At 42.4% G+C, this 1,153,433-nt stretch overlaps 1 protein-coding gene and 1 pseudogene across 1 annotated transcript; both read right to left on the bottom strand.

Annotated features, from left to right (window-relative positions):
• Nucleotides 1–439,899: 439,899 nt before the first annotated feature.
• On the bottom strand, nucleotides 439,900–440,017 carry LOC126195898 (5S ribosomal RNA; annotated as a pseudogene).
• An 85,791-nt stretch (nucleotides 440,018–525,808) lies between these two features.
• Nucleotides 525,809–1,116,417, bottom strand: LOC126195687 (uncharacterized). The gene is made up of 4 exons (XM_049934315.1): nucleotides 1,116,238–1,116,417; nucleotides 704,325–704,524; nucleotides 585,434–585,569; nucleotides 525,809–525,963 (listed from the first exon to the last, which is right to left on the bottom strand). The coding sequence occupies exons 1-4, from the start codon at nucleotides 1,116,320–1,116,322 to the stop codon at nucleotides 525,809–525,811; spliced, it is 576 nt and encodes a 191-aa protein (XP_049790272.1). The 5' UTR covers nucleotides 1,116,323–1,116,417.
• Between the last annotated feature and the right edge of the window lie 37,016 nt (nucleotides 1,116,418–1,153,433).

Genomic DNA, 1,153,433 nt, shown 5'->3' with positions numbered 1-1,153,433 from the left:
GCATTGAGAGACGCTCCGCTTTAAAGTCTTTACTAACAAGGAAACCTCCCCATCGCAGCCCCCTCAGATTTAGTTATAAGTTGGCACAGTGGATTAGCCTTGAAAAACTGACACAGATCAATCGAGAAAACAGGAAGAAGTTGTGTGGAACTATGAAAAAAATTAGTAAAATATACAAACTGAGTAGTCCATACGCAACATAGGCCACATCTAGGAGAAGGCGAGCTCAGGAGCGCTGTGGTCCCGTGGTTAGCGCGAGTAGCTGCGGAACGAGAGTTCCTTGGTTCAAGTCTTCTCTCGACTAAAATTTTACTTTCTTTATTTTCGCAAAGTTATGATCTGTCCGTTCGTTCACTGACGTCTCTGTTCACTGTAATAAGTTTAGTGTCTGTGTTTTGCGACCGCACCGCAAAACCGTGCTATTAGCAGACGAAAGGACGTGCCTCTCCAATTGGAACCGAAAACATTTGATCGCAAGGTCATAGGTCAACCGATTCCTCCACAGGAAAACACGTCTGATATATTCTATACGACACTGGTGACGGCATGTGCGTCACATGACAGCAATATGTTGACGGCCCACCTAACTTGTATACTTAGCGGATGGGTAAAAAGATTCTTCTACCTTTCCCGATTTAGGTTTTCTTGTGGATGTGATAATCACTCCCAAAAAGTGATGAAAACATAAGAGTTTCTCACATAAATTGAAACTAAAAACTTAAACTTTTCACTCGAGGGAAGACTTGAACCTAGGACCTCTCGTTCCATAGCTGCTCTCGCTAACCACGGGACCACGGCGCTCCTTGACTTCCATCTTCCTTGATGTTCCTCTCGTTCCATAGCTGCTCTCGCTAACCACGGGACCACGGCGCTCCTTGACTCCCATCTTCCTTGATGTTGCCTATATTATCATAGACTACTCAGTTTGTATATTTTACTAATTATTTTCATAGTTCCACACAACTTCTTCCTGTTTTATCGACTGAGCTGTGTTCAGTTTTTCAAGGCCTATCCACTGTGCCAACTTATAACTAAATCTGAGGGGGGTGCGATGGGGAGGTTCTCTTGTAAGTTATATTTCCTGCCGAAGGGGTAGCCTAGTGGCAGGCGTTGGCGCCTTAATTTCGACATCTGTAGCGTCGTTGAATGACGTTTTTGGAATCAGGTTCCTATCCTCAATTTGTTCTACAAGGTACCCTCTACGACCCCTCGAAGTTTTTGGTATCGTTTTGTAACATCTTGCATATGTTGTAGTGGCAAGGGGGCTGACATTCGTACATCATTAGCAGAGACTAACAAATGAGTCATTGCTCTCTCTTGTTAGAGCTGAATGTCATGGAGGATGGTGGGTTGTATATCAACAATGCTTTTGTAACTTGAGGTGAATAAAACCTTTGTGATGGAATGAAATAAAGTATATCTTTGAACTTGGAGTCAATTTAATATTACACCAGAGGTATATATGTTAATCCAAGTTTGCATATTTAGCTGTTAGTCATTAGCCATTAGCCATTACCCATTAGGTATCAGCCACTAACCATTAGCTGTTAAATATTAGCCATTAAGTATTAGGCATTAGGGGGTAGGCATTGTAGATGTGTGTAATAGTATGTGTGTGACTGAGAGACAGACAGGGAAATGATTACTAGAGATCATGGTATTTGACGAACTAAATACAGAGGTGTATGTATGTATGTGTGTAAGTATGTGTGTGTGTGTGTGTGTGTGTGTGTGTGTTTAGTGCATATATTTGATCTTGGAGTAGAGGTATGTATGTGTAGGTAAATAATGGATAAGTTTGATCTTGGCTTCACTTTACTATTGAGTTAGAGGTATGTGACTTTCATAGAAGCAGTGAATATATTTAACTTCAAACTGAAAGTTATGTGGTTTTTCACTGCATATCTGGTGTACCATTTTAATATTACTACATTCTGAATGATTGGAGATAGGGAGGAGAGAGAGGGGAAACTGCAAGTTGGAGAAATGTAATTTGACACCATTTTTTTTACACATTATTTAAACACTATGCTCTTATTCCTTGGAGATAAGGGATGTGAGGTGTGAAGCACAATTGGTCTATTTCCGTCAACTTGGATTTTTATTACTGTTCTGTGATTGGTTGGAAATATAGGAGGAGGGGAGAGAGGGTCTTTCAGTATCCCATTAACGCAATTGATTGATTGACTGATTGGTTGAAGATAGGAATGTGGGGTGTGGGATTTAAAGCACATCTGTTTCCATCATATTGAATGTTTTGATTGGCTGGAGATAAAGAGGGGAGAGGGTTTTTAATTTTCCACTAACCCAGATGGGCTATTGTGCAATATTATATTCTGATTGATGGGAAACAGGAGAGGGCTGATATATGATGTGTAGAGTTCAACTGATTTTTAATATTGCAGTATGACTGGCTGGAAATTAGGAAGGGAAAGGAGGGAATCAGTGTGACTTGATGTGTGCATCGTAAATAATGTAATTCAGACCACTTTTACACATCATTTAATAATGTGCTGTGATTGGTTGGGTTTTAAATTTACCACTAACACTATTGGGCTATTTATATTAGATTTGTAATACTGTACTCGTTATGATTGTCTGGATATAAGGAGGACGAAAGGGAGAAAGGTTTTTCAACTTTCCCTTAACATAATTCGGATATTTTCTAATACTATGTTCTGATTGGTTCTAAAGAGGAGAGGGGGGATATAATGTACGCAATTGGTCTATTTCCATCAACTTTGTTTTTTAATCTTGCGCTATGATTGGCTGGAGATGAGGAGTTAGTAGAGTGGAGGAAACGGTGCTTCTAATTTTCCTGTAATGCAGTTGGATAAGTTCCACCATCTTTGGTTTTTAATACTGGACTATGATGACTGGAAATAACGGGGGAGAAATATTTCTTATTTTCCAATTATGTATTGATATTTTGATCAATGTTATTGACTGATGATGTCATGAGCTCAAGCTCATTTATGACGTCACACAGGACGATGACGTTACTGGTGACGGCACTTTTCTTGGTTGGAGGAGAGGGAACAAGTGCAAAGTGCACCGAAGTCGGCACAGTGTTACTGCCATTCACTCTATCCTATAATACACCCTTGGAATACACCCGAAGCTCCTTTAATGTCTGAAGATTTCACTCCATTAGGAATGATGTACTGTATTGTCTTTAAGAAAAATGATAAAGTTTTATTGCCATCTTATGAGGGATCATATCACAGTGTCAATACGCAAAATATTGTCAAGCGATGTGGGGGTGAAAGCTAGTGTAGCAGCAGCTGTTTCCACCTCTTCCGGTTCCGTTGCTGCCCTAGGGAGGCCGGCTGCTGCTGTGTGCGGATGCACCGCGGCTGGGTCCTGGTTCCCTGGGTCGCGGGCCGCGCGGTTGGTCTTCCGCTCACGCCGCGACCAGGGAAATCAGCGGCTGCGCTTCCCCCAGGTCGGCCGCTCGCGTACCTCGGCGCTTCTTCCTCCTCTACTTTGTCGCTATCGATCTGCCCGCCGAGGTCGAAACAAATCGCGAGTGCGGCCCGCAGCGCTGCCTGCCTGCCCCGGTGGGCAAGGGGTTCCCCGCCCGGGCAGAGGGGCGGGAATGGTGGAGGGGGCAGGGGTGGAAGAGGGGGAGAACAAGTGGCTGCGGCCTCCTAAGCTATTCTCTCTCCCTCCCTTTGCGCCGCCGGAGGAGAATAGTGGCCGATAAATATTCGTGAGGGGGAAGTTTGTGCGGGAGAATTGCACGGAGGGCAGGAGGTTCTGGTCGGTAAACAAATAAGTGGCTACAAGTAGAGTTGCGAAGATGTGCCGGGCGGCGGCAGCCTCCTAAATAAATTGTGAATCGCATGGTTCTCAAGTCGTACCACTGTTCACCACCTTGAGGCGGGCTGCAATGAATAACCATGTCTAGCCCTCTGGACCCAATATTCCTTCTGGGCGCTTCACTAGGCTGCCTTATTAAATTTACACATTATTATTCCATTCTACATCGACACAATAAAGTAACTAGGGTAGCTGGTACCTAAGCCAACCAGATTAGAGATTAGATTAGATGAGATTAATTATTCATTCCATAGATCCATAAAAGAGGGAATCCTCCTGGGTGTGGAACATGTCAGATGAACACATTACAATAATGTAATTAGAAAAACTTGAGTTTCATTAATTTTAATGATCCTCAGTCAATAAACAGTAAAATTACGTACATGAATTAAATTTAAACGTCTAATATTTACAGGTTTAATACTTACATCTGCTTTCATTAAATCCATCATTCAGACATTTGCTAGTTTCTTGGCATTCCCCCATCCCCTTTCCTCCCCACAGATATCACACATTTTCTGTTTAATCCAATTTGCAGATTCGCCTGTTTGTTTGTTGAGAACAACAAAACTTTACAGTGAAGTGAAACTTCCTGGCAGATTAAAACTGTGTGCCCGACCGAGACTCGAACTCGGGACCTTTGCCTTTCGCGGGCAAGTGCTCTACCAACTGAGCTACCGAAGCACGACTCAGGCCCGGTCCTCACAGCTTTACTTCTGCCAGTATCTCGTCTCCTACCTTCCAAACTTTACAGAAGCTCTCCTGCGAACCATGCAGAACTAGCACTCCTGAAAGAAAGGATATTGCGGAGACATGGCTTACAGTGAAGTGATAAGGCACACGTTTCATCGGTTTGTATGGTAAAGTTTAAAACATGCGACAAGCTACAGTCCAGAATCTGATTGTTTGCTATAATGACGACATTGTTTTATACAACATGGCGAGTGGGGTGTGGGTAGAATAATGACCGTGTTTGTCAGGGGGGACTGAAAGTCATAAATTCAAAGAAAATGTCAGTATTTATTGGGGCTTAGGTTCACACTGGGACTTTCCAGGATGAATGTGCTCATCACTGCGACCTTCCAGGTGGATGTACTTATACCAAATGCCAGTCACGAGGGGGCCAGAGAGAGGACGGCGAGACGGTTAAAATGTTTTATTAATATTTCAAGGGTTCATACTGAATAACACAGGGAAGTGCAGATACAAGTTGCAAGAGAGGCAATGGCAGGTGCGAGAGCGAAAAAACAGCTAAAACACAAGAACTAAAACAAAAAAAAAAACCATAGAGAGAGAGAGAGAGAGAGAGAGAGAGAGAGAGAGACAGCTGAAAGCTGTCTGCCCTGGAGCAGGAGCAGTACACAAGAGAGGGAAGCCATGTGTCTCCCAACAGAAAGACGTCGGTGGAAGCCACGCCTTCTGGTTGATTATTAAGAGAGTGCTGTGTTATGCTGCGTCTTTGTGCGCGTTCTGAACTGCCATAGACTTTGGTCCATCCATTCAGCGATCTGTAGCTGATTAGGACGACGGGCGAAGATCTTAAGGCAGTTCATTTGTATGGGTCCATGTGACTACAGACAACCGGGAGTAAGAACTGCAATTCTTCTCTTAAAACTAAGACCTTAGAATTTTAACTAAAAACAACAGCAAGTAATAATTGTGATAAATATGATTCCCGGCGTTTACAATGTTCAAGTAACACGACGGAGTGAGGACGGGTAAATTCGAATAGGTGTAGAAATGAATAGGTTAAAGGGGAGGGGAGATTGGCGAATCTACCTCGCCTAATTGCCGCAAGTTATTCGAACTCGAGCAACAGAAGCGTTGAAGCAGCAGCTGGAGAAGAATGGCTGCTAATGTGAGAGAGTAGTCCCCTCACGATGTTTGCAGCATGGCGTCAAGAAGTTGTTATTTCACGTTCCTTACAGGGCCTTTATGAGGAAGCGTAACTGTCTACCGAGGCGATAGAAGAAGAAATGGAATCAAGTGTTATGGTCAGATTTTGACGGAACTTACGAAGATTGCGATCAAATAAGGTGGAAGCCATAGATAAATTCCTTCGGAATTACTAGAATCGTTAAGGCACTGGCAATCAAAAACTGATGTGTCGAATCAATGAAAAAAGTGAGACATCCCATGACACTTTCCGAAAAATATCATTCACACAATTCCGAAGATATCAAGAGCAGATAAATGCGACGTTCATAGCATAGTCAGCCTAACACCTCATACATGCAAGTTGATGACATAATACCCGGAATAAAGAAAAATAAAATATGGGATCTATTGCATGACTGTTGGTTTGGCTTTAGAAGAGGCTAAAGTATTGTAGAGATAATTCTGACGCAGCCCTCGATAGTGAAAGCAAAACTGAAGAGAAATCAATACACTATCTTAGGATTTGTCAATTTAGAAAAGGCGTTTGACAATGTAAAATAATACAACATGTTCGAAATTTAGAAATATGGGTATAAGCTATAGAGAAAGACGGGTAATATAGAATTTTTTTAAGAATCAAGCAGGAACAGTCGAATGGATGAGTGAAGTGTTGGGATTAAAAATGATGTAACACATCGATGCAGTGTTTCTCCCCTACTGTTTGCTCTGTACATCGAAGAAGCTGTTACAGGAATACAAGATACGTCCAGGAAAGGGATTAAAATGCAGGGTGAAAAAATATAAATTATAAAATCCGCTGATCACTTTGCTATCTTCATTGAAAGTGAGGGAGAGTTGCAGGACATGCAGAATGGAATGAACAGTCTACTGAGCGCAGGGTGTCGACTGAGAGTGAACCAAACAAAGACGCTCTACCTTAGACCAGTCAACTTTTTCTCCAAATTGATTGCTTCTGCACTGTCGTCATGCATTTCTGTTGCATGTCAGCACTTACACTGGCAAAAATAAAATGTGGAAATTGCTTAATATTAATAAGACTGACATTTATTAAATTCTATGTGATCATCATTATTATACATATTAAAATTTTAATTGTTGCAGCAATTTTATTACTATAATCATTATTATTTGTGTAATCTTCATTATAATTCATGCATTGAAAACCCTAAGGGCCCAACGCACAGACACAAAGTTAAGAGAAAAATAGATATTTGTCGAAATCGAATGTGTAAGAAACTTCGGGTCATTGTTTCTCATTTTTTTTTTTTACCAGATCTCAGCACACTATATTCCCTATGAAAACATAATTTGCCCACTGTATATTATGAAATTTTTGATAATATTTAGGTTTATTATTATTAATGTTGTGTCACAGGAATTTGATATATTGGCTACTGACTGTAGTGTCTTTCTGACAGCTGTAAAGTACGCAGTCAATGTGAAACTAGAATCAGAACATAAAGAACAGGTGCTAAAAGCTCCACTCTCTCTCTCTTTCTCTCTCTCTCTCACACACAAAAACACACACACACACATACACACACACACACACACACACACACACACACACACACAAACGCGCGCACTCGCGCGCGCGCGCGCGCAACACAAGATTCTGACGAAGTCCAACACTTCGTGGTCGCCGTTATCATCATTGTCATTAAGCGTATTCTACGCTTGAGGTTCAGATAAAACTAGCTGTCCAACCTAGTGGTCTGCCAGCCTTTGTATTCCAAGATTGATATTTGCCTTTCACCTACGTTTTTGGGGACTAGATTTTGCAAACAATCTACAAACTCTGGGGGAAAGGCAAATTGTGGCCCATTATAGGCGTCTTTTAGAGTACAATGGAGAATATATTACTTTAAACAACAGTTTATCTGGGCTCAAGGCTCTCATTGCAAACCCGTTGAAAACTGCATCATTGTGACGTTTCTACAATATACATTATTACCATGTACATCAAATTTTGGTCTCTTGGTGAGGTCGTTAACACCCTAAATGGTTCATACAATTGCGTAGTCTTCCACGGCCAGAGTCAGTTGACTCGGAAGAACAGCACTGTAACCGTGGTCGAGACGCTGGTGTCGCCAGTATAGTTTTTTACATTATAGCGCGGTACCATATTCAGAAAACTTTCATTTCGGCCTGAAGGGTTCTTAAATCCTCAGATTCCATTTTACAGCCCGAAACGCTGAAATGATGTAACATGCTGTTATTGTGCGGGGTTTCTCCAAGAGCTTCCAGTTCTGCAGCCAACGAGTGTCCCTAAAGCAATTAAAATATGTGCATATGGAAGTAAGAAATCGGTGAGAAAGCTTTTCGTGAATGTTCGTATATGCAGTGTGAGCCTTGAGCCCAGATAAAACTGGTTCACCATAAGATCAGCAGATATCAGGAGCATGCACACACGATAAAATCTCAGTATTAATGACAGAGTGCTTCAGGCTCTTATGGTTCTCAGGACCTCAGTTACATATTTTTCATGCAGTTTAGAAACTATAATGTCTCGTCACTGAAGAAATCCGATTGGATGTAAGGAGGGCCTGAAATCCCTAATCGTCACAGGTGAAACAAATTCATAAAGAAATAAAAACCCTCCCTTGGTGTATATCCGATTACACTTTTATTCCCGAATAAAATACTGTGGATTATTCGCTAGGAGTTGTTCAGTTCAGTCAGAAAGCAGTCTAATATTCCATACGATCAATACCGGGTGATAAAAAAGTCAGTATAAATTTGAAAACTGAATAAATCACGGAATAATGCAGGTAGAGAGGTACAAATTAACACACACGCTTGGAATGACATGGGATTTTATTAGAACCAAAAAAATACAAAAGTTTACAAAATGTCCGACAGATGGCGCTTCATCTGATCAGAATAGCAATATTAGCATAACAAAGTAAGACAAAGCAAAGATGATGTTCTTTACAGGAAATGCTCAATATGTCCACCATCATTCCTCAACAATAGCTGCAGTCGAGGAATAATCTTGTGAACAGCACTATAAAGCATGTCCGGAGTTATGGTGAGGCAATGGCGTCGGATGTTGTCTTTCAGCATCCCTAGAGATGTCGGTCGATCACGATACACTTGGGACTTCAGGTAACCCCAAAGCCAATAATCGCACGGACTGAGGTCTGGGGACCTGGGAGGCCAAGCATGACGAAAGTGGCGGCTAGTACACGATCATCACCAAACGACGATCACAAGAGATATTTCACGCGTCTAGCAATTTTTTTTATTCTAATACAACCTCATGTCATTCCAAGCACGTGTGTCAATTTTTACCTCTCTATCTACATTATTCCGTGGTTTATTAAGTTTTCAAATTTATACTGAGTTTTCGATCACCCGGTATTTTGTACACCAGACGTCAGTGCAGAAACTGTTTGGGACTCCTGGAAGTGAAGGAGAACAACATAATCCGGGACGCCTTCTGGGTCTCGTGCACAAATAGGCGAGATGGGTTGCATGTGATCATTATTGTTTGAATGCATGCTGATTTCCACAGGGGAGATTTTTCTCCTGCGGAAGAGTCTTGGTTCAAATGGCTCTGAGCACTATGAGACTTAACTTCTGAGGTCATCAGTCTCCTAGAACTTAGAACTACTTAAACCTAACTAACCTAAGGACATCACACACATCCATCCCCGAGGCAGGATTCGAACCTGCGACTGTAGCGGTCGCGCGGTTCCAGACTGTAGCGCCTAGAACCGCTCGGCCACTCCGGCCGGCGAAGAGTCTTAATACACTAGCATAAAATGTGGTCGACTAATTCGAGACCAGCGAAAGATATGTCTTCTCTCCTTCTCTCATTTTATTTTATTATTTTTTTTTTTTAAAGAAAACGACTCTTCATTCTACACTGACCAGCACCAGCTAGCTAGCATCTACATGCCTGACGGGTCGCTTTGACAGAGAAATGAAAAGTGGATAGGAAAAGTGTTTGTGTGTGTGTGTGTGTGTGTGTGCGAGAGAGAGAGAGAGAGAGAGAGAGAGAGAGAGCAGATTGCGAGTTATGGAGGGTAGAAGGTTGAGAGGGAGGAGTGAAGGGAGGAAGCCAGCCTGCATGACTGAGGCTCTCCAGCAGCTGTAAGGACAGCACTGCGGATCTGCTTTGAGCTGAGGCAGCCTCTAAAGGCCCTCGGTGGAGTGGGCGCGTGCCGGCACGCAGAAAGCGCAGCAGCGGGACGTTCAGTGAAGAACGGCGATGTTCGGTTGAGAAACACGTGGGCGTGGGCGAGTCCCGCCAGGCTGGCTGTGGCGCGGTTGTCCCCCAGTCTCCAGTGACGGTCTTACTTTGTAAAAATATTGGCAAGGCGCACACACAGTCTGTAGGGCAGCGGTGCGCATTGATGATTGGGGACCTCTGCGATTGATCTTGCTGCTTCTCCGTGGCCCGCAATCAGTCAAGCGCAGGTCGTTTAAATCACACACTAGCTGCTTAACTAATAAAGTAATTTCCCGTACATCATACGCCATGAAACTTTGTAAGAGTGCTTAGGCTGCCCCTACCGATAGATTTTATGCGACTTGCAACGCCTTAAAAAACTGCTCGTGAGATTATAGTTTTCTCACTTTACGGGCAAACTATTAATTCTACAGAAAATTTAACTGGGACTTTTTGTAGGAAATTTATTGTGGACGAACTTTGTGCTGGGATTCGTTTTCGCTAGAGGTAGTAGGTTTCAAATTGTTCAAGAAAAATGTGCAAAAGTACCCTTCACACGCGTTTGTCTTGAATAACTCGAAAACTGTGGCCTCCAGCGAGAATGTAATCCAGTACGAAATTTAATGACATAACATTTCCTAGAATAGGGCCCTTTTCACTTTTTCTGTAGAACTAACGGTTTGCACGTAGCGAGCGAGAGAAACTGAAAATTCGCGCTTGTGATTTTTGAAGGCACTGCAGATTGCATAAAAGCCCATATGTAGGAGCAGCTGACTCACCATGTATGGTGTATGAGAATAACAATATTTTGTTTTTCAGTTTTATACTTCAGATTTTTTCTAGAGGTATTTAAAATTACCTAAGAACCACACATTACAGTTTCCCTTTATAAGCAATCGCCTGAGACGTTAATATGCTTTTGCGTATACACCAAAGGATGACTTAAAATAAACGTTTTGTCGATAAACAGTTAATTCTAAAGAGATTCATTCTGAAGAAAAAAAGGACAATTGTAGAATATGGCCCCAGTGTCATTATATTTTCATTTATCTACATCTACATCATATTCCGCAAGGCACCTAATGGTGTGTGGTGGAGGGTACTTTCGGTACCATTAGAATAATGCGTGGGAATAACGATTGACCTCTGTATTGCTCTAATTTCTCGAACTTTCTCCTCGTGGTCAATACGCGAGGTGTATGGGGGGGGGGGGGGGAGGGGAAGTAATATGTTGTCCGACTCCTCCTGAAAAGTGCTGTCCCAAAATTTCAATACTAAATCTCCCCGTGATGCACAACGCCTCTCTTGTAGCGTCTGCCGTGGAGTTAGTTTATCATCTCTGTAACGCTCTCTCGCCAGCTAAATGATTCCGTGAAAAAACGCGCTGCTCTTCGTTGGATCTTCTCTATCAGTCCTACCTGACAGGGATTCCAGATAGATGAACAATACTCAACAATCGGGCGAACAAGCGCCTTATAAGCCACTTCTTTCGTGGATGAGTTACATTTCCTTTTGGTTCTTTCGATGAATCAGAGTCTGGTATCTACTTTTCGCACTATCAGTTTTATGTACTCATTCCACTTAAGGTCCCTCTGGATAGTTACGCCTAGATACTCTACGGCAGAGGCTGTCTGCAGCTGCCGGCCGCTGTGCCCGATCAGTTCGAGGCGCTTCAGTCCGGAACCGCGCTGCTGATACGGTCGCAGGTTCGAATGGTGTAAGTAGGCTGTTTATGTTTTCTTATTAGCAATGTTACGTAGCGCTCTATATGAAAATCACTGGCTGTGCTGTGTGCAGTCTGTGGCCAGTTTGCATTGTTGTCTGCCATTGTAGTGTTGGGCAGCGGCAGCTGGATGTGAACAGCGCGTAGCGTTGCGCAGTTGGAGGTGAGCCGCCAGCAGTGGTGGATGTGGGGAGAGAGATGGCGGAGTTCTGAAATTTGTAACACTGGTTGTCATGAACTGCTGTATATATTATGACCTTTGAATACTAGTAAGGTAAATACATTGTTTGTTCTCTATCTAAATCTTTCATTTGCTAACTATGCATATCAGTAGTTAGTGCCTTCCGTAGTTTGAATCTTTTATTTAGCTGGCAGTAGTGGCGCTCGCTGTACTGCAGTAGTTCGAGTAACGAAGATTTTTGTGAGGTAAGTGATATGTGAAAGGTATAGGTTAATGTTAGTCAGGGCCATTCTTTTGTAGGGATTTTTTTCAGTGAGATTGCGTTGCGCTGAAAATATTGTGTGTCAGTTTAAGCACAGTCATGTATAATTGTTCAAAGGGGACGTTTCATATGTCGACCCTTAGCCGAGGATACCTCACTGGAATCTTCTGATTTTTTCTTGTAGTTTGGGTAATTAGTGTAGCTTTTGTTTATTGCTAGCGCGTAATTATAGAGAGAATTTCCATTGTAGTTGTAGTTTTTCATTGTTGTACAGTAAAACAGTTGTGGCATGCATGTAGATTTGCACCAAGTATTTCGCAGCTGCACTTGCAATTAAGTAGACATTATCTCCATTGCTATGTTATTTTATTTTGCTCTTCAAATTGTGCTTTTCTGTGTTATCGTGTGAAATATTGTGACAATTATGGCGTGTGAAAAACGTAATACTAGGCTCCAAAGTAAACTGAGAAATGACAGTGAAGACGAAAGCAGTGTGTTAGCGCCGCAGAGTAATGAATTAACTAATGTTCAAAGTAGTAATTTGGTAATTGCACATAGTGAAATGGAGCGGGTTGCAAATAATGGTGTACACAGTGAAATAATTAGTAAACAGGGAAGCATTATCGATCGATCGGTCGGCAACAGCTCGCCTCAGGAATCAGAAATGACAGGAAACAATCTCGCAAATACTGTAGATTCAGGTTTTGGGTCCTCACCGTTTCTCAGATGAGTCAAGACACATTTTCTGCTTGTCAAAATGTGAATGTTGCCGGTGGAAATGCACTGCCAAAAAGCATAGAGAAACAGATTCCAGACACTAATACATTATTATTGCAACTAATGCAACAAATGGAACAAAATCAGAGACAAATGGGACAAAGGCTTCAAAAGTTAGACACAATGGAACAACACCAGAGACAAACACAGCAACAGTTAGACACAGTGGAACAAAATCTTAAAAAGTTAGACACAGTGGAACAAAATTTTAAAAAGTTAGACACAGTGGAACAAAATCTTAAAAAGTTTACCGAGCGAGGTGGCGCAGTGGTTAGCACACTGGACTCGCATTCGGGAGGACGACGGTTCAATCCCGTCTCCGGCCATCCTGATTTAGGTTTTCCGTGATTTCCCTAAATCGCTTCAGGCAAATGCCGGGATGGTTCCTTTGAAAGGGCACGGCCGATTTCCTTCCCCATCCTTCCCTCACCCGAGCTTGCGCTCCGTCTCTAATGACCTCGTTGTCGACGGGACGTTAAACACTAATTTCCTCCTCCTCCTCTTAAAAAGTTAGACACAATGGAACAAAATCTTCACACCACGCTTGAACAAACACGTGAAGATTTAACTACTGAGTTACATAAAATAGAATCGAAATGTCAAAAAGTCTGTAATGACGTAAAAACACAAATTTGTGAGCATTTCGAACCTATTTTTTCGCGTCATGAAAATGCATTACAGAATCACGAAGCAGCCATAAAAGAACTGCAAACTATTGTTCATGAAAATCATGAGACCCTGCAAGCTAAAATTGACTCAGTTGCATCTACCGATTCGGTTACGCAACTTGTAAAAACTCAGGAAAACTTAAAGGACACAGTAGATACTCTGAAAATTGGTTCAGAAAGACACATGGAGGAAATTACTTCATTATCAGAGAAAGTAGTTGAACTTTCGGATCAGCTAAATAATTTATCAACGAAGGTAGATGATAATCTGAATGACACAAAACCGGTAGTCTTTAATGACACAGAAGAGTGCGAACAAATTAGGAAATTCAAACAAAATCAGAATCAAATTAATACGCAACACCAAAGAGAAATCCGCGAAGTACAAGATCAGCTGACACAGGTAATACAAGAATTACGTATTTCAGAGGACACTCGCGCCCCAATACGGGAAGAGGGACATAGAAATACGGAACAGCCACAAAATAATAACACAGCGCATTTCGGAAATTATGAAAGAAATTGGCAAGGTGCACCGAATTTTGAAATGGAACCGCCGAAACGACGTAACAATGACCGATATCCGACTCGCCGACATGATGACTTTGACAATAAGCTGTTCATTACTACACGTAAATTCAAAACATTTAAGAATTCTGGCAACGACATTCATCCACAAGCATGGCTCCATCGATTCTCTCATTGTTTTCCTCCCAACTGGTCGTTAGAACACAGATTAGAATTTATGTGTGGCTATTTAGAGAATGAACCAGCTGTAAGAATGCGATCGGTCATTCACGATTGTCACAGTGAAGGAGAATTTTACCATGCCTTCCTCTCAGCATATTGGTCTCAAGCTACACAAGACCGAGTAAAACATAGCATCATAATGATGAAACATTTCGAACAATCCGAATTTTCCAGTCTTGTGAAATATTTTGAAGACATGTTGCACAAGAATCAGTACCTGTCAAACCCATACAGCCCCTCAGAACTCATCCGCATTTGCTTAGTCAAACTGCCTGAACATTTACGACATATTATTTTAGCAGGACGTTGCAAAGACGACATTGAAGCTTTTCAGGGACTGTTACAAGGACTGGAAATTGACACTGACAATCGCGGAACGCGAAAACAGGAGCACAACAATTACAGATCACATCCGTCACAATTCCGCGATGACAGAAATAATACACGACAAGACTATTCTTTCAACGTAAATCGTGACCATAGCAGACAACACCCGTATGACAACCGTTGGCAGAGTAGTGATAATTACAGGGAAAGATCACCTCTCCGCGGTAGTGACTATCACAGAGACAATCAGAGAAACAGACAATTTGGGAACCAAAATAATTATTATCAAGGGAGACAGAATAACTTTAGACGCAACGGTCCAGCGCGCAGGTACGATTCAGGGAGAAATTCTCCACCACGTGACCGACAAGAAAGAAACTATGGAATCTACCGACATGACGACAGACGATATGATCGTAACGACAGACCTGAATTGCATCAGAACTGGCGGGATTCAAACAGAGCAGGGCCCTCTTGACAAGGTGAATTTGTAGAAATTAGGTCTCCAAATCCCAATAACGACGCGCGCCAACAAAGAGACAATAGGCAATGACTCATACCGCTGGCAGCCACAAAACATACGTATGAAACTAACGACACAGCTGCCGTAGCTAGTAATTACGTAAAAATGGAAGACATTAGGGACATCTTACTCCAAGAACACGACGTAAAACATAACAACATTGCATATCCTGTGATTCACATTACTGTAAATGACGTAAAATTTACGGCAGTACTTGACCCTGGCAGTCCCATTTCAGTAATCAGTGAAACAGCTTTTAGCAAATGCAACAAATCGAACGATTGCCCCACACTTCCGTTACGTAAGATTAAATTACAAGGTGCAATCATTGGAAAAAGTGTAGATGTACGCCAACAAACCAACTTAGAATTCTTTTGTCAAAGCCACAGCTTCTCTATGAACCTTCTTATTGTTCCATTATTGTCAACGGAAATTATACTGGGAGTAGACTTTTTGAATGAATACAAAGCAGTCTTAAACTTTCACGATGCTGAAATAAGTTTAGAGAAAGAAGGTAAGTCAATAGCTTTGAAATTTGAAGATTGGCTCTCAAACCATGACGAAGAAATTAATCGGCTTTACGTCCTGTTAGACAACAGTTCGGAATTTTCGACGGAACTTGACACTAACAATCACTCTGCAAGTACTGACAGGGGTGATATCGACGGCGCATTTGATACTAATGAGTTAATTCAGAATAAAATTCAAACAATTGAGAACTGTAATGACAATGATAGGCAAGACCTTTTTGAGATTTTACAAGCACATTCCACAGTTTTTACTCACAAAACAGGAACAATCAAGGGATTTCAATAACAATTTCGTGTTCGTGAGCATACTAAATTTTGTGTTAGACCATACGTAATTCCGGCGCATTATAGGGACCGTGTTAGAACAGAAGTACAATCTATGCTTGACGAGGGCATTATTGAGCCTGCAGTAAGCTCATACAACAATCCATTGCATGTTGTTGAGAAGAAAAATGGATCGATCAGGCTTGTCTTAGATTCGAGACAAATCAATACTATCATCATTCCTGAAACAGACAGGCCGCAAACGTTGGAAGAACTTCTTCAAAATTTTAATGGTGTAAAAGTGTTGTCTTCCATTGATCTCAGATCCAGCTTTTATCAGATCGAACTTCATCCAGAATGTAGAAAATACACAGCTTTCCTTTGTTTCGGCGTTTGTTATCAGTTTCGGAAACTTCCTTTTGGTTTGAACATTTCTTCGGCAGCATTCATTCGCGGGCTAAATTCCATATTACCTGAGTTCTTAAAACGTCACATCACCTTATATGTGGACGATATTCTAATAGCAGAAGCTTCATGGGAACAACATAATCGCATCCTCAATAGTTTGTTACGTATTTTTGCAGAATCTGGAATTACAGTTAACTTGGAAAAATCTGAATTCGGTAGGTCAAAGGTGAGGTTTTTGGGACATACTATTTCTTCTGAAGGCATTCAGCCGGATCCTGAAAGAAGCAATCAGAGCCATTCCAGTTCCATCCACAAAAAAACAAGTCCGCAGTTTTCTAGGTCTCGTAAATTTTTACCGTCGTTTTCTGAATATGCAAATTCTTGTTACACCAAAACTTTGTTCTCTCATTGGAAAAAATACTATTTGGAACTGGGACGAACAAGCACAGTTGGAATCCAATTCTTTGAAAAAATCGCTACTTAACGCGCCAATACTAGCTCATCCAGATCTGTCACAAGATTTCTGCCTTAGCACGGATTCTTCTAAAGTCGGTCTTGGTGCCCATTTATTTCAAGAAGCCACAGAAAATGACACTACTGTTCAGAAAACCATTGCTTTTGCTAGCCGAGTGCTAACAAAATCTGAAAAAAATTATTCCGTTACTGAATTAGAAGCTTTATCTATCGTTTTGGCATTTAACAAATTCCGTTTCTTTCTTTCTGGTAAGCACGTAAAAGTATACAGTGATCATCGTGCATTACAATTTCTTATGTCTTCAAAATTAAATCATGACAGGTTAAAACGTTGGGCATTGTTTCTGCAAGAATTCCACTTCACAATAGTCTACATTCCCGGCAAGGAGAACATTGTTGCGGACGCACTGTCACGCGCACCGGCTGAGCTTGAGAAAAGTAACACAGAAGGCAACCTCGAGAAAAATTTCAGTATTCTTTACATTCAGAAAGTCGCCTTTGAAAACTTCATCACCACATCTTTAAAGGACATTGCTCATGAACAAGATAAAGATCCGATTTGGAAAGACATCAAGAGCAAATGGCATGAAAAGACACACACACAGATTCGGCATTATTACCTGGTTAGAAACAACATACTGTTCAAACGCTGCACTGTTGATGACAAGCTATGGGTACTTTGCATTCCTGACGATTTTGTTAATAAGCTCATTTGGTACATTCATTTCAGCCATGCACATTTTGACCCACGAAAATGTTATCATATTCTTCGAACGACTTGTTATTTTAACTATATGGAAAAGAGAATTCGAAGAGTCTTGTCTATTTGTAAACTTTGTCAAAAGGCGAAACCATCTACTGTCTCACATCGTGCTCCGTTGTTTCCTATTATTCCTTCTAAATTAAAAGAATTTGCTGCTGTTGATCTCTTGGGACCGCTTGTCAGAACATCTAATGGATTTTCGTACGTTCTAGTCGCTGTTGAACTTACTTCAAAATTTGTTTCTTTCACTCCGTTACGTAAAGCCACTGGACGGTCTGTATCCAACGCCTTTGTTAAAAATTTCTTACGTGAAGTTGGACACGTTAGTAAAGTCATTTCAGATAACGGACCGCAATTCAGATCTGCTGTTTGGTCACGCATGCTTCGGAATCATAAAATCAAACCTGTTTTTATTTCATTGTACTCACCACATTGTAACCCGTCTGAACGGATTATGAAAGAAATCAATAAGCTTTGCAGACTTTATTGTCACAGAAAGCATCAGCATTGGGACAGATATTTACACTTATTTCAAAACGTGCTGAATGAAATGCCTCATGACTCCACTGCTTTACCACCTACTCTTGTACTGAGGAATGAAGAACCACCGAACAGAATCAGAGAGCTTGTACCTTTCCCAAATACACGTAATCTTCGACACAAAGACATAATTGATTTGGCTATTATAAATATAAAATCTGCAGCAGACAAAAGGAGAAAACTACACGGTAAAGCAAATGCAAAGAAATTATATATTGGTCAGAAAGTTCTCATTAAAGCTCATTCATTGTCACATAAGAAGAAACACTTGAGTTACAAATTCTTTCTAGTTTACAATGGACCTTACAGAATCCGACATATACCACATGATAATTGCGTTGAAGTTGAAACTCTGCATACGAGGAAGAGTAAAGGTTTACACCAAACTTCACATGTAAAACCGTTTATTGAAAGATAATCTGCTTTTTAACTTTGTCTTTGCCATAAAACTTTTCACTTCACATTTCTAGTATGCTTTGTCAGACTTAAGAAACTGTTAATATGCAACAATGTTTGAAGTTAAATATCCAATCTAGAATCTAGGGAACATTTTTAAACAGAAATTACGAATGCATTGTTATAGTGAACAGACGACACAGTGTTGTATTTGTACATTCTTGCTTGTTAGTTGCACGATTACGTAACGACTATCAGGCTTACATACGTAGGACACATACTGGTACTACTAATGAGATTCTAATGCAACATTTTGGTTTACTTGAAAATACATTCTGGATTTAAAGTACTTTCAGTGAGATACCAGATGACATAGTGGTTAGTTTATGTGACAGCTACACGATTTTATCACGACGCTACTAATGAGTGACAATTTACAATGTTGCTTTTGCAGTGTTTCTGTTTTATATCTGCAGAGTTTTCTGTTTTATTCTGGAAAGTAAAACATGTTTTAGTAGTAACTTTTGTGGTATAGCAGCAATGAGACAGCCTTTTTCGTGGCACAACAATATGTTACTGTACAGTACTTTCTTCATCACGCCAATAAGCATAATAACTACGATATCTATACGCAAAGCATTTCACTTTTGTTTATCATGAGGTATGTACATTGACTTCTGCAGAACTTAGCTTTCGGAGGACGATAACTACGACACTTCCACAGAGATTATGTTGCGACAAGACGCACAGTTTAGCGCTACAGTACACGTATTTGAGTGATTAATCTTATACTTAAAAAACATTTATTTTTAAAGATTTTTGAATTACAAAGAAAGTTTTCCGTGATACATTTCATTCCATTGCTGTAATTTGTAACACCTGAGGGTATAATTACATTAATCCTCAGGGGGGTACACACTTACTTTGTGTATCATGTGTTTGGCAAGCACAAGGAGCCCTAGCTAATATGGTATTTGCTTATACAACTTTACACATCGGTACCATATTTCTGTAACACACAAATTACACAGCTATCTAATCATTTAATTGAGAGAGAAACTTTTTTTTTTACTACATCAGTGACACATGTTTACGTAATTTCACAGTTGGGTAACTTCACACTTATGAAATTGTATTTTGTCTGAACTGTTCATATTTTTTCGGAACCATTGTGATACTATGAGAGCTTTGAATGATGTATTTGGTAAGGGAGCATGATTTTAAAGTACGTTTGAGGTAGATGACACTATTGAAATGAGCAGAGAATTTTTGTTAGGTTTTGACATTATTGCAGAAAGCTACGACGATTTTGAGATTTGACTGAGGTGTTATGATGATATTTTTACGACGACGATGTGTATTATGCTGTTGAGGTATGTTTATGATCAATAAGATGATGCTACCGTATATGAGGAATTTGATTATGCTACGTATTTTTTATGATGAAATATTGAAGAAGTGTCGACGAATACGTATATGAATAATGAGTAGTGGTTAGGGACTCTGATTTGTGGAAAAGGATGTTGGAAACCAAGAATCGTACTTTAAGAGTTATGAAATGTGTGTAAATGCAATGCCGACGAAAATTTTTTTGGACACTGTTATATCAATAAGATTTTGTTTCTACAGATTTGTAACGCAAATTCTTGACCTGCGAAATTTTTTATATGAGACTGCCACTGTAGCGGAAACTGCTGTCGTAAATATTTCGTTAAGAAAGGTAAGTGACCTTGATGTAATGCGTTTTTGGCGCCCAGCTGAGAGGTAGTCGTCTGACAAAAGAAAGCCATTAGATGGAGAAAAAAAAAGAGGCCATTATCCTTGCCATTGACATTCCTTTAGAGAAAGCATCGCAAATACGACACGCTCATTACTTGGAAAGATACATCTGCACACCTGATTATGACAAGCATCTTTATACGAGAGTTGAGAGAATTTCTACTAACTTATGAAATGTCGCATGACTATTGAATGATATTTTTATGCTTTGCTTTTCATAGTTGCGTATTTCATTTGATATCTAGTTTCCAGCTGTGTTGCAGCATTGATTTTATAAAATAAAATGCATTTACTAATGTGAACACTTTCTGTCAACAGATCTATTAAATAATAATTTTGTAATCCACATTCTTAAAAAAAAGGAGCACTTGGAAAGGAAAGAACAATAAGAAGGGACTAGTAACAGTAACTGCACACATAATTTTCTTTTCATGTACATGGTAATATTTTTTTTACAATAAGTTGTTGTGGTGCACCACTTTAATGACATAGATATTAAGATTTCCCTTATCTGCGTTGTTGACTTTAGTGTAATATTTTTCTGCTTGAGCTTTGTCATGTTTAGGTATAAATTATTTCATTTGCTGCAGCTGTTTGCCAGGCATAGTGCTACTGAATTTTAATTTGTGTTACTCTGCTAAGCCAGATTTATTTTTCTTGTTTGCTGCACATTACCTTATATTAGTTGTAATATTGCAATTGCTTTGCTAATTTCTATAATGCTGCTTCCTTTGCAAATCTGCATTTTTTGTCATTGGTGTTTGTGTTAATTTGTTATGTGCTGCTGCATTGCCTTGTCCCTTAGTTTAGCATCTGAGCTCAGTATATTTAAGTTAGCTTAAGAGGAGGTAGACTATATAAGAAACTAACTATGATGAATTGGAAGAAATGCATTGAGAACGTATATGAAAACGATTTGGGCCAAAATGAGTATTGTACAATGATCCATAATTATTTTGAAAGAAATATGGTTAGAATACAGAAAAGACGTATAGATTGAACCTTTTGGGAATAATGATGAACGAAGGGAGATCTCCAAGAAAAAAAAGGAGGTTTTGTTCGCAAAATACTGCAGTACCAAATGTTACACTGAAAACGAACCCTGTCCTTTCCATTGTGTTATCCCCCTATGTGTTTGTGTACCCTTGTATATTTGTTTTCTTCCTGTCTCTGTGCACTGTTTCATAGAATTTTTGTCTCTTCTAATACTAAGCTACAGTCACTATGATGAGGACACTGTTATCCTCAAATATAATTGGCATTAATAATATGTTATTTACTTTGTAAAGATGTTTAGACATTATTTATTCTGTTTTGTTTTTATGCTCACGTGTGAAGTTGATGTTTCAAAAGTTACTGTGATCTTTTATGTATGAACTTATGTCATAATTCCTGTAACACTGATGTATATGTTATTTCGATTCTTTTGTAAAGCTTGTACTACAAATGTTATCTGATTGTTATGTTCTTTAATGATGTATTCTGTACCTTTGTAATTGTATTCTTATGTTCTAAAATTGTAATTGACACCAGTTCATCAAATTAAGTAACTTGTAAGTTACATTTCATTGCACACATTTCTGTTGGTCATAGTATATGGACAATATGTGAGAAGTGGAGACTGATAGTGTTTGCACATGTGTTAATAATTCAGCAAGGGACTAGATAACAGCATTGCTGGTTCTAAGGACATTTCAAAAAAATTTTTCTGTGCGTGCACAAGTGGTGGTTTATGGACTTGCTATATTCTCTGCAAGGCTCTTCGATGGTGATTGTGCACCTGCACAGTCGCAACGGATGGCTGCTAGCCGTCTCTACAAGGGCTGTATCTTTGATGGCCCACCAATACCATTATCTCTACAAGGAATACAGTGGGTCTGCACCTCTGGTGGCCCACCAGTACCGTAGTCTCTACCAGGACTACAGTGGGTCTGCTGTGTGATGACCTACCTACTACCAATCTTCTTCAAAACGTCGAATGACTCTGCTGTGGGTTTGCTCTGTTGTGGCCCATTACCTGTCAGCATGTCAAGAGTCAGCACTGTCTTTCCGTTGGAAGGACAACACTACTTCTTCAAGACTGCATGGAAATCCACTACTTCCGTGTGCATTGTCTTTTACTGCTCAGACTTTGAGAAAAGAAACGGCAGTTTTACTGTGATGAATGATCAGGACTGTCTTTATGGACCATGAGAAAATTTTAGCTTTTGATCAACATTGTATTAATAAGTGTGTGCATTTGATTTCTTTGTTATTGTAATTATGAAACATTTTTTCAAATCATTATTGGCCACTGCCCAAAACAATTTGTAAAATTTTTTGTGCGGAGCATGGGGGCTATGTAAGTAGGCTGTTTATGTTTTCTTATTAGCAATGTTACGTAGCGCTCTATATGAAAATCACTGGCTGTGCTGTGTGCAGTCTGTGGCCAGTTTGCATTGTTGTCTGCCATTGTAGTGTTGGGCAGCGGCAGCTGGATGTGAACAGCGCGTAGCGTTGCGCAGTTGGAGGTGAGCCGCCAGCGGTGGTGGATGTGGGGAGAGAGATGGCGGAGTTCTGAAATTTGTAACACTGGTTGTCATGAACTGCTGTATATATTATGACCTTTGAACACTAGTAAGGTAAATACATTGTTTGTTCTCTATCTAAATCTTTCATTTGCTAACTATGCATATCAGTAGTTAGTGCCTTCCGTAGTTTGAATCTTTTATTTAGCTGGCAGTAGTGGCGCTCGCTGTACTGCAGTAGTTCGAGTAACGAAGATTTTTGTGAGGTAAGTGATTTGTGAAAGGTATAGGTTAATGTTAGTCAGGGCCATTCTTTTGTAGGGATTTTTTTCAGTGAGATTGCGTTGCGCTGAAAATATTGTGTGTCAGTTTAAGCACAGTCATGTATAATTGTTCAAAGGGGACGTTTCAATGGTACCTCGGGCATAGATGTGTGTGATGTCCTGAGGTTAGTTAGGTGTAAGTAGTTCTAAGTCTACGGGACTGATGACCTCAGATGTTAAGTCCCATAGTGCTTAGAGCCATTTGTACCATTTGTCTCCAGCTGTTTGTAATCAGAAGTGTAGCTGTACAGTAGTGGATTTCTTTTCCTACAAATGCGAAATACCATCCGTAATATATAAAATATTGTATCAAGAAACTGACAGAAGGTCAATTAACGTAAATAGTGTTTCATTTGTAGCAATAAAAGTTATGTCATGTTTCAGTTTTCAAAGAGTAACTACAATTTTCAGTGGTTCAAGATTATTATTTTTGTTTGTTATGCTGTCAAATAGAGTGTTGGATGAATGGAACATGCATGTGAAGTATGACTCACAAAAGCTGTTAGTAATTAACTAACCATCTGCCCCAGCTGGGCAAGGGTGATATTAAGTATCTATTGCTGGACGCTCGAGTGGCGTAGTGGTAATAAATTATACACACAAACCTTACTCGTGCATGACTATCCAAGGGAGAAAACCGTATCAGAATCATTTTAGTACTATCTCAGATTAGCCCGAACGCACAAACATACATCGCAGAGGGTGAATTTAATTTTCATTAGTACGAAACAAGATATAAATACATTGGTCGTCATTAAAAGAGTTGCACTCACAAGGACCCAACCTATCCATCGCAAACTGGGTGGGGTGTTGCTCATCATCAGCTACGCAGCTGATTGCTTTTGCACTCTCGGTCACACACTCGGGCTATGTGGGTGAGAGGGTGAAGTCATGCTCATTGGTTGATAAAAGGGTGCCCCAAACAGCCACGCCACCTGTAGGACAGCAGGTAGTGTGCACTATACCAAGGCAACACGTTTGACAGCAGATGACCCGGATAGGTGAGTTTGAAATGGACTGCATCGTGAGGCTCTACGAGACAAGTTGGTCCTAACATCTTACTGCGCACCGCATCGGCATACAGACACCAAAATTTTCTGTTGTTGGTAGCAGTGAATACAGGGTGGCATGCATGCACCACATGCAGTATCTGGACGTCTGTCATGCACGCAAGGAGGGGCGACCGACAGTTGTGTACCACATGCAAACAGATTTAACGGCAATGGTAGGGTACATACAGTGGGGTGTACTGCCACCTATGCAACATCTCATAAGTGCTAAAACCATTGTCAGGTGGTTGCATGACGTAGGGTTTGCCACACGAAAATCATTATAAAGTCTGTGAGTGAACATTCGCCTGGTGTTGGGAACAAAGGACATGGGCTCTGCAGTCTGGCAGCGGGTCATCTTCAGTGACGAGTCCCATTTCTGCCTTGGGGGCGACGACCATCAGTTCTGCGTCTGGAGATGCAATGAGGAGCATACGGGGTACAAGTATTTTACTTCGAGAAGGACTTTGCGTTTCTTTCCAAATATTCACCTGCTCTGTGTTACCACAGATTACGTGTCAGTGTTCCCATCTGAACGGAGAGTGCAGTACAAGCGAGGTGTCTAGTTGCTTTCGCTGCTCTGTGTGAAATGCTTGGGTTTCTGATGAAGTTCGCCAACCTACAGAGTGCTATAGATATTCCTTGCACAAAAAAAAAAAAAAAAAAAACATAGATACATTGTCTTGATGCAGTAATGAACTGTTAGCGACGAATTGATACTACTTAAACGATCGATTCTTTCGGTTTTTTCTGATGGCACAGATGTTCATTGCAGCAGCACACGAGAAACTGCGAATTAGAATCTTTATCCACCGTCTGTTTAACAATTCACATGTCGTTAATAATTTCAAAAATTCTCTTTCTAAACACCGGTAATTGCTCACACATCTACTTATTCTTTTGACTGTTCTAGACTTCACATTTCTTTATAGAACTGAAATACACCTACAGCATCAAAAACAGCCTAATTGTTTCGTTTGCCTTTTCGTTTAACTTCTCTTCTTAGTTTTTCTTATTATAATTACTTCTGAAATAAATGGGCGAAAGCCTGCATTTAAAGATGCCTATACTTGAATGTCAAGGAAATTTAATTCATAGTTTTTATACGGTGATACTCATAGCAGAAAATCAGCTTTTTGGCTTGCTGCCTCGGAACTCTTCAGCGAATCACACTGATGGGGTACAATTTGGACGGTCTTTCCCACAAAAGAGATAGTGGTCATATCATCTGTTACTGGTACCTCAGACTGCTTATTACGAACCCGCTTAATTCTACAATCTCAGCTGCTCTAAGGAGAGGATCTTGGAGCTAAATATGTTGGCTGCTAAAGCCAGAAATATTACACATCCCCTTCCTTCTGAGATTCCCTAAATCTGGGATGTTCTCTCAGATATACTCAGTTAGGAAATAAGTAAACTCAATCAATTTTGAATGAATTTAAAAGCGATCATTTATCAACAGCCATACTGCCCCACTACTCACATATTTCCATACTAGTTTTTCAATGATAAATTTGTTTTACGTACGTTCATTTTAATATTATTAGGAATTCTCAATAGTGCTTTGTTCATCTTGAATGATAAATTACTACACTAATTATCTTACAATAAGAAAACTCTGTCTTACTCTCAATATATACCCATAGCATTATATTGATTACATCTTAGTCACCTCTCCTAACATTAATAACACCATATTATTTGAATCTCATAAACTAATTAATAAAAGTTGAACAATCAGAATAATTCTTTTGTTAGCTGCCATCTGATTAAAGTATTTGTAATTCCTGGAAGAAATGTGCATTAGCAGTTGATTGTATACCTTTTAAAAACATTAGAAATTTTATGAATATCGGCGGACTGCCGTCCTCTGAACTGTAATTAAAGAAGAAAAAATTGCATCAGTCGGACGTCTTTACACACTTATCACAACTCTTCTCGGCACAGTGATTTTCTTTGGACTTCTTTACCCCTTTCTGCGTCATACAGACGTTCACTTAATAAAGAAAAAAAGCGCTATTACACTACTTAATACGGACGTTGGCGCTCACGCAGCAACAGGAAACAGTTGCAGGCGGATCACGACGGCAACACATAGGCGTGATTCCATTGTCTGAGGTGTGACCTTGCATTACATGACTTGATTCTCCCGACCGATGCTTGGTTCAGTAAATAGGCTAATACTAGGCTATAAACAATTCCTTCTCTACTCGAGTGAAACTGATGTTCTTACAACGACTGCTAGTGGAACTATATTCATGTATATTTTGTGTACATTTCTGGCAACATTTTTAGAACGTTATAAATCCAACTGCGATATCTTAGTATCGTACAAACCTTGCAATATTCTGGCGCTGATTGCATTGCTTATAGTCAGACCTTTATTTTGTGTTCCTATTATTTTAGCCAAGTACATAACGTTACTACGTGCACTTCACTTAACGTGGCCTCGTATTTAAATCTTGTATGTACTTTTTTTACGTCACTTGTGAGATCTTCATATCTTATTGTCGCTCCGCGCATAGGTCACTGCATCACATTGCATAAATAATTGACGGAAACCAGTTGGACTTTAAACAAAATTTCTCGTATAATTGGTCGACTTACAAGTTTCCTTACACATCTCCTTCATCACCCTTCGTATTGGACGAAGTACCTTTTGTTTATAATTACCATTCATTCACTACAAACCTCATTGGCAGGACCATCACTTCCCTATCAGCGTATAATAATTTATTGCACCGAAAACCACATCGCCTTCTCAATTTGTTTCATAAAAGCGTAATTTATATATCTGTCTAGTTTGACAGACCTTTCACTTACTTCTTATCTTGAGGCGACGTACAAGCCGTAACTTTGTTTCGCCACCTAATCGTGTATTCTATCATAATTCGTCACGATCTTCTGCTGCTGCTCGCCTATATTACTCTACAACTTATTTTATTCCTTATATTTCATTATAATAGCTCTCATCTTATTTTCTGTGTCTGCTATGTTGCTTAAAATGTGTTTAAAATGATTATAGACTTGAGGTTACACCTTATTCATGATTTCTGTTCCTCCCATAATAACCTCCTCTGTTTATATCCCTCTGAAAAGCGCCTCTCCTTCCACGGAACGCACTGCAGCTACGTGATGATGGTCTGTTTTCCTCCCAACCATGACGTGCATCTTTCCCACCCAAACCACTGCTTCGGCTTGGCTCGCTGTTATTACGGCGGTCTGTCCACTACTTGTTCTTTGTCCACCCCTCCTGTCCTTACCCACTGGCAGACAGTGAAGTAACTGTTCAGGGACTTTCATTACGTCATTGACGTCATATTTATGTGAACTGATAAGCCTCTATTGTACTGACTCTGGAAATTTAAGTATAATTATCGCTGTAAGGACTGACTCTTTTAATGGGTCCTTTAAGTACGAATTCTTTTCCCAGTGGGTTTGGAAAAATTCTTTATAGTAATGAGTGCTGTCGAAGTGTATCTCTAATTCCATAATTCTAGGTTTCATTAGGAATTTTGACACAGTTCCTCACACATGTGTTGTAATCATGTTGCACACCTATAGAGTATCATCTGAGTCGCGCGACTGGATTCGCGATTTCCTGTCAGAAAGATCATAGTTCGTAGTAACTGACGGAAAGTCAACGAGTAAAATAGAAGTGATATCTGGCTTTCGCCAACGATGTGTTGCCGGCCCTCTGCTGTTCCTAATCTATATAAACGATTTAAGATGTAATCTGAGCAGATGATTTAGATTTTTTGCAAATGTAGCTGTCATTATCGTCTTGTAAAGTCAACAGAAAATCAAAAGTAATTGCAAAATAATGCAGACAAGGTATCTTGTAACCTCCCTGTTAAATTGTTAGAAATTTATTCAGCCGGTGACGTAATTTTGAAATGAGAGTTAGTGTGAATGTCGCGCAGTAAATATTTCACGTGAAGCGCCGTTGCGACACAGGCAAAGGTCAATTACGGAAACTAAGCCACTGACTATTAAAAGTAACTGTATTAAAGAATACACCCTACAGACTACACAAAATGAGAGGGCACGTACATTCGCGAGTGAGTGGTTCAAAATAAGAATTAATACTGTAAGGAAAATGGTTCATAAGTATTGTTACGTCGGTACACACTCAGCTGTATGCGAACGTACGGTCGGGATAGAGGCACGTACGTTCTACGTACTATCATTCAACGCGGCCTGGGTAAAAAGAATTGTGGTTAAATTGCATCCATATATCTACGAAAGAAAATAATCGGACATTGTAATTAAATGAAAAGAAATATTGCAGGTTCTGAATGTCGCTGCAAATATGACATAAATATTGAAAATGATATTGGCGGCCACGAAGGGAAAGAGATGAACACATTCACGTACCTCTATTGTTGAGCAGCGCCGTCGTGAAGGTCGTCGCCTCCATCTAAATTCTCCATACAAAAGCAAAATAATAATAATCTTCCAGAGTTACGGGAACTGGGATCCATGTTATCGTAAATGAGAAAATCGTATTGTTTCATACGTTGCTTTCATTAATTAACACAATTTCACTAGTAATTACACAGCACGTCTTATCACCAGGACATGAGAACAACTAAAACTAATAAGCAAAGAGTGTAAATGTTCTTTTGTCCATAAGTGTCAAATACTTTTCAAATGGATATTTCGTATTAGAGTTAGAATAATTATCTATACATTTATCAATAAGAAAAAAAGGATTTAGTTAAATTTCGGTTACACGGTAACCTACACAACTCTAAAGACTGTAAATTCAACCAAGTACCTAAGGATTACAATTACGACCATCTTAAATTGGAACGATGACATGGGAAATGTTGTGGGGAAGACGAATCAAGAATTGCGTTTGATGGAAGTGTGCTTAGAAAATGCAGTAGATCTACTACAGAGACTGCCTACACTACTCTAGTCCGTCCTCTTCTGAACTATTGTTGGGCCATATGGGAACCTTAACAAGTGGGACTGACAGAGGACATCGATAAAGTTAAGAAAGGGGTGACTCTTTTAGTATTATTGCGAACTTTTCCAGAAGTAAGCGCAACCAGTCGCCTTTTGTAATAATGGAATTGTTATGTATCGTAACCGGTTTCGAACTGCCTAGAGATTCATCATCAGATGGGGCACACACATAACGAATGTTAGGGCACTGTTCGTGTAGCTGCGACGATGGAAAAATGAAACAAATAAGCACCTAGTCTGGCGAGAATTATTTACAATGTTAGATAGATTTGAAGAATGATTTTAAGTCCATCTAATAACGTAAATAACACTCGCCACATTCAGTACTCACTGGTACTCTTTTTCTGTCTTGCCACAGCTACAGGGCTCCCAAAATTCTCTAAACATTCGTTAAAAGTGCGTGCCACATAATGATGAGTCGAAATAAAAATTGAAACATATCATAAAGGTGAATGGTTACAGCTATTTCCGGAAGCGTTTATTCATTGTAATCACGATGTTCCACATCCATAATGGATGAAAGTTGCGTAGGGGTGAGAGCGTACCGAAACAATGCTCGAGGTTGCAGTCACGAAAGCAAAGGCGTTTTTTTTTTGCGGCGAGACTTTCTTCAAGAAATTTCAACCACCAGATTTCTCCACTGAATGTGAAAATATTCTACTGACGCCTGTCTACTTAAAGAGAAACGATCGCCGTAATAAAATGAGAAAAACCAGAGCTCGTACGGAAAGACTAAAATGTTCGTTTTCCCGCGCGCTGTTCGGTAGTGGAACGGTAGAGGAATAGTAAGAAGGTGGTCCTATGAACGCCCTGCCAGGCATTTAACCCTGCAAAGGTCGCGTGGATCACATACACTAAGATGACAAAAGTTGTGGTACCTCGGATCTCCTTTTGGCTAACGTAGAGCAGCAACTCGACGTGGCATGAATCTCAAAAAGTCGTTGGAAGTACCCTGTAGAAATATCGAGACATACTGCCTTTATGTTGTTGTTGTTGTTGTGGATTTCAGTCCTGAGACTGGTATGACACAGCTCTCCATGCTACTCTATCCTGTGCCAGGTTCTTCATCTCCCAGTACCTACTGCAACCTACATCCTTCTGAATCTGCTTAGTGTATTCATCTCTTGGTCTCCCTCTACGATTTTTACCCTCGACGCTGCCCTCCAATACTAAAATGGGGATCCCTTGATGCCTCATAATATGTCCTACCAACTGATCCCTTCTTCTAGTCAAGTTGTGCCACAAACTTCTCTTCTCCCCAATCCTACTCAATACCTCCTCATTAGTTACGTGATCTACCCACCTAATCTTCAACATTCTTCAGTAGCACCACATTTCGAAAGCTTCTATTCTCTTCTTGTCCAACTATTATCGTCCATGTTTCAATTCCATACATGGCTAGACTCCATACAAATACGTTCAGAAACGACTTCCTGACACTTAAATCTATACTCGATGTTAACAAATTTCTCTTCTTCAGAAACGCTTTCCTTGCCATTGCCAGTCTACATTTTATATCCTCTCTACTTCTACCATCATCACTTATTTTGCTCCCCAAATAGCAAAACTCCTTTACTACTTTAAGTGCCTCATTTCCTAATGTAATTCCCTGAGCATCATCTGACTTAATTCGACTACATTCCATTCTCCTCGTTTGGCTTTTCTTGATGTTCATCTTATATCCTCCTTTCAAGACACTGTCCATTCCGTTCAACTGCTCTTCCAAGTCCTTTGCTGTCTCTGACAGAATTACAATGTCATCGGCGAACCTCAAAGTTTTTATTTCTTCTCCGTGGATTTTAATACCTACTCTGAACTTTTTCTTTTGTTTCCTTCACTGCTTGCTCAATATACAGATTGAATAACATCGGGGAGAGGCTACAACCCTGCCTCACTCCCTTCCCAACCACTGCTTCCCTATGATGTTCCTCAACTCTTATAACTGCCATCTGGTTTCTGTAAAAATTGTAAACAAACTTTCGCTCCCTGTTTTTATCCCTGCCACCTTTAGAATTTAAAAGAGAGTATTCCAATCAACATTGTCAAAAGATTTCTCTAATTCTACAAATGCAAGCAACGTAGATTTGCCTTTTCTTAATCTTTCTTCTAAGATAAGTCGTAGGGTTAGTATTGCCTCAAGTGTTCCAATATTTCTACGGAATCCAAACTGATCTTCCCCGAGGTCGCCTTCTACCAGTTTTTCCATTCGTCTGTAAAGAATACGCGTTAGTATTTTGCAGCTGTGACTTATTACACTGATAGCTCGGTAATTTTCGCTTCTGTCAATACCTGGTTTCTTTGGGATTGGAATTATTATATTCTTCTTGAAGTCTGAGGGTATTCCGCCTGTCTCATACATCTTGCTCACCAGATGGTAGAGGTTTGTCAGGACTGGCTCTCCCAAGGCTGTCAGTAGTTCTAATGGAATGTTGTCTACTCCCGGGGCCTTGTTTCGACTTATGCTTTTCAGTGCTCTGTCAAACCCTTCACGCAGTATCATATCTCCCATTTCATCTTCATCTACATCCTTTTCCATTTCCATAATATTGTCGTCAAGTAAATCGCCCTTGTATAGACCCGCTATATACTCCTTGCGTTCGCAGTACCAGCACAGCAAGGCCGTTTTGGTTAATGTTACAATGCCAGATCAGTCAATCATCCAGACTGTTGCCCCTGCAACTACTGTGAAGGCTGCTGCCCCTCTTCAGGAACTATACATTTGTCTGGCCTCTCAACAGATACCCCTCCGTTGTGGTTGCACCTACGGTACGGCTATCTGTATCGCTGAGGCACGCAAGCCTCCCCACCAACGGCAAGGTCCGTGGTTCATGGGGGGACTGCCTCTATAGCCGACCATAATTGAAAAGTGTTGACGGTGCAGGACTTTTTGAGCGAACTGACAACTGACCTCTCGATTATGTCCCATAAATGTTCTATGGGATTCATTTGGGGCGATATGGGTGGTCAAGTCACTCGCTCGAACTGTTCAGAATATTCAAAAAACCAATTGCGAACAACTGTGCCCCAGTGAGATGGTGCATTGTCATTCATAAAAATTCTATCGTTGTTTTGGAGCATGAAGTTCATGAATGGATGCAGATGATACCCAAGTAGCCAAACACAACCATTTCCATTTAACGATCGGTTCAGTTTGACCTAAGGTTGCAGTTCATTCCATGTACACACAGCCCACACCATTATGCAGCCACCTACCAACTGAAATCGTGAGGCCACGGATTTCCAGTCGTCTAGGATCCAACCGATATGTTCACGAGCCCAAGAGAGGCACACCAGGTGATGTCATTGTGTTAGCAAAGGCACTCGCGCCGCTCGTTTGCTGCCAGAGCCCTTTAACGCCAAATGTCCCCGCACTGTCGCACAGTGATTTCTGCTGTTATTTCACGCGGCCTACTCTGCAAGCTTAAATTTTACGGCACCACGACGATTGTCTGTAAGGATTGGTGGCAATAACACCCTGGCTGGAATCCTGAAAGTCACGACTCTTTCACACCAGAGTGGAGTTAAATGCTGTTTTCTTATTTCTGAGTCCTGGCCACGTCCGTGTTATATGAAATCGCACCTATTAACGCGCCTGCAAGTGATTGGGTGTATCATCATCGATCAATGTTGCTAATCGCAATTTGTTTTCGAGGCCAAGTTATAAGTTCCATGAAAGCAGAAGCTGATATTTCCGCTTCTGAGTAAAAGTAATTTTAAGGAGTTTTAAAGTTGTAACCTTTATCGGTGGCCCCTTGAGCCATTAGTTCACATTTTCTAGTCCTTAGGCATCCTTGTGTGTAGCCTTATTTGCGCAGATTACTGTTCCCTTTTCTTGGCAGGGTAACTTCGGCGGCACATGACGCGTTCCTGTCCCGTGGGCCTAGAGCAGAGGCGTGTCAGCTGTTTGCCGCAGCGGCACTTCCACCGTCGCAAGGCCTCAGGGGTTGGCCGGCAGTCTGGTACCCCTATCAGTCGCGTCGTGATTGCTCAACTTAAGTAAAGTTGATCGTTTGATGCGCGCCACGACGGAGTGTCGCAGATTAATCGAAGCTCAGAAGGTTTAAGGCGTGTTTGCCTAGCTCGAGGTTCCCCCCGATTATACCTCTCTAACTACTCATTTAAACCTTGCACTCTTTTACTACATCTCAGCACGTTAAATTTAAGAGCTGTTACTTATCAATATAATCTGTTGAACCTTACCATGGTACACAGTCATCAGCTAACTCAACTTATAGTAAAACGTGGCTGCTCGTTCCCTATTGGCTGTGATAGCTGTCAGCTTAGTTCTCAGCTCATCTCGAATTTTGGAAAATTGCATATTTATTAAAGGTTATTTTCAACATATCTGCTGGATTGTGCCATTTGGAAGTACATTTCAGTTTCATGTGCACCCAACGTATCTCGAATTTTGAACAACTGTATATTCGTTAAAGGTTATCGTCAACGTTTCTGCTGGTTATACCAGTTGGAAGTGTCATTTCATATCCATGCATTCTCAACTTGTTTTGTGTTTTGGACAATTGTATATTTATTTAAGGATAATTTTCAATGTTTGGTTGGTGTGTACCAGTTGGGATTTACATTTAAATTGTATACGTCTGTTTGAGGGATTGTGTGTTTAATTGCTTAAGGCATTTTTTTTTAAAATTAAGGCTTTTACATTGTTAAGCGGCTTTCCAACAGCCACAAGCAGTGGCGTGACTTGTGATCCATTCTGTATTTTGGATGGGTGTTGTCCACCTGTGTAACGGCTACCTAAGCCTGGAAATGGTTAGTACATTTAGTGGATCTCATTGTAATTCATTTGCTGATAAAATTGTTTCTTGAACCTGCCTCCATTCAAGCATAGTTGGCGTGATATTTTCTTGCTTTTGGGAAGTGTATACTTCCGGTTTCAAGCCTTGCTCTTCATGGTATAAATTGTTAAATTTTGTATTTAATGAATTGAACATGTTCAAGTTTTGATTGGCTGAGAGATTCTTTTAATAAGGCTTTTTAAAATTTTAATGACAGTATTGTTGTTAAGGAATAAAGCGTATTACATGAAACAATGAACGACGAAATATGTGGGTCCACCTTCCATGTATTTTCCTTAAAGCTGTCCAAACATTAGTTGTGCCTTCCCCAGTGTATGTAATCCACTTGTGGACATCGAAGAGAGTCTGAAAGGCGGGTAGCTACAATATTTTGAGCCTCTATGCAATTTAAGATGTATTGTTGTCGGACCCTTCGAATTTTGTGTTAGCGCCGGTCACGTGAGGTTGCATCACAGAAGTTGCGCGCAGTCGGCGATCTACAATTATAATCCGCGCCACCAATTACGTAAGTATTTTTGAAACAGAGTTTCTTTTCCTAGTGTTTATTTTCGCTTTAACTGTTAAAATACGTTTATTATATTAAATAATTACTGTTGCAGAATGTGTAAACAAGTGAAATAATTGCGTGATTTCATTAATCTTCACCAACACCATGGAACAATGTAAGAAGCGGGAATTATATAGTGACTAGGGGAGACTGAGAACGAGGAGCATTCCTGACTTGAGTTCTAGCTAAGTAGATGATCGTTTTTTTGAGTCATCAGTCTTATGACAGGTTTGATACGGCCTGTCACGAATTCCTATCCCGTACCAATCTTTTCATCTAAGAGTAGCACTTCCCATTATTTGTTACATACAGGGTGGTCCATCTGAAGTTTCGGATGAGATCATCTCGAAAACCATACATCAGGTAAAAATAGTGGGTAAGACAAGTTCTGAAGCTCAAAAGGGGACATCAAATGATACTACACGTGAACTCCAGCCCCCGCCCCCTTAGGTGTGGCAGAGGGAAACTTTTAAATCTTTAATGGAAACACCCATTTTTATTGCAGGTTATGATTCTTCATAAAAAAGTAATCAAGTTTTGTCTGAAACATTTTTTAAACCATTGACTGATGGCGCTGAAATCGAGAAAAAAGTGAAATTGGGGAAGAGCTCTAATTTATTTAGAATTATCCGAGAAAGTCGTATCAAATCGATAAAAAAATGTCCACCAATTCTTTCGTCACTCCAAATTAAGCTATTTTTGTACAAAATGTACTGTATCCTACTTTTAGCGTTACCCAGGAACAACGACATGGACGTAGTAGAATGATGTTCCCATGGGGTGCTTCATTAGTGTGAGTCCCCTTGCCTCTCACATGTTGGTGTGCTTCATTAGTGTGAGTCCCCTTGCCTCTCACAATTTGGGATGCTTAATTAACGAAATTAGCCACGAAGAAATTGTTCAAAATAATCCCCATGTTCTTCAATGCATGAAGTCAATCGTCTGCTAGAGTTATCCACAGTTTTGAGCAGAACATCCCGTGGGATGGCTGGACACGCTCTTCGAATGCGTTGCTCCATATAGTTTCTGGTTGTGGGCTGTCTTTCATTAACAATATTTTTTAAATAACCTCACAAGAAAAAAGTCAGGAGATGTTAAGTCTGGTGAACGTGGAGGCCACGGAATTTGTCCTCAGCTTTCTATTCACCGACCAGGGTACCGTAAATTTAAAACGTTCCGCACGTTTTTAGCATAATGGGGAGATGCTCCGTCCTGCTGGAACCACATTCGTTGCCTAGTTTCTAAATCAATATCTTCCATTAGCTCCAACAAATCATTGCGGAGAAGTTGTAAATAAGATTCCCTAGTAACATTTCGGTCAACAAAATACGATCCTATCAACTAACCGTTTAAAATTCCACACCAGACCATTCACGACCGTTTGTGTTGACTGTCAACGGGTCTGTGCCAGTGTGGATTGACAGGGAAGCAATAATGACAATCATGACGATTTAATTCGCCATTGTTTTTGAATGTGGCTTCATCGGTGAACATAACGAATCTAAAGAAATCATTGTCACCTCTTACCATTTCCAAGGCCCACTGGCAGAAATGCACGCGTATTTGCATATCATTCGGCTTTAATGCCTGTGTCAGTGTGATATGATACGCATGATATTTATGTGCCTTCAAAATCCTCAAAACAGTTGATTTCGGTATTCCAGTTTGTCTCTGAATCACACGACTACTAATTTCGGGATCCAGTTGAACACAGGCGAGAACGGTAAGGGTACGAGCGTCATTTTCATTGTATTTGCGATGACGAGGCGGGCGGTGAATGTATCCATTTCGAGCTCGTTGAGTGGAATTTCGAATAATATTTTCTCCTGGATGTCGTCTGTTTGGGAAACGATCCGTATACAACTGCGCAGCTGCAGTGTAATTGTTATGGCATTCACCTAAAATTAACATCATATCAACAATCTCTGTAGGAGGATAGTGAGCCATGTTTCGCTAAAGAATAATTTACTTTCGTCAATTGATGTTTACGGTTCACATCTGAAAGTGAAGTGACGTCTGATCGCATTGCACCGACCTTAATACTGAGCCATAGTTCGCAGTTTGGCCACGGCAGCGCCACAGTCGGGTGGGTAATGCAATTGTGAAGAGTTCCCTAATGAGATTTTATCACCATTCTGCGTCACTCCATCAAAAACTAAGGCGGGTAGGATACATTTTGTAAAAAAAAGATAGCTTAATTTGGCTTAACGAAAGTATTGGTGCACATTTTTTATCGATTTGATGCGTCTTTCTCGTATAATTCTAAATCAATCAGAGTTCTTCCCCAATTTTAATTTTTCTCGATTTCAGCGCCATCTGTCAGTGATTTAAAAATCAAGACTTGATTACTTTGTTATGGAGAATCCGAACCTGCAATAAAAAATGGGGGTTTCCAGTTAAGATTTATAAGTTGCCCCCCACCCTACCTAATGGGGCATGGGCTGGGGGTCACGTTTAGTATGATTTGATGTCCCCCTTTGAGCTTACGAACTTGCCTTACCCACCATCTGTACCCGATGTATAGTTTTCGAGATAATCTCATCCGAAACTTCAGATGGACCACCCGGTATATTTCAATCTCTATCTTCCTGTACTGTTTTTACCCTTTACAGCACTCTCTAGTACCATGAAGTTTATTCCCTGATGTCTTAACACGTATTTTACCATCCAGTCTCTCCTTATCAGTGTTTTCCACCTGTTCCTTTCTTCGCCGATTCTCCGGAGAACCTCCTCATTTATTACCTTACCAGTCCACCTAACTGTCAACATTCCTCTGTAGAGCGACCTCTCAAACTCTTTGTTTCTCTTGTTTCGCTTATCCCAAGGTCCATGATTCGCTGCCAGACAATGCAGTGTTCCAAGCGTACATTTTCAGAAATTTATGGGTTATGGAAAAGGGAAAGTCAGCCATAAACTTCGGGAATGACACAGAGAAGTTCTGCGGGTCGCTGCTATTGCCACAGAAGAACCCGAAAGGGAAGAGTCGGGAAGTGGATAATGCGTGTGATAAATTTATTTTCTCCCGTCATTACAAAATCATCTGCATGTCTTGTTCCGGAAACCACGAGAGATGAGTACTTACCAGAATATGGTTTTCTAAATTTAGTCACAACTACATGTTCTTTTTTTCAACGGGGAGGAAAAGTGTTTACTTTTTGTTAATAATTTTTAATAAACATTAAAATGAGCAACACAAAGAAATATCAATTTTTCTGAAAACTCAATAGCTTCTTTTTCTAGTTGCGACAGCGGGCACCTATGCGAGTGTGCGACCACTTAATGTTTGTTTTTACAGTGCGAGCATTGCAGGGTTAAGTGTGAATTGGAGAGTAGACATGTTGATGTGGATGGAGGTAATACTGATCCTTACACATAAAATGGCTTGTTAATTTCTAATTAATGCGGTCCTGATGTGGTGATGTAGTTTGCCAGCCCCTGATAGGGTGGCATCACACCAGCAAGTTTGGCGACAGACGCCACAGAGCTGTACAGCTGTCCCTCTCGCTGTGGGAGTAACCAAGGACACTGTTGCTGGAGCCTCAGCCTTGCCGGAATTTCCGAGTCTCAATTCCTACTCCCTCCCCCCCCCCCCCCCTCCCTCCGCATCCTTTCCTCATCTCCCTCAACCACTGTCGGCTGTCCTCCGCCTTGGGAGGGTCTCAGCCGTGGGCCCGCGCAGAATGCGCAACAGGGTGCGCGGCCTCTGGGCGCTGCTCCCCCCCCCCCCCCCCCCATCTACCCTGCACTCCCAGCCGCAGGCCTTGCCCCGTATTTCAGCCACTGGCTTTACGGCCGCCTTGAGTTATGTGCCACTGCCGGGTGGTTGGAAGCCCGCCCCTCCCCTCGTAACGTGTTGCGTATCAGATGTAGCTGCAGAGTCTCGACCTGCTACTGATCACAGCAATCGGGCTAGTTTTGCTGGCCGTGTTGTTTGCGACGTTAGAGGTATAATGTTCATGTAATTTTGCATCGCTGCGCACACAACTTTTATGTCTCCGTATGCTCATCCTGGCCTTGAGAAGGCTTTTTATAGAGTTTGTAACCGTCCCTTAGGGAGTGGTTATACAGAAACGAGTATTAGATTAAATTCTGTAATACGAAATGACCTAAGAGCCAAAAACCAGTAGTAGTATTTCGAAGTAGTAGTTAGTTAAAATTTTACAAAGAGTAGATATTCGAAATAGAGTAGCGCAAAGTAGTACAAAGGGAATCCAAGGTAGACATAACAGAGCTGCGTTTTGTTTTGAATGTAACCAATGCGCAGATAGCTCTCTTGAATTTTTGTTTCCAGAGGTGGCGAGTGTATTCGCATTTATCCCGTGGTAGTCGTAATTTTTGGATTAGATGTCTAATTACATTGCATTCTTAGAACTGGATTAGACGGTTCAAATGGCTCTGAGCACTATGGGACTTAACAGCTATGGTCATCAGTCCCCTAGAACTTAGAACTACTTAAACCTAACTAACCTAAGGACAGCACACAACACCCAGCCATCACGAGGCAGAGAAAATCCCTGACCCCGCCGGGAATCGAACCCGGGAACCCGGGCGTGGGAAGCGAGAACGCTACCGCACGACCACGAGATGCGGGCTGGATTAGACATTGGGGTGGTGGAGAATAGATTATTTTGGGATAAATTGAGAGACGGAGTTAATTAGAGGTGATTGGGTGTACGAACATTGATATTCAAGTGAATGTGATTGTACGTATTAAACGAAACGCTGCGATCGTAAATTTACGATTGTGAAGAGCTTTATTGACAATACGGAAACTTTTATGTTGAATTAGGACTTAATTCGCTGTATGTGAATTATTATAGAGTATTTGGACCGAAAACAGTTTGGACTTTATCACACTAGTATCTTTGTCGCTCGTTGTCAAGGTGATTCCGCTAATAAAAGAGAATTGAAAAATAGAGCCCGTTAAAAGATTAAACTTGTGCTGAACAGACACTGAAAGGATTCGAACCCATAATTAATATCGTGTCGTGAGAACTGAGAAGCTTAGACATTGTAAGGCCCAGAGACATATTTATAATTTGTCGGACATTAATGGCAAAGGATAGTTTCATGGAAAAGCATATCTTTGGTGATAAGTGCACGAAGGAATGCAGTACTGGCTGACTATTATCATACCGAAACAATAAACACTAGGATCAACTCTCCTTTCATTGATCCCCCGGTGCCATCTCTCATTAATTTAAGAACTTAATTTTGTCAATAAAACGGAAATATACGAGACATTCCCAGTGTTTACAACATTCCATAATCAGCTAGTACATAGACAATAATATCTGTGAATATGCAAGGCTTATTGAAGGAAGCTGATAAACCTTTTTACAAACAGGTTTAATAGGATTCAACGAATCCATACATACTGCGAAAGTAACTAAATCAAATTACTCAGGGAAAAAATTAGTGTAAATTGACTTGAACTCAATTGATATCTTACTCCAGAGTATTAAAAAAACTATCTTTGGATGAAATATCTCCGGAAACACGACTAGATTCAAAACGTGATTCAGAGATGTTTTACGCCCGACCCACACGGCAGGGAATGGTTCTTAACTAGTTAACTAGCCGGGACTATATATACACAAACCTTTGAGATCAGCTCCGCTTCCGGAATGGGGGGCGGGGGAGAGAATGGCGAAGCGATATCTGTGCAGTCGCGACGACGGTGGGTGTGCGGGCATAAGTCCCATATCAGATGATGCGGTAACCGGGTTTGATACTTCGCTGACTGACAACATTCTGGTGACAGTTGCGGTTCAACATTCAGGTCTATCTTTGCAGCCCTTTGTTACCTTAACGCACTGGGCAGATAAAATATACGATACAGTATGCAGTACGACGAGCCATATGATATGCAAAAAGACAGTATGAATGACGTTTCAGTTTCAGCTGCAAGCACCAGCTCTTCTGAAGAGGACGTTACAGCTCAAAAAATTGGAAAGGAAAAGAAAGTACTGTTTTATCTTTATTTGTCATTGTTTCCTGACTGGTTTAATGCGGCCCGCTACGTATTCCTCTCCTGTGCGTCAGCCTCTTTATCTCAGAGTAGCACCTGCAGTCTACGTCCTCAGCTATTTGCTGGATATATTCAAATCTCCGTTTTCTTCTGCAGTTTTTAGTCTCTAAAGCTCCATCTAGTACCATTGCAGTTTCTCTGTGATGTCTTAACAGATGTCCTACCATCCTGTCCCATCTTCTTGTCAGAGTTTTTCATGAATTTCTTTCCTCGCCGTTTCACTGGAGAACCTCCTCATTCCCTAACTTATCAGTTCACCCAATGTTCGACATTTGTCTGTAGGACCTCATCTGAAATGTTTCGATTCTTTTCTGTTCCGGGTTTCCTACGGTGTATGTTCCATAACCAAAACTTGTACAATGTTATAAATATCAAACATAGTTCAGTTGTACAATGCTATTAATATCAAACATAGTTCAGCTGTCCTCCACCCATGAGCCAAAGGACCTTGCCGTTGGTGGGGAGGCTTGCGTGCCTCAGCGATACAGATAGCCGTACTGAGGGTGCAACCACAACGGAGGGGTATCTGTAGAGAGGACAGACAAACGTGTGGTTCCTCAAGAGGGGCAGCAGGCTTTTCAGTGGTTGCAGGGGCAACTGTCTGGGTGACTGACTGATCTGGCCTTGTAACACGAAAAAAAAAAAAAAAAAACGGCCTTGCTGTGCTGGTACTGCGAACGGTTGAAAGCAAGGGGAAACTACAGCTGTAACTTTTCCCGAGGGCATACAGCTTTACTGTATGGTTAAATGATGATGGCGGTCTCTTGGGTAAAATATTCCGGAGGTAAAATAGTCCCCCATTCGGATCTCCAGGCGGGGACTACTGAGGAGGACGTTATTATCAGGAGAAAGAAAACTGGCGTTCTACGGATCGGAGCGTGGAATGTCAGATCCCTTAATCGGGCAGGTAGGTTAGAAAATTTAAAAAGGGAAATGGATAGGTTAAAGTTAGATATAGTGGGAATTAGTGAAGTTCGGTGGCAAGAGGAACAAGACTTCTGGTCAGGTGACTAAAGGGTTATAAACACAAAATCAAATAGGGGTATGCTGGAATAGGTTTAATAATGAATAGGAAAATAAGAATTCGGGTAAGCTACTACAAACAGCATAGTGAACGCATTGTTGTGGCCAAGATAGACACGAAGCCCACACCCACCACGGTAGTACAAGTTTATATGCCAACTAGCTCCGCAGATGACTAAGAGATTGATGAAATGTATGATGAGATAAAAAAAAATTATTCAGATAGTGAAGGGAGACGAAAATTTGATTGTCATGGGTGACTGGAATTCGATATTAGGAAAAGGAAGAGAAGGAAACGTAGTAGATGAATATTGAATGGGATTAAGAAATGAAAGTGGAAGATGCCTGGTAGAAGTTTGCACAGAGCATAACTTAATCATTGCTAACACTTGGTTCAAGAATCATAAAAGAAGGTTGTACACATGGAAGAAGCCTGGAGATACTGGAAGGTCTCAGATTGGATTATATAATGGTAAGACAGATATTCAGGAACCAGGTTTTAAATTGTAAGACATTTCCAGGGGCAGATGTGGACTCTGACCACAATCTATTGGTTATGAACTTTAGATTAAAACTGAAGAAACTGCAAAAAGTTGGGAATTTGAGGAGATGGGGCTTGGATAAACTGAAAGAACCTGAGGTTGTAGAGAGCTTTAGGGAGAGCATTAGGGAACGACTGCCAAGAATCGGAAAAGAAATACAATAGAAGAAGAATGGGTAGCTTTCAGAGATGAAATTGTGAAGAAAGCAGAGGATCAAGTAACTGAAAAGATGAGGGCTAATAGAAATTCTTGGGTAACGGAAGAGATATGGAATTTAACAGATGAAAGGAGAAAATATAAAACTGCAGTAAATCAAGCAGCCGAAAAGAAATACAAACGGCTCAAAAACGAGATCGACAGGAAGTGCAAAATGGCTAAGCAGGGATGGCTACAGGACAAATGTAAGGATGTAGAGCCGCATATCACTACAGGAAAATTAAAGAGATCTTTGGAGAAAAGAGAACTACTTACATGAATATCAAGAGCTCAGATGGAAACCCAGTTCTAAGAAAAGAAGGGAACGCAAAAAGGAGGAAGGAGTATATAGAGGGTCTATACAAGGGCGATGTTCTTGAGGACAATATTATAGAAATGGAAGAGGATGTAGATGAAATAAGAGATATGATACTGCGTGAAGAGTTTGACAGAGCACTGAAAGACCTAAGTCGAAACAAGGCCCTGGGAGTAGACAACATCCCATTAGAACTACTGGCAGACTTGAGAGAATCAAGCCTAACAAAAATGTACCATCTAGTGAGCAAGACGTATGAGACAGGCGAAATACCCTCAGACTTCAAGAGGAATATAATAACTGCAATCCCAAAAGAAGTAGGTGTTGAAAGATGTGAAAATTACCGAACTATCAGTGTAATAAGCCACGGCAGTTTGGATTCCGTAGAAATGTTGGAACACATGAGGCAGTACTGACCCTACGACTTATCTTAGAAAATAGATTAAGGAAAGGCAAACCTACGTTTCTAGCATTTGTAGACTTAGAGAAAGCTTTTGACAATGTTGAGTGGAATACTCTCTTTCAGTTTATGAAGGTCCCAGGGGTAAAATACAGGGAGTGAAAGGCTATTTACAATTTATACAGAAACCAAATGGCAGTTAAAGAGTCGGGGGACATGAAAGGGAGGCAGTGGTGGGTAAGGGAGTGAGACAGGGTTGTAGCCTATCCCCGATGTTATTCAGTCTGTATATTGAGCAAGCAGTAAAGGAAACAAAAGAAAAATTCTGAGTAGGTATTAAAATCCATGGAGAAGAAATAAAAACTTTGAGGTTCGCCGATGTCATTGTAATTCTGTCAGAGGCAGTAAAGGACCTGGAAGAGCAGTTGAACGGAATGGACAGTGTCTTGAAAGGAGGATATAAGTTGAACATCAACAGAAGCAAAACGAGGATAATGGAATGTAGTCGAATTAAATCGGGGGATGCTGAGGGAATTAGATTAGGAAATGGGAGGCCTAAAGTAGTAAATGTGTTTTGCTATTTGGAGAGCAAAATAGCTAATGATGATCGAAGTAGAGAGGTTCTAAAATGTAGACTGGCAGTGGCAAGGAAAGCGTTTCTGAAGAAGAGAAATTTGTTAACACCGAGTATAGATTTAAGTGCCAGGAAGTCGTTTCTGAAAGTATTTATATGTAGTGTAGCCATGTATGGAAGTGAAACGTGGACGATGAATAGTTTAGACAAGAAGAGAATAGAAGCTTTCGAAACGTGGTGCTACAGAAGAATGTTGAAGATTAGATGGGTAGATCACATAACTAATGCGGAGGTATTGAATAGAATTGGAGAGAAGAGAAATTTGTGGGACAACTTGACTAGAAGAAGGCATCGGTTGGTAGTGCATATTCTGAGGCATCAAGGGATCACCAATTTAGTGTTGGAGCACAGCGTGCCATGCTGTACGCCGGTGACACCCCCTTCCTTGTCCTCGCTCCTACCCTTCAACAGTCCCACCACCTTCTCCAGAATCGCCTTGACCTTTTTGCCACTGGTTAGTGGCTCCTAAAACGCAATCCTTCCAAGACCCACGCAGTCACTGTAGGTCGTACCACTAACTCCTTCCTGCTCTTTGATTTTTTCATTACCATCTGCTCCTGTCCTGTCTACTTTTCCCCCACCCTCACCTACCTTGGACTCACCACTGACTGTCACCTCATAAGGATCCCTCATCTCTGCTCTATCCAATCCAAAGCCCACGACCAGCTCCTTCACATTAAACTACTCTCTGGCCGGACATGGTGGTTGAACCCCTCTGACATCCTCCATACCTACAAATCCTTGATCTGTCCCATCCTCTGTTATACTAGTCCTGCCTGGATATCCGCTCCCCCTCAAATTCTATAAGTCCCTCCATATCCTTGAGTGCCATGCACTCTGATTCACCTTCCATAAATACCTCCCGTCCCCTATGCGGATCCTCTTTAACCTGATTCCTTTCCCCCATCCGATCCTTTTCCTCCAATATATCCAATTCCTCTACACCTCCCACTGCCTTGACCTGCCCCCCGCCCCCCCCAAATCCCCTGTTGCTTCTCTCCTCTCCAAACCTTGCCCACTGCTGCACCTTCACTGTTGTATCCCCCCTACCCTCCACCTCTACACCCTTCTTCTTCTTTCCCAAGATGGCTTCTGTCAACTCCTCCTCCCAGATCATGCCCTCTCTCCCTCCATTTATCCCTCCTATCAACTCTGATCCTTACCTCACCCTCCCTACCACTGTCCTTTTCCAAGGTTACCTCTTCCGCCCTTCCATCCTTTTTTCCTCTGCCTACCCTCTCTTTGACTCCATTCTCTCCCCCAGAGTACTTTTGCTTTCCTGTCCTCTGCCTTCCCCACCCCTTCTATCGTCTGTCCTGCCCCTGCCCCTCATTTTATGTATTCTCTCCCTCATCGGCTCCCCCTTTTTGCTTTTCCCTCTCCTTCAGCCTTGTTTTCCTCTCATCTGTCCAGGTCTCTCCCCCCCCCCCCATCTGCCTTAGGCTGTGGTCTGTCATCTTGATGTCTATAGTGCAGTGTTTAAGTGAGTGTTCAGTTTTGTGCAACCCCTTTTTAAAGTGTTGTGAACAGAAACCATACTGTCACTAGGTGTGACTTTTTATCTCTTACGAATGGAAACCAGACTGTCGTCGTGTTTTTTAATTGTTTGTGTACTATTGTGCCTGTCTACTTACTGTGTGTCTTGATTAGCTTCACAACAGTTTGTTTTTATATTTTAACTTCCACGACTTTCCGCCATTTTACAGTTTTGAAAAGTCTCCGTTTTTATCTCCTCTTTTTATGGTTTGTTATCATCTTATTATGTTTTTAACTCTTCTGTAGGCTGAAGAGCGGCATAGTAAGCTGCTGCCAGCCCACCCCCCTCTAGGGGGAATCGAAACTCAATAAAGGAAAAAAAAAAAGTATATCACAGTTGCCTCGGCGCCGGTCCTGGTACCGCCATTTTTGCCGTGCATGATATTTCTTAATCACGGCGGTATTCGAACAGTTTACAAAGTTAACTGTTTCGGAAATGCTCCATCTTGGCCCGAAAGCCAGTGATCATGGCGCTTTGGATGTCAGATACATCGCTTCGTTTGCGCATTTCGACCACGTCTGCACTCTTTCCAGCCCCCGGAGCGTTAGAGTTCTTGGTGTTTTAGTACAATAAAAGGGTGTAGTGGCAAAAAGCGTAACCGAGACGGAGAGGCGATAAAGTCCCGATCGAATACGAACGGCGGTTTAAAAACCATTGGGCTACTATACTGGCTAGTATGAATTTTGTTTTGGGGTTGTTTTCCACGCTCGTTTTGGCGAAACTTGAGCTAGCCGCAAACTCCGCCACAGATAATGCGATACACATAAAGCTCAGATACTGTAAAGCACGCAACAGGGTTTTCAAAATTCACAGGCAGGCGGCAAGCACGAGTTCTCTCCCTTACGTTAACTGACTGTGCAACAAAGTTAAAAGTGAACAAATATACCGACTCATGAGAACAAGGGGCCTCCTGCAGCAAGACTGACGCTGGTGTGTGTATGTGTGTGTGTATGTGTGTGTGTGTGTGTGTGTGTGTGAGAGAGAGAGAGAGAGAGAGAGAGAGAGAGAATGAATGAAACTCGACTCAGTTTGAAAAATGATTGTGGCCGGATGTTTGAATGGATCGAAAACAGTGGATGGTTTGAGTCGGAGGTCAAGGAGCAGGCGAAAGACTTCTGGTGTCGAGAAACATCAAATTTGATGGAAAGCTCGACTCGTTCTCTCGTAATCAGATGACTATCATCAACGCTTGGAGATGTATAAACAAGTAATTTCTTGTGCAGCCTATTGTCGCACTAATTTTACTGATTGAGTTCATAACTGAGCACCTTCAAATTTTAACTAAATTGGAATCCATTGGATACCGGTGGTGCACAGCGACCGTTGAATATTCAAACGTAAAGAAGGAGAGCAGTCAATCGCAGAAACCGTAATATATAGCAGATCTAAATTGCGACTGTAACACAGTCATCGTCAGTACATTACGATACATCTAGGTTTGCATAAAAGTACATGTTCTGCTACTGACTGCTTCTTTATATTTGGATTTTCAAAGTTGTTAAGGTAAAACAAAGCACATGCTAAATTTGTTTCCAACTTAACTAATCGAAAAGACACATATGATAAATAAAACTGTTCACAATAAACATTGTAGTTATTAGAGCAACCAGTCGGTTTCACGTCCTTTGCTGAGATTTCTTTGCGCTGTAATGTAGGTAATGATTTTTTTCTTTTTTGATTATTTCATTCCCTCTATATGGGGCGCTGGCTACTCTTCAGCCAAACAGTGATAAATTATATACATGTAGCTTTTTTACCGATAAGATATTAAAACAATAGTACTAAAATACAATTGGAATGATTTCTTTTGTTGCTTTACTGTAAAACATAAATGGCAATGGTGTGGCTGTTGCCAAGAGGATGATAATGACGACGATGATAAAGACTCGTTCGGCAAGTTCCACGAGTTCAGGTCACAGAAAATGCTGGTTGAGTAGGAAGTGAACAAGTGTGGGGGGTTGAGAGGATATTACAAATAACGCTCACTATGTCTGTGTGTGTGGGGGGGGGGGGATGATGTTCGTCTGGGAAGGAAATACAAGTGGAGGATGGAACAGAAAAAAGCGAGAATTGGTCAGGAAGAACTAAGAAAAGTCACGAAGTTGTGGGAGTAAGGATAGGTCTCAGAGCGGATTTATGGCTCAGGAAGGGGGAACATGTTGAAGTTGCTCTGGCAGAGGATATGGAAATGCCGTTGTGGCTAGGGCCTCCTAGTGTCGTTGCAAAGGGAGCCTAGGATTGGAGAAAGTTCGAGTTTGCAGGACATACTGGATTTGCGGATGTGTTAGAACAATTTGAAGAGAAGAGGTAATTTTATTATCTGGTAGGAAAAAAATATGGATGCAGAAGGAGAAGGATACGACTGGAATTTCTTTGGGAGAGAATGTGATGAGTGTGTAGACGCAGGGTTGGTGGAATGTGTCGATGCAGGCATTCCAGCGTATTGGAGACGAAAATTGGAAGGTAAGCTATTGTAATCAAGTATATGGATGGTGTAAGTTGTTCGAAGGTGTTCAGTGTGAGTAAGGAGAGATAGGAATTTGATGATAAATGGTAAAAGATCCATGTAGTGGGATGTAAATGGATATGGGAAGGCAGACACATTGCATGGCGTTCAAGAGTTTGGAGAGACTTATAGGACTTAGGCAGAGCGGTTATCCACGCAAGATTTGCATAGGAGAGGAAGGGTTGGATTAAGGTTTTGAAGGTATGGAGAATAGTAGAAGCATGTAATCTCCAAGTTAAGCCAGTTAGTAGTTTTAATCTATTGTGGGCTTTCTGGTAGATGGGTAGGAAGTAGATGACGTTTCCATGTTAGTTGCCAGTGAGGGTTTGTCTGAGATATTTTGGAGTATTATTTAACGGCAAAGGCGGTCGTAAATGGTGAGGTAGAAGTCATGGAGGCGGAAAACAGCAGGTAGCTCTTCCTATAAATATTGCCTGGTTACGGAAGGGGTGATGCTGAGAGGCCATTAGTTACACCAGGAAGAAAGCTAACTGAGGTGGATTTGGGGGGATTGTTGGGATTTCTGTAGGGTAGAGAGCTAGAAAAGCGCGGTAATCAGCATATTGAATGAGGTGCACAGGTGGTAGTAGTTTGGGCATATTGGCAGTATAGCGGAGGTAAGGAAGAGGATAGAGGAAGGAACCTTGGGGCTTGCAAGCAGCGGGATGGCAGGTATGGGAGCTGCTGTTGTTAACAGTGGCAAAAGACGGGTAATTGGATTCATTTTAAAACAAGTGCTGTGATATGAGACGAAGAAATGATTTATATACGTAAAAAGTATTTCTATCTGCGCTACTATCAAGTGCAGAAAAGCTCCTTAGCTATTTTTGTGTCTTGCGAAAATTTTGGTGTCACCTCATCTTACTTTGTGAGAAAGTCCTTTTTTTTCTTATGGTCAAAAGAGAGTGGACACTATCACTGATTAATTTTCTGACGAATAATGACATGATACTGGTTTAATTTGCTCCGGCGGATACGCAAATAGATTTTCAGTCTGGGTACTTAAAGAACTTGCAGACAGTGATGCCAGCATGCAACATTCAGAGCCACGACGATATCATTCTGTTTATGTTTTAGCGCCTACCGCAGTGTACGTCGGTCAGCAAACGTACACACACCGGCCTGTGTTTACCGCAACACTTGTCGCGGGCCACGACCTGGTCGGAGACGTCTGTCGTTGGCGGCAGCCGGCAATGGCCATAGGCGATAGCTGCTGTATGGTGAGCAAACTATCGAACGTAAATTGCCTGGGCTTGATGCAGCCACAAACTGTTCTCGAAAATGTTTCTGGAAGCTGTTGCTGTTATAGACAGATTTTGTTTGACGCTTCAAACTTTAGCAGTATACGATATGCGATTTAAAGAAACTAGAGAATGGTGAGGACCCGAACGAATGACTTTATGATTACAGAGAACTATAGCATGAGTAGATACGGTTCAATAACAGCTCGAGATGACTGACAGATCCTCCTCCACACAATTCCGCATCCTACTGTGTTGTCGGACCGTACATATGGCCAGACTTAGAATTCCTGGGCAGCCCGGAATGTTGCCCACCATAATTGAACGATTCGGACTTCGTCTCTGCGGCGGCCGGCTAGCAGCCAGGTTTTATGTCTAATACTGTACTGTCCTGTCATCTTGATGAAATATTCCGAAAGACTAACATTTGAGATGTGGCAATGAGCAGGTAAAATTCATTGTTTGAACCCAGATCTGACGTTTGGCACTTAAGCTACAATTGCTCTCTAGTATCACGTTCCGTGTGATGTACATTAGGAAACACTGATGTAATGAAAAAAGGTATACCGCAGCAGTGTCATATTGACTCAAAAGTAACTGTGACTCGAGCAGAAGGTTTAATTCCATTACATCAAATTTCATCGTAAGATAGATGTGATAAGCGTATAATTCAGTTGCACTGTCTGATACATTTAAACCATGGTTATAGACTATATGCTTTAAAGGTTGTCAAGCCATTTTCGGTACGGGATATAATATACAGTCTCAAGCCACTTCTGAACAAGCAGTGCCACATGAGTAACTTTACCACCATTGTGTCGAAATTTTATGACACTTACGTTAGCAGCTAAAAAGTTCTCACACTCACACATACATCTCAAAAATAAGTAGATCTGATAAAACCCAGCAGAATACCTACTATATCACTTTCAATTGACTTGCATTCTTTATAATTCCACTCATGGAATTCAAAGCCAGATGGACTCTGCATTTCCGCCGAAGATGCACTGCGCAACTTTCAATTGGTATATTAATTCCTTTTCATGGAAAGGGTGTGACATGACACACCGTATCATACCATTTCGTAAGGGTACCATCCTGTCACTTCCATGAATGTTTATTCATGGTAAGAGTTGTTCGGTTTGGAGAACAAGGAGGATTACTAAGTATTCATAGTTTTATTCATAAACATATAACTGAGGATGGAGTGGACTCAAACTCACGGCTTTACGTCTACACCACTGGTACTGCATCTATTTTTCTCATTAAGTATTGTATTTATGCCTGTCATTAAAAGAAAATCATATCTCCTTTGTGCATTCGTCGGTATTGGTGTCCTGCCTGAATGTAGATAAAGAGAATACAAATGAATACGATGCTTTTTCTCGATGCAAAGAAGCTAAATACTGTCAATTTGATGCCTTCATCAGCATTGACGTTATGTGCCACGTGAAAAAAAGAATAGTTTCATGTTTGTTCCAGTCTTTTTGATTAATGGTCGATTAATAATTGAAAATCAAGAGTGTATTGAACGACTATAAAGAGCGAAATTGACAGCCAGTTTTTGTGTATAGGATCTTCTTTATTCTTTTTTAAGAGAGATAACGCAAACGGATTGTTCTCTTTTTCGGGGAAAACAAAATGTTCACTTGTCAACAACAAAATTTTCTCCGTAACAACACAGTAATTAAGTTCCGTATCAAATTTGTGTCCGCCTCCACAACTGCATTTAGCCGGCGGGGACTAGAGGGAACGTGTTTCCTGTTACATCTGTTATTCTGTGACAATTCTTCCCACGCATCATGAGTTGCTTCGCACAGCGCTGGCTTGGTTGTCGGTGCTAGTCTTCTACGCCTAATAATTTTTTCCATCTCTGCCCATACGTGCTCTATGCGGCTGAGGTCAGCATCTCTGGGAGGTCAGTCCAAGAGCTCAGTGTCTCCTTTCATTTGAAACCAGTATTTTACACAGTTGTTTGTGGTGACAGGAGGACAGTCTTGTTGGAAGATTATTCCTCCTCACGATAATCTATCACGAACAGAAGAAACATTACGTTTTCCAGTATTTCTCATTAGTAATGACTAGAAAACAGACTGTCCAATTGCTACAGAATGCCGTACACACTTTTTGATATACTGTACATCCTCAAACTCTGACAGCAGTTCGGCCATACCTTTGCCGCTGATGGACATATCTGCCGTCGAATCTCAGTCCACTTGGTCGATATACATGGACTGAAGTATTTAGTTCAGCAGAAAACACGCCTCTCTTCCTTCCAGTACGAAATCTGTTCCCTCCTGTAGGCCAGTGTTAATTTTAATCTATCAGCCTTATGTTACTATTTTAACATTTCCTTAACCGTCGATTTTCGTCCATACCTTCCTTTCTCGTTGCGACAACAACGACGAATGGTCGACGTGTCCACTCTTAGCTGGAGGATGTTCCTAATTTCTGTGCTACTCCTGAAAGGGCCCTCATCACTGCAGTCGTGTGTGCTATTGTCTTGATCCTCCGTGGTAGTCCGTGGACGTCCAGGCCTTCCTCCGCGCTCTATCTTAGGGCAACATAAATGGCGCTGATACAGTACGTATGCATGTTCATCAAGCGCTGGAATGCTACCTGTCTCAAATTCCTTGGACTGTGGCATTTCGTTAGTAAGAACCTACTGACGAAGCAACAGGAAACGAAGTGCGATATAAGGTACAGAACACTTTCTTCGCCTCAGAAGTCAAATTCATTCCCGATTATATGCTTTGCAAAAATATTTAATAAAGTATCTCCTTGTGAGTATTGTTTAGAGTATCTTGTGAATGTATTTTGTCTCTAAACTTGATACGTAGTAATAATAATGACACCGTTTTCGGATATTGAAGGTAAAATTTAGATTATTATTGTGATGCACGTCATGTTGCTGCGGCTAACGTATTTTAGTCAACTGTGTGACCTCACATATTACACCACAAAAGTCCGTAACAGCGCTTAATACAAGTGACAGGATAACGTAGTAGGTAAACCGCTGAGTTGTAATCTTTTGTTATTGCGTTGGGGAATGGTGCCACTTCTACAAATTTTAATGCATTCTAAGCAAAGAATTGTTGATTTAGGAGGACAACGTCAATTGTCACGTTTAAAGTACCCGTAGTACTGTTAACACTTGTGTGTGTGGCTTCCAATGCTCGTTGGAGGAAGGCAAGGACGAACAGTCTACCCCGGTTTCGCTATTATAAATATATCTCAATTTGAGGGTGAACTCAGCCTACGGTCGTTAACCGTATTGTATTTTTAAGAGTCCCATACATTTCGATGTTAAATTCAGTTTCAGCTAATGAGTTCCACAGCTACAGGCACCCTACGTGTGATACTTCTTAGGCAAAATATAACGCAGTGCTACCAGATGAAAAAAACTACATGGCCTAAACTATGCAGACTTTGCATTTAAAACTTTTCCTTCCTGGACAATAGGCTTTGCGAATGTTACAGCTTAAGATGTTTAATATTAATCTAAATTCCTTCAAATACGACAATTTTAAAAGAAATCTTCTGAACACCACTAAATAGCGGTTCGTGAAGCGATTACTGGCCGTAATTTGCCGCATTTCGCTGGTTATAAGGGAAAAAGTGTACTGGCCAGAAAACTAATCTGTCAGAAGGAAAAGGAGGAACGAAATGAAACCTTTCATGTCGAGAGGTCATGTGACTTTTGTCTCAAAGACTACGAGATCAGGTGAAATGAATAATGAAGTTAGCAGTACTGAAACTGGTGTTCCACAGAGTTAGAATTTCTGGTTGGTGACTATGTGTAAGGCCTCTGAGTCGAACGTCAGGTCTGTAACGTTGAAATATTTTCTACATCGTTGAAGTGGATATTACATTAGAGCAATTCCGCGAAAATGTGAACTTTGATCACGTAGAACGAGTTTAATGCAACAGAAAACAGTTGATCTTTTGCAATATGTTCTTCCTTGTGCTACTTGAAATAGATGATTCGATCAAGCCATCTGGAGGGAATGATGGTGATATTTAACAGAAGATGCTAACATCCTCTGGCTTTAAAAGCGGCGTTTACCGCCAGCTTTAGTATTTTACAAGCGTCACCGCTAAGCGCTGGTAAATCAAGTAATAAAACGCAGTTTCTGTTATGAAGTAACGACATCATCGATTAATTTACTTTTAATGTAATCTACGAATAATTGATTGGAGATGTCCGATATTAACTAAAAGTATTCCCCAGACATGGAAAGAACTAAATAGCTACTTGTTTCGGTCCAGTTGTCATAGATTGTCGAAAACATTTGCTGTGAACTAAAGACTTGCTTGTTTCTGGGCAGCTGCTTTAAAAAATGAGCAAGAAGCGTTAAATGCTTCCTTCAAGCACACTTGTGGCAGCAGTCGAATTAAGAAGTTAGTACCGGTAATGGCAGTAATAATCGAAATATTTAACTCCTTACTCTCAGAAGTATATCTGTATCTAAGAAATTTCTTGAAATAGTGAAAATTTCAAAATTGGTACGAATTGAGGGTATGATGGCTAAAAGCGTCTTTACATGTCGCTGACCTGAGACTATCATGGTTTACATGCGAGAAGCCTGTTAACAAAGAACTGAATTTGTTTCACCGTGTCTAATTTGTAAGCTACGAGCATCTTACGTCACGACACAGGATTATATTAACTGTCGGCTTCAGTGTTGATTTCCGCAGCGCGCCTGTCGGTCGAGTGTACGACATAGCAGAACAGTCATTGTGAGTACAGTGATTGATACGACCGTGGAACACAATATTCGCAAATGCCACTTGAAATTTGCATTCCCATACGGTTTTGAACATCAGAAAGTATCCGAATTAGACGATTTCACGACAGTGTTTGTTTGGGTAACGCTGAAATGCTAGGTTTACAGTACGATTTCGTAGCAAACTCCATGTTTGTTAAAATACACGATGATGAAACTTGTGCTAGAATTATGAATAGTACCCAAGGAACAGTGGACTTTATGCATACAGACGGAGAGATCAACAAGGTGTCCATCACTTATGCAGGTCTTGGATTAAGACAGTTGGAATTTTCATAGTTCCATTTGAAGTAACGCTGGATCAATTTCGGAGGACACTTGCCTGTTACGGAATCGCTCTACAAATAACGTCTGAAAAATGGGCCGAAAATAGGTATTTCAACTAGACAACGGGGTAAAGGGTGTTAAAACTGACTAACAGAAACATACCCAGTCACACGTATTCATTCAGGGAGTTAAAGCCTTAGTATTATATGACGGACAACCACGCAACTGTTACAGTTGCTAATTCATCGTCCATTTAAGATCAGCATATCCAAAAGTTAACAAACTGCGTAGAAACATCCGCGCACATCCAGACATGGAACGGGGAAAGTTGCGTAACAGTTCAACGTATGCAAGCGTATTGAGGAGTCCGGGAACTCCGGAACAACAGAGAGTACTTTTACCGGTAGTCCCGGCACAAGCAAGTACCTTAACAACGAGTGCTGAGACGCTTCTGTCCGACCAGGTAACTGAAATTTCTCTACGCCCATTGGGCACCTTAATACATGCGTCAGTGCACCCCCCCCCCCCCCCCCCCGTCCCCCACACACACCAGCCTGTATTTACCAAAGATGTTCCGGAGGAACCCGAAAAGAAAAAAAAAATCTGTCAGACTGCTTAGCGATACGCCTCACGAGCTTTACATACAATTAGCAACAAAGCCGAGTACCGAGTACCGTGGCAACATCAAAAGATCCCACACCAATATATGAGACCATAAACATTACCGATGAGGAAGCCAAACAACACACCACACATCTGACAGACCGAAACGGCATGCGCGCTACCAGACGTTCGAAGTGTTACAAGCCTTAGATAATAAATAACAACGGACCCCTAAAATGTTGAAAAAAGGAGTGGAAAGTCAGACGGATTCAAGGACGTGAGTCAGGACCAAAATCCAATACGGACGATGAGATCGAAACTATGAACGTCGACGAGCAGGAGAATTATTGAGAAAATTACGACCGACTCCAACGTCTTACACTCTACCCTGAACTGGTCTGTGGACATAGAGGATTAAGCAGTTTCACTAAGTAGCTGCTTTGACATCATGCAGAGTTATAAAATTGTGACGGTAAATATTAATAGAATCAAGTAGTGTGTTAAAATTAAAGCATTAACAAATTACCTATATGCTGCGGATTTGAATGTAATATTTGTCCAGGAAGTAGTGAGCAGAAAATCACCGATAGCGTAAGGTACGATGTGGTTTTAAATATAAGAACTGTAAGCGCGCAGCTGTTTTATTCAAACAAGGCATATAACCCAAGCACAAGTAATTTTACCTTCAGACAGAAATATCTCAATGGTTTTTCAGGAAATTTTCTTAATGAACTTTCATACACCCTCGGGAAGCATTAGATGAAGATATAGAAACACATTCTGCTAAGACGAAATAGTGAGTTTGTTTATAAGACCTTACACTGCCATAATGACTGGGGGAGATTTTTAACTGTTTTGAATAAATTGGACCAAATCTCCAATTTTAATTTTTGCAATTAGTTACTACTATTTGGCGAAAGCCTTCAACTAAAAGATTCTTGGATACATTTCCGTCCCAACAGACCCAGTTTTTACGTATGCCAGCCATGAATCTGCAAGCAGACTCAACAGGTCCTATGTTCATAAGGCAAGTTAGCATTTGCGAAATATGGCCAATTAGTTTCTCCGACTACAGTGTCTATCTCATATCTCTGAAACACGCCTTACAAAATATTTTATGGGAAGGGTAGTGTGGCAGACAAATGTCTCCCTATTAACAGATGCTTCTCTGTCTTCGACAGTCAAAGAAACTTGGAATAAATGTATCCGACGGTTACCAGCATATACCGAACACGTAGTGTGGTGGACAAAGCCAACAAAACCAAGCCTACTATAACGCACAAAGAACTTTCCGCAGGAGAAAACGTACTTTAGACGATATACACGAGGGTGTTATTTTGTAGTATTACGAGGCCTGTACACGGACGAAACAAATATAACTTAAAATACGAGTATATAAAGGATTAAGCCTACAAAAACCCAATTAAATGAGCTCGCTAGACAGTCGTTGGATGGCATCCAAATTAGGGCACGAGATCTAAATGGTGTTCCTAGTGAGCCGACCTCCATATATTACTTTATCCGCGAAATTGCTCTGCCACTGTTCAAATGGTTCAAATGGCACTGAGCACTATGGGACAACATCTTAGGTCATCAGTCCCCTAGAACTTAGACCTACTTAAACCTAACTAACCTAAGGATAGCACACACATCCATGCCCGAGGCAGGATTCGAACCTGCGACCGTAGCAGTCCTGCGGTTCCGGACTGCAGCGCCAGAACCGCACGCCCACCGCGGCCGGCGCTCTGCTACTGTAATAATGACCATGATGACATACCTTACCCAATTTATTACACTTTTTGTTTGGCAATGAAGCTGAAAAAAACACTGGAGTGCCGCTTTTGGAAAATTTCACAGTGTTCTAAAGTTTCTGGTACCTGTATCTTGAACGGAAAAACTGAAGTGGCTTGTCTATTATATGCAATGACCTTCTTTATCTGTGCAAAATGGACCAGAGAGTACTAGACAGATGTCCATTTTTAATTTGAAAAACACTTTGAAGAAATTAGATATTTCAGCTTTGCGGGACGTAAAAAATGTTATAAAAGACATATTTACGCCAGTGACTGTAAAACTTTCTTTATTTCACGATTGAAGTTTCGGCTTTAGGCCATTATCAAGTGAAGATGTTGTGGCTATTAGACCATGTCAACCTGAAATGACCTAAAACATTTATAAGGAATGATTTTTCCTTGAATTGAATAAACATGTTTCAAACAATCCTCCCATTTACAATCATATTCATCAACTGAAGAAAAGCTGTACTCATTGATTACTGTAAAATAAGGGTACATCATGAAGTGAGACTCGACAATGTGATGCTACACCATGCTCTGATTCCACACAAAAATAGTTAATTGTTTAAAAACCAGTAATATTGTCATTGTTTTGAAAATAGAATATGTCGTGGCACCTACAGCTGCAGAAGTCAAGTCATCTACAGCTGAACTGTAGTTTTTGTAGTTTTTGTATTTGTTTGTGTGAAATTAAATAACGAATTTGAGAGCTGTTATGTAAACTTTCTCTGTATTTTTCTTAAACACTGTTGTTGAAAATGAGAAATTAAAGCCTTACATTTGTTTCAGTGTGTAATTCAGAATATGTTTCCAAATTTCTATACCTTAAAACTGTGTTATCATCTTAATTTTTAAGATGACGCAACTATTTTTTTCTTCTTCCCCTTATACAGTGTTTATACTGCAGCAAAAATTTGATTAAATACGGTTGATTCTGAAACGTCAGTGTTAAGTGACTCAGTAATAAATTTCTACAGTATGTGTACATACATTTTGCACAAATGCTGTTTTTCTATAGCACCTATATTCATAAATTAAGTGCTTATATTATTATCAATAGTTCTTTCATTTCTCTGTTGTATTCATTGCTGTCCTGAGGAATCTGTTGAAGTTTTTGGCGCCAGGCCAGAAGAGTAAAGTTTCAGCATCAGAAACCATTTGTCCCTGACAACTTACCACAAAAAACAGAATCTATAGCCTCTAACACATACCAGTAGCCTATTGCAGATCTTAAAGAATACAACGCATTTCTATGAAATGGATAATGATCCTGTTAAACAGAGGCTGTTTACCTAATAAAGAATTATCGTCTGAGGCAGGGTACTTAAAATGAATAAATTTGTTCACCATTACTGAACAGCAAGATTATTGTGTAAAGCAGATAACCATAAACTGTGCGGAATGCCTATTAGGACCCTTGGACCTCTTCACATACTCTCCAATACATATATGCCTTAATGGGTTTTCTTACAGCAAAAGAAACAAGCTTCAGGTGTACAGCGATGCACACAGTCACAAGACGAGGTATACAAACTAATCTTCATGTACACTTTGGTGTTTTGCCCTGTGTTCATGGTGGAGCTATGCATGGTGAATTCCTAACAATTTAAACGAAAAAATCATTTAATTAACCACTCTTTCTAGAAATTATCTGAAAATCTAGATAAAAGGATTACAATTTTCTGTGAGTTACGTGGCAGGTAAGATTATTCATTGAAAGCTATATGTCAGTATGTCAGAGAGTAATTTACAAATGGAAGCAAATATTTTGTTTGGTAAAAACTGGGGTTAACAAGTAAATATCAAACTAGCAGTAGGAGATAATGAGCAAGTATTTACTATGATTTTGAGGCAGCATCTTCTTTCAAAGTAGCAACTTCATTTTAATTTTCTTAGTTAAATTTAGCTAATGTAGGCATGAATAATACTAATCACTACAACGATACGTAGATTAATGTTAATATTGGTACAGATTAAGGTCTACAGTTTGCTTGTCTTTTGTTGACATAAACTTTGACTCATTCTAAATTCTTGAAGTGTCTCCTTTTTCATGAGATTTTGTCTCAGATCAGATATTGTGCTTTGTACTAGAAACAGAAGAGACGACGTGGATGTATACTCAAAGAAGTATTGTTTTGCAGTCTACAGATTAGGCAAACTGACCAAAATGTCAGTTGTGAAAGTTAACTATTTTACAATCCTTGTAGAGATATCTTCATGAGTCTAAAGTCAGGATGTGTGTGAGTCCTTAGAAGTTAAACTCGATGATTTTAATATGACAAAACGTTAATATCCAATTAACTACTATGGTTTTCTCTATAATAAACATTTTGTAAAATATTACAATATAGATTGTTTTGATGTACGATTCCTTTGGCTAAAAATAGACATTATGGATATGAAAGGAATTCATTTCTTAAAAAAGGATAAAGAATCATTTCACATGTATTTTTGAGCAGTCGCCATTTTGTTTTTTAGTCTTGTGGAAAAAGATTGAATAATCAACGAAAGGATAATGTTCTATGAGTCGAGTCGTGGAATGTCAGAAGCTTGAACGTGGTAGGGAAACTAGAAAATCTGAAAAGGGAAATGCAAAGGCTCAATCTAGATATAGTAGGGGTCAGTGAGGTGAAGTGAAAGGAAGACAAGGATTTATGGTCAGATGAGTATCAGGTAATATCAACAGCAGCAGAAAATGGTATAACAGGTGTAGGATTCGTTATGAATAGGAAGGTAGGGCAGAGGGTGTGTTACTGTGAACAGTTCAGTGACCGGGTTGTTCTAATCAGAATCGACAGCAGACAAACACCGACAACGATAGTTCAGGTATACATGCCAACGTCACAAGCTGAAGATGAACAGATAGAGAAAGTGTATGAGGATATTGAAAGGGTAATGCAGTATGTAAAGGGGGACGAAAATCTAATAGTCATGGGCCACCGGAATGCAGTTGTAGGGGAAGGAGTAGAAGAAAAGGTTACAGGAGAATATGGGCTTGGGACAAGGAATGAAAGAGGAGAAAGACTAATTGAGTTCTGTAACAAGTTTCAGCTAGTAATAGCGAATACCCTGTTCAAGAATCACAAGAGGAGGAGGTATACTTGGAAAAGGCCAGGATATACAGGAAGATTTCAATTAGATTGCATCATGGTCAGACAGAGATTCCGAAATCAGATACTGGATTGTAAGGCGTACCCTGGAGCAGATATAGACTCAGAGCACAATATAGTAGTGATGAAGAGTAGGCTGAAGTTCGAGACATTAGTCAGGAAGAATCAATACGCAAAGAAGTGGGATACGGAAGTACTAAGAAATGACGAGATACATTTGAAGTTCTCTAACGTTATAGATACAGCAATAAGGTATAGCGCAGTGGGCAGTACAGTTGAAGAGGAATGGACATATCTAAAAAGGGCCATCAGAGAAGTTGGGAAGGAAAACATAGGTTCAAAGAAGGTACCTGCAAAGAAACCATGGGTAACAGAAGAAATACTTCAGTTGATTGATGAAAGGAGGAAGTACAAACATGTTCCGGGAAAATCAGGAATACAGAAATACAAGTCGCTGAGGAATGAAATAAATAGGAAGTGCAGGGAAGCTAAGACGAAATGGCTACAGGAAAAATGTGAAGACATCGAAAAAGATATGATTGTCGGAAGGACAGACTCAGCATACAGCAAAGTCAAAACAACCTTTGGTGACATTAAAAGCAATGGTGATAACATTAAGAGTGCAACGGGAATTCCACTGCTAAATGCAGAGGAGAGAGCAGATAGGTGGAAAGGATACATTGAAAGCCTCTATGAGGGTGAAGATTTGTCTGATGTGATAGAAGAAGAAACAGGAGTCGATTTAGAAGAGATCGGGGATCCAGTATTAGATTCGGAATTTAAAAGAGCTTTGGAGGACTTACGGTCAAATAAGGCAGAAGGGATAGATAACATTCCATCAGAATTTCTAAAATCATTTGGGGAAGTGGCAACAAAACGACTATTCACGTTGGTGTGTAGAATATATGAGTCTGGCGATATACCATCTCACTTTTGGCAAAGCATCATCCACACAATTCCGAAGACGGCAAGAGCTGACAAGTGCGAGAATTATCGCACAATCAGCTTAACAACTCATGCATCGAAGCGGCTTACAAGAATAATATACAGAAGAATGGAAAAGAAAATTGAGAATGCGCTAGGTGACGATCAGTTTGGCTTTAGGAAAAGTAAAGGGACGAAAGAGGCAATTCTGACGTTACGGCTAATAATGGAAGCAAGGCTAAAGAAAAATCAAGACACGTTCATAGGATTTGTCGACCTGGAAAAAGCGTTCGACAATATAAAATGGTGCAAGCTGTTCGAGATTCTGAAAAAAGTAGGGGTAAGCTATAGGGAGAGACGGGTCATATACAATATGTACAACAACCAAGAGGGAATAATAAGAGTGGACGATCAAGAACGAAGTGCTTGTATTAAGAAGAGTGTAAGACAAGGCTGTAGCCTTTCGCCCCTACTCTTCAATCTGTACATCGAGGAAGCAATGATGGAAATAAAAGAAAGGTTCAGGAGTGGAATTAAAATACAAGGTTAAAGGATATCAATGATACGATTCGCTGATGACATTGCTATCCTGAGTGAAAGTGAAGAAGAATTAAATGATCTGCAGAACGGAATGAACAGTCTAATGGATACACAGTATGGTTTGAGAGTAAATCGGAGAAAGACGAAGGTAATGAGAAGTAGTAGAAATGAGAACAGCGAGAAACTTAACACCAGGATTGATGGTCATGAAGTCAATGAAGTTAAGGAATTCTGCTACCTAGGCAGTAAAATAACCAATGACGGACGGAGCAGGGAGGACATCAAAAGCAGACTCGCTATGGCAAAAAAGGCATTTCTGGCCAAGAGAAGTCAACTAATATCAAATACCGGCCTTAATTTGAGGAAGAAATTTCTGAGGATGTACGTCTGGAGTACAGCATTGTATGGTAGTGAAACATGGACTGTGTGAAAACCGGAACAGAAGAGAATCGAAGCATTTGAGATGTGGTGCTATAGACGAATGTTGAAAATTAGGTGGACTGATAAGGTAACTAACGAGGAGGTTCTACGCAGAATCGGAGAGGAAAGGAATATGTGGAAAACACTGATAAGGAGAAGGGACAGGATGATAGGACATCTGCTAAGACGTGAGGGAATGACTTCCATGGTATTAGAGGGAGCTGTGGAGGGCAAAAACTGTAGAGGAAGACAGAGATTGGAATACGTCAAGCAAATAATTGAGGACGTAGGTTGCACGTGCTACCCTGAGATGAAGAGGTTAGCACAGGAAAGGAATTCGTGGCGGGCCGCATCAAACCAGTCAGTAGACTGATGACAAAAAAAAAAAATCTTGTGGAGGCAGTGAACTATAAAAGTCACATTGCAACGAAAACTGGTATTCACTGAAGAGCTGTAGTTCTGTTGCTTGGAAACAGAGCTGTCAGTATTTTTCACCTTGCCACGTGTAAAGACAATAACCATTGCATTAATATTAGGAATTTGGGGGAAGTTAGGTTAACTGCACTACTATATGTGCTACAGCAATAAGGTACGTTGTTTTATTGTTAAATCAAATCTTCGTTTCAGTTACATATCAGTAACACCGTTACTGCCAACTCCACTTCATATAGCTCATGAAGATGGAAACTCGGCTTCCTGCCTTGGTTATTTATTGTCCATGCTTTCATGGATTGCCTCTAGGCAGCATCTTTGACTTAGATATGACGTCAGTGCTCAAAGCTGACGAGTGGAATCGGACACTAGAATTTATCTTTTATTTAGTTTTCTAGTGAATTCTGCCATAGGGTAATCGAATAATAACGGATTTTTCCACATAGTTGTAGAATCCAGATTGTAATCCCCCTTCCAATGAGATCCTTTACTTTATAAATTCGATGCAAACGTCTCTACAGAATGAAAAGCAGTAGATTAAAGTTCAACAAGCAACCACTGTTTCATGCATGACATATTCAGAAGAATACTCACAGCAAAATAGTGAGTTAACATGACTGTTACATTTAAATTCAGCCTCGATCTTTCGAAATTTCTTCTACATCTCGACATATATTCGTTGGAAGTTCTCGAAGTTGGAATCTTTGTTAACATCATGTAATTTTAGCAAATACTGCACCTGCAAAATTCGCCAATAACACATAACGATTGTGAAAATCTTATAGAGCATTTTCGCTGTAAAGGCAACTGACTCATCCTTAATGTAAAGCAGTTGTGTATGAAATCAGACGTTTCTAAGTCATGAATACTCTCAGCAAAACAAGACACTGAAAACAAATTAAGATATGAAAACAAAAGAATGTACATCAGAGATTTAATATATGTGTGAAACGAAAACATCCAGAGGAAACTTTTAACATCCACAGCTATAGTCTGTGACATTAACAAAATAACATCACACATTAAGTTATTGCTCAAAACTGACGGTTGGAATCAGACACTAGAACTGACCCAAAATAAGGGTAAAATACGTAGGGACAACCACACGAAGGGACCTAAACTAGAATGATGACACGAATGTAATGGTAGGAAAAGCAGTCGCAAGGCTGAGGTTCACTGGAAGAGTCCAAAGGAAGTGTAATTCATCTACGAAACAAAAGACTACAAAAATGTTATTTGTCCGATTCATGAGTGTTACTGATCAGTGTGAGGCCTTTGTGAGATTCGAGTAATAGAAGAAATTTGACGAAGATTGTTACACTGTGATTTCTGCGTCTTTGTTACTTCATGAGAACCATATGGAGGTAAGTAATAGCGCGACTTTCACCAGAACGTATCTCTCGGAATTTGAACAGTATCCATTTCACAAAGCACAGCTCCTACTGTGCCTCAGCCACTGGAGCTTGTTCAGCAACTACATAATGTTCTCTCACATAGTCAACGATTCCTATACAGATTTGAAATCAATGATAAACTAATTAGATACAAGTGATTATCCAAAAGATAATGTTTATGTACTTCCACAAGTTAATAAAAAACTTTTAGCAAAAATGAAAAATGAAAATAGTGGAAAAATTATGGTGGAGCACTTTAGTTTAAGAGCAAAAATGTATGCTTGTAAAGTAGAAGATAAAGAATATAAGAAATGTAAAGGAATTACAAAATCAGTTGTGAAAGTTAAAATTACTTTCAATGATGATAAAAAATGATTGGATGACAAAATAAAGCAATACAGAAAATGATCACATCATTTAAACATTTATTATATACAGATGAATTTAATAAAATTGTTTTACATTATGATGATGGTGAACATGTTGTATTATAAGATGGGATTAATACGTTACCTAATGGACTTTTTAAATTAAATTCAAATAAGATAAAGAGTGATAAAAATGATTTCTTAAAAGAATTAAACAATTTCACAGATGATAAAAATGAATACTTAAAAGTATTAAACAGTGGTATAGATTAAATAAGAAACTAAATCAAATGTAAAAAATTATCAGTTTTTTGATATTTTTCTTGATATGGCTCTTTTTTATGTCTTGGTAAATAAAATTTAGAAACACACTTTCCACAAAAACATTTAGCTATTCCAAAACCATTTTTTATCTTTTTGATATTTTAAAGCTAATTTTCACATTTGAATGATCACAGCTGAGGATATATTTACAAGAATTTGTAACTTCCTTTCCACTTTCTCACAAATAAATCCTTTAATATGCCAATTACGAAGAAGTTCTTTGCAAATCTAAGAAAACCTGATTTTGAAGGCAATTTATATCTTCTTATTTTAATTTCTTTACGAATTTCTTTTCCTTCATTGCCCAATGGACAAATCATTTTATTTTCACTTCATTAATAAGGAAATAATTTATTGAAATTCCAAAAAAGCGTTAATATTTTTATATGTAAATGGAGTCGCTTGTGGATCTAAAAAGTGATAAACTCATTTATAATAATAAATATGTTTAATAATTATTGTTGAAAGTAATAATACACAGTTTAAACAAAATATGTGGCTTATGTTTTAGAATGTAAAGATACTAATGATGCAATTAAAAAAAAACATGTTGATGAAATATTTTGCTTTAGCAAAACATACAGAAATTTTTAGAGTTGGTGGTTTGATGGGTCTTCATTGTAATGAGAAAAGAACAATATTCATTATGAATCTGGGCTTTATTCTTTAATTTTAAAAAATAAAACCAAAGAAGGTAAACAATTTAAAAATGGGTTACTCATGATGTTTTAGCGTTCATTACAAAACTTGGTGAGTCTATACTGAAAGAAAAAATAACTTGGAAAATTTCAGTAAAATCAAAGTCAAAAGAAGATTTCAGGAAAGTAATTCGGGATGCAGATGAATTAAAAGATAAGACTAATGAAAAAATTCCTCAATTAAATGATGAAAATTTAAGAACTAATTTTGTTATTTTAAGACTGAGTGATAATGATTTTAATTATGTTATTTCAACTGAATGAAAAATGAAAAAACAAATAGATATTTTCAGATATTGGCATTCAATTTGTGGAGAATTCTGAAGAATTAATCACTACCAAATTCAGTAAATTTGTATAACATAATGGAAGAAAACTTATTAATTTATTCTTATGAAATTATTTCAATATTTTTGATAATCATTCATGAGGACAATTTAAATAGGATATAAAGAAACTGACAAACATTTCTTACAACATAAATGTATACTTACAAGAACTTTTTCTTAGTTAAATTCCATATAACATTCACAATTATTTTGAAAACCTATTGTTAAACAAAAACCATAAATTTCATTGTTTGATCTAGTAATTCAAATTACCATCCTCAAATAATTTTGACATTCAGTCGCTTTTGTTAACCATTATTTGAATGTCAAAATAAACTCAATCTTCTTTGATGAACCATGAAAAATTATATTCTGTATAAAAAAAATCTAGATTTTCAATAGTGTACTCAATTTATATATAATATTTTACTAACATCTAAATAAATTACTTTTGTTTTCTTTTACACAATTTCATGAATCATCTAAACCTAACTACTTAATATAAACTTTATTACCTTTGTTTGATAAAACATTCTCAACAATGTAAAAATCTGGAAAATTTGTTTTCAATAAATCTTGTTTAAAAAAGTTTCCATTTATTTTTTCACCCTTTCATTCTTTCAGTTTGTGTGTCTGGATTCGTTGATTAACATCTTCAATATGGAAAATTTGTATTGACCATTTTACCATATAACCTTTTTAAAAAAGTCCTTTAACTTCACTAAGTCTTACTTTATCACCAAGTTTATATTTAGGTTTAGTCTGTAACTAATTCATTATGTAAATAGTTTATAACAAGATTTTTTCACTTTATTTGTTTATGTTCTTTGGGGGCATTCTTACATTTCAAAGTATTGTGTTATCATGTTCATTTACTAATTTCAAAACTAAGTCAACCAACTTATGATTGACTTGAAAATCAAATTTCTTCCACATTGTTTCTTTTAATGTTATATTACATCGTTCAACAACAAAGCTTTTAATTCACTATAAGTTGAAAATGTAATAAATGTAAATTTTTTCATTAATTCTTGAAAATCTAAGTTATAAAATTCGTTTCCATTATCTATTTGCAAATTTTGTTGTTTTCTTGGCTCAAATATTTTTTCAAAAAAGTCAACTACATTTTCAACTGTTTTATCTTTAACTGGAATTGCCCAAGCAAATTAAGATAAAATATCAGAAACAGTTACCTAATATTTATATGCTTTATTAATTTTCGAAATTCCTTTCAACTTTCCGAATACGTTTTGACTAACTGAGCTTGTCATAATCATCAATCCAAAAGCAATTTCATTATTTCTTTTAAAAATCTTTCTACTTGCTTTATGTAACTCTTTAAATTTTTTTACGGGTATTTAGGCCTTTACCTACAAAATTTTATTATTCAACAAAGAATTCAATTCTTTGTTTTCCATTTTAAGTTGCCAATCTATGAGGACAGTAAACATTTTACACTTCTATCAGTAAATGTAATTATGTTCTCAATTTATATGGAATGATTAAGTTGTTTTGACAAACACAATTATCTTTACATCAACTGGTACAGTTATAACAAAACCCTTTAATGTAACAGTTAGAATATTTGATTTGTGAACTGTTTTTATTCCCAGAACGTAAGGAGTTGTTTTATAAAGTTTTTTCTTCAACACTTATCGTAATATCAAAATCGTCAAATATTTGTATGATTTGGCGAACAAGAACTTTTTTTAACTATAAAACCAAATTAATTAAATTTTTGGTTTTTTGCCACCATTCAAAAAAATTAAATTCAATAATTTGTTTAATATAATCTTTATAGTTGAGTTTATATAACCCATTTTCCATTGCTGAAAAATCTTTAATTGCCTTCTTCATAAAGTACTTACTTACTGTTTATTAATATAATTATTCAACTGTGTTAAATTCTTGAACATCTAGATTTTGTAACAAGCTTTGATAATTCATTCTGTAAATAACGTTTGCTGACTTCGTCAATTGCATCAGTTGGATGATTTATATTTGGAAGTCTTCTACATATAAAACCAACATAACATTTAGTTACATTGAAAGTAGCATTTAATTCTTTTTGGAACTAGGTGAATAAACCATTTATTTGTGTAGGTATTGAAGGTTGAGAATCTTTGAATTTTGATTGAAAGTCATTAAGTTATGCAGACTTTAAATCTTTTTTTAATCATCATTGCGTTTATTTCCGAAAAGGTCCATTTATTACATTTAAAATTGCATTAAACTTATAATTCATATGTAATAGTATTAAAATTAATAAACCCAAATGACCACAAATTACTTAATCAAAATTTTTAATTTTCTTGATATAATAGTATACATTATTTTTTCCCCAATAATTAACTAGTCTTGGACTATTTCCTCCATATGTTTCAAAACAAATTTTATATCTTTTTTGTCATGATTACAAATCCAGTGAGTTTCATAATGATCATTTTGCATAGTATATTTATTGCTTCATTAGATAATTCATCATAAAAATATCACCAAAACGATTTATTTTTAATTGTCTAACTAACTCCTTTGTGTCAAAATCAGATAAAGGGATTTTAAATTTTTCGATTTTTTCTATGAAATTTTCGCATATCTTTCCCTTTCTTTTCATTTCCAAATTACGTATTTTTTGTTCCTCTAATACTCATCACCTATTTTCTTATTTATAACTGCATTTGCAGTTGTTCAGTTCCACCAACAAGTAAATCAATTGTTGCAAAATCAGGTAATGGAGCTAATATTAATGGAATAAATCTACCTTCGCATTTTTTTAGTCCAGAACTTTCTTACTTTTTGTTATATATTCAATAATATTTTTGACTTCACGATAGTTAATGAAATAAGTAAATTTCCACCAATTTTTTCTATTTCTTACTTTTTTGAACAACACTTCAATGGGTCTATAAAGTTTAATTTTTCATTAATGATTTGAAGTTTAATTTTTTGGTTTAGTTTTTCCATATAGAAGCAAAGTATAATCAATCGAAAAGTTATTCATTTATGTAGATCAAGAAATAATAAAAGAATTTTTACATACCCCAATCATTTTTATCAAGTCATAGGCTAAAGCCTGCATCTCCTGGTGCAGCTTCTAAGTCCTTTCCTAATTTTCGTTCTCCATATGTAATTCCTGTAACAACAGTTGAAGCTGGTTTTTATCCTAAAGAAGCATCTTTTCCATTTATTCTTTGTTTTGCAAATAACTGAAGTTCTTTGTGGGCTTCATGTATTTTTTCTAAATCTTTATTATCTCCATAAGAAATATCATGTTCTCTACATTTTAATCTAAAGGATAAAGTCCTTGAAACCCTCCAGTTAATCTTTCTACTAATTTGCTTTCTGGGCAAAATCTGTAGGCTGCAAGATGTGTTTCGAATGGTAAATTATTAATTAAGATATTAACTAATGTTTTCCCCTATTTTTCACTTTTCCAAAACGTATGTGGTAAATTATTCAAAAATGAAGAATTCTTTTGGGATTATTATTAATAAAATCACTAAATTTGTTTGTTAACATTTGAGTTATTCCTTCTTTTTCATTGTGATAATTTTTATTTCTTGCTTATTGTTCCCCATGAATTACTGTTTTGTCTATCGATTAAATCAGAAAGATGGCGAACAGTGCAGTGTATCGTATTGAGAACGCTCTTATGATGATCGGAAAAGTGGCAGAAGAAGGAGGATATATGAAGAAGGAAATGAAGAACAACTTACTAGAGGCGGTGAGTGAAATAAGAAAATGTTTAGAATCTTTGAAAAACGAAAGAAACGCAAATAAGGTGGAGAATAGGAATCCTACAAGAGAGGTTAGGAACATCCAACAAGAGACGAGCGCGGGAGAAGACAGCTGCACTGGTGGACAACTAGCGACATCTATTGGAGAAGCTCAGGAAACAGCACATACTGTACAGTAGCCTACTGGGCACGTAGCGACATCTATTGGCGAAACGCAGGAAACAGCACATAGCAGACAGTGGACTGCTAGTCACCTAGCGACATCTATTGGCGAAACGCAGGAAACAGTACATAGCAGACAGAGACAGACGGAAGAGACACCTACGGGATCTGAGAAGAACTTCAACAGAGACATCGGTGTGGGTAGCTTTCTGGAAAAAGCAAAAAAAGACGGAAATAAGACGGAAATGGGAGAACTGAGGCATAAAGTGGAGGAGATAACTGATTTCCTAAAAAACCAACTAGGGATATTAATACAAGAGCAAATAAAGAAAACTCTAGAAAAGGAAAGCCACCTAGACGCAGAGAAAACCAAAACTGATGGAAACAACATACAAACTAAATACAACAACAAAGTTAAACCAGAGGGAACGACAATATACAGAAATCCTCTGCTCCAGCAACAAAATCAGTTACAAGTCCAAATCAATGCACATGAGCAACATAATAAAACCCGAAATCAGGTTAATGAACTAGAGGAACCGACTTGGAGTACTGTGGCAGGGAGGAGCTGGTACAGAAGAAACAAGAGTAATTATAAAACCATAATGGGTATTAAAAAAGACGAAGAAATGCAAGCAGCAGAAACGACAGCGTGGCTATACATCGGTAACTTAAAGAGAACCACCACAACTGCTACAGTAGTGAAATACCTTAACAAGAACGGAATACTGGGACAACTAGAATGTGAAGAACTGCGCACACTGGGCGACAAAAAAGCTTTCAAAGTAGGCATTCCGTTTGAAAAGCTACAAATCACACAAGAACCAGAATTCTGGCCAGAAAACATAAAAGTACGTCGATTTCGTTTCCCAAGACGATCAATGGAAGAGGGAGCAGAGCTCAACTAAACTAAGAAGAAAACCAGAAGAGCAAGAAATAAAAGCAGTCTTGTGGAATACAGAGGGAGTAAAAAGTGCTCTTAACCTAGCACCAACAGACATTCCGCAAAACTCGGACCTTGCAATTCTAACAGAAACCTTCCTGATAGACAGCTGGCAACATAAAGATTTCTATAATTATCACCTAATGGCAAAGAAGGGAGAAAGAGGACGACCCATGGGAGGAATATCTATCCTACTGAAACCCTGGATGACGCCCACCAAAAAAATCATAAAACAAGAAAATAGTATGCTAATAGAAGCGGCAAACATAAATATAATTGCAGCCTATTTTAAACCGCACACAAATGCTGTAGAAATAATTGACGAAATAGTCACACTCATCAAAAAATGCGACAGCAAACCCACCATTATTGCAGGCGATCTCAACTGCAGAATAGACACAGAAAACTATAAAACAAAACTAGTCGTTGAAACCCTAGAAGAAGATGGTTTCACCCTACTTAACGATAGACAGATACCTACATACATATGCCACAATGGGAAGAGCACCATTGATATCGCATTAACAAGAGGAGACATAGAAGGAAGTATTCAACCAATATGGCATGACTCCATTACTCCTATACGAAAGCATATTCCAATGAAGATAAAAATAAATATCGTCACGTCACCGCCAGCAAGAAAGATCCACCAAATCACACAAAGAAAAATTGATATAGAAAAATTAACAAACGAGCAAGAACAATTAACAGAAATAGAAACTTTCATAGAGGAAGGAGACCGCGAAAAAGCAACAGACCAAATAGAAGACGTCCTAAAAAATTCAGTGATACAAACAACCCCCAAAACAAGGGTGGCCAAAAGATGGTTCGATGCTGAATGCTACAGCAAAAGGAACGCTGTTCTAAGAATCCTCCACAGACTAAGAAACCAGCATGACGAGGACACATACAAACTGTACGCAGAAGAGAGGAGAATCTACAAAAAAACTAATAGAAGAGGAGAAAAAAGAATACATAAAAAGTGAGGTAAAAAGAGAAGCAGATGAAGCAGAGAAAGACCCATACATAGCAGCAAGACCAAGAAAAATGGCTCATACACCAAATATAGACCTGAAGGAATGGGAAGACCACTTCAGTAAGATACTGAACAAACGAGGACTCAAAACACCCCCAAAGAAAGAGAAACAACATCAAACTAAGGAAAAAGACAATACACGGAATCCCCTAAATGAAGATGATGTGAAAGAAGTAATAAAAGCACTGAAGAATAAGAAAGCAGCAGGACCTGATAATATATATAATGAACATATAAAAGATGCAAAAGAGGCCCTCCAACACATATGGACCAAATTGTTTAACAAATGCCTGGAACTTGGAAGAATTCTGACACAATGGAGACACTCGACAATAAAAGTTCTCTACAAAGGTAGAGGAGACCCAATGGACCCAAACAAGTACAGAGGCATAGCCCTGGAAAATACTCAATTCAAGATGTTTTCAAAAATAATAACACAAAAAATCCAAGCCTCTGTGGACAGCCGTCTCCCAGAACGACAAATGGGTTTCAGATCTGGAAGATCAACACTTACGGCAGTCAGGCTTCTTCTAAACAACATCGATGATGCACTACAAAAGAAACAAATGTTCTACACAGTGTTCATAGACTTTACCAAAGCCTTTGACCTATTGGAAAGAGAGCTCATAGTCCGAAAACTGGAAAACACAATGGGAGAAGATAGCGTATGGGCAAGAATAATCAAATCAATCCTCGAATACAACTTAATTACAATATCAGACAACCTCTCTTTTTCGAACCCCATTCTGCAATCGAACGGAGTCTTACAGGGTGACCCAATGAGCCCTTTGCTGTACATTCTTGCCACTGAAGAAGTACTCCGAATTGGAGAAAATGAAGAAGATGTGTATGTATATGCATACGCTGACGACATAGCCGTAGGTTCAACAGATATACAGAAGCTGCAGAGAATCATTGAGAAAATAGACTGATGGTGCAGTGAACACAAACTACACATAAACATAACGAAGACAGAAATGGTAATTTTCAGAAAAGGAGGCAAAACACCCAAGAATGTGGAAATCAGTATCAGAGGACAAAAAATAAAAATCTCATCAGACATAAAATACCTAGGAGTGACATTGCAACCAACAGCCAAATGCTTCACAAAACATACAACAGAACGTGCAGCCCAAGCAATAATAGCAATACAGGACATCAAAAACATCCGCCTACTCAGTCTAGAAACAGCCATGAAATTATTCAACACGAAAATCTTGCCAATCCTGGCCTATGGGATGGAGGTTATATGGGACCACCTGACAGAAAAATATCTAGAAACACTAGAAAAGGTAAAATCGACCTATCTAAAAAGAGCACTAGGTCTCTCAAAGACAACTAGATCTAGACTAGTGTACCTGCTAGCGAGAGAGACATTCCTAATTGAAGACATCAGACTTCGATATATGATGCCACACACCAGGGCTTCCAGAAAGCAACTGAAGATCATGGAGGAAAAACGAGAAAAAATATGGCCGGAGTTTTATGGCACCGAAGCAATGACGAACCACTCATGGACAGCACCAAACTTCGAACAGCGACATGTCGTAACTAGACTTTCTATTCACGGCTTTCATCATCTAATCTGCAAGAACAAAACTTATCATGACCCAACCGCAATATGTGTATGTGAACTGTGTAACGAAGCCTGTGAACGATATCACACAGAACTGTGCAGTAAAAGAGTGAAATCGATAAATGAATATGCAAAAATGTAAAATGTAAATGTAAAATATTAAGCAAAGTAACTGTATATGGCTATTTGGCTGCAATTTTATTAAATAAATCTGTAATATCATTCATCCAGATATAGTCAACTTGTTTTTTCTGAATATTTTTTTGCTAAAACTTCACCAACTTTTTCTAATGAATCGTTAGAATTTCTTTTTGAAAGTATTTCTTTCCTCAACAATTGTTTTAATCAAATGATTTTATTTACTTCCTCCACTTGATGTTATTTTATTAGGATTACTGTCATTATATACAGCATTTGAGTTGAATAAAATTCTTGCATAATTCTGTAGACCAACAGAATCAAATTCTGTTCCTAAATCATCCATAATTATTTGTCTTTTACTTAACCATTTCATTAATGCATCTGTTCCTTCATAGTCTTTCCCACCAATTTTATCACCATTCAATTATAGTGGTAATTTGCCAATATAGTTTTAGGGGTCAACAAGTTTTAATCCAGAAATAGGATCTTCATGTTTCATAAATTCCTAAATCTTTCACTTATACTAATTTATTTAACATCCTTACGTTTTTCTTTTAATTTTCTTTCTTTCCCATAATTCTCTAATAAACTATTTATTTATGACTCACTTAATGCCTTTTCATATTCAGCAGGATTATCATCAACCTATTCAAATAGGTTGATGATAGGTGAAATATCATTAAATTCACTTGAACGATATGAATTATAAAGGACCATTTCTTTTACAAATTCTCTGTTTTCTTCAGTTGGCTTTAAAACCTTCTCTCGTAATCCTTCAATTATTTGGTTTACTGTTTCAACTGTATCGATAACTAGTTGACGTTCTAACTTAAACTTTCATATTCTGTTCTTCATTAATTTAACATTTTTTAAACTGTTATTTTAATTCTTGTTTTACTTTTAGATCTCATTTGCTTTTGTAACAATTTCTGGATCATATTTGTGAACTTTTATTAAGAACAAGCTTATGTAAATAGTTTGCTGAATTATATATTTACTGATAACTTTCAATGTGTTTATTTTCAATGTTTATTTTTATTATTTATGTTCAATGTTTATGTTGTATATTTAAGTTTATGCTTTAGGTTTATGTTCAATGTTAAAAAATTCTTAATCTATTCTCTATATTTATCTTCATTTTTATTTCTTGTCTTATCTATTGTTATAAAACCAAGTTTATCTTTCTTCCGATATTTACAACCTAATTTCTTAAATTCAATCAATTTTACATCGCCAGCAACAAATTTATGATAAACATGACTTAAATTTGTATCATGTTGTCTAAAAATATTTTTAAAACTTTAATCATGTCTAAGTAAATTTTTAAGAGTTTTGGAATACGTTTGACTTACATAAAACAATCTATCCCTTTATGTGTTCCTTTACTAAAATATCGTGTAACTTTGAGTGAAAACATCAGAAACTACAGCTGAGTTTTCTTCACATTCATCTAATACAATAACTGCTTCATTGTTTTCAGTAAAATTAACAGTTCTTTCTTATACTTGATCCTCAACTTACATATTTTTATATATTCTTGATCCTTTTGCAATAAGTATATAGAAATGACTAGCTTTTTGGAATTAATTTTGTTTGGTTTTATTACTATTAAAAAGGAAATAATATTTAATGTAGAATCAAACATCCTTTTATTTCTTCTTCAACTCAGATTCATTTGTCTTCATGTTCAAACGAATTAAATACAGAAGGACATATTCTTAGTAATGGAAAAATTAAAACTAAACAAAATTATGTTCTGGACTAAAGATAATGATAATTCTACTTTTCTAGAAATTGTTGTTAAGTGTATGGAATTTGTGTTCATGTTGTTAAATATGAATCAGAATATTCACTTGAAATAGAACAAGAAAGGCTTAAAAATCTAAAAATACCAATTTCTTTCTTTGAACTTCAAATGACAAAATTTGCAGGTTTACAGGTAAAAGAAGTTTTGAAGTAGATATTACTAGTTATTATAATCCTACTGAATTTAACATTCCTTACTTTATTTTCGTTGTTTTCCAAACTAATCGAAATTTGATTCTTCTTTGTTTGATCATGTTACATTACAAAATATCTATGGAAGAAATGAAATTTTTTCACAACAATTATGGAATTTTGATTCACAATATAACTTCTGAAGAGATTATAATTCTTATAGAGAATTTAAAACAAAAAATTAATTAAATAAGATATAAATGTAAGTCCTTTCAGTTTTATTCAAATTTATCAAATTTATTTAGTTAATATAACTTGAAGAATGAATGTATTAATTACTCAAAAACTACAATGTAATTATGTGCATTCTTTAACAAGAATATTCCAAATGATACTATCGTTTATGTTATTATGTATGGAAAAAGTATTTAACCTAAGATTTTCAATGTAGAATGCTTACTGAAAATTTTTTGATTAAATAAATGAATTAAATATTAGAAAAAATGAAAGATATTTTAATTTCTTGTTTTCATTTTCTTTTGAAATATTTCTATGACATTAGAATAGATAAAAACTGCAAACCTTAGGTCTTCAAAAGTTAAGATGGTTAAAGTATTGAATCATTAATCTCTTCAAACGTTTTAATTATTTTATTCTTTAATTATTTTCTTTTTTATAAAATTTCCATGAATGGTAGCACTGAAAATCTGTTAAGTGAATTAATTTCGAAGCGTGAAATTTTACCTATGAAATCTGGAGTTAACATTTAGTTACTTTTAGAGTGATAAATATAATTTTAGTAATCTAGATCTATATAGTAGACCCTTTCAAAATATTGATGAAAAATTAGATAACCTTCTATATCTATATATTGTTTTTTGCGGTTAATAAGTAAATAAAGACCGACCTTTTCATGTTATTGAATGTGAATAAATTTTAACTTCTAGAAATTATTTAGTTTACAAAATAATGATCTGTTATATTTTTAACTTCATATTTAGAAAAAATGCTAATTTTGTATTTAATGATCTCAATACTTACCTTCGTTTTTGCATTTGGAGAATTCTAGAGTTTCATTCACCTGTTAGTATGGTTTGTATGCTGTGCAAAATTCATCTAAGCATCTCTCTTACTTTTGAAGACAAGTGTACTTATAGCAATAAATGCAGCCAATAGTAAGTGAAAAAATGATGAAATTTCATATGTAAAATAAGTTTATTTTGTTATGGTTTTGAACTTCCACTGCTATGAGTATGAACCCTGAATCCTTTCTGGTCATGCAAGAAAAGTTTTATGAATTTATTTGTAAAAGTATAGACAGTGGAAATTGAAATATTCTGTGGTACCTAAACTGCTGAAAATCAGCCCGTTTGATGTCCTACGCCCTGTTGAGCTATGTATAGAAGTTGTGTTTCATGTACGTGAGATTGGAACCTTGATCCTGGGTTGCACTTTCTGTATCAATATCGTTGCATAATTGATCTTAAATGACGTTTAGTAGAAGTTGATGGGAGGACATTCGAAAATCGCTGCATCTGGTTTTTCAGAAATTCATAAGCCAGCAGTTGATGATGAAATTATAGAAGAGTGTAACAATTGCTGGTGGACAGGAACTGTGATCATGCCAAAGAACTTTGTTTATGACTTGAAGAAGAATCGACTTTGTCACGATTACTGACATTTGGATAGTAAGAGTAAGACAGATATTACCCAACTTTGAACGTCACTGAGATGATAGATAACTTAGGGTAAAGCCAGTACTTCCCAACGATGACACTATGGAGTGGAAAATGTCAGTTAGGAGATGCTCCTGAAGATAGAAAATGGTGTTTTCAGCATCTCTGGGAAACTATCAATATACAAAGATGTCCTTTGAGTTGAAATATGTACAGGAGACATTCGAACAGTTGCTGGACACGGTGCTGAAACAACTAAATGGGATGAGTGTCTCATATATCTTAATGGTATAACCTTATTTTGAAGGGATATAAAAGAGCATAAACAATGTCTGAGGGGAATGTGCAGTTGATTATGAGCAGCCCATTTGACAGTCTTTATGGAAAAAAGTCGCTTTGTGCTCGAAAAGTTTAATTTGCTAGGTCATATTATTAGTAGGGATGGTGTAAGGACTGATATGAGGTTAATAAAGACAGTGCAAAGGTTTCTGGTACCAAGGAATTACAATCTTTTCTCGGTCTCGCCAGTTATAGAAAGTTCAAAAAGAGGTTTGCGATGGATATTGCTTGGCCACTTACACAGTTACTAATGAAGTAGAAATTTTTTTTATTTTCAGAAGTATACCAAAAACCATATGTCGAGCTGAAGGGAGCATTAACGTGGAGTCCCGTGCTGGTGTTCCCATACTTTCAGAAGGAGTTCAAATTGCTATGTCAGAGAATGTTAAGGGGTAGGAAGTTACACATTTTCATTGAAACTCATTTGCATTGCTGCAAGCAATATCAGGTTAGGCCACAGACAGGCTGGAGCAGTATGTCGCTAGTGAGTCAGGCCTTGTAGAAAATGTGACACCGTCATCTGTGTGAGATACACACATTCAGCAGGAAGAGGACTATGGCAGTAAACCAAGAGAAGAAAGTGAAGCATATTCGTTAGCTCATAAGACATGGTGCAAGAAACTGTCTCACATAAGAACATGTAACAGGGACCTGATACAGCAGTGAATATCGTTTACATGAATATAGTAGAATAAGGAGGCCACATGGGGACACATGTGGCTATTTCGGACAAAGCTTTATCTCATAGCTTTGCGCTAGCTTCCTTTAAATATTTCTAGTTTCCAGTTCTCATGACCTGATCGTTGGGATCAATGGCATTTGCAAAAATAGCACAGGATTCTATTATTACAATACTATAATGAAGCTATGTCCTAGATGCTCCAGCACAGTCTATGAAATAGCCGCAGATGTACTCTAGATGATAGTCTTCACGTGATGAACTTCACACTGCTTGCTGCCTGCCCTCTACTGATGCAGAAACTGTCTGCCTTCTGACAGTACCATATCACAGAATGCTGCCAGCACTCAACTCAGTGCCTCCTGGGCTGCAAGTTCCTATTCAGTACCCATATGCCCCAGCTGCTGAAACCTACTAGGCCAGTAGGGAGTCGATCAACCAACCACATGACTACCAACACCAGGTACATCGCAGATGGATCATAGAGGGTCATCGTAGAAGTCGGAGTTGGACCGAGGACACTCCAACAGCCAGTGCAAGATATGGCAGCCGCCTGCCAGTTGGCAGGCAGCTGTAGCAGTGAGGTCGTTAACACCACCGCCTGGGCATGAAGACTCCGAGCTGAATAAACAGGCGTTCGATAGAAACCAACGTACAGATGGGCGAAGCATTATCTGAGACTGGTGCGGGAGACCAACGACTTGTAAACAAGGTGAATAAATGATTGAACTTTAATTATGTTTTATTAGTGTTGAAGACACTTCACAGGTTCACAACAATCTTCCTGGCCTCACATAGGTGTGTCTCCACTCGCACCCTCCCCCCCCCCCCTCCAGGAAATTTGTGATGTGAAGCATCGAATCACGCTCTGGTGTGGGTTTTGAGCCAGGTAGTAGTCGGGCACGAAAACCAAGACAGATGAACATGGTGGAAAAGAATTATTCGACAACAGGAAGGAAAATGCTTACCTTGATTTATAGTGACGTACTTCTCTGTTACCTGTATGGAAGCAAGTTCAAAAAAATGTCTAATTATGTTGCTTTGAGGAGGTTACTTGGTTTGAAGGACCAATGCAGTAGATTGACGAGGCAGGCACTGATATTCAGTGAATCTGAGTACGAAGGAATGCACAAATTAAGAAAGAAACACAAATTCAAGCAGACTAGGCAGAAAAATAGCACTGGGTTATGACCTTGGGGAATGACAAGCAACGCAGAGCACTCATGAAGTGTGTAAGCAGTATGGCAAGCAAAAGTGGGTTAGTAAACACACTGGATTATTACGTAGCCCAGCTGCAACTAGGAGTGCTACGTCAAATGCATTATCACATTTTATCGGCCAATGGGGGATGTTGGGCAAGGAATCGTAGAAGACAAGTGTTGGTGGAAGGGATGGAAAGACGACGTCGATCGAAACTTTAGGAATTGAGTGGACTGTGCACCGCTAGCTGATTTGCGTCGGAAGCAGTACTGTTACAGAAGCTGCCAGAAGCAACTGAACCGTTCAGTTTCATTGGGGTGGACGTGGCAGGCCCATTCAGCCGAACACCAGCATATAATTGGTTTTGTGCTGACCATAATAGATTGTTTTCTCGTTACATCGAGATGGTGTCAATGCTAGACCAGCAGGCGGTCACAGTCGCAGAAGCATTGGTGAGTAGGTGGGTATAGAAGTTAGAGGTGCCAGAGATGAACTAACGCCATTCAGTAGGAATAAATATCCATCCTTCGCTGTGAGTGCATTAAATTCCAAAGTACGCACTAGTGCAGAGTTGTCGCCATTCGAGGTGGTTTATCGGAAGAAGGTGCCTTCATCATTTGATATGGTTCAATAGAAAGGTCTATGACTATTGAAGACTACACACGAGATAATTCCATGAAAGTTAGGTGAAAGCGAGGAGAGAGATGACACGGAAGAAGCCGAAAGATAAGCGACAGTAGAGAGAGGTCCAGAAACCCCAGCCTCGGTATATATTAAGGCCAAAAAATTAGTTGATGTGTTGTGTGACCTTTGCGGTTACTGAAAATTTTTCTTTTGTGTATAGTCTAGGGTACTGACGTCGTTTTGTACAAAGTTATATATTTATATAGGGTTTTTATCGCAAGTGTATTGAGACATGCTGTTCAGAGACAGAAAGCATCTTGGGGCAGGGAAGGTGATATTAGTCCCTATCCTCAGGTTAACATATGGGAGAAAGGCGGAAGAAGAGGGATGTTACTTTTGATCGTTTTGTACTTCCTCTCCGGAGGAGGAGTGAGGGCGTTGCAGGATCATCACTAGGATGCAGCAGCTAACCAGACGTGGTATTATCGACTCAAAATTTGTCATTGGGTTTACTGTTAAACGTGCGGGAGTCGCAGAACGTAATTAAGAAGTTGGAAGAAACGTTTACTCTGATACAGCAGTTAGCAGTTAATATAAGGAGGTTGACAGAGGTCTCGAAGGAGCATAGAAATTTGGTTAAGGCATATGAACAATTAAAGCAGTAGATTCAGGAGGATAGCAGTGGTTCTGAACGAATTCAGGAGAGTAGATGCTGGGAGTAGAATATTAACGACAATCTTAGGAACAGCAGACAAGACCGACGTAATCAAGTTCAATGAGACAGCAGTAACTGCAGGGTGGTTAGTGGAGGCTAATAAAGCAACTGTAGAGTGGCATCGTATGCGGATCACGAACTTGGATGGCGGCGTTCTAAACACACGCATGTTCTAGAAACAGACTAAGGAACTTGTGGATTACGCCAAGGCCTTGGCTAGTTCTCTGAACGAGATTTAGGAGCATTACAAGCATGAATTTAGGTACTCGATGCAAGACTGACGTTAACGAGGCTATTGCAGTCCCAGGGGATAGCCTCTCGAACGTCTGGGTGGAAGTAACAAGTCCGGAAGAAGCCATCCATCAAGCGCTAGATGGACAGTGAAGTCCTGTCTTGTTAATATCTGAACGGTATTTGAGAGGACATAGGAAGGTGCAAGGAAAGCTTTAGCTGAAATTTCAGCTGCAGTTGAACCGAACAGGCAGAACTTGCCGTTCTACTTCCATGGTGCAACAGTTGGCGTAAAAACGGATAGATAGGGACCGATGACCTATGCAGTTTGGTCCCTTAGGAAATCACACACATTTGAACATCTGAACAACGGATAGCGCATCACTAGCCGTATCGGTGAAGGTACCGATAGTGGGCAAGCACGTGTTGTTCAGGTGTCACACAGTGCACACTTATCCAGCGATGTTAGCAGAAGTTGGGAAATTTGTGCAAGTAAGAGAGGATGGGGTGCTGTTTTTGGCGGAAGATGGGGATCAACACGTGATGATGACAGAGGGTGAGCTCCAGCAATGCCAGTGCAGGGATGTCACCTGATGCTCAAATGATGACAAGGAAGAATATATCCATGATGCAAATCTTTAAACTACGTTGAATTTCCTACAAACAAGTTTTGTTCATTTTTTCCGTAGGACTATTAATTTATAAGTGGAGAGCGAGAGACTATGAAAATCTCGCGCTTGATTTCTGACGGCAGGATGTAACACTGCGGATTGCGTAAAACAACACCGCTAAGGACAGATGAATCACCTCGTATATTTCGCATTTCAGTTCCATTCAATTTCATTTCTTCCAAATGGTTGAGTTTTCTTTCCAATACATAGATTACCTATAGCAATCACACACGCTACTGTATAGTGTTACACTTCAGACATTCTCTGCATGCAAACTCTCGTCGAGCAGTCACTGCGACTGAATTACGCACAGGTGAAGACATTCACCTCATGTACTGCCCAGAGTGGCAGAATTCAATAGAACTCACGCAGGCTGCCTTATGAGATCAACTGCAGCTCTTCATCCGCCACCAAGGAGTCTTCCATACCACTCACAGCTCTTGTCAGTAAATGTGCGGACTCCCAGTTGATTTCTTGAACGACTTAATGAAGGAATACCCAATACGGCCTAGCACATGTAGCCGCTATGGCAACATTTTGGTTTTTGGAGGCAACAGGTCATCTTTTTCGTTCCTTTTCTGCCAAGGGTATCCAGATTCTATCCTTGATAAACAGGAAAGCGTTGTTCGTGCCTTTTGTGGTATTATTGTTGGAAATGACGCGTTTCAGTAAGAACCATTTTCAGGTTACACACAAAAATGGAAATAATATAGAATAATCCAACAACACAAAACAATGAATTCACAAAATTCTTTAATAGTAGATGTCTCAAATAGATTTATCCGATTTCTTCATGAATGACGATAAAACTTTCGGTAAATTGTTTAAGTCATCAGTCTTCTGACTGGTCTGATGCGAATGAATTCCTCTCGTATGCCAGCCTTTTCATCTCAGCATAGCACTTGCAACCAACATTCTACATTATTTGCTTGATATATTCCAATCTCTGTCTTCCTCTACAATTATTGCTCTCTACAGTTCTACAGCTCCCTCTAGCACCATGGAAGTTATTCTCTGATGTCTTAAAAGATGTCCTATCATCCTTTCCCTACTTCTTTTCAGTGTTTTCCAGCTATTCCATTCCTCGCAGATGCTGCGGGAAACGTCCTTATTCCTTACCTTAGCAGGGCACCTAATTGTAAACATTCTTCTGTAGCACCACATCTGAAGTTCAGCGATTTTCTCCTCTTCAGGTTTTTCCGCGGTCCATGTTACACTATAATACGTTGATGTGTTCCAAACGTACATTCGCAGAAATTTTTTCTTTAAATTTAGGCTTATGATTGACACTAGTAGGCTTCTCTTGGTCATGAATGCCCTTTTTGCCACTTCTAGTCTGCTTTTTATGTCCTCGTTCCGTCCATATGGGGGTAGGATGTTTCTCAGGTAGCAGAAGTCCTTAACTTCATCTACTTCGTGACAACCAATTGCGTTGTTAAATTTCTCCCTGATATCAGTTTTGCTACTTCTCATTACTTCCGTCTTCTTTCGATTTACTTCAGTCCGTATTCTGTACTCATTAGACTGTTCATTCCATTCAAACCATCCTGTAATTCTTCTTCACTTTAACTGAGCATAGCAAGGTCATCAGCGAACCACGACTTTGATATCCTTTGAATTTTAATCCCACTGTTGAGTCTTTCTTTTATTTCTGTCATTACTTTTTCGATGTACAGACATAACACTGTGGGCGATAGAGTACGCCCTTGTCTTACACCATTTTTATTCCGAGCACTTCGTTTTAGGTCTTCCAGTCTTATTGTTCCCCCTAAGGTTCTTTTACATATTGTACACTACTGGCCATTAAAATTGCTGCACCACAAAGATGACGTGCTACAGACGCGAAATTTAACCGACAGGAAGAAGATGCTGTGACATGCAAATGATTAGCTTTTCAGAGCATTCACAAAAGGTTGGCGCCGGTGGCAACACATACAACGTGCTGACGTGAGGAAAGTTTCCAACCGATTTCTCATACACAAACAGCAGTGGACCGGCGTTGTCGGGTGAAATATTGTTGTGATGCCTCGTGTAAGGAGGAGAAATGCGTACCATCACGTTTCCGACTTCGATAGAGGTCGGATTGTAGCCTATCGTGATTGCGGTTTAGCGTATCGCGACATTACTGCTCGCGTTGGTCGAGATCCAATGACTGTTAGCAGAATATGGAATAGACAGGATCAGGAGGGTAATGCGGAGCGCCGTGCTGGATCCCAACGACCTCGTATCACTAGCAGTCGAGATGGAAGGCATCTTATCCGCATGGTTGGAACTGATTGTGCAGCCACGTCTCGATCCCTGAGTCAACAGATGGGGACGTTTGAAAGACAACAACCATCTCCACGAACAGTTCGACGACGTTTGCAGCAGCATGGACTATCAGCTCGGAGACCATGGCTGCGGTTACCCTTGACGCTGCATCACAGACAGGAGCGCCTGCGATGGCGTACTCAACAGCGAACCTGGGTGCACGAATGGCAAAACGTCATTTTTTCGGATGAATCCAGGTTCTGTTTACAGCAACGTGATGGTCGCATCCGTATTTGGCGACATCGCGGTGAACGGACATTGGAAGCGTGTATTCGTCATCGTCATACTGGAGAATCACCCTGCTTGATAGTATGGGGTGCCATTGGTTACACGTCTCAGTCACCTCTTGTTCTCATTGACGGCACTTTGAACAGTGGACGTTACATTTCAGATGTGTTACGACCAGTGGCTCTACCCTTCATTCGATCCCTGCGAAGCTCTACATTTCAGCTGGATAATGCTCGACCGCATGTTGTAGGTCTTGTGCAGGCCTTTCTGGATACAGAAAATGTTCGACTGCTGACCTGGCCAGCACATTCTCCAGATCTCTCACCAATTGAAAACGCGTGGTCAATGGTGGCCGAGCAACTGGCTCGTCACAATATACCAGTCACTACTCTTGATGAACTGTGGTATCGTGTTGAAACTGCATGGGCAGCTGTACCTGTACTCGCCACCCAAGTTCTGTTTGACTCAATGCCCAGGCGTATCATGGCCGTTATTACGGACAGAGGTGGTTGTTCTGGGTACCGATTTCTCAGGATCTATGCACCCAAATTGCGTGGAAATGTAATTATATGTCAGTTCTAGTACAATACATTTGTCAATGAATACCCGTTTATCATCTGCATTTCTTCTTGGTGTAGCAATTTCCATGGCCAGTAGTGTATATTACTCATCAATCCCGATTTTACTCAGCATTTCGAACATCTTGCACTATTTTACATTGTCGATTGCTTTTCCCGGGTTGACAAATCTTATGAACATGTCTCGATTTTTCTTCAGTATTGGTTACATTAATAACCACAACGGCAGAACTGCCTCTCTGGTACCTTTAACGTTCCAAAAGTCAGACGGTTCGTCGTGTAACAGATTCTCAATCTTCCATTGAATTTTTCTGTGAAATATATGTGCCAGAAACTTGGATGCATGAGCTGGTAAGCTGACTGATGATGATTTTGGTGTGTGGGGCGCTCAGCAGCTTTGTTATCAGTGCCCGTAAAAATTCTCAACCTTTTCATGGTCCAGTCTCGCCATTCTCCCGAATGACTATGAAATGATGAGGACAACACAAACATCTAGTCCCTGCGTGGAGAAAATCCCCGACCCGGCCGGGAATTGAACGCGGATCCCCGTGATCCAGAGGGAGCAACGCTAACCACTAAGCAACGAGCTGCGGTCGTTAAGGTGATTGTGCAATATTCTCGCACTTGTCGGATCTTGCTATTTTCACAATTGTGTGGAAGATGTTTTTCCGAAAATCAGTTGGTCTATCGGCCGTCTCATAAATTCCACACATCAACGTGAATAGTCGTTTTCTTATCACTTCCCTCAATGATTTTAGAAATTTCGATGGAATGATACGCATCGCTTCTGCCTTATTTGATGTTAAGTGTTCCAAAGCTCCTTTAAATTCTGGTTCTAATACTGACTCCTCTGTTTCTTCTCTCTCAGCTCCTATTTCTTCCTCTATTGTGTCATCAGACAATTCTTCCCTCTCTTAGAGGCATTCAACGTACTCTTTCCACTTATCCGCTCTCTGCTCTGCATTTAATATTCACCGAAGTTTATTCTGACTTCGCTATATACTGAGTCAGTCCTTCCGACAATCGCCGGCCGCGGTGGCCGTCCAGTTCTAGGCGCTTCAGTCCGGAACCGCGCGACTGCTACTCGCAGGTTCGAATCCTGCCTCGGGAATGTGTGTGATGTCCAGTTAAGTTTAAGCAGTTATAAGTTCTAGTGGACTGATGACCTCAGATGTTAAGTCCCATAGTGCTCAGAGCCATTTGAACCTTCCGCCAATCATTTCTTTTCGATTTCTTCACATTTTTCGTGTAGTCATTTCGCCTTAGTTTTCCTGCACTTCCTTCTTATTTCTTTCCTATTTGACTTGTACTTTTGTATTCTTAAATTTCTCTGAAAACTTTTGTATTTCATTCTTTCGTCGATTAATTGAAGTATTCTTCTGTTGTCCTTTTTTTCGTCGCAGCTACTTTCCTTATACCTCTGTTTTTCTTTCCAACTTCCGTGATTGTTCTTTTCAGTGATGCCCATTCCTCTTCAACTGAACTGCCCACTGAGCTATTCGTTATCGCAGTATCTATAGCCTCTTCATTCCTTAGTATTTCCGTATTCCACATCTTTGAGCATTGATTCTTCTTGATTAGTTCCTTAAACTTCGTCCTACTGGTCAGTATTTCTGAATAAAGTTTAACTTAAGCATCGAAAGTAAAAGTGTCTCTTGTTGCCAATTATTAATTGGTAGATGTCGTCCTGGTTCAGCTAGCTCGCTCACTCACTCGGCAGTTACCCAGGGTGAATCGAGTCGAAACGGAGAGAAGAAAGCCACAAAAGAGTTTCGCGTTTCTCCATTTCAGCAGGTACAGCTTGGTTACAACTGCGAGGCGAGATTATAGCACTGCTCCTCTTGGATCGTAAAGAGTGTAGGCATCTCGCATTCCGCCATTCTCCTACCAGATTGACTGATCTCAAGAGTATGAGATTTTATTTGTACGGTTCTGTGAAAGACTCCGCTACTTACCTCCCTTCCCAACAAACTTGAACTGCGGCGTCGCATAGCAGCAGGAATGAATGGATTAAATCCACCCAGCCCGCGAGTACCGACTTGATGTGGACTCTTGCCATCCCCCCTCCACACTGTCTGAGCACTGTAGCTAGCGACCAATAAGGAGCCACCAGACGACTTCCAATGGAAAAGTGCTGCGCATCAAAAAAAAAAAAAAAAAAAAAAAAAGGCTCTGAGCACTATGGGACTCAACTGCTGAGGTCATAAGTCCCCTAATACTTAGAACTACTTAAACGTAACTAACCTAAGGACGACACACACATCCATGCCCGAGGCAGGATTCGAACCTGCGACCGTAGCGGTCGCGCGGTTCCAGACTGTAGTGCCAGAACCGCTCGGCCACCAGCGGCCGGCTGCTGCGCATCAGGTGCGCGCGAATTCTGTGTTGACACTACTCAGTACTCACTATTCTGTTTGTATGTTATGTGTGTCCTGGGTCAACGTGTCCTCGTACTGTATTTTCGAAATGATTTCGTTCGAAGATAGTGTTGTGGACGAGCGAAACGCTGAAGTATTTGTACGTACCATATTTAGTATGAATTTTTTGCGCTTAATGTTTATTTTTAAGCGTTAAAATTCATTGCTTTCAGTGATAATGCTGTCGGCGAACGAAAGGAAGAGTGAAATAGTTAATACTATTTCTCAAGTGGGAGTATTCTCTGTTTGCTTTTTGAAGCTATTAATCCAGACTGTTCACTTGCCAGCTGTTATTGGCAACTTGGTAATGTCGGCTACTTAAGATTATAGAATTACGGGGATCAAATAAAACATGAAAGATAGGGTATTGGTAGGGCAAAAATAATATGAGCAGGATCGGGTAAAAATAGCAATTATTGAAGTAAATTATGGAAGGAAATAAGGTGAAGGTACAGCCAACTTGTTTACCTGATCAAAAATCCCCATTTAAAAATCTTGCTGTGGACTCCAGTAATTTAAATGGTGTGATAGTAAGCAGGAGATTTAATAACTGTATGAAACAGCGTGCGCAAATCGTAATATGAAACAGCGGTATACCTATTTTGATAGCTATTTTCATTTCTCAGTACTGGAAAATTACCATTTAATACATGTTTCTGTACGAATTTGGTTTTCATGTTTCTTGTTAGCAATATAGACTTTTAATGATTCTTTAAAATAAAGCTTTTTTCGTAGGCCATTTTTTCCTTATGTTTAACATATATGTGAATCATGTATATGTGTATAAAATTTCAGAATCAGCTAAAACTTATTAAAATTTTGTACTGGGATTATAAAACACATTTGTATGCTAAACTGTGAGTTGTTTCTTCCATTGTTTGGAAAGGTGGAGGAAAAGTGGAGTAAACAGAAGACAATCATACCTTGAGCAGCTGACTGCGTCTTAAGTTCAGATTAATCACAAATAGTGTTTGCTTTTTTTAAAATAATTAGTAACTAGTTTGTTGACTCTCTGTATTTCAATTTGGAAATCATTACACTATCAGTAGTGTTGAATGCCTAGAAATTACATCAAACTGCAACCTTAAAGAGAAAGAGACAGAGTATGCTGTGGTGGTTTAAAATTAATGCCAGGTGTAAATAAAAGCTCTTACTCAACTGTAATTTAAACGTACCACTGGTATCTGAGAATAATGCTAAAAAGTTCTGAAAACACAAAGATCTGTTCTCAGTAAAGATGAGTATACTTGCTTGGCTACATGGGCCTTCCCGTAACTTCATTCAAGGTAATACAAATTGTTGCTGAGTTTGTTCAGCTCAGTACTAAAGAAAGCATATTTACCAGTGAAAAGAAGTTTTGCCAGTAAGGACTGGTTTTCAGATTTTACCAAACACCCAACTCTAATCACCCAGAAACTTCAGAAATTTTAAATAATCTGTAGGAGCACACCAACATGCCCATCTGTCTTTCCCTTAAAAACATTTCCCTTAAGATTTGGAATTGGAACTTTCAGACTGAAGTGTCTAGAAAAATTTGTTAAGGCCAAAACTATTAGTTTAAATACTGTCTGTAACATTAATGGACATAGTTAATATTTCCTCTGTATAAAAATCTACCCTTTTCCTCAAAATTTATATTACCTTAATTTGTTTGACATAGAATTGTCTAATAGACCATTATATGAATTCTTTTTATCTTGCCTCACCTGTGTAGGTACTTTCTTCAATTTAGTCAATAGCTCATTTTTTGTGCCCCCAAGTATTTTTTTCTTTTTTCAGTGAAATGTTTGTGTGAATAGGAAACATTTTTAACCATATTCTGATGAGTACAAAAGTTTTTCACCCAAAATTTCGAAAGTTTAAATATTGTTTTGTGTTTACCTCTCCCTACCCAAGGTAAAATGTGTACTTATTGGTGGTTTTTATGAAATTGTGGTGTGGTCTACCATGTGTCTACATACCTGCTGCACTTCTTATATCAGATGTATGTTACTGTAGGGAGGAAAATTCTGAAATAATTTAAATGAAGCCAAGTAAAGAAGTGATAGTAATACATGTTCTTCTCTCTTAACAGGAAATTCTCCCGCAGTGGGAAACACGTGTGTTGGAGTTGCACAGAAATGAATGTAATGTGCAAGAAATTAAATCTTTAAACATCCTTGTTGATGTTAAAACAAGGGAGGAGTTTGGACAGTGGTTGGCACTGTTTGAAAACATAACAAAAACAACTTATACAATAAGGTGCACTGAACCTGCATCAGGAAAGATATTGTTTTCAAACAAAGGCTGGTCTGTCACCACAATACTCACAGTGTAAAAGTTCGTGGTTCAGTGCAAAGGGCAACAAAAAACACTAACTGTCCATCAAATCACAGTGACAATTCACGCTGTGCGTGATAGATACAGAGGTATGTTTGTAGAGAAAGCCGTGCTCTATAAGGAAATGCCATGTGAGGTTAACTTGGTGTTGGGTCATAACCACAGTGTTGAGAGTGCTGCTGCTTTTAGATTTAGGCAACCATCAAGTGATGTCAAAGAAAAATAAATCTCCCTGTTTGAAAGAGGTCATTCACCAGCCACTGCTCTTGAGCCAATAAAGGTTGAAATTCAGCTGAATTGTTCAGATTACCCTTTAGTCCTTGCACACAGAAGCAGGTGTCCTGATTACAACTTTTGCCACTATTTGTTCAATAAAGTTTTTAAGAAGAAGTATAGGCCAACAGACTTCAACAGAGAAGGAAAGCAGCTGTTGCAACAGAGTTTAGAGGAATACAACAGTGAAGTTGGAGCTGTGTGTGCCAAGATGATTCACAAAGATGATGATTATATAGTATGGTAAGAGTATATTTACAAATTTGTAGTCTGATGAAAACTTTATGCTTACACATTTAGCTACTATTAATATTTGTATAACTGTTTTTCAGCATTTGCTCACCACTGATGCAAAAAGTCCATACTCATGTAAAAGCTGCTTCCAAACTTGTATTTATGGATTCCATTGGTTCTCTGGATCATGATAGCAGCAGAGTGTTCGTTTTACTTACTCACAGTGAGTGTGGAGGTTTACCACTAGGAGTTCTGATTATGTCTTCAGAAAGCTGTGGAGTTATAGAAATGGGACTAGAGTTGCTGAAAGAGATAGTGGGGGAAAATATTTTTGGGGGAAACATCAATGGCCCAAGTGTGTTTCTGACTGACGACAGCCAGTCAGAACAAAATGCAATTAGAAGGTGCTTCCCAAACACAAAAACTTTGTTGTGTATATTCCATGTCCTGCAGGCAGTGTGGCGCTGGCTTCTCAAAGCAAAAAATGCTATACCACAGCAAAAACAGTGCGAGTTCTTCCAGAATTTCAAAAAAATAATGTTTGCGCCAACAAAAAATGAAGCAGGGGTAAACTATAATGTAACAAGAGCGAACATCGGTGAAAATCATCAAAATTTATTGAAATACTTGGAAGGGTATTGGGATAGGAGAGAACTGTGGACCCTTTCACATCGGCAAGGTATGCTTATAGAAGGGCACAACACAAATAATATAAGTGAGGCCTTCATGAGAATTTTAAAGAACAGGATTTTTGAGAGGGTGTGTGCCTTCAATGTGGTTCAGATGGTGGACTTTTTTCTCACAAAGGTGAATTTGTATTTTCAGAGGAGACTTCCTGATGCTGCTAATGGAGCAAGTCCTTTCTGTAGGCCTATAAAGACTCCTTCACAGGAGATTCCAGCAAAAATCAGGCAAGTCAATGAGGATGTTCTGCTCATTCCCAGTGAAGAAAGGGAGAATCATTATTACATTGTTAATATGGCTGTTCGTGTTTGCACTTGTTGCCAAGGCAATACAGGGAAGATCTGCAAACATATAGACTGGGGCAGTACTGTTTTACCACCAGGATACTACAGGGAGGTGACGGATAGTGACAGTATATGTAGACTGTATTATTTTATTGCTACAAATGAGGACCCTCCTGAAGGGTGGCTAGAGCCTCTGTATTGCTCTCAGAATGCAGGGGCTTCAAATCCTTCAGAACGTTTGGAGCAAACGGACACAGGATTGCCCTGTGAAAGGCAAGAAGAGATGCCAGAGACACTTCACATGGAGACAGTTCCAGGCAAAAGAAATAATGATTTAATAGACGACATAAAAGCTTGTCTCATAGATTTTTCAAATAAATCTCCTGAGGAAATGAGGAAAGGCCTTGAAGTCATGTGCGAAAAATTGAGAAAGCTTCAAACGCCATCTGCATGTGCATCTTATTTGGCAAATTTTGGTGAAAGTAAGTAAAACATACTTTTATATAAATGTTACGGAAAGTAATTCAATACTGTATGAATTCTAATTTTATGTTACAAGAAAATCTAGAAAAAATCGTGGCAACTATATTCCTGTTCAGCCCACTGCAATAAGCAGAAGAAAAAACAAGTTGCCAGGTCGCAGATGTCATCCAGGGGGAAGACAAAGACCACACTCTAAGCAAATCAAGGAATTTGTAAAGACAGTAGAAATTTTTGAAATGGTAAGTATTACATCTCTAAAGTCAAGTATGGCATTTTGAAATTTATCTAGCAACTTTCCTTTCCCCAAAGGGCATAATAAGGAATAAAGTAATTATTATTTATTTAACATTTTTAAGTTTGAGGGAGCACTTCTAGCACTGCTGGACATACAGTGCTATTGGCTAACTTGCATAAATTTTATACTGTGTGCTAATGGCGGTGTAAAGACCGAAACAATCCACAAAAGAAATAAGAAATTGCAACTGAAAACTGCCTCCAGACTGACCTCACATCCAGTTTTGATAAAGGCTATGGCATGCAATTTTCTGGCACCATTTTTAAAATAATTCTTATTTTATCTGAAGGCAGCTCTCTTAGTATCATTAAAGAAAAAGAAGATTCTTAATTATGATTTGATGTGACTGTCACGTGGAATAATTTGTAGACGTTGCTACTGAAAAAACTGAAGTCACTCTACACCTTGAGCTTGGTGTGGATAATTCCGAAACACATTCAGATTCATTCGAAAAAAAAATCGATATGTGTACAGGATGTTCACTTCCGTGCAAGCAGCATTGCATATGTCCATTGGCTTGTGGCTTTCTTATGCAAATGTGAATGTTCACACATAGTTCACAACACGTCATGTTCCAAAGCAGTGGCATTAGTACATTATGGAATAATTGCTGATGGGTAAAAGTGCTCATATCTTGTGTTAACACAACTTCCTGACTGGCAGTTGCCTCAAGTTCCCCATTAGCTTAAAATCTCAGTCCTGACTATAACACCATCTAGGCAGAAAAACTACATCTGGTATTGATTATCACCCATATTAATATACTCACGTTTAAACTGTTTGCTAATCTTGTTTAGATGTTAGGTTATTAACATCATGGCATTTCGTTTCCTTGGTCCAGTATGTCTTGCATGTACAGTAAAATTCCCATTATATGACATCTAAATTTTAACAATTAACTAGGCCTATATTTTTTAAATATTAGTTATCTAAGTGTTTTTTTAAAGGTGTGGCATATAAATATTATGACTTTAAGTAGCTAATTACTATATAAAGATATAAATACACACAAATGTGGAGCCACTTTGAGTTTCATTTCGTTATTATTGATTGCTAAGCACTACTGCAGTGTTCTTTCATGGCAAAGACTGGTTTTAGTGCATGTGTAAAACTTGTCTTCTAGGTGTTATAATGAACATTTTTAATCAGAACAGAACAACAAAATTCATACCAGAAAAATTGAATATTTCGATGCAGAAATGGATAAGAAAAGCCATGTTACATAAACATTTTTCCCCAGCATTAACCCAGTATTAGTGCAGCAAACTTAGTAATCCATAATTTAGAAATAAAGGTTTTCAGTAATGTCAATGTGTATTTTAATTTATTTTCAGGCTACCTTTCCATCACCAGCTATGCAGACATCCCAGTCAGCTTTGGACTTTTGAAGGTGCACGACAGTTTACTGCAGCATAGTGTGTAGGATTTTCTTAATCTGAGATCCAACCTAATGAAAATATTAAGGGAATGATTTGTAATAATTAAGTTTTTTCTTAAAGCTCAGGCCTAGCCTGACTGCTGAAATATATAAGTTTTTTTCTTGTAGCTCGGGTCTAACCCGATTATTGAAATAAGTTTTTTCTTAAAGCTCAGACCAAATTTACTATTGAAATAATGAAGTTTTTCTTTAAATTGGGATATCCCAACAATGTTGATACTTATTGTGTATGTTGCAGAAGTTTCTGGGAAATGTGAATTATCTGTTCTTAAAATGTAAACTACATTTTATATTCTGCAGTATGACTTTTTTTATTTACATCTGTTCCTTCAGGTTACATGTAGCTTATTTAATTTGTCATATTATATTTGCATTCTGAAGTAAGTTCTGTCAGCTGATAATGAAAAATGTTTCCTGCATTTTAATATATATTGGCAATAATAAACTGTAATACTGGCAGGAACAAACTATTATTATCTTATTAATTGGTATTAAAACTTTATTTTAGAAGATTAAGTGAAGATATTTTACAATGTTAATATAAGAATCACATTTAAATAGGAATTATGAACAGATTGCCCCCATTTACACCAAGGTTGGCATAAAGGAATTGCTTATGATGATAGCTTCCTCTGGCATGTAGAGTCTAAACAAAAATTTTCCATCTCAAATTAACTAAAAAGGAAGTCAATAATTCTTTTGCTGGGAGAACACGCTTTCAGGCCACCATCCCAAGCTAAACAAAAAACGCATTAATGTTGTAAAAAACTTAAGTTTTTTATTAAATGCCAAGCCAACTGGTCAGGTTGCATGTCTTCATATCACAGTTTGTGACTTTAACATTCTGAAAATGAAAGGACAATGAATCTCTTTAAACTTTTATTTGAATAGCAGATAGAAAGCTGAAGCAGGTAAGTGTACTCACCATGAATGTTTATATCCAGCTTTTGGTGATGCAATGTTCTGCTTCTGGTAAGTGAAGACAAAGGGGAAAAGCAAAGGAGTGTGGAAAAATTGTGAAATATGTTAGAAAGTAATAAGACAGAATCAGGGTACAGAGAGACTTATGCTTGTGTGGTAAACAACCTACAGACAAGGGTTGGCATGGGTAGGTGGATGAAAGCCAGATTCTCGTAATTTAACTGTGCGTTTCAAATCACTGTGGTTGCTTAATCTACAGAGAGCTATTAACTGGAGAGGAGAGAGTAATCATTTGTTTAATTTGGTATATGTATTAATGTCACACTCCATGCATCAATGACAAAGAATAAGAATACAAATATAGCACTGGCACACATTTACTAAATTCAAGAAACCAATTTAAGACAGGTATTGACTATAATGATTACAATTTGTACACAACTGCCACAAAACCACACTGACAGTAAAACACAATTTGGGAATATTCACATTACAGCATTTTTAAAAAATGATACTGTATTGCTGTACAGAATGTTTATGAAACGTCCCCTTTGAACAATTATTACAGGACTGTGCTTAAACTGACACACAATATTTTTTTTAGCGCAACGCAATCTGACTTTAAATAATCTCTACAAGAGAATGGCCCTGACTAACATTAACCTGTACTTTCACAAATCACTTACCTCACAAAAATCTTGGTTACTCCCACTACTGCAATACAGCGAGCGCCACTACTGCCAGCTAAATAAAAGATTCAAACTATGGAAGGCACTAACTACTGATAGGGATAGTTAGCAAATGAAAGATATTAATAGAGAACAAACGTTGTATTTACCTTAATAGTCATCATATATATATACGAGGGCCGTTCAGAAAGTAACCTCCGGTTGATTTAAAAAAATACACCAAGTTAAATAAAAATATTTTAATATATACATCTTACAACTACATCTTTGCACTATTTTTCTACATAGTCTCCATAGCGATTGAGGCACTTATCGTATCTCTTCACAAGCTTTGAAATTCCTTCTGCATAAAAATTACCCGCTTGTGCCTGGAGCCAGCCTGTGACCGCATCTTTGAGCTCTTCGTCGTCATCAAACCGCTGTGACCCGAGCCATTTCTTCAAATGCATGAAGAGGTGATAATCACTTGGCGCCAGGTCTGGGCTGTAAGGTGTATGGTTGATAACGTCCCACTTGAAGGACTCAAGAAGGGCCGTTGTTCTGCGAGCAGAGTGAGGACGGGCGTTATCGAGCAAAGAAACGATACCTGAAGCCAGCATACCACGGCGTTTGTTCTGTATAGCCCGTCGTAACTTTTTTATTGTTTCACAGTACACGTCTTGATTAATGGTCATACCACGTTCCATGAATTCAACCAACAACACCCCTTTGGCATCCCAAAACACCGTTGCCATCAGTTTCCTGGCAGAAAAATCTTGGGAGGCTTTTCTTGGTTTGGTAGGCGAATTTGAATGTGCCCACATCTTTGATTGTTCTTTTGTCTCAGGGTTCACGTACTTAATCCAGGTTTCGTCACCGGTCACGATTCTGTTTAACAATGGTTCTCCTTCGTCCTCATAACGTGACAGAAAGTCTAATGCAGAGGCCATTCTTTGAGTTTTGTGTTGGTCGGTAAGAATTTTGGGCACCCATCGTGCACAGAACTTACGGTAACCCAATCTTGCTGTCACTATCTCGTACAAGAGAGTCTTCTAAATCTGTGGAAAACCAGTAGACAACTCCGACATTGAGAAACGTCGATTTTCACGAATTTTTGCATCAACTGTCTGAACGAGTTCGTCAGTCACCAATGATGGTCTACCACTCCTCTCTTCATCATGAACGTTTTCTCGTCCACTTTTAAATAAACGTACCCATTCACGGACAACTCTTTCACTCATAACTCTTGGTCTGTACACGGCACAAAGCTCATGATGAATAGCTGCTGCAGAATATCCTTTGGCTGTAAAAAACCTTATGACAGCACGCACTTCATATTTGGCGGGGTTTTCTATTGCAGCACACATTTCAAACTGCCACAAAAACTAAACTAGCGCAGGTACGACGTTCACTCGACCACGGCTTGATGCCGACTGACCTGTTGAGTGCGTGAACGCACAGATGGCGTCGCTACTCCCCCCACAACCAGCACTGTGACCAATCGGAGGTTACTTTTTGAACCGCCCTCGTATATATATATATATATATATATATATATATATATATATATATATATATATATATATATATATATAGCAGTTCATGACAAATTTCAAAACTCCGCCATCTCTGTCCCCACATCCACCACTGCTGGCGGCTCACCTCCAACTGCGCAACGCTACGCGCTGTTCACAGCCAGCTGCCTAACACTACAATGGCGAGTATTACAACAATGCAAAGCAGCCACAGACTGCACACAGCACAGCCAGTGATTTTCATACAGAGGTGGCGTTACCAATAAAAAAACCTAAACAGCCTACTTACATAGCCCCCATGCTCCCCACAAAAAATTTTACAAATTGGCTTGGGCAGTGGCCAATACAGATTTGAAAATATTTTTCATAATTACAATAACAAAGAAATCAAATGCACACACTTATTGATACAATGTTGGTCAAAAGCTAAAATTTTCTCACAGTCCATAAAGACAGTCCTGATCATTCATCACATTGCAGTGTTTTTCTCAAAGTCTGAGCAGTAAAAGAAAATGCACACGGAAGTAGTGGATTTCCATGCAGTCTTGAAGAAGTAGCGTTGTCCTTCCAACGGAAAGACAGTGCTGACTCTTGACATGCTGACAGGTAATGGGCCACAACAGAGCAAACCCACAGCGGAGTCAGTCGAAGTTTTGAAGAGTATTGGTGGGTAGGTCATCACAGAGCAGACCCACTGTAGTCCTGGTAGAGATTACGGTATTGGTGGGCCACCAGAGGTGCAGACCCACTGCAGTCCTTGTAGAAATAATGGTACTGGTGAGTCAGCAAAGACGCAGACCCACTGTAGTCCTTGTAGAGATAAGGGTACTGGTGAGTCAGCAAAGACGCAGACCCACTGTAGTCCTTGTAGAGATGGCCAGCAGCCATCTGTTGTGACTGTGCAGGTACACAATCACCATCGAAGAGTCTTGCGGAGAATAGAGCAAGTCCATAAACCACCACTTGTGCACTCACAAAGGTTTTGGAATTGTCCTTAGAACCAGCAATGCTGTTAACCAGTCCCTTGCTGAATTATTAACACACGTGCAAACACTAACAGTCCCTACTTCTCACATAATGTCCATATACTATGACCAACAGAAATGTGTGCAGTGAAATGGAACTTACAAGCTACTTAATTTGATGACCTGATGTCAATTACAATTTTATAACATAAGAATACAATTACAAAGGTACAAAATACATCATTAAAGAACATAACAATACAGATAACATTTGTAGTACAGGCTTTACAAAAGAATCAAAATAACATATACGTCAGTGTTACAGGAATTATGACATGAGTACATACATAAAAGATCAGAATAAATTTTGAAACATCAACTTCACACATGAGCATTAAAACAAAACAGAATAAATAATGTCTAAGCATATTTACAAGTTAAATAAAATATTATTAATACCAATTATATTTGAGGATAACAGTATTCCTCATCATAGTGAATAGTATTAGAAAAAAAATACTATGAAACTACACAGAGACAGGAAGAAAACAAATACACAAGGGTTCACAAATACATAGGGGGATAACACAATGGAAAGGACAGGGTTCGTTTTCAGTGTAACTTTTGGTACTGCAGTCCAACCCAAAACTTCATTCCATAGATCTTTCGTCTTATTTCAACCTTTGCTTCCACCAAAAAAATCCTATCCAAGCATGCTTTCTGTATTTATTTCACATATTTCTCACCTCATTATTTATTTCCAAGAAAATCCTACCTATACCTGCTTTCTGTACTTTTTTCGTATGACTTCTCAATGCATTTCTTCCAATTCATCGCAACGCAGTCTCTTATATAGTCTACCCCCTCTTAAGCTAACTTAAATCTACTGAGCTCAGATACTAAACTAAGGAACGAGGCAATGCAGCAGCACAAATCAAGTAACACAAACATCAATGACAAAAATTTCAAGCTGGCAAAGCAAGCTACAGTAAATCTAAATTACGAAGCAATTCACATTGCAACTAATATGAGGCAATGCGCAGCAAACAAGAAAAATAAATCTGGCTTAGCAGAGTAACACAAATTCAAATTCAACAACACTATGCCTGGCAAACAGCAGCAGAAAATGAAATACCTAAACATGACATAGCTCAAGCAGAAAAAATAGTACACTAAAGATAACAGTGCAGACAAGGGAAATGTATATTCACATCTTAATGTCTATGTAATTTAAGTGGTGCACCACAAAAACTAATTCTACAAAAGATTACTAAGTACTAGAAAAGAAAATTATGTATGCAGTTCCTGTGAAGGTAAATGTCTTTTTGTGCTCCCTCATTTTTTTTAATTATTATTTACTCGATCTGTAGACAGAAAATATTTACATTAATACATCTATAAAATTTTATTTTTATCAATGCTGCAGTGCAGCTAGAAACTAGATATTAAATGAAATAAGCAATTACGCAAACCAAAGCATAAAAATATCATTCAATAGTCATGTGACATTTCATAAGTTAGTAGAAATTCTCTCAACTGTGGTAGAAAGACGCTTGTCAGAATCAGGTGTGCAGATGTAAAAATGTTTCCAAGTTATTATTAGCGTGTCGTATTTACGATGCTTTCTACAAAGGAACGTCAATAGCGAGGATAATGGCCTCCCTTTTGTTTTCTACCTGTGCCGCTGAAAAGGGCTCGCAATAATGGCTTTTTCTCAAGGCGGCTGGCACACCTGGCCGCTCACAACGAATTACGTCACGGTCACTTACCTTTCATACCGAAATATTTACGACAGCAGTTTTAGCTACAGTGACAGTCTCATATAAAAAAAATTCACAGGTTGAGAATTTGGTTACAAATGTGTAGAAACAAAATCTTATGAATATAACAGTGTCCAAAAAATTTTCGCCGGCATTGTGATACATTCACGCATTTACACACATTTCATAATTCTAAAATACGATTCTTGGTTTCCAACATCCTTTTCCACAAAGCAGAGTCCCTAATTCATTACTCCTTACCTTATTACACATATACATATTCATCGACACTTCTTCAATATTTCCTCATAACAGACATGTAGCATAATCAAATTCCTCATATAGCATCAGCTTGTTGACCATAAACATACCTCAGCAGCATAATACACACCGTCGTCGTAAAAATAACATCATAACACCTCAGTCAACTCTCAAAATCGTCGTAGCTTCCTCCAATAATTTCAAAACCTAAAAAAAATTCTCTGCTCATGTCAAAAGTGTCATCTACCTCAAATGTACTTTAAAATCATGCTCCCTTACCAAATACATCATTCAAAGCTCTCATAGTATCATAATGGTTCCGAAAAAATATGAGCAGTTCACAAAGTACAGACAAAATGCAATTTCATAAGTGTGAAGTTATTCAACTGTGTAATTACGTAAACATCTGTCACTAATGCAGTAAAAAAAAATGTTTATCTCTCAGTTAAATGATCAGATAGCTGTGTAATTTGTGTGTTAGAGAAATATGGTACCGATGTGTAAAGTTGTATAAGCAAATACCATATTAGCTAGGGCTCCTTGTGCTTGCCAAACACATGGTACACAAAGTAGGCGTGTACCCCCCTGAGGATTAATGTATAATACCCTCAGGTGATACAGATTACAGCAATGGAATGAAATGTATGACGGAAAACCCTTGTATCATTGCACTTCAAAAATCTTTAAAAATAAATATTTTAAGTAAAAAATCAATCACTCAAATACGTGTCCTGTAGCGCTAAATGTGCGTCTTGTTGCAACATAATCTCTGTGGAAGTCTCGTAGTTATCGTCCTCCGAAAGCTAAGTTCTGCAGAAGTCAATGTACTTACCTCATGATAAACAAAAGTGAAATGCTTTGTGTATAGATATCGTAGTTATTACGCTTATTGTTGTGATGAAGAAAGTACCGTACTGTAACGTATTGTTGTGCCACGAAAAAGGCTGTCTCATTGTTGTTATACCACAAAAGTTACTACTAAAACATGTTTTTCTTTCCAGAAGAATTCAGAAAACTGTGCAGATATAAAACAGATACACCGCAAAAGCAACATTGTAAATTGTCACTCATTAGTAGCGTCGTGATAAAATCGTGTAGCTGTCACATAAACTAACCTCTGTGTCATCTGGTATCTCTCAGAAAGCACTTTAAATCCAGAATGTATTTTCAAATAAACCAAAATGTTGCATTAAAATCTCATTAACAGTACTGGTAAATGTTCTAAGTATGTGAGCCTTATAGTCGTTACGTAATCGTGCAACTAACAAGCAAGAATGTACAAATACAACACTGTGTCGTCTGTTCACTATAACAATACATTCGTAATTTCTGTTTAAATAAGTTCTCTTGGTTCTTGATTGGATATTTAACTTCAAACATTGTTGTATGTTAACAGATTGTAAGTCTGACAAAGCTTACTAGCAATGTAAAGTGAAAGATATATGGCAAAGACAAAGTTAAAAAGCAGATCATCTCTCAATAAACGGTTTTACGTGTGAAATGTGGTGCAGAATGCGGTATAAGTCGGTAAAGAATACTGGAATTTTTCTCAAGGTTAGCGTCTTATGTTATTTTTCTCTGAGCCAGCGGGCGCACGCGGCTGCCTGCTGTGCGAGTCATTGTCTGTCTCTTTGTTGGCGCGCGCCGTTATTGGGATTTGGAGACCAAACTTCTACAAATTCACCTCCTCGAGAGGGCCCTGCTCTGTTTGAATCCCGCCAGTTCTGATGCAATTCAGGTCTGTCGTTACGACCATATCATCTGTCGTCATGTCGGTAGATGCCATAGTTTCTTTCTTGTCGGTTAAGTGGTGGAGAATTTCTCCCTGAATCGTAACTGCGCGCTGAACTGTTGCGTCTGAAGTTATTCTGTCTCCCTTGATAATAATTATTTTGGTTCCCATATTGTCTGTTTCTCTGGTAGTCTCTGTGATAGTCATTACTATGGAAATGCGATCTTTCTCTGTAATTATTTTTACTCTGCCAACGGTTGTCATACGGGTGGTGTCTGTTTCGGTCACGATTTACGTTGAAAGAATAGCCTTGTCGCATCCAGTTATTATTTCTTTCATCGCGGAATTGCGACGGATGTGATCTGTAATTGTTGTGCTCCTGCGTTCCGCGATTGTCAGTGTCAATTTCCAGTTCTTGTAACAGTCCCTGAAAAGCTTCAATGTCGTCTTTGCAACGTCCTGCTAAAATAATATGTCGTAAATGTTCAGGTAATTTGATTAAGCAAATGCGGATGAGTTCTGAGGGGCTGTATGGGTTTGACAGGTACTGATTTTTGTGCAACATGTCTTCAAAATATTTCACAAGACTGGAGAATTCAGATTGTTCGAAATGTTTCATCATTATGATGCCATGTTTTACTCGGTCTTGTGTGGCTTGAGACCAATATGCTGAGAGGAGGGCATGGTAAAATTCTCCTTCACTGTGGCAATCGTGAATGACCGATCACATTCTTACAGCTGGTTCATTCTCTAAGTAGCCACACATAAATTCTAATCTGTGTTCTAACGACCAGTTGGGAGGAAAACAATGAGGGAATTGATGGAGCCATGCTTGTGGATGAATGTCGTTGGCAGAATTCTTAAATGTTTTAAATTTACGTGTAGTTATGAACAGCTTATAGTCAAAATCATCATGTCGGCGAGTCGCATAGCGGTTATTATTTTGTGGTTGTTCCGTATTTCTATGTCCCTCTTCCCGTGTTGGGGCGCGAGTGTCCTCTGAAATACGTAATTCTTGTATTACCTGTGTCAGTTGATCTTGTACTTCGCGGATTTCTCTTTGGTGTTGCGTATTAATTTGATTCAGATTTTGTTTCAGTTTCCTAATTTGTTCGCTCTCTTCTGTGTCATTAAAGACTACCGGTTTTGTGTCATTCAGATTATCATCTACCTTCGTAGATAAGTTAGTGAACTGATCCGAAAGTTCGGCTACTTTCTCCGATAGTGAACACATTTCCTCAGTGTGTTTTTCTGAACCAAGTTTCAGAGTATCTACTGTGTCCTTTAAGTTTTCCTGAGTTTTTGCAAGTTGCGTAACCGAATCGGTAGATGCAACTGAGTCAAATTTAGCTTGCAAGGTCTCATGATTTTCGTGAACAGTAGTTTGCAGTTCTTTTATGGCTGCTTCGTGATTCTGTAGTGCATTTTCATGCCGCGAAAATATAGGTTGGAAATGCCCACAAATTTGTGTTTTTACGTCATTACAGACTTTTTGACATTTCGATTCGATGTTATGTAACTCAGTAGTTAAATCTTCACGTGTTTGTTCAACCGTGGAGTCTAACTTTTGAAGATTTTGTTCCATTGTGTCTAACTTTTGAAGCATTTGCTGTGTTTGTCTCTGATTTTGTTCCATTGTGTCTAACTGTTGCTGTGTTTGTCTCTGATTTTGTTCCATTGTGTCTAACTTTTGAAGCTTTTGTTGTGTTTGTCCCATTTGTTGTATTAATTGTAATAACAATACACTGGTGTCTGGAACATGTTCCTCAGTGCTTTTCGGCAGTGAATTTGCACCGGAAACATTCACATTTTGACAAGCAGAAAATGTGTCTTGACTTATTTGAGAAAACGGTGAGGATCCAAAACCTGAATCTACAGTATTTGCGAGATCGTGTCGTGTCATTTCGGATTCCTGAGGCGAGCTATTGCCGACCGATCGATCGATAATACTTCCCTGTTCACCAATTGTTTCACTGCCTACGCCATTGTTTGCCTCCCGCTCCATTTCCCTATGCACAATTACCAAGTTACTATGTTGAACATTAGTTAATTCATTACACAGTGGCGCTAACACACTGCTTTCGTCTTCGCTGTCATTTCTCAGTTTACTTTGGAGCCTAGTGTTACGTTTTTCACACGCCATTATTGTCACAATATTTCACACGACAACACAGAAAAACACAATTTGAAGAGCAAAAATAAGAAAACACATTAACATGACACTGAAAATAATATCTAGTTAATTGCAGCTGCGAAATACTTGGTGCAAATCTACATGCATGCCACAACTGTTTTACTGTACAACAATGAAAGACTGCAACTACACAGGAGATTTTCTCTACAATTACGCGCTAGCAATAAACAAAATCTACACTAATTACACAAACTACAAGAAAAAAATCAGAAGATTCCAGTGAGGTATCCTCGGCTAAGGGTCGACATATGAAACGTCCCCTTTGAACAATTATTACAGGACTGTGCTTAAACTGACACACAATATTTTTTTTAGCGCAACGCAATCTGACTTTAAATAATCTCTACAAGAGAATGGCCCCGACTAACATTAACCTGTACTTTTCACAAATCACTTACCTCACAAAAATCTTGGTTACTCCCACTACTGCAATACAGCAAGCGCCACTACTGCCAGCTAAATAAAAGATTCAAACTATGGAAGGCACTAACTACTGATAGGGATAGTTAGCAAATGAAAGATATTAATAGAGAACAAACGTTGTATTTACCTTAATAGTCATCATATATATATATATATATATATATATATATATATATATATATATATATATATATATATAGCAGTTCATGAAAAATTTCAAAACTCCGCCATCTCTCTCCCCACATCCACCACTGCTGGCGGCTCACCTCCAACTGCGCAACGCTACGCGCTGTTCACAGCCAGCTGCCTAACACTACAATGGCGAGTATTACAACAATGCAAAGCAGCCACAGACTGCACACAGCACAGCCAGTGATTTTCATACAGAGGTGGCGTTACCAATAAAAAAACCTAAACAGCCTACTTACATGTTGTGTTATTTAAACTAATTGGAATTTCGTATAATGTACTGTAGTGATTCTGTCCTAACCCATACCAAGCTCACTTAGACCCAGATGTCTGGTGCTCTTAAAACCCCACTCAGTGCTGCCTTCGAATTGCCAGCAAGCTTATACATACATCTCTCACTGCCATTTGACTACTGCAGTTATGTTCAACTTTAGTGATATTACCATCAACAAAAACGCAAAATTAAAAATGTTCAGAATGCAGTCATATGTCCAAATTAATTTGTGATGGGAATGTATAATGACTCGTTGCAGATCACTACAATCTATAATGCAGAGTGATCCCTGGAACATATTACAAACGAACTGACAGGCTATTTAATTCACAAAATAGTCCTTTAGGACTTCAGCATAGTAAAATTTTGTTTTAATTGCTCTTTTCATCATGAATGCCTATTAATGACTAAAAACTGAACCATGTGATGTTTAAGTAACTTTGATTTTCTGATTTTGCTATTAGACACATACACATACACATACACACACACACACACATACACACACACACACACACACACACCACACATTTACAGATTGCATGCTGTTTGTGTGATCCATATCTGAGGAGGGGGTCATGCGTATCCACCACTGCCAGATATCTACCTTCAGGTAAGTGATGCACTGTATTTCCTTTATGTATATACATATACAATCTTCAATCAGTATCTTGTGACATTAAGGTGTACAGGAAACAACAGTATGTACCAGTAAAGGAACTGGAATGAGTTATAACAGGGCAGGTATACCAGCTTGCCCAGGAAAATGCATTAAACATAACTAATATTATATCAGCTTCACTTTTAAGACTTATGCCTTACAACATTAAGTCTCGGTCATTGTCTTCCTAATGACACTCCTCCATCACACTTGTCAAACAGGGTGCTTCAAGTTGTTGAGATATCTCACTTCAAAAAAACTTAGTAAAACATTTATCATAACCTAAATAGGTGTGTGTCACTCAGGGGTCCACGTTATACACAGTCTTTTTCTTCATGAATGTTTCCCACAAACTATCATGCATGGAGGATAGATTCCATTCACGAACGATGGTACTTAGTAATCCCGAATAAAAACCCAAGCCAGCTGATAGAGAAATCAAATAAATGTCTCAAAGATGGTTAAAATTCATCACCTAAAGACAAAGCGGCTTTAAACATAAAGAAAACTAACTGTATGAACTTCCATATGAATAAAAACCATAGTGAGGTTTGACTAATAGTTAACAAAGATCGATTAAAACGTGTGACAGAGTAAATTTGTGGGCATTAATGTGTTGCCAGCTGGAACAAGGAGAACATGTGAACATTTTAGCAGAGCACATGTTTCAAACATCAGTTATGTGATGATATTTTAGAATACCAGTGCTTGGAATGTGTAGATTGTCTTCAAGGCATACATAAACAGAAAAAATCACAGAAAAATCTTTAACTATGGACTAATACTAGACAAATTCACAAATTTTTCCAGATAGATGTAATTTTTAAATCTGAGACAATATGTGGAACAAGCAACTGAAAGTATATTTCCACATTTTCTGTTGTTCTTTAAATTATATGTAGTATAATACAGTTAAAACAAATATCAGGGCCCATTTTTAGATTCAAAGTTCAGGTAAAAATAGAAAGTGGAAGACAAAAAACCCCCATATCATTCAACAGCAATGGGGTGTAAAACAAACTGACAGCCGACACCTTAATCTGTACTGTGCACTCAGTCTGGCATATTTATTTTTAAATCTGAAAGTTGTTACCATTTGAAAAGTCCTATCCTATTTTGTTTTGCTAAGATCCAAGGTAACTGGTGTTATCATAACACATTTCTTTACACTTAAACTAATTTAGTAAAATTCTTTAATTAGTATAAAAATAACACAAGCAAGATTTCTGGGCCTGTATGAATGTAGTTTTATGAGCTTAGCCAGAACTATTACATGAGCACATGCTATTTTCTTTAGACTAAAAAATGTATTGAAGGTAAGCACATTCTATGCTTCTTTATAATGATTCCACCACAACATGCCTATAGTAAGCATATTTTACTGTGCCTTAAAAGCCTTTGAGGTCTGGTACTGACAATTTCCCTAATGTATCATGGCTGACTGTGCTACATTCAACTTCTATTGGGGCAAACATAGATATATTAACACACTGGAAGATTAATACATTTGCTAATGTGTCCATGTTTTATCCTATGTGCAAGAAAATAATGTACAGTCCTATAAACAATTAAAGAGGAGAGTCAGTTAAATAGTAACATTTAATACTGTAAAAAGGTCATGAAAGAGCAATACACTAATTAGACTGGTTTGGCTTTCTTAATCTACATAAACTTAAGGCTGCTGCATTGGAATTATTTTTTAGCAAAATTGGGATAAAATGTATTATATTATATACTACTCGTTTTTATCCAGGACAATGCCCAAAAATCCCCATAGGTACTGTTGCATACTTACATATGTTGACCTCTCATACATATGTTGTGTGTGCTTTGGAAAAAAAAGGTTTTTTTTTGTGTAATCGAGTTTTTACTCAAGTTTGAGAAAGAAAATCAAGTATATAAATGTATGAGTAATACACCAAAATACTGGCCAGCAGCTGTGAAACTCTAGGTTTGGTTTTATTGAGCCTTGGTCAGTCTTTTCTGAAGAGATTACTTTTTCACAGTAAAAAGTTAAGTCATAAGACCAAAATATCTGCAATATAAAATCAACTTTGAAAAATACTTTTTTAAATAGGCACCTAAAAAAAACGAAAGTAAATTTAAGAAAACTTTGATCATATTTCATAAATGTCTGACAATAGAATGATGTTCTTATAGATCCAGATGTCTTAGTTTTCTCATAATAAACCAGCTCATAACTCTGTGCCATAATGATGTGTCACACCACAACACCCTTACGTTGCGAGTCAAGGCGCACAGGTGGAATCGGACGCTTCCATTGACCGCTAGTTTCTAACTGTTTTCAATTTTCTCTAATTAGGCTGACATTCCTGATTATGGCACATGTTGTTACATAGTACTGATGGTGGTTGTCCACAGGTATTACAAATACTCATTTACAGTGCAGTAAATGTTAGTTAATAAATTTGTTGTGTATCTTTGACCAAATGTGTGGGAATCATTTACACCAATAATGTTATGTGGCATCCTTTGCACTCATATAGACTCGAAACTAGTAATCTATGTGTAATTTTAAAAATAAACACGTACCATTAAATGAATATTTCTCTGTGGATACATAAATTTTAAAAATTAATAAAAATACCACAATAATTTGATTTTATGCGTTAGAAATGGCTTGTGAAAGCCAGCAACGACTGTGGAAACAATGAGTTTGTTTATAAATAACACGATTTTTACTTTTATTTATATTTTTCACTACGCGTTTCGAGAAATGATTCTCATTTTGAAGTGCATTGTTCTGTATACTATGACATTTTTTCCGTGGTGTTTGTGTGGGGTTCTGTTTGTTCTGTTGTCCTTAAATTCTTCTGTGGTCCAGTTTTCTGAGCACAATACAGGCATACATAAAAAAAGCACATTAATAGTTACAAGCGAAAACACCACGAAAAAATGGCACAGGATGGTGAACAATGCACTTGAAAATGGTTGTTATTTAGCGCAACGCTTCGTGCAAAATATAGAGAACAGAAAAAATTGTGACTGGTAGCTCAGTTATTTATAAACAAACCCTTTGCGCAACAAAATTTTTGATTTTTCACGTTTTCTTAAGCTGACATTTTTATTGTTCCATAGTAGAATGATTATTATATTTCACCGTGTTAACAAAAAATCATCAGTACATGACATTCAAGGTTTATAGTAACAACCACACCAAAAGCTTAACGTTCTACGCGATAAATCCACAGTTCTCCGATTTTACCGCGGCTAATCATCACTAAGGCACAACATATTCGTACTTGTTGTAATCTTAGCACACTATTCATAAAGAAGCAAGTATAATTTACGCGAAGAAATACAACTTTCACAGAAAAAACAACAAGTTTTCACAACAGGCCTTTGTGCGTATGCGTACTTTCCTACTAGGCTGCTACAAACATCAGCTGTTCCCAGCCCAGCAATACAGCGTTTATAAGGCACTATCTGATTGGATACTCGGTTTCGCCCACTTCTGACCACTCATTGGTCGCTAGCTTGGAGCTCAGACGGAATGGACGGGGTATGGCTAGACCCCGGGTCAAGTCAGGAGTTGCCACCCAACCCTTGTGGGGCCAACTGAGGAGCTACTTGACTGAGGAGTAGCGGCTCTAGTCACGAAAGCTCACAACAGCTGGGAGAGTGGCGTGCTGATCACATGCCTCTCCATATCCGCATGAAGTGACGCCTATCGGCTGAGGATAGCTCTTCTGTCGGTCGGTACCGTTGGACCTCCGGTGGCGTGTTCGGACGGATAGAAAGTTAATCAGTTAAGATGTTACCTTTAGTTTACGTGTGTTGCATGCCTGTCGCCCATTACTTCAATTCGATCACTTGGTTTCCATATGAGACCAGTGTCTTACTATGTTCCTCTAGAAATCGGAATCGGTGAACCATCTAGAAACTGAGAGGGTGTGTAAAGGGCAGCGTAACATACAGAAAAATCTTGTTCTGTAAAGTTATACGCCTGCCTGTTACTCAACAATAAACATTATTTATAACAAAATTGAAACTGTCATTGTTTTATTAATATTTTATTTGAAAATTGTTGATTTGTAACGTGAAACAAAGGTATTTTGCAATAAAAAAATTATAATAAAGATTTATCCTATAGCGCTAAAAACGCAGTTTCCTCAAAAAAAAAAAGTGAACTTAAAAAAATCGCAAAACAAAATCATATGAAGCGTTAATTCAGTATTTAGACGAATTTCTATAAAAAGGTTTTCTGCTTAATAAATCGAAATTCAGGCCTTTGATCAGGATGAAGAACACACTATTCAGTACAAAATAACAGTAACTACACGGATTTTTTAAGTTTCTGATGTTTCTGCATGTTAACTGTTCTATCATCAAAAGTAATTGTAATTTTATCTAGAAGTGGAGAAATTAAGAAAATAACTAATTTTTATTACTTATAAAATGCAATTTATATTTTGCAAGGATATAAAATTCATCTTAACGATGTTTGGTTCTAATTATGTGCAAAACAAACGAACATAAAAAAAAGCGAAGTCATCGGCTCCCAGTTTCTCTGTCACACATTCGTTTATATTTCTTTCCCTACCAATGGAACCAGTACTACTGGTAAACCTACCATTTACTACTTCATGTACTGCACCAAAACTACCGGATCGTAGTTTTGGTAGGCTACAACTCTATTCCAGACCTATACATGGAAGCATGGAACGAGCTGGACCATCTCCTGTAGGTCTGTCGGCGGGTCGTTAGCGAACATATTATGAAAGCTAAGTGAAAACTTTCAGCTGAAACGTAATTGTAAAAATTAGTGATGGTTGTACCTGTGCACACATAAAAGATGTACCCTCATAAATACGAGAGGTTGTTGTGAAAATAAAACTTTGTAGATCTACGGGCAAATTAAATTACCTTCAATTCTCTATCTTCATTCATATAAAAGGTATAGTCTTCTGATATCGGCACTCGGTCACATGTACTCACCTACTGAAGTGATTGTTTTGAGCTGTTAAAATTTTTGTATTTATTCTTTTTTATGGGTAATATGAATATGATGGTTGTTGGAGCGGGTTGTGTCGAAGGAAAATAAAGTAAAAGTTGAGATCCAAACTTTCCAGTTTGTCATTCAGTTCTGAAGAAAAGATGGTTCTCATACATGGAAAATTCATCATGTGTCCTGTTTGTTATATGCCAAATGTCTTGTGGATCGACTTTATGTTGTTATATAAACATTTAGAATCACTGCTCATAAAATACGTCCTAAATTATGGACAATTTCCAGATGTTAGTATATTTAGAACCGGAGAAATAGCCGCAGTGAAGACGTCCAAAAGTCGCTTAACAAGCAATATTGTACCGTTTGAAATTCTCACCACAAACCGTCGTTGCTGGCGCGGTCAGAGAGCCAGGCGTCGTTTCGGTGTCAAAGTACGCTTCCGCTTTCGGCAGCCCACAGACGCGGCCGCTATTGGGTTAGCCCTGCGGACTCGCCTAATGGCTACGAGGCGCCGGGCGGTAACACCGTTACCGGCTACTGACGACGTAACAGGCTTGATGTTGGAAACGTTACGCGAACGCGGAACAGGCTATAGCTTCGCTCTGAACACGTTTACACGTCCCAACAGATTACTTACGTAAGTTTGTGCGTACGAGCACAGAGTATTTCTGGGGGAAACAGATTAAGGTCGATACTTTCCTACGCTCCTAGCACATTGCGAAGTAGTGAAGCAACTCGAATTGAAGCATCTAATCGCCGCCATTCGTGAGGATGAATATATATAGGTTGTTTCAACACCTCACCGAGGAACTTCAAGCAATGATAGGTCACTCAAAGTAGTTAATTTTTTAACTTAACGAGTGTATAGTCTTAAATGCGTAACTAATGTTATACTAATGAATAACTGCAGTTACGCAAACATTACCGCTTATTATTATTAGAAATGTTCTAACGGTAATTTATACTGTACCTGAGTATGTGTTGCTCGCCTTCCTATCACTGCCCGCCCAACTCAGGAAAGTACGTCAGGATTCTGTTGGATCAGGTGGAAAGCATCAGGATTTGGGGCTATCAGCTCAGTTCCGGTAGTAGTTTTAATATCGTAAACCACACTCTTGACATGTCCCCAAAGAAAGTAATCAAGGGGCGTTAAGTTAGTCGAACGCACAGGTCACGCAACAGGTCCTCCTCGTTCTGTACAATGTTCCCCAAACTCGACGGTTAGCTGTGCTCGCACAACAACACTGCAGTCTGCTGGGGCTCCATCATGCTGAAACCAGAGACCTCTACGCACTGCAAGCGGTAAATTTTCCAGCACATCAAGAAGTGTGGTTTGCAGGAACTGTTTCAGTAAGTTGCTTCACTGAACGTAGGTGGCAGGAATAGAGGAACAGAAGGTTCTCATCCACAGTTTCCGCCAACATACTTATGGGCAACCTCCGCTGGTGTGATCTAACAGCAACTACATGTCGTTACTCATAGTCCCTGCTAGTAGAATACCCATCAGATGCAAACAAGGACTCGTCCATAAATAAAACATGTGTGTGGAGGGCAATATGATACCCTCTTTGGTGTACGAACCACTGGAGACTGCATACGATGTGCGTAATTAGCTGTTTCTAAAACCTGCTCTCTTTCAAGGTGGTACATACGTAGATGATACTCCTGCAATATTCTCCAGACACACACTTTATCTGTTTCCACAACAAAGGCTATAGTATGTGTGCTGTTCGAGGGGTCATTGTCACTCTACGGATCACTTCACCCTCAAAATCTGGTCACGCCTACAACCACCAACATGCCGAGGACGCAGACTCCTTGTTTCTCGTAAGCGTCTATGAACTGAGGCAAAGTACCGTGGTGGTCTTCTGTTAAGAAACCGATCTTCGTAGGTACGAAGGGCTACTCTTTCATTTCTCCCCACCTCACTGTGTAACCCATACAGTGTGTTTTAGGACGTCACTGACAAACTTTGGGAGATGATAGAGCACACAAAAACGATCATTTTTGTTTCGCGGTTTATGGATTTTGCTCGTAGTCATGATGCTCACCGCCATTAGTGACCTGTTCCGTAGCTGTCGGTAAGGTTATTTTGTAGAGTCGTACGAGTCCAGTCACGCAGCTTGTGTTTTTGTGAAACTGTATCTTCAGTGGCGTGCATCGTACAAGTGCTGAATTCAGTTTGTGTTGTTGTAGCTATTTATCTTCACTGTCGGGCCTCTTACTACTCCTGAATTCAGGTTTTCTTGCTTTTAGTACTCAATGAAACATGGAGCATGGATATGATGAACTGACTGATTTGATTAAAAGTTACGGTGAGGCGAGGGGATATTGTAGAGCAACTCTACGTACTTACGACAATCGGTTCCCTAACAGAAGACACCCACAATACATTTGCTGCAACTCATGGAAGCTTACGAGAAACAGAGAGTTTGAGTCGACAGCATGTTGGTGCTGGTGACGTGAGAACATCAGATGTTAAGGGTGAACTGATCTGTAGATTTAGCAATGAACCTTCAGGCATCATGTGCAATATAGCCGGTTCTATCGATGTAGGTATCTGTTTGGACAGTGCTGCAGGAGTAGAGCTCACATTCGAGCAATCTAAAAAGGGAGCAGATTTTAGGACCATCTGATTACCCACATTGTATGCAGTTTGTACAATGGTTTGTACACCATTGAGTGAATGATGCTGCCTTCAGCACTCATGTTTTACTTATATATGGGAACTTCTTTACACAATATGAGTATTTATCAGAAGGAACAGCCGCATCTGGGGTATGAGAACCGGCATGCAGTTGCTATTAGGTCGAACCAATGAAGGTTCTCTGTGGGCGGGAATTGTGATTGATCATGTTTTAGGACTTGTAATACTGGCACCTAGGTTAACTGGAGCAGCTCACTTACAGTTCCTACAAACCACAATTCCGAAACTGTTGATATCTCACAACAAGGATTGGGATAGTTTTAAGGGAAAACACATTTAAGGTGGACCCACATATTTCGTCATTTCATGGAGTATGCTTTATTGCTTAACAACAATTATTATGAGTAATAAATTAAAAACCTTGTCAAAAATGAATAATAATGCTCACAATAATTTAGAGAACTTGAACAGGATCGATTCATTAACAAAAAACTTTAACAATATACATGAAACATCTGACTTAGGCAAAGTCAGGATTTGGTATGGATGGGGCCTTACTCAGTTACCGTTGATTGCTCAGTTTTTCTTTTTTTTCTTTAAAAAATCACGTACACTTTATTTAGAACCAATTGCAAATGAGGTTGACAATAAAGAACAATTATCAAATTTGGCTATTAAGGCACAACATCTAATAAAACATTCTTAAGCAAGTTGCATTCACGGCTGAAGGCCTTATTGATAATACGAATTACTTGTCGGCTGAAGGCCCCAATAGTAATAACTCAAAATCAAAATAATTAAAAAAACAGTCATCACAATCTGATCAAGCCAAGAGAGAAGTGGGCCTCAAACAGTGCTCCAAGGATCAGCCTGGGAAAGTCGCTCAACTTCGTAACCGATGAGACCGGCAGCCAAGAGTTGTATTCACTTAATCGGATAGCAACTCAAACTAGTGACAGTTTAAATGCAGACTAACACTCTTGCAAAATCTACCTAACGTCTGATAACCAATACAACGATGGAATCACTCAGGCAAGCTGGAACAGGCGGACAGTACTGTCTTCAGAATCTGGTGTTTAGAACATCCAGAAGCAGAAGGAACCACTACGACCAAAGTAGTCCAAAAGAAACAACATACCCGGACCACAATGAAGGAGGTTGTCGAACTACACACCTTACTGGACAGCAGTGGCAAGGCGAGGAAAAGTACACTCCACGAAAATATGCTAACCTCCAGGGAAGGTAACTGGGGCGCTAGCGGCCACTAGGCAGAAAAATATCGATGGTTGAACTTCACCAATAACCACAAGGAATTCAATGATTAATAGTAAGAAGTGGAAGACAGCTAACTAATCTCGCCAAGTCCAAACACTCCACTCGTTGCTCTTCATCTCAGTGACCCTGCAAGCAGCAACACTTGAACAAATGGCGTGATCTCAAAATAGTGAAGGTTTCACTACTGGGTTAATATTCACTCAACTCAAACGTCCTGGGTCCTGTGGAAAACGAGGTTGTGGTACTCGCAACTGCAGCCTCTCGATATGGCAGTCCCTGCGTGCCACCAACAGTCCCGGCATGTCTCCGCGCTGCCAGACCTCACTGCTGCTCCGTCCTAACCGAACTCCACGACACACTCCCATCCAGAAAACACTTGACGTCCTTCCAAAGATAGTACTATGGTACTAGATATCGATAACTGCTGCTGCCACTCGTGGACAGACAACGTTAGCAAACATAGTGGCACCAGTAAACATAAGAAGAAAACGAGACGCCACTATCCCTATTACACGATACCAACCTACCAACGGCACCAACGCAAGCCGCAACACGGCTCAATATACCATGAAGAACAGGGTTTAAAACGAGGAATATACACAGGTTCCAAAATACAACTAACAAGTCACACCAGCTAGGAGGCGACAGCAAGCTAGTTCAACAAACTGAGTTTTACCACTAAAATGAATTGCAAATGACTGCCACTAAAAGTTCTAATAGTTCCTAAGCATGGATAAAACTTTAAACAAATAGACAACACCCATCCAAAATACAGGAAGGATAACAAGCAACGCCACTGATGTTGCTGTTGGGAAGCTTCAACAATTTACGAACCTTAATAAAATCCCTTAAACAATAAAATACACAATTCCCTAAAATGCAAGAGAAGCATGGAAGGCATACAATTTAAATATGACTTCCAACTGGTACACACCAGCAGAAACATTAATAATGACTCTTAAATAAATATATAATACCTAAAAATGCAAGGAAAGCGACAGGTTACAGCAACCAGCTATCACAGCAAACTAGCAGCAACCGATGAAGTTTTACAATGAATGGAGTTAGCTAATGATTCTGGATATTAAAAACTCAACAAGTTCATACCCATAAGTAAAAGCCTTTAAAACTTAACACGCTACAGAATTAGCAAATAGAGCCTGCAAGATTTAAACAAGTTGTTAAAGGGCAAATATAGTCACAAGGAGCTTCGGACTTTCTGAACACACCTTAAGGCTTGTGTGATATGCACAACTCTCAATATTTGGATAGATCATGGGTTCCGAAATTAACTGGGCAACACTGCGGAGTGGCACATACGAAAACAATAACTTATTGCGGGAATGGCTACACATAAAAGTCATTAGCCTGACTCTCCTTAATATTACATGAAAACTGACGACGTGAACTTCAAACACCTGCAGATCCAAATACCAGAGAACAGCCTCTTTTAACAGTGCACTGTCTTCGACACATGAAAACTGACGACGTGAACTTCAAACACCTGCAGATCCAAATACCAGAGAACAGCCCCTTTTAACAGTGCACTGTCTTCGACACAGACTGTATTGCAGTCCCAATTACATCAACTCAGTTTACAACAAAGCGTATTCATACTCTGGCAATGAATATAATGTAGGACAAACAAATTAAAATCAGTTACACTGACCGGTGACCACCCTAACAGTCACTGGGAGGCGTAATGAACATGACGAGTCTCATTCAACATTAACAGAGACGTGGCCTTTCGATAACAAGTACCAATGAAAGATCAACACTTAGCTCCGCTCAGGTGTGAAGAAGCCTTAACTTTCAGGATTTCAAGCAAGGGTGTTACTGCCTGCAGTCCGTGCAGGAGATCTACAGGTGCTGTAGTGTTTCAGCTTCCAGAGTTGACCCAGTGGTTGTTGGCCAGATTGTACGTGGGATCAGCTGCCTTTCCGCAAGTCGCCGTTATCAATACTTAATCCAGCCGGAAAACTTTGGCTCCAACCAACTTAACAACTCGCGGCTTCATGGGCTCCACGTCCGGGCAGCAGGACTACCACAAAACCAACTTGCCAGGCATATGGCCTCCCGCTCACTGCACGTACTACGGGCAGCCAAACCCAACAATACACTCCTCGACAAAAGACTCTAGCCCCGGCTCATGACCAGGATAGATATCAGATGTCCAAGTAGTTAGTGGTGCCAGAGGAGTGGCATGTCCGCCAAAACTAAATCCGCTCAACTTTGGACAATCAACCGCATGCTGTGCGCAGAGATCTCTGGTTCAGACATGACGGAGCCCCAAAACACTTCAGTGTTGCTGCGTGAGCGCAGCTTATTGTCAATTTTGGGGACATGTGAAGAGTATGAGTCACGACGCTCCAATTACGGCTAGAGTTCAGCTATCCGTTAGAATCACCAAAATCCGACGGAATCTTGACGTGCTCTTCAGAGCTGGACGGGCACTGATGCGAAGGTATGAGGCAGGTATTGAGCTGTAAGGAGGATTGTTTGAACCATTCATTAAAATTATCGTCAATGCATGCTTAATAATAGTAAATGGTTATTTCTTTGGTATTGTAGTTATCCATTATTACGAGTGTGAGTCAAATCAAAGCCTTAAATTTGGAATAACAAATCGAAATTTCACGCAGTTATCCTGTAAGTTGGTAAGCGTGCTATAAACACCGTGCAGAATGGTCTGTAGGTGGCAGCATAGTGCAGATGCACACATACCGTCGCAGTATCAGTATAAAGATGGCCTCCCCCACTTGCGACTTGCAGCAGGGAAGAACAGAGTTCTGTTATTCGATTTTTGCGTTTTGAAGGTGTGAAACCTATTGAAATTAAACGACGAATGGAGGTTCAGTACGGTGCTGCATGTTTGTCGCAGCAGTAAGTCTACGAATGGAGTAGGAAGTTCGCAAATGGTGTGACTTCAGGTCAGTCACAACGAGTTGTGACTCCATAGAACATTGCAGTAGTTGGAGCCATAGTGAAAGAAAACCGCCGAGTGACAATGAATGACATTGCAGCGTGTTTACAGATTAGTCATGGGTCAGCGCACCACATTGTGCTACATGTGCTCCAGTTTCACAAAGTACCTGCAAGATGGGTGCCACGGCAGCTGACTCCTGAAATGAGAGAACGACGTGTTGATTCTTGTGAAGAACTTCTTCGGCGCTTTGAACGAGAAGTTGATAGCTTCCTTGCAAGAATCGTTACTGGGGACGAAACCTGGGTTCACTTCCACCAACTGGAAACGAAGAGAGCGAGCAAGAAATGGCGCCATTCCTCATCACCAAAACCAAAGAAGTTTCGACAAAACCATCAGCTAGGAAGGTTATGCTGACTCTCTTTTGCGACGAAAAAGGCGTCATTTTGGACCATTACATGCCTAGAGGGACCACTGTCACCAGTGCATCATACACAGATCTCCTAAAAAATCATCTGCGGCCTGCAATCAAATCAAAGCGACGTGGATTGCTGTCAGCAAGTGGCCTTTTGCAACATGACAATGCAAGGCCCCACACTGCCCGTACAACAGTTGTAACAATCACAGAACTGCATTCTGAGTGTCTTCCTCATCCACCACACTCACCAGACCGTGCCCCAAGTGATTTCCATATGTTTGGACCAATCAAAGACGCAATGGGAGGAAAGAAGTTCCGTTCTGATGAAGAGGTACGCCACTCGGTGCATGAGTGGCTGAGCGGACTACCAAAAGAATTTTTCTCTAAAGGAATTTATGCACTTTGTAAGCCCTGGAGGACTTGCATTGAGCTTGGGGGAGATTATGCTGAAAAGTGATGCAGGTTTGTACCACTTCTGCACAATAAATAATATTTAACGATAATATTTAAGGTTTTCATTTGACTCACCCTCGTATAATATCAAGGATGTGTTTAAGACTATATGTACTTTAATAAAATATGATCCTCCTTTTGTGATCTATTATTGCTCAGGTCTTTAAATACCCTGCATAGGTTGTTAGAGACTCAAGACAGTTGCGATAAAATACCGGAGAGTGAGATTATTTTACGTTTTGCGTTTAATTTATCCTAACCAACACATGTCTCGGCGTCTGTCTTGAGCACTTAGTTTTCACAGCCCTTAACGTCTTCTTTATTATACAATTGTGTCTGCCTTCCTTTACACAGTTTTATCATATTTTTCCTTCATCTCTCTTCAACTTGTTGGAAATGAATAACTGTGCTCTCCAATATATCTTGGGCCAGGAATTTTATTCTCAAACACAGTCTGAAAGGTCTCAGCTTCATTTCTCGGCTCCCGTGGTTTCTTTCACTAGTAACCCGGCAATGATACAAGTAGGCCATATTAATAATTTCCTTCTACAGGATGTACCACGTGGAATGGTCGATATCCAGGGATATGACATTAACGATCATTCAGTAAACATGAGCTTTAAAATGCATACCTTAAGAGCTACGAGCACTCGTTCAGCAGGAAAGTTTCACACTAGCGAAGATGAAGTGCTGATAGCTCTTAGTGTATGCACTTTAGATGGTTCAAATGGCTCTGAGCACTATGGGACTCAACTACTGAGGTAATTAGTCCCCTAGAACTTAGAACTAGTTAAACCTAACTAACCTAAGGACATCACAAACATCCATGCCCGAGGCAGGATTCGAACCTGCGACCGTAGCGGTCTTGCGGTTCCAGACTGCAGCGCCTTTAACCGCACGGCCACTTCGGCCGGCTATGCACTTTAGATTTAGATTCTGTGTTCAATAGACTTATTTTGCTTCGACTATGTCATATTCCAGAAAACTGACCTTTCCTCCAGGGACATATTATGGTATTACCCAATTCCCTAGATCTGTATTTCATTTGTACGAGAAGCGTAACGGTTTCCGAACTATACATTCACCTCTGTGTCCTATTGCACAGCAGATGCACTTAACGTTCCGCATATAGCAAGTGAACAACATCAGGATGAATTAATTAAACACTAAGGTTGTTACCGCACACCAACCAGGAAAGAAGCAAGGCAAAGTAATGATAAGGCTAGATTCAATAATATGATCATTCCCCATTTACAACATAGTGATGAAATGCTTTCACGAAGCCCAAGTTAAATTCCACATTAATCCCTTACATCAAAATAGCTACACCGCGAACTGGTCCTTGAGGAGACACCAAGCCAATTCGAGCAAGGTATGGAGATACAACAGCTCACCAATATTGTACATTACTACACTTAAATCTTTCGATGGCCAAGTCTGGCGTAGCCGCTGCTCATGAGGGTGCAGGAAGAACTGTTGTTTTCTGATCTCTCGTTGCTAGACATGTTTGCATAACACTGTGTCAACCAATCAGGAGCCGCCATCTCCCTCCATGCTACTTTAGCGTTCAATGTTATTTTTGTGTAGCCTGCGGTATTGTAAGAGTAGATCCAAACACATTATTCGCTGAAAGATAGACCATCTTTGACTATACAAGGTGGTTCAGCTGCTCCTTTCTATGGATTTTGTGCAACCCACAGCGCCTTCACATATCATATGTAGGATTCTATATTCTCTCGCTCGCTACACACAAACAGTTAGTCCTGCAGGCAAGATGAACAGCATCTTTCTGTAGTAAATTTAATGTATTTCAATCCTGAACTGGAGGATGTTTTCCCTAGATAATGTAATTTTCGAATTATCCAAGAAAAAATGTACAAAAGTGACTTTTAGACGCTGTTTTCTTGAATAACTCGAAAGCTGTGGCCTCCATAGAAAAGTCGTCTCAGTACAAAATTCAACTACATTGAAGTTCCTACAAAACGTCCTCTTCATTTTTTGTGTAGAGTTATTAGTTTGCGTATAGCGAGCGAGAAAATATGAAAATCTTGCGAGTGGTTTTTTTGAAAGCGTTGCAGGTTGCATAAAACCCGCAGGCAGATGCAGCTGAAACGCCCTGTATGTACTGAATGTAATAATTATAATTTTCAGTAAACAGGAGATACAAAAATCAGATGAAGGGTGTGATTCCTCAATTTCACATTCCATCTGTTTCCAGCTTTATGGGCGGGCAAGGTAGAACTGCTGGTGGCCTGCAATCATGGTGGGCGCCACGCGGTTTCGTTTGGGCGCTGGTGTCTCTCCTAGATGCCTGCCTTCCGCAGATTAACAACGGGTTGCTGTGACCCCACACCCACGTCAGCTGGGCAGGCTGTCATCTACCGTCCTCCTTCCTCTGACCGATCTGAACACTACTCAGCACCTGGCCGTCTCCACTTTACTTGCTTTATTACACTACAATATCTATTCACATAATTACGTAGCACCTCTCTACAAAATGAGGAGAGCATAGAAAATAATTTCCTGTTGTCTGAAAATCCTTTCTGCCGGTCACAGGCAACAGTTCTGATAAGTGAATAATTAGAAGGAACCTAAAAGAACACATGCGTACACATCAGCTGGCTGAGGTAGAACGTTAGTTCTCGGAGAGTATATTACGCAAATGTGTTATTAGAAAGTAAGAAATAGCGAGAAATAGGTAACCTGCGAAATGTAATACTCTTTCCATCTTTGTTTCTGCTTCGTTATTTCCTATTGCAATTCGCAGTGCAAACCAGAACAGAAATGAACCACATTTACACAGTATTGCTACAGAAATGGCGGCTTCCTTCCTTTTCAGTATGTGAGTGCTACACTAGCACTTTTATTTCCAGTACGTCTACGCCCTGTCGCTCTAGCGAGTCGAGAGCTCACAAAAACGTGAGAGCGTCGATAAGGGGCCAGAAGATGATATTGTTAGTGATCGTTTTTGACAACAAAGGAACGTGTCAAATTCGTTTCTTTTCGCTCTTATTTTGTATGTACGGAGCAGTCAGATGAAACCATTAAAAGTGGAACTTTACTAACAGTGTCATGTTTTACTTGTGCATACCTGCCAAGCAACTTAATAGTATTGGGACAACGTCGGTACCATTCCAAAATACCGTCACCAACCCCCGCCCGCCCCCGCCCGCCCCCCCCCCGCACCCACCCGCACCCCCCCCCACCCCGCCCCCGCCCGCCCCCGCCCGCCCCCCGTCCCTCCCGCCTACGTATACGCGCTAGACATGAAATGTTTTCATAACACCGTCACCTTTCCAAAGCATCGTTAGTCGACAAGGTCGCACGCAATGTATCCGGCACGTGGTGCCTCTCTAATCGTTATTACCGTAGCGGGTTGTGACATAGAGAGAGTCCATTCCAAAGCATCGTTAGTAGACAACAACAAGATCGCACGCAGTGTATCCGGCAAGTGGTGACTCTCTAGTCGTTATTACCGGCGCGGGGTTGTGACATAGAGAGAGAAACCCTTTCTGGAACTCGAACCCTGCTCCTCCTGGGTGGAAAGGCCAAGTGCTCCCACCTAACACAATTAAACCACCAGACACACATGGAATTGATGGGAAATTAAAAAATGCCGGAGCCCTTTCTGGGACTCGAACCCTGGTGCTCCTGGACGGAATGCTCAAGTGCACCTCCAACACATGAAACCTGTCTAGATGCGGGAGAGGAAGGTTAGGTTAGTGTACTTTATTTATTTTGGTTGAGAAACTGACGCAAAGATCGATCCTAATTGCGTAATTAATCACAAAGATAAGCTCTAATTACACAACTATATGCAAAGCACTACAGAAGGACGGCATAAAATCGCAATACGCCGCGAAAACTGACGATACCATACAACTGGTGTTATCCTGCCAAGAAAAAAATTCGCAGAACCACTCGAAACCAGCGACAGAAACATCGAAACTCTACCCTACACCTACAAGCTGCCAGAGTTGATATTAGCTAACTTTGAGAAGGGTGTATTTCCTGCTTTTCATGTATGCGTGTTTCTACTGCATTACAGAGAAGTTATTATCAGAGTTTTTTTTCTTTGTATACGTCTACGGCATTGCATGTTTCGAATTCTTTAAGTTCAATGGGCTCCATGTACAATTAATCTTAAATAGAGTGATGGTAGAAATGCTGTCTGGATGCTTCCATATGAGGTCTACTTTTTTCGTATTTGGTCTTCGTGGCCCTTATGCGCAATTAATGTTAGCTGCAGTAGAGTCGTTTGGTAGTTACCTTGAAATGAGGGTCTCTAAATTTTGTGTTTACAGTTCCTAGGAAAGAACACCGTCCTCCAAGGACTTCTGTTTGAGTTCTGAAAGCAGCTCCATGGCACTTACAGGTAACAAATCTAGAAGCCATTCGCCGAAATTCTTCAACATGACCTGGAACGGATCAATCCCACCAGTGAAGTAAGCAGGACGATAGTAATACACCTGAAAGTTACTGGTTTATTATTCCTACTCATCAGCATTAACTTGCATTTTTTCCGCATTTAAGGCTAGAGACCATTCATCACACCAAATGGAAATTTTGTCTAAATCGTCTTGTGTCCTCCTACAGTCACTCAGCTTTGATGACTTATCGTAGACCGCTGCATCGTCGGCAGACTACTGACCCGCCAAATCATTTAAGTATAAAGAGAACAGCAGCTATCCAATTGCACTGGGCTGCATGTTGGATATAGCCACTCTCGTATCTCTGAGCCTGTTACATATGCTCGTGCCCTCGTTAACGGGCTGCGATGGGAGATCGTGTCATGTACCTTCCAGAAATCTAGAATATGTAATCCACCTGTTACCTTCCTTTATAGTTCTAGATATATCATGTGAAATAAAGGCATGCCGAGTTTTGAACGAATGATGCTTTCTAAAATCAGACTGTTTCATCAACATAAACAGCTTAGCCTCAAGAATGTTTATTATATTCGAACTGAGAATACGTACAAAGATTTGGGAGCAATCCGAAGTTAGGGATATTGGTCTGTAATTTTGCGGTCTGTTCCTTCATCTTTCTTGTATACTGGAGTGACCCGCGCTTTCTTTCGTTCCTTTATACCATTCGTTTCGATCTTCGTATTGGACGAGAAAGAAAGAGAGAGAGAGAGGCGGGGTGATGGACCAATTCCCTGGAGTACTCCTTCTAAAATCTAACAGGAATGCCATCCGGACCAGATGATTTGTCTGTTTTTCAAATCTTGACGGTGCTTCATTATGTCAGTTATACATCTTCCATACGGGGGTCCGTCCGAAGGTCAAGAGACTGCATGTTTGTACGGTTTTCATGCTTGAACGATGTCTTAAACGTGAAATTTTAAACTTAGGTTTGGCTTTTGATATCTTCAACTGCCGCACCAGACTGGTCAACAAGGAACTGACTGGAATCCTTAGACTCGCTTACCGATTTTACACACGGCCTGAAAGTTCTCGGCTCCCTGCCAAATCTTTTGCTAAGTTGTGACGGTGGCAGTTACGTGCTTCACCCATTAATATTTCGGCAGCCGGCTAATGGCTTACGAGACCTCGATTCAGTCTATTAAACGTGCTTGATTCGATTATTCTATTCCCTACAGCTTACAGCCATGAAATATCGATCAAATTATACATCATCTTCGTTTTCCATTAATGTCGATGGTACTTCATTCCTAAATATACGGCTTACAAGTAGTATTGTTTAGTGCTCGTCGCAGTTATGAGTACCGGTAACTACAAGCGAGGTTCATTACAAAAGCGAATCATTACAAAAGCTATACTATCTGACTCGAAATAGCAAGGTATCTATGACAGGGTATGCTAATACACAGAAAATTCGGTGCATAACTGATTCTTTGTCTATGTGATGCACAAAACTAATTTCATTTTGTTTTGAGGTTATTTATTTATTTATTGATATTAGTTTCAGAAGCTATCCCCGATAGCCCCGCATCGCCATCACTGTCAAGATGGTACTTACTTCCGGAGGAGGGGTATGGAAAAGATGATAATGATGACGATGATGATGATGTAATATTTCTCTGTGAAATAATAAATATCGAGTAAAAGCACTACATATTTTGGAACACAACCTACGAGCAGCTTAGAGACAGAAGTGATGACACTTTCTGCGGGACCTGACCATCATTTTGCAGAACAATGCTCAAGCACGTAGAGTGCAAACTGTTACTGATTTGTTTGACTGATGGGATTGCTGAGTGCTGTACCACCTACTGCGGTCCCCTGACGTAAGTCCTCGTTAGTTCAACTCGATTTCTGACTGAAGGAAACACTTCAAAGCAATTGCTTGACGACTGCTGCAACTCATCGATTAACAGACCGCGCCACTCGAACTGTTGACACATGTGACACTGCTAAGAGCATCACTGGCAAGGGTTATACACTATGCTGGAGACTACTTTGAAGGTCAATAAAACTTTGAAAGACATATTTATTTTGTACGAGCTGTAAATAAATAGGGTCCACTGTTAAATGTCCAATCCTCGTATATAAACTCTCTCCTAGTATCCACCATCTTCTACAAGACGAGGCCCTTACAACAGAGTATACCACAGAGGTGCATGTGTGTTTGATGCTTTAGAAATACGCAGTGTGTTGCCTCTACAGTTGCTAAATTCATCGTATCATCCACAGTGATTAAATGATACACTGTCACTGATGCGGCCAAAGATGCCAATACAGAGATAGAATGTATTGTACTTAAACTGCCAACAGCCTCGATTTTTACATCAGTCTATCGCACACCCTTGTTCAGTCTATTTCAGTAATGTCCAGCCTTGTACCAATCCATATATCCTCAATTTACACTATAACTTTGATGCCACTGACTGATCTCCATGACAGCAGCAATATCTCCCTCCCTGTAATACTATTACTTGGAGTGCAATAAGACTCTCTTCACCAACTGTTCGGTGTTGTAATCAAGGAAGAAATTAACCGCATATTTACCTTCTCAGAGGAACCGAAAGTATAAGACCACTCGGATTACGTTTCGCAGACTCATCCATCATTCAATTTGATTTCGTTTGGCTCCCTTACAACTCAGCTGATGATGCCATTCTTACGTGCTCTCCGTCCCACACAGCAACTTGTGTGATGAAGACGCTCGATCTGCTCACCACACAACGAATTCAACCACTGGTGGTGTTAAAGATTAATATGTTTTAGAACAGTTAGTCTAATTCTGAAGACGACGCTAGTTTGACTGATTATGGCATTGGTCTTCCGCTCCTAGTCTGCTTCTGTCTGTAACGGTAGGCTCAATTCAACGTCATGCTTATCTGTTGAACAAAACAAGAGTTAGTTTTACACTTTACAACAAGTAAAAATCAGTGATAGTGGTCAAGGTTCATGGCTGGACTTGAGAGCATCTATCTTTTGTGGTGACCTTCATTATCATCCTTTAAACTGACTGGCGTGTTGTTTTAGCGTCTCTGCTTAACTCAAATAGTTAAGCCCAGACTCGGCTAGCGTCTCTTACAACACTCCTACGGCCCAAATCATCAATAAGCTCTGTCGATCACGCTATTGCGTGCGACCAGCCACATGATTTACGTCTTTCTATGACGGTTCAAAACTCGCCTTTTCACACAACATCCTCATCGAGCCGATTACGAATTATCCATGTTTGATGCGTCCCTATCGCCTAATTTCGATTGACTGGCCACCGGATAGTCGTTTTGATCACCGGACTCACACTATCAACACCTGTTGTCTCGAACACTACTGCGTCGGACAGACCACCTCATAATTATCACCCGAAACACCCACAATCGCCATACGCCGATAACGCAACGGGTGGGTCCTGAACACTACCGCGTCGGACGTCATACCAGGCACTCGGCTCAAGAAACGCAACACATTCGGTGGGACGCAATATCCACCTACCACATCACAACACGCTCAACACACCCCAAATCCATCCACCACAGAGCCAGATTTTATCCTGAAAGCTCTCCGGTCCAATAGCCTTGCCATAAAATTTTGTGTAGGAAGTTATCTACATAAGATAACCCCTTCTATAATTAATCTAATACTTCTAAATATTGGTCGTGTCATAGCTGAAGCAAATTTTCTATACTAAGCGACCCAGTGGTCCCCATACAACAAAATTTAACATCAAACACATAATATACACACAATCCATACCAAAATAAGACAAGCACATGAAAATAGGAAAATAAATACACACATCATAAAACAAATAATCACAAAACACAAATAAAACACTGCCTATACTAATACAAATAAACATCGCCAACAAATCACAAAAATCTAATCTAATTATACACTACTTTGTTCCCGGCCGCGTTCTTCCGCAGCCGAGTGTGCAGCCCTAGTCATTCTTGTCTGTTTTGCGCAGTTTGCGTACGGCCAGGGTTCGCCGGACGTATTTTGATTATTTGTGTAGGTTCTGGATTGCGGTCTTCACTCGCTCTCCAGTTCTGCACTGGTTGACCCCTTGCATTTTTATTGGTTGGTTTCCAGTTATTATTACCCTGGTTCCACCTACGTTCCTGTGGCGGATAATGTTTGTTCTCTATTATCGCGTCACTGTGGATTGTTTCTTCAAGTTGCATGCTTTGTGAGCTGTACCGCGGAACTTACCCGTAAGATGACAGTTGTCTCTACGAGGAGTCTCAGCTTTTCTATCTAAGACCAGCCCGCAAATATGACAATTAACAGCCTTTTCATACAAGTCATCATTTTCCTTTGATTTGGTCATGGGAATATTGATGCTGTAGAGCTTGTGAACTTGCCATCAAAGTTTTCCAAGCTCAGTGAGAAGCCAAACCGCTGGATCGCCCCCCTACATAAGACTGATAGCTATTAAGTTTACAATCATATGCGCATACAACTTGGAACGCAGCCGCATAAGGCTCAGTGAGAAGCCAAACCGCTGGATCGCCCCCCCTACATAAGACTGATAGCTATTAAGTTTACAATCATATGCGCATACAACTTGGAACGCAGCCACATAAGGTACATGTTTTTGTGTGAAGGTTGTGTGTGAGGCTAAGGGGTTCCCTTCACAACGAGTAATAGGAGCCAGCAAGCATCAAAATCGGCGTACACAACAAAAGGACAACGCTGCTGGTGGTGAGTATTTTTAAATTTAATGAAGTTATTTTCCTCAGTGGGCATAACAACACGTACCGGGTCCTTGCATGCACAATCTAATAGATGTGTCGCTAATAACTCTTGAGATGAAAAATAATTCAAACACCTTATACAAATATGTTGTTTATGTTCATTTTTACTTAACTGGGAGGAAATGAGTCGGGACATGTCTTTGATCCAGACGTAGTGGTAATTATCACGTTCGGAGAAGAGCAGCATGTTGACATGCAACTCTCGTTCACATGCAAATTTTGAGAAATGGAGGGGGCCTACTACTGTATGCTTGTTCTGCTCATCTGACTTGCTTTTCTTCTCCAGGCCACAAACGTGGACCGATATTGCGGTATTCTGAGCTTAAAACTTAGGTATGTCCTGGATTCTTAAAGGGAACTCTATTCCGTCAAAGTTGTACTGTCTCTAAATATCTTTGACTTTGTAACTGCTGGGACGCTCGGGATGATGTTTGTAATTGTAATTTCTCTCGCAAGCCAGGACTGACCATGCAAAACACGCATTATCATAGTTATTTTGAACATTAACGCACGCATGCTTTTTCTCAATATCTATAGGGAGTTTAATATAACTGGACCCTCCATTCACTGAATCATAGACATGTATATGGATGTCGAGGTGTGGTATACTGCTGAGCGCTTTAGCGGATCCACGTACTTCCATCTCGGAAAATCGGTCCATAATGGCGCTCAAGGTGGATTCTCGGTACAACTCAGCAATCGATGTGCTCCGAGAAATAACACCATTTTCACCCCATATATAATGCAGAGTAGCCGTCTCCGCGTCACCTTGATATTTAGGGGGGTGACTCAGTTCACTGCATAATACCGCACTGCATTTATTGGCGTTAAATTCCGGATCTTCTAAGAGTTTGAGGAGCTCGGTCTCCAAGACGGGGAGGCACGCCTCGAAAAACCTTACAGGATCGCGATACCTCCCGCCTGGATTCTCAATTCTGGTGAAAGAGATTCGCCCCTCAAACGCTCTAGCAACTGCTGAGTATTCTAAGGGAGTCATTACGCCGTTATTCTGATCGATTTCGTTATCGATAGAACGGGGGAGAGAACTACCGCTAGCCATAAGGAAATTACTATTATTACAGTTGCTACAACTAGGAGTCCACCCGATAGATGTAGTATTGGGACAACGTCGGTACCATTCCAAAATACCGTCACCAACCCCCACCCGCCCCCGCCCGCCCCCGCCCGCCCCCTCCCCGCCCCCCCCCCCGTCCCCGCCCCCGCCCGCCCCCGCCCCTCCCTCCCGCCTACGTATACGCGCTAGACATGAAATGTTTTCATAACACCGTCACCCTTCCAAACCATCGTTAGTCGAAGGTCGCACGCAATGTATCCGGCACGTGGTGCCTCTCTAATCGTTATTACCGTAGCGGGTTGTGACATAGAGAGAGAGTTAGCGCCATCTCACCCCAGCGCTGTCGCATCCATTTGGTTGCGCAGCCCAGCCCGTCCGCCGTCGCCACAGCCTAGCCCTTCAAACCGGCTGTCACCCCCTCCTCCTCTAGAAGCAACAGCTCGCTGCCGCCGCCGCCCACGCAAGGTGTGCGTTCAGAGACGTATACCTCTCCCCGCAAATGATGATGATTACGATCACCCATCACCAGTCCATTCATCTATCGGGTGGACTCCTAGTTGTAGCAACTGTAATAATAGTAATTTCCTTATGGCTAGCGGTAGTTCTCTCCCCCGTTCTATCGATAACGAAATCGATCAGAATAACGGCGTAATGACTCCCTTAGAATACTCAGCAGTTGCTAGAGCGTTTGAGGGGCGAATCTCTTTCACCAGAATTGAGAATCCATGCGGGAGGTATCGCGATCCTGTAAGGTTTTTGGAGGCGTGCTTCCCCGTCTTGGAGACCGAGCTCCTCAAACTCTTAGAAGATCCGGAATTTAACGCCATTAAATGCAGTGCGGTATTATGCATTGAACTGAGTCACCCCCCTAAACATCAAGGTGACGCGGAGACGGCTACTCTGCATTATATATGGGGTGAAAATGGTGTTATTTCTCGGAGCACATCGATTGCTGAGTTGTACCGAGAATCCACCTTGAGCGCCATTATGGACCGATTTTCCGAGATGGAAGTACGTGGATCCGCTAAAGCGCTCAGCAGTATACCACACCTCGACATCCATATACATGTCTATGATTCAATGAATGGAGGGTCCAGTTATATTAAACTCCCTATAGATATTGAGAAAAAGCAGGCGTGCATTAATGTTCAAAATAACTATGATAATGCGTGTTTTGCATGGTCAGTCCTGGCTTGCGAGAGAAATTACAATTACAAACATCATCCCGAGCGTCCCAGCAGTTACAAAGTCAAAGATATTTAGAGACAGTACAACTTTGACGGAATAGAGTTCCCTTTAAGAATCCAGGACATACCTAAGTTTTAAGCTCAGAATACCGCAATATCGGTCCACGTTTGTGGCCTGGAGAAGAAAAGCAAGTCAGATGAGCAGAACAAGCATACAGTAGTAGGCCCCCTCCATTTCTCAAAATTTGCATGTGAGCGAGAGTTGCATGTCAACATGCTGCTCTTCTCCGAACGTGATAATTACCACTACGTCTGGATCAAAGACATGTCCCGACTCATTTCCTCCCAGTTAAGTAAAAATGAACATAAACAACATATTTGTATAAGGTGTTTGAATTATTTTTCATCTCAAGAGTTATTAGCGACACATCTATTAGATTGTGCATGCAAGGACCCGGTACGTGTTGTTATGCCCACTGAGGAAAATAACTTCATTAAATTTAAAAATGCTCACCACCAGCAGCGTTGTCCTTTTGTTGTGTACGCCGATTTTGATGCTTGCTGGCTCCTATTACTCGTTGTATAGGTGCGCACCTGACACAATTAAACCACCAGTCACACATGGAATTGATGGGAAATTAAAAAATGCCGGAGCCCTTTCTGGGACTCGAACCCTGGTGCTCCTGGACGGAATGCTCAAGTGCACCCCCAACACGTGAAACCTGTCTAGATGCGGGAGAGGAAGGTTAGGTTAGTGTACTTTATTTATTTTGGTCGAGAAACTGACGCAAAGATCGATCCTAATTGCGTAATTAATCACAAAGATAGGCCCTAATTACACAACTATATGCAAAGCACTACAGAAGGACGGCATAAAATCGCAATACGCCGCGAAAACTGACGATACCATACAACTGGTGTTATCCTGCCAAGAAAAAAAATTCGCAGAACCACTCGAAACCAGCGACAGAAACATCGAAACTCTACCCTACACCTACAAGCTGCCAGAGTTGATATTAGCTAACTTTGAGAAGGGTGTATTTCCTGCTTTTCATGTATGCGTGTTTCTACTGCATTACAGAGAAGTTATTATCAGAGTTTTTTTTTTCTTTGTATACGTCTACGGCATTGCATGTTTCGAATTCTTTAAGTTCAATGGGCTCCATGTACAATTAATCATAAATAGAGTGATGGTAGAAATGCTGTCTGGACGCTTCCATATGAGGTCTACTTTTTTCGTATTTGGTCTTCGTGGTCCTTATGCGCAATTAATGTTAGCTGCAGTAGAGTCGTTTGGTAGTTACCTTGAAATGAGGGTCTCTAAATTTGTGTTTACAGTTCCTAGGAAAGAACACCGTCCTCCAAGGACTTCTGTTTGAGTTCTGAAAGCAGCTCCATGGCACTTACAGGTAACAAATCTAGAAGCCATTCGCCGAAATTCTTCAACATGACCTGGAACGGATCAATCCCACCAGTGAAGTAAGCAGGATGATAGTAATACTTCACCTGAAAGTTACTGGTTTATTATTCCTACTCATCAGCATTAACTTGCATTTTTTCCGCATTTAAGGCTTGCGACCATTCATCACACCAAATGGAAATTTTGTCTAAATCGTCTTGTGTCCTCCTACAGTCACTCAGCTTTGATGACTTATCGTAGACCGCTGCATCGTCGGCAGACTACTGACCCGCCAAATCATTTAAGTATAAAGAGAACAGCAGCTATCCAATTGCACTGGGCTGCATATGCTCGTGCCCTCGTTAACGGGCTGCGATGGGAGATCGTGTCATATACCTTCCAGAAATCTAGAATATGTAATCCACCTGTTACCTTCCTTTATAGTTCTAGATATATCATGTGAAATAAAGGCATGCCGAGTTTTGAACGAATGATGCTTTCTAAAATCAGGCTGATTCATCAACATAAACAGCTTAGCCTCAAGAATGTTTCTTATATTCGAACTGAGAATACGTACAAAGATTCGGGAGCAGTCCGAAGTTAGGGATATTGGTCTGTAATTTTGCGGTCTGTTCCTTCATCTTTCTTGTATACTGGAGTGACCCGCGCTTTCTTTCGTTCCTTTATACCATTCGTTTCGATCTTCGTATTGGACGAGAAAGAAAGAGAGAGAGAGGCGGGGTGATGGACCAATTCCCTGGAGTACTCCTTCTAAAATCTAACAGGAATGCCATCCGGACCAGATGATTTGTCTGTTTTTCAAATCTTGACGATGCTTCCTTATGTCAGTTATACATCTTCCATACGGGGGTCCGTCCGAAGGTCAAGAGACTGCATGTTTGTACGGTTTTCATGCTTGAACGATGTCTTAAACGTGAAATTTTAAACTTAGGTTTGGCTTTTGATATCTTCAACTCCCGCACCAGACTGGTCAACAAGGAACTGACTGGAATCCTTAGACTCGCTTACCGATTTTACACACGGCCTGAAAGTTCTCGGCTCCCTGCCAAATCTTTTGCTAAGTTGTGACGGTAGCAGTTACGTGCTTCACGCATTAATATTTCGGCAGCAGGCTAATGGCTTACGAGACCTCGATTCAGTCTATTAAACGTGCTTGATTCGATTATTCTATTCCCTACAGCTTACAGCCATGAAATATCGATCAAATTATACATCATCTTCGTTTTCCATTAATGTCGATGGTACTTCATTCCTAAATATACGGCTTACAAGTAGTATTGTTTAGTGCTCGTCGCAGTTATGAGTACCGGTAACTACAAGCGAGGTTCATTACAAAAGCGATACTATCTGACTCGAAATAGCAAGGTATCTATGACAGGGTATGCTAATACACAGAAAATTCGGTGCATAAATGATTCTTTGTCTATGTGATGCACAAAACTAATTTAATTTTGTTTTGAGGTTATTTATTTATTGATTTTAGTTTCAGAAGCTATCCCCGATAGCCCCGCATCGCCATCACTGTCAATATGGTACTTACTTCCGGAGGATGGGTATGGAAAAGATGATAATGATGACGATGATGATGATGTAATATTTCTCTGTGAAATAATAAATATCGAGTAAAAGCACTACATATTTTGGAACACAACCTACGAGCAGCTTAGAGACAGAAGTGATGACACTTTCTGCGGGACCTGACCATCATTTTGCAGAACAATGCTCAAGCACGTAGAGTGCAAACTGTTACTGATTTGTTTGACTGATGGGATTGCTGAGTGCTGTACCACCTACTGCGGTCCCCTGACGTAAGTCCTCGTGAGTTCAACTCTATTTCTGACTGAAGGAAACACTTCAAAGCAATTGCTTGACGACTGCTGCAACTCATCGATTAACAGACCGCGCCACTCGAACTGTCGACACATGTGACACTGCTAAGAGCATCACTGGCAAGGGTTATACACTATGCTGGAGAGTACTTTGAAGGTCAATAAAACTTTGAAAGACATATTTATTTTGTACGAGCTGTAAATAAATAGGGTCCACTGTTAAATGTCCAATCCTCGTATATAAACTCTCTCCTAGTATCAACCATCTTCTACAAGACGAGTCCCTTACAACAGAGTATACCACAGAGGTGCATGTGTGGTTGATGCTTTAGAAATACGCAGTGTGTTGCCTCTACAGGTGCTAAATTCATCGTAGCATCCACAGTGAGTAAATGATACACTGTCACTGCTGCGGCCAAAGATGCCAATACAGAGATAGAATGTATTGTACTTAAACTGCCAACAGCCTCGATTTTTACATCAGTCTATCGCACACCCTTGTTCAGTCTATTTCAGTAATGTCCAGCCTCGTACCTATCCATATATCCTCAATTTACACTATAACTTTGATGCCACTGACTGATCTCCATGACAGCAGCAATATCTCCTTCCCTGTAATACTATTACTTGGAGTGCAATAAGACTCTCTTCACCAACTGTTCGGTGTTGTAATCAAGGAAGAAATTAACCGCATATTTACCTTCTCAGAGGAACCGAAAGTATAGGACCACTCGGATTACGTTTCGCAGACTCATCCATCATTCAATTTGATTTCGTTTGGCTCCCATACAACTCAGCTGATGACGCCATTCTTACGTGCTCTCCGTCCCACACAGCAACTTGTGTGATGAAGACGCTCGATCTGCTCACCACACAACGAATTCAACCACTGGTGGTGTTAAAGATTAATATGTTTTAGAACAGTTAGTCTAATTCTGAAGACGACGCTAGTTTGACTGATTATGGCATTGGTCTTCCGCTCCTAGTCTGCTTCTGTCTGTAACGGCAGGCTCAATTCAACGTCATGCTTATCTGTTGAACAAGTACAACAAGTTACAACAAGTAAAAATCAGTGATAGTGGTCAAGGTTCATGGCTGGACTTGAGAGCATCTATCTTTTGTTGTGACCTTCATTATCATCCTTTAAACTGACTGGTGTGTTGATTTAGCGTCTCTGCTTAACTCAAATAGTTAAGCCCAGACTCGGCTAGCGTGTCTACAACACTCCTACGGCCCAAATCATCAATAAGCTCTGTCGATCACGCTATTGCGTGCGACCAGCCACCTGATTTACGTCTATCTATGACGGCTCAAAACTCGTCTTTTCACACAACATCCTCATCGCGCCGATTACGAATTATCCATGTTTGATGCGTCCCTATCGCCTAATTTCGATTGACTGGCCACCGGATAGTCGTTTTGATCACCGGACTCACACTATCAACACCTGTTGTCTCGAACACTACTGCGTCGGACAGACCACCTCATAATTATCACCCGAAACACCCACAATCGCCATACGCCGATAACGCAACGGGTGGGTCCTGAACACTACCGCGTCGGACGTCATACCAGGCACTCGGCTCAAGAAACGCAACACATTCGGTGGGACGCAATATCCACCTACCACATCACAACACGCTCAACACACCCCAAATCCATCCACCACAGAGCCAGATTTTATCCTGAAAGCTCTCCGGTCCAATAGCCTTGCCATAAAATTTTGTGTAGGAAGTTATCTACATAAGATAACCCCTTCTATAATTAATCTAATACTTCTAAATATTGGTCGTGTCATAGCTGAAGCAAATTTTCTATACTAAGCGACCCAGTGGTCCCCATACAACAAAATTTAACATCAAACACATAATATACACACAATCCATACCAAAATAAGACAAGCACATGAAAATAGGAAAATAAATACACACAACATAAAACAAATAATCACAAAACACAAATAAAACACTGCCTATACTAATACAAATAAACATCGCCAACAAATCACAAAAATCTAATCTAATTATACACTACTTTGTTCCCGACCGCGTTCTTCCGCTGCCGAGTGTGCCGCCCTAGTCATTCTTGTCTGTTTTGCGCAGTTTGCGTACGGCCAGGGTTCGCCGGACGTATTTTGATTATTTGTGTAGGTTCTGGATTGCGGTATTCACTCGCTCTCCAGTTCTGCACTGGTTGATCCCTTCCATTTTTATTGGTTGGATTCCAGTTATTATTACCCTGGTTCCACCTACGTTCCTGTGGCGGATAATGTTTGTCCTCTATTATCGCGTCACTGTGGATTGTTTCTTCAAGTTGCATGCTTTGTGAGATGTACCGCGGAACTTACCCGTAAGATGACAGTTGTCTCTACGAGGAGTCTCAGCTTTTCTATCTAAGACCAGCCCGCAAATATGACAATTAACAGCCTTTTCATACAAGTCATCATTTTCCTTTGATTTGGTCATGGGAATATTGATGCTGTAGAGCTTGTGAACTTGCCATCAAAGTTTTCCAAGCTCAGTGAGAAGCCAAACCGCTGGATCACCCCCCTACATAAGACTGATAGCTATTAAGTTTACAATCATATGCGCATACAACTTGGAACGCAGCCGCATAAGGTACATGTTTTTGTGTGAAGGTTGTGTGTGAGGCTAAGGGGTTCCCTTCACAACGAGTAATAGGAGCCAGCAAGCATCAAAATCGGCGTACACAACAAACGGACAACGCTGCTGGTGGTGAGCATTTTTAAATTTAATGAAGTTATTTTCCTCAGTGGGCATAACAACACGTACCGGGTCCTTGCATGCACAATCTAATAGATGTGTCGCTAATAACTCTTGAGATGAAAAATAATTCAAACACCTTATACAAATATGTTGTTTATGTTCATTTTTACTTAACTGGGAGGAAATAAGTCGGGACATGTCTTTGATCCAGACGTAGTGGTAATTATCACGTTCGGAGAAGAGCAGCATGTTGACATGCAACTCTCGCTCACATGCAAATTTTGAGAAATGGAGGGGGCCTACTACTGTATGCTTGTTCTGCTCATCTGACTTGCTTTTCTTCTCCAGGCCACAAACGTGGACCGATATTGCGGTATTCTGAGCTTAAAACTTAGGTATGTCCTGGATTCTTAAAGGGAACTCTATTCCGTCAAAGTTGTACTGTCTCTAAATATCTTTGACTTTGTAACTGCTGGGACGCTCGGGATGATGTTTGTAATTGTAATTTCTCTCGCAAGCCAGGACTGACCATGCAAAACACGCATTATCATAGTTATTTTGAACATTAATGCACGCCTGCTTTTTCTCAATATCTATAGGGAGTTTAATATAACTGGACCCTCCATTCATTGAATCATAGACATGTATATGGATGTCGAGGTGTGGTATACTGCTGAGCGCTTTAGCGGATCCACGTACTTCCATCTCGGAAAATCGGTCCATAATGGCGCTCAAGGTGGATTCTCGGTACAACTCAGCAATCGATGTGCTCCGAGAAATAACACCATTTTCACCCCATATATAATGCAGAGTAGCCGTCTCCGCGTCACCTTGATGTTTAGGGGGGTGACTCAGTTCAATGCATAATACCGCACTGCATTTAATGGCGTTAAATTCCGGATCTTCTAAGAGTTTGAGGAGCTCGGTCTCCAAGACGGGGAAGCACGCCTCCAAAAACCTTACAGGATCGCGATACCTCCCGCATGGATTCTCAATTCTGGTGAAAGAGATTCGCCCCTCAAACGCTCTAGCAACTGCTGAGTATTCTAAGGGAGTCATTACGCCGTTATTCTGATCGATTTCGTTATCGATAGAACGGGGGAGAGAACTACCGCTAGCCATAAGGAAATTACTATTATTACAGTTGCTACAACTAGGAGTCCACCCGATAGATGAATGGACTGGTGATGGGTGATCGTAATCATCATCATTTGCGGGGAGAGGTATACGTCTCTGAACGCACACCTTGCGTGGGCGGCGGCGGCAGCGAGCTGTTGCTTCTAGAGGAGGAGGGGGTGACAGCCGGTTTGAAGGGCTAGGCTGTGGCGACGGCGGACGGGCTGGGCTGCGCAACCAAATGGATGCGACAGCGCTGGGGTGAGATGGCGCTAACTCTCTCTCTATGTCACAACCCGCTACGGTAATAACGATTAGAGAGGCACCACGTGCCGGATACATTGCGTGCGACCTTCGACTAACGATGGTTTGGAAGGGTGACGGTGTTATGAAAACATTTCATGTCTAGCGCGTATACGTAGGCGGGAGGGAGGGGCGGGGGCGGGGCGGGGGCGGGGACGGGGGGGGGGGGGCGGGGAGGGGGCGGGCGGGGGCGGGCGGGGGCGGGTGGGGGTTGGTGACGGTATTTTGGAATGGTACCGACGTTGTCCCAATACTCTTAATGCCCTGAGTGGCTGGGATGGTAGGCAGCAAATACCACTGTGAGTCATGTCGTGGAGATGCTCTAAGTATTTCTGGATACTGGTCGGCCGATTAACGTGTGAGTTAAGAGTCTCGCCTATAGGCTAAGGGAAGAGGAATGTTAGCGATGGTGGAGCAGATTTACGTTTTCAGAGACCGCTGAGAGAACCCACCAGACGCATGAAGCCCACTTACAACAGGCAGCTACGTAACACCAAATATAGAGCTTTTGCCTCTTTGAAAACGATGCTGTCTCTTCGCTTCCAATCGGCAGCTCCAGTGCTCTGCATCCCTATCAGTGCTCAAGAACAATTGAGTTAGTAAACACACGTTGGACCCTACGACACAGAGGAAGCATCCTTACAGGCTCATTCACAGTCCGCACCTTAAGGAAGTTGGTAAAAGCTGAGTCAAAGCCCAACATATGCTAAACATATTTGCTATTTGGTGAGCACAGAGGCCACAAAACCATCACTGAAGTGTTTAGAAAAACCATTCTGTAGGGATGAGACAGTGGATTATCTTCTACATCTACATCTACATATATGATTACTCTGCAATTCACACTTAAATGCCTGGCAGAGGGTTCACCGAACCATTTTCATACTGCTTCCCTACCATTACACTCTCGAAAGGCGCGTGGGAAAAAGGAACACCTAAATCTTACCGTTAGAGCACTGATTTCTATTATTTTATTATGATGATCATTTCTCCCTACGTAGGTGGGTGTCAACAAAATATTTTCGCATTCTGAAGAGAAAGTTGGTGATTGAAATTTCGTAAATAGATCTCAACGCAAAATCATATCAGTTACACTCTCATCCCTATTGCGCGATAACACGAAACGAGCTGCCCTTCTTTGCAACTTTTTCGATGTCCTCCGTCAATCCTACCTGGTAAGGATCCCACACCACGCTGCAATATTGCAGCAGAGGACGGACAAGTATAATGTAGGCTGTCACTTTAGTGGGTTGGTCGCATCTTCTAAGTGTTCTGCCAACAAAGCGCAGTCTTTGTTTCCCCTTCCCCACAAAATTATCTGTGTGGTCTTTCCAATTACAGATGCTCGTAATTGTAATTCCGAGGAATTTAGTCGAATTGACTGCCCTTAGATGGTTGTACAGTAGTAGTACAAGTTTATATGGCAACTAGCTCTGCAGATGACGAAGAAACTGATGAAATGTATGATGAGATAAAATAAATCATTCAGATAGTGAAGGGAGATAAGAATTTAATAGTCATGGGTGACTGGAATTCGACAGTAGGAAAAGGGAGAGAAGGAAACGTAGTAAGTGAATATGGATTGGGGGTAAGAAATGAAAGAGGAAGCCGCCTGGTAGAATTTTGCACAGAGCATAACTTAATCATAGCTAACACTTGGTTCAAGAATCATGAAAGAAGGTTGTATACATGGAAGAACCCTGGAGATATTAGAAGATATCAGATAGATTATATAATGGTAAGACAGAGATTTAGGAACCAGGTTTTAAATTGTAAGACATTTCCAGGGGCAAATGTGGACTCTGACCACAATCTATTGATTATGAACTGTAGATTAAAACTGAAGAAACTGCAAAAAGGTGGGAATTTAAGGAGATGGGACCTGGATAAACGGACTAAACCAAAGGTTGTACAGGGTTTCAGGGAGAGCATAAGGGAACGACTGACAGGAATGGGGGAAAGAAATACAGTAGAAGAAGAATGGGTAGCTTGGAGGGATGAAATAGTGAAGGCAGCAGAGGATCAAGTAGGTAAAAAAACGAGGGCTAGTAAAAATCCTTGGGTAACAGAAGAAATATTGAATTTAATTGATGAAAGAAGAAAATACAAAAATGCAGTAAATGAAGCAGGGAAAAAGGAATACCAAAAATGAGATCGACAGGAAGTGCAAAATGGCCAAGCAGGGATGGCTTGAGGACAAATGTAAGGATATAGAGGCTTATCTCACTAGGAGTAGATAGATACTGCCTACAGGAAAATTAAAGAGACCCTTGGAGGAAAGAGAACCACTTGTATGAATATCAAGGTCTCAGATGGAAACCCAGTTCTAAGCAAAGAAGGGAAAGCAGAAGGGTGGAAATAGTATATAGAGGGCCTATACGAGGATGTAGATGAAGATGAAATGGGAGATACGATACTGCGTGAAGAGTTTGACAGAGCATTAAGATAACTGAGTCGAATCAAGGCCCCGGGAGCAGACAACATTCCATTAGAATTACTGACAGCCTTGGGAGAGCCAGTTCTGACAAGGATCTACCATCTGGAGAGGAAGATGTATGAGACAGGCGAAACACCCTCAGACTTCAAGAAGAATATAATAATTCCAATCCCAAAGAAAGCAGGTGTTGACAGATGTGAAAATTACCGAACTATCAGTTTAATAAGTCACAGCTGCAAAATACTAACACGAATTCTTTACAGACGAATGGAAAAACTGGTAGAAGCCGACCTCGGGGAAGATCAGTTTGGATTCCGCAGAAATATTGGAACACGTGAGGCAATACTGACTCTACGACTTATCTTAGAGGATAGATTAACGAAAGGCAAACCTACGTTTCTAGCATTTGTAGACTTAGAGAAAGCTTTTGACAATGTTGACTGGAATACTCTCTTTCAAATTCGGAAGGTGGCAGGGGTAAAATACAGGGAGCGAAAGGGTATTTAAAATTTTTACAGAAACCAGATGGCAGTTATAAGAGTCGAGGTGCATGAAAGGGAAGCAGTGGTTGGGAAGGGAGTGTGACAGGGTTGTAGCCTCTCCCCCCCCCCCCCCCCCCCCCATGGTATTGAATCTGTATATTGACCAAGCAGTAAAGGAAACAAAAGAAAAGTTCGGAGTAGGTATTAAAATCCATGGAGAAGAAATAAAAACTTTGAGGTTCGCCGATGACATTGTAATTCTGTCAGAGACAGCAAAGGACTTGGAAGAGCAGTTGAACGGAATGGACAGTGTTTTGAAAGGAGGATACAAGACGAACACCAAAGTAAAGGAGACACTTATAGTAGTAGATGAGTTTTCCTATTTGGGGAGCAAAATAACTGATAATGGTCGAAGTAGAGAGGATATAAAATGTAGACTGGCAATGGCAAGGAAAGCGTTTCTGAAGAAGAGAAATTTGTTAACATTGAGTATAGATTTAAGTGTCAGGAAGTCGTTTCTGAAAGTATTTGTATGGAGTGTAGCCATGTATGGAAGTGAAACATGGACGATAAATATTTTAGACCAGAAGAGAATAGAAGGTTTCGTGCTACAGAATACTGCTGAAGATTAGATGGGTAGATCACATAATTAATGAAGTATTGAATAGACATGGGGAGGAGTTTGTGGCACAACTTGACTAGAAGAAGGGATCGGTTGGTAGGACATGTTCTGAGGCATCAAGGGATCACCAGTTTAGTATTGGAGGGCAGCCTGGAGGGTAAAAATCGTTGAGGGAGACCAAGAGGTGAGTACACTAAGCAGATTTAGAAGGATGTAGGTTGCAGTAGGTACTGGGAGATGAAGCTTGCACAGGATAGAGTAGCATGAAGAGCTACATCAAAACAAAGACTACAACAACAGATTTGTGCGATTTATCGTATACCGGAAATTTTTTCGGATTTCTTTTAGTACCCATGTGGATGACCTTACACTTTTCTTTGTTTAGTGCGAATTGCCACTTTTCGCAACATAAAGAAATTCTCTCTAGATCATTTTGTAATTGGAATTCATCGTCTGATGATTTTAATAGACGGTAAATTGCAGCGTCATCTACAAACAATCTAAGGGGGCTGCTCAGATTATTACCTAGATCAATTATGTAAATCAGGAACAGCAGAGGGCCTCTGACACTACCTTGCGGAACGTCAGATATGACTTCCGTTCTACTCGATGATTTACCGTTTATCACTACGAACTGTGACCTCTCTGAGAGGAAATCACGAATCCAGTCACACAGCTGGGCCGATACTCCATATGCACGCAATTTGATTAATAGTCGTTTGTGAGGAATGGTATCAAAAGCGTTCTGGAAATCTAAGAATATGGAATCGATCTGTGCTCCCTTGTCGACAACACTCATTACTTCATGGGAATAAAGAGCTAGCTGTGTTGCGCAAGAACGATGTTTTCTGAATCCGTGTTGGTTATGTATCAATAAGTCATTTTCTTCAAGGTGATTCATAATGTTCGAATACAGTATATGCTCCAAAATCCTACTGCAAATTGAGGTCAGTGATATGGGTCTGTAATTCAATGGGTTACTACTATTTCCTTTCTTGGATATTGGTGTGACCTGAGTTACTTTCCAGTCTTTACGAGCAGAACTTTCGTCAAGTGAGCCGTTTTGTACGATTGCCAAGAAAGTCGCTATTGTGTCTGCATACTCTGAAAGAACCTGATTGGTATACCAGCTGGACCGGAAGACTTGCCTTTCTTAAGTGATTTGAGTTGTTTCGCAACACCTGAGATACCTACTTTTATGTCACTCATGCTAACAGTTGTTCTGGTTTCGAATTCCGGAATATTTACTTCGTCCTCTTTCGTGAAGGTACGAGGGTAATCCCAAAAGTAAAGTCTCCTATTTTTTTTTATAAGTACAGAACTCTGTTTGTGTGGAAGTTGTTCCCACTGCTATGAAGGGTGCTTCACGTGTTGTGTGTAAACAAGCCCACGTCACGCTGAAGCGCTGTCTTAGCTTGGAAGCCTTTGAGAATGGAGCTCCGTTGGATGTTACCGCCAAGTGCGAATTACGCGCAGTTATTCGGTTTTCTGAACGGAAAGGGCACCTCGCCGATTGAAATCCATAGCCAATTGACTAAAGTGTATGGTTTGTCGTGCATGGATGTCAAAAATGTTTGTAAGTGATGTAGAGAGTTTGCAGCTGGTCGGACCGAAATTCACGACGAACAAAGGAGCGGGAGACCGTCAGTTTCTGAGGAGACAGTGTTGAATGTTGAGCAAAGCAAGCGTGAAGATCGGCGGATCACCCTGTATGATCTATGCACGTTGGTTCCTAAGCTTTCCCGTAGCACCGCTAACAGAATTTTAATGGAAACATTGAACTACCGGAAGGTGGGCGCAAGATGGGTGCCACGCATGCTGACTGAGGACCACATGCGGCAATGAGCTGATGCTTCCCGTGCATTTCTTCACCGCCTTGCAGTCGAACAGGACAACTTTCTGGACTCAACTGCCACGGGTGACGAAACCTGGGCATACCACTTTACACCTGAGACCAAGCAACTTTCTGAACAGCATGGCGGCGTGCTGGTAGGACATGGGCATACAATAACTGTCACAGCGTCTACAAAAAATGCATCGACAGAAATGGTGATTATGTTGAAAAATATCTAAATGTTCAAGCTGTAAACTGATGTAAACCATTGTAGAAATAAACAGGTCTATGTACTTATAAAAAAATAAGAGGCCTTTTTGGATTATCCACGTATTACGGAAAACAGTATTAAGTAACTCTGCTTTAGTGGCACCATCATCGGTAACATTTCCATCGCTATCGCGCAGTGACGATATTGACTGTTTTTTGCCACTGGTGTTCTTTACATACGACCAGAATCTCTTTGTGTTTTCTACTATATTTTGAGACAATGTTTTATTGTGGAAACTATTAAAAGCATCTCTCATTGATCTCTGCACTAAATTTCGAGCGTCAGTGAAACTTAGCCAGTCTTGGGGATTTTGCGCTCTTCTGAGTTTGGCATGCTTTTTTCGTTGCTTCTGCAACAGTGTTCTGACGTGTTTTGTGTGCCAAGGTGGATCATTCACGTCTCTTATTAACTTATGCGGTATGAATCGATCTATTGCTGTCGATATTGTATCTTTGAATTTGAGCCATATCTGGTCTACACTTGCATAATTAGCCTGGAAGGAATGGAAACTCTCTCTTAGGAAGGCATCTGTTTTAAATAGATATATTTTGCCTTTATTTGTAGTGGTTTTGGCTGCTATGGTTTTGAGCCTCGCTACAGTGACCTTGTGTTCACTAATCCCTGTATCCGTCATGATGCTCTCTATTAGATCAGGATTATTTGTGGCTAAGAGGTCAATTCGTGTGGGCTCATGAACTAATTGTTCAAAGTAAATGAACAATTGCCCCAACCGTTACGTGTCAGCCCACACTCTGTCACTGCAGACAGGTAGGATCCACCGTCAGTCACCGGTGTCCACACTCAGTCGCAGGGATTAGCGAACGGGTCACCTTGCACAGATTGTTGTTTGACTTCACCCTTCTTAATAAGCATATGTTCGTCGAATCTAGTTTCGAACGTTCTGCCTGTCTCTCCCAAGTAGGCCTTTCTGTATTCATAATCTTCAAGTCGTGCAACAATTCAAATGCACGGCTGTGATTCGTTGTTTTTGACAGATCCTGTTATGTTTTAGGCAGACAAGGCCATCTAAAATGCCCATTCACGCTGTAGCTCTCAGTATCTGAATCGTACCGTCCTTGCCCTGCAGGTTAACGTAAGTTCTGTAGTAAATCTTTTAATTTCCAATATAGATCTGCAGGATATGATCATACACAGACGCATGCTATTTTCTGTTTCTCTTTCTTATAGATTTCCTGATGAGCCCAGAAGGGCGAAATTTGTCAATAAAAGCATTGTTTCACCTGCAACCAAGATTGTTTTTTTTTTCTTCTTCTCGAAGGAAATACTTCTCTTCTTTACATTTCACTTCAGTGACCCACACTACATCTAGATCAAGCCTTCTCTTCCCTAGAACGTTCAAACTTCTTGCATTCGACACTCCGACTCCTAGAATGTTACCCGTTTTTCGTTGTTGGTTACTGTATCTTTCTCTCATGGTCTCCCCCTTCACAGCCCCTCCCAGAGATATGCGTAGGTGACTAATCCGGACTCTTTTACCAATGGAGAGATCATCACAACACTTCTTTAATTACAGGTCACATGTGTTGTGGATACACATTACCGGCCGTTGTGGCCCAGCGGTTCTAGGCGCTTCAATCCGGAACCGCGCTTCTGATCCGATCGCAGGTTCGGATCCTGCCTCGGTCATGGATGTGTGTGATGTCCTTAGATTAGTTAGGTTTAAGTAGTTCTAAGTCATTAGGTTTAAGTAGTTCTAAGTCACTGTAAACAGCTTGTTTGGAATGTTGTTGTAACCAGGAAGTATGGACTGCTGGCGTCATATTGTGCTCAGCTATTAATCGTAGTTCTGCGTTATTCCGATTGACCATCGTCAGCGAATATGGCGGCGACCTCTAGAGAGATCTCATTCTTCCAATGTTTGGCAGAGGGTCAAATGGTTCAAATGGCTCTGAGCACTATGGGAGTTAACATCTGAGGTCATCAGTCCCCTAGAACTTAGAACTACTTAAACCTAACTAACCTAAGGACATCACACATATCCATGCCCGAGGCAAGATTCGAACCTGCGACCGTAGCATTCGCGGGGTTCCAGACTGAAGCGCCTAGAACCACTCGGCCACATCGGCCGGCGTTTGGCAGAGGAACAACAGTGTTAGTGATGTGCGTGGGTACACACAACAGCGATGGTTTCAGCGCCATTATAAATATTAAAAGAAACGAATGTGGATAAAGGGGCTATAAATGTTGTCACGCAGTGAGGAATAAACCTACAGAATGACACTGACTCTCACGCACTTCAATCGCGTTGGTCCATACAATCACACCATCTCACATGTCCTTAAACGAAAGGGTGAAAGGTACAATACCCAGGATGAAAACAAAGAAAACGACAGAGAAGTGAAATGATAGCACAGAGAAATGCGACTGGCTGAGCACTTACAAAAACCACTGGTGAGCCAGAACATTTCCCTAAAAGAGAACTGTACATCACAAGCACCACACATTGTGCGCTCGTCTCGCCGCAGAAAGAAGCTATTCGTCATAGGGCTGTGGCGTTAGCGAAGACAAGTAAGGAGGGCCTCATCCCGCCTGACTGCGTAGAAAGAGGTACGCCACGGCCACGCATTGGACTTAGCTGGACACTACTCATTGTCTGTCACTTTCAGCCGCTCTTCTTCCCATCGATGCATGACTCTGTGCCTCAATGGAGTAGTGGTAGCATTTAGGGAAATGCCAAACTGAACTAACTGAGGACCACGACACGCCTCCTTTGTTGTTACATGTACCTTTTCGTTCCCCGTAATACCCGTCACCCAGCAGAAAGACACCTCCTTCCTCAGCGTTTGTAAAAGGAGAAGGGCGCCCTGGATGTCCTGGGCTACTTTATCAGCGGGATACAAGCGTTACAGAGACTAGAGGGCAGTCAGAGTGTCGGAACAGACGAGGCACCGCACGTCTCATGTGCTCCAGCGTCCTCAAGATCGCAGATAATTTGGCCTCGAAGACAGTGGAGTCTGGAGGCAACAAAATCTTGAGGACACAATTAGGGAAAACAACAGGGCTCTATTTAGACCCATCCATGAATAAAGTTACATTTAAAATGTCAGAAGACATCATGCTGAAACATAAACAGGACTGCAATCTCTCCTGCACTGCACTATGTTACTCCTGGCTTCGTGGTGTGGACAGCAATCTGGTGTGAAGTCAAATGACGGCACGTAGTGTTTGAGGGAGCTACAACGCAAACATTACTTCACGGACATCCTACGTTATCGTGTCTTACCTTACATGGGAATCTATGGTGAGCAATTTTACAGCAGGACATTTGTCGCCTCCTGCTGGGTTCAAAATGGTTCAAATCGCTATGAGCACTATGGGACTTAACGGCTGAGGTCATCAGTCCCCTAGAACTTAGAACTACTTAAACCTAACTAACCTGTGACACACAGCCATGCCCGAGGCAGGTTTCGAACCTGCGACCGTAGCGGTCGCGCGGTTCCAGACTGTAGCGCCTACAACCGCTCGGCCACCCCGGCCGGCTCCTGATGGGTGCTTCGCAGTTTTTGTCAAGCAGTGTATATCTCATTAGCGACAGCGACAGCACCTCACTATCGCCAGCACTAAAAATATCACGTATTCGATTGCTAGTGACTAAATTCTGGTTTCAACCGCTCAAAACTTTGATTTCTTGCTTATGACTTGTATAATTTGACAGTTATGTGATCTGAGACCTCTTTATGAGTCGAACAAAGGAAATCGCCAAGTACAGCCACTTGTGCAATTCAGGTAAAAAAAAAAAAGACCTGTTCGATTGGAGACGGATCTGGTGATCAATAAGGCCAAGGCATGTCGACACTCTGTAGAACCCATTGGTTTATAACAGCGGTATGTGGACAAGCGTTATCCTTTTAGAAAATGCACTCCAGAATGCTGTTCATGAATAGAAGAACAACAGGCCGAATCGCCCGATCGAGGTACAAGTTTGCAATCAGGGTGCTTGGGATAGCCACGAGAGTACTCCTGCTGTCATACGAAAATGCACCCCACACCATAACTCCAGTGTGTCTAGCATGCAGAGAAGTTGGTTGCAGTCCCCCAACTAGCCCCCTTCTAACCAACACATAGTCATCACTGGCACCGAGGCAGAACCAGATTCCAATAGGAAACACAGCACACCTTCGCCATGCCCTCCAATGAGTCCAATGAGCTCTCGCTTGACATCACTGAATTTGCGAACGGCGGTGGCTTGGGGTCAGTGCAGTGCACAGAGCTATCCTTGAAGTAATCGTAAGAGTCTGTTGCGTCACTGTGGTGACAACTGCTGGTGCTGCTGCAGATGCAGTAGAATGCGCCAGAGCCATACGCCGAATACCCTCTCGGTAGTGACACGTGGCCGTCCGGACCCCGGTCCTCTTGCGACAGTATATTCTCGAGACCACGGTTGCCAGCAGTCATGTACAGTGGATACATTCCTGCCAAGTTTTTCTGCAATATCGCAGAAGGAACATACAGTTACTCCTAGCGCTATATACGACCTCCTTCAAACTCAGTGAGGGCCGGCCGGAGTGGCCGAGCGGTTCTAGGCGCTACAGTCTGGAGCCGCGCGACCGCTACGGTCGCAGTTTCGAATCCTGTCTCGGGCATGGATATGTGTGATGCCCTTAGGTTAGTTAGGTTTAAGTAGTTCTGAGTTCTAGGGGACTGATGACCTCGGAAATTAAGTCCCATAGTGCTCAGAGCCATTTGAACCATTTTGAACTCAGTGAGGTGCTTATAATGGCGTCTTTCTCTCGCCTTGAAAGCTTTCTCGACTAACATCAACTTACCACGTCCATTCTCAAAAGGTAACTAACGCTCAGACTGTTACAGTGCGTATTTAAAGGAAACCCGATCTGCATCCACTCTTACGTGAGTGGGGCGAAATTTGACTAGCCGTTACCTTACGGATATAGAAACACATCTACAAAGTTTGGTTTATGTTGCATAACTCCTTTTTGATGTTACAATTCTTTTCGTCAGTATATAAATCGTGGCTCATAGGTACCACAAGGAGAAAAAAGTGGGAGATTTGTATTGATTCAGACAGTGCGGAATCGTCCTCACAGAATCAATTTGGTGTCTAGGTGTCTACTTCTACATCTACATTCATACTCCGCAAGCCACCTGACGGTGTGTGGCGGAGGTTTACCAAATGGCAAAGCCAGACACTGTAAAATATGGGACATAAGGAGCATCAAACAGCCTGACTTGCCTGGAAGTACAAGTGGTACACTTCATTTGCTAGCAATTGTTGGGAAAGTGTTATATAGTGAAACTGTTTAAAGTTCCATATTTTGGCACTTAAAACTGAAAGTACATTTTTCATCAGTATTTTAAACTGTAGCAGTATCACTGGTACATCACTTACATTAACAACCATATATTATGTTAGTTTCAATAATTTTATTTATGCAAGCATGGTCTAAGTGCTAACAACATTGTCAGCCACTTTATCAGTACTCTCCACTGCTACTTTAAACTTCTCACTAGTGTTCTCAGTCTTTTCTGTACTCTCACCATTTTCAACATAGCTATTAACATTCTTTTTCCCTTCCTTTAATTCATTTTCAGCTTATTTTACATTATCTGCAACATTCTGACCTTCAGCCTCACTTATTTTATTTTCATTATTTGATGATTCAGCCTTAGTTTCAAGTATATCATCTTTTGCAGTTGACACTGAATCAAGCTTCCCTGTTCCGGCAGGGTCATTTTCCTCCTTAACAGCTATATCTTTGTTCACAGAGTTACAGTTACCATTGTCAACCACAGGGTGTCCAATACGAAAATAACAGTACATGCAACCCATCACGGTGGAGCGCGAAGAAGGCGGTTAAGGGAACACTAGGAGTGGAACTTCGATCTTTAGTCTGGTTTCTCTACATATATGACTACAGAATTTGTCTGATGACTGAGGATCATCGTAGAGGGGTGTGGATACGGCCACGTGCCAATTCACTTCCGAGGCATGCAGTACTGCAGTTTCATCTGGTAGGTGCTTCAGCAATGTTCTGGGCAGGTGTCATATGCGGAGGTGGGACGTCTTTCATAGCTATCGAGGAAAATCTGAATGTAAAATTGTGTAGATCACAAAACATAGAATCGTATTATCCTATGAGTGCAATATCATTGAGTCAGAATTGGTATCGATCAGCTATTGCGAGCATCTGGGTGAAACAATGTGTGGCGATATGAGTCGGATCGGTCACTAAATTTATTAGTAGGACGCTAACAGAATAAGTGTAAAAGGGAATTGCTTGCAAACCGCACTTGCAATACATTATAGTGTACTGCTCAAGAATGTTGGGCCCTGAGTCTATGAAATAGAAATAACAGAGGATATTGAAAGTAAAGAAAACTTGGGGACTCTTGAATAAATTAATGTGACCACAGTCAAAGGTCTGAAAACAATCTTTTGCAGCGCGGACGGCTACGAGACGTGCAGGGAGGGGATCAATGAGTATCTGGAAGGTACCGAGAAGATTTTTAGCCATGCGGAATCCAGTGCCGTGGTCAGCTGCGCTACGTTTCTTGGTTGAGGATCCTCCGCGCGGATACCTCGAGCGAGGTGGTCCCATACATTCTCCGTTGGGTTTAATTCCGAAGAGCTCAACAGTTGCACATCTATTCGCCTGTACACGTCTCAGTAGCCGTCGTTCACCCTTACCACTTTCGAAGCAACGCAGTTGCCTCGGCGTTTTGGATAGCGCCAACTTGCCGTACACTGTATTGTTTAACCAAGCGGAACGCGAACACTTTACAAAGTATCTTATTTCGGAAATGATTCCAACCTTGGCCAGAAAGCCAATGATCATGCCCTTTTGGACAGCAGACAAATCGTCCCGTTTGCCCATTACGATACCCCCCCCCCCCCCCCCCCCCCACGATACTCTTTATACTGTCTCCGCTCCTAGCACTGCTACCTGGGGTCTGTGAGTCGTTATTGCACGTTGACGTTGAATTTGGGCGATGGTCATATTAATGTGACTGGTCCGTGTATATTGGTATTGAATTTAAATAGTTGGATCTATTTTGGCGCCGAAAAAGAATGGTTCAAATGGCTCTGAGCACTATGGGACTCAACTGCTGAGGTCATTAGTCCCCTAGAACTTAGAACTAGTTAAACCTAACTAACCTAAGGACATCACAAACATCCATGCCCGAGGCAGGATTCGAACCTGCGACCGTAGCGGTCTTGCGGTTCCAGACTGCAGCGCCTTTAACCGCACGGCCACTTCGGCCGGCTTGGCGCCGAAAACCAAGAACAAACAAACTGCGCTACTGACCGATATTAAGTCATTTTTACTGTTAACAGCCATAACTGTCATTTAACTCTTTATAGGTATTGGGACTGTGTTTTAAAAGAATCCATAGAAAAGGGTTACCTTTTTAAGTAATATCTTGGAACCCGGTGTTATCAGTCATTAAAAAACAACAGTCTGTGTTTCGATCGTCGGAATAATTTTTAATTTTTGATAGCGATATCTCAATTTCGCCTGTTTCCACCACTGGGGCGGCCGGCCGTATGTTTAGAGGGCAGTTACGGCACCTTCTCGCGCACGCGTTGTAGGCCTTCTGCGGCCTATATAGGGGCCGCCGCTTGCGCTGAGAAGTTAGTTCCGGCGAGATCGTGTACCAGCACTCTCACCTGAAGATGGCGGCCAGGTGGACCGCTGAAATATTGTGTCAACATTACGTTATGATCCGACTGTACACCTGAGAAGAATATCATCAATTATTACGCCGGGGAAGCCTTAGTAGTCACAGGAAGCCACAATTTTATTCGTTTTTAACCAACGGATTGTTATTAATAATTTAGATTCTCGACATCAGCTGTTAATATACAGAGCTAGTAACGATTGCACACAGTTGCGTCAAACACGTTTGACACTTTGGCGAACACTGACATGAATACAGTACTTTTGTAACACCACGTATTATGAATCCTAAAAAGAGTGCCACGTTCGAAGACCGAAATGGAAAGGTGAGTTGAGTAGCAATTAATAAATCAAGGGATGGATTCATCAAACTTAGATGACGAACAACCTGCCAGTGTTTTAATTTACATATCAAGATTATTTCAAGGCACTTAAAAATTCAATCGCGAATTAAACTAGTAAAGAAATTTCCGGGACGAAGTAAGTTTAATAGTAATAGTTCCATACAAGCTGATGAACCGAAACCTGGAAACAGGTAGCACAGGATCACGATAGAAACCGTCTTAAAAATTCTTAAAACTAGTAACAAACTGTAACAAACATTAACAATACAAGAAAGCTATCATATCCAAAAATCAGTAGCCCAAAGAAAGAAAGTACTAAATGAATACATATCAATGTGCAATAAACCCCTCTTTATTACAATAGATGAACTAAATATATAACACCTACCTCGACACTGCATACGTAACCCTCCAAAATTAAAGTACCCTCTACTCATACTGCACGCCATTCACTCTGCTAACCTATCCACAATTCCCTCACTGCCTCTCTCCCTCCCCCTCCCTCTTTCTACACTCCTCTCTCTCTATCTGTCTCTCTCTCCCTCTCGCTGTCTTTGAAACACAAACACAGACACACACACACACACACACACACACACACACACACACACACACACCGGAACTGAACACCAGAAACGACAACAACACTTCAAATCTGCGCGCCACATCCCAGACAAACATGCCACGAAACAAATGGACACTACATGGCCACAACAACCCGTAATAGCGGCGAGTAAGCTGTACTTGGCGAACTCAAATCATAGAAAAGTCATGCGTAACAAAAAAGTGAAAGAACGAAGCGTTTTACCTTGGCACAAACAAAGGAAAGAACACCACAACATCAAAAACTGTATGTAAAACACTGAATAACACAATACAGGTTGATTCTCGTTTGGAAATGCATAATAAAGAAAAAGAAATAACGTTTTGCTGTTTGCAGGAGACAAACTGTAGACTGCGTAGCAGACCCAAAGTTACAAACATAAACATCCATTATCTGCCTCGTGATGACTGGGTGTTGTGTGCTGTCCTTAGGTTAGTTAGGTTTAAGTACACTCCTGGAAATTGAAATAAGAACACCGTGAATTCATTGTCCCAGGAAGGGGAAACTTTATTGACACATTCCCGGGGTCAGATACATCACATGATCACACTGACAGAACCACAGGCACATAGACACAGGCAACAGAGCATGCACAATGTCGGCACCAGTACAGTGTATATCCACCTTTCGCAGCAATGCAGGCTGCTATTCTCCCATGGAGACGATCGTAGAGATGCTGGATGTAGTCCTGTGGAACGGCTTGCCATGCCATTTCCACCTGGCGCCTCAGTTGGACGAGCGTTCGTGCTGGACGTGCAGACCGCGTGAGACGACGCTTCATCCAGTCCCAAACATGCTCAATGGGGGACAGATCCGGAGATCTTGCTGGCCAGGGTAGTTGACTTACACCTTCTAGAGCACGTTGGGTGGCACGGGATACATGCGGACGTGCATTGTCCTGTTGGAACAGCAAGTTCCCTTGCCGGTCTAGGAATGGTAGAACGATGGGTTCGATGACGGTTTGGATGTACCGTGCACTATTCAGTGTCCCCTCGACGATCACCAGTGGTGTACGGCCAGTGTAGGAGATCGCTCCCCACACCATGATGCCGGGTGTTGGCCCTGTGTGCCTCGGTCGTATGCAGTCCTGATTGTGGCGCTCACCTGCACGGCGCCAAACACGCATACGACCATCATTGGCACCACGGCAGAAGCGACTCTCATCGCTGAAGACGACACGTCTCCATTCGTCCCTCCATTCACGCCTGTCGCGACACCACTGGAGGCGGGCTGCACGATGTTGGGGCGTGAGCGGAAGACGGCCTAACGGTGTGCGGGACCGTAGCCCAGCTTCATGGAGACGGTTGCGAATGGTCCTCGCCGATACCCCAGGAGCAACAGTGTCCCTAATTTGCTGGGAAGTGGCGGTGCGGTCCCCTACGGCAGTGCGTAGGATCCTACGGTCTTGGCGTGCATCCGTGCGTCGCTGCGGTCCGGTCCCAGGTCGACGGGCACGTGCACCTTCCGCCGACCACTGGCGACAACATCGATGTACTGTGGAGACCTCACGCCCCACGTGTTGAGCAATTCGGCGGTACGTCCACCCGGCCTCCCGCATGCCCACTATACGCCCTCGCTCAAAGTCCGTCAACTGCACATACGGTTCACGTCCACGCTGTCGCGGCATGCTACCAGTGTTAAAGACTGCGATGGAGCTCCGTATGCCACGGCAAACTGGCTGACACTGACGGCGGCGGTGCACAAATGCTGCGCAGCTAGCGCCATTCGACGGCCAACACCGCGGTTCCTGGTGTGTCCGCTGTGCCGTGCGTGTGATCATTGCTTGTACAGCCCTCTCGCAGTGTCCGGAGCAAGTATGGTGGGTCTGACACACCGGTGTCAATGTGTTCTTTTTTCCATTTCCAGGAGTGTAGTTCTAAGTTCTAGGGGACTGATGACCATAGATGCTAAGTCCCATAGTGCTCAGAGCCATTTTGAAACATCCCATAGCTTTATGCGAGGCATGTGAACACCCACTTTATTTCAAAACAGACAGTAAGAGTAGAACCTTCAGACATACCGTAAATGAACAACAAGGAATTTCTGAACTCAGTGATATATTTCTCAACTTTGTACTACTTGCAAACCAGTGTAAAATATTTGACATTAATCTCTCATTTTACAAATGTAAATATTTTGTACCAAATATTTCTCTGGAGGTTAACGTCTAACAACAATTTTACAAAAGGAAAATAAGCAGATAAACCCACAGATTGCACAAAAACTTCTGAAACATGTATGGCTGAAAACAAAACTACAAATATTTCAAGCATAAGGCAGAATTCCTATCCAGTTTTCGAAACAGCCGGACGCTGTGGTGGAGCGGTTCTAGGTGCTTCAGTCCGGAACCGCGCTGCTCCTGCGGTCGCAGGTTCGGATCCTGTCTCGGGCATGGATGTGAATAATGTCCTTAGGTTAGTTAGGTTTAAGTAGTTCCTTAGAACTAGAGGACTGATGACCACAGATGTCAAATCCCATAGTGCTTAGAGGCATTTGAACCATCTCGAAACAGATTTCTGCTGCCGTCATTTTAATAACTTCAAGTTTGAAAGAATCGTCTTCTTTTTCGTGAACGCATATATCTACATAAAAACCCGCCATTCCCATGGTTAAGACTGTTCCAGGGTAGGGAACATCTAGGACAAAAAGGCAGTGGATAGTTTCTATGTTCCAGCAGATGAGATCCAGCCGTACTTCATCCCACAAGGTTGGAACCGTCGATATTTACTGAAATGTCATGGTTAACCCGTGTGGCGCCAGTCAGCCTACAAAGGGTCTGAAGGGAGCCTCTAACTGCTGAACTATGGGATCGCGTTGATGGAACGAGAAATCTAGGGATACCAGTTACTAAATGCTGGCTCCTTTTTCCTCTGTACATCAGGTTGGATTCCTCCTACACGTTAGTCAGGCTGAATGAAGATGGTGTAGAAAACGCCGAAACTGGTCGCATAAATGAATTACATTCAAAATATAGACGATGGAAGTTGTTTTTCATTTTACATTTAATGTTGTACAGCCGAAGTCTCCGAACCGTCATGTGCAAAGATGGACTTACAAAACATACGAAATATGTAGCCGATGCCATGTCGGTGTCCATCCTGTTAGATCTTCAGAGACCAATCAACGGCTGCCACCTCTTCACCATCAGTGGACCTAGCGAGGTGGCGCAGTGGTTAGCATACTGGACTCGCATTCGGGAGGACGACGGTTCAATCCCGCGTCCGGCCATCCTGATTTAGGTTTTCCGTGATTTCCCTAAATCGCTCCAGGCAAATGCCGGGATGGTTCCTTTGAAAGGGCACGGCCGACTTCCTTCCCCGTCCTTCCGCAATCCGATGAGACCGATGACCTCGCTGTTTGGTCTTTTCCCCCAAACAACCCAACAAACCAGCCATCAGTGACTGCAACTTGCTAAAGGCATTCACCGTCGTGTTCTAGTACAGCTAAGGGTTCGCTGCTTTGAACAGAGCTTAGCAGTGTCTCTCGATTTTGATCGCTATTTCGTTTGTGATTACTCTGCTATTCACAATAAACGATCACGAGCATGTCACGATATGACGGCAGAGCAACAGTGCCAACCATGTGGTAAGATTCATCGAAGACTCTCCCCCCCCCCCCCTCTCCCACCACCCTTCGCCACTTAGATCTGCTTCCCACGGTTGAGCAGTGTCTCTCCGCTTTGTTCTTCAGTGTGTGCGTGTGTGTCGTTGGGCTATGGATTACTGGTTGTTTCCTGTGTATTTTTCTGATTGTGTAACACCAGTGAAGTTTGCCCTCGTTTTTATGGTACCGTATTCCACTGTGCTTTCGGAATATATCTCCGTTTTCATTACTTCTAAATGTTTGTGTTATTAGAATTGTGAATTCCTACCACGTTTCCCCAGTGTCCAAACAAATCACGGGCGCCCTTCTGGAAGGGAGCTAGCTGGCGCCTTACACATCCAGCATTGTGCTTGATATTAACCTTGTATCTTCGGGACCTGCTACAACACTGTGCGCGAAACGTAAGAACGAAAGTGATGAGTCGCTGGTAATTAACGTAGTTCGATGAGACTTGGACCATACGTAGAAAGAACGCCTGCATTATAGTACAGATGATGCCTGAAAGATATGCGCAGTCAGACGAACAGGAATGATAATATTATTCGAAGGCAATTACTATACTGCAGTCATCGCGATTTATGATGGTCCATTGGCCGCTACAAAAGGCGGAACGTGGTTCTTAATGGGGTGTGTGATATCCACGGATTGCAATGCGTGCTCTGCAACATGCTCCCACGCTGGCCACAATGTTGGCTATAAATTCTTGTAAGAGAGCGTGAGCCATGGCTGGCTCATGCTATGCGCTGGATTAAACTTTCGTTGCGATTCTGTGTTTAGTCTCCCGTGGTTATCGCGATTATGCTGTTATCCTCTCCTTCCGCGGGTGGTAGCAACAGTGTGTATCGATATTCGCACCTTGGACTATCTTCGACCTGGCGCTTATAATTTCCAGATGGGCGCTGTGCGAACAGTCGGTCGGTTGGCGTGGAGCAGCGAGGAATTATCCGCGGGACGTAGTTTGACTGGGGCCGCTGGCGGTCTCTATGCTGTGTCGCAGTGTGTAGGGCTGTTCCCACTGCTACGAGATCCGTGGCTCACTGACCCTGGACACGAAAGTTGAGTTTTGATTTTATCTACCGGCAAGTCAAGACTGTTCACATTGTGTCGTTTGGAGTTCGTTCTCGGCTGTTGGGATATTCCCGCGAGCAACGACGTGGTTTTCGAGTTGGAAAATTCTAGCCACCTTCCGGTGGAGTTTCACTGTATTTTGTTATTTGAACTGAAGTGCACCAGTGTAATCTTCTGCCTTGTGGCCGTTAACGTTCCGGTTACCTGCCCTGGCAGTTGACGTAAATTTCAGGCAATGTAGTTCCCTCATCGTGTTGTTGCTGTCCAGCATGGTGTGTAGTTTGACAGCTCCATGTATGATTGTTTGTTCTGTTGAACTCCCTGTTGTGGCCTGGTTGGGTGAAGTGGAAGTTATCTTGTCGGTGGGTCCGTTGACTGTCGGTCGATTGTGTTGTCGTTGGATTGTGGATGGTTGGGCCCAACTGCCTGACTCACCTAAGCGAGCGTTAGTGTTTCAGTTCCAGGCCGACCCTCGAACATCTAAGCGCTCTTTGGTGTACTGCCTTTTTTTATTTGTTCTTGTTGTTTGTGCTTGTATGGCTATTAGCCGATTTTGCCCTTAAGGCGTAAGATTCTTTAGGTCTTCAGCCTAATTTAAAGAACTGTTTCACGTAAGACCTTTGGCATTTTAAATGTTTTAATGTTGTTGAATTTTAAGTGTTGAGCGTTCAGCGGATTTTGAGTTTGAGTTGTTTTGCTCTTCAAGCCTTCAGCCTAAATTAAAGAACTGTTTCATGTAAGGCCTTTGGTATTTAAAAAAATTAATGTTATGGAGTTTTAAGTGTTAAGCCTTCAGCTGATTTGAACTTAACTTGTTTGCTCTTGATTCTTTGGGCCTTCAGCCTAACTATAGAACTCTTTATATATAAGGCTTGCCTTTTAAATTTCTGATTATACTTGCCTTCAGCCGTTTTTTAAAGAAAGTGGCTTTCAGCCGAAAATTAAGTCCTAAAGATTAAAGCTGTGTGTTTAAAAAAAATTGTGCTGTTATAATGTTTGATCCAATAATAAAGTCGTATGTTCGAGTGTAACTGACAGCCCCTTATTTTGGCCCCTTTCCACAATTTAAACTACCTGTCCTGTCTTGTGGGTTTAGCAGGGCATCTCAGAGCGTACCGTTCCGTTAGAAGCACCGTTGGCGACAGCTGGACGGTCGTCCATGCCTGTGAACGTGTTTTAAAACGTCTCTCCTCCACACCACACACGTGCACAGTGGGAATTAACACGGGGTAACGGGCAGGTCAGTCCATTCGCCGAATATCCTCTCGTCCCAAGAGCTCACCCACCTGCGCTGTTCAGTGCGCTAGCGCGTTCTATCAATAACAATGAATCAAGGGCCAAATGTACCCCTGAAAAGACGCACGTAGGGAAGGAATGCAATGCCATAATAACGCTGAACGGTTGCTGTACCGCGTTCAAAGATCTGGGGAACAGTACGCCCATGCAAACGTTATGTCTCCCCAGACCGTAACACCAGCACCACCGAAACCATCATGATCGACGACGTTCCTGGGAGCATTACGTGTTCCCCCTTCCTCTCGCCATATGAGAGTACGCCCAGAGTTATTACTCAGGCTGATTCTGGTTTTTCCTCGTTGGTTCAGTCCCTAACATTACCGCCGATGTGGTGCGTGACAATGGATACTGGAACAGTACGTAAGTCAAATGGTTCAAATGGCTCTGAGCACTATGGGACTCAACTGCTGTGGTCATCAGTCCCCTAGAACTTAGAACTACTTAAACCTAACTAACCTAAGGACATCACACACATCCATGCCCGAGGCAGGCTTCGAACCTGCGACCGTAGCAATCGCACGGTTCCGGACTGCGCGCCTAGAACCGCGAGACCACCGCGGCCGGCAAGTACGTAAGTCGTCAGGCAAAGAAAGCACCACCATACATGAGCCGTGCATGGCTCGCCGTCCCACCATTTGGTATTTTACACGCTGTTTTAACGTATGTCCATCTCACCACGTTGATTTAAATTACTGGCGTTACTGAATTGCTGTTTTGCCCGACCGTCATCGGCGCTAGTAGCGCGTATCGATATATCCCCTCTGATAGGATCTTTGCTTGGCTGCTATTACTTCCTGGTTGTCATCTGTCGTGGGGTGAGTAGCAACGTGCGAGGAGGAGAGTTCACGGCGGCAGTTGGGGTCGTAAGTTGGGCCCTCCAGTCAGTTGCAACGCGTCTGGAGAGCAGCCCGGTCCAGCCAGTCGCCGGCGTGCAGCAGCAGTGAGCCCTGCGTGGACATCGCCCGCCCGACCGTTGCCGCCATGCATCACTTAAACCGGGCCTGACTTTAGTGGATTGTTGGTCGGTCGGGTCGTCCATCTCCTTGCGGCTAGTCGACTGGGCCGCTGACGGTCTCTGCGCAGTATCGGAGTCTGTCTGGAGCTGTCCGATCGGTACGAGCATCGTCGCTCGCCGACCCAGGACGTGAAGGTTGAGTGGTTTTGAGCATTACGTTGTTGGTTCCGGCGTTGCTGTTGTAGAGGTTTTCCTGTGAGCAACAACGAGTGAAGTGTTCGAGACAGCAGCCGTCAGGTGGAATTGATCAAATTAGTTTATCCATAGTCAAGAGCACCAGTAGAATTTTTGGCCTTGTGGCCGTTAGTGTTCTGGTCACCTGCCCTGGCCGGTAACGTAAATTCAGGCAGTGTTCATTTTGGGTGAAGTTAACGATATTATATTGTTTCGTAGTTAAGTGAACCAGTGGAATTTTCTGCCTTGTGGTCGTTAGTGATCTTGTTGCTGCCCAAAATGGTGTGTAGTTTTGGCAGCCCAGTTCATATACTCGTTTGTTTGGGGATATTGATACTTGATTTTTTTTTTTTTTTGTGGGGGCCTTGAATTCTCGTGTACTCCGTCGTGGCAAGCAAGCTGTTGGTCGGTCGGTCCGTGACCGTCCCTTTGTTGGGTTCGCACGTATTAAGTGCAGTTGGACTCACCATCTCGCTCGCCCAAGTGAACGAGGGCAGACCGAGCCACTGGAGACTCCTGAATGCCGTTCTCTTAATTATCTTTTTGGCAGTGTTAATGTTGTTGTGATTTTACTGTATTTTATATTTTTAATTTAGCAAGGTTAGGTGTGGGCCTTCAGGCCTGGAAACATGTTCTCAGAGTTTCCTTCAAGTCCAAACATTATCGCTTTCTGCTCTTGAAAGGTTATTGTAATTTTGTCTGAAATATTTTACAAGTTATTCTGGGCCTTCCGCCTTTGGTGTTGCAAAAAGAAAAATTTTAAAACTTAATATATTGTTTTACCGATTGTTGCAATATATATTTCCTTAATTTGTAGAATTAACTTTGCGGCCTTCAGCTATCTTATTGCGTTTGTTCATCTCCTTCTGTGCACCACGTGGGCCATCAGCCCTGTTAGCATCTTAAAACATTGTCGCCTTCAGTAACCATCATAGTATATTTGGAATTTTGAAGATTTAATCCGGCAGCCTTCAGCTGCTCCGCATGCTGATCTCATACATGTATACGATTTATCTTATTCGTAAAATCAACTGTGTGTCATGTCTTTTTAAAATTGAACTTATTCTAAAGCATCTGTTTGGAGGTCTTCAGCCACGAGGCAAATTTAACTCTTTCTAAAGTGAATTTGTGAACTAAATGTGAATAAATTAAATTTGTGAAATGAATCAGACCGCAAATCCCTTGGCCCTTTCCACAATCCTAATTACCTGTTAGCCCTGCGTGATTTAGCGGGCGTTCCAATACAATCGCCGTGCCGATGTGGAGCACGAGACTACGTGTACTGCAGTTCTGTTAAATATGGCTGCAATGACAGCTGCTGTTAGAGCTGGGTCCCTTCTCAAGTGCTGCTATACTTGACCGTCGTTGACCACTTCCTCTCCTTCGAGCAAAGCGTCTGTGGTTCGGAACACACCCTAAGCACTTGAAACAGTGCTGTGAACAATACCAAACTCTTGGGCAACAATGATCACACTTTGGCCGTCTTCAGATTTCCCGATGCTAATACCCCGTGTGAAGTAATCTCAGTGTTGTCTATGTTGTCCCAGAGTCAAGTTGTAATGAAGAACACCATCACAATGCCTCTCCGATTGACACACACTGTTTTTTCCAGCTTTTTTTGTGAGTTTGTGTTACAGCGCCAGCACCATTTGGCGCTCTAGTCTTGACGACCTCTCGCCAATGAGACGTCCAAGTTTCTGTGCATGACTGGGAGACCGCTGATAACACTCATCCAGTTCCACCAAGTATTTAATGTGGTGTCACCGCCAGACAGCACACTTGCTAGGTGGTAGCTTAAATCGGCCGCGGTCCATTAGTACACGTCGGACCCGCGTGTCGCCACTGTCAGGATTGCAGACCGAGCGCCACCACAAGGCAGGTCTCGAGAGACGTACTAGCACTCGCCCCAGTTGTACGACGACTTTGCTAGCGACTAGACTGACGAAGCCTTTCTCTCATTTGCCGAGAGACAGTTAGAATAGCCTTCAGCTAAGTTAATGGCTACGACCTAGCAAGGCGCCATTAACCATTTGTAACGTTGCATGTACCTCAAGATAGAGTCTCACTTGTATCATCCAGAATGCTGTATACCAAAGGACAATATAAAAGTTAAGTGTTCTAGTAGCTACGTTCTTTTCTTTATCACATTCATTACGAATCCTGTTCCGGACTTAACGCCAGACGGCGTGCGTTGACGCGTGCCCTTTCGGCTACTTCTCTGTGGACTGGCTGCCTTAACAGTCCACTACATTTAATATGTTGTGTTACTTTATCTATCGCGTCCTTAAGTTTTCCACAGCGGTGCGTGGATCTCGCCTGCAAATCTAAGGCAAGTTCCCGTTTCATTTACTTTGCCTGCGCCTCCGAGTCAAGATGTAATAGCACATTCACGTTGCCTATTATTAACCCATGACGCTCGTTCCTTTCTTAGATCCTGAACATGAATTTTAGACCATTAAATTTTGTTGTTTCGTGCACGCGTTTCTGATCCTGACCACACGCTATTCTGTCTTTAGTTCCTGTGTGACAACCCACCCCTACTGATTTTGAACTTAGGAAAATCACGCTGGCGTCACTTTAGCAAAGAGTCTCCACTTACTGTGATCACGTGAATGCCAAGAAGTAGTTCAAAGTAGGAACATGCGTTTCTCACGTGGTAGTCTGACGAGCACAATATATTTCTGAAAAAATTCATTTTCCCACGATACTTTTATATCCAAGGAACGACATCAAAGGGACACTGAGTCCAGAAGCAAATACGGCTTTTATTTCACATATTAATAATATGATGTGATATGTGAGGTGTCCGAGCTTATGGTACTTAACACTCTGACAAAGAAAACGTTTAAAGTTAATCTGTAAGTGAAACAAGATAGAAAGATATGCACTGACATCAGGGTGGCTGTTTTATTAAAACCGTTTTTCCGTGGTGTTCATCTACATCTACATCTACATACATACTCCGCAGGCGACTGTATAGTGTGTGGCATTGGGTATCCTGTACCACTACCAGTCATTTCCTTTTCTGTTCCATTCGCAAATTGAGCGAGGGAGAAACGACTTCTGTATGCCTCTCCGTATGAACCCTAATCTCTCTAATGATGACTTTAAGGTCGTTATGCGAAATGTACGTTGGCGGCAGTAGAGTCAGTCTCAAATGACGGTTCCCTAAATTTTCGCAGTAGTGCTCCTCTAAAAGAACGTCGCTTTCCCTTCAGTGATTCCCATTTTTGTTTCCGAAGTATCTCCGTAGTACTTGCGTGTTTTTCGAATCTGCCAGTAACAAATCTAGCAGCCCGTCTCTGAATTGCTTCGATGTCTTCCTTTAATCCGATCTGATGCGGATCCTAGACACTCGAACTGTACTGACAATAGACTAATGTCCCGCATGCGATCTTCTTTATAGATGAACCACACTTTTCTAAATTTCACCCAATGAACCGAAGTCGACCATTTGCCTTTCCCACTACAATCCTTACATGTTCATTCAATTTCACAGCTTTGCAACGTTACGCTTAGGTATCTAATCGACATGAGTGTGTCAGGAAGCACACTACTAGTTCTGTACTGGAAAGTTATGAGTTTGTTTCGCTACTCATCTGCATTAATGTACATGTCTCTATATTTTTAGCTAGCTGCCATTCATCAGGCCAACTAGAAATTTCGTGTGAGTCTTTTTGTGTCCTCCTCTGACACTCAACGGCGATACCTTCCTATACACCACAGCATCATCAGCAAACAGTCGCATTATGCTGCTTACCTTATCTACCCCCCCCCCCCCCCCCCCCAATGAACCATGGACCTTGCCGTTGGTTGGGAGGCTTGTGTGCCTCAGCGATACAGATAGCCGTACCATAGGTGCAACCACAACGGAGGGGTATCTGTTGAGAGGCCAGACAAACGTGTGGTTCCTGAAGAGGGGCAGCAGCCTTTTCAGTAAATGCAAGGGCAACAGTCTGGATGATTGACTGATTTGGCCTTGTAACGATAACCAAAACGGCCTAGCTGAGCTGGTACTGCGAACGGCTGAAAGCAAGGGGAAACTACGGCCATAATTTTTCCCGAGGGCATGCAGCTTTACTGTATGATTAAATGATGATGGCGTCCTCTTGGGTAAAATATTCCGGAGGTAAAATAGTCCCCCATTCGGATCTCCGGGTGGAGACTACTCAAGAGGATGTCGTTATCAGGAGAAAGAAAACTGGCGTTCTACGATTCGGAGCGTGGAATGTCAGATCACTTAATCGGGCAGGTAGGTTGGAAAATTTAAAAAGGGAAATGGATAGGTTAAAGTTAGATATAGTGGGAATTAGTGAAGTTCGGTGGCAGGAGGAACAAGACGTCTGGTCAGGTGACTAAAGGGTTATAAACACAAAATCAAATAGGGGTAATGCAGGAGTAGGTTTAATAATGAATAGGAAAATAGGAACGCGGGTAAGCTACTACAAACAGCATAGTGAACGCATTATTGTGGCCAAGATAGATACGAAGCCAACACCTACTACAGTAGTACAAGTTTATATGCCAACTAGCTCTGCAGATGACGAAGAAATTGAAGAAATGTATGATGAAATAAAAGAAATTATTCAGATAGTGAAGGGTGACGAAAATTTAATAGTCATGGGTGACTAGGAAAAGGGAGAGAAGGAAACGTAGTAGGTGAGTATCGATTGGGGTTAAGAAATGAAAGAGGAAGCCGCCTGGTAGAATTTTGCACAGAGCACAGCTTAATCATAGCTAACACTTGGTTTAAGAATCATGAAAGAAGGTTGTATACATGGAAGAACCCTGGAGATAGTAAAAGGTATCAGATAGATTTAGGAACCACGTTTTAAATTGTAAGACATTTCCAGGGGCAGATGTGGACTCTGACCACAATCTATTGGTTATGACCTGTAGATTAAAACTGAAGAAACTGCAAAAAGGTGGGAACTTAAGGAGATGGGACCTGGATAAACTGAAAGAACCAGAGGTTGTACAGAGTTTCAGGGAGAGCATAAGGGAACAATTGACAGGAATGGGGGAAAGAAATACAGTAGAAGAAGAATGAGTAGCTTTGAGGGATGAAGTAGTGAAGGCAGCAGAGGATCAAGTAGGTAAAAAGACGAGGGCTAGTAGAAATCCTTGGGTAACACAAGAAATATTGAATTTAACTGATGAAATGAGAAAATATAAAAATGCAGTAAATGAAGCAGGCAAAAAGGAATACAGACGTCTCAAAAATGAGATCGACAGGAAGTGCAAAATGGCTAAGCAGGGATGGCTGGAGGACAAATGTAAAGATGTAGAGGCTTATCTCACTAGGGGTAAGATAGATACTGCCTACAGAAAAATTAAAGAGACCTTTGGAGATAAGAGAACCACTTGTATGAACATCAAGAGCTCAGATGGAAACTCAGTTCTAAGCAAAGAAGGGAAAGCAGAAAGGCGGAAGGAGTGTATAGAGGGTCTATACAACGGCGATGTACTTGAGGACAATATTATGGAAATGGAAGAGGATGTAGATGAAGATGAAATGGGAGATACGATACTGCGTGAAGAGTTTGACAGAGCACTGAAAGACCTGAGTCGAAACAAGGCCCCCGGAGTAGACAACATTCCATTGGAACTACTGACGGCCTTGGGAGAGCCAGTCCTGACAAAACTCTACCATCTTGTGAGCAAGATGTATGAAACAGGCGAAATACCCTCAGACTTCATGAAGAATATAATTCCAATCCCAAAGAAAGCAGGTGTTGACAAATGTGAAAATTACCGAACAGTCAGTTTAATAAGCCACAGCTGCAAAATACTAACACGAATTCTTTACAGACGAATGGAAAAACTGGTAGAAGCCGACCTCGGGGAAGATCAGTTTGGATTCCGTAGAAATACTTGAACACGTGAGGCAATACTGACCTTACGACTTATCTTAGAAGAAAGATTAAGGAAAGGCAAACCTACGTTTCTAGCATTTGTTTGACTTAGAGAAAGCTTTTGACTATGTTGACTGGAATACTCTCTTTCAAATTCTGAAGGTGGTAGGGGTAAAATACAGGGAGCGAAAGGCTATTTACAATTTGTACAGAAACCAGATGGCAGTTATAAGAGTCGAGGGGCACGAAAGGGAAGCAGTTGTTGGGAAGGGAGTAAGACGGGGTTGTAGCCTCTCCCCGATGTTATTAAATCTGTATATTGAGCAAGCAGTAAAGGAAACAAAAGAAAAATTCGGAGTAGGTATTAAAATCCATGGAGAAGAAATAAAAACTTTGAGGTTCGCCGATGACATTGTAATTCTGTCAGAGACAGCAAAGGACTTGGAAGAGCAGTTGAATGGAATGGATAGCGTCTTGAAAGGAGGATATAAGATGAACATCAACAAAAGCAAAACGAGGATAATGGAATGTAGTCGAATTAAGTCGGGTGATGCTGAGGGAATTAGATTAGGAAATGAGACACTTAAAGTAGTAAAGGAGTTTTGCTATTTGGGGAGCAAAATAACTGATGATGGTCGAAGTAGAGAGGATATAAAATGTAGATTGGCAATGGCAAGGAAAGCGTTTCTGAAGAAGAGAAATTTGTTAACATCGAGTACAGATTTAAGTGTCAGGAAGTCATTTCTGAAAATATTTGTATGGAGTGGAGCCATGTATGGAAGTGAAACATGGACGATAAATAGTTTGGACAAGAAGAGAATAGAAGCTTTCGAAATGTGGTGCTACAGAAGAATGCTGAAGATTAGATGGGTAGATCACATAACTAATGAGGAAGTATTGAATAGGATTGGGGAGAAGAGAAGTTTGTGGCACAGCTTGACCAGAAGAAGGGATCGGTTGGTAGGACATGTTCTGAGGCATCGAGGGATCACCAATTTAGTACTGGAGGGCAGTGTGGAGGGTAAAAATCGTAGAGGGAGACCAAGAGATGAATACACTAAGCAGATTCAGAAGGATGTAGGCTGCAGTAGGTACTGGGAGATGAAGAAGCTTGCAGAGGATAGAGTAGCATGGAGAGCTGCATCAAACCAGTCTCAGGACTGAAGACCACAACAACAACACCTTATCTACCAGATCGTTTTATGTATAAGACAGAAATCTGTGATCATGTCGGACTCCCAGTAATTGACACCAGTATGAAGAGGCGTCCCCTACTGAAGTTCTCAGTTGCTTTATTTCGTCTCGTTGCACAGCTTTTCCCTTTACAGTGTGCCGAGACAACACAGCGTCTAAGATTTGCTGAGAGTTCCAACAAACGACTCAATTCATTTCGAAAAGCGTCTGCCCCTGAGACGCCTGGAGAGGCTCAGCAGGCAGATCGGGAGGAGACGTGATCTTCTCGATGGGAGGGTTGGGGTCCAGGGCGCTGGTTTCTTTACCAGCTCTGAGGCTGGGGGTGGGTGGGCAGTCAGTGGGGCAGACGGGAGGGGGGGGGGAGGAGGGGTTGGTGGAGGTCCTCTGGGGTCGCGGCCGGTAATCGAAGAGAGCAAACGCGCCTGCGGGAGACGCCGCCGCCTAATTTCATTTCCTTCTGCTGCCGCGGAACATCTCCCGCAGGAGGGCCGGAGACACAGGAGGAGAGAATCCAATTTCTGCGCGTTACCTCTGGCGCCGGCCGCCCGGCTGCAGATTACGCCGCAAAAGCCTGCTTCGGCAAATAATGAACGAGGCCCGGCCGCGTTTCGCACGCTCTGCCCCTTTTCGCAGCCCTCGTTTCTCTTGCTTTCCCCTCTTTCCTACACGCTGCACGGCAGCGGTGTTTGTGAAACATTAATAAGAGCTTTAAAATCCTACCTCGGCACGGACAAGAAGTAAAAAGTCTTGCGAAAGAAAAGAACGACGTTGTCGTTTTTCAGATCTTTTCGAACGTTTTCACTCTTACGCTTCCATCAGGCTATGGAACTGACAACAGCTCTAGATAAATATCGTAAGGATTTCTCTGAAACAGTGCTGAATGTATCAATGGGACCCCCCCCCCCCCCCGTCTCCCCCCCTCCGCGACTTTCTTCATACTGACAGCATTTTAAATTCAGTGCGTGGACATAAATTTATTGCAGCTGTATGACGCAGTTCTCAAAATCACCCGAAAAAATCGCGTTTGGCTATTACGAGTCGCGCTTTTTAAGTGAGTACCGTTTCAAAACAAAAATAAAACGAGTTCAATTTTCTTAGCACTTTTGTTTTTACGTGAAAGCCTGTATTTTGATCTAATTTTCTATATAATTCCCAACGATCTTAAGGCACTTATCGTATCGTAAAACCAGCTTTTGAATAACATCTTCGTAGAAATCTGTCGCCCTAGCATAACCTTCGCCAACTTAAATGTTCTAGAACAACTCCGTAGAGCACACTTCTTGACACTTCAGGAAATACAGGGTGGCGCACGAAATGTGTTACCATTTTGTTTTTGGAAATAAACTTTATTGTCAATACAATCTGGAAGGAACATATACTACAATGAAGAGCCGTCCATGGAGATTTGTTCTAACTCAGCACATGCTCAATATGTCCACCATTTCGTTTCCCCTGACTTCCTTCAAACGAACACTGAAGTTAGTGACTACCCTACTGCACATGTGTTCCGTAATTTCACTGTAAGCTTGAAGAATAAGTCTTCTGAGCTAAATTAAATGACGTGGATGTTTCGGGAAAATTTTTTTCTTTAGGTACCCCCAAAGAAAAAAGTCACACGCATTGAGGTCTGGACTACTAGGGGGCCAATTTTGTCCGTCATTGAAGCGACCTGGAAACCAGAGTGAAATGATCCGCATGTCGAAATGCTCGAGTAAAAATTCCAACACAGTGTTTGCAGTATGTGGCCTTGCTCCATCTTGCATGAACCACTGCGTGTTGAAGGGCAAGGCAGTAGCAACAAGCTGTGGAATGAAGCTATTGCGTAGCATGCTCAAATAACGCTCGCTGTTCACAGTTTCCTCAAAGAAAAAGGGTACAATAAGTCCGTGGCTGGGAATTGCTGCTCACGCTGTAATCCTCGGAGCATAATGTTGTCCTTCATGAAGCACTTGTGGGTTTTCAGTGACCCAAAAGCGTACAATTTGTTTGTTAACCACACCGTCTAAATGAAAATGCGCCTCGTCTGAAAACCAAACGTTGTTGAGAGTTTCTCCCCCATCCTCCGCCCACTGCGCAAACAGTAGTCTCCGCTTCTTGTGTTCTTCAGTGAGCTTCCGTGCACAGGTCATCTTGTATGGGTAAATATGGAGGTCACTTTTAAGAATGCGTTGAACGGAGCGTCTGGATATTCCCAATTACACTGCTGCCTTTCTACACTATTTCCCGGGACTTCTCTGTACAGCAACTCGTACCGCTTCAATATTCTCCGGCGAACAAACAGGCGTAGGCCGAGGTCGCTTCGCTTCCAATATTGTTCCTTCCTGTACAAATTTATCGTACAACCTGTGGATGGTCTTCTTGCAAGGGACCCATCGTGTGTTAAACTGTTGTCGAAAACGCCTCTGAGTCACAACAAGGCTTTTCGTTTCATGAAAAAGTAACGCAATTGCCGATCGTTGCTGTGTCGTCAGTCTTCCATTGTCAGCCACTGCTGCTTACTAGGCTCCTAGCGGCAGTATCGTGAATTACACGTCATTTCGTAACTCATTTGTTTTTCCAAGCTCTGCTGGTACTGTTGTAGAGATCCCAGCGGGATGTCTAATGTGCGTCGTAAATTGTGAAAGAGACAATTGGTAACACATTTAGTGCGCCACCCTGTACGTCACATAACGACGGAGTCGTAAATCCTTTAAAGGTGGCCGTACGAATGTGCATGATGAGGAACAAAGTGTGCGACTTCCTGTCAGTAGTCACGGTTTGGTGCAGAAGTTCGAAAAAGTGAGAAAAGACAGACTACGATTTGGACTTTAAGTGAGTTTTCTCAAGTATCAAGAAGTGTGCTTTATGCAATTCTTACAGAACGTTTAAATTATAGGAAGTTATGCTTAAGCGTCACATTTCTTCGAGAATGGTATTCAAAAGCTGGTTTTACGATACTATAAGTGCCTTAATATTCGTGGGAATTGTACACTCCTGGAAATTGAAATAAGAACACCGTGAATTCATTGTCCCAGGAAGGGGAAACTTTATTAACACATTCCTGGGGTCAGATACATCACATGATCACACTGACAGAACCACAGGCACATAGACACAGGCAACAGAGCATGCACAATGTCGGCACTAGTACAGTGTATATCCACCTTTCGCAGCAATGCAGGCTGCTATTCTCCCATGGAGACGATCGTAGAGACGCTGGATGTAGTCCTGTGGAACGGCTTGCCATGCCATTTCCACCTGGCGCCTCAGTTGGACCAGCGTTCGTGCTGGACGTGCAGACCGCGTGAGACGACGCTTCATCCAGTCCCAAACATGCTCAATGGGGGACATATCCGGAGATCTTGCTGGCCAGGGTAGTTGACTTACACCTTCTAGAGCACGTTGGGTGGCACGGGATACATGCGGACGTGCATTGTCCTGTTGGAACAGCAAGTTCCCTTGCCGGTCTAGGAATGGTAGAACGATGGGTTCGATGACGGTTTGGATGTACCGTGCACTATTCAGTGTCCCCTCGACGATCAACAGCGGTGTACGGCCAGTGTAGGAGATAGCTCCCCACACCATGATGCCGGGTGTTGGCCCTGTGTGCCTCGGTCGTATGCAGTCCTGATTGTGGCGCTCACCTGCACGGCGCCAAACACGCATACGACCATCATTGGCACCAAGGCAGAAGCGACTCTCATCGCTGAAGACGACACGTCTCCATTCGTCCCTCCATTCACGCCTGTCGCGACACCACTGGAGGCGGGCTGCACGATGTTGGGGCGTGAGCGGAAGACGGCCTAACGGTGTGCGGGACCGTAGCCCAGCTTCATGGAGACGGTTGCGAATGGTCCTCGCCGATACCCCAGGAGCAACAGCGTCCCTAATTTGCTGGGAAGTGGCGGTGCGGTCCCCTACGGCACTGCGTAGGATCCTACGGTCTTGGCGTGCATCCGTTCGTCGCTGCGGTCCGGTCCCAGGTCGACGGGCACGTGCACCTTCCGCCGACCACTGGCGACAACATCGATGTACTGTGGAGACCTCACGCCCCACGTGTTGAGCAATTCGGCGGTACGTCCACCCGGCCTCCCGCATGCCCACTATACGCCCTCGCTCAAAGCCCGTCAACTGCACATACGGTTCACGTCCACGCTGTCGCGGCATGCTACCAGTGTTAAAGACTGCGATGGAGCTCCGTATGCCACGGCAAACTGACACTGACGGCGGCGGTGCACAAATGCTGCGCAGCTAGCGCCATTCGACGGCCAACACCGCGGTTCCTGGTGTGTCCGCTGTGCCGTGCGTGTGATCATTGCTTGTACAGCCCTCTCGCAGTGTCCGGAGCAAGTATGGTGGGTCTGACACACCGGTGTCAATGTGTTCTTTTTTCCATTTCCAGGAGTGTATTTAAAAGTAAGGCAAGCACAGGCTTTCATAGAATAATAAAATTGCTAATAAATGTCTGGTTTTTTTAATTTAAAAACGGTACTTTCTTAAAAAGCACGCCTTGTACATTTGTGGTCACTGTTTAAAAAAAATAACCTTTTTATTATGTTAACATATATAACGTGGCTGCATGACCAGAAGTGGCAGGAGTTTCTGTAATACTTGTCGCAGGCAGCTTCATTCCTCACTGCATGTGTGGAGGCTGGGGCTGCTGATAAGTTATCGATATCTTTTCCTTAAAATATCGGTATATGTCGGCGATATCATATGCATATGTCTATGTACCGAAGGCCAATATATCGGAAGGCCACTATCGAGTGCTGTTATTTTTGTTTATATTATTATTATTGTTATTATTATTATTTGCAATTCTCGGTGAAAGCTTATGACAATGTTGACTGGAATACTCCCTTTTAAATTCTAAAGGTGACAGGGGTAAAATACAGGAAGCGAAAGGCTATTTACAATTTGTACAGAAACCAGATGGCAGTTATAAGAGTCGAGGGGCACGAAAGGGAAGCAGTTGTTGGGAAGGGAGTGAGACAGGGTTGTAGCCTCTCCCCGATGTTATTCAATCTGTATACTGAGCAAGCAGTAAAGGAAACAAAAGAAACATTCGGAGTAGGTATTAAAATCCAGGGAAAAGGAATAAATTCTTTGAGGTTCGCCGATGACATGACAGCAAAGGACTTGGAAGAGCAGTTGAATGGAATGGATAGCGTCTTGAAAGGAGGATATAAGATGAACATCAACAAAAGCAAAACGAGGATAATGGAATGTAGTCGAATTAAGTCGGGTGATGCTGAGGGAATTAGATTAGGAAAGGAGTTTTGCTATTTGGGGAGCAAAATAACTGATGATGGTCGAAGTAGAGAGGATATAAAATGTAGATTGCCAATGGCAAGGAAAGCGTTTCTGAAGAAGAGAAATTTGTTAACATCGAGTATAGATTTAAGTGTCAGGAAGTCATTTCTGAAAATATTTGTATGGAGTGTAGCCATGTATGGAAGTGAAACATGGACGATAAATAGTTTGGACAAGAAGAGAATAGAAGCTTTTGAAATGTGGTGCTACAGAAGAATGCTGAAGATTAGATGGGTAGATCACGTAACTAATGATGAGGTATTGAATAGAATTGTGGAGAAGAGGAGTTTGTGGCACAACTTGACAAGAAGAAGGGACTGGTTGGTAGGACATGTTCTGAGGCATTAAGGGATCACAAATTTAGCATTGGAGGGCAGCGTGTAGGGTACGAATCGCAGAGGGAGACCAAGAGATGAATACACTAAGCAGATTGAGAAGGATGTAGGTTGCAGTAAGTACTGGGAGATGAAGGAGCTTGCACAGGATAGGAGCTGCATCAAACCAGTCTCAGGACTGAAGACCACAACAACAACAACAACAACGGTGTATATTGAAACTGTTCTTATGAAATTGTAGTGGAACATAGTTCTACTTTCACTGTGTCAGTGTCAAGGAGTCTTACTACTTTTTGAGCTTTCATCACATCCAGTCTCTCTCTCTCTTTGAATGTGTGATGGCACAAAGAAGAAGTCTGATTGCACTGAGGGGGCTAACGGCGTGAATGGAATAACAAGATTCTCGATGAGAAGAAATAACACGCCAGTTGCGTTAAAAACAATTTGACACTACAACAGCTAGGTAGTGGCGTTTGCAGAAATGAAAAAAACAGGAAGTCAACATGAAGTGTGATGAAACCGAAAGACGGACCCATTGGACACCTTTTATTGTGCCGCTTACGTGCAGTTACCATTGTTAGCAATGTGGTTATCGCCAAGTATGAAAGTGAGTCGTTTTCCTTTCAATTTTTACTTTAAGAAGGATAAGCAAACTGTTAGCTTGTTGATGTGCAAAATACCTAATAAGGAATCAACACTCAAATGTATTGCTCTAAAATCGGCAGTATATTTACGATGTGCAGCCATAATTTTTATAGACCAGTACGTCGATATTTTCCATGGGCATACCGATAACGATTCATACTTTCGATGCATCGAGAACCTACATTTTCGTAAATATCGATATATCAGATTGCCGATATTTTAAAAAATATCAACAGTCCTAGTAAAGGCAATCTTTGTCCCACCAGAGTTAATATTGTTGCTTGTGTGTCTTTTATCTAGCCAGCACGTGCTTTATCTTGGTTTACACTGTTAGCGATTGTGTGGAATTTTTTACTTTAGGGATCATGCTCTATTCATCTCGGGAGACGTTGAACGAAGTAATATCCTGCAATGCGTCTGCGTTTGCTGCGATTGCAAATATTTGAGTATTCTGGCAACGGTAGGTTTTCATTTCGCGAGTTATAATGTAGAAATTCGATTCCTGATGAAGAGAGCATTGTCTGGGCTGCTACGTAATTACTATTGTACATTTATTCAGGAAAAAATTACACCACTCTACTCCTTTTAAAAGCAATAATTAAGGCACTATAGTTAATTAAAATTGTTCAAATTACAAACACCATTTTATATTCCCAACCTTATGTCAATCCGATTGTTATTTCCACAATGATTAACACAGACACGTTCAAATTGTGGGACACCAAATATTTATTCTTCAGTGCTTCCCCAGTTAAAATATAGGAACTAAACTGAAATAAGCTTTTGATTTAACTAAGCCTGGACCTTTGTACTCGTATTTCCGTTCGATGACGGATAACTTGCTGAGTACTGACATTCTCTCATTGACTGCATTCTTACGTATTTGTCACATGATACACTGCGTGATTTACATAAGCGTTTTAGCAATATCAGCGTTTTAGCAATATCAGCGTTATTTCTTTGAAGGAATCGTGCAGCAGAAAGTTGCATTACAGAGCAAAGCTTCTTTGTCGATGTTGCGCAGGTACGAATTAACGAGGCCATGACGATAATAGGGAACAGTAACCATTCGCAATCGCTATTCAGTCTCAGATTAGTAGCAGTAAATATACATGTTTTTTTTTCTTTTTTTTCTATACGTCAGTTAATATCAGAATCTTAAATGCTGAAATGTTACCAGTCGACATTTTAGTTCACACTTCATACTGCATATTGGAATATTTCCTTTAGAGAATTTTTGTAGCATTCTATATGCATAGTGTTGCACAGTAGCGTCTCTTCGATGGATGTCAGAATCGCAATGATCAGCGTTGAAATCATGAGATTTTCGTATGGCTGGCTGAGAAAAACATTTCAGACACACCACCGCTTAGATTCGACACGAAAAGGTCTCAGAGAGTAGCATAAAGCTGTCCATGAAACTCTTCTCTTTGGGCTTCGTTTCACACGCTTTCGCGGTCGAAAACGACAGTCCACAGTGCGATGAGCAAACAGGAAGACACTGTTGACAACCCTTGAACGGGTGACAATCCCCCCCCCTCCCCCCCCCCCCCCCGCAGACAATTCGATTCTTCTACAACGACACGGTGGGCCTGCAACACAACTGAACGAGACTTAACCACTTTGGATAGCAGAGCGACCTGAATATTTGGTCACGTGATCTGAAGCAGCAAAAGATGCTTATGATTTTTCAACATTCCTGTTTTGCGCCCTGCTGTTACATAATCACTGGGCGGGTGGGGTGCCGTGGGAGGGGGTTGGGGTGGAATGCGACATTGATAATTGCGTGAATAAAACGGCGTACAGTTCATTTACGGCGACTTGGTTTGACAACTCCCTGAGTCCCACCCATCCACCTTTATCGATCACTTTAAAAATGTTTGCTGATATCGTCACTGTGGTGACGGAGCCACGACCTCACCTCTGCTTCACCTTTATGAAAGTGAAGTCATCAAAAGTGTTCTTGAAGTTTTGGAAATAGGAGAAAATCGGATGGAGCCAATGTTGGTGATCAATCACAAGAGCCCAATGTGTCGGATTGTTGCAGATGTCATGCTCAAGGAGAGGGTGCTCCATTTATGGACGAAGTCTTCGAATTCGTGCTTTCAGTTTTCTGAGCTGTTTCTCACACACCGATATAATTACGTCACACACCGCCATGTTACTCGCTATGATTCGGAGCCCTCTAGCGGCAGAAGGTTGCCACTAGCGTCAGCTAAGCGTGAAAGTCGATCGAGTAATATGCACGACATCAACCGATATCGAAAACAGAATTAAGTATTCGCAGGCATTGCTTTTCAGCTCACACTCGTACCACTTCAACACTTCTGCATTGTGCCCGTTATTATTGTTAGCTACGATGCACCGAATGACTAACCATCAATCCGGTGAGTTGGCGTACAAGACATCCCTAGAAATGCCGAAGTTAAGTACAAAAACAATTTATGAGAGTCAGTGTTGATTTCTGCACATCCAGCATCACTAGGAAAGTCAATTTAAGAATTATAACGCCGAATGGCCCCACAGCCTTAATGTAATTATTGAATGCAATCATTCCGCATACGGCCTTAAAAAAATATTTATTGCGACTGCAATTCCGTCTTATGTTCTTGTCAAGCCGTCTCAAACCAGACAGTCCTCTGGAGTTAAAAAATTAATGGAACTTTTCGACTGAAAACATAAGGCTACTTAGGTGAGATGTTATAGCCTTCAAATTAATTTAGCAGTAAGTACCTATTTCATGTGATATATTTTATGGCTTAAACCGTATAGTCTTATGTGTTTCTCTCTCTAATTTCCTGAATGCACGAAGGCGAAAAGACAGCTTTGAAGATATTCGCTGAAGTATGCATTCTTGATTGCAGACGTACACTACTGGCCATTAAAATTGCTGCACGATGAAGACGACGTGCTACAGATGCGAAATTTAACAGACAGGAAGAAGATGCTGTGATATGCAAATTATTAGCTTTTCAGAGCATTCACACAAGGTTGGCGCCGGTGGCGACACCTACAACGCGCTGACATGAGGACAGTTTCCAACCGATTTCTCATACACAAACAGCAGTCGACCGGCGTTGCCTGGTGAAACGTTGTTGTGATGCCTCGTGTAAGGAGGAGAAATGCGCACCATCTCGTTTCCGTCTTTGATAAAGGCCGGATTGTAGCCTATCGCGATTGCAGTTTATCGTACCGCGACATTGCTGCTCGCGTTGGTCGAGATCCAATGACTGTTAGCAGAATATGGAATCGGTGGGTTCAGGAGGGTAATAAGGAACGCCGTGCTGGGTCCCAACGGCCTCGTATCACTAGCAGTCGAGATGACAGGCATCTTATCCGCATGGCTGCAAAGGATCGTGCAGCCACGTCTCGATCCCTGAGCCAACAGCTGCGGACGTTTGTAAGACAACAACCATCTGCACGAACAGTTCGCGGCGTTTGCAGCAGCATGGACTATGAGCTCGGAAGCCATGGCTGCGGTTACCCTTGACGCTGCATCACAGACAGGAGCGCCAGCGATGGTGTACTCAACGACGAACCTGGGTGCACGAATGGCAAAACATTTTTTCGGATGAATCCAGGTTCTGTTTACAGCATCATGATAGTCGCATACGTGTTTGGCGACATCGCGGTGAACGTACATTGGAAGCGTGTATTCGTCATCGCCATACTGGCGTATCATCCGGCGTGATGGTATGGGGTGCCATTGGTTACACGTCTCGGTCACCTCTTGTTCCCATTGACTGCACTTTGAACAGTGGACGTTACATTTCAGATGTGTTACGACCCGTGGCTCTACCCTTCATTCGATCCCTGCGAAACCATACATTTCAGCAGGATAATGCACGACCGCATGTTGCAGGTCCTGTACGGGCCTTTCTGGATACAGAAAGTGTTCGACTGCTGCCCTGGCCAGCACATTCTCCAGATGTCTCACCAATTGAAAACGTCTGGTCAATGGTGGCCGAACAACTGGCTCGTCACAACACGCCAGTCACTACTCTTGATGAACTGTGGTATCGTGTTGAAGCTGCATGGGCAGCTGTACCTGTACACGCCATCCAAACTCTGTTTGACTCAATGCCCAGGCGTATCAAGACCGTTATTACGGCCAGAGGTGGTTGTTCTGGATACTGACTTCTCAGGATCTGTGCTCCCAAATTGCGTGAAAATGTAATCACATGTCAGTTCTAGTATAATATATTTGTCCTATGAATACCCGTTTATCATCTGCATTTCTTCTTGGTGTAGCAATTTTAATGGCCAGTAGCGTAGTAACATCAGGGAATTTGACATTAGCGTTAGTCGTAAATAGATGCCCCTCCTCTGCAGCACCCGACACTAAATCACAGCTTTTATTGACAAAAGTTTTTCGTCGTCTCATCCAGCCTACAGGCTTAAGAAGTACATCCCATTATCGCTCGCTTTTTTTCTTTGACAATAAGTGGTCTGGTAACAGGCTTCGCTGGAGCAAACTTAGATTGCTTTCGAAGCAATTTTTTTTGACGGTGAGAGTTCCACGCGGAGTAATTTAGTAGGTGAAGTTTTTATGTGAACATTTTACTTCCGCGACTCTAACTGCCTTTGATAATGTCACAACAGGGCTTCCGCAGTATCAGCCAATTTGTAGTGAAAGAGAGATGTCACGCACCAGAAAATGAGCAATGTTGACTGAAATTGCTTGAGAACAAGAAAGGACGCTCTTGTTTTCTGTGACAAAGTACTTATACAGGACACTGGTGTGACCAGGATTGCTTGTTCTCTCTAACGTTTTTGCATAGATATACTGTGAATATTTAGTTGTATTCTGTGTTTACAGTATTTCATTTGTTCCACGGGAACTGGGCTGATTAAATGTCCTATAATGTTGAATAATGTACTGCAACATATCCATGCTCGCAGGAAAAATCACACATAGGAAACGCTTAAGGGATGTGGAGTAGTACTTTTGTTCAAGACGCTCTTCGAGAAATGACAACATGACGTTGTAAGACCTTCGGAACTGTCTTGATCACTAAGCTCTGTGTGTATTACCTAAAGCATTTAGGGACGCCGGAATTATACTGACATTTATGTAGGTTTGATTGTTCATACACTCAGTTTCAGTACGTTGTTGACACTGATACCTGTGTCGTATCAACACATTTTATAACTATGTTTGTATGTATGTGCGTGTGTGAGTGTGTGTGTGTGTGTTTCATATCTCCTCCTAAACCACTTAACGTTTCATCCCTGAATTAATATATGTGATTTAAAAAATACGAAATGATTTTCAGGAATTTGATAAAATAATTTATTTTTAAGAATTGATTACAAATAGAAGATATGCTTGTGACACAAGGAAGACTATCAATGCAACAAGGAGAATATACCTTTATATGGATGACATAACCATTTCTAAGTTTTTCTTATACAACATAACATAAACATGCTGTCAAGGTAAGTTACAAAAATGGTTCAAATGGCTCTACGCACTATGGAACTTAACATCTGAGGTCATCAGTCCCCTAGAACTACTTAAAGCTGACTAACCTAAGGACATCACACACATCCATTCCCGAGGCAGGAATCGAACCTGCGACCGTAGCAGCAGCGCGGTTCCAGACTGAAGCACCTAGAACTGCTCGACCACAGCGGCCGGCGGTAAGTTACAGAAAACTTCATTAATTACTTGGTGTGGAAAGACATAAAGCAATTTTTTCACTTGTTAGACATAGGAACACTTTATATTTTATGCACTAGACTCTGCTGAATCGTTTAGGGCATAGCTTGCAGCCGCCTTTCTAGTGGGACGTATGTGGCCAGTGACCAACTTCATCATATCTGACATCTGCAATAGGCCTAGAGGCTACCAACCTCTTCTTCGGAGCTTGTATATCTACTGTAGATGGTCTTCCTCTTTTGCGATGAACAACATTTCCTCCATAGTAAGACCAGAAGTAATATGATTGTGAAAATCCAGAAAAGAAAGATGAGATGTTACGGCTCGCTGATTCAAGTAACGTCTGCAAAGCAATCACGAATTTACATCTGCAACATTGAAGCACCAATAAACTATTTGCATATACCACTTTTTGGAACGGACATTTATCCTATAAAGTTCTTTGAGCATATCTGCTAAATCCACTCCTCCTATGTGTTCATTATATTCCTTCACATTCAGTGGTCGATTTACCTGAATTGACTGATTATCCTTTTTACTCCACCTCTTGCATTTATCCTGTGGATTTATACCTGCATATGTGGAAAACAGTTGCACAGCTTTATTATCATACCACCTTACTACTATGGTGCTGGATGATTCATCAATGCTTTAATCCAGGGCCCCTCTTCCTTCCTTTTTCAGCTCCTTTTCTTCTGCTATGGGGCTGAGTGACATTCTGTCTGAACGAATAGTCGCAACACATAAAATACCTTTCTGTTTGAGAACGTCTGAAATTTCTAAAGAGCTGGACCAATTATCAAAAAATATCTTGTAGTTCTTGCCCTCTGGTAAATCTTCACACAGCGTCAGAACTATATCTCCTGAAACTCCTAAACCGTGCTCATCACATGTGCCTTTACCCACATAAATTGCAAAGTCATATATTACGCCTGATACTCCAGCTCGAGTAAACACTATATATCCTCATTTATGCGGTCTGTTTTTGCGATACTGAATTAAAGAACTTCTTCCCTTGAAAGGGATCATCATCAATGCTCTGTTTATCTTCTGGAGGGAGTTGCAACATCTTGTTCCTTAAAGACTGTATTAGGGGCCACACTTTGAATAACTTGTCATGCCTGGGATCACCTTTTGGTTTCTGGTTGTTGTTATTATTTAGATGGAAATATGACCTTAGAGATTCAAATCTATTCCTACTCATAACATCTGCAATTGGAGGAAAGCGACACTGTTGTGACCAGTACATTTTATATTGTGGCATTGGACTTGCACCCATAAATAGTAAAATACAAATATATTGTTTTATTTCATTGCAAGAAACATCAATGACAACCCCATATTTGGTGTATGATTTCTTCAAGGACAATGGATTCGCATATTTCATCATCAATGAACATCTGAAAATAAATCATTGGAGTCAGGTCTTCATCAGATGGTGGTTGAGGTATGTTGTCTTTCCATGTGGTATCTGGCGGAACGTAATCACCTTTCTTCCATGAACAGTTTTTCTTCTTCTGTTTTGCGGGTTTGAGCTGCTTCCTGTAGCATAATGTATGCATAAACAATCAATTACGTACATTTTGAGGTAACACTACGCAACAATTTTCCGCGCTGAAAAGATGTAATACTTACCTTACTGGTGGAAGGTTGTACACCATTACTTTCTATGTTTGTTGCTTGCGGTTTAGAGATGGCCTCATGTTCAATACTGTAATCCTTCCCTAGCGTGTGTATTTCAATATGATTACTCTGTGGATATTCTAGGACACTGTCGGAGTCTTGTTGGATAAAGCCAGACTCACTATTTTCGTCATCTGACGAAAAGCCTAAACTATGAAATGTCGTCTTCTGGAATCTGCAGCAGTTTTAATATTTCCTTATCAGCTAGACTTTTCTGGGAGAAATGCCATTCTCAGAAAACTGTGAAACAGGAAGCAGTTTCTGAGGTTATGTAAACGCAAGACATGAATTCCCATAGTTGCCAAATGGCAACAGTCACATTTCAGTAAGTGTTCTGAGTATAAATCGTTACTAATTAGTTATTATTTTACGGTTAATGATACACTGCAGTTTTAACAATATAATGCAAAACTTACTTTATAAATATTCGTGCAGAGAGGATACAAAAGCGAAACAGCTAGTAGCACACAGCCCGCCCGGTTGGCCGTACGGTCTAACGCACGACTTTCCGGGCGGGAAGGAGCGCCTGGTCCCCAGCACGAATCCGCCCGGCGGATTTGTGTCGAGGTCCGGTGAACCAGCCAGTCTGTGGATGGTTTTTAGGCGGTTTTCCATCTGCCTCGGCGAATGCGGGCTGGTTCCCCTTATTCCGCCTCAGTTACACTAAGTAGGCGATTGCTGCGCAAACAAGTTCTCGACGTACGCGTACACCACCATTACTCTACCACGCAAACATAGGGGTTACACTTGCCTAGTGTGAGACGTTCCCTGGGGGGTCCTCCGGGGGCCGAACCACACAATAACCCTGGGTTCGGTGTGGGGCGGCGGAGGGGTGAAATGGTCGGCGGTAGTCGTCTTGGGGTTGCAGACCACTGTAGCTGCGGCGGGGACGGAGCCTCTCCGTCGTTTCTAGGTCCCCGGTTAACATACAATACAATACAGTACAATAGCACACAACAGCTGATCGTAACATCAGAGCCGGCGGCAGTCGCCGAGCGGTTCTAGGTGCTCAGTCCGGAACCGCGTGACTGCTACGGTCGCAGGTTCGAAACCTGCCTCGGGCATGGATGTGTGTGATGTCCTTAGGTTAGGTAGGTTTAAGTAGTTGTAAGTTCTAGGGGACTGATGACCACAGATGTTAAGTCCCGTAGTGCTCAGAGCCATTTGCACCATTTTTTGATTTGAAACATCAGAATGGCAGCTCATACCAAACATTACTTTTAAGACCCAAAGGTGAGCATTCTGTTGCTGATTTCTCAAAACCCATATGTGTTGCCATATGGCACCTACAGGATAAAGATTTGAGATGGAAACATCCAGGAATGGCCCATAAGAAAGTAGTGTTGCCACATGGCTACACTTGGGATGAAAAGGTTAACCGATATTAACCAAACTTGGCACACAAATACCTTACTGTCAGGCAACAATCTCTATGGCGCAAGAATGATTTACCCATCACATTTGAGGAGATATGACGTCATAAACAATAAGCTGCTTAAAAACTTCTGCATTATGCATGGACTTTAAATTTATTACTTCTGTGCTACTAGCTCTACTCACAATAAATTTCGCAGACAGCATCCACACATGAGGATAAGTTTACCTTCGTATTTACACCACGGCACTACACATCGTTCAGATACGGCATCATAAACACTGAGATGCGTGAAAAACTGCCGCATTATGCGTGAAGTTTAAATTTATTACTTGTTTTTGTTGTTGTTGTGGTCTTCAGTCCTGAGACTGGTTTGATGCAGCTCTCCACGCTACTCTATCCTGTGCAAGCTTCTTCATCTCCCAGTACCTACTGCAACCTACATCCTTCTGAATCTGCTTAGTGTATTCATCTCTTGGTCTCCCTCTACGATTTTTACCCTCCACGCTGCCCTCCAATACTAAATTGGTGATCCCTTGATGCCTCAGAACATGTCCTACCAACCGATCCCTTCTTCTAGTCAAGTTGTGTCACAAACTCCTCTTCTCCCCAATCTTATTCAGTACCTCCTCATTCGTTATGTGATATACCCATCTAATCTTCAGCATTCTTCTGTAGCACCACATTTCGAAAGCTTCTATTCTTTTCTTGTCCAAACTATTTATCGTCCATGTTTCACTACCATACATGGCTACACTCCATACATATACTTTCAGAAACGACTTCCTGACGCTTAAATCTATACTCTATGTTAACAAATTTCTCTTCTTCAGAAACGCTTTCCTTGCCATTGCCAATTTACATTTTATATCCTCTCTACTTCGACCATCATCAGTTACTTTGCTCCCCAAATAGCAAAACTCCTTTACTGCTTTAAGTGTCTCATTTCCTAATCTAATTCCCTCAGCATCACCCGACTTAATTAGACTACATTCCATTACTCTCGTTTTGCTTTTGTTGATGTTCATGACAAGACAATGTCCATTCCGTTCAACTGCTCTTCCAAGTCGTTTGCTGTCTCTGACAGAATTACAATGTCTTCGGCGAACCTCAAAGTTTTTATTTCTTCTCCATGGATTTGAATACCTACTACGAATTTTTCTTTTGTTTCCTTTACTGCTTGCTCAATATACAGATTGAATAACATCGGGGACAGGCTACAACCCTGTCTCACTCCCTTCCCAACCACTGCTTCCCTTTCATGCCCCTCGACTCTTATAACTAAATCTAGTCGTAACATATTTTGAAGACAGTATTCACATATGTCGCTGAAAGTACCTACAAAATTATATGACTGTATGGCACATAGATCAGGAGACATAACGTCATAAACACTGAGATCCTGGAAAAAAATCGGCATCATGCATGAGCTTTTATTCATTTATTCTTTACTACTGAAACACTCCTATATTCGAGTCAACTTAAGGAAGTCACTGACACCTGGCAGGAGTTTTGACAGCTTTCAACTGTGAAGCGCAAACGGCTGTAGGCGAAAACAATAGCCTCTATAGAGTTATGAAGAGGAGTAGCCATACGTCGTTTACGAAAACGCTTTGTAGACTTCAGAAGCAGGTACGCCCAGCGTACAGAAAATGTTCATAATTTCAGTGGTAAGAACGAAGTCTTTCGCGACGTTACTGCTGTATAAAACCTTCTCCGAGTTCTTTGCTCGTCAACTCGGGGTGACACATTAAAGCTTTCGACGATTGTTACATCGTCTTCATCAGGACAAACTGACTGTCAAAACTGCTGCTATTTTGAACTTACACAAAGAGTGACAAAATTCATGAGATACCTCCTTATATAGTGTCAAACTTCCTTTTACCCAGAGTAGTGCATCAGTTCGATGTGGCATGGACTCAACAAGTCGTTGGAAGTCCCCTGCAAAAATATTGAACCATGCTGACTCTATAGCCGTCCAAAATTGCGAAAATGTTGCCGGTGCAGGATTTTGTACAGGAACTGACCTCTGGATTATGTTCCATAAATATTCAATGGGATTCATGTAGCACGATCTGGACAGCCAAACCATTCGCTCGAGTTGTCCAGAATGTTCTTGAAACCAATCAAGAACAATTGTGGTTCGGTGACATAGCGCATTGTCATACACAAAATTTCCATAGTTGTTTGGAAAAATGAAACCCATGATTGGCTGCAAATGATCTCCAAGTTGCTGAACATACCCACTGCCAGTCAATGATCGGTTCAGCAGAGCTAGAGAACCCAATTTATTCCATGTAAACGCAGCCCACAACGTTATAGAACCACCACTAAGTTTCACAATGCCTTGCAGACAACCTGGATCCATGGCTTCTTGGGGACTCAACCACCCTCGAACCCTACCATCAGCTCTTACCAAATGTAATCGGGTCTCTTCCGACCAGGCAATGGTCTTCCAGTCGTGTAGGGTCCAACCCCTATGGTCACGAGCCAAGGAGAGGCGCTGCAGGCGATGTCGTGCTGTTAGCGAAGGCACTCGCGTCGGTCGTCTGCTGTCTCTGGCAGTTAACGCCAAATTACGCCGCACTGTCCTAATTGATACGTTCGTCGTACGTCTCACTGACAACTCTAAGCAAATGCCCCTGCTCTCGGTCGTTACCCGTGGTGAGAGGTAATGCCTGATATTTGGTATTCTCGGCACATTCCTCACACTGTGGGTCTCGGAATACTGAATTCCCTAACGGCATCCGAAACGGAATATCCCATGCGTGTAACCCCAACCACCATTCTGCGTTCAGTATCTTTTAATTCTCGTCGTGTGGCCATAATCACGTCGGTAACATTTCCACATGAATCACCTGAGTACAAATGACAGCTCCGGTTTTTTTTTTCTTTAATGTTATTTTAAACCCGTACAACAGGCAGGCTGTCAGCAGCATTCTACACTGCTCTTCAGCCATAGGATACACAATTAGAAGAAACACTGAGAAGACACAGATGTGACATAACGGTGGGCAATAAAACAGTAGACACATAAAGACAAACACGGAGCCGTTCACACTCGACGATAATCCACACTGCAAACTGTTTATACGACGCACAAACACTGAAGAAGACGATGGCACTGGTGAACGATGGGGTGTGACGGTGAACACTAAACACTAAACATGACGGCACACACGAAACACTGATGGCGGTGATCTCCGGCGCGCGAATGTCCACTTAGCGTGTGCGAGTCCGGGGACCTGCCAAGAGGAGGTTAGGTGGGGGAGAGGGGAGAACTAGGATGCCAATGGCTGAGGAGACGGGGGCAGTAGGAGAGGGACAGGGGAGGGGAAGCCCGGGGGAGGAGGGGGGAGAAAGGGAGGAGGGAGGGAAAAGGGAGAGAAGGGAGGGAGGGTGCCCAGAGGAGCAAGCACAGAAGGAGGGTGGGAGGATCAAAGTTGGTAGGAGGGGTAGATGGAGGGGAGGAGGGCATCTTCAGGGAGAGGGAGCTGGCGGAAGCCACCTTGGGAGAGGGTAAGGAGGGTGGAGAGATGGAGACCGGGTGGGACGTGGGAATACAGGTGCGGCAGCGGGCGGGGGTGGGAGAGGATCGGGGAGACGAGCGGGTGAGGAGGATCGAGTTTACGGGAGGTGGATAGGATCCGCATCTTTCAAGGAAAAGGAGGAGGTGGGGGAAGGGGATGAGATCGTACAGGATCCGCGTGGGGGAGGGGAGACGGATGTGATAGGCGAGGCGGAGAGCATGACGTTCAAGGATTTGGAGGGATTTATAAAAGGTAGGGGGGGCGGAGATCCAAGCCGGATGGGCATAACAAAGGATAGGGCGGATGAGGGATTTATAGGTGTGGAGGATGGTGGAGGGGTCCAGACCACACGTACGGCCGGAGAGGAACAGCTCCGGCAATGCACTGCCCTTTTATATCTCGTGTACCCGATACTACCGCCATCTGTGTGCGTGCATTTTGCTATCTCATGAGTTTTGTCACCTCACTGTACAGGCTACAGAGGGCTCCTTATTGGTCGGTAATTATTTAACGCTACCTCAGATGGTGTCGACGTCCGCACTGGTGGCGCCACCCCTCTCGTAGTAGAGTAGACATTGCGACAAATGTCCCTGCCTCTTCTCTGCCTCGACAGATTGCTTCCATGCAACCCTTAAAGATTATATCCGCTGTCACTGCTGAAGTTCTTCTTGCGCACTTTTAATTCTACAGCCTCTTTAATTGCAGAATCGCAGCATGTAGAAGCCTGGGACAAAAATTTCTTTTGTCAGATAGTGTTTTTCATTTCTTTCTGAGCTTGTGCTCAGCAACTGCAGATTTCTCCATATGTCGATTTTCAATATGCTGTTGATGTTCTGCACAGCCGTCGGCTTCGGTGCGGGCGTGCTGAGAGGTGTAATTCCTTTCACTCTCATAAGGTTCAAATGGCTCTGAGCACTATGGGACTCAACTGCTGTGGTCATCAGTCCCCTAGAACTTAGAACTACTTAAACCTAACTAACCTAAGGACATCACACACATCCATGCCCGAGGCAGGATTCGAACCTGCGACCGTAGCAGTCGCAGGGTTCCGGACTGCGCGCCTAGAACAGCGAGACCACCGCGGCCGGCCTCTCATAAGGAATGTGATAAACCCCAGGTATCTTGAGACCGAGACTATCCTTACCTTCTTAGGAAACCAAATAATAGGTCTTATACCTCGTATTCCCAGGATTCTGCCGCCCGGCGTTGCCGAGCGGTTCTAGGCGCTATTGTCTGGAACCGCCCGACCGCTGCGGTCGCAGGTTCGAATCCTGCCTCGGGCATGGATGTGTGTGATGTCTTTAGGTTAGTTAGGTTTAAGTAGTTCTAAGTTCTTGGGGACTGATGACCTCAGAAGTTAAGTCACATAGTGCTCAGAGCCATTTGAACCATTTGAACCCAGGGTTCTGCCCATTTTAACGAATGCAGGAAGGAAGGGACATAGTCGGTGACTCATCACAGGAACGTTCAATATTCTCATGTTTCCTTTTCTTGGAGAACGCTGACTTCATATCAAGTGAACCATAACCGTTCTTTCGGTACACGTGTTTCATATGATCGTTTCGGAATCCAAGTGGTACTCGTCAGAAACAGTACCAATGTATTTGAAACTGTTCTCCTCTCAACTGGATGATGGAAACTCTGGGCGTTAGGATATAGATCAGTGTGCGTCGGCTAGCGGTACAGTGAGTGGTCGAGACGTCCATCCGACTTTCGCCGTACCAAAATATCTAAAAATGGCAGGCAGCTTTCCTTCTTTCTCTGTTTCGACAGTGAACTAAATGTTTTTCTTGTTTTTGTACATTTTGGTCAGATGTTCAAGCAAGTGGTCAAGAGTTTCTACGTTGTGCGGCAAGACAGTAAACATGTCGTCAAAATAACGACAAAATAAAGATGGACGGAGCGTAATGATGACGTTTGATTTGTGAGGCGCTCAACTGCGCGGTCATCAGCGCCCGTACAAATTCCCAATCTGTACACAGTCCAATCTAGCCACTTATACGAATGATGATGGAATGATAAGAACAACACAAGCACCCAGTCTCCGGGCAGAGAAAATCCACAACCCGGCCGGGAATCGAACGGGGGACCCCGTGATGCTTAGGTAGCAACGCTAGCCAGTAGACCACGAGCTGCGGACGGTGGACGCATGGGAGCCAAATTCAATGTACGTTCCTCAAAATGTTCCATAAAAAAAGTTGGCCACAGCTGTGGACGACGGTAAACCCATAGCCATTTCTTCTGTCATTTCATGAACTTGATCGCTACACAAGAAGTAGGTAGTCGCGCTAATATGTGGGAAAAACTGACTCAAACAACACTTTAGTTAACCTGGATGTGGTCTCACCATTTACATAACTTCTTATGGAGGCCACATTGGACTATTGGCAGAGCATTTGCTCCTGAAACGACGAAGTTGTTCAAACATGTTTTGACGACCACCTACTTCTTGTATGACGGTAAATTTTACGATATAACGGACGGAATTACAATAAACTTGTATCATACTATTTGCAGCATGATGTGATCTCAATTAATAAATAACCAGAACAGAAGAATGGAAAACAATCCACAGGGTACCCCTCTATTTAGTAGGACACTTACACATGCATCCTAAACCACAACATCAAATTACAACATTTATGTAACACAAGTTTATGGAAAGGGAAAACTGATCACCATGGCTTAAATAACTACACTGGGGTCCAAAATTAGAGCAAGAAACTGCTATTTCTAATTCACGATATAATCACACAAACTGTCAACAGATGTCGTTACCATCGTTTTCTGCACGGAAGATGGCATTCCGATCGACGGACAACGACACCAGTAATGACATCAGGGCACTTATCAAGCGGGGTAGTGTTTACAGGATAATCCCACATCCACAACCGCTCTGTACACAGTCACAGAACTGTGCCGTATGGAGCAGAGAAGACGCCTACAGACTCTCTGCTGAGGAGGGCTATAGGAAGGATGGAAGTATGAAACTCGCAAACTGATGTGGCCCGATGGCTTAATGTGAATCGTTCTGTTGTTTCTATGATGAGGCGACAGTTTATAGAGACAGAAACTGATTCGAGGAGAGGAGGACAGGACCGACCACGTATGACATGAGAAAGAGTGGACCTTCATTTGGCTGTAAGGGCCTTAGTACTGCACTGAAACTGTCATCTGACTTCGCAGCATTCCGTGGACGTGTTATATCGAGGTAAACTGTGTACAGAAGGCTTCAGCAGTGTGGCCTTTATTGTTGGGGACCTGTTGTTTGTTTACCTCTGGCGTGTCTTCACACACAGAGTAGAGCCGTCAACATGCCACGTGGACGATCGAAGAGTGGGCCAATATTCTTTTCACAGAAGAGTCCCGATTTGGTCTGGAGACGGATTCTCACCTGGAGAGCACGTGGAACACGATTTCGGTACCCAGACATTGTGGAAAGAGACCGATATCGAGGAAGATACCTAGTGGTGTGGGCAGGGATTATGTAGACCACTCAAACATCTCTTCAGGAAATTGCACGGGTGAGTCAGCAAGATTTAACTCCTGTCAGTCAGGTACCGTGACGAGATCTTGGGATCTCATGCGCGGTTGTTGCGAGGGCCGTGGGCCCATACTTCGTACTGATGGATGATTATGCTCTACCTCATAGAGCACAGGTGTTTAATTTTTTTTTGGAAATGGAAGATATTTCACGCCTGGCGTCGTCTGCTCGCTCTCCCCATTTTAATCCCATAGGGCATATCTGGGAGGCACTAGGGACACGGGTTGCATCACGTTAGCATCCGCCAACCAATCTCCAAGACTTCCGAGCAGTTCTGCAGGAAGAAAGGGCGTTATTGACTCAACGTGAGATTGAGGACATCATTCTCAGCATTTCCCGTCGTTGTCACGCCTGTATATTGCGCCAGAGGTGGTCACACCCCGTACTGAGCACATTAACCATTTGTCAGAATGTGTGTGCAAATCCGTTAAGTTGGAAAAAGAACTTTTTTGTCTACCGTTATGCATGTTGCAGTTGATTACGTTCTATATTCTTTACATTGTTTATATTTTACTATCACATGTTTGTATTGTTTTGTGACAAAATAAACGCGACCTTGCAAAATTTTCGTTTATTGCTTTAATTCTGGACATCAGTGTATTACGTGTGCGCCTTATTAGTGCACATATCATTTTCTTGTGGTCTTCAGTACGGAAATCGGTTTGATGCAGCTCTCCATGCTTCTCTATCCTATGCAAGTCTCTTCATCTCCGAATAACTGCTGCAACCTACATCCTTCTGCATCTGCTTACGGTATTCATCTCTTGGTCTACTTCTAAATTTTTCACCTGCCACTCTTTCTTCTAGTACTAAACTGGTGATCCCTTCATATCTCAGAATGTGTTCGATCAACCGATCCCTTCTTGTGGTGAAGTTGTGGCACAAATTTCTTGTCTCCCCAATTCTACTCAGTACCTCCTCAATAGTTACGAGATCTACCCATCTTATCTTCATCATTATTCTGTAACACCACATTCTAAAAGCTTCTGTTCTCTTCTTGTCTAAACCGTTTATCGTTCAGTTTCACGTCTGAAAAAGGTTACACTCCAAATACTTTCGAAAAGACTTTTTAACACTTAAATCTATATTCGAAGTTAACAAACCCCTCTTCTTCAAAAACGCTTTTCTTGCCATTGCCAATCTACGTTCTATATCTTCTCTATTTTGTACATCATCAGTTATTTTGCTACCTAAATAAGAAAACTCACCTACTACTTGTAAGCGTTTCGTTTCCTAGTCTAGTTCTTCCTGTATCGCTTAATTCGACTACATTCCATTATCCTTGTTTTGCTTCCGACGATGTTCATATCCTCCTATCAAGACAATACCCATTCCATTCCACTGCTCTTGCAGGTCCTTTGCTGTCTTGGATAGAACTGATAATGTCATCGGCAAGCCTCTGCTTCTCCCTGAACTTTAATTCCTACTCCAGATTTTTCCTTGGTTTCTTTTACTGCTTGCTCAATTTACAGGCTGAGTAACATAGGCCTACAACCCTGTCTCACTCTCTTCTCAACCGCTGCTTCCCCGAGGTCGAATTCCGCCACTTTTTCCATTCTTCCGTAAATAAATCGTGTTAGTATTTTGCAATCAGGACTTATGAAACTGATAATTCCATAACATTCACATCTGACAACACCTGCTTTCTTTGAAACTGGAATTATTACATTCTTCTTTAAGACTGATAGTATTTCACCTGTCTCATACACATTTCACATCAGTTGGAATAGTTTTGTCATGACTGGCTCTCTCAAGGCTGTCAGTAGTTCTGCCGGAATGTCATCTACTCCCATGGCCTTGTTTCGAATAACGCCTTTCAGTGCTCTGTCAAATTCTTCTCACAGTGTCACATTTCCCATTTCATCTTCATCCACGTCCTCTCCCCTTTCTGTTATATTGCCTGTACGTTCATCTCCCTTGCATTTACCCTCTATATACACCTTCCATCTCCTTCTTTGCTAAGGACTGGTTTTCATCTGAGCTCTTGATATTCATACAGCTGCTTCTGATTTCTCCAAAGGCCTATCTAATTTTTACTATAGGTAGTATCTGCTTTTCCCCTGTCTAAGTATGCAGCTAAATCTTTACATTTGTCCTCTGGCCAATCCTGCTTAGTCATTTTGCACTACCTGTCAATCGTGCCGGCCGAAGTGGCCGTGCGGTTAAAGGCGCTGCAGTCTGGAACCGCCAGACCGCTACGGTCGCAGGTTCGAATCCTGCCTCGTGCATGGATGTTTGTGATGTCCTTAGGTTAGTTAGGTTTAACTAGTTCTAAGTTCTAGGGGACTAATGACCTCAGCAGTTGAGTCCCATAGTGCTCAGAGCCATTTTTTGTCAATCGTATTTTTTTAGACGTTTTTATTCTATTTCGCCTGATTCATTTGCTGTATTTTTTATATTTTCTTCTTTCAACTGTTAAATTCAATATATGACGTGATATAAAAGGATTTCTTCTCGATCTTGTCTTTTCGTCCATCTGATCCTCTGCTGTCTTCATTATTTCACCTTTCAAGACTACCAATTCGTTTTCTATTGTATTCCTTGCGCCATTCTAGTCAGTCGTTATGCAGATTACGAAACTCTCAACAACCTCTTGTTCTTTGAACTTATTCAGGCCTCATTCCTTAATTTCCTACCTTTTGAAATTTCTTTAGTTTCAGTCCTCAGCTCATAACCAAACTTTCCGGTTTCATCACGTCTCTTTATTATTCTTACAGTTTTAGCGATGATTGAATTAGGTTCTATGCTAAAGCCGAATAGGTGGCTACCTCTCCCATTCCTTTCCCACGCTCTGCTTTCGCCAACAATTTTTATCTTTTCTTCCTTAAACTGTAGAATTCCAGTCCCCCACATTTTCGTCTGCCTTAACTATCTCAATAATTTCTTGTGTCTCATCATTCATTTCTTCAATTTCTTCGCCATCTGTGGAGCTGGTAGGAATATAAACATGTACTACAGTTGTGGGTAAGGGCTTAGTATCGATCGTGGCTACGATGATGCGTTCACCATGCTGTTCGTAGTAGCTTACCCATATTCCTATTTTCTTATACATTATTAAACCTATGTACTCCAGCATACCCCCCATTTGATTTTGTAGTTATGATCCTGCGTCACCTATCCAAATATTCTATTCCTAAGGAAACGATCTAACCAAATATCACTAATCCTCATAGTATCTAACTTCAACGCATTTATTTCATTTTTCAGTTCTTTAACCTACCTGCCCGATCAAAGGATCTAAGATTCTACACTTTGAGTCTTGGAAGGCCAGATCTGTTTCTCCTAATTACGACATTCTCCTGGGTTGTCCCAGCCCGGATATGGGAATGGAGGACTATTTTACTTCCAGAATATTTTACCCAAGAGGATGCCGTACTGCTGCATGGCGTCGGAAAAATTTACAGCTGTATGTTCCCTCGATTTCAGCCATTCGCAGTACCAGCGTAGGAAGACCAGTTTGGTTGATGTTACGAGAACAAACCATTGAATCATGCAGACTGTTACCCATGCAGCTACTGCCACTCTCAGGAACCACACGTTTGTTTGGCCTCTCAGCAAATACACATCTGTTGTGGTTACATATATGGCACGGCTGTCTGTATCGCCGAGGCATGCAAGACCACCCACCAATGGCAAAGTCTACGGTTAATGGGGGGTACAAATATCGTAGTTACAGATTTGGTCATTCATGCACATAATCTTAATCGTAGTTTAAACTACCTTACTACTGTTCAAGTGTAATACCTTGCTGTCATACCTCAGGAGAAACTTTATACCGTAAACTTACTGTTAAATATTGACTAAAATAATATACCGAAGAGAATGTTCTCTTCTTGAAATAGCTTTCAAAGTGCTCATGGATAAAAAGAGTGGAGAAAAATATCTGTCATCAAGGCTGCAATCAAATACATATGAAACTACTTCACATCTACCTCCACTGCATGTGCCAGAAAAACCTATCCATTCATTACTCTAATTGTGTCTCAAAGGAACAGTCCCTTACTCATTTAGATATCCATAATATTTTCTTTAATTACTAACGAATAATACTTATCTCCAAGCTTCGACATACTTTGCGCCCTTTATCCCTGTCAGTATCCTTCCACACAACATTATCATACCTTATGCAGCTTGTCATACGCTCATTACTCTGCTTCAGTTCATAATACGTACCTCATAACACTCTTACTTTTATGACTGCAATCAAGAGTTCTGTAACATTTCTCGTCAGTATATATTTCTATCCCCCTTCTCACATCTATCCATAAATGCGAAATAATACTCTTACCTCGTTGTAACTCTGCTGAATAAAAGAAATTTGTCCTTTCTACTGTACTGATCATCTTTCTTTCTTGTGTCTTATTCAGGTATCATCAGAGTACAGCCAAAATTAAAATTTCAGTGTTCTTATCATTGTCACAACAGATGGAGCTTGAATCGTGTTAGTACTGTGTATGTACTGCATAGACAGCTTTCTCTTCTGAAAGAGTATACAACTGTTTAACACAAATTCCTAACACAAATATCATTGATAATTAGTCGGGGAATTTACATCATGTACTGTCATACAGAATTAAGATTAATCCAAAACCTAGCAACTGCAAAAGTTTCACATACGTAGTAAATAATCTGACGGGAAAATATATTGCGAGTCACTCAACAGCAAAAAAATACTCACCACCACTAAGTCTTTCTGTACGAAGTAAGTTTTATTTCTTTACAGAATGGTAGTATTATTTGCTGAGCTTTACCTCATGTACGTATTCCTAGACACTGTACTCTTAAGAAGTTTATATTACTTATTGATTGTAAGCTACTATTTTTCCTAGTTAAATCTGAAAATTCCCTGAGACTACGCATAGGAAAGAAGAAGAGGAGAGGGATGGAACTTTAAATAAGAAGTAAAATTCCACTCAGCTGGGAGCGTACCATACGTCAAACATACTCGTAAATTTTCAAAATCTGCATCAAGCATTACAACGAGAGAGCTGTAGGATCCCTATGAAATACTGTGCAATATTTATTAGCACAAGCTCAGTCGTCACTCATGTACACCATAGTTTGCTTTCTCACTTGTGTGTGCCTATTTACTATTCCTACACACAAATTTTTACAACGTGCATCATGCATTAGAACAAAAGAGCTGTTGGTTCCCTATTCGGATGGTGATGTGGATGTCAAGAAATTTTCATTTTGTTGAAACCTCACGCGTTTCCAGTAATCTCTAATTCCCAATTTAATAAACACAAACTGTCGTTGCTGAACACAATAACCTGCCATCATTCCTGTACACCGTAGTTCGCTTACTAACTTTGTGTATGCCTGTATTACTACTTCTGCAAACAAATTTTCACAATGTGCATCATGCATTACAAGTAATGAAGTTATAACAACCAATATTTATAAAGCTTATAGTCATTATTTTTTGAGAATTGTTAAACTGTTGTACCAAGATGGTGACTAGCTTAAATTCTTCTGTAGCTTTACTCAACTGCTCTTTATTAATTGCTGTTGGTTGTTAGAATGGCCCTCAAGAAATTGTGTTCGACATCTTAATTTCAGGATTACTGAATCTAGCTGAACTTCCTGCGCAAATGGTAACACTTAATTTGTTTCCACAAAGCTCCCTTCTTTACCTATTTCTTTTATATGTACAACATCCATGAAAGTTTCTTCCACTACTCTTTCTCCATGTGTGAATATTGTGAATGGCCTAACTGGTACTACTTACATGTTTCCAGATCTGTTCTTTACACTACTTGTAGCCAGTTTCCAACTATATACGTAGCTCTTGACAAATTACTGGTTTGTCGTCATTACCTAACTATTGTTCTCACTGCTCTCATTGTGTACCACATTCTGGTCCATCACTGTATCAAGCTTTTCGGTTAACTACTGGAGAATTTTCAGATATGTTTGTGTTCATTATATATTACATCTTGGTCTATCAGTGTCTGAAACTTTTCAATCTCTATGGGAGTGACTCCTGTTTTATTTACGTTTGCTACCTGACAACTATACTTGGGGTTCTCAGAGCTTGGTTGGTCACTGGGCTTCGTTTTACTACTCTCAAGACTATGCATATTCCCTAGCTTCTCGTTAGAGTCAATAATATTTCCTGTTATCTCTACCTCTTACTTGATATTCTCATCTTGCCTATCACAATTATCACATGCTATTTCCCTAATCTCTTCATTATACACTTCAATCCAATTAATAACAATGATACTATCATCTTCGAAATTATAAATCTCATCTTCTGATCCCCTATTCTCTTAATTACATTCTTCAATCTCATTAACACAAACACTCTCCTCCTGCCTACTAATAATATTATCTCCTTGTCCTTTATTACTCTCATCTTCATTCTGATCACTCTGATTAATATGCCTTTTACCAGTAAGTAGCATAGAGGTTTTTGTAATAAGCCACCTATACAAATCGTCTCGGCTCTGTTTCATTTCTTCGTTAATACCTCCATCTGATAGAGCTACTACACCGATATCCTTAAATAATACGCTAATCATCCACATCAACCTGGTAATGTCTTTGTTTATCCGGTGTGTAGTCCTCACATCTTTTGTCTCACTTCTAATCTTATTTCAACTCCAATGAACTTTGAATTCATGTCTTATTTCGTCGCTAGCCCGTTAAATGAGTACATTCCTGAAACATATTCACAGGCTGAGTGCCTTTTATCTGTGACTCACAAATCTCAACCATGGTAACAAGACAAAAAAAAATAAACAAATAAAATGCTAATGAACGCAGAAACTAAAAATTACCCAAGAAATCCCCACACTAATTTCACAATAAATTCAGGAATCAACAAAAGCACAGAAAATGTCAATAATATCTCTGCCTCAAAACTTAAATTTCCAGGAAAAACGTAAATGTTTTCTAGAGAGTGGTAGCAGCAAAAGATTGAATATGTACTGTAACGTCCACTACAGGCCACTGCCTAACTATGTCACACTACAGGAAAAAGTTAATGTTCAATGGATAAAAACAAAGCTTAAAAGTCAACATATCCTCGGAAACATGAAGTAAACTGAAAACCTTTCATACTTTGTTATTCAACAAAATTTTCTTTCTCATTTGCAAACGCTTATCTTATTAATAAGACATTATTTTCAAGCAAAAAGATCAAAGTGCAGCAAAATTCTTAAATTGTAAATGCAGTTGAAGAGCAGAGCATTTAATCTAACTACAGAAGCATCAACGGCCAATATGACAGTATCCTGGAAGGATCGCCATGTGGAACTTTCAATGCTCCAACTTGGTGATTCGAAACGGTGTGTGCCAAACCCTCTCACTAGCAACTGAAAGCAAGTAGTTTTAAATTCCGATTACAGTGTCACCAATGAACTTTGACCTGGAATAGATTAGCTACCCTAGTTTTAAACATGAACATTAAGTATGTAAATAACTTTCAGTATGTGGGATATAAATTAATCCAAACTGAATGCGACTATTTGTAACTGGAATTAAATACAAAGAATGGTTATCAATAATGCACAGAATGATTTCCTCATCAAACTATAACACACAATGACTAACTGTGGAATGTTAAAACTGCACGATGTAAGAAAATGCATCTACTGCATTTTTGTGAAAATGTTATTACTAAAAAAAATTCCTAATTTCATATCAAAAAGTTCGTTTAGGCCCGGGAACTGTTTCTTACCTGCCCAATCGAGAACTCAGCTGTTCTCTGTCTACTTCATATTCCTGTAGTATATGAAATAGTGAACTACAGGATCCTGATATAAATCACTTGTCCTATTTTATTTTAGGCTGCTTTGGCGAATGAGAATTTTGCTGTCTTTCCAAAAATGCTGCCACCTGTCCACGTAACAGTGCAAAGCGTGACAGCTTGGTAATGCTGCTATTTGTATTCAAACTGCGAGGATGAACTTTAGTGTAATGTTTGCAAATGAACAAGAGGATATTTTGAAATTATATCGAAATCCCTAGTACTGTCATATACCATAGAAAATAAACAATGTTTAAATTTTGTAAAATTTAGTCTTTGCTTTTGTAGTGAAATGCCTTTAACTGAAGGTGGAGGATGAAGCATAATAATTAAGATTCGCTCTGGATACCAATATATAAACACTGTAGTAACAAAACGTAAGATTTCTTAAACACAAGGTAATCTTTGCTATACGGTAATTACTCGACTAGTGCTTGTAGCAAATAAAAACGCAAGGCTTATTACCTTTTCCCAAAAGTGTCGTCTCTGTATAAAACAGTTCCCAAAATTGATCTTGTATACTGAATCACATAAAGGAGCATCTCAAATGAAATATTAAATTCATCCTCAAGGTTTCTCACTCAGTGACTACTCAACTATCTCTCTCTCTCTCTTTCCTCTCTTTCTATTTTCCTCGCTTCTTTGCAGCTCACTCACTCACTTGATAGTGCTCTGCTAATAACACAGCCTCTAGCAGTCGAATGCGTACCGCTCATGTGTTAGGCATCCAAAGACGTTCATGATGGCAAACGTTTCAAACAAACAGCCATTTGTAATGTCATATACACCTTTCAACGTCGTGTCAATATGTTAGAGACATTTATAGCTCCAATTCCCCACACATTTTCAAATCACTACATTGGGCACGATTGGTTAAAATAAGGTGGAATCACTTCGCAGTCGACAAGACAAACTGTGGCAGAAGTAAAACGTTTGCCTGCGGATCGCGTAATTTCAAGTAACACTAACATGGCTTCGCCTTCTCGCTCTCCATACCTTTCACGCTGCTACTTACTTTTATTAGACATCTCAAATGCGCCGTGTACCAAGAAGCATAGCTCAACTCAAGAAACAGATTGGAGGGGAAATTACCAACAAACAAGCGACACGTTGCGCCATGTATAACCTACAGCGATGACTTACTGAATGCAACAACATGAACATTTGACTAATGAGACTTTCTAAAAGATGTGATCAATTTACAGCCGTGTACAATAAATTTTAAACATCAAGTAACGTTCTGCAGAGTTCTTTGGTCTTTGCGACTACTGTGCTATAAAAAAACGTGAAACACCCAGAAGGGGGGGAGTAAACTGGAGCATTACAAGTTAGAAAGGGTGTGTGATGCTATTTCATTGATTACAAAATTGCGTGAATTTTGGGAATGACTTGGCAGTATCAGCTCACTTATTAGTATAACATTGCACAGCGCCTGGCTTCAATTCATGAACTTTTTTTATGGGTGTCACAAGGTCGGTCTAACCTCTCCCGGGGCAAGCTGGCCCAAAACTATTGTATCTGCTCCTTGATATTATGAATACCAGCACTGGGTGGAGTTGACATCTCTCTTGGTTCCACACATGCTGTATATGGGACGGATCTGGGGATCTTGGTGGTCAGAAGAGTACCTCAACATCAGTTACGTAGTTCACAGAGACACTTACCATTTGTGGACGAGCACTGTCCTGTTGAAAATTGGATACACAAATCTGTCGCATGAGAGGGAACACTTGAGGATGGAGATGCCCGTCAGGGTTTCTTAATTCGCTACCAACAGTGACACAACGCTGTCTGCCTCTCCAAAACATTTGAAGAATGGGACTTCTTGCCTTGTCGATGTCATACTCACCGACGATGCTCATCGACGGTGTGAAGAACCGCTATTCATCGCTGAAGACAGTGAGATGACATTCTTCAGTTGTCCATACTTCCCAGTCACAATCCTACACCAAAGGTTGCCGTTTCTGTTGTGGTGATAATGGCGGCCTATGCATGGACCGGTGTTAACAAAATCACCTCGTAATAGTGCCATAGAAGCTATGGTGATATGAATGCTTCCATTGTTCTGCATGAAATGGCCATAAGTCTATGCGTTAATTGTTATTTCTCTGAAAAATACGTTTTATTACCTGTCACAAGTAATGTTTTGGTGAAAAACGTTCGCTTCAGTAATGCATGTTGCAATAAATGTACAGTCGTGGACAAAACGAGCGAGACCCCTCGCCTTTTCGTTATGCTGATCCGCACAGCTTTGAAGTCTATTACACAGCATAAAAGGCAAGGCGACGAAGTGCTACCAACATACTATGCAAAAGCGTGAAATTGAAAAACTATCCGAACTTTGGCAGACTGTTTTCAGTCATGTGTAAGACTATATTAACGCTGATTAGTGTGTTAAACACAGCACGTAAATATAAAATATAAATGAAAGAAGAAACGCTAATTAGTATGAACTGTACTAATAAAAATGAATTCCAAATTATCGAGATAATATAACAGTTTTAGTAAGACAAAGTACCCCATATCGCTAGGAATTAGCAAAATATTACGCGCATTCGGCCACTAAACGGTCTGTGTCATCGTTCAGACCACTCAGAGTGCTGAACTACGTAAAAGTGTGCAAATTTAGCAATGCGTGAAGATTCATAACTAAATTCTGTTAATGGTGAAAAGGGTTTCAGCTGGTGCGGTGGCCGAGCGGTTCTAGGCGCTTCAGTCACGAACAGCGTGGCTGCTTCAGTCACAGGTTGGAATCCTACCTCGGGCATGAATGTGTGTGAGGCCCTTAGCTTAGGTAGGTTTAAGTAGTTCTAGGTCTAGGAGACTGATGACCTAATCAGTTTGGTCGCATAGTTCTTAGAGCAATTTTTTGACCTTCCGCGTAAATTTTTTTACATAAACTACCGTATCTTTAGATTGCGTTGTCATAGCTCACTTTTTTACACCATCAAGAGACCGTATACTTCAGGAAGTGCGACACATTTCCGCTTATTATGTCTGCCCGTACTCGAAGTAAACGAGTTTCAAGGTTTGGGTAGACAGATAGACGGCCAAGAAAGTGAGACTAGTAGGGTTCCATTTTTACCGATTTAGGTGACGAAATCCTAACAACGAAAATAGCTACGACAGTTACTGTAGATGAGGGCCGCATAAATAATTCACCCTACTCTTTATTCGAAATGTTATAGCTGCAGTCGATACATCAGCATATTAATCGTAGCTACGTTTTCGATCCAAATCACCTTTACAGGAATGCAAATAAAATCCATTTGCCTATACACGTGGTAATTCAGATCCACCGCGTTTTAGAAGTGAGAGTGTAACCTCCCCACAGAAAATAATAATGAAAAATGGACCATGAACCACACAATAATATTAATTAAATAATGAACCATGAACCATGAACCAAGTGTAAACTCCCCACAAAATTAATAACTAAATGAATTTGTTAATAATATTGTAACCTCAGAACAAAATTGTCTTGCATTTATAATCTGTGTGCAAAAATACATTCACATTTAATGTAACCTCAAAATTCAATTCGTAAATCCGGAAATAATAATAAAAAATTAGTAACCTGATAAATTTTATAAGGACAGCAGCGCTGCCCTTCGACCCTGTATTCTGAATAAAAAAAAGGAAAAATTCTTACCTCAATAAAAACTGCAAACATTTCTGCTCTTATGTAGATATTTTTTGACACAGCTTCGTGCAATGCTGGCGTATATTTTTTTTATTCTTGGAAGGAATGCATAGGAAATATTCTTTAAATTGAAATGAATGTTTTTCTTTAAAAAATTACTTTATATTGTAAAAATTATTATTGGGGCATTTTTTTGAACAAATTAAATGACAATTAAGGTACATTATTAGATATGCGCAAGGCTGCTTCTTTACCTTCTACAACAATACCCATCCTGCAGAGTCCTGACCAGAGTCCCGAGCAGAGCGGACACCCGACACGCGCCGACTCCCGCCCACTCATGCAGACTACACAAGACTAATGTCGACTCGCTACTAAAGCCGACGGACTACTGAAGCCGACTGACTACTGTCGACACGCGCAGGCAAGCGCAGACTCGCGACAAGCAACAACTAACGACATACTACTCTCTGGTCAGAGACTCTGTCATGCCTCGCCCATCGCCGGCAAAGCATACGTCTTACAAGAGTATTCCCATTGCTAGCTAGCTTAAGAAAAATTTCAGCTAATGAACGTTTTCTGGCTGTGGTGAGTCTAATGGAGAATTCGAAACATTGTAGAATATGTTTGGCAGCTATGTCGCCGTTTATTTCCTGCGGTGGTGCAGAATTATCCTACTACATTTACGCGCTAATAACAGTATTTTGTTATTTCAATAAACATCCCGAATGATCGTCACATAAGCGGTGACATAAAGGTAGAGATTTCATTTTCTTTAGTCCAGAAAGCTCTATGCAACAGAAACTGCAGATCATTTTGCCATTTTCATTGCGAAATTGCCGGCTTATTCATGTCTGGGGTAATAATAGAGGGCTGTTTGCCTGGGTTGTTTGCTAGTGTTGTGAAAGGTATGTGCTACTGCAAGGGAGGTCTGGTTTGTTTTCAGTAAAACTATCAGTAAAACCATTTTAAGAAATTCTCGCGCCCCCAATGCGTTTTATTGCTACCTTTATTGTGAACCAGCGCCTTGTGGATGTCAGTGTGAAACTCCACAGAATTTCATACTTGTTACTGCCTACTTTGACTTAAGTGTGGCAACGAATGATTTTTAACAGAATTTCGTTATGAATCTTCACGCTTTGCTAAATTTGCACACTTTCATGGTAGTTCAACAACGGTAATCCAGTGTGACTGGTCTGAACGATGACACAGACTGTTTAGTGGTCGAATACGCGTAATATTTTGCTAATTCGTAACGATGTGGGGTACTTTGTCTTACTAAAACAGTTATGTTATCTCGATAAGCTGGAATTCATTTTTATTAGTACAGTCCATACTAATTAGCGTTTCTTCTTTCATTTATATTTTATATTTACGTGTTGTGTTTAACGCACTAATCAGCGTTAATATAGTCTTACACATGATTGAAAACAGTTTGACAAAGTTCGGAAATTTTTACAATTTCACTCCTGTGCATAGTATGTTGGTAGCACTTCGTCGCCTTGACTGTTATGCTGTGTAGCAGATTTCAAAGCTGTGCGGATCAGCATAACGAAAAGGCGAGGGGTCTCGCTCGTTTTGTCCACGACTGTACATTGAACACCGGTTTTCACAAGATGCAGAGGCTACTGATATAACTCTTGAGGAGTTTCAAAATTCCAGTCTATTGTTCTGCGAATTCACATAAGCCGATAAATACTGTCAAGCTTTATAGGATAAAATAGCATTTGAGAATAAACTTCTCTGTCATACGCAGATCGTAACAGCTGAATTGGTCAGTCCGTGTACTACAGTTAACTGTGTCAGGTTTTAGTTTGAACCACAGCTGTATTGATAGGTGCTGCTGTCACACTCGCCTCAAGTGCTGAATGTTAGTGTTAGTACCAGTTTTACAGAGATGACTCACAGAGAACGTGTTTTTGTGGATCTTTCGAAGCTAAGAAAGGGTAATACAACTACCTTTTAGTGGGGACATAGTTTTCATACTACCACAGCATATTCGCTGGTCTTATCAGGCCGTTGGGAAAAAGTTCTGCGTTTACTTCTCATTCCTTTTCAAATCGAAACGTATAAGTTTTCCGAGAAATAGTAACAGTAGTTACTGGACGTCTCACCTCAAAGAGAATCGTAATCGTCCACAAGGCAAGAATGACATCGTTGATCACAGGCGTAGAACAAAAGATTATGGAAGTAGAAAGATATTTCTTCAGCCAATCCCCACCACTTTTGTTAGAGTCGTGAGTCTCCTGACTGGTATAATGCGGGTCGCCACGTATATCTGTCATCATCTGAGAGTAGCTCTTGCAACCTACCTTCTCAATTAAATGCTGGATATACTCGAATCTTTGTCTTCCTCTTCAGTTTTTACCCTCTACAGTTCCCCCTAGTGCCATAGAAGTTATTCACCATGTCTTAACACATGTCCTATCAACCTGTCCCGTCGCCTTGTCAGTGCTCTCTGTACATTCCTTTCCTTGCCGATTTTGCAAAGGACCTTCTCTTCCCTTACATTATCAGGCCACTTAATTTTCAATATTCTTTCGTAGCACCACGTCTCAAATGCTTCGATTCTATTCTGTTCTGGTTTTTCCAGAGTCCACGTTTCAGTACCATACAACGTTATGCTCCAAACGTACTTTCTCAGAAATTTTGAAACCCGGTAACAGATTCAGGATAGTAAAGGATCAAACACCAACACGCCGAAGGGAGACCCATCAGATAGTTCGTCGTTTTCACCAAATTAACATTTATTTAAGAAAAACATGCTGATTAACTGAATTCCAGATTAATAACAACATGAAAAACATCAGAATTATGGTGACTTATAACGTGACGAACTGCTGAAATTTACCAGTATAAGGAAAATGAAACAGTATTCAATAAACACACAGCATCTGAGCTTATGAACAGTAAGAATGAAATTTTAATTCACAGAAGTTCATGAGTTAATCCCGATAAACTCCACAGCCTACAGCGCTGGTGGTAGTCGCTCAACACAGGTGTAGCTCCAAGGAACAAGACTACTCAACTTTTGCTAGGAATGACAGACGACGCGGAAAAGCACTGCCGCGGCAGTAACTTAGACCTCCGGCGTTGGGCAGGGTGCCGCCAAGGTAGCGGCCAAGAAATCACGGCTGCTAACGCGTGTTTCGCAATCAACCTGAACATAAATCACACGCGAGGCAGCACCCACAAACAATAACAGAATATACGATACAAATGAGATTTTAAATACAACTCGTAACCTTAGATAAAACAAATAGTTAAGGCCAAACTTAAATAAATAAACAATCAGACCAGGGGAAACACGCTAACACTGACACAGATAATTAGAATGGACTTTGTCGCACACAGTAAATACATACGACTCTGTCTAGGTATTTTGATAAGCGAGTACATGTATCTGACAAGGTGCAGGTACAAACACAACAGTTGTTGTTAAACCCCCTGAGGCATGAATAAGTATTGCTAAAAATTCTTAAGAAACACTAGTTAAGGTGAGTTTAAAGCAGAAAATTTCACTCAGTAGTAGCCCTACGTAATTCAGTTATGACTAAAGCACATCAACGTAGGTTAGAATAAATACACTTTGCTAAATCACAATTAGATTTCAAATTCATACCCAGCACCTGATGGAGTACCTTGGCATTACCACTGGTTGCAGTGCCACTCCCCGGTGTTACCACTTCAGTTCATAACATCGCACGCCAAGCGGGTGAACACAAGCGTTTACCAGTTAACAGAATCACGGGGCTTCAAAGAAGATACACTAACAACTATTGGCAACTCTGAAGCCAAGGCACACTGCAGAACAAACAAATACATATTATTCACTCAACAAGACACAATAATATTGCGCCAGTTTTCCTTTAAAAAATAACCACAGGGCCAGTAACTTACGGTTCACTCTCCCCACCATCAGTTATGCTTTTAACTTCTTTTCAAATAACAGAAGAGGGCCCCCGTCAGCAGAGCTTCTGAGCACGACCTTCGTCACCTTCTTTACCGGCTGCCCAACATTCGACAAGTCGTTCGGCGATCCGGCTGGGTGCACGCGTTGTCCATCCTAAACCAGCCCAACCAAACCCCGCCGCCAGGCACTGCGCTCCAGCCCTCCTCCTTCCGTCACGTGCCGTTGACAATTGATTCCGTCGCGCCGATTCTCCACCTCAACCAAGAAAACCAAAGATAAGTCACAAGGGAGGTGATTATCGATAACGGTGCCAGAGGTAGTTAGGCCAGCAAACCGAGCCGCCACGGCCCAAATTTGTTCTACATCTACATCTACATACATACTCCAGAATCCACCAACGGTGCGTGGCGGAGGGTACCTCGTACCACAACTAGCGTCTTCTCTCTCTGTTACACTCCCAAACAGAACGAGGGAAAAATGACTGCCTATATGCCTCTGTACGAGCCCTAATCTCTCTTATCATATCTTTGTGGTCTTTCCGCGAAATGTAAGCTGGCGGCAGTAAAATTGTACTGCAGTCAGCCTCAAATGCTGGTTCTCTAAATTTCCTCAGTAGCGATTCACGAAAAGAACGCCTCCTTTCCTCTAAGAGACTCCCACCCGAGTTCCTGAAGCATTTCCGTGACACTCGCTTGATGATCAAACCTACCAGTAAGAAATCTAGCAGATTGCCTCTGAATTGCTTCTATGTACTCCCTCAATCCGACCTGATAGGGATCCCAACGCTCGAGTAGTGCTCAAGAATAGGTCGTATTAGTGTTTTATAAGCGGTTTCATTTACAGGTGAACCACATCTTCCCAAAATTCTACCAGTCAACCGAAGACGACTATCCGCCATCCCCACAACTGCCATTACATGCTTGTCCAACTTCATATCGCTCTGCAATGTTACGTCCAAATATTTAATCGACGTGACTGTTTCAAGCGCTACACTACTAATGGAGTATTCAAACATTACGGGATTCTTTTTCCTATTCACCTGCATTAATTTACATTTATCTATATTTAGAGTTAGCTGCCATTCTGTACACCAATCACAAATCCTGTCCAAGTCATCTTGTATCCTCCTACAGTCACTCAACGACGACACCTTCCCGTACACCACAGCATAATCAGCAAACAGCCGCACATTGCTATCCACCCTATCCAAAAGGTCATTTATGTAGATAGAAAACAGCAGCGGACCTACCACATTTCCCTGGGGCACTCCAGATGATAGCCTCACCTCCGATGAACACTCACCATCGAGGAAAAATTAATACAGATTGGTACCACTAGACTTCTCTTGGCCAGTAATACCATTTTTCCTAGTGCCACTCTGCTTTTTAAGCCCTCCTTGCTCCGTTCATCATGGGCTGTTTTACTGTCTAAGTAGAAGAATTTCTTAATTTCGTCTACTTCGTGAACCTCAGTTCTGATGCTAAGTTTCGCGATTTTCTCATACTGATACTTCAAAAGATCTTTTATTCCTTCTTCACTCTCACTGGAAATAGCAATGTTATCAGTGAATCTGATCACTGATTTCATTTCACCTTGAATTTTAATCCCACTCTTGAACCTTTCTCTAACTGTCATTTTTGCTTCTTCGCTGTATAGGTTGAACAGTAGCGGCGAAAAACTATCGTTGCCTGATACACTTTTTTACAAAAGCGTCATGGCATATCGCCAGTTTCACACATTCTACACAACAATGTACATAGTCATTTGTTTCCATTTCCTTCGACGACTTTAGAAATTCGGATGGCGTGTTATCAATCCCTTATGGCTTATTTGATCTTAAGTAGCCCGTAGTTCTTTTAAAATCTGATTCTCTTACATGTTCCCCTAGCTCTTCCCTGACGATTATTGTTCTGTCACGTCATTCGACACGTCCTTCCCCTCATAGAGGCCTTCAGTTTACCCTTTCCACCTTTCCACTCTCTCCTCTGCATTTAACAGAATAATTCTCATTGCACGGTGAATACCGCCGCCATTGCTGTCAATTTCATTGAATGTTGTTTTGATTTTTCTACATGCTGAGTCATTTCTTCCGACAATCATTTCTTTTTCGATTTCTTCACATTTTTGATGCAGCCATTTCGACTTAGCTTCCGTGCAATTCCTCAGTTTCTATGAACATTTTTGTGCTTCTTTCTTTCGACGATCAATGGAATTGTTACTTCTGTTACCAACGGTTTCTTCACAGTGACCTTCCTGGGAACTATGTTTTTTTTTCAACTTCTATGACTGCCCTATCTAGAGATGTCCATTCCTTTTCAACTGAACTGCCTACTGAACTATTAATTATCGCCTCAGAGTGAACTTTAACTTACACTTCGTCATTACTAAAATTTCTGAGCGTCAGTCTGATTAACAAGACAATAAAAAAATTACTGGAACGCAGTAGGCTTAAATATGCAAATCTGGGAAAGAGCGTCTGGAAGTTCTTAGGCAGAAATTCAGCCAGTTAGTGTCCACGCTCTCATTGATGATGCAGGAACTTACACTGAGTGTAGAAAAACAGAAGCAGAAATACTGAGCTCAGAAACATTGATCTCCGTTTCAAATGTTTCTTTAGTAAGAAAGATGCAAACGAGCTGCCCAAGTCTACTTATTCACCAGTGCACAGATACTTAATACGGATGGGTAATACGTAATGGGTTGAGAAACAGGTATAAGGCTAAAATTGGAATAGGCTTCAGGACCCAATGGGATCTCTGTCAGCTTTTACACATGATTTTTGCAGCTGAGTTAGCTCCCATTTTAACCATATCGCCGTAGATCTATCGACCGAAAAACTGTGCCCAGAGCCTGGGAAAGAGCACAGATCACACCCATCTACAACAAGAGTAACAGATGCGGTCCACAAAACTGCTGTTCTATCTCACTGACTTTCATCTGTTGCAGGATCCTAAAACATATTCTGAGCACAAATACAATCAGTTATCTCGAGCAGAATGACCTCCTCCATATCAACCTGCACTGACTCCGAAATCATCGCTCATGTTAAATCCAACTCGCGCTTTTCTCACATGGCGCCCTGAGATCCAAGGATCAATTCAAGCAGGTGGCTGCAATATTTCTTGACTTCCGACATGTATTTGACTTAGTACCACAGTAACATAAGTATAGTTATATGGGATAGGAATCGAAACTTGAATCAGTTGAGAGCCATCGACATACTAGTAACTAAGTAACTTCAGGACTGTGTCAGGGAAGTGTGTTTGGCGCCCTATTGTTCATTCTGTACATTAGTTTTCTGACAGAGAGTGTTAATAATAACCTCAGACTTTTCACGGATGATGCATTTATCTAGAAGGGGCAGTCAAATGAAAACGATACAGTCTATGTAACGAGAACGTTGTAACGCTGGCAGTTGTGTGTATAGAAGTATCCCCTGTTGGGAATCAGGAAGAAATAGCGGGAACGTTCACCACTGGGCCATTTATCTGTTAGACGTGTTCGACGTGGGGTCGGCGTGTCGTGTGCGGGTTCAGATGCGTGCTTTTGAGAGCTATTTTCTCGAAGTGCTTTATGTGTAGGTTTGCGATGCCTAAGGCAAGGGGGCCTCAAAGTGACTTCGTCTAACTGCTGGTAATACTGTCTACCACATTGGTGGTAGGTTGTAGTAAGCGCGTGACGGAAGAGTTCCACAGTGTCTTTGTCAAAGTGACTCCCTAGTAATATAAATGAGTTCTCTAGCAGTTCCGTTTCAAGAGAGACGTGGCGTCGAAACTGACCAGAAGATCACCCTTGTCCATATGTATCTCCTGAAGCACCTGCACAAGCCCAGTTGAGTTTTTGACAAGACGCGTTCAGTAAGCCACGAGAGTCTTTAGTAACTGCGCCAGCTATTTCATGTTGATGATTATACTGTGTCCACTACTGGACGTAGTGGAAGTCCCTTCTTGTGTATTTTTTTGAGGCCATATAGGCGTGGTGGTATCGGTAGTCTGGGGTAAAACCTTCTGACCATATCCTTGTCCATTTCTGAGTTGAGGTTGAAAACGCCGCTTCAGCTGTAAGGTTGTTTTTATTTCTCAATGTTTAAACCAAGACCGGTTTCGGGCTCTTACATGCCCATCATCGGATGTAATACTGAAAATAAACAAGAGACGGAAGCTAATAATAATTTTTACAGCCAGTAGTACATATGAGAAAACAAAAAAGAAGTTCCATGTAACGGGACACTTGCACTTTGTGCTGTGACCCCGGGCGCCGCGAGGGATGAGTTTAGGACGCGGTGTACCACCAACAAGCAGAGAGTGCGGAGTACCGTACACGAAGGAAGAAACAAACTGGTAATCCAGATTGACAAATGTACAGCCATTTTTTGACGGGATGAACAAAGTAGTATGAACTAACCCAACCGTCCACAATTTGAATAAGTGTTTTACACGCAAAAAAACTTTACAAGAAAGTTGCATGAAAAGTAAAACTAGTAAAACTAGAAGGCAGCAACTTAAAGGTTATGTTTAAACCCTGAAACACAATGATTTTTTTTCCTTTTCCATGAGTGGCAATCAAATTTTTAATTTAATGGGGACACATATGGCGACGTCGAATAACGTGCCACATTCATGAGTTAAAAGAACATACACATGTGCCGCTCCTATTAAAAAACATCTCGCTACTAAACATAATGGAAGGTAGCTAAACCTTACAGCCCACGCTGTCAAAAACTCCTACATCACGAATGAAAGATAAATTTTAATTTGGCGAGGAAACATATAATGACGCAGAATAACGCGCCGTAGTCATAGGACAAGAAATTAAAAATATGCAAACTTCTATTAAAACAGGACATTTTACCGTTATGTAGGATAGAAACTGGGTAGACCTTGAAGTCCTCACTTTAGGAAATAGGTATATGCCATATAGTAGCTGAGCCTAATTAAGAGCCACTAAAGCAATGGCAGGAACACTGACCCAGACGCAGGACGGGAGATTGGATCTCAGTCGAATGTGGCATGCGAGTAAAGTACGTCCAGTTTTGTCTAGTTCAAGCGTTGTGTTGCGAATGTGCTCCCACCCAGCCGTTGCAGACGAGACACAGGAGCCTGCGGTCCAGTGTCTACAAAGATCGAACTGGACATGAAACAGGCGATTCACCTGGAGATGACGAGTAGGAAATTTATCGAAAGGCTGCCTCAGAACGGTGCCTTGACGCGGATGATAAACCGAGAAGACTTGATAACCATACTCAGTTGTTTATTTTCCACAATCATGAAAATACTGCAGTAATTTTTTTTACACATTAGTGGAGTGAGCGCAATGTTACACATGGCAGTGACCATGACAACAGAAGAAGCTTTGTTATAAGTCATACGAATCCACCAGGGAGAATCAAGATCCATTTCAATAGACTTTGACGAAAGATCACGCTAGCGAGCTGCTTGGATATACTTAGCGGAGAACCACTAAAAGCTGACTCTGGAGGCCAGAACTCGTCTGGTAAGTTAATCGAGTATCTGTTTGTGTATTAATGGTGCAGACTGGTACGTACATCATAGATGTCAGGAATCTTCTGAGGGCATTGAATGGAAATGGTGATCCAAGAATGAGAATGCTCTGCAATGTTCGAGGCTATTTTTACTTAAGCAGAACTGGATTTATTGGCTGCGTTGGCAGGTACCTTGTTTCGGAAGATCTGCATTTAACTGAAGCACAAGCTCACTTTGTTGAGAACTCCAACACGATCAGCGTGCACTCAAGGACTAGTGGCCTGTAACTGTTTAGCTCGAGTAACTGTACCATGATGGGCACGGCACCGTTGATTTCACCTTGAATCTCCAGGTAGCGCTCCCGAGTGATGCCACTCGGCAGCATAGAGGGGGCTGTTGAACTCAGATACACACAGTACTAGACGAGTTTTCGGTGGAAGTTCCAGTGGAGAGCAACCAACAGACGGCGTGCCCACACTGGGCATGACTGTTGGTGCAAGGGCCACTAATTTGGCACTGTGGGCTTTGAAGTGTCAGCGATGCGACCATGGGATGTGGTATCGATCAAACATCGTGGTGCAACATCACAGTCAGCAACGCACATAGATACCACAGACATTAGCGATGTCTCGCTGCAAGTTGAAAAAGACACACACACTCTCTCTTTCAGCATAGCAGTATTGTCGCACGATCAATATACACTGAAAAACCAAAACATTATGACCACTGCCCACTGCGAGATTAAATGCCGCCTAGTGGTGTTGCGAGTGGAGCAGAGACGATTGGGGATTCATTCTAGCAACGATACGGGAAGTAAATAGGCAAATCTACTGACATAAGTAGTTTTAACAAAGAGGAGATTGTTAGGGTCCTGCCCTGGAAAAGACCATCTCGGCCGAAATTGGCTGACTATTCGTGTGCTGATATCGTGAACATCTATGGAAAGTGGTTGAAGGACGGTGAAACCACGAGGAGGCGACAAGGTGTTGGCCGTCCACGGCTCATCACAGAATGTGGACATCAGAGGCTTGCCTGATCTGAAAAGCGAGACTGGCAGCAATATGTGGCAGACCTAGTGAAAGAGTACGGTGCTGGTGCAGACACAAGTGTTTCTGAGCGCACTGTTAAACATGGGGCTCCACAGTAGACGACTACTACGTCTCATCTTCTTCACCTTACAACGTAGCCAGTTACGACTGTGTAGTGGCCACGAGATCATCGAGATTTGATTGCGCATCAATGGAGACGTGTCGTCTGGTCAGATGAATCATGTCTCTTGTTACACTTGGACGATGGACGTGTGAAGATATTCACTCATCCAGGCAAACGGGTGTTCGGAACATGCGCTTCAGCATGGATGCAGGCCATTGGGAGCGGTATTATGCTATGGTTGACGTTCACCTGGTCTTCCACGGATCCTGCAGTAGTAATCTAAGGCACCATGGCAGCTGTGGAGCACGTGAACGCTACAGCGGACCAGCTGTATCCGTTCTTGCTTGAAGTCCTCCCAAACAGCAATGCCGCCTTCCAGCAGGATAACTGTCAGTATTACAAGACCAGAATCGTGCGACAGAGGTTTCAGGAGTGTTACAGTGAACTCACGTTGATGTCTTTGCTACCATCTTCGCCAAAGTTGGACCTATCTGGGACGCATCGGGTGCCAGCTCCGCGCCCACAAACCACCTGTCCGTAATTTAGGGTATTGTGGGACCTGGGCGTAGACATCTGGCTCCAAATGCTTTCATAATCCTACCAAGGACTTGTCGAATCCAAGGCATGCACAATCGCTGCTGTATTCCCCTCCTAGGGTGTACCATCACGCTATTAAGCAAGTGGTCATAATAGTTTGGCTCATCAGTGTAGGGCCGAACATGCAACAGCTCTGCCTAGTTCGTGATCTTAGCTGACGCAGTCAACATCATCGTGTAGGAACTCAAGGTTCAGATGAAAATGTACTTTGGTGAATGCTGGAGCCGGCCGCGGTGGCCGAGCGGTTCTAGGCGCTTCAGTCCGGAACTGCGCGACAGCTACGGTCGCAGGTTCGAATACTGCCTCGGTCATGGATGTGTGTGACGTCCTTAGGTTAACTAGGTTTAAGTAGTTCTAAGTTCTAGGGGGACTGATGACCTCAAATGTTAAGTTTCATAGTGCTCAGGGCCATTTGAACCAGTTGAAAGCCGGCCGCGGTGGTCTAGCGGTTCTAGGCGCGCAGTCCGGAACCGCGCGACTGCTACGGTCGCAGGTTCGAATCCTGCCTCGGGCATGGATGTGTGTACTGTCCTTAGGTTTGTTAGGTTTAAGTAGTTCTAAGTTCTAGGGGACAGATGACCACAGTAGTTAAGTCCCATAGTACTCAGAGCCATTTGAACCATTTTTAAACCAGTTGAATGCTGAACATTGTACTTCAAGAGAAGAGTTTATTAATTAGTGAATCATGTAATGCTTTAATATCAGGCACCAATGTGTAACGAAATAAGTAAATCTTTCTATCATTAATCTAAGAAAGTGATCTAATATTTCATATGTTGTAGTTCAGCGCACCATCTCCCAGAGCAATCAAACATCTCACTGTTATGGCCAAACGACTGTAGTTTCACACGGACATAACAGGAAGTTGTTGGGATCCTCTCATAGCAATTCTAAGTATGCCAGATTCTAACTGAATAATTACGGTTATCGCATCACAGCTACCTGCAAAAATGCGGCTTTGAGTAGCAGTTCTTTTTTCACAGTATTCTGCTGGTATGATCTTGCGCATGTCCTTGCTGATATTTTTATAATAACGTTTGTAACTAGGTTGTTGCCCAAGCTGAACTTTTCCAGTATGTTATTCACCGTCACGGAAGAGAAGTCGTCACTAACAAGGGAACCTATCATAGGTCACTCTCTAACATAGTAAAGTACTCTAACACAGTTCGCAGGGTGAAAGAAGAGTGGAAATAAAGGGACACATGTTTGGCTTAGTTGGCAGTAGTCAATTACTTTTTTTTTTACTGTCGCGTAAGTATGTGACATCAATATTTTTGTTTTATAAACAACTTTCACCGACCGTTTGTAATGGATAAAATCTAAATATTTTCTGTGACACCGTGCAATACAATGGAAGCATTGACAAAAGAATTAGGTATTGCAAATCTTATTGAAAATGAATTTTATCATCACAGATACTTTAGAGTCTTATGTAATTAACAGTAATTTCTAATGAAATACCTATAAATACTAGTATTTCAATTTTATCTTTGATTTTTACTTTATATTTCAAAAGAAGGAGGGTGTTTTCTATCATTTTTTTGACTAGTCTGATGCAGCCCGCCACGAATTCCTCTCCTGTGCCGACCTCTTCATCTCAGAGTAGCAACAAACGTCCTCAATTATATGATGGATATATTTCAACATCTGCCTTCCTCTACAGTTTTTGTCGTCTAAAGCTCCGTATAGTACCATGAAAGTCATTCGCTAATGACTTAACAGATGTCCTATTATCCCATCCCACCTTCTCGTCCATCTTGTCCATATATTCCTTTCCTCTCCGATTCTGCGCAAAACTTTCTCATTCTTTACCTTATCAATCTACCTAATTTTCAACATTTGACTGTTGCACCACATCTCATATGCTTTGATTCTCTTCTGTTCTGCGTTTCCCGCAGTCCATGTTTTACTAGCTGCCGGCCGGAGTGGTCGAGCGGTTCTAGGCGCTACAGTCTGGAACCGCGCGACCGCTACGGTCGCAGGTTCGAATCCTGCCTCGGGCATGGATGTGTGTGATGTCCTTAGGTTTAAGTAGTTCTAAGTTCTAGGGGACTGATGAACTCAGAAGTCAAGTCCCATAGTGCTCAGAGCCATTTGAACCATTTTTTACTATCATACAATGCTGTGCTCCAAACGTGTATTTTCAGAAATTTCTTCGTCAATTTAAGACCTATGTTTGATACTAGTAGATGTCTCTTGACTAGGAATATCCTTTTTGCCAGTGCTAGTCTGGTTTTGATGTCCTCCTTGCTTGGTCCTTCACTGGTCATTTTGCTGCCTAGGCAGTGGAATTCCTTAACCTCATCTACTTCGTGACCATCAATCCTGATGATAAGGTTCTCGCTGTTCTCATTTCTGCTACTTCTCATTACTTTCGTCTTTCTTCGATTTACTGTCAATCCATATTCTGCACTCATTAGACTGTCCATTCCATTCAGCACATCATGTAACTCTTCTTCACTTCTATTCAGAATAGCACTGTCATCAGTGAATTGTATCATTAATATCTTTCACCTTGACTTTTAATACCACTCCTCATTCTTTCTTTTGTTCCAATCATTGCTTCTTCGATGTTCAACTTGCACAGTAGGGGCGAAAGACTACATCCCTGTCTTACACCCTTTTTAATCCGAGTGCATTGTTCTCGGTCGTCTACTCTTATTATCCCCTCTTTGCTCTTGTGCATATTGTGTGTTACCCGTCTCTCCCTATAGCTTACCCCTATTTTTCTCAGAATTTCGAACATATTGCACCATTTTACATTGTCGAACTCTTTTTCCAGGCCGACAAATCCTGTGAATGATCACGATTTTTCTGTAGTCTTGCTTCCATTATCAACCGCAACATCAGATTTGTCCCTCTGTTGCCTTTATCTTTACTAAAGCCAAAATGACCATTTAACATATCCTCAATTTTCTTTTGCATTCTTCTTTATATTATTATTATCAGTAACTTAGATGCATGAGTTGTTAACTGACTGTGCGATAATTCTCACACTTGTCAGCTCTTGCAGCCTTCGGAATTATATGGATGATATTTTCCCGAAAATCAGATGGTATGTCACCAGATTCGTACATTCTACACACCAACTTGAATAGTCGATTGGTTGCCACTTCCCCCAATGATTTTACAAATTCTCATGGAATATTATCTATCCCTTCTACCTTCTTTGATCTTAAGTCCTTCAAAGCTCTGTTAAATCCTGATTCTAATACTGGATCCTGATTTCTTCTAAATCGACTCCTGTTCCTTCTTCTATCACCTCACCCAAATTTTCCCCCTCGTAACCCTTTCCACCTGTCCGCTCTCTCCTCTGAATTTAACAGTTTAGTTGTTTTGACTTTCCTATATGCTGAGTCAGTCCTTCAATCGATCCACTGTGCGACCAGTGCCTGAATGGGCCCATAAAAGAACCAAGATAAGATTAAAAGGTTGAAATTTATGCCTGTGCCAGAACCCAACATTTTCACCTCAGCAATAGGAATAACTTCGCGAAAGAATGAGGCGGTCGCCGTAGAATATTTGGGTGCTACATTAAAGTTCATACGAAAAGCATGTAAGGAGAAATGCTTAAATAAGTCCTCCTCTCAGAAGACTATGCCCGCACATGGGGCATAAATGAACTGACGCAGCAAATACAATCCAATTCTGACTCCACTCCTGCTGAGCTACCTGTGTAAGGAGAGGGATCGGAGTACTCCCCTTCGTTTTGTGTCCTCCGATACAGCCTGAGACAATGCAATGTCCTCCTGCTCCTTCGTCTTCAGCTGCCGACGGTTTCCTGCAAGCCTGCAAGCCTGTAGCAATTAAATTAGTGACCAGGTATCAACTGTTGCATTGGTAGTTCCACAGAATGCTTCCGCCTTAGTGACTGGACCTGCGTGACATGACCCTTTTTCTGAGAAGCAGGAAGGTGGAGGTTCCCTGCTGTTTTGGGGTGTCATTATAGCAGCAGGGAACCTCCGCCTTGGTGCCCTCACTGGACAGTGAGTCTAAGGCGTTCAGCCTAACCGGGTTGCCTCCAAACAAGTTTCCGACGATTGTCTAGTTGAAGGTGTATGCGACACTCATCCGTGAATAGAACGTGATGCCACCCATCCTGAGCGGTCCATTCGCTATGTTGTTGGGTCCATGAGTACCGCGCCACATTGTGTCGTTGTAGCAAAGATGGACCTCACCGTGGTTGTCGGGAGTGAAATTGCGCATCATTCAGCTTACTGTGCACAGTTTGAGTCGTAACATGACGTCCTGTGGCTGCACGAAAAGCATTATTCAACATGGTGGCGTTGCTGTCAGGGTTTCTCCGAACCATAATCCGTAGGTAGCGGTCATCCACTTCAGTAGTAGCCCTCGGGCGGCCTGAGCGAGACATGTCATCGACAGTTCCTGTCTCTCTGTATCTCCTCCTTGTCCGCATAACATCGCTTTGGTTCATTCCCAGATGCCTGGACTCTTGCCTTGTTGAGAGCCCTTCCTGGTGCAAAGTAATAATGCGGACCCGATCTAACGGCGGTATTGACCGTCTAGGCATGGTTGAACTACAGACCAGACAACACTTGCCGTATACCTCCTTGCCTGTGGAATGACTGGAAATGATCGGCTGTCGGACGCCCTCCGTCTAATAGGCGCTGCTAATGCATGGTTGTTAACATTTTTGGACGGGTTTAGTGACATATCTGAACAGTCACAGGGACTGCGTCTGTGATACAATACTCACAGTCAACGTCTATCATCAGGAGTTCTGGGAACCAGGGTGATGGAAAACTATTTTCGATGTGTGTAGTTTACAATATGCACGACTGTTCATCACGTCTTGGAGACCGATACGCCGGCCGGAGTAGCCGAGCGGTTCTAGGCGCTTCAGTCTGGAACTGCGCGACCGCTATGGTCGCAGGTTCGAATCCTGCCTCGGGCATGGATATGTGTGATGTCCTTAGGTCAGTTAGGTTTAAGTAGTGCTACGTTCTAGGGGACTGATGACCTCAGCAGTTAAGTCCCATAGTGCTCAGAGCCATTTGAACCATTTTTTTGGAGACAGATAAAGTTGCACAAAGAGCCTGTTAGTACGCAAAACAATGAACGGAGTTAAATTCAGCATGTTAAGCTTTTTCCGTACTAGGACAATAGACCCCATTACTTCACCGGCATTGCTGGCTCCCCGTCTATGCTACGGAAAACAGCTTTTCCCACGTGAGTCCTATTCCTTCAACTTTCATTTCGACCGCTTATAAAATATCTGCCCTGTAACATTATCGTTCTTCGAAATCTTACCTAGTAGCTCTTCCGTTACAATGTAGGTCGTCGTCCGTGTCACGCAAAAATGAAAAAGAAAAGAGAAAAGATGGCTAACTGAGCCGTGCTGCTAATAGCTGTGGACTCATCAAACTCAAGTCTTTGACTCACCGAGATATTATCACATAGGAAGGTTGTACTCTGCTGTATGCGGGACCTAATGTGGGATTCATTGTCTCTAGTACGTCTGCGAAATATGCTTTATTAATGGCTCTTCCAAAAAAGGCCTCCCAGCTCTTGCTTAACCTAGAGCAGATTTATAACTAGCTCTAAGAGTCCTTCAGAAGCTCCCTTCATCTTCGTAGTCATAAATCAGAGAAATAAGATTGTGTTAGGAATAATAGAAGTAGAAAGAAATACACATTTTAGAGGGAAGTAAATAAAGTTCAGCTAGTTTCACCGGACTTTGAACGGATATCAGTATATGCTAAGGAACAGGTAGAAATCTCATTTGTGGCGACAGATTTCTCTCCTGCAAGAGTTCTAAACTTCCTTCATTCTTCCTCTCTTGTCTCCCATAAGATTTTACTAGACGCTTGTGAATGCAGTTTGCTGTAGTGTCTTTCAAAGGACAATTTTCTTACACGCGTAATATTTGGCTTCATCATCATACCTAACAAAAAATAAGGAAGTTCCCACTCCGTTAAAACGGACTTTCGGAAACATCTGCTTTCTTTGGTGCAGGTTGTGCGCTTACCTATTTCGATGTTGCCGCGCGGAGTGGCCGCGTGGTTAGAGGCGCCATGTCACTGATTGCGCGGTCCCTCCCACTGGAGTTTCGAGTCCTCCTTCGGGCATGGGTGTGTGTGTCGTTCTTAGCATAAGTTAGTTAGTTTATTTAGTGTGTAAGACTAGGGACCGATGACCTCAGCAAATTTGGTCCCTTAGTAATTCACACACATTTGGACATGGGCACATTTCGATGTTGTATGAGCCGTCTACCTCGGCAGTGCAGGACGGCGGCTTCACCAAGCAAGCCGAGTTGAGGCGAATTAAGGCCAGATGGAGGGATGCACCGTGCAAACACTCTCTGCACTTCGCTTTGCACGCACGCGATTTTCCGAGTGCGTGAAGCCCTGCCTCCAACATCCCTAACCTGGTCCAGTCCATTCCACTGGAATTAATGGATAATATGTTTCATTCAAATTCAGCTAAAGATTGTGTACACACTATTATGTCGTAGGTGACAACAGATGGCTCTCCTTAAAAATCAAATGAGTCTTTCTTCTATGCTGTTACTTACATTCATTCTTTAATTTGTTTATTCATTCATTCATCCATTCATTATTCATTCACATCGTATTGTGCAAAATCCATTGTGAAGGACAGCTTTCAGGGATGTAGTATACATCAAGCTAAACCTTAATAGCCGCGCGGAGTGGCCGCGGGTTTGAGGCGCAATGTTACGAACTGCGCGGCCCCTCCCGTCGGAGGCTCGAGTCCTCACTCGGGTATGGGTGTGTGTGTTGTTCTTAGCATAAGTTAGTTTAAGACAGTTTAAGTAGCGTGTAAGTCTAGTGGCCGATGACCTCAGCAGTTTGGTCCCTTAGGAATTCACACAGATTTGATTTCAAACCTTAATAGGCAGCAACAACCACTTCTGATGACTTTTGTAAAGTAACTACACATTTTAATGAAACTTACATCGATAATGACGGAAATCACTTCTAGATTTCTCCACATATGTAAATTAGGAAACAAGCTGCTACCTTCTTATGTCGGTTCCTGTACACGTCTGTCTGACGGGAAGCGACGCTGCCAAGGCTGCAGTCCTCCTATCTCTGCCCGATAGTGCTTCCATTCCTTACGATGTTCGACATGTTGCCATCTGTCAGCAGGTGGTGTCACTTTGGCATCGCCACTGGTCTTCGCTTCACCCGAACAAGCTCCAGGGAATTACACTCTAGGGTATTAAACCTCTCTGCCCTCTCGCCGCATTGGGCACTGTCATTTTAGCCATCGCCATTTGGTAAGTTTCCCCGCCACTTTGTGATCATTGTTATCAACCTTTGGTCGTTCACCATTTCCTGACCGAATGCCCTTCTTTTTAACCACTTACGTTCCAATGAGTGTTTGCCGTCTGAGTTATCGGCCGTTTCAGAGAACGATGCGCTGGCTGTTGACTGCGTTTTACTTTTTATCCGTCGTAGCAATATGGCGAAGGACATTTAATCTTTAGTTCGGAACTTCCGTTGTCTCTATGGCGTATTTTGTGGACCTTTTTCGAAGAGGAACTCCTTTTTCTTAGATCAATTTCCTTCCAACGACTGGGTTTAACGTGTAGTCGTTTTAAGTCCTTTTTCGTATTAGTATTCTAAGGTTCTGACATGGGCGCGTATGATCTTAGTTGTTTTCGAGCCCTAAAACAAAACAAGCGAACAAATAAATCAACTTCACACAACATTCTTATTGCTCGCTTCTGTAGAAGAAAGTATGAAATATTAGGACTTACATTCTGTACTGTGTTAACATTATCGGCGTGAGATGAGGACGACTGCCTGTGTACCCATGTAAGACATCGATACACAAATTGAGTTTCCCCCTCATCTGAACGCAATACAATTGACAGGGTGAACCAGAACTCCACCGACAAACTGTCAGAGGTTGTTCAGGGACACATTCTGATAATTTTGATAAACACTGAGGTGACAAAAATCACGGGGCAGCGATATGCACACATACAAATGGCAGCAGTGTGGCGAACACAATTTATAAAAGGACAGTGCATTGGCGGAGCTGTCATTTGTACTGTCGTGAATCTTGTGAACAGGTCTCCGACATGGTTTAGGCTGCACACACTTTTTGAACGCGGAATGGTAGTTGGAGCCAGATGCATGGAACATTCCATTTCGTAAATCGTTAGGGAATTCAATATTACAATATCTGTAGCGTCAAGAGCGTGCAGAGAATACAAAATTTAAGGCATTACCTCTCATCACGGACATTGCAGTGGTCGACGGCGACGGTCTTCACTTACCGAACGAGAGCAACATCGTTTGCGCAAAGTTGTCAGTGCTAACACCTAAACAACACTGTGTGAAATAACTGCACAAATCAGTGTACGACGTACGACGAAAGTATCCGTTATGTCAGTGCGGTGATAATTGGCAGTAATGATGTACAGTTGCAGGCGACCGATGCGAGTGCCTTTGCTAATGGCACAACGCCTGCAGCGCCTCTGCTGGATTCGTGGTCATATCGATTGGATCCTAGACGACTGGAGACCGTGGCCTGGTCAGACGAGTCCCTAATTCATTTGGTAAGAGCTGATGGTAGCGTTCGGGTGTGGCGCAGACGTCACGCAGCCATGGGCCAGTCAACAATGCAAGCCGGTGGTGGCTTCATAATGGGGTGGGCTGTGTTTACATGGAATGGACTGCGACCTCTGGTCAAATTGAACCGATCATTAACTGGAAATGGTCATGTTCACCTAGTCTGAGAGCAATTGCAGCCCTTCATGGACTTCACGTTCCCAAACAACGATAGAATTTTTTTATGGATGAGAATGCCCTATGTCACAGGGCCACAATTGTTCGCGACTGGTTTAAAGAACATACTGGACAATTGGAGCGAATGATTTGGCCAACCAGATCGGCCGAAATGAATCCCATGGAACATTTCGGGACGTAATCGAGAGGTAAGTTCGTGCAGAAAAATCCTGCACTGGCAACATTTCGCCATAATGGACCGCTATAGAGACAGCATGGCTTAATTTTGCTGTAGGGCAGGGCTTAACAACTGGCCAGTTTTGAGCGCGAGTACTCGCGTCTGCTCAGGCACGTGCTCGCCTGCAAGGTCTCGGAGTAGGGAGGGAGGGGAGGGAGGGGAAATGCGCGCGCACGTTTGAATGTGATTTCGCGTTCTTAGCAGATTTAACTAGCCATCCGAATGCTTTGAACATTTTACTACAAGGTAAAGATCTGCTAATTACTCATTTCATAGATCGAATACTAGCTTTTAAAATGAAATTGACACTTTGGGTGAGTCAGCTGGAAACAGGAAATCTAGCTCATTTTCCTAAATTATCATCCATGCAAGATGTTCACAAAAACTGTGAACGTTATTCACATAGTTTAGTTGATCAGCGCTTTCAAGATCTGACAGCACTAGACAGTGATTTTGATTTGTTCTCTCCATATTCAGCGAATATTTAAGAGATTTGTCCTGAGCTGCAGCAAGAAATTATTGGCCTGCAGCGTGACAGAGAATACAGAGACAAATTTCAGAACAAGAAAAACATTTTGGAATTCTACAGACACTTCCCTCATGATAGATTTCCTTGTTTGCACAAACTGGCAGCTACAATAATATCAATGTTCGGTTCCACGTATGTTTGTGAACAACTGTTCTCTGCAATGAAATGTAACGCATTGTCTGATCGAAATTTAAACTGCACGCTGCGCCTAAAATGCACAAGAACAATTACTCCGAACATAGACGCAATTGTAAAGGGCAAAAAGTACAAGATAACCGAGAATCCCACACTTCAGTGACACCTTTTATTGTGTAACAGTTCACAAATTAATGCGAATGTAGAGGCATGCACTAAGCTAATAAAATTAAGTGGCATGTGTACATTCTCCTTTGTTTCATTTGTCACAGTAATAATTCGTGAGTGATATCCCTGCAGGTGGCCGCGGATTTACATCGACTGGCGGCAGCTGTTGTGTGCCCTACGTGACTCTCCCCACTCTCCGCTCTGGTCCGGTAGTGGGGGTAGCGTGCTCGCGCTGCTCCGTGCTCGCGCCTTGCTGCTCACAGCTTGCTCCGCGAGCACGTATGTTGTGAAGCTCTGCTGTAGGGGACTTCCATGCACCGTCGAGAAGCTGCACTGCGCCGGATAAAAGGTGGTTCGACACGGCATTAGGAGGTAGCCCGTAACGTTTGTCACCTCGGTGTAAGGAGCCCACCGTCTCCGGTTACTCGTTACAGAGTTACTGCATTTTGTATGGTTTCTTACCACAACTAGCTTCGCATCTGTACTGCAGTGGAAAAAGTGCACAAGAGCGCACCTGTGTCTTTTATCCGTTTGCTCACCGTATCTGCTGCTGACAGGACAACACAACACCCAGTCCACGAAAGGAGAAAATCGATGATCCGACTGGTAATCGTACCCGGACGCTTTCGGTTTTAGCAATCTGCTGCGCTGACCCCGACTGCTCTCTTGTTTGCATTCCACACAGCTCAGTTCTGTCTAGGGTACTGTTGTACGTCAGTGTTAATTGTGCGTTAACAACAATACACAGCAGTACTACGGATAGGTTTACTGATGTATGGGTTTACCGCACAATGTAAGAGCGTCGCAAAGATGTTATGTTGAGTTGTCCCGCACCGGTGGAAACCACACAGCAGTACTTTTGCATATGTACAAAGGTGCCTAAAAGAAACTGGATCCCTCCGTGTTAGAATGGAAGATACCGACTATATCAGGTATACAGGAACATCCGATATGGAATAGAATGTGTTACACACGATTCGTTTCAGTTCAGCCTCTAGCAGACGGCACGTTGTACGAAATTTGACACGAGCCCATCAGCTGTTTTGAAAGTCTTACATGACATGAGTTTACAGATAACCCCAGTTACCACACATTCATGTTGTTAACAGACGAGATCATGTTTACAACAGAGGGCGCGTTCGACGGTAGGAATAGCGCTATATGAAAGGGCAGAAGTCCACGCGCACTGGTATCTAGATCCTGTCAACAGAATGAATGGACTGGTAATGTTACCAGTTTGCTGATTGGACCTTACCTACTTCATGATGATCAGGAATAGTGTACTAACGTTCATACAACATGTCCTCCCACATTACCTAGAAGATGTCCCGCTCAGGACTTGTCAGCTTATGTGATTCTAACATTACGGGGCGCCCCTACACTTTGAACTCGACGTTAGGAACGACACTGGAGTTTGGGCGACAATCGGTTGGCCGCGGTAGTCCTCTTCTGTTGCCAGCTCGAATATCAGTAATGACAACAATGCACTTCTTCATCAGGGGGCATGTGAAAGAGCCTAGTTTACGAATTTTACACAAATCTGTTTGGTAGGATTATCGTAGACGTGGAAGTAGTTCGACAAACTCCTGGCATTATTGACCGTGTAAGACAGTCGTGTAACACAGGTGGTCGAAATTGTAAACAATAATGATAATGGAACAGTTCTTCTTTCGTTACTTGCTGTATCATACAAAGATGGAACAGATTGAACACACTTTGATACCATTTGACGTGTTTCGTCTGAGGGTTGTTGCACTACCCTGTGTTCTGTTTTGTACGTTCTGGTTATTGCGTTACTGTCTTTTAGGTATTTTCACAGAGACAAGAGTGACTAAGATAACAAACTGAATAAATTACAATTACACTGTATGAACAAAAAATTTGTAACAATGCCAGAGGAAAAATGCTCCTACCGGAGCATAAATAATATGAATATGCTCCTGTTTAAAAGACTGACTGAAAAGTGGGGTGCCAGTTACCTCATTCTGCCTTTTTCAACACCTTTAAAAATTATCCCAAAAAATTTGGCATGCGAACATGTTCAGGCCCTTTTCAACATGCAGCTCACTTCTCTTCCACAAGCTCTCATAACTGTTACTCTCTCACATCCACTAATCTACTGCTGCAAATCACTCGTACCCGTCGCTCATTCTCACTCACTTCTTTAGTTCAACTCATCATCACTATTTGTGAGCCTCTAACTGTCGCTGTCTCCTATCTCGCAGCCTCATTCTGCTTCCTTCTGTCTTACTACTAACCCATCTCACTGTCACAGATTTCCTCTTGCCCTCCATTAGTGCTACCATCTTATTCATGCCTTTCCACTGCTGTCACTATCTCTCACTTCCTCGTTGTCATTGTCATATACTCTCGTTATCACTGGGTCCCACCCTCTCCCACTAGTACTGTATTCTTCACTCTTTTCCTGGCACTGTTCTGTCACTCTCAACTATGTTCGACTGCCTCTTTCTTACTTTCACACTGACATTGTCTCGGTCGATTTTACTGTATCACAAGGACTATCTATAATCTTCCAGTATTTGTTAGTTTTCTGCCTCTTTTCCACTCCCACTGTTTCCTCTGTCAGCTTAAAAAAGGGCAAAATTTTTTAGAAAATTTTTAAACGTGCTAAAAACGATAGAATGAGGCAAGTGGTATCACACTTTTCAATCATACTTGAAACAGGAGCATATTCGCCTTTCTTGTGCTCCGATACGCGTATCTATCCACTGGTTGTCTTCTCTTCTCTGCTACAACAGGGCATGTCATTCATTTGAAAAGAACTTTATGGTCAGTAAAATTTTACTAGTTTGCTTACGTGAAATTGAAATAACAAGTTATTTTGTTTTTAACTCAGACCGGATTTTACGTACACATTTGCATGTGCTTTAGCACTACAACATAGGGTTTTCAAAACCATTCTGATGATAGCGGAGGTGCTTTAAAACATATTTCTCCGTGCTACGTCACTTTAAAGGCTACGGTTCGCTTCACACAGCGCTTAATTCACACCATTAGGACAATTTTGGATCTCTGTCTCTCGGAAACGAATAAAGATATCAAGAAATTGTTCAAGGTTTTTCGAGATCGGGATCTAGGAAATATACCGTAACAATTACAATATACCGTAACAATTTCAGCCATTTGCTGTACATAGTCATCTTGGAATTCGCTGCTCGGTTTTGGTACCAAAAAGCAAATTTTGGGATATTTCTCGATAATGGATAAATATTTGTGAAAACGGAAACATGGAGCTAGTAGATAAATGCCTAGAGAATATGCCGTTAAAATTTGAGTAATTTGCTGCGCTTAGTTATTTAGGTATCTGGTGACATGCGCTATTTTCGCGTTTTCTCATGAACCACCCATGAACCAAATAGTGCCTCCATAAGCCCCTTAAGGCACGCTGTGGGCTACATCTACTGCAGAGAGAAAACCAACTGATTTGCTGCAGTTGCCTGAGCTGTAGGAAGTAAGTAATATTCAAACTTTGAACCTGTACCGTAGGATAGTTACAGTAAGGTGATCCTTCTGTTGGATTTACAAATCGTCCCTAGCCCAAGGGCTATTCAAAGCACATATCCCCATGGTTCTATCGTCAATGGAAATCAAGGTACGAAGCCCTCAAAAATTCCGTTTTAGGTGCAGAGTCTATCGTAATGAACGTATATTAAATTTCCCGTGTTAACTCACCAACTTCCAGTAAATTCTTTGGTCGATAAAGAGTCTATCGTAATTAAGGCGTACTTGTTTCACTTGAGTAAACCAACGACAGGCGTTCTCATAAATAAATAGTCTTACCTACTCGCTAAAATAATTTCCGGAGCGTTTCAATTTACTTGAAACTCGGATGTTGTTATCAGTAGTTGCTGTTTAACGAAAATTGTTGCGTTATGTAAGGAAATATTGAAAGTGACGAGCAGTTTCTTCATTTTACCGTAGATTAACTCTTTGCCTAGCAGCAGATGTACGATATAGCAGTAAATTATTCCATGGCTGATATTTTGCCAGTGCTTTCCAATTAACCACTAAAAAGGGCGGGATAAATCTTGTTCAACTGTCACGGCAGATGTTTGAAACGTTTATTATGAAAACTGCATTAGTTTTCCGTATAAAGCTGTGCTGCAAATACGCTTTCAAATAATGGAGCCACTAATGCAGCCAGTTGGCGAAAGTGGTTTTCGGTCGGAGTAAATCGTGTGTCGCTAATTTCGACAAATACTGTTAACAGTGGAAATACAGACCTCAGCGCTGTGGTGGTTTCGCATGGAAGCTGTGTAATTACAGATCCATAAATAAAACAAGGGGCGAATTGTTTGGAGCAGTTTTATTTTTCCGGTAATATTTTCATTTACAGGTCGACCACCAGTTGTCTAATAACGGCAGTCGGAAGGTATAAATTATTACACCTGTCTCGAAAAAGCGAACTACATAAACCAAAATATACTTCATTAGCGTGTTATTTTCAACTGGCTCAAATGGCTCTGAGGACTATGCGACTCAACTTCTGAGGTCATTAGTCGCCTAGAACTTAGAACTAATTAAACCTAACTAACCTAAGGACATCACACACATCCATGCCCGAGGCAGGATTCGAACCTGCGACCGTAGCGGTCGCTCGGTTCCAGACTGTAGCGCCCAGAACCGCACGGCCACTCCGGCCGGCCATTTTCAACTGAAAATGGGTTTTATTTAACCTCATTATTATAGCTGACAAGTAAGATTTCTCTTGAGAACTGCCTCTTTCGTCTTATTTTCGAGGAATGATGTAGTCCAGTCAATAAAGGAAAATTAGGGGAAACAAATCGTGCAGATGCAAATTTTTACACCGTTATAAGGAGAAAGTATTGTGAACAACATACTACAAGTCCTGACCAGTGGGGTGTGAACGTTGAGGTGAGGGTGGGTTTAAAGCTCACTTTCTATGTTCTTCTCAAATAACTCCAAAACTGTGGCTTCCAGCAAAAAATGTTTCCCGTTGAAAATTAAAATACATTAAATTTCCTACAAAAAAGGCTATATTCATTTTTCCTGCAGAACTGTTAGTTTCACCGCTCAGGCGATGGAAAAATCACTGTCTATTAAAAATATCCTAACCGTATATCTTTATCTTTTATCTTTAAATGAAGTGGATTAAAAACAAATATGAAATTATGTACAACATCTAAGTTCTGGAGCCGTATTAAACAATGAATTGTATTCTGGTTGTGTAACAGGGTGAAAGGCGTAGGTTGTTGTACCATGCCTGCCACAAACTATTTTTCATAAGTGACGGAATAAAGACTAAAAATAAGTTAAATGACAAACAAACAATGAAATATAAGTGTTGTGAAAACATATTTCGTTAAAAGAACCAACGTGTTTATATGTAACTGTAATAAAATCACTGACAATGTAAAACTATTATTATCATTGTTCTTGTTCTGTTGATGAATGGCACTTTCTTTTGTCTCGTTTCATGGAAGTACGTCTCAATCGCGGCCATCGGCGAGATCTGAAAAACGCTGCCTGTCTGCTCTCGTCTGAGAATGTAAGTGTAATTCTGCGGAATATAGATTCTAAAATTTATGTGTCACTTTTCATTTATCCAAAAAGTCATTTTCCGCTTCCCCATCCCATCATATCAATTAATTATCGGATTGGCCGTTTGCCTGCAGTATTCCTTAGTCAGCGGCGATTAGACGCCTTTGAACTAACAGTAAATATAAATTCATATTACATGTCCGTAATAACCTTGAGAGCTGAATATAAATATTATATATATCTGCAAGATTAAAGTATACGTAATAAAAAAAAATGGTTCAAATGGCTCTGAGCATTATGGGACTTAATATCTATGGCCATCAGTCCCCTAGAACTTAGAACTACTTAAACCTAACTAACCTAAGGACATCACACAACACCCAGTCATCACGAGGCAGAGAAATACGTAATTAAAAGTATTTTTTTGTTCAGAGAGAGAAAACTAGAGCATTGCTCGTAGTTACCGGCAAAGATTAACTTACTTGGCGGCCTACGGTCGTATTTCCATTCATTACGTAAAATATATTAATATCAAATGCAAATTAGTGAGCGTGGATGTTTATATCAGCCCCTGCCAAGGATATGTTCAAAATAACCAGGACACATAAATTAATATCAGATGCACGTGTGCTTGCTCGTGATTTGGAAAGGTTATTTAAACGGCAACGACAGCCACACAATTTATCTTTTCGCTTCGTAAGAAGCCAGTTCGCGCTCACGGTCGATTATTACCCGATCGCAAGCGCAGCGACTGGCAAATAATCAGCAGTAACAATTTCTATCGCGATCGCTATAATTTGAAGCGAGCGCGAATTTCAGTTCTGCTAATGCGCTAAACGCACACAAAATCAAATAAAACGTAGGCAGAGGCTGGTATATTGTGGGTAGCTGCCGAATTGTGGTCACGCACTTCCCTCCCTCATAGGTCTGCAATATCAAGAGCTAGCAGGTGTTCTGCCATTGTCTCTACCGCACTACGTCACAAAAAGACATTACAGGGTGTTTCACAAAGTTATTCCGACCCTTCCATCCATCCTGGGCAATGAGCCGACATGCCCGAGGTGGTGTATATTTTTCACAGAGTGCGTTAACACTTCACTGAATACAGGTACGAGTTGCTTGCACACTGTTCCACGTTGCCAGAGGAGAAATTGATTCATAGGTGTTCTGTACGGTAGTTGTAGTGTTCTTCTGTGAGAGGCAACTTTACCTACTATGCGCACTGCTCGCTTTTCTGTTTGCAAACAGACTGTGGTCCCCAGCATTTCCTGTCCACACATCTTATGCGCGCAGACCAAATAACTTTATGTGCTCGTGTTTACATGCCGGAGTTATTTTTAGTTCATTAAGCGGGAAGTTGTTAAGTGAGCTCTTATATATAAAAAAAAACCAACAGCTGGAGCTGTCAACTTTTTACCACCCTGAAGAGCCTGTCCAGTGTATAAGAAGCTGCCAATATGCATTCAACAACGCAGATTTCATTGTCTGTACTATCACTGTCTCCAACGATTTTCACAACATGAGGGGTATCAAAAGCATCACTCCTGCCTCACATCTCCCAACATCTGAAGAGACTCACAAGGGGAAGGCATCAGATACGGTCAACCGATTCGGCTCAAATTTGGCAGGGCGCTTGTGTACAACCTAAAACGAAGGACTCTAAGATATTTTGGGTCAACACCCCCGCGTTTTTGAGAAAATCACCCCTAAAGGTTATGACGAGCAATCGACTCAAAATTGGCGGGATCGATAGATAATTGTAAATAGAGCATTTTTCATCATCAGATATGGGGTCCGAAAACGCATACTTTTCCAGAAATCGAGGAAAGAAACTTTTACAACTGCCGCTTCTGTACCCACATGGTAAAAGTTCGTCGCCTACAGCACCGACAGGGCAACGCCAAGGTAAGCCGGCAAGGTAGCTCAGCGTGTTCGGTCAGAAAGCTTGATTGGCCTCTGTAATAAAAAAAAACTGAGTGAAATGATCATCAACGAACTTGCACGGATGTCATGTGACGTCCGCAACGACAAAACACAACGATCAACGACGAACAAAAAGAAAACTAACTGGCTGAGCACAGGAGAACCCGGGTTCGAATCTCGAAGAAACCTAGCGGCTGTTCTTCTTTTCGTTTGTATTTATTCATATTGATAGGGATAGGAGGGTTAATAAGGTAAGTAAATCAATAAGGAATGATAATAAGGTATGCAAATAAATTTCTCAAACCTCTTGGGATAGTAAACAACTAAAATGTTACTCCAGGTCACTTTACAATGGCTCTTCCAGTCACTGTTACGTGTTCTCACTTTTCTTAGAAAAACTAGATCGATGGTACTTGTCATATAAACATTCGAAACAAATATACTTACGGCACCAGGAACATCTAATGAATGCAGTCTTTCGACAGCCACACTGTTCCTTCCGAAGAGTCAGCGGAAAAAAACTTGATTTACGTTTAAAAATATGTCTTTTTCGGGAATTAATTTTGATGCTTACCACGCATGCGATATCATTGCCTGAAAAATCGGTGCTGAAAATTGGTTATGGATTACGCTGTCAATAGTTATTGCGGTTGTGCAATTCCCGCTGGGTTTCCAGAAGCACACTGCAATTCTGAAGCCTGGAAATAAGGCTTTTACCCTGGCGATAGAAATAAACATCACACGGCTGGCACACAGATGTGCAGTTTGGCGGTAATACTTTTACTGTGCACGTCGGCTGACCCTCGCCATCTATAAACATTGTCATCTATTGTAGTATTAATTTGTCCACTCCATGAATCCAATATTAGACAAAATTTGTTATCAGCAACGTATGGTTTGAAAACATTCTCAAGAAATATTCTGTAAATCGCATTCGTCAGTTTCCCGGATTTGGAGCAGGTAATGTAAACATTTTTCAACAAGTCGATTAAACGATTGACCTCTTCCATTACCCGAGGACCAAATGCAACATTCGTTTCCTGTAAACACAGGAAAACCTTAGGCAACACTTTTCCAGAGGCTCTGATGGCATATTGCGCCGTGTACGAATGTGTTAGTTTGTTTTTACTACCAACTGCGACAAGGGCTCGTTTTTCTCCCTTATGCGATAACGTGCGTAGAATGTTCACTCGATACTCGCACCCTGTTTGATCGATGTTGATCACGTAATCACGATTAGAACTGGTCATAAGTTACACCGTTTGCGTGCTGAAAAGAGCCGCCACTTTCTGTTATCTTCTATATTTTGTACCTCCTAATGAGAGACGTATTTAGTGACGTGCCGTTGACGAATTTTATACTCTGATTTGAAATTTCTTGCCCAAGATAATGATGCAGCAAACGTAAAATCCTTGTTGGCCGTATATTGAAGCGCTGCACCTACAGCCCACTCCTGACGTATTCTCGTTGTTACATTCTCGTTGCGACAACGAGATTCGACAAATCGCTCGTATGTACACTCACTTACCGCCTGATATTTGCCGTATCTTGTCCCTCCTTTAACGATATCAGTTTCCTACAATTTCAAGTCCTCCTTCCTTTTCAGGGCTGTTGTTGCTCCACTCTTTTGCAGTGTTTGTAAGTTCCAATTTGGATGATTCCTGGCTAGCGCTATCGCCTTCACTTTTACTTCAAGGGGTATAGCGCCGTAGTTCAATCGTTTAGTAACCGGTTCGTAATACTCATCGGGAACAGATGAAGTACATATTGCCAGTGACGTGGGGATTTCCGAAGTGTTATGATCATTTTGCGATTCACTAGTCGGGATGTCTTCCACTGAATCACCTTCTGCTTCGTCTTCATGGTATATTACTTCCGTATCAACAAAAGTCATTTCGTTCGTCAGCTCCTATCAATCTGGAACGCCGAGAACCAGAACTGCCTGCTTCCGGTAGTGTATTGATAATGCATCTGTCTTGCAACACTTTTACAAACCAAAACACGGCGTCGGTAACTTCCCGCTTGCCATAGTCTGTGACAGGCTCCCAACTATATATTACAGCGCTAGTCGAAGGGTGTACATCCTCAATTATTCAGATTATGCACTTGAAAGATATGACACAACAAACAATAACTAGTTATTACGGCATAAAAAGGCGAGCTAATCACTACAAACTACATACAGTACTCGTCATATGTTACTTACGGAAGAACACTGTATTCATTCACAAAACGTATTTCATTCGGCGCATTAACGATGAAAAAATCACTACATGTATCCGCGAGGTTCGCGGCAGCCTAATGACGGAAAACTACTTTCTATTGACTTCTATAAGGCTAGTGCTGGACACCTTCAATCTTCCAGGTTCGCAACTATGATATGACGAAGAAGCAACCGGGACAACTTAACTCTCATCGCGTGCAATCTGTCCCGTGCCTCGCTGTAAACAAGCGTCGCGAGGTTGGCTGTCTGTGATCCCTCTGAGGAAGTCGCAGCACTCTTACTCGGAGTTGTTTTCATGTGACAACGCTGAAAAGTTTAATACTTTACTACCTCACGGCGTTTGGGAAATTAGTTTCCCTATCGCATTATTATCATTCCTTGTTGATTTACTTACCTTATTAACCATCCTATCCCTATCAATTGAGATATGAAAAAATGCAAACGAAAAGAATAACATCCGCTAGGTTTCTTCGAGATTCGAACCTGGGTTTTTTAATTCCCTGCCAGTTACCTTGGCCGCTGCGCTATCGGCACTGTCCGCGACGAGCGTTTACCTTTTGGGTACTGAAGCGGCAGTTGTAAAAGTTTCTTACCTCGATTTCTGGAAAGGTATGCGTTTTAGGACCCCGTACCTGATGATGAAACATGCTATATTTACAATTATCTATCGATCCCTCGAATTTTGAGTCGATTGCTCGTCATAACCTTTAGGGGTGATTTTCTCAAAAACGCGGGGGTGTTGACCCAAAATATCTTAGAGTTGTACACAAGCGACATGACAAATTTGAGCCGAATCGGTTTGCCGTGTCTGAGGCCTTCCCCTTGTCAGATGCTTAAACTGTTTTCCACTGCAGCAAAAGTATTTCATCTAGAGGTTGCAGAACTTATTTTAACTCAAGTCAACCAGTGCGTTACAGATTACTGCTCTAGACTTGAACATAGTCAGTCACCTTCCATCATACATATTCACACCCATCTTGAAAGATATACTGTTGATGTATGGTAAGTGAGTCCACTCACTGCAGCTCCCACTTACAAGTGCCAGTAATTCCTAAACTGAAACGATATATGCTACGTATCACTAGCACAATTAATATCGAGGCAAGTGCAGTTACTTTCTGGCCAGTTATTAATTTACAACCAAGTGACTGTAAAACACAATTACACAACTTTACAATACGCTCTCAGCGATAGGCAGAAGCAAGTTGCTATATTTACCAATGAAATCTTGTTTCAACCAACGCTGCATGGGTCACTGACGTGCTACAATTATAAATTAAACGAACGGGAACGTATTTTACACAAGAGTTTACTTAACTATTGCAAATAAGTATCCACTTAATAAACTGAAAATAACTTCTTGATATATTCTTCTGTAATGCATTGCTTGACTTAAAATATCTGAAGCTCTGTAACCCCTCGATGACCTACTTCTGCTGCAGAGGGAGACAGTTTCAGCATCTGGGTCTCTTCAGATGTTGTGTGTGTGGGAGGGCACATTGTGTCGGATTTGAGACAGGGTGGACAGAGAAAGCAACGAAAAAATGGGACCTCGGTGTGAGAGCAGGCTGGTGCCTCAGGTGTTGACTTCCCGGAAGTGGGGATACCGAAGCCAAGCCGGGGATAGCGGCTATTGTGTTTTTCATATTTCGTATTTTTAGTGCCTCGCCCCTTGGGGCTGGGGTGGCGATACTAGCAGCAGAATTGTGCAGCTTTTTCATGTTTTTTCGGAAGACCCTTGCAGATAACCATCTATCGCTTTTAGGAAGAAAAGTGGCCCTAGGAAATACTGCCCTAGCCTCCTGAACTGCTTTTAGAATTTCAAAGAACCTCTGATGCAAGGCATGTTCTTCACACAAAAACGTGCGGTTGGTTTACTAGCCACTGTCAATGAGAACACTTAGTCATGTAACTATGAGTTATATTGAAATGTGATGCAACAGTCACCGAGATGCTGCTGAAGCGGCACTATATGGTTTCACTGATGTCAGGCCATGATGTGTTGCTTTTGATGGAGATTTGTATGTAGAAAGACCATAGCTATTGGATCACTGTGTTTTGCATTTTCCGCTACTGGCGTGCAGCCACACTTTGGGGAGAAAAGATAGCAGGGCGTTACAACCCTCCAACGTTTAGAAACTTCTTGAGGAGACCCATAGGAGGACATATAGATTTCTTACGTGGATGCGGATCTGTGTGCATCTTGCGCATATCAGCTGAGGACGTTGGAGACCAGTACATCTTAGTAGATGAACAGGGAGTAGAGTTGCAGCAGTAGTAACAGTTCCTTATCTTCAATTGAGAGGCATTCGCACAATGGCAGCAATAACCGCTACAATCATGTATAATTATGGTGAGCTTCAGCAGCGTCGTATGGAATTCTTTGACCACACCTGTGGAATTCTGTATGAGTAACCTGACTCAGATTCAGTCTTGGTGTGCTGCATGTGTAAGTTTTGTAATTAGTTACCAGGTTTACAGTCATTTCGTGTAGCTTTAACAAGCTTTGTGACTGGCTTTCTGGTCAACATTAGCATCAGCAGGGCGTACTTTGTCATCCAGTCGAGTGACAATGCTAATCAATTAAATCCACTTATCAGAATTTCTAGAATTTGTGTTTGTAAATGAATCCGCATTTTCTCACGGTTTATGCACGTGACTGGTGTTTTTAGAGAGTGAATTAACATGTTTAGATGAAATATTGTTTGTATTAGACATGTAAATTAATTGTTCTTTGTATAAATCCCCACTTTAGGGGACCATTTTAGGACCATTAAAATTAGAGTTAAGCGTTTAATTTGTGCATATTAAACTCACAATGTACTTTTTAAATGCGTGTCCTGCTGACAATTAGTTTTCTGCTTTAGAATAACTTTCCACATGTAGAGGTTTTGCAATGTTAGTTTTAACACACGATGCAAGATATAATCATATATATTTCAATATGTGATATACAATGTATATATTTGTTTTATTTGACTGGTCGATTACGTACCTCAGCCATTTTATTAAACTTATTTTGTCACTCCTAAACATATGTGAAGGAACTAGGTAGACACATATATTCATGACACCTGTGTACATCATTTGTGCAAATCTGGTGTATAGTTGCAGCACATTAATTAATTTATGGTCTCAATGTACAGACCAGTTGCTATGTTACTTGATAATAAATGCTGTTTTAAATTTGAGACTTGCATCGATATTAATTGAGGCAGTGCTGCAATTTTTTCTTGCGAATATGGCAGCTGCAATAAAAATTACGATGGTTGTGGACACTTCAAATACAATATGTGCACGACACTAGTTTTAGCATGACGTGCCATCACTGATTTTTGACTAATCTGCTGTAGCTCCTTATTACTCTTAGCATATTCTTTTGATCTGGTTGTCATTTTGTTAGATTTTCAATTGATTTTCCAATCACTTTATTCTTCTTGGTATCGTACAACAGTACAACAAATGAAGTAAAAGCGACAGTTCGAAGATGGGACAGTCATTTATGTATTTTATTGAAGCTGCTACCAAAATTCATTAAAAGGTATAATTTATAATATTCGATTTTGTCATATTTCTACACCTGTTATATGCAATTTTCGGCAGTATCTCGCTCCATGCTATATTCTTCTTTGAAAGGCTATTGAAGAAAGAAAAAGCTAATAAACGTTTTAAGTAACACTACTTCTAAGCTTTCGCATCCGTAATTTCAAGTTATGCGACTGTGGTCCTATTTGTTAGCTATTGGGCTACAGGCAGATAGACTAACTTCAGCCACGATTGCATAAAAACTAGCATAACGGTATTTGTTGTGACTGTTATCATTTAATGCAGAATTTCTCCTAGAAGATGACAAGGTTCTTCTTAAATAAAAGATAATGTCCTTTAATTTATGTACTTTATTCAACTTCCAAACAATAGAAAACACCCCTGACTCATAATCATTCACTTTGATGAAACTGACAGATACCAAAATTCATCCAATCTGAAAAAGCCACGGATGATTCAACTTCCCTATTCCAACTATATATTTCTCTCGAGCTACTCTTAAATACTTTATAATTGAACTTGGCGTATTTCTGACACGGGATTCTTTCAATCAGCCGCTCTATCTACCCATGTTACAACTGCCTTCCCGCTCTAACTGCTTACTAGCACGTGGTCTCCGAACTGCACTGCAACTTGGCATTATTCTTATTTATAAATCGTTGCCAGAGCGACTGAAAGTTGATACCTAGAACTTTGATTTGTGAACCTTATGCAGCCACCGAATCACTCTATTTGTAATAGATGATATTAGTTTTATGAAAAACCTTAATCCCAACTGAAAGTAAACTTAACTTTTCTTAAAACTTCTAATGCTTTACAGAAATATTAGTGAGAACATATCGAGAAGCCATAAACACTTCGACTTGCAACATAGTCCTAGCGAAAATTCACAGTGATCCAGAAAGGTATTTATATTTATTTTCGTTGTGTACCACAAAATTTTGATGCCAAGTTTTTCACTTCGCTCATTAATGACCATCTCCACAGTTTAGTATACACAATTGTATAATCCAAGGCTCTGAAGGCCCCAGGAATATCAACCAGGCCCTGTGCCATCCTGTGCCATTCGGCGTCACGCGAATGTAGCATGGAGGGTCATGTGGTCAGCACACCGCTTTCCTGGTTTGAACGACAAATGTGTATTTTTAGTTTGCCAGGTCAGCAAAATCTGGTGAAAGTTGTCTAGAACTTTGTGCAATTCAGTAATTAAAACTTCCGGGATAAGAGGCCGTGGTCCAATAGTAGAAATACTTCTCCCTGACGTTTCGTTGCCAGCTGCGGGCAACATCATCTGAGGTGAGTTATTACGAGTTAGAAACTTACTTTAATTCCGTTTTAGGGTATTATTACCAAAGGGTTTAGGGTTTTATTACCAAAGGTTCCTTTTTGCTGTAACACTGTCCACCACCAGGAAGATATTTAAATAAACTCATCCTCTCTTGAAAAAAAATTCTGAAAGAAGTTAACGCATTTATGGAAAAAATAAGACTACTTCAATCCATATATTGCAAGTCAAATGATGTCCTGCGAATTAGACTGAAGCGCCAAAGAAAGTGATATAGGCATGCGTACTCAAATACAGAGATATGTAAACACATAGATTACAGCGCTGCGTTCAGCAACGTCTATATGAGACAAGTGTCTGGCGCAGTTATTAGGTCGGTTACTGCTGCTACAATGGCAGGTTATCAAGATTTAAGTGAGGTTGAACCTGGTGGGCGATGGGACACAGCATCTCCGAGGTAGCGATGAAGTGCTGATTTTCCTGTACGATTAAAAAAATGGCTCTAAGTACTATGGGACTTAACATCTGAGGTCATCAGTACCCTAGAAAATGGTTCAAATGGCTCTGAGCACCATGCGACTTAACTTCTGAGGTCATCAGTCGCCTAGAACTTAGAACTAATTAAACCTAACTAACCTAAGGACATCACACACATCCATGCCCGAGGCAGGATTCGAACCTGCCACCGTAGCTGCAGCGCGGTTCCAGACTGAAGCGCCTAGAACCGCTCGGCCACAGCGGCCGGCGTGCACGATTATTTCACGAGTTACCGTGAATATCAGGAATCTGGTAAAACATCAAATCTCCGACATCGCTGCGGCCGGAAGAAGATCCTGCTAGAACGGGACCAACGACGACTGAAAAGAATCATTCAACATGACAGAAGTGCAATCATTCCGAAAATTTAAATGCTGGGCCATCAACAAGCCTCAGTGTGTGGACCATTCAAAGAAACATCATCGATATTGGCTTTCGGAGACGAAGGCCCACTAGTCTACCCTTAATGACTGCACGACACAAAGCTTTGCGCCTCGTCTGGGCCCGTTAACACCGACATAGGATTGTTGATGACTGAAAACATGTTGCCTGGTCGGACTGGTCTTGTTTCAAATTGTATTGAGCGTATGGACGTGTACTGGTATGGAGACAACCTCATGAATCCATGGTCCCTGCATGTCAGCAGAGGACTGTTCAAGCTGATGGAGTCTCTGTGATGCTGTGGAGCATGTGCAGTTGGAGTGATATGGGACCATGATACGTCTAGATACGACTTTGACAGGTGACACGTAACTCTGACATGTGACACGTACGTAAGCATCCTGTCTTATCACCTGCATCCATTCATGTCCATTGTGCATTCCGAAGGGCTGAGAAATTCCAGCAGGACAATGCGACACACCACATGTTCAGAATTGCTACAGTGGCTCCAGGAACACTCTTATGAGTTCAAAACGTCCTCTGGCCACCAAACTCCCTGACATGAACATAAGTGAGCAAATCTGGGATGCATTGCAACGTGCTGTTCAAAAGAGATAACCACCCTGTGCTACTCTTACGGATTTATGGACAGCCCTGCAGGATTCATGGTGTCAATTCTCTCCAGCACTGCTTCAGACAGTAATCGAGTCCATGCCACATCGTACTGCGGCACTTCTGCGTGCTCGGGGGTAGGGGGGGGTGGGGGGAGGAGGCCTAACTATATTAGGCAGGTGTACCAAAACCTCGGCTTCCAACGAAAATGTTTCCCAGAGCAAAATGAAACTATGTTAAGTTCCCTACAAAATAAGGTCTTACTCGCCTTTCCTCTTTGATTAATACGTTCCTCGTTGAGGGGGTTAAAAAGTCCAGATTATTAAAAATGTGGTTTCAACGGTGTAAAATTTACCTTTAAATGACGTGGGTTAAAAACAAGTAATAAGTGTATGTATCACATCTAATTGCATTAGAGCAGTACCGAGGGATGAAATGTGTTCCATGGATGCAACAGTGTGGATGGAGGATATGTGTGGGTGGAAACGCGAGGGAGGGTAGGCCGCCGGATTCTGCTGATGCACTTCCCTTGTTCATAGGTCTGCAAAGTCAAGAGCGAGCAGGTGATTACCCACTCTAACTACACCACTACGTTACAAGACAAGTATAGGGTGTTTCAAAAAGGTGTAAGACCTTCCACAGCGCCCCTTGTGAAGCTCTGGCAACGCAGTGCGCAGACATGCGCAGAAAAAAGTGGGGTGCAGACATATACAAACAATGCTAAAGCAATAAAACGCATACGAACTGAATCTGCGTGAATCTCTGCACACTGTACGGCACTGATAGACGAGAAATTGATTCTTAGTCATCCTGTAGAGCGGCTGCGGTGTTCTGCCGTAAAGGCAACTTCGCCCACCACTAGCACTGCTCGCTCTTCAGTTCAAAAAATGGCTCTGAGCACTATGGGACTTAACTGCTGTGGTCATCAGTCCCCTAGAACTTTGAACTACTTAAACCTAACTAACCTAAGGACATCACACACATCCATGCCCGAGGCAGGATTCGAACCCGCGACCGTACCGGTCGCGCGGTTCCGGACTGTAGCGCCTAGAACCGCTCGGCCACTCCGGCCGGCTCGCTCTTCAGTTTGCAGACTATACCTGTCCAGCATTTCCTGTCCAGTTCTTTGATCTGAGAAAACAAACAACTTCACTGCTACGATTTTCACAACACGAGGGGTATTAAAAGCATCACCCCTGCCTCACCCCTGCCTCACGTCTCAGATGAATTTCTTCCAAACTTTTGATACTACAACGAATTTATCTGTCTTAAAACGTTCTGATTTTGTGTTTATGGCGAGCCACGATTACTATTTTGCTACGAGCTAACGAATGACGATATGACTGGAGACACAGAGACAAACAATGGACACAGATAAATTAAAAGACGTTAATTATTGCCTGTATTATTGCTGTTTAGAGACTGATTTTTAACAGATTTAATACCAATCAGAGGAAGAAGAAGACATGATGTAAGACATTTTATTACAAAAATCAATACAGCGGTCAAAATGACCGCTCTCGCGGTTCTAGGTACACTTGTTAACAACATCCTAACCATATTTCAGAAATTAAATATATTTAGTGCAGGTGATTCTGGCCTTTAACCTGGGAAAGTCAGTGAAGCTCATTGCAGTACGACAAAAACTGCAATCAAAGTAACGTTTTGAAAACGTGTTGCGGTCATTTTGACCAATCTGGGCAGTTCTAGTGTTAAATGACAGTAAATGAGGCTTATACAGCTCAGTATTTACAGTCACTGTGAGACTGTATATTTAAATAAAGACATTCCCTATGGCAGCCAGTCTAGTATCATAATCTAATTACAGATACAGTATTATTTTCAATTAAACGAGAATGCAAATTTGTCCCCTGCATTTCAACTGATGGTTTCATGACTATGTGGTCCCCTTGTACTGTTATATTGGGGCACAGATTTTTATGTTATATATATACCTGTTACGAAAAACTAAATAAAATTCTGTAATTTTTAAGTAATTTTTTTGAATATGTGGCCATTTCTCTCTAACACAGTGTATTGTAGGAACTAATTAATGATCATATGTGTTATATTTTCACTGAAATGAAGAACTTTTCTCAAGCAATTTCCTTCTTTTATGTTACATTTCTCGTAATTGCACATCTCGTATTGTTTTTCTGGAAAACAATTTCTGCTACCTTCCTTTACCATCTGGTAGTAATTGACGAAATAGACTGCACCCTTATGCAACAGTAAGTCTGTGTTTTTTATTGTTGCTGTGTAAGCTCGTAGCTGCTTAAGCCATTCCGTACCCTGCAAACCCTGTAGGCTGCAGACAAGTGTCACAAAGTATTACTTAATCTTAATGAAGTCGGACGCTTGTTCGGTACAGGTCGGAAAAATACATAAAGGGAAGCAAAGTATTGAAGTGAAATTACACTCAGGTGACGAATGTCGAAGGATACCTCCTAATATCATGTCGGATCTCCTATAGCACAGCGCAGTGCAGCAAGTCGACGTGGCATTGTCAATAAGTCCATGGAAGTCCCCCGCAGAAATACTGAGCCATGCAGCCTCTATAGCCGTCCGTAATTGCGAAAGTGTCACCGGTGCTGGATTTTGCGCACGAACAGACAACTGGGGTATATCCCACAAATTTTCGATGGGACTCATGTAGGGCGATCTGCGTGGACAAATTATTCGCTCGAATTTTCCAGACAGTTCTTTGAACAAATCGCGAACAATTGTGACCCGGTGACTTGGCGCATAGTCTTTCACAAAAATTCTACAGTTGTTTAGGCACACGAAGTTCATGAATGGCTGCAGATGGTCTCCAATTAGCCGATCATAACCACTTACACACAATAATCAGTTCAGTTTGGCCAGAGGATCCAGTCAATTCCTTGTAAACACAGTCCACACCATTATGGAGCCACCATTAGCTCGTACAGCGCATTTTGCCAACTTGGGTTCACTGTATCGAACAACAAGAAAGAGTAATGACCCAGAAACAGCCAAATATTATAAAACCTGCTGTGCTACATTAAGAAAGGTTATTAAAAAGTACAGAAGCATATGCATCATGTCTAAGATTAATACCTCTGATAACAAAATCAAAACAATTTGGAATATTATTACAAGGGCGACAGGACAACCGAGAGTACAGGATGACGGCATCACCATCAAAGCGAATGGAAACTTGATAAACAACAAGCCGGAAGTCGAAAACATTTTGAATAATCATTTTTTAAATGTAGAGAAAATAGGACTTAAATGTTCATTAGAAGAAGCAAGGCAGTTAATGGAAAAGGCCTTACCCACACCATTTGATACATTTGAAATTCTACCCACCTCTCCATCTGAAATTAGGAAGATAATAAACTCTCTCAAGAATAAAACCTCACATGGGATTGATGGAATTTCCAGCAGGATAATAAAAGCTTTTTCCCAAGAAATAAGTGGGACTCTTAGCCACATATGTAATAGCTCTCTGAAGCAGGGTATTTTCCCAGATAGACTGAAGTATGCCACTGTTATACCGTGCATAAAAAAGGGGATGCGTCTGATGTCAACAACTACCGCCCACTCTGTCTTCTGACTGCCTTATCCAAATTTCTTGAAAAAGTGATGTATTGTAGAGTAGCTTCACACCTTTTTAAAAATAAAGTTTTAACAAAATGTCAATTTGGTTTCAAGAAGGGTTTTTCAACGGAAAATTCTATATATACTTTCACTAATGAAATATTAAATGCTCTGAGTAACCGGAAGTCACCTGTTGGGATTTTTTGTGATCTATCAAAGGCTTTTGATTGTGTAAATCATGGAATACTTCTAGATAAGCTCAAGTACTGCGGTATGAATGCGACAGTGCTAAAATGGTTTAAATCATACCTAATTGGAAGAGTGCAGAAAGTTGAAATAAACAGTTCACATAATATGCAAAAAACTGGTTATTTCTCAAACTGGGGAACAATCAAGAATGGGGTGCCGCAAGGTTCGGTCTTGGGTCCTCTGCTGTTCTGAATATATATTAATGACTTGCCATTCTGTATTCACGAAGATGCAAAACTGGTACCTTTTGCTGATGATACAAGTATAGCTATCACACCCGACAGACAAGAATTAACTGGCGAAATTGTAAACGATGTTTTTCAGAAAATCATTAAGTGGTTCTCTGCAAATGGGCTCTTATTAAACTTTGACAGAACATAGTATATACAGTTCCACAGAGTAAATGGAATGACCACATTAATAATAAATCGGTAGCTAAGGTAGAATATTCAAAATTTCTAGGTGTATGCATTGATGAGGGGTTGAACTGGAAAAAACACACTGAGGATCTGCTGAAACGTTTGAGTTCAGCTACTTATGTTATTAGGGTCTTTGCAAATTTTGGCGATATACATCTGAGTAAATTAGCTTACCACGCCTATTTTCATTCTCTGCTTTCGTATGGCATCATATTCTGGGGTAACTCATCATTGAGTAAAAGGGTGTTCATTGCACAAAAGCGTGTAATCAGAAAAATTTCTGGAGCTCATCGAAGATAATCCTGCAGACACGTATTTAAAGAGCTAGAAATCTTCACTGTTTCCTCACTATATATATATATATATATATATATATATATATATATATATATATATATATATATATATATATTCACTTATGAAATTTTTTATATATATATATATATATATATATATATATATATATATATATATTCACTTATGAAATTTTTTATTAACAATCCGAACGAATTCAAAAGTAATAGCAGTGTACATGGCTACAACACTAGGAGAAAGGATGGTCTTCACTACTCAAGGTTAAATCTAACTTTGGCTCAGAAGGGGGTAAATTATGCTGCCACAAAAGTCTTTGGTCACTTACCTAATAGCATCAAAAGTCTGACAGATAGCCATATAGCATTTAAAAGGAAATTAACAGAATTTCTTAATGACAACTCCTTCTATTCATCAGATAAATTTTTGGATACAGTAAGTGGGTAATTTCCAACCACCACAAAAAAAGAAGAATATTGAGTGTCATGTAATATTTTGTCTAATGTAATATCTTGTATAGACACCTTTTATTAACCTGACACGTTCCACATCATTACTAAGTGTCGTATTCATGATCTATGGAACAAGTACTAATCTAACCTAATCTAATCTAATCTCTAATCTACTGATTAGTGGAGCCTGCGCCACGGATAGGATCGCACATCTGAAGAAGATGGATTCAATTGAGTTTCACTCTTCAAAATCTGATCCCTACCTTCGGAGTACTTACAATATTTAGAACTAAGGAGGTATATTCTTTGATCGTGAACCATGGTTGACGAGGTGATGGATTTTCTTATTTGGGTAAGAAATCACGAACTTTTGCATAAGGCGTTACGATATCATTTCAGGGGAACAGCTTAGCTGAAGCACCTGTATATCTTAAGCGTAATGTAGATATAATCGAGCTTTAGTTGGACCATTTTGCTGACATCTACGAGCAAGATGCCGTATCATTTAAGATATTGCAGTTGTATCTCGTAGGAATAATTTAAAATCTTTTTCGAACTCGAGTGGTTTAGGTATTCAGTGGTTTCACATCAGGTGAAATAGGGAGCAGTTCCGTCGCCAGTTTCACGTTCAGTTTCCTTCCTCATCGTTATCTTTTTGTTCTAGATCTCAGACTAGATGATGATGTTGAGAGAATGCTACTTGCCACATTACCTTCCTCCCTTCATTCTTATTTTATTTAAGTGAAGTTGGCTGCGCACGTATTGCATCTGGTTTTCCGTGTTAGACGTTCCATGAGGCAGGTTCTTAAAATTTCTGTGAAACTGTGATTCTTTTCTTGAGTCTAAAAAACAAAACACCGACGAGCCGAAATATTATGTTCACATCTTACCATGAGACTGAATCGCGCTTGGTAATACTGCGGGCACGTGACGCTGTAAGAAACGAATATAAGCGGATTAGAGACAAATGGGGAAACTAACGACAACACACGTGACAAGCAGGGAAATGCTCTGACAAAATGCAGATTTTTATAGCCCACCAACCAGGAACAAGCATTTGGAAACTGCGAAAGTGTTCGATTGTTCGCGTGGTACCACGTTGAGCATTTGTGGAAAGTGGCTAAAGGACTGTGAAAAACACGAATAGGCTACAAGGTGTTCGGCGTCTATGACTCATCACAGGCCATGGAAGTCGAAAGCTTGCCCACTCTGTTAAGTAGAACAGGCGGCGATCTGTGGCAGATCTGATGACAGTGTTGGTGCAGGCACCTTCAGAGAACATTTTTGAGTATGGGGAGCTGCAGCAAACGACACCGACATGCTCCCATGTTTACCGAAACGAACGCCTTTTCAATTACGATTGCATTGGGCAAGGGATCATGAACATTAGATCGCTGATGGTGGAAGCTAGACGCCTGGTCAGATGATCACGTTTCTTGTGGCAGCAGCTCGATCCCAGGCCATGATACGTCGTCATTCAGGCAAACGGCTGCTCGTGGTCTCAGCGTTGTGCGCGGGGAGGGGGGAGGGGGACGTGGACCTTGGCTTTCACATGACCTGCGGCACGAATCCAAGGAATTATGACAGCTATGCATTACGCGCATATTATTGTGAGTCACCTGTATACCTTAACGCTTGATACCTAACGGCGATGACATCTAGAAAGATACTGTCTCTGTCACAATACCAGAATCGTGGACTGAGGGCAGTAAATTCACTTTGATGTCTTGTACACAAAATTCACTTGATCTGATCTCGAGGGGACACACCTGGGATACAATCGCGAGTCGGCTCCGTGGCCAGGACCCCATTACGAGATGAAGGGGGCTTTGTTGATACTTGCGTAGGCATTTTGCATCACACAGCTTCAGAAACCTACCAAGGACCTACTACGCAGGACTGATGCTGTAATGTGTTCCAAGACATTAAGCAGACTGTCATAAAATTTTGGAAATCAGTCCACGTGAAGGATGTCTGCTTCGTGAACATGTCATTTTTATATTGAAACGGCCATAAGATTTTGTGGGAGCGAGAAACGAGCCGGTGGAAGAACTGTGAAGACCACTGTGTCCCAGAACAGACAGGAGTTAGAGACTAGAGACTCAATTCTCTGCCAGGCGCTTCAGTGGAATAAATCTGCTCTTAATAGCGACAGAGATGAAAAATGGATTTGACTAGTGACGTAAAAGCCGGGCGTAATTAATTACTGCAGTGAATCCTCCAGAATGGATGCCTTCGAGCTGGACTGCAGAGGCTCGCAAATTTCCATGCAGAAGTGCAAAGTCCTGTCAAAAAAGAAAAACAAAAAAAAAAAAAGTGCTTGGAGAGAGGGCGGGGAGCAGAGAAAGGGGACAGGTTAGAACATGGTCTAGCACCGCACACGGAGCTGATTCCGTCAGTACACACGACAGACAACTTCTTCGATACTTGTTCTTCTCTTTATTTTTGAAAATGTAGTGCAAGGTGTTCTTCTGCGGGAGACAACGCCTTAAAGTAGCACTGTCTACGCGGGCGGTGAGGTTTCTGTGTTCATACGACCATACGGCACTAACAACGGGCAGGTCTGACATTTGGGTCACAGATTTTCATCAGGTTTTGCAAGGATGTTCTATGTTGAATATAAAGAGAAACGTGTTTAGGCTTTTTGCTAGACGCTCCCTAGTTTTTAAAATAATGAGATCTAGAAACAAAACTTTTATTGATATAATGTGGGGGTCAGGTTATTAACGTTTTTGTGTTTTCATGATGCAGCTTGGATATCCGTCATTCTAAGCGACTAACAGAGCGAGGTGGTCGCTCGTCAGTGATGTTCACGATTTCAGAGACTCCACATCAAGAACTCCTTAACGAGTTAATACAACTTGACCAAAATGTTTCACATCACTATCGACGTGCGCGCGCGCGCGCGCGCGTGTATGTGTGTGTGTGTGTGTGTGTGTATGTATGGAGGTGAACTCTCTAAATGGCGGAGAATCGGTAACCTTCGACAAGTTCCATTGCAAGATTCACTGCAAGTACTATCACAGTTAGGTGGGAAGTGAGAGAACTTGGATTCCATGGTCGAGCTGCTGCTATAAGCCACAAATCACGCCGGTAAACGCCAAACGACGCCTCCCTTGGTGCAAGGAGAGTAAACATCGGACAATTGAACAGTGGAAAAACGTTGTGTGAAGTGACGAATCACGGTTCACAATGTGGTGATCCGATGGCAGGGTGTGGTTATGGCGATTGCCCGGTAAACGCCACCTTCCAGCGTGTGTAGTGCCAACAGTAAAATTCGGAGGCGGTGGTGTTATGGTGTGGTCGTTTTTTCATGGAGGGGGCTTGCACCCCTTGTTGTTTTGGGTGGCACTATCACAGCACAGGCCTACACTGATGTTTTAAGCACCTTCTTGCTTCCCACTGTTGAAGAGCAATTCGGGGATTGCGGTTGTATCTTTCAACACGATCGAGGACGTGTTCATAATGCACGGCCTGTGGCGGAGTGGTTACACGCCAATAACATCCCTGTAACGGACTGGCCTTCACAGAATACTGACCTGAATCCTATAGAACACCTTTGGGATCTTTTGGAACGGCGACTTCGTGCCAGGCCTCACAGACCAACGCCATACCTCTCCTCAGTGCAGCACTCCTGAAGAATGGGCTGCCATTCCGCAAGAAACCTTCCAGCACCTGACTGAACATAAGCCTGGGAGAGTGGAAGCTGTCATCAAGGCTAAGGGTGGGCTAACACCATATTGAATTCCAACATTACCCATTTAGGGAGCCACGAACTTGTAAGTAATTATCTGCCAGGTGTTCGGGTACTTTTGATCACATAGTGTATAAATCGGAGGAGTAATCTTTTCAGTTTACGGCATCATGACCATGGGAAAAGAGTTTCAAAGCGAGATACAGGATACCCCACCGTCATGTCTTGAATTGGTTTATAAAAAAGATGTGACATGGATTGAAAAGGAATTCAAAGCTCCCGGGCTCTTTCAACGGCAGACCGAAGCCTTTAGTGCATTCTATGACCGAGATTTTGTCATAAACACCGACCAAACAGTATCTGAATGTCGTCTCAGTATAAAACGTACGTTGACACATGTTGGCGAGACGAAAACGTTTGTTGTTGGTGTTTGTAGAGCGAATAAAGTTACACACTCGTACACGGCGCTCTGTAAATCACTGCAAATGGAAAACTTCTGCCGAGACCCACGGGTCTCTCAAGAACTTAAAGCTCTCTAGAGGGAATTCGGAAACATTTTCGTTACTTGTTCAAAATCGGGGAACTTGTCTTCAAACTACATCAGTGATATATGGATCACGTTGCGAAACTATATGTGCAGCAGAATAAATTTTGCCGAAGCGACACGAAACGCTAGGATGGGACTTTCGTAGATGATAATGCTCAACCGACCCCACCACGAAAGTCATCATCCTTGAGCTTGATATTTTTCAAAAACTAGGGAATGTCAAGTTAAAAGTCGATACACGTCTTTTTATTTTCAGTGTAGAACGTCCTTGTGAAACTTGATCAAAATAGGTGATCCACATGTCAGACACTTCCCTTGTACTAGCTGTGCTGGCCGTAGCATAGCCACTGGCAGGGTCTCCGAAACCGGACCTATCTTATTAGATGTGTCTCACAACACTCTGCCTTACCACTCCCTATCCTCCATCTTACATTTTTAAGAAAAGGAAGATACGTCTCGACAGCTGTTAGAGTCAAGTACGGGATGACAACTATTGAACTATATAAAATAAAATCGACATAACTTCTGAACGGTTTGCGTTAGGACGTTCAAAATGCACGGTTGGCCACGGGCCATGATGGAAATTAATAGGTGCATGCGCACGCACTTTGTTCTTGTCGGATATTTGCACGTGAAAATGTCACGACACAGCTTGCCAGGGCGTATAGCGCTTGTGAATGCTTACTATGCGAGCAATAACAGCCCAACTGCGGCTCAGAGGAAGTTTGCGACCGAGTTCAAGCTGAAGATAACGGTTACAAGGGTGCTAAAAATCAAGATTTTGGATCGCAAACTTGAGAGAACGGGTAGTGTTCGTGATGACAGTGTTGGCAATGTCTGTCGTCCAGAAAGGGTGAAAGCATTGAAGACATCGAGAAGACACGCACTGTATTTCAAACCAGTCCCAGGAATCGATCAGGCGAGCTGTACAACAGGTGGGAATCAACCGGGAGACACTGCGACAAATTGTTCCTGGAGACCTGCATCTCTTCACACACAAAATTCAAACCCATCAGCCATTAAGTCCCAGGCCATGGAACAGCGGTTGTGTTTCGCTAACACTGTTGTCCACAGAATTGAAGAACAGGACTTTCATGTGAATATGGTTAGCGATGAAGTCCACTCTCATTTAGATGGCATTTCGCGATCGAGGAGTCTCTTCACCCTCAACAGGTGACTATGTGGAGTGCAATGTCCAGTCACGGAATAATAGATGCGATATTCATTTATGGCACAGTGGTTAACGAACGGTACATGAAGGTTTTGGAAGATGATTTCATCCCCATTATCCAAAGTGACCCAGATTTCGAGAAGATGTGGTTCATACAAGACGGAGCTCGACTCCTTCGAAGCAGGAGAATGTCTGATGTCATGGAGAAGCACTTTGGGGACCGGAGACCGCATTCTGACTCTGGGGTACACAGAGGCCACTGGCATGGGCCTCAATGGGCCACCATATTCTCCGGAACTGAACACATGCGCTTCCTTGTTGTGGGGTTATATTAGAGACAAGGTGTACATCAATAACGGCAAAACCATTGCTGAGCTGAAAACAGCCATTCTGGAGATCATCGACAGCATCGATGTTCAGACACTTCAGCGGGTCAAGCAGAATTTCGATATTCGTCTGCGCCACATCATCGCCACTGATGGCAGGCATACCGAACATGTCATAACCTAAAGCCGAATATCTGTAGTGACGTTTCCATGTTTAATAAAGTGGGTGCACGCCATAGTTTGAACATTTACGTTATTATCATGTAGTTTAATAATTGTTACCCTGTAATTCATCTAGTGGAAGATTACTTCAAAAACTCTAGCCCTCCAGATTGGAGGTTGGAGATTTGTTGCCATCAGATCACGTAAAACGTGGTAACAACACTTCAAAATAGAAGAAAAGTACTGGAATAAGTTATTTGATTTGGTACGTAGAATATTCGTAGTTTATATAAGACAGTTGGCTCCATCAGTCTGGTCAAGGAGACCGAAAGATATAGTATATATTTTGTCGCTCTACTGGAAGTTCGTTGGGGGGGGGGGGGGAGGGGGCGAGGAGGAGATACTGGCACTCTGGATGCGAAAAGTGTACTATGTTTTATGGAAGCTGTAATTGAGGAGACAAATCAGGTACGGGATTTTGTCTGAGTTAGGCTCTAGCTAAAAGCTTATCTGGATTTCAACAGTGACCCCGAGAACATGAGTATTAACAACAGACATGAAGAGATGCATAATGTCATTTGTAAATTGACATGCGGCCATTGAAGAAAGTACACTCCAAACGAAAGACGGATACTGTGCGGGAATGGAGTTAGCATTGGATGCAATTCAAGACAGCAATTGTAAAGTCCTATTGGGGAATATGAACGCTAAACTGGGAAGAGAATATGTATTCCATTCAGCAAATGCAAGCTCCAGTTTACGTGAATTCAGCAACGACAACGGCATCAGTTTCATCACCTTTACAATATCGAAAGGGATGTTCATCAGTAGCACAAATTCACAACGGGTGGATGTAAACAAAGGAACTTTTGTGTCGCCCAACTGACATCGAAGAAAAGATCCGGGTGATTGATGTAAAGACAACACGAGGTGCGGAGTGCGGGAGCCACCGCTTCCAAGTAAAAGTCCGCAAGTGCAGCCCAAAGCCAGGGTCATAAACAATCCTAAGAAAGTACTATGCTACCACGCCGATTGACTCAAAGATACTACTATCAAAGACGAATTTCAGCTCCAGCTGTCAACTACTTTAAAATTCTGCTGAAAGACGTCTCACTAAAGAACCCAGGTAAAGTGTGGAAAGAAGTCAAGGATGTTGGAAACAAGGCGACAAACGCTGTCATCACGAAGCAAATCAGGGACAAGAAGGCAATAAGGCGTTAGCCAAGAGAAGAGAAGCCGAGGAGAGGTTGTGGTACAGATTTTGCACGCTCATAGGTCATACATCACGCCGGTAAATGCCAAACGACGCCTCACTTGGTGCAAGGAACGTAAACGTCGGAAGACTGAACAGTGGAAAAACGTTGTGTGGAATGACGAATCACGGTACCCAATGTGGTGATCCGATGGCAGGGTGTGGGTATGGCCAATGCCCGGTGAACGCCATCTGCCAGCGTGTGTAGTGCCAACAGTAAAATTCAGAGGCGGTGGTGTTATGGTGTGGTCGCGTTTTTCATGGAGGGGCTTGCACCCCTTATTGTTTTGCGTGGCACTATCACAGCACAGTCCTACACTGATGTTTTAAGCATCTTCTCGCTTCCCACTGTTGAAGAGCAATTCGGGGATGGCGATTGTATCTTTCAACACGATCGAGCACGTGTTCATAATGCACGGCCTGTGGCGGAGAGGTTACACGGCAATAACATCCCTGTAATGGACTGGCCTGCACAGAGTCCTGACCTGAATCATAAAGAACAACTTTGGGATGTTTTAGAACGCAAATGTCGTTCGAGGCCTCGCCGAGCGTCATTGATAGCTCTCCTCAGTGTAGGACTGAGTGAAGAATGGTCTACCATTCCGCAAGAAACCTTCCAGCACCTGACTGAACGTATGCCTTGGAGAGTGGAAGCTGTCATCAAGACTAAGGGTGGGCCAACACCATATTGAATTTCAGTATTACCGATGGAGGGCGCCACGAACTTGTAAGTCATTTTCTGCCAGCTGTCCGGATACTTTTGCTCACATAGTGTACGTCAAAGCTATAGTAGATGAGCCTGAACAAGATCTCTTGGGAAAAATTGCTGAAATGGTGTAAAGTTAACTGTTTCTAGAATAGATACCACAGCTGCCAAACGTTCATCAAGGACAATAATAATAGTATCATATTCACCAATTAAGTCAACATTCCTGAGAGAGCTCTTCAAATGGATCAGCCTGAATATCCGTTCACAATCCTACCTCCTGAATTGTAGATCTAGATTAACTCTCTGCGAAATAAAAAATGGATTACTAAGCTGAAGAATAGCACAGGTACAGGAGAATATGGAATCCACAGGAGAACTTACTAACTAATCAAGATGAAATGGATTGTGAAGAAGATTCCATAATATTGAAAAACAGCGAGAAGGGTGCCACAGTGGAGTCACGAATTACAGAGGGATTGCCCTGCTGAACGTCTGTTATAAGATCTTGTCTAATCGTGTACTGGATGGAATCTAGCCGTTTCTACAATAATTGGTGACGTGATTGGTAAATAACAGAGTGGTTTCAAACAGGGCTGTCCACTGTGGACAGCATCCACTTACTGCTGCAGCTCAGCGATAAGACGTGGAAATATGGCGAAAATCTTGATGCGCTTTCCATGAATTCTAAGAAGGCATATGACTGAATGCACTGGGGAGCCCGATGAATTGTCTAACCGGGTTTGAAATATCCAAGAAACTCATCAACCTAGTGCGAAGCTGTCCCACTGATTCAAAAGGTAAACCTTTAACATAAGCATAGGTTTGAGACAAGAGGTGTACCGATATTTTTCAACCTGGCGCTCGAAAAGAGAGAAAATTTCCCCAAGAATCTCGAAGGGATCGAGGAGGAAAGAGAGAAAATCATAACTCGCATTCGCTGACGACATGGCCCTGTGGCCCAGATCTAAGGAAGACAGATGCAAATGAGCGACAGTGTGGAGTCGGCAGCTTGCAACATGATTTCCTTGTGAATGAATCGAAGGCTTAGTAGCCTACTGATGAGCAAGATGCAAGACTATTCCAGATACCCACTCCAGCCACCGGTAGTCATTACCAATACTACGAAAGGGTTAATAATTTCAAATATTTTGGGATAATATTTACAGAGGACGCACCATGTGAAGCACAAATCAAAGCGAGGACCTAAGCTGCAAAACGATTGTCCTTCAATCTGAGTCAGTTTTTTAAATTACGTAGCCTCACAGGGAATTTCAAACTCCAGCTGTGCAAAGCAGTGATCCTAGCCGTGGGGATATATGGATGCGGAAGTTAAGAGTATTCGAAAAAAAAAAAAACTTAAATAACTTTCTTATTTTCAAATCTTAATGGACATTTGTAGTTCAGTACAAGAGGAGATCACTGGGAGTATCTTGCATAGCTGTGAGCTGGATGATATCTGCAGCAGACTAAATATCGTAGGTGTTACGAGAACCAAATGACTTGCACGTGTAGGGCAAATAAACACCAAAGACTTTGAGTCCCATGGCTTATATCCACTGTGGAAGGATATCACTAGGCACATCAACGAATAGGTGGTGAGACGGAATCCATGAGGACTTGCTGCAGATCGGCATAGAGGATAACTAGAGGCAGGAAGAAGGAAGTAGAATCGAGTAGAAGAGAAGCCTTGTAGTGGTGTGTAGTCCTCTGTGCCTGATGGCATAAAGAAAGGTAAGTAAGTGGGTGGTGTTAGGGCGACTTCAAGAGGTACACGAAACATAATATACACCAGTGGATAAACTGCAGTGCAGAATGGATTGGTGTCTGTTCTGGCAGGACGTGTTAAGGTTAAGTGAATAATGAACAAAAGCAAGTCTCAATGCGAGAACATTATAGGACCACCTACATGATCGATGTTTATCGCAGGAACAAGTATTAAGAAAACTCCTATTGGGTCCAAGTGGAACAAAACCAATTTCAAGCATTCTCTGTGAACTATCTCAGTCGAGCCCCATATATCAATATGACCATCTCTGGTTCATTGAGTCTGGCATGTAGTGTCTCCTGCTCTGTGGGTCGACCGGCCATTTCAAAAAACATGAACAGCTCCAGCACAGGTATTAGTCTCTATGAGTTGCGAAATGCATCTTCACTCCATCCTGCTGCATCGCCATTATTTGCTGAGAAGTATTCCCACTACACTCCTCCATTATCACCTCCTTGTATTCCTGTGCAGGAGGCTATGGACACAGTCCTCAGCAGTATGCTTACAGGTTATATATCTGTTAAACTCCTCTCTGCCCAGCACCAACATCTTGTCAACTGAGCACATTTCTTGTCAAAACTAAATAAGTTATTAAATACCTTATATCCTTCCTATCCACAAGTGGAGAAAGGGAGACAGCCCTAGGACAATCCAATACATCCTCCTTCCTGCAGCTCTGCATAGATTAAGATTTTTTCCCACCAATTCATAAATGGTGGAGGGAGGGGGAGTAGGGGAGGGAGGAGAATTGGGAGAGGGGGGATTTTGGGTGGCGGTGACATCATTAGTGCGATATTGCCACATCTACCAAATAACGCAAGGAAATGGGGGACTACCCAGGGATAGCCACCACCTTGAATGAATTTGGCAACAATCCAGACTGTGACAGTATGAATTTTGCCAGTTACTGTCATTAGATTTACACGGAGTACTTAAGATGGGCATTCTCCTTCCTTGGTGTCCATTTTTCTTTCACTCTCTTTCTGTGGGTTTGCTTTCTCTGTTCAGATCTTATGGGCCCAGTCTTCTTATTAGGTTGAATTTCGGGCAAGAAGATTTCACTGTTTTGGACAATTTCTGGAGTAGTTCTTGCCAGTTTCAGATAAGCTATGATCTCACCAACCCATTTAATTGTGTCTGTTTTGGCTCTGCTCATATTTTTTTTTTAAAAAAAACGACTTTCTGGATTCATTCTTTTCGTGTGTCCACAAAATCTTAACCTTCGTTTTCTAATACCACTGTGGATATTTGTGTATTCTTTGATTTCTTGGCTGCACCTGAGCCTGTATTGTTCATCTATTAGTTTTGAACCTAGAATTTTTCTTACGATTTTGAGTTCCTTTTTCAAATGTTTTCAGTGTTTGTTTTCTTGTTCACGGTTTCTGACCCATAAAGATTTTCTTGTTTAATTACTGTATTCTAATGTCTTGGTTTAATGTGCTTGAGCAAACCTCAAAAATAACAGCCACTCAAGGAGCACTTGTTCATAATTTTGCATTGTCAGTATCGTAGGAAGCGATGTAGTGTGGTGGCCGAGCGGTTAAAGGCGCTACAGTCTGGAACCGCACGACCGCTACGGTCGCAGGTTCGAATCCTGCCTCGGGCATGGATGTGTGTGATGTCCTTAGGTTAGTTAGGTTTAAGTAGTTCTAAGTTCTAGGGGACTTATGACCACAGCAGTTGAGTCCCATAGTGCTCAGAGCCATTTTTGATGTAGTCTGTGATCCTACACTCTTGCCTGACAAAACATACTGACAAGTGTTACATTTTCATAGAGATTAAATGTAATTTATTTACTCAGTGTGGTCGTTGTATTTCAGTTATGGTAAGTTATTGTATTTTCGACTTACCAGTGCACCAGCTATGCCGCTAGGGCGAGAGTAGGGGCCTACTTTGTTAACCCCGCAACCTTAGTGTACGTCTGCCTGCTTATTCTTTTCTATAAAATTATAGGTTTTAGCAAAGAAAGGTCACTCTCTTATTGTTTTTAGTGCATTGTTTTCATATTTGTTTCAGTTTATAGCTGCTTCTTAATGCTTATTGCTCCTTTCGTTCGCGCCAGAGGACCCACACATTGTCAGACAGCAATACTGTACTTCACTTCAACAATGTTATCTTTATTCCACCCAGTATTTCGGTTAGGTTTCATCACAGCTGTGCTCTACAGTTATGCGAATATTGTAATTGCTGCACCAGTATTTTGTATTTCAGTGTGATTAAATTTTTTTTTGTCGATATAGATAAGTTCATTGCACGAAGTGGCCCGTCCTCGAGTGGAAGCAGTGAAACTACAGTCTGAAAAAAGAAAGAGAAGGTAATTCAAAGGCATCATAGTGATAATTATTTGTCTTGCGCCCTTTTTTGGTTTGCTGACAAACCATGCCCGAACACCGAGTGTGTTGTGTGTGGTGAAAGACTCAGTGATGCTGCTAATTTCCAGTAAATTAAAACGACATTTGTCAACAAAACATTCCTCACCGTTAAGTAAAGATATGAATTATTTTCGTCGGTTGCTGGAACAAAATAAAAACCATGGAAATCTCATGATTACGCCGATACGTGTTTCGCAAGAAACAAAAGAAACGGGAAGGTAGCCGAACTTATCGTAAAATCCTCTCTCTGCTGACAATATCGGCCGCCGAGTTAGTGTTATGTCCACTGACATCGAAGAAATTTTGAAGGGTAAAATAAACAGCTGTCCTAAGTTCTCACTTAAGATCGACAAGTCCGCCGATTTTGACGGTTATGCACAACTTCTTTGCTACATAAGATATACTGATGGGGCTGTTTCTGCAAAGTAATATCTTTCTTTTCAAAGAACTAACCGAATGCGTAGCTGGTGGAGAAACATTTCGTGAGACCAGCGAATATTTGATCCGTAATGAATTAATGTGAAAGGATTGCGCTAGGTTCGTACACTTCTATGACAGGCAGGGATAAAAGATTGGTGGGTGAAGTACGCGAAGTAAATCCCAACTTACGAACCGACCATTGTCTCATTCAAGCCGTCATTGCTAAGTCTTTGGCATCTCTTCTTAAAATTCTGTTGGACCAAATAGTAGAAGCCGTGAACCTCATCAAGTTGTCATCATTATACATGCGGCTTTTAACCTTTTGGATCAAGAAAGAGGATAACAGCACATTACACTTCTGCTACATACAGAGTTACGATAATTATCTCGATGTACACTGTTAACACGAATGTTTCAACTTAGAGATAAGGTACTTGTATTATAGACTACTGAGGTGCGCGAGTATGTAGATTTATTTGCAGATGATGAATAGATGTCTAAATTGGCTATCTTTCCAATATTTTTGTACACGAAAATGAACTAAACAGAAAAATGCAAGGTAGAAACGAAAATATTCTGACTAGTATGGATTATATTGAAGTATTTATTAATAAGTTAAATTTGTGCATACAGACAGTTTAAAATGGATCGCATGAGATGTTCCAAGCTCTACGTCTCTTACTAACGATAATATGTTGTTGATGGAGTTCTTGATTAAAGAACATTCAGTAGTGTTTGACTGAGTTTGTGATCCATCTGTGGATTCTAAACATCTTCCGAATAACTTAGATTTTGGTTTACAAGGGAAACAGATTTGAAAGCACACAGAACGTTGAAGTAAAAATTATTCGAAGTACATTTGAAGTCATTTGGTTGTCAACACAAGCAGTGAGAATACCCAGTTGTCTCCTAAACGGCAGTTAATATGTTATTACTATTTTAAACCACGTATTTGTGTGAACTGGGCTTCTCAACGTTGACTGAAAGTAAAACATCAAATGAAGCGCTTATATCAATAGTGGCACAGATCCATTATAGCCACTTTTCTGAAATTAATGATCCAAACAAACAGAAAGAAAGGTTCATCTCTAGCAAGAAGCCATATGCTTGAATATTTCTAGTATGTCAACTGCAGATTTTTCAGCGGTCATTTAACTCTAGGACTCTGTATCTCACAATGAACAAAAATGGACCTGTACCACTATTGAAATAAGCGCTTCAAATATACAGCGACTTAGATCAATCGAGTGAGGAACGGGGCTTGCTTTGTCAACGATTCCGGCACGAATTAGTCGTCTGCGTGCAGCTAAGCAGACTCCAGTATCACATTGAAGGTATGAGAAGAGTAGTTCACTTTAAACTTCGTTTTAGAAATGTCTATTTTCTACAACGAATTAAAGTTAATAAACCGTCAATAAATGCATGAGTCTCTGTTCCGTATAATAAAAGAAATAATAGCAATAATAATAATAACTGATTACATTATAACATAAGAGCACGCAATTATACTAAGATTACCACGATTTTCGTGTGCTGTGCTACTATTGACCCGTTTGGACGTACCGTGGATAACATGAGATTGCTCTAGGAAAAATCTATTCGTTTTGAACGTCTGTATCTGTCGAACTATTGGTCGTAGTGACATAACCTGTTAACACAATTGTTTGCAGCCTACAGCTTACATGTTATGCGAGATATAGGTCCATGAGTAGGTTTCAGGTTGCACCTTCTGTACTGAGGTCGGTGACAAAGCGACCTTCACCGTTACCCTCTCCCCTCGGCTGGCACGCCGTCTGCGCCAGTTCGGGCAAAGTTACTTCGTGCGCACCCTCCCAACAGGTGATCCACCCACACACCATTCGCTAATAGAAGAAGGAAATTGGTAAATGCCAGTGATACCGGAAGTACACATCGCCACACACCTTACGGTGTGGCTTGACGAACAGAGATGTAGCCGGTGCACTTGAACGGACAGAGACTCCCCACAGTTGCAACGCTAACAAATGCAGGTACAGACACGACGCCGCTCTACGCGCACCCCGGCAGCTGCGTCAGCCAGGTAGGTCACGCGCGCGAAATCACCAAATTGCGCAATTTGCTCGCTGCGATTGGGCACCGTTGGTGAGGTGCAATCACGGCCGCCTCTGCTGCCCCGGGCGTGTCTCGTCTCCTCTCCTCTCCAGTGAACCAATCGCCATTGCGTCATGCTGGCGGGCTCTGGGGGGGGGGGGGGGGGGGGGGGCTGTTGTGGCCGCGGCCGTGACTTTGCGCTCTGAGGTCAGGTCACGCCAGGTCAAGCAGTGGGTTGCCAGACCAGGACCGTTCACACTCGTGCTCCGTCCAGCTGCGAGGACGGGCGCTGGAAGCAGGAGCTCTCACCGCTAGAAGACGCGTTGTGCAGTGACAGGTTGTGAGCTGCCAGGGGTGCAGAAAAGATAAATTTTGCGCGCCTCAAACCACATAATCACAACTACACATAGGCCTTCGCCGGCCGGTGTGGCCGAGCGGTTCTAGGCGCTACAGTCTGGAACCGCGCGACCACTACGGTCGCAGGTTCGAATCCTGCCTCGGGCATGGATGTGTGTGATATCCTTAGGTTAGTTAGGTTTAAGTAGTTCTAAGTTCTAGGGGACTGATGATCTTAGAAGTTAAGTCCCATAGTGCTCAGAGCCATTTGAACCATAGGCCTTCAAGTATGTGGATCAGAATATTGAACGATCGTGTGGCTAGATCCCATGTACCAACAATCTCTGACCAAAAGTATCCTGACACCCATATGTAACGAGGAATTGGTCACTGTATGTAACAGGAGACTGACTCGGCAGTAGAAGAGGAGGCGGGGAGTTAAGTGTTGTCAGCAGAGAAGCTATAACAGCAGAATGGGTCAGTCAGGAGAATTCAATGACTTCGAACTTGGACTAGTTATTTAATGTCAGCTAAGCAATAAATCAATCACGGACATTTGAATAGCTCTACAGCTGCCCAAGTCGACTACTGGTGATGTGACAGTGATGTGGAAAAGCAAAGGAATGACCGCAACTTAATGAAGACCAGGCAGACAGCGCTGTGAAGGGTCGTTGTACAAGATCGCAGAGGCAGGAATCACTCTTGAGTTCTAGAGTGGTACCAGCAGCTTATCTAGCGCAGTGACTGTGGATAGGCCGTTCAAGGCAGTCAACAACAACGGAGTGCAGTGGAGCTCCTCGTAAGTCAGATATTTGTGTAGTCAGCGATAAGCGGTGCTTGAGGTGGTCTAAAGAGCGATGCCACCGTACCGAGTGTGACTGAAAACGAGTGATTTGGAGTGATTAATCACGCTATACCGCATGCCAATCTGATTGAAGGGCTTGGACTTGACAGATGCCTGGACAACTTTGCTGCCATCACGTGTAGTGCCAACATTGAAGTACGGAGGAGGTTGTGTTACGGTATAGGATGCTTTTTGTAATATTAGTATGATCCTTTCTCTGTGCTTCAGAAAATGTTAAATTCGGAAGGATATCAGTAAATTTTACAGAATTGTGTACTGCATACAGTAGAGGCCATATACTGCAAAATGGCTTGCGGTGTAAAGATGTAGATGAAGATGTAGACGTAGATCTGAAGACGATGAAAGGGTCTTGTAGCCACCTTTCATTATTCCGGTAGCCCATTTTCACTAGCATTTCTCTTTCTTGTCCTTGTTTATCTTTTCTCATAACTCTCATAGTGGTGTGATTGAATGAATGTGGTTGTGTGTCACTTGCTAGACGGTGCGTAGTCTTCTGCAGAAAGTCTGCGATAGTCATACAGATTCAGCAGCAGTTGTACAGAATAGCCAACTCTTGTAGTGGTCAAGTAGGCAAAGAGGTTTGCGCTACTTGTGAGAAATCCACCTGCTTTAGGTTGGTAGCTGAAATGGCATCTTTGGGTTTTCCGGGCCACGCAGAGCGTGGAAGAGGCAGGAGAAGAAAAAGGGACGCAGTCTGCCCCCGGTATGGGAAGCGTCCACAGCTGTGCTCCAGTCGGAGAAGGGTGAGTTAGACTGACCGCGTGGCGCGTTGTTACTTGGCGAGAGGAGAGCTGTTAGCTTTTGGTCTCGTTTTTCATTCTGAAAGATTGCTTTGCCTTGTCGCAGCAAGGAATGCAAAACTTTGACAGATTTTTCTTTTGGAAAATTTCTATAGCAGACTTGGATCCGCCAGAAGAGTGCCACACAAAGGTGTCGATAAGAAGTGAGCACTCACTCCTGTATGAATGTCTGTTTGCCTTCAGCTGTGCTTGTATAAGCTTTTATTTTCCTAAATATCAATAGCTTTGCCTTTTCGTAAATTTTCCTTGCTTTATGTATCCTTCGTCCGTGGGGAGCCAACAAGTGGTTGAACATTAGAATTTGTTGGGCTACCGTCATCACTAACTGTCCGATCTCATGTTTGTTTTAAACAATGTTAACTGTTCATGATTGTGTGATGTGATATTGTTGCACCTTGGCCACGATACCTAAAAATTGCGTCTCCACAAACCACGTGGTCACGCGGGTGTACTGCGAAACGTGTACCGTTTCACGAGTTATTGCGATCCGTTATCAGGCAACAGCAGTTGTATGAATGATTCACACCAATGATTTTAGGTGTAGATTATAACGGTGAATGTATCGATGCTTTCCGTTAACGTTTTAGAAGTTAATGTTATCAGGAATTGTGTACATGCTTCACATCCATGTCTTAGGAATAAATGATTTTATCTACAATTTTCTCTTGTGTTCCGAAGTTACGTTTTTCACCTAAGCCACTCACCTCGTAGCTTTCCCGTTAGCACATCCAACGCGTTTCATGACGCACAGGCCCAGTGATTAGTTTCCCCTTTTATTTTAAAACAAATGCTTTAGATTAAGTCTTATTTTCAGGTGTGTTGCTGGGAGCTGATCTTCTGCACAGTGTTCATGGATTTTCTATTTTATTTTAAATGTTTGATTCTCATGAACAGTCCACGGGCAACACTATTAATTACATCGCATTCCCTATGAGCGATATCACAACGTATGCATTTTTATGAGTTTTTGGTCTGTGATCAAATTAATTTATTTTCAGATTCGGCCAAACCTTTGATTAGTTGTATGGTTAGAACCGGTGGCGACCCTAATCTTTTCACGTTAATTTCACAATCAATAAGCATTTCCATTCCCAATAATAACGTAATAACCCGTAGAAACAGGTTAGTTACAACGATGATGTTTTATATCAGCATGACAAAGGATCCTGTCATAAAGCGGCATCGGTGAGATGCGAAATGCACTGGCCTGGCCAGCGTCGTGACCTGAACCCAATGGAACACCTTGAGGATGCGTTAGGACGTCGAGTTCACTCCAGGCCGAAGAACCAAACATTATTCTGGTTCTGGTGCTTGAGGAAGAACAGGCTGCCATTCCTCCACGAACACTCAGGCACTAAGCTGAAACTGTCGTCTGTAGAGTTCAAGTCGTCATAATGGCGAGTGGTAGACACACCCCATATTAATGCATACTAATGTGTAAGGCGTCCATTGTTTTCGTATCCTCTTCATAAGTTTCTGTTTCCCTGACTTACTGCTATTTTACTCAACTGATGAGTAATGTCACACAATTAGTCTCGATTCCTTATGAACAGGAACTAAAACGATATCAAGAACGCCACCTTTTCCCATAGCGAGTCCGCTTGGACTTGCAGCGGGAAATACAGAACCCACCATAGGTCAAATTAAGATACTCCCCTTTCATTGCGAATCTTTTTTCCCTCGGAGGTTTCTTCTCGTGGCTGAAACTACCAACTATACGTCGTATACTGCGGTAGTTTAACTGTAGATTGGGAAAGCACACATGTATAATAAGTATATGGTAAAGATCTACCGATATTTCCAGGAAACACATATATTAACGTTTTGCTTTCTAGAAGCGGTTTTCCAAAATAATTAACTTTCTAGCAGACGTGAATATCGGTACGCATGAGCCTATTTAGGAAGAAAGTTGTGCTCAGTCAGTGGATCTAGGGTCTGATCAGATTGGAAGGTGTACACGATAGGAAAAATGGTTATGAAAATTGTATGTATCATGTGAAATGACAGTGTGTTGGGTACAATTGACAGTTCTAGGCGCTTCAGTCTGGAACCGCGTGACCGCTACGGTCGCAGGTTCGAATCCTACCTCGGGCATGGATGTGTGTGATGTCCTTAGGTTAGTCAGTTTTAAGTAGTTCTAAGTTCTAGGGGACTAATGACCACAGATGTTAAGTGCCATAGTGCTCAGAGCCATTTGAACCATTTTTGAACAGTTCATTTGGAGCTTTCACCACTGTAAGTATGATTGTACGTTTGAACACATGACTGACAGGTATTTTTGGCTACCAGAGATTTTAGTATTATTGACCATAAATCGAGCGAACTAAGAGCTGGTAGCATTAGTCGGCTAGAGAAGGAGGGAGAGTTAAGTCATGGTAAGTGAGGATCATGGATGGCGGACATGTCGCACAGAGAATGGAATTTTATTTGAGATGCTCTCTGATGTATAATTGAGGGTTAAGGATAAACGATGATTTGCGACGGTTTTTGTAGAAAGACGAAACTTTTGGAAAAAGGTAATTTGTACTGAGATTGTTTTAATGCAAATGCTAGCTAACAAGGGAAACTCCTAATCGCACACCCCACAGATTTGGTGGTAAGAGGGCTCAGTGGACAGTCCGTCAAAATCTGAACTATCAATAAAAAGCAAAATAGAAACAGTGAACGACCCGAGGACTGGAAGTACAATATAGAGCTATTTATAGCGATGCCGTCGTGGTTGAGTGGTCACGGTTTTAGGCTTTCAAGCGCGAGTCGTGTTCGAATCTTCTACGTGATATATATTTTTTTCTTTTTTGTTTAGCTCTACTCAGATTTATGTCTGTGTTGTGGTATGACGCCCGTTTGTAACAGCGAGGTGTAAGAAAGGAACCTATACTAACAGTTGCTTCCGCACAACCACTCTATTAGCAGTCGAAAGAAAGTGGCTTTCATATAGTAACTGCAAACATTTAATGACGAGGTGACAATTCAACCGAATCCTCCACCAGATAAAATGCCTGGTGTGTCATACACGGTATTTGTGACAGTACGTGGGTCTTACCGAAGCACCTTATTTATACGCCTGGTAAGTGAGTGAGATATGCCTTCCTGTCCGATTTAGATGTTCGTATGAATGTGATCACTTCCAACGAAATGATGGAAACATGATAGTTTCTCACATAAGCTGCAACAAAGGGACGCAATAGTTTTACAATCACTCAGTTTCTCTGTGCTCTGTCAAAACATATGTTTTTAACTTGTTTGAAGCTGCGTTCCGCTTTGGCTCTCACTGTTCATCACGTTTACTTGCGACGGTGGTGTGCACTTACCACATGACTCACATACGATAACCATTGTATAGTATGAAAACTGCCAAGACTACAGAAAGAGAACAAATATATCAGTGGGCGGACCGACAGTTCATAATGTAGGGAAAGAAAAGTGGCACGGGTGAAGTTTGAACACGACTCGTTCGCTTCAACAGTCTAACACCGTGACCACTTTGTTGTATTTAACAATATCTCGGTATTGGCATCCAGGGTGAATTACTAGTCATGCGTTCAGTATAGCAATTAGTTTACTTCCACCATCGATAGTTAATTTAAAACGGGCAATGAGTAATTATACGTAATTTTAATATTGTGTGTAAAAGTAATTTTTATGGCGTATCAAAATGCTGAGAAAAAGTTATTGTTCATACTAGATCGATTTTCTTCTCTGTCTCATTAAGAGAACTCAACATGATTACAGACTGCTTTCCATTTTGTCGTTTATAAATACTTCATGAAGCTTTCAGACATTAAGTGAAAAATAGAACTGGCAAAACCTCCTGTGTCAGGTCTTGCACTATTGTGTGGATGGTGAACCATATTTTCAGAAAGAGAACGAAAGTATAATTTAGGAAAGCAGCATAATAAAACAAGTAAGATAAGGCAATTTGTCGTGCAGTGATTTATTTCAGGAACATGCAGAACAGCACTTCACATTTTTTGCAGTGTGCAGGCAGAGTAGTTCCGAGTTACAAGTTGCAGTGGTAAGAACCTATTGCAGGATTTCAACGACTCTTTTAAGATGAAATTGCGAGTTGTATTCATTAGCAAAATTTCATAAAAATCAGTAGATGTGTTATTCTAACAGGGCATGTTTTTGATACGTAACGGTTAGGCGTTGTGTATGATTATTTGATGAGGAAGACATTCTGCGAATTAGTGATAACTATTCTGTATATTAAACCTCATTACAGGTAGTCAGATGCAGTTTAGATTATTTGATATGACAAACATCAAACGAAATTTGCACAGTCATATTTGTGTTTAAACGTCGGATACCCAAGGCCAGTCTAGGTCAGAATACAAGAGCGACACTCTAATCCGAATTTATAGTAAGCGTTTTCACTTTACTAGCGAGAGAGTCTGGTACGCATACGGTTGCCGGTTAACAAGTAAAAAATTATTAGTTTCAAAATCTATTCAAATTATGATACATGTTGGTTCAGCATAAGGTAACAATAGGATTCTTAAAACAGTCCGTTACACCACGATTGCGTTGTCCGTTAACTTAGTATATAGGGAATGTATGTAACCAGATTGTGGCAATTAAATTGCTATATAGCTTATTAAAATGTGCTTTAAATGCATGTCAATTAAAAGAACAGTGTGTGTAAAAGGAATGTTTAATATACAGATGGTGTAAAATTAACTCCGCCATTGCCGGTCCCAAGCTCAGGGCCCCATCTCGCAAGTCATGGGGAAGGAGGAGGGGGAGAAGTAACAGTCTCGTAAAAAACACCTGGGTCCATGTGGCTCCGGATGGTAGCACCCAGTTAGGGCCCCTACCTAGGGTTACAGGCGAAGCCCGGCCAACGGAATTGAAGGCGGAAGAAGAACGGCGCTTCCCAACTGCAGAGAGAGCGGAAGAGCCACTGAAACATATCAGGTAGCGGCTGTACTCCATGTTAGGGGCGGCTACCAGAGGCGTCTGTGTCCCCATGTCAGGGGCGGCCTGAACACATCTTCTGGGGCTAACAACTTCAGTCGTATAACTGGACGGACATGAGCCGTCCCATCAGAAATTATTTTAGCTTATGGAATGGATCGCACTATGGAATCGAGATTACCCCTGGGGGACAATCCCCCGTTGACCAAGGTCGACGCAAGCAGGCACTCGGATTATAAGGGAAGTGTCGGAGCTCCCAAGAACCTCAAAGAAGATTAAAACTAAAAAGACTTTCGGAATTGGAACCATAAATGTACAGACAATGATTAAGACTGGTAAACTTAAACAGGTAATAGATGAGATGAAAGAGAGAAGCATTGGAATATTAGCCATGCAAGAAACAAGATACACTGACGAAGATACAGAAGACATGCACCTAGATGCTTTGGTACAGGGTTCATAGTAGACAATGGATAAGAGGATGGCATAATTGAAATGAAAAGCAGGTCAGAAAGGATATCAACACTCACATTTCAAGCAGGAAACAAAAAGTATACAATAATAAATGGATTTGCACCAAAAAATGACAAGAACAGGAAAGTCAAGAAAGTTGCAGATACTTTCTGGGAAGAGCTAGATGAAACACTGAAAAACATACTATACAGACATGTAAAGATACTCGCAGGAGATTATAATGCACAGATTGGAAGAGAGAAGCAACATAAAGGAGTAGTGGGTGAGTACCCTGCACACCAGCGGACAAACAAAAATGGAGAAATACTAACTGAACTGTGTCGAGAACACAAAATGAGATTGATGACAACACCTTTCAGGGCCAAACCATGTAAGAAAAAGACATGGGCAAACCCATGCACCCGCCTTGGGGAATTCCAAATTGACCACATAGCAATCAGCTGGACAAATGCTAAAGAGATCATGAACACAAAGGTCAGAAAGAACACAAGAATAGAATCGGATCACTATCTTACAGAAGCTAAGTGCCTTTGGATTCCAAGCAGGGACAGACTGCCACAGACAAATAGAAAAACAGACAACATAAAGGTAGACAGAGACAAATTAAGACACAATCGATCCAGATATGAGGAAGGAATTGAATCATTCAATGAATGGGACGACATGAAGCGAAATATGGCGAAACAGGCTGAACTATGGGGAAAGGAAGAAAAGAAACGGAAGCACTGGTGGTGGAACAAGGAATGTGAGGAAGCAGTAGAAACTCGCAGGAAAGCCTGGAGAGACTGGAGCAGCAAGAAGGACCCGGAAGAACGGGAAGTTTTCTTAGGGGCAAGAAAGGAAACGGCAGGAACAATAAGATGGACCAGAAGACAGAAGATGATCCAGGAACTGGACGAGATTGAGATCAACTTCAGGAAAACAACAGCAGACACTTTTTCAGGAAATGCAAAAAGAGTCCCATTGGATACAAGGGTAGAGAACTGTTTATAAGAGATAAGAAAGGGGAGCTGGCTGTTAGTGCAAAGGAGAACTGTCGGATTTTTGCAGAGCACTATCACGACCTGCTGAACTGTGAACCACCTGAAGAAGAACTGGAACTGGGGAGTGACACAGAAGAGAGAGAGCCACGCCCTCCAATCAGGGATGAAGTCGCACATGCCATAAGCGATCTAAAGAATAATAAGGCAACTGGAGAAGATGGTATAGCAGCCGAGATGATAAAGTGGGGAAGCAACAAAGCAACAGACATCATGACCAACATAATTCACCAGATGTGGAGAACAAAGAAGTTGCCAGAAGGATGGAAGAATGCAATTGTAGTACCAATACATAAGAAGGGGGACAAGAGAGATGCGAACAACTACAGAGGAATATCGCTACTAGAGGTCGGATACAAGGTGCTGTCAAAACTATTGCTCAAGAGAGTAGAAGAACAGGTAGAAAGTACAGTTGGCGGCTACCAAGCGGGTTTCAGGAAGGGAAGAGGCTGTATAGAACAGATATTTATGCTGATGCAACTGATAGAACATACGGCCTTAAAAAACAAAAAGACAGTAATAACCTTCGTGGACTTCACAAAGGCATATGACCCCATCGACAGACTCTTGTTAGGATCCTGAAGAACAGAGGACTTGATGGAACTACACAAAAACTCATAAAAGAAATTCTGACAGACAGAAAAGCAAGGGTGAGATTCAGAGGCTCACTATCAGAAGAATTTGAGATCAAGACTGGTGTTAAACAGGGAGATGAATTGTCACCATTGTTGTTCAATATAGCACTGGACGAAGTGATCAGGCAGTGGAGAGCAATAAACGAGGAAATGGGAATACTAAAGACCCACGTGGAGGACAAAAAGACAACAGGGCACAAGTGGACTGCCTAGCCTTTGCAGACGACATAGAAATAGTAAGTGAGACGAAAGAAGACGCAAACACACAACTCGACAACTTAAGTTAGCCAGAAAGGTCGGGCTGAGGATCGCCTATAACAAGACAAAGACATTAAATACCACTGCAGACTGGGAAACACCGGAAGGTACTGTACATATGGTGGACAAATTTAAATATCTGGGAGAATTTATAACAGGAAGGAACAGGACAAGGAGGGAATAACAGAGAGGGTAAAGAAGATGAGGTCAGCCTTCTGCATGACGAGAGAGGTATACAATAAAAAGAATATATCCACAGATGCAAAGATACGCCACTACAAGGCAACGGTGAGGAATGCAGTATTATATGGTGCTGAGACTATGACACTAGGAAGAAATGGGACAGAACAACTAGAGAAAGAAGAGAGAAAAATACTGAGAAAAATACTAGGTCCCAAAAGAGGCGGAGAGAGGTGGATGCGAAGACCTAGGGAAGAATTGTACCGGAACATGAGAACAATATCCGGGGAAATAAGACTCAAAAGGGTAAGGTTTGCTGGACATGTAGTTAGGATGAGTATGGACAGAATGACGAAGAGAGTGTGGGAAACAACAGGGAGGACACGGGGAAAGACAGGAACCACGTGGGTTGTTGAATTTCCGAAGGACTGGTTGGATTTGGGGATCAAGGTCGAAGGAAAGGAAAATTGGAGGATCAAATATACACCGACCAATATGCCGGAGATCAATGACAGAGAAGAATACAGGAAAAGATTAGAGTGTCACCAGTGGAGCCGACAGGAGAAACGGAAACTGAAGATCTCGGAAGAAGAGCGGGAGAGAAGAAGAGAAAGAATGAAGAGGTTCTGGGAGAAGAAGAGGAAAATGCAGTCCACGAAGGGGCTACCCGTGGTCCTACAGAGGCCGTAACGCAAGAAGAAGAAGAAGAAGATGGTGTAAAATTTCTCCCCCTAACCCCTAAAATGTTCCGTTAAGGGAAAAGCAGCTTAGCCGGTGTAAAAGTTCACAGTTACTTGTGTACGTTAGAAAACTCGACACGTTGTTCATTCTAGGTTAGCAAAAACCGCGCACCGATATCGTCACATTTTCTGGATGTATATTTGAGATGACTTAAGTCCGACATAAAGCTGAGCACTGACAGTGAGGCCGTTTGTAAATCTCGTCGTATCTTGTGTGAAGGCAGTTCTGTTTGACATTCTGAGGATGAGATGCGCGTGAAACGCCTCAGTATAAAAATGGCAATTGAACAGTTTGTTTCAGGCGACCCATTTAGCATTAACATAAGAAATGCGCTCAGTATTTGAGGTGATTCGTCCTAGCTGCTTCGTCTCGTAGAATGCTTTGTCGAGGTAGGATCTAGTTCCCAGAACAGAAATGGAGATTCTCTTTCTTCCCCTGTGAAGCGCTCTGGCAAAAGCTTTTCGCACGTGTGTGGGAATGTTTTTATTACCGTCGCGTGTGACCCCAGAGATGGTGGGAAAGAGATTTTTTCTAAAAAAAAAAAAGGAAATAATTGCTCATTTAGTGGTGTTTACGTGTGAGCGTGCATTCGCTTAATTACGCATTTAGGATGTGAGTTTAATTTACAGCTCTACCTCTCGGCTGACGCATTTTTAATCGCGCGGGCGTGGCCAGGTGTGGCCGACCCGCGACAAACTGCCGCTGGCCGGTTTATTCGCGACTGCTGACCGTAAATTACTTCGGCCAGTTGAACGCGCCAGAGCGTTAAAAGCTGCCGGCCACAGCTGAACACAGCTGGGCATAGAACAGTGCGCCATTTTTACGTTGAGCCCCACACCGGCTCGCTCCTTCTAGCGCTTGCGTTCACGGCTTTAGCACATGCATTACGGCGTAAGTGCGCTTTACACTACCTATAAGATTATACCCTTATTTGTATCGTCTGGAAACAAATGAATACTGCACTGTACTTAAATTTTAAAGGGGAAAGGAAAAAAAATACGAGCAGTCTACACAGAAGCTACAAAAGGAAATCGCCTTGTTGTAGGGGTGTCGAGTAGCTACTGGGAGTTTCTGCGATGAGAGAAAACGTTGTATCGCCAGAATCTATTCTTCCTAGCTGCTCAAGAAATTTACCCCTGAGCTTAGGTATTTTCCGCAAATAATTGGAGTGGAATGCTAAGTTCAAATGGTTCAAATGGCTCTGAGTACTATGGAACTTAATCTGTGGTCATCAGTCCCCTAGAACTTAGAACTACTTAAACCTAACTAACCCAAGGACATCACACACATCCATGCCCGAGGCAGGATTCGAACCTGCGACCGTAGCAGTCGCGCGGTTCCGGACTGAGCGCCTAGAACCGCTAGACCATCGCGGCCGGCGGAATGCTAAGTAGCTCATGTTGGTATGAATTTCACGCTCTCTGTAGGTGCCTCCGTCTCAGGTACACTGATGCGACAGAAATCATGGGGTACCTCTTAATATCGTGTCGGATCTTCTTTTCCCCGGCATAGTGCAGTTACTCGACGTGACATGGACTCGCTGGTATTCCCCTGCAGAAATATTAGGCCACGCTGCCTCTATAGCCTTCCACAATTGCGAATGTGTTGCCGGTGCAGGAAAAAAATTTGTGGTAAAGTCTTATGGGACCAAACTGCTGATGTCTTCGGTCCCTAAGCTTCCGCACTACTTAATCTAACTTAAAATAACTTACACTGAGGACAACACACACACACCCATGCCCGAGGGAGGATTCGATCTGTCCAGAATGTTCTTCAAACGAATTGCAAACAAACAATCCAGTTGGAGAAACACCCGCAACAGAGCATTATACCTGAGGTTCAACATACCGCTACATATGTAAAGTTCTTTTATATCACACGACCGGTTTCGGGCTCTTATGCACCCATCTTCAGGTGTCGTAACTTGGTGCTGTGACCCCCGAGGGCCACGGTGGACGTGTACAAGGCACGCTGTGTCCTACCTACTCCCTGTTCTGCGCTCGTAGGTAGCACGCTGCGCCTTGTACACGTCCACCGTGGCGCTCTGGGGTCACAGCACCAAGTTACGACACCTGAAGATGGGCGTATAAGAGCCCGAAACCGGTCGTGTGATAATAAATAAACTTTACAACTCGAGCGGTATTTTCAGCCTCTGGGAATTGCAAACAGTTGTGGCCCGGTGGCATGGCCTATTGTTATCTATAAGACTTCATCTTTGTTTGGGAACACGAAGTCCAAGAATGGCTGCAAATGATGTTCAAGTAGCCGAAAATAACAATTTCCAGTCAATGACTTAGTTCATTTGGACCAAAAACCCAGCCCACACATTTATGGACCCACAACCAGCTTGCGCAGTGCCTTATTGACAACTCGTGTCTGTGGATTCGTCGCGTCTGCCTACCATCAGTTCTTACCAACTGAAATCTGAAATCTTACCAGGCCATGGTTTTCCAGTTGTCAAGGGTCCAGCCGATATGGTCACGAGCCCAGGAGAGGCGCTGCAGGCGATGTTGCGCTGTTAGCAAAGACATTCGCTTCGGTCGTCTGCTGCCATAGCCCATTCAGGCCAAGTTTCGCCACTCTATCCTAACCGATACGTTCGTCATACGTCCCACATTTATTTCTGTGGTTATTTCAGGAAGTGTTGCTTGTCTGTTAGTACTGACAACTATACGCAAACGCCAGTGCTTTCAGTCGTTAGGAGAGAAGTCTTCCGAAGTAAGAGTGATTTTAGGTGTGCGGCAGGGGAGTGTCGTAGGACCGTTGCTATTCAAAATATACATAAATGACCTTGTGGATGAAATCGGAAGTTCACTGAGGCTTTTTGCGGTTGATGCTGTGGTATATCGAGAGGTAGTAACAATGGAAAATTGTACTGAAATACAGGAGGATCTGCAGTGAATTGACGTATGGTGCAGGGAATGGCAATTGAATCTCAATGTAGACAAGTGTAATGTGCTGCGAATACAAAGAAAGAAAGATCCCTTATCATTTAGCTACAATATAGCAGGTCAGCAACTGGAAGCAGTTAATTCCATAAATTATCTGGGAGTACCCATTAGGAGTGATTTAAAATGGAATTATAAAGTTGATCGTCGGTAAAGCAGATGCCAGACTGAGATTAATTGGAAGAATCCTAAGGAAATGCAATCCGAAAACAAAGGAAGTAGGTTACAGTACGCTTGTTCGCCCACTGCATGAATACTGCTTAGCAGTGTGGGATCCGAACAGAGAGAGTTGATAGAAGAGATAGAGAAGATCCAACGGAGAGCAGCGCGCTTCGTTACAGGATCATTTAGTAATCGTGAAAGCGTTTCGGAGATGATATATATGCCTCGTGATGACTGGGTGTTGTGTGCTGTCCTTAGGCTAGTTAGGTTTAAGTAGTTCTAAGTTCTAGGGGACTGATGACCATAGATGTTAAGTCCCATAGTGCTCAGAGCCATTTGAACCATTTTTTTGATGATAGATAAACTCCAGCGGAAGACTCTGCAGGAAAGACGCTCAGTAGCTCGGTACGGGCTTTTGTTGAAGTTTCGAGAACATACCTTCACCGAGGTGTCAAGCAGTATATTGCTCCCTCCTACGTATATCTCGCGAAGAGACCATGAGGATAAAATCAGATAAGAGCCCACACAGAGGCATACCGACAATCCTTCTTTCCACGAACAATACGAGACTGGAACAGAAGGAAGAACCGACAGAGGTACTCAAGGTACCCTCCGCCACACACCGTCAGGTGGCTTGCGGAGTATGGATGTAGATGTGGATGTAGACGCCGTCCACCACTGCGTTGTCCGTGCTCAGAAAAAAATGGTTCAAATGGCTCTGAGCACTATGGGACTCAACTTCTGAGGTCATTAGTCCCCTAGAACTTAGAACTAGTTAAACCTAACTAACCTAAGGACATCACAAACATCCATGCCCGAGGCAGGATTCGAACCTGCGACCGTAGCGGTCTTGCGGTTCCAGACTGCAGCGCCTTCAACCGCACGGCCACTTCGGCCGGCTCCGTGCTCAGAGGCAATGTGTAAAATTTGGTATTCTCCTCATACTGTTCACACTGTGGATATCTGAATAGTGAATTCCCTAAATATTTCTGAAATTGAATGTCCCATTTGTCTAGCTCCAACTACCACACCTAGTTTGAAATCCGTTAATTGGCGTCGTGCGGCCATAGTCGCGTCGGAAACCTTCCATCCGTCGGAAACCTTTTCACATGAAAAGCACTTGGGTACAAATTACAGTTCCGGTACAAATTACAGTTGCGCCTTTTGTTCGTGTTTACGCTGTGACTGCACGCTATTTGAGTAACAGCAGTGTTACAACTTCAGTCCTAAAGGGCAAATAAGATTTTCTTGCATACAGGATGACACAGACTCCTATAGCTGATGCTTGACGATTTTGAAATAAGGAACCAATAATCCGAAACTAGTATTTCAGATGGTACTAGTTCTTTAACGAACAATGCGTGTGAATCACGTGCCCTATAACTGCTTACTTCGGTTCGATGTCTGTGAAGCCACTCCGAAAATCAACATACACAATCTGATCGAACGTATTACAACACTTATATGTAATTCGCAACCGGCCGCTTCACGTCAGGAAAGAATAACTCGCGAATATAAAAGGAGGCGGGAAGCACTGTATTGTAAGTAGCTGTAACAGTAGAATGGGTCAAGTAGGAGAGCTCAATGACTTCAAGCGTGGACTGGTCACTTGAGTAACAGATCCATCAGGCACACGTCAGCACATCTATTGCCCCCAAAATAGACTGTTGGTCATGTGACAGGGAAGTGGAAACGCGCAGGAACAACCAGGCAGATGTCATGTACTGATGGACTATAACTGTCGAGCAATGGGGAGGGTGGTTGTAGAAAATCGCGTAAAATCAGCGAAAGGAGCTCTCAGTCGAGTCCACGTATTGTTCCGGCGGGCTGAGTGTTCCAGCCGGGCGGACGCCGATTGTCACGAGCCAACGACTGCATACAAAAAAATGACACTCACAAAGAAGACTGTAAATTCTGTTTAACAATATGAATGTATGAAGGACTAGCAAATTCCAACAACGTGCATATCTCATGTAAACAAGCGCAAAAATACACTTTTCAATGGCCAAATGTTATCTCATGCCGTATTTTCAATTGCGTCTGATGTCCCTAACTTAACCAGGAACAACCTATCACGCATGATAATGTCAGGGCCCAAGTGGCGTACGACACCAGGGATGTGTTACAACGCCTCGACGCTGAAGTAATGGAATGGCCAGCTGTGAGTATCGACCTAAACTACAGGGTGTTTCAAAAATGACCGGTATATTTGAAACGGCAATAAAAACTAAACGAGCAGCGATAGAAATACACCGTTTGTTGCAATATGCTTGGGACAACAGTACATTTTCAGGCAGACAAACTTTCGAAATTACAGTAGTTACAGTTTTCAACAACAGATGGCGCTGCGGTCTGGGAAACTCTATAGTACGATATTTTCCACATATCCACCATGCGTAGCAATAATATGGCGTAGTCTCTGAATGAAATTACCCGAAACCTTTGACAACGTGTCTGGCGGAATGGCTTCACATGCAGATGAGATGTACTGCTTCAGCTGTTCAATTGTTTCTGGATTCTGGCGGTACACCTGGTCTTTCAAGTGTCCCCACGGAAAGAAGTCACAGAGGTTCATGTCTGGAGAATAGGGAGGCCAATCCAAGCCACCTCCTGTATGTTTCGGATAGCCCAAAGCAATCACACGATCATCGAAATATTCATTCAGGAAATTAAAGACGTCGGCCGTGCGATGTGGCCGGGCACCATCTTGCATAAACCACGAGGTGTTCGCAGTGTCGTCTAAGGCAGTTTGTACCGCCACAAATTCACGAAGAATGTCCAGATAGCGTGATGCAGTAATCGTTTCGGATCTGAAAAATGGGCCAATGATTCCTTTGGAAGAAATGGCGGCCCAGACCAGTACTTTTTGAGGATGCAGGGACGATGGGACTGCAACATGGGGCTTTTCGGTTCCCCATATGCGCCAGTTCTGTTTATTGACGAAGCCGTCCAGGTAAAAATAAGCTTCGTCAGTAAACCAAATGCTGCCCACATGCATATCGCCGTCATCAATCCTGTGCACTATATCGTTAGCGAATGTCTCTCGTGCAGCAATGGTAGCGGCGCTGAGGGGTTGCCGCGTTTGAATTTTGTATGGATAGAGTGGCGCATGAGACGATACGTGGACGTTGGCGTCATTTGGACCGCAGCTGCAACACGGCGAACGGAAACCCGAGGCCGCTGTTGGATCACCTGCTGCACTAGCTGCGCGTTGCCCTCTGTGGTTGCCGTACGCGGTCGCCCAACCTTTCCAGCACGTTCATCCGTCACGTTCCCAGTCCGTTGAAATTTTTCAAACAGATCCTTTATTGTATCGCTTTTCGGTCCTTTGGTTACATTAAACCTCCGTTGAAAACTTCGTCTTGTTGCAACAACACTGTGTTCTAGGCGGTGGAATTCCAACACCAGAAAAATCCTCTGTTCTAAGGAATAAACCATGTTGTCTACAGCACACTTGCACGTTGTGAACAGCACACGCTTACAGCAGAAAGACGACGTACAGAATGGCGCACCCACAGACTGCGTTGTCTTCTATATCTTTCACATCACTTGCAGCGCCATCTGTTGTTGAAAATTGTAACTACCGTAATTTCGAAAGTTTGTCCGCCTGAAAATGTACTGTTGTCCCAAGGATATTGCAACAAACGGTATATTTCTATCGCTGCTCGTTTAGTTTTTATTGCTGTTTCAAATATACCGGTCATTTTTGAAACACCCTGTACAACGAGAATATGTGTGGCATGCTTGTCAGATGTGTTCGTGATCGTCCTGTTCCACTACAGACTCTCGAAGAACTCTCAATGACTCTCACTGAACAATGCCTAAAAAGGAGAGAAGTATACAAGAGAATAGGAAGCACAGCGTAAAATGGGCAAAAAGATAAGCTGCGGAACAATCCTTGACAGACACACTGAAAAGAAGAGAGGAGAAGTGTAAAAATGCGTAAAAGGAATCAGGAAAACAGGAATGCTGGCGTCTGCAAAATTAGAGCGACAGATAGTACAAAACGAAAAAACAAGAATGGCTAGAGGATAATGGCAATCATGATAAGGATGCAAGACTATGACGAAGATAGTGTTCGCATCTAGAAAAGAAAGGAAAAGCAGCTGTATGAATATCAAGAGCTCAAATCGAAAAAGAAGAGGAAGTAGACGAAGGTGAGATGGGAGACATGATACTATGAGAAGAATTGGGCAGCATACAGAAACACTAGGTCAGTAAAAGATACCTGGAGTAGACAATAAGCACTAAGAAATTGAAATGTCCCCTTAGAAAATTTATGAATTACTGTGCTGGTAAACTTCTACGTTAGTTGAGCAAAACTGAACGTGCTCAGACATTTCTCTCTTTACTTATTCTGATCATCACCAAACTGACACACCTTATTTTTAGCGCAACGCAATCTGACTTTCAATAATCCCTACAAAAGAATGGCCCTGACTATCAATAACCCTATACCTTTCATGAATCACTTACACCACAAAAATCTTCGTTACTCAGACTACTGCAATACAGCGAGGCCAATACTGCCAGCTAAATAAAAGTGTCTAACTACTGAAGGCACTAACTACTGATAGGCATAGTTAGCAAATGAAAGATTTTGATAGAGAACAAACAATGTATTTACCTTAATAGTGTTCAAAAGTCATCATATATATATATATATATATATATATATATATATATATATATATATATATATACTGCTGGCCACCGTAAATGCAACACCCTGAAGGAAGCATCCGAATCAAGTGAAATTTACACCATGAGTTTGCAGCGATGAGATATGCAACTGATTAGAATTTCAGCGCAGACGCACATCACGCGCGCCTGTGGCGCCACCTCATAGCGCCATTCAAGGCTTGGCGATTTCGACGAGTGTACGTTCGGCACGTGTGTTTACCTTGTGGTTGTTTCACAAGACGATCAGTTATGCCTGGTAGACAACAGCGAACATCTTTTGATCAAGTATCCGAGTTCGACAGAGGAAGGATAGTGGCTTACCGAGATTGTGGAGAGAAATCGCTAGTCGTGTTGGACGAAACCAAACAACTGTAATGCGGATATGTGACCGTTGGATGCAGGAGGGTACGACGGACCGACGTGGTCGATCGCATTCACCTCGGTGCACCACAGCACGTGCTGATAGGTAAATTGTGCGCATGGCAGTGACGGATCGCTCAGTGACATCCCGAACCATAGCACAGCACATTGCGTCTGTAACGCATCATCCAGTGTCTGCGCGTACCATTCGACGCCGTTTACAGCAGAGTGGTCTGTCCGCAAGACGTCCATTGCTTCGTCTACCATTGACGCAGAACCACAGACGTCTCCGTCGCCAATGGTGTGATGACAGACGGATGTAGACGGCAGAATGGAATGACGTTGTCTTTACTGACGAGGCACGCTTCTGTCTGCAGCACCATGATGGTCGGACTCGAGTGTGGAGACACCGTGGAGAGAGGATGCTGGACAGCTGCATTATGCACCGCCACACTGGTCTTGCACCGGGTATTATGGTATGGGGCGGTATTGGATATTACTCTCGCACGCCTCTAGTACGCATTGCCGATACTTTAAATAGCCGGCGCTACATATCCGAGGTGCTGGAGCCAGTTGTCCTTCCTTACCTACAGGGCTCGGCCACAGCCATATTTCAACAGGATAATGCGCGACCACACGTGGCACGCATTGTCCAAAAGTTCTTCGTCAATAACCAGATTGAATTGCTTCCCTGGACGGCTCGCTTTCCGGATCTTTCGCCGATAGAAAACATGTGGTCGATGGTTGCTCAACGAGTGACCCAGATTACATCCCCAGCTGCCACACCAGATGATCTTTGGCAACGTGTGGAAGCTGCTTGGGCTGCTGTACCCCAGGAACACATCCAACGTCTCTTTGACTCAATGCCGAGACGTGTGGCAGCGGTGATCTCCAACAATGGCGGCTACTCTGGCAACTGATTCTGGCAGGAACCACATGTCACAGACGTCTGTAAACGTAATCATTTGATACTTGGTCAACATGTTATCTACAAAATAAATTTTGTTGTGCTACCTCTTGTCTTTCTTGGTGTTGCATTTACGGTGGCCAGCAGTGTGTGTGTATATATATATATATATATATATATATATATATATATATATATATATATATATACTCCTGGAAATTGAAATAAGAACACCGTGAATTCATTGCCCCAGGAAGGGGAAACTTTATTGACACATTCCTGGGGTCAGATACATCACATGATCACACTGACAGAACCACAGGCACATAGACACAGGCAACAGAGCATGCACAATGTCGGCACTAGTACAGTGTATATCCACCTTTCGCAGCAATGCAGGCTGCTATTCTCCCATGGAGACGATCGTAGAGATGCTGGATGTAGTCCTGTGGAACGGCTTGCCATGCCATTTCCACCTGGCGCCTCAGTTGGACCAGCGTTCGTGCTGGACGTGCAGACCGCGTGAGACGACGCTTCATCCAGTCCCAAACATGCTCAATGGGGGACAGATCCGGTGATCTTGCTGGCCAGGGTAGTTGACTTACACCTTCTAGAGCACGTTGGGTGGCACGGGATACATGCGGACGTGCATTGTCCTGTTGGAACAGCAAGTTCCCTTGCCGGTCTAGGAATGGTAGAACGATGGGTTCGATGACGGTTTGGATGTACCGTGCACTATTCAGTGTCCCCTCGACGATCACCAGTGGTGTACGGCCAGTGTAGGAGATCGCTCCCCACACCATGATGCCGGGTGTTGGCCCTGTGTGCCTCGGTCGTATGCAGTCCTGATTGTGGCGCTCACCTGCACGGCGCCAAACACGCATACGACCATCATTGGCACCAAGGCAGAAGCGACTCTCATCGCTGAAGACGACACGTCTCCATTCGTCCCTCCATTCACGCCTGTCGCGACGCCACTGGAGGCGGGCTGCACGATGTTGGGGCGTGAGCGGAAGACGGCCTAACGGTGTGCGGGACCGTAGCCCAGCTTCATGGAGACGGTTGCGAATGGTCCTCGCCGATACCCCAGGAGCAACAGTGTCCCTAATTTGCTGGGAAGTGGCGGTGCGGTCCCCTACGGCACTGCGTAGGATCCTACGGTCTTGGCGTGCATCCGTGCGTCGCTGCGGTCCGGTCCCAGGTCGACGGGCACGTGCACCTTCCGCCGACCACTGGCGACAACATCGATGTACTGTGGAGACGTCACGCCCCACGTGTTGAGCAATTCGGCGGTACGTCCACCCGGCCTCCCGCATGCCCACTATACGCCCTCGCTCAAAGTCCGTCAACTGCACATACGGTTCACGTCCACGCTGTCGCGGCATGCTACCAGTGTTAAAGACTGCGATGGAGCTCCGTATGCCACGGCAAACTGGCTGACACTGACGGCGGCGGTGCACAAATGCTGCGCAGCTAGCGCCATTCGATGGCCAACACCGCGGTTCCTGGTGTGTCCGCTGTGCCGTGCGTGTGATCATTGCTTGTACAGCCCTCTCGCAGTGTCCGGAGCAAGTATGGTGGGTCTAACACACCGGTGTCAATGTGTTCTTTTTTCCATTTCCAGGAGTATATATATATATGACATACATCTTTACAAATTTCCTTTTTCTGGCGGACACACGTCCAGGTCGTCCGCTTATAGTGACATCTCAAAACTCTGGCATTTCTCTCTACACATCCACCACTGCTGGCGGCTCACCTCCAACTGCACAACGCTACGCGCGGTTCACATCCAACTGCCCAACACTACACAAGCGAATATTCCAACAATGAGTCGAACCAGCCACAGACTGCACAAAGCGCAGTCAGCGATTTTCATACAGAGCGCTACGTGGCGTTACCAATATATAAACCTAAACAGCCTACATACAAAATGCAGGGATGGTTGGGATAGCCATCCATGGCAAAATAATTCCACCTGGCATGCAACATATACAAGAAATGTGAATACTCCCATACTTCAAGAAGAATGTCATAACTCAAATTCCTAAGATGACGGCCGGCCGGAGTGGCCGAGCGGTTCTAGGCGCTACAGTTTGGAGCCGCGCGACCGCTACGGTCGCAGGTTCGAATCCTGCCTCGGGCATAGATGTGTGTGATGTTCTTAGGTTAGTTAGGTTTAAGTAGTTCCAAGTTCCAGGGGACTGATGACCTCAGAAGTTAAATCCCATAGTGCTCAGAGCCAATTTGAACCTAAGAAGACAGATACTGAGAGGTGTCCGTATTAGCTAACTATTGATACATCAATTGATGATGGTAGGAAATGACGCTAACTGCTTACAGACGAATGGAAAGACTGGTAGAGGGAGGCTTTAGAAATGAAGGAATGCCGAGGCAGTACTGATGACCATAGGAAGTATAAGATAGACTAAACAAGCGTTTGTAACACGTATAACATTTGTAAATTTAGGAAAAGGATTTTGACAATTTTGACTGGAATATAATCTTTTGAAACGCTGAAGGTAGCACGGTTAGTGAAACGAAAGATTGTCTACAACTGGTACCGAAGTCTAACTGCACATGAAGAAAATGCATACGATGCAATAATTGACATAGGAGGAATAATTATGTTTTAGGAAATCTTTTCTCAAAATGGACTGGAGTCTTACATTGAAGTTGAGGGTTGACGATAATCAGTATAGACAAGAAAAGAAAAGAAACACGGGAAACACTGAAGAATGCTGAAGATTAGAAAGGTAGTTCGAATAACTAATGAAGAGCTATTGAAAAGAACTGGGCAGTGAAGACTGGTATGATGCCACTTGACTAAACAAAGACGTTGTTCACATGCTGAGGCGTCAAGGAATAGTCAGTTTGGTTATGCGAAACTTATGGGGTAAAAGCTTTAGGAAGAGACCAACTTTTCGTGACAAGTGCGTGCTGGTTGCAATAGGTTTGAAGATGCGAAGAGGCTTGCACTGAATAGACTAGTATGGAGGGATGCATCTGACTTGTCTTGCGACTGAAGACTACATAACAATCATCTTTCAGTCAAAAGTAACGCCTTACGTTCGAAGTGTAATGAAAGTTTAGTGAGCGCCTGACACTAACAACTTTAACTATTACGGTATGAAATAATACTATTTGCTGTACGTCATGTGCAGTGCTATTCTCCGAATTACATCTTGTTCGTGAACCAGATAACTAGCAATGGACGTTACGGAACTGTGTTTGTAAAAGAACATGAAGCATCCTAAGATATTAGCAATAGAGGCGTTGAATGTTTCCATCTTTCAACGTCATTCTGTATTGATAACTTATGCAGACGTACGGTTGTTTGGCGATTTTTCTTTGCAAAACTTGTACTTCACGTCCTCACAGAAAGTGCATTAGATTTTAACATCTGTAAGTTTTTTCATGTCGGCTGCCACAGCTATAGCTTTTTTGAAAAGAGTTTCCGTTTTCCACCTTTGCTGAAAGTGATAATAAAACAGGCGAAAATGGGATTCTTTTTTTACTATCCTCTAGTTTCTCTATTGCCCCGTGATAAAAAGGAAAAAACAAAAATGGGTGTTTGAGTCTCCCACTTGTCAATGTATTTAGCTTGTTTACTTTCCATTGTGAATTAAAATAGATATAGAATAAAAAAAATTTGATCAGGTGAACATCAGCAGTTGACGAACATACTTATAGAATAAAATTCCGGTTATGCTGCCGGTAAAAGAAACTGAAGAACATTTTTGTTCTATAAAACTACATAATGGACCATACTGAATCGTTTAAACGGTTTCTTTTGAGCTTTGTTGTGTAAGGTAGGCTTGTGGTCATGTAAATGCTACCCCTTTCGCCCGTCGCGATTCAGCCGATATTTGAGTGTAAGTATGTTAATAAATAGTACCCCGTCACTAATTTTCGTGAATGTCCATTCTTTTATTTGTGTTATCCTCTTCAGTGGATCCATACAATGGTCATCTCCTACCTTCGGGAACGTACCGATAGTCACACTTAGAGGCTTTCTGTTTTCATCTACATACTGTACTATCAGACAATCATTTTCCTCGCAACGGTCTCGCAGCGTACTGGACAGCTGCTATTGTCGCAGTATCGGTGTCCGTAAGTCCATATTCTGCAAAACAGGTTGAGAATCTCTCTTGCAACACTGTCCATAATTGTTCGGCCCTCTACCAGACAGACTTCTTAAATTATTACGCAAGGTCTGTGCCCATCAGCTGTTCTGGAAATATTCAGTGTTTGATGATTCCTTAATTACAAAGTCGCAATTAATCCTAATGAATGTTTTCCGCAATTCTTGGTTAATTAAACCCGTGGGGCGGGGGGTCCGCGATCTCGCGCCCCAGTATTTCACAATTACACACCCTGTTACAAGTCAGCAATTTCTTTGCTCTAGTTATTTCTGTCAGAATAAATTCGGTTGAAAAGAACGGCGTTACATTCAGAGACAGCGTGCATAAATGTACCGACATTACCACGGTCGGAATACGTGTCAGATCATTCCTTCCACAAATAAAATAGTTAAAAGAAAAATTTACTGTATTCCTACAGCTTTACTCAGCGAGCAAAGGCTACGATTCTTCTCGGAATTTTTTTTCTTTTTATTTTCCATATCGATTGAATTTCCATTTTGAGATCTTATATAGAGAGATTCATACGTTTCTACTGCTTGTAACCAGTTTTGGCTGACGTAGATTTACTATATTTTCTACTGGGCTCCTGTACATTATGTCACTTCGATAGTGCGAAATGTTAATGTGAATAAATTACCTCTTGTATGCGACTTATCACAAACCATCTGTTTGGACGAAACGTCTTCACAGCCAACTGTCCTTATTCTTAAAAGTTTTAAAGTGGATAGATACATGTTTTAAAACTGCAATGTTTATTTTAAATTGTTATTTAATAGAATCTATCAGTATCTTTCATCTTAACAAATTAATGAGACAGTATTAATCAATATGGTGAACATTACATTATGAAAATAGGTTTGTATTTCATTAAGGTAATGTAAAATAAAGTAAAAAAATTTTTTACCAGTCTGTTATTTTACTTAATTATACACCACGAGATTGACTGCAGCCTGATGGCTTTGCAGGTTTGTGGCGCGATAAGGAAATTAGGGCCTATACAATTTGAGCAGAGACAAATAATTAAAGCAATGATATGGGCCGCAAGTGGTAAACTCCACAAACACACGAGAAATTGACAAAGCGCAGTTTATTGTGATCTAATGACTGGATGCGAGCATCTTGGAAACGGTGGAGCTGTTCGCCTGTTGCTGTCGTGATGGCTGGGTGTTGTGTGCTGTCCTTAGGTTAGTTAGGTTTAAGTAGTTCTAAGTTCTAGGGGACTGATGACCATAGATGTTAAGTCCCATAGTGCTCAGAGCCATTTGCACCATTTGCTGTCGTGAGCATCTACGAAATGTGATTTAAGGACGGCGCACCATGTGTAGCACAAATCTTTCGGAACATAGCACTCAGTGCACGTCGTTCAAGAGTGCAGTTGTAGATACGTCTAAACATAACGTTCGCGACACTTGTCTAGTTTTTGTTACCCACTGCGACGACAGCGCACCAAGCGTTCAGCAAGTGATGTCTCTGAGTTCGACATTGGATGACTGCAAATACTATCAAAAATGGTTCAAATGGCTCTGAGCACTATGGGACTCAACATCTTAGGTCATAAGTCCCCTAGAACTTAGAACTACTTAAACCTAACTAACCTAAGGACATCACACACACCCATGCCCGAGGCAGGATTCGAACCTGCGACTGTAGCAGTCCCGCGGTTCCGGACTGCAGCGCCAGAACCGCTAGACCACCGCGGCCGGCGCAAATACTATCGGTTATAATGATTTTTAACATGGTTTTCATGATAAATAGCTTATGAAGTAACATAAAAACCGACAATAACTGAAAAATCACACCACATTTTCATTCTTTACTTTTTTAAGGACCATGGGAGGTATGAAACGGACATTACAGGACAGTTTATTTACAATACTGTTGTAATGTACAGATATTTACTGAAGTACATAGTTTTCCTTTAGTAACAAAAATTCCTAGTAAGCAGCAGAAGACCTGACTTTTGCAGAAAAACGTCGTACTTTTACCCAACAACGCTAAGTTTTGTTCGCTAGACTTCCGGCCAAATCACTGAATGTCGGACGTAAGAAACAAATGTGGAATGGAATACCTACATTATTTAACGTACCATATAGGGCACCACACCTGCAGTTGAAGAGAAAAAGTCATACTAAACGGTAAAAATCAATAAAACCGTTCTCCAAAAGAGGGAAACCAGTTTCGCTATTGCCGCTACATATGAGCCACAAACGACAAGAATTTTCAATAGATTCACTTTTGAAGCAGAAGTAATTACATTTACAAAAATATTCGTGTATGTGATAGTCGAGTGAACTGTAAGAATGAGCGAATCATTAGGCCCCACATTTTTTTTTTTTTTTACATTTCATTGAAAGTGACTATCACAATAAAAACAGACAAGAATGGAAATTATGGTTCTCATGCATGAAATGTGTTTTTATATTCTCTTGTCTCCTGCTCTCATAAACCGTAGACTCTGCCATTGCCGGGGGGGCTTGCGTGCGTCAGCGATACAGATCACCGTACTGTAGGTGCAACCGCAACGGAGGGGTATCTGTTGAAAGGCCAGACAAACGTGTGGTTCCTGAAGAGGGGCAGCAGCCTATTCAGTAGTTGCAAGGGCAACAGTCTGGATGATTGACTGAACTGGCCTTGTAACATCAACCAAAACAGCATTGCTGTGCTGGTACTGCGAATGGCTGAAATCAAGAGGAGACTACAGCCATAATTTTTCCCGAGGGCATGCAGCTTTACTGTATGGTTAAGTGACGATGCGTAAAATATTCCGGAAGTAAAATAGTCCCCCATTCGGATCTCTGGACGGGAACTACTCAGAAGGACGTCGTTATCAGGAGAAATAAAACTGGCGCTTTACTGATCGGAGTGTGGAATGTCAGATCCCTTACTTGGGCAGGTAGGTTAGAAAATTTAAAAAGGAAAACGGATAGGTTAAAGTTAGATACAGGGGGAATTAGTTAAGTTTGGTGGCAGGAGGAACAGGACTTTCGGTCAGGTGAATACAGGGTTACCAATACAAAATCAACTAACGGTAATGCAGGAGAGGCTTAATAATGAATTAAAAAATAGGAAGACCGGTAAGTTACTACGAACAGCAGAGTGAACGCATTATTGTAGCCAAGAAAGATACTAAGCCCACGCCTACCACAAGTTTATATGTCAACTAGCTCCGCAAGTGATGAATAGATTGAAGAAATGTGTGATGAGATAAAAGAAATTATTCAAATAGTGAAGGGAGACGAAAATTTAATAGCCATGTGGGACTGGAATTCCATATTAGGAAAAGGAAGAGAAGAAAAAGTAGTAAGTGGATGTGGACTGGGTGAAAGGAATGAAAGAGGAAGTCACCTGGTAGAATTTTACACAGAGCATAACTTAACCATCGCTAACATTTGGTTTAAGAATCATGAATACTTGGAAGAGACCTGGAGACACTGGAAGGTTTCAGATTGATTATATAATGGTAAGACAGAGATTTAGGAACCAGGTTCTAAGTTGTAAGACATTTCCAGGGGCAGATGTGGATTCTGCCCACAATTTATTGGTTATGAACTGTAGATTAAAACTGAAGAAACTGCAAAAAGGAAGGAATTTTACGAGATGGGACCTCGATAAACTGAAAGAACCAGAGGTTTTAGAGAGTTTTAGAGGGTGCATTAGCGAACGATTGAGAAGAACAGGGAAAAAGAATACAGTAGAAGAAGAATGGGTAGCTTTGAGTGATGAAATAGTGAAGGCAGCAGAGGATTAAGTAGGTAAAAAGACGAGGCCTAGTAGAAATCCTTGAGTAACACAAGAAATACTGAATTTAACTGATGAAAGGCGAAAATATAAAAATGCAGTAAATGAATCAGGCGAAAAGGAATATAAACGTCTCAAAAATGAGATCGACAGGATGTGCAAAACGGCTAGCGGGAATGGCTAGAGGACAAATGTAACGACGTAGATGCATATATCACTAGGGTTCAAATGGCTCTGAGCACTATGGGACTCAACTGCTGAGGTCATTAGTCCCCTAGAACTTAGAACTAGTTAAACCTAACTAACCTAAGGACATCACACACATCCATGACCGAGGCAGGATTCGAACCCGCGACCGTAGCAGCCGCGCGGTTCCGGACTGAGCGCCTAGAACCGCTAGACCACCGCTGCCGGCATATCACTAGGGGTAAGACAGATGCCACCTACAGAAAAATTAAAGAGACCTTTCGAAAAAAGTGAACTTTTACACCAGAGAGTGTTGCGACTGTGTCTGTTAGATTGCGGTTCTCAGTGAGGTGAGTGGGGCTGGTAATGGGCTGGATGGACCAGTGGAAAAACTGCTGACAGTAAAGAAGGCTTTATTAGATCTCTGTACATGTGTCATCGTCGCTCAGCGAGGCAAAACTCGCATCACTCGATTAAACCTAGCCGGCGCTGACACATAAGCAGCTGCTTCCGCCCTGGTGAAAGGATGCTGCCTAGGTGGCCCACAGCTAAGAGCTGACGTAAAGCTCGTGGACAGTCGGTGGCCCCTGTAAGCTTTGGTTGTGTCGTCAGCAGCGCGCTGCTGCTCCGTCAGAGACGGCGCTTACAGCCTAGTTTACACTACGACATTGGGTTGCGCCACTCGTTGCGTGGAAGGAGTTGTACACAAGTGGTTTCAGATATGTCTGTAGATGCGGCGACACCAATATACACTTCAGTTTCGTCATTTTGTGGGTTCCAGAGACGTGTCTGAAATGAAAGTTTTGGCAGCTACACGTCGCACGAATTGTGATGGAGTTAAAGCTTGTTGCGTGGAATCGCTGCATAAGGAAAAATAAGAAAAGTGATTCGATTCGTGACTGGATGAAGAAAAGACCTCAGCTCGGTTACTCACCATCCTTGCTGAAATAATTTATAACGGAAGATCCAAGAAGTTCTTTCAATTACCTTTGATTGCCACCGTCCGGCCGCGGTGGACGAGCGGTTGTAGGCGCTTCAGTCCGGAACCGCGCGACTGCTATGGTCGCAGATTCGAATCCTGCCTCGGGCATGGATGTGTGTGATGTCCTTAGGGTAGTTAGGTTTAAGTAGTTCTAAGTTCTAGGGCACTGATGACCTCAGATGTTAAGTCCCATAGTGCTCAGAGCCATTTTTGAACCAAGCAGGCCGCATTAAGAAGAGAATGGTTTGCAAACTACTCTCTTGAAGATAGATCTGTACAGTGGCAATATTTAAAAATTCTAACATATGTCAATGGGGAGCACTGCAGCGACGTTTTAAATAGATGAATATTGAATAAAGGATGCAGCTTCTTGAATTTGTATATCCTTCCCTCCTGTCAACAATATTCCTTAACAAAGAGTTGGCCCATTCGAACGATGGGATTTTAGTCTTGTAGACGATAGCATTGCCACAGATAGAATTACACTTGCTTGTATTTTTCTTAATTCAATTGTATACGTGCTCCTAACTCAATAAATTTTGCCCTGAAGCTCAGATACTGTCAAACCATCTATGCTATGATCGCACATGCTGGTCTCAGCGGCAGCAATATGTTGCTTATTTTTGTAATCAGCTTTACTGAAATTTCGCAAACACCTACTCAAAGCATAGATATCCAAAAGCGAACATTATTCTCCGTTCCCCCCTTCATAGTTCAGTTTGTCTACACACTACGATGACACATAACTTCAAAACTCAAGCAACTAGTGTCGCCAAAGTTGGAATACCCCGAAAGTGTTTAGTTTTACCAACTAGTTGCGCAAACGCGTGACGCGCATGCGCAGTGGACGGTAGTGCATTTGCCTGCAACCTAGTGTCGTCGTGTAAACTAGGCTTAAGGCGGCCTCTCAGCTCCGTACGAAACTACTAGCGGCGTCTAGTGGAGACTGCTGCGCATGGGATTCGACCCGCTGCTCTCTGGCTAGAGTCGGACGGCGACTGGGGCTGTGGTAGTAAATCCGCGCAGCGGCTTATTCGCGCTGCTGCTGTCGCACAGGCAACTGCATTGAACGCTGCCAAGATGCGCTACCGACGACAACGGCGACGTGCAAGACAGACAATTTACAAAACTATAGAAGACGTCGAAATGACAACTTCTGCCGCTGACAAGAAGAAGAACACAATTAAATCTGTCGCTGCACACGCCCTTCTAGATGGACCTGCTGTATTTTGTGGATGTAGACTTAACTTCAGCATCGACATTAACGATACATTTACCCATGGCAATGGATGGCTCAGTGCTTGTTGCCTCAGGCTGGCAGTGCTGTGGCACCATGTCCCATGAGGAACTTAGTGCTGGTGGCAGCAGATGCAGGTGGATCTTGAACCAATGGCTGCTGCTGGCTGTCCGGCGTGGTCCTGGCGTTGTGGTGGTGCTGCTGGACGACGAATGCCTCTGCCACAAAGTTCAGAAATACTTACATCGCTCTGAGGCGCATTTGTTTCACTAAAACGTGGTATCTAGTCAAGTCGCTCATAACAAGAGTTTGACCTGGTGTGGTGGCATCGATCCGACTGGGTCCTGAGACGTTACACACTTAATCCACAATTCTCCCTTATCATCTTTGGCAAGTAACTGTTACAAGTAATTTATCTGATGCGGGTGTTGTGGAAACGTTTTCACAATGCCATCGTAAGTACACTTCCAGTTTATCTACTGGCTGACAATTTTAAATTTCGGTAGATTACATTACTGAAACTATTCATCGAAATTTACAGAGGACTGTCAAAATCTTCCATGTACCTCCCTTTATAAGGTACCTTACGTAAATAAAGACAACTGCAAGATAGGTGGCAAATTTAATACCAAAAAGAATCCTCGAAAAAGCTTCAGAATATCCGCGAACGTAAACTGCATCACTGTCACCTCGTTTGTTGCTCAGCTGACTGCTAACCCTCTGTTGAGACACAGAGTAAATACAGGAACAGTTTCTGGCTATTCTGCTAGAGTGTAGCACTGTACAGACAGGTACTAGTCGTTTCCACATTACCCACACGCTTCCACGTTTACACCCCTTCCTCTACATTAAATTTCCCAAACTGCATGTGACTTGTTATAACGCACAAGTAATAATTAACCACAATTATAAAAACGTACTATACACACACAACGTAAGAATGAAAAGCAAATGTAAATGACATACCTTCACAGTTCACCGCTCTGTCGAACAATTCCAGCACAGGCTGTTGCTTCAGATATGATGAGGCTTCAATAGCAATGCTGCTTAATGTGTCTTCTTGATTGTTAATTTGGAAATGTACCGTATTAAGAGTGTTAGTGCATTAAGATTCGCTAAGTGTAAAATCAAAACCTAACTGAAGTGAAAATTTGCCATATTACCATATCAGTTAAAGCGTCCTGTTCGTCGCTGTGTTGCTGGTATTTGGAAATTGTTCGAACTCTTCTCCAGGACAATAGTACCAATGCCACGACTGCTAGCTTTCGTATCAGTTTTGTTTGGACGTCGTAGTAGCAAGTATGCATAGTGGCTATTGCTCATTAAATGTGCCGCTGTATTATTGTGTTTCGGCTTTCTTTCCACATAAATTACAAGAAACCATTCTCATGTCCAGCATCTTAAAAAACTTCCACGCAACGGACTTATGCGCTGCAGGCGACATGATTACATCTTAAGAACAAAATACGTTAAAGGAAAACAATGAAAGTTCACGCTTGACGATAACCACTTTGCTAACAATGGTAACGGCCTTTAACTGGCACAACAAAAAGTGTCAAATGGGCCTATCGTTCGGTTTCGTCACATATCGGATTTGTCCGGAACACTTCACGTCGACTGTCCGAATTTTTCATTGCTGCCAACTCCAGCGACCTAGGAGCTGTAGTGTTAAAACTGTGTGATGAAGCTAAACGTTACAGTTCCTGTTAGTAGCGACTAGAACCGATTACGTCAGCATTTCTCCTTATACGTCTCCGCCCACCACAAAGACCAATCTTGTAATTTAGATTTTTGTTCAACATTTTCAGCAGCTGCTTCTTAAGAAAGCCGATGTGAAGAAATAGCACTGTAACTGAGTTAAACTTAGATTTTTAACGCAACTAATGTGCTATTCCTTCACATCGGAAATCGTGTTGTTCCATTCACACCGCCACTCCCCAGTGCACAGTGCAGACTTCTCGTTTTGTGCCACCTATACTTGCTTCACACAGTCAAAGACAATGACTGGACGTGATGAAAGCTCAAAAAGTAATAAGAATCCTTCACACATTCAAAATAAAATTATTCACGTACATCCAGCATACTGGGGTAGCTTGGGTCAGCAACTTACGTTAATCAGTAGAACGAAATATCAATCCTAGTTGCAATTTTAATTTTTATTCATTCGATGATTAGTTTCAGGCCGAGACCCATTTTCAAATCGTCATAGCATAGTCGAAAATAGCGTTTTAAAAGATGTCAAAAATGTGCAATGAACATTTACACTACATACAAGTAACCTGTATGCACTGTATGCACGGTAAATGTTCATTGCACATTTTTGCCATCTTTGGAAACGCTATTTTCGACTGTGTTATGACGATTTGAAAATGGGTTTTGGCCTTAAACTGGTCATCGAATGAATGAAAAAAAAAAAAATGGTTCAAATGGCTCTGAGCACTATGGGACTTAACTTCTGAGGTCATCAGGCCCCTAGAATTTAGATCTACTTAAACCTAACTAACCTAAGGACATCACACACATCCATGCCCGAGGCAGGATTCCAACCTGCGACCGTAGCAGCCACGTGGTTCCAGACTGAAGCCGCTGGAACCGCTCGACCACAGCGGCCGGCGAATGAATAAAAATTAAAAATTTACAACTTATACTGGTTTTTCGTTCCACTGAAAGTAAAATTATGTTCTACCACAATTTAAAAAGAACAATATCAAATGTTTACCGTGATCTGCAAAAAAATATAATTTAAAATAATAATGTGAGCACTCGATACTGATATTTTGATATCCACACATCGATTTATTGGAGAAACGTTGGCTGATGTACGTCGATATCATTCATTAAGTATTGATATATCGATGTCCGGCCTATAATAAACGTCCCTAACGCTCGTATGATCATTACCGCTTCGCGCTGCAGTTTTCTTCTGAGCGCGGCTAGCCTTGTGACCCACATGTCACAACATTGAGACCAGCTACTTGTGTCTGGTAATGCAGTACTTCAGGGCGGTTTTCTATCTACTTCATATTATGTTCCAAAAAACTCATGACGCTGAACTGCATTAACTGGATTTTGTTAGTACTACTGGTGGTCCAACTAAAACATTCATATTTCTTTACGTACTACACGAATATGTAATAAAAAATAGGGGTTCCTATTTAAAAAAAAAAGGAGTTGATATCCGTTTGACCTATGGCAGCGCCATCTAGCGGGCGAACCATAGCGCCATCTGGTTTCCCCCTTTCAAGCTAGACGAGTTTCGTTCTTTGTAGTTTTTTCGTTTGATGTTTATTTCGTGAGATACTTGGCCCGGTCACTATTAATGGACCACCCTGTTTACGTTATTCAGTTACAGATGTGACATATAACGTAAAGAAAGATAAATCTTATCTCCACTATTGTCATGTAGCATGGTAATTCTTTTTTTAATACAATCATGCCATCCTTCAACACTGAAAAAGATATAATGAAAAGCGTACATCAAGTTCTCAGTTGACTTGGTCACTATGTAAAGATTGAGAATGTAACATTGTATAAATTACAGTGTTGTACAAATTATAGTATATGTTGTAGTCTGTAATTTAATATGTACAATACTGTAATCTGTAATTGATACACTATTACATTTTCAATCTTCACATAGTGACCAAGTCAACAGAGACCTTGATGTACGCTTTTCATTATATCTTTTTCACTGTGCTAGCATGGCACGAACGCATTAAAAAATTAGTATGCTACATGAGGATAGTGGAGATAAGAGTTACCTTTCTTTTCGCTATTTGTCACATTTTGTAATTGAATATTGTACATTTCGATATATCTTCATAGGCATATCTTCGGCTTTACGATATCTTTGGGCTGTGGTGCCAAATCACTTTGCATTTGTTTTTGACATCTCACATAAATAGGACGATTGCTGCAATTGTGTATGTTACGAGTTTTTTTATTATGTGTGTCATTTAGATTAAAATATTCAACTCTTTGTGTTTAAGCGTTGTTGCGATTGCTAGGAGCCAGTTTGTTTTATCTTAATATTGGTCTACAAATTGTGTTGCTGGTACCAGATGATGACTTGCGGCCGAAACCATTAGTACTAATAAAATCCAGTTACTGCAGTTCAATGTTATTATTTTTCTGAAGCATATATCGACTGCTGAAAACTGCCTGAGAAAAGCGCACTTCATATTACTTTTGCTAAAAGATTGCATAGTGGCGATATATTGTTTAACATGGATCTCTACAGCTGACAACCCCTATGTGATTCCATGTAGACCCAAAGATATAGTTACTTACAACTGCTGTGGACGCTGAATCGTCTAGTTTGGACCACAGTAAAATTGAAACTCATCACCTGGTCGGATGAACCACTTTTCTTGTAACACCAGGTCGATGTTCGTGTTCAAATATGCCGCCATCAAAGGGAACGGCTGCTTGAAACACACATAACGCCACAGACCCTTACTGATGGGGATCTACTGTTATACAGACGATCGGTATTTGAAACATGCATCGCGCCGCGTACGCGAACTGGGGTTCAGTTATAACATGGGGGCTATTCACCTGAGCTTGCTGGGGTAGTGGGTGAACGCAAAATGACCGCGGTGTGCTACCCTCAGCATCCCTTCATGGTGTATGTTTTTTCCAGATGTCGTTCTCTAGTGGGATAAATGTCCGTATCATGATATGACAATCATGCTGCAATTATTTGATAAGCGTAGCAGCAACTTCATGCTGATGGTTTAGCCACTAAATTCGTCTGTAAGAACTCAGCGAAACATGTTATTGGGTGAAACTTCCTGGCAGATTAAAACGGTCTCGGTCCTGCACACGGTTTTAATCTGCCAGGAAGTTTCATATCAGCACACACTCCGCTGCAGAGTGAAAATCTCAATCTGGAAATGTCCTCAAGGCTGTGGCTAAGCCATGTCTTCGCAATATCCTTTCTTTCAGGAGTGCTAGCTCTGCAAGGTTCGCAGGAGAGCTTCTGTAAAGTTTGGAAGGTAGGGGACGTAGTACTGTCGGAAGTAAAGCTGTGAGGACGGGGCGTGAGTCGTACGTGGGTCGCTCAGATGGTAGAGCACTTGCCCGCGAAAGGCAAAGGTCCCGAGTTCGAGTCTCGGTCCTGCACACAGTTGTAATCTGCCAGGAAGTTTCATATCAGAGAACACTCCGCTGCAGAGTTGAAATCTCGTTCATGTTATTGGGTGCCAGCTCCGCGCCCGCAGATCTCAGGTCCATAACATGCAGAAACTGTGTGGTCTTTGCACATACTATTGACTGCACCTACCTCTGTATATCTCACAAGGGCTTGTCGAATGCTTATTATGGGCTAAAATTGTCTTCTTTGTGTAAAATTAGTAGACATTAATTTCAGTGTTTTCCTTTTAATTTCCGGTAAAAGCAATAAGGTAGCCTGCAACATTATGTATGGCTACATATCCCATAATTCACAGTAGTGATCATTTCTGATAAGAATTATGTTATTGCTGTTGTGGTCTTTGGTCAGAAGTGTGGTGGGGTGGAGCTCTACATGGTAGCCTGTCTTGTGTAAGTCTCTCCAATTTTGCCTTTCTACCGCAACCTACGTCCGATTTAACCTACTTACTGGCCTTGGTCTCCTCCTAAAATCACTCCCCTCCCATGCTTTTCCTTCCAATACCAAACTGGCAATTCCTTGATGCCTCAGGATGTGACCTATCAAAAGATCCCTATCTTTAGTCAAGTTCTGCCATAAATTTCTTTAAAGCACATCAAATGTATTCACAATTCCGAATACGAACCGTCTGTAGCTGTATAATGGAATGATGACAGTGAAAATTTGTGCCGGATCGGGATTTAAACCGCGGTGCCTTCTCATTTGTTATTCGATCCATCCATCTAAACCTCAGCACCAACTTTCAAAAGCTTCTAGCCTCCTTCTTTCTGTACGAACTAGGTATCGTCCACGTTACACTTCCGTACAAGGCTACACTTCAGACAAATACCTTCAGAAAAGACTTTCTCACACAAAATTTCTCGTTTTTAGAAATGTATTTCTTGCCATAGCCAGTCTGCATTTTGTATCATCTCTATTCGGCAGCATAAATTAGTTTGTTGTTGAAATTTCCAACTTTTCAGCTCTAATTTCTTAATGTGATTCCTATTGAATCACCTGATTTAATTCGACTGCATTTTATTACCCCTGTTTTACTCTTGTTGATGTTCATCTCAAAATTTCTTATCAAGACACTGTTAATTCCGTTCAACTCCTCTTCCAAGTCATCTGTCCTCTCTGACAGAATTACGATATTATTGGCAAACTTGAAAGTTTTTATTTCTTCATAATGAATTTTAATTCATTTTCCAAATTTCTTATCGGTTTACTTTGCTTCTGTTTCAGTGTACAGATTGATACGATCGTTGATAGGCTACAATCTTGTCTCACTCCTTTCTCAATCACTGCTGCCCTTTCAGGTCCTTTGGCTCTGCTAACTGCTAATTGCAGTCTGGTTTCTGTTGCAAGCAACTTTTCTCTCCCTGTATTTTATCCATGCAGCCTTCAAAATTATAAATATTGTATCCTAGCCAATATTATCAAAGGCATTTTCTAAATTTCCTAGATCAAATTCTACCAGTTTTTCCATTCTTTAGCAACCATGACATATTAAACTGATTTTAAAGTGATGTCTTATTTGAAACTGGAATTATCTCATATACGTTCCACACCAGGTGAAATAGTTTTTTCGTAGTTGGGTCTCTCGAAGATCAACAATTCTGCGGGAATGTTGTCCGTTCCAGGGACTTTGTTTCCACTTAGATATTTCAGGGCACTTTCAAACTCTTCTCGAAGTGTTGTATCTCCCATCTCAGCATCATTTACTGTCTCTTCTCTCTCTATAACATTGTCTTCAGATTTGTTTCCTTTATATTGACTATATATATTTTACACTTTTCTATTCTTGACTTAGTACAGGGTTATCACATGAGCACTTAATATTCATGCTGGTGATCCTCGTTTCTCGAAAGGCCTGTCTAATTTTCCTGGAAGCGTCATCTATCTTTCCCATAGTTACACATGCATCTGTAGCCTTGTATTTGTCCTCTAGCCATTCCTATTAACCATTGTACACTTTCTGCCAATCTCAAGCTTTGCTTTCGCCTACATTATTTGCTGCATTTTTATATTTTCTCCTTTTGTCAATTAAATTCTGCAGGTATACTCGTATCCGTTGTATTATCCAGAGTTATACTAAGCCTTCACAATATCATCTCTCAGAGCTATCCATTTGTCTTCTATTATATTCCCTTCTCTTGCTTCAGTGAAACGTTGCATAATATTCTTTCTGAAACACTTATCATCCTCTGGTTTTTTCAGTTTATCTAAGTCCCATCTCCTTAATTTCTTACCAGTTGGAAAATTTCTTCTGTTTTAATATGCAGTTAATAACCAATAAATTATGGCAGAGCGTACATTTATTCCTTACAGTTTAAAGTCTGCTATTTTAATTGCTGCCTTACTATTATATCAAAATCAATCGGAAACCTTTTGGTGTCCTCAGGTCTCCTCGGCGTATACAGCCTTCATTCAGGAGTCTTAAGTCAAGTGTTAGCGATGACTAAATTGTACTGTGTGCAAAATTCTACCAGGTGCGTTGCTCCTTCATTCCTTTCCCCAGTCCATGTTCTCCTATTATTTTTCCTTCACTTCATTTCTTTACTACCGAATTACAGTTTGACATCACAATTAAATTTCATCTTCCTTAAGTATCGGGATCTTTATCTCATCACACAATCCTTCAATAGTTTCTTCATCTACGGAGCTAGATCGCATACAAACTTCTACTACTGTGATGGGTCTGTCTGTCTCCGCTACTGTAACGCGTTCACTGGGCTGTTCATTATTGTTTAGCCGCTTTCCTATTTCCTTGTTCATAATTAGGCGTTACTCCTGTTTGATTTTGTTTTGATTGCCCTGTACTGACCTGAAAGGAAGTCCTGTTCTCCTCCTGCCATTGCCCTTCACTAATGCCCCTCTATCTAGCTTCAACATATCTATTTCCATTTTTAAATTCTCTAACCTAATTACCGGCTAGGGGATGTGGTATTCCACTCTCCTACCCGTCGAATGCCGATTTTGTTTCTTTTGCTGATGGCATCTTCTTGAATAGTCCCGCCTGGGAATCCAAATGGGACACTATATCACCACCTGAATAGTTTACCCAGGACGACGTCGTCACGAAGTTGTACAGTAGAACTGTATGCCCTCTGAAAAAAAACCACGGCTTCAATTTCATATACCTATCAATCGTTCGCACCACACGCACAGCAAAGCCATTTTGGACACTGCAATTACTCAGAAGGGTGTTGCCCTTCTCGTGTCATCAGGAGTTAGTCTGGCGTCTCCACGGCCCCCTTCACTGTGCTAACCTACGAACCTACGGCAAAGCTATATGTGTCGCTGGGGCATGCAAGCCCCTCCACCTCGTCATGGTCCATGGTTCACGCGGGGCTAAGAAGTATATCAATCTGTAGTCACAAAGAACTAGCGTGACATACCTTGCTGGAAAAGGAAGTGATTTTGTTATTCTACACATATCTAGGAGATATAGCAAACCTCACTCTAGGACAAGTACCGGTACGTTCCAAAGCACATTTGCAAGCTGACAAAAAGTAAGCTAGGTTCTACATAAGCATTATTAGAGAAATATTCGGAAAAGATTTGAACTTATAAACAATCAAACGCTTAAAAATACGATTCACAGTAACCTACCTAGAAGTCGAGAGGACGCTTTCGATTGGATACCGTTCAGCGAGAATCGTGTCCTGCCGAAACTGTGTGTTTTCGGCAGCATAAACGTTCTCGGTAAACCGTGCGCTGTTTACACACTACACCGAATAATTAGTACAGTTAGCAACGTGTCATGTTTCCATTGACAATTCAATTTACCGAACTGCTTCCAAATTAAAGCGTGCTGTGACTAATCGCTGGCCAATGCTAACTGTCGCATAGCTCTCATTAACTACCGAGCGAATTTCGGAACATAGAGCACAGAACTGCTATAGCCTTCAAGCTTTCAGTTTGTCTGTACACTCTCATCAATTTCATATCTTTTACTCCTCGTTATACGATCAAGGTAGGTGAACGGCTCGCTAAGTCTCAACACCGAAGAGTCTCGTAACAGTTTTCCACGGGAAAATGATCAAACGTAGTTATTAGTCTGTGTTCCGCTTGCAGAAGACGTAGAGTAGTTTGATGAACTCAGGAACAGCTTTGACGAGTTTTCGTTTAAAGTGACGTGCTTAACGTTACCAAATTACTAGCTATAGTACTAATAAGAAATCGGAAACGTCATAAAGATGCTAAAACTCAAAGCTAATTAATTTATGTTAAAATCAACTATTGTAACGGAAAAATAATATACTAATTAAATATTAAAGGTGTCGCTCAACCATATTCCAGGTAGGGCAAATTAATCAAACTTAGTGAAAATTTGGGATGTAATAAAATCGTTGTCTAAAAACAAATTGCGTCGACGGCAATGTTATTATTCCAACTTGCAAATGAGGTCATAACGTGGTTTGCAGCTCGAATTAAACTGTAACTCCCACCTACAATCCGATTTTAAGTCAATTGAAGATTGGGGGAACACAAGGACATTCCAACTCCAATAAGGACTCTACCGAGTAAAAACCTGTCTTATTATATTCAGACTAACCTCTAGATGAAGCACAGGTTTGTGGTCTTATATGGGGTGTACAACGCACAGTTCCAGATCCGTTCCCTTGTCTATCAAAATGTGTGTAAAATCTTATGGGACTTAACTGCTAAGGTCATCAACCCCTAAGCTTACACACTACTTAAACCTAACTAACCTAAGGATATCACACACATCCATGCCCGAGGCAACATTCGAACCTACGACCGTATCGGTCGCGCGGTTCCAGACTGGAGCGCCTAGAACCGCTCGGCCACACCGGCCGGCGCAGAGGTAGCAACCGACGTCTCTGCACAGGATGGAACTGACCCAAATACACGTCGTCGATGAGACTACCTGCCAAACGTCCGACCAACGGTCGTCTCCGCTGGTACTGGCTGTGCCGAACTCACTGGGGCTCTGTCCCCATCTGCCCTGCTGGTCAGTCTCGAACTGAGCTCCCAACTGGACTCCCGACACACGACGACCCGGAAATACTATCGGTCGCTCGAGACGATACGACAGCGCACTCATCGATACCTGCTGCTGCTGCCGCTCACAGGCAAGTAAGGCAGGAAGTTAGTAACGCCAATAAATGGAATAAGAAAACGAGGCGGCAGTACCGTAATAGAAGATGACAAACAATAAATGGCATGAACATAAGCCGTGCGCGGCACAACCTCTTTATGCATCGATTGTCATATTAGTTTCCAGTTAATGTCATGAAGTTATGCCCAAGTTTACACAACTGAATTTTTCAGCTGTGATTATGACTGATTTGTAGGGCAGTTCTATTGTAACCTTTAAAAATGCTATTTGTCAGGTCACACATTGCCTAAACAACTCTTGGAATATGCATCAGCAGATATAGTCACGCATCTCCACTGCCAAGGTTCGCGGCCGTTACAAAAAATATTATGTTGTTCCAACGATAATAGATATCAAAGTTCGTTTCTCCCGACGTATAAAATCTTCAAACAGCTTACGGAAATGCAGCCACGTGAGTCTTCGACAACCATTGAGATTTCGACAGGTGCATTTTGTTGTGTTTTTTTTTCCAAGCCAAAAATCAAACGAGGAAGCGCTGTGCAAGGAAATTTAAAAGCGAGGCATATGCAGGAAGGCATCACACACACATCATAAACCCCAGCGCCACCACACAGCCAAAGACACTAGCGCCCGAAGTCATCGATGGTGAATATTAATTACCGAAGGGTGAGCGGGTAGCATTAACTCGCACACTCTGTTGTTTGTCCAGGGAAATAGCAGGATTCCAAGGAGCATTTTACGAGAAACCTCCATCTCTATGTATAAGATTATTTGCTAATATTATGTCAGTGATCCTTGTGAAATTAACGAAACACAAATTCTGGCGTGCATTTCCAGCTAGTGGAACAATGAATTAAAGAAGAAATTGAGATTTAATTACAAGTGACCTTATAGATTCAGGTAGAGGTGTTTCCTTAAGTTCTGATTGGCATTCCGCTATGTATCTGATCAAAAAGCAGAGGGACAGAGTTAGCGGTTCTTGCTCACCAGTCTCTACTTAATACTCTCTATCGATAACTTCAGACCTGGGTCATCTTTGATAACGATCTGGCGCTAGTGTTAACGATGTGTGTATTGTCTTTCTGAATATGCCTCGCATACCGAGGTTTTAAATTACATTACACGACGCTCTCTCCTGCACCTAGAAAATAACAGCGGTGTGCACATGTCGAAATATCGGTGATTGTGTAAGAGGTCCATGGCTGCATTCCAGTAAATTGTTTGGTTGTCAGCTTATCTATTGCTGCACTGCTCCAAAGGTTTGCCATACAACACGTGGGTACTGTGTTAGATGAAGCTCCAGACGGGAATATATTGGAGAGAATTTCCAGTTCTGGCATTCGATTTACGACCAAGAGAATCTCCAGGAAATTTTGTTCAGAACAGTGGGATTACAACTAACTTTAATTTAATTACAACACACTGTGTCCCAGATGTTTTAGTGTATGCGTGAATGTATGTCTTTGTGTGTTTGTGTGTACGGCCCGTTTCTTGAGGTGGAGGGGGGGCAGGGGTGGCAAGGGGGTGGTGGGTAGGGGGGGGGGAAGGGTAGAAGTGTCTGTGGGAAATTCTTGCAGTAAATGTGGGTCATCTTAGTAGATACTCGTTCTAACGGTTCAAAGTTGTCCACAATTTCCTCGGGAGGTTGAATCCTTCGATTTTCTTCTTCTCATGATTTTTTTAACCGCCTCAAAAGTAATTTTCAAAATACTCGTAATAATGTTTGTCACAGGCACTGCGAACCCACATCACAGATATTGGTCCTCTGTCCACAAACAATTCATTTTTATGAATCACGTAGGTATATTCATATGAGGCCTTCCTTGATCCACCCAATTTCACAGAAGAAGCAAAGCCAGTGGTTACAATCCTGAAACACCACGTGAAGAAGAAGGGAATTCGTAAACATGCCCTCTCCCAGTAGCCGCATAATGATCACAATGAGAATGACTAAATTTAAATTAGGCAACCCGCCACTCATGGATCTCGGAAAGGTGCCACTGATCTGTAAAGTAATTCTTTATCCCCGTTTGTTGCGAGTTTAAATGACATAAAAGGGAAAGAAGTTAGTTCTGTATATGAATAAAAAGTTAGATGCTCTATACAGGATGGATAAAGGCGAACTGTTGAGAGACATGGCTACTCAATATATTGCTGAAGCATTTGGAAAGATTTCAGGGTGCTTAAAAACAGGCTTTACTGTCGTAAAGGACTAGTTTCGAAATGACAATGCCGCTGGCAACTGTAAGATTCCTGGAGACTATAATATCGCCGAATGTTCGTCTGCACACAGTGACGATTGTGGTGACGGATTACATGACAAAATTGGATTTCAGGCTAATGTTATTCTTTATTCGTTTACTCGCTCAGCGTTTTCAAAGGCAGTTTACAATATTCTTATAGCTCCGACAATAGTTACCTTGGGAAGTTGAATTCTTCGATCATCTTGTTGGATCTTCTACCAAATTTCAGCTCTAATGTCCACTTACAGCCCACTGTTCTTTTCAAGCTGTCTATAAGTCGAAGCTTTTCAGCTCTTCGCCGACTTTCCATAAACATGAACTAGATACAACTGATGATGATGAGGAGGAGGACGAGGAGGAGGTTTGGATTGTGGGGCGCTCAACTGCGCGGTTATCAGCGCCCGTACAAATTCCCATCCTTTTCTCAGTCCAGTCTTGCCACTTGCATGAATGATGACGAAGTGATGAGGACAACACAAACACCCAGTCATCTCGAGGTAGGTGAAAATCCCTGACCCCGCCGGGAATCGAACCCGGGACCCCGTGCTCGGGAAGCGAGAACGCGACCGCGAGATAAAACTGAATCAGAATTAATCTTGATACAGACACACCCTTAAGACTTAATGCTTAATTAATGTTGACAAACGCATTGATTGACTCTATGAAATATTGTGACTGTAGCAATAAATCTTAAAGTCGAGAATTTGCATTTTGTCATAAAAAATATCAAATGTGATAATGCAGAAAAATAACATCTGCATGAACCAGTTTATTCCGAAAGAAAGCATTAAAATGGAAATGCATCTGGATCATTCTTGAATATACTGTAGTTACAAACATAGAATTATAAAAATGGAAATATGGGATGGCAAAGTTACCTGAAGGGTTGGGAATCGCTAATAATAACGCATCTGAGTTCATGAAATTTATCTCAGTCTCCCTACATATCGATTGCAGTGAATGTCTGACTGTACAAGAAGCGCATGCATCTGATAATGGACTGACGAATAGGTGACAGCAGATCCTATCATGAACCTCGAATTGTCTTAACATGTTGGAACTGCTTGCTGTGCACACCATAACTGTCAGTATAAAATGAGCACAGCGGTATCACTATATCTGGTTGCCATGAAGTACGCTAACAGAGCTATGATTCCTGAAGTTTCCCCCGTCTACTGAATAATCCATGAGATTGTGAGACTGCAGCCGGCTCATGTTGACTTCTTGCCACAATATTTCTGCTGGCAACCGTTCGGCCATCTTCAGGTGTCCGTCACTCAGTGGCAGACACCTGGAGACAGCTGAACAGATGCCATCGGGAATACTGTGGCAAGAAGTTAACATGATCCGGCTGCAACCCCGAAACCTCATAGAAGATGCTAGAGCTGTTCTTCAGAGGACTCTAGCATAAGACTCCAATCGGCTGTTCCACTTGAGATCACAGGCTGTGGAAAGTCGATGTGTTCGGTGTCAACGTCTTTTTGGAAATTTCTGGTAAGTTCCTATGGGACCAAACTGCTGAGGTCATCGGTCCCTAGGCTTAAACCTTACTTAATCTAAGTTAAACTAACTTACGCTAAGGACAACACACGCAGCCATATCCGACAGGGGGAGCCGCACGAACCGTGGCAAGGCTCCTGAGACCACGCGCTACCCCGCGCGGCGACAATGTCTGTTCTCTAAGTCAGTAAGGAGCGGGCACCTCCTTTCTTCCCGCAAGAAAAACTCAACGATCAATCCTCTTAGAAGCTACATCTGTCTGTCTGTGGCGTTATTGTTTCCGTAACAAAATATAACACTAGGAAAATGTGAAACATTAAAAGACCAACGAACTATTTTTTTGCCCTCTACACTGAAAACTTCTAACTACGGGCAACATCCTCGTGGCATTACATCAATTTCAGCAGTCGGGGTGTCCTCTCACCTAGCAGCTAGGCTTGCATCACAGGTTCTTGGAAAAGCTCAAACACTGTGCTCAAGGATGGCCACCAATACTCCGGCATCTTCTGAACCTGTGATACGTTAGAGCTGATTCGCTATGTTTTTTGGAAAGCTGTGAGAGGTTTATCTGCTGAATGCAGTTTTCTTAACGTGGTCTGTATGGCAGCCTCCTGCTGACAGACTTCTGTCATCCAGTGAGAGTCGTTATACCTGAAGATTCCCCTATCTGCATCTCACGAAAGACCGTGTTTCCTCACTTCAGTGTCTATAACTCCTGTTCCGTATCTGCAATGCTTAACGATTCTAAATCTCACCCAGAAAAAGCAATGATTATAGCCAGCAGCTGGTTAAAAAATGTTAAACAAGAGATGAAGTCAGTGTGTAGAATCATTCTAATCTCATTAAAATACATCAAAAAAAATTTATTACGAGAGCTTGCATAACTCTCCTGCAGTACGAATTATATCTCATAAAATAAAGTTAATCGAACAGTTTGCCGTTTTTCACGATAAATACATTATTTATTTTCTATTGTCACTACTACTTTTATTTTTACTGACAGCAAAAGTGGTAGAACTGTTAGTAGTATCTGTAATAATATTAATAGTAATAGTGTTACTGGCATTATGGCAATTAGTTCTTAGTCAGAGCTGTTAGTCCCGTTGTCATTAGATACATTCAGATCATGTTTAAAAATTTTTGTAATTACAATACTACAATTTTCCACAACTTATCGCATTAAAATTGTTACCAGTTTTTAAATTTCCAAGGTATTGTGTGTGTAAACCTCTGCTCTGATGTAAGACAGGGCCTGTCTGCCATAATCATGTAACGTTAAATAAAAAAATAAATTATATAAACAGATGTGACGTCGGACTCTTTCGCGGAGGGATGTCCTAAATGGGGCTGTTCGAATAAATTAAATGGCAAACACGTCATCGTATTTAAACTTGGTAAGTTTTCCTTTTAAAGCTACAGAAATAATTTTAGGACTGTAGTTATCGCAGTAGTTGATGCAAACGTTGGGTTTAACGCAATTACTGTAGAGCTAGTGGGCCAATGTAGTACTGAAGTATAGTTAAAACAATTTTTAGGCGTAAAAATAAGGAATGGGCAGCTTAATTATCTGCAACATATCGAGCACACGGTCATTGACTAATAACGCCATACGTCATAATGGAGATAAGACATTAGCAGTATTTAAGACGGCGAATTCCATAGCAGCGAATTTTTGTGAGAGTAGCGGTGAAATATACAATTACACACTGTCATGAGCACGAAAATAATTGCATATACATTCGCTTTGTTTGGAAATCCCTTCTAGAGTAGTCAGGATACATACTGAACGTAAAATAGAGACTGTAGTCGATGTGGTATGTCACAATTATTTGTCAGCAAATGGCAAATGGACAGGTGAAATGTGAAAATGAGGAGCTGCAAGAAATACTGAAAAGCTAACTCCGGAGCATATGAGAGCTAAAGCTACTAACCACGACTTCACAACGAGAAACATGTTCAAAATTTTTATCACCTATATTGTGGTGGGCTTTATGAGAAAAAACCATTACTAAGTTTTCTGGGGACTGTATCAATTTTCTTTTCTGTTATTGTAGTTCTCTGTTACCGTTCCTAAGTAAATTTTTATTCGTGACCAGTATGAAGTTTGGAGAAAAGAAAACAATGATTGCAAGCAAAATAACCCCTGATTCCATAACAGTCGAGTAGTTTATTCCTTCAGCTACTGGGTGCTTTCTTCGCATATTCTAGATTACTGATATGCAGTAGAGGTTCATTATGCCCTAGTTCTCTCAGTTTATTCAATAATTGTAACAACTAGATGCCAAATGAAAATCAAAACCACTGCATTGAACAGGAGCAGAGATACATGTACGGTAAACGCAGTATATATAGGCAGTATAGGTGCCAGCTCAACAAAGAGACCTACATCAAAATTATTAAAAATTAAAAATTCTCAGTTTGATGACTGTGGTATAGAGCCTCGTCTAATCATTTCGTATAGCCTTATTTGGTTGAATTTTTGAACTGATAGCTGGTGTGAAGTCAACTTTTACCTTCCAATCTTCGCACAGTCTTGCGTCAGATTTCCAGTAACGCTCGCTGAAGCATGTGGAACTTGAGTTCGCAAAACACCTCAGACTTTCAAAAGAGTGATTTCACTAGTTTGATATTAATGTGACTTCGCAGAAGGCCGAATTTTCATACCACATTTCCTCCAAACAAGGACCCATAAAATTGTCAAAGATTGTTTTCATGATTCTGAGATAGCAATAAGAATGTCACTTATTATAAAAAAAGCAATGACAAAACGCCATTTTCTGAATTGATACTGATCAAAAACAAGTTTCGAATCTTTTTGTTAGAGGACTGGCTCAACGCCTAGGATTCCCTCAGTACTTTAAAACACAAACAAAACGGGCTGCTCGTGCAGGCCTTGAAAACTCAAGGAATGTCGGCCGGCCGTCGTGTCATCCTCTGCCTTGGATCCTCATGGATGCCGTATGGAACGTGCATTTGGTCAGCACACCGCTCTCCTAATCGTTTTGCTGACGGTGGAGCTGCTGCTACTGAGACAAGTAGCTCCTCAGCTGCGTGAGGCTGAGAGCACCCCGTACCGGTCCCCCACCTAGGAAAATTCCTTGGAAGTGCTGGAGGTCTAATCCTGGTCCTCCACATGGCAGCCATGTACGCTAGCCACTCAGCTACGGAGGTGAGCATAGGCAACAAAATTGTGGAAATACTACAAGCAGCTAAATTAGTGGGAAGTGTGGGCGCACACCAATAAGTCAATAATACTACACTAACGGAAAGAATCGCACCATCAAGAAGGAGTCATGCGACATAAACACACCTGGAGCTATGGTCCGGGTTGGGGTTTCGTATGACAGCAGGAACACTCTCGTAGTTTTCACTTAAAACTTCCGGGCTGATAGGCCGTGGTCGAAGTATAAAACTCTCTCCTGACGTTTCGTCTCCGACTGCGGGAGACATCCTCGGAGGTAAAGCGACGAACGACGCGGATGCACGACACCCTTTGGCTACACCGGGGGTATATAAAATTCCTTGTAGTTGTGGACAGGTTTACATCGGTACCACAAAGAGAAGTGTGAACACCCGTCTTGTTGAACATAAGAGGAATTGCCGCCTGGGTCACACTATTAAATCGGCCGTAGCGGAACATATTTACCAGGAAGGTGACCATGAAATAAAATTCAACGAGACAAGCGTCATATCAAAAACCTCGCATTATTATGCACGCTTGTATAGAGAGGCTATCGAGATTGATAAACATCGTAATAATTTTAACAGGAAAGACGAAGGTATTAAACTGGATAAAATTTGGATGTCAGCGTTGCACCGCAAGCGTGACGATCGATTACTTTCAATCGAGAATGTTGGCATCACCAGAGATAATCTCATAGCCGACGCCACGTGATCGACAGTGGCGCCCTCTGTACTGCTTATATAATCAGCGCTTCCTCGAGTTCTCTTCGCAGTTCGCCGCTTTACCTCCGAGGATGTCTCCCGCAGTCGGAGACGAAACGTCAGGAGAGAGTTTTATACTTCGACCACGGCCTATCAGCTCGGAAGTTTTAAGTGAAGACAATACCGGCCGTGAAAGCTTACATTGTATGAACAACTCTCGTAGTTATCCCACGCATCCTGACTGCAAATTTGTGCTCTGGTCTTGTGATTCGACCTGTTGTGCTCCCGTTCAAGAACGGTATTCCAGAGGGTGTTTTCCAACTGCATAACCCAACATGCTGCACAGAGTGCCGACTTATTGCCTTGGCTTGCTCGATCACAAGATCGGTCTCCAATCGAACACATATGGTAAATCATCGGACGACAACTCCATCCTCATTCACAAGCAGCATTAACAGTCCCTGTATTGGCTGACCAACTGCAACAGGAATGAAACTCCATCCCACAAACAGTTATTCGGCACCAAGCAATGCACGCACGTTTGCATGCTTGCATTCAACATTTTGGCGGCTACACCGGTTATTAATGTACCAGGATTTCACATTTTCAATGGCTTAGCTCGCGTTTACAATAACAAGCCATCTTGCAGTTTTAAGTACGCACATATGTTACATAGACAAACTTATTCCCGAAATTTCACTACTCTGCCTTAACTACGTTATGGTGTTGCGATTTTTTTCCCGTCAGTTCATTTTAACATTGATTTCTTGAGAATGTATTGTCCTTATACTAGACACTGGCAAAATTTGCTTGGTTTATAAGTCCATTTCGATATCTTCGGTAACAAATTTATTTGCTTATAGTTACATATGACAATTAAAACTGAAAGACTAAATGTAGAATGGATACGAATCTCCACTGCTGGGTCTTTCTTTTAAAAACTATAATACACTCCTGGAAATGGAAAAAAGAACACATTGACACCGGTGTGTCAGACCCACCATACTTGCTCCGGACACTGCGGGAGGGCTGTACAAGCAATGATCATACGCACGGCACAGCGGACACACCAGGAACCGCGGTGTTGGCCGTCGAATGGCGCTAGCTGCGCAGCATTTGTGCACCGCCGCCGTCAGTGTCAGCCAGTTTGCCGTGGCATACGGAGCTCCATCGCAGTCTTTAACACTGGTAGCATGCCGCGACAGCGTGGACGTGAACCGTATGTGCAGTTGACGGACTTTGAGCGAGGGCGTATAGTGGGCATGCGGGAGGCCGGGTGGACGTACCGCCGAATTGCTCAACACGTGGGGCGTGAGGTCTCCACAGTACATCGATGTTGTCGCCAGTGGTCGGCGGAAGGTGCACGTGCCCGTCGACCTGGGACCGGACCGCAGCGACGCACGGATGCACGCCAAGACCGTAGGATCCTACGCAGTGCCGTAGGGGACCGCACCGCCACTTCCCAGCAAATTAGGGACACTGTTGCTCCTGGGGTATCGGCGAGGACCATTCGCAACCGTCTCCATGAAGCTGGGCTACGGTCCCGCACACCGTTAGGCCGTCTTCCGCTCACGCCCCAACATCGTGCAGCCCGCCTCCAGTGGTGTCGCGACAGGCGTGAATGGAGGGACGAATGGAGACGTGTCGTCTTCAGCGATGAGAGTCGCTTCTGCCTTGGTGCCAATGATGGTCGTATGCGTGTTTGGCGCCGTGCAGGTGAGCGCCAAAATCAGGACTGCATACGACCGAGGCACACAGGGCCAACACCCGGCATCATGGTGTGGGGAGCGATCTCCTACACTGGCCGTACACCACTGGTGATCGTCGAGGGGACACTGAATAGTGCTCGGTACATCCAACCGTCATCGAACCCATCGTTCTACCATTCCTAGACCGGCAAGGGAACTTGCTGTTCCAACAGGACAATGCACGTCCGCATGTATCCCGTGCCACCCAACGTGCTCTAGAAGGTGTAAGTCAACTACCCTGGCCAGCAAGATCTCCGGATCTGTTCCCCATTGAGCATGTTTGGGACTGGATGAAGCGTCGTCTCACGCGGTCTGCACGTCCGGCACGAACGCTGGTCCAACTGAGGCGCCAGGTGGAAATGGCATGGCAAGCCGTTCCACAGGACTACATCCAGCATCTCTACGATCGTCTCCATGGGAGAATAGCAGCCTGCATTGCTGCGAAAGGTGGATATACACTGTACTAGTGCCGACATTGTGCATGCTCTGTTGCCTGTGTCTATGTGCCTGTGGTTCTGTCAGTGTGATCATGTGATGTATCTGACCCCAGGAATGTGTCAATAAAGTTTCCCCTTCCTGGGACAATGAATTCACGGTGTTCTTATTTCAATTTCCAGGAGTGTAGTTCATAGCGATGTTAATCATTCGTTTTGAACACCTTGCTAATTTCAGTTCTCCTCATTTTTAAAGCGTATTGATTTCATAAAATCTTAAGTCGTGTACAAAATTTTATAAAATGGAATGATAAAATTTAAATTCTGTGTTAAGGGCGTTCATTCTAAACTTCCTGCAAAATGCTATGTTTGTGGATTAGTTATCACAACATTTGCCTGGCAGGGCTGTAACGACCCTTCATTCTACTGTGTCTAGGTATCGTGAACTTTTATTGTATCTTATTACCAATGGACGGTCGCTTCTGCTTAACTACATAACCTTGCGTGTTCGCCGTCGTGTTAAACTGCGCATTTGTCATTATAATTAATAAAAAAATTGCATTTAGAGAACTGCTTTTACTGAAACTGAATTTTTCATGTAAATGTTAACCGGGTTTAAAGGTTATCGACGTTTTCCGGAGCATTTAGTGCAGTGTTATGGGGGTGGGGAGGTCATTCCCTCTACAAACAACACGTATGACACCAGCCTTATCTAAGACATCGTTCTGATTACTCAGAATTATGTAAGTTATGTGTGAGAACCGTTTCAGTCCTGGAAGCATTTAGGTATTGAGCACCATCAGCGCATGAAATACACTACTGGCCATTAAAATTGCTACACCACGAAGACGACGTGCTACAGACGCGAAATTTAACCGACAGGAAGAAGATGCTGTGATATGCAAATGATTAGCTTTTCAGAGCATTCACACAAGGTTGGCGTCGGTGGCGACATCTACAACGAGCTGACATAAGGAAAGTTTCCAACCGAGTTGTCATACACAAACAGCAGTTGACCGGCGTTGCCTGGTGAAACGTGGTTGTGATGCCTCGTGTAAGGAGGAGAAATGCGTACCATCACGTTTCCAACTTTGATAAAGGTCGGATTGTAGCCTACCGCGATTGCGGTTTATCGTATCACGTCATTGCTGCTCACGTTGGTCGAGATCCAATTACTGTTAGCAGAATATGGAATCGGTGGGTTCAGGAGGGTAATACGGAACGCTGTGCTGGATCCAAACGGCCTCGTAACTCAAGCAGTCGAGTTTACAGGCATCTTATCCGCATGGCTGTAATGGATCGTGCAGCCACGTCTCGATCGCTGAATCAACAGATGGGGAAGTTTGCAGGACAACAACCATCTGCACGAACAGTTCTACGACGTTTGCAGCAGCATGGAGTATCAGCTCGGAGACCATCGGTGTGGTTACCCTTGACGCTGCATCACAGGCAGGAGCGCCTGGGTGCACGAATGGCAAAACGTCATTTTTTTGGATGAATCCAGGTTCTGTTTACAGTATCATGATGCTCTCATCCGTGTTTGGCGACGTCGCGGTGAACGCACATTGGAAGCGTGTATTCGTCATCGCCATACTGGCATATCACCCGGCGTGATGGTATGAGGTGCCATTGGTTACACGTCTCTGTCACCTCTTGTTCTCATTGACGGCACTTTGAACAGTGGACGCTACATTTCAGATGTGTTACGACCCGTGGCTCTACCCTTCATTCGGTTCTTGCGAAACCCTACATTTCAGCAGGATAATGCACGACCCCATGTTGCAGGTCCCGTACGGTCCTTTCTGGATACAGAAAATGTTCGACTGCTGCCCTGGCCAGCACATTCTCCAGATCTCTCACCAATTGAAAACGTGTGGTCAATGGTGGCCGAGCAACCTGCTCGTCACAATACGCCAGTGACTACTCTTGATGAACTGTGTATGGTGTTGAAGCTGCATGTACCTGTACACGCGATCCAAGCTCTGTTTGACTCAATGCCCAGGAGTATCAAGGCCGTTATTACGGCCAGAGGTGGTTGTTCTGGGTACTGATTTCTCAGGATCTATGAACCAAATTGCGTGAAAATGTAATCACATGTCAGTTCTAGTATATTTGTCCAATTAATACCCGTTTATCATCTGCATTTCTTGTTGGTGTAGCAATTTTAATGGCCAGTAGAGTATGTACTGTTAAGACAAAAAAGTGGACGGACCACGGAAGTATTATCCGTTTGGGATGGAGATGGGTAGATATGATGTTTCTGTAAAGACAAACAAATGATTACAATTTCAGAAAGACTGGATAATGTATCCTAGAAAAAAGGCTTCACAAATTGAGCAAATCAATAACACGCTGGTCCATCCTTGGCCCGTTTGGTAGCAGTTATTCAGCATGGCACTGACTGATAGAGCTGTTGGATGTATACCTGAAGGATATCATGCCATATTCATCCAAGTGGCGCGTTGGATCGTCAAAATCCCGAGCTAGTTGGAGGGCCCTACCCGTAATGCTCCAAAGTTCTCAATTGAGGAGAGATCCGGCGACCTTGCTGGCCAATGTAGGGTTTGGCAAGCAGTAGAACTCTTGCAGTGTGTGGACGGACATTACTTTGCCGTTGTGCCGTAAGTGTGCCGGGGATGGAAGCGAAAAGTGCCCTGCTATGAAAACAAATGACCTCCGGACGATCAGTTATGATTCTCGGGGCTTATGGCGGGCGACACTCAGGTTGGTATCCGACCGCTGTCCAGGGAGTCTCCAGAAACGTCTTCGCTGGTCATCGGGGTTCATTTGAAGCAGGATTCATCATTGAAGACAAATCTACTGTAGTCAGTGAGATAGCAAGCCGTTCCATTCGGATAATTCCTTAGCGGTACGTCTTTTTTCTGTCTTAGAGTGTATTTATATGCTTCGTTATCCACTGATATTTGGTTAATTGTATCTTTAAAGTGAAACAAAGTGATCGTTCACGTTAATAATTTCAGCCACCTGATCCCCAACGGTAACGCAATCCTGAATAGTTTTGCCTATGAAATAATACTGAATTAGTAATTAATTAAATCATAATCCCATGTTGTTATTTACCATGTCGGACAGTGGTGCAAATGCTTTCAGTTACCTCCTTCGGTTGTTGCTCCGTCCCAGTGCGTTATCAATTGTGCTACGTTGCTTAATTCAAGATTTACCTAATCAACTGATTAAGTGAATTCTAGTAAAGTTCGCAATTATTAGCAGCAAGCAAATCAAAGAGGGTAAGTTTGTTGGACACTACAGAAATTTTTATGGTCACCGTCAGGCAACGATTTCATATACTATTCGACGAATGATAAAGTCATAACAGTCAACTTTTGTCCACAGAAAAGCAATATGTACGAAAGCGTTAGCCTTTCACTAATGCAGTTCGACTCGTCAATTTTGTACTTCACCATCTCCTTATGAAATTTTGCCTCATAAAACTTAATACTAGCAAAACTTTATTTTTAGTAAGCAAATGCTGTGACAATTAAAGTAAAAATGATTATAACGTTTTTGTAAAAAATTATAACACCATTTGGTATAAATTGCTACTATGTTGTTTCTCAAGTGAAGTATCACCACTCCTGTAACAAATATGGTCAGAAGAATAGCTTGGATTTTAGCCTCAGTGCTGTTGGCTTATTGCGCAAATGTGCTTTTACAGTGACTTCATGCGCCGTATTGTATACATGGACAAAGCACGCCATATTTTTTGCGTTTTGAGACCATTTTGAAATCATTCTTGGCGCGATTCCCGCAGTCTCCAATTTTGCCTAGAAATATCTTTCATCCAAGGCTACAATTATATTCGTTTCCTTGGCACTGCACAACATACTAGTAGCTGTCTTCCTCCATGAACTGAAGCAGTTTTAAACACATCGAATTCCTGTAGCCGCGCGGGATTAGCCGAGCGGTCTTAGACGCTGCAGTCATGAACTGTGCGGCTGGTCCCGGTGGAGGTTCGGGTCCTCCCTCGGACATGGGTGTGTGTTTGTAGTTAGGATAATTTAGGTAGGCGCTGCAGTCATGAACTGTGCGGCTGGTCCCGGCGGAGATTCGAGTCCTCCCTCGGACATGGGTGTGTGTTTGCCCTTAGGATAATTTAGGTTAAGTAGTGTGTAAGCTTAGGGACTGATGACCTTAGCAGTTAAGTCCCATAAGATTTCACACACATTTGAACATTTTGGAATTCTTGTAGACAACAGTATTATGTGGATGTTCGCCATACACTCCCTGTTAAATATTCTGTCCCCTGCGGTCTGCCAGCCACACACACCGCCCAGAAAAAGACATTCCAAAGGCTTTCCCTACAACGACTATAGCAGCTGTGGTCGGTCTACTGCGCACTCCTCCCAAAGTAATGGTGTTCCAGATATCAAATCGACAAGGAGAAAGTATAGCAGTTTGTAGGGATATTGACTTTTGTGATAAAGTAACACCTTTTTATTTACAATAAATTACTCTTTCATCAGAAAGAGAGCAGATATTCACAATTTGGATCTTTGGAAGTACACCGTGGGAAAAAATTAGTACACCCTTATAGAGGTATCCAGCTCACTCAAGATTTATTGTTGCAGCAGTGCTTTTGTACTGCTATAGTTCTTAGGTTTCAGGCGTCGACCCACACTGAAAAACTCATATTGGTTCTGACATCCAGTCGATCATACAGATGGCGAATACTGACCTGGGATACCTGGGATACGTTATTTCACGCCTGCTCGACTTCTTCACGTATTTCTGTAAAACCTGTACCCTGACGAGTCGCACCAGTCACTTCTTGTTCCATCTTATCCCACACTTGCTCGATTGGAGACCAGACCAGAGATCGTACTGGCCAGGGAAGTTGCTGCACGTCTTCCAGATCACGTTGAGTGCGTGGGCGAACATTATCCTCCTAAACAACACATCACCTTCCTGTTTGCAAGAACGACAAAAGAGCGGATCTAACAACAATCTGCACATACCGAGCGCTGCTTAGCGACCTTTCCAGGAACTCCAAAGGTGAACGAGAGCTATAGCTTATTGCACCCGGTACCACAAGGCCTGGGGTGGGGCCACTGTGTCTTTGACGAATGTACTCTATGAGACAGCGCTCACCAGGTTTACGTCGTACGTGCAAACGACCATTACTTGTGTACAGGCAGAACCTGCTTTCATCGCTGAAGACCTCCAGTCGAGCCGTTCGTGTTGATGCTGTGGCGTGAGTGATAGAGGAGCTACAGATGTGTGTGTCCATAGACCCACTGCTAATAACCGGCTCGCAACATTTCGTGTTGACACATCTGGCTAAAAAGCCGCCTTATCTATGCTTTAGTACCTGTACGATCTGATGATCTGCCACTGCAGCCCTTACAATATGCCGGCCGAAGTGGCCGTGCGGTTAAAGGCGCTGCAGTCTGGAACCGCGAGACCACTACGGTCGCAGGTTCGAATCCTGCCTCGGGCATGGATGTTTGTGATGTCCTTAGGTTAGTTAGGTTTAAGTAAAGTTCTAGGGGACTTATAACCACAGCAGTTGAGTCCCATAGTGCTCAGAGCCATTTGAACCATTTGAACCTTACAATATGACGATCCTGGCGGGCGTCTGTGCTGTGTGCACGACCAGAACCTTGTCTACGTGTGTGAGAATGTTCACGTGACCACTGATACCTGCATCGTTGCACAGCTGACGCAGCACTTCCAGCTTGGTGGAAATTCCCCGAAAGAATCATCCTGCAACCCGGCAGGCCACAATCCGACCCTTTTCAAACTCGCGCAGTTGGCTGTAGGATGCACTAGTGTTTTCCGTGGCATGACTGCCTACTTGTTTCACACGTTTGCACCACATTGGTCATCCTGGATGTCGACATTCCATATTAGAGGCTAGACAGACATGGCGCTCTGGTAGCTATGCCGCTGCACCATCTGTTGAGTACAACGTTGAAAGCATTACCAGTATACTACTATCTCTGAAGTGGCATATGCCGTCATCAGACCAAAATCGACGTCGTCTTTCCAGGTGTACTAATTTTTATTTCTGTCAGTGTATTTAGTTATATGATAATGAAATAATATAATTGAGCCGTGCTGCGGCTCGCGTTGGTGCTGTTTCAGTCCTCTGTTGGAGGCCAGACTGTATCGTTTAGTTGACATGGTTATGGTTGTTGTATTCTTCTTGTGTTGCTGGCGCCACTTGGTTTCACAAGCGTTTCCTGTCCGCTAGTGGCAGCAGAGGCGTTATCGATATGTAGTAACTGTGGCCCTATCTTTGGGGTGACGTCATTGTTCTTCCGGGTCGTGTGAGTGAGCAGTTCGGATGGGGACTCCGGAGGAGCCAAGAGGGCAGTGCGAGAAACACGCCGGGACTGGTGGCGGCACACATGTACTGCCGGATGGAAGGGCTGTGGTCGCGAGGGTACACGACCTAGTCGTCAACCGCATCAAACAAGCTTTAAGTTGAGTGGATTTCAATCCTAGCAGTGAAACCTCCGCCATTGTGAGACCTCGCGATTCTCTAGTGACTTGGGTTCGTGTTGCTGCTCGCAGTGTCGCCGAGATGAAGAGCAGCGAGTGGAGTGCTTGGGGAAGGCGGATCTAATTAGCTTTCCTCGACTTCTTGTTACTAATTGCTGCATTCTATGTGTTACTATTTGTTAAGTTCAACCAGCGGTATTTTTCCTGTCTGGTGGCCGCTAACGCCCCAGTGACCTGCCCTGGAGGTTAGTGTATGTAACGGCACTGTAAGTTTCCTCGCCTTGCCTCTGCTGTCCGGTAAGGCGTGTAGTTTTGAGTTTCCTTGACTTTTAAGTCGGTTGGTGTTTCTTCTACTCTGGTAGTAGTTGTTCGTTTCTCCTTTCGGATGCTCTAAATACAGTATTCTGAGGACGTAGTGCTGACCGCCGGTTCCGGCTTTTGCGTGGTGTTCCACCTTTGCATTGGTTCTCGGACGTTAGATAGCTTCAGCAGATTATCATTAGTCATCCGTTAGTCTGCGACTAGTCTGAGTTACGATCTTGTGAAGCGAGTTCAACACTTGGCTGCCTTTCTCATCGCCTGGGAAACTGTTTTTGGCCTGACCTACTCAGAGGTCGATTCCTGGAACACCGTCTATGACCAGCCCTTGTGTTTTATTATTGTGTTATTATTTTATTGTTGTATTACCAACTTACCATCATTTCTCTCACCTGTTTACTGATCAGTTGATTGTCCTTTTGAATTAATCTTGTTATTATATTTGCTGTTTTACTGTATGTTTCTAAATTTTTTAAATACAGCTGCCATTCTTGGCATTACAGCAAGTTAAAAAGGTTGTGCTACCAAGTTTACTATCATTTTGTCTCACCTGTTCGGTGATCAGTTGCCTGTCAAATGGTTCAAATGGCTCTGAGCACCATGGGACTTAACTTCTGAGGTCATCAGTCCCCTAGAACTTGGAACTACTTAAACCTAACCAACGTAAGGACATCACACACATCAATGGCCGAGGTAGGTTTCGAACCTGCGACCGTAGCGGTCGCGCGGTTCCAGACTGTAGCGCCTAGAACTGCTTTTCCACTTCGGCCGGCGCCTGTCTTTTAAATTAACTTTTGCTATTGCCCTGCTGTTTGACAGTATGTTTGTTAAATTTTTTTAAATAATTGCCACTCTTGGCGTTAAAGGCCTTCAGCCGTGACTGTCGCAACTTGTCTTAAAATTCTAATGTGGCAATTGTATTTCAGCAGTAAACATTTAAGAACTTGGTGATTTGTTTTCAATATTTTAATGACTGTAGTTTGTAAGTTACAACAAGTTTAACAACTCTTAATTTATCTCCATTAAGGCCTTCAGCCGTGAAACAATTCTTAATTTATTGCCATTAAGGCCTTCAGCTGTGAGTGCCGTTACTTGTCTTGAAATATTAATTTGGCAATTGTATTTTTGCTGCGAGCTTTAAGACCTTGGTCACTTGCCTTTTATATGCTAATAACTGTAATTGTAAGTTGCAGCAAGTTTAATCAACTTTTAATTTATTGCCATTCAGACATTCAGCCGTGAAACAATTCTTAAATTAAGGCCATTATTTTAATTTGTTGTTGATTTTAAATAAATTGTGTATGATTAAAAGAAAAGCCAACCAGTAGTAACTGTTTATGACTCCGTCCACAATCGTAACCGAATCCTAGCTTCCTTGACCACCAGGTCCCAATAATAGATTGATGATTACAAAATACTTATACAACAACTTTATCCCATAGTTCGAAATACCAGTAAAATAGACGTTATCGTTAATGAGTTATCAATTTTATTGCCAACACGTTACATTCTATTACAGGGCCCGCATCGCATGTCCAGCCTTGTGGTCTACAGATGGCGTCTACGACAGTGAACAGGAGGCGGGGAACCGCGCCGGCGCCACTCCCACGACTCAGACAGAAGCCAGTAGCTCGGGCAGTAGGCGGCAGTGCACGCCTCAGAAAACAGTGCTGCCCTACCTAAGCCGCCTACTTCCGAGTATACGACGTGCTTTCAATTTTTTTACTGTTAGCACTTCAGTTCGCAATTTCTTTCGCCAAAGTGGGCTGCAGAGAGGTTAAAAGACCGTGAGCAGAGAGCGATTGCGGCCGGCCTAATCCGTGACCCGCGTCCCCCTGCTGGCGGTTGGAGAAGCGCCATCTGGCGCAACCCCAGGGCTTCCCGCCACAGGTGGCTGTCACCACTTACTCAGCGGTCGCCCGCCTCGGCTGCGGTCACAGTGGCGCAGACATCGAAGGATCCCGCCGACGACCGCCATCGGCCGAAGACAGTAGGTCTTTTCATATCTCACTTTTCGGACATGTCCGAAAGAACAGGCACCACACAAACATAATCAAGGAGAGGAAATCCAACGATGTCTTTAGTGCGGGTGCACACCAGGCTCCAACTCTTACGCGAATCAGCGAAACCCCATGAGGTATGAGGATAATAGGCAAGAGCACACAAGTATTTGACAATAGCGTCTGACGCAAGGCGTGCTTTAGTCCGTGCACTGCGATGACCACCGTGTCCAGATGTCGCAGTGATCAGCGCATCTGCCTAGTAAGTAGGAGACCCAGGTTCGAATCGCGGTCCGGCATAAATTTTCAGCTTTCCCCATTTATTTAAATCAGTGCCCACTCGCAGTGATTTTCTGTAATTCTTTTGTGTCTTTTCATATCAGTAAGTCTGTACGTGCGCGCTCATAGTGCACCCTATCTGATCACCCAAATATGCAGACTTTGGACAATAATCGGTGAAATTCAAATTAGTTCCTTTTCTTTGGCCAAATCGGCAGGCGTTCTGACAACATAAAATATGGACTGTTAGAAACTGATAATGTTTAGTCCAAGCATATAGGAGTTTATCGCATTCTGAGGCTGAAACATGTCGTAATCGGAATATTCGGAATCCATTCACTGAAATCGCGGGTTCAATGAAGTAGGCAGAATCTGTATCGGAAATTTTATGTATAAATTATAGCTCCAGAAAACAAAATGTTTAAGAGCGAAGGGTGGCGTATCTTATGCCTAAAGTTCCGTTCTGGTGGTGGTAAGTTCCTATAAGACCAAACTGCTGAGGTCATCGGTCCCCAGGCTTACACACTACTTAATCTAACTTAAAATAACTTACAATACACACATCCATGCCGGAGGGATGACTCGAACCTCCAACGGGGGGAGCCGCGCGAACCATGTCAAGGTTCCCCTAACTGCGCTGCTATCCCGCGCAGCGTTCCGTTGTGGGTTGTAGGTGGGTATCAACTAAAAAATGGTTCAAATGGCTCTGAGCACTATGGGACTTAACATCGGAGGTCATCAGTCCCCCAGAACTTAGAACTACTTAAACCTAACTAAGCTAAGGACATCACACACATCAATGCCCGAGACAGGATTCGAACCAGCGACCGTAGCAGTCACGCGGATCCGGACTGAAGTGCCTAGAGTCGCACGGCTACCGCGGCCGGCTGGGTATCAACTGCCGCAGATTAATATTACAGTTTACTGGGAGTCTTATGCCCGTTATTAGAGGTTGTTTGCAAATGTGGCGCATGCTTCCACGTTTTAGTGCTTTAGGTGTTCAGAGTACCTTACTCTAAAATTGATGTTTATTTTTCACACTTACTACTGAGTGGCAGTATCTTAAGGTTAACTGACATACACCTGTTTCGCTGAATTTATTTGAAGCTGTGCTTTTCAGTGCCACCACAAATCGCACTCATTGAACTTTCCACTATTCGTCTTTGATTTTTGTAGCACTTGTCTCGTTATTCCAATAATGGAAAAAGGGTGTACAATTCCAGACACAAATTTTTCGAGACAGATATACAGGATGCTCTGAAATTCCCGTTATAAACTTATAGGACTTGTAGAGGGAAGTGAACATATAATAATTTGAAATTGGAGATTTGTGGTAAGCTCTTATGGCACCAAACTGCTGAGGTCTTCGGTCCCTAAGCCTAAACACAACTTAATCTAACATAAGGTGACTTACACTATGGACAACACACACTCCCATCCCCGAGGGAGGTTCAAATGGCTCTGAGCACTATGGGACTTAACATCTGAGGTCATGAGTCCCCCAGAACTTAGAACTACTTAAACCTAACTAACCTAAGGACATCACACACATCCATGCCCGAGGCAGGACTCGAACCTGCAACCGTAGCAGTAGCGCGGTTCCGGATTGTAGCGCCTAGAACCGCTCTGCCATCGGGGTCGGCCCCGATGAAGGACTCGAACCTCCAACGGGGGCAGCCGCACGACAAGGCGCTCTAGACCGCGTTGCTACCCGGCGCGGCTATAACAATTTGAACAGAAACACATGTCCGGAAACGAACAGTTTCTGTTTCACGACTGTTTCCATTCAGATGTTTGACTCATCCTTTTCTACTTGAAGAATTGAATTGGGTGTGACGCATTACAATTATTAGGTAAAAGTTGGAAAGGAACCATAACGAAACATCTATTAATCACTTATGCACATTTTTTCGGTTTGATACATAAACATTACGTGTTTACATTATTCCAAAACAAAAAAGAGCCCAGAATATTATAAGTACAGGACAATACTGATGCATTACGACAGTAGCCCGATATGGCGACCACCAACGTTGGTAACAGACATTGTACCTACGAAGCATGTTCTGGCCTATGGTAGCCTTAGGTTGCGCTCATAGTGGCACCGACTACAACACCAGACACCGCAGATCAGAAACAGATCGAGTGTGAGTTATACTTCAAAATCAAGGCGTCGCTGTTACGTCAGTGCTAACTTGCTTCCTTCGTTTCCGTTGCAGTTCCGCTATTACGGCGAGTCTGAGAACTGCGGCGCTGCTATCGCTTCGTACTCGTCGATTCTTTCTCTCTTACTGAGGCCTGCAGGAGTGTAAGGCTAGTAGTGGCTTATTGTTAGTATTGAAGGTGAGTACACGGTCTTGCTGCTGTAAAGTAGCACTGATGATGATGATGTTTGGTGTTTGGGGCGCTGAACTGCGCGGTTATCAGCGCCCGTACAAATTCCCAACCTTTGCTCAGTCCAAACTCGCCACTGTCAGGAATGATGATGATGAAATGATGACGACAACACAAACACCCAGTCATCTCGAAGCAGTTGAAAATCCCTGACCCCGCCGGGAATAGTAGCACTGACAAAGCTAAACGACTAATTTTCGGTATCAGACGGCCTTTATCGAAGCCGTGTTTTGTGAGACTGTGGAGGGTGTAAGGCGAAAATTAACTGACGCAAAGTACACAATTGTAAATGTGTTCCATTACGCGAGGAGTGATATCTGGAATAAATTTCGCACTGTAGTCCATGCTTCAGGTGAAAAACACACAAATTTCGTGCACTGCAAACAGGCTTTCCTAGCGAGGCATTGTCATCTTGGAAAATCAGTTTTTCTGCTGGCAGTCAGCGTCATACTTACACGATATTTAGATCGCAGAATTTGCAATATCAGTGAGCACCTGATGGAGATTACGAATTACGCCATCGAATATCGTGCATGTACGACATGGACTGTCGGCAGAAAATCCAATTTTTCAAGATGAAAATGGCTATATTCTTGTTTATTGCACCTCCACCATGACAAACATATGTGCAGCGTCAAACGAAAATTGGACACAGAGAACGTCAATGTTGTATCACTGCGAGAAAATAGCGTGCTATATCTGTATTCTTTTGGTCACGGCAACTTGCATTTATGGGCTAACAGGCAAGTATGCAGCTTATCATTTATTATGTAATTTTGTTGAATAATTATTCACCATTTAGAGACTGAACTTCATCCTCATCTCGCGTTTTCTGATACTGTAGTTACAGATGCGGTATCGCCCCGAAAGTATGTACATGTCAAAGTAATTATTATATTCTGTGAATATATACTAAATATTACAATAAATTTACCGCAGTCTTCGAAATAGTTTTATGTATATAAACGTAAGTAAAATCAGAACAATTTTCACTGCTAACCTGTCAGTCGCTATATTGTTATGTGAGTTTGTTCTCTCAGTTAGGTAGGTCAGACATTTTGTGACATTTCAGCATGCGCTTGAGAACGCCTATGAAGCCGAAATCACGATTGTGTGAAATAAATGAACAGTATTTGAGCCGTGCTGCGGCTCGCGTTGGTGCTGTTTGTAGGTTTCCGCCCTCTGTTGGAGACCAGACCGTATCTTTTCGTTGGTATGGTTGCAGTTGTTTGTCTTCTTCTCGTCTTGACTGGCGCCACTCGTTTCGCAAGCGTTGCCTGTCCGGTAGTGGCAGCAGCTGCGATTATCGATATGTAGTAACTGTTGCGGTATCTTTGGGGGACGTCGTTATTTTTCCGTGTCGTGTGAGTGAGCTAGTTCTGTTGGGGACTCAGGAGGAGCCAGGTCCACGCAGCGGTATTTTTCTTGCCTGGTGGCCACTAACGCCCCAGTTACCCGCCCTGGGTGTTAGTGTATGCAATGGGAGTGTACGTTTCCTTGCCTTGCCGCTGCTGTCCGGTAAGGCCTGTGGTTTTGACAGCTTTCTTGATTGTAGGCCAGTTGGTGATTCTTCTACTCTGGTGGTAGTGATTCCGTTCTCGTTCCGGGCGCTCTAAGCACTGCATCTGGGTGCGTAGTGCAGTCCGCCAGTTCCAGCTTTGGCGTGTTGTTCCATTCTTGCGTTTGGTTTATTGGACGTCAGGTAGCTTCAGTAAGATTGTCATTAGTCTTTCGTTAGAGTGCCACTAGTCTGAGTTACCATCTTGTGAAGTGAATGCAACTCTTGGCTGCCTATCTCATCATTCAAGAAAGTGTTTGTTGCCGGACCTTCTCAGAGGTCGGTTCCTGGAGCACCGTCTGTGATTGGTCCTTGTGTTTTATTATTGTATTATTTAGTACCATACCTTTTAAAGCCTACATTAAAGATCATTTATGTCTAGTTAATAGGTCCGGTCGCCTTCTGGAATAAATTTAGCAGTGTAAGGGTTGTGTTGCAAGGTTACCATAATCTTATTTCACCCGTTTGGTGGTCATGTGCTTGTTTCTGTTAATTAATCATCGCTTGTATTTGCTGTTTTTTTTTACATAATTTCCGTTGAAGGCTTTCAGCCATGATTGTGGTCATTTGCTTTGAAAATATTTTGCCGGCCGCTGGTGGCCGAGCGGTTCTGGCACTACAGTCTGGAACCGTGCGACCGCTACGGTCGCAGGTTCGAATCCTGCCTCGGGCATGGATGTGTGTGTTGTCCTTAGGTTAGTTAGGTTTAAGTAGTTCTAAGTTCTAGGGGACTTATGACCTCAGCAGTTGCGTCCCATAGTGCTCAGAGCCATTTGAACCATTACGAAAATATTTTAGCAGTAAGCCTTAAAACCTTATTTACTGCCATTCCTGGCGTTCTTATACCTTCTGCTGTGTTTGTGGCCACTTACTTTTAATATTTCAATACCTGTAAGTTGTAATTGCAGCGAGTTCTTAAACATTCTTACTTTATTGCCATTCTTGCCGTGTAAGGCCTTCAGCCGTAATGACAGTGGCTTGTTTTTTTAAACATTATCTGTATCTGTATTTTATGGTTATTTGCTAAATTGTAACGCACTGAAAACACTATTATTTACGCAGTTGTTTATTCCTTCATTAATAACGTGTGGTAATTTTTTATTTATTTTTGAGTCTGAAATTATATCTGTATCTGTATTTTATGCTGATTTGCTAAATTGTAACGCACTGAAAACACTATTACGAGGGCCATCCACAAAGTACATTACGTTTTGGAATTAAAAATAAATAACGTATTGGAAATTTTTTTATTATATACAGATGAAAGCCACACTTAAATACTACTTTTCTACATAGTTGCCATTTAAATTAAGGCACTTATCGTAGCGATGGACGAGCTTGGAAATTCCTTCGTCGTAAAATTCGGCCGCCTGAGCCTTTAACCACGTGGTTAATCAGTAACCCGGTAGAAATACGATTTTTGTGGATTTCCTGGAAAGAGACACAACAATAAACTCTCAAAGGTATTGCCAAACTCTGCACAACCTCAGAAGAGCAATTCAAAACAAGCGCAGGGGAAAGTTGGGCTCAAAGATCTTGCTGATTGACGACAACGCCCGGGCCCACACGGCAAATGCCAATCGTGAAGTTCTCGAATCTTTTAAGTGGGAGTTGTTTCCTCATCCGCCGTACAGTCCCGACCTGGCACCGAGCGACTTGCACTTATTCCCAGCAATGAAGAAGTGGTTGGCTATGCACCGTTTTGATGACGACGCACAGCTTCAAGAAGAGGTAACCACGTGGTTGAAGGCACAGGCGGCCGAATTTTACGACGAAGGAATTTCCAAGCTCGTCCATCGCTACGATAAGAGCCTTAATTTAAATGGCAACTATATAGAAAAGTAGTATTGAAGCGTGGCTTTCATCTGTATACACTCCTGGAAATTGAAATAAGAACACCGTGAATTCATTGTCCCAGGAAGGGGAAACTTTATTGACACATTCCTGGGGTCAGATACATCACATGATCACACTGACAGAACCACAGGCACATAGACACAGGCAACAGAGCATGCACAATGTCGGCACTAGTACAGTGTATATCCACCTTTCGCAGCAATGCAGGCTGCTATTCTCCCATGGAGACGATCGTAGAGATGCTGGATGTAGTCCTGTGGAACGGCTTGCCATGCCATTTCCACCTGGCGCCTCAGTTGGACCAGCGTTCGTGCTGGACGTGCAGACCGCGTGAGACGACGCTTCATCCAGTCCCAAACATGCTCAATGGGGGACAGATCCGGAGATCTTGCTGGCCAGGGTAGTTGACTTACACCTTCTACAGCACGTTGGGTGGCACGGGATACATGCGGTCGTGCATTGTCCTGTTGGAACAGCAAGTTCCCTTGCCGGTCTAGGAATGGTAGAACGATGGGTTCGATGACGGTTTGGATGTACCGTGCACTATTCAGTGTCCCCTCGACGATCACCAGTGGTGTACGGCCAGTGTAGGAGATCGCTCCCCACACCATGATGCCGGGTGTTGGCCCTGTGTGCCTCGGTCGTATGCAGTCATGATTGTGGCGCTCACCTGCACGGCGCCAAACACGCATACGACCATCATTGGCACCAAGGCAGAAGCGACTCTCATCGCTGAAGACGACACGTCTCCATTCGTCCCTCCATTCACGCCTGTCGCGACACCACTGGAGGCGGGCTGCACGATGTTGGAGCGTGAGCGGAAGACGGCCTAACGGTGTGCGGGACCGTAGCCCAGCTTCATGGAGACGGTTGCGAATGGTCCTCGCCGATACCCCAGGAGCAACAGTGTCCCTAATTTGCTGGGAAGTGGCGGTGCGGTCCCCTACAGCACTGCGTAGGATCCTACGGTCTTGGCGTGCATCCGTGCGTCGCTGCGGTCCGGTCCCAGGTCGACGGGCACGTGCACCTTCCGCCGACCACTGGCGACAACATCGATGTACTGTGGAGACCTCACGCCCCACGTGTTGAGCAATTCGGCGGTACGTCCACCCGGCCTCCCGCATGCCCACTATACGCCCTCGCTCAAAGTCCGTCAACTGCACATACGGTTCACGTCCACGCTGTCGCGGCATGCTACCAGTGTTAAAGACTGCGATGGAGCTCCGTATGCCTCGGCAAACTGGCTGACACTGACGGCGGCGGTGCACAAATGCTGCGCAGCTAGCGCCATTCGACGGCCAACACCGCGGTTCCTGGTGTGTCCGCTGTGCCGTGCGTGTGATCATTGCTTGTACAGCCCTCTCGCAGTGTCCGGAGCAACTATGGTGGGTCTGACACACCGGTGTCAATGTGTTCTTTTTTCCATTTCCAGGAGTGTATAATAAAAAAAAATTCCAATATTTTATTCATTTTTAATTCCAAAACGTAATGTACTTTGTGGATAGCCCTCGTATTTTCGCAGTTGTTTATTCCTTCACTAATAACGTGTGGTAATTTTTTTATTTATTGTTGAGTCTGGAATTACTGTTTTAAAAATAAATGTGTGTAACTGTGATAGTGACTGATTACGGCCCTGTCCACAATCGTAACCGAAACCTGCCTTCCCTTGACTATCAGGTCACAGTAATTTGACGTTTAATCGTGGGAATTTCTTTCAAAACGGTTGCGTACCTAATGTGAATGCCGTGAGTCCATGGTTACACTTGCGAACTCGTGTACCCGCTCACCTTCCTGAGCGAGTCAGGCCCACTTGCGCCCGACAACGGGCCCAGGTGACGAGCAGGTTGCGCCGGTGACTCGCGGGTCGTGTCTACGGGCACACGGAGACTGCGCGTTCGGAGATGGCGTAACGGCACGGTGGCCTGTTGAAAGCGAGTGTAACAGAGCTCTCTTCTGATCTCTGCCAGACAGCGAAGCCGGGGGCCACCGATAACATGGGCCGACAGCTCGGTCACAAGGTGTCGCAATTGAGTTTAGAATCGAGGAGGTTAGAATTTAACCTTCTTGGGCGGCAAGGATGCCACGGCACATCTGCGCTTGCAAACGAGTACTACACTGCTGGCCACCGTAAATGCAACACCCTGAAGGAAGCATCCGAATCAAGTGAAATTTACACCATGAATCTGCAGCGATGAGATATGCAACTGATTAGAATTTCAGCACAGACGCACATCACGTGCGCCTGTGGTCCCACCTCATAGCGCCATTTAAGGCTTGGCGATTTCGACGAGTGTACGTTCGGCACGTGTGTTTACCTTGTGGTTGTTTCACAAGACGATCAGTTATGCCTCGTAGACAACATCTTTTGATCAAGTATCCGAGTTCGACAGAGGAAGGATAGTGGCTTACCGAGATTGTGGATTATCATACAGAGAAATCGCTAGTCGTGTTGGACGAAACCAAACAACTGTAATGCGGATATGTGACCGTTGGATGCAGGAGGGTACGACGGACCAACGTGGTCGATCGCACTCACCTCGGTACACCACTGCACGTGCTGATAGGCAAATTGTGCGCATGGCAGCGACGGATCGCTCAGTGACATCCCGAACCGTAGCACAGCACATTGCGTCTGTAACGCATCATCCAGTGTCTGCGCGTACCATTCGACGCCGTTTACAGCAGAGTGGTCTGTCCGCAAGACGTCCATTGCTTCGTCTACCATTGATGCAGAATCACAGACGTCTCCGTCGCCAATGGTGTGATGACAGACGGATGCGGACGGCAGAATGGAATGACGTTGTCTTTACTGACGAGGCACGCTTCTGTCTGCAGCACCACGATGGTCGGATTCGAGTGTGGAGACACCGTGGAGAGAGGATGCTGGACAGCTGCATTATGCACCGCCACACTGGTCTTGCACCGGGTATTATGGTATGGGGTGGTATTGGATATTACTCTCGCACACCTCTAGTACGCATTGCCGGTACTTTAAATAGGCTGCGCTACATATCCGAGGTGCTGGAGCCAGTTGTCCTTCCTTACCTTCAGGGCTCGGCCACAGCCATATTTCAACAGGATAATGCGCGACCACACGTGGCACGCATTGTCCAAAGGTTCTTCGTCAATAACCAGATTGAATTGCTTCCCTGGCCGGCTCGCTCTCCGGATATTTCGCCGATAGAAAACATGTGGTCCATGGTTGCTCAACGAGTGACCCAGATTACATCCCCAGCTGCCACACCAGATGATCTTTGGCAACGTGTGGAAGCTGCTTGGGCTGCTGTACCCCAGGAACACATCCAACGTCTCTTTGACTCAATGCCGAGACGTGTGGCAGCGGTGATCTCCAACAATGGCGGCTACTCTGGTAACTGATTCTGGCAGGAACCACATGTCACAGACGTCTGTAAACGTAATCATTTGATACTTGGTCAACATGTTATCTACAAAATAAATTTTGTTGTGCTACCTCCTGTCTTTCTTGGTGTTGCATTTACGGTGGCCAGCAGTGTACGTTGCGCCTTTTGCTAATAAAACGACGCCGAATGCATGTGAATGACTTGTATGTCTCTGGAAGGACGTGGCGAGTGCTCAACACTTCGTTCTTAGTTACTGGATAACTCTTCAAGTCTTAGAAATATATGAGATGAAGATATAAGTGTTCAGTCACATACTCCAGATTATTTGTAACGACCCTGAAAAACGAGATAGTAAACACATTGCAGAACTTCAAATAGATTCAGCTAAAAAGACATGTCAGGTAAGATCAATGACTATCATTCAGCATGTATGTGCAAATAAAGAGATTATAGAATAAGGTACTTTGAAAATCCAAAGCACTGACTGGTGGAAACAAATATACCACATTCGCAAACCACCACGTAACAGAATCACCACACTACGGACATAAAAACACCAGTAAGCGGTAATAATAACATGCATAAAGTTAATTCCCACCTATCACAACCCAAAACAGATTCGCCTTTCTCACTGCAAAACAGTTTTTTTAGTTTGTAATCTAGGCCAAAAATTTTAATTTTCGATACATATTTTACCTGTGATGCAGACGATTAGCTGCTTTAAATATACGCAGGAGATTGAAATGAGTACACAGCCAGACAACATCCATCATTTAATGTAATGTTACTAAATTTGGAAGCTGTTCTACTAAAATGTCGTTTCAGAAGCGATATCAGTGCATGGAGCAGGGAACGGGGGGGGGGGGGGGGGGGGGGCAAGGCTGAAAAATATAAAATTATCTCACAGATTTAATTTAACTCGCAAAGGTATAACTAAAGGAATTTTGATGTCGTGAGAACAATTTTCTGTTTCGACCGTTTTTTTTTTGTCAATGAGTCATAAATTTTCTGACTAGATTGGTGCGGCCCACTATCAATTCATCTCCTGTGCAAACCTCCTCATCTCAGAGGAGCACTTGCAAACTACGTTCTCAATATTTAGTGGAGGTATTCCAATCTCCGATTTCCTCCACAGCTGTTACCCCCTATAGTTCCCTCTAATACCATGGATGTTATTCAGTGATTTCTAAACTCATATCCTATTAGTCTCTCCTTTCTTCTTATCAGTGTTTTCTATATATTCTTTTCCTCGCCGGTTCTGCGGAGAACCTCCTCATTTAATACAACGCAGCTAGCTCTTTATTCCCATGAAGTAATGAGTGATCTCGACAAGGGATCTCAGATCGATCCCATATTCCTAGATTTCCAGAAGACTTTTGATACCGTTCCTCACAAGCGACTATTAATCAAATTGCGTGCATATAGAGTATCGTCTCAGTTGTGTGACTGGATTCGTGATTTCCTCTCAGAGAGATCGCAGTTCGTAGTGATAGATGGTAAATCATCGAGTAGAACAGAAGTGATATTCGGCGCTCCTCGAGGTAGTGTCATAGGTCCTCTGCTGTTCCTGATTTACATAAATGATCCAGGTGATAACCTGAGCAGCCCCCTTAGATTGTTTGCAGATGACGCTGTAATTTACCATCTAGTAAAATCATCAGAAGATCAATTCCAATTACAAAACGATCTAGAGAGAATTTCTGTATGGTGCGAAAAGTGGCAATTGGCACTATACAAAGAAAAGTGCTAGGTCATCCACATGGGTACTAAAAGAAATCCGATAATTTGACTAAATACCTAGGAATAACAATTACGAGCAACTTAAATTGGAAAGACCACATAGATAATATTGTGGGGAAGGCGAAACAAAGACTGCGCTTTGTTGGCAAAACAGAAGATGCGACAAACCCACTAAAGAGGCAGTCTACATTACACTTGTCCGTCCTCTGCTAGAATACTGCTGCGCGGCATGGGATCTTTACCAGGTGAGATTGACGGAGGGTATCGAAAAAGTGCAAAGAAGGGCAGCTCGTTCGTGTTATCGCGCAATAGGGGTGAGAGTGTCACTGACATGATACGCGAGTTGGGGTGGCAGTCACTGAAACAAAGGCGGTTTTCTTTGCTGCGCGATCTATACACGAAATTTCGATCACCAACTTTCTCTTCCGAATGCGTAAATATTTTGTTGACACCCATCTACGAAGGGAGAAATGATCAATATAATAAAATAAGAAAATCAGAGCTTGAACGGAAAGATTTAGGTGTTTCTTTTTCCCAAGCGCCATTCGAGAGTGGAATGGTAGAGAAGTAGTATGAAAATGGTTCGATGAACCCTCTGCCAGGCAATTAAGTGTTAATTGCAGACTAACCATCTAGATGTAGATGTAGATACTTTATCAGTCCATCCAATTTTCAACACTCTTCTTTAGCACGGCATTTCAGATGCGTCTATTCGCTACTGTTCCGGTTTTCCTACGGTCCATGTCTCACTGTCATGCAATACTGTGCTCCAAACGTACATTCTCAGAAATTTCTCCCTCAAATAGAGGCCTACGTTTGACACTAGTAGACTTCTCGTGGTCAGGAATGCTAATTCTTGCCAGTGCTAGCCTGCTTTTGATATTCTCCTTGTTCCGTCCGTTATTCGTTATTTTGCCGCATAGGCAACAGAAATCCTTAATTTCGTCTAATGTTGCGTAGTTTCTCGCTGTCCTCATTTCTGCTACTTCTCATTACTTTCATCTTTCTTCAATTTACTCTAAGTTCATATTCTGTATTTATAAGACTGTTTATTCCAAACAGCAGATCCTGTAATTCGTCTTCACTTTTACTAAGGAAGGCAATACCATGAGTGAATCTTATCACTGATATCCTTTCTCCTTGAATTTTAATTATACTCTTGAACTTTTCTTTTATTTCCGTTATTGCTTCTTGGATGTTTAGGAGCGAAAGACATCTCTGTCTTACATCCTTTTAATCCGAGTACTTCGTTTTCGGTCTTCCATTCTTACTGCCCCTTCGTCACTCCTGTAAATGTTGTATATTAACCGTCTTTCTCTACAGCTTACCCCGATTTTCTTCAGAATTTGGAACATCTTGCGCCTTATGACGTCGTCGAGGCCTATGAACCTGTCTTGATTTTTCTTTAGTCTTGCTTTCATTATCAAACGCAACGTCTGACTGTCTATCTGGTGCCTTTAGCTTTAATAAAGTCTACCTGATCGTCATGTACTACATCCTCAACTTTTTTGTCCCATTCCTCTGTATATTATTCTTGTAGAAACTTGGATACCTGAGTTGTTAAGCTGACTCTTCGGAATTGTGTGGATGATGTTTTCCGAAAGTGGTACATCGACAGACTCATATATTCTACTCGTACACACCAACGTGAAGAGTTGTTTTGTTGTCACTTCTCCCAATGATTTCAGAAATTCTGCTGGAATGTTGTCCATCCCTTCTCCTTTATTCGATCTGAAACCTTCGAAAGGTGTTTTAAATTCTGATTCTAATACTTGACCCCGATTTCTTCCATGTCGACTTCTATTTCTTCTTCTATCACGTCATCAGACTGGTCTCCCCCCTCATGGAGGCATTCAGAGTACTCTTTCCATGAATCCGCTCTGTCCTATGCATGTAACACTGGAATTCCCATTCCACTCTTAATGTTACCACTCTTGCCCCTTACTCCCCTGTTTCCTCTTCTATCACATCATTAGACTAGTCTTTCTTCTTATAGAGGCATTCAATACTCACTTTCCACCTATCCGTTTCCTCTTCTACCTTTAACAGTGGAATTCCCATTTTAGTCATATTGTTAACTCCCGTGATTTTAATTTCATCAAAGGCTGGTCTGACGTTTCTCTATGTTGAGTTAGCTCTTCCGACCGTAATTTATTTTTCCATTTCTTCACATTTTTACATGCAGCCATTTCACCTTAGCTTCTCTACACTTACTTTTTTTTCCTTCCTAAGTGACTTGTACGTCTGAGTTCCTGAATTTCCCTGAAAAGTTTTGCACCTCCTTCTTTCATCATTTAACCGAAGTATTTCTTCCGTTACCCACGATCTGAATTGCCTAATGAGCTATTCCTTATGACAGTATCCATATCCTCAACGATCTTCAAGCGTATCTCTTCATTCTTTAGTACTTTCGCATCCCACTTCTTTGCGCACTGATTCGTCCTGACTTGTCTCTTAATCTTCACTCTACTCTTCATCACTACTAAACTGTGATCCGAGTCTCTATCTGCTCTTGTCTTTGTCTTACAATCCAGTATCTGATTTCAGAATCTCTGCCCGATCATGATGTAATTTAATTGAAATTGTCCTGTATTTCCCTACATTTTCCAGGTAAACCTACTCCTCTTGTGATTGTTGAACAGAGTATTCACTATTACTAGCTGAAATTTGTTGTAGAACTCAATTAGTCTTTCTCCTCTCTCATTCATAATACCAAACGGATATTCTCTCGTAACCCTTTCTTCTACTCCCTCCCCTACTACTGCATTCAGTCCCCCTTGACTATTAGAGTTTCATCTCCCTTTCTACTTCGAATTGCCCTTTCAGTATATTCATATACTTTCTGTATCTCTTCATCTTCGTCTGAACTATTGTTGTCGGTGTTAGTTTACTGTTGATTCTGATGAGAATAACCATATCACTAAACTGTTCAAAGTAACGCAGTCTCTTCCATACCTTCCCATTCACAACGAATCCTACTCCCATTATATAATTTTCTACTGCTATTGACGATATCGTATACTCATCTGGCCAGAAATCCTTGTCTTCTTTCCATTTCACTCCACTGATCTCACTATATCTAGATTGAGCCCTGGCATTTCCCTTTACAGATTTCTCAGCCTTTCCACAACGTTCAAACTTCTGACATTCCACTTCCCGACTCGTTGGTAATTCAATTTTGTTTTCTCATGGTCATATCTGCCTTGGTAATCTCCTTTCGGAGATCTGAATGGAGGACTAGCCCGGAATCTTTTGCCAATGGAGACACTATCGTGACAATTTCTCAATTACACGCCACGTGTCTTGTGGATATACATTACGTGTCTTTAATGCAGTGGTTTAAATTGTCTTCTGCATCCTCATGCCATTGATCATTGCTGATTCTTCCGCCTGTAGGGTTAGTTCCCCACACGAAGGGCACGAGAGTGCCTTGAACATCAGTCCACTCCTCCGTCCTCTTTGACAAGGCCGCTGGCTGAATGAGGGTGACTTCTTATGCTGGAAATTTTCGGCCGCCATTTCGATAAACTTCTGCAGAAGTCATAAATCTTGTAGGGCAAGTACTGTCTATATATAAATTCATCTGTGTGCCGACTATTTTTTTTTCTTTTAAATTTAAAAGGTAATCTTTAAAAGAATGCAAAGTAATTATTTCCCAAATCACTCCAATTTTTTAATTAAGAAATAGAAGAAAAAATTCAATTGCTAAGAAATAATCTTCTTCTCCGTAGTAAACCCGTCTATCAAACGGCTTGATAAATCACAGGTGGCTCCTCATTTCAGTTACAGAAAACCTCACTAGTAGCCCGGTTTACTACACATAAGACAGCAGACTTACAATATAAGCGATTACACGAAGGGGAATACACGCGACTGATTAACAATGAAAATGAAAATAACGCCGAAAATAATTACAGCCTAAACAATACTCGGCACGCAGTAGGCCGTGTGATACATTATTCACATTAAAGGTAAATATTCACAAAAGCATTCATATCAAAACAATACTTGGCCCGTAGGTCTTTACAAACTTATGACTTCTGCAGAAGTACGTCGAAAACACAAAATTGATCCCATCGCATAACAATAGCTACATAAAAACGTGTTGACTGCCTCTAGCACCGTTACTTTTACTTTACTTCCCACAAGCCCGACCATGCAAATTAGAAGACAGTGCGTCTTTAACTGATCAATTATAACTAGCTGAAGTTTAACAAAGTTCATGCTCACCATATCCAATAGGATCCGAGTACATTAGTGAAATTCCTGAAGAAGAATGGGTGGCTTTGAGAGATGAAATAGTGAAGGTAGCAGAGGATCAAGTAGGTAAAAAGACGAGGGCTGGTAGAAAACCTTGTGTAACAGAAGAGATATTGAATTTAACTGATGAAAGGAGAAAATATAAAAATGCCTTACATGAAGCAGGCAAATAGGGAATACGAACGTCTCAAAAATGGGATCGACAAGAAGTGCAAAATGGCTAAGCAGGGATGGCTAGAGGACAAATGTAACGAAGTAGAGGCGCATATCACTAGGGGTAAGATAGATACTGCCTACAGGAAAATTAAAGAGACATTTGGAGATAAGAGAACCACTTGCATGAATATCAAGAGCTCAGATGGAAACGCAGTTCTAAGCAAAGAAGGGAAAGCAGAAAGGTGGAAGGAGTATATAGAGGGTCTATACAAGGGCGAAGTTCTTGAGAACAATATTATAGAAATGGGAGAGAATGCAGATGAAGATGAAATAGCAGATATGATACTGCATGAAGAGTTTAACAGAGCACTGAAAGACCTAAGCCAAAACAAGGCCCCGGGAGTAGACAACATTCCATTAGAGCTACTGACAGCCTTGGGAGAGCCAGACCTAACAAAACTGTACCATCCAGTGAGCAAGATGTATCAGACAGGCGAAATACCGTCAGACTTCAAGAAGAATATAATAATCCCAATACCAAAGAAAGCAAGTGTTGACAGATGTGAAAATTACCGAACCATCAGTTTAATAAGCCACGACTGTAAAATACTAACACGAGTTCTTTACAGACGAATGGAAAAACTGGTAGAAGCCGACCTCGGGGCAGATCAGTTTGGATTCCGTAGAAATGTTGGAACACGTGAGGCAATACTGACCCTACAACTTATCTTAGAAGAAAGATTAAGGAAAGGCAAACCTACGTTTCTAGTATTTGTAGACTTAGAGAAAGCTTTTGATAACATTGACTGGAATACTGCCTTTCAGATTCTGAAAGTGGCAGGGGTAAAATAGAGGGAGCGAAAGGCTATTTACAATTTGTACAGAAACCAGATGGCAGTTATAAGAGTCGAGGGGCATGAAAGGGAAGCAGTGGTGGGTAAGGGAGTAGGACAGGGTTGTAGCCTCTCCCCGATGTTATTCAATCTGTATATTGAGCAAGCAGTAAAGGAAACAAAAGAAAAATTCAGAGTAGATATTAAAATCCATGGAGAAGAAATAAAAACTTTGAGGTTCGCCGATGACATTGTAATTCTGTCAGAGACAGCAAAGGACCTAGATGAGCAGCTGAACGGAATGGACAATGTCTTGAAAGGAGGATTTAAGATGAACATCAACAAAAGTAAAACAAGGATAATGGAATGTAGTCGAATTAAATTGGGTGATGCTGCGGGAATTAGATTAGGAAATGAGACGCTTAAAGTAGTAAATGAGTTCTGCTATTTGGGGAGCAAAATAACTGATGATGGTCGAAGTAGAGAGGATATAAAATGTAGACTAGCAATGGCAAGGAAAGCGTTTCTGAAGAAGAGAAATTTGTTAACATCGAGTATAGATTTAAGTGTCAGGAAGTCGTTTCTGAAAGTATTTGTATGGAGTGAAGCCATATATGGAAGTGAAACGTGGATGATAAATAGTATAGACAAGAAGAATATAGATGCTTTCGAAATGTGGTGCTAGAGAAGAATGCTGAAGATTATATGGGTAGAACACATAACTAACGAGGAGGTATTGAATAGAATTGGAGAGAAGAGTAATTTGTGGTACAACTTGACTATAAGAAGGGATCGGTTGGTAGGGCATATTATGAGGCATCAAGGGATCATCAATTTAGTATTGGAGGGCAGCGTGGAGGGTAAAAATCGTAGAGGTAGACTAAGAGATGAATACACTAAACAGATTCAGAAGTATGTAGGGTGCAGTAGGTACTGGGAGATGAATAATCTTGCACAGGATAGAATAGCATGGAGAGCTGCATCAAACCAGTCTCTGGACTGAAGACTACACACACACACATCGTCAGTGAAAATGAACACTCCTCGTTAATAGCCGCACTACCCACCGGGCACTCGGAGGCAGGTCTCTGAGACTCGCGACGTGTGGTTTGAGGCCCGCGAGCACCCTCCACAATAAATGCTTACTCCTAAATGCCACACTGCGTCATCGCAGCCATCAGCCCGATCTTATCTGGGGCATAAACACTGCTGGCATCCCATAAGGAGCACAACCTGCCGCTCCGGAATCCAGAGCTAGTAAACACCACCAAGCGCACGGATAAGACAGACACGGCAGGTGCCCTCGGTGTTAAATTTCCTTCTTCCCCTCTTGGCGTGGCCCCTATCGGAAGGTCACGAAATCCATCACCTTATGACGGAGTAGCAAAGTCTCTGGCGCGTTCACCCATCATCGATACACGTCAATAAAGTAGCGATTTCAGACCATGGATTCCGAGACATATCCATTTTGTATTTCTCCTCTTCAGTATGCCAAAAATTCCTTATTTCTTGTACGCACGTTTTGCGTATGGAAATGTCGCTCTATTGAACTGAAGAAAGCAAACTGATTTGAATTACACCGACCGTCGTTCGAAGTCTCTATGTTTAAGCGTTGAGATCGGTTGCATGGGGACCCTTCACGTTCTAGTGTACAAGACTGCACACTTTAACTTCGTACCTGAGAGGAGAATATTAGAAGTGAAAGCTAACGATCGTCTCGTAGTACAGTGGCTGCTGAAACAAGGCCTGCCTACTTCTCCCTGAGCAGCCAGCTTATAGCTAACAATAGAAACGAACATATGTACACCTACATCTGAACTATGCAGACTACTGAAAAGTTCATGTCAGAAAGTAGAGGGGCATATGTAGGGGGCTGTAGTATATTCATAGAGTCATTAGTTAAAGCCGGTTCTTGAAACTTCGGAAGCTGTCTTCCTTGGTGTAGTTTACGTCTATCTTCAAGTGTCTGCCTATACAGTTTCTTCAGCATTTCTATGACACTCTCCCACGGATCAAACAAACCTGTCACTATTCATGCTACCCTTTTCTGAATACGTTTAGTATCCCCTGTTAGTCCTATCTGGTACCGATTCCACGCACATGGGCAATAAGCTAGGATGGGTTGGCAATATATCATGTTACAAATGAGTATTAAAATAATCACTGTAAGATTATGCTAAAGCGATGCGAACAGTAATATTGTAGAATGTTGAACTTCGAATCAGCACACGAATAAGGCACATGCGGTCACACACAAAATAAATTCAGAAGTCGGCTTTTATACGTAAACAAAAGTGCGAAATGCACTTTTCTTTTTTTTTAGCTTATTATGTGCCGATAGATTAATGCGTGATAGATGTGACACGAAGTTGATGATGAGATGATGACTCGCTAGAAGGAGCAGGGGTAATCTTTTCACTCATTTTTGAAAATAATATTAACAATCACTACGCATGACACTGCACACGAACCAGCACTTGATCCTTGAAGGCTACTTATTGTACTGCGCATAATACTATTAAAGTAGCTAAAGTTGGCACCGAGCATAAGAGGAAGAATGAGAACGTGTTTCTTCCGGTATATCATAACTAGCAGAAGGTATTCATAGAGAACTAGATCCAGTGGAGCTGGTAAATAGAGGAGATGTTGATTACTACGTTTCACCTGCTGTTCCTAGTAGTCCCAGACGTTTTCTAAGCGATTAAGTAGAGTGATTTTGCAGGGCAGACAGTGGCCATAGAGTGTGAGACAATACTGTCTTACTTGCTGCTAGTATTGCCCAAGCGCCGCCAGCAACGAATTAAATCTGAAGATACCGAAAATATACAATCCCACATGATTCTTTGTTATAGGGGGGAAGACAGTACACTTGTCGCACTAGAGACCTGTAAATGATGTGTCCAGTTGCCACTGAAAACTAGTCTATATTGGGTGTTAGGTGTATAAGTGCCGTTATTTCTATTTATGACTGCGGACTGTGTACTAAACAACGTTGCATCAGTATTTACTTCATCTGCAGTATAATAATTGTATGAGTAGTATGTTTTCAGGTTGGTTAGTAGCTCCAAGTACACGTACACAAGCAAACCATTAATGTTTACTCTCCCTAGGGCAGCAGGTCGGTGTTGAGGAGTGGGTGCAAGGACGCACTGCAGATAATCTATACTGACAGACGGTAGTCCACTTCGTGGCACAGTTACGATTGTGAAGAAAGCACGAGGTACTGTGTTTGCGCTAACACTGTTAGAGGCAGAGAGAAAAACAACTAACACATTGAACTTGATACATATGGAGTTACCAATTATTAAAATATCTGTGCTTTCATCCCTAACATCCTATATATCAGAAGGTTGATTTGAGAGGCCACCAATGGTGTAGTTCACGCTCAAGCATTAAAGTTTTAATTTACTTTTATTCTTATGTAGGACATATCCCAGTTACAACAATCCATCGAGCAAATGGTATAGGTCATAGGACAAATTACACCGATTAGTTTCAGCCAGTCGCGATTCGTAGTCCTATGAAAAGTTCTAACTGCAATAGTCACCGCACAAGCATTCAAACATCGCTCTAAAACTGTCCGTCGACAATAAACCACCACAGCATTTTTGAACCCGAAAACATACTGCCAAAAACTCGAGCTACCGCTGCAAACTTGCCTTCTCCAGAACGCTGTTTTTACGTGCAGGAAATAAATAGACTTTAAATACAAGTTAATGTAAGCTATGCACAGTTCGCTTATTCACTTACTGTCAGAATTACGCTACTGTACTTATGCCTTTCGTACGTTTACACATACAGTGTATTTTTACTGATTGTACTTGATATAGTGAGGCCGCCATTTGTAAGTGGCCTTATTACTTTGGAACTACAGGCAGAAGTAATTACGCAAGCGGCACTTATGCTAATTATGGGTAAATCGAATTACTAATCATTTCCGCTACACTCTATGTTAAGTATACTCACTGCTGATATTCCCTGTAACGGTGTAGAGCATTCGCATGCCAACGTGTGTGTGTGTGTGTGTGTGTGTGTGTGTGTGTGTGTGTGAGTTTGTGGGCAGTGTGATCATCGTATCTTGGATATTAAAGCCATACGTTCTAACAATATTCTAGGATGCTAACATCTGTGAATATATATTTTTACATGTATGATATTGCGATAAATCATGTACAGTGACATATCAATCATGGTAGTCGGCGTCTGCGTTCACGCTCAGTCGGCTTAATACATTCAAATTCACGCGTCCCTCTCCCATTAAAAGTGGTGATGCAACCAAGGTATAGTTGTATTGGGTACATATTGTGGATGAGTTCCGTGTGTGTTATCCCACTTATCGTTGGTGTTCATATCATGTTTTGTCGTGGAGTATAGACATGAATTTTAAAAACAATACAGAATTCACACTCGTCACATTGATATACTGCAATCGGTGTGCTTGTTTTGTTTGTATACCCTGGTTGATGTTCCTTGCATATAGACGTAATGTTATAGCTATCGTACAGCTTTGTGTGCGAAGGAAATGGGTCACATTAGCGTCCCTGTGGGTCTTCCTAGTCTCTTAAACCACTCTCCTGTCCTGAACGTGCTTTGCTTCTCCAGTGGCTGTTATACTAGACATTTTATTTTGTATTCATACTCGTCGTCAAATATTACGTCCACTCTTGTCGTCAAATATGGGGTGTCTAGCAATCCTTGGTACTCGGTTCACTAGACAATCAAATCAATCAAGTCGTATTAATGAGTTTTATTACAAAAGGGAAAGATTGCAATACTTAACTTTGTCAATTACACAGATGTGTCGCAAACAAACGGTGACATACGAAATAATAAATCTTTTTCAGTACAAACAGTTCCAAGTTTGTCCTACAAAGAGTGTACAAGCGAAGTAACGAGCGTTGACGCTTCTATCCAAGTCGCTAGTGTTGAAGCTGCTATTCACTTGGGGGTCGCCAGTTGATCGGGGCACTTATGTGCTCTTCACATAGGGGCCGCTGATGTCGCGTTGTCATCCTGGAGAGGGGTCGGTCAGCGTGCGATTGGCTGACGTCTGCTCACAGCCATCTCTTCTCTATCGTTTCAGACTGGCGTGCCGGCGCTTGATCTTACACCGTAACACACTGAATTCCGTTATTGCCAGCTGACAGTTCCCTACCTACAAAAGCTCTTAGAGCCTTGTCAGCAATGACGTTGAGTGTTCGCTAAACTGGGAACGTTTGCGTGCAGCCCTATGAACGCGGCCTTTTTCGCCTTGGGAGACAGGTGTGTTCTCAGCACATTCAACGTGAAGATATTGAAACAAAAGTCGTGTTTCAAGTTCTCAGTAACCAGAATGAGTAAGCCTAAAAACAGCAAAACTTCACGGAACCGCCAGCGGCATCAGGTAATTCTCAAATTCAACGAGCCTGCGAGGGACAGCGTCGCCAAATCTGTTCGTCGTTTTGTTTCCTCAAAGTGAACAAGCGTAGCTTTTGCTCATTTAGCTTTATTTTATGACTTGAGAGAAAGGCAAATTTTCAGTGGTAATGGGCATTTGAATTCAGGTGATAACTCACGGACCCACACATCTCTGTACATTACCGTATTTTAATGCGAGCAATCCCTTGAAATTGCGCGTGTAACGAACTGACGCTGACAAGATGCAATTCCGATGTTGCGGTTGATAATGGACGCAAGACAAAAGAAAAATGAAGACGAGGTTCGTAGGATTTGTCGAACTGGAAAAAGCATTCGACAATTCGAAATGGAGCAAGATGTTCGAAATTCTGAGAGAAATAGGGGTATGCTGTAGGGAGAGACGGGTAATGTACAATATGTATACGGGCCTAGAAAGAATAATAAAAGTGGACGACCAAGAAAGAAGTGCACGGATTAAAAAGAGCGTAAGACAGGGACGTAATTTTTCGCCCCAGCTATTCAGTCTGTAAATAGAAGAATCACTGGTGGAAATAAAAGAAAGGTTGAGGAGAGGCATTAAAATTCAAGGTGAAAGAATATCAATTATACGATCCGCTGGTGACAATGCTATACTGAGTGAAAGAGAAGAACAATTACATAATCGGCTGAATGAAATGGTCTAATGAGTACATAATATGGACTAAGAGTAAACGAAAGAAAATCGAAAGTAATAAGAAGGAGCAGAAATGAGTAAGCGAGAAACTTAACATTAGGTTTGATGGTCACTGTGTAGGTGAAGTTAAGGAATATCTAATGACGGAAGGGGCAAGGAGAATATCAAAAGCAGACTGGCACTGGCAGAATTGGGATTTCTGGCGAAGAGAAGTCTACTGGTATCAAACATAGGCCTTAATTTGAGGAAGAAATTTCTAGAATGGAGTGGCATTAAAATTCAAGGTGAAAGAATAACAATTATTACGATTCGCCGATGACAAAATGGTTCAAATGGCTCTGAACACTATGGGACTTAACATCTGAGGTCATCAGACCTAACTAACCTAAGGACATCACACACATCCATGCCCGAGGCAAGATTAGAACCTGCGACCGTAGCGGTCGCGAGGTACCAGACCGAAGCGCCTAGAACCGCTCGGCCACAGCGGCCGGCCGCTAATGACATCTACATCTACATCTACATCTACATGACTATTCTGCAATTCACATTTAAGTGCTTGGCAGAGGGTTCATCGAACCACAATCAGACTATCTCTCTGCCATTCCAGTCCCGAAGAGCGCGCGGGAAAAACGAACACCTAAACCTTTCTGTTCGAGCTCTGATTTCTCTTATTTTATTTAGATGATCATTCCTACCTATGTAGGTTGGGCTCAACAAAATATTTTTGCATTCGCAAGAGAAAGTTGGTGACTGAAATTTCGTAAATAGATCTCGCCGCGACGAAAAACGTCTTTGCTGTAATGACTTCCATCCCAATTCGCGTATCATATCTGCCACACTCTCTCCCCTACCACGTGATACAAAACGAGCTGCCCTTTTTTGCACCCTTTCGATATCCTCCGTCAATCCCACCTGGTAAGGATCCCACACCGCGCAGCAATATTCTAACAGAGGACGAACGAGTGTAGTGTAAGCTGTCTCTTTAGTGGACTTGTTGCATCTTCTAAGTGTCCTGCCAATGAAACGCAACCTTTGGCTCGCCTTCCCCACAATATTATCTATGTGGTCTTTCCAGCTGAAGTTGTTCGTAATTTTTACACCCAGGTACTTAGTTGAATTGACAGCCTTGAGAATTGTACTATTTATCGAGTAATCGAATTCCAACGGATTTCGTTTGGAACTCATGTGGATCACCTCACACTTTTCGTTATTTAGCGTCAACTGCCACCTGCCACACCATACAGCAATCTTTTCTAAATCTCTTTGCAACTGATACAGGTCTTCGGATGACCTTACTAGACGGTAAATTACAGCATCATCGGCGAACAACCTAAGAGAACTGCTCAGATTGTCACCCAGGTCATTTATATAGATCAGGAACAGCAGAGGTCCCAGGACGCTTCCCTGGGGAACACCTGATATCATTTCAGTTTTACTCGATGATTTGCCGTCTATTACTACGAACTGCGACCTTCCTGACAGGAAATCAGGAATCCAGTCGCACAACTGAGACGATACCCCATAGGCCCGCAGCTTGATTAGAAGTCGCTTGCGAGGAACGGTGTCAAAAGCTTTCCGGAAACCTAGAAATACGGAATCAACTTGAGATCCCCTGTCGATAGCGGCCATTACTTCGTGCGAATAAAGAGCTAGCTGCGTTGCACAAGAGCGATGTTTTCTGAAACCATGCTGATTACGTATTAATAGATCGTTCCCTTCGAGGTGATTCATAATTTTTGAATACAGTATATCCTCCAAAACCCTACTGCAAACCGACGTCAATGATATAGGTCTGTAGTTAGATTGATTACTCCTACTACCCTTCTTAAACAGTGGTGCGACCTGCGCAATTTTCCAGTCTGTAGGTACAGATCTATCGGTGAGCGAGCGGTTGTTTATGAGTGCTAAGTAGGGAGCTATTGTATCAGCGTAATCAGAAAGGAACCTAATTGGTATACAATCTGGACCTGAAGACTTGCCCGTATCTAGCGATTTGAGTTGATTCGCAACCCCTAAGGTATCTACCTCTAAGAAACTCATGCTAGCAGCTGTTCGTGTTTCAAATTCTGGAATATTCCATTCATCTTCCCTGGTGAAGGAATTTCGGAAAACTGCGTTCAATAACTCCGCTTTAGCGGCACAGTCGTCGGTAACAGTACCATCGGCACTGCGCATCGAAGGTATTGATTGCGTCTTGCCGCTTGTGTACTTTAGATACGACCAGAATTTCTTCGGATTTTCTACCAAATTTCGAGACAATGTTTCGTTGTGGAACCTATTACAGGCATCTCGCATTGAAGTCCGTGCCAAATTTCGCGCGTCTGTAAATTTTAGCCAATCTTCGGGATTTCGCGTTCTTCTGAACTTTGCGTGCTTTTTCCGTTGCCTCTGCAACAGAGTTCGGACCTGTTTTGTGTACCACGGGGGATCAGTTCCATCTATTACCAATTTATGAGGTATGAATCTCTCAATTGCTGTTGCTACTATATCTTTGAATTTGAGCCACATCTCGTCTACATTTGCATAGTCATTTCGGAAGGAATGGAGATTGTCTCTTAGGAAGGCTTCTAGTGACACTTTATCCACTTTTTTGAATAAAATTATTTTGCGTTTGTTTCTGGTGGAATTGGAAGAAACGGTATTGAGCCTAGCTACAACGACCTTGTGATCACTAATCCCTGTATCAGTCATTATGCTCTCTATCAGCTCTGGATTGTTTGTGGCTAAGAGGTCAAGTGTGTTTTCGCAACCATTTACAATTCGCGTGGGTTCGTGTACTAACTGCTGGAAATAATTTTCGGAGAAAGCATTTAGGATAATCTCGGAAGATGTTTTCTGCCTACCACCGGTTTTGAACAAGTATTTTTGCCAACCTATCGAGGGAAGGTTGAAGTCCCCACCAACTATAACCGGTTGAGTGGGGTATTTATTTGTTACGGACTCAAATTTTCTCTGAACTGTTCAGCAACTATATCATCGGAGTCTGGGGGTCGGTAGAAGGAGCCAATTATTAACTTAGTTCGGCTGTTAAGTATAACCTCCACCCATACCAATTCGCACGGAGTATCTACTCCGACTTCATTACAAGATAAACCACTACTGACAGACACAAACACTCCACCACCAATTCTGCCTAATCTATCTTTCCTGAACACCGACTGAGACTACGTAAAAATTTCTGCAGTACTTATTTCAGGCTTTAGCCAGCTTTCTGAACCTATAACGATTCCAGCTTCTGTGCTTTCTATTAGCGCTTGAAGCTCAGGGACTTTCCCAGCACAACTACAACAATTTACAACTACAGTTCCGACTGTTCCTTGATCCAAGCACGTCCTGTATTTGCCATGCACCCTTTGAGATTGCAGCCCATCCCGTACTTTCCCGAGGCCTTCTAACCTAAAAAACCGCCCAGTCCACGCCACACAGCCTCCGCTACCCGTGTATCTGCCAGCTGAGTGTAGTGAACTCCTGACCTATTCAGCGGAACCCGAAACCCCACCACCCTATGGCGCAAGTCAAGGAATCTGCAGCCAACACGGTCGCAAAACCGTCTGAGCCTCTGATTCAGACCCTCCACCCGGCTCTGCACCAAAGGTCCGCAGTCGGTTCTGTCAACGATGCTGCAGATGGTGAGCTCTGCCTTCATCTCGTAAGCAAGACCGGCAGCCTTCACCAAATCAGATAGCTGCTGGAATCCAGAGAGAATTTCCTCAGATCCAAAGCGGCACCCTGTGCTCTTCATGGCATCCGGAAGGACCCTTTCCACATCAGGAATGACTCCACCCGGAATGCACACGGAGTGCACACTGGATTTCTTCCCCTCCTTAGCCGCCATGCCCTTAAGGAGCCCCATTACGCACCTAACATTGGAGCTCCCAATAAGCCCACCCTCTGTGATTGCCCGGACCTTGAAGGCTGAGAATCATCCTCTGAAACAGGGCAGGCAGCTGCATCTGGTTCAGCCAGAGACAGTGCCTGAAACCTGTTTGTCAGACGCACCGGGGAGGCTTTCTGGTAAGCCTCCGGGGACGTCTTTCGCTGCCTGCCACGCCTTGGAACGACCTCCCAATCAACCACAGGCGAGGCTCAGCCCCACTGCGGGCAGCAACCGGGGCAACCACAGCGGCAGACCGATCTGGGGACAGACGGGACGAGGTTGACATCCCCGTGATACCCAAGTCCGGCTCCCCACGGTGGTGCCCATTGGCAACAGCCTCAAGCTGCACGACCGAAGTTAGCGCCGCTTGCAGCTGTGAGCGAAGGGATGCCAACTCAGCCCTCATCCGAACACAGCAATCACAGTCCCTGTCCGTTCTAATCGATGTTGAACAACAGTAACTGAAACACGAGTCCGTGCCTAGATAACGCAAGAGAAACGCGCAAAGAATGTAATAACTAACCTGTACAAATGCCTAACGACTGCGCTACAATCTGCCTGAATTTACGATTACAGTAACTAAAACTCGAAATTACACCTCCTATACGAAACTCACACGCAATTTGTAAGAATCTATGAAGTAAACACTAAAGTGCCATGCTACAACTCTCAAATACTATAATACGCCCGAAATTTATGAATTAAACAATGCAAGTACCCAAAAACACGCAAAGAATTTAAGAATTAAACTACGTAACAAATAAGTAAGCTAGGGGTATACGACTTGCTGCTGCAGCTGCTATCCCGAGTGAAAGTGAAGAAGAATTACATAATCGGCTGAATGGAATGAAGTCTAAAGAGCACAGAAAATGGATTGAGACTAAACTGAAGAAAGATGAAAGTAATGAGAAGGAGCAGAAATGAGTGAGCGAGAAACTTAACACCAGGTTTGATGGTCAATGAGTAGATGAAGGTAAGGAATAACTAATGACAGAAGGAGCAACGACGATATCAAAAGCAGACTGGCACTGGCAGAATGGGCATTCCAGGTGAAAAAAATTCTACTAGTATCAAACATAGGCCTTAATTTGAGGAAGAAATTTCTAGAATATACGTTTGGGGCACAGCACTGTATGGTAGCGAAACATCGACTGTTGGAAAACCGGAACAGAAGAGAATCAAAGCATTGGAGATGTGGTGCTACAGAAGAATGTTGAAAATTAGGTATATTGGTAAGGAATGAGAAGGTTCTGTGAAGAATCTGACAGGAGAGGAATATGTGGAAAACAGTGACAAGGAGAAGGGACAGCATGATAAAACGTCTGTTAAGATATCAGTCAATGACCTCCATGGTATTAGAGGGAACTACAGAGGAGAAAAATTGTAGAGGACGACAGAAATTGTAAAACATCAAGCAAGTAATTAAGGAAGTAAGTTGCAAGTGCTACTCTGAGATGAAGAGGTTGGCACAGGGAATGAATTCGTGAAGGAGCGCATCAAAGCACTCAGAAGACTGATGACTCAAGAAAAAGAAGAAAATAAAAATAAAAAATAAAAAAAACATAAAAAATAAAAAAAGAATGTTAATTCAAACAGTTTACGGCGCCACGTTTCGAACTTTTTGTTAACAATTATTTCTCAGCGCTATCTAACGTGTAACATCCCTCTAAGCTTTTCAAACTGTTTCAGACTACCCTGACTTCAGCACGCTTCACCTATAGGTTGAAACACTCCCTATTAAACCCACCGTTATTGACTAGTGGATTATAGCCAAACAGTTTAAAATGGTTGACGGTGTGCAACTGATAATGGCTGATCGGTTAGTATATGCACGGGAGTTGTTTCGTATCAAATCCAAGAAAGCTAATTAGGATGTCAAGTAGCAATAATCGGTACATACTTTGTTGTTAGTGTTCCATATATTTTGTCTAAACATCACGTATGAGGCAATTACTCCCTTCGTCTGACAAAGTGATATCGGTTAACTCATCACGCCATACATTCTTCACGCAGCACTGAATACACTATCCTCACTACAATCCAAATCGTGGGTGTCTGGCGCAGTTGCCACGTAATCACAGTGCACAAGTGAACACATAAACACATCAAACAAATCACTCAGTTAACGCCGTGTACATATTTGTTGGAGGTGAGGTCCACGGCTTTGGTCACACACACAGCCGTTAAACAATTGTAAACGCAGTCGGCCATTCTGCCGAAAACCGCCCTGCTCGCTTAGCAACCAACAACTTACTTGCTCGGAGTCTCAACACTGTCTGCCCCCTGGCGCACTGGGTGCTCACCTATCGATAGTACCTTTTGCGACCTACGTGAGGCAAAGATATATCGTTCTTGATACGTGAGAGGAGGATGATCCCCTACAGGACGAAAATGAAAAGGCTCTAAATGAGCAAGTATTTCACAAATGACTGGTCGCAGTTATCTGTACTTATATTTAATTAATAAACCTTCGAGTATTTTACAATATCCGTAACGAGTAAGCTTAATCTAAATTGTACATATTTTAGAGAAAAACAGAAAACGTTGCATGTTTCCCAGTCTGTTGCATGTCTTTTGCTGCTCGTGCCTCAGTTTCGCTTCTTTATTTAGCAGGCATTTTCTCACGTCAGTGCAACGTGTTCCACATATTTCCATCAGAGAGAGGGCGATGACTGGGAATCGATACGATACTGCGTCCTCCACGGCAGCGTGTAGCGACATTACCCACTAGACCACAAAGGTACTAATCTATGTATAGCGAATCCACATTTATTATTCACTCTGCGTACATGCACCAGATCACTGCTGCAGGTTGGAAGGTTTCGGCCGCAGCAGCCATTGACTTCCACCGCATTGAACTGCTTGTTTTTGACGACCGTGCCAAGAGCGCGGTGAGGACAAGCACAGTAGCGTGCTGTTCTGTAATGTTAACTTTTGATCAGAGAGTGTTCACTATTATCTATTATTGTGATGCAGATTTGTTATTTCCCGCCATATGGTACAGGGAATATATGCTGCCGCTCTGTCTGCTGATTTGCTTCCGGGTCTTCAGCCTTCTTGTTGTTTCCATTTCATGCCCGACGTTTCGACGGCCGACCTAGTCGTCTTCTTCAGATGCATGTACTGGCTTCCTTGACTCCGACCAGTGCGTGAACAGTTGTTGGTTTTGCGCTGCTAAGTATAGCCGAGTTCGAATCCCGAGGCTACTTCGCCCTTTGTTACTATTTCGTTTTATCAGAGCCTGCACCAAAGACTATACTCCCCGAAGGCGCTGTAGGTATGGGCTACGCATTTTGAACGTCACTATGATGGTAAGAATCTGGTAAGTTGAAATGTATTGTGACTTTTAAGGACACAGCTCGAATATAAATATTTTTATTGTAGCATACAAATAGTGTCCCTTAGTCGTAACTGTACTGATTACACATTCTGAAGTATTTGAAGAAAAATTGTGAAGAATTTTGCAGCGTTTAATTGTTCGAATAACTTACTAAAAGGACCAACATTACCTTTCATAGATCTGTGGCCATGTTTAAATGTTTTTTATTACGGACTTCAAATCATAGCACTTACATTTTCAGAAGGGCACATCACTGACTTTCCATTCCTTTTTTTTACGGTAGCTACTATTTTTGACAGTACTGGTGGACAGGAGGCTTGGAAATATCTACATCTACATCTACATACATACTCCGCAAGCCACCTGAAGGTGTGTGGCGGAAGGTACCTTGAGTACCTCAATCGGTTCTCCTTTCTATTCCAGTGTCGTATTGTTCGTGGAAAGAAAGATTGTCGGTATGACTCTGCGTGGGCTCTAATCTCTCTGATTTTATCCTCATGGGCTCTTCGCGAGATATACGTAGGGGGGAGCAATATACTGCTTGACTCCTCAGTGAAGGTATGTTCTCGAAACTTCAACAAAAGCCCGTACCGAATTACTGAGCGTCTCTCTTGCAGAGTCTTCCAATGGAGTTTATCTATCGTCTCCGTAACGCTTTCGCGATTACTAAATGGTCCTGTAACGAAGCGCGCTGCTCTCCGTTGGAGCTTCTCTATCTCTTCTATCAACCCTATCTGGTACGGATCCCACACTGCTGAGCAGTATTCAAGCAGTGGGCGAAAAAGTGTACTGTTACCTACTTCCTTTGTTTTCAGACTGCATTTCCTTAGGAATCTTCCAATGAATCTCAGTCTGGCATCTGCTTTACCGACGATTAATTTTATATAGTCATTCCATTTTAAATAACTGCTAATACCTACTCCCAGATAATTTATGGAATTAACAGCTTCCAGTTGCTGACCTGCTATATTGTAGCTAAATGATAAAGGATCTTTCTTCCTATATATTCGCAACACATTACACTTGTTTACATTGAGATTCAATAGCCATTCCCTGCACCATGCGTCAATTCCTCTTGATTTACTACAGCATCATCCGCAAAAAGCCTCAGTGAACTTCCGATGTTATCCACAAGGTCTTTTATATATATTGTGAACAGCAACGGTCCTACGACACTCTCCTGCGGCACACCTGAAATCATTCTCTTACTTCGGAAGACTTCTCTCCATTGAGAATGACATGCTGCGTTCTGTTATCTAGGAACTCTTCAATCCAATCACACAATTGGTGTGATAGTCCATATGCTCTTACTTTCTTCACTAAACGACTGTGGGGAACTGTATCAAACGCCTTGCGGAAGTCAAGAAACACGACATCTACCTGGGAACCCGTGTCTGTGGCCCTCTGAGTCTCGTGGACGAATAGCGCGAGCTGGGTTTCACACCATCGTCTTTTTCGAAACCCATACTGATTCCTACAGAGTAAATTTCTAGTCTCCAGAAAAGTCATTATACTCGAACAAAATAGGTGTTCCAAAATTCTACAACTGATTGACGTTAGAGATATAGGTCTATAGTTCTGCACATCTGTTCGACGTTCTTTCTTGAAAACGAGGATGACCTGTGCTCTTTTCCAATCTTTTGGAACGCTACGCTCTTCTAGAGAGCTACGGTACACCGCTGCAAGGGGGGGGGGGGGGGGGGGCAAGTTCCTTCGCGTACTCTGTGTAAAATCGAACTGGTATCCCATCAGGTCCAGCGGCCTTTCCTCTTTCGAGCGATTTTAATTGTTTTTCTATCCCTCTGTCATGTATTTCGATACCTACCATTTTGTCATCTGTGCGACAATCGAGATAAGGAACTACAGTGCAGTCTTCCTCTGTGAAACAGCTTTGGAAAAAGACATTTAGTATTTCGGCCTTAGAAATAAATGCATTGCAGTTCAAAAATTTGGAGCACTAAACGACGACTTAGTACAATTCGCGCTCATGCTAACGTAATAAGCTGTATTAACTTTTCAACGAACAGTAACGGCAAATTTCTTGTAATACGAAGAAATAATCGTTTAATAATGACTGGTTGCAGGTTATTCACCATCATCATCATCATCATGATTTTCACTTTCATGACCTTCACTTCAAGCATTAGGCCTATTTTTTTGTTTTGCCTGTCACGGTACCCATTGCTTTCTCGGAAGGAATGGAGGAAGGAACATTAGGTCTAATGTCCCGTCGACTTCGAGGTCATTAGAGTCGGAGCATAGGTTCGGATTATGTCAAGGATAGGAAAGAAATTCGGTCGTGCTCTTTCAAAGGAACCATGTCGGCATTTGCCTGGAGCTATTTAGGGAAATGACAGAAAACCTAAATCTGGATGGTTTGACGCGTGTTTGAACCGTCGTCCTCCCGAATCGCTTCCTCTGTCTTCCTTGACTTCTTCACTCAACTGGCTTAAATCTTCTGATCTGGAGAGGTATTCATTCTCTACTCATTCTTTGGAGACGTTCATTCCAGTTTCTTCTGTTTTCTTGTATTTTTTGCGAATGTTAAATATATTATGCTCTTCCCAAAATTTCGAATTTATTAATCTTTCAGTTCTTGTGCATCCCATTACCGTTCGCAAAAACCTCATCTCAGTTGTTTGTATGCAACTTTTTGTCGTTTACTCATAATTGGCGTGCACAAAAAAGCACTGAAACTGCCATTGTCTCACAAAATAGCAGTCTTGTTTCTTTCCCCGTTTTATTTTTTAGACATCTGGTTATTGCTCCACATATATTTCCAAAGATTGCCAGTTTCTTCTCTTCGTCGTACTCATGTGTGACGTCACAAGCTAAATAGTTACAATGTTTGACCTGTTGTAGTGTTCTATTGTTGATCATAATTTTTGTCCTTACAGGGTATTTCCTTTTAAAAGCCATTGATTTTGTCCTCTTTTCTGAAATCATCAAGTGGTACTCATCACAAATTTTTTCTAATAAATTTATTTCCCTTTGTATGTCATCGTCATTATTCGCCAGCAGTGTGGCGTTGTCAGCAGGAATTACTGTTAATCTTAGTTCACTCGTTAAAAATATCCTTCCATTTGCGAATTGTGTCATGAATAAATGTTAAAAGGTGTGGGGTGGAATGCTACATCTTTTTCTTACTCCTTTGTTAGTGGGTATAGACTGTGTTAGAGTGTCACTTGCATATAAAATTACAGTCACGTGTTTGTACAGACTTTTTAAAACGTTTGCTGTTGAGAATGTTCTCTTTTCCTCATAATTATCCACAGTTTCTGTATGTCAACATTATCGAGTGCCTTAGTAAAATCAATGAATGCTAAATGGATTATACTGTCTCTATTTTTCTATTATTTGTTTTATTACAAATATTGCATCTGTTGTCGATCTGCCCCTCCGAAATCCTATTTTTTCTTCGCCTAATAAACTCTCAGCTATAACCTTTAACCTTTTCTACAGTATTCTTGCATAACTGTGTATACGGCGTCAAACAAGCTAATTCCTCTATAATTGTCTCAACTATTGCTTGTGGTCGTATTTTTGGAATAGCTCCCTTTCTCAAGCACATGTTAAATAAATGTAGTAAGCTCCTTTGTAATATGGCACCTCCCTGTTTTAACACTACGGCGTTTGTAGCATTCATACCAGTAGCTTATTTCTTTTTTGTTTTTGTTTTCGTGCAGTTGAGGGATTCTCTTCATTCATTCATACATAAATCGTCTACACATTCTATATCCATTTTATCTTCTATATTCTCTGCGGTGTAATTTCATTCATACCAGAAGTTATTGTAATGTTCTATACATTTTGCTTGGTGGATGCTATTCATATGCGCAACTTCTCTTTCTGTTTGATGTAGCATTTCACTGCTTTATCTGCTATCATTTGCTTTCCGTATATATCGTCTTCTATAACGCCTTTTATTTACAAATTAAAATACTGTCTTACAGTTACACACTTAATCGAGGCATTATGTTTGGGAATTAATCAAAAAGAAGACGTGTTATATTCAAAGTCGCGTAGCAGGTTTACCAGCACAATGGCTAACTTTCATATTGTTCTCTGTTCGCAGTAGACCGCTTACGGTATTGTGGCCCCTTGGCGTGCACTGATGTTGTATGAAACGCACATTGAAATGCGTACGTTTCATATGTATTCAGTACCAGCGATGGCGAGGCATGACAGAATCTCTGACCAGAGAGTTATTTATCGTTGCTAGTCCGCGCTTGACCGCGCGAGAGTGCAGTAGTGTGTGTGGAATCGGCAGAACGAGTTGTCAGTTGCGAGTTGCACTCTGTCTGCAGTAGCACTCTGTCGGCAGTAGTTGTAGCGAGTGGACGGTTGTACTGAGCGGGCGTCGACGGCGTGCTCTCCTTCCATCTCTGGTCACGATTCAGGACGAGGTATATTGTTTTAGAAGGTAATGAAGCAGCATTGCGCTCAGCTAATGACATATGTTAATTGTAATTAATTTGTTCAAGAACTGCCCCAATAATAATTTTCTTATAAAGTAACTGTTTTTAAACAAAAAGATTCATTTCAAGTCAAGTAATACTTCCAATGCATTCCCTCCAAGAATTAAAATTAAACATGGACCAGCATTGCACGGAGCTGTGCCAAAAAATAAGAGCAGATATTGATGCAGTTTTACTGAGGTAAAAATTTTGGTTTTTGTGTTCAGGTTTAATTATTGCACAGGGCCGAAGGTCAGCGCAGCTGCCCTTATAAAATTTATCAGGTTCATCTTAACGTTAATTTAGTGGGGACTAAACATTTTTGCACATTTTTATTTTCATTGAGTTTTATTACTGTGGGAAGCTAACATTTGGCACTATTTGCATTTTTATTCAATTACTGTCATTTTAAAATTTTTGCGGGGAGGTTACACTTGGCGATATCCGGACCAGGATCGTATTTCTTTGAGAATCTTCTGAAAAGTAATCAGATATCTGCTCTTATTTACTTAAATATAATTAGCATTTGGCGCAACGCTTTTACTAATTTTGTGACTTTCTCTTACAGGTCATCGGCAATTTGTTGCTCTTTGTTGTATTTGTGTTTGTTGCATTTTGTATTGTCTTTGTTTCATTGTGAATAATTGTGACTAGTGTAAAAATGCCGCTAAAGACTGTTAATAGTGCATCGCGAGGTATAATGAGTGAAATAACCGATTTAAATAACTTCACCGACAGTACTTGTGACACACAGTGTATTGATGACAATCCTCCGTTTACTGACAATCAGTACGTACCGACCACTAATAATCTTAGTGATGAACAGACGAATTCAATTGTGTCCTCTGTTAATTTGACGACAATTGATGACGCGGGGCGTTCTGTTGTAATGAGCGCTGCCCAGCTCAACACACACGGTTTGCAGGTTTTACGTGACAAACAGATAAATTTGTCTAATGAAAACGAACAGTGTACTCAAAGTACGGCAGATTTATTTGATTCTGAGATAGGGACTAACAGTGCACATCCGATTAGTAAACATTTTCAAGAATCACAGAATATCCAAATGGATACACAAAACGTGACATTACAGGTACACCATCAAACAGCACAGACAATAGAAATGCTAATTTTGGCTCGGATCAAATGATGGGATTATTGCAACAACTTCTTGAATCAAACAAATTATTGAAAAACAAGACAACCTTAATGAAGATAACAAACAATTTAATGAAAAATTAGACAACAATTCTAGACAGCTTAGTGAACAGATTAGAGCCGTTGCCGCGCAGTGTCATGACACTAAGGAACGATTACGTGAAGAAATTGAGACGTGCGCTAGGAAAAGTACTGAAGAAATTAGGTCTGTTGCTCAAGAATTAAGGGATATGCAAACAGCTGCAACAGAATCACTCAGAGGCGAAATTAGTACAGTCGGTAAACAATGCTCTGAAAAAGCTACACAATTACGCGACGAGTTTAAACTAATGACAGCAGAACTTTCGCGCACAATGGATGCAAAGATAGACGCGAAATTCGACCAACAGAACACTCAAACTGACGAACGTTTTAATCTTCACCTACAAAACAGTGATACGCGTTTCCGTAAATTTATACAGGATCAGAATAAAGTACAACGACAAGTCATGGAAACAATTACTGCACAGAGACAAGAAGACAAACGTAAATTGTTTGCGAAAGCAAAAACATACGTAGATAACAATATTGCTACAGTATCGGACAAAATTAATACCATCGAACAGTTGAACATCGAATTACGTGATGAAATTTCCGATCTTAAATCAAAAACTGATACACACACAGCAGATATTCAGACAGTGACAGACAGATTCGAACAATTAGAACTAACACAGAATTCCGATGTCATCAAAGCTGACGTTAAAAAATTGAACGAAACCACACGTAAATTAAGAAAAACAGATTAATACTTCTGACACTAAAAACGACGATCAGGTAAAAATACTGACTGAAAAATATGATGAATTGGCCAGTCGTATTCATATTATCGAAAGTAATAATGACAACAAATCAGACGATACTGCACCGATTTTGTTTAACCAAACACCTGAATTCCAAAATTTACAGCAGACGATCAATGAGATCGATTCGTCTAATAACACATTACGTAGAAAATTGTCAAGTTTACAGCAAGAAGTAACTGAGATAAAAAATATTTCAGTTAATAACACATCACAGCATACGACGAATTCCGAACATTTCTCACACTCACACAGCCAGTATAATTTAGGTAATCTACAGAGAGTATGTGAGTTAGATTCCGAACAGTCACAGACAAATAGATTCTCTTACAATCCTGAACCTGTTCCATCATACAGAGACGATAATTTTGATTACAAACATTTTCTGTCAGTGAGAAAATTTAAAGTGTTTAAAAATGACAGAACACAGATTCACCCACTGGATTGGATACAACAATTTAGCTTTGCTTTTCCACCGACTTGGCCTGTAACACACAAACTTGAATTTATTTGCAGTTTTTTGGAAGGCGAACCGGCAACTCGTATGAGACCGATCGCGAGACAATGCTACTCGGTAGAAGAATTTCAGAATGCTTTCCTGTCAGCGTATTGGTCGAAGACGACACAGCGCGGAATTAAAGATCAATTAATTAGTTTACCAAATTATGAGAACTCAAATTTTTCCACTGTCACGCAATTTTTTGAGCATATGGTCCAACAAAACCAGTACCTAAGTGAACCATACAGTGACTCTGCACTTATTCAACTATGTATCTCTAAATTACCACGATCATTACGTGTGTCACTTTTAACGGGTCAGCAGAAGGAAAACATTTCGGCATTCAGAGATCTGTTACAGCTTTTGGAAGTACAGCAATCGGATTATTCCTTTGTAAACAAAAATTTTCCATATAATAACCAAGGCCAACAAACTTACAGTAATTACGATCAGCCACGTAATTTTAATAGCAAAGGTAACAGACGCTTTAGGAACGACAAGCACCAGAACTTTAATAACAAACAAAATTTTAATTATCAATATCGTCAAAATTATCAGCAACAGGAACCACATTTTGGTAACAATAGACGTTTTTCCCCGCAACAGCATGAAAGTCAGCCGGTTAACATACCTAACCAACAAAAAATGGTTCAAATGGCTCTGAGCACTATGGGCCTCAACTTCTGAGGTCATTAGTCCCCTAGAACTTAGAACTAGTTAAACCTAACTAACCTAAGGACATCACAAACATCCATGCCCGAGGCAGGATTCGAACCTGCGACCGTAGCGGTCTTGCGGTTCCAGACTGCAGCGCCTTTAACCGCACGGCCACTTCGGCCGGCCTAACCAACAATATAATGCACAAGGTCAACCAAGCTTTAATGTTTCGACGCGTGCACGTCTAGTCCCAGCTACAAAAAATAGTAACGCACGGCAGCAAGGAAATAACCACGTGCAGAAAACACAGTACTTCAATTCCTATCGCAATGCGCCGTATAGAAATGACTATCACGACAGACGTAAAAGTAATGAGCACAATTTTCAGTCGGTCTTACGAGCAACAAAATGATGAATGAACCCGACAGTAGGTATCATCCAGAGCGTAATACGTCTGGAAGAAATAACAGAACAGTTCAAATAGTCGAAATGCCACAGAATTCTCCTGACAATAATAACACGGCAGATAGAATTTGACTAGATACTGTACAGGTCGCATCTTCCAGTAACACAAGTACTACTTTAGACACGCAGAATGTTGTTCACGAAAATGTAATTACTTTTGACGACATCAGAGACACTCTTTTACAGGAAAGACCAGTTGTTCAGAAAACCATTTCACATCCTGTCATCGAAATTAAAATTGGATCATCGAAATTTTCACCAGTAATCGATTCCGGATCACCTATGTCAGTAATAAATGAATAAACTTTCAACGAGTGTAACAAAGAGAATATCTATCCTACATTACCACTAGGCAAAACGAAAGTGAAAGGAGCAGTATTGAGTAAAGGAGTAGACATTAAATTACAGACACATTTATCATTTTGCATTGCAGGTCACACATTTCACTCAAATTTTTGGATTGTTCCTTTATTGACAACTGACGTTATTTTAGGTACGAATTTTCTGGTACAACACGACGCAGTTATTGATTTTCAAAATTCCTATTTAATGCTAAAGGATGAAAATGTACAATTGGCTTTAGAATTTCAGCACTCTTTATCTGCGGGAGAACAACAATTAATTGTACAGAGGTCATTTCCGTATCACGTAACATAGACTGTAATTCCACATTGTTCACGGATACGTACGTACATAACTATAATACTCCAGACAAAGCTGACTACGACGTAATGCAGATGATTTCTGATAAAGTTAAACAAAGCAGTGCAAATACAGACGACGAACGCACGCAACTACACAAAATTCGTTTACAGCAAGCTCCAGTTTTTGACAACGTTCCTGGTACTATGTCCGGTTTTATGTATGAATTTCAGGTTAAACAGCACGATACATTTAAAGCCAAGCATTATCCCATTCCATATATCCATAGAGAACAAGTATAGAAGGAATTGCAAGCTATGCTTGACCAAGGAATTATTGAACCGGCAGTTAGTCCGTACATAAACCCGCTCCATATTGTTAAGAAAAAGGATGGCTCACTTCGCCTCGTGCTTGATTCACGTCACATCAATGACATTATTATTAATGAAACAGATCGACCACAGACACTAGAGGAACTACTACAGAAATTTCACGGTACTGCTATTTATTCTACATTAGATCTGAAGTCGGGATTTTGGCAAATTCAGCTCCATCCGAACTGCAGAAAGTACACAGCATTTCTCTGTTTTGGTGACTGTTATCAATTTTGTAAATTACCATTCGGTTTAACAATTTCTTCTGCAGCTTTTATTCGCGGTTTGAACACAATACTTCCGACAGAACTTAAAGACAGAATAACAACGTACGTAGACGACATTCTTATTGCAGAAGCTAACTGGACTGAACACAATCTGATTCTAGAACAACTGTTGCAAACTTTTCATGCACAAGGACTCACAGTTAATCTCAGTAAATCGCATTTTGGTAAAACTTCTATAAAATTTCTTGGACATGTAATTTCAGCAGAAGGCATTGCGCCTGATCCGGAAAAACTTCAAGCTTTACGTGACATTACTGTTCCTACGACGAAGAAACAACTACGCAGTTTTTTGGGTTTAATTAACTTTTTTCGTAAATTTATTCATTACTCAGCTTTAGATACCCCCAGATTATGTCAATTGACAGGTAAAAACACTATTTGGTCCTGGGATAAGCAAGCTCATTCTGAATTTGTGAACCTGAAAGAAGCCTTGTTGAATGCTCCACTTTTATCGCACTCAGATCTTACTAAAAATTTTTCCATTGCCACCGACAGTTCTAACACCGCTTTAGGCGTACATATTTTCCAGGTAATTGAAGAGGATGGCTCAACTGTAATTAAAAACATCGCATTTGCAAGTCGCATTCTGTCATCTGCAGAACGAAATTATCCTGTTACAGAACTGGAAACATTATGTGTTGTTTGGGCTTTTACAAGATTTAGGCATTTTCTTTATGGAAGACATACTACCGTTTACACAGACCACAGAGCAATACAATTTTTACTTTCGGCTAAATTCACACACGACAGATTAAGCAGATGGAAACTTTACTTGCAGGAATTTAATTTTACAATAGTTCACATTCCCGGCACACAAAATGTTGTAGCAGACGCACTATCTCGTTCTCTCGGCAACAATCAGCAAGACATCGCAACCAACTTCTGCAAAGCAAATTTCAGCGTGATGTATATTCAACAAGTTGCATTTGAAAATTTTATTACGTCGTCATTACAGGACATAGCACAAGAGCAGAATAAAGACAACGTGTGGAAAGAGATTAAACACCTCTGGCAAGATAGGAATAATGTTACGATTAGAAACCATTACACTGTACGCAATGACATTCTATTTCGCCGCTCTCATCCTGACAACAACAGTTGGTTATTATGCATTCCTGACGAGCTTGTTAACAAATTAATCTGGTATATTCATTTAAGTTACGCACATTACGGAGCTAGAAAATGTTTTCTTATACTGAGACAGAACTGTTATTTTACCAACATGGAGAAACGTATACGACGAGTTTTAGCGTCATGTAAAATCTGCCAGAAAGCTAAGTCAGACACAACTTCACATATTCCTCCATTATATCCCATTGTACCCGTTAAGTTGAGACACATGGCCGCTGTAGACATTTTTGGTCCGATTCCCAGAACTAATAGAGGTTTTTGCTACATCTTTGTCGCTGTTGAACTCACTTCAAAATTTGTTACCTTCACTCCGCTACGCAAAGCTACTGCTAAAACTGTTTCGAAAGCATTTGTAAAACATTTTCTATTTCATGTAGGGCATGTGATGAAAGTAATTTCCGACAATGGACCACAATTTCGATCTGCTATATGGACACGTATGTTACGAGCTAGAAACATTTCTCCGATCTATATATCCAGGTACCATGCTTCTTCGAACCCTTGTGAACGATTAATGAAAGAAATTGGTAAACTGTGTAGAATATACTGCCACAAAAGACATATTGATTGGGACACACACATACACTCATTCCAGGATGTAATTAATTCCATACCAAATGAATCCATTATGCTATCTCCGTTTGTTATACTGCAAAATGCTGAACCACCTTACAAAATTAAAGAATTAGAAACATTTCCTACATCTCGTCGACTACGACACCATGAAATAATTGACATTGCGCTGAACAACATCAAACGTGCCGCAGAGCGCCGGAGAAGACAACAAGAACAGGTTTGTACACGCCGTGACTTTCACATTGGACAGAAGATATTAGTACGTACACACTATTTATCTAATAAAGGAAAAGGTAGGTGCAGTAAATTTGAACTTCTATACGCAGGTCCATATCGGATTCGCAGCATTCCTCACCCCAATGTTGTACACGTCGAAACTCTGAGAACCAGAAAATCGAAAGGAAACCACCATTGGTCAAACGTCAAACCTTTTATTGAATGAAGATACTTTATGATTTAACATGCTATAATGCCATTTGCTAATTTTATGATCACTTATGCAGTTATATTCACATGACTACTTACTGATGATTATCGTATTTTTTCTTGGCAAGTGCCCGGCAAGGTAAAGTTAGTAGGTCGCTTTTCTTGTCGTTACACATTAGACACTGCACATTTTCCAGATAAAATTACGTATGTTACGAATAATTATGCAATTCTATCTAGTGATATATTAATTTTATTAAATTCTCTCTCCATTAAAGTCTTTAATTACCGCCTCTACTAACTACACAACATACAAGCTGAACACAAAGAAGGTCACATTTCTTGTCATCATTTTTTATGTATGTACGATTGTTTTCATATTTTGTTTGTATGCACTATGAAATAGTTAAGATATAACACACACCAGTTGACTTTGACATTTTTGCCCTATGATATCTCAACATCGTGACTGTTTTACATTTTTTTTTTGCTGCTGCATTGTGATATTCTGTGTACATTTTTGCATTTGAACACTGTCTACTTTTTTCACATATTACGTTTTCTGTCATGTTATGCTGTATGCTTAGCTATGTTACCATAAACCAGTCATTATTTAGTGAGTATATGATGTAAATGCAAGACATTAATCTTTGTTCATCAATTTCAGAAAGAAATGATGCGTGAAAGAAAGAAATTAAACAGAAATGGGAATGTCACCTACGGAATAAACGAAAGAAGATGCAAAACCTTATGAGGAAGAGTAAATGGATCAGAATTAACAAGCATCAACAAGAATATACTATGCACATCGTAGAATAGCAGTCTTAACTAATTTTTTCTTTCAGAATAGAAGGCGATGGATGCAGGCTGTCAGACAGAACTACACATCTTAGTTTTAGTAATGAAATATGCTGGAGATAGGGAATAGTTGTATAATGAATAATGAAGTGAGTTTTTTGCAGATGATAATGAATGCAGATGAATAATGATGAAGAATATGTTACTGTGGATAATGAAGTTTTTCTTTACAGGTGATGATGATAATGGAGTTATGATAATATAGATAATGATGTGATTGATAATGAAGTTTTTTCTTTACAGATGAGGATAATGTTGGAGTTATGTATTTATGCTATGTAGTTATTTAAGTATTTGTTGCAGTTTGATTTGACAGTATGTGTTATATTGCATAGTAGGATGAATGAAGGTTTTGGAAAGGACAGCTATGGAACACATTTTTATACACATTTCACTGCCTGTTAATTCGAGGTCACTACTTTTCAGCATAAAATGCGTTTCTTCTTTCAGCTTAATAATCCATTTTTGTATATTTTTGCAGGAGAAATTATTTATAAAATTAATGTGCTATAAGCAGTTGTTCATTAAATCTATGTCATTTATGAATGTGATTACATATACTCTACTTGTTTCATAACCTTGCTACAGCTGACTCATGACGAATGACGTTACACATCTTCATTTGCTGCAATAAGTCAAATGCAAATATTATTATGCCCCAGAGTTATGTGTAATACTGAATGATGTTTTCCAATCACAGACTTTGAGTAATAGTTACAGTATAATAATAATGCTTTGTAACTGGGAAATGAATGCTAATGATTACTGTATTGAGATGACCAATGATTAATTATGAACATTATTCTGTAATACTATGTTATTGACTACCTCCTATTCTATGCTTTGTAACTGGGAAATGAATGCTACTGATTACTGTATTGAGATGACCAATGATTAATTATGAACATTATTCTGTAATACTATGTTATTGACTACCTCCTATTTTATGCTTTATAACTGGGCAATGAATGCTACTGATTACTGTATTGAGATGACCAGTGATTAATTATGAACATTATTCTGTAATACTATATTATTGACTACCTCCTGTTTTAAGTTATGACTTCTGATGATTTGTAATTATGAAATGAGTGCCTATGTTCTCTGTAAATCATTATATGAATATTACTATGTAATGACTTCTGTTGACTTATAATTAGGAAATGAATGCCAATGTTCTCTGTAAATGATTTCTGATGGTAATTAGGCAATGAGTGCCTATGTTCTGTGTAAATGACTTCTGATGATTTTAATTGGGCAATGAATGCCAATGTTCTCTGTAAATGACTTTTGATAATTTGTAATTAGTCTATGAATGCTGATGTTCTTTGTAAATGGTTTGTAATTAGGAAATGAATGCCAATGTTCTCTGTAAATGATTTCTGATGGTAATTATGCAAAGAGTGCCAATGTTCTGTGTAAATGACTTCTGATGATTGTAATTAGGCAATGAATGCCCATGTTCTCTGTAAAGTTACTCATGAACATTATTCTGTAATACTATGTACATGGTACAGAAATGTTCAATGACTAGGCGATCACTGCCACCCATTACTAGTGTAATTCTCAATGAAGACTAATATGTGACTTAATGTCCTTCACCTTCTAACCTAATTACCTGGAATTACTGTAATATCCGTTTGTCCTGTATATCCTCTTGATCATGGAGCACTATTTGGTTTTTGCAATAATTCTACGTTGATGTACCTTACAAGAATGTGGTGTTGACACAACATGCTGTCCACCACCTTGAGCGATGGAGATGTTATTATGGTCCCACTGTTTGGTGTACCTAATGTACTGCTAAAATGATAACATGGAATATTACTACGACATTACAGTGTCTTGGCTACACTGACTAAGACTTCAAGGAAAAGAGCTTCAGATTGTCTCACTTGGTGTTGTGCTTCAGTAGAAAGATATGGACTTTCAGTGCAGCTGCGTGCAACCTAAAGTTCTACAACCATGATGCAATCCTTCCCTTTCCTATCCTAATTCTTGTGACATGATAAAAAAAAATCATTTTCGTTATCATGATTTGTATTTATGGCCTATACATTTTTGTGATTTGCAAATATGTTCTGAACCACAGTGCATGTGCACTTTTGCTATTTGTGAATATGTTCTGTAATCATTGTACATACATTTTGTCTTTACTTAATATGTTCTGAACTGCAGTGTATGCGCACTTCTGCCATTTGTTGATATGTTTTGTGCTGAACTTCAGTGAGTGTGCACTTTTGTCATTTCTCAATATGATTTGTACTCGTTGCCTAGACATTTGTGATTTCCTGATATGTTCACTACTTCAGTAAATGTGCACTTTTGTCATTTATCAATATGATTTGTATATACATTTTTTGTGATTTGCTGATATGTTCTGTACTCATTGTATATATATTTTTGTCATTGTCTGATATGTTGTGTGCTCGGTGCATGTGCACTATATTTACTTCATGTTCTACACCTATATACTTATATTTTGTGATTGTAAAGTTAATTAGTTAGAAAAAATTTGTTCCTCATGGCAAGTCCAAATGACTCACCATCGCTGCCAAATTTTTGCCCCCCCCCCCCCCCAGTGGACGGTTATGAAACGCGTACGTTTCATATGTATTCAGTACCAGCGATGGCGAGGCATGACAGAATCTCTGACCAGAGATTTATTTATCGTTGCTAGTCCGCGCTTGACCGCGCGAGAGTGCAGTAATGTGTGTGGACTCGGCAGAACTAGTTGTCAGTTGCGAGTTGCACTCTGTCTGCAGTAGCACTCTGTCGGCAGTAGTTGTAGCGAGTGGACGGTTGTACTGAGCGGGCGTCGGCGGCGTGCTCTCCTTCCATCTCTGGTCACAATTCAGCACGAGGTATATTGTTTTAGAAGGTAATGAAGCAGCATTGCGCTCAGCTAATGACATATGTTAATTGTAATTAATTTGTTCAAGAATTGCCCCAATAATAATTTTCTTATAAAGTTACTGTTTTTAAACAAAAAGATTCATTTCAAGTCAAGTAATACTTCCAATGCATTCCCTCCAAGAATAAAAATTAAACATGGGCCAGCATTGCATGGAGCTGTGCCAAAAAATAAGAGCAGATATTGATGCAGTTTTACTGAGGTAAAAATTTTGGTTTTTGTGTTGAGGTTTAATTATTGCACAGGGCCAAAGGTCAGCGCAGCTGCCCTTATAAAATTTATCAGGTTCATCTTAACGTTAATTTAGTGGGGACTTAACATTTTTGCACATTTTTATTATCATTGAGTTTTATTACTGTGGGAAGCTAACATTTGGCACTATTTGCATTTTTATTCAATTATTGTCATTTTAAAATTTTTGCGGGGAGGTTACAACATCTCTCAGCGTTTCCCAGCTGGTGGCTGTGATAGCCGTAGAGATCTTAATAAACCGAGTGCCTTACCCCTTACCTCGTTAAAGATGAGACCTCCATCTGTATTCATTAGATATTACGACATTTATTTCATTACACTCATTAATCACCATGTCTCAGAAACATGGCGTTTGCACAAAGTTAACAGCCACGTTGTATTCCATGACTACATTCGCGAGAGTGCTCGGCGACAGCTGATTTGATAGGCTATTTTAGTCATGTGTCTCGCTGATACTCGTTGCACAACTCCTCCACTGCTTTATTAATCTTTTTTGCGTAAGACATACCCCATTCACGTACACATTTGCCTCGCATAGCCTAGATCGTCATTAATATTACAAAGAAGACGACCCTTTGTTGATGGGAGCGAAATATACTGCATGCACATACTTCTGAGTAATTTGCGAGCTTTCCGGATATTGGGCCAGAAAAAGGTAGATATTCGATTCTTCATGTTACATCGTGAAGCTAAGCGCCGGAACGCCTGTGGAGGACGATGGAGCAGAGAGGGCTGAGGCAAGACGTCAGCCAATTGCACACTGACCAAGCCCTCTCTAGGACGACAACGCAATGCTAGCGGCCTCTATGTGAAGAGAACATAAGCGCCGCGCCCGACTTGCCGCGCCCACTTCTACAGCAACATCAAGATTAGGCACTTCAATACCAGCGACTTAGGAATTGTATATGCTGAAGAACATTGTTTATTTTGTCTGTCACCCTTTGCTTGCGACACATCGGTGTAAATACAAAGTTAAGTATTGTAATTGTGGTGTCACCGCTAGACACCACACTTGCTAGGTGGTAACTTAAATCGGCCGTGGTCCTGTAGTACATGTCGGACCCGCGTGTCGCCACTGTGTAATCGCAATCCTAGCGCCACCACATGGCAGGTCAGAAGACACGGACTAGACCTCGCCCCAGTTGTACGGACGACATTGCTTGCGACCAGAAGTACGACGCCTTCCTCTCATTTGCCGAGAGACAGATAGAATAGCCTTCAGCTTAGTCCATAGCTACTACCTAGCAAGGCGCCATTTGTATCAGTGCTTATAGCTTAATAATATTCAAGAGAGATGTATTCCAACAAGAGAATTAAAGATAAGTATTAAAACGATACGTACTTTTCTTCTTATTCATTAATAAGTCTCATGTTCCAGAACTTCAAGCCCGTCTGCGTTAGTTTAGCGTGCACCTAGCTACCTCATTGTGTCTAGACTGTATGGACTAGACACAACATTATTTGGCGACGAGGATGGGATGCCGCGCCCACGTTGCCTAAATTGATTGTACTTTGCTCTGATTTGCTTGTGTCATGGCTTCGCCACAATCTCCAGATGTACTGTCCGAATTTTTTCGCTTGCAGAATCAACAGACGCAGGCGTTATTGGAAGCCCTTGGACAGCTCGTCCAGGGTCAACGTGCGCTGCAAACCGATGCGGCAGCCGCCGCTTCTTCGCTACCGCTGCCACAAAACGCTGTTGCACCTCCCTTTCGGCCATACGTGGCGGCCGATGAGTCGTGGACTGAGTGGTCCCGACAATTTGCCTTCCATCTAGCAGCCTACAGAATTCAAGGTAATGAGCGGCAGCCGTTTTTGCTTTCTTGTGTCGGTGTGTCTACCTACCGTGTGATTGTGAAATTGTTTCCCCGACGCGACGTAGCAACTCTGTCCTACGAAGAAATTTTTTCTGCTTTAGATGCCTATTTCAAAGAAACAGTAAATGTAGTTGCAAAACGGTATACGTTCTTTCGTACAAAACGTACGGCCGGTCAGACTAATAGGGAGTGGGTAGCAACTTTGCAAGGACTTACTAGGGAGTGTGCATTTGAATGTGACTGTGGACTTCCTTATTCAGACACTATGGTGCGTGATGCAATAGCACAGAACGTTTCTGATGTTCGCATAAGGGAACAGATTTTGAAACTAGTAAATCCCTCCCTTCAACAAGTGATAGACATATTGGATAGGCAAGACACACTTGACTTTGCTCAGGCATCTTTTGAAACTTCGCCAGCGGTGTGTCACATTAACCGGCCCGCCGGGCCCGCTGCACGGGACGCTAAGCGGCCCTCGCGCCCGTCGCAGCCTACCTTGCAAACACGTGCGCCGCGTAAGCAAGCAACTGCAGTGAAATCATGCCCGCGGTGTGCAACTAGACATTCGCGTGCAAATTGCCCGTCACGCCAAGCTCTTTGCTTTTACTGTCAGACGAAAGGCCATGTACAAAGTGTTTGCCAGAAAAAGTTACGATCAGACAATCACAATAATTCCAGGCCCTTTGCTTCGCGCCGGAATCGAACCCAAGACAATCAGGCTCGGGGACCTTCGCCCATGGACATTCATGTGGTTCATTCCCACCCGTCCAGTGACACTTTAGCTAACGGTGACTGTGTTCGTCCCACCACAAATGTGCGTCGACGTCGCCGAAAATCACGTAAAGTCGCAAGTGCTTCTGTACCTGTATCAGTTCAAATTGCACGATTTAGAATCTCAAGGTGTAATTGAACGTGTGCAGGCTTCTCTCTGGGCCTCACCCTTAGTAATTTTGCCAAAACCGTTCGGAAAATTGAGACTTTGTGTGGACTTCAAGGCAACTGTGAATCCACAACTTGTGACTGCTACTTTTCCTTTGCCCCGCCCGGAAGATCTTTTTGACAAACTGTGCCCGGGAAAATATTTTTCAAAATTGGACCTAGCAGATGCGTACTTGCAGATACCTGTGGACGAAGAATCCCAGCGCGTCTTAGTGGTAAATACGCATCTTGGCTTGTATCGCTTCAAAAGACTGCCGTTCGGGTGTGCATCCACACCTGCTTTCTTTTAGCATTAATTCCAAACAAATTTTTGCGCAATGCTTCTTCCATTTCAGCTCCGCTTCATCGCTTACGCCGTAAAGGTGTTCCGTTCGTCTGGACGACGGAATGCGAACGCGCCTTTCGCCAGTTGAAATCGGCGTTACTTTCAAATACTTGCCTTACGCCATTCGATCCCCGAAAACCCCTTTTGTTGATGGTAGATGCATCGGATTTCGGGATCGGTGCTGTGCTTGCGCACAAAGATGGCTCGCATGATCGCCCTATTGCCTTTGCGTCAAAATTGCTCTCATCTGCGCAAAGAAATTATTCACAAATAGAGAAAGAAGCTTTAGCTCTCGTGTTTGGTGTTACCAAGTTCCATGACTTCTTGTATGGTCGTCACTTTACAATCATCACGGACCACAAACCTTTGACATCGCTTTTTCATCCGACCAAGCCTGTGCCTCCGCGTACAGCGCAGAAATTCATTCGCTGGTCACTTTTTCTCTCGCAGTACCGCTACGATATCTTGTATCGGTCCACTGCTAAGCACGGAAACGCTGATGCGTTGTCCCGTTTGCCTGTTGCTGAGGATAAAGCGTTCGATTCTTCCGAACTTGCTTGCATGTTCATTGATTCGGAAACCGATGACGTGGTCGAATCGTTTCCGATTGATTTTCGTCGTGTCGCTACAGCCACAGCTGCTGACCCTGTCCTTGCTACTGTTTTGCGTTTTGTTGCTACGCGATGGCCCTTGTCACAGTCTCGGATCGAGGATCCTTTGGTTCGCCGTTTTTTTGCTCACAGGGAGAGACTTTTTGTACGACGTGGTGTTTTGTTGTTGCGTTCCGATAATGATCAATCCAGAGTCGTTGTCCCACGTTCGTTACAGTCCTCTGTCTTAAAGCTTCTTCACCAAGGACATTGGGGTATAGTGCGTACGAAACAACTTGCTCGTCAGCACTGTACTTGGTTCGGAATCGATGCTACGATTACGAATATGTGCTCTTCTTGCGTGGCGTGTGCCGAACAACAATCCGCACCGCCGCGGAAATTCTTTGCATGGCCGAAAGCCACTTCCCCTTGGCAACGCTTGCATATCGATTTTGCTGGTCCATTCTGGAATGCTCGATGGTTGGTTGTGGTCGATGCTTTCAGTAATTTTCCTTTTGTTGTCCGGATGTCTTCCACGACGTCTTCTGCCACAATCCAAGCCTTGTCTGCTATCTTTTGCATTGAAGGTCTTCCGCAGACTATTGTTTCCGACAATGGCCCACAATTCATGTCCGCAGAATTTCAGTCATTCTGCAAGGCCAATGGTATTCAACATCTGACATCCGCGCCGTTTTCGCCTCAGTCCAACGGTGCGGCGGAACGATTGGTCCGGACTTTCAAGTCACAGATGTTGAAATTGAAAGAATCGCATTCTCGGGAGGACGCTTTGTTACTCTTTTTGTCATCGTATCGCTCTCAGCCCCGCGATGGTCGCTCACCGGCTGAGTTGCTCCATGGTCGTTCTCATCGCACCTTGATGTCTTTGCTGCATCCGCCGCATCAGGTTCCTGTGCAGCGGCAGACTCCTGCTTTTGCTCCTGGCGACGTTGTCTATTATCGCAACTATCGCGATTCACAGCGTTGGCTCGCAGGGCGCATTCTTCGCTGCCTCGGCCGCGCGATGTATTTGGTTTTGGGGGCCTCTGGTGAGGTGCGTCGGCATCTCAATCAGCTGCGCCTCTGTCGTCGCCTGGGTTCTGCCGCTCCCCGTCTGCTTTCAGCGGCGGTGCCGTCAGGTCAGCGCCCTGGGGACCCATCTACTGGCTCGCCTCATCCCCAGGTGTTACCGACGCTGCCTTCCATTTTGCCTCATGGCGTCGCGCCGCCGCCGCAGCTGCCGCCGGCGCCGCCCGCAGTGGACGCTTCGCTGCAGCCGCCACGCGCCTCCCTGGGTCGCGCGCCGCCGCTCGCTTCCCGTGACCAGCCGTCCTCCGCCATGGACCTCTTGCCCGCTCCGGACCAGATGTCGTCTTCGCCCGTCGGGTGCTCCGACCACATGGAGGTCGACCCTTCGGCCCCTCCTGTCTCATTACGTGCGCATACACCCCATGTTGACGTGCACCCTGGACTAGGTTTGCAGGCGTTTCCTAGCTCCCCTCGGACCGAATGGCCGGGTGCGGGTGGCACAGCCTCGCCTGTTGTTAGGCTCCCCACCTCATCTCATACGTCAACATGGGGTCCTCCCCACGGCGGGCGGAAGCCTTATCTCACGACCGTTCGCCGATTTGCGGGGGAGGAATGTGGTGTCACCGCTAGACACCACACTTGCTAGGTGGTAACTTAAATCGGCCGCGGTCCTGTAGTACATGTCGGACCCGCGTGTCGCCACTGTGTAATCGCAATCCTAGCGCCACCACATGGCAGGTCAGAAGACACGGACTAGACCTCGCCCCAGTTGTACGGACGACATTGCTTGCGACCAGAAGTACGACGCCTTCCTCTCATTTGCCGAGAGACAGATAGAATAGCCTTCAGCTTAGTCCATAGCTACTACCTAGCAAGGCGCCATTTGTATCAGTGCTTATAGCTTAATAATATTCAAGAGAGATGTATTCCAACAAGAGAATTAAAGATAAGTATTAAAACGATACGTACTTTTCTTCTTATTCATTAATAAGTCTCATGTTCCAGAACTTCAAGCCCGTCTGCGTTAGTTTAGCGTGCACCTAGCTACCTCATTGTGTCTAGACTGTATGGACTAGACACAACAGTAATCATTTCCTTTTGTAATAAAATTCATTAATACGATTTGTTTGAATGTTGTCTAGCGATCTGAGAAAGCAGGTTTCCTAGACACCCTATATTCGACGACTGGGCGTGAAAAAACACTTTTCAATTTATCTGTTACAGTCTCTACCTCGTTTCGAGACATAAAACACCCGCTCAGTTTGACGGGCTGGCTTGCTATTCTTTCTTAACATGACTCTTTTGCGATGTAGTGTTAGAGATCGATGAACCAGAGTCTTTAGTTGAGAATTACTGTGAGATGTATGGTGATGAGGTATGGAGATAAAGGTCAATGTCCGTGGGATTCCTGTATTCACTATGGCAAAGGAATCTGTTCTATATTTCTTTAACTAATACGTCAAGGGAAGGTAGATGGCCATCTTTTCCAAGTTCGTCGTGAATTTTATATTAGGACAGATAGAGTTTGTGACAGTATCTAACAGTTACTGCATACTGTTGTTGTTCTTCCAAACAGTAGTCGATATGAATAAACCAACTGCATCATTACCTGCGGTTTCTTTAGGCACTGGGACTATGCACAGCTCTGTTTAAAAAGAATAGCTCGATGTAGTCACAGAGTCGAACCGTGCACGTCTGCTTTCACGCCCTTCAGCCTATTCGCTGCAGCTTATCCCCCCCCCCCCCCACCCTATGAACCCTGGCACGTACCGTTAGTGGGTGGGGGGGGGGGGGGGCTTGCGTGCCCTAGCGATACTGATAGCCGTACAGCGGAAGCAACCACAACAAAGGGGTATCTGTTGAGAGGTCTGACAATCGCGTGGTTCATGGTGAGAGGCAGCATGCTTTTCAGTAGTTGTAAGGGCAAACGTCTGGATGATTGACTGGTTATCAATCTAAACGGCCTTACTGTGCTAGCACTGCCAACAGCTGAAAGCAAGCAGAAACTTCAGCCGTATTTTTTCCCGAGGGCGTGCAGCTTTATTGTATTGTTAAATGATGATGCCATCCACTTGGGTAAAATATTGCGGATGTAAAATAGGCTCCCCTTTTGGGTTACGGGCAGGACAAATCAGAAGGTTGTCGTCATCAGGAGAAACAAAACTGGCGTTCCACGGATCAGAGTGTGAAATGTCAGATCCCTTAATCGGGCAGGTAAGTTGGAAAATTTCAAAAGGGAAATGGATAGCTTAAAGTTAGATCTAGTGGGAGTTAGTAAAGTTCGGTGGCAGGAGGAACAGAACTTCTGGTCACTTGAATACGGGGTCACAAATACAAAGTCAGATAGGGGTAATGCAGCAGTAGGTTACTTAATGAATAAAAAAATAAGAACGTGTATTAGCTACTATGAGCAGCATAGAGAAGACATTATTGTAGGCAACATAGACACCCACCACAGTAGTACAAGCTCATGCGCCAAGTAGCTCCATAGATGATGAAGAAATGTATGATGAGATAAAGTAAATTATTCAGATAGTTATGGGAAACGAAAATTTAATAGACATGGGGGTCTGGAATTCTATAGTAGGTAAAGGAAGAGAAGGAAAAATAGTAAGTGAATAAGGACTGTGGCAAAGGAATGGAAGAGGAAGCAGTCTGATAGAATTTTGTACAGAGCATAATTTAATCAATACTAACAGTTGGTTTCTTCCTCCACAATTTTTGGTTATTTGCTGCTCTTTTCCATCCACGGACTCCCATACTGGTGAGATCCATTATTACGTCGTCAATCCATTTTCTTCTAGGTCTCCGTTTTCGCCTAGCTGAATGGATCACACCTTTCATCATTTTCTTTGGAATTCTATCCTCTGCCATTCTCTCCAGGTGTCCTAGGCGTCGTATCCGCTGTGATTTCACAAATTTTACTGTGTCCTTAACTTGTATTAACTCTTCTAATTCGGCACTGTATTGTGTTCTCCAGCCTTCTTCCTCCCATATTGGCCCATAGATTTCGCGTAGTATTTTCCGCTCAATGGTTCTTAGTGCATTTTTGTCATGTTCAGTCAACGTCCATACCCCCGACCCGTATATGCATATTTGAAAAGTAAACTCTATTTCCTTCTTGTATTCTTTCCGTTGTAGCCCTTCCAATAATGTTATAATTTGTTATTAGGACTCCCAAGTAATTACAGGAGGTCACTCCTTTGAAGCATTTCCCATTGATGTTTAGGTTTTAAGGGGTTCTTCTGGTCTTAGATTATGACGTTACAGCCAGTAGCTGTGCTACCGCCGGCACAGCTCTCGACTTCAAAAAATGTACGCAGACCCTCCCGCCCGGCACTGAAGGTGCCTGCTATAAGGCGGTGTCCCCTGGGTGGGTCCATTTTATTCTTGCTTGTTATAAACTTCCATCTGCAACATTTGAGGCTTCTTCGCTGAATTTTCGACACACATAGAATTTATAAAGTAAAGTGTCCTTTCCAACGGCGGTTTTGTTTCACCACCTCCGGACCTGAGCTGCGACGATCTCTAATTTCCAGACCTCGTGTTCGGGCGTAGCAATTTGTGAGGCTATTCCCCTCAGACTTCCGTTCCAAATTTTGATTTTCTTTTTGAAAGTTCCCGTTTCCCCTTTGAAAATTAGTACTACGAAGATAATTATTTTGGTGATTAATATAACTTCCATTCTGGTGCCCGTTTCCCTGTCTACTGTTCCAGTTATGTGGCTTGAATTTCAACGCCTCTTCAAGCTTCTCAATAAAATCTAAGAACTCGTCGGTGGAATTTGTCGGATTGTGGACAGGATCCCATTGTAAAAATTCCTGAAGTCGTCTCTTTAGCGTCATAATCTCCGATAACACTCCCAGTGGACGATTTACATGCATCAGCTTAGCTAGTTCACGTACAAAAAAACACGCGTTGACCAATTTCAGTGTTTGAAACTTGGTCCGTTTCGGATTGCATTCTGAGGGCGCGTTTGCTTTGCTTCAATCCAGAGTTTTTTTAGGAAAAGTTAATGAATGAAAGAGTCATTAAATTTTCCAATGATTGTGCGTTGCTTTTTCCGACATTCCTCGCACAAAACTATCGCTACGAACAGCAAGAAAATCAAATGGACAGTATTTCTTGCCAATATGTCTTTAAGCTGCTATTCACGTTGCACAGCATCTTTAGTAAATTTTTTTCTTTCTTTGAGTCATCAGTCTTCTGAATGAACTCCTATACTGTGCCAACCTCTTTATCACAGAGTAGCACTTGCAATCTACATCCTCAGTTATTATCTGTATGTATTCCAATCTTTGTTTTCATCTACGACTTCTGCCCTCTACATCTCCCTCTAGCACCACAGTAGTCATTCTTCGACGTCTTAATACACTCCTGGAAATTGAAATAAGAACACCGTGAATTCATTGTCCCAGGAAGGGAAAACTTTATTGACACATTCCTGGGGTCAGATACATCACATGATCACACTGACAGAACCACAGCCACATAGACACAGGCAACAGAGCATGCACAATGTCGGCACTAGTACAGTGTATATCCACCTTTCGCAGCAATGCAGGCTGCTATTCTCCCATGGAGACGATCGTAGAGATGCTGGATGTAGTCCTGTGGAACGGCTTGCCATGCCATTTCCACCTGGCGCCTCAGTTGGACCAGCGTTCGTGCTGGACGTGCAGACCGCGTGAGACGACGCTTCATCCAGTCCCAAACATGCTCAATGGGGGACAGATCCGGAGATCTTGCTGGCCAGGGTAGTTGACTTACACCTTCTACAGCACGTTGGGTGGCACGGGATACATGCGGTCGTGCATTGTCCTGTTGGAACAGCAAGTTCCCTTGCCGGTCTAGGAATGGTAGAACGATGGGTTCGATGACGGTTTGGATGTACCGTGCACTATTCAGTGTCCCCTCGACGATCACCAGTGGTGTACGGCCAGTGTAGGAGATCGCTCCCCACACCATGATGCCGGGTGTTGGCCCTGTGTGCCTCGGTCGTATGCAGTCATGATTGTGGCGCTCACCTGCACGGCGCCAAACACGCATACGACCATCATTGGCACCAAGGCAGAAGCGACTCTCATCGCTGAAGACGACACGTCTCCATTCGTCCCTCCATTCACGCCTGTCGCGACACCACTGGAGGCGGGCTGCACGATGTTGGAGCGTGAGCGGAAGACGGCCTAACGGTGTGCGGGACCGTAGCCCAGCTTCATGGAGACGGTTGCGAATGGTCCTCGCCGATACCCCAGGAGCAACAGTGTCCCTAATTTGCTGGGAAGTGGCGGTGCGGTCCCCTACAGCACTGCGTAGGATCCTACGGTCTTGGCGTGCATCCGTGCGTCGCTGCGGTCCGGTCCCAGGTCGACGGGCACGTGCACCTTCCGCCGACCACTGGCGACAACATCGATGTACTGTGGAGACCTCACGCCTCACGTGTTGAGCAATTCGGCGGTACGTCCACCCGGCCTCCCGCATGCCCACTATACGCCCTCGCTCAAAGTCCGTCAACTGCACATACGGTTCACGTCCACGCTGTCGCGGCACGCTACCAGTGTTAAAGACTGCGATGGAGCTCCGTATGCCACGGCAAACTGGCTGACACTGACGGCGGCGGTGCACAAATGCTGCGCAGCTAGCGCCATTCGACGGCCAGCACCGCGGTTCCTGGTGTGTCCGCTGTGCCGTGCGTGTGATCATTGCTTGTACAGCCCTCTCGCAGTGTCCGGAGCAAGTATGGTGGGTCTGACACACCGGTGTCAATGTGTTCTTTTTTCCATTTCCAGGAGTGTAGATGTCAGTGTTTTCCTCATATTCCGTTCCTCTACGATTCTACGCAGAACCTAATCATTCCTTACCTTATCAGTCCATCTAATTTTCAACATTCGTCTGTAGCACCACATCTCAATTGATTCGATTCTCTTCTGTTCCGCTTTTCCCATAGTCCATATTCAACCACCATACAATGCTGTACATAAAACTTACATTATCAGAATCTCTTCCTCGAATCAGGGTCTGTGTTTGACTCTAGAAGACCTATCTTGACCAGGAATGCCCTTTTTGCTCTTGATGTCTGCCGTGCTCTGTCCGTCATTGGTTGTTTTGCTGCCTAGGTATCAAAATTCCTTATGTTCATCTACTTCGTGACCTTCAGTCCCGATGTTTTCTCGCTGTTCTCATTTCAGCTAATTCGCATCACTTTCAACTTTCTTCGATTTACTCTCAGTCCATATACTGTACTCCTTAGCCTGTTCATGCCATTCAGCAGATCATGTAATTCTTCTTCACATTCACAAATGGTTCAAACGGTTCAAATGGCTCTGAGCACTATGGGACTTACCATCTGAGGTCATCAGTCCCCTAGACTTAGGACTACTTAAACCTAACTAACCTAAGGACATCACACACATACATCACACACATCCACGCCCGAGGCAGGATTCGAACCTGCGACCGCAGCAGCAGCGCGGTTCCGGACGGAAGCGCCTGAACCGCTCGGCCACAGCGACCGTCTCCAGTTTCACACAGAATATCAATGTCGTTAGCGAATTGTATCACTGATATTCTTTTATCTTGAATTTTTGAATTTTAATTCCAGTCTTGAACCTTTCTTTTAGTTCCATGATTGCTTTTCGATCCTTTTTAATCCAAGCACTTCGTTCTTGGTCGTTCACTCCTGTTATTCCATTTTGACCCCTGTACATATTGTATATTATCTGTCTCTTCCTATATCTTACCCCTACTTTTCTCAGAATTTCGAACATCTTCCACCATTTTACATTGTCGAATGCTTTTTCGGCGTCGACAAATCCTAAGAACATGTCTTGAATTTCCTTCAGTCTTGCCTCCATTATCAACCGCAACGTCAGAATGCCTCCCCAGTGCCTTTACCAACCAGCCGCTGTGGCCGAGCGGTTCTAGGCGCTTCAGTCCGGAACCGCACTGCTGCTACGGTCGCAGGTTCGAATCCTGCCTCGGGCATGGATGTGTGTGATGTCCGTAGGTTAGTTAGGTTTAATTAGTTGTCTATGGCACTGACGACCTCAGATGTTAAGTCTCATAGTACTTATATTGATATGAACCATTTGAGCGTCTTTACCTAATACATACTCCATCCTCCATTTTCTTTTGCATTCTTCTGTATATTATTCTTGCAAGTTACTTGGATGCATGAACTGTTAAGCTGATTGTGTGATAATTCTCGCACTTTTAAGCTCTTGCAGTCTTGGGAATTGTGTGTGGATGATATTTTTTCCGAAAGTCAGAAGTATGTCGCCAGACTCATATATTCTACACACCAACGTGAATAGTCGTTTTGTTGACAATGATTTTAGAAATTCTCATGGACTGTTATCTATCCCTTGCCCGCCTGGTTAACCATGCGGTCTAACGCACTGCTTTTCCTGGCGGGAAAGGCGTGACGGTCCCCGGTACGAATCCGCCCGACTGATTAGTGTTGAGATCCGGAGTGCCGGTCAGTCTGTGGACGGTTTTTAAGGCAGTTTTCCATCTTCCTCGGCGGATGCGGGCTGGTTCCCCTTATTCCACCTCAGTTACACTATGTCGGCAATTGCAGCGTAAACACTTCCTCCACGTACGCGTACACCATCATTACTCTACCACGCAAACATTGGGGTTACACTCGTCTGGTGTGAGACGTTCCCGGGGGCGTCCACTGGGGGCCCGAACCGCTCAATAACCCTGGGTTCGGTGTGAGGCGGCGGTAGGGTGAGTGGACTGCTGTAGCCTGTTGTGGGATTCTGAACGACTGAGGTCTATGGTGGGGAAGACCCTCTCCGTCGTTCGACGTCCGCAGTTTCATACAATACAATAGAATACAATCTATCCCTTGTGCCATATTTGTTTTTAAGTCCCCAAAAGCTTTCTTAAATTCTGATTTTAGTACTGGATCACCTATCTATTCTGTATTGACTCCTGTTTCTTCTTTTATGACATCAGAGTAATCTTCCTCTGACAGAGGCCTTCAATTTACTCTTTCCACCTATCCGCACTCTCCTCTGCATTTAACAGTACAGCTCTGTTGCATTCTTAACGTTACCATACTTGCTTTTAATGTCACCGAAGGTTGTTTTGACTTTCCTATATACGGAGTCAGTCCTTCCGACAATACTTTGTTATTCGATTTCTTCACTTTTTAATGATGCCATTTCGTCTTAGCTTCCCTGAAGTTCCTATTTATTTCGTTCCTCAGGGACTTGTATTTCTGTGTTCCTGAATTTGAACGTTTATATAATTCTTTCTTTCATCGATCAACTGAATTATTTCTTCTTTTACCCATGGTTTCTTCGCAGTTACCTTCTTTGTACCTATGTTTCCCTTTCCAACTTCTGTGATTCCCATTTTTAATTACGTCCTTTCATCTTCAACTGTACTGCCTACTGAGCTATTTCTTATAGCTGTATCTATAGCCTTAAGGAACATCAAGCGTATCTCGCCATTTCCTAGTACTTCCGTGTCCCACTTATTTTCGAATTGATTCTTGGTGAATAATATCTTAAACTTCAACCTACTCCTTGTCACTACTACTGTATGAACCGACTCTATATCTGATCCTGGATACGTCTTACAATACAGTATCTGCAGTATCTGATTTCGGAATCACTTTCTGATCATGATGTAGTCTAATTGAAATTTGCCTATGTCACCCGGCCTTTCACAAGTATACCTCCTTCTCTTGTGATTCTTGAACAGAGTCTTCGCTATTACCGTCCGAAATGTATTACAGAACTCAATTAGTCTTTCTCCTCTCTCATTCACTGTCTCAAGCCCGAATTCTATTGTAACTTTTTTTTTCTATTCCTTCCCCTACAGCTGCGTTCCAGTCCCCCATCGCTATTAGATTTTCATCTACTGTTACTTTGCGATGTCAGCATGTATACCTGATTTATCGTTGCCGGTGTCGGTTTGCTGTCGATCCTGATAAGAACAATTTCATTATTGAACTGTCCACAGAAACACTCTCTCTGCCCTACATTCCTACTCATAACGAATCCTACTCCCATTTTCTGCTGCCGTTGATATTAGCCTATCCTCCTGTTAACAGAAATCCTTGACTTCTTTCCATTTCACTTCATTGACCACTACTATATCTAAGTTGCGCTTTTGTATTTTCCTTTTCAGATTTTCTAGCTCCTCTACCACGCTCAAGCTTCTGACGTTCCACAGCCTGACTCGTAGAACATCAACCTTTCGTTGGTTATTCAATCTTTTCCTGATAGCCACCTCCCTCTTGGCTGCCCCTCCTGGACATTCGAAAGGTATACAATTCTGGAATCTGTTGCCAATTGAGAGATCATTATGACACGTTTTCAATTACAGGCCACATGTCCTGTGGATACACTTTTTGTGTCTTTAATGCACTGATTCCGGTCACCTTCTGCATCCTCATGCAATTGATCATCGCTGATTATTCCGCCATTAGCGGCCATTTCCTACTATGAGGAAAAGAGTAGACTGAACCTCTGTCCGCTCCTCCGCACTCTTTGATAAGGCTGTTTTGGCAGCTAATACAGTTTCAAAATGTTTTCTGTTCTGAAACCCCTCTTTCTCACATTATACCGCTTTACCACACAAATTGTAGACAGAACTAGTTGTAACTTCGTCAATCGTATTTTACAGTCAAGCACCGGCACGCCAGTCGGGAACGTTATAGCGGAGAGTGCTGTGAGAAGACGTCAGCCAATCGCACGCAGACTGACCCCTCTCCAGGACGACACTGCGACAGCAGTGGCCTCTATGTGAAGAGAATATAAGCGCCGCTCCCGATTGGCTGCGGCCCACTTCTACAGCAGCATCAAGATTCAACACTTCAAGACCAGTGATTCAGGGATTGCATATACTGAACCTATTTCTTATTTGCATGTCGCCCTTTGATTGCTACTCTTCTGTGCTATTGTCAAAGTATTGTCATTTCGTAATAAAACTGTTTAATACGATTTGATTGAATTGTTGTCTTGCGATCCGAGAAAGCAGGTATCCTAGACCCCCCCACATATGACGAGCTGGCAGGATACAACAGTTGCCTCTACTGAAACTATCTCTTTTTTTGTTCAACCTATCTTTGTTCGAAATACCCCTATTTCAGAGCTCAATTTTGTCAGAATTTCTCTTAACCATGCCATTATATCACACACAATTACATCTCGTTCCTCTAATTTCAGAATATCTTCCACAGTAATATCGTCCCTACCAATATCACCACGTTCAGACTTTGGCCTAACTGGCCTATTAACATTATCTAAACCACACATGATGAGTGATTACTTAATCGGGAATTTCCATTAGTGAGGATTGAGCCATGGTAAAAGATTGTTGTTTTGAAGAGCGTGCCGTAGCGCGTTGTGTGAAGCAGTCGCCCTCCGTTTTTGGCGGTGGCGCCGCTGTGGTAATCGCAGCTTTTGGTGTCTCCCTCTGGTGGGAAAGCGGAAAGGTTGCCTGTTCACGTGCATTTAAGGGGCGCTATCAGCTCGGCAGTCGGTCAGTCGGAGCATTCGCGGGTTCGATTCCCTCACTTCTTCATCGGGGACTCGCACTGCCTGGGCTACTCTCAGGGTGTATCTTCGACATGGAAGAGCCCCACCATTTTCTTGCCGTGTTGTCTGCACGCCGTCACTACTGCTCGCCGTCGGGTCCTCCTCGCCGCCGCCGACGCCGCCGCCGCCGTTCGGTCGCTGACTGCTGCCGCCACCTGGTCGCCGCCGCCGCCGCCGCCGCCGCCTTCACCGCCGCCCTTCTCGCGCGCCGCCACCATGTCCCAACCCACCACCACTATCATTTTCACCTCTCCCTCCACTGCTCCAACCACCATCACATGGAGCTCATCCTCCACCCCCCCTTCCCGTCCTTCCTTCTCTCCCTGTCCACCCCACCCCAGCGCCACTTTCGGCTGTAACCAGCCCCAACTCCCCCTCCCCTATCACTGTCGCTCCATCGACAGCTACTGACTTTCTGCCGCTCCCTGCACCGCCTCCGACGGGCTCCAAGCCAGCACGGATTTCGGCTCGACGTTCCACAGTCTCTGTGACACCCACGCCCCCTCAGTCTGCGTCATCCGCTGCTCAGGGTGGTCCTGCCCCTCGCCATCTCCCCCTGCCACCCGTCCCCCAGCCCCCTCTCCACCCGGTCGTCACCACGAAACCTTCAAAGTGCCCGAATGTTGACCCTTCCACCGAAATCTCCTCCAAGAAAACCCCCGATCTCCGTGACCCGCCCACCCCCATGGACGCGACCCCGACCGCCACCCCCACCACGCCTGCCACCCACACCTTTGTCCTCTCCAATCCTGACCCTCAATTCCTTGATGCCCACTCCCTCACCCTCACCATCCAGAAATACTACCCCAATGCCCCCATCTCCCTTCTGATTCCTCACAAGGACTCGGTCCTCATTAAATTCCCCAATGCTTCCTTCCACACCGATCTCCTCTCCCGCATCCCCCGTATCCAATTTGGCCAACGTGCAACCTTCACCCCCTACCACACCCCGTCCTCTCCCCGTCAGCCTCAACGTCCCCGACATCCGCCAACCTTCACCGCTGTGATCACGAAGCTTAGCCCCGTGATCACAGAGGCTGAGGTGTTGGCGGAACTCAACTCCCGGCCCGACATTGAAATCTGCTCGGCCCGTCGCATCTTCAATGATGCCAGGCCGACTTTTCTCATGCGGATATTCACCACATCCTCCTCCTCCATTGACCGCCTCCTCACCGAGGGAGCCGTCATCCACAATCACCGTCATAAAGTGGACCCCTCCTGTACCCCAGTCCAATCCTACCGCTGCCAACGCTGTCTCACATACAATGACCACATTACCTCTGCCTGCAAGAACCCCCCTACTTGTCCCCACTGCAAAGCTTCACACTTCCTCAAGAATTGCCCCAACCTCACCTCTCCCCCCTCCTGCAACACTTGTAACAAACCACATCCTACCTACTCCTCAAAGTGTAAAGCGAAACCTCCTCCAGTCACCCCTGAGCTCACCGTCCCTGTCCATCCTGTTGATGACCCCATCCACCCCAACAACTCGCTCCGCCCTCCACCTACTGCAGAGGACATCATCCGTTTCATCACCATTGTGCTCCAAAACATCCACCCCTTCCAGTGCTCCCACACCCTTTCCCAAATCGCCCTCGCTGCCCATTCCATCTTCCATCTAACGAACTATGCCCCATACTCTCACAACCAGGCCCACTTCACCTTCACCCCCCTCACCATCCTCGTCTAACTCTCCCCTCCCATGGTACACCAACCCTACCGTATCCTGTACCACAACATTCGCTCCCTGCCCACCCACAAACTCCTCTTCCTCCACACCTTCCGTCAGCACCGCGTGGATGCCTTTGTCCTAAATGAAACCTCCATTCAACCCCGTATCTCCATCTCCACGGCTCCTTACACCCTTCACCGCACCGATAACCCATACCCTCTGGCGCGTGGCGGAGTTGCTATAGGCCACCTCAAGCACCTCCATGTCCGGCCCCAACCTCTCCTTAACAATCCTGCCGAGCATCTCACCCTCAGCCTCTTCTTCCCCACCCTTACCATCACATGAGCCACCATTTATGTCCGCCCTCGCACCCCCATCCCGTACGATTTCCTGGCCCACATTGACTGCACCTTCTCCACCTACGTGATTGCCGCCAACCTCAATATCCACAGCCGTGATCCTGCCGACCTCCAGTGGTGTTATCAGTTTCTCACCACCCTCCAGGGAGACCTGGTTCCCCTGCCTCAGCACACCCGACCCGAATCCAACACCACTCCCGATGTGGTCCTTGCCTCTCTGAACCTCCTTGGGCGCATCTCTGCAGATGTCCTTGACCTCATTGGCAGTGACCATGCTCCTGTTCCCCTCACTATCTCTAATGGTCGCCATCCCCGCAAAGCTCCTCGCCCCGACGTCCCTCCTAAACTTTTCCATGATTACTCCCGTGCCAACTGGGATGCCTACCGGGACTCCATTCGAACCCAGGTTGATGGCCACGATCTTACCCTCGAATCTCCTGATGACATCTCTCGCACTGCTGCCTTCCTGCACCAGACCTTGTCTGACACCATCGCCACCCATATCCCCACCAAAGCCATCCACCCTCACTGCCCCGCCCTGCCTCCACAGGCCGTCCTGCTCCTTCGAGAGTCCCACCCCCTCTACCGCTCTTTTCTATGCACTCGTGACTGGGATACACTTACCTGCTGCCGGCAATTACAACGACACATCTGCAACCTGCTTACTGCGAAGAAACGCCGTGCCTGGCGCCAGACATGTAGACAACACCACGCTCCCCATAAACTCTTCCAAGTATTGGTCTGCTTTCCACTGCCTTACTGGGAACCGCCCAACCCCCCCAGTACCCTCTCCTCCTTAATGACCGTCCCTTTCCTGACAACCTCAGTAAGGCCAACCACTTTGCCTCTCACCTCTCTGATGTGTTTTCCATCCCAGATGATCCGCACTTTGATTATTCCCTCTTCCCTGACATGGACCATACGAATACCTCTGTTCCTCCCCATGCTCCTAGCTTCCAGTACTTGGGCCACACACCACCATCTGAACTTAACACTCCCATCACTACACAGGACATCAGCCTCACACTCTGCACTAAACGCAACACTGCTCCTGCCCACGACTGCATTACCTACCACAACCTCAAACACTGCCCTCCCTCCTTCCTTTCAGTCCTTTCCACCTTCTAGAATTTTATCCTTGCCACTGGCTTCTATCCCAACCTGTGGAAAACCTCCCATATCCTGATGTTCTCCAAACCCAACAAGCCTCCATCTGATGCCTCTTCCTGTCGTCCTATCTGTCTCGCATCGGTGTTCTTCAAGCTCTTGGAATCCATCCTTTCTCGGCACATCCATCACCACCTCTGCCAAAACCACCTCCTCCCCAACACCCAATGTGGCTTTCGACCTTCCTTCTCTGCTGATGACCAACTCCTCCGCCTCATTCATCTCCTCTCCCTCCAGCTTATCTCCTGCCACTCCACCATTTTTGTCTCCCTTGACCTCAAAAAGACTACGACCGGGTCTGGCATCCCGGTCTCCTGTTTAAACTCCAAACCTACGCCCTTCCTATCAACTACATCTGTCTGATGGCCTCCTTCCTCTCCCACCGCCCCTCCTATGTTACCATCCATAATACCAATTCCCACACCTTCTACCCCTCTGCAGGTGTGCTCCAGGGCTCTGTCCTCTCCCCTCTCCTCTACCTTCTGTACACGGCAGATATGCCCCAAACCCCCCCTCCAGTACACCTTTTGCAATATGCTGATGACACCACATTCCTCGCCCTCGCTCCTACCCTCCAACGGTCCCAACGCCTTCTCCAGAATCACCTTGATCTTTTTGCTGCATGGTGTAACCAGTGGCTCCTGAAAATCAATCCTTCCAAGACCCAGGCAATCATCGTAGGTTGTACCACTTGCTCCTTCCAGCTCCTGGATTTCTCCCTTACAGTCTGCGCCCGTCCTGTCCGCCTCACCCCCACCCTCACCTACCTTGGCCTCACCATTGACCGTCACCTCACCTGGATCCCTCATCTCCGCTCCATCCAATCCAAAGCCCACAACCGCCTCCGACTCCTCAAACTCCTCTCTGGCCGGACGTGGGGGTTGCACCCCTCTACCATCCTCCACACCTACAAATCCTTAATCCATTCCATCCTCTGTTATGCCACTCCTGCCTGGATATCTGCACCCACCCCCCCCCCCCAAATTCTATAAGTCCCTCCAGATCCTTCAGCGTCATGCACTCTGCCTTGCCTTCCGTATACACTTCCCGTCCCCCACGCGGATCCTCTTTGATCTCATTCCTTTCCCCCATCTGCTCCTATTCCTCAAACATATCCGCATCCTCTACACCTCCCGCCCCCTTGATCCCCCTCACCACCTGGTTGCTCCTCTCCTCTCCCATCCCCACCCCCTGCCACGTCTTCACTGTTGTGTCCCCCCTACCCTCCATCTCTACACCCTTCATCTCCTTTCCCAAGGTGGCTTCCATCAATTCCCCCTCCCAGATGATGCCCTCTCTCCCTCCATTTATCCCTCCTATCAACTCTGATCCTGACTCCCCCTCTGTTCTTTTCCTGGGCTCCCTCTGCCCCCTTCCATCCTCTTTTTTCCCCACCTCCCCTCTCTCTGCCCCCTTCTCTCCCCTGAGTCCTTTTGCATTTCCCTCCTCTGTCTCCTCTCATTCCCTCTCGCGTCTTCCCTGCCCCTCTCCCCTTTTATGAGTCCTCTTCCTCCTTGGTTTCCCCCCTTTTCGTTTTTTCCTTCCTCCCTCCTTGTTCTTCCCCCTCCTCCAGGTCCCCCCCCCCCATCTGCCTTTGGCTTTGGAGTGTCATCTTTGTGCCGCCATTTTCGTGCAGTGTTTTACAGTGAGTGTTTTACAGTGAGTGTTCCGTGTTGTGTTTGTGTTTTTGGGAAGTGTTGCGAACAGCCATCATACTGTCGCTGGGTGTGCTTTTTATCTCTTGTGAACAGAAACCAGACTGTCGCCATGTTTTTTAATTGTGTGTGAAGTTTCATATCAGCGCACACTCCGCTGCAGAGTGAAAATCTCATTCTGGAAACATCCCCCAGGCTGTGGCTAAGCCATGTCTCCGCAATATCCTTTCTTTCAGGAGTGCTAGTTCTGCAAGGTTCGCAGGAGAGCTTCTGTAAAGTTTGGAAGGTAGGAGACGAGGTACTGGCAGAAGTAAAGCTGTGAGTACCGGTCGTGAGTCGTGCTTCGGTAGCTCAGTGGTAGAGGACTTGCCCGCGAAAGGCAAAGGTCCCGAGTTCGAGTCTCGGTCGGGCACACAGTTTTAATCTGCCAGGAAGTTTCATACCAGCGCACACTCCGCTGCAGAGTGAAAATCTCATTCTGTATTATGTTACTTGTCTGATTCCTGTGTCTTATATTAACATTGCCAACCCCTTTTGCTTTCTGTTTTAACTTTCCGCATTTTTCCGCCATTTTACACTTTGCGTCACCGTTTTATCGCCTGTTTTTCTTGTTTCTTTTCTTCTTCCGTTTTCAAAAAAAAGTCTGTAGGCTGTAGAGCAGCGTACTAAGCTGCTGCCAGCCCACCCCCATCGGGGGGAATTGAAAATTAATAAAGGAAAAAAAAATCTGACGGAATGAGGCTAGGTCAGTCTAGCGTCAGCAGTTGCTGGTCTGTCTCTCCTTTGCATTTGTGCGGCAGTTAGTGTCTGTCTGTCGTCGGAGTGCTAGTATGTCTGTCCTTTGGATCAACTTTAAAGCCAGAAAATGAGAGTCTTGCCACTCTGCCAGTAATAGAACTCAGCTAGTGGTCGCCCGGTCAGGGCTGAGTTCCTGCATCTGAGTCTGCGCGTTAGGCCGCCAGTCTGCTCGAGTTGCTCGGGTTGCTCGGGCAACGGTGATTGGCGGTTGTATCGGTCGGTTGGTCGGTCGCGCACTGAGACACGAGATGACGTGCCCGCCTTGAGCGTCGGCGCATGTGAGGTCCCCACGTGAATCCAGTGGGCAGCGCCGTATAGAAAGGGGTAGTGGCTTCGCGGTTTACACGAGAGCAACAGGAGCGAAACCACGACATCGAGCTGACAGGGGCGAACTGCGACGCCGTGGGACGGGAGATCGGCGCGCGTTCCTGGTTGGCAGCGGACGGTTCGTGAGAGCGTTGGGGGTGCTGCGCCAGGTCTTCGCCAGAAATCGCAGTTTATTAGAAGTTAAGTGGCTGTTTCATTTACTTGTTAAATTCTACTTGTTTTCTTGGTGAGGTCACCCCAGCCGCTTTGTTTTGGGGTCGTCCCACCATTCTTCTCCTTTTGCCCACCCGCGGGAAGGTGGTTATTTGTGAATTGGGTGGTCTGTTTTTCCCTTGTGGATTTGGGGAGGCTTACAGCAATCTGCGGTCCGGGTTGTTTAGTAACCCCCCCTCCCCCCCCCTCCGTCAATCTGCCGCACGTTAATAGCATAATAGCTGCCTCTGTCATCTTTGTCGGATTCGGTGTTAACGAATTTATAGAATTAAGGTAAAGGCCGAATTTTTGAAATATGTTTTTATCTTGCTTATCATCTTGCAAGGCGGTATATGTGTAATGCAGAGCATGTTGTACACTTTATGTAAGTCTGAATTTCATGGGTTTTATTTAAATAGTCATTTTTATAAAGTTGCCACTCTTCCACCGTAAGAACAAATTGCACTTTAGTGGCAAATAATTTCTTAGTGTGAGTGTTTGTGCCATTTCCATCCCTCTTACGGGGTGCATAGTTAATGTGTTTGTGTGTGTTGTTAAAATTTTTAGTTTAAAATAATCTGGTGTGTTGCAGATTAGCACCAGTGTACTTTTCAGAGGTCGTTGTGAGCGGTCGTGACTACGGCCGTGTTGAAAGGGTCGGAAGGGTAAAAAAAAAAAAAAAAAAAAAAAGAAGTATATATATAATTGTTATTCTGCCTCTGAATAACTGTAACTTGATATTTAAAGGGCGTTTCCTGATTGTAGTTTTAAATCTGTTTTGAAAAGGCTTTTAGGAATAAAATTCATATTTGTTAAAGGTAATTCTATTTTCCAACAGTTACTTCCTGGCAACTACTTCCACGCTCATCTAGTGTGAAGAAAATTATTTGAGAGAAGATTTTGAAAGTAAAATTACGGTGCAAGGATGACGCTGCAGATTCACATATTTTAACACAATCGGTGCAAGGACATAACTTATGCTGCATTGCTGCTGCCCGAAGTGTCGATGCTGATGAACTCGAAGTTTCCGCCGGTGGCGTGCTTTGCCGTGGTCGTCACTAATGCTATGCCGCCGTCGAGGTCTCCGATGTTACTGGGCGCTGCAGACTGAAATTTAGCACGCCTCTGCGAAGACTTCATCTTCTTTCTTAAAGTTCCTCATACCTAGCTTTTGCTACCGATTCTCATGCACGAAACTGCTGCAAAATATTATGTTCAGAGCCCCCACGCAAACTGCCTATCACGCAATAGATTTAGGACCTGAATCAGAGAATTATAACATGTTACAATTACAATTGCAATTCTAAAGGAGTTAGATTCATATCCCGGACGAGGAAACCCCATTTCGACGGTACCTAATGGTTACTGCCGAGTGCAGTTGCTCTTCCAAACAGCGACATCAAGATCGCTGTCGCCACTCTTGCATTACTTAGCTTACAGGAGCTGACAGCCGTCAGCTGACAACGTAGGCTTACGTACTTCACTGCTTACATCAGCATTACTGGATCTTTACGACGTGGAAACGCCTGGTGTCTTTTCCTTCGACCTAAACTAACACAGAATTCGAGGCCGCCTTTCACCCAGATGACGTGTATGATCTTATTGTTACTTCTGTTTCTCACAAATCGCCAGATATGGATGGGCTCCTAAAGGAATTCTATGTACGTTTTTGGCCCGTCTTGGGTGTCACATTTACGATCATGTTGAACAAGATGATAAGGGGGGCAGTTGTGCCCGCTTCTTTCAAGGTGGAGAAAATTGTAGTATTGGTACCTAAATATCCTGGTCGTAATACTGTTGATAATTTTTGTCCTCTCGCGTTTTTAGAGTTTGATTATAAGACAGTAGCGAGGGTGGTAAATCGCAGAATGACTGCCTTGCTACAGCGGTTGTCGGCGAGTATCAGTGTTGCTTCCCTGGTCGCTGCGTTCTTGCCACTGTGGTCGAACACTGTGGTGTGGTTTCGGTTGCTGCTGTTACTTCTGCCCATTGTGCTTCTGCCTTTTCGCATTTTAATAAAAATTTAAATCGTATAAATCATAACTTTCTGTTTCTGATGTTGAGGCTTGTGTAGTGTTATCGAACATGTTCACAGACTTTTCAGCTTCGGTAGTGTGACTGTACAACTGATGCCCTCGATATCCATCCGTCGGGGAGTGTCACAGGAGAGACCGCTCTCGATTTCTTTGTTTTTATTATCTCTGGAGCCGTTGCCTCGGGAGGTTGCGTCCCAGCTTCAGGGCTGAAAGCTTTCTGTAAGGACCCTCGCTGTTCGGGCGTACGCTGATATGATGGTTTTATTCCGTCGACGTGCAGAGATACCTCGGCTGAAGACGATCATCAAAGATTATTGGAATGTCTTGGAAGTGCGGCTTAACGAGGGCATAACTAAACTCCTTAATTCAAGGGGTTTCTATGCAATAACCACGTGGTGCACTGCTGTGGATCGTCAATACGTCGCTAAGAATTGTTACTGATCATTGTCCGCTCCAAATGGCGACTCTCAATTGGAAATCGGTTACTGACAAGATCCAGGTGTCACTGCTGGATCATGAACGCTACTCTCTTACTCTTCTTTAGAAGATACGACTTTTGGCTACTTATGTATTGTCAAAGGCCTGTTACAACTATTCCTGATTCCCTCTATGATGGCCAAGAAAGCGAAGCAGTAGCGTGGTCTCTTTTTATGAAAGCCCGTATCTTCAGATTGCGATGCAAGATTTTGATGAAGCCACATTCCCTCGGAAAATTTGGCCTTTCTGACCTTAAGAGAAAGAGGTCTGTCATATATGTTCAGCGGATCATTTTGATGATAATTTAGGAGTTATTTACCTTTAGTTCTCGGCTGTTCACCTCAGTGCATTCAGCGAGTCTTGATCCCCTGTTGACGTTAGTCGTCTGAATTTGAAGCAGAGATATAATCGAAAGTTCTACCTAGTCGTGAGCGATTCCAGAGATGACGTGTTGCAGTGACCAGTGCTCACAACCAAGCTATTTTTGACCCGCTTGGACGGGATACCCCGCCCCAATGCCGCTGAACAATTATTGCCGCAAATAAACTGGAAAATTGTGTGGGCCAACAGCAACCTTCCGCTTCTATCAATGACAGCGGCCTCCTGCTGGTACACGGTGGCCAACAATCTGATCGTCTGTATCTTATCGGGATTAGTGACACGGATAAATGCAGTAGGTGTGCGCCCCTAGATACGCTGCAACAGCGGTTTGCAAGTCGTGGTCACTTTGTACATTCTGTCGTCCCTGGTGAGGGTGACGATGATATTTGGCTTTTCGCCTGTTTATGTTACTGCTTAATGGTACTTCCTGCAACTGCTCCGGTTTCGAGAACTCTTTGCCAACATGCTGAATTTTCCCCTTCAAAGATTGGGCGTTCAATAGTATCGGCAGCAGCTGTTGCCCTCATCTACATCTACATCTACATGACTACTCTGCAATTCACATTTAAGTGCTTGGCAGAGGGTTCGTCGAACCACAATCATACTATCTTTCTACCATTCCACTCCCGAACAGCGCGCGGGAAAAACGAACACCTAAACCTTTCTGTTCGAGCGCTGATTTCTCTTATTTTATTTAGATGATCATTCCTACCTATGTAGGTTGGGCTCAACAAAATATTTTCGCATTCGCAAGAGAAAGTTGGTGACTGAAATTTCGTAAATAGATCTCGCCGCGACGAAAAACGCCTTTGCTGTAATGACTTCCATCCCAAATCGCTTATCATATCTGCCGCACTCTCTCCCCTACTACGTGATAATACAAAACGAGCTGCCCTTTTTTGCACCCTTTCGATGTCCTCCGTCAATCCCACCTGGTAAGGATCCCACACCGCGCAGCAATATTCTAACAGAGGACGAACGAGTGTAGTGTAAGCTGTCTCTTTAGTGGACTTGTTGCATCTTCTAAGTGTCCTGCCAATGAAACGCAACCTTTGGCTCGCCTTCCCCACAATATTATCTACGTGGTCTTTCCAACTCAAGTTGTTCGTAATTTTAACATCCAGGTACTAAGTTTAATTGACAGCCTTGAGAATTGTACTATTTATCGAGTAATCGAATTCCAACGGATTTCGTTTGGAACTCATGTGGATCACCTCAAACTTTTCGTTATTTAGCGTCAACTGCCACCTGACACACCATACGGCAATCTTTTCTAAATCGCTTTGCAACTGATACTGGTCTTCGGATGACCTTACTAGACGGTAAATTACAGAATCATCTGCGAAGAACCTAAGAGAACTGCTCAGATTGTCACCCAGGTCATTTATATAGATCAGGAACAGCAGAGGTCCCAGGACGCTTCCCTGGGGAACACATGATATCACTACAGTTTTACTCGATGATTTGCCGTCTATTACTACGAACTGCGACCTTCCTGACTGGAAATCACGGATCCAGTCGCACAACTGAGACGATACCCCATAGGCCCGCAGCTTGATTAGAAGTCGCTTGTGAGGAACGGTGTAAAAAGCTTTCCGGAAATCTAGAAATACGGAATCAACTTGAGATCCCCTGTCGACAGCGGTCATTAATTCGTGCGAATAAAGAGCTAGCTGCGTTGCACAAGAACGATGTTTTCTGAAACCATGCTGGTTACGTATCAATAGATCGTTCCCTTCGAAGTGATTCATAATGTTTGAATACAGTATATGCTCCAAAACCCTACTGCAAACCGACGTCAATGATATAGGTCTGTAGTTAGATGGATTACTCCTACTACCCTTCTTAAACACTGATGCGACCTGCGCAGTTTCCCAGTCTGTAGGTACAGATCTACCGGTGGGCGAGCGGTTGTATATGAGTGCTAAGTAGGGAGCTATTGTATCAGCGTAATCAGAAAGGAACCTAATTGGTATACAATCTGGACCTGAAGACTTGCCCGTATCTAGCGATTTGAGTTGCTTCGCAACCCCTAAGGTATCTACCTAAGAAACTCAAGCTAGCAGCTGTTCGTGTTTCAAATTCTGGAATATTCCATTCATCTTCCCTGGTGAAGGAATTTCGGAAAACTGCGTTCAATAACTCCGCTTTAGCGGCACAGTCGTCGGTAACAGTACCATCGGCACTGCGCAGCGAAGGTATTGACTGCGTCTTGCCGCTTGTGTACTTTACATACGACCAGAATTTCTTCGGATTTTCTACCAAATTTCGAGACAATGTTTCGTTGTGGAACCTATTACAGGCATCTCGCATTGAAGTCCGTGCCAAATTTCGCGCGTCTGTAAATTTTAGCCAATCTTCGGGATTTCGCGTTCTTCTGAACTTTGCGTGCTTTTTCCGTTGCCTCTGCAACAGAGTTCGGACCTGTTTTGTGTACCACGGGGGATCAGTTCCATCTATTACCAATTTATGAGGTATGAATCTCTCAATTGCTGTTGCTACTATATCTTTGAATTTGAGCCACATCTCGTCTACATTTGCATAGTCAGTTCGGAAGGAATAGAGATTGTCTCTTAGGAAGGCTTCTAGTGACACTTTATCCACTTTTTTAAATAAAATTATTTTGCGTTTGTTTCTGGTGGAATTGGAAGAAACGGTATTGAGCCTAGCTACAACGACCTTGTGATCACTAATCCCTGTATCAGTCATTATGCTCTCTATCAGCTCTGGATTGTTTGTGGCTAAGAGTTCAAGTGTGTTTTCGCAACCATTTACAATTCGCGTGGGTTCGTGGACTAACTGCTCGAAATAATTTTCGGAGAAAGCATTTAGGACAATCTCGGAAGATTTTTGCTGCCTACCACCGGTTTTGAACAAGTATTTTTGCCAACATATCGAGGGAAGGTTGACGTCCCCACCAACTGTAACCGTACGAGTGGGGTATTTGTTACGAGACTCAAATTTTCTCTGAACTGTTCCGCAACTATATCATCGGAGTCTGGGGGTCGGTAGAAGGAGCCAATTATTAACTTACTTCGGCTGTTAAGTATAACCTCCACCCATACCAATTCGCACGGAGTATCTACTTCGACTTCACTACAAGATAAACCAATACTGACAGACACAAACACTCCACCACCAATTCTGCCTAATCTATCTTTATTGAACACCGTCTGAGACTTCATAAAAATTTCTGCAGAACTTATTTCAGGCTTTAGCCAGCTTTCTGAACCTATAACGATTTCAGCTTCTGTGCGTTCTATTAGCGCTTGAAGCTCAGGGACTTTCCCAGCACAACTACAACAATTTACATCTACAATTCCGCTGCAGAGTGAAAATCTCATTCTGAATTCCGACTGTTCCTTGATCCAAGCACGTCCTGTATTTGCCATGCACCCTTTGAGATTGCAGCCCACCCCGTACTTTCCCGAGGCATTCTAACCTAAAAAACCGCCCAGTCCACGCCACACAGCCTCCGCTACCCGTGTATCCGCCAGATGAGTGTAGTGAACTCCTGACCTATTCAGCGGAACCCGAAACCCCACCACCCTATGGCGCAAGTCAAGGAATCTGCAGCCAACACGGTCGCAAAACCGTCTGAGCCTCTGATTCAGACCCTCCACCCGGCTCTGCACCAAAGGTCCGCAGTCGGTTCTGTCAACGATGCTGCAGATGGTGAGCTCTGCCTTCATCTCGTAAGCAAGACCGGCAGCCTTCACCAAATCAGATAGCCGCTGGAATCCAGAGAGAATTTCCTCAGATCCAAAGCGACACACGTCATTAGTGTCGATATGTGGCACCACCTGCAGCTGGCTCCACCCTGTGCTCTTCATGGCATCCGGAGGGACCCTTTCCACATCAGGAATGACTCCACCCGGAATGCACACGGAGTGCACACTGGATTTCTTCCCCTCCTTAGCCGCCATATCCCTAAGGGGCCCCATTACGCGCCTAACATTGTAGCTTCCAACTGCCAATAAGCCCACCCTCTGTGATTGCCCGGACCTTGAAGACTGAGAATCATCCTCTGAAACAGGGCAGGCAGTGGCATCTGGCTCAGCCAGAGACAGTGCCTGAAACCTGTTTGTCAGACGCACCAGGTAGGCTTTCTGATCAGCGTCCGGGGACGTCTTTCGCTGCCCGCGACGCCTTGGAACGACCTCCCAATCAACCACAGGCAAGGTCTCAGCCCCACTGCGGGCAGCAACCGGGGCAACCACAGCGGCAGACCGATCTGGGGACAGACGGGACGAGGTTGATATCCCAGTGATACCCAAGTCCGGCTCCCCACCGTGGTGCCCATTGGCAACAGCCTCAAGGTGCGCGACCGAAGTCAGCGCCTCTTGCAGCTGCGAGTGAAGGGATGCCAACTCAGCCTTCATTGTCCTTTTGATTTTCCATCTCTGTTTTTTCTTTCTATTACTTATTTTTGCGTTATTGGTATTATTTTTGGGAACTTAAAAACACATTAAGTGACAGTGGGGGCGAGGGAGGGCAGGAGGAGGGGAGGGGGGAAGGCATTCTGGGCTGGCCTTGGGATTCGATCCCTTTCCATCTTGTCTCCACCACTTTGACGCTGACTGTGACCAATACTGATAGCTGTTTTTAAAATGTATTTCCTGTTTACAAGAATATTCACATAGTTATGTTGAATATTTTATAATTAATTATAATTTCCTTCATGTAAACTGTATCATACTCTTGTTTATGGTCCTTATTTAAGTTCACTATACGTGTAGACTACTCAATAAATTGCTTTTATACATATAAAAACCGGAAAAAAATCCCGGTCTGGCACATATATTTGACTTGTCCCATCGGTATAAATCACTGCCATTTGGCAGCTAATGTTTTTAATTCCTTTCTGTCTACGGATTGTGCAGAAATATTTCATCGCTATGTTTTATGAACGACAGATTAGTCGAGGTGGTCCTCTAGTCCGGCTTCCCAGTTCACTGGACCTGAATCCGTTGGAATTCTGGCTTTACGGACAGTTACAGGCATTGATATATTCCCAACCCACAGAGAATGTCCAGACTTTACAGGAGGTAGCGACAATTCATATGATGCAATACGAATGGAACCAGATATATTGGAAACATTGCGTGATCTCCTCCAAAGAAGTGCTGAAGGATATGTCAGGATGCATGGTAATCTCATGTGCCACTGCCCATAGTGTCTATTTCTACGTAACAGATACCCGGAAATTGAAATACAGATTTGCGCATATCTCAGGAGGTATTGGATTCTGGGAATATCATCATACGAACTTTTTTCTATTTTTGACCAATACTACTTCCTATAGAAAAAAACTACACGTTTTTTAAACATCTTGAACATCGAGAACTATATCAGATAGCAATTTTCGGGAGACCAGTTTATGTAGAAAACGTCAAAAACTAAGTCGCACACTGAAGTCCCAGAAAATAACTCTTACCTCGAATATATGCGTTAACGTGGAATGATAGAATACGGAAATCAGTGAGCAGCGTTGTAGACCTCGAAGTCTAGTAAATATCTTGCTGGTCACGACAAACTGACAAAGATCGCTATACAGCCTTTTCTGCCTCCGAACAGCATTTTAAATTGATCATTTTTTCCCAGGAGGGCAAGGTAAACAGCTGGCGTTTCAGCTACGAAAGACAGTGTGTGTACAAAAAGAAAGCATTACATTTTCCGCGTCAAAGTATTTTGTCAAATGTTTTTCTACAGCGTCATTCTGGTAGTTTGCAAAGTAACCATCTATGGCTGCGATAACAACTTTATTGCAGTTAATCGCTTTACAGCCCAAAATTTCTTCACATGAAGGAATACTTGAAAGTTACGGTGTACCAAATATTACTTGAGAGAAGGTGAACGTCTTAACCAAAATCGCTTATAAACGATCTTTATTTTGGTAAGCATGATTTCCATCTTCAGATATTGATACTCAGCATATTGTGAATTAACCTTGACTTGCCGACATATTGTTCATCTCGTTCCTCACATACCTGATGATATTCTAGGAAGAGTACTTGTGCAGCTGGTGTAAGAGACCTGCAGCTACCTTTTATCAAGATCTTAAGGCAGTAACCATGCATACTGAAACTGGTAATCAATAATAAAAGTTGTTTACAAGCAACCGTAACTGAGAAGCTCACCTTCTGTAATTACGATAGATCATCCCCTTACAACACAAGGCGGGTAAACGTTTGTACCAAATATGACGGAAGGTGCGTATTTTACGATAGGATCGTAGTTTTCTTCTCGCCAAAACAGCATCGTGCCTCGTAGGTATATTCTGGCCATAACACCTTTGTGGGTAAGTACATTTGCTAGATGAAAGACGATGTGTGTCCTGCAATCCAGGCATCTACTTATGTATTTTTTCCTTCAGTTATTCCAGAAGGCATAGAGAGTATTCGTCAGTATCATTGTTTTACTCTCTTCTAGGCAGTTACCGGGACGGTTCCCTTACTTCATCCACTATAGTACATGGAACTGACATACCCTTTCTGCTGCTGCCTCTTCTACTGACTGTTTCCATTGCTCCCAGAGAGAGATGTCACATTTAGACACACTACATCAGTGGGATTCTATTTAGAATGGTTTCAATATTACAGTTAGATACTTATAGGAAGTAAAATCAACATCTAGCGTATATTGGTTATACTACTTGCTACGATATAGTATTGTTATCAACTTCATACAAGATAAGAAAGTGGTTTCTCTTCATCCTTAGCTATGTAACAATAAAGCATAAAAGTTTTATTTCCACTGTTGGCACTGCTTGTATTTTTAAAACACCACAGCTAGAAATAGACAACACTATATAGTCAACATTATGTAAATATGAGCAGATGCCTGAAGAAGAAGCAGTCGAATCGAAACCAGTAACAGCGCTACTGCCCCCATAAATGGAATAATTAACAGAGGCAGATTCCTCTTCTTATTTTATACTACGTGTATCATAGTTAATAGTGGAGATTGCTGAGGTGGGGTGGTTTACGTGCTTCACCGACACAAATACCGACCACAATGGAGGCGTTCTTATGAAGAGACCAGACTAACCAGTGATTCTGGAAGAGGGGCAGCAGCCTTTTCAATAACTGCAAGAGGGGGGGGGGAAGGAGAAGTCAGGGTGTTTTATCTGGCCTTATAACATTATCAATCATGGCGATGTTACGCAGGTGCAGCGAACAGCTGGAACCTAGGGGACACTAGAGCCATTATTTTTTTCCCCAGAGAGGATGATGATATCGTCATGGGAAATGTATTCTGCTGGTGTAATAGTCCCCCATTTGGATCTTCAGGCGAGTACTACTCAGGAGGATGTCGTCATCAGGAAAACCGAACGTTGCATTCTGCAGATTGGAATGTGGTATGTAAAACAAATTGATAAACTGAAGATATACTGGGAAGTTGTGTAATGCAGTGGCAGGAAGAACAGGGTGTCTGGTCAGGTAAAGTGACAGGATCATCAGTAGGTTGGCTGAGCCGGTTCTGGGACAAAGTAGATCGCCGACGACGTCATCAATAAGTAACCGATGAGTCATTTTATTTCCTCGCCACTTCCGGTTTCTGACAAAGACCAGTTTCCCTATGCATAAAATTTCGCGAAATTCAAAAATAGGTAAAAAATTCAAATTCCATCTCTTCTGCTTCACTGAAGATGCAGGGCTGTTGATGTAAGTAGAAATTAGGAGCAAATTAAAAACTCCGAGATGTTGTCATGCTGGTGGAAGCAAACCATTTGTACTAAATATATAATTCAATTGGGGTTTCGCCTGACACCAAAGTGCAAGTAGGTCACTTGGGTTATGTGTAGAATCCCCTCAGATACTGGCATAGTCTCTATGACCTCAGAATCCAAGATGCTTAGACAAAGGGAAGTTACCAGTGTGCTGATGTAATAAACATGTTTTTCTCAGCTATTATTCACTCCATTATGTTGATGTTGTTGTTGTGGTCTCCAGTCCTGAGACTGGTTTGATGCAGCTCTCCATGCTACTCTACCCTGTGCAAGCTTCTTCATCTCCCAGTACCTACTACAGCCTACATCCTTCTGAATCTGCTTAGTGTATTCATCTCTTGGTCTCCCTCTACTATTTTTACCCTCCACGCTGCCCTCCAGTACTAAATTGGTGATCCCTTGATGCCTCAGAACATGTCCTACCAACCAATCCCTTCTTCTAGTCAAGTTGTGCCACAAACTCCTCTTCTTCCCAATTCTATTCAATACCTCCTCATTAGTTATGTGATCTACCCATCTAATCTTCAGCGTTCTTCTGTAGCACCACATTTCAAAAGCTTCTATTCTCTTCTTGTCTAAACTATTTATCGTCCATATTTCACTTCTGTACATTGCTTCACTCCACAGAAATACTTTCAGAAACGACTTCCTGACACTTAAATCTATACTCAATGTTAACAAATTTCTCTTCTTCAGAACTGCTTTCCTTGCCATTGCCAGTCTACATTTTATATCCTCTCTACTTCGATCATCATCAGTTATTTTGCTCCCCAAATTGCAAAACTCATTTACTATTTTAAGTGTCTCATTTCCTAATCTAATTCCCTCAGCATCACCCAACTTAATTTGACTACATTCCATTATCCTCGTTTTGTTTTTGTTGATGTTCATCTTATATCCTCCTTTCAAGTCACTGTCCATTCCGTTCAAATGCTCTTCCATGTCCTTTGCTGTCTCTCACAGAATTACAATGTCATCGGCGAACCTCAAAGTTTTTATTTCTTCTCCATGGATTTTAATACCTACTCCGAATTTTTCTTTTATTTCCTTTACTGCTTGCTCAATACACAGATTGAATAGCATCGGGGAGAGGCTACAACCCTGTCTCACTCCCTCCCCAACCACTGCTTCCTCTTCATGCCCCTTGACTCTTATAACTGCCATCTGGTTTCTGTACAAATTGTAAATAGCCTTTCGCTCCCTGTATTTTACCCCTGCCACCTTCAGAATTTGAAAGAGAGTATTCCAGTCAACATTGTCAAAAGCTTTCTCTAAGTCTACAAATGCTAGAAACGTAGGTTTGCCTTTCCTTAATCTTTCTTCTAAGATAAGTCGTAGGGTCAGTATTGCCTCACGTGTTCCAACATTTATACTGATCTTCCCCCGAGGTCGGCTTCTCCATTATGTACGACTAATTATAGCAGTAAAATTACTTATAGAATTCCAGTAATTCCCTCTGATATCGCTATTAGACTGTTGTTTGAGTTTGTTCAACAAATGCACAATGAGAATGTTAGTGCACCGTTATACTCGATTCCAATTAACTCAAGATATATTCTTGCAACAATGCATTTGGAGTATATGAAATAATTATATTTACAGGTCAATAGCACAAGGAGTTCCAAGGTATCAGATATAGACCCATTTATAATTTTATATCACTTTCGATAACAGTTCTATTTGAAATTTTATCTGTTTAAATATGAGTATTAGGAGTTTTCGAATTAGTAAATTACTCTAAATTTTTACTAACTTTATTGTCCAAAAGGAATTTCAATTGTTTCTCCATCGGTGTATAGTTTATTTTTTATGTAGAATTTTGAGTTTAAAAAGCTAATAAAAACAACTAGTGAAACTTTTTGATAAGTTTCTCTTATTGGAAAAGTTAATGTTTTATTGAGAACAGAAGAATTATCACTCATTTTAAATAATCTACTCACTTATACTAAGGAGAATTTTGTAAATAAATGACAAATTGGGAACTGAAAGTTCCAGAAAAGAAATTAGAAAACAAAAACGGTAAACTTATACCAAATTCTATTTGATGTGCAATCATTGAAACAAGTGGATATGGAAAAATAACTTTAATGACTGATAATTATATTTTTGCACTTGGGTGGTTAAACTGAAAAAAAATAATCATTTGTACATTTACTCAAAAAGTTTACATCAATCAAACTTTCAAGTATTTATAAAATGATGTGAAAAAACAGGAGACAAATTAATGAAAAAATTCTGGTTTTTTCGAAAAAATGAAGAAATTGTACTATTAGATGATTATGAAGATAATTCAATTGTAGTTGTAATGATTTCATTCTTGAAAACCAGGATATAGTTAGAGAATATTTTACTAGAGGAAGACATTTTGTAAGTGAAGAATATTAAACAATTCCAAAACAGTTAGTCAGAGATAATTATAAATTTTAAATTATTTTTAGACACAATGATACAAATTTAAAATTTTTTTATCATTAATTTGTTATGTTAATGTAAATTTTAATGAATTAAAAGAAATGTAGTAAATGTTTGAATAAATATATATTTGGTTTTATTACAATAGGTATGAATGGAAAAATTAATGAAGGTAAAGATAAGGAAAAGGTTAAGATGTTATTAAATATTGAACATAAACGCTCAATATAAAATGTATGTAAATCTTGAAGAAGAAAATGTAATGCAAGCATATACATAAAATGCTGAACAGAAGTGTTAAACATAAAATTTAAAAAAAACGATATCTTATTTTTTATTCTCTATGAATGTTCCCAAGATATGGCATCCAAATGGTATAAAAAACTAAAAGAAGAATTAAAGAAGAGTTTGAGAAATGTATAAAATAACCAAGAAGAGAATACTAAAAATTTAAGAAAGGTCAACTAGTTATCAATACAACAGAAGAAGTGAACCATGTAATGGAAGGATTTGGAGAAAAAAAAGTTTTAAAAGCAATTGAGTGAAATATCTAAGTTTAGAAACAAATGGGTCCTTATTATCAACATAATTTAGATTTTAATGATACTCAAGTAATTAAAGATTTATGAATCAGGAATAAATAGTTAATTAGAGAATTAAAAAAAAGAAAGAAAATCAAAAGAAAAAGATGTCTGAAAATAAATATGTACAGAAGAATGTTAGAATTTGATAATTGTTATGAACATAATATATTTGGATTTAGACCTGTAGGATAATTTAAATTTGTAGAAAAATTACCAACAGAATTAAATGGTGTTAAATAAAATCGGTGAATAAGAAAATGAAGGAACAGAAAGATTATTGAAATGTTTAACTAGAAAACAAATAACGTTAGATGATTAGGAATATAGTTTGATTCTCTTCATTTACAAGAATTTTACTGGACTCAGATCTTCTATATAATGAAAAAATACTGTTGAAATAAAACAAGAAACGGAAATAAATATAACAATTTGATGAAGTAAGTGTTGAAAATTATTTTCCTAGTTTTTCAGAAATAGATGTTAATGTGTAATTTAAAAAGTTGGTGATTGTTTAGTAAAATAAACATTAAGAAAAAAAGTTTAATATATCTGAATGAATGATGTTAGACATTTAATTGAAGATCAACAATAATTCCTGGTCAATATTTAAAAGGAAATAAATATTATCATAATGAAGAATTTGCAATAATGCAAATGTTAAGAATCAAATTTAATGATTTTATTAACAATAATCCCAAAGGAATTCCATTCTAGATAAGATTTTTGAATATTTTCCATATACATTTTGGAAAAGTGAAAAAATGGAAAAGCATTAGTAAACACTTTAATTAACAAATTAATATCTGAAATGCTTTTACATGGCTATAATTATTGTGGTCCAGGAACAACATTAGAAGAAAGAGTAACTTGAAATGATAAATAACTTAATCCATTAGTTGAAAAATGAAGGACTAGATATCTTTTATAGAGATTCCAAAGAACTCGAATAAACACTTGAAGCACATAAATACTTCAGTTATTTGCCAAAGAAAAAAAGTATACAAACGATTCTTCATTAAGAGAAAAAATTGCTGCCAATGCATTTAGAGGAAACTATATGGAAAACGAAAAACAGTTTCATTGAGATGTTATAAAAATGGATAGGGCATATAGAAATTATTTATCATTTTTTAATCTATGTAAATGAAATACTTTTAATTTGATTATACTTTGCTATCTAGTAGCAAAACTAAACCAAACAATTGAACTTAAGGGGCTCCGGAACGCCCTATACTTGCAATGTTAAAATAACGCTTATAAATTACATCTTTCCTCACAAAGTATTTGAGATAGGAAGTTTAACTTTTTACAGATTATTTATTGGAATATGGGCTACAACTTAACACAGGGATTTTACAAAATTTAGTTCAGTTATTAAAGATGATTTTTTTTCAATTGTAATGAAAATTCACAACAATTTTTTGCTATTTTTTATTTATATATTCAAAAATATACAGTTTTTTGGAAAAAGGCTGTGTTAAATTATGCAGAAGGTACTGTGTAACATTTACTGAAAGTTTGAAACAAATATGTTTTTTAAGATCCTTAGAAAACATGTAATTAGTATGAGAAAATAAAAGTTTTGGGAATCGAGCGACAAAGATTGGATTAACTTTTTAGTGCATTCCAGGTCCATAGGATGGATTATGTTCATCCTCTGCAAACTCCTCCTCCAGCTCCCTCTTGTTCCTCCTCCTGTTTACTCTTGCTTGTATTTCTAGACTCTTTACAGCCCTGTCTGCAGCCCGAAGGCGTTCCTTGTCTAAAGCAAGCATCGCTCGTACCATGTTAGAACCTATCTTCATTCCCATATTTCTAAATACCTTTGGCTTTCCAACATTTCTCCTTTTCTTAAAAGCCTTCAGAGGATTTCTAATAACTTTACTTTTACTCATTATTATACTTCAACAAAACAGACTCAAGAAACAGAATTAATTACGAATATTTTCGAGATAACGACAGAGTAAATAAACATGAAACAATCGACAATCACACCAGCGATATATATTGAACCATCACAGGTTAGCCACAACACATACTTTATCTCACATCACTAAAATGTACCTGATGAACACGGACGTTAATAATAATACCATTTGACAGCAGTTTAACAGCGCCACAGTGAGTCACGCCCATGTAGAACACATTTCAAAAAAAATTTAAAAATAGTTGTGGTCTTCGGAATTGAATAAATTATATATCTATTAACTCTGAACTTTTCATGATTTTGAGCCTTTCCGGAGCCCCTTAATCTCAACAATGCACAATTTAACTTTATGGAACCATTTTTAACGGATTTTCAAAAGGGAAGGAAAGAGGAAATACTGCTGAAAAATTACTTGTTTCAGTAACTATAATTGTCGTTAACAAATTGTTGAATATTTATCGAAAAAAAGGAAACAAAACATGAAGGTGGATTTTTACAATTGTTATTAGCAGCATTATCTTATTTCACCACAATTGGTTCCCTTGCTGGGGGACTGCAACAATTATAAATAGGAAAAAACGTAATAAAGATCTAGGAGAAGAAGAAAGACGTAATTTCGAAATGGTAAACATAGGAAAAGAATTTAAAAAAGGATATAAGTACCAAAAATTTTAATAAATCTGTATATTATTTTGCCATAAAAGAATTTAATGTTTTCATAACATTTTTGTGATCGATGAAATACCTAAGGATCTAAAAATAAGAATTTTGAATAGTAAATTTAGATAATTCTGATCATGTTGGAACTCGCTGGATGTTTCATTAAAAAATGAAATTGGTTTTTGATTCACAAGGAGATTTATTCCACAACAACATGATAAGTATTTGGGAAAAATTATCTTTAATACAATACTGAAAGAACACAAAATTTTGATTAAGTAATTTGTGGTCATTATTGTTTGTTTGAAAAGTATTATGCATCAATTGTACTGATATTATAAATTTAATAAATAGACATTTTAGGAAATGAACTCATTTACAGTTAGAGAAAAATGAAAGGTTTTCAATCTTTAAAACTAAAAATTAATAATGAACTCATGTGAACATTTGTAATAATAATAAGAACTAAACAGTCACTTCACAAAGAAAGAAATAAAAGATTTTTTTCTAGAATAGATTTAACCCCATACTTGAACGATTTAAAAACACTCAAATGTGAAATATGTGAGAAACATATTATTGAATTTAAGTTTACGACTGGATGTGAACAAAAAAATGCACAATTTCTATGAAAATGATTTTCTTGTTAAAAATGTTGTTATTGGTCAAATACAAACGCAGTTTGTACATTTGATGATTTTAATTTTTTGCATGGGTGTTGACTTTAGCTTAAGTTCTGGGACTCAAAATATAAATTGCACAATTCAAATTTTGTAACTGTAACATTAAAAATTTTTGTTAAAACAGTACCTGTTAGATGTAAGGATAATTTAAGTAGCTATTGTTCTGTATAAATGAAAAATGATAGTTACACTTACCGTTTGAATTTGTAAAAAAGTTTACTAAAATACTTCATCCTCATAGAGCAACAACTAAAAATTTGTAAAACATAAAAAATGAGTTGTTTAAAAGAATTTCGTAGGTGATGGTGTAAATATTCGTGAAGACATTATTAATAACTTACATAAGCGAATTTCAAAGATTTTTGAAAGAAAACATTTAATTTCTTTCAGAATTGATGATTTGTGACAACCTGATTTAGTCGAAATGCATTCCCGCAATCGGAACCAATTTCGAAATTTGATTATGGATATAAATGTTTATTAACTGGTGTAGATATTTTTAGAAAACTTTCTTGCACAAATACAGCTAAAGATAAAACAGATAAAAATATAACAGATTCTTTTGAAAAAGTATTCGAGTCAAGAAAACCAAAAAATCTGCTAAGAGATAGTGGTAAAGAATTTTATAATAAAGAATTTCAAGAACTAATGAAAAATTTAACATTATTCATTATTCACCATTTTGATAATGAAAAGCAACTATTGTCCAACGATTTATTAGAACATTGACAGAACTAATGTGGAAGAAACTTACTCTGGCAAGAAAAAAATAAATTGGTTGACCTAGTTTCTAAATTTATCTCCTTACAGAGTAACATAAAACATTCAACAATAAAAATAGCACCAAAAGACGTAAATAAAGAAACTGAAAAAATCTTACTGAAAACTGTTTACATAACAAATTTTCTAGATACTAAACCAAAATATAGAATGAGTGATAAAGTAAGAATAAGTATTTTCAAAGGAATTTTTGAGAAATGATATACTGTAAACTGGTCAACACATATGTTTGAAAGTGAATATGAAATTCATTCTATTCCAGTCATATATAAAATGGAAGATTTAACCTGTGAACATATGAAAGAACATTTCTATGTAGAATAACTAGTGAAAACGAATTTTCCAGGTGTTATCCTTGTTGAAAAAGTTTTAAATAAGACTAGTAATAATGCATATGGTAAATTATTAGAACTTAATAATTCACACAACAGTTAGGGATATAAAAGTAATGACCTTTTTAATATTTCATTTAATTATTTATGTGTAAATGGTATTACTTAACGAAACATTAAACATGTTTGCTATTCAAATTTATTTTCAAGACATTTATTGTTTCTTTAAAGAGATAGAATATATTGTGATATTCAAATAACAGTTAACAAAAACCATTTAATATCAAAATGAATTGAAGATTTTTAATTCAATTTTTATGAATGATATTGTTTTCATAAATTTTGATGGATAAAAAATTTCTTATGAATGTAATTTAAAATTAGAATATGAAAAAGTTCTTGGAAATTTACTTTAATATTGTAAGCAACGTTTGTTAGTTTATTTATATCTTCAAGGTATTACTATGGTGAATATTCAACCAAATTATTGAAATAATTTTGGTGGCAAACTAATCTTAAATTTTCTATCATTTGTTGATATAAATTTACTGAAATTGGTACAAAATTAAGTTTTAAAAATTCTTTGTCAATGCTTATACTTGTTTTTCTAATACCTACATGATTTTCTTCATTTTTATAATTAAACTTATATAATCTTTAAGTAACATAAGTTGGTCATAAATTTTGATCACTTGTGGGGACAACATGTGGTAATAATGTATTTAATTTTTCATTTCTTTTGTTTATTATTTCTATAGATTTATGAAATTGATCGTTTTATTTTTATATATTATCCTTAATTTTACATGTTTCTTTTAAATGATTTGTACTTTATAGAGTCCATTTACATTAACCATTATTTTATGTTCTCTATTTTTGGGATCGATGGTAAAACATCTCATAAACCCAATTTAGAATATTTCCAGTAAAAGGCAATTCGAATTTGATAAGTAAAGAATATAAATCAAATTTATTTAAAAATTTTGTATATTAATGGAAGTGTAACTGTTGGTTACACTGCAGTTCTTTATATTTTCTATGTATTTACTTCAAACATTATTACTTAAGGCTTTTCTGGATTTTGAATATTCCAAAATACCATAAATATTTTTAGCTTTAAAGAGAAGATAATTTTTTTCCTCAATAATGATTAAAACATTTTTCTTATTAGATATAAATTTTTTAGTTGCAAAGCGACTCCAAAAATGACATACAAAAAATATTTTAAATTTTTTTATTTCAATAAATTTACTTCCTTACAAATGGAAAGCAGAAATAAAGCGACTTGTCCAATCTGAAATCAAGAAAAAGAAACTCATAATGAAATTAGAATAACAAGACACAATTTGCCTTCAAAATCAATTAGTACAGTTTGAAAAAGTGGAACAAAGAGAACTACTTCATTACTGGCATATTAAAATATGTGGCATATTAAAACATTGTGAATAGTGTCGAGAGGAAAATACAAATTTTTCTAATTATATTCATAAATGTGATCATTCAAAAGATCAGAAAGATAAAAAAAGCTACGCTATTGAATGGTTAACTTCGCTGTTGTAGTCGTTTTTCTTCACTTAATTTATGTTAGGGTGTGCTGGTTGTGTGTGTGCCAAGGCATCTCATATACTTTGATTACTCACTTGGTTCTATGCTTGGAAGGATTCATTGAAAGAGGACCTGCCCAAAGTTAGTATTTGATTATCATATTAAGATTTCACTACAGATAACGCTGGGGAGAGCTCAATCAACCATGTGGTCAAGTAACTAATTATCACACTCCTTGTTAATTTTCATTCCAACCAGATAACCATCAATTTAGTAGTAATATTGTTCTATTCACAGGAGAGGGGTGTTATAATCAATCATAGAATCAGTGCATTGAAATTAATACGATATTTTTATTATTTACCCAGAAAGTTTACAAATATTACCACCATTTCTTTTACTCGCTACCTAAGCAATCTCAAATTGGCAATTAACTAATTACTTATCTAGCACAGAAGATGCCTATATTATCAAAAATTTATATGACACTCTCTCACACTGAAGATGCTTATAATATCAGAAATCTAGTGCCATTTATAATATTCTGCACTGGGAAAGGGTAGGGATCTATGTTGCTGCATATCTAGTCCATCTGCTTTGACAGTGATTGAAATTCGCACTCCCTGTTATTACTTGGACCGTATCGTTATGAATTATTGAACAATGCTTCAGTTCCTCAATGGTCACTCTGTCCATTAGTTTTCAGCAACGTGCTCTTAGAATAACAGCAAAGATTCTTGGCGAGAAAATGGAGGGGGGGACAAAGCCAACACAAACATCTCTCAAATACACATTAAACAATTTTTTAAAAACATCCTTTTCAATTTTGTACAAGCAAATAGACAACTTACGGCACACCCAAGCAACCTCACCTTAACTGTTTTCAAGAATGAACTGGTAGCTCACTGGTGGTGCATTACAACACCATGTCAGTGATTGATACCAAAAGCTAATTTTTTTTGTACTCACCCCACTGTTTGTTCTTCTGCTCAATCTATACCATGCACAACTTATTACTCAGCAATTAGTTCGTACAGGGTACTTCAAAAAATGGTTCAAGTGGCTCTGAGCACTATGGGACTTAACATCTGAGGTCATCAGTACCCTAGATCTTAGAACTACTTAAGCCTAACTAACCGAAGGACATCACACCATCCATGCCCGAGGCAGGATTCGAACCTGTGATCATAGCAGTGACGTGGTTCCAGTTTGAAGTGCCTAGAACTTCTCGGCCACATCTGCTGGCGGACATGGAGCCTCATCCAGGTTGCTACTTGCAAGTAGGGGGTAGTCATGAATCAAAAGATTTGTGCACAAAATATATGAATTTACAAAAGAATTACATCACATGCCTAGAGCATTAAGTAACTCACAAATATCACATGCATATTGTAGCAGGTTTCACATGGAATCATCATCTAAATTTCTCATCAGCAGCTATGACTATGTTTAAGCTAACTATGCTGGGCAAGAACCATGTTACTATAGCAAGAACAGTAATATATTTAAAATTGCAAAACGCTTCTGCTAAAAGTGGAACTATATGATTGCTGCTCTCATGTGCTGAAGATACTAACTATTTGCATTACTAAAAATGGATAATGTGAACCCCTATGGTCACCTCTGGAAAAGTCAGCCTAACTGAAAATTTTAATTTTACAGGCAAAATTCATCAAAAAATGAATGGTCATAACGGCAAGCTAACTGTTTCCATCCTGAAAATAAGCAGATTAATAACAATATAATAAATTATACCTCATCCCACAAAGAATTTGGAGGCAGAGACAGAGATCACCTTCGATTCCATCTGCTCAGTTCAACAGCTTTCTCCAGAGTGACCATGTCATGGCCGCCCTCACTGGTCGTTCTCCTCTGATCTGGAGGTGAGGGGAACCTGTTACCAACCCTGAGCAACCCATGGCAAACAGGTGCAACTTTGCAACCTTTACCTCAGATTTGTGCTGGCACTAACCAACCTACAGAGTGACCACATCTCTGCCTTGGCATTACCAACAGACAAACAATTTGCATTCAGAGCTAATTAACTGAATGAAACATAGAGGAATTAAGGAATGGAAGTGCGTTTCTGTAATTATGATTTAAATGAACAAGTAGTCCTTTTATTCACTCGAGTTATAACATTTCTTGAATTTGGAAATATGATGAAAGTATCTCCAACATTTTTGTGATGGAACAAGTTAATTACAATAGCTTTCCCAAATACTGAATCACTCATTAACTTAAAGAAACCTCTGAAAATCGATATCGGCCATTTTTCCTCATTTATGTATTAAAATAAATATATTTTTTCAAACCAATCTGATTGTACATATGATAAGATTCTATGATTTTCTTTAATTTTAATCTTATATTTAAACATATTTTAAGATTTCTATAATGTAAAACATATTTTTCTTTATTATTTAAAGTTAACAATATAATTCTTCCTTCAGGTGCTAAAGGTAAATCATTATGTACATTCTTTGAATATTCGAAATCAGCTTCTAAAATAAAACCATTTTGATAATCATCTGATATTTTAAATATGTTTTCATTATTAAAACATTTTGGTTGTACCAAACTGAAATTTTTAAATGGTAAAAATTCGGATATTACCCAACCATATAAATTATTTGCAGATAAATACCCAATATAATTTGATTGTTTTGTTGGCTTCGGAAATTCCACCTGAAATTCCTTTGTCAAGAAATAAAATGACATTATAAACATGTACTAAATGTAACTTAAGTTCCGTCATTTTTAACATACGGTCCCAAGATAATCTTTGTGCAGTAAAACACCAGGATGGATCAAGTTTATATGGTTTAATACATGTATCTCTAAAATTTTCGAAAATGCCAGGCTAAATTAAATAATCAGATTTACTATATAATTTTTTACATTCATTTAAATTGAATTTTGTGAAAACCGTTGTTGCTGTGTCATAATCTTTATTAGAAATATTGTCATAATAAGTTTTGAATAAAAACATTCTTTTTAGGTAATGATTTCATATATTTGTAAGCATAAATGGTTTTTTAACTATTAAAGCTAATTTTTCAACTTCAAAATATTTTTCTGTTTCTCTAAATTGTTCTTTTGTAGGTTTAGAAGATTATTTATCAATCCTTGACTCCATGAATTTAAATATATCCAAAAATCTTAATGTGAATTGATCTACGAAACGTTTACTAAAAGAAAAATATTATTGTTCATTATTTGGAATTACTTCAATATTTTTATTACCTATTACTAATGTTTTAATAAACAAATGAACATCACAATTGAATTAATTATGAATATAAACTGGGTTAAATTAATGATTTTGGTACTTAAGATTTAATCTTCTTGTGCAATTCCATGTTATTTTCCTGTTAAATCAAAATGACTCTTACTTTCTTTTCATCGAAAGTAAATAGTTTTTCACAAATATGACAAGTTTGTGAATTTCTACAATTGATTACATCTTCTTTAGTTATTTTCATTGTAAATTATCATGTGTTTTAGCAATTTCTCTTGATTCTTCTTTTAACATTTCAACAAATTTTTTTCTACAACTTTACATGTACAAGTACCTGGATTTTTATAATTTCTGTTAGAATATTCATCTTAATAACTGAATGTAATTGGTAAATGTTTATGATATCTGTTCATAAGGTTTTTCAGGATTTTTTTGTGTATCCACCCTGTTGGCAGGTGGTCTTTGGGATGACTGTCATTTACTATACTGGCAAAATAAAACACCTACAGCTGTCCTTATGATGTTAGTTCATTTTGTTGTAACCAGTTTCAACGCTTCAATGTCCATCTTCAGGCTGTTGTTGATGCGGTATGGCTTGATATAATCTGTATATATATGACATCAGTTGCCAGCATAACTGGATATGCAGATAATGTGTCAACTGCAGTTGATGGTTGTAGTGCTGACACATTATTGTCAATTCAGTTATACTGGCAGCTGATGTGATATGTATCATATCAACATCAACCTGTATTGCATCACCAACAGCCTGAAGATGTTGAAGTGGTGAAAAATAAAATAACATCATAAGGAAGGCTGCATATGTTTCTTTCTCAAAATTTTCAGGATTTAGCTGACAAGTTTGAATACCTTGTAATACACATTAGAAATCTGGATAAATTACAAAAGAAACTCGTAATTAATTATTATCATTTTTAAATCTAAGTTTTTACCTTTAAAAGGTATATTTACTGTTTCTCCATTATGTTCTCTACAAGCTTTTTCATGCGGAACTCATTTTTCTTGTGAATCAAAATATCTTACACATATATCACAAACATAAATTTTTCCATTGTGTCAACTTACTAATGTAGAAAGGTTTTTTATCCAATAATAATGTGAATTATTGTCATTTCAATTTAAAAGAAAATTAACATGTTTTTGTTATTTATTTTGTGTATTGCAAAGAGGATATACAATAATTTCTTCTTGTTCTTCGTTATTGTCATATGCTTAAACATTAATTGAAATACTAGGTTTCTTTACAAATTTTGGAATATCTGTTAACTGAGCAGGAAAATTCATTTTCTGTTTTTCAAAAATTTTATGTGATCTTAATCGAATATTTTTATAATTATCAACTGTTTGTACACAATCATTTGCTGGATATGAAGCTGATTTTACCGAAGCTGATTTTGATCTTCGGTTTTTACATTAATTATAGCTTTTTATTTTTAATTACTTTGGTAAATCAAAACAAAAAACCCAAAAATTGGATGTGTTTATTAACATTTAATTCTAAACTATCTAGATAAAAAAAGACCAACCAGATTTTTTCCTTTGCATTTCTTCCGTTTCAGCTAATAGTTCATTAGTTGATTTTCAATAATAATATTCTACATTAGTTGTTCTGAATGAAACTTGAGTAGTTGTTTTAAAACTGAGTTCTGGTATTTCTCCTGGTATTTTAAAATTACAATAAAATTTTATTTTGCCTTCAATTGCTCTTCTTTTAATTCATATATTTCTTAATTTAGTGATTATTTCTCCCTTAAGTTGATTAAAAGATTCTTGCAGTTCATCAGTATTATCATTATTATTAATTATGTAAGTTATTATTCTTCATTTAAAAGCTGAAAGCTGAAACTTTTCTATAAATTCGTTTAGGCGATATGAAAAAAATCATCTTCAACTAGAAGGCAGAAGGCTGGGAAAATATTTCTGAGAACTTTTTTGCTTAATTTTGTGGTATTTATCTACTAGAAGTTTTTAAAAATAATTGTCATTATCGTCATTATTTATTTTGTTCTCACATCTATTGATAAGACTGAGTAATTGTTCTTGTTAAGTCTAATACTCTCTGTAATTTTTTTGTTTTACAAATTTATGAACATCACATAAGGATTTCTTACTCAAATTGTGAACATTGTTAATTTTGCCTTCAGAGTTTTTAATAAGATCCATCAATTATCTTCTTCTAAGTTTAAAATAATTTTTTTTGATGAAGTTTCTTTAAGTATTTTTTGTTCAATTCATTACTGTTATCATTGTTATTAATGTTACCAATGTGATTTACAGTAACATCAATTAATTTTTATTTATTTTGAACACTTTTTTAAGTTTACAGTTTTTGTAATTGTTTGAAGTTCTTTTCAAGGTTTATATTTTAGTTCTTAATCACTTATTTTCTATTGAAATAGTCAATAAAATCTAACACATCTACTCTAGCTACACCTGAATAACCATTTTCTTTACAATAATTTTCTAAATCCTTATAAAACAATCCATATTTTCCTTTACTATAGTTTGCTGGTTTTCCAATAGTTCATCTTTGCCATTTTTCTCTTGGTTCTACTTATCATTTATTTTTATAAAATATTTTAGGTTAAATGTACCTTTGAGATTTTTTTAAATTTATATTTTTTGATGAAATATATTCAGGGTTTGATTGTTCTTATTTATAAAGAATAAAATTATTAGATTTGAAATTTTTAAAATGAGAAGTGTCTTTTTTCCCTGAAATTAGATTCTTAATTTGCATCCTGGAATTTTTACTTGAAAATTCTCTTTGATCCATAATGCTCATCAATATACTATTCATAAGGCTTGGGATGGGGTAATTGTGTCTTTAACATTGGACGGACCGGTGAGTCCTGAAGCACAATGCCATGGGAGTACAGGATTACTTAGAGAATGGTCAAAACTGTGTATTACCCATATGTATTTGTACTTACGTGAAACAAAAGGTGTAAGAGAGAGGTTTTGTGGTACAGCTTTCCAGTTTCATCCAGCAGATGCTTATAGTCAAGCTCCTCTGTGGAGTGTAATTTCCGATTACATGTTACGCACTAGATGTGATTTTTGGGTGTCCACACGTAAATTATATTTTTTTTACGTTTTGTATAGGATATCTAACATTACCAGCGGATTTCTAAATGCTGACAGTTATGAAATCTGAAGATGTAAGTGATGAAACATGTTCATATTTCTTCAGATTCCCTTCCATCAGAATCAGCGTGCTCCACGACTGTATTAATGAGATCCAAGGTAAAAGGAAGAACAGCATCAGTGATAAATTTATAATCTGTTTATTTCAGTTCGATTTCGGCTACTGTGTCGCTATTTCAGTGCGCATTGCCATCACAAATAACAAACAGTTAAACTGCTTTTGTTTTTAATGACAGTGTGGTACCATGTTCGATTTTATTTAGAATGAGTCATCATGACTTGAATGTAATTGTACTTAAGATAGCTAGGCAGAAGTGTAAATAGATCTACAATAAACAAATTAAAAATGTACACACGTTGATGCCTTTCCTTCTATATTTGATATTTGTAATTATCTGGAGGAGTAGTGTGACTACTATTAGCAAGCCTACACTTCCTAAATAGTTCTGTGGCGAATTTCGGTATGATTCCTTCAACAATCGCTGTTGTGCAGAAGGTCTATTTCCTGGGCACGATAGCGAGTGTCACGAGATGTGATGTTGAACGATCACATGTGGAGACTTCGAGAAATTCCTGAAAGCTGTGCAACTACCCCAGATATGATAGAGGAATAGTATGGTTCATTTCCACCCCCCCCCCCCCCTCCCTACACTCTTCTTCGTTTGGTAGACTCTAATTTCGACAGGAAGGTCAATTTGATTTTTCAGTGTTGTGTTGAAAAATGTTATCCAGCAAATGTATCTCACCTAAAGCAATCACAGTCGATATAGTCGCTTCTCTATGGTAATAGTCACAGTTTGTAGCTTAGCAGAAGAAGTGTGAAAGTCTCCTTCTTACATGCTGCAAATAGTTGTATGGTAGACAGAGCAGCCTTTTATATTCTTGAAATTAATCCATTGCTGCATACTAGATAAACAGAGGTAATCATCGGTTTGCAGTCAAAAAAGAGATGCAGATCGGAGGCACATAGCCATCGAGATATATGTGTCTCTTGGAAACACCAGAGGAAGCAGTGATCGATGATGTCAAAAAGAAAATTCAATCCATTCGAGTGAAAACGGTTGAAGGAGACATTTCCTGCCTTTGGAAGGACGTTGCCACATTACAGGCAAAATAATTTTTGTACGACACGCCAGTAGAATTGAGTTTTAAGCAAGTAAATATTATATAAGGCTGACAGAAATCGCTGAGTGAAATCTGTAACACACAAGTGTTCTGTGTGGTGTCTACTGAAGCAGTTTGAAGCATCCTGAACTATCCTATTCGAGACAGTCTACGTTTTTATTCGAGGAACGTTTTAGTAATAGAATACAGTGTGTTGTAACAGTCGAGCATAGTAGTTCTTTTCTCTGGAGTATAATTTCAGGTCATCAGTTAGGTACACACTTGATCCTGCAGCTGTCAGTACATCTTTTACCGTTAGCAATCCATATCAGAACTAACAGATTGAGTCTCTAGTTTTATGCGAACCTAAGTTGTTCCTGAGGTTCGTTATACTGGTAGAATAACGAAAAATCGGAAATCAACACAGCAGACGCGTCTGGTACACTGGAGCAAGACAGACAGAACTGTTTACAGATTTTTGTGTTTCCACTACCTCTACCGTCTACACCTCTACAATTGAATAGTGCACATATGAGTGTGGTCTTACTCTCTGAAGTATTAAATGCTGTTATTCTCATCAGATCGAGAGGTCTGTGCACTGTTAATTTCTTTAAAATCCACGATTATCTTACGTGAAAGTAGTGCTGTAAGATTATGACTGATAACAATTATTTGAGTACTTAGCACAAATAATTGCAATGTATAAATCAAATGCTGACACTGTTATCGGATTACATATAAAGTGTAAGAACCTCCGAAGAACGGAGAAATATACATCGCAACTAGAATACTATGCATTCGACAAACTTCTAGAGATCTGACGTGTGTCGACAAAACCATCCAGCGTATAATATCTTTAAGCGTACAGGTTTTATAGAATTATCAGGCGAAGTTTAATGGAATTCACGCTTCAGAAGAAGTTTTTCGTATAAATTCCTATCATGTTATTCACATGCGATATTTCAAAAAAGAAAACGACTTATATGAAGCATGCTATTTCTAATCGATAGTACCCTATACTGCTACCCTGCAGGTAGAAAACAGTGTGGACATGTCTAAACCAGAAGCACTTTGCATCAGTTATTTATAACTGTCCTACTTTCATTCCAGGACTACATTCTCGAAAAAAATAGTAATAATAAATCGCAGCATCAATGTTTTATGTGACATAAACAAAAACTGGCAGTTAGGCAAGGACACCTCAGTGAGTTTGAACGGGTTCGTGTAATAGGGCCTCCAGCAGCTGGATGTTCCTTTTGTGATATTGCTGGCAGGGATGTAGCCACTGCACATGACTGGTGGCAGCAGCCGTCACGAGAGTGTACGTTCGCATTAAGACAGGGCTCCGAACGGCCACGTGGCAATACCGAGGGGGAAGACCATCGTGTCGGCGTATGGTTCTGACTCACCGAACTGCATCTTCAGCAGCAAATTGAGCGGTTGTAGGCACCATAGTGACACAACGAATAGGTTACTTCAAGGACAGCATCAAAACAGACGACCTGTAGCGTGCACTTCACTGACCCCAAAACACTGCCATTTGCGATTTCGGTGGTGTCAAGTGAGGGTTCATTGGAAGGCAAGATGGAGATCTGTTATGTCTCCTGATGAAAACTGGTTGTGCCTCGGTGACAGTGATGGCTGTATGTTGATTAGAAGGAGGTTAGATGAGTGCCTACAATCACCCTGTCTGTGAGTTAGACACATTGGATCTACACCTGGAGTTATGGTCTGTGGTGCGATTTCGTATGACAGAAGACCTACTATCGTGGTTATCACACGCGTCCTGACTGTAAAATTGTACGTCAATCTCGTGATTCGATCCGTTGTGCTGCCATTCACGAGCAGCTTTGCTGGGGGTGTTTTCTAACAGGATAACGCTCCCCCACATACCGCTGTTGACGCCCAACATGCTGTACAGACTGCCTACATGTTGCCTGCTCGATCAGCAGATCTGTCTCCTATCAAGCACATCATGCGACGACAACTCCAGCATTACGCGTACCCATCTTGATCGACCGAGTGCAACAGGAATTGAACTCCATCTCAAAAAGTGATATCCAACGTCTGTACAACACGATGTATGCATGTCTGTATGCTTGCATTCAACATTCTAGCTGTTATACTGGTTATTAATTTACTGGCATTTCACACGTGCTCTGACTTACCTCGCACGTACATTACCTTGTGATCTTGCAATGTTAATCACTGCAATATATTACCTAGACGATTGTATTCCAGAAATTTCTTTACTCTACGTTAATTATTTTTTGATGATGCGAGTTTTTTTCCATCAGTGTATTTCAAGTCTACAAAGAAAAAGTTATTGACTCGCCTGGAATGTAACAGAGTACACCACTTAGCAGTGTAGTGATATTTCCACCATGTTACCATACAGGTATTAACCTGCATGGACACGTTTCTTCGAAGTGTCTTATAGTTTCCACTGTGACAACAGCGTAGCATCTGATCCTCCATGCAGTCCTCCATCCGATTTCCATCTCTTTCCAAATTTTAAAGGACGCCTTTGACGAGATCACTCTGATAATGATGAAACGGTGCAAGCACATGTGAGGTTGTGGCACCGTGAACGAGGCCAAACGCTGCACAGTGACGGTATCAACAGACTTGACTCTCGAACCGTCCAGAATATTCTTCAAACCAATCGCGAACAGTTGTGGCCAAGTGACATAGCGTATTGTCGTGCATAAAAATTTCATCGTTGCTGGGAATATGAAGTCAATCAATGGCTGCAAACGATCTCCATGTAGCCGAACATAAGCATTTCCAGTCAATGATTGGTTCATGTCAATGACTGGTTTATTTGGACCAGAGGACCCAATCCATTCCGTGCAAACACAGCCCACAACCTTATGGTGCCACCAACAGCTTGCACAGTTCCTTGCCGAAACTTTTGGTCCATGTCTTCGTGGGGTTTGCGCCACACTCGAAATCACCATCAGTTCTCACCAACTGAAATCGGAGCTCATCTGACCAGGCCTCAGTTTTCCAGTCGTCTAGTGTCCAACCGATTTGGCCAAGAGCCCAGCAGAGGCGCTGCAGCCGATATCGTGCTGTTAACAGAAGAACTCTTGTCGGCCGCCTGCCGTCATATCCCGTTGTAACCAGATTTCGCAGTAATGTCCAAAGGAACACATTCATCGCACTCCTCAGAGGTAATGCCTGGAATTTGGTATTCTCGGCATACTCTTGACACTGTGGATCTCGGAATGTTGAATTCTCTAATGATTTACGAAATAGAACGTCCCTTACGTCTAGTTCCAACTACCATTCCGCGCTGAAAGTCTGTTAATACCCGTCGCGCTTCGTAATCACATCAGAAACCTTTTCGCATGAATAGCCCGAGTAGAAATGATAGCTTCGCCATGGCACGTCCTTTTATACCTCATGTACACGATATTACCGCCACCTGTATATGTGCGTATCGCTGTCCCATGCCTTCTGTCACCAGGTGTAAATATGAATGATTATGTAGAATATTAATGAAGCTTGTTGTATTTAAAAATCTCTAAGGGTTTTCGCATAAAACGTTCGCACGCATTATTTTTCAGCATGACTTCATATATTAGATGGTGGAAATAGACTTCATACATTGGAACGTTAACAGCGTGGCATTCCCGACAACTAAGAGGCCTGAAATAACTCCCACAAACATTAAAAGAGTGTGATACGGTTTTGCGCTGTCGCCATGTGAATAAAATACTGACTATCAAATAATATTTGTGATTGATTTGGAGAGTTCCCAGCAAACAGAGCGTTCTTTGAGCCATGTTGCGGCTCGCGTTGGTACCGTTGGTAGGTTGGCATCTTGTAATAGGGATAGCAGCATCTCGTTTTCTTCTCGTGTTTACTGGCGCCACTACGTTTGTGTTGTGTTCATAGTTCCGCATAGTCAGCGCATACACAACTTTCTCACTAGAGCGCGCCCCGCTAAGCACAACAGCGCAGGCGCAGCGCTCGTCCGTCTCCGCACTACGAGATGGCGCTGTCTTAGAGACGGACCAAATTCTTCTTCCGCCAATCCGCGTATTAATATATAACGCAACCAATGAGTTTGCTGCTAACATAGAACCTTTTCTCCTCGCGGATCACACTCGCACAGTGATACCTGAACGCTTGAGGTATAGACCTACGATTAGTCAGTCTGCATTAGTCTACATTAATCTGTACCAGTCAAGTTTCAGTCCGCGCCTAATAAGATTATCATTTTCCTGTACATAGCCATGAAGAGAAATGTATAGACACACTATCAAGTATCAGAGATATGTGAGAATAAGATTAACGTACCAAGACCAAAGGAACTTCAGATTGTCAATTGTAAACAGTATCCAGAATCAAATTACGTAATTACTCTGCTTTTTATTATTTTAATAAATGTGTGTGAAAATTAATCAAGTTCTGTTTAAAGTTGGTCACCGTCAATCTACTACTCTAAGCGTGCAAGTGGCATTTCTATCGTCTGACCTAACGGCAGAAGATAAACACGCCACGATAAGACAACGAGACATATTGCTGACACTCGCCTACTTCGTTAGAGTGACAAGTCAAATAATCTTATGGTGTGTGTACCGAAGGTCTTACAGTACTCACACCACAGTTTGCTAGAGTTGTCTGTCAGCAAGTGGGAGTAGCATCGGTCATCGATATCTAGTACCCTAGTACTATATTTGGAGGGGGGTCAAGTGTTTTCTGGATCGGAGTGTGTCAGGTAGTTTGGTTGGGATGGAGCAGGAGTGAGGTCTGGCAGTGCGAGGACGTGCCAGGATCGCTGGCGGCACATAGGCACTGCCGGATCCAAGGGCTGTAGTTGCGAAGGCCACAACGTCGTTGTCCACCGGAACCAGGACGTTTGAGTTGAGTAAACATTAACTCAGTGGTGAAACCTCCACTATTTTGAGATCACGCCGTTTGTTCATGCGTTGCTGCTCGCGGGATCTCTGAGACGAAAAGCAACGAGTGGAATGTTTAGAGTTGGCAAAATTAGTTAGCTGTCCTCCACTTCTTATTATTACTCATTGAATTCCTTGTGTTTGTTGATGAAGTTCAACCCCCAGTATTTTTCTGCCTAGTGGCCGTCAACGCCCCCATTACCTGCCCTGGAGATTAGCGTATTTTTGTCGCAGTGTACCTTTCCTCACCTTGCTGCTGCTGTCCGATAAGGCGTGTAATTCGATGGCCTCCTTGATTGTGATTCGGATATTTTGTTCTTTCGGACTACCTCGGTTGTAGTGGTTCCTTCCGCTTCTGGATGTTCTAAACACCGGATTCTGAAGACGCAGTGCTGTCTGCCGGTTCTGCCTTGCCTGGGTTATTCCATCATTGTGTTGGTTACCAGACGTTAGGAAGATTTTGCAAGAGTGCTGGTCTGCGTTTAAACTGTCACTAGTTTGAGTTGCGATGCTGTTAAGGGAATACAGCTCTTGACTGCCTGTCTCATTGGTTATGAAGTTGAGCGACTTTCCCAGGCCGATCCTTGGAGCACTGTCTGAAGCCCACTTCTCTCTCGGTTTGACCAGATTGTGATGATTACTCGTATTAAAAAAAAGTTAATTTTGAGTTATTACTGTTGGGGCCTTCACCCAACGAGTAATTTGAATTTCCTGTCAATAAGGCCTTCAGCCGTGAATGTAACTTGTCTTAAGAATATTTAGTTAGATATTGTCTCTCGATAGTGGAATTTTATGATAGTGTTTTTTTTAAATATTTTACTATTTCTTGGGAAAGTTTATCTGTTCTTAAGAATTTGCTGTCCAGGCCTTCAGACGACAAATAATTTAAATTCCTGGTCAATAAGGCCTTCAGCCGTGTGTGCAATATGTATAAAGAATTTTTAATTAGATATTGTCTCTTAATAATGAAATTTTGACGAAATTTTTTAAAAATATTTTAGTGTCTCTTGGAGAAGTTTAACTGTTCTTAAGAATTTGGTATCCAGGCCCTCAGCCGTCGATTGTTTTTGAGTTATTATTATTGGGCCCTTCAGCCGACAAATAATTTGAATTGCTGGTCAATAAGGCCTTCAGCCATGAGTGCAACTTGCTTAAGTATTTTTTTAATAGACAGTGTGTCTTAACAGACAAATTTGATAATTGTTCCTTATAGTCAACCTCATTTGCAATTGATTCTAAATAAAGTGTACGTGACTAAAAAAAAAAAAAAAAAAGCTGTGCAACCAACGGATCCTAGCGATCCCTGAGTCCCCTATCTCATTGTTCTTAACCTAGAGCAATGTTCAGGTTTAAAAGTAATTCACGCATTTCTTTTACAGACAGTAATAACAGCTTGTAATAGCGGCACTGTTTGATTCAGTTACCTTGGCGGTATTAGAATATTTTTCTCAGTGCTTGAACTGGACACCCATCGATATGGCGAACCGCTGTGCATTTCTAAAATTAGAGGGCGGTATGTGTGGAATCGAATATCTATCTGTGTCGATGTATCCAGCACATTCGAGTAACTGGAGATTGACGAACATCTGCCTGCATTCTGAAGTCATGTGTTGTCAGGGGGGTTAGACTCGTACTGCGCAGGTGACAGTTCACGGGTTCACAGCGCCAAACGGTCCGCCGGAGTGTCTAGCGGGTTAGTTGTCAATACGGCGTGCGCATTGTAACTCTCTGAGGCTTACGGTAGAGGACCCGTCTCTTGGCAGTATGGGGCGTGATGCAGCAGCACTGGCGTGGCCAATGGCCGTGATCCTCCGGCATGGTCCTGCACAATATGGGGACTACTTAGTTTAAATAAAGACGCATGTGAATGCCTGTCCTACTCCTTTACCCGACTACACACAACAGGAACGAGTTTGGGACAACCACACGCGTTGAATCAGTGAGTTATACAGATTCAAAATTAACAGAAGTACTCTGTAGTGCTGAAACCCTATGGGGTTCCCCCTCAGGTGTTGCTCTGTAACAAATCAGTGGGCTTTCCATTATTTCACTAGTAGTGTGAATGGAGTTTGAATTTCTCGCCGTTTTAAACATAGGACAAGTGAACTTTACTGCCATTTTAACCTACGGAGAACGAGCTCTTGGGTTTGAAACTAAAGACAACTTCTGGGGACGGGGGAATTGTTCAAATCGTGATGCCATAATGGTGAGAGGGAGTATTGTTTAAACTTAACACTTGGTGGCTTGGAACAAATTAGCACACAAATACAAAGTGTTTAAACTGTGGTATCAGAAAGACAGTTGTTAAAACTTAGGGGAAAAGCAAGCTTACGGTTTTGAATTGAAATAACACAAATCAGTATGAAGTATGTGTTGTACAAACTGAAACTACAGTCTACTGGTGACGTCAGAGGGAATACTCTGGAATGCTAGACTAGATAGTTGGGGAAAACGTGTTAAGTAGGTCTGCATATTGGCTACTTCTCTGTGTCCTAACATCTTGGATTCTGAGGTCAAAGAGGCTGTACCAGTATTCCAGGGGATTCTATACTTAGCGTAAGTGAGCCATTTCCACAGTGGCGGCAGGAGAAAGCCCAGTGGCCATCTTGAATTATATAGTTTCACAAGTGACCTACTTCCACCATAATGACCATGTGCCATCCTCGATATTTTAATTTCCTGCCAATTTTTATTTACGTAAGCAGCCCTACATCCACAGTGACATCATAGAGATGGAGGAAAAACGTCGGATATTTTGAATTCCTCGCCAATTTGTGAACTTCCCCCAAATTTTTTGGTTCCCACTATTTTATATGTAGGTAACTGGCCTATGTAAGAAGCATGGAAGGGGGAGTTATGAGAAAAATCTGATGTCTCATCGATTACTTCATTGGCGACATCATCAATCACGTGATCTGTTACCTACATTGTTCCAGAACCGGCTCAGCCTGCGTACTGTTATCAATACAAAATCAAACAAAGGTAAAGTAGGTTCAAAATGGTTCTGAGCACTATGCGACTTAACTTCTGAGGTCATCAGTCGCCTAGAACTTAGAACTAAATAAACCTAACTAACCTAAGGACATCACACACATCCATGCCCGAGGCAGGATTCGAACCTGCGACCGTAGCGGTCGCTCGGTTCCGGACTGCAGCGCCTAGAACCGCACGGGCACTCCGGCCGGCCGGTAAAGTAGGAGCAGGCCTAGTAATGAATAAGAAAATAGGAATTCAGGGACTGTATTATGCACAGTACATGGGCGAATACGTACAAAAAAAGCCAATGCCAACACGCACTGCGTAGTACAAATTTGTAAACCAACTAGCTTTGCATATGACGAAGGCATTGAGACAAATTATGACGAAATGAAGCAAATAATCCAGATAGTTAAGGGAGACCACAATTTAACTGCGGTGACTGACTGAAATTCGGTAGTAGAGAAAGGAAGAGGAGGAAAGATTAGTGGGAGAATATGTCTCCTTTTGTACAGAGCAGATCACTTGGTTCATAATTATGAAAGACGGCTCTATCCGTGAAAGACACTGGAAGGCTTCAGACGATCGTGGAATGGTGAAACAGAGGCTTACAAACCATATTTTAGACTGTAAACATTTCCAGGCACAGGTGTGGTTATGGCCATGATGAAATGACAGGCTGTAGAATGCATAGCTAGCGGAAAGATAGACGCTGGCGATAAGAATATTCAAGGGACGTTTGGAGAAAAGAGATGCAGCTATATGAAGAAAAAGAGCTCAGACAGCAGGCCAGTACTTAACAAAAAAGGAAATGCTGAAAGACGGAAGCAGTATTCAAAGGGTCTGTTGTGGTGGTCTTCAGTCCGAAGACGGGTTTGATAAAGCTTTCCACGTTACTCAAGCGTGTAGAAGCCTCTTCATCTCCGAATAACTACTGCAACCTATATCTTTCTGAATCTGCTTACTGTTTTCATATCTTGGTGCCCCTCTACAATTATTATTCCCTTCCTCTCACCCCCCCCCCCCCCCCTCCCAACGCCTTTTCCAGTAATAAATTGGTGATCCATTGATGTCTCAAAACGTGTCCTGTCTACCAATTCTTTCTTTTAGTCAAGTTTTGCCACAGGTTTCATTACTTCCCCATTAGTCACGTCGACTTCCATCAAATCTTCAGCACTCTTCCGTAGCATTTCATTTCAGAAGCCTCTATTCTCTTCTTCTTCAAACTGTTGATCACCCATATTTCACTTCCATACACGGCTACTCTTCAGTCAAATACCTTCAGACTTTCTCACGCTTAAACCTATATTCATTGTTAGTAGATTACTCGTCTTCAGAAATGATTTGCTTCCCCTCTCACTGAGCAGGGTAGCGAAGTGGTTAGCGCAATGAACCTCAATTCGGGAGGACAACGGTTCAGATCCATGTCCATTCATCCTGATTTAGGTTTTCCATGGTCTTCCTAAATCGCTTAAGGCAAGTGTCTGGATGGTTCCTTCAGACGGGTGAAGCCGATCCCCTTCTCCATCCTTAATCCAAGTTGTGCTGTATCTCTACTGACCTCATTGTCGTCGGAACGTTAAACATTAATATCCTCCTCCTCCTCCATTGTATCCTCTGTACTTCGGCCATTATCAGATATTTCACTGCCCAAACGGCAAAACTCATTTTCTACTTATAGCGTCTCAAATGTTCGAATGTGTGTGTGAAATCTTATGAGACTTAACTTCTAAGGTTATCAGTCCCTAAGCTTACACACTACGTAACCTAAATTATCCTAGGGACAAATACACAACCATGCCCGAGGGAGGATTCGAACCTCCGCCCGGACCAGCCGCACAGTCCATGACTGCAGCGCCTCAGACCACTTGGATAATCCCGCGCAGCTTTTAGCGTCTCATTTCCTAATGTAATTCCCTTTGCATCGCCTGATTTAAACGGCTACGTTTCATTATTCTTATCTTTCTTTTGTTCATCTTACATCCTTCATTCAAGACACTGTCCTCTCGGTCTATACAGGGTGTTACAATAAGGTACGGCCAAATTTTCAGGAAACATTCCTCACACACAAAGAAAGAAAATATGTTATGTGGACATGTGTCCGGAAACGCTTACTTTCCATGTTAGAGCTCATTTTATTACTTCTCTTCACATCACATTAAACATGGAATGGAAACGCACAGCAACAGAACGTGCCAGCGTGACTTCAATCACTTTTTTACAGTAAATATTCAAAATGTCCTCCGTTAGCGAGGATACTTGCATCCACCCTCCGTCGCATGGAATCCCTGATGCGCTGATGCAGCCCTGGAGAATGGCGTATTGTATCACAGCCGTCCTCAATACGAGCACGAAGAGTCTCTACATTTGGTAGCGGGGTTGCGTAGACAAGAGCTTTCAAATGCCCCCATAAATGAAAGTCAAGAGGGTTGAGGTCAGGAGAGCGTGGAAGCTATGGAATTGGTCCGCCTCTACCAATCCATCGGTCACCGAATCTGTAGTTGAGAAGCGTACGAACACTTCGACTGAAATGTGCAGGAGCTCCATCGTGCATGAACCACATGTTGTGTCGTACTTGTAAAGGCACATGTTCTAGCAGCACAGGTAGAGTATCCCGTATGAAATCATGATAACGTGCTCCATTGAGCGTAGGTGGAAGAACATGGGGCCCAATCAAGACATCACCAACAATGCCTGCCCAAACGTTCACAGAAAATCTGTGTTGATGACGTGATTGCACAATTGCGTGCGGATTCTCGTCAGCCCACACGTGTTGATTGTGAAAATTTACAATTTGATCACGTTGGAATGAAGCCTCATCCGTAAAGAGAAAATTTGCACTGAAATGAGGATTGACACATTGTTTGATGAACCATTCGCAGAAGTGTACCCGTGGAGGCCAATCAGCTTCTGATAGTGCCTGCACACGCTGTACATGGTACGGAAACAACTGGTTCTCCCGTAGCACTCTCCATACAGTGACGTGGTCAACGTTACCTTGTACAGCAGCAAATTCTCTGACGCTGACATTAGGGTTATCGTCAACTGCACGAAGAATTGCCTCGTCCATTGCAGGTGTCCTCGGCGTTCTAGGTCTTCCCCAGTTGCGAGTCATAGGCTGGAATGTTCCGTGCTCCCTAAGACGCCGATCAATTTCTTCGAACGTCTTCCTGCGGGACACCTTCGTTCTGGAAATCTGTCTCGATACAAACGTACCGCGCCACGGCTATTGCCCCGTGCTAATCCATACATCAAATGGGCATCTGCCAACTCCTCATTTGTAAACATTGCACTGACTGCAAAACCACGTTCGTGATGAACACTAACCTGTTGATGCTACGTACTGATGTGCTTGATGCTAGTACTGTAGAGCAATGAGTCGCGTGTCAACACAAGCACCGAAGTCAACATTACCTTCCTTCAATTGGGCCAACTGGCGGTGAATCGAGGAAGTACAGTACACACTGACGAAACTAAAATGATCTCTAACATGGAAATTAAGCGTTTCCGGACACATGTCCACATAACATCTATTCTTCATTTGTGTGTGAGGAATGTTTCCTGAAAGTTTGGCCGTACCTTTTTGTAACACCGTGTATAAGAGAAACCAGCTTGAGGCAATATTGGGGAAACAGAAGAGCAGGTGGGTGAAGATGAAATTGGAGAAACGATTCTGTCAAAAAGACTGAAAATGTAACAGGAAACCAAGCCCCTAGATGACCCTCGCTTAAAATTTTTGAGATCCTTGGGAGAGCCAGCCATGACAAAATTAACCCGTGTGATACACATCATGTCTTTTATTGATTGAAGCTCTATGCTTGGATTTTAGGCATGATATCCTGGTTTGCTCGATTCTAGTACAATTGGAGAGCCTCTGCAATGCTGTTCGAGTTTAGAAGGACTACGAAGTGGGTTGAGGCGTGAATGGGTTCAAAATGGCTCTGAGCACTATGGGACTCAACATCTTAGGTCATCAGTCCCCTAGAACTTAGAACTACTTAAACCTAACTAACCTAAGGACATCACACACATCCATGCCCGAGGCAGGATTCGAACCTGTGACCGTAGCAGTCCCGCGGTTCCGGACTGCAGTGCCAGAACCGCACGGCCACCGTGGCCGGCGCGTGAATGGGAATTTGGATTGAGGAGGCAGGTGTGCTAGGGCATTCCATGCAGTAATGCAAAACACTGTGCGAAAGTGGCGTAGTGGTTAGTGCATGTGCCTAATGATCATAATGCGCCTCTGTTGTGGTGGTCTAGCGGCATTCCCACTCCCCCGTCCGGCAAGTAGGATCTGTCTGTTCCCGACTCTGTCGTAGTACCGCGAGAGCTTCCTTGTTTCCCTTCAGTGTTGTGTTGTGTGAGTCCTTGCATGCGTCGCATCGCTGTTTATGTCTCAGCGTTTAATGTTTGTGACTCAATTTTGATGCGGCACTGTCTTGCGCCGTGGTTTCATCCCTGGTTCCCAGGAACATTCCATGCACATGTATTCTCAGGTTTAGTTTTGACAAGTCCACACAGCATGTGCAGCGAAGTTCGCTAGAAATTCACGATTTGCTTCTACACAAAATCAAGTTAAGTTTCACACGACTTACTCTGATTTTGAATCGTATGTCTTTTATGTCAAGTTTGTAGACCTGCTTCACGTTGACGGACTCATCGCGGTGGTTCTCACAGTGCGGTTCTTCTGGCGAACGTGGAGGTGGAGTATAAGAAAGGCAGGGTATTTAATCTTCGCCCAAAGATGATGACAGTCTTCTCCACACCACCGTGCTTCCGTTTGCGAACACATTGAATATACGTCTGGAACATTGGTCCGCTCAACAGTTTATAGTGGTGTTCGCTTATTCGACATGTTGATAAAATATCCCTCTCATTTGCAGGTGTGTGGAAACCAGATGCATGTAATTGACACAGGACAACAGGGGACCTGTTTTAGGTGCAATGAGAGTGGATATGTCCACACAAATTGCCCGCTTCGCGTCACCGTCTTAAAACCCAATTATGAACATCTTCAGAGGTTAAGATTAGTGGAACGCATTCCTCAAAAGAGATCCATTGTGCCTAATCAAGTTTCATAGGGGTAACATGAGCCATTCCTTGGCGGCATTAGTGAACTTCCGCTGTTAATCTCGCGTGGGGACTTTGCCGCTGTATCTTCTGCGTCGCCGCCACCTGCACTGCAAAGTAAGCGTAGAGGGACGTAAGATGGTGAGGAGTCAGATGATTTCTCTTTCCTTTTGCGCTCTGCTGAATGGATTCTGTTGGAGAAGGTCTCTCCCTTTCTCGAGCTGAAAGCGAGTGATAACTTGGCAGCTGCTGTTCAAGATTTGAAAGCTTCCATCATCCCCCCCCCCCCTCTCCTGATGTATCACCCCGAGATCGTGAGCGCCTCTTCAGGAGCATGAGGACAGACCTATTTAGTAGCTCCGTATTATACAGGGTGGTCGGAAATTCCCGTTACAAACTTCTAGAACATGCAGAGGGTGGTGAGTACATAACATTTTGAATAGGAACCCATGTCCGGAAACGTATAGTTTCCGTTCTACGGCAGTTTCAATGCAGATGATTATCTCATCCACACCCACGTGAGGAATGTACTTAGGCGTGATCCAGTACAATTGTTGCAATCCATTTGAAAAGAATACTGACTCGTTCCGTTATTACTTACGTATTTGCATTACAACTTACACCTTATGGTTTACATTAGTCGATAACAACAAGAACCCAACATCTACGGTACCAGCCGCAACGTACCGATGCATTACAACAGCGGCTTGATGTGGCGACCACCAGCGTTGTTACACATTGTACCTCCGAAGCATGTTCTGGCACACTCTCTACATCCCACCTGGTGTCTCTTCAATGTCTTGTGCAGAGTCCAGAACTCGTGCCAGCAGATCTTCCTCTGTCTCTACAGGCGTCTCATAAATTAGGCTCTTTATACGACCCCACAATAAGTAGTCCATAGGGGTTAAATCCGGCGATTGTGGCGGCCACACGGTTGAACCACCACGGCCTATCCATCTTTCACCATACCGTCTGTTGAGATGTCTCCGGACCCCCAGTGAAAAGTGAGGTGGAGCTCGAAGATGCTGAAACCACATTTCCTGACGGACATTTAATGGCACAGCTTCCGAGAACGGGTCCATTATGTGTCGTAGGAAGACTAAGTATGCGGGGTCCGTGAGCTTGGATGGAAGGAGGTATGGTCCAATCACATGACCGTCCAGAATACCTGCACACACGTTAATTCCAAACCTGTCTTGAAATCCCTGAACATGCGTGGCATGAGGGTTTTCGTTCACCCAGACATGGCTATTTCGAGCATTCAGAGCACAATCCCTTGTCACCTACATTAATCTGTAATCTGTGAAGAGAACTCGACGTGCAAAACAGGGGCGCGTCGATGCAACGGTGCAAGAACCATGTGCAGAAGGCGAGGCATTGTGGAAAGTCTGCTGGACCCTTAGCGTGTACCCTTTGTAAGTGGTACGGATGTAATTGATACTCATGCAGGACGTGCAAGACGGTACTGTGACTAAAAGCTATTGCACGCGCAATTGTTCGCGAACTCGTTGACGGGCTGTCTTCAGTTCGACGCAGTACACCTTCTTCAAATTCGGGAGTGCGGTGTCGCCGTGGAGCACCACAGTGCTGCCTCCTCACGGTGAACGTACCCGTTTCTCGTAGCCGTTGTGTTACTTGGGCAAACAGTTTGTGCGATGGAGTGTGACGGCGTGGAAAACGTTCGTGATACAGCCGACTAGCATCTCTTTCGTTACCTCCAGCTTCGCCATACACAAGGAGCATGTCTGTGTATCCCGCAAACGTGTATTGCACCATGTTTCCTATATCAGTGATGCATAGGTATTGACTCGGTCTCACAGCAAAGCGGACAATAAGTGACATCTGGGGATCGTTTAACGCAGTACACCTCTCATCGTGTCTACCCTGTTGCATACCAGGAGAGGGAACTCTGAGACGTTTCTCTTGCCCTACGCAGACGTTGACGAGGTACACATCTGAACTGAAACTGTCGTAGAACGGAAACGATACGATTCCGGACATTGTTTCCTATTCAAAATGTTCTGTACTCACTACCCTCTCCATGTCCTAGAAGTTTGTAACGGGAATTTCTGACCACCCTGTATTGTCGGAATAGTCGGGCATCAGTGAGTCTATAACATATTCCCGCCCTTCTTCTGCGCCTCCAGATGGGGAAAGCATGCGACAAGCCGCTGCTGAGCATACCCAGATCGGCCCAAGTGTGCCAGTGGAACACTTGATAGTGGTAAAAGAAATATCTTGTTTTCATTTCCTGATTCTCATGAGGCGCACCACCCAGCTGTGGGGGAATGGAGTGTGTTCTCTGCACTTAATACTGAAATTAAGCGTGACCCTTCCACGTTGTCCTGTACGGCAGTCGGCGTCCCACGAAGCCGCAACAAACAGCGCTTTCAATGAGCGCGCGCTGCGTTGCGAAAAAAGAAAAAAAAAAAAAAAAAAAACAGGATGAAGGTGGAAGAGAGAGATCCACCTATTTACACTCGCATTCATCAGTTGACTCTGCCATGGACTGTGACAGACGACTTCAGAGGTCGCTTGGAAGTAACCAAACAAAATGTTTTGTTAACAACTGGATGCAGGGCAATGCGTTTCTTACCTGGGATGTGAATGGAATTAGTTCCGTTCATAGAACTGCGGCGCTGCGACACGATTCAAGTGTAGACGTGATATTTTTGCAATAAGTGTTATTTGATCACTTTCTTTTCCGAGCACTAGCACATGCGATATTCTAAAGAGAGGGAATATCAGTGATTGATTTCGATGTTCTTGGTACCGGCCAGGGAACAGGCGGCACTTTATGTGACCATATTTTAATTCGTCTTTATTCATCTTCTGGATCTGACAGTTCCACCGATCGAGCGCGATTTTACGTAGAGGATGTAGTTTATTTATTACGTAAAACTCCGCAGGTATTTCTGTTAAGCGGGGATTTTAATTGTGTTTTGTGTCCTGTGGATTAAACACCGTAGTTGTAACCTTAAATCCTGTTCCGCAAGCAGTAAAACTGTTTTGCCTTCCCTTGATGTTCAACACATCTCTCTTAAACAACTCTTCCCTTGAGACCATGTATCGCGACCCTCACTCACGCTGATGATACGTGCTGACGTCACAACGTGATATTTCCTGAGTGATCTATAGTTGCTTTACCGATCTTTACGGCTTTCGTGATACTGATACCATTTTCCCTGATGCTTTTACGCCTCTCCTGGACTGCTTGGTTACTGCTGCATTAAATGATGAATTTACTATCCCAAAAATAGACGGGACTTGATGGTATTCCTAAGGAATTTTTATGTAAGGTTTTGGCCTCTTGCAGGTGATGCCATTATGGCACTGATAAATGAAGTGATCCAGAGGGATTCTTTTCCCTGTCAAGGTCGATAAAATTGTCATGATTCCGAAGACAACAGGATGTCCAGACACAGAGAAATGTCGAACGGTCAAACTTTTTAGTTTCAATGTCAAAATTATCTCCCGGGTGGTTAATAGACTTTGTTGATATTATTATGTGCTGAGCGCACTATCCTGACGGATGTAGTCGAATGCCGGTACGTCATCTCGGCGGCTGCAGCGACTTCTGTTTCTGTAGCCTTAATTTTCATCACTTTCAAAAGGGAATTTGACTGCATCAGTCACAGCTTCTTGATGCAGGTGCTCGAGGCGATCGGTCTCAGTCACACTGCATGTAAAATACTATCTAATGTTTTACTGGTATTCAAGCATCTGTCATGGTGAATGGAAAGCTTACCCCCCTGATCACAATTCGACGAGGCTTACCGCAGGGGAGGCCCCTCTCCACCTCCCTTTTGTCCCATGAACCTCTGCTGATTAATTATGTACTGCTGATTAATTATACGGCTAGAAGATAATGGGCGAAACCTTCTCGGTGCGACTGTACACGGATGATGTCATGGCATTTCTACGTTATATCGATGACATACCTGTTGTGATATTATTGGATTACAGACATTTTTGCATATGAGAAAAGGACAGCCATCGAGCTGTAGTTTGTAATGATACTAAGCATGACAACACGAGAGTAAAGAAACGAAATCTGTTTATAACGTGCGCCTATACCAAGACGCGCGGCCAGCGTTTAAAAGGTACTTTTAAACACTATGACTCGCTGGGCGCAGATATTTAAAATCATTGCCGCAGCGCTTGATAGCAAGAAGCTGCGAAACAGAAGAAAGAACAATTTATCATTTGTTAGGAAAATTCTAGAGTCTTTATAGTTAGTTGTACTTCTGGTCGCCGATATGTTAACATGTACTTCATTACCTTTGATGTTTGGTCGCCGACTTGTTAAGACGTGTTGTGCAGCACCGCTACAAGTTATATTTCATTTAGTGTGAAAAACCACGTTATCACCAAGAAAAAAGAAACGCTTTTGTAAACCTTGTGACGATAAAAAATACTTACGCGCACGCCAGGACATTTAATTTTTACAAAATATCACACATACAAAAGCAGCGATTGTTGGACTGCTCCATGTATGAGAAAAACATAAAAATGTAAGTTTTGTATTCATTGTAAATTTAACGTTTATAGCTTAACGCCTTTGTTCTTTGAGAATATATTGATGCTTCACTGTACAGAAAATCTATGCTTATTCTTTTCTTTAAATTAATCACAAATAATGTTTATGTTTAAATGAACTTTGTTGCAGGTTCGCTCTTTATCGCGGTGTCTCGATTGTATTTGGGAGACTATTAATGTGTTCAATTTCCGATCTGACAACTTTTTTTTACAACATTTCTCTGTTTTGCATTCATTTCCAATTTTTTATTATTATTCAAATAGGTCCCTTAGGTAATTTCATTGAAGAGTCTGATTGCGTGAAAGCAATCCGGGTTAAGAGGTCATTTGAGAAACTATTTTCACGCAATCAATCTGTACGTCTCCTGAACACAATCGAGAACCGACGCATCGTCGATCATTCATTAATTTTTCTCTCTTTCCAAGTCGTACCAAAAAACGGCAAAGGAGAACTGCCGTGAGTACGCAATCTAGTGTTAAAGGTTGCATTCTTTATCTTGTCGGCAAACATTGCCATAAATTATCATCATCAATGTTATATTTTGTTAAATGTGAAAAGCAAAAAACCTTTTAACGCTAGACTGTATCCTTCTTGAAGGACATATTGGATTTCTTTTATTCCTTCTGGGACCTGCATTAATTAACGGAAATGCACTGTGTTTACAATGTGGGGTTTTTGCCAAGTTTTCATGCGATTGACAACGGTGGTTACACGCAACAGATCTTTGGGAGCTACTATGGATCGCTGCTCGATGAAAGTGGCTGCACCCAACTGGCGGGAGGTCACAGATAGAATTCAAGCGGCAATTAATGAACACGAACGCCATTCCTTTAGACTTCCTCACAAAGTACGGATCTTATATTGACGCAATTATCCGGTCGTTTCCTAGTGAAAAGTTATATTTTTCGACTCCATTATGAAGTGGTAACGAGGCTCCGTCGCCGTGGAGGGTTTGGACTTCTCAGTATCAAAGTCAAGCCTTCTGTGTTGTTTGTAAGTGTACTCGAAAGTGCCGCAGGAGCATCTCCAGTGCCCCTGCAGATTATGCCCGAGTTTGTCATGGAAATGGAAACGCATGCTATCTCTCACAAGTCTTCGTACTTTACTGTGATCACTGTGTACTTAGAACTGAAAAGAGCGGCGTGCATTTTTGAGACACTGCTCAAGACATCTGTGCAAAGCTGAATAAGATCTTCACTGTGGTTTCCATTTCGCGTGCGATCGGACCTTATTTTCGAAACAGCACTCATATATGCTTGGGACAGATGTAACATGTTGATCATTTTGGTAACTGCCAGTGCTCATTTGTTTTCATCCTTACTCTTTTTAGATCGCAGCTCACGATACGGAGAAAAAAACTCTTTCTCACTAAATTTTCTCGCCGATACATCAAACCAAACAACGTCTGATAGCTTGTCAAATAGGCTGTCAAAGTTACTCTCAGACACGTCATACACAGTATGTTTGAAAAACACTTCAAGCAAAGCCGCACATTGCCGACAGATTTGACGATCTACGGAAGTTTGTCAAATTGTTTGATCGCGTAAAGGGGGGCTTACAATCTGCCGGCACATAAACAAACTCTGCTATTCTTGCAGCAGTATGAACACTACGCACATTGCTCTAGCAGGTAATTTTCTTTCTTCTTTATACTGACCTAAAATGCAAAACTGAACATACCTATCGTCTTATATTCTGTTTGATTTTTGTCTTGTGCAAAGTAAATTCATACACCAGTAATATATATTGGGATCTTGATGTATGATCTTTTGGGACAAGTGTACAGTAGCATACAATGGTTACAATGATTCCAGGAAATTCTCTTAAATTCACTTATTTTTTATATTATAACCGATATCTCCAGTTCGACATATTGCTCTTTCAGCAGCAACCATTTACTAAAGTAACACGAGGTTAGGGAGACAGAAACATGTTTATCTTTGTGTCTCACAATGCTTAACAAACAAGTCAATTAATACTGAGATTAAGAACTGTAGAAACGAAAGAAACTAGCTGTGGCCAGACGGCAATTATTTAAACAACTCATCGGATACAAAATGAATGTGAGTACCCTGTGGCTGAGAACATTACATTTGTAAATGCAACAGAAAACAACATCCTGCTTCGAGCTCGACTTTTCATGATCGACCAAGATTTGTCATAAAGCACATTTTTGCCAGTTACTTCTTCTTCCCTTACACCTCTATTCATAGATTTTCTTGGCATCTAGGTTTGATCCAAACATGCAATTCCTTTCTTCTATTCCTAAAACATGGAGTTCTCTCTCATCTCACTGTGCTTCTCATAATGTAATTTTTATCCTGCCAAAAGTCTTGTTTGATGGTTAAAGTACATGCTTCAGGTTCATAGAGCACAGTCATACTATTGTAGAATTTGTGTACTACCTCTTTTCTGCTTTTGTCCAGGAGCGTTCTGAAAATAGTATGAAATTTTTTAAGGTCCATTGCAGTTTCTTTAAGGATCATTATCATAAGCATAAGAGATATCACAGCCCAGACAGTTGAATCTGTGGACTTTTTCCAGTGTGTTATTCTCGATTATGATTTTAGCTTTGAGTCGTTCGTTTCCATAAAAGGTCATAATTTTCGTTTATTTTGCAGATCCGGTTAAATAACATTATTTTGAAATCATATGTAAGCAACTGACAGGTCTTTATATGTAGCTCTTCGTATCCGCCAGTGTAACCAGGTTATCTGTCAAAAGAAATGTGTTAAATATTATGCGTATCTGTGCGTAGGAATCGCCAGAAAAGCGACAAACGTTTCGAAATTAAATTCTCTATGCCTTTCTTTTATCTGAATTACCAAGGAAACATTGTCCATACATGCTCATCCTCATCTAAATCCAATGCTTTTTTCTTTAAGAAAACTCTCTGATAAAACATGAAGGCTTTCACGACCGGATGACATATCTTCTGGTAAACCTTCCGGGATGCCCGGAAGGTTTACCAGAAGATATCTCTGATAAAGCATTTCACCTATTAGGAAAGTATTCTGCACCCAAAGTTTAGTACGCTTGTACGTCTGTAGTTACGTAAGTCATTTCGATCTAGTTTTTTCGGTACAGGTAAGACTACCGAGCTCCGCCAGAACTGCGGAATATGGACACAGACTTATCGTATTTACAAACATTATCTTAAAAAGCTCCGTTCTCATGGCCCCTATTTCGTCTTCCAATTTTCCAACGAGACTGGATCTACACTCAAATCTGATTGAGTGTTACTGTATTTTCTTCTTCCCCTGCCCGTAGGTTTCGGAAGTAGTTTAGCCTTTTTTCGTCGGAGATTTTATTCCACAGCAGAGTGTATTTCTCGTCTTTATTGAGAGTTTTAAATATTTTATAAGCTCTTATCTCCGTGGAAATCGTACGCTAAATTTACAAGGAGTACCTCTCAACTCAGTCTTTTCACTCTTCTCGTTTCTCTTTTAAGCAATGTCGTTTCTCTTTTAATTACGATAGAAGTCTTCTGTATTCATTGCGATCTTGTACCCTTCTCGTACTGAGATATATTTTAAAGAAGCATCTGTATTACTAAACGACTAACCAGGTGGATGGTGACCCCATTTACAGGTTGCGTTTCCGAGGACTTTCAGCGGCAAAGCTATTTTATGTAGAATATTTCATATAATTGCTGACCGAATTTATAAATTTAAAACACTATCATAATCTACTCATTATGAGGTATAATCTTATGTTTCAGGTTTAACACAGTAAGACACTGTAACGCCCCAAGGACAGAAAACCTCAATTAACAAACGTTGTGGAAACTTAAAGTTGGGAAGTCAGTCATCTTGACAGTGACGGCAACTATTGACGATAAAATCTACACTGTTAATATTTTGATTAACACCTATATTATTCAAATACTAGGAACAGCACACAAAAAGGGGAGATAAAAGGAAAGGATTATCATAGATTCTTTATCAAACATCTATAGAATAAATTCAAAATCATATGAACGAAGGTTAAATCCAAGAATGTAATTCAGTCAAAGATAACATTTACCATGGAAGAGAGTTGTAGCCGCATCTAAAAGGAAATTCAATGTCACTACAATGCAACTCGTATATGGAAATGTTCAGTTAGTTGCTCTCGAGTCGCTCTAGAGTACTTTTGTCTGGACTCTAACGCTATTAGATTGTTTCAGTTTTGGAAGTTTGATAATTCGTGATGTAGAGACTGAAGTATTCCTCAGTCAGTCGACTGATGAAAGTTAATCTTTACTGTTCTCAACGCGACGGTATAGTAAGACGAGTGTTAGACTTCAGTTGAGTGGTATTGGTGTATCGGACTTAGCCTTCGTACTGATGAACAGTTACGAACCTTGAGAGCAATGGATCAACGGCAGAAAAACAATTCGTAGTCTTGAGTAGGCCACAATAAAGCGAAGACACGAAGAAAGACAAGTACGCTGATTAGTCAAAAGTTGTTGTCAGCGTCACGATTACTGAACTGAAGTTAATCTTGAATGACATATCGGTGTGCGTGTGTTGTAGCGACGAGCAATTAATTACAGAAAGAACGAGGCACAATTAGTGTATGTGTCTTGAGGCAGCGCACCTCACAACGCGCAAATACCCAGACACATAATTTTAAATCTTTATGAAACTTTTTCTCACTGACACCTCCCTTACGAATTGATTAAAGAAAAATATTTATCGCTTACCACATTTTCGCCTTTCGCTGTTCGTGCAGTAAAACTGCCGCATCAGATATAACGTTTTATTTTATCAATTCTTTACTGCTAATTTCTTTCGTAATACATTTTGCAGAAAGTATCCACACAGATACTGAATTTACGTACAATATTATATCATTGTACGACTAGTAGCAGGTGTTGACAGATGTGAAAATTACCGAACTATCAGTTTAATAAGTCACAGCTGCAAAATACTAACGCCAATTCTTTACAGACGAATGGAAAAACTGGTAGTAGCCAACCTCGGGGAAGATCAGTTTGGATTCCTTAGAAATGTTGGAACACGTGAGGCAATACTGACCCTACGACTTATCTTAGAAAATAGATTAAGGAAAGGCAAACCTACGTTTCTAGCATTTGTAGACTCAGAGAAAGCTTTTGACAATGTGGACTGGAATACTCTCTTTCAAATTCTAAGGGTGGCAGCGGTAAAATACAGGGAGTGAAAGGGTATTTACAATTTGTACAGAAACCAGATGGCAGTTATAAGAGTCCAGGGGCATGAAAGGGAAGCAGCGGTTGGGAAGGGAGTGTGACAAGGTTGTAGCCTATCCCCGATGTTATTCAGCAAGCAGTAAAGGAAACAAAAGAAAAATTCGGAGTAGGTATTAAAATCCGTGGAGAAGAAATAAAAACTTTGAGGTTCGTCGATGACATTGTAATTCTGTGAGAGACAGCAAAGGACTTGGAAGAGCAGTTGAACGGAATGGACAGTGTCTTGAAAGGAGGATATAAGATGAACATCAACAAAAGCAAAACGAGGATAATGGAATGTAGTCGAATTAAGTCGGGTGATGCTGAGGGAATTAGATTAGGAAATGAGGCACTTAAAGTAGTGAAGGAGTTTTGCTATTTGGGGAGCAAAATAACTGATGATGGTCGAAGTAGAGAGGATATGAAATGTAGACTGGCAATGGCAAGGAAAGCGTTTCTGAAGAAGAGAAATTTGTTAACATCGAGTATAGATTTAAGTGTCAGGAAGTCGTTTCTGAAAGTATTTGTATGGAGTATAGCCATGTATGGAAGGGAAACATGGACGATAAATAGTTTGGACAAGAAGAGAATAGAAGCTTTCGAAATGTGGTGCTACAGAAGAATGCTGAAGATTAGATGGGTAGATCACATAACTAATGAGGTATTGAATAGAATTGGGGAGAAGAGGAGTTTGTGGTTAGTGGCACAACTTGACAAGAAGAAGGGACCGGTTGGTAGGACATGTTCCGAGGCATCAAGGGATAACAAATTTAGCATTGGAGGGCAGCGTGGAGGGTAAAAATCGTAGAGGGAGACCACGAGATGAATACACTAAGCAGATTCCGAAGGATGTAAGTTGCAGTAAGCTTGCACAGGATAGAGTAGCCTGGAGAGCTGCATCAAAAAAGTCTCAGGACTGAAGACCACAACAACAACAACGACTAATAGTTTAGGAGATGTAACATCACAAATATTGAGAACTGTGAAAAACTAGCTTTCGTTTAAACCAGCGTGTAAATTACCTGGATCATACTCAGTGTTTCGTAATCAGGGCACTTAGTATCTCCAAACAACTTTAAATGTTATTTAAAATTTAGTTTTAAAATTTGTGCGTAGGGAAAATACTGGATTTCTTCTAAAAGTTATGATTGTAGGTAAGCTTGGATTAAGATCCTTGCTTTAAGTGACAAATTGTTTTTTGGTGTTACATCCTTCCACCTCTCGTAGATGCCATAATTGTGTGGAGCATAAACGTCACTACTTTTGAAGTCTTTGTAGGTAACCGTAAATACTGAATTAAAACTCTAAAATTTAGCAGAACCTTTGGCTCATTTGGACAAGAATAGTAGAACGGGTTTCATGTGAGTGTCTCCTACTCCACAACGATTTACTTAGTTTGGTACTTAATCATTTGTCGCTCTGAGGCGTATAGAAATATTTCATCCACAATGAAACTAATTTGGAGCACCGCTCTTATGCTCAAATCTTACAGACGTTTAAAAACAAATACATTTTATTAAATTTGGATACATACATAATTTACAACGCACCAGCATGTACCTGTCACACAATAAACATCTCAACAAACGTTATTTACACTTCTTAAAAATATTACATACACAATATTACATACACTTTATACAGCGTTAGTTAACACATTTAACATGTCAGTTTTAAAAATTGTGTATAGAGAAAATAAGGGGTTTTCTTTTCCTAAGAGTTTTCATTGTTGGTAAGCTTAGACTAAGACCCTGTTTAATAATTGTGAAGTTACTACGGATAAGCTGTATCGATTCCAGTTTTTCCATAGTGTAATTTTAATACAACCAGAAAACGCTGAATGCTCTAACGAAGGCGAAAGAATGTCGGATAAGGAAGTCGGTGAGTTGCATTACACAAACGAAGTAGTAAATTGGTGCGTAGAAGTACTTTTAAGAGGTAAAGACGAAGTTAACATCCATATATCTTATGCATATTTTAGGCCTCAATATTCTGAAATTCAGTTCAACGTTTAACTGGAAAATTGTCACGATGGGGTCAATTATTTTACTGGTAGCATACAAAAATACGTTTCAATTAGAAGATAGCGACTTCTCACTATATAAAACCATCGTAGATAAAGCAGTGAGATTACAAATAGGCATTTTTTTCAGATATAGGAAGACATTGGCGCCTGGAAGTCTGTGTGAAGTCGTGACACTCCTTAAATTACTGGATGTTCATATTGGCTATTTGTCTAGTATCGAATGAATAAGCCACTCTACATTCTATACCTAAACCTTCCCCTACACAATATGAACTTTGAAGAATATTGTGGCAGTACTATTAAGAGCTTATTGCCATAAAATATTTCATTGTAGTATCACACGAAAGGCGACGTTAGTTATATTTCAGTTGATTTTAACATCCAGACTACTAATAAAGATGATTAAATTTTCCAAAATGCAGCCGATTCAAAAACCGATTTATTATGATACCTCGAGTACATAATTTAGGAATATGTAGAACAGTGATGTGTTTTTTTTTATTTTTGCTGATGAAAATGTATATCTGCCTTCATGCTTAGAAACCATTTCCTCTTTTGATGGATAGGATTGAGACGGCTGTATCTAAATAGAAAACAACCTTTCATTAAGGGAGATGTAAAAACAGAAAAATAATAAACTAAAAAAGAAACGTAGTAAATACAAGACAAAGAGTATACGTTACTCCCATCTCAGAGATATTACACACTAAGCCATCTATTAATGATAGTAACATATTACACTCTCGTAGCATAGCGAGTTTATGTGCACATCAACAAAAGACAACGTGATTACGCAATGAGCTGAGTAAGTAAACGTTTGCGACGCTATGGGTCTGTCCTGTTTATTGCCTATAATTCATTTGTCGTAGTAGAACTTACGCTTTTGTGGAAATGAAGTTAATTCTTGTAGATTCTGTAGCCCTTCGTTATTGACAACATTTCAGACGTTGCTGCTTATGAGCGACAACGGTTGGATATTTTAAAGGATCTGTGCCGCTGCTCTCAGTGTTTGGCAAGATGCTAACGCCCTTTTTTGTTAACTTCAACTCCCGTAACGTACATTTTCTGCTTAACCATACAAAACGAGTCAGCAATATTTCTGTACAGACTGCAAATTAAATGTTTGCGGAAATAAATCCTTTCAGTGCTTTTACGGGATGAATCGAAATTCAACGGCAGTGATGCGGCTGCTACAGCGTGCACGCAATACTACGACGAGTGTAAATGCTTGTTGAGGAAGAGGATGTCGGTTAAAACAATTTCTCTGATACCTGACCGCAGTGTGACATTCGAAAAGTTACGAGTCTGTTAGTATACCCCGTACGTATCCGCTTGGATAAATGTGCAGTTTTGCACTTTTAGGTACATGTGGTCATACCGTGATTCTTCTTCCGGTACGTGCGATCGGCTCGTCAAATTTTACCGTTGCATTTCGATACGCTCTTGCTTTGAGTCTAGTTTTTATCGTAAATAGTATATAACTGTTGAACTGGAATTAGCACTTAAGTAACTTTCGTGCAAACGTAGAATTTATGAAGGCGCGTCTAATTACAAAGCTGTCACAAGTGTTTAGTTTAGTCCTGGTAGGCATACAACAAAAGGATTTTTGAGAAGACCGATTTTTCGACTCAAATTATTAATTTCAGCACTAAAAATGGAACATGATGATCAGTAATAATTCTAAAGAGTCCCGAGATTCTGTTTGCGTTTATACGATTGCCATCGCGTACTCAGAGACCGTGTCAAGGTTTCGTAGTCGTTACTTTTTAACATATTTCCGTTACCAGTAAGTATGCAAAAGAGAAACACCGCTGTACTAACGGCAAGAGGAGCAGTTTACCTGACAATTTGTAGATTTTGTGCTGCGTGGCCATAATAGCGTTACACGAAAAATGATTTGCTGCTATTCCTTAGTTGACGTTTCCTGATTGTGATTGATTGTCTCGATCCAGTCAGTGCGAAATAGTCTCGGCGATGGTATTCGCAATTCGTTTGTACAAGTTAGTTTTTCCGACTCTCTCACGTCAATACGTTCATCCTAACAAATCTACAGTCTCACTAAAAGAACAAAAATATATTAATGGAGCTTCGTTTCCCTTTTTGCAATGCCAGCACTTCGTTTTTGTTCCTTTCGGGTGCCCTGATGGTGTAAAATGTAACAGTATCCACTTAGCTCTTTCCCAAGTCTCAGAGCATGGTGGCGAAATCTCTTTAGAGTTTAGAAGGAAAGAGGAACTGCAAGCTGGTGCGATGACACAGAAGACACTGCCGATGTCACCAAGTAATCTGTCTCGTGATCTTCACACGTTTCGTGTCCCACACTCTAGTTCAAGATAAAGCACTGAAACAATCTCTGAGGCTTGTACGAATGGTACACTAACTATGACACCAAACCAGGAAGAATAATGCTTGGCACAAGTTGCAGTATGTTATGCGCTTTGAAAATGTTTTGGCGTATGATTAATTATTGGAGACGTACAGTCAAAACAGGTTTCACGTGCCCTTTGGAGCATCATTCTCCCTCAATTTCGTTAACTTATTCTATTTGAATCGCCTTGTGGTGATCTTGGTAAGTCATTTTTCACAAATGCACTACTTGCCCAAAATACGATGCATTCCGCTTGGATTAACTTCATGAGTCAGAGACTTGTGACTTTTCTTGTTCTAAGCCTCGCGTGTTTGGTGCTGTGGAGTTCGATAGCTAACGTCAATATCTCCCATCAAATTATCACAATCATCGTGATGTACTCTTAGCACTTTCTTATTTTATCCTTAGTGCCAATATCGGAAGTACACAAAAATTTGTGATGTGTATCTCTCAAGTTTTTGTTACCTGCACTATTTCTTTTTTCTAATCGACAGCCATGTTTCTAAAATTCGTTAATCAGAGTAGCTGGGGTAGTAATTGTGAGTAAATAGAACCTCTTTGAAAAATCTGTATATGATAATGTTGTAATGTAGAACGTAAGAGAACTGTGGAGGGGGGTGGGGGTGGAAAGCTAATTACTTAAATTCTCCAGCATGATATTAATGTATTAACATGGCTGCAACTGATGTAATTTTATTGGGCGCCATTTCACATAGGCTTGTATTCGAGAAGAGAGAAATAATTAGTTGTGTGTAAATACAACATTACCGCTGCCCTAGGTACAGAAATACTGTTTACTTTGTCATAAATTTTACTGCCACCATAGTAGTTTCTCTGCTTAGAGAAAAATTCTAGTGAGTTCTGTGAGATCATGTGTTTATATGTTCCGAGTTCACGGTCTTCCCTGCATCTTTGCCTCATCCGTCTGTAGGCTAGTTAATGTGGTCAACGACATTTTTCGTCGAAATTTGCAATTCATTGAGGTCTACGAGTTGTTGGTGTAAATATTGAAAATATTAATTCACACTGATGTAGTGACATTTCTGAAATAGGTCAGTTGAAAGTCACTCAGTCGTGAATCATGCACTGCTACGGCGGCGCTGCTAGGGTTTGTCTTATAATGAATCGAGACAGAACTTCCAAGTCGAAAGTGCTGCGCAGGTTACGTAAACAATCAGCCGTCGGATTCATCGATAAATCTGTGATTTTTCTTCTTCTCTGCTTTAGTTGGCAACTGATTTTAATAACAGAGGCTACAAATTATTGCTGTTACACTGGAATTAGTTACTACGCACATAATGAACGTTATGTAATTTGGCAGCTTCTCTTACGCAGTATAATCTCGATCTGTATTAGGAAGAAAGAGGTTCCTAATGACGTTTGACTTTTTTTTCTATATCGGATGTAAGCAGTCAGTTAGGAGCAATCTACGCACTTGTCTGAGGTAATACACGACCGCTTCGAGAGCTGTGCCCACCCACACGCTTCCCCACAGCTGAGGCGACAGGCGGCGTGCGCAGTAGCGACTACCACACGCGGTGAGACGAGAAACGTTTCGGTGTCCTGGAAGATGAGTTTGTGCGGCAGAGAGAGTCAGAGAGCGACAGTCCTTTGTTTTTAAAACTGACATGCCCGCTGATGGCGCGGGACGCCCATCTAGAAGGCGGCGGCGCCTAGAAGGCGGCGTCGGCGCCGTCGCGGGGCAGCGGCTTGCAGGCGAGGGCGGCGGCGCCGGCCTGCGGCGTCGCGGCGCTGGCGTCTGCCGGCGCGCGCCGTCATCGCACCAACAGCACCACCGAGGCGGAGGCGGCGGGCAGCACCAGCGAGAGCAGCACCAGCACCAGGAACAGCACGCGCGGGCTCACCAGCGCCGCCTGCGACTCGCCGGAGCTCGCCGGCTGCACCACCTCCACTGCGGACACAACCAGTGCTGCCAGCCCACCAAAACTAAGCAAGCTACACGGCAGGCCATTAAAATCGCTACACCAAGAAGAAATGCAGATGATAAACGGGTATTCATTGGACAAACATATTATACTACAACTGACATGTCATTACATTTTCACGAAATTTGGGTGCATAGATCGTGAGAAATCAGTTCCCAGAACAACCATCTCTGGCCGTAATAACCGCCTTGATACGCCTGGGCATTGAGTCAAACAGAGCTTGGATGGCGTGTACAGGTACAGCTGCCCATGCAGCTTCGACACGATACCACAGTTCACCAAGAATAGTGACTGGCGTATTGTGACGAGCCAGTTGCTCGGCCACCATCGACCAGACGTTTTCAATTGGTGAGAGATCTGGAGAATGTGCTGGCCAGGGCAGCAGTAGAACATTTTCTGTATCCAGAAAGGCCCGTACACAAAAATGGGCTCTGAGCACTATGGGACTTAACATCTATGGTCATCAGTCCCCTAGAACTTAGAACTACTTAAACCTAACTAACCTAAGGACATCACTCAACACCCAGTCATCACGAGGCAGAGAAAATCCCTGACCCCGCCGGGAATCGAACCCGGGAACTCGGGCGTGGGAAGCGAGAACGCTACCGCACGACCACGAGCTAAAGGCCCGTACAGGACCTGCAACTTGCGGTCGTGCATTATCTTGCTGAAATGTAGGGTTTCACAGGGATCGAATGAAGGCTAGAACCACGCGTCGTAACACATCTGAAATGTAACGTCCACTGTTCAAAGTACCGTCAATGCGAACAAGAGGTGACCAATACGTGTAACCAATGGCACCTCATACCATCACGCCGGGTGATACGCCAGTATGGCGACGACGAATAAACGCTGCAAATGTGCGTTCACCGCGATGTCGCCAAACACTGATGCGACCATCATGATGCTGTAAACAGAAACTGGATTCATCCGAAAATATGAGGTTTTGCCATTCGTGCACCAAGGTTCGTCGTTGAGTACACCATCGGAAGCGCTCCTGTCTGTGATGCAGCGTCAAGGGTAACCGCAGCCATGTTCTTCGAGCTGACAGTCCATGCTGCTGCAAACGCCATCGAATTGTTCGTGCAGATGGTTGTTGTCTTGCACACGTCCCCATCTGTTGACTCAGGGATCAAGACGTGGCCGCACGATCCGTTACAGCCATGCGGATAAGATGCCTGTCATCTCGACTGCTAGTGATACGAGGCCGTTGGGATCCAGCACGGCGTTCAGTATTACCCTCCTGAACCCACCGGTTCCATATTCTGCCAACAGTCATTGGATCACGACCAACGCGAGCAGCAATGTAGCGATACGATAAACCGCAATCGCGATAGGCTACAATCCGGTGCCAACCTTGTGTGAATGCTCTGAAAAGCTAATCATTTGCATATCACAGCATCTTCTTCCTGTCGGATAAATTTCACGTCTGTAGCACTCAACTTCGTGGTGTAGCAATTTTAATGGCCAGTAGTGTAGATTTGTCTACAAAAGAAGCCAGAAAAAAGGGGAACTATAACAAGGTGTATTAACGTGCAGTTTTTAATCTTTGCAATAATTATATTGTGTAATGGAAGCTGCTGGACAGTACAGCGACACAAATGTCCGCAGCTCGTGGGTTAGTGGTGCCGGCACCGCAGCTCAGCGTGTTCGGTCATAGGGTTAGCTACCCACCGCATTAAAGAAACTGAATAAACGGATCAATGATGAGTCATTGGACGTCCGCTCCGAACGAATTCAATGAACAATGTAGAGCAAAATGAGAACTACAACAACAAAAAATAAAGAAAGAAGTAGCCTGCTTTACTGTCCTTGGCGGACGTGGTCCCAGCTTCGATTTCCTGTCGTAGCGCGGATTTCTTCTGCCCGGGGACTGGCTCTTTGTGTTGTCCTCATCATTTCATCATCATTCAGGAATATGGCGGGAATGGAATGTGTAAAGGTTGGGAATTTGTACATCCGCTTATAACCACGCCGTAGAGCGCCCACAAATCAAAATCATCACCGTAACACAAACAATTAACTGTCAATGTACATTATTTGTATTATGCTTGATAATAAAGAAACAATAGAAGTGCACTTTTAAAAGTTCAAAACGGATTATGTAAATACACTCCTGGAAATTGAAATAAGAACACCGTGAATTCATTGTCCCAGGAAGGGGAAACTTTATTGACACATTCCTGGGGTCAGATACATCACATGATCACACTGACAGAACCACAGGCACATAGACACAGGCAACAGAGCATGCACAATGTCGGCACTAGTACAGTGTATATCCACCTTTCGCAGCAATGCAGGCTGCTATTCTCCCATGGAGACGATCGTAGAGATGCTGGATGTAGTCCTGTGGAACGGCTTGCCATGCCATTTCCACCTGGCGCCTCAGTTGGACCAGCGTTCGTGCTGGACGTGCAGACCGCGTGAGACGACGCTTCATCCAGTCCCAAACATGCTCAATGGGGGACAGATCCGGAGATCTTGCTGGCCAGGGTAGTTGACTTACACCTTCTAGAGCACGTTGGGTGGCACGGGATACATGCGGACGTGCATTGTCCTGTTGGAACAGCAAGTTCCCTTGCCGGTCTAGGAATGGTAGAACGATGGGTTCGATGACGGTTTGGATTTACCGTGCACTATTCAGTGTCCCCTCGACGATCACCAGTGGTGTACGGCCAGTGTAGGAGATCGCTCCCCACACCATGATGCCGGGTGTTGGCCCTGTGTGCCTCGGTCGTATGCAGTCCTGATTGTGGCGCTCACCTACACGGCGCCAAACACGCATACGACCATCATTGGCACCAAGGCAGAAGCGACTCTCATCGCTGAAGACGACACGTCTCCATTCGTCCCTCCATTCACGCCTGTCGCGACACCACTGGAGGCGGGCTGCACGATGTTGGGGCGTGAGCGGAAGACGGCCTAACGGTGTGCGGGACCGTAGCCCAGCTTCATGGAGACGGTTGCGAATGGTCCTCGCCGATACCCCAGGAGCAACAGTGTCCCTAATTTGCTGGGAAGTGGCGGTGCGGTCCCCTACGGTACTGCGTAGGATCCTACGGTCTTGGCGTGCATCCGTGCGTCGCTGCGGTCCGGTCCCAGGTCGACGGGCACGTGCACCTTCCGCCGACCACTGGCGACAACATCGATGTACTGTGGAGACCTCACGCCCCACGTGTTGAGCAATTCGGCGGTACGTCCACCCGGCCTCCCGCATGCCCACTATACGCCCTCGCTCAAAGTCCGTCAACTGCACATACGGTTCACGTCCACGCTGTCGCGGCATGCTACCAGTGTTAAAGACTGCGATGGAGCTCCGTATGCCACGGCAAACTGGCTGACACTGACGGCGGCGGTGCACAAATGCCGCGCAGCTAGCGCCATTCGACGGCCAACACCGCGGTTCCTGGTGTGTCCGCTGTGCCGTGCGTGTGATCATTGCTTGTACAGCCCTCTCGCAGTGTCCGGAGCAAGTATGGTGGGTCTGACACACCGGTGTCTATGTGTTCTTTTCCATTTCCAGGAGTGTAATACAGTCTTTGGAGCCAAGTAGTAGTAAGAATTCGAAGTAAAATTATGATACTACACGAAATTAAAATCTTTACGTATTGTAGTTTGCATATAACTTATTGACAGTGTTCTTTTGGTACAGAGTTCTATATGGTGACGTTCACATATTCAATGACACAGTTTACACTCGCGCATTGGGTTTGGTTCATGATATGGCGTGTTGTTGCAAATGAGGTTGTGGAACGATGGACTACCATTCGGGTGATCATGAAGGTTTACTACGGTCAGTCATGGCGCCTACACTGTAAACTTTTGTAGGCACGTCTTAACCTTTTTTCTTCAGTGTTCTTAGTAGACTTTTCCAAGAGCTGGTGTTGGTTAGCATCAGTTTCGTCAGCAGGTCTTTCCTCGACAGCAGGTATATAATTTGGGATCGTTTTGTTTTGGACACTAAAACTGCTTTATTTATGAAGGTATAAAACGTATTTTATTTTCTATTTGCGTCTTTATGCGGAATTTTAATTTATTCTGAATATTCCCATATTCATACTATTATTAGTTGCAAATAAAAATATATTATGCTGTATTAAGAATTAAGACTCAGTATTTTTTAATTAATATGTCCACTTACTAAGAAATCTGGAATCTAAAGTGAAGTAGAAAAAAATTTCAAAAAGCGAGATTTGAATGAGTGATTTTCCGATTAAAATACTGTCACACCACGCACACAGCTATCTCCGGCGTTCTTGCTAACTTCAAAATGTTTTATACTTACGACCACTCTGAAATCTTCCTGATTACGAAATGTGATTTTTTGTATTTTATTTTTTTGTTTTTGTTGAATGCATCGCGCTTTTTTTTTTTTTTTTGAAATTGATGTTCGGTCACTGACAGTTTCAAATCCTTCAAGTATGAAATAAAAAAAATCGAAGAGTGACGTTCTGCAACGTCCCCCTGTTAGCTTAAATAGGATGCTTTTCAGTTGCTTATCGCAGGGTTAGCCCACGTGAATTGAATTGAGGTTTTGGTGGCTGTAGAAAACATTCCACCCAATAAAAGGTTCCCATTCTCAGACTGACAATACCTGCGGCCAAATCTGACTCGGTTCGACTGTTCACAGGTGGCACTGACAAGCCACAAGAAGCTGAGGGAAAAATATAAAGCGAAGGAAAGATGCTCCATTAAGAAAAAAATAACAGAAAGACTTACCTTCAAGAATGCAGATGGAAAATACGAAACTATACAGATTTAGATGCTCTCATAGCTATAAGCTGGATATCTATGTTTAAAACTTTAAAGTTAAGTGACATGTTGATGTGAATCCACTTTTCGATTTTATACCTATAAATTCTGAAATTATCGAAGTTGTGAATTTTTGTTGCTGTTACAGTGTTAAAACAACTGCACGACTTAACACTCCGTCTTCAGGCCACAGGTGGTCCATCGGGAGCATCCGACCGCCGTGTCCTCCTCAGTTGAGGATGCGGATAGGAGGGTTGTGTGGTCAGCACACCGCTCGCCCGGTTGTTATATTGGTTTTCTTTGACCAGGGCCGCTACTATTCGGTCGAGTAGCTCCTCAATTGGCAGCACGGGGCTGAGTGCACCCCGAAAAATGCCAACAGCGCATGGGGGCCCAGACGGTCACCCATCCTAGTGCTGGCCACGCCCGACAGCGCTTAACTTCGGTAATCTGACGGGAACGGGTGTTTCCACTGCGGCAAGGCCGTTGCCGTGCATGACATTGATACTTCTCAAATCTTTTGGTAAGTGCTTTTCATATGGTGTATTTATCTGAAATGCAATTTCCTGGAAGTTTCGCCGAACAGCTTTAGGCACCTAACTGAACACTAATTCGCCGCCAGCAGTAACTACTGTCATACAAGGCAAATGAGGTAGTTAAATTCCTTTAGAGCCTCCCAGATCTTTAGTGCAAGTGGCAAGTAAACTATTATTCAAAGTATCAGAAACGAGGGATGGGCTAAACTACATATTACGAGTGATACCATACAAAGTTACAGTTTCAGCAACGTCATGTGAACTACCTGGATGAGAAGTACTGGACACAAAATTAAATGTAGATTCTGGAAAATATATTACCAATTGTATATACTTGAAAAACAAATCAATACCTCATTGTTCGTGTAATCTAGCGCACTTCTATATTTAGTGTAAAGAACAAATGTTATTTGTTCTTCATGAACTATTATAGATAAAAAGACCTATAACTAAGCGGTGTGAAAGTATATCTTTCCATCAATTGATTTTTTGTACAATTTCTTCCGCATTTGTGCCATACGTATAAGACATTCTTGTCCCCCAAGTATTAATTGTATATGCCCTTGTTCCACCCTCGACATTTGTTGGGAGACCCTGACGACGCTTGCACGCCAGAAGAACGTAAGCTTAGGCAGACGTGGATATATGGGCGTGCTCGGCTACAAATGAGGGAGTGACTTGCTGGTAGCAATGTGGACAGTTAGAGGTCCGGTTTTATCCAGGAGTACTCCAATGGGCCCAACATAGCTGGAGTGGGCGGCCTAGCCTGTGGAGTACATTAAATGTATTCGGAATTGCGAATAACGGCAAGTATCAGATCTAGAATGGAATGACGACGATGAAAATTCGTGGTGGACCGGGACTCGAACCCAGATTTACCTCTTATCACGAGCGGTCGCCTTACCATTTGATTATCCGTGCACAACTCACTGTCAGACCCAGACTTCCATATGAAGATTAATGATCTTGCAGCTCTCGAAAACTGAAATTACAATGAAATTTAGACCATTAACTGCTTACACGCGCTGATAAACATCAACAGGGACAGTTGAAAATGAATGCCCGACCGGGACTCGAACCCTGGATCTCCTGCTTGCATGGTAGACGCTCTATGTGACTGAGCCATAGGCGACACAGAGGATAGTGCGACTGCAGGGATTCTACCACGCTCCCCGTGAAGCCCACATTTGCAACTTACTCTCCACATGCTACATTTGTGGTGCCCCTGCCCACTATACTCATTATCTGCGACAGTCTATCTATCAGTGTATTTTGCACATGAAAGAACAGATACCATCTTCATATAGATAAGACCTACCAGTCAATGATCTTCTTCAGTGTGGATGCACTCACATTGCTCAAACTCTTACGGGAATCAGTAGATAGAGTGCCGCGAGTAGTGAATATAGTTGGCCAGGGCACTACACATGTTGTGTGTGGACAGTAAGTTGGGAATGTGGATCTCATGGGTAGCGGGCCAGAGCCTCTGCAGTCGCACTATCGTCTGTGTCCTCGATGGATCAGTGGATAGAGCGTCTACCATGTAAGCAGGTGAGCCGTCCACGGCTCGCGTTTATCCCATTTATTGTTTGTCTTCCTCTATCACGGTATTGCCGCCTCGTTTTCTTATTACATTTACTGGCGTCACTAACCAAATTTAACCGTTTGGAATGCTGTGGTACACATTAATGCGTATTTGTGGAGTGAGCACTTGTTATTTTCCTTGTCTTTTACTGTGACTCTCGTATTCGTGTTTATTGAATTCTGTTTTTAATAAATGTATTTGAAACCTATTAAGTATTTGTAGCCATACAACCCACAGTCTCCTGCCACACTCGCCGTTTCCTGCTTCACACATTCCTCAATTCATCCAGTTTATAAAACTTTGTTTTATGGATATTCTGGGGCCGCTACATGATTTCTCCTTAGAAGCAATTCTTTATGACGCTTTCATGTAGAATTAGGTCTCCAATTATTTAGTTTTCCTTTTCTACATCATATTAAAGATGTCCTTTTTCCTTAATTTCTTCTAGTATTTGTTGAATATTAACATTAGTGGCCTTAATTTACAGAAAGAATTTCTGAGAATGTACGTCTGGAGCTTTGAATTTTATGAAAGATGGTTATGGACTGCAGGGAAACTAGAAAAGAAGGCTCTCGACAAGTTTGAGATGTGGTGTTAGAGAGCGACGTTGGAAGTACGTGCATTGAGAATAAGGAATGAGGAGGTTTTTCACAGGACGGTCGAGGAAATAAATATGTGCAAAATTCGAATTAAAAGATGAGACAGTATGACAGTACATGTGTCGAGACATCTGGTAACAACTTCCACTGTCTGTGATCTGCAGAGCGGATAAAGAACTGCGTAGGAAAATTGAAACTAGAGAAAGTCGTGTGGGACCGCATCATACAAATCAGAAGACTGATAACATAAAAAGGAAAAGGTGGCTGGCGCCGAATCGAACAACTAACCGGAATCGGCAGATTAACGTTGTGGAGCTAAGGTCGTCAAGCGGCAGCCAGCCGGCCATAAGCTTGCGAAAGTGTTTGCATTAAAATTAGCTTGCCACAGCCTGTTATATGTAAATGAAGGAATTTTACTTTCAAGTTGAAATTATTGTTGTTTATTTAAAGAAAGATGCGTTGGAAGCCCTTACGAGCGTCTTCAGAAAATTCATTATCTTCCTGCCATTAATTTTACACGACGGTTCCATTGGTATCCTTTTGTAACTAGTTGTGCAGACTTGAAGCACAGATAACACAAATCAATAAAAATATTATTTCATTACCAAAAGTGAAGTAGTAGCGTAATATTTTGGCTTTCTGGGAAATGAAATCATGTCTGACCTCACTTTCCTTTTTCCATCAAATATCGTTGTGACGTAATTTGACTTATATACATAAACATTTGCTACAGCTAGCATTAAGTTCTTTTCTTTGTGTCTTGAACCATGTAGTTAATCTTTATCCTTTTTAGGACCAATTACATAACCAAATGATTATGCTCGATTTATGTAAACTGCTTTGTTTCAAATGGCTCTGATCACTATGGGACTTAACATCTGCACACTAACGCGAAGACGTCAAGAGCAAATCCAATGTGTTCAACAACACAGCCGCGGTAATTCCGACTCTGTTATAGATGTAGTCACACTCTCGCGCTATTACGAGTGTTACATGATGACAACCAAGATTGGACGCAAAGAGTGCTTGCAACAACAACCTACCGGACGATATAGGTATCAAAATGTTACGTTGGGGAATAAAAATGCAATTTAAAATGTAAATCTCTGTTTATACTACGAAAACTACACAGAATCAAGCTGAAAACAGGGGATTACTCTTGTGGTTTTTATTATTCCGAATCCTAATACGGTGATTAAATAAGCCTTATCCTTCTACATCTTTTTACATTTAACACTAGATATTATTAAAAGTGCAATATTTAGCGAATTTAATAAATATACAAAGATGTAGAACGATAAGGCTTATTTAATCACCGCATTAGGATTCGGAATAATAACCGCTCGCCCACCCCGGCCAGCCAGCTTTGTTTCTAAATTTTTCAAAGTACAACTAAATTCGTCATAAACTGTTTCATTTGAATCAGACTGGGTGATACAATAAATATTGAGAATGTTGCCAAAGACTTGTGGTTGTTTAGGAAAAGGAAGACCTGAACTTTGGCTCACCGGCGCAATGGGTGTCGCACTTTTGTGATACTTCATTGCTGTATAATATTTTGAACAGTAGCCAGTAGTATTAACTGTATAAAACTCACAATGATTCGAACGGCTTCCTGGCCCTTTCTATAGACTGGAACAATAAAAACAACAAGAATAATCTCTTGTTTTCATATATATATATATATATATATATATATATATATATATATATATATATATATACTATTACAATTAATGATTTGGACCTGAAATTTCGATGGCGGAGCTTGTATTGTTAGTCTTTTACCAACGCAATCTGTCCATTCTTCCTTTTTGCGCAAATGTTTATTACAAGTGATACTCGTGGATATTATAGCTGTTCTTACATTTTTTTGTTCCACTTAGGGTGAAATTGTGATTACGAAATATCAGAGGAATATTATAGATTTCGTAAAGAAAATACACTCCTCGACCATCGGAAATAAACCTGGTGATCAGTATAAAGTATGGTACGTACACTGAAGACAACGATATGCACACATGCGGCACATACACAAGGTGTAAAAGGGCAATGTATTAGCGGAGGTGTCATTTGTATTCAAGTGAATCAAGTGAGATGGTTTCAGATGTGATTATGGTCGCACGACGGGAATCAATAGCCTTTGAACACGGAATGGTAGTTGGAACTAGACGTATGAGACATTCCCTTTTAGAAATAGTTAGGAAATTCAGTATTCGGTCATCCACAGTGCAAGTGTGTGCCGAGAATATCAGAGTTTAGGCATTACCTCTCACCACGGACAACGCAGTGGCCGAGAGCTTTCACTTAACGACCGAGAAGAGTGGTTTTCGCTTACAATTGTCAGTGCCAACAATCAAGCAACAATGCCTAAAATAACCGTGGAGATCAATGTGGGATGTAATAACATGTGTTTAAATGGTTTTGTTCACACAAACATGCAAATGAAAAACGGTACAGAAAGTTCTTCTGTTGGAGAAAATTACCGGAAATGGTCACGACGTACTACCAGAGAGATCAATTCAATTGGCTCTGAGCACTATGGGACTTAACTGCTGTGGTCATCAGTCCCCTAGAACTTAGAACTAATTAAACCTAACTAACCTAAGGACATCACACACATCCATGCCCGAGGCAGGACTCGAACCTGCGACCGTAGCGGTCGCGCGGTTCCAGACTGTAGCACCTAGAACCGCTCGGCCACTCCGGCCGGCCCACCAGAGAGTACTTAACACTCGCACGTACCGCAAGTGTCAATAAGACATTTATTTATTCATTACAGTCAAATTTCTTGAAACAGAGATGTTTCATTAAAACTGAAGTTTAAGATTATGTAATCAGTTAATTCGAAATTTTCATTATGAGTTTGTCTCTTGCTCCTACAATTCTTAATTTACTAAACTTTTCCTCTTCAAACGTGCTAATAAATTAGCGAACAGATCAGACAGGTAGAAAATAAAAGAGATCGGCCATAGGTAAATCACGAACTCAAGTAAGTACGAACCTTGAAATGCTACGAGTGTATGCCAAGAACGAACTCTTCTTCGTGTTTATGGAAAATGAAAATGACAGTTTCTTATGTTAAGATCGTTGCAGTAATATAAACGTATTAGCCTTCAAAATCGGAAATAAGGGAAATTAACTAAAAGTAAGGAATATCTATTAAACTTGTTTCCAATAGAGTGAAAGTTAGTTGGTTAGGTAGTTACATGTTCCACGGACCATTTTGCATGATAGATCGTATACAGATGTGAGTAAGTAATTTACAACCACCACATTTTAGACGTTAAAGTAATAGAGATACTCCTACGAAACTGAAGGCGTTGTCAAAAATAAACTTTCTCAGTTTGTTCTCAAATTTTAATTTGCTGTCTGTCGGAAATTTTATATCACTGAGTAAGAGATCAAAATTTTTTGTTGTTGAATTGTGCTCCCCTTTTTGTACTAACGACAATCTTAATGGGGAGTAATGAATGTGAGTTTTCCTTCTGGTATTGTAATTCTGCACCTCACTGTTCATTTTGAACTGTATTGGATTAGCCGGCCGGAGTGGCCGAGCGGTTCTCGGCACTTCAGTCTGGAACTGCGCGACCGCTACGGTCGCAGGTTCGAATCCTGCCTCGGGCATGGATGTGTGTGATGTCCTTAGGTTTAAGTAGTTCTAAGTTCTAGGGGACTGATGACCTCCGATGTTAAGTCCCATAGTGCTCAGAGCCATTTTTTGTAGTGGATTATTTACCACAATTTTCATGAGGGTATAAACATATCGTGAAGCAGTAGTCAAAATGTCCAACTCGTTAAACTGATGTCTACAAGATGATCGTGGATGAGCACCACGTACTATTCTTACAGCATGTTTTTGCGCAATAATAATTTCTCTCTTAAGGATGAGTTACCCCAGAATATTATTCCATATGACATAATTGAATCAAAATATGCAAAATATGTCAACTTGCTGATTTGTCTCTCCCAAAGATTTGCAATAATTCTACGCTCAAATTCGGCCGAACTAAGTTGTTTTAAGAGCTCCGCAATGTGTTTCTTCCAATTTACACTCTCATCTATGTGGACCCCTAAGAATTTTGAAGTTTCCACCCTATTTATTATTTACTCACCATGTGTTACACCTATCATTAGTGCAGTAAAAATTGGAAATTTGTGGGGTGGTCTTATGGGACCAAACTTCTGAGGTGAGCGGTCCCTAAGCTTACACACTACTTAATCTAACTTAAACTAACTTACACTAAGTACGACACACACACACACACACACACACACACACACACACACACACACACCCATGCCTGAGGACTTGGACTCCGACGGGGGAAGCTGCACGGATCCGTGACTAGACGCTTTAGACCGCTCGGCTACCACGCACGGCACTATTGGTGTAGTACCTCTAGATGTGCGGAACTGAATATGTTGTGTCTTTTCGAAATTGAGAGTGAGATCATTCCCATAAAACCAGCCAATGATACTTTTAAGAACTTCGTTTCAATTTCTTCCGTTTTGTACGCATGCTTGGACTGATTACAATAGTAGTGTCATCTGTAAAAAGACCTAATTTTGCTTGTTGTCTACTAGACGGAAGATGGTTTACATACATGTGGAACAGTATTGTACCTGAGGCAGAACCTTCGGGAACCCCACACCTGAATTCTCCCCAGTCGGAATCATGTGCCTGGACTGTATTGCTTGAATTACTAAGTACAACTTCCTGCGTTCTTTTGGGTAGATGTGGCATTATACATTACTCGGTTTTACCATAAATCCGACAAAACGTCAACTTGTGTAGGAGAAAACTGTGATTCACAGTCAGATGCGTTAGCGAGGCCGCAGAAAATAGTAACCGGTGCTATTTTATTATTTATTGCTTGTAAATTTTGGTGAACGAAATGGCATTCTCAGTAGAATAACCCTTCTGAAACCAAAACTGAGACTTGCTAAGGATGTTATTGTTGTTAAGGTGAGATACTATTCTAGAATACATCATCTCAAAAATTTTTGAAAATGATGTCAGCAGTGAAACAGGTCGGTAAATATTCGTGTTGCATTTTTCACCTTTCTTAAAAATTGGTTTGACAACACCATATTTCAGTCTCTCTGGAAAAATGCCTTGAGTTAGCTATGCATTACATATATCAGATAAGCCTGGGATTATTACAGTACATGGGAACAAGTTTTTAGTACTCTGTTGGAAACACCATCAAAATCAGACGAGCTTTTATTTTGAGAGAATGTATAATTTTGCTCTTGAACTGTTTGTCCTAAGTTTTCTACTATATTTAAAAAATGATTATTAAAGGAATTTGCTATCTTTGACTCTTCATTTATAGCCGTTCCATTCAGCTCAATAGTGACATTGTCTTGTTCTGTGGGTGGTTGTCCTGCCTCTCATTTTGCTGCATTCCATACAGCCTTAAGTATGTTGTTGGAAGTGCTAATTTCTGACATTATGTACATGTTGATTGATTTTTGTAAAAACCTTTCTTAGTAATTCTGAGTAGATTTTGTAGTGTGCAACTACTGCAGGATCCCTATTTGTTCTTGCCAAAAGAGACATTTCCCTTTTCCATTCACAAGATACTTGAATTCATGGTTTTTAACATGGCTGTTTAGGGTCCTCTCACATTAGCTTATGCGGAAGGATATTACAATAAATGAGATGTATTCATCATGGAGTAGATTAAATTTTATGTTAACATTCGCTTCATTGTAAATTACATACCATGTCATCTCCTGTAAACTATTCTTAAAAATATTTGTCCTGGAGACATGAATTATTCTAACTCATTTCCACTGAGGAGTATCCATCCTGTAAGGCACTATGTTATTTATCCCATGTAACTGTGCATCATGATCAGAAAGGGTGTCTGTTACTGGGTAAATAGCTATTTTCTTACGTTGAGCTCTACAAAGGAAACATTATCAATTAGAGTCCTACTGTCCTTATCGACCCTTGCTGGAAAGTTAATTACTGAGACCAAATTGTATGTTCCAAATAGGTTTCCAGATCACTTTTCCTATCTTAATCCATTAGGAAATCTACAGTGAAATCACCACAGACTGCCACACAACTTTGTTTTACTTATAATACGGTTAAAGTATTACGTTTGATGTGAACCAAATGTGATATCCTAGATTTCAATAGTAAAAAATGAGCATTAAGCGCTACCATTTTCCAGTATCCGAGCTCCTTGCATCTGCAGAGCGCTACACGCTATCGGCTGATGGCAGTTTGTTTACGCCCAAGATCCTCTGCCGTGTATTTTCGAGAGTAGCTTGTCGTCCCTAGCTTCGTCTTAAACTTCTCACTCCGTGCAAACTCTGTAGCATGTAAGACATTCTGCTCTTAGCCTTATGTGTGCTACCTCCGCACCCTTACCTTTAATAACAAGTTTACTAAGTATGTCGCTGAAAGCACGGCGGTAGCTACGTAGCCGTCTGCGCTGAAATGTCTGGTGCCGTGCAGTGAACAGCCCCTTACCCACTGATGTGTTTCAGATATTCACTAAACGACACCATCCCCATCGCTGTGCATCAAGTTCCAGAGCTGTTATTATCCTCGTACTTGATGGCAGATGTGCTGCTACGGAAGATGCTTTTCAACGGAATAATTGCTGATTTTGTAATTATCGGAAAGAAAAGTACGCAAAAGGATTCTCTACTCTTACAAATACAAGGTGTTTTAACAAAGAACCATCCGATTTCAATTGAAAGAAAGACACTACAAACACGTGACGAATTGCAGAATACTCACAAGATCTTGAATTTTTAGTTATGCTATTACAAACGCGCTACGTGTCCACTAGCAGCAGCATGAATAAGATATAGGCGATAGCTAAACTCGTCGTAAACTTTACACATTGTATCCATTTTTACAGATATATGACGGTAGTATCTGTTCCCGAAAGAACAGTTACCGTACATGACCATGCAGCTCTGCTAGAAATGAAATGATAATGAAATGGACACCCTAGCTGCGAACAGGCGTTGATATACTTCATTGGGGACATTTTGAAAATGTGTGCCCTCACCGGGACTCGAATCCGGGATCTCCCGCTTACAAGGTAGAAGCTCTATTTATCTTCTTCCTTTTTTTCTCTCTTTGTTCGTTGCATCTGCTCGGGCCGGACGTCGTAAGACATCCGTTTAAGTTCGTTGTTGAATGATTAACTCAGTTTTTTTATTACAGAAGGCAGCTAACCTTCTGACCGAACACCCCGAACAAGGGACCGATGACCGTAGCAGTCTGGTCCCTTTAATCCCACAAACCAACCAACCACCCCGAGCTACCGTGCCGGCGTCCATCTGAGCCACCGAGGGCACAGAGGATAGTGCGTCTGCAGGGACTTATCCCTTGCACGCTTCCCGTGAGACCCACATTCCGAATATGCCCACACCACTATATTCGTAGTGCGCCTAATAGATGTTTGCCCATCATACTCATTCTCGTGGCAGATTAATCTACCAAGTCCCGTACGAGTTCGGGCATAGCGTGTGCGTTCGCACAAGTAGGTCAATGGCCGGGAAGCCATATGTTAACTATATATGACGGTAGTATCTGTTCCCGAAAGAACAGTTACCGTAGATGACCATGCAACTTTGCTAGAAATGAAATGATAATTAAATGAACACCCTAGCTGCAAAAAAGGGGTTGATGTACTTCATTGGGGACTTGGTAGCCCAGCGTGTTCGGGCAAAGGGTTTAGCAACCCTCTGTAATAAAAAACTGAGTGAACGGATCAACGAACAACCTGACCGGGTGTCATCGGACGTCCGCCCCGAACAAATTCAACGAACAATATAGAGCAAAATGAGATAAAAAAAAGATGGATAGAGCGTCTGCCATGTAAGCAGGAGATCCCGGCTTCAAAAATGGTTCAAATGGCTCTGAGCACTATGGGACTTAACATCTGAGGTCATCAGTCCCCTAGAACTTAGAACTACTTAAACCTAACTAACCTAAGGACATCACACACATCCATGCCCGAGGCAGGATTCGAACCTGCGACCGTAGCGGTCGCGCGGTTCCAGACTGAAGCGCCTAGAACCACTCGATCCCGGCTTCGAGTCCCGGTCGGGGCACACATTTTCAACATGTCCCCAATGAAGTACATCGACGCCTGTTTGCAGCTAGGGTGTCCATTTAATTATCATTTTATTTTTACAGAGCTTATAACGACTGTTATTCTGTGCTTCGCTTCTTCTGTGTCATAAAGTAAATGGGAGATGACCACTCTTTCCTTCAGATTTCCTCAAAGAAAAAATCGCATGGAGTCATCTCTGGCGATCTCGGAAGACAAGAATGAAGGGCAGTGTCTAGCACTGCCCAAGTGAACCCGTTTCCTTTCATCACCAACCCAATGAGTTCGCGCTAATTGTAATCTGTATTGTTTATAGACCAAACTACGCCTTAACACTCGCCAGACAGTCATATGAGGCATTGCCAATTCTCTGCTTGCGCGGCGAAGAGTCTTTCGGGGACTCTGCCCAAACGTTCGCCGAATTTTTTCCACCATGTTGTCAGAAGTGTGAGGTCGGCGTTGACTCTTACATTTGTAGAAGCATCCTGTTTCTTCAGATTGGCTATATCCACGATTAATGTTTTTGGGTGCGAGAAGGACCAGTTAGAAAACTCCGACGGAAAGCACGCTGGGCCGAAATCACTGACCCACTCTTTGCAAATTGAGAAGACTCACTGACTGACATTTAACGGCGATTTTCTAAAGCTCTAGGCCACGCCCATTCAAACAACATATATTGCCTTGCCGGTACTTCCCATGTTTTCTAATTATTACCGTTAAAAATCGGGTCATTCGTTTCGAAACACCCTGTAGCTCACAGACGAATACCACATTATTAGGGTGGAAAGTGTCTGAAATAAACTGCTGTCTCTGTGTCGTATCAGACGTTGTCGTTTGCGCAGAAGTGATTAAGGTTTTGTACACACGTTTCAACCAATTAATTTTATTTATGGATACACTGCTTCTTTATAAGGCTGCCTGGCAATTTTAATAACATTTTCTAGAATACTTTCTTCGTCTCAGTAAACTTGTCAGGAGCTGTATCCAATCCTGGACTGCACTACCAGGCCCTACAACTTTAGCTCTCGATGTTTACTTTGTTCCTTTTACTTCCTAAGGTTACGCTTTTGTTTCTGTGTAGATTCAGTGCATCTAATTTCTCTCTATTTCTGACTTTTTATTTACTATGGTAACGGTAGCAAGCTTATTTTGAGTGGTTCTTGCTTTGTATCGTCGGGGAGTTTCACAGTTAACGTTCGTTGTCATAAAAGAGATATATATATGTTGTTGACTGTCTTTAATATTGAAATATTTCTGAGGGTGACTGTGCCTCTTGTTCGCGACAAATAATAGCCGGTAGATGACAGATGTAACGTTGAGATTCATTGGAAGAATCCTAAGGAAATTTATATCTTCCACTAAAGATGTTTGCCGGCCGGAGTGGCCGTGCGGTTCTAGGCGCTACAGTCTGGAGCCGCGCGACCGCTACGGTCGCTGGTTCGAATCCTGCCTCGGGCATGGATGTGTGTGATGTCCTTAGGTTAGTTAGGTTTACGTAGTTCTAAGTTCTAGGGGACTGATGACCTCAGAAGTTAAGTCCCATAGTGCCCAGAGCCATTTGAACTAAAGATGTTGGTCTCAAAACCATAACGTAATCGATTCTTGTGTGAGGTACTGTTCACATGCCTGGTGTTGTTATCTAGCTGGACCAACTTAAGAGAAGCAAAATCTAACCCACGTCCATACAGACTATAGCGTTCTGACTATGTTTCGTTTCCGCTTCTCACGAGTGTCCTTTGAATTAGGAAACAACACAAACGTTTTAGCTATATCAACATGTCCCATCCTCCCTCTATTTGCACGCAATCCCTATACTTTCCCAATGGAATTCCAATCCCAATCGCCACCGAGATTGTGAACTCTTCCTCCAGATCCACCCCTCCTTCCAACCATAACCAACTCCGCCCATTTCAAATGAACGTTACAAACCACTCTTCTCTTGTTCTGCTGGCATCCCATACCTATTCCAACACTTGCATCTTATCTATCGGTTACGTCCCACAAAGACATCCCTTATATTTTTCCAGATAATTTTCTCCGCAAAATTTCCCACATAGAAGTCTCCACTAATGGTTTCTAGGAGTAACGCTGTTTAGGTATCAAAATATACACCACATCATCATCATCATCCTTTTCATAAACGTCAGCATGTGCATAATAACCTTGTAAATTGTTTATTTTATTTTGTAAGAAGAAAAGGCTGAATAGTTGCAACGTGGTTGCTAATGGGACCTTCTCTCGCGGCTTCTAGTAGTGGTGGTGGGGGCGAAGTCGGGGACAGAGAATGTGCATGACTTTAAGAAATAAATAAATAAATAAAAAGTTTAACCGATTATAAACACACTAATAACATCGCTTTGATCTTCGGAGAAGACCAGTAACCTTGATATAACAGAAAAAAATCTGAATTCTCAGTCTTTTATATTGTATTGTGTGTTGTGTATTGAACCGGGGAGCTAGAAACGACGGAGAGGCTTTGCCCCCTGTAGTCCTCATTGGTTCACAACCCCACAACAGGTCACAGCAGTCTACCCACCCCATCGCTGCCCACACCGAACCCAGGGTTATTATGCGGTTCGGCCCCCAGTGGACTCCCGCCGGGAATGTCTCATACAAGACGAGTGTAACCCCAAATGTTCACGTGGTAGAGTAATTATGGTCTGCGCGCAGCAATCACCGACATAGTGTAACTGAGGTGGAATAAGGGGAACCAGCCCGCATTCGCCGAGGCAGATGGAAAACCGACTTCAAAACCATCCACAGGCTGGCCAGCACACAGGACCTCGACACTAATCCGCCGGGCGGATTCTTGCCGGGGACCAGCGCGCCTTCCCGCTCGGGCAGGCAGCACGTTGGACCGCGCGGGTAGCCGGGCGGGCTATTCTCAGTCTTGGTCACATTTAATTTTATTTTCACAGATTTTGTCTTTACAGCCTTCATCAGATCTTATAGAGCTGTAACACAGTGTAGTGAACCGAACTGGTATCCCTGAAGTGTAGTCGTCAAGCTCGCTTACCCAAACGGTGTGTAATCTATTAAGTTTAAAGGTCAACGCATGTCTTAAATAGCCGTACTTTGTGGCCAGAAGTGATTAAAAGAGCGTCCTAAGTGTAGAGATCAATATTTGTTACAAACTGTCACAATGTAAAAGGTATATGAAATTAAACATTACATAAAATATGGAATTTAAGAAGATAAATAAATAAACACAATGAATAAAACAGTCACCACATAACTGAAAATTAAATGCAAAATAAGACATGTAAGCTGGTATGTTTCCATCCACCATGTGTATATGGTGTTATTTGCCTTTAATGTTTTATTACAGTAGGGACAGAAGTATTTAACTATCGGTTGGTTATAATTAAAGCACAGATACTAACGGAGGTATAATGTAGGCTGTAATTAGTGTATGGCAGCGAAACTTGGCAGATATGCCAAAGCGTTAATTTGGAACCGATTTACGCTGAAAAAAGTTCTAATTTTGGCCAACAGGTGCGAATCCGGCGGTATTGTTTTTATGACATTTAAGCTGTCATTTGACAACCCATTACTTGACTGGGCAGTATAGGTATCGAGAAGAGAGGCCGTGCGCTGTTATTGAAACTGTCTTTAGTCAACGGCAGCAGTTACAGTGCTGCACTGAGAGAGTATCGCATGTTGTAAGGCCTAAACAGAGGCCCGATGTTGTTAAATAATTTTAAAAAGATGATAATGAAATTCGAATACACGGGTGACTTTGCCGTGTCAGCTGGAAGAAGAAGGCTCTCTAACTCGATGAAAGTTACGGACGAGGCTGCTGTTGCTGCAACGACCATACAGCATGTGCCCCGAGTAGTGGTAGAGCTCGTGAGTGTCACGAGAACTGCCCATCCTAACACGGTGCTACGATTCCACCGGAACTGCTGCTAGCAACTGTTGACCAATTCGTTTTACGGATGCAGCATCTCGTCGACGTCTCCGCTGCCTGTATTGAACAAACTGTGTAAATGGTGGTCAGTAATGAAATCGAAACTATACCTTCCTCACTTGTTTGACATTTTCTGCCCAAGTCTCTTTCTTAATCCATTACATATGGAAACATTTCTACACGTTTTTTTTTTTGCTTTCAGAGCGCCAGGTTTGCACTAGTGGCCATAATTGGAACTATTGCTTTTTAGCAAAAATTGCTTCTGCATAATGCATCTGCATTTAATGCATTAGAATATCTTCTAGTTTTCGCAGCCATCGATATTTACAGCCCACAGTGTACCTCTGTGAGTAGCTCCACCATAATTATAACCTCCTGTACGTGCTGTTGTTTTCTTTGGTCGACAACGTGAATTAATGTTGGTCACTGCCAGCTGTAGAAGTACTTTGGGGCACACAAAACACGCGAAAGATTGTAACACAATACCAAAAGCATTTCTAACACATGTTATGGCGGAGTTAAAACAAACATACCATAAACTGAGACAACTTTGCCAAATAAGGCAACTTTGCAGCTTTATGAATAAGATTATGTTTGTCGCCCTACCAAGTTCTTTAGTCAACTAACACAGGCGCCAGTGCTTTCAGTGCAATGGAAAAACAATTAAAGACAGATTAGACACGCATTTCAGGTTAGCCGTTATTTCCTAGTCTTTCTCAGTGCTTTTTCTTTCGGTTTCTGCAACACACGTCTTCTACTCGTCGACAGATGTGTGTCGACCTGCGAACTAATTCTACCGTGAGTGAAAACTATATATTTTGTTCAATGCAGTACTTAATTAAGTTTCAGAATCATTTTTAGAAATAAAATTATCTGGTGTATTTAGTATAATAATATAATTCGGCCACGTCGCACTCGGAAGCTAGGTAAAAATGGAATAACTTTGCCAATCAAGACTTTTGTCTCTTTCGTACCTTTTTCACATTTTCTTCTTATCTAATGAGCATTTTTGGATCTCCGTACGTATCGTTGAACCAAAACGGGAGCAAGTAGGTATTATAATTCAATCTTCTTGAACGTAGTCAAATGAATGCCAGGATCGCCAGGATCTTACACAACTAAAACTTGGAATGTTTGTTGTTGTAAAATTCACGACAAAAAACTGTCAAACATTTTCCTGGTAAACTTATTCAATTCTACGGGGGTTTGAGATGTCGTATCTCCGCACGACAGCCAGGAGGAAAAGTTTTTGCTTCCCAGACGTGACAGGTAAAGGTTCCGTGAATGTAAAAGACGTTGTGCACATAATTAATCCTCCCTACGATGAAAACAGAAGTAAACTTTTCTTATGTGTTGAAAATATCAAACTTTTCTTTTAACTCTAAACCTTGAAGATTTCAATTTTTGTGAATGCCTTTCTGTATAATTTTCGTTTTCACCACAGTTGCAATAAAGTGTTCAATACTAATGTGTAAATTGTTTTCAATGTTTTAGACTTCTTTTTCTGTAATTTGTTAATGCATTCCACTGACTTTAACAGAGCTGGCTAATTTGGCCGGTTTGCCAGGTATTTTTGCAAAACGTGTTTTTCATTTTTTTCTTATTTATAAAATACGTAACTAAACTGTCACGTGTCTACATATTATTAAACTAGAGATCGGGACTCATGTTTCAGGTTGGTCCCAAAAACGTATTCTCCATTATTAGGCAATAAAGTAGGCGACGAAAACAAAAATGCAGCAAAGTTGTCCTAGTTTACGGCGAGTTCTTTTGTAAAAGTTAATAAAGAAAAACTATTTATTGCCTAAAATCATGAATTTCGCGCACTTAAAATAAAAAAATGCCTGAATAAATTAAAACTAACTCTTCTTACAACAAAACAGATTGATACTTCCTGGCAGACTAAAATTGTGCGCCGGACCGAGACTCTAATTTGGCACATCTGACTTTCTCGAGCAAGTGTACTACCATCTGAGCTACCCAAGCACGACTCACGACCCGTCCTCACAGCTTCAGAATTGCCTGCGAAAGGTAAAGGTCCCGAGTTCGATTCCCGGTCCGGCACACAGTTTTAATCTGCCAGGAAGTTTCGTATCAGTACACACTCCGCTGCAGACTGAAAATCTCATTCTGGAAATATCCCCCCAGGCTGTGGCTAAGTCATGGCTCCTCAATATCCTTTCTTCCAGGAGTGCTAGTCCTGCAAGGTTCGTAGGAGAGTTTCTGTGAAGTTTGAAAGGTAGGAGACGAGGTACTGGTACAAGTAAATCTGTGAGGACGGGGCGTGAATCTTGCTAAGGTAGCTTAGACAGTCGCCGGCACGGTAGCTCAGCGTGTTCGGTCAGAGAGCTCGCTGCTCTCTGTAATAAAAAAAAATTGTGTGAAAGGATCAACAACGGACTTCAACGGATGTCATATAACGTCCGCTACGACCAAACACACAAACAATGACGAACAAATGGCAAAAGAATACTGTAGAGCACATGCCCGCGAAAGGCAAAAGTCTCGAGTTCGAGTCTCGGTCCGGCACACACTTTCAATCCTCCAGGAAGTTTCATATTAGCGCACAGTCCGCTTAGAGTGAAAATTTCATTCTGAAAGCTAAGATTAGTTTTAGCATATTCGTTATCCTATATATTTCTCTTCTTACCCTTGCATTTTGTACAACTTGCGATCTAATGAGCAAGATTATTTTTTTTATGATGTTTCCGAATTGACGCAGATTATTACAATTATTATAAGGGGCTAGGAATGGTGCGGGAGGAGTAATTTTCGCCAGGTTGCTTAGTACTGACAACGTAATACGGTTTTCGCGTAGTGCCAATTAACAAGTGTATATGGTAGAAATGTGAAATAAGTAATAAGGTTTCATGGCAGCACATTTTTTACAGGTTTAACAATTATTGTAAAATTGGAGCCATTTTCCCAGCAGGATTTCCGAGGTCGACTTGGTTTTCTTCATTTTCTAACACATTGAATGGAAGGTGCCGTTCAGTATTCAGATTGTTTAGAAAATACATTTCACGAGAACGAGTTGGGGCGCCTTGTTTTGTACACGAAGGGCTGTTACGGTAGATCTGAGACATCCTCGATAGTTAGGTCTCAAAGGAAGAAGCGTATAATGCCTACGGAGTCTCTGTTGTTTGATGTTTCGTAACAAATCCTCGAGAGCATCTGCAGTAGTCCAACAGGCGGGACATGAGTTCTGCGCTGCCGGCGGCTGAGAATTCGGAGTGCGGGTGGCAGTGCTCCGCGGGCCATAACTGCCTTCTGGCAGCGCGGCGTCCTAACGGATTAGCCAGGCGCCGCCCTTAATCCCGGCCGAGACAGATGGCCCCAACCGCGCCCAGTCGATTCCGGTTAACTTCCAGACTGGAAGCAGCTGCAGTTCGCGAAGTTGTCCGGGCCAGTTATAACGTGTGGCGCTGGGACTGCCACCGCCACCACCACAGGGGGAGGCTCCGTGGGGCCGAGCGCTGAGGGCGAATGATTGCCCAGACATCCAACACCCACATAGCATGGATTTATCCTTCCACAGGAAAACAATAAAACGCCGTATGATCATTATCGTTTATCAGTAGCTTAAGCTGAATACTGCAGGGCCTCAGTGCTGCAGCTAACGCCGGCTGGTGTGGCCGAGCGGTTCTAGGTCGCAGGTTCGAATCCTGCCTCTGGCATGGATGTGTGTGATGTCCTTAGGTTAGTTAGGTTTAACTAGTTCTAAGTTCTAGGGGACTGATGACCTCAGCAGTTAAGTCCCATAGTGCTCAGAGCCATTTGAACCATTTTTTGCAGCTAACGCCGGCCGCTGTGGGCGAGCGGTTCTAGTCGCTTCAGTCCGGAATCGCACCGCTGCTATGGTCACAGGTTCGAATCCTGCTTCGAGCATGGATGTGTGTGATGTCCTTAGGTTAGTTAGGTTTAAGTAGTTCTAAGTCTAGGGGACTGATGACCTCCGATGTTAAGTCCATTTTGAACTTCAGCTAACGAGCCCTGTTTGAAAAGAGAGAGAGAGAGAGAGAGAGAGAGAGAGAGAGAGAAGAGATGTGGGAGTATACGTTTCAGTTGTTGCTCGAAAACAAATCATCATTTTTATAAGTGTCAACATGAAAACAGCTCGTAATTGTAACTGTCATACACTTTATTCTGTTGTCTCGCGCAGAAGATATGAAAAAGTAAATTTTACAAAGATGAATCAGGAGCGTTGCATACCAAGGTAAAACGTAACATTTGTAGCATACAAGAACACTATCGAAAACAGGTGTTTTTGTCACTGCGTACTACTTTAAATTTTGAAAAATTTTGGCGTACCCCCTTAGCTTGTTCACTTTATAACGAACCTGGGGGCAGCAGGATTGGGGGTACGGAAGGACGACTGCCACAGGGTGAGGAATGTTACGGGATGAGTAATTTTTACCATCTTGCTCAGTGCTGACAATACACAATACGGTTTTTGCGTAATGCTGATCAACAAGTGTGTATGCTAGAAATGCGATTTGTAGAAAATAATATGAAAGTAAATTAACCCCCTTCTGATACAAATAGTAAGAGATAAAATTAGTAAGAGAAGAATAATATTTGAAATATTTAATGAAACTTTTACAGTAGCTTCATCATGCTTGAGGTCAGGTGTTGGTTTAGGTTTTGTTAACTGCTTCCTTCGAGGTACGAACTTCCTGTCTTAAAAACCACTTCATAGTTATCTTAAAACACTATCATGTGTATGTCATAAAATAAAATTATCCTTCACAATTACGGTAGCCAAGAATCACTTCACTGTAATACGTACACTCCTGTTAAAGACGCAAGCTATCTTCGTGTCACGATGCCTTTTAACGTAAGTCCCAATAAAGCAATAATAACAACAATAAACTGTTCACTGAGTACTGCAGCGCCACACACTGAAATAACGTATAAATTTCTCTGTGAAGGCAGCGACAACAAATGAAGCGGGGGGGGAGAGGGGTGGGTTACAGTCGAACCGTCGTATGACTTAGGCACAATCCGAAACAAATATTCTGAGACAAATTTATTTTCCTTAACATCATACAGATCCTATTTTGATCAGTCAGTATTCTCGCTATCATTTGACTTAAAAAAGTAACTTACGAGTGATTTTACTTACATCAGAATGTGTTTTCTTGTGAACGTACCACCTAAAATGTCCTTCCGTAACGCTAGCGGTACTCGAACCACTGACTGGTATTCCCTGTTAAAACGTTTTCTAGTGATGGCACGACATCTCTGTGACAGTAGCCAATAATGTAGGATGACAGGATTGTAGCTAGAGATTAGAGATCCTCTTCAAACATGTAATAATTGCTTTCGATTTGTCTCCAGTTGTGAATCTTTGTATATGGTTTGATATGTGAATAAAAAGGGAAGCATTATTCGAAGCAAAAATGTCTAATAAACTTGGGCTCTAGAACGGGTACCTTAAGAGGTGTGAGAAATTCTTCATCTGCGATACTGTGAAACAAATCTCTTTTACTGCAAGCTCTTTACTTTCAGTACTTTGGGAGGAGGAAAGAAAAGAAAAAAAACTGTCCAGTAAATATCGGCTCTAAAGTATATATATCGTAAGACGTACGAAGGCTTGTTCATTTTCGCTACTGTGAATCACATATCGTCTAATGAACAAGCACTCATAACTATCATTTTAGAGTGCATCCTTTCTGTCCTATTTTCTTGGTTTGGTACATGCTACCGCCTCTCAGAATTTGGAAAGCAAAGAACTTGCAGTAGAGGAGATTTATTTCACAGTATTGAAGATGAAGAAGTACTCATAGCTCTTAAAGTATAAGTTTTAAGGTGTATGTTTACTTGACTTTTTTTCTTCGAATGGTCGTTCCTGTAGTATCCGTTAGTACTGACCATTCCTCCTGAGAGAGTCTTTACAACGAGCAGCAGTAGTTAGTATCCCCAGTTATTGAACAGGCCTCTGTAGGACTTTGTGTGACACTGTAAAAAAATTGTATTAAAAACTTTCTACTACATCTACATCTATACTCCGCGAGCCACCTTACGGTGTGTGGCGGAGGGTACTTATTGTACCACTATCTGATCCCCCCTTCCCTGTTCCATTCACGAATTGTGCGTGGGAAGAACGACTGCTTGTAAGTCTCCGTATTTGCTTTTGGTCTAGGAAAAATTTATCTTGGTTTCTTGAGTTAAGAGTCTCGTACGATATTGTGTAGCGAATGTAAGAGAAGTAGGCTAGCTCCTTTACTTTTGTATCACCTATGGCTGACCACATCTGAATCTCAAATGAAGATTTGCTCAAGCGCTTCTGCAGCTGTATGGTTTGGCCCTCCCAGCTGAATTTGTTATCAAATTCTAACTCGAAGAATTAATACTGCCACCCTCTTCCACCTGCTGGTAGTCAGATTTTAGGAATATATTAATGAGAAATGTATTACTGCCTACAGTGCATCTTTTCAGTGTTTAGGGCAAATAATTGTTAAGAATCAAATTAGCAAACCTGTAATACTAAGTTGAGGGTACTATATTTCCCATTTATTTTTCTTTTAAATCTTTCTAAGAGACGGTAGCGGTTTGGGATCTCGGCTGGGACAGACTTCTGCAGTAACAGGTCTAAACCATATATAAGAGATAGTCCGCCAGAACAGACACTACTCGTATATACATACGTTAAGAACTATGAGCACTTTTTCGTTTTCACTACTTTGAAACATAACTCCTCTAATGAACAAATTCTTATAACTTTTAAGGTATGCATTTTAGAGCACATGTTTACTAGACTTTTTTTCTTGTTTTGGTCCATACTATGTTCAAGTGTGTGTGAAATCTTATGGGACTTAACTGCTAGGGTCATCAGTCCCTAAGCTTACACACTACTTAACCTAAATTATCCTAAGGACAAACACACACACCCATGCCCGAGGGAGGACTCGAACCTCCGTCGGGATCAGCCGTACAGTCCATGACTGCAGCGTCTCAGACTGCTCGGCTAATCCCGCGCGGCTTGGTCCATACTGTCACTTCCCAAAATATGGAAAGCAAAGAGCTTGCAGTAGAAGATGAAAAATTGCTCGTAGCTCTTAAGGTATGCATTTTCGACTCTATGTTTAATGAGACGTTTTTTGCATCTTTTCAACTGTATGCGTTTACGCCATTAATTATGATACACCCTGTATATATATATATATATATCACAAGAAAAACACACGCTCGCCTCTTCGGGGGTTTACATGCTTCTCAATGTAGTCAATATCCACTCCACTATTATACATGGTGTAGCAAAAATTTGTGGCAAGATTTTAAACATGGCTGCAGCAGCAACTGTTAAAATTCTTCACAATAAAAGGATTACAGCCAAAACAGTTGCAGGATCAAATTTTATTATTAAAATTCTTGACCAAGGTTTCGGTACATATAAATATACCTTCATCAGAAGTAAAACTTCTAAAATTACATCATGCAATGGACAATAATAAAACAATTATGCCAAAGGCGTCGTCAGTAATTAAGACATCATTTCCATTTGTACAACATGTGTAATGGGCGCAGGGTCAAAGCGAACAGTTTTGCACCATTACTTCGCCTTCAAAGAACGATAAACAGGAACGCTGCGCCGCCAGCGACGACGGTAACCACGTCGCCCAGGCATTGCTGTGGCACGTTAATACAGGTAAATTACAGGAAATTACAGATCTGAGTCATACTTAACAAACAGAATGAAAATGTTCTGTAGTATAATACAAACAACGTTGGCAGGAGAAAAAAATTTTAGTGTCAAGAAAGAAATCACGAAGAGTGTTCCACAAAGTTCAATTTCCTACGCACTCCTAATCCTTGCCATGGGCTGTTGAGGACCCTAACGATACTGTCCAGTCATATCATCAACAACGATTTTCTGTCAACATTTGGGCCAGCACTGTTCGTGACTCTCGGTTAGGGTCTCATGCACTTAGGCCCAGACACAATGAAGGAACTAATCATGCTTTCATAGAGAATATTCTACTTATTATGCCAGAACGTGTGCCTTTATCAGTGTGAGAACACACGTACGTCATGCAGGATGGAGCTCCTCCTCAATTCAGCGTACTGTTCGTAGGCTTCTAAATAAGAGACTCCGTGACAGATGTAGAGGTAGAGGTGAATCAATTCCTCGACCTCCATGTTCCCTGGGGCTAAAACCACTAGACTTTAATCTGTGTACGGTATGCCTGTACAAAACGTTCAGCCTTTGTGAAGTTTAAACTTCGCTGAATTCAGCAACCGTAAATAAATTTTCAACGTAATACTTACAGCCAACCGGTTGCATAAGTTTAATCTAAAAACCTTAACCTGGTTTCGATGCCACTAAAGGTATGTTAGTTAGAAGCAAGTCACATAAATTACATGACGTTAAAATTGTAAATATCCATCATGAGCCTTGGAGTTCAAGCCGGACAACAGAAAATATGACAGAAAATCCCGTAATGCAGAAGGTTGTGACACAATATGCAATTCTCCAGGAATACATCAGCGAATCATCGATTCAGTGCGACTGGGGCTTGATGCACGGATCCTTGGTAACAACGGCATTTTGAACATTTCATTTGAGAAAGTGTTCCACACTCTGGTGATAGATTCTTTTCCTGTGTGTTTTCCATGATTAATGTGTTGAAGAATTATAGATACTGGGCTCTGATACAGAAATAAAGTATTTCTCGGTCCATTTCCTTTTCTTTCTTCCTGTACGTGTGAGGAAATGTTTCTTGAAAGTTTGGCCACACATTTTTGTTACACCCTGTATGTAACAGTGTGCAGTTAGTGAAACCAGGTAAATTGGTTGCAAGAAGGCAGATTCTCCTAAATCTTGATGGACATTTAATAATTCCTTGGATCAGAGCAAGGACACTGAAACACTCACTGCAGCTGAATTTGGAGGTACTCACTTCTTATGTTTCGGGAAAGAATCGCAAGGTACTGGTCTATAAACAATAGCAAAAGAGAATAACACTAAGGCAGGACGATGTTGTGTTTGTCGCAGGAAGAACGACATAAAGACAACGGTTAAGTGTGGAAACTATATCAGGATTATTTGCAACACTAGCAACATGTCCTTGTACCGTTACTGCATGTAAATTATCATGTAAGTCAGATTCCACTGTCGACTGGATTATTAACAACGATTACATAGTAACAGCACACGAATTTCCACTATTGGTGTAGTAATTATTGTTGTGGGGTAGATAGTTACGATGACACAACGTAGGTGCACGATCTCGTAAGTTGGCACTACGAGAGAAGACTCACTGCGCCGACCACAGCGGCCCCTGGCCGACGCTGTGGAGCTCAGCGAGTGCCATCTTGATTTCTGTGCCATTTCATCAAGAGCAGACGGCCTCGAAATATCGTTTATACTGCCGAGTAGGCTAGCTTGCTATTTAGACTTTGTATTAGTTGCGTTCAGTTAAAGTTTGGACACCAACGAGTATTTCTTAATTTTGAGATTATACAGAAAGTCATCCTAACTTCACAGGATTAGACATGGACTACGGCTTCACACTTACGTGCTTATCCTAGCCAAAGTTATGTATTTGATAGTTACTTGTGTTTTTGACTCAATTAAAACTGTTTAAGTTACCTTAAGTACCGAAGTGCTTCACCTCTCCTGCTCCTATTCGCTTCCTTCACTCTCGGCCTACATTACAGAAGCAGTTCACAGGAGCAGACCCACGCGCCGCCTATCCAGGCGGGGTACAAAAATTGTGGTAAGAGGGGTCTACAATTTCCCTGTGCAGTGTTCAAGGGGAAGTGTACATAGGTACAGCATGATAGGGTTAATGCCCGTGAAAATCTCAGTAACTGATCTTTCTAAGTCTGTACCTGATTAGCTACACTGTCTGATCAAAGTGTCCTACTTGTGGACATTAATATGGTGTACATCCGCACTTCGTCTACCAAAAAACAAAAAAAAAAAGTGTTACGACGATGAATCTCGTATGAATTATTCGAATTGGACGGATATCGGTAGGTGTGATGAGCATGTACAGCCAAATAAATGACTACAATTTCATAAAAACTGGATGATTTATTCCTTAGAAAGTGCTTCACAAACTGAGCAAGTCAATAGCATGTTGGGCCAATTCTGGCAATTACGCAAGCAGTTATTCGGCTTGACACTGAGTGATAGAATTGTTGGTTGCTCTCCTGAGGGGTATCGTGCCATACTCTGTCCAACTGGCGCTTTAGATCGCCAAAATCCCGAGATGGTTGGAGGGCCCTGCCTATAATACTCCAAACGTTCTCTATTGTTGAGAGACTTTGCAACCTTACTGACCAAGGTAGGGTTTGGCAGGCACTAAGACCAGTAGAAACTCTCGCATTGTGCGGGTAGGCACTGTCTTACCGAAATGTAAGCCTAGTATGACTTATCATGAATGGCAAGGAAGTGGGGCGCAGAATATTGTCGACATAGCGCTGTGCTGTAAGGGAGGCAGGGAGGCAAAGACGACAACCAAAGGGTCCTGCCAGGAAATGAAATGGCCCCTCAGACCATCAGGCTGCCGTCGTGCCATATAGCAGGCGATAGTCACGTCCCACTATTGGCTGGAAGGTCTCCAGACACTTCTTTGGCCTGTAATATCATTGATCGGAGTAGAATTGTCTTCCGTGATGAGTCCCGTTTCGAAATAAGTCCATATGACGAGCGATGACGTGTATGGAGACGCCCTGGACAGCGGTGGGTTGTCAACCTGATTGTTGCCCGTCATACGGCCCGGCTATCTGGAATGGTGGTCTCGGGTGCAGTTTCTTTTCGAAGCGGGACGCCGTTGTCATCCGCTGCACCCTTACAGGACGACAGCGAGGCGACTGTGTACTACGCCCCGTTTTGTTGCCCTTCATGCCAAGCCGTTCTGGGCTTACGCTTTACCAAGGTAATAGCCGTCCTCACAACACGACAGTTTTTTATGCTTGTCTTTGTGCCTGCCAAGCTCCATCTTGGCCAGCAAGGTTTCCAGTTCCCAGCCCAACTGAGGACGTTTGGAGCATTATGGAGAGGGCGCTTCAGATTTGAAGATCTAACGCGGCAATTGTATAGAATTTAGCACGATATCCTTCTGGAGAACATTCACCTCTATCAAGTAATACCACGCCGAAGAACAGCTTGCATAACGACAAGAGGTGGACTAACGTATTACTGACTTGCTAAATTCCTGAAGGTCTTTCTTTTGAATAAATTATACAATTTTTCTGAAATCGTTGTTATTTATTTTTCTCTGCATGTACATCACAATTAGTGATCTCCGTCCTATTAGCATAGTTGCTTGGAGGTGTGTCGTCTTTTTGTATTAGATTATACATACCTCACTTATTTTTCTTTTAAATATTTCTAAGATATGGCACAACTTCGTTATTTGAGATTTGGGCTGGTACAGAAGCGTCCTTACTAACAGGGCTAAACTTGTGTGTCGTCACTGGTTTTTCAGTAGCAACATTGTTAGGACACCGTGTACCTCGTTATTGTGTTGCTGTTATTATTTATTTCCACATTTCCGTTTTTATGACTTTTTGTAGTGTTAAAATAATTATTTATAGCGATATAAATCTGTGCAAATTTTCCAAGAACAACACTATTAAAAATAACAATAATAGCAATACATCATTAGAAAAATAATATACTGGCCTCTTTGTGTCTTTTACATGCTACCCCAATTTAGCTAGTGTGAATTCTAATATTAATTAATAATATATGGTGTAGAAAAAAGGTATGGCCAGACGTTCAACAAACATTCCTCACACATAAAGGAATAAAATGTGGTATCAGAAATTGAGTCCGCTTTGATGCAAAACACCTTGTTATACGTTTATTTCTTTATTCTCCCAAACTAGTTTCGGCGACAAATATCACCATCATCAGTGATTTTTTTTATCCAACTTATTGTATGTTACAGCATGTCTTACGCAATTATTGTCGCTGTTTGCGACATATTTTCTGTGCGCTTTTATCTGTTGCCGTTTTTTACTTAGCGAAAATCATGTTATGTTCGTTTGATGGTATGTAGCTGCATTTATACGCAGAAAAACACCTTGTTATACGTTTATTTCTTTATTCTCACAAACTAGTTTCGGCGACAAATATCACCATCATCAGTGGTTTTTTAAATCTTATTTATTGTATGTTACAGCCTGTTTTAAGCATTTATTGTCGCTGTTTGCGACAGATTTTCTGTGCGCTTTCTTCTGTTGCCGTTTTTTACTTAGCGAACATCATGTTATGTTCGTTGGATGGTATGTAGCTGCTTTTATACAGAGAAAAACAAAACTTCCGCACTTTGTTTCTGATCCAGAATATTACGCCATCTTGCTGTTCGCGAACAGTCGAGATGACAGGCATCTTATCCGCATGGCTGTAACGGATCGTGCAGCCACGTCTCGATCCCTGAGTCAACAGGTGGGGACTTTTGCAAGACAACAACCATCTGCACGAACAGTTCGACAACGTTTGCAGCAGCATGGACTATCAGCTCGGAGACCATGGCTGCGGTTATCCTTAACGCTGCATCACAGACAGGAGCGCCTGCGATGGTGTACTCAACGAGGAAGCTGGGTTCACGAATGGCAAAACTTAATTTTTTCGGATGAATCCAGGTTCTGTTTGCAGCATCATGATGGTCGCATCTTAGTTTGGCGACATCGAGGTGAACGCACATTGGAAGCGTGTATTCGTCATCGCCATACTTGCGTATCACCCGTCGTGATGGTATGGGGTACCGTTGGTTACACGTCTCGCTAACCTCTTGTTCGCATTGACGGCACTTTGAACAGTGGACGTTACATTTCAGAAGTGTTACGACCCGTGGCTGTACCCTTCATTCGATCCCTGCGAAACCCTACATTTCAGCAGGATAATGCACGTCCGCATATTGCAGGTCCTGTACGGGCCTTTCTGGATACAGAAAATGTTCGACTGCTGCCCTGGCCAGCACATTCTACAGATCTCTCACCAATTGAAAACGTCTGGTCAATGATGGCCGAGGAACTGGCTCGTCACAATACGCCAGTCACTATCGTGTTGAAGCTGCATGGGCAGCTGTTCCTGTACACGCTATCCAAGCTCTGTTTGACTCAATGCCCAGGCGTATCAAGGCTGTTATTACGGCCAGAGGTGGTTGTTCTGGGTACTGATTTCTCAGGATCTATGCACCCAAATTGCGTGAAAATGTAACCACATGTCAGTTCTAGTATAATATATTTGTCCAATGAATTCCCGTTTATCATCTGCATTACTTCTCGGTGTAGCAATTTTAATGTCCAGTAGTGTATGTAGAAAAAAGGTAAGGGTGCACTTTTACGTACCGGTGAGAGTCTCCTGCAGCTGGTGGCGGTCCTGGTCGGGAGCGGCGGGGGCGGTGGAGAGGCAGGTGAGGGCGAGGCGGCCCGTGTGGTGATGCGTCAGCTGGAGGCTGAAGCGCGAGGTGGCGCGGAACAGCGCCTGCTGCTCGCCGTCCGGCTCCTGAGACACGTTGTGCCGCCCCTGGTGCGTCTGAACACAACACAACACAAACACATCGCGTCATACCACAGACGGCAAGGTGGACAGCGCCAGCCTAAAGTCTGCACAGTAGCTGGAAAAACCGCTGGGAGGGGGGTATGGCAGCTACTCACGACATTGTTTGTTCGCAAAGTACAGAGCGAAGACTCCCGTTAATCAAGTCAGCAAAAGTTGATACTTGACAGCTGTTGTGTTTTGTTGTGTTGTGTTTTGGTCTTATGTCAAAGCGGTAGGTGCATCAAAACAAAATGTCCAGACACTCTGTGACCAAAATGGGTCTGAAACAGAGGATGACAGACTAAAGGCCGAAATACTAAATGTCTTTTTCCAAAGCTGATCACAGAGGAAGACTGCACAGTAGTTCCTTTTCTAGATTGTCGCACAGATGACAAAATGGTAGATATCGAAATAGATTACAGAGGGATAGAAAAACAATTAAAATCGCTCAAAAGAGGAAAGGCCGCTGCACATGATGGGATACCAGTTCGAATTTACACAGATACGTGAAGGAACTTGCCCCCCTTCTTGCAGCCGTGTACCGTAGGTCTCTAGAAGAGGGTAGCGTTCCAAAGGATTGGAAAAGGGCACAGGTCTTCCCCGTTTACAAGAAGGGACGTCGAAAAGATGTGCAATACTATAAACCTGTATCTCTAACGTCGGTCAGTTGTAGAATTTTGGAACACGTATTATGCTCGAGTATAATGACTTTTCTGGAGACTAGAAATCTACTGTGTAGGAAACAGCATGGGTTTCGAAAAAGACGATCGTGTGAAACCCAGCTCGCGCTATTCGTCCACGAGACGCAGACGGCTATAGACACGGGTTCCCAGGTAGATGCTGTGTTTCTTTACTTCCGCAAGGCGTTTGATACAGTTCCACACAGTCGTTTAATGAATAAAGTAAGAGCATATGGACTATCAGACCAATTGTGTGATTGGATTGAAGAGTTCCTAGATAACAGAACGCAGCATGTATTTCTCAATGGAGAGAAGTCTTCCGAAGTAAGAGTGATTTCAGGCGTGCCGCAGGGGAGTGTCGTAGGACTGATGCTGTTCACAATATACATAAATGACCTTGTGGATAACATCGGAAGCTCACTGAGGCTTTTTGCGGATGATGCTGTAGTATATCGAGAGGTTGTAACAATGGACAATTGTACTGAAATGCAGGAGGATCTGCAAGGAATTGACGCATGGTGCAGGGAATGGCAATCGAATCTCAATGTAGACAAGTGTAATGTGCTGCGAATACACAGAAAGAAAGATCATTTAGCTACAATATAGCAGGTCAACAACTGGAAGCAGTTAATTCCATAAATTATCTGGGAGTAGGCATTAGGAGTGATTTAAATTGCAATGACCGTATTAAGTTGATAGTCGGTAAAGCAGATGCCACACTGAGATTCATTGGAAGAATCCTAAGGAAATGCAGTCCGACAACAAAGGAAGTAGGTTACAGTACGCTTGTTCGCCCACTGCTTGAATACTGCTCAGCAGTGTGGGATCCGTACCAGATAGGGTTGATAGAAGAGATAGAGAAGATCCAACGGAGAACAGCGCGCTTCGTTACAGGATCATTTAGTAATGGCGAAAGCGTTACGGAGATGACAGATAAACTCCAGTGGAAGACTCTGCAGGAGAGACGCTCAGTAGCTCCGTATGCGCTTTTGTTGAAGTTTCAGGAACATACCTTCACCGAGGAGTCAAGCAGTATATTGCTCACTCCTACCTATATCTCGCGAAGAGACCACGAGGATAAAATCAGAGAGATTAGAGCCCACACAGAGGCATACCGACAATCTTTCTTTCCACGAACTATACGAGACTGGAATAGAAGGGAGAACCGATAGAGGTACTCAAAGTACCCTGCGCCACACACCGTCAGGTGGCTTGCGGAGTATGGATGTCGATGTAGATGCAGATGTCATCATGTCATCGGAGCTGCCAGTTTCCAAGTACGGAAGGCAAACGGCTGCAGGCGAATACAATAGCCATCTACACGGCCTGATCACCACACACCGCCACTTACCATGTGGCTGTCGTTGTGTCGGGCATCTGTAGGTGCTGCCTGCTTTCTCCGCTCCACCTCTGAAAACTCGGTCATGGCGTCGAGGACAATCTATACCTCTCTTTCTCAACAAATTTATTTAAAATAATTTGCAAAACTGTGACATGTTTTACAAATTGTACATCTACACTATTAAATCAAAAGTATTCAGACACATTTATACAGGATGGATCAAAAACAACTGTTCACGCTTCATGGGTGTAATGCATGCGTTAAGATAAGAGTAAAATGTAAAGTAAAGTTCTGGATGAAATTGCTTTAATTCTGGGATATGCAGTGGAGTATGGATCACAAGTACAAAACAAAATGAATTCTTCTAAGAAAGACCGAGCGAGGTGGGGCAGTGGGTAACACGCTAGACTCGCTTTCGGGAGGACGATGGTACAAACCCTCGTCCAGCCATCTTCATGTAGTTTTTCCGTGAGTTCCCTAAATCGCTTCACGCAAATTCCGAGATGGTTCCTTTGAAAGAGTATGGCCGATTTCTTTCCCCATCCTCCCCTAGTCAGATGCGACTGATAACCTCACTGTTTTGTCCTCTCTCCCCAAACAAAGCATCTAATCTTCCCAGAAAGCAACGACACGAAGGGACCACCACTACGAGCTGTAAATTTACCCAGGAACATGTTCAAAATGATGTCCATATAGACGCAGACAGTGACATTCTGCACATCTTACCGCTCATGGAAAGTTTGAAACACGTATGTATTCAGTGTATTCATTGACAGCGATGGCGAGGCATGACAGAATCTCTGACCAGAGAGTTGTTTATCGTTGCTAGTCTGCGCTTGACTGCGCGAGAGTTTAGTTGCGTGTAGCGAGTCGGCAGGAACAGTTGCGAGTAGGAAGTTCCGAGTAGGGAGTCGCGAGGAACAGTTGCGAGTTGTACTCGGAGTTGTGTGTGAGGAGCCGGCGGGCGTCGACATGGGTCTCTGGTCACGGTTCGGGACGAGGTATATTGTTAAATAAGGTAATGAAGCAGCATTGCGCACATCTGATAATGTAATGTATGTTAATTGTAATTAATTTGTTCAAGAAATGCCTCAATAATAATTTTGTTTTTAAAGCAATCGCTTTTAAGAAAAGAATCATTCCAATTGAAACAATATTTCCTATTCTTTTCCTCTCAGAATCAATTTATCAAATTAATTATTGCACAGGGCCTAAGGTCAGCGATGCTGCCCTATTATTGTGGGTTTAATGATTAATCTGCATTTTTTAATTTTTGTGTCGAGTTTACCTTTGGGTCATTATTATTCTATAATTTTTGTGGGGACTTAACATTTTTGCACATTTTTATTATCATTGAGTTTTATTACTGTGGGAAGCTAACATTTGGCACTATTTGCAATTCTGATCAATTCTTTTCATTTTCATATTTTCATGGGGAGGTTACACTTGGCGACCCTGCCAGGATCGTATTTCTTTGTGAATCTTCTAAGAAATAGTCAGATATCTGCTCTTATATACTTAAATATAATTAGGATTTGGCGCAACGCTTTTACTAATTTTGTCAATTTCTTTCACAGATCATCGGCAATTCGTTGCTCTTTGTTGTACTTGTATTTGTTGAATTTTGCATTGTCTTTGTTTCATTCGTGAATAATTGTGATTTGTGTTAAAATGCCGCGAAAAACTATTAATAGTACATCGCGAGGTGTAGTGAATGAAATTACCAACTTAAACAACTTCACCGATAGTACTTGTGACACGCAGTGTAATGATGACAATCCTGCGTTCACTGACAATCAGTGCGTTCCAACCACTAATGATGATTTTTATCTTAGTGATGAACTGACGAATTCAATTGTATCCTCTGTTAATTTGATGACAATTGATGATGCGGGGCGTTCTGTTGCAATGAGCACTGCCCAGCTCAACACAACTGGATTGCAAAACTTGAGTAATGAACAGACAAATTTGTCTAATGAAAACTCAATGATAATAAAAATGTGCAAAAATGTTAAGTCCCCACAAAAATTATAGAATAATAATGACCCAAAGGTAAACTCGACACAAAAATTAAAAAATGCAGATTAATCATTAAACCCACAATAATAGGGCAGCATCGCTGACCTTAGACCCTGTGCAATAATTAATTTGATAAATTGATTCTGAGAGGAAAAGAATAGGAAATATTGTTTCAATTGGAATGATTCTTTTCTTAAAAGCGATTGCTTTAAAAACAAAATTATTATTGAGGCATTTCTTGAACAAATTAATTACAATTAACATACATTACATTATCAGATGTGCGCAATGCTGCTTCATTACCTTATTTAACAATATACCTCGTCCCGAACCGTGACCAGAGACCCATGTCGACGCCCGCCGGCTCCTCACACACAACTCCGAGTACAACTCGCAACTGTTCCTCGCGACTCCCTACTCGGAACTTCCTACTCGCAACTGTTCCTGCTGACTCGCTGCACGCAACTGAACTCTCGCGCAGTCAAGCGCAGACTAGCAACGATAAACAACTCTCTGGTCAGAGATCCTGTCATGCCTCGCCATCGCTGTCAATGAATACACTGAATACATACGTGTTTCAAGTTGCAGTTCTGTTCATCTCATTCTGCACTTTTCCACAGCCATTTTCATTTCCGGATTGTAATTGTACTACATTCCCAATTGCAATACCAGTCACGGTCCTAAGGTAGAAGTCCAGGGGGGTTTAAGGTCTCAGATCTAATGGCCCAAGCAACTGGCCCTGCATTACCTACCTTGCCTAGCGATTGAAAACTGCAGGGCACCGTCGTGCAGAAACCAGAAGTTGGTTCCAGTTCGAGTAAGACATCATCAACCAGACCACCCAAACCATGTTCCAAACACTGTGATACGCTCTTCCAGTCAGGTGCTGTGGAATAACATGAGGTTCGAGTAACTAATTGTCCGCTACACAAAGTGTTCACAGCAAAACGATGTTAACATCATCTTACTGTCGTCGCGCAATGTTTCTTATACACCCACACGTACATGTTATGAGGGTTCAGAATACCCGCATGGGTAAAGAGGGTCTCAGCCATAAACAGTACCCGACGAACGAACAGTGGATCAGAAGCTTGGTATTCGAGTCACCTCTGACAGAAATTCTGAGCAGCTCCTGTACCTTCTGCGTCTGAAATGGATTGAATTACTTTCACCGACGCAGGACTCATGCAGTCGATTGAGAAACCGTTACAGTGGCACTTATACGGTGCGTACTTATGGTCGGATCTACATATACCATTTCCAGGATCTTCTCAACACCCATGATGTAATGCCTACCACAAACGATAATAAATCAGAAGTAAAGCAATTTCAGACAAAATTCTGTTTAATATTTTAGTCTTGTATTGATGCATACACAACATTAACGAAGTGTCTACTCTTAGTTTTGAATCACCCTGCATAATACGGAATTGACCATTAGAAGTCACAATAGGCTGGTCCAGCAGTATAAAAGAACGCTAGGAGTCTTGTGCTGGAAGAAGCAGTGACATTAGAGTCGGCTGGTCAGGAGAGATCACTGACTTCGAATGTGGTTAGTCACTGGATGGCACCTGAGTAACAAATCCATCACGAGAACTTCATCCCATCTAAAGCTAACTATTGATGATGTGACTGTGAAGCGGAAACGCGAAGAAACAACCACAGCTACACCAAGACCAGGTGAAGGGTGGATATAAAAAACGAAAAAAAACGCATGAAATCAGCAGAAGGAATCATTCACGTTAATATCAGAAATCCGGCAAAACATATCTCCGACTGTTCTGTGGACGGGAAGATATCCCGCAAGAATGGGGCCAAAGACAACGGAAGAGAATCGTTCAGAAGTGCAAGCCTTCCGCAAACTGCTGCAGGTATCAATGCTGGGCCATCAACACGGTTCAGCGTGCGAACCATGAAGCAAAACATCATCGATATGGGCTTTCGGAGCCGAAGGCCCACTCGTATATCCTTGATGACTGTACGACACAAAGCTTTACGCCTCGCCTGAGCCCGTCAACACCGACACTGGACTGTTGATGACTGGGAACATGTTGTCTGGTCGGACGAGACTTGTTTCTAATTGTATCGAGCGTATGAAAGTGTACGCGTATGAAGACAGCCTCATGAATCCATGGATCCTGCATGTCAGCAGGGGTCTGTTCGAGCTGGAGGAGGCTCTGTAATGGTGTGGGGCGCGTGTACAGTTCGAGTGATTTGGGATGCGTCATACATCCAGATACGACTCTGACCGGTGACACGCACGTAAGCATCCATTCATGTCCATTGTGCATTCCGACGGACTTGGGCAATTCCAACAGGACAATGCGACTTAACCACAGGTTAGAATTGCTACAGAGTGGCTCCATGAACATTTTTCTGGCTTTAAACACTTCCGCTGGCCACCAAACACCCCAGACATCAACAGTATCGAGCATATCCGGGATACTTGCAACGTGTTGTTCAGAAGAGATCTGCACCCTCTCGTTCTCTTGCGGATTTATGGACAGCCCTGCAAGATTCATGGTCTCAATTCCCTCCAACACTACTTCAGACATTAGTAGAGTCCTTGCCACGTCGTGTTGCGGCACTTCTACGTGCTCACGGGGGCCCTACACGATATTAGGCAGGTGTACCAGATTCCTTGTCTCTTTATTGTATATCTGTGTATTAGAATACGTATGCCTATGTTACCGTGAATAGCCGAAATTGGAAAATGTCGACTTTCACCGGTGAGTGTCAACAGACACCAAATACTTCGGTGAAATATCGAATATTTCATTACATTGTTATATATTCGGACCCTCTCCGGTGTGTGTCGACAATCACAGATATGCTCTGAAGAGTAAAGAAAACAAGTGACTGGCTTTCCCCCGCAAAATCCTTTGTTCTGCTCGGAGTCAATCAGCTTTGTCAGTCTTTACAAGCTTTTATTACGCGAGCAATGTTTTCTTGATTTTTTGCGATACCTTAATTTATACTAAATGGATACTGCAGTAAATCGTGATCTTTTTTATGAAAAGTTAAATGCATTAATTGCGGGTAAACGAGAAGACAATTGTTTTTATTTTTCTCAAGAAAAGTATTCTAAAATACTTTCTGAAGTGGTTTCTGCTAAAATTAAATGCAACACATCTTTGGATTACAGATGATTAAAGCGTTTTGATGTTTTAAAAATTAATGATGAAGAGAAGTTAATTGTACCATTAAAACCACGGGAAACGAACATACAGTATTATGTTAGCAATGAAGTATACAGTACACTAAATGAAACTCACGTCAGAACAGGCCACGTATGCTTAAAGAGTTGTAAGTTAAATACAAAAATATTACATATGAAGTTGTAATGTTGTATTTAAATTTAGGCAAACAGTGCCAAATGAAACACAGTGCACCTAAGAAAGGTATTGTTGTGAAGCCAATGGTTAGTTCTGAATTAAACTCAAGATGTCAAGTTGATCTGATAGATCTACAGTCAAACATAAATGGCGAATATAAGTTCATAATGGTGTATCAAGATTATTTAACAAAGGTTGTCAAGCTAAGACCTTTGAAAACTAAAAGAGTTGAAGAAGAAGCCCATCACGTTCTTTCGATATTTTTAACATTTGGTGCACCAGCAATTGCAATCAGATAATGGTAGAGAATTTAGTAATCAAGTCATATACGAAATATGCGCTATGTGGAAAGATGTTAAAACAGTTCATGGAAAGCCTCGTCACAGTCAAACACAAGGTTCAGTTGAAAGGGCTAATCAGGATATACAGAATATGCTAACTGCATGGATGAACGATAACGATACAAATAAATGGTCAGATGGTTTATCCTTTGTTCAGTTTGCTAAGAACACTACATACCATCAAGGAATACGCCGATGTCCTTATGAATCCATGTTTGGCGTGAAAGCAAAAAGTCGACATTCCCCAGATTTCGGTATACCAGTTTCTTTGGTGCTTCAGTGTATCTCCATTATGAATCGCATCGAGTGTTATTTGTAGCAGGAAATCATCAATTCAATCACAAATCTGGTCTGGTACTCCCTCCGCACGTATTTTTCAGTAAACGACAGTGTAGAACTATGTCAGCCACCTTCCTAAAGTCATGCAACTCGGCATCAACGTGGTTACCGATATTTACTACCTCCTGGGTCTGCTGAAAGCACAAAGGGAACTCGGTTTCACACGATCGTTGTCTGCGGTAATTCCACTTGAGCACGTTTTCTGTTTACGGAAACGTCTAGTTGACAATAGGATAATGGCTGTTAATGTTAGAAGGATCTGATGTTTATACACTCCTGGAAATTGAAATAAGAACACCGTGAATTCATTGTCCCAGGAAGGGGAAACTTTATTGACACATTCCTGGGGTCAGATACATCACATGATCACACTGACAGAACCACAGGCACATAGACACAGGCAACAGAGCATGCACAATGTCGGCACTAGTACAGTGTATATCCACCTTTCGCAGCAATACAGGCTGCTATTCTCCCATGGAGACGATCGTAGAGATGCTGGATGTAGTCCTGTGGAACGGCTTGCCATGCCATTTCCACCTGGCGCCTCAGTTGGACCAGCGTTCGTGCTGGACGTGCAGACCGCGTGAGACGACGCTTCATCCAGTCCCAAACATGCTCAATGGGGGACAGATCCGGAGATCTTACTGGCCAGGGTAGTTGACTTACACCTTCTAGAGCACGTTGGGTGGCACGGGATACATGCGGACGTGCATTGTCCTGTTGGAACAGCAAGTTCCCTTGCCGGTCTAGGAATGGTAGAACGATGGGTTCGATGTCGGTTTGGATGTACCGTGCACTATTCAGTGTCCCCTCGACGATCACCAGTGGTGTACGGCCAGTGTAGGAGATCGCTCCCCACACCATGATGCCGGGTGTTGGCCCTGTGTGCCTCGGTCGTATGCAGTCCTGATTGTGGCGCTCACCTGCACGGCGCCAAACACGCATACGACCATCATTGGCACCAAGGCAGAAGCGACTCTCATCGCTGAAGACGACACGTCTCCATTCGTCCCTCCATTCACGCCTGTCGCGACACCACTGGAGGCGGGCTGCACGATGTTGGGGCGTGAGCGGAAGACGGCCTAACGGTGTGCGGGACCGTAGCCCAGCTTCATGGAGACGGTTGCGAATGGTCCTCGCCGATACCCCAGGAGCAACAGTGTCCCTAATTTGCTGGGAAGTGGCGGTGCGGTCCCCTACGGCACTGCGTAGGATCCTACGGTCTTGGCGTGCATCCGTGCCTCGCTGCGGTCCGGTCCCAGGTCGACGGGCACGTGCACCTTCCGCTGACCACTGGCGACAACATCGATGTACTGTGGAGACCTCACGCCCCCACGTGTTGAGCAATTCGGCGGTACGTCCACCCGGCCTCCCGCATGCCCACTATACGCCCTCGCTCAAAGTCCGTCAAATGCATATACGGTTGACGTCCACGCTGTCGCGGCATGCTACCAGTGTTAAAGACTGCGATGGAGCTCCGTATGCCACGGCAAACTGGCTGACACTGACGGCGGCGGTGCACAAATGCTGCGCAGCTAGCGCCATTCGACGGCCAACACCGCGGTTCCTGGTGTGTCCGCTGTGCCGTGCGTGTGATCATTGCTTGTACAGCCCTCTCGCAGTGTCCGGAGCAAGTATGGTGGGTCTGACACACCGGTGTCAATGTGTTCTTTTTTCCATTTCCAGGAGTGTATATCAGTTAATCACTATTCCCGTTCAGTGGATTAAACATGTCCTGTTAAATGTACAGAAGCTAGTAAGAAAAAACATGTAATTACCAAAGAAATATTTTGCTCAGATCTACGTAGTGGAAGGTGTAATTATTTGAGGTACGTGTAATTAACATTTGGTAAGAATGTTTTGGCACATTATTACGTTCCGTCCGCCTTCTTAGGTGGGTGGTAACGTGCTTGCCTCGTATGCACTGGGCCCGGTTTCGGTTCCCTGCCGGGTTGGAGATTTTCTCCAACCGTAGACTGGGTGTTGTCCTCATCATCATTTCATCCTCGTCATCGGCACGTTATGTCGCCCACTGTGGCGCCGACTCAAATAAGACTTGCACTTGGAGACCGAACTTCCCAGAGTGGGGCATCCCGGCCAACAATGCCATACGATCATTTTTTTCTTTTTGGTTATTACGTTTTGCGAAAAAAATCTCAAAATTTACCCCTGAGGTAGTTAAACCTATTAAATCAATTCTGCAAGAGATGATGAAACCTGAATCGTGGGGGATATCGTATTTCATAAAAGGAGCAGCAAATGCTTGTCATAGCTATAGAGGAATAAGACTTCTAAATTCTCATTTAAAATTGTGTCCAACAATCATTAACTTCAGGAGAAGGAAAGTAGCTGATACCCTAATAATGGAAGAATAAAGTCGCTATTTACGACAATGACAAAGGCAAGAATACAATCTAGAGACATGCAAAACATTCGTAGTTTATGAAAATGTTTTCGATGAAGTGAACAAAAGCGGGCTTTGGAATAACTTGGGGGAAAGGAAGGTAACCCAAATACTTAATGCGAGTCAAAAGGGACTTATAAGGTCACATATGACAAACGCAGACAAAAAGAAAAATTTCGAGCAACAGAGGTGTTATCCAATAAATACACAGACGGTATTTCTAGACAGCGGAAATAAGAAGTTAACTAAGGTACCAGATTAATACCAGAATACACGCACGTAACGATGCTTGTATTGGTTGACAATCAAATGTATTCAAAAGACTGAATACATTGCTTAGTTCTAATATTTAAAATGTATTGCCTACACAGTTCAGTAAATAGGTACCTAGAGTAATGGCTTTAAGGTGAATCTTCATTAAATACCAATACATTCTTTGGAATAAAGGAACAAGTTATAGAACAATTATCACATCTTTAGCTGTTATACTGTGATGTTAGCTATTCATATGGAAACGTCATCAGTAATAGGTAACTAAGTTTCAGAAGGTATGTGGTATAATAAATTGAACACGGTGTGGGAAGGCAATGAATGATATAAGTCTGAAATAGTATAAACTAATGATTATCCTTGTAATAACGCTGACCTGGATGCTGGATATTGGGTAAAAATAACAAAAGAAAATTTCCGTCGGGCTGAAATGAAATATTTAAGGAAACTAGAAGTATGTACTCTTATAGATCAAATACAAAAGAATATCGTAAGAGAATAACTTCGCGGATACTTTAGGAATGGGAATTTTTGACTCTAGAGATTCTGGAGAAAAACAACGAAATTCTCAAAAATGTCGTAAAGCCACCCGAGAAATGTTGAACTGTGCTGCACGCTCTTGATCAGGTAAGCAAATCAACATATTATTAGCGCAAGAACGACACTGTAGGAGTGTGAGTATCGCAGTAAGCTGCCTATCGACCAGCTGTGGCTGTCGCGGTTTCAAACGCGGTTGTGCAAAACGAACATTAAGTTGAGGCAGTTACACGTGTCGATAAGCGGATTTAAACGAGCACATTTTCATTTGATCCTCTGGGACATCTGCTGTAATTAAATTGGGAAACCGTAGTTCATTTACACTGTACAACAGACTTACAGGAGCTCGTATTCGTGAATCTGGAATTGGTTCCCATTTCGACGCATTACTATGAAATTTGGCTGAAAGATGCCTACAGCCTTCATCTGTAATATTGTGAACGTGTGGCGCGCTGCGACGTCACCCTTAGGGTCAGCGACGCTTCAAACAGCGAGATGTCGACACTTGCGGAAAAAAGTATAGAGTTCAGACGTTCATGTGAGGTGTAAGGTGGACTAATAATCTCACAATGGCATCTAATTTCGCCAGAATTATGCCCAACGCCAAAGTGGATGTGTCACGCTATGGAAAGGTCGTCACACCCCCTTTTGCTCACATTTCGCCCCTTCTTTTCACGCCTCTGCAATGGAGGTCAGACGCGCGACTCCCAACGTTCAAGTGACCCCATTTTCTTATGGGTGGCCGACGAAAAAGATTTAGGCGCACCGCCGCTCGGAATCGATACGAAATGGCTTTAGAGGATGGCATAAAGAGCGTCAAGGAAACCAGCCCTTTTCTTGGTGTGTTGATTCCCACACATTTCGCCGTCGAAAACGACAGATGACAGTGCAGCGAACAACAGCACGACGTTCTTCACAACTTGTGACACTGCTGACACCCGCGGACAATTCAGCCCTTCTGTAATGGCATCGTGGGCCAGCAACCCCACTGAACGCGATCGCATCCCTTTGGAGTGCAGTGCGACCGCAACTTTTACTCTGATGAACAGCATGGAAGCCCTAGATGCCACTCAAAGCTATCTGACGAGATATGAACGCGATCCGAAGCAGGAAAGGGTGCTTATACATTTTCGACTCTCCTGTTTCGCGTCCTACGATGGCGTAATCACAGAGGTGTGAGACACTGACATATGCGTGAATAAAACGGCAAAGTGTCCTAAGAACCCCCTCTCAAGTCGTCAACAACATCCATGCCACCCACCTGCCTTTGATGAGCACTTTAAAAATACGGAGTGATTCACAAAGATATGCAAATATTGTAATATGCTATTCTACAAGTAAAACTAAAGAAAAAAGTGCATATAAACATAGGTCCTAAAATTTTTAGTTACGGATTTACAGCTAATAAAATAATCTGCCTGAAATTTAGCAACTTCGTTAGTATGAAGCTATCGCAAAATGTACGAAGTTAAAGTAAAGCACGATTTCCATTTATTTTGTTGTTATTGGTCTGGTGTATATAATAAAACGTGTACCAGACGTGTATCTGCAATAGTTTTCCAGAAGAAAAGATTATTATACAAGTAAATTTCTTTACTTTCCATTAAGAATGTAGAAACATTACTTCACTGTTCGCATCCGTTAGTGAATTGTTTCAGTCGTTTCCTAGCCTTGAAACGAGTTCGTTTTCTGTATTGTTCAGTGAAAGAACATAATAACAACAGTATATTTAAGTGAAGCCACATAGTAACTGTTGTAGTTTGTAGATGATCTGTGAAATAGGGATGTCTTTCAAATTTACGACAGAGGAATATGTCAATATGGTGTTTATTTATGGCAAATGTGGTGGTAATGCTACTGCTGCAGTTAACGAATATCGCGTACGTTATCCAACTCGGAGGATTCCGAATGCACCAACCATTAGTGGAGTATTTCGAATGTTGTTGGAGACAGGTTCTCTAAAACATGGTTCAAATGGCTCTGAGCACTATGGGACTCAACTGCTGAGGTCATTAGTCCCCTAGAACTTAGAACTAGTTAAACCTAACTAACCTAAGGACAACACAAACATCCATGCCCGAGGCAGGATTCGAATCTGCGACCGTAGCGGTCTTGCGGTTCCAGACTGCAGAGACAGGTTCTCTACCTTGCGTTCATAATCAGTACGAGTGCTCGATACGTGAAGACGATTATGAGGATATTATGGATGCGGTTCAACGTAGCCCCGGTACCAGTACACGACGTATATGAAGTAGCCAACAAATAAAAAATCTTACGTAATTACTTCTTTGCCTTTCTGGATGTTCTGGAAAACTACTGCAAATACACGTCTGGGACGTGTCTTGTTAGACTCACCAGATCAATAACAACAAAATAAATGGAAAACGTGCTTTATTTTAACCTCGTACAGTTTTGCGATGGCTTCATATTAGCGCAGTTGCTAAATTTCAGTAAAAATCTTTTATTATCCGTAACGCCGTATCTAAACATTTGCGGACCTATGTTTATATGAACTTTTTTCTTTAGTTTTACTAGTAGGATAACATATTATAATACTTGCACATCTTTGTGAATCACCCTGTGTACCTGAATAGAGACAACATGTGACGAAGTCCTAGGCGCTTGCAGACAGGCAAACCGATCGACACTGATCCCATTCCGGACGGCTTACTACGAAAAGCAAGAACAGCAACGTTGCCTGGCTTTAGACACCTGAGGCTCCTGTCAAGGGTTCTGTCTGTACAGGTACAATTTTAAGGTGCTCAGCAAAGGTGAGCGGCAGCTCCGAGGTTGTTGCTGGACTGGGTCGTCTTACAAGGGGAGGCCGCCAATTGTGAAATTCAGATTCTATTCATACTGCGCATAATAAAAGCTCATGGCCAGAGGTGTAATGTGGCAAAGCACCAAGATGCACTGCTCAGCCGTTGTCGAGAGAATCGACAGTTAAAAGAAACCGTTGCGGTGAAATACTCTCTACGATTTCCAATTTCCTACAGTGTCGTGGCGCAGCGGTAAGCGCTCGGGTTCGTAATCCGCAAGTCGCCGGATCGAATCTCGCGCCATGCAATCTTTTTTTTTAGTATTTGTTTTTCGTAATTCAAATATATATATATATATATATATATATATATATATATATATATATATATATATGGGGTCTCTACTCTAATTCGAACGTTTGACTTACACTATACGTATTCGTTTCGGAATATCGTTTCTACGTCTTCCGTTAACTACACGTGTAAACATGATGAAGACAATTAATAACATTTGTGAAATACAACTTTGTTTGCAGAAAACATAATCATGTTCGAAGTCGCCAGTTTTTCCACGACAAACGACTTTCAACAACTTATTATATGCATAATTGTTGCAACTGATTGCCGGGAATTTTATATATATATATTTGAATTACGAAAAACAAATACTAAAAAAAAAAGCTGCATGGCGCGAGATTCGATCCGGCAACATGCGGATTACGAATCCGAGCGCTTACCGCTGCGCCACGACGCTGTAGGAAATTATAAATCATAGAGGGTATTTCACCGCAACCGTTTTTTTTAACTGTCGGTTTTCTCGACAACGGCTGAGAAGTGCATCTTGGTGCTTTGCCACATTACACCTCTGGCTATGAGCTTTTATTATGCGCAGTATGAATCGAATCTGAATTTCACAATTGGCGGCCTCCCCTTGTTAGACGGAGCCTTTGCGGTGTGAGACATTCTACACCTCTCCACCACGCCACGGGAGGGTGCGAAAGAGAAGGGCAGAAAAAGCATAAGTACCCTTTTGTTGCTTTGGATTACTATCAAGTTTCGAAAAATGGTTTAGAATGGTCACTAATGGTTGAACCATGTATACCAGAGAAAAAATTGTCATGCACTGTGCTCCAAAGGGTTGAATCGTTAACAGGTGTCAGCAGTGTCAAAGGTTGTCAAGAACAACGTCCTGTTGCTCACTGCACTGCTAATTGTCGTTCACAACTGCGAAATGTTTGGGCATCAAAGCCCCACGGAGAGGGATGGTTACACTGACGTACTTTATGGTACCTCTTAAAGCTCTTTCACAGAGGCGTCAAAATAGGGGTGAGAGGGGGTGTGACGACTTCCCCATCCACTGACAGGTCCACGGCATCATTGAGCATAAGTCGTAAATATGTAGCCAGTGTGGGATCATAAACCCATCGTACACCTGAGGTTGCCTTTTCTTCCCATGTGTTGTTTGAAGAATCGCCGAGTCTAAGAGCGATGTCACAGAGCGCCACGCTTTTGTGGGATTACAGAGGAAGGTTCGCGGCACGTTTGAAACTTTAGCGTCGCAGTGGGAAACAAGCACGGAGTTTCGAAAAAGTAATCCTTTAATTATGTAGCGCAGTGCATAAAAGGAAATGATATGGAATTGAACACAGTTTATATGGTATTCATAAGCAAACGTATTTAATTATTTTTCATTCAATAAAATTATATTTCCTTTTCTTTCTAATCTGCCGATGATTCTATTCAAAATCATAACTATTTAAAAGAAAACACAATGATAAACACAATAGTTTTTGCTGTATGGTTATCAAGACCAAAAAATAGTCACAGTCATTATTGATTTCTTGATGGAATGCAAACATTATTTTGTATATCTAGTAAATATAAAGCTTCAGTCCAAGAATGTACTGTAATTCCAGCCACGAACTATGGAGGTGTATTAATGCTTGATTGAGAGTGAAAAATAAATTTAACTGAAATTAGAACGATACATGTCACTGAAGAAACGTCAGCTGGTCGTGGCCTTGTGGTTAGCGGTGCTAACTAACAATCATGTGCCTTGGGTTCGATTTCCGGCCGGGTCAGGGATTTTCTTCGCCCGTGAATGGGTATGTGTGCTGACATCATCATTTCATCACCGACGTGCAAGTCGCCTAAATGGCGTCGTATAAAAAGACTTGCACCAGGCGATCGAGCTTCACAGATTGTGACTTCAAGCCGAACATGCCATACCAACATTTCATTGAAGAAAAAATGGGCAATAACAAATGCTGAAATACTAAAGGCGCATGTGAGCGAGTGCAAAAAAGATAAGGCAGTAACTGGAAATAACGGTACATCTAATAGCCTCCACGAAACACAACGAGTTTAGGTGTAGTTAAAAACAATTTTTTTCCCAGAAGGATAGTGTTACTGACAATACTGCCACACGTATTACAATGTGGTTCATGTGCAACGCTATGAAAAACTACAGTAGTTTTGTGATTTATAAATGAGGACAATTTACTGAACATGTTAGTATCCTTCAATAAAATCAGTCATATTGCACACGAAAGGCGTGGGTCAGAGCCTCTTCTAGAAGCCTGCAGAAAGATATCAGTAGTGTAGGGGTAATTAAGAAATGCTTCGAAAGAACATTTACTCAGGAGAAACAAGATATCTGCTTACGATGGTGGTTAGTGCGACACAGTGTACGCTGTATATGTTGACTTAAAGTTTCTGTGTCAATTTTTTAAATTCGTATTTTCACCTTCCTCTACACAGCTGTTCCTACCGATTTGTTTAATGCAACAAACACTACTTATGTATCAGGAGCAGTATCCAGACAGGCGACATCTACGTGATAGATATGAGTTCCCTCCGAGAGCTTTGGGCGATTGTTAGAAAACAGAATCACACTGTAAAAAATACAAGTGAGGTCTGGCGGAGTTACACGGCATTTTTTGACCAAGACATATGTTATTTGCGCCATATTATCCAAGTGTCTCCACTCCTTCTTTGACTAATTAGCGGTGTAGTCTTAAAAGTTTTGGATGTTTTAGAGGTTACAGACCAGAAAGCTGTTACTTCCACATTTCCCATTTTGACGTGTCTTTATAATTTCTTTGCTTACAATGTTGAAACGCAGTTTATAATTCAAAGTTTCTGAACCATTTACGAATGATTAAGTACTGTAAACGGTATAAACTTTTACAGACATCCAAAACCTGTATGAGTGCGCCACTAATCTTCCACAGTTAGACGTACTAATATGTGTCAACCATTATATTGCACTGGCCGCTGTTCACGACGCTTCCGCATGACGTACGAGTGTTGGAACTTAAATAGTGGCAACTAGTTATTCACAACCGAAACAAAAGAGTTACATGTTTGCATCTGTTACTGTCCTTCATAGTAGTCACCAGCGTTGTGTAGAAGCTGTTGCCAGCGATGTGGACGGCCTAGCACACCGTTAGCAGAGCCTGTTTTGTTGGTGGAGCGAATGGAGCGGTATAGTAGGCCTTCCACATCGCTGGCAACGGGTTCTACACAACGCTGGTGACTACTTTGTAGGACAGTAACAGGTGCCAACATGTAACACTTTTGTATCGGTTGTGAATAAATAGTTGTCACTACTTAAGTTCCAACACTCGTAGAAACGAAACATCTTCTGTGTGGTCAGTGAACAGTAACCATATGTAAACCCAGAGGGCCAGCCAATCATCATTCAGGGACAGCTGGGCACTGGTGTGGCGCCCAGTCTGTGTCAGACCCAGCCATGGAGTGGACGCCGTACTTATGGCTCAACGGCCTCCACCACCACCAAAGTCTGAACCGCTGATCGCTGCCTGAAGACCCAGGCCCTGGCAACCAACACTCTGCCGTTGTCTCTATGAAACCTTCGCGGCCGGGGCGAGAACATAAAGCCGCACAGTTCCTTGCTGTTGACATCTGGCGCCGCCTAACACAAAGCCACAGCCAACAGTCTAGGGTTCTTCTCCCTCGTTGGCCCTGCGTACTGTGTCATATTGCCCCGAACCGCAATGCAAGGAGACGTCGCTACTAGCCGTGGGTCGCCAGCTCCGACACGGAGCCTCTGGCCGCCTTGTGAGCAACGTCAAGACACTGCGCCACCTTCCAGGCTGCGTGTGTATGCCGTGGCCGTACGCAACATCTGCGACGCACGCCGCACCGCGTGAAAGTACTACTAGACAACGCCTTAGTCGTGCCCTGGATGAGGGCGCTACTGAATAATTCTCCATTTCAGATAAGATATTAAATGACTACTACCATCACTTCGATTCTCTCTGAAGCTGCCCACAATGATCTACTGTCTCCCTCGAAACCATATGGCCATAGGACGACGACCCAGGTGAGAAACGAGGGCTTCTTCACAAACAAGAAGACGGATCGCACCACCCAGTTGCAGTCACTACACTGCCTCCCCACCTCCCCTTCAATCCGCTGCGGTAGACCCTTAATCGATTTAGCACGAAGGTATGACCACAAAAACTATAAAACAACTGAATATCTAAATAATAGTTATGCCTCTAAATTGGACATTACTCTACAAGTATCAAGTTTGTCAAGATGGCTAGAAAATCTTTTTATTGTTGTAACCGGTATAGTAATAAAAAGAATTGCTAGTGACCTTGGTAAAATTGGTTGTCCAAAGACAATATAACTATCAGATCGCCCCTAGCGACTGACGCAAACTAAAACACACACCGAAGAGCCAAAGAAAGTGGTACAACTGCCTAGCATCGTCTAGGGCCCCGGCGAGCACGAAGAACTGCTGCAAAACGACGTGACATTGACTCGACTAATGTCTGAAGTAGAGCGGTAGGTAATTGACACCATGAATCCTACAGCGCTGTCCATTAATCCGTAAGAGTAAGGGAGGGTGGAGATCTCTTCTAAACAGCACGTTGCAAGACATCCAAGATATGCTCAATAATGTTAAAGTCTGGAAAGTTTGTTGGCCGGCGGAAGTGTTTGAACTGAGAAGAGTGTTCCTGGAGCCACTCTGCAGCATTTCTGGACGTGTGGTGTCGTATTGTCTTTCTGTAATTGCGCCACACCGTCGGGACTTATAATGGATATGAATGGATGCAGTTGATCGGACAGGATGCTTACGTACGTGTCACTTGTGAGAGCCGGCCGGAGTGGCCGAGCGGTTCTAGGCGCTACAGTCTGGAACCGCGCGGCCGCTACGGTCGCAGGTTCGAATCCTGCCTCGGGAATGGATGTGTGTGATGTCCTTAGGTTAGTTAGGTTTAAGTAGTTCTAAGTTCTAGGGGACTGATGACCTCAGCAGTTAAGTCCCATAGTGCTCAGAGCCATTTGAACCATTTGAACTTGTCAGAGTCGTATCTAGACGTATCAGTGATGCCATATCACTCTAATGCACAGTCCCCTGAAGACATGCAGGGATGTCTCCATACTTGTACACGTCTATCCGCTGGATCCAATCACAAACGAAACTCGTCCGACAACGCAACATGTTTCCAGTCATCAACAGTCCAATGTCGATGTTGACCGGCGCAGGCGAGGCGTAAGACATTGTGTCGTACAATCGGCAATGGTACATGAGTGGGCCTTCGGCTCCGAGAGCCCATATCGATGATGTTTCGTTGAAAGATTCGTACGTCGACACTTGTTGACGCCCCCGTATTGATATGTGCAGCAGTTTGCTGAAGGGTTGCACTTCTGTCACGTTAAATGATTCTCTTCAGTCGTCGTTGGTCCCGTTCTTGCAGAATCTTTTTCCGGCCACAGCGTTGTCGGAGATTTGACGTTTTGCCGGATTCCTATATTCACGGTACACTGGAAATGTGGTCTTACGGGAAATTCCCCACTTGATCGCTACCTCGGAGAGCGCTTTTTTATCTTCCTAAAGTACATACCTTAAGAAGAGCAACGAAGATGAACAAGGGCAAATACCTCTTAAGGTATGCACTTAAGGGCATTTTTTTCTTGCTTTGGTCCATACTAGCACCTATCGAAATATGGAAAAAAAAGAGTTTACAGTGGAAAGGTATGTTACACATCTAGGCGAGAAGAAGTGCTCATAGCTCATAAGGTATACGTTTTAGCTCCCATTGTTACTAGAATTTTTTGCTTCGAATGATCATTTTATATCACGTCCGTGAATACTGACTGTTCCTCCTACTGTACAAATACTATAGCATCTAAAATCAGCAGCGCAATACTCTAGTTAACACACTCATTAGCCTCCTCCTTTTTTTGTATTATCAGTCAGTGATTTGATGCGGCCCGACAAAAATTCCTCTCCTGTGGCCAACCTCTTCATCTCAGAGTAGCACTTGCAACCTACGTCCTCTGTTATTTGGTGGAAGTATTCCAATCTCTGTCTTCCTCTACAGTTTAGCCCTCCACAGCTCCCTCTAGTACCATAGAAGTCATTCTCTGATGTCTTAACAGATGTCCTATCATTCTCTCCCTTCTCCTTCTTAGTGTTATTCACAAATTCCTCCCCTACCTGATTCTGCGCAGAAGCTCCTCATTCCTTACCTTATCAGCCAACCTAATTAGCACCATTGTTCTGTAGCACCAGGCCGGCCGCGGTGGTCTAGCGGTTCTGGCGCTGCAGTCCGGAACCGCGGGACTGCTACGGTCGCAGGTTCGAATCCTGCCTCGGGCATGGGTGTGTGTGATGTCCTTAGGTTGGTTAGGTTTAAGTAGTTCTAAGTTCTAGGGGACTTATGACCTAAGATGTTGAGTCCCATAGTGCTCAGAGCCATTTGAACCATTTCTGTAGCACCAAGTCCCAAATGCTTCAATTCTCTTCTGATCCGGTTTTCTCACAGTCCATGTTTCACTACCATACAATGTTGTGCTCTAAACTTATATTCTCAGAAATTTATTCCTCAAATTAATGCCAATATTTGATACTAGTAGACTTCTCTTGGTTAGAAATGATAGTGGTAGTTCGCTTTTCATACCATTTTTGCTCCGTCCGTCATGGGTTATTTTGCTGCCTAAGTAGCAGAATTCCTTAACGACATCCACTTCGTGATGACCAATCGTGATGTTAAGTTTCTCGCTGTTATTATTTTTGCTACTTCTCATTGCTTTCGCCTTTTTTCGATTTATTCTCAATCCATATTCTGTATCCATTAGACCATTCATCCCATTCAGAAGATCCTGTAATTCTTCTGCACTTTTACTGAAGATTGCAATGTCATCACCGAATATTATCATAGACATACTTTCATCATGAATTTTAACCGCACTCATTTGTTATTATTTCCTTCATTGCTGCTTCGATGTTTACATGGAACAGTAGAGGCTAAAGACTTCATCCCTGTACTACACCGTTTTTAATCCGAGCACTTCGTTCTTGCTCTTCCACTCTTATTGTTAACTCCTAGCTCTTGCACGTATATTATCCATCTTTCCTTGAAGCATACCCCCATTTGTCTTAGAATTTCGAATACCTTGTTCCGTTATACATTGCCGAACGCTTTTTCCTGGAGTTTTTTTAGCATATTGCAGCCCCGTCGGCAACTGTGATAGACTAATAAATTGAAAGATCCGCCTCAGTTGCGAGAATTTTCTGGTCTTAACCCAGGTTTCGGCTAGAATAATCTAGCCTTCTTCAGAAGCATAAAATTACTATAAAATGCCAGAGTAAGACACAGTCAACATTAAAAATTAAAACCTATAGTACTGTGGTACCATGTCGCATTAAAACTACTTAACTGAAGTCCAGCCCCGATATCACTTCACCACGCGGTCGGTTGGCAGCGGCTACTACGTTGGCACTGACCGTTGCACGCGGAATTGCACTGAGCACATAGCAACTTGTGCACGTGGGCATACGGAGAGTCAAGGCTGTATATCATTGGCTGTCAGTATATCACGTGTTGGGGGCTGATAACCGCAATTGTAAGCAAACTAAGCGTTATGTAGATGAAGTCCCTATGGGTATTAACTATACGCAAATTGTATTAAACGGTAGGAAATTTAGTTTGTTGGGTTTATAAAGTTTAAGGATTACCTTTACGACTTTATGCACATATGGTCTTCGTGTAAAGCATCCCCACCGATCATGACTAATAGCGAACACGTTACTTGTCTCACGTATTTAAAAACTGAATCATTATCTATAATTTAATTGGGGTGTAACTGGTGGTACAACGCCCCTGTCATCGCACTTAACTACTATTGACCGACATAGGTCAAGCATATTGAATAAAGTGTGGCGGAGGGTACAACGTCCCCGTCATCACGCTTACGTGCTATTGACCGACATAAGTCAAGTATACTAAATATAGTCTACGATGTACGTTACACGGGAAATATTTTCTATAGGGAACGTTGTAAGTAATGCGATACGCGTGTAACGTTGTTATTATCATTAAAAAGGGTTGATAAATCCTATGAATGTGTCGTCTCCTGGACGAGCTCTAAATCTTGAATGTCTTGTTGTTTAAGTACATCTTAACCTTTGGTACGTGAAGGTTCATCAAAGGTTGCTTACTGGATAACTACACGAGCTTAGTAAAAAGAAAACCGATGTAATTCATACCAAGCTTAAGACGACACAAGCAAAGGCGTTTGTTCCCTAACGTACTTACAAAAGTAGTTCCACCCCCAGAAAAAGTGTGACGCGCAGTCGTTATTAGTTATCCATGCACTACTAGTCTACAAAGAAATTGGTACATGACTGCTTTAAGATATTTCGAGCTTTTTCGTATGTCGAGTCATGCCCATTGTATTTGGTTTTTGTAACTACACTCCTGGAAATTGAAATAAGAACACCGTGAATTCATTGTCCCAGGCAGGGGAAACTTTATTGACACATTCCTGGGGTCAGATACATCACATGATCACACTGACAGAACCACAGGCACATAGACACAGGCAACAGAGCATGCACAATGTCGGCACTAGTACAGTGTATATCCACCTTTCGCAGCAATGCAGGCTGCTATTCTCCCATGGAGACGATCGTAGAGATGCTGGATGTAGTCCTGTGGAACGGCTTGCCAAGCCATTTCCACCTGGCGCCTCAGTTGGACCAGCGTTCGTGATGGACGTGCAGACCGCGTGAGACGACGCTTCATCCAGTCCCAAACATGCTCAATGGGGGACAGATCCGGAGATCTTGCTGGCCAGGGTAGTTGACTTACACCTTCTAGAGCACGTTGGGTGGCACGGGATACATGCGGACGTGCATTGTCCTGTTGGAACAGCAAGTTCCCTTGCCGGTCTAGGAATGGTAGAACGATGGGTTCGATGACGGTGTGGATGTACCGTGCACTATTCAGTGTCCCCTCGACGATCACCAGTGGTGTACGGCCAGTGTAGGAGATCGCTCCCCACACCATGACGCCGGGTGTTGGCCCTGTGTGCCTCGGTCGTATGCAGTCCTGATTGTGGCGCTCACCTGCACGGCGCCAAACACGCATACGACCATCATTGGCACCAAGGCAGAAGCGACTCTCATCGCTGAAGACGACACGTCTCCATTCGTCCCTCCATTCACGCCTGTCGCGACACCACTGGAGGCGGGCTGCACGATGTTGGGGCGTGAGCGGAAGACGGCCTAACGGTGTGCGGGACCGTAGCCCAGCTTCATGGAGACGGTTGCGAATGGTCCTCGCCGATACCCCAGGAGCAACAGTGTCCCTAATTTGATGGGAAGTGGCGGTGCGGTCCCCTACGGCACTGCGTAGGATCCTACGGTCTTGGCGTGCATCCGTGCGTCGCTGCGGTCCGGTCCCAGGTCGACGGGCACGTGCACCTTCCGCCGACCACTGGCGACAACATCGATGTACTGTGGAGACCTCACGCCCCACGTGTTGAGCAATTCGGCGGTACGTCCACCCGGCCTCCCGCATGCCCACTATACGCCCTCGCTCAAAGTCCGTCAACTGCACATACGGTTCAGTCCACGCTGTCGCGGCATGCTACCAGTGTTAAAGACTGCGATGGAGCTCCGTATGCCACGGCAAACTGGCTGACACTGACGGCGGCGGTGCACAAATGCTGCGCAGCTAGCGCCATTCGACGGCCAACACCGCGGTTCCTGGTGTGTCCGCTGTGCCGTGCGTGTGATCATTGCTTGTACAGCCCTCTCGCAGTGTCCGGAGCAAGTATGGTGGGTCTGACACACCGGTGTCAATGTGTTCTTTTTTCCATTTCCAGGAGTGTATTATTGATACAGTCGTTCCCGACGTATCGATTGTCAATGCCGCTGAGAGTGTTTGGACAGGATAAGCGCGCGGTTGAAAATGCCAACTGAAGACCTGCGCAAGAGCGGGTCGGGGTCAAGGTGCCAACAGCAGCCTGTAGAGAGAGAGGGCTGCCGAGCGGATTGCATGTCGGACACGTGAGCTTCCTGGGCCAGGGAAGCGGGAGTTGGAACCGTTGGCAGAGAAGTAAGGAGCTGTAACCGTCGTAGCCGTGGAAGTGCAGCGTAGTGTGCAGAGTAGTACACAGAAAACGTGGTCCGGACGAAGGGAGGCGTGGGCCGTTCCAGTGTGGCGGCGTCTAACTGAGCACCGTGAGCTTAACGAGGCTTTCCGCTGATCCGTAGCGGATAAGCGTCAGCTACGCTTTCTGGTCCCTACAAAGACAGTGTTATTACGGCTTAATTTGCAGCATTGCCAGCATAGACTAATTCAAGTGCCGTCTTGAGGATTTCGTTTCGGAAACTCTTAGCAGAGTCAGAACGGTCGACCTTACTGTGATTGAAGCTTAAATTTGCAAAAGCAAAGTAGGAACTGAGCTCGCATTTAAAGTGAGGCGACTTGATGACTGATTTTTCAGTTTCACGATCGTGCGGCCAGTCATTGCAGCCGTCAGTTATCTCGGTATTAAATTGTGCTTTACTGTTTTCCAAAGTGGTATCACTGAATCAGTTTACAGTTCATGTGCCAGTCTTGCGAGACGCGTTTAGTATTGCCTTACCCGCGTAATTTATTGTGGTTTTCTCTGTTATTGAGGTGACATTTGTGTGTATCTGTATTATAAGGCGCCCTGGCACAGGGCGTGGCTCACCGATGTATTTTCCTGTGTATGTGACTTCAGTCTGGTACGCCGCTGTTACGAACAAGAACTTCCCTCCGTTTTAATTAGAGGTTGTTAAAGTAATGTGGTAATTGCAAGTCCGTATTTGAGTGAAGCTCTTTAGGTCTGACCAGCTCATGAATCAGTTTAAACTGAATCAGTTTGTCAGTTATTGAAATTAAAGTTTTGTGAAACATTCCTAATCAAGTCAATTGTTGCTAAATTTTTTCTCTGTAATTGTCGATGGTGTGGTCAAGTTTTAATTAGTTCATTCACAGGTCTACAATTATTAGTGTTAAGTTTCTTTTTAATACCTTTGTTTTTTGGTCTGTAAATATTTGTTGGTGATAAGGGTGTAGAAGTTCATTTATTCTACTAAATTGGAAATTTTACTGGTGTCAGCTGTTCGAACATTTCTGAGGAATTTCACTGGTTTGTTAAGTCAATATTTATTACTGCAGTTGCTGCATTTGTTTTAAAGATTTGGTCAAATTAACTCTTGGTTTGTGTCGTTCAAATACCAATGTAAGCAAGTATTATCTGTGACATGTAATAAATGATTACATGTGAAAGTCTTAATGAAAAGGCCCAGTGGCTTGTCATCGAAGGATGCCTGAATCCAAACCATGCTGCTGAACCGCACCTAGTGCACTGCAGTTACCCCCCCCCCCCCCACCAACCCCACCCCCCAAAAAAAAGAACCTCGTTTAAGCCCTACAATGATTGAGTGGTGTTCACACCAAATATGGAAAGAACAGAATGAACGAAGATGGAATGGGGAAAAAATTAAGCAGTCACAAACTTGTAGGAATGACAGTATACGTGTAATATCCATGCAGATTGTAAAAACCCTTAATGTGTGAATCGGTAGCTAGTACTGATACATATTATTTTCTGAGCTGACAACTCATTGCTGCTAAAATGTCACCTTTCTGCACGTTTCACATATAATATGTATTCTGTGAATCGCTGTAACAACCAGATTGTTACAGAAGATTCAAGTGGTTCAAATGGCTCTGAGCACTATGGGACTTAACTTCTGAGGTCATCAGTCCCCTAGAACTTAGAACTACTGAAACCTAACTAACCTAAGGACATCACAAACGTCCAAGCTCGAGGCAGGATTCGAACCTGCGACCGTAGCGGTCACGCGGTTCCAGACTGAAGCGCCTAGAACCGCACGGCCACACAGGCTGGCAAAGACCGCTTCTCTTCTTTGTCTGAAGTATTATTGTGAGTCCATAGTTGTGTAACGTACTACAGTGAGAATATTCACTGAAGTGACTATCAATGTAGTGAAATGTCTTTCACTAGAGTGGCTCTTATATCCAAAGTTTGAGCCACGTGTGACGTGTGGTAGCCGCGTGGTCTCCGACACCTTGCCATGCTTCGCGCGGCTCCCCCCCCCCCCCCCCCTCCCCCCGTTGGAGGTTTGAGACCTCCCTCGGGCATGGCTCTGCATGTTGTCCTTAACGTTAGTTGGTTTAAGTTAGATTAGGTAATGTGTAAACATAGGGATCGATGACCTCAGCAGTTTTGTCCCAAAGGAACTTACCACAAATTAGAATTTTTAAGTTTGAGTTTTTCTTCTAGTTTGCTTTCACAGCACAAAAAGTAAATTATGCTTAATAGGAAAGTTTTATTTATTTTCTTAAGATAAAAACTATTGTTTAGAAGTAGCCGATTAATCAATAACTTTATTACTTTCATTGTAATTACTAATGTCATATTAAATTTAATGATACGATTCATAAAACTATTGAATGCAATGTTTGTGAGGCAAGTAGGACAAGAAAATCAGTTCTGTTAAAAAATTCTTATTCTTTGACAAAATTGGGAACTTGCGACGCTACTTAGCTACAACATTAAGTACATGTTTCTTCGTTGGTCGGACTTAATGTACGAAATCTTCGTTTTTGAGCCATTGTTTTTATGAAGCCCCATGAGAGATATCAGCATCAACAAATTTATATTTTCACTTTTTCTAAGGAATATTGAGGCTCAAACATGGCGCTTTGGCTTAAGAAGGGCAAATAATATATTTTATTCTTGTGATCATAATTTGAATTCATCACGGAACAAACATATTCAAGCAGGAAAGAACTTTTGTCAGCCACCTTGTCTTCTGTATAGCCCATGAAGCACAAAAAGATACTAAATGAGATCGTGCTTGTAACACAGAGTTGCATCTGCATTACTAAACGGCTAATGCGGTTCATAATGTTGACGGTTCACAGTCCCAGATGCAGATTGCCTACCTAGCACCTGCAAGAGGTAAGAAAATTGTGATTTTAAGTATTTCATATAACTATTCACAGAATTTAGCCATTCAGAGGTAGTAAGACATTCAGCGAACAGCTGCACACACTTTCGGCTACTGTCAGCCACCTTTGGTCTGCTGTCTCGGGCTGTAGCAGTGGTAGAGAATCTGGCACTTAGCACGGGCGCTTCAGTTCTCGCTTGTTTCGCCCACAGGCTCTGCTGCCGAGGCACCTCCTAATGTACCTGACGTGGTGGATTTGCCCTCATAGCAGGATGAGTGGCGGGTGGTAACGTTTTTGCTTCATTCGAGGCGGCGAGCCAATGTTGAGACTGGCTGTTTGGCCTCTGCTGTCCGCCGACGAGACACACGTGGGCAGTGATTTGCTAATTATCGGGAAGTACAACGTCAGGCGCGTTTGGAGAATCTTAAAGGAGATAGCGTTCAGGGCCAGAAACAAAGCCAGTGTGCCCTCAGTATGTGTGCGGTGGGCCTCATCCGAGATGTAGAAGAGGTCATGCCCTGCGTGTAGCGTACAGTCGTTTGCAAGTTGTGGCTCACTTCGATACCAACGACGCCTGTAGCGCGGTTTATGATGGCATCCTCGGTTCATACAGCTGAAGGAAGTGGTGAATGCTGCTGGTCTCGCACATGGGGTGCAAGCAGAGCTCGGAATTTGCAGCATTGTTCCCGGAGTTCATCTGAGTCCTTTGGTTTAAAGCTGGGCGGAGAATCTCCGACAGTATTAGCTGCAGATTTCTCGACCTGCATTATCGGGTGGGGAACTGCAGGGCTGCCCTTTGTAGGTCAGGGGTGCACTACAAAAAGCAAGTAGTATTCGGGTAGCGTAGTACTTGTGGGGTTCACATGACTTTTTCTTTTTAAGCGAGGCGGTAGTTTGAGGTACTCCGATGGACGCTCGCCAGACGATACACGGATTCGAAATGACACCGCGTTCAAAGTAAACACACTTCAACTGTCAAAATGTTATCAGTAAATCGTCGAAGTAATCGTAACAAAATTCCCGCATTTGTTGACCACTAGGAATGTTTTTGTGCTCGAATTACTCTTGGGACCTAGAGCTTGCTGTAGCCCTAAAAAGAAAATAGAGATATTTAGCGAATGATGGAAAAGTACATCGGAAAGACAGATTGGACGCCATAGGAGGGGGACTGTTCATTGAAGCTGACAAAAATATTGATCCTATTGACGTCGAAAGTGAGTGCGACAGTAAAGTTATCCGGTCACGTATAACAGATGTAGGTGAAATCGAGTTAACTGTCATATGCTTTCAACTGATTCCAAGATCATGCAGTACTAGTTGGACGCTACTTTAACCTACCTAGTATGGGCTGTGGCGTCTATGGATTCACTTCAGGGAGTACAGACATATGATCCGAAAACTGTCTTCAGTTCGACATCCCGAACGCAGTGCAAATATTTTTGGCCTTGTGGCTACAAATGGGCCCTACAAACACGCCTGACATTGTCTACTGCGTCAGTATAGAGACAGGGATCAATGATCATGATGTCTTCACAGCTCCTGTTGTTACTAAACTTAATAAATCAGTCAGGAGGCTAGGAGAGTGTTTCTGCAAGAAAGAGCAAATACGAAGTTGTCATTACCCTCATATAGACATCATTTAGTTCCAGTATGATGGACGTAGAGAAATTATGGGCAAAGTTTAAACGGACTGTAAATCGTGCTCTGGAAAAGTGTGTGACAAGTCAGTTGATTAAGGACGGAAAATACCTGCCGTGGTTTAATACAGAACTTCGAAAAATGTTGAGAAGCGAAGGCTTTTGCATTTTCGGTTCGGAAGAGAAATGACGACTTGCAAAGGTTAGTAGAGATTCGTGCGCCTGTAAAAAGATCTCTGCGGTAAGCGTATAACAACTAATGTCGTACCTTAACAAAAGATCCGGCCGAGAGCCCGAGAAATTTATCGTCCTATATAACCGTGTCTACGGCTTCTATCCAATTACCCAGTAAAAGGAAATCAGAAGGTTTAAATTTCTCATTTAAGAAAGAGTTCACGCCGGAGGTTTATACAAACATACCGTCGTTTGATCATCGAGCAGACTCCAGTGGTCCGCAGCTCGTGGTCGTGCGGTAGCATTCTCGCTTCCCGCGCCCGGGTTCCCGGGTTCGATTCCCGGCGAGGTCAGGGATTTTCTCTGCCTCGTGATGACTGGATGTTGTGTGATGTTCTTATGACCATAGATGTTGAGTCCCATAGTGCTCAGAGCCATTTTTTTAAGACTACAGTGTGGAGGACATACTAATAGGAAACCCTGACGTAGAGATGCAACTGAAAGACTTGAAAATAAGTAAGTCGCCAGATCCGGATGGAATACCAGTTTGTTTTACAAAGAGCGCTTTACGGCATTGGCCCCGAACTTAGTTTGCATTCACCGCGAACCTTTCGTCCAGCCCAAAGTCCCAAGTGACTGGAAAAAACCGCAAATGTCTCTTGTGTATAAGAAGCTAAAAGAACGGACCCCCAAAATTACAGACCAATAGCATTGGCATCGGTTTGTTGTAGAATTTTTGAAAATATTCTGAGTTCGAAATAAAAATTTTTCTTGAGGCCCGAAAGCTACTAGGCACAGATCAGCATTAGAAAGCACCGCTCACGCGACACTCAGCTTACCCTTTTCTCATATGATGTTCTGCGAACTATGGATCAAGGGCAACAGGTAGAATTCATATTTCTAGATTTCCGAAAAGCATTTGACACGGTGCTCCACTGCAGACTGTTAACGAAGATACGAGCATTTGCACCAGGTCTCCAGATGTGTGACTGGTTCCACGACTTCTTAAGTAATAAAACACAGTACGTTGTTATCGACGGCGAGTGTTCATACGAGATAAGGGCACTGTCAGGAGTGCCCCAGAGTAGTGTGCAAGGACCACTATTATACTACTGGCCATTAAAATTGCTACACCAAGAAGTAATGCAGATTATAAACTGGTATTCATTGGACAAATACTAGAACTGACATGTGATTACATTTTCACGCAGTTTGGGAACATAGATCCTCAGAAATCTGTACCCAGAACAACCACCTCTGGCCGTAATGACGGCCTTGATACTCCTGGGCATTGAGTCAAACAGAGCTTGGATGGCGTGTACAGGAACAGCTGCACATGCAGCTTCAACACGATACCACAGTTCATCAAGAGTAGTGACTGGCGTATTGTGACGAGCCAGTTGCTCGGCCACCGTTGACCAGACGTTTTCAATTGGTGAGAGATCTGGAGAATGTGCTGGCCAGGGCAGCAGTCGAACATTTTCTGTATCCAGAAAGGCCCGTACAGCACCTGCAACATGCGGTCGTGCATTATCCTGCTGAAATGTAGGGTTTCACAGGGATCGAATGAAAGGTAAAGCCACGGGTCGTAACACATCTGAAATGTAACGTCCACTGTTCAAAGTGCCGTCAGTGCGAACAAGAGGTGACCGAGACGTGTAATCAATGGCATCCAATACCATCACGTCGGGTGATGCGCCAGTATGGCGATGACGAATACACGCTTCCAATGTGTGTTCACCGCAATGTCGCCAAACACGGATGCGACCATCATGATGCTGTAAACAGAACCTGGATTCATCCGAAAAAAATGACGTTTTGCCATTCGTGCACCCAGGTTCGTCGTTGAGTTCACCATCGCAGGTGCTACTGTCTGTGATGCAGCGTCAAGGATAACCGCAGCCATAGTCTCCGAGCTGATAGTCCATGCTGCTGCAAATGTCGTCGAACTGTTCGTGCAGATGGTAGTTGTCTTGCAAACGTCCCCATCTGTTGACTCAGGGATCGAGACGTGGCTGCACGATCATTTACAGCAATGCTCATAAGATGCCTGTCATCTCGACTGCTAGTGATACGAGGCCGTTGGGATCCAGCACGGCGTTCCGTATTACTTTCCTGAACCCACCGATTCCATATTCTGCTAACAGTCATTGGATCTTGACCAACGCGAGCAGCAATGTCGCGATACGATAAACCGCAATCGCGATAGGCTACAATCCGACTTTTATCAAAGTCGGAAACGTGATGGTACGCATTTCTCCTTCTTACACGAGGCATCACAACAGCGTTTCACCAGGCAACGCCGGTCAACTGTATGAGAAATGAGAAATCGGTTGGAAACTTTCTTCGTGTCAGCACGTTGTAGGTGTCGCCACCGGCGCCAACCTTGTGTGAATGCTCTGAAAAGCTAATCATTTGCATATCATAGCATCTTCTTCCTGTCGGTTAAATTTCGCATCTGTAGCACGTCATCCTCGTGGTGTAGAAATTTTAATGCCCAGTAGTGTATTTTATGTATGCATGACCGTCTGGAGGGTACGGTGAGTAGCAACCTGCAATTGTTTGTTGATGATGCCGTCGTTGAGTGATTGTAGGGCGATATAAGATAACATAGACAGAATTTCTAGTTTATGTGACAAATGGCAGCTAGCTCTATATACAGAAAAATGTAAGTTAATGGTGAAGAGTAGCAAAAAGAAATCAGTTGTGTTCGAATACAGCATTAGTAGCGTGCCGTTTGACACAGTCTCGTTGTTTAAATATCAGGGCGTAACGTTGCAGAGCGATATGAAATGGAACGAGCATGTGAGGATTGTGGTCGACGTCAGTTTAATGGGGAAAAGTGTGGTTGCTCTCTAAAGGCGACCGCATACAGGACGCTGGTGCGACTTATTCTTGAGTTCTGCTCGTTTGCGATCCGAACCAGGTCGGATTAAAGGACATCGAAGCAATTCAGAAGTGAATTGCTAGATTTGTTACTGGTAGATTCGAACAACACGCAGGTACTGCAGAGATGTTTCCAGAACTCAAGTGGGACACCCTGGAGAGAAGGTGACGCGCTTTTCAAGGAACACAACTGATAAAATTTATAGAACCGATACATGAAGCAGACTCCAGTATCACTCTGCTGACGCCAACGTTGGGACCACACTTCCACGCCGCTGTCATCGACATCCGGTTCCCCTAACCATCCTAGAACAGCCGCATTCTGACCATGGCTAACGATAGACCTGGCACGCCCACCACGGAAGCACCCTCTGGCGGAACTAGCCCCGATTCTACGTCCAATACTTTCCCACCCTACCTGCCAACGTTAGGCTAAATTTTTCTGCCTGACTGATGTAGTACTGTCACCGTCGGAGGGTGGTACGGGACTGCAAGTCCCACCGCCACACCTCCAAAGTGTGTTGCAGTGACGCAGTGTCACTACCCTGTGGATAGATTTACTGCCTCACCAGCACAGTTAGACCGCAATAGACCGGTGATGCTGTATTGTAAAAATCACAAAAAATGCACCTCCACGATGTGTAAAGAAAATGCATGTAACCATAATCATGAAAGTTATAAGCGCATTGATCATGTGACAAGATGTATCTCACACGATCGACAAATAATATAGTATCAGATTTAGAAGGAACATTTGTACCTACAGTAATCTGTAAAGAAAATACATGTAACTATAACCATGAAAGCAATAAACGCATTGACGCATGTGACAAGATGCATCTCCCACAATCGTCAAATAATGTAGATGGCTACTCCAGCCCCAAAGAAAGATGGAATTTCTGAACACATTCACATGCCTGGCACGAAGTTGGCGTTCCAAAACATCCCAAAGGTATTCTATAGGATTCAGGTCAGGACTCCATGCAGGCCAGTCCATTACAGGGATGTTATTGTCTGGTAACAACTCGGCCACAGGCCGTGCATTATGAACAGGCGCTCGGTCGTGTTGAAAGATGCAATCGCCATCCCAAAATTGCTCTCCAACAGTGGGAAGCAAGAAGGTGCTTAAAACATTAATGTAGTAGGCCAGTGCTGTGATAGTGCCACGCAAAACAACAAGGGGTGAAAGCCCCCTCCATGAAATACACGACTACACCATAACACCACCGCCTCCGAATTTAACTGTTGGCACTACACACGCTGGCAGATGACGTTCACTGGGCATTCGCCATACCCACACCCTGCCATCGGGCCGTCACATTGTGTTCCGTCATTCGTTACTCCACACAACGTTTCTCCACTGTTCAATCGTCCAATGTTTACGCTCCTTACACCAAGCCAGGCGCCGTTTGGCATTTACCGGCGTGATGTGTGGCTTATGAGCAGCCGGTCGACCATGAAATCCGTTTTCTCACTTCCCGCCTGACTGTCATAGTACTTGCATTGGATCCTGATACAATTTGGAATTCCTGTGTGATGGTCTGTATAGATGTCTGCCTATTACACATTACGACCCTCTTCAACAGTCGGCTGTCTCTGCCAGTCAACAGACGAAATCGGCCTGTACGCTTTTGTGCTGTACGTGTCCCTTCACCTTTCCACTTCATTATGACATCTGAAACGGTGAACCTAGGGATGTTTAGGAGTGTGAAAATCTCGCTTACAGACGTATGACACAAGTGACACCCAATCACCTGACCACGTTCGAAGTCCATGAGTTCCGCGGAGCGCGCCATTCTGTTCTCTCACGAAGTGTAATGACTACTGAGGTCCGTGGGTGATATGGAGTACCTGGCAGTTGGTGGCAGCACAATGCACCTAATATGAAAAACGTACGTTTTTCGGGGTGTTCACATACTTTTTATCACATAATGTATTTATAGTTTAAATGTTTGAATTGAAGCTTTTCAGCAGCTATTGTTCCCTGATGGAACTGAATTACATATTGAGATGTTAAAAGGAGTCGACGAGTTTTGCTATTTGGGCAGAAAAATAACAGACGATCGCCAAAAAAGAGAGGATATAAAATGCAGACTCTCAAAGGAAAGAAAAGAATTTCTGAAAATTTAAATTTCTTAAAATCGAATAAAAATTCAGGTGTTTGGAATTCTCTTCTGAAGGTATTTGTATGAAGTGTGGCTTTGTACAGAAGAAAAATGTGGATGACATACAGTTTTGGCAAGAAGAGAGTACAAACTTTTGGGATGTGGTGATACAGGTGAATGTTGAAGATTAGATGGGTAGATCAAATAGCTAATGAAGAGACATAGACTCGACTTTGATGGAAAAGTAATTTACTGTACGATATGGCTAAAACAAGGTGTTGGTGAATGGGACACGTACTGAGACATCATGTATGCTTCAGTTTGGTAATGGTCTGTAGCTGCAGTTATGCAGAGATGAAGAGGTTTGCAGAGAATAGACTAGCATGGAAAGCTGCATAAAAGTAGTAGCTGGACTGAAGACCACAACAACAACAACAACAACGACGACGACGACGACAACGTGATAAAGGCTGTGTTGCTCCTGTGAGACCCTGTCAGGTACATCCCACACCACAACATGAAGGTCTAGTATGTGTGCTGGTGTAAGTTTATGATTCTCTCAGCACACAGGGTCTGTAGAACTGGACCTCATCTTCCTCTGATGACTACGAGTATACCCCGTCCGTTGTTGCTGTTAGAGATCAGAAACGGGGAGACTTACGAGTTTAATGTTCGCGTTGCATACTTCACAAATCAAGGCGCCGCTGTGTCGTCAGTGATAACGGTCTTCCTTTGTTCACTCTGTAGTTCCGCAAGTAAACGAATATGATAATGTGGCGCTGCAGTCGCTTCACACTCGTCGACTCGTTCTCTCGTACTGAAGCACACAGGAATGTAAGGCTTATAGTGACTTATTGTTAGTACGGAAGATAAGAACACGATCTTGCTGCTGTAAAGCAGCCGTGGAAGATAAGAACACGATCTTGCTGCTGTAAAGCAGCCGTGGAAATGCGAAATGATCGACTGTCCGCCGGCCGGTGTGGCCGAGCGGTTCTAGTCGTTTCAGTCTGGCACCGCTCGACAGCTACGGTCGCAGGTTCGAATCCTGCCTCGGGCATGGATGTGTGTGATGTCCTGTGTTTTGTGAGACTGTAGAAGGTGTAAGATGAAAATTAATTAACGCAAAGTATACACTTGGACATGTGGTCCATTAGAAGAGGAGTGATATCTGGAATAAGTTTTATCCTATAGTCAACGTTTCAGACAAAGAAACATGAAAATTTTGCCCAATGAAACCAAAATGGTGGCATTCCTGTTTATTCCATTTACACCATGAGAACATATATGGGCTGGGCACAGAGCAACGTCACTGTTATATCCTTGCGATAAAAAAGCACCCTGTTTCTGTATTCATTTGGTCTTGGCAATTGCGTTTATGGGCTTACAGCGAGTTGTGCAGTTCATTATTCATTTCTGTAATTTATCTTGATAATTAGTCACTATTTAGACATTATAGTTCCTCCTCATGTCACGTTTTCTGGTAAATTCGTTGCAGACTCAGTAATGCCTAGAAAGTGTGTATAATCGTAAGCTATGCATTCTCGGAATAGATGTTCAATATTAAAATAAATTTACACCAGTCTTCGAAAAAGTTTTATCAATGTCAATGTCTGAATAAACAGAAGAAAAGTCACTTCTAACCCATCAATGGCTATAATGGTATATAACTTGCCTCTGTCATTTAGGCAGGTTGTACTTTTTGTGACATTTCGCCTTGCACTTGAGAATGACCATAAAGCCGAAATTATGATTGTGTGAAATAAATGAACAGTAATATACAGTTTCATGGCAGAAATTTCTTTCAAAACGGTTGCGCATGTAGCGGGAACGCCGGGAACATGCGGCTATGCTTGCGAGTTATTGTACTTGCCTCTTTACCGAGCGAGTCGAGTCCACTTGTACCCGACAACAGGCTCAGGTGATACGTGGCCTGCAGCGGAGTGTCATGGGTTGAGTTTACTGAGACTGCGAGTTTAAAGCAAGTATTAGAGCTTATTTCTAATATCCAGCTGTTCTCATTTATTTGATAAACATACTGTTTGTAAGAAACTTTCCAATTGGAAGTAAATTCCGTGTGATCGACTGGGATTGTTTTACTGGTACGTGTGACACACAGTCTAGGTTAATCATTGACACCGTATTGACGATTACGAAATCGCTGCAGCACAAGAGTGTATAAGGAAATGACATCAGTAGTCAGCAAAGATCAGTTTCTAAGTACTGTTATACGTCAATTTTGCCTGCGGCCCGACAGTCACGTTTTCAGGAAACTAATTTGGGCCATAAACGGTTACGGCAGCAAATCTGTCCCCAGGGGAGCGGCGGACGCGCATCTGCGTGGCGCTTCCAGAGCTGCAATATTGCGTAGTCGGTCGCAGCTGGCGGAGAACTCCCCTAAATATTCCCCTCCGGAGCCATATTGGGCACTAAGCTCCCGCCTGTCTCATTTTTCCTATTTTTCCGGGCTCTCCGTGGATGCTCTATTCCACGGCCTCCCTTACTTTCGAGCCTTGTCTGGCACGATTTGTGAAGCTATGTGAAAAGAGACTATGTAGTACTGCATAACTTGCCGGTGACTTTACAGGTATGTCAGTGCTAGTCCTAAGTTAAAAATCGTAACTTGTTTATTGTCACCACATGTTGTTATCAAATGGTTCAAATGGCTCTGAGCACTATGGGACTTAACATCGCCGGCCGCGGTGGTCTAGCGGTTCTAGGCGCTCAGTTCGGAACCGCGCGACCGCTACGGTCGCAGGTTCGAATCCTGCCTCGGGCATGGATGTGTGTGATGTCCTTAGGTTAGTTAGGTTTAAGTAGTTCTAAGTTCTAGGGGACTGATGACCATAGATGTTAAGTCCCATAGTGCTCAGAGCCATTTGAACCATTTTTGACTTAACATCTGAGGTCATCAGTCCCCTAGAACTTAGAACTACTTAAACCTAACTAACCTAAGGACACCACACACACCCATGCTCGAGGCAGGATTCGAACCTGCGACCGTAGCGGTCTCACGGTTCCAGATTGTAGCGCCTAGAACCGCTAGGCCACCCCGGCCGGCATGTTATCATAAGGTATAAATATCTATGGAGTAAGCATCCGGATGTGCAAAACGAGAATTCTGTCCGAAACATATTCTGCAGCTCAAGTCACTTGATTTTGGGACGACACATTTTAGCCCGTCCATCGCTTTGAGTATTTTAGGTATGCTACTGCACTCATTCATATTGTCGACTCTGTTCCAAGTAATTCCGCTACAGTGACATTGTCTAGGAAATTGTCTCATGCAGAAATACTTTGAAGGGTTTGAAAAGCTGCGTAAACTGGAGAAAATTAAACAGATTATTATATATCAATTTTATCTGGATATGAACGTAACACCAACGTGTGTACACCGACTGGAAATTTACTCAGATACACTTGCAACTTTATCCAGTACATGTCTTCTAAACACATGGCCACAAAATCGCAGAAATTATGTTCAGAACACAAGACTTATAATGCGGCGTCTCGATATTTTTCAATATATAATGTGCTTCAAATCAATATGACATTGACATTTATACATTTGCTGTACATACCTTTCACATACTTTTTCTTATATCCTTAGCAACTACAATACTGCACTAACCACAGCTGTTATTAAAAATCAAACGAGCAGAAACGTATATAAAACAAGGCGAATACGTCTATTATTCATATTTCGTTATTACTGCAAGTTGTAGACAAGTAGTGGCGTCCCAAAATCACGTGGATAGCCAGATTTGTTGTTGAGAACGTGCGCAGTAGGCTATGCTCACTCCATAGATGTAAATAAAATTAAAAATGGGACACAAATTGATTTTGACTCTTACTGTATTGGAACCTGGGGTAGCGTGGCTTGTCCACTTCCTAGGGTTGACAGTAAACAAATGGAAACTTAAGAAAATGCACACCGGTCATGCAGCCAATCGCTTTCAGTTTGAGGTTTGTGTGAGTACAATTTAAACGATCGAAGAGAAGGTAGATATGCCACACGTCTGTGGGGGATATTGTAAAGAATGTAGTGGCGACGTTTCAGAACGTGATGTACACATGATTTAATAATCCTCAGTTCAAACTGATGTGTGAAGACATGTGAAGTCATTGCAACGGGAGAGGTAACAGTAACTTCGGAGGATTGATCTCTGCGAATTCTGCAATTACTACGTTAGCCTGGGATTTTCTTCCTGAAACGACACAGAAAGAAGAGAAACATCTGTCTGGAAGCCTGGTTATTGGCAGGATGTCGATCTCTGTAGAGGACCACTGTCTGAGTAGCATCAGGTCTATCTTCAAACCCAACAAAAGAAAAGTAATCATGATACTTTTTTAATAAAGGACAACTCTTCTTGTACACAACATTTGGTTTAAGAACACTACAGTACCGTAACACACAAACTGAAGAGCCAATAAATCTGGTACACCTGCCTAATATCGTGGAGGGCATTCACGAGCACTCAGAAGTGCCGTAACACGATGTGGAATGGACTCGATTAATGTCTGACGTAATGCTTAATGGTACTGACACCATGAATCCTGCAGGGCTACACGTAAATCCAAAAGAGTACGAGGGGGTGGAGACCTCTACTGAACAGCATGTTGCAAGGCATCCCAGATACGCTCAATAATGTTTATAACTGCGAAGTTTGGTAGACAGCGGAAGGGTTTAAACTCAAACGAGTGTTCCTGGAGCCACTCTATAGCAATTATGGACGCGTGGCATGTCGCATTGTCTTGTTGGAATTTCCCAAGTCCGTCGGAATGAGAATTGGACATTAACAGTTGCAGGTGATCAGACAGGATGCTTACGTACATGTCACCTGTCAGAGTCATATTTAGACTATCAGGGGTCCCATATCACTCCAGCTGCACACGCCGCACACCATTACAGAGCCTCCACGAGCTTGAACAGTCCCGTGCTGACATGCAGCGTCCATGGATTCATGAGATTGTCTCCGTACCCGTACACGTCCATCCCCTCGATACAATTTGAAACGAGACTCGTCCGATCAGGCAACATGTTTCCAGTCATTAACACTCCAATATCGGCGTTGACGGGCCCAGGTGAGGCGTAAGGCTTTGTGTCATGCAATCATCAAGGCCATATCGATGATGTTTCGTTGAATGGTTCGCACGCTGACAATTGTTGAAGGCCCAGCATTGAAATCTGCAGCAATTTGAGGAAGGGTTGATCTTCTGTCACGTTGAACGATTGTCGTCAGTCGTTCTTGGTCCCGTTCTGGAAGGATCTTTTTCGGGCCGCAGTGATATCGGAGATTTGATGTTTTACCTTATTCCTGGTATTCACGGTACGCTCGTGAAATGGTCGTATGGAAAAATCCCCACTTCATCGCTGCCTCGGAGATGACTGTCTCCCATAGCTCGTGTGTTCGAACTCACTTAAATCTTGATAACCTGCCATTGTAGCAGGAGTAACCTACCTAACAACTGTGCCAGACACTTGTTGTCTTATATAGGCGTTGCCGAGCGAGCGCGGTATTCTGCCTGTTTATGTATCCTTGTACTTGAATACTCATGTGTATACCAGTTTCTTTCGGGCTTCAGTGTATGTCCATGTTGTAAATAATACCATAAACCATTGCTGCAGTTTCTGTTCTGTTAAATTACGTTTTCCATGGAAGAGTGGCTTTGCTAACTTATTTTCGTTGGAGTACATTGTACTTACAAAAACATTCAACTGTAGATCGTAGAATGAATTACCAGTGTGCACCTTCTTTTGTGTCAATTTGTTTCCTGTGAGTTCTAGAGAGTGGATGAGTTACGTTATGCCGAGTTCCTGCACTCTGTGAAAGAACTCGAGAGTCAAAAACAGTTTTGCGCTACGTTTTTCGTTGCTTCACGTTTACGCGACTTGTATGTTTTTGAATAGGTCTTACGGAGAGTAAGCGGATCAACGAATAAAAGCTGTAAGTCTCTATTTAAAGAAAAAGCATTGCTAAAATAATACTTAATGAGTAACCAGTGTCAGGACTTTTGCACATTTACCGTAACAGCTTATGCATCCAAACTGTTGCAAGAATAATATACAGAAGTATGAAAAACAAAATGAAGAGTCTATCAGATGACGATTAATTTAGCTTTGATAAAGCCAAAGCAGTAGAGAGGCAGTTCTGACCTCGTGCTTAATAATGAAAGCAATACTTAATGACAATCAAACCACGTATATTGGACTTGTCGACCTACAAAAAGCCTTCGACAATATGAAAAGGTGCAAGGTGTTCGAAAGTTACAGAAAAATAGTGGTAATCTCTATAAAGCAAGACATGTAATACATAATATGTACAAAAACCAGAAGGAACAATGAGATTGAACTATCAAGAAGGCCGGCCGGTGTGGCCGTGCGGTTCTAGGCGCGTCAGTCTGGAACCGCGTGACCGCTACGGTCGCAGGTTCGAATCCTGCCTCGGGCATGATGTCCTTAGGTTAGTTAGGTTTAAGTAGTTCTAAGTTCTAGGGGACTGATGACCACAGATGTTGAGTCCCATAGTGCTCACAGCCATTTGAACCATTTTATCAAGAAGGAAGTTCCAAGATTAGAAACGATGTTAGTCAGGGATGCAATTTTTCACCCCTTAAGGTTCAATCGATATATCGAAGATACAATGACGGAAAGAAAAGAAAGGTTCAGGAATGGGATTAGATTTCCAGGTGAAAGGATGCTAGACACTGGCTTATTTTGCTATCCTCAGTGGGAATTAAGAAGAATTGCAAAAACTGTTGAATGGAATGAACAACCTAATGAGTACTGAATATGGACATAGAATACACTGAAAAAAGACAATATTAATGAGGACAAAATAAGATTAACGACAAAGGTAAGATCAAAGTTGGTGGCCACGAAGTATTTTATGGTAGTGAATCGGTACTGCGGGAAAACCGGAAACAAACGAAAATCGAAACGTCTGGGGCTGTTCAAAATAAATGTTCACCATATACACTGCTGGCCACCGTAAATGCAACACCAGGAAGGAAGCATCCGAATCAAGTGAAATTTACACCATGGGTTTGCAGCGATGAGATATGCAACTGATTAGAATTTCAGCGCAGACGCACATCACGCGCGCCTGTGGCGCCACCTCATAGTGCCATTTAAGGCTTGGCGATTTCGACGAGTGTACGTTCGGCACGTGTGGTTACCTTGTGGTTGTTTCACAAGACGATCAGTTATGCCTCGGAGACAACAGCGAACATCGTTTGATCAAGTATCCGAGTTCGACAGAGGAAGGATAGTGGCGTACCGAGATTGTGGATTATCATACAGAGAAATCGCTAGTCGTGTTGGACGAAACCAAACAACTGTAATGCGGATATGTGACCGTTGGATGCAGGAGGGTACGACGGACCGACGTGGTCGATCGCATTCACCTCGGTGCACCACTGCACGTGCTGATAGGCAAATTGTGGGCATGGCAGTGACGGATCGCTCAGTGAAATCCCGAACCATAGCACAGCACATTGCGTCTGTAACGCATCATCCAGTGTTTGCGCGTACCATTCGACGCCGTTTACAGCAGAGTGGTCTGTCCGCAAGACGTCCATTGCTTCGTCTACCATTGACGCAGAACCACAGACGTCTCCGTCGCCAATGGTGTGATGACAGACGGATGTGGACGGCAGAATGTAATGACGTTGTCTTTACTGACGAGACACGCTTCTGTCTGCAGCACCACGATGGTCGGATTCGAGTGTGGAGACACCGTGGAGAGAGGATGCTGGACAGCTGCATTATGCACCGCCACACTGGTCTTGCACCGGGTATTAAGGTATGGGGCGGTATTGGATATTACTCTCGCACGCCTCTAGTACGCATTGCCGGTACTTTAAATAGCCGGCGCTACATATCCGAGGTGCTGGAGCCAGTTGTCCTTCCTTACCTTCAGGGCTCGGTCACAGCCATATTTCAACAGGATAATGCGCGACCACACGTGGCACGCATTGTCCAAAGGTTCTTCGTCAATAACCAGATTGAATTGCTTCCCTGGCCGGCTCGCTCTCCGGATCTTTCGCCGATAGAAAACATGTGGTCCATGGTTGCTCAACGAGTGACCCAGATTACATCCCCAGCTGCCACACCAGATGATCTTTGGCAACGTGTGGAAGCTGCTTGGGCTGCTGTACCCCAGGAACACATCCAACGTCTCTTTGACTCAATGCCGAGACGTGTGGCAGCGGTGATCTCCAACAATGGCGGCTACTCTGGCTACTGATTCTGGCAGGAACCACATGTCACAGACGTCTGTAAACGTAATCATTTGATACTTGGTCAACATGTTATCTACAAAATAAATTTTGTTGTGCTACCTCTTGTCTTTCTTGGTGTTGCATTTACGGTGGCCAGCAGTGTACATCCAGATCCAGATTATCCGTGCACAGTTAGGCGATTCCTAACAAAAATAAAATAAAAGAGAAACCTACATCAGTCTGTTATCATTTCAGTGAACAGTATAAAAATTTATGTTTGTGATAACGTAGGTGACGAAAACTTCTACGAGGAGTTTAACAGTGTTGCCTATGAATCGTGATCTGAGCACTGAGTGATGCACATATACTGTGCGAAGTATATTCGGTAAAAAAAACGGGAACGAAGAAGAGGCGATGGCGGAACTCATCATGTTCACCGAGTCAGTGGACATTATTTGTTTGGCTCTACCGATGTTCTGACTCTCCGGAAAATGAAAACCTTCGTCCGGAAATAAGTAAATTGAAAACAGAAGCAGACAAAAATTGATAACTGCTTTCCGACAGTTAACTGCAGCAAGAGACACGAAATACAGAATATTTTAAGTGTAATTTTGTAAATACGGTTTCAGTTACCGGCGAGTAATGCGTAAGTATAGTAGCGGGCTTTCAAATGTAAAATGCAACACGTTTTTTAAATACAGTAAGCAACATTTTCCTGTAAAAACACACGTGTTTACGATTATCCGTGTTTTTCGGTTGTCCGTACAGTCTCGGTACCGCATTAACACGGGTAGTCTGAGGCTTGCTGTATTTTGCCTCTACTTCCAAAGTAGATGGGGCTGGGCAGACCGTGGATATAAAAATTATGACACTATGTAGCATTTTGTCTAAAATGAGCAAACATTTAGGGTTACTGCAATATCAGTACTGGTGGGACTATAAAATATAGTACCTGTTACTGCACGGTTACATGACTGTCGAAGTGTCACTCGAAGCAGAAGTGTTTTGCATCATGGTGTTGTTCAGTGTCAAAAATCTGGGAGGAGGTTTACAGAACAATTTAAAATGGAACGTCGATGTGAAAATGACTCTTTCATGGGAAAGGCAATTCGACCAGTAGTTGAGACTTGCTTCTCATTCTAGGAACCTAGCCATATCGGACTAATACAGGAAACAGGAAGATCCGAAGAGGAGCAGCGCATTTCAGCGCATCTCAGTGGCAGACGCTCCAACAGAAGCGTTGTGAAACACGGTGTTACTTAATGTTACTGAACTGGTAGGGAGCTAGGATCTGGGAGTAGTAACATGCTGAGCGAAAATAAAATAATATTGGAAATAAAATGATTTATTGATTTATCACAGCGACCGAAAGTTAAATTACAGAATCAAGTAATACTTCTTTGACACCGAGGCGAAGGCTGTCCGAATAAATACCCAGTTTCTTCAAAAAATTACCTCAAACAAGGATTTCTGTAATACTCATCGACAAATACTCATCGACCATCAGAAAGAACACAGAATTGACTATAGCATCAGTAAATGCCAAAACAAATGGGTGAAAGAATTACCAAACAAACAAAAAATTAAATATTACGAACATTGCTGAAAAACAACCAGAGTGTATTGTTGTGTCACTAATTTGCACAATCATGAAAAGCAGAAACTTGAGTTAATGTTCTCTTCTGTAAGGTAGACTTTCCTATCAACAAATATCAATCACATACATGAGAAAATAAGTATTAAAAATTTAAAAATTTTACATACAAGGCTGTGAAGTAACCAAAGGGAATTACTGTTTCAGTAATACGTGTAATCATAGAAACCAGAAAATATGAAATAATGTACACGCCTGTGACGCAGACATTTGTATCACTAAATATAAATCACAGAGATGAGAAAATTAATATTAAAATTTTTATAAGTTTACATACTCGACTATGAGGCTGCCTCAGGGAATATATACACTGAAGAGCGAAAGAAACCAGTACACCTACCTAAAATCGTGTAGGACTCCAGAAAGGACGCAGAAATACCGCAACACGACGCGGCATGGATTCGACTAATGTCTGAAGTAGTGCTGCATGGAACTGACACAATGGATCATGCAGGGAAGTCCGTTAAGTCCATAGGAGTACGAGGGAGTAGAGATCTCTTCGGAACAGCACGTTGCAAGGCATCCCAGATATGCTCATTGCCCATGTCCGTCGAAATGCGAATTGGGCATGAACAGATGCAGGTGATCAGACAGGATGCTTACGTACGTGTCACCTATCAGAGTCGTATCCACCTGCATGCGCACCACACCATTCCAGACCCTCCATCAGCTTGAACAGTCCCCTGCCGACATGCAGGGTCCATAGGTTCATGAGGCTGTCTCCATACCCGTAACCGTCCATTCGCTCGATACAATTTGACACAAGACTCGACCGACCAGGCAACATATTTCCAGTCATCAACAGTCCGATGTCGGTGTTGACGGGCCCAGACGAGAGGTAAAGCATTCTGTCGTGCAGTCATCAAGGGTACACTAGTGGGCCTTCGGCTGCGAAAGTCCATATCGACGATGTTCCGTTCAATGATTCTCACGCTGACAATTGTTGATGGCCCAGCAGGGAAACTTGCAGCAATTAGAGGAAAGGTTGCGCTTCTGTCACGTTGAACAATTCTCATCAGTCGTCGTTGGTCGCGTTCTTGCAGGATCTTTTCCGGCCGCAGCGATGTCGGAAATTTGATGTTTAACTGGATTCCTGATATTCACGGTACACTCGTGAAATGTTCGTACGGCAAAATCCGCACTTCATCGCTTCCTCCGTGATGCTTTGCCCATAGCTCGTGCGCCGACTGTAACAGGACGTTCAAACTCACATAAATCTGGATAACATGCCATTGTAGCAGCAGTAATCGATGTAACAACTGCGTCAGACACTTGTTGTCTTATATGGACGATGCCGTCAGCAGCGCCTCATTCTGCCTCTTTGTATATCTTTGTATTTGAATACGCATGTCTATAACTGTTTCTTTGGCGCTTCAGTGTATATATATAAGGAAACATTCCACATGGGAAAAATATATCTAAAAACAAAGATGATGTGACTTACCGAACGAAAGCGCTGGCAGGTCGATAGACACACAAACAAACACAAACACACACACAAAATTCAAGCTTTCGCAACAAACTGTTGCCTCACCAGGAAAGAGGGAAGGAGAGGGAAAGACGAAAGGATGTGGGTTTTAGGGGAGAGGGTAAGGAGTCATTCCAATCCTGGGAGCGGAAACACTTACCTTAGGGGGAAAAAAGGACGGGTATACACTCGCACACACACACATATCCATCCACACATATACAGACACAAGCAGACATCTCACAAGCAGACATATTTAAAATATATCTGCTTGTTAAATATGTCTGCTTGTGAGATGTCTGCTTGTGTCTGTATATGTGTGGATGGATATGTGTGTGTGTGCGAGTGTATACCCGTCCTTTTTTCCCCCTAAGGTAAGTCTTTCCGCTCCCGGGATTGGAATGACTCCTTACCCTCTCCCCAAAAACCCACATCCTTTCGTCTTTCCCTCTCCTTCCCTCTTTCCTGATGAGGCAACAGTTTGTTGCGAAAGCTTGAATTTTGTGTGTGTGTTTGTTTGTGTGTCTATCGACCTGCCAGCGCTTTCGTTCGGTAAGTCACATCATCTTTTTATATATATATATATATATATATATATATATATATATATATATATATATATATATATATATATGACCTGCCAGCGCTTTCGTTCGGTAAGTCACATCATCTTTATATATATATATATATATATATATATATATATACTACCGGCCATTAAAGATGCTACACCAAGGAGAAATGCAGATGATGGACAAATATATTATACTAGAACTGACATGTGATTACATTTTTACGCAATTTGGGTGCATAGATCCTGAGAAATCAGCACCCAGAACAACCAGCTCTGGCCATAGTAACAGCCTTGAAACGCCTGGGCATTGAGTCAAACATAGCTTGGATGACGTGTAAAGGTACAGCTGCCCATGCAGCTTCAACACGATACCACAGTTCGTCAAGAGTAGTGACTGGCGTATTGTGACGAGCCGGTTACTTGGTCACCATTAACCAGACGTTTTCAGTTGGTGATAGATCTGGAGAATGTGCTGACCAGGGCAGCAGTCGAATATTTTCTGTATCCAGAAAGGCCCGTACAGGACCTGAAACATGTGGCCGTGCATTATCCTGCTGAAATGTAGGGTTTCACAGCGATCGAATGAAAGGTAAAGCCACGGGTCGTAACACATCTGAAATGTAACGTCCACTGGTCAAAGTGCCGTCAGTGCGAACAAGAGGTGACCGAGACGTGTAACCAATGGCATCCAATACCATCACGTCGGGTGATGCGCCAGTATGGCGATGACGAATACACGCTTCCAATGTGCGTTCACCGCGATGTCGCCAAATACGGATGCGACCATCAGGATGCTGTAAACAGAACCTGGATTCATCCGAAAAAATGACGTTTTGCCATGCGTGCACCCAGGTTCGTCGTTGAGTTCACCATCGCAGGTGCTACTGTCTTGTGATGCAGCGTCAAGGATAACCGCAGCCATAGTCTCCGAGCTGAGAGTCGATGCTGTTTTCCCACGCCCGGGTTCCCGGGTTCGATTCCCGGCGGGGTCAGGGATTTTCTCTGCCTCGTAATGGCTGGGTGTTGTGTGCTGTCCTTAGGTTAGTTAGGTTTAAGTAGTTCTAAGTTCTAGGGGACTTATGACCACAGCAGTTGAGTCCCATAGTGCTCAGAGCCATTTGAACCATTTGATGCTGTTTCGAACGTCGTCGAACTGTTCGTGCAGATGGTTGTTGTCTTGCATACGTCCCCATCTGTTGACTCAGGGGTCGAGACGTGGCTGCACGATCCGTTACAGCCATGCTGATAAGATGCCTGTCATCTCGACTGCAAGTGATACGAGGCCGTTGGGATCCAGCACGGCGTCCCGTATTGCCCTCCTGACCCCACCGATTCCATATTCTGCTAACAGTCATTGGATCTAGACCAAGGCGAGCAGTAATTTCGAGATACGATAAACCACAATCGCGATAGGTTACAATCCGACCTTTATCAAAGTCGGAAACGTGATGGTACGCATTTCTCCTCCTTACACGAGGAATCACAACAACGTTGCACCAGGCTACGCCGGTCAAGTGCTGTTTGTATATGAGACATCGGTTGGAAACTTTCTTCATGTCAGCACGTTGTAGGTGTCCCCACCGGCGCCTACCTTGTGTGAATGCTCTGAATAGCTAATCATGTGCATATCACAGCATCTTCTTCCTGTCGGTTAAATTTCGCGTCTGTAGCACGTTATCTTCCTGGCGTAGCAATTTTAATGGCCAGTAGTGAGTGTATATATGACTCAATTGCATGCCTCGTTTTCTATTGCGTTTGGGGGTCCGCGTGAGCATATGAGCAGAAACTGCCTGGTTGGACCTTCTTTCCTTGACATCAGAATTGCTGAATTTGAAATCGATTCTCCTTGCAAAGGCGTTATACTCGCCCGTGGTCCCACCAGTGTCGTATTACACGGCTATGAGTAAGAGTTCTTAGCGCTGTAAAACTGAATTTCATGGTACGTTCGTCTCCCCCCCCCCCCCCCTCCGCCAGTAGTCCTTGACGGCGCTGTTCTGCTGTGTTGCAAGACAGCGCGTATGGCAGCGTGTGAGCAGCAGCAATGGCCCTGGACAACACACCAGAAGTCAGTCTGCGGGTCACACAAGCTACATCGACCTGGACCAGCGCCGTTGCTCGTTGTGGCAGTGGCTCAATAGTTGTGGAGTGGCGCTGGAGACTTTATCTTACACTGAGCACGCTTGGGTTTGTGTCGGCGTTGCCAAGAAGTTGCCTCAGGATGGAGGCAGCATCAAGGTGCTGGCGAGTGTGGGTGGTCGATCTCACGGCAGAGGACAAGTCGTGGGTATGCGTCAGGGACTGGTGATCTATCTTGTAACAGCGTGGTGGGCTAGAGATTGACCGCAGTTGTTCCTAGAAGGTGCTGCAGGCATGGCAGTGGGCGGCAGTCCAATTATGGCCAGCAAGCAAGCAAGATGGACTGGAACGTAGAGCACCGTGCAGTTGGACAGCGTGTTTGCAGAGTTGGATATGTGCACGTCGTCGTTACCTAGCTGTACGGGGATCATCTATTGGGATGATGGACGGTGTCTGTTCCCAGTGTCCGAAAGAAGACGGCAGTCTACGGCCAAAGAAAAGGAACCGTGCAGAGTTTGTTACTGCAGAATTGTGCAGTCAGTCGACTATTGTGCTTTCGTGGTCCACATCCATGCGTGGGAAGCTGATAACTTTCGCAGACTAAATTATCGTAGGGCAGGCGCCGAGCGTGGTGAAGTCTTCTGGTACCTTTGGCGGTGTTTCAAACACAGAGAAGCTGAAACAATTATTATTTTTGGAACTGAGATTCTCTATTCGCTATATAATAGATATTTTATTGCATTGAAATTATTATACTCATGCCGAGAAAGTAATACTGCCATTTTATGTTGCCGTAATTTATATCTCTGTCGTGCTGCTTTCCTTTGCGGTATAATGGGTGACCTTCTGTTGATGTGTTGTCTGTTAGCATTGGTTCAGTTGATTCTAGTAGAGTATTTTTTTCTGTAGCAGGTACTACCCTTAGTTATACAATGTTATTCTGGATGGTATTTGTTTGTCGGCCGAAGTGACCGAGCGGTTCTAGGCGCTTCAGTCTGGAACCGCGCGACCGCTACGGTCGTAGGTTCGAATCCTGCCTCGGGCATGGATGTGTGTGATGTCCTTAGGTTAGTTAGGTTTAACTAGTTGTAAGTTCCAAGGGACTGATGACCTCAGTTGTTAAGTCCCATAGTGCTCAGAGCCATTGGAAGCATTTGAATTTGATATTTTTTTCTTGATTGGTGCCCACTTGTAATGTTACTTGAGGTGAATAAGATTATTCTTTAGGAATACTCGGGTCTGTTCAAGTATTTTTATTATTATTTCACTGTGCCCATTTTGGTAAGAATTATTCCTGTAGAAAATAGGCTTTATTTCTGGTTCTAACTCTTGAAGGTACTTCTGTTGATCTCGTTTGAGATTCCATATTGTAGTATCTGGTAGTAAATGAAAGTTCTTTAAAAATAAGTTGTATCTAACACAATCACAAGCCCAAACTCCAGTCCACCCAAATCCTGCACTACACATTGGACAGCCTAAGTTGATGCATCAAAAAATCAGGTAGCTTCATGTACAGTGAGGTCACTGGCACGTCCAAACATAACAGGCCCTTTCTACCATCCGGTCACATCTTTGTCTGGGTCCCACATATTGGGTTGACCAACATAACCCAATCTCGGCATTGGTAACAACTTTTATTCATAGCTTCAGTCTGCGTATGTACATCATAGACGTCTGAGTGTTGAAAAGGTCTCTGGAACTAAATAGTTTCATTTGATTAAAGCACCTATGCTTTGGTTTCAGCCATTATCTCCCATTTTATTCGATGTTGAGATGCTATTCCAATACAGCAGGAGAACCTCTGCAATGCTCTTGGAATTTATGGGGAATATCGAGTGGCTTGAGGCGTGTATGGGAATGTGGATGAGGAGGGAGGCGTGCTGTGCTAGACCATGCAGTTCTGCAAAAGCACTGTCCCAGGTTGGTGTATTGGTTAGCGCACCACCCAAATGAGGAGGAGGCCAAGTTCGAATCCTGGCCTTAGAACAAATATTCATTCATCGCTTCAGCCTGCACATGTACATCAATAACCGACAGGGATATGTAAAGTAAAGAGTTATATGTCTACCTGGTAACTATTCTCCATTATCAACATTACTCCACTTCCATCAGTGTGCTCATTGTCAGCGTATGTATTGGATTGTGTGCTGTTGTTATTATATGGAACTGCAGCTATTTGTTGGACTGCGAATTGAGGACTATGCTTAACGCTGTCAAAGCTTGAGCGCTGACTAGCTGTCTCGTTTCTGAGAAACGTCGTATATTATGTGCACTACTGTTCGTTCTATTGGCTAGTAATAGTGGTTCATCAAAGTTAAATCAATGGAAAAATGATTTTGTCGGAGCACAAAAAAGGTGAATACATTCCTCTTTAAAAATCTGACAAAAAAGTGGGGAAACAGCTGCCCCAATACTCATACCCCCTTCCTCACCAAATATTCTGCCATCTGTTTTCCTCTTTCATTGACACCTCCTCTTTCCCACCATTACTATCTCCTCGCTCTTCCTGTCTCACTGGCGGCATCTCTCTCCTTTTCACCATCATTGTCTTTCTGCTACCCTGCGTCAGCTCAAAAAGAGCGAATATATTCGCACGCCAATATTTTTAATGAGCAAGACGGAATGAGAATTGAGTCACTCGTTCCCCACTTTCCTGTCAGAGTATTTTCAGAGGGAAACATATTCGCCTATTCTGTTGGTTACCGTCTTTTTCCAGCTACAGCAGGGTATGTTACTTGTCTGCACCTCGTGGTCGTGCGGTAGCGTTCTCGCTTCCCGCGCCTAGGTTCCCGGGTTCGATTCCCGGCGGCGTCAGGGATTTTCTCTGCCTCGTGATGATTGGGTGTTGTGTGATGTCCTTAGGTTAGTTAGGTTTAAGTAGTTCTAAGTTCTAGGGGAGTGATGACCATAGATGTTAAGTCCCATAGTGCTCAGAGCCATTTGAACTATTTTGGTATGTTATTTATACAAAACGAAATATATAGGCCAGCAAGGTTTTTAGAATTTATTTACGTACTGCGACACATTTATATATTTTGTCATACAACAACAACAACAACAACAACAACGAATAAGTGTGCGTAATATAACATTAACACAAAATCGTTGGCCTTACATTTTTTTCTGGATGCTTTGCTCATCGATCACAATTCATCGAAAACGCTCCGCTTATGACTTGTATCTTAAGAGTGAAATTGTATTAGAAATAATTCACTAAATTTGCAGTCTTTTCAGTTTTACACAATTTTTGGAAGTAATTTTAAGTTTTTCAATTATTTTAAGACCCTTTTTAGCCCATTTTCTATCACTGCAGTGCCACGATGGACACATTTGAGTAGGCATTATGCTCAGTTAGTCACGAAATTTTATTGGTGAGACGATAGTGACTGAAAACATAGTTTTAAGACCTTGAAAACCTTACGATCACCATAGAACTCTTGTCATTTGTTCACTTTGTCAGTTAAAATACGCCTGATACCGGATATTACGAGAGTATTTTATGCGCGTAAGTACGGTAACTTTGAATCTATGTAACACGGCAACGGATTATGGTTTCGAAAGAAGTTTCAAGTTCCCAAGAGAACGTCATCAAAACAACATAAGGTGAAAATTTAGATGATTTTTCCCTCAACAGAAATTATAGACGCGGCCATTCCCACAATCGGTACTTCTGGTACCAGAAAATTATAGTTTTTCAGATGTATCTTAGTCACTGATCTAAACTGTTGGAAACAGGAAACTGGTGTTTCGAGATGAATGTCTAAAGAATGTACCGTTAAAATTTGAGCCATTTCCTATGCTTACTTATTTAGATAACTGTGGCACGAAGTGCCTGAACAGCTAAAACCGGTCTTTGCGGTCTTCTGCTCAAGTATGGTAACTTTCAAAGTTTTGACCTTGGTAAGGGATAATGAGACCATAAAAGGTTTCGAAGTTTCCCGAGAATATCTTCTGCAGAATATATTTTAGAAATTGATGCAATCTGCCATGAATAGAAATTATAGGAGGGGACATCCCGACAGTTGGTACTTTTCTTTCCCAAAAGTTAATGGTTTTTTCGGAGTTTTCTCAGGCACTGTCCACGAACAAATGGTGATTTTACAATCCATCTGAGGTCGACGCTACAACACATTCAACAGAAAAGAACCAACTGATTTGCTCAATTTGGCTGGGCTGGAGGAAGTGTGGCATGTTTAAATTTTGACCCTCTGCTGTATGATATTGACAGCAAACCCATTCTTCCGAAAGTATATAAATAGTAGCTAGGACAAGGGCTATCAAAAACACTTGAACCCTCATTTCAGTGATCAATAGAACCCGAGACACGATCCACTGAAAAAATCGCATTTTCGCGAGCGGCTTTTTGGAACGCATTGGTACTGAACACCATCGTGCACGGACCGATATTGTAAATTTGTTAGTAGAATGGGCAATGGCGTGAGTCTATTGAAATAAATAATAAATTTCTGTGGAAAGTTCGGAAAATTTTGTAATCATAGCTTCCGCAGCCATTGTCACAGTCAATAAAATTGTTATATTTCACCACGTCGTCAATGTGCACAATTTTCGGCCACTGTTGCAAATGGCCTTCCTCGGGGTGTTATTCCTAACAGCAGAATGAGAAAGTTTTAGCTCTTTTTTACTGGCTGAAGTAGCTGTAATCGTAATCTAATAGGGTATCGAGGGTGAGGAGGTGGCATGTTATACGTACTTTATTGCTGATTGCATTATTTCTTTTCTCAGTGGTGGAAATAGACGTTCGTGATTGGTGCTTCCTTAATTATTGTCTGGTGGAAACAGGAAATTCAGAAACGTACAGCAGGTGTGACGTAGAGCTGTTTACTTACCGCCTATTGCCGCCTGAGGCGTGCTGGTATTGTGTGTACCTGCGGCCGCTGTGGCATCCCGTGCGCCCGTGTATGTTGCTTCGCGTGGGCTGCCGTCCGGTGGCGCTGTTACTGCTGACAAACAGGATGCTGGAAGTCTGTCCCGTCCTCTCTGTTATCCATGTTGGCCGTCGCTTGGCTGTTTCTTTTTTTTTGTGTCATTAGTCTTCTGACTGGCTTGGCGTGGCCCGCCACAAATTTCTCTCCTGTGCCAACCTCTTCATCTCAGAGCAGCAGTTGCAACCTCCGTCCTTAATTATTTGCTGCATGTATTCCAATCTCTGTCTTCCTTTACAGTTTTTGCCCAATACAGCTCCCTCTAGTACCATGGAAGTCATTCCCTGATGTCTTAACAGATGTCCTATCATTCTCTCCCTTCTCCATGTCAGTGTTTTCCACACATTTCTTTCCTCTGCTGTTCTGTGCAGAACCTCCTCATTCCTTACCTTATCACATCATCTAATTTTCAATATTCGTCTGTAACACTACATCCCAAGCGCTTCGATTCTCTTCTGTTGCGGTTTTCCCACAATCCATGTTTCACTGCCATTCAGTGTTCTGCTCCAAACCTACATTCTTGGGGAGGAATGCCCTCGTTTTCAGTGCTAGTCTACTTTTGATGTCCTCCTTGCTCCGTCCGTCATTGGTTATTTTGGTACCTAGGTAGCAAAATTCTGTAACTTCATCTACTGCTTAACCAACGACTCTTATGTTAAGCTTCTCGCTGTCCTCATTTCTGCTGCTTCTCATTACTCTCGTTTTGCTTCTATTCATTCTCAGACCATATTCTGTAGTCATTAGATTGTTCATTCGATTCAGCAGATCAAGTAATTCTGCTTCCCTTTCACTCAGGATAGCAATGTCGTCAGTGAATCGTATCATTGATATCCTTTCGCCATGAATTTTAAATCCACTCCTGTACTTTTATTTCATTTCCGTCACTGCTTCTTCGATGTACAGATTGAGCAGAGGAGGCGAAAGATTACATCCCTGTCCTTCACCCTTCCCTGTCCTTCACCCTTTTTAGTCCGAGCACTTCTTTATTGGTCGTCCACTCTTATTATTACCTCTTGGCTCTTGTGCGTGTTATAATTATTGTCCAGCTCTTCCTACAGCTTATCCCTAATTTTCTCATAACTTCGAACATCTTGCACCATTTTACGTTCCCGAACGCTATTTCCAGGTCGACAGATCCTATGAATGTGTCTCGATTTCTCTTTAGTCTTGCATCCATTATCAACCGCAACGTGAAAATTGCCTCTCTGGTGCCTTTACCTTTCCTGCAGCCAAACTGATCGTCATGTAACACACCTTCTGTTTTCTTTTCCATTCTTTTGTACATTATTTTTGTCAGAAATTTCGATGCATGAGCTCATAAGCTGATTGTGCGGTAATTCTCGCACTCCTCAGCTCTTGCAGTCTTTGGAATAGTGTGGATAATATTTCTCCGAAAGTCTGATGGTTATCGCCAGACTCGTACATTCTACACACCAACGTCAATAGTCTTTTTGTTGCCACTCACCCCAATGCTTTTAGAAATTCTGATGGAATGTTATCTATCCCTTCTGCCTTATTTGATCCAAAGCTCTCTTAAATACTGATTCTATTTTAGGATTCCCTATCTCTTCTAAATCACTCCTGTGTCTTCTTCTATCACATTACACAAATCTTCCCCCTCGTAGAGACCTTCGATGTACACTTTCCACCTATGCGTTCTCTCCACTACATTTAACAGTGAAATTCCCGTTGCAATCTTAATGTTGCCAACCTTTTGTTTTAACGTCACCGAAGGTTGTTTCGACTTTTCTACATGTTGAGTCAGTCCTTCCGACAATCATTTCTTTATCGATTTCTTCACATTTTTGAGGTAGCCATTTCGTCTTAGCTTTCCTGCACTACCTATTTATTTCATTGTTCAACGACTTGTATTTCTGTGTTCCTGTATTTCCCTGAAAGCTTTTGCACTTCCTTCTTTCGTCGATCAACTGAAGCATTTCTTCTGTTACTCATGGTTTCTTCGCAGTTACTTCTTTGTATCTATGATTTTCTTTCCAACTTCTATAATTATCCTTTTTAGATATTTTTATTCCTCTTCAACTGTAGTGCCTACTGAGCTATTCCTTATTGCTCTATCTACTGCCTTTTTTACAGCCTCAAGTGTATCTCATCATTCCTTATTATTTCCGTATCCCACTTCTTTGCCTATTCATTTTCCTGTCTGATCTCTTAAACTTCAGCCAACTCTTCATCACTACTATGTTGTGGTCTGAGTCTATATCTGATTGCAGAATCTCTGTGTGACCAAGATGAAATCAAACTGAAATTTTCCAGTATCACCCGGCCTTTTCCAAGTATACCTCCCCCTCTTGTGATTATTGCACAGAGTATTCGCTATTACAAGCTGAAATTTATTACAGAATTCAATTAATCTTCCTCCTCTCTCGTCCCTTGTTCCAAGTCCATATTCTCCTGTAACCTTTTCTTCTACTCTTTCACCTAGAACTGCATTCTAGTCCTCCATGACTATTAGATTTTTATCTTTATTTACGTATGTATTACCCTTTCAGTATCCTCATATAGTTTCTCTATCTCTTCATCTTCAGCTTGCGACGTCGGCATATATACCTGAACTATCGTCGTCGGTGTCGGTTTGCTGTCGATTCAGATAAGAACAACCGTATCACTGAACTGTTCACAATAACACACTCTCTGTCTTACCTTCATAACGATTCCTACTCCCGTTATACCGTTTTCTGCTGCTGTTGTTATTAATCTATACTCATCTGAGCAGAAATCCTTTTCTTCTTTCGATTTCACTTCACTCTCCTGTACTATATCTAGACTGGGCCTTTGCATTTCCTTTTTCGGATTTTCAGCTTCTCTACCACATTCAAGCTTCTGACATCCATCTCGTAGAACGTTATCCTTTCACTGGTTATTGAATCTTTTTCTCATGGTCACCTCCCCCTTGGCAGTCCCCTTCCAGAGATCTGAATGGGGGACTGTTTCGTAACCTTTTGCCACTGGAGAGATCACCATGACAAGTTTTTAATTCAGGTGACATGTCCTGTGGCTACACGTAGTTATGTGTCTTTAATGCAGTGGTTTCCATTGCCTTCTGCATCCTCATGGCGTTAATCATTGCTCATTCTTCGGCCTTTAGGGGCAGTTTGCCACCCCAAGAACAAGAGAGTCCCCTGAAGCTCTGTCTGCTCCTCTGCCCTCTTTGACAAGGCCGTTGACAAAATGAAGATGGCTTCTTATGCCTAAGGTCTTCGGCCGCCAATGTTGATTATTAATCAAAATTTAAGCGGTGGTGGCCTTCGAAACAGAGAGCGATGACGTTTTGATTACTAATCAAAGACACTACCCCTACAGAATGTGTGGACTTTCGGCCGTATCTATCGTCTCTCTAATCTTCCTCCTGTGTCTGCCTGCTTAACTGAGCGGTAACATGTTTGGCTACCATGCACCGGGCCTGGGTTTGATTCCCGGTCGGGTTGGAGATTTTCTCCGCTAGTGGCCTGGGTGCTGTGTTGTCCTTATCATCACCGGCACGTAGGTCACCCACTGTGGTGTCACCTGAAATAAGACTTGCAACCCAGTGGGTGATATTCCCCGGATGGGACCTCCCAGCCATCAATGCCACACGATAATTTCATTTATTTTCCTTCCTCTTCATGGGAAAGTGGTGTTTTGCCAGTACTCAGGCTTCTCGGAATTCTATCTCTTTCCCACACTCATCCTGGTGTTCTGCCACCACAGGTTGGAAACGGATGAAGTCACGGAAGAAGTGGTAGCCACTGCCTTTATTCCGTACAATGGCGCACTATCGGGAAAAGTCGGCCGTATATTAAAGAAACACCGAGTTAAAACTGTCTTTCTCCCGCCCAATAAAACACGCTTATTACTGGGAAGTGTGAAAGATGTCCTCGGTTTGAGCCGCGCAGGATTAGCCGAGCGGTCTAGGGCGCTGCAGTCGTGGACTGTGCGGCTCGTCCCGGCGGAGGTTCGAGTCCTCCCTCTGGCATGGGTGTGTGAGTTCTTCCTTAGAGTAATGTAGGTTTAGTAGTGTAAGCTTAGGGACTGATGACCTTAGCAGTCCCATAAGATTTCACACACATTTGAACATTTTTTGAACCTCGGTTTGAGGAAGGCCGGCATATACGAAATTCCCTGTGAGTGTGGGAAGACGTATATCGGACAAACAGTACGCACCATCGAAGATCGTTTCCGAGAACATCAAAGGCACACTCGACTGAAATACCCAAATAAGTCGGCGGTAGCAGAGCACTGTTTGTCCGAGAAACACGAGATGGATTATGAGCGTACCAAGATCCTGGCTCAGGCCTCTAAATATTGGGACAGCGTTATAAGGGAGGCTATCGAAATTCACACCAGGGAAGATCTTATCAACCGAGACTGCGGCTACAATCTCAGCAAGGCTTGGGACCCGACATTGAATGTAATTAAGAAGACTCTCAGCAAGAAGAACGAACTGGCGACCAGGGCGGACGTAGCAAGCACATCGACGTTACGACAGATTCCGACGCCCACGTCTTCGCGACCGCCGGCGCGCGGGCGCGGACGGCGAAGAGAGCGGCCCGCGGAGGGGGGATTTAAATCGGCCGCCCGCCCTCAGGAGCTCAGTTCGGCAGCGCACCTGACGATGGCGACATGTCTGATCGCCAAAATATTGTGCCCGTTGGACACTATGAACTGGCAGTATCCCCGTGGACTGTTCACGCAACAAATACGCCGGGAGAAACTGAAGAATCACAACAATAAAGGATGTCTAACAACTCTCCTCCTCAACCTCAATACCCTCTCAGATTACGCTAACTGCCTCTTCCGCCAGTACATAAGAAACAAAACTTTTCCCATCCAGCAGTTAGAAAATGGAGCCTGACGTAGGTCATTTGCAACAGCGGCCACAGTGTCAGAGAAATTTTACACATTGACAATGTGGTCATGTACCCAGAAGAATTTCATCGACTTGGGAAAAATTCTCTAACCAGATTTTGCATAAACATTTGAAGTAAGGTGGCACTAATGCAGGCAGAAGATAGCTAGGGGTAGCAGGTACCCACCGTGAGGCCGTTGACGAGCCACTCGAGGCTGGGGGCGGGCCGGGCCGGCGCCGAGCTGCAGTTGGCGCTGAGCGTCTCCCCGGTCTGGTAGGACTCGCTGCTCGCCCACACCTGGGGCGCGTCCTGCTGCGGCTCTGGGGCACCAAACACCTGCCGTTACTGGCGCTCACACACCACTCCACTACACAAGTGTAAACAAGGCATTGTACGAGGGCTACTCGTTTATTAAGGTCCGATCGGTCGCGAAATATAAACCTAAGTCAAAAATCAAAATATCTTATTTGCAATGGTTAGCTACACATTTCAGATAATTTTGTACATAGTCGCTGTGGTGTCACGTATCGATACTGCTGTACGGTAGTATCACAAAGGAATTGCAAATTTCTGTCCAACACCGACAGCGCCGTGCAGGATCCAGTTGAACCAATGGACCACAACCGCTGAGCCACCCCTACAGCGGCTCTGGAATATGAGCGCCCTCTGCCGCTGCAATATAGGACGGCCGACGGTGGCATCACGGTCGACTTGCGCTTCGAGCCACTACGCTACAGCAACTTTGTGTGTGTTTTATCCTTGTAGACACCGAGGTAGCTGGACTATGTTTCTTGAGGCATTATGAGTAGCGAGTCATCATACACTTGGAGAAATATAAGCACACTACTGGCCACTAAAATTGCTACACCACTTAGATGACCTGCTACAGACGCGATATTCAACCGCCAGGGAGAAGATGCTGTGATATGCAAATGATTAGCTTTTCAGAGCATTCACACACTGTTGGCGTCGGTGGTGACACCTACAACGTGCTGACTTGAGGAAAGTTTTCAACCGTTTTCTCATACGCAGACAGCAGTTGACCGGCGTAGCCTGGTGCAACGTTGTTGTGATGCCTCGTGTAAGGAGGAGAAATGCGTACCATCACGTTTCCGACTTTGATAAAGGTCGGATTGTAGCCTATCGCGATTGCGGTTTATCGTATCGCGACATTGCTGCTCACATTGGTCGATATCCAAATACTGTTAGCACAATATGGAGTCGGTGGGTTCAGGAGGGTAATACGGAACAACGTGCTGGATCCCAACGGACTCGTATCACTAGCAGTCGAGATAACAGGCATCTTATCCGCATGGCTGTAACGGATCGTGCAGCTATGTCTCGATCCCTGAGTAAACAGATGGGGTCATCTGCACGAACAGTTCGACGACGTTTGCAACAGAATGAACTATCAGCTCGGAAACCGTGGCTGCGGTTACCCTTGACGCTCCATCACAGACAGGAGCGCCTGCGATGGTATACTCAACAACGAACCTGGGTGCACGAATGGCAAAACGTCATTTTTTCGGATGAATCCAGGTTCTGTTTACAGCATCATGATGGTCGCATCAGTGTTTGGCGACATCGCGGTGAAAACACACTGGAAGCGTGTATTCGTCATCGCCATACTGGCGTATCACCCGGCGTGATGGTATGGGGTGCCATTGGTTACAGGTCTCGGCCACCTCTTGTTCGCATTGACGGCACTTTGAACAGTGGACGTTACATTTCAGATGTGTTACGACCCGTGGCTCTACCCTCCATTCGGTCTCTGCAAAACCCTACATTTCAGCATGATAGTGCACGGCCGCATGTTGCAGGTCCTGTATGGGCCTCTCTGGATACAGAAAATGTTCGACTGCTGCCCTGGTCAGCACATTCTCCAGATCTCTCAGCAATTGAAAACGTCTGGTCAACGGTGGCCGAGCAACTGGCTCGTCACAATACGCCAGTCAATACTCTTGATGAACTGTGGTATCGTGTTGAAGCTGCATGGGCAGCTGTACCTGTACACGCCGTCCAAGCTCTGTTTGACTCAACGACCAGGCTTATCAAGGCCGTTATTACGGCCAGAGGTGGTTGTTCTGGGTACTGATTTCTCAGGACCTATGCACCCAAATTGCGTGAAAATGTAATCACATGTCAGTTCTAGTATAATATATTTGTCCAATGAATATCCGTTTATCATCTGCATTTCTTCTTGGTGTAGCAATTTTAATGGCCAATAGTGTAAATCTTCTGTTTGTTGGGTCGCTAGTAATTTGTGCTCTTTTTCAGATTTTTTACTGCGACAGTTACTACACAATTCCGTAGCCCACCTCTACTTATCGTTGCGTACAAAGTCGTACACAAAAGTCTGCTTCGACTTTGACATTTGTCACATCGTTTTACAGACTTCCCAATACCCTCGTCACAGAATGCAGCCGCCTGCATCGGGTCTGCATCTCGTTGTCTGTACCAAAGTGTTGTCTTCATAGCCAGCGCTTCATGTGATCAGCGATGAAACCCAGAGGGAGCCACGTCTGGGCTCTTTGGTGAATGATCAAACACGTCCCATCAATAAATCTGCAGGAGCTTTGTGCAGCCGAGAACTAACATGAAGAAGGAAATACTTGACACGGTACATGGGCTGCACTAAATCAGGGGAAATCTCTCAACAGGCACTCATACTTGGCGAGAGACACATTCTCTAGGCATCTTTACGTTCCAACTGCGCTCTCAGACCTGAAAAGAGCGACATGATGCGGTCGACAGTCATACTAGACACACTGCCCAAAACATCTGAGCAAAGCTTCGTCGGATTTGCTCTGTGGTTTCAATTTCGCGACCGATCGGACCTAAATAAACGAATAGCCCTCTACATACACTACATGCAGCATTTCCACCGAGTGGTTACGATTTGTTACTCAGGCACACCTGGGACAAATTCTACAAGGGATTTGGAGCAAAAACACTTGGTTCTTTGATGATGTTTTGTATGCACACTACAAGCAGCGTCTCCTCCAGCTTGAAGGACACACTTATTGCCTACTCTTTGGCACCTCCTGCTGACTTCCTATGGTAACAAACAATAGATACTACTGTGTAATTGACTACCACTCTACTACATAAGGGTAAACAATGTATTACATATTTTATATGTGTGCTACAAACAGTCCCAGCGGTACGACTTGCTATTTACATATCCATGAGGCACTTCCTGGTGGGGCTCTGGGGCAAAAACAACGTTACTGGTCATAAGCTACCACTCTGCTGTACAAATGTAAACAATCTGTTGTCTTTCCCAGCTGGATGTGCTTGCCCACACCTCGGGTTGATCCTGCTGCTGGTCTGCGACAAAAAACCTTTGATGGTACTGAGGCTGAGTCACCATGTTACTAACCAAATACATATTAGGCACTGCATATGTACTGCATTCAGCAATTATCCTGTCTGGTAGTACTCGCTACACACCCACCCCTGGAGTTCGTCCCTGTAGCTTTGAAGCTACTTTGCTCCACAAACATATACATACCGTTAGCTGGCAGGTCTCGATCTCTTCGCCCTCGTAGTTAGCTCCCTGCTGTAGATCTGGAGCGACAAACACCTGTCGTTGCTGTAGCTGGGCTTCAGCCCTAACACATGAAGGTATACAGTACAGTGTGGGTAAACTACATGCGGCATCTTCGCTGCTGCTAGGTTTCTAACTGCTGGAAATCAGCCAGGGCACTGCCTTCTGTGGCTATAGAGCACTGAACATTAGTCGTTAATTGAGATCAGCTATCACTTCGACAAACAAATGTAATTAATGTAGTGTATATGCTCTAGACACAGCGTCTCCTCTGACTGGTAAGCTTCGCAGTTAAGAGCAACTCGGCCGCTGATGACCTGTTTGTGACATTTGCCATTACCCTCCGTGACATAGGACATTATTAGAAGGTTTTAAATAGTACTTTTCAGTATTCTGCAAATAGCTTACCAGGATCGTGTAAGACTCGCTGACAGATAGTGCCATGCTGTGCATCAGCCTCATAAAAGATCCGACTACAATAATTTAGGTACTACAATATTATCTAAACGTAAACAATATGTTCTCTATGAATTGCTTATAGCAGACCCTGTGTATGGTGAAGACTACAATTCTTATGGATGTGGAGGAGCACGCCTGGATGTACGTTGGGCAGCATCTGCTGTAACTTTGCAGAACCACATCGTTGATTTTAGCATATCTGAAAGGTAAACAACATGTTGTATGCATACTGTGTACGGTACGTTCCACAACTGGTAAGTTTATCTGCTCCTGACACCTGGTGCATGTCTCACTTTGGGTCTGCATCACAGAACATTGCTGAGCTATCATATTACTATAGAAACAAAGGATATCGGTATTGTTTGCTCATCCACCATTATGACACTTTATGTTGCATCTGTGTGTCCTCAAACACCTGCCATTATCATAGCTGCGTTGCCGCACTGCATTTCAATTCTAATCCGTATACTATATGTAGACTGTATACACGGCAGAAAAACAAGTCACCAACAAACTTTGAGTGTATACTGAAAAGAAAAGAACTAGGAATTTCATTAAAAATAGACAGATGGCTACAAATTATTTCTTGTATTCATAGCATTATACCGTCACCAACATATGGCGTAAGTACTACAGTACTTACATAAAATAAGAATTAATGCCGACCTTTATCGTTGGATGTTGATGTGTATCTCATGTAATACGAAATGCGTATTTTGTAACAGTATTAGCAGCACTGCTACTACTACTACTACTACTACTAATATTACTAGTAGTAAGAGTAGTAGTAGTAGTAGTACTAGTAGTAATTGTCGTTGTTGCTGTGGTATGTTTCCGACATATGTATCCAATATATGCTCAAATATTGATCTTGTTGGAGAGGTACTAAATTGGCAGTACGCACATCGTGTTTTACCTGAAAAGTCAGTCCAAAAGTGGTACTGGGACGGGTTGTCACATGGTACGATTTTTTTAATGTTTCCGCAAATCTGATACGTGTTTAAACTGTGGTGGATTTAGGTTCAGTATAACATAAAGAGTGTGACGCAAATGCCTTAAGCTTGTCCTTATCCCATCGAACAAAGCAAAAGCGCATAAATGTTTCATATAGAAGTTCTTCCAACAATACCGACGCCCTGTCGACCTATAAGGTGGGGTCTCATTGGCCATTGTAGAGTTTTGTTTCCAATCTGCTCAGAACAATGACATTCTCGGCGCATTATGAAGTATAGCTGAAGTTGAGAATTTCTTAAAGATCAACTATAACTGACACTAACATAATTTTCGGCAAATCAGGGCACGATGTCAACCCACTTCGATGACCCACGAAGAATTACGGGGCTGTGCCAGCGCTAATACCGCACCCAGATGGGCTTACATTTGCACAGGGGAGAGACCAAAGAGCACAAAGTGAGATCGCGCACAAGCTTCCCTCACAACACCAGTTACTTTGCAACAGAGAAATGATAAGCAAAGAACATAACACTATAACAAGTAGAATACTGCGACAGATAAACATTTGCTAAACAACTTCTACATTACTAGAGTGTGTGGCATTATAGTTTATATGTTAAATCAAGGGAATTGCTCGAAATTATAGCGTCAGCAAAATCCAGGTGCTTCGAACCAGACATACTGTTTGTATACATATTAGCACAGCGCTACAAAGTGTGCACCTAGAGAGCATGAAATTGTTTGTAAATTTCTTTCTTGCAAGTTATTAGACGTTTTCCAAAACGCTAGTCTATCTTCACATGTAGGTAAATTGTGTGCCTCAATCGCCTCGATGAGGTTAGCCTAGTGGAACACCTAGAAGGAATACCATAGATCGAGATATTCCTGCAATACTAAGATGTGTTAAAACGATCTCATTCACGTACTGGTTGAAATTTGCGCAATGTATACTTAATCGCCTCCGACCAGGTTGCTGTTAGAAGAGTCACTATTGTGAAAGTACGCACCTAAGATAGGGCCATTCCACCAACGTCAAACAGATCCCAACACGTCGGCCCAAATATGTGGATTGTATTGCAGGTAAACACTAAGCACTACCCTCCCATCCGTCCTTTCTTCTGGACCAGTAAGAAATGAACGCCCCTACCCTAACCATCACTTTTTCAAAACTAACACTTATGCATGAGCGACCATTTTTCAACCATACTGCACTCCCAGGTCGAATTAAGGTATGTAATTATAATTACGATATCTACACAAGTAAACCTGCAATATGATTATTAATATTCGCAACGTTACTGTCAGACTTGTGTATTAAATGCAAGAAATCCGAGTATAGCTGCTGCTATTGACGTAATTCAGTGTGACCATAAAAATCCATAGACACACGCTAGACAGCTGGCGCAACTGTTCTGTTTGAAAAGAAAATTATTGCTTCTAAAAACTTTCCTGTGCGTTAATAATGAGTGACATCGCACATTTAGATATGCTTTAATGGTCTGAAGTCAGAATATTACTACTAACCTGCCACAAGATATTTATACAAATAACCTCTGAAATATTATTACTTAGTGACAATGATAAAAGACTCGTAAATGCAATCCCGCAAACACAATGACGGCGGGCTAGATCTTCCAGTGCTTCCACGCTGAATAAAAAGGCATGTAACTCTCGCTCTATGAGTTTGTGACATTACTACAAGACTCATAAATAGATATGGAGTATATATACATGTGTCTGCCACACACAAATAAGACTGAGCAATGGCCACAATGCAGCAGAAATAAACTATTTCTACATACGAAGTCGTCGACTCACTTAAGTCACATCACCTCTCTCGCTAGATGGTAAAATGTGACCTGAGAGAGATCTGCAGAGATCTCTAGATAAGCAGAATCCCCGAAGACGTACCACCCATAGGATTCAACTTTCGAACAACGCAGATGCATTGGCTGCTGGAAAAAAATATGGCCTGCACATACCTGATAACATTAGAGTCATAGCCATTTCTTATCGATCGCTACAAATGCCTCCAGCACTACAAGGCACCAGACAGCTCAAAGGCGTCGTCACAGAGGCTCTCCCCACGTAAATGAAACAGCTAACCTTGGAGAAGAGGCACTACCGCTTCAGCATGGGTGCATTAGCTGATGGTAGCCACTAGAAATCTTTCTACGCAAACTGACAAATTAGGCGAATCACCGACATGTGTGTGCTATCTGCAGCAACGGACAAGAACTGCCTTCCCCCAGCGAGAAATCAGGCGCCGAGAATAGTCAGGTTACTCAGCAGTTATGCAAAGATACGAGGTATCAGGTTCGTCCGTGCATAGAAAGCTAGTGCTTAAGTGGAGAGGCAGTGTGCATCACCTGTCATAAGCGCTTTGCAGCCAGTGCACACAGGCAGCCGTAAAACCTTTTAAAAGTATTTGTTATAATACATTTTTCTAAATATAGAGAATAATTGCAGTAATGACATATTACTAAGTGTAGTGGAGCTAAATTGCACAGAGAGAACTTATTAAATCTGCTGTATTAAAGGCAAAAGTTCTAAGAGAAATGTGCAGTAACTTGCGTCGTATTTACAATCGTTATATCGCCATTAAACATGTGTATTGGTTATGTATCAAATGGTAAATTACTACGAGGTGTGGCTAGAAAAAAACCGGACTATTACTGGTGAAACAATAAAACGAATGCAATAAGACTGAAAGTCGCGTGGCCTGTCACGTGACTCTTGCTCCGCCTACTGCTCGAGTTTCATCTGCCTCCTGCACTCAGTCTGCCCGTGGCGTCTGTTTTAAGTAGTTGACGTATTGTCTGTGCGTCGGAAAATGTTGAGTGTACAGAAAGAACAGCGTGTTAACATCAAATTTTGTTTCAAACTAGGAAAATCTGCAAGTGAAACGTTTGTAATGTTACAACAAGTCTACGGCGATGATTGTTTATCGCGAACACAAGTGTTTGAGTGGTTTAAACGATTTAAAGACGGCCGCGAAGACACCAGTGATGACACTCGCACTGGCAGACCATTGTCAGCAAAAACTGATATCAAAGGGATTGTGCACATTGATTGGGTATCAGAGGGACAAACAGTGAATCAGCATTACTACATTAGCGGTCTGGCTACCCTACGTGAGCGAGTACGGAGAAAACGGAACGATTTGTGGAGAAAAAAGTCATGGATCCTTCACCAAGACAATGCCCCAGCTCACAGTGCGTTGTCAGTGAAGACGTTTTTGGCAAAACACAACATTCCCATCTTAGATCATCCACCCTACTCACCTGATTTGGCCCCCTGTGACTTTTTTCTTTTCCCTAAAGTCAAGTCAGCTTTGAAAGGAACTAGATTTGAGACTGTTGAAGCAGTAAAAGAAAAAGCGACGGAAGTAATGTATGGACTTACCGAAAATGATCTGCAGCATTGCTATGAACAGTGGAAAATTCGTATGGAGCGGTGTAGAGACCGAGGAGGAGAGTACATTGAAGGAGATAACATGAAATTGTAAATAATTGTAAATAAATGTTTTTTCCAGCATCAGTCCGGTTTTCTTCTAGCCGCACCTCGTATTGACGTATCAGAAGGAAGGTCCACAGACTTCTTCCTAAGAAGAAGAAAAAAAAATAATAATCGAAAAAAGATTTATGACCGGCCCATGCGTTTTATAAAGTTGGTAGTCACATCTTGTAACAGTGAATCTTTTTTTATTCGCGTAAGTGAAGTGACAAACAACTTCCTAAGTAGAAGAGTTCTCCAACAAAAATATCGTAATGCTGGAGTTTTTAACAGCTAGTTCTGCCAACACGTTAGTATTACGTAAACTCAAATTGGCAACATAGGTATCACGTAAGATAAGGGAAAGGAGAACACGTACAGGTAGACGTTTCGTGTCTAGCCCTATTTCTTATGAGGAGCATTGGGTACCATACGGAGCATGTGTGTGTTCTAAAAAAGTTCAGGAAGAGACGGTATGATTTTGTGATTATCTAGTAAGCGACCAGCGGTTCAGACAAGCGTTAAGAAACACAATGATTCTGTTTGTGTAAGCATATGTCTGATATATGTTCAGAAACAAGCATATGTAAACTATGGGCTGGCTGTAAAATAATCTGTTATGAAAGCGCTATATCTCAGTTTACGCGATAATTATAGCCCATATATATTAATGCAACCTAGTAAGTGTCCCGGATTGATAAGTATATCCTGTATATTTTCGTAAAAGACCACGAAAGTCCTGAACATTTATTACATGTGAAAATAAATATAGATTGATGGGTAATTGCATATATTTATTAACAACACCGTACTGACATTGGTGCTGGGTGGTGTAACTGAAAACACATCTGGTAGGGTGATGTTTCTGCCAGCTATAGGTGTGAGTGCTTGATAAAACGTGGCTGCCACTCTACGATCTACACTCCTGGAAATGGAAAAAAGAACACATTGACACCGGTGTGTCAGACCCACCATACTTGCTCCGGACACTGCGAGAGGGCTGTACAAGCAATGATCACACGCACGGCACAGCGGACACACCAGGAACCGCGGTGTTGGCCGTCGAATGGCGCTAGCTGCGCAGCATTTGTGCACCGCCGCCGTCAGTGTCAGCCAGCATACGGAGCTCCATCGCAGTCTTTAACACTGGTAGCATGCCGCGACAGCGTGGACGTGAACCGTATGTGCAGTTGACGGACTTTGAGCGAGGGCGTATAGTGGGCATGCGGGAGGCCGGGTGGACGTACGGCCGAATTGCTCAACACGTGGGCCGTGAGGTCTCCACAGTACATCGATGTTGTCGCCAGTGGTCGGCGGAAGGTGCACGTGCCCGTCGACCTGGGACCGAACCGCAGCGACGCACGGATGCACGCCAAGACCGTAGGATCCTACGCAGTGCCGTAGGGGACCGCACCGCCACTTCCCAGCAAATTAGGGACACTGTTGCTCCTGGGGTATCGGCGAGGACCATTCGCAACCGTCTCCATGAAGCTGGGCTACGGTCCCGCACACCGTTAGGCCGTCTTCCGCTCACGCCCCAACATCGTGCAGCCCGCCTCCAGTGGTGTCGCGACAGGCGTGAATGGAGGGACGAATGGAGACGTGTCGTCTTCAGCGATGAGAGTCGCTTCTACCTTGGTGCCAATGATGGTCGTATGCGTGTTTGGCGCCGTGCAGGTGAGCGCCACAATCAGGACTGCATACGACCGAGGCACACAGGGCCAACACCCGGCATCATGGTGTGGGGAGCGATCTCCTACACTGGCCGTACACCACTGGTGATCGTCGAGGGGACACTGAATAGTGTACGGTACATCCAAACCGTCATCGAACCCATCGTTCTACCATTCCTAGACCGGGAAGGGAACTTGCTGTTCCAACAGGACAATGCACGTCCGCATGTATCCCGTGCCACCCAACGTGCTCTAGAAGGTGTAAGTCAACTACCCTGGCCAGCAAGATCTCCGGATCTGTCCCCCATTGAGCATGTTTGGGACTGGATGAAGCGTCGTCTCACGCGGTCTGCACGTCCAGCACGAACGCTGGTCCAACTGAGGCGCCAGGTGGAAATGGCATGGCAAGCCGTTCCACAGGACTACATCCAGCATCTCTAGGATTGTCTCCATGGGAGAATAGCAGCCTGCATTGCTGCGAAAGGTGGATACACACTGTACTAGTGCCGACATTGTGCATGCTCTGTTGCCTGTGTCTATGTGCCTGTGGTTCTGTCAGTGTGATCATGTGATGTATCTGACCCCAGGAATGTGTCAATAAAGTTTCCCCTTCCTGGGACAATGAATTCACGGTGTTCTTATTTCAATTTCCAGGAGTGTATAAGAAGTAACGTGGCTGGTGAATGGAGTCCAGTAATCCAGCGAAGCAACACTGAAGTCCAGCATTAGATCGCCTGCAAACAGCAGTCAATAAGACTTTTGGTGTAATCAATTTTCATATTACAAGTGTAGAGATACCGTGCATACTTTTATAAAATATTACAGGTCCCGATTTTTTTAAAGTAGTGTTTCGAGATATGGCATTGTATCCTGCCACAACCGAATAATCCTTTAAAACTACAGTCTTCCACATCATGTACATATCCAGCTAAATATACAACACTTGTATTATAATTTTAGGAGTCGTAACCACAAAATACATATTAATCACATGGTCAAATTGTTCAAATGGCTCTGAGCACAATGGGACTCAACTTCTGAGGTGATTAGTCCCCTAGAACTTAGAACTAGTTAAACCTAACTAACCTAAGGACATCACACACATCCATGCCCTAGGCAGGATTCGAACCTGCTACCGTAGCGGTCTCGCGGTTCCAAACTGCAGCGCCTAGAACCGCACGGCCACTTCGGCCTGCTTCACATGGTCAGCAACATATAAAATAACATTACATCCCAGTAGACAAAACCGCAGAACTAACTAAGGACTTATACATGAAGACTCTGATAGGCAATGACCTATCCTATTAATCACGAATGGCCTCCTTTATGTATCGCGAACGTATAATTTGTTTTCTATCTCCGTCAGCTAGACAGTGCAGTCCTCTAGAGATAGAGTACAGTGGTTCTTTAGATTCCCAGATTTAATTTCACTATAATTACCCATATTCTTCACACTAGCAAAAAACATTCTAGGAGGTATTATATCCTATACTAATTTGCTTACGCAAGTAGACGTCCACCCTAAGTAGTCCACAACAGAACTATCAGCATCGTTGTTTGGTAGCTCATGTAAACGATTTGCAGGTTAAATGATTAAACTATAGACATGCAGGGCATAACTTGTAAATTTGTTTGGAACTGCAATCCAATTACACTATTTTGTATGTGCCGTGACGTGTATACCCTAGGCTCATGGGGCTGGACGTGGGGGCCAGCAGGGACAATAAGCATGTGTAGTGCTGTACTGCTCACCAGAAATGCATACCTAGCCGTGTGCATTTATTAAAGTTATCAGATCCAATGTCTATAATGCGAGATGCTAGTACCAATCCCAACAACCATATGGAGGAACATGACAATTGTTGCCATAGCACGGAGGGTCGTCATAATGTACGAATGACTATGACATAATTTTAAGTAGAACTAACATGTGTATTTTGATAAAATAATATGCACAATGTAGGAATACGACATCAGTCCAGTGGTTATGCAGCCTCTGCAGTACAGTTAACGACTCAAAATTCATTACTTTATACGAGCACAGACCAACGGCATGAGGTTTTGTAATCGGTTGGAACAATAAATAATTAAAATTAAATATACTATTTTGCATTTGACCTCAAACACAATGTACTTGATTATCCTTATCGACTGCAAAAACGTGACTTTAAAGACTCAAGATGACAGCACTATGTCTGGCAAGAAATACGCTGTTTCTATAGAATGCGATGACAGTGCCCTCCAGGGCCTGAAGTAGTATGGATGCGATTTTTTTGGTATGCGTACTAATGAAAGAAAGTCATTTTCAGTGGCAAATATGTAACTGCGTATTCAAGTAATAGTAACAGTGTATGATTTAAGAGCATTGAACAGGAGATGGTGACAGTAGCTCACAGGTTGGAAGATAGAGTTAGCAGGCGAACTCTGGGCGATTGAGCTGTGAGAGAGATGCAACCTACAACAGAGTTGCGCTGCGGTATGGAACGGTATCTGCAATGACTGCACCTATCTCGCCGACATGCATTCAGAACATTCAGTTTATATGTGTCAACAGCAGTAAAAATCCCACAACTGATGCTGTCAGAGAGAACACTTAAAAAATGTTGAAATGTTTGATGATGGGTTCCAGAATTTATAAGAGCGACTAGTAATAGTATCAGATATGAATCAACATCATGTAGACAAAATGTGTGCCATCCATGTAGTGCACAGAGCCCGTTTATCTTTTATCAGAAAACAACTTCTGATTTCATCTGTAGTAACATCCATATGGAATCCATGTATATTCCTCTGTAGTTCTGGAATCATTTCACTTCACATTGCAACCAAATATTTTTAATAGCATTCCGGATAAAATAACATTACTATAGCCTCACGCAGTCAGAAATAATTGGAGTATAATAATATTGTCTTTTCATCCTGTCTCTCTCTCTCTCTATCTATCTCTCTCTCTCTAGAATGCGCAGTCTTTCCACTATTAAAGAGCATTTGATGTCATACTCTGTCCTGTAACTACTCGTTACGATAGCGACCAACCTTCCCTCTTTTCCGATTAATCCATCAGGATAGAGATTTTCTATTTTTAAGAGTATATGTGATGTCATGCCTCTCCCTCCCTTCCTCCCTTTCTATAAATAACAACTCCATATATTTTTGCAAGTGGTCTGCGTGCTCTCTCAGCTTCGGATCTGAAGCAGGTTTGGGAATAGATATAATTCTAGCAGTTCTTTCTTCCTTGTAGCTTTCTAGAAAAGTATCCAAGTTACCTCCAGGCACTTTGTTATAGAGCTTATGTCACGAAAAATTTCTGCTGCTTGCCATGTATGAATACAGATATCCTGTACGACTGTTTTGTACCAGGATTTTATTGAATGTTTGGATATTTGTTATTTTTCCACAATTTTTTGTTAATTGGTAGAGAAGGGATGCAGGTTGCTACTGTAATGAGTAGATATAAGAGAGTATGACACCACATGTGATTTAACAGTGCAAAGATACCCACTCACACACACACACACACACACACACACACACACACAAAGCTCAGTTACATTATTCTATGTGTTCGTCTCCTGCATGGAGCTCCCCCCCCCCCCCCCGCCCCCTCATCCCACCAATCCGTCTTCCACTAATGGCAGTGGTGGCAGTGGGGGCAGTGAGCGGCGACAGTGGAGATGTCGTGCAGGTGGCGTTGGCAGTCGGGTAGGTTCAGACTATCATCTGAAAGGTGTATTCGCCTGCGATAGGTTCAGGGTAATTGTTCTTGGTGGATCCACAATGTGCTACATCTGGGAATATTATTTCAAATAATGCACCATGTGCTACATCTGGGAAAATTGTTCGAGGTGGTTCCACCTGCACAAATTCCTGAACCGGATCCATCCACACAATAATTCTGGGATAACATTTGGAAGGGATCCAACAATCTACCATCCAGGATAACGTTCTGAAATCTACCCACTTATGGTAGGTCTGGAAATGTTGTTTCCACCCTCCACTGTTGTCACTGCAGTCGCCCCCACTCCAACACCGTCTGCAGCGTTCACAGGGGAGGTAATGGTGAGCCCACACAAAATACTGTAACTCATGTTTGGGTATGTGTGTGCGAGTGTGTGTTCGACAGAATAATGTCAACATTCTACCTCCACAGCAACCCAGGTATGTGTGTTAGTGTGTTTTAGCACTGAAACTTCGAGGAAGAAGGGATGCAGGTGTGGTACCCTGGCTGGGTTGGGACTCTGTATCACAGTTGTCTGGTAAAAAACAAAATAGCAACCTACACTGCTAATGTATGCATAGGAACAGTCTGAGCTAAAATTTGAGAGAGCCCACAGACAAACATAAGCAGAGTAATCGTTAGAGATAGGGACGCTGGTCCTTATCGTAATAAGTAGATACAAGAGAGAATATGTGCTTTAATAGTGCACAGATGGCGCATTCTAGAGAGAGAGGTATGGTGGCAAGGCAATATTGTCATACTTCCACTAGTTCTGTGTGCATGAGGTTCGGTAATGATATTTTTTCCTGAATACTGTGATATTCTCTCCCAATACAAGCGAGATGGAAGTCATTATATGGAATCTTAAAATTTTTTGGGTGCAATGTAAAGTGGTATGATTCCACAAAAGTATTACATGTGGATTACATATTGATAGTACTACAGACGAAGTCAAGGCATGTTTCCTGATAGAAGATAAAATGGCATCTGTGTATTACATGCTTTAGATTAACACCTAATGCTATTGTTTGTCGTTTTTCTAAATTTTCAGCTCATTTATGAGACATTTAACCATTTTCTGAGTGTTCTCTCTGGCAGTTTAAGATGTGGGAATTTTACTGCCTTCAGTACATAGAAAGCTCAGTGATTTAGAGGACAGTAAATGCATGTTGGTGAGATAGGAGCTCTAAGATGCAGTTAGCACATATACTGCTTCACATCTCATCACAATGTACTGGTCGGTTAAGTCTCTTTCACAGCTGAATCACTGAGGTTAGCCCAATCGCTGTATCCGCCAGCCTGCGAGCTCCTGTAACCATTCTTTTTTTAACGTTTTACCGTCATACATTATTATTATTATTATTATTATTATTTAAATAATTAATTATACACTTGCTATAAAGTGATTCTGGATGCTATTAAAAATGATTTTCCTCCATTAGGAAGCATTTTGAGTAAGACCATGCATAACAAAAAGGAATCACATCCACACTACCCCAGGCTCTAAGGGACATCCACATTGCATTTCAAAAAATATTGTAACTAAACGTAGACATAGAGAGTATGACCGAAAGTGCTGTCAGCTAGAGTCTTTACTTATAAGTTTTTGCTACTGATGTGGATAATCCACTGAAACGTGTTTGACACTTGTGTTCTTAAGCAAAATATTTTCTTTAATTTTGATTATTTAATGTGGAAATCGATTATACAGCGTCAGGTTTTTGATGTGCTCGTATAAAAAAATAAATTATTTTCAAGTCTTTACTACTAAGTAAGAGGGTACATAACCACTCGACTGAGAACCTCAGTCTAGACTGTTTGTACTATTTTATCGAAATAGACGTCTTAGTTCTACCTAAAACGATATCAAGCTCGTCCATACATTCAAACGTCGTTCCCTGCTAGGGTTCCATTATCACATTCTACCATTTGGTTGTCAGGTTTGCGACTGGGATCTCACATTTTTATAGATTTGGGTCTGATACTTCAATAAATATATCCCGCTAAGTATGCGTTTTTGGGGTGTAGAGTTGCACTATCTATGTTGCTTGCCACTGCTGGTTCATGCCCCACAATTAGGTTGTGGGGTTTACATGTCGCAGCACAAGGAAAATAGTGTAATTTGATTGTAGCTCCAATCACATTTAGAAAGTATTATCAGAAGACTAAATGATTGGTGGTGTTATCGAGATCTTTAACAAAGGTTTTTGTTATTATTGTGAAAGATCATCGTCATTTGCTGTATTTGCTCACTGTGATCATGTCACTATGCTAAGATGCCTACATAGCTTTACGGTTACTAATGCAGTTTGACATGGGTTCTAAACCTGTATCTTCAGGAGAATTAAATACTGTTGACTTCTGTAGATGTACATTCATTCCAGATAATCAGGGCTGAGAATCGATTATAAACTCTTCTCAGAATATCAATAGTTTTAACTGTTTAACCCGTAAATCGATTACAAGAAAAACAGCTCTACTGTGGACTGTCTCTGGGTGAACGGGATGTAATACCTTCCCAGATGTTTTTTGCTACGGTTAATAATATGGAATATTCTAGTGACTGTAAATTTGAGAATGAAGAGATCAACTATTCGTCTCTAGTGGTCTTAACTGTCTTTCTGGCATACATATAGAACGAATTATAACTTCCTAATACATAAAGGAAGTGATGTGTGCCGAGCAGGCTTAGACTGTTATCTATTAAGTATTCGTGTATGTAGTCCTAAGGTCGTTCTTCACTTTTGTCCACTAGGATGTAATGATATCTTATATGTTGTTGGTCCGGTGATTATTACGTATTGTGAGGTTATGACTGGTAAAATTAGAACACTTAAATGTTCTATTTTTAGCTAGATGTACACATGTCGAGGAAGACTGCAGTTTTAATGGATTATTTGATAATGGAAAGACAAAATAGCGTTCCTCGACTCACTGCTTAAAAAGACACTCCAGACCTAAAACGGATATAAGACTATGCATTGCATCTCTATTGTTTTAACATGGAAATTTATTGTATCGATACTGATAATGACAGTTGTATAGCAGACGATCGAATACTAGAATTCAATGTAAACTGCCAGATGATTCAACTCGATTCATCAGCCACGTTACTTTCTATAGAACCAAGGCTGGGAATCACATTTTATTATGCACTTACGTCTATGACTGGAAAAAGTCACCTCAGCAGACGTTTCATATTTCCACCGTGCAGCGCCAATATCAGTATGATACTGTTAATAAATATCTGCAGTTACCTATCGACCTATAATTATTTATCGCAAGCCATACATGTCCAGAATTTTCGTAGTCCGTTATGAAACCATGTGGGATTTGCTCTTTTTTTATGATTTCCAGTACTCTAGGTCGTTTATAAGAGACTCTTGCGGGAATAATATCTCTTCCCAAATTTTTTTAGAACACTCTTATACTCCGTATGGTAGTTTATGCTACTCACATAAAATAGAGTTAAAGAAGAAAAGCCTACCTGTGTGAGTCCTACGTTCTCTAATCCTATGTTTTATAAACACTGTAAGCAGAGCAGACACTGACGACGGATCACCCTAGCGTAGATATGGACAGCAAATGGGGAACTCCATTGACATAAGCGACTTTGACAAAGGGCAGATTAATGTAACACAGAGCCAGTGAACTAGCATATCGAAAACGACGAAGCTGGTCGAATGTTAACTTGCAACTGTCGTGAGCATCTATGGAAAGAGGTAGAAGGAAAGTGAAAATACCACTAAGTGCTAAATGGATGGACGTCCACAGCTCTTCATAGACGGTGGGGTGCGGAAGCTTGTCTGTTATGTGAAGTAGGACAGATGCTCATATGTGGCATTTCTGCCGGACGACCACAATGCTAGTACATGCAAGTGTAATTCGGAACACACTGTTCATTGTTCAAATACGTACATTGTTGAACGTTGAGCTCCACAGCTGAGCACCCCTATGTGTTCACATGTTAACCCAACGACATCGTCGGTCCTTCAGGTCCTTCAGGTGAATCACATTTTTGATATACTATTTCGACAGTAGTCTCCACAAAAACCAACATCAAGGTCAACAATGGCTTGAAACGTGCTGCACGCAGGACACAGCGTGGTGGGAGCAGTATTATGCTGTGTGAGACATTCTCCTGAGCTTGCATGGTGCCTGTGGTAGTAATCGAATACACCCTGTGAGCTACGAACCACCTGCATCCCTTCCTGCTTGATGTCTTCACCGACAGTGATGTCAACTTTCAGTAGTATAATTGCCCATGTCTCTGAGCCAGAACTGTGCTACTGTCGTTTGAGTAGCATTATAGTGACCAAATTCACATGATTTGAATTCTATGGAACCCATCTGGATCGCTATCGGGAGCCATAACCTCTTACGTGAATCAGTTGCCAGTTATTTACGCAAATTACATGACCTGTGCTTAGACAGCTAATGCCACATACCTCTACAAGCCTACCAAGAAACTGTCGAATCCGCAACAAGTAGATAGTTTCCATAGGTTCTGGCCCGCTCTTCATTTTCTAGCTCACTCACTCGTTTCACTCGTTCGTTCAATAGCAGATAAGAAGTTATCCATAACCTATGCAAACTATCTACTGTAATCTACTTTCAGTTCTAACTCACTTAATTGCATTTAAATTACTTACAAAAATTAATGAATATTAGTATTTTTTCGTAGCACAGACACCAATTTTCAAAACAATTATCTATTTTGTACAAAAGGTTGAACATAATAAAATAATTACTAATATTTTTTTATAAAAGGTGAATGTAAGAAATCAAAATCAAATGTTTTTTTATAAAAGGTGAACATAAGAAAATAAATAAAACACATTAGGGTGAATTTAAAAAGTATCATTTATTTTTACCATGAGGTCTATGGAATAATAAATTCACTATCAAAAAGTCGAAGTTTTCACATTGTGAATTCAACACCATAAAATTCATATATGTAGAAAGTTACTTCACTTTACTTTCAGCTGCCCAGTTTTGGCTACTTTTTATATCTTCTATTTTAACCTTTTTAAAATTCTTCCTATTTTTTAACACACCTAATGATTTTGTCTCTATAAATAGACGCCAAAAATAAAATATGTGCTACAAACAAACAGAAATATTCTATAATGGAGCTACTTGGAAATAAGACAAAACCAACTTGTGAGAGATTTGGCTTATGGTTATTTATAGAAAATTTAAATAATAATAATATTGTTACAAATTTGGAAACATTATTTACAGGAGAAAAAAATTACAATAATTCAAACAAATTTCAGAACTTTTCTGCAATAATATTATGGTACTTAAAAATTACAGATTTAATTCACTGTACAAAAGATGCAGACAGAAAACTGCTTTTACTTAAGAAAGAAGTAATTAGTTTCTGGCAGGGAGTATTTTCTAAATTTGGCTCTGCAAAATTTGCTGTTAAAGCTAAGTTACCTCTTCTTTTTGATTCATATACAACAACATGTAAAGGAGCTAAACAAGCTATTAATGTAGATATGGATGTAATAAGAAATAAATATACTAATCGTATTAATATTCCTTACAAAACAGAATTAGTAGTAGCCAAAATCGATGCATTACTAAAAGATGTGGCACAAATGTAGCAAGAACTTCATAAAGAACATTATTATTTATTATATTTAGACATAATGAATGATTCTGCAGGAATTGTTAACAAAAAAAATGTTCGAGTACTTAACAAATCTTAGAGTAATCCTAGAGTATAAATATACAAAACATTTTTTTGCCAGTTATCGAGTCCAGGAGTTAACAAACAGCCTGGAAACCATGTTATAGAATTTTTAAAATTGTCCAGACAGAAGTTTAAGAGAACCATTCACCTCTACATTATCTAAAGAAAAAGGTATTACAAGACTGGAAGCAACCATTTATATTTTATTAATCGATATTTCCAAAAAGGAATAACAGACTGTTTTGAGTTAATAACAAACAACAGGTAGCAAAAATTAACACATCACAGAATAGTTGCTATCCTATGTATAAAAATCTTTTGCAATATGTTTATTCAAGGAACAAAAATACGAACAAATTGACAAATCTGTAATATGGTTTACAACAATTTGTTAACTCCATGACTCGATAATTGGCAAATAAATTTATTCTATCTTTTTACTCTAGAATTAGAAGTTAAACGGTTTCTCCTAAAGAATCATTATTGTCAATAGCTATATTGCATTCTTCCCTATGTCTCCTTGCATTCAACAACTAAAATTATTTCTGAAGTGCTTGAAGATTTCATCTTTGTTAAAAATTGCTGCAAAATCTTGTGCTACGTCTAAATGACGTAGAATCTAATAAATAGTAATGTTCTTTACGAACTTCTTGCAATAGTAGTGCCAGATCTTTTAGTAATACAGCAATCTTGGCTTCTGCTAATTGTACTTTGTAAGGAAAAATAACAGGATTAGTCGATTTATTTTGCATTACATCTATATCTATATTAATAACTTGTTTAGCTCCTTTACATGTTTGGTGTTTGAATCAAAGAGAAGAGGTAACTTAACTTTAACAACATGTTTTACCAGAACAAAATTTAGGAAATACTCCTTGTAAGAAACTATTTACTTCTTTCTTAACTAAAAGCTGCTTTCTGCCTGCATCTTTTTTATAGTGTATTTAATCTGTAATTTTTAAGTACCATAATATTATAGCAGAATAGTTGCGTAATTGGTTTAAATCATTGTAATTTTTCTTCTCCTCTTGTGTAAATAATCTTTCCAGTTATTTTGACAAGATTATTATTATTTAAAATTTCTGTATGTAACCATAAACCAAATCTCTCTTTGCTGCACACATTTTATTTTCAGTGTGCATTTGCAGACACAAAAAGACATTAGATCTGTGAAAAAGTAGCTAGAATTTAAAATAAGTTTAAAAATAGACAAGATAAATAGTACCCAAATGTGATTTTTTTACTTATAAGAATAAAGTGGACAATATAAAGATCCTGTTTTTTATAGATGACAAAGTTGCCTAAAAATTTTTTTGAATGTATAAAAAAAGAAACTGAAGAAATAAAAAATTCTGAATTTGAAGAAATGAAATCATTAACTCTTGAAGAACAATCAAGATATGCTGGATCGAAAAAATGTACATATATAACTGTCATTATTCACCAAAAAGTAAAAAATTTCATCATCTTGATCTTTTTACTGCAAAACATTTAAATCCATTATGTAATAAATGTAATTTTCAGTTAAAACATCTCAGTTTTGTGCAAGTTTATCTACATAATTTATCAGTATATCATTCATATTTCTTTGCCAAAGAACTTGGTTATAATAGGAGAGAAATAGATTTAATACCAAACAATGAAGATACATTTATCATTTTTTGTAAGAGAACAGGAAGTTTAAAAATGTTATGTACTGACACTTTTCAATTTATAGCTTCTTCACTTGACAAACTTTCATCAAATTTGAAAAGAGATCAAATTAAAATGGATTTAGAGTATCCAAAGGAATTACTTGATATACATGAAGATTTGGGTAAAAGTATTCAGTTCTAGGATCTGTTCAACTGTGTTTGAAACTAAGAAAGAAAGCAAATTGTCAACTACTCTGAATGATAAAAATAAATATGTAGTTCATTATAGAAATATTAAGCAGTATTTCTCGTTAGGAATGGAATTAACAAAAATACATAGAGTTTTAAATTTTTAACAATGGGATTGATTGAAGAAGTATATAGATTAAACTAGAGAAATGAGAACTATCGCCAAAAATTATTTTGAAAAGTGTTTCTATAATTTGATTAATAATTTCATCTTTGTCACAACTATGACAAATATTAGAAATAGAGAGGATACAAAATTAGTGTCAGATGGAAAAAAAATGTGATAAATTAATTGCAAAGCCAAACCTTAAAAGCAAGAACTATATTTAATGAAAATCTTGATATTCATATGAAGAGAAGAAAAATAACATTTAATAAACCCATCTATATTGGTATGAGTATATATAATTTATCTCAAGAACTTATGTACGATTTTCACTATAGAATAATGAAACTAAAATATGGAGGGAATATCAAATTATGTCATGAAGATACATGCAGTTATATCTATAATACATGAACTGAATATTTTTATGAAGATGTGAAATTGATGATTAACAAATTTGATACTAGTGTCCATCCTGAAAACAATATTTATCATATTCCACAATTTAACTAGACAATTGTAAGAAAAATGAAAGATGAAGGCAATCGAAAAATAATGGAAGTATTTGTGGTCTGAGAGTAAAAATGGATGCTTATAAAGTTGGTGATAAAATAGAGGAAAATCTAACGATGTTAAGGAATGTATTATCAATATTAGAATAAGCTTGGATGATTAATGAGATTGTTTCCTTATCAATATAGAACAGTACAGAAGAATTAATAAGATTTTAATTGGAAAACACGCAATATACACAGTTGAAATAAACATGAAAGTGTTGAGTTCTCATAATGATGAAAGATATGTTTTGGAAAATAAAATTGATACATAACCATACTGTCATTACAATCTATAGGAAATCTATTGTAAATTTTCCTATGTAAATGGAGACTAATCTCAACAATGCAAGTGTCTCAAAAGAGATTAAAAATTAAGTGAGTAAGAGGTAAATATGTTACATAATTTTACTGGATCTGAATATTTATATACTTTGTAGATATGGAGAAAATATTGGTACTGAGCTTAATAATCAGTTCAAGATTATTTCTATGTTAATTAATGACTAGGATTTTCAATTAACTGAAAACGAACAAATAAAAGGGAAATATTGAGGAATGAAGAAACTTAAAAATTGAAATAATACATTTCATGACACTGAATTCATGATGTGAAAATTTTGAACTGTTTGATAGTGAATTTATTATGCCAGGGCTCTTATAGCAGAAAAATAAGAGATACTTTTTAAATCCACTGTCATTCATTTTATTCATTTTCGTATGTTTCCTATTATAAAAAACTATAAAATTTTATTTTCTTACATTCATCTTTTATAAAAAAAATATAAAATTTTATTTTCTTACATTCACCTTCTGTATGAAAGAATATAATTATTTTGTAGATTGTTGAAAGTGATACATAAATATTCATTTTTATTAATTTTTCTAAGTAATTTAAATGAAATTAAGTGAGTAACATCTGAAAAGTCGATTATAGTAGATAATTCCGGTAGGTTCTGGGTAAGTTTTCATATTATATTGAATGAATGACTGAAATGAGTGAGTTAGCTAGATAATGAGAACTGAGCCAGAACCTATGGAAACAATCTACTGTGGTATGCAGAATCAGTTATGTATTTCGTTTCAAAGACGGGCAAACAAGCTACTAAGCAGGTGATCATAATGTTTGGCTCGTCATTGTTCATTGTCCTGTTTGAGTTCACGTAATGCTGACTGAATGCGCTGGTAAAAAGTCAAGTATTACATTATTGGCCGTTGGAGAAATCTACTACTTGTAAGTTGTGTGTTATAGCACTTATGCAAACAGGAATGATTCACTGTGAGAAAGAGTGATGAGTGGCCTGCAACCTTAAAGAGCACATGGGTTAATCATAACTTTTTTTTCGATTGTTGTTTTTTCCACTTCATAGAAATCAAGAGTGTGAGCTTGTATTGTGGTACATCGGTCGTAATTTACCACTAGATATTTAACGATAATGCGTATTTAAGTGCTCAATAACGAATGTAAATATGATACAAGTTACTACATGTTTGTCTAGAATACTTTTTTTTATTAATATTGGCTTAACAAATTCTCGCTGTGCAGGTAAGTCCACTCCTATTAGCACTAAGTCATTACTGAAATTAGCTCAATAGTTAGAATTATGTGTAACAAGAAATTTGTGTACAACATTTTGCAGTTGCCTGCATGCACAGATTGTAGAGTGACACATACTGTGCACCTAATCAGGCACCAGCTTCCTCCGAGTGATTCCTGTTGCCTCCTGAGCATGGACTCTCCTCAATCCTTTTTGATTAAACGGTTTGAGAGCGATGTCAGTGGGTATGACGTTCAGTCTCTGACGGTGGAAATGAATTTCTTATTCGTTTCTGCTAGTGACATGTACAGGTTGACTATCACACCCATTTATCAGTTGTGTACGATCATTTCCCGTGGTCACCATCAGCCAATGTCCGCACGCTAAGGCCTCGATACTTCTTCTCCTGGGCTAACTGTTCCGTTTAAGTGAGTAGTACTGTTGCGGAGAAATCTCGGAGCTATCTGGAGCCCTGCAGAGGTGGAGGCAGTTGCGGGAATTGGGAAGATATGGCTGTGATTGTACTGCTATCAGGTATGTGCAGGCCGGTTTATTTTCTGCAGTGACTGTGGGTTGTTTGCCGGCCGGAATGGCCGAGCGGTTCTAGGCGCTACAGCCTGGAACCGCGCGACCGCTACGGTTGCAGGTTCGAATCCTGCCTCAGGCATGGATGTGTGTGATGTCCTTAGGTTAGTTAGATTTAAGTAGTTCTAAGTTGTAGGGGACTGATGACCACAGCAGTTAAGTCCCACAGTGCTCAGAGCCATTTTAACCATTTCTTTTTGTGTGTTGGTGACAAGTTGAATCCCATTGACGGTTCATCTATGGACAGGCGGGCTATTGCAGACGTTCTCTGAAACTCTCTCTGAGGCTGCATTTTATAGTACAGCGCTTCTTAGACTCATTTGTGTGTGGCAGGAACGTGTTTTATAGCGACACCGCACGTTCACATTGCGAGAGTTACAAGTCTTCTTATTCCTCCTGAGAGCACTGGAAGATCTCGCCCACCACCATTTTGTTTGTGGGATTATATTTATAAATCTATAAATCTAATAGCATTACTAGAAACATTGGAGGATTGATTTGTATAAATATCGTATTGTAGGAGGTTAGTAAGAATGTCTGTGACTACCACTATACTGCTTACATACAGTAGTAATGTCCATCAGTATCAATGCATATATGAGTTTTTCATACCAATAGCTTCTTTTTAAAATACAGCAATGGGGCTAACTGTCCAGCACGTCTCTTTGGATTTTTGTGGATGAGACGAAATTATGTTAATAGCTTTCTTATAGTGGAGTTGCATGTACAAACAATATTTTCCCACCAGCATCCTGGTCGGAAACGACTTCCCATACATTGTACAAATTTCTCAGTCATTGCTGGGTTTGGTGGCAATGTGTTGACGACCATATACCAAGCATTGCGGTTTGCGGTCGTAGCTGTACTCCAAATCAATGGTCAACGTTATAGGGCAGACTACACTCTAGGCGACATACTTTTTGCTGGAGGAGTGGGCAGGTTGTAGATACTGCTCTCTTTTTCTCGATATTATGTGACACTGTCGTTATTTATGTATCGAACTGTGGTATTTCTAATAAGTATCCTCACCAGGGTACCCTCATCAAGGCGATAGATGCGCACAATTCACTTTGATGTGTGCATAAACTAACAGTTTTCACAACATTTAATAACTCGCAAGAACCAAATTTATAACATATGTCATGCTCTGTAGGTGCTTACTTTTTAGCACTGTACTAATTCATATAGGCACAATATCTTTGGTTGAAGGCATCAGAATTTTTCTACAACGCTTCAACGCTATTATTTCCATTAATGCAATCATTTAAACACTAAAGCTATGTAGTCACACACTCTAGTACCTTCGCATGTTATTATCTATTGCAGGGTGGTATTTGTTATACATATATTATCTTTGGTTGAAATTAACTATGACCCATTAGTGTGGTGGGATATTCCTTCTACTGACTTGTTCGTTTCCGACACATACACTATGTACTCACACTCAAACAACCCCCCCTCCCCACCCCCCACCCCCTCTCTCTCTCTCTCTCTCTCTCTCTCTCTCTCTCACACACACACACACACACACACACATTAATAATGAAGTGATGGGGGGCACATGTTGCACTGTGACTAGCTCAGAGCATCATGACCCCTACGCCATACTTTCGTGAAGTCGAGAGTAAAGGAATGGAACTCAGGTAATTCGATTAAATATCTAAAGCTTTATAAAGAGACGAAAAATGTGGAAAATTATGTAAAATTGTGGAATATATTGAAACATGGGAAAATACGAAAAACCGGGTTAAACATAGGTAAAACTGTGGAAAATATGCAACAATGAGAGTACTTCACATCTGTTAGGTGTGTTCTGCTGATGCCTGGAATCGCCAAAATCATGTAAGCTTAAACTTTTATTACTAAACAGACCTCGAGTGACATGGCTTAACGTAATTTGTTGTTAACAAGTCCATGGAAGTTGTTCCATGATGTCTTAACACATGTCCTACCATCCTGTCACTTCATTTTGTCAGTGTTTTCCATATATTCCTTTCCTCGCCGATTTTTCGGAGAATCTCCTCCTTCTTTATCATTCCACCTAATTCTCAATATTATTCTGTAGCACGCAATCTCAAATGCTTCGATTTTCTTCTTTACAGATTTTCCTACAGTTCATGTTTCACTACCATACAATGTTGTACTCTAAACGTACATTCTCAAAAGCTTCTTCCTCAAATTGAGACCTATGTTTGATGCTAGTAGACGTCGCTCGGCCGGGAATGCCGTTTATGCCACTGCTAGTCTGCTTTTGTTGTCCTCCTTATTCAGTCCTTCATTGGTTATTTTCCTGCCTAGGTATTGTAACGTTCCCTGGCAGCGCACACACTATTAATAAAATAAACTGACACACAGAATTGCTGAACTCGAGCGTGCACATTTGCAAATACTTAACAACTGTGGCACGCCTGTTAGGAACGTGTACGGTAATGAGAACACTACGTACAGTTCATACCAACAAAAAAGCAATTCGTATGTACTGTAATTGTTTAACAAAAAATATTATTTAATTTTGTATAAAGGACGTTGGTTATTATTGTAATATTTTCTGTAATAATATTCTCGATGTATTTACGATTGTAATATTCCTATAGTCATAATATAATTACGAAATATGTTAATATCTGCGATGAAAAAATGTAAAATATAGCCACAGAGGAAAATAATGTTGTAAGATTACAAAGAGATATTCACAATCAGCAAGAATATAAATAGCAATACATAATGTGCATTCTTTGTCGTCTTCCTCGAGAGCTGAGAGAGAGAGGAACCTGTGACGTAGCATTATATGAATGAGCAGACTTCTTTTGTCTGTATCTAACTTTAGCCGCCATTAGAGGAGAAATTATAAAGGTGTGTAATTTTAATTATTGTTATGGTCTAAATACATTATAATTTATCAAAATTGTGTATTACTAATGTAAATTAGCTTGCTCATGTTATCTATAATATTTCTTTAAAGAATTTTCAGCACTTTTAGCGATTATCGTTGGTGTTGCTGGGCTGTGCCGCGACCGAACGATTTGCAGCGGCGGCACATTTAAAAAAATTGTTCCGCTATAAAATTAACCAAACCCGTAAATCGGGAGCAGGTAAAATTAACAGTGAATTACGAAATATTTTTCTTTTACAGCGATCCTGAGGCTGACTGAATTTATTACTGGTTTTACATTTGTGCATTCATAGGCGGATAATTAACGTTGAAGTTGTTAATCTGTTGGTTCTTTCAATTTCTAAAGCAAATAACTTAAACGTATAGTGAAGTGTGTTTTGTCAATGATGATTAAACGTTCAGGTCGGCTTGGCAATATTTAACCATTTTATGCTAACAGAGACAGTCTTGTGTTCCATAGCTAATGCCGGGAAAGAATTCAGTAAATATTTAAAAACCCACTGCATCTAGAAAATGTGTGCCAAGGCCGAAATACGTAAAAAAATTTAATTTAAATAATTTTCAAAGTCATAAATGTTATTAATCAGTTAGTTTGAATTTATCAGCATTAGAGGCTTGCTAAAGTTCACGTAATTTTAAATGTGCTTAATTCTGTCTAAATGAATTTTTATTACCACGCGTAAATAAGGGGTTCTACAACAAAGTTCGTACTGAAAGAGTAAATAACAAAAATATTTAAAGCCATTTCTTCCCCATTTTCATCCATTCATTTTTTACATAATAAATATTTTTTTCTCATTAAAGTATCAGAATTCCTTAATTTCATCTACTTCGTGATGACCAACCCCGATGTTAAGTTTCTCGCTGTTCTCGTTTCTGCTACTTCATTACTTTCGCCTTTCTTCGATTTATTCTCAATTCGTATTCTATACTCATGAGACTGTTCATTGCATGCAGCAGATGCTGTTATTCTTCTTCACTTTCACTGAGGATAGCAAAGTCGTCAGTGAATCTTAGCTTTGATATTCCTTTACCTTGGATTTTAATTCCACTCTTGCACTTTTATTTTATTTTTGTCATTGCTTCTTCGGTGTGTATATTGAACACGATGGGCGAAATACAATATCCCTGTCTTACACAGTTTTTAGTCCAAGCATTTCGTTTCGGTCTTCCACTCTTACTGTTCTTTGTTGGCTGTTGTACATATTGTATATTACCCGAATTTCCCTACAGCTCATCCCTATTTTTCTTAGAATGTAGAACGTACTGAATGCAACTAGCTCAGTTGCCCAAGGTGTGTATGACGCGCCCCTGGATGACCTTGAACAGACTCGCGAGTCTGTTGAAATATAATGAAAGTGGTTATTGATCACAGTGGATTACTGCTATTGGATAACATGGTGTTTACTTATCGTTCTATGCTAAATAAATTAATTTTCATTGTGAAATTTTTCCTTGCATTTTAGTACTGACGTTGTCTGTTTATAGCCGATATCTGGATTTACAAGAATAATAAAAGCTGATGGGATTGCGACAGCCTGCTGTGTGCCTCTCCTTCCTAAGAGTCTACGGTCGCTGATAAAAGGGTTCCTGATGGAATCAAAGTTGGTTGAGTTCCCCAGTGGCTCCTGGGGCGATGGGAGGGTGGGGATGGCCCTGAATGTTTGTCAACACAATGTGACCTGCCACCTGATCTTACCAGCAATGATCATTATGTCCAACATGTCCACTGTTAAACTACTATTATTATGTGAGATTTAGTTCTCCGTAAATGTTTATAGGGCGAGCACTGGGTTAGTAATCTGCTACATTTTTACCAGGGGATGGAAACGAAAAATAAATGTGTTTTTATTGTTTCTATACGACGTGTGCATAGCCCATCTTTCTTCATATGAACTACCACGCATAGAAACTTTGTTTACTGTCACAATTAATGATGGAGGGGAACATACTGATGTTTATTTTCCTACAAGACGAAGTCCTTCCACATTGGAATAATAACTTTCGAGAATAGATGATTCCTCGCCAGTCAGAATGATAGACAACGCACATCAACCACAGACTGTATGTTTTCGCATTTGGATGTAGTGCTTGGTAAAGCAAGCAAGTAGGCAATTACTTCTTATCGGACTAAAGATATTATTGCTTGGGGGGTTGTGGCTGCCTTCCTCGTTATAAAAGCATGGAAAGCGGATATGCGAAGAAGGTATTTTGTGCTTAGATTTCTGTATCGTTGTAGACGGAACAACGTCATAGGTCCGGTGTTAAGACAAGCTTTCTTAGTAGCAGAGAGAGCAGTAGATGGCAAGAACAATAGAGGAAGACAAGGTTGGAATGTATCCAACAAGTTATCTAGGGCATCATCTGTACGCGCTGGTCTGAGATGATGGATTGTCACTGGAAAGGGATCGTGGTGGTCCGCTTCAGACTAGTTAGGCTGATCAGACGGAAAAACGATCCTTCCTCAGCCGTGCATATCATGGATATCATTACCACTTGTTCCACCAGTGTAGTTACTTGTGACAAAATGTTTTGACGACCTGGTTGTAGTTTTCTTATTCCTCATTATAGCCCCGTGGCTAGGCAGGAGTTCATGTGCAGGTACAGGATGGGCTCTTCACTGGCGGGTACTCCGCAAGTATATACTAAAAGTTCTGGTTCGTATTTCTGGGCTTTATTGAGAAAGTGTGAATGAAACATCCCCCGAAAAGCCAACTCTTTCATCAGCGACTTAATTTTCCCTTGGATGTAGTGGAAAAAATTCTTATTGGTCTTTTGTACTTGACAGAAAGTGTTCTTAATGTTACAAAGTAAATTGGAGTCAATGAACCTTAGAATATGTTACGATGTTATGAGACATGTTTGCCACGCGTTTTCTGATAAACTGGGTTCGTTGAGCAGAACACTGTGTGTCCATATTCAATTCCATTCAAACAGGTACAGTTCTTTACATGTCAAAAGGGATTTACTGTGTCTTCCATAGCGTGATATTATGATGATAGGAATAATTTGTTCTCTGTATTTTTTGAGAATAATACAACAAGAGCGAAAATATCACAACTCAAAACTAGTAAAATGTTTTTTGAAACGTCTTTTTTTGTATTTGAGTGGTCTGCGAAAGTAAGTGAATGTATTAAATCCATTCCTGATCTAAAATTTCACCAATGACTTCTTGAATGTCTGCTTTTGCCTATGTCACCGGTTTGTCCTCTTTCTTTGATTTCATTTATTGAAGTACAACAGAAACATTACCCGCCTTGTTAATTTTGACTCCTCCTGAACCGTAGGTACTTTATATGGGATTCACAGCAGAATTATAGAAAGAAATATTTCCTTCATCATCACGTAGAAGAAGGTGTAAGCAGATGAATGACGAACACTAACTTCACTTAACGAAAGTTTATTCAGCAGTTGCACATACAAGAGCATTCCAGTACAATGATTCTTCACATTTGTGGATATTTCTAGATCGTACTCAAACCGAATATAAAAATTAAAATTGTACAGGTGAGTTTTGAACAGTTTAGTACCATCACAACTACACCACGGTGCTACTTAGCTTCTTCTGTGACATTGCTCCCTCCTTAAGTGTACAGTGTCTTGATGTTACGTCCTCCTAGTCCGGGAACGAGTCTTCGGTCCTGCATACTCCGACTCCCGATGACTGATTCTCGCCCTGGCGGTGATCTTCTTAGAACTTCCTTTACTGCTACGCTCTACGTCACTTTTCGCTTGTTGCTTGTCACTGGAGCATCTACTTTACCTTGGGTTGCAGGATCCTTAAAGGGCTTCATTTGAAGGACGTGGACCGTATCTCATATCTATCGTCGTCTTGTGTGGGGGACGAAATCTTCAACTTCATAAGTAACATCAGACAACTATCTTACAACCTTATGAGGTCCAAAGAAGCGCCTGAGGAGCTTCTCAGAGAGACCAACCTTCCGAACAGGAGTGAAGATCCAGACAAGGTCACCAGGCTGGTAGACAACAGGGCGGTGGCTCGCGTGATACCTTCGGCGATCGTTTTCTTCTGCCCGCAGCGTGCAGAGTCGAGCTAACTGCCTAGTTTCCTCAACTCTGGTTAACACCTGGCTGATGTAGTCGTCGTCCACGTCATCAGGATGTAACGGAAACACAGTGTCCATCGTCGTAGTCGTCTCACACCCATACACCAGGAAAAATGGCGTAAATCCTGTGGTGTCTTCTTTGGCGGTGTTGTAGGCAAACGTCACGAAAGGTAGCACCTCATCTCAGTTGCCGAGCTCGACATTGACGAACATTGATAGCATGACGGCCAAGGTGTTACTAAGGCGTTCACTAAGCCCGTTAGTATGCGGATGGGAGGCAGCCGTCATAAGATTGGGGGCACTGTCTTTCAATACAACGTCTTCCACGACGAATTTGGCTACCTCGGTTGCTTCGGCTGTTTTCAGGGCTTTTGTAATGGCATAGTGTGTCAGATAATCAGTGCAAAGCCGGCCGAAGTGGCCGTGCGGTTAAAGGCGCTGCAGTCTGGAACCGCAAGACCGCTACGGTCGCAGGTTCGAATCCTGCCTCGGGCATGGATGTTTGTGATGTCCTTAGGTTAGTTAGGTTTAACTAGTTCTAAGTTCTAGGGGACTAATGACCTCAGCAGTTGAGTCCCATAGTGCTCAGAGCCATTTGAACCATAATCAGTGCAAACAATAATCCATCTATTGCCACTAGCAGACGTTGGAAATCGTCCTAGGAGGTCAATCCCAACACGCTGGAAAGGCGTTTCGGCTGGTGGAATTGGTGTGAGTCGGCTATGTGGTTCCTGAGGAACTGCATTTCTCCTCTGGCACTCTCGACAGTGCGACACATAGTGACGGACACTGCTAAATAAAGCTGACCAGAAAAATCTCTTGCGGATTCTATCATAGTCTTAATAAATCCTATATGTCCGGCCTCAGCTGTGTCATGGAATTTTTGTAGAACACCTAAGCGCATGTGTTTAGGAATCACTGGTAGCCACCTCTTTACAAACGGATCAAAGTTTTTTTTTGTTTTTTGCAAAGTAATTAACTACCTTAAACTGTCCTTTCACATCCTCTGACCGATTTAAGGAAAGCATAATTTGAGATATCTTGGCGTCCTTCTTCTGCTCAACAGAGAGATCCTGGAATACAGCAAGACAGTCAATATCTTCGTCAATGTCTTGATGGTCTTGCACAGGGTTTCTTGAGACAATCGGCATCTTGGTGTTTTCTTCCACTTTTGTACACTATGGTAATGTCATACTCTTGAAGACGTAGTGCCTACCTGGCGAGACGTCCTCTTGACTCCTTAAGACCTGTCTACCAACAAAATGAATGATGGCCTGTAACAACTCTGAATGGCCTTCCATAGAAATACTGTCGAAATTTACACATGGCCCAGATTATAGCAAGACATTCTCCTTCTGTAGTTGAGTAGCTTCTCTCGGCTTTTGTAAATGTCCTAGAAGCATAGGCTATAATCTTCTCTTTTCCAGCCGAAATTTTCACCAGAAGAGCACCGATCCCATACCCGCTAGCATCTGTGTGTAGTTCTGTAGGTGCTCTCTCACCATACAGACCAAGTACAGGGTCAGTTTTCAGAGATTTTCACAGCACATCGAAATAATCTTGTTGAGCACTACCCAAGATAAATTTTTCATCAGCTTTTAACAACTCTTGGAGTGACCTGGCTTTGATACAAAAGTGTTTGATAAAACGACGGTAATCAGAAAAATAATCCGCGGAAGCTTCTCACATCTCTAATACTTTTAGGAATAAGAAATTCCGTTATAGATCTCACCTTTTCTGGGTCTGGCCGCACCCCTTCGTTTGACACAAGGTGTCCAAGTATTTTGATTTCTTTTGCTCCAAAGAGACACTTTCTTGGATTAAGCTTCAGTCCGCCTTGATGGAGACACTTAAGAACGGCCCTCAGTCTTTTTATATGCTCTTCAAATGTCTCTGAGAACACTACAATGTCATCTAAATAACAAAGACACACCGTTCGCTTCAGGTGCCTTAGAAGATTATCCATTATTCGTTCAAAAGTTGCTGGTGCATTACACAAACCAAAAGGCATACCCTTAAACTCATACAGGCCGTCAGGGGTGATGTATGCAGTTTCTCACGATCAGCCTCATCTACTTAGATTCGCCAATATCCCGAGTACATCTCCATGGTTGAGAAAAACTTAGCCCCCTTCAGACAATCTAGTGTATCGTCAATTCGTGGAAGAGGGTAAACGTCCTTGTTTTTATTATCTTATTAAGCTTCCTGTAATCAACTCAAAAGCGCCAACTGCCATCCTTCTTCCTGACGAGGACCTCTGGTGACGACCATGGGCTTTGCGAAGGCTGAGTGATGTCATTGTTCATCATTTTCTCTACCTAGTCGTGAATTATTCGACGTTCCGTTGCTGACATACGGTATACTCTCTGGCTTATTGGTTGATGGTCTCCAGTGCTAATCCGGTGCTTCACCGTCGATTTGTCTAATTTGCTCTTCACCTGTGGACTGAAGCATTAAGAGAACTCTTGAAGAATGGCAAGTAGCTTCTCTTGTTGTTCCTTAGTGAGATCTGGGTGATAGTAGAGCTAGAAGATCTTGTCTCGTAGTAGAGGTTTCTATGACATTCAGCTGTTCTCAATTAACGGCTCAGCGTTTGCTACGCACATGAGTCGTGGAAGGGTCTGCGGATCTCGGCGACAGTTGACTACAGATGACTAACCACAATTCACCGAATCCGTTCTTAAACGAGACGACAGAGGCTGGGATGACCAAGTTTTTCTTCAGTGGTACGCTTCTCTTACATTCCACAACATGATCCATAGGTTGATGCATGGCATGATACATGACAGTTACCTTTCTAGCGCTGACTGCAGGAATTATCACTTCAGTCGGCACACATAGTCTCCACGCACTCGGATGCGCGTCTTCCTGTCCACAGTGTCTCATCTCATCTAGCATAATCTTCGAGTGATTACAATCTATAACTGCCTGAGAAGCTTTCAAAAAGTACCATCCGAGAATGACGTCTTGACTACACCCTTGTAAGACGATGAATTCTAAGGGCTGTGTATGGCCACTTATACCCACAGGAATGGTACATTTACTTGTAGGTTTTACATATTTCCTATTAGCCACCTTCAGCAGAGATGTTTTGGTGTTGACGCATACGGTTTTCTGCAACTAGCGACGGTATTTCTCCGAAATGTCTGAATATGATGCATCAGAATCCACAAGAGCTTGGGCTGGCCGGCCATCCATGAGGATATCGACGTAGGTTACTATCATTTTTCTAGTGATCGAAGGCGGAGGATTTTTTTTTCTTCGGTGGCCTCACCTCCAATGAAGGTCGCACCCTTTAGTATTCCAGGTTGAGACGGCTATGACCGGCTGGAGCTTCTGAACGGCGATGGAGACCTTGATCGACGTGTTGAGGAGCGTCCTCTACAGCGGCTAGCTCACGGCGATGGTGACCTACGTCGTCCCGCACCCATATATACTTGTTCACCTTCGTCGTTCCGGAGTTGGTGTCGGCTAAGATCGGTCTGCTGTCTTCTGGCGCGGGCGTCATCAAATATCCGCCGCCTTTCTCGACAATAGCGCACCACATGTCCCGGTTGTCCACAGTGGAAACATACTGGTCGGTTATCCTGGGTCCTCCAGACGTCAGTTTTCCTTGATGACCAAACAGGTTCCTCATGCGCCATTGTGTAAACGTAACTCCGCCTGGGTCTCGACTTTTTCACCGTTTTAAACAGAAATGAAGGACGAGGGATTGGGTTCAATGTCTGTTCCACTTCCTCCCTTACGACCTCTTGAAGCGTCTCGGATTTTTGCACACCGTGCAATCCAAGTGCCTTCTGAACTTCCTCTCTCACTATCTGACGAAGAACACTTGTGAAATCAGTTGCTTCCTCCATCACAGACATCGATACGACGTTTGGAAGCCGTTCAAACTTCTTGCATGTAATTCTTTTTTGATGCATCGTCTCGATGTACTGGCACCATTTTATGAAGTCGTCTGCTGTCGAAACCTCCTTCAGGAGTAGGGCTTGATACATGTCTTCAGCAACACCATTGATGAGATGTGCAACCTTATCTTCCTCCTTCATTCTAGGATCCACTATTTTACACAGCTCCAAGACGTCTTGAATGTAGGATGCTGTAGTTTCTCCTGGACACTGTGCCCTGCATTTTAATTTATCTTTAGTCTTGCACTTCTGTCGTTGTGTGTCGCCGAAATACTCGCTCAGTTCCGCCTGCAATACTTCCCAGCTTGTGAACTTCTCCTCGCTGTTCTCATACCACTGCTTGGCAGTGCGCTCCAAGTAGAAAAATACGTTAGCGAAACACACGGTGTCATCCCATTTGTTAAATTTGGCTATACGCTCATATACCTTGAGCCACTTATTTGGATCTCGACCATCGTCACCAGAGAACCCGGAAGGATGTCTCATGTGGTGGCACACAGTTGCTGTCATCGTACTGTCCTCTTCTTCTCTTACTCCGATAGAGTGCGATGAGATGAATATGGCTCGAATTCGGGTTTCTCGCCACGTTAACGGCGGCTCTGTCGTGGCCTGATGGGAGCCACTGTATCGTCGATAATGGGCGCTATCATAAGTTCCAATACCCAGCGCCTCCACCAGAATAATGTGACGTAGAAGGAGGTGTAAGCAGATGAATGACGAACACTAACTTCACTTAACGAAGGTTTATTCAGCACTTGCACATACAAGAGCGCGGAGCGAACTGCCTCCGGCCAGAACAAATACAGTATATATACAGCTACAGAACATTCCAGTAGAATGATTCTTCACATTTGTGAATACTTCTAGAATGCACTAGAACCGAATGTAGAAATGAAAAGTGTGCAGTCCAGCTGAGTTTTGAACTCACGACTCTCCATACAACAGTTTCGTATCATCACCACTACACCACAGTGCTACTCAGCTTCTGCTGCGACAATACACTCGTCGTCTTTAATAGGTTTATAGCGATTCATCTCATACACACTACAAATTGAAGCTACAATCTGCACTCGACATCATTGTTGAAGACATTACTGTCCATATCACTGTCCACCGCTCGTGGTCTGCTGACTAGCGTTGCTGCCTCTGAATCACGGGGTCCCAGGTTTGATTCCCAGCCAGGTCGGAGATTTTCTCCGTCCGGGGACTGGGTGTTTGTGTTGCCCTCGTCATTTCATCGTGATTCGGGAAGATGGAGAAACTAGATTGTAAAAATATTGGGAATTTTACGGGTGCTGATAACCGCATCGTTGAGGGCCCCTCAAACCAAACCTCATCATCATCATCACCTATGTCACTAGGTGTACCCAGTGGGTGATTGGATTCGATTAGCAAAAGTCTTGTGAATATACTGGGTGGTTATAATTAAACTTTCCCTATTTAACATGTTGTAACACGGAAACTAATTACCGTACGAGTACCAAACTTGGTAGCATTGATGTCCAGAGTATGGAGTGTATAATTTCCATGCATCACAGCGCCACCGTCCAGTACCAACTATGGCCACCAGGTGTCATGATCAGTCATCGTGATTCATAATCTCACAGCCTGACCAGTCGCAGTGCACTTGTTGACGTGTCAACATGAGCTTGGACAAAAGGAGCAGGGAATTATTGTTGAAGCTCTATCAGCAAAATAACAGTAATGCTGCAGCTGCACTTTGAAACTATTCTCAGCTGAATGGATTACGGAAGAGTCCTCTTTCTCCACCTGATGTGCGTATCATGATGAAGAAATTCAAATCAACTGGAGAACTGAGCGTCGCTCCGGGAAGAGACCGACGACTGGTTGCACCGCAGGTGGTTGATGAAATCGCTGTTGCTATGGCAGACAACATTGCGCGCAATTCTCGATCGTCAGGTAGTGTGCGTGCTGTTTCACGACAGTTAGCATCTCTTGGTCCACTTCGAACCACTCTCAAATGGTATCCGAAAAAGATCCATATCGTACAGCAGCTTGCACCCCAGGACGCACAATGACGTGTTTCATCGATAGTTTATTCTTTACATTTCGCCCTTCTGAACGGATAGCATTGTGTTCATGTCGGAATTCCATGTCGGAATTCCATGTTAGCCATTTGGGAGCCGGGGAGGCTGCACAATTTCTAGACGTTTTGGATAGTTTCCGTTATGTCTTCACCAACAAGCTGGGAGTGACTAATGAGATTCAGTATAAAATCTGACTAATGGATGATGTTCCGGTGTGCCAAGTTACATATAGATTGACCCCTCCTAAAATGAATATCTCATGTCAGAAGGCAAACGGTATGCTCAGGGATGGGGTAATTACAATCTCGACATCCCCATATAACTTTCCCGCATTTCTTGAGCCTAAAGAGCAAGGCGAAGATTGCCGCCCAGTGCTGGACTATAGGATATGGAATCAAAAGTTCATTCCCGAATGAGTGCCACTCCCTGATCTTTATAATTTTTTATCTAGTTTTTCCGTACGCGTTTCTTTACTGTGCTCGATTTGAATCAAGCTTGTTATCAGATTACATTGACTGAGGACTGTAGCCATGTTACACATTCTATACGGACGGGAATCTGTAGGAGTTTAACAGAGTACTTTTTAGACCTTCTAGTGGGGCTGATATTTTGTCTCGCCTCTTAAATGACGTTTTCGGTAATTTTAAGTTTAAACCGCTTTACAACTACGCAGATACCGTGGTGGTTTATAGCGCCACTTTTACCGAAGATCTGAAACACGTCCAAGAGGTTCCAACACGCCTGTGGGGAACCGGACTCACCGAAAAACTCTCTAAGATCACATTGGCTCATGGACAGATCTCCTTCTTGGGCCGTGTAGTCGCGATGGGGTTAGAATTGACCAAGAGAGGACTCACGATTAACGAAGGTTGCCACCCCCCACTCCCCATCCCCCACACCCCCCTAGAAACGAGAAATAGGTGGCCAGGTTTATTGGCACAGCCAGTTCTCTCAGTTAACGGCTCTGTTTAACAGCCTGCGGTGAAAGGGCGACGTATTTAATAGGGGAGGAAGCCATCAAACCTCCTTTGGAGCCATTAAGATGGCTTTGCGTAATACTCCAGTGCTGGCTATTCCTGATTTTGAGCTCCCGCTTATTGTTCAGACTTCTGCATCTGATACTGGGGTAGTGGCAGTTCTCCTTCAACAACAACTTGGGGAGCTGCATACAGTACCTTATGCCTAAAGGAGGTTACCACCAGCTGAGCTCAAGTATTTGCTCGGTGAGTGGGAGGCCATAGCTCTGCTACTTGTTTTAGAAAAATTTAGGTTTTACCTCGAGAATAGCGAGTTCGTTCTGGAAACTGATATCCAGGCTTTAAACTTGGTTCTGACACGCCCTAGAATAACTGGCGGATAGCACGTTGGGTGGTCTGCATTTACTCATTGCAGTTTAAGGTCAAGCACATCAGAGAGCCGGCTAACCGAACTGCAGATGCTTTAACGCATTGTTTGAGGAGGAAGGATCGTAGTAGCATATGTTACGTGTTTTGTCTGTATGTGTGGGTGGGTGGGGTGGGGGGGTGGGGGGGAGGATGTTAACTGAGGTCACAGAACTCTTTGGTGATCTTAGGAAGATACAAGAGCAGGACATCTTGATTTTATTGGTTAAACGGTAATTTACTCCAGAGGGAACAGGCGCCAGAGCACACTTTAAAGGAGGGCATTGTTACCAAAGGAAGGCAGACAAAATTATATTTGTTTACCTACCTCCATCACCGCTACTCATTATTTCATTTTCACTGTTAGATGGGCACTCAGGTGTCCATAAGACTCTTGGAAAGATTCAGCAACATGTAATATGCCCTTCACTGCAAAGGGATGTTCGCCGCGTATGGGGGAGTGTGAGTAAAACTTTTTATTGATTATGTGGGTCTTCCTCGTACTTGAACAGGGGTTCGTAATATCACAGCCACATCAACGCTTTCTCCAGATTCACATGGTTGATACGAAGTCGAGTAGTGACATCAACATTGTCCATTTACCATTTGTTGAATATCTTCTTTATATTTATGCCACCAAAATCCTTGATGAGTGATAACGCCCTAGCCTTCGTGCAAAGGCAGTCCAAGAAATTTTGTTTCGGTGATGCTATTAAGCACATCACAACTACCCGTTATTACCCTCAGCCTTCTTTTGATGAGAGAGTAAATGGAAACGTTAAGTCCGTCCTCATAATTTTTCGTAATCGCTCTCAGAGTAAGTGGACTGTATCTTTACCTTGGCTAAATTTCGCCTTTTATTCAACGTAGGATCAAGCAATTCCCAATACCTTAATGTTCCCGTATTCCATCAACTATCCTTCGGCCAAGTTGTGGTCAGTCGACGAGCTCCTGCCTGATAAAATTACTTCGGAGTGAATCAGCATAATTGGAGGAGAACCAGGCATAACATAGAATTGATGCGCTATAGGCCGTTATACTCAGCGGACAGGTGAGAAAGGTCAAGGTAGGAAATATTGCTGAGAGATGGGATGCTAGGGATTCCCACAGACTGGGTCCATGCTTTTTGAGGCAAAGTGAGGTGTTGAAGGTTTTAAGCACAGTTAATCTCTTAGTCCCCAAACTGGGTTTCGGTAAGGTATTGAAAGTCCATGTTACCCAAATAAGGGAGAAATAATTACGTTCCTGCTCCTTCATTCCTTGGTTACCAGCACAGCGGCGTGTTGAATTGCACGTTTGGTGGGGGAGATTGAACCGTAGCCGCTGGTCCGGTCTATGTTCGATCATAGAAAGTTAATCTCTATCAATTTTCTTGCCTGCTGCGAGGGAGTCCTGTTGTGGCGCGTAGAGAGTAGCGTTTGGCTGAGCAGGCAGCGAACTCTTGAGTTGTGTGTGGCGTTTCTCGGCAAGTGATTGGCGCTATTGTTGTCTCCGTGGCTGAAGTGGTCTGGGGCGTCCCTGATGGCGGACTGTTTATCTTCTTGCTGCTTTTGCAGTACGGATGAGGCTTAAAGGTGCTGTTTTCGTTTTGTAACTTTTAATGGCCATGACAGTGTGCCATCTGATATGTTGCAATGAATTGTCTGTAGACACAAGAAATAACAGAATTGACATTTAAGTTACTGTGTTGTGTATTGACGCAAATATGAGCAAGACATTTAAAAATTGCGATTGGCAAATGAGATTTTAAACATTCTGTTTAATGTTAAGCAGCCCTGTATTTTGTTTTAAACTGTTTTAGTTATTATCAAGGCTTGGCCCCCATGAAAGACTACTGTGACCATATATGTGGGTTATAGTGGGCCTGTGTAATCGGTATGGTACACACCAGCTGTATATGGCGATCTAGTTGCATGTGACAACAAGTAAGTAGCGGTTAAAATTTTCAGTGATCTGCTTCCTAATCTTATCTTATTGCATTCTTTTTCTATTGAACTTGAACTTAATTTTCTAAGCCATCTTAGCCATCTGAGTTATTATTATTAATTGTGGCTTTGCCAGTTTATTGGCAGAGTTCAAAATACTGTCGTAATTTATTTAAGGGTTGTTGTATCAGTCAGTACCAGGGGCACACCGGCACCATTTACCTATGTTCGCGCTGAGGTAAAAACGTTTGGAGTTGAACGAACGCCGGGACCGCCCATTGGACCGTACTTCGGCGGTGCGGTTTGCGCTTGGCAGTCCAGCCATGTGGGTGTGGTGTAAGGCGTGATAACTTTTGCCAGTAATACTCTTGTTTCCTGTTCGCTGCATTTATGCTGAAGTTATCTTGTGTTTCAGTAACCTATATGCACTATTGCAAATTATATTGCCTTCCCCCTTAGAGCCTATTTACTCCTCCCGTGTTCATATCATGCTTGATGCTTTGGTGCTGGAAGTAAACTTTTTTGTGTTTTAGGGAAGTCCCGATTCAGGCGTCTGGGTCTATTTTAGCTGTTCTGAACTATTCCGATAGGGCTCCAGTTGTATAGAGGCTTTCCTAAGTTCAATGTTGAAGGATCTGCGCCTGATTATTCATTGTTGAGAAAGTTATGAATCTTTGGTGTTATTGCTTTTTACTTGGAGTCGTTTGTTTATGAAAATTTAAAATAAATGCCCATCATATGAATTATTACAATTTAATATTAATCAGGCTAATTACTCAGTATCTTAAAATTTCTGTAAATTTAAATTTTACAAGTTAGTAATTGTGTAAGGAACTTTGTGCTGACAATTTAAGCTTGAGGCCCATTCCATTATTCTCTCAGTTTGCTATTTGGGCTGATTAATCTGTTTTGCAATTTTTAAAACGGAATTTGACGAATTTTTAATTACAAAAAACAAACTCTTGTGGAAAATTTAATCTGAACGCCCATTTCACTGACTCCGTAGTTTCATGTGAACTCAGCTTATTGTATGTTTTGTACGTTGAAAAATTTTAAAACTGACTAAATCTTGTATATCTTGAGAGACTGAAAATGGTGAAAGGTGTTATAAATAAAGCTGAATTTGGGACCCATCCTTTCGACTTGTTTTATCTTAAATTTGTATAATGGGCTGGTGAGCTACTTTACTCGACAATTCGAGCGAATGATTTGGCCAGCCGGACTGACTGACACGAATCCCATCAGACATTTATGGGACATAACCAAGAGGTCAGTTCGTGTACAAAATCCTGCATCGATAACACTTTCGCATTTGTGGACGGCTATGAGGCAGCAGGGCTACCTGTTGAATCCATGCCACGTCGAATTGCTACGCTACACCAGGAGAAAGGAAGCCCGAAACGATATTAGGAGGTATCGAATGACTTTTGTCAATTCAGTGTATTGAAAGAACCACTTTCCAGATGTTACTGTCCTCTTTTTATCCAGTGGTCCCACAGTCCATGAGAAACTTCCGTACAGTGCTCTGCTAAACACTAAGTGTAAATTCTCGGAAAATAGTTCCTCCAACTGAGGTCACTGTTTGATGTTGGTACTCATCTCTTGCCTGTGCTCGTCTGCTTTTTCTGTCCTCCTTGCTTCGTCCGTCATGGGTTATTTTTCTTCCACTTTAGCAGAGTTTGTTCACTTCGTCTGCTTCGCGGTCTCAAATGTTTATGTTAATATTGTTACTAATCTCATTTCTTTTACTACTCAGTAGTTTCGTCTTTCTTCGTTTGCTCTAATAGTCTTTGCTCATTACGCTATACAATCAGGACATGTTCACTTTGGACAGCAGTTCGTATGTTAAAATTTTCACTGATATCATTTAACCCAACAATTTAATATTACTCGTGTACGTTTCTTCGTTCCCGTGCAAACTGAACAGGAGGTGCAAAACGTAATTTCCCTGCCAGATACCCATTCTAATCCGAGCATTTTATTCTCGGTTTTCAGTTTTATTGTTCCCTGTCGGTTATTATCCATATCGTGCATTACCAGTCTTTTCCTATTTCAAAAAACTTCCCACATTTTATATCGTCGAACGCTTTCCCTATAGCGACAAACCCTATGAACGTACCTTCATTTGTCGTAAGTCTCGCTCCCATTGTCAAACGTAAGGTCAAACTACCTCTTTGGTGCTTTTATCCTTCGTAAAGGCAAACTCATCGTCAGCTGACAGATCCTGGCTTGTCTTGTCCATTCATCGGTATACCATTCCTGTCAACAACTTCGATGCATGAGCGTTAAATTGACTGAGAGATAAATCTCGCACTTACTGCGCCTCTGCTATGATACTTTTTGGAACATCTAATGGTATATCTCCAGACTCACTCACGCTACAAACCAACTCGACTTTCGAAGAAATTTTAACAATGACGTCCGCACTATCTGATCGTAAGTCTCACAAAGCTCTTTTTATGTTGCGTCAACAGACAGTTCGTAACCCTCGTAAATAAACTATCGTCAACGGGCCCATGAAACCTGAGCCACTCCCCTCCCCCCTCCCACCTTCCCACCACTTCTGAGGTATGTGAGGCTACACGAGTTATGAGTTGCGATACTGTTTTAGGCCCTCTTTCTTATAATTTAGCAAAGTTATTTAAACAGACTAACTTCCAAATTGTTTTTTCTCGGGGTATCCCGCTTCAGTATTCTCTCCCCCATAACGAGCAGCCCACTAATCATTTATTTTTTAAGTCAAGTAGGTGCCCAGAATATTTGCCCGAATATATCGGAAAGGCCATCGGGGAAGTCATTTATCGTCAGATTCAGCACACACTTGCTGATGAGAAAAGGGCAAATTAAAAAATATTCCCCTTCACTGAACATCAAAAATTCGCTGAGGCTTTTAAACGAACAGTTATTGTCGAAAAATTAGGCGTTTCTCGATGCACTGATGCGCATCTACAAATGAATTTATGAATTTCTGTTGGTTCAGACACTGGGCGTTCTTCCCGATCATTTACACACAGCCTTCCATAGTTGGCCTCAGTTCTCGTCAGACCAGTGCTAGCACGTATGGTTTCGCTTATGCGGCAGATGTAAAGGGGTCGTATTTTGTGTTCAGGATGCGTCTCCATATGATAAGTCAAATAAAATCTGTGTCTTAGCTCTTTCCACATGCAGGCAGTTTGCTTCTTCCTGTTGTATAGAGTCATGGTTTACGTATATTAATCATGTTATTTCCCTTCCCCAGATGATTTTCAGGCTGTTGACAGAAACTGTATTTTCCAAAAGTCACATTTGATTTTACCATATCAGAGTTCTCTTCTGTTATCGTTATTGGCTTATGGTGTGTTACCACGTTATTGTTCCGGTCTGTTTTGGACTATCTTCAGACCTCATACCGTGATGGTAGGAGGTGGAGGTGAATCGAGCAGTTAGTGTTCGTGGAGTCTTAACGCCTGCTCCGTTCACCGCCACCGCCTACTGTCATGATATCAGGCCTGAAGATGGTCTAAAACAGACCGAAAGAGGTAACCTCAAAAAAAATCTTTACGTTGACACTTTATGTTTATTTATTTATTTATTTGTTGTCCAGCTAATTAAATCTATACAAGATGTAGCCTCCTTAAGTTATTAAATACATTCGTAAGAAGTTTTTCCATGCATCTCTGTGCGCTGCTGTCTTCTGCCTATTGAAGCTCGCAACTTTCCTGAGTTTCTTATCCCACCGATCAGGTGGTCTCCCTGCTGGTTTTCGTTATTCTCTGGGACTTCACTCTAAAACTGATTTTGTCCATCTTCCATCTTTCGTTCGTGCAATATGTCCTGTCCACCACCATTTTAGAGTCTTACCCGTTCTATAACATCTTTTACTCCTGTTATTGCTCGAATGTCTTCACGTTTCTGTCGATCTCTCTTAGTGAGACCTAACATTGACTTTTCAATAGCTCTCTGAGCAGTTATAAGTTTCCTTTTGAAAAATCCATTTAAAGTTCAAGTTTCACACCCGTATGTTAAAACCGGTAGGACACACTGATCAAAAACTGTCTTCTTTAAGTAGACTGGCATATTAGATTTGAAAACTGTTGCATTCCTTCCGTAAGCCCTCCAACGGAGTTTAATTCGACGAAAAATTTCAGCTTTCAAATCCCCTTTTGTGTCAATTAATTGCCCCAGATAAACGTATTCTGTAACAATGTTTAGGATGTTGCCGTTCAGTGTTACTTGTCCTGCAGCTACCCACTTATTATGCATAGCCTCAGTTTTAGAGTGATTTAAGTCCAACTTTCTGACAACGATCTGTTATGTCTTTTATAGAAGACTGCATTTCCATCTTACTGTTAGCTGCTTTTGATAAAAAAATCTTCATTTTAAAGTAATAAAAAGCCGCTGTTTGCCAGCAGAAATGTTCTCAAAATTACTTCCTTCATTGTGCTCCTCCACACTCTTCTCTACGTTTAATAGTAGAATTACTCTTGCACTCTTGATGCTGACGCCTTTGCTTTTACGTTCCCCAAATGTTTCTTTGACTATTCCGTACAATGAATTAGTTCGTTCGACGACCATTCCTATTCCGATTTTCATATTTTTCTTGCAGTATTTCGCCTTGGCTTACCTGCATTTCTTATTTATTTCATTCCAAAGTGCCATATATTGCTGCAGTCCTGTCTGTTGCTGAACGTTTCTGTACGTCTTCCTTTTATCAATAATCTGAAGTGTTTCATATGTTTTCTACAGTTTCCTTCTACATATATTTTTCTGTACGATCTCTGTAAGTGCCCTGCTTAGAAATGGCCATTCTTCTTCAAGTGAACTAGCTATTTTGATATTCATTATCGCAATATTTACCACTGTAGAAAATTTCTCACCTCATCATTCCGTAATAAAGTATCCCACTCTTCAGTGTGATTACTTAGAAGAATGCAATGTGAAGAATACTGAAGAAGTATCACTAACACTACTTTCACAATTAGCTTACCCAAGCACTGTGGCCGAATGGGTTGGAAATCAGATTTAAGTTGTTAAGTCATACTACCCACTCCATTCAACCAATACTCCAAGTCCTTTACCATCTCTGTCGAAATGATAACATCGTCGGTAAAACTTGAATATTTTTATACGATGCCCTGAAATTAATTGCTTTTCTAAATGTTTGTTTGGCATCCTTCATTGCTTCCTCGGAGTACAGGCTGAGTAATACTGAGCAAAAGGCTACAACCTTGTCACTCCCTTCTCCATTATTACCTTCCCCAGTCTAATGTTCTCGTCGTAGGCGGCATGTTAAACCCCAGTGTTGTTTCCGTCCATCTCACTTAGGATCTACTGTACGAGAAATAAAGAGCTGCGCTACCCACCTCTGCTCTAAATAAAATACATGGTTAGCACAGAACTACCTTTCGTTGGACCGAGAGCGTGGCATAATTGGCGTCTACGTTGTAAAATAAGTGCACTTGTGGTACAAAGTTGAAGTGTGTTGCCGTCAATGTTTGTCCTTGTCCTCGTTTGGGTGATGCTTGTAGTTACTATACTATGATGTTCTTAGCGTCATCAAAAGAGAAGGTGTATCAAAAGTTGCAGTTAAGCTACTCAGTCTGTAGTTGTTATGCTTTAGGGCGCAAAAAACAAATGGGGTCTTACGCGCCCAAGCCATAACTATGGAGTACGAACACAGACAGGAGTTAAACGACTATATGTCAGTCCCAGTGGACAGAATAGGAGACCGCAACAAACAGACACTTGGAGAAAGGGCTAAAAAACGCCATGCAGAAATGGAGGTCCAAACTAAAAAGTCAATGGCCTTCGTCATATTGCTTCGGCAGATAAAAAGTAAAACGCGGTCGATAGCCCGCGCGTCATACGCCAAAACGTTGATAAATCAGACGGCAAACCTAAACTGGAACGTAAATTGTAAAAAAAAAAAAAGTTGTGTGGTAGCGCCACTTAGCAAATGACGATGGCTAAAAAGGCAGTGCATAATGCGCAGCCGAGTTCAAATGATCTCCTCACGGCAGGAGAGCTGGGAGAGGCTTAATGAGCCGAAGCTTATTCCCGTGAAGGGAGAACCATTGGCGATGCCAAAGGGATACCACCTTCTGACAGACGGCAACGCAGAGATCATCGGAGGGGATATAGGTACTCGCAGGCTGAGGTACGAGAACTGCAGCTTTGGCAGCTGCGTCAGCAGCCTTGTTTCCTGGCAGACCGTCATGACCAGGGACCCGCACAAACATGACTCTGGTTTCACGAAGAGTGAGGAAGTGACAGTTTTCCTGCACCCGGTGCACTAAGAGATAACCAGTGTACAGCGCACATAGACTTTGGAGGGCACTGAGTGAGTCTGAGCAGAGGAGCAGAGGAAACAATTGGAAAGTCTGTGTTGCCGAATGTACACCGTGGCCTGATACAAGGCGAAGAGCTCGACTGTAAATACTGAGGAGTGTGCCGGAGACCGATACCGAAACACACGGCTGCCAATGACGAAGGCACACCCAACCCCATCATCAGTCCGAGATTCATCAGTGTACACAAAGGTACTATCGCGAAGTTTCACGTGAAGGTCGTGAAACTGGAGGAAATAGACCGAGGCTGGAGTAGTGTCCTTAGCAAGCGAATGAAGGCCAATGTTAACATGGGACACTTCACGAAGCCAAGATGCTGAACGGTTCACACCCACCGGGTAAGTTGCAAGTAGCATGAAGTTAAGCCGCCGTAACAAGTGGCGAAAGTGGGCTCCAGGAGGTAACAGAGGAGAGGGCCGAGCTCCATACTGGCGATTTACGCAGAAAACCATTCATGATATGGGAGGAGAAAGTAACGAGATGGTCAACTGCAGAACGCCGTGCTCGAAATCCACGCTGTGCAGTCGTTAGTAAATGTCGAGACTCGAACCACGACACCAGCTGGGAATGAATCAAACGTTCCATCACCTTGATAACGCACGTGGTAAGAGAGATGGGGCGGTAGCTAGAAGGAAGGATTTTGTCCTTGCTGGGCTTAGGTATGGGTACAACAGTGGCTTCACGCCAGCGTCCGGGAAATGTGCCCTCTGCCCAGATGCGGTTGTACGTGTTAAGCAGAAAGTACTTGTCCGCAAGAGAAGGGTGCTGCAACATCTGAATGTGGATGGCGTCCGACTCTAGGCCGGAGGATCGGGATGAATTGAGAGCATGATAGAGCCCCCTGTTAGTGAAGGCGGCATTGTAGCACTCACAATTCGGAGAAGTGTATCGCCCGAACCTCCTCCGCTCGTTTCCGACGTAGGAAGGCAGGGTGATAGTGCGAAGACCCAAGGTGTTGGAGATAGCAAGAGGGTCCACAATTACATCGTCTACTACTATCAGGCCAGAAATTGGGGAACGGATCTTGGTTCCAGAGAGTCGTCGGAGGTTGGCCCACGCGACAGTGTAAGGGGTGGTACTGTTAAAAGAAATAGTGAATGAAAGCCAGCTAACTCGTTTGCTATCCCGAAGGACGCGACGACACTTTGCACGCATCTGTTTATAATGAATACAGTTTTCCATTGTAGTATGGCGGTTAAAACGGCGGAGAGCAAGTCTCCGTGCGCGAATTGCATCACGGCATGCTCAGTCCACCAAGGGACTGGAACACGAGTTGGTAAAGAGGAAGTGCGAGGAATGGAACGTTTTGAAGCAGTCTACATCTACATCTACATACATACTCCGCAATCCACCATACGGTGCGTGGCGGAGGGTACCTCGTACCACAACTAGCATCTTCTCTCCCTGTTCCACTCCCAAACTGAACGAGGGAAAAATGACTGCCTATATGCCTCTGTACGAGCCCTAATCTCTCTTATCTTATCTTTGTGGTATTTCCGCGAAATATATGTTGCCGCCAGTAAAATTGCACTGCAGTCAGCCTCAAATGCTGGTTCTCTAAATTTCCTCAGTAGCGATTCAAGAAAAGAACGCCTCCTTTCCTCCAGAGACTCCCACTCGAGTTCCTGAAGCATTTCCGTAACACTCGCGTGATGATCAAACCTACCAGTAACAAATCTAGCAGCCTGCCTCTGAATTGCTTCTATGTCTTCCCTCAATCCGACCTGATAGGGATCTCAAACGCTCTAGCAGTACTCAAGAATAGGTCGTATTAGTGTTTTATAACCGGTCTCCTTTACAGATGAACCACATCTTCCCAAAATTCTACCAATGAACCTGAAGACGACTATCCGCCTTCCCAACAACTGCCATTACATGCTTGTCCCACTTCATATCGCTCCTGTCCAAGTAATCTTGTGTCCTCCTACAGTAACTCAACGACGACACCTTCTCGTACATCACAGCATCATCAGCAAACAGCCGCACATTGCTATCCACCCTATCCGAAAGATCATTTATGTAGATAGAAAACAACAGCGGACCTACCACACTTCCCTGGGGCACTCCAGATGATACCCTCACCTCTGATGAACACTCACCATCGAGGACAACGTACTGGGTTCTATTACTTAAGAAGTCTTCGAGCCACTCACATATTTGGGAACCAGTCCCATATGCTCGTACCTTAGTTAGGAGTCTGCAGTAGGGCGCCGAGTCAAACGCTTTCCGGAAGTCAAGGAATGTGGCATCCGTCTGATACCTTTCATGCATGGTTCGCAAGATATCATGTGAAAAAAGGGCGAGTTGCGTTTCGCAGGAGCGATGCTTTCTAAAGCAGTGCTGATGCATGGACAACAACTTCTCTGTCTCAAGGAAATTCATTATATTCGAACTGAGAATATGTTAGATAATCCTGCAACAAACCGATGTTAATGATATTGGTCTGTAATTTTGAGAATCTGTCCTCCTACCCTTCTTATATACAGGCGTCACCTGCGCTTTTTTCCAGTCGCTCGGGACTTTACGTTGGGAAAGAGATTCGCGATAAATGCAAGCAGTAAGAATAAATTGGTGAGATAGTCCACCTGGTCATCACAAATGGAGAAATCTTGCTCTTCGAAGGTCGCCAGGTTTCACTGGATGTGAAGTCGGTGGCATCGCCCCTTGAGGCGAGAGTTTGACGGTTTGTTGCACAGTGAGACAGGGGGATGGCGACGCTACCTTGACACTGGGCGATTTCACAACCTCCGAGCCGAATTTGAGGTTGCATGTCTGCGTGGCCATGCCCTTCACTGAGCGAGAAGTAACAAAAACAGAACTATAGGTGCCATACGGAAGAACACTGTGTTTGCGACTAGCCAGAAGTTTGCGAACAACTGGGTAAGGCACTTTTTCCTTTACCCGAATCTCTTGGATAGCACGATCATCTAGATACATTAGACAATCCCGAGAGGAGGCGCCATGGCCGCCATTGCAGTTGCTACAGCGGGGAGAAGGAGGCGGACAATCGCCCTCGTGTGTATCCCTGCTTACACATTTGGCTGGGTGTCGACAAGATGTTCTAGTGTGGTTAAAAGTATGACATTGGTAGCAGCGCATAGGGCTCAGAATGTACGGCAGGACTGTGATAATTTCATAGCCTGCTTAGAGCGTGGACGGCAGCACCACCCCATCAAAGGTAAGGAAAAGAGTACTGGCAGACACTAAGGAAGAATCTCCCTATTTCATAACACGATGAACGGCAGTGACACCCTGATCGGAGAAGTAAGATTGTATTTCGGTCTTGGTTAGGCCGTCAAGCAGCCTGGTGTAAATTACACCACAGGAAGAATTCAAAGTTCTGTGGGTCTCGACACGAGCAGGGTAGCCGTGGATAAGGAAGGCAGCAAGCAAGTGTTGTGTTCGAGAATCAGAAGCCGTCTCCAAATGCGAAGTGCCATTCTATAAACGAGAGCATGATTTCACAGAGCCAACAACTGCGTCAATACCTTTCTGTATAATAAACGAATTGACCCTGATGAAGAATGGACCGTCTTCAGTAAGTGAGGCCACAGGGAACTGTGGTGCAGCGGGAAGGGTCTTTGAATCAATAGCGTCATTACGTTTATGTTTTGTGGACGTCGACTGGAAAGATGAGTGACTCATTGCGAGAATATCCCCCATGATTGGCAGTGTCTCCAATGGTGCGCTCCTTCCAACTGGGGGTTCCCTTAACAAGGGGGCACACCCGCCTTAGGTGACTGTTCGCACCTCAGGTCACACCTTCGGAACATCTGACAGCGGGATCAATCGGCAATTAGGGAAGGTTGTAGCTCAGGCAGTCACCCCTCCCTGGGCCTGACCTGTCCCATGGGGTGCATGCGAACCCTACCTGTCGACCCAGGGCTGGGAACTACGCGTTACCCAGTCACGAGTTATGCGTCAGATGCGTGGGCCGGCCATCAGGAGCGCACAGGGAGGAAGAAGGAAAAAGAGGATCCTCAAACTCCAAAGTGGAGGAACGAGAGGAGATGGGAAACAAAGAAAGAAAAAGGGAGTCAAAAATAAAGGTCAGACTGTTCGTATGTCAGATACGGAATGCAGAACATTTCCAATAAATCCCAAGACATGTTCCCCAATGGAGGGGAAAAAGAATATCAAGAGGATAGACATGCAAAACAGATGGGAAAATTACTGCAAAGGCTGTGGCCCCGTGGTAGCCAAGCACGAACCCGACAAAGAGTGGCGAGCCCCCTGGGGGGGGGGGGGGGTACTCAATTTGTCGCCTTTATTGCGTCATTTAGCCATCTGTATGGTAAAGAAGGAAAGTTGGCTTTAAGCAGAGCAGCTACCGCCACGTAATCGGCTACTGCTTTCTTCGTGCGCGTGTAATGATCTCTTCTTCACAGTGTATGAGAGCTATGGTTCAAGTACATCTGTTTGATTTCAGGTAGAGGATGAACATTAATCACGATCTGGAGCACGTCCTTACCTGACATTGACAAGAACATGCTTGCATGTATACAGATGGCTTTAAAAGAAAGGCAGGCGTGGGATACGTCTTCTTCAGCCCCTCTAGCGACAGATGCCAAATGTTTGCACAGCCATCTCAATCGTCTGTCTACACGGCGGATTTACCGGCAGTCTGGTAGGCTATTTATTGAAGCACGCAAGCTTTACGGCTCTTATTGATCCCCACAGGCCCCCAAAGTGTATTTGAGGAATTACAACATCCAGCGATTGATAAACAGATTAGCAGTCAAGTCCTGCCTGTCTTGGAGACCATAACAGATGCGCGTACATTGGGCATTTACGTCCGATTACTGTGGATAAAACGGCACCAAGATTCTCTCCATAATGAAACTATTGACCGCCTCGCTAAGAGAGCATTATGGAAGAACAGTTCAGCGCAACACCAATCCCTTACACAGATTTCAACTCGACGGTCGAGGAAGCTGATTATCATGGCTCGAATAGTGAACACCACGTATCCCAGCACTATAATGGCGGCCATCTGGCGGTCGTACCACAGTACCTCTCTTCTCAACTGGGATTCCCCTCGGTGAAGATTAGTACACATCATCTGATCTGTCATCCGCATGAGGCTGGGACACGAATATTACCCCACCCACCTACAGGGTGTTTCAAAAATGACCGGTATATTTGAAACGGCAATAAAAACTAAACGAGCAGCGATAGAAATACACCGTTTGTTGCAATATGCTTGGGACAGCAGTACATTTTCAGGCAGACAAACTTTCGAAATTACAGTAGTTACAATTTTCAACAACAGATGGCGCTGCGGTCTGGGAAACTCTATAGTACGATATTTTCCACATATCCACCATGCGTAGCAATAATATGGCGTAGTCTCTGAATGAAATTACCCGAAACCTTTGACAACGTGTCTGGCGGAATGGCTTCACATGCAGATGAGATGTACTGCTTCAGCTGTTCAATTCTTTCTGGATTCTGGCGGTACACCTGGTCTTTCAAGTGTCCCCACAGAAAGAAGTCACAGGGGTTCATGTCTGGCGAATAGGGAGGCCAATCCACGCCGCCTCCTGTATGTTTCGGATAGCCCAAAGCAATCACACGATCATCGAAATATTCATTCAGGAAATTAAAGACGTCGGCCGTGCGATGTGGCCGGGCACCATCTTGCATAAACCACGAGGTGTTCGCAGTGTCGTCTAAGGCAGTTTGTAACGCCACAAATTCACGTAGAATGTCCAGATAGCGTGATGCAGTAATCGTTTCGGATCTAAAAAATGGGCCAATGATTACTTTGGAAGACATGGCGGCCCAGACCAGTACTTTTTGAGGATGCAGGGACGATGGGACTGCAACATGGGGCTTTTCGGTTCCCCATATGCGCCAGTTCTGTTTATTGACGAAGCCGTCCAGGTAAAAATAAGCTTCGTCAGTAAACCAAATGCTGCCCACATGCATATCGCCGTCATCAATCCTGTGCACTATATCGTTAGCGAATGTCTCTCGTGCAGCAATGGTAGCGGCGCTGAGGGGTTGCCGCGTTTGAATTTTGTATGGATAGAGGTGTAAACTCTGGCGCATGAGACGATACGTGGACGTTGGCGTCATTTGGACCGCAGCTGCAACACGGCGAACGGAAACCCGAGGCCGCTGTTGGATCACCTGCTGCACTAGCTGCGCGTTGCCCTCTGTGGTTGCCGTACGCGGTCGCCCTACCTTTCCAGCACGTTCATCCGTCACGTTCCCAGTCTGTTGAAATTTTTCAAACAGATCCTTTATTGTATCGCTTTTCGGTCCTTTGGTTACATTAAACCTCCGTTGAAAACTTCGTCTTGTTGCAACAACACTGTGTTCTAGGCGGTGGAATTCCAACACCAGAAAAATCCTCTGTTCTAAGGAATAAACCATGTTGTCTACAGCACACTTGCACGTTGTGAACAGCACACGCTTACAGCAGAAAGACGACGTACAGAATGGCGCACCCACAGACTGCGTTGTCTTCTATATCTTTCACATCACTTGCAGCGCCATCTGTTGTTGAAAATTGTAACTACTGTAATTTCGAAAGTTTGTCCGCCTGAAAATGTACTGTTGTCCCAAGCATATTGCAACAAACGGTGTATTTCTATCGCTGCTCGTTTAGTTTTTATTGCCGTTTCAAATATACCGGTCATTTTTGAAACACCCTGTATACCGGTTGAAGATCATCGCTTCAGGATATGTGATCAGGAGACAAGGGCAGTAGCGGGTCTGAACCACATATTGGTGTCTACCAATTACTCAGCCTACATGCGGTCTTGCACAATACGTTGTTGCAAGGGGCTGCCCGCTCCCTGTACGTGTAACTGCTTCTGTCACTGGTTCGATATATAAAGACATGCCATCCTTAGGCCATTATTGTATCATACTTCCATGTGGCGAAACTTCTTGATGCGTGAATGGTGCTTCAGGTTACGTGTATACATGCATATAAAGTAAGTTCTTCACAAAGTTTTAGCTGCTGCATGAACCCAAGCAGTCAGCACTGGAACGTAATAGCGCGGAATTTTCGGCGGCACCATCAGAAGAAGGAAATTTCATCGTATGGGGACTAAAAAGTGAAAAATTTTATGTGAAATGACACAAATGTATCTGAACGTGAACAGCTGTATGATGATGAAGCTGTCGGTTCGAAACTGGAAACGGCGCTATTTAAATAAATAAATAGCAATATAAGCAGTGGCTGGTTTCTGTTACCTGCTCTGCAATAATTAGCCTGTATTTTGTAGACAGCCGTGGGCTCAGAATGTCAATTTTCGACAAAATAGCATATAGGTATTGTGTGCCCGTGATCTATTTAAAAGGCGCTGGTATCTAGATTTGACCTACAAGTTGTGTGGATCTTATCCTGCCATGAAACCAGCCCATTTCGAAAACTGGGACGTTTGTTTGTGTTGTTACTTTGCATTAAGAACGACTGTTTGTAAAGGATGCCGTCGGCCACCCTTCATTTACAAGTTGTGTGTTCAAATGTGTGTGAAATCTTATGGGACTTAACTGCTAAGGTCATCAGTCCCTAAGCTTACAGTCTACTTAACCTAAATTATCCAAAATACCAACACACACACCCATGCCCGAGGGAGGACTCGAACCTCCGCCCGGACCAGCCACACAGTCCATGACTGCAGCGTCATAGACCGCTCGGCTAATCCCGCGCGGCTTTACAAGTTGCTATATATGTCGTTTTCCTCTGTAACTGACCCAATTCGAAGCCTATATCGTAATTTTGTCGTTTTGAAATTTATATAAAGAACTTCTCGCTGTACTTCACACCATTATCATCGTTCTAGTGTGAGAATTGCACTAATTTTAAATTCACACTGTTGTTACTACTGCTGGCTGTTTGATGTTCGTCTTTTAGTGTTTTTATTTTAAGTTAAGAATTTGTTTGCTCATTAACCTCTTTTTATTGTTCTGCTGTGGAAATTACAATTTTGTTAATGTTTAGCTTCTGTAACAACTTACCAGCTGTACGGTATTTACTGCCCAGTGCGAAGAAACAGTGCCTCTGGTGCGTGTGTGGTTGTAATGTACACTATCTGATCAAAAACTATGGACAGGTATTAGTGGAAATTATTATGGAATGTGTCCAACCTTCATATTTATGATTGCTTGAACTGTGCTGGGAATACTTTCAGTGAGGTGTCGGAATGTCTATGGAGGAATGACAGCCCACTCTCTTTTGAAGACCCGAAACAAGGAATGTAGTAATATGTCCACGCGTCTGGAGCGAAGTCGGCCTTCTAACTCACTATGAAAGAGTACTACCCGGTTTAGTTTGAGACTCTTGGGAGGGCACTCCATTTCAGGAGAGTTACTGCCCATAAACCGTTCCGTCGCAGATACTGCTTTATCACAGGAAACGTGGTCATTCTGATACGATCATTGTTCCGACACGGTACACTATGTGGCAAAATAGGTTTATATCCTTCCGCTTTTAGAGTTTCCTTAAGTGCAATAAGGAGAGCCACACACTAACTACGATAAATACTCCCGTGCCGTAACATACCCTACTCCGTACTTCACTGTTGGCATTACACATGATGGTAGGTAACATTCTCCAGGCATTCACCGACTCAAACCTTTCTATCGGATTGCCACAGGGTACAATGCGATTCATCTTTGCAAAGTATTAGTTTCTAGTCATCCAATGTCCAGGGATCGTTTACGTCATCTCAAGCTCCGGTTATCATTGGCTATAGAAATGTGTGAGTTATAAAGAGCTGCTTGACCACTGTACGCCATTCCTTTTAGCGCCCCGCCCACAGTGATTATGCTAGAAGGACTGCTGGTAAGACTTTGGAACTTATGAGTGCTTCCTTACGCTGATTCCATGCGACTTCTTACAACTACCCTCCGCAATGCTCGGCCGTCCCTGTCCGGCACTACATGAAGTCTGCCTGGTATTCATAGAAAAACTTGCCTTTCATACACTACTGGCCACTAAAATTGCTACACCACGAAGATGACGTGCTACAGACGCGAAATTTAACCGACAGGAAGAAGATGCTGTGATATGCAATTGATTAGCTTATCAGACCATTCACACAAGGTTGGTGCCGGTGGCGACAGCTACAACGTGCTGACATGAGGAAAGTTTCCACCCGATTTCTCATACACAAACAGCAGTTGACCGGCGTTGCCTGGTGAAACGTTGTTGTGATGCCTCGTGTAAGGAGGAGAAATGCGTACCATCACGTTTCCGACTTTGATAAAGGTCGGATTGTATCCTATCGCGATTGCTGTTTATCGTATCGCGACATTGCTGCTCGCGTTGGTCGAGATCCAATCTGTTAGCGGAATATGGAATCGGTGGTTTCGGAGGGTAATACGGAACGCCGTGCTGGATCCCAGCGGCCTCGTATCACTAGCAGTCGAGATGACAAGCATCTTATTCTCATGGTTGTAACGGATCGTGCAGCCACGTCTCGATCCCTGAGTCAACAGATGGGGACGTTTGCCAGACAACAACCATCTGCACGAACAGTTCGACGACGCTTGCAGGAGCATGGACTATCAGCTCGGAGACCATGGCTGCGGTTACCCTTGACGCTGCATCACAGACAGGAGCACCTGCGATGGTGTGTACTCAACGACGAACCTGGGTGCACGAATCCAGTTTCTGTTTACAGCATCATGATGGTCTCACCCGTATTTGGCGACATCGCGGTGAACGCATACTGGAAGCGTGTATTCGTCATCGACATACTGGCGTATCACCCGGCGTGATGGTATGGAGTGACATTGGTTACACGTCTCGGTCACCTCTTGTTCGCACTGACGGCACTTTGAACAGTGGACGTTACATTTCAGATGTGTTACGACCCGTGGCTCTACCCTTCATTCGATCCCTGAGAAACCCTACATTTCAGCTGGATAATGGACGACCGCATGTTGCAGGATCTGTGCAGGCCTTTCTGAATATAGAAAATGTTCGACTGCTGCCCTGGCCAGCACATTCTCCAGATCTTTCACCAATTGAAAACGTCTGGTCAATGGTGGCCGAGCAGCTGGCTCATCACAATACGCCATTCACTACTCTTGATGAACTGTGGTATCGTGTTGAAGCTGCATGGGCAGCTGTACCTGTACACGCCATCGAAGCTCTGTTTGACTCAATGCCCAGGCGTATCAAGGCCGTTATTACGGCCAGGGCTGGTTGTTCTGGATACTGATTTCTTAAGATCTGTGACCCAAATTGCGTGGCTCTACCCTTCATTCGATCGCTGCGAAACCCTACATTTCAGCAGGATCATGCACGACCACATGTTGCAGGTCCTGTACGGGCCTTTCTGGATACAGAAAATGTTCGACTGCTGCCCTGGCCAGCACATTCTCCAGATCTCTCACCAATTGAAAACGTCTGGTCAATGGTGGCCGAGCAACTGGGTCGTCACAATACGCCAGTCACTACTCTTGATGAACTGTGGTATCGTGTTGAAGCTGCATGTGCAGCTGTACCTGTACACGCTATCCAAGCTCTGTTTGACTCAATGTCCAGGAGTATCAAGGCCGTCATTACGGCCAGAGGTGGCAGTTCTGGGTACAGATTTCTGAGGATCTATGCACCCAAACTGCGTGAAAATGTAATCACATGTCAGTTCTAGTATAATATATTTGTCCAGTGTATATCCGTTTATCATCTGAATTTCTTCTTGGTGTAGCAGTTTTAATGGCCAGTAGTGTATATGTGTATCTACAATCGTAACCGGTTTGCACGCTAGTAAGGAATATGACATTTTGTCTATTTGCATGATTTGGAAAATGGGTTCAGGTAACCCGAAATAAGTCATCAATTAAATAAAACAAACTGAATCTTTCATATTTGGCTGTTTTCTACATCGAACGTCACAACAGTCAATTTGGGTAATTTTAGAACGGTTCAAATTTTCCGGAGGGGTGTGTTACTCAGGTGATATCGAAAGACTAGACTACGTTCGATGTCAGTGAGCTCTCCTGCCCGACCCATTCCGCTGTTCCTGCCTTTCTACTGACATCTAGTGGTCAGTTCCGCATTTTGTAAGTGTGTCCAGATACTTTTGACCATAGAATGTATACGCGCGTCATGTGGTATCATGTTTGTGATGAATGACGACAGAGGAGCGAAAGGATGAATTACCGTACCACCACGTACGCTGCTCGAGTACTACCAAGGAGGCTCCAGGCTTAGCACCACTGTCTGACAAACGGATCAGCATCAGCCGTGTGACATGCTCTCACTACATGAGTGTGGTGGTGAGGTTTCGAATTTGAGGGACTGGCATAAACTGTCGTGATCATTAATTTTATGCCTCTGACAGCAGTCCATCTCTTATGGTGTTTATTTAGTTTCTCTCTTTCCAGTGGGCCGATAGTTCATTACCTTCTTTGACAATCAGTTTTCTGTCAACGTAATCCATTTCATTCTATTCTCTTCTATCTTGTCATTAACTGAAAAGATTTTTAAGTCTGTTCTTTTAGTTTCATTCCTTATTTTATTCATTTTATTACAGCCTCTTATATATTCCTGAATTTCACATTTGCTGCCTGTGCACGTGACTTTTCTTGTTTTGTTAGAACCATACACAACAGTAGGTTCAGTCATAATTAATAGAATTTCTTTTATGTTTCTTTTCTTGTTTTTCTTCCCAAAGTTATTCCAATTGTTCCACAGATAGCTTCTTCGTTTCTTCGTCATAGATAAAACTAATATCACATCCCAGGTAATTGAAATGGGACACTTGTTCTACAATTTTCCCATTTGTTATTGTTTTCGATCTAACTGGATTCTTTCCTTTGAAAGCCATTATCCTTGTCTTATTTGAAGATTTAATTAAGTTGTAATATATAGCGTTTTGGCACAATGCTCTTTGTAAATTAGCTTCTCTTTCTTGTATAGTTACCTAGTCATCAGCATATAAAAGAGTATTTAGTGGATCCTATTTTAATTGTTAACTGTATTTCATCTTTCCACTTCATAGCTACATCGTCAATGTGTAAATTAAATAAAGTGGGTGACAGTCTGCACTCTTTTCAAACATACTGATTCTCTAAAATTTCATGGGATATTTTCGAACCTGGACTTACAAATATTTCTGTATTTACAGACGGATTCTTTATGGTATTAATGAGGTGTTTACGAAAACCTTTTATCTCCAGTATTCACCATAAGAGAGATCTTTTTAGCTTATGAAAGGCTTTCTTATAATCAGTACATGCTAAATGCGCTAGTAAACCGAATAGGAGAGGCAATAAGAAAGAGAGAGGAAATTATAGAAGAAGGAAGGAAGGAAGGAAGACAGGGCTTAACCTCCCGTAAACATATAGAGGAATAAGATTACTAAATGGAAGATAAAATTCATGGCAAAATTCTTAATCAAATATCACAATCTGTCGGTGAAGCAATAAGAGCAGAATCACACTCAGGCTGCAGAAACGGACGTTCGTGTAAGGATAATATATTTGTAATAAGGCAAATTATTGACAAACTTCGGGAATGGGACTTAGAAATTTGACACTTTCCTACGCCTGTAATACAAGTATATTCTGTAATATTAGTGGTTATTTATAACTGATTAGAAATTGAAGAGAGAAATAAAATAATTTTCGAATATGTGGCGTGGTCAGACAGGAATCTAAGAGTATAGCTTAAATTAATGTGACTGTAACGAGCAGCAATGATATCTATAATTCCTGGCTCGTCACAAATATTTGGCTGCTCGTTTGCGCGGGTGTGGTCAAGCAGAAGCCCAAGGGGATAGCTTTGCTGTGAAATATTTAACTGTCTGAGAAGAGGAGGGGAGAGAGGGCTTTGCGCATGCAGAAGGTGAAGTGCTTCATATCTCACTTCAGTTAGCAGCAGAAGCGTGTCTTAGCTTTAACGTATTTTGGATCTCCTACCCTTTTTGGAGCGATAGTGACGGTTAAAATTTCTACCACCGCCAGGATACCAACAGGCTACTTTCAGAGTCTAGAGTCATGTCACAGATTCGCGACAGCGACCTCGGCAACGGAGTCTGTGTGGTACTCACGTATGACGGCGAGCTCCCTCTCGTCGGAGCGCTTGGTGTAGATGGGCGCCTGTGTGGACACCTCGCACGAGTACAGGCCCGATGCCTCGAACCGCATGTCGCGCAGCCACAGGTGGTTCTCGTCGCTCACGTTGCGCTGAAACAGACAGGCGGGCCGTCGTCCGTCATCAGCCAGTCTCAACCCTCACAGGCCGCGAGCTGCCGGGTGATGTTTCCTCGAAATCAGTTTTCAAAGAGTCAGTGATTAATTACTTGAATAAGTACTACTCGATTGCTCGTTTTCTACAACAAAGGAGAAGTACACCGTTTCTGTACTGTGGCCGACAGCCATTAGTGTAGTGTGCCAAACTTTCCGACGTACTGAGTTCCTGGACAGTTGAGTGACATTAGCTCAATTTGTGTTGTTTTTAGGGTTCCGTATCTCAGCCCGCTAAGAACGTAACCCTGCTGGGATCATTTTGTTGTCTGTCTGTCTGTCTGTCCGACTGTTAAGAATGCTATTTCTCAGGAACAGGTACAAGTTGATATTTATGTCGTCTATTGTCCCCTGACAGTATAAAACATCTAAGTTGGTAAGCTGATGTAGTCAAAAGATACTGCCACGTTTCATTTTTTACACTCGTAGCACTAGCTCATCAAACACTGTAGGGTACTTGCCGTCGACCTAGAATGGAAGGGTTCACAGTACAACTAAAGGAAAAGGTCCGAAGGCGGTTAATTTGTTATAATACCACAAGAAAAATGGTATTTTTTTTTTGTTATCCGTCTGTCTCTCAGCCTGCTACGACTTCTTTTTCTCGGGAAAGGGGGGACGTACCACGTCAAATTTTATGTCACATACTGAGGTCTATGGCTCCTGGCGGTGCAAAAAATTTCAGCTTGTAGGCTGAAGCAAACAAAAGATACCGCCATTTATGTCACATATTTTGATATTTTGCCTCAGTTTAAAGCTTAATCGGCATTGAAGTTACCCAATCAGGCCATTCCGCCATCAAATTCAAACCGCCTGCCAGAGCGGTGTCGACAAATATGTTTTTCGTTTGGTTTCCTAAACCCGAACTAAAGAGACATACAAAAATTGGACATGGGGCTGTAGCGAGAATCTCACCCGAGTCGAAGGCTGACCAGTCTCATGCGCTGTCTTCTACGCTATGAGAACAACTGACACTAATTTTGTCTGGCTGGCCACTTGAATTTGTGCGCGAAACTGCCCGATTGGCCATCTTCAGTGCTAATTAATTGGGAAAGAGAACAACGTAACGAATTTGTTCTTAACAATTAAACAATTAATCCTCAGCACAACATGACCTGCAGTGCTCTTCCAATGTTTCCATACTGTTTCTGACCGCCCTATATATATGGAGCCATCGGTGGCTGAATCGTAATCGCACCTACCCGGATTTTTATAGCACAGCCTTTAATGTATTAGGCTCAAAGTAGTAAATGAAACTACGTAACAGTTTTCATTTTATTCCATCCCCCGAGCGAGAGCAGGGGTAACAGCGCCCATAACTTCTTTTCTAACGAGTCTGATCGGCGCCGTTCGCAGAAAACTGATTAGCCATGCAATGCACAGGAGATGCAGCTGTACTGGTCTACTTCGCCGATATTTATTTTACCTTGTTAAAAGAGACTGAGAGATCACTTCCTTTATACGAAAGAAAATTTTGACGTTGTAAACGAGTCCATAGTTATCTGCCGGACTGCATAGTCTCTTTTATCTACGCAGCTATTTACCCCATTAAACCACTATGGCAGATAGTTCTGTGTACAATAACAAGTGGACAGTATAATATAGTTGACTCACAAGGTTTTTACTTTATACTGTGAGTGGAAGAAATGTTTGATGTCATTTAAAAGTTTCGTAGAAGATACGTTGGAGGTATATTAAGGAACATCTCTGGAGGCTTTACTTTACGGAAACTAAAAAGACCATGGAAATAATTTTGCAGTGATTAAAGGAATTTTAACCAAAGACAGCAAGTGAAGAGCGCAAGTTTTACGTTCTTATCTGTCTATTTTACGAAAAAACAGACAAAGTCTGTAATCAGTAATAGAATTCACTGATTACACGACAGATTGAACAAATATTTGTTCCATGGAATTTCTTTGGAGCAACAAAGTCAGAGAATCGCTATACGTTTCCATAGTCACATAAAAGTCAATACGCAGAAAAGAATATTTTTGACGGCAATAAGTTTTCTCCTCCCATTACAGAGGAAGAACTTGTGATGACGTGTGAACAGAATGTATCACAATCACGAAGAAAAGTTACGGGGAAAACATTGCTAAATAGTGACCATTCTGAACCAATGCGGTGTGCATGACGAGGGTTTGCATCCACTCTCGTTTCATTTGCCCGCCTATTGCTACTGCATTGCTACAGTACTTTACTCCAAACTAGAAAGTAATAGTGTTCCAGTTATAAAAACTGGTACATTATCATATATATAGGCAACTTCACAAAATCCTTGAAAAATATGTTAAGGATTGGAAACTATGGAGCTACGTTTTACAACAACACCAACATGGTTAAACTACAACTCAGCGGTAAACTGGCCTACAGTGGTGTAGTTAGAGTAACTTGCAATCGCTGTGCAAAAGTGTATGTTGCTCAGTCAGGCAGCGCTGTGGCAGTTAAGTTATCGAAACACGAGAGAAGCTGGAGACTAGAAGAAGCAGATTCCTTTTTAATATTACAGCCGAACTTTGTCACAGATCGGGTTCTGAAGTGTAGATAATCTGGATCAGCGGCTATTTATTAAAATGGTGAATGATGCTCTTGACAAGGATCATGGTGTCGTAGATGTTTTCTTAGATCTGTAGAGGCGTTTTGATGCTCTTGGACAAGAAAGTCTACTGAATAAGGTAGAATTTCTTGGGACAAGATACTTAGTTACTGACTGGTTCCGATCGTACGTAGTAGACGGAGTGCACACTGAGATAACACAACCCTGAAATAAGGTTAAACGTCAACTAAATACTTACGGGAAGCAAAATACGTTAATGAAATTGTAGAATAAATTTTCAAAGCTATACATATTTGTCGGTATATAAGACATTTCTAATACATAAACATATTTTTAGTTTGTCGATCGTTGTTTTATTATCTCAAATTACTGGTTTCGGGCTATGTAGCCTATCTTCATCATTATCATAGATGCAGAGCAACCAGTCCTCACGGAAACACTATCAACTTTATTGCCCTATACTCAGTATGTACGGTAAGAATCGATACTTTAGATTTGATCGCCGCCTTAGTCGTGATTGGACGAATTTTCCGTCTTAGTAGGTACGGGCGCAGGCATAGAAGCCAGAGCAGCGGAAACTGAGGTGTGAGGATGGAGCGAAGAGGACGGCAGTGAGTCGGTTGGTGGCCAGCAGCCAAGTAAGTCAGCTGGGAGCCGGTTCGCCGTAGATATGGGCTGTTTAAATGACCAAAGGTCGACGCAGGGCATGGAGGAGCGGCTATGGACATCACAGATCGGGATGGCAACCGGTCTCTTCGCCTGGTGGCGAACGAGGGTGGCAAACCCAGCAAGAAATGCCGACAAGTGGCGTCGCTCACTAGAGCTGAGGCGGAGCAAATAAAATGTTGTTTAATGGCTTGTAGTAATTCCGTTTCAGTTGGCAGTTTTGAGTTTTGAGTGATGAGTACAGCGTACAGAGAGGAGAGAGAATGCATGCTGTGAGTGCAACGGCGCTGTCGTCAACACAGCATAGGTTCGTGGAGGTATGTTCCGTCTGTGCAACTAACTGAAGGCAGTTTGTTTATTGCCGTACGCGTTTCGCTTCTTTTATTTCTGAAGCATTTTCAGTGGTCTGTAATACATGTTTCTTTTTATACATACAATAAACATGTTATGTGGCTGTTATAATATCTTGCCATGTTACATTTTTCCGTAGTTTTCTATTGTTTTTTAGGCTAGAATCAACTTTAGTAGAACGAAAGTTGATGCTACAGATGTTGAAAAAATGGTTCAAATGGCTCTAAGCACTATGGGACTTAACATCCGAGGTCATCAGTCCCCTAGGCTTAGAACTACTTAAACCTAACTAACCTAAGGACAGCACACACATCCATGCCCGAGGCAGGATTCGAACCTGCGACCGTAGCAGCCGCGTGGTTCCGGACTAAAGCGCCTAGAACCACTCATCCACCACGGCCGGCTACATATGTTGATTCTAACCTAAAAAACAAGAGAAAAATACAAAAAATATAACATAGCAACATATTGTAACTACCACATAATACGTTTATTGTATGTATAAAAAGAAACATCTATTACATGCCACAGAAGATGCTTCAGAAATAACAGAAGCAAAACGCGTACGGCAATGAACTAACTGCCTTCAGTTAGTTGCATAGAAAGCACATATTTCCACTAATTTTAAAGCAACTAAGGTAAGACAGAAAACAGAAAAAATGACAGTAGTGTCTGCATTTTGTTTCTTCAGATGCGCTGCCGTGTGTTTAAGTCTCTCGAAACGAGACTTCTGTGAATTATTTTTCTTACTATTTTGAGAGTGTCGTCTATATTGTATATACAGATAGAATTCAATAAATAATGCAGCACCTTTTTTTCTCATAGCAGGTCGGTCTTATTCAGGATTATATCACACCATATTATTCTCTACTCATTTGGCCATAAGAACCTATTTTTCAACATAATCTTCGTTCATTGCGACGGCGTTACGCCACCGTATTGGTATGCCCGCATGGTACCACACTACCAGTCGACGTAGGAGCGAACATTTTGGTGCATCATGAATAGCCTCCCCATGACCCGCGTACAGCTTCGCACGGAGTGCGTCCCTCATTGGGCCAAACATATAGAAGTCGGAAGGTTTGATATACGGGCTGTAGGATGAATGAGGAGAAACAGGCAGTGAAGTTTTGTGAGCTCCTCTCGGGAGCGCAGACTTGTGTCAGGCCAGGCACTATCACGGAGGAGGAGAGGTTCGTTTGCATTTTTGTGGCGACGAACACGCTGAAAGCATTCCTTCAATTTCCGAGTGTGGGACAATACCCTTCAGAGTTGATCGTTGAATCATATGGGAGGATATAAAACAGAATAACTCATTAAAGACCCAGAAAACAGACGCCTTTAATGGCTGAGAGTGCGGCTTTGAACTTTTTCTTCGGAGGAGAGGTGGTGTGGCGCCAGTCCATGGATTTCCGTTTTGTTTCCAGTTGGAAGTGATGAGCGCATGTTTGATCGCCTGTGACGATGTTCGACAAAAAATTGTCAACCATAAATCTTGTAACGCGCTAGCAGTTCCAGACAGATAGTCCTTCGTTGCTCTTCATGGTCTTCTCTTAGGTGGCATACACCTTTGTCTATGACTGAATCAGAACTACCAACAGAGACCTCTAGTGGAGCAGCAAGGTGTTGGTGATCCGTTGATCACAATAAATGACAGTGCACTCACATTCAACACTTCAGGAATCACAGCTGTGTGTCACCGACTGACACGCGGGAGATTTGGCAGTTTTGCGCGACCGTTTTGTGATGATGACAGTGGCCTCGCCCAAAGACTTCCCGTGCTTTTGTTCACTGCCAGGTCTCCGTTGACATTGTGCAAGCTGCTCAGAATAAATGCGATGCTCTGGTTTTCCGTGAAAAGATAGTCGTGTCTCTGCTTGGAACGCTCCTCCGTTACAGACGCCATTTTGAGGGCTACGTATAGCGTCGCCACGTTTGAGAACTTCATGAAACTACAGAGGCTGAAGCGGGAATAATACATGATGTTCCACAACAAATCCGCATTTCTTCAACAGAAATTGCCCGATAAAAAAATTTATTTCGTTACTTATTGAACGCCACTCGTACATTTAAGTACACTAATTGTGTAGTCTATATCTACATGGATACTCTGCAAATCACATTTAACTGCCTGGCAGAGGGTTCATCGAACCACCTTCACAATTCTCTATTATTCCAATCTCGTATAGCGCGCGGGAAGAATGAACACTTGTATCTTTCCGTACGAGCTCTGATTTCCCTTATTTTATCTTGGCGATCGTGCCTCTTTATGTAATTCGGTGTCAACAAAATATTTTCGCATTCGGAGGAGAAAGTTGGTGATTGGAATTTCGTGAGAAGATTCCGTCGCAACGAAAAGCGCCTTTCTTTTAATGACGTCCAGCCCAAATCCTGTATCATTTCTGTGACACTCTCTCCCATATTTCGCGATAACTTTCTTTGAACTTTTTCGGTGTACTCAGTCAGTCCTATATGGTAAGGATCCAACATCGCTCATCAGTATTCTAAAAGTGGACGGACAAGCGTAGTGTAGGAAGTCTCCTTAGTAGCTCTGTTACATTTTCTAAGTGTCCTGCCAATAAAACGCAGTCTTTGGTTAGCCTTCCCACAACATTTTCTGTGTGTTCCTTCCAATTTAAATTGTTCGTAATTGTAATACCTAGGAATTTAGTTGAATTTACGGCTTTTAGATTAGACTGATTTATCGTGTAACCGAAGTTTAACACGTTCCTTTTAGCACTCATGTGGATGACCTCACACTTTACGTTATTTAAGGTGAACTGCCACTTTTCGCACCATTCCGATATTTCTTCTAAATCGTTTTGCAGTTTGTTTTGATCTTCTGATGACTTTGTTAGTCGATAAACGACAGCGTCATCTGCAAACAACCGAAGACGGCTGCTCAAATTGTCTCCCAAATCGTTTATATAGATAAGAAACAGCAAAGGGCATATAGCACTACCTCGGGGAACGCCAGAAATCATTTCTGTTTTACTCGATGACTTCCGTCAATTACTACGAACTGTGACCTCGCTGACAGGAAATCAAGATCCAGTCACATAAGTGAGACGATATTCCATAAGCAAATTCACTACTAGCCGGTTGTGTGGTAGTGTCAAAAGCCTTCTGGAAATCCAAAAATACGGAATCGATCTGAAACCCCTTGTCATAGACACTCAGCACTTCATGTTAGTAAAAGCTAGTTGTGTTTCACAGGAACGATGTTTTCTAAACCCATGTTGACTGTGTGTTAATAGACCACATTTTCTTCGAGGTAATTCATTATGTTCGAACACAATATATGTTCTAAAATCCTGCTGCATATCGACGTTAACGATATGGACCTGTAATTTAGTGGATTAATCCTACTACCTTTCTTGAATATTGGTGTGACCTGTGCAACTTTCCAGTCTTTGGGTACGGATATTTCGTCGAGCGAACGGTTGTATATGATTATTAAGTATGGAGCTAATGCATCAGCATACTCCGAAAGGAACCCAATTGGTATACAGTCTGGACCAGAAGACTTGCTTTTATTAAGTGATTTAAGTTGCTTCACTACTCCGAGGATATTTACTTCTATGTTACTCACGTTGGCAGCTGTTTTCGATTCGAATTCTGGAATATTTACTTCGTCTTCTTTTGTGAAGGCATTTCGGAAGGCTGTATTTAGTAACTCTGCTTTGGCAGCACTGTCTTCGATGGTGCCCGCATCTCGTGGTCGTGCGGTAGCGTTCTCGCTTCCCACGCCCGGGTTCCTGGGTTCGATTCCCGGCGGGGTCAGGGATTTTCTCTGCCTCGTGATGGCTGAGTGTTGTGTGCTGTCCTTAGGTTAGTTAGGTTTAAGTAGTTCTAAGTTCTAGGGGACTGATGACCATAGATGTTAAGTCCCATAGTGCTCAGAGCCATTTGAACCTTTTTCTTTCTTCGATGGTATCTCCATTGCTATCGTGCAGAGAAGGCATTGATTGTTTCTTGCCGCTAACATATTTCACATATGACCAGAATCGCTTTGGATTTTCTGTCAGGTTTCGAGACAAAGTTTCGTTGTGGAAACTGTTATAAGCATCTCGCATCGAAGTCCGCGCTAAATTTCGAGCTTCTGTAAAAGATCGCCAATCTTGGGGATTTTGCGCCTGTTTAAATTTGGCATGTTTGCTTCGTTGTTTCTGCAACGAGGATCAGCTCGGTCGTTTGTTAATTTATTTGGCATAAATCTCTCAATTGCTGCCGATACCATTTCATTGAATCTAAGCCACATCTGGTCTACACTTATATTATTAATTTGGAATGAGTGGAGATCGTCTCTTAGGAAGACATCAAGTGAATTTTTATCTGATCTGATGAATAGGTATATTTTTCGCTTATTTTTCGAGGATTTGGGGATTACAACATTCAATCTTGCTACGACAGCCCTGTGTTCACTAATCCCTGAGTCGGTTTTGATGCTCGTTATTAACTCACGATTATTTGTTGCTAAGAGGTCAAGTGTGTTAGGAAGATGTTTCGCAGTTTTGAAACTAATTGTTGTGGTGAATATTGGTGGAAGTACTAAGCAGAGGCAGAGGCCGATATTATTATTCATTTCTTGTACTGTATGAAGCTAATGTCCGATTCTAAAGTATAAGGGCCGAAAATGAGAATTTAGTGTTTTCTGTACTTGTTCTAATTTGGAGGTGATAAATTTTGTGTATCTGTTCTGTTATAAAGTAGTGCAAAACTGAAATACTTTTCGGTCAAGAGTTCGATTATTTCGATATGTAATTTTGTTTGTATTGGTGCCCTTTGGTGTAAATTGAGTTGTAGCTAATATTAGATTATTTTGTGATCTTGTTTAATGTATTTTGATTATTCTGTACCCAGATTGCTGAAAATGGAGAGCTGGACAATATACCGTTGGGCTGCCAGTATTGTTTAATGTTCGATGTTTGTATATTGTTGTCGAAGGTATTTATATCTTGGTAACACTTGGTTTCGTAAAATAAGTCCAGTCTCGCACAACCCCCAGGCCCAACCCTACGTCACCGAAACACTACACTACATTACTGCGACTTACGTTTTTAATTCTAGATTACACAGGATTACATGTGTTATGGCCTTTTTCATATTATTAAGGTAAGTGCGAACTTGTACACAAAATATAGCGATTGTCTATGGGAATTGTAGAAGGACATATATATAGACAGCAGCAATACAGAATTCTCAGAAACAGCCTGAAAAACTCAGAAGGGTATAGCAGGATAGGCTGTACTCAGAAATAGTTGTTAAAAAAAATTCGATACATTACACCATTTTCGAGTTAATTGACATTGAAGTTAACAAATGAGGAAGGTGCGTGAGCAAATTTCAGAGGCCCGCCAGATGCAGTTACTGTCAACTGTTCTCATAATCTCGATGATAGAGCACGAGACTGCTCAACCTTTGGTTCGCGTTCGATCGTTTCTATTACCCAATGTCCGCTTTTTGTATCGCTGTCTTATTCGGTTGTAGGAAAATAAAAAAACGAACACGTTTGGCGACAACGTGTCTGGCAGACTGCTTGAATTTGCACACTGTCTTCATGCTAATTAACTCGGAACGGCGCAACGTATCGAGTTTTCTTGTTAATTATTTCCCAGTGCAACCTACCTGCAACACAGTTAAAAACTTTTTAGACTGAAAACCCTGTATAAATAGTCTAGAGGCTTCGTCGCCTTGTTCCTCGATACTTGCTAAGTATGGCTGACCTTGTTGGGATCACGGCTTGTGCAATCTTAACGATGGATAGAGAACGTACAGTCTAGAGGCTTCGTCGCCTTGTTCCTCGATATTTGCTAAGTATGGCTGACCTTGTTGGGATCACGGCTTGTGCAGTTTTAACGATGGATAGAGAACGTAATCCAAAGAGGAGATCATGGAGCAAACAAGAAATATTTCTGGAAGGACCTCGTTCCGGCTGTAATTTAGTCTCGTTATTAGAATTTAGAAGACAGCATGTCTTTCCAAAACTTCATCGCTTTGACCCCATGTGACTTTGAAGAACTGATTAAGCTTTTAGGTGGAAAAATAAAGGAAACAGAAAATACATTTAGCGAAATAATTTCAGCCCCTCTGAGACTGACAGTGACACTGTGTTATCGGCCAAGTGGAGAATCGTTCACCAGGCCGATGTTCAAGTTTAGTATCTCGAAGCAAGTTGACCACAGACTGTTGGTAAAATGTTTGAGGCCATGATACAAAACGCTGAAGAGATTCGTGAAGATATGTACTAATAATCATAAACTGATAACAGAAAAAGATTTATATTAATGAAATAACACATAAAAGGAGTATGAAAAAGGTAGAAATGAAAAATCTCATTTTCTTATGGCACCAAGTATACAGGGTGAATCGCCTAAAATTTTCACTGCAGATATTGCGGAAACGGAAAGTGCTATTGATGTGCGGTTTTTACAGAATGGAGTAGTTAAGGGTTCCTATGGTAAGCCAATCAACGGATTGTAATAACAATTACGAAGTGTGTTTTGTGCAGACATATGCTTTTTTAAATGTAACAATGCCTGTTGACAACAAACTGAAAGTAGCATAAATTAGAATGTCACTGGCGTTTGTTGCAGGGTTCTAGTGTGAGTCGTTAACGAGATATCTTATTTTTTAAAAGTTTCCACATCGACACTTGTACAATACCTGTTATAGCATACACTACAGAACAACACAACTACATACACTAGTAATGTGGATTTTGACCAGTAACGAGACCATCGACTATAACAGATTGTATTCAGAATGGAGTGAGGAGAAGGAGATTAGAGTTTAACGTCTTCTCGACAGCGAGGTCTTTAGGGATGGAGCAGAAACTCCGAAGGTAATCGGCCATGCCCTTTTCAAAGGAGCAATCACTAGATTTGTCTGGAGTGATTCAGGGAATTCACGGAGAACCTAAATCTGGATGGCCGCAATGAGATCAGGACAATCTTCCTCCCAAATGCGAGTCCAGTGTGCTAACCTCTGCGCCACATCTCTCGGTGTCTCCAAAATAACCACGGGCAGCGTCACTACACACTTCCAGCCTGATATGGAACGACAGCTGCTCACGTGGTAGCATTTAAGCGGAGATGTCCGAACAGGCTGCAGTAATACGTCGCTGCATATCATCGGGTGTAGACAGCGTCTTTCAGCTTTCCCCAAAGAAGCAAGTCTGCTGGGGTCAAATCTGTGAAATGGGCCGGCAAAAGCGCAGGTTCTCTGCGTCCACTCCAACGTTTTGAAAACAATTTGTGACGATATGCTGTAGTACTTCTTGCGCTGTAGGCTGGACAGCCATCATGTTGGTACCAAGGGTTCCTCCTGCACTCACGCTCATAAATTAAGGATAATGCTGATACATGGTGAAACAACGCTCTGGTGGGCGGTTTGCGGGTTTAAATCACCTCGGAATATGATCATGCAGTGCATTTGGCCTGCGATCGTCGCACGGTGGCACTGGCAGCAGTCCACATACGCAGAGATGTGTTGGTGCATGTCAGAGTACGGTGCAACGAGTAAGTGTGCAGACGTTTACAGACGTGCTAAAGGTGACCGTGTGTCGAAAATGGCTCAAAGAACACATATTGATGACGTTATAAGGGGTAGAATACTAGGGCGACTGGAAGCTGGTGAAGCACAGCAGGTAGTAGCACGGGTCCTCCGTGTGCCACAAAGTGCGATATCAAGATTCCAGCAGGCAGGAAACGTGTCCAGGCGCTACGGAACGGGACGTCCACAGTGTACAACACCACAAGAAGACCGATATCTCACCATCAGTGCCCGCAGATGGCCACGGAGTACTGCAGGTAGCCTTGCTCGGGACCTTACCGCAGCCACTGGAACAGTTGTCTCCAGACACACAGTCTACAGACGACTGAACAGACATTCCACTGATACCTGGTCATAGGAGAGCCCGTAAGGCCTGCTATCAAGAACACAGTACATGGTCAATGGAACAGTGGTCACATGTTATGTTCACGGACGAGTCCAGGTATAGTCTGAACAGTGATTCTCGCCAGGTTCTCATCTGGCGTGAACCAGGAACCTGATACCAACCCCTTAATGTCCTTGAGAGGGACCTGTATGGAGGACGTGGTTTGATGGTGTGGGGTGGGATCATGATTGGTGCACGTACACCTCTGCATATCTTTGACAGAGGAACTGTAACAGGTCAGGTGTCTCGGGACCTCATTTTGCAGCAGTATGTCTGCCTTTTCAGGGGTGCAGTGGGTCCCAACTCCCTCCTGATGGATGATAACGCACGGCCCTGCCGAGCTGCAATCGTGTAGCAGTACTTTGAAACAGAAGATATCAGGCGAATGGAGTGGCCTGCCTATTCTCCAGAACTAAACCCCATCGAGCACGCCTGGGATGCTCTCGGTCGACGTATCGCTGCATGCATTCAAACCCCTAGGACACTTCAGGAGCTCCGACAGGCACTGGTGCAAGAATGGGAGGCTATACCCCAGCAGCTGCTCGACCACCTGATACAGAGTACGCCAACCCGTTGTGCGGCCGGTGTACGTGTGCATGGTGATGATATCCCATATTGATGACAGGGTAAATTTGAAGGAAACAATTGTGTGTTGCAGCACATGTGTTTCGGGACGTTTTTCTCAACTTATCACCAATACCATGGATTTACACACCTGTGTCGTGTGTGTTCCCTATGTGCCTATGCTATTAGCGCCAGTTCTGTGTAGTGCCACTTTATGTGGCACCACATTCTGCAATTATCCTTAATTTATGAACACGAGTGTAGTTTGCAGAGGAACGTTTTCTAGCATCCGTACTGGATGATGTGTTCGGAGGCTGCGATATTTGTTCGCTTTCATTGTTCCGTGTATGAAATACGGGGCGATGACCTAGTGGTTCATTATATCACACCACATGTTTACATTTGATGGACGTTGACGTTACATCTGACAAAGCCAGCGGAAATTGTCAACAGACCAGTAGTGTGTGTTTCGGCGGTTTAACTGGCCTTGAGTGTTAAATGTGGCTTCATCACTGAACGAGATACACGATACATCTTGAGCACCATGTCATAATGCCCATGTGCAGATGTTGACACAATTGTCATAATCGTTTCCATGCACCTTTTGTCGGAGCAAAATGTGACAGGGATGGAACCTATGTCGATGGAGAATGCGTAGAACACTTGCCTGAGTCACGTCGCTTCCTCGTGGGATTACGCGGGAGGTAATGTGCGGGTCAGCTGTAACAGTAGCAAGGACTGTAACTTCTCTCCTATTCTGTCATCTCCTTTTTCCTTCTGTTATGTTGTCTAGGTGTTACACTACGATTTTCACGTAGCTGGTTGAGGAGGTTGATAATAATTTTCGGGATGGTTGACATCTTTTGGGATATCTTGCCACATGCGCCGTACAAGAACGAACTGCGTACTTCCGACACTTTCCGTGCACCATGAGCATGTCGTCCACTTTTAAGGGCTCATCTGCACCCGAAAGCGATAATATAATTTTTTCGCGCTGTCAGAGACAGGACATGAAGCGCTATCTATAAACAATATGTAGTTGCGGTGAAGAAACAGGAAATGATTTAATATTGTACTTCAGCTTTTTCTCCTCTCAGGCTACTTGGAGTGGTAAGGTAATACGTTTCTGTACGGACGCATTTTGTCATTGCTCCGTAGCTCCAGACATTTTGTTACATACGGAACATAGGCAGATTTAAAGAGGATCATCGACGTATTTTTTATTTGTACGTTAATACACTGCCAAGCAAGAATTATTATTTATCTGTAAGTGTCTATTCATAACTGATGTGCATATGTAATTTCTTGAATATATATTTTATTAATCTCTATGTCTTTTTTATTTTAGTAGTTTTAACAATGATATAAGCGGCTGTGACGTGGAAGAGGTTTGTGTGCAATCTGATGGAAAATTATGAAGTTCTAGCAGGGAAGAACCATAAGTCAATCATCACAGCAATTTTCTGCAAGAAGTCCGATATTTAACATGGCAATACAAAAATACTTAGCAAACGCGCGACCTCAGCCATCAATGCCATTGTTCGCACGCCAGACAATGTTGAGGAAATAAAACCGTTTAACCTTAATACTTTGAAATATTATTGATTATCTGGCGTATATTCTCATCCTCACACGTAGAAGCAAATTATTAATTTCATTGTTTATGTTATTTATACACCCTCTATATACTGCTTGCATTGTCACGCACTGACTAGCAAGTTACATTGCACTCAAGCAACACGTAAGCACATAGTAAGAAAATGAGCGTACCTAGCAACTACGGAGGTAGTATGGCACGAACAAGTGTCGGTGTGGAAACTTTGCACAATGGGATATCTCGTAAATGAGTCGCGCGAGACTCCAGCAACAAACACCACTGACGTTCTAATTTACAATAATTTTAGTTTGTTAATGTCAACAGGCATCGTTATATTTAAAAAATGTATGTTGCCACGAAAAATACACTTTCTAAGTATTATTACAATATGTTTACTGCCTAACAAATGAGCCCAGGACTACAGTCTATGCTGTAAAACCTCACATCGGTAGGACTTCCCATTTTCGTAGTATTTGCAGTGCGAGATTTAGATGATTCATCTTGTAAACAATTAATTATTAATTAATCAAGTGAAAAGAGGCTTAAAATCTCATTAGGATTACTGCAGGTCAATAAGAGTGTTTAAGTAGTTTTAAGTGTCAAAGACACTATGATCGACGTTTTCACGTTTTCCTTCAGATGCTGGTGAGGAAGCATAGCTGTAATAACTTCCTGACCTGTTGGACTCGCTAATCGTGCAGGACGAGCACTTTGCCGTAGGAAGAAGGCGTGTAAGTTCCAACAGTCCAATTCCCAAATGAAATGAGGAGCTGTGTATGTTGAGGTGGACAAGACATGTCTCCAATTTTGGTCATTTGCAGTTCCTTAGGTTATCTACTACTGATTCACCAAACAATATATATTCATCTGTAGATGAGGCAATCAATTTCACACAGGTTACTGCTTTCTTGATACGGGATACATCTTTTTTTTTTCTTGACTTCAAGATTTTCATGCACTGTTTTACGACTTCCCTGAAAACAGATAGTTATCATCTACTGACGCGTTCAACAATCTCTGACCATCAGATATTTACACACTACACAGGCAGTTCACCGTAGCCTCCTAATATTATCTATATGTACTTGATTTTTATTATAGTTGCCAAAAAGAGGAACCGATTGGAGCGCTGTTGCTGGCGTGTTTAATACTAGGGGAATATCCTTCACTGTTTGGGAAATGTCGATGGTAAACACATACAAATATTGTCTCCAGAACATAGTGGGATCTTGTTTTTTATCTACAAAGGCACATTAAGCATTTTGCTACTTGGACTCGCAGGCACTAACCATGACTTCATCGTTGATGATACTGCATGTCAACGGCGGATTCTGGATGGTGGTGGATTCAAGATCATTACACAGTAAAAAAAATCTAGACGAACAATCCCTAACTGTGCCAGCTTGTGATGCGTTGACAGGAAGAAAGCGTCCAGCCCCATTAGCTTTTTGGCAAGTGACGCATTCAAATTCGGTACTTCATGATGAGGCCATATCCATGTCGCAAACCAGGATAATCGACGTCAGGGAGGGTCGAAACCACAGTCTGTGCAGAGCAGGAAGGTAACTGAATACATTTTTGCTATCATGTCACAAAATTTAGAGTATTACTAAAGGGGGATACCTATAGCTCCAAAAAAGCGGAGGCCATTGTTTTATATTTCGTTTATCTGCAAAATTTTTCGTTCAGAAAGTGTATCCAGAAGTAACTACGCTCCAGCTGGATTCTGATTTGTATGATACAAACGGAAACTTCATTGAAGGGTCCTGGAGGAAAGAACTGGATGAGAATAGCACTTTGATGTACCTGTCAAACCTACGCCGAAAGTCAACAAAAAACTTACATGAAACTGGGCATGAATTCAGAGAGTATTCTTTCTCCTGATGGAGATGTTCCATGGATATATGATGTTTATTAAGTTGTGAGTCTTGGTAGCTTATTACATTTGAAACTATCAGTCATTTAGAAGATTTTTTAATAAGAACCCTAAAAATAATTTCCAGTTGTAAGATATTATTATTAATGGTTTTAATTTCTGTATTTTAATAACATTGTTGTCAGCTCTATATTTACGTATAAAAATTAAATAAAATATGTTTGTAAAGCACTTACATTGTGTTCAGTACTTCCAGATTCATTCTTTCTTTCCTCGTCATAGGCAGTACTTCTGCTGCATCTTGATTCGGAGTCTTGCAGTGGAAATAACAAGTGTTCGTATGTGAACCAAATATTGATTACAAGAGCTGCCCCACTCTTCTTTGCTGGATTATTTTTTTGTGTTTGCAATGGAAACCTGTTTTCCAATTGTGGATTTTTTTTCAGCATCACTTATTGAAACTTAAAATTATTAGGTCAGCTCGTCGATAAACAACTTCTTCTTTTTGAGAAGTTTATATTCGTGATAACGAAATTCCCACAAACATGACGTTGCGTGAAAATCTTCATTCAGCTGAAACGCTTTGTCCATTAACTGCATCTTCATAAGTGATGTTTAACAATAAGGAAAGAGATAATAAAAGAACTGACGAAGTGTTTCCCACAGTGGAAAGAGAATTACTGGATGTCATGGCTACCAACAAGTCCACACTGTGAAATGTTGCACAATAGTGTCTAAGAATTGTATGTCTCCCATTTCAATGAGAGTCAAAAGTTCTGCAATTTTGTTGCAAGGAGCGTGTCTATAGACAAGAAATGTCTTTCATCTGTCCAGGTAAAAAATCGCTCAGTTGTATATAGACACTGCTCCGCTTAACTGCACGCTTAACTCACCACCACACCAGCCGTTCTGAATCGGAGGAGGGCAAAGAGAGATAGATAGTAACGCAGTCACACTTCATGCTACTCACTTTCGTGTTTCATATTTTTCAACAACATACAACACAAACTAAACAAATTATTATATTATTTAAATATTTTTGGCACGCTTAAGACACAATATAATTTTTATCCGGTAAAGACTGGTGTCATACAGACAGACGGCCAGTTTCACTGATTTTCGCACGCACATTGCTACGTAAGCGTGACTAATTTACTTCCATAATCGGGGAGAAGCCTTTCACGTTCATATATCGATCGAAATATTTTATCAAGTTTGCAAACTTGAAGTTGGATACTAACGTAAAAGGATTCGGTTTTAAAATGGGAATAACATTGCAGATCAGTCCATTCCAACTACACATGCACAGAAGCACTTTTAACTGAAATGATAAACCATCTCGAAAACAGTTCGAAAACAGATGTAAGATTGGCAGTGTCCTCAAAACCTTTAGAAAACTATCCTTGTATTCTTTCGTGGCCACAATCTATTCTTTAAACCTCGCGCTTCCTTTACCACCAGTGCGACTTTGGGAACTGGACCTTGGTTTTTGTCGCAATTTGTCTCTTCTACAATGCGATTTTCTATTTAGATGCGTCCCCGTCAAATGAGAAATAAGTGTTTTCTCACTTTACAAAGTCTTACTGTGAGGAGAGTGGAGTCAAGTGTACTTAAGATGCGAGGTCAGCAGTCATTCTGGAGATATAACTTTAGTTCCTGCACACTTATTCGTTCATAAATTCAACAACATTGGCTATCACATCGAAATATCATTCCACGCTTGCCTCTTGACTAAACCAACGTACTTTGCATTAAAGTGTAAAGTTCCCATAGTCTTCATTCACTCCCATCAAAAATTGTTGTGAAAGACAGTGGAATAATGCATGACACTTCAGAAATTCAGTTCAGTTTCTTCACGTGCTTCGTGCCTACGAATTTAACGTATAGTGTTTGTTGATGTATGGAACAATGAACACTGTCTCTAGGTCGCCGTAATATTTTACTGCTTCATTGTCAAATAAGTGTTTCTGCATGGTGTTATGATGATGTTTCATAGCAAATTTGCATTAGACGTGATTATGGAACTTCATAATAGATATTGCAATATCTCGTATCCATTTTTTGTCATTTGCATTTATTTTTGGAGGTTTGTGACGGCAGATCGCTGGATTGTCTCTTTGTGTAAACAGCCACTGGATCTGTGAACATCCATCACACCACGCGGAAGTAGCAAGGTTAAACAGCGCCGACACCACGATTCCGCTGAACTGAAGACAGTAATGCAAAGAGAAAAATGCCGCTCCGCAGTACTGAGTAAAATGTTGGGCTCCACCGAGTACTTCCTAGAAGGACCGGGCAAAGGTGAGGCAGGCCGAGCATCGGCCCGCAGACGGTTCGCACGTGGCATCCACGTGCCGTTTGGCATGAGGAGGCCGGCCTTGGTCTACCAACAAAATTTGCTCGACTATTTATATAGTAGTGTGGTAGAAGACCTACTATATCAATGGCAGAAAACAGAATATAGCTACCTAATCTTCAGAAATTAACGCTCACTTATGTCGCACTCAGACATTCAATCTGCCTAACAGCGTGTTACTGCTGCTGAAATGTTAGTTGCATTTCTCTCAACAGTTTCTGATCTTTCTCGAAGTCATATTACCCATTCCGCACATTCAGTTTCTCGACATTTTTAACAATGTTTGCAAAGTCAGATCGTGGGGGCGCGGTGCGATCAGGATAACTCTTACATGTGCAGAGCTGCTCTGTTTCGTGACATTCACCATAAACAGACATACTGTTCAGTTTCTTAGAGCGTCATATACATTAGGAAAGTCGGAATAGCTTCACAGAACAGTTATATGCGCACAGATCGATATATTTCCTGCCGGTGGGTAAGCACACAAGCCAGCCGAAGTGGCCGTGCGGTTAAAGGCGCTGCAGTCTGGAACCGCAAGACCGCTACGGTCGCAGGTTCGAATCCTGCCTGGGGCATGGTTGTTTGTGATGTCCTTAGGTTAGTTAGGATTAACTAGTTCTAAGTTCTAGGGGACTAATGACCTCAGCAGTTTAGTTCCATAGTGCTCAGAGCCATTTGAACCATTTTTTGGTAAGCACACAAGCTGAACCTAAGTTTCGCAGTTGATAACTGCTTTGCTTTCGTTTGGTACAGAAGAGCAGTGGATGAGGTCTCTTCTCCTGATAGTGTCGTGCGGCACTATTATCTTGTTACTACTTGATCAAATTCTACACATCTTACGTGGAAGTCCTCTTCTCAGGCTCTTTCCAATGACAAAAAAATGGTTCAAATGGCTCTGAGCACCATGGGACTTAACTGCTGAGTTCATCAGTCCCCTAGGACTTAGAACTACTTAAACCTAACTAACCTAAGGACGTCACACACATCCATGCCCGAGGCAGGATTCGAACCGACGACCGTAGCCGTGCGCGGTCCCAGACTGTAGCGCCTAGAACCGCTTGGCCGGCTTTACAATGACAGAAAATAAAATTTATTGTACATAATAACGAAGAGGGTGCTATAATTCGAAAGCTATAAACACTAAAAAATAACTATCTGCATCAGAAATTTCTTCACCCAGTCCTCTGATGATATGTTAACTCACTCTCGACATGTTTTAGATGGCCCATACCAGCTGCATCAAACTATGTCTGCAGGTGAGATACTCCCTCTGGTGGGCATTCATTTCGTGTATCCTTATTGTTGTTCTGCATGTATGTCACCTCAGTGTATTCCGCCTTTGAGGAACAAAATGAAGGGCCTAATCTTACTAAAGTGAGTGCCAGATACCACGCATTGTTTTAATTTCAAATCTCTATTCCTGTTTATAAACAAAATATATAAAATCTCGCCTGTCATATCATCCGTCAAAGCAGACATGACCGAAGAATATGTGTTTCACCGAATAATGGCCCAGGTGCAGTAAAATAAATGCCCATAAAATGGCATAATAGTTACTGGTTAGTGTAATCCATATGTATCACAAAAGATGTGAACACATGTATGTATGTATGTATGTATGTATGTATGTATATATTTCTGTTCCACATCTCGTCCTAAACCACTGGACCGATTTCAACCAAACTTGGTACACGTATAACTTACTGCCTGTAAATCATCGGTGTGGGGTTATGAACCACTTACGTATCAAATGGATGGGGCAGGGGAGGGGGCAGCGTGGGAAGTTGTGTAGCCCATGATGCACAAATAACCATGCTTTAGTCATCCAATGCTTGAGAATGGGAGGACTTAGTGACTTGTAACAAAGTTTAAGCACCATTTCAAACAAATACTTTTTCGCTGACAACTTCAAAAAACTGATGAAAAGAAAAAAAAAGGTTTATAGCGATCTACATATTCGATTTCATACAGTAAAACTGTCACATCAAGCAATACGTTTCAGTTTATTACTTCTTTACTGCCAACTGCTTTCATGACATGTTTCACACAGTATTCATGTACACCACTGAATGTACCATCAGAATTATCATTGTACGACACTTAGTTCAGGAGATATGATGTCATAAACACTGAAATCCGTGAGAAACCACCGCATCAAAAAAATGGCTCTGAGCACTATGGCACTTAACATCTGAGGTCATCAGTCCCCTAGAACTTAGAACTACTTAAACCTAACTAACCTAAGGACATCACACACATCCATGCCCGAGGCAGGATTCGAACCTGCGACCGCAGCGGACGCGCGGTTCCAGAATGAAGCGCCTAGAACCGCTCGGCCACACTGGCCGGCAAATCACGGCATCATGCAAGACGTTTAAATATATTAATCATCGCTACTTACTCTGTTCCTAACACTTTTAGCAGAATCTACATAAATAAATATATCATTGTACGACCAACAGTTAAGGAGATATGACATTGTAGCACTGAGATGAATGAAAAACTGCAGCATCATGTATTACGTTTAATTTATTACCTCTTTACTACTAACTTTATTCACGAAACATTTCGAAGACGGTAGTCACATGTCACTAGATGTATCTGCTTAATAATTATCATTGTGCATCCCATAGTTTAGGAGATACAACGACCTGAACAATGAGCTGCTTGGAAATGAAACTGTAAGGCCAAATTCACTAGTGAGGAGGAGATAAGCAGAGGGAACGGGAGAGGAGGATGACAGAAAAAGGAAAGAGGTGGAGAAGGGCAAGAGAGGGGAGAGGAAGAGATCGACAGAGAGGCCCATTATGCCATTTCTCTCGGTCCAAATGGAATTTCTTGGATGGCTAGAAACCTGAAAATATTCCACTAATCAACAGGAAAGTTAAAGTAGGCATCAGCCCACATTGTGGGCCGTCTACCTCATGGGCAGGTATTCGTTCAGGGACAAACCTATTGTTCTCTATAGATTGACAGGTGCTTAACCTATTGTTCTGTAACAGGTTGTGACCCCTTGGTGATAATCCATCCTTCTGATTGATAGGTCTTCAACCTATTGTTCGGTTATGTGATACTCCATGTCACGATACCTCTTCCCCTCCTCCACCTTGCCCATCCCTCTGGAAACTCGCCTCGCTGATACAAGTACACTTTTGACATCAATTTGAATGACTAATTATTTAAATCGATCAGCTTATTAAATCCGCCTCTGAGAAACCCCACAGCTCTCTCCTTCTCCTTCCCCTCCAAGAAATTGTGAAGAAAAACACTCAGTTGATCGGCCATTTGGAAGGAAATCGACTGCAGTGTATGGAATATTGTTTAAACAACCCACACAATATGTGCAATATTATTTATTTGAACAATTTATGGGGTACAAGACCGTGTATGGGATATAAATTATTTTTATGTAAAGAATTTGTTGGGAAATCGATTGAAGTGTATGGAAAATTGTTTAAACTGTGTAGAGAATGTTTATTTAAACAATTTATGGGATAGAAGGTGATTTGCGATGCTTCTTCAATCCTATTGCACAAGGAATACGCCCATGAACCACTCATCACATGCAATTACACAGTTAAAATCTTTTCGATCCCACACCCAGCAACAGGTCGCACTGCACACACAGGTCGTTTGGGGACTCGCAAAGCGACATGTACATCAATGGTTGTGTCACGCGCCGTTGTCCAAGAGGTGTCCACTTGGGTCCCGCGACTGACGGACCAGGTGTCACGATAATCCCCAAACGAAAGCATCAGGCGGTGGCAACCCTTTGATACTTGATAGTCAAGAAATCCCTGTCGAAACAGATGCTCTCTGTCTTTCTCCTCTTGCAGCGTCCCACTGTTGAGCCTGCATGTGCCGCCAGTCGCGGTTAGACCGAACTGCGAACAAAACGGTGCTTACCCGTTAAACACCTGCGGATTATAGATGCATGCTAGAATTCCTTCCAAGGCAAATGCCTGACTGAAAATAGATTTCGCCATGGGCTCCAAGCTGTCATCTGTGCTAGAGAGGAAGGATCTTACGACAGGAAATTCAATTATATAGCATAGGATATACTGTTTATTTACAAAATTCTATTCGCATGGGATGGATCTCACATTTATTTGCTGTGCAAAGCTCACTTTCAGCGACTACATGTCCTAATTACATTATTACACTGCAGCAGAGTGGAGGTGTCGTCTTACTGGGAAATTTTCAAGTGTGCGCTCACCTTGACAGCAGGGATCGACTGAGTTAGTGTACAGTGCCAGCACCACAGGACGTCGTTCCCCCCTCCACCTCTCCCCTCCGCCTCCACCGACCTATCATAGAAAAAAACTGATGGGGAAAAAGACACTCTGTGCTGGAGAGGAGGTATCTCACGACACGAAATCAAAAATATATTGACACATATTCTTTATTTAATCATTTTGCGAGAGACTGGGTTCCCACACTTGGGTAGACATCATGACTGCATCCTCCCACCCTTGCTCCCCATGACATAATAACCGTAATTACCAGGGAATAGAATGAGATGCGGTATAGTAGCCACCGTTTGGGGTCTCCAGCTTGTGTATTTATCGTCAGGGTGTCGCCACGAAGATCAAAACAGCCCGATGTCCTAATTACAGATCACGTTACTAAATACTACCGACCACGGACAACTGGATATCGGCCTCGTTTGATCTCGCGCCTCCTCCACCCCCCAAACAATGTATCAAGTGGTGGCACTTTTTTATTCGGCAAATTCCAGACTTGCTTCCTATCTCTGTCTCTCTCTCTCGAGAGGCCACTCCCTTCGTGTCTTCGTGAACCACCGTCTCCAAACACGAAGGTGGAGGTTTTAATCTCTCCTCAGAATACTTAATTCCTATTGGCTAATGCTGGAGACAAAAGGAAAGCTGACGCAATTTCGATATAAAAAAATGGAGTGAAATAATCCATTTACACTATCCTGTCAAATTAATTATTTAACAATTTACAGGAGTCAAAGAGATCAAGATAGCGTTAGAAAGAAAACGTACTTCTCGTTCTATATCTCCAATGTGAAAGGATCCTCAAGCATGTAGAACACATCGTAGAACAAGGACACATAATATCTATTTACAAAAAAAGTTTTGCTAACATTTCTTGCACAGATTCTAAATGAAACGGTCTTCGTGAATGGGGAGTAATTAAAAATATCTGAAACACGTTTTCATTTAAGAGGTGATTCTAAATTTGCCCAAACATGTAAATGTATGAGGAAAGAATGTATTTGAGATTGAAAATACAATCAGACTTCAGCCGTATAATTTATTCATGACAAATAAAAATTTCTCCTGTGCGGGACTCGGACCCAGATTTCCAGCTGTCTGCTAGCGGTCGCCAGAACCTCTTGGGCTCTGAAAGCACGCCTCCAGGACTGATCCAACTCTCCGTACGCCACTGAGAGTCCACGTACTGCACTCGCACAATTGCTGTGATTCCCTAACAGGAAGATACTTTATTATCCGGATTCGAGTCCCAGTCTGGCACAAATTTTAGTCATCTATAAATAGTGCAGCTAAAGTCTAATCATATTCGAAATTGCAAATAAAGTTCTTCTGTTTCATACAGTTTTATGTTGTACAAGTCACCGTTCCTTGGAAAGTACATACATGCCTGAAGGGCACTGCATAGCACACAGGGAGACACAACACTGAAAGTAGTATTACATGTCTAGACAGGCCGCGAAAGTAATGAAGTCCGTCCCTGTGAGGGAATCACAGCAATTGTGTGAATGCAGAACGTGTACACCCCGTGACATATAAAGATATGGGTGGGTCCTGAAGACGTACTCGGATAGAAATCCGAGTTTGAGCTCTGGCCCGCCACAAATTTTGATCTGTCACGAATAAATTGTGCAGTGAAATCTGATCGTGTTCGCAGCTACGAATACATTTCTTCCATTTCACATAGCTGTAGATCGTAGCAGTGTTCCTTTAGACATTCACACATGTCTGAAGGGTAATGCATAGTACGCCTACAACACAGACACAGCAAATAGTAAGTGTATGTGGACTGAAGTACATAATTTTGATACAATTCTAACCAATCGTCGCCAGAAAGAAAGCTGTCTATATATTTTGCACTGACAAAATTACTGAAGATATACAAAAGTCAGGTTTTAAATAAGTCACAGTACATATTGTGCAATCCTTGTCACACCCAGCTCTCTCGCTCTAGTCGCGAGTGGTTCACCGTAGACACGAATGTTGATGAGTCTCCGTGTGAACGCTGTTGTCTCTAATACTACGGTAATTGTCTTCTCTCCAGATATGCGCAGGAGGACTATTCTAGGAGTGTAGGTTGACGAAATTTCAGCAGTAAACCACATCTTGATGCATAAATCTAGTCTTGGAGGGTTAGTTGAGCATCTGAGTGACAACTTCACACTTAAAAGATGAATCTATAACGAAATGTGCTGATCCTCTTTGGATCCTCTCAATTTCCTCTGTTAGTCCTATCAGTCCTATCTGGTACGGATCACAGACTGATGACCAATATTCAGGTATTGGTCGAGCGAAGGTTTTGTGGATGGACTGAAGAACTTGAGGATCCTCAATTAAATATGTGTTGCAGTTGTCTTACCTGAGATTAGTTTTATATGCTGGTTCCGCATTAAATCGCTCTGTCCACATACTCATACGTATTTTATGGATGTGACTGCTCTCAGTGATTGTTCAAAAATCGTGTAATACATGTATGAATCTTTCTGTCTATTTATTCGCGATACGTTATATTTGTTTATTCTGAGGGTCACCTGCCAGTCCCCGAGAAAGCATCGATCCTGAGCATGTCTACCTCCATTTAGGTATAATTTTATACGTTTATAGCTTTTTTGTATGCTATAGCATCAACAGCAAAAGCCTCGTGGAGCTTTCGACGTTATCCACGAGGTTATTCACCTTCTCTACATACAGGTTTTTCCACAAGGGGGTGTACCCTGTTTGAACGTTAATAACGAGAACAAAAGTAACAAAGCTATTCATTTTCAAATCCCATACATGGTCACGACATTTGAGCGATGACACTTACTGGGGTATGTCATCTTCTTCCGTTGCCCCCTGTCCTATTTCGCCCCCATGACAATATTGGATTTCTCTGCATCCAATATCCAGCACAGAAGGCAGTCCATTGTTGTGGGGCCATCATGTACCCATTTGGTGGTAGCCCTCTGACAACACAGGGATCGCACTGCTGATGCCTGAGCTGTAAGCTCCCCACGTATGCCAAGGAGTAGATGCCTATCTTCCTGGGGCATCGGACTTCCGGCAACGCCCATCATGCCAGTTGGTCTTTGCTGTGGCTGGGTGGCGCCCGTGGGGACAGCCCCTGATCAGAGTGGGTAGTATCAGGGCGGATGACCCGCAATAAAGCAGACTAAGTCATCTCTTGCTGGAGACCGTGTGTCACCAGCAGTCTCTAAGAAGGCCAAGATCGAATACAATGCCGACAGGTAGGGTCCTAAATCATTTCCCTCCCTCACTACATCATGGGAGGAACATAGGGCTACAGAACAGAGAGAGCCACATTCGCCTCGGTTTTTAATCTGTAGCAGAACTGATGGGGACTCTTTTCTATCTACGAAGCCCCAGTTTTCGTTGAACACCTTGAGGATTAGTTTGGAGAAGTGACAGCGCTGTCCAAGATGCGAAACAGCGTAGTATTGATTCAGACGGGATCCCCAACCCTATCCCGAGCGTTGCTCGCCTCTGAAAAGGTGGGTGATATTACTGTTTCCGTCACTCCCCATAAAAGCATCAACATGGTCTAGGGGATCATTTTCCATTGTGATCTCCTCTTGCAGTCTGACGACGAGCTCTACTCCAATTTAGAATGGCGGGATGTTCATTTCATCTGGCGCGTTTACAGGGGACCCAAAGACAACACGGTGCCTTCATCCTGGCCTTTGAGGGTGATTCATTGCCTGAAAAGGTCCAGGTGATGGTTTACTGCTGTGACGTTAAACCATACATCCCTCTCCCTATGCTGTGCTTTAACTGCTGGAAGTTCGAGCACATGTCTTCTTGCTGCACTTCCAAAGCCACATGTCGAGACAGTGGACGTCCACTGCACCCAGATACTCCATGAGCACTTCCTCCCATTTGCATCAACTGTGGAGAGCACCACTCCCCCTGCCCGCCAGACTGCCCAGTACTCCAAGAGAAGCGGAAAATCAAGACCCTGGACAGGTTGACTTACACAGAGGGTAAATGTAAATTTGAAGGATTACACCCCATGTGGTTTACGTCGAAATATGCTGCAGCTATGTCACCAATGCAGTACCAAGTGCCAGTGGTTCCTCACTTTGTGCCATGAACAGTGGGCCCTCTGGGCCACCAGAATACGTCCACATCCTTGGTGGTAGAGGACAAATCTTCTTCCATTGCTCCCAAAGCACCTACTTTGGCAGAAAGCCCACCCCACCACCAAATTCAGGGGACATTAGGTCTCCTCCCCCCTGCTGAAGAAGCAACAGCCTCCTCTGGCTCCTCTCATGCAGAAGGGGTCCCTTGGGACCCTCTCTCCCAAGGTCTCCACTAATGCCACGATGGACACTCGCCAGTGGGTCAAGAAGCCAAAAGCTGATGGATGAAGACCTTCACGGTCTCCCTCTGTGCCTGAAGCTGCTTCAGAAAAATCCCAGCAAGCTCTTAAAGAGAAGCGAGGGAGCAAGTAAATTAAGAAGTCTGCTAAGAAACAGGACCCTCTGGTGGCCCCAACACTACCACTCGCTGTCAGTTCTGCATCTGAGGATGCGGTGGAGATCTTAGTGTCCCCTGCGGACCAGCATTTCACTGATGCCTCATCTACCATAGAAATGGCTACAAATACTCAATTGGTGACAGCAGGTAACCCAGAGGCATAATCTGCCTCCTTGTGCACTTCATGCCTTCCCAGCCTCACGATAATGTCATCCTCCAGTGGAATTGCGGCGATTTTTCCACCACCTGTCTGGGTTACGGCAGCTCTTAGGCTTTACACCTGCTTTCTGCATTAACTTCAGGAAACCTGGTTCCCAGAAATGCCCTCCGTGGCTATAGGGAATATTGCGTCAGGTGGAGTTTGTGTCTATGTCCTGAAATCAGTATGCAGTGAACCTGTGCCTCTTCAAACCCCTCTTGAAGTTGTGGCTGTCAGGATAAGGACGACCCAGGAAATAATTGCCTGCAACGTATATCTTACTCCAGATGGTGCAGTAGCCCTGAATGCATTGGCTGCACTGATTGATCAACTCCCTAAATCTTTCCTACTTTTGAGAGACTTTAACGCCCCTAACTCCTTTTGGGGCGGCACCGTGCTTACTGGCCGTGGCAGAGATGTCGAAAATTTCCTGCCACAACTCGCCCTCTGCCTCTTAAATACAGGTGTCCCCACACATTTCAGTGTGGCACATGGTACTAATTCGGCCATTGATCTCTCGGTTTGCCGTCCTGGCCTTCTCCCATCTATCCATAGGAGAGCACATGACGACCTGTGTGGTAGTGACCACTTCCCCATCTTCCTATCACTGCCCTGGCATAAGGCCCATGGACGCCAGCCCAAATGGGCTTTAAACAAGGCAAACTGGGAAGCCTTCACCTCTGCTGTCACGTTGAATCTTCTCCACATGATAACATAAATGTGGTGGCTGAGCAGGTAACTACAACGATCGTTTCTGCGGCGGAAAACGCAATCCCTCGTTCTTTAGGGTGCCCCCGGCGGAAGACAGTCCCTTGGTGGTCGCCTGAAATCACTGAGGCAATTAAGCAGCGTCGGCGATATCTATAGCGCCATAAGCGTCACTCTTCCCTGGAGCACTTCATAGCCTTTAAACGACTCCGTGCCCGCGTTCGCCAGCTTATCAAAAGACGGAAATAGGAGTGTTGGGAGAGATACGTCTCGATTTTTGAGTCCCATATGTCACCTTCCCAAGTCTGGGCAAAGATAAAACTAGTTTTTGGGTACTGACCTCAACAGGTGCTCCCGATGTTAAAATAAACGGCGTGTTATCTACCGACGCAAGCGCGATTACCTAGCACTTTGCTGAGCACTATGCTCACGCCTTTGAGTTGGAGAATTACCCCCCAGCCTTTCCCACTCTTAAACTGCGGATGAAAGGGAAAGTCCTCGTTCACTACACGTCACAGTGAACCCTATAACGCCCCATTCACAGAGTGGAAGTTCCTCAGTGCCCTTGCACATTGCCCCGACACAGCTCCTTTGCCAGATCGGATCCACAGTCAGATGATTAAACATCTCTCATCTGACTACAAGTGACATCTCCTCGTCATCTTCAACCTGATCTGGTGCTATGGCGTCTTTCCATAGCACTGGTGGCAGAGCACCATCATACCAGTGCTCAAACCCGGCAAAAACCAACTTGATGTGAATAGGTATCGGCCCATCAGCCTCACCAACGTTCTTTGTAAGCTTCTGGAATGTATGGTGTGTGGTGGGTGGGTTGGTTGCTGAAGTCAAGTGGCTTACTGACTCTGTGTCAGGCCGGTTTCCACCTAGGACGCTCTACCACTGATAACCTTGTGTCCCTCGAGTCTCCCAACAGAACAGTCTTTTCCAGACGCCAACAACTTTTTGCCTTCTTTTTTATTTACGAAAAGCGTGTGACAACACCTGGCGATATCATATCCTTACCACATTATCCGTACGGGGTCTCCGGGGCCCGCTCTCGATTTTTATTCGGAATTTCATATCGCTTCGTACTTTCCGTGTCCAAGTTGGTGCCTCCCATAATTCCACCCACATCCAGGAGAATGGGGTCCCATAGGTGTATCTCTATTTTTAGTGGCCATTAATGGTCTAGCAGCAACTGTAGGGTCGTCCATCTCACCCTCTGTGTATGCAGACGACTTCTGCATTTCGTACTCCTCCAGCAATACTAGTGCTGCTGAGCAGCGCCTACAGGGAGCAATACACAAGGCGCAGTCATGGGTTCTAGCCCACAGCTTCCAGTTTTCTGCTGCAAAGTCATGTGTTATCCACTTCTGTCGGCATCGTACCGTTCATCCGGAATCAGAAATTTAACTTACTGACGATCCCCTTACTGTAGTGGAGACCAACTCGGGTGCAGATTGCTCTACGCCGCTGCAGCTCTACAGAGCCCTTGTTCAATCCCGCCTTGACTATGGGAGTCTGGTTTATGGTTCGGCGGTGCCCTCAGTGATGCGTTTACTCGACCCAGTGCACCACTGTGGCGTTCGACTAGCGACACTTTTATGACGAGTCCGGTGAGCAGCGTCCTGGCTGGGGCTTGAGTCCCTCCATCGCAGGTCAGGTGTGTGAAACTGCTCGCCAGTTACGTTGCACACGTTCGTAGTTCTCCTGCTCATCCGAGTTACCGTCTTCTTTTCCCACCCATGGTGGTTCATCTCCCGCATCGGCGGCATAGGTCAGGGCTTACAATTGCAGTTCGCATCCTATCGCTTCTATCTGAACTGAGTCCTTGCCTTTACCACCTATACTCGAGGTCCATTCGCATACACCTCCATCGTGTACACGTAGGCCGCGGCTATGCTTGGACCTTTCACATGGCCCAAAGGACTCAGTTCACCCCGCCGCTCTCCGCTGTCACTTCCTCTCGATTCTTGACATGTACCGAGGCCATGAAGTGGTTTACACCGACGGCTCGAAGACTGATGGTCACGTCGGCTTCACGTAAATCCATGGAGGACATATGGAACAGCATTCCTTGTCCGATGGCTGCAGTGTTTTCACTGCTATATCTCGTGCTCTCAAGCACATACTTTCATGCCCTGGGGAGTCCTTTCTTCTGTGTACTGACTCCTTGAGTAACCTACAAGCTATCAAACAGTGCCACCCTCGTCATTCTTTGGTAGCGACCATCCAGGAGTCCATCTGTGCTCTGGAACGGTCCAGTCGTTCAGTGGTGTCTGTATGGACCCCAGGACACTTCGGAATCCCAGGCAACGAACTTGCTGACAGGCTGGCCAAACAGGCTACACTGAAACCGCTTATGGAGATCGGCATTCCAATAACTGACCTGCGTTCGTTTTTACGCCGCCAGGTTTTTCAGCTTTGGAAGACGGAATGGCATAGCCTCAGTACGAACAACAAACTGCGTGCCATTAAGGAGACTACGAATGTGTGGCAGTCCTAGATGCGGGCCTCTGGGAGGGACTCTGTGGTTCTCTGCCGGATCCACAGTGGCCACGCTAGGGCGACTCACAGCTACCTCCTGCGCCGTGATGACCCACCTCAGCATGTCCTCATTACCTTATCCACCTCTCAATCGCACATCATGAAGGTAATGTAACGGTGCGTCGTCTTCTTGATGGAAAAAGAGAATAATCTGCCTCTCGGTACAGTTGGTGAAAACCTGATACAATTTGTTCATGCAATATGGTAAGTATATTAGACCTGTCACTGTTCCTTCAAAAAGAATGGCCCTACGAGCTCTCTGAAAGACTTATCACATCACACTGATAGACCAGGAAGATTAACAGCTCGTTCTACCATTACATGGGGATGCCTAGCGCACACGGTTACGGATGCATCCAAATTAAACGTCACCTCACCAGACCAAACAATAACGTCAGTCAAATGTTCACTATCTCAAATTCATTTCCAAAATTCGAAGCATCTATCCGGATCGCTCTCATTCAACCTGGAGATGTAGGATTTCCACTTTGGGGAGTTTTTGTAAGTCTAGCATTGCGTCCACCCCTCTTCCGTCTACCATTGATTTCTTGCTGCTACAGAGTCCCTTCTTCTGAGCATGCACACTTCCTTCCCTCTCAAATTTGTCTCATAATTTCGTTACTATTACACGTGACAGTGGCGCAGTATCAAACTCTCCCCACCATCATCTCTGCACTTCTTTAATGTTTTCTCGTTTCCAGTAACACTCCAAAACTCATGCTTCAAGCATAAGTCAACAGCCATTTTGTTATTTATGTGTTTCTGGCAACAGAATATATGCAAAAGAAAAACAGATGAACGGCTACACCCACCAGTCATAAGAGCACCATACAACCACGACTGCATCAGTTTATCATTAATACATTTATTTATTGAAATTCAAACAGTATAAGACCCTTTGTGGGAGACCCCGCATTTAATCTGAATTCGCTTTCTCACGTACTTGTGACTTTAACAATGACATTGGGGTATTGAATACCGACTTGGCAATTTTTTTTTTTTAAATCTACCTTTTAATCTATCATTTACCTTTCAGTGATGCAGAGATTCAGATTTCGACATATGACGGCAATTTCAACTTCCTTCAGATTAACAATCGCAGTTCAGGCTCTTCATTCACTGCAAATTCTTCGAACAATAGGCAGTCAGTTTGAAATATCGTAATAATTATAGCCAGTAACAAAAAGATAACCACCATATCATCGGTCTGTAATGTGATATTTACAATTTGAAATAATACTATATTTTGACCAATTCTTTTCCTAAAATAGAGTACAACTGCATGGCGAAGATATATGCATACAATATCTCAATATCTGTGTCATGATCTTTTTATCCTACAAATAAAACTTTTTCCTAAAACTAATTCATCAACTTCAGCAACTATTCTTTGTTTACACACAGTAAGTTCTTTCAGCAGCGCAACAGATGATTCAGCTTTCAGCTATCCTTGAATCAAACCTGGACGTGGACGCGATTCATTGTGAGGCGTGGCGAAGAGTAAACAAACAATTGATGCAAAGAGTCCGAATAATGCACACAGGGCATACTAAGATTCATAAGAGAACAGGAGCTAAACATGTACATCATGCAGGTTTCTTACTATTTTTCAGTATGGAACACACAAATTTAATCTGATACTACGTATACTGTTATTTCGCTTACGAGGCCGCAGTGCGAAAGTGTATCGGACTCCTTTCGGAAGTCAAGGAACACGGCATCAATCTGGGCGCCGATATGCACTGATTTTCGACGTCTCATGGACGAACTGCATGAGCGGGGTGTCACACGATCGTTGTTTTCGAATGTCATGTTGATTGCTACAGAAGACAGTTCTGGTCTCCAGTAAATGTCGTAATACGCGAGCATTAAATATGTTCCAAAATGCTTTAACGCAGGCTGTTCCAACCGAGCTCCAGGGAGCCGGAGCGCTCCGGAGCGCTCACTACGGCAGCTCTGAGCCCGCGTGGAGGGGGAAAGCCAACTCACTGGCCCCTGGCCGCATGCAGCCGCAACTGACGCAATAATCCGTGTTCTATGACAGCTATGACCAGCCGCGGGAGCCCTGTACCTCTATTGGAGGATACCTTTCTATCCTTTCTATTCATTGAGAGGGATGGTCGTCCGCAGTGTCTTGTATGTCATAAAGTATTTAATTCTGCGAAGAGGTACAATATACAACGACATTATACACGTCTTCACGCAGCGCACTACGATCAGGTAGAAGGCGTTGCACGCAGAGAACTGGTAGCCAGACTTAAGAACGACATACCAGGAGACGTAAGTTTAAAAACGGTTTCGTAATACAGAGGGTATCAAAACATGCAACATTGTTCGTGTTCTGTAATGCTCTTATAATTTTCAGGTGAATGTGAGCGGAGGAACACTACTGAATCTGCAATTCGCGCGAGCTACAGGGTCGCTCACATCATTGCGACGAGTGGCAAGTCGTTTTCGTTGGGACCACTCGTAAAATCGTGCATGGTAGCAGTTGCAGACTGTTTGTTTCCAAGGGAGGTGCAGGCAATTGAAGGGGTCTGCCTGTCGGACTGTGCTCAGCTTGCAGTCTTTGTGCGATGTGTCGACATGGAGCAGCAAGTAACTGAAGAACTCTCGGATGTGGTACCACTCGATTACACCGCAACAGGACGTGACATTTTTGAAGCTGTTTGTGAATCAGTGGACAATATGAATTTGCCGTGGAATAAGCTCCATTCTGTAGCGACAGACGGTGCACCACAAATGATCGGGCGTCACCAAGGTTTTGCTTTTAGTTTGAAAAATATACTCAGGGACGAATTCGGGAAAGACATTTTGACTCTTCATTGTTTTATTCACCAAGAGGCACTGTGTGCTGAAACAGTGGAGCTAGGTGGCGTAATGAAAGATGTCGTGAAGTGTGTGAATTTTGTGCGGCGTCACGGTATGAATCACCGCCAATTCAAAGGATTCCTGAAAGATATGAAAGCGGAGTATGGGGATATACCTTACCACAATACAGTTCGTTGGCTGAGTCGGGGAAAAGTTCTTGATGTCTTCTTTGCCATTCGTGAGTAAATATCCCTTTTTCTCGAAATGAAAGGGGAAGAAATGCGTTGTGTGAAAGATATAAAATCGATATCAGACCTGGCGTTCCTATCTGACATAACTATGCATCTGAATAATTTAGATCTGTCATTGCAGGGCAAAGGGCAGCTAATCGTTGACGTGCACGACCAAATCAAAGCGTTCATGGAAAAGTTACGTTTATTTGAGAGGCAGATGAGTAATGGACATTTAACGTTCTTCAATTGTCTTGCTTCTTTAAAACTACCTGAAGGTACTACTTTCGGCGATTACCAAGCGAAGTTAAAGCAGCTCATGACGTCGTTTGAAACACGACTCCGAGACCTCACTAGTTTGAAAATGGAACTTAAGGTGTACAGCACTCCTTTTTCAGTTTCCCCCAATGACTTGTCATCGTCACTTCAATTGGAGATTATTGATTTGCTAAATTCAACTTTGTTAGGTACTACAACACGTTGGATTTATCACAATGGTATCGTTCATTACAGCAAGAAACATTTTCCAGGCGTCACAACAATTCCGCTCAAATTATGTGCATATTTGGATCTACATATTGTTGTGAGCAGCTTTTCTCAGCAATGAAACGAGTAAAAAGTAAGGAACGATCGTTTCTTCAGGATGCAACAATGAAGACCATGCTCCGCATTAACGCTGCGAACACTTTGACACCTGATATTTCCGATCTTGTAATGAAAAGACAATGTCAAGCTACTGGGGCCCAATAAATTTAGTATGCAACTCATTGTAAAACAGTGTATCTTAGTTATTTCCTGAACATGGTATTTCTTGATGTAGCATGTCACCACGTCTTAGTAGCTAAGAGTATGAAGTTGTCGATCTTGTAAGACGCAGCTGGCACATCAAAACGCTTGCCTTGCCGCCTGCCTCAGCCAGCCGTGCCACGTGCCGGTGTGCCGGCCCCCTGGAATGGTCACAGCGAGCGACACGGCTCCCTGGAGCAGGGAGCGCTCCGCGGCTCATAACGGAGCCGACGAGCTGGAACAGCCTGCTTTAACGGATTGATGTCAGAGATATAAGCCTATTATTTTGTGCGTCTGCTTAACGGCCTGTCTTTTTGCCATCACTAGCAACGCTGCGCTCCTCTAGAAATCTATGGCGGTATTATTAATAACATAAATATACGATAGTCTTATTAAGATATTCGTGAAGAATGATTTGGTCACCAATAAATACTTTACCCTTCTCTTACCGTGTTCCGCAGTTCGTGGTCTTGCGGCAGCGTTCTCGCTTCCAGCGCACGGGGTCTCGGTTTCGATTCCCGGCGTGACCAGGTATTTTTCCTGCCTCAAGATGTCTGAGTGTTGTATCGTCTTCATCATCATTATTCATCCCCATTACGGTCAGAGGAAGGGAATGGAAAACCACCTCCGCTAGGACCTTGCCTAGTATGGTGGTGCGGATCTCCCGCAACGTCTCCTACGCTCCTCGGAGTATGGGACATCATCAGCATCATCTCCTAACGTGAACTTAACAGTTGCCGGTAAGTTACTGAAAACGGTGTTCCTGGATAATGGACACCGATCTGGTCCATAGTAAATGACATTAAACATTTGTGTAAGCTATTCTTATTTCTTGTGTTGTCTATGGAGTATGGGACATCATCATCATCATCTCTTAACGTGAACTTAACAGTTGCCGGTAAGTTACTGAAAACGGTGTTCCTGGATAGTGGACACCATTCTGGTCCAGAGTAAACAACATTTAACATTTGTGTAAGCCATTCTTATTTCTTGTGTTGTTTATATAAACTGTGCTGTTTGTTTCAAAACAGGTATATTACGTACAATGAAGTTGTGCTTCCAAGACCTTAGACCGTTCAAAATGTTCAAATGTGGGTGAAATATTATGGGACTTAACTGGTAAGGTCATCAGTCCCTAAACTTACACACTACATAACATAAATTATCCTAAGGACAAACACACACACCCATGCCCGAGGGAGGACTCGAACCTCCGCCGGGATCAGCCGCACAGTCCACGAGTGCAGCTCCTTAGACCGTCAACCATATTTTGACACAGACCGGCAGAAAGCCTCTTACAAAACTTCCTGGCAGATTAAATCTATGTGCCGGACCGAGACTCGAACATTGGACCTTTGCCTTTCGCGGGCTAGGGCTCTACCCACCAAGCTCCCCAAGCACGACTGATGACACATCTTCACAGCTATACTTCCGGCACAGCCTGGTCTCCTACCTTCCAAACTTCACAGAAGCTCACCTGCGAAACTGGCAGAACTAGCACTCCTGGAAGAAAGAATGTTGCGGAGACATGGCTTAGCCACAGCTTGTGGGATGTTTCCTGAACGAGCACTTGCTCACGAAAGGCAAAGGTTCCGAGTTGGGGACTCGGTCCGGCACACAATTTTAATCTGCCAGCAAGTTTTCGTACGTGCGTACATTCCGCTGCAGAGTGGAAATTAAGTTGTAGCCTCTTACAAGGGCAGAACAGTACATTGTGTATCAAAAAGTAAAACTATTTAATAATGGTCACAATAATTTAATTAACAGCTATTCCCAAAACTTAGTTTGATTTGTAATTTGCTGGAATGTCTGTATCATAACGCCGTGAAAAACCAGGAAATCCATATTTACTAGACATTACTTCACATGTTTCTGGTTACAGAATTATACCCTGCTGTTATTACACCACCATCCATAAATTTAATTTTAGATGTACATATATCTGCATTTCTACACGACAGTCCGCCAGCGATGCACGATGTACTCGTGTAATTACGAAGTATCGCCATCACACGTTTTTCACTCTGTGCTGAGGGATTTGCGATTCCATTCCTGAGTTCTATTTTCTCATCAGTTTTGTGAATATTATTTAGCAGTTGTACAGAATTTCTTCCCGTTTCCTGTCGCAGAAGAGCAAGCGGCCAAAGTAAAATGTTGACTGGATAACCGAAAGTTAAGTTTCTATCAGCTACTTGCAACTATATTGAAAATATGAGCGATTTGAGTGTAAAACATAGATACTAAGGTATCTTGGCAGCATATGTAGTATGTTATGTTAGTCATTTGTGCATAGACACAACATGACAAAATTATGTGAAATCTTTAAAGTAAAATTAGTATTGCAGTACTTTTTTCTGGAGACGTACAAGATCATAGACAATTATTCTTTTTTTTCGATGGAGGATGTCAGTAGCGTAAAACGAATAAAAGTTAGATGGAAATGAACGGTCTGAGATAGGCCTGCTAAGGGTGTCGCTGTGACTCGATGGTCAGAGTAGTTAACAGGGGAAATGTTCGTACACAACGCTGAATAAATTTTGTTACAAAAAAAAATGGTTCAAATGGCTCTGAGCACTATGGGACTCAACTGCTGTGGTCATCAGTCCCCTAGAACTTAGAACTACTTAAACCTAACTAACCTAAGGACATCACACACATCCATGCCCCAGGCAGGATTCGAACCTGCGACCGTAGCAGTCGCACGGTTCCGGACTGCGTGCCTAGAACCGCGAGACCACCGCGGCCGGCAAATTTTGTTACAAAGAAAAACTGATTCTACAAGTGGTAATGATGAGAAGAAAGGCCTGAAGGCGAGTGTGCGTGGTGATTGATATTCATTAACAATCCTATTCTTTCTAGAGAGAAAATCTTTCCGACAAGACGACATTTGGTGTACGTGGTGTCTTGCCCAAACGTCGCTTATAGGGTGCCTAAAGGTCGCTGCCTTCTCTAATAGCTATGCAACAATCCAAGCACGTCACACTAATAGTTTTTATTCAATGAAGAAGATTGACAGTACATAACTTTGAATTTACGACGGTGTCGCAAGCGCTGGGCGATATGCAAACAGTCAATGTCTTTCGCTATAGACAATGTCTATACAAGCAATGGAAATGGATTTGTAATACCTGCTATCTTAGCGCTCTCTACTAGGTCGGGTTCGCTGTCTAGTTCCCCTTAAACATCCCAACGACCACCACCACCACCTAGGTCGGGTCTAGTACTGTGCGGCAGAGGCTGGCAGCAGCGGTGCTTATATTCTCTTCTTGTATAGGCCGCTCCTGTCGTGGTGTGGCTCTTGTCAGTGGGCTATTAGCTGTCGTCTCACCGCCTTCTCTGGTCCTGTGTTCTTCGTCTTCATCCCTGCTCTTGTGGATACGCCGGAACAGTGTACCTACCGACTCCCTGCAGTGAGAGATGCTATGCTTTGTGCAATCTGTGAATCATGTACGTGAAGATATCCCTGACCACCATCTACATATGATGCACGAGTTATAACGTACGAGATGTGATGCACGAGAGTCAGTCTGGCTCATCTGTACGACACTGCAGCCACAGTGTTCAGGAAAACGAAGAATGACTTCACGATGCATTCAGCCACACGCCAGCATGCTGCCATCCCGGCTAAACAACATACTCTGCAGATGGAAAGAGGACAGCAGAGATCGGTGACTACGGAGTGAAATTGTTTTTCAAGAACTTGCATTCCGTTGGCGCAAGTGATCATGGAAGTGTATATTCTAACGTAACAGTGAATAATAGAATGGATTGGAATCGTAGAAAGCTACTGACGTCTTGGACGATACCCAAAGAATCCAGCAGACAATGGCTGTTGACTGACGTAGTATTGGGGAGGATCCTGTAGTCCAACCTTCAACAGGTTAACTGTACTTATATTAAATTTTAAAAAATTAGAACAGATTCTATAATGCTAACAATAGTATTATTAGTGAGATAAGTGTTCAACGGAATGTGAACCCGTGGTCTGGGGCTGGTGTCTTTGATTAATAATCAGAACGTCCTCAGTCCCAGGTTCGAAACCCGCCACCGCTTAAATATTAATTAATAATCATAATTGGCAGCTGAAGACTTCCGGGACAAGAAGCCAGTCTGATTCTTCTAAAGGCCTCGTCAAAGAGAGCGGAGAAGTGGATAGGGATTGAGGGCACTCTCTTGTCCTTGGCGTGGGAAACTGCCGCTAAAGGCGGAAGAATCAGCAATGATCAATGACATGAGGATGCAGAAGGCAGTGGAAAAAACTGCATTAAAGGCACATAACGTCTATCCACAAGACATGTGGACTGTAACTGATAAAATGTCGTGATGATGTCTCCATTGGCAAAAGATTCTGAAATAGTCCCCCATTCGGAACCCCGGGAGGGGACTCCCAAGAGCCGGCCGGGGTGGCCGAGCGGTTCTAGGCGCTACAGTCTGGAACCGCGCGACCGCTACGGTCGCAGGTTCGAATCCTGCCTCGGGCATGGGTGTGTGTGATGTCGTTAGGTTAAGTAGTTCTAAGTTCTAGAGGATTGATGACCTCAGCAGTTAAGTCCCATAGTGCTCAGAGCCATTTGAACCAATTTTTGACTCCCAAGACTGAATAATCAACGAAACGATAACGTTCTACGAGTTGAGGCGTGGAATGTCAGAAGCTTGAATGTGGTAGGAAGCTACAAAATCTGAAAACTGAAGTACAAAGGCTCAAGCTAGTGAAGTGAAATGGAAAGTAGACAGGGATTTCTGGTCAGATCAATATAGAGTAATATTAACAGTAGCATAAAATGGTATAACGGGAGTAGGGTTCTTTAAAAATAGAAAGATCGGCCAAAGAATGTGTTACAGTGAACAGTTCAGTGATTGGGTTATGCTTAACAGAATCAACAGCAAACCAACATCCGCAACGATAACTCAGGTATATATGCCGACATCGCGAGCTGAAGATGAAGAGATAAAGAAAGTATATGAGGATACTGAAAGGGTAATACAATACATAAAGGGAGATGAAAATCTAATAGTCATGGGGGACTGGAATGCAATTGTAGGGGAAGGAGTGGGAGGAAAGTTTACATGACTTGAGATAAGGAATGAGAGAAGTGAAAAGCTAATTGAGTTTTGTAATAAATTAGAGCTAGTAATAACGAATACTCGATTCAAGAATCACAAGAGGAGGGAGTATATTTGGAAATGGCCAGGTGATACCTTAGATTTCAACTAGATTACATTATAGTCAGACAGCGATTCCGAAATCAGATACTGGATTGTAAGGCGTACCCAGGAACAGATGTAGACTGAGATCACAATATAGTAGTGATGAGGAGTAGGCTGGAGTTCAAGAGATTAGTAATGAAGAATCAATCTACAAAGAAGTAGGATACGAAAGTACTAAGGGATGACAAGACACGCTTGAAGTTGTCTAAGGCTATAGATACAACAACAAGAAACACATCAGTACGCAGTGCAGTTGAAGAGAAATGGATATCTCTAAATAGGGCACTCACAGAAATTGGAAAGAAAAACGTAAGTACACAGAAGGTAAATGCGATGAAACCGTGAGCAACATAAGAAATACTTCAGAGTTATAAGTAGTTGTCGTATTAAAAACAATTAAGTACAAGAAATAATAATTTATATATAAATTTATTATAACCACAAACATGTGATTTGTATGGCCTATTTAAATTTTTGAGATACTAGGCTGTAATTGTGAAGAACAAGTAAATAAAATAAATCGAAGCGTGTAGTACAACTAACGAAAATTTAACAGTTGTGGAATGCTGCTTTCATGATACTGGAATTTTATTAGCCAGCAGTATACATTGGTATATGTCTGAAATTTGGTCCGGGATAAGAGAACTCAAGACATCCTAATTTAGACAGCAAAAACAGTCGAAAGTAAATAAATAAAGAGTGGAGACTTTAAGAAAATATATTTGATATAAATTGATGCAAATAAAACTTTTCCCTGGGAAAGAGAGAGCAGTGAGAGTGGCTCCTGCTGCAATCAATTTCCCATGGGCCTCGGATTAATTTTAGAACGGTAAATGTTGAATCGTTCTGACACCCTTTCTTCTGGACGAGCCACGTGCGGCGCGCCGTCAGCAAAGAGCCGTCCTGTGGGGGTGGATGGGGGTGAGCGCGCGGTAAAGCTGCCGCCCTTGGCATTTCCGCCTCCCGGCGTGAGGGGGTGGGAGTGGGGCGCCAGCCAGCTAAATGTCACACGATGGCCCGGCGCCACGGCTGTCCGAGGTTTACAGGTAGCCACACTCCCCCTCTCTCTCCTCTCTCTCCCGCCCCCCGCCGCCAGTCCATCAGGCAAAGCTGCTACAAACGGTAACCGCCCGGGAGACCGCACGAAACTCTTGTTCTGATCGATACCGTTTACTCGACGCATTTCACAGTTGGAAACACAACTGTAACCATCCACTGCTTTTGTTTTTGTCAAAGCGCTCTCCCTCCATGTTGCTTCATAGAAACCTATGTTTCAACACGTCTCCTTTCTTTGTCTTCGCTATATCTCAGCCTGAGAATGATTCTTTCCCCTCACATTTCAGGTTGTACAGTGGCGTGAAGTGCTGGATCGGGTAGATTAGATCCTACAGGTAACTTTAGAACTAGGGTAGCCACAGCTAAAGTAATTATACTAATTGACTGACCATTCATACAGATAACATTTACGAGGAGAATCGTTCGTTGCGAGATATAGGGCTACAGGAACATATTTTAATCGATCAAGTCATGACAGTTTCTCGTGATTTTAACACAGACTGGACATTAATCATTGGGTATGATTTGACCAATTGAAGAAGGCTGAGAAATTTGCCTTTACTGCTACTTTGTTACTCTGCCGCAATCTGTAATAGTACTCTATACAAAATGACATAGCATTATATATATATATATATATATATATATATATATATATATATATATATATATATATATATATATATCAAATGATGCAACTTAGATGTTGTGAAACTGGATATGAGTCTCTAATCGACTTCAATAAATACAGCTATTTCGGGCTATTGGAATTTTCATTCAGTTTTATATTTAAGTCGTTTGAACACCTGTGTGAACGTACCGAGGGAATGTCCAAAAACTATGTTAAGATTAGACCATATAAGAAGTTGACAAAGTTTTGATTATCCTAACAAGAAACTGCGAAGCTGAAGGTATAAACTAATATCAGGAAGTACTGTAGAGCTTTTGAGTCAGTTTTCACTAAAGACAGGGTCACGATGAAGATATGTAAGTAACATTTATAAATGTTTTATGTGAACCAGCTGACCTACGACTTTTGTCGATGAAGTTGTGCTTCCTGGAAACTGGTCTAACGTGTGCTGCTTAAATCATTTTTATTCAAAGATTTGTAGTTAATTCAGTTACTCGAGAATGTTCTCTTTTTTTCTCATAGCTCTGTGCACCATTACAGAAGTTTATGGTATGATGAAGATAGCGAAGAAAGTTGTTGTACAGAAACTGATAATGACTCTGAAGATTACACAAACAAAAGAGAATGAAAATCAGCCTTAAATGTAACAAACATTAGAAAAACTACTGGTTAACATGAAAATAATGGTGAATTCATCACAATATTCCTGGTAGCCACCACCATCATCCAATTGTTTTGAAGCTGGGCATTTACTCCCTTAATTTGTTTTGTAAGAGTTGTAAAACATATTTATCCATTTCTGTTAAAGTGTTTTTTTATTTTCTTAAAAGGAATATTGATAAGCCTTCCGAGGCTCTGTATTGATCCAGATCTTGTTGTAATACTTAAAAATTTCAAGGCAATTACCAAACCTTCTGGCTCTTTGTGATTAATGATTTTGAACCTGTTGTAAATTTCTTAAAGAGAGTATTTTATGGTAAACTCTAAGCCTTCTGCCGCTCTCTAATTACTGATGGTGATCTCGTTGTAATTTTTCCTTTTTTTTTAATTAGTTGTTGTTAGCTGGCTGTTCGCTTAGTTCCATTGTAAAGGAAAATTTTAAATGTTTTCACGAAATAAATCTAGATGTTGTCAACCACAAATTGAACCTGGGGCTTGCCCCTTCCATGAATTCTTGCCGCCACCAGTGAAAGACCATTTCAGTGCTTAATGGTTTAATGCTGATGATGAGACAATTACACCCTCGGTGTTAGGGAGCAGTTCTGCACATTGATCCTCTAGGGTACTCAGTACTCATTCTTGCATTATCCGATGTGATACGTTAGCGCTTGCGGTAGTGGTAATACAAGAGTACGATGAATCAGTTTACGTTTACGAAAGCAGATTAGCCAAGCGGAGCGATGTGTAGCATTGCTTCTTTCCACCGAGAATACAATCGACAAGCCCAACTGCTGCACATACGGCGAGGTACGTCATCCGTTGACGTCACAATGTCCAACATTCGTGATTTACTTCTGTGGCATTCCCCTTTATGTTTAGACCTGTTTGTCTTGTATCAAATTACTTGTCTCAGAATGATCTACGTCGTTCAGGAGTTGTTAAACGTTAATAAGAATTGCTCTCTATGCAAAAATCCTAAACATTAAAATCCTAGTAACGTGTTCCTTTAATGCCAACGGCCTTGGTGCGGTGGTATCACAGATTCCCGCCAGATCACCGAAGTTAAGCGCTGTCAGCACTTGTCTGGCTGGTAGCACGGGCGTGCCGAGCGCTTTGGAAGTGGCGTGCGCGCAGCCAATGGAAGGCCAATTGAGGAGCTACCGTACATACCTGAGAAGTATCGGCTCCTGTCACAAGGAATGACGACGGTCTGGAGAGCAGCGTGCTGACCACATGCCCCTCCCTATTCGCATCCAGTGACACCTATCGTCTGAGGATGATACAGCGGTCTGTTGGTATCACTGAGATTTCCGAGACCGGACGGGGTTTAATTTAGAGCGTTACGTTAATCTGAGGGCAGGTTAACAGCAGGAATGTTAAAGTGTTAAATTACTGAGATGTTTGAATTTGTCACAACTGTTTTATTTCTTCTCCATGCGTATTACGGAACGGACGTTGTGAGTTGAATTTTCATCGGTTCCTGGGTACTCCTTGCAATACAGTATCTGATTTCAGAATTTGTGACTGACCATGATATAATCCATTTGGTATCTCCCCATGTCTCCAGGTGTTTTCCAGATATACTCCTTTCTTGAACAGTGAATTTGCTATTTCCAGACGAAACTTATTGGAGACCTCAAGGTCTCGTTCTTCTACTCTATTCTGACTACCGAAGCTGTATTCTCACGTAATTTATAAATCTTCCCGCAGTAATTCATTCTAGTTTCTCTCTCCATTTCGCAGCATATACTGAGTTGCCCTTTCAGTGCTTTTATATACTCTCCTTATTTCATCTTCTGGTTCTGACGTCAACATATGTACCTCAACTTCTGTTACTGGCACTGGTTTGTTGTCTATTTCGATGAGAAAAATCCTATCATTCAACTGTTAATAGTAACTTCTTTTCTGCCTTATCTCCTTATTCTTATGAATCCTGCTTCTTTTGTACCATTTTCGGCTGCTGGTAATATTGCTTATCTTAATCTGACCAAAGGTCTTTCTTTTCCATATTACTGACTACTCGTATTACGTGGTACGCAGTACCGGTCTTATATTATCTGCGGTAGGAAGGACAGGGTCAAAGTCCGATTGACCATAATTCTTGTTGGGAACTTTCTCTTTATTTTAACAGAACACACTAAGTTAGATTTATTAGACATATTTGGAGAAACGCCTTGAGCTGCATTCACTGCTAAGAGAATAAATTACTATCATAAAACTGTACCAGACTGATCAGTAGCAAACAGATTGTTTGTTGTTGTGGTCTTCAGTCCTGAGACTGGTTTGATGCAGCTCTCCATGCTACTCTATCCTGTACAAGCTTCTTCATCTCCCAGTACTTACTGCAACCTACATCCTTCTGAATATGCTTAGTGTATTCATCTCTTGGTCTCCCTCTACGATCTTTACCCTCCACGCTGCCCTCCAATGCTAAATTTGTGATCCCTTGATGCCTCAAAACATGTCCTACCAACCGGTCCCTTCTTTTTGTCAAGTTGTACCACAAACTCCTCTTCTCCCCAGTTCTATTCAATACCTCATCATTAGTTATGTGATCTACCCATATAATCTTCAGCATTCTTCTGTAACACCACATTTCGAAAGCTTCTATTCTCTTCTTGACCAAACTATTTATTGCCCATGTTTTACTTCCATACATGGCTACGCTCGACACAAATACTTTCAGAAACGACTTCCTGACACTTAAATCTATACTCGATGTTAACAAATTTCTCTTCTTCAGAAACGCTTTCCTTGCCATTGCCAGTCTACATTTTATATCCTCTCTACTTCGACCATCATCAGTTATTTTGCTCCCCAAATAGCAAAAATCCTGTACTACTTTAAGTGTCTCATTTCCTAATCTAATTCCCTCAGCATCACCCGATTTAATTTGACTACATTCCATTATCCTTGTTTTGCTTTTTTTGATGTTCATCTTATATCCTCCTTTCAAGACACTGTCCATTCAGTTGAACTGCTCTTCCAAGTCCTTTGCTGTGTCTGACAGAATTACAATGTCATCGGCGAACCTCAAAGCTTTTATTTCTTCTCCATGAATTTCAATAGCTACTCCGAATTTTTGTTTTGTTTCCTTTACTGCTTGCTCAATATACAGATTGAATAACATCGGGGAGAGGCTACAACCCTGTCTCACTCCCTTCCCAACCACTGCTTCCTTCTCATGCCCCTCGACTCTTATAACTGCCATCTGGTTTCTGTACAAATTGTAAATAGGCTTTCGCTCCCTGTATTTTACCCCTGCCACCTTCAGAATTTGAAAGAGAGTATTCCAGTTAACATTGTCAAAAGCTTTCTCTAAGTCTACAAATGCTAGAAACGTAGGTCTGCCTTTTCTTAATCTTTCTTCTAAGATAAGTCGTAAGGTTAGTATTGCCTCACGTGTTCCAACATTTCTACGGAATCCAAACTGATCTTCCCCGAGGTCCGCTTCTACCAGTTTTACCATTCGTCTGTAAAGAATTCGCGTTAGTATTTTGCAGCTGTGACTTATTAAACTGATAGTTCGGTAATTTTCACATCTGTCAACACCTGCTTTCTTTGGGATTGGAATTATTATATTCTTCTTGAAGTCTGAGGGTATTTCGCCTGTCTCATACATCTTGCTCATGAGATGGTAGAGTTTTGTCAGGACTGGCTCTCCCAAGGCTGTCAGTAGTTCTAAAGGGTCAACTCCCGGGGCCTTGTTTCGACTCAGGTCTTTCAGTGCTCTGTCAAACTCTTCACGCAGTATCTTATTTCCCATTTCGTCTTCATCTACTTCCTCTTCAATTTCCATAATATTGTCCTCAAGCACATCGCCCTTGTATAAACCCTCTATATACTAATTCCACCTTTCTGCCTTCCCTTCTTTGCTTAGAACTGGGTTTCCATCTGAGCTCTTGATATTCATAGAAGTGGTTCTCTTCTCTCCAAAGGTCTCTTTAATTTTCCTGTAGGCAGTATCTATCTTACCCCTCGTGAGATAAGCCTCTACATCCTTACATTTGTCCTCTAGCCATCCCTGCTTAGCCATTTTGCACTTCCTGTCGATCTCATTTTTGAGATGTTTGTATTCCTTTTTGCCTGCTTCACTTAGTGCATTTTTATATTTTCTCCTTTCATCAATTAAATTCAATATTTCTTCTGTTACTCAAGGATTTCTATTAGCCCTCGTCTTTTTACCTACTTGATCGTCTGCTGCCTTCACTACTTCATTCCTCAGAGCTACCCATTATTCTTCTACTGTATTTCCCACATTCCTGTCAATTGTTCCCTTATGCTCTCCCTGAAACTCTCTACAACCTCTGGTTTAGTGAGTTTATACAGGTCCCATCTCCTTAAATTCCCACCTTCTTGCAGTTTCTTCAGTTTTAATCTACAGTTCATAAACAATAGATTGTGGTCAGGGTCCACATCTGCCCCTGGAAATGTCTTACAATTTAAGACCTGGTTCCTAAATCTCTGTCTTACCATTATATAATCTATCTGATACCTTTTAGTATCTCCAGGATTCTTCCATGTCTACAACCTTCTTTTATGATTCTTGAACCAAGTGATAGCTATGATTAAGTTATGCTCTGTGCAAAATTCTACCAGACGGCTTCAACTTTCATTTCTTCCCTCCAATCCATATTCACCTACTATTTTTCCTTCTCTCTCTTTTCCTACTGACGAATTCCAGTCACCCATGAATATTAAATTTTCGTCTCCCTTCACTACCTGAATAATTTCTTTTATCTCATCATACATTTCATCAATTTCTTCATCATCTGCAGAGCTAGTTGGCATATAAACTTGTACTAATGTAGTAGGCGTGGGCTTTGTGTCTATCTTGGCCACAATAATGCGTTCACTATGCTGTTTGTAGTAGCTTACCCGCACTCCTATTTTTTTATTCATTATTAAACCTACTCCTGCATTACCCCTATCTGATTTTGTATTTATAACCCTGTATTCATCTGACCAAAAGTCTTGTTCCTCCTGCCACCGAACTTTACTAATTCCCACTCTATCTAACTTTAACCTATCCATTTCCCTTTTTAAATTTTCTAACCTACCTGCCCGATTAATAAATTTGACATTCCACGCTCCGATCCATAGAACGCCAGTTTTCTTTCTGCTGATAACGACGTCCTCTTGAGTAGTCCCCGCCCGGAGATCCGAATGGGGGACTATTTTACCTCCGGAATATTTTACCCAAGAGGACGTCATCATCATTTAATCATACAGTAAAGCTGCATGCCCTCGGGAAAAATTACGGCTGTAGTTTCCCCTTGCTTTCGGCCGTTCGCAGTACCAGCACAGCAAGGCCGTTTTGGTTAATGTTACAAGGCCAGATCAGTCAATCATCCAGACTGTTGCCTCTGCAACAACTGAAAAGGCTGCTGCCCCTCTTCAGGAACCACACGTTTGTCTGGCCTCTCAACACATACCCCTCCGTTGTGGTTGCACCTACGGTACGGTCATCTGTATCGCTGAGGCACGCAAGCCTCCCCACCAACAGCAAGGTCCATGGTTCATGGGGGGGGGGGGGGGGAGCAAACAGATTAAAAACAATAATAAAAACTGTAGCAGTACAATGAAAGAGCTAAAAAAATTTATCTAACGAAACTTGAAAATTTTACGATTAAAAATAGAATTATACTCAGCAAAAAAGCACAATATAAGAAAATTACCATGTAGCCGGATAGCGGAGGAGCGCAAGGCACGCAAAAGAAATAACGAGACAAAATTTGTAGTATCCTGCCCACTCGTCTAATATTGGCTGCCTAGGAAGCAGATTTCTCGAATCGCTAGACAACAATTCAAGCAAATCATATTAAAGAAGTTGACAATACTTAACTTTGCGTATTCACAAAGGTGTGTCGCAAACAAATGGCGACATGCAAATAATCGGTGTACTTCAGTATAGACAATTTCAATGGAAGCAAAACATAATAGTTTACAAGTCACTGCTGTAGCATGATATGACGGCTTGTCTCCTACTGTACCACTGCTATGCGGTGCGGCGTTTATATTCTCATCATACAGATGCCGCTCCTGTCTTGGTGTCGTCTTAGCCTACTATTGGCTGATACCGTCTCACAGCCCTCTCTGCTGTTACGTTCCAGGGCGACGTGCCGACGCTTGATGTTACGCCGGAACGAAATTGATGTTAAATGTTGTGTCCTGAGTATTACAAACAGTCAGTGAGAATTATCATGAAATTAGCAGCTCTTAAATCATTTACTGTTTCGCCAATTCAAAAATCAACAGTGCATTCATGGAGTAAGATTAATAGCCCTTCAGTAGGCCGTGTCACACGTGGACAAACACATCGAGATAAATAAATCTAATAATTACTCAATTGGCAATTTACGTGAGCTAGAATTAGAAAAAAATTAAAAGAAGAGCAGCAGTATGCGCGTGGTGATTAAGACACAAATAAATACATCCCCGTCTTAGCAAAGCGTAGTGGATTCGGAAAGATTAAGTGGTACATGACCACCTGCATCCGGCTACACTTCGGTCGGGCGAGGCCTTAGCTCCGCTTTCGAACACTGCGCCTGCTCTGTAAATTAGGCAGATTTCAAAAACGTCCCACCGAAAGAAACACAAATGGTAGCCTGATTAAGTGAAAAATACAGAATTTAATATAGGTATCATGATACGCTTCCACTGTAAACGGAAAGCAGTCGCGCGATGGTCAAAACTACAGCAAGAAGAAAAACAAGTAAAAAAATTATTGAAGGACTTAAGTGAGGCATATCAAAGCAACTTGTAAGGCGACCAAAATCTAAACACATTTACTGAGCAGAAAGTCAGGCTGCGAACCAGAAATTGTACCAAACTCGCGCTATGTCGGCGAGGGGTGAGCAAGTAACCGCCACGCGGAGGGGAACACCAAACCCGAAGCTAACGCGTTTGGTTGGCTAACGAACCCCTCACTAACAGCATACAGAACATAACCTTTTGGATAACATTACAGCCACGTAAAAGATAAATAAAGTTCTCACTGAGGGAGACTTAATAATCAAGATTTAAGAGGACCCAACCTTACAAACAATAAAAAACGCAGTCAAACTTTGTAGTATAAACACACAACAATGCAATAGATGCAATTGTACGCTACAGTAATAGTACATACAGGAAGTAGCACTTGAAATGAACGCACTTAAAATATAAATGCGCACCGGCACAAATCCGACGCCTTACAGAAAATAACACTCACATTGGAGCATTAACTTAAGAAACAAATTGAGTAGTTTTATAGGAGAGTACAACACAACTTTCCTGCCTAGAGACAGAAGCGGGATCAATAATCTGATGTCTGATATGGGACAGGATGAGAACCTCTAACAAACAATCAGAAAACTGCCGAACTAAAAAGTCACAGAACTGGTACAGGAAAGTGCCTGTTATAGCTCCGGTTACTGGCGATGCTCGACTCACTCGCATCTGATAAACCAAATCGCAAGCTCACGAGGCATATCCATACTACGACTCAGGAAGGGCAACGTGGACCTGACACTTCAACACAGCGGTGGTCTGCCGTCTGTCTCCAGGTCTGGTTTTAAGGTGGCAGGTCATGGGAACGTTAGCTTACCAACATTAGTAATAATAATAAGCGGACTGGCAAAGGCGTCAGATCATGACACTATTGAATTAAGATAAATATGAGGCACTCTCGAGCAGTATTCCCTGCATGTCTGCATGATTGAGCCACTAACTTAAAGCGTTGATGAAAAGTGTCGGAAGTTGAGAATTGTGGAATACAAAGTCTGCAGCTGGCCATAGCTCGCCTGGCCGCCGTGGGCGGCAGGTAGCGGTCACCGGAAACGCGGGACATAACGGCGCTTTTGGGGACAGTCCGGCATCCGGAGCCACTTGTGCTGGGCAACACATGGCGAAGACGGGAATTTCGTTTGCCCAGGTGCGTCATGACCTACTCGATCATTGGGTAGATCTCAGAAATGCCGTTGGAGGGATTTCGGCGACGATAGAGCGTTCGACATTGGCCGAAACTGAGTATTCTTTCGCCGGTTTTCGTACGCATGGGAGACGGGAGAATTGTGAAGAGAGTGACTTCGCCTTCAGCCATCGAGCGGTACGGACTTGGAGACGGCGTCTTGGCCATCGTCTTCGAAGGGAGATATACGGTCTGTATCGCAACACTGCACCAACGCGTGTTCCGTGCAGAGTTCGGCGGGTAGAGATCTTTATGTGCTCATAAGCGAGATTTTCACCAACGCGTAACCACTTCCAACAACTTACCTAATATTCTTGATCTGGTAGCTACCCTTGCGAGGTGACGAGTATTTATCAACGTAGCTGCCGGTAATAGTGGCTCGTATTTGCAAATTGTTAATGTGCCATTCTCAGGAGTGTGTGGGAGGACAAAGAAATTCACATTTTTTGTAAGTTTTGTCAGTTGTGGGGGATATCAAATTAAAATTCCAGTATTACAATCGAATTATCGACTTCATTGTAGCTAGAATTTACCCTGTCCCAGCAAACTTTACATGTACTCTAGTCACTGCACAGCTTGCCCAGACTGGAAGGAAAGAAGGTTTGCTCTCTTCTGTGTCAACGACGGACAAATAAGCTTACATGGTTGGTCGCTGAAGAACACAATACGCTCCCTCCCTCGATAAGCGCCCTACACGTCCAAAAGTTTGCATCTGGCTGCAACCTAGGTAATAATGGTTCGCTATCCAGAGACCCACTGTGTCTCTTCCTGGTATCTCTGCCACGCTGTCAACTGCTGAACTAGTAACAGCCATCAAAGGCCGGCACACTACTCGCCTCGTCGCCGGGTTCCAACTCGGCCACCTCACCCAGAGCGATCTGTTCACCTTCCCGGCCTCAGTTCACAGCCCTCGCGCCTCCGATCTCCGCGCGAACCACGCCGTTCTAAGGCAAAGATGTTCCACTAGAGACCGTAGTGCAACGTATCGACCACGCAACGGTTCATTACGTCTACATTGAGCATTTGCATTTCCATTTTCAGGTTATCTAGCTTCGCTACATCATTCAAATTTCAGATATTGCACGGTCTCATTTGCTGTGGATACAAATAATGTTTTTAAAGTAATTAGTGGTTTACGTTTCCTTCTGCATCCTCATACCGTTGATCATTGCAGAATCGTCCACCTTTAGGGGAAAACTTTCCCACCCCAAGGACAAGAGGGAGCCCTGGACGTCCACCGACCTCTCCGTCTTCATTGAAAAGCCGTTGGCAGAATAAAAATGACTCATTACAGGGTAACTCTTCGACGACCATCACTAATATTTATTCTGTGTGTAAACAGTGACTGTGTTCTAAGCCGAGTCCATACGACATTTCGATTGGTAATAAAGGACGCTACGCCTACTTACGCAATGCGAAAAAATTGCCAAAGCAGAAATTACCAGTGATCTAGTATAATACGGCTATAGTGACTTACCACGTGACGACTGACTGCACTGCACTCCTTCACGTAACAGGTGTGTTTGTAAGAAAAGAAGTTAAGATAAAGAACTCTGTCAAGCAGTAACAATATGTTATTTGGTAACTCTCATACAAAAGTAAAGCTTGTTTACAACACCGCCTGGTGTCTCATACACAAAATTGAGCCACCTAGATGACTCCTGTGCATAAATTTCGAAATTCATGTCTCAAGGAACTTTCACGCAGGAAATCAGCATTATCTTTGTCAGTACAGATGGCACTGGTATTTGCTTAAGAGTAGTTCATTCTATCAATCTTAGTATCAAGAAAAAATTAAACTTCGCATGTACACTCTCACAACATGTTTATGTTTTACCTCTATGACTACAGTAATTGCAGAAAATATTTCGTTTCAACTTATGCAAATTCTTTATTTAAAACGTTTTATTATAGTTTTACAAAATCTGTGGCTCAACGAACAAAGTTTATTTTGTGACGCCTGACTTTCTCCCGGCGTATGTAATGTTCAACAGGAATGTACCCGGGTGACGACGACAACCACCGATATTTCGATAGGAGCACACTCTGTCATTTTAAAGGCATATCTGCAGCAAGTAAGCACTGTGCAAGGAAATTTAAATTCTTGGTTTTCAGAGAAACTCCAGAACGATAACATTGACGTTGTAAACCTTAGGCCATAGCAATCCAAAAATGATTGACGGCAGAAATTATTGACTGTCAAATTAGTAATCAATGGGTCAGGTAGCATTAACTATGTCTCTCTGGTTTTTGACATGGGAGAAAGCAGGATTCCATGCAGAAATTAAAAAAAAATACCACTATCTCTATTTATAAGCTTATTTGCTGCTTTAATTTCAACAGCGTCCTTAACAACACGAGGACTGGTGCTGACCCCACAAAAAGTACCGAGAAAGAAAAGTTCTGTGTCGCAGGATACTATCAAGGATCTTAATTCTTACTGTGCTGTTCACTGTAGCTTATGTGGCCTCCTTAAGGTCCGCAAGGAGGGGACTCCTCTTCGTCACATAGTGAGATGCCCCGACATATCGTGTAGCAAGACACTTTACTACTCTATTCAGCCCTATTGTAGATCATATTAGAACAAATAAGCCCTCGGTCACAAATATTAAGTCAAAATTTTGACTTAATATTTGTACCGAGGGCTTATTTGTTCTAATATTCAAAGTTTTATTATTGTAGATCGTTGTGAGCACCACATAAAGAACTCGGCGGATTTCTTAAGTCGGTTAGAGGAATGTGTTTGAATGAGTGATATTCTAATAAGTTTTGATGTGGTCTCTCTCGTCATTCGTATTGCTGTGTCTAATTTTCGACATGTGTTGACTTCCACATTTATTCAATGTCCAGTACTACGAAAAGACAAATGGATTTGCGATGGGAGTCCCGTTTGTCACCTATTGTTATTGCCACTTCGTTGATGGAAGACTTCGAGCAAGGTGCGTTAGAGCCGGAGGCTTTGAAAGCTGCGTAATTTTTTCAGATATGCAGATACTTTTGTTGTATGGCCTCATGGCAGTGAGAATTTGAACTACTTTTGGGAACACCTGAATTCAACCAACCCGAATATTTGTTTCACCAGGGAGGTGGAAAAGGATGGCGGTCTTTTTTTCCTTGACTTGTTGGTCAGGAGGTTGACGGTACGTAGGGACATGCTGTTTGTAACTAACATTGACTTGTATCTGCAGCCTGATAGTTGTTACCATCCGGCTCAACGTGAAGGGGTATCTCGTACGTTGGTTCACAGGGCCCACGTCATCTTAGACCCCGAGAGCTTGTTAGCTGACTTAGCTCATCTCGAAGTCACCTTTCGTCAGAATGGAAGGCAGATCAGACGTGCGTTGCGCTGTCAAGCAACTGTACAACGGGTGAGTGGTGGTAATACCGAGGTGATACCAGTGTTTAGGGCCGTTTTGCTTTACGCTTGGAGCACTTCTAATAGAATTTATTTTCCGGAAATATGAATAGTGTTTTTTCGACCACTGTCTAAGATCAGGGTCCTTTTAGGTTCCGTATAGGATAATCTTGGTTTCAGTTCGGCATGTGTCTACCATATTTCTCGCAGTTGTGAAATGTAATACGTTGCCAGATTATAAGGACTGTGGAGGACCGTTGTACTCAGCATAAGCATCACACACATTTACAACTGCCACGTAAATCCGTCACTGCAGAACACCGTCATATGGAATATAACAATACGGAGATTATGACATACACTTCCACGTGTTGAAATAATGTCATTAAGGAAGCTGTTGAAATTAAATTAGCAAGTAACTTTATAGAGATGGTGGTTTTTGCTTAAATTCTGCATTCTCTCTTCCTTATAAAAAAAAAAAAAGACCAGAGGCGTAGCGATTATGTTACCTCACCCGCTGGTTATTGTTCATTTCGCTATCGATAACTATTTTTTTTTTTGTTAAGAGGTACTGCAAAAGTTACACCATAGCTTGTGCTAACTTATTCGTTAGATTAATGAACTATTGTGACCCGAGTTTATGTGTTAATACTAGTCAACTATTCCCTTGATCCTAACAAGTAAAACAGTTATTGTTTCAGTGTATTTCAACATGAAATACAATCTGGTTCTTAGTGCTGTATCATTTACCCTTCTCATTCTCTAAGTGTCATCACAATCAGCACGTATCGTTCCGGTCACAGATGGTTTTGTGATGTTTGGTAAATTTTAGGTAACCAATGTACGAAGTTTGTAGACACAGTATTATTTCATGTAATAATACCGTTCATTCAAGACATTATCCACATTAGGCAATGGTTGACTTGCTAACATCCAATGAGTGTCTGCATTGTATCGTTGCAATAGCAAGAAAAGCGATTGTGAAAGCAAAAATATTGTAGGCAAATGCTTCTGTCGGAGCACAGAAGAATGTTCCTCTTTAAGAGACTTCGACGGAAAAATGAGAAACCAGTTGCCTCATGTCTCATCCCTTCTCACCAAAAATTTTAACATATGAACATATTTGTGCTCTTGTGACACAGTAAATTCTGAATCATTTGATCCCGTGTCCCTTTGTAGTTCAGCTGTCATACTCAGTTCTCCCTCTCACTACAACTGTCTGCATATGTCTCTCTCCCATTGTTCCTTTTTCTCCCATCGACTTACAGTACCTATAATGCACTATCCAGCCACATTAATATGACCACCTGTTAGAAGTCTCAATAATTATCTTTTGCAGCATGACTGGTGCGGGGCGTGAAGGAAGAGTGTCAGTGAGATTCTGGCAGGTACTAACAAGAATGTGGAGACATGTCAATTCCAGTGCTGTGACAGCCGCGTTACGTTTCTCGGCAGAGGACCCATGACGCGAACGTCCGTCGAAGCGGTTCTACTGATTCTCTATTGATTTTAAATCCGAGGTGTTTGGTGGCCAAGGGAGTATGGTAAAATCATCCTGCTGCTTTTCGAAATGCACACGTACACTAAGAACTGACACGTTGCATAGTCCCGCTCGTTGATGCCATTGTGCCGAGATAAAGCGCACTACATGTGGCCATGTACACGGTCCACAGGGACAGATGCAGAATGACAAGACCACCCTGAAAACGCCACTAAAACATTCCTAAAACCATGAAAGTTCGTCCTCCGGCCTGGACCCTTGAGACACTTGTTGCAGTCTGTAGACTTACAGATGTTTCTCGCCAATGGAGGATAAAACGTGATTTATCTGAGAAGACCACCTATCGCCACACAGTGGACTTCTACTTACGTTCGTCGCCGATGAACTGCAGTCAGCATGGATGCATGAAACAAGTGCCGGCTGCTCAGGTCCACATGCAGCAACATTCGCTGAATGCTCGTTGAGGAAACACTGTTAATAAGTCAGTCAGACGCTCAACAACTGCACGTCTATTCTCCTGTACAAACATCTGTAGCCGTCGTTTACACGTATCATCTATGGCCCGTGGTGCACACCACAATTCAGAATACTTTGAGCACACTAGTATAGGTCTGAAGTTCCCATTATACATAAAAACTAAACTAGGCTCCGCCAGAACATGCCTTGAAGGCCCAATGGCGCCGACCGACCGCCGTGTCATCCTCCGCTCACAGGCGTCACTGGATGCGGATATAGAGGGGCATGTGGTCAGCACACCGCTCTCCCACCCGTATGTCAGTTTACGAGACCAGAGCCACTACTTGTCAATCAAGTAGCTCCTCAGTTTGCATCACGAGGGCTGAGCGCATCTCGCTTACCAACAGCGCTCGGTAGACAGGATGGTCACCCATCCAAGTGCTAGCGAATCCCGACAGCGCTTACTTCGGTGATCTGACGGGAACCGGTGGTCCCACTGCAGCAAGGCCGTTGGCGCCCACTATACATGATTGAGCGAATAAAGTAGCCCAGAAAACCCATGGTTGGGCAAATAAAAGTGGCCTAGAAAACATTCTAGGGTACAAAGAAACACAGCAGAGAAAAGGAAATACACTATAGCCTCTACATGAATGCGTGGTGTCTGTTATTTCGGACATATCTGAGAGAACAAGCACCACGTGGAATCCGCAACTGTGATACATTATATGTAAATTGAAGGTGGAGGTGGGGAGAAAGGGAAAGAGAGGGAAGGGATTATTGACGCCAGCTGAATCGGTACATTACACGGAATCAGCAGCGTCGAGTGTACCAGACCGGTGTTCGAACCCAGGATCTCCTTACTAGGTAGGTGCGTTAACCACTGCACCATTCGGGACACAGTGTTATCGCAACTGTGTGGACTACCTCGGCACGCCTCACGGCCAACCCACATTCACAGTCCGAAAGAACAAACATCACAGAATCATATAACTTATTCGCCTAGATAAACAACGGAGCCACCTTTTCCATTACAGATGCACAAACTCGTCCGACCTCCTGCGGGAATCTCAGAGTAGCGAGCATGGAGGAAATGGACAGTGACTACTGATGGTTGGCGCTCGGTGGGAATGCGGACTGGTCGTGACGCGTGCCGAGGTAGTCTGCCCAGTTGCGAAAACACTGTTTTCCTATTGCTGCAGTGGTTAATACACCTGCCTACTCAGCAGGAGATCCCGGGTTTGATTCGCAGCCCGGTACACATTTTTGCTGGTCGCTGATGATTCCGCGTAATGTCCTAATGCAGCTGACATCAGTAATCGCTTCCCTTCCCTTTCCTTTCCTTTCTCCACATCTCCACACTCAATATACATATACGGCACTAACCTAACTGCAGCAATTGTTGAAAATGACTACCATTCATCTCTTGGCACTTTTGGGCCCTGGTCAGCAAGTTGCTGTAGGAGGATCGAAACTGAACTGCTGTAATTCCTGCAGTATCATCCACTGCAGTTCCTGAAGACTGTGAGGGTTGTTGCGGTACTCCACACACAATGTAATCGCAGTAATCGCACGCTGACAGATCAAATGATGTGGGTGTTCAGGTAGGTCCGGGATCAGACTGACCTCTGCTAACAACTCTGTCAGGGATGAAGATTGTGAAAATGTGCTCCAATTTTCGGCCGGCTGTATGGTTAAATAATCCATGCTGTAGGAAGTAACTATAAGCTTTTTTCTCTTCTGTTAATGTTGCCACACATGTTTTCCACGTGTCCAGGAAGCTTTTATTTGCTTCACTCTGTACATAGACAGGGGGTCATGAAGTTTTACAGAAAAAAATGCTGACTAGAAAATACTTTGGTGACTTAGGGACCCTTGCAGTTACCGTAGAACCCTTAGCAGGTGCTCACTACGACAGAATATCATTTACGCCTAGGACCGGCCATTACATCTATATATTAAGTGCATATGTTCGGTGACGTTGAACCTCTGGATCTCGCTAACTGATAGTGATACTGTGGTGAGCGTACTGTAAGACCTTCAGTACACACACCATCAGATTATTTGACTTGTCGCTCTAACGAAGTAGGCGAGTGTCAGCAATATGTCTCGTGGTCTTATCGTGCCGTGTTTATCTTCTGCCGTTAGGTCAGACAATAGAAATGCCACTTGCACGCTTAGAGTAGCAGATTGACGGTGACCAACTTTAAACAGAACTTGATTAATTTTCACACACATTTATTAAAATAATAACAAGCATAAAAATTACTTCACTTGGTTCTGGATGCTATTTACAATTGACAATCTGGAGTTCCTTTGGTATTCGTACGTTAATCGTATTCTCACATATATGTCTGATACTTGAAAAAAGTGTCTATACATTTATCTTCATGTCTATGTACAGGAATATGGTAATCTTATTAGGCGCAGACTGAAACTTGACTATGGACTGGTACAGACAGATGAAGAACTCGTACAGCCTGGTACATACTAATTCAAACTGGTACAGACTGGTGCAGACAAATGCAGACTGACCAATCGGAGGTCTGTACACTCGTTACAATACCTCACGCGTTCATGTATCACTGCGCGGGTGTGATCCGCGACGATAAAAGGTTCTACGTTAGCAGCAATCTCATTGGCTGTGTTACATATTAATACGCGGATCGGCGGAAGCAGAATTTGGCCCGTCTCTATGGCAGCGCCATCTCGTAGTGCGGAGACGGACGAGCGCTGCGCCTGCGCTGTTGTGCTTAGCGGGGCGCACTCTAGTGTGAAAGTTGTGTACGTGCTGACTACGCGGACCTATATACACAACAGATACGGAAAAAAGTGTCTGAAGGTTCCCTTAGAATATCATTTTAGGAATACATGGTAAAAATTTCGACGGTTTTCCATAAAGAGAAATGATACAATGGGCAAGTACGCAACTGGTAGACTACTTAAGGCGGCAAAAATTATGGTTTCTTGGGCGTATTTTGATAAAAGAAACGGGAAAACGGTGTTTCCAGTTGAATATATAATGAATGATCTTTTTGGTATGCTTAGCTATTTAGATGACTGCAGCCCAAGGTCCAAATCTACTAAAAACTGATTTTTGCAGTTTTCTGCATAAGTTCGGTGAATCTGATCCGCTGGGTCTGGATAAAGGCTAGTGATATACAAAAACAATTTCGTAGTTTCCAAAAGATACTTCCTGAAAAGATATGGTAAAAATTTCGACGATCTGACATCAATAGAGAATATAGAAATGGAGATACCCTAAATTGGTACTTTTCCTACCAGAAGTCATAATTTTCACCGTTTTCTCAGGTATCGCCCAGGAACAAATGATGCTTCTATAGGCCGTCTAAGGTCCACATTGTATCACACCTAACGAAAAAGGTCCAACCGATTTTCTCATTTTTCTTGGGCTGGAGGAAGTGTGTAATGTTTAAAGTTTGACCCTGATCTGAATGATAGCTACAGTATGCACCTTCTTCCGATAGATATGAAAATGGTTCCTAAGCCAGGGGCTATCCACAACGCTTGACCTCTTATTTCTGTGATCAATAAAGCCCAACATATGACCAACTGAAGAATCGCATTTCCTGTGGAGCTTTTTGGAACATCATGGTACAGTGGAAGTCGTGTAGACATTGCCCCTAGGCTGTGGACATACACACGAGTAAACTTGTAGAATGATAATCATTACTAAAGATAACTAAGGAAGACGTACAGCATCAAAAAATGGAGGAAAGAAAATTTGTGGTACCGTCGACAAATAGAAGGAATCGGCTGACAGGACAAACTCTTTGATATCAAGGGACAGTCAATTTGGTTATAAAGGGAACAGTGTGGTGCGGGCGGGGATGAACATTGTAGAGGAGGACCAAAGCTTGACGGCGGAAATCATGTTCAAATGGATGTAAGTAGCGTCCAAACCAATGAGAGGCTTGCATAGGATAGATCGGCGTGTTTTGGAGTGAAGTCAGTGACTTCGACTCTAGGTAATGACTCAGTCTATGGGTTCATTGAACTCGTATTACAAAGGTATTACTGGAGATTAAATGTCTGCTGTGACAGTCTGTTATCTACCGTAAATAAAATGAAGCAGCAGGAAAAAAGTGTACTTGAAACGAACGGTGAGGATTAAGACGCCTATGATCAGTATGACAGTGAAGATTTCAGAAATCTACATTGACGGTGTACTTAGCTGTTTGCGTAACACATCATGTGGATATTTTATGTATTCATCTGTGGTATTTCTGCACAAGAAAGATGTGTAAGATGATAACTGCAGTTTACATCATTTATTTTTTTCGAAAAGGTCATTGTTACTTTTATCTGTAGGGACAACAGTTATATACACTCATAGTTTATGTTTATAAATAACTCTATTGTTGACCACACGACAACAAATTAGTCCTACAAGAGGTATCCATAATAATCCATATACTGTGGCTTAAATTAGATCTTACAGTGGAAGCCATAGCCTTTTACTAGATAAATTAAAATGTTATGGGTTAAGCGGTGTAAGATTCAGATGGTTTCAGTATTATCTAAAGATTAGAAGCAGATCTGTGTTACTTGGTTCCAAGTCACAGTTCAATAGCTAGCATCTGACGGCAAGCTGGGTGGCGTGGTATTTGTCGCGGTTAAATACGGGGGCCGTTTTTTTCTTTGTAAAAATTACTAACTTCAGGCAGCCGTAAAGCTTCTTCTCTGAAAACGATATAACAGTAATTACTACTAATATGTATACGAAATCATGTTAGGGACAGAAAAAACTGCTTCATAGTTAACAGCCAGACTACTGCAACAGAACACTGTGTACCCAGTATCTTGCACACCATGCTTCTCTCACAGACGGCCCTGAAAAATTAGGGGGAAAAATACGTGTAAGAGCGAGGGTAGACACCAGGTTCCTACGGAAGGAATACATTTAGGTACTACCATAAAAGATACATGAATCAGACTTCACGTGATATCGTTAGTGAGTCGCTGTCAGTGACACAACGAATCTCGTTAACTTCGGACACTCACAGTTCTTGAAGTCACTTGCGTGATAGTTTGAGACACATCAGGAAGAAATCATATCTTTAGCCCAGAAGGGTGCTATGTGGTGTCTGTGCACAGTGTTAATCCACGAAGCTAATATAGCCTCAGCAACGTCTTTAACTGCTACAAAGGGTGACTGGAAAGTAACTGTACACTCTTCGTAGTTGTAGTGTATGACTAAAATGTTAAATAAAGTTTAGTATGAAACTGCTTTATTTCCAAGTTAGGACGCATAGTGTCATCTGTGGTATGCGTTACATCATGGACCAGTAAAGGCTTTTAGCGTGTTAGTGTTCGCTTTGTCGACGGTGCCCCTGAGCCCCTCAGTCACCAGCCAAAAGACAGATCATGCAAGACCAATTCCATGGCCCTCCAGATCTCCAGATCTTAACCTCTGGACTTCTACACCTACGGCCATCTGAAGGAGTTCGTGTACGATGTTGCAACTGAGAATGTAGCACAACTACAGCAGCGAATTGAAAATAGCTGTGCAACTGCGCAGGGTGAAATGAACAGAACGTGTAGCGTTCCGAGAGTGGTAAAAAGTGGAGCACTTCACTATCTTCATTTTAGCGGACATCCTTTTGAACAAGTCCTGGTGTAAACATACAGTGAGTATCTGAATTGAATTTCGGGTCCTTCATGTACTACTTTCTGAAAAGAATTAATTTAGTGGTTGTTTGTATTCCCCGTGTGATCCCTACTACTGATAACCCGGAAATGAAGCAATTTCAGACAAACCTTTATTTGATGTTTTACTCTCATTTGGATGCATGCATTACACCAGCGAGGTGTGTAGAATTACTTTTGAATCTCCCTGTATAAAATAATGTACATTACTTTCATGTACACATATTCATTTAGCTTTCACAAGAGTTGGAGGTTGTTAGTGGTAAACAGATGTTTATAAAATGAAAATGGAAGGCGTTTCACCTGACAAACCACTTATATTCCCACAGAAGACTTTAATGCTATTTTGTCTAAAACTGACATGGTGAAACGGTGGCTGTGTACAATTAAAGTAGGTTGATTCTTACAAAGAAGACTGCAACCAGCCACTATTAATACTGCTATTTACTTAAGTAAACAGCGCCGTAACAGGTTTCGAACCGACAAGTTCATCATTAGACGGCTGTTCACAAGATTTACAAGATGCACTTAACATAATCTTCAGTTTTCGATTTTTATTCTTCCACTGTAGCACATCTTGTAAATCTTGTGAACAGCCGTCTCATGATGAACTTGCCGGCTCGAAACCGGTTACGGCGCTATTTACTTAAATAAACAGCAGTATTGGTAGTGGCTTTTTTCGGAATACTTTAGTTCCAAGATTTCTAGAAGGTAAATCATTAAAAGAGATACTCTCCCGATATGAATATCTTAAAAAATTGCTCTGAGCACTATGGGACTTAACATCTCAGGTCATCAGTCCCCTAGAACTTAGAACTACTTTAACCTAACTAACCTAAGGACATCACACACATCCATGCCCGAGGCAGGATTCGAACCTGCGACCGTAACAGTCGCGCGGTTCCAGACTGAAGTGCCTAGAACCGCTCGGCCACCGCAGCCGGCTATGAATATCTTAGTCATCTTGTATAGTGTCATAATATTAGTGTAAGTGACTAAGATGTTCTGTTCGCGCGAAGAGAATAAATACTAATTTTCCTGTTACAACCATTCCCATTTCGGTTTCCCCCCCCCCTTTTTTTTTAATCCATGTAACTACACTATTGATTAATTGCATAGACTATGGACGATTTTTTCCTTCCCTTGACTCTTGTTAGAACTTCTAAATACACTCCTGGAAATGGAAAAAAGAACACATTGACACCGGTGTGTCAGACCCACCATACTTGCTCCGGACACTGCGAGAGGGTTGTACAAGCAATGATCACACGCACGGCACAGCGGACACACCAGGAACCGCGGTGTTGGCCGTCGAATGGCGCTAGCTGCGCAGCATTTGTGCACCGCCGCCGTCAGTGTCAGCCAGTTTACCGTGGCATACGGAGCTCCATCGCAGTCTTTAACACTGGTAGCATGCCGCGACAGCGTGGACGTGAACCGTATGTGCAGTTGACGGACTTTGAGCGAGGGCGTATAGTGGGCATGCGGGAGGCCGGGTGGACGTACCGCCGAATTGCTCAACACGTGGGGCGTGAGGTCTCCACAGTACATCGATGTTGTCGCCAGTGGTCGGCGGAAGGTGCACGTGCCCGTCGACCTGGGACCGGACCGCAGCGACGCACGGATGCACGCCAAGACCGTAGGATCCTACGCAGTGCCGTAGGGGACCGCACCGCCACTTCCCAGCAAATTAGGGACACTGTTGCTCCTGGGGTATCGGCGAGGACCATTCGCAACCGTCTCCATGAAGCTGGGCTACGGTCCCGCACACCGTTAGGCCGTCTTCCGCTCACGCCCCGACATCGTGCAGCCCGCCTCCAGTGGTGTCGCGACAGGCGTGAATAGAGGGACGAATGAAGACGTGTCGTCTTCAGCGATGAGAGTCGCTTCTGCCTTGGTGCCAATGATGGTCGTATGCGTGTTTGGCGCCGTGCAGGTGAGCGCCACAATCAGGACTGCATACGACCGAGGCAAACAGGGCCAACACCCGGCATCATGGTGTGGGGACCGATCTCTTACACTGGCCGTACACCACTGGTGATCGTCGAGGGGACACTGAATAGTGCACGGTACATCCAAACCCTCATCGAACCCATCGTTCTACCATTTCTAGACCGGCAAGGGAACTTGCTGTTCCAACAGGACAATGCACGTCCGCATGTATCCCGTGCCACCCAACGTGCTCTAGAAGGTGTGAGCGAGGTGGCGCAGTGGTTAGACACTGGACTCGCATTCGGGAGGACGACGGTTCAATCCCGCGTCCGGCCATCCTGATTTAGGTTTTCCGTGATTTCCCTAAATCGCTCCAGGCAAATGCCGGGATGGTTCCTCTGAAAGGGCACGGCCGACTTCCTTCCCCATCCTTCCCTACTCCGATGAGACCGATGACCACGCTGTCTGGTCTCCTTCCCCAAACAACCAACCAACCTAGAAGGTGTAAGTCAACTACCCTGGCCTGCAAGATCTCCGGATCTGTCCCCCATTGAGCATGTTTGGGACTGGATGAAGCGTCGTCTCACGCGGTCTGCACGTCCAGCACGAACGCTGGTCCAACTGAGGCGCCAGGTGGAAATGGCATGGCAAGCCGTTCCACAGGACTACATCCAGCATCTCTACGATCGTCTCCATGGGAGAATAGCAGCCTGCATTGCTGCGAAAGGTGGATATACACTGTACTAGTGCCGACATTGTGCATGCTCTGTTGCCTGTGTCTATGTGCCTGTGGTTCTGTCAGTGTGATCATGTGATGTATCTGACCCCAGGAATGTGTCAATAAAGTTTCCCCTTCCTGGGACAATGAATTCACGGTGTTCTTATTTCAATTTCCAGGAGTGTAGAAGTACTCTGTGAACTGTATATCTAACAGAGGTGTACAACTCCATAAAAAATAATGTCAGATCATATAGACTACTACCTAAATTAGCGTTGGTGAACAGAGTTGATACTTCACATAGTTGTTAAATAAGTCATTGGCTTCAAAATTTGCGTCCATAAGAAGTAAGTACTTCGATGGTAGACATCAGTGACGTCTGATTTCCGGTCTGTACCATGTCGTAACACAACAATATACACTGGCGCGCAACGTTTATGGACGAAAGTAACTTTGCATGATGTGTTATACTTGGTCTGTACATAGAAAAAACTGCTACAGCATATGGCGGAAGATAACTGAAATAAATGCGCAACGAGACGAGGGAAGATGGCACTTTCTTTTACATGACAACTGTTACACTGAAGTCAACGCGATTTATGTTGGCCCCATGGTCATTACACAGGCAACATCTTTGGTTCAGTGGTGTCAAAAATACAATCTTTTCTATATATGACAATCGTTTCAGGTCATTTTTCATGAATTATATTTCAAAATCGGGCTCCACGTACAAGTGGACACCTCACAATGTGAATGTGCTGCAATACATTTCCCCTACACATTATATGTGTGTGCGCTGGGATTTGTGTCAGTGAAACAGGAAGACCAGTTCAGTCACCGTATATACTCTCCTTCCATGAACTCCTCTGCCTGCACAGTTCTAAGTGGCCGCACATTGTCCTCTATGAAGATGCAGTCAAAGCCCAATGCACCACTGAAAAGATGGAGTACAGAGTCACAGCAACGTCGGACCTTGAGTGTACCCTTTTCGAAGATTTGGAGGTCAGAACGGCCACGTTACATTATGCCTCCCCACACCATAACACCTGGAACACCAAAACTGCCATTTTCGACAATGTTCCTTGGTGTATAACATCCCCAGAATCACTACTCTGGCTGAATCCACCCTTATCAGAAAATGGCATGGCACTTGTTTCTCACTGGTCCAGTCTCTGGGCTCTTGGGAACATTGCAAACGTTTTTGCCGATGCGCCGATGTCAACAGAACACAACGTACTGGTCGTCGGGCAAAAAGACCACCCCAGTCAGACTGCGTGGATTGTAGTCCTGTTAAATACAGTTGCAATCGCACCTGCAGTTTGATGCGGGTCCCTGCTTGCGTACTGCTCAATGTAGAGGTCATCAGCTGCAATAGTTGACCGTGGTCGGCCATCTCCTCTCCCTCGACAGCAGTGCCTGTGGTTCGGAACGCATCCCATGCAGAAGAAACAGTGCTTTGAGCATTCCGAAACTCCTAAGCTACACTCGTCGCACTTCACCCTTCTTCCACTTTTGTGATTACTCATCCCCGTGTGAAGTCATCCAAATACTGCTTACGAGTCATGTTGTAGTAAAGAACATTACCACAGTACACGGTAACTCCGCGCTGATTGACACACATTTGGCGCTATATTAACGCTGGTCTGACGCCATGTAACGTTTAGCGTTCTGTGCACCACTGGGATATCTCTGACTGCATGCTCCGGCACTTTCATACATTTCCAATTTCCAGCGAGTAAATAGTAGTTGGCACAGAGGAGAAATTCGTGGCGGCCGCATCAAACCAAACAGAAGACTCAAAACAAAAACACGAATTGTAAAGATAACATGTTATGTTAAATTATACAGCTCGACCTTAAATTCTGTAGTACATTATCTAACAATTATAAAGCTATTTGTAATGAAATTACTGTTGCGCTTTGAACTCACGAGAACGATGCAATAGTTGTCCCAAGAGCTACAAATGGGTCTGGTTTCATAGCACAATGTCAGACAGACACGGTTAATAGTAATTAACCGTTTACTGATGCTATATTTGTGATCTAATCTACTGTCCTATGGTTGTTATTTGGTAATGAAGTGAAAGCAACACATAATCCGTAAAATGACCTCTTTCGCAACTTAGAAAAGCTCGAATTCAATAGTAAAAATTCTTTTATGCAGACATTTCTTCGTTCGTCGCCATTTTCTGTGATTCACGGACACGTCACACTTAAGTAATTAGTAGCCTCTTGTCTGGCATGCATGCCTTCTTATTGATCTGTAAGAGGAATTGGTATACAGGGTGAGTCACCTAACGTTACCGCTGGATATATTTCGTAAACCACATCAAATACTGACGAATCGATTCCACAGACCGAACGTGAGTAGAGGGGCTATTGTAATTGGTTAATACAAACCATAAAAAAATGCACGGAAGTATGTCTTTTAACATAAACCTACGTTTTTTTAAATGGAATCCCGTTAGTTTTGTTAGCACATCTGAACATATAAACAAATACTTAATTAGTGCCGTTTGTTGCATTGTAAAATGTTAATTACATCCGGAGATATTGTAACCTAAATTTGACGCTTGAGTACCACTCCTCCGCTGATCGATCGTGTGTATCGGAGAGCACCGAATTACGTAGGGGTCCAAAGGGAACGGTGATGGACCTTAGGTACAGAAGAGACTGGAACAGCACATTACGTCCACATGCTAACACCTTTTTATTGGTCTTTTTGACTGACGCACATGTTCATTAATTTAAGAATTTTAGCGAATACGTAATGCGATTCTTCCGTTTTTGCCAACGTATTTGATTGATTGAACAGCCCACGGGTGTATGCCAGTTCATAGCTTGCACGATGAACCGGCTGCATACCCATGGACGTTCGATCAACTGTTACGCAACACTAATGATGTGATCCACACTTAAGCGACAAAATTAAAAAAAGCAATCAAACACCCCGTAACTGACGTCATGTCATGGAAACCGTGATTTTTTTTGTGATAAATAAACAAACACCGCTGGTTCACGTCTTTTATTACTGACCACCGGTTTCAATCTTCACTGCAGATCATCGTCAGATCTAGTTAGAGTAACAATGAAAATAACAAAAATGTATTGCTACAAGCACTACCATCGTAGGTTGCACAATTAACAACAAGAAAATTGTGAGAAAGCACAAGTTGCTGGCGCCGTAAAGTGTAGTTTGTCGACTAACATAACATACAAAGATTATTGATGTGGTAAAAACTTTTGTATAGTCACAAGACGTGTGCCTATGTTAAAGGCTAGTACAATGAAACAGCGTCAAAGTGTTAACTCCATCATAAAGTAAATAATTGAGTCAAGAATTAAATCTATTACACATTCCAGCACGTATGATCGTTATACAATAAAACATAAAATATAAAAGTAAAAAACCTCACAATGCAGTGTGTACCGTGCATTTTCGTTTTTGTTGGTATATTTCACAAGACCGTTCAAAATTAACAAACATATCTAATCAGCATAGTTCGAGTCTTCCATCTGTTAAAATAAAAATTGAAGAACTGTCTTTCATGTTAATGCACAACAATGAAAATACACTGAGGACCCTTAGTATAAATTCAAAATGGGAGAAGAAAAGAGGGAATGCAGTTACAGAAATAACTAGGTTTTGGACAATACTACAAACTACAAAGACGTTTAGTGATAATAGTATGGGAAAAGTAATAGGGTGGCCGATAGAGTGACTACCTATCATGGTGCGTTGAGTGACCAGAAATGCAGCCTGCTTATGCATGTTTCAGGCTGCAGGCTGCGCCCGCTACATTCCCTCACGCCCAGAAAACTTAAAAATTCATGTTTATGGAATGAGAAAGAACATCAAGCATTGCACACCTGCTGAAGAACGTCATTGTAAATTTTAAAGTAAGAATTATAGAAAAATTTTCTATTAGTTAAGATTCTTGTCAGTTTCTTATCTTTTGTCAGTATAAATTTCAAATTCCCCTAGCACTTTAAGACATCACGCATCGTTTGCTCTACGTAAAATCACCATGTTATTGTCAGTAATCTGATTTCATGTTTGTGAGTTGATAGATTCGTAGATAGTGCAGTCTTATTTGTGTAAGTACGGTATATGTCAATTAAAGCGAGTTTTAAATACTGGGCCAGTCTTCTCAATATATTTATTTTCACAGTCAACTCACGATATCCTTTAAAACCCGGGATGGAAATACGTACTGTTTCACTGATAAATGTTATGACTATCCCTTTACCCAAAAGTAATTTTAGTTTTAAAGGCAAATTTTATGTTAGATTTATGTAAGGACCTTTCAATTTTATCAGAAGTTGTGCCGCAGTATGTCTTGCTTACAAAACTATACTATTTCCTTCGTTTTTTGCGATTTCGTTTATTACGTATGCCTATAATCATGTAGGTGACTTTCCAATTTTCTTCCGCAATCTACTTTAAGATCTCGACCTCCTTATCTATCTCGTCCTATGCCGAAGGTAGTCGTATCATCCTACAAAAACGATGAATGAAAATAGCGTTTCTTATACTAACTACGATGGCACAGTGTTGCGTCGATTGTAAAATCGGCGCTTGTCGGTTTTCTGAAGATGGCGAATTTGTGTTTGCCGTAGGTTTCGAAATGGTTAAGATAACTGAGAGGCAAACCTACGTTTTTAGCATTTGTAGACTTGGAGAAAGCTTTTGACAATGTTAACTGGAATACTCTGTTTCAAACTCTGAAGGTGGCAGGGGTAAAATACAGGGAGCGAATGGCTATTTACAATTTGTACAGAAACCAGATGGCAGTTGTAAGAGTCGAGGGATACGAAAGGGAAGCAGTGGTTGGGAAGGGAGTGAGACAGGGTTGTAGCCTCTCCCCGATGTTATTGAATCTGTATATTGAGCAAGCAGTAAAGAAAACAAAAGAAAAATTCGGAGTAGGTTTTAAAATCCATGGAGAAGAAATAAAAACTTTAAGGTACGCCGATGACATTGTAATTCTGTCAGAGACAGCAAAGGACTTGGAAGAGCAGTTGAACGGAATGGACAGTGTCTTTAAGGGAGGATATAAGACGAACACCAAAGTAAAGGAGACACTTATAGTAGTAGATGAGTTTTCCTATTTGGGGAGCAAAATAACTGATAATGGTCGAAGTAGAGAGGATATAAAATGTAGACTGGCAATGGCAAGGAAAGCGTTTCTGAAGAAGAGAAATTTGTTAACATCGAGTATAGATTTCAGTGTCAGGAAGTCGTTTCTGAAAGTATTCGTATGGAGTGTAGCCGCGTATGGAAGTGAAACATGGACGATAAACAGTTTGGACATGAAGAGAATTGAAGCTTTCGAAATGTAGTGCTATAGAAGAATGCTGAAGATTAGATGGGTAGGTCACATAACTAATGGGGGGGAATTGAATAGAATTGGGGAGAAGAGGAGCTTGTAACACAACGTGACTAGAAGAAGAGATCGGTTGGTAGGACATGTTCTGAGACATCGAGGGATCACCAATTTAGTATTGGAGGGCAGCGTGGAGGGTAAAAATCGTGGAGGGAGACCAAGAGATGAATACACTAAGCAGATTTAGAAGGATGTCGGCTGCAGTAGGTACTGGGAGATGAAGAAGCCTACACAGGATAGAGTAGCATGGAGAGCTGCATCAAACCAGTCTCAGGACTGAAGACCACAACAACAACAACAACTTACACAAAGTAAAACTGCACTACTTACGTATTTATCAACACTTATTTAGGGTGATCAGAAAAACGTGTCGAATACTTCGATAGGTGGCAATACGTATCGAAACAGAAAAATAAGGCCAATAAACGTAGGTCCGTAAAAGCATTGTTTCCGATGTTTCCTATAAAAACGTATTTTTGCTGGTTGAGCTGTGCGACGCTTGGTTGAGGATATTAACACAGCCGTCAAACGCGTAGGCAGGATATTATGTCTTACTCACAGTCCTCTACCTACCTTTAGATGGTCTGCAGTCAGTTATGTCGTTCGAGTCGTGTTGTAGGCTACGTTAGTTTACGTCGTGTTCCTGTGCCTTGTTGTAATAAACTGTCAACCGTGGGTGGGTATGTATCATGGTGTTTCACCTTCTTCCAAATGCGGATTTACTTTTTTTTACTGTTTTCTTGTTATTGCGCTGTTTGTATGTACAAATGGTTAGTACATTTACATTTTCTCTCTTCCACCACGTGCAATTGAAGCCTACTGCTCGAGAAGTGAAATGGCCGATATGATGTTCTGCTATGGTTTAGTAACTGCACGTAGCCTGTGAACCAGTGCCCTCTACACTGAAAAATATCCACAATGCAGACATCGTCTAAGGAACATAGGTACCCTTGCACCTCTGAAGACGGACAGTGGAAGTCCCTGCACAATCCACACGCCTGACATGGAGGAGCATGTGCTACGTTTGGACACTTTCGATGAACATCTCGTGTATGAAATCACTATTATTGATAATAACAAGGGGATTTTACACAGAGGAAACAAATGGGCGATAACTTGGAGTGCTTGGTTAACTTTTGGCGGCGGCGGGGGGGAGGGGGCGGCTTTGGGGAGGGGGGGGGGCAGCCGCGCGGGCCGTGACAAGGCACCCCGAGTAAATTTTTCTGTAGCGCTTACTTTAAACTTCAGAATGAAGTTCTTCAGCAGTTGCACACTGCCTGAGGTTCTTCCTCATTCCACAAATTTGAATTAATCATGTTGTTTGTTCGTGGCGGAAAGTAATTGGCGCGAGTGACATGCATAAATGTACTACTGCATGCCCGTCACGCAATGTGCCATAGTACACTCTGTTATTTTTACCATTTTTTGCAAAAAGCTGTAGTTCCTTATGTAACTGGTTCCCCTCTTTCTTCTCCTGTTTTTAACTTAGAATAACGGTTCTAAGTGTATTTCTATTCCTATTCATTAGAATGGAGGCCGATTCTTAAAGTTGTAGTTCAACAAATGAAAAACTCTAATTATACTGAGTAGATGTATTTGTTAATTTTGCTCTTTCTCTTAAAATACACGAACAAGAACGAAAATGTATGGTGTGTACTGTACTATGAGATTATTTTACTTTTATATTTTCTCTCTTAGTATATAACATATCATACTTACTGAAATGTATAACGCTGTCAAATCTTTTAATTCTTGATTTCATTATTTATTTCATTTTGTGATGGAGTAATGTTTTTGACGCTGTTTCATTATATTACCCTATGGCACAGGCACATCATCTGATTACACAAAAAATTTTACCTCACCCACAGTCTTTGTATTTTACGTCAGTTAACAAACTGCATTTTGCGGCGCATGGTATATGTCGATTGTCATTGTGTTTTGTTGTTAATTGTGCAACGTTTGATGGTAGTGTTTTTAATGTCACACATTTGTAATTTTATTACAACTAGACTAGAAGATGATCTGCAGCGCAGGTTAAAACCTGTAATCGATAATAAAGAAAGTGAACTAGATGGTGTTTATTTATTTATTACAATCAAACATCCATGTAACTGACATGTTTAAATGACTATCTTGCAATAAACTGTTATTGGCGAAAGTTCATTGTGACGAGCAATATCGCAAGGCCTCGAAACTTATGTACTATGCCTAGCTTATCTCGACGCGTATTGGGGAGGAATATAATCTTCAGAAATAAGTGGAATGCGAAATGAGGCGCAAGTTGGACGGAATCTTCGCCGCAACGAGTGCCTGAGGTATGTAATAAAGTGTCTCGATCGACATAAAGGAATGCCAGGGAGCGGCGATGAAATCTCTGCGCTGTCTGGACTTCTGAAGGCATTTAATAAAGTGCCTGCGGAAGCCGAGATGAAACACGACAGGACAGGACGGGAGTGATGACGTGGCGGGGCATGGTTTAGTGGAACGGGTAGTTCTGGGAAAATGCAGTTTCATCTGCCTACTGGTCACTTAATTTGTAATTTCTGTTGATCAGTATAAGTGAACCGAGCATGTAGATGTTATGGCGCTCCCTTCCGCCGCTGGATAAGCAGCTGCAGCAGCAAGTCGTATACCCCTAGTTTACTTATTTGTTACATAGTTTAATTCTTAATTTCTGACCGAGCGAGGTGGCGCAGTGGTTAGACACTGGACTCGCATTCGGGAGGACGACGGTTCAATCCCGCGTCCGGCCATCCTGATTTAGGTTTTCCGTGATTTCCCTAAAATCGCTCCAGGCAAATGCCGGGATGGTTCCTTTCAACGGGCACGGCCGACTGTCTTCCCCGTCCTTCCCTAATCCGATGAGACCGATGACCTCGCTGTCTGGTCTCCTTCCCCAAACCAACCAACCAACCAACCAATCTTAATTTCTTTGCGTGTTTTTGGGTACTTGCATTGTTTAATTAATAAATTTCGGGCGTATTATAGTATTTGAGAGTTGTAGCATCACGCTTTAGTGTTTACTTCGTAGATTCTTACTTAAATTGCGTGTGAGTTTCGTATAGGAGATGTAATTTCGAGTTTTAGTTACTGTAATCGTAAATTCAGACAGATTGTAGCGCAGTCGTTAGCCATTTGTACAGGTTAGTTAATACATTCTTTGCGTGTTTCCTTTGCGTTATCTAGGCACTGACTCGTGTTTCAGCAACTGTTGTTCAACATCGATTAGAATGGACAGGGACTGTGATTGCTGTGTTCGGATGAGGGCTGAGTTGACATCCCTTCGCTCACAGCTGCAAGCGGCGCTGACTTAGGTCGCGCAGCTTGAGGTTGTTGCCAATGGGCACCACTGTGGGGAGCCGGACTTGGGTATCACGGGGATATCAACCTCGTCCGTCTGTCCCCAGATCGGTCTGCCGCTGTGGTTGCCCCGGTTGCTGCCCGCAGTGGGACTGAGCCCTCGCCTGTGGTTGATTGGGAGGTCGTTCCAAGGCGTGGCAGGCAGCGAAAGACGTCCCCGGAGGCTTACCAGAAAGCCTCCCCGGTGCGTCTGACAAACAGGTTTCAGGCACTGTCTCTGGCTGAGCCAGATAGATGCAGCTACCTGCCCTGTTTCAGAGGATGATTCCCAGTCTTCAAGGTCCGGGCAATCACGGTGGGCTTATTGGTAGTTGGGAGCTCCAATGTTAGGCGCGTAATGGGGCCCCTTAGGAATATGGCGGCTAAGGAGGGAAAGAAATCCAGTGTGCACTCCGTGTGCATTCCGGGCGGAGTCATTCCTGATGTTGAAAGAGTCCTTCCGGATGCCATGAAGAGCACAGGGTGCAGCCAGCTGCAGGTGGTGGCACATGTCGGTACTAATGACGCGTGTCGCTTTAGTTCTGAGGAAATTCTCTCTGGATTCCAGCGGCTATCTGATTTGGTGAAGGCTGCCGGTCTTTCTTACGAGATGAAGGCAGAGCTCACCATCTGCAGCATCGTTGACAGAACCGACTGCGGACCTTTGGTGCAGAGCCGGATGGAGGGTCTGAATCAGAGGCTCAGACGGTTTTGCTGCAGATTCCTTGACTTGCGCCATAGGGTGGTGGGGTTTCGGGTTCCGCTGAATAGGTCAGGAGTCCACTACACTCAGCTGGCGGCTACACGGGTAGCGGAAGCTGTGTGGCGTGGACTGGGCGGTTTTTTAGGTTAGAAGGCCTCGGGAAAGTACGGGGTGGGCAGCAATCTCAAAGGGTGCATGGCAAATACAGGGCGTGCTTGGATCAAAGAACAGTCGGAATTGTAGTTGTTAATTGTTGTAGTTGTGCTGGGAAAGTCCCTGAGCTTCAAGCGCTAATAGAAAGTACAGAAGTTGAAATCGTTATAGGTACAGAAGCCTGAAATAAGTTCTGCAGAAATTTTTATGAAGTCTCAGACGGTGTTCAGGAAAGATAGATTAGGCAGAATTGGTGGTGGAGTGTTTGTGTCTGTCAGTAGTGGTTTATCTTGTAGTGAAGTCGAAGCAGATACTCCGTGCGAATTGGTATGTGTGGAGGTTATACTTAACAGCCGAACTAAGTTAATAATTGGCTCCTTCTACCGACCCCCAGACTCCGATGATATAGTTGCGGAACAGTTCAGAGAAAATTTGAGTCTCGTAACAAATACCCCACTCGTACGGTTACAGTTGGTGGGGACGTCAACCTTCCCTCGAAATGTTGCCAAAAATACTTGTTCAAAAGCGGTGGTAGGCAGAAAACATCTTCCGAGATTGTCCTAAATGCTTTCTCCGAAAATTGTTTCGAGCAGTTAGTCCACGAACCCACGCGAATTGTAAATGGTTGCGAAAACACACTTGACCTCTTAGCCACAAACAATCCAGAGCTGATAGAGAGCATCATGACTGATACAGAGATTAGTGATCACAAGGTCGTTGTAGCTAGGCTCAATACCGTTTCTTCCAAATCCACCAGAAACAAACGCAAAATAATTTTATTTAAAAAATCGGATAAAGTGTCACTAGAAGCCTTCCTAAGAGACAATCTCCATTCCTTCCGAACTGACTATGCAAATGTAGATGAGATGTCGTTCAAATTCAAAGATATGGTAGCAACAGCAATTGAGAGATTCATACCTCATAAATTGGTAAGAGATGGAACTGATCCCCCGTGGTACACAAAACAGGTCCGAACTCTGTTGCAGAGGCAACGGAAAAAGCATGCGAAGTTCAGAAGAACGCGAAATCCCGAAGATTGGCTAAAATTTACAGACGCGCGAAATTTAGCACGGACTTCAATGCGAGATGCCTTCAATAGGTTCCACAACGAAACATTGTCTCGAAATTTGGTAGAAAATCCGAAGAAATTCTGGTGGTATGTAAAGTACACAAGCGGCAAGACGCAGTCAATACCTTCGCTGTGCAGTGCAGATGGTACTGTTACCGACGACTGTGCCGCTAAAGCTGAGTTATTGAACGCAGTTTTCCGAAATTCCTTCACCAGGGAAGATGAATGGAATATTCCAGAATTTGAAACACGAACAGCTGCTAGCAAGAGTTTCTTAGAAGTAGATACCTTAGGGGTTGCGAAGCAACTCAAATCGCTTGATACGGGCAAGTCTTCAGGTCCAGATTGTATACCGATTAGGTTCCTTTCAGATTACGCTGACACAATAGCTCCCTACTTAGCACTCATATACTACCGCTCGCTCACCGATAGATCTGTACCTACAGATTGGAAAATTGCGCAGATCGCACCAGTGTTTAAGAAGGGTAGTAGGAGTAATTCATCAAACTTTTTTTTTTTTTTTTTTTTTGGTCATCAATCTACTGACTGGTTTGATGCGGCCCGCCACGAATTCCTTTTCTGTGCTAACCGCTTCATCTCAGAGTAGCACTTGCAACCTACGTCCTCAATTATTTGCTTCACGTATTCCAATCTCTGTCTTCCTCTACAGTTTTTGCCCTCTACAGCTCCCTCAAGTACCATGGAAGTCATTCCCTCATGTCTTAGCAGATGTCCTATCATCCTGTCCCTTCTCCTTATCAGTGTTTTCCACATATTCCTTTCCTCTCCGATTCTGCGTAGAACCTCCTCATTCCTTACCTTATCAGTCCACCTAATTTTCAACATTCGTCTATAGCACCACATCTCAAATGCTTCGATTCTCTTCTGTTCCGGTTTTCCCACAGTCCATGTTTCACTAACATACAATGCTGTACTCCAGACGTACATCCTCAGAAATTTCTTCCTCAAATTAAGGCCGGTATTTGATATTAGTAGACTTCTCTTGGCCAGAAAGGCCTTTTTTGCCATAGCGAGTCTGCTTTTGATGTCCTCCTTGCTCCGTCCGTCATTGGTTATTTTACTGCCTAGGTAGCAGAATTCCTTAACTTCATTGACTTCGTGACCATCAATCCTGATGTTAAGTTTCTCGCTGTTCTCATTTCTACTACTTCTCATTACCTTCGTCTTTCTCCGATTTACTCTCAAACCATACTGTGTACTCATTAGACTGTTCATTCCGTTCAGCAGATCATTTAATTCTTCTTCACTTTCACTCAGGATAGCAATGTCATCCGCGAATAGTATCATTGATATCCTTTCACCTTGTATTTTAGTTCCACTCCTGAACCTTTCTTTTATTTCCATCATTGCTTCCTCGATGTACAGATTGAAGAGTAGGGGCGAAAGGCTACAGCCTTGTCTAACACCCTTCTTAATACGAGCACTTCGTTCTAGAACGTCCACTCTTATTATTCCCTCTTGGTTGTTATACATATTGTCTATGACCCGTCTCTCCCTATAGCTTACCCCTACTTTTTTCAGAATCTCGAACAGCTTGCACCATTTTATATTGTCGACCGCTTTTGCCAGGTCGACAAATCCTAAGAAAGTGTCTTGATTTTTCTTTAGCCTTGCTTCCATTATTAGCCGTAACGTCAGAATTGCCTCTCTCGTCCCTTTACTTTTCCTAAAGCCAAACTGATCGTCACCTAGCACATTCTCAATTTTCTTTTCCATTCTTCTGTATATTATTCTTGTAAGCAGCTTCGATGCATGAGCTGTTAAGCTGATTGTGCGATAATTCTCGCACTTGTCAGCTCTTGCCGTCTTCGGAATTGTGTGGATGATGCTTTTCCGAAAGTCAGATGGTATGTCGCCAGACACATATATTCTACACACCAACGTGAACAGTCGTTTTGTTGCCACTTCTCCCAATGATTTTAGAAATTCTGATGGAATGTTATCTATCCCTTCTGCCTTATTTGACCGTAAGTCCTCCAAAGCTCTTTTAAATTCCGATTCTAATACTGGATCCCCTATCTCTTCTAAATCGACTCCTGTTTCTTCTTCTATCACATCAGACAAATCACCCTCATAGAGGCTTTCAATGTATTCTTTCCACCTATCTGCTCTCTCCTCTGCATTTAACAGAGGAATTCCCGTTGCACTCTTACTTTTACCACCGTTGCTTTTAATATTACCAAGGGTTGTATTGACTTTCCTGTATGCTGAGTCTGTCCTTCCGACAATCATATCTTTTTCGATGTCTTCACATTTTTCCTGCAGCCATTTCGTCTTAGCTTCCCTGCACTTCCTATTTATTTCATTCCTCAGCGACTTGTATTTCTGTATTCCTGATTTTCCCGGAACATGTTTGTACTTCCTCCTTTCATCAATCAACTGAAGTATTTCTTCTGTTACCCATGGTTTCTTCGCAGCTACCTTCTTTGTATCCATGTTTTCCTTCCCAACTTCATTGATGGCCCTTTTTAGAGATGTCCATTCCTCTTCAACTGTACTGCCTACTGCGCTATTCCTTATTGCTGTATCTATAGCGTTAGAGAACATCAAACGTATCTCGTCATTCCTTAGTACTTCCGTATCCCACTTCTTTGCGTATTGATTCTTCCTGACTAATGTCTTGAACTTCAGCCTACTCACCATCACTACTATATTGTGATCTGAGTCTATATCTGCTCCTGGGTACGCCTTACAATCCAGTATCTGATTTCGGAATCTCTGTCTAACCATGTTGTAATCTAATTGAAATCTTCCCGTATCTCCCGGCCTTTTCCAAGTATACCTCCTCCTCTTGTGATTCTTGAACAGGGTATTCGCTATTACTAGCTGAAACTTGTTACAGAAAATCAATTAGTCTTTCTCCTCTTTCATTCCTCGTCCCAAGCCCGTATTCTCCTGTAACCTTTTCTTCTACTCCTTCCCCTACAACTGCATTCCAGTCGTCCATGACTATTAGATTTTCGTCCCCCTTTACATACTGCATTACCCTTTCAATATGCTCATACACTTTCTCTATCTGTTCATCTTCAGCTTGCGACGTCGGTATGTATACCTGAACTATCGTTGTCGGTGTTGGTCTGCTGTCGATTCTGATTAGAACAACCTGGTCACTGAACTGTTCACAGTAACACACCCTCTGCCCTACCTTCCTATTCATAACGAATCCTACACCTGTTATACCATTTTCTGCTGCTGTTGATATTACCCGATACTCATCTGACCAGAAATCCTTGTCTTCCTTCCACTTCACTTCACTGACCCCTACTATATCTAGATTGAGCCTTTGCATTTACCTTTTCAAATTTTCTAGTTTCCCTACCACGTTCAGGCTTCTGACATTCCACGCCCCGACTCGTAGAACGCTATCCTTTCGTTGATTATTCAATCTTTTTCTCTTGGTAACCTCCCCCTTGGCAATCCCCTCCCGGAGATCCGAATGGGGGACTATTCCGGAATCTTTTGCCAATGGAGAGATCATCATGACACTTCTTCAATTACAGGCCACATGTCCTGTGGATACACGTTACGTGTCTTTAATGCAGTGGTTTCCATTGCCTTCTGCATCCTCATGTCGTTGATCATTGCTGATTCTTCCGCCTTTAGGGGCAATTTCCCACCCCTAGGACAAGAGAGTGCCCCGAACCTCTGTCTGCTCCTCCGCCCTCTTTGACAAGGCCGTTGGCAGAATGAGGCTGACTTCTTATGCCGGAAGTCTTCGGCCGCCAATGCTGATTATTTATCAAAATTTAGGCAGTGGCAGGGATCGAACCTGGGACCAAAGACGTTTTGATTATGAATCAAAGACGCTGTCCCTAGACCATGGGGGCTTATATCCAACTACAGACCTATAGCACTGACGTCGTTTTGCAGTAGGGTTTTGGAGCATATACTGTATTCAAACGTTATGAATCACCTCGAAGGAAACGATCTAATGATACGTAATCAGCATGGTTTCAGAAAACATCGTTCTTGTGCAACGCAGCTAGTCTTTATTCGCACGAAGCAATGGCCGCTATCGACAGGGGATCTCAAGCTGATCCCGTATTTCTAGATTTCCGGAAAGCTTTTGACACCGTTCCTCACAAGCGACTTCTAATCAAGCTGCGGGCCTATGGGGTATCGTCTCAGTTGTGCGACTGGATTCGTGATTTCCTGTTAGGAAGGTCGCAGTTCGTAGTAATGGACGGCAAATCATCGAGTAAAACTGAAGTGATATCAGGTGTTCCCCAGGGAAGCGTCCTGGGACCTCTGCAGTTCCTGATCTATATAAATGACCTGGGTGACAATCTGAGCAGTTCTCTTAGGTTGTTCGCAAGTGATGTTGTAATTTACCGTCTAGTATGGTCATCCGAAGACCAGTATCAGTTGCAAAGCGATTTAGAAAAGATTGCTGTATGGTGTGGCAGGAGGCAGTTGACGCTAAATAACGAAAAGTGTGAGGTGATCCACATGATTTCCAAAAGAAATCCGTTGGAATTCGATTACTCGATAAATAGTACAATTCTCAAGGCTGTCAATTCAACTAAGTACCCGGGTGTTAAAATTACGAACAACTTCAGTTGGAAAGACCACACAGATAATATTGTGGGGAAGGCGAGCCAAAGGTTGCATTTCATTGGCAGGACACTTAGAAGATGCAATAAGTCCACTAAAGAGACAGCTTACACTACACTCGTTCGTCCTCTGTTAGAATATTGCTGCGCGGTGTGGGATCCTTAGCAGGTGGGATTGACGGAGGACATCGAAAGGGTGCAAAAAAGGGCAGCTCGTTTTGTATTATCACGTAGTAGGGGAGAGAGTGTGGCAGATATGATACGCGAATTGGGATGGAAGTCATTACAGCAAAGACGTTTTTCGTCGCGGCGGAATCTATTTACGAAATTTCAGTCACCAACTTTCTCTTCCGAATGCGAAAATATTTTGTTGAGCCCAACCTACATAGGTAGGAATGATCATCAAAATAAAATAAGAGAAATCAGGGCTCTAACAGAAAGGTTTAGGTGTTCGTTTTTCCCGCGCGCTGTTCGAGATTGGAATGGTAGAGAGATAGTATGATTGTGGTTCGACGAACCCTCTGCCAAGCACTTACATGTGAATTGCAGAGTAGTCATGTAGATGTAGATGTAGATGTAGATAGAACCAAATATACAGATCATGTCACAGCACTAACTGGTAATAGTTACCACTCAAGATTTGCTGATCATCTGGCAGCACAGAATCACCACTGAAAAAACACAGAGACAGATTTCATGATTCTTAAATGTACCAATAACTCGTACTAAAAGTTAAAGTTATACAAAAAATTAGTAGCCCATGGTGTTAGGTGTACAGGTACAGATATTGTGAACACTGGTGCGTTAACAGGTACCAACATCAATATGTAAGTTATTTTTTGTCTGCTTCTAGCAGTCATCCCGCAAACACATCACTCACTTTACCGCCTGATGTTTTCAGCACGACCGTAACAGCACCTTGAAGTGGACTATGTGTGTGAGTATAGAATACCCTTTTGTCTCCCTGCATTCAGACTACAATACATGACCTGCTGCCGAGGAGATAATAATCATTAATGGCTTCGTTATGTCATGTGTGCTAACCAACCTAAAAAAAAGAAACATACTAATCCTAATAGCTATAATTAATAGTCGGCAAATGAACTAAAAATCATGAAAACGGATTATTTTGTATGCAAGGGTAACTTTGACAGTTCTTTGGGCTACTTCAACAGAACGCCAAAATACGGTTTAAGCGTGTGCGGAGTGAACTCGAGTGACCTTGAGGGGCGGGTGAGGAGCGCGGAGAGTGGGTTGCATTACTATTAGGTGACTCACCGAGCAGCCCGAACGTGTTCAGTTCGTCGTTGGTGTTTGTAGTGTCGTGAGTAAATACGGCTTCGTACTGTTCGGATGCCCAGTTTTGGTAAGTGTATGGTATTATTTACGTAAACATATATGGATTTGTGTAGATTAAGATATGTAGATGTGTGCATCCGTGAGTTAATCGGTGGTACATGTGGTTTTTCTATTTGTTATATTTTACCCTTGTGCTTATTTGCATTACAAATGCATCATAACGTATGAAAGAAAACTACAAAAATTATAGTGATGAAGACGTTGTAAAAGTTAGCGCGGAAGTGAAAACTCGGACACTTACTCAGGCAGGTGCTGCCAAGAAGTAAAATATTAATAGCAGCACTGCTGTTAACAGGATCCATAATAAACACGAAGGAAATCCAGGCAATCCCACTGCTTTGACATCTCAAAGTCAGAAATTGATAGCAAACGCCTTGTGTGTGCTAGCAGACTGGGGTTTCCCTTTCAAAAAGGCCTATATTCGAACCATCGTTCAAACGATTGTCAACGAGGAATGTAGAGTTGTAAAACAGTGGAAAGAAAACTTGCCAGGCTACGACTTCGTGAACGAATTTGCTGTAACGACCTTATGCAGAGACTGGCCGCAAATATCAAAACTTCAAGGGCATCAGTGGGTCCTAACGAGATGAAAGAGTTTTGTCAGAAATTGAGACCACTTTTAAAGGAGACGCGTCCTGCTCTAATTTGTAATTATGATGAGACAAATGATAAATGTCGTTGTACATCAAGGGACCAAGCGCGTCGGAAGAGTCCAAGAGCACTCGAAATCCTATATCAGCATCATTTTCTGTGGTATAGCTGATTCCTTCTATGGTTGTCTACAAACAAAAGCACCAAAATGACAAATGAACACGGGGTAGACCACCTGGAACTTGTTACAGGAACAGTAGCAGCAGCTTATTGGAAGCAAGCTTCTTCGAGGTGTGGATCTTCAAAATATTGCTACCACATTTCCGGGAATGCAGAAAAGGAAATGAAAAAGCTGTTGTTATTGGTGACAATTTGGCTTCTCATTTTTCATGTGAAGTCACCAAAACTGCACTAGAAAACAGCATTTATTTTACAACTCTGACACCCTATTCGATGCACATGATGGAACCATTGGACGTGGGCCTTTAAGGAAACAATGGCGGAAGAATCAAGAACAAGGGGTGCTATCCCAACGCCACAGTTTCCCATACTCTTAAAGAGATTGTTGGATCCATTGATTTCTTACATAAATAAAAAATCTACAGAGCTACTTCAGATCCACAGGTCTTTGCCCTTTAGATCTGGATGCCGTTTTGAAAAACCTTCCAGCAGGTCGCTCAGAAGAGACTGGACGTGTCCTTAACAGCAGTCTGCTGGAGTTTTTAAAAGAGACAAGGGGTTACAACTCTGAAAGAATTCGACACAAAAGAAGAAAGACGTTCTTATGCCAGGTACACAGATACTGGTAAACATGCCAATATCCCAACAATCGATGATGCCCCAGAAATTGAAACTTTCTCAGCTACCGACCTTCGTATGAGTCTCTTCAACTTCTGTGTCGCCTGTGACAGACGAGACTTCTTCTGTGGTGGAGGTTCCTCCAATTGATTTGCCTAGTAACAGGGAAATAACGGCAAGAAGAAGGGTAAGAAGAAAGGTAAAAAGAGGGACAACAACCTTCGTTAAAATTGTAAGTGTGGCTTCCGACTCTACCTCCATGCAACTGACTGGATTTGCTATACCACTTGCAAAAATTGTATTTGTAACATGTGTAAGAAAGGCTGAGTCACTCCTGCTTATGCATGTATGGTGTATGAGGATACACATAAATAAATATTTTTATTTTTTTATTTTTGTTCAAATTTGATCAGTTTATTGCTAAAGCTGGTTGTAATAATGCTTAACTTAATTATCTCTTACTGGATTTGCCACATTCCTTGCAAAAATTGAATATGTGGCTTGTGTATCAAAGGCTCAATCAGCCCTGCCTACAAATGTATGGTGTGCGAGAATACAATTTAATAATTATCCGAGTATTTAGCTTTTCCTGTTGTTGTTCCTATTCGTTCACTATATTGCTGGAACTGATTGTAATAATGCTAAAGTTAATTATGATTGCAAAGATAATTATAGGACTGATTATGTGCCTATAATTGTAAACTAAATATTAGTATAATGGTGTTAAATATTGCTTTAATTGAAATGAGGATTTGACCGTCAAAACTCTTCGTTTTTAGTTTAATTTCCTGTATAATGGATAAAATATTAATTTTTTTATTAAATTGATGTCAAAACGATCTTTACACTTCAGAACTTTGACGTAACTTGCATTTGAATGCCTTGTCAAAGAAACCCCACGCTTAGGGTATCATTAAAACTAAAAAAAAAATGAAATTTTGAGGAGCTAGTAGGGCTTGGTATTGATATGCATTTGATAGCCAATGGTCACAAAGTTCTGTCGAAGAAAAAGGATGATAAAAACAGTAACCACCAAAACACTACTGAAATATTTCCAAATTAGCCGGTAATAATGTAGTGTCTAATACAATGCCCTCAATCATCACTTGAAATATATGCACTTATACCTCTAGCACCCTATAAACACAGAAAATACATCATTAGTCAACAATACTTTGCCGCGCGGAGTGGCCGCGTGGTTAGAAGCGCCATGTCAGATTGTGCGGCCCCTCCCGCCGGAGGTTCGAATCCTCCCTCGGGCATGGGTGTGTGTGTGTCGTTCTCATCATAAGTTAGTTTAGGAAGTGCCTAAGTCTACGGACCGATGACCTCAGCACTTTGGTCCCTCAGGAATTCACACACATTTAAACAATATTCTTTGAAATTACGCACCACTCTCCAAACAAACACACAATGAAACGAGTGAGCATAATATAGTTATAATAACACGTGAAACAGTGGTAAAACCCTTGTGGTTTTCAGGCAACATGTATTAGATCCGTGTATAACAGCTAAAACGACAGAAAGAAATTATACAAGTGTTTTAAGACGTCAAATCAAGGGAAGCAAAAATACATGATCAAAAACCTGTCAATTACACGTTACATAACGCATTGTAAGATAGTGATCTTCAGTCTGAAATAGTTGGAAACCAGAAAATAATACAATTTTTTCTTTGCAAGCACAAAAAGCAAGGAGAGCTATAACACAAAAATACGATCAATGACGGGATACCTGCATTTCCTACTGAAGAAATTTTACGAATAGTTGAAGTTATTTTTGTAATTGTGATTTAGAATAAGCAGATTCTGGATGATCAGGGTTCAAGGAACCGATAGATTATTTTAATTAACTGCTCCTACATTTGGCTAATATGACGACGCAGGTTTTTTAATTAGTTTCAAACGTAACTCATCGTAGTGCAAGTGGTTCCGTAATCTGCTACACAGTATGTTCCGAACATTAAAGTAGTCTTTAAGATATATTAAGAATGAACTTCATAGTCTTCTGAGAATTAGAAGGTAGTTACTACTAGAACTGGAGCAAAATGGCGAGAGTGGGAGGGGGGGGGGGAGGCTTGACTGATGACACAGATGGCAAGAACACTACCTGCGAATGCCAAGGATCCACATTCAAGTCCTAGGAAGTTTCATAACACCTCCGTTTTTCTTTTGAGACCATTAGAACGAGACTCTACGTTTTAGTTTTTGTTTCTTACCTTTGAATAGAAGGGCTTCAGTAAGATCCTTTATAGCGGAATTCCACATTATTTCTACAAATGTTTTCTATATTTTACATATGGAGTAGAAACTGATTCCCTTTCTTTCCGTAATTTTCCTAAATCGCTTTAGCCGAATACCGGAATGGTTTCTACAAACGCACGGCCGATTCCGTTACCCATCCTTCGATAATCTGATTTTGTGCTCTGTCTCTAATGACCAAGAAGTTGGTCGCTAGTTAAACACTATTTCATCACCTCTATAACAACAGCCTGCTCTTGAATATTTATTTCTCTTGAAAAAGTATTGTCTGTTCGTGTTCCACCAGTCTGATAAACTTTAGAGATGGAATATCACCGCAAGCTCCTGTGAAAAGCGTCCTTTAGTAAGAGACCGTTCTCGTTGAAAGAACATTTTCTAGCATAGCTTGGTTTCACAGCACGTGTTACATTGAAATACAATGGCTTGGAGAAATGAGCACAGTGTCAAAATGTCAACAGACAGCTGTACAAGCGGTAAAAATGCTGATAAGTTGTAAGGTATAGGATACGTAATTGAACAGTAGACGTTGTTTGGAACATCTTAGCGGCTTATACCTGTAGATTATATTTTATTCTTTTATAGTTACGTAAAACAGTTTGTACAAATAGATCCATTCTGATCTTGCCTGGTTCAGCGACAGCGATTCCATATGAGAGATTCTGTTGCAATATTTATTGATTAATAACACTTTCCGCGCTGTTAGCGCCTCATCAAGTTAGGTTAAATAGGCAGTGGGGGCCGCTTTAATCGGAATTAAAAATCCTTGGTGGTAATCATCTTAGTCAATATTAAAACCATAGGAAAAACATTTGAAGCGTTTTTTCCATTGTTTTAATATTGACTAAGGTGACTCCCACAACAGATCTTAATTCTGATTAAAGCGGCCTCTGCGCCTTATTAAATCAATCTGATGATCCGGTAGGAGCGTTATACGTTTTATTAATCAATAAATATTGCAACAGAGACTGTCTTTTAACTGGAATAAAAAACAGTTCGCATTATTTACTACTGAGTATTCCGATAATTTTATAAGAATTCAAGTTTTGGATGCAATTAATCTTCTTTTTCTGTGTACTATATCTCTCGCAGGTGGCGAATAATTCCTGGTCACAACATTCCAATGTCATTTTTAGCGAAACCGTGAGATTGTTCTGCCACCTATTAACGAGGTAACCAGCACACTGGAAAAAGTATGGTAATCTGCAGTTTAAATCTGCCCAAGCTTTTACTCAACACCTATTCTCGTTGTCCAGGTGAGTGATAATTATTCACAAAAAATGTAAATGTCTAATAGCAATTTTGGCTGGGAAATCCCACAGCATGGCTTCAGCCACCTTTCGGAATGGGTGTTCTGCCTTTTGTACATGGGCCCCTTTACTTGCGGATATGTTAGAGCTGCATGTGTACTTGCAGAGTTTAGACAGGTGCAATGGATGTATGGTATAGTGGTCTTCTACAAGAGCACGCAGTGTTAACGTAGGAGAATCTGAGCGGCGGGACCAGAGACGCTAGCTGACGCAGTGTACACATAGTTTAAACGCGGATGCGACTCCTCTGTCACTCTCGCGTCTGGTGCCACTGAAGGCAGTGGTTTCCCTACCCCTACCTGAGAGACCACTGACGATGGGCGCAGGGCCCATTCCTCCCGAAACCAAATGGGTTAGCAGGTAACAGGACCCACTCTTACGGAACTAGTCCAACGGTTTGCGGGTAATAGCCCTGAGACCTTCCGGCAATTTTTGTCAGTCTACGGCAGATCGTTTTAGAGTGAACACGTCCACCGACACACTTTCAGTTTCAGTTAGCAGAACGGAAGGGTAAATGTTACTTCTGAAGGGTAGCGCCTAAAGGTTTCAAAAATTGTTGAAAAGTGGTGTAGCGTGATGGACGTGCAACGTTAAGGGTTGCAAAATCTTCATTTAAACTGTTTCTATTAAGGAGCTGGACGTTGTGGAGATTGAAGAAAACCATAGTCACATGGAAATACCTTACGACAAAATTCAGAGAATAGAAGTAATTTGTAATCTAAAGAGAAAATCCACAAAAGATATTTTTGAGAGACCATCAAAGCTAATGAACAGTTGGTTACAAGGAGACGATAAGCAAGAATAACCCTCAGAGATTTCTACAGCTTTTGTATATCCATTTACAAGGCTAGGAGGAAAATTCTCCCGAAATTACCGACGAGTGATGAAGAGGTTCATGATGTTACCAACACGCTAAATGTGGAAACTACAGACAGCACAAACTTCTCGCTAGAAAATAATGCGGAGAAAAAACTTGTAATATTTTGTGAACCTGAAAACCTTAAAATACTTACTCAGTGTCACACAATATATGTTGATGGAGCATTCAAGTGGTGCATAAAATTCTTTTCTCAGCTGTTCACAATACTTGGGATAGTTAATGGCCATTATCTTTCACAGAGTTTTGTTTATTGAGCGACAAGGAAACTTCGTCATATCAGTATGTCTTTCAGACAGTGTCGGTAAATGTAACGCTCTACGTCTGAAATTTGCATCAAAAACCATGTTTTCAGACATTAAAGAAGCATCGTGAAAGCTGGAAGTTAAGTCTGGATTGATATGAGAATCCAAGGATGCAAATTTCTTTTAACCCAGAGTTGATGGTAAAAAATACAAATATTGGGACTTGCACATGACTATCACGTAAATAATGAAATTGGAAGGTTTCTGTCTTATGTATTTGGTTTGCTGATGCTGGATCCTGTTGAGGATTTCATCTCAGTGAGCCTGATTTTGTGATTACTTCGGGAAAGATACGTAGAAGAAATGCACTCTGTGGAAGAAATGCATTCTTTCCTCCGTCTATGTAGGAAGAACTAGCGAACAACAAATGTTGTGAAACATTCTACATAAAATATAATAATCAGTTCTACTATTGTATTCCAGATATTTACAGATTTCTTCAGATGAACAAAAAAATTCAGTTCGACTCTAAAACAGCGAGAAATTCGTCAAAAATCAAGAGAAGGAAAGGAGTTGTGCAGACATGAAATTCATTAAAATAGGAATTACACTGTACACAAACACACACACACACACACACACACACACACACACACACACAATTACGTGTACATATAGATATTACCACTGAAGAAATTTTTTAAATGTATATAAAAATGAAAATATTAATATGTAAATGTTTCTGAAGTGAGAAGCAGGTGGTCTTCTTGTGGTGCTCCCAAGGTAACGCTAAACGAACTGTTATTCTAATCGTGCATTTCCTTTAATGATGTTTATTTTTAAGAGCACGAGTTTATTTCCAATAATTAGCTGTTTTCATTCAATTAATACTAGACAGAAATTCAGTCGACATTTCGATCACACCTCATCTCCTGTGCAGTAAGGTGTATAGTACTCTGCTGCATTCCTTTTCAATAAGCTACGACGAGATATCAAAGATCTTAGCTCTAATCCTCTCGCTTTCAAATCTAAAATGAAGGACATCCTCATGGCTTACTCCTTTTATTATGTCTAGTAGTTTCTAGGAGAAGTTTCAGCCATTTCATTGTAATTGTGCTAATTTATATCCAGCCGTTTTACGGACGTTTTACTGTCTAATGGAACTAGACGAGTAGAAAATATAACCGCACGTCGCATTTAAATATATTCAAAATAAACGCGGAAAACATTTCCGTGCTTCTACTATAACTACATATCTAGAAAATTTCTCTTGCCTGGAGTGTTCATAAAGTATAGACTGGAGAATGGGCTGGGATGAGCGCCGTTTTCTGGCCAGTAAAAGCCCGCACGAAATCGCTAACGGTTCCTCAGGCTGGCCACACACTCCGTTCTCATCGCCCGGTGCGCTGAAGGTACCTCAACAGTTGCCACAGATACCTCTGTCTGCTTTAAACGGGAGGAATTGGTCACATCTTTTTCCCGATCTTGCGGCTCAGGAGGAACGGGTCCCATTGTTCTAACCGCGGGAGGAATGAATCTTGAGCTCCGATGATCACGTTGAGGAGTATGGTGACACACTTGCATCAGGTCTACAGTAAGCACGTGGTTGCTAACTCGCCCTTGAACGACTCCACAGCTCAGCATGTCTCCCACGCATGGAAAAAACTGTGTGAAACTCTACGAGCTGGGGTGCCCCACTCCAGCACGGAAGAGGTAACAATCCCCGTCCAACCAAACTCCATACAGGTGACAACTGTTGTTGTTATTCATACCAAAAAACACAAGGAAAGGTCCTTCGCGGTCACAGACAAAGTCAGATTAACATACTTCGGATATATCGGCGATGCTCTCGGAAATCTGTCGAGTAGGAGAGGCCGCTGCCCCTACCGTATGGGAAAGTGTTTTCTTGAACAGGAAGTTCACTCAGTATGTCACTAGGACGCCGAACCTGTGATGTCCGATCAGTCATATACAACTTTACAGTTTCGTGTCTCACTTCTCTGCAGGTAGTACTAGTGGCATTGTATCTCTCACAGTATTTGTATCATTTCTGTAGTCCCCCAGCGCCATATATGTTGTTTCTGTATAATTGCTCAAGAACGTAAGATACACGACCATTGAACTTCAACGTCGGTTTCTTGAGATATCCCTTCTATAAAGGCCCTTTAATAGGCGAGTCCAGGACAGGTGTCCTTAGCACAGCACATTCAATCGCCTGAGTTTTCAGCTTTAACATTACTGCAGATGGATGCTGACCGCTCGCAACGCCTAAAGGTGGCGCGCAGACCACCCAGTCACAACAATGTATAGTTTTTTGTTATTGAGCTGTGTGTGTGATTTCTACCACTCATGGAAAGATGGACATCTCCAATAGTCCGGAATTCCATTGAACTTAAATACTCGAATGTTCATTGGAAGGCAGTTTGGGACAACATAAGTTTAACCGTCCACATTGCTGAGGTGGCGTTCACATGGTATAAAGTGGTTATAACCACTAATGAAAGGTTGCATGGAATCGGTTTAAGTGACAGAGATAAATGCGTCCGCTGTGGTCTGGTCGACACCTTACGCTGTCGCTTCACTTGTGGCGACCATCTCATTAACTGGAAATTGGTGCAGCGGAGGCTGGGTCTGATTACCCGCAGCAGCCCACCCAGCCACTGCACTGATATCCTGCTATGGCCGGACACGAAACATTTTCCTGCTACCTAGAACAACACCGTGATGTGGATGTTAGGACAGTTTGTGACATATATCATCATTCACAATAGTGGAGATAATCTCATTAGTTTCGAGGCTTATATGAGAACGGCACGTTGGAAGATGAAGCGTTACCCAAATTTCAGGACGATGTTTGGTAACATGTTATACATGATGTTTGAAAAACAAATGTAGCGAACACAATACACAACGAATAAGGGGTTACACCTGTTCCTAAGACTGCTCCCGACTTCTCAATGGTGTTATTAACTTCATTTGACGTTTTCCTTAATTTATGTTGCCTGTGCATGTCTTTATTATTCGTTTCTATGCTCCAAATGACTTTCTGTGAAGATTATGGACGGTTGTGAATCAATTGACAGAACTGCAATTCTAGTTAAGACAGTCATATATATTTTGTAATTCTCTTTAATATGTTTGCGTTTTGGTTCTATGTCTCTGTCTGGACTGAAGATGCTATTGTCATTTTGTTCTGTTTCGTAAGCTTACGAACGGCACTATATGGCACTATATTGAAATGTGTTCTTCTGTCTATTGTAGGATACAATTCGTGTTGAAACAGTTCCAGTACTTTATTATTTAATTTTTGTGCTTATGTGCTAATATGATTGTTTTAATAAAGGGGAAAAAATGGAACATCTCTGCTCGTCGTTTCCAAGCGACGTGCTGGTTGGTGTCTCGCGAGAGGGTGCGAAGTCGCTCCCCGAGCTCACTTAACAACTCGTGGGCTCCTTCCTTGTTTCTTCGTGTGTATGGCGCTTTTTTGAGTAACTTGGATCGCTCGCTGAGGACAGAAAACCGATTCCTCGCGTTATCGATGGCTGTAGAAACTGTGTGCATACGACATTTGACGAATTACTGCTTCCTTCTCCCTTCATGGTCTTCGGAGTCGGCACGTATCTCATTCTGGCTGCCCTGGTTGTGAATGCCGTGGTGCCCGTATTTAGTTGCAGCCAAGGATGTACTTTCAAAGGAAAAGGTGTGCATACGTCAGATCAAGAATCACTGATTCCCTCGGCTTGCATGCTCACGGGTTTGCATCTTCAGAGTCAGAACGGTTCTTATCTCTGCTACCTTTGTTGTGGATACTGTGCTGTCGGTTTAACTTGCAGCAGAACACAGGCGTACCAACAAAACAGAGAGCAACTCTGCTACGTGAAGAGACCTAAAAGGCTATCAGCATTCGCGGTATCCTAGGTTCGTTGAGAGACATTCATTTTGGGTTCTCGCGTATAACGCCACTTACCTTTCTTCAACGGTGGTTACATTTGCCTTAGATTTTTATGTGGATAAACATTATGTGTTAACTGTTCACGCCTGAGTTATTTTGTGCCTACTTTTAAAGGACTAACCGAATTTTATGTTTAAATGTTGACTGTGTAGTCTCGTTTCTGTATTCATCCATTTACAAGAAATTAATTTTTGAATTATTTGTTTTTATTTAACGACCCAAGTGTTAAAACCGCCAACGTTTTGCATTGTTTGTTTCCGTTTTAAATTGCTACAGTAATTTCATTAATTCAGGATGACTGTAGCGAGGTACGTAAACCTGATATGATTAGGCAAAGTTATAAGGATGTTGTAAGATCTTCTAGCACGCTACTTGTGGTTATCTGGTTTTAATGTCTTTAAAATTTTTGAAAGTGTTGTGTCATTCTCACTGTCGTTATTATTAACAATTTTATAGTGGGTGCTACAACACCTCTTTTCACTTGTTTATTTTCTCAACGTTAAAATGTCGTTGAAGCAAATAAATTATTAAAAGCCTTGTTTTTAAAGAAATTTGGTCAGCACATTATCACTCCCAGATTCAAGCATCCTACGATTTCATTTATGTTTCTTTTATTTGATGATGATGATAGGAGAAGGGATAGCGTGAGTCTCGGTGCCTCCACGTGAACTGCTAAACGATAAAGAAAGTAAGTGCAAAAATGTACAGACAACTTTAGAAATGCAGAAGTACAAGTCACTTAGGAATGAAATAAATAGGAAGTGCAGGGAAGATAAGGCGAACTGGCTGCATGAAAAATGTGAAGAAATCCGGAGATAAATGATTGTCGGGAAGACTGACGGGAAAGTCAAAACAACCATCGGTGCAATAAAAAGCAAGGGTGGTTACATTAACAGTGCAATGGGAATTCCACTGGTAAATGCAAAGAAGAGAGCTGATAGCTGGAAAGATTACACTGAAGGCCTCTATGAGAGGGAAGACTTGTCTTATGATGTGAGACAAGAAGAAACAGGAGTCGATATAGAAGAGATAGAGGATCTAGAATTAGAATTTAAAAGAGCTTTGGAAGGGGGGACGTGTAACTTTCCATCAGATATTCTAAACTCATTGGTGGAAGTGAGAAGTGGCAATGAGAAGTGGCAACAAAAAGACTATTCACGCTGATGTGGGGAATATATGAGTCTGGCGATATACCATCAGACTTCCAGAAGAACATCATCCACACAATTCCGAAGATTGAAACTATTGACGAGTGAGAACATTATCGCACAATCAGCTTAACGGCTCATGCATGTAAGATGCTGACGAGAATAGTATATATAGAAAAATGCAAACATAAATTGAGGATATGTTAGATGATCAGTTTGGCTTTAGGAAAGGTAAAGGAGCCCCAGAGGCAGTTCTGACGTTGCAGTTGATAACAGAAACAAGAATAAAGAAAAATGAAGACACATTCTTAGGCTTTCCTTTTTTTTTTTTTGTCATCAGTCTTCTGCCTGGTTTAATGCGGTCCACCACTAATTCTTCTCCTGTGCCAACCTCTGCATCTCAGAGTATTGGTATCGAATATATTGCTTCCCCCTACTTATACCTCCAGAGGAGAGGAGATCACCAATGTAAAATTAGAGAGATTCGAGCGCGCATGGAGGCTTTCTGGCAGTCGTTCTTCCCGCGAACCATACGCGACTGGACCAGGAAAGGGAGGTAATGACAGTGGCATGCAAAAGTGCCCTCCGCCACACACCGTTGGGCGGCTTGCGGAGTATAAATGTAGATGTAGATGTAGATGTAGTAGCACTTGCAACCTACGTCCTCAATTGTTTGCTGGATGTATTCCAATTGTCTTTCTCTACAGTTTTTGCCCTCTACAGCTCCCTCTAGTACCATGGAAGTCATTCCTTCATGTCTTAACAGATGTCCTATCATCCTGTCCCTTCTCCTTATCATTATGTTCCACATATTCCATTCCTCTCCGATTCTGCGCAGAACTCAAGTAGTCTTTCTGCTCTCTTCCTTGTTCCAAGCCCATATTCTCCTGCAGCCTTTTCTTTTACTCCTTCTCTTACAACTGCATTGCAGTCCCCCACGAGTATCAGATTTATATCTTCCTTTTGTGTTTGGTATTACCCGTTCAAGGTTCGCATATACTTTCTCTCTCTCTTCATCTTCAGCCTGCGTTGTCGACATATGTACCTGCACTATCGTTGTCGGCGTCGGTTTGCTGTCGATTCTGATAAGAATAGTGCCATCACTTAACTTTTCACAGAAACACATTCCTTGCGCTACCTTCCTATTCATAACGAATCCTACTCCCGTTATACCTTTTCTGTTGCTGTTGATATTACCCTGTACTCATCTGACCAGAAATACTTGTCTTCTTTCTATATCACTTCACTCACCACTACTATATCTGGATTGAGCCTTTGCGCTTCCCATTTCAGATTTTCTATCTTCCCTACCACGTTCAGGTTTGAGACATTCCACGCCCCGACTAGTACAACGTTATCCTTTGGTTGATTAGTCAATTTTTTTTTCATGGTAACCTCCCCTTTGGCAGTCCCCTCACGGAGATCCGAATGGGGGACTATTCCGGAATATTTTGCCAATGGAGAGATCATCATGACACGTCTTCAATTACTGGCCACATTTCCTGTGGATACATGTTACGTGTCTTTAATACAGTGGTTTCCATTGACTTCTGCGTCCTCATGCCGGTGATCATTGATGATTCTGCCGCCTTTAACGACTATTTCCCACCCCTAGGACTAGATGAAGATGATTATGATGTTTTGGTTTGTGGGGCGCTCAACTGCGCGGTTATCAGCGCCCGTACAAAGTCCCAACTCAGTCCTATATCGCCACGTGCATGAATGATTATGAAATGGTGAGGACAACACAAACACCCAGTCATCTCGAGGCAGGTGAAAATCCCTGACCCCGCCGGGAATCGAACCCGGGACCCCGTGCTCGGGAAGGGAGAACGCAACCGCGAGACCACGAGCTGCGGACCCTAGGACAAGAGAGTGCCGCCGAACCTCTGTCCTCTCCTCCGCCCTCTTTGACAAGGCCGTTGGTAGACTGAAGGGTGAATTCTTATGCCAGATGTCTTCGGCCGCCAATGCTGATTATTAATCAAAATTTTAAGCAGTGTTTGGCAATGTAAAATGGTTCAAGATGTTCTTAATTCTGAGAAGAACCGAGTAAGCTATAGCGAACGACGTTAATGTACAACATGTACAAGAACCACGACCGAAGAATAATAGTGGAACGTGAAGAACGAAGGACTCGCACTAAAAATGGTGCATGACAGGAATGTAGTCTATCGCCCATTCTGTTCAATCGGTGTATCGAAGAAGCAATGACGGTAATAAAAGAAAGGTTCAAAAGGATGCGATTCTGTGATGACCTTGCTATCCTCAACGAAAGTCAAGAAGAATTACAGGTTTTTTTATGAATGGAATAAAGAGTCTTTACAGAATATGGAGTGAGAGTAAATCGAAGAAAGGCGAGAGTAATGAGAAGTAGCTGAAATGAGAACAGCGAGAAACTCAACATCCGGATTGGTGAACACAAAGTAGATGTAGTTAAGGAATTCTGCTACCTGGGCAGCAAAATAACGGAGCATGGAGGAGAGCAAAAGCAGACTACAAAAGGGGCATTCCTGGCGACGAGGAGTCTTTCAGTATCAAATGGTTCAAATGGCTCTGAGCGCTATGTGACTTTACATCTGAGGTCATCAGTCCCCTAGAACGTAGAACTACTTAAACCTAACTAACGTAAGGACATCTGCATGGGGACTTAATTATATAAAAAAAAAAGAAATGCAAATACTTTTAATTTTTTAGTAGCTGTAAGTCCGATTACGCAGTCTCGTAAACGGTTGGCCCTGACTAGTTTTTGTACGCAATCTGACTGCATAGAACAACAACAAAGAATGAAATGAAAATTTTCGTTAACACAATTAATTAATTAAGTCCCCAGCAACTATAAATCTACGAAACCAAAACACAAGTGTAATTGTTCTGTGTGTGGGAGTGTGATTCAACGTACACATCTGGCACGGTTCTTCTTCAACAAGACAAGAAATTTTAAATACCATTTATACTGAAGTAATTAAAAAAATAGAAATACTATAATTGCGCAAGAAAACCAGAATTCACTCTAATACAAGAACACAAGCCAGATGCTTTGTTGACTGAACCTGTAATGACGCATTATTTAAGACACTGAAATAATAAAAAGAAAAGGGAATTTTTTTTACCTTCATATATATTGACGAAAAGCACTCTGATCATTACAATATCTCCATTAGAACAACATCTGCTGTCTATCCCATCAAACAACTGCATAAAACATGGAACAAGCACTCTCCACTATGACTTCTCGACAAGAACTTTTCACTACGACATCTCAGCAAGCACTGACTACTACGAGTTCTCGACAAGCACTTTTCACTACGACATCTCAGCAAGCACTGACTACTACGAGTTCTCGACAAGCAATTTTCACTACGACATCTCTGCAAGCACTGACTACTACGAGTTCTCGACAAGCACTGCCAGTGGAGGCGGCGGAATAAAACTCTTTGGCGCAATGTCTGGCGCTGTGGCTCAGTGTAGCCACCTTTCATATGCCCTTCCTCCACGGGCCAGAATTTGATGGTATTTTTGCCAGCATTGGTGGTGAAAATACCACCAAATTCATCCACAAAAATACAGACAAAAATAAAAGATAATATTAATACGCAAATATCACATAATTAGATAAAATTTTGGCTTTGCACTGACCTTTCAATAACCTAATGTATAAAATACAGTAAGCAATACAAATTCTTTCATACATGTGACTTTACATAATAGTTTACACAATACACAAAAAATCAGTTTATACAAATGTTCACATAAAATGCTTTCAATGATTAAAAAAAAAAAAAAAACAAGTAGTTGATAGTTCCAACAGCAGCACCCAGCAATGGTCAACAGGTGCAAATACCAACAAGTGACATCATTTTAGTAGAAGCAGTTGCATCAGTGGCACCCAGCAATGTTGAGCAGGTGCAGACAGCAACAAGTGACATCATTTCAGTAGAAGCAGTTCCATTAGTGGCACCCAGCAATATTGAACAATGCAGACACAAACAAGGGAAATCATTCAGCAGAAGCAGTTCCATTAGTGGCACCCAGCAATGTAGAACAGGTGCATTAGTGGCACCCAGTAATGTTGAACAGGTGCAGACACCAACAAGTGACATTATCTCAGTAGAATCAGTCCATCAGTGGCACCCAGCAATGTTGAACAGGTGCAGACACCAACAAGTGACATCATTTCAGTAGAAGCAGTTCCATTAGTGGCACCCAGTAATGTTGAACACGTGCAGATACCAACAAGTGACATTATTTCAGTAGAAGCAATTCATCAGTGGCACCCAGCAATGTTGAGCAGGTGCAGACACCAACAAGTGACTTCATTTCAGTAGAAGCAGTTCCATCAGTGGCACCCAGCAATGTTGAGCAGGTGCAGACACCAACAAGTGACATTATCTCAGTAGAAACAGTTTCATTAGTGGCACCCAGCAATGTTGAACAAGTGCAGACACCAACAAGTGACATTATTTCAGTAGAAGCAGTTCCATCTGTGGCACCCAGCAATGTTGAGCAAGTGCAGACACCAACAGGTGACATCTTTTCAGTAGAAACAGTTCCTTCAGTGGCACCCAGCAATGTTGAGCAGGTGCAGACACCAACAAGTGACATTTTCAGTATAAGCAGTTCCATTAGTGGCACCCAGAAATGTTGAATAGGTGCAGACACCACAAGTGACATTATTTCAGTAGAAGCAGTTCCATCAGTGGCACCCAGCAATGTTGAACAGATGCAGACACCAACAAGTGACATCATTCAGCAGAAACAGTTCCATTAGTGGCACCCAGCAATGTTGAGTAGGTGCAGGCAGCAACAATTGACATCAGTTCAGTAGAAGCAGTCCATCAGTGGCACCCAGTAATGTTGAACAGGTGCAGACACCAACAAGTGACATTATTTCAGTAGAAGCAGTCCATCAGTGTTACCCAGTAATGTTGAACAGGTGCAGACACCAACAAGTGACATTATTTCAGTAGAAGCAGTCCATCAGTGGCACCCAGCAATGTTGAACAGGTGCTGACACCAACAAGTGACATTATTTCAGTAGAAGCAGTCCATCAGTGGCACCCAGCAATGTTGAACAGATGCAGACACCAACAAGTGACATTATTTCAACAGATGCAGTCCATCAGTGGCACCCAGTAAAGTTGAACAGGTGCAGACACCAACAAGTGACATTATTTCAGTAGAAGCAGTCCATCAGTGGCACCCAGTAATGTTGAACAGGTGCAGACACCAACAAGTGACATTATTTCAGTAGAAGCAGTCCATCAGTGGCACCCAGCAATGTTGAACAGGTACAGACACCAACAAGTGACATTATTTCAGTAGAAGCAGTCCATCAGTGGCACCCAACAATGTTGAACAGGTGCAGACACCAACAAGTGACATTATTTCAACAGATGCAGTCCATCAGTGGCACCCAGTAATGTTGAACAGGTGCAGACACCAACAAGTGACATCATTTCAGTAGATGCAGTCCATCAGTGGCACTCAGTAATGTTGAGCAGGTGCAGACAGCAACAAGTGACAACATTTCAGTAGAAGCAGTTCCATCTGTGGCACCCAGTAATGTTGAACAGGTGCAGACAGCAAGAAGTGACATTATGCCAGTAGAAACAGTTCCATCAGTGGCACCCAGCAGTGTTGAGCAGGTGCAGACACCAACAAGTGACATCATTTCAGTAGAAGCAGTTCCATTAGTGACACCCAGCAATGTTGAACAAGTGCAGACACCAACAAGTGACATCATTTCAGTATAAGCAGTCCATCAGTGGCACCCAGCAATGTTGAACAGGTGCAGACACCAACATGTGACATCATTTCAGTAGAAGCAGTTCATCAATGGCACCTAGCAATGATGAGCAGGTCCAGACAGCAGTCCATAATATTCACTATCACTAATCACACTGTTCATCAGAGTTTATAAGCAGAAATTAAACATGTCCTAGTGGCACCAGTCATGTAGAAAAAGTGCAAGTAACAGTCCATAATATTCACTATCACTAATCACACAGTTCATCAGCAGAAATTAAACATTTCTAAGTGGCACCCATTGTGTTGAAGAAGTGCAGGTAACAGTCCATAATATTCACCATCACTAATCAGACAGTTCAGGCATGAACAACAGTTTGAATGCACACACAACTGCTTTTACAAAATTATTATCAATGCTCTTACACTAAACATACAAATTATAATAAACACACAAATGATATCAGATAATTGTCATCATAACTGTTACAAATACACAAATGTCAGTAAACCTATAATATTTATGGGTGTCAGTGCAAGCCACAACAAACAAGTAAAATAATATTTAGGAGATAGGTTGGTACCAATTATCTGGGATTAGGAAGGGAAAACACACAAAACACACTCATTCATCTTTCGTCCACATTAGTGCTACTGTGTAATGGAATAGTGTTAACTGTGTAAATGCAATTCTGTCAAAATTTGATGTTAATCATGTGTATCAAGTAGTAGTGGCAGCAATGTATAACAGTCAATAATAGTTAGTCAACGTCATAGTCATCACGTCAAGACCAATGTTTGCCAAGCCAAATCAAATGTACGGTTGCTGAACAACTGTCAGTGAGCCAAGATATGCAAATGCTTCCTCTCTCCAAAAAAAAAGTATGTACTGCTTATTGATTTAACAAAGTGTGTGTAGACCATCTTCCTTCCACTTTAGTGTTCTAGTCTGCCATCTTCATCCTCCTTGTTCCATATAAACCAAAAAAAAAATATGCTCCTCACTTAATTTGCCTCTTATCCATCAAAACTCCAATAATCATCAGCATCACATAATCTTAATACTTCAATAATACCTCTTACGTCGATACATATAAACCTTATCATCAATATCATTTACCTTACCTCTTGTCCACCAAAACTCCAATAATCATCAACTTCACACAATCTCAATACCTCAATAATACCTCTTCAATACGTTGATACATATAAACCTTATTACCAATATCATTTCACTTCCATAACAACACTTTCCTCTAGTCAGTCTCCTCAAACAAGTACAGATAAGATCCTAGTGCCATCCTCCTTATTCCATATAGACCAACAAAAAATATGCTCCTCACTTACTTTACTTCTTATCCACCAAAACTCCAATAATCATCAGCATCACATAATCTCAATATCTCAATAATACTTCTTCAATACGTCGATACATAAAAACCTTATCGCCAATATCATTTCATTTCCATAACAACTCTTTCCTCTAGTCAGTCTCCTCGAACAAGTACAGATAAAATCCTAGTGCAAACGTTAATTCATCCTCCCATGCAATCCGAAGGCACAATGTCCACACACAACCTCTGTGTAATCCATCTGACCCAAATCTTCTACTCATTATGAATTATAAAATACATTTTGGTTACCTTGTCCATCATAAAATAAAAGAAATGCATACATGACCTCTAACAGCCTTTAGTTCGAATAACTCTCAGTAAGTAAGTACGATTACGAAGTGTGAATGATCATAATATTTCACAGTGTGTACACCACTTCAAGAATCATGGCAAATCAGAAACATACATGTGGAGTATTTCTTGTGTCAAGTGTCACTTCCTATTTCAATTGCTCACGAAGAATGCAGTGTAATAACTGTCAATGGTCTAACCCTAGCGTTGGTATGTCATGTCGTTAGCTTCCTTCCTATAAGCATAAATTTATACAGCTTCCATAAAACCTCCAGCTCATGTGACTTCTATGAAGTTTCTTGTACTAATGTCGTTCGTCGAATTATAGCAGTTCATTTTCTTATCTTAAAAATATAAGGCACTGAGCGTAAGCAAAACATGCAACAGCGAGTAAATATACCATTAGAGAACAGAATGTCAACAAGTGGATGCAGCACAATTCCTACAACGAGGCTCTGCCAAGCAAACAATCTATAATTAATACCATAGTGTAACCTAAACTCTATGTTCGTACACTGTACATCAGCATTTCTATGTACCAAATTAAAGAGTAGTTATGACAACAAACAGAAATGTATAAATATGCAATCCATACGCAGAGCAGCAAATATATATCTTACATAATAAACAGGTCACTAGCGTCATATCAGCATAAGCAAATAAATGTTCATATGTCATCTTAATAAGTAAACATGAAGGCGCAAGCAGATAAATCACAAAGTATAACTTACATACATAACCATATCAGCACAACTAATCAGGTGACAATTATAATTTAAATAAATAAGCACAGCAGGCACATAAAAAAATATGACATCAGTGAAAAAGCAGTGCAGCCAAGCGATGCATAATATACATAAGTAACAACCCTGTTCATTAATCAATCATTGTCAAAATCAGTTAATGTACGCAAGCACGTCGCTTCACAAGTAAATTCATAGAACATGAAATTTAGCACAAAGTATGAATCACGTAATCGCGAGCAGCAAATTATGTCTAAAGTACGTACCAAGTGGAAATATGTTACCTGAAAAATAAACTCAATTAATAGTTACTTTTTTAGTTTATTAGTTTCATCTTCGAAATTACATTCTTCCTGAAAATTTCTCGATAGCAAGTCCTCTTAACGTCGGACACACACTGAATTTACCTGAAGTTCTTAAATATTTTATACAAACGTATCCTGAAAAATACTGAACGTTAATAACATAATTTATCAAGTCACTATAGCTTTATACTGAATTTATTCGGAGAAATTAGACTGTGTATTTGTTTACGGCTGTCAGTCCATTCGCACTGAGCGCTCGATCAGCTGTAGGCGCGTGACGTGGGAAGTGATTGTTTGCGGTCAACGACTGCCTTGTGCGCCGCGCAGACTTGACAGTTGCTTTGAGTATGTGCCGCCGCCGGAACACGGCGCGGTATCCTTGCATTCTCCGTGTGTTTACGTATAACTGTTGATGTCTCAAAAGTATGTCATTCCACAAAAATTTTAACGTTTGATATATGATGTATTCCCTTAGAGCGTCGAGATTTAAGAGTTTCTACTTCAACAGTGTTATCATGAATAATTTTGCGAACTCTATATGGACCGTTATAAAGCAGAAAAAATTTGCGACACAACCCCTTTCCTTTGCGAGACAAACGATGAGACTTAATTAACACCTTCTGACCAACTGACAAGATTTTTAAACGACTAGGATGTTTAGCTGATTTCTCTCTTCTAGCAGCCGCAGATGCAATATTTTGCAGAGCCAGGTTGACAACTTCAGAATGCCGCAGTTTCCGTGAAGGCGGAAAAGGAACGATTTCAGAAATGCGATTTGTCGGTGCTTTATTTTTTAATATCAATAGAGGCGGTAAAGAAGTTGAATCATTAGGGAGTTCATTCAGATTATTTTGAAAAATATGAAGATACTGATCCCACGTTCTGTTATTCTGATGACAATAAAGTCGACACAATTTATTGATTTCCTTCATCCACCTCTCTGAAGCGTTAGACTGAGGGTGAAAAAGTGAAATGAAAATTGGTTTAATCTTACGACGCCGTAGAGTTCGAAGCCAAATTTTAGAGCGAAACTGTGATCCATTATCTGATATAACTTTATCAACATGACCCACTTCTTTAAGAAAATGTTTGATGAAAGCATTAGATACTGAACGAGCTGTTGCTTTTCGTAAAGGTGTAAAACACACATATTTTGATGTCAATTCCACTGCTACCAAAATGTAGGCAAAACCATTAGTAGAACGAACCACTGGACCGAACAAATCAACTGCAGCCATATCCTTTAATTTCGCTGGAATGATAGGAAACAACGGTGCTCTGTGAGAAATAGTTGGCGGCTTAGCCTTTTGACATAATTTGCATTTGGCAAGAACAAATCGAATACGTTTTTCCATATTACTGAAGTAGCAATTTTCTCGTAATTTATGAAAGCATTTTCTGGGACCAAAGTGTGCATAGCTGAAATGTGTGTACCAAATCAATTTATTAACCCACTCATCAGGAATACAAACTAACCAAACAGAGTTGTCGACCGATTTTCGTTTAAGAAGAACTTTCCAGATAGTTCGCAAAAACGAGGTGTGGCCAAATTGTCCAATCTAACAAAGCGTCTAAGAAAATTACAGACGCCGGCCGAAGTGGCCGTGCGGTTAAAGGCGCTGCAGTCTGGAACCGCAGGACCGCTACGGTCGCAGGTTCGAATCCTGCCTCGGGCATGGATGTTTGTGATGACCTTAGGTTAGTTAGGTTTAACTAGTTCTAAGTTCTAGGGGACTAATGACCTCAGCAGTTGAGTCCCATAGTGCTCAGAGCCATTTGAACCATTTTTTGAAAATTACAGACACCAAGGAAACTACGAACATCACGTTTTGTGGTAGGAACAGCATCATTACGAATAGCGTCTAATTTCTCTGGATCAGGAAGAATACCTTCTGTAGAAATAATGTGACCAAGAAATTTCACCTGAGAACGACCAAATTCAGATTTTTCCAAGTTCACTGTAATGCCAACTCTTGCAAAAATACGTAATAATGAATCCAAAATTTTGTTATGCTCACTCCAAGAACGTTTAGCAATAAGAATATCGTCAAGATATGAAGTAATATTGTCACGAAGATAAACAGGTAAAATTTCGTTTAAACTACGAATGAATGCTGCTGAAGATACAGTAAGTCCAAACGGTAATTTCCGAAATCACTTTAGGGTAAAATAGTCATATCCGGTTATTCTTTAACTATTCTCTAGATAGATTGATAGTCGAAGAGTTGTTTTGACAGATGCAAAGAATAGTAAAAGAGTAGGCAGCGGTGCAGAAAACTAAAAGGGAAATAGCACCACTACAGCTCGGGGCCCTATGCACGCTACGGCACATATTCACTTAGTGTAGTGAATCCCCTGAGGACATTAATAGCCGCACATAATTTCCAGTTTGTGACTTAGTGGCCAATTTGGTGGAAGTGCGTACATAAATTGATCTAACCATGAACATGTATGTATGTCATTCTTAGAATTACGAAAGATCTTAAATTTCCGAACAGTCAAAAAGTGTTTATAGTCAAAGTTTTCGCCTCGTGGCGACAAAGACCTACCGCGTCTGTCCCAGTCCGAATGTCGATTATTGTCAAGTTCGCGCGCCTGGCGCTCTCTTGTTGCATCCCGTAAATGAAATAAATTATTTTCTTCAAAGCCCTCTGCTATCTGTGATTCTAGATTTCTTCTGCTGTCTTTTCCTACGATTTCGCCTTCAATTTGTTTGACTTGCTTTCGTAATGCCTCAAATTCCCTTTTGACGCGTTCATTAAATTTTCCCTGATTTTCAACATGCTTATTTATATTCTGGTACTCTTCGGTTTCTGCAAATGGCAATGGTGCTGTATCATCGGAATCTCTGTCCCCATTTAAACTAAGACTTGTCAATTTATCTGAAATCTACTCAACTCTTTCCGATAAGTCACCTAATTGTTCTTTCTGTTTATTTACGTCTTCCGTAAGTGTCGCGACTCGGGTTTCAGTATTGACACATTTTGTAGTTAACTGTTCATATTGTTGTGTTAGGTTATTTAATCTGTCATTTGGTACGGATTCCTCGATTCTCTCAAATATTTCTTCCTTATCGTGTGCACGTTGTAAATTTAACTCTGAAAATTTTTGTACTATAACGCGATCTCTTTCTTCCTGTTCTCTATCCTGTTCCTTTTGTCTAATCTCTACTGCAATTAATCTATTATTGTGAGAATTCAAAATCGGTTGTACTTCTTCTCTGATTTCTTTCTTTAATTCATCTTTCATATTTTTGAAACATGTCCCTATTCGTGAGTCTAACCATGTTTCCATTGTTCCCATCTCAGTTTTAATTGTCCCTATCTCTGTTTTTAATTCAGATCCTAACTGTGATCCAAGTGAGTCTAACCGTGTTTCCATTGTTCCCATCTCAGTTCTAATTGTTCCTATTTGTGAGTCTAACCGTGTTTCCATTGTTCCTATATCAGTTTTAATTTCATATCGCAAAGTTCCCATCTGTGATCCCAGTAATATAGCACCCATCAACTGCTCCATGTTAATTGATTCGAAATTCTTTTCACCCCTAACATTTCCCGCAAAACTAACTTCTTTCGTCATAGCTGTAAAGCTATCTGTGTTCGATACTATTTCAGAATCTTCTATCGTTAATCTCGTATTCTGTGAATTTTCTGATTGAGAAAAATTTTGAAATGGTTCCGGACTATTTTCCCGACTTATTAAATTGTTTTCCACTTCATTATTCATCATACTGTTCTCCTGTGTTGGCGAGTTCACCATGTCAACAATTTCGTCATTCTGACTATCCATCATTTTTGCCTTTTTCATCGATCGCGTAATCATTTACAAAACATACAAAATTCGTCACTATACGAAAATTACACAGAATGACACTTTATCTCCAACAATACCATTCACACGAAATACTTCCCGACAGACACGCCTAACGAACAATTAGAACCTTCACAGTTGCAAGACCTGTATACAAGACATCAAAAATTAAATTCTGCCAATATACCATTAAAAGAATGACAATTACCAAATCTACTCATGCAATATAGACTACAATTACTAAACTACAAATTACTACAACAATACTACTGTCTACTATTTTTACAATCAGAAGAATTCCAAGGGACGATCCGAAGCAGCGGTCGCCACGTGCATGGGGGCTTAATTATAAAAAAAAAGAAATGCAAATACTTTTAATTTTTTAGTAGCTGTAAGTCCGATTACGCAGTCTCGTAAACGGTTGGCCTACATTACGCAATCTGACTGCATAGAACAACAACAAAGAATGAAATGAAAATTTTCGTTAACACAATTAATTAATTAAGTCCCCAGCAACTATAAATCTACGAAACCAAAACACAAGTGTAATTGTTCTGTGTGTGGGAGTGTGATTCAACGTACACATCTGGCACGGTTCTTCTTCAACAAGACAAGAAATTTTAAATACCATTTATACTGAAGTAATTAAAAAAATAGAAATACTATAATTGCGCAAGAAAACCAGAATTACACTCTAATACAAGAACACAAGCCAGATGCTTTGTTGACTGAACCTGTAATGACGCATTATTTAAGACACTGAAATAATAAAAAGAAAAGGGAATTTTTTTTACCTTCATATATATTGACGAAAAGCACTCTGATCATTACAATATCTCCATTAGAACAACATCTGCTGTCTATCCCATCAAACAACTGCATAAAACATGGAACAAGCACTCTCCACTACGACTTCTCGACAAGAACTTTTCACTACGACATCTCAGCAAGCACTGACTACTACGAGTTCTCGACAAGCACTTTTCACTACGACATCTCAGCAAGCACTGACTACTACGAGTTCTCGACAAGCAATTTTCACTACGACATCTCAGCAAGCACTGACTACTACGAGTTCTCGACAAGCACTGCCAGTGGAGGCGGCGGAATAAAACTCTTTGGCGCAATGTCTGGCGCTGTGGCTCAGTGTAGCCACCTTTCACATCACACACATCAATGCCCGAGGCAGGATTCGAACCTGCGACCGTAACACTCGCGCGGTTCCAGACTGAAGCGCCTAGAACCGCTCGGCCACACTGGTCAGTATCAGACATAGGCCTTAATTTGAGGAAGAACTTTCTGAGTATGTACAGCTGGAACACAGCATTTTATAGTAGTGAAAGATGGACGGTGGGAAAACCGGAACAGAAGAGAAACATTTGAAATGTAGTGCTATATAACAACGTTGAAAATTAGGTAGACTGCTAAGGTAAGGAATGAGGAGGTTTTCTACAGAATCGGTGAGAAAAGAAATGTGTGGAAAACACTGGCAAGAAGGCAAGAAGGCGGGACCAGATGGTTGGACATCGGTCAAGGTATCATGGAATTATTTCCATGGAACTAGAGGGAGTTTTAGAGGGTAAAATCTATAGAGGATGACATAGATTGGAATACACCCAGCAAATAAATGAGGACAAATAATTGAGGAAATAGGTTGTAAATGTTACTCTGAGATGTAGAGGGTAGCACAGGAGAGGAATTCTTGGCGTGTCACAGAAAACCAGTCAGAAGACTGATTAATAAAAAAAAAGGCAGCACATGTAATGCGAACTAATCCATCAAAGACGCATATGGAAACCTGCCATTCGGAACACAAATTGTTTAAGGAGAAAATGTGTAAGGTCAAACTGTTTGCCGATGTAACTAGGTGAGGTATGAGGAAAGGGAAAGACCGGCATGGTAAAAAGTCTCTACGAAATCGTACACAAGTTCACTATATTTTTATACAAGTTTAAGATCCTGCAGAAGTAAAAAGGTTGAATGAAACGGAAAATAAATGTAAGAACGACAGTACCAGAAATTTTCACATAGCTCGAAAATATTGTCATCCTTTTTACTGCTTAAGGCCCTTAAAAGATGACACATACACTCAGTCATTAAGCCACTAAGTGATTCTACTGCCACCAGAGGCATTTGCTGGAGGAAGGAAAGCCGAAGTACTGAATTCTATCAACTGAAATTATTTTGTGAAGGACGACCGCACCGCAACCATAGCAGAAAGTCCGAATGACAGAGAAATGTGGTCGTTGAATTGTCGATCAAGTAGAAATGCTCAACACGAAAAGGTGATTGGACCTGAAGGAATAACGATACGATTCTGTAAACAGATTATGCGAAAGAGTTTGCTCCTCTTTTAGCACCAGCTAACCGCTTGTCACTAAAGCAAATATGCGTTTCACGGATTTCAGGAATACATATTGGGAATTTCCCCAAGAGACTTTAGAAACCAGAACTATGTACGTTGTTCTCATTGCAGATTTTGCCATGCTCCAAGAAAGTGATACACAACAATTACTGTTCATCGTCCGTACACAGTTAATAAAAAAAACCTGCCATTTTTCGGAACCACGTAAATGCCCTCCATTGCGACCCATAAGTTTGAAATATGTCTGCAACTTCCCTCCGTATAGTGCAAAAGCATGGCACCCTACGACGTCTCCCTCGGGCTCGGCGAAGTTTCAAACAGCAAACAGCAAGATGTCGACACATGCGAAAATAAAGGCCACAGCTCAGAAAACCATGTAAGGTAGGTTAGTTATGTCACACTGGCACCAAATTTTACCACAATTCTGACCAATGCCATAAGGGCCATGTCACACGATGGGGAGGACGTCACACACCCGCTTACTCACATTTCACACTTTCATTTGGCGACTCTGCAATGGAGGTCAGAACGAATGATTTCAATGCTGGCTGTGGGTTCTGACACCCTTTGCGGAGGCACCAAAAGAATAGTTGAAATGTCGGTAGGTGGAGTGTGACCAACTTCCCACCGTATAATACGTCCATTAAGGCATTTGTGAGAAATGTGTGGGATTGGTGCCAGTGTGACATTATTGACCCACCTTACAGCTCACGTGAACTTCTGAGCTGCGGTCTTTTTTAAAATGTGTCGACACCTTGCTGTTAGAAACCCCACCGAAGCCGAGGAAGGCGTCGCAGGATATCATGCTTTTACACCATCGCGGAGAAAGGTTTTAGTCACCATTGAACCACATTTCAAACTTATGTAGCACCGTGGGAAATAATTGCGCAATAAAATGGCCCCTAAAGCACTGTGTAAATGAACCGATGGGTAGCTTCGGTAGTTCCGGCAGAGCATAAAGCTGTCTGTCCAAAACCATTAGGATCAAAATGATTCAGCGATAATCCGAAAATGTGTGCTTCGAGATAAGGAACTAGCCTTTGGCAATAAATATTTCGTCTTAGAATCATGCACGGAGTCTACACCTTACGGAAAGTTCTTAACCTCTAAGCAACAGTCAGACTGACTACAGCAAGTCTCATGCATGGTTTACAACACAGTCTGTTAGTAGGTTACGTACAGCTAACGTCTTCCTTTCGATATTATCTACACGTCTAGAACATCATAATTGTTATTTGACTAAACGAGGATAGTCACACTTATGACTTAGGTATGTAAGAGGAAGTATTTTGTAGGCTGTAACAGTTTTACACAAGGATTGAAGATAGTTCTGCGATGCCACCGTAAGTAAGGTACATCTTTGCTAGTTAAGATTTCAGTAGCGTTATTGGTAACAGGATAAGAGGTTGATGAACTTTACTAATCAACATAGATTTACGAAAACAAAACAGATTCTGAATTCGTTGATTAGATGGCGGCAATAACAACTGTAATCCGTTTATGTCCTGGGGGATCTCAAAAATAAGTCAAGTATTACTATAACAGGCCAAGTAACTTTCACTGAATGCCGCACTACACTTCATAGTGACACATATACGTGACTCTACTTTTCAGCATTATCATCAAGTCCCTGTAAATAATAGTCGTAACGTTCAACCCATCGTTCAGTTTCCCTTTTCTAGAAACCCGCTCCTTTGTCATGAAGCCATTCGAGAATCACTGTGTGAACGTCTTCATTGTCATAAAACTTGAAACTGCTGTGAATCAGTTCGTGGGCTGCCTGGATACTTCATCTCGGGTCGATATCAATCCTTCCAGGTCAGCCTAAGGCCCATCTGTGTGGCTTTGGTCAAATTGTTGGCACGATTTCACTACGACCTGACCTGTTATTGCATTTAGTGCATATACCGTCAGACGTTCAAGGCAATTCTATGAGCGATTTATAGGTTTTGCCCACAAAATCGTACAGTTCCGCGTGCTTCATGGTACGTTTCGACTTGCCACGTGATTTGAATCCTACACCGTGACGCACCTGTCATCCGTACCACAGCAGAGCTGCCTCTGCAGGAAACCCATAACATGTACTCTCTTCAACACAGTGCGCCACTTGTTGGGACTACATATATAATATTATGACCATCTACCTAAAGACCGGTATGTTCGCCTTTGGCACGGATAACAGCGGCGACGCGTCGTAGCATGGAAGAAATGAGGGCTTGGTTGGTCGTTGGAGGGAGTTGGCACCACATCTGAACACTAAAGTCAAGCAATAAGGATTTGACAGTTGGCATGTTTCTGCAATATGGAAAGAAGAATATAGGAAGTTTTAGATACATGTAATGCAAGCCAGTGTGTAATGCCGGGAATGATATCGCACAAGACCATGCTCTTTCCCGTTACACTAAGTAGTTTGCGAAAGTTCGCAGTCACAGATTTGTATGGACCAGTCAGGTCCTATGGGCAGTTTAGTGCATGAACTGGGGAAGCTGTGTCGGCTATTATTGTCACAAACAATATAGAAACTGGGAAGCCTGGACAATTTCCAGGATGCCATAAATGAATTGCCACATGGAGCAACTGGATGACACCCATACTGATACTGAACAAAAAGCGGCCAGCAGAGAAAATTAGGGAAGTGGTCCACATTCTGCCCACCGGGAGCGAAAGGCATGTGGATATCATGTGGATAGTAAGAGAGAGTATTAGAAAAGTCACAAAACGACGGAAAGTGAGTTAGAAAGAGAAACTTCAAGACACAGCTGGTAGTGGGGAAAATGTTCCAATCAAACTTCATTCATCACCAATCGAATAAGAGAAAATTCTACTGCAATAAGTTCTTTAATTTGTACCGTAATTCGTTTTGGGTGCACACACAAGTCAACTAGGGTCCCGCGAGGGAGTCGGTGAGCTCTGACGCCACGTTCAATCACAGCCAAAATGTATTCGATTGCTTTCAGATTTGGCGATTTGGCGGGTCAGCACATCAATTAGTACTCTCCACTGTGTTCCTCGAATCACTCCATCACACTCCTGGCCTTGTGAAATGGTGCATATCTTGGTGAAAAATGTCACTGCTGTCAAAATCTGCCCTCTATCAAACTCAGATCGCGCTCCCTCTTCATCCTAACACAAACAGAACATTCACCGATAGTAAGTGCGCCACGCGTGTGTCTAATTAGCAGTCATTCGTCACCAAGTGACGCTGCTATCGCCTGGGCGGGTTTATATGGATAGCAGGTCGGTGGTCATTATGTTCTGGTTGATCCATGTATGTAATTTACTTTCTGAAGGCCTCTCGTGACGCATACTCGTCACACCACCAGTCATTCCGACAGTTACACATAAAATGATTAAGGTATCATATTACGAGGGCCCTCATTAGTTTAGACAAATTAATCAGACACGGCAGAAAAAGTTTCGACGACTATCGATATCTCCTTCAAACAATGTAACCCAGGTGATTCCTCAGATGGATATCTAGATTACAGTTCGAAGTTCGTAGTTCATTTGAACTTGTTTTAGCAACATCGCTACAGAATACAGATTTCCACATTTTTTGTGGCGCTCTTACTGAGTAATTAACGCACCTTGGCGGGTGATACTTGCAATCTCCATGTGCTCCGAGCAAAGCAGGAAATAATGTGCGCTGCTTTCACTTTCATCTCCGACAGGAGACCCTTTTCACAGATCACCGAACCATGTCGTGACTCTCACTTCAGATAAGTTAGTGAAGGGAAAAGTATAAATATGTGCCAGATGATGAAAGGAGGGAAAATCTGATTAGCCTCGTATGAAGCCGAAGAAAAGATCAGAGCCCTGCAACGCTTCGATACTCAACCCCGAACACTGGGCCAGCAGGGCGGAACCTAAACCAACAGTGGCCGCAGAAAATCGCTTGACCCGACTGCTCGCACAGATTGTATATGAAAGGGGTGTGAGGATTGTTACACCAACACTCCGTAACTCCATTCTTCAAACTGTGTATTTTACAACCACGTTCACGTGAATTTATTGGGGAATCTTCTCCTCGTATCCTTCTGTGCGAACAAATCTTTGTTGAGAACTTTGAGCTCTGTGATATGAACGACCCAGTCTCTATCGAAGGGGGTAAATTCCTCTCAGTTAAGTAAATGCTGGTTGAAAAACATTTCTCTGAACGTTAATCTGGTTTTCAGGGCTCTAGATTTTAGAATCATGTGAGCAAGTTCCAGTAAAAAGAATGTTCTATGTCGGAGAAGGAGGCATGAATCTCAAACAGTGGTAAGATCGATTCAGCACTCGCTTTTTAACACGTATTTATTTGGTTGTATTTCTTGTCTGTTCCGTACACATTTTCCAGTAGATTTTAAACTAATTTCCCGGTGATCTAGAGGCTTGAAACTTTCAACATAACTCCCAACTGGATGACAATGCAATAGAAACCTGGTTTCGTGTCTGATGTGTGGTGGAGGCTTCTTTGTGTGCCACTGCTAATCTCCGCTTTCCCTGTTCCACTTGCGAACGTTTCGTGGTAGAAATGGTTGCTGGTAAGTCACCGTGAATGCTCTATTCCCTCTCATTTTTAACTTCTAGATCTTTTCATGAGATAAATGCGGAAGGCTGCAAGTATTGGTTGACACAGGTGAAGAGAAATTGAAATAATCCACAAATATACGCTACAAATGTTGTAATCTCATCAAAATATTTGCAATCGATTGAAAAATTTTAGCCACACAATCCTAAAAGCAGGAAACAATTATTTGAAAGAACTTTTTAATGTTGCACGTTTTTAGAAAGGACTAACAAGTATAAAATTATTTCTCCTCGCCCAATACAGATTCCTAATCCCACACAGATAGTCCCTAAAAATCTGTGTTTCTCAGTTTTTATTTGATATGAAAATAAGTTTAGGATTTAAAACAAAAACTTGTGGCGCATATAACACATAATTGATGCGTGAATTGTTCAGCTCGTTATTATTATTTGTGGCGTGCGCCCAACGTTTTTCGTTTTAAACTCTACAAGTATCTTCATAGCAATTAAAAATTCACAAGTAAAAAATTTTCAGGACTATCTGTATTGGTTTAGGAATCTGTAAGGGGATAGGAGATTTTATTTTATACCTTTTAGTCCGTTCACGAACGTATAATGTTAAAAAGATTTTCATTTAAATAATTCTCTCTTTTTTCCTTCTTTTTCTAATGTAGCTCCACCAACATCTGAGAGGCAGACAACTGTAATGAAACACAAGCAGTTGCAGACTCTCGCATTGATCCAATCCCTCACAGAGCCTCAAATATTTAGCACTGGATCCTTACCTTAGTTGTTTTAGTGTCCAATATCGTCAGTGTAAATTCGACCCTATGAATTTCGCACACATTGTATATCACTGCCGCAAATCCAGTGTGAACTTAGTGAAGACGCTTTTGCTCGTGTATTGTGACTTCTTTACAGATAAAAAGTATTCTCTGTTAGAATCAAATTGGAACCCAGAGAAATGGATGCTGTGACAGTCAGCTGCCTCTTTTCCCACATGGAATTAATGAGGTTGTACACATCTTACGTTCACTACGCTCCGAGATTTAATTTTCGCATAAAAATGGTTCAAATGGCACTAAGCACTATGGGACTTAACATCTGAGGTCATCAGTCCCCTAGACTTAGAACTACTTAAAGCTAACTAACCTAAGGACATCACACACATCCACGCCCGAGACAGGTTGCGAACCTGTGACAGTAGCAGCAGCGCGGTGCCGAACTGAAGCGCCTAGAACCGCTCGGCCACATCAGCCGGCCGTATAAAAAACAGGTGACGCTATTTCTCCAAAAAATGAGGATGTACTAACAATATCTTTACTTTGCAGTGGTTGAGAACAGTATGCTTAGAGTACACGAGGAATATGTCGGTTGTATCGTCTAATATACTCCAGTTCGAGGATATTTGTTTTAGATATAAAGCGACACGATGTAAAAATATCCAGAATGATTTTAATACAAGGTGTCACAGGCTGCATGAACGCACTGTTACAGTGTATGCACGTCGGGGATGGGCTCCGCATACATTTCTTCTTTCACGTGCCTCCACGGCAGTAATTTAAACGGTTGAGGTGGGTTGACCTGGCGGCCGATGCAACTGGACCATCTCGGCCATTCCATCGGCTGGGGCAGATGTTGTCGAGAGGCACCCCGCACTGAAATGCTAAACTGAGCTGGAGCACAAGGATGTAGTAGCAACGCTACCCTTCATAGCCCCAAAGGCAGATCTTCCGGTAAGGGAGGCATCATCACACGCAGTAAGTGAAGGTATGCCTCCCCTATGAGGCCTTGTGCAAGCATCTACGGTCGTACGAGTCAGTCACCAATAATCTCCATCCAGACACTGATGTTGGACCGCACTGACGATTCACTGCCACCACCATACCGGGAATTATCTGCAACCCATATCAACCCATAGGTGGGTAGCCTGAAGGTTGAAGATACTGTATCTCGGCAGCCTCATCTATAAAGAGGATGAATGACAGAAATCTCAGCACTGTGGTGTCTTTGTGATGAAGCAGCAGCAACCCCGTCGCCTTGGAGTCAAGTCCGTAGGTAATAAAGCCTGCACGCATTGTAAGTGATACGGACGATGGCAGCAGTGGTGGACAATTTTCCACACGGTCGTCTGGCTTACCCCATAATGGCGGGGTAACTACCTGATGTCGATACCGAGTTGACATTCTACACTATTTAACACCTCTTCCTCCAGGGTCTGCGTAGAAACAGGGAGCACCCCATTAATCATTTCCGTATGTTTTATTGTCTTAACCAAAAGACGAACTATTGTTGTAAATAGTTTATGGTGCGGTTGCTGCCAGCAAGGATACTTCACGGATAGAGACATGGTGCCGTCCGTATCTTGCCATTTGCCCGTCCTCATATAAAGACCACCTCAGCCTATTCAACGTTCGGGCGCTGGGCCATCGCCTTCCAGAATTTCACTGCATGATTTACACTGAAGAGCCAAAGAATTGGTACACTTTCCTAATATTGTGTAGGATCCCCGCGAACACGCAGAAGTGCCACAATACGACATGGCGTGGACTCAACGAATGTCTGAAGTAGTGATGCAAGGAACTGACACCATTAATCCTGCAAGGCTGTCCATAAATACGTAGTACGAGAAAGTGGAGATCCTTTCTGAACAGCACGTTGCAAGGCATCCAAGATATGCTCAATAATGTTCATTTCTGTGGAGTTTGGTGGCCAGCGGAAGTGTTTAAACTCAGGAGAGTGTTCCTGGAGCCACTATGTAGCAATTACGGTCGTGGGTGGTTTCGCATTGTCCAGCTTAATTGCCAAAGTTCGGTGGAATGCACAATGAACGGGAACGGATGCAGGTGACCTGACAGGATACTTACTTACATGTCGCCCCACATCATTACAGATCCTCCACCAGCTTGAACAGTCCGCTGCTGACATGCAGGGCCCATGGATTCCTGAGGTTGTCTCTATACCGGTACACGTCCATCCACTCGATTCAGTTTGAAGCGAGACTCGTCCGACCAGGCAATATGCTTCCAGTCATCAACAGTCCAATACTGGTGTTGATGGGCCCAGGCGAGGCGTAAAGTTTTGTATCGTGCGGTCAACAAGTGTACACGAGAGGGTATTTGGCTCCGAAAGGCCATATCGAAGATGTTGAATGTTCGCACGCTGATACTTGTTGATGCCCCAAATTGAAATTCAGATGGTTCACATGGCTCTAAGCACTATGAGACTTAACATTTGAGGCCATCAGTCCGCTAGACTTAGAACTACTTAAACCTAACTAACCTAAGGACATCACACACATCCGCTCGGCCACAACGGCCGGCCAACATTGAAATCTGCAGAAATTTGCTGAACGGTTGCACTTCTGTCACATTGGTCGATTCTCTTCAGTCGTCGTTGGCCCCGTTCTTGCAAGATCTTCCGCCGGCCGCAGTGATGTCGAAAATTTGGTGTTTTACTGGATTCATGATATTCAGGAACACTCGTGCGGGAAAATCCGCACTTCATCGCTACCTCGGAGATGCTATGCCCCATCGCTCGTGCGCTAACTGTAACACCACGTTCAGACTCACTTAAATCTTGATAACTTGCCATTGTAGCAGCAGTAACCGATGTAACAACTGCGCCAGAAGTTTGTTGTCTTGGTAGGTGTTGCCCACTGCAGCGCATTATTCTGCCTGTTTGCATATCTCTATATTTGAATACGTATGCGTATACCAGTTTCTTTGTCGCTTCAGTGTATATCCCACACTAGAGTGAGACGGCAATAGCATGAAATGGATGTCACCTAGTATTCACATGTGCACGTGCTGCCATTGTGGGCCACTTTACAGCCGCCTTGAGTGTGGAGCTACAGGGTCCAATCACATTAATGAGAGAATCACATTTGCTCAAAACGTGCGATAACCATTCACAGACGGCAGGTGGCAGCAGTAGTGGTGGAGGTTATATGATGTGTGTCGGGGAGATGCGGGAAACAGCGCAGTCGTAATTGTAATGCAGAAACTGAACGATTTATCAGGCATCAAAAGGGCATGATCATTAGCTTGCGGTGCAAGGGTTCAATCACTTTAGAAACGTGCCATCGTGGTTAAAGTATACCATGCATGGCAAAATGGCGCTATCGAAAAATGGCGCTATCGAAAACTTGCGCCAAGGCAATTACGGCGGACCACGAGTCGTAGATGACAGGGCTGGAAACATGTGTACGGGTGAACAACCTGCAGTTGTTGAGCAGCTGGCCGTCCAGGTGAACCAACGGGCTATGAACCCAGTCACCTCAACGAACATTCACTGAATGTAGCTGTGCCTCCGCCGCAGCTGCCTGCTTCAGACACCCATGCTGACTGCTGTTGATCGGAGAACAAGATTGTAATTTGCACGCCAATAGCTCAATCGGACGTCCTCGGAGTGGCGACAGGTTGCTTTTTCAGATGAATCACGTTTTATGTTTTCTCAGACAGATGGCCGTTGGCGAATATGCCATTGCAACGATCGTTGTAAAGTGTACTATATTGATTATTCCTTGCTACTGTAGTGTTATCTTGAAGCTGTGAGAAAGGAGGACAAGCGCTCCAAGGCGTGGCCGTGCGGTTCTAGGCGCTGCAGTCTGGAGCCGAGCGACCGCTACGGTCGCAGGTTCGAATCCTGCCTCGGGCTTGGATGTGTGTGATGTCCTTAGGTTAGTTAGGTTTAATTAGTTCTAAGTTCTAGGCGACTGATGACCTCAGAAGTTAAGTCGCATAGTGCTCAGAGCCATTTGAACCATTTTCGCTCCAAGGCACGGAAGCAGAGACGGTGCTGAGGGCAGACGAAACTAGGAGAGATATTGTTACATGAAGTAAACAGTGAGGGGATAGCCTTGCGAAAATGTAGACGCCCCCAGACGCGGTCCCAGGGCGCTAGTTACTCTTCAAGGAATTAACATGTAACTTGATATGTCGTCTAGACGCTGTGGTAGGTTGTCACCGTAGAAATTTGTAACCGACGGACACGTATTAGCGTATCAAGCCAGCTTGGTACCAACACTGCGAATAGCAGCGTCAGTAGGCTCACAAAGGTTAGAAAGAGAGCGAAAATGCCAAAAAAACTGTTGACCTAGCAGTCCCTACTACGACGGGCAGGGCTAAATAACATAACAATAATGTTACAAGCCTTATTTGGTAGATCAGTTACGTTTAGCTTTCATCTGAACAATGTCTATACCAAATACGGACTTAGTTAGTGCAACTGCATTAACATCACCGCCTTAGGAGCAGTAGAGGGGACCTAACTACACTGTGATTGGCAGGCGCCTGCAAGAGACCCGCGTGATTGGCTGGGTGGCTCTTTAAAACCCCTAGACTCTGCATTTTGGCGGAGTTCTCAGTCAGAAGATCTGGGAGCCGAATCCGCGTCCGTCGACTCCAGCCTCGGTCCAGCTCCGCGTAAGTCTGCTCTCTGACTTGGAGTGCCTCAGTGAACAGTATCACATTCAGTACGTTTTGTTTTCCAGCTAAGTTGTTATCTTAAGATGCTGCTAATGTTTGCTACTGTGGTTAGTATCCTCTCCTAGGACTTCTGCATTGACTTCTTTTGTAACAGTGTTATTCATGCTTTTTCTAAGCCTAGAACTAGCCTCCAGTGTATTAGTTAGTCTTGTCTGGAATGAACAACTATTTCAAAACTCTCTTTGAGCAAGAGCCTCCACAACGAGTTCCCTACCGAGTCTCACCATCTGCATTTCTAGTAAATGCCTGTACCAGTATTGGCTCAGATAGAAGGAAACAATCAAATGCCTTCACTGTGGATTGTTCTGCTTTCTGCTCTGTACCGCTTGGGACCGCAGACTGTCCAGTAACCCCTTTTATCCGTCTCCCACCTGTGTCAGGACACGACAAAACGTCCAGGCCGGAGGAGGGACTCCATACCGCAGGAGGGAGCGTTCTGGTCTGGGGAATGTTTTCTTGGCTTTCTCTCTGTGATTTTGCCATTCTGGAAGGCACAATGGCTCACACATGTATGCATCTATACTCGGAGATACTGTCCATGCGGTTTCTTTTTTGCTCTTCACGACGTCACCTACTAACAGAACAAGACAACGTGTCACAGTGTTCGGTGTGTGAGCGCGGGATTCGAAGAGCACCAAGTTGAATTTACAGTTCTCTTTTGGTCACCAAACTCTTCCGATTTTAACCGAATCAGAATTCTGAGGGACCACCCCGATCGGGCTGAATGCGCCATGGATCCTCAGCCGAGAAACCTAGCGCAGCTGGCCACAGGCGGTATGGCTCCACACCCCTGTCAGTACCACAGGACCTCACTGATTCCCTTGCTGCACGTCCGCGCTGCAAAAGGTGGTCATTCAAGCTTTGGGAAGGTGGTCACATTAATGATACTGGACTCAGCAAAACAGTAGTATAGGTAGAATATTCCCAATAGCATGGTTTTCTCTTACGTTTGCTCAAAATTAGTTCAAATGGCTCTACGCACTATGAGACTAAACAGCTGAGGTCATCAGTCCCCTAGACTTAGAACTACTTAAACCTAATTAACCTAAGGACAACACACACATCCATGCCCACGGCAGGTTTCTAACCTGCGACTGTAGCAGCAGCACGGTTTCTGACTGAAGCGCCTAGAACCGCTAGGCCACAGCGGCTGGCTCTCATGTTTGCTTTCAATGATTAAAACCCAGACTGTCAAAGGCTTTTTATCCCTACTGTGAAATAGGTGTACTGAGCCGTGGTAAAATTTGCTGTTTTGAAGACTGCGCCGTAGCGCGTAGTGTAAAGCAGTCGCCCTCCGTTTCTGGCGGTGGCGCCGCTGTGGCTATCAGAGCTTTGTGGTGTCTCCCTCTGGTGGAAAAGGGGAAAAGGTTACCTGTTCACTTGTATTTAAGGGCCTCTGTAAGCTCGCCAAGAATTCTAAGCTGGCCAAGAATTCTAAGCTGGCCAAGAATTCTATAAGTCCATCCAGATCCTTGAGCGTCATGCACTCCGCCTCGCCTTCTGTATACGCCTCCCGTCCCCCATGCGAATCCTCTATGACCTCATTCCTTTCCCCCATCTGCTCCTATTCCTCGAACATATCCCCATATTCTACACCTCCCGCCGCCTTTAACCCCCTTCACCCCCTGGTCGATCCTCTCCTCTCCCATCCCCGCCCCCTGCCACGCCTTCACTGTTGTGTCCCCCCTACCCTCCATCTCTACACCCTTCATCTCCTTTCCCAAGGTGGCTTCCATCAACTCACCCTCCCAGATGATGCTCTCTCTCCCTCCATTTATCCCTCCTATCAACTCTGATCCTCACGCCCCCTCATTTCCTCCGTCCTTTCCCTGGGCTCCCTCTTCCCCCCTTCCATCCTATGTTTCTCCCTGCCTGACCTCTCCCTACCTCCCTTCTCCCGCCCGAGTCCTTTTGTCTTCCCATCCTCTGCCTTCTCCACTCCCTGTCGTGTCTGCCCAGCACCCCCCCCCCCCCACCCCTCTTATGGGTCCTCATCCTCTATTTGCTCCTTTCCCCCCTCCCCCCCTTCGATTTTCCTCACCTTCCCCCCTGTTTTATTTTCCCATCACCTGACCAGTTTCCCCCCACATGCTCTTGGCTGTGGTATGTCATATTTTAGTGCAGTGTTCCAGTGACTGTTCAGTGTTGTGTCGTCTTTTCCCGTGTTGCGAACAGAAACTATGCTGTCGCTGGGTGTGAATTTTATGTCTTTTGCGAACAGAAACCAGACTGTCGATGTTTTTTAATTGTCTGTCTATTATTTTACCTGTCTGCTTCATATGTATTTTATTAGCATCATCATCTCTTTGTTCTCTGTTTTCAGTTCCACGATTTTTTCGCCATGTTACCCTTTGTCTCCGATTTTATCGCCTGTTTTTTTATTACATATTATCTTCTCCTTTTTTTAAACAAAGTCTGTAGGCTGAAGAGCGGCATACTACGCTGCCAAGAAGTCATCTGAAGCCAAGAAGGCAGTTTGTCGGAGTTCAGTCGGTCAGTCTGACTCGGCGAGTCTGCTCAGTTGGTCAGCCAATTTAGTTTGGGTCAGTCTCTCGTCTGCATTCGTGAGGCGGTTAGTGTCTGTTGGTCGTCCGTAGTGCTAGTATGTGTTAGGCCGCCAGTCTGCTAGAGTTGGCTCAGGCAGTGGGCATTGGCAGTTGGATCGATGGCTTGGTCGGTCGCGCACTGGGGCACAAGATGACTTGTCCGCCTGGAGCGTCGGCGCATGTGAGGTCGCCACGTGAGTCCAGTGGCCGCGCCGTGTAGCGAGGCGTAGTGGCTTCGCGGCCGACACGAGAGCAACAGGAGTCAACCCACGACATCGGGCTGTCCGGGGCGAGCTGCGACGCCGTGAGACGGGAGATCCGCGCGCCTCCCTGCGTCTATTGAAGGGGCTGGCAGTGGACGGTTCGGGAGAGCGATGGGGGTGCTGCGCCAGGTCTTCGCCAGACATTGCAGTTTACTAGAAGTTAAGTGGTTGGAGGTATGTTGTTTCATTTACTTGTTAAAATCTACTTGTGTTCTTAGTCTGTTAGTCTGAGTCGGCGAGTCTGGTTAGTTGGTGAGCCAAGTTACCACGGCTCATGTACCTCTCTTGGAACATACTTTCGCCGTTGGAGTCGTACGATCTTTTTTGCTCCTTATCGTCTCAGGAAATGTTTCCTGCAGTTTGCTTCCATTTAGCAACTTCGCTCTGTACATTTAAGTCAAATGAGACACGAGGTGGTGCGTGGTACTCACATCTATGACGGCGCCATGTATGTCGAAGTACTTGAAGGGCGGCTTGCGGCCGGTGATGAACTGTACGATCTTCTTGGCGCCGTGGAACCACTCGACCTTGTGCAGCTGCTCCCTCTGCACGTCGTACTCGCAGCGCAGCTGCACCGACTGGCCCTGCAGCACGTAGCGCGGGGACACCAGCTCCACCGTGAACGTCGCTTCTGCGCACACACCACGTTGCACCGCATTAGATATACTCTCCGTTCGTTAGATCCATAGTGGGGATATGCTCAAGAATATACGACATACTACACTACTGGCCATTAAAATTGCTACACTACGAAGATGATGTGCTACAGAAGCGAAATTTAACCGACATGAAGAAGATGCTGTGATATGCAAATGACTAGCTTTTCAGAGCATTCACACAAGGTTGGCGCCGGTGGCGACACCTACAACGTGCTGACATGAGGAAAGTTTCCAACCGATTTCTCATACACAAACAGCAGTTGACCGGCGTTGCCTGGTGAAACATTGTTGTGATGCCTCGTGTAAGGAGTAGAAATGCCTACCATCACGTTTCCGACTTTAATAAAGGTCGGATTGTAGCCTATCGCGATTGCGGTTTATCGTATCGCGGCATTGCTGCTCGCATTGGTCGAGATCCAATGACTGTTGGCAGAATTTGGAATCGGTGGGTTGTGGAGGGTAATACGGAACGCCGTGCTGGATCCCAATGGCCGCGTACCACTAGCAGTCGAGATGACAGGTATCTTATCCGCATGGCTGTAACGGATCTTGCAGCCACGTCTCGATCCCTAACAAATGGGGACGTTTGCAAGATAACAACCATCTGCACGAACAGTTCGACGCCGTTTGCAGCAGCATGGACTATCAGCTCGGAGACCATGGCTGCGGTTACCCTTGACGCTGCATCACAGACAGGAGCGCCTGCGATGGTGTGCTCGATGACGAACCTGGGTGCACGAATGGCAAAACGTCATTTTTTTCGGATGAATCCAGGTTCTGTTTACAGCATCACGATGGTCGCATCCGTGTTTGGCGACAGCGCCGTGAACGCACATTAGAAGCGTGTATTCGTCATCGCCATACTGGTGTATCACCTGGCGTGATGGTATGGGGTGCCATTGGTTACACGTCTCGGTCACTTCTTGTTCGCATTGACGACACATTGAACAGTGGACGTTACATTTCGGATGTGTTACGATCCGTGGCTCTACCCTTCATTCGATCCCTGCGAAACCCTACATTTCAACAGGATAATGCACGACCGCATCTTGCAGGTCCTGTACTGGCCTTTCTGGATACAGAAAATGTTCGGCTGCTGCCCTGGCCAGCACATGAACTGTGGTATCGTGCTGAAGCTGCATGGGCATCTGTACCTGTACACGCCATCCAAGCTCTGTTTGACTCAATGGCCAGGCGTATCAAGGCCGTTATTACAGCCAGAGGTGGTTGTTATGGGTACTGATTTCTTAGGATCTATGCACCCAAATTGCGTGAAAGTGTAATCTCATGTCAGTTCTAGTATAATATATTGGTCCAATGAATACCCGTTTATCATCTGCATTTCCTCTTGGTGTAGCAATTTTAAAGGCCAGTAGCGTTGATTTGTCCAATGAATACTTGCTTGTCATCTGTATTTCTTCTTGATGTACCAATTTTAATGGCCAGTAGTGTATATAAAATAAGAATACATAACAGATATTTATTTTCTTTTGTAACGCACAATGTATGTTGTGTCCTCCAGAAGATACGAAATAAAACCCTGTACGAGGTGTTAGTGAGTGATCAGAAAGATTCTGAAAAGCTTATATGGGTGTTGCAGGGTAGATTGCACTGACAAATAATTGTTAAGAAAATAATTCAATATGTTGCGACTGTTCCTATTTAATTAGCGTCGTAATTAGCCAGTCAAGCAGCCCTCTTGATACAGTATCGTCAATCGTATTCTTCGTTTGGTTTCCTCGAAGCGAACAAAAGTAGCTATTGCGCATTTAGCATAAATTTGTCACATCCGAAAAAAGCATATTTCAACTGGTAATGAGCATGTGGACAAATGGTAACTCGCAGATCAAAAGGTGTCTTGATATTACCGTATTTTCGCGTGTTCAGTTGCTTGAATTTGTCCACGAACTATCTGATGGGCTAAGTCAATACAACTTAAACCGGAAACGACCGAACGTATCGAATTTTTTTCTTAACAATTATTTCTCGGCACAGCCGACCCTGCAACACTCTTACAAGATTTTCAGGCTGCTTGTGACCACCCAGCATACAAGAGCGCTCCGAAGGATTCCCGGAAGAATCGTACACATGGTTTCTCCCAAAGTATCGTTAGCACTATTACACTGTGTCAACAGCACCTCAAGACACCGTCAGGACCATGTCTATAGTCATCGCCAAGAAGTCCCAAACTGAACATTCTACAAGTAATCGCAGGTATTGCGAAATGGATTCCAATTTTGCGAATATGGATTGATGTCAGGTGTTTCCGATGTATAAAAATTTGTGCTGGGCTAAGACTCGAACCCTGATTTCTCACTTATTGCGAGCGGTGGCCTTAACGACGACATATATCTGAGTACGCCTTCAGGACCGATCCAAACATCCATACGTCGCGAGTAGTAGGATGATGGCAGGGTGTCAGTGCACTTGGTTACTGCGCTTGTCATACATTAGGGGAAAGCATACATTCAGGGACAAACGTAATGAAGTTGTCACCCCGTGGGGCATAAATCAATCAATCAACCCGCAGTAACAGGTCAATAAATCTACCCGCACTAAGAAAATGCGCTGACATCCCCATCGTCATACTACTTTCACGAAATCGACAACGCTTACCCACGCACCTTTCGCTGAATCAGAACAGATAGAGACAAATAATTTATCGTCAACTTAGCCCGTCGAGTTACGGATACAAGGCAATTCGCATTTTGCAAATGTGGATTGACCTCACGTGTTAGCGACACATAAAAATATGTGCGAGATCGGTACTCGATCACGGAATTCCCTCTTATGCTTATAAATGCATGTGTGAAGCACATTTCAACATAAATATACAGACACTGTATAAACACACACATTGTAACCATTAATAATGGTGGTATTTATCGTTTATCGTTCTCTGGACTCCGAATTACATCAGATTAATCAGTGCATGTGAGTTTTAAGCCGTTGCCAGGAATCGTCTTCAGACTAAAGTTTAGTAGGGTGATGTCTCTGTTACTAAATTATTGTAAATTGTTGCTGTGTTGGTAACATTTTCGTCTTTGCTGTTGCATAACCATATTAGACCCATCGACGAGGCTGCCTATTGGCTGCTTGCAAGTAAACCACAACAGTCACTACTTCCGGTACTAAGTCGTTCTCTTCCTACAGATCTTTATGTTTGACATCAATAGTGTTTGGTAAGTATACAGTAGTACACAGCGTATAGAGAATTAATCCCTGAATTCAAAATTAACTATCTCGAAAATTAAGATCGATGGATGAGTGCATCAAACAGTGTGTTTAGTGTGAAAGTTATAAGAATTTTATACGGAAGTTTCGAAATATCACGAAAAGCTGTTAACAGATGGCACTGTATGCCTTGCAGCTCGTACATCTATCACAGTACAAAATTAAACTCGTCCCCTGCAAGCAGTCTTTGCAATCACTTCAAAATCTTTTCGAAATGTGCACCACTTGCAGTACTAAGATGGCGCAAACGAACAATGAAATTTGCTGTCACATCCTGTAGTATATCAACGGAAACAGATTCAGATGCCACACAGATCACTGTTTCAAACTCGTCCAACGTGATGGGATGGTTTCTGTTGATAGTATCTTTCAACAGGCCCCACTAAAATTAATCACAAGGAGTGAGATCGGAGGAATATTGAGGCCAATTCATCCATGAGCCAATAAAACTACAATAATCGAACCTTATGACTCTGTCCCCGAAGTATTCATTAACAGTGTGAAACAATTGTTCAGTTTCGATGTGGTCTGGCCCCATCTTGCATGAACCGTGTTGTGTCTATTTCATACAGCATAGACACAATGAGGTAGCTAGGTGCACGCTAAACTAACGCAGACGGGCTTGAAGTTCTGGAACATGAGACTTATTAATGCATAAGAGGAAAAGTACGTAGATGCGTTTAATACTTATCTTTATTCTCTTGTTGGAATACATCTCTCTTGAATATTAGTACGCTATTAGCACTGATACAAATGGCGCCTTGCTAGGTCGTAGCCGGCCGCGGTGGTCTCGTGGTTCTAGGCGCGCAGTCCGGAACCGTGCGACTGCTACGGTCGCAGGTTCGAATCCTGCCTCGGGCATGGATGTGTGTGATGTCCTTAGGTTAGTTAGGTTTAAGTAGTTCTAAGTTCTAGGGGACTAATGTCCACAGCAGTTGAGTCCCATAGTGCTCAGAGCCATTTGAACCATTTTTTTGCTAGGTCGTAGCTATGGACTAAGCTGAAGGCTATTCTATCTGTCTCTCGGCAAATGAGAGGAAGACTTGGTAGGTCTAGTCGCAAGCAATGTCGTCCGTACAACTGGGGCGAGGTCTAGTCCGTGTCTTGTGACCTGCCATGTGGTGGCGCTAGGTTTGCGATTACACAGTGGCGACACGCGGGTCCGACATGTACTACAGGACCGCGGCCGATTTAAGTTACCACCTAGCAAGTGTGGTGTCTAGCGGTGACACCACAAACCGCTTCGTGCATGGTCTTCGTGCTAGGACTGTGACGACACACTGTTGTCAAATTACAACTTAAAATTACTAGTGAACGTTTTTCGCCTCAGAAGAGCGCCAATAATCCCTCTCCTGCATATCGCAACCCAGACATACCTTTGGGAGAATACAGTGGTTTCGCTTAACACAAATGGAGGTTTTTCGGAATCTCAGAATCACCACTATTCAGGTGGAGGTGCGCTTCATCAGTGAACGAGATAGCCTAATTCAGCCAACATTAAACCTTTCATTATCAATCACTGTGAGAACCTGGTGGGCAAAATCAGCTCTCTGTCGCACAGGACGTACGGGTACAGCCTGATGGATTTGGATTTTGAATGTAAACATGTGTAATATCTGTCTCAGTATTTTCTGCATGATCGAACGCTTCAGACCAGTCTATGTTGTTAAGATAGGCCCTCCTAGAAAGTCAACCAGTTAATCTTGACAATAATCAGTCTGATTACAGTTAAAATGAGGACAGCTGGAGCGGATAGATTAGCTATGAAGGATGCCTCAGCCATGCAGAGATTAGTTGTGGAACTAGTAATGATGATGGATGATTGTACACTGAAATCAATAAGTAGTGTGCAGCAATTAAAGCCTACATGTTACGATTTGAAGCGCTACATGGCATATTATTTCCGTACCATACTTGAGGACTGTGGTCAAAACGTTAGTTACATCCTTAAAATAACACTATGGTCGCATTTGAGTGCTCTAGATTATTTAGAAGTGATACGAGGTGGTCAAGTGACCATAGCTAACAGTATAGTGGTGAATATGTGCCATTTGGTTCCATGTAACAAGTGCTGTAAGGTAGGTTGACATGGAGAAGCGAATGGGTTGCAGACAGGAGGCATCATAGTAACACTGTGAATGAGCACACTATCAATCAATTTGACCAATTTATTGGTATGTCAACAATGTGGCGATTATAACCTTCTGTCTCCAAAAGCAGTGGAGTTAGGGGCAAAAACGAATTTTATTTAGCCCCTTGGCATACAGGCTGCCCTGCACAACAGACATGTTGTGTGGGAACAGTGTTGGCCTGCCAGATCAACATGCTGGCAGGGCAGCCTGCGTGTCAAGGGTAAGAAACGGTTTTGTCTGCCCCAACATGTAGACTGACCTGCATGAAAGGCTTGTTGCGTTCCAGCAGTATCAGTCTCCTTTATCGATTTGGTTTTCATGGTGGCCTATGTGTCTAGAGGAAATATATCATTTTCAAATACCTGATATGTAGTGTAACCTACCAGACAGTCATTTTGTGGGTGCATTATCGAACAGCTTATTGAAATTTATTGCAGGTGCTGTGCATTCCAATGAGCATGGCTGGGGACTTTTGAGATGGATAGAGGAAGGGAGGGACAGAGTGAGGGGAGGATGAAATGCGTGCGCACACACACACAAACACACACACACACACACACACACACACACACACACACACACAGACACACACACACACAAAGAAAGATTTGAAGCTGACTTCCGAACGATTCTGTTGCCTCCAACATACATTTCGTGTAAGGACCATGAAGCTAAGATTTGAGAAATTAGGGCACATGTGGTGGCTTATAGGTAGCCGTTATTTGCGAGTGGAACAGGAAAGGAAGAGGCTAGTAATGGTATTAGGTACCCTCCACTAGGCGCCGTATGGTGAACTGCGGAGCATTGGTGTAAATGTAGAAGGTGTAAAAGGAGAAGCAGGCAGATGGAAAAGGGAGAGGCAGATATGGTAAGAGAGAGAGGGACAGTATGATATGGTCAGAGGGAGGGGGCAGACAAAATGGTCAAAAAGAGGAGGATGGGGTTAACAGACAAGAGAGCAGGGAGCAGGAGACAGAAGACGAGGTGGGCAAACACAGCAAGGGAGCCGAGGACACAGAGAGGGGTAGGGGAGGTGTGTGAGTATATGTGTCAAACGCTTATGTGGGCACAGTCATGGGGAAAAGGCTAGTAAACAAACATGGACAGAAGCTGATTCGACAGTCAGTTCGATTTGCAACACAGAGTGTGTGGAGGGTGTAGTTTTGACCAGAAGTGGTTTGTGATGCTCTGTTAGTGTTTTTCATTCCAGGACTTGGTCTTATTCGTCCAGGTTACAGTGAACGTGAACCAGGATGTATATTGAAACATTGTTGGTGACCAGGTGTAGCGTCGCAACTAGTGCGCGATCGCCCATTTGTGTATTAAAAGCTTTACTTCAGAATGTATGTGGGCTGCAATGTAAGCTGGTAGAGTATTATTCGGTCAGTAACGGACGAGTTGTGTCCTGCAGACTTACGTCACCACCATCTGTTGCAGCTGCGCGTTTGAAAGCAGTGGGGTAGCGCTGGCAGGCCACTTACATTATACGAAACTAAAAATATTAATAACTAATAAAGGAATAACCTGAGGAACGTCATATTTGATGTACAACCTTCTGATGTGAAAACAAACAATATGTTAAAGTCTGAGATCAAAAATAGTTGTATTTTGGAAGTTAGTAAAATTCCATAAAGAAACGCAATTTTCCGACAGTCAAGAATTTAAATAAATACAGTGATGTAATAGTTCACCTTCAGTGACTATGTACGATGATCTGATAACACTTTCAGTGTTCATATATAAATTTAGAAAGTTTTTAGTTTCAGAAAACCTATGTGACTTTTCTATAATAATAATTTCAAGAATTCTAAGTAAATATGTGTATTGTGTGTTAGGGTGTGTGTGAATGAGAATGCGTGCGTGAGAGTATGTGGGACGTTCGGCATTATTAAAAATCATTCTTGTAATTCTCTACAGGAACTGGCAAGTGTTCCAACTCTGTAACGTGGGAACGAATCCACTAGTGGTTCCCCTACTAGTGAATGTCGGATGTCCAAGTATGTATGCTTATGTATAAGACAGCCAGAACATTCGCGACTACATAATAAATTTCCAGATGTAGAGTAAAGCTTATAGTTCATTTTGTTTTGTTTATTTAATTAGAGTTTTGTGTTACTTAATTTGATGACGTCAATGAGCCTAGAAAAGTGGTTGGTGCTTGCCAGATTTTGGCGCGAGCCGCGCCCTAGAAGTGAGTTCTCATTGGTCGTAAGTGCTGACAGCCAATGAGAAGCGAGACGGTTGGCCGCCTAGCGAGGAGATATAGTTTTGAGTGTGGGAGAGTGAGAAGGGAGTCGCAAGCTAGCTTTAATTGGAGGCGGTTATGCTGGATGTGACTTTTCGCATTATGTGTAAGATGAAGTCTTGGGATGACTTTCTCGTTATGGTCCAATGTTAATGATATTTGGTAGTGACCAGAAACTGTTTATGAAAACTTTAGAGTGTTGTGATAATTCGTTCCGACGAAAATCGTGAGTGAACTTTGAATTATATAGCGTGGCGGTACTGAGTATATTCTTACTGAGTATTTTATGGCGAGCATAAACTTTAATTAAAGACAACCACTGAATATGGTGTGCAGAAGTAATTGGCCGATCACTGACTGTGTTACAAGTAATTGGTTTCGGAATTTGGGAAGGCAAAAGTTCTGGCTGTTTTAGGTATGGTGATAACTGTGAGCAGAAACTTTCGTAATTTTCGTAAATGTGGGCTAATGATCTTGCTTAACGGCAATAAAGATCTGTTGAAGGTTTAAATTTGAACTTCATGTTTAAAGTACGAGTGACATCCCCTTTCCGAATCATTTCTTTAAAGTACATAGACAATTTTCAGCTAATTTTACTTATAGCGGCCTCCGGCGTATAGCTATGAGGTTACAGTTTCCTCAACACTGCTTTTCTATGATCTCGTAAGTAGCTGCAGTCAGGAGTTTACGTGCGAAAATCTACCGCTGTAAAGAGGTAGGTGAACAAAAATTAAAAAAGAAATTGCACTGCAGCAGCAACGTATAATCCGTCGCAATTGGTGAATCGCACACACGCATGTAAAAAATCCGTCGCACAGGCACTGCTCTTCCTGCTACGTCTTCACGGTTACTTTACTGTGGGCTGTCCCATCTTCAAAATGAGAACAGCCAAGTTTTAAAAACTACAAACATACTTTTTATGATTTGACGGAAACTCAGACACGCTATCGGATCTCTACCGGCACGCTTAATCCTCTTTCCTTAAGCCCACAGGAAAAATGTAGAACTGTTTGGAGCATCGAGTGAAATGCGTCAAACAACCCCACTGTCTATGTCTAATGGATATAATAATCGATGACTAGCTTCAGCTGCATATGGCATATCTAATGAAATTAGTGGATTGTTTTCCTCACCAAAACTGAAGGGTAATAGTGTGGTGTCTCCTGGAGTAGAAAAGGGAACGAGGGAGGAGGAATGAGGTTGTGCAGAATGCTGAAACGCACCAAGACAGGGTAAACTGCCTTGAGGCATCGCGTCACTTTGAGTGGGGTATTTATAGTTGTTTTCTTAAGTTTACGAGCAATATGGGAAGAACAGCAGTTTGTTATAGGCTGCGTAATGTAAATTTTAAAATGGTTGAAATGGCTCTGAGCACTATGGGACTTAACTTCTCAGGTCGTCAGTCCCCTAGAACTTAGAACTACTTAAACCTAACTAACCTAAGGACATCACACACATCCATGCCCGAGGCAGGATTCGAAACTGCGACCGTGTAAATTTTAGTAATTTGATTCAAACCAGCTCACTGCTATGGATGTTAATGGTTTACACCTCTAAAGGCGTTGTCTATAGCTGCTACATATTGTTATTTCTGTATAAGGTGTAACGGAAGTTCGCTCCCGCTTTGTTCTTGTACTTTATGAATTGTTAACACTAAATCAACGGAAATGAATTCAGCTACTTACATTGTATTTAGAGTGAGGATATTATCAAGGATGACAAAATACAGATTATCTGAGAGCAATATTGATTACTTTTAATCCTGTTGTTCAGATGGAGAGCACAGTCAGATTTATCGATAGGCAAGCACCTTACCACCAACTTATTGACAACTGCCGTATTTTGTAACAGGATTTTTTCATATTTTTACGTCCATGAGGAAATTAACAGATACCTGTTCGTGCTTTAATAGAAAGTGCGCTGTCTACATTAAACTGGTAAATCTTTGTTATCAACTTTAGTGTATGGTCCAAGGCACATTTCCGTGCGTAATATTTCGTCTCGTAGTGACGAAATCATCATCAGCGGCGAAGGGCTCAGACAGCAGTTTACAACGTACAGAAGCTTAGAGAGACGAACCGTTTATGTGTATCTACGCAAAAGACCGGTCGTGACGTCATGAGAACGACGACTACCAAGGGGCCGATTTGGCCCGTCACTCATGCTTTTTGATGGGTCGTAGTTAAGTTGTACAGGGACCTATACCAAGTACCTGGCTAGCGGCATTTATGCCACTAGTTTCCGAGAAAATCGATGTTGAAGTTTTATGCGTAGCACCCATAACCGCAACGTAAACTACGCTAGCGCATACGGCAGCGGCTTGGTTTGATAGCTAACATTCCGGCGCTACAGCTTCAAATTCTGCTCGTGTATTATTTTCTAGTTTTATCGTTCAGAATAATATTAAATAATATATGTCAATATTAAATAGTATATATCATACAAAATCATTCAAAAGCAGTCATTATCATTGTACCATAAATTTATCAAAAAATCAGTCATTACAGCAAAATTATTTTCAAATCTGTATTCTGAAACATACATTACAGAATCGCCTTCGTCGTTATCGCTTGCATTTCTTTCTGTGCTATATCAGAATTCCGAGTGGTATTTGTTGCAGAATTAACCGAAACACAAATTTGTAGAGCATCACGGACATTTAATGAAAGCTACTGCCTTAAGGTACACATGTTTTTCAGAAGAGACACCCTAGAACACAGCCAGTTTAAATTTTAAAACATTCTTTGTTCTTTCTTCTACAATATCGATCAATCATTCCTACGGAGGCAGTTGCATTAAACTGATGCAGAATTAAAGAAGGTGTTTTTAGTGACTCTTTCAACGATTCGTTTTCTCTTTTAGCCTTTAGGAAGTTGGTAACAAGTTTTTTTTTTCGTGGAAATTTTAACCGACTATAAAATAATGCATCACGGGGTTGAAAAAATTATTTATATTTCGGTGGGATAATTTTGACGATTAAAGAACATGCTTTGCTGTCGTCTACAAGGATTTTACCGTGCAGTTTCTGATCAGTCTGCCCTCAGCACGAATCAATGGTGTGAAGAAAAGTACCCAGGCAGGATCTGATGCCGTACCAACTGCGTGGTAGTTGTAAACCTTGGCCACTATGATACACTTGCGTGGTCGACACAAGGCTAACGTTACAGATACACGAATTATGCATAAGACTTCAGTAACGATTTTCTCTGAAACTAAGGGCCTACACGTGAAAAGCTGCTAGCCAAGTACTCAGGACAGGTCTCTCTACAACATACCTAAGATGCAATGATGTCCATGACTGACAGGTCTGATGGTCCCCTTGTAAGATCAGAGGCTTGCACCGACGTTTATTATGGAGCTCGAAGTCGAGAAGAGTTTTCGCTGTGTAACTTCATTTGCCTCTAAGATTTGCAACTTACCTAATTCCAATGTTCCTTTCTTTCTTTTAATGTTGTAGCTTCCAGCATAGTAATGACTGGCTGTTGATAAAACGAAAATAACAGTTAGCACCCAGGTTAAGGAACACAAGAGCAGTTGCCGCCTGGAAATCACAAATACATTGGTAGAAGCAGGTACTACACTGAGACCAGTTTACTGGGGGTGCTATGGCTTTGATACTGCTCAGCAGAGCAACCGAATGGAATGCCAATTTGATGTCTGTGCTGTCGCGGGACTTCAGTAGTGCCATTGAAAAGTTTCGCATTCAGTTACATTAAGCCTCCGGCTACCAGGACTTTTTTGTCTCACTGAGTGCTGCATAGGTCATATAGGTCCCAACTAATTTACGCAGGATGTATTGGCAGTATTTTAATGACCTAACATAACGGCATACCTTATAGTTGTTCAGTAGAACAGTAATGATGTTATTTGCATAAATATTGCTTTGAAGAAACAAAATGAAATTTAGATTGGAGTCATACTGAAACCAGTGGTACGCAGTGCAAAAACGCCACAAATAAATTTTAATGTGGTGTAAATATAAAACTGAACAAAACATTGTTGAACACAATATTGATTCAGAGATAGTAATGCATTTTGCAAATAAACGAGATACTGTTTTCCAAGTTTCTGTTGGTGCCATATTGGCGTCACTGGTATTATGATGGCTACAACGAAACCTGACACAAGAGACCATAAAATGGATAAAAAAATAAGCGGAAAATAATATTTTCGTAGTTGTAGGTGTTTCGTATAATAGCTGGTGAACATAAAATTTGTCGTTACAATTCGCTACATTCCAGAAACGAACAGTTTAATTTGGAGTCATATTGACCCCAGTGTTACTCTGCTCAAGAATCATGAATACATTCCAATGTGTCGTAAACATAAAAAGGAAAGAAACATCATCGGATACGACTGACTCAAAGGGAGAAAGTCACATATTTTGAAAATAATAGTTTTGAAAACAAAGGAGATGCATATTTCCAAACTGTGCTTATAGGATCGTAACGCCCTCCGGGTACTGCGAGGCTTAAAGGAATATCACTGCACAGGCGTACGGACACTAAGTCGGTTTGTGTCGCCACGACCGCCGGATTGTAATCGCAACTTAAGGCAGCTGTCCGCTGACGTTAGAACCCCGCCGCTACATGAATACTTGTGAACAGTTCGGCCTGGCAATACATGAGTTTTTATAGTCTCCGACGATGTCTGCACCGTTAGGAGATGAAACGCTGGACCTCAGCCTCTGAACATAAAATTCACTAGAATCTTTACAGTATCTGATGAGGTCCGTAGCATTAGCGGATGAAATGATGGACCACAGCTTTTTGAACACAAAACAAAATCCACCAAGAACGCCAGTTCCGATCGTGAAAGGCTGTATTTACGATAATACGTAAGTCTGTGGACATAATCCGCTGTAGTGTATAATATCATATGCGCTCGCACCGTGCTGCTACGAGGGGTGTTTTATCTGAAAGCAGGTTGGTTTTATACACCGTATTATTCCCCATTCTTTTGGCTAAAAACCCCTATTTTTAACGCAATCTCCGTTCAGTGCGACAGCCTAACGGCAACTTAATGTGAGGACCTGTATAGCCGCATGGTACACTATCTGATCAAAAGTATCCGGACACCCCACAAAACGTACGTTTTTCATACTATGTGCGTTGTGCTTCCACCTACTGCCAGGTACTCCACATCAGCGACCTCAGTAGTCATTGCACATTGTGAGAGAGCAGAATGCGGCGCTCCGCGGACTTCGAACGTGATGAGGTGGTTGGGTGGCACTTGAGTCAAACGTCTGTTCGCGAGATTTCCACACTCCTAAACATCCCAAGGTCCACTGTTTCCTATGTGATAGTGAAGTGGAAACGTGAAGGGACACGTACAGCACTAGAGCGTACAGCCCGACTTCGTCTGTCGACTGACAGAGGCCGCCGACAGTTGAAGAGAGTCGTAATGTGTAATAGGCAGTCATCTATCCACACCATCACACAGGAATTCTAAACTGCATCACTATCCACTGCAGGTACTATGACAGTTAGGCGAGAGGTGAGAAAATTTGGATTTCATGGTCGAGCGGCTGCACATACGCCACACATCACGCCGGTAAATGCCAAACGATGCCTTGTTTGGTGTAAGGAGCGTAAACATTGGACGATTGAACAGTGGAAAAACATTGTGTGGAGTGACGAATGACGGTACACAATGTGGAGATCCGATGACAGGGAGTGGGTATGGCGAATGCCCGATGAACGTCATCTGCCGGCGTGTGTAGTGCCAAAAGAGAAATTCGGAGGGCGGTGATTTTATGGTGTGGTCGTGTTTTCATGGAGGAGACTTACACCCATTGTTGTTTTGCGTGGCACTATCACAGCACAGTGCTACATTGACGTTTTAAGCACCTTCTTGCTGTCCATTGTTGAAGAGCAATCCGGGGATGGCGATTGCATCTTTCAACACGATCGTGCACCTGTTCATAATGTACGGCCTCTGGGAGAGTGGTTACACGACAATAACATCTTTGTAATGGTCTGGCCTGCACAGAGTCCTGATCTTCATCTTACAGAACACCTTTGGGATGTTTTGCAACGCCGACTTCGTGCCAGGCCGCACCGACCGACATCAATACCTCTCCTCAGTCCAGCACTCTGTGAAAAATGGGCTGCCATTCCCCAAGATACGTTCCAGCACCTGATTGAACGTATGCCTGGGAGAGTGAAGTTGTCATCAAGGCTAAGGATGGTTCAAATGGTTCAGATGGCTCTGAGCACTATGGGACAACTTCTGAGTTCATCAGTCCCCTAGAACTTAGAACTACTTAAACCTAACTAAACTAAGGACATCACACACATCCATGCCCGGGCAGGATTCGAACCTGCGACCGTAGCGGTCGCACAGCTCCAGACTGTAGCACCTAGTACCGCTCGGCCACCCCGGCCGGCGCTAAGGGTGGGCCAACACCATACTGAATTCCAGCGTTACCGATGGAGGGCCCAAGAGCTTGTATGTCATTTTCAGCCAGGTGTACCACTCTACAAGCCGACGTCAGAGTAAACATCGTGCTACATCAATAGTCTCTCCAGTGAAAATTTGTGAGCTCCTCTCGCGTGCGCGGACTTGTGCGAGGCCTAGTGTTGTCATGGAGAAAGTGAAATTCATTTATGTTTTTGTGGCGACAAACACGCTGAAGTAGCTTCAGCTTCCTGAGGGTGGCACAATACACTTCACAGTTGATCGTTGCACCATGAGGGAGGATATTAAACAGAATAACCATCCACAGTCCCAGACAGCCGTCTTCATGTCTTTACGGCTGCGGTGTAGGCTTTGAACTTATTATTCGGAGGAGAGATAGTGTGGTGCAACACCATGGATTGCCGTTTTGTTTCCAGTTCGAAGTGATGGACCCATGTTTCATCGCCTCTGACCATGTTAAAAAAAATGTCACCAATAGCCTCGTAACGCACAAGAAATTTGAAAGAAGATGGTCCTCCGTTACTCTATATTGTCCTCTGTTAGGGGGCGAGCATACAGCAGGCACACACTTTTCACGAGCGTGTCAGCACTACCAACCATCAGCAAGTTTTTTGACTATTGATACGTCGATCATCTCGAATCAGAGTGTCCACAAGTTCTAACAATGCTGGTGTCACAGCTGTATAAGCCCAACACACGCGGGCGATCGGACAGGTTTACGAGCCCTTGTTGCAATGATGACAGACGCCTGCCCAACGACTCGCCATGCTTTTGTTCACTGGCAGGTTTTATTAGGCATTCTGCAAAGCGCCTATGAATATCTGCAGTGCTCAGGTTCTCCGCCAAAACGAAGTGAAAGGTATCTCTCTGCCTGGAACGCGCCTCCACTACAGACGTCATTTCGAAGGATGCATGTAGCCTCGCCACCTATCGGCTCAAGCGGAAATATTCCAAGGTGCCCCACAACAAATTCCCCATCTTTTTGAAGCGTAACTGGCCGAGGAAAAAAATAAATTTGTTGCATAAATTATTGAACGCCCATTGTACAGGGATTGCGTTGCCATCTCCCAGAAAAGTGCTCTTTTTCGAAAGGTTGTGTATCCCTGTGTGGGGAGGGGGTAGGACCCGCGCCTTTACCCGGGCACCACGCCCGTGCCCTCGTATCCTCGAGACGCCAGATAAAGCGCAGTGAGAAATAGCCCGCCGGATCGTTACCAGGGTAAGCCGGCGGCATGCGGGTTCCGGAGCTGCCAGGGGCGCGCGAACTACTGAGCTCTGCCGTGGTGCTCATTACGGCGCTAACGAACCGACACGCCTTCCATGCCGTCGCCGCCGCTGCTGGCGCCACAGTCGTCGCGCTGCTCGTTTGTCTTTCCTCTTTCTTCGCAGCGTTAGACCCACGTCGTGGCCCCGGGACTAACGTTGAAAATTAAGAAACCGCTCGCGCAGTAAAACGGATCTCCAGCGTGGACAAGGCAACCAGACTTCGTTTTCTCTCTGATGAATGGAGACCGAGCAGAAGGAACGGAAAAAGGGTTCCTCCGGTGAAATTACCGTTCGTCGTCTCGTGAGAATAAAACCTACACTAATCTCCACAAATACTGAAATGTGAATGAACATTTAAGGTAAACGGGGGCCAAGAAAAACTCATTTATTTTTACAGACAAGAATATTGTAGGAGTTTCCTTGATAAAACGGAGATAAAACGGTCGAACATTTACGTAGTTCTCTACTGTGGCGTTCAAGACAAGAAAAAATGGAGAAAAAATTAAACGTCATCGTTCTTCTGTACTTATTACGGACTTCTTCCCAGTAGCAGGAATCTTCGGTATCAGCCTTTACCTGCAGTATTGCATTCATAAATATTTGTCGTTACAATGACAAATGAAGAGTTATTAGTTTTTTTTCTTTTTAAGGAGCTGTCGTTGGACAAACTGAAGCATGTAGCATGTAAATGTTAAAAAAAACTTATTATTGCAAAATTGGATAAAATAACAAGAAAATGTGAAATATTAGGAAAATATTGTAACTGGTTTCTTGAAGAGGCCACAACTAAAAGTTATTAAAGATCTACATTTATATTTTGAGAACATTCTAAAAACCGTAAAGATTCCAGTCGAGAGGGAAATACTCCAATAATATAAAAGGGACACGAAAGAACGTCAACAATTATAGAGGACAGTCACTTCTAAGAGTGTCATTGAAAATTGTGTATGAACATTCTCCTGCACTGAGTTCAACAAAATTAAAAAACTGGGAGAATATGAGAGTGTTTTTTTTTAAAGAAAAGGTCGTGCACAGAAGATATCTTTAATTTGAAGCCAATAATCGGCCACACAATGCCAATCAGTAGACCTAGAAGAGCATCATTTTTTTGAATTCAGGAAAGTATTTGATTGTGTAGAGTGTGGGAGAGAGAGAATACATAACATTATTAGAGAACTTTATGTTAAAATAAAATTTGGAATCACAAATCGCGTAACAAATACAGTATCAAAAGTGACACACTAGAAATATCTTAGCTAACTGAAACAGAAACTGGTAATATACAAGGGGTGGCTTATTACTTCCACTTCTTATTTGTCTTTTATGGAAAAATGAAAGGATGTGGAATTTTGAGATGATAATCACAAATCTGAAGCAATAATTGTGGGAAGGAAATCAAACTGAACCAAGGTAAACTGCTTAGCTGTTGCAGACCATTTTTCAGTAATTCAGTAAACTGATGGAATACGCGAATGAAATTTTCTAGAAAGGATAGCCAATAAGAACTAGTCTCAATGTTTGAGACAAATTTAACAAATTTGTGACGAGAATAAAAAAATACACCAAAGTCCTTAGAAACAGAGGTAGTTAAAATACAGTGAGAAGAAATTTAAATATCATACAAGAGCCAAACAACAGAATGTATAAGAAAAATTTTCAATATAACTGAACGTTTGTAAAATGGAAGAGGCTTATGATCTCATTTCCTGCAACAGAAAATGCACGTCCAGGAATACAACACTAAAGCTCCATACCACTCTGATAATACATGAGTGTTTGTATGAAATTAAATACTTAACTGAATGACATAGAGGCTTTGAAAGGCGGATTATTAGGAAAGTAACAGTTGCAATAGTAATATCAGATGGATTTAAAATAAGAATTAATAAGAAGATGTATAAAAACGAACATACATTTCAGAAGTAGTGGTCGACTGGAAAGAGAGGACTATGTAGACCTCGTAAGAGATGGATGAATGATAGGGCCCGGAACAGGTGACAACAACACCTAATCCTTGGAAACAGATAATGATAGTGAATGGCAAATTGAACGTTAAAACCCTTTGGACATCTCTGTCGAATGAATGAGGACAGCCCAGTGAACCATATATTGCTGTATTTTTTGGAAAAGAAGTCGACAATAGCAACATGAAAGTATCGTCAATAAAGGGATAGACGTTTTATTAAGAACAGAACACAAAATATGAAGATTTTCAAGGCAGTACGAGAAAGAAACAAGGAAAAATATTGTTGGAAAGGAGGAAAAGGTAACATGAGGAACTGTGGAAAGGGCAGTGGAGAAAAGGTAAGAACAAAGAAAAAAGGATGGAGAATCCTTTTTGAAAAAACTGAAGAAAAAAGAGGCGGAATACTTTCTGATAACTAATATTTACTCGGTATGAAACGCATTACCTTTACATGCTGCCCACAATTTCAAACTGAATAGGTCATTTCATTTTCGACAATGTTGTTGGGAACTATATTCAGAAAACGAGCGCTGCTTAGATTCATCTGGGAAACTGGATGACCAACAGTCATTTGTAGTGTTGACGTTCTCTTTAGTGAATCCGTGGAAATGCGTACCGCAATCTCAGCGTTAATGAGTTGGGATCCAGGACAGCCCATTCAAGAACAAAGAGACAAGAACAACACCCCAGTCAGCCATAGAAATAAGCAGCGACAATTACTGCGCTGATTCCCCAATGGCAAGTGCTCAACGGATAGACGTCATGGTAGGTTTTGTCGCTGAGAGAAAGTTAATGAGACTGTTGTCCAGCCGCTGACATGATTCTGTTAAACTCACCAGCACCTCCAGCTGCTCTCTTATATTTATGTCAATTTCATCTCTTCGCTGTAGTATATAGTGACCATAGTATTAATGATGTTAGAATTAGTTATATTAGTTGGTAAGGAAATCGTTTTTTTAACAATTATGACTATTTCTTGGCTCTGATGTAACGTCATCTGTCTTGGCGTTGATGTAACTACAGTACACGGTAGAGGTGGTGTTTCTTATATTTTTGTTTTGGCAAAATGTTGGTCTAAATATGTAAAGCTATATTCCATTAAGTTAGCAAATACAACTGTAACAATCAATTATATAGGAGATTATTTTGAAGACATGGGCAAACAGTCAATTGCTCACTAATAATTGTACTCTATTTATAAGTAATACACTCAACGAATTTTTAGCATTGGAAAGTGTAAAACATATACTTATTTTGAAATGTCACCCATATTACAACTCCTAAGAAAGAATTACAAAGGAAATAGGAAGATTACATCGTACTTATTGTTCTACAAAATACACGACCTTTGTGCATGTGGTTCCAGAGTTTCAGGTTAGTATTAACGAATTGCTTCACTCGTCAGCCAGACTTTCTGCAGTTGCATGTCACAATAGTGACGAAATCACTCGCCTAAGAAAAGGAGTCTGTAGTGTATCACTTTGTTGACGTGGTATGTTTTACAAGCATTTTCCAAACTGACGAATCATAATTGCCACTACAAAAAGTTTATTTTCGTAATAAATCAGTTGATTTACTGTTTGGATGTATGTTTTATTTATGCACATTTGTCATGAAAGGCATGGACGCACCGTATCTGCAAGCTGGGATGAGGATAATCATCACATCATGTTGGAAGTATTTGCTGGTTGGATGGTATATTTGTCTGATCGGGTGCTCCCTTGGACATATGTGAACCATGAACAAAGAGTAGCAATGACAATGCATATGAAGTCACATGGCTAATAGAAAATTTGTTATATGCTCACTCAATTGGAGTCTGTTAAATAAGATTTGGCCTTGTTTAATGCGTTGGATGTTATTTACAATGCCCTAAGACTGACTTAAGAATTAGTATTTTCATTCTTGCGCCCACATCAATTAAAAATGATGTATTATACTCTGTGCCGCATTTTGGAGCCATCCTTCATCAAGGCACTAAAAGACACTACTGTCACGTATATGATTTCGCATATTGAAACCTACACTCAATCTGTAAAAATACTGCCACCAGAAACCTTGTTACTTCTTTCTCATATCCACTGGGCAAGTGTTTGCAGAGCATTGAAGTTTCCAGTACTAGAACCTGATTATCTGAAGACAACGCCAGTACTACATTTATTTTTTTAATTTTTAGAATAGAGAGAGTTGCTGTGAAGACGCTGATTCCCTTTCACTAAATAAATAATACTTGCATACTCACACAAAAATTTCATCCGTGTATCATGCAACAGAAATATTATATGCTTTCATCTCTGAATTAACCATTATGTGCTCATAACAGCAATGGAAAAACCATTATGCAGGAAAGTCGCACGTCCTACCACTGTAGCAGAATACACCATATTCAGGACAACGCGTTTTGGAGGGATCGTTAATGCGGTGTATCATTGAAACTACATATCTTCGTAATATCCAAGTATGAATATGAAGATCATTAATTACGGAAATGTTAGTTTCAAAGATGGCGGCCCCTTCTCACGCACAAAGTAAAAGCGTTTTGAACTTTTGTGGCGTGCCTAAAAGCAACGTTACCTGAGCGGCACAACAGGGATTTGAGTATTTCTAGACGCAACTTTTGTGACGCCATTCGGGGTGCGGCCAGGTGGCGTAATTTTGTTGCATCCAGCTCTTTCTATCTCGCCGATTATGACAAGAAATACCTTATTTCTTGAATGTATTTTTTACTCTGCATCGGAGTATGCACTGGTATGAATTGCAGACTAAAACTGCGCACTGCACCAAGATTATACTCGAAGACTTTGCCTTTCGCTGGAAAATGCTCTATAAATAGAGCTATCCAAGCACGACTGAAGAACTATACTCACAGCTTTACATCCACCGGCACCTCGTCTCTTACCTTCAAACCTAACAGTAACTCTCCTGCAAAACTTGCAGCACTAGCACTCTTCATCAATCTAAATAATTTTCAATTTCAAGCTGAAGCACCACATATCAGTGGCTTCGATTCTCTTCTTTCCTTGTTTTCCCACAGTCTATGATTTACGTCCATAAACAATTGCAGGTCCTATGGATACGCGTTGTGTGACCTTAATTTAGTGGCTTCCATTGACTTCTGCATACGTCATTGATCACTGCTAATGCATCCGATCTTTAGGACTGTTTATCCTTTTCTCCTCACTCTCTGACAAGCCCTTCGGCGAAAAAAATGGTGATTCTTCATGCTGGAATTCATCCACCAACATAGCTGACAATTTTTTTTAAGAAATCTCAGAAATCTCTGCGATAGAGCTTGAGACCAATGTACCTTTAATTCCTAGTTAAATACGCTACCCTAGACCACGTTTGTTGGACCACAGTCGTAAGGTACTGCTCCCACAAATTCGCGTGAACCGCGAGGCATACAGCAGAACTTCACTGAAGTTCCCGAGGTAAAAAAGGAACAGTATCAGAAATTAAACTATGAGGGTGGTACGTGACTAGTGCCTGAATACTCTTAGGGAGAATGCATTAAGGTAGCGTTCTGGGGTTCTGGTCTCGGGTGCTGGTCTGGTACAGTCACCAATTCTGATGTTAAATTTCTCACTTCTGTTACTTCTCGTTACTTCCCTTTTTCTTCGATTTACTCTCAAATCACATTCTGTACTCGCGAGACAATTCCATTCGATAAATTCTGTAATTCTTCTTTAACTTTCACCGACGACAGAAATGCCATCAGCGAGTCTTATCACTGATACTCTTTCACCTTGAATTTTAATCCCGCTCTTGAACCTTTGTTTTACTTTAGTCATTATTTCTTCGATGTATAAGTTGAACAGTAGTGGTAAAAGACTACATCCTTCTCTTACACCCTTTTTATTCCGAACACTTAATTCATGAGTCTTCCAAACACAGTTTCCCTAGGTTCTTGTACATATTATATATTGTCCAACTCTCTCTGTAAGTTACTGCTATTTTCTCAGAATTTTGAATATTGTGCACCATTTCGGTATCGAACACTTGTTAAGGGCAACAAACGTTTCACAGCGTCGAACGCTTTTTAAAGGCGACAGGTTATTTCAAGGTGTCTTATTTTTCCTCAGTCTTGCTTGCGTTACCAACCGCCACGACAGAAGTGTCAATACCTTTCCTGTAGCCAAACTGCTCGCCATCTAACAGATCCTGAGTTGTTCTTTTTCATTATGGTGTGCACTCTTCTGCTCAGCAAGTTTGATTCATGAGCTGTTAAGCTGATTGTGTGATAATTCTCGCATTGATCTGTTCTTGTTGTCTTCGTAATTGTGTGGATGATGTTTTGCCGAAAGTCTGATGATATGTCGCCAGTCTCATACAGTCCTCAACGAAAGTGAATTGGCGTTTTGTTATCACTTCTCGTCTCCCCATGGTGGTTTAGATAATCCCGATGGAATTTTATGCATCCCTTCTGCCTTATTTCATCTTAAGTCGTCCATCGTTCTTTTAAATTCTGACTCTAATACTCGATCCTCTGTCTATTCCCTATCGACTCATGTTTTTTCTTCTATTACATCATCACGTTATCGTTATTCCTAGTACCTAGCCCATAATCTTCCGTAACCGTGTCTTCCACTCCTTGCCTTACAACCACATTCCAATCCCATACGAGTACTATATTTTCGTCTTCCTTTATTTACTCAATTACCAGTTCATTTCAGTCATATACTTTCCTACCTCTTCACCTTTTGCTTGCGACATCGGCATGTATACCTGAATGATTGTTGCCGGTACTGATACGCTGTCGATTATGATGAGAAGAACCTTATCATTCAACTATACACAGTAACTCACTCCCCTGTGACAGTCAAGTCCTCATACTGGCGTTCAATGTATTCACTCTCTTCTCTAAATTTAACAGTGGAATTTCCTTCGCACCATTAACGTTACCGCTTTTATTTTTAACTTCACCGAGGGCTCTTTTGATATTTACGTATGCTGAGTCAGAATTTCCAAAGATCACTTCTTTTTCGATTTCTTAACTGTACACAGTAACTCACTCCCCTGTGATAGATAAGTCCTCCCTCTCATACTGGTGTTCAATGCATTCTTTCCACCTGTCAACTCTTTTCTCTAAATTTAACAGTGTAGTTTCCATCGCACGATTAACGTTACCGCTTTTACCTTTAATTTCACCGAAGGCTCTTTTGATATTTATGTGTGCTGTGTCAATCTTTCCAACGATCATTTCTTTTTCGATTTCTTCACATTTTTCGTGCTGCCATTTCTCCCTATCCTCTCTCCACTTTCTATTTATTTCGTTCATAAATGACTTATATTTTCAGAATTCCTAAATTTCCCTGAATATTGTTGTACTTCTTTCGTTGATCAATTGACGTACTTCTGTTACTCAGTTTCTTCGCAGTCATCTTTCTTGTAGCTAATTTTTTCTTCCCAATTTCTGTGATTCTTCTTTTTAGAGATGACCATTCCTCTTCAACTGAGCTATTCCTTATAGCAGTACCTATATAGCCTCAGAAAACTTCCAGCATACCTCTTTATTCCTTAGTGATTCCGTGTCCCATTCCTTAGTCCACTGATTCTTCCTGACTAGTCTCTCATACTTCAGCCTACTCTTCATCATTACTATATTGTGATCTGAGTCTATATCTGCTCCTGGGTACGCCTTACAATCCAGTATTTGATTTCGGAAACTCTGCCTGACTATGACGTATTCCAACTGGATCCTTCCTGTATCCCCTTGCATTTTCCAAATATATCTCCTCCTTTTGTGATTCTAGAACAAATTATTCGCTATTACTGAGTGATGTCTGTTGAGAACTCAATTAGGCTTTCTCCTCTGTCATTCCTACTCTCGAGCCCACGTTCCCCGGTAACCCTTTCTTCTACTCCTTCATCTACAACCGCATTCCAGTCCCCCATTACTATTAGTTTTTCATCTCTCTGTATGTACCCGTGAAATATCGTCATATACGTTCTCTATCTATTCATCTCCTGCTTGCGAGATCGGCAAGTACAACTGAACTATTATTGAATATTGTCGATGCTGATTTGCTGTCGACTCTTATGAGAACAACCCTATCACTGAACTGTTCACGGTAACTCACTCTCTGTCCCACCTTCCTATTCATAACGACTTCTACTCCCGTTGTCTCATTTTCTCGTGATGTTGATACTATTCTATACTCGTCTAAAATAAATCCGTGTCTTCTTTCCGTTTCACTTAATTGAGTCCCACTATATCTAGACTGAGCGTTAGAATTTTCCTTTCGAAATTTTCAGGCTTCACTACCACATTCAGGCTTCTGACATTCCACGCCCTGATTCGTGAACGTTTCCTTCGTCGGTTATTCAATATGTTTCTGATGGTCACCTCGTCCTTGGCAGTTCTCTTCCAGAGATCTAAATAGGGCGACTAGGCCGGAATATTATGCCAATGGAGAGATCATCATGTCACTTTCTTCTGTCATAGGTCACATGTCCTGTGGATAAAAATTATGTGGCTCTAATGCAGCGGTTTTCAGTGCCTTCTGTATCCTCATGCCGTTGGTCATCTCTGATTGTTCAGTCTTTTAGGACAGTTACCCACTCCAAGGGCAGGAGGGTGCCCTGAACCTGCTGCTCAGCCCTATTTGAGAACGGCTTTGGCGGAACAAGGGTGATTTCCTATGCTGGAAGTCGTCGGCCACCATTGCTGATAATTTTGAATCAAAATTTAAGCACTGGAGGTACTAGAATCCGGGATCAAGGACGTTTCGATTAGTAGCCAAAGACACTAGTCCTCGGTTTCATCTTCTTTAACTCGTTCTTTATCACTCCACGTACTTTTCAGCATCCACCTGTTACACAACATTTGAAACACTTCGATTCTCTTCTTCTCAAGCTTTTCCACTGTCGTTGTTTTACTTCCACACAATGCTGGTTTCTGCAGTGGTGGATTTGATCAGGGTATGTGTCTGATGATCTAAAAACGGCCAATGCTGGGCGAAACAGATAATTTCTTTCGAGTTTAGTGTTATTGTACCATACGAGAAATTACTTACAAATCGAGTGGGTCGCCTGTGGGCATATTCAACCGATTTCGAATTAGCAATAGGTCAATTTGAAAAGTTCAGTTGCCAGTCTTAAAAGGGGTACGACATTACAATTAGAACAGTGTCCGTACATCCGCTGACGAAATTCACGAAGCCGAGCAGTACCCGTCGCTGAAGGAACAGACAGAGACCTTTAGCAGCAGGTGGGGAGAGCGAAAGGGCAATTTGCTGAGGCGCTCGACTAAAGGCGCGGCCCCAAATGACTTCTCCCGCGCGGGGTTCGCATCTCATTAAGCGATCCCAGCCCAGCACGCCGGCGTCGGCCCCGTCAGCGGAACTAACGGCCGCCCCCAGCGCACGCCTCATTACCCGCGGCCGCCAGTCTACGCCGCGTCATTCGCGCCATCCCACTCGGCACACAGGATGCCAACAGGCAGGAAATCCCTAATAATTACGAACTGGGCGCCGGAAGCCTTCGAGTAAAGAAACAGGTCTGGCCATTAAAATTGCTACACCAAGAAGAAATGCAGATGATAAACGGGTGTTCGTTGGACAAATATATTATACTAGAACTGCGTGTGATTACATTTTCACGCAATTTGGGTGAATAGATCATGAGAAATCAGTACCCAGTGCAACCACCTCTGGCCGTAATAACGGCCTTGATACGCCTGAGCATTCAGTCAAACAGAGCTTGGATGTCGTGTACAGGTACAGCTGCCCATGCAGCTTCAACGCGCTACCACAGATCATCAAGAGTACTGACTGGCGTATTGTGACGAGCCAGTTGCTCGGCCACCGTTGACCAGACGTTTTAAATTGGTGAGAGATCTGGAGAATGTGCTGGCCAGGGCAGCAGTCGAATGTTTTCTGTATCCAGAAAGGCCCCTACAGGACCTGCAACATGTGGTCGTGCATTATCCTGCTGAAATGTAGGGTTTTCGCAGGGATCGAATGAAGGGTAGAGCCACGGGTCGTAACACATCTGAAATGTAACGCCCACTGTTCAAAGGGCCGTCAATGCGAACAAGAGGTGACCGAGACGTGTAACCAATGACACCCCATACCATCCAATGGGGGCGATGTCGCCAAACACGGATGCGACCATCATGATGTTGTAAACAGAACCTGGATTCATCCGAAAAAATGACGTTTTGCCATTCGTGCACCCAGGTTCGTCGTTGAGTACACCATCGCAGGCGCTCCTGTCTGTGATGCAGCGTCGAGGGTAACCGCAGCCATGGTCTCCGAACTGATAGTCCATGCTGCTGCAAACGTCGTCGAACTGTTCGTGCAGATGGTTGTTGTCTTGCAAACGTCCCCAGCCGTTGGCTCAGGGATCGAGACGTGGTTGCATGATCCGTTACAACCATGCGGATAAGATGCCTGTCATCTCCACTGTTAGTGATACGAGTCCGTTGGGATCCAGCACGGCGTTCCGTATTACCCTCCTAAATCAACCGATTCCATATTCTGCTAAGAGTCATTGGATCTCGACCAACGCGAGCAGCAATGACGCGATAGAACAAACCACAATCGCGATAGGCTACAATCCGACCATTATCAAAGTCGGAAACGTGAAGGTACGCATTTCTCCTCCTTACACGAGGCATCACAACAACGTTTCACCAGGCAACGCCGGTCAGCTGGTGTTTCTGTATGAGAAATTGGTTGGAACTTTTCCTCATGTCAGCACGTTGTAGGTGACGCTACCGGCGCCAAAATGTGTGAATGCTCTGAAAAGCTAATCATTTGCATATCACAACATCTTCTTCCTGTCGGCTAAATTTCGCGTCTGTAGCATGTCATCTTCGTGGTGTAGCAATTTTAATGGCCAGTAATGTATTCAGTGACTTACGCTATTAACGACAGGTTGTCTCACTAGCCGTAAGAAATACTAAATCAAGATATTCCACAAGACATCACGTTGAATGTTGATCAGCGGACATTTTCGTGAAACAGCCACTCCAATGATTCTTAAAGGTACCCAGTACAGTAAAAGACCTTAAAAAATGTAGAACCTATCCATAATCTTGGATGAACATCGAAAGTGGAAAGAACAAACTGCTGAGCAAACAGGGAATCTCTTTCCTACCTACATGCAATCAAAAAATTTAGGAAAATATTTCCACCTCAAATTAAACAGAAATTAGTCCAGTCGTTAGTCCTTGCAATCCTTTATTCATATGTTCAGCAAGACATAAACAGTCAGAACTACAGATAACTCGAGCCAGCTAGTCCACAGCGCGTGATCTAGTGGCTAGCGTTCCTGCCTCTGGTACACGGGGTCCTAGGTTCGATTGCCGGCCGGGATGCCTGGGCACTGGGTGTTTGTACTATCCTCATCATGTCATCATCATCATCATCATCATTCGTGACGGTGGCCGGATGAGACTGTGTAAAAATTGGACTGCATAAAAATTGGGACTTCGTACGGGCGTTGATGACTGCACAGTTGAGCGCACCACAAAACAAACATTACCATTATCATCGATCCTACTATGAACGATTGCGTAATATGTGTGCTCTATATTGGTTTGTTTGCTGAAGTCGGTCCGTCTTATATTCAGGTTGGCCACAACCGGACAGGTGGCGTGATTCCCATATGCTCTGTTTACTACATCGGTTTCTTAGTTTCTGATGCTTTCCATACCACTCTTCACACATAAAATACTTATCATTTTTTATGTTATGTATTTTTCATCAAGATATGTTTATGTGTGGAATACTTTTAGCACCCTAACTTCACGTAAAGTGATACAGTATTTTGGTAACGTGTTCCATAAGATTAGATGATGGCAGCAAGGACTGTTGAAAATGGTCGTCTCCGATCATGGCGTACGGTGTGTCTTCATTTCATACCTATCGACAATCAATAATTGGAATACTACATCGGATAGGTCCACCACATTTGCTTAATCTTTGCACAACATTAAATTTTTCATATCTCTTTCTCCATTTCAACAATACGACCATGGAATACACAACCATGTAACACATGTTTAATCCAAAACCACTCTGCATTCAAGATGAGATCAATGCTTTAGTTGCTTTCATTGGCGTAACTTCCCTCATCTGCTATCTTTCCGTCCAACAGCTATTCGCTGTAGCCTTTTAGCGTGGCTATGCCCACGTACGTGGGAGGCACATATATTCAACAAATGTCCTCCTGTCCCCACTCCGTACACTTCCCCTATACCTGTGTCCTCTCTCCACCTCTTTACGAGGCGCGGCTGGAAAAAAACCGGACTGATGCTGGAAAAAAAATTTATTTACAATTATTTACAATTTCATGTCATGTCCTTCAATGTACTCTCATCCTCGGTCTCTACACCGCTCCATACGAATTTTCCACTGTTCATAGCAATGCTGCAGATCATTTTCGGTAAGTCCATACATTACTTCCGTCGCTTTTTCTTTTACTGCTTCAACAGTCTCAAATCTAGTTCCTTTCAAAGCTGACTTGACTTTAGGGAAAAGAAAAAAGTCACAGGGGGCCAAATCAGGTGAGTAGGGTGGATGATCTAAGATGGGAATGTTGTGTTTTGCCAAAAACGTCTTCACTGACAACGCACTGTGAGCTGGGGCATTGTCTTGGTGAAGGATCCATGACTTTTTTCTCCACAAATCGTTCCGTTTTCTCCGTACTCGCTCACGTAGGGTAGCCAGGACGCTAATGTAGTAATGCTGATTCACTGTTTGTCCCTCTGGTACCCAATCAATGTGCACAATCCCTTTGATGTCAAAAAAAAAAAAACAATCATCATTGCCTTTTATTTCGATTTTGACATTCGTGCTTTTTTTTGTCGTGGAGAACCAGGAGTTTTCCAATGCATCGATTGGCGTTTAGTTTCGGGATCGTAAGTAAAAAACCACGATTCATCGCTAGTAATAACATTTTGTAAGAAGGTGGGATCACTTTCAATGTTTTCCAGGATGTCAGAACAAATCATTCTTCGGCGTTCCTTCTGTTCAATTGTGAGACACTTTGGAACCATTTCTGAACACACTTTGTTCATGTTGAAACTTTCATGAAGAATCTGCCTAACACTTTCCTTGTCAACTCCTGTTAACTCAGACACTGCTCTGATTGTTAAACGGCGATCTTGTCGAACAAGTTTACCGATTTTTCCAATGTTTGCATCAGTTTTTGCTGACAATGGTCTGCCAGTGCGAGTGTCATCACTGGTGTCTTCGCGGCCATCTTTAAATCGTTTAAACCACTCAAACACTTGTGTTCGCGATAAACAATCATCGCCGTACACTTGTTGTAACATTACAAACGTTTCACTTGCAGATTTTCCTAGTTTGAACAAAATTTGATGTTAACACGCTGTTCTTTCTGTACACTCAACATTTTCCGACGCACAGACAAAACGTCAACTACTTAAAACAGACGCCACGGGCAGACTGAGTGCAGGAGGCAGATGAAACTCGAGCAGTAGGCGGAGCGAGAGTCACGTGACAGGCCACGCGACTTTCAGCCTTATTGCATTCGTTTTATTGTTTCACCAGTACTAGTCCGGTTTTTTTCTAGCCACACCTCGTATATCTCCTCCTACTGCTACCGCTCTCTGCCCACCTCCTCCTGCCCCATTTCTCTGATCATCTTTTCTCTTTGTTCATCTGCTTGTCTTACTTGTCTCTCTATCCTTTTTATTCGCCAACTTGTATCTGTCCATCTTCTCTTTATGGGTACATAAGAGCTCTCCTTTTACAACTCCCACTCTTATTATCTGTCCATCTCCTCCGCCCACCCTTCTCTGTCCATTCACGATTCAAGTCTTCCATCCCCTCTCTCTCAGCTCAGCCATGACCGTCGGTACTTATCCCCCCTGAAGTGCATCCTGATATTGTCCACAAAACATGACAGTTGTACAGAGCAGCCTTTATGTCACGTGTTATCAAACTTTCTCACCATCCTCCCTACTCCTCTTTATTTTACATCTGTTACTTCGGAAATAACACCCTAAAGAACATCCCCCTTAAAATTACCCGAAAATGTAGCAGAGAAAGCTACCGAGATCATGAGAAATTAATGGGATGTGAACTCAAAAGTACGGGTCTGACGGTATCGACTAGAGTACATAAGCCCCGAATGGTCGGTCAGAAACTGGGAACTGAGATGTAGTTTAGTAAGCAGAGGCAGTCTGTACAGAGCCATGGATCTGGTGAGGTAAGCCCTATTGCAGCGCTCGCCGGTAAGTCTGGTCTGTGTATTTTATAACTTCACTTAGAATAAGTAACAGTTCCAAGTTTAACTTATCTTCATTCGTAGTTAGACTGACAGTATTACATACGTCATTGTATTCACCCTTTATTCAAGTTGTTAACCTAGTCGTGAGTCCACTGCATGAAAACAAGTGTACTAGTCGTTTGGTGCATTAAAGTTGTTATCCGAAACCTGACGGTGCTCATGAAGCACCTTCAGGCTCACCTACGTCCCGAGTCCCTGTCATCTCAAAAATTCTAGTTTAGCCTTTTTCCTTGAAGGTAATGCCGGAAAAACTTGCCCCTGTTTTGGTGACGTGCGAGGAAAGCTCCTATTGTGCAATCAGAGGGTAGTGCCATGTTGTTTGACTAGTAGTGGTCGTAGGTTGTGTTCCAAAAATGAACAGCACAGAGACAGAAGTGATGAAACTTTCTGCAGGAACTGACCATCATTTTGCTGGACAGTGCTCAAGCACGTACAGTGAAAGCTGTTCAAAATGGTTCAAATGGCTCTGAGCACTATGGGACTTAACATCTGAGGTCACCAGTCCCCTAGAACTTAGAACTACTTCAACCTAACTAATCTAAGGACATCATACACATCCATGCCCGAGGCAGGACTCGAACATGCGACCGTAGCGGTCGCGCGGTTCCAGACTAAAGCGCCTAGAACCGCTCGGCCACCATGGCCGGCTCAAAGCTGTTACTGATTTGTTTGACTGATGGGGCTGCTAAGCGCTATACCATCTACTGCACTGCCCTGACTTAAGCCCTCGTAAGTACAACTCGATTTCTAAACTGAAGGAAACACTTCACAGCATTCGCTTCAGAATTGCTACAAATTCGTCGGGCAATGGACCGCGCCGCTCGAACTGTCAACACAACTGGCATTGCTAAGAGTATCCTACGACTTCGACATCGCTGGCAGCGGGTTATGCACAATGCTGGTGACTATTTTTAAGGTCAGTAAATATTTGAAACAGGTAAATAAAGTTGCCACTGTTAAAGTTCCAACCCTTGCATATGCAGTGGTTGGAAAGAAATTTGGAAACACTACGACCAAGGTATGCTTGAACATAAATGCAAATTCTAGACGAACCTGCAACTTCTGCTGTTGCATTTGACAAAAAAGCAAATGTGTATCAGTCGTCGTCAGAAGAGTTTTCTGTGTAGTTGTGAGTGTATTATGCCGTAGCAAAGCGAATTTTGACGTGGGCAAATTGTTGGTGCTCGTATGGCGACAAAATCCACAAGAAAGGCTTTCTGCTTCGCAGTGTAGTTCAGGTAAAAACAGCAAATCCCGACTCTAGATTCTTTAAAGAATCGAATCCCAGTGTATAGGAATTCCAACGTATAAAACGTCATATACTCCGAACTACATGGTACAAAATGACATAAATTCGGAGGTACAATTAAGGGTACTTTAAGATACTATTTGAACAATGTGTTGCAGTTGCATTTAGTAGTAAAACGTCATGCTTAAGGCTGCAGTTTACTATATGAACAGCAAAAATGTAGTAACCAATAAACTTTTCTCCGTTCATTATTTCGTGTTGAACGTCACCAAGGAAATGTTTCGTAAAGGTTTTAAATTACGTATATATTTCGTTGGGACAAGTGCAGTTTCTCAAATACTTGATGAACATAGTCTCGGTAACAGGTGGGTCGTGAGTTATGCTGTCCCAACACATATCCTCAATTTGTAACTGTAAGACATGTCTTATTGCGTTAAGCCAGTAACATAAAATTGGAGCTCTTAATGAGTAGATTTTTACAGTATCACAAATTTTTAAATTCGGTCATTAACAGTATAAAATTATGAAAATAAAATTTTTGCTGCTTCTGAAGTTCTCATTTAGGTAAAGTGCAAATGGATCTTGCCGAGGCTTAGCCTTTTAGTAAAGAGCGGAAAAATGCTCCTGTCACAGCACAGAAAAGGCGAATATGCTCCTTTTGAGAAGACTAACTGAAATTTGGATAAACAATTGCCTCATTCCCCGTTGCTCAGCACCTTTAAAAATATTCCCAAAAATTTGGGCCTATGCACATATTCGCACTCTTTTTAAAATACAACTGACCCCTCACTCCCTCAAAACTCCCCTACCTGAAAATTGCCCATACCCACTACTATATTGCTGTAAGCCTCACATACCCATCCATTCCCACTTGCCCGTTCTCACTTACCCATTCATTCCAGTTCAATGTCATTATCTCTTTGTGACTCTCTGTGAGTGTCTTCTGTCTCACAGAGACAGTCTCCTTCGTTCTGCCCTACTACTTCTGTCTCCTTTCACTGTATCTGTCTCTCAATTACTTTCTCTTACTGCTAGTCTCTTCTCAGTAACATTACCTTTTCCTTCCTAGCTGTCTCTCTTGAACACCAGCTTGCACCCACTTCCACCTTTTGCTTTTCCTCAGTCCTCTCCCACAGGCATTGACTCCTCCTCTCTTCTCAAAGAACTGTTTTGTCAATTTTAACTGTGTTCCACTGTAACTGTGTCTCTCTCTTTCTCTCACACTGCCATTCTTCCCTTCGCTCTTTCCAGACCACCTTCCCCTATCACTGCTGTCTCCTTCTCTCTCAGCATAAAAAAGCGCGAATATGTTAGCATGGCAAAATTTTGGGGGAAAATTTTAATGGTGCTGAGGAGGATTGAATGAGGCAGCTGCTACCACACTTCTCAGTCAGAATCTTTTAAACATGAGTATAATCGCTCTTTTTGGGCTCCGATAGGAGCATTTTTACGCTGGTTCCTTTCTTTTCTCTGCTACAGCAGGGTACGTTACTCACACAAAAAGAACTTTATGGGCCATAGAAATTTCGATCGTGACTTATGTGAAATTGAAATGGCGCAAAACGAATTTTACAACACAGTCCGGATTTTATGTGCTCAAAAATTTCGCATGTGCTTCAGTATTACAACGTGTGGCTCCCAGAACACTTCGTATAAAATTAGAGACACTTTACATCATACTTATCCCTACTACTTCACTTTATAAGCCACATTTTTGCATCACACCGAATTTTACGAGCGTATTTTAAATGTACAAGTAGGATGACTTTGAACATCTGAAACTCGCGTAAGGCCACCAAGAGTTCATTCTTTTAGGTTGTTCTAAATCTGGATCTTGAAAATACATCTTGAGAATTTCGGATATTTGCTTTTGCATAGCCGTCTTGGAACCAGCGTCCTGTTTTGATACTCAAAAATCCAGTTTTTGGGGTGTTTCTAGATAACGGATGAAGATTTTTCAAAAATGGGACGATGGTCCTTCTATATGAAACGCTTCTTCTCAGGAACCGCCCGTGAACTAAATGGCACCCTTACATGCCGCATAAGGCGCAGCATAGATCGCATGCAATGCACAAAGAACTAACCGATTTGCTTCATTTGTCCAAGCTGAGGGAATGTGTAAGATTCAAACTTTAGCCCTGACCTCTAGGATAGCTACCTTAAGAGGACCTTTCTGTTGGGTATGCAAATGGTCCCTATCCCAAGGTCTATTCAAAACACTCGACACTACCTTTCTGCCATCAACGTAATCCGAGGAATGAGCCCCGGAAAAATCCCATTTTTATGAGCAGCGTTTTGCAAAATATTGATAGTAACAACACATATCCTTAGAGGAGACAGCCAATTCACACTGATGTGACAAAAATCATGGGATAGCGATATGAACATACACGGATGGCGGTGGTATCACGTGCACAAGGTGTAAAAGGGCAGTGCAATTGACGGAGCTTTCAGTTCTACTCAGGTGATTCATGCGGAAAGTTTCCCGACTGATTATAGCCGCACGACGGGTATTATCCGACTTTAAACGCAGACCAGTAGTTGGAATTAGACGCATCGGAAGTTCCATTTCGGAAATCGTTAGGGAATTCAATTCCGAGATCCACAGCGTCAAGAGTGGACAGTGTTAACAGACAAGCAACAATTCATGAAATAACCACAGAAATGACTGTAGGAGGTATACGTTAGGACAGTGCGGCGAAATTTGGCGTTAATGGGCTACGGCAGCAGGCTACCGAATCTGCTAACAGCACGATATCGCCTGCATCGCCTCTCCTAGGCTCATACACATACCAGATGCACACTAGACTATTTGAAAAATGCAGCCTTGAGACCCTATTTCATTTGGTAAGAGCTAATTGCAGATATAGAGTGTGGCACACACTCCCCCTCCCCCCCCCCCCTCCCCCTCAAAGCCAAAGGCCCAAGTTGTCAACAAGGCACTATGCAAGCTGATGGTGGCTCCGTAATGGCGTGGGCTGTGTATACACGGAGTGAACCAAGCCCTCTGGTCCAACTGAACCTATCATATTCGGATACTTGCAGACCATTTGCAGCCATTCATGGACTTCATGTTGCCAAACAAGAATGGAATTTTTATGGATGGCAGTGAGCCATGTCACCTGGGAGAATTGTTTTGCGATTGGTTTGAAGAACATTCCGGATAACTCGAGCGAATGATTTGTCGCCCAGCATGAATCCCATTTAACATTTAAGGGACGTCAGTTCGCGCACAAAATCCTGCACCGGCAACACTTATGGACGGCTATAGAGTGAAGCCATCTCGCTTTTCTTCAGTTGTAGGCGACGCATTTTAATCTGCCTTCATTTTTTATTTAGTAATAAAATGAAATATTTAAGTCCAGTACTATTTGTATACAAAGCAGTTGGTAACAGTGCTATGTAAAGAAATAAAACAATGTTATGTCGTAGATTGCTTCGGTTTACATAAGCTACTATACCACATAATTGGCTAACTTCTTTTTCTCGCTTGCTGCACTTATTGTTACCTCTTATTGCTAATATATTGTTATTGATTTGATTTCTGGCGTTTTAACTGAGATTGCAGTAAAAATTTTATTTATCTTTGGTGTGCGAAGGAAGTGCTGAAACTACAAAAAAGTTTATTTTAAACAGTGCACGTTCTTTAACCAAAGGTATCCCTGCTCAAAGTTGATGCTAATTTGCTAATTTTATCCTACGAAATAATTATATCTCAAAGTTGAAACTCTGTGGAGAGAGAGAGAGAGAGAGAGAGAGAGAGAGAGAGAGAGAGAGAAATATTAATTAACTGTTTATTAAACGAAAATTCATTAAGAAGTGACTTTCAAGTAAATAGACTATGAGACTTTAAAAAGTGAATTTAATCAGAAGTTTTTTAATGTGAATAGTTTGCTAAGAACCACAAAGATATCAACAGCGACAGTCGTATGTTAACTTTAAAGTTCAAAACGACACAGATAAGAAAATAATAAAATTATTATCTGAGCTAGCCGGAACTTTCGCTGATAAATAGTTAAATGATATTTCTGGGCCTTACCTGTTAGGTGAGACGCCCAGCTTCACCCGTAGGACAGGACAGGTAGTTTAAATTGTGGAAAGGGCCCAAAATAAGGGGCTGTCAGTTACACTCGAACATACAACATTATTACTCGATCACACATTACAATAGGACAAAAAAAAATTTTAAACACACAGCTTTAATCTTTGGCCCTTAATTACTGGCTGAAAGCCGCATCAATTTAAAAACGACTGAAGGCCAATAATTTAAAACGCAAGCATAATCAGAAACTTAAAAGGCAAGCCTTATCATACAACTCTTCTTTATTTAGGCTGAAGGCCCAAAGAATCTGAGATTTTCAGAGCAAACAATTTTAATACGAAATCAGCTGAAAGCCCAACACTTAAGGCTAAAAAAACATTAAATTTAAAAAGAAACAAAGGCCTTACGTAAAAAAGTTCTGAATAAAGCAAAACTCAATCAAAACAGAAATTTAAAAGGCAAAGCCTTATCTTAAAACAGTTCCTTAGTTAGGCTGAAGGCCCAAAGAATCAGAGACTTCAAGAGCAAACAAGTTAAATTCAAATCGGCTGAAGGCATAACACATAAAACTCCATAACATAAATTTTTTTAAATACCAAAGGCCTTACGTGAAACACGTTCTCTAATTGAGGCTGAAGGCCTTAAGAGCAAAACAATTCAAACTCAAAATCGGGCGAAGGCCCAACACTTAAAATTCAACAACATTAAAACCTTTAAAATGCCGAAGGTCTTACGTGAAACAGTTCTCTAAATTAGGCTGAAGGCCTAAAGAATCTTTCGCCTTAAGGGCAAAACAACCGTGATTTTTTAAAAAATCGGATAGAAACCATACAAGTACAAACAAGAATAACAAATAAGAAAAAAGCAGTACACCAAAGCGCGCTCAGGTGTTCGAGTGTCGGCCCCGGCCAAACTACGTCCCGCGGAGAATTCCTTGCTGCCCCACGCCAACCGACCGACTGGTTGCACACCGCTCAGCTGGAAACTATAAGCGCCAGGTCAAAGATAGTCCAAGGTGAGAATATCGATACACACCGCTGCTGTCGCCCGCGGAAGGAGAGGATGACAGCATAATCTCGATAATCGCGGGAGACTAAACACAGAATCGCAACGAAGGTTTAATCCAGCACATAGCATGAGCCAGCCACGGCTCATTAGGAAATACTAGAAAGTTTAACATCATAAAATTATTCAACGAAATCTTAACGCAAGCCATCTGAAATAATCGACGCAGTCCGTTATGTAGCGTGTGAATAAACAGTGCATCACACGTAAAGTATATTAAAAGGCATTAAAACAATATATGATAACGAACTGTGTTGCTTGGGACCAGGTTGTGTATCTTGTCACTGTCTAAATAAGATCAGAGTAAATGTTTACAAACTTGCAAAGTAAAACAATAGCAACGCTTAAAGATCGCTGCACCCGGCGACACTACTCCTCCGAAAGAGGGGGAACACGAAACTCCCAATAAATAAATTATAAGACTTACTACCAAGTACGATAAGGTACGACAAGGCAGAACCACCTCCAAGAGGTAGCATGGCTCAATATTTTTGCAGGAGATTTCAGTGGCATGTTGAGTCCCTCCCACGTCGAGCTGCTGCACTACGTCAGGAAAAAGGAGGTCCGACACGATATTAGGAGGCATCTCTTGACTTCTTCCCTTCTGTGTGTTCATTTCTCATACGCTTACCTCGCAAAAAGCCAATAAATCTGAAATGAGGGAGATTCGAGTTCATATGGCGGCTTACCAGCAGTCGCTCTTTCTGCGATGCATACGCGACGGTAAAGGACGGGGAAGGAGGTTACACTGGTTTACCAATTACCCCCCACCCCCCGCCCCCACCCATCATGTAGTGGCATGAGGTATGTCACTAGCGGAAGAAGTCGGTACAGTTCTACCACTGTTTGCGTAAGTGCAGGCGTATGTATGTGTTTGTGTGTGTGTGTGTGTGTGTGTGAGTTGTCAGGCACAGCACAGGCGAGCAGCGGCGCCTGCGGTCAGGCGGTTAGGACCAAGCTAGCTGGCCAAAGAGGGCGGCTTCCTGCGCTCCGCAGCCCCGGAAATGGGGTGTGCCGGTCAGCAGCGCTACACGCTACACGCACGGCCGCCGCTCGAACGCCATCCGGTATTCATTGCCGCGGTGGTGCCGGGCCCCGTCATACGGGCGTCCGGTATGAAATTCGGGAAGTCTGCTGGGTCGGGACCAGCGAACAGGAAGCGAAATTCCCTCTGCAGGAAGCGACGGGTCGCACACTCATTACATCTTCAGGAGACGCAGCAAAGTCCGTAATAGCTACCGACGCATATTCACAGCAACATTGATCGTGATGTACACAGACTCCTGTATGTTTAGTTGTTAGTGACTGTCTTTGTACTATGCCAAAACTGGGTAGTAAATTATACACTTTGTCTACGATGCTGGAAGGACTCAAAAGACACCGAAAGCTTTGTGGAACGATTGCTCCGAGGTGGGACGACCGGATGAGCTATTGATAAGGATCGTGTGGTTTTATATAGAATTTGTTAGAGAACTAGCAAACCCAATTGCTAAATTTGTATCGCAATGGATATACGTCGTTGTCTCCTTGTTCCTTCTGTCTCTCTAGATCCTCTCCTCTCTCTCTTTGTCCACCTTCTCGTCTTCCCTTCTCTCTGTCCATTTTCTCCTCCCTACCTATCTCCATCTTCTCCTGCTTCGTCTCTCTCTGTCCATCTGCAATTCCCCTCTCTATGCCCATTCCCTTACACTCCCCCCCCCCCTCCCGCCCGAAAACTGAGTGTGAGGAAGATATTGAGGACCAGACTTGTGTATACAAATTTTGTTTAAAAATACATGTAATGAGAAACAACATATATAGGAGAAACCATCTGTTTAATAATTTAAATGCCCTGCTATCGTGGTTAAAACTGACTGTGAGAAGGAAAACAAACCGCATATTTTCACAGCATAGTACAATACAGCATTTTCTATCTCGAAGTCGGTAGTTATTGAAAATTTATACATTGTTGTTTAAGTAAATCGGTCAAGAACTACTCGAAATTTTTGCTAACAACATTTCCCTATTATATATAATTTCTCTATTAAAAATACATAGGTTGCCTAAACCCGAATATCTATTAGACTAAGCTGTAAAAAGAGCCAAAGACACTCGTACACCTGCCTAATATCGCGTAGAGCCTCCTCGAGCACTCAGAAGTGTCGCAACACGACGTGGCAAGGGCTCGACTAATGTCTGAAGTAGTGCCGGAGGGAATCGACACCATGAATTATGCAAGGCGGTCCTTCAATCCGTAAGAGTACGAGGGGGTCGAAATCTCTTCTGAAGCCATCCCAGATATGTTCATATCTGGAAAGTCTGGTGGCCTGCTGAAGTGTTTAAACTCACAACAGTGTTCCTGGAACCACTTTGTAGTAATTGTGGACGTGTGGGGTGGCGCAATGTCCTGCTGGAACTGTCCAAGTCCGTCAGAATGCACAATGGACATGAATGGGTGCAAGTGATCAGACAGAGTACTTGTGTACGTGTCACATCTCAGAGTAATGTCTAGACGTATCAGGGGTCCCATATTACTCCAACTGCAGACGCCACACACCCTTACAGAGCCTCCACCAACTTGAATAGTCCCCTACTGACATCCATGGATTCATGAGGTTGTCTCCATACCCGTACACGTTGATCCGCTCGATACAATTCGAAGAGAGACTCGGCCGGCCAGGTAACACGTTTTCAGTCATCAACAGTCCAATGTTGACGGTCCCAAGCGAGCGGTACAGTCTTGTCTTGTTGTCATTGAGGGTACACGAGTGGGTGTTCGACTCCGTAAGCCCATATCGATGATGTTTCGTTGAATGGTTCGCACGTTGACACTTGTTAATGGCCCAGCATTGAAATCTGCAGCAATTTTGTAAGGGTTGCACTTCTGTCACGTTGAACGATTCTCTTAAGTCGTCGTTAGTCCCTTTCTTACAGGATCTTCCTTCAAACGCAGGGATGTCGGAGATATCATGTTTTACCGGATTCCTGATATTCACGGTAGTTCGTGAAATGGTCGTATGGGAGAATCCCCACTTCATCGCTACCTCGGAGATGCTGTGCCCCATCGTAGTTCGCCGAGTATAACACCACATTCACACTCACTTAAATCATGATAACCTGCCATCGCAGCAGCAGTAACCGATGTGACAACTGCTCAAGACACTTGTTGTCTTATATAGGCGTTGCCGACCGCAGCGCAGTATTCTACCTGTTGACATGTCCCTGTATTTGAATAAGCTCGCCTATACCAGGTTCTTTGGTGCTTCAGTGTGTATTTATATATTATAGACGGGGTGAGTCACGAGAGACGTAACACACGTTATATTTCGCGAACGGTTACAATGATCGAAACGTGGCTTTTGGCAAATGTTGAGTGTTGATGGTCCTGTACGTTTTGTTTGGTTAATGTTTCTAATGCTAGTATCAGCTCAGATATTGAAAGAGGCACTTTTTTTTAATGGTTCTGTATAATTTTTATTATGACATCGATACCTTTTGAGAAGGCAATTAAAGTTATATAGCGCTTGTTAATCTTAACATTGTCACGTTGAGACCTTTTGTAAAAATATTCGAGAAATGCTTAGACTGTAAGAGCAAAAAGGCCTGAAACGGTTTTTGCGGTGCAAACACTGCGAAGCAAACGTCTCGAACCAGGCTGCGCATATTTATACCCTAAGGCAGGCCTCTGCTACGAGAGTAAGGCTTTATTGCCCCTTGAACCATCTAAAGACCTAGGTGCAGCTTCACCTACGAATTCTGTGTGCAGAAATACAACGTAGGCTAGAATCTAGCGTACAAAAAAGGCTCAGGAAAACTATTGCACCTTTATGTATCCTCCCAAATTTTCTTGAACTGAAACAGAGAAATCACCTGTTGATTCTTCTTCGTCATAGTGTGCATATTTGAGTGATCGCCAAGAAAAGAAATCTAGAGGAATCAAATCGGAAGGTCTCGCGAGCGATTTGAGAACAGAATATTGTCCTTACCAGATTGCAGGAAAGTTCTGACTCAGTAGTTCCGTCACTGGACGATTGAGCTGTACAACTGTCGTGTTGCAACCATATATAGTGTTGTCTACCTAGAGATACTTCTTCTAGAAGAATTGGCCGCATGTTCGTCAGAAAGTGTGCTTACGAATGTCCATTTAGAACGCCTGAGATGACCTGAGGTCCCACAACGTAATTTCCTATGATGCCGTACCGTACGTTTACGCTCCTCAGCCGTTGATGTTGCACCTGACGAAGACAGTGTGGGTTTTCGGCTGTCCATAAGTGCATGTTACGCAAGCTTACATTAGCGGGCTTAGTAGACATTGATTTACATCGATAAAGAACACTTCGGAAAAGCGTTGGGTGGTTTCTCAGTTGCAGAAGGGAAAACCGAAAAAAAATCTGTACGACTTTGGAAATCATGGTCGTAGAGACCCTGTGCCTGATATAGTGACAGATGATAGAGATGGAAATTCTGTAGATGCTTGATGCGAATGACAGTCGTCTGGCTGATTTCACATTGTTTGGTAGTAAGTCTCGTACCACCACTGTGCGGATTTATTAGCGTCTTAGGAGTGTGTGGCTGGTCCCGGCGGAGGTTCGAGTCCTCCCTCGGGCATGGATGTGTGTGTTTGTCCTTAGGATAATTTAGGTTAAGTAGTGTGTAAGCTTAGGGACTGATGACCTTAGCAGTTAAGTCCCGTAAGATTTCACACACATTTGAACATTTTTTTTATTAGCGTCTTAGCCAGAAAACGTTCCTCGTGCTGTCTGTAGGTTTCCTTTCTTGCCCTTATTTGATGTTCAAGCAGCCTGCCCGCACTAGAGTCTTCGCAATTTGTGAAATTGACTGGCGCGTCGGACGCCGACGATCCGAATGGATACCCTATACCTCTGTACTGTTTTTACAGCATTTCTTTTAAAGTCAACGATATAAAAGTAGCTTACCCACGTTCTCCTTATTAGTGTACATGACTGCAAGCAAAGGAAGCTGAGGCAGAAATGTGCGGCCTGCAGTGCAAACAGGCAAATGTGTTGACATTCTCCCGGGTTCCCGGGTTCGATTCCCGGCGGGGTCAGGGATTTTCTCTGCCTCGTGATGGCTGGGTGTTGTGTGCTGTCCTTAGGTTAGTTAGGTTTAAGTAGTTCTAAGTTCTAGGGGACTTATGACCACAGCAGTTGAGTCCCATAGTGCTCAGAGCCATTTGAACCATTTTTGTGTTGACATTCTGACACAGCGTAGCCCAAGGGCTCTGCTTGGCGGTGTTTGCACCGCTAATGCCGATTCCGGCCATTGTGCACGCACTTTCTAGAACAGTTCTTGAGTTTTTTACGACAGGTTTGAACATCAACGTTAACAAATGCAGTATCACTGCAATTGTCTTTGCAATAGCTATCGAAATCAGTTATAAAAAGTATACAGTTAGGTTTAAAGAAAAGTACATACTTCAGTATCTCCGTTGATACCAAAGCTAAAAATGTTAACGAAATACAAAAATACGTGCTCCTCTATGCTATAAAATTTGTCTAAAGCCGCTTTTCGATATGTGTAACCGTTTACGAAATGAACGGTGTTTTACGTCTTACGTGACTCACCCTGTATAATAAAAATTTATAGCCTACGTGGTAAGTTCCATGGGACCAAACACCTGAGGGCATCGGTCAATCTAACTTAAATAAGCTTACGCTAAGGACAACGCACACACCCACGATCGAGAGAGGACTCGAACCTCCTTCCGAAGGGAAGGGGGGGGGGGGGGAGCCGAAGTATTTTTAGAGACTTTTGGTTGTAACGTTTCCACTTTCCATATGATATATATGTTTGTATGTAATATACATTAAAAAGAAATATGTATATATATTTATATAATTTTTTTTTCTGAAGCGTCGAAGAAACTGGTAAATGCATGGGTATTCAACTATAGAGATATGAAAAGAGGAAGAATACGCCACTGCGGTCGGCAAAGCCTGTATAAGACAACAAGAGTTTGCGCAGTTGTTAGATCGGTTATTGCTGCTACAACAGTAGATTATCGAGGTTTAAGTGAGTTTGAACGTGGCGCTATATTGGGCGCACGAGCGGCGGTACGCAGCATCTCCGACGTAGCGATTAAGAGGGGATTTTCCCGTTAGATCATTACATGAGTGTGTTGTGAATGTCAGGAATCCGGTGAAACATCGAATCTCCGACATCGCTCCGGCCGTAAAAAAGATCCTGTAAGAACGGAACTAACGACGATTGAAGAGAATCATTCAACGTGACAGAAGTGAAACTCTTACACAAATTGCTGCAGATTTCAATGCTAGGCCATCAACAACTGTCAACGTGCGAATCATTCAACGAAACATCATCGGTATGGGCTTTCGGAGCCGAAGGCCCACTCGTGGACCCCTTATGACGGCACGACACCAAATTTTACGCCTCGCCTGGGCCCATGAACACCGACCTTGCACTGTTGATGACTGCAAACATGTTGCCTGGTCGGACGAGTCTCCTTTCAAATTGTACCGAGTGGATGGACGTTTACGGGTATGGAGACAACCTCAGGAATCCGTGCAACCTGCATGTCAATAGAGGACTGTTCAAGCTGGTGGAGGGCCTGTAATGGTGTGGGGAGTCTGCAGTTGGAGTGATATTGGAGCCCTCATACGTCTGACACGTACGCAAGCACCCTGTCTGATCGCTTGCATCCATTCATGTTCATTGTGCATTCTGACAGACTTAGGCAATTCCAGCAGGACACAGTTCCGCTGTCCGCCAGACTGTCCAGACATGGCCGGCCGGTATGGCCGAGCGGTTCTAGGCGCTTCAGTCTGGAACCTGCGACCGCTACGGTCGCAGGTTCGAATCCTGCCTCGGGCGTGGATGTGTGTGATGTCCTTAGGTTAGTTAGGTTTAAGTTGTTCTGAGTTCTAGAAGACTGATGACCTCAGAAGTTAAGTCGCATATTGCTCAGAGCCTAAACCACTATCTCTTTTTTTCTATTAAAAAATAACTAAAAAAGTCTGAAAAAATAGTCAGCGCGACGGAATTCCATGCTAAGGGGCCCGGGTTTGGTTCCCGGTTGGTTCGGAGATTTTTCTCCGCTCAGGGAATACAAAAAAATTAAAAAATATGGTAGGAGCAGCTGCCTAGTAAGCAGAAGACCTTTGTTCGAATTCTGGCCTGGCACAAATTTTCAACTTTCCCCATTGAATTCATTCAATTCCCACTCGTAGCCACTGTCTCTAACTGCTTATTGTCCACATTTATTTACGTTTCTTCCAATTCCTTTGCTGTCAATACTACCAATAATTCCACCATTTACTACGTCAGTTTATGTCATGTAGCAAAACTACTGAACAGTTGTTTTGGTACAGCACAACTATAGATATCTCCATTTAAGAGACGCCATACACGTTGAACTTCATCTCTTACCTCGCCTTCGGAGATGAACCGCCGTTTAGCCGAATGTTACTTCAACTTAGGTATCACATCTGTAGACGCTCAGTGCCAAGTGCGGACTCTATGGTGGGCGGGTGATGACGTTTCAAGCAAATCTCTGCGGGAGATCAACGGTATGATGGGCGAGGAGCGTTGTCGTAGAGAATATTTGCGCCTTTTCTCAAAGGTCCTGTTTTCAATTTTGTGTAGGCCTTGAGATTTTTCAGCATTTCACAATACTTAGTGCGTTTGTTTTTCTCACAGCAGGCAGAAAGTCCTTTTCCGGCCCCAAATCACAACTGCCTTTACTTTACCGGGGGCCTGTGTCTGAACATTTTCGTGGCTTGGCCGAAAAGGGAGGCCGCCACTCACGTGACCGTACTTTTGCTTCAGATTTAAAGTGGAATGCCCAGGTTTCGTAACCCGTGACAAGCGAATCCAAGAAGTTAGCGGCGAAGAAATTCGCGACAAAAATCAACTCATTGCCTTTTGTGGTCTTCGATAGCATACACGGTACTTAAATTGCACACATCTTTCCGTTAAAGTCCCGTGGATGGTGGTTTGGGAAATCCCAGGAACCAAAATTCAGAATGCATACGCAGTGATCCTCCGATCTTTAAGCTTGAGTTTCGCCTCCGTCGCGACTATCTCGTCTGCTGTAGAAGCCGTGCCGCTCCTTTATTCGTCATGAATTAGAGTACGATCAGCTGCAAACTCTCAACACCACTTTCGAACGTTCTTGTCCTCCATGCACTACTGTCCATATCCACTTCCGTCAAATGTCGACGAATTTCAACCGGTTTAACGTCTTTTGCGTTCAAAAATCGAATAACTGCAAGAACTTGGCGGTAGTATTCAGCAGGAGCTCCATTTTGAATGACTGAAAAGGCAAGAATGAGCAGCCTAGCGAAGTGCACACGTGCTTGTTTGTGAGAGGAGGCAGCGCCAGTCACAACAATGTGACCAAGAAACAGCACACGAATAGTTTCGCTGCGTTCCTATAACTTCAGAGACCTTTCTTTTGGGATTGGGTTCATTCATAAAAGACCATATCTGAATGTGTACAGCATACGTGGTATAGTTATGAATTTCACTTGATGCCTTCTGAACTTACACTATGTGATAAAAAGTATCCGAACACCCTCAAAAACCTACGTTTTTTCGTATTAGGTGCGTTGTGCTGCCACCTTCTGCCATGTACTTCATATCAGTGACCCCAGTAGCCATTAGACGTCGTGGGAGAGCAGAATGGGGCGCTCTGTAGCACTCACGGACTTCAAACATGGCCAGTTGATTGGGTGTCACTTGTGTCATACGTCTGTACGCGAGATTTCTACACTCCTAAACATCCCTAGGTCCACTGTTTCCGAAGTGATACTGAAGTGGAAACGTGAAGGGACACGTACAGCACTAAAGCGTACAGGCCGATTTCGTCTGTTGACTGACAGAGACGGCCGACAGTTGAAGAGGGCCGGCCGGAGTGGCCTTGCGGTTCTAGGCGCTACAGTCTGGAACCGAGGTGACCGCTACGGTCGCAGTTGCCAATAGTGCCTCGGGCATGGATGTGTGTGATGTCCTTAAGTTAGTTAGGTTTAATTAGTTCTAAGTTATAGGCGACTGATGACCTCAGAAGTTAAGTCGCATAGTGCTCAGAGCCATTTGTACCATTTGAAGTTGAAGAGGGTCGTAATGTGTAACAGGCAGACATCTGTCGAGACCTTCACAAAGGAATTCCAAACTGCATCAGGATCCACTGCAGGTACTATAACATTTAGGTGGGGGGGTGAGAAAATTTCGATTTCATGGTCGAGCGGCTGCTCATAAGCCACAAATCACGCCGGTAAATACCAAACGAAGCCTAGCGTGAACACTGGACGACTGAACAGTGGAAAAACGCTGTGTCGAGTTACGAATCACGGTACACAATGTGGCGATCTGATGGCAGGATGTGGGTGTGGCGAACGCCCGGTGAACGTCAACTGCCAGCGTGTGTAGTGACAACAGTGAAATTTGGGGGCGCTGGTGTTATGATGTGGTCGTGTTTTTTATGGAAGGAGTTTACCCCTTGTTGTTTTGCGTACCACTATCACATCACAGGCCTACATTGATGTTTTAAGCACCTTCTTGTTTCCCACTGTTGAAGAGCAACTCGGGGATGTCGATTCCATCTTTCAACACGATCGATCACCTGTGGTGGAGTGGTTACACGACAATAACATCCCTGTAATGGACTTGCCTGCTCGCTCAGAGTCCTCATCTGAATCCTATGGAACATCTTTGGGATGTTTTGGAACGCCGACTTTGTGCAGGCCTCACCGACCGACATCGCTACCTCTCGTCAGTGCAGCACTTCGTGAAGAATGGGCTGCCTTACTCCAAGAAACCTTCCAGCACCTGTTTGACCGTATACCTGCGAGAGTGGATGCTGTCATCAAGGCTAAGGGTGGGCCAACACCATACTGAATTCAAGCATTACCCATGGAGGGCGCCACGAGCTTGTAAGTCATTTGTAGCCAGGTGTCCGTATACCTTTGATCACATAGTGTAAGTGTTCCTTTCACTGCAGGTGGTGACCCTCGGTCATTGCTCCGTTTATGAAATAGTGTTTCTACTGAATATGGGAAAACATGGTTCTGCTCCTTAGTAAAGAGCGCTCTTGAGGTTGCTATAAACATGCCACAACCCTGTTACTTTACAAACGAACTGTTGCAAAAAATGTTACATGCCTAAATCAACAATTATTAACCTGTTCACAGTTTAAAACTATGTAATTAACACGAATGTTCAAGATTGCTATTCCTGACATTTAAAATAGTCTCAGAAAGGTAATCACACTTTTAAACTCTTGCTAATCGTCACTTCACGTACGCACGGCCACACACGCCAATCGCCGCCGCTCAACTCCCCCATTTACGGCAAGAGGGCATCTGTCTTGAACGATTCAGCCAATCACAGCACATGAAAATCTACGCTACCCTCTATGATCACGCTTCACTCAGTCAATGAAAAGGAAGCATGCTGTTTGCAAATGGACCTAGACGCAATCGAATTATTCTACCCACAGATCAGATATTGAAATATATTGCACAACATTACGATTTACTGGGTAACATTTGGAACAAATGTTACAAAACACTATGGAAAATGTTTCGATTTGAACGGCGATTACGTAAAGAAAACAGTAAGTTATCATAATACGGGGTTTCCATAATTAAAGTTCCAGTTTCAGAACACTATATAAAGACAGCCATTTCTCAGATAAACGTCGAATTTGAACAGCATATTATTGTGACGAACCAACAGACGGAATTATAAGTGACAAAATATGCTCACCAACAGACGCTCGGCACATCGCTGTTCATCAGTTAGCGTCGGAGACACCCAACGTGACCATCTTAGTGAAGGATCGCGTGTTTCTGGTAAAGCTCTGTTACAAGAATGGTGACCGTGCGTCAGTAGCCTTGCAGAGGTTTCGGACACTCAATGGCGTGAAAAATTCATTGGTCCGATGTCTGCTAAGCGTCTGGAGAAAACAATTACAAAACTTTAAAAGACAGCTTCTTTCCAAGTGCAATGTGGCAGCGGGAGGAAAGCAGTTGATCAGACGTCTGTTGAAGACGTGGCCCCAGCATTGCAGGAGGGGTCGTGCGATGGTGTTCAAACATGAAGTGCATGGGTAATTGCCCGAACGTTGGACACGTCTGGCCGGCCGAAGTGGCCGTGCGGTTAAAGGCGCTGCAGTCTGGAACCGCAAGACCGCTACGGTCGCAGCTTCGAATCCTGCCTCGGGCATGGATGTTTGTGATGTCCTTAGGTTAGTTAGGTTTAACTAGTTCTAAGTTCTAGGGGACTGATGACCTCGGCAGTTGAGTCCCATAGTGCTCAGAGCCATTTCAACCATTTTTTTTGGACACGTCTGGGAACACAGTGGATAAAATCCTACTGAACATCCTGAACTGCTATCCGTACAAAATCACCGATGTTGAGGAGTTGCTTCCTGCTGACCTGCCAGCAAGAAATACGATCGCTCTGGAATTTCTTTCTCTCTTGGAAGAGAACAATGAACGGCCAAAGAATTATCCTGTGGACGAACGAAGCCCATTTCCATCTGCAAGAATATGTCAATAAGCAGAATTGCATAATATGGGAAATGGAAAATCCGCAAGTTTATTAACCGGTACCACTTCGTTATGCAAAGGTGACTTTGTGGTGCGGGTCGAAGGCATCGCAGGGTCGTATTTTTTCGCTTCCTGTCATCTCTACTGTTACTGGCAAACGCTGAGCAGCTAAGTCGTTCCAGCCTTCGAGGAGCATAGATGTGTGGTAGGATTACTTTTGAAACTTCCTGTCAGATTATAACTGTGTGCCGGACCGAGAGTCGAACTCGGGACCTTTGCCTTTCGCAGGCGAGTGCTCTACCAACTGAGCTACCGAAGCACGACTCACGCCCGGTACCCACAGCTTTACTTCTGCCAGTACCTCGTCTCCTACCTTCCAAACTTTACAGAAGCTCTCCTGCGAACCTTGCAGAACTAGCACTCCTGAAAGAAAGGATATTGCGGAGACATGGCTTAGCCGCAATATCCTTTCTTTCAGGAGTGCTAGTTCTACAAGGTTCGCAGGAGAGCTCGAGTAAAGTTTAGAAGGTAGGAGGCGAGGTACTAGCAGAAGTAAAGCTGTGAGGACGAGGCGTGAGTCGTGCTTGGGTAGCTCAGTTGGTAGAGCAGTTGCCCGCGAAAGGCAAAGCTCCCGAGTTCGAGTCTCGGTACGGCACACAGTTTTAACCTGCCAGGAAGTTTCATATCAGCGCACACTCCGCTGCACAATGATAATCTCATTACTTTTATACAAGACGGCACTTCTCGTACACTGCTCAGCTAGTGAAGCGGCTGCTGCAAAGGCGTTTCGGAAATGCTGGAACTATCAGCCACAATTTCTCTAGAGCCTTGCCGTCTAGATCATCTGACAAGCTGTGTGACTTCTGGCTGTGGGAATATCTTAAAAATGTTATGCTCTGTGCTCCAACTACGAACGCAGCTGAATTGAAGGCTCGCTTCGCGCAACGAATTCTGAACGTGACCCTCGAGACGCTCTTATACGTAGTGGAACATACTTTTTTTCGATTTCAACTCATGGCAGGAAACGGTGGACATCATGTTAACACGTCTTGCGTCTGTCTCTCGACTTTTAGAAACCGATATCAGTTTGCTTTTTATACAGTTTTTGGTCTCAGGACAATTAAAAACCGATTTTTTCCCATCGGATGTGGTACGACATTGCCCTGGTGGATGGACTTACCTGACTAATAGTGTCACTATTGTTGACTGCTGAACTTGTGCAGTGATGCAGATACAGTATTACGGATGGTGTAATGTGCAGCTCAAACCATAGCCGTAGTATTGCGATTCATGTCATTTGAAACCGACCCCATGTACGTTAAAATCATTGTGAGCAGTGGTTCTCTTTCTACGGCGTTTTGAAACTGGAACCTTAATTATGAACATCCTGCTTGTGTATAGTTTTCTTTGATTATCTGGAGTAAAACGTTTTGGAGAAATAAATGCCCTTCACTTTTACATTGACATTTGTAAACTATGAAACGGAAGACAGGGCTGTTACGTCGATTAGTAAGCGCTGGGAAGAGTGTCCTTTGAGAAGAAGCAAAAATGCCTGGTATTTGTGTGGAACCGCGGCAGACTTTGTTCCGCTAGCCTGATCGTACAAAAATATGTTAGTGTCGCCGCGAGTTGTGGAGCTGCTACCTGACGCACACGTGTCCCTGTTGCAGAACAGGTCCCTACTGGTGGCAGGCACTCCAGACATTATACGGCGCACCGTTTCTGGCTGGCGCACTATGACTTAAACATCAGACGGAGCAACAAACGGGCGCCTATCAAATATTCACTGTCTCCGAAACACCGCAGTAGCCGGAAAGGAGCGAGGAGCCCTTTCTGGTGCCCCAGGCATGCGCTTGGGAGCTCTCAGCTCGACGTGTCCGGCTGCTGGTGTTTCCAGGTGGAGAGAGCAAGGCTCCGCCGGCTTTAAGTAGACAGCGCTTGGCGGGGTATCCGGTCTGTAACGGCAGCGATTCGTGCAATAACAAGACTCAGTGGCAAGCGACGCTAAAGTAAAATGTGGATGCAGTGGGAACAGTCACAGAAGATAGTCTAACGGTTGATGTCTCTTACAAGGAAACATCACTCACTTCACCTGATACCTGAAGGAGGGAAAAAACTCACTTGTAAGACATCAGCTCGAGAAATCGATTCCATGCGAAAATTTGGACCAAAATTCTTACGCTTTGCAGTTGTGACCTCTGAAAATACAGCTTTTAAACCTTCGCATGCAGCCGGCCTTGGTGGCCGAGCGGTTCTAGGCGCTACAGTCTGGACCAGTGCGACCGTTACGGTCACAGGTTCGCATCCTGCCTCGGGCATGGATGTGTGTTATGTCCTTAGGTTAGTTAGGTTTAAGTAGTTCTAAGTTCTAGGGGACTGATGACCTCAGAAGTTAAGTCCCATAGTGCTCAGGGCCATTTCAACCTTCGCATGCACAGGTTGTTTGTCACTTACTTCGCCATACTGCAGCAACCTCACGGTCGAGTGCGCGGTGCTGTGCAGTGGAATGACTAAGAGGTTTATGAAACTCTGTTTCGACACAGGTAACATACAGTGTGGTTTCTAACCTCTAACTGGTTCCCGGGATTACTTTGCTTTTAATGATTTTACACTCTTGTTTTCAAATGCAGTGTAAATGAATGACATTAATTATTGTATAATTACGGACATAGTGTAGTACTATTTAATTATTAACACACACCGCTGTTCTGCGTTATTTTCTGCGGATTTTAAAGTTAGCCTTCTTAAAGTAAAGTATATGTGCTGGAAGTGAGATATGTTGAACGTGATTGGCCTGGTTAAATCACAAACTTAAAATCATTAACTTCATTTCATAATAATTCTTCGATTGCTTTGGTTCATTCTATATGTTTTTGAACTGTATATATAGCTGCAATATCTCCATTCGACAATATTGTTAAAATAGTATCGCAGGCCGAGGTGGCCAAGCGCTTCTAGGCGCTACAGTCTGGAACCGCGCGACCGCTACAGTCGCAGGTTCGAATCCAGCCTCGGGCATGGATATGTCTGATGTCCTTACGTTAGTTAGGTTTAAGTAGTTCTAAGTTCTAGGGGACTGATCACCTTAGAAGTTAAGTCCCATAGTGCTCAGAGCCATTTGAACCAAAATAATATCGAACGCGCAGAATGTCAGAGGTAAAAGTGCAGTCATTTTTATTGGTGACCGAGAAAGGTGAACAACATTATATCATTATTTACTTCATTTGCAGACCAATAATAATTATAGCTATTAGGGGTAGTACGTTTTTAGGTTGGTTAGTACATCAAAGTACATGTGGCAAATGCAAACCTTTAATGCTTATTCTCTCTAGGGAGGCAGGACACAGTCGAAATGTTAATGCCTGGACGCAAAATGGCTTGTGAAGACTGAGTAGTACCATCACGACTATGCAGAAAACATCAGGTAATACATTATGTGACGTGTTTGTAGGTAGACTATTAGATGCAGGGAAAAAACAACTAACATACTGAAGTGGGTACATATCAGAGCTCACAATATTTGCACTTATACCACTGACACGATCAGTGTACGTGAGGTTGACATAGTACTTACTCATATTATCAATTTTTGCGTAGAATAATGTTTTCTTGAAGAAGATACTGAAACGCATAGGACCGATGTGTCCCCCCCCCCCCTCCCCGCCTTCTTTTCCCTCGTCTTCATCATCCAGCGAGTAGGTCGTTACGGTTACGGTTATCACTTGGCTGTGAAGTATCTACTTCGTTCTCGGGCACTAGGCGGCTGTAGTGGGACGCAGGGAGTGACAAACAAATAGTACGTGCAAAAATTTAAAAGCTATACTTTAAAGTCATTACTGCATGACGGCGTCTTGGGTTCGCTTCCCGGCGGGATTAGGGATTTCCACCTACGTCGAGAGGACTGGGTGTTTGTGTTGTCCTCATCATTTCATCATCATTCAGGAACGTGGCGCGATTGGACTGCGCAAAGGTAGGGAATTTGTACGGGCGCTGATAACTGCGTAGTTGAGCGCCCCACCAACCAATCATCATCATCATCATCTTCATCATCATCATAGCTGAATACCATCAGGATTATGGCCCAAATTTTCAAATGGGATCGTTTGTGAGACTGGTGTCTTGCATGTGTCCTTTGTCCTTGAAATCTGAGGTCAAGCTGGAGATATTCCCATATAAGAAGGCTGTTGTCGCTATCAATCCTCTAAAATCTCCAATGTTTTCCGGTATACAGCAGAAAAATAAAGCACAGATAGAAACCCATGTCCAAAACCGTTAGCCAGAAAGGCATCAGAGCATCGTATTTGTAGGAGAGAAGGTCTGTCTAAACAGCATCTAGTTCCATCTTTTCTACTGGCGATCGGGGCAATCAGTCGCGATTGTTGAGAACCAAACAATATTGTGAGTCGCTCCGCCAGAAAGGCATCAGAGCATCGTATTTGTAGGAGAGAAGGTCTGTCTAAATAGCATCTAGTTCCATCTTTTCTACTGGCGATCGGGGCAATCAGTCGCGATTGTTGAGAACCAAACAATATTGTGAGTCGCTCCGCTTACGGACCGTAACACACAAATAACGTTTGCTGACGAAGAGGTGGTTTATTGGCAGGCGCCGGCGTCTGTAACTTCGACATTCTGTAGTGTCGTTGGATGATACTTCCAGACACATGTTCATATCCTCAATTTCTTTCGCAAGACACCTTCTATAACCCCTCCAAGTGTGTCGAAATATTTCTGGGAAACCCTGTATTGTACCCTCTTTTCTATATATAGTTTTGCCGGCCGGTGTGGGCGAGCGGTTCTAGGCGCTACAGTCTGGAACCGCGCGACCGCTACGGTCGCAGGTTCGAATCCTGCCTCGGGCATGGATGTGTATGATGTCCTTAGGTTAGTTAGGTTTAAGTAGTTCTAAGTTCTAGGGGACTGATGAGCTCAGAAGTTAAGTGCCATAGTGCTCAGTGCCATTTGAACCCATATGTACAGTTCTTACCCTCTACAGCACCTTCATATATCACCGAAGTCTATCTCTGAGTTCTTAACACCTGTCTTATCATTCTGTCCCTTCTTCTTGTCAGTGTTCTCCACGTGTTCATTTCTAGCCCCATTTGCGAGGAACCGTCTCATTTCTTATCGGTCTACCAAATTTTCAACGTCCTTCTAAAGAACCACATCAAACATCAACTATTTTCCGTTGCTGAATGCATTTTATAAGCCGACACACCATGTGCCAGGGTCTTGATTTTTGTTACGGCTTCCTTCTATTTTCTGGGCAACGTCAGAAGTGTCTCTCTAGTGACTTTACATATTCTAAGTCTAAACTAATCGAAATTTAACAGATTCTCAATTTTCTTTCCCATTTTTCTTTCTTTTATGAAACATATCTGAATCACTTAAAGCTGTGAAATAATGTGACGAAAATTGTTAATAAGAATTACATCACACTACAATGCAGCAGTGTAAATAAACCAATAGAATGTACTTTAATTCTCTCTTAGGCTCCACTGCATTGTTGAAACATTGTTCAAGTAGAATGTTACACATATTTGTAACCATGTATACAATTTCTTTCTGTACTACATTTAACCACCGAAGTGTTTGTGGGTACAGTTTTGTAGTGTCAATACTACCCTAGTTCTTTATGAAAGAGTTGTCAAATGGGGAAGCTGTTGGGAAAGCTCTGATCAAAAAGATATGACTCTAACTCTAAATAAAATTCGTACAACATGTTTCTCTATTCAAAGAAGTCATGATCTCTAACTTATTATTAATCGGAACTCTTCCATATTAAACTGATTCCATAATGTATAGTTCCTGTAGTCGGACGTAGTTAAGCTAACTGTTCCATCATGTGAATGACGTTAGTTTCCCAATTAAGTTAGTGATCGTTTGTAGCAACAAAAACTATTGCTCCCTATTATACCCACGTATACGGTATACACAAATTAGTATTCACAAAATTAGTAGCTTTTAGTCCTAACGAACCAGACGATTTAAAGCTTATTATTTGGTAATAAGATTATATTTAGGATATTGGAGCATCAAATTTGTGCTTCATAAGATGGAAGTATTAGACCTGGTACGCTGACGTCTCATTTGAAACAGTTGGAACATCTTGAGGAGTTGTTGGTGGATATCACTTCCTTTCTATGAGAAGAATAACACAAAATTACACAGTGGTGGTGTAACTAACCTGTCACAGATAATTGTGATGAGTTACGTAACGATAGAAAAGGACAAACATAAAAAGTTGTGATAACTTAGTTTTTAGAAAACTTTCGAATCTAAAGACATGAAATATGTGACACCGATGTGCAGTAAATATCTAAATCACGTAGCTAGAATCTGAAGTTGCCCAAAACGAGCATTCAGCTATCTGTTCCTGGTTCATATTTCTGTAATAGTGGAAAAAGTTTGGTCTTTCCGTGAGATATTTTTACTGAAGCCCATAACCACGACCAACTGGAATAAATCTAAATGAAAACGCGGTAGGCTGTTGTTACCGGTTTTTCGCACTACAAAATTTTTCTGCTCTCGTCTTACCCGTTTAAGCGAAACATCATATGACGAGTAATGCTGGCATCAGAATGTTATAACAAACTGTTAGCATTTATTAACGCAGAGCCACTAATAAACTTGTGTCTCAGCAAAGAGTAAACATACGTTTTAACGGCAGGTAGCAGTTCAGCGAGAAGGCTCACACGTTATGTTGGCTTTACGTCCGCATTATTTCAGTCTCGGCATTCACAATTTATCTCCGTTTTAATTTCCTCGGCGCTGCGCTTATTTTCCAAGAGCTGTGATAGAATATTCCAATAATAACACGTGCCGTCCTTTCAATAATACAGGGTTTGCGAGGCAATTTTCCGCTCCTGCCATTTTTCGTAAGCATACATTGTGGCTCAATGTTATCACAATAAACACAATGCTTAATTCGCACCTTCACTTGCTTATTTGGAGACAGTCCTCAGCAACTCACTTTATAAGGTGAAACACTGAAAAACATATTTCTGGATTCTAACGTCACTTTTTGATAGAACAATTTAATATTTAATGGTGACAAACAAACAAACTGCGTTTCTACTCTACTAAGATTAGTCATCATAATCATCATCCATTCATAGATTAAGCTCTCCGGCCTTTACCGGCCTCAAAATATCGCTGCTTCGGTCTTCCTTGGTCTCTTCGCCCAATAGGCCACCTCCGGAATATTTTTATTGTCCATTATTTCTAAATGGTCTTCCCACTTGCTTCTATATTCGTCCATTTCATCTCGTATTGCAAATTTTTGTAGCAGATTTATTATATCGTGTTTCTTATTTTATCAAGGCGTGTGTGTTCCAGCTGTGGCGTAAGGAATTTTATTTCAGTGACTTGTATTTGGCCATGGTCTTTCTGTCTTAACGTTCACGTTTCACTGCCGTATAAAACTGCCTGTACTATCATCGTCTCGTAGACATCCAGCTATGTTTCGGTCCGTGCTGTTTTCAGAGTTCTTCGCATTGGTCCGCTCATTGTCTGGTATCTTCCCAACTTATTATTTATATCTCTACCGTAATCATACAAGATATCACAACCTAAATAATTATAATGTTAAACCTGATCTAATATTTTGTCATCCAAAATTATGTTTCCTCTTACTGGGTGTTCACCATGGAATAACATGGCTACTGATTTTGAGGTAGAAATTATAAAATTATATTCTTTACAAATGTTATGTAGTAAAAAGACACGTCTTTGAAGATTATCTTCAGTGTTTTGCATAATCACTAAGTCATCAGCCTATGCTAGCACATTGAAAGTGCTCCTTCCTAATTGTAGATAGTGCCTGATCTTTCCATCTTTTTAGGATATCGTCCATACTAATGTTAAAAAGTACGAGTTACGAGACACACCCTTGTCTTACTCCCTGATCGGTAACTATATTTCCGCCACCGTAAATGGGTAAATTGAGTCTGAAGCAGGTGTCCTTACACACCTTTTATACACCTTACTATATGTTGAGGGTAGCTCCGTTTGAATATTATGCTCCCTAATTTGTCCATTCCTACCTTATAGAAGGCCTCCACACGTTCTACAAGTGCCGTACAGGTGCGAAAATCGCATCCCCTCTTTCTGCTATTAGTTGTTTGACAGTGAATACGTTGTCAATACAAGGTCTGCCTTTTTGAAAGCCTTTTTGTTCCTCTTGCAATAGCGACTCTACTATTGGCTTTAATCGATTACTTAATATACCAGCGTATAGTTTATAGGTTGAATTTAATATGCTTATACCTCTGGAGTTTGTGGTTGTTAACCACGTATTAGGGATCTTCATTGTAAGCCAGCAGGCGTTCAATACTTAAAGAAGTGCCTTCTGAGCCCGACGACTTTTTATTCCTTAGTATTTCTTTTACTATTGCCTGAAACTCTCCAAAAGTAAACAAGTCAATGTTTTTATCTAATTCTACGGCCCTATCTTCAGGAACGGTAGACATTTCTGGCCCAGAGTTAAACCAGATAATGTTCAGTCCATTCATCACGTGTTTTTCTATTCGTGCATTGTTTCCTTCTGGTTTATTTAAATTCTTTCACATTTATAGACGAAGTGTTGACTCCCATATGCACCATATTCCACATCACTCACGAATTCTTCCCAACAGTCTGTGCGTGCTCTACTTCTTAGGGATATTGTAGAACCTCTAGCAGCTATCTAACGTTGTCTAGCTTGATCAGTTTTCGGCTATAGGTACGTTTCATACGCCATTTGTTTATCCCTGAGGGCCTGAGGGACAGAAGTCTGTTATTGATTTTTCTTTGAACAGTGTAATTGTATACTTTTATTCATTTTTTATTTGTAGTACTGTTTTTTCCTTAATTTTTGATCACCTAGTTCTTGCGAGGGAACGTCACAATATACTGCTGTACAAATTACATCAACAAAAAAGGCCACACAGCGTGAAAAGGAAGATATAAAATGAACATAGAGTTACTAAGAAAGGGAACCAAGGCTGTATCTGGAATGGCACTTTCAAAAATATTTGAGGTTTTCAGAGACAGCAAAGAACATGGAAAAAAATGTTAATGTGAAGTATAACTGATGAGAGAATTAGAGTAGCAAATTAATTAGATTAACTAATGGTACAGTAAAAATAGCAGTTGACTTTTGCTCTTTGGGCAGAAAAATGACAATAAGCTAAGTAAAGGAGATATAAAGTCCATAATGATCCCAACAAAATAAGAAATTTTTTAAAAAGAGTAATTTGTAAACTTTGTAAACTTCTAATAGAAATTTAAGTGTTAGGAAATATTTTATGAATGTGTTCGTCTGGAATGTAGCGTTGTATGGAAATAAAACATCGATCAGAAGCAGTTAAGACAAGAAGAGAATAGAAGCTATTGCAATAATGTGTTAGGGAAGAATGCTGAAAATTATATGTAACTCGAGTTCCTAATTAGGAGGTACTGAATCGAACTGGAGAAAAAAGTAATTCATATCACTTCTTTTGTGAAAGAAGAGTTGGGTCGAAAGGACAGATCCTGAGCCAGCAAGGAACCTTCAGATTGGTAAGGGAGGAAAATATTAGGGAGTGGCAGGGAGGGGGGGGGTGAGGTGTGACCAAATTTTGAATACAGTGAGCGGGTTCTATTGGATGTAGGTTGCAGTACCTATTTGGGGATGAAGAAGATTGCACCAGATATACTTTCGTGCGAAGCTCCTAAAAGGACACCGAACGCCAAAACAAAAACAACAGTCTAAACAGCACATGACAGGCTGCCCTAGTGGACTGTGCAGAACAGTACTGCTGTCACCATGAATCAAAGACAATGTCGCTTTGAGCTGGCAACACGAAACGTAACATGGTGTCTGGACAGAAGGCCCATGGCAGCACACTCACACAGTTTACCACACACACACACAAACACAAACACACACACACAGACAGATTTATGGTGTCCCGTTCCCAACCAGCTGTGTGCTGTAATCGACGAGCGCCAGGCGACCGTCTGAATTAGGTTCGCGACTCGCCAGTTTGCGAACTTTGGCTCCCCTGCGAGGTAGACTGCACGCGTCGCAGCAGTTTGCGACGATGGCACGCGTGCCTGGGTCTCCGGGTGGGTCGGCCGCACGCGTGATAACGGGTTAATTAAGGTGCTCTTTATCGAGACAGCAGCGCGGCAACACGTCTAATTAATCAGCGCCGATCGGTGCGGCGTGCGAGCGGTGGGCAGTACACAGGAAGGGAGAACTGCGCTCGGGAGCGTTGCCAGTGGAAAAACCGCTGTAGTGTGCTTCATTAGCAAAGCGCCGATCGTGATGCGGACAGTTTACGGATAATATTTATGGGGAGCGTGAGGGATGCCAACGATGAACGCATAATAGCACAGGGTATTTGCCTTGTAATGGCGTCGGATGCAACGCATATCAACGTGGCAGAGGGAGTTAAAACCAAAGCATCCATACTAGAAAGCGGGTAAATTAAAAAATTGTTGAAAGTGGCCTTATTTATACGATTCCAATGACTGAATTTGACATGTTGCAATCGTTTGATGAACTAAAGCTAGAGTTCGTTCAACATCTTTCTGCCGTTTGGGAATGGCACAAGCAGTATCCTTAAGGAATCACAACAAGAAATCATGAGTCCGATAGGCCACAACTGGTAATGTATAGGATTGGCAAGCAAGGCACATAGGTTGCTGGAGTGGAATGCTGAACCCATTTGAGGATAAAAAAATTTATTTTCACCGTGTTAATTGATACAGAGCACCGGTGACAACACAATGATTAATTAGTATTTGATAATTACGGTGATTTACACCAATTATTCAATTGTATAAAAGCAATGAGAATAATACAAAAAAATTTAAAAGAAAAACAGCCTTATGGCTGCAACTTTTAACTCATAAACAATTAGAATAAAATGTTCGCAAGAGAGCTTCTTTAAAGTTTGGAAGGTAGGGGACGAGGTACTGGCAGAAGTAAGGCTGTGAGGACGGGGCGTGAGTCGTGCTTGGGTAGCTCGGTTGGTAGAGCACTTGCCCGCGAAAGGCAAAGGTCCCGAGTTCGAGTCTCGGTCCGACACACAGTTTTAATGTGCCAGGAAGTTTCATAAAAAATTAGTTTACACAAATATAACTTTTACGTAACTACAGATCTGAGCTCACTTGCCAGTTATCAGGCCTTGTGAATATGAAATATAACAATTTGTAAAAGCTATTAGGTATCAAAAAAATACTCAGATAGCAAGATCTCATAAATACGTGAATCAATTATTATTAGAAACATTCGGCAATATGATGCTATGGTAGCCAGAAAATCTACACAGCAGTCAGCACATTCTCGACGTTTGGCGTTTACATCGGCCGCGCGTCTGAATTCCGTGCTCGAGAGCTCAAGGGTCAATAACAGGCAGGAGGGCCTGCGCACACCAATAATGGCTTCTAGACCACACAGATCCAATATTAATACACAGTTCACTAGAGTACTAACAGCCAAGCACTGGGTAGCGCCAAATGCAGGAAAAGGTATTAAACGTTATAGTGTGACAACCGCAGTTCCTATCAAATCAATAGTTCACTAAACAATCTCCAATGACGTGAAATTTCACTTGATAAATTTATAAACCACAACTGGTTCAAAGTGATAATGACCAAATAATCCGCACACATCCTTAAATACTAAACCACCGTTTGACAGAGCAAAATTGTTAATATTATAGTTGCCAACAAAAAGGAAGTTGAAGATTCAATAATAATAAAAACAGGAATCGCCGAATATCGGCCACAATTGTAACACTACAGAACCAAGGCACAGCGCAGTTACATGGACTTGTAATACCAAGTATCCCCGACCCAGGTCCAAGTGGTTTAAGGAATGAGTAGCTAAAACATAAGTGGCTACACGGGGCAGTAACACCCAAAAGTTCCACCACAATATGGCTCACCATTTAAAGTTAGTCCAGGAGCTCGCCGTTAACAAGCACGTCAGGGTATACTCCCGTGCTCTCCTCAGGAATCGAGATAGATACGACTCTTAAACAGAGCCTACAGTATGTTGACTGGTGACTGCTTGCGCGCTCCAGTACCGCTCGCCCCCAGATCCAGTGGCGAAATGTAAACACCGTGAGTCCTCGCAGTGCACCAAGCACCAACTGACTATTGCTCCGTGAGCTGTCTTCCCTTTGTCACTGCCCCCGACCGAGTCTCCTTCATTATTCCCAACCTAGTCTCTTCCTTTCTCACGAGCCACGGCCGTCCTAAATAGAGGGCGCTAGCCAACCAGGACGCCGCAAAGCGCGTAACTTCGACAGAGAAACTTATCCTGCTGAGAGCATCGTAGGATGCCACAGCTCAACATCCCCCCCCCCTTTTAATGCGGAACTGGAGGGGAGCAATTTTCGTTCTCTGGAGTGCTACCCTTATATGTGTCACCTACCCCAGCTGCCTTAATCTGGCTGAGATATGCCCTGGTTTGTTTACCTGATTTTACATTCTTGAGTAGGACGTTCACCGGTGATAGCTTTTTCAAAACCAGATATGGTCCCACAAATCTCAGCAACAACTTCTCTGCAATCCTCTGGCTGCCTTGAGCTTGCCTGTGGAAGTTTCTCAAAAATACTCTGTCCCCTGCCTCCACTCATTCCACCCGCCTGCCTTTGTTACACGTTTCTCTTTCTCGGCTGTGTGCTATTTTGATGTTCTTTTTGGCTGCCTCCCACGACCGCTTAATGTTCTCAGGACTAAACTGTTCTGGCAACAACTCATTGAGAGTCCACAAATTGGCCAACGGTAAGTTCAGGCTGAAAGAAAACATTAATTTGGCGGGAGCCGTTCTATGCGCCTCGTGATTTGCAGTTTTTAACGCGAAGGACAACCAGTTAAGGGTTAAATCCCAACTCCTCTGCGACACAGAACGATAGCCGGCCGGTGTGGCCGAGCGGTTCTAGGCGCTTCAGTCTGGAACCGCGCGACAGCTACGGTCGCAGGTTCGAATCCTGCCTCGGGCATGGATGTGTGTGATGTCCTTAGGTTAGTTAGGTTTAAGTAGTTCTAAGTTCTAGGGGACTGATGCCCTCAGATGTTAAGTCCCATAGTGCTCAGAGCCATTTGAACAATTTGAACAGAACGATAAGCAATCAGGCCGGCTTAAGATTACGGTTAATCCTTTCGGCGAAGGAGGGTTGCGGGTAGTAGGGCGTTGTGGTGACATGTTTTATGTCCAGATCAAAACAAAACTTCCGAAACTTTTTGGAAGTAAAAGCAGTAGCATTATCACTGACCAGTGCCTTGGGCTGTCCAAAATTGGCGAATATCCTCTCCAAATGCAGCATATTTGCTGTTGATATGTTACTATCACTAGGGATGAGCCAGACAAACCTGGTGAAAGCATCTACAATTACTAACACGAATCAGTTTCCCTTTTGAGTGAGAGGTAAGGGTCCCAGGTAATCAATATATAATTGTCCAGAGGCTCATACTCCCTAGTAGAGTAAAGGAACCCTCGTCTAGGCCCAGTATCTAGCTTGGTTGTTTTAGACACCTCACACTGGGCAACCATCATGCGAATGTCCTAATCCATGCCCATCCAGGTCAATTGTTGTCCGACCTTTAGCCAGGTTTTATTGAATCCCATATGACCACGATACTAGGACTGGTGAAAATAACTGAATACCCCTGATATTAAGCTCTTAGGTACGCACAATGCAGGCTGGTTATCTCTACGTGCATGATAATACAAGAAGTTATTTTGCAAGGAATGTCCGGGTACCTGTTCACCAGCCTTTAATTTGACCCGAACAGATTCTATTTCAGGTCCAGCCGTTGTTCTGCCTTGAGATTAGTAAATAATGAAGGAATTTCAGTTAAGACCCCCATAGCGTACCTGCTTCCACCTAACTCTCCACCCTGCGTTCCTCCTTAGGCTCATGGAACATCCGATTCAAAGCATTGGCAGTTTGATTCTCTCCCCCTCTTATATGGCCACCGTCAAACTGAAAGGACGATATCCTAACCGCCCATCGGCCTATCCGCCCAGTTTTGCGAGGTAAAGCCAAAGGCCAACTGGTTATCAGTCTCTAGCCTGAATGCGATGCTCAAGACGAAACTTGAATCTTTCTAAGGTAAACAAGACGGCTAATGCCTCTAACTCATACACTGAATTCTTAGTTTCAGCCGCTGACAATGCACGAGAAGCGTAGCCTGGCGGGCCACTCTCCCTGTTCTGTTCTTGCAACAGAACCTCCGCCACCCCCACATTGGATGCGCCCATTTGTACTACAAAGGGCCAATTGAAGTCAGGTATACCTAATACCGAAGTCGTGCTTAACGCCTGTTTCAACCCTTCAAAGGCGGCTTGCTACGATTCCCTCCAGATAGATTTTTCGCTCTTCCGACGTAAATGGTTAAGTGGTGCCACCAACTGAGCGAAATTGGGAATAAATTTACGAAAACTGGTAATGCCCTTCTTATCTCGTGGTGCAGGGAACTGACTGATGACTTTAGTGCGGAAATTCGCGCTATAATCACCACATCATCTAAATAATTATACACAAACTTGAATTTCAGATCGCCCAAAACCGAATCCAACAGTCGCGACAAAACCGCCGCAACAGCAGCGAACCCAAGAGGCACTCTATTGAATTTGAATAAGTTGTAATCAGTACAAAATGCTCTAATACGTTTGGACTTCTCAGCCTGAGGAATCTGATAATATGCTTGGGTCAAGTCAAGGACAGTGAAAACCTGAAAACCTTAGCGCCAGCAAACCAAGTAAAGCAATTATGAAGTTCTGGAAATGGAACGGATTCCAAAACAATCTTCTGATTTAAGGCCCGGTAGTCAACCACCTGCCGAACACCTTCATCATGAGGCTTGGGAACTAGGAAAATCGGAGCTGCATACGGCGGGACGGAATGCCTAATTACACCATCCGCTAATAGCTGATCTACAATTTCCCGTAGTTTTTTCATTTTAGGTGGAGACAATCGGTACGGTGTTTGGTGTGCGGGGTTCTGATCCGTGAGTTTAACATTATACTCGATTTTACTAGTCACGCCCAACCGATCCGTCAATACTTCAGGAAATTCTTCCAAAAACTTAATGATCTCAGCTGCTTGAGTTTCCGGCAGATGGTTCACATCTGCCCTGTTCTTAAAAGAAAAACTACCACTCGCATAATTCACTATACATCGCGTTAAGCGCACAAAATTACGTTCCAATGGCATTTTTGACTGCCAGCCCTTCAACAACAAGGCATACCAAGAGACCTTGAATTCTTAATTTAAAACGAGCCTGGCCTACCACTTCAAGAGGTCGCCCATCCAAAGAACAACAAGAATGATTAACTCGACCCAACACCCGTAATCTAGCTGTACGTCGGTATCTCTGATACCAAGCATAGTGAACCAGGGAACCACTGCTGCCTGAATCAACTAAAGCACAAACAGTTTTAGTACCTCTCACCGCACATACGTAAGGGAGGCGGTCACCATCTACAACACGTATTTTACGACCTCCCGCCGGAAGTTTTCTGCGGAAAGCTGACGGGACCTTTTTCTTATCGCGTCAGCTATTTATTCCTCTACTCTTCCAGCTAGGCCAATGTCTAACGAAATGCCCTGATTCTCCACAACGGTAGCACACTCCTTTAGCTGTCGAACCCTTCCGATAATGCTGAACGTCAATATCATTTACTCTATCCCGCTACAGCTTGCTTCTAATCCTCCACGTTTGTCATCAGCATAACGAACATTTTCAATTTTAGTTAACAGTTCGTCAAGTTCGGCAAAGGAAGATGATTTACCGCTAAAGAGAATTCTACTCCTATCGGCGGACCGCATACTTCCCAAAATATTCGTGACCGCTTCAGCCTCTGAGAGTTCAACACACAAGGCTAAGATAGCAAGACGGACCTTGTTAACATTATGGGATAGTGTTTCACCCTTTCTTTGTATCCGATAAACATATTTATCAATCATGTCTTGCTTCTCACGAGTACCAACACATTTATTTAAGAGCGTTTTCAGGAAATTCCATAATGTTTTCTGGTTCTCTAAGGCCTCAGCAGTAATCCTGGCTAAACACCGCACAGCTAAAGGATTAATATGTTGCAGTACTACACTATGACTGACACCCAACACGTTGGCCTGCTCATGAAACCTAACTGACAACCACAAAAATTCACATAACTCGGTAGTACTTTCCACTGCCAATTTTGATAGTCCATTAAGAATCGCGATTATCGGGTTAGGTGATCTCGCGAACGCAATATGACTGCTTGACACTGACCTTTCATGACTAGCATTAACCTCAATATTTTGCTGATCCTCACGCCAATTGAAACACAACTTTTCTGCTCCACGGCTAAAACATCGTACTGAAACTTTTGAAGCTCCGACAACACAGGAGGATCTTTACTAACAGCACGCATATCGGGCATTCCATTAACTAAATGGTCTAGCAGGGTCTGTATCCGGAAAATATGCCTTCGTGACGGGGAGGAAACTTCAAAACCTATCACGTCAACCTGAATATCACCTAACAAATTTCTCCAAGAAGGACGGCTTCACTCACCTCTCCCACCGATTCCTGCGAAATGTGTACTGGCAAGGTCAAGGCAGTCCGCAAGCGCTGAACACGTTTCGCTATGCTTCCTTTCTCACTTTGCTTCCGAATCCTTAGTTCATATTGCAGACAGTTTGCTAAGACTGGCTATACCGATGACCTTCCTTGCTCTTATGGAATCCATACTGTAACAATATACAGTCACAATCCTCCTTCCTCGCGAGCCGCGGCCGTCCTAAATAGAGGTCGCTAGCCAACCAGGACTCGGACGGCGCATAACATCGACAGAGACACTTGTCCTACCAAGAGCAGCGCAGGAAGTCACGGCTCAACAACACCTTCGAAATAATTTTTAAATGAAAATACTAAACTAATAAAATGGACATGTGGTTAGCTGTATGAACAATAGCATCGTCGCATGTGGCTGCTCTCTCGGTTTAATGTTAACAAATTATCAGATCTCGAAGTAGCGCTCAGGTATTGAGGTTCAAATGGTTCAAATGGCTCTGAGCACTATGGGACCCAACATCTGTGGTCATCAGTCCCCTAGAACTCAGAACTACTTAAACCTAACTAACCTAAGGACATCACACACATCCATGCCCGAGGCAGGACTCGAACCTGCGACCGCAGCAGTCCCGCGGCTCCGGACTGAGCGCCCAGAACCGCTAGGTACTGAGGATTTTATAAGGATTCGCCCTCATGACACTGGCTGTGGTCTGCGACAACAGCCACCAGTGTTAATGTGAGAGAAGCAGAGAGATGAAACCAGAGGTCTGAACTAATACAGATGAACGATCAGCAGGAACTCAGACACACTTTCTCTAAGTCCGTTACTCAGTCCAGCTGTGTTTCCAAATGGTTCAAACGGCTCTGAGCACTATGGGACTTAACATCTATGGTCATCAGTCCCCTAGAACTTAGAACTAACCCGGGAACCCGAGCGTGGGAAGCGAGAACGCTACCGCACGACCACGAGATGCGGACTGGGTTTCCAAGTTGTAGCCGCAAAAGACAGTTGTTTCTTTAAAACATACACCAATGCTGGTCACGTAGAAGTTTCTAGTGACACAGCTGTATCAGGCCTGTTATAAGCACGCCGTTATCAGTTAATACTCCTGAAAATCCGTAAATCAGCATTCTTCCAAGCTTATAAATGCTGAGCGAAGGCATTCAAGAGCGGGATCTCCACCCTGGAAAATAAGAAGTACCAACAGTTAGCCCTGGTTCCATCCACATAATGCCATGCAGGTGACAATTGTCACTTTCCTTTTACATTGTTATGCCCCACTATGGAGCATGTTTCAACTTATTCCACTGCCGTGCTTGTTTTCTTATTCTATCACAGTAACTTCTACAGATGAAGTAAAAATTTACGTGTAAGGAATGTGACTTGGTATTTGGAATTGAAATTACTCTTCACGGTAGAAGATTGGTTATTAAAAGTGTCACCAACAATATGCTCTCTCTCTCCCTCTCTCTCTTTCCAAGCATTTGTCCCGACTTGCGGGGTCTGCTGGTTAATCAGATGTGGCATGTTAATTTTAAGGAGTGTCGCCACCCTATACCCCTGGGAGGGAATTAGTGTAGCCAACTGTCTGCATCTAGTGTAATCCATGGAAGAGTGCGAATGTGTTCAGATGTCTGCGAACCGTGTACCTGAGGTGGAAGGTGGGGACCAGCCCAGTATTCACCTAGCGGGATGTGGCAAACCGCCTAAAACCCACATCCAGGCTGGCCAGCACACCAGCACTCGTCGTTTTCGGCCGGGCGGATTCGATTCGGGGCTGACGCGCCTTCCCGAGTCCAGGAAACAGGGCGTTAGCGCTCTCGGCTGCCCTGGCGGGATACCAACAACATGCACCCCAAGACATATACACACTACGAAGACATATATGCACTATGAAGAAATTATCAGAATGGAACGGAAATCGGTAGATGCGATGTACACTTATAGACAAACAGAAGATTAAAATTTCTGCTGGCCGGTGTGGCCGAGCGGTTCTAAGCGTTTCAGTCTAGAACCGCGCGACCGCTACGGTCGCAGGTTCGAATCCTGCCTCGGGCATGGATATTTGTTATGTCCTTAGGTTAGTTAGGTTTCAGTAGTTCTAAGTTCTAGGGGACTGCTGACCTCGGATGTTAAGTCCCATAGTGCTCAGAGCCATTTGAACCATTAAAATTTCAGAAAAACACTGCTGGCAGTGTTTATCAGCGCTGCTCTCCACTCTCTCCAGCCGTCATTATAGAGCTGTAATGGTCTGATGATCAAACTACCACGATCGAAATCGGTCATCTGATTAAAAACATTTTAAATTTCAACACCTTACATGCTGTGTCAGACGGTTGTTACTGTATATAAAATCTATTTTGTCCTCGTTGTTCACCGATGCTGCGTGTCATGGGTAACTGATTTTATAAACTGTGTTGTTCACAGTTCACATGCGAAGTCTGTGTAACATAATACTTGCACAGTGAATGTGGTGTCCTGGTGTAACTGAGTGAAAGTTATGCATTGTGTTTGTGATGCTACATGTCTAACGTTGTGTATCAATTGTCATCTAACTCTACACACGTAGATATTATGTGACATAACGCTACTAAACAGTGGATGCGACGATCTCTTAGCGAGTTAAATAATTGTTTTGGACATTTGTGGTAAGTTCTTGTGGGACCAAACTCGTGAGGTCATCGGTCCCTAGGCTTGCACACTACTTAATTTGGCTTAAACTAACTTACGCTAAGGACAACACACACACCCATGCCCGAGGGAGGACTACAACCTCCGACGGGGTGAGCTGTGTAATCAAATTGAGCTATGTAGCCTGCACAAAATTTATCATGGTGTGTCCTACCGGTTGAAAAAAATTCTCCTGTGACCAAAGATTGACTAGCAACTGTAGCCGGAACTAGCAAATATAAACATTATCACTGACTTCCAGAATGAGACCTTTTATCTTTGTATGCCTCAGAATTATTCATGCCATTTCTTTAAGGCAGGTCCAACGTTCCTGTTGTAGGTTTGGTTATGTTGTACTGTAGCTTCAGCTGTCCTATCATCAAACATACTCGTGTATTGCTCATGGTCTTTGTAGTTCATTGAGTATTTTTCATTTATATTTGTAATGTGTTCGACATTTAGTTCTTGTGTAATATCGGTATTTCTCTTGTGCACCAAAAAAGAAGACCACTCTTCAAAGCGGAGGGACTTCACCTCTGATGATTCGGTTGTTCAAATATTAAGTTCCAACATTCGCTACCGTATTGGATCAGAGACAATGTTATTACTCTGTAGAGTAACTATCGATGACGGTGAGGAGGTTTGAGTCTCTGGATCCGGATGGCTATGGTGACGGTAGCTTAGCTGCCAGAAGCGTCACTCAAGCCGGACAGGCGCAAGGGAAGGAGCCACACGCTGTGTGTCCCACAACGGCCTGGTAATCTGTGTCCTAAACCTGCCCTTACAGTGTCCATTTTTCTGACATCTCCTGTTGTAAGTATAGGATAGGGAGGTCTCTCAGACGTAGGAAAGCCAACATCCCTAATGGAGTAACCTCTTAAAAGGAAATGAGGCACGTTGTAAGACCGCAAAGTGGCAGCCCCACTATCCAAATACACTCGCGCATCTCTTGTAAGGAACCTAGGTGAAATTTTATAATTACAACTAACTCTCAAACCACATCAGAACAAGGTCAGATGTACCGATGACGAACACGGTGATGAGGAAGGTTAAGTGTAAATGTGTGGTGTCACCGTCAGACACCACACTTACTAGGTGGTAGCCTTTAAACCGGCCGCGGTCCGTTAGTATACGTCGGAACCGCGTGTCGCCACCATCAGTGATCGCAGACCGAGCGCCGCCACACGGCAGGTCTAGAGAGACTTCCTAGCACTCGCCCCAGTTGTACAGCCGACTTTGCTAGCGATGGTTCACTGACAAATTACGCTCTCATTTGCCGAGACGATAGTTAGCATAGCCTTCAGCTACGTCATTTGCTACGACCTAGCAAGGCGCCATTACCAGTTACTATTGATGCTGTAAAACATGTACCGTCAAGAGCGATGTTCACCAATTATGGATTAAAGTTAAGTATTCCAGCATCTACGTACGTTTTTTGTTAGTCTCATTTCCTTGACCTGTTCCAGACCTCACGCCAGCCTGCGTGAGCTAAAACGCGTGCCTTTCGGCTTCCTCCTAGTGGGTTGGCTGTCTTTCCAATCTACAACAAGTGGTGACGAGGCCACACCGCGTTCGTAACTATACTGCCCTGATTTACTTGTGTAATGGCTTCGCCACAATCTCCAGATGTACTGTCCGAATTTTATCGCTTAGAGAATCAGCAGACGCAGGCCTTACTGGATGCCCTTGGACAGCTCGTCCAGGGTCAACGTGCAATGCAAAACAATGCGACAGCCGCCGCTCCACCGCTCACGCAGCCACAACACGCAGTTGCACCACCTTTTCGTCCTTTTGATGCGGCACTGGAAAGCTGGACGGAGTGGTCACGCCAATTTGGATTCCATCTCGCCCCCTACAGAATTCAAGGTAATGAGTGGCAGCCGTATCTCCTTTCGTCCGTCGGCGTCCACACGTACCATGTGATAGTCAAATTATTTCCCCGATGCGACGTAGCAACTCTGTCCTACGACGAAATTTTGTCTGCATTAGATGCATATTTCAAAGAATCAGTCAATGTAGTTGATAAAAGGTATACCATCTTTCGTACAAAACGTACGGCCGGTCAAACTAATCGGGAGTGGGTTGCAACCTTGCAAGACCTTACTCGGGATTGTGCTTTTGAGTGTCAATGTGGACTCCCTTATTCAGATACTATGCTACGTGGTGCAATTGCACAGAACGTTTCTGACGTTTGTATACGGGAACAGATTTTGAAACTAGTGAATTCCTCCCTTCAACAAGTGATGGACATATTGGATCGGCAGGACACACTTGACTTTGCTCAGGAATCATTTGAAACTTCGCCACCCGTGTGTCAGGTTAACCGGCCCGCCGGGCACGCTGCACAGAACAGTAAACAGTCCTCGCGCCCGGCCGCGCCAAAGCCACCTGGCTCTCAGCCACGTGTACCGCGCCAGCAAGCAAATGCAATGAAATCATGCCCGCGGTGTGCTACTAGACATTCGCATGAGAATTGCCCGTCCCACCAGGCTATTTGGTTTTTCTGTAATAAAAAAGGACATGTTCAAAGTGTTTGCCAGAAAAAGCTCTGATCAGAAGCTCACAACCATTCCAGGCCCTTTGCTTCGCGCTGGAATCGGAATCGAACCCGGAATACTCGGGCTCGTGAAACTTCGCCCATGGAAATTCATGTAGTTCATTCCACTCCACCCAGTGCCACTCTCTCTAACAGTGACTGTGTTTCTCTCACAAATAGTGTGCGTCGACATCGACGGAAATCCTGTCATGTCACGAGTGATTTTGTACCAGTGTCAGTTCACGTTGCACGAGACAGTCGCTCTTGTCGTCAGTAGGACAATAAGCTTTTTGTAGACTTGGACATTCACGGCAAAGTGATACCGTTCCAGCTCGATACCGGAGCTGCAGTTTCATTGATCAATCACGACACGTACAAACAGCTGGGCACACCTCCGTTGCGTGCCGCAAATGTTAAGTTAAGTAGTTATTCAGGACAAGCGATCCCTGTGTTAGGACAGTGCAGCCTTCTTGCAACATACAAAGGACAAACAAAACTTGTGTCATTTTACGTCCTTAGTTCTTCTTCTGCAGTGAACTTGTTTGGTTTCGATTTATTTCCGTTGTTCAACGTGTCTATAGTAAATCAGGTCCTATCAGTGAACCAGACTGTGCCTTCAGGCAGTGTTTCTCGTCTATGTGAAGAATTTGCAGACATTTTTGCACCAGGCCTCGGTTGCGCTAAGAACTATAAAGCTCATTTGGAACTGAAAGTAACCGCGCAACCGAAATTTTTCAGAGCGCGCAATGTTCCCCACGCATTGCGTGATGAGGTCGCAAAAACATTACACGATTTGGAATCACAAGGTGTAATTGAACATGTGCAGGCTTCTCTCTGGGCATCACCCTTAGTAATTTTGCAAAAACCTTCCGGAAAATGGAGACTTTGTGTGGACTTCAAGGCAACAGTGAATCCCCAACTAGTGACTGCAACTTTTCCTTTACCCCGCCTGAAGATCTTTTTGACAAACTGTGCCTGGGTAAATATTTTTCGATGTTGGACCTAGCAGATGCGTACTTGCAAATACCGGTGGACGAAGAATCCCAGCGCGTTTTGGTGGTTAACACGCATCTTGGTTTGTACCGATTCAAACGACTGCCATTCGGGTGTGCATCCGCCCCTGCATTGTTTCAGCAATATCTACAAACTGTTTGTGTGTCGGTCCCTACTGCAGCAAACTATCTGGACGATATTGTGATCTCCGGAAAGACGGAAGAAGAACATTTAGCCAATCTCAGAACATTATTTCAGGTCTTGCGACAAAATAGTCTTCGCTTGCGGAAGGACAAATGTGTGTTTTTTGCTCGTGACTTACCCTATCTGGGACATGTACTCAATGCCCAAGGCATACATCCTAGTCCCGAGCACCTCCGTGCCATACAAGACTTGCTTCGCCGCAGAATTTGAAGCAGCTACAGAGTGTGCTGGGAAAAATCAATTATTATCATCGCTATGTGCGCCACGCCTCTTCCATTTCAGCTCCGCTTCATCGCTTACGTCGTAAAGGTGTTCCGTTCGTCTGGACGACGGAATGCGAACGCGCCTTTCGCCAGTTGAAATCGGCGTTGCTTTCCAATACTTCCCTTACGCCATTCGATCCCTGGAAGCCCCTTTTGTTGATCGTGGATGCATCGGATTTCGGGATCGGTGCTGTGCTTGCGCACAAAGATGGATCGCATGATCGCCCTATTGCCTTTGCGTCGAAATTGCTCTCGTCTGCGCAAAGAAATTATTCACAGATCGAGAAAGAAGCATTGGCTCTCGTATTTGGTGTTACTAAGTTTCATGATTTCTTGTATGGTCGTCACTTTACCATCATCACAGACCACAAACCTATGACATCGCTTTTTCATCCGAACAAGCCTGTACCTCCGCGTACAGCGCAGAAATTCATTCGCTGGTCTATTTTCCTCTCGCAGTACCGCTACGATATCCTGTATCGGTCCACTGCTAAGCACTGAAAAGCCGATGCGTTGTCTTGTTTACCTGTTGCTGAGGATAGAGCATTCGATTCCTCCGAACTTGCTTGCATGTTCATTGATGCGGAAATCGATGACGTGGTCGAATAGTTTCCGATTGATTTTCGTCGTGTAGCTACAGCCACAGCTGCTGACCCTGTCCTTGCTACCGTTCTGCGTTTTGTTGCTATGAAATGGCCCTTGTCAAAGGCACGGATCAGGTATCCGTTGGTTCGCCGATTTTTTGCTCACAAGGCGAGACTTTTTGTACGACGTGGTGTTTTGCTGTTGCGTTCTGATAATGATCAGTCCAGGGTCGTGGTCCCACGTTCGTTACAGTCCTCTGTCTTACGGCTTCTCCACCAAGGAAATTGGGGTATAGTGAGAACGAAACAACTTGCTCGTCAGCGCTGTACTTGGTTCGGAATCGATGCTGCGATTACGCATATGTGCTTTTCTTGCATGGCGTGTGCCGAACAACAATCCGCACCACCGCGGAAATACTTTGAATGGTCAAAATCCACTTCCCCTTGGCAACGCTTACACATCGATTTTGCTGGTCCATTCTGGAATGCTCGATGGTTGGTTGTGGTAGATTCGTTCAGTAATTTTCCTTTTGTTGTCCGGATGTCTTCCACGACGTCATCTGCCACCATCCAAGCGTTATATGCTATCTTTTGCATTGAAGGTCTTCCGCAGACTATTGTTTCCGACAGTGGCCCACAATTCATGTCCGCAGAATTTCAGTCATTCTGCAAGGCCAATGGTATTCAACATCTGACATCCGCGCCGTTTTCGCCTCAGTCAAACGGTGCCGCGTAACGATTGGTCAGGACTTTCAAGTCACAGATGTTGAAGTTAAAAGAGTCGCATTCTCGGGAGGACTCGTTGTTGATCTTTTTGTCCTCGTATCGCTCTCAGCCCCGAGATGGTCGCTCGCCGGCTGAGTTGCTCCACGGTCGTCCTCATCGAACCTTGATGTCTCTGCTACATCCGCCGCAACAGGTTCCTGTGCAGCGGCAGCCACCTGCTTTTGCTCCAGGCGACGTTGTATACTACCGCAACTATCGAGGTTCATGGCGTTGGCTCGAAGGGCGCATTCTTCACTGCCTCGGCCGCGCTATGTATCTGGTTTTGGGGGCCTCTGGTGAGGTGCGTCAGCATCTCAATCAGCTGCGCCTCTGTCGTCGCACGGGATCTGCCGCTCCCCGTCTGCTTTCAGAGACGGTGCCGTCCGGCCAGCGCCCCGGGGACCCATCTACTGGCTCGCCTCAGCCCCAGGTGTTACCGACGATGCCTTCCATTTTGCCCCATGGCGACGCGCCGCCGCCGCCGCCGCCGCCGCCTGTTCTCCCGCCGGCGCCGCCCGCAGTGGACGCGTCGCTGCAACCGCCGGGCGCCTCCCTCGGTCACGCGCCGCCGATCGCTTCCCGTGACCAGTTGTCCTCCGCCATGGAACTCTTGCCCACTCCGGACCATATGTCGTCTTCACCCGTCGGGTGCCAAGGCCCGATGGAGGTCGACCCTTCGGCCCCTCCTGTCTCTCTGCGGGTGCATACACCGCATGTTGGCGTGCACCCTGGAGCTGGTTTTCAGGCGTTTACTAGCTCCCCTCGGTCCGAATGGCAGGGTGCAGGTGGCACAGCCTCGCCTGTTGTTAGGCTCCCCACCTCGTCGCATACGTCGACATGGGGTCCTCCCCACAGCGGGCGGAAGCCTTATGCCACAACCGTCCGCCGATTTGCGGGGGAGGAATTTGGTGTCACCGCCAGACACCACACTTACTAGGTGGTAGCCTTTAAATCGGCCGCGGTCCGTTAGTATACGTCGGACCCGCGTGTCGCCACCATCAGTGATCGCAGACCGAGCGCCGCCACACGGCAGATCTAGAGAGACTTCCTAGCACTCGCCCCAGTTGTACAGCCGACTTTGCTAGCGATGGTTCACTGACAAACTACGCTCTCATTTGCCGAGACGATAGTTAACATAGCCTTCAGCTATGTCATTTGCTACGACCTAGCAAGGCGCCATTACCAGTTACTATTGATGCTGTAAAACATGTACCGTCAAGAGCGATGTTCACCAATTATGGATTAAAGTTAAGTATTCCAGCAGCTACGTACGTTTTTTGTTAGTCTCATTTCCTTGACCTGTTCCAGACCTCACGCCAGCCTGCGTGAGCTAAAACGCGTGCCTTTCGGCTTCCTCTCATAGTGGGTTGGCTGTCTTGCCAATCCACAACAAAATGGATTGCTAGTATGCAAGCAAAATGGTATGTCAGTGGTTTAGCGAACAGAGAAGAGTTGGGAGAAGGCCAAAATCGATACAGCTTCCATAACAGAAACAAACAAAAAGTACGAAAGACAATGTTTGAAGGTACAGCAGAACACGAAACCAGGAGAAAGCAAGCAATGAGATTATCATGTATGTACATAAGATATGGAAAAAGATACTTATAGGATTATTAAATAAACGAACGAATTATAGTTTTCCTTGTCAAAGAAGCGAGAAACATCTTGACCTGACCATCATTGCAGTTTACGATCTGTCGAAGGAAAAATAGAAGAACCCGTAGAATTCTATGAGAAACTGCAATCCGTTTTGGCCAAGTCCAGCAATAAGTGGCATATAATATTGACAGAACATTCAAATTCAAGGGTAGTATACCGAAGTTTGTGCGAACGATGGGAGAAAAAAATCATGAATAACAATGACCGACTTTTTTTATAGACTTTCTCTTACCAAACTAAAGATAATCAATACAGTCTTCCTGAAAAAAATATAGTCATAAATACAAATGGTCAGCTCTAGGATTTAAGTCTATAATTGACTAGTCTTTTAGTGACTTCATTATAATTAATGAAAAATTAGAATGCAAAGAAAGAGACAAGAATATACAGGGGACATGACTATTTATTGATGATATCTTAGATATGTACACCAAATGGGGAACGAACGAGAAATTGACAGCTGAAAAGATAAAAGAAAATATCTACGAAGTATATCTACTAAATGCACATAGCATGTGAGGTCTCTACCAGAGGAGATCTAATCAAGAATCAGAACAGAAATGAGAAGCGGATAAAATAATGAAGGAATGAAAAATCAGTAGATACTGAACTTAAGAATGCAGCTAAAGAGGCCTTCGAAAAAAGAAAAGGGTTAAAAAGTTGGATATCAGACGTCGATAAAGCTACGAAGGAAAAATATGACGCTTATCTTACGTACCTCTATGAACCAACAGAGGAGACTCACCAATTTTACAAACAATGGACAAATGCAGCAAATGGAGCAGTGAAACGAGCTCGTCAACAATCTTAGGCTAGGTTTCTAAGTATTATAGAAGACGATATTCACAGAAGGCAATAAGTAACACCCAACAAGAAAAATGGATAGAATATTGGCCGGCCGCTGGTGGCCGAGCGGTCCTAGGCGCTTCAGTCTGGAACCGTGCGACCGCTACGGTCGCAGGTTCGAATCCTGCTTCGGGCATGGATGTTTGTGGTGTCCTTAGGTTAGTTAGGTTTAAGTAGTTCTAAGTTCTAGGGGACTGATGACCTCAGGTGTTAAGTCTCACAGTGCTCAGAGCCATCTGAACCATTTTTTTTTTTTTTTTTTGATAGAATATTACACAAACTTGTGGTTTGAAGAAACATGCTCCACAGGGAATAGTGAGGATGAAATTGAAACATAATGTGTAGATGATTTATGCATTGATGAGTTAAGAGAAGCCCTCAGTTTCACAAGGAATAGGAAAGCTACTGGTATGGATGGCATAGAGACTGGACTACTAAAATATGGAGGCACCCATCTACAGAAGAATTACTATATTTATTTCAAATGTAATGGAAAATGGAGAATATGTGTAACACTAAATAGATGTCGAAAACGAGGAAAGAAACAAGGCTGAAATTTTATAAGATAACGGCAGTTCCAATACTTGTTTACGAAATTGAATCGTTGGTTATAAGTAAACCTTAAGAAGTCCCGTTAGGTTTCTAAGAGGAATTAATGGATGCACAAGAGTCGACAGATTTCGAAATTAGGAAAGAACAAAATGTATTTAACATTGTCAATAAAATACAAGAAAATACGCGAAAGTGGACTGAACATCTCTAAAGAATAAGTGGAGAAAAATTACCTCCGCAGCTAAGAAGATTTAAGCCAGTTGGGAGAAGTCAAGGAAGAACGAGGAAGTGATGGGTAACGTAACAGGCAAAGCATGAAACGGCCTAATTATTGAAGTGAAGATTATGATGATGATGGTGATGAGTATGATGATGAAATTCCGATCTTGACCAATAAAGGATGTTTTCTGGATAGAAAAATGGTTCAAATGGCTCTGAGCACTATGGGACTCAACTGCTGAGGTCATTAGTCCCCTAGAACTTAGAACTAGTTAAACCTAACTAAACTAAGGACATCACAAACATCCATGCCCTAGGCAGGATTCGAACCTGCAACCGTAGCGGTCTCGCGGTTCCAGACTGCAGCGCCTTTAACCGCACGGCCACTTCGGCCGGCCTTCTGGATAGAATAAAAGTAAACAAATGTAGACCACGTATCTCCAGTAAACTGCAGCGTAATCATGTAGATGCAAAATCAAATGTAAAAGTATGACTGTCGACGCCTGTGCTCATCAGTCAATCGACGTGTGATGGAATATGCAGCTGCCACAAGACAACCTTGTGTGTCTAAGCTCCCCATTCTCTATTGCTTGCCAGTCAACTACTACACTAGCACAGCAAATAACATTTCACACAACCACGTCTCCACCGTCGTCTTGACTATAGGCAGTGCAAGACGTCCCATAACTGTGACGGATCTTACCACGTGACGTTAGGTAAATGACTCCATGTTTAGGTTCTCACCTTAGGAATACAGCAGCTGCAACGTTCTGAACAGAAGCGCTGCATTTAGGTCCCACAATTTTTGATGCTCTTATTGTGTCTGTTTATTTTGGATTAATAGCGCAGTTTGTAGCAGAGAGGGGTTTTACTAAAATTATGGGTAGGTATGCGCGATGTGTGACACACCATCGCTACCTAGTTCTGCATCGCAGTTAATCAGGCACGGAGTGCTTATTTACGGCGCTGTGTGCCACTGAATACTTCAGACTGATGACTGACGTCACGCCTGTGTCCTCTGCTGATTATTCAACGGCACGTGTTTTGTCGATAATGCGTCCCGCTCACACTGGCAGCTTCCTACAATACGGTCTGGGGCGCGTTCCTCTCGAGGGAAACAGCCCACTGCATGTGAAGTGGAAGCTTCGCTTCTGTATTCGTGTTCCCCGGTTACACCGATACAGAGCTTGACTTACAAGCTGGGAATGCTGTTGTCAGAGTTTGGTTTACAATCCTTGACCATTTTAAGAGTGTTGCACTTTGTTTGTCTGCGTGAAGTACTGAGGTAACGTCGATGTACAAAGTCCTTCAATAAATAATGTACATAAGTTGGTATCGAACATGGTTCTCCATCTTTGAGACTGACCAGTCCCAGCAGAAATCTACAACTGAGGTCCAATCCCTTCATTTCAATATTTGAGAACACCTCATTTTCAAACACTCTAGAATTCCAAGTGAAAGTAAATATCCTATGTCTGTGGTGTTATGGTCAAAATACTAAGATGGAGAGAATTTCCCCTGTTGCAGCTTTGTAGATGTTTGTGTTAGACTGCGTAAATACAGAGAGAGAATATTCGTAAAACAGTCAAACAAAGTATAGTCACCTAACGTTACCGCTGGATGTATTTCGTAAACCACATCAAATACTGACGAATCGATTCCACAGACCGAACGTGAGGAGAGGCGCTAGTGTAATTGGTTAATACAAACCATACAAAAATGCACGGAAGTATGTTTTTTAACACAAACCTACGTTTTTGTTAAATGGAACCCCATTAGTTTTGTTAGCACATCTGAACATATAAAGAAATACGTAATCAATGCCGTTTGTTGCATTGTAAAATGTTAATTACATCCGGAGATATTGTAACCTAAAGTTGACGCTTGAGTACCACTCCTCCGCTGTTCGATCGTGTGTATCAGAGAACACCTAATTACCCTCCAATGCTAAATTTGTGATCCCTTGATGCCTCAGAACATGTCCTACCAACCGATCCCTTCTTCTAGTCAAGTTGTGCCACATACTCCTCTTCTCCCCAATTCTATTCAATACCTCCTCATTAGTTATGTGATCTACCCATCTAATCTTCAGCATTCTTTTGTAGCACCACATTTCGAAAGCTTCTATTCTCTTCTTGTCCAAACTATTTATAGTCCATGTTTCACTTCCATACATGGCTACACTCCATACTAATACCTTCAGAAACGACTTCCTGACACTCAAATCTATACTTGATGTTAACAAATTTCTCTTCTTCAGAAACGCTTTCCTTGCCATTGTCAGTCTACATTTTATATCTTCTCTACGTCGACCATCATCAGTTATTTTGCTTCCCAAATAGCAAAACTCCTTTACTACTTTAAGTGTCTCATTTCCTAATCTAATTCCCTCAGCATCACCCGACTTAATTCGACTACATTCCATTATCCTCGTTTTGCTTTTGTTGATGTTCATCTTATACCCTCCTTTCAAGACACTGTCCATTCCGTTCGACTGCCCTTCCAAGTCCTTTGCTGTCTCTGACAGAATTACAATGTCATCGGCGAGGCTCAAAGTTTTTATTTCTCCTCCATGGATTTTAATACCTACTCCGAATTTTTCTTTTGTTTCCTATGCTGCTTGCTCAATATACAGATTGAATAACATCGGGGAGAGGCTACAAACATGTCTCACTCCCTTCCCAACCACTGCTTCCCTTTCATGCCCCTCGACTCTTATAACTGCCATCTGGTTTCTGTACAAATTGTGAATAGCCTTTCGCTCCCTGTATTTTACCCCTGCCACCTATAGAATTTGAAAGAGAATATTCCAGTCAACATTGTCAAAAGCTTTCTCTAAGTCTACAAATGCTAGAAACGTAGGTTTGCCTTTCCTTAATCCTTCTTCTAAGATAAGTCATAAGGTCAGTATTGCCTCACGTGTTCCAACATTTCTACGGAATCCAAACTGATCTTCCCTGAGGTCGGCTTCTACCAGTTTTTCCATTCGTCTGTAAAGAATTCGCGTTAGTATTTTGCAGCTGTGACTTATTAAACTAATAGTTCGGTACTTTTCACATCTGTCAACACCTGCTTTCTTTGGGATTGGAATTATTATATTCTTCTTGAAGTCTGAGGGTATTTTACCTGTCTCATACATCTTGCTCACCAGATGGTAGACTTTTGTCATGACTGGCTCTCCCAAGGCCATCAGTAGTTCTAATGGAATGTTGTCTACTCCCGGGGCCTTGTTTCGACTCAGGTCTTTCAGTGCTCTGTCAAACTCTTCACGCAGTATCGTATCTCCCATTTCATCTTCATCTGCATCCTCTTCCATTTCCATAATATTGTCCTCAAGTACATCGCCCTTGTATAGACCCTCGATATACTCCTTCCACCTTTCTGCTTTCCCTTCTTTGCTTAGAACTGGGTTTCCATCTGAGCTCTTGATATTCATACAAATGGTTCTCTTTTCTCCAAAGGTCTCTTTAATTTTCCTGTAGGCAGTATCTATCTTACCCCTAGTGAGATAAGCCTCTACATCCTTACATTTGTCCTCTAGCCATCCCTGCTTAGCCATTTTGCACTTCCTGTCGATCTCATTTTTGAGACGCCTGTATTCCTTTTTGCCTGCTGCATTTACTGCATTTTTATATTTTCTCCTTTCATCAATTAAGTTCAATATTTCTTCTGTCACCCAAGATGTTCTACTAGCCCTTGTCTTTTTACCTAGAAGTCATTAGGTGTCACTAAAACCATAGTGTCAGAGGAACGAGTTTCGTCGTTTCCCGGTCCTAGTGCATGATCTGTTACTTATGATTTATCCGCCTTGCGTAGTGCTAAGTAAAACAAACAGCGCCAACTCTTCCCAACTACAAGCTCGTTACCATACGTTGGAGAGACTCCGCGATCCTAGGCAGAGGTCTGATGACGTGACGAACAGACCATTGCGTGGCTAGATATAAACGGCTTGAAGAGCCTTGGACCACGGCATTATGCCCGTTAAATCAAATACCAGCAATATCATTGAGTTACGTTGGGGTGAGACTCAACTGTGAATGCTCGGCATAATGCATTAAAAAATTAACTGAAAGTACGTACAACACGTTTCTAACTGTAAGAAAAATAATATCTAAATTATTCCGACAGACTATAAGAAACTACGAAAATGCTCAACTTTTAGAAATCGAAAAAGATTTCCAAAGGAACAATACAATAAACTTTAATAAATTACTCAAAACAAAACTAACCGTTTACCAACCACAAAAACTTTGCTTCAAAAAACTCTTAACAGTCAGGAAAATCGTAAGCTTTTTGCTAACTATTCTGAAAAACTATTGAACTATCTAGAACCAAAAACAGCAAACTAATGACACCATACCTAATTGAAAAGAACCTGACAAAATCGAACTGCTTGAGCAAATTAAGAGACCTAAAGAAATAAAGCATCCGGATAAGACATTATAATTTCAGAACTACTAAAATCAGATGGTCCTAACACTATAAGATAGATTACTCAACTAACGGGACACGTCCGGAAAACAGAAAATACCCGAGGACTGGAAAACTGCCCTAATTCATCAACTGCATGGAAAAGGGGCAGAACAGATGTCAATAATTACTGAGGAAACTCCCTTCTCCCTGTCACATGCAAAGTTCTTTCGCAATGTTAACTGGATCGAGCGCAAGAACAGCTAGAACCTAAAGTTGGTGAATATCAAGCACTCTTTAAACAAACAGATCCTGTGCAGAACAAGTTCTTTGTTAAAAACTAATCCTTAGGCACCAAAGGATTTCTAGCAACAATATTGTATGTACATTTTTGGATTTTAAAAAGGCCTAATACTCAGTTGATCATGAATCTCTTTTCGAAATTTCAAAGGAAAAAGTGCTAGATAAGAATGCTCTAACACTGACTAAAGGAACTGAAACCTGGAAGTCAAGGGAAGGCAGGATTCGGTATCGATTGTGGACGGGGCCATAATCAGTTACTATTGGTTGCGTTTTACAGTTACACACAATTTATCTTAAACCAGTAATTGCAGACTCACGATAAATAAAAATACCACACGTTATCAATGAACGAATAAACAACTGTGTAAATAATAGTGTTTTCATTGAGTTACAATTTAGCAATTCCCCATTATATACAGATAGAGCAGATAATGTTTTAAAAGCAAGCCACTGTTATATGGGCAGAAGGACTTGCATGCCAGGAATGACAATAAATTAAGAATTGTTTAAAATCTCCCTGCAATTTACAACTTACAGGTAATGAAATATTAAAGATAAGTCGCCACCAACACAGCAGAAGACATCAGACGCCAGGAATGGCAGTAAATAAGGTTTTAAGGCTTACTGCTAAAATACAAATACCAAATTAGAATTTTAAGGCAAAATACCACAATCACGGCTGAAGGCCTTACACGCCAGGAACGGCAATAATATAAAAAGTTAGAAACCTGATGTAAAACAGCAATTACAATAGCGAAGGTTAATTAAAAAAACAAGCAGCTGATCACCAAACGGGTGAAATAAGATGATGGTAAACTTTGTAACACAGCCCTTAACATCCACTGAAGACTACACTGCTAGGTCTTTTCCAGAAGGCGACAAGAACTATTATCTAGACATTTATAACTTTTAATGTAGGTATTACATGGTATTGTAATAAATAATACAATAATAAAACGCAAGGACCAATACATAAGTCCCTTATAGGGTACTGAGACAGATTATACCCGCAGAAAGCCCCGAGTGAAGGAGCGGTTCACTGAACTACTGGCCATCAGACCTCCTTTTAGAAACACATGTCTTATAAGAAGCAAGAGGCCACAGACGGTACTCCATGAACCGACCTCTGAGAACGTCCGGCAAAAAATACTTTCGCGAGCGATGAGATAGACAGTCAAGAGTTGCTTTAACTTCACAAGATAGTAACTCAGACTAGTGGCAGTCTAACGAATGGCTAATGATAATATTGCTGAAGCTACCTGAGGTCCGATAAACCAAATGCATCGATGGAACAATACGCCAAAGCCGGAACCGGCAGTCTGGTCTGTCCCCCCAGAATACTGTGTTTAGAGCGCCCGGAACGAGAAAGGAATCACTACCACCAGAGTAGAAGAATCACCAACCGGCCTACAGTCAAGAAAGCTGTCAAAACTACACACTTTACCGGACAGCAGCGGCAAGGCAAGGGAACGTACACTGCCGCTACATACACTAACCCCCAGGGCAGGTAACTGGGGCGTTAGCGGCCACGAGGCAAGAAAAAATACCGCTGGTTGAACTTAACAAATTGTAACAAGTTAAACGCAGTAAATAGTAATAAGAAGTCGAGGAAAGCTAATCAGATCCACCTTCCCCAAGCACTCCTCTCGCTGCTCTTCGCCTCAGCGACACTACCATCCGGGAATCCATGTGTGCCGCCATCAGTCCCGGCGTGTTCTGGCTTTGGGCGGACCTCGCTCCTCCTGAGTCCCCAACCGAACTGGCCCACTCACATGACCCAGAAAAACAACGACGTCGCCCCAAAGATAGGACAACAGTTACTACATATCGATAACCACCGCTACTGCCACTAGCGGACAGGCAACACTTGCCAAACTGAGTGGCGCCAGTCAACACGAGAAGAAGACAAACAACCGCAACCATGCCAACTAAACGATACCGTCTGGCTTCCAACAGAGGGTGGAAAGCTACAAACAGCACCAACACGAGCCGCAGCACGACTCAGAAACGTTGACTGACACTAGCTGTAAAGTTAAATTCATCAGAGAAATTTCTGAACCGTTTGACATAAAGACGGGCGTTTAACTGTGATTTGGAAAAGGTAATTACAGAACGGTTTGAGCAAAATTCAAGTCAAAATATAGATCAGTCAATGAAGTTAGGTAGAAGTAAGATTGGAGTAGCTTGTCTCACCTTTGCGGATGATCTGGCAATTTGAACAAGAGATATTATCACAGTTCAAAAACAAACTGAAATTTTTAAAGAAGTTGTGGAAAAAGTAGGACTACAAATATTATAAGAAAAAAGGGAATATATGGAATGTAACAAACAAGCACCAAAGTTTTTGAACACGGAATATGGAAAAATAAAAAGGTTTTCTCAGTTTAAATACGTGGAGGAAATCATACAAGAGAACGGTCTGGAAAAAGCAGCAAACGAAAATCTCTTTCAAAAAATGGCAGACGCATTCGGATTAACACAAAATATTTATAGTAAAAAATCACATTCTGAATTCAGCAAGCTTAGGCATTATAGTGCTGTAATCAAACTTGAATATCTTTGTGGAGAAGAAACATTAATTTTAAGTAGAAAGAGGGATATTGTAGAAATTCAAAAGAAAGAAAGAAAGATTAATAGGAAAATATTAGACCTCAAAATTACTGATGGAGAAACTTATAGGCTGAGAAGAAATATGGAAATAGAAGAATACACATACATTCATTTTGACATGAGGAAAAGAAGATTTAAACTTTATGAGCACATTAAAAGAATGACACCCACTAGGTTGACAAAACAAATAGTAGAATTCTGCGAAAACAGAAATAAGGCAAAAACTGAGCCAATTAAATGGATCGCCGCGGTTAAGGAGGATCTTAAAGTAGCAGGTATAACTCAGGCAGACGTTACAAATAGAAAAACATACAGACAAAAGATATTTGCTTGGAAAATTGGTCAGATTAAAGTTGAAAACGGACTGGAATACCGTGGTCCGATGCAAAAAAAGAGGCTTCATTTTGAAAGGATGAAACAAATTTGCACAGAAAGGAAAGCCAACCATCAAAAGCGACATTATGGATTGTACCTCGCGTGGTCCTATTGGGCCCACACGTGAATAATAAGAAAAAGTTTTTGAAGACATGTTGGTCTTATATCTGTTTTCGTGATATGTTCGAGACTGTTTTCCGTTCCGGTTGAAAGCGCCCCTGTGCTCGTACATATGCAACTTTTAATGACAAATCTTTTCACACGAAAACTGTCCAGGACGTCTGCATTGCTTTCTTCGGATAGAGTTTTCAGGTCTCCATCATGAGGCTGCAAATGTGCTAATATTTCAGTCTACATATTTGTCTGAAACACCTTCTTTCGATTACGAAACTAAATAAGTCACGATTACGTGGTAACATGAGTGCAAAACTCAGTAAAATTGTCAACATCTGTTCATACCTGTATACCTACAGTATGTACCAGATAAAAGTTTTATTATGTCTCCAGCGAGACAAAAATAATTAAATATTAAGAAAATGGTTTTTTTGTGATCTATATTATTGAGAAATGTGAAATATAAAACCAAGTCGTATGCAGTGGGACTGCACTGCCAGTTAACTGGAGCGCATTCAAAATTTCCCTCACTTGCGTCTCCTTCTCTCAGACAGCGTGGGGTGGATGTGGGGGAAATGTGCAGTGAAACTATTTGCCTTAGCGCTCGTACTCGGGCACGGCCAGCGAGCTGAAATCTTAGCCTCCCTAGTATACGATATGTGCTGTGAGTCTTATTCGGAAACAAATTTATTCCACTGATTCATGTTACTGGCTGCTGACAGGTGTTGCCCACTATACTCTTCGACCTTAAACTTGCGTGCACTAGTGCTTCGTTCTGTTTTCCTTTTGTTTTTCCATTCCAGCATTATTACTAATATGATGACAGTGTTACACAGCTGGTTCAAATGGCTCTGAGCACTATGGGACTTAACTGCTGAGGTCATCAGTCCCCTAGAACTTAGAACTACTTAAACCTAACTAACCTAAGGACATCACACACATCCATGCCCGAGACAGGATTCGAACCTGCGACCGTAGCGGTCGTGCGGTTGCAGACTGTAGCGCCTAGAACCGCTCGGCCACTCCGGCCGGCGACATAGCTGTTGTATGGGTAGTTTTACTGGTGAACAGTTGGGGAATATGCCTGCCCCACAAAGATTCACAACTGCAATGGAAGAGAGTCACAAACACGGTATGTTAAGCTATTTCGGTCGCGATGAGAGCTATATCACGTCACTTTTGCATCCGTACATACATGTTTTGTGCTGTATGCTGTACATTTGAGTTATTCCACTGTTGGTAAAGTATTTTCACAGAAACCAACTGGAGTAACAAATGAAATAAATCACAGTTAAGTTATTATGATGTTAGAACCATCGGAGGCAAGGCATCACATATACCAAAACACTGAGAAAATATCCCCGAACAACCTCCGAAACTTTATAGGCGCAGCATGGGTTGACGCTGTGTAAAAGAGAATTTTACACACTAGGACGCTAAGGGACCTCTCCGCGCTGGTTGTAAAGAAATGGGTCTCCAACGTTCCATTAAATTCATTAAAATATCAGATACGAATTCAAACTGAATGTGGCTCACTATTTTAATTCTCGCTTATTTTTACAGCGTTGTCTTCCGATTTTACGCCAACCAGCAACCATTGTCAGAGAATTGCTTTTTCCCAATTCCAGAAGTAACGAACGTAGTGACACAACGAACGAGCCGAATATATTTGCATTTCACTCCAGCTGGGGAAAAGAGGAAGTAGAAAAAAAAGGCTTAGCGTTTGGCTGAGTGAAAATTTCCCCCGACCGCGCAGCAGCGGTGAGGCGCGGTAAGTGCTGCTGGGCCGTCTGATGGGTCGCTAGCGAGAGGAGCGGACATTCAGGTCGGCCGGGCAGCAGCTCTCATTAGCAGTTAAGCGGCCGAGCCTGCGGGAACTCCAGGGCTGTTCTCGACTTACGCAGAATAACGCATAAAAGGAGTGTACCATCGCCTCTTGGCCCTACACACAAGGCGGCTGCTGGGCGCGCAAAATTTTACTCACATAAGGCGGCTATAATATCGCTTAGTACAGCCTTTATGGTTGGTCGACCTACAAAAAGTTCTCGACAATGTAAAATACGGCAAGGTAAGTAATGTAAGACATTTTTTTCTCCCCCGATTTCGACTGAAAAAAATGCGGAATTCGTTGTAAGACTTCGATAGGTAGTGGTGCTATACATAGGCTTCAGAATTGCTCTTCGGCTATCAAAGCACGCCTCCGGGACCGCTCCAGACTTGCATATGACACGGTGTCCATAACCCTTACGTTCGCACATTTCGTAATTTCCATACAGGGAGAGACAAATATTTTGTCATTTTAGCCAGTCAAGGAATGAATCCATTTTGTAATGTTTATCGCAGCCGTAATCACCAGAGGGTTGTTTGTTCATTCAGACACGCAAACGTGTCTGAAGGATAATGTAACGTGAAGATACAAACACTGAATAAACAGAAATTATGACTGTCAATCATACATCCATGCCTCTACAAGCTAAAATAACGATAAAATATGTGTCTCTTCCTGTGCAGGAACCGCCAAGTGTGCAGGCGTAAGGGTTGTGGACACTGCACCTTATGAGAGTTTAGATTCGTCGTGGAGGCATGCTCGGATAGCCAAGTTGTTGAGGCGAACACTCACGATAAGTGGGAAGCCGTGTTTCAGCGACCGGAAACAGCTGACGTAAATCACATTCGCGAAATGCGAATTCATCTCGTAATAAGAACGAAGTACTCTTATTAGAGAGGGTGTAAGAGTGGGATGTAGAATTCGTACCTAGTGTTCATTATATACATCGAAGAACCAGCGACAGGGCCGGCCGCGGTGGTCTCGCGGTTCTAGGCGCGCAGTCCAGAACCGTGCGACTGCTACGGTCGCAGGTTCGAATCCTCCCTCGGGCATGGGTTGTGTGATGTCCTTAGGTTAGTTAGGTTTAAGTAGTTCTAAGTTCTAGGGGACTGATGACCACAGCAGTTGAGTCCCATAGTGCTCAGAGCCATTTGAACCATTTTTTTGAACCAGCGACAGAAACAAAAGGAAGCTTCAAGAGTGGAATTAAACTTCAGGTTGAAAGGAAATCAGTGGCAGGATTCACTGATGGCATTTGTATCATAAGTGAAAGGGAGAGTTACACTGTCTGTCTAAGGAAATGAACAATGTAAAGAGCGGACACTATGGACTGAGAGTAAACCGGAGAAATACGAACATAGTTACAAGTAGTAGAAATGAGATGAGCGATAACGTCAGTATCAAAATGGAAGACCGCCAAGTAGACGAAATGAAAGAATTCTGCTACCTTGAAGCCAAAATAACACATGACGAACAATGCAAAGAGGACATAAAAAGCAGAGTTGCACAGGCAGAGAAGGCAGCCCTGATCGAAAGAACTCTGCTGGTATCAAACATCGGACTTATTTTGTGGAAGCAATTTCTTAGAATATACGTTTGGGGCACAGCATTGGAAACTGGAAAATTATGGGACCAAACTGCTGAGGTCGTCTGCTCCTAGGCTTACACACTACTTAATCTAACTTACGCTAAGGACAACACACATACACTCTTGCCCGAGGGAGGAGTGGAACCTCCGACGGGGGGAGCCGCGAGAACCGTGACAAGGCGCGTCGCGTCAGACCGCACGGCTACCCTGCTCGGTGGTACAGCATTGTGTGGTATGAAGTATGGACTTTGGAAAAAATGGAAAACAAGGGAATCGAAGAGTTTGAGATATGGTGCTATAGACGGATGCTGATAATTAGGCGGACTGATAAGAGATAAGGAGGCCATCCGTAGAATGGACTAGGAGAGGAAGATCTGAAAACATTGACGGGAAGGAGGGATAAAACAATGGGACATGTGTTAAGACATAAAGGAATAACTGCTGTGGTAGCAGAGGTAACTACAGATAGTGGAAGGAAGAAGAGATTAGAATACATCCAGCGCATAATTTAGGACGTTGTGTGCAACTACTACTCTGAGATGCACTGTAACGCACAGGAAAGAGATTCGTGGCGGGCTGCATTACACCAGTCGAAAGATAGATAAATAAACACACAGTCCTTAACAGAGTACGGGGCACTATTCAACAAGCGGTACCTTTAAACCCCACAAAATAATCAACTAGTGAAAAAAATTAGTCACCGCAAGGTGGTAACACGCTAATACTGTATGTGTGTACGTGTGTGCGCGCGCGCGCGCGCGCGTGTGTGTGTGTGTGTGTGTGTGTGTGTGTGTGTGTGTGTGTGTACCTGACAATGGCTTCGATTCAGCAAGAGACAAATTCTTCTTTATGTATTCCACATCCTAATAAAGCTAGTCATTGATGAGTAGAACTCTTACTGATCTCAGATCTAGGAGATATTGATCGATGCGGTTCATCTTCTGTCCTAGGTAGGCCTAAACTTGCAGGCGGCTGGGTTTAGTTGACATAAGGTGCTAGCTGGCACACAGCTTCTCTTTCATGCCTCTGAGGAGTCAGAGATCTGTTACCGTGCTAGTGGGGTGCATATGTAAATGTACAACATCCACTGTAACTTCAGTCTGCTAGGAACCGTCACGAAAGACGGACAACTGTTTCATGGCTTTTCTGGCTGTTGAGTAAATTTTTTCGTTATTAATTATTTTTTGAACTGGTGAACCTATAGGTCGAACTGAGGCGCTACTAACGGCGGTTTTTGGAAGAGTGATCAACCATGTTTGTTTCTGATTTTTTGGGATTGATGGGGTGGCGATTTCGTTTTCGATCTTGTCGTGGGACTAGTCGGCATAGGTAAATGTGGGGTCAGGTGGCATACCCATGACAACTCGCACCAAATATATTCCGACTAACCACACCGCTATTGTTCATTCGAACAAGAGCAATGGCGAATCTCTTCCACTCTCGAGGGCAGCCTGCTCAGCCTGCATTCCATGTAAATGAATCTGTATGGTCGAGTACCATACGGGCCAGTACTTGGGTAGGCTGACGAAACCAATGGCAACAAGATTAACATATCGGCCACGGTCAGATGGTCAGATGAGGATGATTCAATTCTACCAGATAAAAGTAAAACTGTGTGGAAACTGAAGCCAAATCTTCAAATAAAGGAGCGCCCAACTTCCACATTTGTGGTCGTTTAAAAACACTGAGATAATTCATTTTGAATATATACAATAATAAGCATAAGTTATTTTTCTTGATAAATTCGTCGTTTGCTCATATATTTAAATTCGTACAGTTGTTTATACATTCAAGTAGAATTTATTTCTGTTCGAGTATTATTTCTTCACAAGGAATTAATTTTTGAACAATTTAATACTTGAAAAGGGCGTTACACCAATTTATGACAAAATAAAATGATTTTCCTAGAAATTTGCTGTGTTTTGTTTACTATATCTATGCACTTCAGCTGATGCCAGCTTGCCCATAGGGTTATGCCAGGCAGCCCCGGACGTCATTTTGTCTTTACCCGCTCCGCTTACGGGTTCTGTATTTTTATATGGGCAGACACAACGATATTCGGCGGCCGGATACTCTCCCTGATGCTATCATTTCCTCCGGGATAGAATCTGTGTGTCCCATCTCCATGCGTCTTGAGTGAATCGGAGCTCAAGACTGAGAACATTTTTCTGAACGTATGCGTAGCGTGTATCTGAGGTGGAGCATGGGTACCGGCCAGGAACTTACCCAGATGCATGTGGGAAACTATCTGTGACCAATGGCAAGGGTGACGGAACATCAGATAACAAATGGTCCAGTTAAATTAGTGCCACCATCTGTCAAAAGCCTGAATAGCCACCTTATGCAGGGCGGACGTGCAGGAAGAAAGTCAGCGGGATTCTGGAAGGTAGCGACAGGGATCTGGAGCCATACCGACTGCAGTGCATTGGCCAGCTGCGCTAGGTTTCGCAGTGAGGATCAATAGCGCAAACAACCGGTTGAAGGTGAGGCCACATATTTTTAACTGGGTTTCAATCTGGGGAGTTTGGTGGCCTGGAAAGTACGATAAACTCTTCCTATTGCTCCTCAAACCAGGCACGTACTTTACTAGCTGTGTGACACATTGCATTGTCCTGCTGGCAGATGTCATCGTGTCCAGGAAAAATACGTGACAACGAAATGTGACGTCAGAACTGCAGTCGGAAAGAGATCTTGCTGGAGACGGACTGGCGACGCGTTTGCCGGCTTATGAATCAAAATCGCATCTAAACCCACAGTACTTACTGTAGACGGTGGAGGTCCAGCCCAAACTGTCAGTGAGAGAACATTGCGCTGGGAACTGCAAGTAAAGAACATTTGGAGTTGGTCACTTCGCATTAGGCCATTGCTCAGTCAGGCAAATAAACACGGCAAAAGCGAAGTTAATTGGGATGTAAAAATAACTGACTGGTTTTCTAAGTACTCCCCCGCTCTATTAAGTGTCGAGTGACCTGCAAAATCACACCACTAGAACCCCCGTAGAAAATGATGCAACATACTGGAACTTCTGGTAAAATGCCGGCATCAGTACCCCGGCAAATTGGAGGATTTGCACGATCAGATCCTCAGGGACCTGGATGAAATGTTACCTTCACAACCTTGTGGAATCACTCCCTAAATGAATACAGGTGGTTATCAAGTCCAAAGGCGGACTTACACGGTATTAAATGATGCTTGTAGCGTAAGGGTGACTAATTTTTCGTCCGGTGAACTGATGTCGTCTCACTTAAATCGGGAGAAATACTCCATCTTGTAGAACATCGTAAATGTACCAACAACCATCAGCCATCAAAACGGTGACCATTCGTACTGCTCTTCTTTGTATACGCTCAGTATCCCTTGTTTGTCTTGTTTGGTACGGATCTCACAAACCTGAGAATTGTAATAGGATGTGTCATATGAACGTTTTGTAACCAACCACCTTTGTATGCTAACTGCATTTCCCTAGCGTTCTACCAATGAACAGAAGTCTGCCACCTGCTTTATCAACATGTGAGCCTATGTAATCATTCCACTTCGTATAACTACAAATTGTTACGTACTGATATTTGAAGGGGTGACCAATGACAGTTATGACTATTTAATGCTGTAGGCATAGGATACTACGTGTACAGTTTAAGATTTCTCAACTGTTAACGCAGTTTGCACCAATTTCAGATCTTGCAGGTTCAACTGAATTGAGCAGTACTTCGTTACAGATAACTGCATCATCTGCGAAAACTGTATTAACCCTAGATTAGGGAACAATCATATGAGTTACAATTGCAAAAGGATATAAAACACGATATTTTGTACTTAACATACCAACTGAGATTTAGTAATGTTTAAATTATGACCGTCTTTGAATCAAATGTGCAATAGTAAATTTTACTAGGGTTTAGAAGCAAATTAACACCCCCCCTCGCCCTCACGCGCAGTCGCCCTTCAGTTGTCTAAGATTAATGTTCTCGACAAGGTCAGTAATATATAATACTAACAGCAAGGACCCCAACGCGCTTCCCCTGGACACATCGGGAGTTACTTCTACATTTCTTGATGGTTCTCCATCCAAGATAACATGCCGCGTTCTCCCTACCAGGACACCTTAATTCCAGTCATAAATTTCGCTTAACACCCCACACGATTGTGATCTCAATAGTTGGCACCAAAGTGCCAAATGCGTTTCGGAAATCAAGAAATACTGTATCCATCCGCTTCGGTCCATGACTTTTAGGATGTCATGCGAAGAAAATCTGAGTTGGCTTTCACATGACTGATCTTTCCGGAAACCATACTTTTTGGCATGAAGATAGTCATTCTGTTCTAGATACCTCATTACGTTTGAGCTCAGAAAATGATTAAGGTTTCACAGCAAATGGATATCGAGAATATTGGACTTTAGTATTGTGTATGACTCCGTTAGCCTTCTAGTAGACGGATGTGACCTGTGGGGGATTTTCTGTGTTTTTCCTAAATCACCTAGTGCAAATGATGATATATTTCCTTTGATAAAGACAGGGCCTATATACATGAAAATTATTCACCAAACAAGCTAGTCTTTACTGACCTTATCGATGAAGGCAAACTAAACCCTGGCGTCCCCTATTTTTCAGTAGATGGTGATTGTGGAGCACGTTGATTTACGCGACCGCTTCTGCAGTGAGGAAATTACGTATCCATTGGAGGGTACCTACTACGCCGTTTTCGAACTAGCACACTCGACACTTTCTAGGAGTAAAGTTGTTGTTTCTGAAGTCCGATGCCTCTCTCTGCGAAACCAAAAATATGTTTTAAGCCATGGGGGTTAGCTGGAGGGAGACTAATAATTTGAGGCGTGTACTGTAATGTGTGCACCTCAAGGAAGAATTTGCCATCATAAGACAAAGTCCGAATGTGGCACTGACAGTCTCCTGTTTTACTATTACTTGCCCGTTTATCCAGATATGCAAGGTTATCTCTGAAGATAAAGGCAATTTATCATATCTTTGTTTGGACATGGGAAGGTAATATCTCAAAACGTCACACCAGATAATACGGTTCTCTTGTATTCGGTAGCCTACATGCTCGGGAGGGTCAGCGCCTCTCAACATGGGCATAATTTATGGCAGAGTGCTGGCAGGGGAAACATACGTGAACGCGCTGGAATACGCAGTCGATAGTCATGTTACACCTATGTGCTCATCATTAGCGAGAGCAAGGCGTCCCATACTGTGCTGCACCTCGTCGAATGCAACATCCAGCTATATTATGTGCAAAGACGGCAAATGAGTGTTAAGGAGGAGGGGTAATCCATGCATTCTCAGCACTATATTTCTGTATGGAGAAACCATTAACATAAATGTAAGAATGAACCGCAGTAATATTCACTAACGTAATACTGAATTGAAAACATTGTTACAATGTGTTCCAGGAGCATGGCATTTGACTACTGACAGATGTAAATATTCTTAATACGAAACTAATCGTTTGTATTAAGAATCCCGTTTCCAAAATACTGGCACAGATTATTAATAGAAGAATGAAAACGCTATTACGAGACGTACTAGGTGAAAATAGGCTAGGATTCCGGAGAAACATAGAAAATACGAAGCAATACTGATGCTATGATTCACCTTAGAAGACAGACTGAAGAAAAGAAAACATCTGTTTACATCATTTGTAGATTCCGAAGTAGCTTCTGAATGTAGTAGGGATTCTCAATGTAGATGGGATACAATACCGAGTGCGACAAGTTATCTCTTACCTGTAAAAAAACCGCCCCTAAAAATAGGAGATCGACGCGGAACTGACACTTGCTAATGAACAGAACGACAGCCTAGCACGGAAATTGCAGGAAACCGTGATTTCGATGCACGAATCGGTTGTTGTCACATATCTGCACTTGCACACCTCCCGCGACCAGTTAAATGTGCCACAGAATGGTGTTAATGATAAAACATGCGGTGTTCATTGCCGAGTGCTATGCACAGCACAGCAGGTGGTAAACGTGTGTGGAACTGTTTGCACAAAAGTTTCGGACCGAAAGTGCTTACAAAAAACCTCTAGCAAAGTCCACAATTTCGTGGGGAAAATGACGCGAAATGGACTCTGCAGCAAGTTAAAACCGTAACTATATGAAAAGATGTCGAACACCAGAAAACATCGCTCAAGTGGAGGAGAGCCTGGAACAAAGCCCGACAAAATCCCAACGCCGTTTTTCTGTACAAGTGGGAATTAAGAGATAATCGTGTCGAAACATTATAATAATGGAGTTACATTTGGATCGCTACAAATGTATCTTTGTGCATCAGTTAAAACTTCCAGACGATCTTTCGCGCGTTGAGTTCTGCCGGTGGTTCTGAGTGGTAGAATGAGGACTCTTTCCCTTGGTTTTTTATTTCTTCAGATAAGATCTGATTCAACCTGTGACTGAATATGAACTCAAATAACATGCTACGTCATACAATTCCACCAGTACATACAGTTGCATAATCTCAAGACTAAGGTTTGGTGGCAACGTCTGCTGTCCGGATAGCAACACGATTCTTTCACCAAACTCTTAAAGCTAACCGCTGCGTCCGTAAACTGTTTAATTCGCAGAGGGATCAACTTATAGAAGGTCAACGACTTTTCCAAAATTTTCGGCTAGGTGGAGCAAAAGCAGACACTGAGTTAGCAAGCATGTCACGAGTGTATGAGGTATTCAGTGAGATGAGGAAAATCAGCAGAGGCAGTGCAATCTCCTGGCCTCCCTCTCTAACTATGAATTTTACCCATGGGTCAGGTTTACGCACGTGTCCTCACAGGCTGGAATAGTTACAGCAGAACAATAAAACGCTATTGCTGCTGTCCCCCAGCCAGTCCCCCAGCCAGAGATGCGTGTGTCCATGGTTTCATAAATCGTGCACTGTGCAGCATTCACGCCAAGGGTGGCCGTTTCCAGCCTCTTCTGTGATGTTCGTTAACAAGAGGCTAACCCTACTGCAGTCTTACTGTAAATATTTTCCTGGGCAGTTTTATTTTTCTCACCCTTTAAATGTCGAAAGAAGTAATAATGTTGAGGTTGAAGCACTTCTGCCCGTGTTTCCTTACAAATGGATTTATTTTTGGAGAGGGTCTGCCTTGAGCAAAACATAATTTGCTATTTTTGTTTCCGTGCGGTTCTAGGCGCTCCAGTCCGGAGCCGCGCTGCTGCTACGGTCGCAGGTTCGAATCCTGCCTCGGGCATGGGTGTGTGTGATGTCCTTAGGTTAGTTAGGTTTAAGTAGTTCTAAGTTCTAGGGGACTGATGACCACAGCAGTTGAGTCCCATAGTGCTCAGAGCCATTTGAACCATTTTTTTTATTTTTGTTTATTCTCTAGACAGCTTTCGCTGGATTTACAGCATCATTTATGGTACCTTCTGTAAAACAGGAAAATTGCTTTTCACTACTAGTATACATACAAATTTGAGTTTATAACGTCAGTATCTACATATCTGAAAAACGGACAAAATTTTATATGTATACTTGTTACCACATCCAGAAAATCCAAAATATACAAAATTTTGTCTGTTTTTCGGATATGTAAGTACTGACAATATAAACTCAAATTGATATGCGTACTAGCAGTAAAAAGCATTTTTCCTGTTTTATAGAAGATAACATGAAACCCACTGATGATGCTGTAGCTTCAGCAACACATGACTGGGGAATAAAAAGAAAATCAAGAAATTGTGTTTTACTCAACGCGGACCCTCTTCAAAAACAAATCCAGTGGAAGGAAAAAGTGGTTGAGAAGCGAGTGAGATCGCTGTGTAACTTATACCCGATTTTCTTCAATCTGTCCACTGAACAAGCCATGAAGGAAACCAGGAGGTATTTGAAGAAGGGTTTAAAGTTCAGAGAAAAGAACTAAAAACAGTACGGTTTACGGATGACATTCTAATTCTGTTAGAGGCGTCAAAGGACTTACAAAAGTTGTAGAAAGGAATGGATAGTGTCCTGAAAATAGATTATAAAATGAACATTCTCGAAAGTAGAACGAGGGTAATGGAATGCATTAGAATTAATTTAGACGATGCCGAGAGAATTAAACCAGCAAATAAGACAATAAAGATAGTAGCTGACGTTCGCGTCTTTGGGCAGTAAATGAAATGATAAAGGCTGAAACAGAATGGATATAAAATGCAGTTGAGAAATTGCCAAAAACGCATTCCTGGAAACGAGCAGTGTTTTAACATCTGATATCATAATAAGTGTTAGGAAGTCTTTTCTGAAGGTATCTGTGTGGAGTGTAATCTTGTATGGAAGCGGAAACTTGACGAGAAACAGACAATAATAGAAGTTTTTGAAATGTGTTTTAGCTGAATGCTTAAAATTAAAAGATTGATCGGATAATTAATGAGGAGGTGCTCACATCAACGGAGGAGAAAATAAATCTCTCCCACAGCTTGAGTAAAGAAGGTGTCTGTTCATAGGACAAACCCTCAGGTATCAAGGAATTGTACGTTTACTGATGGAAGGAAGTATGTGGTGTAAAAATGTAGAGGGAGAAGAAGACTTGACTACAGTAAGCAGGTTCAGATGGATGTAATGTGCAGTAGTTATTTGTAGATGAAGAGACTGGCACAGGATAGGCTGGTTTGACGAGCATGAAACCTGTCATCAGATTGAAGACGACATCAACAAAAACAAGTGGCAGTATAACAGAAATACCTCTATTTACAGAAATACGTGCAGGGATTAATCTAATAGTCAGGAAATGTGATTAATTCTAGTTAAAATTACTGGTTCTAAAGGTCCATCAAAGTAACATTGTATAGCTTAATAAAATTATAACTTTACCAATAAGAAATGTTTAATACACCCCAACACAGTGTTGAAGATTCACCAATTGATTATCCCTCGAAAGACTGATATGATTTCGCTTCTGCCCGAACACTATAATGATGGTGTATTAGTGCAAAATCTCCTTCGTTTATAATTTCCTGTCTGTGACTCAATAGCGTTAGCGGAGTGACGCAGTCAGAGCAACCTCTTGACTAATGGCGAGCAACGACTTGATTTAATATGGCGAAGGAAAGAAAAGTTTCGAAATTGAAAGTGTTTGCTAGACCGGGACCCGAATCTGGATTCTTGCCAGTCGTTTCTACTGGGCTGTCTAGCAATGGCAAACAATCGCCTCGTAGTTTCACTTCTGCCACTACGTCTACAACTAACTGTAGTGAATAGTGATATCGAAGGTCACATGATTACTGTCATGTAAATCAATTAAATACATATAGAGGTAATGATGAAGATATATTATAACGTGATGTGCAAGAATTAAGGACATAAGCAGCATTTGCATGATTATCAATATCAAATAATACAGCTCGATGGAACATGGACGTGTTCCAACATCTCGCCATATGAGGCAACTTAATACACCCAAGAACCTTGTCGAACAGTGTTGGTTCAAAATGGCTCCGAGCACTATGCGACTTAACTTCTGAGGTTATCAGTCGCCTAGAACTTAGAACTAATTAAACCTAACTAACCTAAGGACATCACACGCATCCATGCCCGAGGCAGGATTCGAACCTGCGACCGGACAGTGTTGGTCTACGTGTTATGGTATGGGGAGTCACAGTGTTGCATGGGCGTACTCTCCTCCAAATCTCTTAACATGGTGGACTCGCCAGTCAAGGTTAACGTGACGCTGACCTCATTCCCCTTGTGCGTATTTTCTACCATGACTTGGTTTTTAAGGATGTCAATTCGCGACAGAATCGGGCTGCACTAGTGGACGAGCATATCCGGGAATGGACTGGACTGCCCGTTCCTCGATCGAGTATACAGGGTGAGTCACTAACTATTGCCACCTACAATAACTCCGAAAGTATGACAGTAGCTGAAAAGTTTGTGGGACAAATGGGGCAACGGGGGCCATAATATTACGTTCGTTTTTTGTTACTAGGTGGGGTCGCGTCAGAGTTATGAATGTCAACTTTTTTTTTTTAATGGAATGCTATAGTATCTTCAGACTAGTTGGGATGTCTTTATAAACAATGTCTTTTACGAATCCCCACAAGAAAAAATCCAGAGGCGTCAAGTCTGGTGGACGGCCGAACATGACACATCTCCTCCGCGTCCAATCCAACGATTTGGGAACCGTCTCTGCAACTCATTTCTAGGCATCAGCGAAAAATGTGCCATGCAATAATCGTGTTGATTTCTTTCAGTTAGTTTCTGTACTGTGCTGTACTCAACTGCAGCAGTTCATTCTATGTGTGCTCCGAGTTTGATAGAGTTATGTTACCTGGCAGTGATAAATCATAGGAAGTTACTTTCCTACCAAAGTTTTACATACCAGTGTGCGTCCAGTTTCACACTTAAAATACCAGAGCGAAGGAAGGAATAATAATACTTAATGTTTCATCAACAAGAGATCATTTGACACGAACTCATGCTCGACAGAGAAGGACTGGGAAAAGTGTATAATTTTTAATCGCTGTGATCTTAAAATTTGAATACCGTGAAAACACTTAAACCGAAATGGACAGTCAATTTGACACTTATCCCTTCCGCTTGTAACATTCTCCCAGATGTATTATCCCGCATGCAATCGTTTTCAGATTGCGAGAAGAGATACATTCTACTTCGAAATTGATCACCGCGCACCTTAAGGAGTGAAATCTCCTTGGTATAGTTAAAAAAATTAATTCGTTTAGCGGAACTAATAGACAACTGTCAATTTCCATATTCGCTAGTTCGATAAACTGTATATGGGACAACTAAATCAGGTATGCACCAAACATTTCATCTCATCAGGATCTGTCGATATAAGAAGTCTGTCCGAAGGAAGCGATTGCTGAAGGTTCGTGGATGTATCTGGGAAGTATTCAAACACGGGTTGCAGTCAAGGAATACAATCAGAGCCCAGCGCCTGACGCCGCGATGGGATAGTATCAATAAAGTCAGCTCCCAATCTGGGCGATTCAGCATCTGGCTAGTACGTAGATCTTCAGTAGTCAGCTCCACCAACACAAATCTACTCTCGCAATGTTATTTCTGTATCATATTCACATTCATAGTCATGTTCAAGATATAAACAATTTTTTCTCCTCCACTTGTTTACAGCAACAGTATGTGCGATAAAAAACAATCTACGGAAAGTGTCTTTCATTAGCAACCCAGAAGTCCTGAGCGGTTCGCCATTTCTTTCTTGTTCGAAAGCGAATTCAGTTTTAGTGTGCAAATCATGAATTACATTTATTTAGAATATCTATGACGTCCCTTTCACCTCCTCTATCAAAACCCGCGTCGGGATGCTGGGTAATAGTGAAGCTCCTCTTTTCCAGTTTACTAATAAAAATGTTCACTAAGTTGGTGTTTGATTATTGGTTTACACGTAGGTGTTCGTATTCACGAAATTTCTTTCCTGGAGGTATGCCGACCGTCCACATGAGCAGCTGTCGCAATTTCGGTGCCGATACTCAAGGCTACATAGGTCGATTCATTGAGATTATTTTATCACCTGGACAAACGATGTTAAAGTACATTTTAGGACGACACAGTTCGAAGGGAATTGACCAAGAAAATTTAATATTTTTGTCTTTATCGCTTTTGTAAATTTTTGATTAATCGTTATGATAATGAAACTTGCTCCTTCGAAACGCTTCAATTTATGTCATTCTGTATTGTGAAAGGTGCTTAAGTCTGTATTTCATAATTGATACATTTTGTACCTGCAAGGTGAATGTACCCACTGAAGGACCTTGAATACGGAATTAATTTTAGGAGACAGTTTCTTCACTAAATAATCGGAATTGAAGCTTAGGGCTTAAACTAATAGTTGTGTCTCGAGAACGTACAGGAATAATGTTGTGAGGACTTATTTCAATCTAAGAAAGTCACATTTTGTGCTAGATAAGCTTAACGAAAACTGATTCCTGGTAATGTTGTTCTTTGATAATCTGAATAAGAAAAAAAATCTTGGTACAGGCTTGAAGTGGTACCAAGCCAGGCTTCGAAATCGGAGAACGCTGGGGTTTTGTTGGAAGTGTATAATCTATGGACACGGGCCTGAGAAATCTCCATCTGCCGAAAGTTTATTCGTCCGCCCAAAAACTTCTTCATCTGCGAAATTCTATTTAAATCCATTAAAAGTAATCTAAGAGGCACACTGTCGCCGGGTGCTCTTCTGCCACGTGTCAGTACATATTGCTTGATCAGTTCAACAACATTCTCATTGGTGTATGAAGTTTATTTCAGACGGTGCTCACATACTGTGTTTAATGGCTAACATGACTGTGACTGATAAGTACCGATCAATAGCACATCTCAGCTGATAGCTGTGTCGAAACGTGCTTGTTGTCAACATTTCCACGAGACTCTAACCAGAGCAATAAACACGTACTATCCAATAGTACTTCAAATTGTTTTAAATATGAGTTTGATATTTAGTAAATAATTTAGAAAGAAGTGAGGAACAATAACAAATACCTCACGTTATTCGTTTTACTTTGTAATAGTTCCCAGAGTAAAGAATGACCTCTGATTGCCGTGGAAGTCCTCTGGCGCTTATATCACCTATTACGTTTTCATGAGCTCTTAGGGTATAATTAAAATATTTTATAGAACTTAGAACAAATGTTAACATTTTGGCACGTAGCAGTTTTGGCGAAAACGTTCATCAAAACTATTATTACACAATAAACATCAGATCTTAACTGTATAAATGGTTCAAATGGCTCTTAGCACTATGGGACTTAACATCTGAGGTCATAAGTCCCCTAAAACTTAGAACTACTGAAACATAACTAACCTAAGGACATCACACACATTCATGCCCGAGGCAGGATTCGTACCTGCGACCGTAGCGGTCTCGCGGTTCCAGACTGAAGAGCCTAGATCCGCTCGGCCATACCGGCCGGCCTCTTAACTGGATAAATGCACTTCTTGATCCACATGGGGCACAGTGAAAACATCCTCAGTCATGTAAAACATAGAAAAACACAATTTCAGAAATTATTTATAGAAGATCAGATTGAGCCGTGGTAAAAATTGCTGTTTTGAAGAGCGCGCTGCAGCGCGTAGTGTGAAGCAGTCGTCCTCCCTTTCTGGAGGTGGCGCCGCTGTGGCAGTCGCAGCTTTGGTGTCTCCCTCTGGTGGGGAAGCGGAAAGGTTACCTGTTCACGTGCATTTAAGGGGCGCTATGAGCTCGCCAGGAGGTGATTCTCAGTCAGTCAGTCTGGGTGAACCTGGAGTCAGTCGGGGGTCAGTCTCTCGTCCCCAGCTTGCTAGTCTGTCTCTCGTCCGAATTTGTGGCGCAGTGAGAGAACTCAACGAGTGGTCGCCCGGTCGGGGGCTTAGTTCTTGCATCTGAGTCTGCGCGTCAGGTCGCCAGTCTGCTCGAGTTGCTCAGGCAACGGTCATTGGCGGTTGGATCGATCGGTTGGTCGGTCGTGCACTGAGACACAAGATGACTTGTCCTCCTTGAGCGTCGGCGCATGTGACGTCGCCACGTGAGTCTAGTGGGCCGCGCCGTATAGCGAGGGGTAGTGGCTTTGCGGCCGACACGAGAGCAACTGGAGTCAACCCACGACATCTGTCTGGCCGGTGCGAGCTGCGACGCTGTGAGACGGGAGATCGGTGCGCCTTCCTGCGTCCGTTGAAGCGACTGGCAGCGGACGGTTCGGGAGAGCGTTTTGAGGGTGCTGCGCCAGGTCTTCGCCTGAAATCGCAGTTTATTAGAAGTTAAGTGATTGGTAATGTGTTGTTTCGTTTACTTGTTAAATTCTACTTGTTTTCTTGGTGAGGTCACCAGCCGCTTTGTTTTGTGGACATCCCACCATTCTTCTCCGTTTGCCCACCCACAGGAAGGAGGTTATTTACGAATTGGGTGGTCCGTTTTTCCCTTGTGGAGTAGGGACGGGTTAGAGCAACCTGCGGTTCGGGTTGTTCGGTAATCACCCTATCAATCTGCCGTACGTTAATAGCTGCCTCTTTCATGTTTGTCGGATTCGGTGTGTTAACGAATTTATTGCTTGAAGTGTAACCGCCTAATTCCTGAAACATGTTTTTATCTTGCCTGTCATCTTCAGAGGCGGTATATGTGTACTGTAGAGCATGTTTGGCCAACCTTGTATAATTTTATGTAAGCTGGCATTTCAGGGGCTTTTATTTAAATGGTCATTTTAGCATATAAAGTTGCCACCCTTCCACCGTGAGACCTTTCTTAGAAGTTAAAATCAAGTTGCACCTTCGGTGGCAAGTTAATCTTTTAATTTTAGTATTTTGTACCATTTTCATCCCTCCTACGGGGTGCATAGTTTGTGTGCTTGTGTGAATTGTTCAAACTTTTCCTTTAAGGTAATCTGGTGTGTTGCATATTTGCACCTGTGTAGTCTTTCATAGGTTGTTGTGAGCGGTCGTGACTACGGCCGTGTCAATTGGGAGCGGCAAGGTTCTCAGCTCGAAAGCTCATACACTCAAAAATTTGTTTCTTTCTACCTCTGAATAAATTGTAACTTGATATTAAGAGGGTGCTTTCTGCTTAAAATTTTAAATCTGTTTCTTAAAAAAAAAAGCTTTTAGGAATAAAATTCACATTTGTTAAAAGCAATTTCGTTTGGATTTCATCAGTTACTCCCTGGCAACTACATCCACGCTCACATAGTGTGATTGAATGCGTTAATGTTCTTGATGAATCGCTAGTAAATAAAGTAAATTCTTAAGAAAAAGTTTTGAAAGTAAATCCAAGGTTCACAGATTATGTTCCTTCCATAAATCTGAGATGAAACAGCTCACAATGTCAAAAATGTACTGCTCAGCCAGCAGAATGATCTACAGTTCCTCAATCGATCAAGCGATGAGCCCAGTACGTGTGCGAGCAGCACGGCTTGGGAACAGACGCCACGAGACAGCCGGTATTTTTCAATCACGTGGGAGCAGGCCCGGGCGAGCCTCTCCCGAATTCGACGTCGGAGGCGCGTCCCGGTCCTGGTATCGATCCCTGTGGGCCGCAGCCGGAGCGGGCGCAGCGGCCTGCAGCCAGCGCGTCCTTCCCTTCCATTTCTGCGAGAGCGGCGGTGCCCTCGGCTATCCGCCATTGACGGCGGCCGACCATGAAAGCTGCAGCGGCGCGCGCTGAATAGAAGACGAGCGCGGAACGAGCCAAGGCCGCCGCCGGCCAGGACTGGCGCGGCTAGTATGCGCGCCGCGGGTTGCCTACCCTCACGGGGGTCCGACTCACGTCCACATCTCACTCGCTCCTGCAGGGCACTTCATACTAGACAAAGTTAGATGATAGTGCTCACTTAAGCAAGTATTATTAGCCCGATGCATTCATAATAGGTGAACTAATGCCAACTGTGCGTAACATTTCTGTAGTATCTCAGCTTTTCTTACACTAAACCAATTTAAATATAAAAAAAAAACAGTACAATTAAGTTTAACTACAAATTGAAGGACAGCTGCTCCAGTTAATTTTTGTAATAACTTTATTAAGTTCATGAGGCCATTTTCAAGTGTATCTGAAACTGCCAAATGTTAATACATAATTGGATACGAGAGCCAATGCTTATTATTTACAGTAAATGTGCAGAAGTAATGTACAACTTACGTTGTGCTGTACAGAAGCAGCGTAAAATGATAAAAGCCGGCCGCTGTTGCCGAGCGGTCCTAGCCGCTTCAGTCGGGAACCACGCTGCTGCTACGGTCGCAGGTTCGAATCCTGCCTTGAACATGGATGTGTGTGATGTCCTTAGTTTAGTTAGGTTTTAGTAGTTCTAAGTCTAGGGGACTGATGACCTCAGATGTTAAGTCCCATAGTGCTTAGAGCCATTTGAACAATCAAATGATAAAAACAATAGAAGTCAAGAGGATTTTTTAAATAATGTTTCGTATCCAACGACGTCGTGAGAAAAAATGAAGGTGCCATAATTATAAAAACCGTACAGTTCGTTATCTTAAAGCGGTAACCATTTTGCTTAGGAAAAGTTATCTGATGTATTTAAAAATTACATTGCATCTTTTCTGGATAAGGTGCTAATTGTAACACCAAAAGTGAAGTAAATTTAAAAATGTTTGGCTCCCAGTGACCTCATGAGAATAACGAGAGTTTCGTAGTTATGAAAACTGACGAACCAAAAAATTGATAATTCTATCTAGGAACTCTTCCATTTGGTCGATGTTTGCATACAAAAACAGTAATATCAGAAAATGGGTCCGCCTTGATGCAAAACACCTTCTTGTTCGTTTATTTCTTTATTCTCCCAAACTAGTTTCGGCGACAAATATCACCGTCATCAGTGGGGTTTTTTAATCTTATTTATTGTACGATGGTGATATTTGTCACCTAAACTAGTTTGGGAGAACAGAGAAATAAACGAAGGACAAGGTGTTTTGCATCAAGGCGGACTCATTTCCTGATATTACTGTTTAACCAAAAAATTGTTAACTTGCTTCAACTTAGAAGAGTTATATTCTGGCGTGTTTCAGAAATACCGTTGCATGTTCTTCAGATAAAAGCTAAAAGTAATTATTTGGAAATAATAAAAGTGTAAAATAGTGGCATTGAATGAGGCGGACAAGTCTAGCGGAATGGTAAGTGCTCTAAAACGTAACAATTGACCCACCGAGAAATGCTGAGGACTCGCTTAGCTTGAACGCATCGTCTACTGTTCGAAAAAATATGTTTACAAACAACTAGTTGCAGATGCGAAGAGGTGAGTATGATACCTTTCTTCAGAGTACATTCATTTGAAAAATTCCAAATAAAAGAAAATAGCATTAATGGTATTCATGAAATTTAAGATAATATAACTTGATGCACTGAAATCGTTGTACCTCCATATCTTCCTAAAAAATTACAAAATGAAATTAATATCACCTAAGAAAGACACCTAATAAAACAAATGTAATAAAACAAAATTTACAAATCTCCATTATCGACGTATGCGAAATTCAGCTGTGACATGAATGTCATTAACCCTCATTAAAACAAAAACTGTTTCTTAATCAGACAAACAACCACCCATATTTACGAACACAGTTGATGGAAGGTATACAATATTGCTCGGCTCTTCTCCTGCGGCTGAACTCCGATTAAATATAGCAACCAATAAGACTGGTGTCAGCATGTGCATAAACTTTATACACTCATCTTGTATGCACCGGTAGGTATGAGAGGTATTAGTAATCCATTCCTGTCTTTCCGACGAGCGAGCGGTAAGTGCGTAAATGTGATTTATGGCGACGTTATTACCGAATTACGTTCTGCCAGGACAATCGTACTGTTATTCTTTTCTTGGCTATCAAAGGACAAACTGAGCCGTGGTAAAAATTGCTGTTTTGAAGAGCGCGTCGCAGCGCGTAGTGTGGAGCAGTCGCCCTCCACTTCTGGCGGTGGCGCCGCTGTGGCAATCGCAGCTTTCGCGTCTCCATCTGGTGGTAAAGGGGAAAGGTTGCCTGTTCACGTGCATTTAAGGGGCGCTATGAGCTCGCCTGTCGGTCAGTCTGGGTCAGTCCCTCGTCCCCAGCTTTCTAGACTGTCTCTCGTTCGCATTTGTTAGGCAGTTAGTGTCTGTCTGTTGTTCGGAGTGCTAGTATGTCTGTCGTTCGGATCAACCTTTAAAGCCGCCAAAATCACAGTCTTTCCACTCCGCCAGTAAGAGAACTCAGCGAGGGATCGCCCTGTCGGGGCTTAGTTCCTGCATCTGAGTCTGCGTGTTACGCCGCCAGTCTGCTCGTGTTTGCGCGGGGCAATAGTCATTGGCGGTTGGATCGATCGGTTGGTAGGTCGCGCACTGAGAGACAAGATGACTTGTCCGTCTTGAGCGTCGGTGCATGTGAGGTCGCCACGTGAGTCCAGTAGGCCGCGGCGTATAGCGAGGGGTAGTGGCTTCGCGGTCGACACGAGAGCAACAGGAGTCAACCCACGACATCAGTGTGGCCGGTGGGAGCTGCGACGCCGTGAGACGTGAGATCGTCGCACCTTCCTGCGTCCGTTGAAGCGGCCTGCAGCGGACGGTTCGGGAGAGCGATTTGGGGGTGCTGCGCTACGTCTTCTCGAGAAATCGCTGTTTATTCGAAATTAAGTGATTTGTGATATGTTGTTTGATTTACTCTTGTTAAATTCTACTTGTTTTCTTGGTGAGGTCACCAGCCGTTTTGCTTTGGTGTTGACCCACCATTCTTCTCCGTTTTCCCACCCGCGGGAAGGTGGTTGTTTATAAATTGGGTGGTCCGTTTTTTCCTTGTGGAGTAGGGGCGGGTTAGAGAAATCGGCGGTTCGGGTTGTTCGGTAATCTCCCTATCAATCTACCGTACGTTAGTAGCTGCCTCTGTCATGTCTGTCGGATTTGGTGTGTTAACGAATTTATTGCTTGGAGTGTAACGGCCTAATACCTGAAATATGTTTTGATCTTTGGAAAATTTTATATTATTGCCTATGATCTTGAGAGGCGGTACCTGTGTACTGTAGAGCATCTTAACTATTGTTTGGCCAACCTTGTAGAATTTTATATAAGATTGCATTTCATGGGCCTTTATTTAAATGACCATTTTAATATATAGAGTTGCCACCCTTTCACCGTAAGACTTTTCTCAGGAGTTAAAATCAAGTTGCACCATCGGTGGCAAGGTTAATATTTTAATTGTTAGTGTTGTGTACCATTTCCGTCCCTCCTACGGTGGTACATAGTTTGTGTGCTTGTGTAAGTTGTTAAAACTCTTAGTTTAAAGATATCTGGTGTGTTGCAGATTTGCACCAGTGTAGTCTTTCAGAGGCTGTTGTGATAGATCGTAACTACGGCCGTGTCAAAAGGCAGCGGCAAGGTTCTCTGCTCGAAAGCTCGTACAGTCAAAACTTGTTCCTTTCTGCCTCTAAATAAATTGTAACTTTGATGTTTAGAGGGTGCTTTCTGATTATTATTTTAAATCTGTTTCTTTTAAAAAATGCTTTTAGGCACTATTAAAGTGAATAAAATTACCATTTGTTAAAGGGAATTTGGTTATGATTTCATCAGTTACTCCCTGGCAGCTACTTCCATGCTTACATAGTGTGATTAAATGTGTTAATGTTCTTGATGAAGCGCTAGTAAATAAAATAAATTCTTAAGAATATTCTTTGAAAATAAATCACGGTTTGCACATGCATAAACTTTATATACTCATCTTGTAAACACCGATAAGTATGCAAGGTATTAGTAATGCATTCCTGTCTTTCCGACATGCGGGCGGTAAGTTCATAAATGTGATCCATGGCGACGTTATTACCGAATACGTCCTGCCAGGACTACCGTACTGTTGTTCTTTTCTTGGCTATCGAAGGACAAACACCGGTAGACTTCCGCTGGAGAACGAAGAGTGTGTACGGGACAGCACGTTTGTCGAAAACCACAACTGCACCTAGTGGTGGTGCTGCTTCACGACAACGCACGCCCCACATCGCAAATGTCGTAACGCAGAAGTTACGTCAGCTCAAGTGTGTGACACTCAAGAGCCCGCCTTGTAATTCCTGTCCCTCGGCATACGATTATCACACTTTCGGATCCTTAAAAAGACCTTGAACTCTCGATGATTACTGTTGGACGAGTATATGCAAGAGGCAATTACGGACTTCTTCCACCAGCAGGACACAGTCTTTTACCAGAAGGATGTCTTCAGCATGGTGTATCGATAGGGCGATTCTCTCAATGATCCTGACGGTTTTGCCTGATTGACATGTCGATTCTGCACTGTAGGGCCTTCTAACGGAAACGTTTTGGTCTACCCTTACAAATAACGCTAACCAGCGCTTCAGCACTTGCGGTAAGATACAGCTGGATTTACAACACCGAACAGACGACCATTACCACAGTTAATCATTCAATGATAGACATTTATTTTGGCGATGCAGAGCTAGTAAAAGAAAATGTATCTGGGCCTCCGGCAGGGTTGACTCCGACGATGGGCACTATGGGATGCTAGCTGATGGCGAAAGAGAATTGTGTTTTCACTTCGCAGCAAACGGCAGGATGCTCCCTTTAGGTGGCCCCACAGTAGCTTCGTCCACAGCGCCGCCCAACAGCGCTAGCGACAGAGGCGGGCGTAGGGTTTGAGTGGGTCGCAACAGTGGCGACTTTTGGATCAACACACCTCATCCCTTAGAATAGTTTTCCGTAGCGGTTAGGGAAATGTGCGCTGCAGAATGGATCCTAATAATAGAAACCCATATGTGAAGATAATAGCCACTTACATTACCTGCCAACTTCTGTTAGGAAACTAGGATACTGAATTGTATTTAAACAGTTACATTGAATGTGAACTCAGATTTTCACATTTCAACATTTCTTTTTTATTGTTCATTTCTTCAATGAGCAGTCATCACAAACATTGTCTTGGGTTGCCTTCTCCAGTTCGTTCAGAATTATCTCCAGCAGAGCACTCAACAGACCTCTGTCACAACACTTTTGTCTTTATCTGTTTCCGCACAGATGCAAATTAATTCGTTAGCTAGTGATTAGTACGTGTAGGCAGTAATTTAAATGCACCAGAAACTGGTTGTCGTAATCATTGTCATCACTACGAATTCTAGAAACAGCCGTTACCTCCGAATACTCTCCCGGTTCCTCCATACGTCTGGATTTCTTTCTCTCCTTTTATGGCTGTTTATTTAAAGACACACATACAGCTTTCTCATTCTAGTACTTCAACACAGTCTGCTGTTTCTTTTCAGTCCTTACTTTGTTCTTCATTACACTGTCTTCCAGCTCCGGTTTCAATGGTATGATCTCTTTCAATGCACTGTTCCTGCGTGTACCATATATTAACGTGATCAGATCATGTTAATATTCATAGAGAAGATCGATGCAATATTACAACAAATTACAGATTTTCGTAACATATTCAAATAAAAGTAAATCACTAATAACTCTAAGCTCACCTTCTTATATTCTGAGTGCTTAAAATAACAAATATATGGCGTGCATTATATGCCTCACACGCATTCAACACCTCGAATTGCGCATGTATTCTTGTTCCTGTTTGTTACGTACAGGAATCTGAAGAGGGCAGCCGAAGCCAGGAGTCATATTTATCACAAATTTCAAATACGTAATGCAAAATCAAACAATAGAGAATCCAGAATGGAATGTAACAGTATTATGAAAAGGACAGTTGCTACTCACCGTGAAGCGAAGATGCTGAGTCGCAGATAGGCACAACAAAAAGATTGTCCGAAGGTGAGCTTTCGGTCAACAAGGCTTTTGTCGAAAATAGACAAAACACACACACACACACACACACAGACACAGTCACGAAAACGCAGCTCACACACATATGACCACAGTTTCTGGCAGATAAAGTCACAAACATGTAGTGTGTACGATTTCCTTCTGCGCACTATTGCCCAACTTTCCATTAACAGGCTGTATAGTGTACTTTTTGCTCGTACTTCCTTATCTGGGCGATGACACATTAAGGCTGACTTTTCATCACTGCGTAGGGCATTTAAAAAAGACTGGTCTTCTTTCAGTCATCTGACTTCTGAATGATCTGATGTGGCCGAGTTGAATTCCTCTCTTTTACCAACTTCATCTTAGAATAGCACTTGCGCCATACATCCTCAATTACTTATTGGATGTACTCCAGTTTCTGTCTTCTCCTACAGCTCCCTCTAGTACCAGTGACTTCATTCACTAGATTCTTAACGCACGTTCTGCCTTCTAGTCCCTTTTCTTGGCAGTCTTCTCTAAAGGTTGTTTTGTTCGTCGATTCTATCGAGAAGCTACACAGCTTATCTAATTTTCAACATTCTTCTATAACAATACGTCTCTAAAGCGCCGATTCAGTACTTTTCTGGTTTTCCCACAGTACACAATTAACTGCCGTACAGTTCTCTGTTCCACAGTACATCCTAAGAACTTGCTACCCTAAATTAATGGCTGCGTTTGATAGTAGAATACTTCCTTTGCTCAGGAATCAACTCTTTGCCTGAGACAGTCTTCTTTTGTATCCTCTTTGCTTCACCCGTCCTGAGTTATATTGCTTCCAAGATAGTAGAATTCCTTTAGTTCGTCTACTTCTTGGTCATCAATTTTAAGTTTATTGTCGATCTGAATGATACTGCTTCTTACAATTTCCTTCCGTTTATGCTCAATCATTATTCTGTACTCATTAGACTTTTCATTCTGTTCAAGAGAGCCAGTAATTATTCTTCATCAGGTTACCTTCAATTTGGAACGCGGGTGCACTCAACGGCTGTGATATGACTTTCAAATTATAGAGCACAACAGCCAATGGTCCTCTTATTGCAGGTTTTGTTCAGAAAATATGGATTTCGGCTAGTTCCTAGCCATTATCAAAGCACCATTTCATAGTATCAATGCATGTTCTAGTACGCCAGTCCCCCTGAGGCGCGCCTGACGACACCCTTGTCTCTGATGAACACTCGTCGTTGAGGACCATATACTTGGTCCCATTACTTAAAAATTTTCGAGCCACTCACATATCTAGGTACAGAAATCATTCTCTCAGACTCGCATCAACGATCTGGAGTGGGGCCCCATAAAAAATGTATTCCGGGAACGTAGGGACACGGGACCGGCCTGTTGCCCTCAGTCCATGGTTTGTAGGATATCATGTGAGAATAAGGTAAACTGGGCTTCGAACGGGTGATAGTTTCTAAACCTGTGTAGATTTGTGGGCAGAAGCTTTTCTGTTTGAATTAAAGTTATTACCGGGTGATCAAAAAGTCAGTATAAATTTTAAAACTGAATAAATCACGGAATAATGTAGATAGAGAGGTACAAATTGACACACATGCTTGGAATGACATGGGGTTTTATTAGAACCAAAAAAATACAAAAGTTCAAAAAATGTCCGACAGATGGTGCTTCATCTGATCAGACTAGCAATAATTAGCAGAACAAAGTAAGACAAAGCAAAAATGATGTTCTTTACAGGAAATGCTCAATATGTCCACCACCATTCCTCAACAACAGCTGTAGTCGAGGAATAATGTGGTGAACAGCACTATAATGCATGTCCGGAGTCATGGTGAGGCATTGGCGTCGGATGTTGTCTTTCAGCATCCCTAGAGATGTCGGTCGATCACGATACACTTGCGACTTCAGGTAACCCCAAAGCCATTAATCGCACAGACTGAGGTCTGGGGACCTGGGAGGCCAAGCATGACGAAAGTGGCGGCTGAGCACACGATCATCACCAAACGACGCGCGCAAGAGGTCTTTCACGCGTCTAGCAATGTTTTTTGGTTCTGATAAAACTCCATGTCATTCCAAGCATGTGTGTCAATTTTTACCTCTCTATCTACATTATTCCGTGGTTTATTAAGTTTTCCAATTTATACTGACTTTTTGATCACCCGGTATATTCGAACTCAGGATATGCTCAACAATTCTTCCGCAAACCGATGTTGAGGTTATTGATCTGTAATTATGCGAGTCTGTCCTTTTACCTATCTTATGTACAAGAGTCACCTGCACTTTTTTCCAGGCTCTTGAGACTTTGAGATGAGCGACAGATTCGCAATACATGCGAGCTAATAATGTTCTATTGCCGCAGAGTACTCTGTCTGAAGCCGATGTGGGATTCCAACTTTAACTGTCGACTTATTTGTTTTCAGCTCTTTCAGTTGCTTCTCTAGCGAGTAACGCCTATATCTACGCCCTCTATGCGGGAGTCTATGCGATGATCTAACGACGGTATGTTTGTACGATCCCCTTGCGTGAAAGGTATCTTAAACGTGATATTTAAGACGTCAGCTTTCCTCTCGCTGTCTGTTGTTGCCATCCCAAACTAACTCGACAGAAGCCATCGACATCCTTTTGGTTTTACATATGACCAGAAATTTCTCGGGTTTTGGCCTAGATCTTTCGCTAAGGTATGAAGGTGATAGTTGTTGTATGCATCGCGCATTGATGTCCTTACGGGCCCACAAATTTGTGCTAGGTTTCGCCCTTCGACACTTGCGGGTACCTATCCTGCACCCTTTTGAATCCCAGAATATAGTTCTTGATCTTCCGTTCTTATTGTTCTCCTTGATTCCGGTACACATTTTATGTTACCTGTCTTTTCCAGCGGAATAGTACTATGTCCCTCAGTATTTCGAACAACTTACACCATTTTAAATTATTGAATGCTTTGCTAGGTCGAAAATCCTATGACGGTGTTGATCCTGCTTCCATTATCATGTGCAACATGAGAATATCCTCCCTGTCGCCTTAACCTTTTTGAAAGCCAAACTTGTCATTTAACAGATCCTCAATTTTCTTTTACACTCGTCATTATATTATAATTGTCAGCAACTTTGATGCTATTAAGGAAAATTGTTCGATAATTAAAAAAAAAATGTGGCTCTCAGCACTATGGGACTTAACATCTTAGGTCATCAGTTCCCTAGAACGTAGAACTACTTAAACCTAACTAACCTAAGGACATCACACACATCCATGCCCGAGGCAGGATTCAAACCTGCAAACGTAGCAGTCCCGCGGTTCCGGACTGTAGCGCCTAGAACCGCACGGCCACCGCGACCGGCTTCGATAATTGTCTCAGTTATTTACCCTTACTGTGTTGGGTATTGTATGGCTGACGTTTTTGTGAAAGTGTTCGTCCAGTCTAATAAATTCTAACCATCATCTTGAATAATCCTTTGAATACCATTCCCCCAATTACTTTGCAAATACCGAAAGAATGCTACCTATTCCTTCTCTCTTGTTTGGAAGTATTCCACAGCTCTGATAAGCTCTAATGCGGAATCCTCTATGTCTTCCATACTGACTCCTATTTCTTTCTATACGTATATCGAGCCAAGCCCTCGCCCTTGTATGAGCCTTACATGTACTCTTTTCTCCCATTTGCTCTTTCTCCCCTGCGTTTAACAGTGGAATACCTTTGTACTCTCCTTGTTGCCACCCTTGCTTTTCATGCTACAGGATTTTCTTTTGAATCTCTTATATTATGAATCCCTCCTTTCAATTTCTTGACATTTTTACCGCTGTCTCACCTTGTTTTCCGGGAACTACTTACTAATTTTATTCCTAAGTGACTGATTGTACTTCATTCCTGTCTTTCCCTGAACATTTCTTTAGTTCCTTATTACATCGATCATTTAAAGTATTTTATCTATTATCCGCGTTTTCTTCACTGTTACCTTCCTTGGACGTATGTCTGTCAAGCTTCCGTGATTACAGTTTTTGGAGATGTCCATCCCTCATCACATGATCTACTTATTGTGGTATTCAATATCGCTGTATGTACAATCCTCTAAGTACTTCAAACTCATCTCATAATTCCTCTGTTCTTTTCATATTAAGACTTATGTACGATTTTCTTAAACTGAACTCTCTATTTCAACATAAGTAAATAGTAATCCGAGTCAACATGTGTTCCTGGGTAAGTTTGACAATCAGCATATGATTTCAGAATCTTCCGATATGGATAGTTAACGTCTGTTCCGAAACAGAGCTTCCAGATCAGTCTCCCACAATGTTAGTCAACTAAAGAGGACCGTGGGCATCCCTTAGTTAGTGTTTTACTAGCACTCTCCTCGAATTAATCAGTTCTGCTTCAGTTTCTCAGTAATCTCGAGTACAGATTGCTTTGACACCCTATTTGTGTCATTCTAGAGGGCAAGGCAGATCAACATAAGTTATCCACATCTCCGGATATATCATAAAGCCAATTACGTAGTTTCCTTTGATTTGGTGGTCACTTTCACTGCTTGATTCAGAGCATTTTTGATAGCATTCACTTTTCTGAATCTAAACTGAGATTCATTCACACCGACAAAGATTCTCTGTTCTTTCGACATGCTGGGTCAAGGTTGTATCGTGAAAACATCGATTTCGGTTAAATTGTCACCTTTTTTTCCCTTTAAACATGTTTCGGTGTTGTCATATTGTACCAAAGAGAGCGCAACTGTTCACTACCACAGGCCTATGTATAATTAATGATAATTTTGTTTGTTTGTTTTGTTCGCTGCTGATGATTTTATCCCTGACTGACTCTCACCTGTGTAATATCCTCACTGCAGTTTTATTTGCGGAAACTGTAAATACGTGTATAGAAGCAAACCAAATGATTTGAGAAACGTTTTCAGAGTACTGTGTGCTCAGTTGGTTGGATTTAAGAATGTGATACAACCATCAATTTTTACGATATAATATTATTAAACTGAGATCTGCGTAATCGACTTTATATTTATCAAAATGAGGAAAGAAAATAAATGACTAAACTGTTGCTGATTGGTACACGACTCAAGAGCGAACATTAGTGTAGCTGGAGTATAAAAGTGAGGTGAATCGGCAGTGATATTTATTGATGTGCGGTAGCCAAGGAAAGCATAAATCAGCCTTTTTCGGGAAGAATAACGTTTGTGGGTATGACTTTAGCCTTATTACCAATCATTCCATTTCTGTTTTGGACTTTACGTCTGGTTGCTTTGTACGCATAAAAAATTCAAGCCATTCTCAAAAGTTCGTCTGTACCAAAATTTCTCAAGCACGTGCACGTGCACGAGTGAAAAGTTGTTATACACTAAGTTAGAAAAACATGTACAAATTGAGTGCCCAGATCTCTTTCATTCATTTCCATATGACCCGTTTAATACAGTTTAAATATTTTAAAAGAAATTTGTAAAACAATTATTAAATTTTATAATTAAAATTATTTTTATGAATTCTAACTGGAGCAAAATTTGCAGCCTTCGAAAGTAGACCCCCATATAATACATAAAAGCTGCTCCTAAGTGTAGCAAATGAGACATCCATGAGGACAGTATTATTATTAAAAATTTTAAAGGAGCATTAAACCATTCCAAAAATATCTTCTGCTTCTTCCGTTTGGCGACAGAGAGTTCTCTTTATGGACTGTAACAACTCATACATAAAAATGGTTTTCAGCATAAAGTATAAAGAATCAGGTCTTAAATATCGGTACACTTTAAAAAAGACATAGAAAATTCCTATTTTCTCATCATTTCCTCTTACTTGGTGGTCGTAGAGCAATTACTTCTCCAGTCTCAACACGGCTCCACGCTGAAGTTTCTTAGGCCGCGTTCAGCTCGCCGCCGCCAATGTGCTGAGAGCTGCCGCTGCTGGTGTTTGGTAGAGCGTCCCACATCATCCCAAAGCAATTTGAACACTTACTACACATGAAGTCACCCTGCTCATTAAGTAGTTTGGTCCCTGTCTTTCAGTTGGTGGGCGCAAATTTCTAGTCCTTCTAGCACATTCAAGTAAAAACGTTTCGGAGCTCTTTGTAGCCCTTCCATCTATTCGCATATTCCGCTGACCTCATGTTAGCTATCTTCAACATACACTCCAAATGCTGTCCCTTCACGGTGACTGCAATGTTCCTTGTATAGGACCTCAAAATTTCACTGCGTCTGTCCTACGTAATACCTATCACGTCCGCGCATTTGAGTTGTGCCTTGCATAGTTGCAGTATTTATTTTTCTTCGTGGCAGTTGGTTCACGCTTCAATCTATGCATTTGACCATCACTTCTAAATGCAACGGCAATGTTTTTTGGAAAGAATTCAGCAGTTCTTTCCGAAATTCGCCCTTGTTTGTCAAAGTGACGAATTTCTTCTTAGCTTCAGTCTTGCAATTTTCCTCAGCTGCACTGGAAAACTTGTTTTTAATTTTATTAAACATACATCTGACATCTCTGGTCCTTCAGCAACTTACCTAATAGTATCCATTTCACTTTCTAATTTATCTTCCTTGAGCGACAGTTTCAGGGCTCTTTGGCATGTTGCATAAAAGTACACTCTTTTATGTTGTATTGTGCGACGTGAGGCCACTGCTGGGATACCATGTGCATGTATCCTCTCTAGAGGCGCCGAAAGCGTGCCTTCCTCCCTCCCTTCATATAATCATTACTCCTTATTCTTCATTGCTAATGTAAAGAGCATTTTTGGATGTTGTTCAAAATCCACTTCCCAGTACAAGTGAGGAGAAATGAAAGAGACTAAGAGACAGCTTACATTACACTCGTTCGTCCTCTGTTAGAATATTGCTGCGCGGTGTGGGATCCTTACCAGGTGGGATTGACGGAGGACATCGAAAGGGTGCAAAAAAGGGCAGCTCGTTTTGTATTACCACGTAATAGGGTAGAGAGTGTGGCAGATATGATACGCGAGTTGGGGTGGAAGTCATTAAAGCAAAGACGTTTTTCGTCGCGGCGAGATCTATTTACGAAATTTCGGTCACCAACTTTCTCTTCCGAATGCGAAAATATTTTTTGAGCCCAACCTAAATAGGTAGGAATGATCATCAAAATGAAATAAGAGAAATCAGAGCTCGAACAGAAAGGTTTAGGTGTTCGTTTTTCCCTCTCTCTGTTCGGGAGTGGAATGGTAGAGAGATAGTATGATTGTGGTTCGATGAACCCTCTGCCAACCACTTAAATGTGAATTGCATAGTAATCATGTAGATGTAGATGTATAACAATGAACTTCCAGTTCCACATTCGAAAGGCTATTCCGTAACTGTAACAAATGATATGTTGTACAAATTTGTATTATTATTAATGTCGTGAGCATTTTGAAACTTTCTAAACTTAAATTTAGAATATCTGTAATAGCTATTATAAAATAGCTTTTTGTAACAGATTTGATATTGGGCAGCTAGCCCGAAACGGGTCATATAGAAATAAAGGAAAGCAATTTTCATACTGAATTGGGACGGTTGTTTAGAAGTAACGGTCGTGCTATCTCCATGAAGACGAATACGTTTTTTTTTTTACTTTTTTTTTAATAAACAAACTTGATTAGCTCTTAGTTAAGTGAGACTGACATCAATTGCTTTTCCCAAGAAAGAGCACTTTAGACGATATCAAGTACGGTAGTGTATGTAACTGATGCCACCGACGCCGCTGTATGCCGCTACAAAGCAACACTTTTCTCCTTAACAGCTAGTCTGTAGCACGTGACTTTGTGCCGGCTTTTATCGTCGCTGTCATCGCAGCAGTGGAGCTCTACCCAGCCCCCACTTATCTCTCGCCATTCACTTTTCCGCCGTACCACCTCTAAGCGAGCCCTACTCCTGAGTTCGCGTGCCGCTGGTGGTGGAGGCGGAGGTGTGGGTGGAGGTGGAGGTGGAGGTGATGTGCGCACAGGGCCGCAGCCGCCTACTGCCTCGCGTTCCAGAGGCGTGGCTTGTGGCCTGTGGGCTACTCCCGCTGCCGCACCAGTCTTCCGCATTCTTGAGATGGCGCAGCGACAGGCCTTCTCTATGAGGCTCTGGAGGAATTCTTCACCAAAGCACCCAAAACAGTTCTTATTGTGCAGCACTTGTCGCGAACTAACCAATTTATTTTCTGAACTGGGGATAGATACCTATGATTGCTGTACAAGAGGTGTTCAATAAGTAATGCAACACATTATTTTCTGAAAGTACTTTGGTTTTGTTCAGGATCCTTATACCCAATACTACTCCACATTCTTTTAGCTACAAAACCATGTTGTTCAACATAATCTCCGTTCAGCACAACGGCCTTCCGCCACTTTACTGGGGGGCCTGTATGCCATCATTGTACCACTTTCCTGATCGACGTCAGAGCCAGTGGCGGCTCGCGAGTATACGCTCTGGGTTTTCGCAATTTTTTAGATTCAGATAAATTTTAGAGTATGTAATTAATAGCATCTGCTTATAACAGCTACGCTTATAAACAAGTTTATACAACTACAGCCACTGCCTACAATAAAAGTAACGGTAATAATAATAATAAAATATACATATACATATATAAATACATCGGCTGCACCATTGCAATTTCATATCAAGTTCTACAACCCTTTAGATCACATAACGTCAACAAATGCGAAGAAAGTACATTGGAAAAAGAAAACACTACATGGCAAGCACCCGATTCATCTAACACAGCCACACATCGATCAAGAGGCATCCAACACATGGCTAAGAAACGGCAATATATACAGTGATACGGAAGGATTCATGATTGCAATACAGGATCAAACAATAAATACCAGATATTACAGCAAGCATATTATTAAATATCCCAATACCACACAGATAAATGCAGACTTTGCAAACAACAAACAGAAACAGTAGATCACATCACAAGCGGATGTACAATACTAGCAAATACAGAATACACCAGAAGACATGACAATGTAGCAAAAATAATACATCCACAACTTCCCATACAACATAAACCAATAAAACAACACGTTCCCACATACAAGTATGCACCGGAAAATGTAGTGGAGAACGATGAATAAAAATTATATTGGAACAGAACCATTATAACAGATAAAACAACACCACATAACAAACCTGACATCATACTCACCAATAAAAAGAAGAAATTAACACAACTAATCGAAATATCCATACCCAATACAACAAATATACAGAAGAAAACAGGAGAAAAAATTGAAAAATACACTCCTGGAAATGGAAAAAAGAACACATTGACACCGGTGTGTCAGACCCACCATACTTGCTCCGGACACTGCGAGAGGGCTGTACAAGCAATGATCACACGCACGGCACAGCGGACACACCAGGAACCGCGGTGTTGGCCGTCGAATGGCGCTAGCTGCGCAGCATTTGTGCACCGCCGCCGTCAGTGTCAGCCAGTTTGCCGTGGCATACGGAGCTCCATCGCAGTCTTTAACACTGGTAGCATGCCGCGACAGCGTGGACGTGAACCGTATGTGCAGTTGACGGACTTTGAGCGAGGGCGTATAGTGGGCATGCGGGAGGCCGGGTGGACGTACCGCCGAATTGCTCAACACGTGTGGCGTGAGGTCTCCACAGTACATCGATGTTGTCGCCAGTGGTCGGCGGAAGGTGCACGTGCCTGTCGACCTGGGACCGGACCGCAGCGACGCACGGATGCACGCCAAGACCGTAGGATCCTACGCAGTGCCGTAGGGGACCGCACCGCCACTTCCCAGCAAATTAGGGACACTGTTGCTCCTGGGGTATCGGCGAGGACCATTCGCAACCGTCTCCATGAAGCTGGGCTACGGTCCCGCACACCGTTAGGCCGTCTTCCGCTCACGCCCCAACATCGTGCAGCCCGCCTCCAGTGGTGTCGCGACAGGCGTGAATGGAGGGACGAATGGAGACGTGTCGTTTTCAGCGATGAGAGTCGCTTCTGCCTTGGTGCCAATGATGGTCGTATGCGTGTTTGGCGCCGTGCAGGTGAGCGCCACAATCAGGACTGCATACGACCGAGACACACAGGGCCAACACCCGGCATCATGGTGTGGGGAGCGATCTCCTACACTGGCCGTACACCACTGGTGATCGTCGAGGGGACACTGAATAGTGCACGGTACATCCAAACCGTCATCGAACCCATCGTTCTACCATTCCTAGACCGGCAAGGGAACTTGCTGTTCCAACAGGACAATGCACGTCCGCATGTATCCCGTGCCACCCAACGTGCTCTAGAAGGTGTACGTCAACTACCCTGGCCAGCAAGATCTCCGGATCTGTCCCCCATTGAGCATGTTTGGGACTGGATGAAGCGTCGTCTCACGCGGTCTGCACGTCCAGCACGAACGCTGGTCCAACTGAGGCGCCAGGTGGAAATGGCATGGCAAGCCGTTCCACAGGACTACATCCAGCATCTCTACGATCGTCTCCATGGGAGAATAGCAGCCTGCATTGCTGCGAAAGGTGGATATACACTGTACTAGTGCCGACATTGTGCATGCTCTGTTGCCTGTGTCTATGTGCCTGTGGTTCTGTCAGTGTGATCATGTGATGTATCTGACCCCAGGAATGTGTCAATAAAGTTTCCCCTTCCTAGGACAATGAATTCACGGTGTTCTTATTTCAATTTCCAGGAGTGTATATTTGCAGTTGCTAATATGGGCGATCTTCAGCTGTATAATGGAATGACGATATGGAAAATTTGTGCTAAACAGGGACTCGAAGCCGGATTTCCAGCTTCTTGCGAACGGCATTGAATATTTGTGCTGTAGACCAGCACTGAATGTACGAGTCTAGGTTGTAGGCACATGGACGACGACATATGGAAGTTTCTGTCCGACACAGAAGTATGCTCGGATACACGAATTTGTTGAGGCAACCGCTTGCGACAGGTTCCATCCCGGTCCGGCACAAATTTCCAATGTTGTCCTTCCATTGAACAGCTGAAGGGTGTCCATATTGCAAAGTGTGGCAGCATTTCATGTTTTCTGCACATAGTCGCACTATGGGACTCAACATCTTAGGTCATAAGTCCCCTAGAACTTAGAACTACTTAAACCTAACTAACCTAAGGACATCAACACACTCATGCCCGAGGCAGGATTCGAACCTGCGACCGTAGCAGTCCCGCGGTTCCGGACTGCAGCGCCAGAACCGCACGGCCACCGCGGCCGGCAACTACCAACAAAAGAAAGAACTGTTTCCGTCGAATTTTGTTGTTTGGTACATAATTAACTTCATTTTAGGCCGAGAATGAAATAAAGTGTAAGCTTTCGCTACTCTCCGTTTCTAATTTTTGTGTAAGTGGCAGTTTTCATGCTTTTTTTATTTTTTAGGACAAATTTACAAGATCCATAACACATGTATTAGCACACGATTTAACTTCCGGGTTGGAATTCATACATTCTTACCTTGCAACAACATAACAACTTAAGCTACTGTTCACTTCTTTGTTAAATGTTCTCTTGTACTGAAGCTTCTTTGATTTCGTCACTTTGTCCACCAATGGACCTCGTCTGGGAGGCCCTAGCTCTTTTGCGGCTAACTTTAGCTGGTAATTTTCTCTCCTGTTGGCACTTGAAAACAAATTCTACAAAGTTCATGTAGACACTGCATACGAAAAGCCGTTCCTGCACAGTAAACAACTAACTTCGAACACAAACTGCCGTTAGTGTGAATTATTACGCTCAAGTAGTAGTGTCTATCAACATGGTCACTTGACTGGAATACAGGTGAAGCGCTGAGAACAATAAGGCAGCATCGTCGATCCCATATTCAACTGAATATAAGAGCAACCAGTGAGACAGCTGGTCGTGAATCTTCATATATACGATGTGGGCCTACAGCATAGATAAACCTGACTCACCATAAGAGCAACTGATATGAGAAGCATGAATAAATTTTGCTCAAACGAGTGGCTACACGGTGGGACCAAAGAGTACCATGCTCCAATTACTGGATTCATGGCAGAAGCAATATAGTCTTTATTCAGCTCGTTTGATCTATACGATGGGTGCTCAATAAGTAATGCAGCACTTTTTTTCTAGGAAAATTCCGGTTGAAAAATGCAGAATTTTCTGTGCGGCATCGTAGAATATTCTCACTTCAGCCCCTGACGTTTCATGTAGTTCCGATGGGTGGCGGTGCCAGAAAGCTGTCATTGAGTTTCTTTTGACGGAAATCAGAGCGTCGCAGTTATTCATAGACTCTTCCAGAATGTCTACGGAGAATTGGCAATGGTCAAAAGCACGGAGAGTCGTTGGGCGAGGCGACTCTCATAATCCCACTCACCTCGCGCAAAACTTTCCAGTGTCCCACGTGACTGCCGCACACAGCTGTGACTGCTGCACTGTAGCAACGTGCAGACACACTCGTACGAGGTGAATGACGGATCACAGCTAGGATATTCATGGAATATTTAGTTTCACGAGCATTATAATGTGTGATTAAACTAATGCGAAGAAGGAAGGTAGATTAGGGTTCAACGTCTCATCGCAACGAAGTGACTAGAAAAGAAGCACAAATTGAGATAATTTTTGTAATGGCAGAGAAGGAAAACGGCAGTGCCCTTTCAAAGCAACCATATCGGCAGTTGCCAACAGCTACGTAGAGAAATCGGGAAAAATCTAAATTTGGGTAGTCAGGAGCAAATTTGAACCATAGTTCACCCGAATGCGAGTGCAGTGTGCTAAGCACTGCTCCAACTTCGCTTGCTTATTGTTGGAACCACGTCTCGCTTAAAACATCGATTATGTCCAAATTTGTGGTACATGCAGGATTTTACCAGAAATGAAAGGGAAGTGGGAACTCTATGTGGCCAAGCTTTTAGGAGGAAATACCATTCTTAACGCGGGCCGGGACATACATGAACCATTTGTATCGGTGTACTTTCCCAGGCAGCGGTTGCCGCAGCGGAAAGAGTACTGAACGGCAATCTTGGGGTTGAACTTCCTTGCCGAACTCTTTTTTTCTTTGCGACGTTTATGTTACTTGCTTTGGAAAGAAATCCATGTATTATTGATATTTTCATAAAAGGCATGAAGGAAAGAAAAAAGACAAGTTTTACAAAATGTATACACATACATACATACACATACAGAATATCTGTCTTGTCTTTTACGCGAGATGTCCGTTGTCTCCAGTAGACGTGTTCTGCAGTCATCTTCAGATCTCGGATATCTCAATTTTCTCAGTAGTGTTTGAAGAAAAGAATGGCGTCTCTCTTCAAGGATATTCATTTGAGTTCACGAAGCAGCTCTGTAACACTGAACAGTTTCGACTTTAGCCGTTAGTCCGACCTGGGGGATCCCAGACACTCACGAATACTCAAGAACGGATCACAACAGTGTTCTATACGCGATCTCCTTTGCGGATAAATCACACTTTCCTAAAATTCTCCTAATAATCCGAGGTCGAACATTCGTTTTCGCTACTACTGCCCTTACTTGAGTGTTCCACTTCATATCGCTTTGCAACACTATTAATGCTGTATTCCTCCTAATCCCCATTAACTTACATTTTTATACATTTAGAGCGAACTACTATTCACCACAAGAACAAGAAATTCTGTGTAAGTCATCTAGTTGGCTCATACAGTCACTCAATGACGAGATCTTCCCTTACACCATTGCATAATCGGCAAACAGCTACCGTTTACTGCTCATCTTTTGTATGAGATCATTTATGTATATAAGATAATGCATACAACAAACAAAAAGAACGTGATAGTACCCAGTTAGGAAATTAGTTATGAAGATCTTGAGCGTGTAAGAACCTTAACAATGAAAAGCGATATGAACTGGGCCGAACACGTAAAACACCTGTCAAGGTAGGCGAATGGGAACCTTACTTCTTTCGAAAGTGTTCCGGGAAAATTCTGTACGTTTGTCAATGAAGTATACCTACTCTAGAAGATAGTTCCAGAGGTAGGGTACTTATGAAGCAGGCACAGCGCTTGCCGTCGAACAAATACGGAGACGCGCTGTTAGTATCATGCATGTTTATTCCATACGAAGTCATATAAAAATAGACGCGCCTTAGCCGCGAGGTCTCAGGCGTCTTGTCACGGTCCGTGCGGCTGCCCCCGCCGGAGGTTCGAGTCCTCTATCGGGTATGGGTGTGTGTGTTGTCCTTAGCGTAAGTTAAAGTAAAATTAAGTAGTATGTAAGCTTAGGGACCGATGGCTTCAGCAGTTTGGTCCCATAAGACCTTACCACAAATTTCCAAAATGTCTTATAAAAATACTTGGGGAATTTGTATGAGAATCAGTAGAACAAGCACGATGTAGGTACAATGAAACCCTGTTGGCTAAATTTAGAGAAACTAAAATAAGGAAGATTGCCACCATTGTGCATCTGCATAACTACTGTGCAGTGCACACTTAAGTCACTGTCAGAGGGTTCTTCGAACCACTTTCGGGCTATTTCTCTACCGTTCCACTCTTTAATAGCGTTTGGAAAGAATGAGTACTTAAATATTTCTGTACAAGCTCTGACATGTCTTATTTTATTTCGATGATCGCTTGTCCCTTTGTAGGTTGACGACAATAAAATATTCAGAAGAGAAAGTTAGTGACTGAAATTTCGTGAAAATATCTCGGCGTAGAGCAAAACACCTTTCTTTTAATTATTACTACCCCGACTCTCTTATTATACCCTTGAGGCTTTCTCACTCACTTCGCGATAATACAAAGCGAACTGCCATTTTTTAGGCTTTTCCGATGTCCTTCGTCAATCCTATCTGGTAAGGATCACATACAGTACAACATACTCTAGCAGAGGACAAGCAAGTGTAATGTAGGCAGTCTCTTTAGTAGACCTGTAACATCTTCTAAGTGTTTGCCAATAAAAGGTAGTTTTTGGTTTGCCTTCCCTACTACATTAACTATGTGATCGTTCCAATTTAAGTTGCTTTTAATTGTTATACGTAGGTATTTACTCCAATTGGCAGGCCTTTAAATTTATGTAATTTATCGTCGAATCAAAATGTAATGGATTTCCTTCGTAATCATGTGGGTTACCTCACACTTTTCCTTACCCAGAGAATTTACACTTTTAGCACCTTTCGAATATCGTGACTAAGATATTTTGATATTGGTTTTGATCTTCTGATGAATAATGAACAGCAGTGGGCCTGTAACACTTCCAGTTTTATTCGATGATTTTCCGTCGATTACTACGTACTGGGGCCTTTCTAACTGGATATCATGAATCTAGTAGCACAGCTGAAGCGATACTACATAGGCACTCAATTTGATTATAAGTCTCTTACGAGGAACGGTTTCAAAAGCCTTTTAGAAATTTACAAATATGCATCCTACCAAGTTGTTTTGAAGAACAAACACCTTCCATCATTAACTGAAAAAAGCGCGGAAAAAGCTGCACACGTGCTCTTTCATCACGGCAATCCACCAGCGACGCGACGCGATGCTGCTGTTTCTTCGCGACAACTACTTTGAAGTGATTTCTCACGCTCCCTAGTCATCTTACCTAGCCCTTAGTGACCTTTTGATATTTTGAACGACAAAAGACACTCCCCTTGGTATTATATTCACTACCAGTGCCGCTATTGCATCAGCAATTTTCCAGTGGTAAAACCTGACTCTTAAAGAAGTGTTCGCATCGGCCATAGAATCATACAATCAACACTGTCAAAAAAGTATACTGGTTGAGAGAGACTGCATCGAGGAATGACACAAGTTTCACAGTTGTTGTGTTATTAGCTATTGAGAAAAATAATCGGAGGTGTTATAACTTGAAAGTTGTATCACCTCGGTTCAGTTTACAGTGATAAAAGCTCTAGAAAGAATAATTTAAAATTAAGAATAGAATTTTTAGAGGGGAAAATAGTGTAGAATCAGAGTTCGGTAATTGCAGATCAAAATTATAGTATATCAGCAAGTAGTTTAACGTCTGAGTAGAGCAAAGCCACGGAAGCTCCGTCATGGAGAAGTCAGTGACGTTAAACTCTTCTTATGAAACACCTATAAAAAGGCCTGATCGTCATTATTGCAGCCTTCTTTTCCTTGATTGTTTCGTTAAAGGGCGGGGAACCCGTGTCAGTCAGCGAGACAATAATTAGATTGGACTTTATCGTGTTAAGATTCACGATAAACTGTTAGAATATTACGGAGATTAAAAGTGATGTAGTGTACGATCTCTGACTGTTGGTAGCTGTGGTGTCACCGCCAGACACCACACTTGCTAGGTGGTAGCTTAAATCGGCCGCGGTCCATTAGTACATGTCGGACCCGCGTGTCGCCACTGTCAGGATCGCAGACCGAGCACCACCACAAGGCAGGTCACGAGAGACTTACTAGCACTCGCCCCAGTTGTACGACGACTTTGCTAGCGACTACACTGACGAAGCCTTTCTCTCATTTGCCGAGAGACAGTTAGAATAGCCTTCAGCTAAGTCCATGTCTACGACCTAGCAAGGCGCCATTAGCCTTAGATAGCTTGTTTCTAAAGAGTCTCACTTGTATCGCCACAATCTCCAGATGTCTCATCAAGAACGATGTATACAAGGATGTATTAAAAGTTAAGTATTCAAGGAGCTACGTACTTTTCTTTTTAGCATTCATTACTTATCGTGTTTCAGACCTCCCTCCATCCTTCGTGAGTTAGCGCGTGCATCTTGGCCGCCTCTTTCAATTAGTGTGCGTAGTGTTGGCAAGTCTGCCGACACTAAAGTAGCAACGGAGTGTTAAGGAGATTTTATGAATTTTAGTGCTAGATTGGAACTTTACGGACATATAGACGACAGAAACTCAAATTATCTGCTGATACGAGTGAATTCAAAGGTACCGGTATTCAGATATTAACGTGTGGACTTTTGAAAGTGTCGTGTGCTGTCAGTTGCGAATCTGGACATAGAGCGCGTGCATATCGGCATTTGCGGACTAGATTCCTCCAGGCTAGGAACCTTTTAAATAGACCATCATCCATCACCATCTTAATCCTTGAATATAGAGTGAAAGTGAAATACAAGAGTGTTGTACTTATTTCATTTACCTAGTACTGATCAGTGAAGGTTTTACGGAACCAAAGCTATTCAGCAGTGAGTCAGCAGCATCTAGCGGAAAGCGTAGGCATTAACTTACACGCTAACTGAAGTGAACGTTTACGTGCTTTCGGACTGCTTAATATGAACTTTTGTGACTCTTTGACGTCCCCACTCCCTCCGAAAGGTGGCGCAGGCTGTCTTAATCATAAAAGAGGAGAGTTTTAGCCGGGCAAAATACTAAATAAAAGTGGTATTTACAAGACTCGCTGTATTAGCAAAACACAAGGCCCGCACCTCACCGGAGAGTCGTCGCTGTCACGTCGGGAAGTAAAGCCGGAAAACCTACCGATGATACGTATCTACCAGCAGACGTCGACGTGGAGTACCTAAAAAGGGAACCACAAGAGAGTTGGGGATGCTTCAAAGTCCCTCACAACATTCCCAAATGCAGATTAATATGCTGACCCCGTGAGGATACGGGATAAGGCCAGAAAAAAGAAATAAAAATAAGAATCCTCGAATGATCAACGGGATCCTAATCACCCTTTCCTTTTTGGTGATTAGTGGGAAGCAGAGCGGATTGACGGGGTGGGTAAGACACCAGCTAATAAGTCCCTTTGCGGGCCATTTTTCTTTCCTCAACAATGACCCATGAAGAGCCGGAAAATAAGCTACAGCCTGTCAAACCAACTGTCCTGCCTTGGCGATCCTCCATAAGGTGACAGAGACGGACTGAAGTGGTACAGACCCATCTCCGTCTGGGACATAATCCTGTGACCCTGGGCTTCTTGTCCCAGCGAGAGGACCCACCAGTTTGTGGAGCTTAGAAAGTGTATTTCAACACATCACATATTAACATAATGTGTTTTACATTCTCATAAGAGGGCAACACTATATTTAAGTGAAGACCTAGCGTCTACTTTAGCCAATCACAAAACGAGTACGGTATGCATTATAAAATTTTGGGATGCTTTTTTCGAAACCGTCATGGAATGTATGTAAATTCAAAATGAAAGATCCATTTGATCGGAACATTTAATCGACATCGAGGAATATGGCAAACCGCTGCACTAGTAATTGTCAGAAAATGACTAATGTAACCTTAGTCTTCAATAACTCTTGAGTCACATTTTCAAGCCTCATTTAAATGAGAGGACGTTGAAAGCTTTGGCACAGAAGTAAGAGCGATGCCAGGGAGAAAAGGTAGTCAAACTTGCCCAAGCCGTTTCACAGAAGGAGACCTGCGGGTGACGCTGGTCAATAGCCAAAACACTGGACAGCTCTCTGTATTTGCCACACTGGTGCTTAGAAACGTCATGGAGGATCACAGATAGGCTCTACTGTCATGCAGGAGCCACGCTACTGTACAACAATTTACAGCCCCAGAGAGTAGACGGAGAGGAAATATTTTAGCATCAGGTAGTATTGTGCACAAAAGGAGAAACAATTTTTTTTTTTGTAAACGTACCGGACGCCACATACAGACATCTACATCTACATCTACATTTATACTCCGCAAGCCACCCAAATGGAATGGGGACAACCAGTTTTAGGCTTTTGAAAGTGTGAGACGTTGCTGCACGTGTTGACGCAACAAAAAACTAAATCTTTACTTGATATAAGAAACTAAATGTTAACTTGATATAGAAATTACAGGGAATGGCTCACGTAAATAAGAGGATAGACGGAGAAGTTTAGCTGTGCTGATGAGGGCCGCCTCAGATTGGCTCACGTAAATAGAGAAGAGGATAGACAGAGAAGTTCAGCTGTGCTAATGAGGACCGCCTCAGAGGTCAAACAGACGTATGGAGAGACAGTGAGGCGATTTTTTCGATGTAAAACGTTAGAATGCATGTTACTGGTTAATGGAAGACGTGAGAGCACAAGGAAGCGGACTAGCATGTCCAAAGGAGCAATTTCATTGGTCGGCATTGAGAAGATCCAAAGCCCAGCCAATCTGAATACTCCTAAGAGAAGCGAAATGTGGCAATGCGCGGTTTCCCGGTAGAAACCATTTGCTCATCAATCAAGATTGGAGACTTCACCTTCTTCATCAAGGTCTTCTCCAGCAACTCCATCTGCCAAAAGGTGACGCTGGCCAGCCGCTGCCCGAGCTAATGCAGGCACTCGGAGAAAATTTAGACTTGCATTTTAAATTTAATGTACAGCCTGCTTTTTACTAAGAGCTAACAGGACTAACTTACAAATTTTCGCCTAACAATTAATAACCACATCTGGATGACCTCTAGCAGTGAGTAGTCTAGACTCCAACCTAAACTGTTAGGTTTTGGTTTCAGGGGAACACCGACACCTCATTTTGTTTCCGCTTCAGCCCTCCAGGGCCTCGCTGGAGTATTTGCTACTACCACCAAGATCTGATCGGACGGCGGCTCCAGGCAGGCTCACGCCCAGAGCCTTCTGCGCCCACCGCCGCGACCCTCCTACTCGTCAGGGCTTCGCGGCCGGCCGCAAGGACCGGCCATGACTGCCAGACTGACGGCCGAGTATAGGCACGACGCTTCAGCACCATCCATTTTCAGGGCAAGTTGCTTCGGCAGGTGAGTTGTTACACACTCCTTAGCGGATTCCGACTTCCATGGCCACCGTCCTGCTGTCTTAAGCGACGAACGCCTTTCATGGTTTCTCATGAGAGTCGATTCGGGCGCCTTAAATCTGCGTTTGGTTCGTCACACAGCGCCAGTTCTGCTTACCAAAAGTGTCCCACTTGGCCTTCCGATTCGAGTCGTTTGCTCGAGGCTTCGGCATATCAAGCAAGCCGGAGATCTCACCCATTTAAAGTTTGAGAATAGGTTGAAGTCGTTTCGGCCTCAAGGCCTCTAATCATTCGCTTTACCGGATGAGACTCGTACGAGCACCAACTGTCCTGAGGGAAACTTTGGAGGGACCAGCTACTAGATGGTTCGATTAGTCTTTCGCCTCCTTACCCAGCTCCGACGTTCGATTTGCACGTCAGAATCACTACGGACCTCCATCAGGGTTTCCCCTGACTTCGTCCTGGCCAGGCATAGTTCACCATCTGTCACGGACAAATCGATGCACCTTGTAAGACCCAGGGATATTAGAGGTATATCTTTACAGGAAAATCTAAAAATGTTGAGTAAATTTGGAGCTATATACATATTTTCTCAAGTATGCAAGCTGGCGGTATTTCCCCAAGTATCTAAGTAATATCGACACCCTTACAGACATGAAATGTGGAAACAATAAAATTTGTTCTAAGAAAGTAACACGTTTTATTTTCTTAATATGTATAAATAAATAAAGAGGGTATATTTTCGAAAATGATGTTAGAGTTGGGACAAAATGAATAAATTTCAGCTTCACTCAAAACTAAAACTCTGTTGATAAATGTTGCTGGTGTTTCTATTAAGCTCATTTCAGGCTTTCTCTTTTTAAAATCTGCAATCAAGTCTTCTTTGATAGTTTTGGTAATTTTATTGAAACTGTACTTAAGGCCTAGTTTTTCAGTGAGATCATAGTTAATTCACCGTTACTCAACCTGGGAAATGCCATAGAATAATCGCGGCAATGTTTCCACGTAGTTGACTAATTCTTGTTGTTCTTCAGGAATGAAGAGAGATCTTCTCCACAAAGAAGGTTTCTGGTTAGGATTTGATTTTACTAGATCATAAATCGTAATTTTTAGTATGTTAAGTTGACTGATACACTGTTGAATACTCTCCCTGAGTTCACTAAATGTAATGAGCTCTTTAGGATTTCTGCAGTCTATATAGTCCTCTCTCATTTTCTTCTTCGCGTCCTCGCCTTTTTAAATTAGATGCAGGTCTTTACTTATGTGTAAACAACTTTCTTTTCTGAATTTTTGAGTGTGGGAAATGTCAACAAATTTTCGACATTGCCTCATATTCGTCTGTCGAGATCATCCCACTCAGAAATCATAGCAGAAACTAAATTTTAAAGGATTTGTTAATGCAGAGAAAAGTTACAATAGACAGACTTGCAACATAATATTTAAATAAATTACAGATATTACGATTAAGAAGTATTGAAACACTTGCCTTAATTTGATTGATTGATTGATTGATTTGTGGAGAGAGACCAAACAACGAGGTCATCGGTCTCATCGGATTAGGGAAGGATGGGAAAGGAAGTCGGCCGTGCCCTGTCAAAGGAACCATCCCGGTATTTGCCTGAAACGTTAAGGGAAATGACGAAAAGCCTGAATCAGGATGGCCGGACGCGGGATTGAACCGTCGTCCTCCCGAATGCGAGTCCAGTGTGCTAACCACTGCGCCATCTCACTCGGTGCCTTAATTTAAGCGTAAACCAAGAGTAACATCAAAATTCATTAAATATTAATTCTTAGCGCCATAAAAATACTATTGTTCATAACACCTCGTCACCTCTGCACGTCTTTCTAGCATCATCCGCTGTTCTGCAGCACTATCTCCCACTACAGCGTTACTCAACTGGGAAAACAGTGGCGTCAATATTTCCTGATATGTCGGTATTCCCCCCAGTCTGCCCTATCAGCCACATTAATTGTTATAGTCTATTAGTACCTTTTTCTTGAGTGCTACCTGTCGTTTTCCCTTCTTCCCCTTTTATTCTGTGATTATGTATTGCGATCTGTTCGGTCCTCGTCATCTGTTCCTCTGCTTTTCCACACTTCTTCTTCCATTAGGATTGAAGTCCTTCACCTGTCGGGAGATTCTCTGTTGTGACATACGGGGTACATGCTCTTCCCAATCCTGCTTTCGTTGAATTGTTTTTTGGTTAGCGGCTGCTCCACCAGCTATTTCCTTATTCATTCACTTCTTATTTTATCTTCTCTTGTGCAGTCTTTCACATATCTAATGAACTTCTTTTTTGATGTTTTGTCTTACGTATTTTGATCTTGATGTCCAATTTTCTAGCTCATATAGCAGGCTACTGTAGGTAGTACCATGATTTTATGACATATCATGTTGGACTCTCTTCTCGACTTACTGTTTCCTCTTCTTCTTATTGTCCCACGTAGGTCGTGATAGGTGTTAATTTAGTTATTCATGTCTCTCTCTGTCTCAAAAGGTATGTCACGTTTTAGATATTTCAAATGGGACACCTCAAAGATTGTTTTAAGAACGAATACATGTCTGGCTTTTAATATATGGATGTGTGTGTGTTCCTTTATTCTACAATTTGTTTTAACACTTTTACTCATTTCATCCTGTTACAAAAAAAGTGTAATGGAATATAAACGATTTAAAACAGGCACTTCTGAGGTAACAAGATTAAGATACGATACACTAAGAGTAATAGATGTTTCTCTATTTGGGCAGTAAAATAACTGACAATGGCAGGAACAAAGAAATGGTTCAAATGGCTCTGAGCACTATGGGACTTACCATCTGAGGTCATCAGTCCCCTAGAACTTAGAACTACTTAAACCTAACTAACTTAAGGACATCACACACATCCATGCCCGAGGCAGGATTCGAACCTGCGACCGTAGCGGTCGCGCGATTCCGGACTGAAGCGTCTAGAACCGCTCGGCCACACCGGCCGGCTGGCAGAAACACAGAGGCTACAAAATGTAGAGTGGAAATGGCGAAAGCAGTATTTCTGAACAACTGAAGATTATTGACATCGAACTTATATTTGTTCGCAAACCTTTTCGTAAACTATTGGCCTGAAGCGTAGTCCTCTACTTAAGTGAAGCGTGGACAATAAGTAGTTCACACAAGAAGAGAATAGAAGCGTTTGAAATGTGCTGCTACAGAAGAATGCTGAATATTAGATGCTTAGATCATGTAACTAATGTGAAGGTACTGAAAAGAACACAAATTTGTCGCACAACTTGACTAAAGGCAGGGACCAGTTGACAGGGCACGTTTCGGGACATCAAGCAGTCATCTATTTAGTATTGGAGGGAAGCGAAGGAGGGATAAAATTGTAGATGGAGGCCAAGAGATGAATACAGTAAGCAAGTTCAAATGTCTGTGGTTTGCAGTAGCGTTTCGGAGATGAAAAGGATTACACAGGATAGAGTAGCATGTAGAACTGCATCAAACCAGTCTTCATACTGAAGAAGAAGAACAACAACAGCAAAAACAACCATACGTCTCCCCATACTTTAGTAACACCACTAAAGACCCGGAAATCGTGTGCCAAACGAATTTAACTCTCTATCGCTTTGGACCGTGTGCATACGCAGACAGCGCAAGCTGCTGGAGTGTGCCGTCACGGTCCTCCCACATTGGCAGTCAGATCGATGCTGGCTGCACACCGCCCACCCTCCAGCCTCTACCACTGTCCGCCCACTGCTTCCGCCTACACTTCCCGCAGCTTCGTATCCCTTGGTCCGGATTCCATCGACTGGAGTCACCTCCTCTTTGATCTGCAACGGCGCGTAATTCCGGCACCGGCATCACAACCGCCAGGGTTGCTGTGTCGCCGGAGCGTCGTGACAGCCGCTGCGGCGTTCATACCTCTGAGCGACAGTTTCTCGGCTGTAGCATGGCGACGTCAACTAGAGAAATCAGTCGAACTAGTAAACATACTATAACAGGTCACCTAATGGACGGAAAGTTAGAGTTTCATTGGAACAGTACTGCGCAAATGCTGCATAGGTCACTCGGTTAAACGTCACCATCAGGCGAATGAATGACTTAAATATTAAGCGTTTCAGGATAAACCATCATCAGACACCTGCGATATTTGCCAGATGCTTGGCTCTGTATGCCACTCTTATTTCACTCCTTATCCACATGGGTTCACACTTATTTTTAATTCGTTGTGCAGCATTTGACATGTTTTTCAGATTAAGCCTGAAGTACTTCCGAATCATTTCCCTGATAAGACACATTTCATTAATGTGCTTTTCCCTTTAGCTAGATAGAAGAGCTTATCTTGTGAGAGAGCCCAGCCTAGCACGAGTAATTCGAGATGCAATGAGAGGTCTTACAGCAGGAATGCGACCATATTACGTAACTCGAATAACATTGCACAAATGCACAAATCATGATTTGATGAATGAACGACTTTAATATTACCCGTTTCGGGATGACCCATCAACAGATGTCTATCCAGGAAACTAAGCTCAGCTGCTTTGTTGAAAGGAAAATCGTGATTAAGCAACTGAAGATCTCTTCCAGTAAAAAGTGTCTTATTAACGAAGTGATTCGCAAGTACGCCAGGCTTAAGTCGAAAAACATGAAAACAGGACATAACGAATTAAAAATAAGTGTGAACATAAGTGGATAAAGAGTGAAATAAGAGCGGCATACAGAGCAAAGCATCTCAGATATCTGAAAACCTATCCCGAAACGCTTGATATTAAAGCCATTCACTCAACAGCTGACAACGTTTCACTAAGTAACCTACTCAGCATTTGTGCGCTACTCTTCCATTTATATAATACGGTGCTACCTCGTGTCGCATCAACAGGGTTTAGTATACTGTCAACGACAGGGTAATTAATGGCAAAAGATAAGGTCCGAGTGGGGAAAAAACCAAAAGTGTCCCATTCAAGGGAACCATCCTGGAACTTATATTGGACGAGTTAGGCAAAACGTGGGAAACATTAACAATTAATGTGATGAGCGCCATTTTCATGATTCAGTTACGAAGTAACTAGTTTCAGTCTAGGTTTTATAATGAAATCAAATGTCTCAATACAGGAGTTAAGTTTAAGAATGGACACTTTGAAGAAATGGTACCAAACGAATTAAGTTACATCACATATTGCGCTGGTTGAGCACTCGTTACAGCCACTTGATTATTCATGAGCGACTGAATTAGAGATAGCTACTGTGTTTGTGAGAGCATCATCGTGAGCACCCGAAGGAAGGCACAGTTTGTAACTAAGGTCGTGCAGGCACTGCAAATCCCACACTGTACCTTATCAAGTGCTTTCTGCGAATACGAGGGCTATTCGGAAAGTAAGGAATGATAGGTCGCGAAAGGGAAACCATAGTGAAAATCAAAACTGCTTTATTTGCAACAGTTAGCTGCAACTTACAGCTACTTATCTCCATACTCACCGATCCGACTTAGACCTTTGTCGTAGCGTTGTAACAACTTTCCAATACCCACGTTATAGAAGGCAGCCGCCAGCCCTTTCCGCCAATTCTCTACGCTGGCCTACAGCTCGTTGTCTCTGCCAAAATGTTGTCTTCGTAGCCAGCGGTTCATGCGAGCAGAGATGGAAGTCAGAGGGAGAAAATTACTGACTCATTGTGGGTAATCAAACATTTCCAATTGAAAACGATGCAGGAGAATCTTCATTGCCCCTGCAGAAAACGGCTGAGAATCGTTTTGAAGAAGAAAACGCATGACAGTTATGTAATGTTGGCTGCATACCTTCAGGCGAAATTTCTCACCAGGCCCTCGTACTTGGAGGTAGACACTGTTGTTCTAGTATCTTTATGTGCTCCATCTGTGCTCAGAACTAAAAAGAACGTCGGAACGCGATCGTCGGACGTACTAGAGACACTGCCCAACACACGTGTGCAAAACGTCATCGGATTTTCACTGTTGTTTCCATTTCGCGACCGATCGTTCCTTACTTTCTGAATAACCCTCGTACTTAGATTCGGGGAATACAGTCAAATGGTTCAAATGGCTCTGAGCACTATGGGACTTAACAGCTGTGGTCATCAGTCCCCTAGAACTTATAACTACTTAAACATGACTAACTTAAGGACATCACACACATCCATGCCCGAGGCAGGATTCGAACCTGCGACCGTAGCAGTCGCGCGGTTCCGGACTGGGCGCCTAGAACCGCTAGACCACCGCGGCCGGCTGGAATACTGTCACCGCCAGAATGAGTTGTCTTGCTACGACTAGAGACACACGACACTCCAGTCACGGAACACGCATGAAGAACTACCGAACAAGTTGGTACACACTGATACTAGAGTACGGGAAAATCGAAAGCTACATGAGTCTATGACAACATGCCACCATCTAGGTAGGTCGTTTTCCATAGTAACAACACATGAAACTACAGTCTCATTTTGTCCATTTTGGGTCATTGTTTAAATGTCTCGTCTCACAGGTTGCTACTCTTAACACCTGCACAAACAGCAAGCAGAATATAGCGACAAACAGTTTATATTTTGTTATGAGATTTTGGCTCTCTGTGTGTCAAAACACTACAAGTGATACTTACAATATGTCCACCTGATCTGCAAATACGGAAGGAAGCAGTTACATACTTTGAAAGGTTCATACTAGGTTTTACAGACGACTTGCCTATGAAAGTACGTGCATGCAGAAATGTCCTATTACTTACAATTTTTACACCCATTACTAGTGTGATACGACTGCAAAGAATTGGTAGAAAACTACCTAGACAATGAGTCCTTATTTTTTTTCGCAACAATGTACACTGGGGATAGCAGAAGGAAATTTAGATTAAGTCAAAGTTAACAGTCGCACCAAATGTCTCACCAAGCATAGTGTAAAGTAACGTGGCTTAGAGTTTCGTGTAGTGTAGTGTGAATATGGACACAATGAACTATAACAACTCACAGATCCGAGGCTTCAAATATGCACATTTTGTCTGGAATAGAGCACTGTGTCTCCGCCAACTGCCTCAACACCTACATTTCTATTGAACCTACTTTTCTGTTGAACAGTACTTAAAAAATGAGAAATATAATATTAGTAGTGATAAGTACTTGATTTTGAATGCAGAAAGAAATCCATAAAAACTATCAGGTGCGGAAAGCATCAAGATAACGCAGTCGAAATGCCGAGTGCAAGTCGACATAATTCGTCCAAACAGAGAAGTGAGTGCCAAGGAAAACTGATTCGAAAGAATATTTGAATGTAAATCCATGAAACTACCTGAAAATGATTCGTCCACATTAGTACGTGTAAGAAAAGCGCTCAGAAAACACGTACCATAATACAATGTTCGAACGCGTACAAAAATCAAAGTATAGTTGTTACAAGTCGCAAGGCAGTGACAAAGTTTCATTGATAGGGCGCATCATAAAGGTAGCTGTATTGATACATGGATCAATTAAAGGCATATTCCCTACCGAGCATCAGAACTCTTCTCACCAAGACAAAAAAAAAAAAAGGTTCAAATGGCTCTGAGCACTATGGGACTTAACTTCTCAAGTCATCAGTGCCCTAGAACTTAGAACTACTTAAACCTAACTAACCTAAGGACATCACACACATCTATGCCCAAGGCAGGATTCGAACCTGTGACCGGAGTGGTCGCGCGGTTCCAGACTGTAGCGCCTAGAACCGCTCGGCCACATCCGACCGGCTCACCAAGACATAAAGACCCGATCTCAAGATGCGAGACAGGTTTGAAAGCCGTAAAACTTACAGTAACTTGACGATACGAATCGAACAAATACTTACGGATGGTACATGCGATCACTGTGAATGATTAGCAAAATCGTATTGCAAGTGTGCTCAGCTCGCACACAGCCAAGCTACAGAGCCCCATCTCACCATACAACACAACGGCAACCAACGGTATCAACACCTATTTTAAAACTTATGCTTCAGCATTTTCAGTGCGGAGAGATCTGCGACGACTGGCTGGCACAGAACTCAAACAATATTTCCTGAATACTTCACACATTGAACCGAATGTAACTAAATTGTTCGGAATCGTTACAACGTACAGAAATGCATCTTTGTAGTTGGCCTAAGGTAATTAGTGCACGAAATAACTGAATTCTAACAATAGGAAATTAGTACTGAAAGCTGCGACGCATCAGGCAACTGTTGAAGTGCAATGACTACCGCCAGGTTCCGACCGAAAACAAGTAAACAGAGATCTGTCTTCTCTAACAGGAAGGCTGGTATGCTGCCGAAGAAGGACAAGTATTGGTATTGGAATGTATTATGATAGCAAATTCTTTCATAAAGTCCTCTGAAATTTACACGGAGCAGGCTGTGTAACTATGGCCCACCGTGGCACAGAGTAGCTGTGAGGGAGCTGAGTCGCAAAATGTGCTGAATAGCAAGAGAGTTCGTTGTTCTTGTACATCATAATAAAGTTGCCAATATATTGCTTGACAGTTAGTTGCGCTTATACATCATAGTAAAGTTAGAAGCACACTGCCTGGCAGAATGAAGCACGCGGAAGAAGATAAAGAAACGAAGTGCAACGTCACTTATTGCAAGAATATGTGATGTTATTTCGGTGATTACAGCCGGCCGCTGTGGCCGAGTGGTTCTAGGCGCTTCAGTCCGGAACCGCGCAGCTGCTACGGTCGCAGGTTCTAAGCCTGCCTCGGGCATGGATGTGTGTGATGTCCTTAGGTTAATCAGGTTTGAGTAGTTCTAAGCCTAGGGGACTCATGACCTCAGATGTTAAGTCCCATAGTGCTTAAAACCATTTGAACCATTTTCGGTGATTACAAATCCAGCTAATTTGACAAGGAACGAGGCCGTATGAACATAATCAGCAGAGTGATGTTGCATGCCACTGCTCTTGTTACTCGTACATGCACTGATTCGATTGGGAAGTGTCTCAGAAAGGCCGTTGTCTTCTCTCGTGAGCGATGTCGGGCCGCAACTGTTGTACTCGTAGCTGGTATCTGATATCCGGCGATTGGCACTGGCACCGAATTGACGTCCCAAGTAGCTTCACACGTGTTCTCTAGGGGTCTGATCTTGGAGTCTTGCTGCCTCACCACTTCATAGAGACACGTGTCATGTGAGGAAGAGCGTTGCCATATTGAAAAATGGCTTCATAGGAAACATGTGAGGGTGCAGTGTGTCCGTGAAGTACCGTTGTGCCGTCAGTATACGAACAACTTTCTGGGGAGGGCAATTACAGCTCAGAGACATTATGAATAACAATAAAAATCGGTCAACAATCGGTAAGCACTCAAATTATTATAAAAATTATAAGTTAAAAGAACTGTATGATGAGGTGTATGAAAGTGCTTTACAAGCAACTACCGCTTTTACGTCAGTATTGATGCTTATACAGGTTTATAATGGTTGTATTTTCATAATGTGGATGCACAATTCCGGAGTCTCAACATTCGGAAAGTTAACCAGGTTAAGAGTCAAACTACGTTGGGTGTCACAAGAATTTGACACGCATCTTTTCGATGTACTCAATTTTAGGGTGACAATCCACCAATTTGGTTTGATTCTTAATGTGGACAGTTGTAGTTGGGATAGTAGTAGTTGCGAATAAAGCACTTTCGTACAGCTATGTGGCTTTTGGAAGTATCACATCGTTCTTGACTTTTTAAGTGTTATAATTTTTATCATAATGTGAATGAGTGTTGAGTGTTTTTTATTGTTATCCACAAAAGCATATCACATGACTTCTCGCACCATGACGCCACGAGCAACACCGCTGTGAATCTGCAAAGAACAGGAAAAATGGGACGAATCCCCATGTTGCAGCTACACACGTCGATGATAGTCACATGGGTTACTGCAGAACCTACACTCCTTGCTAAACAGAATGCGACCCGGTTTTCACCAACAGTCGATGCTTCCCGGTCACGGCGCGACTCCAAACGCAGCAATTTGTTTTGTGGTGTTAACGGCAGCCCACGCCTGGGACAGTAAATCACTAGTCCTGCTGCTGCTAGTCCACCACCAATGGTGCGGGATGCCGCACATTGTTGCGGGGAGTCCATTACTTGTTCTCCGATGGCAGCGAAATGTGAAGGGACTACGGTGTGCTTCGTGCACAACACGGCAGTACTCCCTTCTGGTGGTCAGACGTGGTTTATCGGAACCTTGGCGACGAGTAGAGGTGAGTGTTGCACCTTGCAACACTTCAGACTTCCCCTCTAGCCAAGCCTGTAATGGAAGTTTACTACATTTGTTACTCCAGTTTCAAATGATAGCATACTGTTTATGAATACTGTAGCCCTTTTCTGGAATTACAAAAATTGCTCTGGAAAAGTAAGGCTTTTCCAAATGTGCAAAACTATTCCACGGTACAACATTGTCCTGTACCTAAGAATAATTAATATGTTCAAATTTAAAAGTTTTGTCGTCAAGAACATCTCGTCAGTATTGTATGTAATACTCTGTAAACCCATCAAGAAGCCTAAGGAGGCTTTCATACTAGAACGAGCAGGCAATCAATCATGTTAACGCCGTATTTGGACAGCAAATTGGCAAAATTTTGTTCGAAAATGGTGAACGAAGTCTACTTACGGGCAAAGATTAAACTGATTGTAACTCCCGTTCTGGTGAAGTATGTGCTGAATAAGTGGATGAAGAAACGGAAAGATACGCGTGATTTAATAAAAATATTCGGACAATCCTGAGAGAAATGGAGATTTGACACTCCTGTTAGAAAAAGAGTGCAAATGACGACAGACAGATGTTAGTACAGATTGTTGAACTCTCAGTTTGAATAATAACGTGGAAATGACGATGTGAAAAAGTTTGTGTGTATATAAATCAATTCGCTTAGCATACGGTGTCCACCGCCTTACATTAGTGAAAGGTCTTGCCCAGAATCCTAGAAAATTATGGTCCTACTTGAAATCTGTAAACCGGTCGAAGACTTCTATTCCGTTTCCGTTCTAGCGTGGCAATACAAGACAGTAAATGGAAACCTGGACTTTTAAATTTTGTTTTCAAAAAGTCATTTATGCATTCTATCATTCGTTGCACAAACTCCCTTACTGAGGCCATATAGCTATCTCTGATATTCAAAAGTAACAGAAAAAGTCGAAAACAATTAGGTCGCCACGTGCACATCGGATCCCAATTCAGTTTTACAGGGAGACTTTCTTCGGAATTGACACGTTATTCAGCTGGTATCTCTCGCAATTACACTGGAGTCGCATTCGGGAGAGCGACGGTTAAAACCCACATCCGGTCATCCTGATTTAGGTTTTCTGTGATTTCCCTAAATCGCCTGAGGCAAACGCCAAACTGGTTCCATTGAAAGAGCACGGCCGATTCCATTTTCCATCCTCCCCTAATCCCAGCTTATGCTCCGTCTCTAATGTCATTGTTGTCGACGGGACGCTAAACATTAATCCAGACTCTATAGCGAATCTCTCGTTCAGGTGACGTCCCAATTGACCGGTAAAAAGAGCAGGCGAAGGATAAAAGAACTGATCCCGAAAATTACAAACCAAAACCCTTAACGTTGGTTTTCGGCATATTCTAAATTCGAATATATCAAGATCCTTTATAGACAAACGTTTCTATCTTAAAGTCAACATGGATTTAGAAAGCAACGTCCGTGCGCATCTCGGCATTCCCTTTCCGTACATGATGTCCTGCGAACCACCAACGAAGGGGAACATGTAGATTACATACTCCTAGATTTGTGGAAAGCGCTTGACACAACGCCCCACCGCAGACTGTCATTGAAGCTCCAAGCATGTGGATTAAGCTCACAGATACGTTAGTGCCTCGAAGACTGCCTTTTTTTTTTTTTGCTTTTTTTTTTGCAACCTTCGATCGGTCGCGAAATGGAAACCGCTTTGAAAATTGCAGCTGCTTGTCTACATATGATATAGCAGAGCATGCATGTCCGAAAGAATAAGCAATGCGGTAACTACAGCTGTTACGAAATAAATGATATATATTTGCAGTTGCTAATATGGGCGATCTTCAGCTGTATAATGGAATGACGATATGGAAAATTTGTGCTAAACAGGGACTCGAAGCCGGATTTCCAGCTTCTTGCGAACGGCACTGAATATTTGTGCTGTTGACCAGCACTGAATGTACGAGTCTAGGTTGTATGCACATGGACGACGACATATGGAAGTTTCTGTCTGACACAGAAGTATGCTCGGATACACGAATTTGTTGAGCCAACCGCTTGCGACAGGTTCCATCCCGGTCCGGCACAAATTTCCAATGTTGTCCTTCCATTGAACAGCTGAAGGGTGTCCATATTGCAAAGTGTGGCAGCATTTCATGTATTTCTGCACATAGTCGCCGCTCCGAGTTAGACATTTGTCGTAGCTTGGTACCAACTTTGCGATACCATTGTCATAGACGGCCGTGCTTCCTACCAGTTCCTGATACTGGTATGCAGCTCGCTATCTGTGACAAAATGCTGTCCTCATAGCGAGCAGTTCACGTGAGCGAAGAGATAAAAATCATAAGGGTGCCGACTCTGCGCTGTAGGGTGTGCAATCGAACATTTCCCTTCAAAAATGCTGCAGGGGCGTCGTTGTTGCTCCTGAGTTGTGTGGCCGAGCTTTGTCATGAAGAAGGAAACGAAAGCCAGTTGCACTGTGTGGGCTGTATGAACTCAGGCGGAAGCCCACAACAGGCACATCACACTTGGAGGACTCTTTTCTTCTAAACGACTTCATTTGCTCACTGCGCATTCCGAACTAAAAACTGCGCCGTGATACGATCGATGGGCATACTAGAGACACAGCACAACACATCTTCGAAAAGGTTTTCAGGATTTACACTCACTTTTTAATTTCGCGAACGACTGGTATTTGAAAGAAAAATGTGAACAAACGAAAGTCAGTTCACTACGAAGGTGTACTCGTAATGTCGATTCGGCGCTGCAAGGGCCGACAGTGTGTAGAGTTCTGTAAGTTTAGCGTAGACAGAATTATATTCGAAGATCTACTTTAATTTTCAAGTGAAACTGAAGCGTTGAAATAAGGTAATTGGGTTCTGTATTTCTGCCTTTTATCCGTCGTCAAATGGAAGAATTACAATGTATCGACTTCTCAAAGCAGAGCGTAACTTAATTATTCAGCATCAGAGAGAGTAGCTGGAATTATTGAGAAGTGAATAAGGAAACAGAACTTACGAAAAATGAAGTGGGGACGCCAGTTCATTTATATTTCAGCGTTAGTTCGATTATGAAGAGTTAAATTTCGTTTGAATTTTTGTGACGTGGAAATGTCTGCTTATAATAATATTGCACCCCAGCAAGAACAGTGACAGAACTCCAAAATGCAACACTTCAGAAAAAAACGACGTAAATCATTACATAAAACGTATATTGAAATAGTGTAAGCGTCCTTTAAATTTCAAGTACGTATTTTTGGCAGTGATTTCGGCGATAACTGCAACGGTCGAACGTGAGGTGTTATCAGGTAATTATTAATTAGTTCTTTTTATGTATGTGATACGACATGGGAATTTCTGTCATTTAAAATTAGAATTTGAGTTAGAATAAAAAAGAAGCTTAAACAGTTTTACTAGAAAAACACTAACTGCAAAATTGTAATTATGAAATCAGTATAATTTAATAAAGAACATTAATTTAGAACAATTTAAGAAACCGTAGAATCATAAATTACCTTATAAAGCGTTGGAATCCTTTTCGCTGTGAAAAGTTATTCAGTATGAATTTTCTCTATAGAAGAAATTTCCATTTTTTTCTTTTCTGCACTGCAAAGCATGCAATTTCTTAATATTTACAGCAGCTGTAATTGTCAAAGCAATGCCTGTGTCTTCATACATGCATGCATGTCTGAAGGACATTGTAAATAAGATACAGACACTGTATAAACACAATAATATTAAAAGTTTGATTTACCGTACCTTACACACAAAAAGTGTCACTACTCTGTATGTTCCGCTGTTATTGAATGACACATGCACACCTGCCAGTAGCAGTGTTAAAGTGAATCATGAAACAACCGATAATGAAACAATCACAACTGCCCGGAAGTGCACAAACTGCGAGGTAGAGACGGTTTTAGTGCTCTTTGGATCACTTCGTACGCTGTTTTCAGTAACGTAAAACAGAAATTGCCGTTTTTCTTCCTCATATAATTCTTTTGTCCTGGTGCGATGTCATACCGCATGCAGAACCGTGACTTAAAATAATTAGCTGAAATTATGAAAATGCAAGCCAGCTCGAGTATAAGTGCTTAGTTATTGCACTAATATAAAAGATAGGCGTATTAGTACGTTACTCACTGATGTATTTTCCAAATTTCAGATGGAAAATTCGTCTTCCATGCTTTTTACAAAGTTCATTGACTTAATTACACCGTCTTCAAGTGTTAAAATTTGAAACACTCTGTATGACCGCAATATGATCCACTACTTACAGTACTATCTGGAGATGGTCAAATAAAATGAATGGCACTAGAATTCGGGATATGTATAGCCTGTAGTAATTCCTCAGCGATTGGCTAGCAATTGAAATTTACCTCTAAGGTATATCTTCACACTACTGCCACATTTATGATTCGTTCTATTCTCACCTAATCACGCCCTCCAGCTGTTCCCTTATATAGGTGCACTATCAATACACCGAGAGTGAGGACTGGCAATAGTTGGCCAGACGAATTAGTGGTGAATGAGGGTCTGCAGCAGGGATGTGGGCTGTCGCCGACCCTCGTTAAGCTGCATGTAGTAGCACTGATGCAAACTCGGCACAGAAAAAGCCAGGTTATGGGACCACAGAAAGATATTAAACCTGTATTTTGCAGATGACCAAACTGCACTAGGAGAATTGAAGATCATCTGAGCTACGCGATAAGGAAGCGTAAAGAAGGATACAGGGCTGTTCGAACGGAAAAAGTAAATAATTTGTAGGTAGGTGGGAAAGGAATTGTAGGTGTGGAGTGAAGCGCCTAGAACCACTCGACCACAGCAGCCGGCAAAGAATTATTTAATAAACAGGGCACAAGCAACGATGAGATCATTAACAGGATCAATCAAGGACGAGCGGCAACAAGGGCAGCGAACTGTCTTGTGTGGAACAAAAAGATAAGAAGTAAAACGAAGAAGAGTGTGGGTAATACTACAATCCAGGATGTAGTTTTGTACGGGACAGAAGCATGCGCCGTTAGCAAAATAGGTAAGAATAAACTGCTTGCTTCTGAAATGTATTGCTTAAAATGAAGTTCAATATATACTACACTGAAGCGTCAAAGAAACTCGTGTGGGCTTGGGTATTCAAATACAGAGATATGTAAACAGGTAGAACACGGCAATGCGGACGGCAACGCCTGCATAGGACAGTGTCTGGCGCAGTTGTTAGATCGGTTACTGCTGCTACAATGGTAGGATATCAAGATTTAAGTGAGTTTGAACATGTTGTTATGGTCGGTGCATGAGCGATGGGATGCAGTATCTCCGAGGTAGCGATGAAGTGGGGATTTTCGCGTACGACCATTTCACGAATGTACCGTGAATATCAAGAATGCGGTAAAACACCAAATCTCCGACATCGCTGCGGCCGGAGAAAGATCCTGCAAGATCAGGACCAACCAACACTGAAGAGAATCGATCAACGTGATAGAAGTGCAACCCTTCTGCAAATTGGCTACCAACAAGTGTCAGCGTGCAAACCATTCAACGAAACATCATCGATATGGGCTTTCGGAGCCGAAGACCCACTCCTAATCAAATGATGATTGAACGACACAAAGCTTTACGCCTCGCCTGTGCCCGCCAACACCGACATTGGACTTTTAATGACTGGAAACGTGTCGCCTAGTCGGTCGAGTCTCGTTTCAAATTGTACGGAGCGGATGGACGTGTACGGGTATGGAGACAACCTCGTGAATCCATGGATCCTGCATGTCAGCAGGGGACACTTCAAGTTAGTGGAGGCTCTAAAACGATGTGGGGCGTGTGCAGTTGGTGTGATATGGGAGCCCTGATATGTCTAGAAACGACTCTGACAGCTGACATGTACGTAAGCATCCTGTCTGATCACCTACATCCAGTCATGTCCATTGTGCATTCCGACGGACTTTGGCAGTTCCAGCAGGACAATGCGCCGCATCCAGAATTGATACACAGTGGCTCCAGGAACACTCTGCTGAGTTTGAATATTTCCACTGGCCATCAGACTCCCCAGATATTAACATTATTGAGCATATCAGGGATGCCTTGCAACGTTCTGTTCAGAAGAGACCTTCAACCCCTCGTTGTTGTTGTTGTTGTGGTCTTCAGTCCTGAACTGGTTTGATGCAGCTCTCCATGCTACTCTATCCTGTGCAAGCTTCTTCATCTCCCAGTACCTACTGAAACCTACATCCTTCTGAATCTGCTTAGTGTATGCATCTCTTGGTCTCCCCCTACGATTTTTACCCTCCACGCTGCCCTCCAATACTAAATTGGTGATCCCTTGATGCCTCAGAACATGTCCTACCAACCGATCCCTTCTTCTGGTCAAGTTGTGCCACAAACTCCTCTTCTCCCCAATCCTATTCAGTACCTCCTCATTAGTTATGTGATCTACCCATCTAATCTTCAGCATTCTTCTATAGCATCACATTTCGAAAGCTTCTATTCTCTTCTTGTCCAAACTATTTATCGTCCATGTTTCACTTCCATACATGGCTACACTCCATACAAATATTTTCAGAAATGACTTCCTGACACTTAAATCTATACTCGATGTAAACAAATTTCTCTTCTTCAGAAACGCTTTCCTTGCCATTGCCAATCTACATTTTATATCCTCTCTACTTCGACCATCATCAGTTATTTTGCTCCCTAAATAGCGAAACTCCTTTACTACTTTAAGTGTCTCATTTCCTAATCTAATACCCTCAACATCACCCGACTTAATTCGACTACATTTCATTATCCTCGTTTTGCTTTTGTTGATGTTCATCTTATATCCTCCCTTCAAGACACCATCCATTCCGTTCAACTGCTCTTCCAAGTCCTTTGCTGTCTCTGACAGAATTACAATGTCATCAGCGAACCTCAAAGTTTTTATTTCTTCTCCATGGATTTTAATACCTACTCCGAATTTTTCTTTTGTTTCCTTTACTGCTTGCTCAATATACAGATTGAATAACATCTGGGAGAGGCTACAACCCTGTCTTACTCCCTTCCCAACCACTGCTTCCCTTTCATGTCCCTCGACTCTTATAACTGCCATCTGGTTTCTGTACAAATTGTAAATAGCCTTTCGCTCCCTGTATTTTACCCCTGCCACCTTTAGAATTTGAAAGAGAGTATTCCAGTCAACATTGTCAAAAGCTTTCTCTAAGTCTACAAATGCTAGAAACGTAGGTTTGCCTTTCCTTAATCTTTCTTCTAAGATAAGTCGTAAGGTCAGTATTGCCTCACGTGTTCCAGTATTTCTACGGAATCCAAACTGACCTTCCCTGAGGTCGGCTTCTACCAGTTTTTCCATTCGTCTGTAGGGAATTCGTGTTAGTATTTTGCAGCTGTGGCTTATTAAACTGATTGTTCGGTAATTCTCACATCTGTCAACACCTGCTTTCTTTGGGATTGGAATTATTATATTCTTCTTGAAGTCTGAGAGTATTTCGCCTGTTTCATACATCTTGCTCACCAGATGGTAGAGTTTTGTCAGGACTGGCTCTCCCAAGGCCGTCAGTAGTTCCAATGGAATGTTGTCTACTCCGGGGGCCTTGTTTCGACTCAGGTCTTTCAGTGCTCTGTCAAACTCTTCACGCAGTATCGTATCTCCCATTTCATATTCATCTACATCCTCTTCCATTTCCATAATATTGTCCTCAAGTACATCGCCCTTGTATAGACCCTCTATAAACTCCTTCCACCTTTCTGCTTTCCCATCTTTGCTTACAACTGGGTTTCCATCTGAGCTCTTGATGTTCATACAAGTGGTTATCTTATCACCAAAAGTCTCTTTAATTTTCCTGTAGGCAGTATCTATCTTACGCCTAGTGAGATAAGCCTCTACATCCTTACATTTGTCCTCTAGCCATCCCTGCTTAGCCATTTTGCACTTCTTGTCGATCTCATTTTTGAGACGTTTATATTCCTTTTTGCCTGCTTCATTTACTGAATTTTTATATTTTCTCCTTTCATCAATTAAATTCAATATTTCTTCTGTTACCCAAGGATTTCTACTAGCCCTCGTCTTTTTACCTACTTGATCCTCTGCTGCCTTCACTACTTCATCCCTCAAAGCTACCCATTCTTCTTCTACTGTATTTCTTTCCCCCATTCCTGTCAATTGTTCCCTTATGATCTCCCTGAAACTCTCTACAACCTCTGGTTCTTTCAGTTTATCCAGGTCCCACTTCCTTAAATTCCCACCTTTTTGCAGTTTCTTCAGTTTTAATCTACAGGTCATAACCAATAGATTGTGGTTAGAGTCCACATCTGCCCCTGGAAATGTCTTACAATTTAAAATCTGGTTCCTAAATCTCTGTCTTACCATTATATAATCTATCTGATACCTTTTAGTATCTCCAGGGTTCTTCCATGTATACAACCTTCTATCATGATTCTTAAACCAAGTGTTAGCTATGATTAAGTTGTGCTCTGTGGAAAATTCTACCAGGCGGCTTCCTCTTTCATTTCTTAGCCCCAATCCATATTCACCTACTACGTTTCCTTCTCTCCCTTTTCCTACACTCGAATTCCAGTCACCCATGACTATTAAATTTTCGTCTCCCTTCACTATCTGAATAATTTCTTTTATTTCATCATACATTTCTTCGATTTCTTCGTCATCTGCAGAGCTAGTTGGCATATAAACTTGTACTACTGTAGTAGGTGTGGGCTTCGTATCTATCTTGGCCACAATAATGCGTTCACTAAGCTGTTTGTAGTAGCTTACCCGCGTTCCTGTTTTCCTATTCATTATTAAACCTACTCCTGCATTACCCGTATTTGACTTTGTGTTTATAACCCTGTAGTCACCCGACCAGAAGTCTTGTTCCTCCTACCACCGAACTTCACTAATTCCCACTATATCTAACTTTAACCTATCCATTTCCCTTTTCAAATTTTCTAACCTACCTGCCCGATTAAGGGACCTGACATTCCACGCTCCGATCCGTAGAACGTCAGTTTTCTTTCTCCTGATAACGACAGCCTCTTGAGTAGTCCCCGCCCGGAGATCCGAATGGGGGACTATTTTACCTCCGGAATATTTTACCCAAGAGGACGCCATCATCATTTAATCATACAGTAAAGCTGCATGCCCTCGGGAAAAATTACGGCCGTAGTTTCCCCTTGCTTTCAGCCGTTCGCAGTACCAGCACAGCAAGGCCGTTTTGGTTATTGTTACAAGGCCAGATCAGTCAATCATCCAGACTGTTGCCCTTGCAACTACTGAAAAGGCTGCTGCCCCTCTTCAGGAACCACACGTTTGTCTGGCCTCTCAACATATACCCCTCCGTTGTGGTTGTACCTACGGTACGGCTATCTGTACCGCTGAGGCACGCAAGCCTCCCCACCAACGGCAAGGTCCATGGTTCATGGGGGGGGGGGGGGGGGGGGGGGCAGCCCTGCAGGATTCATGGTGTCTGTTCCCTCCAGCACTACTTCAGACATTAGTCCCTGCACGTCGTGTTGCGGCACTTCAGCATGCTCCGGGTGGCCTTAAACGATATTAGACAGGTTCCTTTGGCTCTTCAGTGTGGAATGGATAGGATAAGAAATTACGTAGTCCGACAAAGCATGAACATAGATAGGGATATCTGTGGCAATACGCAGCACAAACAGCTGATGTGGTGTGGCAGTGTGAATAGGATGTGTGAAGACAGGATACCAAATTCGATATTACGATGTATACCATCCCAGTGGAACAAGAGGCGTCACCCACGACGCAACTGACAAAAATGATGTGATGGAGGCAATGGAAGCAAGGAATACGAACGTCGGGGAAGATGAAGATGGGGGCTGCGGGCAGAGAAGCGGCGCCAGCCGCAGATAATCCGCAAGAAAGCGATCATGACATAAAATGTCACTCACCAAGAGCGATGTTTCATTCCCGTTTGGCTGGGTCACAAGTCCCTCCAGACGTCGGGGAGGTATAGTTATACCTCGTGCAAGATGTGTTACCTATTGATTTCGGAGATAGCTGCAACGAATAGTGATTCCTTCGATAATAGCAATGGTAAACCATAGAAGTCAACTGTTTGAAGTTATTCAAATATAGGAGAAACAGCACACAACTGATACTACAACACAGCTCAGGAAAAAGAAATTACAAATAGCAGAAAGTCACTTGAAATCTCTTATTCCAACGGTAATGTAAACTCTCCAATCATTAAGGGTTCTGGGTGACAGATAGGAAGAAAACTATTCGCAAGGCTTTCACAGGAATAACAGATAAAGTAGTTGCGAGTTAAGGTATCTTCGAGAAACAAACACAGATTGATATACAGCAGCTGTTACCCGTGGCTGTGCTCACATATCCGTAGTCTCCTTACGAGTGATGATAAGTAAGAAGGTGCACTTACATAAGCTGTCCTCACGTGTCTACCTGTTCAGTTAAGCATACTCGTGAGGTGCGCCCTGGTGTTCGCCCATCCCAGTCTGTCCCAACACATGAAGCGTCGGCATGCGCAGCGTCGCTGCCGGCCAGCACATACATAAGGCCGCGGGCTGGAGCCAGCATCTGTGCAACATGATGTTGAAGTAGATACACGTACATTATGCACCAAATGGAGTGGAAGTATTGAGTAAACACACTGAAGTTTGTAAATGGATTATACTCATTACTCTGAAACGGGTAGCCGGCCGATGTGATCGAGCGGTTCTAGGCGCTTCCGTCTGGAACCGCGCGAACGCTACGGCCGCAGGTTCGAAACCTGCCTCGGGCATGGATGTGTGTGATGTCCTTAGGTTAGTTAGGTTTAAGTAGTTCTAAGTTCTAGGGGACTGACGACCTCAGATGTTAAGTCCCATAGTGCTCAGAGACATTTGAACCATTTTGAAACGGGTAATTTCCAAGAATGATTGCCTATCGAAGTCCCGTGGTCCAAACGATACATACTGAACGTGCGATCGTAAATCGATCATGATCTCCGGTGCCGGGTGTTATGATCAATTATTTGTGATCGTCACTTTTATCTGTTTTCCGTCGTTCCTTAGTTGCTCTGAATTAATACCTCCGCCAATTATTTGTGAGTTTCCAGAATGAGATTTTCACTCTGCAGCGGAGTGTGCGCTGATATGAAACTTCCTGGCAGATTAAAACTGTGTGCCCGACCGAGACTCGAACTCGTGACCTTTGCCTTTCGCGGGCAAGTGCTCTACCATCTGAGCTACCGAATTACGACTCACGCCCGGTACTCACAGCTTTACTTCTGCCAGTATCTCGTCTCCTACCTTCCAAACTTTACAGAAGCTCTCCTGCGGTAGAGCACTTGCCCGCGAAAGGCAAAGGTCACGAGTTCGAGTCTCGGTCGGGCACACAGTTTTAATCTGCCAGGAAGTTTCATATCAGCGCACACTCCGCTGCAGAGTGAAAATCTCATTCTGGAAACATCCCCCAGGCTGTGGCTAAGCCATGTCTCCGCAGTATCCTTTCTTTCAGGAGTGCTAGTTCTGCAAGGCTCGCAGGAGAGCTTCTGTAAAGTTTGGAAGGTAGGAGACGAGATACTGGCAGAAGTAAAGCTGTGAGTACCGGGCGTGAGTCGTGCTTCGGTAGCTCAGATGGTAGAGCACTTGCCCGCGAAAGGCAAAGGTCACGTTCGAGTCTCGGTCGGGCACACAGTTTTAATCTGCCAGGAAGTTTCATTTGTGAGTTGCTAGGGAAACCGAGACGATTTATATCGGTAGTGAGTGGGATGTCTGGTGTTCTTGACGTTTCTTCGGCGGATTCTCTCATATGGGAAAATCTAATTCCATGTTCATCCAGCGAAGATAGTTCAAAAAATGGTTCAAATGGCTCTGAGCACTATGGGATTTAACTGCTGAGGTCATCAGTCCCCTAGGACTTAGAACTACTTAAACCTAACTAACGTAAGGACATCATACACATCCATGCCCGAGGCAGCATTCGAACCTGCGACCGTAGCGGTCTCGCGGTTCCAAACTGTAGCGCCTAGAACCGCTTGGCCACAAAGGCCGGCCGAAGATAGTAGTTGGACTTTTGGTCGCGAATATGGAGTACTACCGGACGAGGAAAGCAGGGACTGTGTAGACTGTGGTGGTGCGAAGAACAGTTTCGATGCTGGAATACCGTTCCAATTTCATTGCGGACAGTGCGGAAAGCGAACGAGTATCACGAAGAATACATGATCCGACTCTTCCAAATTATGGATCCAGATCACCGTAACGGACTTTCACGTGACGACAACACCGACAACAAGTAAGGTAAGTCGTTATCCTTTGTAATTACATGTATTTTAGTAACGCTCTTCTTTTGTCGTTGCTGTAATGACCACCGTAAACATACTCATAACGCCCGCCAACAGAGTCACATGATCGATTTACGATCGTACCTTCGATATGAATCGTTTGGACACCGCGACTTCGATAGGCAATCATTCTTGTAAATTACCTTGAATCATGTCACGGAGCTCATATCAACCAAGAAAAGCATTTTCACAAATATGATGAAGATGAAATGTCAAAGAGGAAATAGCTTTTGCAAATGGTAAACAGTATTCCCTAATTCGCTAAAAATGGTTCAAATGTCGCTGAGCACTATGGGACTTAACATCTGAGGTCATCAGTCCCCTAGAACTTAGAACTACTTAAACCTAACTAACCCAAGGACATCACACATCCATGCCCGAGGCAGGATTCGAACCTGCGACCGTAACAGTCGCGCGGTTCCGGACTGAGCGCCTAGAACCGCTTGGCCACCGCGGCCGGCTAGTTCACTAACATTTGTAAACGAATAAGTATCTTGAACAACATTTTTTTTTTTTTTAAGTAGCCTAAGTTCTCCCTCGGCTTTCAGTATATCTGCATACCAAATTGTTTTGATGTCGGTTCACTCGGTTGGTAGTGAAAACGTAACAGACAGACTAATGTTCGCTCATATAGTATTGGTATGGATAAAATTTCAATCACGGTGTAGGAAGCTATACACGAGTTACCGGTGAAAATCACATGAAAGAAATTAGTGTGTTCATACAGACAAACGAATAGATACAACGATTTTAGGTAAAACATTTCTTCGTGCTCTGAGTCTGAAGAAATAAAGCCTAGACAGTGCCTCAAACTATGCACAAGCTACCTACGAAAACGTCATGGCCGGCCGGAGTGGCCGTGCGGTTCTAGGCGCTACAGTCAGGAGGCGAGCGACCGCTAAGGTCTCAGTTTCGAATCCTGCATCGGGCAATGGATGTGTGTCATGTCCTTAGGTAAGTTAGGTGTAATTAGTTCTATGTTCTAGGTGACTGATGACCTCAGAAGTTAAGTCACATAGTGCTCAGAGTCATTTGAACCATTTGAACCAAAATCTCATGAAAAATCGTCTAGAAGTTTCAGAGAAGCGTTTTCAAACAGACAAACACGATATTTTTACATATTGGTTACTAATATAGAAGATGTCTTGAGAAATGACGGCTGTATGGGATTTTAACATATAACTTTTGTGTCTTGACCTCACTGATCTCAAATTTGCCAGAGTTTCGTTGCAAGATAGGAATGAACAAACATTTGTGCTGACACTGTTCATGAGTGAAATGCTAGCAAAATCGAATTGAATGAAAAACACATTCCATGTTATTCATGAACGATCAACGCAACACTGTGACGCAGATCATTTTGAAAGGAAGGCGCTGTTTCCCAGCAGTGTAATTGTGAGAATCGCTCTCCTAGGCAGTCTGTATTAAACCTCGTGTCACTGCATAAGTCTTTAGAAGAAGTGAAAGACGAAAGCGCTCCATCTACTCTTATCACATGGGAGTGACAACATACGCCGAACGAAATCAGAGACATTCTGCTAGGGTCGTAACAAGCGTTTTTTAAAAATTTTTTTCCTTCACTCATCTGACTTGTTTCATGTGGGCCACCACGACGTCCTATCCTGCGCCAATCTCTTCATTTCAGAGTAGCACATGCACACAGCATCTCAACTCTTTGTTGGATATACTGCAATCTCTGCGTTCCCCTGCAACACTATGCAGCTGCCTCAGGTACCACAGAAATTATTCCCTGATGTCTTACTATACACCTGTCGTCCGCCGTTCTGCTCGTCGATGTTTTTCACATTCTCCTCTCCTCGCTGATTCTGTGGAGAACCTCCTCATTTCTCATCATTTCATCCAACTGTCAGTTTGTGTAGCACTATATTTTAAACGCTTGGTTTCTCTTTGTTTCCTAATACCCCAAAGTCTACGATACCCTTCCGTATTATGTCGTGCTCCAGAAGTACTCAAACCTTTCTTCCTCTGAACAGTAGTAGGAAATGGGTTGTTAGGAAATGGAGAGTGCTGATGTATTTGCCCCACGGTAGGCTGCTAGAGAGAGCTGTAGAATGTACAAGATAATAAAATAAAAAGAAAGAAACGTTCCTGTCACAGTTCCTTACTGGACTCCTAAATTACTTTACAGACGTCGATTTTGTTCTTTTAAGACAGAAGTGTGGAGTTGTATCTGCAAGTAAGTTTACCTGTACACTGTTACCTTTCCCTCAACCCATTGTGGTTGTACATAATGGGTATGTTGACTAAGTGAATTTGCGGTCTGCAAACTTGAACAGCTGTGGAAAGCACAATAGACAGTAACACAATACTAGTACATTGCTATTCATTAAGACTGCAACGCCATGATGGCTACGTGTAACAAAGATCATCGTGCATGGATATACAAATGACTGGCATTCGGTGCAACGGCCTTCTAAATTCTGCATATACAGAAAGATTATACAGAGGATTCATTATTCAGAAACTGCATCTTAATGTCGTTTCTTTGTCAGATGACAGCGTTACGCCTCGTTTATGTAGGAGAAATATCAGCAATTGTCGGAATACCGGAGCAGCAGAATCGTGGCGGTTCGAAATTATGACACATTGTTCTTCAAGATTGCTGTTCGCATTGGTCTGGTTTCCACGACCCTTTTGGGAATTGATCGCTTCAGCAGTGACAAACACGACATACAGGACGTCAATGACTGCACGAGCATCGTGCCCGAGACAGAGATATTGTTCCATCGGCCTTGCAGGGTCAGACGGAGTGAGTGGGGATACCGGCTTATTTGCAGTAAGAAAATTATCCATGCGAACAATAAATGTCGTCCGGAACCCGATGGTATACGGGTACCGCTTCACTTGACGTACCACCAGAGTGGGACGATGACAGTGGTGGCCCCAAAAACAATACTCGACACGGGAGGCACTAACTCGTCTTTCCAGTTCATCTCCGGCTCTGCGTACAGGATTACAAAGCTGTTATCCGTAAGTGGAGGCTCCGAGATTAAAGGATCTACATCTACATATACATCTACATGAATACTCTGCAATTCACATGTAAGTGCTTGGCAGAGGGTTCATCGAACCACAATCATACTATCTCTCTACCATTCCACTCCCGAAGAGCGCGCGGGAAAAATGAAAACCTAAACCTTTCTGTTCGAGCTCTGATTTCTCTTATTTTATTTTGATGATCATTCCTACCTATGTAGGTTGGGCTCAACAAAATATTTTCGCATTCGGAAGAGAAAGTTGGTGACCGAAATTTCGTAAATAGATCTCGCCGCGACGAAGAACGTCTTTGCTTTAATGACTTCCACCCCAACTCGCGTATCATATCTGCCACACTCTCTCCCCTATTACGTGATAATACAAAACGAGCTGCCCTTTTTTGCACCCTTTCGATGTCCTCCGTCAATCCCACCTGGTAAGGATCCCACACCGCGCAGCAATATTCTAACAGAGGACGAACGAGTGTAGTGTAAGCTGTCTCTTTAGTGGACTTGTTGCATCTTCTAAGTGTCCTGCCAATGAAACGCAACCTTTGGCTCGCCTTTCCCACAATATTATCTATGTGATCTTTCCAACTGAAGTTGTTCGTAATTTTAACACACAGGTACTTAATTGAATTGACAGCCTTGAGAATTGTACTGTTTATCGAGTAATCGAATTCCAACGGTTTTCTTTTGGCACTCATGTGGATTGCCTCACACTTTTCGTAATTTAGAGTCAACTGCCACCTGCCACACCATACAGCAATCTTTTCTAAATCGCTTTGCAACTGATACTGGTCTTCGGATGACCTTACTAGACGTTAAATTACAGAATCATCTGCGAACAACCTAAGAGAACTGCTCAGATTGTCAACCAGGTCATTTATATAGATCAAGAACAGCAGAGGTCCCAGGACGCTTCCCTGGGGAACACCTCATATCACTTGAGTTTTACTCGATGATTTACCATCTATTACTACGAACTGCGACCTTCTTGACAGGAAATCACGAATCCAGTCGCACAACTGAGACGATACCCCATAGGCCTGCAGCTTGATTAGAAGTCGCTTGTGAGGAACGGTGTCAAAAGCTTTCCGGAAATGATTGATATTTTATGTTATAGATGCTATTTAAAATATGTTACCCACTCAATTTTTATGGCCAGAGAAGTCAGACTTAGTGTCTATCAGTGACTGCGATCGCAATGAAAAAAATGCTATCTCTGAATTTTTGTAAGTTACTCATGAATTGTTTTATCTCTGCCTTGCTTGTTCTTCAGAGACACAGTTCTCTCTCTCCTGCCTTGGCGATTGCCTATGTAAGCGTTTGTAATTTTAATTAATAATAAGTATGTAAACACGATATTGTGTAAGTGTCTTTATTCCAGAGAATAATAATCGCCATTTTCACAGCTTACAGACCAAGTATCGAGCTTTTGAACGTACTTATAACGCTTTCCGGAATAACGGCTTGCAGGCAAAAAATTTTTTTTAAATCTCTTGCAGATCGCTACTAACGGTAGCAAACGTTTTGAGAGCCTGCAGTTATCAAATATCTACGCTATCTGAAGCATTAGCACGAGCAAATTTACGTGGCTGTAGTAATAATAATTCACGCGGTCGCGAATTAGAAGTCGCGAGCCTATTATTCTGGCAGCGGACAATGATTCTACGTATTTCAGTCTCAGAATCATAACAATTAACAATATCTATTATATTGCCCCTTCCTCTCGGTCTGGAAGTGAGAGTTATAGAGAGGACAGAACGTTGCCAGCTAGTATTTTTTATCCTCATACATCATTTTCCTAGCATGGTGGTACAATGTGCCATTGGGTACACAATACGATTCCTCTGGTTCCATATGCACAGCAGCTGCTGTATTTCCCACGAGATTTAATTCGGTGGCTATGCCCTATCATCGAAGTATCTATGACCTTACGTTCCAACAATACAACACAAGACCGCACGTTGTCTCTCCTGACGGGATACAGGAGTTGTACGACTGTTGACCTGGCCAGAACGTTCTCCAGATGTCTCACGAACTGGAAACATTTGGTCATGGGTTTCCGAACGACTGGCAAGCCGCCGCTCATCAGCGCCTACGACTGATGGAACTCGGCACACAGTTTAATCAGCTTGGAATGACATATCCACCATCCAAGCTCTATCCGACTCGTTTCCCATCCGAGTTGAATCTATCGTTGCCAGAGGGGTTAGCTCTTTGTACTAAATTGCTCACGCTGTTGTGTTGTCATTGTGATCTTCATTCTGATTTGATTCACCAATTCACGCTAGGCTGTCCTGAGGAGGTCTCCTTGGTCCCTGAATAGCTACTGCAACCTACGCCAAACTGGTTACTCTATTTATGCCAAGGTCTGTCTCTACAATTTCTATTCCCCGCCCTCTCCTCTTACCTACGCTTTCCCATCTACTAAACTGACAATGACTTCACGTATTTTCAAGAAGTCATGCCCCACAGAAGTCACATATTTTTCAGAAATGCCTCATTACCGCCTTGAGATGCTGGTAAAATACTTTATTTACACAGTCAGTTTCAGTCGTCTGACCACAAAGCTGATGATCGTCAGACGACTTAAGCTGGTTGTGTAAATAAAGTATTTTACCAGCATCTCAAGGCGATAGTTTGATATTTTTAGCTTTCTTGATGCCTAAGGATTGCTCCTGTCAACCGATCCCGTCTTTCAGTCTGTGCCATAAATCTGTTTCGTCCGAAATTTCTCCTCATAGTCATTCAGTCGACTCATATAACCTTTATCATTATTCTGTAGCTCCACATTTGAAGAGCTTTTTTGTTTATGTCTCAACTGATTATCGTCCACGTTTCACTTCGTACAAGGTTACATTCCAGATTATTGTTATTATTATTATTATTATCGTATGCATCAATTACAGTAATACACATTTAGCAAAACAAAGAAATATATATATAAATGAACATGTGCAATTGTATACAGTACACAAGTTTTAAAACGGCTCAGACTACACTCGGATGTTTATGGACTGGATCCAATGGAGTGCCTCGTGGGATGCTTGATGGAGCTTCTCAATGCCACCAGGGAAGCGTCTGACTGGACAGTCATTCACAATGTGGCTCATTGTTTGGGTGTCACCACAGTCACATTCACTGTCACTTGGAAAGCTCCACTTGTGCATGTTGTATTTGCACCTACCCTCTTCAGTCCGATATCTGTTTAACTGCACCCACACCTCGCTTGGTTGGTGGAAGCCTGGAACTGGAACTGTTGGATTGTCTACAAGATAGTGGTTTCGGGTTCTTGTAGCTTGCCACTCACGTTTCCACTCTGCGTCCTGGTCGAATCCTGTGGATAGCATTTGGACTGCCATTTCTTATGCTGGTGTTCTAGATTTGAGGCGTTTCCTGGGCAGTGATAGCAAATTGTCATGAAGAGGGATCGAGTTGTTTTCAGAAACTTGCTGACGGAGGTTGTAAAGAGCATCCTTTCGACGGAGGTCTGGTGTACAGATGTTTGAAAGCACTGGTAGCCAGCAAGTAGGTGTAGACCGGACCGGTCTACATTCCAGATAAATGCCTCCAGAAAAGGCTTCCAGATTCTTAAATCTATATGAAAAATTAATAAATTCATCTTATCCAGAAACCATTTTCTTGTTGTTACCAATGTGCAATCTTCATCCTTTCTACCCTGGTCTGCATTAATTAGTTTGCTGCCCAAAGCGTGAAACACATCTTGTACTATTAATGATCTGCAATAAAGCAGTGTGACACGTATCGCCCATATCGGAATCAACATGTTTATTAATTGTCTTAGCCACACTTTTTATTGATTGCAACTGCTTTACGAGTTTCGGTTATGGATCACTTTCAAAGGCTAAATAGAATATATATACTCAATATCATTAGTAAAAGAAATGATTACATTGAAACCACAACAGAAATTAAAAGTACCATATGTAAAAACCTTCATATTTGAAAATACTCCATATGTTAAACATATGGGTACCTCGCACCAAGCCATCTGCTGTGAGCAACAGACAAATGCAAACTGATTCCCAGTACTGGGTGCGGTCTTGAGTGACGTCGGCTACAACAGGATGCTTGGGTAGCAATATGTCTACAATTTACAAGAAGTAATTTTACAGACGTGTGTAGTAAATTGGTTAAAGAACAAAATGAAACAGGTAAGAGTAAAATTAGTACATTAGCAGTGCATTTGTTCAGAATTTTGGTACTCTTGGATTCTAATTTCCAAGTCTAGTTCCCCAAAGTACTTACAAATTAAATCATGTATTCTTCCTACTACACTGTATTCACATTGAAACGCAACTACATCCGACAGTACTCTTCCAGACATTGGAATACTCACAAATATTTGTGTATCCTACCAACTGTAGCTTTTCCCATCTCTTTCCATTCCACATCAGGACTCTCTCCACTCTGCCCCATTTCAGGCCCTTCCTTCCTCTCCTGACACTATGGCTCCGCCAACCCATCAGACTCTTCCTTCCTTTGCATCTTTCCTAATGCCCATCTTACCGCCTAACCTATTTCTAGAGATATCAACCAAACGATCATAAATTTATATCCACGACCATCGTAAGGTTTGATCTCCCCACATCTTCTTCACCCGGCACAGATACTTCAGCTTTTTAATGAAAGTGCAGTGTTTACTTTCAATGAACGTCATTACGCAGGCGGCTACTTGAGTTTCTTCTTGTCAATTGTCGGAATTCATGTTTACATGTTTTGGCAGTAGCACTCGAGTTTTAATTTGTAGCCTTGACAGATGTGTCATAGTTGTAGTATTGAGATGCATTTAGAGACAAGTTTGGACGAATGACAGGACACAGGTCAGACAATGAGACACGTCATGGGGGCATTGCAAGAAGGATTTAATGAGACTCCACCGCGAAAGGCGACACTTCTGGATTGAGAAAGACGTACTTTTGATATTAACGGTGTTAATGGCAGGCCGTGCAGTTTAATGAAGTAGACACAAGACGAAACAAGCGCGGAGTCCCTGCTTCGGTTGAACAATCTTCTATGAAGGCGACACGCAAACGATCTTCGGAACTCGGTTTAACGAGGACAACAATGCGAGATCAGATGAAAAAAGACCTCAATGTCAAACCCTTCCGACTTTCTTAAATTAGTTATCGGGACAGACCGGAATGAGTGTTTTGTTAACTCAGTTTCCGGCTGCAGTGCACCGCTGCGAAAGTTATGTTTCCAAATGAATGTGGCGTTTGTCGCACCTCGCGTTCTAGAAATACTGTCCTTTGGGTCAAAGAGATTCCTCATTATATATTCGAGTTAGAAAGAAAGCCGCCTCACGTAAGGATAATGGCAGTGATGACGTCAAACGTGCTTCGACCGTACCTTTCTGAATGGACTGTGGGTGGCGCAAATTATTCACACATCTTACAGACATGAATACCTTAGCTTGAGGGAAGGGGCCTTACGAAACGGAAATAGCTACAGGAGAAAGGAGTGCCTCCTCACTAAGCTCCTAAATGGGTTCCTAGATGAACACTTTCCAGGACGGTGGATACGTCACCGTTTACAAGCAATACCAGCTTCCTTGAAATGGCCACCAAGAAAACCTGACCTCATCACACCTGAAAACACTTTATGGGCTTCTATTAATGCCCATGTATCTGCACGTCATTATGCTACAAAACAAAATCTGAGCAGTGCTGCTGAGGGTACATATCGCACTATAACATCGGACCTGCTCAAAAACGGAGGCGTATGGAAGTGTGTTTACAGCCTGATGGGGAACATACCTATGCGTTGGAAATTAATACATAAAGGACTACTTGTGCTAAAACACATCAAATCAATTAGCTTTCCATATTAGAAGGCACGGGCATTTACCGCACGTCCTGTATATTTGTAATCGTCTCCACGTTACATTTTAAAAACCCTTTTAAATTTTTACATGCATAAATATGTTGTGTCAATTTCTGTAAACCTCTGGGCTGAAGAGCGGAATATTGTACGCCTGGCAGCCCCCCCCCCCCCTGCCCATAGTAATCGCACAAGTAAAATTCCATATGTAAACCTTGAAAACTAGTCGTGTGTTTGCTGTCGTGGAACCCTTAACTAGTATGCAAGTTAGGCGCCAGAATCACGATGTTACGCAAATCATACCCAAGTGGGTTTATATTTGATCTACACGAAGTGTGTAACCGCAGTCTTATAATGGCTCTGACATAAATCCTACGTAGGGTGGCTAGCCTCACAAATAATTCATTAAATCAGTTTATCAAAATACCGTTCCAAAAGTGATGATGGGAAAGGAATCTGACAAGGGTGAATGTTTAACAGATAAATGCCGTTCTGTTGTTGTTGTTGTGGTCTTCAGTCCTGGGATAAGTTTGATGCAGCTCTCCATGCTACTCTATCCTGTGCAAGCTTCTTCATCTCCCAGTACCTACTGCAACCTACATCCTTTTGAATCTGCTTAGTGTATTCATCTCGTGGTCTCACTCTACGATTTTTACCCTCCACGCTGCCCTCCAATACTAAATTGGTGATCCCTTGATGCCTGAGAACATGTCCTACCAACCGATCCCTTCTTCTAGTCAAGTTGTGTCACATTCTCCTCTTCTCCCCAATTGTATTCAGTACCTCCTCATTAGTTATGTGATCTACCCATCTAATCTTCGGCATTCTTCTGTAGCACCACATTTCGAAAGCTTCTATTCTCCTCTTGTCCAAACTATTTATCGTCCATGTTTCACTTCCATACATGGCTACACTCCATACAAATACTTTCAGAAATGACTTCCTGACACTTACATCTATACTCGATGTTAACAAATTTCTCTTCTTCAGAAACGCTTTCCTTGCCATTGCCAGTCTACATTTTATATTCTCTCTACTTCGACCATCATCAATTATTCTGCTCTCCAAATAGCAAAACTCCTTTACTACTTTAAGTGTCTCATTTCCTAAACTAATTCCCTCAGCATCACCCGACTTAATTCGACTGCATTCAATCGTCCTCGTTTTGCTTTTGTTCGTGTTCATCTTATATCCTCATTTCAACACACTGTCCATTTCGTTCAACTGCTCTTCCAAAATTCAAAATTACATTTATTTTCTTTAAATTGAACACAAAGTTGATCATGAATTTGTCCAAGGAACAGTGTGTATATTAATGTAAATGAAACATGTAAATGTCCGCAGCTCGTGGTTTAGTAGTTAGCGTTGCAGCCTCTGGATCACGGGCCCCGGGTTCGGTTCCCTGCCGGGTTGGGGATTTTCTTTACCTGGGACTGGGTGTTTGTGTTGTCCCATCATTTCTTTATCATCATTTGTAACTGTGGCTAGATTGGACTGTGTAAAAATTGGAACTTTGTACGGGCGCTGATGACCACGCAGTTGGGTGCCCCACAAACCAAACATGATCATCAAACATGTAAATAGTCGTCACTTGATAGACATATTGGCAAGGATCTGGTAAACACGATACTGCATGGAATCTAGTGTGATTCTCTACTGCTAGAGAGGGGTGCAAGGAGAACAGGTAACATGTATAGCATGAATAAACAAGTGGGTAATCGGATGCAGTATCAAGATGGCAGCTAAGGAGGCAAAATAGTTCTACAGGTGCAACCACTGAGATACCCCGTTCGAATTTTGGCCGGCTGATAAATCAGCTGAACCTTACAGGCCGGAGCTGGCTGCATTACCAACAACAAGGTCCAAGGCGGCGTACTGATGACGGCTGCAACTCATGGTCGACCGCTGCATGGAGATGGGCTCCGCCTTGGAGAACGAACGAAGTGCGAGCACGAAATAAACTAAGTGCTTGTCCGGGTGGCTGGACAAGTGAAATTACGAATCAAATTACTCTGGAGCAAGGGCGGTAAAGTACGCGGCTACTCGTGCCGCGGCCAGCACTCAACTTTTGAAATTCTCTTCCACGCCGCGCCCAGACAGCTACATCTCAATTGTATCAGAACTCGGCCAATCTTCACCGCCGATTACGGCCTTACAGTAAATTCGTCTAGACCCCACTACCAAAGTCTGTCAGCTTGGCGCCAATGCCTTTCCTTCCCGCCATATCCCGACGGTGACATCAAACATGTGCTGCCCTTGAGCAGCCCATCACAGCCTTTGCAGGACTTCGCACGAAAAGCTTTTCGCTGACAGATGCCAGTGGAATATGATAATTGGAGTGCTTCACGTGGTGCCGTTCTGTCAGCTGTCGCTTGGAGATCGGCAACCACTTCTCCAAAATGTCCCAGACAATAGCACAGCCGCGGCGCCGAGCAGGTGCATTCCTGCCAAAAACAAGAAATTTCGCGAGAAAACTGACCCCAGACACTGTGGAAATAGCGAACGTCCATCGCCCTGGCCACTGAGACCCGATATCAAAATAGAAAGCTGCCACCCTTGGGTCTGGATTCCGCCTGCAACTCCCGGTGACCACATGTCCCCCCTCATCCTGCTATTGTGAACGGTTGGCTTCCTCACAGCCCGAAAGTTCCCGCTCGTTTCCTATGTGACATGAACGGAACTACGCAATGCATGCATACTACACCAGATCATTTACATGCTAGTACGTAGCACCGATTATCTACTTCACACGATTGTGTAATACACTGGTCGTGTGACTAGGGCCTCCCGTCGGGTAGACCGTTCGTCGGGTGCAAGTCTTTCGATTCGACGACACTTCGGCGACTTGCGCGTCGATGGGGATGAAATGATGATTAGGACGACACAACACCCAGTTCCTGAGTGGAGAAAATCTCCGACCCAGGCGGGAATCGCACCCGGGCCCTTAAGATTGACATTCTGTCGCGCTGACGACTCAACTACCGGGGCGGACAATACGCTGGTCAAATACCATTAATTTTCATGTATGCAAATTCAGATCTTAGAAATGCAAGATAGCCTGGTTTGATGGCCCTTAAAAAATGCATGAAGAGGCCAGAAGGCCTCCTGTCTTGTGGCCTTCTTGGCGTTGCAACATTAATAGAATTTGAAGCCATTTTGACTATTTTTCGACCGTGACTGTCTCAAGAAATATGCTTTTTTTTTTAATTACCGCCGCCAGTCACAAAATTTGTCAATTGTTGTATTACTTATTTATTTAGCGACATGTTTCGAGGGTTAAACCACATCTCCAGGGTAAATGGCATTACAAAAACAACTTAACAATAAGGCCATACTGATATTACATAGTCTTTTCCTAAATGCTGTATTCATCCTATGGAAGAAGAGAAAACTTAGTAAGAGGCAATGTCACTTTGGAAGCGGGACTGATGTTTTCACGAAAATGTTGTGTAACGGTCACTCACTTTGTTGTTCTGGCGTGGTAGTCTCCTTCTAATTCATATTTCTTTTCCTATTTCACTACAGTACTCCTAGAATAAAAGATACATGACAGTCGTTTGACTCTAGCCCCAGCAATAGCTTAGAAATATGGTAAATAAATAGTTCATATCAAAATGTGTTCAATAATATTGTAACAGGTGCTCAATTTGTAACGTATTTCGTCAGCGTACATCTGTAATACGACAACAAAACGTGCAGAAGACATGTAAACATCTGACACCACATAGATCGACAGATCGATAGACAAATCGTAACCAGCTGTATTTCGACTGCCATCTTGTCGACTGCACTACAGAATTGTTTGTGATCGTGTTTCCAAGTTACTGGTATGTTAGTGACAATTTGTGAACAGTGACCAAGAGAGCCACGGAAACGGAAATACCGCAATGCATCACAGCGAAACCGCCACGCCAGAAGAACAAAGTGAGTGACCGTTACACAAAATTCTCGTGCAAAGATCAGTCCAGCTTCCAAAGTGACATCACCTCTTACTAAGTTTTCTCCTCTTCCACAGGATGACCACAGCATTTACGAAAAGTGCGGTGTGACCGCCAGACACCACACTTGCTAGGTGGTAGCCTTTAAATCGGCCGCGGTCCGTTAGTATATGTCGGACCCGCGTGTCGCCACTATCAGTGATTGCAGACCGAGCGCCGCCATACGGCAGGTCTAGAGAGACTCCCTAGCACTCGCCCCAGTTGTACAGCCGACTTTGCTAGCGATGGTTCACTGTCTACATACGCTCTCATTTGCAGAGACGACAGTTAAGCATAGCCTTCAACTACGTCATTTGTTACGACCTAGCAAGGCGCCGTATTCAGTTACTATGAATGTATTCTGAACAGATAATATTGTGAATCATGTACCGTCAAGAGCGACGTTCACCATTAATGGATTAAAGTTATCAAACTAATTACGTCCGCTTTCTGAATTCTAATTCCTTGTCATGTTCCTGACCTCACGTCAGTATAGTCCTTCCCTCCTCACGCCAGCCTGCGTGAGCTAAACCGCATGCATTTCGGCCTCCTCTCGTAACACGGTGTTTCCTCTTCAGCCAACACAACAAAGAGACTATGTAATATCAGTATGACCTTATTGTAAAGTAGTTTTTGTAATGCCTATTAGCCTGAAGATGAGGTTTAAGTCTCGAAACATGTCGCTAAACAAAAAAGTAATACAATATTTGACAAATTTTGTGACTGGTAGCTTTAATTTAAAAAACCTTTACATATTAATAGACAGCATTGCACACAATCGAGGGCACGGTTCACGATGTAGTGTAGTTGTGAAGCGACTCTGTTAGCAGCTACTAGCCTGGGAAATAATTTCTACTCTGATAGTCATAAAAACATGATGGACTTTTCTTATTCGGGGGAATGCAAAGGCAGTCAGCTCCACTAATTGTGTAATAAAATACTCGCCTAGGTCTGGGCAGCTACTTCTGGGTCGCCTGTGGCGGGCAGTAACGCGCTGCTGGCAACGACGACGTCGGCAGCTGCGCCACGCCAGTCGGCAGCCCGCTGGCTTTCGGTGCGATGCATAATGAAGCAGCCGCGGCGCGCCCCACTAGCAGCGGCGCGGAATGAATCTTTGACCGTCAGCCCGTGCCGGGTGTTCCTGTGTGCGGGCTACGCTGCCGTGTTTTCCCGCTGCTCCGCCGGAAATGTAGCTGCGTGGTTTGGCTGCCCTGCCCTCAGACATAACTCGTGCTGCATCAGTGTCTGACGCATAGTATTTGAAACTCCAACCACGGTAAAGTCAACTTTTGGGTGCCAAAGAAATATTTATTTTTTTCATTATTTACTTTAGACTTGTCCGCCACAAGGTGGTATTGAAAAGTTCCGGAAATTCTGTTTTTGTGGTTTTCCAGTCTAGAGACTGCAGCTCTCCAAGTACTCTTTCCCGTGCAAGTCTCTCCACCAGCGAAAAGATACAGCGATTTGACCCTGCCTCCTGCATTCAGCTATTGGTCTCCCTTTACAATTTCTATCCCCACATTTCCTCCAATTCTAAAGTGATGTCTCAGACTGTGTCCCACTAACCTATCGCTTCTTTTGGTTGAGTTGTGCCAGGCCTTTCTTTTATAACCAATTCTGTTCTGTACTTCATCATTAGCTGCCCGCTCTACCCGTATGGCCGGTCGGTGTGGCCGTGCCGTTCTAGGCGCTTCAGTCTCGAACCGCGTGACCACTACGGTCGCAGATTCGAATCCTGCCTCGGGTATGGATGTGTGTGATGTCTTTAGATTAGTTAGGTTTAAGTAGTTCTAAGTCTTAGGGGACTGATGACCACAGATGTTAAGTCCCATAGTGCTCAGAGCCATTTGAACCATTTTTTTCTACCCGTATGATCTTCATAATTAATCTGTCGCAACACATTTTAAAAGCTTCTGTTCTCTATTTGTATTAATACTTTCTGCTTCTCACATTGTCACTTATTTTACTGTCCACATAGCAAAACTCTTCGAATACTTTTAGTGTCGCACTCACTAATCTAATTACCTCATCATCACTTGATTTTATTCGACTACATTCCATTACCCTTGCTGATGTGCATCGAATACCCACCTTTCAAGGCACTGTCCATTCTGTTCTTCAACTGCACCTACAAATCCTGTGTTGTCTCTGACAGAATCGCAGGGTGTTTGGCAAACCTCAAGGTTTTTATTTCTTACCCCTGAAATTTAATTCATACTCCAAATTTTTGTTTGGTTTCCTTTACTGCTTGCTCATTGCCGATAGGCTACAGCCCTGTCGTACTCCCTTCTCAACTACTGCAACCCTTTCACACCTGTCGACTCTTATAACTGCCATCTGATTTCTGTACAAGTTGTAAACAGCCTTTCGCTCCCTGTATTGCATCCCCGATAGCTTCAGAATATCAAAGCCGACACTTTCAAAAACTTTCTCCAAATTTACAAAATCTCTAGACGTATGTTTGCCTTTCCTTAAGATATTTTCTAAGATAAGCCGTAGGGTCAGTATTGCTTTGTGTGTGCCCCTATTTCTATTGAATCCAAACTGATCTTCCCCAAGGTGGGCTTCTACCTGTTTTTCCATTCTTCTGTGAAGAATTCTTGTTAGTATTTTCAGTCACTACTTATTAAACTGATAGGTCGATAATACCTACATCTGTTAACACCTGATTTCCTTGGAAGTGGAATTATTACATTCTTTTTTTGTCAGAGGGTATTTCGCCTGTCTCATACGTGTTGCATACCAGATGGAACATTTTTGTCCTGGCTAGGTCTCCAAAAAATATCAGTAGTTCTGACAGTATGTCGTCTATTCCAGGAGTCTTGTTCAACTGAGATCTTTCAGTGCCGTATCATATTCTTCTATCAGTATCATAGCTCCTGCCTAATATTCATCTACGACCTCCTCTCTTTCTATAGTATTGCTTCATTTGCCTTGTATAGCGCTTATATGTACTACTTCCAACTTCCCGCTTTCCCTTCTTTGCTTATTACTAATTTTCCATCTGAGCTGTTGATATTCATACAGCTGCTGTTCATTTCTATAAACGTTATTTTGCCGCGCGGGATTAGCCGAGCGGTCTACGGCGCTGCAAGTCATGGACTGTGCGGCTGGTCCCGGCGGAGGTTCGAGTCCTCCCTTGGGCATGGGTGTGTGTGTGTAGTCCTTCGGATGATTTAGGTTAAGTAGTGTGTAAGCTTAGGGACTGATGACCTTAGCACTTAAGTCACATAAGATTTCACAGACATTTGAACATTTTTTTGAACAAACGTTACTTTAATTCTCCCACAGGCAGTATCTGTCTTTTTCCATAGTTATATTTGGTTTTATATCCTCACATTTGTCCACTAGCCATTCCTACTTAGCCATTCCACATTTCCCGTCAAGTTCCTTTTCGCCTGCTTCATTTGCAGCATTTTTGCATTTTCTCTTTCCGTCAATTAAATCCATTGCCTACCATTTCCAATTATGTCTACTAGGCCTTGTCTTTTTTACTTGTCTGACGCTATGCTGCCTTCAATGCTCCATCTCTCATAACTACCCATTCGTCTTCTGCTCTCCCCTGTTTCTCTCAGTCGTTGTTTAATACTCCTCGCCTAATAATCTCAGCAGCTTTCGAGTCTTTCAAATTATCCATGTAGTTTCTCCTTAATTTTCTACCTTTTTGCAATTTTTCTGCTGTAATCTGTAGTACATACCCAATAAATTGTAGTCAGAGTCAACATCTGTTCATTGTAACGTCTTACAAATGTTCAAATGTGTGTGAAATCTTATGTGACTTAACTGCTAAGGTCATCAGTCCCTAAGCTTATACACTACTTAACCTAAATTATCCGATGGACAAACACACACACCCATGCCCGAGGGAGGACTCGAACCTCCGCCGGGACCAGCCGCACAGTCCATGACTGCAGCGCCCTAGACCTCTCGGCTAATTCCGCGCTAACGTCTTACAGTTGAAAATTAAGTTCCGAAATCTCCGTCTGACCTATGTATAACCAATATGAAACATTCCATTGTCTCCAGGTCTCTTCCACGTATACAACCTTCAATCACGTTTCTTAGCGATGATTAAATTATGCGCCGGGCAAGATTCTACTAGACGGCTTCCTCCTTCATTCCTTTCCCTCAGTCCATATTCACCGACTATTTTTCATTCTCTTCCCTTTCGTAATGTGGAACTGCAGTCCTCCATCATAATTCAACTAACCTGTCCCTTAACTATATGCATGATTTTCTTTATCTCATCATAAATTTTAATCGCTTAATAATCTCTGGAGCTAGACATATGAAATGGTATTCCAGTGGTGGGTGTTACTTTCGTCTCTGTGTTGGATATGATAATGCATTCACTGTACTGTTCGTAGTAGCTTATCCTCATTCCTACTTTCTTATTCATTATTGGACCTACTCCTGCATTATCCGTATTTGATCTTGAACTTATAACCCTGCACTCACCTCGTCAGAAGTCCTGCTCATCCTGCCACCAATCTTCACTAATTCCCACTATATCTAATTTCAATCTGTCCGTCAACCTTTTTAAGTTTCCTATCCTGCCTACCCGATTAAGGCATCCAGTATTTCCCGTTCTGACCTATAAAGAGCCAGTTTTGTTTTTCTCGATAACGACATCTTAATAAGTAGCCATCGCCAGGAGATCCGAATGAGCGACTATTTTAACACCCGAATATTTTACCCAAGAACATGCCATCATTTAATCATTCAGTGAAGCTACATTCCCTGGGTAAGAATAGCGGCTGTAGTTTCTCCATGATACCAGCCATTCGCAGTACCAGCACAGCAAGTAATGCTGGTTAATGTTACTAGGCAGATCAGACAATTATCCAGACTGTTGCCCCTGCAATCATAGAAAAGGCTGCTGCTCATCTTCAGGAACCACACGATTGTCTGTGGTGTACATTCGGTATGGCTGTGCACACAGTAAGGGGGGGGGGGAGGTAAGTGGGTACTTTAAAACAGCAGTAACACTGACATAATTGAGTAGATTTATGTGGCCAGAGAACATAAAGATTTCTTGGCATGGTGCCATCTCACTTTGTTTTGTTGTCCAGTGTCAATTATATTTCATCATTACTGCTAGGCATGACATTAAATCATAGTGTTAACCACAGAACACTAAATAGTGGGATGGGGGGGGGGGGAGGAATGTTACACAGGCACTAAACTACTGTATAGTTATCATATACTTCACATTTTGTTAAACGGAAATCATAATCTGTAGGCTACGTATTAGTTAATTTTCATTATTAGATCTCCTGTGGAATGTTGCATACCAAATGAAGTAAATTTCACGAGCGCTGAATAATCTACCGTCATAGCCGTTGATATTACTGACCTGTTGTGGAATGGATGGGAAGCTTTGCAGTAATTGATTTCCTTTGGTGGAGGGAGTGGCAAATGGGGTGTGCCTTCATCCGGGACATGGATCGCGCAGCAACTGTTACTCACCTTCAAAGTTTGAGACAACTGTTTCTTAACTCACGGAAACGCGCGACGTATGAGGTCTCCTTTGTTTTCACTTTCGACTGTTGTCCGTTCTCGAGCTGGCCGCGGAATAAGAAGAGGACTGCAGGTTATGTAACGACTTTGCTTTCTGTGTTCAGAAATGTAGAAGTGTGCGTGGGCTTGTTATTGCCACAAAAATCTGTCTGATCTGATACATGTTCTCTGGTAATTCCTCTACTATCTGCATTCTCTCTATACTCTTTCGTTGTCAGAGCTGACGTGATACATATGAGAGATAATGTGTCATATATTTCTTCAGTGACTTCATTCCTACTGAAATTTATAATAAAGTAAAAGAATTCAAGTTCTGTGGGGTAATTGCGAGTTCCATAGTCGTGATGTTTCCCATAGGCAAAAAAAATTTTTTTTAATAAAAACGATCATGTCGAAGAAATTCGTCTTCTTCTACTAGAGCAAACAGAAGATGACCCTGATTCAGTTTTTAGTGATGAAGACGAAGATGGAGGGGAAGGATGTTCATAAACAGACCAAACCGAGGATTCATACGGTCAAGAGGATTCCATGCTGAATCACATGACGGACGTAGCTATTATTGCTTTTGCGAAAAAGAAGTATAAAATTATCGACAGCTGACACTGGCAGAAAACCCCATTGTGCCGGAAAAGAGGAAAATGAAATATGTCGAACGGTACAATTGAGGCTGTCACAGGTTCTGTTCTTGAAGTAAGAACTCCTTTACTAGCTTGGGAGCAAGTTTCTTATGTTCGAATGCTGCAGGTTATTCTGAAATACACAAATCAGTTCACTGAACAGTATCAGCGTGCAAAATACCAGAGAGAAAGAGACGCCCGTTTTACAAATGAGGCAGATCGGTTTGTTATATCTAGACTTACGACTCTGACCACACCGCTGATACGCCCGTATCGATTTTGTTGCGAATGTATCATAGGTCCAAAGATTATGCGCTCGGCGCAGAGGAGGTATGCAAGAGGCGGGCTTGTAAGCAGCGCGAATCAGTGAGTTGTGGTCTTGTTTGGAGGTCTCAGAATGAAGGAGAGAGTGCGCTGATGGCGAACAGTACGGACGGCCAGCACCAAGGCAGCTGTAAACGAGACGTCTGTACAGCGCGAGAGGAGCGGAGCACACTCGGCTACGGGTCAACCGGTAGAAATGTTGCTGTCCGGCGCACATACAACGCGAGCTGCTGTGACTGAGGTGGTATTTTAAATTCCTTTCCTGGTGAGCGGACGTGTCATTTAAACTGTGACGGGTTTTGACTCTTAAACCGTTGGACTATTTTATAGACTCTTGTGGTGTCCATGAGCGTTTGCTGAGGAGGTGAATCTTGTTCTTTAAGTTTTGATGGTTTACTTTAGACCGTTGGCTTAATATGTGTCACGTTCCCAGCTTAAGATTTTCTGTCAACAAAAGACGTTGTCGACATTACATTCATAATTGACGTTGTGCAGGGTTTCGCTAACCTTGAAACGCTACTGAAGGCACTAAATACTGATATGCATAGTTAGCAAATGAAAGATTTTGATATAGAACAAACAATGTATTTACCTTAATAGTGTTCAAAAGTCATAATATACACTCCTGGAAATTGAAATAAGAACACCGTGAATTCATTGTCCCAGGAAGGGGAAACTTTATTGACACATTCCTGGGGTCAGATACATCACATGATCACACTGACAGAACCACAGGCACATAGACACAGGCAACAGAGCATGCACAATGTCGGCACCAGTACAGTGTATATCCACCTTTCGCAGCAATGCAGGCTGCTATTCTCCCATGGAGACGATCGTAGAGATGCTGGATGTAGTCCTGTGGAACGGCTTGCCATGCCATTTCCACCTGGCGCCTCAGTTGGACCAGCGTTCGTGCTGGACGTGCAGACCGCGTGAGACGACGCTTCATCCAGTCCCAAACATGCTCAATGGGGGACAGATCCGGAGATCTTGCTGGCCAGGGTAGTTGACTTACACCTTCTAGAGCACGTTGGGTGGCACGGGATACATGCGGACGTGCATTGTCCTGTTGGAACAGCAAGTTCCCTTGCCGGTCTAGGAATGGTAGAACGATGGGTTCGATGACGGTTTGGATGTACCGTGCACTATTCACTGTCCCCTCGACGATCACCAGTGGTGTACGGCCACTGTAGGGGATCGCTCCCCACACCATGATGCCGGGTGTTGGCCCTGTGTGCCTCGGTCGTATGCAGTCCTGATTGTGGCGCTCACCTGCACGGCGCCAAACACGCATACGACCATCATTGGCACCAAGGCAGAAGCGACTCTCATCGCTGAAGACGACACGTCTCCATTCGTCCCTCCATTCACGCCTGTCGCGACACCACTGGAGGCGGGCTGCACGATGTTGGGGCGTGAGCGGAAGACGGCCTAACGGTGTGCGGGACCGTAGCCCAGCTTCATGGAAACGGTTGCGAATGGTCCTCGCCGATACCGCAGGAGCAACAGTGTCCCTAATTTGCTGGGAAGTGGCGGTGCGGTCCCCTACGGCACTGCGTAGGATCCTACGGTCTTGGTGTGCATCCGTGCGTCGCTGCGGTCCGGTCCCAGGTCGACGGGCACTTGCACCTTCCGCCGACCACTGGCGACAACATCGATGTACTGTGGAGACCTCACGCCCCACGTGTTGAGCAATTCGGCGGTACGTCCACCCGGCCTCCCGCATGCCCACTATACGCCCTCGCTCAAAGTCCGTCAACTGCACATACGGTTCACGTCCACGCTGTCGCGGCATGCTACCAGTGTTAAAGACTGCGATGGAGCTCCGTATGCCACGGCAAACTGGCTGACACTGACGGCGGCGGTGCACAAATGCTGCGCATCTAGCGCCATTCGACGGCCAACACCGCGGTTCCTGGTGTTTCCGCTGTGCCGTGCGTGTGATCATTGCTTGTACAGCCCTCTCGCAGTGTCCGGAGCAAGTATGGTGGGTCTGACACACCGGTGTCAATGTGTTGTTTTTTCCATTTCCAGGAGTGTACATAGCAGTTCATTACTTCCATTCTTACAAATGTACTGTTTCTGATGGACACACGTCCAGATCATCCGCTCTCAAAACTCCGCCATTTCTCTCCCCACATCCACAACTGCTGGCGGCTCACCTCAAACTGCGCAGCGCTACGCGCTGTTAACAACCAACTGCCCAACACTACAATAGCCAACAACAATGCAAACCAGCCACAGACTGCACACATCACAGCCAGTGATTTTCATACAGAGCGCTACGTGAAGTTACCAATATAAAAACCTAAATAGCCTACTCACAACCTTAGCAAGTTTGCATGCTTCGAAGCTGGCCCCATAGCAGCCTGGGGATCCTTTATTGGTGCATCATTAATTGGGCGTTTTTCTATTGTGGAAGTTTATACATCAGTGTTTATGTATCACTGGTCTCAGCGGGAGACTATGAAGGAATGCGCTGGGTTAGGATCCTTTGGTGATGTGAAACGTAGCGGCCGTGAAGCAGTGGCCGTGAAGGTTCAGCTCCAGGCCAGATCCAGAACAGCACTGTACAACTGGTATGTCCAGGAGACACAGCAGTTGAGTCCCATAGTGCTCAGAGCCATTTGTCCAGGAGAGTGGAGAAATTGGTTCTCTTTGGTAATATCATGTTGTTCTAGTTTAAGACTTTCATGATGTCATGTGACTGTTTTCCACACGCAGTTCACAGAATAGTTTGATGTATGAATAAGTTCAGTTCATGGGTTTTGAAATGTATCATGCTTGCAACTAGGAAGTAACTGAAGTTATTGGGCATAAAGATATTTCTGGATAGCGTGGGTGTGCTTGTAAATGCTGCACACGAAGCCATGGTGCCTGAGGTGCTATCCTTCAACGACAAACTTACCTGTTAAAGTGGCTGGGCTTGCTAAACTACTTTCAAGAAAATTTTAGAAGAGATATTTCAGGGTACGAAGATACCTCCCAAGTGTAAACTAAATTAAGGGAATGGGTTAATGATATATATGTTTATTATGATGTTCGTTATTAGTACTTAAAATTCTCCTCCTATTGTCAATCAATAAAAATACATTATCACCAGAGCTCATTTTAATTCCTCGAATTGGTGATTATCTTACCACTGTTTTGCTAGATTGTAAAGATTTATTTTGCGAAATGATTATTAATCAGCATTGGCAGCCGAAGTTTTCTGGCATAAGAAGTCACTCTCATTCTGCCAACGGCCTTGTCAAAGAGGACGGACGAGCAAACAGGGGTTCAGGGCACTCTCTTGACCTAGGGGTGGGAAACTGCCCCTAAAGGCGGAAGAAACAACAATGATCAACGGCATGAGAACTCAGAAGGCGATGGAAACCACTGCATTAATGACACGTAACGTGTATCCACAGGACATGTGGCCTGTGATTAAGGAAGTGTCATGATGACCTCTCCATTGGCAAAAGATTGCGGAATAGTCCCCCATTCAGACATCCGCGGAGGGACTGTCAAGAGGGAGGTTACCATGAGAGAAAGACTGAATAATCAACGAAAGGATACCGTTCTACGAGTCGGGACGTGAAATGTCAGAAGCTTGAACGTGGTAGGGAACAAGAAAATCTGAAAAGGGAAATGCAAAGGCTCAATCTAGGTATAGTAGGGGTCAGTGAAGTGGAAAGAAGACAAGGATTTCTGGTCAGATGAGTATAGGCTAATATCAATAGCAGCAGAAAATGGTATAAGGGGAGTAGGATTTGTTATGAATAGGAAGCTAGGGCAGAGTATGTGTAACCGTGAACAACCGAGTGGCAGGGTTGTTCTGATCAGAATCGACAGCAAACCAAAACCGACAACGATAGTTCAGATATACATACTGACGTCGCAACCTTAAGATGGAAAGATAGAGAAAGTGTATGATATTGAAAGGGTAATACAGTATGTTAAGGGGGATGAAAATCTAATAGTCATGTGGGACTGGAATGCAGTTGTAGGGGAAGGAGTAGAAGAAAAGGGCTTGGAACAAGAAATAAGAGAGGAAAAAGACTAACAGAGTTCTGTAACAAGTTCGAGCAAGTAATAGCGAATGCTCTGTTCAAAAATCAGAAGAGGAGGAGGTATACTTGGAAAAGGCCAGGTGATACAGGAAGATTTCAGTTACGTTACATCAAGGTCAGATAGAGATTCCGAAATCAGATACTGGATTGTAAGATGTACCCAGGAGCAGGTATGGACTCAGATCAAAATATAGTAGTGATGAAAAGTAGGCTGAAGTTTAAGACATTAGTCAAGAAGAATCAATACGCAAAGAACTGGGATACAGAAGTACTAAGGAATGACGAGGTACAGTTGAAGTTCTCTAAGGCTATAGATACGGCAATAAGGAATAGCTCAGTAGGCGGAACAGTTGAAGAGGAATGGACATCTCTAGAAAGGGCCATCAAAGAAGTTGGGAAGGAAAACATAGGTACAAAGAAGGTAACTGCGAAGAAACCATGGGCAACAGAAGAAATACTTCAATTGATCGATGAATGGAGGAAATACAAAAATGTCCCAGGAGACTCAGGAATACATAAATACAGGTCATTGATGAATGAAATAAATAGGAAGTGCAGAGAAGCTAAGACGAAATGGTTGCAGGAAAAATGTGAAGACTTCGGAAAAGGAATGATTGTCGGAAATACTGACTCAAGATACAGGGAAGTCAAAACAACCTCCGGTGACAATAAAAGGAAGGGTGATAACATTAAGAGTGCAACGAGAATTCCACTGCTAAATGCAGACGAGAGAGTGGGTAGGTGGAACGAATACATTGAAAGCATCAATGAGGAGAAAGATTTATCTGATGTGATTGAAGAAGAAACAGGAGTCGATTTAGAAGAGATAGGTGATCCAGTATTAGAATCAGAATTTAAAAAAAAAGCTTTCGAGGACTTAAGATCAAATAAGGCAGAAGGGATAGATAATATTCCATCGGAATTTCTAAATTCATTGGGGGAAGTGGCAACGTAATGAATATTCACGTTGGTGTGTAGAATGTATGAATCTGTTAACACACCATCTGACTTTCAGAAAAGCATCATTCATACAAATCCAAAGATGGCAAGAGCTGACAAGTGCGAGCATTAACGCACAGCCAGCTTAACAGCTCATGCATCCAAGTTGATTACGAGAATGGAAAAGAAAATTGAGGATGCTCTAGATGTCGACCAATTTGGGTTTAGGAAAGGTAAAGGCACGGGAGAGGCAATTATGTCGTAGCGGTTAATACTGGAAGCAAGACTAAAGAAATATGAAGGCACGTTCATATGACTTGTCGCCATGGAAAAAGCGTTCAACAATGTAAACTGGTGCAAGATGTTCGAAATTCTGAAAAAATTACGGGTAAACTATAGGGACAGACGGGTCATATACAATACGTACAACAGCAAAGAGGGAATAACAAGAGTGGACGACCAAGAACGAAGTGCTCGTATTAAAAAGGGTGTAAGACAAGGATGTAGCCTTTCGCAGCTACTGTTCAATCTGTACATCGAGGAAGCAATGATGGAAATAAAAGAAAGGCTCAGGAGTGTAATTAAAATTCAAGGTGAAAGGATATCAGTGATACGATTCGATGATGACATTGCTAACCTGAGTGAAAGTCAAGGAAAATTACATGATCTGCAGAACGGAATGAACAGTCTAATGAGTACAGAGTATGGATCCAGAGTAAATCGAGGAAAGACGAAAGTAATGAGAAGTAGTAGAAATGAGAGCAGCGAGAAACTTAACATCAGGACTGATGTCACGAAGTAGATGAGGTTAATGAATTCTGCTACCTAGGCAGTAAAATAACCAATGATGGACAGAGAAAGGAGGACATGAAAATCAGACTATTACTGGCAAAAAGGGCATTCCTGGCCAAGAGAAGTCTACTAATATAAAAACTAATATCAAATATAGGTCTTAATTTGAGAAATAAATTACTGTGGAGGTACGTTTGGAGCACAGTATTGAATGGTAGCGAAAAACCAAAACAGAAGGGAATCGAAGCATTTGAGATGTCGTGCTACAGACAAATATTGAGAATTAGGTGGGCTGATAAGGTAAGAAATGAGGAGATTCTGGGCAGAATCATAAAGGAATTTGTGGAAAACACTGACAAGGTGAAGGGACAGGATGATAGGACATCTGTTAAGTCTGATGCCATCAAAGAGTCACCATCCTATATCCCGTTCTTGCCACAGTGGGTTATCGACCCCTAAGCACAATACATTTATGGATTACCAATGGCCATGGTGTTGAAATTTTCAGGATGGTGATTGGCAGGAGGAGCTTCCTGTTTCTATTGTCATTTTTACGTTTGATGACAAATTGACAAAACATGAGTGACGGAAACACGATATTCTTTGCCACATTTGTGAACTTCTCCAAAATATAATCCGAAATTACCAGCAATGTTACTATCCAGGAGCTGATGAGAATCTAGAAGGTTTCTGGGTAAGATATCCCTTTGTACGAAATATACCGTCGAAACCTCGTAAGTATAGAACAAACATTTTTTGTATTTCTTGATAGTGTCGTTTTCTATGCGTGTCATTTGGAAATATATGCTAATAAACAATCAGAAAGATTGATATTTGACTTCAGCAACTCACCTGTTGATTTGGTTAGAAGATTTTCTGCACCTTTGCACAACACAGGTTGCAATGGAACGATGGATAATTGGTTCTCTGATGTGACACTGGTAAAAGAAATGGTGGACAAAAAACTCAGTATTGTTGCAACACTGAAAAAAGTACAAGTTCCTGAAGCTTTCAAAACTGTTACAGACTACGATATTAAATCAAGCACATTTAGTTATTGCCCAAAAACCACTTTCCTTTCGTATGTCCCAAAACCGAAAACAGTGATACAGTGGAAACTCGATTAACCATCATCTTCGGGACCGTGGTCGTGACGGTTGAGCGAATAGACGGATAACAGAAACACTGTATTCCTACAAAACATAACCTCAATCAATTATTTTATGTATAGACACATATCATTCTCACAGTAATATAATAATATTTCGGAGCGAAAACAAATTAAACACGATTGTAATAGCAAATAAAACTATTTATTACATGATAAAAACATCCGTACAGTAGCTACAAAAGTTGCAAAATACGTAATGTACAGTACTCTACTGTACTATAAACTTACAGGTGAAATAGTTTATCTAGCTTGGAAATAGTCAGTCAATTTCTTCTGTCTTTTTGATGTTCGAGCTTTCACCACGGCAGTATTTCGTATTTTTCGGAGCAGTAGTGCCTGAGTTTCATTAGCCTCTTCTTCACTTTCAAACCATTCTATACACTTGGACAGCATTGTTTCGGCCTCTGAATGACTAATAATTTGTTTTTCTTCATGGTTTGAACACTCGTCTTCATCAGCTCCTTCTTCTTCTTCTTCTTCTTCTTTGGTGACACTTACGCTGGGACCAGTTTCGTCATCACTCAAAATTTGAAAACCCCCGTCCACTTTGTCACACTCTAACCACTTTGATACTTCTTCTGACGTCAAATTTGTGCTGATTTGTAAATTATTGCACAAATTGACCATCTCGTAAACTGTCACACACTCACGTTCCTCCGATTCTTCACCTCTAAGTTGAGGCCAAAGTTTATTCCAGCCGTTCTTGAGATTTGACACTGACAAATCACTCCATGCACTGGCAACATTGAAAATGGCATCTTACTGTAAGACCGCCAAAACTGTTGTACAGATGTTGATTCATCAGATGAGAGCAAACTTTCGATAAATACACTCCTGGAAATGGAAAAAAGAACACATTGACACCGGCGTGTCAGACCCACCATACTTGCTCCGGACACTGCGAGAGTGCTGTACAAGCAATGATCACACGCACGGCACAGCGGACACACCAGGAACCGCGGTGTTGGCCGTCGAATGGCGCTAGCTGCGCAGCATTTGTGCACCGCCGCCGTCAGTGTCAGCCAGTTTGCCGTGGCATACGGAGCTCCATCGCAGTCTTTAACACTGGTAGCATGCCGCGACAGCGTGGACGTGAACCGTATGTGCAGTTGACGGACTTTGAGCGAGGGCGTATAGTGGGCATGCGGGAGGCCGGGTGGACGTACCGCCGAATTGCTCAACACGTGGGGCGTGAGGTCTCCACAGTACATCGATGTTGTCGCCAGTGGTCGGCGGAAGGTGCACGTGCCCGTCGACCTGGGACCGCACCGCAGCGACGCACGGATGCACGCCAAGACCGTAGGATCCTGCGCAGTGCCGTAGGGGACCGCACCGCCACTTCCCAGCAAATTAGGGACACTGTTGCTCCTGGGGTATCGGCGAGGACCATTCGCAACCGTCTCCATGAAGCTGGGCTACGGTCCCGCACACCGTTAGGCCGTCTTCCGCTCACGCCCCAACATCGTGCAGCCCGCCTCCAGTGGTGTCGCGACAGGCGTGAATGGAGGGACGAATGGAGACGTGTCGTCTTCAGCGATGAGAGTCGCTTCTGCCTTGGTGCCAATGATGGTCGTATGCGTGTTTGGCGCCGTGCAGGTGAGCGCCACAATCAGGACTGCATACGACCGAGGCACACAGGGCCAACACCCGGCATCATGGTGTGGGGAGCGATCTCCTACAGTGGCCGTACACCACTGGTGATCGTCGAGGGGACACTGAACAGTGCACGGTACATCCAAACCGTCATCGAACCCATCGTTCTACCATTCCTAGACCGGCAAGGGAACTTGCTGTTCCAACAGGACAATGCACGTCCGCATGTATCCCGTGCCACCCAACGTGCTCTAGAAGATGTAAGTCAACTACCCTGGCCAGCAAGATCTCCGGATCTGTCCCCCATTGAGCATGTTTGGGACTGGATGAAGCGTCGTCTCACGCGGTCTGCACGTCCAGCATGAACGCTGGTCCAACTGAGGCGCCAGGTGGAAATGGCATGGCAAGCCGTTCCACAGGACTACATCCAGCATCTCTACGATCGTCTCCATGGGAGAATAGCAGCCTGCATTGCTGCGAAAGGTGGATATACACTGTACTGGTGCCGACATTGTGCATGTTCTGTTGCCTGTGTCTATGTGCCTGTGGTTCTGTCAGTGTGATCATGTGATGTATCTGACCCCAGGAATGTGTCAGTAAAGTTTCCCCTTCCTGGGACAATGAATTCACGGTGTTCTTATTTCAATTTCCAGGAGTGTATTTTTCTATAACGAAGTTTCATCTTTTCGATGATTCCCTGATCCATGGGCTGTGTAAGTGATGTTGTGTTTGCTGGAAGGAAGAGACGTGTTATGTTGCCGTCATCACTTTTCATTTCACAAGTAGGGTGCGTTGGAGCATTGTCTAATAGCAATAGCGCTTTCTGTGGCAACTTTTTTTCAGCCAAATGTGCTCTAACTTGAGGTACAAATTGTTTGTGAAACCAGTCAGAAAAAATTGATTGATCCATCCAAGCACTCTTCTGGGCGTAGTATTGTGCAGGGAGAGCATTCAAATTCAAATTCTTGAATGCACGAGGTTTTCTTGATTTCCCAATCACAAGTAGGGGTAGCCTATGATTGCCGGTCGGATTTGCGCAAACCATAGCAGTGATGTGATCTTTTTGTGCTTTGAAACCTGGAGCAGGTTTTTCAGAGAGTGATGCTAATGTCTTTTGTGGTAAAGCCTTCCAATGAAGCCCAGTTTCATCACAATTGTAAACTTGCTCCCTAACAAGATTCAATTCAGCCATTTTTTCTTTAAATAGTTCCCGGAACTCAGCAATTACAGAGCTATCCACGCTGAGTTTTCTGCACTAATATCAAGTTGGCGAATGCCATGACGAAATTTAAACTTGTCAAGCCATCCCATACTTGCTTTAAAAGACGAGTCACCAACAAGTTTGTTGTTCATTTCAACAGCCTTGGTCATTATTATAGGCCCTGAAAGTGGAATCCCGAGACTCCTTGCTTGTATAAACCATCGGTACATTGAAGTGTCCAATTCATCATATTTTGCAGGGTTCGTTGTCTTTCTTGTTCGCACATCTCCATCCATGCTCTGCATTGTTGACACATGTTGTTCTATTTTATCAGCATCACGTTTTATATCGTTAACTGTTGTTCTTCCAATACCATAAATCAACGCTACACTTGTCACAGTTTCGTCCTTTCTTAAGCGTTTTATAATTTCAAGTTTTTGATTAAGTCCTAAAACAACACGTTTACGTTTATCAGACATTTTATCAAGTCACTGTATCACACACACCTGCACTAAATACGGTAGTGTAAAATATTAGTCAATAAAGCTTATTCAAGTGGAAAACACGTAACATGGAGAGCCCGCTAGATACACTGCGGCAATTACAGTCTTCTCGCCACAACTGGAAACCGATGCAGTGGCGATTGTTGACTCACAAGTGACATAAAGAGAAGAAAAGAGGGAGATGTGTTAGTGTGTCAACTGAAGGTCATATTTTATGTACCATTCTAAGGCGGGCGGGTACATTCACTTCCCACTAAAATAGAGTAAACAAACAAAGCGAACGCGTCACTGCACCTTAGAGCATTCTATTATTACAGTATTATTATGCTGTTACAGCAGTGATGGTTAACAGAAACTGACGGTTTAAGGAGTGACGATTAATCGAGTTTTTACTGTACTCATTTCTATCATGCATAACGATGATACGATTGGTATATGTACGGGTGAAAAAAAAAAACCGAAATTAGTACATACTGCACCAAACTTAAAGTGGAGTTGACACTAATGACCAGATGTGCGAAACGTATAGTGTTAACAAGAATACTAGAAGGTGGCGAATGGTTAAATATGCCTGGAATCAATACAGAGATCGTTCTGACTAGAAATAACATAACGCTTGGGAGTAGCGATATTTTTTGAAGTGTCTTGGTGACGAGTTTGTGAAACACCCGCTACATAGATGTGCGGCGACTTTCGAGGGGTATTTCTTTCTCCTTCAGCAAAAAATAAGATGTGTGGAGACCGACATCGCCTTTTAGCCGCGAATAGTTACAGCTGAATCTGCTCCCAGTAGCTGAAAAACCATTTAAAAAAAACGAAGAACTTCCAGAAACATTTGATAGTAATCAAGCCTTAGAAGACCATGAGGCTATAACAGGGAAACTATAGACGACCTGGAAATAAATCCAAGTCATGAAGAAGCTTCAACAGGATCTAGTCGCCAACAACAATATGTGCAGCCAACAATTGGGAAAAGAGCTGACTCTTCAAATTCTGTAATTTCCCCAATAAAAAGGAAGAAATGAGTGCCACAAAAGCTAATAAAAAAGAATAATAACTCAGCTAGATTTAGTTGCAAATTTTGTGACACCTAATTATGCATTGAACATTCGACTGTCGTTTGTGAAACATGCACTGAAACTAATGTACGAGAGTGATTTGTTGCCATATGTTTTCTTGTTTCTCTTCCGTAGCTCTTGGTGTACATTTTCAGTGAGTGAACTGTCCTTACCAGACTTTAAATGTATAGTTTGCAATATAAGCTACTACAACAGGAAACAGTTATATTTTGTTATATGGTAACTTTAACTTTGCAGAAAACTTTGTAACAAAGGCCAAACTTCTGCTTATATCTTTGAAAATATGCAGTTTTTATAGTTATGAATAATAAAGATATATTTTTACTCATAGCAACAAGTTGTATGTTACGTAACCCCAAATATCAACAAAATATACTCTGACGTGGCAAACTGCACGAAAAACCTGTCAGGTCTTTCTTTGCCCGTCCCAAAATAATTTTCACGTTGCGAGTTCCGGAGGGTTAAATGAACCAGTCTACAAAGAACATCGTTTCGTTCAGCGATAGTGCTGCATTGATTACAGTGATGGTATTCGAAAAACATCTACCGTACGCAGATTCAAATCGTACTGACGGCTTAGAGAACCTATAACCAGAAGAATAAGGCAAAATTCGATTTAATGAATGCAAGAACTATAGAAGAGTATGATGGAAGAATAGTTAAGTTGTCATTCAGAATATCCAACAAATATGAGAGGAAAGTGTAAAATATACACGGTGATTCAGCTTTCCTTAGTGATGGGTTTTACGCAACCTACAACGCCTTCAAATACCAGGTGCAAGATTTTAATAGTCTCTCGTTCACTACCGCCGAACCATTAGCCCTACAGGAAAAATGAACGGGACCTATTTGCAGGAAACTTAATGCAGTTAAATTTTGCTCTGGGATACGTTTTTGTTAAAGGCCGAAGCTTTCGAATTATACTAGAAAAACTTACAAAAGTTAGAAGCTTTTATTTAACCTTGCATTATGTAATTTGTATTTTTTTCCTTTGTTTGAAAAGGGATTTTGAGTTTTAAGCGTTGTAAATTGATTCTGAGAGCTGTTCATTGATCTGTTAAAATAATACTTCAGGAACTTTCATTTAACTATATTCAGGATCTTGTTGTTCATGATAACGAACGTTCACTTAGTATTTTGAAATCAAGTTACTAAAGCTGTAAAAAAATGCTTTTATTAGAGAAACGGTGCTTGCCCGTACTCCCCACAACTTCCACGCATTCAAAGTATTGGCCTTCGGGCGTTGACTGATGGTTTCCCCGGTATCTATCCCAGCTAAAGCCTGCGGGGCCATGTCACAGGGTACCCTCCGCCACTCACCGTCCGGTGGCTTGATGTGGAGTGAGAGAGAGAATTTCACTTGTGGTTTTTGAAGGTGTTGGGGGCTGCATAAAACCCATCCATAGTGTCAGCTGCATCGCCCGACATAATCAGAGGAACTATACATTAGTGAACATTTTCATGGCATTACATTTTTTTCAGATAGCAGAGTGGGAGATTGTAGATTGGCACACACGTTGATTTTCTTTATGTTATAACCGTTTGCGTGTGTGTCTGTTGATGTAACATGTCATTAACATAAAAATGTTCCATTTTATGCACATAACTGTCAGAAACAATATAAAAACTCTGAATAGTATTGTGACTTACTTTTGCTGAGCATCTCTGCAATAATTTAACACTACCCTATCATTCATTCTGTAAAACGTATCTTGTTAAATGGCAAATGAGTATCAGACTTGGTATCAGTTCAGGATAATCATGATGTAAAAACCTTAAACATGGCTGCGAAACAGCAACTGTGTAAACCTTAAGAGGTTGAAAAATCTGTCAACTAGTTGTGAATGGTTTATTAGCCCTAATCGCAATGTACTTGAACGCCATACCTCTGAACACGAAGCTAATACCGTACACACTATGGCAGGCCTGTCGGTGCGAACAAGTAGACCAGAGGCAACTAGCAGCAGGTCCGCGAAAGCAGCTGGCCGCTGGAGAGCTCTCGGGGTAAGAGGCGGAGTGCTTGTCCAGGTGTTTATCCAGTGTAGTGGCCGCGGGAACAAGTGAGTGCGCTCTCCGCGCCTGTGTAGCGCGCCGCGGAACAGGGCAAACAGAGGGCGCGGGGGTTCCCCTGCGGCGCCCAGCAGCCCCCCCTCCCCCTCGCAGCCACCCCTCTGACGCTCACTGCGCAGGCGTTGGTGTGATAAATACTCCACATGATAGGAAGGCATTTCTTTAAATCCGGCAGGCGTGTTTGCTCCTCGCACTCAATATTGCTCTTACACAACACCATGAGGTCAAAGCGAAACTCGCCGGTCAAAATGGGCATTCTTGACACATACGTTGAAAATACGAGTTTTCAGTTGATATTTGTATGCGCTGAACTAAGACATGCTGTTGATTACTTCAAGTTTACTCGCTTCTATAACTCTGCAATCTATATTACCACTCGATTATAATGGTCACACCAAACGATTCTAATGCAGGTTGCCTATTAACGGTTACCACGGGCAACAAAAATCGAGAAACTATAATTGCTTGAATACTGTAACAAGAAATTAGACTAAAATTATTAAGACGCAATATACGCATATGTGTCTGGTCCAAACATATGACAAACTGAGGGTCTTTATGAGACGAAAATATATTACCACGCATTATAAACTGATTAAAAGTATATACTACAGGTGGTGAAACGATTCTGATTAAATTTTTGCTGAGAAAATTTATATCTAGTGAAGTTCTGCGAACAAACATCAACGCTGCAGTGATAGTCTTCAATATCAAGCTCCGCATTATCGGTGGCTTTTAGGACAACGGCGATAAACAGTTGACATCGCGACGATTACTTAAACTTTTATTGATGAGTTTCTTCCTTTCTACAACTTTACTTACAAACTTACGCACACTGGAATGAGCCAATCTTGTATAATTACAAAACATTATGAAAATACAATCAGAGACATTGAGAGCAATATAATTACTTCGTCTAATACAAGAAATCATGCGACATCTAGGATGCTGCGGCACTAAATTGAATCATCGATGGCATACGTAATTAGTGGCTCTCCGTACAAGACGCAAATTATATGTCACATGTCTTCAATCAGGAAAGTTACCGGAAGACACGCAGCTATAAATATTATAAATTAATGTAACATTGAGACCGAGTACCTTAAAGGTGGTCCATTCCAGATACTGTACAAGACATATTTGTAAAAGTGAAGAGGCAGGCGGCTGTTGAGGGTATTTATTATATTTCTTAGTAGCTGGAGGGTATTCAAATCAACTGAACACATAAAGTCTGTAAATGCGTCCGTGATCATCTGTATGTATAATTTAAACAAAGGTGAATACCAAATGATGTTCTACTCTCACCATAAAGTTAAGCAAAAAAAGTGTGTAGTTCCTCACACGTCTAAATTACATGATATGATAATTTTTACTGGTTTGAAGAAATGTTTCATTGTTGATCCGGTTTTAAATTCGTATTCAAAGAAGGCAGAACTCATGCGAACTAGCTCTACTTCATCTGACAAAATACTTCTTTAGTGTTTGTTAATACATCATAAGCGGACAAGCTTGCAAGATGTACATAACAAAATGAATTTTTGTTTGAAAATGGAACGCCACAATCACAAAAAAATTACCTTACGGCTTTCTATGTAATTCTGGTGATGTTATGTGGTGTACTCATGCATCACTCGTCGGATCATGAATATTAATAGCGTGCAATTCATTATGAGGACGTCAAGTGAACACTGGCGTCATTCGGGAAACGCCACAGAGCTGCCTCATCGGCTGAATGACTAGTACAAACATAATTATATTTGATGGTACGTATGTCTATACAGGCACAGATATGAGGACAGACTAGTTTCACCATTGGCGCTAGTGAAGGAATCTTCCTGATACATAAATGTATATCCTGTTGGCGTAAGACAAAGCAGAAACGTTCTCAGAACGCACAATAGTGTAATTGAGCTTTATGAGCAAAGGGTAGAAGTAAGTGAACTCAGAGGCTGTTTGTGCCACGTAGCGAAGGTAATGACCAGTGAACAGCAGCGAAACAAAAAGTAATACGAAAGTAAACTTAATGTCTGCAAAACAGATGAACTTACGCCATATCCATTCTAAGACAAGGAAAGAAATTCTGCTAACGACAGCAAGGTGATATAATGAACATTGAAATCTATGTATGGGGTGTGTGAACTTTCATCTGTCAAAGTCACATGCACTTAACACAATTCGCTGGCTACCGTAGAAGCGACATGTCAACACCGACTTTCTGTCGAGGTAACGACTCACAGCACACGTTTCACATGGCGTGCCTGCGAGTAGTTCACAATTGCTCTAATGTTACTGAAACAACTCCAATAGACAGAAATCAATCGTATTGACAATTTACGGCAGACTATGGACAAAAGAATGACATGAAGTTCGATTTCTCGAATAGGAAGGATAAAACGGATGACGAATGAAGGCTGTTACAGTAGTGAGATATGCGAGTAATTCATCATAAACGTCACGAAAAACATGCTGGAATGAGTCAAATAAGGAGTAAAAAGAAGAGGACGTTGATTTAGTTCTTAGAAAACGTTGGGAATGCTATAATGATATGTATCCCCTACTAGTAACAACGCGGAATAATGCCAAAGCGACTCTGAATTGCGTTCTTTGAGTTGTGTTGTATTTTTTTTGTAACACTATTTTAGATAGTTATTATTGTAGACGAAGTTAAGCAGTACGCGAAGTTACAATCGTTTAATTGGGTATGTCAAATATGTACAAAAACACTAAACAATAGATGTCGTCGAATATTAATGAAAGATCCTAACCAGAAGATAAGCCTCAGCCCGAACAGCAGCATCTGTTTTTAAAGATACGTAGTGTGGAAATGATGAAATCTGTTCGCTAGTTAGCCCGCATCTCGTGGTCGTGCGGTAGCGTTCTCGCTTCCCACGCCCGGGTTCCCGGTTTCGATTCCCGGCGGGGTCAGTGATTTTCTCTGCCTCGTGATGGCTGGATGTTGTGTGCTGTCCTTAGATTAGTTAGGTTTAAGTAGTTCTAAGTTCTAGGGGACTGATGACCGTAGATGTTAAGTCCCATAGTGCTCAGAGCCATTTTTGATCTCTCCATTGGTAGAATATTACGGATCGACAGTAAACTGGCATCGAAACGATAGTTCAGGTACATATCCAGACTTCGCAAGCTGAAGACGAAAAGACAGAGATAATATGTGAGGATATTGAATGCGTAATTCAGTACGAAACAGGAAATGCAAATTTAACATTCGAATGGGGTTGGAATGCAGTTGTAGAGGAATGAGTAGAAGAAAGTGTTGCGGAGAAATATGGGCATGGTATTAGGAATGAGAGTAGAGAAGCACTGAGTTCTGCAATAAATTTCAGCTAGTAACAGTGAATATGTTGTTCAGGAATCATAAGAGGAGGAAGTATACTTGGAAAAGGCCGGGTGATACGGGAAGATTTCACTTAGGTTACATCATGTTCAGGCAGAGAGAGATTCCGAAATCTGCCACAGGATTGTAAGGCGTACCCAGGCGCAGATACAGAGTCAAAGCACAATGGTAGTGGTGAAGAGTAGGCTGCAAGATACTAGACAGGAAGAACCAGTGAGCAAATGAGTGGCCTATGGAAGTAATAAGCAATGAAGAGATACGCTTCAATTTTTCTAAGGCTACAGATATTGCGATAATGTATACATCAGGAGGCAGTTCACTTTAAATGAAGTGGACATATTTGAAAACGACAATCACAGTTGATAAGGAAATCATAGGAACAAAGAAAGTACCTGCGAAGCAACCGCGAGTATCAGATGAAATACTTCAGTTGATCGATGAATGAAGAAAGTACAAAAATGGTTATGGAAATTCAGGGGGCCGACCGAGGTGGCCGAGTGGTTCTAGGCGCTACAGTCTGGAACCGTACGACCACTACGGTCGCAGGTTCGAATCCTGCCTCGGGCATGGATGTGTGTGGTGTCCTTAGGTTAATTAGGTTTAAGTAGTTCTAAGTTCTAGGAGGCTGATGACCTCAGAAGTCCCATAGTGCTAAGAGCCATTTGAACCATTTGAAATTAAGGATTACAGAAATACAAGTCACTTAGAAAGGAAATAAATCAAAAGTGCAGGGAAGCTAAGGCGAAATGGCTGCTTGAAGAATACGAAAAAGAAATAATTATTGGATGGACCGACTAAGGAAGAGAAAAGTCAAAACAATCTTCGGTGAAATTAAAAGTAAGGATGGTTACGTTACGAGTGTTCTGGTAATTCCACTGTTAAATCCAGAGGAGGGAGCAGACAGGTGGAAAGGGTACACTGCACGTTTCTATGAGTTGGAAGACTTATCTGATGACGTGATAGAAGTTGAAACAAGAGGCGATATCGAAGAGATAGGTGTCCATTAAAAAGAGCTTTGGGAGACTTAAGACCAAGTAAGGCAGAAGTGATAGACAACACTCCATCAGCATTTCGTAAGTCATTGCGGGAAGTGGCAACGAACCGACTATTCACGTTGGCATGTAGAATGTAATAGTATGGTAATATAGATCTGACTTTCGGGAAACACCATCTACACTATTCCGAAGTTGCAAAAGCTCACAAGTGCGAGAATTATCGCAGAAATAGCTTAACAACTCACACATACAAGTTGCTGACAAAAAGAATATATAGAAGAATGGAAAAGAAGTTGGGGATCTGTTAGATGACGATCCGTTTGGCTTTAGGAGAGATAAGCCGGCCGGAGTGGCCGAGCGGTTAAAGGCGCTACAGTCTGGAACCGCACGACCGCTACGGTCGCAGGTTCGAATCCTGCCTCGGGCATGGATGTGTGTGATGTCCTTAGGTTAGTTAGGTTTAAGTAGTTCTAAGTTCTAGGGGACTTATGACCACAGCAGTTGAGTCCCATAGTGCTCAGAGCCATTTGAACCATTTGAAAGGTAAAGGCACCAGAGATGTAGTTCTGATGTTGCGGCTGATAATGGGAGCAAGACCCGCTCTTATCATTTCTCGACCTGCTAAAAGCGTTGGACAATGTAAAAAGGTGCTAGATGTTCAAAATTCTGAAAAATATAGGGTTAAGGTTTAGTGAAAGGCGAGTAATGAACAATACGTACAAGAACAAAAAGGGAACAATAAGAGTGGAGACAAAGAAGGAAGTGCTCGAGTTAAAAAGAGTGTACGACAGGAATGTAGTCTTTCGCCCCTACTTTTCAATCTATACATCGAACATGCAATGATGGACATAAAAGAAAGGCTCAGTAGCGGAATTAGAATTCAAGGTGGAAAGATATCAATGATACGATTCGATGATTACATTGCCGTTCTTAGTGAAAGTGGAAATGAATTACATGGTCTAATGAATGGAATGAACAGTCTAATGAGTACAGAATATGGATTGAGAATACATCGCAAAAAGACGAATGCAGTGACAAGTAGCAGAAATCAGAACAGCGACGTACTTAAGATCAGGCTTGGTGATCACGGATTAAATGATGTTAAGCAATTGCGCTGGTTAGGCAGCAGAATAACCCATGACGGACGGAGCAAGGAGGACGTCAAAAGCAGACTAGGACTAGCAAAAAGAGTATTCCTGGCCAAGAGGAATCTCGTACCATCAAGCATAGGCCTTAATTTGAAAAAGAAATGTCTGAGAATATGTGTTTAGAGGACAGCATTGTATCGTAGTGAAACATGGACTGTGGGAAATCCGTAACAGAAGAAAATCTAAACATTTCAGACTTGATGTTAGAGAAGAATATTGAAAGTTAGGTGGACTGATCAGGTATTGCATGAGGAGGTTTTCCGCACAATCAGCGAGGAAAGGAAAATACGGAGAACACTGATAGGAAGAAGGGACAGGATGTTAGGACATCTGTTATGACGTCGTGTAACAACTTCCATGGCACCAGATAGAGATGTAGAGCGTAAAAGCTGTTGAGGAACACAGAGATCGGAATGTATCCGGCAAAACATTGAGGACCTAGGTTACAAGGACTAATGTGAGATGACGACGTTGGTGCGTTAGAGTAATTTTGGCTGGTCGCATCAAACCACTCAGAGGACTGATGACTCAAAGAAAGACAGTAATAAGTTTCTGTCCTGTAGCTAGATACTTCTGGGGAGGGGAAATAATGAGAACAGTCACCTATTCACTCTGGTCTGCTGGCGTCTGGGCAGCCCAGCATGATCGTTGCCTGCAGGGAGACCTTTCTCGCATTGCGAGAGCAACTAGTCCGTTATACTTCGATTCTCCAGAGAGGAATGTCTAAGGCAGCCCAACGTTCTCGAGATTGGGTGAGAATAGGCGTGGCGCCACGGCTGCGATTTATATCGAAAGACAAATTACTTCTCTTTTGCGGAAGCGACTTTTCGGTTGTTTCTCAAATTTTCTGAATAAACAAAGTAATGACAGGCTGACGCCACGTCGGTCGGCTATCAGAACTTTTCCCTTCGTGCGAGGGAACACCCAGTCGGTTACATCCCTTAGGAAGGTAACTCGAGGAGCCGATCGCCTCTCGTTAGGTAAGGAATGGTTATGCGTCTTTATGGGCTGATGCAAGTTTTGTGATTTTCCTTTTCTTTTCTTTTTTAAGGGGAGCTATGGAGAGTAGAAAAGCGAAGTTTTACGACGCTCCACCAGAAGATTTCGACGGGCGCACACTCTGTCACCCCGGATTTCGGTGGACACGACCTCTGACTTCAGAGGCTGATGGCGACTCTTTATCTGACAAGCGCTGTTTTTCTCCAGTGGTCTACATCTGTACGTAATTCTATACTCCACACTCCGCCTTACAGTGTGAGTTAGATAGTTATTTCGTTAGTTACAAGTTCCATAAAGCATTTGAACGTTTTTTTTAAATCTAAATGATATGGTGGTAGGACCTTTGTGTACCAATGTCACTTCTCCCTTTTTCTGTCTCAGTCGCGTATGGTTTACGGCAAAAGCTATTGCTAGTAAGCTTCTGCATCTGCTCTGTTTTCTTTGATTTTATCTTCGTGATCTTCTCGGAGATATAGCATTACACTTTGGAATGTCCATTCTCGGAACTACAAAAGAACACCATAAGGTGAGGCAGAACGCCTCTCTGTCAATGTCTGCTGCTGGAGTTGGAGCGGCATGTACTTGAGACCGCCTCCTTACCAAACGAACTTGTAACGAAACGCGCTGTTCTTAATTGGATCTTCTCTATTTCCTCTATTAGTTCTATCTGTTACAGATCCAGACTGATGAGAAATATTCAGGGATTTCTCGAAAGGGTGTTTTGTAAGATACTTTCTTTGTTGATGGGCTTCAGATCCAAAGGATCTGCCAATGACTCTTGATCTGGCATCTGCCTTATGTGCGATTAATTTTATATGGTCGTTCCAGTTCAAATCGCTCCGTACTAGACATTTTTTGGAAGTAGCTTCTTCCAGTGATTGTTCTGTAATTTTATAATCACTCAGTCTTTCTGTCTATTTATTCGCAACACGTTACATTTATTTATGTTGGGGGTCAACTGACACTTCCTGTAGTAAGCATCGAAATCTCTGCACTTTTTACTGAATTTCACTACAGTTTTCCATCGTCGGTCCCATGTGTAAAAGCTTCATCCGCGAAAAGCCTCATGGAACTTCCGACGTCATCGACTGCGACATTATAATGTATTGTGAAAAGGAATGGTCTTATAACTTTATCCTGATGCACGCTCAAAGTTACTTCTCTCCGTTCAGAATGACAGACTGCGTTCTGCTTCCTAGAAACTTTTCAATCCAATCATACAGTCTGATTTTCCATATGCTCGTATTTTGCTTCATTAAGCGACCGTGCGGAAATGTATCTACTGCCTTTCGGCAGTCAAGAAACACGGTATGTATCTGGGCGCCTGTATATACTGCTTTCTGTGCCACGTGGACGAAGAGGGTGAACTGAATTTCACACGACTGTTGACTTTGGAACCCATGTTAGTCCTCAGAGAGGAGAATTTCTGTCTCCAGAAAGTCTTCGCGCTGGAGGAAGGCCATAGAACAGGGTGGAGAATACGTGGGAAAATAGGGTGTGTAGATAAAACACCATTCTTTCGTGTGTGTAATTGTCATTATGTTCAATAAATAATTATTGAAGAAAAAGATGCAGTGCATTACTTTCTGAGCAACCCTCGTACTTCATGCTTTACACGATACTCTAACGAACATGCAGACAGACAGTATAATAATACAGTAAATACATATATAACGTGTAGAGAGGAAATACTGTTATCAAAACTAAGTGGTTGGTTGTTTTGGGGGAGGAGACCAGACATCGAGGTCATCGGTCTCATCGGATTAGGGAAGCGCGGGGAAGGAAGTCGGCCGTGCCCTTTGGAAGGAACCATCCCGGCATTTGCCTGGAGCGATTTAGGGAAATCACTCAAAAATAAATGTTTGGTTATATCTATATACAGGATGTTACAAAAAGGTACGGCCAAAGTTTCAGGAAACATTCCTCACACACAAAGAAAGAAAATTTGTTATGTGGACATGTGTCCGGAAACGCTTACTTTCCACTATGGAGCTCATTTTATTACTTCTCTTCAAATCACATTAATCTTGGAATGGAAACACACAGCAACAGAACGTACCAGCGTGACTTCAAACACTTTGTTACAAGAAATGTTCAAAATGTCCTCCGTTAGCGAGGATACATGCATCCACCCTCCGTCGCATGGAATCCCTGGTGCGCTGATGCAGCCCTGGAGAATGGCATATTGTATCACAGCCGTCCACAATACGAGCACGGAGAGTCTCTACACTTGGTACCGGGGATGCGTAGACAAGAGCTTTCAAATGCCCCCATAAATGACAGTCAAGAGGGTTGAGGTCAGGAGAGCGTGGAGGGCATGGAATTTGTCCGCCTCTACCAATCCATCGGTCACCGAATCTGTTGTTGAGAAGCGTAGGAACACTTCGACTGAAATGTGCAGGAGCTCCATCGTGCATGAACCACATGTTGTGTCGTACATTTAAAGGCACATGTTCTAGCAGCACAGGTAGAGTATCCCGTATGAAATCATGATAACGTGCTCCATTGAGCGTAGGTGGAAGAAACTAAAATGAGCTCTAACACGGAAATTAAGCATTTCCGGACACATGTCCACATAACATCTTTTTTTTATTTGTGTGTGAGGAATGTTTCCTGAAAGTGTGGCCGTAACTTTTTGTAACACCCTGTATGTGTGTGTGTGTGTGTGTGTGTGTGTGTGTGTGTGTGTGTCTATGGACGGTGCGCAACGGCAACAAATCGTCCCGCATTCACGTTACAACAAATGTTTAAAGTGGCCTCCATGGGGCCGCAGGTGACAGGAATAGTATTAGCTGTCATGCAGGACACACACTATTATACTTTGGCTTACATCACGTTAGGGGGGGGGGGGGGGGCACTTTCTTGGAGCTTGTACTAAGGTTCGTCTCAGCATCCCGTCGAACCAGACCGTCCAGATCCTTTCTATTCATAGTCCGCTGCCTCCCTGCACGTTTGGCTGTCTGAAAGGACCCGTGATCACACAAACGCCCAAAAAGGGCTTGAAATTTCGTTGGTGTTGTGTGAGTACTGTTTTAGTATAGCTATGCTGTCTCTCGACCGTTTCCATATGCGTGGCCGTACACGGACACCATCTCGGTTTGTTCGCGACATGAATACCGGACCATTCTCCTGTTCACAGCACGCTACATCAATCATACAGCCTGCAACACTCAAGGAACATACACAACATGGTGAGAGGAACAGTCATTCGTCAGCGCCATCTAACGTGGGGAACGGTGCCTTTCCGGACACATGTTCACTGGAACTTTTTTTCTCTACTTTGATTCTGGAATCTGTCATTACTGTTTGTCTGTACCGGGTAGTTATAATTAAACTTTCCCTATTTAACCCATTATATCACAGAAACTAATTACCGAACGTGTACCAAACTTGGTAGCATTAATATCCGGAGTATGGGGTGTATGATTTCCATGCGTCATAGCGCCACCGTCCAGTTCCAGCTATGGCCACCACGTGCCGTGATCAGTCATCGTGATTCTTAGTCTCGCTCACCTCCCCAGTCGCAGTGCAGTTGACGACGTGTCAGCATGAGCTTAGATAAAAGGAGCGGTCCATTATTGATGAAGCTCTGTTAACAAAAACAACAGTAACTCTGCAGCTGCACTTCGAGAATATCGGCGGCTGAAAGGATTAAGGAAGTGTCCTCTTCCTCCACCTGCTGTCTGGAGCATGATGAAGAAGTTCCAATCAACTGGAGAATTGAGCATCGCACCGGGATGAATCCGACGACCTGTTGCATCACAGGTGGTTTATGAAATCGCTGTTGCTATCGCAGAAAACGCTGCGAGCAATTCCCGATCGTCAGGCAGTGGGCGTGCTGTGTCAAGACAGTTGAATATCCCGTGGTCTATTTTACGGAAGATGCTTCGAACCATTCTCAAACGGTATCCGTACAAGATCCATATCGTAGAGCAGCTTGCACCACAGGACGCACACCGACGTGTTGGCTTCGCTCTCCACTCTCTCGCAAGGATTGAAGTAGACGAGGGCTGGTCCTCGACCATCCCATCGACAGGCGAAACTTATGTTTCGCTAATGGACGAGGCGGACACACAGAATTTCCGAGTGTGAGAATCTTCACCTCCAATCACTGTGCATGAAGTCCCTCTGTATGGTGATCGTGTCACCGTAAGGTGTGGCTTCACAGCGACGTTCATCATTGGCCCATTCTTTTACGAACAGGTTGGTGCTTGAGAATCAAAGACGAGCAAGGTGACTGACCAGCGTTACTGCGATATGCTTCGCCAGCATCTCATATTCGTCCTACAGGAGAGAGACTCATTGTACTCAACAATTTTCATGCAAGATTGGGTCCCACCGCACTGAATTTCACTACAGTTTTCCATCGTCGGTCTCATGTGTAAAAGCTTCATCCGCGACATCCGCCACATCGGTGGTGAAGTTCACGTGCTTCTTCGAAACACATTTGGAAATCCAAATGCTTGGCTGGTACATCACCTTATCTCACACCCTGTGATTTTTTGCTACCTGAAGGACAGGCTCTACCAGGGGAACATTTACATATGTGCTGATCTGAAGCGCAGCATATCAAGAGTGGTAGCCATCATTCCTACCTACGGACATGCTGCGTTCTACTGTGCAGAATGCACTCTTGCGCTTTCAGACTCTTCTGGACAGTGATTGGCACAATACTGAGCACCTTTTGTAGCAGTAATGGTAGCGGTATGTAATGGTATGATGCACCGTAGCAGCACATAAAGAGTGTTACTACTGAATTTGTTCTACATTACTTCCCTTCCCCATATCCTTGACATTAATTATACCAAGTTTGGAGGTCGTACGGTGGTTAGTTTCCATTTTATAACGTGTTAAACAGGGAAAGTTTAATTATAACCATCTGGTATATCTACAAGAGTGGTTACTGTCCTTTCGTATAGATGTATATGTGCACCACGTTAATGTTTTCGCCATTTATTTTCTTTGATTAATGAGTGGATTTTTCCTTGGTCAATCGTTGTCCACAAATTTGTGCGAGATTGTTCGTAGAGTGAATTACATTTTGTCTTTTCTAGTTTCCTTTGCCCACACAGAAGTATTTAATGTATAATCAAAGTAATTGTTCCCCAAGTGTATTAATGTTTTTCATTTTTCATTTGTAAATAGCCTACATATTTATTTTCTCATTTATGTGCTCATGAAAGCCAGTAAACAGGGCAAATATGGATTTGTGTCTATTCCGTAACCACACAGTCCCTGCCCCCAAAATTTAATAATTTGTGCAAGAACAGGGAGATTATTTCCGTGTTATCCGTTGTGTGACATTTTTGCATTACTTATGTGGGGAGAGAAAGTCCACACGAAATCGGGCATTACACTAGCAAGTTAAGTAGATGCCCATGACCGGCCACTTACAATACAATGGTTCATTCATACATCTGTTGGTGTGATATTGATACACATGTGCACTGAATTTCCATTCTTTTGAAATTTTGGTAGGTATTATGCAGTCACAGCGCATAATCCTGGTAACTTTTCACACGTTTTATTTAACCCCTGCTACGTTCAAGATGTAAAACAGTGTATTCAGAATTTTAACGGAAACATTGACGTACAGTAAGGTCTGTGCAAGATGGGTGCCATGCATGGTGACTGAGGAACACATGCGGCAACGAGTTGATGGTTCCGGCGCATTTCTTCACCGCCTTGCAGCCGAACAGGTCAACTTTCTGGACTCAATTGTCACGGGTGACGAAACCTGGGCGTACCACTTTACACCTGAGACCAAGCAACAATCACGCCAGTGGCGGCATCCTTCTTCACCAAAGCCGCGGAAATTCAAACAAACACAGTCTGCCGTTAAAGTCATTACAACCGTTTTTTGGGATCTTACACAAGAGGTATAGTTGGTCGACTTTATGCTCACTGGGACCACAATTAACGCTGACAGGTACTGTGAGACTCTGAAAAAACTCAAACGAGCAATTCAGAACCGGAGAAGAGGAATGTTGAGCCAAGGCGTACACATTTTGCATGACAACGCTCGCCCACACATCACTCGGCAAACCGTTGCTCTCCTGCAGCAGTTTCAGTGGAACATAATCACCTACCCACCCTATGGTCCTGACCTGGCGCTCAGTGACTATCACCTGTTCCCTAGGTTAAAAGAACATTTGGCCCGAAAGTGATTCAGCTCCGACGACGAGGTCAAAAAAAGAGGTTCATAACTTTCTGAACAGTATGGCGGCGAGCTGGTATGACATGGGGATACAAAATCTGCCACAGCATCCACAAAAATGCATCGACAGAAATGGTGATTATGTCGACAAATAGCTACTGTTCAAGCTGTAAACTCTGATGTAAACCATTGTAGAAATAAACAGGTCTATGTCCTTATAAAAGACAGGTCTTACTTTTGGGATTGCCCTCGTAAATCGCCAGATCCTTGTATCTGGAAATATTAAAGCTCACAAGATGCAAAAGTAACTGTCACTCGAGATCTATCACAGGATGTAATTGGTGACATTTAATAGCAACGTGATACATTTGAAGTATGTCAGGAGACAAAGATGACTTTATATTTAGATTAAAGTTCAGTCTTGATCACGTTATGTCTGTTTTAATGAGTAACCGGTTTCGGTTTTTTCTATAAAACCATCTTCAGACCTGTGAATAAATTTTAAGAAATACTAGATACCAACTAGAAATACTAGACCTGATTGGTATCTAGTATTTCTTAAAATTTATTCACAGGTCTGAAGATGGTTTTATAGAAAAAACCGAAACCGGTTACTCATTAAAACAGACATAACGTGATCAAGACTGAACTTTAATCTAAATATAACAATTAATTGATCACTGTATTCCAGAAATGTTTACCAAAATTGTGCAAAGATGACTTTAGTGGAGGTAGCCAGAGGAAACGTTTCCATTCTGTAGTCGAGCACTGCTGACAACGAGCTGTGGCGTTACTGCCAGCTGGGATCATGAGTCCGGGTGAGTTCAACAGAGCGGAGACTCAGTGCGGTGAGCAGACGGTAGAGTACCATGGCTGACAGTGACCGACTCGAGGTAGCTGCTGCAAGAGAGCTGGCCGGTTATATCGCAATCTCGAAAATTCCCTACAGCAGTCACAGTGGCACCGACATCAGCTGAAGGCTAGCCATCTTTTCAAATCAGCGAACCAGTACGGGGGCGGATTCTGGGCAGACTCGTGCAGTCTTCGAAAGACGGTTGGTGAAATTGTAATCAGTATTTTTTCTGTGGTCCAGTTGGTATACGTTTCCAAACCCAAAAAATGGTTTGTGAGAAAAGTCCATATTTAATTTTAGAAAAAAGGACATTGTCGCACCCTGAAGCTGAGAAATATAGAAAAAGAATTTTTTATTTTACTTGATTTTAATTTAATTTTTTTTATTTAAGTCATCAGTCTTCTGACTGGTTTGATGCGGCAGAGCCAAAGTCAGGAATGCCTCTTTGGTGCCTTTCCAAAAGACAGACTGGTACTTATCTATCAGATTGTCAGTTTCCTAATCCCTTATTTTGTATATTATTGTTTTCAGCAGCTTGAACGCTTGAGCTGTTAACAAGAATGTACGGTAGTATTCACACTTACTTGTCCGTGCTGTCTTCGTAATTGCGTGCATGATATCTCTCCAAAAAGCATATGTCTCTGAGTCAATGGTTTGAAATCACTACTTTGTTGGATGTCGTAAGTTTCTAACAAGGTAAGTTTCATATTAATTAAATGGACATTACCTAATAATTCATTATGCACATTTTGTGGCTATTTAGCCATTTCAGCATCGTGGCTGTACTTTATGCAGCATGTCACCTGTACTACAGGTAAAATCTTTTTCGGACGTTTTAGGCCTATATTATCACCTCAAATGTTATATCTTAAAGTGAGAATGAGTCGTATGCCAATTTCTATGTTTACAGGTATTACACAGTATCTGTTTTGGAATGTGGAAGATACACATTAGTTTTCTACGAATTATTATTACTCACTAACGTTTTTATGCCAGTGTGGTGGTGATTCTGTTATGTTAATGATGTGCATTAAATATGACAGCCACCAGCTGTAGAATGGAATGACGGAAGCGAACATTTGTGCCGAACCGGGACTCAGAGCCGGATTTCCCGCTTAGTGCGAGCGGTCACCTCACCATTTTCCTGTCCATGCACAATTTACGTCCACACCCAGATTTCCACATGTCATCAGCCACGCGTCTGCGACATGGACTCGTACATCCATTATGCAGATTCCTGTACAGGTCAGACGTTGTATTTTAAAGTCGCTTGCCTGGTATTGGCAGAGAAATACGGTATTGCAGTGCCTGAGTTGCAGTGATTACAATGCAAAGTTCCTCTGGATATGCTTGCAAGTCCAAAGTAACAGGCACTGCGGCGACTACAGCCGTTATTAAATACATAAATGTATTCGCATTGTGAATAATGATAACCATCAGCTGTAGAATGGAATGACGACCGTGAAAATTTGTACCGAACCGGGACTCGAACCCCGATTTCCTGCTTATCGTGAGTGGTGGTTTTACCATTTGATTATTCGTGCACGACTCACAATTAGACCCAAAAATCCATATGTCGTCAACCATGCGTCTACGACCTAGACCCAAACGTCCATTGTTCAAGGGAAAGTTTCTTTAAGACTGCTACAGTCGTATCACCACGTCTATGTATTGTATTGTATGTTAACCGGGGACCTAGAAACGACGGAGAAGCTCCGTCCCCGCCCCAGCCTCAGTGGTCCACAACCCACAAACCCACGACGACTACCGCAGTCCACTTCCCCCCTCCGCCGCCCCACACCGAACCCAGTGTTACTGTGCGGTTCGGCCCCCTGTGGACCACCCAGGGACCGTCTCACACCAGACGAGTATAGCCCCTATGTTTCCGTGGTAGAGTAATGGTGGTGTACACGTACTTGGAGAACTTGTTTGTGCAGCAATCGCCGACATAGTGTAGCTGAGGCAGAATAAGGGGAACCAGCCCGCATTCGCCGGGGCTAATGGAAAACCGCCTAAAAACCATCCACAGACTGGCCGGCTCGCCGGTCCTCGACACAACTCCGCCGGGCGGATTCGTGCCGGGGACCAGGCGCTCTTTCCCATTCCGGGAAGCCGCGCCCTAGACCGATCGGCTAACCGGACGGGCCTCGTATTACCCCTTAATGACGCATGTGGCGGAGTCGTTACATCTACTTTGTCCATGATCTCTTCGACCATTGATGGCAAAAATATTACAACACGCCACTACATCACGTGTCGTGGCCAGTAATGCAGTTCTCATCCACAACGTCACGATAGGTAAACAAGTCGAGGAACCGGAGTCTCATACAGCAGCCATTCATCAGCGACAATTACGGCGACGGGCAGAGTGAGAGGCGTGTCGTCAGGGACACGCCAACCGGTAATTCGCGGTATTGCGGCACTCTCGGCCGTAAGAGCAGCCGGGAATCGGCCATCGCTCATCCTGTCGGGTGAAAATACCGCGCGTGGCGACGTGGCGGCCGGTCTGGCTGGGCACTACATTAGGCTCACGCGAAGGCCCACCGCCACCGGCCTGTAATTCGCCCGCAATCTCGCCGGCGGCCCTGACGGCGCGGTCACGGAAAGCGGCCGTAATTCTGCCGTCATCTGGGGGCGCGCTCGCGCGATAAAAGGATGATAAACAAGTTGTTGGGTGTGTCTGCGCTTTTGGCGATGCACATTAACCGCGCATCGCTTCTCGGCATCAACTCACTGGACATTTTACTTGGAGCAGCTGCTGTTTTTAGACTCCGATGACTGAATTAGATCCACCTGTGAAAGAGCGCGTTAATGAGTTATCTACTGATTGCCGTTGCAGTTAAGGTCTGAGGAACAGAAATCACTTGTAGCTTCTCTGTAGAGCTGTTGCCTATCAAATATATTCGCTATCGAGTGACGAATATTACGGGGAACCAAGTACAATTTCGTTACGGCTCCAAAAGTTTTCTTCCCTGCACACAGTTCCTGTCAGATCAGAGCCGAGCCAGCCGATGTGGCAGAGCGGTTCTAGGCGCTTCAGTACGGAACAGCGCGACTGCTACGGTCGCAGGTTCGAATCCTGCGTCGGGCATGGATGTGTGTGATGACTTTAGGTTAGTTAGGTTCAAGTAGTTCTAGGGGCTGATGACCTCAGGTGTTAATCCCATAGTGCTCAGAGCCATTTGAACCAGAGCCGAGTCGGTAGTTTCTATATGTCTCCGATTCGTTACGCTACACTCACACGGGACGAGGCAATTAACGTTGACTTGGACACGTGGACCGGACGGAGCGCACGAAAAATACGGGCCCTGCAACGAAGTTGTGACGGCACAGTAGTTGGCTTCTCAGCCACACTTGGCGAACGCTCAGCTCCGTGCAGAACCAGAGTTGTGAAACTACCGTAGAGTATCGTAAGTAATCATGACCGCAGTAGGTTTCCTGCCAGCTTTTATCAATTAAGGACGCATACCTATCGGGCATTATCGCATCTCTATCGCCTTCTATGCGTATGCGATTAGTGTCTTACTAGACTGACCTTGAAACCAAAAGTTGTGAATCATCTAGAAACTGAATGAAGATGCATAAAGGACCGCGTAACCTAAGGAAAATTTTTATTCCATGTAGTTGTCCTCCTGTCTGTTACTACAGTCAATGTTGAAGTCCGGTGTTTTATTCGGAAATTGTGACATGTAACAGAGGGATATTGTAACAAACAAAAAAAAGAAAAAGAAAACAATACAGACTTATCATGTAAAAAAAGACGATAAACACATCGTACGTCACTTCCAATGCTTTGTCGAGTTTGTATAAAAGATGTTTCTGCTATTCACAAACAACTTACGCACATATCAATAATAACAGAATTCTCTGCCTTTGATCATGAAGAACGTCCCATTCAGTACAAAATAACAGCAACAATTACATAAATTTTTTATGTTTGTCCATGCAAACTTACGTTCGCTTCATAAAAGCGCGGAAATTACACGAGCAACTTATTATTATTACTCATAAAATGTAAATTATATTTTTTTAAGTCTATAATATACAATGGACTAACACTGAGCAATGTGTGGTTCTCATTGTGTGTAAAAGAAACAGAAAACATAAAGAAGCTGCCGGCTCCCAATTTCTCTCTCATACATCCATTTCTGTTTCTTTCTCTACTAATGCTATCAATACTACCGGTAATGCTATCATTTACTGCGTCATATATATGCCGTAGAAAAACTATCGCACCTTAGTTTTGCTTGAAAAGTGCTCTTCCTATTACGTAGTTCGTGTCAGACCCGAGCCTAATTGGTAGTCTTTGTCCAGCCGTCCTCTCAAGGGACGATAGATTCACGGACGGGACGTCCGACCTTACGAGGGACAGCGCCGTCGGCACACAACGAGGCGAGTTGGTTAACGAGATTTACGCTCTCAGCGTTCAACAACGGCCATTGTGGGCTTTATTCGGGGTACAAATCGCACAGTTTCTTTACGAAAATAGACGAACTTAAGATAGCTGAGTTAGCGGAAAAATCGCGCGGAAGATTCATGAGGCGTTGACTGCTTAAACAGCGAACTGCTGTAGAGGTATACTAAATAATGTCGCACAAGGATCTCAGATACATAGTACTAGAAGTTATCCGTTACCTCAAATGAATTTTCATCCAATTTTCTGTTTTAAATTGTGTATAGCTGAAGTATAGTGTCTAATGTCGGTTTGGGAATGCGTAATATCCATATTTTCGATGTTGCATTGAATACCAACACTCTGAAACAACATACTTCAACATACATATTTCAAGATCGAGATTTGTTTCGTAATCACGTTCAAATGGAAGAAGATTCTTTCTAACCTCTTCATCACTGCTGAAAAAGGCATTTATTGGCAAGACAAAAACATGAGCCAGCCCATAAATTCGGAGATAGGTGTCTATATTTTACAGGAAGTTTCATAATAACAAAAACTTCCAGTATGTGACTTGGGTTTACCTTCAGACATAGACTGACAGTCACCTTAAGATTTCTGGTCTCTGAGCAAACAATCCTGTCGTTGTGTTCCCAACAAGTATTGCAGCAAATACATTATGTATAATAAATAACGCGTCTTTTGGGATAATAAATCTGTTTAATGAGTCAGAAAGACGCAGAATCTCTTATAAAACAGAAGGTGGAAAAATTTGGAAGGAGATAGATGCGGACCTGTTACTTTTTCTTTCACACCTTAAGAGCTAACGACGCTGACAACTGTGTGATAAATTCGACGGACCAACCGACCCTCCAAGATGGACTTTTGGTAGCTTATCATTGTGTCGTTGCTTTGAAACGACATACTTTCGTAGTAAACGACTTCAAACGGTAAAAACGTCGACTATAGGAAGCCTTTATGTAACGCCATTTACTTTCCTGTCATTTTACTAAAAAAATCGTCGCTAAAACGATTAGTTTCGAAGAGATCCTCAGTTTTATAATGCTTTGAAGCAACGTATAATCGGTAGCACGTACTCTAGAAGAAAGAAAGCCACCAAATACTATTTTTAACGTCTGTTCTGCTTCTGAAGTAAAATAATATCGCATCTCACTGGGCACGTTTCTCTCCACGAGGCAAAAGTCTGAACTGCCAAATCCTTTATTTCACGCTCCGCAGTGCAGCGGAACGTGGAATTCCACGCTGTGACGTCACCAGCTCCCCATCCACTTGCGTTTTCACGTCCCGTGAGAGGACGGCTTTAGCCTCTACAGACCCGGAGTGGCGGAGACGTTTCGTTACTCTTTCCCACATGCAGTTCATCGTAGTGACTCGGTAGTTTCCGAACTCCACCCATTTGTTATTCTCTGCGGATCTAGTCGGTAGTGACACGGAAAAGCGAATTCACTTTGTCACTCGTCATGATTTATTTCCTGCATGCAGTTCTTGTCTGGCTGGGGCTGAGTCGGCAGTATTCGTTTTGTTTCCAATTTCTTACTCCCAGACACGTTTCGTTAGTGCTGTGAATTCTTAGGCCGCGAAAATTTTGCAACTGAATACCGTTGAATATGAATTAATGAAATTCTCTCGGTGAGGTGAATTTGTTATATTTGCCTACCAAAATGGACAATCACATTCATACACTCACAGCATGCATCGCATGGTTCTTCCACAAAATTTCGGATGAACTGCCGGATGTTTGTAGCTACCTGCCACAATATTTCGGCGCAGAGTCTTCTGGCCATCTTCAGGCAGTTCGCCCGACATTTTGTGAAACAATATGTACGCCCGGAAAGTTTTAAATCTCACGTCACATGGTTAATTGTCACGTAAAGCTCGTTTGCAGACTAATGAGATGGTGGAAGTGTTGGAAACTGCGGTGGTTTCAGAAGGTCTCTCACATCCATATTTGATCCTCCACAGAATAAAAAAAAATAATGAAAAATCAACGAAAGGTACACGAAAACATGCGCAATACGACTTTTGTACCCTTAGAATCAGGTATCAGGAAGGAAATGTTAGGGCAAAACTGTGGACAGATTAACCTCGGAGTTCGATTCATCAGCGTCTAGCGGAGTAACACATGGAAGGTAACCTTACAACAATCAGAGCAAAAGTTGCTCACATTCGCGTTTGAGAAAATGAATATTGCTCATCATGAATTACAAACTTTTGGGAAGCCCTGAGGTATCTAATATATTCCTATTGAACAGGCAAAATTTCGCCCTCATCGAGCTGCATGTTTCACGTTCTCAGCGTTCGTACAAACAGGCTACCAGTACAGTTGAAAACTACAGCCGTACTTATCAATGTTACAGCAGAACATGACGCAGTTCTGGAGACAGAGCGTGATAGCAAAATTCATAAAAGTGAACCAATGCAAATCTCTATCAACTTTGCCAGTGCCATGCCTTATAATAGACCCTATGCTTCATTTGAGTCTCCAGTCTATTACCCATAAAGGCGAACAATGGTCTTCTGCCACAGTCTGTCCTGTCTTCCCTAATATTCAACATTTACACAGGTGTATCAGCGGGATTGCTAAATATGAGAGATATGACAGGGACGGTCATTCAAAGCAAAAAACTCTAGTGAACATAGTCTCTAACACACATTACTCTGTTCAGTAGAAGAGTTGTGTTTCACGATAGCGAAGACGAACCATTGCTCATAGCTTTTAAAGTGTGCACTTTAGAGCCCATGTTTACTGGATAGTTTATCCTATTTGCATCCACACTGCCACAACTCAAAATATGGAAAGAAAGAATTTTCAGTAGAAGAGATTTGTTTCACAAACTCGAAGATGAAGAAGTGTTCGTAGCTCTTGAGGTATACATTTTAGAGTCAACGTTTACTACATATTTTTGTTTCAAATGATCGTTCCTATCTTGTCGTTGAGTACAGATTATTTCCTCCTGGACACCATGTGATACGTGGTACTTACTGGAATTAAGGAAAACGTGGAAGCGAGGAACCACCAAAATAACTTTCTTTTCACACAACCTGTTTATTTAACAATATATAACCATAACATTTTCTTTAAAAAAATGAACAAATTTTCAAATTTCTTTTGACCTTAAACCTTAAGTTGAATAAGCTTTTGCAAAGAAATCTGAAGTGCTGTACTGAAAAACAGCCCGCCCGTTATTGGGTGAAACAGCGGTGTTTACTACCACGCTGGACACAGCCTCTCTTATTAAATGCCCTTCTGCAACACATCAAAACTATATAAGCACCATTGCTGACAAGAGTGATTCAATTACTCAAAACAGACGACGTAACTTTTAATTTGAAAGCTGTAAGTCGAAATTTTCGGGTTAGATGCGCACCTGTGCTTAAAGGTTGAATAGATTAGGAAACATTATGTCAATGATAAGGCTTACTTCAAAGCAACCAACCTCTTAATTTCAGTCGGCAGCCAAGGTGGACTCGATCGCAACCTGTCCCTTCTGACAATTTATTACTTGTGGACACTTATTACAAGAGAGTTCACCCGGCTGAACCACAAGATCCAGCTAAAATACACCAATAATGGCTCGGTCTTTCAAACACAGCAACGAACAATTTAGTACAAGAGGTTGTTCAGATTATAACTAGTGACAGAGAAATGAAATTACAATCCAAGAATTGAACTGGTTAACACCTAAAATGGTTCAAATGGTTCTGAGCACCATGGGACTTAACTTCTGAGGTCATCAGTCCCCTAGAACTTAGAACTACTTAAACCTAACTAAACTAAGGTCATCACACACTCACGTCCGAGGCAGGATTCGAACCTGCGACCATAGCGCTCGCGCGGATCCAAACTGTAGCGCCTAGAACCGCTCGGCCACCCCGGCCGGCCGTTAACACCTAAATCTAACCACAAGGCCCCTCTTTTGGTTAACACAACCTGTGCCTTAGTACAATTGTTCCTGCTGTATTTACGACCAAGAGCTGATTCATTAGAAGAGAGGATTACAGAATGTTACTTCCCTTTATCAGCAAGCATTTCCATGGATTCACGGTGCGTCTCAGCGGTTACTGAGTAGTGCCGATGAAAGCCTGGTAAAGAGGGCAGCCAGGCCACGAGTGGTCGTCAGACACGAATGTTGCCAACCAACCGACGGGATGTCGGCCTGCTGCTTGTAGTCGACGCTGACCCCGGTGAAGTACTCCGGTATCTTCGTTCTGCGCAGGTCCTCCATGCGCAGCTCGTGGCTTCGGCCGCTCGGACCTTGTGATTACCTCTTGTCGTGACGCTAGAGCCAATCCCCAAACTTCGTGCCAGCGAACCCGTATATATATAAAGCATAGAATTTCTGAGGACACAACCCACAGATACCAACTCTTCTTCATAGATATTGGCAATAGGGCCGCAAGAGGGATAGTCGATACCACACCTGAGCCAGTGGCGCCAGACAGAAAAGACTGCTAACTCACTGGCGCCACGGCTCACCATCTATAGGTGATAAGCCCGGAACTACCGCACAGAAATTTATATACGCCAGCGATTGCCGCTGCCGGTATTGTATAAAGATATGAGATCTTGACAGAGGACTCTAAAGCTATTGGGAAATCGCCATTTGAGATTGCATGCCAGTACCAAAAGACACGAGTGTCTCTACTCTACCTCAACGAGAAGCTAAACCACAGAAAATTCAGTATTTGAGAACAAACTACTGTCTCACTGAGTTTTAAGAATCATCTGCCAAATACAGCAGCCAAACTCCCAACATCTGATATGAACTAGGCAGCACTACACCAAGGTCTTCAGATGCCAAGCTACGTACTTCAGCTTTTGGTCTGGTCCATTCAGTAGTGGAATATTGTGCACTGATTTGGGTCAAAAGTACGAGGCCTGTTCAGAAAGTAAGCTCCGATTGATTGCCAAATTGAAACCACAGTGAACATCAGAAATGTTTTACTTGTAACAATTAGCTACACCTTTCAGCTACTTCTCTACATAGTCGCCGTTCTGACTTAGACTTTTGTCATAGCGTTGTACCAACTTTTCAATAGCCTCATCATAGAAGGCAGCCGCCAGTGCTTTCCGCCAATTCTCCACGCTGGCCTACACCTCGTTGTCTGTGTCAAAATGTTGTCTTCAAAGACAGCGGTTCATGTGACCAGAGATGAAACTCAGGGGGAGACAATTGCGGACTGTATTGTGGGTAATCTCACATTTCCATTTGAAAACGATGCAGGGGCATCTTCATTGCCCCTGCAGAATGCGGCTGAGAATTGTCTTGAAGAAGAAACAGCACGACAGTTATGTAATGTTAGCTGCATAGCTTCAGGCGAAATTTCTCACCAGGCCCTCGTACTTGGCGGCAGACACTATTTTCTAGACATTTTTACGCACTCACTGCGAGCTCAGAAATGAGAAGAGCGACGTGATGCTAACTGGGGTTATACTAGAGACACTACCCAACACATCTGTGCACAGCTTTATCGGATTTTCATAGTCGTTTCCATTTCGCGACCGATCGGAGCTTACTTTCTGAACGCCCCTCGTATATACACTAATCTCATCGACCACCGGCTAAATCTAACTATGAGCCTTATAATAGGCACAATAAAGTAGACCGCGACCTGTTCGCTTTCCGCATTTAGCAATGTGGCTTCTCCCCGTCTGCGACGAGAGAAATCACTCGTTGAGAACACAAAATCGATATTTATCTTCTTTTACAAATTCACTGTGACATCCTCACAGTGACAGAAGAAGACTGTGTTCTGGACACCTACCCCGAAGGAGTGCAAAATTTTGGATTAAAAATGGATTCAGCCTAATTGATCACTTGAGAAAGGATCAATACTGTTTGTTTCATCATCACGGCACCCGGATTCACGAGCCTCACAAAATCTGGTCTATCATAAATGGAATTCGAACAAACTGTGGTAGATGTAGGGGCTTGTTGAATAGATATAAGAATATAGCTCATCTCAAGTGCGACTGACGAGCTGCTATCCAAAACGTTAAACATGTCGAAGAATACTGGCTGTCATATGATTTTCTTTGCACAGAGGTACTAAGAATCCCTAAATTATTTTTACAGTTGCTAAAGCCCGTGGCTTTCCTTTTTAAATTCACTTCATTAGTCTTGAGTTCACGTTGCGGTTTAAATTCTATTTGCTTCTTTGCTACCACACCAATTACTGTATTTCACATTTAAACACACACACACACACACATACATACATACATACATACATATACACATTTTGATTACTTTTTTAGCTCCGATCAGTCACGGAATGCACAATGAGCATGAAAAGAGGCGTAGAAAATAGTCTATCCCGCCAAGTGTGTATGTATGCTGAGGGGATTCGCCTGATTTCATGCAGCCCATGTAACGGAGCTGTCATTCCTTCCTTTCTTCGTGGTAATTCTCGAGCCACATTCTGCTAGTTCAACAACAACGCTCTTGCAGTGTTTTCGATGGGAAGTGTTTAGTCACTCTCCATACAGCCCGGACTTGGTTGCCTCTGATTTTAATCTCGTCGCTCACATTAACTGCAGGCTATGAGGACAGCATTTTGACACAGACAACGAGCAGCAGATCAGCGCAGGAAAATGACAGAAATTATATACGGCTGTCTTCTATGACGATGGTATTGAAAAGTTGGAAACCACGCTACGACAAATGTCTCAGTTGGAATTGTGACTATATAAAAGTATCTGGAAGGTATAGCTATGTATTGCAAATAAAACATTTTTGATTTTCACTCTGATTATACACTCCTGGAAATGGAAAAAAGAAAACATTGACACCGGTGTGTCAGACCCACCATACTTGCTCAGGACACTGCGAGAGGGCTGTACAAGCAATGATCACACGCACGGCACAGCGGACACACCAGGAACCGCGGTGTTGGCCGTCGAATGGCGCTAGCTGCGCAGCATTTGTGCACCGCCGCCGTCAGTGTCAGCCAGTTTGCCGTGGCATACGGAGCTCCATCGCAGTCTTTAACACTGGCAGCATGCCGCGACAGCGTGGACGTGAACCGTATGTGCAGTTGACGGACTTTGAGCGAGGGCGTATAGTGGGCATGCGGGAGGCCGGGTGGACGTACCGCCGAATTGCTCAACACGTGGGGCGTGAGGTCTCCACAGTACATCGATGTTGTCGCCAGTGGTCGGCGGAAGGTGCACGTGCCCGTCGACCTGGGACCGGACCGCAGCGACGAACGGATGCACGCCAAGACCGTAGGATCCTACGCAGTGCCGTAGGGGACCGCACCGCCACTTCCCAGCAAATTAGGGACACTGTTGCTCCTGGGGTATCGGCGAGGACCATTCGCAACCGTCTCCATGAAGCTGGGCTACGGTCCCGCACACCGTTAGGCCGTCTTCCGCTCACGCCCCAACATCGTGCAGCCCGCCTCCAGTGGTGTCGCGACAGGCGTGAATGGAGGGACGAATGGAGACGTGTCGTCTTCAGCGATGAGAGTCGCTTCTGCCTTGGTGCCAATGATGGTCGTATGCGTGTTTGGCGCCGTGCAGGTGAGCGCCACAATCAGGACTGCATACGACCGAGGCACACAGGGCCAACACCCGGCATCATGGTGTGGGGAGCGATCTCCTACACTGGCCGTACACCACTGGTGATCGTCGAGGGGACACTGAATAGTGCACGGTACATCCAAACCGTCATCGAACCCATCGTTCTACCATTCCTAGACCGGCAAGGGAACTTGCTGTTCCAACAGGACAATGCACGTCCGCATGTATCCCGTGCCACCCAACGTGCTCTAGAAGGTGTAAGTCAACTACCCTGGCCAGCAAGATCTCCGGATCTGTCCCCCATTGAGCATGTTTGGGACTGGATGAAGCGTCGTCTCACGCGGTCTGCACGTCCAGCACGAACGCTGGTCCAACTGAGGCGCCAGGTGGAAATGGCATGGCAAGCCGTTCCACAGGACTACATCCAGCATCTCTACGATCGTCTCCATGGGAGAATAGCAGCCTGCATTGCTGCGAAAGGTGGATATACACTGTACTAGTGCCAACATTGTGCATGCTCTGTTGCCTGTGTCTATGTGCCTGTGGTTCTGTCAGTGTGATCATGTGATGTATCTGACCCCAGGAATGTGTCAATAAAATTTCCCCTTCCTGGGACAATGAATTCACGGTGTTCTTATTTCAATTTCCAGGAGTGTATCTCATCGTCATCTAGCAGATATAAAATTTTCTTTTGCAAATTCTTCTGTATATTATTCTTGTAAACAGCTGCTAAGCTGATTGTGTGATAATTTTGGAAGTTATCTGCCCTTGTTGTCTTTGGGATTGTACGAATGAAGGATTTCCTAAAGTCTGATGGTATATCACCAGGATATCAGTGCAGGCCAATAATTCTCTCTCATAATTTATTAGCTCTCTCGTCTATATCTCTTAAATATCTGTGGTCTCAAGTTCCGTATAACATTAACTTCGCTGGGTGTTGCTTAATTCAGTAGATGCCTCGTTTGCATATATAACACTTTCCGCTCTCCATTGTATCTCCACAGCCATTATCCCGCTAATTGCTGTGAACTTCAGCAAACTAAGTAGTGTTGCGTGCATTTCCATGTAATCACCATGCTGCGCCACACTTCCGCATGTTATGCCTGATTTATGTGACGGACAGGGATTAGATCTTCATTTCTGGTACACGCATTTCTATTAATAAATAAACCACCTCAGAAAAATTGGACCTCCTTCTTCCGGATATGGTATTCGAACTGATTCCGTATTATGTGCACTTAAAGCAACGTTCGCTGTCTTTTTGTTATTTATTTATTTAGTAATTTGCGTTAACTGGAACCATCGAAGCAGTACCGTTATCGTTGACGGATCAACATACTAGAAACAAAAGTCACAAAATATTCAACAGTACTGAAACTAAGAATTTAACGGATTTTAGTTGGTCTATATTTTACAGTTTCTTTGAAAGCTAATGGAAATAGAACTAGCAAAGTAATGTAAACTTTTCTTCACAATAATTAGCCTGATGTAAACGCATTTCGTTTACTGTTCAGAAAATAAACCCCACAGCTCGTTTGGATGATAACGTGTTTAGTGGCTTGTGTTACCAGCTCTTAAATGCTACGAAAAGATGTTTTCAGTCGCGAATTAAAGCTCCTATTCATCTTTTAGGTGGTCAGTTTTGGAATTAACTCATTTTCAGCAACCGCGTACGCTGTATGTACTTCTATAATCACACTTCGTGTTGATATAAGATAGTGATCACCCAGTATAATGTCTGACTGCGACGTTCTTATAGACACTGAGCTGACGTAAGTCATGAGATACTTCTTAATATAGTGCCGGACATTTCCGCAGCTCGTGGTCTCGCGGTCGCGTTCTCGCTTCCCGAGCACGAGGTCCCGGGTTCGATTCTCGGCGGGGTCAGGGATTTTCACCTGCCTCGAGATGACTGGGTGTTTGTGTTGTCCTCATCATTTCATCATAATTCCTGAAAGTGACGAGACTGGGCTGAGCAATGGTTGGGAATTTGTACGGGCGCTGATAACCGCGCAGTTGAGCGCCCCACAAAACAAACATCATCATCATCTTAATATAGTGCCGGACATCCTTTGGCCCAGCGTAATGCAACACCTCGACATTGCAAGGTCGCAACAAGCCGTTCAAGTACCCTGCCGAAATACTGAGCCATGCTGGCTACATAGTGTAATAATTGCGAAAGTGTTGCTGGTGCAGGATGTTGTGCACGAACTGACCTTTCGATCAAGGCGCACAAATGTTCATTTGGATTCACGTCGGGCGATCTGGGTGGCCAAATCATTCACTCAAATTCTTCAAAATATTCTTCAAACCAATCGCAAACAATTTTGGTCCGGTGACATAGCGCACTATCATGCATAAAAATTCCGTCGTTATTTGAGGAAATGATTTCCATGAATGAAAGCAAACGGTCTCCAGGTAGACGATCATCCAGAGGACCAAATCAATTCGATGGCAACACAGCACACACCATTATCGAGACAAAACCAGCTTGGACAGTGCCTTGTTGACAACTTGGGACCATGGCTTCGTGTGGTCTGCGCCGGAGTCGAACCTTACCATCACTTTTACCAACCGAAATCTGGACTCATTTGATCATGCCACGTCATTCCAGTAGTCTAGGGTTCCACCGATATGGACACGAGCCATGGAGAGGCGCTGCAGGCGATGCCGTGTAGTTAACAAAGGCACTCGCATCGGATGTCTGCTGTCATAGCCCATTAATGCCAAATTTCGCCGCAATATCCTAACGGATACGTTCGTCGTACATCCCACATTGATTCCTGCGGTTATTTCACGCAGTGTTGCTTATCTCTCTACCGTAATGCCAGTGCTCTTGGTCGGTAAATGAGGGCCGTGGCCACGGCGTTGTCCATGCTGAGAGACAATGGCTAAATTGTGGTATTCTTGGTACTCTGTCGAAACGATGAATGGCGGAATATTTGAATTTCCTAACGATTTCCGGAATGAAATGTCCCATTGGTCTATCTCCAACTACCATTCTGCTTGAAAAGTATGTTAATTCACGTCGTGCGGTGATAATCACACGGGAAACCTCTGGGTTTCAATCACGTGAGAGCAAATGACAGCTCCACCAATGCACTGTCCTTTTATACATTGTGCACGGGACACTGCTGTCGCATGAGTTTTTTACCTCAGTGCAAGTAGGGACTGCAGAAGTAAGTTAATATGTCGTCGCACCTTAAGACCATTGTAGAACAAGAATAGCGCATTGTCAGAAGAGAGTACATGTTCCGGGTTTCCTGCAGTTTTGCCCCAGTTGGGATAAAAGCAGCATCAAAGTGAGGAAGAGAAAGAATGCGGAAACTGAAACGTACAACTTTCAAGTACGCAGGACAGTACGATTTTTTTAGCTAAGCGCCTAAATTGCACAAAGATTCACCGTGAAGTTCTACGGGTATATGGACCAAAGGCAATGTGGCGTCCAGCCGTAATTAAATAGTGCAAATAATTTGACCAAGGCTGCGCAGACATGGGCAATGCTGGTCGAAAAGTCTAGATCCTGCACCAAGCAGTTGACATCTTTTCGGCAAGCAGAAAGAACGTCTGTGAGGCAAGATATTTTACGACGATGAGGAATTTCACAAAGCTGTTGACGAATTGCTCTGTGAAGAGGGAGGGGATTTCTGCTGCAGATGAGTTAAGCGACTGTCAGAACGAACTGACCGTTGTTTACGGACTTCGTGACTGTGTTGCAAAATAGTTGATGAACTGCAGTGCAGTATTCAATAAAAGCTACCTGTCCTCCCCTCACTAAATGAATACCGAAGCAGGAAAAGAAATGTCTTGGGAGCAGCTCAATTAAAGAGGTGGACCGATGAAATTTTTGAAAACCAAATTGCATATTACGATGTGATAAGCACTCTATGCTGTGTGATTAGTTAAAATTCGTTGACTGCTTCTTCGAGTAACTGCAGGTTCAGGATTTACGATAAAAGGAAAAAAATATTGAAAATTGGTAACAAAGGAACGCCAATGACGGATCGGTACCATGTCCAAATGTCGCGTCTCTTACACACACACACAAAAAAAAAAAAAAAAAAAAACTAAGAAAAGAAACTAGCAGCACAATGATTATTAACAAAAATATGCAGGATGGTATTGCAATGAAGTGTTGAAATAAATCTTGAATAAAAGATAGCTAAATATATTAGAAATTATTCAGAGGTACAGACAACGATGCTTACATGAGAAGATCAGGATGGTAAGAGACAAAAGCGAACAGCCAGGCATCTCCAAGCTATGCTCGAAGAAAAAACTGAAAGTTACGCCCTCATTTATTTGTGCAGATCGTATAAGTGGTGCCATTTGGACTCTCTTGTCCTTTATCAATATATTAATTATATGTTCATTTACATAAGCATACACAAAATATTATACCAAAAGAAATATTTTTAAAAAGGCTGTCTTACACCTGCGTTAGTAATGCGTCACTTATTCTTATGGTGCAGTACATCGCTGGAGAGGTCAATATCATGTGCTTTTCGAAACTGGTTGAATATGATTACTGTTTAAACTTTATTCTTGTCAATTAATAAAACAGTGAACACTTGTAGTTAATAATGACAGTGACTACCAGGAATAAGCTGTCTACTTCTATATTAATTCATCCTCTTTCTGGCCGGCCGGCGTGGCCGGGCGGTTCTATGCGCTTCAGTACGGAACTGCGCGACCGCTACGGTCGCAAGTTCGAATCCTGCTTCGGGCATGGATGTGGTTGATGTCCTAAGGTTAGTTAGGTTTAAATCGTTCTAGGGGACTGATGACCATAGATGTTAAGTCTCATAGTGCTCAGAGCCATTTCAACCATTTTTTGTCGCAGGAAAGCAATGGTATACCACTTGTAATACCACCACATCTAGTCAAGCGCTGTGGTTGCTGTTTTGCATAATTTCCCATATAGCTCAGTTGGATAAATGATTAGCCGGTGAGGAGGCAATAGTAGGCCAATAACTACATGTTTGGAGCGACACAAATAGGAATTGTGGCGAATCTTTCCGCTGAACAGCTGTAGGCGAGGTGACCACTAAGAACAGGTACCTATCAGCGAGCTGGCCGTTATTCCGGCTGGCGCTGGCGAATGGCCTTCCTGCAGTTTTTGCGTTATGAGTTCTGCACGATATGGGTGTCATGGCTGCAATCTTACAAATAGTTAACGTAGCGTGACGAACACTTGCTCTGACGTAGAGTCTCAGTTTTTACAAGCAGGGCTACACGGCCAAAACTTACTTCAGAGGAACTTTGTTTTAAGCTGAATTGACGCCTTCCAGGAATGCTATGTGAGGGGTGATCAGTTGGAACCATCCGAGCTGCTTTGTGAACAGGAATTCTTTTCTCTTTAAAGCTACAGGAGTTACTTTTAGCCTGGGAAGTTGTTAGAGGGGTCCTTACTGGCTAATAAAAACGAACACCATAACAGGATTAGTCAAGACGACAGTTCCAAGAAGTGTGGACTCGGAGGAGGACGCATTAGCGAAAACAGCAAATATGGCTGAATGGTTTTTAGTAACTGTGTAAGGTGTCAGGCAAATCCAACACCTGCCATGAAAACCCTGACATGATAGCAAATCCGGCAGTAAGTCACATAGCTCCCAATAAATCCTGACATTAAATTAACCAAAGTAATACGATCAACGAGTGAGCAAATGAAATACCACAGACTAACACAAGAACGCCTAAATGCATGTCATACCTTCCCACCGTGAAACAGACGCAGTTCCGAGGGGAGAAATGAGAACAGAAGCCGAGAGCAGAACCGTGTTAAGCTAGAAGGCCCTACGATAAGGGACGGACACCCACATCTGCGGCCGACCGCCAAGACCCCCCCAGCCCATGTTAAAAGATAGAGCCCTCCAGAAGAACAGTATAGATCTTACAATAACACTAAAAGGGCCACACCAGCTGAAAGTTTTAGCGTGAGAATATTCGCGTCTCTCCTACGTTGCAAACATTAAAAACATTGCCCCACTACGAAAAGTATAAGGTTTCCCATTGGATAGACAGAATTTTTGAAGCGGAGCTGAAAGTTAACACTGAGACGCTGATTGGTCAGTTGAAAACACAGCTAGATAGCTTTTCTTTAACCAACTTCGGTAAACTGTAGTAAGGAGAAATTAGAAAGAGTTGCTTCCGAGACGGCGAGGTGTGTGGAGCTGCGCCCCCCGCTGCCCCCTGACGCTGCCTAAACACCGTCAAGGTAATGAACGCACGCGATGTGGCATAAGGCTTTACTCAGAACTGCAAAAGTCTCATCTGTTACATCCCCTTTTTGCGTAATACTATAGTCGATTGTCAATTAAACTTCGTGGTATTCAGATTTGCTATGAGAAGTTAAAATCTGAAACGCGATGATTTTTCTGTTATATAATTATTGAGAAGCCACATCAGCCACTGTAATTTACGACAAGTTAAATAAGTAATTAAAGATAATAGGGAGTCTCTGTAGACCATTTTTGATAGTTTCTCTTTTATGAAACTTAATTTGATCCTAGATTATAGATGTGATATGGCATAGGTCATCCTTCAATCCATTGTAGAACTTGGAAACCCAGTCAGGGAATATTCGTTCACATTCTTGTTGAACGCAGTTGGTTTTTATCATCCTGTATTAAAATATTTCCTTTTATCAATAGCGCAATTTATAAACAATGTTTTTTGAGTAGAATAAAAATTCCAATGGTAAACTTAACTGTTTTTTCGACGTTATTTTACCAGGTAACTTAAAATAGGAAAGCCTTGAACCCCTTCCACTAAATTTAGTTGGAATTAAGATTCTTTTACAGGGAGTGCAGTGGAGGTGACGCTGAAATCATTAAGTATTTGATTATATCATCGCTAGTCTCACTGAACTCTTCTGAACTCTACATGTCATGTGTGGTCTGGCGTCTCCTTACCAGCAACAGGTCCCAGGTTCAAACTAGTCAATTCCCTAAAAAACACGCTCAGAGCGTCGTTGCGCGAAAGTGGCAGGTAGACACGCCTGAGAACTAACAGACACCACGCAGAATGTTAGAACTGCATACCAGGGACTGCAATGATTAGTTAACGTTGTAAGGCTTTTACAAGGAGTGGAGATTGTTAGCAAAAAGTGACTTTGGCCAGCACTCTGCAGTCATTTTCATTGGCGAACTACAATTGTGGAGACGTATAAAGAGCAGAAGGAACTGTTCGTCGAAAGCGAAAGCACTAAGGCTTGGGTGACGTTAGAGAACACTTGCGGACGAGGTACAGTGGAGGACACTACTTCTTGGGCTGGGGGGGGGGGGGGGGGGGGAGAGCGGGATAGGTTGCTGAAGTGAACACGACTCAAACTGGAGATCTGATGGAGAGTTATCATTCTGTAGTCAGCGGCATATCGTGACACCTGATGCGCTCCACGCATACGAATGATGTATATGACGAGAAATAGCAGCCTTTGATAGCAGGATACGAGAACTAACGCGTGTTTGTAGGTACGCTGTCAGGATTACCCACGTTTCGGGATGCAATGCTTTTAGCTACTGATTAAAAGCTCATATTTTCATGTGTTGTTTTTCAGTCTTCTGGGTTCTCATTGGATGTCCAGTGCGGAGGGTCTTTTCTTATTCCCCTGAACAATTGAATCTTAGCCGAGATTCTTACTCATTAGGTTAGTGTTGACGAATGTGAACAATTTTTGTTAGAAAGTTTTTCACGGTAGAGTCCTTGCGTATAAATTTCTGGTTTTACTTGCCGCGTCAAATTCGATGATCTCCACTTTTATCTTCGTTAGGGACTATAACTGACTGTCGTGAGCTCGGACTCGGTCTCGCTTCGAGACGGACTTAACCTCAGTCTGAAGTGGCGGAGTTTAAACAAAAGTCTGCTGTTCCTCCATATTTTCGACCTGTAGATGGAGTGGTACCTCTCGTTTTTGATGAACTTGACAATTGAATCTGGACAGGTAAATATAACGGCTGGGTATCCAGCGACATAATGAGTAAAAAGATCGCCTCAGCCCCAGGGGACTGGCGGGTTCGGTGGCGGGTCTGTCAGCGAAAGCCGCTGCCTACCAGATCGGGACTCCTCTTCCAACATCCACGTAACCAAGACAGTAATAATGTGCCACTAGTCAGAGGGCGTGAAGACAAGATTATTGATGAGCCCGAGTTTCTTCCTCAAGATGACCGAGGGCAAGACCCCATGATGCCTGACGAGATGGTACGGCGTGTGAGGAAGGAAGGGCTTGGGCTTGTCCAGAGGGGTGAAGGGGTAAGGATTATCAGGGTGGCCGGGGACTGATGACCTCAAAAGTTAAGTCCCATAGTGCTCAGAGCCATTTGAATCATTTTTTATCAGGGTGCAGCTAAGTTTCCTCCTTGAGCGACCCGGCAACCTTCTTCAGCACGGTCTGTATGCTGCGTGCCTTCGGGACCGGCTGGGAGCTGCCCTATTCCACCACCGACGCGGCCGCGGCATGTGAGGCGACGACAACGTACAGCGTCTCTTAAGCGTATGTGCTGCGAATTCTTCCGGTCGGAAGGTAGAGCAGACAGTTCGTAGTCTATGGGTGCCCCCTCCAATCCAGGGTGTCCGCGGAAGCTGGTGGAGAGTCGGTCTGCACAGCTGCGTCCGCCGTGGAGGGAGTGGACGTACCTGCCTTTGCCCCGTCAGCTCGCCCTAGAGCAGCTGAATCTGACAGTTGACAGCCACCCTGCGCGGAGGGCCTGCGTTTCCGCAGCGACATCAGCACAAAGGGCAGACACCGCCACGTCGGTCGCTGTGTGCAAAGTAGCAGCGAATTCACTCAGTGCCGTATGGGGCTTCTTCGACTTCATGTTGCCGTGGTTGTTCCCAGCCAGCGTGAGCAGAGAATCCACCACTGCAGCAAGTTCACCTCCCTTTCTGCGCGAGTTGCGGAAACGTTGAGCGAGACGAGCGCCAGCGACGATGTGACATGTAGCGAGCGGGGTGTGCCACGTCATGCATGTGCATGGGTACTGCTGTGAGCTGCTTTTTTATCTTCAATGTTAGTTCATACCCCTGCCAAATGTGAGCAAGAGCGGACTGACAGTGGCACAATTTGCCGCTCTTTCGCCAAGAGCCGACATAAAATATCACAAGAGAACGATACATACATAAAAGACGGGGATAAAGAATGAAGCTTACACATGAGAAGGGAAAAATAATTCTAGTTAAAATATACAAAAACGGGAGTAGTTTGACGAGGCACGGTTACATAAAATCCACATGTAATGCAAATGAAACTCGACGAAGACGTATCACATAAACACAGGTGGCACAAAGAACACAATTAAAAACGGCGTTCACAGTATGGAACGACGACACTGAGTACACACTGCAGTTATGTTACATATATGTCTCCCACCAAAACACAACAAAGTAATTGGATTAAAATTGGTAGGACCCGTCAAGGGAGGGGAGATCAGAGAGGAGGGACAGAGGAAAGAGAGGAGGCAGTGGGGAGCAGGAGACAGGAAGGGTTGGAAGGAAACATCCCAGGAAGGAGGGAAAGGACTGGGTAAGGAGAAGTTAGACGGACAGGGGGTAGGTGGGAGGAAACAACAGAGGGGGAGGGGAAGGAGATGGAGCCGTAGGGTGCAAGGGAGTGGGAGGGTCAGAGATGGAAGGACAGAGGAATATCAGGACAAAGCACATCATCTGGGACAGAGAGATGCTGAAAGTTTCTTTGGGAAGGAGTTGGAAGGTGTGGAGATGGAGAGAGGTTGGGAGACAACAGTACAGGCACGGCATGAATTGGAGAGTGGAGAGGAAAGAAGACACCAGGCGGTGGGGGGACTTAGGTGGCAGTTGGTGTAGAGGATGCAGATGTGTTCGACGAAAAGGAGGTGTGGGAAAGGGATGAGGTCATAGATGATCCTCATGGGGAACAAGAGACAGATATGGAAAGCAAGTTGGAGTTCTTTTCATTCAAGGATTTAGAGAACTTTACGGAACTTAGGAAGGACAAAGGCCTGGTGACACTGTTGTAACAAGGCATAAGATGGATCAAGGATTTGTAGGTATGAAGGATGCAATCTGCATGTCCAGCTGGACATGTTACAGCATGCAGTGTCTGTTGTGATGGATGGTAAGAAGGTGAGGAGTCCAGGTGAGGTGACAGTTAAGAGTGAGGCCAAGGTTATTTCAAGGTAAAGTTAAGTTGGATACGAATGCCATAGATGGTGAGATAGAAATCATGGAACTGGAAAGCAGTGGTGGTACATCTTATAATGATTGCTTGGGTTTTGAAAGTATTGATTCCAAGGAGCCACTGGTTGCACCAAGTGTTAAACTGGTTTAGGTGGGGGAGCACTGGGACCATTGAGGGGCAGGATATAAGACAAGGAAGGCAGTGTTCAAAAATGGTTCAAATGGCTCTGAGCACTATGGGACTCAACTGCTGTGGTCATAAGTCCCCTAGAACTTAGAACTACTTAAACCTAACTAACCTAAGGACATCACACACATCCATGCCCGAGGCAGGATTCGAACCTGCGACTGTAGCGGTCGTGTGGTTCCAGACTGTAGCGCCTTTAACCGCTCGGCCACTCCGGCCGGCGAAGGCAGTGTCTTTAGCATATTGAAGGAGATGCACAGCTGGGGACGGATTAGGCATATCAGCACTGTACAGGAGATATAGGAGAGGAGAAAGGATGGAGGCCTGGCGCAGACCTACATTAGAGAAGAAGGTATGGGAATTGTTATTATGAATGGTGACATAGGAAGGACAGTGGGAGAGGAAGAAGGCCATGAGACAGATGGAATTAGGAATGGTACAGATCTGCATCTTTAAAAGGAGTCCAGAATGCCACACAGTCATAGGCATTCTGGAGATCATAGTAAACAAAAATAGCAGAGTGACAGGAGATAAGCTGGATGGTAGGATGTGGGTAAGGTTAAGGAGCTGGCCCTTGGCGGCGAAGTAAGTGGTGTTGACTTAGGCAGTGAAGGATACAGTGGGAGAAGATGGATCTTACTGAACAAGGAGGTGAGGCATATGTGTGATGTCGCCAGTCATAAGACTACACCGCCGCCTGAGAGATCGATCCGCTTGATGGGATTCTCTCGATAAACGGAACAGAAGTACGGCTGTGCTAGCCGAAGAGTGCACAGCCAGTCACAGTACTTATGCTCACCGCGAGGTGGCGCTAGGCCACTTCATGTTTAGCAGGAGTGTAGTGCAGTTGTGCCAATCTACCAGTCTACCGTTCGTAGCCACGATCAGTGGTCAGCCAGTGCCGATGTTAGTCAGTCATCGTTTGCAGCTGAGTCATTGCTACCATCAAGTCTTTGTAAATCAGTTCCAAGTTAGTCTACAAATTCACTAGATTCGACATTAAATATTACGAGAGATTAATTCGTCACTGTAACTTATAAAATATGTCATTCTACAGATGCTTAGTCTAGTCGCGTCTTCTATAATCGTCAACCAACAGTTCATGGACAACAACAAATTTAAGTAATAAATACTATCTTATTTTGTACTCCTGCTAATTCATTGTGCTTTCCTGTTGTAGCTACCAAGCAGTCTTGGCACAGTAGAACCCACGTTTCCACCTCCTTAGCTACCTCATATTTGCTACCTCATGTTGATGGACTCGGGTATGGTGGAAGATCGAGAGCCATCAATATGGGGCAATAGGAGAAGGTGTCAGAATTGGGTTTGTTGGGTTCAGGAACAACAGGATGTGGAAGATGTTCCACAGGTTGGGGTAAAACTCAGTGGGGAGGATTGTGTTGTACAGGGTGGCAATGGAGGCGAGGAAGGAGAGCCTTTGGGTGATGCAGTTGTGTCCAGGGGCAGTGTTGCAATTGGGATGGAGGATGAGTTTAACATCTTGTGTTGTGATAGGAGTTTCAATTCTGAGGGCAGTAGCTTGTCCAAGAACCAAAAGGTGGGAGCAAGTGGTGCTACAGTGATATTGGTTTGGTCAAGGCCATCTGAGAAGATAGGGTAACCAAAGTGATGGAAGGTATCAGCAATGTCATCAGGATAGTGGAAAGGGATGGGGTGGCTCCTACCTGAGTGTCTATGAATTCCCAGTAGGCATTCTGTTGGAGTGGTATAATCATAAATAACCTTGGGAGGGGCGACAAGGCAGGGAGCCTTGGGAGTGAGAGAGGCAAACGAGAATTAGTGGGAGGTGGTCACTGCCAATGCGATCTAGGACTTCTATAGTGATATGCTCAATGAGGTTGGGCAAGCGAGGACAACATTGGGGATGGTGTTAGTTTCAGGACATGTATGCTGAGGGAGAGAGACAAGATCGCCTTGGAGTGTGAAAGGGAACTGATACCACTGGTGGAAGGTGGTAGGGTCATGGCTATTGGTGTTAAGGCCTGCTGCAAAGATGTAGGTGGAGAATGTGCAGACGGTCTGGGAGGGAAAGTCGGAAGGGGATAGGAACAGATGGACATATATATATATGGTGGCACAGGTGATGGTGACGTTGCAGGCAAGGACACTGGGAATAAAGTGTTCGGTAGGGTCATTGAGCAAGGATTGTGGCCAGACAGGGATATGCTTAAGGTAGCCAACAGCGATCCCACCTTGCACTAAGGGGTGAGGATTGTCAGTAAAGTGAAGGACACAGTGAGAGGTGTGGACAATGTGGTGAGGTTGGAGGAAGGTTTCATTAAGGATGACGGTGTCAGCCTGTTGCTGGGACAGGGTACACATGAAGAGGCTTGCTGGCGGGGAAGAAGCAGGTATTTCGATAAAGGAGGAAGGGGAAGGAGAGGTGTGAGAGAGGCTTAGATGAGGGTGTTGAGAGAGGTAAAGATGAAGTGGGCTCGGTTGTGGGACTATATGGTGTAGATCAGAGGAAAAATTGACCGGTCAGCTAGGTTCAAATGGTTCAAATGGCTCTGAGCACTATGGGAATTAACATCTGAGGTCATCAGTCCCCTAGAACTTAAACTACTTAAACCTAACTAACCTAAGGACACCACACACAATCATGCCCGAGGCAGGATTTGAACTTGCGACCGTAGCAGTCATGCAGCTCTGGACTGTAGCGCCTAGAACCGCTCGGCCACTGCGGCCGGCGGTCAGCAAGGAAGATCACCAGAGGGTGTGTGGGCGTTTTAAGAGGTGGATGTTCTGAAGGACGATTGTGTGGAAGTGGATGATGTCTTCAGCTGTGGGGGTGACCAGAGGGCATTGTTTTAGTGGAGGGGTCGATCAGTGGGATGAACAGGGACAGTGAGGTCTGGTTTGCTGGGAGGGGTTTTGCCTTATATGTAGAGGAATTGGTGGGGTGGGCTTCATTACTTGTGATGCAGGAGGGAGGGGAGGCGAGTTCGGAACACTGTTTGATGAAGTGAGAGGCTTAGCAGTGGCCGGCCGAAGTGGCCGTGCGGTTAAAGGCGCTGCAGTCTGGAACCGCAAGACCGCTACGGTCGCAGGTTCGAATCCTGCCTCGGGCATGGATGTTTGTGATGTCCTTAGGTTAGGTAGGTTTAACTAGTTCTAAGTTCTAGGGGACTAATGACCTCAGCAGTTGAGTCCCATAGTGCTCAGAGCCATTTGAACCATTTGAGCTTAGCAGTGGATGCAAGTGGGAGGATTTTTACAGGTGGAGGTAAGGTGATTGTTACAGACCAGGCAGTTTTGGCACAGGTATATCTGAGGAGGGGAGTGGGAAGGGTCAACAAGATGGCAACAGTTATAAACAATGGCTCCCTGGGTGAGTAGATGGTGGATGGAGGAGGAGGATTCTGTGAAAACATGCAAAAGGGAGGTTGGTCTGTAGTCATTGTAGACGTGGCAGGCAGACAGATTTCGAGGTCATTATGGGTGTTCAGTTCCACCCACATCTTCGCAACCACGAGGCTAAGCTTTGTGATAATTGTGGTGATGGTTGGAGGACAGCGAGGGGTTGGGGCCAATGGGGAGAGAAGGGGATAAGGAAGAGCGTGGTGGCGTAAGGTGACATGGAAGATCTTTTCGAGGAGGTCAGTGTGGAGTGAGGGACTGGGGGATTTGCTAACGATGGAATAAGTTGGGAAATGGGGGCATCAGGGAAGTATTTTCGGATTTCTAAGGTGAGCGTGTATGCACCAAGGAACTTGAGTTCAGGGTGGGAGAGGTTGAAGGTGAGCATGGCAAGGAGTTGGGATGTAGGAATACATGTGATATGCATCGGGGATCAGGAGGGGTGGTGGTAGGTGGCAGTTTTTTGGTGGAGGGGTCAGCAGTCGGGTCAACACTAGGCAGTATAGGGTTATTTTAGTGAGAATGGTCTGGGAAGAAGGGTGAGGGATAGGTTGGAGCAGGAGGTGATGCGAGGCATGCCCTGCTTGGAGTGTGTAGGTGCCAAGATAAGGTGGTGTCATTGAACTGTCTCACATGACTCTGTGGCCCAGCAGGCTATGGCGAAGGAGGCACTGGAGATGTATGGCGACTAGATAGACGGTAACTCATGAGGACAGGTGGAAGGGGTGGGAATGGGTGGAGCAGCAGGAGTGGGAGTGGGAGCAGGAGCATAAATGGACTGATGAATGTGGGGATACAATATGGGGGAGGAGATGGAGGGGAAGAAACAGAAATAAGATGATCCTGGGCATAGGGAGGGGGGCTGGAGGAGGTACTCCATGGAGTGATGTTGGGGGCAGGTCAAGGGGAAGTGTAAACGATGGTGGTGGTTGGTATGTCCATGTTTAAATGGAGATGAGCCTACCGGCGATGGGAGTCGCTGAGGTAGATAACGATAACAATGAGTGAGGAGACGTAAAAGCAGACGTAGACGAAAGCTAAGACAAAGACGAAGAAACAGTGTGATGACTGGGCGGCAACGGCGGCGGACAGCGGTGGTGGGCTGCGGCTGTGGGCAGCTGATAGCAGACCCCGATGAGCGGGCATCGGGAGGCCGGCAGCAAACCCCAAAGCGGCGGGCGACGACGATGGCGGCGACGTCGATGGCGACAGACCGACGGCAGCGCCGGTGGCGGCGGGCAGCGAGACAACGCAGTGCAGGGTCACGGAAAGCTTCCAATGGGAGAATAGGTACTGAGAGTAGCTCAGTCGACAAATTCCAAACCTCCGGATGTGTTGTGAGCTGGCAAGGTTCCCTCTTTTACACCCCTAGAAATGCATCCGATGGACTGGATTGCGTGATCGTCATGATGGCGCGTACAGAGGTGGCGCTCTCTACGCCCATAGATTTTGCTTGCGATCTCTACTAGCGTTGCTTGCAGTGCCATCCACACCAGTGAACTGCGAGAACAACGGCACTATCGCTCTTTGTTTTTTTCCTGTCAAGTGGATGCTTCCATGCATTGCTAAGCACGTATGGGGTGTTTGCTCAAGTTGTTTTCGCATAGTGTGATTTCCACAGCTTCTCTGATCACAGAGTCCCAAAAGTTCGAAGAGTGAGCCAATATTCAAACAAGATCTTATGCTAATTTAACAGGCTGTGCTCTACCGTTGCTGATTAATCCAAGTTTCTGTATTTAACGCGACGTCGATGTTAGATGGGACGACGGGCAACTGTCTGTAACTCTAGCCACACTTGCAAGGAATGTTATAAGTCCCCATAACTATTAAAAAATGATTCAAATGGCTATAAGCACTATGGGACTTAACATCTGAGGTCATCAGTTCCCTAGACATAGAACTACTTAAACCTAACTAACCTAAGGACATCACACACATCGATGCCCGAGACAGGATTCGAACCTGTGACCATAGCAGACGCGCGGTTCCGGACTGAAGCGCCTAGAAACGCTCGGCCACGATGGCTGGCCCCTGCACTATTAGGCCGACGTTATCTGCAATAGGTCGCAACATTCCTTCATGTTTCCTGGGTGGCCGGAAGACTGGTGTGATTCCTAGCTTATTTCCTCACGACAGCCAGGATTAGTCCTTGACGAAGAACGTCGGGGATATCATCGAAAGTGTGGAATTTTATCCGAATTTACCGCGGAAAATGAACCGAGAAATTTCCAAGCAATGTAAACAGTTGATGATTATCTTGTTCTCTTCGTTTCTTGTGATGGAAAGGACTATGTAATAATTTATTATTCATGTATGCTAGTAGGAAATATTGTAATAAACAGGGTATAACGTGGACTACTGTTTCATTTCACAGTTAGACGTAGATGAATACCCTGTCCATTATCTATTGTGTGCTACAGCACCCATGTCTCATGTTTCCAAGGGCCACCCTTGTCGTATTATTTATCAGTTCCACGACACCTTTGTCGTTAAATTCATATGAGTCCTTGGGGAGCGACCTGATCACCGGCCAGTTCAACCGCTGGCAGCCTTTCTAACATCCACAGGGGAATCTCGAATGCTCAGCTGTGCTCTCAGATTACATTTTCAAGTCCCCTTCCAAAAAATAATCCGATGTGTCACACTATGTGGAATATAACAATCACATTTTAATAGAGATGTCTGTCAAGTGGCTCAAATAATGTAGTACTGGAAAAAGAAGGTCTACACCCATTTACAAGCTACGGCTGGTGTATGACAGTCAACAAAGTGCGCAATGGAACCTCGTTTATGGAGACTAGGCAGTCATCCCGATAATCGAAAATCCTGTTTATTCGGAAGTTCAGGAAAAAATTAGAATGAAATGGGTTAAATGACCTAACCACGCACGTTATATATATTTTGCGTAAACACAAAGGCACATAAATTTTGAGCAGAAATAGAGTAAAAAACATAGTGAGTTTTGTACACTGAAGTTTCTTTTGAGCCAAATTCATGAATCGTTTATGTAACCTGTAGTCACGTTAGTGGATCACTTGCTTTAGTTCGGCCAAAGCTATTTTCGTCGTACGTTCTAAATGAACCACTAAACCGTGAAGCTGTGTCGTTGCTCCTGAATGTATCATAACATGTTCAGAATGAACGTCATCCTCGTCAGATAAATCAGAAAAACAAATATTAAAAAAAGTTGGTGAACAGCTTCGCATTAAAAACATTGTAAGGCAAATGAAACGTGCTGATTCAAAATATTGAAACCATTTGTTCTTATCACTCACCGTATTTTAGATATACTTTGTCATCCATCTATATTTCCCAAGAATAATTATTGCTAGATGTAGTACTAAGGAACATGGCGTTGGCTAAGAAAATAGTGAGTCAGAGATTCATGTCACGTAGTATACAGCATATAAAATTTATATACACTCAAAATAGTTCGTTAGTGTAAGACGGTTTGGGTTTGATTTTCTTGGCTGTACACTTACGTTTGTGCTGAGCATTTGGCGTATCATGCTGCCGTGTCCAGCAGTAGTCAGCCACTTAACTGCACTCTATCGACCCTGATACCAGCACTCCGTCACCGAGACTTCCTGGTGAAATCGTGCACCGTTCGTCACTGATTGATCCTAGGTTTTTGGGGGGATTTATCAAGATGTGATTCGAGAAGATGAATTTTGAGGGGCATGTTGACACCCAGCTGTTACAGGTTACCTACCATTCAGAAAGCTGTTGCACTCAGCGACTGTTATATTGACTTGTTAATTATAAAGTGCAGCGACCAGTCGTCCTTTTTTCAATTTTATTGCTAGAAGCTAGCAATTCTCAATGCACTATTATTTTCCCTCAACACATGTAATTCCCTGTTGGTCTGGCTTCATCCACAGTTTATTGAATACTACTGTTTTGAACAGTACATCGTATTACAGGTATTGAGCGAAAATAATAGTGCATTGAGAACGCCTATCTTCTAGCCGAAATCTGGATCTGCACAACAATATTTAAAAAGGACGACTGATCTCTCCAATCTATAATTTACAACCCAGCTGTTTGTCAGCACTTACGCATTTCTCCACAACATTTACATATCATATCTGTAATTTCTAAGGAAATTGGATACAAGTGACCTGAATGCCCTGGATTTCTTTCAGTATCATACAAGTTTTGGGAGTGGGTGTCAGCATTTACCTTCTTCATTTGTGGACCTATGAACACACCTTTTTTCGCTTGTTGCGCAGGACGTTATCTAGTGCCTTCACGAAATTATTTGTGAGTGTCAGCTTGATGTGGAGCGGTGGCAAAACAACTTTCTCAGTCAATAAACGGCCCACGAAGGACATTTTTATTTCCTGACTGCATTCTGTTTCTGAGAGGCCAATTTTTCTTTATATAATGGTACTTTTTATCTCTACTGCACTACTTGCATATGAAACAGCATGGCTTTGTGCACCTTGTCTGCATTCCCATTAGAATAGTGACAACTTTTAATTCACCACAGCCGGCCGGATTGGCCCTGCGGTTCTGGGCGCTACAGTCTGGAGCCGAGCTACGGTCGCAGGTTCGAATCCTGCATCGGGCATGGATGTGTGTGATATCCTTAAGTTAGTTAGCTTTAATTAGTTCTAAGTTCTGGGCGACTGATGACCTCAGAAGTTAAGTCGCATAGTGCTCAGAGCCATTTGAACCAATTCACCACGGATAAATCATTTATATCCTTAGCAGAGCATTTTTCTTTTCAATAGCGACACAGTTCGATATATGTGTTTCAAATGGGTTGAATATCCAACTGATGCAGTTGCATAGTCTATTTGTTTCCACTGTGTTATAAAACTGCTTCTCGCTTCCCGCGCCCGGGTTACCGGGTTCGATTACCGGCGGGGTCAGGGATTTTCTCTGCCTCGTGATGACTCGGTGTTGTGTGATGTCCTTAGGTTACTTAGGTTTAAGTAGTTCTAAGTTCTAGGGGACTGATGACCATAGATGTTAAGTCCCATAGTGCTCAGAGCAATTTGAACCATATAAAACTGCTTTCAAACATGTTTCAGGTGACTCGATGAACGATCGCCATCCTTCAAAAATTTATTGATAATGAAGAATTTGATGTCAGCTGCATCTGGGTCATGTACGAACCTCGCTTACTCCTCAGTGGAATCGTAAATAAACAAAACCGACGATTTTTGGGTTTCTAAAATATCGTATTCTTCCTAAGTTACCGTTTGGCCTGAGGTATGCAGCAGAGGTGTTATTTTTTCATGAAAGAAACGATCACTAGTGATCGTTATGTTGCGCTCTGGGAACGATTTGTTGGGGAATCGACCGGCATCTAGTGGTTCATGCGAGAATGGGCAGATCGCGTAGCACTGAACAGGTGTTTCGCTTCCTTGATGAATAGTTCGGGAACACAGTTACCGCGTTGGATTATTACAAATTTAGTGGCACAGGAATGCATTGGCGTTCATATTCGACCAATCTGACTTGGCATTACTTTCTGTGGGGCACATAGAAAGACGCTGTCTACGGAACCATCCCCACCACGCTGGACGAGTTTGGATAGGCGATCTGTGCGGCATCCGATACCATCTGCTTGAGACGCTACAGGATGGGACCGCAAATTTCATTGTTCATTTGCGTGACCTCTGTACTGCGAGTTCCGAACATTTTGGAAAGACTGTGATGTGATTGCAAAGACTGCTTGCAGGGCATGGGTTTAAGCTTACACGCTGATGCCTAACGAGCCGCTTAACATACAATGCCATCTTTTGGCAGCTTTTCGAACTATCTCGAAACTTCAGTGTAGCTTCTGCTTAATATTTTTACAGTTTTTGTAATAAGCATACAGTTTGTTTCATTCGTCTATCAATCTGAGTTTTAGAGATATTTAATTTTGAAATCAGGACTTTTCGCTGAGTACCCTGCACTTTCCTCAGCAAGTGAAGTATCCGTAGTGCCACCATGCATTAAAACTCGCGATGGGCAATGATCACATTGATTTGGCTCGTCATTTCGTCGTTGATTGTACAATAATCTCGTGCTTCCTAAGTTTAAAGACAGTAACTATGTGAAGTATGTCCTTTTAAGATTTCAATTCGTAGATCATCACGGGGGCTTGATGAAACATAGAAAACCGAAATTAAGGCTTTCTTCTTGTCCTTGTTGTGTCAATGATAGTTTCTAACAAAATGAAGAAAATGAAGAGGAAAGTATGGCATCAAAATTTCGTAGGTAATTGGGAAAGGGGCTATAAGAAAAGTTGGAGAAAACAGAGGAAATGGCCCGTTTCCTGTTCGAAGGAAGCATCCTGGCAGTTGTACATTACTTTTTTAGGACTTTTACGGTGATATTTTAATACGGATCTCCAAACTAAGATTCGAACACTATTCCTCCAGAAAACGAATCCAGTCTCTTATCGACTGCAACTATATATTCCGTATTCGGTCGTCCCTATTGACGCATGTTTCATATTTTTATTTTCTTACTTAGCTTTCCGTACCACAACCGGTAAAAATGGAACTATTACAGCACCACTTTGTTGTGTCTGTCTCTCTGTCTGTCTGGTAGTTAAAAACTATTTTTCTTAGGAACAAATAAGCGTATGAAGTTTAAATTTATGTCACGTACAAAAGGTATACGGTGTTGGTGTAAAAACGTTAAGCTTCTTAAGTAAGTGCAATCAAAAGATACGGCCGTTTGTGTCATATGTATTGACACGCGTAAATCACTCATCAAAACCAATTGCGTACTTCTCGTTGAAACAGAGCCATGCGATTATGGCAAGAAGCAAATTTCCATAGTACCAGTAAATGAAAAATTTGAAATTTGTTAATTTCTAACCATGTCACACAATTTTGCTTTATTTGTCATCCGACCTCAAACTTAAGATTAAAGCATTCTCTAAAGTCTGGGAATTCCCGGGACTGATATTTTGCTAGTCTCAAAGTCGATAACAGGCTAAAATCATCGAGATTCTCAATTCCCAGAATGGATGAAGTGTGTATGTACATGTACATAATTAAATTTTTACAGAGCCCTCCTATTCGCATCTGTGTGGGTAATGGATTTTTTTTGTATTACTCTTTTGTTCCAACATTTTCATCTCAGGGTAGTTCTTGCACCCTACGTAACTGATTATTTGTTGCATGTTCTTTCCAATTTCCGTCTTCTGCAGTTTTTATCCTCTACAAGTCTCATACCATCGAAATTATTTCCTGATTTCTTAACTCATGTCTCATCACGCAATCCTTTCCTCTTGACTGTAATTTCCATGTGTTCCTCTCTTCTGCTGAGTACCTCATCATTCCTTATCAGTCCACCTAGTTTTGAACATCCTGCTCAAACGCTTCCTCCTCGTTCGTTTTCGCGGTCCATAATTCACTACCATACAATACTGTGCTCCAGAAGTACAGTCTCAGAAATTTTGTCCTGAAACTAACGCCAATGCTTGATATTGGAGACTTCTCTTTTCCAGGAGTGCCCTCTTTGCATTTGCCAGTCTGCTTTTTATGTACCCCCTGCTTCGTCCGACATGTGTTACTCTAATTCAAAGGTAACAGAAATCCTCTACTTCGTCAACATTGATATTATGTTATCGAGACTAAATCGGGATGGTCGAAAGGGCAGTTTGAAACACTCTCCTTCCGGTCACATGTCCATAGTTTCAGCCACAGTCCTTCTCCGCTGACTGTGTGGGGCACCGCCGGAGCTTCGGTGCCCGTAACGAAAGCTTAAATGTGACCCTGGAGGTTGTTAAGCTGGTTAACGCCCCTCGTAACGAGCAGTAAAGGATTGCTTCGCCTCGTGTGTATCCACTTTACGACCCGTGAAACGTTCGCTATCATAGTTGCTGTGGCCCGCAATAGGAGCAGAGGCAGCGAAAAATAAAACTAGTGAACATACAAGGACAAAAACGAAAGCACATGCTTCGCGCATATTTTGAGGCTAGTCTCAAGTATCTGTACAATACATGTCTCAATTATGAATTTGCAGTTAGAACGTGAACATCTGCGCTAAGTGAATTCGAACGGGGCACATTGATGGTGCCCATATGGTACGTCATTCCGTAACCATGGTAAGCGTTTGGTTTTTCAAGAAGATTATACCGCGTACAGGAAAATCAGCATCCGCTAAGTCACAACACGGATGAAAGTGTGCGTCGAATGATGCTGATAGCCGCTCACTGAAGAAGATTGTGACGAAAAGTAATGGGACAAAAGCTGCAAGATTCACTTCAGAACTGCATAACGTACTCGAGAACCCTCTCAGAATAATAACAACGCGAAGGGAGCTCCATAAACTGGGAAATGCCACGCGGGCTGGATTCCCAAAACCTCTCATCAATGACACAAATGCCCGTAATAGGAAATGTGGTATCGAAGTCATATAACCTGGACTGCTGAGCGTTGGAAGACGAATGAGTTTTGTTGCTCACTGTTTCCAAGTTCTGGCCACGTTTACGTCCCAAGAGTGAAACATGGCGGCACTTCGGTGGTGATTTGGGCAGATTTGTCGTAGTATTCAAATGGTTCAAATGGCTCTGAGTACTATGGGACTTAACATATGAAGTCATCAGTCCCCTAGAACTTAGAACTACTTAAACCTAACTAACTTAAGGACATCACACACATCCATGCCCGAGGCAGGATTCGAACCTGCTACCGTAGCGGTCGCGCGGTTCCAGACCGAAGCGCCTAGAACCGCTCGGCCACAGCGGCCGGCAGTCGTAGTATTACATGCCCCACGTAGTGTTCATAACAAGACTGAGGAACTGCTACCAATCATCGTGACACGATCTCACGACTACGAGAGGTGAATTCACGGTCCGGAAACGGCGAGACTCTATAATAACATATAAACTGCAGGGCTCTGTGCAGCCCACATATTTACCACCTAATAACAGATTACTGTACAGTCTAGAGTGTATAGTTTTTGAATACAAAGATTATTGAGAAATAATCCGAGTTATGTCTTACAAGTGAATGAAATATATGCTCATCTCTTCATTCAATTTTTATTCAAACTGACATCGGTGTCAGAGAATTTTTCATAAAATCTACATAGCTTGCTACAAGAATATGACGCATTTAAATCTTGAAAAATTCTTGACTGATTTACCTCACTACCAGAGCGGCGCATGTAACCATTGACAAATTGTTTCTCCCATATACATTATTGCTCCCAAGAAATCAATTTTTAAAAGGTATACGCAACTATATTCTATTTTGTTTCCTTCCTCACAGTTAGTTTTAACAGAAAACGGGGAACTTGTATTTATGGCTTATCAGATTACGACAGAGTACTACTATGTGACCTTAACCAACGAAACTTTGTAATCCAACCCATTTGTAGATAAAAACTAGATAAAATAATGTCTTTCAAACTACTTTCCTCACAGATCCAGCGACAGGAGAGGTCTCTCATATCCCATATATCAATGACTCCCACCGAGTTACCCATTCATTTTAAGCGACTTCGATTCCTTATCAAGGTTTCGTTGCCAGTAACAGTAAACATGAGAGGCTGTACAGGAGATGGACATGGAAAGAAAAAGGCAGACAGAAGGAGGGCGGAGAAGGAGGTGGAGAAAGATGGGTGGAGGAGCAGACGTGTAGAGAAGGTAGAGAAGTATATTACGTAATACACTCGATTCTCACACATAGTTAGCAATCGTGAAGCATTGCCGAGTTCGTTAGGGCGGAGAAGGAGCTGGAGAAAGATAGGGTGGAGGAGCAGACGTGTAGAGAAGGTAGAGAAGGATATTACGTAATACACTCGATTCTCACACATAGTTAGCAATCGTGAAGCATTGCCGAGTTCGTTAGTATGTTAGATTTATGCAGCAGGCTGTGTGGATTTTATGAAAAATTCTATGTTGTTGATTCGTAGAGACAGATGTCAGTTCGAATAAAAATAAAATGAAGAGATGACCGTAAATAAAATGAGCTCTTAAATCATAACTTGTATTGTTCCTCAAAAATCTTTGCATTTAAAAAATTTACTCGGTCCCACATTCTACAGTACACAGTAACCTGTGTATCAGGTGATATATATGTGGGCTGCACAGAGCGCTGCAGTTTATATCAACTACAGAGTCTCATCGCTTTCAAGACGGGAATTCCTCTCTCGTAGACGTGAGCTCGTGTCATAACGAAAGGTAACAATTGTTGTCTTGTGTCTTGTTTTGATCTGGCTTATGGCAGTCCGAAGGTTTATTGGAGCGTCATATACATAAATAACTGAAGAAAATTGGTCAAGGAATTCTCCACAATATTGGTATTCACGTTTCCTTGTTATATATACACTACTGGGCATTAAAATTGCTACACCAAGAAGAAAAGCAGAAATGCCGTAATAACGGCCTTGATACGCCAGGGCATTGGGTCAAACAGAGCTTGGATAGCGTGTACAGGTACAGCTGCCCATGCAGCTTCAACACGATACCACAGTTCATCAAGAGTAGTGACTGGCATATTGTGACGAGCCAGTTGCTTTGCCACCATTGACCAGACGTTTTCAATTGGTGAGAGATCTAGAGAATGTGATGGCCATGGAAGCAGTCGAACATTTTCTGTATTCAGAAAGCCCCGTACAGGATCTGCAACATGCGGTCGTGGATTATCCTGCTGAAATGTAGGGTTTCGTAGGGATCAAATGAAGGGTAGAGGGGGTGGCTGAGCGGTTCTAGGCGCTACAGTCTAGAGGCGCGCGACCGCTACAGTCGCAGGTTCGAATCCTGCCTCGGGCATGGATGTGTGTGATGTCCTTAGGTTAGTTAGGTTTAAGTAGTTATAAGTTCTAGGGGACTGATGACCTCAGAAGTTAAGTCCCATAGTGCTCAGAGCCATTTGAACCATTTGAAGGGTAGAGCCACGGGTCGTAACACATCTGAAATGTAACGTCCACTGTTCGAAGTGCCGTCAATGTGAACAGGAGGTGACCGAGACGTGTAACCAATGACACCCCATACCTTCACGCCGGGTGATACGCCAGTATGGCGATGACGAATACACGCTTCCAATGTGCGTTCACCGCGATGACGCCAAACACGGATGCGACTATCATGATGCTGTAAACAGGACCTGGATTCATCCGAGAAAATGACGTTTTGCCATTCGCGCACCCAGGTTCGTCGTTGAGTACACCATAGCAGGCGCTCCTGTCTATGATGCAACGTCAAGGGCAACCGCAGCCATGGTCTCGGAGCTGACAGTCCATGCTGCTGTAAACGTCGTCGAACTGTTCGTGCAGATGGTTGTTGTCTTGCAAGCGTCCCCAGCTGTTGACTCAGGGATCGAGACGTGGCTGCACAATCCGTTAGAGCCATGCGGATAAGATGCCTGTCATCTCGACTGCTAGTGATACGAGGCCGTTGGGATCCAGGACGGCGTTCCGTATTACCCTCCTGAACCCACCGATTCCATATTCTGCTAACAGTCATTGGATCTCGACCAACGCGAGCAGCAATGTCGCGATACGATAAACCGCAATCGCGATAGGTCACAATCCGGCCTTTATCAAAGTCGGAAACGTCATGGTACGAATTTCTCCTCCTCACACGAGGCATCACAACAACGTTTCACCAGGCACCGCCGGTCAACCGCTGTTTGTGTATGAGAAATCGGTTCGAAACTTTCCTCATGGCAGCACGTTGTAGGTTCGCCACCGGCGCCAACCTTGTGTGAATGCTCTGCAAAGCTAATGATTTGCATTTCACAGCATCTTCTTCCTGTTGGTTACATTTCGCTTCTCTAGCACGTGATCTACGTTTTGTAGCAGTTTTAATGGCCAGTAGTGCAGTGTAGTAGTAATGCCTCGAGTAGCGATAGTTTAATTGCGTGCGTGTGTGTGTGTGTGTGTGTGTATATATATATATATATATATATATATATATATATATATATATATATATATATGTGTGTGTGTGTGTGTGTGTGTGTGTGTGTGTGTGTGTGTGTGTGTCCAAATGTTTTTACAGTATAGTGTGAAAATTCGAAGTAAATTTGTCAATAAGTTTTCGAGATTTTCGCTAGTAATTTTTTCTTTTTAGATATTATTTCTTAAACTTTTAGTACCATATCTATTTAAAATAAGGAATCTACATTCATCCAGTCGGTATCGTAATAAAAGTTGAAGTAAGTCGGACGAGAACTTTTCTATATTTTTGATAACATCATTTCCTCTTAAAACACGAAATATGTTAAATAAATATGTAGCCTGTGTCCGTCCGAATCTTTATTAGAGTAATATGCAAAAATTTGACGTAAATTGGTGGAGAATGTTTCGAGATTTGTGGTAACGAAGTTAAACATCGACATTTCCTCGTATAGAAGAATAGTTTGGATTGAAGTAAACACTCAGGTTAATGATTAGAATTGAATTCACTTCGTTTTATGTGTTCTGAAAGACGAAGAAAGGGTACGGTATCTGCCGCGTTGTGATGGTGAGAACTATCCTAGCACGCACCTGGAATGATTTGAGAAAACTATTGAAATCCAAGCAGGATAGTCGGATCAGGTAAACAGGACTGAACGCTCTTATACACGAAATCCTTCCGTAATTCAAGTAAGTATTCACGATTTACAAACAGAATCTCACATATTTACAGCTTACATGCACTGACGCAAATGAAAAGTATCACAAACTGATAACCTTGCCCGAACTCTACTAAACTGCTACATGCAGGTGATCACCTTCTCAGACTTCTGAGAAAGTTCGTATCATTGGCATCAGGAACACGAGAGCTTCATGTAAACAAATGCCACAGACCGTTGGCTGTATTGCAATGACTGCAGAGCAATGGTGGCCAGATGAATTTAGTGCACCAATGAGGTGAAAAAGATAGGTGCGGGTAGTTGCAGAAGCACTCTACGTCGATGCCACTGTTCGTCTAGCTCAGACGGTTTATAACAGCTGAAATCTGGGAGTAGGTTACAGGCAAGGTGTCACCGCGAATGAGAATAGATTACCTGAAGCTGAGTGAAGATCTCGAATTACCAAGAGTCATTTTCCGATCATACTGTACCACAGACAACCATCACCTGTTTGCACGCTTTAGACCCACAGTCAGCTGGAACACTGAGTGTGAGCCATTACCTTTTTATTCGACATATGAACAACTCTGTCTATATCAAAACGATATTGAATTCCGAAAAGTATCTATATGATTTTTATGGAGTGACATTAGCAAATAATCAAACAAATTATTTTTTTCTTTTTCTTCAGTTGCATAAAGTAAAGTATATTAAGAGAGAAGCCTTTGGAACGCCATAGAGCTTGTACGTTATATCGTTGATAACAAATGGCTCCGAGCACTACGGGACTTAACATCTGATGTCATCAGTCCCCTAGAACTTAGAATTACTTAAACCTAACTAACCTAAGGACATCACAGCACATCCATGCCCGAGGCAGGATTCGAACCTGCGATCGCAGCGGTCACGCGGGTCCAGACTGAAGCGCTTAGAACCGATCGGCCACACCGGCCGGCTTGATAACAAATGAATTTGATCATTAGTTAGTTACTTTATCATTATATTTGTATCTTTCCTCTGCGTTGGCTCCGAGAGAACCCATGCACACACATCAAAAAACGTTTTTTATCACCTCGGTTCCGAGTTTAGGAACCTGTAAGGAAATTGGAATAGACATTAATATAAACATCAATTCAGCCCTTTTTACTGCTCATGACAGCCACACTTTGCATATTTTACCACCACACAGCGGGGCCTTCAGAGGTGTTGGTGCAGACTGCTGTACACACCGGTACCCCTAATACCCCCAGTAGCACGTCCTCTTACATTGATGCATGCCTGTATTCGTCGTGGCATACTATACACAAGTTCATCAAGCACTGTTGGTCCAGATTGTCCCACTCCTCAAAGGCGAATCGGCTTAGATCCCTCAGACAGGTTGGTGGAGGAGGTCGTCCATAAACAGCCCTTTTCAGTCTATCCCAGGCATGTCCGTTAGGGTTCATGTCTGGAGAATATGCTAATGTCGTTATCCTGAAGGAAGTCATTCACAAGATGTGCATCATGGGGGCGCGAATCGTCGTCCATGAAGACGAATGCGTCGCCGATATTCTGCAGGTATTGTTGCATTATCGGTTGGAAGATGGCATTCACGTATCGTACAGCCGTTACGGCACCTTCCATGACCACCGGCGGCGTACGTCGGCGCCACAAAGTGCCACACCAAAACAACAAGAAACCTCCATCTAGCTGCACAGTGTGTCTAAGGCGTTTAGCCTGGCCGGGTTGCTTCCAAACAGGCCCCAACGATTGTCTGGTTGAAGGCACATGCCGCACTCATAGGTAAAGAGAACGTGACGCCGATCCTGAGCAGTCCATTCGGCATGTTGTTGGGCCTATCTGTACCTTGCTGCATGATGTCGTGGTTGCAAAGATGGATCGCGTTGTTGGCCGTCTAAGCATGGTTGAAATACAGACAACACGAGCCGTGTACCTCATTTCTGGTGGAATGACTGGAACTGATCGACTGTTGGACCCTCTCCGTCTAATATGCGCTGCACAGGCATGGTTATTTACAGCTTTGGGCTTTTTTAGTGACATCTCTGAACAGTCAAAGGGACTGTGTCTATGATACACTACCCAAAGTCAACGTCTGTCTTAAGGAGTTCTGGGATCCGGGATGATGGAAATCTTTTTTTGATGTGTGTAAATTGCAATGTTTGTTTGCTGTTAATAACAAAATGTTCATTACACTTAATAGTGAATAATTATTTCAAAATCAGGTATTTACATTTCTCCTTGTAACGATATAAATTTTTGTAGTATTTTGATATTTTATAGCAAACGTATGAGTTAAATTGGAATCCGATTTATCGGTGATGAAAGAACCAAATATTATTCGTGTTCTTTCATTAATTCTACTTAAACGGAAGACAGAACCCTCCTGAAATTATTTGGACGATCGTTTTCTTTATGTTACGTTTCTGCGTGCGTAAGAATTGATCTCGATTGATCAGTCAGTCATCAAACAACAACGTCATCCAACATTCTTACTAGCCTCATACAGTACCACTTTATTAATCTCATTAATGGTGCCACAGCTAAAATATAATGAATTTTAATTTTCACGTTATTAGTATAGTTGCATCACACGGTGCGTCAGCAGAGAGATTTATGGCACTGTCATTTGAATGGGAGCCTTGTTGCAACGATTAATTCACTTTAAGTCTCGTAACATTCCCAATATATCTAAAATATCTCACTGAGAAACCTTTCTTTGAAATATCTTAGCATGAAAGAAAGGCAGATTTTAAGTGACAGTCTGTGGTGTTCAGCACTGACTACCAATTGAGTTGGTGGCTTTCAGATAAACGCCAACTTCTCTGTATACGAGCCACTGAAAGTCCACAGGAAACAGCGATTATCGAGACCCATACCACGCCAACTATACGAATTATGGTGTGGGGAGGAACTGGACATGACAAAAGGATTTATCTAAAACTACATGAACATGGCTGCCCTGCGATTCACAAGTGCGGAGCGAGTGAAAAGCGAACACTGATTTCCCCTATTTTATTACGATGATTATTTCTCCCTATGCAACTGGGAGTCAACAAACTATTTTATTGTAGAAGGGGCAGTCAGATAATGAAATTTTGTGAAAAGATACAGCCGCAACGAAATATACCCATTTCGGATATCGAGCTACACTCCATTGCTCTTTTTGGATTTTGAGAAATTGCCTTTTGGCTTCTGTCTCGGGATTTTCCCCCGATGTTTGTTTAACGACTTTTCTTACGTTTCACTAGCACGAGTGGCTGGCATTGTCAAAAACTCATCCGCCATTACTGGTAGAGGGCGAAGCTTTACAATGGCACCCAATCGTGCCCATTAAACAAATCTCAGCCGAAGAATCCGAGACAGAAGTCAACAGACAATTTGTCAACACGTGGCCACGAAAACCACGACTGCTTTGAAGATGTTCTCTGTCAGTTCTGTCTCGTAAGGATACCATACCGTGCAACAGTATTCCAGAAGAAGACGGACAAGCGTAGTGTAAGCACTCTCTTTAGTACATCTGTTGCATCTTCTAAGAGTCCTGCCAGTGAAAAGCAATCATTGGTTCAGCTTCGCCGAAATATTTTCTATGTGATCGTTCCTCTGTAACTTGTACGTAACTATAATGCATAAGTTTGTAGCTGAATTGAGAGCTTTTAGATTTCTGTGATTTATCGGTAACCGAAATTTAACAGATTCCTTTTAGTACTCATAGGTTTAATCTTTTAGTCAAATGACACTTTCACACGATACAAATACATTGCTTAAATCATTTTGCAATTGATATTGATCTTCTTATGACTCAACTATAGGGTGAACGACAGCATCACCTGTAAATAATGTAAAAGGGCTAGTCAGATTATTTCCTAAATCATTTATATTGATTAGGAACAGCAGAGGCCCTATGATATATCTTCGAGGAACGCCAGATATCCTGTATCACTTCATGAGTTTCCGTGAATTACTACGAACTGCGACTATTCCGACAGGTAATCACGAATACAGTCGCACAAATGAGACGATACTTCATAGACAACCAATTTGATTATAAAGACGCTTGTGAGGAACGGCGTGAAAAGCCTTCTGGAACCTATTTGAGATCCTTTTCCAGTAGGGCTCATTGCTTCGTTTGAATAAAGGGCTGGTCGTCATTTACAAGAACAATATTTTCTAAATCAGGAGACATTATATCAGCAAGCTGTGAAACGAACCAAACTGATATACAATCATTAGCAGAAGACTTGCCTTTATTGATTTATCTTTCTTCGCTACAACGAGAATATGTAACTGCAACTTACTCATATTGACAACTGCTCTTGATTCGAATCCTGGAATACTTTCTTAGCCCTTTTTTTTTGAAGTAATTTCAGAAAACGCTGTTTAGTTACTCCCTTTAATGGCACCGTCATCGGTAACATTACCGTTGATGCCGCGAAGCGAAGGTATTGACTGTTTCTTGCCGCCGATGATCTTACCATAAGACCCGAATCTCTTTGGATTTCCTGTTCGATTTCGAGATAATGTTTAGTGTGGAAACAACTAAAAACATCTTGCACTGAAGTCCCGCTAAATTTCAAAAATTCTGTACAACAACGCCGGGTTTGGAGGTTTTTTTCGTTCCTTCTGCAACAGTTTAGTGACCTGTTTTGCGTACCATAAGGGATCGGTTCCTTGTCCTTTTAATTTAATTGGCATAAATCTCTCAATTTTCGTCGCTATTATTTCTTTGAATTTTTCCACGGCTGCAGAGTTAATCTGGGTGAAATGGAGACTGTTTTAGGAAGAAGTCAAGCAGATTTGTATTTGCTTTAGTAAGTGGGCATATCCTTGCGTATATTTTTGGTGAAATTGCGTGTTTTGGTATTCAGACTCGATATCACGGCCATTCAGGCACTAATCCTTGTATCTGTCATGATGTTTCCTGTTTACTCAGGATTATTCATTGTTATGTGTTTAATTATGCTTTCGTAACCATTTACACTTAGAGAGGACACCTGAGGTAATGGTCAAAATATTTTTCGGAGAAAACATTCAGTAGAATTTCGGTCGATATTTTATGCCCACCGCCGATTTTAAACATGCATTGGGTTCAAATGGTCCAAATGGCTCTGAGCACTATGGGACTTAACATCTGTGGTCATCAGTCCCCTAGAACTTAGAACTACTTAAACCTAACTAACCTAAGGACATCACACACATCCATGCCCGAGGCAGGATTCGAACCTGCGACCGTAGCGGTCGCGCGGTTCCAGACTGTAGCACCTAGAACCGCACGGCCACACCGGCCGGCCATGTATTGGGCCAACACGTGGAGGGTAGATAGAAGTCACCACCAACTATCAATGTATGAGTGAGGTATCCATTTATAATGAGACTTAAGTTTTCTCTGAACCTGTCAGCAACTGTGTTATTTGATTCGCTGCCGAGAGGCCTCCTCTGAATCAGGGAAAAGTATTTGTATGGAGTAAAACAATATATGGAAGTAAAATAGGGACGGTAAACAGTTTAGACAAGAAGAGGCTTTTGAAACGTGTAGCTACAAAAGAATACTGAAGATTAGATTTGGTGGATCATGTAACTAACGAGGAAGTACTCAATAGTATATGGGAGAAAAGAAATTTGTGGCGCATCCTAATTAGAAAAAGGGGCCGGTTGGTAAAACACATTCCGAGACATCAAGGGATCTCCAATTTACTATTGTGGGATGGGGGGGGGGAGGGAGGGAAGTGTGGGTGGTAAATATCGTAGAGAGAGACCAAAAGATGAATACATAACGATGTAGGTTGTAGTAGTTATTCGGAGATGAAGGTGCTTGCACAGGACAGAGTAGCATGGAGAACTGTATCGAATCAGTCTTCGAACTGAAGACAATAACAATAACAACAACACTGAAAGAAACACCTCACGACTTCAGGAAATTTTTGTGTGTCGTTAGTGTTCTGAATGGATTGATGAGGTATACCACGAATTCCTCTCTTGTACCAACCTCTTCATCTCACAGTAGCACATGCACCCTACGTCATCAGTTACTAGTAGAATTTATTCCAGTCTCTGTATTCCCCTCTTCCCCTACTGCTGTTATGCTATTTCTTCTCCTCTTCCCCTACTGTTATTAGCCCATGCAGCTCTTCGACATATGAAATCCCATAATGGCTTAGAATATGTCCTATCATCGTGAGAGAGGGCACCCCAATAGAGCCGTCAAATACATTTTTAAAAACTCTCAGTAATGGAAAATTCATTGAACACACTGAAGGACCTGCAGTAAAATAAAAAGAAGTTAATCGTTCAAGAAATATTCAACTTCCTTCCATAGCACCACATCTTAAACGTTTTGATTCTCGCCTTTTCCGGTTTTCGGAATATATGACATGCAGTAGTATCACAATAGCATCAAAGACATTACGCGACGTTGATCGTGTTTCTGCAGCCAACGTCGGATATTCGCTTTGAAAAGATTAAATGAAGTTCATCAGTTGTTGCTTTATGCAGCAAAGCTCCAATATTGAGTTTACATCCGCTATGAAGCCAGCAGCTCACAACAGCTCGCTTCTATAAACGCTTCTGCTCCGATACGTAAATTTTGAAGATGACAGTTTGAAAGTAACATACAAGAGCACAGAAAATCAATTTATCCATGACGACACGAAAGCTATTGCATGTAACGAGCTCTACTTAGCTGTACTTCGGAGAGATTAGCATTTTAAATGAGACCAGGGAATTTTTTACGACCTAATTTTCTGGCGGTAGCTTTTGCTTAAAATGTTTGACCGTCACTATGAGATAAATAACCCGTCTGAAGCTGCCTATGCTTATCTGAAGCTGCCTATGCTTATTAAAGGGAATATTTATGTGGAGATTCCGGATAAACAGGAGTTACGGAAATTAAAAATATAATGAAGTGAATACTCTGAGAAACCAAAATATGAAAGAATGTGAGAGAATGATTCATACGGCAATGTTGAAAGCAGAACATAAAAAACAGAACACTGTGGAAAGGGATAGAGGATGTAGCTAGTAAGATGAAGTGTGGTTCAGGTGCACACAGATGTAATTGGGCGCAAAGAAAAGGAAAATGTGGGAGGACACCGCAACTGAACTGTCAAACAGATTTATAAAAACTCTCAGCATTGGAAAATTCATTGAATGTGTAGAGAAGTCTACATTAAAATAAAAAATAAAAAAAAAAAAAACAATTGAAAAGAGAGGGCCTTCGTAAACCACCAATTTACGAGGAACACACTAATAAGATTCACAAATAGGATTTACAAACATGTGAACCTTTCATATGACGGAGTCTTGCGCAACGTCGTATGTGTGATTATTACGACTGGAATAAGCTATTATCTCATGATCATGAAAACTGTGGAATAAAATGCATATATAATTCCACTTCTTCTAACAACTAGAACTTTATTTGCACTTCTTGAATCCTCTGTACAACGTGTTTCAGTATAGGCTACCACTATAATTATGAAGATTTCGACATTTTTACCGACCTAGTTTGGTGAACCAAGAAACTACAAACATTAACTGAAAATAAGAAACGTTCCTGAAGAGAAACTCATTTATTTGAATCAGCACTTAACGATGATCTGTCACTGTACATTTGTAAGGAAACATACGCTGCCAAACTACTTTCCTTTATTTAAAAAAAACGTTTACTGGAGTCATTATTTAAACCATATCAGCCAAGAGCAAGACTTCAATATTTTCATGAAGTGCCCTAATTAAATCTGTGCGACCACCGTCGTTAGATTTTCTCGCAACAATGTGTTCATCTGGTACGACAAGGGCAAAAAACAAATATTATTTGTTTTCTGGTAGCTCGTTAAGCAGGAACGAAAAAAAAAATGATACAAGCAAGAAGTTTTATGTGAGTAAAATTACTGCAATTTAAGGACAGTGAAGTTAATTCCATATCGCTGTTGCGTATTTGGTAGAAATTTTTTTTCTATAATTCGCCATAAGCTTCATTGAACAAAGAGAATATAAATTATCTCTCCCAGTGCTCCTAGAACATAAGGTATAAGTAAGAAATGACCATAGCATCGGTGGGAGAAGAGTGTAGTCTCACGTTGAAGGAAAATCACTATTGACAGTGTCCATCGCGTGTTAGTGAGTACGTTTAGGCGTTTTAGACGAAGGAGAAATTTTATCAGATAGGTAAAGAGATTGACAAGAAAATATTTTGTCACGTTAGCAAACTATGTGCAGTGACATAAGGCAAGTGTCTCCGGAAAGAGTTTTGTATGTACCTCTTTATAAAAGGTTCGTGGTGTGTTCGTTTCGTTCAACTTATTATATGTGCGGAGGATATCTGTTCAAGGAAAATAAGGTCTGCAAAAAATTGCTCCTTAATTTCCAAAAATTATAACTCAAGCAATTAACAATAATTTGGGAACAATTCACTTGGTGATGATACACATGAAAAAGCTTGAAAATTACAATACAGGTTAAGTTTCCAGGAAATACAAGATGCTGTGTCCGACGATCTGCTTTTAGAACCGTATAGACCAGCTGCTGCCATACGTATATTGAAACGGAGTGCATAATTGCACGCGAAGAATGAACTAAAAGAAAAGTTGGTTGAAGACGAGTATCCTATTTATTGAATGTTGACCAAAAGCAAAGGCGACGTCGGACTTCTTATTAATATGTGGAAAGATCTGAAGGAAATTGCTTCTGCGTTCTGAGCTGCTAATGACGATGATCCTTTTGGCAAAAATGGTTCAAATGGCTCTGAGCACTATGGGACTCAACTGCTGTGGTTATCAGTCCCCTAGAACTTAGAACTACTAAAACCTAACTAACCTAAGGACATCACACACATCCATGCCCGAGGCAGGATTCGAACCTGCGACCGTAGCAGTCCCACGGTTCCGGACTGCGCGCCTAGAACCGCGAGACCACCGCGATGATCCTTTTCTTTACATCATCTCACATCAGAAACGGAAGAGCAAAGATTCCGGGGTGGGAGCCGTCGATCTTATGTCAAAAGCGCTAAAATTGATTTCACGTTTGAACACTGTATAGCAGTGAAGCGTAACGTGGACAGCAGAAAAATTGGTACAGAAGAGACTGATAAGGTACGGAATGGGGAGGTCCTCCGAAGAACCGACAAAGAAAGGAACATACGGAAAACACTGAAAAGAAGTGACAGGATAACTCGACATGAATTAAGACATCAGGCAATAGCCTGCATCGTATGAGAGGGAGGTGCTGAGGGTCAAAACTGTAGGGGAAGACAGAGATTGGAATACTCCCAGCAAATACATGGGGAAGATCTGTGCAAAGGCTATTCTGAGATGGAGAGTGATGACTCAAAAGAAATAATACTAATCAATTTTGTTTTCAATTGATGTTTGATCACATGTGATTCCAGATAATGAATCGGTAGTCCCGATTTCTGGCTTCATATTCATTTTTCTGTTTGTTTGTAATCAAAAACACAGAATTGATCTCAATTAATGAGTCAAATTTCGGCACCTCCCATTGTTTTGATTTCCATTCAGCGCTCCTGTTTTCCGTCATCCCTATGATAAGCTTTAATTGAGCGGTGTATAAAAATACTGCTTGTTTCACGGCTATGTGTAATATCGATAGAGATGCTTCCGAGGCCACATGGTACGGCGTCACATACTTTGCGTACCACTTGTTAGAGAAAGTGGGGGAACCGATGAGACTGTCTTGTGATGCCCTTCAGGGAAGGAGTATATTCAGTGTGGGTTGACCAAAACAGGTATTACGAGGACTTGAAAAGTTGTCTTTCTCTTTGCTATCGGACTGATTTGTAGTGTGGTCTTACAGCTTTCTTCACCAGCATCAGCCTTCTATTTACTACTATTTAGATATTACCCATGTCAGCCGACCACTGTAGCCGAGCGGTTCTAGGCGCTTCAGTCCGGAACCGCGCCGCTGCTACGGTCGCAGGTTAGAATTCTGACTTGGGCATCGATGTGTGTGACGCCCTTAGGTTAGTTTGGTTTAAGTAGTTCAAATGGTTCAAATGGCTCTGAGCACTATCGGACTTAACATCTGAGGTCATGAGTCCCCTAGAACTTAAGAGTTACTTAAACTTAACTAACCCAAGGACATCACACACATCCATGCCCGAGGCAGGATTCGAACCTGCTACCGTAGCGGTCGCGCGATTCCACACTGAAGCACCTAGAACTGCTCGGCCACTCCGGCCGGTCGTTTAAGTAGTTATATGTTCTAGGGGGCTGATGACCTCAGATGTTAAGTCCCGTAGTGCTTAGAGCATTTAGAACCATTTTGAACCTGTGTCAGGCACAACAAACCGTGCTCCCTCCTCAATAGCAGAATTAGTAAAATTGACGGGTACCATAGTTTTCAGTTCTCATATTCAGATGACTTTTCCTCGCTCCTGTTTCTCATCCATACTGTCAGCTACGTTTTTGTTTGTCTCTGCTTGTCTGTTCCCTGAGGTAACCAGCTAACGAGAAAATTTACGTTATCAAATCGAAGAAATTCATTATGTCAGTAAGTTTCATGGTCATTTCGTTGTGTGTCCAGATATTTCACTTTGTTATCAATTAGAGAAATATAATTGCTGTACCCACTTTGGAGTTGTGTTAATCATCATGAATAAAGAAGGTCATGCTGTCGCTTCTCATCGTCATCGAGGTCGCCAAAAACAGTTCGTTAGTTCGGCAAGATGTGATCGTGGCCTGCTTGTCTCGGCTTGTCACGTTGTGTCGAGACGCGCAGAACCCTGGTCATTGTAAGGGGTTCAGCAATTGGTCAGTCTCTCATACACGCTTGCCACTTCGCAGCTGAGCCTAGTCAACCACACAAAAATTGACGTATACATTTTGTATACCATGAGGACGGGCCGTTTTCGTGTATATTGTTGGCACAGTGTCATTGTTGCTTACTTTTTCCACCAGAAACCAAAATAATCTAAAACTGTAGTAAGGCATTCATACTACTATACTTCTAACATTCCGCGTGGTGTCTGTTTCTTCTAAGTCGTGTCTCCCTACCACTTTCGCGCAACGACGCTCTGAGCGTGTTTTTTAGGGAATTGACTAGTTTTAACTTGGGACCTGTTGCTGGTAAGGAGACGCCAGACCACACATGACATGTAGAGTTCAGAAGAGTTCAGTGACACTAGCGATGATATAATCAAATACTTAATGGTTTCAGCGTCACCTCCACTGCACTCCCTGTAAAAGAATCTTAATTCCAACTAAATTTAGTGGAAGGGGTTCAAGGCTTTCCTATTTTAAGTTAGCTGGTAAAATAACGTCGAAAAAACAGTTAAGTTTACCATTGGAATTTTTATTCTACTCACAAAACATTGTTTATAAATTGCGCTATTGATAAAAGGAAATATTTTAATACAGGATGATAAAAACCAACTGCGTTCAACAAGAATGTGAACGAATATTCCCTGACTGGGTTTCCAAGTTCTACAATGGATTGAAGGATGACCTATGCCATATCACATCTATAATCTAGGACCAAATTAAGTTTCATAAAAGAGAAAACTATCAAAAATGGTCTACAGAGACTCTCTATTATCTTTAATTACTTATTTAACTTGTAATAAATTACAGTGGCTGATGTGGCTTCTCAATAATTATATAACAGAAAAATCATCATGTTTCAGATTTTAACTTCCAGTAGCAAATGTGAATACCATGAGCTTTAATTGTCGATCGACATTAGTATTATGCAAAAAGGGGGTGTAACAGATGAGACTTCTGCAGCTCTGAGTGAAGCCTTATGCGGCATCGCATGCATTCATTACCTTGTCGTTGGTTAGGCAGCGTCAGGGGGCGGTGGGCGGCCCAGCTCCACACACCTCGCCGCCTCGGAAGCAACACTCTGCAAACCTCTCATTACTACAATTTACCGAAGCTGGTTTAAGGAAAAGGTATCTGGATGTATTTTCAACTGACCAATCAGGGTCTCGATGTTAACCTTAAGCTCCACCTACAAAACTTCTGTCCATCCAATGGGAAACATTATACTTTTCGTGGTGGGGCAATGTTTTTAATGTTTGCAATGTAACAGACACGCGTACAGTCTCACGCTAAAACTTGCAGCTGGTGTGGCCCTTTTGGTGTTATTGTAAGATCTATGCTGTTCTTCTGGAGGGTTCTATCTATAACATGGGCTGGGGGTGGTAATAATCAGCATTGGCGGCCGAAGACTTCCGACATAAGAAGTCAGCCTCATTCTGCCAACGGCCTAGTCAAGGAGGGCGGAGGAGCGGATAGAGGTTCAGGGCACTCTCTTGTCCTAGGGGTGGGAAATAGCCCCTAAAGGCGGAAGAATCAGCAATGATCAACGACATGTGGATGCAGACGGCAATGGAAACCACTGCATTAAAGACACGTAACGTGTATCCACAGGACATGTGGCCTGTAATTGAAGAAGTGTCATGATGATCTCTCCATTGGCAAAAGATTCCGGAATAGTCCCCCATTCGGATCTCTGGGAGGGGACTGCCAAGGGGGAGGTTACCATGAGAAAAAGGTTGAATAATCAACGAAAGGATAACATTCTACGAGTCGGGGCGTGGAATGTCAGAAGCTTGAGCGTCGTAGGGAAACTAGAAAATCTGAAAATGGAAATGCAAAGGCTCAATCTAGATATGGTAGGGGTCAGTGAAGTGGAAGGAAGAAAAGGATTTCTGGTCAGATGAGTATCTGGTAATATCAACAGCAGCAGAAAATGGTATAACAGGTGTAGGATTCGTTATGAATAGGAGGGTAGGGCAGAGGGTGTGTTACTGTGAACAGTTCAGTGACCGGGTTGTTCTAATCAGAATCGACAGCAGACCAACACCGACAACAATAGTTCAGGTATACATGCCGACATCGTAAGCTGAAGATGAACAGATAGACAAAGTGTATGAGGATATTGAAAGGGTAATGCAGTATGTAAAGGGGGACGAAAATCTAATAGTCATGGGCGACTGGAATGCAGTCATAGGGGAAGGAGTAGAAGAAATGGTTACAGGAGAATATGGGCTTGGGACAAGGAATGAAAGAGGAGAAAGACTATTTGAGGTCTGTAACAAGTTTCAGCTAGTAATAGCGAATACCCTGTTCAAGAATCACAAGAGGAGGAGGTATACTTGGAAAAGGCCGGGAGATACGGGAAGATTTCAATTAAATTACATCATGGTCAGATAGAGATTCCGAAATCAGATACTGGACTGTAAGCCGTACCCAGGAGCAGATATAGACTCAGATCACAATATAGTAGTGATGAAGAGTAGGTTGAAGTTCAAGACATTAGTCAGGAAGAATCAATACGCAAAGAAGTGGGATACGGAAGTACTAAGGAATGACAAGATAAAAAAAATGGCTCAGAGCACTATGAGACTCAACAGCTGAGGTCATAAGTCCCCTAGAACTTAGAACTACTTAAACCTAACTAACCTAAGGACAACACACACATCCATGCCCGAGGCAGGATTCGAACCTGCGACCGAAGCGGTAGCGCGGTTCCAGACTGTAGCGCCAGAACCCCTCGGCCACCAGCGGCCGGCCAATGACGAGATACGTTTGAAGTTCTCTAACGCTATAGATACAGCAATAAGGAATAGCGCAGTAGGCAGTACAATTGAAGAGGAATGGACATCTCTAAAAAGGGTCATCACAGGAGTTGGGAAGGAATACATTGGTACAAAGAAGGTAGCTGCGAAGAAACCATGGGTAACAGAAGAAATACTTCAGTTGGTTGATGAAAGGAGGAAGTACAAACATGTTCCGGGAAAATCAGGAATGCAGAAATACAAGTCGCTGAGGAATGAAATAAATAGGAAGTGCACGGAAGCTAAGACGAAATGGCTGCAGGAAAAATGTGAAGACATCGAAAAAGGTATGATTGTCGGAAGGACAGACTCAGCATACAGGAAAGTCACAACAACCTTTGGTGACATTAAAAGCAACGGTGGTAACATTAAGAGTGCAACGGGAATTCCACTGTTAAATGCAGAGGAGAGAGCAGATAGGTGGAAAGAATACATTGAAAGCCTCTATGAGGGTGAAGATTTGTCTGATGTGATATAATAAGAAACAGGAGTAGATTTAGAAGATATAGGGGATCCAGTATTAGAATCGGAATTTAAAAGAGCTTTGGAGGACTTACGGTCAAATTAGGCAGAAGGGATAGATAACATTCCATCAGAATTTCTAAAATCATTGGGGGAAGTGGCAACAAAACGACTATTCACGTTGGTGTGTAGAATACATGAGTCTGGCGACATACCATCTGACTTTCGGAAAAGCATCACCCACACAATTCCGAAGACGGCTAGAGCTGACTAGTGCGAGAATTATCGCACAATCAGCTTAACAGCTCATGCATCGAAGCTGCTTACAAGCATAATATACAGAAGAATGGAAAAGAAAATTGAAAATGTGCTAGGTGACGATCAGTTTGGCTTTAGGAAAAGTAAAGGGGCGAGAGAGACAATTCTGACGTTACGGCTAATAATGGAAGCAAGGCTAAAGAAAAATTAAGACACTTTCATAGGATTTGTCGACCTGGAAAAAGCGTTCGACAATATAAAATGGTGCAAGTTGTTCGAGATTCTGAAAAAAGTAGGGTAAGCTATAGGGAGAGACAAGTCATATACAATATGTACAACAACAAGAGTGAATAATAAGAGTGGAAGATCAAGAACGAAGTGCTCGTATTAAGAAGGGTGTAAGACAAGGCTGTAGCCTTTCGCCCCTACTCTTCAATCTGTACATCGAGGAAGCAATGATGGAAATAAAAGAAAGGTCCAGGAGTGGAATTAAAATACAAGGTGAAAGGATATCAATGATACGATTCGCTGATGACATTGCTATCCTGAGTGAAAGTCAAGAAGAATTAAATGATCTGCTGAACGGAATGAACAGTCTAATGAGTACACAGTATGGTTTGAGAGTAAATTGGAGAAAGACGAAGGTAATGAGAAGTAGTAGAAATGAGAACAGCGAGAAACTTAACATCAGGATTGATGGTCACGAAGTCAAAGAAGTTAAGGAATTCTGCTACCTAGGCAGTAAAATAACCAATGACGGACGGAGCAAGGAGGACATCAAAAGCAGACTCGCTATGGCAAAAAAGTCATTTCTGGCCAAGAGAAGTCTACTAATATCAAATACCGGCCTTAATTTGAGGAAGAAATTTCTGTGGATGTACGTCTGGAGTACAGCATTGTATGGTAGTGAAACATGGACTGTGGGAAAACCGGAACAGAACAGAATCGAAGCATTTGAGATGTGGTGCTATAGATGAATGTTGAAAATTAGGTGGACTGATAAGGTAAGGAATGAGGAGGTTCTACGCAGAATCGGAGAGGAAAGGAATATGTGGAAAACACTGATAAGGAGAAGGGACAGGATGATAGGATATCTGCTAAGAGATGAGGGAATGACTTCCATGCTACTAGAGGGAGGTGTAGAGGACAAAAACTGTAGAGGAAGACTGAGATTCGAATACGTCAAGCAAATAATTGAGGACGTAGGTTGCAAGTGCTACTCTGAGATGAAGAGGTTAGCACACGAAAGGAATTCGTGGAGGGCCACATCAAACCAGTCAGTAGACTGATGACCAAAAAAGAGGGGGTGGTCTTGGCGATCGGCTGGCGACGTGGGTGTCCGCCCATTTTCGTAGGGCCTCCTAGCCTACACTGCTCTGCTCTCAGCTTCTGTTCTCGTTTCTCGCCTCGGAACTGCGTCTGTTTCACAGTGGGAAGGTACGACATGCATTTAGGCGTTCTTGTGTTAGTCTGTGGTATTCCATTTGCTCACTTGTTGATCGTTTTACGAGGGCAGTTCAATAAGTAATGCAACACATTTTTTTTCTCGGTCAATTTTGGTTGAAAAAACCGGAAATTTCTTGTGGAATATTTTCAAACACTCCCGCTTCGTCTCGTATAGTTTCATTGACTTCCGACAGGTGGCAGCGCTGTATGGAGCTGTTAAAATGGCGTCTGTAACGGATGTGCGTTGCAAACAACGGGCAGTAATCGAGTTTCTTTTGGCGGAAAACCAGGGCATCTCAGATATTCATAGGCGCTTGCAGAATGTCTACGATGATCTGGCAGTGGACAAAAGCACGGTGAGTCGTTGGGCAAAGCGTGTGTCATCATCGCCGCAAGGTGAAGCAAGACTGTCTGATCTCCCGCGTGCGGGCCGGCCGTGCACAGCTGTGACTCCTGCAATGGCGGAGCGTGCGAACACACTCGTTCGAGATGATCGACGGATCACCATCAAACAACTCAGTGCTCAACTTGACATCTCTGTTGGTAGTGCTGTCACAATTGTTCACCAGTTGGGATATTCAAAGGTTTGTTCCCGCTGGGTCCCTCGTTGTCTAACCGAACACCATAAAGAGCAAAGGAGAACCATCTGTGCGGAATTGCTTGCTCGTCATGTGGCTGATGGTGACAATTTCTTGTCAAAGATTGTTACAAGCGATGAAACATGGGTTCATCACTTCGAACCTGAAACAAAACGGCAATCAATGGAGTGGCGCCACACCCACTCCCCTACCGAGAAAAAGTTTAAAGCCATACCCTCAGCCGGTAAAGTCATGGTTACAGTCTTCTGGGACGCTGAAGGGGTTATTCTGTTCGATGTCCTTCCCCATGGTCAAACGATCAACTCTGAAGTGTATTTTGCTACTCTTCAGAAATTGAAGAAACGACTTCAGCGTGTTCGTAGGCACAAAAATCTGAACGAACTTCTCCTTCTTCATGACAACGCAAGACCTCACACAAGTCTTCGCACCCGAGAGGAGCTCACAAAACTTCAGTGGACTGTTCTTCCTCATGCACCCTACAACCCCGATCTCGCACCGTCGGATTTCCATATGTTTGGCCCAATGAAGGACGCAATCCGTGGGAGGCACTACGCGGATGATGAAGAAGTTATTGATGCAGTACGACGTTGGCTCCGACATCGACCAGTGGAATGGTACCGTGCAGGCATACAGGCCCTCATTTCAAGGTGGCGTAAGGCCGTAGCATTGAATGGAGATTACGTTGAAAAATAGTGTTGTGTAGCTAAAAGATTGGGGAATAACCTGGTGTATTTCAATGCTGAATAAAACAACGCCTGTTTCAGAAAAAGTATTGCATTACTTATTGAACTGCCCTCGTACTTTGGTTAATTTAATGTCAGGATTTATTGGGAGCTGTGTGAGATACTGCTGGACTTGCTATCATGTCAGGGTTTTCATGGAAGGTGTTGGATCTGCCTGACACCTTACATACTCTTCTTTGTTTGTTTGCTTTCCTAGTGTCGCAATTTTAATAGCCAGCGGCGTAGCGAATGGGAGGCAGATGGCGGAGGTTAACAAATCAGTCCTTTGGTTCGTCTACCATGTCTTCAAGAAAAGAACAGCAGAAAAGAAGAAAAATATTTGCAATGTGGCTTAAATATCTGTCTATCTGTCATCCACCGCCTCACTTTTCTTGTAGGTATCCCGAAGTACATTGTCATTGTTTTTCTTCAAGATGAAAACATATTCCCCTGTTTTCTTTAAAGATGAGGACGTCGGTACACTTTTATGGTAATTACCACTATTTTTTCTCGTATTAATTAATTGTGTCCTCCACGGGACTCAGTTTTTAACTGCCGCTCTCATATTTTAAGAGGTTGGCGTTGTCTTTAGATTTTCACGTATAGCTTTCCTTGGTTATTATGTCCAGTATTCCGGCTACAGTGAATCAGCTCTTATGTGCGTGGTCACTTACAAAGAAATTGTTCGGGAGTAATTAGGTAACTTCATATAATACTAAAAACTTCTTCTTTTTGCCACATTTTCAAGGCGTCGCATGCTAGCCAGTATTTTGCTATTTTTGTGGCATCTGTCATCTGTGCTTCCCACCAAGAATGGAATTTGTGCACCCCATCTGTCTGTCGAGAGTGAAACTGCGAGATCTTCTCCAAAATGACTGCGAATTGTGCAACTGAGGTGGGTACCAGCCTGGTATTCACCTTATCGAATGGGGGAAAACCACTTCCAGGCTAGCCAGCACACCGGCCGTCGTCGTTAATCCGCTGGGAAGAACAATTCTGGGGCTGAGCACTTCCCCCAATACCGGAAGCGTAGAGCTGCTGCTAGGCTATCCGGGCAGTTATGTGACATTGACATGTCCCATAAAAGAAAATGTTCAATAAAAGCAATATACAACTCATTACGGAAAAGATAGTTCTTCTGCACTTCCATTAAATCTCGATAGCAGAAATGGTTTAGTAATAAATAAGATATTTCAGGCTTTTAAATGCAGCTCTAGCTCAGTTGGTTGCTTATCTGACCATCTGTCTTCCTAAATTGTAGTTCTTGCTGCTATTTCGTTTATTAGTTACGTAATACAGGGGACTATGTTTCGGTCGTGTGGTTATACTCTTGTAAGAGCTGCCTCACTTGACAACATTTGTGCACGCTCCCATGTACCGTAACATAGTCATTATATGTTTGCTTAGTAACTAGCCCCTACAGTTTAAACTTCGTGGAACGTCCATTTTCAAAGCTAGTTGTGGAGCGACGGTAGGGCACAGAGAGGACTCTGATACCGTTCTACCAGCTGGACACTATTAATTAATGAATCAACACTTGTGGGTACATTGCACGTCGACAAATGGTGACAGGTGAATTGCAGTGTGGCTCTCGGCAACAATTGAATAAATATAATTTCTCTATAAAGGAGTTGCACGTTTGAAGAATACGCTGAAAACAAAGTTACGTATGTTTTAACAGTTAATGCTTAGAGTGAGATAATCCTTGCACCGACGTAAAGTAGCTCGTGCACTCCGCTTACAATAGTCAAGCAGTGTATCCCCATAATTCATACATGGTTTTACAGACACTATCTTTCGTAGATAAACTATAGTTACTCAGTATTACACCAGTGCATCAGGAGCATGGTACTTTCATTGCCTACCATAACGTATTTCGTTTCATGACATGAATGTATCGATATGTGAATCATCAATCATTCAGTAATGCGTTTAATGTAGCGCTCAGATACTCCAGACATTTTATCGTAACGAATCATCTCTTAGGTACGGGTGGGTGAGTGAGTGGTTCTCTACTCGAGGTTGGCGGTGGAGAGAGGGAAGAAGGCAGCCAATCGAACACGACGACGGCAGGCGATTTTCAGACTCCAGCACACCTGACATGCGTGCTGACCCAGGCGATTCCAGTGGACGGTAGCGGCTTGCCGACTGCCATAGTATGCTGGTGGATGGCAGCTGACGACTGCGGTGTTTGGGTGTGGTAATAAGGTCGCGACCCTATGCCCCGTTTGGACACTCAGACAGCGATCGTCGGTTCGCGTCCCGGTGGAGGCATAGTCACAGATCCGGCGACGACTGACACAGCTCGCGTTTCCACGTTCTGACAATAGCGGAAGGCCCTGTGTATAGCAGCAGGGGAAGGATCGATGGCCCGGTGTCGCGTAATGAGTAGTTCTGTCGCTCAAGTGACGGAAGTCCGTGTGACGCCCATTGCGGAAGCTGTGTCTGCTGATACTGTTTGGTTTCAGTTGCTGGGCTGCGATCCCAGCTGTCAGTATTCGAGACGTTACAGTATGTATATTAATCGATAAAAATGAAATGAAAAAATCGTAAGGCATTGTGGGCCGGGAGGTCCCATTTGGGTTCGGCCGCGAAGTGCAAGTCTTATTCTAATCGCCGCCACATTGGGCGAATTGCAGCCGATGATGAAGATGCAATGTTGATGAGGACAACACAACACCCAGTCTACGAGCGGAGAAAATCTCCAACCCGGCCGGGAACCGAACCCAGGCCTAGTGCATGGGAGGCAAGCACGTTACCAACCAGCTGAGCTGGCGGACACATTAATCGGTGCACTCACAGAGTTAGTAACAGAAACTACAATCAATATCTTAACATTATAATTATGAAGCACAGAAAATGCTAATACACTGGCTGATAACTGCGTTACGAGTGTCTAGTCAACGTGATTGTGTGACCACACAATGACCGCAACTAATCATCGAAAAACCTGTAACTTCCGTCGTTGGACATCGAGCAACAACGTAGAGTATTACGTGCGAAATATTCAGTCATTAGGCCATGGGCGTACATGTTTAATGAGGAAATGAAATAATTTGGCCGGCCGGTGTGGCCGTGCGATTCTAGGCGCTTCAGTCTGGAACCGTGTGACCGCTACGATCACAGGTTCGAATCCTGCCTCGGGCATAGATGTGTGTGATGTCCTTAGGTTGGTTAGGTTTAAGTAACTCTAAGTTCTAGGGGACTGATGACCACAGATGTTAAGTCCCACAGTGCTCAGAGCCATTTGAACCATTTTAAAATAATTTGTCAGCACTTCGTAAAGGAACGTCCACGTGAACCCCTAAGATCTAGACACTGCATTATGCTCTGGAAATCCCTTCAGTCCTCCATAACTGTTGCAAGCAACATCGATTCGAACTCATTGCAACAGCGTTTACCACAAGATAGCATTGGGCGAGTGATTCTCTGTAGGAGGGCGGCGATGGAACGGCTGAAAAAGGCAGTCCGACAGTTGATAGAAACAGTTGATAGAACACTTTATCGATGAAAACGAACAGGCACGCTTCAGCACATCTGAAACAGATAGACTGCAGACGACGGGAAGTGATACTGATACCCCAGGATCCCTGTATAGGCGTGGGGTGGCGTTCCTGTGCCCGGGTTGGACACTCAAACAGCGATTGTTGGTTCGCGGCCCGGCAGAATCAGTGTCATAAATGCGACGACGACTGAACAGGCTCTGCGTCATCGGAATGCCTAGCTGTGACGACTTGTTGACTGACTGCTCTCCTCGTTCAGAAACCGTTTCCACAGGCTTACAGTCGCGGAAGCCCCCGCGTATCGAGGCCGAATACTAACATCTGGTGTGGGGTTGATGATCTGGTGTGGCGTTACCAGTAGACGGCTGGTCGTGCGGCTCTCTCCCGTCAAGATGTAGAAGGGTCGGTTGTGGAACAGGTGTCTCGCTAACGCTGGTGAGCTCCTCATAAGCCACAAATTCCTCTAGCGAAAAGCGACGCTCGAGGTGGTACAGAGTGTGACGCAGCTGGAAAGTGGATGATTGGAAACGAGTGATTTCCTGTGATAAATCACGCTTTACCCTGTGGCAACCCGTTGGAAGAGCTGCTTCCTTTGGAGAATACCTGGAGAACGCTACCTGCCCTCATTTATAATGTCAGAAGTGAAGTACGGAGGAGGTGATGTTATGGTATGGGAGCTGTAACCACACTTTTACTTCGCTGAGTGATGTGATGCTCTGACTCTTTTCGATTACAAAACATAAGGAAAGAATATTTTAAAAATACATATTTAAATTATATTGAGATCTAAATGGTCAAAATTACTGTAAATAAAGTAGTATAAGGAACATGAAACTATCTGTTGTGTATTGTTTTTCGGTGCATCCAAAATTTTCGGGACTTGTGCTGCCATCTGTTGAAAACCTTACCTTTGGACTAATGGTCACCATCACCCTCGAAGTAGTTCCCATCCGCAAGCACACACCGGTCCCGGCGCTTCTGCCACTGGTCACACGTTGTCTGGAAGTGTTTATCACCACTAGCGATGCTTCTTGAATCCTCTCTAGAGTGTCGAGCCGATGGCATTTCAAACTGAGTTTCAGTTTTGCGAATAGCGCGAAGTCGCATGCTGCCAAATGTGGTGAGTACGGTGAGTGGGGTACAACCGCCATGTTGTTTTTTGCCAAAAAGGTGTTGGTGAGCGAGGACGTGTGACAGGGTGCGTTGTGATGCAGCAGCCAGTTCCCTTGACGCCAAAGTTCTGGACGTCGTCGCCGTACATTTTCACGAAGCCATCGCAAAACGTCACAGTAGTAAACGGAATTCACTATTTGGTTGGATGGGACGAATTCTTTGTGCACAATTCCCTTGCTATCAAAGAAAACGACGATCATGCTCTTCACTTGGCTGTTCACCTGTCTCGCTTTTTTGTGTCTTGGAGAGTCCAGGCTCCCCTGGGACGATTGTTGCTTTGTCTCTGGGTCATAACTGTAGTTCCAGCACTCATCGCTGGTGATAACCCTTGACAAGAAGGTTGGATCATCAGATGTGGTCTGACGAACGTCTGTGCACACTTCAACACGCTGTGCCTTCTGATTGGCAGTGAAGATCCTTGGCACAAATTTTGCGACGACACGAAGCATGCCCAATTCATCAGTCAACATTCGTTGACATGTCCCATAACCAATACCCACTTCATCCGCAAGGTCTTGAATGGTTCGACGTCGATCCGTACGAACCAACTATTGAAGTTTGGCAACAATGTCTGGCGTTGAGCGGCTAATGGGCCTTCCAGTGTGAGTATCATCTTTGACTTCTGTACAGCCGGCCCTGAACCGAGCATGACACTCAAACACACAAGTACAGCTCATGCTGTGTCCCCCAAACACTTGCTGAATCATTGCAAGGGTCTTCATAACACTTTTCCCAAGATTCGGACAGAATCTGATAACCACGCGCTGTTGTGTTCATGGATCCATCGTAAAATCGCCACACACCAATCACAGAATATTGCAGAAATCACCGTGGATATGCAACACGTCCGCCCAGCTGAATGCCACTCCGCACACTGAATCATCAGATATGTAGCTCTCGCCACCTAGCGGTGCAAATATCTGCTACTCCTACTTTCCAGATGGCAGCAAAAGTCCCGAAAATTTTGGAATACTACTGTTCAGGTCTTTGACTTCTAAGCTTCGGCTCTTTCTTTGTTATGTTCGTGTATTGTGGTAAGAAAATAATGTAACTGTTTTAAAGGAAAAGTTAATTTTCATCCTGATTTATCATAAATTAAAGAATCAGAAAAGTAGTTACAGAAAAAAGAGTTTTGTATATGACCAAATTAACTGCTTCTGCGAGCGACAATTAATATCTCTAGTTGCGTTTACGAGCTAGTAGGAAATTTTTGTTATAAATACGGAGTTTTACGGGGTTTCCGTTTAACCTGTGGGAAACAAATGTGTTCACACTTATGAAAATGACTCAAAATATTAACATAATATTTTGAAAACTAATTTTGATATCGGTATGGCTAATTCCATACAACTGTTTACGTGTTTCATATGAAACACGCCGGCTACGGAACTCTACCTTACAGAGACAAATTCATTTAAAGAGCTAAATAATAGAAGACTGTATCATTCTTGTGCTGTTCTCCTGATCGTCTAAGAAGTTTTTCATGGTTAGTGTATAAGCCCCTTATTGCGCTTAAGAAAACTGTATACGTGGAAAGATCTGAATGCATTTTACAGAACTGTGAACTGTGTAGAAGATGGTAATTATTTTATCACTATGAAAATGCTCCTTGCCATAAAGCATGGTTTTGAAATGTCAATGCCTTCAGAACTACAAAGCAAAATCAGTAATAGTGAAGCATATGGTACAAATTAAACACATTATCAACAGGACGGAAAGCAATTGGAAGTACTACACAATGAGTCAACTATAAGACCCTAGATCTGTTAGAACAACAGGAAATATACTTTTATAAAACAACAAAGCCTGAGTCCAAGTGAAATAAGCAGACAGAAATCGTTAGCCATTGTTATTTTAGTAATTTCAAAGACTTATTTGAAACTTATTTCCTTCAATATGTCAGTTTATTTAAAGTGTTATATTTGAATATGCATAATCAACTTAATATTTGGTCATCCCATATGACACGTCATCTGTAAAGTGTTTAGAAATGCACATACAAGTATGCGTTTTGAGCGATATGATGTACAATTACAGAATTGGTAAGTCAACGTCTGTTCACGTCAAAAATGTTCTTCGTGGAGTTTTCGGTAAGTTTTTCAATGTTTCTCATCACAATTTCAGTTATTTGGTACGCAAAATTTCGAAACTTTATATCTAACGATTTCACAACACGGACATACACTATCGAATCACATTAATGTGACCACCTATCAAAAGTCGCTTAACGACATTTTGCAGCGCAGGCCGTCGCGAGACGTGCAGTGAGAGAGTCGATGAGTTTGTGGAGGGCACTGACGGGGATGTGGAGCCATACCGACTCTGGTGCTGTGGAGATTACCCCGCAGATGAGCTGTCCACAAACCGATCATCATCTGATACTGTGGCGAGCTGCGCTAGGTTTCTCGGTTGGCCATTTATGACAAGAACAGCCCGATCGAGGGGCTCCATCAGATTCTCGATTTGATTTAAATCTGGAGTGTCTGATGACCGTAGGAACACGGTAAACCATGCAGGTACGCTACGAGCTTTGTGCCACGTTGAATTGTCCTGCTGGTAGATGCGATCGTGCTGAGGAAAAACAACCTGCATTTAGGAGTTGACATGTTCCTCAATGGTAGATGTATTCTTGTGTTGGGCCATTGTGCCTTCCAGAATGATGAGATCGCCCAGCGAATGCCCTCCGTCCTGGATCCTTCCGAAGACTATTGCAGTGTATTTGTTTTAGACGTGAACTCCGTACGGCTCCTCGCCCCCCCCCCCCCCCTCACGTGTCAGAGGTTCGCGTTCTCCTTCGGGTATGGGTACGGTTTACTGACTGATACAGCATAAACGTGAGCTCTCTGAAGAAGGCCACCCTTCCTTCGCCACTAATTGGACGTTCAGCAGCAGTACTGGCGTGGAAATTCCAGCCTCCGTCGCCGATGAACATTAGCCAAATGAGCCTTTGCATCTGTGTTCTTGCTGTGAAGGCTCACACCCAGCAACGTTCGCTGAAGTGTACGTACTGCGTACGTGCATTCTCTTCACCTGTTTAAGCTAAGTATTACGCAAATTTATGCGATCGAGAATGCTCAGTATGCTCAGTAGCAACCAGGCCACACGTACATTTGACAATCATGGGTCAGCAAGGAGCATTAGTGATGAAATCATAGGAGGCAATGTTTTGGAACCTGATTAGGGACAAGATCCGACTATTCGGGAGTAGGATCTTACAAAAGTTTCCGTATTAGCTGAGGGAGAAAGGTGGGATTCTCTTGTCCGTCGGGAAGAGAGGGCGAATTAGTAGTGAGGCGCCACTCAAAAAGCACAGTCGAGTAACCGTGTGCGGTGCTAAAAGAACGGTCGCAGGTAAATATTCCAGCTATGAAACATGACATAAAGTGGAGGTTGGTTATCAGTGAACGTCATGTGTCGTGGGCAGTGTGTATCGCGATTACGGAAAGTCAGAAAGGTGTTAATGTGCTTTAAAGGGTTGAACAACGGCGTAGCCAAGTGCTGCCATATTGGTAATTCAGTAAAAGTGTGTGTCAAATTATTTTCTTTATTAAAACGAGTATAGTACAAATCTTTGTTGACATTTAACAACTGGCATCCCGAAACACTCCACTTTAGCAGGATCACCTACATTGAACCTGGTGCCTGAGCGCTACTACTGTGCGACGAGGGACGGACTACCGAAGCAGCAAGACACCAGGTTAGTGATAGAGAAATCAGAGAAGTAAGGCAGAGTCGCTTCCTTCTCGCTACAATGCCAATGAGGGCGTTGTAAGTAGGTGCAACTGGGTGGTCATTTGCTCACCAGTTGCACATCTATTTTCCCATACACATCTCTGTAGCCGTCGTTCGCCCTTGTCATCTAGGATTTGTGGCGCACTGCAATTGTCACGTCGCTGGTTTCGGGTAGCGCCATTTTCCCACGCGCGGTTTAGAAACTCTGCCGCTCCGGAAATCCTTCCACCCTTGGCCCAAAAGCGAATGACAATACCCTTTTGAGAGTCAGACACATCGCTCTGCTTCCGCATGAGAACAACAGAACATCTGCACTCTTTTCCGCGTCCCTCCCCCCTTCCCCAACCGACAAGCTATGTATATATCTTATACTGCTAGTGCTGTTACCTGTTGTCTGTGAGTGGTTGTTGCACGTTTGTTGTCGAACAGAGACGGTGGTCACGTTAATGTGACTGGATTATATACATTTCGCAGCACCTCACTCAATAGCAGAAGTAAGCCGGCCGCGGTGGTCTCGCGGTTCTAGGCGCGCAGTCCGGAACCGTGCGACTGCTACGGTCGCAGGTTCGAATCCTGCCTCGGGCATGGATGTGTGTGATGTCCTTAGGTTAGTTAGGTTTAAGTAGTTCTAAGTTCTAGGGGACTGATAACCACAGCAGTTGAGTCCCATAGTGCTCAGAGCCATTTGAACCAATAGCAGAAGTAAATAATACCACATCAAATAACTTGTACCTGATTCAGTAAAACAGGAAGAAATTGTGGCTTTATTAGTTATCATTCATGCTTCCTGCGTGCTGAATAGAGTCTCGTCCACAACTGCTAAGTACGCAGGAATCCTGACTATCACACTTACTTGTCTAGTCACTGTGTGTATTGTACTACAACGTCGTATTAGTACTGAATTAGTACTGAAACCAGTCACTGTATCTTTGTCACGTTTTAGACGCCCTCTAACCTTCTATGGAATCTTTCTACACTTCTTAAATTGTAAAGAATTGTGATTTAAAGATGAGTTTGTACAGGATTGGCAAAATAAAGTTGCCCCTGAAAATATTTATAAGACTGATGCGGACTTGACCCTTGTTAAGGAACAACAGAATTGACCATCACAGAAAATGTAGGAAACGGTTGCTGTCACATGTCTGTTCATGCTCATCTCCGCGTACTCTATCCCAAGTAATTTTGTATGTCATTACATTCTAGTAAGAGGGGCAGACGTGTTTAGTGACCAGATCAATGCAACGCAAAATGGTGCACACGATAAAAGAGCATATGTTAACTGTCGAGTGTTACGAGAAACACAGTTCGCTGAAAATGTGACGGGCATGGATGTGTGTCATGTCCTTAGGTTAGTTAGGTTTGAGTAGTTCTACGTTCTAGGGGACTGATGACCACAGCAGTTAAGTCCCATAGTGCTCAGAGCCATTTGAACCATTTTTTTGAAAATGTGAGCGTAATTGTTTACGCAAGAGTGTAAGACTGGAAGTATTAGGTTGGTGCGTTGTTGCATTTGTGTTTTGTATGTTGTTGTAACGGTTGCTGTGGGTTTACTTATCGATTGCTATTTTTTATTTGTAGCTCACTGTTATTTAATTTTACATATTGTCATTTTGTCATTTGGAGATAGTGAATGGAGCTGTGGAGGTGAGGAAATGGGGTGCCAATTGGTAAAATTGGAACATTGCCGACATGTTCTTCTCTTTGATTTCAATAGATGGGTGACAACAGTGGACGCAGGTAAAAGAATTTGCATCGTGTTTGGGGATAATACCCTTGGACCGAGCACAACAAGAAAATGGTTTCCTCGTTTTAGGGGGCATCGTTGTGACAGTGACTCTCCACGCTGAGAACGGCCTTCGGGGTTTCATGCAATGATCGAAATCATTGTACTCAAGAACTGGCAAATGTTATGAACTGTGATCATTTCATGATCGTGCAACATCTGCAAGCAATGGGGAAAGTTAAAACACCGGGTGTACGTGTACGGCATGTTTACACTAACTTCAGGAAAAGAGAGAATTGGTTGAGCCAAAACAAAGCAGCAGTTTCCCGTATAAAGACCTGCGCGCATCCACAAAAGATAATGTTAATGCATCTGCTGGAACCGCGTCGGTGTGGTGTACTTCGAGTTGTTATCGCAACATTTAACCATCACTGCTCACGTTGTCAGCAACTGAGATGAGCGGATGAGGTAGCGCAGTGATCAGCACAGTGGACGCCCATTCGGGAGGACGACGGTTCAAACCCGCTTCTGGTCGACCTGATTCAGGTTTTCCGTGATTTCTCTAAATCGCTTCAGTCAAACGCTGGGATGGTTCCCTTGAAAGGGCACGGCCGACTTCCTCCCACATCCTTTCCAAATCCTATGGGACCGATGACCTCGCTGTTTGGCCCCCTCCCTCAAATCACCCAACAGCCAACAACTCAGACGTGTTGCAGCGCAGTCCAACAACAACGACCAGGAAGACTGTGTGAAGTGATGTTACTCCTCGATAACGCCCGCTCGCATACTGTTAAGCTGAGGAAAAACACAACACTGGAGTTGAGTTGGGAAGTCATTTCATACTCACCTTATTTACCTGAGATTGAGCCCTTAGATGTTCGACTTCCCCGCTCTCTGTCGAACAACGTCAGATGAAAACGCGCTCCGAACATGGCTCGACATGGTCTTCGCCTCAAAACCACATGACATCTACAGTCACGGGATCTAAAAGTTGACCCAGCGTTGACAGTATGTTGTAAACAGCGAAGAGAATATATTATGAAAAAATTTTCCGTGTGTCTGTTGTTTTTATTAAACCTATGGAAAATCGATACGAACTTATGCACCAACTTAATATTTTGGCAAAATTGTCCAGCAAACTTTGCAGTGCAGAGCGTAGGGGCAAAATGGTGTGAAACGAGCTCTGTAGCGAATAAAAAATCGTAACTACCCAAAGGAGTTCGAACACCAGCTAACAACGCTCTGGGCGTTTTATTTTGCCAACCATGTATTAGAGAATAGACGTAGGGCTGACGTCAAGACATTTCCACGGAAACTGCGCTTGGAATTGTCGAGCAGCTATAAAAGAAAGGGCATACTGCAGAATTCCCCTGACTACCACGTAACACTTTCGGAGCGACACAGTCTTCAGTTGGCGGCGTGCTGAGTAAGGTGAGCGTAGTCCCTGCTGATTCCAAAGATGTCGTAGCCGAACGAAAAGTCGAGAATGTTGCGGCGGTCACCCACAAGATGGCAGCGGAAGAGCGGCAACTGCGGTACGGCTGCCCTGCCCCCTACGTGAACTGCGGGCAAGCCAGCGTCCTTCGGGATTTTCGGCGGTGTTGCGTGACTGAACTTTCAGGAGCATGCGTCGCCGAAGCTTTCAAAAACTTTGCTGTTGCTGCAGAAGTTTGTACCGCTGCTGCCAGATTTTATTCTGTATATGTCTACTTATACACAAAATTATGTCTCTGCGCCTCTGTCTTTTTATTCAAATGCCTCGTACTTATAGAATACTGATTGTTGCTATATATGTGTTTGTATTTCGTTCATGTTTGTGTTCGTTTGCTGTTTATGTACGAAAATATAGGATTTGTATCTGTCTTTCTATTTAGGTCTGTTTTGGCCCTATCATTGGGATTTTTATCTGTTTTTTGAATCTTCGTATTTTTGCACTTTAATGTGAACTTGTGTATACAGGGTTGTCCATTGATCGTGACCCGGCAAATATCTCATGAAATAAGCGTCAAGAAAGAAACTTGTCTAGCTTGAAGGGGAAACCAGATGGCGCTATGGTTGGCCCGCTAGTTGGTGCTGCCATAGGTCAAACGGATATCAACTGCGTTTTTTTTTAAATAGTAACCCCTATTTTTATTACATATTCGTGTATTACGTAAAGAAATATAAATGTGTTAGTTGGACCACTTTTTTCGCTTTGTGATAGATGGAGCTGTAATAGTCACAAACATACGGCTCACAATTTTAGAAGAACAGTTGGTAAAAGGTAAGTTATTTAAATTAAAATACAGAACGTAGGTACATGTACCTTTGTGAACTTATCATTTCTGAGAACGCATGAAGTTACAGCGTAATTACCTGTAAATACCACATTAATGCAATAAATGCTCAAAAAGATGTCCGCCAACCTCAATGCATTTGGCAACACGTGTAACGACATTCCTCTCAACAACGAGTAGTTCGCCTTCCGTAATGTTCGCACATGCATTGACGATGCGCTGACGCATGTTGCCAGGCGTTGTCGGTGGATCACGATGGCAAATATCCTTCGACTTTCCCCACAGAAAGCAATCTGGGGACGTCAGATGACTCTGAGCACTATGCGACTTAACTTCTGAGGTCATCAGTCGCCTAGAACTTAGAACTAATTAAAACTAACTAACTTAAGGACATCACACACATCCATGCCCGAGGCAGGATTCGAACCTGCGAACGTAGCGGTCGCTCGGTTCCAGACTGTAGCGCCTAGAACCGCACGGCCACACCGACCGGCGGACGTCAGATACGGTGAAAGTACGGGCCATGGTATGGTGCTTCGACGACCAATCCACCTATCATGAAATATGTTGTTCAATACCGCTACAACCGCACGCGAGCTACGTGCCGGACATCCATCATGTTGGAAGTACATCGCCATTCTGTCATGCAGTGCAACATCGGTAGAACATTACGTTGGAAATCAGAATACAGTGCACCATTTAGATTGACATTGATAAAATTGGGGCCAATATCCTTCCTCCGATAATGCCGCACCATACATTAGCCCGCCAAGGTCGCTGATGTTCCACTTGTCGCAGCCATAGTGGATTTTCTGTGGTGTCACCGCCAGACACCACACTTGCTAGGTGGTAGCCTTTAAATCGGCCGCGGTCCGTTAGTATACGTCGGATCCGCGTGTCACCACTATCAGTGATTGAAGACCGAGCGCCGCCACACGGCAGGTCTAGTCTAGAGAGACTCCCTAGCACTCACCTTAGTTGTACAGCCGACTTTGCTAGCGATGGTTCACTGTCTACATACGCTCTCATTTGCAGAGATGACAGTTTAGCGTAGCCTTCAGCTACGTCATTTGTTACGACCTAGCAAGGCGCCATATTCAGTTACTATAAGTTCTATCTTCAAGAATGTATTCTGAACAGATAATATTGTGAATCATGTACCGTCAAGAGCGACGTTCATCAATAATGGATTAAAGTTAAGTATCAAACTAATTACATCCGCTTTCTGAATTCTCATTCCTTGTCATGTTCCAGACCTCACGTCAATATACTTCTTCCCTCCTCACGCCAGCCTGCGTGAGCTAAAAGGCGTGCATTTCGGCCTCCACTCGTAACACGGTGTTGACTCTTCTGCTAACACAAAATTTTCCGTTGCCAAGTAGTGCATATTAAGCCGGTTTACGTTACCGCTGTTGGTGAATGACGTTTCGTCGCTAAATAGAACGCGTGCAAAAAATTGTTATCGTCCCGTAATTGCTCTTGTGCCCAGTGGCAGAACTGTACACGACGTTCAAATTCGTCGCCATGCAATTTCTGGTGCATAGAATATGGTACAGGTGCAATCGATGTTGATGTACCATTCTCAACACCGAAGTTTTTGAGATTCCCGATTCTCGCGCAGTTTGTCTGCTACTGATGTGCGGATTAGCCGCGACAGCAGCTAAAACACCTAGTTAGGCATCATCATTTGTTGAAGGTCGTGGCTGACGTTTCACATGTGGCTGAACACTTCCTTTTTCCTTAAATAACGTAACTATCCGGTGAACGGTTCGGACACTTGGATGATGTGATCCAGGATACCGAGCAGCATACATAGCACATGCCCGTTGGGCATTTTGATCACAATAGCCATACATCAACACGATATCGACCTTTTCCGCAATTGGGAAACGGTCCATTTTAACACGGGTAATGTATCACGAAGCAAATACCGTCCGTACTGGCGGAATGTCACGTGATACCACGTACTTATACGTTTGTGATTATTATAGCGCCATCTATCACAAAGCGAAAAAAGTGGTCCAAATACATTCATATTTCTTTACGTTCTATATGAATATGTAATAAAAATTGGGTTTCCCATTTTAAAAAACGCAGTTGATATCCGTTTGACTTACGGCAGCGGCATCTAGCGGGCCAACCATAGAGCCATCTGGCTTCTCCCTTCAAGCTAGATGAGTTTCGTTCATTGTAGTTTTTTCGTTTGATGCTTGTTTCGTGAGATATTTGGCCCGGTCACTGTCAGTGGACCACCCTGTATGTTTTGTATTTGTATTTGTATATGTTATAAGTTCTTTGATATATCTGTGTGCGCATTTTGTATTTATGTTTGCATCTGAATCTGTGTTTCTGGTTTCTATTCCGTACCTCGATTTGTTGTTTTTATTTAATAAAGTTACTCGTGTGTAGTTTGCTAGTCTCCCATGGGGCGTCTCCCCAGGTGGCGGACAGGGGCCTGCCAGATATGGTGGGTGCCAGGCAAACAAAAGTCCTGGGGCGGACCAAAACTAGCGCTAGAGGGAAGATGGACTCATCAGCTGTGGGGGAAGCAAATTCTTTGGTAAAGCAACATACACAATTCAGAATCCTGCTCGTGGACCGTCATCCCATCACTGGCAAACAAACTAGAAGGAAACATTGGAAGTTGGTATTGATGATGACGAAGACTATAATGCTGTATATGATGATAATAAACCTACCACGTGTGAATTTCTTTCTTTCTTTCTGTTATCACTGTAGCTGCAGGCAATATAATTTTCTGAATTCTCGGAATATTCATCACAAACGTTTCTCGACTGAGGCGTGCCGTCGCAAATGCTAAAGATGTCGTATTGGGATGTCTTTTTAACAACATAAGTACGTTTCTTTCAAATGGCCGCTCTCCCCTGCATAATATGCATATCGGCTCCCAGTAAAAGGGACAACTGCCACTCTTTACGCAATCAAAAAATTTCGCTGCCCTGACAACTGAACTGTCCAAGGACGGTAGCATTTATTCAGTGATTATATCGGCTACGTGCTTGAGATAAAATAACCGTGCATTCTTTCATCATTACTACGCAAAGCATATAACTAGGCAAAACAAAACTATTATACCCTTGTCACATTCTTATTTACTTCAAAGCTCCGCGAACCTTCAGCATGTCCAGAAGAGTACATTGCTTTCACCCACTCCTACAGGAAATGTTATTATACAGTTAAATAGAAAACAAGTCGAGTAGTGCCCTAATTAACCTACGGGTACCATATATGCGCGAAAGTCGTGGGAACCCGATCAAAGCAAACGTAAGTATGGCGCAACGATTAACCGCCGTCTCCATAGAGCATGACCTATGCACTATTGAATCCCTACACATATCTGGTAGACATTTCTCCTTCCTACGTGGTGGAGGAACACGATTTCCTCATAAATGACCAACATTCAAGTGTTATTTCTGAGTGGAAAGGCACTGCCTAATCTTTCCTTAATCGGACGTACATGCCGTTACTCCCAGCTACCATATGCAGTTACACTGAAATGCTAACTATTTGCATATTTAATCATGTGGTGCATTTGATGCCGGACTGACATTTATGGTATACCGCCATCATGGTGTTGCAGTTTGAATAGCCAGAATTGAATTTACATCGCTCTAATCTCTTCAAGTTAGTTGTGGAACTGCATTCCTTAAAACATTTCTAGAATAGTGTTTACTATTCCGTCTAGAGTACGTAATAATGCACAACCTGTCATGTATTCTTTTCAACTTTGGACAGCAGTGGAAGGCTGAGTATTACTGGACAATGGTGTGTATCGGACAAGGGTTGTTTCTAAGCTCAGTGCTACTGACAGCACCTGTTGCACTAGTGTATTGTGAACTATGGGCGAACAAATGTTCTCACGCAATTTTGGGCCAAAACAGAAATGCCCTTTCGAGTGGCAACTACTTATATTCGTAGTTACATTTAGAGTGTTATGTTTTGTTTGTAAGTATGTAACCTCACATTTTTGTTGTATACTTAGATGCAACTAATATTATTCACTATTTTATGCTGTGGCAATGCCAGGCCCCAGTAATAACATCAGGAATGTTGAACTGCCACAGCGACATGTTCCGACTGCAACAGGTAAAGAAATTGCGGATTGTACCGGACAACAGATATCACAAAAACTTTAATTTTTACAGTTTCTTCTTCTTTAATAGGCAAATGTGGAGAATGCAGTTTACAAATGAGACAAAACTATCTTGAAGGAAGCCATAGAGAAAGGTAGACATTTTGAAATATTAGTCAGGAAAGCGAGTGAGAAGTATTTAAAAATGGCTATAAGCACTATGGGACTTAACGTCTGAGGTCATCGGTCCTCTAGACTTAGAACTACTTAAACCCAACTAACCTGAGGACATCACACACATCCACGACCGAGACGTGATTCGAACCTTCGACCGTAGCAGCAGCACGGTTCCGGATTGAAGCGCCTATAACCGCTTTTTTTTTCATTTTGTTCGATGTTTTTCGTTGCATTTGACCGGTGCGGATGTTCCATGAGAGCTGTTCCAGTTCAGTGTTGAGCCGTTGACTCAGTTTTTTATTACCGAGGACAGTTAACCCTCTGACCGAACACGCTGGGCTACCGTGCCGGTACCGCTCGGCCACAGCGGTCGGCGTGAAGCATTTAGTTTCAAGAAATATATTACAGCAGTATTGTACATTTTATTACTCACGGTACATCCAGATGGGCCTAGACCGAACAAGGCACACAAAAATGCCTGATTCCTTAAAATCGTGTGACTCTTCATATAATTACGAATTATTAAGTCGTTATGTAATCAGTTACTGTCATTATTGTCATAAGACAAAAATAGGATCATGATTTATTAACAACTTATTAACTTTACATGAGGTGACGGAATTCATGGGGTACCTACGAATATCGTGTTGGATCTCCTTTTGTCGGGAGTAGTGCAGCAGCTCAGCGTAACATGGACTCAAAAGTCGTTGGAAGCGAAATTTTTACCGGTGCACAAACTGACCTCTCGTTTATGACCCATAAAAGTGTGACCTTGAAGAAGGTCATTTGCAACAGTGACCGAAACGTTTGTAGTTTTGCATATTGACAATGCGGTCACTAACCGAGAAACATTTTATTGACTGTGACAATGGCAGTGGAATCCTACGTTTATACTCATTAATAAATCATTACCCATACTAGTCAGAATATTTTCGTTCCTGCTTTGCATGTTTCTATTTAGTTCATTTAAATGAACAAAAATATCGGGAAGACACCCCGATTTAGGTACCCATTCATCACCTGCAAATGAATCCTCATACTTATTCCCCTCAGTACTAAAAATTACAAGTAGGGGAAAGAAGGATAAAGTGGCCACTGCTTATTTGACGTCTTCAACAGTGCTGCCTCCTAACGAGAAGTGGCCAGACTAGCTGTAATCGACATTAATATTGTTCTCAGTAATGTCGAAAAAGGAAGTTTTCACATTTATGTTTATGTGAAATCATTCATGTTTTCCGATCGTTTGATGCAAGGTAAGTCACTCATATTACCTTAGTTGCATCACTTTTATGTAGAGCAATAGGTTTTTGCTATATCACGGTTGCCGCAGTGCCTTTTGGATTACTTTCGTTTCTTTCGATTGTATTGTTTCGCTTGTGAGCCACTGATACAGACATGGCGTTCAGTCGGGAAACTGCCCAATCTACACGTCCAGATAAGTGGCCAAGGTGACCACTTTTCCCAACAGATGGCCACTATTTCCAACAATTCATTTTCAATCTGTTTGTCCCAATCATAATTAGCTAATTCCACGTTTTATGCGTAGTATAAAAACTGAAATTAAAAAATTAGAAATAGTTTTGTGCGCAAAACTAATATCCGTTATGGTGCTTTCTGCAAGGGTTTGCAAGAGCTTCAAGATGCCAAGAAAACACATCCGGAAAACAGAGCAACAAACATAGGACCCTATTGCGATGCAAAATGTAATTCAAGCAGTGAAGAATGATAACATTTCTTTTTCAGCAGCAGCGAAACAATTCAGTAATCCAGGAAGACACTAAAACTAAGAGTTTTAGGGAAGAACAGTAAGAAGGTTATGGCCAGCTTATAGACAGTGTGCAGTGAAGAACAAGAGCAGAAAAATCTTTAATTACAATTTTGAAGTAGAAAAGCAGTATTATGGAACTACAGCGAATGATCTTGGCGACTAGCTTTCCAGCTGGCAGAACATAAGAAAAGTACCACATCGTTTCTATAAAGAGTCTGAAATGGCAGGCAAAGACTGGGTGGTTAAGATGTCGGAGCCCTAACGCTGCTCTCATAAAATCGGCGCTGGATGTGATGAGGACGATGACAGCTTCAAGCACGAATTTTGTACATGACTTAATATTGTTTCTGAGTAGATAAATTTTGAACGAATTAGACTGAAATTTCTCTACTTATGACATCAGGAATTGTCAACTTTTTGTGCCGGCAATGTATTGCAACACGTTTCTTTGTCATTTGTATTATTGTTCTCCTAATAATAATGATCGGTTGAATTAAATTGATAAACCTACCCATTTTTTTAATAATTAAACAATCTAGTTGGGAATGGCGCAAAGGTCTGGCCCCTTTACCCCATTAGGTAGGGAAAAGTGGCCGCGAAGTAAACATTCACAAAAACGTTTGTATGTCCTATAAATATAGTCTTACCTTAGCTATAAATATTAGGTGTGACACCTTACAGTATGTAGATTCGAGATGTATATGCCACAAGCTTAAGTTCATAGCCATGGTTTCATGAAAATTCAATTTCACTTTAAAATCAAACATTCATGTTAACTCTTTACCTCGAGATAACCGTCGTGCTTCCGTATGTAGCAGAATTGTAGTGCACTCTGATCCCAGTTCTTCACACACTTCGTTTAACGCAAAACATTATAAAGCCGCGTAAATTAGGTGCCCGGATTTCATGAAGTCCATGGCTTTTACTACTTCGTCAATCACAATTTCAGAGGAGATGGCAAAGACTTAGTAACAACGACTTCGCGGCGAATGGAGCAATGGTCGGTTCGTAAGTTAGGATGTTGGTTGGGTTTGATTCGAGGAAGGGGACCAAACAGCGGGGTCATTTGTCCCATAGGATTATGGAAGGATGGAGAAGGAAATCTGCCGTGCCCTTTCAAAGGAACCATCCCGGCATTTGCATGAAGCGATTTATGGAAATCACGGAAAACCTAAATATGGACGGCCGGAGCAGGTCTGAAACGTCATCCTCCCGAATGAGAGTCCAGTGTGCTAATACTGCACCATCTCGCTCGGTAGTTACGATGTACTTTGGTACTTACCCACGAATCATTTCACTCGACCTGTTACAGAAGTGACTCCTTCTGTACAAACACAAACGTGACCGTCCCACGTTAATTCATGAAAGAGAAATAATATATATTAGTCACATGAAATATTTCTTCACCTAAAAAAAAAAAAAAAAAAAAAAAACCTGTTTACAATGAGATTCCCTCAACACAACTCTGCTGTTTATCTTGTGTCTCAATATGTCCTTTACGTCACACGACATTCAATAATTCGGCTCCTGATCGTGTCAGCACAGAGAAGAATTTTTGGAATTTCAGTAGCAGCACCTGAACCAAAGACTATTTTAACCATTTCCTTACATGCTGTCATTTAAATGTTTCTGCTAGTGTCTGTGGTTTTGTGGATTTTACGGTAAGTTCGACGACTTCTTTTTGCAAACACGTACCGACGTAGTCAGGAGTTTTATTTTTTTCTATTTTGTTCCAACAATAGACAATATAATTCACTCTTTCACTTAACAGAGAGGAATTTTTGTAGACAAATGTCGTTTCAAATTACTGGGAACTACTGCAGCATTATTGAATTTTTCACTCCAAGCGACATACTCTGGAACTGGTATATTTTGTCACGACTCCAAAATAACCCTTAAGATAAGTAATTATCACTGTACGGCCTTTGAAGTACTTCTTGTTTCTTTTTTCCGGGCTCTATAATTTCATTGCTTGCAGTCGACGACAGACCGCACTATACAATGAACTTTACATTATCGAAAAAAAAAATAGTTTAGTAACACCGTAATAGAAAACACTGGTGTAGCAATCACATTATTCGCCCTACCGCAGAACACAGCTGTGATGAAACTGAATCGAAATACCCAAACAATGGAAAGTCCAGGACGGAATAATAACAGTACTGTTCAGATGAAATACAGTATTGCTGTTCGGAAATATGTGGATCATTTTCTTGGCGAACCAAAAGAACAACAAATGTTAAGAAGCGACTACAAACAGGAACAAATATCAAAACACTGCAATGAAATTCATCTGAAAGGGACATTTTTACTAATCTCCGGAATTTTAGGGAAAAGGACGTATAGCCGGCAGTACACAAAAGATGTGGTGTTACAAGGTACTGTTGCCCCAGTGGCATAGCCGGTGTAGTGGTACAAGCGAGAATAGGCTTAATTAAAGATATGCCTAGCATAACAACAATAATGAGTAAATAAATTACATTTTAATTTATATGAAAACACGTTATCAGCATGTATTACATAATTAAAGAACAAACAAGTCCCTTCTTATTTAAAGTAGAAAGAAATAAGTTACATTTAATTTCTTTAAAAACGTAAAAATTCGAGATGTGTCTAAAACCGAAATACTTTAATTTCCTACAATAATATGTAAATATTCACAACACACCCTTCACTTTGTGGCAGCAGTTTGCAATAGCACACAGTTTGCGGAGCACTGCGTTGGCTGATGGAATTAAACGTTTATGCGGAAAATATAGGGTCGCCATGAAATGTGTTTTGTGAAATTATAAGGCTGCTTTTTTTGTAAACTTTCAGTAATGAACAGGGAAAAGTAACATTCAATCACGTTAAAAATTAGATAGCCAGGTAACGCCTTTGAGCAAAGATGAGTTCTTAAAGCTAGTGCTTAAAGCTAGAGCAGTTGAAAAGAAATCATCGGTTCAGTAAGACAAAAACCAAAGCAGATAAAGCCTTTCATTTTAATTTTATGAAGAGACATGGAGACCTATGGTTTAAGGACAGCATGCAAGGGATATCAGCAAGAAACAAGTTAAAAGCGTCTTTGACGTACTAGGTGATCTGATGAACAAGTTCAAATTTATGGCCACTTACAATCAAATTGAAAGTATTGAGGAAAAAAAAATAGTTTTTTACGTATTACAATTTCACCTCCGAAACAAATTACAAGAATTAAATGACCAAAATGCGAACGTTGGAAAAAATACACAAAAATCAACGAATGTGTATTATTATTACTACAAGTTTTGTACTTCTATTACGTAACGACTCATAGTATTATTTAGTGTAACAAATGCTCCACTACAACATTCAGAAAACATTACAATTTCGAAATATTATTTTCATGCTTCATTCTATGTGCGCATAGTCGTCTCGTTATTTCAGCTACTTGTTGTGTGCAAAGCAGCCTCTGCAGGAGCCGTCAGCTCATATTGACGAGGACGTCAAAGCCGTCGAGGTAATGACCCCGCTATGACGCCCATACGGGCCAGCGACGTGTCCGTAATTAACGATGCCAAGAGCTGGCCACTGGGGTGGGCTTTGGTGGCACGACTGCGGTAGTGGTGGGGCGGAAGTGCAGAGGGAGTGGTGGGGAGCGGGAGGGAGGGAATTCCCCTACTGGCACAGCACAGGCAGGGGCTATTAGGTGTGCTCTGGCGAGCGACCGCAATATCGGCTGTCCCGCGCCAAATTGCTACGTTGGAAGCCGCAGCAGTGATAGTTGTTACTTCAGCACAGCCTTTCGCAAGTACAGGCCATCGGCAATCCGCGGTTTTTTCTTTTCTCCCGCAACAACAACAAGAACGGTAACAGCCCGGTGGAGAATCGGCAATGAACGAAAGCGTTAAACGCGTTGCTGTAGAAATAGGGAGCTATTATCTGGGAGAGGTTGCAATCGCCTGCAACGTACACCTTCCGCTGTGGATTTCACCCTTTCCCTGATAGCGTCGGTAATATCCACAAAGGGGTGTCTCTAGAGAGGATTCGAGGCACACACATACTCAAAAAGCACCTCAGTAGCTATAGATATAAATTAAAGCTCCTGATGCGTTTTTGTATCTGAACGTTTTGGATACACTCAGAAACTACTGCAGGTTTTGATATGGTTTTCAGTAACTGATAGACTGAGTCACAAGGAAGGTTTGTCATTATAATTTATTGCAGCTATGCCAGGCAAGTTGGCTGGACACCTGGGACAGGTCACCAGTTGTTAAATGCTGGATAGTAGTACTTTCTGAGCCACTACGTGCTGTTGTTTCCCATCGCGTTTCATCATTCGCGTTTCGCCGGAGCTACTGGGAATTCGAGAATTCCCGGTGATCCTCGCAACTGCAAATATTTGACGAAACAGGTAGTTGTCCAATGAAATCCATTTGCAAAATAGCAGCAAAAATACTGGAAAAAAATGGTTCAAATGGCTCTAAGCACTATGGGACTTCATTCCCCAAGACTTAGAACTAATTAAACCTAACAAATCTAAGCACATCACACACATCCATGCCCGAGGCAGGATTCGAACCTGCGACCCCAGCAGCAGCGCGGTTCCGGACTAAAGCGCCTAGAACCGATCGGCCACAGCGGCCGGCCCAGGCGAGACGTAAACCTTTGCCTCGTGCAGTCATCATGGTTACTCGAGTGGGCCTTCGAATCCGAAAGCCTTTATCGATGATGTTTTGTTGAATCGTTCATACGCTGACACTTGTTGATGGCCTAGTACTGAAATCTGCAGCAATTTGGGGAAGGGTTGGGCTTCTGCCTCGTTGACCGATTCTCTTCTTGCATTTGAACTAATTTAGACTGATGTTTGTTACTGGATTATTTAACAATGGCAGCAGTGACTAACAACCTGCTGCACTTTGTTGGGAGCGTTTCCTGTGATGTCCAAAAAATGAGGTCTCATGTCAAAGTCACCACAATGGAACCAAAAGCTAAGATAATCACTGCCTGGTGCAGCAACGAATACATACATCAGAGCATGACACTGCTCAAACTCACTCTCTAAGCATCGCCTACAACGGCATCATTGTCTTAGTCTGATCTGGCTGCTAAACTGTATATCGACCTTATAGCCCATTGTATACTGAGAAGAGAGTATCGTTCTGTATTGTGTCATGTGATAAGTTATAGTGTTCAGCGACATTAACAAGTACATTTTGTGTATGATGAAGTATTCGCTCGACCTCACTAGAAGTAAATCTAGGCTTTCTAGGACCCACTACAGTCTTGACACAAATGTCTAAAGTGTCTTTTGTCCAGCATTACATTTCCAAATGCTCAAACTCACTCTCTAAGCATCACCTACAACGGCATCATTGTCTTAGTCTGATCTGGCTGCTGAACTGTATATCGACCTTATAGCCCATTGTATACTGAGAAGAGAGTATCGTTCTGTATTGTGTCATGTGATAAGTTATAGTGTTCAGCGACATTAACAAGTACAGTAATTGATAGACTCGAAAGTGATAGTTTCTAATCCAAGTGTGATTTATCACAGATCACACATGAGGAATTTGGTTTTCTTGTCCAATGAAGGTCCCCATTATGTGCAAGATTTGGAAAGAAACTCGCATCATCATATGGGACAAGATGTCATTATGGTATCTGATTGTGGACATAAACATTTTGGAGTTACATGAATGGAAAGTCGTATCTGGATCGGACCTGGAACTGATCAATGTATACCATGGTCCAAATCACGGTATAAGTAGTGGGGAAAAGCCGATTGTGGTGCATTTTGTTTGTATAGGTTGCATACATTCAGGGGCAAATTATCCAATTCCCCTACCCTTAACCTATTGGTATGATACTGGTTTATGAGCCCCTGCAGTTTCATTTATGACCCCCTGGGATGTATCCAACTTTCACACTTGTGAACTGGCAGGAAAAGATGTAGCCTGTGCTGAGCTGCTGGAGAGGAAGGATGTAATATATTTTTACTTCATTTATTTTTAAGGTTGTTATACCACTTAAGTATCTTACAACTGCCTCTATACTCCACCAAAACCCCACCACAACTTTCTACTATCCCCCCCCTCCCAACAACGCACTTCACCACCCCTCCAGCACCTGACTTTTGATGATTGGGCATGTAGGTATACGTTCACCTAGCTGTGTGCCCTACTCCACTCGAAATTGGTGGCACACTGTCCTACAGCCGTCCCTACTTTTTCCAGTGACCAAGCCTAGAGCTGTGGTGGTTCTCAGATGGGTCTGTGCTTGCAGGACAAAGGCAAAAAATGTGGGTAGTACACTGCTGCCTCGTTGTTAACGACAATGATCTGTTGGAGACTCACAATACCTGCTGGTCCTTCCACTGTTTGCCCCAGAGGCCTCACATTGGTGTATGGGGCTCAACTGAGCAGGTTCACATAGGGTGTTAGAAATTGACGGGAATGCAGCATTCCGCCCTCCACCACCTGTACCGGTCTGTGGGTGCATGAGATGGTGTCTTTATTTATTTTTGTGGATATTATCCTAAAGCAAGTGCCTCCAGCAACTGATGTACATTCGCCCTGCAATTTTCTCTCTGAAACACAATGGTGATAAACTTTAAGGTGATAAAACAACTACCTCGTACACCCAAGAGAACATTGATTCTTTGTAACAAGGCCAGGAATGCGACACTGCTGTATAGTGTGCGCCACAGTACCTCTTGACAAACACCATACTTTTGAGGCTGTTATCGTATAGCTGCTTCCACACTCCACCCCCTTCAGCCACTCCTGCAACTGCCCTGAGCATACGTGTATTAAACTATCACAAATTTCTTGCACCTGTCAACTGCATATAAAATCAATAACACGTTCTAAATGAATTGAAAAGTTCCACTAATTTGGTGTGAAAAATACAGATCGCTGTAGAATACCCTTGATCATTCGAAACATCCATATGAATAAAGGCGAGAATTGCTTCAGGTCAAACTTTTGAACTCTGGAACATCTATGTTATAAGCTGTTGTGTGATAGAAACTTTCATATCTGACATCAGCCTACCTCTTATAAGCAACCAGCTATTAAAAAACACAATTGTGAGGGTAATAAAATAGTTACAGTTCCACGAGAACAGATACAACCAACTTCATTCAGCTTGATGGCCAAATCGGTATAGTTTGGGAGCAAGCCTCACATTTAAAATTATTGTCTGTGGAAGTCTCGTACATATGCTGTCATACACATGGGTATTACATACATTTCAGACATGTGAAATATCAACATAGAACAGTTTTAATGCATGTCATTAAAAAACTCAATCATTTTTACATTCAACAAAAAAGTACAAAGCACATCCCCCCCCCCCTCTCACTCTCTCTCTTGCTCCTCATCCATCAGAGAAAAACTATGAACTGTATTAGCTGCACATTGCCTTCTATTTCAGAACGAGCTGTCCCTTTTCGTGAACCTATATAGGCTATGGTTCCTGAGCAGAATTCTACAAGGTCTCTGTCTCTATGCACTTGTAACAGTTCTTCCATCTTTTACCAACCCTCCTTGCAACAATGCCTCCGATTTAATTTGAACTGACCAGAAGCAGGATGGCATTATATTATGCACTACATTCGACATCTTGTGATGGAACAGAGCGAGCTGAGTTATATATAATTAACACACTCCGATATGTTCTTTTGGGAAAGAGCATAACATGTGTTCCATGCTTGCCCAGTCGACCGACGCCAGAGATATAGACTGGTATTCTTATTCCAGTACAGTAACTGCCTTTCTGCAAAGTCTGTTTTGTACCATTGTACGGAAATAAAACGCATACAGCCGTCCTTATGATCTTATTTATTGTGCAGCTACCATTTTTGGCGCTTCAGTGAGCTACCTTCAGGCCTTAATTGGTGCTGTGGGGGTTGTCACGATCCATATATACACTGGATCAGTGGTCAACATAAATGGTTTATGCAGACTGTGCCGGCCGAAGTGGCCGTGCGGTTAAAGGCGCTGCAGTCTGGAACCGCAAGACCGCTACGGTCGCAGGTTCGAATCCTGCCTCGGGCATGGATGTTTGTGATGTCCTTAGGTTAGTTAGGTTTAACTAGTTCTAAGTTCTAGGGGACTAATGACCTCAGCAGTTGAGTCCCATAGTGCTCAGAGCCATTTATGCAGACTGTCTGTAACTGTGATGTCAGCGCCTGAATCATCCATGGATGTGTGGAGTGCTGACACTTCCGTTAAAGATAAATTTAAAAAAATTGATGTGATAGAGTAGTACAAATGGACTAATTCTTGCCAAGAATAAGTGCTTGTATGGATAGTTCGAAGTTTTGTTTTTTCTTTCTTTGTTTACCGTTTGCAGTTACGATCAGACTATTTACAAAGCTTTTTCTATGTGTAGGCGAATTTATGGTTTTCTTTAATTATCGTTTTTAAAACTATGTGATTAATACAATTTTCACCGATGTTTTCTTCCGATATTGTTTGTTCTGTATGACCGTTTAATCGCTGTTTTTTGTGGATAGGCTCCCCATTTCAAAAACCACGAATAATTCCATCACAGGCAATAAACTCTGAGTTTTAAATGCATCATCAACTCATAGCACTACATTAACATTATTTGCTGAAAAGTCATCACCCTACATTCCTCCATTACCACCTCCTTCCACACAATTCAGGAGATATCACGAAATAAAAACTGAGATGCGTAAAAGCTGCCGCATCATGCATGACATTTTGATTTATTGCTTCTTTGGCACTAACTCAATTTGCGACATTTCGCAGACAGTATCCACATATGCCTCTGAATGTATCTACAATGATATAACCTTTGTGTGACACATAGTTTAGGAGACATGACATTACAAACATTGAGATGCGTGAACAACTGTCGCATCATGCGTGACGTTTTAATTTTTTACTTCTTTACTGCTAGTTCTGATCGTAACATATTTTGCAGACAGTGTCCACATGTATCACTGGATATACTTGCAAAATTATGTCACTGTATGACCCATAGTTCAGGAAACATGACGTCATAAACATTGATCAGTTTGAAAACGAAACCGCAGTGTGAAATTCGGTGGAGGTACAGCTGAAATATGTCAACAAATACGCGTGAAATATGTGAAATATATGCGAAATATATGTGACATGAGTGTACACAGGTAAAGCCACACGTTAAAAGCTCCTCCTAAACACCTGGATCTATTTCAATCAATTTTGCTACATATATTACTTATTATCAGTAAGAAAATAGTGCGGATGAGACGCAGCAACCTTCTATTGAGTTGGGGATGATAATATGTTGAAAATTGTGGATGAGGAGAGATGGATATATAGAGGAGGGAGGCGGACACAGATAGGATGACGATGATGAGGAGGGGGAGGAGGAGGAGGAGATGGACAAAGAGAGGGGGGAGAAAGAGGTATACAAGGAAAGGGAAGAAGAGGTGGAAAGAGAGATGGGGCAGAGGACTAGACCAGGAAAAGCGTTGAGGTGGAGATGGGCTGAGGGAGGACCAGTGAAACAGCAGATGAGGAGATGTACAGATAGAGGGGAGAGAAGGAGGTAGACAGCAAAAAAGGAGACTGGCAGAGGGTGAAGGGAGGAGGGCATGAACAATGAGAGGTGGAGGAGGAGATTAACAGGGAGAACGGAGAGAGGAGATCAACAGGGTGAGAGGAAGTACGAAATGGACAAAGAGAAAACGAATGAGGAGATGGACAGGCAGAGGGGTTGTGGAGGTGATGGACAGGAGGGGGGGGAGAAGCAAACTTGTGGAAAGACAGAGGAGGAGCACACAGACAGTGACATGGGCCAGGAGGAAATGGACTTGTAGAAGATTGGGATAGATACATATGCTGGCAATGCTGGATACCCAGCTATATGAGAATAAAGCGAAGGGAGACGAAAGTAATGCGAAGTATCAGAAATGAGGTAATGTCGACCATCATGTAGACTTGGAAACAAAATAATACGTGATGGACGAAGCAAGAAGAATATAAAAGACAGACTAGCAGAGACAAAGAAAATATAGAGTTATTGTTATTTAAGGTATCTGAAGTACATAAAACTTGATCAAGCTAAATAATAAAGAATATAAGAGAAGTGTTATATGGACTTACAGAGCGATATAAACTGATGCTTCTCCTATCGGAAAATCGGCATACCTCTGGCTAAAATGAACAAATTTGTTTCCTGTGGATTTGGCCGCTTGAATGTCACGTATTCTCGCGCATTCTTCACCATATATTGACAGTGCTTGAACAACTTTACCAGTATGACAACACCTGCAATAATGCAAAGCCTTTATTTATTTTCTCTGATAACTGTGTAATTATCGTAGCAGTCATGTAAAATAGTGTTCGGAAATTACCGTTACAGACTTACAGAGGGGAGTGAGTACATAGTTGCCCGCATCTCGTGGTCGTGCGGTAGCGTTCTCGCTTCCCACGCCCGGGTTCCCGGGTTCGATTCCCGGCGGGGTCAGGGATTTTCTCTGCCTCGTGACGGCTGGGTGTTGTGTGCTGTCCTTAGGTTAGTTAGGTTTAAGTAGTTCTAAGTTCTAGGGGACTTATGACCACAGAAGTTGAGTCCCATAGTGCTCAGAGCCATTTGAACCATTTGAGTACATAGTATTTTGAAACCCATGTCCGGAATCGTACCGTTTCCGTTATACAACGGTTTCGGTTCAGATGTGTAACGCGTCCACGTCTGATGAGGAAAAGAGAAAGTCTCAGATTTGCTTGTTCTAGTGGCCGGCCGTTGTGGCCGTGCGGTTCTAGGCGCTTCAGTCTGGTACCGCGTGACCGCTACGGTCGCAGGTTCGAATCCTGCCTCGGGCATGCATGTATGTGATGTCCTTAGGTTAGTTAGGTTTAAGTAGTTCTAAGTCTAGGGGACTGATGACCACAGCAGTTGAGTCCCATAGTGCTCAGAGCCATTTGAACCATTTTTTTTTGCTTGTTCTAGTATGCAATAGGATGACATGTACTACGTCAGACGGTCACCTGACGTTGCTTGATGGTAAAGTTTCATTTACGAGACTCCTGTAGAGACAGAGGAAGATCTGCTGGCACAAGTTCTCGCCGCTGCACTAGAAAATGAACAGATATCAGGTGGGATGGAGAGTGTGTACCGACGCTTTTGTAATGCATCAGTACTGTTCTGTAAGTACGGTTTGCTGGGTTCTGTTTTGTTTTAGAATAGTGGAAACACGTAACGTTTAAGTGTAAATAAAAACAAATGTACTTGAGTGATGAATGGATGTTTCGTTATGTTTCCTTCCGAGTTTTTGCCTAACAACTGCAGTGCTTCAGGCCTAATTCTATTCCTCCAACAGAAGTGGACGAGTTAAACATCTGAATTGAAACTGTCATAGAATCCAAATGGTGCGTTTCGGGACATGGGTTCCTATTCAAAATATTATGTACTCACTCACCTTTACAAACCCGAGAAGTTTGTAACAGGAATGTCCGAACACTCTGTACGTTTTATTGATGTATCAACTCCCCTCAGAAATTACGTTTGCCCTTTGAAACTTCCTCGCAGATTAAAACTGTGTCCCGGACCGAGACTCGAACTCGGGACCTTTGCCTTTCGCGGGCAAGTGCTCTACCATCTGATCTACCCAAGCACGACTCACGCCCCGTCCTCACAGCTTTACTTCTGCCAGTATCTCGTCTCCTACCTTCCAGACTTTACAGAAGCTCTCCTGCGACATTGCAGAACTAGCACTCCTGAAAGAAAGGACATTGCGGAGACATGGCTTAGCCACAGTCTGGGGGATGTTTCCAGAATGAGATTTTCACTCTGCAGCGGAGTGTGCGCTGATATGAAACTTCCTGGCAGTCGCCAAACAAGGATGCGACGATCATAATGCTGTAAACAGAACCTGGATTCATCCGAAAAAATGACGTTTTGCGATTCGTGCACCCATGTTCGTCGTTGAGTACACCACCGCAGACGCTCCTGTCTGTGTTGGAGCGTCAAGGGTAAACTCAACCATGGTATCAGAGTTGATAGTCCATGCTGCTGCAAACGTCGTAGAACTGTTCGTGCGGATGGTTGTTGTCTTGTAAACGTCCCCATCTGTTGACTCAGAGATCGACACGTGGCTGCACGATCCGTTACAGCCATGCGGATAAGATGCCTGTCGTCTCGACTGCTAGTGATACGAGGCCGTTGGGATCCAGCACGTCGTTCCGTATTACCCTCCTGAACCCACCGATTCCATATTCTGCTAACAGTCATTGGATCTCCACCAACGCGAGCAGCAATGTCGCGATACGATAAACTGCAATCGCGATAGGTTACAATCCGACCTTTATCAAAGTCGGAAACGTGATAGTACGCATTTCTCCTCCTTACACGAGGCAGTACATCAACGTTTCACCAGGCAACGCCGGTCAACTTCTGTTTGTGTATGAGAAATCGGTTGGAAACTTTCCTCATGTCAGCACGTTGTAGGTGTTGCAACCGGCGCCAAACTTGTGTGAATGCTCTGAAAAGCTAATCATTTGCGTATCACAGCCTCGTCTTCCTGTCGGTTAAATTTCGAGTCTTTAGCACGTCATTTTCCTGTGTAGCATTTTTAATAGCCAGTAGTGTAGTATTCGCTCTACACTGGCTCGAGTACCGATAGTTTAATAATAGCCATTCTGTACATTGGCAAATCCGTCAGCCTAGTAGCTACATTGGCAGTTGGCGACATGGGCAGAAAAACAAATCTGCGGTGTCAGAACAGCAGAAAGATTATGGCAAGAAAGTAAACTACAACGTAATATTCGGAAGCGGCTAGTGGCAGCGAAACGCACGTTGAGAGTGGTCATACAATACCAACAATATGAGCAGAGAGGATAGCGCTGAGGTTGCATCATCCTGGATAGCCAGCCATTAAAACCAACAATCGCACAAATAGCTAGAGTCGCTAGCGTTACCGGCGAGCACCTCGCTGCGCTATCCATGTCACTCTTGACAAAAACGGCAGTCCACATTCCATTCGCCCATGACTGTTAATGACAGCACACACTGTAAGGTGAAACAGACAACTCTACATCCCCGGCCGGCCGAGGTGGCCGAGTGGTTCTAGGCGCTAGAGTCTGGAACCGCGCGACCGCTACGGTCGCAGATTCAAATTCTGCCTCGGGCATGGATGTGTGTGATGTACTTAGGTTAGTTAGGTATAAGTAGTTCTAAATTCTAGGGGACTGACGACCTCAGAAGTTAAGACCCATAGTGCTCAGAGCCATCCACATCCCCAAACCCTTCCACAACAGGAAACCAATTACAGTAAACTGTGGTGTCACCGCAAGACACCACACTTGCTAGGTGGTAGCTTAAATCGGCCGCGGTCCATTAGTACATGTCGGACCCGCGTGTCGCCACTGTCAGGATCGCCGACCGAGCGCCACCACAAGGCAGGTCTCGAGATACGTACTAGCACTCGCCCCAGTTGTACGGACGACATTGCTAGCGACTACACGTACGAAGCTTTCTCTCATTTGCCGAGAGACCGTTAGAATAGCCTTCAGCTAAGTCCATGGCTACGACCTAGCAAGGCGCCATTTGTACCATTGCATGTATCTCAAGATAGTCTCACTTGTATCATCCAGAATGCTGTATACCAAAGGACAATATAAAAGTTAAGTGTTCTAGTAGCTACGTTCTTTTCTTTATCACATTCATTACGAATCCTGTTCCAGACTTAACGCCAGACGGCGTGAGTTGACGCGTGCCCTTTCGGCTACTTCACTGTGGACTGGCTGCCTTGTCAGTCCACTACATTGGCGACGAGTCTCAAAAGGGACTTTAGCGTTCGTATTGTATTAATTTGCTTGTGTCATGGCTTTGCCACATTCTCCAGATGTACTGTCCGAATTTTATCGCTTGCAGAATCAGCAGACGCAGGCGTTACTGGATGCCCTTGGACAGCTAGTCCAGGGTCAACGTGCGCTGCAAAACGATGCGGCCGCCGCCGCTTCATCGCTACCGCAGCCACACCATGCTGTTGCACCTCAATTTAGGCCCTACGAGGCGGCTAACGAGACATGGCCGGAATGGTCCCGACAATTTGGATTTCATCTCGCCGACTACAGAATTCAAGGTAATGAGCGGCAGCCGTTTTTGCTTTCGTGTATAGGTGTGTCCACCTACCGTGTGATAGTGAAATTGCTTCCCCGGCGCGACGAAGCGACTCTGTCATACGAAGAAATTTTGTCTGCTTTAGATGCCTATTTCAAGGAAACAGTAAATGTCGTTGCAAAAAGGTATACGTTCTTTCGTACAAAACGTACGGCCGGTCAGACTAATAGGGAGTGGGTTGCAACATTGCAAGGACTTACTAGGGATTGTGCATTTGAATGTGACTGTGGACTCCCTTATTCAGATACTATGGTGCGTGATGCAATAGCACAGAACGTTTCTGATGTTCGCATACGGGAACAGATTTTGAAACTCGTTAATTCCTCCCTTCAACAAGTTATAGACATATTGGATAGGCAAGACACACTTGACTTTGCTCAGGAATCATTTGCAGCTTCGCCAGCCGTGTGTCACATTAACCGGCCCGCCGGGCCCGCTGCACGGAACGCTAACCTGCCCTCGCGCACGTCCCCGCAGCCACGTGTCCCGCGCAAGCAAGCAAATGCAGTGAAATCATGCCCGCGGTGTGCAACTAGACATTCGCGTGAGAATTGCCCGTCACGCCAGGCTATTTGCTTTTACTGTAATAAGAAAGGACATGTTCAAAGTGTTTGCCAGAAAAAGCTCAGATCAGACACTCACAACCATTCCAGGCCCTTTGCTTCGCGCCGGAATCGAACCAAGGACAATCAGGCTCGTGGACCTTCGCCCATGGACATTCATGTAGTTAATTCCACTCCGCCCAGTGTTCCTCTAGCTAACAGTGACTGTGTTCGTCCCACAAAAAGTGTGCGTCAACGTCGACGGAAATCCCGTCACGTCGCACGTGATTCTGTTCCAGTGTCTGTTCAAGTTGCACAAAACAGTCGCTCTTGTCGTCAGCAGGACAATAAACTTTTTGTAGATTTGGACTTTGCCGGACAAGTGATACCGTTCCAGCTCGATACCGGAGCTGCGGTTTCATTGGTCAATCACGAAACGTACAAACAACTGGGCAAACCGCCATTGCGTGCCGCCCATGTTCAGCTCAGTAGTTATTCGGGACAACAGATCCCTGTATTAGGACAGTGCACTCTTCTTGCAACGTACACGGGACAAACAAAACTTGTGTCTTTTTACGTCCTTCGTTCTTCTTCTGCAGTGAACTTGTTTGGTTTAGATTTATTTCAATTGTTTAACATGTCTATAGTCAATCAGGTCCTATCAGTGAACGAGACTGTGCCTTCAGACAGTGTTTCTCGTCTATGTGAAGAATTTGCAGACATTTTTGCACCGGGCCTTGGTTGCGCTGAGAACTATGAAGCACAATTGGAACTGACAGTGAACGCGCAACCGCAATTTTTCCGAGCGCGCGATGTTCCCCACGCATTGCGTGAGGCGGTAGCGAGAACATTCAATGAATTAGAATCGCAAGGTGTGATTGAACGTGTGCAGACTATTGTTTCCGACACTGGCCCACAATTCCTGTCTGCAGAATTTCAGTCATTCTGCACGGCCAATGGTATTCAACATCTGACATCCGCGCCGTTTTCGCCTCAGTCAAACGGTGCCGCGGGACGATTGGTCCGGACTTTCAAGTCACAGATGTTGAATTTGAAAGAGTCGCATTCTTGGGAGGATGCATTGTTGCTCTTTTTGTCTTCGTATCGCTCTCAGCCCCGCAATGGTCGCTCGCCGGCTGAGTTGCTCCACGGTCGTCCTCATCGAACCTTGGTGTCTTTGCTGCATCCGCCGCATCAGGTTCCTGTGCAGCAGCAGACTCCTGCTTTTGCTCCTGGCGACGTTGTCTTCTATCGCAACTATCGAGGTTCACGGCGTTGGCTCGCAGTGCGCATTCTTCGCTGCCTCGGCCGCGCGATGTATTTGGTTTTGGGGGCCTCTGGTGAGGTGCGTCGGCATCTCAATCAGCTGCGCCTCTGTCGTCGCCTGGGTTCTGCTGCTCCCCGTCTGCTTTCAGCGACGGTGCCGTCCGGTCAGCGCCCTGGGGACCCATCTACTGGCTCGCCTCATCCCCAGGTGTTACCGACGCTGCCTTCCATATTGCCTCATGGCGCCATGCCGCCGCCGCCGCCGCCTGTTCTCCCGCCGGCGCCGCCCGCAGTGGACGCTTCGCTGCAGCCGCCCAGCGCCTCCCTGGGTCACGCGCCGCCGATCGCTTCCCGTGACCAGCTGTCCTCCGCCATGGAACTCTTGCCCGCTCCGACCACATGGAGGTCGACCCTTCGGCCCCTCCTGTCTCATTACGGGCGCATACATCGCATGTTGACGTGCACCCTGGACTAGGTTTTCAGGCGTTTCCTAGCTCCCCTCGGACCGAATGGCAGGGTGCGGGTGGCACAGCCTCGCCTGTTGTTAGGCTCCCCACCTCATCGCATACGTCAACATGGGGTCCTCCCCACGGCGGGCGGAAGCCTTATCACACGACCGTTCGCCGATTTGCGGGGGAGGAATGTGGTGTCACCGCAAGACACCACACTTGCTAGGTGGTAACTTAAATCGGCCGCGGTCCATTAGTACATGTCGGACCCGCGTGTCGCCACTGTCAGGATCGCAGACCGAGCGCCACCACAAGGCAGGTCTCGAGATACGTACTAGCACTCGCCCCAGTTGTACGGACTACATTGCTAGCGACTACACGTACGAAGCTTTCTCTCATTTGCCGAGAGACCGTTAGAATAGCCTTCAGCTAAGTCCATGGCTACGACCTAGCAAGGCGCCATTTGTACCATTGCATGTATCTCAAGATAGTCTCACTTGTATCATCCAGAATGCTGTATACCAAAGGACAATATAAAAGTTAAGTGTTCTAGTAGCTACGTTCTTTTCTTTATCACATTCATTACGAATCCTGTTCCAGACTTAACGCCAGACAGCGTGAGTTGACGCGTGCCCTTTCGGCTACTTCACTGTGGACTGGCTGCCTTGTCAGTCCACTACATAAACATTCCCACAACTTCCGTCACAGGAGAGCAATAATATAAATAGTTTTAGTATTGCCACATAATGTCTTGCTCAGGAGTCACGACAAAATACAGTGGACCCTAGAGAAGAACATAAACTAGCACGCCCAGAAGATGGCTGCTGTAGACGTGACCAATAAGTCGATTTTATCCAAAGATAACTATTTTATGAGAGGAAGTCAAATGAAAATCAAACCCAAACATCAGCCACAGCGTGACCGTGGAATGATTATATTCAAAAACAATCATCACATGCCTTAAGGCAACCATCTCACCTGGAGACGAGATGATCATTTCGTGTTTCGTAGAACGCGGCCGGTTGCTGACGGATCCACAACCGCATCCACTTCCTCGTCCAACTGGAACCGGGCTGTACGTAGGATGTTTTAGTGTTTCCCTTCTAAATCGCCAAAGCACAGCCTTTGTACGATTGGCACTGTGGGGGATGGCGTTATCGTGCAACAGGATGATTGCGTCCGACAGCATTAATGGGCACTTTGAATTTATGTCTGATGAAAAACGGCAAAGTCAGCAGTAGAAACATCCTACAACTGCCCCAGCAAAGAAATCCGAAGCTGTTCAAGAAGTTCTGCTAAGATCATGATGAAGTTCTTATTCGACTGCAGGGGCCCTCGTCGAGTTTCTCGGGCATGGAATCACGATCAATGCGTAGCCCTATGAAGACCCCTTGCAACGTGCCATAATGCCAAAACGATCTGAAATGCTGCCGGAATGAACCATCTTGTTGCACGATAACGCCCGCGCCTACGCTGCCAATCGGACGAAGGCTACGCACGAGAGATTTAGTTCGAAAACGCTGCAACATCCTCCGTACAGTCCGGATCTTTCGCCTTGCGATTTTCACATTTTTGTCGCCTGAAGAAAGACGTGCGTTGACCGCGGTTTCAGTCGGACGATGAAGTGTAGGAGTAGGTGTGGTTGTGGATCCGCCAATGGCCAACAGCGTTCCAGGAAAGAATTGTTGTCTCGTCTCCCAGTGGGGTAAATATCTTAACGCGTGTGGTGATTACTTTTGAATAGGGCCATGGTCATGTTATCTGATGCACGGTTTTCATCTGACTGCGTCTCATGTACGGGGTGTTCAAAAAGTCTCTCCGCAATGCTGTATGATTGTTAGCCCCGCATGCCGCATGCCTCATGCCGCAGTGAATATACCGAAATGAATCTCAGTGAAATACAATTTATTAATTTATTGAATATTCATTTTTACTTACAAATTTTAACATTAAATGTTGAAAGTGTCCGCCCTGTTTTTGAATACACAATTCAATTCGTCTAATCATGTTTTCAAACACAAGCTGTAACATTTCTTCTGTAACAGAAGCAGTGAAAGTGGATATTGCAGTTTTCGATGGACGGTTTTTATAGACAGTTGCTTTCGCTGCACCCCAGAAGAAAACGTCAGGTGGTGTTAGGTAAGGCGATCGTGGAGGCCAAAGTCCCTGTGAAATATGCGATCACCAAAAACATCAGCCAGCAGTGACATTGAAACGCGAGCTGTATGCAGGGTTGCACCATCTTGTTGAAAATAACCGTTCACTATTTCACTTACCACAAGTTCTCTTACGAATGGGTACAGAATATCACTGCAGTATCGTTGTGCATATATTGTTTCTCTGAAAATTATGGGACACACAATCCGACATCTAGAAATTGCAATCCAAACTCCTATTTTCACAGAATGAAGTGGTTCCTCATCAATACACAATGGATTTGCAGTGCTGCACATACGAGCATTTTGCTAGTTCATGTATCCGGATAAATGACACCACGCCACATCGTTGAAAAACGTTTCATTAAGAACATCCCTTCTGTTTTGTTGAACGAAATTTTTGAACCATTGACAATCATTCAGTCTCTTTCCATAATCAATATTTTTCAGTTCTTGCACGACTGTCACTTTGTATTGGAAAGGTTCTGATTTTTTCCTTACAGCTGTGTGGGCAGTTCCGACAGTTACATCGATTTCCTGGGCGAGTTTTCTTACTTACTTGTTCGGACTCATGGAAATTCTATCGGAAATACCGAGTAGTTTATCTTCAGACAATACGCTAGGACGACCACTTCTCGGTTCATCTGTCACTGAACCCGTACTTCGAAATTTGTTAGTCAAATCTCGCACAGAATCGCGATGTGGTAGTGTTGTCTCCGGGAAAACTGAATTAAATGTTTGACGAACTGCAACTGGGTAATTACCGTCAACTTTGAACACTTGTTCGACTAAAAACACACGTTCTTCAATGTTTAGCATTTTAACAGTGACAAAACGAAACCAACCAACAAAGTAACTAAACTTAAACGTTCACGTCAACACGAAACGACGCTCACTAACGATATAAGTGACGCTGGCTGAGATAAACGAAACACTGGAATGTTCGGAGAGTCTACTTGGGAAGTAACCCAGCCAGGCGAACAATCATACGGCACAGCGGAGAGACCTTTTGAACACACCTTAGTGTGACACTGATATACTACCGGAATATGTTATCTGACTCTGGCCACAGAAGTTTACACACATGTACACAAGTGTAGTCCAAATATACCTGGTGATTCTGAGCGAAGCAGTTTAACAAATGAGACACTGAAAGTAATAGAAGAGCATTACTGCTTAGGCAACAAAATAAGACGATGACAGAAGTATACTCGGCACGAAATGCAGAATGGCACAAGTAAAAAAGAAATTTTCTGACAAAGAGAAGTGTTAATATCAGTGATCAATTCAAGTCAAAACGATCTGAAATACTGCCGAAATGAATGTCTTGTTGCACAATAACGCCGGCGCCTACACTGAAAATAATTGTTGACGGCATAGTCTTACGCAGAGGCGAAACGTTGACAGTAAACAGTAGAGAAGAGGAGACCACAGGAACTTTTTAAATGTGCAACTACAGAAGAATTCTGAAGATAAGATGAACAGATGGAATAACTAATGAAGAACTATGAATCGAATCGAGGAGGGAAAAAGTACGTGACGCCAGTTTCACTAAAATAAAGGATAGGCCGACAGGGCACATCCTGAGGCATCATTGTAGCTTCAGTTTGATAACTGAGGTAAATGTACGCTGATGGGGGGTAAAAATTATAGAGGAAACAGTTTCAAGTGGATACAAAGATGAAGTATTTGCACATGACCAACTAGAATGGAGAGCAGTCACAAAACGATCTTCCGCCTGAAGACTTCCGTAACAACAATCACTAAAATGGTAAACTTTGTAATGTTCGGAAGTTAGTGACTTTCTAGTGTCAGTTATAATTTAGTTAACAGGGAGTGAGAGTGCGAATAATCTGTTCAAAAAATGTTCAAATATGTGTGAAATCTCATGGGACTTAACTGCTGATGTCATCAGTCCCTAAGCTTACATACAACTTAACCTAAATTATCCTAAGGACAAACACACACACCCATGCCCGAGAGAGGACTCGAACCTCCGCCGGGACCAGCCGCACAGTCCATGACTACAGCGCCTGAGACCGCTCGGCTAATCCCGCGCGGCCGAATAATCTGTACTAGCTAAAGTTCTTACGTAATGTAATTGAAAGATCTAGTCGATTTAATCAAATTAACGTAAATCTTAGATGTCTTCCATGCGGCTGTAGTACCGATTTGGAAACATGCAATGAATCCTGGAATAGACCATTACCGTGAAAATAGTGCCTCGCGGAGAGGCCGTGCAGTTAAATGCGCCATGTGACGGATTTCGCGGCCCCTCGGGCATGGGTGTGTGTGTTATTAGCATGGTTGGTTGGTTGGTTTGGGGAAGGAGACCAGACAGCGAGGTCATCGGTCTCATCGGATTAGGGAAGGAAGTCGGCCGCGCCCTTTGAAAGGAACCATCCCGGCATTTGCCTGGAGCGATTTAGGGAAATCACGGAAAACCTAAATCAGGATGGCCGGACCCGGGATTGAACCGTCGTCCTCCCGAATGCGAGTCCAGTGTCTAACCACTGCGCCACCTCGCTCGGTCTATTAGCATGAGTCAGTTTAAGTTAGTTTAAGTAGTATGTAAGACTAGGGACCGATGACCTCAGCAGTTTGACACACAGTTGATCATTTTTTTGAAAATAGTAAAATAGCAAGGAAGAACTGTGACTCTGCAGCTGTCTGCCAAAGTTCGTCGGGATATGATGCGAAATTCCCCAAGTTAAACTGTCGCCTGTGACAGTGAAAATTTTGTGACCTAATGACTTAAACGCCTATCTCCGTGTACCGAGCGTATTAGTTCTGGGTGCCAAAGGTTAACGAAGCGTGACGCTAATTACTGGAGGCTTACGGGGCGGACTGCGCTAGTGTGCAGGCAAATTTCATTGGGCGCGCTCGCACGGTCGCCACCTGGCGGTGACGTCACGCGGCCGGTGCAGTTTATATATTTACGACGCGGCCCTGGGCGGCGCTGTTGGCCAGAGGGATCAATGGCTGGAGGCACGCCACGTCGCGCGGGAGCGCGTGCTCGCGGCGACCTCTCCAGAGCACGCACTAATCTGGCGCCACTTCCTGCCGTTTGGATTAGAAAATGTGGCCCACGATTCAGTAAACGAAAAAACATCGGCTCCTCTGTGATACGAATGACGGACGCCAAATTCTCTGCATCAAAAGTGTCTTCTTATTTAGTCGAGTGCCTGATTACTCGAGTGCTTGAGCAAATGAAAAGTTAGTAACTGCCGTATTACAATCATACCTCAACATGTAATGCAAATTTATGCCGTTTAAAATCGCAATACTTGAAGAACTCACCCGACAAAATATTAGTCAGAGGACACTGGTTGCTTTAGGATGCTGCAGATCAAGGCTCAACAACTCGCTGACATTGAGCGTGAGCACTCATGCCCTCTCAAGATCTGGTCCAAGAGGTGTGGTGCGGGGTAAGAGAAGGGAATTGAGCGCGCGTTACGTCGTCGTGATCATACTGGAGACGCACCGACTATGAAGGGGCCACTTTTGACAGCTATCCAATTTAATGGCAGGAATGGGGAGTCGGTATTGTGTCAAAATTAAGGTTTTCGAAGTACCGTAGGCTACCATAGATTATCATAAGTAGGCTAGACTAAGATAGTTTTCCCTGTAGTCTTGATCATTTAAGACCATAACCGCATTAACTGTACGTTATGTGTGTTCCACACCTATTAGGTGTTACCTCATTTCGATCGCTTTGTTTGCATATGTGATCTGTGTTACTTGATTGCCCTAGGAACCGGAAGCGGTAGCTGCCTAGAAACTGAGAAAAGATATACAAAGGACTGCATAACCTGTCGAACATTTCTCTTCTACATGGTTGTAATCTTACCCATTATTTAAAAATAAACGTTACTGTAGCAATATGGAAATTGTCAGTAGCTATGTAATTCAGATTTTTCCAAAAATTGTTGATTTGTAATGTGAAAGATTGGTATATTGTAGTAAAACTAAAAAAAACATGGAAACAAAGATTTGTGTTGTACAGCTAGAAAACGCAATTTTCTCAAAGGTAAAAACTATAAAAAAATGAAAAAACTCAAAACTAAAACATATCAAACACGCTCCAATACTTCGTCGAACGTAATATGATCATGATAATGATGTTTGGCTTGTGGGGCGCTCAACTGCGCGGTCATCAGCGCCCTTACAAAGTCCCAATTTTTACAAAGTCCAGTTTTTACACAATCCAACCTAGCCACTATCACGAATGATAATAATGATGATGATGATGATTATGATGGAGTGATGAGGACAACACAAACATCCAATCCCCGGGCAGAGAAAATCCCCAACTTGGCCGAAAATTGATCCCAGGACCCCATGATCCAGAGGCAACTCTTGAACGTAATATAAAATGTTTTTTTCTGTCATGTATAAACAACTTTAACAATAATAGCAGGAAACTCTTGCCTTTGATCATACGGAAGAACACTCTTCTGAGTACAAGGTAACAAAATAATTATAGACTACAGACTTTCTGTGTTAGTGCACGTAAACTGTAGGCGCATCAAAAGTAATTGCTTTGGTTACATAAAATAACAGAAGTTACCGAGTAACTAATTTTTATTACTTATAAAATGCAATTTATATTTTGTAAGGACATAAAATTCACAATGCTCTAACACTGAACGATGTGCAGTTCTAATTATGTACAAAAGAAAAAAACAAAAAACTAAGAGAAGATCCAGCACCCAGTCTCTTTCTCAGACATTCATTTATGTTCCTTCCCCTACAAATGCGACCAATATTACCGATAATCCTATCATTTCCTACATTTATATACTGTACCAAACCTACGGAACCATAGAGCGCAACTTTAGTTAACAGCGATATTGTTTTCTCATTGCAGTCTACAGGGAGAGAAATATCATCTTTCACATAAAAAGATGGGTTCGTAAAATGGGATTGTATCATATAGCAGAGATTACTTTCAAGAAATTAAATTTACGACGTCACTAAATGTCACACCACGTCAAAGAATAAGTAAACAGAAATGATAAAGGGCATGAGGGTGTACAAGAGGTTCTGAAACGTAGAAGAGAGCTCTCCGAAGAGGAACAAGAAGAGGACGAAAATAAAGTGAGTGTACCGTTCATGTGCGCTACGAGACTACTACTTTTAGTACGTTCCTTGCGCCCTTTCACGGATGGTGATTTATTAAAAGAATGCTTGTGAAACATCCCCTTAGAAAAATTATAAATGACTGTGCTGGTAAATTTCTACGTTATTTGATACTAAGACAGCTGAGTAAAACTTAACCTACTCAGACAGTTCTCTCTTTACTTATTCTGATCATCAATAAACTGACACACAATATTTTTTTAGCGCAACGCAGTCTGACTTTCACTAATCCCTACAAAAGAATGGCCCTGACTGACAATAACCTATACCTTTCATTAATCACTTACCTCACAAAAATCTTCGTTACTCGAACTACGGCAATACAGCGAGCGCCCATACTGCCAGCTAAATAAAAGATTCTAGCTACTGAAGGCACTAACTGCTGTTAAGCATAGTTAGCAAATGAAAGATTTTGATAGAGAACAAACAATGTATTTACCTTAATAGTGTTAAAAATCATCATATATATATATATATATATATATATATCAATTCATGACGTCCATCTTAACAAATTTCCTTTTTCTGGCGGACACACGTGTAGGTCGTCCGCTTAGAGTAACCTCTCAAAACTCTGCCATCTCTCTTTCCACATGTACCACTCCTGGTGGCTCACCTCCAACTGCCCAACGCTACGCGCTGCTCACATCCAACTGCCCAGCCGGCCGCGGTGGCCGAGCGCTTCTAAGTGCTTCAGTCCGGATCCGCGCGACTGCTACGGTCGCAGGTTCGAATCCTGCCTCGGACATGGATGTGTGTGATGTCCTTAGGTCAGTTAGGCTTAAGTCGTTCGAAGTTCTAGGGGACTGATGACCTCAGATGTTAAGTCCCATAATGCTCAAAGGCATTCGAACGAACTGCCCACAAGCGAATATACCACCAATGAGTCCAGCCAGCCACAGACTGCACACAGCACAGTCAGTGATTTCCATACAGAGCGCTACGTGGTGTTACCAACATAAAAACCTAAACAGCCTACTTACACTTGATAGTCGCACCTGAACATTTGTTTCCACTTTGGGTAGAGGAGATTCACGTGCTCCCGTTATAAAATCTAACAATGATGTCTGCCACGCAGGTTATGGCACACGACGTTCTGAGTAAACTTGCAAAATCTTTGCAAAGAGTTTGTTGGACATTCTTTAGCTTTATATGAAAGAGTAGACGTCACAAGCATTCAAACGGATGTAAAATTTATTAGCAGTGAACAAGAAAGTGTAGCAAATGTACGTTTGTCATGGCCTTTATTAGTTTATGTGTCTACAGACGGAGCGCCAGTCATGTTCTGAAACAAATCAAGGAACGTACAGCAACTGCAAGGGAAAATGTAAAAGCTTACGGTACCCGATTCGCAGCTCGAAGTAACTGACCTACAATAAAAAGGAAATTTTAAAGACATTCTAGATTTTTCCAAGCATTTCCCTTAGGACTGATCTCCTCGTTTACGTAACTCTCCACACACTGTTCCCTGTGACAGTGCAAGGGAGGTGGTGCAGATCTGGTGCCAGGCGGTCGTGTGACCATTTACAGCTCGTGTAAATGGTGGCAGTGAAGTGGTACGTATATGCTTGGCATTCGTGTGCAATCAGCGCTACAAGATGAGTCAACGTTTGTGAAATTCCTGGCTTACGTACTCATCATAACTTTCTCCAAGATTCTTTCCTCAGAACAGTAAAGTGTGCAGCATTACGCATATGATGTAATCAGTGGTATGAGATACCAGTAGCAGTTGATGCCTTTCTCGACGGAGAAGATCGCCAGAGTAGTAGTCTACCATTGTGATTGGCTGAAACTTGTAATAACAGCGCACCAAATTTGTTGAACATTCTGGTATAGACATCTCTAAACAGCGAGATATTGTCTACTAGTTTAGAGAGTCAGAATTACAATTAAAACTGACAACATATGCTAAATGAAAAGGACAGACGAAGCTCTCCGGGTGTCTGCGGAGTTCCGCCTAGATGGGGCTCGTGATCGACGTTGCAGCGCCGCCAAACCAGTCGGGAAGGGCAGTCGTGGATGACAGAAGTGTTGTCTGGTATGGTCGCTCAAATCTTAATTCTGTGCAGGACTAGTGATCTAGAGCGTTCTAAGAACGTGCAAAATGTATAAATGTGTTAGTAAGATGTGACTTGTTCAAAAGAAAATGGATTAAGTTTCTAACTTCTCATGTTCTGCTTCAATAAATACGAGTGACATATCTAACTGTGAATGAAGTAGTAATTTATGTAACATCAGCTCCTCGCAAGCAGTTCATTACATCCTCATGCAACGGATATACGACCTAAATGCTGCTGTATCTTTAGAAAGCATCTTTAGAAGACTACAGGTTGGTTAAAATTAACAGAACTCTATGCATCTCTCAGAACTTCTTACAATCCATGGTGGTATGGCACAAAAAAATGACAAGGACAACTACCAGCTGGGGCTTTCATGTCCTTTAGGCGCGGTTTCCCGCGTATTCAACATCCTCAACTGCAGTAAGTTGCTTTTTTAATACATTTTAAAGTTCTGTTTGAGTGTGTTTTGGATTTTTAGCGATTAGACTGTTTACTTACCTCCGAACATTTCGTCGACAGTATTCCGATAAATTTTATTTTTATCTTATATGAGACCGCAATTTTTTTTTTTTTTTATTCTGACCACGGCGTTTTCGTGCTGACGGATTTGTATGCATGAAGTCCCACGTGCTTTAACACCATACTTTACTAGGAATTTGTTTTATTTTTTTCTTGCTAGTCCAGTTTTGCTAAGTCGCAGTCAGCCATTTATATGAAAGATTGTATTTTTTTCTCGTAGGCCAATCTGAAGATCTCTTGTATGAGGCGAAACGTATCATTGAAGGACATATAAAATAAAACATCTAGATCAGCAACCATCTCTCTCATCAACGCATTTCACTCAGGGTGGTGAAACCAACTAGGCACCTCGCATGTAATGCATTCACAGAACAAACAGGATTATTAACACATACCCTGTGATAACTCATAAGTGGATGACATAATTCATTTTTAAACTAATCATATTATCTAACGCCATACATGGAGACTTGCCAGAATGGCAGAAAGGAGCCATCGTGTGTAGACGTATTAATGACAAACCCGTGAGTGAATTTCATCGAACCGCCGGTCGCTGTGGCCGAGCGGTTCTAGGCGCTTCAGTCCGGAACCGTGCTGCTGCTGCGGTCGCAGGTTCGGATCCTGCCTTGGGTATAGATGTGTGTGATGTCCTAAGGTTAGTTAGGTTTAAGTAGTTCTAAGGCTAGGGGACTGATGACCTCAGATGTAAAGTCCCATAGTGCTTGGAGCCATTTGAACCACTTTTTTTTAATTTCATCGATATGTTTGTGCAGAACGCAGTCTGTGTTCATCTTGTCTACAAGGAATGGTGTAACACTCTTGGACGTATACAATGGCGTGATAACGGTGGTTGGTAAAAGAGCACAACCTACGGGAAGTTGTGTCGCGCCTTATGGACGACAATCGTTTTTAAACCCGACAGTAATTGCCACTGTCCAGAATGCAGGTAGTTTCCGAGTGAGCTTAACAAAGGGAACTGCGGGCAGTAGACGTCGGGTAATACGCAAAACGTCGTTGTTCACAGTGACATATACAGCTGCACGTCAACAATGTCTCAAGTAATATACAAAGTCCTGTCACATTAATGTGACTACCGTCTATGTCGACGTCAACGTGCAGTAACTACGCACAGACGGCGTGTGCCAGCATTAGCAGTGGAGGGTATATGAAGCGTTTTGGAGGGATGCAGAGAACAATGGAGTCGTTTTCGTAATGCGAAAACAGAGTGATTTATCTGCCGTGCAAAAGAGAATGATCAGTGGTTCAAATGGTTCAAATGGCTCTGAGCACTATAGGACTTCACATCTGAGGTCATCAGTGCCCTAGAACGTAGAACTACTTAAACCTAAATAACCTAAGGACATCACAAACATCCATGCCCGAGGCAGGATTCGAACCTGCGACGCTAGCAGTCACGCGGTTCTAGACTGAAACACGTAGAACCGCTCGGCCACAGCGGCCGGCAAACGATCACTGGCTTTCGGGCGACGGGTGGAAGCATTTCCAAAATAACTGAGTTTGTCAGCTGTTCAATACCGCCTTCATTAAAGTATATAGTGCATGCCAAAATGGCGCTGTCCAAAACCGGCACCGAAGCAATGGTGGCGCACCACGAGCCATATATAACTGGGGTGAAAGACGGGTTGCGGAAATATTTAGGAGGAATAGACGTGCAACTGTTGAGCAGTTGACTGCCCAGAAGAACCAAGAGGATACCAACACTGTCTGATAAACGATCGTTCAGCGAACATTGCTCTGTATGGACCTGCGCTGCAGCAGGGACCTGGTTCATGTACCCATAATGACGTCTATTCATCGTCGGCGAAAGCTGGAATTTAGACGCTAGTACGACAACTGAAGGACCACTGAGTGGCGACAGGTGCTCTTTACATATGAGTCACCTTTTATGCGTCATCGGACAGGTGGCTGTTGGCGTTTATGGTGTGAAATGTCTGAAAGCAAATACCCTGCAACAAACATCGGGATGGTCCCGGCCGGAGCACAGAGCGTTACGGTACGCCGAATGACTCTGTGGTATTCCAGGGCGATCACGTCATTCTAGAAAGCCCGTAATATCTCTGACTTGGAGTATTTTATCTGTGGCGATCAAGCTCTTTGGCCAAGATAACAGAGCGCCCGCAGGCGGCGGCCATGTTGTCGTGGGTCTTAGTTATACTAGGCCCATGACGCTGGAAAATTCGTCAACACAACTATGCTACTATCCTTGAGGAGCACATTCACCACAAGGTGCACTTCGTTTTTTCTCCTTTTTTTTTTGGTCTACAGTCTACTGACTGGTTTGATGTGGCCCACCACGAATTCCTTTCCTGTGCTAACCTCCTCTTCATCTCAGAGTAGCACTTGCAACCTAAGTCCTCGATTATTTGCTTCACGTATTCCAATCTCTGTCTTCCTCTACAATTTTTGCCCTCTACAGCTCCCTCTAGTACCATGGAAGTCATTCCCTCATGTCTTAGCAGATGTCCTATCATTCTGTCCCTTCTCCTTATCAGTGTTTTCCACATATTCCTTTCCTCTCCGATTCTGCATAGAACCTCCTCATTCCTTACCTTATCAGTCCACCTAATTTTCAACATTCGTCTATAGCACCACATCTCAAATGCTTCGATTCTGTTCTGTTCCGGTTCTCCCACAGTCCATGTTTCACTACCATACAATGCTGTACTCCAGACGTACATCCTCAGAAATTTCTTCCTCAAATTAAGGCCGGTATTTGATATTAGTAGACTTCTCTTGGCCAGAAATGCCTTTTTTGCCATAGCGAGTATGCTTTTGATGTCCTCCTTGCTCCATCCGTCATTGGCTATTTTACGGCCTAGGTAGCAGAATTCCTTAACTTCATTGACTTCGTGACCATCAATCCTGATGTTAAGTTTCTCGCTGTTCTCATTTCTACTACTTCTCATTACCTTCGTCGTTCTCCGATTTACTCTCAAACCATACTGTGTAGTCATTAGACTGTTCATTCCGTTTAGCAGATCATTTAATTCTTCTTCACTTTCACTCAGGATAGCAATGTCATCAGCGAATCATATCATTGATATCCTTTCACCTTGTATTTCAATTCCTCTCCTGAACCTTTCTTTTATTTCCATCATTGCTTCCTCGATGTACAGATTGAAGAGTAGGGGCGAAAGGCTACAGCCTTGTCTTACACCCTTCTTAATACGAGCACTTCGTTCTTGATCGTCCACTCTTATTATTCCCTCTTCATTGTTGTACATATTGTATATGACCCGTCTCTCCCTATAACTTACCCCTACTTTTTTCAGAATCTCGAACAGCTTGCACCTTTTTATATTGTCGAACGCTTTTTCCAGGTCGAAAAATCCTATGAAAGTGTCTTGATTTTTCTTTAGCCTTGCTTCCATTATTAGCCGTAACGTCAGAATTGCCTCTCTCGTCCCTTTACTTTTCCTAAAGCCAAACTGATCGTCATCTAGCGCATTCTCAATTTTCTTTTCCATTCCTCTGTATATTATTCTTGTAAGCAGCATCGATGCATGAGCTGTTAAGCTGATTGTGCGATAATTCTCGCACTTGTCAGCTCTTGCCGTCTTCGGAATTGTGTGGATGATGCTTTTCCGAAAGTCAGATGGTATGTCGCCAGACTCATATATTCTACACAACATCGTGAATAGTCGTTTTGTTGCCACTTCCCCCAATGATTTTAGAAATTCTGATGGAATGTTTATCCCTTCTGCCTAATTTGACCGTAAGTCCTCCAAAGCTCTTTTAAATTCCGATTCTAATACTGGATCCCCTATCTCTTCTAAATGGACTCCTGTTTCTTCTTCTATCACATCAGACAAATCTTTACCCTCATAGAGGCTTTCAATGTATTCTTTCCACCTATCTGCTCTCTCCTCTGCATTTAACAGTGGAATTCCAGTTGCACTCTTAATGTTACCACCGTTGCTTTTAATGTCACCAAAGGTTGTTTTGACTTTCCTGTATGCTGAGTCTGTCCTTCCGACAATCATATCTTTTTCGATGTCTTCACATTTTTCCTGCAGCCATTTAGTCTTAGCTTCCCTGCACTTCCAATTTATTTCATTCCTCAGCGACTTGTATTTCTGTATTCCTGATTTTCCCGGATCATGTTTGTACTTCCTCCTTTCATCAATCAACTGAAGTATTTCGTCTGTTACCCATGGTTTCTTCGCAGCTTCCTTCTTTGTACCTATGTTTTCCTTCCCAACTTCTGTGATGGCCCTTTTTAGAGACGTCCATTCCTCTTCAACTGTACTGTCTACTGCGCTATATCTTATTGCTGTATCTATAGCGTTAGAGAACTTCAAACGTATCTTGTCATTCCTTAGTTCTTCTGTATCCCACTTCTTTGCGTATTGATTCTTCCTGACTAATGTCTTGAACTTCAGCCTACTCTTCATCACTACTATATTGTGATCTGAGTCTATATCTGCTCCCGGCCTTTTCCAAGTATACCTCCTCCTCTTGTGATTCCTGAACAGGGTTTTCGCTATTACTAGCTGAAACTTGTTACAGAACTCAATTAGTCTTTCTCCTCTTTCATTCCTGTAACCTTTTCTTCTACTCCTTCCCCTACAACTGCATTCCAGTCGCCCATGACTGTTAGATTTTCGTCCCTCTTTACATACTGCATTACTCTTTCAATATCCTCATACACTTTCTCTATCTGTTCATCTTCAGCTTGCGACGTCGGCATGTATACCTGAACTATCGTTGTCGGTGTTGGTCTGCTGTCGATTCTGATTAGAAGAACCCGGTCACTGAACTGTTCACAGTAACACACCCTCTGCCCTACCTTCCTATTCATAACGAATCCTACACCTGTTATACCATTTTCTGCTGCTGTTGATATTACCCGATACTCATCTGACCAGAAATCCTTGTCTTCCTTCCACTTCACTTCACTGACCCCTACTATATCTAGATTGAGCCTTTGCATTTCCCTTTTCAGATTTTCTAGTTTCCCTACGACGCTCAAGCTTCTGACATTCCACGCCCCGACTCGTAGAACGTTATCCTTTCGTTGATTATTGAATCTTTTTCTCATGGTAACCTCCCCCTTGGCAGTCCCCTCCCGGAGATCCGAATGGGGGACTATTCCGGAATCTTTTGCCAATGTAGAGATCATCACGATACTTCTTCAATTACGCGCCACATGTCCTGTGGATACACGTTACGTGTCTTTAATGCAGTGGTTTCCATTGCCTTCTGCATCCTCATGCCGTTGATCATTGCTGATTCTTCCGCCTTTAGGGGCAATTTCCCACCCATAGGACAAGAGAGTGCCCTGAAGCTCTATCCGCTCCTCCGCCCTCTTTGACAAGGCCGTTGGCAGAATGAGGCTGACTTCTTATGCCGGAAGTCTTCGGCCGCCAATGCTGATTATTTATCAAAATTTAGGCAGCGGCGGGGATCGAACCCTGGACCGAAGACGTTTTGATTATGAAACAAAGACGCTACCACTAGACCACGGGTCAGAACTCCATACGACGGCATATATGAGCAGGACAATTAAGGTACAGCTCAAAGTATGCTTTCGTGATTCCAAGAGCACCAGGATGAGTTTAACGTACTCCATTGGTCACCAAACTCCCTGAATCTAAACCCAATTGAGAATTGGTGGGATCACCTCGCTCGGGCTGTTCGCATGATGGATCCCCAACTGAGAAACCTAGATAATTTGGCCATACCACTAAGGTCTACATGGCTCCACATTCCTGTCGGTACCTTCTAGAACGTCAATGACTCTTGTCCTCCGGTCTCGCAGCGGTCCACGCAGTGAAAGATGGTTATTCAGGCTTTTGGAAGGAGATCATACTAATACGACTGGAGTAGAAAGAAGGCAAAAGTTGACTTAAGGTGTGTGGTCCGATATGCGTCGATCGTACCTCTTCTCAGTGACGTATGGCGTCGTGTGCATCTACGGAAGGCTGAGGCACTTACCCCACCGCGTGTTGGGTGTATGATGATGAAGCAGGACGTTTATTTGAGTATTACTGGTTATCAAGAACTGCCCTACGTTACACACCGATCATCCTGAACTTTATGACTACCTAGCTAATAGTCGGTATGTCCACATTGTCACGGATAATAGCGGCGACGTGTCATGGCATGGAAGCAACGAGGCCTTGGTAGGTCGCTGGGTGGAGCGGGCAGCACATCTGCGCACGCAAGTCACTTAATTCCGATAAATTCCGGGGAGGGGGGCGATGAACTCTGAAGTCACGATCAATCACATCCCACATGTGTTGAGTGGGGTTCAAATTGTTGCTAGTTATAGGACCACCACATCAATTGAAACTTGCCACTGTAGGCCTCGAACACAACATCAGGTTCCTGACCTGTGTATTTGGAGCGTTATCTTACTGAAAAATACCATTACCATTGGAAAACGTGGTCGTCATAAAGGGGCATACGTGGTCAGCAACCACCTTGGCCTTCATGGTGCCTTGCACGAGCTCCACTGGACCCATGGATTCCGACGCGTATGTTCTCTAGAGCATAAAGGAGCCGCACCAGCTTGTCTCCATCCCGCAGTACATGTGTCAAGAAGCTGTTCCCCTGGAAGACGTCAGATTAGCGCCCTCCTATTGCCATGATTGAAAAGGTATCGGGATTCATGAGACAATGCAACGCTCTTTCACTGCGTCAACGTCCAGTGACAATGGTCATACCCCCATTTCAGCCATAGTTGCCAATGTCGTGATGCCCGCATCTCGTGGTCGTGCGGTAGCGTTCTCGCTTCCCACGCCCGGGTTCCCGGGTTCGATTCCCGGCGGGGTCAGGGATTTTCTCTGCCTCGTGATGGCTGGGTGTTGTGTGCTGTCCTTAGGTTAGTTAGGTTTAAGTAGTTATAAGTTCTAGGGGACTTATGACCACAGCAGTTGAGTCCCATAGTGCTCAGAGCCATTTGAACCAATGTCGTGATGTTAACAATGGCTCATGCATAGGTAATCGGCTGCAGGGGCTCATCATTAGAAGTGTTCGGTGCAATATTTCTTCAGACACACTTTTAATCTGCCCACCACTAAAGTCTGATGTTAGTTCTACCACAGTTCGCCGCCTGTCCTGTTTTACTACTCTGACCAGCCTACGATGTCTTCGATCTGTGAGGAGGGACGGCGGCCAACCCCGCAGCGTCTGGACGTAGTTTCACCTTGTTGTCACACGTTGAAGACACTCACAACACTCCTCAAATACCCGACAAGTTGTGCAGTTTGCGAAATGCTCGTGTCGAGCATCCAGGCCATCACAGTCTGCCCTTGGTCAAACTCGGACCGATTGGGCGTCTTCCTCATTCTACACACGGACGGCACACTCACTCCTACTACATACACAGTGTGTGTCTGATTGACAGTCATTTCTCGCCAGGTGACGCTTCAATCGCTGCTCGACGGGTGACGGTGCTATCTTCTACATCTGCATGTTCAGTTTGTTATGGACGTTCCCCTTTTCCTAGCTGACAACAGCAGGGTTCACAGAACTGCACGCTTTCGTTCCTGTTTTGACAAGCACATAATCACACTTCGACTGATCTTATACATCGCCCGATATTAATCTCCTGAAAAAATGTAGGACAATGTGGAAAAGCGAGTGAAACGTAATATACAACATCACAGCAATCTTGTAGAGGGAAAGGACAGGTTTCACGTATCTGCTCTTCCAGGGGGCCACATTACCTCCCCTCCTTTAAGAAGTTCCTTTGGCCGAAGGAAATATCTCTGTCGCAGTTTTGTCCACTTCTTGTTGTTGGAAACAACAGTGTGCTGCATTTGAATATATGGAAAGCCCTTTAACAAGAAACAGTGCATTTCTGGAGAAGGAATCACATATTGGGTCTAACAAGAAGAACTTTACAAATATCAAAGCACATATTGATTTATTAGTTTAACTTACAGACATGCTCTTCGTGTCATTTCCTAACAAACTATGTCAAGTTTTTAACTTTGTACCCAAAAAGATCCAACGTCACTTCTGTTCGTTAGGCACCACACATCCCGTCTACAGTCGATTTCTTACCCTACTCACTGCAGCTTCTCAGCTATGACTTGTTCAGGTGGGAGACAGATTCTGTTTCGGAGCTCTGTCAGAGAAGCCGGCAAGGGTGGAACAAACACGGTATCCTTGATGTATACCCAAAAGAAAAATTCAAGAGTCCAGGTGAAATAAGGCCGTGCAATTGGCAAATCTCGGCCCATTCAATTATCTGGAAAGTAGGCACTCTCAGACGTCGGAGAGGTAATGTGGCAGTGCGCTATCTTACATGAACTGTACGCTGCATTCTTGGTCATCAACGTCAGTATGAAGGATTAAAACATTTTCCAGCATACCTAAGTACATTGTTTTACTGATACTTTTCTTTTGGAAAAAGAAAGATCGGTGAACTTTGCTCTTGCTCACTGCACAAAACACATTTAGTCTGGGATGTCAAGTTTAGGTTCCAGTGTTTTTCGAGGATTTTCACTGCCTCAAATCATACAGCTCTGTTTGCTAACTTTACCACCTTAAATTTAATATTTCCAATGAAATCTTCATCTTCATGCAAGCGATGTACAATTTCTACTCGCAAAGGTCCTTACGAACGATAATATCAATGTCCTTTAGTTCTTGCTCCACTGTAAACCTGTATGGTTTGAGATGCAACAGTTGTCTTAGGACACGCGAAGCAAACAGTTATACCTGGACGCCCAGGTCTCGAGAAGAAAGATGGGCGATTTTGTATGTCTGTTCATAAAGCTTTGTCTCAATTGCTCTACGACGTCGTCATAAGCACGGGGCGACCTGAAGATTTGTTATGTTTTACCGTACAGCCCGTTCCAAAAAATCACTTATGTCACATGTTATAGGTCTACTGGAAGGATCTTTATCACACTCTCTACGAAAATTGCGTTGCACAGTTGTTTTCAATTTAGATTCTTGAAACTAAAGCACACAACAAGCCAAGTAGGGATTGGAAAACGCAACCATCCATGCAGTAAGTGACACTAACGCATGCGATGGTGTAATTCTGTGCCAGAGTACCATGTCAGTCAAAACTTGATCTATTTTACTTCAAGACGACACAGAGACTAAGCCAGTATCTCATGTAAATAAGTTTGAACGAATTTTCAAAGTATAGAGACTTTTTTGATACATCTGTAATATAGGCATGTCCTGAAATTCATGCATATCCTGAAGTAAGTTGACCTGGACTTATTGGTTCCTTATTCTCTCAGACGTTGCCTCTCACAGTTTGTACCCATTGTGAGACATGGCGCCTTATATCGCTCCTGTCTAGATCCTGTGTGTCGGAAGAATGACTCTTGCGTGCACAGTGACATATGGTCTGCAGCGAGTTCAATCGAGTACGTAGTTCTGATTTTCATCTGCTAGACGACAGTAGCGGACAGGACTAAACAGAAAGAATTACAATGTAGTTAAGAATTTTGACCGCCAGAGTCCACTAGTACACAGAGATATTCAAGAAACAGGTCAAGAGAATGTTTTTGTGAATTGTTCTGTTAATTTCTTGTACGTCTTTTCATTTATGTTTGAACAGTTTAGTATATGCTTTTAATAGAGTGAATGATTCGTGAATGTGGTCTAAAAGAAATACGTAGATCATTGTTCTACTGATGAACGCTGTACGAACTAGTGTGAGAAAGTTTTAAGGCAGCGTGATTCCAGACGATGGGGAGTTTGGTATCATAGTATGTTAAGTAAGTTTACGGTAAAAGGAAAGCAAATCAGAGTGAAAGTGAAAATAGTTAATAATGTAAATTATAAACAAAATATCATAATGTTAAATATGTATTTTCTGGAAAAAGTAAAGCTCGCAAGTGTGTTATTTGTTGATTGGTTATTCAAGAAAAGCGCGGACTAAAGCGGGAGAATAATGTTTTTCTATTGGCCTTAAAGAAAACTGACCAATCCGATCGGAGTATTCTTCGCGCGTCTTTTCTCATGGAGAGAGAGATTGCTTACAACAGTCTAAAGGAGTCGGAGCCCAGTCTTTCAATGGCACGGTCGTGTGTAGTATGAGTTCCGAAGGAAGTTATAATTTGCCGGTTTTAGTTGTGCTACATGTTTCAAAAGCGTTTTAAATTGAAAGCATATTTATTTCGGTGTGTTTCTTAGAAAGTACGAATTTTTTAACTAATTTTTTATATGAGGAAAGACAGTAATTCCGCGTGGCATATTGAGCAGACTGGTGACTCCAAACATGAGTGCATTAGACACCGATAAACTTAGTAGTATGGCAAGCATTTCCATTTAAGAACAATCCATGCTTAGTGCTGTTCAGATTTCGGGAAATACGTTACTATAAACTTTGCTAACGTGAACGAAAGGGTTTGTGCATGACTGTATTAAGATTAGCACGGGTTTGGCAATGAACCTATACATTATGAAGATTCGGAATATACCGAAGTTTTGCCCAAGTGTTTCCCCCTTTCATTCAAAATTAAAACCTTTTCCCGATTCTTGGAATAGTTGCGTTGTATGCAGCCTGGTGTGAGTTGCAGTACGGTAGGTTTCTGCTCGGCTTTCCTATTGGCGACCTGCTGCAACGAGATGAAAATAACCGCGCCGCCGCAATTGTTCTCTCTTTACTTCTGTGACAACTGGGAACTGTTAACGATCAGATGGACTGATCGAGTACGTGTCTAACAAAGTATCAAAGTCACTAAATGATTAGAAACATACTGCAGTGTAATGTTACTCTTTCTTAGATCTATAGTTGAAGGAAATGGAGAAAAAGTACCACAGATGCAAGTGAAATTATGAGTGCGTAGGCAAAGAAGTAAAAGACGAAGCCAGCGAGGGGTTGGGGAGGGTAGCTCCCCCACTCGCCCACCACCTCCATCCCTGCTGCCCCTGCAAATCGAAGTGGAGACTGTCCCACTGTACAGTTAGACGAACAGACGAATCAGTGTAGTGCCATTTCCTTCTGGGTGAGCACTACAGACTTAATAAATCTGAAGAAGTGCATTGTTCCATAAGTCTTCAGTCTATACTCCGAATTACTTCATTGTGCACCACCGGTTCCGGGGAACGGGAATTCTCAAGCGCATCTAAGGCAACAATGTGAATGCATCGTCCTCGGCTCGTCAAAAATTGTACAGGGCACGGCTGTCAACGTTCATCATCTCGAAATCCTTAGCTATAAATCGCGCTATTTGATGCTTTTTCATAGAACTGACCCATTCGTATGACATTAACAATATGCCCATGTGGAACAATATCCTCTTTCAAATTCAGTACCAATTTGAGTATATATAGTAACTTGTAATATAAGCTGACTTGTGGCCAGATTAGCAGAACACATTTATCTTGAAATCTCAAAATTATTTTCTCATTCCTTGCGAAACAAATATGAGATCCCAACCCTCCTCGCACTCAGTTCCTGGCATGCTCTTGAACGTTATGGCACGTCATGAACAGTGAGAACTTGCGGGAGCTATACTGAAACGAAGAGTGCAGCTGGCAAGACAGGGGAATGAAGAACTCCATCAAACCAACTTTCGCACTGTGTGAACTGCAGTTGGCTCAAGAGCAGAGAGAAACTGATACACAAAACAGAGTGGCCACCTGCATGGACATTCTTGCAATGATTAATCCAGAACCACTGTTTCTCAAATTGCTGATGTAGTTGACTGGAACTGTTAATAAGCAAAATATCCGGGATTGTCGTAAGCAATATTCACCATCTTTGCAGAAAAGCCCCATGAGAATCCAAAAGGTGTGGTGTGGTTTTGTGTGCAAAATGTAGCAGAATTTCTTCAATCCATAATAGCCGGCAATAGGGGAGTTGGATAATAACTGGTTTCATCATGGTAGGGCAATGGCTCATGCAGCACACCAAAGTATGTCTATACTCCAACAAACGTTTCCAAAAATGTGCGATATCCCACTCTGAAGATGTGACGTGGTCATTGTTGTGTCTAGGAATCCTGCATGCTCGTTTCACTAGACAAACAACCAAAAAACTCGTATTAATGAGTTTTATTACAAACATGACAATTACAATACTCAACTTTGGTAGATGCATCGCAAACAAAAGGCGCCATACGAAACTATCAGCCTTCTTCAGAATAGACAAACACAAGTCTGTGCTATGTAGAGATTGCTAATGATACAGTATGATGTGTCGGCTAAAGAAGTGGCTAACATTGAAGCTGCTATCAAAGTGGGCTGCCACCAATCGCTTATGTCCTCTTCACCTAGGCGCCGCTACTGTTGCGTTGTCATCCTGGAGGGAGGTCGGTCAGTGTGCCATTGGCTGTCCTCTTCTCACTGCCTTCTCTTCTCTATCGTTCCCGGCCGCGTGGGATCATCCGAGCGGTCTATGGTGCTTCAGTCATGGACTGTGCGGCTGGTCCCGGCGGAGGTTCGAGTCCTCCCTTGGGCATGGGTGCGTGTGTTTTTCCTTAGGATAATTTTGGTTTAGTATTGTGTAAGGTTTTTTTATTTTATTTTATTTTTTTTTTTTTCGTTCCAAGCTGGCGTGCCGGCGCTGACTTTAAGCGATAACAGACATACTGACTGCCAAATTTCACATATCTGGATTACATCCTCTGCGCTTATGTACATCTACATCTACTTTTACACCATACTCAGCAAGCCAGCTACCAGTGTGGGGCGAAGAATACTTCTGGCCCAACCAACTGACACCCCTTCCCTGTTCCATCCTCAAGAATGGCGCGTGGGACAATGATTTCCATTAGACTCTGTATTAGCTCTTATTTCTCGGATTTTCTCGCTGTGGTCATTTCAGACGAAGTAATGTGTTGTCTGACTGTTACCGGACACTGCAAATTAGAAATTATAAATGTAAATCTCTCCATGATGCACAACGCCTCTTTTGTAACATCTGCTAATGGAATATGTTGCGTATTTCAATAACGCTCTCTCGCTGACTAACGATCCCGTGACGAAAAGCGCCGCTCTTCATTGGATTTTCTCTATCCCTTCTATCAGTCCTATGTGACAAGGATCCCAGATTGACGAACAACACTCAAGAAGTGCCTGTACAAGCGCCTTGCAAGCCACTTCCTTAATGGGCGAGCCAATTTCCCTTAAGATTCTCGCTATGCCTCTCGGACTGTGATCTACATTTCCTTTGTTTTATGTGGTCAGTCGCTCTGGATAGTTACTCCTATATTTCTATATTTTTAACGATATATACTGTTTTCAGCAATACGTCATCAATGATGTAGTTGAACAGTAATGGATTTCTTTTCCTATGTGTGCGCGACGTGAAGGACAGGGTCTTTGGAAGTCGTCGGCAAACAGTTAACGAATTTTCCATTCGTCGTTCCTCAGGATCTGTTATGGCAAGTTACGAAAGTCTTCTTCGCAATGCCCTCAGCTGTGCATTCAAACAAACGAGAACGCACTGGGGGAAGTTATTTTGAAGATCAGCCCATATGTCTTACGTATTGTACTAATCGCCAATTTACGGACTTGTCTCTCGGTTGTTTTTGTTATCTTTTTACGTTGGTAGTTACAGTATACGCCACCTATTATTTAGTCTGGAGGCTGACAAAGGTCGCAGTTCTCAGAAACTGCTGCGACGGCTACTTCCTCTCTTTTCGCAACCAGTTCCTTACGCCCCACTGAGCATGCGCGAGCCGGCGCCCTCGTTATCCCGCGCAGCAGAGCGCGCCGTCTTTCCCCAGACTCCGGGGCTTCCCGCCCCGGCTGCAGCGCATGCACCGGATCTGCTGCAAACTCCTCCCGGAAGCACGTGGCTCCGCGGCGCGCCTGCCGGTATCGATTTCCCGGCGCCAGAACAGATGAGGCGCGGCTGCAAACACCTGCCGCGCCAACAATGGCAACAGCTGGCTGCCGCCCGCCATAATAAGCCGACTGCTTTCAGTGCCGTCAACAATGGGCCGCGCGGCGCCGCAGGCGGCGGCTTCGCCTGAGTCTGCGCGCACGCAGCCGACTCGAGCCGAGTCGACTCCGCGATCGATGGCTCGCTCTTCGAGTCTCGTCGCGACTTTGGTCCGTTCCACGTTTCTTCGCGAGAGCCTCTTTCCTGTAGCTATAGGAGCCACCTTCACACTTTCTCAAAAGACTAGGTCCACTAGGGTACGCTCTTCAGTGCTGCTAAACGAGCTGTTTTACAACTAACTCTGGCTTCTTTTTAATACCATTTCTCTGGCAAGTGGGTAATTGAGTTGGGGTCCGGAATTATGGCTTTTTTTCGCAATCATTTGGATTCCTTTCTAGCTTTGTTCCTTGACAGGAGTAAAGCATTAAAATCTATTTTCATTAAATGAAAACTATTTCCATTGATTTTAAAACTCGCTTTATTTTATTAGGTCGGACTAAAGTTATATTGGAGTGTGTTCTGCGCTCAACAGGATAGGTGTACACAAGACGAAACACAATTACGAAAAATAAATGACTGATGGCCTCCTTGAAGACGCTGTTGCAGCATAGCATAATACCGTAACTTCACAATAATGAAGGAAGCTGTTCTAAGCAACGTAGAATTTGATTTATACAGGGTGAATCAGAAGTCGTACGCTTCGTAACTGCAGAATCTATTCAGTGCAGGAGTTTGCAAAGTATAAGGAATAATGTGATATTACAGTGCAGATATTGTGAAGTTCCTCTTGTTAGCACGTAACAGAGGAATTGTTTCTAGCCGGCCTGGGTGGCCGAGCGGTTCACGGCGCTACAGTCTGGAACCGCTACGGTCGCAGGTTCGAATCCAGCCTCGGGCATGGATGTGTGTGATGTCCTTAGGTTAGTTAGGTTTAAGTAGTTCGAAGTTCTAGGGGACTGATGACAGCTGTTAAGTCCCATAGTGCTCAGAGCCATTTGAACTAAGCCAATTGTTTCTATTGTTATTGTGCGAAAATGTAGATGTGTATTTGTTGCGTCAGAATATAGAGGTTTTAAAAACGGACTACGCACATCATAGAAACAAAATCGCAAATTGCCATAGCCGCGTTCCAAGTACCAGTGCATCCAGAAAAGATTACTCTGATAAGATGCACAAAGTACAGTACGTCTCAAAATTTTTATTCTAATCTGCTTATCTCACTGGATATTAAAGTAATTAAAATGAAAGGTCGTGCGGGTATTAAGGTATGATGGGAAATACTGTGTTTATTTCCTAAAGTTGTTTTAAATTGAATTACGTATAAATCTGAGTAAATTATTGTTCAAGGGGAAAGAATACACAAAAAACAACAAAATACCATGTTTTGGCTTGTCTCTGTAAAAGATTTGATCAAATTGTTCCCCATTTAGTTGGTGTTACTGCATTTTCGTATACTTCCCTCCTCCCCCCCCTCCCCCCCAACTTACGTATCTTATTACACAGTGTAATTATTGCAAAAATCCAACTACACAATAATACACCTTGTTTCATTTCAGCCTTTCTCTGGCTTTTTTTTTCAGAGACACGTTTAGCTTAATTCGTTTCGGAGACTTGCCGACCCTCCTCAGGAACGGCTTCTACCTGGGGCTATCGCAGCCGCCTTTATGCCTCTCGGAAGACTACGTCCACTAAGGTGTGGTACAGCGCAGTATGCAGACAATATGTTAGCAGTTTGATATATAGTAGTAGGAAGGTATTATGAAATGCATCAGTACAGTCATCCTGAGGATTAGCATAATCCCCAGTAACATGAATGTTTCAGATAAGAGCTTTTCTGTGTAACTTACAAAGTAATAAGTGAAACGAATTATTTATTTATTTGTGTGAATGTAGAAAATATTACGTTTATGCGGGGCTATAAACGTAGTTTTTTTCAGTTATTTTCCAGAGAGTTACAACAATGAGTTATAAATTTTTAATAGCACATTAATTTTTAATACCTTTTCATTATGGCGCTTTCTTGTTTGTTTGATATAAATTATGCAATTGATTTTGAACTAATTTCCCGAAGGGCTAGGGACTTGGAACCTTCAACCTAGCTCAGAACTGGATGAGAATGCAATATTAACCCGCTACCTTGTTTGGTGCCTGGCGGAGGGCACTTTGTTTACAACTATGAGTGAGGAACTTGAAACCTTCAACGTTGCATGGAAGTCAGTAACAACGCAATATTATTCCGCATTTATGTGTGGTGTATGGTGTATGACGAAGAGTAGTTTGTGTACCATTATTATTACCCTTCTTCCTGTTCCACCTGCGAATGTGTCGTATTAAGAACGATTGCTAATAAGTCGCTATATGAGCTCGATTCTCTCTCATTTTTGCCTCCGTGGTATATTCGTGAATTAATCGTAAGAGGAAGCTATGTATTGCAGACACAGGTGAAGAGAAATTGATGTACTCTCAAATTTACCACCTTTCTCCGTTGCAAACTCACCAGAATGTTTGAAATCGATTTAAATATTTGAAACACACTAGACTAAAAAGCAGAAAATAATTATTTAAATAACAAATTCTTTATTATATCACGTTTTTGAAAAGGACTAAGAAGTGTAAAGTTGTTTCCATACAATTTCCTAATCCCATACAGACAGTCCTGAAAAGCCGGCCGGACTGGCCGAGCGGTTCTAGGCGCTACATTGAGGAGCCGCGCCACCGCTACGGTCGCAGGTTCGAATCCTGCACCGGGCATGGATGCGTGTGATGTCCTTAGGTTACTTAGGTTTAAGTAGTTCTAAGTTCTAGGGGACTGATGACCTCAGAAGTTAAGTCCTCAGAGCCATTTGAAGTCCTGAAAATTGGTGCTTGTGAATTTTTAATTGGTATGAAAATACTAATTGAATCTAAAACGAAGGAAGTGGGGCAAGTGCAATACGTAATTGATCATGAAAAACAGTTCGCACCCTTGCTATTACGTAGTGCATACACCCCACATTTTACGTGTTAAATTCAACAAGTATTTTCATAGCTGTTAGAAATTCATAACCACGAATTTTCAGGACTACGCATATGGGGTTATGTATCTATATTGGGCTGTGAGAATTTATTTTAAGCTTCTTAGTCCGTTTTAAAAACCTGTTATGTTTTCTCCCGTGTAGCCGATATATTTAAACCAATGTTTGCAAATCAATCTAAATCAAATTCTTATCAATTTAGGTAGGGAGATAGAAATGTTGAAATTCGATCCCACATAATTTACATAACTTACAGTGTTCAGCTGCAGGTTCGGACGGTCGGCTGTTAATTCGAGGGACGTGCTCAAACGAATGCCCATTTTCCTGAATCCACACCTCAACGCGCTTTGTAAACGATCGCGGATGAGGTATAAAACTGCTGGTGTCACGGAGCGACGTGACATCTCGTTTAGAAGGCGGACTGTGCTGTGCATGCGAGAATACATACAGGTTTTTCAACATGAGTAACATGACGAGCAGAGCACGGTAGAAACTATTAACTGCGTACGCTTCCGTGGCCAGAGTTAGTTGACAAGATAGCCTTCTGGGTATGGTATTGCGTTATAATGTAAAAACTATATTGCAGAAACCAACGTTTTGGCCACGGTTACAGTGTTCTTCTTCTGGATCTAGTAGTCCGTCTAGTGTTTCGCATTATGATGCAGCACGATACTCAGAAAACTTTTATGTCAACGCTGGAAAAAAGCTTAGCAGTGACTTCAGAAAATAACATTTGTATAAATACGCAGCTGATGTTCCCTCTTTTTTATTCCCACGTATACATCATTATTAATACCTTCAGTGAGTGTTGTAAAGGCACTCCGAAGATAATAATACGGCACAGATGATGAGCGTTTATCAGTCTGGGAAAAGATATACCAAATATAGCTTTAAGTATTTGTAAATTTCAAAGCTTTGTAAGAGAAGCCAGTTTTTTTCGTTAAGCCCTCATGTTAATTTGATGTTGGAAAAATTATTCCACTTTGATAGGAGTAAAACTGTACGGTACTCAGTTTACACATGTTCCCAAAATGTTTCTCTTTACTAATTTATGAAAAGAGAGATTGCAATACAATATAAATTTCTAATTTAATCTGACGGAATGGGAAGTGTCTTTAAAGGAGCATATAAGATGAACATCAACAAAAGCAAAACAAGGATGTGGAAGTAGTCGAATTAAATCAGGTGATGCTGAGGGAATTAGATTAGGAAAAATGGTTCAAATGGCTCTGAGCACTATGGGACTTAACATCTATGGTCATCAGTCCCCTAGAACTTAGAACTACTTAAACCTAACTAACCTAAGGACAGCACACAACACCCAGTCATCACGAGGCAGAGAAAATCTCTGACCCCGCCGGGAATCGAAACCCGGGAACCCGATCGTGGGAAGCGAGAACGCTACCGCACAACCACGAGCTGCGGACAATTAGATTAGGAAACGAGATGTTTAACGTAGTAGATGAGTTTTGCTATCTGGGGAGAAAATAACTGATGATGGTCGAAGTAGAGAGGATATAAAATGTAGACTGGAAATTGCAAGGAAAGCGTTTCTGAAGAAGAGAAATTTGTAACATCGAGTTTAGATTTAAGTGTCAGGAAGTCTTTTGTGAAAGTATTTGTACGGAGTGTAGCCGTGAATGGAAGTGAACATGGACTATAAATAGTTTAGACAAAAAGAGAATAGAAGCTTTCGAAATGTGGTGCTACACACGAATGCTAAAAATTAGATGGATAGATCACGTAACTAGTGAGGAGGTACTGAATAGAATTGTGGCGAAGAGTAATTTGTGGCACAACTTGACTAGAAGAAGGGAACGGTTGGCAGGAAACGTTCTGAGGCATCAAGGGAATATCAATTTAGTACTGGAGGGAAGCACGAAAGGTTAAAATCGTAGCTACGGTTGCAAGTTCGAATCCTTCCTCGGTCATGGATGTGTGTGATGTCTTTAGGTTATTTAGGTTTAAGTAGTTCTACGTCTAGGGGACTGATAACCTCAGATGTTAAGTCTCATAGTGCTTAGAGCCATTTGAACCATTTTGTTAAAATCGTAGAGGGAGACCAAGGCATGAATACACTAAACCAATTCAAAAGGGTGTAGGTAGCAGTAGTTACTCGGAGGATGGAATAGCATGGAAGGCTGTATGAATCCAGTGTCTGGACTGAAGACAACAACAACAACAATTTAATTTGCATATTATGATCTAACGTTTACCTCAAAATTGTTCACAAAGGCGCTCTTCTGGTTGTCTGGTACTCCGGTATGGCACCCCTTAAAATCAGTAGCGTTTCTACTGTATCTAAAATTACTCGGAACGGTCTACTAGTACTTAAAATGAGAAGCTTAGCTCTTTTTAAAAGTTTTGTATAGAATATAATAGCATTGCTGCATTTTAGTAGACTACATGAGAATACCAACGTTGGCTTTTGAGATTTATGATTAAATTTATGGGTAACTAGTTACATGCCCGCCCGGTTGGCCGTGCTGTCTAACGCACGGCTTTCCGGGCGGGAAGGAGCGCCTGGTCCCCGACACAAATCCGCCCGGCGGATTTATGGCTAGGTCCGGTGAGCTGGCAAGTCTGTGGATGGTTTTTAGGCGATCTTCCATCTGCCTAGGCGAATGCGGCCTGGTTCCCTTATTCCTCCTCAGTTACAATATGTCCGCGATTGCTGCGCAAACAAGTTCTTCACGTACACGTACACCACCATTACTCTACCACGCAAGCGTAGGGGTTACACTCGTCTGTGTGCGATGTTCCCTGGGGGTCCACCGGAGGCCGAACCGCACAATAACCCTGGGTTCGGTGTGGGGCGGCGGAGGGGTGAAGTGGACTGCGGTAGTCGTCGTGGGGTTGTGGACCACTGCGGCTGCGGCGGGGACGGAGCCTCTCCGTCGTTTCTAGGTCCCCAGTTAACATACAATACAATACAACTAGTTATACAACTAGTTACATACCTTTTAGAGAAAATTTTTCATTTGTATCGCGCAGTAGCAGCAAATCGAACGTCCTAACTTGTGTAAAAAACTGTAGAAATCCTGGTTGTTACATAGTTCCTGTTTGTCAACCTAACAACAATTGTGGAGGGTATTGTGTTTTAGGGGCATTCCTCGTGAAGACGTGAGGATAGGAAAGTGGGGGACACGGGCGCTGTGGTCTGGTACTGGCGCTCCAGTTCACCTGTATAATGGAGGCCATCCCGCCTACTTTCACATTTGGATTCGTCGCAGTCCGCGAAATAGAGCGGGAACCAATCTTCCATGAAGTCTCCGCTGATCGCATCAAAAGCTTACTTCCTAAAATATGGCGCACTGGAGAATCATCATTGTAGAAGCGTCAGCATGAGAAGTTTGAGGGAAAGAAAAGTTGACTACAATTTCATAGAAGTGGACTACTAAATTTCTAAATTTGATTCACCACACAGCTGCAAAATTGTTTACAAATTACCTCTAGTTGTAAGAATCAGAGAAGCTGAAGGGACTGAAAGACGATGCAAATGGGTGCATGAAGATGGGCATAGAAAATCATTTCGCGACGTGTCGTGTAGTGTTGAACGCGCGTACCTTAACAACTTTGTCCATTCGAACATACTGAATACATTACAGTAAATACGAAGACCCGTGTCATTTACATAATCACATCGCATAAGAACCACGTGCTCCGTGAAGAAACCACGATTATAAATTGGTTTGCTTCTGGTTCGTACTATCGCGGGCGAAAGGCGAAAAAGTTGATCATGGGTGACGTTCTAGTGAGCAGACTTTTAGATCTGTTAAGGCCATATATTGCAAATCTTATCTTAAGTGGGATATTTGGAAATCTGGTCCTTGTTAATGTCATATGTATTGATTTATGAGCGGAAACGATATTTATTGAAACAATATTATTGTCAATGGTATCTTAGACGATATCCATATTCTCCACGAATTTTCTTCGTAGGAGGTGGAATCCGGCACTGTCAAATAGATGTAGAGCATTACACTCTCGGTCTGTTTCACTACTCGGTAAACATTCAAAGTCACCAAACATCAGTGATTTCAGCAATTTCACATTGATTCTTAGCTAACAGTTACTAGTAACTTTAAAAATATTGCAGTAAGTCTATTATCGCCAATAACGGTTACAATGAAGGAGAATAAAGGTATTTTGCTTTTGTCTTTCGGTTTCTTTCTTCTGCGTACACGTGCGCCATATAAGTGAATATTATTACGGAGAATAACAACTCCTTGTTTCGTCGAATGGAGTTTGCAACTCTCCTACTTCATCCGATGTATACTGCAATCGACCGTCATTATATGTACCTAATTTGTCGGAAAGACACCGATTCCGGGGTAAATTTACCGCAACGATGCAGAAATGCGTACAATCGATCACCAAAATGGTAAGTGATCACACTGCCTTAATAAAGACTTAGCGCAATGATATATAATCTCAAAAACCGGTTTCGTATGGTGGTCAAATCTACCACTAATTGAAATTCGTTTTTGATAAAATTCAAATCATGGAATGAAGTAATGGAGACACAGTCCGTAATGGGACAGTCTATTTCGGAAACCAACTATTCATGATACGACTTAAGTTCACGAAACACTCTGCTACCGTGCGGAAGGTTGCTTATTTCGATCGTCGTAGGAACGTCGAAGTGGCAGATGTTGAGATAGCGGAATTGAAAAGCAACTACAGTAGCTTAGCAGTGGAAAGGCATCAAGAGCATATAACATATACGATTCTACCAAGTTTAGACGAAAGAACTTGCTCCCCTTCTAACAGTAGTTAATAGTAAATCGATTGAGCAGCGATGGGTACCTAGGGTCTGGAAAAAAGCGCAGGTAATTTCCGTTTTCAAGAAGGGTCGCGGGACACATGCAACTGTTGATCAACTGACCGCCCAGATGAACTGAAGAGCTATCAACATTTACCAACTCTGTCTTCTGAGCGACCGTTCAGCGAATGTTGCTGTGTACAAGTCTCTGAAGTGAGCGCCTGGTTCATTCACCCATATTGACTGCTGTTTATCGGTTACGAAGGCTGGAATATGCAGAGTAGTACCGCAACTGGACGTCCAGTGAGATGAATCAAGTTCGTTGACATGTACGAAATGAAACGTCTGAAAGAAAACACAGGAGTGAGCGTTATGGTCTTGGTAATGTTTTAGAGTATTCCCTGGGTGATGTCGTCATTCTGAAAGGTATATCGTTGAGCTCTAACTGTTGTAGGATTATTGAACAAGTTTTATGCTCAAGAATTACGTATTTGGAGAATGAAAATCTGTTCTGTAGAAATCAACAGGGAATCCGTAAACAGAGGTCTTGCGAAACTCAGCTCGCTCTCTTCCCCCACGAGATCCACAGCAGTGTGGACAACGGCGCTCAAGTTGAAACCGTGTTCCTTGAACTCAGGAAGACATTTTATACTCCCCGCACTGTCATTTAGTGAAATATATACAAACTTAGCGAGTATCAAACTGAATTTGCGACAGGATTCAAGACTTCCTTCCAGGCAGAGATCAATACGTCACTCGTAACGAAACAATATCGACAGCCGTAAAGCTAATTTCCAGAGTACCCGAGAAAGTGCGGTAGGACTGTTACCGTCTACAACAGTGGTTCCCAACCTGAGGGTAACTACCTCCGGTGGTGAAAAATGAAATTTTCTGAGGTGTAAAAACTAAACCACTCGATATTGTTGCAGTCACGAAACTAAAACACTTTCAAAGCATCACAATTTTGTAAGACTCTAATACTGATTATATAAGTTGTCAATAATTACTTTTTTTCAGTTAGTAACATTAATGCGGTGGAGGTTACAGGTTCCTCACATAGTCCATTCATTACACACATATGTTGCGCTTTGTTCCGTACACCGATGATGATAAAAGTGAGACATATACATTACAAATGCTCAATATCTCAAGAAAATGTCATCTCCAAGTTGTAGGTATTACCTGCAGTACTTCAGAAATTCCTTCATTACTCGCTTCGAAACAGGTAAATAAAGTAATTGACAGAACGATACAGCAGTAGTTGCAGAAGGGCTACTATAGTGATGTGCACAGTATTATTATCACTATTGCTATTACTGTTAGTGGCTGTGGTCAGACAAAAAGCTGACACATTATCTGCGTATCCAGTAATACTGGCAACTGATCGGTTAAGCACGGGGATCGTATCAACCTGTATCGTGTCAAAACAGCCTGAAGATGACGCAATGAAGCGTTGAAACTGGTAGCGACAAAATAAAACAAAATCATAAGGACGGCTGCAGGTATTTTTATTTTTTGTCACGATAGTAAACGGCCGTCGTCCAGAGACCTCCTGCTAAAAGGATGGACATACAAAAAAGCATTAAAAGCCTGAAGTCTTTCAATTTCTGTCAGTTCAGAAAAAAGGAGTGTAGCAATCAAGTGATTTTCGAACAATAAGTACAGTGCATATATGTTAACTTCGTTGATTTTAAATGAGGTTACAGCGTGCATGTCAAACAAGTGCCGCAATGGAGCTGAGTACTGTAGGGGAACATATTTTGTAGCAAGGGTCCACCCTCACTATGAGTAGTTAGCTTTCTTATCTGAGATGGAAATGGGGGTAGCACATGCGATGCACCACAAATTCTTTTGTCATTCATTCCAATACACACACACATACACACACATACACACACACACACAAACTAAACAATATTCCTATTTCATTATTTTAAAAATAAAAGTGTTCCAAGAAAAGTCTTTCAGCTACAGTTTAGTTAGGTTCTAAAGTTGGTGATACTGTGCGGGTGGGGGGAGGAGGGAGGGGGGAGGGGGAGGATAGGGATAATAGCTAATGTTTGATTGCAGTCAGGGGTAACGGTCTAAAAAAGGTTGCGGACCACAACATATAAATGATGTGGTGTAAAGCGTCGGAAGCTCTTTGATATTCTTCGCAGACGACGCTCTTGCCTTTGAGAAAGTAGAACACCAGAAGACAGTATCGGTCTGCAGAACGACCTACACAGGTGCAAGTTCTGGCCATTAATTCTGAACTATAAAATGTAGCATACTGCTCATACAAAGGAAAAGAAATACACTATTGTACAACTACACCGTTGATGAAAAACAACTGGAAACAGTCTCTTATGTAAAATACCTAGGGTCAACTATCCACAGCGACAAGAAGTGAGATGGCCATATAAAACAAATAGTACGAAAAGCAGATGGCAGACTAAGATTCACAAGACGCATCTTATGGAAATGTAACTTACTCAGAAGAAAGGCGCTTACAAGGCGCTTGTTCGAGCAGTTCTTGAGTATTGTTCATGAATCTTGGATGGTTACCAAGTAGAACTGACACAGGAGATAGAGAATAGCGCATCAAGAGTAGCGAGTTTCGACACGGGACCGTTTAGTCGGTGCGAGAGCGTTACAGAGGTGCTCAACAATCTCCAGTGAAAGATGTTGCAAGAGAGGCGTTTTTCTCCACGGAGAGGTTTATCCTTGAAATTTCAAGCGAACACATTCCGGGGAGAGACAAAGACATATTACTGACTCCCACATACATCTTACGAAACGACCACGATGAAAATTTTCGAGAAAGTAGAGCTGTTACGGAGGCTTATCGGCGACCACCCTTCCAACATGCTTTGTGCGAATGGAACAAGGAAAGGGGAACAGCTGAAGTACCCTTCACCACTCTCGGTTAGGTGACTTGCACAGTATGGTACAGACATAGGTGAAAATCTGTTGATGACGTCAGTCCTTAGTTGAGTGTGAGTAACTTCTTGGGATAAAAAAAAAAATGGTTACGAGGGTCGTTCAATAAGCAATACAACAAAACCACTACTGGCCATTAAAACTGCAACACCACGACGATGACGTGCTACAGACGCGAAATTTAGCCGACGGGTAGGAGATGCTGTGATATGAAAATGATTAGCTTTTCAGAGCGTTCACACAAGGTTGGCCCCCCTGACGACGCCTACAACGTGCTCACATAAGGAAAGTTTCCAACCGATTTCTCATACACAAACAGCAGTTGACTGGCGTTGCCTGGTGAAACGTTGTTGTGATGCGTCGTGTAAGGAGGAGAAATGCGTACCATCACGGTTCAGACTTTGATAATGGTCGGATTCTAGCATATGCCGATTGCGGTTTATCGTATCGCGACATTGCTGCTCGCGTTGGTCGAGATCCAAAGACTGTTAGCAGAATATGGAATCGGTGGGTTCAGGAGTGCAATACGGAACGCCGTGCTGGATCCCAACGGCCTCATGTGACTAGCAGTCGAGATGACAGGCATCTTATCCGTATGGCTGTAACGGATCGTGCAGCCACGTCTCGATCCCTCAGTCAACAGATGGGGACGTTTGCAAGACGACAACCATCTGCACGAACAGTTCGACGACGTTTGCAGCAGTATGTACTATCAGCTCGGAGACCATGGCTGCGGCAACCCTTGGCGCTGCATCACAGACAGGAGCGCCTGAGATGGTGTACTCAACGACGAACCGGGGTGCACGAATGGCAAAACGTCATTTTTTCGGATGAATCTAGGTTCTGTTTACAGCATCATGATAGTCGCATCCGTGTCTGGCGACATCGCGGTGAACGCACATTTGAAGCGTGTATTTGTCATCGCCATACTGCCTTATCACCGGGCGTGATGTTATGGGGTGCCATTGGTTACACGTCTCGGTCACCTCTTGTTCGCACTGACGGCACTTTGAACTACATTTCAGCAGGATAATGCACGAGCGCATGTTGCAGGTCCTTTACGGGCCTTTCTGGATACAGAAAATGTCCGACTGCTGCCCTGGCCAGCACATTCTCCAAATCTCTCACTAATTGAAAACGTGTGGTCAATGGTGGCCGAGCAACTGGCTCGTCACAAGACGCCAGTCACTACTGTTGATGAACTGTGGTATCGTGTTGCAGCTGCATGGTCAGTTGTACCTGAACACGCCATCCAAGCTCTGTTTGACTCAATGCCCAGGCGTATCAAGGCCGTTATTACGGCCAGAGGTCGTTGTTCTGGGTACTGATTTCACAGGATCTATGAACCAAATTGCGTGAAAATGTAATCACATGTCAGTTCTAGTATAGTATATTTGTCCAATGAATACTCGTTTATCATCTGCATTTTTTCTTGGTGTAGCAATTTTAATGGCCAGTTGTGTATTTTCTGGGTCAATTTAGATAGAAAAAAATGCGGCATTTGCTTTGGAAAAATTGCGGAGTATTCCATCTTCGGTCATTGCAGTTTAATGGAGTTCCCATATTTGGCGCCGCTATGGGTGGCCTGCAAAATGGCGTCTGTAATGGGGATGCATTCCAAGCAGAGAGCTGTCATTAAGTTTCTTTTGTTGGAAAATCAGAGCATCTCAGATATTAATAGCCGCTTGAAGATTGTCTATGGAGACGCGGCAGTGAACAAGAGCACGGTGAATCGTTGGGCAAGACGACTTTCATCATCGAACCATGGTCGCGCAAACATGTCTGATACCCGGCGTGCCGCCGGGACGCATAGAGATGCAGTGTTGAAACGTGCAGACACTCTCATTCGAGGAAACCGACAGATCACGATGAAACACCTTGCTACACAACCGGACATCTCCGTTGGTAGTATCTACCACTGTTGGGGTACTCAAAAATATGTGTACGCTGGGTCCCAGCCGCTTAACAGAAGACATAAAGAGCAACGAGTTTGGCACCATGCTTGCACAGGAAGCAATGAGTGGATGATGGGGAGGTTATTAATGCTGCAAGACATTGGCTCCGACGTGGACCAGGCAAGTGATACTATGCGGACACATAGACCCTCCTTGTAAGGTAGCCTTAGGCGGTCGCATTGAAGGTAGATTATGTTGAACAATAAGCTTTTGTTGCCGAAAGTGTGAGAAATAATTTGGTGGTTTGGAAACTACAATAAATCCAACCAGCTTTCAGCCAAAAAAAAAAAATTGTGTTGCATTACTTACTGTACGCTCTTTGTACAAGGCATCTTCAGTGAGTGGCAGATCAGCATCTATTTCATTAATTGTAAGCCAGTTTTTTCTTATGTGACAAGCTGGTTGAAAGCCTGCAGTTTTCCTTGTTCTCATTGTTTTCGAAATATAGCACTGTAATTGCCATTTTCTGTGGCTAGCACTGAAGATGCCTTGTAAGCAATGGAAAACGCGTCTGAGTGCACGAGTTCTTCATTTAAACTGTTCAAATTTACATACAGCTACTGCGAAAATGGCCACCACAAGAAAATTTTTATACCAACAACATAATTGCTTAACATAATCACAAGGAAAATGAAAAGTGAATTGATTACAGTAGAACAATACACATTAATAATGGTGTAAAGTGTCCACACTACGATCCTTAAAGTTGCGAATTTTTATAGACAAAGTTTTCCAAATATTTGAAATGACTCTCAATATTACTTCAGTCAAACGATAAGTAATCACCATGACGACGTTCGAATAAGATAGGCAAGAAATCGATACAGAAAAAATCGAAAAATACGGAAAATTACTAAACATAATTAAACAAGAAGTTGATCCGTCGGTAACCCAACAAAGAGACAGTCACGGACCGACCGACCAAACGACTTGCTAGCCACCAATCGGTACACGCCGGCCGGAGTGGCCGTGCGGTTCTAGGCGCTACAGTCTGGAGCCGCGTCACCGCTACGGTCGCAGGTTCGAATCCTGCCTCGGGCATGGATGTGTGTGATGTCCTTAGGTTAGCTAGGTTTAATTAGTTTAATTAGGGGACTGATGACCACAGCAGTTAAGTCCCATAGTGCTCAGAGCCATTTGAACCATTTTTGAACCAATCGGTACATAAAAACTCAAGAACAGACGTGATTATCCACAATGAAATATGTATTAAGCTGTCGAAACCACACACCAAGTTGGACAGTGACAACAGTTGAGGAAAGGACGCTGCCTGTAATTGCGTTAGTTCCACCGCACTGCGACTTGACTTCATCACTACAAACACTTCGTGTTGCTCTCAGGAAAAGCTCCCCAACAGCGAACCACCAAAACGAACGACACAGCGTGAACGGACGTGGCTTCGGTACTTAACACACCACTCAACTTAGACGTCCTGGGTCGTTGACCCACGAAGCTCGTAGCGATCGGACAGCTCCACACACGCTCAGACACTGCGCACGGACCACCAGCGGACCCAGCTGACTGCACCGTACGGAGATATCCCACCTGGTCCACACCAACCGACCGACTGCCCACAGACCTCCTAGCCGCAAAATATATGCACAAGACCAAACATGTTACACGGTATAAATATCGATACACATCGCTGCTGCCACATGTAGAAGGAGGAAGAACCACGGCATAAACGCAACAACGGCGGGAAACCAAACACAGATAGACAGCCAAGTTCAAGAAAACGTATAGTTCGGAGTGAGCGAGACGGCTCACGCTGCTGTTGTTAAAACTGCTAACGTTATGTAAACTTTGTTTTAACCAAGTAAAGAATTTCAGGGAGTGGATACAGTAATTATTTATTTATTTAGCGTATGGCGCTACACAAATGGTTTACACTTATTATATTATGGGATTATATGATAAAGAACACTATAAAATACATAAGTGAAGGATACATATTCTGATGAAATATAATACATAAACACAATAAAAAGTAACATCACAGCAGATATTTTGCGTTACACAAGTCTTCAGATTCTGACGTACAAATTGGCGATCCATTCGAGGCAGGGCGGTGTGGCGTTGAAGAAGTCAGCCCGACCACCCTGGTAGGCTCTTAATTCACAGTCCTGGGCGATGTGCTGTATTGTTTGATTAGGTGCCCCACAGTCACAGCTAGGGATGGGAAGCTTTCCCCACTTGTGTAGATTGTGTGCACATAGTCCATGTCCTGTTCGGAATCTGTTTAGGCTTCTCCATAGCTGTCGTGGAAGTTCAAAGCCCTTAGGTTTCTCTGATGGACAGATAAGTTCACGATTGTCAGGGGAGGCACTATCACTCCTGCTCTCATGCCATTTAGTATCCATACTGAAGTTGGCAGCTGACAGTTGTTGGGCCAGTCTTAAAGGGGGATTTCTGGAGCGAAGTCGTGTTCTTTCCAAAGTTGGGACATCTTCATGGATAGGAAGTAGAGGATTATTCCTTATTTTTGTGTATTCCTTCATCAGAGCTACCTGTCTTCGCAGGGAGGGTGGAGCTATATGGCTAAGTGTTGGAAGCCAATATAGTGGGGTAGTCTTTATGCATCCAGTTATGGTTCTCATAGCAGTGTTGAGCTGGGTGTCCACCTTGTTTACATGCTTGCTGGTTAACGACGCTGGTGCACAGTACTCGGCTGCAGAGTACACTAAGGCGAGTGCAGAGGTTCGTAGTGTGTCTGCTGCTGCTCCCCAGTTAGTGCTGCAGAGCATCTGAATGAGGCTGTTCCGTGGGCTTATTTTATTGGACACATTTTCCAAGTGTCTTTTGAAGGATAATGTCCTACACAGTATTAAGTCCTTAACAGTGGCAGATTGTGTAGAGATCTTGCAAAACTTTAACCGTTGCAGGTAATATTTCATTAATAACAAATGTATTTCTCAATTTTAATCTATAGTGTTTATACAAGAGTGACACAGATATGACGTAATAAATAAATATGAAAGTATCACATTTGCAAAAAAGAATAAAATTAAATATTCTGATAGTGATGCTGTTCTATTCTGTTACATACTGGGTTGCAGTGTCACAAATTGTCTTCAGGCCTGACTGCTGCCAACCCTCGGCGAATACTTGTGCAGCTCCGTAGAGAAGTTCGCCTTTAACCAACTTAAGCTCTAGTAGAATGACAGAATGGCGCACTTAAGCGCAGTTGAAAATTACTGTTGAATACCACATGCTGACGCTTGCGATGCAAATGAAATTCTCCTTCGTGAGACGTTTCTCGCGACGCAGCCTTGTTGCCGAGGCTCAGCTCTGACGCGTCGTGTGTGACGCAGTCACTCACTTATGCAGCGCATTTGCATGCTGGAGTAACTAAGCAGCTGAGTGTGTAGTTAAAGAAAGGACAGTCCGACGGCGTGAAGCTGTGTCCCTACGGGATGTGGACAGACTGAACGTGACGCTTTCGCACTTGCTTTCGTGCGTTCGCTGGCGTGACCCCAACTGACGCGTGAGTAGTTTGCGGACTGAATTGCCTACGAAAAACTAACTCTGTTGATTGAGGAAAGCCGACTGTCAACGAATAAATTCACCGAAAGTAGTAGTGTAGAGACATAAGTTTTAACGCAGATAATAAAGCGGGTGGTGTAACTGAAAGGAAAAAGAAAGCAATGGTAATGGTGGATTAAAAAGAGCATTCTAAATAGGATATTAATACTTAATACCACATCAGTCGACAGACATGGAACTCAAACATAATTAGCCAGAATATTTCAACAATTTTTTACGAGTGTCTAAGAGCAGTTTGATTATTTTGTGTTACCTGGTACACCACTAATTTCCAAATCAGATACTAATATTAAAAATCAGCTGCACACGCCCACGCAATGGTGTGTCTCAGATTGGTTAAATGTAAACTCTAGAAAATAGATGACACCCAGCTCTAATATGTATGGATACTGCATGTAAGTCCCTGTATCCTTCTCCCCACTGTCTCTGCTCATTTCCTCCTCTTCCTCTTTTGTCCATGTCACCCTCCTTCCTCCCATCTTTGGTTCAAATGGCTCTGAGCACTATGGGACTCAACTGCTGTGGTCATTAGTCCCCTAGAACTTAGAACTACTTAAACCTAACTAACCTAAGGACATCACAAATATCCATGCCCGAGGCAGGATTCGAACCTGCGACCGTAGCATCCTCCCATCTTTGTCCATCAGCTTCTACCCCCTAAAAGAAAATATACATAATGAGAAAGAACATAAAAGTGAGAAACATTTGGCCTAATGGTTTGAATGCACATTATCCTAGCTAGACTAAAGGGAACAAAACCGCAGATTTTTGCAGCAGAACATTTTCCTTCTCGCAATCGTTTTATAACAGGAAACCTGTACGTCACGGGCGGATAATCCGGCCCGCGGAAGGAAGTCGTGGGAGAGAGAGAAATAGGTACTTACATTGAATTTTCCTAGTATGCTTTTCCGGATATTCGCCGTTAAGTTGTTCGCTTTAGGCTATTCTAGTTTGGCTTCTGTGTAATACAGGCGATGTATACCAACGATGTTTTTGAGGTGACTTATTTTTAAAAACTTTTTAAAATGAACAAATAAATGGTGACTAAATTTATTTAGTGTTACGGAAACAATCCATGGCTATGCGGTCTGTAATGAAAAGTATTTTTAGACAAGTATTTAAAAAGTGCTTACTCATTGTGTTTGTGAGTATCAACACACTCAATTTTAAATGCTCCAATGACCTGTCTATGGCCGAAAATCCCAAAGTATCTCCTGACTGCTTGTCTACTCGAAGTGCCTGTCATCGTATTATGATATTCAAAAATGGTTCAAATGGCTATGAGCACTATGGGACTTAACATCTGTGGTCATCAGTCCCCTAGAACTTAGAACTACTTAAACCTAACTAACCTAAGCACATCACACACATCCATGCCCGAGGCAGGATTCGAACCTGCGACCGTAGCGGTCACGCGGTTCCAAACTGAAGCGCCTAGAAACGCATGGCCACACCGGCCGGCTATGATTTTCAGTTCTTTCTAGTATTAACATGAGAGAGAAAATTCTCGTCCATTACGGATGTATTAGAACACTGCAGCTGTTGACACTGAAGATAATTTATAACGAATTAGCTGCAACCAATTGCTTTTATAGGGGTTTATTTTTCGATGATGCGTTTCAAGATGCTTGTCATTCCATCGTCAGATGTTTACATTTAATCACGTGTCGTGAACATTGTTTCTCTACTAAAGGCACTCTATGATTATGCTAGAACAATTTTTTGAACAGCTATTGTAAAACTTTGTAAGTAAAGAAATAACGTAAACATCTGAACATGGGAAGAAACATGAAATTAATTTGTTTGTGGCCCAATTAGTTGGCGTAGCGTGTTGGGAAATGAGGCCATTCGTATCGGTACGTTACCCCATAAAAGTTAACGTCACGGGCTACAGTTTTAACTTGAAGTGATCTGCTGTCACGTCGCGGTACGAGGCGGCCCACAAGCTCAAGTATGTATGTGGATCAGGTCTGTGGGCCACGAAAGGATGCCCTGTCTGCTGTACATTATTGTTCAAGGAATTACAGTGACTTTTTCCATCCGAATGTTTAATGGGTTATAGTCGTAATTTGAAGTAAATCGGTCAAGAAATTTTCCAGATTTTTAGTAACAACATTTTCCCTTTAGATACTATATTTCCATATACATGGATTTAAAAATAGGTATATAAAAACACGCACCTATTAATATGCAACGTTATGCTAAAATTAAGCAATCGATCAGCTACTTTTCTGCTTTCGTGAACACGAACATACGCAGACTGGATTTCTATATACAGCATAAAGATGGGAGTGCAAACAGAAAACTTAAAGCGAGTGAACGTTAGGAACAAATTCATGTCCACTATCCGCCAAGCGGTACACAGTGACAGGTGCAAGAATCTCTATTACTATAACAATGAAGAAGCTGTGTTCTAGCAGTCAGTACTATTCAGTACTGTCCCAAATGGTGCTCTGTGGAGCACAAATCTGTCGAAAACTGATATTCATTTAAAGTAATACCCACTCAATAGATTTATTTATTACCTTTTTAGGACGTCTTCTGACTGCATTCATGCGGCCCGCCACGCCTTTCTCTTCTGTGCCAAACTCTTCTCCTCGCAGCAGCACTTAAACACAACAATCTTCATTATTTGTTCGTTATATGTACTTAGTTTCTATTCCAATCTCTGTCTTCCCTTACTATTTTTACACTCTGCGGCTTCTATGATACCGTGGGAGCTCTTCGTTGATGTCTTAGCGCACATCCTGTCATCCTGTCACCCTGTCCCTTCGTCTCGTCAGTGTTTCCTCATAAGCTTTTTTGTCGACCATACTGAGAAGAACCTCCACATTTCTTTCAAGTCCAATCAATATTCAACACCCTTCTTTAACAGCATTTTCAAACGCATCAGTGCTCTCCTTTTCTGGTTTTCTTACAGACCATGATTCAATTTCATACAATCTGTGCTCCAAACATACATTCCCATCGACTTCTTCCTCAAATTGCGGCCTACATTTGACGCTAGCAGACTTAATTCAGTGAGCAATGCGCTCTTTGCCGGTGTTGGTATGCTTCTTGCTTCGTCCGACATCCGTTATTTTTCTTCGTCTGCTTAATGGTCTCAAATTTTGATGTGAAGTTTATCGCCAATCTCATTTCTGCTACACCTTATAATTTAATCTTTCTTTAGTTTACTCTCAATTATTCTATGGTCATTTATTCTATGGTCCTAATATTGGTCATTTCATTGAACAGGTCCTGTAACTCTTCGTCACTTCCACTATGAAGAATAATGTCATCACAGAAATATACTATTGATTTTCATTCACATTATATTCTGATCCCATTCCTGAAGCTTTCTTTGAATTCCTTCATTGCTTATCCGATGCACGGGTTGAACAGAAGGGGAGAAAGACAGCATCTCTGCTTTAGGCCTTTTTAATCCTAGTACTTCTCCTTGGCCTTTCTTTCTCAGTCTTAGCTATTGCTTCTTGTACATATTGTATAGCACCCATTATCAGATTAAATCTTACTCTACGTTGTTTTTGTTAATTACATTTTAAATGCTGCCGAAATTAATAATCCTTTCTAAGGATACTGTCAAAAGGAAAATCATTTATTGCATGAAACTCTGTCTTACTATGATATGCCACGTTTGTCCTTTTTTCAAAACCAATACACTTAATAACATACACTATATATCATAAACTACTAGTTGCAAAAATGTAACCGAAGTTCTTTCACTCATCAGATTCTATTGTATTTGTCCTTGCTGAAAAAAAGGGACGAACGGAAGAATTCAATGAGTCCAAAGGTCGTTTGGTATGTAAACGTCATGATAGTCATTGTTTACCACTAACCAGAGGTATCGTGTTTACCCGCTGACAACAATTATCCTTTAAGTTTTTAAACTTTGTAGTTGACCTTTTAAGTCCAAAGCCAACTGCTGCAAGCACAACCTAGGTTCACTATGCTTCTCTCATTTCGACGTCTTTGTAATGTTTCATGATTGCATCGTACAGCACTGGTTCAGCTGCTTGCAATACCAGACGCCCTAGACGTGCAATTTGACCCGACCCATTATCGATATGGCTGAAGATAACCCACAGCTTAAAGTCTAACAAGTTTCATATGAGTTGCGAACCTACAAGTTCGCTTGTGACGCCACAGTATTTTCCACAATGCTTCGTTCACCTGAGTCAAAGCCCACCAAAAGTATCTCACGCTAAGTGGGTGTATAGGACTGTCCATAGTTGACAAGGTTGCTTCAACTAGGGTGCAGAAGTTACGCTGGAAGTCTTTACACATCCTCCATGCAATCCTGATCTCTCATCATGAGATTCCACATTTCTGGGGCGTCGAGGGAAGACTTTCGTAGCTGTCGATTTGCTTCCGACGGACAGGTGCACGCCTGGATACAGTCAGGGATCCGTACACGACAAAACATTTTCTCCACAGAGGTTTTGATCATCACATATCGAAGCAGGATAAATGTATTAACAGTTACGGTGATTACTTTTGAAATTGATTTTGAAATGATGAACAGTTTACTTACCTTTTCCCACTAGTCTCGTTTCTGTTTCACTGTCTCTTATATAAACAAGCATCTGTCTCCTTCATTGCACTGTGATGTTCACGCAGACTGGAGTTTTGCTAAAAATGCAGATGACTGTGAAGTTTCTCTGGTGTACGTAAAGCAAGAAAGAAAATACGCATCGGTAAAATTTATGTACCATATGGTTTACCACTAGCGACGTTCCCAAATCAAATTTCTTCGACCTGTGTTTCCTTGTATCACAGCACTAGCGACGTTCCCAAATCAAATTTCTACGACCTGTGTTTCCTTGTATCAAAGAACTGAGAATGGGGGCTACTATTTGGTTTTGCCTGAATAAGCTAATCACCGCCAGGAAAGGGTACCAAATCTTAGAGAAAAGCTAATGTGTTCGTAAACTGACAAAAAAAAAATGAGAACACTAGTCCACGACTACACTCTGCGGCAAAAGGCTATACGGGATGTTCCAAAATGATTGTATTGGTTTTAAGGCCTTATATTATTTATTACACTAAATTTATAATTATAAATAATATATCAAACGAAGGAGCTACTCAAACAGTTTTGCTTACAAGTGTTCAATGTGAGAAACATTCGTCACATATCGAATCGATAGGCGACCTCTTCCCAAAGCTTGATCAGAATGGTTGGAAAAATTGCTGCAGCAATGACGCTTCGGAAGCTGGGTAGATCAGCTGGTAGAGGAGGCACACGAGACCGCAGAAGGTAAAAGCCGCATGGCGTCAGATTGTGTGTGAACGAGGAGGTCACGCTACACCAGGTCTGTCATCCGGACCATTGCGGCCAGTCCAGCGGTCCGATACGACGTCGTTTATCAGAACGCATACTGATTTATTCCACTGATTGAATTTTCTCATTCTGCGAGAGCTGAAGAGCAATCCGTTTAATTGTTAAAAACCATTCAACAGCCAAGATCGTATAAAATATTTTTTTTATGTAGGACATCTGGTTTCAAAACACTTAACTGTCATTTTCAGGTCTTAAAGTATTTTGCTGTAAAACGTGTTAATTTTACACTGATCTCATGCACGAGATGTCAAGCTGATAAAAATAGCGCATTATAAACGGTCTGTCATCGCTAAAATATTTAAAAACATGAAGCACCACGTGCAACAGTCTATGTCCATATACATATTGCTCACAATTGCTTTTTGCATCATACAAACACGGTACATAATAGCACAAATGTTTACATATGCTGGACATATTCTGAATAGTTTAGAGAGTGTTTAGAATATTTTCAGCATACGTAAATAGTTGTGCTATTGTGTATCGTTTTCCACCGTTATTAGTAAGAGAACTGAAAAAAAAGATTGAACGCAAAAGGCAGTAGAAAATACAAGCCGTTCGAGTTGTGTCTACATAGTTTAGGGCACAGGTTTACAGAAGTGTTCATGAAAATCTGTTAGAAGAAGACCTTGTTCACCACACAACCGTGACTGCTCTTTAAGTCTGGAGAGCTCACTGCACTTCAAACTATAATATCTCTGTACGGAACGCTGGAGTAAAAACACGTAGACAGCAGATTTTAAAAATCGTAAGCGTGGATTGCTACTGGCACTAGGGAATTTCCTTTATAAATGTAACGTGTCTTGTAGGACATTAATTAGGGTATTATTGAAGTCCATTAATGACTGGGAAATTGGCTGCTTCTGAGAGTATAGGAGAGACTAGCTTTTTTGGGGGAAACAAAAACGCAGTGCGTAAAAACGTTATCAGTGTAGAAAGTACTTCATCTTCAACAATTAACGCGTCTGCAAATTATAACTACTATTTTATACACTATGTGATTGCATAGTACACCTGTTATTACCGTGTAAATGGAAGTGTTCGTCATACCACAGTATTTCAGAGACGGAATTACTGTTCTCTTAAGCAGAAGAAAAAAAAGACACTGAGAATATAAATTGCTTAAACCTGACGTAGTATAACTTTGCTTGAAAGTTTCAATGCTATCTACGTGTTAAGTAAGTTAGCCTATTACGTATTCAGTAGTCGTAGTAGTAGTTCCAGTAATTGAGCTGCTCTACAGTTAGTGAAGGCGAATAGAAGGAATTGAGAAATTTCTAACAAAATTGATCCGTGAAAAAGAACTCTTTATACACGAATAGAGAAGGTGCTAATCGCTATTAATTAAATCTGACAGTCTCTGTAATCCTCTGCAGTTCAGTGCCACGATTCAGTTGTAATTACGAAACTACCTGCGATGCGTGTAATCTGTGCTGGGTTTAAATACAAAGTAGCGCATGAAATTAAGTCAGGCAAAACGTAACAGCAGGATGAAAAACAGTGAAGCACCAAGACAAACGTAATTGTTGCACAAATGTAGCTCTAAAAATGAAGGATTGTCTTCATAATTGTTTTTTAGGGAACAGAAGTTTCACAGCTAAATTTTGTTTTTATTATGCTTTTTTATGTTGCATTTTTTTCCTTACCAGTTTTGGGTCACAGCCCTATTCTCCAGTGTTGACTCATTCCATTTTCTGAACAATGCCACCACTACGAATACCTACTTTTCGTAGAGATGATGGACTATGAAAACAATTCCACAAACGAGAAATTATTACGACTGGCTGTTATAATTAAGAAGTCATGACAGTCTGATACAAAGCTCGTAAGTTTGGACCGAATACTAAGCCTATTAAACTGAAACAGAAGTAACATTAGTTGCAAAAGCAATGATCACAGTGCGTCTGAAACAGACATACTAAAAATGAAAGAAAAATAGAGTTGCAAGTAATGTTGCCTCCATTTACAAAACCTAAACCCTTATATAACCCTCCTAGTACCAGTAAGGTCACATGATTCCATAATCACATTTGAAGTACATATCTGCCTTGTTTTCAATGCTATTTTTTTCAATATATGTGACGTTATACCTGTGACTCAGTTGTATCCAGTGACGTTTCGTTCATTTTTGAATTTTCAACACATTAAAATTTTTTCAAGGGTTTTGGCACTGAATACCACGAGCGTCAATACGACTGCAACTTAAACTGTTTGTTAGTTTCTTGAATGTGACGTTTAAAAGAATAGAATGTTGAATGTTGCATTGAACAACCATAATATGACACATCTGCAACCATGAAAATATTATTCCCCGCTTACTTACGGACCCATCGTTAGGGTTTCTTCTATCAGCTATTGTTGCATTTTTCCTAGTAGCACTGGGGTCGATGCGACCGCATAGGCACTCTAGTGAATCATACCTCGCTTTTTTTAAGGCTATATTTTTCGAAATATAGAAGTCTGTCTCTCTGAGTCAATTGCATTCAATGATGTCTTCCTGAGTTTTGTATTTGCAACACATTACTTTTTTTTTTACTGAGTACCCGTGGGTCATTACTAAACCAGTCCTTTCGCTTCTTGAACGCAATATTTGTGAAAAAGATTCTTACTGTTAGATTAAACAACTGTAATCTATATTTCGGGATATATATGACCACAGTGATACTCAGTAGGACATAAAATTCTTGCTAATAGAGGCGATGGGGGATGGGGGGCGGGAATAGCTATACTAGAAAACCAGTTACGATGTTTAATAATATGAATAGATATAAATAGTAAAATTAGTTAAAGTTTCAGGAAGAGTTAAAAACAGATTAATGACAAAATCTAACCACGTCAGAGCAGAAACAAGTTTGATACTTACAGGCTGACATATAATCGTTTCAATTAATTGTATGTAGGTCAGAGAAGTAGATATTTTGAATCTCTTTCCCATGAGCACATTTCTGTTTCAGAGATATTTAACCCAAGAAATCTGTTATAACAAGGCTCCTTAGAGAAACAGACTACAGTGAAAGAAGATTACAAACAGCATTATAGCAGCCTGGAAAAGAGGCAAGTTAAATATTTATCATCCTTTGCCATAGAGAGAAGATGTGATGTGAAATGGATGTCTTGACGGCTCCCAGCCGGCCATAAAACGCTGGCCTGACCATTGGGAATATAGGCAGAAAGTTTCGTCTGGCGGTGGATGAACAGTAGCATCGCCGCTCCCAGTGTTGCTGAGGAGGCGCCATACAGCAGAGGTAGATCTACGTTACGCAGGGGAACTGACAGATTCATCTGATCTGCAGGCCAGTGCTTGGGCTACTGTGGAAGCAGCTGACCAACTCGCCGCGCGTCGTCCAGGGCCAAGCACCGGCGCTATGGCCAAGATTGTACCGGTAGGCCGATACCAGGAGAACAGTCTGAAGCGCCTGCCAAAGAGGCGACACCGATATGCGCAAGTGCCAGCGGACGCTGTGATTGTTTCGTATTTGCTTGCCTGACTAAATAGTCACTGTAGGACACCGGTAGCAGCTATGAGTGGGAGAAGTCATGTGATCTTGTGCCGGTACTGGAAGCAGCTGTTGGGGTGGCGGGAAAGTTAGGGGCGTGTTCGTCTTGTTAGCGCATTGCCCAGACATGTCCTTTGTCGGCGTGGGTGGGCAAAGGACTTTCCGCAGTTATCAATGGAAGGCACCGAGGGCACAGTGGAGTTGGTTGATGGTTAGCAAATCAGAGATACTGGAATGTAGAACACTATGGATCTGGGCAGCACGGTCTGCCGAGTCGCAAAGCTCGACACAACGTGTGGCCAGCTGTACGTATGGATAGCTGTGCATGGGCGTCATCTGCTGGGAGAATAGACGGCGTATTCTGCTGGTGTCCAGAAGAAAATGGGCAGCTCACACCCAGAGATATGGACTAGAGGGGAGTTTAGTTACTGCAAAATTTATCAAAGGACAAAGTTTTGTGGTTTCATGGGCCACATTCGTTAGCGTGAAGCTGACAGTCATTGTCAAAGTAAATTAGAGACGAGTGGTGTGTGCTGACAGAGATCAAATAGGCTGTTGTCGTGGCTGAAGCATGGCAAAGACGATATGCAACTGTGTCATGTGAATCACTGTAGCGACAACAGGGTCACAGTGGGTGTAGGGGGTGCTGGGTTGAGACAGAAATACACAGGCCCATACAAACAAATTTATTTATTTTTGCTGGAAATCACCAACGTTTCGTGCCAAGAAGATACGAACGCACACGTTGCCAAATTCATATTAAACAAGTCAGGTAAATAACTACAATGATTTCTTTCCTGTGTACAGTCCACGTCAAGATTGCAATATCGTTTAGCAGTCTGTTTAAAATACAGTCACAGAGAGACAAGACGACGAAATACAACCAAGAAATCAGTCAACGGGTATCAAACGGCCAAATCAGACCTCAGATACTTACCACGTATTTACCACATAACAGAAAATTTGCTGAGTTCTTGATCAAGAAGCCCTTTGAATAACTACAGTTATTCCTTCACCATAGGCGATTATGCTCGAATACATCTAACGTCGAGATTGCAATTGATTTGACTGATTACAATACGGCCATAGGTCGGCGAGATGACAACATATTACCAAGAAGTCGATTAACAGGCGTTAATCGACCAAATCACGACGTAGATCTCGTATTTACCACATACAAAAATGGTTCAAATGGCTCTGAGCACTATGGGAATCAAATTCTGAGGTCATCAGTCCCCTAGAACTTAGAACTACTTACACCTAACCAACCTAAGGACATCACACACATCCATGCCCGAGGCAGGATTCGAACCTGCGACCGTAGCGGTCTCGCGGTTCCAGACTGTAGCGCCTAGAACCACGCGGCCACTCCGACCGGTTTACCACATACCCTACCCAGGTCTAACGTCAAGATTGCAATATAAACTCATTGCCTCATTACAGTCCGACTACAAATCTACCAAGCGACCATACACCATCAGAAAAACAATCAACAGGCGCTGGAAGGTGCAAACACAAGCCCACCAACAAAGCTAAATTCATAGCAAGCAAGAAAAAAGATTTAATAATACGAAAATATACAAAGGCTCCTTTAAATGCAGCGTACGCCGAGACTTACCACTTTACAAGAAACCGTCGACAGTACGTAGAGTGCCCTATACTGATTAATAAAACCTAATTATGAGAAAACCATTATTGGACCTTATGCTGGCTGCACACTCCGCTACTTTGATTTGCTGTCCCTGCCAAAGCTAAGGTTACATCGGTTACATCGGTTACTGCTGCTACAATGGCAAGCTGTCAAGATGTAAGTGGGTGTGAACGTGATGTTACAGTCGGCGCACGGGCGATGGGACACAGTATCTCTGAGGTAGCGATGAAGTGGGGATTTTGCTGTACGACCATTTCACGAACGTCAGGAACACTCTAAAACATCAAATCTCCGACATAGCTGCGGCCGGAGAAAGATCTTGCAAGAACGGGACCAACCACGGCTTAAGAGAATCGTTCAACGTGACAGAAGGGCAATCCTTACGCAAATTGCTGCAGATTTCAATGCTGTGCCATCAACAAGTGTCAGTGTGCGAACCATTCAACGAAACACCATCTATATAGGCTTTCACACCGAAGTCCGACTCGTGTACACTTGATGACTCCACGACAGAAAGCTTTATCTCTCGCCTGGGCCCGTCAACACCAACATTGGGCAGTTGATGACTGGAAACATGTTGCCTAGTCGGACGAGTGGATGGACGTGTATGGCTATGGAGACAACCTCATGAGTTACTGGATCCCGGCTGTCGGCAGGGGACGCTCAAGCTGGTAGAGGCTCTGTGGTGTGCGGTATATGCAGCTGGAGTTATATGGGCCCCGTGATACGTCTAGACACGAGTCTGACATGTGACACATACGTAAGCATTCTGTCTGATCATCTGCATCCATTCATGTCCAATGTGCGTTCCGACCGGCTTGACTAATTCCAGCAGGACAATACGACACCCCACACCTCAAGCATTGCTATTCATTGCCTCCAGGAATACTCTTCTGATTAGGCTAGCTGCCAAAATTCCCAGACATGAACATTATTGAGCTTATCTGGAATGCCTTCCAACGTGCTGTTCAGAAGAGATCTCCACCCCTCGTACTCTTATTGATTTATGGACCGCCCTGCAGAATTCCTGGTGTCAGTTCCCTCCAGCACTACTTCAGACATTAGTCGAGTCCATGCCACGCTACCGCGAGACTGCTACGGTCGCAGGTTCGAATCCTGCCTCGGGCATGGATGTGTGTGATGTCCTTAGGTTAGTTAGATTTAAGTAGTTCTAAGCTCTAGGGGACTGATGACCACAGATGTTAAGTCCCATAGTGCTCAGAGCCATTTGAACCATTTTTTACTAATTTCCTTTCCTGTTCCACACGCAAACAGAGCCAGGGAGGAACGACTCTCTAAAGCCCCGTTACGAGCCCTAATTTCTCTTATCTTAACTTCGTGACCCTTAGGCAAACCTTATGCTGACGGCAATAGACACGTTCTGCAGTAGGCCTCAAACTCGGGTTCTCTAAATTTCCGGAAGGGTTTCTCGCGAAAAGAGCGTCTGCTTCCCTCCAGGGTTTCCCAACTGAGTTCACGAAGCATCTCCACAGTACTTGCGAGCTGATGGAACAGACCATAACAAATCTAGCAGCACGCCATTGATCTGCTCAGATTGCAAACCCTCGAGCACTAGTAGAGAGTGAGTCGCACTAGGATTCTACACGCGGCCTCCCTTACAGTTGAACTACACCTCCTGAAAATTCTCCCATTAAACGAAGTCGACCATTCTATTTCATGTCGCACTGCAATGTTATGCCTAGAAATTTAATCGATGTGACTGGGCCCAGCAGCACATAACTAATGCTGTTTTTGAACATTATAGGATTGTTTTGTCTACTTATGCACATTACCTTACATTATTCTACATTTTTATACTTTCATCGCATCAAATAGAAATCCTACCTAAGTCATCTCTTATCCTCTTACAGTCACTCAAGGACAACGCCTTCCCACACACCACAGCATCGTCAACAAGCAGCCTTAACCTGCTGTCGGATCGTTTCTGTTTAAATAGAACAACATCGGTCCTATCATACTTCGCTGGGGCACTCCTGACGACAGCCTTGTATCTAATGAACACTCGCCGTCGACGACACCGTACTGTATTCTATCACTTAAGAAGTCTTCAAGCGACTCACATATTTGGGAACCTAATCCATATGCTTCGACCCTCATAACCAGCGCCGGCCGAAGTGGCCAAGCGGTTCTAGGCGCTACAGTCTGGAACCGCGCGACCGCTACGGTCGCAGGTTCGAATCCTACCTCGGGTGTGGATGTGTGTGATGTCCATAGGTTAGTTAGGTTTAAATAGTTCTAAGTTCTAGGTGACTGATGACCTCAGAAGTTAAGTCCCATAGTGCTCAGAGCCATTTGAACCTCATAAGCAGCGTGCAGTGAGGTACCATGTCAAACGCTTTGGGAAATCTAGGAATCTGTCTGTTGCCCTCCATTCACGGTTTCTGGGATATCACGTGTGAAAAGAGCAAGCTCACTGTGCTTTTTCCAGTCCCATGCGACTTTGCGCTTGGCGAGACATTCGCGACAAATGCGAGCTAAGTAAGGGTTCAATGCAGCAATGTTTTTTTTTTTTTTTTTTTTTGGTCATCAGTCTACTGACTGGTTTGATGTGGCCCGCCACGAATTCCTTTCCTGTGCTAACCTCTTCATCTCAAAGTAGCACTTGCAACGTACGTCCTCGATTATTTGCTTCACGTATTCCAATCTCTGTCTTCCTCTACAGTTTTTGCCCTCTACAGCTCCCTCTAGTAGCATGGAAGTCATTCCATCATGTCTTAGCAGATGTCCTATCATCCTGTCCCTTCTCCTTATCAGTGTTTTCCACATATTCCTTTCCTCTCCGATTCTGCGTAGAACCTCCTCATTCTTTACCTTATCAGTCCACCTAATTTTCAACATTCGTCTATAGCACCACATCTCAAATGCTTCGATTCTCTTCTGTTCCGGTTTTCCCACAGTCCATGTTTCACTACCATACTATGCTGTACTCCAGACGTACATCCTCAGAAATTTCTCCTCAAATTAAGGCCGGTATTTGATATTAGTAGACTTCTCTTGGCCAGAAATGACTTTTTTGCCATAGCGAGTCTGCTTTTGATGTCCTCCTTGCTCCGTCCGTCATTGGTTATTTTACTGCCTACGTAGCAGAATTCCTTAACTTCATAGACTTCGTGACTATCACTCCTGATGTTAAATTTCCCGCTGTTCTCATTTCTACTACTTCTCATTACCTTCGTCTTTCTCCGATTTACTCTCAAACCATACTGTGTACTCATTAGACTGTTCATTCCGTTCAGCAGATCATTTAATTCTTCTTCACTTTCACTTAGGATAGCAATGTCATCAGTGAATCGTATCATTGATGTCCTTTCACCTTGTATTTTAATTCCACTCCTGAACCTTTCTTTTATTTCCATCATTGCTTCCTCGATGTACAGATTGAAGAGTAGGGGCGAAAGGATACAGCCTTGTCTTACACCCTTCTTAATACGAGCACTTCGTTCTTGATCGTCCACTCTTATTATTCCCTCTTGGTTGTTGTACATATTGTGTATGACCCGTCCCTCCCTATAGCTTACCCCTACTTTTTTCAGAATCTCGAACGGTTTGCACCATTTTATATTGTCGAACGCTTTTTCCAGGTCAACAAATCCTATGAAAGTGTCTTGATTTTTCTTTAGCCTTGCTTCCATTATTAGCCGTGACATCAGAATTGCCTCTCTCGTCCCTTTACTTTTCCTAAAGCCAAACTGATCGTCACCTAGCGCATTCTCAATTTTCTTTTCCATTCTTCTGTATATTATTCTTGTAAGCAGCTTCGATGCATGAGCTGTTAAGCTGATTGTGCAATAATTCTCGCACTTTTCAGCTCTTGCCGTCTTCGGAATTGTGTGGATGATGCTTTTCCGAAAGTCAGATGGTATGTCGCCAGACTCATATATTCTACACACCAACGTGAATAGTCGTTTTGTTGCCACTTCCCCCAATGATTTTAGAAATTCTGATGGAATGTTATCTATCCCTTCTGCCTTATTTGACCGTAAGTCCTCCAAAGCTCTTTTAAATTCCGATTCTAATACTGGATCCCCTATCTCTTCTAAATCGACTCCTGTTTCTTCTTCTATCACATCAGACAAATCTTCACCCTCATAGAGGCTTTCAATGTATTCTTTCCACCTATACGATCTCTCCTCTGCATTTAACAGTGGAATTCCCGTTGCACTCTTAATGTTACCACCGTTGCTTTCAATGTCACCAAAGGTTGTTTTGACTTTCCTATATGCTGAGTCTGTCCTTCCGACAATCATATCTTTTTCGATGTCTTCACATTTTCCTGCAGCCATTTGGTCTTAGCTTCCCTGCACTTCCTATTTATTTCATTCCTCAGCGACTTGTATTTCTGTGTTCCTGATTTTCCCGGAACATGTTTGTACTTCCTCCTTTCATCAATCAACTGAAGTATTTCTTCTGTTACCCATGGTTTCTTCGCAGCTACCTTCTTTGTACCTATGTTTTCCTTCCCAAATTTTGTGACGGCCCTTTTTAGAGATGTCCATTCCTCTTCACTTGTACTGCCTACTGCGCTATTCCTTATTGCTGTATCTATAGCGTTAGAGAACTTCAAACGAATCTCGTCATTCCTTAGCACTTCCGTATCCCACTTCTTTGCGTATTGATTCTTCCTGACTAATGTCTTGAACTTCAGCCTACTCTTCATCACTACTATATTGTGATCGGAGTCTATATCTGCTCCTGGGTATGCTTTTCAATCCAGTATCTGATTTCGGAATCTCTGTCTGGCCATGATGTAATCTAATTGAAATCTTCCCGTATCTCCCGGCCTTTTCCAAGTATACCTTCTCCTCTTGTGATTCCTGAACAGGGTGTTCGATATTACTAGCTGAAACTTGTTACAAAACTCAATTAGTCTTTCTCCTCTTTCATTCCTTGTACCAAGCCCATATTCTCCTGTAACCTTTTCTCCTACTCCTTCCCCTACAACTGCATTCCAGTCGCCCATGAATATTAGATTTTCGTCCCCCTTTACATACTGCATTACCCTTTCAATATCCTCATACACTTTCTCTATCTGTTCATCTTCAGCTTACGACGTCGGCATGTATACCTGCACTATCGTTGTCGGTGTTGGTCTGCTGTCGATTCTGATTAGAACAACCCGGTCACTGAACTGTTCACAGTAACACACCCTCTGTCCTACCTTCCTATTCATAACGAATCCTACACCAGTTATACCATTTTCTGCTACTGTTGATATTACCCGATACTCATCTGACCTGAAATGCTTGTCTTCCTTCCACATCACTTCACTGACCCCTACTGTATCTAGATTGAGCCTTTGCATTTCCCTTTTCAGATTTTCTAGTTTCCCTATCACGTTCAAGCTTCTGACATTCCACGCCCCGACTCGTAGAACGTTATCCTTTCGTAGATTATTTAATCTTTTTCTCATGGTAACCTCCTTCTTGGCAGTCCCCTCCCGGAGATCCGAATGGGGGACTGTTCCGGAATCTTTTGCCAATGGAGAGATCATCATGACACTTCTTCAATTACAGGCCACATGTCCTGTGGATACACGTTACGTGTCTTTAATGCAGTGGTTTCCATTGCCTTCTGCATCCTCATGTCGTTGATTATTGCTGATTCTTCCGCCTTTAGGGGCAATTTCCCACCCCTAGGACAAGAGAGTGCCCTGAACCTCTATCCGCTCCTCCGCCCTCTTTGACAAGGCGGTTGGTAAAATGAGGCTGACCTCTTATGCCGGAAGTCTTCGGCCGCCAATGCTGATTATTTATCAAAATTAGGCAGTGGCGGGGATCGAACCCGGGACCCAAGACGTTTTTGATTATGAATCAAAGACGCTACCCCCCCCCCTTTTTTTTGTTGTTGTTGTGATTGGTCGTTGCGGACGTCGTAAGACATCCGTTGAAGTTCGTTGTTGATCGATTGGCTCAGTTTTTTTATTACAGAGGGCTGCTAACCCTCTGACCGAACACGCTGAGCTACCGTGCCGGCTACCCCTAGACCACGGGTATCCTTTGCAGCAATGTACTCTCTGTAAAACTGTAATGGCATTCCATCTGGACTTGTCGACGTATTTCATTTCAGCTCTTTCAATTGCTTCTATACGCCAGTGATACCTATTTCTACGTCCTCCATGTGGAAGCCCTTGCGACAGTAAACCAACGGTATGTTTGTACTACCCACGTGGATGAATGATTTCTGAAACGTGAAATTTAGAACCTCACTTTCCTTTTGTTATTCCCCCTCCTCCCCCCACTTTCACCAGAATAGTCGACGGGAGACTGAATAGAAGCCTTCGATCGCTTAGTGATTTCACGTACGACCAAAATTTTATTTTGTATTGTGCTATATTCCTTGTCTACGTGGTAGCCAGCTGCATGCAGTTTTGTTTTCCGTAAGTATAAGTTTGGTAGACGGTGGATATTAAGGGTAGTATAGGGTCGATATTTCAGTAGGAGTGCTTAAGTGTGGTACTGTGCATTCGATTGTCAAGTTATTAGGGGCTGATGCTGATTGTATTTTATTGATGCTCACTTGTAAAATCACTTGGGCTGAGTTAGTTATTGTCTAAGAAAGATCAGAATTTGCTTAGAATCCTTTTTTATTGTTATATTACTGTGCCTATTTTAATTAAAAATTTTGACTACGTCTCGATCTGGGTGGATAATTTGTTTACTTATGGAATCATTATTTTGAAAATATTTTTGTACTCATGCGCAAGTATCGTAATTCGATGTGCATCAGTGTTATGATTCTTAATGAACAGATCATCATCGTCTTCAAGGGCTAGGTGTTTTGCTCTATTTCTGCTTTCACGACATCTTATTAAGGAATGTCCAATGTTTCTTCTTGGATTATACTGAGCCGTGGCGCCATTGAGTTAGTTGACTTTTCTGTCTGACGCCACTGGCTCAGGTGTGGTATCGACTATCCCTCTTGGGGCCCCATTGCCAATATCTATGAAGAAGAGTTGGGATCTGTGGGTTGTCACCTTAGAAGGTCTTTACTTGCCGATATATTTACGTGGTTCGCTGGCGCGTGAGTGAGGCATGAAGTTATCTGATTGGCGGTATCGTAGCGACAAGAGGTGGTCACTAGGTCCTAGCGGCCGAAGCCACGAGCTGCGCAAAGAGGTCCTGCGCAGAGAGAGGATACCGGAGTACTTCACCGGGGTCAGCGTCGACTACAAACAGCAGGCCGACATCGCAGTTGGTTGGCTATTATTTGGCCTTTACTTTCTGGTTTGTACCCGATTCATCACAGACTGAACAGTTGTACGAAGGCACAGGCTGCCGTTAAACAAAGAGGGATCTTGTGTTTAGATTTTGCTGTTAACCGGTTCAGTTTTTTGATTGCGTTTCTGAGTCATTAGTTATAATCTGAACAACCTGTTGTACTAAGCCGTTCGCTGCTGTGTTTGAAAGACCGGGTCATTATTGGTGTATTTTAGCTGGATCTTGTGGTACCGCCGAGTGAGTTCTCTTGTGATAACTGTTCAAAATTAATGGCTCTGAGGACTATGGGACTTAACATCTATGGTCATCAGTCCCCTAGAACTTAGAACTACTTAAACCTAACTAACCTAGGGACAGCACACAACACCCAGTCATCACGAGGCAGAGAAAATCCCTGACCCCGCCGGGAATGGAACCCGGGAACCCGGGCGCGGGAAGCAGTAACGCTACCGCACGACCACGAGCTGCGGACTTAAAAGTAATGCTTTAAGACGTTTGTTCAGAGCGGTCTTAATAACTGACGATCAGTTTAAGTTTGAAAATATTAACAGCCAACTGTTACTAGAGCTCTAGTCAAAAGAAAATTGTCAGAAGGGACGGGTTGGGACCCAGTCGCACCTTCGTTGCCGATTGAAATTAAGAGGTTGGTTGCTTTGAAGTAAACCTTATCATTGTCATATTGTTTGCTAATCTGTTTGACCTTTAAGCACAGGTGTGCATCTTAACCCCGAACCTTACGACATAGAGCTTTCAAATTAAAAGTTACGTCGTCTGTTTTGAGTAACTCAATCACTCTTGTCATAAATGGTGCTTATATAGTTTTCATATGTAGCAGAAGGGTATTTAATAAGATAGACTGTGTCCAACACAGTAGTAAACATCGCTGTTTCTTCCGATAACGGGCGGGCTGCAGATGGGGTCGTCTTGTAATTATTGTCATATTGTTTGATGTTTTGCAATACAACACTTGAGATTTCTTTTGCAAAGGTTAAAAACTTATTCAACTTAGGGTTTAAGGTCAAAAGAATTTTGCAAATTTGTTCATTTTGTTAAAAAAATGCTTCGATTATCTGTGTAACACAGGTTATATATTGTTAAATAAGCAGTTTGTGTGAAAAGAAAGTTATATTGTCGGTCCCTCCCTTCCACATTTTCCTTATTCCACTAAGTACCACGTATCATATACAGTATGTTATTACCATTAGTATTAGTATTATCAGATATTTAAAATAAATCTATGACCGCATAACTCCCGGCCCAAACAGCACTCCAGCCAAATCCTGACCTAGAAAGAACACATATTATTTATTGATTTCAAGTCACCGCTATTACTACAAAATCATCATACGATGTATATATATATATATATATATATATATATATATATATATATATATAAACTATAATTAACTAACTTCACAATAATTTCCAGCCTATGTGCAGCTGATAGAATAAGCCACAACTTTTTTAAAGTCACACTTTAGTGCTTGCGAAGTTCCATCAGCCGAATCTACAAGTAACTGTACACATAATATTTATGGCTGGTATACGAATGTCGCAGAGATCTTGCACATGCTTTGAATTGTTTCATTATCTGTTATTTACTGTGAAAACATTTTGACACTTGCAGAAAAGAAGGCACCGTGTTGCATGGCGTAGCAACAGTTAGTCAACATATCGACTACAAAAGTGGTCCAAGAACATTGCAACAAAGGGAAAGGTCCAAAACGGTTTAAACTGATAGCGGCTTCATAAGGAAGAAGTATGCGCAACGTATTGTTCTTCCACACGTAATCCGACCAAAAGCATGTGCGTATCGTTATGTAATGCGGAATTGATCACCAGATGCCCCGAGAGGCGGTCCCGCCAGTATATAAGGATGCAGGAAGTATTTTGCTGTCAGTAGAGGAGAAGTAACAGCAGAATTCAGTTGTCAGGTGAACTAAGTGACTTCGGACGCACACTTGTCACTGGATGGCACTTGCGTAATAAATCCATGGGAAACGTTTCAACCTTTCAGAAACTAACTACATCTACTGTCGGTGATGTGATTGTGAAGTGGAAACGCGAAGGAACAGCCACAGAAAAATCGAGACCAGGCGGACGTGACACAATGACGGATAGGGAAATGAAGCATTACGGAGGTTGGTTGCATAAGGTCACATGAAATCAGCGGAAGGAATCGCTCGTGAGTTCCAGTCCAGCAAGCACCAGGTGCGTAGGAAGTTAATGTACATGTGCTGAAATGGTTGAGCAGCTCCCCATTAGCCCAAATTTCTGTACTCAGCGTTCAGCGACGCTTGAGGTGGTGTAAAGGTAAAGAGCAACGCCATTGGGACATGCCCAGACAACGTTACCTGATATCATGTGTAGGATCAACAGTAAAGTGAAGTACGGAGGAGGAGATGTTATCATTATTTATATTTTTGTTTCTAAGGTGCTGTCACGTTATTGTGTTTAAGAAAACGCTAAATGGACAAAGACACGGACACATTCTACCGCATTGTGTGCTGTTTACGGTAGAGGCACAGTTCGGAGACGGTAACAGATTATATCAGCGGGACGTAGCGAAGTCCACGAGCGTGGCTACGCCGGTCTCCCTCATTCGTCGATACGGCATACGGGGACTGTCTTTTCTTGTGGCTGCGTTGCTTTGTTTTGTCATCTCGCTCTTCGATCGACGGCTCAGCAATTTTAAATATTCACAAATGTTAAATTAAGCACATCAGAGAACGAAGAAACATTGTGTCCCGTTTACTGAATCGATTATTACCAAAACTGTCACAACTGCAGTTCGTAAGTTGACCACTAGTTTCGAACCAACTGGTTTATTCTAAAGCCTGACCTAATGAGGCTGCACTAAAAGTTCCTCATCTTAACAACAAACGTCAAAATTGCTATACATGCTATACAAAATGACCGCAGATGTCACAGTGAATGTGTGCCTACTTATCAAGCCTGACTTACCAAGAAGGCACGTGTTGTATCTGACAGTCATCTGGGATTACTTTGTATAGCATGTATTGCCATTTTGAGTTTGTTGTTAAGATCATGCACTTTCTGCGCAGCGTCATTAGGTCAGGCTTTCTAATAAACCAGCTGGTTCGAAACTAGTCGTCAAACTTACGTACTGCAGTTGTGACAGATTTGTTAATCAACGGGTCATGAAATATCAGAAAAAGTTGCTGGTCCTGCATCAATAAAGTGTTGAAACGGAAAAAAAGTAGTGTCCACAGTATCAACGAGTTCCATCCGTAGTCAGTTAACTCAAATAAAAGCCTGGGAATAACAATTTGAGGAGATATGGAATGGAATGATCACATAGACTGAGTCTTGGTAAAGCAGGAGTCATCCGGCGCAGTTCCTTTTATCTTTGGGCATATATGTGCAATTTTGTTTCTTAGTGTATAGCCGAAACAGTCATGTTTTTTCATGCGATCCCAAATGTCGACGGAAGCATCCGTTTGTTTCTCGTTACAAAAAATATTTTAAAAGCATTCGTAAGGGCAGTACCAGATTAACCTAGGGCGATATTTAGTTTATCGATATGTGGAATACGAAGAATGACAATTCCTCCAGCAGCCACAGGGCAGTGCTGGCGAGGGCAGTGCAGTGTGGCTTGCCTTCAAATGGGTACCACTAAGGAACTATGGTCGGACGACTTGTCTAGTGTAGCGGTACTTCGCCACTTACTGGCCACCCGTCAGCAGTGCCAGTACGGTGCAGTACACCCGACCTTTGAGTTCTATACAAGCTATCGCCACTTGCTGGCTGCCTTACTTCAGCGCCATTCTTCAAAGAACCACATTTTTTCTGTGAGATTTTCCTGCATTTCCCAATACAACATCATTATGAAGCACCTTCTCCGACGCAACATCACTACAAACCACCGTATGCCACATAAAGTTGGTAAGAAACAGTCTCCAACTCAAAGCATTCGTACAATGGACCCTCCGCCATTCAGCATTAATACATAGTACACTTTGCCATGAAGAATCGGGAGATGAAACTTCCGTCATGCAACAATGGTATGATGTACCTGCCGGTCGCTGGGGCCGAGTGGTTCTAGGCGCTGCAGTCCGGAATCGCGCTGCTGCTACAGTCGAAGATTTGAATCCTTCCTCGGGCATGGATGTGTGTGATGTCCTTAAGTTAGTTAAGTTTATGCAATTTTAAGTCTATGGGACTGATGACCTCAGATGTTAAGTTCCATAGTGCTTAGAGCCATCTGAACCATTTTCTGAAGTATCTGCTGTCACAAAGAATCGGTCCGCAGCATCGTCTGACATACAGCGTTGGTACAGAGCACGCTCGGCCGTGCACAATCAGTACAGAGCGCCATTCAGCAGGTGAGGTGGCACGAAGCACCCTCTGCATGTATAACTGGTGAGACACGGCTTCCGTCATGAAACATTTGAATGAGGCACTCTACCAAAATGCATCAGTAAGATGCGCATTCCGCCACGCAATCTTGGTACGAATCTGCCTGTGCCACATAACATCTGCATGAAGGACCCTCTGCAACATAAAACTGGTTAGAAATATCGTGTGAAAATTAACACTTGCGCGAAGTACTGTCTGCCATGCAAAATTAGTAGCATGCACCCTCCACCATGCAACGTTGATACGAAACGTAGTTACCACACAACATTGGTCTGCAGCTCTTTCGACCACAGAACGTTTCTCTCTGTCACATACAACTGGTACTGAGTACTACCTGCCTTGCAACCTCGTTGCAACATTCCCTCTGCCACTTAACATGGGGTAAGGAAGATCCTCCGCCGTGCAATACTGGTACAAAGCACCCTCCGCTATGCAACATCGGTAGGATGCACAGCCTGCCACGTAAGAGTGGTGCGGAGAAACCTCTTTCACACAAACCTGGTATGACGCAGTCTCTGCCATATGATCGTTGTATGGTTCACCCTCTGCCACAGAAAACGTTACGAAATACCTTCTGACACATAGCATTGCTAAGAAACACCTTCTGCCATGCAACATTGGTAGAAAGCACCTTCTGCTATGCAAGATCACTAGCATGAGCGCTCTCCCATATGAAAGTAACAGAAAACACTCTGCCACACAACAGCGGTTCGTAGAACCTCTGTCACAGAACAATGCTACGTAGCACCCTCTGCCATGTACAACAACTGCGGAGCACCCTTTGGCAAGCAACACTCAATGAAGTAGCCTCTGCCAGACAGCATCGGTCTGAGGCACCCTCTGCCATGCAACGATTCTATGAAGTGCTCTCTGCCACTCAACGTTGGTGTGGAGCACGCTCTTACAAAAAACATCGTCATGCAACACCCTCTGTCAAATAACACCAATAAGAAGCATTCTGCCATGCAGTATAGGTACAAACCACCCTGTGTCATCCATAACCAGTTTGAAGCAGTCTTCGCCATCTAACATGGCATGAAGTATCCTGTGCCACACTACATCGGCAAGATGCACCTCTGCCACACAGCACGAAAAACCCCCTCGCAAGCAAATTTTGTACGATATCCTTTATGCCACTCAACACCGGTATAAAAAATGGTTCAAATGGCTCTGACCACTATGGGACTCAACATCTTAGGTCATAAGTCCCCCAGAACTTAGAACTACTTAAACCTAACTAACCTAAGAACATCACACACACCCATGCCCGAGGCAGGATTCGAACCTGCGACCGTAGCAGTCCCGCGGTTCCGGACTGCAGCGCCAGAACCGCACGAACACCGGTATAGAGTACACTCTCTCACGAAATATCATTATGAGGAACCCTCTACCACATAACAACTGTGGTGTCACCGCCAGACACCACACTTGCTAGGTGGTAGCCTTTAAATCGGCCGCGATCCGGTAGTATACGTCGGACCCGCGTGTCGCCACTGTCAGTGATTGCAGACCGAGCGCCGCCACACGGCAGGTCTAGAGAGACTTCCTAGCACTCGCCCCAGATGTACAGCCGACTTTGCTAGCGAAGCTACACTGACCAATACGCTCTCATTTGCCGAGACGATAGTTAGCTTAGCCTTCAGCTGCGCCACTACAACAACCCTACAAAGCACAACCCACCACTTAATATGGATATGAAAAACCTAGGTAGGCTGCTCCATTTGCCACGCTACGTTGGTATGAAGCTCCCTCTGCCATAAAACACCAGTAGCATGCTGTTGTACTGAATTTCTATGGAGCTCTGCCACACATCTGTAGTATGTATCCTCTGGAACTCAACACTGCCACCCAACATTGGTATGAAACACCCTCTGCCAGCAATATCGATATGAAACACCCTCTGACACGTAACAATGGAACGAATGACGCTCAGTCACTTAACATCAGTACGCCTTCTGTCAGGGACACACGTGGCACAGAAGAGAGACTGCTTAATCTGCGCCAGACTGTGCTAGCTACTGCGACTCGAAGTAGTTCTGTTCTTCATCACTGAATGATAATGGCATTGTTTTCACAGCGTTAGGCAACTTTAATTCATCACAGTTAAGGCATCTGCCACAAAATACTTATAAATATTATACATGAACCTTCCTCGTAAGTGAGTCTGTTAGTGACAACGACAATAAAACCCCTGTAGCAGTGAATAAACCTTGTAAAATATGTATATAGAACTGTAAACGGATCCTTACGTATCAAGAGTAATGGAGATGTAACCCTTATGCGAAATTTCTGGTTAAGCCACCTCACAGAGACAATTATAAGTTTAAAAATTACAGGGTCGCCACCAGTCCAATACCTTCCTAACAATTAAGAAAAGAACGAACTGGAAATTATCCGTTTAATTAAATTAAGAATTTTGTGGTGGACTGTTAAGGCAGCCAGTCCACAGTGAAGTAGCCGAAAGGGCACGCGTCAACTCACGCCGTCTGGCGTTAAGTCTGGAACAGGATTCGTAATGAATGTGATAAAGAAAAGAACGTAGCTACTAGAACACTTAACTTTTATATTGTCCTTTAGTATACAGCATTCTGGATGATACAAGTGAGACTCTATCTTGAGGTACATGCAATGGTGCAAATGGCGCCTTGCTAGTTCGTAGCCATTAACTTAGCTGAAGGCTATTCTGTCTCTCGGCAATGAGAGAAAGGCTTCGTCAGGGTAGTCGCTAGCAACGTCGTCGTACAACTGGGGCGAGTGCTAGTCCGTCTCTCGAGACCTGCCTTGTGGAGGCGCTCGGTCTGCGATCCTGACAGTGGCGACACGCGGGTCCGACATGTACTAATGGACCGCGGCCGATTTAAAGCTACCACCTAGCAAGTGTGGTGTCTAGCGGTGACACCACAAATTTAATTATAAGAATAAAAATTTTTCAAAGAAACTAACAAGATGAATAGCATTGTATGTCGTACATCAATGAGCTTGTTTAATTAAATGTGAATCTCTCAATTTTGAGACAGTACACAGTTCATTTTGATTTTTTCCCCATTTTTGTTCATCACATGCAAGCAGATTAACTTTTTCTTTAAAAAAAATCAGGGAATAAAATATTAATTAGAAAAGTGGCGTCAATGAGAAAGTTAAAGGACGCCGAATTTATCTTTAACGTAGCACATTTATTTCATGACGAATTTGATGCACATCCTAAGAATAAAAATTTTAACTAAATAATTCACCAAAAATGGTAGAATACCGCAATTAAAGAGGAAAAAACCACACAAAAAGGAAGTGGAACGCAATAATTGAATCATTCCATCTCTATACCCACGACAGAAATAGTTCAGAGATATACCTCTCACCATTATGCTCATGCACTGGCTTGGAAAGAGGTTTATCCGATTCGCAAAGTTTTTAGAGTAGATATACGACATGGTAACCAAGCCTGCCGCTTATGAACGGCCGAACTTCAGCACGTGGTAAACTTGATTACGAGTTATCTGTTTTGAAATTAGACATTAAACCAAGCACAAATGTAAGAAATTTTAATGGTGCAATACCAGAATGATTTTGCCACCACGAAATAAAATTAACTCGGCAAGGCAGAAACCTCCCCAATCGTTGCAAATATTTCCTCTATGCCTACGAAAAACTGATATTTTACTGAAATTGTAACGCACGGAACAATTAAACTGGTAATATGAAAACCTATTGCAGTACAGTAGTAGACCAGAAGGATCATAGGTTACCAAACACGAGGTACAGGACGAACACAAAGAGACAATAGCATCTTCCACGAAAACATAGAAAATAAGAACAATAACAATCACACTCGTTCGAAAACAGTATTATTCTCACGTTCACCCGAAGTTGTACTGACTAGATTTCCCTAAACATATTCACTGCTAGAAATTCCACAGCACGATGTCCGAAAGGAACAAATCAACTTCCGCACTTTCAATTTCAACCACTATCATCGCCTTTTTTTAAACAAAATAATGATGCCACATTCCGAAAATACATAACTACACACTTTTCAGTTAAGTTGAAGTACTTAAATATTCCATGATCTTGACATACGGAAGTTGTAATTCGACCCACTTCCTTTCAGCAGAAACCTTCTATAGGAGGTACGAACTGTACTCACCAACCGTTAGCTGTAGTGTCCTTCCTCCACCTAGCTTCGCCTAACTACCGGTGCAACGGAAGCTACCAGAGGGGTAGGCTTCCGCCACCAACCAGACAGGCAAACCAACCTCAGACTAAAAGGGATAAACCTCTCTGTCCAGGTACTGGGATCCTAAGTTGGTCATCCTGTGCTACCCTCCAAACGAGAAGGTAACATCACCTGCTCCTAGCAGACGACAACCTGCTCAGCGTCCCCCGCAAAAGAAACCCGAAACCACACCTGAAAACACTCATTCAGTCACAGTCACGCACACATAAGGTAGGGTGAAGGGAAAACGTAATGAATACAGGCCATGATTTCCTATGGAAGACAAAAAAATCAAAGATAACATCATTTAATGAGCTTTAGCTTAATTGCTCAGTCTTTCTGGGAGAGTTAATTTACTAAACCGCAATCAGGTGTTGGACAGAATAGGATGTACAGAATCCAGTGAGACAAGCGTCTTGTGAAATGACTCCACAGAGACGTTTCAACCTAAGCGAGGATTTACCTCAGAATAATATCTCGTAAGATATCAGTAAATGAAAATAAACAGAATATTTTAATTTACCGCTTCTATACCTCCGTAGCAGACAACTCGTTATGCAAATACAGCTGAACCTAAAACTTTTGGCTGTTCTACTATAAAGGGCGAATCTTATTAATGTTCGAAAACCTCCGAAGCGACCTGCGAGTGCGACTATAGCACGTGGGGCTCAGGTTTCGAGTGTTGCGTCTGCCAGGCAATATTTTTTTCACTGGCTTAGACAATTATGCATTTAAATTGAGGTAAAATTTATTATTTCGTATAATAGTCTTTCGGTCTCCGCTGGTTTATTGCAAAATACAGTTCAGCAAAACCCTACCGTATTGCGTCACAAGTAAATAAGTTTCCTAACTGCATCGTTACCAGTAAATGTAATATGTTTTCTTTACTAAATAACGACTCACAGCAAAAATTGAAGGGATAAAAGGAAAGAAACACAAATTAAGAATATAGTTTTTACTTAGTGAAAGCGAGGAAAATTATTTTGTAGCCTCTACGTTTACAACAGGTGACTTTTACAAAGGTGTTCCAAATTTGCACCGTTGGCTGGAATGCAAGCGTTGCATTGCTCGATCATCCCTTCACGACCAAGCGCAACGATTGCACGTGCGGCGAGATATGTCATCTGGTGACGTTACATGTTAAACACCTCTCATCCAATTTTGGCGTATTTCCCGACATTTGCGACCCCATGTGTCAAATTACTTGTTGCAGTGTTTTCTATGTCGCTTCAGGATTTTTACCCCTATACGAGGGACGTTCAGTAAGTAACGCTACACATTTATTTCTCGTCCAGTTTCGGTTGAAAAAAATTGCGGAATTTGTTGCGTGCCCTCTTGTAATATTTCCGCTTCAACCCTCTAGAGTTTCATAAGTACTGACAGGTGGCAGCACTATGCGTAACCTTCAAAATGGTGTCTGTAACGGAGGTGCGTTCTAAGCATGGAGCTGTCATTGAGTTCCTTTTGGCGGAAAACCAGAGCATCGCAAATACTCATAGGTGCTTGCAGAATGTCTACGCAGACCTGCTGTTGCTCAGAGGAAGGAGTGGTCTACTGGTGCGCCCCCAATACGTCGCTGCGGATTGCAGTTAGCCCTCGATAATGCCTGTGCTATCGATTCGCTTTGACCACTTTGATGTGGAGCCGCTATCACTGGATGATACATCTGCTGGTAGTGCCGACACATTAGGCCGTCAGCTGGGGTACTCAAAGGTGTGTGTCCATTGGTTTCCTTGCCGCCTAACGTGAGACTGCAACGAGCAACGAAGAACTGTGCGTAACTGCTTCCGCGTTATGAAGCTAACGGTGACGATTTTTGTCAAGCGTCGTCACAGGCGATGAAATGTGGGTTCATCACTTCAAACAGGAATCAAAACGGCAGTCCATCGAGTGGCGCCACACTACCTCTCCTCTGAACACAATGTCGCACTCTCAGCTGGTAAAGTCTTGGCGACACTCTTCTGGCGACCTCTTGAGGTTTTCTGCTTGATGTATTCCTTCAGGGTGCAAAGATTAACTGTGAAGTGAACTGTACTACCCGCAGGGAACTGGATGAACGCCTGCAGTGTTTTCGTCGCCACGAAAATAGAACCGAAATTTTCCTTCTCCATGACAACGCAAGGCCTCAAACGAATCTGCGCACGCGAAACAGCTCACAAAATTTCATTGGACTGTTCTTCATCCACTCTATATCCCGGATCTCGCACCCGCCGATTTCAATCCGTTTGGCGCTATGAAGGGTGCACTCTGCGGGAACCAGTACGGCGATGAGGGGGAGGTTACTGATGCAGCAAGACTTTGGCTCCGAGGTCGAAGGGTAGAGTGGTGCCGTGCGGGCATGCAGACCCTCCGAGTAAGGCACTGAACGCAGATTACGTTAAAAAATAGGATTTTGTTATCAAAAGAGTGTTCACCCCTGGTAGCTGAGTGGTCAGCGCGACGGGACGTCATACCTAACGGCCCGGGTACGATTTCCGGCTGTGTCAGAGATTTTCTCCGCTCAGGCACTTTGTGCTGTGTTGTCCTTACCATCATCATTTCATCCCCCTCGAAACGCAACTTGCGGTAGTGGCGTCAACTCGAAAGACTTGCATAAGGCGAACGGTCTACCCGAAGGGAGGCTTTAGACACATGGTATTTCCATCAAAAGAGTATTGTATTGGAATCCTGAATAAACTAAACTGCTTTCAGAAATAGAAATGTGTTTCATTACTTACTGAACACCCCTCGTATTATTCCTATTTTAGTTTTGGTCAATATGCAAACCTAAGAACTTATAATTTACTACCCTCTTTAATATTTCTTGTCTCTGCAGTAGGTCAGTATGGGGAAGGATATTTTTGACCTCAAAAATTGAACGAACCGTGTTATTTTCCTTGTTTGTGCAACACCAGTCAGTAATTTTCACGAAAACGTCATTAAATATGCGCTATGTTGATGCTTCTTTGCTCGGCTTCACGACAGTGTTCATATCCTGTGCCAACAGGACTTATTCTACAGCCGGCCGAAGTGGCCGTGCGGTTCTAGGCGCTGCAGTCTGGAACCGCGAGACCGCTACGGTCGCAGGTTCGAATCCTGCCTCGGGCATGGATGTGTGTGATGTCCTTAGGTTAGTTAGGTTTAACTAGTTCTAAGTTCTAGGTGACTAATGACCTCAGAAGTTGAGTCCCATAGTGCTCAGAGCCATTTGAACCATTTTTGAACTTATTCTACATCTTTGTTCAAATAAGATCACGTGACATTAACATAAAGCAAGAACAGCAGTGGGCCAATGATCGAACCCTGCGGGATCCCCATTGTAATTTCTTTATATGCAGATGATGTGGCGTACCTCCTTGTATTCTCGAACAGCCTAGGATAACTTGTTGCATTCTCTTTATTAAATAAGAACTAAACCAAGCTTGTGATGAACTGCAGTTTCCATTAAAAACAGATATAGAATTTGAATCAGTCAGATAGCAAGCAGTCATAATTACAGACGTACGCAGAGAACGCCCTTATCAGCAGTTTGCCTAAACACTGTGTCCTAGAAAACCATTCAATCATCAGTAAGGTTCATAGCTAACGTCGAATATGTGTGTCTTAAGACACTGCTCTCAGTCCCAGTCAATAAAACTTCTTCATCTGCTGCGTTTTTCAAGAAGAGAATTTATTATTTTGCTACAGTTGCTTCGCAGATGGCGCTTAACCGAAGTAGACCTCCGTCGACCCTGTATTTGCCGAGGAAAGGGCACTCCGCAACGAGTAGGCCATTAGTTATTCATAAACGCAGTCCTGAAACGCCAGAGATCAATAGTGACCTCGCCTTTCTGGAATGGGCGAACTCACTTTGCAGAAACTGTGGCGAACTGTAGTAAATGGTTGTTACAGGAGAAGGCAGTGTTGGTTTTTTAGCGTCATATAGTACGTCACGCATGCATATATCGGTTCGTTGTTGGCGAACAAACGTCGAGATTTAACTGACAACCGAATTTATGTTAATATTTCCTATAACAGTTCCTCTGGTTTACGATTAAGGGGAATGACGAAAGGATTCCACCAGTTATTGTAGGTTTTTATCTCCATTTTGCATTGGTCACTCAGCAAAAATTAGTTTAGTGGCTTTTCAGCGTCTTAGAGTATTTTGTGCTTCCTCATTCCAGTGAGGTATTTTCACACATTTATTTTCAATAATTAAAATATAGGATGTGCCATGTAAGTAGACGAGTGCTTTTAGTGCGTTAAATATTGTGTTACGTGATTCTTCTGGCGCTTCTTGCTGGAAGCTACTTCATAACTATAAAAAAAAAGAACCAATTTTTTGACATTGTTTGGTTTTAATGTATTTCGTTATCCGGTTTTCGGCTTGCAATGCCATCGTCAGGCTTTTGCTGACTACTGGCATCAAAGAGGATACTATAATGTTGCAGATCGTTATTGTGTACACTATTATGTTGTCTTATCAAATGCTCATCGCCTCTTCCGACCAATATAGTTCTATGCTAATGTTTCTTACTTTTTAACTGTAACATTAATAATTACGTTACCAATGCACTGTCACAGATGAAATTAGCTATTATTAATTATGTTACTACTGCAATGTCAAAGATGAAATCTGCTATGTGTTTGCAGTTCAATTTACATGTGTAATGTATTTTGCGTTGTATCCTCTTGCACAACGAAAGATAAAGTCTGATGATGGCATTATAAGCAGAAGACCGATTGTGAAATAAACTGACAGTCCAGAATATTCACAACTGAGATGGTGTAATTTATCAAAATAAAACATTATTTCATTTTTTATAGACATCAATGTATATATGCCTGCACGTCATTTGCAAAAACGAACTGACAAAGCCTGCGGAAAAGTAAAAGACGTAGATGTACATGTTGTTCATCAGTTCACAAATGTCTACAAAATCTTATGTACGTGCCATCTGGAGACAAAATACCACGCTACAGATATAGAGGTTGTCACCTGTGAGAAGATAATGGCCGGCCTTGGTGGCCGAGCGGTTCTAGGCGCTACAGTCTGGAACCGCGCTACTGCTACGGTCGCAGGTTCGAATCCTGCCTCAGGCATGGATGTGTGTGATGTCCTTAGTTAGTTAGGTTTAAGTAGTTCTAAGTTCTAGGGGACTGATGACCTTAGAAGTAAAGTCCCATAGTGCTCAGAGCCATTTGAACCATTTTTTTGAAGTAGATAATGGATGACTGGCATCAACCATACTGACAGAAATACACCAGGACTCGTGGTGCTGGTACAGTGGCTACTGGAAGCCAATGTAGCTTTAGATCAATACTGCCAAACCTCCCAGCAGGAAACAATGTTTTATTGGCCTACAAGTTCATGTGGTCACCTTCTGGGTCCAGACCTGGTCCATTAAAGCCAGGTAATATTTTGATTGTAACAGAATCCGCTACCACCATAAAGTATCTGAATAATAACATTATTTCCACGCCGGTCAGTAAATTGATGAACTCCTTTCTTGTGAATGATAACTGCAACATTAATCCAAAGCACAAAGATTACGAAGAGTTGTGCCAAAGAATGTCATTCATGAAGAACCTGAAGAAAGACATATAAAATGAGCCTGAGAAGTCCAACTAAATGACGATATCACTGAAACCACACAAAACTGTGATGCAGTAAATCATGGGAAACTGTTTTAAAGGTATTTTTTTTCACTGGCTAGAGAATGTGGCTTAGTAAAACACTTTGAGGTTTTTGAAGGTCTTTCTTAACTGTGTGTGTGTGTGTGTGTGTGTGTGTGTGTGTGTGTGTGTGTGTGTGTGGACCTTGCATGCGCCCTTACACATGTTAAAAGAAACGAGTGTGGATAAAATGACTAAAATTGTTGTCACACAGTGAGCAAGAAACTTATAAAATGACACTCACTCACTCACTCTCATCTTAATCGCGTTGACCCACACCATCTCTCTATCTCACGGGCGTTAATACAACGGACAAGGGTGGAAGGTGCTAGACATGGGATTAAAACAGAAGTAAAACCACAGAAGAGCTAAAAGAGAGACAGTCGATCTGTTGTAGAATTTTAGAACATGTTTTTTGCTCGAGTATCATGTCGTTTTTGGAAACCCAGAATCTACTATGTAGGAATCAACATGGATTCCGGAAACAGCGATCGTGTGAGACCCAACTCGCGTTATTTGTTCATGAGACCCAGAAAATATTAGATACTGGCTCCCAGGTAGATGCTATTTCCCTTGACTTCCGGAAGGCGTTCGATACAGTTCCGCACTGTCGCCTGATAAACAAAGTAAGAGCCTACGGAATATCAGACCAGCTGTGTGGCTGGATTGAAGAGTTTTTAGCAAACAGAACACAGCATGTTGTTATCAATGGAGAGACGTCTACAGACGTTAAGGTAACCTCTGGCGTGCCACAGGGGAGTGTTATGGGACCATTGCTTTTCACAATATATATAAATGACCTAGTAGACAGTGTCGGAAGTTCCATGCGGCTTTTCGCGGATGATGCTGTAGTATACAGAGAAGTTGCAGCATTAGAAAATTGTAGCGAAATGCAGGAAGATCTGCAGCGGATAGGCACTTGGTGCAGGGAGTGGCAACTGTCCCTTAACATAGACAAATGTAATGTATTGCGAATACATAGAAAGAAGGATCCTTTATTGTATGATTATATGATAGCGGAACAAACACTGGTAGCAGTTACTTCTGTAAAATATCTGGGAGTATGCGTGCGGAACGATTTGAAGTGGAATGATCATATAAAATTAATTGTTGGTAAGGCGGGTACCAGGTTGAGATTCATTGGGAGAGTGCTTAGAAAATGTAGTCCAGCAACAAAGGAGGTGGTTTACAAAACACTCGTTCGACCTATACTTGAGTATTGCTCATCAATGTGGGATCCGTACCAGATCGGGTTGACGGAGGAGATAGAGAAGATCCAAAGAAGAGCGGCGCGTTTCGTCACTGGGTTATTTGGTAACCGTGATAGCGTTACGGAGATGTTTAATAAACTCAAGTGGCAGACTCTGCAAGAGAGGCGCTCTGCATCGCGGTGTAGCTTGCTCGCCAGATTTCGAGAGGGTGCGTTTCTGGATGAGGTATCGAGTATATTGCTTCCCCCTACTTATACCTCCCGAGGAGATCACGAATGTAAAATTAGAGAGATTAGAGCGCGCACGGAGGCTTTCAGACAGTCGTTCTTCCCGCGAACCATACGCGACTGGAACAGGAAAGGGAGGTAATGACAGTGGCACGTAAGGTGCCCTCCGCCACACACCGTTGGGTGGCTTGCGGAGTATGAATGTAGATGTAGATGTAGGGAAATGTGACTGGCTGAACAGCTACAAAAAAAATGGGGGGGGGGGGGGTGAGCAAGTTACCCTTTTAACACATCAAGTACACAGCCCTACAATCTGGAGAAACAGATCTGACGGATCACACAACGTTAAAACCGTAACCACATTTATTTCAGTGTCACTTAGAATGAAGGCCATTCCTGCTGGCATATCTTCCGCTGCCCTCTGTTCCGAAAATGAAACACAGTCTACTAAAATGTGCTGCACCATGATCTATGCGCCACAAGCACTACACATTGGAGGGTCGTCGCGCCAGAACAAGAAGCCATGCATGAGAGGGCTTAGGCCTATGAGAAGAGCGTAAGGCGGGCCTCATCCTGTCTTCGTGACTGGAAGAACGTACGCCGCCGCGACCGCGTAATGGGCTTTACTAGGCGGAGCTTACTGTCTGTCACTTCCAACCACTCATCTTCCCAGCGACACGTGACTCTCTACCCCAACAGCGAGGAGATAGCATGCAGGAGGATGGCACACTAAAATAACTGAGGATCACGGCACACCTCCTTGGCTCCCACATCTGCCCTTCCGTTCCCTACAATATACATGTGCCCTGGTACCCAGCAGAAAGACACCTCCTTCTCCTGCCGTTGTAGATGGAGGAGGGTGTCCAAGATATTCTGGACTACTATATCTGCTGGGTACAAGCGTTGTAGAGAGTGAAGGCTTATTAACTAAGTTTGAGTGGTGATGTCATAAAACTGGTAGTAAATTTGAATAAACATCAGAACCACAAGCTATGTTTTGATATTTGCTTTCATATAACATGGACGTGGAATTGAAAAGGGTGGTTAGTATACAGTAGCAACCGTAAGGATGAACTGACTGGCAGGATGGCCTTTCCAAACAGACAGTTGGAAATAAATATAAGCGTAGGCTTTCGCGACCATTGTCAGAATCAATAAAACTTTTCTGGGTTTATGACCGCATTGGCAATAAGTAAAACTTCCGAAGTTTCGGTCACTGTTGAAAGTGACCTTCTTCAGGGTGTTCTTTGTTTACAAAAAGCGCCCTGACGAAAGTCAGTTGCACCACTGACCGAAACGTTGGTAGTTTTACTTATTGCCAATGCGGTCACAAACCAGAAAAAGTTTACTGAAAGTTGGAAATAAAATAGTCTAGGATTTTTTGATTGTAGAATGGAGAGACGAAGCGTCATTTACTTGAAATAATTCGACATTTAAGTCAGTTCAACATATTGTTACTTATAATCCGTCTTGATTGCAAATTTTTTTATTCATATGACCAGTTTCGGTTCATTCAGAACCATCTTCAGATCTGATATTTCAATTACAGGAGTAACCCGTCCAAATCCAGCAACTTTCACATGCTGCGTCATATGTGAAAGTTGCTGGATTTGGACGGGTTACTCCTGTAATTGAAATATTAGATCTGAAGATGGTTGTGAATGAACCGAAACTGGTCATATGAATAAAAAAAATTTTGCAATCAAGACGGATTATAAGTAACATTATACAATCACTGATTGCTGCTATCCGATCAGACATTATGTCTGTTTTTTCAAAGTTCAATATATGTAAGTTAATGTCAGGGGTGCTTTTAAATCTCACATGGTTTAAGAGTTTCTACGTTTAGTTATATTTTTGTAGAAAACGTTTCATGTATTTGTTTCCCGAGACGTTAGGCAACTTGATTCGCTCGGCGAAAAAGAAAATTTTCCTGAAAAAAGGAAGTTGATCACAAAAGGTACAATGTTAACTAGGAAACAATTCCGAATGTTCTGAAAAATCATCTTGTATTTCGTTACGAATCGACTTTCGGCTCGTTAGGCAGTCTTAAGGTGGCAACTGAATATCGCATACACGCATAACATTATTTACGACTTACACAGATATTACTCCTAGAGACGGTAGTCATACATAAATAGTTGCATTAAATGAAATAGGAAACAAGATTTACGTCGAGGTTAATGAAAAATGAAGTTCACTTTACATTTTCAATCTACGAGTGGATTTCTATAAGAAATGTTACTCAATTTTTTCTGAGAGCAGGTTGGCTTTGTTCGGGACTGTAATACGTCATGTTAATTCGCCCTCTTTAGGCTACAAAACCCTATTTTTCGCCTTAATCTCTATTCAGTACGACGTCCTTATGCCATATTATTGGGAGGGACTGTGTGCCAGCATGGCAGCACTCTACTCGTCTATGTCAGAGTCACGGTCTCGTTGCAGCGAAGTGTTTCATTGTGATCCGTACATCACCTCGAATGAAGTGTCAGCACGTTGCAACACTGCAGGAGTCAGAGCTGCGTGCAACTGGCCGGTACGAGGGACACCGGCCATGTTTGCGCGACCTTGTTGCGATGATGACAAGACGCCTCACCCAACGAATCACTACGCTTTTGTTTACTGTCAAGTCTCCGTAGACATTCTGCAAGCGCCTTTGAGTATCTGCAATGATTTTGCTCTCCGCCAAAAGAAATTCAACTTCATGACGCTATAGGGTCTGCATTGGAAATATTTCACGACGCTCTAAAACAAATTCCGAATGTTTTAGCGAAATTTGCGGAGGATAAATATTTGTTGCTCTAGTTATAGATTACCTCTCGTAGTATTTGTAACTAAAGTTGAGTTAAACAGTGGGATTATAATTCGTGTTTCCTCAACACAATGTAAAACTTCACATACTAAATCATGTGAGTTGTTTACTGTTAAAAGATTATCGTCAAAGTTTGAAAACAAAGAAACAGTTCATACAATTTGACAGAAAATCTAGGAGACTCTCCCAAAGGCGACATCAGTGTGGTATTTTAATCTTAATTTTTCCTACGGTCGACCACAAACTGATTCATTCTGGATCTGAACAACAGGAAATGAAATTTATTGTGAATATATTTACAATTGTTTCTGTATCGATAAATACTATTAAATAACTTCTGTTTTAGCGAATGACATGTAGTACTCTCACGTAAGCATAGTTCCACTCGCTTCATACACAGAATTCATTTGTATTCTGGTAAAGGGGATAAGCCGAAGCTAAGGCCTTGCTGCAGTGGTAACGCCGGTTTCTGTCAGAAGCGCTGTCGGGCTTCTACATCTACATCTACATCCATACTCCGCAAGCCACCTGACGGTGTGTGGTGGAGGGTACGTTGGCTTGCATTTGGATGTGTGACCGTCCGGGTCTACAGTGCCCTGTTGGAAACAGGGCTTACTCGGTCCCTGAGTGACCAGTATAGGAACTACTTGAGTCAAAAGTATCGGCTCCTGTCACAAAAATGACAACGGCCGGGAGAGCGGTATGCTGACCACATGTCCCTCTATATCTGCATCCAGTGACGTCGTCTGAGGATGACACGGCGGATGATCGGTACCGTTGGACCTTCTGGGGCCTGTTCAGACGGAGGTTAGTTTAGTATATGTGCGGAACGATGATTTCGTACGTACATATTAGGCAGAATTGTTAGTCATCAGAATTTTTCCTACATTACGTAGCGTCATTGTGAAAGGTGGCTACACTGAGCCACAGCGACAGAGATCGCTAGAGAGCATTGTTCCGCCGCCTCCACGGGAAGTCATTATTGAGATGTGCTAGAGGGCAGTGCTTGTCGAGGACTCGTGGTAGTCAGTTCGTGTTCAGATGTGCTAGTAGGGAGTGCTTGCTGAGATGTGATGCTGAAAGGTTCTTGTTGAGATGTGGTAATAGCGAGTCGGTGTGGAGATATATTGTAATTATGAGAGTGATTTTGGTCAATATATGAAGGTAACGAAACTTGATTTATTTTTCATTATTTCCATGTTTTAAATAATGTGTCATTACAGGTTCAGTCAACAAAGCATCTGGCTTGTGTTCTTGGATTAGAGTGTAATTGTGGTTCTCTTGAGTAATTATGGTATTTGTATTTTCTTTAATTAATTCAGTATAAATGGTATTTGAAATTCTTGTCTTTTGAAGAAGAACCGTGCCAGATGTGTACGTTGAGTCACACTCCCACACACAGAACAGTGATACTTGTGCTTTGGTTTCGTAGGTTTTATAGTTGCTGGGGACTTAATTAATTAATTAATTAATTGTGTTAATGAAAATTTCCATTTCATTCCTTGTTGTTGTTCTATGCAGTCAGATAGCGTAATAATACTAGTCAGGGCCAACCGTTACGAGACTTCGTAAACGGACAGACAGCTACTAAAGCAAAAATTAAAATTATTTGCATTTCATTAGAATTAAGCCCCCATGCACGTGGCGACCCTGCCAGGTTCGTATCCTGTTCATTGAACCAATTGGTTTTCTTGCTGAGCTATATTTATTGACGTTGTTGAACTTCTTTTGATTGTAAAGCTGCACAACGTAATGATGATTCTCCACATGGTTGTATGAATTATTGTCAGAAGTAAGCTACTGTGTTCAGGCTTTTAACGTTAGGCGAAGATCAACACCCGAAGATTTTAAAATAATGAAAGAAGCACAAGTAGAAGCAGTAGCATGAAACATTTGTTGTGTGAATCTTTGGGAACTTGCTATGTCTAACACTGACGCCCTAATGAAATTGAATGTAGCGTTGTGTGTAACATTACTATCCCGTATCGCTAATAATTACAGTTTAATCAATTTAATCCAATCGCTCCAGTTGCCAGAAACAGATCTACCCATAGCAGCATAGGCGCTTGGCGGGGTACATAGACATCGGAATACTTTTATAGTTATCCTTGAAGCTTGACTTTCACTGTAAATATTTGAATAAGGAAGTATGAAATACCTGTACATTAGGCAAGCAGCAGAGGAAACCAAGAAGAAATATGAAAAGAGAATTAAACTTCAGGGAGAAGAAATAAAAAAATGTGGATTGCCGATGACATTTAATGCTATCAGAAACGGCAAAGGGCGTGGAAGACCAGTTGAACAGAATCAGTAATGCCTTGAAAAGTCATTAAAAGATGAACATAAACAAAGCTAAAACTAGTGTAATGGGATGTAGTCGAATTAAGCCAAGAAATTTGATAATGAGAGTAGTCGACGATTTAGCGTACTTGGACAGCAAAATGACTGCGTATGAAGTAGAGGGAATATAAAATCTAGACTGCCGATAGAAAGAATAGCATTTCTGAAAAGGAGATATTTAAATGTTGGGAAATATGATCTGAGACACAAAGGGAATAGAAAATTTCAAAATGTGGTGCTTCAGAAGTATGTTGAAAACATGTCGGGTAGACCGATTAACTAACAACTGGTGAGGAGGTACTAAATCGAAATGGGGATAAAATAAATTTCTGGCGCAAGTTTACCAACAGAAGGGAGTAGTTCATACAACTCAACGTGAAGCTTTAGCGTCAATATCGTAATACAAAGAAGTGCGCTCGGTAAAAGTTGCTGAGGTACACAAAGGCGTGAATACACTAACCAGGTTCGAATCATTATGAGCTGCAGTGTTTACGTAGAGACGAAGAGACATACAAAGGAATAGAATAGCGTAGTGGGCTGCATCAAACCAGTCTTTGGACCGGCGACCACAATAACAAGTACGCAGCACAATTAAATATGCCGAAGCAGACTGCGGTACACTGAAATATAGACGTGTTTGGTCCTTCATTTGGTTTCGACGTAAAGCCAGTGGTTTCGGAGGTTGTGCCCTCTGGCGGAACAGAATCCTGATGGATTTTACGACAAGGCCATAAACATGACGGGACGACCGCTATATCTGCGGCAGCGAGGGCGATTTTACTATCTGTAAAGGCGTTTTACTGTCTGCGTGCGACGTGGGATAATATCGAGCAGCTATCGTTATCGCGTTAGCAAATGTTTTCGCCGTTAATTTTCAATAAAAACGTGGTTCAAGATTAACATGAATTTCCTTTTAATCGTGAAGTCGGATATCTCGGTTATTAAATATTCTCCCCCTACTAAAATGCACGCTTCTGCCGTTTGCAGCGATGAGTTACAAAGATCACGTTATAGTTATCTCGAATGTAGAAATGTGTCATTAGCAATGGAGCATCGGCGTTTAGGTAAGGTCCCTTCGACGCTCAGCTATGATCGATCAATTTGTCACTTTATGCTAACTGATGGTGAAAATACCAGCAATAATGAATGAAGTAGATATGGCAAAGTTATTCACTATTTGGGCAACTAAGAGCACTGGCCGCTAGAAATCCGTAAGAGACTGTGGTCCTACATTAAATTCCTTAAGGGAATTAAGTTATTACTTAAAATAAAAATATTAAAACCTTGTCTCCAGATTTTCTGTGAATCCCCGAGATTCAGACGGGTATTGCATATCACCATTCCCTCCGTCCAGCAGTAATTTTGCGTGAAGTTAATTTTAATAGTATTAACTAAAGTAAACAGTAATTTTATCATTGTAACTGATTTAACTGCGGATTCTTGGTGTAAAATTATATATTGTATTAATTAAAGTAAACACTTTTTATCTGGTTTCACAATCTTTATTAGTACCGGTACTGTATGAAGTAGGTTTCTGGTTATAAACGCATTTTCTGCGAGACAAACTGATCCCATAGATGAGAACCACTTAAACATGTACATTTTTTAAACTATCGATTCTTGGCTTAAGCTGTAAAAGGTATCTCAGTTGACGGTTTTGACAATTACGTATGAATTTCAAAAATTCATTACATCAGCATTTACAGTAACTACGACCAAAAATATTTACAGAATTCATTACGACAGCATTTCGAATAAATATGACTAAAGAGACATTGAAGTACAGCTATCCACTGGAATAGAATTTGGTTATGTGAATGAAGGCTATGCGTAGTGGTTTCAGTATTAAGCAAAAGAGGTGAATAGCTGAGTTTGTTCATTCAGCAATGAATGTGGAGATGCTCACATCTGTTTCCTAATCTCTTAAATTGAGTGAGCTTAGCACCCTTTCCCTCTACATGGAAGACTTCCGTATCTATGATACAGTTCTGATTTTCATTTATGCAATGTTTGGCAAAGAATGAAACTTGCTCCTATAATCTCGAATTTTTAAGATGTTCTCTGAACCTAGTGCAGACTGCCTCTCGGCAGATGATGATACAGATATCATTTTTCACGATCTATGATTGTTTATCATTCGAACTGAAGAGGCGTGTACCAAGTGTTAGCGGGAGGTAGGAAAGCGGTGAGAAGCCGTTTCCGTTTAATTTCATTTGAACTTCTTTCAAACTGTAATTATCAGAGGTCATGGAGATGGCGGTGTCCATTAGGCTCCTTGGTTTGAAGAAGGGTGTCAGAAGCGCAGCAGTACTTTCCTGGGAGGTAGTAGGCTGTTAGGACCAGACAGGTAATGAATGGTATTCCAACAGATGTGGATAGTTCTCTCAGAATTTGTAAAGACGGACGTAGCTTTAGGAGCAAGGGCCGTTTAGAGTGGCAACAGAAAATAGTTGCTATCTTCTTGCTAGAACCGAGTTTCCAACAGAACCCAGGAGGCTCACCAGCCTCCTGTAGCAGCCGTAACGAAGCGCTAGCGTAGTCGAAGGCCATTACAGATGACCTCGTGGTAGACGCTGTGTTGGCGACCGTACTGGTATACTGGCTCCAGAACCTTACACACTTTCACCTGTTTTGAGAGCCTTTGAAAATCGAGTACGACTACTGTAGGTAGGCCTTGCGCCTACCCAGCCAGAACGCAACATTACACCGGAGGGAAGCAGTTAACAGTCTTCTCCCAGACAGACGTAACTGGGCCAGAAACCGCCCGGCTACTAGACGGCAGCACAGGTGCCGAAAGAGGTCTCTGGCCTCGCGGACTTATTCTCTTCCGCGGGCCACATGACTCATGGTAGTGCCTACCCTATCCTGGTACCAGGGCACTTAGGCGTTTGAACGACGACGAGCAGTACAATGCGAGTGGGCTTCCTGGACGAGGCACCGAATGCAGTCGCATTCCATCAGTCAGGAACTCACTTCGGAAGACCGCCGCAAGGGCGACGCCATTTTTCACGTCACTGATCAGCTAGTGCACTTGTAAGATTTAATTTGTTTCTACCCCTGACATGCTTGTGTTTCATCATACTAAAACTTCCCAAAAAAATAAGTTTAGGGTTTAACGTCCCGTCGACATCCATTTCAGCAGAGGTGGAACAGCCGCTCGGAACGCCGTAAGGCTTGGGAGGGAAATAGCCCTGGAATTTGCGTGCAGATTTTTAGGGAAATCAAAGAAAAATGAATCCTGTATTGCCGGATGCTAATTTCAACCGTCGTCCTTCCGAATCCGAGTCCATTGTGCTAACCGCTGCACAACCTCACTCGGTCTAGATCACTGAAACTGAACTACCCATCTGGCACTTTCACTCGTACTGTGTCTAAGTGTACAAAATGATAACTATGACTGTGGCTAACGTAGTGCATTGTGAATTTACTAGTTTGTGATATTTTATAGTAGGATTTCTTTCTTCCTAAAGGCCTTCACCTTCAGAGAATATTGCTCTTCCAAGGAATGACTGACTTCATTTAAGCCTTTGCCCTCCCTATTAATAATGTTGTTATTTAAGATAAGACTTCCTTTTTCGTACTATTAATTCCTTATCCAAGAAACAATTGTTTTTGTGAAGTGATTAATTCTTACTTTTATACTAAAACTCTAGTCAGAGAAGACATATGCTCTCTTTTTAAATTAACTTCGTTCCATCAAATATACGTGAACATGTCAAGTCGGTCAAAGCATATGGACACAACAATGACGTTTTCTATTCGCGAAAGGTAAATAATCTACGTGAACCGCCATCGTGCTACTCTGTTGGGTCTTTCTGGTGGTATTTTCCGTATCTCGCTGTTCTCAACCACATGGTGGGCTCCTTGGTATGACGTTGGAACTTTTATTTTTAACTGGTACTTTATCACATGTGAAACCTGATACTGCATACTAGTGCACTCTTTCCTCCAAACTTTTGTTCAAAATGTTTCAAATGGCTCTGAGCACTATGGGACTTAACTTCTGAGGTCATCAGTCCCCTACAACTTCGAACTACTTACATCTAACTAACCTAAGGACATCACACACATCCATGCCCGAGGCAGGATTCGAACCTGCGACCGTAGCGGTCGCGCGGTCCAGACTGCAGCACCTAGAACCACTCGGTCACCCCGGTCGGCTCAAACTTTTGTGATTAGTATTACTTTTCCTGTATGTTTGTAAATCTGAAGTTCAGAAGTAATTATTCAAACAGGAGTCCACTCATTCCTGTGACTGTCCTACGGACCTTTCTGTCCTCCTGCATCCCTATGATAAAGTCTGATTAATCGATATTCATGTTAACTGCTTGATTCACTGCTGTAGCTAGGATTTTTCAAAGGCCAGAGGGTACGACCTCGCCTTTTTTTGTTTCCATTTATTAGCAGAAGCGGGGTGGGAAGGAGGGAGGGAATGGAGAGTGATACTGTTAGTGACAAGCTTACTGTTGTGGATCGGCAGGAGAGCCAACCCACGAATTTTAGAGGAAGCCGAAAGGCACGCGTTTAAGCTCACGCAGGCTGGCATGAGGTCTGGAACAGGACAAGGAATTTAGACTTCAGAAAAAAGGAGGTAACTGTTGGAATACTTAACTTTAATCCATTAATGTTGAACGTAGCTCTTGTCTGTACATTATTTACAATATCAATAGTAACTGAATATGGCGCCTTGCTAGGTCGTAGCAAATGACGTAGCTGAAGGCTATGCTAACTATCGTCTCGGCAAATGAGAGCGTATTTTGTCAGTGAACCATCGCTAGCAAAGTCGGTTGTACAACTGGGGCGAGTGCTAGGAAGTCTCTCTAGACCTGCCGTGTGGCGGCGCTCGGTCTGCAATCTCTGATAGTGGCAACACGCGGGTCCGACGTATACTACCGGACCGCGGCCGATTTAAAGGCTACCACCTAGGAAGTGTGGTGTCTGGCGGTGACACCACACTTACAAGTATGCCATCAGAGGCTTATGACTGTTGTTGCATTTGAAGTGAAGTAATATAGCGATATAAGTGTGTAAACGGACTGATTCATCCGAATTACTGAAAGGGACGGGAATGGACTTTATAATCAAGGCCCAGTGAAACAGCGATATTTGTCAAGTGTCTTTGCGGTGAAAGTGCATCGAAAGTGGGGTAAGGAATTAGTACGAGTTGCTGTCGTGGAACACGATGAACTCCACTTGACCTTGGTGTACGGGATGAACAGTGACGCCTTTGTCTGAAACCCAGCCTACGTACTCTAATGAAACCGCTCACCATTCAAACGGGAGGGGAACTCCAGTTTCTTTATGTACGGGTCAAAGCGTGAATGTATTTGTAAGTGACGGAACCATTTTAACCACCGCATGCTGCCAGTTTTATTCCTTTAATGTACCATGCCTATAAATTACATTATTGTCCAGTTTCACCCTTAGGCCGTTATCAAATGTCTGCGTTATAATACCAAAAGTATAGTAAACAGGTAAAAAATATTACTGGATAGTATTACAATTGATGTTTAAATTACGTACATGAAATTGGTAATGTGTGTGAGACATTTAAGAAATATTTATTGCATGTTTTTTGAGGACAGACAGGTCACCATACATACACATGTCGAATTTACAGGTATAGTCTTACACGTAGCAATCAGCTTACAAGAACAACTTTCAAAACACGTCATGTACGCAAAAACCTTACTGACAGGCTGCTTACTGGCCCTTGAACATTCGTTTAGCATGCATACATGTAACCGTCACAAACCGTGGGGAACATACATCAATCAAAGAGCGTTCTAAGACCTGTCATTTTGCACAGCGGCAGTCATTGACCACAATCATCTGCTCTTGTCGCTAATTCTTATTAAACTTCTTACATGATGGACTTTCACAATACTTGTAGTCATTATAGGCATAATCAAATGTCCGTTATTGCTGTATTGATGTTACGTGGTCTTATTACGTCTTTTTAAAACTTCCCTCAGTTTTATATACCGTTGCTAAAATAGCCTCCATACTTGTCAGTAGACAAATCATAAAGTGGCACAACATTACTGTCCCTCGCTACTGTAGTAAAACAGTCCTTACATTTGATCATAATCCCATGTCTGCCTTCTCACCTAACATTTCTACTGGCTTATTTATAAGGTGCTCGTGTATCTCAGTCTCTGAGTAAATTTTTTAATGTTTTGTTTATGGCTAGTGAGGAATGGCGCATGTAAGTAATTTAAATAACAACTGCAATTTGCAAGCATAATATTATCCAATAATATTTCTTACCTATTTATTGTACTTCTGGTATTATATTACAGACATTTGATAATGGCCAAAGGTTAAAACTGGGCAGTAATGTAATTTAAATGCATGGTGCTTTGAAGGAAGAAGCTGACAGCCTACGGTGGTTAAAATTTCCATCATTTAGACGAGAGGAAAACAGTACTACTGTCTGCAACTTCACCTCACTATAACTTTCATAGCATAGTGCCCTGATGCATGTAGACGGTATTATCTCACACTGAGAAGGAACTTCACCTGGCATGTTATATATGTTTGTGGAGAAGAATGATGAAAATAAAGTAGACTGATAAGAGGAGGAGGGGTAAGAAAGGAACATAAGGAAAACACTGACAAGAAAGAAGGACAGGATGGAAGAACATGTCAGGCATCAGGGAATAACTTCGACGGTACGACGGCACTGGATGGTGATAGGAGGTAAAAACTGTAGGGGAAAATATAGACTGGAGTGTATCCAGCTGATAACGGAGAACGCTGGGTGCTACTCTGAAAGCCCGCTGCGAATTCCTCTCCTGTGTCAACCTCTTCCTTTCAGAGTAGCACCCAGCGTTCTCAGTTATCTCCTGCATACACTCCAATCTATATTTTCCCCTAGAGTTTTTAACTTCCATCACCCTCTAGTACCGTCGAAGTTATTGGCTGATGCCTAACATGTTTTATTATCCTGTCCCTCTTTCTTGTCAGTGTTTTCCATCTGCTCCTTTGCTACTCCTCCTCCTCCTATCAGCCCGTTTTATTTTCATCATTCTTCTCCACAACCACATTTCAAACGCTTCGATTCTTTTTATTTCTGTTTTCTCGCTGTCCATGTTTCACTACTATGCAATGCTGTACTCCGGTTGTTCGTTCTCAGAAATTTCATCTTTAAAATAAGGCCTACTACCAGAGGACATCGCTTGGCCCGGAATGTCCTCTTCACTTGCGCTAGTCCCCTATTTGTCGTCTTTGCTTCGTCCGTCATGGGTTGTTTCCTTCAAATGCAGCGGAATACCTCAAATTCGTCTAGGTAGTGATAAATAATTTCTGTGTTACATGTCTCTTTATTCTCATTACTTCTGCTACTCATTATTGTCTTTCTCCTGTTTGCTCTCAGTCCATATTCTGTACTCTTTACAGGGTTCATTTTGTTCAAAAGATCCGGTAATCCTTCCTCACTTTCAGTGATGGTAGCAATGTCACCATTGAATCTAAACGTTGATATCCTGCTATCATGAATTTTAATTCCACTCCTGAAACTTTCATTCATTTCCGTCATTGCTTCTTACATTACAGATTGATCAGTAAGGGCGAAAGGCTACATCCCTTTCTTAACACCCAGTTTATTCCGAGCTTTTCGTTCGTGGTCTTCCAGTCTTTATTTTTTCCTCTTGATGATTGTATGTATTACATATTACCCGTCTTTCCCCACAGCTTACTCCTAATCTTTCCATAATGTCTAACATATTGCTCCGTTTCACATTGTAGAATGCTTTTTCTATACCGACAAATCCCATGAGGGTGTCTCGATTTTTCTTCAGTCTTGGTTCCATCATAAAGCACAATGTGATAGTTGCCTGTCTGGTGCTTTTACCTTTCCTTAAGCCAAACTGGTGTCTTATAACACATCTTCTGTTATCTGTTCCATTCTTTTGTATATTATTCTTGTCAGCATCTTGAGTGCCTGAGCCGTTAAGCTGATTGTGCGCTAGTTTTCACACTTACGTGCCCTTGCTATCTTAGGAACTGTGTGGTTGATATTTTTTCGAGAGTCTGATGGTATGACGCCAGTCTCATGTAAATAGATTCAACATACCAACTTGAATAGTCGTTGGATTGTCGTCTGGATCATAGAGCGCTTCGATGTATTCTTTTCACATATCTGCTCACTTTCCTGCGTTTGGCAGTGGTATTCCCATTGTACTCTTATTGTTACCACCCCTGCTTTTAACTTCATCGAGGGTTTCCGTATACGGAGTCAGTTCTCCCAACGGTCATTTCTTTTTCGATTTCTTAACGTATTTCCTACAGCCATTTCGCCTTGCCTGTCATGCACTTCGAACTGACTGCATTTCTAAGAGATTTCTGCGATCCTGTCTTTCCCTGAACATTTTTGTACTTCCTTATTTCCTTGATCATCTGCAGTGTTTCATCCTTTTCCCAAGGTTTGTTAGCAGTTAATTCCCTGTACCCATGTGTATCCATCCAGCACCTATGAGTGCCCTTTTGAGAGATGTCCACTCCTCTTCAACTGAACTCCCTACTTTTGTGTTCCAAACCACCGTCGTTATTCCTCACTTTTTTCCGCATTTTTGCCGGCCATTGTGGCCGAGCGGCTCTAGGCGCTTGGGTCTGGAACCGCGCGACCGCTACGGTCACAGGTTCGAATCCTGCCTCGGGCATGGATGTGTGTGATGTCCTTAGGTTAGTCAGGTTTAAGTATTCTAAGATCTAGGTGACTGATGTCCTCAGATGTTAAGTCCCATAGTGTTCAGAGCCATTTGAACCATTTTTTCCGCATTTTCGGACGATTCCCTTAAATTTCACTCTACTCTCCACCATTAGTAAACTATAATGTGGGTGCTCTTTACTGACTTCGGAATGTCTGTCTAACCATGATGAAATACAGCTGGAATCTTCCTATCTCTCCGTGTCTTTTCTAAGTACACCTCTTCCTATTGTGATTTTTGAACAGATTATTCATTTTCACTGTATCCATCTGAAATTTATTGCAGAAATCATTTAGTCTATTTAATTCCTACTGCGAAGCCTAAAGTCTCCCATAAGCCCTACTTGCATTCGTTCCCGCACAACTGCTTCCCAGCCACTTGCATTCGTTCCCGCACAACTGCTTCCCAGCCGTCCGTGACTAAGACATTTTCATCTTCTTTCTCAAACCGAATTGCCCACTGAGTATCCTCATATACCATATCTTCATTTCCTGCATCACCTGTACTATCGTTGTCATTGGTAGTTAGCTGTCGATTGTGATGAGAACAATCCTATCTCGTAACTGTTCATAGTAGCTGACCGTCTGCCCTGCTTTCCTATTCATAACGAATCGCATTTCATTTGTGTCATTTTGTGCTGCTGTTTGTAATACCCTATGCTCGTCTGACCAGAAATCCTTTTCTTCCTTCCATTCCATTTCACTGAACCCTGCTACATCTAGACTGAGCCTTTGCATTCGCTCTTCAGGGTTTCTAGCTTTCTTACTACGATCAAACTTCTGACAGTCCATGCTTTGACTCGTAGATTTCGTCGTTGGTTATTCCATCTGTTTCCCGTGGTCACCACTCCCTTGGCGGTCCCCTCTCGACGATCCAGATGGGGGACTATTACTGAATCTTTTGCCAATGGAGACAATGCAGAGATCGCCATGACACATTTTCAATTACAGGTCAGATTTCCTGTGGCTACACATTATATGTCTTCACTGCAATGACATTTACTGCCTTCTGCATAAATGAATAAAATCATTTCATTATCCATTCTTCAGCCTTTTTTCGGCCCAGTTTCCCATCACAAGGACAAGAGAGTGCCCTGAAACTCTGTCCACTTCTTCGCCCTCATTGACGAGGCCTTTGGTTGAATAAGGGTAAGTTCTTATGTCAGAATTTTTGGGCTGCCATTACTATTTTTATCCCAAATTTGAGGAATGGTCTAGGTAGAACTTGTGACCCAGTATTTTTTCATAAGTAGTCACACCGCTCCTAGATTACAGGCTAACCTGAACCAGGATTTTGGTACATATTTATGCCTGGCTGTCCAGCATCTCTTCCTAAACCTCTTGATCGATTTCACCCTAATTTCTTACACATTGTGCTTGTTATATGAGAATCAGCAATATGGTGGTTCGAATTTCCTAGCTTCTATAGGACCAGAGGTATGGGCAGAAAAGTGTTTTCAAACTCTGACATATAGGACGACTGCACAGTATCGGCATATATTGCAGCGGATACACTTCCGGATGGGCAATGCAGAGCGGAAAGGGGAAGAGGAGATTGATAGAGAGGTGAGAGATGGACAAATGAGGTGGGCAAAAAAAGGGGACGGAGGAGATGGACAGACAGAGAGGAGGAAGGAGATGATGCAGAGAGAGAGAGAGAGAGAGAGAGAGAGAGAGGGAGAGAGAGAGGGAGAGAGAGAGAGAGGGAGGGGGGGCGGTAAAAGCAGGAGATGCACAGAGAGAAAGACGAAAATGAGAATGTGGATGAGGATATGGACAAGGTCAGGGGAATGGAAGAGGAAGAAGATACGGACAGTAGAATGTCATAATTAAAACATGAAAGCGTTGGGGAGATGGAGGGTAAATTTTTTTGACAGGTAGATGTAATGCTTCAGGTTTATTAAATATTTTTGCAAACTAAGCTAAATTCAGTAGTTTTGTTTTACTGTGGCCTAGAAAATCTCAAATTTCGGGCTTGTGTCTCTCTGAAAGTAAGCCTTCACCGCCCCCTCCCCTTTCTCGTTTTCCACAAGCTTTTGTTAACCAGACGTGTTCCACAGTAAGTCTTTCTGGTAAGAAAATCTTTTGTTAACCTCACATGTTTCCAAGTAAGTATTTTTTAATTTAGTTTTTACTGAAAGTTTTACCGTGCCAATCGGGAAGTCTGTTTCATCGGTGGGCATAGTAAAATTTGATGGCTTGTCGCAGGAGCGGGCCGAGATCAGGCTACCCATGCACCTGGGTGCACGTGGGTGCAGTTGGGAATAGATGTGTAGAGAAGCAGTCCCTGAGTGGACAACTACTAACACGAAGCCTTCTCCAGAGCTGGTGCGCCGAGGAGCCAAGTTTGGGACGCTCAAAGCACCTCAGGGCCGCTGAAGGTGGATAGAAATAAGACACGGGGTCGACTGGTGTCTTTTCCTGGGCGGGAGGATGGTCACTCCAGAGGAGACGCAGACAGGGGCTTTCAGATAATAATAAGATTACAAGGGTGGCAAAAACGGCGTGCTTTAGAGACCAACAGTGGTATATTGGTCGGTTGAGTGATGCAAGTTAGTGTGAAGTGCATAGTGCCTCACGAATTGTGAGTCATATGCCACACGGAATAACCACATGTACAGAGCCTTGCGGTGACTGTGTTTGCTGGGACACAGCGAGCGCGGCTGCTCTCGCAGAGCGAAAATCTTATTGATATTATTATTACTATTACTCTGTGAGCATAGACAAAATTGGATATGCCATTGTCGAGAGTATTAAAATTGCTTAGTTAGCGTATGTTGCATTTTAGAGGATTGATGGTATTGTTGCTTTAGTGAGTATCGGTGATGGGAGCGGTTACTAGACCAAGATTTACTTTGAATGTAAATGGAAGAAGCCCGACTAAATCCGAGGTCTGTTTCTGTGATTCATTTTTTGTAATAACAAGGGAAGCTCCCTATCGCACCCCCTCATTTTTCGTGGGAAAATGGCCCGATGAATAGCCTATCAAAAACACAAATCAAGCATGAAAACAGGAAGAAGGTACACTGAAATGTGAAAAGAGAAGCAAAATAGAAACAGTGAACGGTCCAAGCTCAAAATGTGCACCATCGAGTAAATTCAAGAATCATAGCGCCGTAGTTATGTGGTCACAGCGTTGGAGTGCAAAGTGGGAGACCCATGTTCAGATCTGCCTCATACCCTTTTTCTCACACAACTGTGAACTTTTGTCGCTCATGACGTGTCTGAAGTCTTGGCAGTTGTCACACTATGCATTGGTTACAGAATATCAGTTATGTGGTAAGAATATATTACCGACGCAAGTAAATGCGATGAATAATGAGAGCAGGTGAGATGCCACATAGACGTCTCACAGAAATGAAAGCAACAAATAAAAGGGTGTCAACAAGATAATTAAAGAGCCAAACTTTCCAAAACCGAATTCAAGGGTCATTAAAAATTTCAATACAGCGAACAGAAAAATCAATGACTGGACAGGCATCTCATAATTTTGCGTAAAAGAAATGGCATGATGGAGATACGAACATGGATCATTTTAAGTTTCGTCCTTTGTAAAAAATGGCCCTTTGTTTTTGTCGTAGCAGTAGCAACATGCCAGTCTGAGTTCGTAGTTAACCATCTTGAGCAAGGTCATGCTCGTCAGCTGTGAAGATCTTGGGAGACTATCCCGATGTCCTCACTAACCGTTTAGGTGTAACAGAGAAAATTAAGTACAAAATTCGTTTGTCGGATGATGTCCCTGTGTGGTAAGTAAGCTGCATATCGTTTCTCACCACAAAATGAAGATATTGCAGCAGAAAGTGAACGAAATGTTGAAGAATGGGGTTATCAGGCCATTCTCGCCGAATTGTGCGTCACCCATTTTTCTCGTTCCCAAGGGACAAGAAGAGGATTTCAGGCCGGTGGTCGGTCATAGGCCCCTTAACCAAAAGGTCATCCTTGAATCGGTGCCGATGGCCGATTTACACAATTCTTGCACTTGGTTATCTGGGGCTAGCTATTTGACTGTGCTTGATCTTAACCGAACCTATTATCAGATACCGCTTACTGAGGATTTCAGGCAGGTGACAGCAATTTTTACGACTGGAACCTCCTTTCGGCTTATCTACCGGGGCAGCGGTCTTGTCTCCTCTGTTGGATCACGTGTTGGGCGATCTTAAGTTTGGCTGCGTGTGTAACTACCACGACGTCGTTCTCATACTAGTTCTTTTGATCAGCATCTGTCATATTCAAGGGGTGTTGAGCTTTGGGTATTTGGGTTAACTGCTCGTTTCTCCCTTGTCCAATTTGTGAAACATTAAAGATCTTTTGCCACAAAAGTTCATCTCGGAGGTTATTCAGCTGAACTGGGGCAGGGCTGGGCGAAATATCCAACTGACTCACCGCCGACAAGCCAAGCGTTATAATCAAGGGAGGCAGCCTGCTAGCGACAAAATTGGGGATCGAATTTTTTTTCGTAATTTCTGGGGGCGGTAGCGATGGCCGTATTTCTAGGAAGCTGGGGCCGCGCTTTCTAGGACCTTCTCCGGTCTTTCGGTTGCTTGGTTCTATTAACCTTTTAGTCTGTAGGACTAGTGGTAGGACACAGAAGTCAGATTAAACATTCTTCTGCTCCCCTGTTAGGAATAAGCCTGGGGAGGGGACGGGGTTTATTGTTCCAGTAGGGGAGGCTGAGCCATGTCGGCTCGTATCTGGACGACTTGGTTTCTCTTCTGGTCGTCCGGTGGCGCTGCTGCCATGCCGCGGCTGGAGGGATGAATTTTCGCGAATTTTGTGTCTCGCTTGGACAGCGCTGGGAGGAAGTTGGGGCTTCGAGCTGGAGTGGTTGGGACGAAGGTTGGTAGACTGTGCGGGGGCGTGACCAAAGGCTCTGTTCAAAAATGGTTCAAATGGCTCTGAGCACTATGGGACTTAACTGCTGTGGTCATCAGTCCCCTAGTACTTAGAACTACTTAAACCTAACTAACCTAAGGACATCACACACATCCATTCCCGAGGCAGGATTCGAACTTGCGACCGTAATGGTCGCGCGGTTCCAGACTGTAGCGCCTAGAACTGCTCGGTCACCACGGCCGGCAAAGGCTCCGTTCCACGAGAGACTGATTGTCATTGGTTTTCCATCGAAAGTGCGTGTGCCATCCGTCGAAGTAATCGCCAGTTGGCGATTGACTTGTAAACTTTTCTCTTGCCTGTGACTTCATCGGCAATGACCGGTTGGCTGGTCGGTCGGTCGTCTCAGCCGACGACGTGTATAGGATCTGTTGGCCGATTCTGGGTTGTGTGTGCCTCTGATTACTTGAAATTCGTCCGTGTTGCTGCTCAGTGACTGGTTTTAGTATTGTTTGAGCTGCTTGTAGTATTGTTTTTTGCTGGATCTGTGAAGCAGTCCAACTAATAGGAGTCCTCGGATAGACAGAGCTATTACTGCGCTAAACTCGTTTTTTCAATTGTATTTTAGAATTACATTGGCCATCCAATGTCGTGTCCGTTAGCCCTAGCCGCACAGAGAGAGGGCTGTCACGTAGTGTACATTGTGGATTGTTGATGAATACCGTATATGTATTCTGAGTTTTGCAAGCTGGGCTACTTACCCATATTGTATGGTGACCCAGCTCCTGTTTGTCCGACCGCCCAACAAATTGTTCAGGTTTGCCTCACCGGACGGCCGACTTGACGACGGGAGAGGAAGCAGGCTTGGGACAGCTATTCCACGCCGAGGTTAGGTTGAGGGTCGTCGGTCACTTAAGTTCTTATGCCTTTTGCGGTGCCCTGTCCCGGGGATCTTCTTAATCTTCCGTTCTGCGTTAAATTTGCCCTTGCCTGCTTTCCGCTCTAGGAATCAAGAACCGACCGTTGAGGCCGAGCGGTTCTAGGCGCTTCAGTCCGGAACCACGCTCCTGCTGCTACTGTCGCAGGTTCGAATCCTGCCTCAGGTTAGTTAGGTTTAAGTAGTTCTAAGTCTAGGGTACTGATGACCTCAGATGTTAAGTCCCATAGTGCTTAGAGCCATTTGAACCGTTTTGGGAATCAAGCCATAAATCTGCGAGTAGGAGGGTTTCAAGCCATCTTACAGCAGACAGTTCCTAAATCTCACCACGTTCAACTCTAGGCCCGCTTGATTTTACGTTTGTTGTATTCCTGGTAGCCACCACCGCGGCCTAGTTGTTTTGAAGCAGAGTATTTACAGTCTGAAATAGTTTTGGAAGAATTATAAAATATCTTGGTGTATCTCTGTGAAAGTGCTTTTTAATGTTTTTAAAGGAAATATTCCTAAGCCCTCTGGGGCTTTGTATTGATCGTGACCTTGTTGTAATACTCAAAAATTTCAAGCCAGTTTCAAAGCCCTCTGGTGCTTGGTGGTTATTGATTTTGATCTTAGTGTAAATTTTCTTAAGAGAGAATTTTAAATTTAAGCCTTCTGGCGCTCTGTGATTATTGATCTTGTTGTAATTTTTTTTCAAAAGTGATAAATTTGAAAGCAAATTTGTAAGCCCTTCTGACGCTCTGCGATTATTGGTTGTTGTTAACTAGCTTTTCGCTTCAATCCATTGTAAACGAAAATTTTTAATATTTTCACAAAATAAAACTAGATGTTATCAACCACAAGTGATGTTGAACCTGGGGCTTGGCCCTTGCATGAATTCCTTCCGCCACTAATGAAATAACATTTCAGCCTTGATAAGCATATCTTAGCAATACCGCACTTTGATAAATTCCTCATCGTACAGACTACAGACTAACGCCTCTATGGCTGGTGTAACGGCTGTGTTGTTTCAGATAAGCTATGGCCAGCGTCGCATTCCCTAAGGGGTTAACACCATTCAAGAGCAATGTTTGTAAACTTGGGACACTGACGGTTATGTCCTCCCTTGTATGAGTCAGATTCTCCATAGACTTCCTTTATTAGGTACAGAGAACCAGGCACTGAGTTGGGGGCTGGTGTGGCCGAGGTACACGGGCTGTACTGTCAGGTGAACTATGCCAATTTTGGCTGTTTAGTTTGATATCATATACGTAAGTGGGACTGATCGTGGTGTAGCAATGGGCTGAGTCACATGTTTAAAGGGTTTCTGGAGAAAATGAGGCCAGTGGTCTGGATCAGGATAATAAGTCACAGGTGGCCAACCGTATTTTAGAGGTTTTTCCAACTTTGGCCGCGGCTATTGAAAAGACTCAGGAAGGCGATAAGTCCTCGGGGTATGAAAGGGAGAAGAGAAAGAGGGGTGGTGATTAAGCCGCTTTCCACGAGGAATGATACGTTATATTGTGGTACTATGAGTGGTAACTGGCTCAGGATAACGATGCCCACAGGAGTTGTTATCACCAACCTCTAGGAGGACATTTGTTTCTTTATAAAGCACGTGCCAAGATACGAGAGGAATTCATATGGAAAAGTGTGAACTTAAGACATTAGGACAATGGTGCAAACGTTCTTCGTTAGCAGGCCCGACGGGATACTAAAAGCAATATGCTAACTTCAAAAGAAAATCCCATGGAGAAATCCTGTGTCAATTTTGGGGGCTGTCCATAAGGTTGCGGGCGGTAAACAAGTGGCTTTTAAAAGTGAAGGATTTTTCAAGGTTTTCTTGATTGGTTTTACTAGACTGGCGTCCATACAATCTCTGATACACTGGTTGAAGTGTGTTTTCGTAATTGGTTCCTTGTCAGGTGTTAATTTCTGATAATGTCCTGACATTCACATTCAGTGTGTGGAAGGAGTTAGTTTTTGGTCTGGGAATCAGGATTCTACCACCATTCCATGTTACCCAAACCCATGATTCATGGAGACAGTGAACCATAATCTGAAGGGTGCCTTGGTTACTAATCATCATTCCGACCATACATTGGAATGAAACTCTTTATTGATTAATGAATGTCCATTTCGAACCAACGTCTCATTGGCTAATTTGTGGTCAGTCAATAATTTGCTGCACTGTATGATATCCCCTAAAGAGATCAGGTGAAAATGGTGTGACGGCCAGAAGAATAAATTGGCAGTCGATGAGCAAGGAGCTCAGGATTACAGCCGGAGAAGGCGCCCTAATCAATTTAGACTGCGGGATATAGTGTACATAAACAATTTTGGGAAGTTGGGTAAGCCGCGCGGGATTAGCCGAGCGGTCAGGGGCGCTGCAGTCATAGACTGTGCGTCTGGTCCCGGCGGAGGTTCGAGTCCTCCCTCGGGCATGGGTCTGTGTTTGTCCTTAGGCTAATTTAGGTTAAGAAGTGTGTACGCTTAGGGACTGATGTCCTTAGCAGTTAAGTTCCATAAGAATTCATACACATGTTGAACATTTTTGAAGTTGGGTAGATTGTAGATAAAGATAATGGGAAAGTTCTAGTCAAACTATAAGGGACCTTTGGAAATTATTCGGTTCGTAATCCTGGTCAGCACTGCAATTAACGACGTTACTACAAGGGGATGCAGGGCGCATATAACACAACTTATCAAAGCATATGACCCTTAGGTTAGGACGTTTGACGTGTCGCCTCGTGATATAACCACATGTTATTTATTTTGTTTATTACATTATTGTTTGGGTCCCTGCTTTGGTCAGCAAGGGATTGAGGTAGGAGGTAACAGTTTTGAGTGGGGGGATATTGTGCTTTGTCAAATGGAATGTGCGTTTCACCCACGCCAGAGTATAGATTTAGCAGCTTATCATGTGATGTGCCACCGGAGGGAGAGATGACCGTGAGCACCACTACGACCGAGACAGGCGGGGATGCGAAAAGGAACAGTAAGTAATAACACGAAGGTTTTCCCAGAGCTGGTGTGCCGAGGGGCTGCGGTTGGGACTTCACCAATGGTCGACGCGGGGCGTGGTCACTGAGCGTGGACGCCAACAAGCCAGGTTAGTTGCTATCTTTTCCCGGACGAGACGATAGTGATCCCGAAGAAGACGCAGACAGCGGCTTTTAGATTATAAGAGAGCTCTAATAGTGTGCTTTAGAGATCAACAGCTGTATATTGGTCAGCTGAATGATGCAGACTATAGTGCAGCATAGGACACAAGTTGTGCTTTGAATCTAATGAATTCTCAGTCCGAAGCCACCAGAAGGTGGCACAGTTGCTGTCATTGCTGACATACTGGGCGTGCCGCTGCTTTCTCAAAGCGAGCATAATATTGATCTTGTTATTATTGCATTATGAGCACATCCAAAACTCTATACGAAATTCTTCAGAGAACTGCAATTGCTTAATTTTCATAGGTAGTGTTTTAGTGGCATGATGGTAACGTTACTTTAGGGAGTAATTGGTTGCGGTAGTGGTTAGAAGACTTGGCGTTATAATTTTAAGAAATACAGCAGCCAGCCACTTTTTTATGTACTTTTATTTAAGCTAATACGCATTTTGGGCTTTGTAAACGTAATACATATTTGAAGTTCAGTTCATACATCATTGAAACAGTTTAAATTTAGTTTGATTGTAATTGTAAGAAATCCGAACGAAATCGGAATACCGTTTCTCTGATTTATTTCTTGTACTAAGTGGTTATGTATGGAAGATATTTTTATTTGTGTTTGTGGTTATTTAGGCCAACTGCCGGTATACTGCGAACTTTTTTGCTGTATTTCATTGGTCCTAATTTTAGCACTAAATAGCAATATTTAATTGAAATTTTGTTAGCAGTATCCTGAACGAATTATATTCTTTTATTGAGTTGATCTTATGACCTGGCTTCAGTAATTATAATTGGGACACATATTAAGTTTTATTACCATTTTTTAATAGTCATCTAAAATATAATTGTACTTAATAAAATTGTTTGTCAGACTAACCGAACCCCACTCCACCCACAATCTATGCTAAAAATATTAATCGACTTTCTGCGATCTGATTGCACTGCCGTTTTATCTGAATGAATGACATTGATTGCTATCCGATATTACACATCCATATCACAGAAATTTAAGCCAGATGTCCCAATATAGTGGATCAAATATAAATCTGTCTTTAATTTAGAGCCAACTTCCGAGTCCTTACAGCGCCACTGATCACGAATTTCTGAGAATTTGTTTTTCTTTATATATTTTTGTTTCTGATTTTCACGTTAAAATCAATGGTTCCCAGTTTGCTCTATTTATTTGGATTGTAATAATGTGGAATCAGGTTTATTATTCAGCGAACAATTACAAACTATATCTAAACCTTTATTAAGACCTCAATAAATAGAGGTAACATGGTTATATACTAGACAATGTGATGCTCAATCATTTAAATACGTACATGTTACTGTGATATCACATTTACGCTGTAATGAGATGACTGCTCGTATTTTTGATAGGTTAGGAAAACGTGGTCTGGCATTTGAAATAACATAGTTCGTTCATTGTATTCAAAATTGTATGACATTTTTATCTGATAGGCGCCAAAGAAGGAAAATCTGCGTACCAAAAATATGTGTTTGTAAAATGTTGCAACTTTCAATATCGGTTGTGGGATCAAGAGCGGAAAGTCTCTACCAAACCACGATTGCTACTTACAATCAGCAGGTCAGGTCTTCCACTCATCTGTTTGGAAGGAGCATAACTTGAAGCCATAGCAAGACTCACACAAGCGTAAATTTCTCCTTAGCGATTCATAAAACACAGTTAAACACGAAGTACAAAGTTCCTATTACCACAAGTAGCATCCAGTCAGAGCGCTACAACGGCCTTGTAATCCCTAGTAGACAAATTCATGTAATTACCAACTGTTTGTTTTCGTCATACATAATATTTTAAAGTTCACTGTTCATTTCATAGCATATGTAGTTAACCACGTCTGAAACAATGAATGGCAACAAATTCGATGTATACAGTAAAGTTTCATTACGAAAAGCACACTGGGTGACAGACAGGCTGTTATGATTTCGGTGCCAAGTACATTCACACTAAATTATTAAAGCTTGTTCCTGACAGAATAATTAAGTACATGGAACATTTTTATTTTCATCTGGTTTTAAGGCTTTAAAACGTGAAATTTAATCAATAAATTTGTATTGGGGAACAATGTTACTTTTTAGGAGAGCTTTACGTAAGCAGGAAAAGAATCGTTGCTGTCCAAACTCTGTTCACAGGCTGGGTTACCATAAGAAGTTCAACGAAATGTTTATTTAAAATAGTTCGTTGTTGTTACAGTAGATACAAGAATGTACGAGTATTAGAATCTTCAACATGGCACATTTAATTTCTCAGTACAGGGTGTCTATCCACATTTCGTGTAACAGGAATCCCAAATTGCTCCAGCAAACTTCTCAATCGGTCACATATTAATATTCTACTATTGATGTTCTGAATCAGGTTTCTTTTTTTCGGTTATGGAAAGATAATTTGCTTTCCTAAAATGCAGTCATTTCAGAAACTATGTTTTGCGGCAACTCATGTACAGGTTACTAAATTAACATCCCTTATGTTGATGCAGAAACAACATTTCTTCAGGAGTTTACGAATACAATTTTCAGAGATTCGTTTTGTTATCTTTGAAATACGAACATAAGACAAAGACTCCATAAGAAACGCCGTAAGACTGGAAGTGAAGTTTTTGAAGAATTTCGTAAAATCTTTTCTACTCGGTAAATATACCACAACCGCGTCAGGGATGCTTGCAAGAACTAAAGAAAAGCTTTAACGTCATAATATTGCGATGAATGTCTAGGCCAATTTAACATATCCATAACGATATCGCCACTGGAGACCTGCACTTCCCTACCGAACGAGGTGCTGCAATGGAAAGCGGTTCAGAATCCCACCTGGCGTCTAGATTTACGTTTTCCATGGATCCTTCCGCATCCTTGCCCCTTTCGAGCTTGGGCTCCGCCTCTAATGACGTCGTCGTCCACTGTAAGCTGACTCCTAATTTTTCTATTCTTCTTTCTTTTTCTAGAACACGCTGTTAGCTCAATTATTGAAGTAAAAAATACTGACATTCTCGCAAATTTTAAGTTATATCTTAAAACAGTCCTGGAGCGTCAATTGGACATAATTTCTTGTCCATCTGCAACGGAGTCCACGCGGTTATGGTGTACGTCGCGGTGCTCGCCATTGCCATCGGGAATGGAGATTCGCATCATTAAATTGGCTATTAACAGTATGATGCAATATGCGACGTCCTGTAGCCTCTTTGAGTACCGAGTTTTGAAGATGTGGCGCACAGATGGAAAAATTTCAACAGTTTCGTTCAAAATGCCTTAATCAAACATGTTCCGAGCAAGGAATGTGGAAGGCCTGCCGTGGTTCACTAGCCGTAAACTACCACGTAAACCAAGTGAATATATATGTATTGATATTGGGCCGGCCGAAGTGGCCGTGCGGTTAAAGGCGCTGCAGTCTGGAACCGCAAGATCGCTACGGTCGCAGGTTCGAATCCTGCCTCGGGCATGGATGTTTGTGATGTCCTTAGGTTAGTTAGGTTTAACTAGTTCTAAGTTCTAGGGGACTAATGACCTCAGCAGTTGAGTCCCATAGTGCTCAGAGCCATTTGAGCCATTTGTATTGATATTGGTATCTGTTCTTTCGGACATGTCCGAAAGAACAGATACCATTCGTGACCTTGCAGCTTGTTAGAATGGAATTACAATGAAATGAATACCCTTAGCTGCATACAGGCGTTGATGTAAGTGGACGGGGACAGTTGAAAATGTGTGCCCCGACAGGGACTCGAACCCGGGATTTCCTGCTTACATGACAAACGCTCTATCCATCTGAGCCACCGAGGACACAGAGGACAGTGCGACTGCGGGGACTTATCTCTGGTACGACTTCCGTGAGATCAACATTCGTAAGTTATTGTCCCGCACTATATTCATAGTGCCCCTGCCCATTACACTCATTACTCGCAGCTTTAATGCCGATTCCGGTAAGAGTTCGGACACTGTTTGTGCGTCTGCACAGAAGAAGATGGTCAAATGGCGGGTGAGCCTTAACTATATATATATGATGATGGTATCTGTTCTTTCAGACGCATCCGTTCGACCATTGTGGCACCGAAATGGAAGATAACAGAAGACGAAATACTGAATTCGGTGTTCTGGAAATGTTTCGCCAGGGAAGATTATAATACAGTACCTCCTTTCAAAAATCCCACGAACGTCGAAATGGCAGATATCGAGATAGTCAATCACGGAACAGAAAAGCAATATCAGTGCCTTAATAGTGGAAAGCTATCAGAATGCATGTAAGATTCTATAAATATTTTGCTGATGAACGTGCTCCTCTTCTAGCAGTAGTCTACCGTAGTTCACTCGAACGACAACGATTACCTAGCGACTGGAAAAATCGCTGGTCGTCCGCGCTTCCAAGAAAGGTAGTGAAACTGATGCACATAATTAGATGCCTGTATCTATTGTTGTATTACTGAACATCTTTCATGCCAAAAAAATACTTCCTTTTTGGAAAAGAAACATCTCTTCTATAAAAAATCAACATAGATTCCTCAACACAGAGATCTTGCGAAAGTCAACTCGCTCAGTTCCTCCATGAGATCCGTAGCGCTGTAGACAAAGGGGCTCAGGTTGATGCCTTATTCTTTGACTACAGGGAGGCATTTGACACCGTCCAGCTCTGCCGTTTAGGGAAAAAATTACTAGTTTACTGAGTGTCGGACCAGATTTGTGGCTGGATTCAAGGCCTCCTTGCAGACGTCGTTCTGACTGATGAAAACGTAATTTCCAGAGAACCCCAAGGAAGTGTAAAGACAGTTCGCAGATGATGCGTTTGTCTATTAGAAAGCAGAAACTTCATAAAACTGTGTCGATTTGCAGAATTACCTACGGAGGATTGATGGATGTATGGTGTGAGAATGGCAGTTGATCCTGAGCGTACATAAATGTAACATATTGCGCATACGTACAAAAAGAAATCCACTGCTCTACAACTACACTGATGATAAATTTATGGAAAACAGTATCTAGCGTAAAATATGTGGCAGTAACTATCTGGAGAGACCTTGAGTGGAATTACCACTTAAAGCAAATAGTAGGAAAAGCAGATGCCAGAATGAAATTCATTGGGAGAATCATGGGAAAGTGTGGCTCGTCCACGAAAGAACTGGCTTACAAAAAGCTTGATCGAGTGATTCTTGAGTGTTGTTTATCATTCTCGGAACTTGCCAAGTGGGGCTGATACAAGAGATAGAGAAGATCCAACGAAGAGCAGCTTGTTTTAACGGGATCACTTGTTCGGCGCGAAAGCGTTACAGAGAAGTTTCGCAAAGTCCATTGACAGAGTACTTTTCGCGATGAGTAGGATAACATATTACTTCCTTCCACATACATCTCGCGAAACGAACGAGAGGAGAAAATTCGAAATTTCGGTGTAATTTACCACCCGCAGGGACTAGAGATTTCCCTGAACCTCTATCCGCTTCTGTGCCCTATTTGATATGGCCGCTAGCAGACCGAATGTGACTTCTTACGCCGGCAGTCTTCAACCATCATTGCTAGTGATTTTCATTAAAAAACTAAGCAATGGATTGGTTTGATTGCACGGCCCAGGATGTTTTACTTACTAGGGAAATACGCTATCCTTAGAGCACGTGTTCATGGATAACCTACACACGTACTGCCCACATCGTTATGTCACAAAAATGGCTTCAGATCCCAATGCCCAAGTGGGGAGAGAAAAGATGCTTCGACCAAAAATAAGAGCACATAGTAAACACACAACAACTACTGATAACAGAATTAGATTAATCTCATTTGCAGCATATCATACCATGGTTGTTGGTTCCACATGTTGTTGTTGTGGTCTTCAGTCCTGAGACTGGTTTGATACAGCTCTCCATGATACCCTATCCTGTGCAAGCTACTTCATCTCCCAGTACTTACTGCATCCTACATCCTTCTGAATCTGCTTAGTGTGTTCATCTCTTTGTGTCCCTCTACGATTGTTACCCTCCACGCTGCCCTCCAATGCTAAATTTGTGATCCATTGATGCCTCAGAACATGTCCTACCAACCGGTCCTTCTTCTTGTCAAGTTGTGCCACAAACTTCTCCCCAATTCTATTCAATACATCCTCATTAGTTATGTGATCTACCAATCTAATCTTCAGCATTCTTCTGTAGCACCACATTTAGAAAGCTTCTATTCTCTTCTTGTCCAAACTATTTATCGTCCATGTTTCACTTCCATACGTGGCTACACTCCATACAAATACTTTCGGAAACGACTTCCTGACACTTAAATCTATACTCGATGTTAACAAATTTTTCTTCTTCAGAAACGCTTTCCTTGCCATTGCCAGTCTACATTTTATATCTTCTCTACTTCGACCATCATCAGTTATTTTGCTCCCCAAATAGCAAAACTCCTTTACTACTTTAAGTGTCTCACTTCCTAATCTAATTCGGTCAGCACCACCCGACTTAATTCGACTACATTCCATTATCGTCGTTTTGCTTTTGTTGATGTTCATCTCATATCCTCCTTTCAAGACACTGTCCATTCAGTTCAACTGCTCGTCCAGGTCCTTTGCTGTCTTTGACAGAATTACAATGTCATCGGCGAACCTCAGAGTTCTTATTTCTTCTCCATGGATTTTAATACCTACTGCGAATTTTTCTTTTGTTTCCTTTACTGCTTGCTCAATATACAGATTGAATAACATTGATGAGAGGCACAGCCCTGTCTCACTCCCTTCCCAACCACTGCTTCCCTATCATGCCCATCGACTCTTATAACTTGCATCTGGTTTCTGTACAAATTGTAAGTAGCCTTTCTCTCCTTTTATTTTACCCCTGCCACCTTTAGAATTTGAAAGAGAGTATTCCAGTCAACATTGTCAAAAGTTTTCTCTAAGTCTACAAATGCTACAAACATAGGTTTGCCTTTCCTTAATCTTTCTTGTAAGATAAGTCGTTAGGTCAGTATTGTCTCACGTGTTCCAATATTTCTACGGAATCCAAACTGATCTTCCCTGAGGTCGGCATCTACCAGTTTTTCCATTCGTTTGTAAAGTATTCGTGTTAGTATTTTGCAGCTGTGACTTATTAAACTGATATTTCTGTAATTTTCACATCTGTCAACACCTGCTTTCTTTGGGATTGGAATTACTATATTCTTCTTGATGTCTCAGGGTATTTCGCCTGTCTCATACATCTTGCTCACCAGATGGTAGAGTTTTGTTAGGCTCTCCCAAAGCCGTCAGTAGTTCCAATGGAATGTTGTCTACTCCTGGGGCCTTGTTTCGACTCAGGTCTTTCAGAGCCCTGTCAAATTCTTCACGCAGTAACGTATCTCCCATTTCATCTTCATCTACGTCCTCTTCCATTTCCACAATATTGTCCTCAAGTACATCGCCCCTGTATAGACACTATATAGACTCCTTCCACCTTTCTGCTTTCCCTTCTTTACTTAGAACTGGGTTTCCATCTGAGCTCTTGATATTCATACATGTGGTTCTCTTCTCTCCAAAGGTCTCTTTAATTTTCCTGTAGGCGGTATCTATCTTACCCCTAGTGAGATAAGCCTCTACATCCTTACATTTGTCCTCTAGCCATCCCTGCTTAGCCATTTTGCACTTCCTTTCGATCTCATTTTTGAGACGTTTGTATTCCTTTTCGCCTGCTTCATTTATTGCATTTTTATATTTTCTCCTTTCATCAATTAAATTCAATATCTCTTCTGTTACCCAAGGATTTCTATTTGCCCTCGTCGTTTTACCTACTTGATCTTCTGCTACCTTCACTATTTCATCTCTCAAAGCTACCCATTCTTCTTCTACTGTATTTCTTTCCCCCATTCTTGTCAATCGTTCTCTAATGCTCTCCCTGAAGCTTTCTACAACCTCTGGTTCTTTCAGTTTATCCAGGTCCCATCTCCTCAAATTCCCACCTTTTTGCAGTTTCTTCAGATTTAATCTAAGGTTCATAACCAATAGATTGTTGTTAGAGGCCACATCTGCCCTTGGAAATGTCTTACAATTTAAAACCTGGTTCCTGAATCTCTGTCTTACCACTATATAATCTATCTGAGACCTTCCAGTATCTCCAGGCTTCTTCCACGTATACACCCTTCTTTTATGATTCTTAAATCAAGTGTTAGCTATGATTAAGTTATGTGCAAAATTCAACCATGCGGCTTCCTCTTTCATTCCATACAGCCATTCCATATTCACCTACTACGTTTCCTTCTCTTCCTTTTCCTATTATCGAGTTCCAGTCACCCACGACTGTTAAATTTTCGTCTCCCTTCACGATCTGAATAATTTCTTTTATCTCGTCATACATTTCATCAATTTCTTCATCATCTGCAGAGCTAGTTGGCATATAAACTTGTACTACTGTGCTAGGCGTGGGCTTCGTATCTATCTTGGCCACAATAATGCGTTCACTATGCTGTTTGTACGAGCTTACCTGCATTCCTATTTTCCAATTCATTATTAAACCTACTCCTGCATTGCACTTATTTGATTTTGCATTTATAACCCTGGATTCACCTGACCAGAAGTTTGTTCCTCCTGCCACCGAACTTTACTTATTTCCACTGTATCTAACTTTAAACTGTCCATTTCCCTTTTTAAATTTTCTAACCTACTTGCCCAATTAAGGGATCTGACATTCCAAGCTCCGACTCGTAGAACGCCAGTTTTCAAAAGTAATAGTCATAACTGTTAATGAATTTATCGCACTGTGAGCCGAGACGGTCAGTGTCTCCACGGAGAAACGTTTGTGTCTACCAACGGAACTACGATTGCACCCAGGCGTGCACCACTGCGGCCAAAGAAGTCGCTTGAGTAGAGATCGGAACTGTGTGAAGGACGTGTAAGAGCTTCCCTGTGAAACTTCTGCAGCATACTCGAAACAACTCTGGCAAAATCTTATAGCTGACGTGCAAATGTGTCGGCAAATGAACTGTTATTAATAAATCCGTAGATATCGTCCATCATTCCTATCATTATTTTAATGTTAGTGAAGGTACCCTAAATAACACAACTATCTATGTTTATACAAATGTTAGCTACAGTGTATTCTCTGTCAAGTTAGTGTACGCATCGGCGATATTGCAAAAATAACGCTCGCCCACAAGGACTTCAATTATGAAAATTGGACCACTAACAAATCTTTCGTAATGTAAGAGACTTTACGCCCTAGGTCTCAAATAGATATTTAAAATGCAGAAATGGTAAAAGGTATTATCTAAAACCAATGAAAAGAAGAAGAAAATTCAGTGTGGCAAATCATCTACGCCAGATAATCTGACAGAGCGTATGTAACAGTTATAGAATGGCAACAATTTACATGGATGTAACAAGTAAAAAGTATTGCACTCACTGATTTTCGTAATATATTCTTTTAATGTCGGGCTTCTAAAAGTCTGCTTTCTCCCTACGACATGTTTTAGTGTAGAAACAATATTGAGAGTATATAACGTTGTTAACTGCTTTGTTATGCCACGGTAGGGGGAACAGTAGAATCTGACTAAACTCGTGAAAGACGAAAATTACAGAACTATTCTATCAAAATTTCTTCCTCATCTGATATTAGTTGCAGACACTTCAACAACTGTAACTCTATTGGTTACGACACCTTTACCGCCATGAAGTGTTTGAGTAATAGTGCTCTTACAGAGCGCAAACATCAGAAGAAAGTCTTCAGTCCACGCCGTCAAAATTTCTGACAATGTGATGTCAGACAGATCTCCTCTCAATGATTTGTCATTTTGACGACAATGGACTCCCTAGAGACGAAGTCTTAGAACAGAGGTGCCAGAATTGCAAAAAGTAGCTAACCATCGAGTCGGTGTGGAGCAAACATTCGAATATTCACGTGAAATTCCCTCAAGTAACTACTGAGAATTAATCACTGTGCCAGAACATGTAGCTCAACTTGTTGATATCTTACAGAATTTCAGTAACGGTTGCAACTGATGAGAAATTTCAAAAACATTTTGTGGACAGTAAAGTAAGAAGATTGCCCCTATGAAACTAAATGGGTTGGAATAATCGTACTCTTTTCATTTTTTTAGATGCGTACGTAATATTATTTCAGTTCTACCCTGTTTGATTTTGAGTAATTATTTGTTGGTCGCGGTCCTTTTAAAGCGTGTAGCAAGCATATTTAAACCCGTTGTAGCGAATTCCACTAAAATCCGGAAGATGATTGATGGGGTTGTAACATGTTTCTTGATCAATGTCAAGGAAAGCCTTTAAGATACGTTAATATATTTCGTGGTGTTCGTTTTCAATTTAGAATCTGAAATTGGGCACATTAATCGTAATTCCTCTTCATGTAGTGTCTGGTTTAATATTTACGCCACCATCATGCAAACATCTACGCTCTTGCTACTTCAGCTGCTAATTATCGCTAAAGAAGTCGAAATTATCTCCATCCCCTTCTTTTGAGGTGTAAAATTATGTAGTAAATTTTACCTCTGATTAAGGGCATAGGATTAGTTCTGCAAACTTCAGTTGATAAGGCGCTATTAACGCTTTTAGGAAACCGTCATTTCTTATGCCATGCTTTATGTTTACCGCCAATAAACGATTTAGTTTTCAGGAAATCCACTGCATCTACATCTACATCTACATTATTAGTCTACAGTACACAATCAAGGGTCTGGCAGGGAGTTCATCGAATCATCTTCAAGACACTTATCTACAGTTACACTAGCGAGAAAAGTGAACACTTAAATCTATCTGTGAGAGCTCTGATTTGTCTTATTTTTATTATGACGATTGTTTCTTCCCATGTAGGTAGATGCCAACAATGTATCTTCGCATTCGGAGGGTAAAGTTTGTGATAGAAATTTCAAGAGAAGATCCTGCAGCAAGGGAAATCGTCTTTATTTTAACAATTGCCATCCCAGTTTTTCCCCTTTTTCGCCGTAATACAGAACGAGCTGAGCTTCTTTGAACTTCTCCGATGTCTTCCGTCAATCCTATCTGATACGGTTCCCATGCTGTGCATGACTACTCCAAAAGAGGACTTACAAGCTAAGTGTGGGCAGTCTCTACAGTACATCTGTTGCATTTTTTGTTCTGCCAATAAATTGCTATCTTTGATCCGTTTTTTCCACAACATAATCTATGTGATCGTCCCAACTTCAGTTATTTGTAATTATAATCCCTGAGTATTTTTTGATTTCACAGTCTTTAGATTTGTGTGATTAGATAAATTAGAGCCAATACAGAGGCTTGCAGACAGTCATTCTCCCACGCGCCATTCACGAGTGAAACAGGGTAGTGTATATCAATTTGTAGTACCAGAAGTACCCTCTGCCACGCACCATTAGGTCGGTTATGGAGTATGATGTATAGATGTAAATGTAGATACATTGTGTAACTGGAATTGAGCGGATTCCTTTTAGTAGTCATGTGGATGGCTTCACATTTTTCGTCACTTCTCACATCATACAGATATCTTGTGTAAATCATTTTGTAATTGGTTTTGATCAACTGATTTGTTTTAATTTTACAGGACGGTAAAAGACAACATCATCTGCAAACAATCTAAGATGGCTACTGAGATTGCTCCTAAATAGTTTATGTAGGTCAGGAACAGCCGAGGGCCTACATCACTTCCTCGAGGAACGCGAGATATTACTTTAGTTTTACTCGATGTCGTGCCGTCAGTTACTACGAACTGTCAGCTCTCCGACAGGAAACCATGAATCTAGTCGCACAACTGAGACGATACTGCTTAGGAATGCAATTTGACTAGCAGTCGCTTGTAAGGAACGATGTCAAAAACCTTCTGGGAATCTAAAAATATATGATATATGTAGAACTTTGTATAAATTTATATCTATTCAATGCACATTTAGTCTGAAACCTAAGTATTCATAGTGGAAACAAAATTCTGCTGAGCAGAAGTATTTTGTAACATTCCCTAAGTTACAGTACTCAGATAGTAGCTTTCAGAGTTTCATTCTTGCTGGAGAAGTGTAGAGCATGAAACAGGCTTGTGCATGTATAAAGAATCGTTCTGTGGTTCGTCTTCATTGATTTATAAAAAAACATTGAAGAACTGGAAACAGAACTGCGGAGTGGGTTTTGAGTCCAGATCATGTCTTAATCACTGCGGTAAGTATTTCAAGGGCACCACGGCTGTAAGTGCTTTACGAAGATGTGTACAATAACAGATATATCCCACAGAAAATTAGATTCACACATCCTTTCAACCAGTTGAAACTGAGACTCATGGCATTTCTTCCATTCTTCGGAGCTTTCTCAAGCAGGATTCAACATATCTCACGTATAGTCTTGTCGTGGTTATATAGTAAAAGACGTGATAGACGATCACACCTGAACTAGAGTATTTAACAGTTGACGCGGACGATTAAAAATTGTATGTAAATTGAAGGGGGATGACTGCTATCAGCTGCAGTGGGACATTAAGTGGAATTAGCACCGACGAGCAAAAAATGTGTACCGGACGTGAAGTCGAACCCGGGATCTCCTGCTTAGTAGGTAGGTGTGGTAACCACTGCACCATCCGGGACACAGTGTTACGGATTATCGGGGTACGCCTCACGGCCGATCCACACTGTCACTGAGTACCAGCTCAAATGGCTCTGAGCACTATGGGACTTAACTTCTGAGGTCATCAGTCGAGTACCAGCTATTCCCAGTCTCTGTCCTTGTACTCCTGCTCGCTACTTAAGGATTTCCGCAAGAGGGCGGACGTATTAGTGCATTCGCACCTAAGAAAGAGGATCCAGGCTTATCAATTATTTGAATGCATGGTGTCTGTTCCTGCGATACATAGGTGGCGCTCGTTGGGAGTGTGGATCGGCCGTGAGGCGTACTGAGGTAGTCCGTGTGGTTGCGATAACGCCGTGTCCCGGATGGTGCAGTGGCTACTAAGCATTCGCTCGTCGCCGCTGATTCGCTTAATGTCCCGCTGCATCCGATAGCAATGATCGCCCCCCCCCCCCCCCTTCAATTTATATATAGTGCTTCGCAGTTGTGAAATCTGCGAGGGTTCTGTTCTTTCGAAGGAACACACGACGTGCCTTAAAAAAGTTAGAAGGTCATATCTAAACCGTGGTGTTAAACAGAAATAGTGAATCTTCATTTTGGGCACGGAAAGTTCACAAGGAACAAAATATTGAAAACTTAAAGAGGAACGGAGGAGCAAGAGATTACGTTTGCGAACCCCTCAACGTCATTTCACTCCATTCCAGCTGTACCATGACATTGCAGACACCGCTCCTTGTTGTTAGCCATCTCTAGAGATGAATCGTTGTTTGTGCCAAAATGTTGTCATTATATCCAGCGGTTCATGCGAGCATTGATGAACCTCGGAAATATGGTGCGTGATCAAACGCATCCTCTCGAAAACGCTGTGGCAGCACCCTCGTTGCCCCCGCAGCGTGCGCCCGAGAATCGTAGAGAAGAAGGAAATGTTACGTTGCGCGGGCTACATGAAGTCAGGCGAAATCTCTCACAGGTACTCGACTTGGCCGCAGACACTATTTTCTAGCAATTTCAACAGCTCGCTGTGCGCTCAGAACTGAAAAGAGCGATATGACGCGATCGACGGACAACTAGAGACACTGTCCAATACATCTATGCAATTCTTCTTAAGGTTTTAACTGTGGTTTCCTTTTCGTGACCGATCAGACCTTACTTTCCGAATAAATATTAACTTGTCCTGTGCTACACTAATGAAACCATACTATCATGCTACTCTGTCTGGTAGGTAATGTTGCTAGAAGTTATTCTCTACATTTACTTTAGTGCTTGAAGTTGATGGAAATGGATGCAGTATGCCGTTATTTTTGGAAGATATTTTTAAATTTGCGAAGCTGTCACGTAAAAGAAGTGTGATGTTGTTCTACTTGGAATGATAGTCCTATACGGTTGCTGCTAGAAACTATTCCTATGTTTTTGCGGCAATAATAATCAACTAGATGTAACTCGTTGGATTCTCATAGGAGAGGATTCGTTTTCATTTCACCGATGTTCATCCCCTTTTAACACCAGTTATTTTGACGCTTCGCAGAAGATAAACTGAATTCACCCCACGATGATGTTCCAATACTTTCGTTAATGTTAAGGTAGAATGAATTTTATGCGGATGCTAAAATTCTAGCAACTGTCAGCAGCCTGTGATGTAAACAGAAAGTTACAGTTTTTTCTGGTATCATTCTCCTTATTTTGTGAAACTTGGATTCAGTTCAAAATGCATATACCAAAAGTTTATCTGGTAGCGTGGGTGACGTGAGTAATAGATTTATATAAATCCAGCAGTAGGTTGAAAGCGAAATGATGGCGAATTTTGTTATGTTAGCGTGAGTGGATATACTATCAGTTTGTGTGAGCTACATTTAGCTTTCCTTCGATCACCTCACATTAGGCTTCAAGTGTGACGAGAATGTCTAGCAGTGCACGCAGCAGTAGTAACCATGCTTTCGAATTCCTGTTTCGCCACATTACGTGACCGAAAAGCTATTGACGGTGTGCTTACTGAAGAAAAACTTCAAGCATTCTAAGCCACATCAGTTCATTCTTTGATCTCGAGTTGCCAATTTTTCTTCGCTATTGTCTCTAGCGGTAAACAAACCGCCTGCCAAAATTCTGGGAATAAACCACTGTATTGACACGGCTTAGAAACCGAGATGTATTTATCCTAGTTTCACCGCCACTGCACGGCAGTGAAGTGTGTAACACAGGGAATCCACAGGAACTGAAGCCCAACTAAACATTTACACTGTATTATCAGTGAATCTTTCTTGCCACACTCAGTGATCCAGTGCCCTACAGAAGGCTTTCGCACGCTAAGAACACCATAGCTTACTTGTAAGCCGACACGGTTATCAAGCCTACCTGCGCGCATCTACTTTGCAGACAGCAAATATTACGGACGTTCTTGAGGATTATTTAAGACGGCTCTGGCAAACCAATTGCATTTAAACTTTGTATAGCCTTTTGTAATTATAATAGTTAATATCATTATGAATTCCAGCTTAAATTATCTCAAGTACTTTATGGCATAGACAAAATCATTTAAAACACAAAAGATTGTGGAGCAGCCACACGTCGCACACAGCTTCCTTTTATTTATTTTTTTACATGTTTCACCTATAAAACGCCAGTATCTCCAGAAATTTAGTGGCCGACGGCTACAAGTTAAATGTTTCTGGCTGTGTACAGTTAATGGGCGAAAGACGCCAAAATAAAGAAAAATTTTGTGCAAATTGAGGATGTTCCACCATCTCATTAAATATTTTATCGTCAAAAAATTAAAGAGTATATTGGTCAAAAAGCTGAAACTTAGCTGATTTTTCAGTTTTAGACAACCACAATTACTTTAAGACTTGGGTACTATTATTTTCGTTTGTTGTACAGTCTGAGTGAATGTGAGGATAGATGCGGCATGTATGTGAAGTGTGAATCGTCGAAACTGTCAATAACTATTCCTGAGTGGGTGTGGGAATCAGGTTGTCGATCCCTGCTGTAAATTACATGCGTGGGGAAAATGATGATTGTAAAATAGCTAGTTTTCAGTACTTCAGTATCGTAACATTTACTTCATTTTGTCAGAGAAGTTAGGGTGGGTTTCCTTTAATTTTGTTTAGTTTTTGAATTTTCTTAATCTGAGTATTGGTGTAAACTAGTTTTGGGACTGTGATTGCTCAAAAGTGGAAGATTACCAGAATGTATCCGTTTAAATAGGGACATTACTTTCTGCTTTTTTTCATCGAGTAGTCAGAGAAGAGCTCTTTCTCGCGCTGTGGTAGCGGGAAAGCTCTTGTTTTGTAACGCGGACATACATTTGTTGAGACTTTGCTACATTTGTTATGTGGAAAATCGAATTAACCAGTAAAAGACTGTGATTAGCCGAGAGCAACGTCTACAGACATTTATAGTGAGAACTGAGACTGTCTTCCGATGAATGTTAGGGTATTGCTCGTTTCACAGTAATTCATTTTGACGTCACGTTCGATACCTACGATCGCATGATCGGCTATTGACTTTTGTTAGCGTTCGATACGGGCCTCTCAATGCTGAATGCAAACGCACCGGAGATTCACAAAAAATAACGTTATTCTAGGAACGATTTAGCATAATTATTGCTACAATAAAATGTTACACAATGGTTTATCGTCGGGTAATGCTTTCATATAAGAGTGATGTCTAAGGGGTGAGTTATTATCGTGAATAATTTACAAATTTATACATAAATATACTTGTTTTACAATTTGCGGTATGCCGTTTCAAGGTTACGGAGCATTGAAAATTTATCACAGACACGTCACCATTATCATTAAATTACACTTGACACCACATCAACGATGTAAGCCTTCAAGAGAGAATACGATAACCAAAACAGGAGACAAGCATTATTTGATTAACTGCTAGCGTCGATTCGCATTCCAACATGCAAATATTTATTAAATTACTGAATGTGAAACGAGCAGAAATGACATTCATATCCTTCCTTGGCACAAATATTTCACTGTTTATTTAGGACTACATCTACATCTACATACATACTCCGCAATCCACCGTATGGTGCGTGGCGGAGGGTACCTCGTACCACAACTAGCATCTTCTCTCCCTGTTCCACTCCCAAACAGAACGACGGAAAAATGACTGCCTATATGCTTCTGTATGAGCCCTAATCTCTCTTATCTTTGTGGTCTTTCCGCGAAATATAAGTTGGCGGCAGTAAAATTGTACAGCAGTCAGCCTCAAATGCTGGTTCTCTAAATTTCCTCAGTAGCGATTCACGAAAAGAACGCACTCGTGTGATGATCAAACCTACCAGTAACAAATCTATCAGCCCGCCTCTGAATTGCTTCTATGTCCTCCATCAATCCGACCTGATAGGGATCCCAAACGCTCGAGCTGTACTCAAGAATAGATCGTCTCCTTTACAGATGAACCACATCTTCCCAAAATTCTACCAATGAACCGAAGACGACTATCCGCCTTCCCCACAACTGCCATTACATGCTTGTCCCACTTCATATCGCTCTGCAATGTTACGCCCAAATATTTAATCGACGTGACTGTGTCAATCGCTACACTACTAATGGAGTATCCAAACATTACGGGATTATTTTTCCTATTCATCCGCATCAATTTACATTTATCTATAGAGTTAGCTGCCATTCTTTACACCATTCACAAATCCTGTCCAAGTCATCTTGTATCCTCCTACAGTCACTCAACGACGACACCTTCCCGTACACCACAGTATCATAAGAAAACAGCCGCACATTGCTATCCACCCTATCCAAATGATCATTTATGTAGATAGAAAACAACAGCGGACCTACCACACTTCACTGGGGCACTCCAGATGATACCCTCACCTGCGCTTTTTCCCAGTCGCTCGGGACTTTACGTTGGGCGATTTCCGAGTGCTTACTGAGGCAGAAACCTAAACTGACAGCTTAAATTGCAGCTAGTGAATCGAGGAGCAATAACACTCACATTATTCCTTGTCACAAAGTCGATAGCTAGCCATGAGGCTGTCGATATTGAGCGTGACGTCAAAATGACGTCACGTTTTCGGGAATTGTTAAACGGGCGTTACCCTGAATATAAACTTTTCAAGGAGTACTGCGTAGTCGTACTGAAGTTTTGAACTACATAGTGTTCCAGTGAGCGTTCAAAACCATTGAACATCGTGTGTATTTACAGAGTGCTACTAACTGGTCGAAAGTTCATTTCTCTGAATAACAGGTCGCAGTTACAAATCTCAAACGGACAACTAGAGCTTTAGAGAGAGTGCTGTAAATACGAAACAGTAAATACTGATTTTTTTTTCAATCCAGGAAATTTTGCTGGGGCTGACTTTTTAGGGAAATTTGGTTACTTAGAGTGATAACACACGATAAATAATTTATTCGAAAATTTTTTTTGTTATTACTTGACCTAACAGAATCAACCTTCTTTACAGTGATAAAACAGTAAATTACATGTACACTGTTCACGCACCCTAGTTTTGTCTCAGATTACCTTAGCTGAAGAACGTTATGCGATGCTTGATGGCAGGTCGTGCTTCTGAAAAGCTCACCAAGGAAGTTCGATATTAGTAGAACGACGGACGAGGCTGTGTCATTGCAGTGTGTCTCGCTGATTACGTCTGTACCAGTAACTACCTACCAGTATACAAACTAAGGCACCAAGCTTGATGCCGTAGTTTTACACCATGAACAACGAACGTTTGCTAAGCGGTAAACAATCTTCCTTTCATTGTTTTGAGCGACTATACGCGAGAAAAAGCTTAGAAAACGTTCGAAATTATGTTTAAAGATCTTTTGCATATCGCTAACTGCTCTGTTTGTCAAACACTGGATGAGTATACTCTGGGTAACTTACCTTACGTTTTCAGAAAGTCTAGTTCATCGTGCATTTCAATGCCTATAGACATATGATCTATGACGTCATTTCTCCTAAACTATCTGTCGAACATTGATACTATTTTCACGTCGTTCTGTGGTATATGCACGTACTGTCTGCAAAATGAGTAGCGAGCAGAAGCAGCAATAAAGAACCAAGAAATTAAAACGTTTCGTCTTACGATGAAATTTTACTGCATCAATAGCGAAAATGTACTAAGTGTTAAGACTTTCTCTTTGTCGTTCTCTGTCTTCTCAGTCCACCTAATTTTCAACATTCGTCTGCAGCACCACATTTCAAATGCTTAGATTCTCTTCTATTCCGGTTTTTCCACAGTCCGTGCTCCACTACCATACAATGCTGTGCTCGAAACGTACATTATCAAAAATTTCTTCCCCAAATGATGGCCTTTGTTTTATACTAGTCGACTTCTCTAAACTAGGAATGCGCTACTTCTCTTTGCTTTCGTCTCTTTTCTATTTAATCTCAGTCCATATTCTGTTCTCATTAGTCTGTTCATTCCGTTCAACAGATCATGTAATTCATCAGCATTGTCATCAGTGATTAGTATGACTGATATCCTTTCACCTTGAATTTTAATTCCAATCCTAAACCCTTCTGTTATTTCCACCATTGCTCCTTGGGTGTATAGACTGAACAGTAGGGGTGAAAGACTACATCTCTGTCTTACACTCTTTTTAATCCGAGCACTTCGTTCTTGGTCTTCCACTCTTATTATTCTCTCATATCTCTTGTACATATTACATATTACACGTGTCCCCTATAGCTTATCCCTATTTTCCTTAGAATTTCGAACGTCTTGCACCATTTGACTCTGTCGAACGACTATTCCAAGGTAAACAGATTCTATGAACGTTTCTTGACGTTTCTTTAGTCTTGCTTCTATGATCAACCGCAACGTGAGATCTGCCTCTCTGGTGCATTTAACATTCGTAAAGCCAAACTGATCGTCATCGTACACATCTTCAATTTCCTATCTCAATCTTCTGTACGTTATTCTAGTCAGCAACTTAGGTGACTGAGCTGTTAAGCTGATTGTGGGGTAATTCTCGCACTTGTCAGTCCTTGCAGTCTTCGGAATTGTGTGGATGATATTTTTCCAAAAGTTAGACGTTCATTTGCCAGACTCATACGTTCTACACACCTCCATGAATAGTCGTTTCATTGCCACTCCCACCAGTGATTTTAGAAATTCTGATGAATGTTATCTATAGCTTCTGCCTTCCCAAGATCTTTTGAATTCTGTTTCTAATACTGGATCCCCTATTTCTTCAGAATCGACTCCTGTTGCTTCTTCTATCAAATCAGACAAATCTTCCGCTGTTTCCACCTATCCTCTCTCTTCTCTGCATTTAACAACAGAATTCCTATTGCACTCTTAATGTTACCTACTTTGTTTTTAATTTCATCGAAGGTTGTTTTGACTTTTCTATATGCTGCCTCAGTCCTTCGGACAATCATTATTATTTAGATTTCTTCTGATTCTCTATGCAGCCATTTCGCTTTAGCTTTCCAGCATTTCCTGCTTGTTTCGCTCCTGAGCGACTTGTTTTTCTGTATTGCTGAGTTTTCGTGAGCGTTTTTGTACTTCCTTCTTTCATCGATTAATTGTAGTATTTCTTCTATTACCCATGGTTTCTTGGCAGTTACCCTCTTTGCACCTATGTTTCCCTTTACAACATCTGTGATTGCCGTCTTTAGAGACGTCAATTTCTCTTCAACTGTACTGCCTACTGAGCTATTCCATATGGCAATATCTATAACGTTAGAGAACTTTAAGCTTATCTCGTCATTCCTTAGTACTTCTGTATCCCACTTCTTTGCGTATTGATCCTTCCTGTCTAATCTCTTAAACTTCAGCCTACACTTCATTACTGCTACATTGTGATCCGAGTCTATGTGTGATCCTGGGTACGCCTTACAATCCAATATCTGATTTCAGAATCTCTACCTGACCATGCTGTAATCCGACTAAAATCTTCCCATATCTCCAGGCCCTTTCCCAGTATACTTCATTCTCTTGTGATTCTTGAACAGAGTATTAGCTATTAATAGAGAAATTTATTACAGAACTCAATTAGTCTTTTTCCCCTCTCATTCGTAGTACCAAATTCTCATTCTCCCGTAACTCTTCTACTCCTGCCCCTACAAACGCATTCCAGTTCCCCACGACTATTAGATTTTCATCTCCCTTTACGTACTGCTTTAGCTGTTCAATATCCTCATATGCTTTCTCTGTCTTTACATATTCAGCTTCAGCTTGCGACATCGGCATTTATACATGAACTATCGTTGTCGGTGCTAGTTTGCAGTCGATTCTGATGAGAAAAAACCTTCCACTGAATTGGTCACAAAAACCTATCACTGAACTGGTCACAGTAACACGCTCTTTGCTTCTTTTTCCTATTCATAACGAACCCTACTCCATTTATATTGTTTTCTGCTGCTGCTGATATTACTCTATACTCATCTGACCAGAAATCCTTGTCTTTCTTCCATTTCACTTCGCTGACACCTACGTTATCTGTATTGAGCCTCTACATTTCCTTTTTCAACTTCCTAGCTTGCCTACCACGTTCAAGTTTCTTACATTCCACGCACCGACTCGTAGAACGTCATGCTTTCGCTTGTTATTCAATCTTTGCATCATGGTCCTCCCCTTGGCAGTCCCCCCTAATTATTTTGCCAATCGGAAGATTATCATCATACTTTTTTAATTACAGGCCACATGTGCTGTTGATGTACATTATGTGCCTTTAATGCAGTGCTTTCCATTGCCTTCAGTATCCTCGTGGCGTTGATCATAAACACAGGTAATCCAAAATGCACGTTTTTACCGGAAACTGCTATTTAGGAAACTTGCAACATTTGAAAGCTCACTGCATTAGTGACGCTATTTTCGCCTGAAACAACGGCTTGAAAATTGTCGGCCTTTGTCTCCAGTGACATATATAAACACAAAATAAGCCGTGAACACGTTACAAAGACCGAGTCTTCACATTACCCTGAAGATAAAACGAGAAACAACACAATTATTTTTATGTTCTTTGTCATTCCTTATCTGCTTCTGTATTGCTACAATTTGATTATTATGATTGTTATATTCTTGAAAACGTGGTCCGTCTTAAAAACTAAATAGAAGCTACTTTGTGGTATACGCGTTTCAGTTCCTTTTGTTTCAAATGGTTCAAATGGCTCTGAGCACTATGGGACTTAAGTGCTGTGGTCATCAGTCACCTATAACTTAGAACTACTTAAACCTAACTAACCTAAGGACATCACACACATCCATGTCCGAGGCAGGATTCGAACCTGCGACCGTAGTGGTCGCGCGGTTCCATACTGTAGTGCCTAGAACCGCTCGGCCACTCGGCCTTTTTGTTTCCAAAGCATCCCAAGTGGTCTGTAAAACATGTTTTTTTTCGTGTATAATAAATGCGTTACATAGATTTCTCAGATTTGTTGATATATTACAATTTTTCGTTATTACTTTATTGCTAGAAACAGTAATTTAACCTTACGAAACTTTTCCATCTACGCGTAGTCGTCTCTCACGGGCTGTTCCAGTACGTTAATAAAAGCTAAAGCTATGGAAACCTGGATTAGGCATGAGACTCACTGAAATTGTAATGGTTATTTTACAGCCACATTCAGCCTTGCCACTTGACACCATTTTGGTCGTTTATATAACAACATCGTTGCGTATCAGTCAGAGTAGCACTTCACTTAGGTCACTGAGGCGATACGGGCAATTTTCAAGACCATTTCACCTATGGAAAATCTTGTGTTATCAACAGGAGCGAAACCCACAACACCGCTATCAACACCAACTAATCCGTAGACTATAGGGGTAGCACACATGTTCTGTACCATGTCTTCTTGTCTCTTTCGTGTGGGTGTTTAGAAAAAAGTCTCTGCTGGAGAAACCATGAACGGAGAAACTCACGCAGTTCACAAAGGAAGTTTGTATGAGGATGGATGCGTTTAGATACGTCGGCTCCTGTCGGTCGATTTACGAAAAGGTCACTTAACCGACAGCCGTAGCTTCCAAGTAGATGAAACTATATTTTCATTCATCAGTTTCTACAAACCTACCGTCAGGATAAATAGCAAATTCACTTTGCACAGGGCTCAAATATTTCTTACCCACGGTTTACAGCACCATATACACATCATCAGAATACATTTCATGCTACAGGTCGTGGGGGCTGTGTTTCCGGCAACCGACGACGAAACTACGGGCGGATATAAGACATTTATACAAGCAGCTGAGATACGACGTGAATCCGCAACAGAAATCTCATCAAAAAACGAACACGTGTACGTGGAGCCACTCTAGGCACATAGGTAAGAATCATTTGCTAAGCTATTTACTCTGTGTCTGTTAGTTCATTGATTCACTGAAAACGTCGCTACAGCTGCCAGTATACAGGCTATGAGCTACGATGGTTCGTACTTATTCCCTAAATCGATATGACATGACCTCACAGGTAAGGGACAACGGAATAACGTAATCAAATTTTGTTGTTATGAACCACCGAGTAAAAAGCTCGTGAGCCAAATTTGGTACAAAGCACTCTTTGACGCGCACACTGAAACGTTGCTCGGAGGTCACAGACGCGAAGACAGATTTAGCAGAGCCCTCGAAACTTTGTCCGCCAAACACATCAGTTAGCACTGAAGTGAGCTTCAAAGACCGAGTAAAAACGTGATGAGGCAGTCCCCTCATAACAGCTTTTGGAAGCGGCAGTATGATTTTGCTCCATTCTTATTTGAGAGAACCAAAAGCGGCAGTTGTTGAGACACATTCATAACGAATGTTGTTTACTCGAAATTGAAAATCAGATATTTTTTTATGTTCGTCTGTAATATCAGATAAATGCTAGGATGGTTCCTTTCTCCGTTTCATCCAATTCTAATTTCTTTCGCCTACATTTTGACCTCGTCGTGGACGTTGCACTTCACTTTCTGTAATCACAATCATAACAGACATTCTCTCTCTCTCTCTCTCTCTCTGTGTGTGTGTTTGTGTGTGTGTGTGTGTGTGTGTGTGTGTGTGTGTGTTGTTTTAGTCTCGAAATGAAGAGCGAGATAGGGCATAAGGCATGGAAAAACAAAAGTAATTGGAAAGCCCTTTCCGGCTCAACAAAAGTATGTCTATCCGAATATGAAACAATTATAAATTTTTCTAAAAGGCAAAACTGAGCTTCTGGGTCTATTTGTAACGCAAGGTGCTTGTTACAGCTTTCACGGGCCAACAAGTTCCTATTTTCAGCCAAAAGGTAGTTTAGCCTGTGTAGCATTTCTGATGCAGAAGCATAAGGAAATGGCAGTTCACAGGAACTCGTAAACTCTTTACCATTACGTTTGCGTAAATTTCCGTTGTATGGAAGCAATTACTGCCGAGCATAGATTCATAGTGAATGTCTCACACAAATTTTTCACAATATTCAATGGTTACTGTGTTGGCATTTATGTATAAGAGGCAATAGCTATGTGTAATTGAAATTATTCAGTATACTTTGTTTCGTTAGAAAAAATCTTTATATCTTTGATTTATGCTCTCCTTAACGAAGGAAGGAAAAACGTTTAGAGTTTAAGGCTATTAGGAGAAGAGGTCAGTAGAGACGAAACACAAGCTTGGATTGGCGATGGAAATCGACAGTGAAGTATGTGAATAGCGACTGCTTCAAAAATGCTTCCATGGAATTTTTGTGAAGAAAGCACCATAACATCAGTTGTAACTGCATATTGTATTCATTGTTCAGAGCATTCTGGAATGGGGAAGACTGAAAAATGTTCTGCAGTCTGTTTTCAGATGCTGCTTATTTGCTTGGGAAGCTTGTCAAACCGCATCCGCAGTGTGAGATAGGGAAATTTTGAAATACACCAGCTCTATCCAAAACTTCTATCCAGAAATTCAGAACTTTGACATCGCAATCGTTTGAGGGAAGGGTTAAGCGTAAATAACTGGCACTTTATCCAGACTGTAAACTCACCTTATTGAGTTTTTATTATGTACAACTTTTCCACTAGCAGGCTAAGAGTAATAAGGGCCGTCAGGGAATATGGACAAGGAATAGAATAATAATGTAATGAATTCATTACACAGGAAATTCCGCAGCTGATGTGGGCTAGTAAAGGCAGTATTGGTGATGACCAATACAAAAAAAAGCACATACTGTAATGATTTCTTAGATTTGGATTATCTTTGCCATTCTTCCACCATGAGAACACTCTCATAACCTCTATGTCGATCGGACGATAAACCGTAAATATCATCTCTTATTACGGAAGTCATCAATGGCGAGCAATGCCAGGGGTATCCGGTAAGTAAGTTCCGATCGGTCACCAAATAGAAACCACTGTGAAAATACGATGAAGCTTTGCATATATGTGTTCGGCAGTGTCTCTAGTATGTCCGTCGATGGCATCACATCGCTCTTTTCAGTTCTGAGCGCACGGTGAATACATAAAGATGCCTAGAAAATAGTGCCTCTAAGTATGAGGGCCTGGTGACAGATGACGTCTGATGCCATACCGCCCACGTGACATAACTATGATACTGTTCCTTCTTGACAATTTCCGGCCGCACTCTGCGGGGCAATGAAGATGCTCCTCCAGCGTTTCCGATGGGAAGTATTTAATTACCCACAATACAGACCGTAACTGGATCCCGCTGAGTTCCAACTTTCCTCTCATGAACTGCTGGCTGTGAAGACAGCGTTTCGGCACAGACAAGGATGGACGTAGATAATTGACGGAAAGCACAGGCGGCTGCATTCTATGACGAGGGTATTGGAATGTTGATACAACGCTACGACAATGTGAGTATTGGAGAAGTGGCTGGAAGGTGTAGCTAACTGTTGCAAATAGAACGTTTTTGATTCTCATGATGGTTTCCATTTCGCGACCCATCGGAACTTATTTTCCGAATAGCCCTCGTAGTCAGACTAGCTTAAAAAGATGTATGCTCTGATGTTCAGCGTGGAATGGAGACCATGAAACGGAGGATAACGTCCTTTCGGTATGGAAGACATAAAACCCAAAAATTATGTGGTTTTGGGCAGATGGAGAAGGACTGGAAGAGTAGGGAAGATATAGGCCGTGGCGTCGCTGAAAAAAGCAAAGTTAAACGTTCTGTTTACGGAAGGGTCACTAAGAAGGAATTCACATGGTCAAGGAGGTTGTAGGATATCGGTAACGGCCTTTATATCTGACCATTCAGTCAATCGCCTGAAGAGATTTAGGGGCACCTTCTAAGACATGAATCAAGATATATTCTGTGTAGGTGGTTCCCCATAGTTCGTAAGTATTTAATCCTTCTGCCACCACTGGGATCTAAGTGTCTCAGGCTATCACAGCGCCAGTGGCAATATGCTGTACGTTACTGCTATGTACCATTGTTCTTTTCGTAAATGGAAGCCTGCTAATGAGTTATAGAAATCTTGTAATTACAGCTGTCACCTATAGATTGTGCTGTCTTCGTTTCGTTCTTCCTCTGCTCCGTATTGTCGCACTGAATTAGTTCACGCCTGCAGTTATGCAACTAAATGAACAGATTTGCAATGGGGGGCAGCTGTTGCGCCTTCCGAGATAGTTCATGTCAATGAATGCTCCCATGTATTGACGTTTGCGGCGTCTTAAACGATGCCTGTATTGAATACCTGTGATTTCAGTTGAGTACTTGGAGAGATTCTCTACCAACTAATGTGTGCCATTTTTCTGTGTGCCTTGTAGATTTTGCGCAGTCGTCCTCTACCCCACCACCCCCTCCCCCACCCCACCCCGCCACCCCGCGTTATTTCATATTGTTACTTTTGAGTACGAAATTAATTAGGATGAACGTTAATTAATGTCACTCTGGAAAAAAATCGTAGGGAAAGAGCTAAAGAAATACTTACATATTATCATGAAGCATAAAGAATGATACTAGTTAAGCTCATGTAACCGATAGCATATAAAGGTTTATAAAATACTGATTCAATGATACTCTAGAGCTTTCATAAAAGAAATCGTGATGCTACCTCCAGTACAATAAAGTTCAGCAGCTTTTTTGTAATATACGCAAAAATAGTAAAAGAAATATTTGTTTTCCGATAGGTTGTAGTGGTACATAAGTATGACATTAATTCGGTAAATCTAGATGTTGTAACGGACATTTGAATCTAGCACCTGAACACCGCTGGTCATCTGCCTGGTGCGTCGTACAGTCGGGAATTGTTTGACGTCAGTAGTCGTTGCTGGACGTCGCAGCTGTTAAGCCCGTGGACTTTCATTCGGAAGTAACTTGGTTGGAATCTTCATCTGCTAATATAAATTTAGTTTCCGATGTGCCATTTTAGGCGAAAGCAAGAAAATTCCTCACAAAATGGCAAACTCATTTGCTTCCCCATACTAGTACAAGTGAACTTAAGTTCTAAGCACTTGGACGAGGACGAGACGCTAAACTCTTATCGTCTTTCAATCTTCGGTGACGTCCGCGAAGGAAGCTCTACACGATGTTCCGATTCGAGTAGGTATCGTTGAAGCATTTCTGCCCGTGTCTCTCTCCAAACTGCCCTACAACATGGTTACTCGAGCACTTAACCTCCAAGCGTTTGTCAGAATGTGCTTCGAGATGACTGATTTGATGCAGATAAAAACCAAGTAGCATTAGTGCATGGGGAACAACGACTTAGATATTATGAAGCGTCGCCGTAGTTATTTTGTAATATCTGACATTATCAGGAAAGGAGAAAAGAGATATTACAGGTTCTCTCTAAAAGATCCAAAATTTATTACGATTTTTTAAAAAAATTGTTTGGATCACAACAAATTTATAATCTTAAAAGTTGATAATCAAGATTCTCTGTTTCGAAAATTTTAAATAGTGGTTTCCTTGGCCAATATGTGAGTAGGGTGGTAAGGCACAATAAATAAATAGAAACTAAAAAACAGATAAAATAACAGCATTAGAGATTGAGTTAACTCAATTCTCACAACCGCGATTGCATTTAAGTTGTTTATTTTTATTTTCAGAAGACCTGTTTGAATCTTGTACGAAATCGTCTCCAGATCAGGTTCCTACGGTCATCAAGGAATATAAAACCTGAAGATCTGTTAGAGGTTGGAAACCCCTCCTCTAAAAGTAAAAATGAACTGTGTATTGTAATAAGTTATAGTATTATAAAGGTCGCCCTTTTTGCCGGAATAACGTTCCAAAAAAATTTAAGAGAGTGAGTAGTGAAATATTTCATTCAATGTGGGAGTCCCATTCATCTCAGAGTCAAGTGATGCTGCACTTAAAGCGCCGGATTGTCGTTTAGGAGCACCTGGGTTCAAATATCAGTGGGACCACCTTATAAATCAAATGCGAGAATCTGTCTTTTGAAAAGGAAACAGACAGCTCTCTGCTCCACTCTTCCACAATTCGAGCTTATATCCATATGCATACTCCGCGAGCCACCATACACTGCATATTAGAGGGTACATTTTACTACCGCCAGTCATTCCTTCACCTGTTCCCCTCGGAGACTGAGTGAGGGAAAATCGACTGTCTGTAAGCTTCCATAGTAGTCCCACTTTCTCCTGTCTTCGCTATCCTTACACGGGAAGCACGATGATGACACTACAGTCTGTCGCAAAAACTGGTTCTCTAAACTTAGGCAATAGCGCTTCGTAAAAATAACGTCTTCTTTCCTCCCGAGATTCTCATAATACTCGCCTAGTGATCTGAACTTAGCTGTTACGAATGTCTCAGAATGTCTCCGAATTAGTTCTATCCCCTTCCTTAATCCTCTTTACAAGGGAGGCACGATGACGACACTACAGTCTGTCGCAAAACCCGGTTCTCTAAACTTTGTCAACAGCGTTTCGTAAAAAGAACGTCTTCTTCCCTCCAGAGTTTTCCATAATACTCTCGTACTGATCGAAACTTAACGGTGACAAATCTCGCAGCATGTCTCTGAACTAGTTCTACGCCTTTCCTTAATGCGAACTGATGGGGACCCCAAGCAATCGGACAGTGTTCAAGAATGGGTCGCATTAGCGCTCTGTACGCAGTCTCCTTTAAAAATCATCTACACTTTCCTAAAAACTCTCCCAGTAGACCTAAGTCGACCAATCGCCTCCCTTCTACCATCCTTACATGCTTGTTCCATTCCTTATCGCTTTGCAACGTCACACAGCACACTAATGCTGAATTCAAACATAAAAGGTTTGGTTTTATTACATATCTGCATTAATTTACAATAATCAGAATTTAGAGCAAGCTGCCATTGATTACGTCAACCTGAATTTTAGGCTATGTCAACTTGTATCCTCCTATAGTCAACCAATGACAGCACCTCCCCGCATACACAGAGTCTTCAGCAAACAGCCGCAAGTTGCTGTTCACCTTATCTGTCAGATCATTTATGTACACAGAAAATTCGCTCATTGCTCGCTGTTTTGTTTTCATTTAATCGAACTTTTATGGTTTTCACAAACTGTGACATCTTCTCAACTTTTCACGCTGATTTAGGCCATAGAAGCATGGCCTTTCCGAATCTACTTACGACCAAAAAGCTATTCTGGTAGCTGGATTCGGAGGTCTTTTGTAATCTTGCCCTTTGAGTTCTTACGGGAAAATTTCATCCCTTAACACATATTTCTTTTGAAGTCAAATAGCAGTTTTCATAGATTTAGCTTCAGAAATGCTTTAGTAGTTCTTTAATAACGATTTCTTTTAAAAAAAGGCAGTGACCTATTATTTCACCACCATTGTGCCTAAATTTCCAAAAATGCTGAAACACGTTATATTCTATTTCTGACCGAGAGACCAAATACAAATTTTCGTAGCTCTCTCTCTCTCTCTCTCTCTCTCTCTCTCTCTCTCTCTCTTCAGTCAGGTTCCTACGGCCATCAAGGAAGACCTGAAGATCTGTTAGAAGATCGAAAAATAAAAATGAACAAATAAAATTATATTACTACTGTGTCTATTGAAATAAATCATCGTATTATAAAGGCCGCCCTTTTTCCCGGAATAAGGTTCTAAAAAATTTAAGAGTGTGAGCAGTGAAATATTTCACTCAATGTGGGGGTCCCATTCATCTCACAGTCAAGTAACGCTGCATTTAAAGCGCTGGATTGTCGTTTAGGAGCACCTGGGTATACAAGTGAAAGGATTGCCTTTCCTATCATCAGCAACAAGTCGCAGATTGCTGCTCACACTATCTTCAGATCCTCTATTTTCCTGTAGCATATAGAAAAATGATTTAGTGCAGTGAATAACATTCAACTCACTAACACAGTGTCATTTTTCATCGACGTTAGCTGGTAGCAGTGGAAACGACGACACACAAAAAAATTGTTAGCGACGCAGAAAAGTAGCAGGTAGATTGGTGGCAGTTCACGGTCCCGGACGGACTTACCACAGATCTGCAGCAACGTGAGAGCTGCGAAGGCCCGCAGGCTGCCCACGGTCTGGCTCACTGAGGATCGGCGCAGCAGGATCATGGCTGGGGCGCACGCACGCACTAACGCACGCACTCACGACACGCGCGGCAGGTAGCAGGTAGCGTAGCTAACAGGTGAGACACACTTCGCGCCGACACCGCGTGAGACCGGCGGGCGGCGAGCGGAGCTGGGCCAGGCGCGCCAACTGGCTGTCGGCGCGACGGAGGGCCGCGGGAGCACTCTGCCGCGGCGCATGCGCACTGCGCCGCTCCTCCGTCCATTCATGCCGGCTCTCGGCGGCCCGCCGCCCACGCATCGCTGACCCGCCCGCCTTCCGCGACCACTGCTAACTACTCGGCGCTCGTAGACCTAGGCAGGGTCGAAACAGCGGAAATCGCTGCCAACGAATCTCTGGGAGGCTACACTGAAATTTTCGCTGTAGTGTGTGTGGAGATGAAACTTCTTGATAGATTAATAGTGGGTGCGGACCGACACTCGAACTCGTGTTCCAGTGCACTACCAACTGAGCTATCCAAGCACGACTCATGACATGTTGTCACAGTTTTGCTTCCGCCAGTGCCTTGTCTCCTACCTTCCAAACCTCTGCAACGTAGTTTCTTGACCGAGCGAGCTGGCGCAGTGGTTAGCACACTGGACTCGCGCTCGGGAGGACGACTGTTCAATCCCGCGTCCGGCCATCCTGATTCAGGTTTTCCGTGATTTCCCTAGAACGCTCCAGGCATATGCCGGGATGGTTCCTTTGAAAGGGCACGGCCGACTTTCTTCCACATGAAGATGGTTTTGTTCTTTCGGACATGTCCCAAAGAACAGACACCATCTTCATTTCGTCTCCCACCTTCCAAACCTCTGCAACACAGTTTCTTCCACATGATGGTGGTTCTGTTCTTTCGGACATGTCCGAAAGAACAGACACCATCTTCATTTCGTCTCCCACCTTCCAAACCTCTGCAACATAGTTTCTTCCACATGAAGATGGTTCTGTTCTTTCGGATCGAAAGAACAGACACCATCTTCATATAGTTAAGGCTAAACGGCCACTGGTCTTCTTCTATGCTGGATGCACACGTATTGCCCAAACTCTTACGGGACTCGGTAAGATTGTCTGCCGCGAGTAATGAGTGTAATGGGCAGGGGCACTACGAATGTGGTGTGTGGACATTTAGTTGGGAATATAGGTCTCACGGGGAGCGTGCAAGGGGTAAGTTCCTGGAGTCGCACTATCCTCTGTGCCTTCGGTGGCTCAGATGGATAGAACGTCTGCCATGTAAGCAGGCGATCCGGGGTTCGAGTCCCGGTGAAGGCCGGCAACGGTGGCCGAGTGGATCTATGCGCTTCAGTCCGGAACCGCGCGACTGCTACGGTCGCAGGTTCGAATCCTGCCTCTGGTATGGATGTGTGTGATGTCCTTAGGTTAGTTAGATTTAAGTAGTTCTAAGTCTAGGGGACTGATGACTTCAGATGTTAAGTCCCATAGTGCTCAGAGCCATTTGAACCATTTTTCCACTATTGAGATGGCTGAATGGCCACCTCCAGAAAAACAATAAATGAAACAAGGAAGGTAAAATTCACCTACGTATTAATGAAATTTGAACTTCTTCGTTAGTGCATTATGGCTACGTTTCTAACGCACCTCCAGAGCATTATAAAACCCTTTTCAATCACTGATCGTCCTAAAAAAGACGTTTTTAGGTGCAGCTTTGAAGCACTTTCTAATCGCAGTAAACGCAAAATGTTGTGAATTTTCTACTTAAGGAGGGGAATTTTATCTTCGTTTCCGTTTATGGTTGCGTTTTTAACGTACCTTTACTATGTTATGTAATCAGTGTCAAACATTTATCATTCTGTAGAAGACTTTTTAAAGATGTCTAAATGTAGGTCAAGCCGCTTTAATTGACCTTTTACTACTGCAATAGATTTAGCCGTTATTCATCTCTTCCTCGCGAAGCTTGCGTTATACAGTTGCTGCCTCTAGCCATGTTCAAGATTTTAGAGTTTCAGATAGCCCTTCTTAGTTGGGAGAGGGCAGCGGGATTGGGGGGATAAACGTATTAGTCTAGCCTGGTTTGATACGACCCAACACGAGGTCCTCTCTTGTGCCTACCACTTGAAACGAACGACCTCAATTATTTATTCAGTATATCCAAATCTCTAACTCCACCTACAATTTTTTTTTTTTTTTTTTTTTTGAGGAGAAGAAACGATCTTGGCTAAGGTGTTGAAACTACTGTTTATTTGAAACTTCCTGGCAGATTAAAACTGTGTGCCGGACCGAGACTCGAACTTGGGACTTTTGCCTTTCGCGGGCAAATCCTCTACCAACTGAACTACCCAAGCACGACTCACGGCCCGTCCTCACAGCTTTACTTCTGCCAGTATCTCGTCTCCTACCTTCCAAACTTTACAGAAGCTCTCCTGCGAACCTTGCAGAACTAGCACTCCTGAAAGAAAGGATATTGCGGAGACATTGCTTAGCCACAGCCTGGGGGATGTTTTCAGAATGAGATTTTCAGTCTGCAGCGGAATGTGCGCTGATATGAAACTTCCTGGAAGATTAAAACTGGTGTGCTGCACGGGGTGACCGCGAATTCCTGTTACCCCCATTAATAACCAACGTAAACCCCTAAACGTGAATAAATAACAATAGTCCCTTAGCGGAATTTTCTTCAGCTACGAATCGTGTCGAGCTGCTCGTGAAAGGCCTTGCACCATTACAGAGTGAAATGCATGAGACTGGGCACTGCGAATAGCAACTGAGATGGACATTGCTTATTCCAAGTATTGGTAGACCCGGCTAGGCAGATTAGAGAAATCGTACAGTATAGGGTGTTGCAAACAAAACGAGGTTTACTTCAAGTAAAAGCGTAGAGGAGATGCCATCAATTCGTAGCTAACGTGAAGATGAAGCTTGTTGTTATTCCGCATTTGCTGTGTCGAACGCCGATTGGTCACGTTTCGTGAAAGAACTACAAGCGCACCTCACTTTATCATTTCGAGGAGAAAAAAATAGATTAATGCTATGGCAGATTCACATACAAAAATTTACAGTGATACGTATGAGTGGATTAGTGTTTGTGAAGCTTTGTATCTGTCTTCGGGGACCTCCAGGCACATTAGTATCAAAAATTAAAAAAGGGAGTGCTTAGTGACCAAAATACTATAATCAGCCTACCAAAGTCTGGAAAAATAGATTTCATTCTAAGTGGTTTCTAACCAGCAGCAGACATTAATACATTGCTTTTGTTGGTCTCTTTGTGTGGACATAAACCAGGAAATTTTTTTCCGACTGTCGAAAGTATTTTAAGGAAATTTGCGGACAATGCAATTTCGGACAACTCTGTGTCATCTGATGTTTTTTAGAATACTGTATTCTTAATTTTCAGTAATCTGTGCATTATCAGTTCCATTAGCACATTTTACGAATTGCTATAACTATGCTCGGTATGCAGCAGATTAGGCAGAGCAGCAGCCAGTACCATTTCTTACGCCACCACAGTTCTCTCTAAATAAAATTAGTAATTAATGTGACGTGCCGGAAAGTATTAATTTTACTTTCGGCAGGTGTGCCTTTTATAAGAAAAAAAAAGTTTGTTTTCGTCATTTAAACGACATTTGCCTTTATTGTGATGCCTATAGAAAATGAACAAGGAACTGTATCATTGTTACTAAAATAAAGATTGTTCCAAAAGTATTGTAAGTACTGTACAATAGGAACTACTACAAAATGACGTATGTGTAAGAAATATTTCATTTTATTAAATCCAGTTCACGACTGATGGAGGTCGTCTGTATTGTAACATCAAACACTGCCTTGATTTATTTTCCTCTTCCAGTCACCTTTGTCAGAATTACTTAGGCAACAATTTAACTGTTGATACTAACTGCCTCTTATCCAAAACATTAATGCCACGTGAAATGTTTTGTACGGCTTAAGTCAGAGGTCGTCAAACGTTTTTACTGACGAGCCAATACTGACTTTGTGCGGCGACAACTCGTGCAGCGTATGTACCGATCTTATTGTAACCTACTTATATTGGCATGTTATGAGCTCACAACACACTATAGCTGTAGTAATGGCGCGAAATGTTGGTCGCTGAGCCTCATAGCACTGAGCCATAAAAGTCGGCACCATTTGGAACACTTCGACTGTTCCTTGTTTCGGATTGTTGCCACTCTCAGTGAACCCCAAAGTTGTTCACTATTATTGCCTGACAAAAGGTTGCGTTGTCTGTGTAAGCAGATGATTCATTAGTAACAATAACAATACTATTTAAATTTATTATGCAAAAAAGACATGGGCACAAATGTTTATTCAATGTTTTGAAAGTCATTTTCTTCTACTCATTATGTTGTATTACAAAAACCTTAATTTAATTCTATGCTCATTGCGACAAATATGTAAGCATTAGTTCACAGCCGAAATCATCAACGTCAGTTAAAATTATGCACATTTAAAATGTTATAATATATTACCGTCTCCAAATATATTTTTTTGTTTCTTTTTTCTGTTTTTTGTTACTGAGCAGGAAAACTAATTGACTTTTTGAATTCGGCTCTTAGTGCTAGATGCATATTTTTATTGTTATTGTTATAATTCTGTGAATGATCTCAGAAAATAAAGGAAACAAGAGTTAGAAATAAAGTACCTTCAGTGGCCGTCAAAGTAATCACTATTATCTAAAACACACTTTTGACACAGGCTGTTGGATATCCGTAACGTCTAAGGTCTAAGTGCTTAACTTCCTCGCTCAGCGCAAGGTGACTGATCCTTAACACCCCCTTCATTCTCCGGCTTTAGTGCCGGGAGACTTCCTTTTGTTTCCCCGCCTTAAATTAGCTGCGGAAGGGCTTGGCTTCGTAGACGTTGCGCGTACCCACGGTGCTTCCAGCGACTCCACAAGAAGCGTTTTCTGAGATTTTCCAACAGCTTTACAACCGATGTCAGGAGTGCGTTGTAGCTACTGGTGATTACTTCGAATCCAGTAAAGGTATTTAGCTTGTAACGCTTGTTTCCTTTATTTTCTGAGACCATTCATCAAAGTTTTCTTACGCATCTTTCCAAATATGGCTGAGAACCGCGGGCCACAAAAATGATTCCGTCCGCAGTTTGACAACCACTGTCTTAGATACTTCAGATTCACCTGTGTCACTCCGGATGAACGCACTATGCGGCGCTACGCTCTCCTCTCACGGCTGATCGTGGGCTAGGCAGAATGGGTTGTACAAACCGTTGTCATAAGCGACTCTTTGTGCGACAAAAACGAGAAACATCCAACAATTTTTAAAAAAATACTTAGAGTGGGTCGTAGCAGTTAAAATTTTGATACTGCACCTCTTTTGCTTATTCTTCTTGCATGAAAGATTTCAGTGTGGATTTCGAGATGGATATTGGACCGCTACCTCGTAGGTGCCGCCATTCTTCAAAACAGAATGATCAAATTCTGAGAAATTTGCGCGCCGTGAGCTACGACATATACACAGTTTTTAACTTCACTACTTGACCTATCGTGTCTAACGTAATGTAATACCACTTAAATTCGTTAAATATTTACGTGAATTATTAAAAAGTCTGATTTTTGTGGCCCCTGGAAGCCTTTACCTAAGTAATCTGCAACTGGGACTGTGCGCTCGTGTAATTCTCCATCCATCCCTAATCCTAGCTTGTGCTCCGTCTGTAGTGACATCATTGTCGACGGGACGTTAACCGTATCTTCCTTTCATCCATTCTCTTTTGTTGCGGTTTTCCCACAGTCTACCATGCGAAGCTAAGCTTATAAGGTACATTTTCAAAATTTTCTTCCCAAATTAAGGGCGAAGTTTGATACCAGCAGAATTCTTTTGTCCAGGAATGCCTCTTTGTCTGTGCTAGTCTGCTCTTTATATCGTCCTTTCTTTATCTGTCATGTGTTATTTCGTTTACAAGTTAGCAGCATTCCCTCACTTCTTCTGTTTCGAGGTTCCCAGTATTAATGGCAAGCTCATCGTTACTCCATTCCCGATCCTCCACATTACTTTTGTCTGTCTTCGGTTTACTGTCAATTCATATTGCTTGCTCGTCAGACTTTGCTGTCCATTCAACAGGTCCCGCAAGTCTTGTTTCCTTTAAAACAGGAGAGCAAGATCATCAGGGAATCTTAGCAAACGTTTACCCTGATTTTTAATTCTACTCCTGAACCTAACTTCTAAATCCGTCACTGCTTCTTCGACGTAGAGACAACAACAGGGCGAATAGACTTTTCCCTTTCTTACACTCCTTCTAATCTGAATACTTCGTTATAGGTCTCGAGCTCTTTGTTTCTTTAGTATAGTGGAGCAAGAAACATCGAGGAAAAAAAAAAAGGTCACACACGGAGCTCTGCCTGCGGCTCTCTTCCCAGAACTGTTCGACGTTGTTCAAATTTGAAAAGAAAATTGAAGATATCACTCAAGTTAACTGCTTCCAACATTTTTTCTTTATTGGTACAAGGTGGAGGCTGGAAGTGGTATATTATCTCTCTTCGTCAAGAAGATTAATAATATATACGAGTGTACTTTTTGAGTGACACCAAAATGTGTTTAATTGCTCAGCCTCCCAAGCCACAATATCAGCACGTCAGGCTGCAGGTGGGCAAATAAATTTCAATATGGAACGCTGAAAATCCGCAGTCCATAGTTCACATTTTACTTGCGTATAATACGAGAGTCGTCGAAGAGCGATACTGAATTTCTAATAACATGTTGGCAGATGTAGACCATTTAAAGAAGACATTAGGCGTCTTGAGAAATTGTGACGACAGACTGACAAGTCCATATATGTTGCCAGACGCTGTTCACTTTGTGCACTAGGAGTTACGCTATTATATGAGAGTGTTACCCTAGCAGAAAGATAACATTTGCATACATGACAGGGTACCATCGTCTTACATCTCGTACGGCAGAACCTGACACAAATGTTCAATGAGCGAGGAATTGATCAAGGATGTCTGGTACTATGGCCGTTCACTTTTGGGGGTGGACCATGGAATCACCCATTGGCAACTGTTATGCCATTCCCAGAGACAACGTATACATGTTGCAGGAGCGATTGTTCCATACATGTGGACGACTCAGGCGTCAGTCTGAGATGTTCGTACAACTACATCGTTGTGTAAGAAGGAGGGCTGAAGATGCTTAAGTATTAGTGGTAACAACATTGAGCAGCTCTGAAGAAATAAACACACTTCTTGAAACATTCTGTCACCCTGCAGAACTGGTCGAAGACTTCCAGCAGCTGTGCTACGAAATTACTGTCTCATTTGAAGGCTACTGTTAACAACACAACGCAAATGGCATTACTTGGAATAGTGCCCAGAATGGGGAGCATGGAATGCTGATGAACAGTATCGCACTGTGTTCAGTGACGAATCTGAGACCAGCACCATCTCTGATGGACATAGTTTGCGGAGGATGGCGGTGGCCTGGGGAAGAGGTCCTATTCTCCCAATGTTTAGGAGAGGCACATTGGTGTTACACTTGGCATCATGGTTCGGAAAGCCCTCGTGAATGACTTCAGGTCACATCTGATAGTGACTGAGGGATAGCACAATGGTGCGCTCGTTCATCCTGCATCTACATGTACTACCTTACATGTGTTTTGGTGCCATTTTCCAACAGAGCAATGTTCATCCATGTATAGTGCCTGTCTCTATGAACATTTTACGTGATGTAAAGATAATCAAATGGTTCAAATGGCTCTGAGCACTATGGGACTCAACTGCTGAGGTCATTAGTCCCCTAGAACTTAGAACTAGTTAAACCTAACTAACCTAAGGACATCACACACATCCATGCCCGAGGCAGGATTCGAACCTGCGACCGTAGCGGTCTCGCGGTTCCAGACTGCAGCGCCAGAACCGCGCGGCCACTTCGGCCGGCTTTAAAGATAATCCCATGGCCAGCAAGGTCCTTAGACCTGTCCCGGGTGGAGCATGTGTGTGGGACCAGGTCAGAGTCAGCTCAGTTCTAGTACTTGTACCTGTTATCCGGGATATCAAGGACTAATTAGAACAGTTGTGGGCTGTGTTGACTCACGGGGTTTGTCGGCCATTAAAATTTTTTTGATGATTGAAATTACGCGAAAAAATCTCGCAGCAACGAAAAGAGACTTTGTTTTAATTATCGCCTTCCCAGGTCGCTTATCGTATCCGTAACACTCTCTCCCCTATTTACCGATGATAGGAGGCACGCTGCTTTTCCTTGAAGTATTTCGATGCCCTCTGTCAATTCTCTCTGGTAAGTACAAAAACTAAACTACATTATTACTGTTGCCTTCGTTGCACAAAGTAAATCTACGCAAAAGCTTCTGATACACTCTGTTATCAGATGTACTGTGAATTATTCCTTCTGCACCCATCACTCGTGCTACCAGTTCTTACTACGAGTGTGTAAGGAAGCCCACATAAGTTGGAAGTGCCAAGCACACACTTTCTTTCCAGTTCAACCCTTAGGCCTTTGCTGGGATATTAATACGAGATTCTATGTGGGTAGCTGATAATTTACGGAAAGTGAACGAGAAACAGCGGTATTAACGCGAGGTCTAGAAACCTATCCGATATCGTAAATCTCATAACGTTTGAAAAGGATATTACCAATGACATTTCCTGCATTATTCTTCATCTAGCCACCCACCATCAGAAGCGAGCGACAGAAACTGTAGCATACGCAATACAGTATTAGTAATTGCTTTAAATACGATACTATAATAGCTATTTACTATTGTTTCGTGTGACCTGTGTGTACCGTGGTCGGCTCGCGCTGATGCTGTTATCTTTTTTGGCATTTTGTCACCATCGAGTGGCGTCTTACTGCTCCCTCAGTTACTACCTGAACGAGTTGCTCTCTTCCCTCTGTCAGTGGCAGCAGCAGCGTTGATCGCTACTAGTGCTGCTGTACCTACCTTGGTGTGGCCGCTATATTTCCGTGTCGTGGTTTGTGTGAGGCAGTTGGTCGGTTGCGACAGAGCAGTGAAGAAGTTTCCATAGCGTGAGGTCATGCCGGGGCTGCTGGTGGCGTGCACGTGCAGTCGGAGTAGTGGGGCACTAGCTACGAGAGCTGCAAGGTTCGCCGCCCACTGAACCTGCATACTGGAGTTGAGTAATCAGTGAACCTGTTATGAAACCTCAACTGCTGTGACATCTCTTCGTTGATTGCTGGTTGTTGCTTCCTGTGCTGTTCCTGCAAGCAGCAATGTGATGGTGTGCTGGAGTCAGCAAAATTTTAACAATCATCTTCCTGTATTGTGTAACTTTTGAAATGATTATCATTTATTAGTGAAGTGCACCAGCGGTATCTTCTGCCTTGTGGCCGCTAACGTTCCGGTTACCTGACCTGGTCATTAGCATAGTTTTCTGGCAGTGTGTTTTCTTCGCCATGTTGATGCTGTCTGGCACAGCGTGTAGTTCGACATCTTGATGTTGTTCTCCCTTTTTCTTTCAGTGGTTATTCTACCTTGACTGTGTTAGACGCTAATTATTAAGACACAGTCCTGCTGCGATCCTCGTACTCACTGATATTTTTGGTTGTCGTCCCGTTCGTCAGGTGGGAGGGAATTGATTAGGTTGTTGGTTGGTTCTTCAGCCGTGCCTAGGTCGTGCTGCCACCCTATTCTTCAGTGTTGTGCGTGGCTGCCTGTCTCACCTAAACTGTTGTTAGAGGTTCCTCCCCAGGCCGACCCTTGGAACACTTCTGCGCACCACAGATCTGTTGTTTGTGATTGTGATTTTCTTTTGTCACAAGTACTGTCCCAGACCTTTAGCCATGTATTAATTTTGTCTGTTCTATGTTCAGTATATGGCCTTCAGCCGAACCTTATGTGAAACATGTAAGCATTAGGCCTTCAGCCGTGTTTCATTTAAAATTCTTGTTTGCTCTCTATTTAAACCTTCAGACGGTTTTTATTTTTTATTTTTTTTATTTTATCTTTTTTTTAAATCTGTGGCTTTCACCCATAGTGTGTAAATTCCTGCCCCTAAGGTTTCTCTTTAATAATCTTGAATTCTTAAAATGGCAGTCAGATGTATTTGTGTAAATGCTTATCTTAAGGTTTGTCTTTAATTAATTTGAATAATTGTTTGGGCCTTCAGCCACCAAGATATTTCAAATTCTCTTAAGATGGTTTTCTGTTGTACTGTGTAAGTGCTTGTCTTTAAAGGTCGCCTTTTATTATGTTGAAATATTATAGGGCTTTCAGCCGAGGATTTAATTTAAATTTTCCTTAATATGGCTTTCAGCAGAGATTTGTAGATGCTTGCCTTTTAAAGAATTTCCTTTGATGATCTGAAATATTATTTGGGCTTTTAGCGGAGAAGATATTTTAATTTTACTTAAGTAAGGCCTTCAGCCGTGTCTCTAAATCTATGTGTTTTAAAAGGAATTATTTAAACTTTATTATTGAGAAACTACCAGATTTCACTGTGCTTTACATGAATTGCGGTGATTGGAATAATTAACTTAGAAATGCCCGTATTAACTTATGTAAAAAAACTCTGAGAGTCTGAAACTCTCTTTGCAAGGGCGAAACGTATAGTAGCAGCTGCTTACAGAAAGGAGAATCATACCAAACGCATCCGTTTGCGAGATCGACATATTTGGTGCAACTCACATAGTACTGAACTCCTGATGCGTGTAATGTGTCGAAAAGTAGGGAAAAACGTGTTAGACGGTTTATCTTCCAGCATTACGTAAACTGCTGTTATGAGTGAGACAAGTATTGTATCCGAATTCGTAGATGGATGATTATTGATTTCACCTAAAGTGGGACAGTAGTATTACGATGACTGGCTACATCATATGGAACTAAATTCAAGTTTAACCCGCCATGATTATGAGCTCTATGATTTATTTTTCTACTCACAACCGTTACATTAAGAAGTCTAGTTTGCTAATTCTGTGTGTGTGGAGTGGACTGGAATGTTTGTGTTGATGATGATGAGGATGATAATGAGAGAAGGGAGAGGGTGAAACCCGGTGCCGGCAAATAGCCTATACCTCGCGAATGGCACCAAGGGGCCCTCCAGGCTTAAAATTCCCATCCGATGAATGGATCACCATCAATACTGGCATATGCCATCTCTTCTTCACACATTGCGGAGAGGTTTGGTATATAAACCAGGAGATGGAGCGAAGTCTAGTGATCAGGAATTTTACACCACCACCTCTCCTCCCCTTGTCTACCAAATACTGGTAGCGAAAACTTTTACCACCTACAGGATTCGAACCGGCTTCCCCCCAAGATCGAGGGCCAACGCACAAGTGTTCGTTAGCGACCTCGATCACTGAGGCGGGTGGCTCTGTGATCATAGTGGATCGTGACTGGATTAATTATACTAGACGCATTCAAATCCTTGTGTACCAAAAATGTTGAATTCACCCTGCCAGGAATGGATCTTCAAGGCACTCAAACGTTTCCCGCTCCCATTCTATAAACGGTACAGTCCGGGATGTGATAGGCTATTGTGTGGTCTGGCAGATTATGGGTATTCTTCTACGACCGAAACGACGAGAGAAGCGTCCGCCAAGAATCCGACCTAGATGTCAGTTTAAATGACATGGGTGTGTGTATTTCCGAATTCCTCATGGCCATTAACCCATGTGGGTATCACTGTCCATTAATATGATACGAGCCCATAATAGAATTTCTCGTTCATCACTATCCAATGACTTTTATCACAGAGGGACATTTTACAGCTGCCTTTCTGCGTCCTAGCAAGTGGCCGAAAGTGTACGCTAGTGACAGTAAAATTGGAACACGACTTCAAATTCAATTACGGCTACAAATTGACATACTCTCTCCTCAATGAGCATCTATCGGCTCTCCGTGATCGTCATGACTGCAGTGTTGATCCTCCGCTACGCACTATTCTAAGCTGAGGAATCAATTATAGGTTGAGCTGATCCGTACAGTCGTGTTAGATCGTTGCAGTTACATTCTACTCTGATAGTTGATGAAACTTCAAATAGCTTAATCGTAAATAAGCAAGAGGTGGCCTGACCTTTCCGTTTAAAGCGTAGGAGGAGCACCGGTGCCACAGTTTGGGGGCGACCTTTGACCTTGAAAGGCAATGGAGGTTTCGAGACTAAGGTGAACCGCAGAATGAGTAAGTCAGGAAACGAGGGGTAAGCTGGCCTTGTCTTGATAAACCGCTATGCACTGAGCTCTTGTACTCATAACGCAGCGCTATTGCCCGTTAAATGCAGTACGACAAATCGTTAACTTAATTGCGGATGTAGTGTTATACACATAACCGTAACAAAAGATGGAAACACAATGTCATCACATCATTTTTATCCTGATTTGAGGGATATAATGTTCTGTGGCCTTAACAAGTAATTCATAGATACATATATCAAATTATTGAAAATGTTGAATAACTTATGAATTCTGCAACACCTAATTGCTTAATTACAATGAAGGTTAGTTGCTATCAAAGAGCATGTTTCCACAAAAACCTATAAATATTTCTTCACAGTATACTTTGGTTTTCATAAAACATTTAAAAAATATGTAAATTCAGCTATATTCAATAATAACTTCGTTACAGCTTAGTTTCTAGACGTATATTGGATGGAACTAATTCTGTGATTATAAAACTAGGATAGCAACAAAAATTAAAATGAATTATGGCTTTAACATAGGAATGAATACTACAATCGCATTGTTACTTTAATTCTTAAACTTGGTGGACGGGACAATCGTGTACGTTTGCCATGCCGGAATGAGTCACAGCATGGCTTTACTGTACAGCTCTCAAACAGGGATAAGAGAGGGATTTAAGTCCTTCAGGGTGTATTACCATATCGTGGTATAATAAACATAATATACTAAATCAACCAGTGTTTCGATTTATATTTAAGTATCTTATGTTACGACGCGACAGCCTAACAAAATGGATTGTAGTGGCATTGGTTCTGCTGCGGTAGCCTATATCTGTATCTAATAAACGCGTACCTTAGTAAGCACGATGGAATAGTTCTTAGAATTTGTAAATGTGTCCATAATTGACTGGAAAAGGCGCTTATGATCTTTGGGGGAGTAGAAAAATACTCGCGTTTAGATTTACGCATATCGTATTAATTAACGTTTTATAAAGTAAATTTCCACTTGTCAACTTTTTTATATTTGCATGCGCTACATTTTAGATAGGTATCGCAGAAGACCAACTTGAATATGGAAAACATACGACAGATCACTTAACGAACATAGTAATTGATTGAAGTCAGCCCGCATCTCGTGGTCGTGCGGTAGCGTTCTCGCTTCCCACGCCCGGGTTCCCGGGTTCGATTCCCGGCGGGGTCAGGGACTTTCTCTGCCTCGTGATGGCTGGGTGTTGTGTGCTGTCCTTAGGTTAGTTAGGTTTAAGTAGTTTTAAGTTCTAGGGGACTGATGACCATAGATGTTAAGTCCCATAGTGCTCAGAGCCATTTTTGATTGAAGTCAGGACGATGCAAGTAATTAAAAGTTACCTTTAATGAACCGTAGCACAGGTTAGTTATTAAACTTTCGCTACATGAGATGGCCCCCATAACAAACTATGGAGCGCAGGACAATGAAACTGTATGTAAACATTTGTAAGAACAAACGAAAGAGAAATAACAAATGAATCATTGAAATAAACACGTTTTAATTTCTAAGTGAAATGGTAATATTTCTTTATGATGAATCATTTTTACATTCCAGTTTACAAATGTTGCTAAAATGAGACCGCCATCTGCATCCATGACAGCCAGGAACCGCACTAGAGCATGTTCTGTTGCTCTTGAAACAACCATGGGCTGTATAATGTTCAGCTGTCGCGACACAGTTCGAAGATAGCACATTCAGTCTAGAATTCTCAGCCACGGCGACAGTAACTTCTTCAACCATTTGTGGAGCAATTGGCCGTCAGCCTCTCCGATGGGCAATTCCCATCTCAACAGTTAATTCGAACTTCCAAATCTTGTTATCATGTTCTTCAACTCCGGTGCGGAAACAGGACCTCTCTGTGTTCCTGTAATGCGCCGGTACTCACGAAGAGTAGCATCTTTATTGCTGTTGTTTTAATAAAATAGCTTTACGAGTTAAGTCCTGCTCATCTTGTCCTTCTGTGTAGATTATAAACACAACTTCATTCTTAGTAATAGTAATAAATATAATTTTTATTATTCTTTAATTATTATATATTAAGGTGAATCATACGTGATTTGGAAAGTGTATAAAATCTTGAAACCCTTATAGTAAATATGTACTTTTGAAATTGACACTGCCGGCCGGAGTGGCCGAGCGGTTCTAGGCGCTACAGTCTGAAACCGCGTGACCACTACGGTCGCAGGTTCGAATCCTGCCTCGGGCATGGATGTGTGTGATGTCTTTACGTTAGTTAGGTTTAAGTAGTTCTAAGTTCTACGGGACTGATGACCTCAGAAGTTAAGTCCCATAGTGCTCAGAGCCATTTGAACCATTTTTTGAAACTGACACTAAGGCAAATTAAAATTCGACCTGTGATAATTTGCCTATGTTCTAGAGGCACGATTTATCCCAAAAAAGTTGGCTATGTCATGCCTTAGACAACCTGATTTCCTGTGTAGCACGTGACTTCGTCGTTAACACTACTAATCCTCAAAGGCGTGTTATCCAAAGTACGCTGTGAAACGAGATCTGCTGTATATCATACGTCCTCCGTGAAGTGTTGGTCATCCGCTATACGTACAAATAATAACTAGCAATAGACAGTCCGCAAACCACGCTCGGAAACAGACATGCGGTGTCTGCTCGTGGTGAAACGACCAGAGTCAAGCTCATGGAAGGGAGTGAAGTATTACGGAGGCAAAATACATGTCCTCCGTTTGACAACCCGTTAATAGACCAGTGATGACATTAGCCCAGTCTGGCTATCTTGAAGCGGAGATCGCTCAACGAGAGACGTGGCAGGTAGCATTATGAAGCGATCCCAAAGTCTATCCCGTCACATGTTAGGCTGCTAGGTTTTCTGTTATACTTGCTGCGGAGAATAATAAAGTATTTATTTTCTTTATCATGAAATCCACTTCACTCAGCTGTATTAATATTATCGATCACTTTCAATCTCGATGTGCTATATACTTCATCGTCTTGCACTTACGATAGTGACACAAAATAAGTGTAGCTGGTCATCTGTATACCCACCAGTAACCTGCACCCCCAAATCATTAAAGAAAACATCGACGAAAAGTTTTGAAGATGATTGATTATAATGTTTCAAAGTTGTGAGAAAACACTAAGTCTTGACATTATTAATTACTTGATTAATCTATATAAATTTGGCGCTGTCAGTTATGCTGCCTCAAGACAATTTCTAACTTCAATATTTAATTTACATGGATACTCTGCAAGTCACACTTAAGTGATTTTAATAAAGTGAATTTAGTGTGTTGAACATTTAACGCAAGGTAATACCTCCCGGAAAGTAGATTATGATAGCATTTCATATTTTTAAATTCGGTCAAAAACTGTACGTTTAACATTATTGATGTCGTGTGACCCACCTGATCATCCGCCCGCGCTACGGTACCCCTGCCGTGATTCATAGAGGCGCGCCGGCCTCCGATTGAATTCGCCCGATGGGTTAACGTCGAGGGCCTGTCTCCTGGACATCTTTGATGTGGTTTTTGCGTGGTTTTTCAAAGCCGACTTCGTGAATACAGGTCTGCTAACTACGTCCCACCACTATTAGGAAATTCGCAAATGTTTCTAAAACGTTATTGCGCCTTCACATGGACAATCTTGGAAGGAAACACCTGCATCTACAATTTCCCATCCTGGGAAGGCAGTCAGGAAGAGCAGTCGGCAGCTCTGTGCCACTAAGAACACCAAATCCAGATTAACATATCAATCTTGTGACGATCCGGAATAAAGCTCAAAGAAAAAGAAGAATAATTTCGCTGTCTAACATACCACATTCATCCAACCAGGGAAAGGAGACGTAGAGTTAAACTTGAAAACCAAACCACGTATCGTTTACTGCGAATTTCTACATCATTGAGAGTTTTACGTTAGATTAAAAGCAGAATGAAAGTTTACGTGGTCCGATCGGTATTCGTTACTGTGACCTCTTGGTTTCCAAGTACGAGCTTTACAGCTACACCAGTAGGCCAACCAGTAATTGTATGAAAAACTGAAAATCAAATTTTTATTGACCCTATTATTTGTTAAATAGGCAACCAGCAACTAGATTTAGTTCAAATGGCTCTGAGCACTATGGGACTTAACATCTATGGTCATCAGTCCTCTAGAACTTAGAACTACTTAAACCTAACTAACCTAAGGACATCACACAACACCCAACCATCACGAGGCAGAGAAAATCCCTGACCCCGCCGGGAATCGAACCCGGGAACCCGGGCGTGGGAAGCGAGAACGCTACCGCACGACCACGAGATGCGGGCAACTAGATTTAGATAAATGGCTGACAGTTTTCACTGTTTTGCGATATACGCTGAAGAGACAAAGAAATTGGTACACCTGCCTAATATCCTGTATGGCCCTCATGACCACGCATAAGTCCCGCAGCGCGAAGTGGCATGGACTTGACTAATGTCTGAAGTAGTATTGGAGGGCTGTCCATAAATCCGTAAGAGTACTTGTGGGTGGAGATCTCTTCCGAACAGCACGTTGCAAGGTGTCCCAGATATGCTAAATAATGTTAATGTCTGGGGAGTATGGTGGCCACCGGAAGTGTTTCAACTCAGGAGAATGTTTCTGGAGCCACTCTGTAGCAATTATGGACGTGTGAGGTGTCGCATTCTCCTGCTAGAATTGCCCAAGTGCGTCGGACATGAATAGATGCAGGCGATCAGACAGGATGCTTACGTACATGTCGCCTGTTAGAGTCGTATCTTGACGTATCAGGGGTCGCATATTACGCCAACTGCACACGCCGCACACCATTACAGAGCTTCCACCAGCTTGAGCAGTCCTTTGCTGTCATGCAGGGTCCATGAATTAATGAGGTATTCTCCATAACCGTACATGTAAATCCGCTCGATACAATTTGAAGTGGGACTCGTCCGATCAGCAAACATGTTTCCAGTCAACAGTCCAATGTCGGTGTTGACGGGGCTAACTGAGGCGTAAACCTTTGTGTTGTGCAGTGGGGATCAAGTGCACACGAGTGGGCCTTCGACTCCAAAAGCCCATATCGATGATGTTTCGCTGAATGGTTTGCTCGCTGACACTTGTTGACGGCTGAGCATCGAAATCTGCAGCAATTTGTCGACGGGTTCCACTTCTGTCACACTGAACGATTCTCTTCGGTCGTCTTTGGTCCCGTTCTTGCAGAGTCTTTTTCCGGCTGCAGGGATGTCGGAGATTTGATGTTTTACCGGATTCCTGATACTCACGGTACACTCGTGACAAGGTCGTACGGGAAATCCACAGCTCATCGCTACGTCAAAGATGCTGTGTCCCACCGCTCGTGAGCCGACTACGATACCACGTTCGAACTCACTCACATCTTGATAACCTGCCATTGTAGCAGCAGAAACCGATCTAACAACTGCGCCAAATGCTTGTTTTATATAGGCGTTGCCAACCGGAGCACCGAATTCTGCCAGTTTAAATATGTATTTGAATACGCATGCCTATACCACTTTCTTTGGCCCTTCAGTGTAGGTTACTGTGACAAGTACAGGTTGAGAGTGACCTTTTCAAACTGACTATTATAAAGGCATCTAAATCCCAACATACTATTATAGTGGTCGTAGAATGGATACATTTAATAGGAATGTATTCACGTTCAGCTATTAATTAATACACAGGGAGGGCAAAATACGTGTTAGAAAGTGACTGTCTGCTGTGGTTTCATAGTATGCCGTAAATTGCTTTCCTTGTGATATTGTTGTATCCTAGCTCTGAAAATTCTACATCTCACTCACTGATTTCTCTGATCACTTTTCAAAATAGAAGCACCAACACTTGAACAGTGGTTCTGTGAGTCCTCATGTTCAATCTGCTGCTCCACTTCATCCACAAAAAGTTAGTGCTTGGTATGAAATCAGCGCACAATCCCTTACTGGCCCACTTGTATCGAGGAACCAGTCACAGAAGACGAATACAGAATAGCACTGGAACACGAATTGTACCGGCTGCGCGACGCTGCCAAATCCTCCAGAACTACTGGTTCATGCTGTATGGAGCACATCCACACCGTACTGCAAACATTTCCTTTAGGCGACGTTCATACACTGGATCGTCGCCCTGGACACCTTAGTACTCATTGGAGATAGTTTGGTACATGCCATAGATCATATTTGTCACGAACGTTGTAATATGGAACGTTTCTTCCAAACAAATATACCTGTAGAACGCATAAGAAAACCGGACAAATTCTGGTAGGACTTGTGTCCTGAGGGTTCCTTGCAGAGCTTAATTGTGTAAATAGATATTAATAATAATTTATTGTTGCTCCGTGGCCTGGTGCATTTCTTCCATTTGACGCCGCTTCAGCTACTTGTGTCCTTAACATGCGCCAGTTATCCAACCGCGCAAAGAGAACTTACACTTGAACATACAATCCGAACCACGTGTTGTTTCCAGCTAGTCCTCACGTCGTTGAGACGTGAAGGCTAGTTTAAAGTGAAGACTGAAGAACTCCTTGTCTGCATGAGATTCTATGGCGCGATATCTCCTTCTCCATGCAGGTGCTTCATGACTAAACCACCAGGCCTGACATGAATACTGATACTTCAGCTATAGAAGTGAGTTTTCGTGTACCAAAATATGTGACATTTATGGCTGCATCTTTTCATTGTATTGACTTAGAAGCTTAAATTTTCTACACCACGAAGGGACCTTAGGCGTTAATTTTTCTTATAAATTTCGTCTTGATATTCCTTCCCGTTCCTGAGGAAAATGGGCCTTAACAGGCGGACAGTTAGGCGGTGGACAGACGGGCAAAGATATTTTTCCACTTAATGTAGTTACAAATTAACAATTTTCACCTTTTTTGCTTTACTTGTACTTTGAAACCTAGCTTTTTTATAATTCTATGTCAATGGGAAGTATCTTACAGCTGTTGTGAGTAAGTTTGCTAGCAAAAACAAAAAAAAAAAATTGCTCTGAGCACTATGGGACTTAACATCTGAGGTCATCAGCCCCCTAGAACTTACAACTACTTAAACCTAACTAACCTAAGGACATCACACACATCCGTGCCCGAGTCAGGATTCGAACCTACGACCGTAGCGGTGGCACGGTTCCAAACTGAAGCGCCTAGAACCGCTCGGCCACCACTGCCGGCGTTTGCTAGCATCAAAATATGTGACTTTAATGGTCACATCTTTTGACTACAATTACTTACGAGCCTAAATTGTTTACACCGCCAAGGGACTGTAGACGATAGTACCTGACATAAATTGAAAGTTGATAACTAATCCAGTTTCTGAGAAAAATGGGTTCCGACAGGCAGACAACAAAGGACGAAAAACGTTTTTTATGTGATATAATTACAAATAAGCAATTTTCGTGTTGTTTCATGCACTTCTACTATGAAACCTTGCGTCTCGTCAAATTTCGTTATTATAGGTCAACAGGAAGTCTTCTATAGGTTTTGATGAGTAACAAAACGTATGACATAAATGGATGTATCTTTTGATCACTTGATTTAGGGGCTTACATTGTTTTACAGTGCGAAGGGGCCACAGACGTTAGTGCCTAACATAGATTTCAACTCGTTATCCACCCTCGTTCCTGTGAAGTATGGGTAATAACAGATAGACAGACTGACGGACAGCACGTGGCAAGAATATTACGTGATGTAATTACAAATTAAGAATTTTCGCATTTTTTTCCTTTATTTCTACCGTAAATCCGCGCTTCTTGTCGAATTTCATGATTATAGATGACGGGCAAGTACCTCGTAGATTTTCACAAGTAAGGTTGCGACTACCGATATAGCCTATGTCATTTAAATTCCCGTATCTTTTTATAGCATTGACGTAGAAGCTTAAATATTTCATCCTTCCGAGAGACTGTGGACCTTAGTATGTGACATGAAGTTCAATTTGGAGCCTTTACCTGTTTCTGAGAAAAATCGGTGTTAACCAACGGACTGACAGACAGACAGACAGACAACACAGTCATTCTGCAAGGGTTCCATTTTTACCGACTGAGGTACAGAATCCTAAAATCGAAAAATATTTATATGAATACAGCTAGCCAATTTAGTTTTTTCGCTGCCTGAATGACCAATTATTGAAATTTAAGAATTTTCCTATGATACAGAACGTGTTGTCTCGGAAAAACATTTTTATCTACATTTGAAATTTTCTATTTCCCGACATTTTATTTCCATGATTAGGTTGTCAAAGAGTTCTGCAACTGAATATTTCACCTCATTCTGTGCCAAAGGTAGATTCATAAAGGCTAAGGCAGATAATTTTTTCTTCTGGTGCTGTACTTGTTAATATATCAGTTGCTCTCGAAATCAGGTGGATTTTAGGAATGGGCCTCGGACGAGACATCGGTCGGAGAGCCTCAAGTACCACATAAAATGGCCTACTAATAAGAAATTTCATTTGTGAGTAAATGTGCTGTGGGCTTACGGTTAATATTCCAAAACACTTAAAAAGACACTTACAAGATGTGAATGTATGAACCCCATAAATAATTCTAATTACTTTCTTTTGTGCAATGAATACTTTCTACCTAAGTGAGAAGCTACCTGAGAATATTATCCCATAGGATATTAGTCAGAGAAAATATGTAAAATATGTTAACTTATTGACTTCTGCTTTCTCAAAGTTTGCCATTATTCTTATGGAAAAATTGGTCGAAACTAAATGTAATATGGTTTTTCACGTCGTAACATCGGTACTGCCAACAGTAACTGCTAAGATAGCGCTCGGATGCTTTCAGAAATCCTCACTGCATAAGAGAAGGCAATCTAAAAATGTCATTCATTTTTAGCATTCATAACAACTAGGAGCCACTGCTGCAATGGGAAAATAATTTGCAGATGGGTAGAATGTTACAGTTGGGTACAAGGGCGTACCCAGGATCTGAACCAGGGGGGGGGGGGGGGGGCAGGTCATACTAGTTTCAAGAAACAAGGACTCGAGACAACGTACAGTACAGCACTTCTTATCAAATAAAACAGTAAACCAGTGAAAAAATGCTTTTAATAAACATTTTAAATACAAGAATGCACTTGTACAATCCGACAAAACATGCAGCATTTCTTGTTAAATAAAACAGTAAACTAGTGAAAAACTGCGAATATTTTCTAGGGGGTGGGGGGGCAGCTGCCCCCCCTGCCCCTCGCTGGGTACCCCATGGCTGGGTAAAGATGTTTCACTGAAATTTAAAGATAGGTTTTAACAATAGAAAAAAACGATATACGCATAGTAATACACAAAGGAAGTTGCCCCTTACTATTCTTTCCGCCTGTTTATTCGTGATTTAACTTGTAGGTTGCTAAATGACTAGAACGTATTACTGTTAGTCACGTGATATGCTCTTTAATCGCTGTAGTAGGTTTGCTTGTCTATTTCATAGTAAAGTCGAGTGAATTTTTCCTTTTTGATAAGATAAACGAATTAAGCTGTGACAGTGTTCTAATGTTACAAAGTATGACATTAATAAGTATTATGAGTTATCGCACTAGAATAAAAATGCATCTTTTGCTGGTAGCATATGTGCAATTAAAATTCCGCATCAGCCGTGATTCGTCGATGAAAGAATGAATGTTGTTTGACAGTTGAACCCACGGGTATTTTGTTTCATTTGTTCATATTTGCCATGTTATTCGCTGAGAGCGTCCTTGGGCACATTACATTCCGCTATAAAGTTTATTTTAGTCAATAATCACTAAACAGGGACTCAACAAATACAAATAAATTAGCGATCAGTGATTTCAATAATCTTTACAGTTTGTGTCATTTGATATGGACTGCAGCACTTTGCAAGCTGTCGCTTGTTTTAATCGTAATGAATGATGCTAAATGTCCTTATTTTTACTTAAAGAAAAGTATTATTTTCTCAGTAACTTTCAAATTGTGTGCTATGCCCTTAATTTTTATACATGAATTGGTGAATTTAATCACGGCACTTTTGTTGCCTATGCCAGTGGTCACTTTTTGAACGTAAATTAACAAATTAATTAATTTGAATAGATTGAACGTTAGATTGCTGGTGTAGACATGTACCACACAATAAAATGGAAACAGTTAATATGGGCGGGAGTATGAATGAGAACAGTGTCGAATTTTTTAATTTACAAAATTATGACAAGTCTCATCAATCCTTCTGTGACTACAACTAACTGCTAAATTTTACACAAAACTGACAAACACATGTCATAAAACGAATGGTGTTTCATTGGCAAAGCATACAGTGGGGGTGAAAGCTACACAAATTCTCCGCTGAATTAATCCCTTGCATAAGGCAATATGACTTTCTTTACATGCATCCATAGTGACGCCCAACTCTATTCAAACGGTACCAACTGTGACCAAAATGCCACAAACTATGGTTCACCTGAGAACAGGGAGCTGTGAATATCATTTAACAACTCACGCTAGTGCAGCAATACTTTCCCTTTCACCTTGATTCTGGAGCCAGCAGAAAGGGCGCGCTGTGAAAGACGAGACGTGCGCTGCGGCTGCTGTAATGTCCTGATATGTCCACCAAAATTTACAAACTTTGCGGTCCCACGTTCTGATTGTTAGAAAGCGGGGAACTTTCCTATCAGAGTCCTGCAGAGATTCCAGTCTGAGGCAACTGTGGTTTCAGTTGCCTGAGACTGCAGTCGTATGTGTGAGTTGCATTAGCGTGTGTGTGTGTGTGTGCACGTGTGTGTGTGTGTGTGTGTGTGTGTGTGTGTGTGTGTGCACGCGTATGTCAGTCTATTGTTGCCGTAGGCCTCGAAGGCCGAAAACTATAATTGTGAGAGTCTTTTTGTTGTACCTATCTGCGACTTAGCATCTCCGCTATACGAGGTGCGGCTAGAAAAAAACCGGACTGATGCTGGAAAAAACATTTATTTACAATTATTTACAATTTCATGTTATCTCCTTCAATGTACTCTCCTCCTCGGTCTCTACACCGCTCCATACGAATTTTCCACTGTTCATAGCAATGCTGCAGATCATTTTCGGTAAGTCCATACATTAATTCCGTCGCTTTTTCTTTTACTGCTTCAACAGTCTCAAATCTAGTTCCTTTCAAACCTGACTTGACTTTAGGGAAAAGAAAAAAGTCACAGGGGGCCAAATCAGGTGAGTAGGGTGGATGATCTAAGATGGGAATGTTGTGTTTTGCCAAAAACGTCTTCACTGACAACGCACTGTGAGCTGGGGCATTGTCTTGGTGAAGGATCCATGACTTTTTCTCCACAAATCGTTTCGTTTTCTCCGTACTCGCTCACGTAGGGTAGCCAGGACGCTAATGTAGTAATGCTGATTCACTGTTTGTCCCTCTGGTACCCAATCAATGTGCACAATCCCTTTGATGTCAAAAAAAAAAAAATCATCATTGCCTTGAATTTCGATTTTGACATTCGTGCTTTTTTTGTCGTGGAGAACCAGGAGTTTTCCAATGCATCGATTGGCGTTTAGTTTCGGGATCGTAAGTAAAAAACCACGATTCATCGCAAGTAATAACATTTTCTAAGAAGGTGGGATCACTTTCAATGTTTTCCAGGATGTCAGAACAAATCATTCTTCGGCGTTCCTTCTGTTCAATTGTGAGACACTTTGGAACCATTTTTGAACACACTTTGTTCATGTTGAAACTTTCATGAAGAATCTGCCTAACACTTTCCTTGTCAACTCCTGTTAACTCAGACACTGCTCTGATTGTTAAACGGCGATCTTGTCGAACAAGTTTACCTATTTTTACAATGTTTGCATCAGTTTTTGCTGACAATGGTCTGCCAGTGCGAGTGTCATCACTGGTGTCTTCGCGGCCATCTTTAAATCGTTTAAACCACTCAAACACTTGTGTTCGCGATAAACAATCATCGCCGTACACTTGTTGTAACATTACAAACGTTTCACTTGCAGTTTCTCCTAGTTTGAAACAAAATTTGATGTTAACACGCTGTTCTTTCTGTACACTCAACATTTTCCGACGCACAGACAAAACAACTACTTAAAACAGACGCCACGGGCAGACTGAGTGCAGGAGGCAGATGAAACTCGAGCAGTAGGCGGAGCGAGAGTCACGTGACAGGCCACGCGACTTTCAGCCTTATTGCATTCGTTTTATTGTTTCACCAGTACTAGTCCGGTTTTTTTTCTAGCCACACCTCGTATAGTGCGTAGCGACTTTCCTTCTCATAATATTGTTACGTTCCTTCCTGGATTTTCCATATTTTGATTAAACGTAGTATTGGCACATGTTCTAGAAAAATTCACTTCTAATCAGGTCATTAGATTAGTCCATAGTTCTATAATTTTCTATCATTTAAAGCATAAAAATGGACAGAGGTTTGAAAAAAAGGTTAAAAGGTTAGTCTCGATAAAAGCAAAATTTGGCCTGTAGTCGTATTAAGTCAAGCGAAGGTGTCGCAATCAGAAATGGAAATGAGGTGCTAAAAGCAGCAGATAAATTTTTGTATCAGCAAAGCAAAGTACATGGTAAATGTAGAAGAAAAGAAGGCAGAAAATACAGAAGGGCTTTTATGAAAGAGAGAAAGACGTTATTATAAGTTTCAGTGTTGAGAAGTGTTTCCTGAAAGTATTTGTCCGTAAAGCAGCGATGCGTGGCAGCAAAAGGTAAACTTTAAAAAACGGAAAAATAGCAGAATATATACTTTTGAATTATCTGTTGCGGAAGAATAATGACGATTAAACGGTAGATTGGATAGCCAAGGAGTAGCTATTGAGGCGAGCCGGAAAATAGAGTTTTATGGCACGATATGAATAAAGAATAGAACATATTGATAAGACACATTCTCAGGCATTAGTGAGAGGGGAACTGATAACTCAGGGATGTTTGGGAAGCAAAGTTTGTAAACCGAGACCAAGGCTTGAAAACTATAAGTGGGTTCAAACGCATGTGCGGTACAGTACTTACGCAGACATGAAGAGACTTGCATAAAACAGAATAACGCGGAGAGCTGCATCGAACCAATCTTCCGACTAAGTATTACAGGAACAATAACCACAAAAATGACAATAAGAGGCTAGAACTCTAAAGGACTTGAAACTATGATAGTCCTGTAAAATAAATTAGACTTTTACTCCTTCTCATTGTAACATTAACTTTTATCTTGAAATGTTAAGACTATGAAGAGAGGAAGGAAAGATACAGATTAAATGTCCGTAGACGTAGATGAATGATGACAATACTCTTTCCGGAGTTCCCCACGCAAACAAGTCAGAGAACGTGATTCCCTTGTCAAAGCGATCCGTTTTCTGTCAGACAGCATCATTTATCACTGGTAAACAGCGGGAGAGGCCACGTTTTCGAGAGCAACAAGTACCCACCGTCGATCAACAAGTTTGGGCTCCACTTATCTTTGCGTCGCACACTTTCCCACTTAGAAACTATAATTGATACTTTCTTAGCAAGAGTGAGACTTTCTCTCTGTAGGTAAAATGTAAACTTCTCACCAATCAATGCTGTGTGTCCCACGGTAATCGTAATTCGAATTTGTTTCTGTCTTTATCAACAAGGAAGTATCTTATACACAGCAGCATGATATGGAAGCGCTGAAGGTTCAGTGCTTACAGACGACCTGTCAAGTGAACTCTGATTGTGGGATGTTTGGAAGGTGTATGCAATAGTCAGTTATCTGTTCTTCAACGCTGATTCGACATACAGTTTTGAGATGACAGAATGACTATAACCCATTGTAAGTTTAGAATTTTTAGAAGCTAAGTGCTCAAATTACGACTTCGTTTTAGAATAATAACTAAGGTACAATCTGCCATCTATTCAGTGCCTTGACTTCCTGCGACTGACGCAGTACTTATCCAAGAATTTAGATGTCCAGCATTATTTTCTAACGACCAGTGGTCCACCAGTTAGGAACAGATAACCTTGTACTCTATTGACAATTGGTCTTTTCCTTGTTATTCCTGTTTCTGTCTGCTATTATCTGAGCCAGTAAGAATAATCTTGTGACCCTCAAACGAAAATTTCCCTTATCTGAGCAGGGCATTTGAGTTGTAAATTATCTTTCCATTCTAGCCATTGTCCCTTGTTTACCAAATCACCTTACGTTCTCACAATTTACATGTACCCTAATTAGAATTCTCGTTTTGCCTGCTAGCTTCTCCCATAACTGTAAGAATTTTCAGACATTTTTTATATGATCTGCCTTGAGAGTTGTCCAGTCCATTCACCCAACCGCCGCCCCATACCGCACCCAGGGTTATAACCTCAATGTTTGCGTGGTAGGGTAATTATGGTGTACGCGTAAGTGGAGAAAGGGTGGTAGAGTAATTATGGTGTGTACGCGTACTGGAGATAGTGTTTGAGCAGCAATCGCCGATATAGTGTAACTGAGGCGGAATAAGGGGTACCAGCCCGCATTCACCGAGGCAGATGGAAAACCACCTTAAAAACCATCCACAGACTGGCCGGCACTCCGGACCTCGACACTAACCCGCCGGGTGGATTCGTGTCGGGGACCGGCACGACTTCCCGCCCGGAAAGCAGTGCGTTAGGCCGCACGGCTAACCGGGCGGACCCCTTGAGAGTTAATTCATTTAATATTTGTTGAGCTTTATTTCAAAACCTATTAATTTATTTCAAAACTTATGTATTCGAAATTTTATTTATTGTTGTTGGTTCCTCTCAAAATTGTTCAATGCTATCAGGTCCGCCCAAAGTAGCTGAGTGGAAAGACAACTTTTTCCATGTAAAAAAACAGTTGGTAGAGAAAAAACTTACAATTAAAACAAATAAAAAAGAAAAAACGAAAAAAAACTAAAAAGAGAAAAAAAGGTTTACAGCTATCGCACTGGAGGTACCGTGTTCAAGTCCTGCTCGTGTATTTTTTTCTTCAAAATCGAACAAATTTTTCAATTTTATTTGAAAGAATATCAACACACAGTGTAAGGTGTGCGAAATTGTAAAGATATATTCAGTTAATAATTAAAAAAAAAAAGGTGGTCAGCGCGACAGAACGTCAATCCTAAGGGCCTGTGTTCGATTCCCAGTTGGGTCGGAGATTTTCTCCGCACAGGGACTGGGTGTTGTGTTGTCCTAATCGTCGTCATTTCATCCCCATCTGTGCGCAAGTCGCCGAAGTGGCGTCAAGTCGAAAGACTTGCACCCGGCGAACGGTCTACCCGACGGGAGGCCTTAGTCACACGACATTGTACATTACGCTATGAGGAAGGAATTTTAGAAAAATTGTTGTAATTTCAGGAAGAGGGTTTCAAACTGTTCATGAGGGTAAATTGTGCTATTAATTGTAAACGTCTTTTCGTGGCATTGAAGTTTGGGAGAGGCCAGATTACCACTTTCAGGGACACATTGGCGGAGGACGAGATCCGGTGCCTCAAGTGGGTTCCCACTTGCCGATGAATGGACACCGCTGTCGCTGGTAGCAGAAACGTCAGCCAGGAAGGGACTGCCGCGGAGAACGGCGGACTTGGCGAAACCTGGGCGGCCGCCGGCGGCGCTGAAATATTCACGCCCTTACAGACCGAGAACAACGGAATGCGGCCGCGTCGCGTCATCAAATATTGAGAGAGTAATTTTTCATAAGCCTCTTTCCCGACCTGCGGCTCGTCGAAACGCCAGCAGCCGCCGGCGCCGCAGGGGCGCGCTGGCCCAGTCACCGATCTGATTCCCAGATACCGCCCGCCCGCCACTGCAGTAACGAGCGCAACCGAGGCTCGTGTCTGTTCAAACAGCTTCCGGAGCCCGAAGAGCAGCCAAATCAAACACTGTAAACTGCTCTGAGACAGTGGATTTTCGACAGTGCTTTTCCAATAGCTGTCTTCGTAGCTTGGTCTCTTTCCTCCACTATTATCTCTCTCTACCTCTCTCTCACTCTTTTTCTCCCTCCTTCCTTTTCCTTCTCTTGGTCTCTTTCCTCTGCTGTTCTCTCTCTCTCTCTCTCTCTTTTTCTCTTTTTCCTCCCTCCTTCCTTTTCCTTCGTTCTCTCTCTCTCTCCCTCTCCCCGTCTGCTCTCTGAACGCAATCACACACACACACACACACACACACACACACACACAGACATACACACACAATCTTCAATTTTCCAGTAACAACAGCCTTATTGTACACGTATTTATTTATTAATTCGTCTAATTATATCATATTCGTTCTATCAGGGCCTTTCTTAATCGGACCACGCTTTCACACATACCGTAACTTTATTATATCACAGTTATCTACAGATAAAAACTGACTGTCTGGAGCAACAGTGGCAGTATATTGTACTGACTATGAACTAAAAGAAGTAATAACGTTACTGCTGCTGCTGCCACTAATAATGATAATAGTAATAATATTAACGGCAATAATAACAATTATAGCCCCAGGTATAAAAAGAATATATAAAAACCAGATGTTTTCTGATAGAGCAAGTTTTGGGGGAGGAAATATAATGAGACTGCACCAGCCAAGAACCCTGGGAAATGAGGGAGACCTGATTGGAAAAAAGGGTGTACAAGGGCAGCGAGGGCGTACAGTGGTAATCACTATTGTTGCTGTAATAGATATGTCATTAACTGTCCTCTGAAGCTCGAGATGTTACTTAGTTTTCCAATAAATATAATGCAGGAGGTATTCCAGAGTCTGGCTCCTGCTAATGAGAAGGACTTAGAGCAAGTGACTGGAATCTCTGTGCTCGTCTCCATGCAGCCAGGATAACTGTGCATGTGATTGTGGAATATGATCAAAGAATCGAGCATTACAGATATTACGAACACAATGATTCACAAACAGCTCCTGGCACCGTTAGCTTCCATAAGAAATACATTGCAGATAACACCGATGTAATCTGTAACTGGAAGTGTAAGTGTTTGTACAAGTTTCTGTTTCAGGTCAAGAGTAAACAATGGACGTTTACAGATGAAATTCTTGCTTATGTTAAATTTCATAAAAACTATGCTAGTGTCCTTTTTTATCCAGTAAATGTTAGTCTGTTCGCTTTCGCTGACTGACTTCTATATGAGTGACCCAGTACCGATGCCCAGTGCTGCCAGAGATTTTTTCTCGATGGGATGACTGGAATGGGGTGCATTAAGCCTTGTGAGGTCAGTTGAGAAGCCACTTGAATGAGAAGTAGTGGTATCATGGTCAAACGGCGAGAGAGCGGTGTGCTGGTACCACACCGTCTACAACACATCCGATAGCGCCAACTCTGTACGGATCAGCATGAGTTTTGAAAAAGATCGTGTGAAACCCAGCTCGCGCTATTCCTCCCCGAGACTCAGAGGGACATAGACACGGGTTCCCAGGTAGATGCCGTGTTTCTTGATTTCCGCAAGGCGTTCGATACAGTTCCCCAGAGTCGTTTAATGAACAAAGTAAGAGCATATGGACTATCAGACCAGTTGTGTGATTGGATTGAAGGGTCCCTAGATAACAGAACGCAGCATGTCATTCCCAATGGAGAGAAGTGTTCCGAAGTAAGAGTGATTTCAGGTGTGCCGCAGGGGAGTGTCGTAGGACCGTTGCTATTCACAATATACATAAATGACCTTGTGGATAACATCGGAAGTTCACTGAGGCTTTTTGCGGATGATGCTGTAGTATATCGAGAGGTTTTAACAATGGAAAATGCAGGAGGATCTGCAGCGAATTGACGCATGGTGCAGGGAATGGCAATTGAATCTCAATGTAGACAAGTGTAATGTGCTACGAATACATAGAAAGAAAGATATCATTTAGCTACAATATAGCAGATCTGCAACTGGAAGCAGTTAATTCCATAAATTATCTGGGAGAAGGCACTAGGAGCGATTTAAAATGGAATGACCATATACAATTAATCTTCGGTAAAGTAGATGCCAGACTGAGATTCACTGGAAGAATCTTAAGGATATGCAGTCCGAAAACAAAGGAGGTAGGTTACAGTACACTTGTTCGCCCACTGCTCGAATACTGCTCATCGGTGTGGGGTCCGTACCAGATAGGGTTGAGAGAAGAGATATAGAAGATCCAATGGAGAGCAGCGCGCTTCGTTGCAGGATCATTTAGTAATCTCGAAAGCGTAATGGAGATGATAGATAAACTCCAGTGGAAGATTCTGCAAGACAGACGCTAAGTAGCTCGGTATTGGCTTTTGTTGAAGTTTCGAGAACATACCTTCACCATGGAGTCAAGCAGTATATTGCTCCCTCCTACGTATATCTCGCGAAGAGACCATGAGGATAAAATCAGAGAGATTAGAACCCACACAGAGGCATACCGACAATCTTTCTTTCCACGAACAATACGAGACTGGAATAGAAGGCAAAACTGATAGACGTACTCTAGGTACCCTTCCCCGCACACCGTCAGGAGGCTTGCGGAGTATGGATGTAGATGTAGATGTAGTAGCATAGGATGACACGGTAATCGATTGGTTCAGATTGGTCCATCGGTGAAGGAACATGGAGCTTTGCTTTTCTTTACATCCTAATCCACGTTTTCATTCTTTTCCATACTAATTATACTTTATTTTTGTTTGTTAGGATTAGTATTACTCTTTCGATGACTGCATGCATGCTGCTCTACGAGGGTAGTCGTAATGTTTTAATTACCACCTAGAAAACAGTTAGTTACGTAATAAATTTTTATTTTGTTGGCAGTTATGTTCTTTCAGTTCTACCAAACACTGAAATACGGGGTATATGCTGCGGTCTAGGGCGTATAGTCACGGTCCGCGGCGCTGCCCCCGTCGGAGGTTCGACTTCTCCCTCAGGTATTGGTGTGTGTGTCGTCTTTAGCGTAAGTTAGTTTACCGGTAAGTTAGATTAAGTAGTGTATAAGCCCAGGGACCGATGACCTCAGTAGTTTGGTCCCACAAGACCTTACCACAAATTTCCAATTCCAATTTCCTCAGTCCACAGTACTCTGGTATGTAGATGGACCCAATTAAAATTGTGAACCCCATCTCACTTAATCCACTGGAGACGGGTAACTGAAAAAAAAAAAAACAATTTAATTTTCGCTGAGGTCATAACGGAAGCATGACTAACTTTGACATGTAGTTTTTCTAAGGCATATTTTATTTTCCAGTTCTTAGACGGGTGTCCTTCTCGTGTCACAGAAAGAGAGCCACAGGCGTTTGTTACGTTGACTAATGTCGTGTTCATAAACATTATCATTATTTAAGTCGATGCTGCTATTAGTAGTAATACCTACAGTTGCGACTACAGCTATATATACCGCACCAGTAAATAACAACTACAAATATGAGTAGAACCTACTACTAGCATCACCATCTCCATAATACAGTACATTCTGAAAGTCACTGTATACTGCATTATAAAGTACGGATGTAGATTACCTTGAAAGCCCGAAACAAAGTTGACAGTACACAATTTCTCAGAACGCTTTTATATACGTAAAGAGAAACGTGAATTATTGGACCTTAATTTTTTTGAGGAAACAGTGAATGGTGAACGTTCTTGTTTATTGATCCACAAATTCATTGACAAGATAAACGAAGACTACTCATGGCTTCAACAACATGGAGCTACTGCGTACACGGCTAGTAACGCAACGCATCTTCTGGAGGATTCTTTTTGGAAAATGTGTCATCGCAAGAAACCTATGGCTCCTTGCTCGTCTGGCCTCACTATGCCAGGCTTTTTTTTTTTTTTTTTTTTTTTTTTTTTTTACAGGAGCAGTGAAATGAGTGGTTTATCTCAGTCCCCCACGCAGTATTTGTGACATAAAAACTGAAACAACTTTATGTATGAGAAGAATATTACACTCAGATCTGCAGAAAATATTTTTAGGAAAATTATGCAGATTCAGACCTGTATAGCAACCCTTGGACTACATTTCCAACACATATTGTAACTGCATAGTATTTTTCCCCAACACCCTGTACGACTACTTCTACATCTTACGCAACTAATAATAATAATAATAAACTACAGTTGACGGCTGTTCTCATTCACAATTGTGAACACATTTAATGTGTTACTGGATGAGGGTGCGGCTTTGAACTTTTTTTTTCGAAAGACAGGTGATGTGGCACCATTCCATGGGTTGCCGTGCCGTTTCCGGTTCGAAGTGATGAACCCATTTTTCACCACTTTTGACGATTCTCGACAAAAAATTGCCACGATCAGCCTCGTAACGCGCAAGCAATTCCGCACAGACAGTCCTTCGTTGCTCTTTACGGTCTTCTGTTAGACGGCGAGTACCCAGAGGGCACACACCTTTGTATGCCCCAAATGGTCACGAGTGTGTTAGCACTGCTAAGAAGGACGTCCAGTTGAGCAGACAGGTGTTTGATTGCGATACATTGATCACCTCGAATGGTGACTGCACGTTCCAAATTTGTGGGAGACGCAGCTATTTGGGGCCAGCTGGCCCGCGGGAAGTCGGCCAGGGTAGGGCGAAATTGTTGTGATGATGAAGGACGTCTCGTTCAACGAATCACAGCGCTTTTGTTCACTGTTAGATCTACGTAGACAGTCTGCAATCTCCCCTGGAGATCTGCGATGCTCTGGTTTTCCGCGATTAGAAACTCAATGACAGCGCTCTGCACCTCCGTTACACACACCTTTGTGAAAGCCATGTATAGCACTTACTGAAGGTTCATGAGATTATAGGGGCTAAAGCGGGAATATTTCATGTTGTATCACAACAAATTCCGCATTTTTTTCAACCTCAAATAGCCGAGAAAAAATGTGTTGTATTACTTACTGAATGCCCCTCGTATATGAGTGGGAGGGGACTGGAAAGCCCTTCTAGCTACTATATGAGCAGCGAATGGAGAAATAAATTTACATAAGTCTATTTGAGCAAGGACTGGTTATTCTAGAGTGCTGCCTATGATCGAGCATCTCGCAAATACTGAATCGGCTTTGGCTATTCGCATGCTGTTGTCGTGAGCATATGTCGGAACTGGGGAGAGAACATGTAGGTGAAAAGGTGTTCGCTGTCCACCACGCGTAACATAATGGTCAGAGTCTTGTCTGCTCTGTAAAGCAGGACATTCGGAGACTGTGGCAGATCTGACCATAGATACAATATACGGCAGGCACAAACATTTAGGAGCGCACCATTCAGCGTACATTGTCGAATATGGGTCTTCACAACAAACAACCTTGCCATATTCTGCACGACCCAAAGGACTGGACCGGCCGCGGTGGCCGAGCGGTTCTAGGCGCTTCACTATGGAACCGCGCGACTGCTACGGTCGCAGGTTCGAATCCTGCCTAGGGTGTGGATGTGTGTGATGTCCTTAGGTTAGGTTTAAGTAGTTCTAAGTTCTAGGAGACTGATGACCTGAGATGTTAAGTCCCATAGTGCTCAGAGCCATTTGAACCATTTTTTGAACCCAAGGACTGGGTTAATCGAGACTGCACCAAATCGATCAATAGAAACTTATCGTGTGGTCGGATTAATCATTTTTCTTTTGTATACCAGATAGATGGTCTCCTCCAGCTAAGCCATCATCCAGGCGACAGGCTACTTGATACATGCACCACGTCGTGGATGTAGGTCAGTTGGGGGGGGGGGGGGTCTATATCTAACTTTGGAGTAACTTTGGAGGATGTTGTTCAGGGCTTCCGTGGAATCTATAGTAGTAATCGAAAGCACCATGACAGGTGTGGACTACATGAACATTATTGCGGAACAGCCGCAGCCGCATCGTGCTTGATATATTCCCCGATGGCCATGGCATCTTCCAGCAGGATAACTATCCCTGTTGGAAGGCTATAATCAGGTCACAGTCGTTGGAGGATCATGGAGGAACGTGGTAGTGCACCAACGTTGATGAGTAGGCCACCAACTTCGGTCTGAAGTTTACCCGATGCAATACATGTTGGACGTTGTGGGATGTTAGGTCCACTCCATTAACAGGCTTCCCGTAGTTTATGGGAATTCCCTAACCTGTGCCTAGATATCTAACATCTCATGCCGTATATACGAAAATCTGCCACTGACTTGTCGGCTCCATGCCCTGCACGATCACTGGTATTGCATTTCAAAAGTGGACCAACAAGTTGTTAAGAATACTGTCATGACGTTTTGAAATCAATATATAAACCAGTACAATGTTCAATGATACCGAGGAGAAATTACACCAGAGTCTGTTAATGGCTGCTTGTAATTCGGTACGTCAGCCCACCTAGCTGAGTTGCCATCGCGTCTGTCATGCAGTGGGCTTTCATTCGATTCCCAGCCTGGTCGGAGATTTTCTCCGCTCGGGGACTGGGTGATGTGTTGTCCTCATCGTCGTTTCATCATCATTGAGACACAAGTCGCCCAATGTGGCGTCAACTGAAAAGACTAGGAACTCGACAGTCGAACTTCTTCAGGTGGGGACTCCCAGCCATCAGTGCCACATGACCATTTCATAAATTAGTAGGTGTATTCGGCAAGCTTCCTTACAGAATATGATGAAAGTGAAATGAACTAGTGCAGATTTGAACCGCTTCCTCGCCCTTCCAAACCAAAAGAGAGTGGTGCGTGTTAAGAAAAATTGTCAGCAGCCCTCTCAGTACGTCTAGCTGCAATATTACACCCTCATGCTCATCACGCACGATGTAAGTGGGAGCAAGAATTATGTTTATTCTTTTCTACTGTCTCTCAGAATTTAGACAGTTTAATCTTTTCTTTCTTTCAGCTTCTCCAACAGGAGCTTCATGAAGCATTACTGTGACGCCATAGTACCGATTAAACAAACTCAGAAAGTCCCAAAACCCACACTAGATCTTATTTTGGGGCTGAAACGTATCACCAAAGACACAAATTAAATTTAGTTCTAATGCCGCGGTTCCCACCAAGGTGTTTCAGAAGTTATAGTTTATTCTATGGAACATATCAAACTGAAGATCCGCTACCAAATATTCCCTATTGACACCTACTCTGCTCCTCTGCTACCATGCAATGAGCCCGATGCCAAACTCCTTCTCGGCAGATAATGAAAAGTATATCAAAAAGGCTCAGATATATAGAGTTTTGTAAGGGATCTTCGTTTGAGAGTTACACATTCTTAGGATGTTAGAAATAAACTTTTTCTGGCATTTCCTACGTTCACAACTAAACGTCTGAAGGTTTTCGTCCTTAAATAGCTCTCACTTACTCTTAAATATTTTATGGCTGTGTTATTTCAGAGACATGACATGAGACATGATGTAGTCAAGCGAATAACATCTTTTCGTTTATTAACGTGTACAAACTAAATTTACTTATCCTGTGGTCCAAGTAGTTTCTTTGCACCAAACACTTACCGACTCAAAAACTTCGCGCATTTGGTAACAGTTTCCTCACGACATGACATTCCTTTACACTAAGGCGTCGTCTGCGAGCAGTCTCAGATTTCTCATTGCACTGACAACCAATTTGTTTATAACGTGACCTTATCCGTTATATTCAATATGTCAATAATGGGCACTTGAAATGGAGAAATGTATAAATACCATCTTTAGGCACAACAACAGATACATTTCAATAACAAAAGGAGATTTTACATTGGTCGTTGAACGACAAATGGTGAACTTCCTTTTGTTATTAATACTAGTGTGCTTATCGTGGTGCGCGCAACTCTGGTGGAGTCCCCATTCAAGCTATATTTCCAATTACGCATAATTCAGTTTTAGGTCGTGTAAATCAATCTTCAGGTGCTTTAGTCCTTACATTAGCTAAATAAATTTTTGTACGGTTTAGTGGCTCTCGTGCTAACGAAAGCGATGTTACGTGTAGTAGGAGCAAATATATTGTGATTTATACTGAGTTTTTTTGTAGAAACATTCGTTACCGAAGTGACGTATCTCTAGAAACGGAGGTAATCATATAACACAGTCCGAAATGAAAGAACTTATGCTAAGAAGGCTATATGATGTAAAAAAATTATACGCCGAAATTATATATATATAGAAGTTTGCAGACAATCATGTTTACATAAAAAATCGAGCCACATCAAAAAATATTACTTTGTATGGTATATAATTCTTTCTTCTTTATTTTTATCTAAAAGTGGATAAGAGAGTAGCAAATGTGTATCAGGTGAGAATGCGGGTGCTGAATGTAGTTTTCTCATTCAACATACGTCAACGAGCCAAAATATTATGACCACCGGTTTAATAGATTGTTTGTCACTGTTTGGAACGACATACGTCGCTGATTATGCGTATTAGGGATCCGAAAGTTTGTTCTAAAGTTTAAGGAGGTACGTGGCATTAGTTTTATACGCAGATGTCATGAAATTTGCGTAAATAACGGGCTGCTGATACGCATACTCGGTGGTGACACCCAATAGTGACCCAGATGGGCTCCATAGGATTTACATCAGGCGAATTTAGTGGCCGAGACATCAGCGTCGGTCCACTATAATGCTGCTCGAACCACGGTAGCGCGGTTCTGGCTCTGAGACTCGGACAGTTACACGGCTGAAAGATTACATTGCCGACGGGGAAGACATCAAGCACGAAGGGATTCAGGTGGTTTGCAGCTGTCAGCGTGTCTTCGATTACTACCACAGGTCCGATGCAAACTCAGGAGTATGTCTCCCACAGTATAATACTGCTCCCACCAGCCTGTGTCCGTGGCACACTCTACGTTCACCTCGATAACGGCGTTTGTGCAGACGCCCGTGGACCTGGTGTAGCAGAACTGTAATTCACTCGAAGAGCCGTCTCGTTTCAATTGATATACTGTCCAATTCCGATGGTCCCGTGCCCACTGAAATCTTAATTGACGAAGTTGTTGAGTCAACATGTGAACGCGTATCGATGATTCGCTGCGGAGCTCCATGTTTAACAATGTACGATGAACGGTATGCTCCGAAACACCAGTGTGTTCTTTCCCCAGAGATGACACAGATCACCATCTGTCCTACTTTACAGAGCAGACAACCCTCCGAACCCCATGTCTGTAAAGTGTCGTGGACGTCCAACCATTTAGCGCCTAGTGGTATTTTCACTGTCCTTGTACGTCTTTCTGTAGACGCTCGAGACAGTAGCATGTGAACATTCGACCGACAGCTACGCCGTTTACGAGATACTCGTTCACATGCTCTACGTAATAATAATCTGTCCTTTG

This window comes from Schistocerca nitens, chromosome 7 (assembly GCF_023898315.1).
Source record: "Schistocerca nitens isolate TAMUIC-IGC-003100 chromosome 7, iqSchNite1.1, whole genome shotgun sequence".
NCBI classification, from domain to species: Eukaryota; Metazoa; Arthropoda; class Insecta; order Orthoptera; family Acrididae; genus Schistocerca; species Schistocerca nitens.
Note: the sequence above shows the minus strand (reverse complement) of the source record. Positions and strands in the feature narration are given on the sequence as shown.

Bases quoted from the DNA above. Each gene is read 5' to 3' on its own strand.
- LOC126195687 (XM_049934315.1), bottom strand. From the start codon at position 1,116,322: ATGATCCTGCTGCGCCGATCCTCAGTGAGCCAGACCGTGGGCAGCCTG. The intron at 585,570-704,324 runs GTGAGTACCACG...TGTCTGTTTCAG, and splicing joins TACATGGCGCCGTCATAGAT to CGCAACGTGAGCGACGAGAA. The intron at 525,964-585,433 runs GTGAGTACCACA...TTGGTGCCCCAG, and splicing joins GAGGGAGCTCGCCGTCATAC to AGCCGCAGCAGGACGCGCCC.